The 1,003,298-nt window shown below is 35.8% G+C and overlaps 5 protein-coding genes and 1 long non-coding RNA gene across 7 annotated transcripts in view; 4 read left to right on the forward strand and 2 right to left on the reverse strand.

The window, feature by feature from the left end:
- Positions 1-352,426: 352,426 nt before the first annotated feature.
- On the reverse strand, positions 352,427-388,943 carry LOC138697682 (E3 ubiquitin ligase Rnf121). The gene is made up of 8 exons (XM_069823140.1): positions 388,834-388,943; positions 384,634-384,668; positions 379,709-379,850; positions 371,556-371,710; positions 371,230-371,458; positions 363,495-363,628; positions 357,671-357,772; positions 352,427-352,847 (listed from the first exon to the last, which is right to left on the reverse strand). Exons 1-8 carry the CDS (start codon positions 388,858-388,860, stop codon positions 352,727-352,729), a joined length of 945 nt encoding a protein of 314 aa, XP_069679241.1. The 5' UTR covers positions 388,861-388,943; the 3' UTR covers positions 352,427-352,726.
- Positions 388,944-388,955: 12 nt separating this feature from the next.
- LOC138697683 (NADH-cytochrome b5 reductase 2) lies at positions 388,956-423,951 on the forward strand. 2 transcript variants are annotated; one of them, XM_069823142.1, is made up of 7 exons: positions 388,984-389,119; positions 395,923-396,060; positions 400,475-400,682; positions 402,510-402,628; positions 404,458-404,662; positions 405,715-405,909; positions 408,797-423,951. In XM_069823142.1, exons 2-7 carry the CDS (start codon positions 396,040-396,042, stop codon positions 408,967-408,969), a joined length of 921 nt encoding a protein of 306 aa, XP_069679243.1. In that variant the 5' UTR covers positions 388,984-389,119; positions 395,923-396,039; the 3' UTR covers positions 408,970-423,951. The 2 variants fall into 2 exon arrangements, with proteins under 2 accessions (XP_069679242.1, XP_069679243.1); XM_069823141.1 differs by lacking the exon at positions 395,923-396,060 and having other exon boundaries at positions 388,956-389,119.
- Positions 423,952-455,384: 31,433 nt separating this feature from the next.
- Positions 455,385-537,129, forward strand: Cyp301a1 (Probable cytochrome P450 301a1, mitochondrial). The gene is made up of 10 exons (XM_069823147.1): positions 455,385-455,550; positions 501,523-501,729; positions 514,398-514,644; positions 515,868-515,984; positions 519,665-519,741; positions 520,112-520,313; positions 529,203-529,365; positions 533,240-533,409; positions 533,694-533,772; positions 536,863-537,129. Exons 2-10 carry the CDS (start codon positions 501,537-501,539, stop codon positions 537,112-537,114), a joined length of 1,500 nt encoding a protein of 499 aa, XP_069679248.1. The 5' UTR covers positions 455,385-455,550; positions 501,523-501,536; the 3' UTR covers positions 537,115-537,129.
- Positions 469,073-889,093, reverse strand: LOC138697690 (uncharacterized). Its single transcript, XR_011331598.1, has 5 exons — positions 889,027-889,093; positions 701,517-701,616; positions 661,976-662,055; positions 565,111-565,157; positions 469,073-469,123 (listed from the first exon to the last, which is right to left on the reverse strand). It is a non-coding gene; the product is annotated as an uncharacterized lncRNA (long non-coding RNA).
- LOC138697684 (mucin-2-like) lies at positions 756,023-971,676 on the forward strand. Its single transcript, XM_069823143.1, has 9 exons — positions 756,023-756,131; positions 777,720-777,774; positions 855,319-855,539; positions 925,201-925,336; positions 929,427-929,594; positions 940,999-941,177; positions 941,540-941,675; positions 950,889-963,516; positions 969,846-971,676. Exons 2-9 carry the CDS (start codon positions 777,742-777,744, stop codon positions 970,310-970,312), a joined length of 13,968 nt encoding a protein of 4,655 aa, XP_069679244.1. The 5' UTR covers positions 756,023-756,131; positions 777,720-777,741; the 3' UTR covers positions 970,313-971,676.
- Positions 971,677-988,434: 16,758 nt separating this feature from the next.
- LOC138697685 (arylsulfatase B-like) overlaps positions 988,435-1,003,298 on the forward strand; it is a 33,520-nt gene continuing 18,656 nt past the window's right edge. The window contains exons 1-2 of the mRNA XM_069823144.1: positions 988,435-988,767; positions 1,001,577-1,001,736. Coding sequence (XP_069679245.1) covers positions 988,459-988,767; positions 1,001,577-1,001,736 — 469 coding nt within the window. The 5' untranslated portion in view covers positions 988,435-988,458. The remainder of the gene's footprint in view (positions 988,768-1,001,576; positions 1,001,737-1,003,298) is intronic.

Here is a 1,003,298-nt window from a genome sequence, read left to right on the forward strand (position 1 = left end):
AAATACAGAAGGGGAACAATACATTTGAAAATACACATATAAATGAAAACAGTAAAGTTTAATCAGAACAATGAAAACACGAAAAATTTTGAAACTCTAAAAATTAATGAAAAACATTTCACTTTTAATGTATTATTTGTAACTAAATGTCTTCTTCTCCCCTTCAAGTATTAGGCCAAATGGCCTGTTACGATCTCACAGTTGAATTTTCAATCCAGCGCTTCTTTGGACGACCGAGAGATCTCTTCCCGTTTGGACGATAGTGGAGCATGACTTTTGGGATTCTATCTCTATGCATGCGATGCAGATGATTTATCCAGTTGTTCCGATAATGTTTTACGTGATTAATTACAGGTTCTAGTTGTAATTCTTCCATTACATCTTCATTGCGTTTGTGATCCCATTTCGTATATCCCGCTGTATATCTCATAAATTTCATTTCATTAGCCGTTATTCTGCTTTCGTCTTTTGTAACTAAATGTAAATAACTTTATTTATTAAAAACAATTTCATATGAATTTATGTTAAAAAAGACTCATCTACAGAGCAGAAAAGATTAATTAAAAGCCACTTATAAAATGTAGTTTTGAAACTATTGGATGATAACTTATGATATTTACTGGGAAGCTTATTATATAATTTCATCCCCATGACAGAAAAATGTGTACTAGTTTTATGTAATCTACAGTATAGAATATTAATTTGTTCACTATGTCTAATTTCATGATCATGTATGTTAGCTACTAATGAGTAATTGTGTATGTTATGTCGAGTGTAAAGGACAAGATCGTATATATGACTGTTAATACCTGTGATTGTATGAAAAGTGGTCGACAATGTTCATTCCATGGACATAGAATTCTAATGGTTTTCTTTTGCAATATCAAGACACTCACAATTTTGGTACAATTTCCCCAGAAAATTGGGGCATATCGGATTATCGACTGAAAGAACGAGACGTAGGCTCACCTTAAATAATTTTGAGAAACGCAAGTCACTAATTTATTTAATAAAATATACAGAAACTATTGATAACTTGATGTATAAATATTTGATATGTTTTTCCCATGTTACACTGGAAATTTAGTATAGTTCTGTATGATGTCCTTTTTTATTAGATGATTTAGGCCAAAAGTTATGTTGATAGCATTTTCTTGATTAAGCAAAAAACAATTGAGGAGCGTTTTTTCAAAACTCGATATATGCAAAAACAAGTTTTTTTCAGAAAATGCGTTTTTTGTTTTTTGACAAGAATTATTTATTTAAAAATATGTGTATTTCAGCACATGTAATTCAATGAATAAATGAACAAGATGGCGTAATTAAAATTGTTACAGTCTATTGTTTACTATTTGAAATCAGATGTCAATTTATGAAGGTTTTTTCAAAAGTCGATAAATGATAAGTAGTGAGTGGAAGATGCTCATGTAATCCTGTTTCTTTTGTCTATTTTTTTTTTTTTGCATAAATTCCAGTATTTATTGATTTTTGACATACACTTTTACATTATTTATTTTAGATACACAATAATGGGTACATTGAACTAACAATGTATTACATAAAGTAAACTGAATAACATTTTTATGTAATTTAATTTTAATTTAACATTTTTTCTTTATATTGTTACATAATTTATTTTAGATACACAATAATGCATACATTAAACTAAACAATATGTATCATGAAGTTGCTAAGCTGTATACCATTTTTTTTACCTAATCTAAATTAAATTTTATTTGAACATTATTTATTTTATTTTTTTACTTTCAGTTGCTTTTTAGCACATCTTTGTAGAAATCCCTTGCATCGTCAGTTATTTCGAAGTACTTGAGTACTTCTTCCTTACTTACTGCATTTATCGACTTCTGCTTTATCTATTCCTGATCATTTATCGAGTTTTGAAAAAACTTCATAGTTTCCCTATTTATAAGTAAGGCAAATATCGTCTTTAGAGAGAAATGATTGTATGGGATCATGAAGGTCATATAGGTTATATGGATGGTGTGTGTAACTCAATTTTTCAAATTTTGCATTTATCGAGTTTTGAAAAAACGCCCCTCAATTAGCTTCAAACCATAAAGCCATCTGCGATAGAATATCGTTGGTTAAAGCATGTAATTCATTCAGAGCATAGCTATAACATAAGAATATAGTGCCATCAGATACATAATTGATCACTTTAATGTCTGGAGTTCCTTTTAGGAACAAAAGTTTCTTTCGAATTGTACTAGAATTAAAGAATTCTGAGAAAGTTTTCTAAAAAATTCAAAGCCGTGGTTGGTGAATGATTGAAAGCATGCCGCCGACACGTCGTTCGGCCTTGTGTAAGGCAGACGTCGATAAGTGATGTACAAAGTTGCAGTGCATGATTAACGACCCGCAAGCAACAATAACAAGTACCGCGTCTAATACTACATGTCGGAGTTCTAGAAAGTTTGTTCCTTTTTAACCTGGAGTCCACGATGTAGCAGAGATTGCCAGTATGTGGCGATGCGAAGAGAGATCCACCGGCATTCCTGTGACGAACCGCAACGACCAATGGACATTGGAAGGGAGCCCATGCGGAACTTAACACAATTTCAGTATCAGCAAGAGTTCTTCGAACGAATTGGAAAATCACTTTCACTATTGGATTCAGGATACTTTTTATGCCGGCCATCATTGTTGTTACATCAGGCAGAAAACATAGGACTGAAGCAAGCTTAGAGCCCCATCGTAAAAATATCCCTAATAGAATCTCTGATCAATCTATTCTCACGTGATCTCCGTCAAGCATTACATGCCATAAAAAGTAAAAAAATAGTACTAATCAAATAGGCTAACAAAAACGTGTAGTCCATACTTTGAGTGGAATGCAGAGAAAATTGTATCGAGAAAAACAGGAATTGCATAACGCCAAGGTAGTGAATGTTTTCTTCTCGTGAAGTTGAAGCATTTAGCGTAATTTATATAGACGGTAATAGGCATGAAGAAAGCATTTCCTACCTCTCAGTTAATTAACTTATTGCTAATTTTAAACTGACTCATTGACGAGGTTTTACTGTAACGTGTTTAGTATGTTATTCTGTTATAGTTCTACTTTATGCCCTAAGAGTGAAGTCTAAGCATTTTATTCTTATTACTACATATATGCTTTCTACCGCTATGGTCCACACCTGTGGAGTAACGGTCAGCGCGTCTGGCTGCGAAACCAGGTGGCCCGGGTTCGAATCCCGGTCGGGGCAAGTTAGTTGGTTGAGGTTTTTTCCGGGGTTTTCCCTCAACCGAATACGAGCAAATGCTGGGTAACTTTCGGTGCTGGACCCCGGACTCATTTCACCGACATTATCACCTTCATATCATTCAGACGCTAAATAACCTAGATGTTGATACACCGTCGTAAAATAACCCAATAATTAAATTCTACCGCTATGGAGTAACGGTTAGCATGCCTGACCGCGAACGAGCGGGCCCGGGTTGAAATCCTTGTTACGATAAGTTACCTGGTTGAGGTTTTCTCTGTAGTTTTCCCCTAACCCATTAAGAGCAAATACTGGGTAACTTTCGGCGCTGAACCCTGGACTCATTTCGCTAGCATTATCTCCTTCATCCCATTCAGATGCTACATAACAATAGCAGCTGAAAAAGCGTCGTGGAATATTAAAAAAAACTACATATGCTAGTGGATTATAGTGATTTTCTAATTATCTGGCTGAATTTTCTTTTGCCAACTTTGTTTCAAATTTTCTTACTGACAAATAATACAACTGACAGCTACTTTCCAACTGTTATGTTGACAGCAACGTTTGTTTTTGAAGTATCCGCCAGCGTTCATGAAACGAAGTGGTATTCGGTTTTTGGAGTTCTTACCAATCATTTCATGTGGTCAAACAAAATAAATTTTTAGAGTAGGTCTCATAAATTGTAACCTGTTTGACCAAACCAATATTAGATGAATGAATGAATGAATGAATTAATTAATTAATGAACGAAGGAATAAATAAATAAATAAATAATAAATCAATGTTTCAGTACACAACTTTGTGGCGGTCAGGTAGCTCAGTTGGTAGAGCAGCTGGATACGGACTGGAAGGTCAGAGTTTCGACCCCGTTAGTGACGAGATTTTCTCGTGACCGAACTTTCAGAACGGCCCTGAGGTTCACTCAGCCTCCTATAAAATTCAGTACAGGATTCTTCCCGGGATTAAAAATGTGCCGACCACACCATTTCATTCTAGTGCCGAGGTAAAAGAATGCATGGAGCTGTACCTCCTTGCCCTCATGTGCCTCATGGTATGTATGGGAGTACCTTTATCTTTACCTTACATAGCATTGTAATTTTATCTGGTTTGATGATATCTGGTAACAGTTGCTAACATTTAGAAGTCCGTAATATCAGCTTTTTTAGGAATTAATCTTACGTAGACAGTATACCAGTATCGCAACGCACAGTCAGTCAGATTGTGTTATGCTGGTAGAAGTGGAGGTAACCTTAAGACAGAATTCAAGTTCTAGAATTCCTCGAACGTCACCTTGTAGAAGCCAGAGGTTAAGCGTAGGTGTCAAGATGTCGGAACGTCGATGAAGAAGCAAAGTGCTTAGGAGTAGAGACAAACACCACCCGTGTCGCGTTTATCAAAGCATGGAAACCCTATTTACTTGGTCACATCTGCAAGAGGGATTTCATCTTCAGTTCTCTGTATATTATATGCATTTAACTGAATAAAATATATCTCTACTGCTACGAGCATTTATAATAGCATGCAACGAATAGATTTCAATGATTATACACTGACGTTCAAAGATTTCCGATCTACGGATTTATGATCGTGTAAGCGAACTTTCCAACTACGGGATAAGTCAGGAGCAAAGATAACACAAATTGAAACTTTGAAAGAGTCCGCTAGATCTCAATAGGTGGCACCATTATTGGAGCCGTTAAAAAGTTATCAGGGAAAATGATTATGTAGATTAAGCATTTTATTATCATAACTGACAATATCAGCGGTTTCCAGCTAAACCCAGTGCTGTTTTTCAATCAGAAGAGTGGGATCAAAAATTGAATTCTATAATCCGGATATATTCATCTACGATTGGCAGGAATGACTATTAACTTCGCCATCTATTCATAGAAATAATAACTAAAGAATCCACACTTACACCAAACAAATTATCGATCACTATCGATTAGTAGGGTCAGATATTTTTGAACGTCAGTGTACGACACAATGATAAGAGCTTTCGTAGTAAGAATTTCAATTAATCAGAGCCACTGCTGCAGTATTGTTGGTTTTATACAGAATGATTCTGTAACTTTGTTGCAAACTTTCAGGGATGATAGCGGAGATCACTATGAACAACTTTCGTACAGGAACCCGTGTCCGAAAACCTTTCGCTAGGACATGATGTGTTTGCTAACCAGACTAAGAACACTGGACAACCATGGTAAAATAAATTCTAGATATTCAATCGAAAAGCCAGAAACTAAACACACTAGAACGATACGAAATATACAGGCACACAAAAACACATCCACATGAAATTCTCAACACACAACTCAATTTCAGAACATACAATTTTTGACTCTACATTACAATACACAAACATACTCCCACAGTAAATGCAAACAAAAGTCGCGAAGACCAGCACCAACCAGTTCTGAAGATAGCCCATAACAGGCTGAAACTAAGTCAACAAAGTACTGTACCTAATATTTAACACGCGAAAGCAATATAATACATATTCCGAAGTGATATAACTTAGTGTTAAAAGCTGTGTACTCAAGATGTATATAGCTATAAATTACTTCATAATTAACAATATCAGCGGTTTCCCGTAAACCTAATACTTTTAAAACCATTAGAGAGTCATGTAATTTTGAATTTTATAATGCGAAAATATTTATGTATTATTTGCGATACTGGCTGTTACCTTCGCCATCTATGCGCAGAAGTAGTAATTTAAGAAGACACACTTACACGGACAAACTATCGCTCACTACCGAACTCCAGTGTACAGATACGGAATTAAAAAATGGGCCGAGTCTTGATAGCACTCCTCCTCTATGTAGACAACAAGCATCACAAGACAGTACACAAGTAACATAAATTTAGGAGCCCTTGTTTACTGCACATACGCAATGCGCTGTATCTGGAACTTAGTAAAATTAGATTTCTAGGTCTGTACATATTGAAGATGTAAGTTAAACAGAAATGAGATGACAAGGCCGTATGTTTTAGTTGTCCATTATGAAAAAAAAAATACCATGTAATAGGAATCAATCAACCTCATCTAAAATCGTATTTTCACTACGTAATTGACAACAGTTGTAAGTGTTGCACTTCTGAGATCTACTGGGCACTCTTCTACCTGACGAATAGAAACTAATCTAGCGGCAATTCTCACAAACAAATCACACCTATCTGTAACAAATCACACCTAATTCTTAAATTATGGTTTATTTAACGACGCTCGCAACTGCGGAGGTTATATCAGCGTTGCCGGTGTGCCGGAATTTTGTCCCGGAGGAGGTCTTTTACGTGCCAGTAAATATATTGACGTGTGTGTCGCATTTAAACACACTTAAATTCTATCGACCTGAGCCGGGATCGAACCCCCAACCTCGAGCACAAGGCTAGCGATATACTGACTACGCTACCGAGGCCGAATTGTAGCTATGAAATCCAAACTTGCATAATTATAATACAAATTCTGCATCTGAAGATATTATTAAATGGGACGTGACTTATAAAATTAATTGGCCCAAATATTGTTTCTGGGTCTGTATTATTGAAAATGTAAGTTAAACAGAAACGAGATGAGAGCAGCGTATATTTTAGTCGTCGGTTATAAAAAAAATACCAGGTAATAGCAATCAATCAACCTGATCTAAAATCATATTTTCATTACGTAGCCTAATTGACAGCAGTTGCAACCGTTGCACTTCTGAGCTCTAATGGGCTCTCTGCTACCTGGCTGATAGAAACGAACCTAGCGCCAATTCTCAGAAACAAATCACACCTATTTGTAGCTATAAAAATCACAGTTGTATAATTATGTAGGCCACGATTTCTGCATCTCGTAGATATTATTAAATGGGACGTGACTTATAAAATTAGTTGGTCCCAATTTTGTTTTTGGGTCTGTAAGTTAAACAGAAACGAGATGAGAAGAGCGTATATTTTAGTTGTTGGTTATAACAAAAATACCAGGTAATAGAAATCAATCAACCTGATATAAAATCATATTTTCATTAAGTAATTGACAGCAGTTGCAACTGTTTCACTTCTACTGGGCTCTCTGCTACCTGACGGATAGAAACGAACCTAGCGGCAATTCTCAGAAACAAATCACACCTATTTGTAGCTATAAAAACCACACTTGTATAATTATGTAGGCCACGATTTCTGCATATGAAAATGTTATTGCAGTAAATGGGACGTGACTTATAAAATTAGTTGCCCAAATTTTGTTTCTGAGTCTGTAGTAATGAAAATGTAAGTTAAACAGGGATAATATGCGAAGAGAGTATATTTTAGTTGTCGCTTATAAAAAATACCAGGTAATGAAAATCAACAAACCTGATCTAAAATCATATTATCACAACGTAATTGACAGCGGTTGCAACTGTTGCAGTTCTGACATCTACTAGGCACTCTGCTACCTGACGGAAAGAAACGAACCTAGCGGCAATTCTCAGAAACAAATCACACCTATTTGTAGCTTTAAAAACCACACTTGTACACTGCACTCCAATCACGAGAAAGTCTCCAGGGAATTAAACGAGGCGGGGTGATGCTGTGAATGAATGTTAATGTCATAAGATGTCATAAGGTCACACACGCGGGTACTCCTATCTATTGGCTATCTCTCAAAGCACAAACCACAACACTGATATACACATTTTTATACTACCCTAGTTACAAAATTAGATCACTGTTAATCTCCTGGTCTTTTAATCCCTCCATACAGGAACTAACATATGCAGGAGAGCGCATGGTTTTTAAACTGACGTTATAACGGTAATATTATCTATCTACTTCGCTCCAATAGATGACGCAATAGTAAGCACATTCCTTTCACGATTTATCTCCTGGTTGTAGGCCACGATTTCTGCATCTGAAGATGTTATTAAATGGGACGTGACATAAAATTGGTATTTTTGTTATAACCAACAATGCTATTTACTATAGCACTATAGAAAATGTAAGTAAGTTAAACAGAAATAAGATGAAAAGAGCGTATATTTTAGTTGTCCATTATAAAAAAAAATTACCAGGTAATGAAAATCAACCAGCCTGGGGCCTGTTTCACAATGTTTACAAGCTTTGTAATTTGTAAACTTTGCTTGTAGATTGTAAACTTCTGTTTCACAATCTTTGTTTGTAATGTTGAACTTTACAAAGGAAATAAAATCTTTACAAGTTAAATTTTGCTCACTTTACAAGCATTCTGTTTCACAATGGAGGGTAATTTTACAAACGTGTAAACTTTACTTGTAAAGTTAGCACATTTTTCTACAATAGTTCTGAGATGTGTAAAGTTTGATATTGCAACAAATTCTGAATAAATACAATAAAGATATATTTATTAAATTAATTTTTGAGTAACTGGGTAATATTAAGAATTAAACTAGAGCAGTTTTGATGTTATTAAGTAGTTCTAATGACTCAGACGAAGATATTGAATTTAGGCCTAATCAAACAAAGACGTATACGTAAAATTTTTCGGCCAAGAATTAATAATACGTTCGTATCATTGTATGAATTTAATGAAAGGTTTCGAATGAGTCCCGCGCTATACTTCAGAATATCGCATGAGTATTTATATACGAAGACTGTATTTAATAAATAATCGCACTTAAAAAAGAAGTTCCCTGCACCAAAAATAAATTAATTCAATAATACAATAACGACACTGAAGTCGTTTCGAGTCCCGTTTCGCTGGAATCTCTCCTCCAAGATATGGGACATCACATCCAACATGGAAAAGTGGTGCCCTAACCTCAAAGCGAGAACTGTATTGTTTTGCATTGGTTTAATATACTAGCTGTCAGTCCTGTCAGTTCCGTGGGTTAGTAGATAAGCACGGAATTTCTAAGTTATGTGTGCAAAAGTGCCCATAGGGTAATTGATGTTAAAAGAGTTAAATTCAAGACAGGTTTTCGATAATAAATACAGTAAATAAATACTTATTACATTGATTTTTGAGTAAGTGGATACTATTAAGAATTAAACTAAAGCAGTTATGATGTTATTAAGGATTTCAGATGAAGATATTGAATTTAGGCCTAATCAAACGAAGACGTATACGTAAAATTCTCCGGGCAAGAATTAATAACACGTTCGTATCATTGTATAAATTTAATGAAAGGTTTCGAATGAGTTCCGCGCTATACTTCAGAATACCGCGTAAATATTTATATACGAAGACTGTATTTAATAAATACTCGCACTTAATAAAAAAGTTCCCTGCACCAAAAATAAATAATTCAATAATGCAATAGCGACATTACTTACGCGGTATTCTGAAGTCGTTTCGAGTTCCGTTTCGCTGGAATCTCTCCTACAAGATATGGGACATCATATCCAACATCCAAAAAAGAAAAGTGATGCCCTAGCTCCTAACTTCAAAGCGAGAATTGTATTGTTTTGCATTGGATGCACACTAGCTGTCAGTTCCGTGGGTTAGCAGATAGGCACGGAATTTCTAAGATATCAGTGTGCAAAAGTGCCCACAGGGTAGTTGATGTTGTTAAAAGAGTTAAATTCGGGGCAGGTTTTTGATCACCAAAATGTTATTTACTATAGTACAGAATTTGTATGCTGCTGATGGGATCACTAATGTTTGTGAGGTTATGGATGCAACATTAATAAATACTGATGGATCAACACAAAAAATTAACCTGATTTTGTGGTTAGATATCGTAATTATTTTATCAATTGCATATTTGTACGTGGACCAAATCTGTTATTTACTTATTTGACTGAATTTTGTGCTAACTTTGCTTATTTAAGTAATACTGTAGACGTATTGGTATTCTCGACCAATCACAGAAACATGAAACTCCATTGTCGCCAATATATAAAAATCTAAATACTTTTAATTATTTTTAACAATACTTTATATTTTCTGTTGGTGAAATATGAATCAGCAAGCTTAGAATAATCTATTTTAGTACAAAATATAAACATATGTATCGACAGTAGTAAAAATACAGCGATTTTAGCTCTGCTCCTTAGCGATTTTAGTAAACTGTCGTTGGCGATATTGTGTAACCAATAGTGCGTATTTGTAAATTTCTTTAGCTGATTTTGTAAAGTTCGTCAGACTTTACAAACTAATAAAATAGCATTGTGAAACACAATTTACAAGCATTTGTAATCTTTTACTTGTTATTTGTAAATTGTTAATTTGTAATTTGTAAGGATTGTGAAACGGGCCCCTGATCTAAAATCATATTTTCATTTCGTAATTTTTACAACTGTTGCAGTTCTGACATCTACTGGGCACTCTGCTACCTGGCGGATAAAAACGAACCTAGCGGAAATTCTCAGAAACAAATCACACCTATTTGTAGCTACAAAAACCACACTTGTCGTATAGTTATGTAGGCTACGATTTCTGTACCTGAAGATGTTATTAAATGGGAAGCGACTTATATCTGCAGCACGAATTCAGTTACTGTGCCGATAAGGTGCTGCATCAAACTTCTTGGGTTTGGCGAAGTATCTCATTTCCTCCAGATAAAACGAGATCATTTGTCCTAGATCGCTCTCTACCTCGGCATCGCAAGTAAATATTGCTTCTCGCTTCAAGGTGATGAATATGGCGGAGATGGAGCAGATATACGAGGGAGCCCTTCAGCGTCGTCGCGCTTTAACGACCTGACTCGCTGAACTCCAGTCGCTGCAGATGGAACTTGTCTTTCTTCCACGAAACGTTACCTTCCTGCAGTCATTACTGCATTAGTCATATCCGCGGAATCTCGTTGGCAACCTTCTCGCGTTTCATTCGAGAGCGCAAAGCATTTCCAGACAGTGAAAACATTCGTTGTAATACAGGTGCTCTTCGAACTGCAGCTTCAAAGAGACCGATCAGGTTGATTTAATACAACTACTTTAAGACAGTAAGGAAGAAGAGACTTTTGAATATGCGTACTAAGTCATTTCTCCATTTCGTCACATATTAGAAGCATGTCTCGAGACTGTGCGGAAATATCTTCGAATCCAGACTAAATCCAACAATATGGAAGGAACTAAATTCAGTTGTAAATGCCTAATATGCCATGAAATCGGGACATTTTTATGCATGTGCAAATTATTTCGGCACGGGGGGACTAAAGAGACGAAATCGGGACTGTCCCGGGAAATACGGAACGGTTGGCAAGCCTATGTATGTGAGCCCTAAAGTTATTTCACGAATTTATGCTACGTATACTCTTCCAGTCTTACTAATAAACCGTGTATAGTTTTTATACAAGACTTATGCAGAATTGAAACAGAAAACGTTACCAATAAACCGTGAATAAGCTATGGACGTATAAACAGGCTGTAACTATACAATGGGAATTGTTTTGCAGTAGTTATATACACGAAACCCCTTGTTTAAGCGTTGTATATAGCGAAAAAATGGCCGCCCCTCTAACAGCTGTTCGTATCGACTGTCATTTTATGAAGATGGTTACCTTGTAACAACAGAAGAACAAACCAAAGATCATAGAATTATTAGAATAATATTGTTGTAGCTTGTACTCTTTGACCAAAATGTAGTGTGGTAATCGATTAGAGCCAGTTGTACTATCGATATTTAACACGCCACACTAGAGCGCTCTACCGGATGCAATGGAGAACCTCAGGCATTCTATTACCTTTCGTAACGAAGTAATGACAAAACTATGACGTAGCTGTGTAACAGTCATACTGTTATACACGACGTATGTAGTGATTATTGGTAAGGAATTTACACACGACTTATAAACGAGCTACTCATTGCATAAGTATAAGAGAGTTAAACGTCTGTATATAGAGTTTTTATTAGTAAGACCGCTAATATACGAATCTGTTGCGATAAATTGTTATTTTAACATTTTTTTAGAAACATTACGCTGAACTAAAAGAAATATGTCGCTACAAAACACACCCAGTTTACTGTATACAACGCTAATTATGCCTTGAAAGTACTGTGACTACTGACCACTATAGTTGGGTCGATTCGTGAACGAATCGTTCATTCGAACGACTAATAATAAAGAATCGTAAGAATCGATTCGTGGTATCAACGAATCGTCGTTCAAAAGAATCGTAACGAATTGACATGGTATCGTAACCCACGATTCTATTTACTTGTTTGATGTAACCTGTCAACGGACATTTCCGAACCGTGCCGAATGCTCCCGAGCGAGAGCGAAATCAAAATACTGCATTTGTTAAGTGTGAAAAATAATGAACACAAACCTCAAATTTGCATAGTTAAATAGAGATGTAATGCAAAAAATGTACTTCATAATAAGGTTCAGTTGATAAATTATAATTTAGAAACATTATCTTGGGTAATTTTGTAGACTAATGGAGGTCGTGCTGAATGGTTCCAGCCAATGAGAAAGAGACAATCCAATGTCTCGCCTCTTATGCCATCTATGCGAGAGATGTAGAACGTTTTTATTCTACGCGTGGTTTGCAAAGGAAAGTGTCCTGCGAGTCATTCGTTGACGATTCAAGAGAATAGTTGGAATCGCAGACTGGGAAGAATCGTGAACGAATCGTTAGAATCGATTCGTAATGTATGATTGAATCGTTGGAATCGAATTCTGAAAAAGAATCGTGTTGCCCAACTCTACTGACCACAGCATAGAGAACATACAATAAAGACACCTAAGCCATTTCGTGGGAACAAATTCTGAGTGCGCATGTCACGAAACCGGGTGTATTATCTGGAACCTCCACCAGATGGATCTCCATCTACGACAGACTGGCATAATTTAATATTAACTGAAAACATTCATTACTCATCTTTTAACAATTTTAAAGACATGAGGCAAAGGAATGGCAATATAACAATAATAATAATAATAATTACTTCCGTATGCAATCATCATGAAAATATTCACTAATTGACGCTAACGTTCAAGTCACTGTTTGAGGCTTATGTTGGTAAAATTGATCCAAGTACAACATAATACATCATGGCGTCCGTTGCGGTGAAGTGCGAACATGAACGTCAAGAATGTATATAAGTATTTTGACTTCCTAGGGACATAATATTAATGACAGATAATGTACATACAAGATTATTCGTATTACTGACCAATAAAATAAATAAATAAATTAATAAATAAATTAATTAATTGATTAATTAAAATGTGTCTCAGTGAAACGTATAACAGAGTTCGTATACGTCAGTTTCTGTCAGATGCGTTTCCAATTCAATGTGGGCTAAAGCAGGGAGATGCACTATCACCTTTACTTTTTAACTTTGCTCTAGAATATGCCATTAGGAAAGTCCAGGATAACAGAGAGGGTCTGGAATTGAACGGGTTACATCAGCTGCTTGTCTATGCGGATGACGTGAATGTTAGGAGAAAATCCACAAACGATTAGGGAAAACACGGGAATTTTACTGGAAGCAAGTAAAGAGATAGGTTTGGAAGTAAATCCCGAAAAGACAAAGTATATGATTATGTCTCGTGACCAGAATATTGTACGAAATGGAAATAAAATTGGAAATTTATCTTTTGAAGAGGTGGAGAAGTTCAAATATCTGGGAGCAACAGTAACAAATATAAATGATACTCGGGAGAAAATTAAACACAGAATAAATATGGGAAATGCCTGTTATTATTCGGTTGATAAACTTTTATCATCCAGTCTGCTGTCAAAAAATTTGAAAGTTAGAATTTATAAAACAGTTATATTACCGGTTGTTCTTTATGGTTGTGAAACTTGGACTCTCACTTTGAGAGAGGAACAGAGATTAAGGGTGTTTGAGAATAAGGTGATTAGGAAAATATTTGGGGCTAAGAGGGATGAAGTTACAGGAGAATGGAGAAAGTTACACAACGCAGAGCTGCACGCATTGTATTCTTCACCTGACATAATTAGGAACATTAAATCCAGACGTTTGAGATGGGCAGGGCATGTAGCACGTATGGGCGATTCCAGAAATGCATATAGAGTGTTAATTGGGAGGCCGGAGGGAAAAAGATCTTTAGGGAGACCGAGACATAGGTGGGAGGATAATATAAAAATGGATTTGAGGGAGGTGGGGTATGATGATAGAGAATGGAATAATCTTGCTCAGGATAGGGACCAGTGATGGGCTTATGTGAGGGCGGCAATTTAACCTCCGGGTTCCTTAAAAGCCAGTAAGTAAGTAAGTAAATAAATATTTTACTAATATTTTGATAGTGGTTTTATACTAGCGACATAGTTGGATTCATTGAGAACTAGACCTTACTGAGCTTGAATTTAGTACCAACAACATCAAAGGTGCCGACAAGAGTTGTCCCTACTGATTCTTCTTATACTGTGTACTGACGTTCGATCGCAGGGAGATACGAGGTTTTCGATAGAAAAAACGTTTAGAGGTCAGTTTTCCTCAGAGCATTTCGCTCCCCGTATCTTCATTCCAACTTTGCTCCATTGTTGCCCTATCATTCTCTCGCTGTCAGACACGTAGTTGCTGATGTGTGTATGTATAATAATGTCAGTGTGTCGATTCTGTGTCTGAAACAGCAGCATGAGTGGCAATGTGAACCTTGGCCTTCAAGCTTTGATGCAAGTGTCGAAGTTGGTAGTCTAACAGCTGCACAAACGGGCCGGAAACCTGCTTCTGGCCCGCGTGTCGTGAATTTTTCTCTTAACTTACAACCAAGTCACGCAATGATTTATTACTTTTTTACATAGCAAAACGTGTTTAATTAAACTCAAGTCTTCTCCTTCGTTCACACAATTAAATTTTTGTGCCCTTCTTTCCACTTGCACAATGCGCTGCTTAATTGACATTCAATTCACCATCTTTATCATCTTAAAACGACTCAATCACCATCAAGATAATTAAAAAAACCTAAGACAATAGGCACAGAGAAGCTAAGCAAACTTTGCTAGTAACACGACAAGTAAGGAGGTCATACCGTATCTCACAACTATCCTAATTCTCGATATTACCCCTCTTCTAATCGATAGTTGACAACAAGCCACGTTGGTCGCTCAGTTGGCAGAGCACTGGCCTACGATGAATGCGGAGATGGGATCGAATCCCAGTGATGGCGAAGTCATGTTTGTGGTAGACAAAGCCAAAGTTCCTGAGGATTTTTCTCGGGGTTCTCCCGTCACTCATCATTTCAATATTCATTATCATAATTCGTATTGTAACAAACATTTAGAATCTGACACGGTTAAGTAAGATGTAACTAGTTCCATCGGTTCTCTCGTGATAATGGTCGACTGCTAAAATCGATTGTCATCAGGAATCAGTCGTATCATATGATATACATTTAGAATTTGATACGTCTAAGTAAGATATAAGTTAAACAGTTCTATCGGTTCTCTCGTATTAATGGCCGGTTGCTGCAATAAATTGTGCACAGGAATCAGTCTATGTAATTAGGTGGTAAATCGATAAAGAATTAGAAAATGATATGTTTAAGTAGGATAATATAACCAGTTCTATTGCTTGTCTCGTGTCATGGTCGACTGCTAAAATCGATTGTCATCAGGAATCAGTCGTATCATGTGATATGCATTTAGAATTTGATACGTCTAAGTAAGATATAAGTTAAACAGTTCTATCGGTTCTCTCGTATTAATGGACGGTTGCTGAAATAGATTGTGCACAGGAATCAGTCTATGTAATTAGGTGGTAAAACGATAAAGAATTAGAAAATGATATGTTTAAGTAAGATAATATAACCAGTTCTATTGGTTGTCTCATGATAATGGTCGACTGCTAAAATCGACTGTCATCAGGAATCAATCGTAGTTATAAATCCCCCCTCACAAGGGAAAAAAGTCTCAGTTCAACATTAATCACATGCATATATTGCTGGCACAGTGACATGAGATATGTATTCCAAACCACGAAGTTCAAGACAAGAAACTCGACAAAGTTATGGAACCTTTTTTAAATAAACTTCTATATTAAATTCAGATCTCATGTAATTCAATCTTAATTCATGAACTTGAGACTTTGGCACAGATGTGCGACGTACCCCTCACCTCCACGTCTTTCAGCGCTTCTCTGTTCAAGCTCCTATAACCGATGTGCAAAGTTTTTCTTGCTCCAGAACTCGTATCTCAATTTTTTTTCCCTAGTGCTTTCTACACAGATCTTTCCTACTTTGCACATTTATCCTATTCAACTGAAGAAGTTGCGACGTACACGTAAATTATGTACCCTTAAATTAGAAATAATCTAACAGTCGTCGGTTCGAACCCCATATTGGGAAGGTGTAGGCCTAATTAATTGTTATTGATTTAAAGTCACTCAACTGCTCTTCCAGGTATAAATAACGTCTATTTTTAATTCTGTACAAATTATTTGGACAAATACAACGTACTTTCTTCAAATCAATTCGGTTTTAGAAATAAACTTGGCACAGATAATGCTATTTCATGTGTTACAAACAAAATCATATGTGAGTTAGACCGAGGGAATAAATGCTTGGGTATGTTTTTGGATATTCGAAAAGCATTTGATACCATTAACCATGATATTTTATTAGAGAAATTAAACTTTTTAGGCATTAATAGTCATGTTCTAAGTTTATTGAAGTCATATTTGAATAACATTGGTGGGTTCGTTACAAATATAATTAAAGTGGCCACAAATTTCCATTACCTTTATAATAAATACACGAAATAAACAACAAATTACTATTTGTAGCAGTATTATTGGCAACTAAAAATTAATTTAAGACACCCTTCTGTGATACATAATATTAATATCCAAAGGATTAGTGTGTGCACCGTCATTCTTATGATAAAATGTAAACATCGCCAGGTTTTGTGGGACATTTTTCGTAGTATTGCTGGCGTAACACGAGTAAAAACAAGTCTCACAGTATCTTTGAGTTCATCAACTGTACAATAACGCTGTTGTGCAGAAACAAAATAAATATTATTACTTTTTCTTCATTGTTCTATTTACACCTACATAGACACTGGCATGAAAATATTATACATAAAAAAAAAAAAAAAGAACAGAAACTTCACACTGTAGAATAATATGAAATTTACAAACATACAAAAACACATCCCCAGCACATCCTGAACACTCAGCTCAATTTCGAAACACAACACACACTCTTTTCGACACAATCATGAACACCCACACACTCTTTTCGACACAATCATGAACACCTCTTCCACAACATGAAACCAGAAGACAGCGCTGGATCTTCACTAGGTTTTGGACAATAAACAATATCACTTCGAAATTAGTCAGCCAGGTAATTTTCTGATATTAATACAGTAAAGTAGTTATTATTATATAAAGTAGTTATAAAAGTAATCTGAGTTATATTATCATTATTATTATATTATTGTATCAATGTGCTGGACTTTTATTGGCAAATGGCTGTTGTCCAGCACATAAATATCAATAAACTACTACCACCACCATTACCACTACTACTATTATTATTATTTTTAATCAGAAGCCCGAAGACTGGTTGGAACCTCATAAATGACACCAATAAGGCATAATTCATGGGCTATTAAGTTCCAACCAGTCGAGTCTTCGGACTGCTAACCACAAAGTAAGAAGCGCCATTGCTCAAGCACTGCGTAATACTGGGTTTACTGTTTTCGAAGAGGTTCATGGTCTATCAACCACCGGCAGCACTGGTAGGATAGGATCGCTTTCCAGGACCATCGTAGAGGTTTTATAATTGACCCTACAGTTCGTTTCGAGACTTGCAAGAGTCAACAGCAAGATGTCCATAAGGAAAAACAATTCATATATGAACCGACAATCCCGTATTATCAAGAGAAATATCAATTATAACAGATAGAAGTAATAGGCTTGATGGTCGGAGCAAGAGGATCCATCCCGAAGCAGTTTGTTGATTTTTACAAGGCTTTTCATTTGCCTTCATCTATATTACGAGTACCAATGTTTGTTTACTTGCGTTGAAAGGTTCGATTGCATTGTTATGAAATCACCTCAGATAAGACATTGCACTATAATTTCTTTCTTTTTCTCTTTCTTGCATTGGTTTTATATTAATAACAAATTTTCCATGTAATATGTAATATTCAAAATTTTGTTTTGTAAATGGTATATTTTGTCTTCTAGGCAATCCCTGTTTAGGGACAGTGTTAAATAAAAATAAAAAATACGTACATATATACATATTGTGCGCACGCACGCACGCACGCACGCACACACACAAATTAATCTCCATAAAGGTTTCAAAGCACTCCTAGAGACAAAAATATTAATGGAGGATCATCTCCTATGTTCATACTTCAGCTAACAGCATTGTTTCTATATAATATTTGCACCAGAACAAGCCATAACCTTAATACTGGCATTGTCATTATGAGTAAGAGTAAAGGCCCACTCACAATGAAAATTAAACATAACGTAAGCGTTAACTTAAGAATATAAACGTTACGGTAAAATCACATCATTCATGATGGGGACATAAACATAACCGCAAAGATACTTGGTAACCATGGAAACATAACGACGCCCTTTCCTTATATTCTGTCGTATACTTCAGCGCTCCAAACTCCGAACTTTCATGCTTATTATAAATGACAATTTATTACATGTGCCGTCTATGCTTATCCTTATTTAACAAATATGTTGGTTATACAATATTTTGTTACATAATATATATTTATTTGAACGTTTTCGGCTCTATGGAGCCATCATCAGAAACAAGTAAGCCCATGTGTATGGTGTGAGTACACTATATGTTGCCGTACAAGTAAAAATTAAAAGGCATGTTTCTATTTAAAATCAATAATTGTAAGGCAGAAATTACAATATAAATACAAGGCGGCTCTATGGGCCGTGATAAAATGTTACAATTGCTGATGATAAAATTAACTAAAATGCTTTAAAATTATTAAGATCAGAATTAATAGTCGTCCAGTTTGATGGTTATGTAGCTTTCCATATTTGGTGGGAGCTGGGGCGACAGCTGTGGGGGAAAAGTATCAAATGTAATATCTATACTCAAAAATTATTCAATGATGCTCGTTTCCAGAACAAAGTATATACATATCTCAATGCTATTAATGCCAAGATCTTAATAATTCACATGAATCTATTACAGAACATCTCGTGTAGAGATTATATGTACGTAAGCGCACGGAACAGTTGTTTATTAGTTAAAAGTTTGAACTATTGATTGTTAAAGGGGCGAATTTTTACAAATTTAATAAGAGAAACGTAAATGACTGTGTCTTATTAAATTTGTAAAAATTCGCCCTTTTAACAATCAATAGTTCAAACTTTTAACTAATAAACAACTGTTCCGTGCGCTTACGTACATATAATCTCTACACGAGATGTTCTGTAATAGATTCATGTGAATTATTAAGATCTTGGCATTAATAGCATTGAGATATGTATATACTTTGTTCTGGAAACGAGCATCATTGAATAATTTTTGAGTATAGATATTACATTTGATACTTTTTCCCCACAGCTGTCGCCCCAGCTCCCACCAAATATGGAAAGCTACATAACCATCAAACTGGACGACTATTAATTCTGATCTTAATAATTTTAAAGCATTTTAGTTAATTTTATCATCAGCAATTGTAACATTTTATCACGGCCCATAGAGCCGCCTTGTATTTATATTGTAATTTCTGCCTTACAATTATTGATTTTAAATAGAAACATGCCTTTTAATTTTTACTTGTACGGCAACATATAGTGTACTCACACCATACATATGGGATTACTTGTTTCTGATGATGGCTCCATAGAGCCGAAAACGTTCAAATAAATATATATTATGTAACAAAATATTGTATAACCAACATATTTGTTAAATAAGGATAAGCATAGACGGCACATGTAATAAATTGTCATTTATAGTAATTAGCTTATCGGCCTCATCATGCCTCTTAAATTTCATGCTTATGCCACGGCCGACTTGATGCTCGCTTTGCTTCTTCCTTACGAAGGGACATCAAGTCGGCCGTGCTTATGCTTACGTGATTTGCAAACAGTACAGAATCGTGGAGCGCTGAAGTATACTACAGAATATGAGGAAATGACGTCGTTGTTATGTTTCCATGGTTACCAAGTATCTTTGTGGTTATGTTTATGTACTCATCGTGAATGTTCTTGATTTTACCGTAACGTTTACATTTTTCAGTTAATGCTTACGTTATGTTTAATTTTCATTGTGAATGAGCCTTTATGCCAGTTAATTGAATAAGTATATTTCACTCTCTTGCAAAACAAACTCCATCAGTCCGGAGGAAATATAGCAGAGAAACACGGGGAGAGAGACATAGAAATAGAATGACTGAAAGAGTTGGAAGGTGGAAAAGAAACAGAAAGAATAAAAGAAGCGCTCACAGGATGGATGACTAAAATCATAAAAAAAGACGTCCACCTGAATTATTTCGTAGCCGCAGATTAATCCGTTATTTCATTCAAAATGTAGAACACAAAAAAGAGCAAAGAAAATGTTCCATGCTTTACTTTTCCTCACAACAGCACAGTAATTTAGAAAGCTTACATTGATCGGATAACTTCATCAAACAGTGTTTAAAGCTCAACTCTACAACTGGAATCAATATATTCAATCCTGGTTATACGGTCTCACATTGAACAGACTAACTGCAGTGTAGCGTGTTAGTTTCCTAATCTGAAGATCAAAGATTGGAATCCCGAGAACTAATATCCTCATTGAGTTTTTTTTTTTTGTAAGTCTGTTTTCGGAATAATAAATCACAATCGTCTTACAAACAGGCTTATGCTTTCAATAATAATAATAATAATAATAATAATAATAATAATAATAATAATAATAGTAGTAGTAGTAGTAGTATTTATTCCATATTTATAAACCCTATTTTACATATAGTATATTAGGGTTATATTTTAAACTAATCATAACAAATTGAAACTTACAGACTACCATACAATAAATATACACTTGTAAGAGTGTAACATATATATAATTAATAATAATAATAATAATAATCCGCAACACGTCAATCCATGGAGAGCCAAGACTGACCATTTAACTACTGCCCTCACATCCACATGCCTCAGCAGAGGTAAACGATCATCCAACTAGAACGGAAGTCCACCTATTATGTGGTCAGCACTATGATGCTCCCAACCATTATAATTAGCTGGTCTTCGAAACTGAATTTCGCTATCTATCGTAGTTCCCAAACTCATCAAGATGCTGAAATTTCCTTATAGCTTACATGGGACTCTGATCAGCGTGAATTTCGTAATGCGAGTCCAGGAATAACGCTTTCGTTAAACCAAGATTGCGGCGCGGGACGAGTTGTCTACACACTCAAATTAAATAATTGATCGATTCCTCCTAATCTGAACAGAAATGACGCCCTATTTTCTTGGTATGATTTTTCGGCCTTTTCCACAAGTCCATTTTCATAGTTTTGGTTTTACAAAACATCTCGGGGGTGAATTGGAATATCTCTAAAGCTAATTATATGGTTGAAGTTTCCAGAGGTGTATTCCAAACGCAAGACGAATGTCAGGTAATCCCTTGGCGAATCCTTGGACACATCGCACTAAAGTACGACATCACTCTTATCTATTCCATCTACGCTAGATAATAGCATGGTTAATACAGCATCATTAAATAACCAAGAAATTCTTAACCAATACATAAAAAACAGAACTGTCAAATCGACGTGTCGTGAAATATTTTTGCTGATCAGTGTTCATGACACGATTCTAATTTTAACTAAGTTTACAATATTGACGGTATTGTATTGGATGTAGCGAAACTTTACCTATCATGACAGTTTCAACGTCTAAGTGTCAACCTTTGTAGTATGTAGATCTAGTCTTAAGGATGCCACCACCACCACCATGAGGCAACTAAGCTAGGAGATAATGGGGTAGGGTGACCAGTTCATTTCCCCTTCCATTGCATACATCGCTGATTAGTAACATATTATACCGATCATATTTCAGATGTATACAACATTGTTCTTCCTCTGACACATCGTCAAGTGAGATGTACAGTAGTGGCAAAAAAACTGGACCGACGGAATAATCAAAATTCCCGAAATGAGCCACTGCGCATTCCACGCCCGCATTCACAAGATAGCGAGTAATCTATTGAAATTGTTGTAGTTTCGACTGCTGACGTAGCCCATTTCGAAAGCCATTAGAAAATAAGCTGGTAAAATTCATGTCTGCACGATAGCGGCGCGCCCCAAGCACCTGAGCCATTCAATGAATAGCCTACGAAAACAGTAACCAGCTGCGTGGCTGTTGTTCAACTGCACAGGGTCCAAGGAATATGCACCGACGCTCTGGAGTGAACAAGGCTCTGAAATCAGCTACAATGGTCGGTCCGGTTTTTTTGCCACTACTGTACTATCTGATACATCGCTCCGCTGATTTAGTAGAATGCGTTTGAGTGTAAAGAAAATAGCAAACAGTACAATGTGGTCTGTTGTGACGATAATCCATGCCCCCTCATACCTTTAAGGCATCATGTTACAACCACGTTCATGCATGAATATTTATGAGAAAAGTAAGTACATATTCAACGCTTTGAAAACAGCTCGAATGTTAAGAATATTGGTGGAGAGTTTAGGGTAATATTTATTTATTTATGCCCCTTCGCCCGTTTCTCCATCCGCTCACCCGTTGACCAATTCATCAATTTATTTATTTATTCATCCATTCATTCATTTTATTGATTTATTCAATTATGTATTTATTTATTATTGTAGTTTATAAATATATTCTAGGAAATAAAATTAATTTGTATTAACATTGTATAAGATTCACTTTTTATAATGACTTAACAATTAAATACCCATTACCGTATGATCAATTTTTTACTATCCATAATATTCCTTCACTTTGATGCTCAACCTAAACATGAAGCTTACCGATTGCAGGGGACTTGCTCCGCGTGTTATATCTAAGTAAGTAAACATTGGCTTTCTCCTATATCGACAGGGCAGTATATAAGCCCTAAGGGAAAGCAATCCAGGAAGATCTAAAGGAAGTTGGATTCCGCAGTTTGGAGTATGAATGGGTTGAAACCCAAACCGTGACTAAGAAGAATCGTCGTCGTCATCATCATCATCATCATCACCACCACCACCACCACCACATTAAAGGGGGAGGGCAAAATTATAGTCGCGACGCTGTTATTCCTGGCGTGACTCCTCCTCTTTGCTTACGTCTTAGGAAGTGAAGGCTCTATAAATCTAGGTAGGCAGTATCGTTCGCCATTTTTGTTCTTTCGTTGCCGAGCTACCATACGAGGAATCTATTTGCCATACCGTTAAACATTATCAAGTCGTAGCTCCTATGATAATAAATCAAACGCACTGTAATTCAGCAAATAATTGAGCGACAAATAACGTCTTCGTGTGCTTCCTGCGAACGCCAACGAAAGAGCCAAAATGGCGGGCGATCATATTAAGTATTTATCGAGCCTTAAGAAATGAATAACGTCTTCCTCAGCGAATCACAAGACGCACACGTTTAAATGTAGCCGACCTGCAATGCGATTGGCTGCCGGAAATTAGAGCGACGGGACTATAGCACTTCTGTACTCGTATGCCCGAGGGAACTATTATGCTGAACCCTCTCTCAACAGACTACCACCCACACCAGTTGACTGAGCTAAAGTTCGTTGTGTATCCAGGTTTTATGCATCTCCATATGTCCCTAGGCTAGGCTCCTCCACACTTCATCAACTGATGATCGGAGAGAGTCTCTGAATGCAGAGCGGCCGAAATTACTATGCTGATATCATAAGGAAACGAGAGAACACAGAGGAATACCTCAACGGCGACTTTGTCCACAACAAGCGTCGCTATGGGTTTTAAAATAAAAGATCTCAGGCTTGACAGGGAATCAAACTCATACCGCATGCGTGACAGGTTAATGGTCCAGACTCGCAGCCACCGAGGGACGATATGAGATCCATCGATAGAATATGAATGACGGGAAGAACAGGTATTTACAGAAAATCTGCCTCACAGTGAATGTTTTACCACGAATTTCTCGTATATTTTTACTTATATTCTTATTTCTCTCGAGCTGTACAAATTCTGCAAGTGACAGGGACGTTTATTAAGTAAATAAAGAAATGTTTGTTTATATTAGTAATTAATCATACGTATATTTTCATTTGAATAACGTGAATTTGCTGGGCTTGAGTAGCAACCGAAATGCAGTCTATGGATATCACTCAGACCGTTCTGTCGTCGTAGCCTATCTGATTATATAACCAACCACAACGCTTGGATGGCACGCTATCCAATGTCACGACATTTTTTGTTAGTTAAAAATAATTTTCTTATGTTCGATTTATCTTACTTGTAACCCAGTTCTGAAGTTGAAACTTATTCTGTAAAATGAACCCATCATATTAAGTGATTCTTTAAAGTCATAGATATTTTATTAAGAACGAATTAAGATTTTCGAAATTAGGCTTACCTATATATTTCCATCATAAAATAAAATTAATATACTTCATAAACAAACTCAATTATGAATGCCAATTGTGTTTTAAAAATAATAAAGGTGAGGGGATTTATAAAATTTCACTTGGAAAATATTTGTTAAAAAAAAAAAGGCATAACTTTATATCATAAGAAAGTTTTCGCACCCTCGGCGCCCGCTAAACGTCAAACACTATGTCGACGTCATTGATGAAAGAACCAATCACAGTCATTCACCTGACGTTATTTCATCAGCAGAACCCGCTATCTCTAGCCGGATAACGTGACATTGATGAAGTTTATTGACCGCCCGTCCGCGCTGCTACAGCTGACCGGTGAGTCGAGCAATGGATTGCGGGCAATTTCTTCCCCGACGTCTCCGCATAGCGCGGTAACTTTTCGCTGCCTCTCTCTGTAGTAAAAGTAGTGGTGTGATGGTGACACTAATGGTGTCGTGGTTATTGTAGCGACGGTACTGGCCTATAAGCGAGGATGCTGGCACAAAAATGTTATCAGTAAAACATGCACATTACTATACAGTAGTGGGAAAAAAAACCGGACTGACCCTTGTAGCTGATTTCAGAGCCTTGTTCATTCCAGAGCACAATAGACTGGTAACTAAGACTTTCGTGGTTCGAATCCTGCCTATGAAGGAAACTTTTTTTTTGTTCCTTATTCAAATTTATTCCCAATACTTTTCGATTGCAGCGATTTTTACTACTTAATTAACTTATTATTCCCAGAACATGAATTTTACCAGCAATCGAAAAGTACTTACTTACTTACTTACTTACAAATGGCTTTTAAGGAACCCGAAGGTTCATTGCCGCCCTCACATAAGCCCGCCATCGGTCCCTATCCTGTGCAAGATTAAGCCAGTCTCTATCATCATATCCCACCTCCCTCAAATCCATTTTAATATTATCCTCCCATCTACGTCTCGGCCTCCCTAAAGGTCTTTTTCCCTCCGGTCTCCCAACTAACACTCTATATGCATTTCTGGATTCGCCCATACGTGCTACATGCCCTGCCCATCTCAAACGTCTGGATTTCAAGTTCCTAATTATGTCAGGTGAAGAATATAATGTGTGCAGTTCTGTGTTGTGTAACTTTCTCCATTCTCCTGTAACTTCATCCCGCTTAGCCCCAAATATTTTCCTAAGCACCTTATTCTCAACCACCCTTAACCTATGTTCCTCTCTCAGAGTGAGAGTCCAAGTTTCACAGCCATATAGAAGAACCGGTAATATAACTGTTTTATAAATTCTAACTTTCAGATTTTTGGAGAGCAGACTGGATGATAAGAGCTTCTCAACCGAATAATAACACGCATTTCCCATATTTATTCTGCGTTTAATTTCCTCCCGAGTGTCATTTATATTTGTTACTGTTGCTCCAAGATATTTGAATTTTTCCACCTCTTCGAAGGATAAATCTCCAATATTTATATTTCCATTTCGTACAATATTCCCGTCACGAGACATAATCATATATTGGGAATAATTTGAATAAGGGACAAAAAAAGTTTCCTTCCCAGGCAGGATTCGAAACACGAAAGTTTTAGTTACCAGTCTATCGTGCTCTGGAGTGAACAAGACTCTGAAATCAGCTACAAAGATCGATCTGGTTTTTTCTTTGCCACTACTGTACATAATTTCCATTAATAAATAAAGCCATATAATATGAAAAATAAAACAAAATATTAAATTATTAAGGAAATTAATTACAATACAAAAACTAAAGTTGCAAGAATTATTATTATTGTTTATGTAACGATTATGATAACCTAACAGCTACTGAAATCTTAATTATTTATCTTTGTGAAATAACTATGTTTGGACTTTTGTATTGTTTCACAAATGCAGAAAAAAGGAACGTTTCTGACTTATATACGGAGTGTAAGGTGTTCAATGACAGTAACGTCACAGAGCAAATCCTTAAGATAAAAAGGAACAGAATTTCACTATTGCATTTTATATTCTTTCTCTTTATTCTATGGGAAATCGTCTTTGCTTCTAGAAAAAATTTCAACATCGTTGTAAATTCAGTAGCATCTGCCAAAACATTGTAACACCCATTTTCCGCAGTGATGAAAGAAAATACCCAAACAAACAAGCCTGCTACACGCTACGCTCTGGAAAACGCTCTACGGCCTGCGGTACTCAGCCCATAAGGTGAAGCACGCGTGTAAATTTCGGTAAGGTCATTCGTTATCTCTGAAAACAAATGGTTGGGTGCGCCATAGCATATACTGTAGTAAGAAAATTATGGTGGGGGGGGAAATGAGCTAGCTTGCTACAAGTAGGAGCGTAGCGAGGGAGCAAAGGTTCTAAGTCCACATTCTTCTTCCCCTAACCCGGAGGTAAGTTTCACGAGATACCGAATGGACTATAATAGCGTTTTCAGACTTTCATTACTTAAAAAAATAGATTAGTGATTTATTAAAAAATTATGAATAGCTTAAGTATTAAAATACCTACTCTTAAATCGTAAAAGCCACAGATATATTATGCAAAATATTTGTTGCAAATGAACATAAAATCTTTATTTCTAAATGTGTTTAAATGATAGAGGAATGAAAATTATCATTTCAAATGATCATTTCTGGGAAATCTAAGCACAAAAGAACAAAATGGTAAAGGACTGCTAGGGATTCGTCCCTTTAAGGGGTTAGGTACAGCTTTCAGCAGTAAAATTTTGGAAATATTCAACATTTTTTTTTTTTGTCCATTACTGTTTATTTATTTATTTGAATGACAGGTACATAGATAACTTATCTTTGACCTAAACACAACCTCAAGATTAAAACAATTTCTCCATTACTGTATCTTCTACAATAATGAAAATTGGTATGTGTAAAACACTGTCCTTCTGCTATATGAAAAAAATATTTTTAAGATTTAAAAAATATATATAGTTATTTATTTATTTATTTTCAAAATTCATTTCACTGCGCAGTGATGAAGAGTTTCCCACATAACTCAAAAACTATCCAACATTCTGTGATGAAATTTTTTGTGTGTATTTATGCATATCATATTTACAGTATGATGCAAGATCATTCCTCTACCTTTGATAGATTGTCTGATAAAAAATAAATTAATTTAAAAAATGGTAAAATATTATTTTCTTCTAACACAAAATAAAAAGAAAATATTATTTATTAAGGAGTGTAGCTGAAAGAACATAATATTGTAAACATGTTTCAGCAATAAAATAAAAGAGAGAGAACATGAAACAGTTAACAAGTTTATGAGTTATGAGGGAAAAGCTTCATCACTGCACAGTAAACTGCCAACATTTTGAATTTTGAAAAAAAAAAAAAATTAATCGTAAAAATATTTTTTTCATATAGCAGAAGGACAGTGTTTAACACAGACCAATTTTCATTATTGTACAAGGTACAGTAATGGAGGAAACAAATGTTGAATATTTCCAAAAATTTTACTGCTGTAAGCTGTACCTAACCCCTTAAAGGACTGTCACTGAACACCTTCCAAGCTGTATAAGCCCCATTATCAGAGAAAGTAGTGGAGATGAATCTGTTTGATTGGTCCGTCACCAAGACTGGACTGGAAGACAACTCTTGGCAACAAATCTGACATATAGACTCCACTTTCCTACATTCCCTGATGATGGATCTGATACATAGGCGCAGCTCCGAAACGTTGAATGTCTCTCATCCACGACACGGTGCAAAAGCCTAAAGATCTTACACCGTGCTGAAAGTCTCAAATAATATTTTTGTTTTACTGTGTCCTTCTAGGTGTGGTGATTATGGAGGAGTTGAGGCGATGGTGGTGGCACTGCTGTTGGTGGTGGCCACAGAGGTGGTTGTGGTGGTGGTAGTAACTACGACACGCGTCGACGATGACAGCGACATCAACAGTTCGGACTCAACACGATAAAAGTTTTATAGCTATGGGAAAATGCCACTCCCTGGGTCGTCGGATATTCTCACCTGGGGACAACTACGAAGAGTAGTGACCTACGCTGCATAAATTCTTAATGCTGTGTAACTGGACCTGTCTCGCACTACGAGGAGTTTACAAGGAGCACGCTAAAAGTTGGGATGACCATGAGAAACTTACTCCAAGTGCTTAACTACGCCAGTTATATGGTAATTTATTATTCATGCCAATTTAAACAACTATAATTTCAACTTTCTCAATTGGTAAAAATAAGAGAGATAGACTATACAGATTTACGGGGAATACGACTAAAAATTTCGACCAGTATCCAAGGCTGAAATACAGAAATCCCCACGATTGTGTCTATACAGGACTTACGTAGAGCTGTCGATCGATCAAACATTTTGATCAGTTAACCGCATGTCTTTAATCAATTTTGAACAGTGTGTGAAGTTTGAACATAAACAGCTAATATTTTTATTTATTTTAATAGGTTATTTTACGACGCTTTATCAACATCATAGGTTATTTAGCGTCTGAACGAGATGAACGTGATAATGCCGCTGAAATGAGTCCGGGTTCAGCACCGAAAGTTACCCAGCATTTTCTCATATGGGGTTGAGGGAAAACCCCGGAAAAACCTCAATCAGGTAATTTGCCTATTATGAAGTTTAAGAGGAATCATATGTTATTCTAATGATCATAATTTTATAGTTAAGAAATATAAGATCAATACAACATTTTATTTACAATTTTATCACATATAATTTTAATATGTATTCATTTAAAATTTTAGATTGTCATTTACCATAGAGTTAACCATGTAAATAGTTGTATACACAAGATTGTAAATATCAATTTATCTGGTACACATTGCATAGCAAAGATATAGCGAAATATATAAGATATTGTGAGTCAAATGCCTGAAGATGCCCAAGGGCGAAAACGTTTGCATTTCAATTTTATAATATGCAATGATCATTTACGTTTGTAAGTGTTATTCATTTTAAACTATGATATGTCAATTAGATTGAACTCTCAATAAAATTATTAGATTATATTACATTATATTGACTATCGGAATATCTCTATCATCATGCTTACTAAGAGAATGAAATAAGCTACAAATAACACAAAATCAGGGTTTCACCTTAACCGCAAGCAAGAGTATAGCAAGGCAAGCTTAAAGATATTCGAATGCATAAACGCCACACTTCACAAGGCTTTCAATAGTGATTTACTCGACATTCAAACGTTATTCAGGCGATGATGTGAAGATGCGATGATGTAGCAATAGCTGCAGTTGACATTGGCAGGAGAAACTGAAGTAGGATAAACTCATCCTATTCCGTGACTCATGCAGCTGGTAATACTGCGATGCAATTGTGTACTTGATATCATAATTTTGCAGACGTGAGGAAGTGGCCGTGGCCTATTTATATAATTATACTGCATATGAAGTATGTATGTCTAGACAGAAAACCATCAGTCCGAAGAGTGAGATGTACACAAATTTCTTACCGGTAGTTTAGATTGTCACAACAAAGCAAGTTTCTAAATTTTCTTAACATTATACAGGATGAACCGTAAGTTAGTACAGTAAAACCCCGATTATCCGTCACCCTATTAACCGATTGATGGATTATCTGACTGTCTTTCTCTCTCGCAGGAAAAAAATATGAAGTACTGTACATTAACCCATATATGCCCAGAATAATTTTTTGTTTTCAAATTTAATAAAATTGAATTCCTGAGTGCATTAGCATTAATGAAAGTAGAATTTTCAGAAATTTTTGATATCGCATTTCTAGTTCCTGAGATATGATGTGTTGCGAAAACGCATCACCGGGCACATAGGGTAGCAATTATTACTCACATTGTGTTTTTAATATGATGACTTAATAATTAAATAAGACGACATATTTTGACCTAACCTATGCACAGAATGTATTTTACATGATCTGAGACATTATTTCTGAAAATTAAATTCTTGAAAATATTTAACACTGGAAGCAACAAGATGAAAAGTGTTAATTTTATCTCATTATTTAAAAAAAAAAATTCTTGGAAATATTTAACATTGAATGTAACATGAAAAATTAACATTTTGCATCATTAGAGACATTATTTATGAAAATTAAATTCTTTGCAAGCAACACCTTGAAAAGTTTATATTATTTATATCGTTAGAAACATTATTCCTGAAAATGAAATCTTGGAAGCATTTATCATGCAAAGCAACGTCACATTTTAGACATCGTTTAGTTGTCTGAGATTTACAAACAGCACACCTTGTTCTCTTTTGCTGAGTGATTATAATATGGCCCCTTTCATCAAATCGAACACTTGGTGCTACTCTGCTGCTGACAGGAGTCACAGTTAGACTAGGTCTTGACTTCGGTGTTCCATATTGTCTCTGATAGCCATTGCGATACTTCTACGAAATGACAGAAGATCCATGTCTTCCATATGACTGACTATATAAAGAAGCGATGTGTTTTGCACACCGACATCTAACCCCCGCAAAAAGAAAGACCACCACCAGAAAGGGCCTCACCTTAGACAACCTATCGCTCTTGTCAAAAGTGTGTGTTGCCATTTAGATGAAGGTTTCTCATTATTTCATCAAATCTATTGCGTTTCATAGCTCTGGCTATTGATTCATTTCTTGTGTCACTGCTCTCTTCCCAGTATATTCGACGGCGCAGGACTTTAGTATATCCACTTACAAGAAGAATTCCAAGGAATGTTTTGTAATCATTAGGGGAAAAACTAAATTTATCCTTGCCTTTCTGCACCGCATATGCAACACTTTAGTTTACAATATCAAGTACAGTATTTTCATGGAAAAATAATTGAAAAATATCAATTGGCAATAAGTTCTTTTCATGTTGCGATTCGAGTCACAATTTTCAATTTCCTCATTTACTTTTCTTTTCAGTTAACAGTAACTTGGTAAATTACTCTTTTTCCATTTTCTTACAGTAGTCCCTTTATCTCCCGACAGGCTCTGATATTTCACGTATTTCTGCACCTTCTGGCATCTATTCATTCTGGGCCTGATTTTATATTATTGTATCTTCTTCCATGTACTGAGGACCACTATCCCTTCAGCCTCCAGTTGATGACAATTTAGATTATTTATGTTTCCATCGAAGTCCTCATCAGCACTATCTTCATCGATATCACTTCTAGCTTCCGGTGGAGATATGAAAACATCTATAGAATCTGCCTGAATTTTGACGTTCTCTTCCATGATGGTCCATATTTCATGTACACTTAGGCCCCTTGAATATAAATCATGAATAGAATAAATATTTTATGCGAAAACTCGAATTCCATAAGTAAATATATATAATTATTTCACTAATCTCAGAAAGACAGTTTTGATATTCCATGTGCCCGGTGTTGCAAAAACGCAACACCAACATTCAGGCATACATTACAGAAGTAACGTGTCATGCATTGTCCAGCTACTTTTACAAGAAGTATCCTAAGAGACTTTAGATTGTAATACATACAAGAATAGGTATAATAAAATTATAAAAATAAACAAAAATTACATTCCTTTATGACAGACTGCAGACATTTCAACATTTGTAATTATCACTTCTTTTCTTCTCAAGTATTGCGCCATCAATGAGTCAGTTATCAAATGTTTTCAATAAACTAGGTCTACCAACATCAGTATAATAGATAATAAGTGCCATAAACTTAACAAATACTAAAAACCATGATTCACACACGTTTAATAGCAAAGAAGTAAAATGTTGCGAAAACGCATCACCGGGATAATATGGGTTAAATTAGCACGAATTTTTTCTACAGAGTGTGTTTTACAAACCTTTACCCTTACGCTTTATGGTCTACAATTCGAGTGGCCGTACTGTTTAACTTCTATGCAAAATGTCTTCTACAAGTGTCAAAAGAAAACATGTTTTTTTACTACGGAAAAAAGTGCAAGTAGGTTTTTTAAGTAGGTTTTAAGTGCAAATAATTTAGTGGTTTGGGAAAGAGAAAATGTGGTTCATCTCACATCACAATACGAGATAGGAATTACGACTGTGCGTGATTTAGGGTAATGAAAAGCAAAATATAAAGTGTATAAAATTTGTAAATCTACAACATGAGACCTCTACTATTCCTATATTTCCACAAACGGTCGTCATGTGGAGTTTCCTTGAGCAATAAAAACCCGTCGTTGAAAACCAGACTTAAGTACAATAAATAATGTTTTAATAACTGACATCGGAAAATCAAACTTGAATTGCTAAAAAAAGATTTAAATTAGTGAACTTCTGATCGACTAGTTATCGTATTAAAAGAGATCACGGAGGAAATTACGAAAATGTTATGTAGCTACATAGTTTATGAAAACTTTTGTGGTACGGATTATCCGATTTTTTCGATTAACCGTTCACTCCACACTTTCATTACCATGGATAATAGAGGTTCTACTGTAATGTCATTAGTTTCAGGGTGTTATTCTTTGAGATATTACTTACATCTTACAAATGGCTTTAAGGAACCCGGAGGTTCATTGGCACCTTCACGTAAGTCCGCCATCGGTCCCTATCCCGAGCAAGATTAATCCAGTCTCTACCATAATATCCCACCTCCCTCAAATCAATTTTTATATTATCTTCCCATCTACGTCTCGGTCTCCCAAAAGGCATTTTTCCATTCGGCCTTAACTAACACTCTATATAAATTTCTGGATTCGCCCATACGCGCTGCATGCTCTACACATCTCAAACGTCTGGATTTAATGTTCCTAATTACGTCAGGTGAAGAATACAATGCGTGCAGCTCTGCGTTGTGCAACTTTCTCCATTCTCCTGTAACTTCATCCCTCTTAGCTCCAAATATTTTTCTAAGTATCTTATTCTTGAACACCATTAATCTCTGTTCCTCTCTCAAAGTGAGAGTCCAAGTTTCTTTAAGATATTTCAAACAAAAAAAAGTTTAATACAATTTTCCTCGGTTCTGCTTCCTTTTCAAGATAAAAACTGTTTTATATGAAACATTTTTTATTTCAAATTTATTTACAATTTACATACGAATTGAATACATATGGATAGATTTCATAGCATGGTTTGGGAAAGTCATTGATTTAATGCCCAATAGGCCTATGCTCAGTCAGTTTAAGAGAGCAGTGTATTATGATAATAGACTATTGAAAGAATCTTAGTTCTGTCCTTTAAATGTCCAGAAACAAATGTAACTTTTCGTTCTGCAAAGAAATTTTACAAAGTTACATATCTTCCGATTAAATTTCTCCACATTTAAAGAACTAAACTAATTTTTTTTTTTGAATAATTTATTATCACAATACACTGCTCTCTTAAATTGACTGATAATTTTGAACGGAGGCGACATAAAACAAGTATTTGTTTTAGTTATTTGTTTTTTATAAGTCAAAATGTAATTTTTAGGAAACGATATGAAGCACTAATGGTATTGTTAAAGACTAGAACTTAGGGCATATGTTATCATTAACACTAGTTTTTGTTTTCTGTTTTCTTATGTTTACATACGAGTTTTCCAAAAGTCCAGGTTTTTTACTGTTACAGTATAACAAATGTAACATTATATTTTTGTGTTAGGCCTATATTATATTTTATATAAAATTAAGGAATCAAAGGGGTGAAAATGAGATAGCCCAAAGCCACACTTTTAACAAAAATAATTTTCTGTGGGAATTCTTTTCTTATACTTATGAGGAAGTTGCCATTAAAATATTATAAAAATTATTCAACAAATGACGTAAGTATACGGCGAACAAATTGATACCTAATAACTTTGAACTCTAAATCTTTAATACGCTCTCATATAACATTTTGTCTGTGTGACTTAAGACTATATCATTCTCACTCTTTCAATTGTATGTACAAAGTCATTAATATGACTTACACTTTTACTACGTCATACTACTTTTGACCAATAAAACGGTACGAAAGGACGTCTTTCAACCAATCATGGCTGCTTATCGCACAATTTTATCGCTTTCCTAGCATTTGCTTAATTTTATCGCTTTCCTAGCATTTGTTTGCTTTTATCACTATCTAGCATTTGTTTCTTTGTTTGCCAACATTTCAAACTGCAAATTCTTTACGGTACTATAAAACATGCTCTGCGATAGTAATTTGTTTCCGGCATAGATAGTTGACTGAAAATGGTGGCTCCGTTCAAACATTTCGGTGAAGGTAACATTAGTGAAATAGAATTTTAGTAAGTCAATTAGGCCTAATATATATTTTATTGTATTAGAGTACTTTATTTCTTCTAATCTTTATATACTTTCTTCTAATCGTGTAATAGTCAATTAAATCCAATTCGAGTTTTGATTTTCTGTAGATAAATCAAAACCTCTAGTGAGATTACTGTTGATAAATATTAAGAAAACCTCCCTCGAGGGACGGAGTTGACAATATCTGTTAAATATGGTAAAATAAAAACATGAAAACTATTTGGCTTGTAGCTCGTATGATAGTTTTTATATCTTTCTAAGCCAGTACCCTTCAACATAAAATAAAATTTAAGTGAGAAAATAATATTTGTTATTATTAAATTTGTTACACCCAAAAGAATTAATCTATTTGACAATCCATCACATCACGGAAGATGAGAGCAGCAACAGACAAAAAGTTGCTGTGATGGATTTTAAGACGAATTTACTTCACTCTTCTAAACCTTTCCTACCGCCTTATTTACTGCACATCACAAGACCGATCAAGATATATTTGTGTTGAGAGCGTTATTTGAACATTGGTATATGACAGGGCGATGCATTACACTACGCTGTAATAAATGACCGTAATTTATATGTAATCAAAATGAGTGGCACTTGGATGATATCAAACTCCGCATCAAGCCCGCAATTCTAACCCATTTTAAATGCATTTACGAGATACCGCTGTCCGAACTCCTGGCTATTAGTACAAAACAAATAATAAATCAATTTATTTGACTGACTAATGTTAATTGTATTAAAATATAGCATACAGCTTTGCGATTTTAAACACCATACTGTGATGCTCTTTCATGACGACTTCAAAACAAAAGAGCTCTATTCCCGATTGCAATCAGTTCGTTTCCTGAGTGCATATTGTACTTGTGTGCAGATGCTTTGTTGGCTGAAGCCAGGAGGCTCCTAGTCTTCCAGAAAAAATGAAATGGCAAGGAGTGCCAAAAAAGCACTCATGCCAAATCAAATAGGCCAAACAAAGTTATTAACTTCAGCCTTACTCGTATACTGGCTCAGTGGTAGCGCAATAGGCTTATAAGTAGGGCTAGGATTTTGATGACCTATAAATCATGAAAAAATGTCCTAAAACAATGCATTTATGACATAAAAATCTTTAAAAAATGCCCTTAAAATGCTCTAAAAAATTAATCTTACATAATTGGTTTAGTAGGAAAAGAGGTTTTGCACTACTTAATATTTAGACTAGCAATTAAATTAAATTTTACATAATTTTTTCTAAGTAGTACACTTTAATTAATTATTTTACCTAATGTAGTTTCCATGTATGATCGTTCACTTCTGCTTCGGCATATGGACGTGAGGTCAACAGTTGGCTGGTTGGTCTTGGCCTTTCATAGGCTGTAGCGCCGTGGATTTACTTTTAGTTTCCATGTAGTCTACCACAAGGCCACTCTTATCCGGAATTAGCAGGTATAGAGGAGTCTTTATTGAAGGGGTGGTTGGACTGATCCATTACATGGGGGTGTACTACGTTAAAATGGCAATATTTGTGTAGAAAAACGATTAAAATATTATACAAAATAATGGGTATTAATGGACAAAATATGTAAAAAAAAAATATCGAAGGAAATATATATTATTTTACATTAATATTGGGGATTTATGACTATAATTAAATGAAAATGCCTAAAAAATAAAACAAAAGATCTCTTATGAGTTGAAACAGGCAAAAAAAATGCCCTAACAAATATGTCTTAAAACACTCAGTTTATCACATAACATATAAATACTAAAGCAGCTATGTTTCTGGCTTACTATAAAAAAGATGCAATTTCATCAAACCCCTAGCCCTACTTATAAGCCATGAGGCCTGGGTTCAAATCCTGGTCAATCCGTCCTGAAATTATGGAATATAACTTGTGTTGGGCAACACAGGGTCATTTTCTAGGTACGATGGACCTACGGATTAAAGCCAAGGGATCCGACAGTAGACAGTAAGAAAAGAAACACGGACTGGAGAAAAATTTCGGCTCTACTAAAAGAAAAAATACAACAATGAATAGTGAAGAACTGTCATATTAATGTGTGAATCGTTTCGACTAGCAATTTGCTGTCTCGAGACTAGGCCTCATGGAATGAGGAAACGATTATTATGAAGTAATTAATGAGAAGGCTCCGCCTTGTTATAATATTTAAATGTGGAAAGTATGAAGACAGAATTGCAAAAAAAAAAAAAAAAAAAAAAAAAAAAATCGAAGTTTTATTTAAAATCCGAAACACCTTAAAATTCCAACCATGCTCACAATAACAATCACGTCCACCGCTGTGAAGTAACGGTTAGTAGGGTAAAGTTGCCTAATGCCGTGATACCATTAATTCCGGGATACTTTCTTTTTTCACTGAATATCACGGGATTGGATATCTTGTTTGGAAGTTCACCGATATCTCAAAAGTAGGTGAAAAATGCACCGTTTCGAGAAAGATGTCTGACGCTATGATCGAACGGCAAAGCTCTGACTGACATTGTTTAAAAAAGGTATCACGGGATTAGGGTATCATGGCATTAGGCAACATTACCCTACATGGATGCGCAAGAGTGACTTGTGCCACTGAGCGGCGACGTAACGTCTTCTCCCACTAGGGGTCTGTAAATACTAGGCATAATCGTTCGCCATTTTGGTTCTTCCATTGCCCTTTTCAGCAAGCAGACGAGAGCGATCTTCACCGCACCATTAAATATTATCACGTCGTAGATCTTATGATAGTCAATCAATCGCGCTGTAATTTTTAAGACTCATAGATAAATGTCTAAGGAAAGCATAGAAAAAAATTTGAAATCAATATATTTTTTAGAAAGTGAGAAAAAATACTAACTTCCAAACGATTTGTTCAAAATAAGCATCAACACCCTCAAAAGTTGATAAGCGACAAACTTTTTTATTTTTCGCTTTAGATGGGGGTCAAAGCGAGATAAATGTTTAGAAAGAATGGAAATTATTTAAAAAAATGGCTGCTACTCATAATCTTTACTGCTTTCCGAGTTTCGGCCATTTAAACAAAGGAGCGCTTTCGCCTGGCGGACTTCCGTATGCAGAGAGACTAAATTTTTGTCTGTTAGAACTGCGAATTCTTATAGAAATCATCGCACTGATTTCAACTTTGTTTTCAAAGTGTTTCCATTGATTAAGGTTTTCGAGTTAATTGTGAAGTTTAATTAAAATATTTCTATATATATATATATATATATATATATATAACATCTACGCTGATTAAACATTAGCATGACAGAGGTACTTTGAAATTCAGAAAAATGAAAAGATTATCATAGTAGCCTTAAATTTATTATTGGTATTACTGTCACTATTATTTTATTATTTTGCCAATTTGTGATAGATTACACCGAGCGGACTAGCGGCGTGGTAGAGGGCTGGCCTCGCATTCGGGAGGTCCGTGGTTCGATCCCAGGGGCCGGCAATTCTAACGAGGTTTTTCATGGTTTCCTCAGTTATTTCCAGGCAAATGCCGGGATTGTACCTCTTGAAAGTCCGGCCATGGACGGCGATCCTTCCCTTAATTCTTTCGTATGTGTGAGTGAATGATGTGTAATGTCTTAAATGTTTGTGTTGTATCGGAGGCGGCCCTGGCATTCAGCTGATCCCTCATCCGGGGAGGCCCTCCATGTCCTTGTGTGGTCAAAAAAGTATGTATGTGATCCATAGCTTAATTCCTCTCCCGACAGGTCGCGGCCCTGTAAGGCCCGGGTGGCGTGGGTCGTGTAAATGCACCTTGAAGGGAGAGGTTAAACTGAGAGTAAAAGAAAGAAGAAGTGATAGATTACTGTCACTATTATTTTATTATTTTGCCAATTTGTGATAGATATTTGTTATTATGATAAGAGTTTATTACTTTTTGCTACTAACATATTATTATTATTATTATTATTATTATCATCATCATCATCATCACTATTATTAATGCATCTGTTTTATAATAAGTAATCTGAGAGAAATAAGCAAAATGTTCTCCATAAGAAAGAAGTCAATAATGCAAGATGATTTGTTCAAGATATAGCAAACAAGCATATAAATGGGCAATGCGGTTCGACACTGACTGTTTTATTACGTCATAGCGGTAGATGGTGGACTTAAGCTGTTCCCTCACCCGAGTGAGTTGCGGAAGTGTGGGTTAGCATGTCTGACCGTGAAACGAGTAGGCCCGGGTTCAAATCCTGGTTGGGACAAGTTACCTGGGTGAGGTTTTACCAGGGTTTTCCTTCAACCCATTAAGAGCAAATGCTGGGTAACTTTCGGCGTTTCATTTCACTTAGATAATCATAGCAGTTGATAAAGCGTTGTAAAATAAACCAATTAAAAATAATCACGAAGAGCACGAACGTTTCTCGAAACTACAGGGATTCGACGAAAACCCTGACACTATTTTTGATGCTCCATGATTATCCCAGTCATTAAGCATTATCACAGAGAAGACGACAGACTCGAACAGTCACTACACGTATTTAGAAATCCGACGAAACATGAGCACACAGTCGTGTAAGCACAACTGCTTAATACGTACAATTTCGTCCATTAGCATTATCTCATACATTGCCTAAAATCAACATTAACTTTCACTTTTGCGATACAGACGAATGGAGCGAACAATGCGGTTGCGATAGCAACGAGCTGCTATCTTACACACGTATACACGGTTCCTGTCGGAAAAGAGCCCTCGAATATTATGCAGGCAGGTGGAGTACCCACTATTCACACCCCATGCATTCGTTATCGTGTCTCCACAGGCTAGAAAGCAATCTGAAGTTCTCCGACAAGAACACAACAGTCCCGCCGCAAGTAGGGTAATGGATTCCGGGAACGTGATGTGATGAGCAGTCAACCGAGCCGAGTCAGCTGACAGCTTCTCGACAACGGGAAACGGGGTTCGATTTCTGGCAGGTCCTGTCGACAAAGTGACTGTGTAACACAGCGATGTCAAAGCAAGCGCATTTTTCTGACCTTGACGTCGTGCGCGGGCAGCAAGCGCTAAGTATGGAAAGAGGAAGGGTTGTGTACATGAATAAGCAACCTGTTGGATTAAGAAAACAGTGGTGCACAAACTTCAAACGGAACGTGAAATTTTATGTCGTTATTTTTATATGGCTTCTATCTGTTTAATATTATTTATATTGTCTGTAAAACAAAAGTACTAACACTGATTTCTTAATATTGCACTTGTGTTTTAAATCTTAATAACATAATAGAGAGTTAAGAAGGAATATTCACTTAAATTCCATAGTAGTATAATATTATACTGTATTAAGTGGATGAAACACATCATTCATAAAGAAAGTGATATTCCAAAGAAAGAGATTGAGTATGACATGATAAGTTGGAATTTATATTGATGGTATCTTTAGCCTTACAAAAGTAATCAATAAACTAATCAAAACACTATTACAGTACAAAGCAAAGTTACCTAGATGCTGTATATGCTTTAAGTGCAACTAATATTACATAACAAAACTCTTATCGCATTATGCAGAGATGATATTTGTGAGAAACTTCTTATCATCAGAATATTAAATTATTTTCTCGAAATCTGCTGAAGCTATAGAGCTGACATTTTTACAACACATGGGCACGTATCTTTTGCTTATGATGTAACAGTAGTTGCTTTGTTAATTCATTTCCTTACAAACAATTTCCATGCGAATATTTTCAAATTTTCAACACACTATCTTCAGTAGGTACGTATATACGGTATATTAGATTTACGAAAACATTCTGCAAGACTACTAAATAAATAGGCCTATACCTGAAAATTTCACTTTTCTATACGAAAAGTCGAGAAAATATTTCTTTTGAATAAAAAAATCAAACTTGTGAAAATGAGCATTAAAATTAAAACTTACATTCTTATAATGCACTTATACTTCTCAGGCAAATCTAAAAATTAACATGGATACAGTTTTAATAAGTTCTCTTCCCTTTATCTAGTGAATCAGTGCTTGCCTCCCTGAATATAGCTCGACCAAGCGGCATCTACCACTCTTTCGTCTGTCTCATTTCTTTCCGCTGTAAAGCGCGCAGGCTCTCCTGGGCTCTAAAGCGCGCGCTTGCTCCTGTGGTCATCAATTGACATGCCTGGTGTAACAGGTCTTCTCCGAGTATTTCTCTTTCCACCACTGCTCCACTATCGCTATCGTCCAATCGCATCTGAATAGTCTCTGAGATGAAAAGATGACGTTAAATAAAATTCATCATACGTACAATTTAAGCAAACCTAGTTACAGGTAGTGCACTGACACACGACAAGCAAATAGACGTACAGGGTGATTCACGAGGATTTAACGTCCCTTACGGAGCTTATTTCCAAAGACATTCTGAGCAAAAAATGTCATATAAACATTTGTCCAAATCTCAATATTTTCGAAGTTACAATAATTTGAGTTGTTTGTAAAATACTTTTTCTTCAGATTCATACTAGGAGGTGATTTTAATAGCAAACATCCTAGATGGGGATCCAACGTAACCAATCCACGAGGCATTATGCTATATGATCAAATTTTTAAACTTAATTTGGAAATAGCATACCCTTTTGAACCTACACATTATCCAGATTCAGGACATATGCCTGATCTGCTTGATTTCTTTATTGGTAAACAATTCCAACATTTCTGTAACGTTCCAAGAGTTATACATGAATTGAGTTCAGATCATTTACCTGTTCTTCTGACTTTATCAGCAGCTATTCCGAATTCATGTAATAAATACACGCTCATAAGACACCCCTTTAACTGGAATGAATATGTATCTTGTCTTGATATCTCTACTAACTTGAAGATTCCCCTAAAAAATAAAAGAGATATAGATATGGCAATAAATACACTTACCAATAATATTAAAACAGCTGCAAATACGGCTTCTTCCAATAGTTCAAACTTTAATCGAATTAGAAGAAAAACAGTATTTCCACCACATATCTTACAGCTCCAATATGTGAAAAGATCAGCCAGGGCACTATGGCAAAGAACAAAATATCCTCCTCATAAGCATGAGCAAATTATAATAAGGCTACACAAGAACTAAAATTAGCCCTAAAAGAATTATACAGTGAGGCAACTGACATTCAGTTAAAATCCTTAGATTCAAAGGATGGCAGTCTATGGCGTAAAACAAGACAAATTACTAAAGAAACTGAAAAGATTCCACCGCTAAAATATGACAATCAGTGGCTCACAAGCCCGAATGATAAAACTGAGATATTTTCCAAAATTTTAGAAGACCAGTTTAAACCTAATGACAACGAAGATAATATTACAACTTTAGAAGTGAATAATACTTTAGACCAGCCTCTACAACTGTCTCCAATTTGTAAACTATTCACTCCAGCTGAAGTCAGAAACACGATTAATAGATTACCCGCGAAAAAAAGCCCCTGGACATGACTATATAACACAACCTCTCCTCTTGCAACTGCCTAGAAGAACTATAGTACTGTTAACACAGATATACAATGCAATGATACGCTTATCATATTTTCCTTCAACATGGAAGCACGCTAATATTGTGATGATTCCTAAACCGAATAAAATTCGTACTGATCCATTTAACTACAGACCTATAAGTCTTCTGCCTCTCTTTTCAAAAATATTTGAGCGTCTTTTATTACCTAGACTATTAACGCATCTCGAATCATTGTTACCAAATACTCAATTTGGATTCAGAAAAATGCATTCCTGTCCGCAACAATTACACAGGATTATTGACATAATTCTTGACACCTATGAAAAGAAAGAAATCTGTTTAGGCCTTTTCCTTGATACAGAAAAGGCGTTCGATAAAGTGTGGCATAATGGCCTCTTATTCAAACTAAAAAACCATCTTCCTGACACATACTACCGTTTAATTCAATCATTTCTTAGAAGACGAACTTATTCAGTAATATACGAAGGTGTACAGTCTCAGATTAGATATATTTCTGCAGGTGTACCTCAAGGGAGCATTCTAGCCCCTTTTCTCTATTTAATTTACACTCATGATATACCAACACCTAAATCAGATTCTCTAACTATAGCTCAGTTCGCTGATGACATTGCTGTCCTTAGCAAAGGAGATACTGGTGAACAAGTGACAACCATTCTACAAAACTTTCTTCAGGAAATTGAAATATGGAACAAAAATGGAGAACAGTCATGAACACAAATAAGTCATCAACAGTAACATTCACATACCTCAAAAAAGAAAAAGTACTTCCATTATACCTCAACTGTTCACCAGTACCACAGCATGAAGAAATACGATATCTTGGACTCATCCTAGACAGTCGCTTGACCTGGAATAAACATCTCACTTACACCCTCCAGAGATTAAGATACAGACTTCATCGATTGAAAGCAATACTTTCCAGCTCTAGTCTTTCCCTTTCCAACAAAAGGTTAATATATGTAATGCTTCTCAAACCTATTTGGCTCTATGGATGTTCATTATGGGGATCGGCTTCTATAAGCCAAATCAAGCGTATTCAAACATTCCAAAATCGGGCACTAAGGATAATCACTGGAGCACCATGGTACGTAAGAAATGAAACACTTCATTCAGATCTAGACCTAGCCAAAATAGAGACTGTAATTCATTCTTCCTACACACGCTTATTTGCAACATTGTCAACACATTCTAACAACTTAATCAACCAGATTCCTCGGAACCTGCCCCCTGCACGGCCTGATCGTCGCCTCAAGAGGAAAAGGCACACTGATTTGTTGATGCTTTGAGGAACGTTAATGGACGTCACCCTCTCCACAAGTCTCATATTATTGTAACGTTAATTATTTAAGCACAATTGATAGTACTAATGTACAAAAATTGTCAAATAAATTAAAAAAAAAATACTTTTTTTCTTTAATTTTAATGTTACAAATAGACAATGAACTATTCAGCTGTATCATTTCTTTAATTGGCTAGTATTATGACGTTAAAAATGTGTTTTCAGTTGCTTTGTACAGATTTTGTTCTTCAATTTTTAACTAAAAATGACATCATTCTTAAGCACTTATCACAAAAAATTGTTAGAAATCATATGACTTTAGGAACTTGATTCTTTACAGTTCAATTATGCATCCTAATGTATTATCACCGCGGCCTCATGCTTAACATGTCGGCATCATACAATAACGTGCGGTGTGCTTTTAAAACATAATTTTGTCGACCGATTGTTGCTCTGTAGGTTTCACTCTAAGCGTCACGTTGTCACGTTTACTTCCTCAATAAGAATAAGCACTAGTTTGTTATATTGTTAAATGGCTATTATTATTATTATTATTATTATTATTATAATTATCATTATTATTATTATTTCATATACGAGTACGTTGACATTCTTAACTCTTAATAATAACTCTTTAATAATAATTTTTAATCACATAACTTAATGTTCGTCCTCAGCACAAGACATTGCAACCTCGGTTTTAGTCCACGTGGATTAGACAAGTAGGTGTCAATTAATAATGGAAGCAGCTTATTGGTTGCAATATTGAAATTGAGGCGAGTGACTGGAGCGACGACATAATAAATTGAAAACAATAATGCAATTAAATTTCAAAGACCTGCCGAATGTTACGCACGAGGCCGCTCAAAGACCTGCCGAATGTTAACCATGAGAGCGCGGCGATAATACAGTCTTCAAGAATTTTAAAGAGTGGCGTGATTTGTAACAATTGTTGTGATAAATGCGTAAGAAAATGTAATTTTGTAGTTAAAAGTCGAAAAAAAAAATTCTGTACAAGCAACTTTGAAATTCACTGGAAGGCCCGGGGTTCGATCCCTGGTAATGATGGGATTTTCTCGTTGCAAAATTTTTAGAACGGCCCAGAGGTTCACTAAGCCTACTACCGGGTCTTTCCCGGGGGTAAAAGCCGGTCGGAGAGTGGTGCCGACCGAACCACCTCATTCTAGTGTAGAGGTCTAGTGTCCTCATGACATGTGAAGGGGATAAAAAAAAAACAGTACAAAACAATCCTTGAATGATGAGTCCAAATACAGAAACAATAGTTATCTCGTGTGTGACGAATCGAATAACTGATGAATTGATACCAAAAACAGTACCAGCATATACGGCTGAAAAATGTGAGGTACGACGGTATAGACAACAATGACAGGATGATGTCGAAATAAGATTCTGAATTAATCCATAAGGAAAGAAGAAAATAATATGAGGGAAATGTGACATAGATGATGATGATAATGGAATAAAACTGTAAGCGAAAACTGAAATATTCTGTGTGAAACTACTCCACAGCAGCTTTTTTCACCACAAATTTTTACTTCCATCGTGCAAAGGAATGTTTTTTTTTTTACAAAATATTGTACAAGATTTGGAATGGACAAAACACGACAGTAGGTATCTTTCTTCCAATGCCTCACCACTGCCCAGTATATCTTTACCAACAATACTATCACCATTATCATCATAATCACGATCATCAAATCATCGACAATGAAAACTTTAAAGATAAACTATTGACTAAATGAAGGAAGCAATTAAATTCGACCACAGAATTTACATATTTTTTCAATGGTGATTTAGACAATATTATTGTTTTGAAAAATCCAGGGTGGTGGTGGGATAGCTCGACCTCCATGCTAGTTCTGTCCCATTGCATATTTACAAACATCAAGTGGATGAATTCCGCCCCAGAGCTTTCCAAGTCATTGCAGAAATTCCGTCTCCTTTGTTTGACCTGTGTGCCCAACTGACAATATTTCTTGTCTTCTTAACGTACACCTCCTGGGATCTGATCAACTTCTCAGTTCCGTCGTCAGTCGTGCATTTGTTTTTAAGCATGGAGTCGATGTTAGCCATAAGGGAAGACCTGTACAGAGTGAGAGCGGTATACGTGCAAATATTTTGATATTTATTTAAGAAAAATGCAAGTGAAATAACGCCCTATTTACTTGTTCCCTTGCCCTTATAGTTTTTCCGTAAATGTGTGTATTTTATGGTATGATGTTTTACGAATGGTAGTACTATGAAACGCCTGACAGTTTAGACTACACGTACGTCTTTCGATATCAACTCCAGCATAAACAGTTAAGAGTGAAATTCGGACGTATTACAGTACAAAATAAATCATGACTATATTCCCATGTTCTAATGTAAAAAGGTGATTGTATTTGGGTACACGATAAATTATTTGATAACCTGTTATTCCACAAAGATATTCATGGTTAGCCTGGACAGTAGACAACCCCCACAAGCTTAGACCCCGCGTAACTAGTGAGGCGTTCGTAAAGAAAACAAATCGCCTGGAAGTAGATAATAATAATAATAATAATAATAATAATAATAATTATTATTATTATTATTTATACTGGCAGAGTTAAGGCCATACAGCTTTCTCTTACACTCTACCAGGTCACAAAGTATACAAGCAGTTAAAATTTAACATAAAATTAAAGAACAGAATACTAAATAGTACAAAAAATAATAGCATTACAAAATCGACACTAAACAATATGAAAATAATACCATAATAGAAAAAAGAAAGTAAAATATAGATCTATAGATTGGAATATAATAAAAGCAAACTCAGTTAGTACAAATAGTTAATAAGGAAAACGTAAGGAAGAATACAACGAATGGAATGTAATAAAATAATAAAATAAGAAAAAAAAAGGAAATTTAAATAAAATCCACAATAAAAAGCGTAGGATAATAAATTCATCTGGTGATCAAAAAAAGGAAGAAAAAGAAATATATATTATGTTTTTTACAAAACTATCGCAGAGAAAAGGCTTTATAATTGAAAAGAATCTGAATTGAAAAGTGCAATTTAATTTATTTTTTAAACTAGATAATATCCGACAGTCCCTGACATGTTGTGGTAAAGAGTTCCAGAGATGAGCTGCAGAGACGGTGAAAGATAAAGAGTAGGAGGATGTTCTGTGTTTAGGAATGGTGAGTAGGCCTATGATATGGTGTTGTGAGCGAGTATCTATTTCGTGATATGAGGACAAATGTTGAAAACGAGAAGCTAAGTAGCTAGGGTTAGAGTTCTGAAGAATATTGAAGAGTACCGTGAGAGAGGTATTATTAACTAACCTAAAAACATGGTATTTTGTCATGTCTAAAAAATAACTTCGAAGATTAAGAAATTTGTTACATAATGTAGTTCAGTATACTGTCCCCGATTACTTCAAAAAATATTTGCACGTATATCCCTCCCACCCCGTATATGTGCAGTACTTGTTGACTCTGAAACTGGACATAGCCTAAGCTGAATTTTGGATTGCTGTTTCTTGAATTGACTTCTTCACAGAGATTATTAAAGGAAAAAAATTCGCTCCGGTGCCGGAGATCGAACCCGGATCCTTGGTTTTACGTACCAAGTGCTCTAACCACTGAGCTATGCCGAAGTTCAATCCATAGCAACGGATCGAATCCGTCTCCTCGATCCCCGGCGCCGGAGCGAACTTTTCTCCTCTAATATAATCATTGTTACCATAAGATATATTCTGTGAGACCAAAAATTAATCTTTACGTAGATTCTTCACAGAGAATAATGATGTATGCAACAGCAAAACGGCAAAATTCTACAGTTTATAGACGGTATTTTCGAAAATTAAGTATATTTTGATACATTATGCCCTTCAATAGTTAGGGGCGAATTTTTAGCAAGTAGTCCTACTATGAGGACAACAAATGGATGTGAATCATTTCACTCCAAACTTAACAGGCTAGTTAATTATCTCCACCCAATATATACGTATTTATACATATTCTCAAGACAGTCAGACAAAATCAAATGTAAAACTACGTAATAGGTCACTTAATAATAAAATTGAGAAGTTACAACAAGGGGAAGTCAGGAAGTTTAATATTTATATTTCACGGAATAAGTTTATATATTACTTCAAATACATATACAGTGCGATCGAGAAGTCTCTCCGCAGTGTTTTTGTAGCCGAGAATCCACTAGGCAGAGAATTCAAGTGGCAGCACTGGCCGCTAAGCATATGATAGACTGAGGATGTGAGGTTGTCAAACCAGAACAAATGGGGGAGTGCCAACTTTCTACAGAGTTGTATTCTAGAGTTAATAGAATAGAGCTGCGGAGAGACTTTTCGATAGCACTGTATTACATAGCATAGAATTCCGAAAAGTAAAGTACATACTGTCCAAATTTAACGAGAGGATCCCTGCGAGGGGAGCATGGTCTTTGCGGGGTAAGAGACAGTAAGTCAGTAACTCAGCGTTCTTGGGGGAAAAACTCGCATTCCTTGATCGGATCTTCTCGAGAAATGCGGACTGTAGTAGGCCTAATATGAGAAAATAGACCACCTTCGTGAATTGCGACAACGGCGAAAACGCATGTATTAACAAACTTTTGTCGTGCCTACTTCCAGACTACCAACCAGCCACGATCTCCGATGACAAGGTTCGTCAAGCCACCTTCTGCTATCTCGAACTACTCACAGATCATTTCCTCCCCCACCCCGTTGCTGCATGATATACCTAATTGTGTGCAAATGACACGCGTTGAATTGTACACATCAGTGGAGCGTTTTAATTTTTAATATAACACGTGTAAAGCACGATACAAATACTGTCACACCTGCCATTACAGTGCAAGTTATCAAACAGACAATCTCCCTCTGATAGCTCCACGCTATGCAATAAATAAATTTGCATTGCTTAATTCTAGGCGTGGTAACAAGGGAGTAGATTTTATTAGTGTACAATAGGGTGTCACAAGCTGCAATAATCGCCAATCATGTAATTCTTCTACATACCATCCGTTTAGATTGTTAAGTAAGTAGACTCTATTTTGAATTTCGAAGATAAAAGTGGAGATTCGCCTTTCTTACTCGACAACACCCAAGCACGTTGTAAAAACCTGAGGGAGAAACACCAACTGAAGTGGTGGAAGTCTGCCAGAGGCATGTCATGCTAAGTCCTTCAATAAGAACATCCAAATCTGTAGGCAAAGACCAGACGTTGGTAACTGCGTCAAGATTTGCCAAATCAAGTGACGTCAATGAAATCTCAGTCAACTGGTTCTCTTCTTTGAGAACACAAGAGCTGACTGAGGAACAGTTACAGGAGAGCTTAATAGTTTCGAAATGGACGTAGCGCTAAAGGTGTGACCAAACCCTTTGAAACTAATCTAATCTAATCTCTCTCACTTCATGGAAAGAGGTGTTATTAGGCTTGTGTCTGTTCTATGAGTATATTGGTTACACAGCACCGGTTGTTAAAAGCAGTAGATACTTATACTGTATTATCTACTCGTAATAATAAATCTGTAGCCAAAATTTTTCTGGTAATTTTCAATTTTCCAAAAATAATTGGTGTTAACATGTATAATTAACCATCCTGAAACAGAAAATCAATTTTTTTTAAATTTTTGTTTGTATTTCTGTCTGTCTGTCTGGATATTTGTTATCTTTTCACGTGATAATGGCTGAACGGATTTCGATGAAAATTGGAATATAAATTAAGTTCGTTGTAACTTAGATTTTAGGCTATATGGCATTCAAAATAAGTTATTTAAAAGGGGAGTTATAAGGGGGGCCTGAATTAAATAAATCGAAATATCTCGCTTATTATTGACTTTTGTGAAAAATGTTACATAACAAAAGTTTCTTTAAAAATGATTTCCGATAAGTGTTATTCTTTGAAAAATTTTCATAGGACTGATATTTAATGAGATAAATGAGTTTTAAAATTAAAATAATTGCCATCTAAGGTGGTATAATGAAATAAAAAACAAATGACTTCGTCTATAAGGGGTCTTGGACAACAACAATCGAAAGCTATGAAACATAGCCTACAGAGAATGTTTCTGTGTTTGTATAAAGTAATATTGGAAGCTAAATTAACAGATTTATATAATTAATTATTACTTCACCATTGGAAAGTTAGTTTCTCTAGATGGACATAATCAGGGAACGGATTTATATGGACTAAAAATATATGAAATATGTAAATATATATGTAGTTATTTTTACCAAAATATGGAATTAAATATGGATTTTTACCAAAATATGGAATTAAATATGGACTTAAAATTATAAAAAAATGACTATGTACGTTAAATATTGGTACATTTTAATCAAACTAAACAAAAAATATAATGGACGTACCTTATCTTCCAATGTAGTTTCAACAAAACACAATTTTTATTGTCTGTTACCATAACAATAGGTTACAAACATTTCCTTCAAGTGCTGAAAAGTGAATCTTCTTCTATTGTCTCTGAGGATAGATTTATACTGACTAAAAGAGCGTTCGACGTCACAAGAAGTAACTGGTACATAATTCAATTTCACAATGTCTGCTGGGGATAAGTCCAAGTTAATCTTCACTGTTGATTCACCACTCATCACAGCAACAACCTTTTGTAGTTCTTCATATCCAGGGTTTTTTGAAAGTACAGTGTCCACCTTAGCTCTTACTGCATCTGCAACTTTACCTCTACCACGATTCAGTTGTTCCACAGTACTATTTATAATTTCAAAACTTTCAGATAGTGAAAGGTGCCTATTTTGGAGACTTTTGAGCGTTTTTATGATGCATGAAAATGTATGCTGAATGTGAGCTAAGTCATTCTTCACACTTATGTCACAGGTAACTGTTTTCGCAGTATCAATTGAGACTGCATCTTCAGAGTCCAATGCAAGGAGAACATTGTTAATAGAGTCTATATGTTCGGCATAATATTCAACTGCTTCTAGCCATGTACCCCATCTAGTTAAAATTGGCTTTGGTGGCAATGGAATTTCAGGGTACATTTCTTTCAACACGTTAACTCTACTGGGAGCTTTGAGAAATACTTTTTTCACTGATGAAATCAACAAATCTACTTTAGGGAAATTGTCTCTGACCACTTCTGCCACACGATGAAATGCATGCGCCACACAAGTAAAATGAGTCAATTTAGGATATACAACAGATAATGCTTGTCCAGCTTTGACCATATAAGGGGCAGCATCGCTAATAAAGAATAACACATTATCGTACATAATACCCTTTGGCCACAGGATACCCATAGCTTCGTTGAACAGTTTAACTATAGTTTTGTTATTGCACTTTTCTAGAACACCACAATGTAAAAGAATTCGTTCAGAATATTGTTCACTTAACAAACCGATAACTACATTACCAACAAGTCTACCTTCTTTGTCGGGAGTCTCATCAATGGAAACCCAAATTGAACTATCTTTAATTTCATCTCTTATCTTCTGTATTGTCTCATCGTAGATGGATGGAGCATATGTCTTCCTAAGTGTTGACTCATCCGGGATTGTATGTTGAGTATATTTTTCAAGGAATTCCCTGAAGACCTTATTCTTTAGTTTGTAGAGAGGAATATCAGCAGAGATGAGAGAACGGCACAGGTCGATGTTAAACTCAGATCTTACATTCGATGTTGTTGGTTGTGTTAAAAACAATTGTCTCTGCTTGGAATTTAGTTGTTTGTTGGCCTGATGTTTACTAGTTGTAATGTGTTGTTGCACCAGGAACTTTTGTGTAGATGATACTGCACACTGACACAAATTACAAAATAATATTTTATTGTCAGTTGATAAACCATCTTCTTTAAATTCTGAAATGTAACTTGTTAGTTTTGATTTTAAATTGACTGAATGACGTACTTTTGGCATATTTACCGTCTTTATAGTATGATTTACAAAACTGAACCTATGTGTACTCTGACTGGCATTTAACTGTTGAGCTGCACAACTGAAGTCTGTTAAAAATTTTAAATTAAATTAATACAGTTTTGTAACTTACTTTCCCATTGTTGATAGGACTGCTAATTTTCAAATAACTCTGATGTTAAAGGGATTACTGAACATGTGTTTAAATCTCTATTGTTGAAATGTATTTTTAAAAGTTAATGGAATTTTGTTTTGTTTTATTGTTAAACCTAATATAATATGGACTGTTTTATATGAAATATGGAAAATATATGGAAATTAACGAAAATATGTACTAAACTCTAAAATATGGAAAAATATGGAAAATAAAAGTAGGATTTTTCAACCCTACACATTGTGAAACATAAAGATAATGCAAAATATAAATTATATTAGCTTTATAAGTAAATATGTATTTACATATAAATCCTTTCCCTGGACATAATGCTATAATGTTATTACAGTAACTTCTGAGTGGATCGAGAACAGGTAAGATTAAAATAGCTTCTTATGCACAGAAAACTTGATAGGCTATTCTGAATATTCGTTTCCTGTATTTCTTAAAATAATGTTTATGTACACATTAAATCTAAATGATGTCAATCTTCATTAAACTATGGTTGCATGTAATAAAAATTAAGAAACATATTACAGGAATTGTTATTGCACCAAATGAGTGGTCCAAAATAATCGCAATTTAATTATTTAAATACAATTTAAATTAAGTAACATATTAAACGATATATCCTATCAAGCACGAATGTTCCCTGGATCAAACGTCCTATTTTAATTATGTAATTACTTTATATTTATTTCTAACGGGTGCAGCGAAGCGCACGGGTACGGCTAGTTTTACATATTATATTACAGTCTGATCCGTTTGGGTATGGATAATATTAATTTATTATTATAAAGCTATTATGATAGTAGGAAAAAATTCTTGCTGGTTATATTATGATTAAAAGATGGGAATTTCCATGCATGACAATCAACAATGCATAATCTGAAAAGACAAATGAAAATCGTAGACGATTAAAATGCCTATTACAAATCAACAGCACGCACAATGTGTTTTTTGGGATGCTAAATATGAGAGTGTTAAAAAAAGTTAAAAGGGAATTTCAACGTGGGTATGGTGTGCGTAATGTACCTAAATACGATTCTATTATGTTGTTTGTTTGTATTGTTTTTTTTTTCAATTTTAGAAAACTTTATTATACAATTATGTACAATACAATTGTGCCTAAAAATTATAAGTACTGTGCTGTAAAAGCACACGAGAAACATGTATGGAGGTTGCAGTCCTATGACTGTCCTCTAGCAAAATGTGAAACAAAACAGAAACGTTATTCTTCAAACAACAGATCTTAGTGTCTTTTTCTTTTTAATCTCCTTATTTGGCGAGGCGATGGAAGTTGTTCTGGGATGGTATTAAGCAGTTCATTTTGATGGTTAACCATTGAGTGATGAAGTCGTATGTAGGAGCTGCGCAAGGTGGATTCAACTGTAGGCACGTTCAAGTCTTTGTGTAGGTTGTCATTGCGGATGTATCAGTGTGCATCCACGATTAAACGAAGGACCCCATTCTGTATTGTCTGAATTCGTCTAATTTGGGAATTGGATGCAGATCCCCATATACCACAGGCATACATCCATAGTCTATAGGTCTGATCAATGAGAAATACATGTCTTTTCAAGTGTAGCGGCAGAGGTGATGAGCCCTTCAACAGATGTGTAACTTGATATAATTTATGCCGGAGTCTTTTCACTAGGTTGCTTATATGTGTATTCCAAGTCAATTTTCTGTCCAAGTACAGACCTAGGTACCGCACTGACTCAGCATGTGATACTTCTTCACCTTGTAGAGTGATCCATTTTCAGTTTTTCTTTTATAGGTGAACTGAATACCATTCGATTTGCTAGGGTTAATTTTAACTTTCCATTTGTTACACCATACCTATAATCTTGTAGTATCGAACATTTGTAGAAACAGATTGTGTTAAAAAAAAACATGCAGGAGGTCGCAGGCGAAACTCAGTACGAGAAGCAACTACCTCTTGGCTTGGCCCCCAAACTCCCCAGATCTAACCCCTCCTGATTTCTTCGTGTGGGGTTTTGTTAAAGACATTGTCTATTCACAGAAACCCAGGAACATTGATGATCTGAGATTAAAAATTACTCAAGCTTTTCAACAGATCACCCCTTTTATGTTACAACGGACATGGGCTGAATTGCATCACCGTTATGAGTTGTGAAGAGTGCGCAATTGGGGTCATGTTGATCTCTGAGGAATCTCCCATATTTCAGTGTTGTATGCACAAAGTTTCAACAAATAAAGTTCAGTAGTAAATGAAGAGTGCGCGGGAAAAACAATGAATGTCACATTTCTGTTAAGGATTACATAATGATCTAATTGAGTCTATAACTGCAAGATGTAGTACTGTTTCTATAGAAAATAAAGGAAAGGATTACTGTATTCGTGATGATAATTCTCCTTTTTACCATTTTTCATAAGAAGAACATTAAATTTCGCAGTGATCCATTGAATTACATAATGACATCAACCTTAAGAAAACTGTGACATTCATCGTTTTTCCCGCGAACTCTTCAAATGTTTTACGGTGTTTGTATTTTATCTATACCTAAATGGATCACACTCTATATAAACATTTATATAGAGAGACATTGGTAACAAGCTGTAGAAAAGACGGAGTTAAAACTATGTTGAAATAATTTATATAATTTAGAGTAGCAATAAAGCAAAATAATTAACATAAAAATAGTATAAGACATATAAGGCCTATATAAGACATGCAACTAAGTAAAAATATTTGGGGCGGTCCAAAATTACGTTCACGATGTATTTATTTTTAATTTTAACTACGATCAGAGTGACTTTATCTATTGTAGGAGAATTTATTAGTGTCGGTTAGTAATGATATTGTAGCTGGCAGCACTTCTAACCTTACAATAACCGCCAGTGCCTACACAGACCACGCAACAAGGGCACATTGGAAAAAATACGCCAAAATATGTTACATAATTCTCTACCTTGACGGATGCTCCCTGACCGGTCGAATGAAAACCGGTTGTAAGCCCTATTCTGCAGCTCTAGTTCTACATAAAAAAAGGAACGTACCCTGCTAACCGTATGCTTCCAAAAACCTCACTACTGTAAATCTTTAGCACTGATAAGTTATCACGAACATGAGCGAAAACATGTTAGCAAAGAAATTCTAATCTTGAGTGTGATGATGGCAATGGAGATAGTGATTATGACTGTGGTCATGAAGGCCATGATTGCGATAGTCGTGCTGATGATTATGATTATAATGGTGGTGATGGTGATAATTATGATAATGATAACATTGATGGTTGTGGTAATAACTAATAATGACCATGATTATGCCCGGAGGTTCACTGCCGCCCTCACATAAGCCCGCCATCGGTCCCTATCCTCAGCAAGATTAATCCAGTCCCTACCATCATATCCGATCTTCCTCAAATCCATTTTAATATTATCCTCCCATCTACGCCTCGTCCTCCCCAAAGGTCTTTTACCCTCCGGTCTCCCAACTGACACTCTACATGCATTTCTGGATTCGCCCATACGTGCTACATGCCCTGCCCATCTCAGACTTCTGGATTTATTGTTCCTAATTATGTCAGGTGAAGAATACAATGCGTGCAGTCCTGCGTTGTGTAACTTTCTCCATTCTCCTGTAACTTCATCCCTCTTAGCCCCAAATATTTTCCTAAGAACCTTATTCTCAAACACCCTTAATCTCCGTTCCTCTCTCAAAGTGAGAGTCCAAGTTTCACAACCATGTAGAACAACCGGTAATATAACTGTTTTATGAATTCTAAAGGCTGGTTCACAATAAACCGGGAACGAAAATAACAAGAACGAGAACAGAAATAATGTTTTTATTTTTTTTTATTTTAGTAGGTTATTTTACGACGCTTTATCAACGTCTTAGGTTATTTAGCGTCTGAATGAGATGAAGGTGATAATGCCGGTGAAATGTGTCCGGGATCCAGCACCGAAAGTTACCCAGCATTTGCTCATACTGGGTTGAGGGAAAACCCCGGAAAAAACCTCAACCAGGTAACTTGTCCCGACCGGGAATCGAACCCGGGCCACCTGGTTTCGCGGCTAGACGCGCTAACCGTTACTCCACAGATGTGGACTGAAATAATGTTAAAATAAATGTTTTTAAATGTGAACATTCACAACAGTTAATTGTGAATGCTCACATATAAACGCATTTATTTTAACAATATTTCCGTTCTCGTTCTCGTTGTCATTTCCGTTCCCGGTTTATTGTGAACGAGCCTTAACTTTCAGGTTTTTTGACAGAAGACTAGATGACAAAAGGTTCTCAATCGAATAATAACAGGCATTTCCCACATTTAAACTGCGTTTAATTTCCTCTCGAGTTCATATAATAATAATAATAATAATAATAATAATAATAATAATAATAATAATAATAATATATTTTGAAAATCATTTACAGGAGATGCATTCGACGCAGTCTTGCTCCACCTCGTCCTATAATATATTGAGAGCAAAGAGAGAGCCTGGATAAGTTCGGACTCAACGGAGAAGCCAACAGATCTCTGGTGGCCGTCTTCTGGGTCGTCCCAGAGTCGATTTCCGGCGGTATAATTCAACTCCTATAGAGCATATAGTGAGGCAGTACATCAGAAGTCTCCTGGGTTCTATCTCGTTTTTTTTTTTTAACTTAACTCTATAACCGATGAAAGGAAACACAAATTCTGTAACACGTACACTCCTATAAAAAAGTTTTGTCGTACAGATACTTTATAAGTCCCAGGAAGGAGGCAGTCCCCATATTCAGGCATACAACGAAACAAAATTAATTTTATTATCTCAGCTAGTCGTTCTCTTCTGAACCAGGTTCCTCGTGATCCTGCACACTGCCTTCTTTTTGGGACTTAATAAAGTATCTGTGCGACGAAACTTTTTTCTAAGGCTGTACAACAATTTCTTCATCAAAAGGAATGGTGAACGGGAGAAGAGTTCGGGGCAGAAGAAGATATCAGATGATAGACGACATCTAGCGCAATAATTAACAATAGATCCCTATTAGAAACAACAACAACCAAATTTCTTGGCTTAAAAATCGATAATGTATTAAATTGGAAAAATCATATTAAAGAAATTACCCCCAAACTAAATTCAGCGTGTTTTGCTATTAGATCTATGCAAAAGATAGTAAATATCAATACCTTAAAAACAATATACTTTACATACTTCCACTCGATAATGAGTTTTGGAATAATATTCTGGGGAAATTCCAAAGATAGTAACAGTATATTTCTATTAGAAAAAAGAGTAATTAGAATGATGGTAGGTGCCAGATCTAGGGAATCGTGTAGGGCTATTTAAAAAAAACTACAAATAATGCCCACGGCTTGTCAGTATATCTTTTCGTATATAATCATGAAAACTTTGTAACTAATTCAACAGTTCATAGCATAAATACACGTCAAAAAATTACTGTCATACTCCATCGGCAAGTCTATCGTGCTATCAAAAAGGAGTGCGTTATATGGCAGTAAAAATTTTTAATAGCCTCCCTATCGATATAAAAAATGAAACTCAAAACATAAGATTATTTAGGGCCAAATTAAAGAAGTACCTAATTTCTCACGTCTTCTATTCTGTAGATGAATTCACGACATTCAATAACACTTCATGAATTGATACTAAAACTTTGTGTTGTACTAGTAGACTATATTGTAAATCTCATCTGTATATATTTCATCTAGACTGTGACTATAAATTAAGACTTTATAATAGTATTAAGTTTTTTGACTTGTTCCATATTCTAGCTGTAAGAAATGTATGAATACCATGGAATGTTAATAAATACAATACAATACAATTAAGATATATGGATCCTATGAGGAAACGAAGAGGATGGCAGAAAATAGGAAAGGTTGGAGAAAGCTGGTTTGCAATTAAAGACCTGTCCTTGGGCAGAATACTAAATGAATGAATCCACACGCCGTTCAACAACGTGAAACTCTAAAATCATACAAAATTCGGCAAATGTAATAAAAGGCGCGATAATTTTCTACCAGTATACATACAGAAACCCCTAAAATTGGTTCTGACCTCAGAAACGCCCAACGACCGATTTAAACATGTGTATTTATCCGTCGCTATTGTTTTAAACGAAATGATGTCAGAAGCAATTACTCATCTTTACTGTTGGGGTGGAGACATCTCTAAGGTATGCAGCGGTTCATGACCTGCCTCTAGAAAGAGACGTTTAACACTCCTACATTCTTTTGCAGTTTTGTCGGTGGTCAGGCGATACAATGCTATGAGGTCTGTAATGTGCAAAAGAAAATTCATTCTGAAATATTTTACTACCACTATCATTGTCGTCATCCACCTTGTACAGGGCGGTTACCCTGTTCCGAGAGCTGGATCAAACAATCTGGTTCCTTTACCTCTTCGGCGAATATAACCTTCCTCTTCCTCCTAGACGATATTAAAAATTGTATCGAAGAATTTGAGATAGAGGCATTCTTCTGATGTGAAGTATAGGTATGCTGATATTTCTTACTGTTTGACGTGAATTGAACATAAACCAGTCTCAGTCTGATATTGCCATTCCTTTTTTCCTGTTCTTCTACATTCGGCTACTAGCATGGAAATTTCACCTTGGATGACTCGATCTATTAGAAATGTTTAGTTGAAATCCAAGTTACAGAAAAAAATGGCACAGCTAATACAGAATGTCCACTCAAAACTATTTTTAAAATTCCCTCTTTTCCAAACACGAAGTCACAAGCTATTTTCAAAAAGTAAAATAACTAAATTATTGCGAACAACGAAGTCTATTTTACTCATGCACTATACTGTACCTTGTATGTATTACTATGACTTTACATAGGTACTTAAATAAACTACCCCCATCTAATGGTCAACCTAAGAGTTAAGACAGGCGCGTCCAATGTCGCCTACACACATAGTTTTCCGTGGTGTATACAGCTATTCAAAGTGCGTCTTCTGATAAAATCTTGTAAGTCTTCAAATGTTTCTATATTTCATAAATAACAAATCCTAAACAGTTCTCTCTCTCTCTCTCTCTCTGTTATTTATGCTCGCTTTATCATCTTTGGTCATATCGCGAGTTAATCTTTTGGGTGAAATCCGAAGGCATATGTACTATTGTTGAGACTGGTTCTATTGTTGTGAACTAGATGCCGTCTGTATATGTATTACTGATTTGTTATGAATATGATTTCGGTGATGAACGAGGCCGGTGATATTCAGGGATGTTGTGGTCCGAATTTCTTGGCATTTGCCTTACGGTTGAGGGAAAACCCTGAAAAACCTCAACCAAGAAATTCAACCCGACCGGGAATCGAACCCGGGCCCTCTGCGTAAAAGATCAACATGCTGACCCCTACACCACAGAGGTGGTCTCTAAACAGTTGTTAGCTGGAATATAAAAACAATAAGAAGTTACTTTGCTATCCTGTACAATTTCCTCAAACATAGTTACGAGATTTTAGAAGTAAAAGAAAAAAGTAAAGGTATTCCCTTTATATGCCATGAAGGCACTTGAAGGGCATGGAGGTAGAGCCCAATGCTTTCTAGACATCGGCACTAGAATGAGGTGGTGTGGTCGGCTCTGACCGCCTTTTATCCCCGGGAAAGACTCGGCACTCAATTTAATTGGAGGTTGAGTGAACCTCGGAGCCTCTGGAAGTTTGGCAACGAGAAAATCCCATCACCACCTGGAATCGAACCCCGGACCTTCCAGTCCATAGCCAGCTGTTTTAGAAGCAAGTCAACTATATATACAGACTGAACAGTAAGTAATGTCTTTAATTTCAGGGAGTTAATCTTTGAGATATTTCAGACGAAAACGTTAAACACAATTTTGTTCATTTTTGCTTCCTTTTCGAGATCAAAATTATCTACCTATATGAAAGGTACACGGGAAAAACGATCAAGGTCCACCAAAAATCGAAATTGAGTTAATAATGCTATCTTATAGTGGAAAGGAAGTACTATCATGTGGTCTAGCTAGTAATAAAAAATAATCGTTCTTGACATTCCACTACGTCAATTTCTATTAAATACACACATAACAAAGTATTAAGTGCTTAAACTTTAAAATTCGTTTTTCTCGAAACTTTCTAAAATGGACCTTGATCGTTATTCCCGTGTACCCTTCATATGAAAAATGTCATAGCTTGTTTTGGGAAAGCCACTGATTTAATTCCCAACATATTAAGAATATAATGCACAACTCACGTAGGCTATGTAGCAGATATTTCATTTAAAATAAAACATCAGTCAATGAACCTTAAATACAGAGTATTAAAAAAAAGTATCCAATATTTTAGGAGGTGCTAGTATGCATCAAAACAAGAAAATATGTCTAATAAACATGATTCCTACAACACATACTTTCTGAGATCTGAATACTTGTTCAAAGGAGGTGCTCAATGTTACATTCATGCATTGCAATGTATTCCTCTGCCCTTCGGCGTAAGGAATCACCCACGTTTTGAAATTTGTTTTAATACGTTAATAAGAAAGTCCTGATAACGATCCCCAGTTAATCTCTGTGGTAGCACGTATGGCCCTATTAATCTATCACCAAGAACGCCTGCCTGCCCATAAGTTGATTGAGAATCGGTGCTGATGCCTGTTTCTTCAACTGCATGGGGATTTTCATCAGCCTACACATGCTGATTACGAAAATTCACAACACCATCTCTGCTGAACCCCGCTCATATCCGCAACCAGACTTTTGTTTTCAGTATTCCTTGCGACGTATCATTATTCCATGCCAGGGGTGTCAACTACGGTATGATATCTGGTAGCCTGCTGTATTGTAGAGCAGAGAAATGCATTGCCATGAATGGACGTCACATTGAGCACACTCTGTATAAGGAACGGAATATTATAAAGTATGTACTCACCAGGCTATACGCTCACAAGATCCAAAATAACGGCCATGAAAGGCGATCAAATAAGACAAATGCACACGTTACGTGTCCACCCCGTCAACACTCTTCAAGCTAGTGGGTCCGCGCTGCCAACTGCTGACACATAAAAGAACTACAAACAAAGTTGCGACTTCCCCTAATAATTGGCATCTTCCCCCGAATTACATCACATAAATTTCAACATCTGTCACACTATAAAATTCACGTTGAAAAATAAAACGAGGATAGATAGGCCCAACTATGATAAAACTGTATGAAGGTATTATAGCTGTACCTGTTCTCACATATAGTTACTTACTCACTTATTTACAAATGGCTTTTAAGGAACGCGGAGTTTCACTGGCACCCTCAAATAAGCCCGTCGTCGGTGCTTATCCTGTGCAAGATTAATCCAGTCTCTATCATCATATCCCACCTCCCTCAGAGCCATTTTAATATTATCCTCCTATCTACGTCTCGGCCTCCCCAAAAGGTATTTTTTCCTCCGGCCTCCCAACTAACACTCTATATGCATTTCTGGATTCGCCCATACGTCTTACATGCCCTGCCCACCTCAAACGTCTGAATTTAACGTTCCTAATTATGTCAGGTGAGGAATAAAATGCATGCAGTTCTGCGTTGTGTAACTTTCTCCATTCCCCTGTAACTTCATCCCTTTTAGCCCCAAATATGTAGCAGAAAACTAGGCAATGACTCGATAAAAGAATAATTGAATCGGCTGAAATAAGATTCTTGACATATGTTGCTGGATATTTCCTCAAAGATCACATATGAATTAGAGAGCAGCTCAATATATTACACTTAACTAATAGAATCTTAGAGAACAAACAGAACTTATTCCATCACATTATTCTTATGACTAAAGACATACCAACAAAACAAGTAAGTATTGCATTATCACCCAAAAGGAAAACGTGACGTAGGGAGACCTAGACGTCGCTGGGAAGATTATCTTTGAGACGGAACAGATCTAAATGGCCTATCTTGGTAGTTGTTCTTGTTGATGACGATCTAATGGTCAATTCTGTACATGAATTCGCATGAAACAAAACAAATATGTTAGTATGTAACAAATTCTAAGTGTTCGTTTTCATGTGAAACAGTCGTCAACATCGTGCGGAAAATCTCGTCTTAGAATTGCGATCTTTTACAAGCAAGTCACGTCTGTAATCGCTCATACAATGTAAGGTACTTCATTTACGCTATTCACTTTAAGTTACAATGTACTTAGAGCGGTAATACATATAAAAGTCGTTTAATACTAAAAGAAAAAGAATAATAGTCATCCGGTCTAATGCGTCTCTGTCCAGAACGAGTGAGAAATTATGAGAAGCTTCCGAAAGACCGGAAAGTTTTCATGCTGCGCACTTGAAGTTTACTTAAGTTGACTTGAATCCGCTCTCTCCGCCGCGCCACCGCTAAATAGTGACATCCTCTTTTTGTACGTAATAATAAATGACATGACACGGTTCGCAGCACAAAACGGACCGCAATGAGCATCCAGCTCTCACAGAGGGCTCAAAACTTCATCTGAGAATTACATTACAGATCAGAAAGGTCGCTGGGGGCTGGCTAAACATGACGTACAATTTCCAGGGTCGTTTTGAAGTTCATATAACCCATTCGCACACATATTAAATTTTATTTTCATTTGCGAACACGAATTCGAAATGACAGCTACGTGTAATGGCTTTTCGCTATGTGGCAAGGTTTGTGTATCATGGAAAGCAAAAGGCCGAACAACCGATGGTACAAGTAGGCTAGAAGTTTTATTTATTTATTTATTTATTTATTCTGGTGTAGTTAAGGCCATCAGGCCTTCTCTTCCACAACACCAGGAGTACAAATACAATAATAGAAATAAACAGAAAAAAAATACACTATATACAAAGTAAAGCTGCACAAGAAATAAAGAGAGAGAGAAAAACACTATAAACAAAGTAAAGCCACACAAAAATATACACAGGTTGCAGTCACACAAACTTTAAATGAGTGGTGAAGTATCACAATTAATTGTGTCCTAACTAATTAACTAACATAAACAAGAAACTTGCATTACTATCATATTTGAAGATATCTTCAGTTTCTATACATAATTCAGCGTCGAAATACATAAAAGAGAAATATACGGCAAATTTAGTCCGGAACTCTCCATCAGGAACAGGACTGTTTCACGTGGTGGTCGGGATTCGAGTCCCGGCTAGAGATCGAATTTCTTATTGAAAAATCTATAGTGACAATTTTGGTTATTTATAATAAACATGGTAAACCTTTCATGTGGAAATGTTACAATTTCTCTCTCTTGTAGTTCCAACAGAGATGTTTCATGTAAAAAAATCATTATAAAAAAGTAAAATAAACAACATGGGTTAATTATAATTAGGCCTTGGATTTTTATGATCTAAAAACTCTGGAAATATACATGTATTTATGTCCGAAAAAGTATAAAAATATGATATAAAAAGTTTGAAATATGACGCAAAACAAATTAAATATTGTCCAAATATTACTTATATTTTTTTTATTCACTATTCTACAAAATTATCTTTTTGAATATTAATCCCTTGTATTGGCCATAGCAGACTGTAGGAGGAAGAAAAGAGGGGTGAAAAATGTCAAACATCTGTCCTCTGCGTGACTAATTTTTACAAAACAGGGTTAATGATTATTTATGAATTATTATCTGGCAACAGCAGGGTTGGAACTTCTTAAGCGTCACATGTTTAGAAAAAGTGAAAAGAGCGAAGGCGAGACGGACAAGCAACAATCTGGCCGTATTTCTAACATCCTTCTGACAACTTACTGCTAGCGAATCCAGTTACCTTCAAACTTTATTTAACCATAAAATATTTCTAAGGAAAGAATTGCAAAATAAAATAATAAAAAGCAAACAAAATCTTTTGCCATTATTGACATAAAACGTGTGAATAATACTTGGAGAATTGTTCAGACGATTAATTAACATGACTATTTTGTTTATATGACGTGATTCCATTTTCGAAGTGTAATAAAATTCTGAATTTCAACCAATCACAGTCATACATCGCGATAATTTTTTCAACTCGATTTATCGCTATCAATTTATCGCATGGTCGTTCTTTTGTTGAGTCAGTGTCGCCAACTGTTTCCCCATAAATCGATGAGCATGAATCCATTATAGCTTACTAAATAAAATGGGAAATCCTACTTCCACATCTATATTTTCACCTTCTAATTCCATGTCCATTGTATCTAAAGAAACTGACACTGCTATTTAACAATTGTTCATTTAATTAATGCATTAATCAGGTTATTATTTTGTAATTATATTATAAAACGTCTAAATTAAATTACAATTTCAGCAGATAATGAAAATGTATTTCTGTTATAATAACGAGAGAAAAGCACAGTACATGTAATTAACATTGTTAAACCTGTATTTCGCTTTTCTCAATTGGCTTTACTGAATAACATCAAATTTCATTATTGCAATAATCGATATTCATCTATTTCAACTTCACAATGTATGAATAGGTTAAGTATTCATATAAATATACCATTATTGTAGGCGAATTTTAGAGTTATATTATTTACATTTTTATTTTATTCACGAAATAGTCCCAATAAATTTCACTCGAGGTTTGGGATTACTATAGACAAAAAATATGCTTTATATTATCTTTATGGTCAATGACAATAACAATGCTAAAATATAGTAAAATATGTATTTACAGTATATGACCAATAAAAACTGTGTCATCGTACTTAGAAAAGCTAGAAATGTCTTTGATTTAACTTGCGGTTGTAAAAAGAGACCAGAATAAAAATATGGCTGTCATAGAAATCCGATCCCTAATTGGACGGAGTTACGCAATAAGAGACCAAGCGCCGAAAACCTGTTTCGAGATATTGGTCATTGAAATAAATCTGTTTTTTTTTTATAAAACATTTTATGCAAGTAGTATTATAACATTCATACTATTACAAAAAAAAATAGCACAAATATGGGTAATACCAAAAAAGGCTAACCGACTTTTAATAAGAGACAAGCAGTTGAGTTAATATTTCAAAGCAAAATAAATAAATAAATAAATAAATTTTAAGCAATAAACAAATTTTTGCTTATAAATAGCAGCAAAATTAAGATATCGCATTCTTAATTTTTTTTTCGAGTTAAATTAGCCTGCCATCAACAGATTTGTGCAAATATGTCATTTTTTCAAATTGTCGGTTGATTATTGCGTAACTTCGTCCAATTATTATAAAGACATGGAGGACAAAGAATGGTAACACTAAGTTGATTCAGAAGCGATCCGGAGAAATGTAATATGGTCTGTTGGGAGACCTTCAGATAACCGAACAACGGCTCGACCATTTGGCAGTTAATTGTTTAACGGAACAGTTGAATGACATGAACATCACTACAAATGGAGCAGCATCGTTTACCTCGCGGAGGCAATTTAGAGCAGAAGAGGTTGCTGAAAGGGGAAAGGCTAACGAGACGGGGGTGAGGGATGCATCAGAGCTGATGGCGGTGCGTGACTTGGGTAGAGGGAGCACCCTGCAACCCAAGGAAACGCATATCAAACTGTTCCAGCACGGTGAAATGCTATTTACTTCGTTTCAAGAGATCTCTGCCAGCTCCAAATCTGCGAGTCACGTATCGGGGCAGGGTTGTGGTCGGTACCGTCGCGTCTTCTCCCCTTCTCAGTGGGATCGTTGCTTGTTTGGGGCGTTTACCGGGGAAGTCGAAGTAAATTGTCTCAAATGGAATGAGTATGCTTCCCTAAGGAAAAGGGACAGCATTCTCTCCGAAATAGACACAGACTCACTTTTTATTCACAATTTTAGGGACATATTATTAGCTACGGTTACCATGAGAAGAAATTCTATAGGAGGACATGAAATCTAAAATAAGAGGATATTGCTGAAAAGAGGAGGACTTTTTAAAAATTGGTATAAACAAAATTAAAGATAAAAACAATGACCTTAGTCAGTTTTCTCACTAGTTGCTGGATCAGTATTACATCTGTACCCTACTTATCGTTGGAGCCCACTTTGTGCACAAGAGCCTGAAAGGACAAACTTATATCTTGTAACAAATAACTATGGAACTGTTCACAGGACATGTCCTTGAAATTATATTTCACCATGATGATACCTCTGTCTGTCTCCGTTAGCATGCGATTTCATTCTTTTGTCTATTGAGCAAATATTAAGAAAACTAACATCTCAACAGTTCCATTGTGACTTGGGATAAATAAATTGAATTTACATATTTTTAAGAGTTCTGAGAAAGTTTCAGTGCTCGCAGAACTATTGGAATTGAAGAATTTGCACCATTGTTTATCTAAACTTAAATCTTTGTCAAAATTAACTTGGTTGGCATATCTTTGTACATTACAGAATAAAATTGATAAAATAGCTTAGAATCAAGAATAGTGACTTTTTAGAGTATAAGAATTCAATGCATGCCAATAGGTCATCATATTTTATGTTTTTATGTGCTCCAGCTTCAACTATTGAAAGCAGTTTAATTCTTTCATAGGTTTATACCATTTGTTTAGACATGCTATGCATAATATCGCACATTGTTCAATACCTATATTAATTCTAGTTGAAATGCGAAATGCCGAACACTTCAGTTTTTTTTTTTAAATGCCTGCCGAACAGGATAAAATGATTAAAAAAGAGGACATGTCCTCCCTTTCCCGGACAGATGGTAACCCTATTATTACTATTACCAGAAAAAAGTGACAGGGTCCCTATGATTGAGTCTAACGTCTATATAGAAATTAGGTTAATGGAAGTAGGGTAATACAATCTTCTTTAGGAGGACTCGGCCCTGAAATATGAAAATCCTACAAATTTTAACTTTTTCATTCATTCACAGTTTTCTGGCGAAGACCTGGTCTTTCACTGCAAACCCAGCATTCTCAAATCTTTAACATTTTCTGACTTCCTCTTTCCGTAGCCAACAAGCACACACACACACATTAAAACTCGATGCTATATGCAGTTTGATTATGTTAAACCAGTGATCGCCAAAAGCTGTGTCGCGACACATGCCCCTGCCTCCACTCAAGCGTAACCATGGCTTCACATCCCCACCCTCTTTTTACAGCCTTCACTTCGATATAAGACAAGACATTTATCAGCAGCGGACGTACGCATGTAATGTTACAAGTGTGTAGGATAATAGGTTTCGATATTTTTTTCCAAAACGGATAATATTTAAAATCTTAATTTTAAGGAGCATGGGAGCAAAAGTATTTATTTTGTGCAGATGGCAAAAATATGATACTTAATTTATTGTAAAATTTTAAATGAATTATAAAAGAACAATGTACGCTGTCATTATTCTTCTTGATATAAAGACTACCACGCCCTTACCTGTAAATTGAATATTTCATTAATAAGCGAACAATAAAAAGTATCGACTTCTATGTCTTAATCGGGGTAAAATACTGCGACGTTTTTTTAAAGTATGTAGTGTAATTTGCTATTTCGTGACCAGCCTGGTACGTTTTTCTAATTTCAAATATCTGCTGATGTAAAGTACACGTTCTTTTTATGGTAAAATAAGAAAGTATATTTTATTTTATTAATAATACAAAAATAATGAATAGTAGGATAAAAGTTAACACTAAAAAAAGTATGTGTAGTTAATAAGGAGAAGAATATTATAACGTTTTTGGTTTTTGTTCACAGTCCGTCTCTGCACTGTTATTCGCTGCATTACCTGAGGAGATATCCACTCCACCCCTCTCCCTGCGATAGTGGTGAGCGGGTTGCATTTCTATTACGTCACAATTTCGTGGTGTTTGGCAACCACTGTGTTAAACTATAACTTAAAACTTCTTAATAAAATGTAATCCAGAAATGAATAATTTAAATAAAATCTTCTCCTGTAAAATCTAGTTTTCTGAATTTGGCCTGTTGTTTTATTGGGGACCTCAATTGTGATAAAGACCTTCAAGGAAGTTACTTTAATAAATACTTATTTTAAAATGCATATTTATTCCAAGTATATTTCTTCACACCGAGCGACTATCTTCGTCAATGCACTCGATCCTTACATCAAATGGCGTTTCGCGTCATTCACAATGGCAACCGAGAAGTATTGCAAGCCATGCATCAACACAATACAAGCAGGGACGGCTCTGAAATTCCTTTCAGAACTGCAGGCATTGTTTTCTTACTTTCCAATCGCGCTTCATATTTCACCAGTGCAGGCAAACTGGAGCTGAAGCACTTCCACACTGCGACGCCAGGAATTCCATTTTCGAGCAACATTCTTACCTGTAACAAAGAAATAAACTTCAGCACACAGTCCTTTGCAAATACTTATGATTAGTGCTAGGATTTTGATGACCTATAAATCATAAAAAATGTCCTAAAACAATGCATCTATGACTTAAAAATCTTAAAAAAAATGCCCTTAAAATGCCCTAAAAATTGATCTTACATTCTAAAATTGGCTTAGTAGAAAAAGGAGTTTTGTGCTACTTAATATTTAGACTAGTAATTAAATTAAATTCTAGTAGCCTACCAACATTTAAGTTTATTTAATTTTACATAATTTTTTCTAAGTGGTACACTTTAATTAATTATTTTACCTGATGTAGTTTCCATGTAGCCCATCACAAGGCCACTCTTATACGGAATTATCAAGTATAGAGGAGTCTATATTGAAGGGATGGTTGGACTGATCCATTACATGGGGTGTACTATGTTAAAAGGGCAATATTTGTGTAGAAAAACGAATAAAATATTATACAAAATAATGGGTATTAGCCACCGGCCTAGCTAGGTCGGTTAAGGTGCTTTCCTGCCGATCGGGAGTTGCGCTCGGGTGCGTGTTCGATTCCCGTTTGGGCTGATTATCTGGTTGGGTTTTTCCGAGGTTTTTTCCAACCGTAAGGCAAATGTCAGGTAATCTATGGCGAATCTTCGGCCTCATCTCGCCAAATATATCACTATAACCAACTCCAACGACGCTAAATAACCTCGTAGTTGGTACAGCGTCGTTAAAGAACCAAGTAAAAAATAAAGGGTAGGCCTATTAATGGACAAAATATGTAGACAAAATATCAAAGGAAATAAACATTATTTTATATTAATAATGGGTATTTGTGGCCAAAATTAAATGAAAATGCCTAAAAAATGTCCGAATAACAAAAAATATGCTCTTATGAGTTGAAACAGGCAAAAAATGCAAAAAAAAATGCCCTAACAAATATGTCTTAAAACACTCAGTTTATCACATAACATATAAATACTAAAGCAGCTATGCTTCTGGCTTACTAGAAAAAAGATGCAATTTCATCAAAATCCTACCCTACTTATGATTTTTCACGAACTTCTGTAACTACGGGTGGAGGAAGAGGCAAGCAAATCTTGATGCCTACAGCCCTATATGAGGGTACAGACATTTTTATTACGACTTAAATCTACGATACGAAGCATTCAGGTTCAGGTTCAATTGTCTTGCAAAGAAATACAGTAGGCCTATAAAGATTTGTGTCATCCTTAAACGTCCGCCATTTTTCACCAGGTTCGAACCCGCGAACATACTAATACGGATGACAAGTAGCTATAAAGCTATGGGCTAACCAGAGGTGATTGCGAAAAACAGCCATCTTTTTCGAATATTAATGACAACCAGAGACTAGTGAAGTGCTCTGTGTGGATTGTGGCATTGTATGGGGCAGAAACATCGGCATTACGACGAGGTAAAGAGAAACCAACTCTACTATTCCTAATTATTATAATTATTAGAAAATCAATAGTTGAAGAACTACATACATTTTCTAATAATTATTTAATATCAATAATTACTACAAGCATTTTAAGTGTGGATATGGAGAAGAATGGAGTGCGTGAAGTGGACAGAGAGAGTAAGAAACGAAATTGTGATAGAAAGATGAAGAAAGAATGATGCTGAAACTGATCAGAAAGAGAAAAAGAAACTGGTTGGGTCACTGGCTAAGAAAGAAATTGCCTATGGAAGGATGCACTGGAAAGAATGGTGAACGGAAGACAGTTCGGGGCAGAAGAAGATATCAGATGAATATATGGATCGTAGCCTATGTGGAGACAAAGGAGAAGGCAAAAATAGGAAAGATTGGAGAATTCTGGGTTTGCAATGAAAGATCTGCCCTTGGGCAGAACACTATGAATGAATGAATGAATGAATGACAATCAAACTGTCAGGTGAAGTTGCAAGAGTAATAATAATAATAATAATAATAATAATAATAATAATAACAAATTCCTAATAGATGATTAACTTTTCAGCGCAGACAATTTTCAGGCAAAGTATAGACAGAAAAATCGACAATGGAGGAGTTGTATTTGTGTTCAACAAAATCAAGAATGTGAAGGTTTTATCTGGGTCCTTCTGTTCTTTCCTCATCATTCCGCCAACACCCTCCACAATTTCTCTTTCATTACCACCTGCGTCTAGAAAAATAGGGCATTGCCTGTGTTTCTGTGACGTCGAAGCTCAGTCCGTCAAAACATATATTCCTCGCGGTTTGCGAAAAAAAATTGTAGATAGGAGTAACGATATGTTCTAGACGACTCACAGTTCTCTATAAGAGGAACCGAAGCTCCTACAGATTCCTGCTTGCCTTCAGGGCATGTGATGACTCCTACATATATAGAACTACTGATCACCACCAGAGGTGTGGTATACGGATTAGAAGGATGGCGAGCAATGCTTGGTGTAGAGGATGATGGGGTCAGTTTAGCCGTGCAGTACAGTCGGCACGCAACTCATTTCATCACGGGTGCACAAAAAAAAGTTTCTTTAGGCTACTGTACATAGGGATGCTCCATGTTCGGCCCTATAAGCACTTTTATACCTCTATGAAGAGAAAATCGAATATTCTGCAATCAACAGCATGTCGCTGTTAACTCCTGCTATAAGTACGGAAATATGTATCGTTTCCTGTGAACTTCAAAATTTTTATTCTTAGTAACCACTGGAGAAGTGGAATCTACCACGCCTTGGCCGCAAATCTGCAGAAGCTTCGTATAATACTTTACTGAATGTACTATAGTCGGACCATCGGATCTGTGCCCCCGTATGATATGCGAACTGAACCCTAATTCCTTCTCAGCCTCGGTAATTCATTTCTCTCCCTCCATTCCTATCTGTCTTTTTTCTATCTCTCCCTTTCTGTCCCCCACTACTCACAATTTTGGCCTTCTTGCGGGACAGTTTACAATATTTGCACTTGCAGTCCAGTGTTGTCAACTCAACATGAATATTGTAGCACGGAGTGGCGAAAGAAATATTATTAAGTACGTAATAGCATTTTGCGATAAAGAGAAGCAAACAGGTCAATATCTGCAAATCTAGTCTTTCAGATGAAGCTCATGTAAAGCAGATTTGAATAATTTCAAGGGAAAAATTGTTCCGGGGCCGGGTATCGATCCCGGGACCTCTGGTTGAACGTACCAGCGCTCTACCACTGAGCTACCCGGGAACTCCACCCGACACCGTCTCAACTTTTTCCACACAACTCCAAGTCACACAGAGATTGTGTGCACTCGTTGTGGGTCTCTGGCGTTTCGTCAGCCCACGCGAGTTGTGTGGATATAAAGGGAAAAGTTGAGACGGTGTCGGGTGGAGTTCCCGGGTAGCTCAGTGGTAGAGCGCTGGTACGTTCAACCAGAGGTCCCGGAACAATTTTTCCCTTGAAATTATTCAGGTCAATATCTGTTTCCTATAAATCAGGCAACGAAAAGAGCAACTGATATCACAGGTGAGCTTATTTTATTTCAATTGATTATATATTAAAATTATTTACTTAACTAATACTAATAATACAAAATGTTATGTAATTTATATAGACAGGTCAGAATTCCTAATAAAGAAAATCAGGAGAGAGGGAGTCTGTGCAGGAGATGAAAAGCTAGAATCACCAGAGAAGAACAGATCAAGGGAACTTTCAATTATTGTAGATGATATGAACCGATGTATTTTAAGTAGTTAGATACAAGAATTTTATGTCGTTCAGAAAGAAGTTTCAACATTGAATAAATTACTGAAAAGTAATAATTTCCAAGGTTGGAGAGAAAAACTACGGAAAGTGATTCGAGACATGGGATTTAGGTTTAAAAAATGTAGAAATACAAGCTGTATTTTGATCGAAAGAAATAATATGTAGCATGGAGGACTAGTTATTTATGACACCGTTTGACGGAAGTTTGGCAACATCCCTATTCGGCAAGGTTCGTGGTCTGCTTTTTAACGTGGTGAGAGGAAAGCGGGTGGAATGGAGTGAGTACAGGCGTTAACTTTTCCAAGAACGACGACAGCGCTGAAGGGGCACAGATTTGATGGTCCGACAATACAATGAGTGGAATAATTGGTGATGTCTAGAGAATTACGAGGTGGCAGGTAGTAATTAATCCAAATGAAATAAGTGAAATCTTAATGAAATTTGCTACAGTTACTTTGTGTAATAGGATTAAGATTGTAAGAAGGAGAGAATCAATATCATCTCCACTTGCCTTTAGGATCCACAACGATGAAGAAGCAAATTAAGCCAAGAACGAAAAACCGCTCGCTTTTACGAGCCAAGGTTGAATCAGGTCTCTTGTGGTAGTGGTAATTCTGTGACGTCCTTTGTAAATTCTGAAGTCGTTTACAGACGATGACGTAGTACGAGAATGCAATAGAATGGTAGAAAAAACAATAACTTTAAGACAATCGATTTCAAGATCTCTGCCCACCAAATATATTATCATCATCATTGTTGATCCACAGGATCGCTTTCGAGATCCGTTTCATTACAATTACATTAATATTCAGTGCTTTGAAACAGGAGATCGTTTTCCTGCATTCTCTTGTTTTAATAACATCTGACGTGAGTTTTAAATTTCCCTGAATAGCTGCTCCTAACTCACAAAGGATGACAACTCTAGTAAACATGTTTATCCGAGATGTCATGTTTTTGACATGTTTTAATAGCTAAATACTTCACAATCAATATCGTCCGTCATGACAGCAAAACGAAATGATATTTATTTTATGTTTCAGCAGCTTCTCCTCATCTGTTCGAAATCCACCAGTATAAAAATGAAGCCATTTGTTCGTTACGTAGTCAAGATTTATTATTTATAATGTAAACAATTTTTTCAGAGTAGCGGGCTAAGTTAATATGTTCTGTAAATAGTTGTTTTCAAGTACAAATTGCACAGAACAATTAATATTGAATTGAGTATAAAACATGCTTTGTACTAACTGAGATTCTGTACTAATTTCGTAAAACTGTTGCTGTTTCTATTAAAGTTTGTGTTTGAAATTTATTAAAGTGCGATATACCTATTTTTCCATTCATTTCCAGCAAGTCTCATACGTTTTTATACTGTGAAGTACATTCTTCTTGTGGTACGTCGTTAGCCGAACGAGTAGAGTTTCGGCTTTTCACACCGGTAACCCGAGTTCGAGTCCCGGCAGGTCCAACTGGAATTTGTAGTGGACGGAGACGATGCGTGTAGGTAAATTCCGCGGGGTACTCCCGTTTCCCCAGCAGAATTCTACCAATGCTCCATTAATCACCATATGGTGCTATATACTCGTAGTTTGTCTGTCGTGGTACTCCAAGCAGCTAGCCTACATTGCTTTTCGTTAGACAAAAATCTTGTTCTTGTAATTTAAATGGTCGGTAATTTTTAGTGATAATACGTGCGAGCTGAAATGAAGTTTATTTTAATCCCCATTGCTTATTTGAACACCACTTAGGCTTATAAATTCAAACGTATATAATGTGACTGCGATTTCACCGCAATAATAAAATAAAGGATTTATATATAAATACTATGTAATATTAAAACTTCCTGTAAAGGGAGAATGAAAGTCTATGCCGCTAATATTATATTTACCAAATTAATTTCCCAATTTCTCTGGGACTATTCAAACTAATGCAACGAAAATTTTACAAAATATAATAATAATAATAATAATAATAATAATAATAATAATAATAATAATAATAATGCTTTATTTTTTCTGGCAGAATGAAGGCCATGAGGCCTTCTCTTCCACTCAACCAGAGGATAATAAGAAAATACGCGATAATACAGGGACATCATTTTATTTTTACTAACATTTTTAATATTAACCTGTCTATACCTTTAGAGAACCGGACACACAGCTTGCTCCCCCCTCCAAGACTGGAGTTCGATTATACTGGCGTAAAACACAAATCACTCTACTAGGTATAGGAAGGAAGAAAAGTAGTTCATCCATTTACGTAAACTAGGAAATACGCGATTTTGAGTTTGATAATTTTCATTAGGTTTTTCTTTAATCAAAGTACAGTACTGTATTAAGAATAAGTGTTTTTACTCACGAAGTGAGTTATCCATGCCAACGTATTCATTATGCGGTGTATATTATACTGTCTACAGCACATTAGCGTACAATATAGAGAAAGAAGTTAAATTAAAAAATAATCATAATATGAATATTTAAACACAATTTTGAAAATGGTGGCCGTTCATTTCGATACAGGCTTCAGTTCTTTTGTGCATATTATCGCACTATAGACTATTGCATCTAATTCCAATTGCCAGTTTCGTCCTTCGTACTAGTAACTCATGTTGAAATAATTCTGTACCTACTCTATGTATTGTGAATTCAATCTTCACTTCTGCCCGACCCAAAAATATAAAATTACTCAGACATGTTATCTACTGTCCGTCCAAGTGTTATGCCGCAGGATTGTAGAAAGGGAGGAAATCATGTGACAGTTAATTACTTAACGAGGCCCTTTTATTTAAGTTAAATTAAACAGCTGTATAATATTACGTAAACTTCCAATTCCTAAGAGAAATTAATGTTTTCAGAAAAGAGCTAAAACAGCCCAGCTTTTACAGAGGGGCGAGCAGAAGCAGGTGGGGGAAATCGGGATGCGACGTAGGCAAACGGACAGTACCTGTGCGAAAATATGATTCAATATTGAAAGCTCTTTTGTCACTGGAAAACGCGAACATATTTCTGGAACGTACTATACTCAGTAACTCAGTACTGCTTACTATCTGCGGTCTTGGTTGTGTGTGGAGTTGGAACTTCCTTAGTAGAAGGGGTGGAAGTGAAGTACATTCAAAAACTCAGGTACAATAAAAATTGAAGTAAAAATGAAATTATGTCCCTGTACAATGTTAGTACAACAGGAAGTTATAGGTATACGTAAGACAAGATTGAAACAGAAACTATGCATAAGTCAGAGGATTATCGAAGTTAAATACTTACTTACACTAGATGACAAATTAAATTACATGATTACTTCATAAACTGGTTACAATTGTGAATTTTAATATGTATCCTGGGCCACTGTGTTTTCTAAAATAAGATGTTCCACGATGATAATCGCGTCCTTGCAAGGGTTCTTGTAACTCCTGCATGGCTCAATGTGGTCTGTCTTCGCCGTTCACCCAAAAAGAGTAAAAAAACAGCTCGAATATTCATTAAACCGTACCTGAGACACTCCGTGAGACGGGAGAGCTCTGCACACTGATACAGCGCCATGCGTTCGATAGCAATATGAGTAAATTATATTTTTCGTAACCTATTGTGCACGACTCTAATAGGAATGGACTGTGGCTCCGGATCCCTGGAGCTCATCAGGCTACTCGTCTGCGGAGGGAACCTCGCTTTATCAGGGATTGAAGCAAGATGCCTATCTGTCAGTGTCGGTTTCACGATGCTGATTCAGAAAGGGCTTGGGGCTCCGGACCGTTGAGATTTATCACTCCATTTGTCTGCAGGTGTGACTTGCCTCTATCAGGAGCTGAGGCAGAATGGCTCACCTGTGAGATTCGGATTCACTAATGCCATCCAGGTCACCTGTCGGACTTGGACAGTGCGCCAAAGAAAGCTTAAGCGTAAGACTGAAAAGTAAATCCAAGCCAATACCTGCTAAGGTTAGAATTTCACGGGCTACGAGGCAGTGCAGTCTTTCTAGTCTTGTTCTTCGTCTTCAAGGCGGGGGCGATCGACTGTGAGTAGGCAGAGAGCAGGAATGCTAATTAGAATATAAATTGTGGCATATTCTGAAGGACACTGCACCCCGCGTTCACGGTCCGTCGATCGATCCATGTCATTACCGAACAAATTGATTGTGAGGTCAGTCGCATTGTGTGCACAAGGAATGTCACCGCGAAACGAGTTCGCCGGTAGCTCGCTCGCGAAGCGATGATGAGTTATATCCGGGTTAACTTGGCGTCCAGACAACTCGACCAACTTTTCCCCTATGGACAGTTAAGGAATTTCCTGGTAAGTACAAGAAAACACTACGACAACACCTTAAAACGTGCCACAACTTCCTCTCGTGTAATGCATATTAGAAAGCGGTGTTGTGTCACTGCTGCTCTTCCTCCACGCTCCCATGATGACTGAGTAGTTATTTACAGAGCACACAGCCCTGCCAATAAAACGGCTCATCAACCGTACAGTAAGTATGCCGGTGTTTATGTGTTTTAAAGGTCTTCATGTACAGAAGCAAAAAACGACAGAGGATTTGTAATATCTCTTGGGATCTCGTGAAACGTCTTTATTCTTACTTACTTACTGGCTTTTAAGGAACCCGGAGGTTCATTGCCGCCCTCACATAAGCCCGTCATTGATCCCTATCCTGAGCAAGATTAATCCAGTCTCTACCATCATATCCCACCTCCCTCAAAGCCATTTTAATATTATCCTCCCATCTACGTCTCGGCCTCCCCAAAGGTCTTTTTCCCGCCGGCCTCCCAACCAACACTCTATATGCATTTCTGGATTCGCCCATACGTGCTACATGCCCTGCCCATCTCAAACGTCTGCATTTAATGTTCCTAATTATGTTAGGTGAAAAATACAATGCGTGCAGCTCTGCGTTGTGTAACTTTCTCCATTCTCCTGTAACTTCATCCCTCTTAGCCCCAAATATTTTCCTAAGAACCTTATTCTCAAACACCCTTAATCTCTGTTACTCTCTCAAAGTGAGAGTCCAAGTTTCACAACCATAAAGAACAACCGGTAATATAACTGTTTCATAAATTCTAACTTTCAGATTTTTTGACAGCAGACTAGATGACAAAAGCTTTCAACCGAATAATAACACGCATTTCCCATATTTATTCTGCGTTTAATTTCCTCCCGAGTGTCATTTATATTTGTTACTGTTGCTCCAAGATATTTTAATTTTTCCACCTCTTCGAAGGATAAATCTCCAATTTTTATAGTTCCATTCCGTACAATATTCTGGTCACGAGACATAATCATATACTTAGTCTTTTCGGGATTTACTTCCAACCCTATCGCTTTACTTTCTTCAAGTAGAATTTCCGTGTTTTCCCTAATCGTTTGTGGATTTTCTGCTAACATATTCACGTCATCCGCATAGAAAAGAAGCTGATGTAACCCGTTCAATTCCAAACCCTCTGTGTTATCCTGAACTTTCCTAATGGCATATTCTAGAGCGAAGTTAAAAAGTAGAGGTGACAATGCATCTCCCTGCTTTAGCCAGCAGTGAATTGGAAAAGCATCAGATAGAAACTGACCTATACGGACTCTGCTGTAAGTTTCACTAAGACACATTTTAATTAATCGAACTAGTTTCTTGGGAATACCAAATTGAATAAGAGTATCATATAAAACTTCTCTCTTAACCGAGTCATACGCCTTTTTTAAATCTATGAATAACTGATGTACTGTACCCTTATACTCCCATTTTTCTCCAATATCTGTCGAATACAAAAAATCTGATCAATAGTCGATCTATTACGCGTAAAACCACACTGATGATCCCCAATAATTTCATCTACATATGGAGTTAATCTTCTCGAAAGGATATGCGGCAAAATTTTATACGACGTCAACAAAAGTGCGTCTTTATTCTTGGTAAGTAATTTTTAGGGTAGACAGAAATGAAAGTAACGACTATATAAATATAACCACAGGCAGGATGAGTACAACCTACCCAATAATTAGACAGTGTGGAATGGTGCAATGGAAGGGAAAATGAGAGGAGAAATAATTAAAATGTTCGTGATCGCGTGTCTTTGCAAGAAAATTTTTAGATGTGAGGAAGAATCTATGTGAGCTCTAAGCCTATTAGTCACACATCTCACCCAGATTTTCATCGCTCCGTTGAAGGAACTTAAAATAATTTTGAAGTGGAAAAGCCGAAAATAATAATGATAATTTATTGCTGAAACAAAGATACATACTGACCTTTTTATTTAAAAAAAATTACTCTAGCACTCCCAGAAACAGTATACCTACTCGTGATCAGGAGGCATTCCACAAAATTTTAAGGTAAGTATTTTATTAATTAACAGAATAAAAAAGTAAAAAGAGAAAAAGAAATACACAAATATTACAATAATTGAAGCTTTATATTTTCTCCCTAAACAATAATTTTTTATTGTTTTTTTTTTTAAATAAGGAGCATTAAGAAATTCAATGTTTGGGAATTTAACTGTTACCTTGTTATAGAGCCTTGGACCGGAATTGCTACTGTGATTATAAGCTACAGTTGTGGCACATTTAGGAACTGTCAAGCATATGTTGTCTGATCGTTTAGTTTTATATTTATGTGAATACAAGTTAAATACATTTCAGTTTTTATGTACGAAATTCAATAAGACATTGTTATAAATTCGATGGATATTAAATTGCCTACTTTAAATTCAGAATACAACAGTTCTGAGGGACAATCATGAGGCTAAGACATTTTTATTATTCTTTTCTGTAGCAGTGTTACTGACTTGAGGGAGGTACTAAAAGCACAACCCCGTCCTATAATATCATACTGTAATATAGCTTGTACTAGTGTGAGGTAAATCAATCGTAAAATATGAACAGTCAAGTAATTTGGTAGGATAACAAAATAGTGGATAATTTTTTTTAATCTAATGCAAAGAAAAGGAATATGTTTATCCCAACTTAAATGTTGGTCAATTACTATTCCGGGATACTTTACCACAGAAGATTCACTTAGGATAGGACAGTTACAATTTTATTAGAAGAACAATATTGGATGTATGGATTTTTAAATACAAGAGCTAAATGGACATCAGCTAACAGCTACCACATGAGGGGAGAAATGTCGCAAGCATGATTTACAGCACGACTAAACATCAATAGGCCAGAGTCGCCGTAGATGTTAAAGGCTTGGACAGAGCTAATGGTGAGAGAGGGCGTCGCTATCCTCGCTAGGCAAGAGATCCGAGTCCTGGACTGCGCGAGTGACGATAAAATAAGCTCGAACAGTACGCGAAAACTAAGGCTCCGATTTGTGAAGGCTATAATTTTGAAAATGCTGAAATATATGACGGGGAATATAATACAGTTCTATAGCCCATTTATTTTATGACCCATTCCATTTGCTTCAACGCCTCAGGAAATCCACGGAAAACCTCAGTTACTATGACTTGCCTCTTTTTAGGAGACTAGCTAATTGGCTATAAATAAAATATGGGCCAATTAACCCTGGAGGCATGTGGAGAAGGTAGGGTATTTTAACCATGAGGATAAGGAATATGTCGTCGATTTCTTGGTAAAAGTGACCAAGTCACATTCCAAGGCTTCCAAGCATTATGAAAATTTAAGACATAATTTTATATTAAAAACTAATAATATAGCACATTTACCTTCAAAATAACTTATTACTAACATCTAAAGAAGTACAGTTACCTTTGGATGGATCATCAAACCTTTAAATAGCCCTTTTCCAACAATTTTGCATTTTGGACTTGGTCACTTTTACCAAGAAACCGAAGATGTGTTCGTGGCTAAGAGAATAGTTGTGGTGCAGCATGACTGTGTGCAATGAACGCAATGAAAGATGGGGAAATGGGAGGAGAAACAATTAAAATATAAGCGTTAGTGCGTTCTTGGAAAGGAATTTCGGACTGCGAGGAAGAACCTATGTGAGCTCCAAGCCTCTTGGCCACTTGTCTCACTCCGTTTTTCACCGTTCCGTAGAAGGAATTAAGAGATTTTGAAAGTAAAAAGCCGAAAATAGACGTAACCTAATAGTTACCACATGGAGAAGAGGACCGCGTGAAAAATCTAGAGACATTAAACGGAGACGGAGTGAGACGGACCCCATGGAAAACCACGAGTCACGAAGTTAATCTTTCACTTCTGTTTCCATGGTATCACGAGCGATAAGTCACAGGAAACATATATATATATATATATATATACATATATATATATACATATATATATATAATTTGAAATGGCAATGGAAATTACGGGAAAACGGCTGAACGGATTTTAATGAATGACTCCTCATTTTGAAGCTTGGAACCCAAATATTTTCAGAAAAAATAGTAGTTTTCACAGAAATGTCAATTTTCCTACATAATTTTCCTATTTTCCAAAATCCATCTGTCATCAGTTTTGAGAACTACTAGCTTTTCAGTATAAGGCAGATACTAAAATAAACAATATCATGGAGGCCATGACTCCAGAACTGCCAACAGATTCTCTGACATAATGCCAGTAGGTCGATCTTCATTTATCTCTATATTGGTTACTAAAAACTTCAAAGCTTATTACGAAGGTTATAATTATTATCATGAATAAAATTTACAGATCTGATTCTTTGTTGTGTAATTTTATTAGTACAGCTATGTAGTGTATATAGGTTATTAAAAACTATAAAACTCAAGAAGGTTTGTTGAAATTATTTCCATTAAAAATGAAATATTACAGGTGTAATATGGTGTATTTTGTCACTGATACACATTGATACTATTATTGATGATATGAAAATGAAACCTTTTGGGGTTATTTATGTAAGTAAAAGTAGAGAATAACTTATATTAGATCTTCATTTCTATAATTTTCTGAGTAACGGCTATACATACATATGTTACTAAAAGCTACAAATCTTACGTAAGACATAAATATTGTTATTAAAAATGGAATACTTATCTAATACACTAAAAATGTCATATTCTTGCCAACAATCTGCAATGACCTGAAATAGCTACTACTTTACTCCCACATGAAAAAACCACTGATCGTCTTGATATTGACAGCCTATTTGCGCTTCCGCATTGAAACTCAAAGAAATGAAGATGGATATGTCCAAGAAAAGCATTTGGCATAAAATCCATTTTGAGGGAAGTTTTAAAAAAAAAAAAGATACATTTGGCAAGGTTAAACTTCATTGAGTTATTATGTTACTTTCAATGTAACATAATTCGCGGAGCGTGTTTAATTATTATGGAAGCAAGTAACTTTCAAAATATCTGATATTCTGTCTGCAAAATAAATCTGAAAAATCTGTATTTAAACTTCTAATGAACTTGGTCTGCAGCATTTGCTGCACAAGCCACTAGTTTTAATGTAAAATCGTCACAATTTTTTCTCCTTGTAGGTGAAATATAGACGTTTCACGTCTAAATTATGAACACAACTGCTATGCTCAATTTCTCCTTGTTATCCTCAATCTCAACGTTGCTTATTCTTTATCACAGGTCGTTTGATAGACTTTGTAGATACAAACACAGCAGTCCTGGATTCTATTCTAGGCAAGGATGTTGAAATTTATCTCCCTCACATATAGATAAGCTGTGTCTGCTGTGTTGGCATGTGTTCCCTTAAGCGACAAAGAATGATTTATAACACCGTTAACGTAACAGCTAGAGTTTAAGCATTCCACATTGGAGACCAAAATTCATGTCTCGTCGAGACCAAATGGAGTTTGTGGTATAAACGCAAGCACTGTTGAAGCAAGTTATTTTGTGAAAATGTCCGTTTCAGTCCATCGCTGTGGAGTAACGGTTAGTATGCATGACCGTGAAACGAGCGGGCCCGGGTTAAAATTCTGGTTGGTATTTTTTCCGGAGTTTCCCCTCAACCAATAAGAGCAAATGCTGGGTAACTTCCGGCGTTGAATCCTGAACTCATTTTGTTGCCATTATCGCCTTAGAAAACGAACGTCGTAATAATAATAATAATAATAATAATAATAATAATAATAATAATAATAATAATAATAATACTAATAATAATGTTTTATTTTCGCTGGCAGAGTTAAGGCCATAAGGCCTTCTCTTCCACTCAACCAGCCTTAATCAATATAATACATATTTAAATTACGAATATTTACTACACTTAAAAGGTTCTCCAGCAATATTCTTCAGTTAAGTTTTAACGACTAGTAGACTACATATTTATTTAAATTTAGATAAACCTATAAGGTAAAGTAGTAACTTAATTTAGGAGCTAATTTAATTCAATCAATTATAATTAATTTAAGATTTGAGATAGCCAGTAAAATGATGAAAATTAATTTAATATAAACTTACTAGGACTATGTTACGGGGAGGAAAAAAGAATATATATGTATACATCTAAAATATATTTCTATAATGAGAATATTAATGTAATTGCCATTAGAGGTTTTGTAAATCTATTTAGAGAAATCAATGATAATAATAATAAGAATGGACAGATGTTAGTTTCATTATAAGTAACAAATATTAATCAGTAATTAATCTGTTAAGTAAGAATTTATGTAATTTTGACCTAAATGAAGTTACTGTCCAACAACCCCTTACATCACTCGGAAGCGAGTTCCAATTTCTAGCAACTGAAACTGTAGAAGATGAAAAATATAAAGATGTCCTGTGATGAGATATAATGAGTAAATTGTTATGATGAGATCTTGTACTTAGCTGATAATATGCGGATAAATTTTGAAAACGAGAAGCCAAATAGATTGGGGTAGCGGTGCATAGAATTTTAAATAAGAGAACAAGAGAATGCAGGGCTCGTCGATCGCTTAGCCTTAGCCAAGACAGAGTTTGGAAAGACGGGGAAACATGATCATACTTACGAATATAACGGACACACGCATTATGCACACGTCGTAGCCTGCTGCTCAAATTTGCTTTTAGGTTACTTAATATAATATCGCATTAGTCGAAGTGTGGCATCACGAGTGTTTGTATAAGCATTCATTTTAATTTATCGGGAAGAAAGTGCTTCAGTCACTTTAATGAGTGAATAATAGAAAATATTTTTTTGGGAGTGTGATTCACTTGTTCATTCCATTCCAGGTGACAATCCATATGAATACCAAGGTTCTTCACAGTCGAGCTGTATAGAATAGTAGTATTATTTACAATTATCGGTGGCAAACGTATTCCATTAAGAAAAAGTTGAATCAAATATTTTCTATGACGTTGTTTTTCAATTGTCGGAATTAATTTCGAGAAGGCCATATCACATATTCAAATGGGTTCATTTGTATGGAAGTATAAAATTGCAGCTGAACTTCACATGAATAGCGACATTCAAACACCAAGTCGAGTACGGAAATGATGTGCTTAATTATGCATAGAACAATCCGCGAAACTGAAACCGTACGAAGTTAAATCCTCAAGCTAAGCAGTCTTTGTTATTCTGTAAGGGATACTAAATAATTCACCCTTTCATTTTAAGGACGATTTGGCAGTATTTTGCTTCACATTTACTTGAAAATATCAGGGGTCAAACTATTTTTTATAAAACAGACGAAATTATTGGCTTCTGAGAATGGAATTGCAGATGAATTACCAATAAAACAAATTGCAAGAGACGTGAAATTGAAGTAGGCTATAGGTGCAGCTAAATTATTAAAAAAAAAAAAACGTTATATTTTCTTCTTGTTTGTTAATATAAAATCTATATACACATAATTTTCTGCCAAATGGAAAGTCTTTCACTGCAAACCTAGAATTCTCCAATCTTCCCTATTTTTTGTCTTCCTCTTAGTCTCCGCATACGATACATATGTCTTAAAACAGTGGTCGTCAGCACTGGCTGAAATGGGTAAAGGGTAAGTGGAGCCGTCCCGTGTGCCCCGTCGTGCAGCAGCAAGAGGTAGAGAGCATACCCGCTAGCAGCTACGAATGCACCATAGTGCAGTGTCTTCTCCGCGGGTAAGACACGCTAGTCCCAGGGTGCTCTGTGCTGATGACCGCTGCCTTAAAGTAATCTATCATCTGATATCTTCTTCTGTTCCGAATTCTTCTCCCGTTCAACAGCGCATCTTTCGCCAGGCAGTTTCTTCTCAGCCAGTGACCCAGCCCATTTCTTTTTCTTTTCCTGATCAGTTTCAGCGTCATTCTTTCCACACACACTCTTTCCAGCACAGCTTCATTTCTTATTCTGTCTGTCCATTTCACACGTTCCATTCTTCTCCATATCCATATTTCAAATGCTTCTAGTCGCTTCTCTTCACTTCGTCGTAATATCCATGTTTCTGCCCCATACAATACCACACTCCACACAAAGCACTTCATTAGTATCTTTTTTTGTTATTTTTCCAGAAGTCCGCAGAAAATGCTCCTTTTTCTATTAAAAGCTCCTTTTACCATAGCTAGCCTCCTTTTGACTTCCTGGCAGAATATGAACCTACATTTTATGTACTCTTAAAAGAGAACTAAAATAATTTATTCGGAATTAATAAAACTACGGCGATAAGAGGTATAAAAAGAACACTACAGAAAATCTGTCTCTTTGGCAATGATTCTGTACGTCGAACGCATCAAAAATCGGATTAGTAGGTTAGCCAAACCCGATATAAAAATTATTTTTGTTCCACCAAAGAAAATAAGTGATATCCTAAAACCCATGAAAGAGCGTAGGACTGGAAATTCCTCGGTTTTATCTCGCTAATACAAATTCCATCTACGCCGTTCATCCAGCTTCCTTAAATAACAGAATGAAAGGAAGCAGAAGACGATTAAATTCTATTTCAGATTTATTATGTATAAGGCAGAAGAATGTGCTGTTCCAAATACTCTCTGTGGTAAGTTGGGAAGAATAAAATCTTTGGTTGTTATTGGAAATCGAATTCCAGCTCTGTGATTCACAGATTTTATATTCACGAACAGTCGTATTATCAATAAATCATGGCCGACTTTAACGATGTCCTCTTGTTGAATTTTAAAGGCGATCGTACAAGAGAATATTCTACAGAACAACTGTTCAATTTTACGAGAGCCTCAATTTTAGAAGAACGTAATTTAGCCAACAGCTTCTCATCACAGCAACCGAAGCAGGATTCCTGGCAGAAAAGAGAGATTTTATATTGAATTGGCAGAGGTAAACTGTCTGAACGTACTTCAGTTTCCGGAACAGGAGTTATTCTACTGTGATCAAAAAAATTATTGACGTATTTTATTCCAAACTTAAGAAGAAATGTGCAAATTAATTCCTTTGCTCAAGGAAAAAATATGTTCTCAACAGCAACCGAAGCTGTATCCCTGGAAGATAAAGAGAGGTTTCATGGCGGCAGAGTTAGATTGTCTGTATGTACCTATTTCAGTTTCGGAGCAGGGGTTATTTCTACAATGCTAAGAAAAAATGATATTATTTTACTGCAAACTTATGAAGAAGAAATATGCAATTTAATGCTTTCGCTCAAGAAAAATATTTTCTCACACAGCAACCGAAGCTGCATCGCTGGCAGATAAAGAGAAGTTTTACGTTGAATTGGCGAGAGAGGTAGATTGTCTGCACGTACCTACTTCAGTTTCTGAAGCAGAGGTTATTCTACTGTGCTCAAAAAATTATTGGTATTACTTTATTGCAAATTTATGAAGAAATACGCAAATTAATTCTTTTGCCCAAGAAAAAAATATTGCATATAGTTTGCAATAAACTAATATGAAATAATTTTTTTAATAAAACAAGGAAAAATGTATATACAGTAGAACTTGGTTATAACGACATCCAAGGGACCTTGAAAATTATGTTGTTATAAACGAGTGTCGTAGTAACCGGGATTCATATTATCAGTCTAGTGAAGTGGAAAATGAAAAATAATCATAATTAAGCTTATGACTATGTATTCACTTTTAAGCATACCATGAACACACAATACATGTACAATTATAAATACAGTATTCTGTATTAAAACAGTTTGTTCATTACTCACCAAACTTATTTACTGAGGAGTGAAGTAATCAGTCATTTTACTCTGTTGTCTCCTACTTGCCCAATATACACTTTCTAAATTAAATTCTGTGTTCATTATTTCAGTTGCAATTTCACTGCTCCCTCTCCTAGCTTCATACTCCCTCCTCTAGCTTCATAGAAATGTTCACAATTCTAATGGCTTCTAAAGTGTCACTCACTTCTTTTAGTGGCCATACTGCGTTAAAATGCGTGCACTTAGTGAAAACTTCCTGTCGAAACTGATCGCATGCAGGTACCATTAATACCGCATGAATTCGGGCAGGTTACGATGAGATGGGGAATCTGCCTGCATTCCAGAGGTCTATGCTAGAAGGGAACAGTAAAGGATTTGCCACATTTCAGCAAAATATTTCTTAAAATACTTTGGTTCTTAGAAAATTGTATTCCAAACTGAGGTTGAAAATGACGTTATATACGAGGTAGACGCATATATGTTTGTCGTATTAAGCAAGGTAGAAAAGAATACGTCTTATGGGGAATTAGTTGGGACCACAGAATATTTGACGTTATAGGCGAGGTGTCGCACAAAACGAGGTCGCTATAACCAAGTTCTACTGTAGAATATTTCATAAGTTTGCAATAAAATAATATACAACAATTTCTTTGAGCATTGTGTGACATAGCACGGACTGGAAAAGTATGGGTTTAACTTAAAGCAAGGCTAAATTCATATCGTCACAGAACTCTGGAAACTAAAGTGCGAAGCTACTGAAAGTTATGTTTCAATAGAAAAGTGACTCTGGAAGATCGAAATAGGCCTACTATGGATGGACTTCGACACAAGGAGGCGAAACGGACTGCAGGAAGTGTAGGCCTAATCCGTGATTATTACGACGATGAATATCTTCCTACGACTCATTGTTAATTAAATTAATTCCATATTTTTAGTTAGAGCGCGTTCCCTTTGCCATATGGAGAGAGTGCCTGAAAAAGCACAACAAAAAGCGAACTTCTAAAGAAGAGAGCCTACTAGTAGAAGCTGTGCCAGGAGATCCCGAACGAAGTTTTTTGATGATGAGGTGAAAGACATGAGAAAGTTGGAAATAAAAGACTGGAGAATAAAAGCGAAGGGCAGATAAGAATAGCTAAAAATTATCACGTAGGCCAAGGCTGCAAAGGATGTAGCGTGTAGCGGAACGTACAAGTATTCTATGTTGCTACAGAAACCAAGATCACAAAAGCTCTCCATAAACCAACATAAGCCTACACGTCTCACTGTACTCTTTTTTGGTATAAGGCTGTAAATCTATAGTACATCCCCCAAATTCCTTACATCTAAGAAATTTAACATGCTTACATCGGAAAACGAGCGGCTGCGTCGCATATAATGTATTAAACTACAAGTCAGAAGGTTGCGGGTTCGATTTCCGATAAGATCATAGATCTTTCCGGTTGCACTAAGGCTCGATTTCTAATAGAAGTATTTTTCTGAGGGGCAAAGAAGCCAGCGCGTAGGACTGACATCCCTATTGTTATAGTTTGAGGGAAAGAAGACAGAGGACGGACACTGGAAAGTTTTCTTTTCTCAATCGTACTATCAGGGACTGGAATGCTTTACCCGCAGACTTATTAAAGGCTCTACCAATAACCAAAAATGTATTTAAAATAGGCTTAAGGACTTTACTAATAGACGGTAGTATATTATACACACTACTTAAAGGGTGTAATTGATATCTTGTTATTTGAAGTGTTCTATCAGTGAGGAAGTGTGTTGTGTCAGTGAAGTGTGTAGTGCCAGTGAAGTCTATTGTGTAAGTGAAGTGTGTTGGTGTCAGTGAAGTGGCTGTGCAATGTATTTGAACAATAAAATGTTTAGAAGTGTTCGTGAAATCAGGTAGAATCAGTGCAGTGAGTGAGTTGACAGCGAAATAAGTGTAGTGCCGAAAGCTACTTGTGCAGGTATGAACCTGTCACACTCGTGGGTCTTAGTTCGAACTTAGGGTTAAGATACAAATTAGATTTACTTTAAATGTTATTTTAAGTGACCATGCTTCATTTAATTTAGGATGCTCCTTGTTATTATTGTGACAGCGACGTGAGATTCGAACTCACGACCAGCGTCCCGCAAGAAAGCAGATCGCGCGGAGCACGGAGGGACGGCGCGCGGCGGAGAGTAGTGGGGAAAGGGGCCTACACGCGAGGGGAGGCTGCGCGCGCAGCTGCTACTTAACGCAGTGAATGGGGAACGGACCTTCCCGACTCTTCCAGAAGTGCGTCGAAGTGGAGATATCCAGATAATTCTCTACACACCAGTAGAAATTTCTCGCAACTATGATTTTGCTATAAAAGAAGAAACGCCAGCGAACTCGAGTAGTTTTCAGTTGATTAGTCAGTCAGTCAGTGACTAAGCCAGAGCAAGCAAGCCAGTCTTGTGTACCGGAGTTCGACTCGAGTGTGCGTCCGCAACTGTTGTCAGCATCCGAAGGCCTGAGTTCGAGTGCAGTGGACCGCAGTTGGAGGGGCCTGAGTTCGAGTGCAGTGGACCGAGTTGGAGGGACCTGAGTTCGAGTACAGTGAACTGTCTCTGAAGGTCTGTGGTTCGAGATACTGTGAACTCGAGTGACTGAGCTAGAAGAACTGTGAACTGAGAACTGATAGTTCTGATTTGTAAATAGCGCTTTGTAAATATTAGTTAAGATTAACAGTTCATTGTTGTTCGTACTAGTCCAAGTAAATTGTCATTGCCGTCAGTGGAGTGCTATAACGAATACTGTGTTGAGTGAAAATCCAATTGTTGACGACAGCGTTTAAGGCGAATTGTAGAAAGGAATTATTGTTGGAAGAATAAAATTTCATTGTTGTGAGTGAAATAAATTCACATTATTTTATTATTATTATTATTATTATTATTATTATTATTATTAATTATTGTTTTTCATTACTTGTGTTTATTATTAATTGTCATTATTGAGTGTAATTAGTTACCCATTTTCAGTGTGAATAAATACATACACATACATAGTCCGGGTCTTCTTACTTTATACCCTCCACGTATTTTCTTCATTTAGATATTCCAGTCACTTTTATTTTATCTGTTTTTTTGTTTCATTATTTTTCCCTATAGTATATCACGTGACAACTCAAGCTACTTATTATCATAATTTTCCATTTGTGTGTCTCTAAAAATTGAGTTTACTGTATGTTCTGTTCTTCACTATTTTACTTCTTCTTCTTCTTCTTCTTCTTATTCTTCTCATTATTATTATTATTATTATTATTATTATTATTCTCATATTTCTACACATAGAACATGTCTCATGTCTAACTTATTTCAATTTACTGTTCACATTTTATTACTCTTTTTTCTTTCTTTCTATATGTAATATTCTCATTTCTACTGACTGACTATTAACGAAATGGTGACGGAATGCTGTGAAAGTCTAATAACGGGAAAAACCCGAACTACGACCCTGTCCGCCAGAAGTGTCACTAAGGATTTTTCAATTAAAAATCCCAGACCTCACCGGGACTCGAACCCGGGCCGCCTGTGTGACAGGCCAAAGGTCTGACCACCCAGTCACCATAGGGATCATTTTAAGATGTAAATATTGTTCGAAATTTGTTCCGAAAATGTAGGAGACAATACAGATCTATTTTTACAAAAGTGCAACAAATGTAGGATTAAAATAAAGTACGGTATTTGAAAATTGTGAATGATTCTTTTAATGTGGCCAGGTGTATTGTAGAAGCGAGTTGTCAGCGTGGATGTAAGCCTAACCGTGAAGGAGGCCCCTAATTCCAGTTTCAAAGTGCCGGCTAGAAAAACTGCCTGTATTAATTGAATTTTTATTACATAAGCAAAACATTAAATACCTTACTCTATGCCGATGATCAAGTCATAATTTCCAATTCAGAGGATAATTTACAAAGAGGATTATATACATTAAATAAAATATTGAAAGATTCTGGGATGGAAATTTCAGCACAAAAATCAAAAGTAATGGCATTTTTAGGACAAGACCCAGTCAGAAGTAAGATAATACACAATAAGCAATGCCTCGAACAAGTACAAAATTTCAATTATATGGGTTGTGAAATATCTTATCAAAATTAAAAAGATGTGAACAAGAAAATTACCAAATTTATACAAATTCTAGGAATAATAAACAATACATTAAAAGCTAAATTAGTACAAAAATCTACAAGAATAAAAATATATAATACACTAGCATTACCCTCCCTTTTATACGGAAGCGAGATTTGGACATTAAAGAAAAAAGACATGAACAGAATCAAAGCAACGGAAATTAAATTTTTCAGGAGGACAGCAGAATATACTCTTTTAGACCGAAAAAGGAATGAAGAAATTTTAGAACAATTAGAAGTAGAGTCAGTAGAAGAAAAAATCAGCAGATACAAATTCAATTGGCTAGATCATGTAAGAAGAATGGAGAATTCAAGAATCCCAAAAATTATGATGCAGTATAAACCTAAGGACATCGTCGACCAGGAAGACCTTTTAGAAGACTGCTAGATGGGGCCGAAACAGGTCTACAGAGCAGTGGCGGCTGATTGACTGAGGCAAGTGAGGCCGGGCCTCAGTCACTTGGCTTAACAGAAATCAAATTTTGTGTTTTTATGTAATGTATTAGTTATTTGAATGAAGCATCGCTGTAGAAGCATTTTAAAACTTTGTGATGTATATAGACCTGTTTTGCAGTAAAATTTACTCCTGAGGCCAGAATCGCTCGTGCCGGGTTTGGCTTGTGATGTATATAGACCTGTTTTGCAGTAAAATTTGTTCCTGAGGCCAGAATCGTTCGTGCCGGGTCTGTCTTCTGAATTTCCTGTATTTTCGCGGGGTTTGAGCTTGCGCTTAAAACGTTGTAGCCGAGGCACAATTCGTCTGGCCTCGTGGCCTGGTCAGGTTTCACTCCTCACATCCATGGGCCGGCCTCAAGGGTAGAATGGGATGGGAATAGCAATGGTGACTTGTCTTCCTAAATAGGTCATAAATAACACAAATTCCAGGTCTTTGGCACGCAGAGACGCACTCTATTCCCTCCCCTTACGTCTCAGTTTATGACTTAAGCGAGGGTGTTGTACTATTGTAATTCGTAGTACAGTAGTGAATCTGGACCAATGTTGTTATGTATTTCGGGAAAATATAAACAGAAACAAATGCCAGAAATAATGCTGGTGTAGTTAATTCATTGTTAGAGTGTCCTTTTTCGAGAAGAAATAATATTGAAAGAAAGGAAGTTTTAAATAAAGAGAGAGCCTACCGAGATACCTACGACATCGCTGACAATTTTTCTGATAATCTTAAAACGCGAGTTTCTATTGCATCCTGGTATGGGCAACATAAATGGTTAAGTGGTAATGTGGTGAAAATAAACTTCTCTGTTGGCCTTGTTCGTTGCTGTCAAAGGAAAAAAATAAAAAGAACAGAAAGGAGGGGATTTTCAACACATAATGTGGGTTGCTTCATCACACTGAAACAATCGCTGAAACTCACAGCATAACAGCTTATTTGGTGAGTGACATTATTTTTCATCAATAGTAGGCTAATAATAATAGACTAATAATAATAATAATAATAATAATAATAATAATAATAATAATACAGTAATCATGATATTAATAATATAACAATAATTAATATCATAAACAAACATTTCCTATCGGAGGCACTTTAACTAGTTGCATCTGGCCTCACCGAGGATTTCGATCACCGGCCGCTACTGCTACAGAGGCCTAATTCGTGAAGGATGATGATGATGATGATGATGATTTACCTACACATTTCAACTACTTATGATGCATAAAAATCCGATGTCTAATATACTCGTAATTAGCATCTTAACCTATTCATTTTGAGTAGGAGAAAGAGCATGAATATCTCTGCAATAAACAGTCATTCCGTAGCTGCTACTATGAGGAAGGTCAGACGAGTTTTGTAGTCCCGGCAGCCTAACCAATAAGGCGTTCTGAATGTCGCAGCAGACAACTCGGGCGTCCAACATTGCAGCCAGGTGAGCTGAACGTAACAGAGCCTGGAATTAGACTTCTGTTGAGCGAAGTGAAATTCCCACAGAGGCAGCGTACTTGTCCCTTGTTATGACTGTTGGCAATGAAGGCCTTGTATACCACGCGACTTAATAGTAAGATTATCATCATCATTATCATCATCATCATCATCATCGTCATCATTGAAATGGCAATACTGCTACTGACCAGACGTCCACATTCCTTACCAGGGATGAAAAATCATCCAAACAATACGTGAGTAACGTGAAATAAACATGATAACCCCAGCTATAAAAAATACTCTATTTTATTTCAAGGAGTGCAGTTCGGTGGCTCTTTTGAACACCCACTTACAGATTTATGACTTCCTATATAATCACCTCTGACAATTCCATCCTGTCCCCTCGTCCCAACATTGCACAGTTGCCACAATCCTGGTGATCCTCGAAATGAGACAATGAGACTGACGGGATTCTTGGAATTCGGAAAAGATGTGGCAACTCTGCCTCCACGTGGATTTGATGGGAGCCTGTCAATTTTTCCGAACGAGGGTTGTGATTGGTTACTAACAGGAGAAGACAAGATTTCCGTCACCGTAAGGAAGACGTTTATTTATGACAACCAATTAGTAGGGGGCAGTAGAAGGTCTGTCGGCAAAGTCCTTTCTATGAAACTGCACTCCATGATATAAACTACAGTTATACGTATAGCTGGCATACAAAACCGGGTTTTACTACTCACTGTAGTTCCCTAAATTCCTCATGATGCTAGGTGAGCATCAGTCTGATACACTGGCCAAAATTTTGTGTCAGAATTTCTTCTCCCATGACGATAGAACCAATGCTCTCTACATATCACTGGGCCAAAGCAAGACGCGGGAACGGCGCGAAACAATATTCGTAGTTCTGTATATAATTACTAATTAATTTTATTAGGAAATCACTCTGCAGAGGTGCCAACGTATCAAATCGGTTATCAGTAATTCCATAATGTGAGTGCGCGAGATCCTTCCCCGTTCTGCAAAGTCAGATGTAAAGCATATTAAGTTATAAAGGCCTAAGTGCACGTTACCGGTCACTTTTTCTGCGAAAAAAGTTTTGTGGCGTGTTTTGCATTTAGCAGCTGCTTTTCTGCAAATTTCTTCTTGAAGTGTAGTACTTCTTGTAGATACTATCTTAATCTTCTGGAACAGAGTGAACCCGGCGTTAATTTGGTCAAAAGTGCATCTATTCTTGATTAATTTACTCACATAATGTAGCCTATTCAGGAAAAGTGTAGTATTGGTAAGCTACAAATTCTTCTTCAAGTCTGTTATGTTCACTTTAATTAATCAGATGTGGGAATCTTTGAATAACATATTGAAGCGATGAATATGAAACATTTTTCCGTGTGAAATATCTGCAACTTCTGCAGGGTAAAGAAATTCATCCTCAATTGGAAATTTATCGACACATTTTTCTTCTTTCTAGGTGAAAATATAAACTTATTAGCCGTGATAATTTCGATAGGCCCAATTTTTATTTTGCCTTTTTTGCCTATTTTAGCTCCCGTTGTCTATTTTGAGGTTAAATGCCTTTTTAGTTTTTTTTTACGTCGTTATTGTACATTTTATATACAGGGACATCATTTTATTTTTACTAACATTTTTAATATTAACCTGTCTCTACCTTTAGAGAACCGGAAACACCGCTTGCTCCCCGCTCCAAGACTGGAGTTCGATGATACTGGCGTAAAACACAAATCACTCTACTAGGTATAGGAAGGAAGAAAAGTAGTTCATCCATTTACGTAAACTAGGAAATATCGCGATTTTCAGTTTGATAATTTTCATTAGGTTTTTCTTTAATCAAAGTACAGTACTGTATTAAGAATAAGTGTTTTTACTTACGAAGTGAGTTATCCATGCGAACGTATTCATTATGCAGTGTATACTGTCTACAGCACATTAGCGTACAATGTAGAGAAAGAAGTTAAATTGAAAAATAATCATAATATGAATATTTAAACACAATTTTGAAAATGGTAGCCGTTCATTTCGATACAGGCTTCAGTTCTTTTGTGCATATTATCGCACTATAGACTATTGTACCTAATTTCAAGTACCAGTTTCGTCCTTCATACTAGTAACTCATGTTGAAATAATTCTGTACCTACTCTACGTACTGTGAATTCAACCTTCACTTCTGCCCGACCCGAAAATATAAAATTACTCAGACATGTTATCTACTGTCCGTCCAAGTGGTTATGCCGCAGGGAGGAAATCACGTGACAGTTAATTACTTAACGAGGCCCTTTTATTTAAGTTAAATTAAACAGCTGTATAATATTATGTAAACGTCCAATTCCTAAGAGAAATTAATGTTTTCAGAAAAGAGCTAAGACAGCCCAGCTTTTACAGAGGGGCGAGCAGAAGCAGGTGGGGGAAATCGGGATGCGACGTAGGCAAACGGACAGTACCTATGCGAAAATATGATTCAATATTGAAAGCTCTTTCGTCACTGGAAAACGCGAACATATTTCTGGAACGTACTGTACTCAGTAACTCAGTACTGCTTACTATCTGCGGTCTTGGTTCTGTGTGGAGTTGGAACTTCCTTAGTAGAAGGGGTGGGAGTGAAGTATATTCAAAAACTCAGGTACAATAAAAATTGAAGTAAAAATAAAATGATGTCCCTGTATTTCAACGCATTTAAAATAAACCGCGCATAAATTATTAAAAAAAAAATAAAAAAGAACGCTTGTACAAATTAAAATTGGCCTAGGTATATTCACCTCACATAAATATTGGCTGAGAATCTTATTCTCCAGCAACACATATGTTTCCAAGAAGTCATAAACATTTCTCCCCTACCGATTCCATGTTTTATTTCACTTAACAAAGATGTGTGAACAGTATAACCCTCAGTGCTCAGGTCACTTCGGGGTTTACCAGCGAAAGAAAGGGGATGAGGGAAGTATCAAAAGCAAGTCTCCAGTTCCCGTTACTGTTGTCGCTTGCACGCACAATTCACGCGTACTTTGAAGTCTCTAATCCCTTCTCACACCTCTCTTTTTGAGATAATACATAATTTGTTTTTCCCGATCTCTGAAAGAAATAGAGACAGTCCTTCCGAAATAAGTTGTTTTAAGTTTGCTCCAATCACTTCAGTAGAAGTAGAAAGATCTTATTCCACCATGAAATACATTCTGACAGGCGGCTCACTATGACAGTTGACAACTTAAAAAAGCATCTTGTTGTGACATGTAACCAAGGAAAGTGAGTACCGTATGGGATAGTCTATTACGTATTTCTCTATTTTGTGTCTGTTTCCATGAATAATAAATGCCTATTTCACTGCCTATTTTTTACTATTTTAGTGCCTATATGCCTGCCTATTTTAACCAAAATAAATGCCTAAATATCCGGGCTCTAATAATGAATGCGAACAAAATTGGAGCAATAGTTAAGGAAGATGAAGTCAATACAGGAATAGCGAACGTCCAAAACCGCTTTTTTCTGTTGTCAGGGATGCTGCAAACGTGTATTTCCCTGAAAAACTGGAAAATGATTACTTGCAATATCACAATAATCTGTCTTCATATCTCCTAGAACAAGAAATAAAATGTAGCTTCATCTAGGTCTCGCACATCTGTTCCCAACGGCTTTGTACTTCATAACATGTCAGGCCGCTGAAGGTATAGATCTAATCTTAATCTATATTTCTGACATTTCTCATTTATGCTAGCAATTCCTTCCCTATGTTGAAAAGACCAAGTTCTCGTGATTGTAACTTTTGAAGTATACCCTCCAATTTTTCTCAGAAATTTCATTTCTGCTCTTTCAGCATTTCTTTTATCACACTACTGAGTGTTCAATTCTCATACTCATACATCAGCGTGGGGGTAGCCGTCACTTCTTCTTCTCTTTCGGATAGCTTCAGTCCTACGTACTAGACACACAGGTAACTGTTGACGGCTACACAAGGTAGGACCTCAAAACAACAGGTATACCGCACAGTCCACCACTGCTGAGTAACGGTTAGCATGTGTGACCGTGAAACGAAAGGGCCCGGGTTCATATCCTAGTTGGGGAAACTTCCCTGGTTGAGGTTTTTTCCGAGGTTTTCCTTCAACAAATTGAAGCAGAATTGCTGTGTAACTTTCGGCGCTGGACCTTGGGACTCATTTCACCGTCATCACCATCATCATCATCATCATCATCGGTTCTGGAATCCGTGATATGTAGTCATTAGTTGATGGTGGTAGTGCTATGTGCCATGGTATTTCCTCCTGTAGCTCGTAGTATCCTCACTTTATTTCGGTGCTTAATCTGCTAATAATCGTGCTTTAACACTATTGGTGTAATATGAATAATGCTCTACAATCAAATAATATAATATTACAAATATAATATTTTCATGTCTTCACGATACCAACAATCAGCTTTATAATTTTAAATATTAACCTCGTTCTCACAGAAGTTGTCACGTAGCATTTTCAATTTTGCTCTCATATTTTCAAATCTTACTGTTACGGTTTTGTGCTACACGTGCTTATTATTATAGGAGAAAGAAATTTGAGTGAGGAACAGTCAGTTATTGTCGGGTGACAGAAGGTATAAGATCGCTTAGCTAGAATGCCTAAATTCAGTAAACCATTGAAAAGTAAACTTCATGCTTACGTTAGTGAATTCAGTGCCCATGTGTTTTCAACCGATGGAACAGTTTTGTTATGTAAAGTTTGTCAAAAGACAGTTAATCACGAAAAAAAGTATTTTTTAATAAGTCAACATGTGTCAATTACGAAGCAAAAATGTGAGTTATGTTGATATAATTTAAATTTATTGTTAAAATATAGGCCTATTATGTTTTTTTTTAAATTTATAATGGCTTTTCCAATAATTATTGTGCCTTTTTTTTACGTTTTTTTGCCTTTTTTGCCTGCCTATTTTAACTTTCATAAATGCCTAAGCATTCACGCTCTATTATAATAATAAACTTACACAAAACAATTCGTGTTATAAAATATATGTACCGGTACTGTAGAAATGACTATCTAATTACTTTAAAAAATGAATGTCATAAAATGTCATCACCATTAATACTGCTATGATCACAACAACAATAATAATAATAATAATAATAATAATAATAATAATAATCAATTTGTACTGCCAACGTCACATTTTGTGTATCAAATTACGACATGGTAATGCTAAAACCACTTTTCCGCTCTCTAAACCGCGCGGCATCGGAGTAAGTAGTCCGCGCTCGAGCTTCGATCTGATGACCCCTGGACTAAACAACAACAAAACTCGAACCAGCGCTTATTCCGTATCGCTAGTCCATGGCATTACGTCTTAGCCATCCGGTTACAATCTAACTAATCTAATCCAGTCTATTTTAGTCTTCCTTAACGTGAATGCTGTACTCAATTTTCCCTCTAGTCTTCACTTTTTTCCCGCCCGTATACTGTATCTGTCTACTTCCTGTTTAGTCTCATCAAAAACTAGAATCCAGTACGGAGGAAGAAGTCTGGGTCAACGATAAAAATAAAAGTTCCCGCCGTTAGAGAAAAAAATCGTCCTTGACTCCCATTTAAGCGGGGAAGGGATGTATCAGAAGGGACTACTGCCTGAACCAAGAAGCCATAACAATACAATAAAAATTGTGTGCACATTTTGTCTAACGTTCAACAATTAGTATTTGACTGTATTAATTGACACAAACGTATAGTGTGCGCTCACAGATCGTGAATAATTATTATTCAAAAGGCCTTTTGAATCACACAATTTATTACGCAAGCACAACGCTTCCGATATATTGCGATTAGATTATTTGTGTACACTGAACTGTAAGCGAAAACTGTCACAACAACAAAAACTGTCAAAGCGAAATGACGCGCATCTATCCTAACTTTAATGATAAAAAAAAAATAGAGCTTCCATGTCACTGACCAAGCGGACCGCGGTCGCACCGCTGTCACCAGCATGCATGCCCTAATGAAACTGAGAGGCCTCCGCCGTGTGTACACAAATGCAGCGTTCCCCACGACTACACAATCAAGCTTTCAAATAAGGCTACTTTCCTGTTGCGGTACCTATCGCTTTCTTTTTGTAGGAAACGAACTTGACCGGAGAGATTGAAAACATCGGCGAGAAATCTACATTTGATACAGTTAGTGTTTACGGAAGCAAATATGACTCACTTACTAATAATAATAATAATAATAATAATAATAATAATAATAATAATAATAATAATAATACCGCAACAAGCCTTGTGGCCTAACACTTGTCAGGCAGAAGAAGAAGAAGAAGATAATAATAATAATAATAATAATTATTATTATTATTATTATTATTATACCGTAACAAACCTTGTGGCCTAACACTTGTAAGGCAGAAGAAGAAGATAATAATAATAATAATAATAATAATAATAATAATAATAATAATAATAATAATAACAATAACAATAACAATACCGTAACAAGCCTTGTGGCCTAACACTTGTCAGGCAGACGAAGAAGATAATAATAATAATAATAATAATAATAATAATAATAATAATAATAATACTCTTACTTACTTACTGGCTTTTAAGAAACCCGGAGGTTCATTGCCGCCCTCACATAAGCTGCCATTGGTCCCTATCCTGAGCAAGATTAATCCATTCTCTATCATCATATCCCACCTCCATCAAATCCATTTTAATATTATTTTCCCATCTACGTCTCGGCCTCCCTAAAGGTCTTTTTCCCTCCGGCCTACCAACCAACACTCTATATGCATTTCTGGATTCGCCCTGCCCATCTCAAACGTCTGGATTTAATGTTCCTAATTATGTCAGGTGAAGAATACAATGCGTGCTGTTCTGTGTTGTATAACTTTCTCCAATCTCCTGTAACTTCATTCCTCTTAGCCCCAAATATTTTCCTAAGAACCTTATTCTCAAACACCCTTAATCTCTGTTCCTCTCTCAAAGTGAGAGTCCAAGTTTCACAACCATACAGAACAACCGGTAATATAACTGTTTTATAAATTCTAACTTTCACATTTTTCGACAGCAGACTGGATGATAAAAGTTTCTCAAGCGAATAATAACACGCATTTCCCATATTTATTCTGTGTTTAATTTCCTCCCGAGTATCATTTATATTTGTTGCTGTTGCTCCCAGATATTTGAACTTCTCCATCTCTTCAAAACATAAATTTCCAATTTTTATATTTCCATTTCGTACAATATTCTCGTCATGAGACATAATCATATACTTTGTCTTTTCGAGATTTACTTCCAAACCTATCTCTTTACTTGCTTCCAGTAAAATTCCCGTGTTTTCCCTAATCGTTTGTTGATTTTCTCCTAAAATATTCACGTCATCCGCATAGACAAGCACCGAATGTAACCTGTTCAATTCCAAACCCTCTCTGTTATCCTGGACTCTCCTAATGGCATATTCTTGAGCAAAGTTAAAAAGTAAAGGTGATAGTGCATCTCCTTGCTTTAGTCCACAGTCAATTGGAAACGCATCTGACAGAAACTGATCTACACGAACTCTGCTGTACGTTTCACTGAGACACATTTTAATTAATCGAACTAGTTTCTTGGGAATACCAAATTCAATAAGAATATCATATAAAACTTCTCTCTTAACAGAGTCATATGCCTTTAATAATAATAATAATAATAATAATAATAATTATTATTATTATTATTATTATTATTATTATGCATTGAAAAGAAGGTAGCCTACTATTAATAAGAGTGAAGAACTATTTTTAGCCACATATAATTAACTGGTATAATGTATATAAGCACATTAAAATAGGCATATCCCGTTATTATTATTATTCTTATTCATACATCTGCATGTGAATAATGCCAACCTTGTATTAACTTCCTATACTTATCGCATACATTGTATACGAGTATGTTACATGTCCAAGTTAAAGCAAAACTGAATACGATTTTTTTTAATATATTGAAAACACCCCCCCCACCCCCAAATGGATTAAAATACACTCTTTCAAGTACGTTACGTAGAACTATATTATATACATGCGGACTCTCCTTGTGTATTAGAAATGGACTCATTCATATTGTAGAGTTTATCGCGTGGCTAACTAGAAAGACAGGCTACGGCGCGACGTCACATTCTTAGTCATAACATGGCCAACATTGAACAAGTTTATATATAAATGCACGTTTAACATGAGTTTAATATAGCAATTCCTTTGTTTTTTAGAGCTTTGAAGATGTATTTATATTAGGAGATTGTCAAGATGGCCATGACTAGACCATGATAATCACGTGACTTCGATTCGTGATGAAGCTTGTCCTTCTCGTTAGCCACGGTTTATCGGATGTGACATAAGCATTTCCATGGCAACGTTAGTATAATTTTACTTCCACAAAACCCTTTATTATTTCTATTGGTGTAAATGGAATATAGGCAAATACCTTACTATAATAATACCGGACAGCCAGCAATATTACGTGCGAACGACGCTGGTGCTGCTACCTAGGCGGCCGGTGTGGTGATACTCGTGAAACAAGCTGTAATCAACTGCAATGTATATTGTTGCTGGGCTAGTTAATAGTTTTATTAATTAGTGCTGTGTTAAAATGTCAGGGTGTATATTATGTGTTGTTTATAATTGCTACAAAATTACAGCATTACAAATTGCTCCAAATCGTACTTTCGATTTCCGAGGGATCATAAAACGTTAGTCAACAACATTCTTTAGTAGGCCTAATTCCTTCGTCTTTGTGTTGATAGAAAAATACAAATTGGCTTTTTTATCTAGACCTAATAAATGAATAGAAGTTAAAATGTATCGGAGATTTTAAGGTTTTATCAAATTGAGTTTTTTTGTTGTCCTAATTTACTAATTATTACAAGCATCAGATTACTATCAATTTTATCTTTGCAGTTGTCAGCAATGCGTATATAAAGCATTATTGTAAGTTCATTCCTAATATCAGAATTGATTTTGTCTCACTAAACCAAAGAAAAATACATGTAACAATAATTACGGAAAGTAATATGAAGTATGCATATTTCTCATAATATGGAGCTTTGATATAAGATAATAATTTTTCATTAAAGATTAATCAACATTTCTTAAGGCCCGATTGTATAAACCATTTAATCTTAGCTCAGAGGTTAAATTGATCCTTGTTTCAGCTGAACTTGGAATTTTGTGTTGTATAAAGTCTAATCTGAGATTAATTTGTCTCAAACTAAAGTCAACTTTGACTGAAGAAATTTCTCCGATTAAGTTAGATGATCCAAGTTCAGTTATTTCTTTTCTGTTTGAAATATACGAGTGACAGATTGTGCAAATAAAATATCCATTATTATTAATATTAATAGATATGTTAGGTACATTTATATATATTTCTTTCAATTTCTTGCCTTAATACACAAACATTCTTATATTTTATAAGGCTCTATCGTGTTCAGCATTATCAAATAACATAACCTATAATTATATTATGTTTATAACAATCATTAATTATTAATGGATATGATAGGTACATTAATAAATGTTCAATTAACTGTATTACTAAACGAAAATTGTCGTTTTATAAAGCTTTATTATGTTTAGCAGTATCAAACGCCATAACATGATAACAACTTGGAGAACAGTCAGCCTTCTTCTTATTGTCCGCCATTATTTACATTACACAAAAAAAAAAACAGTGTCTGCAACAGAGTGTACGGAAAGTCGCCAAAAAGTAGTTGTAAAGTCGCTAGATTTCTCATTATCAACAAAGAAAGCTTACATTTTGTCACTATGGGGTGCTAAAAAGGACACTAAATCCCTATTTAAGCAATATAAAAGTTAAAAGAAATTGTTGTTGAAAAAGAGTTAAAGTCGCTAGATTGGCAACACTGAACAAACCTGTATAACATGGTCCGCGCATCACGTATTTCACCTGTTTATGCGATGTTGCCAAATCATTTTCACGTGAACTTAGATTGCATTTGAACCAAGGTAAGTTTTATACAATAGAAGAAGTGTCTGAACTCGGTTCACTTTTCGATCTTCGATCAAAGTTGATCTTTAGTCAGGGAGTTTTATACAATTGGGCCTAAGTGTTTCACATATTACTTCACATTAGTAACTCACGTTTTAAACAATAGTCAGAATCCCGCTATGTTAATATTTGTATATGTGGTCGTAATTCCATCCCGCTTCGCTAGATGTCAGGTCCGCGATATTTCGCACTCACGCCAATGCTGCTAGTATACAGCTGTTCAGTATTATTATAGTAAGGTATTTGATATCGGTATGGCATAGTTGCGCCCCGCGGTCAATTGGGAGGCCTATACATGGCACAGTTACGCCCCGAAGAAATCAGGTAGCAGAATGGACATGGCATAGTTGCGTCCCGAAGAAATCAGGTAGCAGAATGGACATGGCATAGTTGCGCACCGAAGAAATCAGGTAGCAGAATGGACATGGCATAGTTGCGTCCCGAAGAAATCAGGTAGCAGAATGGACATGGCATAGTTGCGCCCCGAAGAAATCAGGTAGCAGAATGGACATGGCATAGTTGCGTCCCGAAGAAATCAGGTAGCAGAATGGACATGGCATAGTTGCGCCCCGAAGAAATCAGGTAGCAGAATGGACATGGCATAGTTGCGCCCCGAAGAAGTCAGCTAGCAGAATGAACGTGGCATAGTTGCGTCCCGATGGGCATAGTACACACGAAAAGTGATTGTCATGAAATAAATTAGGCCTACTTAAAAATATTATAGTGGTAACTGCACTGAAATCAGGTAGCATATGATCAATTTTTCTATTTAAAAAAAACACTTTTTTATCGATCACACACAATAAATGAAATGCATTTTTATTTTTACACCGATATCTTAACCCTGCAGTACAGGGTTTCGCAAATCCAAACTTAGAACTATTGTGAATTATTAACTCTTTACTCCTTTTCACTTAATATTCATTTTAAATTAACCTCACTATACGTCACAGACGGTGTGAAAATCACTAATAAAATGTCAAGATTGCTAAGTCCCCATATTCCAACGACTTACTCATTTGAATATGTCAACTGCTAACTTCATTGTGTTCATTTTAACGGTAGGCTATCGATAATCACTGCATAAACAGTAAAAAAATCAGTTAATAAAGTACTGCCAACTGGAACACCCAAGTAACACACACTTGCAAAAAAATATTTTCTCAACTTCACTCTTTGTTTCATATGAAAGAATTTCTACCACTTAGTCTAAAAAAGAATCTTATTCAGACGCTTGTAATGCCCTATTTTGATTATTGCGATTCCCTACTAACTAATGCAAGTTCACTCTTAGCTGAAAGACTACAACGTGTTCATAATGTGTGCATACGATTCATCTGCAATACTCGTAAATTTGACCATATAACACCTTCCCTCCAGTTACTTTCATGGGTGCGTCTGAAGGAACGAAGAACAATACATTCACTGTCTCTTCTATTTAGAATCATGCATACTTCTACTCCGAATTATCTCTTATCGCGCTTTCAGTTTCTTACAACTCTTCGAAACCGACATCAAGCACTTCTTTCTATCCCTCATCATAGAACGTCTCTATACTCATCCTCCTACACTGTAGAAATACCTCGTCTCTGGAATTCGCTACCTAATGATGTCAGGGACTGCCGGACTTTATCACAATTCAAAATTAAATTGGAAAATTTTGTCTTGTTTAATGCTTTTTAGATATTGCTAGAAGTGTTGATTTGTGTTTTTTTACTCCATATTAAAATCGCAAGTTTCTTGTTTATGTTAGTTAATTAGGATACAATTAATTATACTTAATCACTCATTTAAAGTTTGTGTGACTGCAACCTGTGTATATTTTTGTGTGACTTTACTTCGTTTATAGTGTTTTTTTTCTTCCATTTTATTTCTGTTATTGTATTTGTATTCCTGGTGTTGTGGAAGAGAAGGCCTGATGGCCTTAACTACACCAGAATAAATAAATAAATAACTTCATGGCGTTCATTTTAACGGTATCGATAATGAATATTAAATCGAATAAGAAATCAATAAGATTGGTTGATTACAAGGCTCGAGTTCCCGTAATATCTTTTTCTCTACCTATTTGATCGGGGCGCAACTATGCCATGCCCCTTTTTTCTACCTGGTGGGAACGGGGCGCAACTATGCCCACAAAACAGGGACCCTTTTTATCGGCTACATCATACCTGACCGTGGGGCGCAATCATGCCCTGCCCTTTGATATAGGTGATAGAAGTCAAAGAATTACTTTATTAAAACCTGGAAGTAGACCAGATCCCAAGACCTCGCAAAGAGAGAACTGAGGCTAGAGCTGACTTCTAACATATCTACGATTTACAATAGAAACCCATGAGGTTTAATTTCCACTTTCTCTTATTCGAAATCATTTTTACGTCCCTCGGTAGTCTCATTTCGCAGTCTCCTTCACAAGTATTTTTACTTGATTGTGACATAAATTATGAAAGAAATGTAAGGTTATGTTTCACGGTTATATTAGTCTGTAAGATGGTGAATTATGTTGTTACAGGAGTTCCTCTATGGGCTGCAAAACACTCGGCTCGGTAGAGCCCCTTTTCAAAGTGAGGATGTGAAAACAGCCGTATTTCTTGACGAAAGAAAAGGGGCAGTATATCATTCCTTCTCCTTTCTTTTTATGACAAGACTGCGGTTCAATTTTCTGCCATATTTCAAGGCAGCTCTTCCACTCAGCTGGGAATGTCACAAACAGCTGACGCAAAAGGCGTGGAACGAGAAAAATATCGCCCGTGCCCGAAGGGTACCCGCCGCATTCCAGCACACACGTGACGTCATGTCTCATGGAAGTCGTCTCCCGTGACTAAGAAGAAACGCAACGCAAATGCAATGAAATATTACGTTAATTGTGTCAGGTGCAAGGCACAGGTTATGAAATATGTCAGTTGTAGCCTACATGCCAAGGAAAACAATTTTGCTACTTTGCTTCAATTGTATCATTACAGACACCAGAAGGTAAGCAACTTACTTACTTACAAATGGCTTTTAAGGAACCCGGAGGTTCATTGCCGCTCTCACATAAGCCCGCCATCGGTCCCTATCCTGTGCAAGATTAATCCAATCTCTATCATCATATCCCACCTCCCGCAAATGGCTTTGGAAAAACAACAGTCAATTTAAAAACAGAATCCTCTTATGTATCATTTTTCCAAAATTTACGATACGTAAGGAATTGTTTTAAATTAGAAGCAGTCAAAACTATGGATCTGTGTAATTTCTAACTTGTACATTTTTACACAAATTAATCTGAAACTTTTACCACATATTTCTTACAATATGGAAATACAATATAGCCTACAAATTTTCACTTTGACATTCCAATAACTTTACAACTTTTCTTGATTTTTTAAATATTGAATTATAATTGTCCCGGTTTTCGAAGTTTACATCATTTTTCTTTAAATTTATATTTAATTTGTTCCTGATAGTTGCATGTAAAATATGACACATGCTTTTTATATTTTTCCAATTACTTTTTGAGAAAAAATATTTACCCTTTTAGTTGTTAATTTTTCATTTTTTTTTTTAAATCACATCCTCAACACATGGTGATTTGAATACTTTCAATAGCAGAAGAAAACACGTGTCAGTTTATTTCACATGCTTTTCTGGACTTCTGTGCAAAATTTCACTGAGATTGGAGAAAAATTGCATTCATTAGAGCATTTTGAATGTTACAAAATGCTGAAAATAGGAAAATCGAGAAAGCGAGTATCAAAGTACTGCATGTATATGATATATACTATCGATACCCTTTCTTCCTTTACATGTCTACCACACGCATTTTTCATTAAAAAGAAAAATGAGTTAGAATGAAGAATAGTCTCCAGAATGACAGCTGAGTATCAATTTAAAGGGCTTCAGCTCCACGCATGAGATAGTCCCTTTAAATTCGTCCTGAGAGGCTTTAAATTGTCATAGGGTCAAAATAAGCACATATTTAGAAAACTGAAACATTTTATTTTTTAGAGTTAAAATAATATTTTCATTTTTAAATTTGTTTCGTTATTTTCATCTATCCATAGCCTTAATTTACTTTACTGCTTGATTTTTTTTCAATTCTACCCATTTTTATACAGGTGTGTATGTGCATACTATTAACAAACATGTGTTATTATTCGGTTGAGAAGCTTTTGTCATCGAGTCTGCTGTCAAAAAATTTATAAAACGGTTATATTACCGGTTGTTCTGTATGGCTGTGAAACTTGAACTCTCACTTTGAGACAGAAACAGAGATTAAGGGTGTTTGAGAATAAGATTCTTAGGAAAATATTTGAGGCTAAAAGGGATGAAGTTACAGGAGAATGGAGAAAGTTACACAACCCAGAACTGCACACATTGTATTCCTCACCTGACATAATTATGAACATTAAATCCAGACGTTTGAGATGGCAGGGCATATAGCACGTATGGGCGAATCCAGAAATGCATATAGAGTGTTAGTTGGGAGGCTAGAAGGAAAAATACCTTTGGGGAGGTCGAGACGTAGATGGGAGGATAATATTAAAACGGATTTGAGGGAGGTGGGATAAGATGGTAGAGATTGGATTAATCTTGCACAGGATAGGGACCAATGGCGGGCTTATGTGAGGGCGGCAATGTACCTGCGTGTTCCTTAAAAGCCATTTGTAAGTAAGTATAGGAATAAAATAATCCCAAAATAAGTTTCACTTATTAGAGAAAAATTTAACATACAAAATAACATATTTCAATGTGATTTCGGATTAACCGTGATTTTGCCCCAACCAGCAAAGCCCTGGTCACTCCTGCAGATAATGCAGAGATGACTGCATTATTATCAGCAACATTATAGTCATTACCACTATCTCCAGCAGAACGTCATCATATTTATAATCGACTTACCACACTGGATCGCTTGCCAAATACGTTTGACAGTAAATGACCATCTCCGGTTTGTTAATTAAGTCCCAAGCATGAGGTTTAATATACGGATTGAATTTCAACCTTTTCACCGTGTTCTTCATTGAAATTGTAACGGTCGAGGCGAAATTACAAATGACTCCAGTCACGCGATATTCTGAAAGGCATAGTTGTAGCACCGACGAGTCTTCGCCATTCTTGTCGAAACTCATCTTCGGTCCAACTTTTTGTAGTCATTTCCAAGAAACCGAGATCTCAATAAGCACGTGATGCAAGAGACTCAAGGGTATTACGCTATTTGAAAAACTTTAAATAGCATGGAAACGCCGCCTCTCAATTCTGCACGTGTGAATTCACGTGACAAAAGAAGATCGCAAGCAATAAATTAACTACTAATTTCTTCATTCAATTTTTGCCATAGCCTATGGCTTAAGCAGCAGCTTTCGAAAATGACTGACACCAGACTTCTCTACGAGTTCAATGTAAAATGTGTGGTGAACAGAGACAATGCTGTAACAGATGTCTCTAGTACACCTTGATCTTGCAATCATTTCACAAGTTAGTATGACTCGCTCCAAATTTTAATTCCGTATCTATACAATTAAATTTCAATACAATGGTGTTCATTACTCTTATGCAGATGACAAAGTTTTACTTTTTTGGTGGAAAAACCTGGTATGCTACATATAATAATTCAAATAATGGACTAAAATTAATAAAAAAAATGGTTTGACATAAATTATCTATCAACGAAAATAAAACCATAATTCGCGAGTGGTCGTGTAAAGGAGGTTCAGTATGAATTGGCTAAACTGGAATAAGTACAGATTTGAACTTACTTACTTAATTACTTACTTACAAATGGCTTTTAAGGAACCCGAAGGTTCATTGCCGCCCTCACATAAGCCCGCCAGCGGTCCCTATCCTGTGCAAGATTAATCCAGTCTCTATCATCTTACCCCACCTCCCTCAAATACATTTTAATATTATCCTCCCATCTACGTCTCGGCCTCCCTAAAGGTCTTTTTCCCTCCGGTCTCCCAACTAACACTCTATATGCATTTCTGGATTCGCCCATACGTGCTACATGCCCTGCCCATCTCAAACGTCTGGATTTAATGTTCCTAATTATGTCAGGTAAAGAATACAATGCGTGCAGTTCTGTGTTGTGTAACTTTCTCCATTCTCCTGTAACTTCATCCCGCTTAGCCCAAAATATTTTCCTAACAACCTTATTCTCAAACACCCTGAACCTATGTTCCTCTCTCAGAGTGAGAGTCCAAGTTTCACAACCATAAAGAACAACCGGTAATATAACTGTTTTATAAATTCTAACTTTCAGATTTTTGGACAGCAGACTGGATGATAAGAGCTTCTCATCCGAATAATAACACGCATTTCCCATATTTATTCTGCGTTTAATTTCCTCCCGAGTGTCATTTATATTTGTTACTGTTGCTCCAAGATATTTGAATTTTTCCACCTCTTCGAAGGATAAATCTCCAATTTTTATATTTCCATTTCGTACAATATTCTGGTCACGAGACATAATCATATACTTTGTCTTTTCGGGATTTACTTCCAAACCGATCGCTCTACTTGCTTCAAGTAAAATTTCCGTGTTTTCCCTAATCGTTTGTCTATTTTCTCCTAACATATTCACGTCATCCGCATAGACAAGAAGCTGATGTAACCCGTTCAATTCCAAACCCTGCCTGTTATCCTGAACTTTCCTAATGGCATATTCTAGAGCGAAGTTAAAAAGTAAAGGTGATAGTGCATCTCCCTGCTTTAGCCCGCAGTGAACTGGAAAAGCATCAGATAGAAACTGACCTATACGGACTCACAGATTTGAACTATTCACAATTACTATTCTCTTGTGTTAAAGGGGTTAAGTCATTCTTCCATCTATGATGCAGTTACAGTGCTCCATAGTTTGTGACAAAGGGTTTTGTTCAGTACCAAAGAAGAGAAATTTACATACATTACAATTTGACGTAACCCCCTTTACACGAGCACCCGCGAATTATTCTATTTTCATTATCTGAAAAATGTAACAAACCTCCATCTTATATTAAGTATTAATTTACTTAACCCTGACTGGTCCTTTATACAAAATAAATGTCCGATTATTAAGGAGTCCTGTGAAGTAAATATTTAGGCATAATTTTCGACCATTATTTAAAATGGAACCAACACATTAATTACCTTTGTAATAAATTACGTAAAATAATATGTTATTTTGTTTTATTGAGGAATTACTTGTCAATAAGTTTATTACGCATAATATACTTAACTTTATTTCAATCGGTAATTAAGTATGGAATTATAGGATGGGGTAGATTATTTAAAACCAACTTTAATCCACTTTACTTATTACAGAAGAAATTAATTAAAATATGTCTTCATAAACCTATTGATTTTCCATCACAAAAATTGTTTTTAGATTTTAATGTTCTTAAAATAAGACAAATTTGTTACATTGTATTAATAAAATTCATACATAAAAATCGAAATAAATTTGAACTGTATTCTCACAGTTTATTATAGTTCCGATGACTTTCATATGTAGCTAACTGTAAAATCATTATTATTATTATTATTATTATTATTATTATTATTATTATTATTAAGTTTTTCTCATAGTTTGTAATAAAAAGATTTTAACATACTTTTAATATGATGTTAGCCTAAAGCTGTACTGTAAATATTTTGTAATAAAATATATATTGAACCAAAATGCACCACTGTACAGTATTTAATGACAATAGTAATTTAGGCCCAAAAATATATAACAAATTTATATTTAAATATCCTAATCTTGTAAATTCTAACAATTCTAGTATTAAATTTAAAAAGTTATGTATGGATCATAAAAAATGAAAAATTGTAAATTTAAATTTATATATTCTTATTGTGTAGTAGACATAAGGCAAATTGTATTATATACTTCTTAATTTAAATTCAGGAATCCACCCTTGAGCACGAGTTCTACTCTTTCAGGGGTGAGCTTAAGTTTTACCTGTTTATATTATATGTTATGTTACAATTTATTAGCATTAAAAATAATTCTCTTTCACTATTAAAACGTAACAGGCAATACGACTCAAGTTACAATGAGAACGTTATAAATAAATTTCAGAATTATGAGTAAACTGCTAGTTTGAATTCTTTTTAGCACTATGAAATCTTATTTGTATAGAATCTTGCGTTTAAACCCAGATTAAACCAGAGAAGAATTTTCCGTTAAGGAATGAAGGAAATAGGCATTGCGATCCACACGGACTGAAGCCTCTCTTCCGGCCTCCGTAGTCGGGTGTAACGGAATTCGCATCGCAGGACCTGCCACTTTGGAAATGGATTCCTTCGCACCGACAGGAATGTAGGATAACACGATGGCCATAATTTTAAGTGCAGTCAGTCTATAAGAAGTATTCCATATCCAACGTCGGGAAAGCCTAAAGTACTACAATAATAATAATAATAATAATAATAATAATAATAATAATAATAATAATAATAATTGTGCTGATATTCGTTACTGTCAAGCAGTGGATTTGTTGTTCAAGGGTTCGACGTTCGATAAGTCTCGATTTATGACTCTTATGTAGGCGCGGGATGTGTTTCATTTGTTTTGTATTGTGCTATGTTATTTTAAATGGCGGCAATGTGCCATGTTGAGTGTTTCATCACGATCCTTCTAAGGCGGGGCTCAACGGGACAATAGCAAAGCACATTATTTCAACAGGGACACACACCCATTCTTTAAGCGAAGAATAAAAATCTTAGTAAGGTCAACAAATATATTGCATATGAAACGACTGTGAAACCAATTCCCGTACAACGCAACCAACGAAGGCAGAACCGGTCTTGAATTCGAACTGCTAACTTCCTCGATATTTTGACTGAACGCACGTAAGCAGTAAATGAATTCCTACATAATATTTTCCAACAGACGCACACAGTCAGTCACTCAAAATATTTTTATAATGGTTACGACATTACATTTTATGACTTAAACAGTAAAGTCAGTAACATATCATTATCACTGCATTTATACTATATAATTATGTATACATTATAATTTATTGACACACACACTTGTACAAATTTCTCGCTTCTCGAAATACAGTATGCGCCAAAACAAACTACTGCAATTATCTCTCATCTGCTGTCCACGTTTCCCTAGCAAGGAAGTATGTATTTATACCCTTACTAATAAACCGTGTATAGTTTTTATACGAGACTTATGCAGAGTTGAGACAGAAACGTTACTAATAAACCGTGAATAAGCTATGGACGTATAAACAGGCTGTAACTATACAATGGGAATTACTTTGCAGTAGTTATATACACGAAACCCCTTGCTTAAGCGTTGTATATAGGGAAAAAATGGCCGCCCTTTTAACAGCTGTTCGTATCGACTGTCATTTTATGATGATGTTTACCTTGTAACCACAGAAGAACAAACCAAAGATCATAGAATTATTAGAATAATATTGCTGTAGCTTGTACTCTTTGACCAAAATGTAGTGTGGTAATCTATTAGAGCCAGTTGTACTATCGATACTTAACACGCCACACTAGAGCGCTCTACCGGATGCAATAGAGAACCTCAGATATTCTATTACCTTTCGTAACGAAGTAATGACGAAACTATGACGTAGCTGTGTAACAGTTATACTGTTTTACACGACGTATGTAGTAATTATTAGTAAGGAATTTACACACGACGTATAAACGAGCTACTCATTGTATAAGTATAAGACAGTTAAACGTCTGTATAGAGGGTTTTTATTAGTAAGATCGTTATTGTATACAAAGTTTGACATATTGTGAATTAAATGTTGTGCTGATTTCTGCAATATTATGATTCTCACAACAGAGGAGAAGGTGTTTATTGTCGGAGTACTGAAATTACAAACATAACCGGTACTCTGAAAATCAAGTGAAGTCATTATAACATGCAAGGCGAATAAAACTGATCACGTACGACAGAACTTCTCGACGATAGCTAACATTGTTGTGTTATTTGGTGCCGAAGTGTTAAATCGCTCTGGTACTGCTCTTTAACGTGGCGCAAGTTCGACACATCGTTAGGCCTACTTGGAGATTTGGCTTTGTGTAGAAATGTAGACGAGAAGGGTTTCAAATTATATTTTCTATCATTAACTCCTTGTTCTTTTATGTCAGTTAATCTCATTGTATATAAATACTTGTATTCTTTTGCACATTTATTTAATTATATGTTATATTATTTAATATCCAGCATTGCTTATTTGTATGCCTCCACTGTGCAACTTGATCAAATCCACAATACCTTTACCACCAGACCTAGAAGCCGTATCCGATATGTGGTGTCATTTGGTAGCTTATATAATTTAGGGTGACCAGATGTCCTCTTTTGTCCGGACATGTCCTCCTTTTTAGGCCTTTGTCGGGGTCCAGGAGGATTTTAAAAAAATCAAGAAATGTTCTCCTTCTCGTAACCTGTATGCCTGATATTTTGAAATGATCTGATTTGACGCCTTTTCAAGTAATTTTCCTGCAGGTGGCAGCAGCATCGACGGAATACACTCTTTTCCAACGATCATAACTCCCTTTGCTCCTCCTTATGGTCATCGCTGAAAGACAGCTAGTAAATCGAGGTGTGAATATAAATCTAAATAAATATTTTCTGTTCTCTTTCTTAATTTTACTATAGTTCCGATGACTTTCATGTAACTAACTGTAATAGTACATTATGCAACGAGCCTATAATGGTAGTAATTAAGACGCGAGTATGTTTATGAAACGAGCGCAAGCGAGTTTCATAATTTTCATACGAGCGTCTTAATTACCATTATAGGTAAGTTTCATACGACTTTTTATGCTCGACCATAATTCTAACTTGAAATTTTATTATTCATAAGTATTCATGTTATTCTTATCTGACTGGGGAGCGGAACTGACCTTGTGCAATATCTCGTAAATTGTGAGATGTGCGCAGAAGCGAAAGTATTGATTTTTTCCGAGAAACGAGTGTCATTGACCTTGATATAATATAGAGGGTAAAATAAACATTAATCTTGATATAACCTTGAAATTGATTTAGACATTGAAAAACGAGATGACAAATTGAATTTATTTGAATATTATTTACAATTAACGCTAATTATTATAGTAACAGAACATAACCTTCTGCGACAGTATTGGACTTCCAGCCTCCGTGACGTTTCGCTAGTTGTCTTTCGATTGCATACCCGAGAATAATCGATACTTGGCGCTTTCATATTGCTACAATGGTGTTTTCTGATTGGTGGAACACCTGAACTTTAATGAATAGGTGTACTTTAATGGGGTCCATTAAAGGGCTGCTACCAGGTGTATAATTACTACATTTCGGCATGGTCGAGCATAAAATAATAATAATAATAATAATAATCATTATTATTATTATTATTATTATTATTATTATTATTATTAAGTTTGTTTTTATAATTAGTTAGTAATAAAATAGATTTTAACATACTTTTAATATGATGTAAGCCTAAAACTGTACTGTAAATATTTTGTAATAAAATAGATAATGACGTAATTTAAAGCGTAATATAGGCCTAAGCTTAAAACTAAGTACATATTCTGTCCTCTTTTTTCGAACAATGTCCTCGTTTTTTAAGCTTTGTGTCCTCTTTTCTATCGATGTGAATCTGGTCACCCCAAATAATTTAACATATCTTGTGAGAGCGATATTATCAAAGAATTCTGAGAAACGAAAAGGAAAAGAAACGAAGAAAAACCAGAGATAGCAGAAATGAAGCGTATTTGATATCGTTTGCATTTTCAAGAAGTATAAAAATAGAAGCTACCAAAAACATGAAGAAATAAACAAAAACAAAACGTTGCATTTGACATCAGTTAGAAATACACGGTTAATCGTAGGAGGGGGAAGTAAACTCTTCTTATAGGCTCCTCGAGTGTATAAATTGGCAACGTCGCAGCACTCTTGCTTTTAGTCACAGTGGCGTATTTTCACAGAGCCACTATGTTAATAAACCGTGAGAGTAGTCACACGATTAAACCCCCTCCACACAACAGCAACACAAAGATAACTCGTCACGTGAAGAGGTTTCCGGACACGACCATTAAGGGAATAGTTTATATCCTGGCCAGGAGCGGCGTGCTCATCGCACAGTCCGCAATATCTTCGGGCACCGGCAATTACTCTGGCTACTGAAGACCCTGGGGCACCGTTAAGCGAATGACTATTCCATACAAAGACACGAGTTCAAATCTTATCGAGTCTGAGTGCAATATATGATGAATGTAGGTCCACTATTGTAGACATAACACAGTTTCATTAGCTCCCTGATAAAATTTGACCATAAGCCAAGGTCACCTGTATTCTTTTCAAATGGTATCTTTTAAACAAAAGCCCAACTTGTAATTTCCAGGTGATCTGTTAGGGGTTACAGCAGAAAGAGTATTTCGCGAATTTTCTCGAAATACGTTTTCATACCAATTGCAAAATTGTAAAAAGTCTTAAGAAATATATCTGAGAAAATTGATCAAAGGGACAAAATTTTTCAGGGGGAAATATTAAAAAGCCGTAAAATAGCTTTCACGTTGGCTGTGAACAGAATTAGGCCTAAATCAACGTCATTCACCAATATCCTTCTGTTGATTGGCTTCATGTAGTTTACAAATTTGAAATATGTTTTGAGGAGTACCATGGGACTACGCTAAACAAGAGCAAAAACGTAACACAAACACTTGCCAGTATACTAAAGGAAAAGTTTTCTAGTCTAGATCTATTCGTTATTGAATGCTACTCCAGACTCAAACGCCGACAAGGGCAGAAAAGGAAATCATCTACAACTGGCCGTAAAAGAGCGAAGAAAATGACAAAAATCACCAACTAATTTCAGTACAATAATGTAATATTTACCTTGGTCATTCTATATTATTTTCTTATTTTAATTTTAAAGGAATAGCATTGTAGCAATGTTCCACAACCTCTAAAGAGCCCATAATAAAGGAAAATAGTTTGGCGTCAAAATGGTGTTGGGAACCCCTGCATTAGACGGATACGTACTGTCTATGAGTGTCATAAATACAGACGAGAATTTCATGCACTATAAAATCCCAAAATATGCATGCATTCATGCACTATCAAACTATGGAATATGCATGATCAAACGAAAAATACATTAGAACATGCACTTTTATTTTTGTTCCATTTTTTTTTTTTTTTTTTTTTGCACAGTTAACAACTAACATAATTTATAAATCGGTTTCTGTGAGGTTCCTGCGCTTGTCAGTCGATATGTTTTTGTAGGCAAAGAATGACCTCTCTACATCGCAAGAAGTTATGAATGATAACTCGAATGAACTGTTTTCTGTTACTTAGTTTTTTTTTTCTTTTCCTTTCTCAATTCTGATTCTTGAAGGTAAAATGAGGGTCATAAAAATCGAGAAACTGGGGTGTCTCACTCAAAACCATTAAAACATGCATTTAAACTGAATATAATGTATATTGTATGCAGTATTATGCTAAAAATTGCTTAAATATGCATTATGCATGTTTTTATCCTCAAAAGGGCCGAAACATACAAATATGCACGGAAAAAGTACACATATTTGAAACCGGAAAGTAATGAAATGGATAAGTACTGAGTTTGAGCTATGTCCTATGTTCCTATAACAACATGCATTTGCATGAAATTCTCGTCTCTAGTCATAAATATCTTCAGTCATTGCTTTCCAAGTAAAAGGCAAGTTAAAAGTCTTACAAGGGAAAGGTTTCGGCTCGAATAGGAATTTCGTATACAAAATTTGTATACAGGCCCATCTTTACATCTCTATAAAGCTCCCAAAAGCATTCGTTTGTGTAATGTGTGGTTTGTCTGTTAGAGCACTGTACACGTTGAGGGGTGGGGAGAGCACTGCACAAATTAAGGGGATGGGACACCTTACCCGTAAGCCTAGCCTAGCCTAGAAGCTAGTGCGAGTGGTAAAATGTCTAAAGCCCATTTAAGAATATTTTTCTTCGACGTTCTGTCTGAAAATATTGCAGCTAATCAAAAGTGTACACTGTTGTGTGAGTCAATGAATGCGCACAAGGACGCAACCTTAATAAATGAAAAATTCCAAGGCTAGGAAATGGAATGTATGATCATTCCACCTAAAAAAAAAAAAAAAAAAAAACTAAATATATCCAGACTCTGAATATCTATTTCCTTAGACAATACAAAATATATGCTCGGAGGATAACAGATGACCAGGCTTCGAGACTTTGGACCCGATACAATAAGTTTACTGTGCTTGTACTATAGGTTGTTGACTCGCTGCAGGTAGTGAAAGGTAGAGATGTGTTGTGGTAACAACGTTGCTATTTAGAAAAGAGTACGGTAGTATAGAAAAACACACACATATGTAGATTCTGAAAGTAAATATACATTACACAATGACAATGTCAAGAGAATATGAAAAGCATTTATTCTCCTGTCCTTTATAAGCATTTGTGATTAATTATACACAGTGTTAATGGTGAAAATAAGCATGTAGCAATTTTAATATCTTCATCTATCCTATTGGTCGTATTTAGAAACTGCAGTTGCAATACCGAATTGCAATGTACTACAAGATACATTTTCAGTGTCTCAAACGTAAATCTTTTTCGGTTATCCGCCAAACACAGTTTGTACTGCGAAAAGCTGCGCTCTACGTCGCATGACGTGATAGGAGCAAAACGAAAAAAACCTAACATCATTGCACTCTCTAAGATACAGTCTATTATTCTCTGGTGACTCTATGTCTACTAATTTGCAATATTTATATTACACAATGCTCCATATCCGTTATTTTTACATAAAATTGATTTTGCACTTCTATTTTACACGTTCAGTAACCGGTGTACTTGATGTCTCATTAATTCTTTGTATCATTTACTCAACTAATTTGAGGGCTTCCGGCATCTCTTGCTCTGACTTTTCTAACCGTGTAATAGTTTCAGACACAGTTTGAAAATAGGTTTGTATGAAACCCAAGTTATTCGTCAGAACCTTCAAATCTAGAACGTTTTTCTTTGCGTGCTTGTTGGCATTCATTCTACAGTCCCCCCCCCCCCATCCACTGTAGCCTACGCTTTACTACTATACTCAATTCGCCGTTATGCCGATTTCCCACTGAACTGCTCTATTGGGTCCGAAGTCTCGAAGCCTGCAGATGACATAAGGACTCTTGCTGGGAGTCCAGAACTTAACTTGGGAAATCGAGTGTTTATAATGAAAATGCACTCTGTTATGCATAACCAGTTGTCTACTCTAGTATTCCGCCCTATGCTTCAATATTCCTGGCAGCCAGCTGGTTACGTGAATCCTGAACAAGTCTCGGACTTCAAAAATGTAATTTATGTGGCATTTGACTTTTCAGCAATGAAGTGTGGTTCAGAAAATTGTTCAGGTGTTGCTTCTGCGTGTTGTGCTTATTGCTTTGCTCCATGTTGTTTCATGCATTTTATAGAGAATCCTCATGTAAATTTTTAAAGAAGTGTATTGACCAATACCAACCAAACAGTTACACAAATGAATGCTTTTACGGTCTTCATCATCATTGTAAGGCAAGCCTCTGTACAAATTTTTAACCAAAAATTCCTGTTCGAGCCGAAACCCTTCCCTTATTAGTCTCGACGATAGTTGACGTCACCGAGTAGTTGGGGGGCGGGGGAAGGTTGTGATGGCCAGTACCTCCCATTCTATTTTCCTTCAATCTCCCCACTAAACACGCGCTACGACCGAATATAAGCCTAATACCGGCAAGTCTATAACTTTGGCAGTTTATGTCATTTACACTGTGTATTGTAGCCCTCCAACCATGGGGAAGAATTGGCCCACCTTATGTCATTTGGGTGAATTAACATAACAACACGTATGGCGAGATGGTCGGCACTTGGATTAAAACCAGTAGGGCTACTATCTTTGTCCACAACCAGTGGCGGCTCGTAGGTATTGAATTAAGGGGGCTGCATACAAAGTAAACCAAGCAACTTACTTTATTTAAAGATTAGTTCCATACGCCTTATCTTGTAAGTGTCTTTAAATGAGACAGGCTCATGTTAGTAGATTTACTGGCATTTAAAAGAATCCTGCGGACAAAATTCCGGCACACCGGCGACGCTGATATAATCCCTGCAGTTGCGAGTGTCGTTAAATAAACCACAATTTAATTATTTATACGCAGATTTGAACCTTAGAAATATCTAACTGGCGATGTTGTAGTTGGTTGTATTATATATATATACATGATACATCAATAAATGAAAAAAATAACTGAGCCAGAAATTGAATTCAGGATATTCAAGAGTACGCACCAGGGCGCTTGCCTCATTTATTGTGATGTTAGATGTTTCAGATTCCATTATGGTTTGAAAACATTCTAGCAATGGCTCCTTCTTCTCATGAATAGCATTTACTGTTCTTATTTTAAATCCATCTTGTTGCCCCAGCTGATGAAATTGTCTTTGAAACACATTAATCTAATACAGACTGTGTGGAGATCGAGAGAAGAAAGCAGGGATACTGGATAAATTATCAAAAAAATTGCGAGCCTTTGTATTTTGTTTAGCGGCTCTTTCCATTATGAGATTCAACTGATGGGCACTTAATTTCACATTTCTCGTGAATTGTTAAGGTACTGAACTGAATAGACTGTAAATACTGTAGAGAATTAAACATTGTCGCACTTGTTATACTCACAACGCTAAAGAAAATGTATTTAAAACTGCGCGCTACTGACAAACTCTGGATTCACGGCGAGGGGCAGCAGGGGGAGGGGTGAAACTAACGCGCAAAAAATCCGAGACGAGACTGGCAGCTCCAGGGGAGGAAGTGGCTTCACCCTATAGTCCTTGTCTCTGGTTTCGCTCTGGCAGCACCAGAGGAGGAAGTGACTTCACCAACGATTGCGTACATGTCATTGAGAGCGAAATTTTAAAAAAAATCGAGCCGTTAAATAGAGACTGTATAATAAATGTTTTTCACAACATAAAACGAGACAAGAGCCACAAATGTCTGGGGATGCTGCAGCTCCGCAGCCCCTCTTCGAAAGCCGCCCCTGTCCACAACAGATTTCTCATGGGCTAGGCGAGCTTTGAAGCCAGATTGCTTGCATGGAAAGTCAGTCCCCTTTTATGAGTGTAAATTAGATTTGCTTTGTTCTTCAAGAAGACTCAAATTGCGAGCGGCTCTTAACGCAACGCTTGAGTCTGTTCACTTCACAGCAGTGCGTTCGCCGATTCGAGCAGCTTCAAGCGATTTCGCTCGCCCCCGGGCCGGCCCGTTGAGCTGCACGTGAGCCCGGTAGCAGCGCGGACGTTCAAGAGGCTTCATGCTCATAATAACCGGGATTACACACGACCATTGCAGGCGAGCCGATTTGTGAGGAAAGCGTGAAAGCTGTCCGTCTCATTTTCCGGTCCAAAGTGTGACGGTAAGCAGCTGGTGCTTTTTAACTTGTGTGCGAGGATGACATTGACACATCTGAGATGTATTATCAGTAGGAAACGGGTTTCTAGTTCCGTACCTATTTTGTTTGCTACGTCCTAGACCAGTGATGTCAAAGCAAGCGCATTTTTCTGATCTTGACGTCGTGCGCGGGCAGCAAGCGCTAAGTATGGAAAGAGGAAGGGTTATGTATATGAATGAGCAACCTGTTGGATGAAGAAAACAGTGGTGCACAAACTTCAAACCGAACGGGAAATGTTATGTCGTTATTTTTATATGGCTTCTTTCTGTTTAATATTATCTATATTGTCTGTAAAACAAAAGTACTAACACTGATTTCTTAATATTGCACTTGTGTTTTAAATCTTAATAATATAATAGAGAGTTAAGAAGGAATATTCACTTAAATTCCATAGTAATATAATATTATACTGTATTAAGTGGATGAAACACATCATTTATAAAGAAAGTGATATTCCAAAGAAAGTGATTGAGTATAACATGATAAGTTGGAGTTTATATTGATGCTATCTTTAGCCTTACAAAAGCAATAAATAAACTAATCAAAATAATATTACAGTAGGCTACAAAGCAAAGTTACCTAGGTATTGTATCTGTTTTAAGTGCAACTAATATTACATAACAAAACTCTTATCGCATTATGCTTTTAAGGTGATATTTGTGAGCAACTTCCTATCATCAGAATATTAAATTATTTTCTCGAAATCTGCTGAAGCTATAGAGCTGACTTTTTAGAACATATGGGCACGTATCTTTTGCTTATGATGTAACAGTAGTTGCTTTGTTAATTCATTTCCTTACAAACAATTTCATTGTGAATATTTTCAAAATTTTCAATACACTATCTTCAGTAATACGTATATACGGTATATTAGATTTACGAAAACATTCTGTAAGGCTACTAAATAAATAGGCCTATACCTGAAAATTTCACTTTTCTATACGAAAAGTTGTGAAAATATTTCTTTAGAAAAAAAATCAAAATTGTGCAAAATGAGTATTAAAATTAAAACTTACATTCTTATAATGCACTTATACTTCTCAGGCAAATCTAAAAATTAACATGGATACAGTTTTAATAAGTTCTCTTCCCTTTATCTATTGAATCAGTGCTGGCTATCCCTGAATATAGCTCGACCAAGCGGCATACGGCATATACCACCTCTTTCATCTGTCTCTTTCTTTTCCGCTGTAAAGCGCTCAGGCTCTCCTGGGCTCTAAAGCGCGCGCTTGCTCCTTTGGGCATTAATTGACATGTCTGTCCTAGACCAATCATCGGCAGAATTGTACTCACGATGACATCAGGCAATGCAACCAGCAATACACATGACGTCGCATGGTTGTGGGTAGGGTTGAGGGCCCGCTCAGACATCAGTGGCGTGCAGCCATCACAAACTTCATATTTACTGTACCGTAACTATCAAGGTGCCACAGAATTCTTAGTTTATGTCACAAGTAGCCAATTTCAAGATAGCGAATAAACTTTCATCTTTCAGCCGCGATCTTTGTTTTGATTTTTTAAATTTCAATTAAAAAAATGTTTGCAATTGTAAGTGGAACCAAACATAGCCGCTATATTGGCGGCAATTAACCTAAGGGAAGCATATTTTTTTCGTAGAGAGAATTTTAAAGAAATTAAAACCACACGTCTTTGAACCGTGTTTGTAAATATGTATCACTCTGTAAATCAGCTACTACTTGCTGCATTTCTGGCTTAACCTTGTTTTATGTCTATGGTCAAAGGATTCGCAAAAAGTAAGAAATCATTTGCAATATTTTTAAAACCACCGAATCTCCGCTGATGAAATTCTGCTTTTAGATTTAGATGAACATAATTATTTAAATTTGATTCAGAAATATCAGAAAGAGATTGTATGCAGAGAGACAAAACGTTTGTCTATTAGAACTGCGGATTCTCATAGAAATTTGTTTTCGAAATGTTTCCAGTCCTTAAAGTTTTCGAGTTAATCGTGAGTTTTGAAATTTAATAAGAATAGTTCTATTATACAAATATTGTCGGACCATCGGATCTGTGCCCCTTCAGCGCTGTCGTCGTTCTTAGAAAAGTTAACGCCTGTACTCACTCCATTCCACCCGCTTTCCTCCCACCACTTTAAATGACAGGCCACGAACCTTGCCGAATAGAGATGTTGCCAAACTTCCGTCAAACGGTGTCATAAATAACTGGTCCTCCACGCTACAATATCATTTCTTTCAATCAAAATACATCTTGTATTTCTACATTTTTAAAGCTAAATCCCACATCTCGAATCACTTTCCGTAGCTTTTCTCTCCAACCTTTGAAATTATTGCTTCTCTCGCAACCTTCAGTAATTTCTTCAATGTTGGGACTTTTTTCTGCACGGTATAAAATTATTGTATCTTTCTTCTTAAAATACATCGGTTCATATTATCTACAAGAATTAAAGGTTCCCTTGGTCTGTTCTTCCCTGGTGATTCTAACTTTTCATCTCCTGCACAGACTCCCTCTCTCCTGATTTTCTTTATTAGGAGCTCTGACCTGTCTATATAAATTACATAAAAATGTTGCATTATTAGTATTAGTTAGGTAAGTAATATTAATACGTAATCAATTGAAATAAAATAAGCCTCACCTGTGATCGCAGCTGCTCTTTTCGTTGCCTGATTTATAGGAAACATATTGACCTGTTTCTCTTCATCGCAAAATGCTTATACGTACTTGCTTAATAATATTTCTTTCGCCAGTCCTTGCTACAGTGTTCATGTTGAATTGACAACACTGGACTGCAAGTGCACATAAAATGTCCCGCAAGAAGGTTAAAATTGTGAGTAGTGGGGGAGAGAAAGGGAGAGAGATATAAAAGAGAGAGATAGGAATGCAGGGAGAGAAATGAATTTCCGGGGCTGAGAAGGAATTAGGGTTCAGTTCGCATATCTTACGGGGGCACAGATCCGATGGTCCGACAATATCATTTACCCGCGGATAAGAGCCGCTAGTCCTAGGGTGCATTGTGCTGAAGATCCGTTGCCTTAAAATAATATTTTCATCGAAATTTGGTAGGATGTCATCAATGAAACACATGTAGAGAAGATCACTTTATTTCAAAACTGTAACTAAAGAATGTTATTGCTTCTCCAAAACGGCATGGCAGAGCACGTGATGGTTGAATTTTCGTAGTGGTACAGTTGTGTGGAGAAAGCTCGACAGACGCCCTACACTGCAGTGCAAGGTCATTAAAAGTCCCTTGCGTGAGATAAATTGCTGCTCCTGTCTTCATGATGCCTTTCCGGAAGGTTACGTGACGGTGCCGCAGATGATCACTTCTTCTTCTTCCCCACCACACCGATCATCGTCGCCTTCAAGAATAAAAATATTCACACAGCTCTCCGCGTGTTTGTGTATGACGTCTGCCTTCAGGGATGAGCCTCCCATTTTGGAAGGGAGATTGAAGTATTAATAATAAGTGTGAGTATGAGCTGCAGCATGTTATAAACTTTAACGTATTCTCTAGACTGGACTATTCCACTATCATTAATTCAATTTCCGAGAATCCCTCTGCCTCTATCACATTTCAAATTCTTTCGTCCCTTTATAAAGGAATGCAGAGATAGCGACTGCTAAGGTAATATGAAATCGTTCACATCAAAGTTTCCAATTTCCATTCCAGCCATCTACTACAAACGAATTTGACCCTACTGTACCGCCACCAAAACCCTCATCATCACTATCATTCATTATGAATACAATGTGGATCCACTGTCTGTGGTGCACTCTGGATAGTCTCTGACGAACTAAGTGATCTATGCTTCGCGGCACAAGTGACATCTATTGCCACGTTCATAGAGTCAGAACAAAGAAAAATCTATATTATAGATATTTGGCGACGATATAGGTATAGTAGCCTCATTTAATTATTAGGCAGCGGCATTCTTTTTAAGATTTGTAGGTCTTTATTGCATGCACCGATAATAAAATGAAAATGCGACGTTGTCACGTCTTGTTTGTTGCTGCTATATATTAATATAACATGGAACAAGACACACTGCTAAAATTTGCAACTCTGGTTTATATATACACTCCGCGTGAAGTATTGGAGCGGCCTTCAAAAGACTTGACGACAATGGACAGAGCAACATAATTAAAATTATTGAAACTACAAAGCTTCCGTCCATACACTCCGCGTGGAATATTGGAGCGGTCTTCAAAAGACTTGACGACAATGGACAGCGCGACATAATTAAAATTATTGAAACTACAAAGCTTCCGTCCATACACTCCGCGTGGAATATTGGAGCGGTCTTCAAAAGACTTGACGACAATGGATAGCGCGACATAATTAAAATTATTGAAACTACAAAGCTTCCGTCCTCTTTGACACCGCTAGCCTACTAATTGAACGTGGCTACTTTACTGTAAGTCGTGTTAGCATAGGCTGATCAGACGTTCCCGATTTCCGGGGACAGTCCCCGGGGAGCAAAGTCTCCGTTTTTGTGCCCGAAAATTAATTTATTTTGTTTCAATAGCATTTTACACGTAAATAATTAAGTATTGTAATGGAAGTGCTGCGATTCATGCACATTTCTGAACGGTTCTCAGTATGAGACAGGAAAACCAGAGAGCACAGTATGAGATATTCTGTATTCTTTCAGAAGAACATAGCATCTTTGTCTTTGGTCATCTTAGCATTCGCGTTGCGCGGAAGCGTTAGAAATGCCGCAGCGTCCATTTTCAAGTAATTCAAAAAATGAAGAATTTTATGACAAACCAACAGGTAAAAAATGATATAATGTTTTTCCACACTGAAAAAAAAATCCATTCTATTTGAAATCTTCTCAAAATAATGTCATTAATCATGCGTCTTCCAGGCAGTAATTCATCAGTTGAAAGAGTTTTCTCCACAATGAACTCAATCTGGACTGATGAAATATCAAGAATCAAAGTTGAAACAGTTAAAACTTTGTTACAAATGAAAACAAAATTTCATTTCTCAAGTGAAGAATTTAGTGTGAAGCTGTATGGGAATGAACAGATCCTTAAAAGGATACATTCTTTAGACAAGTACTTGTAAAATGTGTGTTAGAGTTCAGTGTGTACAATATTATGTGAAAGACTTCCATGTATGCGTCAGTACTGAAATTTAATTCTCAGTGGCTATAAGTTATGTATAGGAGTTACGTGTGTTTATGCATTTAATTCAGAAAGTTAAGATACTCTACAAATTTAGTGTGCAAAGTTCTATGATTGTATCTACTGTTGAAAGTATTTCGTGGAACATTTCGTTTGTGGTTTTTCTTGAAATTGCCGATCTCTCCTGCTGGACTATAAAAAGTCTGATCAGCCTATGTTACCATTTATACTGAAATGTCAGTTTGCTTAATAGATAACTTTCAAATAAAATAAATCCAAACTGCACGTATTATTTTGTTTGCGAAAGTTTATTTATACATGCTCTAACATTTGCGGTCATATCGCGTGTTAGGATCTGTGGGTATAGGCTACCAGTAGGCCTTGTTACTATTGTTGAGTTCCTGTTTCTGTTGTGTTGTAGATGGTTTGTGTTCAGGTAACTAATTATACATTTTGATTAATGTTCATGATATTGGTGACCAAGGCGGTGATAAATCATGGTAGGCTACGTAAATTTCCAATCCGGCATTTGCCTTTGTAACTGAGGGAAACAATGAACAACCCCAGTCAGATTGGGCGGCCACAGAGTTTTAACCCGGGACCTCCCGAATACGAGTTACAAACGCTACCGTTTGCGCCAACTCGCTCGGTTGTACTTATTATTTTAGAAATATGAATAATATATTACTTACGGCATCTTACAGCCCCAAAGTCAGTATAAGCTAGTGGAATCTTTAGCGAACCATTAAACTATAGTTGACGTTCTTGCAACTCTACGTTAGATTTACAGAACCGTTAAGGTTTAAAGAACGAATAAATATCGTACGTTCTTACAACCCAACAATCTCTTATCTTCATCTTATTCTCAATTCAAATTTTCTTCTCCTATCTTCTTTTTCCTTGGAGATTTATCCTTCGAAGAGGTGGAAAAATTCAAATATCTTGGAGCAACAGTAACAAATATAAATGACACTCGGGAGGAAATTAAACGCAGAATAAATATGGGAAATGCGTATTATTATTCGGTTGAGAAGCTCTTATCATCCAGTCTGCTGTCCAAAAATCTGAAAGTTTGAATTTATAAAACAGTTATATTACCGGTTCTTCTGTATGGTTGTGAAACTTGGACTCTCACTCTGAGAGAGGAACATAGGTTAAGGGTGTTTGAGAATAAGGTGCTTAGGAAAATATTTGGGGCTAAGAGGGATGAAGTTACAGGAGAATGGAGAAAGTTACACAACACAGAACTGCACGCATTGTATTCTTCAACTAACATAATTAGGAACTTAAAATCCAGACGTTTGAAATGGGCAGGGCATGTAGCACGTATGGGCGATTAGTTGGGAGAATAATATTAAAATGGATTTGAGGGAGGTGGGGTTTGATGATAGAGACTGGATTAATCTTGCACAGGATAGGGACCGATGGCGGGCTTATGTGAGGGCGGCAATGAACCTTCGGGTTCCTTAAAAGCCATTTGTAAGTAAGTAAGTAATCTTCTTTTTCCATTTTCATATCCTACTATCACTTGCTTCTCCTCATTTTAATTTTTCCTCTCCTTCCTATCTTCTTTTTCGTATTCACTCGCTTCTTTTCTCTTTCTTCGCCTACTGACTCTCACTTCTTCTTTTCTTTTTTCTCTCTTTTTCGTCTTCAGTCTCTAATTCTCTTTGTCATTCCATTCTTATTACTCTCTTTCGACTCTACTTCCTCTATCTTTCCTCCTACTAACTTTTTCTTTTTCTTCCATCTGCTTCCAATTCTCTTTATTCTTATTTTTACACTTTTTCCTTTTTCTCTTTCAACTCTTATTTTCTACTCCTGTTATTAAATTACTTTCTCATCCTCCTTTTCCCCTTCTATTCACCCCTCCATTTTTTCACGCGTCTTAGCTGACCCCAGTCGAATTCCAAGGGTTCTCACTGGCTACTTGTCCTATGGGAGGTATTTCAATCTAGGAATCCCACGGCTTTGGTATTCCGGGTGCATGGTAGGGCTCCGCAATTTTCTGTTGCTGTCGGCACGGGTGATGTGGATGATTCACTAGCGCTTCATTTCACGTTGTGTCATACTATAATCCAGTTAGGAAAAGTAAACAGATAAGTAGGGACCGGATTTTTATGTAATATCAAGGTGTGAAATATGTACATATTTATGTAAGAAAATAAGCTGAATATGTACCAAAATATGTAAAATCATGAAAATATGTAATATCAATATGTGGTAGGTATAGAATAGGTAAGACTCTCCAGTTGTGATTTCACAGAGCACCGACTTTTTTACCGCATACTTGGCACATTGCAATTTTTCCATCTGTAGCGAAACCTTCGTCCATCGCAATCCATGATTTTATTTTTGTCGTTAGGATTGAAGATACAGGGGCCATTTTAGTCAGTTAAAAGCAGTAAATAAACTCACTTGCACTTTATACTGTAAGTACTAAAACTAGAGAACTGAGTGAAATGAATGACACAACAGTACTGCAAGCACTGTTTCGCTTTACTGGATTAGTAGAAAATAAGAGGAGATGTGGGACACGTGCATTTTAACTGCTCCCTGTAAGAAACAAAGTACCTACTAAAACATCAAGCTATAGACATTTACAAACTGTCGTTTGCCTGGAACTAAGGACGTTATGTTTCGTGTCGAAATATAAGCTATCTTTTCTTGGGTAGGTAAAAAGGCTTTTTAAATCTGTGTATTTCAAATTGTAAACTTCCCTAACAGAAGTTTTTTTTTCCTTTTAGAGAAGTAAAAATGAATAAATCCACTAAATATGTAGATTTATGTAATATCAAGCCATAATATGTAATGTGGGGTAAATATGTAAAAATATGTAGTATTATATTGATGGTAATTACAAGATTAGCAAAGATTTGTTATTTATATGCGGTTAGGTTGAAAGGAATATAATATGTAATTACATAAAATCCGGTCCCTACAGAAAAACTTTCCAACCGAACTATGCCAGACGATGAATTCTTGAAACAACGCTGAAGTAGCCTCTTTCATAAGAAGCCATTATTTGTGTGAGGGTACTTCACTTCGATGGTGAACGCTTTCAAGAAATAAGAAAAACAATTCATAAATCTATAAACAAAAATCAATACATAGCTAAAGGAAACTGGGTATGTGTATTCAATGCCAACCCATTTCACTTGCGTGATTCGGAGTCCGCATATTGCGGATATATGGCAGGACTGTGGCCCATTTTCAAGTTGTACACCACTTCGGCGGACCACGCTATGCATGATATGTATCTGTGTAGAGTTATGTAGTTTACTAGGATGAGTGTATGTGTAAGTGTAGTGTAGGGAAAGGAAGTAGAATAAAGTCTTTAAACTCTTATTTTCTACTATAATAATAATAATAATAATAATAATAATAATAATAGTAATGATAATAATAGAGACTAATAATAATAATCCGTGGCGCTACAGCCCATCAAGGGCCAAGACCGACCAGATGGCCTCACGGTCACATGTCGAGCAGAGGTGGACGATCATCCAACCAGAATAGTGGTATCGTGTGGTTAGCACGTCTCCCAGCCGTTATAGCTGGTTTGCGTAACCGGATTTCGCTACCTATCATAGCTCCCCAAGTGCATTACAATGCTGGGTGGGCACCGTTTCCGAAATTTCATGAGAAAATTTCTTCCCTCATAAGGACTCGAACCAGCGCGCAATCCGTAAAGCGAGTCCTAGGCAGGATGCCTTACACCATGACGCCACAGCGCGGGACTCTTATTTTCTACTCCTGTTATTAAATTACTTTGCCATCCTCCTTCTCCCCTACCATCCACTCCTCCATTCCTATGACTGAAATATTAGTAATTAACCCATTTCATTACAAAAGATTAAAAAAAAAAATTGTTTATCTTGCAGCATAATATGCGTTACTTATAAAGTACAAAGGACCATCAAAATTCTCACCACCAAAAATGTTTGGAGTCGTCCTCGGTAGTGTAGCGATTACCATATTAACAGTTGGACCAGAAGTTCGCGAGTTCGAACTCAGACGAGGGCGATTGATTATATAGTCGTTAAAATTCTTAGCATGGCTTTCTCCGAAAGGGAAGTAAAGCTGTGGCTCCCATATCGTAAATGGAGGGCTAATGGAAAAATTTGTCGACCATTTCTCGCCACGCTGAATTCAGACGCAGTAGAAAACTATATCAAAATTAGATTACACTGAAATAAAATAATAAATTAGTAAATTAAAATAAACTGAATTAAGTAAATATAACAAAGAAATTCTGAGCCATAAGTACATGTCTGTAGTTATGAATTGGTAGATCAAACAAGATAAGGCCGAAGCAATGACATAGATCTAATATCATCTGAAGACGCAAAGAGCAATGCTCTAAGCATGTAATTGTACTTGATTTTAATTGTGATCAATAACAACAAAGAAATGCTGAGCTATAATTGTACTCGTCAAAATAACAAAGAAATGCTGAGCTATAATTATTATACTTGTCATAATTAACAACAAAGAAATTCTGAGCTGTAATTGTACTTGATTTTAATTGTTGATCAATAACAAATAAATACTGAGCTATAATTACTATACTTGTCACAATTAAAAACAAAGAAATTCTGAGCTGTACTTGTACGGTACTTGATTGTAATTATAGGAATAGCAATAAAGAAATCATAAGGTATAATTCTAATTGTTATAACAACTCAAAGAAATGCTGAATTATAACTGTACTTGTCATAATAAAGAAATGCTGAGCTATAATTGTACTCGTCACAATAACAAAGAAATGCTGAGCTATAATTGCACTAGTCACAATAACAAAGAAATGCTGAGCTATAATTGTACTCGTCACAATAACAACGAAATGCTGAGCTATATTTGTACTCGTCATAATAACAAAGAAATGCTGAGCTATATTTGTACTCGTCACAATAACAAAGAAATGCTGAGCTATAATTATTCTATTTGTCAAATTAACAACAAAGAAATTCTGAGCTTTAATTGTACTTGATTTTAATTATTGTTCAATAACAACAAATGAATGCTGATCTGTACTTGTATTTTATTTCAATTATATGAGTAACAACAACAAAGAGTCCACACCTATGGAGTAACAGCGCGTCTGGCCGCGAAACCAGATGGCCCAGGTTCAAATCGATCGGGGCAAGTTACCTGGTTGAGGTTTTTTCCGGGGTTTTCCCTCAACCCAATATGAGCAAATTACTGGGTAACTATCTGTGCTGCATCCCGGACTCATTTCACCGGCATTATCACCTTCATCTCATTCTGACGCTAGATAACCCAAGATGTTGATATAGCGTCGTAAAATAAACTACTAAAAAAACAACAAATATATGCTGGCGTATAAGTCTAATTGTCATAATAAGAAGAAAGAAATGCTCAGCTATAATTGTACGTAATGACTTGTAATTATTGCAGAATAATAACAGAGAAATGTTGAGTTATAATATTGAAGGTCTCCCCGAAGGCACCAACAAAACTATAATTCAGTTTCAGAAGAAAGCAAAATAATTTCAGGGACATATTTCATTAGGCCTATATTACTAACAGAACCACTTGACTAGTCAAGGATTTAAGTTTATTCTGTTACTGAATGTAATTTTTTTTTTACCTCAGTCACATACTTCAATAATTTCATGTTACATCCCTTTTTTCGGGAAAGTCTTCATTATACTTATAATAATAACAATAACAAAGAATGCTGAGCTACAAATTGTAAATCAATGTAACTCATATTAACAATTAAAAAAGAAATGCTGAACTATAGACTAATAATTGTACATAATTGTTGCCAGATTAACAGCAAATAAATGCTGAGTAAGCTACATTTATACAGCTGGCGCCAGCGTTTTTGGCGTGTGTCCTAGATATATAGTGCCCAGCTTGTGAGCATGTTGCTAGTGCAGCTGAGAATGGTACCACTTCCTATACACGACACATCAGCCATTTGCCAAACACAGTTGTCAGACTGACTGCGGCAAATGTAAAACACTCGCATTTAACGTTCCCATTACTTATTTCACACGCCAAAAACGGTGACGCGGACTGTAATCTCTGTACCTGTTACAATAACAATAACAGTACTTTTAAAGCCTTGCAGTCCTCCCTCTCATGGGGATTTTCAACCAACAGCAGGTATTATCTACTTACTTGTAATTCGGAATCTGGTGTACGACCATCATGGCACAACGCTACCCACTCATAAAAAATACACGACCCATAGAAGACAAGGGTCTACACTTTTAATCCTAAGGGACAGAAAAAATCTTTACTTCTCTTCTGAGAATCGTACCAGGTTTCGCTGCATTTGTAGCTAGATAACCTATTTGCAGAGGGATTTCTGAACATGATTCCTCTAAATCAATGTTCTATAGGCTACATTACACAACTTTCTGATACTACGTAGTTATCCGTGTAAAGGTCAAACATGAAGTTATTCCACAAAAGCTTTATTTTTAGATCAGTTTCATTCAACCTAATAAAGCTCTATTAATATTACAAGTGCCCTCCTTAAAAGAAGTGGGCTGCATAAAGCATTTCAAGCTTTTACGTTAAAAATCAATGCGTTATTTATAGCAAAAAGGGGAAACATTTTATACTTGAAACTCAATACAGCACAAAACTTGGGGATTATAAAATGGAATGGTTGCTAGGTATATCAATCTCACGTCGTCCTAGGTGGCTTCGAGGTTCGGGAGTTCAAACCCAGCCGAGAACGATGGATTTTAAGAGGCTATGAAATTCTAAGCATGGCTTTCTCCGGGAAGGGAGTAAAGCGGTGGGCCTCCGTATGGTGTATTTAGGCTACGAAATGTAAAAGAATCCTGTTCCTGATAAGAGGATTACAGACAAAATTCGTCCGCCAATTCTCGCCCATGTTGCATTTCAACGCTCAATAACACCTTAGTTCAAAGTGAGGTTAAATAATGAGTTCAGCACGTGACCGCGGTCTGTTCTTATATACTCTGTCCTTAACTTAGCTCCATAAGAAGAAGTCCAGAGAGGTTAGATTAGGTGATCTGGAGACCACAGAATTTTTTTAGATTAAGCGATCACCGAAGAAGTTGGTTATAACTTTCATGGAATCGTTAGATGTCCTCGAACATCAACAACACAATCTTGACTCATTGCAGGTCTGTGTTTTCCACTCTTGCTGAGGAACGAGCCAGTTGTCTCCAGCTTTCTTGCCATCGATAAAATTGTTGGCCCGGTTCGAATATTGCGCACACCGAATTCTCTTCGAAATGCCCGTTGTGTCTGAATCAAGGAATTTGTCTTCCCAATAAGTTTTCGTAATAAAAGCACGCTATCGAATTGAGAACTGGTTCATGTTTTGACTGCGAAAATAATAATAATAATAATAATAATAATAATAATAATAATAATAATAATAATAATAATAATATGTAATTATAATTACTAATAGCCAACAATGGATGGTAGTGGTACCAATACAGGGTGTTTCAGAGCCACTGAGATCATTAAATTCAATTTCAAGTTTATACTAACTTCCAGAAGGATATTATAAATCATTAAATTTGTAAAGATTTATATGGATCGCACTGTATGCCCAGAACAGATTAAATGCTGAAAAATATCACCAACAACTTTTTCTCCTACTTCTTAGGTTCGCAAAATTTCTTCTCTTTTGTCGGCTGTCGAAAATGGAAAAAAAAAAAATCACTGATTTAAAACAGAGAACTGCTTCACGAATATCATTCTCACAGATGACTATCTTCATAAACACACACAAACGTGCGTACGCACACTTACGCATAAATAGAGAGCGGAATTTTAGGCCATAAAAAGTGGCATTTTAGACGACTAAAATAGGCTCTTAAACTGCTTTATTTAGGCTCTATAAAATTAAAAATAGGCTTTTTGTTTTGTTAAAGAATGTCACTAATAGCCTATAAGATTTAACATTTATTTAATGCAAAATTCTAGGATTAAAAGAAACTTCCACACATTTCACATTTTACAAGGGTACACAGGCATACACAAAATGGAGACATTCTGTCTTTAAGTTAGTGTTTTTCATTCACCAATCACATTTCCATAGTTTGCTTCACAGTAGATGATCAGCACCTATTGTGGCTATTGTGTCGCTCACTGCTTACTTACAAATGGTGAGAAAAAAGGAAGGGGTTGTTATCTGTCTTGGAATGTAAGAGACTGCTTATTCGGGTACAACCCAACGAGTTTGTGTTAAATTGCTGACTGACAGAGGAAGATATATTAATAATAATAATAATAATAATAATAATAATAATAATAATAATAATTTGTCCCACAGGATTTATTTTACATGCCAATAATCTACTGACATGAGCCTGTCGCATTTAAGCAAATTTAAATGCCATTGACATGGGCCGGCATCGAACCCGCAACGTCGAGCACAGAAGGCAAGCGCAATACCGATTACGCTACTCACGCCGACTGAAAGTTGGAATTTTAGGATTGAAAGATTGTAAGAATGAGGAGGAGTGGCCCGGAGGTACTTCTCTATTGTGTTGTTTATTGCTAGGAAGGAGTTGTTATCCGTCTTGGAATGTAAACAGTACATAGGCCTAGTTGCGAAAAATTATGCAAAAATTAAAAAAAAGAAATTAAAAAAAAAGGCACTAACGTCGAAATAGGCATTTTAGGCACTATAAAACTCCTTTATTTATACCTATACTAGTGGCTTGTGCAGCAAATGCTGCAAACTAAGTTCATTAGACGTTCAAATAAACATTTTTCAGATTTATTTTCAATGAAGAATACCAGACATTCTGAAAGTTATTTGCTTCCATAATAATGAAAGATACTCTCTCTCGAGCCAATACTGAAGAGAACCACGCATATAAATATCTACACCACACCGCCATTAAATATATTATGAAAAAGACCCAACCCCACTTGATTAATAACTATAAAAATATTTGATTTTTAATAATATTATTATCTTACGTAAGTTTTATAGCTTTCAGTAACGTATACTATATAGCCGCCCTCGATAAAATATAGAAATCAAAATCTAATTTAAGTTATTCCCTACATCTACTTATATAACCCCAAAACGTTTCACTTTCATATAATCAATATACTGTAGCATTAATATATATATAATTAATGAAAAATAGTCACATCATGGCATTAACTACAATAATATTTCATTTCTAATGGTAATAATGTCACCAAACCACCTCAAGTTTTGTAGTTTTTAATATCAAATACACAGCTGTACCCAGAAAATTACACACCACAGAATCGAACCTATATATTATTTTTAGTAAGTTAAGTTTTTAATAACCAATTTAATTTGAGCTCTAAATATGTCAGCATTCTTGCAGATCATGGCCTTCGTGTAATATTGTTTACTGTAGTGTGTGTTTTTGTTTTATTCTGAAATGCAATTAGCTAGTTCTCAAAACTGACGACAGATGGATTTTGGAAAATAGGTAAATTATGTTGAAAAATTGACATTTCAATGAAACCTACTATTTTTCTGAAAAACTTTGAGTTCCAAGCTTCAAAATGAGGGGTCATTTATTAAAATCCGTTCAGCCGTTTTCCCGTAATTTCCATTACCAGTTCAAATTATATATATATATATAGATTTCCATGAAAAATATAAATATTGAATCTCAAGCGTTTATGTATAAAGGAAAAAAAATAGGTTTTTGCCTAAATTCCGCTCTCTATGCATAACGTAGGTCTAGTCATCCTATTCATTTTCAATGAATGCAGTGGTTTAACTACACAAGTTTAAAAGCTGTCAAAAACAATATTCGATTATAGGAAATGTTACAAATCGGCTGCATGTTATGAATTAGAGGCTGGACACTGAACAATAACACGATTTTTTTCCCTCAGAAAATTCAATCAACAAATTCAAATAAGCGTATTAACACATGCTGCCTCACGACTCTGCACCATCTAGCATTCATCACGCTGTCCTTTGCAGCGGAGTAGATAAATCAATAGTTATTTCTATCACATAAACGAGCGATCAACACCTGAAAATTAATTAAGCATGGACTCAATGAACTGTTGTCAGGCAGCAACATGGTTCTGCTTGTCGCATCACAGGTCGCCTCTATCCAGTCTGACAGCGGAATGCTTCTTAATTTTGGTAAATGTTGAAAACTGACAGTAAATACAATCCATTAACACTTCCAATAAATCAGTTTCACGAACAGTTTCGTTATTACAACATGTGACAGAATACTGCACCTGTAAATATTAGATGTAAAAACAGGGTTACCAGAAAGTAACTGGATATATTTTCTTTCGCATAATAAAATGGCGTTAATAGTGCTTTCCTTTCTTTTCATCTTGGGGCAAGGGTTCGACAACCTATGGCACACGTGTCACACACGGCACGCTGGGTGATTTTCAATGGCACGCAGCGAGTTCCAGTCACAGAGCATAGAGAGAAATATAGAGGAACGAGGTAGGTACTAAACCATGTGAGATCGATGTCATTTCATGTTACACGTACCATTTTACTCTTATAGCTCATCAACACAGCTTGAAGGGCACAAATCACCATTGTGATTATTATTATTATTATTATTATTATTATTATATTCATAAGCAATATCTACCTTCGGGCCCTTCGAAAGGTTTAGGATTTCAAAAACTTTTTTATACCTATAAGCCTAAATCTCTCTCTCCAGTTGTCAGATGCATGAAAGCTGCCAATTTACATTATATTAATTCAGATCCGTTTAATGTAGCTTATAGTTTGTTGTTTGGCTATTCTTATATTAAGCATATTCATTTTTAACTTCGTTTGTGTTGTTTTTAGCGTTTTTGTATCATGTATTTTTGTAATTATCTATTCATTTTGTCATTATTGTTTATTTGTATTTGTCTCTAATTTTAATAATTATTTGTATGCACTGTGTCTTATATTATTCCAGTCTTCATTTATATGATTTCATTAATTCATTTGTATTTCATTTTATTTAATTGCCATTATTTTAATTATCTCACTGTACTAATTTTAATAATTATTTGTGCTATTTATTTTGTTGCATTTGGTCCATGATTAATGTAGACTATTATATTGATTGTATTTCATCTCACTGCCATTTTCTATCGTTCATTCTCATCATCATTTCTTGTTTTGTTTTGTTCTCTATCTTGTGCTAAACTGTAATTGGCCTTGTGTTGGTGTTTTGCACGTTAATATTCTAAATAAATAAATAAATAAATAAATAAATAAATAAATAAATAAATAAATAAATAAATAAATAATTATTATTGAGCGAGATAGCTCATGCTTTCCGCAAGGGACTCGCATTCGGGAGGTCCGCGGTTCAAATCCCAGGACGGACCAACCTGACTGTGGTTTTTTCGTGGTTTTCCACAGTTACTTAGGCAAATATCGAGTTGAAATTTTCATTGTCACGGTCCATTTCCCTTCCTCTTCCCTGCAGAAAAAGAATTTACATTTCATATCATATCACTCGTTTTTTTATTTAAGTAGGCTATCAACATCTCAGGTTATTTAGCGTCTGAATGAGATGAAGGTGATAATGCCGGTGAAATGAGTTCGGGGACCAGCACCGAAAGTTACCCAGCATTTGCTCATATTGGGTTGAGGGAAAACTCTGGAAAAAATCTTAACCAGGTAACTTGCCCCGACCGGGAATCGAACCCGGGCCACCTGGTTTCGCGGTCAGACGCGCTAACCGTTACTCCACAGGTGTGAACTCATTCATCATCTCATTCCATAGGTATATTCAGGTCATGACACATGTCTTCACAAGCTCGAAGGGCCGTTGGAATGGATCCTGTGCTGCTCGGTCACTTTGGCAGTATGAACTTAGGGCGGAGGAGCGGGTGAGGGGTCTCATGCGGTCGGTGGACTGGTACATCTCATCCTCATTCTTCCCATAATTCGGGGTGCACAATAGGCCTCAGTTTCACCAACGTGCTGAAGGGTCGTCCTTAACCCGACCCTAGCCACCGTTCCCTAATCCCTAATTATTATTATTATTATTATTATTATTATTATTATTACTGTATCATCATCAACGTAATTTTAAATACATTCACTACACTGTCTCTTCTATTAGTTAAAATCATGTATACCGTACGTACTTTTATTCCGAATTACCTGGTACCGCTCAAAATCTTCTTACAACTCTACGAAACCGGCCGGCAACAAGAACTTCTTTCTATCCCTCATCACAAAACTTCTTTATAAGCTTACTCATCTTCCTACACTGTAAAAATACCTTGCCTCTGGAATTCTTTACCGAATGACGTCAGGAATTGTCAAACATTATCACAATTCAAAATTAAACTGAAACATGTTGTCATGGTTTTAAATACTGCTGTATGTGATGGTTTGTGTTTCTTCTCTAGATTTGAAAATCCACGTTTCTTCTTCATATTCGTCAATATCTTGACCGACCCCCGTTGCGTAGTATTGTGTGAAAAATGCGAAGTAAATTTACACTAGTGAACCGCTCCGCTGAACTTTCCTCTATGCCAGCGTCTCTCAAACTATGGTCCGCGAACCACCTGTGGTTCTCGAGGTCTGCCCTTGTGGTCTTTCAAAAAAGACAGACGAAAAAATAAAATTCGAACGAATTGCGTATCACACTATAGCTTAAAATCTCAGAGTTTGGAAATGACACATGGCAATCGAATTTCACTTTTTCTCCCAGTACAGACATTTTATGAAATTTATTACCCTACCCGTCTATCGACTTCCCACTCCACTCTCAGCAACAAAAGAGGTATTTAAAGCACTATATACGTAGTGCTTCTCGACATCTTTTCCCTGCACATCTGGCGCCGCGCCTGTAACCCAGCCAGGGACCACCCGAATTCATAACAGAGGACCAAAGTACCGAACCTTAATTCAATTTTAAAATATAAGTATACTGGCATTAAAATATGCTACGAAAATGATAAATTTGCTTTCGTAGGGAACAAAACTAAGGTGGTCCGCGGAACTGTTCTGACTTTAAATAGTGGTACCCACTTCAAAAAAGTTTGAGAAACGCTGCTCTATGCTCTTAGCACAACACAGCAGTGGTCTTTGCCGTCTGGATAATAACAGCAAAAATGTAAACTATATCACGATTAGATCGCGACTGGCAACAGTAACAAAATTATAAAATCACGATTACATCGTGATTGGCACTCAAAGTGTTAATTAATATAGTATCCTAAGGTAAATTAGTATTACACTTTGGTTTCACGATGTAATATATTACTTTATGCTCGACCATGCCGAAATGTAGTAATTATACATCTGGTAGCAGTCCTTTAATGCATGTCATTAAAGTACACCTACTCATTAAAATACAGGTGTTCAGCCAATGCCAAGCGAGCTTTGTACCGTTATAAAACCTCAGCCAATGGCAAGTCATCTTTGTACAGTTATAAAACCGCAAGTATCGATTATTCTCGGATATGCAATCGAAAGAGAATTAGCGAAAAGTCACGGAGGCTGGAAATCCAATACTGTCGTAGAAGGTTATGTTCTGTTACTATAATAATTAGAGTTAATTGTAAATAATATTCAAATAAATTCAATTTGTCATCTCGTTTTTCAATTCTAAATCAATTTTCAGGTTATACCAGAGTAATGCTCATCTTATTCTGTGCCAAGGTCAATGAAATTCGGCCTCGGAAAAAATCAATACTTTCGCGTCTGCGCACATCTCACAATTCAGGTCAGTTCGCACATAACCATAATTTTGAATACTTTCAAGTTAGAAATATGGTCGAGCATAAAAAGTCGTATGAAACTTGCCTATAATGGTAATTAAGACGCTCGTATGAAAATTATGAAACTCGCTTGCGCTCGTTTCATAAACAATCATACTTGCGTCTTAATTACTACCATTATAGGCTCGTTGCATAATGTACTATTAATGTTTCGCATTTCGAAACTTTATTTTAAATTCTGGACATTATGCGACTCGAATGAACTTTTTAACAGATTCCCTGTGCATATGTGAATGTGGGCCATTCCGACGGCAATTATAGTAGTTCTACTGTTTGCAGAGTTGCAAACTTATTTGTGGCACGGGACACAATATCACTCACAGACCACCAGAGAATAATAACCTCATTCGTTTCAACGAGATGAACACAGCAATTTAAGGTTTCGCCGCAAGCGGGTTGGAATTCACTCTAATTGTTACCAACACCATACAAATGATTTACCTTATCACATAAAATACTAGTACAATATCAATCAATCTCACTGGCGTATTTTACGATTCAGATCATATGTACAGTATACAACCTGTTTGATATACTTTTACACACTATCCATCATTCTCAGCTACTGACCGGCCAATAGTCCCTCCTCATGGCATTACGTCAATCAATGAATCAATGACAGCTGGACGACATTGCAACAACCGCCCACCAGCTTTCAAGCGAGCATTACAGTTCCGAATGCAGATTCCCTCCACTTCCATTTCAACACAAATCAGATATCAAAATTTCAATTAAATCTCTTTATAGACCGGTTCTCAAACCATGATTTGCTACACAAATCCCGTATACTGAAGTATGGGTCCCGTAGAATGGTATCAGCGAGAAATGTACGAGTATTTAGGTAAACTTAGGTACAATATCAGCATCACAATCATATTAAAGGACGAGCGTCATGAAGGCGGGACATACTTTCTGTACACAATTCAGAGGTGGCTCAGTGGTAAAACACTGAACTTACACTCGGGAGGTCGCAGGTTGAAATTCAGAGGTGGCTCAGTGGTAAAACACTGAACTTACATTCGGGAGGTCGCAGGCTGAAATCCCTAATCTTGGGTTCGACCAATCTAATCGCTGTTTTTTTTTCCATCGATAACAAAAAACTACGTTACTAATTCTACTAAAGTTAAATATCTAGGAATACTAATAGACCATTGCCTTAGATGAGACACATATATTGCATTTTTATGTATAATAAATTATGCAAAATTTTATTCAGATTTGTTATAGTTCGTTCTTACCTTCCTATTAATATTTTAACATTAATTTATTTATCCTTGGTGCAATCTGTATCACGTTATGGTATTGTTGGTTGGGGCAGTGTTTCTAAATCCATAAAAAAAATCCGCTGGATTTACTACAAAAGAGAACAATCAAAATTTGTCTGAAAAAGTCTACTGATTATCCTACTAAACTTCTTTGTTTGGATTTTAACGTTTTCAAATTGGAGCAGATATATAGATATAGGCTACATTATTAACTTTCTTTCATAAGAACAAGGAAAATTTCAACATATATTGGCATAATTATAATACGAGAAGAAACATATTATTTCATTTCACAGAATCAAAAAGTTCAACAGCTGATGGTACGAAACATGGCTTAAAACTATATAACAAATTAATTTCTCAGTACCCGGTTTTAGCTAATACTGTATAAGTACGGTTAAATGTAAACTGAAAATTAAAGAAATTATTAAGGGAACTTAACACAAGGTTAGATAATTAATTGCTAAATATTAGTATTATATACTTGTAAATATTGGTTATAAACTTTTTTTCAACTGTGATTGCTTTTGTCACATAGGCTCTTGTTTTTGTAATCTGTGCTATTTCATTGCTTATATTAATTATTTATTTTGTCTTCTTCTTCCAGCTTATCTACAGTGCGGTTTTGAACTCTCGACCACGAGCGTTTGCTCACACGGGGGTGAATTCTTTAATTTATATTTATGCTTTATTTAAATATTTGACATGTTCATTCTAGTTTTATGTATATAATAGTTTTTTAATATATGTTTGTTTCTACGAGTATTATATTTAATATGTATTTTTGTGGTTTTCTGATTGTAATAAATGTATATTTAAATTAAAAAAATAAATCAACATGTTCATAGCTTGACTATGCTGTATTATATTTACGTATACATGTGCAATACAAAGAGAAGAAGAAGACAAGAAGAACAAGGGGAATACAATGAGAATGGGAATACAAAGAGAAGAAGAAAAATGTAAGAAGAACAAGTGGAATATAACAACAAGAAAAATAAAGCCTATCCTGATACAGCTACTTTATCCGAACTTTAATGATTACCATCAAAACAAAGCGAAAATTCTCGAATCTGAAAATGATACCACTGTGTATGTATCGAATACTTAGTCCAGATTTGAGAGGCTACGGTCTGAAAAACAGGCACACTTATTACATTAATTATTGTATGCTCGACCATGCCGAAATGTAATAATTATACACCTGATAGCAGTCCTTCAATGCATGTCATTAAAGTACACCTACTCATTAAAGTACAGTTGTTCAACCAATGACAACTCAGCTTACAGGTGTTCAGCCAATGACAAGTCAGCTTTGTACCGTTATAAAACCGCAAGTATCGATTATTCTCGGATATGCAATCGAAAGAGAATTAGCGAAAAGTCACGGAGGCTGGAAATCCAATACTGTCGCAGAAGGTTATGTTCTGTTACTATAATAATTAGAGTTAATTGTAAATAATATTCAAATAAATTCAATTTGTCATCTCGTTTTTCAATGTCAAATTCAATAATCAAGGTTATATCAAGTTTAACGGGATTACATCAAGGTCAATGACATTATTGTTCCTCGGAAAAAATCAATACTTTCGCGTCTGCGCACATCTCACAATTCACGACCTAGAACAAGGTCACTTCCGATCTAGTCAGATAGAAATAAAATGTATACATCTGAATAATTTCAAGTTAGAAATATGGTCGAGCATAAAAAGTCGTATGAAACTGGCCTATAATGGTAATTAAGAAGCTCGTATGAAAATTATGAAATTCGCTTGCGCTCGTTTCATAAACATCCATACTCGTTTCTTAATTACTATCATTATAGGCTCGTTGCATAATGTACTATTTTACTTTATTAATGAAATATGTTTTTCATTATTATGTTCGTTATGTTTCTAAATGCAAAATAAATGTACGCTAGTAAGGTACTTTTGTTTTATTTTGTAAATCATCTCGCGACCCGCTGTAATCTCTACACGACCCCCCACTTTGGGAACCATTGTTCTAACCGAGTATGATAATTAGGGCTAGGATTTTGATGAGCTATAAATCATGAAAAAATGTCCTAAAAACAATGCATTTATGACCTTAAAATCTAAAAAAAATGCCCTTAAAAATTGATCTTACATAATTGGCTTAGTAGAAAAAGAGGTTTTGTATTACTTAATATTTAGACTAGTAGTTAAATTAAATTTTACATTATTTTTTATAAGTAGTACACTTTAATTAATTATTTTACCTGATGTAGTTTCAGGTATGATCGTACACCTCTACGTCGGTATGTGGACGTGAGGTCAGTAGTCAGCTGGTCGGTCTTGGCCCTTCATGGGATGTAGCACTATGGATTTACTTTACTTTTAGTTTCCACCACAAGGCCACTCTTAACCGGAATTAGCACGTTTAGAGGAGTCTATATTGAAGGGGTGGTTGGACTAATCCATTACATGGGGTGAACTACGTTAAAATGACAATATTTGTGTAGAAAAACGATTAAAATGTCATACAAAATAATGGGTATTAATGGACAAAATATGTAAAGAAAATATCAAAGGAAATAAACATTATTTTACATTAATAATGGAGATTTATGGCCAAAATGAAGTGAAAATGCCTAAAAAATGACCGAATAAAATAAAAGATGCTCTTATGAGTTGAAACAGGCAAAAAATGCAAAAAATGCCCTAACAAATGTGTCTTAAGGGGACACTCAACTATACTTTGGAACTTTTTTCCTATTTGATCAATCTTTTTCAAATTTGGAGAAAAAGTTTAATATATACATGGAAAGTAACATGCAAAATCTCAGCTCATTAGATCCAATACTTTTCAAAATAAAAAAAATATTTCAATTATTAATCAATCATTAATTGAAGTATCACTTTTAATTATCATTTTTTATATTTTGGCTTTGTGCATTTGACTGTGACTTCTGAATGAATAGGGGAAGAATTCTGCGTATTGATTTAGTTCTGTCACGTAAATTAGTGTAGAAATTTAATTTTTCATTTCTATGACACTTTTTCTCCAATTTTTTAAGTTGAGTGTCCCCTTAAAAAACTCAGTTTATCACATAACATATAAATACTAAAGCAGCTATGTTTATGGCTTACTAGAAAAAAGATGCAATTTCATCAAAATTCTAGACCTAATGATAATGAATGGGTACTGTGGGGCATGTTGAAAAAACGGGTGAATGCTGAAGAAAACCCACGTAACCTTGGCTTTGATCACCACTAATGGCATGTTCATCGGAGTCGGGGATTGAACCCGGCCTACTTGCAAAGCGGTGGCGGTGATGATAATGATGATTAGACTTCGTTGAATTGCCACACGCAGCATGCAATTAAGTTGGCGATGTACGGTAGTATAGAGGAGATGAGCGACCGCCCGGTCTCGTAGTATAAGCAGTTCATGTTAAGAGTTGTGACCGGTCCAAATAGAGCAGCTACAGCTAATGTATACCTATGTAAGCACTTGCTTTTGCATTATTGTGATTGGAATAGTCAAAGCTTAACATTTGTTCAGTGCAGACAAGAATTCAATCAAACATGCTACAATGAGAGTGTTGCTGTTCCAAATAATTGCCCCTGGAATACCCTTACCCCCGCAGCCAGTCTTGATCCGTTGGGGAACGTGGTTGGATGCTGTTAATTATTATGCAGAACATTACGGCAAAATAATGGAGGTAATTGATGAATTGGATAGCATAGACAGTTCCGCTGTTGCAGCTGTAAAATCATTGCCTTCTGAACAGCTATTGGAAGATATTCTGTTCATTGATCCTAATTTTAAAATCGTGTCCTGTTAGAATCGTCTAAACTACAACTCTCATAAGCCCTTAATATAGCGTATAAAGTATCACAAACCGTTATCCAAAATAACAATTCACTTATTTCAGAAAAAGGTAATGTAAGTTGAGAAACATTATTGCTAAAAATTCTGCCTATTAACAACTTCGTATTATAAATGATGTACTATAAGATCACGACAAGACATCTGAAGTTTGTGTACTAAAAAGTAGTGACTTTCCGTTCTTCAAATATGTACGTATTACATCGTGTGATGTTGAACGTACATTTTCCCCAATATAAAAACTGTTTGAGTGACCATCGGAGGAGGTTACTTTGCAGTCGCTCAAAATGTACGTACTAACTCTTCACTGCAATGTACATATTCAAGGATGATGTGAATATCTTAAAAATAAATTTTAAGAGTTAATATATCTCACTACAAAATAATTGTGTATTTACATGTTTAGACATTTCCTACTTCAATGATCATCCATTATATTTCTTGAATGCAGGATACAGGTTTTATTGTAACCGCAGTATACTGCTCAGTGTTTACATCAGAGGCATACTCTATCCTTTGCATGCACACTTCTCATACAGTCTATACCGCGTGCACAGTAAATCTTACGATTCTCGTGGTAATTCCACGAAGTCTAATGATGATGATGCTGTATATAGCAGCTTAACAGTCCCGAGTTATTTCAGTGAGAGGAGAAGGAATAAGAAACTGGCCCACCCGCAGGTATAATTTATACGAGAGCTGAAATATGACCACGCAGCTATCTGCTAATCGCGGCTGATGCTCAATCAATTCCGCAAAGAGTACTACAGACGGTGAGCCAGTAATTACAGAGAATAAAGTGCACAGAGGAAGAGTGCGAAACTCGGAAAGAAGCGGCCAAGTTGTTGCATATTCAGAGCACGTCCCAACAGCTCACCTTTTGCTGTTTGTAAATTAAATCCATCACATTAGAGAGCACCACGCCTCGGAGTCATTACCCAAACAAAGTGGTAGCTGATACTGCAGGCTCGTGCGTTTCCTCGCAGCAATCAAGTCTTCCCCCCGGCCCGAGGCACCATCGTTCATCTTCCATGCCAGACACGAGCAAAAAGTGCGCCGAGCCAAGCCGAGGCGATAACCTAACTCAATTCTGCCCCTTTGCCGAAACAATTTCTACTTCTCATTGCAGCAGCCACTCCCAAACTACTCATATTATTATCCGCAACGATACACTTCCTCTTTAGAAAGACAGACGCAACAGAACTCTAATATAAAGAGAATAACACTATATGGGCTATTCCATCTCAAATCGACCGAAATACAGAGAAATTTGACCTTGCAATTTTTAAATACAATGAAACTTTGTCTGTCCGTTGACAACTGTGATACAATGCTTTGTGCAAAGTTTGAGGCATCAGAATTTCATCGTATTTTCACAAAATTAGCAACTTTAAACTGTTGTGGCTCCGAAACCCTTTCACCCAGTGATCAAAATCATGGTTTATTTTGATTCTGAGAAGTTAAAGTTTATATTGACACGTAAACAGTTTTTCTTACTTTTTATGGAAATGGAGAAATTTAGATTTTTCTTCATTCTTTGCCCACGAAAAAATATTTTTAAAATATATGGTTAGATTCCGCATTGAAAGTACAAATAAACACATATTTTTTTACTGGTGCACCGTTGATAAAGTATTGAAAATATCAAATAAAGAAAATAATTAGTACGCGCGTGAACTAACCAGCTGACTGTGAGGCGGGAGCTAGCCTAGGCAAGCAAGGCCAGAAGACATAAACACGTGATGTTTCGTCTAGTAGGTCATAGCTGGACTAGCTTTATCACAAGTTTTCATAAACACAGGAGTAAAATGACGCCCAATGCTCGCTTATCTTCATCTCTCGGCCAGTTCGTGCGATACTGCGCCGTTCAAGTCTAGGCGTGTGAAAATAATTTATTTAATACCCTCGAAACTAATTGCCGAGCCACTAAGCAAACAATGCCGAATCCCTCTTAATAATGCAAGGTTTTTTCTCAATATTTTTTTACATTTTTACAAATGGTCAAAAAGCCTAAAAGTAAGTCAAATCAGATTATCTGTCTCTCTGTATACAATAAAAATAAGGATTACTTCTTAACATAATCTACCAAATGTCAGCTTCAAAATGAGCTCCCGTTCAATGTTCTGCAGTAAATGGTTCCAGAGTTCTGGTGGCTGAAAGAGGCTTGTTTTTATAAAATACGCTAAATTTGTCGCTCAATAGTACGAAAACCGTTTGACTTTCGATAGTATATTTTTTAAAATGCACTGCCCTCAGCACCTTGTATAAATAGAGAAAAAAATAGAGTATAAAAAATGCTAGGTTTTTTACTGATCGATTTCATATGGAATAGCCCATATGTACATTCTAAATGTGTTTTAAAAACAATGGAATCAAAATCTCTCATGCAAAACAATTATTTCTGTGATATCTAAGCGCAAGGGAACAAAATTGTAGAGGTCTCTTTCATTCATAATATGCTCAGGATTCGTCCCGTGAAAGACCGTCTTTGAACACTTTCCATTGTGCGTGCGTGCGTGTATGTATCGGATAGAACATTTAATCTATGTTGAATCTTTCGTACACTACTTTTAACACTTGAATATAAATAATTGATTAAATGGCGATCTTACTCGTGTTAATTATGTAAGCATGAGCGGCTTACAGCTGTTTCGGTGCTATTCGACACCATCCTCAGAGCCTACTAGATCTCGGCGCTATCTCAACTTCGCTGCCTGTTGTGTGAGTGCGTTCGTGTGTCAAATAGTGTATTCTGAAATTGATCTGTGTGTTGAGAATTTGACTGGGGTGTGTTTTAGTGTGCCTGTATATTTTATATTGTTCTAGTGTGTTGAGTTTTTGGTTTTTGGGTTGTAGCCTATGTACAGGACTTCCATGTCTGTATTTATGTTATTGTATTTGTGGTTAGCATTAGTTATGTGTTCGGCATATGTAGATACATTGTGTCCTCTGGTTATTGCTTTAATGTGTTCTTTATATCGTGTTTGGAATGATCTGCCTGTCTGTCCAATGTACAAACTGTCGCAACTATTGCATGTGAGTTTGTATACGCCTGTATGGTTGTATTTATTTGTTTGTGTGTTTTCTGTTCTGTATGCTATGTTGTATTTCTGTTTTCTGAATGAGGATGCGATCTTGTGTGTGTTTCTGTTTTCGTATGTTAGTGTGATGTATTTCTTGTGTTCTTGTGTTTGTGTTGTTTTGTGTGTTTTTGTGTTTGTTGAGTTTTTGTTTTAGTATTTAGTATTTATTTATTTAACCTGGTAGAGATAAGGCCGTCAGGCCTTCTCTGCCCCTCTACCAGGAGATTCCAACTACAATATGAACAATAAAATTTGTCTTCCTTATGAACATTTAAGTTGACTATTACACTTTTACTACGTCATACTACTTTTGACCAATAAAACGGTACGGAACGGCGTGTTTCAACCAATTATGACTGCTTATTCTACAATTTTTCTCATCTCCCTAGCATTTGTCGAAGTGGATCCCAATGGTAAATAAAAGCTAACCTATGCTTTCTCTTCTACTCAGATCAAGTTCATAATGGTGTTCAATTTTTCCAAAAATTAATAAATAAAAACTAGGTATAATCATTTCGGCCGTGCTAAAATTCATATTAATACCGCTATGAAGAGTAATAATCTCACTGTAATGGAATAGGAAAATTTACCCTTATGTTTTCGTACATAAAAAAAACTTCAACAATACAATCATGTTTCAACAGAATTTAGTTTAATTTCAAGAATAGGTAATGAAATTAAAAATATAAAATATTTGTAAATAAAACATAACCCATATATTTTCATATCCCTTGATAAAATTCACAATGCAGTTTCTATACTCTAATACAGACATTATGTTAATAAGTTTTGAGAAAACTGAATTTTAAAGCTTCATATTGCTATGAAAAATCTAATTAAGAGACCCCAATTTGAAACTTATAGTATATATAAACATCATTAACAGAATCTGGAGTAATTTCAACGATTCGTTGATCTTTCACAGCAAGATAAAGTGTTAAAATACAGGTTTCTTAAAACTTTGAGTTGTTTCCCTTTTGAACTGGACCGTCGATATGTAGCATGCATATTATGGTTAGTCATTTCATTTAAACTGACTATTACACTTTTACTACGTCATACTACTTTTGACCAATAAAACTGTACGAAAGGACATCTTTCAACCAATCATGGCTGCTTATCGCACAATTTTATCGCGTCCCTAGCATTTGTTTCTTTTTTTGCCAATATTGCATTGGTCTGGACGTCAAAAAACAGAAAATTACAAACCACTCCAGTCGATGCACAGCACTTTCAAATATGACTCGCATTGGCAGTCAAGAACAAGATAAAGATCACTGGTCATAGCTATGCATCTTCCCTGAGATCCTATTTACAAATAATTGAAGAGCACCATTCGGAAATCCTGAATAAGTTGAGAAATACACCATGTACATCAACTTTTACTTCTTTTACGCACACGTCTAATATAACATCAACTGAACCGCCAACCACTAAAACATTCAAATTTGAAAATTGTACTTTCAATAATTGTTCCTTTTAAAATTATTAATGTTTATTTTTTATTTCAACATCACTAATTAAAACTTTTCTTGTTTATTTCATCATCCCTAATTAAAACTTTCGTAACACTTGTTTATATTATTTAGGTTATGTTATAGCTTCTGCTATATGATATTATGAATAGTCACGTATCAGAGATTGTTTAATTCTAAGATTTATTGAAAATCATCTGTCAAGTGACATTGATTACTGGGATCCGGATAATTGAAGTGGAATGCAACTTTTTAATAAAAATTAAACTGAAGCAACAAAGCCTTCTTGACTAGTAACCGCCCACAGAGTTCAATGAAGATTCCATAGTTGGCACAACTGATAACAAGAAAACAGCTAAACATAACACACTACTGCCATCTAGCGTAATATTTGTAATTTAGAGATGGTACAATAATACATTTGAAGACAGTTGTGTTTTCGTAAGTCAATTAATATTTTATTGCAATGGAGTACTTCGTTACTTCTAATCTTTATATACTTTCTTCTAATCGTGTAATATTCAATTAAATCCCACTCGAGTTTTGATTTTCTCTAGATAAATCAAAACCTCTAGTGTGATTACTGTTGACTATTACACTTTTACTACGTCATACTACTTTTGACCAATAAAACGGTACGAAAGGACATCTTTCAACCAATCATGGCTGGTTATCGCACAATTTTATCGCTTCTCTAGCATTTGTTTAATTTTATCGCTTCCCTAGCATTTGTTTGTGAAAAGTTGTTGAAAATAGTGTCGTTACATTCCAAAAAATTCCAATTCAAACTCTCCAAATTTGAACCTTGCCTCACCTTGTCAGACGTGCCAAAGGCAATACTGTAACAAGGCATCTGGTTAATCTAATTCGTTGGAATAATAAAACCCTCAATTGTAACTTCAAAGTTGTATTCTCTCAGCTGAGTTTGTTTCCAATACTCCGCGTGTGCTACAGGAATGTCTGGGCTAAGTATCAAGTCGGCGCGATCCAGACAAAAGAATGCTGAAGTTGAGACTACTGCCCATCCATGAAGCCGCTTCTGCGGTGATGAAAACAACTTGTTACCCCCTCCACATCAGGAAGAACTTGTTCTCAACATGAGGTCAAGAGCGGCACAACGCCTCATTGTGATGTTCCGTCTTCCTGGATTTCCGTAATTACGAGCAAGCCTAAACTCATTCGATATTCTGAACGCAATCGTCAATTGTTGTATCTAAACCAACAACGTGATATATAGTCCGACATTCCACTCCGTGGTAATGGACACTGTGATAGAATGCACAGATATGAACCTCCTTTAAGCGATGTACGTATTCGTTTTCTGATACCGTGCTCCGCCCAGAGCGAATGTGGGGTTTTATTGAGCAATTTATATACTCAAATGTCGTCAAGAGCTGCAAGTCGCTACTCCGAAATATTCGTGACAGAAATGTAAATCATGTCCAGATTGTTATGATTTGTTTGAACTATTTCAGTTTGATGAATGCTGATAGACGCCCAGAATCTGACAACTAATAATAATAATTTAATAATTTATTTATTTAATCTGGCAGAGCTAAGGCCAATAGGCCTTCTCTTCCGACCAGCCATACTCTAATATTTAACTAACGTTCATTATGCTGTGCCATTAACTATTTCCGTTCAAATTATGAATTTCTGTACAGGTGACAGAAAGGCTTAAAACCAGGGTTTAAACCACAGTCGCATTTGTTGAATTTTGCTGCTCGACTTCTACAAATTCAACAAACTTTCAATGTAAATGTGCAAGATGCGACAACCACATTGGACTACAGAAACGAAGATGGTAATGGAGAAAATAAAATCACTGATCTGAATTTAAATGAAATGCTAATGGCATGAGCAATGTTCAAAAAGGTATTGAGCAATAGATGTTCAGGAATGGATTGCAAAGAGTTGGTGCAATTCATGTAAGTTAAGTGAACAATTTCTTCTAATTATATATTTTATTTTAGTAGGTTATTTTACGACGCTTTATCAACATCTCTGGTTATTTAGCGTCTGAATGAGATGAAGGTGACAATGCCGGTGAAATTAGTCCGGGGTCCAGCACCTAAAGTTACCCAGCATTTGCTCATACTGGGTTGAGGGAAAACCCCGGAAAAAACCTCAACCAGGTAACTTGCTCCAACCGGGAATCGAACCCGGTCAACCTGGTTTCGCGGCCAGACGCGCTAGCCGTTACTCCACAGGTGTGGAATATATATAATTATAAAACTCCAAGAAAAAATTATATAATTTTTTGTTTCTCCATACTTTATTAATTTTGTCTTTCAGTAGAATTATTTATAATACTGCTTTTCGCAATTTGCACAAATATAATTTTAAGTTTGTGAGTTTCTACGACAATTATTTATTTCCTAGCATAAAGTCTGGTTAAAACACACAGCAGATGTATTATTATTATTATTATTATTATTATTATTAAACTATTATGGGGTAATTTGATGCACTATAAATACTCGTACACTCCCGCAGTTATCCAACTCGTTAAACCAGCATTGCAAACGGAAATACTCTGTCTCATCCTCCCATCGAAACCTCACAAGCAGGCTTAGGATCCGGGACCCTTTATAAAACCCAACCAATGTACGCACAACTTGACTACAGAGTTCCTTGAACATAGTAGAAAGACATACTGTGAATGTAAACAACGACGTCATTGTGCTGCGTTATATTCTACTGTTAGTACAGGGACATCATTTTATTTTTACTTCAATTTTTATTGTACCTGAGTTTTGGAATGTACTTCACTCCCACCCCTTCTACTAGTAAACTTCCAACCGTTCACGACACAGAGCCGAGGGCGCGTAAGCAGTACTGAGTTACTGAGTATAGTACGTTTCAGAAATATGTTCGCGTTTTCCAGTGACGAAAGAGCTTTCAATATTGAATCATATTTTCGTACGGGTACTGTCGTCCGTTTCCCTATGTCGCATCCCGGTTTCCCCCACCTGCTTCTGTTCGCCCCTTTGTAAAGTCTAGTAGCTGGGCTATCTTAGCTCTTTTCTGAAAACATTAATTTCTGTTAGGAATTGGACGTCTACATAATATTATTCAAGTGTTTAAAATAACTTAAATAAAAGGGCCTCCTTAAGTAATTAACTGTCACGTGATCCCCCCCCTTTCTACAACCCTGCGACAAAACCACTTGGATGGACAGTAGATAGCATTTCTGAGTGATTTTATCTTTTCGGATCGGGCAGAAGTGAGGATTGAATTTACAGTACGTAAGTTACTCTTTATAGAGTAGGTACAGAATTATTTCAACATGAGTTACTCGTACGAAGGACGAAACTGGTAATTGGAATTAGGTACAGTAGTCTATAGTGCGATAATATGCACAAAAGAACTGAAGCCTGTATCGAAATGAACGGCCACCATTTTCTAAAATGTGTTTAAATATCCATATTATAATTATTTTTCAATTTAATTTCATTCTCTATATTGTACGCTAATGTGCTGTAACAGTACAATATACACTGCATAATTAATACTTCCGAATGGATAGCTCAATTCGTGTGTAAAACACTAAGTGTTAATACAGTACTGTATTTTGATTAAACAAAAACCTAATGAAAATTATCAAACTCAAAATTGCGATATTTCCTAGTTTACATAAATGGATGAACCACTTTTCTTCCCTCCTATACCTAGTAAAATGATTTGTATTTTACGCCAGTATCATCGAACTCCGTCGTGGAAAGGGTAGCAAACGGTGTTTCCTGTTTCAATCGTTAATAGAAAGGTATAGGCAGGTTAATATTAAAAATGTTAGTAAAAATAAAATGATGTCCCTGTACAATCTAGTGGAAAATGAAGTAGGATGCATACCTCACAAGTTTTCATGTCCCTCGGCGATGTTGAAGGCGTTAGCGTTACAATGAACAACCATATACACACTTTCATTCATTCTTAGTGTTCTACCCATGGGCAGGTCTTTCACTGCAAACCCAGCATTCTCCAGTCTCTCCTATTGTTTACCTTCCTCTTTGTCTCCTCATATGATCCACATATCTTAACACCAATTCACTCATCCATACATCCACCCACCTATTTATTCGCTACTCATATCTATTGAATGTATTCATTAATCCACCATCCACCCAACCAACCATCCAACCATCCATCCATCCACCGGAGGCAGGGTGGGATCGAACGCACATTCGCGGAATAAGTTCACGCACTAAAATATCGGAGGTAGAACTCGCCTCGTAGAAACATTGAATATGACCGGTTACTACAGTCAATTACAAACTGGGGGGGGGGGGAGACAGAGAGAGTTGAAAGAAGAAAGGAAGAAACAGTAATTTATAAAACGTGTTTTAACCAACCTGTATCTGAAGTGATAAAATGTCGGATAATAAACGTTTGAAAATAGGTACGAACGTAGAAGAGTTCTTATTATGGTCAAGCAATGAAAGAAAGAATAAAAGAAACGAAACCTCGTATAAAAATAAAAGTAGGCCTAATAAAGGATCGAAAAGACTGTCGGACGCAAGAAATAAAATCTCTGTCGGCCAGTACCAGGTTGATAGGGATATAAACAAGAGCCTTAAAAGATTCAAATCAAGAACTTATGGTAAGAATGAAGGGAGCGGACGACGTATTTTCTTCGATCTACAGCAGCGAAGTAGAGCTGCGTTAACAGACAGGCGGGAGAGAGAGAGCAACGAACTTGAATATTAAATAAAGTATACAAGTAAGATTGTGAGTCAACAGTTTCCTACAGTTTCGCAAGAGAAGAGTCGCCAACGCTTTTAACAGTCTTCTGGAATGAGGGAACCTTGTCATGACTCTCAAATACAACAAGCAAATACAAGCAGAACGATGTTGAAAAATGTAAGTTAACATGTCTAACTCCATGACAACCTGACTTAACAGTGTGCGTTTCAATTTCAATTTCCCTGTAAACTATTTAATCACATAAATTATAAAGAAAAGTATACATTGTAACGTTCATATCAGGTACGGCAATTATTATTATTATTATTATTATTATTATTATTATTATTATTATTAGAAATTGAACGGGTTACATCAGCTGCTTGTCTATGCGGATGACGTGAATATGTTAGGAGAAAATCCACAAACGATTAGGGAAAACAAGGGAATTTTACTGGAAGCAAGTAAAGAGATACGTTTGGAAGTAAATCCCGAAAAGACAGATTATATGATTATGTCTCGTGATGAGAATATTGTACAAAATGGAAATATAAAAATTGGAAATTTATCTTTTGAAGAAGTGGAGAAATTCAAATATCTGGGAGCAACAGTAACAAATATAAATGACACTCGGGAGGAAATTAAACACAGAATAAATATGGGAAATGCCTGTTATTATTCGGTTGAGAAGCTCTTATCATCCAGTCTGCTGTCGAAAAATCTGAAAGTTAGAATTTATAAAACAGTTATATTACCGGCTGTTCTGTATGGTTGTGAAACTTGGACTCTCACTTTGAGAGAGGAACATAGATTAAGAGTGTTTGAGAATAAGGTGTTTAGGAAAATATGTGGGGCTAAGAGGGATGAAGTTACAGGAGAATGGAGAAAGTTACACAACGCAGAACTGCACGCATTGTATTCTTCGCCTGACATAATTAGGAACATTAAATCCAGATGTTTGAGATGGGCAGGGCATGTAGCACGTATGGGCGAATCCAGAAATGCATATAGAGATGTTAGTTGGGAGGCCGGAGGGAAAAAGACCTTTAGAGAGGCCGAGACGTAGATGGGAAGATAATATTAAAATGGATTTGAGGGAGGTGGGATATGATGATAGAGAATGGATTAATCTTGCTCAGGATAGGGACCAATGGCGGGCTTATGTGAGGGCGGCAATGAACCTCCGGGTTCCTTAAAAGCCAGTAAGTAAGTAAGTAAGTAAGTAAGTAAGTAAGTAAGTATTATTATTTTACTATGATTCAGTTCCCTTTCTGAAGCAGTTTTCGTCCTCGTGCATGAATACTACATGATATTCCGAAAGCAGCCGTACTACTACTAACCCACTATACTTAAGGGACACAAGGACTGAATTTTTGGCCAAAATGGTAAAAATACAGAAAATATTTTTTGTTTTTTACATAAATAATTACCTTTTGCATTTGTTTAACATTAAGTCCTATATTCAGCCTCCACCTACTACTTCTAAAGGTGTGGCGACCATTTTTAAAATGCCACACCACTATAAATTGTTTTTTTTTTTTCTCAAAACTACGTTCTTGGTCAATAATAAAGTTCCTAGCGGCCTATATTTGATGCGATTTACATGAAACTTTGCAAGAATATTCAGTATATTGCAATACACAAAGCTGTGCGTGGAATCAGCTCTTCACTGAAAACTTTTCGAGACATGAATTTTTAACTTCTAAAAATTTAAGAAAATTGTCAAGCAAAAATTGTGATTTGTAAGAAAATTCTTATCTTATGAACCAATTCTCAAATTTAAAAATCTATGCGCTATTTTCTTTATCATGAAATGTAAGTCCTTCACAGAAGATGTTTAAAAGCAAAAACAATTTTGAAGCTGTCAGGGATGTTTTGAATTTACGCATAATTTATTATCTTTAAAATGCGTGAAAATTAATATACCGGTATAAGGAACTGATGAATGAACTTCATGAAATTTGGTACTGCTATTTAAACGTACATACACAACAAACCCGCCGAATTTTAAAAGAAATTAATCAAAAGCTTTAAAAGTTTCAAAACTCACTCCCAGTGTCCCTTAAGAGTTTAGAAAATACCATTGGGTATGTAGGAGTCTTTCTAGTAAACATCCCCCCCCCCCTTTGTAATATACAGTAACTAAAATAAGACTGTTATTTACGTATGTTCTAACGTGTATAAAATAACAAAAGTAAATCTAAATACTGTAACTAAGCACTGCTTCAAATAAAAACGCTCTATATACTTAGACTATAAATATAGGATATGTTATTAGCAGGGAACGGATTTATATGGACTAAAAATATATGAAATATGTAAATATATATGTAGTTATTTTTACCAAAATATGGAATTAAATATGGATTTTTACCAAAATATGGAATTAAATATGGACTTAAAATTATAAAAAAATGACTATGTACGTTAAATATTGGTACATTTTAATCAAACTAAACAAAAAATATAATGGACGTACCTTATCTTCCAATGTAGTTTCAACAAAACACAATTTTTATTGTCTGTTACCATAACAATAGGTTACAAACATTTCTTTCAAGTGCTGAAAAGTGAATCTTCTTCTATTGTCTCTGAGGATAGATTTATACTGACTAAAAGAGCGTTCGACGTCACAAGAAGTAACTGGTACATAATTCAATTTCACAATGTCTGCTGGGGATAAGTCCAAGTTAATCTTCACTGTTGATTCACCACTCATCACAGCAACAACCTTTTGTAGTTCTTCATATCCAGGGTTTTTTGAAAGTACAGTGTCCACCTTAGCTCTTACTGCATCTGCAACTTTACCTCTACCACGATTCAGTTGTTCCACAGTACTATTTATAATTTCAAAACTTTCAGATAGTGAAAGGTGCCTATTTTGGAGACTTTTGAGCGTTTTTATGATGCATGAAAATGTATGCTGAATGTGAGCTAAGTCATTCTTCACACTTATGTCACAGGTAACTGTTTTCGCAGTATCAATTGAGACTGCATCTTCAGAGTCCAATGCAAGGAGAACATTGTTAATAGAGTCTATATGTTCGGCATAATATTCAACTGCTTCTAGCCATGTACCCCATCTAGTTAAAATTGGCTTTGGTGGCAATGGAATTTCAGGATACATTTCTTTCAACACGTTAACTCTACTGGGAGCTTTGAGAAATACTTTTTTCACTGATGAAATCAACAAATCTACTTTAGGGAAATTGTCTCTGACCACTTCTGCCACACGATGAAATGCATGCGCCACACAAGTAAAATGAGTCAATTTAGGATATACAACAGATAATGCTTGTCCAGCTTTGACCATATAAGGGGCAGCATCGCTAATAAAGAATAACACATTATCGTACATAATACCCTTTGGCCACAGGATACCCATAGCTTCGTTGAACAGTTTAACTATAGTTTTGTTATTGCACTTTTCTAGAACATCACAATGTAAAAGAATTCGTTCAGAATATTGTTCACTTAACAAACCGATAACTACATTACCAACAAGTCTACCTTCTTTGTCGGGAGTCTCATCAATGGAAACCCAAATTGAACTATCTTTAATTTCATCTCTTATCTTCTGTATTGTCTCATCGTAGATGGATGGAGCATACGTCTTCCTAAGTGTTGACTCATCCGGGATTGTATGTTGAGTATATTTTTCAAGGAATTCCCTGAAGACCTTATTCTTTAGTTTGTAGAGAGGAATATCAGCAGAGATGAGAGAACGGCACAGGTCGATGTTAAACTCAGATCTTACATTCGATGTTGTTGGTTGTGTTAAAAACAATTGTCTCTGCTTGGAATTTAGTTGTTTGTTGGCCTGATGTTTACTAGTTGTAATGTGTTGTTGCACCAGGAACTTTTGTGTAGATGATACTGCACACTGACACAAATTACAAAATAATATTTTATTGTCAGTTGATAAACCATCTTCTTTAAATTCTGAAATGTAACTTGTTAGTTTTGATTTTAAATTGACTGAATGACGTACTTTTGGCATATTTACCGTCTTTATAGTATGATTTACAAAACTGAACCTATGTGTACTCTGACTGGCATTTAACTGTTGAGCTGCACAACTGAAGTCTGTTAAAAATTTTAAATTAAATTAATACAGTTTTGTAACTTACTTTCCCATTGTTGATAGGACTGCTAATTTTCAAATAACTCTGATGTTAAAGGGATTACTGAACATGTGTTTAAATCTCTATTGTTGAAATGTATTTTTAAAAGTTAATGGAATTTTGTTTTGTTTTATTGTTAAACCTAATATAATATGGACTGTTTTATATGAAATATGGAAAATATATGGAAATTAACGAAAATATGTACTAAACTCTAAAATATGGAAAAATATGGAAAATAAAAGTAGGATTTTTCAACCCTACACATTGTGAAACATAAAGATAATGCAAAATATAAATTATATTAGCTTTATAAGTAAATATGTATTTACATATAAATCCTTTCCCTGGTTATTAGTTTCATGTTTTATTTCCAATAACCGAATAAATGGAATAGATTTGCTTCTGTTATTATACTGTAGCCTATATACGTCAGAAAATACATAAATAACTTTTTTAGGCTTATTTTAGTTACATTACAAAGAGGGAATGTCCGCTAAGAAGACGCCTAGTACCCAATGGCAATGATATTTTCTAAACTTCTAACGCACTATACTACCACCACTGCTCATACTACTACCATCACTACTGCTACTGCCACTACTACTAGCATACTACTCTTTAGTCGGTTATCATTAACGGCGCTGTAACAATTACTAATTTATTTAGCGTACAAGGAATTTGTGATAGCGAGATGATATTTCGAGAGATGAGACAGAGGGTTCGCCAAATATTACATGGCATTCGCATTATGGTTGGGAAAAACCTTCGAAAAAAAAAAAACACCAGATAGTAAGTCTAAGCGGGAATCGAACCCATGGCCAAGTGCAGTTCCGGATTAGCACGCAAAATTATTGAATTGATTAAAGTTAACTTTACTACACTATCTTCTTATTTCAGCTTATCTAAGATTCCTTAGACAAGATTATTTTTTTTAGGATTTCGAAAGACTTAAGTAGGAAAAACAACATGAAATAACCGACAAAGAGAGAATTACCATAACAACAGCTTGGGAAGGGGGAGAAGTAAACGAACTTTGACAAACTGTTTATACATTATACAGTGTGTAACGAAAAAAAGTGGCCAAAACTTAAACGATGGATTCCTCATATGTATAAGAGAAAAATTGGTTATATCAACATGGGCCCAGAAATGCTTGGAGCCACCGGCGTAGCTCTGTCGGCTAAGGTGCTTGCCTACCGATTCGGAGTTGCGCTTGGGCGCGGGTTCGATCCCCGCTTGGGATGATTACCTGGTTGGGTTTTTTCCGAGGTTTTCCCCAATCATAAGACAAATGTCAGGTAATCTACGGCGAATCCTCGTCCTCATCTCGCCAAATATCATCTCACTATCCCCAATCTCATCGACGCTAAATAACCTCGTAACTGATACAGCGTCGTTAAATAACCAAGTAAAAAAATGCTTGGTTTCTAAGCAGGGCTTGCAAGTATGACCAGTGTACTCCAGCACGTTTGTTTGCAGGAATGATTATGATGCGTTCTGTTTAAATTTCCATAGATGAATTGTTTAAAATGTCCACGTCCTGCCTGAATATAGGCCATAGCTCTTCGTCTTATCGAGATCCGAACGTGCTTGGCCTTCACGCTCACCAGTTCTCAACCCATTACACTTCTTTCTGTGGGAGTCACTTTAAGTCGTTGGTTTATTCGACTTCTGTGGACTATAATTAAGTAACTTTTAGTCAGCGGATTCTGCAAGGCTGTCAGACAATAAAAACTATGCCAGGAAATTTGGGAGCATATTCGGATCACGATGAGACGACGAACTGCGGCCTGTATTCAGACAGGTACAGTGTGGGACTGATCTCACCGGCCCTGGCTGTAGGGAAACATCACAGAGGAAGCTGAGAGTGGGGAAGTAGTCGAACTGATAAGAGATGATGGACAGGTTAAAGGTCTGATCATTCAGCTACCGCAAGGGTTAATACAAGTATAGTGATTTGTCGATATTTTATGAAGCTTGTAATGTGGACGTTTTCAGTTCGGGAACTGGTAAATAGGGGCGTGGTTTCAAGTAGCTTTGGAATAACAGTTTATGCTTTCCTTTTGCATTCTTCACAGGGCGGGTAAGGTGAGTCCCGTATAATAGTGAGCGTTTTGAATAATTTATCTAAGGGAAATGTTAACAATGCATCATAATAATTCAAGAAAACAAATCGTCGTTGCTCCTGCAATAACTCCTATGTGCAAAATATACAATTTTTCAGTAAGAAAAAAAAAAACACATTTATTCATCCTATGGCAGCCGTACATAGGAGACTGTGAATTCTTAAATTTTCGAAACAAAGAATGTAATTACATATAGGAGATTTTATTATTTGCTGTATCACCATTTAAGTTATTTAATAGAGCAAATATCTGAAAATCGGTAAATATTTATTTATTTATTTATTTAAATCCACCACCAACAGAAGCAGGCTTCCAATTACAGGTGGCTTACATAGATATATACACAAAATACATAATAAGAAAAAAAAACAAAACAAACAACACAAACGAAAGAAAGAAAATACATAACGGTAATAGATGCTAGAATATAATATTGCAGTTAATATAGTGCCAAATGTCAATATAATGATGCAAAATTATTTAAAAACTAGAGTAAAAACATTATAATACACTTCTTCATAATTTAAATATCTAAGGAAATACAATTCTTTTTAATATTGTACGAAATTTTTCAACTGTTAAACTGAAATCTAATTGAGAATCACAGTTTAAAGACAAGAGAGTTGAAGAAAACAGTTCTAGGAATGGGAATAACAAAAGGTTGCCTATGACGTAATTGTTTTTTTTACATTGAACTGAAGGAATTTAAGAAAATCGCAGTTATTCAATATACCGTTAACAGTCTTATAGAGTAAAATTTAACTATTAATTAATCGTCGAGATTTTAAAGTTTTATAATTAAATTCAAAAAGTAACTGATTATATGATATTAGCTTGTCATAAGACGACACGTGACGTTTTTTAAAATATAAATAACGTAAAAATATTTTCTGCATTCTTTCTATTTGCATCTGATGGAACTGGAACTGAGGTGACCATATTACAGACGCATACTGTCACATAGGAGTTATTGCAGGAACAACGACGAACTGTACTGAAGTGAATACGATCATACTTACAAGCCCTACTGAGAAACAAAGCATTTTCGAACCATGTTGATATAACCATTTTTTCTTCTATACATATCAGGAATCCATACCTGAAGTTTTGCTAACTTTTTTTCGTTACATCCTGTAGATGAAAATATTCAGTCAGCTGCAGTTAAGAGTTCCCAGCGATAATAGAGATAAACGTCAGTAGATTACACAAGTGCGTACAACACATCAGATAGGATAATTAATGTAACTATCAACAAGCCATCTTGCGTTCTCAGGTAACACGAATGTGTCAAGTTCGCCAAACAGAGATTGATGGTCAACGCTCAGAAAAGTCTTGTAAATGAGACCTTAGGTCTAGCCCCATTTTAGAAGCAGGAAATTAAATTAACTTACAGGTAAATTCAGACAAATATAAACGTTATGCCAGCTTAATTATAGGATTATTACTGTAACATCCAGGTTTTAATATTTCAAAGACGAGAGAGGAATATGGCGAGAGCAGTTTGTATTTTAGAGCTCAGGTTTAGGAATGTTCGGTGCGTGCAGTTCGGATGCGTGAAGTCTCCCCGTGGTGACATTGCGTCATATTACAGAAACGCACTCAGGGAATTGAGGTAATAAGGGGATGATGACATTAAAACATGAGAGGCTTCATTATTTAAATTATTCATGCAGTAATTAAACCTTCATTAGTTGAAAATGTTCATTTGACACTCAGAAAAAAAAAAAAGAAAAAGCACGTGAATTTATGCCGCTGTGATGGGAAGGATTACGCTTCGACCAACACAGATTTCAGACAATTACGAATCAGTTTTAATACATTTTATTGATTACATAGGCTATATGCCAGTTATTTATATCAAATGAGTGTGAACAGGGTCCGTCTATGCTTATCTTTAGAACAATTAACATAAGTTATTTGTCACATTTTAAGTTGAACGTTTTCGGCTCGACAGAGCCATCTTCAAAAGCTATGCCCTTGAATACATATGGATTAGTTAGTGCGTGTGTGTAATCTGATATAAGCACTGAACAAGTTGTAAACTTCTGTTATAAATGCAATTGTAAGATCTGGTAATTATGATTAAAATTAAAACATCAATAACATGCTTATATAAGCTGTTGTATCAATAAAATGTGGTTCAACAAGTTGTAGTCCGCACTTCATTTTAACATTTTTAATTCTTCTCTAATAACCATTGTTACTATAGATATATTCTGTAGATCAAAAAATTAATCTTTACGTAGATTCTTCGCGCAACAGTGCAGATTACTGTGGAATCTCGGCCACCAAGTCACTCAATTGAGCGCGCTCCTTGTATAATGGCAGTTGACTTAATATATGTATTCAACATATACATATGTCGAACTTGGAGTCAGGCCACAAAAGGAAAAACATTAGAGGAGAGGGATTCGATCCGGTGCTGTGGATTGAACTTCGGCGTAGCTCAGTGGTTAGAGCGCTTGGTACGTAGAACCAAGGATCCGAGTTCGAGCCCTGGCACCGTGGCGAATTTTTCTCCTCTAATAACTGCTACCATAACAGATATATTCTGTAGGATTAATCTTTACGTAGAGTTTATTGTACAGACGTGGACAAATTATTAGACTAAATTAATTATATATGTGCAACGAAGCTATATTTATCGGTAGAAATAATGAACAAAATGTATTTTGCACAGATATAATGAACAGAATATTGAGTTTTGAGGTTACTAATATTTTGTGAACATTCCCTTATTCTTTATTAACATGTTGATTTTGTCAGGGATGCTGGAAACCAAAGTTTGACACTTTCTTTGAATATCAGCATCATTTAGCCAGATATCAGGCGGTGCTTAAATGAGTCCATGCTTTGTTGTAAGCCTCTTTTTGTTCACATTCTTCTTCAGTATAGATCACAGATTTTCAATTTCGTTCATGTCCGGTCTTCTTGAAGGCCATGGGAGAATATCTTCTGCAGTATATAATTAAAACACCAGTAGTACCAACATAGCAGAAAAAATATACTTAACCATTGGAAAAATATACCAGAAGATGTAAACAATCATATTTACAACAATAGAGACTCTGTGATTTATACTGATAGTTGATATGACGAATTATATTATGTTTCCAAAAAAACGTTTTAGTCTAATAATGTGTCCACGTCTGTGCAGTAATTTTATCGAATGTGTTATAATTCACTGTCAAATGAACTAACGCGATGTGTTCAAATTGAATTCTGCAGGTGTCGATAGAGAATCAAGATATCCTGTCTGCTTAAATCGAGCTGCGAGAGGTCGGAGCGATTTGTTAATATTGCACACAGAGTGTCAATTCCTTTAATAGTGCCTTGCTCTCGAGTCCACAATTACTGTTCAACCGCTTGTCTGACTATAGAGTGACAGTTCGGTTTGATCTAACACAAACGACGTTCTGTGCAGCCCTTTTGTACAACCATCCAAACAGAGGCGTCGGATCGATGTGTGTGACATGAGAGAAGCGGTTCGTGCCGACTCCTGCACACCAAATGGGTTTGTTTTATACTTTATTTGACGACACGGCAGCCACTGGCATTACAGAACGATTAAACTTAACTGCTGAGGTCCTGGTTTGACCTGACGATTACACTGCTTTGAGATATGAGGGTTTTAAACTCAGCAGACGACGATTACTTTAAATCCCATGAAAGACTCTTCCACAGTTGTCTTCGGTTCTGCAAAAGTTGTATAAAGTGAACTGACTAGACTAGATGGCAGTTCGGAAGGTGGTCGGCTGCTATCTGCGCCGTAGCATTTCTGGTATGTGATGTCACAAGCTTGTACAGTAGAACCAATCGGAATCAGACTGTAACAAGTACTTTCCGAGTTCGTTTGTTCACGTGTGAGTGTTTCAATACATTGAATAAGTAAAACTAAATTTACTGTGTGTGTGTAAGATAAATAAATGGAAGAAGAGACTTAAAAAGACAAGTATTGCACAGGCAGGCGCGGAAAATAGTGTTTAAGGTTTATTTTAAAAACTTTGACGAGCAGAACGCTGCAGGCCATCTTGATGCTGGCTGCAATGTTGCCAACGTGCAAGAAACGACTGCAGAAGCATGTGGTGTGGGATTGAGAACCGTGCAAAGAATATTGTTAGTGAAGGAAACAGGGTTTGTTTGGTGTTACGCTTACAGTAATCAACGGCTAAGATCATTATTGTCTTTTGGTAATTTAAATTTTCTGCTGCGCTATTTGTATTGCACGTGCTCGTGAAGTACGATGTGGCAATGTTGTACGCTGCCTTGCTCTCTCTATCTGTCTCTCTCGACGCAAACGTTAGCAGACTACCGCCTTCCGAATTGCCGTCGACTCCAAGAAGCTCGGGATTTCAGTCTCACAGATCATATGGCGTTTGTGATAGGTAAATCGTCTTCGATGGTCTTGCTGTTACCACGCTGACCGTCGCATCCTAGATGCGCGGGTTCAAATCCGGCTGAGAACGACCGCTGACCACACGTTATTCCCGTAGCTATTGATTTGATGAGCGTTCACCTCTGTTAATGCCAGAAGTTCACTGGTCGACTTTCGCCCTCATTGGTCTATCGCGACAAGGACTTAATTTAATTTAATAATGCAGGTATGTTTCTATACCTTATTGAGGATCATCAGTGTGGTTTTAGGCGTTAAAGATAAACTATTGACCAGATATTTTCTATTCGACAGATAATGGAGAAAAAATGGGAGTATAAGAGTACAGTGCAACAGTTATTCATAGATTTTAAAAAGGCATACGACTCGGTTAAGAGAGAAGTTTTCTATGATATTCTTATTAAATTTGGTATTCCCAAGAAACTAGTTCGATTAATTAAAATGTGTCTCAGTGAAACGTACAGCAGAGTTCGTATAGGTCAGGTTCTCTCAGATGCGTTTCCAATTCACTGTGGGCTAAAGCAAGGAGATGCACTATCACCTTTACTTTTTAACTTTGCTCTAGTCTAGAGTATGCCATTAGAAAAGTTCAGGATAACAGAGAGGGCTTGGAATTGAACGGGTTACATCAGCTTCTTGTCTATGCAGATGACGTGAATATGTTAGGAGAAAATCCACAAACGATTAGGGAAAACACGGGAATTTTACTGGAAGCAAGTAAAGAGATAGGTTTGGAAGTAAATCTCGAAAAGACAAAGTATATGATTATGACTCGTGACCAGAATATTGTACGAAATGGAAATATAAAAATTGGAAATTTATCTTTTGAAGAGGTGGAGAAGTTCAAATATCTTGGAGCAATGGTGACAAATATAAATGATACTCGGTAGGAAATTAAACACAGAATAAATATGGGAAATGCCTGTTATTATTCGGTTGAGAATCTTTTATCATCCAGTCTGCTGTCAAAAAATCTGAAAGTTAGAATTTATAAAACAGTTATATTATCGGTCGTTCTGTATGGTTGTGAAACTTGGACTCTCACTTTGAGAGAGGAACATAGGTTAAGGGTGTTTGAGAATAAGGTGCTTAGGAAAATATTTGGAGCCAAGAGGGATGAAGTTACAGGAGAATGGAGAAAGTTACACAACACACAACTGCACGCATTGTATTCTTCACCTGATATAATTAGGAACATTAAATCCAGACGTTTGGGATCGGCAGGGCATGTAGCACGTATGGGCGAATCCAGAAATGCATGTAGAGTGTTAGTTGGGAGGCCAGAGGGGAAAAAGATATTTAGGGAGGCCGAGACGTAGATGGGAAGATAATATTAAAATGGATTTGAGGGAGGTGGGATATGATGATAGAGAATGGATTAATCTTGCTCAGGATAGGGACCAATGGCGGGCTTATGTGAGGGCGGAAATGAACCTCCAGGTTCCTTAAAAGCCAGTAAGTAAGTAAGTAATATGATTTGGAAACGTTGTCTGATTTATTTTAATGGTTACGGGTGTGATATCTTTATCATTTAAAATTTCAACTTTGTAATAAACTTCAAGTTAGTACCTTTATCTATAGGCCTAGATGTATTATGCGACCTAAAGTAAAACAATATTGATTTTATCGTTTTACATAGATTATAAAAAATCACGTTAAACATTTTTAAACGAATCGCTGCGCCTTGATTGCATCACCGTTATAAAAGCGATGTCCCTGGCCGTTTTACATAGGAGTCAGTGAAGTAGCTCTGTAGGTTCCTTCAACCGAACGTAACTCACCTCGAGTGACGCAAAAACCTGCATCGGATGTGTCTAACAGTGTGTCATGTAATAAATCGATAGCATGACGTTTCGTACAACGTTCAGAAGGTCAGTGTGCATGTTGGAAGCCTGATGTCCTATTTGTGGGACTCACAGCTACATCCACTTTGCAGTAGCTTCTTTGTGCTCTCCACTCTGTGCAGGTTCATAAATTAACGCCTCGAAAATGGAGACTATTTATAACACAATTACTTGCTGATATCGGTGTCTTGTTTTCTAAACTCACATCACAATCACTGCACTCTGAAAATTTCTTCATGCTTGTCCTGTTTTCTCTTAATGGATAGCATAAGGAATGAAACGATGGTAGCGGGAATAATAACACTCCCACATCTATTCTGAATTCGCCGAGATTAGAATTCGAGTGTTCGAAATGAAGAGCCAGGAGTATGGTGCGCTAATACTGTAAGCTAGCAGTGGCGAAAATGTAATCGTGCGCCGAGCCACTGTGTAACCTGCAACGTGCATAGCACCTATGGAGGGGGAGGACACCCGAAGGGGAAGTGAAGCAACTGTCTGACTTATTAACGGATTTTCATTTTCCTTACGCCAAGCACTTGAAAATAATTTTATACAGTACAAGGCTACAAACTATTGTTTAATACGTGTAACGAAGAAAGAAATGAACAAGAAAACATAGGACACACTATCACAACCTAAATTTAACTGTCTTCAGAATGTCTCTGCGACAGAGTTTCAAAATCAGGAATTATGTCACTTACTGCTAGTCGTAGTTGATCACGAAGATATTTGTCTGTCAGTCGTGATCTAAATTTGTTTTTACTATTTTCATTGTTAAAAATAATTTGCATAAACATAAGTTGTAGCGAACATGGCTTCAAAAGAGCAAGCGAAGGAACGAAGCTTCGGATATTTATTTTTTGGCAAAGATTTGAAAAGTTCAACATTTGTCAAGTTCTTACATCTAGCTTTCATTTAACGCCACATTGTAAATCTGTGAGTTTAAATTGAAGATCTAACCGCATTATTCGTACATCTGCTGAAAAAGAATCGACGTACAGAGATAATAATAATAATAATAATAATAATAATAATAATAATAATAATAATAATAATAACACTTCATCTTTTAATGTTTCATCAGTAACATGTATAATGCCGTTTTATGTTATACAACAGTTTTCCTCGTAATACATTGTGAACAAATCATACATTTAATATTCTCATCATATTGGCAAGAAAAAAATGCGTCCTCTCATCCTACTTGAAACTTTCGTTTTTGTAGAGGTACATGGTTTCGAGAGAGACATTGTGACGATACGCCACTCGCAGGTCAGAGATAAATACAAATGGAACGTAGTTTGACTCCAGTGAGTGAGAGGGTGGGGGTTGTGGGCGGTAGGAAGCAAGAGAAATGTACAGCTATCATTGCGAGTCACATTCTCGCCACGAATGCTGTAAGCGATCAACGACTTCAGCTCTGTCTGCCTTAGATAACTACCTCTCATATCCATTTCTAACTACATTGTTGCAAGCTGGTCGCATCGTTCAGTGGCTTCAAATTAGTGGCTTTTAAATTAAATTTACATGAAAATCGTCCACGCTATTGAAATACGGCAAAGGGATAAATGGTTCTTTATTAGATTTTCTATCGATATGGACAAAAACTCGCGATCGTACTCGCACCAGTTACTGAATAAAAGGTTGTTAAATATTTGGGGGAGGGGGGACATTTTTTTCTGAGAAAACTATAGACTTTTCACCAATATGGTATTACACTTTTTTGTTACATACAACAAGAGCTATTCGCTCTGAAAATCTGCAGGGTTATTTCACTTTCTCTACTCTGTAGACACACACACACACACTGTATACTTCAAAATATGCGGAAATTTTTGCAGCTGACGTACATACGTATTGTTAACTTCGCGCTCATCACTCGAAAACGCTCGCAAGCCGGTTTCACTATAGAGGGATGCACTGCTGCTAACGAGTGGCTCTCACCAGCTTAGTCTGTTAAATCCTCTGTAATAAGCTTACCTTTAAATCAGTGAATTGCTTAGAATTATGTTTACATAATCCTTTTATCTCACTAAAGAGAATTTGGTTGGCTAAGATCAGTGCGTAGTAATAATGGAATACAGCTAGTAATCAACTTCGTAAGTCCACTGATCTCCGTATTAATGTCTGTCAGAGAGAATTGTTTAGTGACTTAATTATAACATTATAGCTAGCTGTCGAATGGTTAATTAGTATTCATGATGACGCCAGTGTAGCTTCATGTACATCTGTTAGTTAAACTCGTCTTCCTGCGTTAGACACTAAAAAAATTATCGAGGGTATCGAAATCTGTTACGACATTTTACTCTAAAACTGGAGATAAGATAAAAAGAAGCAAAGATATCCGAAAAGAACTAAATATTTATTCACTGAAAGATAAAATATAGGAGTATAAAGCAAGCACATTTGGAAAGAATGGACGATTTAACATTTCCTATCGGGTTCGATCCCCGCTTCGGCTGATTACCTGGTTGGGTTTTTTCCGAGGTTTTCCCCAACCGTAAGGTGAATGCCAGGTAATCTACGGCGAATCCTCGGCCTCATCTCGCCAAATACGTACTACCTCGCTATCATCAATCTCATCCATGCTAAATAACCTAGTAGTTGATACAGCGTCGTTAAATAACCAACTGAAATAAAAAAAAACATTTACTAAGGAAATACTAAACTATTATCTGAAAGGAAGAACAGATATAGGATGTCAAAATTAAAACTTGAACATAAATTACGAACATTACTGAGAACACGGAACAGGATAAGTGCCTAACAATGTATTTATTTTATTGGGTTATTTTACGACGCTGTATCAATATCTCAGGTTATTTAGCGTCTGAATGAAATGAAGGTGATAATGCCGGTGAAATGAATCCGGGGTCCAGCACTGAAAGTTACCCAGCATTTGCTCGTATTGGGTTGAGGGAAAACCCCGGAAAAAACCTCAACCAGGTAACTTGCCCGGACCGGGATTCGAACCCGGGCCACCTGGTTTCGTGGCCAGACGCGCTGACCGTTACTCCACAGGTGTGGACCCTAACAATATATTCCGAATCTCACCGAACCGGTGATATCACTGACGTCACGCTGTAGCATGTGTTGCATTTACATTTATGGCAATGTATATTTAATTGATTTCGTTTTTAAACTATGATATGTTTTGAGGTTATGACTTACAACATCAGTGTGTCACAAATATGAAATATTAGTATTATTAATATTTCATTTTTATACTCTGGTTTTATGTTTCGTTACTAGTGTTGGCACCTCTAGGAGGATGGATTGAATGTTTGTACATAGGCTTGCTATTATTGGAGGAAGTGTTACAAATATGAAATAGGCCTAGGGTTCAGATATGAAATAGTGTGATATATGACCTGAGACGTGTTGTATTCTAGCGGAAGCCTTCCAAATTACTGTGCATTGATACTCTCTTTCGCGGGAATGTGTTAGTTTGCAGTTAGAAGCTGAAATGTTGAAACGTTTATCATTACAGCGTTTTCGAGGAAATTGAAAATTTCGGCGGTATGTTCTTTTCTTGAATATACATAGTTATTCCTAAATGTTAGAAATATTAATGATATATATACTTAAAGAGAAATAAATTACGTGTGCGTGGCTTTCATTGTCTTGAAAAGTGGCGCAAAATCTTACAAGGACATATTCCAGTTCATGTATAATTAACATTTCCAGTATTATGCTTGTTTCTAAAACGAAAGCACATTCATTCATACACGCCCATTCCGCGATGCGAGTAACATCCGCGTCTGGAAATTATTTTCCATTTCTTATTCTATTTTTATATACTTTCATAAATTATGCTGCACAATCATCGTTAATTAATAAAATGTAATATAAAATTTATTTAACGACTACTACGTTATTTAGCGTAGATGAAAATGGTGACAGCAAGATGGTACTGTACTCCAACCACGAGAAAGTCTCCAGGGAATGAAACGAAGCGGGGTGATACTGTGAATGAATGTTGATGTCATAAGATGTCATAAGGTCACACACGTGGGTACTCGTATCTCTACTGGCTATCTCTCAAAGCACAAACCATAACACTGATATACACATTTTTATACTACCCTAGTTACAAAATTAGATCACTGTTAATCTCCTAGGGCCGTATTCATAGACATTTTTAGCGCGGGCTTCCGGTGGATGATCAGCGTTTTTTGTATTCATAAACCAGTGTTAGCGATAGGGTATGATTTGAATTCTGTACAAGTAACCAGTGGATAGCCGGGGCTAGCTTAGTACGCTCGTAGCGCGTGCTGCGAAATGTCTATGAATACGGCCCTTTAAGTCTTTTAATCCCTCCATACAGGAAATAACATATGTAGGAGAGCGCATGATTTTTAAACTGACGTTATAACTCAAATATTATCTATCTACTTCGCTCCAATAGATGACGCAATAGTAAGCACATTCCTTTCACGGTTGATCTCCTGGTTGGAGAACACTATTTGACGAGGTAAGGACGGAACAAAGAGTTCAAATTTATTAATACCGCTCACGTATGAAATTCCATGATGTTATAGGCTTATCAATTACAAAGGCAGTGCTGTTTAATTTAGTGTAATTTTGAAGAAAAGAATAGCACAGATTACTTAAATTAACATACCATAACTTGACAATAACGAGGCAGAAAGGACACAATATGGGCGAAGGAAGTTGATGATTTTAGGTACATGAATGCTAACAAGTCTGCACACGGTCATCCAAAAGACAAGACAAAACTGAACAACACACCTGCGAATTTTATTCTCTGTTTATTCCCGTCGTCCAAGCGTGAGCACCCCTTTCTATTGTAGGTAGGTTGCTTACATCACATGAGTACAGCACAGGTTGCAGCTCACGTAAGGCGAGACAACAAGGTCAAATCATTGAGAGAAAGCAGCTGATTCGCTCTATTCCTGAAATTTGCAACACGTCGATCGGTTCAATGTTTTATAGCCAGGTAGCAACAGTTGTTTTCAGACAATTCTAGGGTCAGACCAAGAGGAGTAGAATACTCTACTCCTCTTGGGTCAGACCCAGCAAGTAACCAATTTACTGACACATGAATTTTGTACGAAGTAAGGCTTTCTCCTATCGACCATGTTAGAACACGAGCTGAATCCATAATATAATTTAGAAAATCGACAGTGAAGACACTTCTTAGATTTATACGAGAGATGTGTTGCTGAAAAACGAACTGGGTGTAAATAGAGCATACCTAGAGCACGGAATGGGTTTAGCGTTCCACAGATTTATTTATGAAAATGTCTGTACAGCTGATGGGGTCGTCTTCGGTACTCTAGTGGTCACTGTCATTATATTCAGGGTTCGAGGGTTTAAACCCCACAGAGAGGAATGTCGTCCTTAGGGGCGGTATAAATCTATAATATGGCTTCCTTCGGAAGCGAAGTATAGCTGGATGTCCGTGTTCTAGATTTTTGGCACGTAAGACAGTGAAAGGGCTCCAGGTAAAATTTACCGACCATTTCTCGCCTACGTCGAAACTTGAGCCGTGTAAGTGCACATGAGTTTGTTTTACCTTCCACGTATAATAAACTATGCCTTCCCGTCTATACATATAGGGATATTTTATTTTTTTTTATTTAAAATTGTTTTGACTTTCAGGTAAGTCAGTTTAAATAATGTAAAAAACGTTCAATCTTATGACTTATCAATTTAATATTAATATTTGTTAATACATAAACTATAATAAACTATGCCTTCCGTCTATACATCTAGTAATATTTTATTTTTTTAAATTTAAAATTGTTTTTATGTTCAGGTAAGTCAGTTATTAAATACAATAAATAATGTAAAAATGTTCAATCTTATAACTTATCAATTTAATATTAATATTTGTTAATACATTTTAATTATAAATAACGTATAAACATTTTCGCCTTTTACGATGTTATCAGATACAAATTGCTGCTACGATATCTAAATTACATAGTGGAATTTTTTTCTCTTATAGTAAACCATCAAATTGGTGTTATAATAATAAGTAATGATGACTCACGAATTTTATGTATTTTACTTGTTGGAAAACTGTTAAGTTATAAAAAGTCTACATTGTACTATATTCTATTCAGTATTGAAATACATAAAACTCATGTATGTAGCGACTTCATACGTAGCTACATTTTGAGCAACTAGTCTGAAACTCACATAAGATACTCTTCTTTCCATAAATAATCCACTAGTTATGTACATTACTTTATAACGCCGTTAGATGGTAAGTTCTACCTAATAAGAGAGTGCATATTGATGACCTAAAATATGCTGAAAAATGACCTTAGATGTTAACAAATTAAAGGCAGAAGACGTTTTTAAAATAAATAAAAATTACTCTCTTGTTTCTCTTTATCTTCTATTAAAAATAATTCTCAGTTGATGCAAATTCATAAACAAAATAAGGATATATAATAAAAAATACGTTAATTTTTTATCTTATCGATTGGAAAAGGCCCGTAAAAAATTTAAGTAACAGAAACATTAAAGTATTACATAACGTGTGGGCGTCTATTCCTCACCCCTGACATAAAGGGAATTTTAAACAACTTCCGAGGCTGTGTTTTTAAGCGCCTGCGGGCCGAGAGCTAAACAAAGGTAGCAGGGTGCAATGAAATCTGTATTTCGAGATAAAATCTATCTTTGTCACATTCTTTGTCAGCTTACTGACCACAGACTGAAGACCAGTTTTCTCAGCAAAGCAACATATTATCTAATCATAATCTACATAAGTCAGTCCCTCTCCACAGAACTTCCGCGTATTCTTCATCTTTTACAATAGACACTATTTGTTCTTGGAATTCATTGCCTACAGATGTTATGGGCTGACGACCTTAAACGCTTTCAAATTCAAAGTGAAACATCTTATTTTACAACACACAGTGACCCAGGATAGGCTATATATTATAATTCACAATTGTAACTAGTTTATAAAGTTGATATTTAATCCGGTGCTGTGGATTGAATTCGGCGTAGCTCAGTGGTCAGAGCGCTTGGTACGTAGAACCAAGGACCCGGATTTGATCCCCGGCGCTGGAGCGAATTTTTCTGCTCAAATATTAATTGTCAACATTACAGAGACTATTCTGTAGGACAAATTAATAAATCCATAATATTATAATAAATCCATAATCTATACTAATAATAAATCTGTAGCCGAAATTTTTCTGGTAATTTTCGATTTTCCAAAAATAATTGGTCCTAACATATATAATTAACCACCCTGAAACCGAAAATAGCTTTTTTGAAATTTTTGTTTGTATGTCTGTCTGTCTGTCTGTATGTTTGTTACCTTTTCACGCGATAATGGCTGAACGGATTGAGATGAAAATTGGAATATAAATTATGTTCGTTGTAACTTAGATTTTAGGCTACATGGCATTCAAAATACATTATTTAAAAGGAGGGTTATAAGGGGGCCTGAATTAAATAAAACGAAATATCTCGCTTATTATTGATTTTTGTGAAAAATGTTACATAACAAAAGTTTCTTTAAAAATAATTTGCGATAAGTTTTATTCCATGAAAAATTTTGATAGGACTGATATTTAATGAGATAAATGAGTTCTAAAATTAAAATAACTGTCATCTAAGGCCGTGTAATGAATTAAAAAACAAATGACTTCGTCTATAAGGGGCCTTGGACAGCAACAATCGAAAGCTATGAACGATAGCCTACAGAGAATGTTTCTGTGTTTGCATGACGTAATATCGGAAGCTAAATTAACCGATTTGTATAATTAATTATTATTTCACCATTGGAAAGTGTAGTTTCCCTAGATGGACATAATGCTGTAATGTTATTACAGTAACTTCTGATATAATATAATATAATATAATATAATATAATATAATATAATATAATATAATATAATATAATATAATATAATATGTAATATTATGTAATATAATTTAAGTTATTTGAAGGGTTCAGAACCATAGTGGGCCAAGCGCCATTTACTGAATACGTAGAAAACAAGGGTTAAAATTAAGTTATTACCATAATTCAATGGAAACCTATAACAAGTAAAATAAAATATACACATTAGCCTAAATCTAAATGATGTCAATCTTCATTAAACTATGGTTGCATGTAATAAAAATTAAGAAACAGGTTAAAGGAATTGTCATTGCACCAAATGAGTGTCTCAGGACCAAAATGATCGCATTTTAATTATTTGGATGCAATTTAAATTAAGTAACATATTAAACGATTTATCCTTCTATCAAACATGAATGTTCCCGGGATCAAACGTCCTATTTTAATTATGTAATTACTTTATATTTATTTCTAACGGGTAGTATTATAATAAATCCATAACAGTTTATAAAGTAATCATGTAATTTAATTTGTCATCTAGTTTAAGTAAGTATTTAAGTTCATAATCCTCTGGTTTATGCATATTTTTTGTTCAATTTAGTCTTTTGTTTAACATTAGCCTATATTATCATGTATTTCATTTTTTTCCTTTGAGTGAAAGAGAAGACCTAAAAGAAAAAAAATAAATCATTTTTATATTATATTAATCAGTGGAAAAATAACAACTGTGATTTGTATGTAAAATTCTGGACAATAAAACGAATTTAAAAAATGCTATGAAATCAATAGGCCTAATTGGAAAAAATGAAAAAAAAAACGTATTGGAGACTAATGACAGAAAGTGGAGGAAAAAAAGACGACAAAAAGTACTGTACTGTATTAAAAGGCTTCGTTTAAAAGTCAAAAGAAAAATAATGATATTTAAACAACATCCTCCCTCTAAGAAGGTATCCCCGTAACATGCCATGAAGGCACTTGGGGGGCATGGAGGTAGAGCCCCATGCTTTCCATGACCTCGGCACTAGAATGAGGTGGTGTGTCGGCACCACGCTCTGACAGCCTTTTATCCCCGGGAAAGACCCGGTACTCAATTTTATAGAAGGTTGAGTGAATCTCGGGGCCGTTCTGAAAGTTTGGCAACAAGAAAAAATCCTGTCACCACCTGACATCCTCCCTCTAGTACTGTAATAATAGGATCCGCGAGAATTGCGATCTGCAGTGGTGCCAGGCCCCTTAGGTTTGATTTGCTCTGTATTTATAGACAAGCTGTGAGAGTGAAAATTAATATAATGTAAAATTAGAGCTTTCTGTAATAAGAAAGCTTAAAGCGGAACATTAACTACTGACACAGGATCCAAAAAGACATGTATGTTACAATCAATTATTACTGAAACATAATATCGGAGAGAGCAGGCGCGACATTTGTTTAAACGGAGTTTATAGCAGTCAGCTGTTCACAAATGTCGCAAGTAACAAAATTAACAAGAAAAGACTCATAATGCACTCGTTGGCAGCGACCTACACACCCCCAAGCAGCACCACCCACCACAGATGTTGCCTTCGTTTAGTGACTCAGACCCCGTGTTAAAAATATATTGATAGCGTGCTTTTGTCGGCCACTCTGGGCCTGCGACAAGGAAGAAGTGGTGATGGTGAGGAGATCCACTTGAATCTACAGATTCCCACATTCCTTAACGCGAATACCAAATAATAAACATATTCAATTACAGAGTTTTCTATCACTTCATTCAATGTGGTTCGATGATGGTAAATACAAGGTGAGCCAATGAAACGGGCGATTTTAAAACTTTACGAAACGAATAAGTTTTTTTGTTTTTTTGTTTCAATGTATTCCATTGCCCCTTCAGTCTACACAGTTATATCACAGTTTAGTATATACAGTTACAAAGCTTGGGATGATTTTTTGCATTTCTCGCGATAGTTGCTAGCCGCTTGGAGCGCTGTGAGTAGTAGGAACAATAGACTGTGTCACTGCCATCGTAATCTAATACAGGCCGTAAGGCAGACCATGTGCCTCGCTTAGCCCGATCACGAAGGGCGGCGTTTCAATCATATAAATTAGTTGGAATGCATAAAGAGTAACATATATTTCTCTAAAATGTAGTGTAATTGCATTAATAAAATTTAAAACAATGATTATGATACACTTCAGACATAATTCACTTGCGAGTTAAGGTGTAATATTATTTTTGGTGTGAAAATTACGTTGTTTGTATGTGTAATACCTGCCTTTATTTCGATTAAATATCGCGAAATTCTTGTACATTCATTTATGCACGATTCAATCATTTTCAGTTGCACCGCCCGGATATTTAGATATGTTGAACTTATAGGTTATGTTTACTGTATGGGTTGCCTCTTTCTGTCTAATTTTATTGGTCTCCAATGCCCTGCCATTGCATATATGTTATGCTATGTGGAAATTATAGGCTATGTTTACTATATTTTACTTATATTCCTATATTCGCAATTATAGATTATAATTAAACATAATGTTATGTATGATATTCCGCACATTCAATTTGTCTCAATTTTAATACTACAGTCGAGTACGTACTGAATTATTGTATTTATCTACTTCCTAAAAGACGAAGTAACACAATCGTACGTACACTAATTTCATAGGAGTGATATGGTAAATTTTCTATCTACAATTAAGGAAGGTAGATGTGCTAAATTAAAATCACAATATAAATTATTTTTATTAAACCTCAAAATAACTTCCATTCTAAACGTAAAATGTTGATGCGAATAGATTATGTTAACATGTAAAATTCTCTTCACATTAAAATAACACAGTTTTCTAATTATTTCTGCAACAGATAATGCAATAAGAAGTAAACGGAACTTATGGACACATTACACTAAATAAAATTTAGCAATGATACGCAATAAAGTTATAATATAATATTTCACTGAGCTCCATACACTGAAATAGAAAACCCGAACATACATTATCGTCTGCTCAGGAAAGGGTCTGTGCTGAGGCGTTAGTAGCGATCCTGGTGGTCAGCAACTATCTATGTATGCATATTTATTAAGCGTTGAGCTTCGCAACTGTATAATACTAAACGTTGTTATATATCACTTCCACCCTTTATTACATGACAAATGTATATTCAAAATGTCGTCCTCATCACGTTACTGGAGTCAACATGAAGACCTTCACAGCACCCCTTGAAATAAATAGCCGAAATCTGGTTCGTGGACACAAAAGCTGTACGAGTCTCGGAAAAGCAGCAGTATATCTAACGCTACGACATGACTGCTTTCTTGTAACAATCTCCCGCACAAGATGGCTTCTCCAGTCACATTCTTTTCATTCAGCTTAATTTTAATCAAGGATGTTAATTAAATTTGCGAGTATGTAATACATCACGGGATGTCTGACAAGCATTTGCATATATTGCTGTTAAGTTACTGCAATTAAATTGGACGTTCCAACACCTCATCTGTGTTAATTACGTCGCTCCACGACAGGCAGTTCCAGCAAAAAGTTCTCGCTGTCACTCGACAACCTGAAATTCGGTTTATCCAACAATACTACTGTTAACAGGAACCATGCAGTAAGCGCCGCCCGGTAGCACTTTGGGCTGGTACTCGAGTGTTCCAGGTTTGATACCGGAATACTGTTATGCCCAACGAAAAGATAAGGGTTTATAGGAATAACCTCCACACTTCAGACCAACTTCAGACAATATGGGAAGAGAAATAGCAAGCATTATTGATATACAACTTTTGCATGTTTATTGTTTATTGTTAATAAAATAACATGGACAAAAATACAATCTTAGTTCTTCCCTGAAGGAGTAAAAAACTCGTGCTCAGGGAGATATCTAAACACAAAGATAATTTTCTGACACAAATTGGGTAAAGAAAAAAAAATTACAGGAATAAATTAAATTTAAAAATACAATTTCAATTTTAACAAGTCATACAAATACATATACATATTAAATCAATATATATTCTTTAAAAATTAAATTCCTAACGCTATTTTTGAAATTTCTGATACTGAAATTTTCCAAATTTGGGTATTTATCAATTATTTTATTGTATAACCTTGGACCAAAATAGGTACCATGGCTCAGAGCTGTGCTTGTGAAACACTTTGGATCCTCTAGTTGTATAAAATCGGATCTTTTAATTCCATATTTATGATGATACAATTTAAATTTATTACGTTTTTTATGTATGACGATTAATAAGGCAATATAATAAATCTGTTTAATTTTCAGAACATTAAAATCAGTAAACAAAAGCTCAGATGAGTAATCAATTGGTTTACTAGGCATATTTTAATGATTCCTTTCTGAATAAGTATTAGTGGAGTGAGATTAGAAATACATGCACGTCCCCACCCTAAAATTCCATACTGGAGAATGGATTGAAATAAAACTAAATAAATGAGACGTAAAATATCGGAAATGTGTGAATGCAGACGGACACAACTTTGAACTCCTTAAAACAGATTAGTATTCATCACGAATAAAAAGTGACGGAGGATTTGACGTAATCCCTCTGATTACATATAACGCCTATACAGAAATTTGGGTAGGGTCTAATAAAACTGGGTTAAATAAAAAATATGTATGTAAGATTTTAATGTATCTAAGGAACGGAATGAAATAACCTATGAATAACAGGCAATCTCCCAGTAATATAATAATAATAGTAATAATAATAATAATAATAATAATAATAATAATAATAATATACTAAACAGTGTACTATTAAGAGGACAAGTAAACTATTTCTGTGCTGAGCCACAGACAATTAAATGGCACAGCTGACTGTCTTAAAGACATAAAAATAACACGTATAAATATTATTATTTATCCATTTATATGTAAGTAATGCCAATCTTGTATTAACTTTTCATAATTTTTTCTGTACCGCTGTGAAACTTGGACTCTCACTTTGAGCGAGAAACAGAGGTTAAGGGTGTTTGAGAGTAAGGTGCTTAGGAAAATATTTGGGGCTAAAAGGGATGAAGTTACAGGAGAACGGAGAAAGTTACACAACGCAAAACTGCATAATTAGAAACTTTAAATCCAGAAGTTTCAGATTGGCAGGACATGTAGCACGTATGTGCTAATCAAGAAATGCATATAGAGTGTTAGTTGAGAGGCTGGAGGGAAAAAGACCTTTGGGGAGGCCGAGACGTAGATGGGAGGATAATATTAAAATGGATTTGAGGGAGGTGGGATATGATGGTAGGGACTGGATTAATCTTGCTCAGGATAGTGACCGTTGGCGAGCTTATGTGAGGGCGGCAATGAACTTCCGGGTTCTCTAAAAGCCGTAAATAAGTAAATTAATTTCGCGTCTGTTTTGCGTTCATGTCAAAGCACAACTCAGTAATATTATTTTTTTAATGTACTGCAACCCCTATGGATTATAATGAACTCGTTCACAATGCTAAGTTTATCGGATATAACGTAGGTATTTCCATGGCAACAGAACTCGAATTTCCGTTTTCACACAGTCTTTTCATTTTTTTCTATTCGTGTAAGTAGAATATAATGTGCTTGCTACCATTAATCGAAGTTATATCAGTAAAATTACGCGGGAGACTAACGAATCGATAATGACGCAGTCTACGTCGACAATGCAAGCATGTTTGATGCGCGTGTTCCCGGCAGGGGGGTCGAGCTGAACGCTTTATACGAGTATACATAACCAGTTTAATGATACGAAAATTAACTAAGCATTTGGTAACCAAAGTTCAGTGTTAGAGTACGTAAAGTACACACTAGAAAGTTGATTATAAATGAACGCAAAAAGGCAGCTGCGTGGTTCAGGACATTCATAAAGGTAGAAATGTTTTAGTATCTGAGCTGGTCCCATTACTTCTAATGTGCAAAGCTTTAAAATAGACGGGCTTAATCTTCTGAATAATGAAGTGCTCCATCACGCGCAATGAGAACTAATGCGCACCGTGTATTCATTCATATCCTGGAATGCTGTCTGCAGAGATGTAACTGGGTAACGTCATTTTGTCTGCACTTTTTACATTTTGTGCCGGCTGCTAATTAACTTGTTTTCACTTTTTACTGGCACACGTTCCAGCTTTCAGCCTTCCCAGAGTCACCGTGTACCAAACTTTTAATGCTCAAGAAACATCATCACTTCACTGTCATTACAGACGTCCTCTATTATGAATGAGATGCTCAGACATCAGGACCAGAGTTCAGTGTATAACACAGGTCTTGTGGTGACATTGCGTCATGCTGAACATATGACCAAGAAATTCGGCTATTTATGATGCTTAATGTGGTTATATTATTATCCAGATATTTATAGGGTAGAGTAGCATAAATCGCACCACTGGTAGTTTAAAACAAATTACTATAGTAGTGTGGCATCTAGTGGTATTGTTACAATCTACCATATGAACCTTCACCATGTCACTTGATTTCTCCCACGTCTTTGTCTCAGCAGCGTGGTGATAATGTATCTAATATAATTGCTCAGGTGGATGTATATTTAGCTAACATTTTGTAACTAAATGACGTATTTGTATGCAAAGCAATCCATAATCTTAAGATATTATTGGTTATCACTGCCACCGGGTATTTGTCTACTTGCAGTGTAATTACACACATACATACTTTTTTTAGTAGGTTATTTTACAACGATGTATCAACATCTCAGGTTATTTAGCGTCTGAATGAAGTGAAGGTGATAATGCCGTGAAATGATTCCGGGATCTAACACCGATAGTTACCCAGCATTTGCTCATATTGGGTTGAGGGAAAACCCCGGAAAAAACCTCAACCAGGTAACTTGCCCCAACCGGGATTCGAACCCGGGCCACCTGGATTCGCGGCCAGGCGTGCTAGCCGTTACTCCACAAGTGTAGACTACATACATACATACATACATACATACATACATACATACATACATACTAATTTATGCATTTTGCGACAATTATTTATTTTGTAGCTTGAACTCTGATTAGCTCATAGTGGCAGTGGTACCAACATCGTACAACATTTTTCCAGGAGTCAGACAAGAAGGGAATCAAAACTCTCAGAATCCTCCAGAAAGTGCATCCTGAAGACATACGCCGCATTTCAGCGTTTAAAAGACACAAACGTTTCGAGGAAAGTAGGGATTGTTTGGGCGTACGTTCTCTTTCATACAGGAAACCATCATAGTTGCAACGTAAGCCCTTCGGTCGTTTCCATGAAATGCTTTTCAGTACTGTTTCCAGTAATTGTACTGACGCCCGCAAAGTGCTGGAGGAGATAATTCTGAACTGTGAACTGACAGCTGTATTAAGAATAACCTTAATCCACGAAATTATAGATTCTGCCAAGAACTGGAAAATCATGGCGCGAGTTCTCAAACAGGAATTTACAAATAAATATTTAAACAGTGTTGCAAAGTCTTTCCGTTTTATTGGCGTAGATTGTCATTAATAGAATGCGGATGTTGATGATCTAAAAATAGATTTAAAACGAATAAAATGTCCTTATATTTGCACAAAAATGCTCTATAAGTTAAAAAATGATCTTGAAATTTAATTAATTAAAGGTAAGCAACTGTATATGGACAGACAATAAACACAAAAGAACGGATTATTTTGAAAGCCAATCAAAATTACTCTTTTGTTTATGTGTTTCTTGTATTAAAAAATTATTTCCCAATCAATATATATTCACGGATGTCCATGGTTTACAGTACATAGCCTAGCGCCATTGTTTGTAGCGGGATAATATATGATTCCACTGATGCTTCAGTAATTATTTCCTTTTGAATATCAACTGTATTAGATTAATGTACGCACAACAGAAGCCTATTATATCCACACATGAAATACATTAATATTTCTATTACGCAAAGCTTTATAATGGGCCCTTTTCAATTGATGAGATTAAAAAAATTAACGTTCTTATTTCTTTTGTTTCCGCAACTCATCCACTCTGTTCCTCACCCTCGACATAAAAGGAAATGTTAAACAAATTGCGGGCAGAGAGCTGAACAATACTAGCAGGGTACAATGAATTCAATATTTCCTGGTAAAATCTGCTCTTGTCACATTCTTTATCATCTTATCGGATCACAATGACCACCGACTCTAGGTCAGTTTTCTTAGTAAAGAAATTTTTAAGCAATGGAAATGCAGCAACTGTGATTTGTATGTAATACTGAAAATGAAACATTTGAAAAAATGCTATAAAATCAATAAGAATAATTGGAGAAAATGATTTTAATGACCCCAAAAATTAAGAAAAAAAAATACTTAATGGATAAAAGTGACAAAATATAAAAAAAATACAACATAGAATTACGTATTTTCTTATAATATAAAATAAAATAAATAAATAAATTACTGTGTTAAAGGATATTGTTTTAAAGTTAAAACAAAAATAAAGAATTTCATTAACATGTATTTCATAATAACAATCCGAGGCACGACAGCCCATGAAGGGCCATGGCCGACCTGCCGGCTGCATGCCGAAGCAGAGGTGGACGATGATCCAACCAAAATGGAAGTATCGTGTGGTTAGCACAATGATCCCCAGCCGTTATAGCTGGCTTTCGTAACCGTAACCGGATTTCGCTACCTATCGTAGTTTCCAAAGTGCATCATGATGCTGGGTGGACACCAGTCCCATACGCTTGCCGAAATTTAATGAGAACATTTCTTCCCCCATGAGGAGTCGAACCAGGCGCATTCCGTAACGCTAGTCCTAGGCAGGATGCCTTAGACCACGACGCCACGGCGCGGGACCAACATCCGCTCCATAGTTATTAATAACTTAGGGCAGTTTCAATATTGTAAACCACCAAGAATGTTAGAAAACCACATAATATGGCTACGAAGTATTTAACACTAAACTATAGAGCTAATTTTCATAATAGCACATTGTGTCTTGGGAAGTTATGTCGAAACTATTTCAAGATATTACTACGTTGCGTAACGTAACTAAATCGATATTAGACAAACCCCTTGCTGGGAATGATGAAACGGTTTATTATCTACGCCAAGATTACGATAATGCATGGCAGCACGGAAAAGATGAATCCATGAAAACGAATCAGTCGTCGCAGATTAGAAAATGCGTTATATTCTACTACAGCAGATATCTGTATAAAGCGAAAGTGTATTCGGGGAGACACTAGCTCTGCAAATGAAAGGTATACTCACTCACTCACTCACTCACTCACTCCATTATGTCAATACAGGAAACCGTATGTTAGAGCATTGAACCATTCTGTATTCGCACTGGTCACGCCTAAGGGCTTTTCCAGACTTCAGAATGCATTTTAGTACGAACTCGACAAGGACGGTTAATAATTCGGTGGCAATGAAACCAGGTTATGGTTAGGATCGATACCCACATGCTCCAAGGTGCCTCAGTCTACACCAGTGTTTCTCAACATTTTTGACGAGGTCCCTTTTCATCACCTTACATCGCTGCGGTCGCCTGGCCTAATATGTAGAATAGAACAGAGATTCTGAACCGTGAGATCTCAGCCCTTGGAGACCAAATAATAGTTAAGTTTTTTTTTTCCATTTATTTATTTACAGTCTGCATGCTCGATTACTGTAGAGTAATACTACATGCATTGGTTTATCTTAAACTATGTTCATGTAATTACTTTATGTTATTCTAAGAGTTACTTTATAGGCAATATAGATGGATGAATTTTGTACTTTTCTTTCACTGTAATTTGACAAATTGTATATTGTTAGTAAATTTGTTAAGTTCTTATGGTATTTGTGCATTAGTTTGTCTTTATTCACTGGCCAGATTTCAGTCTTTAGAACTGCCGCTTTCAGAATCTCTTTCTCTCTTAAGTAATTTACAATTGTATAACAAATGATCTATCGTTTGTTCGTCATTGTTGCATGGACATACTGGACTATCTATAATTTTATATTTATGTAGATAAGATTTTATATTTCCGTGTCCTGTTATTATAGTTGTGAAGTTTGGGGTTATGTTAAGTTTCAGTTTTAACCGATCGTTTATATTTGGGAAGAAAGATTTTGTGATTTGTCCTTTTGCTGTGTTGTCCCATTCGTTTTGCCCATCCTCAAGCGAGCTGCCTCCTTCGCAAGTTGATCTGCCAATTCATTCCCCAAGTGTCCAGCGTGGGCCTTAATCCAGTTGAATTGTATTTTCCAGTTCTTCCTCTCCGCTTGCTTTACTTCTCTTCTGATTTCTTCTATAAAATGCGTATGATTTGTTTTTAGTTTCTAAGGGAGTCTAATGTTATCCTATTGTCTGTAAATAGTTAAGGTATGAAATGGGTAATATTTATATTTTCTACATCTTTTAAGTCAGAGACTTATTTTTTTTCTATACATCAACCTCTTGTTATTAGTATTAATCTCTAGTGATGGGCGAAGTTGTTCTTTTCCCGGAACAGTTCCGACTGTTCCGGTTCCGAAAAAATACTATGTTCCAAATAACAGTTCCGAAATAACAGTCACCAGTGGTGATGAGTCGGAGTCGTTGAGTCGTTCAAACGAACGGTACAGTACCCTCCCTCTTTACCATGCTGCTCACACTGGAGCACTCATAGGCATGACATAGTACACATTCTTATCTATAGATGGCACTGCAATGCACATTCGAATCGATTTTGGAAAATTGCTGTGCATGCGGACAGAACTCAAAAGCTTAATGTTAGTAATTAAACAGCTGTTGACTACAAGGACAGAATACAACACTTTGTTTTCGTACATAAAGTTATAAAGACATGGTAGCCAACTAAAAAAAATAACATAACATTTAAAACATATGGTATGTAATTTCTCTTCTCTCTATTACATAATAAAAAAAACAAATCATTAATTTTTATTTTTACTTTTCTTAATGCACAGTTATAATAATAATAATAATAATAATAATAATAATAATAATAATAATAATAATAATAAATATTACAATTTCATAAATAAAAAAGATATATATTGGCAGTACTGAAACCTGGAAACCCCGCAGTGGGTTAGTAAAATGTTGGAATCGCATCTTTACCAAAGTGTAATTTAAACTTCGCATTAAACCTCGCTCTCCAAATCAGTACTTATATGGGTAGTTTCCAACAAATAATGCTACAACATTTTTGTCGTTCTTTGATAACAGAGAAGATAGCACAAAAACTTGTGCTTGTCAGACTTAACCTCAACAAACGACATACAGACATTGTAACTAAACCACTCATTACCATTTACGACTTTAACCTTTGTATAGAATCAGCTGATCAATGAATTAATAATAGTATGCGTACTTTATGACTTTGTAGAATATTTATAAAACAGAATTAGTCAACTAATGGTGAAATAAACCATAAAGCGGGAATGAATATTACAGATTATTAAATACTTACTATAACATTACAGATGATTGGCCAGTCTTACAAATGTTGATATTAAAGTTCGCGCCACCGCAAGGATTTCAATTTCCATGCGCCCCCCTCCAACCACGTGAGAGTTTCAAGTACCAACTTCATCCAACGAAGTTCCAAGTATAACATAAAGAACAACGAGAACAGTGTAACTGCAGCTGTCGGTTCATCGGAACAAGCTCCGACGTTCCGACTGTTATCTCGGAGTCGGAACATACCTTGTGCAACGCGGTACTGCGAGCCCGCAACAGCTGGGCAAGTGAGCAGCTCGGAGTCGGAACACTGTTATTTCGGAACAGGAGGTCCCGACCTACTGTTCATTTTTGCAACAGTTCCGAGAGAGTCGGAACATACCCTGTGCAACGCGGTACTGCGAGCCCGCAACAGCTGGGCAAGTGAGCAGCTCGGAGTCGGAACACTGTTATTTCGGAACAGGAGGTTCCGACCTACTGTTCATTTTTGCAACAGTTCCGAGACCGGAACAGTTCCAAAATAACTGTTGTGTTATTTTTTACCCATCTCTATTAATCTCTACAAGCTTCATTAATATCAATTGAAGAGTTATTACTAGGGACCATATTTTGCCCCAGGGCGTACGGAGATAAGGTTAGCTGTTCACAGACAATATTGACGTGACGTTATATTCGACGCGTGTCTCCATCACTGTCACCAAAATCTCCTCTAATACTCACCTGTCTTAAAGGACTGATTCCCTTGACCTGTTCCTGCCTCACTCATTAATAAGTCCATAGCCACATTAGAAAATCGCCAAGAAGCAGAACTCTCTCGTCATGTTTTTAGACTTTGTTGTTGTTGTTAAAATTGTTTTTAGACTTTAATGTTCTTAAAATAAGACAAATTTATTATATTGTATTAATAAAATTCATACATAAAATCGAAATAATTTTGAATTGTATTCTCATAGTTATGAAACAAAAGGTATGAATTCTTTAAGATTGTCTGAACCAAAATGCAACACAGCTACAGTATTTAATCATAGTAGTAATTTAGGCCCAAGAATATATACCAAATTTATATTTAAATATCCTAATCTTGGCAATTCTAATAGTTCTATGGGTAGTATTAAATTTAAAAAGTTATGTATGGGTTTTATAAAAATTAAAAAATTTTAAATTTAAATTTATATATTTTTATTGCGTAGTAAACATAAGACAAATTGTATTGTACATTTCTTAATTTCAATTCAGGAATCCGCCCCTGAGCACGAGTTCTACTCTTTCAGAGGCGAGCTGAAGTTTTTCTGTTAATATTATATTTTATGTTACAATTATTAGCAAAATAAATAAATAAACAAATAAATAAATAGACAGACAGAGAGACAGGTAGGTAGGTAGGTAGGTAGGTAGGTAGGTAGGTAGGTAGATAGATAGATAGATAGATAGATAGATAGATAGATAGATAGATAGATAGATAGATAGATAGATAGATAGATAGATAGATAGATAGATAGATAGATAGATAGATAGATAGATAGATAGATAGATAGATAGATAGATAGATAGATAGATAGATAGATAGATAGATAGATAGATAGATAGATAGATAGATAGATAGATAGATAGATAGATAGATAGATAGATAGATAGATAGATAGATAGATAGATAGATAGATAGATAGATAGATAGCTAGATAGATAGATAGCTAGATAGATAGATAGATAGATAGATAGCTAGATAGATAGATAGATAGATAGATAGATAGATAGATAGATAGATAGATAGATAGATAGATAGATAGATAGATAGATAGATAGATAGATAGATAGATAGATAGATAGATAGATAGATAGATAGATAGATAGATAGATAGATAGATAGATAGATAGATAGATAGATAGATAGATAGATAGATAGATAGATAGATAGATAGATAGATAGATAGATAGATAGATAGATAGAGAGACAGACAGACAGATAGATATAGATAAATAGATAGAACTTTTATTGTCGAAGGCATAAATATGCATAGACATGGTCAAATATATACATTAAATAAATAAATAAATAAATAAATAAATAAATAAATAAATAAATAAATAAATAAATAAATAAATAAATAAATAAATAAATAAATGTGGTCTGCATGGCGTAGAGTCAACACTTAAGGCCACGCAAAAAAGCAGAAGACAAGGAAAATACAAACAGTCTCTATGGAATAGCTAAAATGCTTAACAAAGCAAAGCAAAGCAAAGCAAAGGACATAGTCTGGATTATACCAACGTTGGAAGCTCAAGAAATTTACTATTCAAACCTATACTGAAGCTGAACTTCATCTGTGAGCCCGTGTTCTCAGAGTTGCTGAGTTTGAAGAGTAAAGCACTGTTATCTTTTTGCCATACACGACTCAGCCATAACCTTCTTAATCTATATGGCCAATAAGTTCCCATACTCTCCCACACAAATTATAACGGAACCGGGCACGGGTCACCAACCTCGTCAATGGTTAGCCCTTTACCATCCTCAACAATGCTCCACGCAGAGACTAATTTGCCGATATTTGGCCTCGGGAGTGGTGGTTCCCTAACCGTGGTTCGTGAGCCAATACGTGACCGCAGAAGATTACATAAACAATCTGTAGGGCTAGTTCAATGTAAGGGTCATTAGTTAAAAATGAGTATAATGATAATATGTTCTATTACAAATTTAGAGGATTTGGAACTGATTCCTGACAGTTCTCATAGCGAACTTTCGCTTTTGTTTGTCCTGTCTCTTTCAAAGTGGTGATTCAAGTATCATGATAATTATAACATAAAATTAATAAAATATTACTTATGTGTAGTATTATAGCATATCAATGGCTGAGAACCAGACTGTTCTAAGTCCAACTTTTTGTAAGAAAGAAATCTGTATTTCATTGTGTTCCAGTTCTTGTCTGCATATATGATTCGGACAAAATTGTAGTAAATATTCCTCTCCATAAGGTTGCTATGAAGCTATTCCAAATTGTTTCATGAAGCTTTGAATGTCAGGAGCTTAAAATAGCTCTCCTGAAAAAAAAAAATTGTAAAATGGACTTGGAACAGCCTGGTTCCGACCCATCGATGTCATTAAAACACAAAGTATTGACCATTTGTTATTAATTCTGTAGGACCAAAAAATTAATCTCTTACTTACTGGCTTTTAAGGAACCCGCAGATTCATTGCCGCCTTCACATAAGCTCGCCATCGGTCCCTATCCTGAGCAAGATTAATCCAGTCTCTATCATCATATCTCACCTCCCTCAGATCCATTTTAATATAATCTTCCCATCTACGTCTCGCCTCCCCAAAGGTCTTTTTCCCTCCGGCCTCCCAACTAACACTCTATATGCATTTCTGGATTCGCCCATACGTGCTACATGCCCTGCCCATCTCAAACGTCTGGATTTAATGTTCCTAATCATGTCAGGTGAAGAATACAATGCGTGCAGTTCTGCGTTGTGTAACTTTCTCCATTATCCTGTAACTTCTTCCCTCTTAGCCCCAATATTTTCCTAAGCACCTTAAAAATTAATCTCTACATAGACTAACTATTGAGTTGTAAGGGCATATGCAAAATGATTAAAAGAAAAGGTTACGAAAGGTTGAAAGGAATTTTATTATTATTATTATTATTATTATTATTATTATTATTATTATTATTATTATTATTAATTTTATTATTAGTACTACTACTACTACTACTACTACTACTACTACTACTACTACTACTACTATCATCATTATCAACAAATAAAGGCCGGTTTTGCTTCTTGAGCCATAGCTGTAGCTGTCAATTGCAGACTTCTTACTACAGGGACAGTGATTCGATTCCAGGGGTGAAATCCTAACAGTTGTATGAAGCACAGCGGCCAAAGAGAGGGTTTTCTCAGCTACTTGGTTTCCACAAGAATCTCTCATGTAACTGATCCATTACTGTTTAATCATCTATCACTTTCCTCTGATTGAGGTTCTGGCTGATATGTAACAGTACATCTCACTTGACGATATGTGTCAGAGGAAGAACAATAATTGTTTGTACGCATCTGAAGTCTGTTTAGTGTAATATGTAGCTAGTCGGCAATGTATAAAATGGAGGAGGAAAGGAACTGGCCACCCTACCCCATTATCTCCTGGTTTAGTTGCCTCATAAGTTGTGCCTCTTTGGTATCACGTGTGAGGTTCAGACCTGAAATTGTTTTATCATCTATCACTATTCGAATGAAATCCTAAGACGTATAGAACAAAGCAGGTTGGGAGACTTTTTTCAGAATATCGGTACTTCGGTGTCCACAACAATTCTTCTCAACCCACAATATTGGTCCTTTAGGGCCATATTCATAGATATTCTTAGCGCGGGCTTCCGGTGGATGATCAGTGAACTAACGTTTTTCGTATTCATAAACCAGTGTTAGCGACATGATATGATATGAATCCTGTACAAGTAACCAGTCGATAGCCGGGGCTAGTTTAGCACGCTCGTAGCGCGGGCTAGCGAAATGTCTATGAATAGCACCGTTAATGTTTTATTATTTTTTATGCTCGACCATGCCGAAATGTAGTAATTATACTCCTGGTAGCAGTTCTTTAATGCATGTCATTAAAGTACACCTATTCATTAAAGTTCAGGTTTTCGATTATTCTCGGATATGCAATCGAAAGACAACGAGGGAAACGTCACGGAGGCTGGAAATCCAATACTGTCGCAGAAGGTTATGTTACTATAATAATTAGCGTTAATTGTAAATAATATTCAAATAAATTCAATTTGTCATCTCGTTTTTCAATTCTAAATCAATTTCCAGGTTATATCAAAATTAGTTCATGTTATTCTGTAGATTATAACAAGGTCAATGACATTATTGTTCCTCGGAAAAAATCAATACTTTCGCGTCTGCGCACATCTCACAATTTACGAGCGATGCACAAGGTCACTTCCACTCTTCAATTAGATACGAATAAAATGAATACTTCTGAATAATTTCAGATTAGAAATATGGTCGAGCATAAAAAGTCGAATGAAACTTGCCTATAATGGTAATTAAGACGCTCGTATGAAAATTATGAAACTCATAAACAAACATACTCGCGTCTTAATTACTATCATTATAGGCTCGTTGCATAATGTACTAATCCTTGTCTCTAAATAGCAAACATAGTTGAAACTGTGCCTTAAATAATTGCCAATATTCATTTAGATTCAGGTTTTCGATTATTCTCGGATATGCAATCGAAAGACAACGAGGGAAACGTCACGGAGGCTGAAATCCAATACTGTCGCAGAAGGTTATGTTCTGTTACTATAATAATTAGCGTTAATTGTAAATAATATTCAAATAAATTCAATTTGTTATCTCATTTTTCAATTCTAAATCAATTTCCAGGTTATATAAAAATTAGTTAATGGTATTCTGTAGATTATAACAAGGTCAATGACATTATTGTTCCTCGGAAAAAATCAATACTTTCGCGTCTGCGCACATCTCACAATTTACGAGCGATGCACAAGGTCACTTCCACTCTTCAATTAAATACGAATAAAATGAATACTTCTGAATAATTCCAAGTTAGAAATATGATCGAGCATAAAAAGTCGTATGAAACTTGCCTGTAATGGTAATTAAGACGCTCGTATGAAAATTATGAAACTCATAAACAAACATACTCGCGTCTTAATTACTATATTATAGGCTCGTTGCATAATGTACTAATCGTTGTCTCTAAATAGCAAACATAGTTGGAATTGTGCCTTAAATAATTGCCAATATTCATTTAGATTAGCCTACAAACAACTGTAACATCTGAGAGGCAATAGCAAGGTTTGAAAATTCGGTGCAGAACATGACGCACATTGTGTAGGAATTTCCGCTGTAAGCCACGGAGCTGGCGCTAAGGTCTGCAACAAATTGCGATGTACGTGGGCAATTCAAGAAAGTACCCCTCCCCCCACCGGTGCCTTGGCGGTGTATCTGCAAGGAACGTTATTTGCGTCTGCCATCTGCTGCATGCGTACAAACAAAAAGAGGCACGATTATATGCGAACGTGCAGAAAATATATTTCGTCTGGTTGCTGAAAACATATAAAATATTTTAGTTATGTCAGAAAAACTTATGGAATAAAAAGGAAGTATTCATGTGGTGATACGAGCAACTCCATGGCTTCACTCCGGCAGGCAGGCTGAGAACAACTCAGAACACTTCTAGCAATAAACCAGGGGATGTGGGAGTCGAAGAATGTTCTAGATGATTTCACATCAGAGTTCTATTAACCATTGTGTTCTGTGACCCGCCACCGCCTTCCCCTTGCTCATCTTCTCATTTCTTTACTACTGTATGATCTGGTCTCAAGCCCGTTCTGACTTCACAGTTAGACCATCTCTTTCTTGGACGACGTGGCCTCTCCGTCTGCTGATTCGTATTGCAGAACATATCCTGGTATACTTCATAATGCTCATAATTACGCTGCTTTTATGTTTTATTCCATATAGAGGGATGCCCTGCAGGCACAACACGTTGCTGAGGAGAAGAAATCCATTTATGAGTCCTGCATCCCTTATCTAAGTGAGAAATATAACATTCCCACTAGTCAGTGGAGTGTTTCTGGTCTTTTGTTTGGTGCACGTGGCACACTCCCTAAATTAACATGTGATATTTTAAAAGCACTCGGACTCCGAAATTCAAAACATTTTGTTGGATATTCTCAAGGATTCAATCCAAATATTACATTACCATTTATATTTTGGCCATTGATGATTGTGTTGGGTTTGCATTTCTCTGAATTTTTTACTAAACAATTCCTGTTCTTTCTAAATTATTCTGTAGTGCTTTTATTCTGGACCTTTATGGTCACCCTCATTGAGGGCAGATTATTTTCTTTAAATATTTATATATTTCTTTATTTTACTTGGTTATTTAACGACGCTGTATCAACGAGGTTATTTAGCGTCGATGGGATTGGTGATAACGAGATGATACTGGCGAGATGAGGTCGAGGATTCGCCACAGATTACCTGACATTTGCCCTATGGTTGGGGAAAATCTCGGAAAAAACCCAACCAGGTAATCATTCCACGCGGGAATCGAACCCGCGCCGGGACGCAAATCCGGATCAACAGGCAAGCTCCTTAGCCGACTGAACTACGCCGGTGACCTTTATTCCATATATGCAAAAATCAATGCATACAGGTACTTAAAGAGCGCTTGGGAATCTAATTTATAAAACATATACAGGGTGTAATAAAAGGATGTCTTAGAACTTTACGGAAACTTTCCTCACATGCAGACGATGAAAATAAATATATAACATAGTTTCCGGATAAACTGACAAAACATGACGCTGGATTGCAGCTCTTAGTCATCAAAGCGCTCCGATGCAAATCACTTCTTCATATGCAAGAAAAGACGGTAATCACTAGGCGCCAAATCAGGGCTATATGGAGGATGATCAAACACAACGTAATTGAAATTTTTAAGTTCAGATATAGTAGGCCTACGTTGCGCAGTTTTCGGGCGGATCTTGTCGTGGAAAAAAAAAAAAAAAAAGAAAGAAAGAAAACGTTAAAACCGCTCCGTACAACTTGACCGACTGGATCGGAATTTTCGCCATTCATTTTTTACCTGACATTAAGCGATTAAGCGGAGACGCTGCCTCCCTCCAGTGACGTAGGTTGACACGATGCTGGACACTCACCTAGAAGGAAAAATAAATTCATATTAAAATTATACAAAAAAACATTTACCCTAAATATGATTCGAATACACAATCGTACATCCCATAACCGTCAAAGCTACGTCAACCTAACAAAGCTCATCTACATTATAAGTACGCTTCGGCAGCGGCTGCACATCGCCGAGATTGATGTTAAGGAGAGACTCCACTGTAAATCATGAAAATTTTACAAAAAAAAAATGTATTGGCTCTTTCACTTCTTTAGAATGTATATTTTCTTATCCCAACTGGATTTAGTTCAATTCTGATTACAAATATGTTTCATTTTTTAATTAAGGCTGTAAGAGGACGTGGCATTTAAAGAGCTGTCAAAATAATTTTTTCTTGAAAGAATTATTTTTTTTACAAATTTCTGATTACAAATCTAGCAACTTTGAATCTTGAATGTAGTGGAGGAGAATTTTAATTTACATAAATATTCATTTTACGTTCAAATCCATTTTTCCTTAAGTTTATTTTTCTTCATTCAACACCAACTTTTCTATGCCAAATAATAATTATGGATGACATTTTTACTGCAAGTATTTATGAGGTAGCTGCATGTTTCAAGGCATTTATTTTTTTAGAAAAGCTGCTAATTTATTTTATTTTTTTCATGAATTATAGAAAATATAACATTTCTTAAATTTCGAAGTGAATAAATGAGATATTTCATAAAATGAATTTATAGAAATGTTTCTCTATGTAACGAAAAAACCGAAGCTTAAAAATGGAGATCTTCTACTAAAAACTTGGGTTTAAAAATATTTCTAAAAGATATTTTCTTTCTTTCGTTTGTGTTGTTTTTTTTTCTCTTATTATGTATTTTGTGTATGTATCTATGTAAGCCACCTGTAATTGGAAGCCTGCTTCTGTTGGTGGTGGATTTAAAAGAAATAAATAAGAAAAAATCAAAAGCCAAACACATTTGGGAATTCAAAATCAGGATTTTACTAGTCCTTTACGTAGTAAACAAGCTCTCAAAATTTGGTTGAAAAAATGATTAGGAAAAAATTTCTCATTTTTAGTGCAGTGTTTTCTTAACAAAAACAAAGACATAGTATGACGTAACGCACTTGGAGTAGGAGAGATAGGGCCTACAGACAGTTCAAATTAGCAGTAAGGTGTGGCGAACAGAAGTCGTAGCATAGACGCAATGGATAGGAGCACTGAGCAACTTACTCAACAGGTAAACAAACAATCTTCACCACTATCTCACAATGAAATACGTTTACACAGCGAAGATAGTTGCGTAGTCAAAATTGTAAAATTCCTGATACCAGAAGAAACAAGAAGTTCTCTCGTGGCATTAAAAATTATTTTTCACATGTGTCTGAAAGTATAACATTGCTGGAGTCGTCAAATACTTCGATTAGTGGATTTTTTTTTTTTTTTTTTTTTTTTGCGTTTACACTTCCTATTGTGAGCTAATTTATTTACTTCAGTTGTCAACGCGATGACAGATTCGACTTGGTGATTTTGAAAAGTTCCCGCTATTAGTGACAATTAATTGTATTAACTGCTTATAACCCACAGTCGGATCCCTTAATGAGGCAAAGCTCAAAGGAGGGATCAGCTTCACTAAGAAACTGTGCGGCTCGAGATTTGTTAACAAACCGGAGCTTGAACGAGGACGAATACATGCTACACGCTTCCATGGCGTACGGTTAATCTGTAGAGTACATTCGTTAGGAAGGAGTTTACCCTTCGGATTATTTAAATTTATCTCCCGCTGTAGTTCAATCGATAGCGTTCCCTAATTACAAATTCAAATCCAGGAACGTAGGTTCGATTTCCGGCAAGAAGATGAAAACTGATCTATCTTCCAGTGTGAAATGTTTCTGAAGCAAATAAAAACAAGAGTTGGTATTGTAAAAGAAAATATGTAAATTGCAATAATTATCAACAAGTATAATAAAATAAATACAAGTATATCAGCGCATTTTACATACGTAGTCAATGGGATGCCAACCCTTCGAACACGACCATTGTACTGTGTTATTCAATTTCTGGCATTATTGTAGAAGATGAATTATTAATTTATTTTTTAGTTATTTGTCTATGTTTTACTTGTATTTGTATTTCTGGTAGTGTGGATGAGAATGAATGAATGAATGAATGAATAAAGTATCTAAGTAAATAATTAATTAAATAAACAAATAAGTAAATTGCAATAATTATCAACAAGTATAATAAAATAAATACAAGTAGGGTAAGGTGGTACATTATGGATATAGGTACAATACGGATCAAGCTAAGATTAGCGTAATTTTCTACAAGACTATTGTTGGTAGACCTGTTTTGAGCAGTGCGTCAAGGAGGAGGATCCTTGCTGTGTTTATCGTGTGAGTTTCAGTACAGCTGTGCCTTTCATTGAAGCTCTACAATTTATTTTGCATAGGAAGGTAAATACTTGCACATGGAAGATATCCAATTTATAAAACTGCACAGTATTTAAGTTCCTGGTGTAGCTTCAAACATGGCAGTATCATTTTCCTTTTTATACAGTCTTATGATGCCATGAAATAGATGACTGTAGGTGCAAGTGCTGTCACCTATTGTTGCATTGCAACAATGAATGATCCCCATACATTTAACATTACCAAAGTACAATATGGATCAGTAGTCTAGGTACAATATGGATCAGTGGTCTAGCTACAATATGGATATAGCCTAGTAGTACAAATGGGATCGGGAGAAGTTAGACGATTATTTTTTGTTGTAATTATTTTTATATATAATCCTACGCGTATATTTTATATATTACAATTTTTTTTCGTTTTGTTGTTGATTTTAATATTTTTTCTTACATGTTCATGGGTAGATGTCAAGGGTAAAAACAGAACCTAAATGCAGACGAAAGTGGAAGCCATCGGTGATGAACACTGCAATTAAGAGCGTCAAGGAAGGGTATTTGTTTATACGTGAGGCTTTCGAGTTACTTTTACTGCACTCCATAGAAAACTGAAGCTTGAAGAGCAGAGAGCTACTGGGTGAAAGCGTCGTGTAGGAGACGCAATAGTCTTGGTTTAACACCTCTTCAGGTGAGGCAAGCCGCATTTAACTTTGCAGAAGGAAGTCAGGTGAAACACCCATGGAATACGGAGAACACAGTTGCACGGATTGATTGGTTTCTCGCATTTCTAACGAGGCATTCAAATTCGAGTGTAAGGGAACCCGAGTGTCTGTCACGTGCCAGAGCTCAAGGATTAAATAGGCAATCAGTTGCGCATTTTTTCGGCAACTTGAAAGAAGTTACGGACCAATTTGAATTGTGTGACAAGCCTTATAATGTGTCCTTTATGGATGAGTGTGGTTTTCCACTTAATAACAGGCCTTCTAAGATAGAATATCAAAAGGGGAAATGAAAAGTTGTTGCTATTAACAACGCAGAAAGAGAGGAAAATGTAACCATCGTTGCATGTTGTAACACATCCGGTGGATTCATCCCTCCAATAGTCATTTTTGAAAGTGTTAGGAAACACCCAGAATTTCAGGACAGCTTGCCTCCAGGCTCGATAATGGCAATGAGCGAGTCAGGGTACATAAATGAAAATCTCTTCTTGGCATGGTTGAATCACTTCAATATATACAAAACCCCAGGCAGAGTCTTGATAGTTCTGGACAGTCATTCAAGCCATGTGAGTTTGAAAGCCTTGGAATATTTTCAGATGAATGAGATGAATTTTTAGGGTTACCACCACATAGCACTCATGTCTTACAACCATTAGACAGAACATTGTTTAAGTCACTGACGACCAAATACCATAAGAATGCAATTGAATGGATTCATCCAAATGAAAATCTGTCGAAGGAAAGATTCTGTCCCATATTCAACATGGCTTTGAACACACGGATTCCGTAGGTGCAACTGTTAAAAAGTTTTCAATGTACTGAGATATTCCCATTCAACGATGACATTGTTCCGGAGAAAAAATTTGAACGTGCAGTCACGTCTATATAATCAAATAATGATGCCGAAAATAATTGCCGAAAATAAAGCTGGTCATGCAACCGCTAGCACTAGTAGGCCCTAAACCTCTAGAGAGCCCTCAAGCAGACACACAAATGCGACCAAGCCTATATTTTCATAAACTAGATCATCCACCAAAACTAGTGGCAACTTCTCAAGTCATAAAAGTTGTTTTTCGTCACCAGAGGATACAATAAAAAAATGTGTTGCCTTTTCTACCTAAAAAGGAGTCGTGCCGAAAACGGAAACTGCAGACCTCTGGCCACCTTCCTTCCCCACAAAACATTGACACCATTCGTATTAAGATATGTGGCAATGAAACCACAAATAAAACCAAAATCAATGGTGAGAAGCCCAACAGTGCTAAAAGGAAGTGTGTTGATGTTATCAAGGAATCACCAAAAAGAAAAGATGTGTGTGGATTCTGTTTTCTGAATTATTACTGTCCGCAATCCATAAGGAAAGGAGACTGGATTTGTTGTCAAGGGTGCCAAATGTGGTATCATGAAATCTGTGTAGATGGAAAAGGTAAAAAAAGTTTATTTGTGGCAAATGCCAGTGATTCTATACGTACTATGTAGCGATCCGAATTGTACCAACTGAGGTACATTATGGATCATTTTTTGTTAAATGTAATTTATTTTTCAGTGCTTAACTTAAGTGAAGTAATTTTGTTTAAACACTTGTATCATATCAGAAAATGTCCAAAGATTATATAAACATAAAATCATAATGCACAGACGTGTATGTTGGTTGGAACAATAAAATCTGTCTTTAGTGATCCATAATGTACCACCTTACCCTATATCAGCGCATTTTACATACGTAGTCAATGGGATGCCAACCCTTCGAACACGACTACTGTACTGTGTTATTCAATTTCTGGCATTATTGTAGCAGATGAATTATTAATTTATTTTTTAGTTATTTGTCTATGTTTTACTTGTATTTGCATTTCTGGTGGTGTGGATGAGGACTATTGGTTTTAACCCCTCAAGAATGAATGAATGAATAAAGTATCTAAGTAAATAATTAATTAAATAAACAAATAAGTAAATAAATAAGTAATTATTAGGCCTACAGTTTTATTTATGAATCTCTGAAATCTCCTCTTTAAACCAATACATTAATGATGATGATACAGTATCTCTAATTACATATAGTTTTTAAATTCATAAGGTGAGTTATTCATAGTTTCTGTCCTGAGTATGCTCGTATAAATTCATCACCTTCACTTCTATTTCAATTTTACTTTTTAGTAATTTTTTTCATATTAATATACCTATATTACAACCTCGATTTCTATAGTTATATTATACAGATGCAGTGGCGTAACTTACACCCCCGCAGACCCCGCGGGGGGCCCCGAGGCCAGGGGGACCCGAAAACGTTCAGTGATTACTGACGCATATTTGTAAATGGGTTCGAATTACAGTTCAAGGCACATATTATGTATTTTCCATTACGCATAGCCACTCTTTTTACTCTCTGGCATATGGAAGTCTGTGGTAATGACCAGTGGCGTAGCATGAAATTTTGAGCAGGGGAAGCTAACTCAAGTTGTCTTTCATGCAATACGAGAAAACGTATTACAAAAATACAGTCTTAAAATAAATAGTAGTCAATTTCAAGTCAGCAGTCGAAGATTGGTTGGAACATCGTAAGTGACACCAATAAGGCATGACCTCAAATGATACGTAATAAAATATGATTTCACGGTTTACACATATCTCTTAACAAATAGACACGTATACGTATAACATTAGCTCACTCCCTGTTATACTTAGAGAAATCACAATATTAGTATCATTACGTAAGTATGCGTCTGTCTTTTGGTTGTGTCCATTGACAGCAAGGGAGTCGGTCATTTGTTTTTTAAATCACACTTTTGTTCGTAAGTCGGTCTTGATAATACAATTATCCTAAAAAAATTCAAGTAAATTAGTGTCAGGAACTGTTATTTCGCTCATTATTTATTATATCAGCCACAATGCACACTAACACTTCAACTGAACACAACTGACGAATAGGGATAACTCGGAAACTACTTATTTTAAATGTTAAAGCTAGCTTCTTTGCGAGCCTTGCGACTAGAGTAGCTTAGTTAGAAAGGGATGGAAAATTTGCGGGGTGGATTACACAGAAGAAACCGGTCTGCTTGGAAGCTGGTGCGTGCAGGCTTCTTGTTTACTGCTGCATCACAAATCATCCTGAGCTGCCGCATCGCAATATTTAACGCGTAAATATAAATTCTATTAAAATTAATAAATAATTTTCTCCATAAACTGCAGGTTTATTATGAAATTATTATTAACTGGGGAAGCTAAGCTTTTTAGCTTACATTGACGCTACGCCACTGGTAATGACCACCATCACTGGACCGGAGGATGCGCATACAATGATCCAACTGGCAGTACTTCGCATCATACACCTCCGTCGATTGCCTCAGCAGACTCGCCCACAACCATATTGCAGTGACGCCAACGTTGAAAATGTGACAGAGTGATTTTTATGGCGGGAGACATTGTTTCTCATGGTGTATTTTCATGTCATTAGGTTGCCAGCCGTAGTCGCAGCATATAAACAGTAAACGCACATTGAATTAAAGAAGTTTTGTATAGCAACACGTCTGCTTGTTACTAGATTTAATTCATCATTTTTATCGTGTTTTGTGACAATGAAACCTTTTAAAAATAATTATAAACATTTAAGTGGTGCAGAAAAAGGAAAAAACTTTAAGGGAAAAACACTTGTTGAACTAAGCTTCACATTAAATTTAACTTAGGTAGGCCTACTATTGTGTAATTATAGCCTTAGTAAAAGAGTATCATCATTTACATCATTTAAATTTTTTTTCAGTTCTGTTCACTTAATTTTGTTAAAAAATGGAGTATTTTGCTATGCTAAATTGTTTTATTCGAATTAGATGTAAAAAATAAAATTATGAAAATATGAAGGAAAAAATGGCAGTAAGGAAAGGGGCCCAGATTATCATTTTTGCTGGGGGCCCAGCTATAAAAAGTTGCGCCATTGTGCAGATGTCTAAAAAAATATTTCTTTCATTCCCAAAAATTAATAACTTCAAAGGTAGAAATACAAGACAAAAAAACAACTATTCCGCAGTGTAATTTATAACGGATTTTGACGGTTATATTAAACTGAATAGCAAACTTAACTAGTTATTAGTGATAAATTTTGAAACATTTTAAAACGCAATTTTACTGTGGATGTGTTATTAATTTTCATACGGAACTAAACTTCCTAGATTGCTGAATGTATAAAGTTGCTCCATAATTTTGTTACTTATTATTACTTTGCTTCTCTTTGGCTTTTTACTTCCAAACATCATTACTTTAGATTTTTCTGCTGAATTTTTTAAACCATATCTTTTAGAATGGTGTTTAATTATAACTTGCAATCTGTATCTGATGTTGTGAGAGTGAAATCTGATGCAATATGCATGATTGGGGACATGACTGATTAGTCGAACGCTACGTTTCTGATAGAAAAAAAAATACATTTCCGTGAAACAGGCAACGCATCGTATTCAAAACTGAACTGATTTCAAACGATAGTTGCTTATGCAGTCCATCATTAAGTAAACAAAGTACCAATCAATACAACGCGTACAGCGAAAACTACCTACATCATTAAATTGAACGCTATTTCATTAACTAATTAAATCGCTCGTTATCAGGTATCAAATACATGGACAGGTGAGTTAATTTGTCCCAATTGGTTTCGTTTGATGTAATTAATATTTTGATCTGCAGCATCAACTAAACCGCTGTTCGCCATCACAACAGCCAAAACAAGGATTAACAAAATCATCCGCAAACATTAACACGGTGAGGTGAGACGAAATTCATTTTGACCCTAAAATATTTTATAGCTAGGGCTGAAGGGCTAACTAATCAAGTTACAAATCCACTTCTCTCGGATTCGATTCCTGACAAGAAAGCAATGATCTAGCACCTCCAACAGGTACACAATGTATACATTGGCTTCCGTTTGTCCTGTGTTGTCTCTAAAGAATGCCCTACGCCGCAGCGTTTCTCAAACTTTTTTGAAGTGGGGACCACTATTTTATGTCAGAACAGTTCCGCGGACCACCTTACTCTTGTTCCCTTCGAAAGAAAATTTATCATTTTTATAGCATATTTTAATACCAGTATACTAGAATTTTAAAATAGAATTTATTAATTATAATACTTTTATAATTGCATTTTTTGTGGCCAATCACAAGTAACATATAACAAATTCTGTGCATTGTTGATTCATCGCTTGCCTGTTAGCAGTTAGTTGTTTGAAATCCTTCTTATGTGGTACACGCTAGTAGTTGTCCATGTCTTTGTTAAATAGTGCCCATTATAAATAATGGAAAACTGGCTTCAATCCGGATCTTTGAACGATACGCTTTATTTAGGCAGTGCTAATAGTTAAGAAACTCTCTGTAAAGAAATATATTAATTACAGTGCCATTAAAGAAATATCTAATCCTAGTGGTAGCTATTCAAAGAAAAAATACTTTCGTAAATATGACAAGAGTTATTTTTAACTTGGATTTACTTGATGTGGCAATGAGAGTGAACCAAAACCTCGGTGTGTTGTTTGTTACGAAGTGCTTTCAGACGAGTGTATGAAACCCGCGAAATTGAAACGGCACTTAGAGACGAAACACGCAAGTGTAAAAAGTAAATCAGTCGGATTTTAAAATAGGCGGAGTCTAAAATTTCATATATCGTCATCTGGAAAAACAAATAAAAAAATTAATGCAGAAACATACCCGATTTTCAACAAGTAAAGATGCAATTTGGCACGTTCTATTATTGGTGTACGACGTACAGTATGTGCCTACTTCAATGTGCAGACTAGGTGTTGGAAAAACTATTAAGAAAGTCATCAATACATGAAAGGGGTCGGTACTTTGGTCCTCTGTTATGAATTCGGATGGTCCCTGGCTGGGTTACAGGCTCGGCGCCAGATATGCAGGGAAAAGATGGCGAGAAACGCCACGTTCGTAGTGCTTTAAATCCCTCTTTTGTTGCTGAGAGTAGAGTGGGAAGTGGTAGACGGATAGGGTAAGAAATTTCGTAAAATATTAGTACTGGGAGAGAAAGTGAAAGGCGATTGCCATGTGCCATTTCCAAACTCTGAGATTTTCAGCTATAGCGTGATACGCAATTCGTTTGAATTTTATTTTTTCTTCTGTCTTTTTTGAGGACCACAAGGGCAGAACTCGAGGACCACAGGTGGTCCGCGGACCATAGTTTAAGAAACGCTGCCCTACGGCATGCCATTTTTTTTTTCTTTTTTAGAGAGAGATGGATGAAAGACTTTTGTACTGTATACAGACGTCTGATATTTAAAATGCAATGTATTCCTTATAGTCTATTATAATATTAAAGTAGTGCGTTTAGTGCTGCTTATGATTAGGTTTTCTCCGGAGCGGTTGTTTGCGCGCTTTCAATCGGAGACCTCCGGTTACTTCCGATTGATGCCGCGCAGGTTGTATATGTGCTGTGGCGCAGACATACACTTTCCGCTGAGCATTCCTTTAATCGGATCAGGTAGTGATTCGAGTCCGCTGACGTCCGCGTATCTTTTAAAATAAGTTGTAATTTGTTGTTTATTCCCTCTTTTATGTTAATCTCTCTCTCTTTCTTCGGCTCTTTTTTTTCTTATGTTGCTTAAAGTGCTACGTTAGCTGACAGATTTTTTTTTCTAGTTTTGAAATTCCTAGTATATGTGGAAAGACGTTTTAGTTTTATGGCATTGATCAAATTAATAACATTCAATCTAACTAAGAAACTAACGCAGAAGTAAAGCTTTTTAGTAGCTAATGTAAACATTTATACTTTAATTCTCCTAGAAACTCTCGTTTAATCGCAAACAGGGTTTGTCAATTATTATTCTAATCGGTTTAGTTTAACCTAAAATATATTAAGGGAGCTTCAGAATGGAACAAAAGAAACGTGGGCTATTAATGGAATAGTTTACTGTCCAACGTAATTTATTCAGATTCTTCACCGGACAGGATTGTGATTATTGTGTTAAAGGATGTTAGCATTTGAACTGCCTCTTCTAAAACGCGCCACTCTTGCTCTGTAATAAAAATATAAGTGGATATCAACTTAAGGATAATTGTAATTATATTATTACCAGATGTTTCTTTAGTTTCATTCAGAAATATTTTAATCCAAACAGCAAAATATAACTCAAGTTGTCTAAACAGCAAAATATAACTCAAGTCGTCTTGTAAATATTTCATATGTTTTTTATTGCCTCGAAAGTTACGTTTTAGAGAAATTTCAAGACTTTGTCCTAGACTGTGAGCCTTTGGGAACAATAGCACTAAAACAATTTAAAAAGAAATCGTATCAAATGTTTTGCGTAATTGTTTTCATCAAGTTCGCGATTGTGCGATCGCTTCAAATGATCTAACAAATTCGAAGTTCCACCACCCTTAGAGTAAATTCGCCCACAAAGTTTACAGTGTGCAACTTTATTATTATCTTCAACAAAATTAAAGAATTTCCATGCGACGGATATCCGATTTGGTGCCATTTTATTCCACTCAACTACCGTCAGTCCGTACGCGCCGGTCGTCCTTGAGCTAACTGTCGCTTCGCTCCGAACCACCGCATCCCTCCGCATGTCCCCTGTTTCACCTACGATAGTACCGGAGATCACCGGTGGAGAGCTTTATTCGTAATCTCCGATTCCTCCGCGGTAGTAGTCACTCCGATGAGCAGCACTGAGTGCGTTCCTCGGTACTTGCAAACAATGCGTAACTTTTGGTTCAAAACTTTCAATAAATATCTACTACATATAGCGTGTAATTTTTACTAAAAATTTTCAACATATGTAATAAATCATATTTTATACACCGGGTGTCTCTAAAAAGCTCGAGCAAATTTTTGGAGGCCTATACACATATGTCCGGAACAGAAGCATTTCAGAGTTACAGCCCTTTCCTTATGTAGAATCTCTCACAGCAGTTGTTTGAAATGCGATTCCTTCAGCTGAACACAGGACTGGAAACGATTCTAAATTGACTGTCGTACACGAACCAACATCCCAGCCATTTCGGGACTGGTTGCACATTCTTAAAAAAATACTCTGTTGCAAGTTCTACATTATCCATTGGGGTAAAATAAACTACACATTTCTAGTGTCCCCACATGAAGTCTAAGGGCCGTATTCATAGACATTTTTAGCGCGGGCTTCCGGTGGATGATCAGCGTTTTTCGTATTCATAAACCAGTGTTAGTGATAGGATATGATTTGAATTCTGTACTAGTAACCAGTGGATAGCCGGGGCTAGCTTAGTATGCTCGTAGCGCGTGCTGCGAAATGTCTATGAATAGACCCTAAAGGATTAAATTCTGTCCAGCGAATCAACATAACATGCCCATCACGACCTATTCATTGTCTAAGAAAAGACATCATCAAGATGGAAATAAGCCGAAATAAGCCAGTGCTCTATAATGCATTAACAACATTTTCTGTCTTATGTGCAAGGGCACATCTTCAAAAATTCGGATGGAAGGATCACATTTTGAATATTTACTCTGAGAAATTCTACATAAGGGTAGGGCTTTAGTTCTGAAATGCTTCGGTTGCGGACATACGTAGTATATCGTCTCCTGCAATGCAAAATATCGTAAGCGCCACTTTTACCGAAAATGAGTTATGGTGCTTAGAATAAATTGTCCAGCACTGCTCATCGATTGAAAAAGTTCTATGAGCCCAAACAATTTTTTTCCCTCTGACAAGTTGGTTAAATCTTTGATTATTGTATTCACCACCATGTTGGTTAAGTATTGTAACCACCTCTCCGGTAAAATGAGCAAAATGGTGCTTACGACAGTCTGCTTACGATATGTGTATCTTGGAGCATTTCAGAGACACTTATACAGGATGTTTCCGGACTTAACTTGTAACTTTCGACTCAGTCATTTTCGGACCAGAGTTCCTATCTCAAATTGATACATGTGCCCTTCCCCATCATCCCTGAAAGTTTGTAACACTAGCCCGCAAACAACCTGTATAAAGTTCGGAAAAAGCCTCCAAGAAGCGCAAGATGTAATAGAAAACAAATGAAATCAATATAGGAAGTTAACCCTTAATCCTCACTTTTACCCAGAAGTCAAATGAAGCACAGCATACAATATTTTCTGTACCGGTATGTTAAGTCGACTCAATAAAGCATTCGCTATCACTCTAAATATTCCAAACGGAGTCCCATGAAGTTTTCCGAAATCTCTTGATGAAAACGATGATAAAATTTGCCGAAGGCGCCTAAAGTGAAGCATTTAGGCTATGTATGACTGCATATCTTAAAAAACGTTTTTCGGACATGATCTCCTTCACAACATCCCAAGTTTGTTTGAAATATTTTTAATGCAAACTTTATGCAGTGACGCATCGAAAGATGTACGGGGATCAGAGGGCTGCGCTACATTTTTGTAACCATGAACGAGTCAGAATAAGAATGTCGTATTCCGTAATGATGAAGAAGGGATCTCTTGAAACCGAAATTCCTTCTGGAGTTGTTATCAAAGCCAAACAAGCTGAAGATTAGTTGCTGCCAATTAAATAAATATAAGTATAAGTAAACAAACTAAATATTTTTTGGCCCTAGGGCCTATGAAAGACTTTTAGGCCCGCAAAGGTATAATGGGCTGTATTAGGCCTATATATCTAGCGTATCCATGGAGAAATTGAACAATTATGGACTAGTTCGCCATAAAATAAATATTATCATCTCACTGTCTCTGCATAGCCTTTGAAGGTGAAAGAAACTGTCACTGCCATTGATTGAACACATCAATACCTTCTTGCAGAGTACAATTTCTGGACGCAGAAGTCGTGAATTGACAACAAACACGAGGTCGGGGCACTTGCTGGTCTGTGTGGATGAAGTGGAATCGCATATGGAGAGATGAGTCGGACGCTCATACACACACGGAGCAACACCGCTCGGCCGGCCGTGGGGTCATCAAGCTCGCAGACCGGTTCCCATACCTGGGAGCACTTCTTAAAAAATGAATATACAAAACAGCAACATAATACATTCCTTTTTTTTAACTCGGTCTTCTAAATGGGAATGTTGACTACTCCATGTACGGGAGAGAAAGAAGACGGTTGGATTAGTGACAAAACGCAATAATTTCTAGTGCGACATTCCGGCATTACGAACCCTATTTGAGAGCATCAATGAATCATGCCTCCGTCATTGATGGCAGATCTCCATGACGTGAGGAAGCTTAATGAAAACTCCGTTCTCCGAATTTCAATATTTATTTTCGTGCTAATTTATCACAATACAGAATATGTTGTAACTCAGTCTGCTGACATCTCACCAAAAGCGACCAGAATCGTCACCGCCACCAGTGACATCGTATAATATTTCATTAATAATAATAATAATAATAATAATAATAATAATCATCATCATCATCATCTGTCTGCCACGTAATATGCCTAATGACCTCTCCTCGCACGTCTCATGCGTCGGTTCAGAAAAACCAAGACTTAAGCGGCCGGTGATCGAAATTCTAGGTGAGGCCAGATGCAACTACATAGTTTAAGTGCCTCCGATAGGAAATGTTTATTCATGACATTAATTATTTGTTGTATTATTAATATCATTATTATAATATTATTATTATTATTATTATTATTATTATTATTATTATTATTATTATTGGAGAATTAAGAGAAAGACTATCAGTAGCCAAGCGAGTAGAGCAACAAGTTAATATTACTAAATTCAATATTCTGAAATTAAAGGACGAGGAAACTAAGCAAAATTATCAGGTCGAAATTTCGAATAGGTTTGCCACTTTAGAAAGTTCCGACGAAGTTGAGAAAGAATTAGATGTTAACAGAGTGTGGGAAAATATCAGAGATAGTATCAAAATTGCAGCTGAGCAGAGCATAGGTTATTATGAAACTAAGAAAAAGAAACCGTGGTTTGATGAAGATTCTTGCATGGTAGTAGAAAGAAGGAAACAGGCAAAATTAAAATTCTTACAGGATCAGTTGAGGAGAAGAGAGATAATTATTTCAATGAAAGACGGGAAGCAAGTCGTACACTTCGGAATAAAAAGAGAGGTTACTTGAAGGAAAAACTGAATGAGGTAGAAACAAATAGTAAGAATAAAAACATTCGAGATTTATATAAGGGTATAAAGGAATTTAAGAACGGATATCAGCCAAGGGTAAACGTGATCAAGGATGAGAATGGTGACTTGCTTGCAGATTCTCCATCAATCCTAAACAGATGGAAAAACTATTTTGCGCAACTACTAAATGTACATAGACCAAATAGAAATGATCGGGACGAAATTGAAATACAAACTGCTGAGCCATTTATACCCGAACCCACGCTTTCAGAAGTCGAAATTGCGATAGAAAATCTGAAAAAGTACAAGTCTCCAGGTATCGATCAAATTCCAGCAGAATTAATACAAGAGGGTGGAAGTGCATTATATAGCGAAATTTATAAACTTGTACTTGCTGTTTGGGAAAAGGAAATTGTACCAGAACAATGGAAGGAGTCCATAATTGTACCTATTTTTAAGAAGGGGGACAAAACCAACTGTGGTAACTTTCGAGGAATATCACTTTTGTTGACGTCGTACAAAATGTTGTCCAATATTCTTTTGAGAAGATTAACTCCGTACGTAGATGAAATTATTGGGGATCATCAGTGTGGTTTTAGGCGTAATAGATCGACAATTGATCAGATTTTTTGTATTCGACAGATAATGGAGAAAAAAATGGGAGTATAAGGGTACAGTACATCAGTTATTCATAGATTTCAAAAAGGCATATGACTCGGTTAAGAGGGAAGTATTATATGATAATCTTATTGAATTTGGTATTCCCAAGAAACTAGTTCGATTAATTAAAATGTGTCTCAGTGAAACATACAGCAGAGTCCGTCCAATTCACTGCGGGCTAAAGCAGGGAGATCCACTATCACCTTCACTTTTTAACTTCGCTTTAGAATATGCCATTAGGAAAGTTCAGGATAACAGGCAGGGTTTGGAATTGAACGGGTTACATCAGCTTCTTGTCTATGCGGATGACGTGAATATGTTAGGAGAAAATTCACGAACGATTAGGGAAAACACAGGAATTTTACTTGAAGCAAATAAAGCGATAGATTTGGAAGTAAATCCCGAAAAGACAAAGTATATGATTATGTCTCGTGACCAGAATATTGTACGAAATGGAAATATAAAAATTGGAGATTTATCGTTCGAAGGGGTGGAAAAATTCAAATATCTTGGAGCAACAGTAACAAATATAAATTACACTCGGGAGGAAATTAAACGCAGAATAAATATGGGAAATGCGTGTTATTATTCGGTTGAGAAGCTTTTATCATCTAGTAGCACGTATGGGCGAATCCAGAATATAGAGTGTTAGTTGGGAGACCGGAGGGAAAAAGACCTTTGGGGAGGCCGAGACGTAGATGGGAGGATAATATTAAAATGGATTTGAGGGAGGTGGGATATGATGATAGAGAATGGATTAATCTTGCACAGGATAGGGACCGATGGCGGCCTTATGTGAGGGCGGCAATGAACCTTCGGGTTCCTTAAAAGCCATTTGTAAGTAAGTAAATTATTATTATCATTATTATTATTATTAATGAAAAATAATAATGTCATTCACCAAATAAGTTATGTTGTCAGTTTGTTTCATTGATTGATTGTGATGAAGCAACACATATTATGCTCAGCTGAAGAATTTTTTATTTTTTATTTTATTGGGTTATTTTACGACGCTGTATCAACATCTCAGGTTATTTAGCGTCTGAATGAAATGAAGGTGATAATGCCGGTGAAATGAGTCCGGGGTCCAGCACCGAAAGTTACCCAGCATTTGCTCATATTGGGTTGAGGGAAAACACCGGAAAAAACCTCAACCAGGTAACTTGCCCCAACCGGGATTCGAACCCGGGCCACCTTGTTTCGCGGCCTGACGTGCTGACCGTTACTCCACAGGTGCGGACTCAGCTGAAGAAGTATGTGTTGAAATTCCCCTTTCTTCTTTTTCATTTTTTTTTTTTTTCCTTTGACAGCAAGAAACAAGGCCAACAGAAAAGTTTACTTTGCACCACATTATCACTTAACCATTTATGCTGCCCATATCAAGATGCAATAGGAACTCTCGTTTAAGATTATCTGTCAGAAAAATTGTCAGCGATGTCGTAGGTATCTCGGTAGGCTATCTCTTTATTTAAAACTTCCTTTTTTTTCAATATTATTTCTTCTCGAAAAAGGACACTCTAACAATGAATTAACTATATCATCATTATTTCTCGCATTTGTGTTTATATTTTCCCGAAACACAAAACAAAATTGAACCACACTCACTACTGTACCACGAAGTACAATAGTTACAACACCCTCGCTTAAGTCATAAACTGAGACATAAGGAGAGAGAACAGTATGAGTCTCTGCCTGCAAAACAGCGACAATGTTTATGTTATTTATGGCCTATTTAGGAAGACAAGTCACCACCGCTATTCCCACCCTATTCCACCCTTAAGACCGATCCATGGATGGGATAAGTGAAAGTTGACAAGGCCAGACGAATTGTGCCTCACCTACTGCTTTTCAAGCCCAACCTCAAAGCCCGCGAAAACATACGAAATGCAGAAGCCAGACCCGGCATTAGCGATCCTGCCCTCAGGAACAAATTTTACTGCAAAACAGGTCTATATACACTGCAAAGTTTCAAATACTTCTACAGCGATATATTTCATTCAAATAACTAATACATTATTTCAGTTAAGCCAAGTGACTGAGGCCCGGCCTCACTTGCCTCAGCCAATCAGCCGCCACTGTTTAAGGTCTACCAGCGGCCTGCTGGCCTCACGTTCATATGCCTGACAGAGGTAAACGATCATGCAATACTGGGAGTTACGTGTGGTTATCACGATGATCTCCCAGAAGAATAGATCCTACTTCTATATAAAGGATTCACATAACTGCAAATTATAAGTGCGCAATCTGATTATTTAAGTATAAAGAGGTATGCGGCACATATGTGATGAAGTAGTAGTATAGTTGGTTTACTATCCTGGTGTGCAGTGGTGAACACCCACTTAACAGAATTGCGACTTCCTACACAAACACCTCTGACCACCTCATTCCATCCCCTAGGCTCATGCTGCACATTTGCCACATTCAATGACATTCTCGTGCTAACTGACGGGATTTTTGGAATTCGGAAAAGATGTGGCAACCCTCTCTCGCCACGTGGAGATAAAGGTGAGCTGTCAGTTTTTCTGAAGGAGGGTTGTGATTGGTTACTAACAGACGAAGACAAGATTTCTGTCACAGTAAGGAAGACGCTTATTTATGACAACCAATTCCTAGAGGGCAGTAAGTCTGTCGGCAAAGTTCTTTCTGTGAAACTGTAGCCTACTCGAGAATATTAAACTATAATAGTAGTTGTAATATAAGTAGCAGATTATATTTAATGACAATTTGAATTGCAGAGATTATTCAGTGCCGAAATTCAACTTAGAGAAGAAAAGCCGATAAATTTTGCCCGGAGCCCTCTATCAGGGACAGGTTTCTTCTAGATATCCCGTAAATCTGTGGCACGCAACAAACAGCTTTACTTTCTTCCCGGGAAGCCATGCTAGGATATTATCACCTTCTAAAAATCTATCATCCTCGGCCAGGTTTGAATCCTTGTACCTCGGATCCTAGGATTATATACCGAGGACGATCCTATGATTAAGTAAACATGCATTTCCATTATGTATAATCTGACTGACATGTCTTGAATATTTAATTATCTCATCAATTATCCTTGTTCTGTGTTAATTTATTTAAAAGACAAAGATTATCTCACTGATAAGCTGCAAAACTGATCAATCATGTCAGTTACCATGATAAACCACAGGGGAGTATGTAATGCGAAAATGATAACATTCTTAATGTTAGACAACTAAACCTTCACGGATTGTTTCATATTAGAATTTATTGTTATTTTTGTGTCTACCTTAATCTTCTTTAAAACTTCTGTAAAAATATAAATAATGGCAATTATACGAAGACAACAGTATTAAAATAAAATTTATTATTTATTTAGGGCATACTCGTTGTAAATAACATGCACAAAACAATGGTCAAATTATCTTAATGTGTATGCATCATTAGAGATTGGTTTGCACTTGATTCGCAGATCAATTCCGACTCTCAGGAATCGATTTGTGACAGTTTGACATGCTGTACGAACGCGTGAGTATTAGTCAGAAACAGTCAGAGTTTGAAGTTTGCGCTGTGCGAACAAACCTATTACTGATTGATATGTTTCTCATTTAAATTCCTAGTCTTTTCACCGAAGTTCGTACAGCTATCTTAAAAGCACGATTTTAGAAACGTGAAATGATGAACGGGGGAGAATGAAGTGGAGAGTATTAAAGTCTGTGTGATGTATCTTGTCTCACTGTTAAAAGAGAGAGACAGGAGATATGTCTTGCTTCGTCTGTATTGTTATGGCGATGGGGGAGTGCAGCGATGCCGTCCATTCATCCAGTGGCGGAAGGGACTAGTTGATACATTCTGTAGCACAAAATAAAATAACAAAATATCTCTCTTCGTACTGTGTAGTTCCGTCACTGAGCTTGTCTTTCAAGAAACTGAGTTCCAGTAGCCTGTACAATAACAAGGTTTTGAAAGGAATCCTGAAAATTTACAACCCTCCTATAATCTCCAACCTCATTTGAAGGGACTTGGTTTCATTGCTACTGAGACAAGTTAAACCTTACCAGGTATAGTGGAATGAAATGTGTAGTGAGAAAAACGGGAGAACCTCGAGAAAAACTGTCATTCTCCGATCTTGCCACTCCAGTGGTCACACTGCTTAATTCTGGTTGAGACGTCTGCATATGAAAACCACGAGAAATAGAAGTTTTATGAAAAGAATATTGGAAGCAGGAAGGAGAAAATTTTCAACGTGAATCGGCACTACACCAATTCTAATCCCATTAATTAGTAAGCTTCCGGTAAGCACCATACAGCTTTACCGACAGAAGTGATCTGTAAGTGCACTTCATCATATGAAATACCGGAGAACGTAGTGAGTATTGGAGACTGTACCAAGCTATAAACAGAAATGATGTGTACAGTTTTATGAGGTCCATGGGACTCGAATGTTTTTCCAGCGCGCTTCTTTAAGGGCAAGTGTACGTTTCTGTCATCATCGACCATACTTTACGAGATCTCTATAGTGGAAAATATAATGTTCATGTCTTCAAATCTTACGATATAAGGCCGGAATAAGAGCGCTCTCACATTTGTGCTTCTTTCCTTTAGGTTGCACGTGTCGGTGGTTTCTGGCGAACTGTTGCCTGGGAACAGTAAAGTGATTAAGCCTTCAAGACTATAAGATCGCAGTAATTTGAGTATGCCCTGAACACAGTATCACGAAATAATCATTTAAAACAAGAAACCGCAGTCAGAATATACTGTACATAGTGTACATTATATTCCATAAGATGCCAAACTTATACAAACGTATAGCGCACTTCACTAAATTATTGAGGCGAAAAAAAAAAACAGATTTCGATACTTTAGCGAAAATAGAAGTTTTCAGCATCCTTGATCCTGCCGTCAACCCGTCTGTATATATCTCTCTCAAAACCACTGGACAGAGAATTTTATTTTTCGGCATCTGTAAGTCAACTTATTAGCAATTTAATTAATTCATGGTTTTCTGCCTAATCGCAGGACTTTCACTGCAAACCCAACATTCTCCAACCTTTCCTATTTTCCGCACTCCTCTTAAGTCTCCGCGTAGATACATATATCTTAATGTTGCCTATCATATTATATCTTCTTCCGCCTCCGACCTTTTTTCCGTTCACCCGATCAATTTCTTTTTCTCTTCCTGATCAGTTTCAGTATCATTCTTTCTTCACCACTCTTACTAGCACAGCTTCAATTCTTATTCTGTCTGTCCATTTCACATGCACATAAAATACAAGCTACTCACTTTTATTAAAAAAATGGATTAACTTATTATTTGAAATCAAAAACACAAAAATGGCGGTTAACTCGAATATGACAAAATGATCTCTTTTTATTCAGTTTTGTTCCTTGCACAAGATGAAAAGATAAATGAAATGAGCTGCCGGTATGTCTATAATAATAATAATAATAATAATAATAATAATAATAATAATAATAATAATAATAATAATAATAATAATGGCTTTACTTAACCTGGCAGAGTTAAGGCGTAGGGCCTTCTCTTACACTCAGCCAGGATTAAAACTTATTTACATAGTTCAACATACATTGAATCGGATTTAAGTTAGACTCCTATGTTTCGGAGAAATTAATAATAATATATTATATTAATAATATACAATAATATTATTATTTATTGATTTTATTGATATTATATGCTGGACAACAGCCATATAGTCCAGTACAATGATACAATTAATACAATAAAATGAACAACTATGATACAAATTAGATAATTGAGATAACAACAAAGTGAAGAACATAGATTACAATGATTAATTTACAAGAATTAATACTATTAAATTTTATGCAAAGAAGTTGATTCTTACAAAAGTATTACCAATTTGTGTAGACATATTATGCAAATAATATTATCAAAGACATTGCCATGTTCTAGTACTTCTATTGAATGGATGGAAATCGCCTACATGTAAGTTAGTATTTTTAATACATCTGGAGACCGGCGAGAAAGATTTAGGATTTCTAATATAGAAGAGTTTGCGATGTCTCATGTCCTTCATAGGAATACGAAGCTGCTGCTGCTGCTGCTGCTGCTGCTGAAGATGATGATGATGATGATGATGATGATGATAATAATAATAATAATAATAATAATAATAATAATAATAATAATAGAATATTTCTGCTACTTGCGAATTTTATCGAAGCCCCAAAAGTTCCCACATCAACCTATCTATAATCCGTTTTTATAAACATTTGCTACGTCTAAATGAACGACTGGTTTTGTGTAACATTAGTTAATCTTATATGGATGTAAACTAAATGGTTCTATTTTTGTAGGCTATGTCTTTCGAATAGTAATTCGAGAAAATATATTATAAACAATAATACAATTAAAGACATGATAAAGGAACTAAACTGTTGTGAAACGCATAGAATATGTAATGAGAATGTACGAGTATGTGTCAATTTCGTGACATTAACTTACATCCCAGATCACATATGATCTAGGGTATATATGATCTAGGCTTATATTTAAGCTTGCAGAGAGGCTAATCTTCTCCAGGCTCTTGCAGTTGCTCACAACATGAACACAAATTCTGTTCAAAATTATAGCCATGCAGTAAATTAGAAAATATTACAGTATTCCATTAAAATGCGGACTGCTCTAGTTATGCTTTCAATTTTACCCATTTGTAAATTGTAAAAGTTTCTTTGTCTAATCAAAAAGTTAATAAAGGATAAGGAATCTAACAAACTGAAAGTAAATCGGGGCAAAATCTTCAAAGCTGGTTACCTGACACAATTAGTTTACTGGTCTTTTAAAATTAACTTGGGAGCATAGGTAAAGTAGGTTATTTTACGACGCTGTATCAACATCTCAGGTTATTTAGCGTCTGAATGATATGAAGGTGATAATGACGGTGAAATGAGTCCGGGGTCCAGCACCGAAAGTTACCCAGCATTTGCTCATATTGGGTTGAGGGAAAACCCAGGAAAAAACTTCAACCAGGTAACTTGCCCCGACAGGGAATAGAACCCGGGCCACCTGGTTTCGCGGCCAGACGTGCTAGCCGTTACTCCACAGGTGTGGACAGCATAGGTAAATATTCTGCCTGTCATTAAAATCCACTTCTTATAGCTCGCTCCACCTCTATTTTATTGACTGATTGAGCCTCAATTTCCTTTTAGAAGGACGAGCGTTTGCATACCTTATTATAATGTTTCTCTTCCCATTTCTTTCATTCATGGCTCCATCCCTCTTTCACTGACTGATTGACTGAGTCAGAATTTCTCATAGAAGGACGTGCACTTAATTACTTCATAATGATTCTCCTCCCATTTCTCCACTCATTCATCCATTGATAAATTTCAAGACTGCGACAAGTCCAAAAGCAAGAAAATGTAATGTCTCCTACAAGTATGTAACAAGCACTACACCGTCACATTAAAGCTCATGTTATTTTATCGTGCTGATATATTAATTATTCGGAAGGGTCTGCTTTATATCCAATACCCCATCTGTTCAAACAAATACGCACAGAGAGTGACGATGACAAATGAGAGTCAGGCAATAATGTCAACCTCCTATCGACAAGCATGTCCAATATGATTGCCATCTACCTGAATAATATAACGCAATCGCTTCATACAATGTTCGGCCGCTCTTCAGTACAACGCTGGCGACACACTCCACGGCGCCTGATTCTCTGTGGATTATTTTATATCCTGAATCTCATTCGGAGCCAACTGCGGAAGTTATAACTGATCTGGGCTTTCCAAATGTGGAAAAATGCTCTGCTTTGACCTCAGTTTGAAATAAGTATCGTTTGTTGAAACAAGAGGATTATATTATGAAACATTTGAACTAGAAACATCCGTAGTTTGGATATTTGTATTTTTATTATACACAGTGGAAGTGAAGTAGCCTTGATCTAAATGAGGGGTTGGAAAGCAATGGTGATTGTTAATGTTTAGGTGAGGGGTTTGGACTTTTTCCATTGCTGGTTGTCACAATAAAAAAATTAAGACAACGTTTCGAAGGATGGTTCTCCCTTCGTCTTCAGGTGGAAGGAAGTAGGGAAGATAAAAAACCTATTGTTGGGATCGTTACGTACAGCTGTTCTATACAGGTTTTTTATCTTCCCTACTTCCTTCCACCTGAAGACGAAGGGAGAACCACCCTTCGAAACGTTGTCTTAATTTTTTGATTGTGACAACCAGCAATGGAAAAAGTCCAAACCTCTCACCTAAACATTGAAGTAGCCTTGTAGATTTTCAGAGCGAATAGCTCATGTTATATGTAACAAACAACTATAATATCATATTGGTGGAAAGTTAATAGTTTTTTTTTTCAGAAAAAAAAGTTCTCTCAAATGTTTAACAACGTCTTATTTTGTATCTATTGCCAGTAGGATCGTGATTTTTGTCCATATTGATAGGAAAACTAATAAAGAATAATTTATCCCTGTGACGTATTTCAATAGTGTGAACTTTTTTGTGTGAATTTAATTTTAAAAACCTCAACATTCAATGATGAAGGACGGGTAGAGCGGAGAAAAATCATCTCCGGTACCGGGATTCGAACCCGGGCTTTCCGCTCTGCGTGCTAACGCTTTATCCACTAAGCCACACCAGATTCCAGTTCCAATGCCGGATTGAATCCTCTCAGTTTAAGTTCCACCTCTTAGTTTCCCTTTAGTGGCCAACCCTCATGCACTGTGTCACAGATGTATGACAGTGGCACAATGTCCAACACACTAATGTGCAGAGGTGCACTCATTACGACTAACAAGCAAACGTTCTGATAGGGACAGATAAAAAAAGTTATTTTTTTTTCTTCCACCATGTTAATAATGTCAAAAGAGGAGCTTATACAAATTTTGGCCACTCGATCGCAATTACGAGGGCTGTAAAAAAATAAGTTCGCCAGGGGCCGCTAACAGAAAAAAAAACCACAATTTCATTGGACAAATTTATTGGAACGGACACAGCAATTGTTGAGCTATTTTTCAACATATTTTCCATTGGAATTGAGACATTTCTCATATCATGGAATTGACATAGAGAGGTGCAGACGCAGTCAAACGCTGGTTCCGATCTGAGGCAGCCGACTTCTACGACACAAAAATTGATCGTATGGTATGACAAATGCCTCAATTCCAGTGGGGGGATATGTTGACAAATAGCGCAACAATTGCTATATCTGTTTCAATAAATATTTCCATGCAATTGTGCTTTCTTCTATAAACGGCCCCAGAGAAAATCACTTTCTGGATGGCCTCGTAATTGCGGTCGAGTGGCCAAAATTTGTATAAGCACTTCTTTTGACATTATTAACATAGTGGAAGAAAAAATTTTAACTTTTTTATCTGCCCCATCAGAACGTTTGCTTGTAAGTGGCCGGGCTCTGACGGAATGAGCGCCGTCTTAAATCACTAAGTGATTATTTACGCATATCATATTCTTGTGATGTACCGAAGTACGTATGATATTTCCGTGCAGGAATTCTGCATTATCATATGATGAAGGATGGGTCTGTCGTGTTTACTTATAAGCGCGTGTGTTCTGTCTCAAATAGTACGCTTCGAGCGCAAGTCATCTGTTTATATTTTCCGGTCATTTCTGTGCATGAGGGTACATCAGTCACTTCTGCAGCTTTCCTTGTGTTTGCTCTACATATGATCACGCATATTACTGGCATTCCCACTTCGTTTGTAAATTAAATCTTCAATATAAGAGAGGCCGTGTTAAAAACAGCTGCTGTAGATCTGTGACTTCGGTATCAGATGGACTTGGAAAAGATTCACTTAAAATGGTTTGTAACATGTGAAAGCGTAACGAAATATTAAAATTAATTTTAATTTAATAAAAAAATATTATTCGCACACAAATGGGGTGATTAATAAATGCGAGTATAAAAACAGAAATCGTCAATTCATTACAGTCTAATTCTAAAGCAGCTTACTTAACTGTGGTACTAATTTCCAAATGAATTCACATTATCATTCATTACAAACTTCAAACAGATCACTGGCGTCATATTAATGTGTGAATCGTTTCGACTATCAGTTGCATTGTTGTCTCGAGTCTAGACCTCGTGGAATGAGGAAGCGATTATGAAGTAGGAGTAATTAACGAAAAGTCTTCATGTTACTAAATTTAAGTATGAAGACAGAAATTAAAAGAAATATCAGACTCTTATTCGAAATCCCGAACATCCTTACAATCCTAGCCATGCTCACAATAACAACTAGGAACAACATGAAGCCTATTAGGTCTACTATATAATACTGTATATTGAATTTATTAACAAAGTGTTATATTTACTCTGTAATTTTCCAATTATAGCTACATTTTACATTTTTGGCTATGATATCTATACTTAAATCTTTTAAATTTATTTTTATTTGGTATTTTTCATTTATATCTATATATGTGTCTTTTATTTAGGTAGTATTTGTTTTTTTTTTCATTTTAAATTTGTAATTAACTTGTATCTCGCATTTGTATCTGTTTTATCTCTTTTTCATGTTATGTGTAGTTCTATGTTTTTTTAACAAATATCTGTACTGTCTATTGTAATTGGGGCTTTGCCCCGTTATATAAATAAATAAATAAATAAATAAAATAAATTAAATAAATAAATAAATAAAATAAATTAAATAAAAGGAGTTGTATTGTTTGAAGAAGTACCTGCAGCCAACTCGTCGATCATCAAGCAAGACGGATTATCAAGCTCTGAATGGAGAGAAATGCTAAAAATGACTGCGATGGTGGTACCAGTACGTTCTCTCCCTGGTCGCTCTACAGGTACAACCCACTGTAGGCACTGCAGTGAGTATGAAACTTTACCACATGTGCTTGGGAGTTGCCCACAGGGAGAAGTACTGAGAATAAAACGTCACAACACCATACGTTCTATGATTGCAGATGTACTTCCATCCAAAAATCTAGACGTTCACGAGGAAGTTCATTGGATTGCTGATGGTGGAAGCAATCGTAGGATCGATATCATAGCTATAAATAGGAATAAACAGACAGCCGAAATAATTGATCCTACCATCAGATTTGAAATCTCAGCCACTCAACCATCTGAAGTGAACGAAGAGAAAAAGAAAATCTACGAGCCCACGATTCAGTACCTATCGGCGAAATACAACATAGAAAAAAATCACAGTTACCGGTCTTTTCTTCGGAGCGAGAGGCACCATCCCGAAAGCCTTTGTAAAGTGGAGGGAAAAATACAAGCTGACGAGAGATCTTCAAGATGCCATCGACACCACCATAATAAAATTTTCTGTAGCGATATTTCGTCAGCATTTTTATGGTGTACATTCAATTTAAATTACACTTGGTTCTATTTTTTTTTCTTATGTCTCATTCATTTTTGTCTGAAACCTGTTTATATAATTTTTCATTTTAAATTTTATTGTGAGCTATTCTGTGCCGCAGGACAAACCCAAAATACTGGGTCAGACTACTAAATTAAATATAGATATCAATAAATATATATATATATATATATATATATATATATATATATATATATATATATATAAATGTTTCACGCAATTATAGGGATTCGATGAATCAACTGTTGGATTTTTTTACGTTGTCTATGTGCAAATTTTCTTCTAGTAAACCACAGAGCGATTTTTATTCATATTCAACAATTATGAGACAATTCATCAGAAAAGTAGGTAGATATTACCTAAGATTTAAATTCTTACTTGAAAAAAAAAAAATCGAAGATGAATTCCAGCCACTAGGAGAGATAAACAACATAGAGTCTTGTTTTTCACGTTCATGTTGTTCGAATATAGTAGTACTGTTCGAAATATTTGGCTGAATAAATTATTGTAAGCCTTTTAGCTATAGTCTATATTTTTCAAACCAAAAACAGCTCCCCAAAACATTAGAGAGATAAGCTTATTTTGCCGAATGGGAAGCTAATACAGTCTACCAAAACGATCTGCCAAGTCAGCACTCGCAATAAATTATATTTTCGACAGTTGACTGAAATGACGCCCAGTAAACCAGCTGATATTGGAAGATACTGCGGCTTGGATCACAAGCACTGTGCACAATATTATTGCCTTCAATTACCAATATAAAATACGGTATTTATAACGCTGAAACGACGTCATCTTGTAGAAAATCGCTACTGTGATGGGCGTCCTGGCGCCGGAAGACATATACGATGAGTTATAATTTATAAACTTCGCCAATCGCATCCTCTTTTGTCTCCGACTTTAAAGCTGACGTTTCGTTGCTGAATAGAAGGACGTAAACAGCAGGACTGATATTCAACTCACTTCACAGGGGTGTACAATATGCCTACTTGGACTGCAGTAACTCAGGGATGGTCCGGTCCCGTCCTGTAACTTCGTAACTCATGGCTTGCTCTTCCACAAGACATGAGCCTTTTTTCTTCGAAACCTTGTGAGACTTTTACACTCACTCTGCACTCTGAGTGTCATGGAAGACAATTTGTGTAGTAGTGCAGATCACTAAATTAAGGTAAGAACAGAGGCCTTATATTACCAATGTTAAATTAATCGTCTTTAATACCTTTACCTGGAAAGCCTTCTGGGCGCTAAGGCTTATACTCCTCGACAGGTCCGTAAACCCCAGACTCAGACTAGAGGCTCTTAACTCCTGTGTATTCCCGGTGCTAACATACGGTTGCCAAACCTGGGCCCTCACAGAGAGACAAACGACGAACATCGAAATATGCCAAAGGAAAATGGAGAGGAAGATAGTTGGCGTTTCACTGAAAGACAAGGTCTCCAACACGGCACTGCAGAAAATTACAGCTTCTGAGAACATCACAGAAAAAGCCCTCATAACGAACTGGAAGTGGGGTGACCATGTAGCAAGGCAGCAACAAGGCAGATGGGCTCGAGAAACCAGCATGTGGGACCCGCACATAGGAAGGAGAACACAAGGCAGGCCAAGAAGAAGATGGGCAGATACATTCAAGCAGCAGCTGGGAGGGAACTGGTCAACCATCGCCCGCAACAGGAACGAGTGGAGACAGTGAACAAACTCATATAGATCTAAAATTTGACAAACTCCAGTGTATCTCACATAGTGAATGTGAATGTAAATATTGTTCACGTGAAATAGCTCATCATGTGAACCACACCAACCGAGCTTCCCCTTCTGTAGGAGGCCCTAGCCCTTCATGGGACACAGTGGCTTCATTCATTCATTCATTCATTCATTCATTCATTCATTCATTCATTCAATACTTTTACCTCAGAAAGTATTATAGATACCTATATGGAAACTTTACGGCTGATTTTTTTTATTATTTTGAAAGTGCTGATCTTTTTTTTTTAAGGAAAATGTACCTTGTAAAAATAATTTTTATTTTTTGTAACCCCAGTACTTTTTAAGAAAAATAAAATTACATTACTATTCATGCACAATTTTTTTAACCGAATGACCGGAAACTAGACCTCAATAATAAATGTAATATTGTAGATAAGCTGTAAAAATGTCAAACTTATAGCTATATTAGTTTTGAGAAAACGATACTGGTACATATGTTGTGAATTCAAAGAAAATGATGGACAAAGTGAACATTAGAAAAACTTAAATTTTGAAAAAAAAAAAAAAAAAAAAAAAAAAAAAAAAAAAAAAAAACACGACACTAAACTTTGTTTGAAAATTCACAACAAAGTCTACCATTCAAGTCATAAACAAGGCCAACTTATGAAACAAACATTTAGCTTACAAAATTCGCCAAACCATAATATTTTATACCTACCAAATAGTTTCAGAAGTATTTATATTTTTATGCAATGATGTGGGCTGATAAAAAAGTAGTATAACACTTAATGTCCACCGCCTTGGAGTAGCGGTTAGCGCGTCTGACCGTGAAACCAGCAGGCACGGATTAAAATCCTGGTTGGGACAAGTCACCTGGTTGGGTTTTTTTTTCGGAGTTTTCCTTCAACCAATTGAAGCAGAACTGTTGGGTAACTTCCGGCGTTGGACATCGGACTCATTTCGCCATCATTAATTCACATATTATCATCATCCGTACAACTGTCCAGGTTAAGTTCACGGTGCAGCGTGCTATACTTTTAATTTTCAATTTTTTGTTTTCAGAAAGAAAAGTTTAATTTATTCGGATATAATTTCTGCATATTTAAAGGACAACTAAAATGTTTCTAATAATTTATTATCATAATACACTACTCTCTTAAATTGACTGAGCATATAGGGAATTAAATTTCCCAAAAACACGCTACGAAATGTTTAATACAAAACAAATTTTTTTATCTCGAAAAAGAAGGAAAAATGAGTAAAAATGTATTAAACTTTTTTGTTTGAAGTATCTCAAAGAATAACCCCCTAAAATTAATGACATTACTTATGGTTCATTTTGTATATTAAAGATCGGAACGTGGAATGTCAGAAGATTATCCCATAAGGAAGAAGAATTAACAAAAGAATTACATAGGAAACATATTAAAAAGCTTGTTACCACTCAAACAAAAAAGGAGCTAAAGAGAACGGCTTTGATTATTATACAATAATATATTCCGAGGTAGATCCGACTTCACATGGAGAATAAATAAATAAATAAATAAATAAATAAATACATAAATAAATAAATAAATAAGTAAATAAATAAGTAAGTAAATAAGTAAATAAATATATAAATAAATAAATATATAAATAAATAAATAAATAGGTAGATAGATCGATAGATAGATAGATAGATAGATAGATAGATAGATAGATAGATAGATAGATAGATAGATAGATAGATAGATAGATAGATAGATAGATAGATAGATAGATAGATAGATAGATAGATAGATAGATAGATAGATAGATAGATAGATAGATAGATAGATAGATAGATAGATAGATAGATAGATAGATAGATAGATAGACAGACAGACAGACAGACAGACAGATAGATAGATAGATAGATAGACAGACAGATAGATAGATAAAAAGGATATAATTTCTGTGTCAAATGATAAAATGCTGTTGGAAATCTATTGCAGATGTAGTTCCTGTATGAACCATCTCCCATCATGAAAGTTTCCAAACCAATCAATAACCTAATTTCACATAATATTTAATAACAGAGACCCCGCGGTATGAAACAGATTAAACAATAATCCTCTTTCGATCATATATGTGTACAATATTAGCACTTAAACCAGCTGCAATTTAATCGGGCACGAAAACACATTGTTCACCATGTACAATGATTATAATGGAACATAGGCCTACTTACATATACACTTTCAAAGCGGAAATATGACAATGGCAGTCACCACATACCTGTAAAAAGAAAAAAAAAGTATTTAAATGTTGCCACGAATTCAAAAATAAAATTCAAATCAGCCGAGAAAATGTAAAAACATTCAAATCCTTAATACATAACATAACTGACAACAGATAGGAAAAGTAAGTAATATGAGACAAATCGTAGAGATACGTAAAAACTCGGACATCGAATTTGTTTTCTTGTTTTTAAGCTTTGTCACAACAACAGATTAAAACCGTCAACATCTCATCATAACACTCACGAAAAACCATACACAATTCACAAGCACGTTAACTATGATTATTAGAGAAGAAAAATTCGTTCCGGCGCCGGGGATCGAACTCGGGTCCTTGGTTCTACGTACCAAGTGTTCTAACCACTGAGCTACGCCGAAGTTCAATCCACAGGACTGGATCGAATCCCTCCCCTCTAGTGTTTTTCCCTTTGTGTCCTGACTCCAAATTCGACATAATTATATGTTGACATGATACTAAGTCAACTACAAAGGAAAAAACATTAAAGGAGAGGGATTCGATCCGGTGCTGTGGATTGAACTTCGGCGTAGCTCAGTGGTTAGAGCACTCGATACGTAGAAGCAAAAACTCGGGCTCAATCCCCGGCGCCGGAACGAATTTTTCTCCTCTAATAATCCTTGTTACCATAACAGATATTATTCTGTAGGACCAAAAATTAATCTTCATGTTAACCATTCTTTTCCACACGTTATTCGCTGTGTCTAGAGCTCTGCATGGACTAGGGTTGAAATTCACTTATGCTTGCCGGGCTCAGGCCTTAAAACGCAAATCATATACTGATTACATAAAGTAATAATACGAAGATGTTAATGCATGCATGATTAGATGTCCACTCGACACCCATCCAGAACAGTAAACTACAGGTACGGTATCGTAAATAATTGTTTAGTTCGACTTCGTATTTCGTAATGTATCTACTCTGCCATACACAAAGCACTGATTAGGCTATTTGTTTTACCTGGAAGATTACTCTTTCTCATGCTCCTACTGGAGTGATATTTCTCGCAGCTGTACCTGACCCCTGCGGCCTCTGTTTTATCTGCTAAGTCTTCGGGTCTGGCTCGGGTGATAATTATAAGCTAATCTCAGGTTTCGGGCCGGGTTCGGATCTGGTTCAGATAGGGCTGGGTCTAAGAATTTCGGCTCGTGCAGACCTCTAGCGCATAGATATCCAATTTGTAACTCGTACAAGATAACCCCGCAGGCCATATTCTTTAAGATCGTTTTTCCTATTTTATATGGAAAGTTATTGACCTTAGCAGAGCATGCTTGACGTGAAATATCTCCTGGTTTTACAGGCGTCTATGGTTCAAAGCGCCACCACGCTGCTATTCCATGCAGACGGCGCGGGTTCGATCCCCGGCCAGGTCATAATGGACAAAGCAGACGTTGCAGAGGGTTTCTTTAGGGGTACTCCTGTTTCCTTCTTTGATCTCAACAAAAGACAATCGCGCCATTACCAATACCATCGACGCTAGAAAATCGCGCCATTATTAATGAGCTGATTATAAAATCCCTACGTTCAGAGTAACACGCTTAATTCAAGGATTTTGGGCCCTGCAAAAAGTAGATAGACTAAGAGCGAGTTACTCATCACTACTGGCGGGCTGGGTCGCACAGGTCAGGCCTCGCAGTCATAACACCTAACACTTCCTTCTTATCATTTCGCGGTACACTCCGTCTTAAAACAATATTCTTCCACACGTCCCGTTCTAACCACTACGTCTGTTGACTAAACAATATCAAGATGGCTTACACTTATTTTCGTGACACGAGTGTCCCTCAACTTCGAGCATACATATTATTTTCATTCTTCCTCTTCCCCTCCTATGCACATTTGTGATTAAATTTCTTTCTTATTACGCAACACACAGCTCGCTCACTAGACAACCAAAGACAGGGGCCATTAACGCTGAATCGAGCTGTACAGTATCTTTTAACTACAGACTACAGTTCCTAGGAACAATTTCTTTTGTGCGAGATCGTGCGTATTTGCTTGGTTTCCGCACAAAACCAATCCACGGTAAGTCTAAAATTCCACATTCAGTATTCCCAACGTAACACACATAACAATTTCCCTCTTCTTACCGCTTAAGTGACATATTGATTTTACTGCTTTAGGCTTTTAACATATTATTTTTAGAGACGATCAATATAGTAATAATTATAAATTGGAAACTTACCACTGCAATTTCACCTAAATTGGACTGTTAGGCCTAATTATTGTTTTTAAATATTTGCAAAAATTAAGTAAACTCTACAACTCCACTAAAGTTACTGCATTCGTGATGCATGCAACATTAAGGAAGCCGTTTAAGTTCGCATTTATAGACTGGGGGAAAAAAAAGACAGACGTATATCACGGCCTGCTGGAGTATAGTAAACAAAGAAAACATTTTAAAGCAACAATGTTGAAGATAGATATTTTTGTTTTGCAAATTTGCCGTCATTGAACAGAAACCAAGATGGAGATTTCATTGCAACTAATTAGAAATTCCTCTTTCAGGTATGTAATAAACGATCTTCGCACAAAATAATGTACGATACACGAGCGGTAGCCTATGTTTTCTTTCAACTACGTTTCGCTTTTTCAAAGTTTTCCTCGAACATGAAAACTTCAACATACCGCTCTTGTAACGCATATTACTATTATCTACTAATGTCGCAAAAGAAGAACTTCAGTTGACACTTTTACATTGCAAAACTTAGACTTTATTGTCCTATAGTAAGATTCCATAGCAACGTGTTATGAAGTATTTTACACCATACTTTTACAACACACTTTTCTATTTACCACAATAAAATATATATGCAGCATTCTGTACAGCTTGTAAGATTTCGGGCGGAGTACTAGCGAACTCTTTTATGCCAATCTCTTCCTCCATATTTTCAATATTTAATAGCAATTATCACGTTGAAAATGGCGACTTCACCAACAATATTATTGTTGATCTCTCCGTCTGGTCGTGTTCTAACTTGACCCTCGCGTTACTGAAGCTCCACTTTTGTAACTAGTTGTCTAAATAACTATTAACGTATATTACAATTTTCTTGCAGTGCGCGAGGTTCTATAAGTGTTGGATTTGAGGTTTACGGGTCCAAATCTGGTCAAGAGGGGAGGATTTTAAAGGGATATCTATAGCCCTTAGCATGATATTCCTGGGAGTCAAAATCTGTCGATAATGTTAAATTTTGAGGCTCTATAACTTCTGCAGTTGAAAACATAGTTAAATAAAGAACTATCGCCACTTCTACAATTCACTTCCGTCTTCAAAGGAAAATATACAATACTATGAACTGAACTATTTACTTGCACACTTACGCACACAGCAATTCTAAAGGTGTTCTTACAGTGTTTAATGCGTAGACCTACAGAGAACTATTTTAAGCAGAACAGCGTTGAATAGGAACCATGTACCAATCTGTACCGCTATTTATTATTAATTAAAATTTTCAAATTTGGTGGCCAGACACGTAAAGAGGCGAACTGGTTTGAAGCCTGGAAGTGTTCCATCACTGTCAGCCCCTAGAGCTCTCATTGGTCACAATTAGCATGAACGGCACTGCGTAAGCGCAAGTAAGTTTGTCGGCGGTCGCGTGATGGAGTTCGGCACTTTGCCACCAAGTTCGAATGAGTAAAATTTTAAATTAACATAGCGCTGCAGATTGGACGTGGGTTGCTGCTGTTCAGAAATTATTCTACACGGCGGGATTATCGCCTAGAAACGATACGGCATAGGCCTATGAGCATCTGACATGAATAAACGCACTATTTCAGATATTGTTTCGCGAGAAGATAGTTGTCAATGTATATTATGGCACAAGGAATAAAACTGTTTGGAGAAGATGCCAAAGAAATTTTAATAAATGACTGAAGTTGCACAATTCCAGATAAACCAATGGCTTACAAATAAGTGAAAATCGAAGTTCTAGTACGATTAGAGCGGCCAAAATTACGCTATTCAATAGATGTTTCACAAGAAAAAGTGAAAGAGAAAAGGTACGAGAGATGCAATTGGACTTCTGCGCACAATTGGCGAAAGATACTCAGAGAAGAAAAAAGAAGCGGAAAAGGCATTTCACAGAGTGTATTATAAATAAACTTATGGACATCCTGAACAACATACGTGTGCATTGGAAAGAGAGGATGCTATTCAGTAATCTTAGGGTGAAACAACGAGTTAAAGACAGGACAGTAGAAGAAATCTCAGAGAAAAGTGAAACAGGGACAGGAGTATGAGAAGCATGTCCTTTATTACCTACACAGTCCAACATCTATCTAAACGATTTAGCGAAGAACTGTTTTCAAAACATGGGAAAGGTGAGAATAATAAGAAGAATAAAGTGCATAAGATTTGCTGATGATATGGCGTTGTTAGCAGAAGAGGAGATGGCACTAAGGCATATGCTACTGGAGCTAGATGACAGCTATGAGCAGCCTATGCGATGAAGACCATGGTTATCGGAAGAAAAATGAAGAAGATAAACTTACAAATTCAAAATAAGGCAGTAGAAAAAGTGGACAGTTTCAAATACTTGGGGTATACTAAAAGCAGTAACATGAGCTGCTGCCAGGAAGTCAAAAGGAGGATAGCAATGACAAAGAAAGCTTTTGATAGAAAAAGGAACATCTTCTGCGGACCTTTGGAAAAAGATTTAAGAAAGAGATTAAAGAAGTGCTTTGTTCGGGATGTGGTACTGTATGGGACAAAAACATGGACATTACGACGAAGTGAAGAGAAGCGACTAGAAGCATTTGAACGTGTGAAATGGACAGACAGAATAAGAAATGAAACTGTGCTATAAATAGTGGGTGAAGAAAGAATAATATTGAAACTGATCAGGAAGAGAAGAAGGAATTGATTAAGAGAAAACTGTCTATTGAAGAATGCAGTGGAAAAAATTGTGAATGGGAGAAAAGTTCGGGGCAGGAGAAAATATCAAATGATAAACGACATTAAGATATATGGATCATATGCGGAGACTAAGAGGAAGGCAGAAAAAAGGGAATATTGGAGAATGCTGGGTTTGCAGTGAAAGACTAGCCCTTTGACGGAAAATTATGTATGAATGAGTGAATGATCTTTGAAAACAATACCTTTCTATGTGCGCAGATGATACAGCTATGGGTATTCACAATCAGACATACTCAAAGCTAGACAACGTTTATAATATGCTCTAAAATCCACAGCTACTTGACTTAAGGGGTTAGGTACAGCTTACAGCAGTAGTCTAACATTTTGGAAATATTCAACATTTTTTCCTCCATTACTGTATCTTTGTATCTTGTACAATAATGAAAATTAGTATGTGTAAAACACTGTCCTTCTGTTATATGAAAAAAAATATTTTTACGATTAAAAAAAAAATTTACATTTTTTTTTTTTTTCAAAATTCAGTTCACTATGCAGTGATGAAGCGTTTCCCACATAATTAAAAAACTATCCAACATTCTTTGATGAACTTTTTTGTATGAATTTATGCATGTCATATCTACAATATGATGAAAGATCACTTCTCTGGCTTTGATAGATTGCCTGATAAAAATAAATTAATTTAAAAAATGGTCAAATATCAGTATTTCCTTCTAACACAAAATAAAAAAATTGTTTATTTAGGAATGTAGTCGAAAGAGCATGATATTGTAAACATTGAGTTTCAGCAATAAAATAAAAGAGAGAGAACATGAAAAAGTTAACAAGTTTATGAGTTATGAGGGAAACGCTTCATCAGTGCACAGTGAACTGCCACCATTTTGAATTTTGAAATATATATACACAGAGTGTATCTAAATTGGTGTGAAATATTTCGGGGACGTGTTCCTAACATCAAAACAATTAAAAAAGTTAATAAGAACATGGGTCCGAAAACCATTCGTTAGGGAGTTATTAAAGGATTTGTCCCTTCATTGACCGCTGATTGTTTGGTGGTTTTTTGTGAAGAAAATGTATTCTGTGAGTGAACAGAACGAAATGATTTGAATCATTTAACTGATGATGTGATTTTGGACGTCATCCAACGAATGTGTTTTAACACGATCCTGCTCCAGCTCATTTCAATCTCATAGTTCGTAATTTTTTAATGATCGATTTCCCCAAAGATGTATTGGTCGAAGGGGATTCATTGCATGGCCTGCTCGATCGCCTGATTTGAACCCAATAGATTTCTTCGTCTGGGGACATTTAAAGTCCTTGGTTTATGCGACTCCTGTATTTAATATTGATATTCTGAGAGCGTATCCAAACTGGATTTGACGAAATACGAAACACTCCAGGAATTTTCAACAGAGTACGCCAAAGCATGTAACGCAGGTTTAGGGGACACATCGAAGCAGGAGGAAGTCACTCCGAGCAATTTTTGTAAGATTAAATTTTGTCTTGTAACTCTGAAATAAATTATTTTGAGACAAATGTTGATATGAACCTTTTGCAATGTTTTTCTGTTACGAACACATCCCCGAAATATTTTACACCAATTTAGATACACTCTGTATAATTTTTATAAATCGTAATTTTTTTTTTTTTTCATATAGCAGGACAGTGTTTTACAGATACCAATTTTCATTATTGTACAAGTTACAGTAATGGAGGAAAAAATGTTGAATATTTCCAAAAATGTTACTGCTGTAAGCTGTACCTAACCCCTTAACAAATAAAGTAACACATAGGCCAGGCCCACCCTTAATCACAGTAAATGTGAAACCATGGTAAAAAATAAACAAAAACGATCTAAATTCCACCTTTCACACACAACTTGTTGCACGCAAAACGTCAAATCTAGAGTCGCATAAACCCTGTATTCTCGATGCGGTTGTCACCAACAACGCAGACGACCTAGATCGGTTTTTCGCTGTGGTTTCGTCACCGCTTCGATTTGGCTCTGTCAGTGCACTCGAAAGAATTACAGTATTGTAAATATTGGTGCTGACAGATCTATTTGGAGAGGAAGGCGGACAGACACTGGTGGGAGGAGGAATATGCACACGCAGCGCAGACTGCAATCGGCAGTCACAGCCGTGTAGGCAGTTTTATCGAGAAGCTGACCGTGGAACTCTGTTGACTTTCTTCCTTGTATTTGCGTGTTAGATTATACCACAGTCTACTATATACAGTCGCGATGCTCAATATGTAGTAAAAATGCAAACATGGGTAGTTGCCCACCACTAGGATCGCTACTATCGCCTCATCATCGCAGATCTCTCTCCTAGCAGACGACAAAATATGTTACACTTTCGTTGTCGTGTTCTTTTGGAAAAATTAATACTTTCCTTCCATTATTGAAATATTAAATGCATAAAGTTAATTTATTATTTTAATGAAATATATTAAATTTCACCATAAACTCGAAGATACCTGCAAGAAATAGGTTAATATTATTTTTGTTTGTGCAAAACGAACTGAAATTTAGTATAATCGCTTCACTCATTCAAGATTATAGCGATAATTAACTATGGAACCAATAAATATTAATTTGCATTTCCCTTTACAACAATAATAATGGAAATATGAATTAATGGAGTAACTTACGTGTACCGGTACTTGTAGTGTAGGCTTACGTAGTTAACAAAGTGGGGTGAGGTTAAGCAATAATAATCACACCAGAATTGTAAATAACACGTGATCAATAAATTTTATTGTAACAGACTTTTTCTACGTCTCTAGTAAAGTAACAAATAAAAATAACAACAAAATTAACAGCTATAATTAAAAACATATCCTCTGAAAAAAAAAGTAGGCCTAAGCAATAATAATCCCACCAGAATTGAAAATAAAACGTGATCAATAAATTTCATTAAAACAAACTTAATTTTTCTACGTCTCTAGTAAAATATTATTATTCCAATTATTTTATTTTAGCCATTAACATTTTCATTACAACCAATAACGAACATTTCACAAGCATCAATGTGAAATACGCAACGAGCTAACACTCGATGGAAATACGACACAGTCCAAAGTCGACCGTGGACAGTCTATTGTTTCTAGTTGCTAACCGCTTGGAGCGCTTTATCACGAGATTTGCAAAAAATCACCTCAAGCTTCGCGACTGTATATAGTAGACTGTGATTATACGTTACTCGCAAGTTAGGCTCACCAAATGATAATGGATTTTCACAACGATTTTCCCCCTATACGTTCCATTTGAAATGTGAAACCTCCCTATAAATTTTTATATCCGGAAAGGGTCTAGTTTTGGAGGTATGATTTTTTCAAATTCTTTAATCCGGAGCTGTAACAGCTAATGCAAACAGCTAGCTATGTGCTAGACATATCAGGCAATAAATCTCATCTAGCTGTATAGGCCTACCGTATTGACAAAATCTCCTTGAATAATGGAAGTTATGAAAATGACATCAGATATATAATATTCATGGAACTAATATTATTGCAAGTATGTATTCACACTGCAAATGGGTAAATACCCGGTAGCAGTGGCAACTAATTACACTCAATAATGACAATTAATAATAAACATTAGTACATTATGCAACGAGCCTATAATGATAGTAATTAAGACGCGAGTATGTTTATGGAACGAGCGCAAGCGAGCTTCATAATTTTCATACCAGCGTCTTAATTACCATTATAGGCAAGTTTCATACGACTTTTTATGCTCGACTATATTTCTAACTTGAAATTATTCATAAGTATTCATGTTATTCTTATCTGACTGGGGAGCGGAACTGACCTTGTGCAATATCTCGTAAATTGTGAGATGTGCGCAGACGCGAAAGTATTGATTTTTTCCGAGAAACAAATGTCATTGACCTTGATATAATCTAGAGAGTAAAATTAACATCAATCTTGATATAATCTTGAAATTGATTTAGCTATTGAAAAACGAGATGACAAATTGAATTTATTTGAATATTATTTACAATTAACGCTAATTATTATAGTAACAGAACATAACCTTCTGCGACAGTATTGAATTTCCAGCCTCCGTGACGTTTCGCTAGTTGTCTTTCCATTGCATATCCGAAAATAATCGATACTTGCGCTTTCATATTGCTACAATGGTGTTTTCTGATTGGTGAAACACCTGAACTTTAATGAATAGGTGTACTTTAATGAGGTCCATTAAAGGGCTGCTACCAGTTGTATAATTACTACATTTCGGCATGGTCGATCATAAACATATTCATATATCTAGGAGATGAAAACTGGTTAAATGTTAAGGACTGCAATTTTATTACATTATCTTTGTGGTGCATTATAATATTCGTGCCACATAACAAAACAGTTTTTTAAATATGTATATACATTAATGTTTTTATGATATCCTTGCATGATTTTACATAATTTTATACGTTTAACATAACATGGTTTAACGTAACCCATTGTACTTCAATGTAACTGTTCAATTTAGAGGTAATAATGATCTGAAGATGGTTTTTTTATAAAACCTAAAACTTTAATCAAGAAATGAAATAAAAGCATTACACTATTAGATCAGATAAGGTTATAACGGTCTTTTATGGAAAAACATTGATAAAAAAAACTTTCAGAGAACTTCCTATTGAAATTTTTCCAAGGCCTAAAGCGATAAACGTCAAGAGGCTGAACAATCGGATTTGCGAGCTTTTGTTAATACTTCCACCGTTTTAACTTCTGGATTTATTCTTTCTATAGCCTGTCCATCTCAGTAACTGGTCCACGAGTCTACACTGCCACTGACATATGGAAAGTATAGGCCTACTTCTTGAAACAACTTACTTCGGTAAGCATCGCTGCACTTTGCAGAGACTGTACGAACGAGCTCTCCATTTTGGTTGGACTATGCTCAGCGATGTTGGAGAGTCCACTTTACGACCTGGATGTTTCAGCGACTGTTGATACGGAAAGTCCAATAAAAGTGAAATAAAAGTATCTGTGACAATGAACTAGATACCAGAACCATGTTATCCTGCGGACAGGGAAATTAACGAGGACTAAAATCAATGAAAGTGCAATTAATTCAACCAAATCTGTGGTTTAATCTTCTCCTTTTCTTTTTGCGTCAGTCTCGATGCCAATGGAATTTTTGTGGAAATTTCAGTAGAGGAAATACTCCAATTTTCGTCTTGCGTGTTCAAGAGGAATTTTATATAGGCCTACACCGTGATTCTGATTACAAAAGAAATAGTAAACTTCAACACTTTATAAAATAATGATTGCTGAAGATGTAAAAATTGTACTTCTGGAATTTTGTTCGGTAAATTGAAAGTTTGTAACGATATTGCATCGATTACGTCACGTACCAGTCCCGGTAATATGGCCGCCACTGCATTTGGAAAAGCGGTTTGTCTGCTTGAATTACCTAATCAAAATGAATTCTGTCGATATTTGACACCCGTGGAAAGGTAAACAAACAGAACGTTCGAATATGGGGAAATGAAAATCCTAGACTTAGAGCAATAGCAAGGATGCTGAAAAAATTGTATTTTGAGAAAATCTATAAATCGACTTTTTTTTAACCATCACAATATGTACTTTCTAGGCCCAAGAATATATAACAAATTTATATTTAAATATCCTAATCTTGTCAATTCTAATAGTTCTAGTATTAAATTAAAAAATTTATGTATGGATTTTATAAAAACTGAAAATCTGTAAATTTAAATTTATATATTCTTACTGCGTAGTAGACATAAGACAAATTGTATTATATACTTCTTAATTTCAATTCAAGAATCCACCCCTGAGCACGAGTTCTACTCTTTCAGGGGCGAGCTAAAGTTTTTCTGTGTATATTATAGTTTGTTACAATTATTAGCAAAATAAATAAATAAATAAATAAATAAATAAATAAATAAATAAATAAATGAAATAAAATAAAACATGGCACAGTTTTGCGTACAAGTTTGGAGATTACCGGTTGGGGACCATCAATCAGATGTAGGCCTATACATATTCTCTATGAAACCCTCACGAATCTGGACCGGTGCTGGTAATGAGGATATTATTTCGCAAGACCCTTCAAAGATGGTCAGCTGGTAAGACTCGTTGCTGCATCAGATATGGTGACCGTCATGCGCCGATCTCGGCGATCTCAGTAACTGCATATCCAATTTTCAGGTTTCACTCATAAAATCTTTCTTTTCACGATGTCGTGTATACAATAGATCCTTTGACCCCGATACGGGAGTTTTTCCACCTTCGCCCGCAGATAGGAATAAAAGAAAAGAGATTTCACATTAATCTCGGTGGTTGTAAAGAGCGAAGCTAGTATGGTCCAAGTACAGTAGTGGCAAAAAAACCGGACCGACCCTTGTAGCTGATTTCAGAGCCTTGTTCACAGTGACAGCACGATAGACTGGTAAGTAAGACTTTCGTGGTTCGAATCCTGCCTGGGAAGACACTTTTTTTTTGTCCCTTATTCAAATTTATTCCCAATACTTTTCGATTGCAGCGATATTTTACTACTTAATTAACTTATTATTCCCAGAACATGAATTTTACCAGCTTATTTTCTAATGGCTTTCGAAATGAGCTACGTCAGCAGTCGAAACTACAACAATTTCAATAGATTACTCGCTATCTTGTGAATGCGGGCGTGGCATGCGGAGTGGCTCATTTCGGGGACTTTGATTATTCCGTCGGTCCGGTTTTTTTTTTGCCACTGCTGTACACCTAACTTTTACTCAAAGCAACCAAACACAGGACCCTACATATAACGAACTTTCACTAGAATACAAAGTTTTACCAACTTCCCGGTGTTTAAAGAAATGTTTAAGAAAAAAACGTTTTTGGCAAGATTATCTAGTTTAATCCTCGGTTGGTTTAGCGATACCTTAGGCTTAGGGGAGAGTCGGGTAGTATCGGACATCGGGTAATATCGGACAGTGCGTTTCTTTCATCTACCACCATATGGTAGTACCTGAATGACATGGTTACGTTTCCCTATGCGACATCACAGAAACGTAAACCGTCAATCAGGTACTATTATCGTGTGGTAGATGAAATAAACTCACTGTCCGATATTACCCGATGTCCGATACTACCCGACTCTCCCCTACTGTTCTTATTTATTTTATTTCTTTAATTCTTGTCATGTTTTATGGCTTTCACAGACTGTAGTTTTATGATTTGTTATATTACGTTGTAGAACATATTATGCATCTATTCTCGAATAGCTCCTGAATGAGTTTTACTCCATCGAGTATGCTCAATAAATTAAAAAGAAAAGAGTGTTAAAGGAGTATCTTCCGTTTGTTATATAATGCCATCTTAAATAAAAGAAAAGTCATTAATTATTGTTTTAATTCTATTATACCAGCCCGATTAAGGCGGTACGGATACAAAACGTATTGTCATTTTAAAACTCAAATATCTCGTTAAATTTCGGTGCTACGAAAATTTTCATTAGAATAAAACTTGTCAGAAACATGTTTGAAGCAACTTTTGTTATGAAATGTTATCCTAAAAAATCAATACCAAGCGAGAAAAATTTCACTTTATTTACTTCAGTCCCTTTATAACCCCCCCCCCTCTTCAAAGAAAGTATTTTGAATGCCATATAGCCTGAAATCTAAGTGGGATCTAATTTATTTCATATACCAATTTTCGTAGAAATCGGTTAAGCCATTATCACATGAAAAGATAACAAAGATACAGACATACAAACAAGAATTAAAAAAATGCGATTTTCGGTCTCAGTGCAGTTCACTATATGGGCTATTCCATCTCAAATCGACCGAAATATAGAGAAAATTGACCTTGCAATTTTTAAATACAATGAAACTTTTTCTTTCCGTTGACAACTGTGATACAATGCTTTGTGCAAAGTTTGAGGCATCAGAAGTTCATAGTCTTTAAATTAAAAATATTTAAATTTATCGTATTTTCATAAAATTAGCAACTTTAAACTGTTGTGGCTCCGAAATCCTTTACCCAGTGATCAAAATCATGGTTTATTTTGATGCTGAGACGTTAAAGTTTATATTGACATGTAAACAGTTTTTCTTACTTTTTATGGAAATGGAGAAATTTAGATTTTTCTTCATTAAGACGCCTTTGCCCACGAAAAAAATATTTTTAAAATATATGGTTAGATTCCGCATTGAAAATACAAATAAACACATATTTTTTTACTAGTGCACCGTTGATAAGAAAGTGAGGCGGGAGGTAGCCTAGGCAAGCAAGGCCAGAAGACATAAACACGTGATGTTTCGTCTAGTAGCGCATAGCTGGACTAGCTTTATCACAAATTTTCATAAACACAGGAGTAAAATGACGCCCAATGATCGCTTATCTTCATCTCTCGGCCAGTTCGTGCGGTACTGCGCCGTTCAAGTCTAGGCGTGTGAATACAATTTATTTAATACCCTCGAAACTTATTGTCGAGCCACTAAGCAAACAATGCCGAATCCCTCTCAATATTTTTTACATTTTTACAAATGGGCAAAAAGCCTAAAAGTAAGTAAAATCAGATTATCTGTCTCTCTGTATACAATAAAAATAAGGATTACTTCTTAGCATAATCTACCAAATGTCAGCTTCAAAATGAGCTCCCGTTCAATGTTCTGCAATAAACGGTTGCAGAGTTCTGAGCGCTGAAAGAGGCTTGTTTTTATAAAATACGCTACATTTGTCGCTCAATAGTACGAAAACCGTTTGACCTTCGATAGTATATTTTTTGAAAATGCACTCTCCTCAGCACCTTGTATAAACAGGAAAAAATTAGAGTATTAAAAGAATGCGAGGTTTTTTACTGATCGATTTCATATGGAATAGCCCATATACACCAATTATTATTTTTGTAAAAGCGAAAATTACCAGCAAAAATTAGGTTACAGTTTTATTATCTGTCGCAGACTCAAACAGAGGAAATTCAGAGCGACAAAATTCCTCAATGTAAGTAGATTTTTTTTTTTCAAAATAAAAAGAAAGCTGGGGGTGTCGTGTTGCAGATTTAAATTTACTCCCTTAATAAAAGGGTTCTAAGCAAAATATATGCGCTGATTATACAGAATGAAGTTCCTATTTTGCAAACAAAGTGTCTGCAGAGAGACATAGTGAAAGGTCTAATGTAATAACATGCGGGGGCAAGCATTACGAACCTAAGGAGGAAATGCAACCGGAGATAAATAGCAGATTGATTTTCTAACTAACATAAAAGAATTGCATGTCGAACTGAAACAGTAGTTTCCTAGTAAACGAAGAGCCATAGTTTCTCGTATCTAACAGCTACACACAGAAAAAACAGGAGAAAATAAAACAACTACACAGCTAAAATAGCAATTTTACTGTTAATGTTATGCACAAAGTTTTTATGACATTTCCCAACGTAAACATCCGCGTTCATTTAACTCTCTTCAATGGGTTTTGCAGTTCGTGCGCGGGGAATTTCTCGTATCTTGACTACCGCAGCGATTGCTTCTTTGCCTTATGCATGTTAATTCAGAGGTAAAGAGAATTTCCTTCTACACAAACACAGGTCTCAGAACTCTACATTCACTACCGCCTGGTGCTGAGGTCAAGAATGCAGAGACCTTTTAGTTCTACTCTCCTGCACACCTACATAGCTCCGAGCTTAATCACCCGGCACAAATTTGCCTTCAGGCAACCATGTACTGAGTGAGCTAATAGAAATGCATGAAGCACACGATACAATCTATCAACTGCCAATATAAACTATACAGTACTGAATCCTGGATATTTACTACTAAGTACTAAAGCAGGGTTAAAGTTACTGTCGCATTTGCCGCATTTTTTTACTAGACTTCTAAAAATGCGACAGACTTTCAATGTAAGTGTGCAAAAATGCAACAACCACATTGAAAATTTAGTAAACTTCAGAAACTAAGATGATTATGAGGAAAATGAAATCAGAGAAGAAGAGCACAGGGAGAAAACTTGATAAGTCCAAAATTATCGATTTTCTGTTTTAGATGTAATGTTGTTGTTGTTTTCCAATGCCAGGCGTTTGACAATAAAGTCATTTGACCTCTTGTACTCCAATATTTTTCAAAGATATTATCATGGTCAGTCACTGAAGCACAGATTTTGAGGTGTTCCGAATCAATTTCTTGGTTTGAGTTACACAATGGGCAGTTAGGGGACTGATATATTCCAATTCTATGCAGGTGTTTGGCCAAACAGTCATGGCCTGTTGCCAATCTAAATGCACCTACAGACAATTTTCGTGGTAAATCGGGAATTAACTGTGGATTATGATGCAGAGAGTTCCATTTTTTCCCTTGAGATTGTGTTATCAAATTTGGTATTTAAACGATGAACGGCTGAACTCCTGTATACTGGTTATGAGTAGGGATCGAATTTGTAGATTTTTACCTATTTTCTTCCTTGCTTCTGAACTAATTTCTTCAATACTTTTCCGAATCATGATCGTAGGAATCGTACATGCGAATTCTGTTGAACCTAAAAAACCTAAATTGGACCTTAGTACGTAAAAAAACCTAAATCATTGTCAATAAGCATTTACTGCGTTATATATATATATATATATATATATATATATTTTTTAATTTGAGAAAAATATCAATACATTTCGAGAGAGAAAAAAGAATACTCGACGTGGAGGAGGCTGCCTCAATCCCTAACGCAAAATCTGTACTTAGCAGTGACAACGTCTATGGCTCCCTTGCTTTCCTCAAGACACATTTCAGTGACCTTCCAAAATATATTGAGTATTTGGAATCTTCGTCGCTACAACTGAAATATGCAACTGGCGTCATTGACTTGTTTCTACAGAAACAAATACCAGGTGAAGCCATCACATTAAAACTGAAAAAGTATTGCAGAGGAATCCAGGGTTTGAAAAAATGAAAAATGTGTGCTCCATTCTCCAGGTGAAAAGCGTCCATTTTCAGTTACCGTGGGTGCCTGCTGCAGTGGCAGCGATGAAATTTGCACCTATGACGTCATGTGCATCAAAAGAATCTTTTCAAATAGGCTACATCTGAAGAATCTTTTCTTCCTTCAAATGTAGCCTATTTGAGAGACAATAGGGAAAACTTCTCAGTCGAGAATCTTTAAAAGTATTTGGTCATATGTTGCAACTAGGAACAGTACCAGTAAATAATGTTGTTTTGTTTGTTTGTTACTCTTTCAAATAATTCTTGATCAAGTTTGAATAAATTTGATTCAAAAGTTGTGTCTGTACTGTATCTTTTATTTATTTAAAATTGAAATTTATGTAGTTATATGCCCCCAGTCCATGGTGAACAGGGCACACATTCGTCTTAACTGTACACACATGGATAATTCTCGGTAGGCGCGTCCACGTCGCGTGGGTGGACACTTTGACAAGGTGACTAAGTCCTATCGGGGACCCAGTGTCTCAGGGTATATTGAGGCCCCCTTGCACAGGGTATTGTGTGAAGACTCCAACGGTCAAAAGAGCGGCATACGGTCGGTTTGCTGAGCGGAAGGAGCAGCCCTCGCTAATGGGGATAGTACACAGCGATGCTGGACTAGAAGCATTAAGGTAGCAGCCCTATCACTAGTCTTACCCTGCGCATCGCTCGTAACGAGGCCAGGGGACATTTTTCTTACTGTGAATCTTCAAGGTAATTATTTAAGCCTTGAAGACGGAACAGGCCAATAGGCCTAATCCCTGTAGCTGAAGAAGAAGAAGAAGAAGAAGAAGAAGATGTAGTTATATAAAGACAAATTATATTAGATAAAATGTTAATAGTTACAATAATTTATTCAAGCTACAAATAATGTTAAAGAGGAAAGAGTAAAAATTTCGAATCTTATAAAGTTTGGTAAATATTCTGGTTCTTCAAAAGGACAGTCTCGTAGTTCATGTTGCCTTAATAAATATATATTTATTTTTTTAAGAATAACTGTAAGGACACATTTTTAATTATCGAACAGTTTTTGTGATCCCTTTTACAGGTTGGACATAAAACCTAAAAATCCTGTCCCTAGTTAGGAGTTACACATACTTGTAGTGCTTAATAAATGTACTTCTTCCATGCTTAGAAATATGCATTTGAAATGTGTTCCATCAATATGGTCCACCCTGTAGAAGAGGAAGTTAAATGTTAAATGTTATGTTTTATTTAACTGCAGAGGTTATATCAGCGTCGCCGGATGTGTCGGAATTTTGTCCCGCAGGAGTTCTTTTACATGCCAGTACATCCACTGACATGAGCCTGTCGCATTTAAGCACACTTAAATGCCATCGACCTGACCCAGGATCGAACCTGCAACCTTGGGCACAGAAGGCCAGCGCTATACCAACTCGCCAACTAGGTCGACTAGAAGAGGAAGTAATTGTGGCCCATAACGGAAAACAATTTAATTTTATTCAAAAACGATTCAGAAGACTAACAACTGGCCACGTATGTAGAGCTCTGGCTCACCAAAATACAAAGCCAGTACGTCCATGCGTCGTTGGCCTCTATCGCCACACAATTTTGCTATTTACTCATTCAGTACACGTTCACACCAATCTCACCTCGGTAAACGAAGAAAGTGCGCACAGAGTAGTAGCAACATCGAGTGTCAATTGGCGTCCAAACAAACAAATTAACTTATTAAATTTCAATTAACCCACTACATACAATGCACGTTTTTTTAACTGGATACAATTTTAAAAGTGACCCTGTTAGACCCTTGAAAACAGCAACACGTTTCAATGTGAGTGACCTCTTTTAAATGCAGGACGAGTCCTGTATTAAGACGGAGGGGAAAAAAGAAAAGCAAAACCTTGTAATACGTCCACCAAACTTATAGCTTGGTAACACAGAAACTACCTACACAAATGTTTGGAATGAAGGATTCGTCTTGCTTCGTGGAAGATCCTGTCAATATCCACATTAAAAAGGCATTGTATGGAAATGAACCTATAGCCACAATGATTGCCAGCTTATATTATGTTGGTTACAAAATCTTTGCATGCATACAATTCGTAATACCCATCATTCTTAACTCAGAACATAATGAGTTGTACTTGTAAGTAGCGATGCCAAATATCATTGATGTGCATTTGCTTGATAATAAAGACACTTTACTCGTAAGGTATATGTACACCTTTACATACAAAATAGTAATATGCGTTACAAGAGCAGTATGTTGACGTTTTCATGTTCGAGGAAAAGATTGAAAAAGCGAAACGTAGTTGAGCTTTTTTAATTTCCGAGAACATGAAAACAAACATACCGCTCGTGTATCGTACATTATTTTGTGCGAAGATCGTTTATTATACATCTGAAAGAGGAATTTCTAATTAGTTGCAATAAAATCTCCATCTTGGTTTCTGTTCAATGACGGCAACTTTGGAAAACAAATATATCTATCTTCAACACTGTTGCTATAAAATGTTTTCTGTGTTTACTATATTCCAGCAGGCCGTGATATACGTCTGTCTTCCCCCCCCCCCCAGTCTATAAATGCGAACTTAAAACAAACGGCAAGGTTATGTAATGATTTATTTTTCATTTTAATATTTTAACAATATTACTTATATAACATATTGCAGTAATAACATCGGCATCTGGAATCTTGTTGATTTTTTCACGGCGTCCTTAATGTTACTTGCATTACAAATGCAGTAACTTTTGTGGTGTTGTAGAGTTTACTTAATTTTTGCAAATATTTAAAAACAATAATGAACAGTGCAATTTAGGTGAAATTACAGTGGTAAGTTTCCAATTTATAATTATTACTATATTAAACGTCTCTAAAAATAATATGTTAAAAGCCTAAAGCAGTAAAATGAATATGGCGCTTAAGCGGTAAGAAGAGGGAAATTGTTATATGTGTTACGTTGGGAATACTGAATGTGGTATTTCACACTTACCGCGTATTGGTTTTATGCGGAAAGCAAGCAAATACGCACGATCTCGCACAATAGTAATATGCGTTACAAGAGCGGTATGTTGACGTTTTCATGTTCGAGGAAAAGATTCAAAAAGCGAAACGTAGTTGAGCTTTTTTAATTTCCGAAAACATGAAAACAAACATACCGCTCATGTATCGTACATTATTTTGTGCGAAGATCGTTTATTACATACCTGAAAGAGGAATTTCTAATTAGTTGCAATGAAATCTCCGTCTTAGTTTCTGTTCAATGACGGCAACTTTTAAAAACTAAAATATCTATCTTCAACATTGTTGCTTTAAAATGTTTTCTGTGTTTACTATATTCCAGCAGGCCGTGATATACGTCTGTCTTTTTTTTCCCCTCAGTCTATAAATGCGAACTTAAAACAAACGGTAAGGTTATGTAATGATTTATTTTTCATTTTAATATTATAACAATATTATTTATATAACATATTGCAGTAATAACATCGGCATCTGGAATCTTGTTGATTTCTTCCCGGCGTCCTTAATGTTACTTGCATTACAAATGCAGTAACTTTTGTGGTGTTGTAGAGTTTACTTAATTTTTGCAAATATTTAAAAACAATAATTAACAGTGCAATTTAGGTGAAATTGCAGTGGTAAGTTTCCAATTTATAATTATTACTATGTTAAAGGTCTCTAAAAATAATATTTTAAAAGCCTAAAGCAGTAAAATGAATATGGCGCTTAAGCGGTAAGAAGAGGGAAATTGTTATGTGTGTTACGTTGGGAATACTGAATGTGGTATTTCACACTTACCGCATATTGGTTTTGTGCGGAAAGCAAGCAAATACGCACGATCTCGCACAATTTTTTTTTTTTTTGCTCTGTACAATTTTTATACAATTGAGAATGGTACCAAAAAGAGGATGAAGTGAACAGATCCCTTGAAATTATGTCTGAATTGTTTATAAAAATTATTTTGTTCATAATTTTGACATACAACTTGAAACGTGATAGCTCACGCAGTTTTTAAGATAGAGCCCCATTTTTTTTTCACTGTTTTATAGCTAAAACTATTCTTTAGTGCCTGACATAGAGCTATTTTTTATTTTTATTTATGTTAATTAAATATTACCACATATGTAACTTATACTAACATTTTATGTTGCATAAATCATGTAAAAAACCCACAGATAATTATTAACTACATTAATGTTATTTTACTCATTGTCAGGCTCTAGAGGACATTTCAAGCTTCAAAATGACACCAATATCTTCTTGGTATCACCATATTTGACCGAGATATGTTTAAAATAATTAAATATTATAAAAATTACTATTTATAGGAAATGAGCCACAAACTTTCAGAGCCTAGAAGACTCCATCATCATATGTCACCCCTTAAGTAGCTTCATGTCGGTCCAGTTTCAGCTCCTTTCTGTCTCTCAAATACCTCCTCCTTGTTTTAACTTCAGGTGTTCAATATTTGTTTTGGCATTTTTGTCCTTATTTTCTATTGATGCAACAAACCTGCGATGGTGTTTGTCCCAGGACTTATGCCCATCCTCCTCAGAATATTAATTTCTACTTTTGGACCCTTATTAAAATGACGTACATCACTGACACACAAATTTACAGTTTTATGACTAACAATAAAAGATTATAAATTACTTCATTATGTAAAAACGTGTTTTCAATCTAATGATCATGCCCTGATATCTGTCTATCTATTTTGGGACTAGAGAGAAGCTTATTTTACAAGCAATGCTGGACGAGGGGATTGACTGCTACGAGAATCACTCCAAAAGTAATCCACAATATTTATTTTAAAATTACATTTTTATCCTACATCTTTGCTATTATCATAGAATGTAGATACATCCTTCAGAAACAATACGTCACTTTTCCACATAATCCCCGCACCTTTCAAATGACCTCCATAAATTGTAAAGGTTTAGAATAAAAAATAAATTTAAAAAAATGTTGTGCATTGCTTTTGGAGTGATCTTCGTAGAAGTGACCGTGCCTGATGACGCAGAATTTTGGAAAATGGGACTTATTTGGAAAACCATAAGGCGTAAATCGAAAATTATTATATCAAATTAAAGGGGAGAAAATTCTCTATTAAAATAGTTATATTATGAAAATTCTAAGTTTTCATCATTTTTTGCGTTTTGTGGGTGTACATATATACCTTAAGCTGAGCTCTTTAACTTAACTCACATTTATACCAGAACTACAAAATTTGTAGCAAAATATTGAAAGATATCTGGGAAAAGGAAACAAGTTAATCTCTTTCTAAAATCCTCACAGAAAATTATTGTATTGTATTGTATTGTATTATATTGCATTGTATTTATTAACATTCCATGGTATTCATACATGCTTACAGCTAGAATATGGAACAAGTCAAAAAACTTAATACTATTATAAAATCTTAATTTATAGTCACAATCTAGATTAAATATATACAGACGAGATTTACAATATAGTCTACTAGTACAACACATAGTTTTAGTATCAATTTCATGAAGTGTTACTGAATGTCATGAATTCACCTACAGAATAGAAGGCGTGAGAAATTAGGTACTTCTTTAATTTGGCCCTAAATAATTTTATGTTTCGAATTTCACTTTTTATATCGATAGGGAGGCTATTAAAAATGTTACTGCCATATAACGCACTCCTTTTTGATAGCACGATAGACTTGCCGATGGAGTATGAAAGTCATTTTTTGACGTGTATTTATGCTATGAACTGTTGAATTAGTTACAAAGTTTTCACGATTACATACGAGGAAGATTATTAATGAAAAGATATACTGACAAACCATGGGCATTATTTGTAGCTTTTTTAAAATAGTCCTACACGATTCCCTAGATTTGGCACCTACTATTATTCTAATTACTCTTTTTTGTAATAGAAATATATTGTTACTATGTGTGGAATTTCCCCAGAATATTATTCCAAAACTCATTACCGAGTGGAAGTATGCAAAGTATATTGTTTTTAAGGTATTGATATTTACTATCTTTTGCATAGATCTAATAACAAAACAAGCTGAATTTAGTTTGGGGGTAATTTCTTTAATATGATTTTTCCAATTTAACACATTATCGATTTTTAAGCCAAGAAATTTGGTTGATGTTGTTTCTAATAGGGATCTATTGTTAATTATTGCGCTAGAAATTTGCGACGTTGAATTTGGACAGGATTTAAATTGAATTATGTTAGTTTTGTTACAATTTAATACTAATTTATTGACTGAGAACCAGTCACATATTTTGAAGAGAATTTCCTCTGTTAAAGATTGGAATGTGTTGGAGTTATTGGCTGTAATTACTATACTTGTGTCATCTGCAAATAATATGGGATGACCTACATATTTTATAAGAGGAGCAAGATCATTTATAAACACTAGAAAAAGTAGGGGACCTAATATTGATCCTTGAGAAATTCCATTATTAATAGTTCCCCATGTCGATGTAGATTTCATAGTTGCATTGATTTCAACTTTCTGTTTCCTATCTATGAGATATGAATGAAACCGTTGGTGTGCAACACCTTTAATTCCATAATAATCTAATTTATCTAGCAGCATTTTATGTATGCAATCAGAGGATTACGTACAAAGTGCTACTAAAAACTTATAAATATGCATTTTAAAAAGCTCTTTGTTTTAGGAATATACTTCCCGTAACTTTCCGGCATCGTATCTCGGGAAATATTTTCTCAAACTAACATTTTGTCTGAAACAAAACAACTACGGAAGTTCGCTAACACAGCTGGGCGAATGAATAAAAAATCACTGTTCTTATACGTACTTTTTTTTTCGAAGAATACAGTTACTTGAAAGGATAAATAAACAGAGATGGATAGAAAAAGGCTTTTAAAACTTGAGTACAGCATATAAACTTAATTAATTCAATACTTTCACAGAAGCAGTAATCGCAATTCTGTAATATCTCTAATACTCACTTGTACCACTTTTACAATATTATTCATACAATGTGTCGTGGATTATTCTATAGGTCTAATGCTAACAGCTAGCAGGCAAGGCAATAACGAGATAATGTCGTAACAGAAGTAGGAGAAACAGAACTGTCCGTCACAAATTCCAGTTGGAATCCCCGGAACTTGGACACGGTTATCTGGCGACCTTTCTAAAAAAAAAAAAGACGTGATAATATGTAAGAGGAAATAAATTGTTAGTAGTTGTTAAACTACCCACAAAATATGTGAAACTAGTCCCGTCGCTCTTATTTCCGGCAGCCAGTCACGTTGTAGGTCGGCTACATTTAAACGTGTGCGTCTTGTGATTCGCTGATAAAGATATAGAAGGCTCGATAAATACTTAATATAATCGCCCGCCATTTTGGCTCTTTCGTTGGCGTTCGCAGAAAGCACACGAGGGCGTTATTTGCCGTTCAATTATTTGCTGAATTATAGTGCGTTTGATTTAATATCATAGGAGCTACACATGATAATATTTAACGGTGTGGTAAATAGATCCCTCGTCCGGTAGCTCGGCAACGAAAGAACAAAAATGGCGAACGATACTACCTACCTAGACTTTATAGAGCCTTCACTTTCTAAGACGTAAGCAAAGAGGCGGAGTCACGCCGGAAATAACAGCGTCGCGACTTTTTTTATAGGTAATAATTCGAAACCGGTACAAATTAACATCTTGGCAAAATGTTTTCGTTCCTAAGCCATTTAGAGCGGGTTTACATCATTATTTACAAAAGAAAAGTTTTCTTCTATTAATATGTTACCAAATAAAATACAATAAATCTGCATAATTAAATAGCATTTGAGAATCATTAAGCTCTTACCTGAATGCATGATCAAGGTAATTCAATGTTTTCCACCGAAGAGAGAGAAAAAAATAGTTCTAACTTTGGCTGGACTCAACACTAGTTACAACTTACAACACAAGTAAATTTTGTACATCGTGATTACAAATTGTTGGTCGATATCAGCAGGCTATATTTTCACCAATATTGAACACAAATACATGATCTTACCACAATTTGAAGGAGGGAAGTTTGAAGTTTTTCACTGACCTAAGATGCACTCGATGTGAGCCTCACGTGTTATTCGGTATACGTCTAGGCTATGATCCCATTCTTGCCAAACTCTCTCAAGCATGTTTTGTGTGACGTTCCTGATTGCTGTGTCAATGCCCCTTCTTAATTCGCCAATTGGAGGTATGTAAACATTGTCCTTTACGAAACTCCACAGAAAGAAATCTCACTGTAAAATCCGGTGAACGAGGTGGCCATGTGCAAATAGTGCTGTTTGCGTCCGTTGCGAGACCAATACATCGACCTGGTAGGTATTGATTTAGGAAAATTGGCTAATACCACAACTCACGGACTAGGAGGAACAGGGGTTCATTTTCCAAGAAGACGGAACCCGTCCACGCTGACATACGGAAGTCCGAAGGTATCTAAATCAACACCTACCAGATCGATGGACTGGTCATGCAATGGACACAGACAGCACCTTCTGCACATGGCCACCCCGTTCACCGGATTCCACAGTGATTTCTTTCTGTGGGGTTTCGTCAAGGGAATGTTTACATACCTCCACTTCCAGCGTCGTTGGCCGAATTGAGAAGGGGCATTAAAACAGCAATCAGGAACGTCACACAAGACATGCTTCATAGGGTTTGGCAAGAATGGTATCACCGCCTGGACGTTTGCCGCATTACACGTGGGGCTCACATCGAATGCATCTAAGGTCAGTATAAAACTTAAAAACTTCCTTCCTTTAAATAGTGGTAAGATCATGTACTTATGTTCAATATTGGTGAAAATTATAGCCTTCTGAAATCGTCCAATAATTTGCAACCACGGTTATTTTCTGGCAAAAGATTACACCTTCTGTCAGTTAATATTGTTTTGTATGATGAAAAATGTAGCTACGAAATTGCAAAACGAGGAGAAATTAAACAGACAGCAAAATTTATAGTTGAAACTCGTTTAAGACATTAATTTACCGTATATAAGTAGACATGGCAACAATGAAAAGGTTTTCACTTGATTCACAAGAATGAGCAAAGGTGGAATAGGAACCACTTATTTTGTTTTGGCTTCTCGAGTTCATTGGCAGTACGACTTCAATGACTCTAAAGGGGAATTTGGGAATCCTGGAATGTTAGTGGAATGGATAGCCTAGGTTCTAAGTTTTTAATTGAAAACATCTCTTTTGCCTCCTTATAAAGTCTGGAAAGCCCTGTTCAGAGATAGTTTAGAAATATTAATTGAGAAAAATAGGTTTTTATCAAATAGGGTAAAGGTTGGTAAATTGTTATAGTTTTTTTTTTTTGAGAATCTATTATAATTTTACTGAGCGAGAGAAATATCGTTTTTTTTTTTTGCGTCAATGTATTAAGAGAATGTTTGTGGACAAGTTTCTGCACAAAACCGGTCCTTCTCTCACTTAGTAAAATTGTAATAAATTCTCAAAAACAACTATCACAATATTACCAATCTTTACCCTATGAAAATTTCATCAAAAGCTATGAAATATGCATTTTTTGGCGTTAGTTGCATTCTTCAAATCGTGAATATCCTTATTCCCCTAGTATTAGCAGAAATAGTTTAGAATATGAAATTTCATATTTTGTCTGTCACTAGTAACCATAAAGCAATGTTAGGAAGAAATCAGCAAAAAGGAGAAATTCTTAACCGCTTCGTCCACTACAAAATTCAGAGAAGCAGCTGCTAAGAACTAAAAGAAAGCATTTTCAGCTAGTATAGCAGAGTAAAAGGTGAAGTTTGCCGTGACAGATGCATGCTGTGTGTGGGAGTATCTAATGAACGTGGAGGTAAAGCACGTATTCCACACGAGGTCACTAGATGAAATCAAATGGTCAGTTTCACATTCCGGTTTTTAACCTGCGAAAATATCCCGAGGCAAAGAATAAGCAAGAGCACATTTTGTGTTAATGGCGACTTGCTTATATCTTTATCCTATAGGTACAAGTTATTAAGATTATCTTTATAGCTTAAACAACAAACGGAAAATGTAATAATTAGTTACTCTTCTCATGAAAGTAATCCCTAAGCCTAGTAGTTCTTTACCATTTAAGGCTGGTTGACAATAAACCGGAAACGAGAATCGGAACGAAAACGAAATGGTAAAATTGTTAAAATGTGTATATTTAAATGTGAGTATTCACAATTAACGAAGAGCTTGCCGGAGCCCAGGATCGGGAACGGAGAGTTGGCCAAGTTTCAAGTTTGGCGTTCACGTTTCCGATCACAGCCCACTAGATTCATTCTAGTGCCATCTAAAAGCTATTTTGTCATCATATATTTTGTAGCAAGAAGACCGTCACATAACCTATGCATTATTTTGTTCTGTGCTGTGCATCATGGAGCAAGTTTTATTTGATGAGATTCTAATATTGAGTGTTGAGGAAAATCCTCACGTTTACGATAAGCGGCGCGCCTCGTATAAAGATGAGAAAATGAAGGAGAATATGTGGCTTTCAATAGCTGCATCTTTGAACACCGATCGTAAGTGAATCATATTTTTTTACTGTATTTGTTGTATTACACACTACATAATCATGCTTCAATTCAATAACTACTGTTGTGTTCATTTTTGTTCTATTACAAATGTTTCTTCTCTAATTATTTTACGTTATGGTAGACTTAAAATAGGTTGTGATACTAAAGATGCATGGGCATATTTATAGTACCGTACCTAATGAAATGTTTCAGTTGAAATTTCGAAGTTGGTTAACCTGTGTTTATGTTGGCTGCCTTGTACTCATGAGAGAACGCCATTGGTCAATTATACACAAATACAGTAACATCAGAATGCGTCATATGACTTTACATATCGTTATTGGCATGCATATCGATATGCATAGTCGTCTACGTTCTCGGTTTATTGTGAATCAAAAATTTTCATATTCACGTCCTCTGCTTCTCGTTTTCATTCTGGTTCTCGTTCCCGGTTTATTGTGAACCAGCCTTTACATTCCTTTCAGTTTTAATAGTCTGTATAAGTCAGTGTTTTTAACAATGTAAACCTGGGCTACGAAATCGTTACAAAACTTACAAATCGACAATGACACCGGCGAAGACTTCTCCTGCTCAATGCCAGAGAGCATTCCGCGAACTGGAGTTCGATCCCAGGTGCTGACTGGAGTGATATTTTTCATTTGTTATAGACAAAATTAAATGATGAGAATTTCCTCGGAGCTCTCCGTTCCCTTCAATAATACATACTTCATTATAACTAGGATCCTTATGCCAGCTACCTACAAACTGGAATGAAGTTGCCTGATTCAAAGTATATGTGACGTCACAGCGCAGGTACAGGTATGTTCGTATACAAAATAGTTATGCATCCTCTGCCTCCTTCCTCTAGAAAGTGAAAATCGGGACACAGGCATAGTGAGTAATCTTATCGATCCCTGCCCTTACTAGTCGTATTAGGGCTATTTAAATAACGATACCTTTGTGGCTGATTCGAATTCTAATTTTACTTCGTATTAGCCTATTAATATTGTCCCACAATATATCCAAATTACCCCACATTTTTTAAATCCTATGCAACTCTGCGGGTAAATCGGATAGCTCAACTGTGACTTCAGTTACAATTATTTTCATTTTATAAAATGTATATTGCTTCCTTAAAAATTTAAGTACAACAGTTAATATTATCGATAATGCGGGTATATTCCAAGGAAAATGTTAAAATGTCTGAAATTATTCAAATTAACCCTCTTACATGACAAACAAAGAGTCATAAACGCAAAAAAAAAGAATAAAAAGATATACAGTATATTGATATAAAACGAGCGAACTTCATCATCCTTTGATAAATGCATGTTCTAGGGCTCAAATGAGAACTTATGAACTGCACAATGAATCTGAATGAGAAAATTTTGAAAACATTTCACTGAGAATTTTAAAAATTATCAATTTTTAATTTACTGTAATATGTAAACTTTTTTTAACAAATTAAACAAAGTATATTTCATACAAAAATAAAGATATAAAAAGTTTCTCACTTGGAATTTATTGTTGATTAATTTATGTTACATATATCATGCAAATTTCAAATTAATACCTTTAATAACACCAGTGTCCTTGCATTTGGAAGTTTGGGAAATGTAGAAAATGTTGTTCTGCAGAGATGAGAAAAGAAGTTTCTCCAGTTAAATGTCCCAGAAGCGTGCATGATCACTTGAAAATAACAACAGATCAGCTGTTTGTCGTCTTAACATGATGCGGTTTTCTTTAGTGATATTTTATACAGGGTGTTTCTGGGCAAGTGTTACAAACTTTCAGGGATGATGGGGAAGGGCACATGTATCAATTTGAGATAAGGAACCCTGGTCCGGAAATGACTGAGTCGAAAGTTATAAGCAAAAATAGTTGTGTGGGAATGCAATTGTAATTTCGCATCACGTGCCCTCCTTCCCATAACCTTTGGAACAGTCGTGGAAAGATGGTATGGGCCGGATGTCTCCTATGTGGATACTTGGCCCGATACAATCTGTGAGCTTGTCTTCTGTTCCCATTGGCTCATCCGTATTCGAAAATCAGGTCTGCATATTCTGCTCTCGTGTACTCCTCCATTTCACTAGAACTGATCGACTAGACACTGCAACTTGTACACATACACTGCTGTCTACAGACGTGCATATCATGACCGACCATGTCCGTTTCACATTACGCTATCTGCATTGCTCTAGTGTAGTTTCCTGTCCCCACCCCTCAGACAGCACACTGAATCGAATACTGTAAGTAGGCAACCTAAACAACGTCAAATAAATACAGTATTTGTAAGATGCACAGATAAAGACACATAAATAAAGTGTACAGAGGAATAAAATTATTTCAATTCCACAAAATTATTTTTGTTTGTAACTTTCGACTTGATCATTTCCGGACCAGGATTCCTATCTCAAATTGATACATGTGTCCTTCCCCATCATCCCTGAAAGTCTGTAACACTAGCCCGGAAATACCCTGTAGATAAAGGGATTTTTTTTTATTAAAAAACAAATTTGTCATATTTGGTCAAATTAAATGTTTAATTAATAACGTGGTATAACTTCATTAATTTGGACGATCAGTTTAGATGGTAATTTTTACTACATACTAAAATTAATAGTGATTTTATCTGCTCACGCAGAGCTCCGCAATCCTGTCCGTGGGCGGAGTACCTTTGCTCACAACACAATTCAGACTGATGCCGGAGAGGTCGTTCACTACCTGCACTACCAACCCCGAGACAAAATTTATGTCCCAAATCTGTTATCAATATTCTTGAACTGAATGGCACACACGCGAACATCAAAAGTAAATCGTGCAAGCGAAGTCTGCGGTCGCTGGGTTGTCTAGAGTTTTTAGATCATCGGACTATTGCGCAGGAGATCTGGATTCGAGTCCCGGTCCAGATCTGGGATTTTTCATTCACTGCGTAGGAGGCTGGTTCAGGGGCAAGTGAGACTTCCTGCTTCTACCGTAGATACACAGCGAATTTCAACACAGTGTGGTGAGAATGCGTCGAGCTCGAAGATAGTACAATGGGCTAGAGCAGCGGTCGTCAGCACAGAGCACCCTGGGGCTAGCGTCACTTACCAGCGGAGAACACAGTGCACCATGGTGCACTCGTAGCTGCTAGAGAGTATGCTCTCTGCCTCTTCCTGCTGCACGACGGGACACATGGGACGGCTGCGCTTACCCTTTGCACATTTCAGCGAGTGCTCACGACCACTGGGCTAGAGAATGGTCCTAATGCTAGTTTTACATATTAATATATCGATAAAATTGTATATTGTACAAAAAATACGTAAACCAACAATGAGCAGTTGCTTTGTCATAATCTTTTCCACTGTTTTTGAAAGCTAGAACTGCAGGCAATGTTCTGATTCAGGAAGTGGAATAGGTATTATCACTAGCAGTATCAGTACTTCATGAAGTATACAAAATCCTCAGTATATGACGCCAACGGACATAGAAAAACGTTGCATCCGATAGTGCGCCTGTCGTACGCGCCGAAGTTCAAGGGCGTTGCTTGCGTGCAGTTCACCTCAGTCTGTTGTAAGCTACTAAATGGATTAGGTACTCAAAGTCCATAATGTAGTGCAAGCTATTGTATTTTTCTTTCTAATTATTTGAGAACACTGAAAGTATTACTCATTCCTGCGTAGTATAGTGCACACGTGCGTAGTGTAGCGCAAGCTACATATGGGCTATTCCATCTCAAATCGACCGAAATATAGAGAAAATTGACCTTACAATTTCTAAATACAATGAACCTTTTTTTGTACGTAGAGAACTGTGATACAATGCTTTGTGCAAAGTTTGAGGCATCAGAACCTCATAGTGTTTAAATTAAAAATATTTAAATTTAAAGTATTTTCATAAAATTAGCTAGTTTAAACTGTTGTAGCTCCGAAACCCTTTCACCCAATGATCAAAATCATGGTTTATTTTGATGCTCAGAAATTAAAGTTTATATTGACATATAAACAGAATTTCTTACTTTTTATGGAAATGGAGAAATTTAGATTTTTCCTCATTAAGACGCCTTTGGCCAAGAAAAAATATTTTTAAAATATATAGTTAGATTCCGCATTGAAAGTACAAATAAAGACATATTTTTTACTGATGGTATGTTGATAAGAAAGTATTGAAAATATCAAATAAAGAAAACAGATAGTACGCCCGTGAACTAACCAGCTGACTGTGAGACGAGAGCTAGCTGAAGACAAGCAAGGCCAGGAGACAAACACGTGATGTGTCGTCTAGCAATCATGGCTGTGCTAGCTTTATCACAGGTTTTCATAAATACAGGAGTAAAATGACGCCCAACGCTCGCTTATCTTCAGCTCTCGGCCAGTGCGTGCGGTACTGCGCCGTTCAAGTCTAGGCGTGTGAAAATAATTTATTTAATACCTTCGAAACTTATTGCCGTACCACTAACCAAACAATGCCGAGTCCGTCTTAATAATGCAAGGTTTTTTCTCAATATTTTTTTACATTTTTACAAATGGCCTAAAAGGCTAAAAGTAAGTAAAATCAGATTATCTGTCTCTCTGTGTACAATAAAAATAAGGATTACTTCTTAACATAACCTACCAAATGTCAGCTTCAAAATAAGCTCTCGTTCAATGTTCTGCAGTAAATGGTTCCAGAGTTCTGAGCGCTGAAAGAGGCTTGCTTTTATAAAATACGCTAAATTTGTCGCTCAATGATACGATAACCATTTGACTTTCGATAGAATATTTTTGAAAATGCACTCCTCTCAGCACCTTGTATAAGTAGGGAAAAAATTAGAGTATAAAAAATGCGAGGTTTTTTACTGATCGAATTCATATGGAATAGCCCATATATACATATTTCATTGAAAAATCAATCGTGGCACTTGTGGCGGACAAGGTTATTCTCGGGATTCTCTCGTTTCATTTTAAGCATCTACATCATTCCGTCATCATTCCATAGCATTCCCTGAATGCCAGCTGGCGATGCATTGAGGGGCCTGGCCTAGGAACGAGTGAGGTTGCCTGCTCGAAACCTTGGTACGCGGCGAACCTTAGTGTAGTCAACCGATGTGGGTTTGGAAATGTGCCTAGCTTGAGAGTTAACGAATAGACCTTGAAAGGTCGCAGTGCTGGGTCATAGTGCCACCTCCCTAAATCAAATTCAATTAAATTTATTCCTCCGAACATGATCCACCACAAGCATCTTTCCAACCAACGCGAGAATCGAACCCCAGGAGCTATCGAAGAGGACGACACAGTTGGTAAGATATCATTCATTCATAGTCTAAAGACTGAGGAAAATATGCCCACATTCGAACAACTTCACGTTACAAGTGAATATAAAGTTGAATCCTTTTAGTCTAGAAGAATAAGGTTGTTAATCATCGCCAAAGAACAGGATGTCAAAGGATTTTACATTACTATATATTTAAGTAGAAAGCGATAGTTTCTAACTCAGTAGACGAAATATGATAATCGTCTCTTCATGCCGGGCGTAGCTATGATAACGCTACTGGTATATGCATTACAAGAAAAAGAAGAAAGGCATATTACATACAAGAAACAGGTGCGCAACAGGTGGTTGTGATTAGTTCTAAAGTACCTACTGTACTGGGTCAACAGACTCGGTCTTACAAGGGAATTATTCCGAATGTACCATCAGAAACAATTTATTATAACCGAAAGACACACTGTACAAAAAGTTGTTTACCTCGTATTCACGAATAGAAGTACGTATTCAGAAAGGAAAGAATTTCTAATAGTCACCAGCAGATTTTTTCTATTTGCGATGTGTAGAATGCAATTAACGCAATATTTTATTTCATGATTATGTTTCGGTACAATGTTCACAGGCCTATTTCATAAAAATCTTTACATCATCTGCAACTTCCATACTATATTTAATAAAAATCTGTTAGATGTATGTGTATTTATTCACACTGCACATGGGTAAATACCCGGTCACAGGGGTAACTAACTAATTACTCTCAATAATGACAATTAATAACCAACATAATTAATAAAAATACAATTAATAATAATAATAATAATAATAATAATAATAATAATAATGAGCATCCTAAATTAAATGAAGCACGATCACTTAAAATAACATTTAAAGTAAATCTAATTTGTATCTTAACTCTAAGTTCGATCTAAAACCCACGAGTATGATAGCTCATACATCACAAGTACCTTTCAGCACTACACTCATTTCGCTGTTAACTCATTCACTGCACTGGAACTACGACACATTTCACTGATACTAACCTGATTTCACTAACACTTCAAAAACATTTCACTGTTCAAATACTTTGCACTACCACTATAAACTATAAAACTTCACTAACACAAACACACTTTACTTACACAACACAAACTGACACAACACACTTCTACACTAATACAATACTTCAAATAACAAAACATCAATTACAGCCTTTAAATAGTGTACATAATATACTACCGTCTGTTAGTAAAGTCCTTAAGCCTATTTTAAACACATTTTTGGTCATTAGTAAAGCCTTTAGTAAGTCTGCAGGTAAAGCATTCCAGTCCCTGATAGTACGATTGAGAAAAGAAAATTTTCCAGTGTCCGTCCTCTGTCTTCTTTCCCTCAGTTTATATGGCTGGTCGTTCCTTGAAGAGTAATTTGGCGGCTGCAACCTATTTTTTATTTCTCTCCAGGCAGGCTCACCTCTGTATGTTTTGAACATTGCGCATAATCGAATTCGCATTCTCCTGTCCGTGAATGTGTCATAGGCCTATTTCATAAAAAATCTTCATATTGCTTTCATCTCCTGTAAGATTTTTCCTCCTTCGTTAATATTTTTATAACTACTAGTAATTGGTCTTTTCAAATATTATAAGGAGAAAACAGAGATGACTGAAAAATCCAAGCCACCCATCCCATTCTCTCACTTTGAAGGTAAGAGCAGTGAAATTCAAATATTAAACTATCAAATGTAGCACATACCAGTATGCTCGCAATGCATCATAATATAATGTAGACAGATAGGCTACATACTTTTCAGCATACAAAACAATACTGACAGAAGGTATAACTTTTGTCAGAAAATACAGATAAGTTATTTGTGTTCAAATGTAACCAGTGTTGATTTCAGCCAATATAAGACTTTTTTTTTTGTCCTCTTCAGTGTAAAAAATTGAATTACCTAGTTCTTGCATTCAGGTAAGGGTTTGACGATCCTGAAAACTGTTCGATTGTGAAGATTTATTTTAGTGTCCTATTTTATTTGGTAGCATACTAAATACACACAAAACTATTAATCTCCAAAAGTTTACTTTGTAAATAATGATATAAATTTGCTCCAAATACCTTAGGAACGAAGCTATTTTAGCACTGAAAAATTTATAAGATAACATACTTTCTTACTTATCTGTCCGATTCCACAGTCTTTCTCGGTATCATAACCTAAATACTTGGTCACAATATGATAACACGCTAAAAATACCACTCCACACATCATCTCTTTATTCTTCATCTTTCACTGTTGCTACTTCTCATCACTGGAATTCTCTGCCGCCTGAAGTCAAGGGCTGCCGAACTTTAATTTCTTTTAAATGTAAATTAGAAAAATATCTTATGATGAGTTACCAGACCTAACGCGTTGCAAATATTTAATGGAATGTGTTCCACTGAATTTTTTTTTTTTTTATTTTTTCTTTATTTTTTTGTTTCTTATTTTTATTGTGTAATCATGTAAATCGTGTTTATTTATCACTTAACGCCAATATGTATCCCACTGTGTTGTTTTTTTTATTATTAATCTATTTTTTGTTTACATTTTATTCAATTGTCGGTTTCTTGTTTAATTATGTGAATCCTACTTAATTGTAATATAATACTAATATGTATACTAATGTGTTTATTTTTATTTTTACTGTATACATTTCTTATTGAATTATCGGCTTCTGTTGTTATGTGATTCGTATTTGATTCTAACAACATTAATATGTATTCCACTATGTTTATTTTTATTTTATGAGGTAAATTTTTATGTAACTACCTCTTTTGATCTCATTATGTACCTAAATTGTATAAGTATGTAATTACTTAATTCTGATCCAGTTGTATGTTCAACTATGTAAGCAAGTTTTAATCCTGGCTGAGTGTAAGAGAAGGCCTTACGGCCTTAACTCTGCCAGGTTAAATAAAGCCATTATTATTATTATTATTATTATTATTATTATTATTACTACTATTATTATTATTACGTTCATATTGTCTCATATTGCCGGACTTTAGTGATCAGCCTTTATTGAATATCCTTCGTGCAAGTCTCCTTGCTACATATATGGATTCAAACTAAGTTTAACAGGCGAGTATGAAACATTGTTATGGTGCATTCTAATGCGAGTGGATTATCGTAACATTTACTAACACGATACGAGCTAGAAATCGATGAAATACGAGTTCCTATCTCGTTCCCATATGGAGGTGCAGTTTATGTACCCTTTACACACAGGAAATTAACTCTATGCAAAAGCTTGAACAATGTCTTCTTTGTATGCGTTTGTATTCAAATGACTTAAGAGGTAAAGCATTAACGGTGACAGCAAAGAACCACGGAGGGCTTGCAGGCGTATTAAAGGCTGGGTCACTGCCGAGGAATTCTTGACACTGTTACTGAATCAGCTTCACGAGCTGGCCGTTTACTTCGGAGGAAGAATAGCAGACTTGTAGTAGACGGAATGTGTCCGTAGTTCCACTAAATATGTTTTATTTCTTAACTAGCCGTACCCGTGCGCTCCGCTGCACCCGTTAGAAATAAATATAAAGTAATTACATAATTAAAATAGGACCTTTAATCCAGGGAACATTCGTGTTTGATAGAAGGATAAATCGTTTATTATGATACTTAATTTAAATTATACCGTATTTAAAAAAAATTAAAATGCCATCATTTTGGTCCAGAGACCACTCATTTGATCATAAAAATTATTTTAGGAAATACAGGAAACGAATGTACAGAATAGCCTATCATGTTTTCTGTGCATAAGAAGCTATTTTAATCCTACCTGTCCACAATTCACTCAGAAGTTACTGTAATAACATTATAGCATTATGTCCCTCTAGAGAAACTACACTTTCCAATGGTGAATTAATAATTAATTATACAAATCGGTTAATTTAGCTTCCGATATTACTTCATACAAACACAGAAACATTCTCTGTAGGCTATTTTTCATAGCTTTCGATTGTTGCTGTCCAAGGCCCCTTATAGACGAAGTCATTTGTTTTTTATTTCATTACACCACCTTAGATGGCGTTGTTATTGTAATTTTGAAACTCATTTATCTCATTAAATATCAGTCCTATCAAAATTTTGCATAGAATAAAACTTATCGGAAATCATTTTTAAAGAAACTTTTGTTATGTAACATATTTCACAAAAATCAATAATAAGAGAGACATTTCGATTTAGTTAATTCAGGCCCCCTTATAACCCCACTTTTAAATAAAGTGTTTTGAATGTCATATAGCCTATAATCTAAGTTACAACGAACGTAATTTATATTCCAATTTTAATCGAAATCCGTTCAGCCATTATTGCGTGAAAAGGTAACAAACATCCAGACAGACAGACAAACAAAAATTTCAAAAAAGCGATTTTCGGTTTCAGGATGGTTAATTATATATGTTAATTATTTTTGGAAAATCGAAAATTACCAGAAAAATTTTGGCTACAGATTTATTATTAGTATAGATTTTGGAAGTATTCAGTTTATCAAAAAAGTGATATTCTGTTTTGTTAACCACAGTATACAGAACATGCAGTAAAATTTCATGTTCCTAGCATAAAAATTGTAAGAGCCTTTACACTTCGAACCTAACAAAATGTGCTGAAAAAAAGGGGTGACAAAACAGCTTTTAAAATTTGCATGGAATTAAAGTTCAAGAGTGCAGCTATTTATATTTTGCGTAACGTTTATGCTTTCAAGCACTGCAGAGCATTGGACTTGGTCAACATATAGGCCTAGCTAAGAGATTGCTAATTCATTTTTCACAAAAAAAAAATGCTATTTTTGACTGAAAATGACCAACATTTCATCCATCTCCCCCCATAATATTAAAATTTCCATTTTTACAGACACTTAAGAAATAAAAGACGACCTAGTTAATGTTTTGCTTAAATTAAACCTATAAGTTACCCTTTGGCTACATTAGTGGTTGTCGCTTATTACCAGGCTTCGAGGCTTTGGACCCAATAGAGCAGTTCAGTGGGAAATCCGCATAACGACGTACTGAGTATAGTGGTAAAGCGTACAGTGTATGTATGTATTTATTCACACTGCAATGGGTATATACCCGGTGGCAGTGGTAACTAATTACACTCAATAATGACAATAATAAACTTATTAATTAAAAATACAGTTAATAATAATACCAATAATTAATACAAATAATTAAAACTAACAATAATTTATAATAATAATAATAATAATAATAATAATAATAATAATAATAATAATAATAATAATAATAATAGGGAATATCCTAAATTAAATGAAGCACGAACACTTAAAATAACATTTAAAATAAATCTAATTTGTATCTTAAATCTAAGTTCGAACTAAAACCCACGAGTATGATATGTTCATATCTGCACAAGTACCTTTCCATATTACACTCATTTCGCTGTCAACTCACTCACTGCACTGGAACTACGACACATTTCACTGATTCTATCCTGATTTCACTAACACTTCAAAAACATTTCACTGTTCAAATACTTTGTACTGCCACTATAAACTATAAAGCTTCCCTGACAGGAACACGTTTCACTGACACAACACACTTCACTGACACAATATAATTCTTCACTCATATAACATTTCAATAACAAAATATCATTTACATCCTTTACATACTACGTATAATTACCGTGTATTAGTAAAGTCCTTAAGCCTAATTTTAAATACGTTTTTGGTTGTTGGTAATGCCTTTAGTAAGTCTACAGGTAAAGCATTCCAGTCCCTGATAGTACGATTGAGAAAAGAAAACTTTCCAGTGTCTGTCCTCTGCCTTCTTTCCCTCAATTTATATGAGTGGTCGTTCCTTGAAGAGTAATTTGGCGGCTGCAACCTATTTTTTATTTCTCTCCAGGCAGGCTTACCTCTGTATGTTTTGAACAGTGCGCATAATCGAATTCGCGTTCTCCTGCCATTGAGTGTGTCCCATTTTAATGGTGAATTTTTCCGACAACACTTGAGAACCCGTTTTTAAATCTTTTCCAGTGTCTTAATATGTTCTAATCTGTAAGGATCCCAACATGCAGCACCATATTCCATTACTGGACGTACTGGTGATTTATATGCAATCTCTTTGGATTTATCAGAGCCTTTTCTTAGTACCCTCATCACAAAATGTAACGCTCTCCATGATTTTCCCGCTGTGTCCGTAACGTGTTCCCCCCAGCCGAGATCGCTGCTAAATGTTATTCCGAGATATTTACATTTGTTAACTTCCGGAATGGTTTCACCCCCTAACGTATACGATGCGACTATTTTATTTCTTTTACTTGTAAAGCTGACGGCTTTGCTCTTTATAGATTTTCATTTTGTTGGCTATTGCCCAATCGTTTATTCTATTTAGGTCAGTCTGAAGAAGAGTAGTATCTTCATAACTTGTTATTTCCCTGTATACCATACAATCATCCGCGAATAAGCGAACCCTAGATAAGATATTAACTGGCAGATCATTTACAAAAGCCAGGAATAGAAGAGGCCTCAAGACACTCCCCTGTGGGACTCCGGAAGTAATTTCAATTGGGTTCGATAATTCCTCCCCTACCCGTACTCTCTGAGTGCGACAAGTTAAAAATTCCTTGATCCACTGGGGGTACTGTAGAATGAATGCCAACAAATACGCAAAGGAAAACGCTCTGGATTTGAAGGTTCTGATGAATAATTCGGTTTTCATACAAACCTATTTTCAAACTGTGTCTGAAACTATTACACGGTTAGAAACGTCAGAGCAAGAGATGCCGGAAGCCCTCAAATTAATTGAGGAAATGACACAGAGAATTGAGACACCAAGTACAGGTTATTAAACAGAAGTGGAAATCAATTTTGTGTAAAAATAACAGATGTGGAACATTGTGTAAAATAAACAGCAAATTAGTAGACATTTATTTTTTATTTTACTTGGTTATTTAACGACACTGTATCAACTACGAGGTTATTTAGCGTCGATGGGATTGGTGATATCGAGATGATATAGGGCGAGATAAGGCCGAGAATTTGCCATAGATTACCTGACATTTGCCTTATGGTTGGGGAAAACCTCGTAAAAACCCAACCAGGTAATCAGCCCAAGCGGGAATCGAACCCGCTCCCGAACGCAACTCCGGATCGGCAGGCAAGCACCTTACCCGACTGAACTACGCCGGTGGCTTTAGTAGACACAGAGTCACTCGAGAAAACAGGACTGTCTCTTAGAGACTGCAATGATATTAACGTTTTTTTTCGTTTTGCTCCTATAACGTCATGCGACCTAGAACGCAGCTTTTCACAGCACAAACTGTGTTTGACAGATAACCGAAAAAGATTTACGTTTGAGACACTGATAATGTATCTTGTAGCAAATTGCAATTCGGTACTGTAACTGCACTTCCTAATTACGACCAATAGGATAAATGAAGGAAAATTGATACATGTTTATTTACACCATTAACACTGTGTATAATTAAACACAAAAGCTTATAAAAGACAGGAGAATAAATGCTTTTCATATTGTTTTGTCACTGTCATTGTGTAATGTATATTTACTTTTAGAATCTACATATGTGTGTTTCCCCATACTACCGTACTCTACTCTAAATAGCAACGTTGTTACCTCAACACATCTCTACCTTTCACTACCTGCAGCGAGTCAACAACCTATAGTACGTGCACAGTAAACTTATTGTATCGGGTCCAAAGTCTCGAAGCCTGCTTATTACAAATTTAATTAATTGATGCTCACTTGTCAAAACATTGGATTTCCTCCATTTGTTTCCTAAAATGCCAGTGAATATCTGTGGTATAGTTGTTGTTTAGTTAACTCTCGGGAGAAAGGTTGAACCTCGTAAGAGACACCAATAAGGCATCACTCATGAGGCAACTAAGCCAGGAGATGATGGGGTAGTGTAGCCAGTTCCTTTCCCCCTCCATTGTATCAGTTCATTGCTGAATAGCAACATATTCCACTCTGTGATATTAACAATTTTATCTGAAATGTTTATAGATTTGCAGTTTAGAGCGTGCTACAAGTTCTTAGCTGAATCCTCTTCCCTGCCGAGAACACACTTTGGTAATGTACAAATTGCAATTCAGTCATGTCCAGCTACTACTGTCAGTGACCAGTATATGCATTTCTGGATTCGCCCATACGTGCTACATGCCCTGCCCATCTCAAACGTCTGTATTTAATGTTCCTTATTATTATGTAATAACTTGCCCCGACCGGGATTCGAACCCGGGCCACCTGGTTTCGCGGCCAGACGCGCTGACCGTTACTCCACAGGTGTGGACGAAATGAGACATTATCGGTACTTTTACATGTACAGGAATATTCTTGTTCCCAAATTCTCGATTAGTGAAAACTAACACTGACTGTGTTGACATTAAACCACTGTATTTGGTTTGGATTAGATTATATCCGTACACCTTGTTTTTTTTTAACTTGCTTTTCAGACTATTTAACAGATTTTTAGTAATTGTTTTTAAATAAAAGCCAACGTTACCAGATAAAAATTGTTGTATTCCATATTACTCGACAAATGTAGTTTTTTAAATATTGGTTCGTTATTTACCTAACATAAAATTAACTTATTGAGTTGACGTTATGAAAAACAATAAAAAAATAAGTCAAGCAAATCATATATACACTAATCATTAACGTTTTGTCAATAATGTTTAGATGCTTAACACAAACAACAATGGTATCCCATAATACCCGAAGTTCCTCTATTGTTTCTGGATGTACTCCTCTGTCCTCGTGGATATTAATAATCATGAATCATTTACTTCGTAGAACAGAATAGCGGCGCTGAAACTATCTTCTTGCTCGAGTATTTAACGATATTGCATCATCTACTAGGTTATTTAGCATTAATATCATTTGTGATAGCGAGATGAAGCCGACGATTCGCCTTACAATTGCACAAAACGTTGAAAAAAACCAGCCAGGCAATCAGCGGAAGCGGGAATCGAAACCACGTCCTAGTGCAGTGCCGAATCAGCAGGCAAACGCGCTACCGCCAGAGCTACGCCGGTGGCTACTGGAAGTAATGATAATGATAACCTTATTTGAACAATATTTGGCCCTAACATAATTATTACTCTTGCTACTTAGCCAGCTGGATCAATTTTTTTATGTTGGTTGGTGGTTCAAACATTGAAGTAGTTATAAAATTATTATTTTACATTTTGTATCAATTAATTTTTACTTTTTATTTTAACATGGCCTAACCTATACATTTTATTTGCACAATCTGTCACTCGTATATTTCAAACAGAAAAGAAATAACTGAACTTGGATCATCTAACTTAATCGGAGAAATTTCTTCAATCAAAGTTGAGTTTAGTTTGAGACAAATTAATCTCAGATTAGACTTTATACAACACAAAATTCCAAGTTCAGCTGAAACAAGGATCAATTTAACCTCTGATCTAAGATTAAATGGTTTATACAATCGGGCCTTAGAGTGCGGTCGTACCTCGTACAATTAGTCAAAATAGTCGTATGATAACCTTATTTGAACAATATTTGGCCCTAACATAATTATTACTCTTGCTACTTAGCCAGCTGGATCAATTTTTTTATGTTGGTTGGTGGTTCAAACATTGAAGTAGTTATAAAATTATTATTTTACATTTTGTATCAATTAATTTTTACTTTTTATTTTAACATGGCCTAACCTATACAGTACATATTTAAAGGACATAGTAATTTATTTGTTGTACCGTTAACTCTAGCGCGCATATAATTATATACTTATAGTTGTGTCTCGGCAGAGAATGTCGTGCTGAACGCTTTCCTCTCTTGAAAGTTTACTACCTTATATTGTCAAATATAATAGCTTATTAATATTGTAAATTATATCACGTATCCCCGAAGTATGAAATGTCCCTCAAATGCTAGGCAAGACGTCAAATAGCATATTTCCGCTTTTACAAGGAAAAGAACATCCCTTGTGAAACACGGTACAACCTTTAATTTCAGAAGTGTGAAAAAAGAATATGTCTAATTCCCTAATTTGTCATTGCTGTGGAGTAATGGTGAGCGGGCCCAGGTTCATATCCTGGTTGGGACAAGTTCCTGATTGAGGTTTTTGTTAGGTTTTCCCTCAATGAAATGAAACAGAATTTCTGGGTAATTTCCGCGATGGACATCGGACTCTTTTCGTAATCATAATTACACTTACTCTCTTTCGTCATCATCTACGTTTCCTTCTCATATTCAGGGCTTGCAAGCCGACACGAATGTGGACCTTGTTGTATGTGGTCATTAGTGGCTGGTGGTAGTGCTATGTACAGTGCGCTCTCCCCTGGACTCATGGCAGCTCGTAGGACCGCGGTGAAACTTGCGTGGAAAGGTAAAGGGATTATGTAGGCTGTAGGGGAATTCGGAGGCGGCCAACAGGGGAATCTGTAGCGCGACGGGCCTTAGGCATGTACACCATTCCATTCTGGGTAGTACAATGTGCCCATCTAAGCGGACAGTCTCCATTCCGTGCCTCCCCCCCTCTCCCCAAGGGAAACTAATTGATAGAATTCCCTAATTTTACAGGACTAACTGCTTATCACTTTACAACATAAAATAACCATACTTACTTACTTACTTTTAAGGAACCCGGAGATTCATTGCCGCCCTCACATAAGCCCGCCATTGGTCCCTATCCCGAGCAAGATTAATCCAGTCTCTACTATCATATCCTACCTCCCTCAAATCCATTTTAATATTATCTTCCCATCTACGTCTCGGACTCCCCAAAGGTCTTGTTCCCTCCAGCCTCCCAACTAACACTCTATATGTATTTCTGAATTCGCCCATACGTGCTACATACCCTGCCCATCTCAAACGTCTGGATTTAATGTTCCTAATTATGTCAGATGAAGAATACAATGCGTGCAGTTCTGTGTTGTGTAACTTTCTCCATTCTCCTATAACTTCATCCCTCTTAGCCCCAAATATTTTTCTAAGCACATTATTCTCAAACACCCTTAACCTATGTTCCTATCTCAAAGTGAGAGTCCAAGTTTCACAACCATAAAGAACAACCGGTAATATAACTGTTTTATAAATTCTAACTTTCAGATTTTTTGACAGCAGACTGGATGACTAAAGCTTCTCAACCGAATAATAACAGGCATTTCCCATATTTATTAGGTGTTTAATTTCCTCCCGAAAATCATTTATATTTGTCACTGTTGCTCACAGGTATTTGAATGTTTCCACCTCTTCAAAATAATCACACGAGCACATAATAAACACTAAAGCCTGTCAACGCATATCCTGCAAAAATCTAATATCGACAGCCTCAATTCTTCTTTCAGCTTCGCTGACGCATAAAATGTCTATTTTAGGCTATTATTTCTGTAGTGCTCGGGAAAAGTGGCAAAAGTCAAAAATGTTAATTTTACAGGAGAAGGAAAAAAAACTGTCTTCATACTGGTTTATGTTGATTTGATTTTCTTCTGTATGAATTATTGTAATGGGAGAAATTCTTATCTCTTTTCCCAAGCGAGCAGATGTTCCATAAGTTGTCAATACATTAATAAAAAATGTTTGTGCAAACTGACTTATGCGACTTTTTCCAAGCATTGCAGATTTAAGAAGCCTAAATGGCTAATATCGACTAGATGATGATGATGATGATGATGATGATGATGATGATAATAATAATAATAATAATAATAATAATAATAATAATGGCTTTATTTAACCTGGCAGAGTTAAGGCCGTAAGGCCTTCTCTTACACTAAACCAGGATTAAAACTTGCTTACATAGTTGAACATAAAACTGGATCGGAATTAAGTAATTACATTTAAAGGAAATTAAAAGTTGGGCAGCCCTTGACTTCAGGCGGCAGAGAATTCCAGTGACGAGAAGTAGCAACAGTGAAAGATGAAGAATAAAGAGATGATGTGTGGAGTGGTATTTCTAGCGTGTTATCATATTGTGATCGAGTATTTAAGTTATGATACCGAGAAAGACTGTGGAATCGGATACTAGATCATTCTATCTGTGATCACAAGATGACCATCGTAGGGATGCTAAATAAAAAAAAAAACCATATCAGACAACACTGATTACACAAAAGACAATTTCCCCAGTAACACCTCACACGTTGATTAACAGCGCCACCTCTCACGGTTACGGTGATGACGAGGTGTCACAAGTCGTTAAAGAGGAGGCGAACTCCGCCCTCAATACTCGTATTGCAATCACAAAGAACAGTCTCACAAACATGACTCGAAAAATCTATTCCCGAAATGGAAGTGTCTACCATTCGCACTGCATGCAAGATAACACTTCCCTGTCAGAAGACGATATACTGTAGAGGGAAATAATACTCTTTTTCTGCGCGCGGAGTGTCGAGTTTCCAAACAATTGCTAACTACATTTTAGGAATGGCGGACAAAGAACAGCTGTAGAAAGCTGTGATTTTGCAGCTACTACATTGTAAATACGACGAAAATAACAGTACGAGCGAGCAGGGAATACAGGAGACTGAATGGTATGCTTCATGCAGGTCTATACGGCATAACACACCCCACACAAAAGTGAAATCCAATCAAGATATACGACAAAACTTTCAGTTGTACATTTCAACGGCTACATTCACGAACATTCTTTTCGTTGTGGCACAGACTATGCATTTTCAATCCCTTGTTTTTACTTAGTGATAATTGAACAAAAAATATATTTCACAAGAAAGTTGTATTAAACACAAAATTATAAGAATGTTATGTTTTATTTAAAGACGCTCGCAACTGCAGAGGTTATATCAGCGTCGCCGGATGTGTCGGAATTTTGTCCCGCAGGAGTTCTTTTACATGCCAGTAAATCTACTGACATGACCCTGTCGCATTTAAGCACACTTAAATGCCATCGACCTGGGCCGGGATCGAACCCGCAAGAAGGCATACAAGGCCAGCGTTATACCAACTCACCAACCAGGCCGACAAATTATAAGATACAATCCCTATTTTTTTCAATTATCACGGGAATAAAATAGCTCGAAATCATTCGATTCATAAATTATAAATCTTTATTCTACCTGTAAACATGAGTTCAGTGTGAAATTTAAGATTAACTTCAGTGTAGGTATTTCTATAACCACATAAACGCACATAAAATGTATGGAATGGAGCTGGGAAAAAACAGTCATCTTCACATTCGAATCTTTAATTCTTATACAAAGTCCTTTCTCTCATATTAAGCACACTTATGTCAAGGAAATATTATATACAGTAACGTAGCTACAAGTCCGTACTTCAGGAGAAGATCCGAGCAAGGAATGCGAGTTTTTTTTCCCTTCTCTTACAACCAACTCCCCAACATGGAACCGGCCGGCCAATGACTAAACCTTGCTTGTCCCAACCAGCCAATGACACCATCCCCATCCACTTGCTCCTTCAGAGGAGTAGAGTTACTAGTTGAACCTCTCCTCTTACCCCGCAAGGAGCATACCCCCTCGCAGGTATCTTTTCGTGAAATTTGGACAGTATCAGCAATAGCTTTCTTTACTCTTTGGGGGCCTGTTACATGAAAGTGCAAGTTACGAATAAACAGGTGAAAAGTCTTACAAATTATGGCGCCTGTAATTTACAAGTTTTCCAGAGATGCATTTGTAGACAGGAGAAAAGTTACAGTCTACACTTAATCGATTTTTATCAAGTTAATAAGTTTCAAGTAACAAGTGTAACCTTCTGTTTCACAATTTTTGCCCTTCTCTTACTGCGTACAATCCACACTTATAACGTTATATATTAATTTCGGAAAAGTGCTAATCTTTCAAGCAATCTTTCTCTACATTACAGAGGAACAAAATGCATTGTACTTCTTCCTCTTCAACAGTGTTTTGTTATTTTGTCCGTCAATTTCACACGCTCCTTTCTTCTCCATATCCAATTTCAAATACTTCCAGTCATTTCTCTTCACTTAATCGTCATGTCCATATTTCTTTCCTATAAAATGCCACACTCCACATGAAGCACTTCATAATGTATGTATGTCATTCTTACTAAGAATACAATGTATGTAAGGCGCCGACTTCTTTGAAATATTGGTGGGGGGGGGGGGCAGGACTCTACACAATAGTGAGAGAAAACTTTAGTTGCTGTTTCTCAAATATTTTCTCACATATTTTACAGAAAATAACATTGTCTGATTTTTCATATAATATCCATGGAAACTGGTTACTCCAAGATGCTTTTACGCATTACATTTTCCCCTTTCACTGATTTATTTACTCTTCGTTGATCCTTGCAGCAATGATGAACATGAGCTATTTCAGTTTCACTGTTACTACTACAACCCAATTTATTATTTTGTACCCGTTTATTGCAGTTTATTTTGGACAGTTTTCTCTGTTAATAATTTATTCTTTATCAATAGTTGTAGACCTATCGCAACCACTTAACAGGCATATACCTGCGACGATGATCGTCACAAAAAACGATTACTGATAATGAACGTTGATAACGGTTACTTTTAAATATGTTCATAAAAAATGTTGAACATTAATAATTTCTTAATTAAGGGGGTTCGAGAGTAAAACATGGTAAGTAACGTTTCAGTGTTTTGAAGTTATTAGGTAGGTAAACATTTATACATGCAACAATTTGTATTACCAGGAAAGTAAAATCTGTATACGTCTGCCATCTGTTGAGATGTTGGAAAACTAACTGCTGCATTAGACGCAGAATGTAAGATACCATATTATACGCTACGTATCTCATTTTTGACCACTAAAATGTCAGTTTTACGCCGAGCCCCTCAATTAATATTAGACAAAATATAGTCGAATATAGGCCTACTGTCAACTAAACTGTACATTTAGTATTATTATTTCCGCTTATGACCATCGCTCTTCGATTTCAATAATTGACAGATTTCAAATGAACTGAAATAATATGATATTCAGCTATCTCAAATTAATGTAGGAGGAAAAAAGGGAGGGGGTATTGAGTTCCGTCACTAACATGTTCATTGCGGCAGCTGGCCTCTTCTGATATATTTTTTGGCTTATGTCCTATTTCATCTTTTGAACATATTTTTTCTTTTTAAGATGAGGAATCTCTCCTCTAATTATTTGCAGGGGCGAGACCCTTCTATTAATTTTATTGACGGGATCTTTAAAAGTTGATTGGACACAAAGTGCTTTGTCCCTCCAAAGTCGGCGCCTATGTATGTAGCCAATCAACCCTCTCCCGACTTGGGTACTGTGATAAACTGTGCACATAAAAAAGGGATGCTCGAGGTCTTAAGTAACACGTTGTGTATTGAATCGCTATTTGCGTGTAGATACGATCTTGGCTTTTCGCTCGTGTAATGTATCTAGTATGCCTGAGGGGGTAGATAAGCTCAACAAAAGGGAACTGCAGCTCTAGAATTCGCACCGGCATGATGACAAGACGAAAACAGCTGCAAATAAAGCTGTTGCCGAAAGAAGCGACATGCAACGACAGAACAAAAAATTCCGTTTAAAAGTTCTATGTGATAATTACTGACTCATTGCATAAGGCAGTATTGGGCACTAAAGATAATATGCTAATGAAGTAATGACCTTCATACGAGCAACAGCAAAGGTGTCACGTGGGCAGGGTACGTATGGGAGTGAAGTAACAAGGCATGACGTGTTATCTACGTGAACGGTGCCTCTTCGTGACTCGGGCCTGCAAATGAAAGTGAACAAAACTGCTATTGGTATGTTTTAATGACGGAGCACAACCGTGAACTGCCAAACTGTCATCGGGCGGAGGAAAGCGAGGCCCGAGAACAAATACCCGCGCTTCTCTGACGAAGTCGTGACAGACTCGCGTCTGGCTATTGTTCGGAGTTATGAAAATGCGTGAATAAAATCCAGACACATCACGCAAACGTTTGGGTCCATAGGCTGCAACTCCACAAGCGAAGCGTCTAAATATAATATAGTTACAATCAACACGACTATCATACTGGGCATTGAATTAGATTAGTTAAAAAGAAATACATTGTTATGTACTTTTGTTGAAAAAATAATCATTATTTGACAATTTTATATTTCAAAGTATCAGTTTACTTTCGTATGAACTAAAACACGCGTTGCTACATACAGTATTTTATCCAACATAACATCTTATATGATGTATCCATTAATGATATTCCTCTGTAGGCTATAGTAGAGGAGGCAAGACCTGTCCTGAGACCTTATCATGTGAACTAGCTATATGGTCAATGGGTATGGAGGAGGACGATAGGTTTCAGTCTGAAATGAACTTCCGTGTCGGTAAATTTATATAATATAAATATATTAAACATCATTTTCCGATAGCTCATTTTTTCCCTTCTCGCACACCTCAAATTCCAGGTCTTGCCTTCTCATCTGTACTTTTCGCATCTTAATTTGTTCTCCTTTTTAAAAATTGGCATTATAATGGCTTCATGGGCGAATCCAGAAATGCATGTAGAGTGTTAGTTGGGAGGTTGGAGGGAAAAAGACCTTTGGACGTAAGTTTGGCATATCGAAGGACTTCTCAAGATGCTAATAGTTTTTTTAAGTTGGTTATTTAACGACGCTGTCTCAATTACGAGGTTATTTAGCGACGATGAGATTGTTGATAGTGAGATGGTATTTGGCGAGATGAGGCCGAGGATTCGCCATAGATTACCTGGTATTCACCTTAAGGTTGGGGAAAACCTCAGAAAAAAACCCAACCAGGTAATCAGCCCAAGCGGGGATCGAACCCGCGCCCGAGCGCAACTTCAGACAGGCAGGCAAGCGCCTTAACCGACTGAGCCACGCCGGTGGCTTACTAATAGGTAAGCGCCATCTAGAAAAGAGTGAATGTTCCAGAAAATTATTCCGTGTCTCCAATAAAATTGTGGCTTGCCAATGCCATCTTTAAGAAAACTTTCTTCAGCTATTATAATGCTTACAGTATCTTTGGCATTCAAAGACTACGACACTTCTTATTTCGCAGATATGTAGGCTATAACATAACCTTCATCTACGAGCCCCAATGCGTCAAAACTCACGTAGAATGGATTTATTTGAAAAGAGAGATCAAGTTGAATTTATACAAAAATTGCGAGCGAAATAATTTACGATAAAAATATATAAATAGACCCATAACAATTTCCCCCAAAATATGAATTTATATGCGCTACCAAGCACTTACAACATGGTTATTTTAAAGTTTTATTTACCAATGTTATTACTTTTGGGTACAGTCGGATTTGCAGCAAGAAACGTGCGTTTTGCATACAAATCCGGGCTCCAGTAATAACGCGAGGCAGAAGAAATTATTCTGAAAGACGACACGAGGTCGTACGCAAATGAAGAGAATAACTACGTAACCTGATACAACAATGTAGGTAGCCTACGTGTCATGTGATAAGTCGTTATGTAACTGACATGGAACTCAAGTTGCCAATTCTACAACGTTCATTGTAAAGCTGGCAACTGTGTCATGGTAACATAACTATACATCAGCACATTTAAGATACTATCTGAGGGTACCGTTAAACAAACAGTCGCTTTCTATTAATAAGAAGCGGGTTCAATCCCCGGCGAGGCGAAGTGAATATCTTTTGGTACGAGGATAATGCACGAAAATATTTTCTCAGGGTACTTTCGCTTTCGCTAGCATTATTTCAGCATTTATCTATCAACCATTAAGGAAAAATTATAGCAAGCATAATTCTTTAAAATGGAGAACACAATAAAGATACTGTATTAGTTGGTCCACTGACCTACAGTATCTTAAGTAGAGGTGGAAATGTTGCATTTTTAATATGGCACGGTTTTTACTAGAAAATGATCTCGTGTGGATAGAACGAATTAAATTAAATAACTTCATAGATCTCTTACATAATAATAATAATAATAATAATAATAATAATAATAATAATAATAATAATAATAATAATAATCCGTGGCGCTACAGCCCATGAAGGACCTAGACCGACCAGCCGGCTGCTGGCCTCAGGCCCACATGCCAAAGTAGAGGTGGACGATCATCCAACCAGAATGGAGGTATCGTGTGGTTAGCACAATGATCCTCCCAGCCGTTATAGCTGGCTTCCGCAACCGGATTTTGCTACCTATCGTAGTTCCCCAAGTGCATCACAATGCTGGGTGGGCACCGGTCCCATACACTGGCCGAAATTTCATGAGAAAATTTCTTCCCCCACGGGAGTCCTAGGCAGGATGCCTTAGACCACGACACCACGGCGCGGGACCTAGATCTCTTACATACGTGTGCTATAAATTGTATGATTCTTTGTGTATTATCGTAATACTAGAAATATTGACTAAAACATTTGCAAAACACCGAAAAAATGAATCTGAATTAGGTTAAAGAACAAATTAAATAAAGAGGACTTCACCAAGACTAGAACCCAGGTCTTTACACAAGCTGCTTCATAAGGTCACTTAGTCATGTGATATGATGTTAATTGTTTTGGTCATCCCAAAGACGTGGCATTCCTCATCATCAAGACTTTCCTCATATTCCAATAATTTTCGAAAAAAAATTATAATAATTCAGTTTAAATGTGAGAAAACCTTTCGCACATACTGCATCCTGATTATCTCTTTCACTTAAAGATTTAATCAGCAAACGGAAACATTACACGGTAAGAAGTGTTCTGAACAGCTCCTTTTGACTCTGGGCATGCGCGATGTTTAATTCTTCGACTAAATGAAGGGTTCAGAGCCATAGTGGGCCAAGCACCATTTATTAAAAACGGAGAAAGCAAGGATTAATGTTAAGTGAATACCATAGTTTAATGAAAATTGACATATCATTTAGTTTTAACGTGTATACTTTATATTACTTGCTATATGTTTCCATTGAATGATGGTCATAACTTCATTTTAACCCTTGTTTTCTACGTGTTTAGTAAATGGCGCTTGGCCCACTATGGTTCTGAATCCTTGAATTTTAGTCGGGTAATCTTCTTGTCCACTACGGTACATATGAGTACAATGATATAAAGCTTCTATGCAAGATCTTTCGCGCGCACGTTGTGAAGTCATGGAGAACATACACACGAGCATAAGTTAGTTGCATATTTATGTGCGTAATGAATTTATTTCTTCTCTGAATTAAGCAAAAGTGGAGAAGCACAAGTCGAAATAGTAAGTAGTGATCATTTAGAATACCGCAGGCTTCCGTATCAGGTTCGAAATACTCTTTTTTTAACCTAAAGGGAAATATCAGCGTATAAGAAGAGAACATTGAGCTTACTTTTCTTTTTTTTTTTCTCTCTGCTAGTTTGTGTGTGGCTGATAGAGATAGAAAGACTGTGTATTCGCAAAGAGAAAGACATTATGTTAAGGCCTACAGTGGTTGCATACATCTCATTTGACACAAGTTCAAATAGAACAGCAGTTTTAAAAATATCTGTGTAAAATTCACAATGAGGAACTACATGGAAATATTTTACGTATTTCCCGTACATTGATCGATTTATCTATTAGTCCCCCTTGTGGGGAGGGGTAAGTGTTAGAGGTCTGCCCTCGCACATAGGCCGCTTATGTGGACCCACTGTAGTACCCGGAATTGAATGGTGTGCATAATTTAAAGCTCACCGCGCTACAGATTCCCCCGCGGATCGCCCCCCGTACTCCCCTACAGTCTACAGAATTTTTTTAACTTTTCGCGTACGCATCACCGCGGTACCTCAACCCCAGTTCCACGAGCTACCACGAGTCCAGAGGAGAACTCACTGTATACAGGGTGTGAAAAAAAAGTATCCAATATTTTAGGAGGTGCTAGTATGCACCAAAACAAGAAAATAATGTCTACTGAACATGGGTCCTACAACACATACTTTCTGAGATATGAACATTTGTTTATAGGAGGTGCTCAATGTGACGTCCATTCAAGGCAATGCATTCCTCTGCCCTTCGGCGTAAGGAATCACGTACTCTTTGAAATTTGTTTTAATACGTCAATAAGTCCTGATAATGATCCCCAGTTAATCTCTGTGGTAGCACGTATGGCCCTATTAATCTATCACCAAGAACGCCTGCCCATAAGTTGACTGAGAATCGGTGCCTTGTTTCAACTGCTACTTTGTATTGTATATATTTGTATAGTTTTGGCCGATGAATTGTATATGCTTTAAATTGAATAGTAATCTATATAGCTCTACTGATAAATTGTTTGTGTTTGTAATTTGAAGTAGTTTGCATGATATGTATTATCAATTTCTGTATATCACAACTGGTTGAATTGTTTAAAATGCCTTAAATTTAATTAACTTGTTTTGTATTATACATATAGCTCAACTTATGAATGATCGTTTGCGTTTGTAAATTTAATAATCTGATTGGCTATGTATTGTATACTTTTAGTAGAGCCATCGATGTAGCTCAGTCGGCAGACTCGCTGGGCTGCTGATCCGGAGCTGTGTTCGGGCTTGGGTTGGATCCCCCTTTGGTCTTTGGTTTCTTCCGAGGTTTTCCCCATCCGTGGGACTGAAGCCGGATGGTCTATGGCGAGTCTATGGCGAGTCCTTGGCATCAACCCCTTTGATTTGATTACCCCCCTTTGATTTGATTACCTGGTTGGGTTTTTCCGAGGTTTCCCCACCAAAAGGCAAACGCCGGGTAATATTTTGGCGAATCCTCGGACCTCATCTCATCTCACTACATCTCGCCAAAATGTAAAAAAAAAAAGAAAAAAAATGTCAAAAAGTGTAAAAAAATTGCACAAAACTGTAAAAATTGTAGAAAATTACTAAATTGTAAAACTATAAAAATTTGTAAAAATTGTAATTGTAATATTGTAAAATGTTGACTTGTTCCACATCTTAAAGCTTCATTGCTCATGTAAGATCTATGGAAATGAATGAATGAATGAATGAATGAATGAATGAATGAGTGAATGAATGAATGAATGAATGAACTGCATGGGGATTTTCATCAGCCTACACATGCCGATTTTCAAAATTCACAACACCAGATCTGCTGAACCCCGCTCATATCCGCAACCTTGCGACGTATCAGTAGGGCTATTCTATGCCAGGGGTGTCAACTACGGTATAATTATCTGGTAGTCTGCTGTATTGTAGGGCAGAAAAACGCATTGCCATGATGGACGTCACACTGTGCACCTCCTATGAACAAGTGTTCAGATCTCAGAAAGTATGTGTCATAGGACCCATGTTTACTAGACATTATTTTATCGTTTTGATGGATACTATCACTCCTAAAATATTGGATACTTTCTTTAACACCCTGTATAGCACTACCATCAGCAACTGATGACCACATACCGCAGGATACAAGTTCGGTGGCGGCCCGCACCCAAAAATATAAGAAAGAAACGGAGATGATGGCGAAATGAGTCGAGGTCCAACGCCGAAGTTGGTCAGCAATTCTGATCAATTGGTTGACAGAAACCCCCGGAAAATTCTAAATCGGGTAACTTAACCCGACGAGGACTTTAACCCGGGACAGCTCGTTACTTCACAGCGATGACATGATTTGAAAAGCACACAAGAAATCATAAACTGCCAAGAAATTCACAAACAGAAATGTACAAATAAATCACACATTACAATCCAAGGCAAGACTTGCTAGGTTATTAATACTACTATAACACAAAAATTGGCTGACAGAAAAAGAAAGGCTGTTGTAACTTTGATTATGAAACGAAAACTGGAAAGTTCTCACTTGGTGTATCAGAATTTTAGAACTTTACCAATTTAACGCACATCCATTCATGGAGTAAACTTGGAAGAATCAGAGATATATGCGTGGGAAGATTTAAAAAGAAATACAAAATATATTCCAGTGGAACTGGTTTTAGAAGCTATTACATACGCAAGGCAGCCACGTTCTGAATAACTTTACAAACACACACTCACACAAAGAACGTTCCAGAAGCTGCCGGCAAAAATAACACACACACACACACGCTATCTCGCATTCTAACAGTCCCTATCGATTGCTGCGTTAACCCAGTTGGGAAGAAGATACGTGTCAAGTCACTTCTTGGCAGAGAGACTTGCAAAGAGAGAAGCAACAAAGAGACCAGCTTGGACACCTGTGGTCTTCTAAAATCAATAGCACTACAACCCGATGTCAGATCCCGGCGTTAAGTTCATACTCGCCCTCTTCCTATACCTATACACATTTTCAGAGTAACAGATGATGTTATAGTCGGAGGAACCGATTTTGGCAGATGACCTCGATGACATTTCCAGTAGGCGAGCCAATATTGTTTGTGTAAGCTGCGAGAATGAGATGCGATAACATTCTGAGTCGTTCATATTTTCATAACAGCAGCTCATATCAATTATCCTTATTATGAAACACACCACGGTACAGTCCTACTCAAAGAATACCTTTAATAAATGTAAATGACTTCCGTTCGCAATGATTTTACAATACGTCTCCTACATTTTCTAAATTAAATTAATTCTTATTTAAAATGAAAAAGCATTGCATTGCGCATATATGTATATATAATCCTACCCTTACCAGATCAATATACAAGATTTGTCCAGTAATAATCTAGGGATCGTCTACTGGTGATGCGACAATTCAAGTTAATAAAATTACGATTCTTCTTAATAATCAAAATATAATTTGGTTAATTGGGTAAAATTGCATGCTGCGGAAGTTAGATTTATATACCCAAGTATAATAAACAGGATTGTAATGGATATTACAAGGGCAATAACTTCTTCACACGCACATTGTGAAAAGAACAGAGAAGAAAGCATTTTAAAATATTCGAAATCGTACAAAATATCGGAGAAACCAATTTTCCCTGCACAAATTGCACCAATTGAAAAATATAATTACCATTCACAATAAATACTGTATTTTATGGATTCTAAAAAGTTGTTTATTAATCTAGAGGTATTGGCTGATGACTCTATTAAATTCCAGCACAACATTCATTCAGAATATGTAGAAATTACACTTTGGATTTTACTAAATGTATAGGCCTACTATCAAAAGGTGTTACATACCCCCTTAAATACTGTACATGTGTTACCTGTGCGATATCCGATGTTTAATTTTTTAAAATGTAATTCATAGTACTGAAACTGCCATATTGAATTCGCACAAATTGTATTATTCGTAATTTTCGTCTCGAAAACCCCTAAGATATCTAATTCAATTTTTGACCCATTTTTGTCCCACTCCACCACTTTAGGGACAAAGTCGGACTAAATAATACCTTATTCGTATTCTGTGATCGTAAAGATCCCCAGATATCGACTTTCATCGAGATCGGATGACATGAGATTTCTCACTCCCTTCTGCCTTTTCATCAGTACCTTAGGATATGGTATTTAAAAAATCTAAGAATGTTTAACCAATATTGTAGAGAGTAACCTTCATTTTAAATTTTACGTCTCTAGTTAAATATAGTTTAGTGAATTTTTAAAATCGTCGACTTCTTTCTCTCTCCTCTCTGCTCGGAAGTATAAAAAAAAAAAAAAAAAAAAGGGAGAGTAGCCTACATGAAATTGAATTTTTTTACTTTCCTTGTACATTTTAGAAACAATTCTGAGAGATGAGATGAATAGTCTAGCCCAATTTTATGAGTGAATCTTTGTTTTAAATTTAAAGGCTGCACGTCTGCTGGTTAAAAAAATAAATCGGTATAATTATTTTGATCATTACTGCCTCCCATTTTCCATCCCTTAATGTTCGTATTTCGTAAAACTCAGTCTCATCTATTGACTAAGGATTAACATATTTCCATATACACATATATTTCCATATATATAACAGATTATATTTCCATTTCGTACAATATTCTGGTCACGAGACATAATCATATACTTTGTCTTTTCGGGATTTACTACCAAACCTATCGCTTTATTTGCTTCAAGTAAAATTTCCGTGTTTTCCCTAATCGTTTGTGGAGTTTTTCCTAACATATTCACGTTATCCGCATAGATAAGAAGCTGATGTAACCCGTTCAATTCCAAACCCTCTCTGTTACCCTGAACTTTCCTAATGGCATATTCTAGAGCGAAGTTAAAAAGTAAAGGTGATAGTGCATCTCCTTGATTTAGCCCGAGTGAATTGGAAACTGCTGTAAGTTTCATTGAGACGCATTTTAATTAATCGAACAAGTTTCTTGGGAATACCAAAGACACACATCGACTACTGTAATATTTGTTTAGTTTTTGGAGGTGACTGTCCAGAGTGCACAAATACCCGGGCGTGCATGTTTACTCTTATGTCCTACCCATTCCAGCTGCGACAGAGATAACAGCCGATCTTGCAGCGGTAAGGGACTCGCTTTCCAGTTCACATTGAGAAAATCCATCTGCCAAAATCCCTGGCGCGACCTATACGTGGATTACACGATAGCTCAGAGAGCAGAAGATGTAACTCTGATAACACTGGTCAACAATCATTTTGCGCCAGACATAAAACTAACAAATTTTTACTAATTTCGACCTCCTGAATTAAAAAATGGCAAGCAAAATGTTCCATCAGTTCGGGTTTTCGAGATGCATAATATACCGGTAGTTCATTTTCTATGCATTTTATTAAAAAAATCACCGTATTTCGTGTGTAGCTATTGTGTTTTACAAAATGTGACGACCCATTATGTGAAAACAATATTAGTATAAGTAGCCATCATGTTAGAAGCATTTGTAGAAATGGAAATTATTTTATTGCCCTTTTACCAGTCTATTTGGCCGGGGTGAAACAGGTTCGCGTTATGAATTCACTTGAATTTACCTGATTTTACTTGAGATGTGTATTTCTTTCACTGTGAGCTTTAATGACATTACTATAGTTTATATTTAACAATAGACCACCCTGTCAAAACCACTTCTAGAAGTGAAAATTGTTTTGTTGCCCTTTTCGGTTCCATTTGGAGGGAGAGAAACAGGTTCGCCGTATGAAATCGCTTCAGTTTACCAGGAGATTTCCGTGGTGTTAGTATTCTGTGTATTTCTTTAAAACGTGCTTTAATGACAATATTCAAAGTACGAATGGTTTATATGTGCGGATTTGAAGGTCCTAGCATTGCTTCTTGGAATGCAATTACGGTACACAAAATTTGATGCTTTCTGTGCGAATGGGACAGTCGCGCTCGAGATAAGCATTATAAAATAAAAATATGGCCAACACGACATTCACTACAGCCAGGGAAGAAAAATATTATATACATCAACCCCTTATACCTCAAAGTAATAGTAATATGCGTTACAAGAGCGGTATGTTGACGTTTTCATGTTTGAGGAAAAGATTGAAAAAGCGAAACGTAGTTGAGCTTTTTTAATTTCCGAGAACATGAAAACAAACATACCGCTCGTGTATCGTACATTATTTTGTGCGAAGATCGTTTATTACGTACCTGAAAGACGAATTTCTAATTAGTTGCAATGAAATCTCCATGTTGGTTTCTGTTTAATGACGGCAACTTCGGAAAACCAAAATATCTTTCTTCAACATTGTTGCTATAAAATGTTTTCTGTGTTTACTATACTCCAGCAGGCCGTGATATACGTGTGTCTTTCCCCCCCCTCCCCAGTCTATAAATGCGAACTTAAAACAAACGGTAAGGTTATATAATGATTTATTTTTCATTTTAATATTTTAACAATATTATTTATATAACATATTGCAGTAATAACATCGGCATCTGGAATCTTGTTGATTTTTTCAAGGCTTCCTTAATGTTACTTGTATCAGGAATGCAATAAGTTTCGTGGAGTAGTAGACTTTACTTAATTTTTGCAAATATTTAAAAACAATAATTAACATTGCAATTTAGGTGAAACTGCAGTGGTAAGTTTCCAATTTATAATTATTACTATGTTAAACGTCTCTAAAAATAATAAGTTAAAAGCCTAAAGCAGTAAAATGAATGTCGCGCTTAAGCGGTAAGAAGAGGGAAATTGTTGTGTTACGTTGGGAATACTGAATGTGGTATTTCACACTTACCGCGTATTGGTTCTGTGCGGAAAACAAGCAAATACGCACGATCTCGCACAAAGTAATTTTACCCCCTTTACACATTAAGTTAGAGTCAATGAAGAATTTTGTTAAAGCATGAATCATGATACTGAATCATTTAAACATATCCAAGAAAAATTTCCTGCTATTGGTGACTCAAATAGGCCACAAATTAGAGAAATAATGAAGGACAATCACTCCGAATCTTTGGTGCAAGGAAAAGAGAGAACCAGAAGGTTGTATTACATTTTCTAGGTAACCGTAGAAGTGAGATCTATGAAGAACTAGTGCAAACTGTACTGTTGGTGTCTGAAAGTATGGGTTGTAGCATGACCCTGAAAATTCACTTCCTTCACTCCCTTCTTGACTTTTTCCCCGAGAATTGTGGCGATTTCAGTGATGAGCATGGTAAGCATTTTCATCAAGAAATTTAAATTATGGGGGGGGGGGAGATACCAAGAACAGTGGAGTACCAATATGCTAGCAGACTATTTTTGGACTTTAGCTCGTGATGTACCTGATGCCCTGTATAATAGAAAATGCAGAAAAAGAAAGCTATAATCTTCTGAACAGTGAATATTTAACCTTATTGTCATTATATAAAGCAGTATATTGAATAGATATAAATTCGAAAATTACTCAAAAACCATAATCAACAACTGTTTTTTATTGTCATATTCGTATTCAGAAGGTCTAAAATATAGAAAAAATGTATTACATGCCCAGAGCAAAAAAAAAAAAATTTTAAATTTGTTACGCAGTGTAACGGACAAACGTTCGTGCTCGAGGTAGAATTCTAACTCAGGACAGTGTCTTTCACAGAGCATAAAAACTGCGTTTTGTGCGATGTTACATATTTATCTCACAGTCGGCTAGTCTATTCAAACAATTGACCAATTTGCAGAATAGTTATTAACAGAGCAGTAGATTTCAGTTGAGTACAGCGAGGAGTATAGATATCTCCCGCAACTTTAGCCCGCATAAAATATTTCAATGATATCAATAAAGTACTTCTCAGTGTATGATGAAAGAGTAATGGAACGGAGAAAAACTCTCTCCGGCGCCAGGATTTGAACCCGGGTTTTCAGCTCTACGTGCTGATGCTTTATCCACTAAGCCACACCGGATACAACCCCGGCGTCGAATAGAATCGTCTCAGATTAAGCTCCAACTCTTGGGTTCCCTCTAGTGGCCGCCCTCTGCACTACGTCATAGATGTCTATGAACGTTGGACCGAAGTCCACACATGTGCTGAGGTGCACTCGTTATGAGTGACTAGTTGGCCGGCATCCGACGGAATAAGCGCCGTCTTAAATCACGAAATCTGCATGGAAATATGATATGTACTTCGGTACATTAAAATATTATATATATATATATATATATATATATATATATATATATATATATATATATATATATATTCTCAGTGTATGTTTAAATTAAAATGTGTGAACTCCAATAATATGACTTTAAAGGTAAGTAAATGCACTAATGCATTACTAACTTACCTACTTAATTTCAGTTTTAATTTTTAACTATAAAATAAATGTATACTTACTTGAACTTACGTAGTTTCAATATTTCAAGAGTTGTGTCATTTTTGGAGAGGAATACTAAGGTAGGCTTATTTACCGTAGCCACAGCAACTTTAGATTAATTAAGATTGTTAAATTTTATTCACATTAATAAGAGCTTCGCTCTCTTTAGATCTTTGTAAAGGGGTTCGTGAGTCGTAAAAGTTTGGAAACCATTGTTTCCCAGCATCGCAATATTTCCTCTAATGAAAATGGAAAAGGAACACGACTAGGAGGAGAAAAAAAATAAGGGAGAAATTCGGATCGTTAATATTAAATACACAGAAATAAAACATGGCAAAATCATAATCATTAACTCAAACTCATGCTGTATCTTAAATCGTTGGACCAGCGCAAAGAACACAATAAACTGTACTGAATCTAATAGAGATGCTATTTATTTCTCCTGTTCATAGTATTTGACGAACCCTTGAGAATCTATCTAACGATCATTCCATTGTCTTCCAGTTCCCTTTGAACTATTGCCCTGTCAATGCCATATCTCCAATTTCTCCTGAGCCCCATCACCTTTCTTTTTCCAGCATGCACCCGCGAGAAATTTCCGTGGTAGTATAAGCTGTCCATCCTTTTCGCATGTCCGAACCAGACGAGCTATTTGCTTCGCGTATGATCAATAACTGTAACTGGCACTTGAATTATTTGTCGAATTGTGTCATTAGGGACCCTAACCAGTCGTGATATTCCAGCCGCTCGCCTCAAGAAATCCATTTCAACTGCGAGTAATTTCTGCTATGCTTGTTCGTCAGAAATTAGGTATAAATTTGATGTAAGTCAAAATACAGTGTGTGACCGTATGCGGGACCAACTTTAAGGATAAATTCAATACTTTAAAAAAACTAAACTTGGTTTACGTACACATAGGGTAAGCAAGGGTGAATAGGGTCAAAATTTATATTTACTTTAATGACTCACATAATTTAACATCAAACCTAAAGCGTGATACTTCGTCAGAAAGATTGAAGTTTCAGCTACACGTTTAAATGTCTATATTAGAATTAACTCTGCAACAATTTAGCATATTTAGAAATTAAACAAAGTACTGCATGACCCTTTTCACCCTAAGCAGCCAGGGTGAATAAGGTCATCAAGAAGGGCGAATGGAAACATTCTTACTTTTCATTTTTATTCGTAAACTTGTACAATAAAATACTTACGAAGATTCAGATCCAGACAAATTATACAGAGTGAGTCATAAGTATGTTTGGAAAACGCGTGAGCGTGCTCCTGGATAAAAAATAAGAACAATTCCTTACATGAAAATTTGACGGAAAATGCTTATTTATTGGAGAAATGGTCATACTTTCTTTTTGTTCTTTTTTTCGTTGTGTCACAAGTACATGTCATTTAACGTTTAAAAAAGGCGCTCAGTGTGTCCCCCTCCATTGTTCCACATATCTGATGAGCACGACGTACACACGACTGGCGAGTTCGCTCAAACACCATGTTGTCATCACTGATCAATTGGCATGCATTTTCAACACGTTGCAATAGCTCCTCTGGATTATTGAATAGACGACAGCCTTCAAGTGACCCCAAAGGTAAAAATCTAATAGGGTGAAGTCGGGTGATCTGGGTGGCCAAGGCACTGGACCACCGCGTCCAATCAAAACAAAAAACAATGTACTACTGTCTTGTTACTGTGTTGTTTTTAAACAAACACTGGTACAAAATCAAAACAAAAACAACACAATAATATGATCAGATGCTTATGAAAACGAAAATCACTATTTCCGTCAAATTTTCATATAAGGAATTGTTCTTATTTTTTTATCCAGGAGGACGCTAACAAGTTTTCCAAACATACTTATGGCTCACCTTGTATATTTAATACTAATTCTTCATCAAAAGCATTAATGTCCTGTTTTAATTATTCAATGAACATCTTCCACAAATATACTCCTCCAACCATGAAGACTGCGTCTTCCTTCTGTATTTCCCCATTTAGGACAAATATAAACCCTACTTCAATGAAATCAGTTAAAAATATTCTGACCCTTTTCACCCTTAAAATAGTGACCCGAATCACCCAAAGAGCAGTAATATTTTGCATCGTAAAGTTTACCATTCTGATTGGTCTTAGAAGCTCAACATATGGGTAACCTGTCCTTTAAAGAGTCCATTTTCAACTTAATTACTAAATCATATAAGTATCACAATAATAACTGGTAAAACGCAGATTAAATAAAAACTACAATTCAAGATATTAAATAAAATATTGCAACTTATCGTTACAATAACAATTTCATACTTCAAATATCGCACAGAAAACAATGCAGTTATATTGCTTTCCCGCCTTTCTGCGTTGAAGAAGTTCCCAACTTCAACGCTAGCTAGCGCACAATCCAGTATTCTTTGTTCTTTGGCTTACAGAGCGGTGTTTTCAAAACTGACCCGTTTCACCCTTGTTTACCCTATACTTTATTTAATTTTGTATCCAAGATATAGCCAACTTCGTCTCTAGCTCAGGGATGCCGGATTGAGGCTTCCTTCTGTGCTCGAGGCTCTCCCGGGAACCACGAACTGAAAGGTGAGGTGTCTTCGGTTCTTGTAGCGAACAGAGCGTGGGCTATGTACAGTAGTTGACCAACCCTTGTAGCTGATTTCAGAGCCTTGTTCACTCCAGAGCACGATAGACTGGTAACTAAGACTTTTGTGCTTCGAATCCTGCCTGGGAAGGAAACTTTTTTTTGTTCCTTATTAAAATTTATTCCCAATACTTTTCGATTGCTGGTAAAATTCATGTTCTGGGAATAATAAGTTAATTAATTAGTAAAATATCGTCGGAATGATTTCTTCAGCTTTATCTTTATCATGGGTTATGACTTAGTCAATAGTAATATTTAATTCGTAAATGTTAAAATCGTTTAGAATATTATATACACTCCGCAGAATTTTTCTTCCCCTCTTTATATCCTATAAAATATTAATTCCTTAGTTATTTTTCGAGAGGTCCGTAGAAGATGCTCCTTTTCCTATTTAAAGTTACCTTTGCTATTGCTACATTCTTTTTAACTTCCTGATAGCATACTATATTTTTTTAATAGTGTCGGGATTCCTTTTTAGTTAATATACTTTCATTTTAACGAACTCACTCCGACATTGTAATCCCACCACAGTTGCAATCAACGCGATAAAAGTTCTATTACAAATAAAACACTGAGATAAGCACTATCTACTACATTTATAAAGAATGATGCAAAGCTTATCTTTCAATAACCGGCATTAAAGAAAATCCAACTTAGTCATAAAACGAAAGTCACTATTTTAATATGAGGTGAAGATAAAATTAGAATCAATATGTAGGCCTACCGGATGATTCTGTGACTTTGTTACAAATTTTTAAAAATGATAGAGATGATCTATATCAACAATTTTCACATAGAAACCCATCTTCGGAAACGTTTTGTTTGGTGTTACATGCCTTAATATGTGTAGTAAGTGTAGCCAGCTAGCATCGAACTCAAAGCCATCCTTCTGAAGTTTGGTTACAGATTCCCTGTTCCTGCAAACATTTGTGAATTCCTATAAACATTGTAGGGCTAGACGGCATCGTAAATTTTTTGATTGATAAAGCCTTGCATTAGGAAAGTCCAGGATAACAGAGAGGGCTTGGAATTGAACGGGTTACATCGGCTGCTTGTCTATGCGGATGACGTGAATATGTTAGGAGGAAATCCACAAACGATTAGGGAAAACACGGGAATTTTACTGGAACTAAGTAAAGAGATAGGTTTGGAAGTAAATCCCGAAAACACAAAGTATACGATTATGTCTCGTGACGGGAATATTGTATAGAAATGGAAATATAAAAATTGGAAATGTATGTTTTGAAGAGGTGGAGAAGTGCAAATATCTTGGAGCAACAGTAACAAATATAAATGATACTCGGGAGGAAATTAAACACAGAATAAATATGGGAAATGCCTGTTATTATTCGGTTGAGAAACTTTTATCATTCAGTCTGCTGTCAAAAAATCTGAAAGTTAGAATTTATAAAACTGTTATATTACCGGTTGTTCTGTATGGTTGTGAAACATGGACTCTCACTTTGAGAGAGGAACATAGGTTAAGGGTGTTTGAGAATAAGATGCTTAGGAAAATATTTGGGGCTAAGAGGGATGACGTTACAGGAGAATGGAGAAAGTTACATAACACAGAACTGCACGTATTGTATTCTTCACCTGACATAATTAGGAACATTAAATCCAGACGTTTGAGATGGGCAGGGCATGTAGCACGTATGGGCGAATCCAGAAATGCATATAGAGTGTTAGTTGGGAAGCCGGAGGGAAAAAAGGCCTTTAGGGAGGCCGAGACGTAGGTGGGAAGATAATATTAAAATGGATTTGAGGGAGGTGGGATATGATGATAGAGAATGGATTAATCTTGCTCAGGATAGGGACCAATGGCGGGCTTATGTGAGGGCGGCAATGAACCTCCGGGTTCCTTAAAAGCCAGTAAGTGAGTAAGTAAGTAAGTAAGTAAAGCCTTGCAGGTTTTCTTCCATTTCCATCTGTCCTTTCATAAATGAAATGCATTAGCAAGTTCTTTTAATGTGAAACTTTCTGTGATAACAAGAAATTAAACAAATCAAAATTACTGTCTATACGAAATGCTAAACCAAAATACGCCTAACGTCGTACAAGGACAGTTACATGAGGCGCTCAGAATACAAGTGGTGCAGTCCTAAAATTAAGCATTTGCTAATTTAGGGTTTAATAGATACAACAGTGTACAATCTTTCTAAATTTATAATAAAATCAATATATTATTATTTAATGGTTTGGCAATAAATGGTAGCATTTTACCAGAACACTGAAATAAATTGCCATTTTGTCTGAAGACAAGTCAAGCAAGTCCACGTCACTTAGCAACCTGTGCTGTTTACTTTGCGGTCTGTTCTTTTGTTCTGTAATAAAATGTGGTCCTCCAGCTTGGGGGTTAGGCGAAGGGCTAACAACCCATCACCGTAAAGAACAGGTTGTTACGAAACCTTCAAATAAGAAATTGGAAATTTATCCTTTGAAGAGGTGGAAAAATTCAAATACTTGGGAGCAACAGTAACAAATATACTAAGTGATACTCGGGAGGAAATTAAACACAGAATAAATATGGGAAATGCCTGTTATTATTAGGTTGAGAAGGTTTTTTCATCCAGTCTGCTGTTCAAAAATCTGAAAGTTAGAATTTATAAAACAGTTATATTACCGGTTGTTCTTTATGGTTGTGAAACTTGGACTCTCACTTTGAGAGAGGAACATAGGTTAAGGGTGTTTGAGAATAAGGTGCTTAGGAAAATATTTGGAGCTAAGAGGGATGAAGTTACAGGAGAATGGAGAAAGTTACACAACACAGAAGTGCATGCATTGTATTCTTCACCTGACATAATTAGGAACATTAAATCCAGACGTTTGAGATGGGCAGGGCATGTAGCACGTATGGGCGAATCCAGAAATACATACAGAGTGTTAGTTGGGAGGCCGGAGGGAAAAAGACCTTTCGGGAGGCCGAGACGTGGATGGGAAGATAATATTAAAATGGATTTGAGGGAGGTGGGATACGATGATAGAGACTGGATTGGTCTTGCTCAGGACAGGGACCTATGGCGGGCTTATGTGAGGACGGCAATGAACCTCCGGGTTCCTTAAAAGCCTGTAAGTAAGTAAGTAAGTAAGTAAGTAATATTGTTATTTTCATTTTTGCGAACAATTGAAAAATTATTTGAATTAAAGTCAGTGGATAGCAAAGAGTTGTCGGTACCTGATGCACTGGAAGCAAGTGAGATATGAACATGAAGATAAAAAAAAAAAGCAATTCAAGTAATTCGTTATGTATTAGATACGTTATGATAATGTTATAACTGGTTTAATTTTGCTTTAAGTAACTTCTAAAGTGACAAGCTGCTATTCTTAAGTGCGCAGTTCATAATATGATTACAATATTAATAAAATATCATACAAAAGTAATATAAAAACACAATAGAATATAAACTTATATATTTTTTTCAGGACATTATTATAATTATGTATAATTAATACTGATAGAGAATTGTTAAAAATGCATAACAAGTAAAAGTCATTAGCAAGTGATTATTTTAATCTAAATTGACAATATTTCCATCTGAAATATCCAATATTTTCAGCGGACAAGTGAAGCAAGACATGGTTTATTTGTCATTATTTAATTTCAGCCATAAATTTTGTTTCAGGTATTTATATTGCTATGGTGCAGGTAAAAGGGAATTTTGTGTTTATAACAAATGTACAAAAAAACCGGACTGACCCTTGTAGTTGATTTCAGAGCCTTGTTCACTCCAGAGCACGATAGACTGATAACTAAGATTTCGTGGTTCGAATCCTGCCTGGGAAGGAAACTTTTCTTTGTTCCTTATTCAAATTTATTCCCAATACTTTTCTATTGCTGGTAAAGTTCATGTTCTGGGAATAATAAGTTAATTAAGCAGTAAAATATCACTGCAATCAAACATGTGTGGACATAAAGGAAAAATTGTGACGGTGTCGTGTATGGTTCCTGGGGTAGCTCAGTCGGGAGAGCATTTGTGCGCTAAGCGAAGGGTCCCGGGATCGATACCCGGCCTCGGAACAATTTTTCCTTGAAATTATTCAAACCTACTTTACAGGGAGCTACTACCTGAAAGTCAGATTTGCATAAAGGTTGTAGATTTACTGATACCATTTTATAGCTCTATTATTATTAATAGTGCATGAACTATAATTGGCTAAATTAAACTTCAGTGTTATTGAGCTGTTTTAGCATTTTCCCTTCGTATAAGGTGAATTAATCATATATTTTCCTTTGGTTATTTTTTACGACACTCCCTCGGAGCAAATGGACTGACTATGCTGACAACCTTGGTGATGGCAATTGTTGTCTAATAAGTCCGGTCTCAGTTAATACGCACTGCACAACGCACTATTTCCTGTTAAGGCTGGTTCACAATAAACCGGGAACGAGAACCGGAATGAAAACGAGAAGCAGAGGTCGTGAATATGAACATTTTTGATTCACAATAAACCGAGAACGTAGACGACTATGCATATCGATATGCATGTCAATAACGATATGTAAAGTCGATATTACACATTTTGATGTCATGTGTGTATAATTGACCAATGGCTTTCTCTCATGAGTACAAGGCAGCCAACATAAACACAGGTTAACCAACTTCGAAATTTCAACTGAAACACTTCATTAGGTACGGTACTATAAATATGCCCATGCATCTTTAGTATCACAACCTATTTTAAGTCTACCATAACGTAAAATAATTAGAGAAGAAACATTTGTAATAAAACAAAAATGAACACAACAGTAGTTATTGAATTGAAGCATGAATATGTAGTGTGTAATACAACCAATACAGTAATAAAATATGATTCACTTACAATCGGTGTTCAAAGATGCAGCTATTGAAAGCTACGTATTCTCCTTAATTTTCTCATCTTTATACGAGGCGCGCCGCTTATCGTAAACGTGTGGATTTTCCTCAACACTCAATATTAGAATCTCATCAAATAAAACTTGCTCCATGATGCACAGCACAGAACAAAATAATGCATAGGTTATGTCACGGTCTTCTTACTACAAAATATACGACGACAAAATAGCTTTTAGATGGCAATAGAATGAATCTAGTGGGCTGTGATCGGAAACGTGAACGCCAAAGTTGAAACTTGGCCAACTCTCCGTTCCCGATCCCGGCCTCCGGCAAGGTTTTCGTTAATTGTGAATGCTCACATTTAAATGTACACATTTGAACAATTTTACCGTTTTCGTTTCCGTTCCGATTCTCGTTTCCGGTTTATTGTGAACCAGCCTTTACACTTAAAATAAATGTTGAATTTTTTTCCGTTTTGTTTGTAACTCCAATAAAGACAGCTATTAAAAGGTAGACAGTCAGATTACTGATTTCTCTGTAAAACGTTTCTGATCATGCATTGGGGAGACTCGCTGATATCCGGAGATGGCCAGTTGGCGATTATCCGTTATATATTAGACAATTATGGAAATAACTCCGCAATATCTGTGATATCTCTAGGGCAGCAACAGTCAGACAATGGGAGTTCAATCATATCACCCTTCTATGCAGATATGGCGCATGAATGAACCAACGTGCTTATACAGCGGAGACCGGGGCTAACATTTCCGGAAAGAAGTCGAGTCCTAAAAATACATAAGATAAACATGCTAAGGAAAATAAGGGGGGGAAAGAATTGTCACATAAGATACCAAGATATAAGACAGCTTATGTGGTTCTCTACCAATTGGAAAATAGGCAACAGTGAAGCGAAGGATGAATGGGACAACGTATATCTCAGGGCTGGGCACATTACGTGATTCCGAGAAATGAGCGCTGTATGCTTTAAAGAGCCGGTATTGCGAGCGCTGTGACGTATGCATACTGTACGTCATTCAGTGTCGGTGCAGTGGTGACTCTGGCGAACTTTGAAGACGGAGCTTCCGCTCATACACTAAAGCGTCCCGCTATTCTCAATGCTTTTAATGTATCATGGGAGGAGGAGTTCTTTTTAGTAGAGAGCAGTGGATTAGCAAAGTGTTTAACTTGGCATAAAACACTCCAACTGATTAAGAAGTTAAATATCCAACGGCATTCTTCTTTACAACATGCTACTGAATATGACAAATATGTTGGTAATGAACACCATAAATTAATACAACTTAAAGAAAATGTTTCTCAGGTACATTATATTAGAGTAGGTCTATCTATTTGATATTTATAATACATTATAAGTTATTATATATTTAGTAATATATAATTTTAAATTATACAAATATTATGATATATCATAGTATAGTATATTACAGTTTATGATATATAATATGATATATATATATATATATATATATTACTAAATGTACTATAATAACTTATAATGCAATATAAATATCGAATATATACTCTAATAATATAATGTACCTGAGAAATATATTCTTTATGTTGTATTAATTTAAAGTCATATATTATATTATATTACATTATATCTTATCATATTATATCATATATATTATACGATACCATATTATATTATATTATATTATATATTATGCATTAACATGACAATAATGCACTTAATGAATCGGCTATGAGAATTAGCTACAAAATTTGCCACGAAATTGCAAAGGAATTGAAAACATTCAACGAAGGTGAATTCATCAAGCAATGTTTAATTATATTGGTAGATGAACTCTGTCCACAGCAAGTAAGGGAAGTGGAAGCCATACGCCTGTCTCGTAGAACCGTGGTGAGGAGATTGCAGTATGTGCGTATGGATTATGTAAATAAGCCTAATGATTTGTGTGTGTGTGCATAGAGCGAAGTTTATTTCATTAAATTAATAAGAGTGTTATAAAGTCTGTACTGTACAATGTATTGATGTAATATCCTTATAAACTATTACGTACTGACAGACTGAATGACTAGAACAACCGTGGCTCTTTTTATATTAATGCAGGGAAAGTAGCTGTAATGCGAGTCCGCCACTGCGTGAGCGTTCTGCTCTGGCTTGGAATTGAAGTGTCTTGTGGAGCGAGAGCAGCTCTGGCCGACTAAATAGAGCCGCTCTCATGCCCGGCCCTGGTATATTTGAAGAACGAATCTAAACATAATTAAGAGACTTACAAAAGGTAGGAGGGGGATGCCCAGACAGACCTTATAAAAGATGATACAACTCACCAGAGATTAGCAGCATAAGATATTTATGTACACACAATTAAGTATATATCAGTCTGTTAGCCTTCAGATTTCATTTAAGGCATACTGAACATAATATTTTAGTTAAATTACAAATAATTAACTTAAATCTCTTCCACTTACTAATAACATCGCGAAATATAGGGTCCATCTAAATAAATTTTACAGACCTTGGAATATTTAAGAAGAAATAAAAAAATCCAATTTCATTACTGAATCTATCTACGCAAGGTGGTTGTTGTTGTTGTTTAGTCAACTGTCCAAAGACAGGTATTTTCTTTTAATTTTACGTCATTTTTCCATTAGTTTAAGGGCATTTTAATGATCATTTTAAGTAGATTTTTAGGTCATCAACATCCGCCCCCTATTAATCAGTAATCACACATTGAATTCCTCTGTCACAAAGCAGGCAATTCAGGAGCTGAATATAGGCCTACACGTAAAGAGAAAAATATCAGTTATATTAATCCATCACAATCCAGAAACCAAGTTTTCAGTCTAGATCTGAGCTACTTGTTTTCAGTTTCCTTCCTGTCTTCGCGAGTAATCATCTTGTGCACGGCAACGAGAACCGTTTGTTTTTGGATGAACACTGCACAATTCCTACTTTTGCCTTTCTATTCAAGCCTAAATACCTAAATCCCTGCACTTTGTTATTGCACGCTATGGAACACGTAACCTTCTGTATATTCATGCTGGTTGTAATTAGAACTGATCCTCCCCCAAATGGAGACGCAAAATTGAGACTCTCTGCCGTTATTCCTGTTACACTCCACTACCCAATTACTTTAGGACTGTTTCGGTACCCTCACACTAGGCAAACTAATGAAAATTAATGGAATCCAGCAGATTTGTGTTATTAGTGACAAAGAATTACATCTGCATAAACAAATGAGCCCCAATGTGTTTCAATGAACGTTATCAGTAGGGAACGAAATTGAGACACCAAAACATTGCCTAGAGGCGGCTACAGGTTTAAGGATGATGTTAGCTGTTTACGTTACTGATGTATCTTCAGGTTCGTATGCAAAATGAAAGACGTCACGTCAACGGATCTCTGTTCGTTCGGAGTTTAATGGGTGCGAGGTTTGTATTGTTTACTGCATTCTAATAGGTTGTTTCGGCACATCATGCCTATTTTCTGTTTAAAAAGTAAACCTTTCATATAGAGTTCAGTTGTGATCTAGCAAAAGTACTGTAAAGATATATTAAAATATCGCCAATAAAATATGCAACTTTGCTTGTGCTTGTAGAAGACTTTGGAGGTGACTATTTTTCAGTTAAGGACGAAAATATACGGGTTATTCTAAAACAAGGACTCAATTTCATTAACTTATATTTAATGAAGTAAAAATTGGACATGCACAATCTACATACCAATAAAAAGAATAAGTTTCCAAATTTTTTAAACACAGGTTATAAATGCTCAATGTGTCCCCCTCTGCTGCACGGCAAACATCTAAGCGGTAGTTAAACTCGCCCCACACGCGAAGAAGTATTTCTTGTCTTCCTAAGTTCACAGCAGCAGTGACACGGTTCCGCAGTTCGGCTAGAGTTGTTGGTAGAGGTGGGACGTAAACAGCCTCCGTAACATAGCCCAACAGGAAAAAGTCACATGGCGTGAGGTCAGGAGATCTCGGTGGCCAGAAGTGTAGAGCCAGGTATTGATTTCTCATGCGACCTATCCATCGTTGAGGAAGGGATTGATTTAAAAATTCTCGGACATCACGATGCCAATGGGATGGAGCTCCATCCTGTTGGAAAATGAAGTCTTGTGAATCTTCGGTAAGTTGAGGAAAAAGCCATTGTCCAACATGTCCAGGTACACGCGGTCGGCCAGGGCTTTTTCCTTTGCAGAGACATCCACTTTGTTGAAATTGCTGAAACCAACGGCTTATGTTTTTCCTAGTTGGTGGTTCAATGCCGAATAGTAGACGAAACGCCCGCTGCACTGTAACTGCCGACTCACTTCGTGCAAACTCAAGAAAGCAGAAAACTTATGCTGCACAGTAGCCATCTTAGTCACAACTGACACGAAATGCCTGCCTATCGGTGCGAGTACCCTAGCAGCCGTATACGCAACTATCACCGCCCTAGCGGTGGAAAACAAAACTTTGGAACTATCTCTTTCGTTAGGTATGTACACTGTTCATGTCCAAGTTGTATGTCGTGAAATACAAATTAATGAATTTGGGTCCAACTTTTAGAAAAACCCTGTATTATGGTGTAAAGTGTGTAAGTTAGAAGTTAATACGCGTCAGGATTTACAAAAACATTCTGACTCTAAAACACACATCGAACATCTGGAATTGTTTAGTGATTCGATTTCGGATCAGTACACTTTTTATTATGACTTGTGTCTGATGTTGATATGTGCAGATATTCCGTTCCATAAACTTGAGAATCCACATTTTAAACACTTCAATGAAAAGTATACTTTCAGAAAATTGCGTACTCTAACAACCATGCGTACACAATATTTAAGTTTAAATTCTATACGATCAGCTGTTGTTAACAATAAAAAGTATTAAACTAAAACTGAATAGTGTTCTTGAAAAAATGCTGCTTTTTCGAAATGGGCGCGTAACGGATTCCATTAAGAGGGAAATAGATTGTACTGCCAAGAATTGAGCTCTTGTCCGCTGGGATTATATCAGAAACACCTTTACAGCCACGGTGAAGGACAGATATTAAAAAAATATATTTCTTGCACGATATGATATCAGATAAGCAGCACAGAAAGCCTCTGGAAACGATTACGGTATTATCTTGGCTATAAGGAAATTTTACAAAAGAGAAAAATTCTTATCCTATCTATTCTTACTTCATGTTATTTTAAACCATATGACTTAGTAATGATTTTCGATATGGATGAATTCCCATGTATTTCCATCGTGTAAACGCAATGTCACTACAGTCTTAAGATCAATTTATGTACCCTGTCTGCACAGAATATCAAGAGCGATTGTTTAATTACTGAATCACATATATTTATGAAAGGGCTACATTCACTTCATTTAGTGTTCTGCCCAAGGGCAGATTTTTCACTGCAAATCCAGCTTTCTCCAGTCTTTCCCATTTTCTGCTTTTTTCTTTGTTTCCTCACATGATCCATATATCAATGTCATCTGATACCTTCTTCAACCCCGAACTCTTCTCCCGTTCACCATTCCTTCCAGTGCATCTTTCAGTAGGCAGTTTCTTCTCAGCCAATGACCTAACCAATTCCTTTTCCTCTTCCTGATCAGTTTCAGCATAATTCTTTCTTCAACCACTCTTTTCAACACAACTTCATTTTTTATTCCGTCTGTCCACTTCACACGTTCCGTTCTTCTCCATATCCACATTTCAAATGCTTCTATTCACTTCTCTTCACTTAGTCGTAATGTCCATGTTTTTTTGCCTCATACAATGCCACACTCCATACAAAGTACTTCACTAGTCTCTTCCTTAGTTCTTTTTCCAGAGGGAAAGGGCTACCTACAACGAAATTCTCAGATAACAATGAAAGATAAAATCAATTTCTATAATAGGCCTAACTTAAAAAATTAAGCTCTTAAACATAAGAAATACCAGGAGAGTTTTTACTTTAGATGTTGTTTGAGAAGATATTCAAGTAATCTACAATATTGAGAACTGGGTTTTCCTCGGTGGTCGAGTACTTACAGCGACTAGGTCACGAAATCATATCCACCAGATGATTATTTTTAAGGGCGATACAAATCTTTAGCACATCTTTCTTAGACAGATTAGAACATCGTAAGTGACACCAATAAGGCATCATAAGCCAGGAGATAATGCTAAGGTGACCAGTTCATTTCTCCCTAGTAGTAATGATGGTGGTGACAGTAGTAGTGTAGGTTAATATTTTTTCGTGAACCCGATACTGACAGGTGGGTAGGCTATACTGACCATGCCATGACAGAACCAGTTCTCATCCTCCAAGGAGTATCTTACTGTATAAATCCCAAAGCCCGAAGACTTCCTATAGGCCTACCAGTATCGGAAACCTGTACTACCCTCCAAGACTTCACCCCAGCCTATTGTAAAAGTCTTAAGCTTCGGTACATATAGGAAGGTCATGGATAAATATAAAATAGAATGCGAAACTGCGCCCAACGTCGTAGGTGGTGAACATTAGAACTACGTGTTGGGTACATTACCCAAAGTTCTCCATTTATCCGTTCGAGATATTGCTCGAGGACTCGACGAGGAGCCAAGATGATAGACAGACACTTGCTAATAAGTGAACATAAAGTGATATGATGTGTGTGTATAAGCAGTGGATGTTAAACAGTGATGTTTATGGACGTTGTAAAAATAGTGTTGTTGAATGTATTGTGAAGTAATAGTAATATAATAAATTGAACTATCTAAGTAGTTCTTGCAGACTTTTCATTTGCGCTGTACTATTGTAGTATTTATTAATACTCGAAGAATACAATCCCAATTATCTAACCTTTTGCTTTTTTTTTTTTTTTGTCTGTGTCTGGTTATATTTTAATTGGGTAGTGTGAAATAGATCATCTCTTTTATCTTCCTGTTAGCTCCGGTAAGAATTTTCAGTAGAAGCTGCTGTGAGGAATAAAAATGTAAATGTTTTATTTTAAATTGGGTTAGTTTTGAATATCTATGAGGGTGGAAGGGAATACTTTCTGCACAGTTTAACATTTTCGTCACAAGGTGCGTTGCTAAATGCATGGAGTAATTACTCTTTTCGCTACTTGGTGCGCTGCTAGATGTAAAAACGCCCCTCCCTCTAACAGGTGGCAGCAAGATCATTTTCTACAACAGCGCCTCTAGTATGTGTTACGGGAAACTCGATAAGTTTCGCATCCTATTATATATTCATCCATGGGAGGATCACATCGGCGCTTGCTTGTCTGTTCACAGTGCTAGGCGCCAACTTCGACTGGGGCACTGAACGATACATCGCTTGAAAGGTAAGGAATATGCCTACACATTAAGGGGAGATGTCACTGAAAATACTTTTTCTTTAAAAAATCATTACAACCATAGTTTTTAAGTTAAACAAGAAATTTTGTGTGCATAAAGATGAAGAACTGTATTCAATGGAACAAAAAAGATAATGGAATACCTAAGAGTAAGACATGTGCATAAATATATTATAAATATTTAACAGTTATGCCCTTTTTGTATGAACGCCATAACATTAATACTCATTATGAATTCATTTGAAATTTTTACTGTATGAAGCATATGCATATTAGTTTTTCATTTGTAAAATTTTGAACTTAGTTTTGCAAAAATAACTTTTCTCTTCGTATAATACTACGTGCCGTAAATCTATGACATGGGACACACAGTTTACTTCTCTCTAGGAGGAAGTCAATGCTACGTGCCGTAAATCTATGACATGGGACACACAGCTTTTCTTCTCTCTAGGAGGAAGCCATGCTGAACATCTTATCATCCTTGAATATCCACTGCTCTCGTCCGGTTTTGAATCCGTGAACTTCAAGCCAATGGCCATCATATAAGCGCATGACCACCGAGGAAGATTCTTCGGAAGAAGGTAACGCCACAGTCTAGTATATACAGTCACGAAGCTCAATACGTAGCAAATATGCATCCATAGGTAGTTGCTAACCACTAGGATCGCTACTATCGCCTCATTACAGACAATGCCAAATAGTACCTACACAGTCTACTGTTCCTAGTACCCTCATAAACTCAAGCTTCGTGACTGTATATACTAGACTGTGGTAACGCTCCTAAGTCTGCCCCCTCTGTAAATGGGAGATTCACTTCAACTCTGGTCAATATAATTTCATGCTTAAAGATTCTATGAGACGAGACGAGCAAAGTAAAGAAACGAAAACACAAATACTGCACATAAATTGATAATAATCTTGTAAGAATTTTTTTTCTTTGAAAACCAACCTAAACACGGGTACATCAACGAAATAAATGGCGTGCTTGGAGTGTGAGTGGATGAAAAAAAAAAAAAAGACTGTGAGATAAATCAGAGTCTCTCTGAGACCGGAAAGAGGTCATAAACCGAAAATGTTTTACATTTCTCAAGCGATAATGTCACATCTGAATATGAGATCTTTTCCACCATGCAAAGAAAATAGTCGTAAAGAAAGGGTTTTAAGAGCTAATGTAGAGTCAGAGAACGCATTATCTCTCTCTGTTGTTTCTCCGAGACCCAGAAGATCAATAAAGAAGGGAAGTGATGACCCCCTGGAATCAGCGAACCTTACAGGAAACTAACACATCTTAGCAGTTACTTCAGTGATGTGTCAGTGGTCATGAAGCACCTATGCCTGCATAATTAACATTACAGATGTGCAGTACGTACGTTCAAAGCGTGAGTGTGTCATGTCGTGAGTTTGAATCCCGTCTACGGCAAGGACGTTTGTCGTCAAAGTGAAACTCTGTGTTGCCTTGAGTTAAGTGTCTTATGTTTGTTACATGTAAGGGGATTCTGCCACGTGTCCTTTAAAATAAGAGCTAAGAAATGTACGGATATGGAATCAAAGAGAATAATAATGAAGTGACAAAGAATAACAATGCTTGAGAGTATTTCGGTTACAATTTTAACCACAAACGGTGTTTTAAGTATCTGTTTGTTTGGTGTTTTTTTTTTTCTTTTGGTTTGGAGGGGGGGGGGGTGTTTCTGAAGTCAGTTAATAGTTAACCACAATCTTTCTTCGGAATATGTATTATATGTCTTTCTCGTGTTAAATTTTACCGTACCTGGTTAACATGTTTTAGCCAGTTATGGACCATCTTCAGAACTGGTTGGCGCTGGTCTCGGCGTCTTTTGCTTGTCTTTCCTCTGGGACTGTGTTTATGTAGTGTAATGTGGAGTCAAAGAATGTGTGTGTTCTGAAATTGAGTTGTGAGAATTTCATTTGGACGTGTTTTTGTATGTCTATATATTTCGTATTGTTCTAGTGTGTTTAGTTTCTGGCTTTTCAGTTGAATATGTAGAATTTCCATGTCTGTGTTTACGTCTCTGTAGGTGTGGTTAGCATTTGTGATGTGTTCTGCATATGTGGAAGTGTTTTGTAGTTTTGTTATGGCTGTGATGTGTTCTTTGTAATGTGTTTGAAATGATCTGCCTGTCTATCCTATGTACAAGTTGTTGCAGGTGTTACATTTGAGTTTGTATACGCCTGTGTGGTTATATTTGTTTGTGTGTTGAGATGCTCAATTTCAGAACACACATACTCTTTGACTCCACATTACACTACACAAACACACTCGCACAGGAAACACAAACAAAAGGCGCCAAAACCAGCACCAACCAGTTCTGAAGATGGCCCATAACAGGCTGAAACATGTTAACCAGGTACGATAGAATTTAACTCGAGAAAGACATATAATACATATTCCGAAGTGATATAGCGTTGAAAGTTGTGTAATCAAGATGCACAATCTTTCCTTCAAGGCTTGCCTTTTCCCCTCAGTCCGTCTCTCTCTCTCTCTCTCTCTCTCTCTCTTTCTGCATAAGGCGGTGATAAAGAACATATTAACACCGAAGAAGAAGAAGAAGAAGAAGAAGAAGAAACAGAAATACTTTGTGGAAACCTATCATCTTTTTTCACTATAAATTCCTTTCAGATCCGCAGGAGTTTTAATCCAAATGCAACCATCATTTGTCGTAATTTAAGTAAATGCCTTTTATAACGAAATCAGAAAATTTATTAGTGCATTTATCTACTTTTACAGTGACTAACTCATGCTCTTTGTGAAAGAGAAAGAGCACGCTGAGCAATATGTAAAAGCAGATAGCCTCATTCAAACGGTTAACGTTGGCAACTCTTTGATACTCACCGCGTATTTATTACTCGTGTTTCTTATTCGCCGCTCTAATCAGTTTAGGTCAGCGTATTATAGGCCTAGCATACATACATATTTATATTCCTTGACTGCAACAAAGACGAAACTCAAGCTGCGTGTTCAAAAAGTTTTGGCTACGTTAGTGCGAGCAATACCACACATGGAGCTTCTTGTATCTTATCGCCTAGAATCTAGGCCCTAGATCAGGGCTGGGCAGCAAGAGCGGATTCTACTCTCTCACGAGGAGCCATATGATTTCTCTTAATCCCCTTTCTTCCCCGCCGAACACCGCGCAGCGTTGATTCAGTCACGGATGAATATTAAGCGTCCCCGTTTAGGGTCTAGTTCCGCTCCCGATGCCCAGGCTGCCCTAGATACTTATCATTCCAATGATTGGATTACTATATACGGCTAGCTTGCAATTCCTACGTTGCCCTTTTTACTGGTGAGTGCACACACTTTTTTCGTAAGAGCGGCTGAGTTGGTCACTACAGCATCTTTTGTTCCTATTGCATATTTTGGAAATCTATTTCCTTCTGCGAGTTATTTTTGTAACAAACAAGGAAGGATGTAATTAAATTGCACAAGATAGGATAACAATTAAAATAATACATGCAAGACTGAGTAATATCAAAGAGCAAAGATACTGTAGTACTTTGAAGCGACAAAGCATGACGTAAATTGAAATTATTTCTCGCAGTCATAATTAAAAGACGAGTTTAGTTAAAATAATTCATACCCAGTAAATTGTGAGACCTCGTTAAGAAACAAAAACACTGTCCGAATCTACTATAAAATCATGGTATACGGTATTTATAAAAATAAATGCAATACCTTTCAAATGGCTAGTAGTACACTTCTTTGTTTTTGATTAACGTAGGGTTACCAGATATTTGGACACAATCCGGAGACACTAGAAAGAATTGTTTTTTCATTACAACCTGTCCTTGATTATAATATGCACTTATTACAAATGTATATACATTTTGTGATGTATATTTCCCTGCAGTATGAATCTTGCGAAGGATATCATTTCTGTTTTTCAATTTCTCTGATAATTCTTGATTGTCATATTGAAGTTTGCAATCACTTTTAAGATTAACTTCGCAGACTGTGTTGATAATCTTAATCTCATAGATGACCACAACAAATTCATACACGACAATACTCCCTCCACAGATACATTACGGCCATGCGTACATCTAGAGTCAAATCTACCAGTTTTCGTAGCTCCAGAAAGGGCCAATACTTTCCTGAAAAATGAGACTATTTTTCAGTCCATCTATTTGGTGCAGAATGTTTCACAGAATCCCATTCCTGAATTCTCTCGGTGCGATGCTTGAACGTTTTTTTTTAAGTTGGTTATTTAACGACGCTGTACCAACTACGAGGTTATTTAGAGTCGATGAGATTGGTGATAGCGAGATGGTATTTGGCGAGATGAGGCCGAGGATTCGCCATAGTTTACCTGGAATTCACCTTACGGTTGGGGAAAACCTCGGAAAAAACCCAACCAGGTAATCAGCCCAAGCGGGGATCGAACCCGCGCCCGAGCGCAACTTCAGACCGACAGGCAAGAGCCTTATCCGACTGAGCCACGCCAGTGGCTGCTTGAACGTCGACTGGGACAAATCAGAACAAAATTCCTAAACAATTATCGGACTCAAATTTCGATATGTCCATTAATAACACTTCGATTGACTATAACGAATAACAATAATTTGATTGGCATTCTTGGTTACTACACGGAATTTCTCTCTATAAGCTCCAGGTAGGTTTGGATTCATGGGTATATTGATATAATTCATTTATTTTATTTTTATTAGGTTATTTTACGACGCTTTATCAACATCTTCGGTTATTTAGCGATTGAATGAGATGAAGGTGACAAAGCAGATGAAATGAGTCCGGGGTCCAGCACCGAAAGTTGCCCAACATTTGCTCATATTGGGTTAAAAAACCCCGGAAAAAAACCTCAACCAGGTAACTTGCCCCGACCTGGAATCGAACCCGGGCCACCTGGTTTCGCGGCCAGACGCGCTAGCCGTTACTCTACAGGTGTGGACGATATAATTCATAATTATTAATTTTATTATCAATTTAGAAGGATTGTGCACTGTTGTATCTGTTAAACCCTAAATTAGCAAATGCTTAATTTTAGGACGCACCACTTGTATTCTGAGCGCCTCATGTAACTTTCCTTGTACGACTTTAGGCGTATTTTGGTTAAGCATTTAGTATAGACAGTAATTTTGATTTGTTTAATTTCTTGTTATCACAGAAAGTTTCACATTAAAAGAACTTGCTGATGCATTTCATTTATGAAAGGACAGATGGAAATGGAAGAAAACCTGCAAGGCTTTACTTACTTACTTACTTACTCACTTACTGGCTTTTAAGGAACCCGGAGGTTCATTGCCGCCCTCACATAAGCCCGCCATTGGTCTCTATCCTGAGCAAGATTAATCCATTCTCTAACATCATATCCCACCTCCCTCAAATCCATTTTAATATTATCTTCCCATCTACGTCTCGGCCTCCCTAAAGGCCTTTTTCCCTCCGGCCTCCCAACTAACACTCTATATGCATTTATGGATTCGCCCATACATGCTACATGCCCTGCCCATCTCAAACGTGTGGATTTAATGTTCCTAATTATGTCAGGTGAAGAATACACGTGCAGTTCTGTGTTGTGTAACTTTCTCCATTCTCCTGTAACTTCAACCCTCTTAGCCCCAAATATTTTCCTAAGCACCTTATTCTCAAACACCCTTAACCTATGTTCCTCTCTCAAAGTGAGAGTCCAAGTTTCACAACCATAAAGAACAACCGGTAATATAATTCGTAACAAAAATGTTTGAATTAAATACAACCTAGGAACATTTCGGGGATAAAATTTTAGCCTGGGACATCATAAAAAAATCAGGGAATGTTCAATCTGGCAACTCTAGATTAAGGTACTATCATACTGGGTTCTTGTAACTTGCAGTTTCACAGCTCTTGTTGAACACATTTAAGATAGATCCACATGTCAGCAGGAAGCAATATTTATTATAGGCCTACATAATAGGAATTTTTAGAAATTTACAAAATACAGTAAATTCCGATAAGTTATAACATGGCTGTAGAGGGATTAGGCCTACTTCACCCTAGCGCTATAACTTATCCGCGGAGCATGTCCTGCAGAGTGACAAATGATGGGGATGCTGGACGGGGTAAAATGACAACATAATCATAGTCAATTGATTTATACCTGGGAGGCGTCATAACGACCCAGCAATTACATCATTCTCTCAACCACTGTACTAATAATCCCCAGTTAGACGCAATCTCATTCACATCGGTCGACTATACGAAGGCTCGCTGTGTATCCATGGCGCATGCAGCCAATCTCACATGCCCTTGGACAACGCACGTCACCGGCCGGGGATCGAAGAATGCTATGAATTGAATAATGGAATGAGGAGAATGAAATAAATCATATTTTAGTTCGAAAGTTCACTTGTGGACTCCTGCCTATTAGCTTTCCGATCCCCATGGTTCCGCGGATCATAGTTTAATAATCACGACTTTTAGAGCCCGCGACGTAACAGCACGGGACGTATAATGCATTGCTACACTATACTTCGTTCCATAATGTCTGACAGGAGAAAGTAAACATTGCCGGCAAAGGAGGAGAGAAGTAGAGGAAGCGCAAAGAAAGCTCGCCCATTTGACTGATGCGCAGAGAACGATATTCGGTCCTCGTGCCGCCATGCTCGTTACAGGGCTGCTATGAATCACCTAATGCTGATTCCAGGGCGCATTCGAAAGCGCGGTCTTGAGCTGTTCGTATCTTGGAGTGTTGCTGTGCAGAGTGGGTAGAAGCCAGCGTTTGCGTTACATATTCTGCGTTTTATCCCTGATATCAGTAGTTTTATGTAGTTCAAAGTGTGTTTGTTAAATAACAGAGTTCTGTATAACATTCTATGTACTTAAAAATGCCCCTGTTTCGCTCTAAATTAGGAAGTGCTAATACAACGTTACACAGTCAAACTAGGGAATTATATACAGGGTGTTTAAAAAATACGAGGCATAATTTCAGGTATGTATTTCCCACATGTAGACAATCAAAATAGTTCATTACAACATGTGTCCGGAAATGCTTCATTTCCGAGTTATGGCCTTTACAACATTCACAACTGCAGCGATATTTTACTAATTACATAACTTATTATTCCCAGAACATGAATTCTACCAGAAATCGAAAAGTATTGAGAATAAATTTGAATAAGGAACAAAAAAAAAGTTTCCTTCCCAGGCAGGATTCGAACCACGAAAGTCTTAGTTACCAGTCTATCGTGCCGTCACTGTGAACAAGGCTCTGAAATCAGCTACAAGGGTCGGTCCGGTTTTTTTGCCACTGCTGTACAAAATCACAAAGTATTGGAATATTGCAAAAACTATAACTAAATCACAAAGTATTGGAATATTGCAAAAACTATAACTAAGTCAACAAATTAAAATGTTCATATATTTTTTTTTCTAATCAGATCGCTATGGATACATACATTCAGGATTCATGAACATTTTAATTTTTAAAATCTGTTACGGGTTTTTTTTTTTTTTTTTTGCAATTTTCCAACACTTTGTTATTTTGGACGTGTCCCCTTTTGCAAATCGACGAGAGATATACTGTACCTAGCTACAAGACTTAAAGCAGGCACAGTCTAGTATATACAGTTACGAAGCTCAATACGTAGTAAATATGCAAACATTAGATAGTTGCTCACCACTAGGATCGCTAATATCGCCTCATTACAGACAATGCGAAATAGTACCGGCACAGTCTATTGTTTCTAGCACCCTCCAAACTCAAGCTTCGTGACTGTATATAGTAGACTGTGAAGCAGGCATCACCAGAAATCAAATTGGTCACGACTGATCTTTTTAAAGTTCTTTTTACTTATCAAAACTTCATAATCGGTATATATGAGACTCAAAGAAATTAATAGGGTCATTAAACGAAGTACAAAAATTGGAATTCATAAAGAAAAGGGAGATGGGCAATTGCACATCTTTGTAACTGGTTAAAATATTTAAAACAACTTAAAGATTTTGCTGGTAAAATAAAAACGAAATCCAGAATAACCACTCTCCAGCGGCAGGACGAGTATCCCTGCATGTCACTGTAGGACAAGTTCCGCTTGAAATGTTCTAAGAAATTTGTGTCTGCTCTATCTCTATCTTATCGGATCGAGGAGGATTACAGACAGTTGTCCATTCACAGATAAAATGTACCGTATCTCTGCCTGGGGAAAAGAGAAGAGAAGCGAAGCAAGGCAAAAAACAACAGTACAATATAGATTTTCCATTAGTTACCCTGAACTCGGAAGGAATTAAAAGGAAAAGAAATTCAGCCTCTCAAGATTCCCCGCACAAAGGAGTTTTCCACGTAATTGCAGACGTAATAATGCACATGAGTCGAAGTACAGCCACCCACTCTTCCACTTCCTAATCCTAACCATCTAACCGCGTATCTCTATCTTTCTGCAGTCTCGATTCTTACAACCGGAAGAGATGTAAAAGACAGATTGCTACATCACGAGCACAATAAAGTTGTTGATTATACGTACTGCACGTATGGCTACGCAAGAAAACGTAAATCATACATCATCTTTAAAAGCCTTCAAACCTAACTTCCTTTGTGCAAGGAAACGACAAACCTTCCTAACAAAACATAATTATATTTTCCGACAGACTGGATATTTGTACGAAACAACAGCACATTATTGTATTTTATTCGATAACAATTTCAACACGAATGAAATCACATCCTTCACAAAGGCTATATGTACGTGAACGACCACAAATATTATCAGAAAATGCAGGTTCTAAATTTCTAAAATTTTATAAGGAAATAAACTCACAATTGGACAAAAATTACAAGATACCACAAAAAGACTTATTAGAACTTAAATATCTGATAAAAGTATCTAAAAATATTACTAATAATATTTTTAAAACCAATTTTATCAAATTATGAAAAAAACAAAAGAATTCTGCAGTTACATTATTTTGTAACCATAACATTGTTATCGTCTGACATCTTTATGCTCGACCATGCCGAAATGTAGTAATTATACACCTGGTAGCAGCCCTTTAATGGACCTCATTAAAGTACACCTATTCATTGAAGTAATATGAAAGCGCAAGTATCGATTATTCTCGGATATGCAATCGAAAGACAACTAGCGCGAGACATTTGTTTCTCGGAAAAAAATCAATACTTTCGCGTCTGCGCACATCTCATAATTTACGAGGTATTGCACAAGGTCAGTTCCGCTCCTCAGTCAGGTAAGAATAACATGAATACTTATGAATAATTTCAAGTTAGAAATATGGTCGAGCATAAAAATTCGTATGAAACTTGACTATAATGGTAATTAAGACGCTCGTATGAAAATTATGAAACTCGCTTGCGCTCGTTTCATAAACATACTCGCGTCTTAATTACTACCATTATAGGCTCGTTGCATAATGTACTATTTCCTGCATGTAATAAACACTTATTTCTGAAAAGTAGACTACTCTCAGACATGTAGAGTTGTTTATTTTAACACAATTAATTCTTTATTTGTCCTATATAAAATATATTAAAATTTGCATAATATTTTGTGACCTAATTTTTCTATTTTCAAAGATATGGGCATTATTGTAGTCTGGCTTTTCCATAAATGCATGTTAAATCAGTGTACAAAATTTCAGAATTCTATCTCTAATGGTTGTGGAGTTATGAAATAATATGTGTGAAAATTTTCAAATGTTGGAAAATTTAATTTAAAGTAAAAAGTGAATTCTAAAAAATGTTATTAGTAACCTTTTTGTATACTTTTATCAGATATTTAAGTTCCAATAAGTCTTGTTGTGGTACCTTGTAATTTTTGTCCAATTGTTGAGTTCATTTCCTTATAAAATTTTAGAAATTTAAAGCCTGCATTTTCGGACAATATTTGTGGTCGTTCACGTACATATACCCTTGTAAATTCATTGGGTGAGTCTGTGACGCAAGCGCTGGCATGTTGGTCTTCTATCCAGGAGGCCCGGGTTCGATCCCCGACAAGGACATGATTGAATTTGTGACTGACAAAGCAGGCGTTCTATTCTATTAATCTCCCTTGAGGGCTGGGGACTGTCCTCGCAAATAGGCCGCTTGAATGGGTGTAGCGCACTACCTAAAATGGAATGATGTGTATGATGTAAGGCCCCCCGAACTCTCCTACAGCCTGCAGAATCCCTTTTATCTTTCCACATCACCGCGGTCCCTCAACTCCGGTCCCAAGAAGTAACACGAGCCCAAGGGAAAACCTACGGTACACAGTACTACCACCAGCAACTAATGACCACATACCACGGGGTCCAAGTTCGGTGACGGCTCGCAACCGACTCTACATCGGACGCAAGCCCGAAATATGGGAAAGAAATGACTGATGAATGACATGTATGACGTAGGGTCCCCAACGCTACAGTTTTCCAATGGGTCACTCTCTAACTCCCCTACAGAATCCCTTTTACCTTTCCATGAAGCCATCACCGCGATCTCTAGTGTAATTATGATGTCGAAATGAGTCAGAGGTCCAACACGGAATGTTACCAAGCAATTGTGCTTCAATTGGTTCAGGGAACACCTCGGAAAAAACCTCAATCACATAACATGTCCCAATTAGGATTTGAACCCGAATCTGCTCGTTTCACGATGAGATATTTTACTCCACAGCGTAGGATCTTTTCGAGATACTCCGATTTCCTCTATCTTTACATCAAGACTCTCCATTTTCCCCTCATTTTGTTTATCGCCCTGGAAATTTTTTATTACCAGATACTTGTCTGGCAGGATGGGCTACCTGTCAGCTTCGGATTCATGAATGCTACACATATCATCTGTCGAATTGGATAATCATCGCGTAATGCGCACAATGGACCAATGTAAGCTTAAACTAGCATCCGTCCCGGGGCTGGCTTTTGAGAAAACCAAGCCGAAGGGCTTCATCTTCATATTTTCTGAATCACAGATGAAGAAGACAAAGTAAGTCAATCACTTGTAATGTAAAGAACTGAATTCTTGCGAAATGAATAAACTTATAAAAGAGAAAGTTCGTAATTTTCAAGAAACTAATTTTCTAAATTTAGGTGGGGCCTACTGAAATGAAAAAAGAGATACTTTTATGTACTCAATACAAAAAGATTAGTTCCAAATATCAATAGGACAACATTTAGGCCTACGAGTATGATTTTCAATTATGACTAACGTCAACTTAACCAATATGCCAATGCGATGTGACCAAAAGTACATACAAATATGTTTTCCTTTTCTCTCTTTTTCGAATGTATCGCAGCCTGAAGCCTTTCTGTAGTCGTCGGTGGAATACAGATCTGGCTACATCTCGCCATCAATAGCTGCAAAAACTCAGTAAGAAACCCAAACAGGTAATCAGTCCAAGTGAGATTCAAACTCGTGATCAAACGCAGCTACGTCGGTTACTACAAATATATTTCTCTAAAACTTTCCCTTCATACGCAACTGTTTCTTCTTTCCTTTGTTGAAGTTACGAGTAGCCTATATGCACATTACTTCGATGCAAACTACATAAAGAGGTATGAATTATCCCATTCCTATTGAATTTGAACTAAGGAAATTCGTGAAAATCATCGAACCATGAAAAACTCAATCATAGCAGCAAACTATACACTACACCAAAACATTTAATTTCTTCGGAGTAATTTTCACGAGAAAATAGAATGCAATCTGTTACACTACAGTTGATGTAGGACTACTTATGATATTTTTATGCAACTCCATCAACAACAACGTGTAGAAAAGTTATCATAATAGCTATTTGCATTTGTTAACATGCAACTGCAGAACTAAAGCCTAACAAAACTGTTTTTCGATATAATAAGACTAACTACAGTATGACAGAGAGTAAACTTACTTACTGTACTTACAAACAATGTTTTTTAGAGAACCCGGAGGTTCATTGCCGCCCTCACATAAGTCCGCCATCGGTCCCTATCCTGAGCAAGATTAATCCAGTCCCTAGTATCATATCCCACTTCCCTCAAATCCATTTTAATATTATCCTCCCAACTACGTCTCAGTCTCCCCTCAGGTCTTCTAACTAACACTCTACATGCATTTCTGGATTCACCTATAACTGCTACATGCCCTGCCCAATCTCAATCGTCTGGATTTAATGTTCCTAATTATGTTAGGTAAAGAATAGAATGCGTGCAGTTCTGCGTTGTGTAACTTTCTCCAACCTCCTGTAACTTTATCCCTCTTAGCCCCAAATATTTTTCTAAGCACCTTATTCTCGAGCAACCTTAACCTCTGTTTCTCTTTCAAAGTGAGAGTTAAAGTTTCACAACCATACAGAACAACCGGTAATATAACTGTTTTATAAATCCTAACTTTCAGCTTTTTTGAGAGCAGACTGGATGACAAAAGCTTCTCAACCCAATAATAACAAACATTTTCCATATTTATTCTGCGTTTACTTTCCTCCCCAGTGTCAATTATATCTGTTGCTCCAAGGTATTTTAATTTTTTTCACCTTTTCAAAGGATAAATTTCCAATGTTCATATATTTTACATTTCGTAAGAATAAATTAAATAGCCAAACTAAGTTACTGAATTTGAATTTTAATGCACAAAAATATCAATCAATTTTATTCGATATTTTCAATGTATGAAAAACTGTTCATAATACTTAATACATATTTCGTAATGTTTTTGATTCTCTCTCCGGTTATTGGATGAATGTCACGTCCGTCTGATGTTTTGTTAAAGCTGAATAATGTCAGTCTAAGTCAGTAGTGTCAGAGTTGTAAGCTCCAATACCGGTTGTGGAGCTAGATCGGAGCTTGAACTTGCTTATGTCTGTGGAAACACAGGAGCACGCAACCAGTCTAGTGGAGCGCTCCGCTCCGTTTAGTCCCTGTCTGATATCGCTGGTCTAGGTAAGTTATCTCGAATACATACTCCTTCAGAATACCGTACCTTACACACACGCATCAGGGACTCTGATATCAGGAGAGTTATCAGGTAACGGATATTTTGTATTCCTGGAAATTAGCCGTCATGGAGTGCAACCACAGTGAGCAGAATGGAAAATTTATACTACAAACAAATATTTTCAAATTTTAAACGAAGAGCTGAATAATAATGAATTGGCTATACCTTTTTTGGTACACAGTTACAAGGATACTCATCAAAATTGACGTAAGAGCCAATGAGGTTATGTCCTAAAATGGTATACCAAATAGTGACCTTGTGATAACATGTGACACATTCGGTTGGCCTTTCAAATCCAGGAAATCTCGTCGTCTGTTTATTTAGCCATCTAACGCAGTGATGTCAAAGCAAGCGCATTTTTCTGACCTTGACGTCATGCGCGGGCATCAAGCGCTACGTATGGAAGGAGCAAGGATTATGTATATGGATAAGGAGCCTGTTGGATTAAGAAAACAGTGGTACACAAACTTCAAACAGGACGTGAAATTTTGTCGTTATTTTTATATGGCTATTTGCTGTTTGATATTATTTATATTGTCTGTAAAACAAAGGACTAACACCAGTTTCTTAATATTGCAGTTAATAACATAATAAAGAGTTAAGAAGGAACATTCACATAAATTTCATAGTAGTAAACCTTTACTATATTAAGTGAATGAAACATCATTCATAAAGAAAGTGAAATCCCAAAGAAAGAGTTCAAGTATGACATGGTAAGTTGGAACTCATATTGGTGGTATCTTTAACCTTATAAAAGTAAGCAATAAACTAATAAAAACAATATTATAGCACAAAGCAAAGTTACCTTGTATATGTTTCAACTGTAACAAATATTATATAACAAAACCCTTATCGCATTATGTTTTAAGGTGATATTGGTGCGCAACTTCCTATCATCAGAATATTAAATTATTTTGTCGAAATCTGCTGAAGCTATAGAGCTGACGTTTTTGCAACACATGGGCACGTATCGTTTGTTTATGATGTAACAGTAGTTCCTTTGTTAATTCATTTTCTTACAAACATTTTCCATGCGAATATTTTCAAAATTTTCATTACGGATCTTCAGTAATACATATTTACGATATATTAGATTTACGAAAACATTGTTTCAATATCTGTAAGGCTACTAAATAAACATATCTGAAAATTTCACCTTTCTGTAAAAAGTTGAGAATATACTGCTTTTGAATAAAAAGGAAACTCGTGAAAAATGAGCATTAAAATTGAAACTTAAATTCTTATAATGCACTTATACTTCTCAGACAAATCCAAAAATTAACATGGATATAGTTTTAATAAGTTCTCTTTCCTTTGTCCACTGAATCAGTGCTAGCCATCCCTGTATACAGCTCGACCAAGCGGTATATACTGCCTCTCTCGTCTCTTTCCTTTCCGCTGTAAAGCGCTCAGGCTCTCCTGAGCTCCAAAGCGCGCGCTTGCCCATATTGGCATCAGTTGACATGACTGATCTAACGTAACATGACATGCTTCGGAAAAACAGATGTTGCAAAGAAAACCTTCACTCTGATACACATTTTCTACAGTCTGACCACAGTACAAACGTCTTTGATTTAAATCACTTGCTTTCAGATGGTAACGAACCTGTGTGCGGCAGTAAAATACATCGAAATCGCTGAACTGACGTTTCCTTAACGTTAAATTCCTTCGCTACCAGTTTCCATTTTCCTGTAACTTCATCCCTCTTAGCTCCAAATATTTTTCAAAGCACCTTATTCTCTAACACTCTTAACCTATGTTCCTCTCTCAAAGTGAGACAACCATACAGAACAACCGATAATATAACTATTTTATAAATCCTGACTTTCAGCTTTTTTGAGAGCAGACTGGATGACAAAATCTCCTCAACCGAAAAACAACAGGCAATTCCCATATTTATTCTGCGTTTAATTTCCTCCCAAGTGTCATTTATATTTTTTTAATTTTTCCGCCTTTTCAAAGGATAAATTTCCAATGTTTACATTTCCATTTCGTAAGAATAAACTATACAACCAAACTAAGTGTCCGAGACAAAGCATGCATCAATATTCGGATGAAGTCGCCAATGGTATACTCATGCAGAAGTGTCACCATCTTGTAACTGCTGCTTCTTTGTTTTGCTTGTGCGCTAGTCGATGCGCCAGCTAGTGGTGATAGCTTCAGGCGCCTCACTCAAAAATCTAGGTCGTTACTTCACTTGGTAGATTACGTAATTTCTTTCGCACTAACGTTTTGTTTTTTTTTTACTACAAGAAATGTGTCAAGAGTCCCTTATCTTGAAAGACAGAAACATGCGAACCTCCGAAGATAAGTTAAAATTTACGACAAAAATTATGTCATAGAATAATTCCTTCGATAGTTAAGGTGGTTCTACGACCTGCGAAGGACAGCATGAAATCGCCATTTGAAAACCAACAACTGAGCAATAAATTATATTAGGTGTACCAAGTCAAACAGAGAATTTCTGTAAGTTGCGTTGGAAAATATTATCAGAAATATAATCGAAAGTTTCTAAATCTTTACTTGGGAGAGCAGACAAGTGAACCGTGAGAATGCTACGAGAATTCAACAGAAAGAACATGCTGCAGAAAGATAAAAAAAAAAAACTACCTTTTCAGCGTTTCTATGAATCTTGGATGTTACCCAAAGATATATTGGACCTCATACCGAAGTTCCACTTATGAGATTACATTCACTGCAGTGACTGGAAACTCTTTTTGTAGACGAATCGAGAACGCTGGTTTTGGGCTTAAGGGAACACGTACGAAGAACGAGACGAGCGAAGAAACGAGGAAGTGAGTCAACGCTCGTCATCAATAAAGCCTTCCCACATCGTTTATTCAAGAGGAAGTACGACAGTCTTTCTGTATTGACGAAGTGTTGCTATGCCCTCTGTTATAAAACATGTAGAAGCCGTCAGTATTACACCAACGCCGTAATACCATAGCAACAAGAAATGAAAGACTCCCCGTTACGTAAACAAAGAGACAAATGAACACAGTCTGTTTCCATGACGTCTCATAAGTGATTACTTTTCATAATGATTACGAATATTTTTGTTGTAGTTCACCTATAACAGTGTAACACTCACAAGGGAAGGGTTTCGGCTCGAACAGGAATTTCGTATCCAAAATTTGTATACAGGCTCATCTTTAAATCTCTGTAAAACTCCCAAAAGCATTCGTTTGTGTAATGTGTGGTTTGTCTGTTAGAGCACTGTACAAGTTGAGGGGTGGGGAGAGCACTGCACAAGTTAAGGGGATGGGATACCTTACCCGTAATCCTAGCCTAGCCTACAAGCTAGTGCGAGTGGTAAAATGTCTAAAGCCCATTTAAGAACATTTTTCTCCAACTTTCTCTCTGAAAATATTGCAGCTAATCAAAAGTATGTATTGTTGTGTAAGTCAATGAATGCGCACAAAGACGCAACCTTAATAAATGAATCATTCCAAGGGTAGGACATGGAATGTATGATCATTCCACCTAAAAAAACTAAATATATCCAGCCTCTGAATATCTATCTCCTAGACAATACAAAATATATGCTCGGAGGATAACAGATTACATAAGGACTCTTGCTGAGAATCCAGAACTTAACTTGGGAAATCGAGTGTTTATAATGAAAATGTACTCTGTTATTCATAACTAGTTGTCTGCTCCAGTATACCGCCCTATGCTTCAGTATTCCTGGCAGTCAGCTGGTTACGTGAATAGTGAACAAGTCTCGGACTTCAAAAATGTAATTCAGGTAGCATTTGATTTTTCAGCACTGGAGTGTGGTTCAGAAGATTGTTCAGGTGTTGCTTCTGCGTGTTGTGCTTATTGCTCTACTCCATGCTATTTCATGCATTTTGTAGAGAATCCTCATGTAGGCTACATTTTTAAAGAAGTGTATTGACCAATACCAACCAAACGGAGAGTTACACAAATGAATGCTTTTACGGTCTTCATCACCATTGTGAGGTAAGCGTCTGTGCAAATTTTTAACCAAAAATTCCTGTTCGAGCCGAAACCCTTCCCTTGTCAGTGCTGTCATAGAGACCATACGGGGTCATACATCGTATGGGAAGCTACAATAAAATTGTTTTAATTAATCGTATGGGGAAAAGAAAATTTTGTCTGTCCGGAGCCATACAGCATATGGGTGCCTAAGTTTTGTACGCGGAGACTTGTACAGATCTTATATCATCTGTTGCTGTTCCTAATGTATTTTGTTTAATGTTTATAAACAAAAATTGTCCATCTCTGCAGCACTGGAATCCAGAATTATATAAAATAACGGTTGAAAAACAAGAATTGCTGCAAATACACACTCCACGAATCATTGAGACAAGTGTGCATCTACGGTGGTGCTACATTGTGTATTCTTTAAATCAAACTTGTTGTATAATTAAAATGTAAAGCAAAAAAACTATTTCTTTACTTCTTCTTTAATATAAAAAAATCATTAAATGACAGTCGGAGAGATAGAGAGAGGAGAATAAAATATATTTCAAGGCAGAAACACTGGTAACACTGACTTAAAACTAGAGACCTACGTTTGGTTACTTTGAGTACAAGTTAGATGCACTGAGTCATACTAGTAGCACAGTCTAATATATACAGTCACGAAGCTCGAGTTGTGAGGGTGCTAGGAACAACAGACTGTGCCGGTACAATTTCACATTGTCTGTAATGAGGCGGTATTAGCGATCCTAGTGGTTAGCAATTATCTATGGATGCATATTTACTACGTATTGAGCTTCGTGACTGTATACACTAGACCAGCGTTTCTCAAACTATGGTCCGCGGACCACCTGTGGTCCTCGAGTTCTGCTCTTGTGGTCCTTAAAAAAAAGACAGATGAAGAAATAAAATTCAAGGCATATCACACTACAGCTGAAAATCTCAGAGTTTGGAAATGACACATGACAATCGCCTTTCACTTTTTCTTCCAGTACTAATATTTTATGAAATAATTTCTTACCCTACCCGTCTACCCAGTCTACTCTCAGCAACAAACGAGGGATTTAAAGCACTATGAACTATGAACGTGGCATTTCTCGCCATCTTTTCTCTGCAAATTTGGTGCCGAGCCTCTAACCCAGCCAGGGACCACTCGAATTCATAACAGAGGACCAAAGTACCGAACCTCTTCATGTATTGATGACTTTCTTGATAATTTTGCCGACACCTAGTCTGCACATTGAAATGGACACGTACAATACGTCGTACACCAATAAAATAGAACGTGCCAAATTGCATCTTTACTTGTTGAAAATCGGGCATGTTTCTGCATTAATTTTTTTATTTCTTTTTCCAGATGGCGATATAAGAAATTTTAGACAACGCAACGAGGTTTTGGTTCACTCTCATTGCCACACCAAGTAAATCCAAGTTCCAAATAACTCTTGTCATATTACGAAAGTATTTTTTCTTTGCATAGCTACCGCTAGGACTAGATATTTCTGTAATCGCACTATAATCACTGATATTAATATATTTCTTCACACACAGCTTCTGAACTATTAGCACTGTCTAAATGAAGTATATCATGTTCCTTTCTTTTCAAAGATCCGGTTCGAAGTCAGTTTTCATTATTTATAATGGGCACTATTTAACAGAAACAGGACAACTACTGCGTGTACCACCCACGTAAGAAGGATTTCAAACAACTACCTGCTAACAGGCAAGCGATGAATCAACAATGCACAGAATTTGTTATAAGTTACTTGTGATTGGCTACAAAAAATATAATTAGAAAACTATTATAATTAATTAATTCTATTTTAAAATATAAGTACGCTGATATTAAAATATGCTGCAAAAATGATAAATTTGCTTTCGAAGGGAACAAGAGTAAGGTGGTCCGCGGAACTGTTCTGACTTAAAAAAGTGGTCCTCACTTCAAAAAAGTTTGAGAAACGCTGTACTAGACTGTGCTAGTAGCTTCACTTGCAAAGGAGAGCTCTGATCGTCTCCCCGCTCCTTTTCATGTGTCTGCATCTACTTATTCGTACAGGGCAATGTAGGCACTGAACAATGTATGTATACAGTAATTTTGGCAATTTATATCGTTTACACCCCATATATTTCGGGATTATAGACCTACGGCTGGGTGCCATATTTCCATGTACATTTTCCAAAGCCATCTTTCTCTTGAGCATCTCAAGCATTTAAATCTTAATTTCAATACAATTTATAGTGTCATCTATCTATGTCTTTTAGGGTCTTCCTTTTTTCCGTTCCTCTAGTGGTTTTCAAGCGAATAATTTTGTCGGCCATCTATCTTCTGGAATTCTCAATAAGAGGTCAAACCAATTTAGCCTTTCGGTTCAATTCACGTCCAATAAATGTTACCAACTATAAATATCTCAACTCCGAAATAGTTTTTAACGTAGAAAAATTTAAGTGAGCATCTATTCGGGAAAAACGTGCTGTATCTTACTCAAATCTAATGTGTTTTCAACCACACTTTTACGGGCGATATATTAACCATCTGTGTGTACCACAAAGCCTTGCTTCATTGCTCTGTATAATGGCCAGATTTATAGCACTATATCAGAATAGCCCTATAGGCGTATCACAATAGACCATACAGAAGGCTTATGATTAGACAGTGAATGCGGGATGACTTAAGGAAAAGTGAAGTTGTTTTGTATCAGAGTATATGGCACGTGCCGCGCCGTCCGTCTTTTGTGTATCTGGCGAGTACAGCAGCGTACAAAACGAAGGAACCCCGATCCGTTCATTGCAATGCAATGTGTGCAGTTTTGTTATCCTGCTCAAGTATTTAGTACGCGTTGAATATGTTGTGCTGATCCATTCATAATGGCAAAACGTTAAATTCGTTCAGAGATACGAAATGCAATTAAGAAGTATGAGAGAGACATTTTATGTATTAACGAAGACAATATCGTGTGTAATGTAAGTATAATTGAAATAAAAACCAGAACAACTCAGGCTATAGAGAAACATTGTAACAGTACATCGCACAGGAAATGCGTTGAAATGAAATCTGAGAAACCATCTATGTACATCATCATCATCATCATCATCATCATCATCATCATCATCATTTAGTTGCGCGGGTCTAACGACACGTGCAACATGATGCTCAGTAAAAATATTCCTCTAAAGAAATTGGGTGATCCCCATTTTAGAGGTTTTCTTTGAGAAATTCTCTCGATACAAAAACTGTTTAAGCGATAGGCGAAGACGATTCAGCTTCGACAACTTACGAGAATATATAGTTTTACTGCAACGCTGGTAATTGCATCAATGATGACGAGGACTGAACCTTGCAAAGCATGTCCTACTACAATACGTTATTTTTCTTTTCCTTCTGACTGTACGGAGATACAGTAGCATATTGACGTCGTCTGTTTACGTTTAAAACCTGTTGAGCCAATGGTCTGAATGAAAAAAAAAATGTACATATAGTAAATGTGCACTTACATTCAACGATAAGTCATTCCGCATCTATTGTCTACTTATGATACTCTGGGTTTGTTTTAATTTTATCCATCATTACAAATAAAAAATAAATTTAACTCCAAATCCTTTATGTATGTCTGAAGTAGCACATGACTTAATTTTTTTTTTTTCAAATTTGTACAGGGACATCATTTTATTTTTACTAACATTTTTAATATTAACCTGGCTATACCGTTGGACCAACGCCGTTTGTTACCCCCTTCCACGACTAGAGTTTGATGATACTAGCGTAATATACAAACAAATCACTGTACTAGGTATAGGAAGGAAGAAAAGTAGTTCATCCATTTAGGTAAACTAGGAAATATCGCGCTTTTGAGTTTGATCATTTTCATTAGGTTTTTGTTTAATCAAAATACAGTACAGTATTAACAATTAAAGTTTTTAATCACAAACCGAGCTGTCCATGTGGACGTATTCATTATGCAGTGTATATTATACTGTCTACAGCACATTAGCGTACAATATAGAGAATGAAGTTAAATTGAAAAATAATCATAATATGGATATTTAAACACATTTTGAAAATGGTGGCCGTTCATTTCGATACAGACTTCAGTTCTAATGTGCATATTAACGCACTATAGACTATTGTACCTAATCCCAATTACCAGTTTCGTCCTTCGTACTAGTAACTCATGTTGAAATAATTCTGTACCTACTCTATAAAAGAGTACCTTACGTACTGTAAATTCAATCTTCACTTCTGTCCCATCCGAAAAGATAAAATTACTCAGACATACTATCTATTGTCCGTCCAAGTGGTTATGTCGTAGGGTCGTAGAAAGGGAGGAAATCACGTGACAGTTAATTACTTAACGAGGCCTTTTTATTTAAGTTATTCTGAACAGTTGTATAATATTACGCAGACGTCAAAATTCCTAACAGAAATTAATGTTCTCAGAAAAGAGCTAAGACAGCCCAGCCACTAGCTGGCGAATAAAAGCTGGTGAGGGAAACCGGGATACGACGTAGGCAAATGGACGACAGTACCTGTGCGAAAATGATTCAGTATTGAAAGCTCTTTCGTCGCTGGAAAACGCGAACATATTTTTTGGAACGTACTGTTTACTATGACCGTAAGACTACTATGACTGTATATGCGGTCTTGGATCTGTGTGGAGGACGGTTGAACTTCATTAGTAGAAGGGGTGGGAGTGAAGTACATTCAAAAACTCAGGTACAATAAAAATTGAAGTAAAAATATAATGATGTCCCTGTATATGCTGTGGTAGAAAATATACAGTAAAATATTGATTTTTGTTTATAATAATAGCCATAGCCTACTTGATCCCAGATAGTATGCGGAGACTGAGAAAAACGGAAAATAGAAGAGATTGGAGATTTCTTTATTTGCAGGGAAAGACCTGCTCTTGGGCATAATAATAATAATAATAATAATAATAATAATAATAATAATAATAATAATAATAATAATAATAATTTGTATAACATATGATATTAAAGCTTCCATGCCACAGTTACAACAATTCGTTTCAATTGTATTACGATCGCTTACCTCAGTTATATTTCACAACGATGTTAATAGCAGTGCACAACAAAGATGGCGCATAGACGATATACAGAGATTTAAATGCACAAACTAACATCCACCTATTTACGAGATATACGTCATTGAAAGTGGTTCAACAAATCACAAAAAGTTAATGAACACCAAACGTATCATTTATAGCTCAAGGCAATACACTAAATATTTCAACATTATGTATAAAGCGTACTGTTTCCTTCAATTAGAAGGTAAGAGCACAGAAGCAGCCACGGGGAAATGAATCTTGTGGACATGTAAACTCGTGACTTCGATTTATAAGCTAAATGTGCAATCAGTTACGCAGAACCTGAAATTAGAAGGAGCGTGGTAATTCTGTGTTTTTCTGCTGTCAATTGTTGCTTAGCAACCGAGGAAGCATGGAACGTTCATTGCTGCGTTGCATCATCTTACTACTATTAAGGTAGATCAGACGAGTGAATGCAGTCACTTTTAAATGTGTATGGGCGGCCATTGCCTCCTAGCTCAACTCTTTTCAAGCATGGTTTCTTAACAAACGTATTCGTACACGTCCTGCTATGCAGTACCTATATGTGTATGTGCATTTATTGTCATCAAAATCATATGTACAATTTGTGTATCATTCGTTAATGGTGGTCCTGTTACATTTCTGTATTTTCCAGAAAACCACCCTAAACTACATTTTATTATTAATAACTATTACTATATATTCCATACTACATTCAATCATTCTAGTTATTTATTAACCCATTCAGACCTGAATTTATATTAAACAAAATTAAAAAAAAGAAACTGGTCACATAATCATTCTGGGGATCCAAAATTCCCAAATCAAGTCTTCACAGAAAATCAAAATTTGGGGACAATTTTGACCCCTGGGGTCCCAAAATTTTAAATTTATTTTTAATTCAGGAATATTTCAAAAAAGCGTATGATTCGGTTAAGAGAGAAGTTTTATATGATATTCTTATTGAATTTGGTATTCCCAAGAAACTAGTTCGATTAATTAAAATGTGTCTCAGTGAAACGTACAGCAGAGTCCGTATAGGTCAGTTTCTGTCAGATGCATTTCCAATTCACTGTGGGCTAAAGCAAGGAGATGCACTATCACCTTTACTTTTTAACTTTGCTCTAGAGTATGCCATTAGGAAAGTACAGGATAACAGAGAGGGTTTGGAATTGAACGGGTTACAGCAGCTTCTTGTTTATGCGGATGACGTGAATATGTTAGGAGAAAATACACAAACGATTAGGGAAAATATGGGAATTTTACTCGAAGCAAGTAAAGAGATAGGTTTGGAAGTAAATCCCGAAAAGACAAAATATATGATTATGTCTCGTGATCAGAATATTGTACGAAATGGAAATATAAAAATTGGAAATTTATCCTTTGAAAAGGTGGAAAAATTCAAATACTTGGGAGCAACAGTAACAAATATAAATGATACTCGGGAGGAAATTAAACACAGAATAAATATGGGAAATGCCTGTTATTATTCGGTTGAGAAGCTTTTATTATCCAGTCTGCTGTCAAAAAATCTGAAAGTTAGAACTTATAAAACAGTGATATTACCGGTTGTTCTTCAGGGTTGTGATACTTGGACTCTCACTTTGAAAGATGAACATAGGTTAAGGGTGTTTGAGAATAGGGTGCTTAGAAAAATATTTGGGGCTAAGAGGGATGAAGTTACAGGAGAATGGAGAAAGTTAAACAGAGAACTGCACGCATTGTATTCCTCACCTGACATAATTAGGAACATTAAATCCAAACGTTTGAGATGGGCAGGGCATGTAGTACGTATGGGCGAATCCAGAAATGCATATAGAGTGTTAGTTGGGAGGCCGGAGGGAAAAAGACCTTTGAGGAGACCGAGACGTAGATGGGAAGATAATATTAAAATGGATTTGAGGGAGGTGGGATATGATGATAGAGAATGGATTAATCTTGCTCAGGATAGGGACCAATGGCGAGCTTATGTGAGGGCGGCAATCAACCTTCGGGTTCCTTAAAAGCCAGTAGGTAAGTAAGTATAGAAATGTTTCAAAAATAATATTCTCCATTTCTATCACACTGAATTTTTCAAAATATTTAAAAGTATCAAAGAGATTCCAAAAAAAAAAAAAAAACAAAAAAAAAAACAAAACAAACAAACAACAAAAAACAATGTAGGGCCTACACTATAATGTGCATCAGGCCTGAAGGGGTTAAGAAAAACTCTTTCCTTTTAATTAATATTTCTTATAGGCCTATACATATTATGTTTATACTTTAGCTTTCCCTTCTCATTTTTTCTTTACTACAGTATATACAAATATTTTCCGAGTTCCGTCAATTTTCTTTTGTTTACTGATCTATACAATTTCCTATATGCTATTTCTATATTTAGTTTTAGTAATGCTTACTGAATAAAATTTTTTCATGTTCTTTAATTTTTCGAGCAAGATACTTTCGCTTTTGATTAAATTATTGACAGTTGTAATTTGAAGTTTAAAGGCTGTCGTCTAAATTAAAAGATATTGTTATTACGAGTATTTCCACAATTTTTGTAAGAACTTCGTAAAATACTATGTTTGAATACACAACACTTTACTCTCCCGCGTATTTATATGTTCTATCTCTCTTTCTATCAACGGGTCGCATGAATCCTTTTAATATATTTCTTTTTTCACCGCCAGGAGCGCAAGAAACGATCACAACGGTTAAAAGAGCGGATTTTTTTAAATGTAAATTTGTCTTACAAGTTAGTACGATGTCGATTTAGGCGTTAATTAATCGATCATGTTGCATGTGACATGTTATCGACAAAGCAATTCGTTTCCAATTATGGCGGCAAAATAACAATTTCCCGCCACAATTGATAATAATATGTCCATGATATATCTGACAGGATATGATCGATGAATTAACATTTAAATCGACACAGTATTAAGATAAGTTACAGTTAAAAACTATCTCTCCATATTTTAGACGTCCGCTTCTAGCGGTGAATAAAAAGGCGCCCCTTGTACCCCTGACGAAAGAAAGAATAAATAGGGATCATGCAAACAAATGACTAACAGTTCGTGTAAAATATTTTAAAATAGAGTTATGCACGCATCTTATTTCTATTCCGATAATAATAATAATAATAATAATAATAATAATAATACTAATAATAATAATAATAGGCCTAATATTAGTGTATGTTGAGTAATTGCCTGCGAGATTCTCTTGCGACTTAACAGTTTAAAAAAATGATTTCAGGTAAAATATATATTCTTTGTTTGTTGTGTAGTCAACTGTCCAAAGACAGGTCTCGTTTGCTCTACAAAAATAATAGCACGTAATCGAATTAATCAATTTATTCGATTCTTAATATGAAATATTTACATTACTTACTTACAAATGGCTTTTAAGGAACCCGAAGGTTCATTGCCGCCCTCACATAAGCCCGCCAACGGTCCCTATCCTGTGCAAGATTAATCCAGTCTCTATCATCATATCCCACATTCCTCAAATCTATTTTAATATTATCCTCCCATCTACGTCTCGGATTCCCCAAAGGTCTTTTCCCCTCCGGTCTCCCAACTAACACTCTATATAAATATTTACATTAATAATTCAAAATTTCATGTAACTGCCTTCTAAGAAATAAATCTATATGCATAGCTCCAATTACTTTATACACCCCTACATGTTGAGTTTAGAACGCGAGAGAAATGTCTATATAGGTCTGGTACCTAATTAGAGTTTACTTCATATTTGAGGGCCTATTTTCGTAGTTAAGTGTATTTTGCGTGCAATTTCATTTTTTCCTATCAATCCGATCTCTAATTATATCCATAAGCGACTAGAAGCATTTGAATTGTGGATATGGAGAAGAATGGTGTGTGTGAAGTGAAAAGAGAGAATAAGAAATGAAACTGTGCTAGAAAGATGGGTGATGAAATAATAAATGCTGAAACTGATCAGGAAGAGAAAAATGAAATTGGTTGGGTCACTGGCTGAGAAGAAACTGCCTACTGAAGGATGCACTGAAAGGAAAGGTGAACGGGAGAAGAATTCGAGGCAGAAAAAGATATCAGATGATAGACGAAATTAAGATATATGCGGAGATTAAGAGGAAGGCAGAAAATAGGAAAGATTGTAGAATGCTGGGTTTGCACTGAAAGACATGTCTTTGGGCAGAAAACTATGAATGAATATGTATGGAATACATAGGGGTGATCAGATCGTACTTCAGAGGGAGGCAAGGCCTTGGTAATTCATTAGCAGCCCTCTATCTACTACGTACACGATTTGCATATATATTGTTAGATCCTCAAACATATCATCCAATAAATTAAATACGGGAAACAGCCCTTGTACAGTAACTTTCTGAAAACCAAAACAACGAAATAAAATACAAGTATCAACTCTTGATTATGCAGAAGGACAAAGAAGTCTATCAATGTGGTACACTATTACTACGCAATTTTGCCAATTTGGGGGTAAAGTCACTGAATCCTTGGGATTAAAAGATCACTAAATTAATATGGCTAGGTTTTATTTTACTATACTATACCAATACTACATACGTGCTATAAACAGAATCAATTCTGTCACGATGCGGATTCGAACTTATGACGAAAATATTTCAGAGTCAAAGCACTAACTCTGAGACACACTGTAGTCTTGCAATACATTTATCTACCAGAGATGGCGTTTCGAATTTACTATAATGGGCAATTTAGTGTATTATACTTATATTGTGATACTTAAAGTCATTATTGAGCTTTGTTACAATACAGAATGCTGGAAAGAAATAAATTGGCCTTTAGACTTTTAGAGCATCTAGATTGAAACTATTAAAATTGAAGTTTTTAAAAAAGAAGTTTGTAAAATTATCCATGATATATAATATTAACAAATGTATTTTTTACCTTTTATTTCTGTCGACTATATTCATGTTTTTATTGAATATCACTGGCTTCTGTCGGATTGTCAATTTATATTAAATGTGTATTTTTCTCTCTTTTTCTTTCTCGTCTTTATTCTTGCTCTTGTGTTGTATTTATTGGTTTAAATTAAGTTACTTACTGTATTTAGTAAACTGTCCTTGTAAATTTTTTGTTATATTATTGGCTAAGACAACACCGTACACGAGCCTGGCTCTTACGGTAGTGGCTAGAAACATTTTTGTTTTATAAATGTAATTTGTACTCACTAGCTAGCTAGTTAAATAAATAAATAAATAAATAAATAAATAAATAAAAATAACATTCCTAACTCTTACTGAAACATCTTCCTTTTTCAACTCAGCTCAGGCCTTTCAGCACACGCGCAAATTCGCTTTTCTGGTAAATTGCAGCCAGTCATTTTTTGGGATGACTGTACCAGGGACTTTAAATTTACAACACTGAAATGAAAGGTAGGAAGTAGTGACGAAGAGCTATACGCACAGACATTATTTAGTTTATCTCGGATCCGATGATAACGCAAAGAAAGGAACCACGCGAGGGAAAAGAGATTATAAATTCCCCTCTTAAAATTTACAAGATGCAATAAACAACGCCTTCCTTACTCACGATTAGTTGCAATTCAGGGGTTCCCAACAACTTGTGTGAAGCGATGCTGCTGTGAGAACTTGAGTTAGCATCCCTGTGTATGTGTGTTACAACTCTGATGTTTCTAATTTCTAGGAAACGCAGTAAAAAAAATTGTGAGTTCATAGCATAATACAGAGCGTTCGCTTACATAATGTAAATCGACCGGACGGCGTGCGACCGGCAAGAAAGCCATGCAACACGCGGCAAATCATCTCCCGCAAGCTCGATAGTCCAGTTCAGTCTCTGTGTAGGAGTGGTTGTGTTGACGTTAGATTGCGTGTTATTCTTCTGATTGTGTTAGTGAAGTGTTCAGATTTAGGAATCACAGTATGTGTTCTGTATGTGCTCCTCGAAATTCTACGTCTGAAGACGAATCCGTATATCACAGCCAGATGATATGACGTAACAATCATTCTCGATCCTTTGGCGTAAGTGTTACAAGTCTCCAATCTTGACGCTGCAGATCCATGACTTCACAGCCCCAGAAAGCAAAGTCCAGAGGATTCTAGTCAGCGAGCGTGGAGCCCAATCGACGGGACCTCGTGATCAACTGATCAATCTAACGGGAAAATTATCGTCCTATCATATATAGAACACAATATATTAGATTTGTCCTATGGCGGGGGCTTAACGGACATTCTGTCTTATGAAACTAGTTTATAATGTTATATTTTATTGTATTAATCAATCTCGCAGTACCTACAGTGTCTCCTATTAATATTCGGTTCGTGATTGATTGTATAGTATTTTGCTATTGTTGTTTTGTTCTGTGTTCAAGAGAAACCTGCGTCTCGTTTCAGATAGAACATTTAAACACTTTGTACACAATGTTAAAGAATTGACATCGAAAGTTTATGCAATAACAAATAATCAGTAAGTAACATCTAAGTCCACCCTCTTTAATACTCTTCGGTTTTGATTTATTTGCTTTCAATCTAATGCACGTTTTCTGTTGACAACATTGTAGGGTTCAGTAGCGAACGCGCAATCATTCTGTCTACACGTTGTGCACAACCCAGGCAAAGTTGGAGTACAGGTCGTAAAATGGATCTCAAAGGAAACAACACAACTTTCGACCAGCGACAACTTGTGATCTATCATCACGAAAAAGGGTTAAAATACACAGAAATAGCCAAAATATTACGTGTGTGTAAGAGTACAGTTGGGAATATAGTTAAAAGATACAGAAACCAAGACATAAACGAGTCCATATAAAAAAAGGGCAACCGAAAAAATTAATTGAACGTGAAGAACGCTCCATCCTGAAGAAAATAAAATAAAATCTTGGACTAGAGTAACGAAACTTGCAGCATGTGTTCGTGAGGAGTTTAGCAAGCAGATAGGTGCCGAAACAATTCGAAGAGTTTTGAGGAAAGAGGGGGTTTAATGAGAGAGTAAAAGGTAAAGGTATCCCCGTAACATGCCATGAAGGCATTTGGGGGGCATGGAGGTAGAGCCCCATGCTTTCCATGACCTCGGCACTAGAATGAGGTGGTGTGGTCGGCACCACGCTCTGACCGCCTTTTACCCCCGGGAAAGACCCGGTACTCAATTGTATAGGAGGCTGAGTGAACCTCGGGACCGTTCTGAAAGTTTGGCAACGAGAAAAAATCCTGTCACCACCTGGGATCGAACCCCGGACCTTCCAGTCCGTAGACAGCTCAATGAGAGAGTATGTAGGAGAAAACCTTTCATAAATGAAATAAATAAAAGGAGGCGGCTTCAGTTCGCAAGGGAATATGTCCATAAAGAAGAAAATTGGTGGGACGATATATTTGCTGATGAAAGCAAATTTAACGTCTTCGGGTCGGATGGACAACAGTACGTGTGGCGTAAGAACTCGAAAAAAAGAATCTCTTGCAAACAGTGAAACATGATGGGGGCAACGTCATGGTATAGGGTTGTATAGCTCCAGGTGGAGTTGGTTAACTTGTTTTTATAGAAAAAAGGATGGATCAGCATGTGTATTTGGACATTATGAGAAATAATTTAAAACGAAATGCAGAGAATTTAGGGATTAAAGATAGTTTCAAGTAGACCTACTATCAGGACAATGATCCTAAACACACAGCTGAAAAAGTACGTTTATGGCTTCTATACAACTGTCCCAAAGTAATCCGAACCCCAGCATAGTCACCGGATTTAAATCTGGGGGAGGAACTTAATCGCAAGATCAAACTCCTATCAAGACAGAACTGAAACAGAGATTAACGGAAGAATGGAGGAAAATTAGTCCTCAATTTACTACGAAGTTATCCAGGAGCATGCTAAGGCGTTTGAGGGCTGTTTTGAGGCAGAAGGGATATTCAACGAAATACTGAATTGAACAAACCGAATATTAATAAGGCACTATGTTCTGTCACAAATAATGTAATAATGTTTACTTATTTACTTACTGGCTTTCAAGGAACCCGGAGGTTCATTGCCGCCCTCACATAAGCCCGCCATAGGTCCCTATCCTGAGCAAGATCAATCCAGTCTCTATCATCATATCCCACCTCCCTCAAATCCATTTTAATATTATCCTTCCATCTACGTCTCGGCCTCCCTAAAGGTCTTTTCCCTTCGGCCTCCCAACTAACACTCTATATGCATTTCTGGATTCGCCCATACGTGCTACATGCCCTGCCCATCTCAAAAGTCTGGATTTAATGTTCCTAATTATGTCAGGTGAAGAATACAATGCGTGCAGTTCTGTGTCGTGTAACTTTCTCCATTCTCCTGTAACTTCATCCCTCTTAGCCCCAAATATTTTCCTAAGCACCTTATTCTCAAACACCTCTAACCTATGTTCTTCTCTCAAAGTGAGAGTCCAAGTTTCACAACCATAAACAACAACCGATAATATAACTGTTTTATAAATTCTAACTTTCAGATTTTTTGACACCAGACTGCATGATAAAAGCTTCTCAACCGAGTAATGACAGGCATTTCCCATATTTATTCTGTGTTTAATTTCCTCCCGAGTATACTCGTAATTTATATTTGTAAATGTTGCTCCCAGGTATTTGAATTTTTCCACCTCTTCAAAGGATAAATTTCCAATTTTTATATTTCCATTTCGTACAATATTCTCGTCACGAGACATAATCATATACTTTATAAAATGTTTATAACTTTTATTTATGTAACAGAGGATATGTTTCATTTTGTTGTAACTCTATGTAATTTAACAGAGAGTATGGAATGGAATTGAAGTGAGGGGGGCACGGATGGCCCAGCACTGCGACCTGTTGAGATCTATTGCGCTAACCCTCTATATGAAATGAGTTGCGTGCCATAGATCCCCTACGCGCACCAACCCAACCACATTACTCCCTAACGACCGGTCCCTACAGCCAACAGAAATCCATACACCATTCCTGCTTCGGCATCTTCCCCCAAGGCCTCCTTGTCGGTCCGAGGCGAAACTCCTCCCCCGAGTAGGTCCGCCTAGGGTGCTCCTTGTATAAGCCATCCAACGTCGCTTAACTACATTCCACGGAGGCCGGTCGAGAGAGCCAGTAGTTCCGGGATGCCGCCTGTAGAGTGATCTGAAAAACCAGAAACGGGATGAGGAAAGGATGATGGGGGAGGAAAGGAAGTGGCGAAGATGAGTGGCGTTCCAATCGCTTGATAAAGTTACCTCATATTCATCCATAGGAGTGAGGGAAAAACCCCGAAAAAAACCTCACCCCGGCAACTCGTCCTGACCGGGAATCGAACCCGGGACCCCTCAGCCACAACGGTGGACTAACAGAGAATATACTTTTAATTTTATTATAGTTTAAATATTTATTTTCATTATTTTTTTAATAATTAGTGTATTTATTTTAATCTTACATGCCAGTCAAACCGAATATTAACGGGAGCCACTCAATGTTTAGTAAACATGCGAATCTCGCAGTAGGCTACCTACATCCCTTTCTTAGCACTTTCCACAGTCGCTTAGTTCATCTTCATTATTTGTTTGGCAGTTATATAGTGATTTCAACCATATTATTTTACAATAACCCTATATTACTACCATATAACATTTTGTGAAGTTCGTGATGTGAATCTATTTTTTTATCAGTTTACACTTCACGGTCTGTTTTAGCACATTTTTTATTATATTTAATTATTATTGGTTTTATAATAACTATCAGTTTAAGTTTGTTAAAATTTTATTTTGTTAATTTTTTATTTATTATTATTTAATTATTTTATTGGAATTTTTTATTAAATTTTTATTTATTTGTAATTATGATGGAATTAGTAATTTATATATTTGTATTTATGGAATTTTTGTTGAAATTTTAAAAGGAAATAGGCAAGAAATTATTATTCTCGCATATTTATCAAAAACATATTTTCTTGTATTTTAACATGAAATAATTGCATCCTTCAAAAAGGACTTCCATTTCCTTCTATTACTTTCACACTATAAAAAAATCCCCAGAATCTCAAGCTCTTTCCTGGCATAATTATTTATTTGGTCTGAATGGTTTTCATGTGATCTCGTTTAACGGATTTTATAGATTACACTCCAAGAGAGTCAGTTTTTTTTTCTTTTTGTATGATCTTATAATAATAATATCTATTTATTTATTCTGGCGAAGTTAAGGCCATCAGGCCTTTTCTTCCACTTAGCCAGAAACAAAAGAAGCTGATACAATTTTACAGACTAATATTTAAAGAACACTAATAAAAATTTATATAGTTATACAAACACAAGTCGAGTAAAATAATGCGAACATACTAAATAATAACTACAAAATAATATAAGGCTAGAAGTTACACTCAACGAATATGCAAGCGGCAAGTGAATCAATATTACAAATTACAAGAATAACAAATTCAAATGTAAATTATAACTATACAACACTGGGAAAATTACATATACATATATATATATATATAGGTCTCGCAAGCACGGAATACCGACGGAAGGAATGCGAATCAAACACTGCGATAAGGAAGAGCGGGCGACAGGAAAGGTCACGAGATAGCTTGAATGATATTCAAGAGTACAGTCGGAAGAGAAATGACATCGATAGAATCAGTCTTCCGTTGTGATACTGTCGGTGACTCTGGAGAAGACGAAAGCGGACTGAGGGGGAAGGGATGTGAACAGATAACGTACGACAACACGTCAATATTTTGTAATGTAGTAAGCGGAAACATTAGGTCTCCTTCTGTTCAACTTGCTTTAATTTCCATACGCATTATTACTCATGTTTCCTGCACGAGTAATAACCTGGCTACTGGGATGCTTATCTGAGCGATGTTTATAATAATCAACAGCGATAGTCAAGAAGGTCACATTCTTGCCCCTCGTCTTCTCCTGAGTAACGGACAGTATTACAATACGACTTTGGTTCGTTCCATTGCAAGTGAATACGTGTCTTGTATCGCACGGTATTATTATTTCATTCGTAAACATATGTTGCGCGTTTCATTAGCTTCGAATTTTTCTCTTGCTACGTTCTTTATTTCCACAGCGATGTCCTCATTTGTTCATCTTCTTGGAAGAGACAGTACTTCCATCGGCTCGTACTTCTCCCCCCTCGGCGTGCCTACATACACACGTCAAAACAGACAGCAACGCCACCGTTGCTTTTCGGTAATCGTTTCTTGCGCTAGCTATACACATACACACAAAGGAGAATTAAATCTGAATACTGGTCACGTGTTTAAACAATTCACTTTTAAATTGCAATATCGTTCGACAGTTCCTGAGGGAGCTGGCTAGGGAGTTCCAGAAACGAATTGCTGATACTGTGAAAGAGGAAGAATAGTGAGCTGTTTTATGGCAAGGCATAGATAATAAAGGGTCATTTTTAGAACGAGTACCCATGCTGTGATAAGAGGATAAGAAATTAAAACGCACCGAGAAATAGTTAGGCGAAGAAGTATTGATGATGCGATATGGAAAAATTAGTGAATGGATATATCTTATGTTTCGTTTCGCACGTGTACTGATATAACCATTTTGTCAAGATGAAAGAGTAATGGAACGGAGAAAAATTCTCTCCGGCACCGGGATTTGAACCCTGGTTTTGAGCTCTACGTGCTGATGCTTTATCCACTAAGCCACACCGGATACCCATCTCGGTGTCGGACAGAATCGGCTCAGTTTAAGTTCCAACTCTTGGGTTCCCTCCAGTGGCCGCCCTCTGCACTACGTCATAGATGTCCATGAACGTAGGACCGAAGTCCACACACATGTGCTGAGGTGCACTCGTTATGAGTGACTAGTTGGCCGGGATCCGACGGAATAAGCGCCGTCTTAAATCACGAAGTGATTTACGCATATCATATATATTATTTTAATGTACCGAAGTACACATGATATTTCCATGCAGATATTCTGCGTCATCATACGATGAAAGAGTAATGGAACGGAGAAAAATTCTCTCCGGCACCAGGATTTGAACTCGGGTTTTCAGCTCTACGTGCGCATGCTTTATCCACGAAGCCACACCGGATGCCCATCTGGGTGTCGGACAGAATCGTCCCGGCCAACTAGTCACTCATAACGAGTGCACTTCAGCACATGTGTGTGGACTTCGGTCTTACGTTCATAGACATCTATGACATAGTGCAGAGGGCGGCCACTAGAGGGAACCCAAGAGTTGGAACTTAAACTGAGACGATTCTGTCCGACACCGAGATGGGTATCCGGTGTGGCTTAGTGGATAAAGCATGCGCACGTAGAGCTGAAAACCCGGGTTCAAATCCCGGTGTCGGAGAGAATTTTTCTCCGTTCCATTATTCTTTCATGTATGATGACGCAGAATATCTGCATGGAAATATCATGTGTACTTCGGTACATTAAAATAATATATATTTTGTCAAGAGTTTTACACGTGCCATAGATGTTAATGTTATGTTTTATTTAACGACGCTCGCAACTGCAGCGGTTATATCAGCGTCGCCGGATGTGCCGGAATTTTGTCCCGCAGGAGTTCTTTTACATGCCAGTAAATCTACTGACATGAGCCTGTCGCATTTAAGCACACTTAAATGCCATCGACCTGGCCCGGGATCGAACCCGCAACCTTGGGCATAGAAGGCCAGCGCTATACCAACTTGCCAACCAGGTCGACGTGCCATAGATATGACTGAATACCTATATCTTCTCTCTTACATAAAACAATTAAAATAGAAATTGTTCAAGAATTGCATTATCCATTATAATTTTCTTATAAAACAATAACGTAGACCACCACGTAATAGGTCACTTGATTAAAATCAGGTAAAATTATAATTCCCTAGAAGGTATCATAATAGACAATATGAAGGCAGTTATATCCTGCGGCATGTTGTAAGTTATTATATAAGACGCATTACTAAACAATTAAAGATTGTTGGTGTTGAGAATTTTATAGCGTCCGACAGTATTAAGGTTGTGTAACAGTTCTGTCTTTAGACTGACTAGTATTATTATTCACCAGAATAATTACGGACATCGGAGAGCCGAGAAAGATTTTCCCATCAACTGAACTCGCAGTCGCACAATATGATTCACTTTCAACTGACCTCGTACAAATGCAAACTTTCATTCATGTAAATCACAAAATCCTTCCACTGTTTAGAAACTTCCCTCCAGTAACTTATGTGGCGAACATGTTATAGTCTATATATTGAATGTACAGTATAGAAACTGAATGGAACTGAAGCAAGCAGAAGGTCGTGATCTAAATATGAACGCTATCGTGTAAGCAGGATGCATGTTCAATCATCAAGCAGGTTATTCTCTTGCGTACGACGAACCGGTATAAACTTAGTACACTGCTCCGCCGATTTAGTAGAATGCGTTTGAGTCTAAAGAGAGTAGCAAAACAAAACAACGTGATCTGTTGTAATATGAATCCAAGCCTTCGCATACCGGTAAGGCATCATGTCACAAACACTTTCGAGTCTTGCGTATTTCTGACAAGGTATTATTCAACGCCTTGAAAACGTAACAAATGTTAAGGATATTGCTCGAGAGAGTAAGGTAATATTTATTTATTTACATTTTTTTTTTCATTTATTTAATCCTTTATATTTTATTGATTTATTTTTCTATTGATTCTTTATTCATTCATTCACTCACTCCTTTCTTTCTTTTTTATTATTTTATTTATTCATTCATTTATTATTGTATTATATAATTTTTTCTAGAAAATAAAATTAATTTGTATTAACGTTATATCAGATTCGCTTTTTATAATGAATTAACAACTCTTAAGTACCCAATTTCCATATGATCGATTTTTTACTATCCATAATATTCCTCGACTTTCCTGCTCTACCTCAGTGGTATTCAATCTTTTTTTTTTGCTAGAGTACCCACAAACTATATTTGTACCCTTAAACTGCATTGCATTATACAAGTATTAACAAAAGACTATGATTGCTGTATTAATAATTTATTATTATTATTATTATTATTATTATTATTATTATTATTATTACTACTAGTATCATTATTAGTAATGAATTACATAAAATGTTATTCAAGCAAGGAAAAACAAGAGTTGATATTGCAAAAGAAAATATAATAGGCCTATAATGCAATAATTATCAAAAGTACAATAAAATAGATCTATCGATCGATCGATTTGAAAAAGTTTTAATATACTGTAATACACAATTGTTGTTAAAATTAATTTGTGTTTGGTGATTAAGCATAAGTATAAAATCTCGTACCGGTATATATGTATACGTACACTATATCCTTGTATTACAAAGAATACTATTTTCGTTATTTACTAAGATATTTATTATGTAGACATATTTATTGTGTCAATTCTCCGGGGATTTTTGAGACAAACACAAATAAAAAGGTATGAAGACTCGCCTAGTTAATACTGCTTCATCCATGATTTTAAACATGTGAGTGCATTCACATACTCCGAATTAAGTGCTGCTCTACGTAACAATGTTTCCTGTATCACTGAACACGAAGATTTTTTTTCTGTCAAACACTTCTCCGCGATCGTTCAATTTAAATCCAAACGTTTCACAGAATTTACTTCTCAAATTTTAATAGTCCTATGACATAATGGAGTTTTCACTTTTTTCACAGAACATAGAAATTTGATTTTTATCTTTAGCAAACTAAAAACACAAGCTTCATTTAGAAACTCAGTAAAGAAATTGCAACAGAATAGCAGACTGGCCCCTATTGTAATCGGGTTAATAAATTTTACAAATTGAAGAAGATAGTTACTCTCTCACTTGCACACAGTGTAGACATGGCTAAGGAATGAGGAGGGCGTATTCCAAAAAAGTATGTATTTCATATGCTAGGAAGACGAGCTGACAAACTTAATAAGGGTTCGCACTGTGTTTCAACTTTCAATAGGGGTAGACCAGGTCACTGTCCTCATATCTTAATCTCTTTGTGAAGTGTTTGTGCAAAGATTTGCCCTATGCTACCTGCTTTGCAGTTACAAAATAACGGTATTATCGTGTTTGAAGTAAGCAATTTCTGAGAGACGAATTTCGTCGGAATTTTTATCCTGAGTTTGCATTAACAAAATAATATCAAGTACAACTGATTAATTTTAATCGACTCGATTATTCGATTAAATATTTTATACAGGGACATCACTTTATTTTACTTGCATTTTTATTGTACCTGCATTTCTGAATGTACTTCACTCCCACCCCTTCACTAACGTCCTTGCTCCCATCAGACACACAAACTTACGGCCGCTGTTGCATTCGAAGTCTTCAAGCAGTGAAATAAACACTGCAGTGTATAGTGTGTTTCATAAATATGATAGCGTTTTCTATAGAAGAAAGAACCTATATTAATAATATCGTACTAAAAATTATATTCAAGAAACGATAAATTCAATTTCAGAGAATATGCTTCAAAATGTTTTTAATAATATGCGTACTGAATTGAAGCCTGCATTGTAATGAACGGCAACCATTTTCAGCAACTTGTTTAAAAATTCAGATTAGCTTTTTTTGAATCGAGTTGGCTAGAAGCAAAGGAATGCTAGTGACATTTGTAATAACATGAGTTAAGTGCATCCAGTGTAAGCAAAAGTATCTAAAATTTTAGTGGCAAAGTTTTAATCGCATCACACATTAAAATTTAAATAAAAAATTTCACCGATTTTACGAAAGCTTAAATATTTAAACCCCATTTTCTCAAAAGTAACTTAAGTGCACTTACAGCTCTTTACTTATGACCTACTCAATTTAAATGCACTCTCTATATTGTATGATAACATCAATAATTAATATGCTAAATAAAGTAGACATTACATAACGAACACAGCCGCCTGAAAAGTTGAGTTTTTGAAAAAAAATGTTACTACTCTACTGTATTTTGATAAATTCCGTAAAAGTGATGATCAAATCGTAATATCGTATTTCCCTACAACATAAATGGATACACTACTTTTCTCTCCTCCTATACCTAGTAAAATGATTTGTTTACATATTGCACTAGTAACATCAAACTCCTGTAATGGAAGAGGGAAACAGTGTTTCCGAGTATTGCCAGGTTAATGTTAGAAATGTTGGTAAAAATAAAGTGATGTCCCTGTATAACCTATACTGTACTTGGTGGAAGGCTGCTACTTGTACGCAACATTTCAAATCTGAGTTGAGAAGTCTTGGAGGTCAGTCTATAATACACAAGAGTCCTGAGAAGGAACAATTTAACGTCCTCACACCAGGATCAGATGACCACCATTGCAACAACCGGTACTAGTTCCAAACCACTCTCACTGATTCCAATACGCAGTGGTGCGTAACCTCAGCGTCATCTATCAGCGCACTGGGACAATGACCCAGCGATCATATCGGCACTCCTATCCATCGCAACGCCCCATTTCACGATCCATAAAGCGCCTCTAACTTCTCATGAATTAGACGATTTGTAGTAATTTATTATTCCTATTTCATACGTGACGTGCCATGTTGTATGCAACGGCTAAAGCTGGATGTTTTAACAATGTGTGGAAGCCATGACCGTGAATTCGAATCCAGGCTGAAACATTAACGTTTGCCCTCTGCAATACTGGTAAGTTCTGTCAACTCAATATTATCCCCAGACCTGTGAAAACTCTTATGGTACAAGTAAAGCTGCGGTCTTGTACAGGGACATCATTTTATTTTTACTTCAATTTTTATTGTACCTGCGTTTCTAAATGTACTTGACTCCCACCCCTTTCACTAATGTCCTTGCTAACGTCAGTCACACAAACTTACGGTCGCTGTTGCTAGCAGTAAAATAAACAGTACAGAGTACAGTGTGTTTCAGAAATATGTTGCATTTTCTATAGAAGATAGAGCTTATATTATTGAAGTTTATTTTCACACAGGTATCGTGTGTAGCATAACTGAATTTATCTGTGTGGACTGAGTACAAGTGAAGATTAGAGTTACCGAAAGTACGGTACCCTATAATATGGTGCGGTGCGAGTTTTGTTTTACTGTTTGTAGATATGAAGGACAATGATGGAAACTGGAATTACAATATAACCGAATGTGAACAACAGTTTTTTTCACAATTCCCTTATTATATCATTACGGAATATTTTCGTAGAAATGTCATTAATCTGGTAGATAAATTTAGAGCAACAGAGTGTACAGAAAGGAAGAAAAGTGCAATATGGCCAAAAAAGGGTGACAGAAGATGCTGTAGAAGATGCTAGAGAAAGGATGCAGCGAGGTCCTAATAAGTCGATCAAGAAGTTAGCTGTAGAAACTGGGGTTTCTTACGGAAATGCTCACAAAATTCTCAGAAATAAATTAGGTTAGTAATATGCTGAATAAAGTAGACATTGCATAATGAATATAACCGCCTGAAGAGTTGAGTTTGTCAAAAAAAATTGTTACTATTCTACTGTTTTTTGATAAAGTAGTCCACACCTGAGTAACGGTCAGCGCGTCTGGCTGCGAAACCAGGTGGCCCGGGTTCGAATCCCGGTCGGGACAAGTTACCTGGTTGAGGTTTTTTCCGGGGTTTTCCCTCAACCCAATACGAGCATATGCTGGGTAACTTTCGGTGCTGGACCCCGGACTCATTTCACCGGCATTATCACCTTCATATCATTCAGACGCTAAATAACCTAGATGTTGATAAAGCGTCGTAAAATAACCCAATAAAATAAAAAAAATAAATTGATAAAGTACTGTAAAGCAATGATCAAACTGAAAATCGTAATAACTCTATTTTCCAGTAACATAAATGGATACACTACTTTTCTCTCCTCCTATAGCTAGTAAAATGATTTGTTTACATATTGCACTAGCAACTCCAAACTCCTGTAATGGAAGGGGGGTAACAGTGTTTCCGAGTATAGCCAGGTTAATGTTAAAAATGTTGGTAAAAATAAAATGATGTCCCTGTAGAATAATGGTCCGGTATTTTTGACAGAATATGAAAATAGGGTGTTATACGGTGGAAATAGTCGTACTAGTCAAAAAACTTGAACGCATGTATTGGAAGCAATCGAAGTACTGTTTTTAATTAGGGATTACAGAATCATATAAAAACCAACGAAATGTATTTGATGGATACTCAAATAGGACTCTCGGCTGATTATGAATGCTATTTGATATTGATATTTGTCAGCCAACTTTACAATTCGTAGTTATGGTGGACCTTTACAGTTCTGCTTTTCGATCCACCATCCCTTTAATATATACCACCCTTTTATGTTAATACATAGGCCTACAGTATATTTCTTTGCCAAGAATTTCCTGGTTACTTCCTATTTTTCTGTTTTAACTGAACTACTACCATATCTATCCTGTTCTATTATCTCTTTATGAGTGTTATAATTGCTGTGAATCAGAGCCTTCTTCAGTTACAAGCAGGAGCAATACGTCGCAGTGTGTAATTTCAAGCAGCTAGCCGGCCAAAAATCAATTTTCACACCCTATCTTTAATGCTAAATTCTTATATAGACGTGTTTATAACACTCCAAAGTATACTATCCAACTGTAGACAGATGCTTACATCTGTTAGGGGACCCTCACAACAGAGCGAAAGTTGCATGTCTGCGAAAGATCATTTACTCTGCAGAGGCGGGCGCGAAGTATGTGTTTGGATGGTGCAAATTGGTAAAGTTAATACAGTATTTTTTTCTAATACAGAGTGTGGATATATTATAAGAAGGTATGTACTTACATATAAGCTAATTTTCGTGACAAAAATTATCTTATTGTCTAGAATAAGTGTCTGGATAAACATGTGCAAAGAGTTTGAGTTTTACCTTATTATATATTTCGAGTTGGCTTTTAAAAGGTGTAGACCTCTATCACCTCGATCAAATTTTGTAGAGATATTCATTATGCTTTTCTGAATACGACGTCGTGATTTTTTTCTGCAAACAGGTGCAGACAGAGTAGCTATTAATTATTTTCAGACACCATGGGCTCCGTAATCCGGAGAGCTGTTTTCCAGATGTGGAACAAGAGCGAGATAAAAGTGAAATTCTCAAATATAATTGAACATTTTGGTCTCAAAGATTACTCTGAAGACATTTTACAGTCAATAAAAAAATGAATTAAATTTCTATGCTCGAAAATTCGATTATGATGGGAAAAATACAGCAGAAATGAGAAAACTGTCTTAAAATATAATGCGCCATGTTTCAACCAAGATGCAAAGTCTGAAAATAAAATATATAATACTTCGCCATCTACTACAAAACATTTCCAATTTGATTCTGCCAGTACAAGCATTCGAGGACGTCCACGTAAACTTTTCGGAGACTTAGCGAAAGATCAAAACGGAAAGAAAAAAAAAAAAAAAAAAAACTAATTCACATTTTAAAGAAAGATCACCAGAAGAAAAGCTTTCTGTTGCCCATATGAATTTCAGAACTTCTAGGAAAAGAGATGCGGCCAATATTGTAGGAGAGCTTTCACTTGCATTACTTCAACATGCGACAAAAAAAAAATCGTAAAAATTTATTTTGCAGGTACGACCAACAATTGTCACCTAATAAGGATCTCGCTTTGATTACTGATCTACAATTGACCTCAAATCAATATAAAGAATTAAGGGAAATACAAAATCTTGTAACAGTTAATTTAGATCCACCGTTTTACTTATTGCGAAACATTGAAGATAGGATAGGTTCAGGCATGTTGACATGACATGTTGTTGACATGATAAAACAAAGCAGTCGCAATAAAAACGATGCAAATACCGCAAGAATATTTTTCAGGGAGGTTTCCACTTTCGCATATATTACGGGAATAGATGGAAATCTAATAAGTCGTTTACACATAATATATCAGAAACCTTTTTCATGCGGTTTTGCAATACTGATGAACGGGCACTTGACATGTATGCAAGGGAGACAAGGGAATTATGTTTATGTTTGCACAAATAGTATTACATGCCTACAATCCTTCACAAACTCTTGGCTCATGGACAGAAGTCACAGGACACTATTATATTTACTGGCAAACTATCTGAGGAAGCCCAGGAAACGAGGAACAAATACTATATTAGACTTTTCAGAGAAGTCTTCGCAAGGAAAACATCAAGAAAGACACAAATACCGATCTTTTACTCAGGCTACTTATTTCTTTGGACCCTTACATCACCAGCTTAAAGAAATTAAGAAGAGGAAATTGCGGTCGATTTCAATAGTAGTGCTGCAGTTGTCTCCGAGCCTCCATTAGCCGGTGCTGCCGAAGGAGAGACTAGCAGCGAGGATACAGATTCTGATGGGGATGCATCTGACGTCCGAACGAGTAAGATATGTAGCAATATTCCTTCGCCTTACGCTTTCAATTTTAAGTGTATTCCACATTATGAACATTAATTCCACATTATGAACATTAATTTATTTTTTTCACTCGAATCGAATTTTTTTACAACATTACTATTTTTATTTTCAGTAAAAATAATTGCTATTTTCATTTTCATTATTAGAAACTTATTCACTTCAATAATGTAAGGTACATACTAAATTTTATGAAAATTGAGCGATTAGTTTTCGAGAAATGATTTTTGGCCGGCTAGACTCGCTAAATTACACACTGTGCGTCGGCAACACTGTAATTAACTGTCAAACGGAGGCCTACGATACAGAACACGTGTTTGTGCTAATGCCGATTTTCAATGTAAATTAATGTTACAATATAAGTGTGTGTCTATGGAATTATGTTCTCGGTCGTACCAAACGTCAATTGTTGATGTATTATAAACTAAGTGCGTCTTGGCTATAAAAACAAGACAATAAATGAAAATATGGCTGCAGTCTTTAACAATTTTTACGGTTATTATTAATGACAAAGTGATATACAATTCTTCTAAATATTAAATATTATATAAACTACATTTTATAGTCTTACTTGTGGTTTGTGGTGTATCAGAATTCTGGCCAAATTGTTGGGTCTCGCCTGCTATATCAATAAAGTTACGCTGTTGATTTTCAAGTTCATTGTAAACGGCTGTTTTGTGATCCCATAAATGTTGTAGTTTTGTTGAGGATTCGGAATGCCTGCTATACGTCAGAACTATCTATAATTTGTAGATGCATACACTCACTTTGTTGGTTTTCAAGGTTTGTTTATTAATATTATTTCTTTTGTAATCAATTAATTATATACATGTTTCTTTTCACTTAGTATTTACAGGATTTAAAGTTTACTGAGTTTAAGCTAATTAGCACATACTTAATAGATAATGATGTTTTGTTGCAGTACGTATTATGTTGAAGGTATGTTTCTTCAGTTTTTCATAGATCTTTATACTTGGCCTTGACCTATTTAAAATTATATTTAAAAAATGTATAACAATTTAGGATAACAATATTGTTACTGTATGGTGACTGGCGAGGTTCAAACTAAATCTGAAATATGTAAAGAAATATGTCTGGGCATCTGAAATATGTATAGAAAAAGCACGACAGATAATCACATGGAATTAAAATGTATATTATATCCTAGAACTTTCACGTCAGAGGTGAAACAACATAAAGCGGCAAAACATTGTCAATTTACTAGCCACATAATGGTTAATTGATTGGAATAGGGTGTTGCGAAAGTACGTCGTTATTTTATTTATTTTTGGTACAAGTAACTACATTTCTTTAAGTATTTATTTATTTTGCCTTGTACCATCAATAAAAAACACGTATGCTTTTAATTTCTTTAAGTTATAAGTGGCTGTATGCAAATACTCACGCGGTATTCTGAAACTCAAATAAAATACCATTTCGGATTCCGTAATAAATTGCGTACATCAATACACTGAATCTTGATCATATGCACTTAGTTTTGCATCAATTAATGTCGAAAATGTACATGTGACAACGAAATCAAAGCACTAAAACGTCAAACGTCATGCCTTTATTTCGCCTACGCCCGCCTCCACTCATCGTTGCCAAACCTACCCATGCTCCTGCTTGTAACTGAAGATAGCTCTGGTGTGAATGGTAATTTAGATCTATGTGTAAGATATGAAACAGCTAGAAATTACAGACATGTGGAAAGAATCTGTTACTTCTCTTTGACAATCACAGATTACAGACATCTATCAGTCACGATTAATTTAATGGCAGAATGACGTAAGAGTACAAAACAAATCCAGCGCAAACCTAAGTTATTACTTAAAAATGTAAGTAAATCAACTCGACTGTAAATTCAAGTTGTAATGAGGTTATAGCTGTAAATAAAAATAAAATCAAACATAGGCCTACTCTCAAAAAATTTTTGAGTTGTTTCCCTTTTCAACTGGGTCGCCGACATAGATAGATCGATACAGATAGTTAATGGTCATACTAATTTTCTGTGCCGTTAACTCTAGAGAACAAATAACGTCGTGTTAAACAGTTTGCACTATTGAAGGTTACATGTTTTGAAGTCAATTTAAAGTCGTATTGTGAAAGATAAAGTTTTGTTAATGTTATGAAAGTTGTTGCATATTCCAAAACTATGAAATATAACAGAATTTTACGCAAAATATTAAACATTTTCGTCTTTTCTGGAAATGGTGAAAAAAATTTGCCCTAACAAGAAATTTCCCTAGACTTATCATCACTGACTCGTTGCCAGTGTGATGTTCTATGTTGACTCAGGTGGTAAAGAGATACTGCGCTGACCCTACGCCACGGGAATCCCGTCCCGTATACATGCCATCAAGGCACTTGGGGAGGGGAGGGCATGGATGTAGAGCACCATACTTTCTTCACCTCGACACTATAACTGTTTTCGCTGTAAGAAAAATCCTAATGTAAACATAAGCACATTGCTGTCATACTCGTGACTGGCTCCCAGTCGAAACACTCACATGACGCAGGAAAATATAGTTCGTATTTGGAAACCACAATCTTGTATTATTTGAAAATAAAAAATTGAATTCGTTGTTAAATACGATGAAACATTTAACTTCACTCATATGTAAAACGCTATGTAAAAGAAAAGTTACTTTTATATTTTGTTATGTACTATGAACGCGGATGAATACCAACAGTAATACCGAGGTAGTCTGTTCTTATAACAAGGTGGCGTTACTTGAGCCCATAGTTGTTCACGTAAGCACGTGGTACTGAAGTATGGCTTCTGCATCCTCAACTGTCCTTTGTGAAGACATAAGACTTAAAAATAATTTAATTACAGTAATTATAAAATAAATGTTTCCTAAGCAAACGAATGCATAGCAGTGAGGTTAGGCCTACTTGACGAGTAACGGGAAATGTTTAACATGAAACAGAACGTACAACAGTAGCGGGAACACGTACTGAGAATCTATGGCGCCAAACAGTGGCCAATGAAACCTCACTTCAGTCACGTGCTATTGAACGAGATGGTATGGCTGGTACCAAGCTCCGACCGCCTTTTTACCCCCGAGAACTCAATTTGAAAGGAGTGAACCTCGGGACCGTTCTGGAAGTTTAGCACCGAGAAAATCCCATAATAACCCGGGATCGAACCCCGGACCTTCCAGTTTGTAGCCAGTTGCTCTACCAATTGAGCTACTCGGCCATATCCCGTCATGTAATCATCTATAAAAATGTGCCAGGCCTTAAAAAACTCCAGATATGAACAGGACAAGCGCCCATGGAGAGCAGTAAACGCCAGAGAAAGAAAAGAGTTCACACGTTCGAAAGTTTTGTACGTCGGTCGGATTAAACATGAAGTGGTAGAGCAGCGCTTCATTTGTTCCCCCGTGCTTTTGTCCAGCGAGGTTTATAGGAAGCCTTTGAAGCTGTTCCACTTTGATGAAAGACCACCGGTTATAAATTGAACGGATACCTCTCACACTTTTAAATACATCGCATGAGTTTGTATTTCTGCTAGAGTTATATATAAACCTCGCTAACTTCAATGACTAAAACCATGCTACATTGATTCCATATTGAGAGAACCGATGAGACTTTTTTTAAAGCAATACAGAACAATTTATAGTATGGCTTCCTGTGTGGAGTATGCGACTTCAACACTTCTAGTTCGGCGTTCGTATACAACCTTACATTGGCATTTTATCAATCTGTATGACCGCATGAAACACTCCGTTTCCTTTGACATGCTCATAAAGAAACTTCACATTTATCTCTTTTATGAAATGAAATACACTTTGGAGCTTAATTGTGCTTGAAGGACACATTATTCAATAAATAAACAAAATCAAATTAAAGTACAACAATACAGACGGAATTTTGGAAAACAGATACACATACAAACGAAATTTATGATTAGCTACATAACATGACAGAAAAATATTACTAGGCCTATGATGTATCAAAGTACATATATTTCCGTGCAGGAATTCTGCATTACCATACTTACTTACTTACAAATGGCTTTTAAGGAACCCGAAGGTTCATTGCCGCCCTCATATAAGCCCGCCAGCGGTCCCTATCCTGTGCAAGATTAATCCAGTCTCTATCATCATACCCCACCTCCCTCAAATCCATTTTAATATTATCCTCCCATCTACGTCTCGGCCTCCCTAAAGGTCTTTTTCCCTCTGGTCTCCCAACTAACACTCTATATGCATTTCTGGATTCGCCCATACGTGCTACATGCCCTGCCCATCTCAAACGTCTGGATTTTAAGTTCCTAATTATGTTAGGTGAAGAATACAATGCGTGCAGTTCTGTGTTGTGTAACTTTCTCCATTTTCCTGTAACTTCATCCCGCTTAGCCCCAAATATTTTCCTAAGCACCTTATTCTCAAACACCCTTAACCTATGTTCCTCTCTCAGAGTGAAAGTCCAAGTTTCACAACCATACAGAACAACCGGTAATATAACTGTTTTATAAATTCTAACTTTCAGATTTTTGGACAGCAGACTGGATGATAAGAGCTTCTCAACCGAATAATAACACGCATTTCCCATATTTATTCTGCGTTTAATTTCCTCCCGAGTGTCATTTATATTTGTTACTGTTGCTCCAAGATATTTGAATTTTTCCACCTCTTCGAAGGATAAATCTCCAATTTTTATATTTCCATTTCGTACAATATTCTGGTCACGAGACATAATCATATACTTTGTCTTTTCGGGATTTACTTCCAAACCGATCGCTTTACTTGCTTCAAGTAAAATTTCCGTGTTTTCCCTAATCGTTTGTGTATTTTCTCCTAACATATTCACGTCATCTGCATAGACAAGAAGCTGATGTAACCCGTTCAATTCCAAACCCTGCCTGTTATCCTGAACTTTCCTAATGGCATATTCTAGAGCGAAGTATTCTGCATTACCATATGGTGAAGAATGGGTAGAACGGAGAAAAATTCTTTCCGGCACGGGGACTCGAACCCAGGGTTTCAGCTCTACGTGCTGACACTTTATCCACTAAGCCACATCGGATTCTAGTTTCGATGCCGGATTGAATCGTTCTGAGTTTAAGTTCTACCTCTCTGTTCCCTTTTGGTGGCTTACCTTCATGTATTGTGTTACAGTATATATGTGACAGTGACACAATGTTGGCGCAATGTCCAACACTATGTACAGAGGTGCACTCATTACGAGTGACTAAGTGGCCGGGGTCCGACGGAACAAGGCGTCATCTTGAATTACAAAGTGATTATTTATTTATCAATATGATATGCGTAAGTAAAATTTTACTTAAAATGTTACTATATCAGAGGCACTACTCTTAACATGTGTAACCCTATATTACAATATTTGATGTAAAATTTTAACTTAAAATGTTCCCGTTTCATAGGTAGGTACAGCTTTTAATGTAATGTTTAAGCCCATATAATCTTTGTTCTAAAATTTTTATTTAAAATGTTACTGTATCAGAAACACTACTCTTAATATGTTTAAGCCTATTTCACAACAATATTTGATGTAAAATTTTAACTTAAAATGTTACCGTTTCATAGGCACCGCTCTTAATGCAATGTTTAAGCCCATTTTACGATAATCTTTGTTGTAAAATGTTTTCTTAAAACACCGGTATAACTGTAACACAGGTACTGCCCTGAATGGAATGTTTAAACCCCTATATTACAATAATCTTTGCTGTAAAATTTAACTTCATAAACATTACTAAACTGAAGTATATGTAGGCCTACTTGTTTAGGAGTAACGAATCTGTTGTAGAGTGACCCTGTAGTGCTCGGTGTCTATTGAAGGACACGTGACGTAATGAATATTCCGTGCACAATTATACTCATTCCAATGTTGTGGGACTAAGAGAACGGTTTCTATTTATAACAAACTTGTTTTACTCAGAACAGTCCATATCACCAGCCCCAAAAATATTTACTATTCTTTCTGAATCACCCTGTATAAGATATTACCAGCACCAACTCAACGCACTGCGTCAACGACAGTATGCTATTACTACGCATATGAAAACCGCCTCACAAACGGACCATGTTAGACTGAGACACACTGTACTGATTTTAAACGTATATGCATTAATTATATAGCTACTATTATTGTATTTTTTGCAAGTAATTCCTAGATAAAATGACTCGGAATTAGTATCAACAAAATCCGTTCATTAGTTAGGAAAACATCTCAAAGTGCAGACGGCATGCTTTAAACCACGTTTTCGTGAATTCTGAAACGTGAATTTCCATGCAGATCCTGAAATTTATTTTTAACAAAATTTTTCATTTTTTGTTTTCTTTATCTTCGTCATTTATACCGGAGGCTGTAACTCCTCCAGACCAACACTAGACTCCGTCATATTGTTGGCCTCCCTGACCGTGTGGTCAGTATGATGCAGAGCCACTGCAGAGATGACACAGGAGAAGTACAAAACAAGGAAAACTATAGATAAATCGCCGACCAAGCTGAGAATCGAACCACGGACCACATGCTTGGGAAGCACGCGCTATGAACTGAGCCGTAGCGACGGACAAAATAGCGATGCAGAAAGATAATAAAAGGCAGCAAGCCTAAACGAACAGTGTCAAATAAAAGACAAATCAATTATCAACGATTTCAGAAGTGTTGCTACGCGAAATTATCTCCAATGGGAAAAATGTGTTTTGAGCCTACATGCATCTAGCTTGCAATGTTTCTTCATAGAGACTGACTTTGCTCATCCGCGGAGTACTGCTTCTGTTATTTCTGCTTTCTGTTACGTAAAATACGCAGTAAGGTTTCTCGCGATTTCGAAGGACAAAGACCTTGGTAGAAGGGGCTACACTAGCATTCTCTGAGGTAAAACTGGGTATGCTGGCTGAGATGTGTTTTTATTGTACTATTATATACTACTCCCACGCTACGAGACAGGCCAATGTCAATACCTTGAATAGAAGGTTAACTGATACGGGAAACAAACAAATTGAGTCCAAACCGCTGAATCGTTACATCAAAGCTTCAACAGAAACCCTGATTTGTAGGTGATTGATGTACAGGACAAAGAACATGCGTTACTGCAACGTTAAAGTGTCCCGACTTCAATAGAGACTGTTTCATTCAGTGTTGTCTAGTGATCTTTGACGACCTATATTTGGAACTCGTTTAACATTGCATCTGTCATTTACTGATTCTCAAATTAAATTCGATGTGCGATAAGTCAGAACGTTAACTCGATCCCCCTGCGAAAGGACAGAAGCACCTTTCAACGTGCAGACTTAAGACCCATTCACAATGAAAATTAAACATTAAGCGTTAACTTAAGAATTTAAACGTTACGGTAAAATCACATCATTCATGATGGTGACGATGGGGACATAAACATAACTGCAAAGATACTTGGTAACCATGGAAACATAACAACGACGCCATTTCCTCATATTCTATCCTAAACTTCAGCGCTTCACGATTGTGTACTGTTTGCAAATCACGTACTGTAAGCATAAGCATGAAAGTTTGGAGTTCGCAAACTTTCATGTTAATGTCAGTGTTTATGTGAATCATGTGAATGATCCCATTTGATAACCTGGCCGCAAACTTCTGTATTTATGTTACGGTTATGTTTAATTTTCAATGTGAATGAGCCTACAGTCAGTAAAAAATGTCTCCGTACACCAGGCTCGCATATAAACATTTGTGAAAAAATCTGATTAAATATATTGTAAAAAAATAAATTTTATTATTATGTAAAATATACTTGTGACAATGGAAATACCAATACCAATTAGAGAGTTAATTGTTAAGTTGAGAAAGGAGGGACAGTCGATAAAAAAAAAATAGCAGAAAATGTAAAAAAAAAAACCCTCTTCTGTACAATATGTGTTTGAAAGACACGACACAAAATAACTGGTTAGTAGAAGTCGATCAGAACGATCCAAGAAACTGGAATCCAACAATAGACGGGCAGTATTGAGATCCGTCAGAGAAAATCCAAAGATAATTGCACAGAGATTGACGGCCATGGTTAAAGAAGATTATGGGGTAAAGGTGGTATCTCAGCCTATAAGAAATGTCATAAAAGACGTAAGTTACCACGGCTGAGTTGCCCGAAAGAAGCCCTATGTGAGAAACATCAACAAGCAGAAGAGATTGGCTTTCGCAAAGGAGCATGTTAACAAACCGCAGGACTTCTGGAATTCAGTCATAATCTTCAGTGATTCGGATGGTAGGACAATGGTATGGAGAAAGCCAAGTGAACAATTACAGAGCAAGAATTTGTGCCCTACTGTAAAACATGGAGAAGGTAGTGTTTTTGCTTGGGGCTGCATGAGTGCTGCAGATTTGAGACATTTGGTTTTTGTGGACGGAACTATGAACTGGATACAATATTTCAACATCCTGAAAGAAAACCTACACGACAATGCTGAAAAACTCAACATCAGTGAGACATATTTATCTTTCATCAAGACAATGACTCTAAACACATTATCTCAAATGTAAAGCTCTGGTTATTGTACAATACAAAAAACAGCTCTATACTCCTCCCCAATCTCCCGACATGATCCCCATAGAACATTTATGAGATGAAATGGAACGAAGGCTCAAAAAACACAAGATAAGAAGCAAGCAACAATTGAGGGAAAAATTCTAGAAGAATGGGGCAACAATGAGCCAGAGAAAACAAGATAACTAGTACAAACAATGCCTAAAGGCATGAGGGATGCAATAAAAACAAAAGGAGGTCCAACTGATCACTGAATGAATGAAGAGTGGTTGGTGATTTGAATGCATATAAACTGTAGTGTACGGAGACTTTTGTTTTATTATGTTTTTGGTTTTCAATTTCATTTAATGTAATTTACAAGTTTGTTTGTTTATTTTTCAAACTATTGTATATAATTCCGTTACTATAAATCAGGATAATCTATAGAAACGGAACAGCATGTTTTTGTTTTACTTTTGTATATGTTATTATGTAAAAGAGAATAAATTGATAGGTTGTACGGAGACATTTTTTACTGACTGTACCTTCCGGCATTTCTTCTTCCGATCCTGCAGATAGCTTCTTCCCCCCTCCCCCCGTTATGTGATAGCTATTAGGTTACGTCCATTTTCGGCATTTTCCCCCTTAAAATTTTCTAGAGCTTCTTCAGTGGAGTCGGCATGGGTAGCGTAATCGGTATAGCGCTGGCCTTCTGTGCTCGAGGTTGCGGGTTCGATACCGGCCCAGGTCGACGGCATTTAAGTGCGTTTAAATGCTCATGTCAGTAGATTTACTGGAAGTAAAAGAACTCCTGCGGGACAAAATTCCGGCACACCGGCGACGCTGATATAACCTCTGCAGTTGCGAGCGTCGTTAAATAAACCATAATTTAATTTAAATTTCCTTCAGTGGAGCAGCAAAACTCGGAGTGATACAAGTGGTCAATAGGCTTGGAGCTCACATATTCAGTTTTTCTCAGCCCCGAACTGCCTTGCGAGGACGCGTTTTCGCGTGCTTTTTAAAGTTTCTCCTCTCATTTCCTTTCTCTTTAATTCATTTTCAAGGCAGAACGGTTGACGTTTATGAAGTATATCAGCTACCAGAGCACTTATTGTTATACAATAATGCCCCGTACGCAGTAAGTCTAAACCAATGTTTCGTCCACCGCTGTGGAGTAACGGTTAGCACACCCGACTGGAACAGTACAGGTGGGTCCGTAATGTGCATTACCGTTGTGTGTAGGCCTATTGCTGTTTGGCTGCGGTATGTGTAACAGGCTTCGGCGTAGGGACACCTGATTGAAGGTTACAACTCACGTTAATACTTTAACTGCATACATTTATTGTCTACACTAGGAATGTACTGTATATACTGCATCTGTATAGAGTGAAATATATTTTGTGCCGTACTGTTCACATGTTGAGGCACGAAGTAACGGCGCGCTCCATCTCCCACTCCACTCGACCAACACAACACTATGTCCGTTCGTTCTGAACTTCATGCGTTTCTGTGCCCAGGACCGAAGGCTGATTATTACCTTCCTAACATTTGTCTTACCATATGTCTACACCGCATGCATGTCATAGCTTGCAAAAGTGTTGAAGATCTGATTTATTAACTTCATTCTTCCCTATGCACAACTCTGCTAATATCGAGGGTCAAATTTCAGTGACAGCTATTTCTTTACATAAGAGAAAAAGGTGGTGGAACTCTGTGTAGAACCTAATAACCGACGGGGAGATGATTATTGCGTTCCGGCGCGATCCACCAGAAAAAAAAAAACACTGAACAAGTACCGGTAACGTAAAAAGTGGAAATTATGTATGGACAAAACATGTGATTGTATTTCCATCTCTATTTCCAAAGCAACTTGAGACGATATGGAATTTTGTTTGAATGGGGCATAAACAATAGCCTATTACGAGTATGTATAAAGGCTCAGTAGTACGCCAGTTTGCTTCTCACCAAAAACAGCAGGTTTCTAATTCCAAAGTCTTATGAGATTTGTGATAAAGAAAGCCGTTCTATGACAGATTTAATATTATTTGCCCTTGCCACTGTTTCCATCATTGCTCCGTTATAAGCAGAAAATCACCGATCTGACTCTGAAATGCGTATTTACTTTAATGGCAAATACTACGCAGCTAAAAGTCGCGTTCTCTTTCAAAAAAAAGTTACAAAATAGTTACCGGTACTGAAATTTCTGAGAGACCTATCTTTGCATTGCATGCAAGCACAACAATTTCGCAAAATAATAATACAGTATTTCAGAAAATAAGTGCAAAATATTACATCGATTTTATCTTTAGCGTGTCCTTCACAGAGCAAATATCGACACAATGAAATGGTCCTTTAAGTGTACAAAACTTCACTAGTCGTGTGGTAGAAGTTCAAGATTTTCAACATTAAAAGAGAGATACAGTTCGCTATTTTAGTATAATCAATAGGCCTAAACTCAATAATTCTTTAACAGATGTGCATTGGAAACTGTTTATTGTTTCAGTAGGTCAGCAATATTAGACTATAAATACCGGTATGCCTAATGTGCGCTGAAATTATTAAACCTGTGCCCTCTGCAAATCCGACTGGACTAAGATGAATTTGTGACAATTATTCGCTAACGCAAATATCTGTAATTTCGTAGTAATCCTTGCAACTTCAAAATTATTGGCAACACCAGTATAATCACAAATTCTACCTACGGCGAATTAAATTTGGAGTGCACATAATTTACATAAATAGTATTTCAAGCTTGTGGTACCTATTTTTGTTATACTTTCAAAATGTCATATGATTAATATGATAGCAGAAACAAAAGTCATGTTTCCTGTGATAATATACCTGAAACTACCTTGGCCAAGCGGCCAGGATGTAGCTGCACAAAACTTCAACGCGCTGTTTCTTAAATAATTCACGTTCCACCACACTTGTTTTATTACATAACAAATCTATTTTAACCTTGGTTCTCTGTAATTTCTAATACTATTTACATGGTGTAAGCAACATGACATTAAATTCGTCAGTCTCATCGTGCACTCATAATACCGGTAAAAAGTGTCAATGACTGACAATTAAGTTTAGAACCCAAACTCAGGAACGCCCGTTGATACCTGTAGCTGACCAGAACATCAACAATATACACAGGCCAAAGGTTCATTTGCCAAGGTGTAAATATTGCGTTACATCTCTTTGAAGTAAAGAAACTTAATACTACCCACCACAAAAATGCGCGAACTAAAAAAACATGTAAATATAAAAGCAAGAAACGTCACATTGAGTCACTTACCTTTGAAAACACACTCCTTCCCCTCACTCGATACTCTGCAAATGAATATATGTACTCCGGTTTTTTACGGTCACACTATCCACAACTGGTAGATTTCAATCACTTTCACTAAAAAACAATTTACGGACGTTGTCAAATTCAGGTTTCATTAACTCCGTGTTAAATACAGATATATTTTCTATACAATATGACAAACATTGATGATACACTCAACACCTCAACAGCAATACCCAGCAGCATCTACAGCAGTCATAATGGGCGTGGCTAACTTACGGAAAGTTACCGACAACACACGAGGACTCACGAAACAAAAACAAGTCACTACCGAATAGCACATTCAGGAATTCGAATACCAACTACATACACATGGTTACCAACATTAATAAAATCGTAGGAATTAAAATAAAATCATATCCTTTAATATTTACGCTATTTAAAATCCGTTTTAATACAGGTTACATGGAGAATGTTTTAACTCTGTAAAATGTAAAATAACGTACATAGCATACAAACAACTCATTACAACTTCAAGGTTTTTCCTCTCACGCATAACCATCTTTAACGAGTGGCAAACTGTCAAAGATGAATTATTTTAAAAATATCAAAATATATATTGGTTCCTGCCACTCAAATACACCAAAATTTAAACGATCGAAATAACTCCTAATAATTCGCTCTAAATTTGACATTATGTAACGCAATTTTGCCTATATTATGTTCCATTTATTTTTAAAGCTATAATATTCATAGTAATAGTCTTTCACTGCAAACCCAGAATTCTCTAATCTTCCCTATTTTCCGCCGCCCTCTTAGGCTCTGTCTGCAATCCATGTTATATTAATGTTGTCTATCTTCTTCTGCCCCAAAATTTTTTTCCGTTCACCATTCCTTCCAGGACAGCCTTCAATATGCAATTCCTTCTCAGTTAGTGACCCAGCCAATTTCTCTTTCTCTTCCTCATCAGTTTCAGCATTATTCTTTCTTCAACCACTCTTTCTAGCATAGCTTCATTTCTTATTTCGTCTGACCATTTTACATGCTCATGCGACTCCATATTCACAATTCAAATGCTTCTAGTCGCTTCGCACCTCTGCATCATAATGTCCATGTTTCTGTCCCACGCAATGTCACACTCCACACAAAGAACTTCACTGATCTCTTCCTTAGTTCTTTTTTCAGAGGTCTGCAGAAGATGCTTTTTCTAGTGAAAGCTTTCTTTGCCATTGATATTCTCCTTTTGACTTCCTGGCAGCAGCTCATGTTACTAAAAAATTAACACAGGTATTTGAAGCTGTCCACTTGCTCTACTGCCTCATTTCGAATTCGCAAGCTTACCTCCTTTAGTTTTGTTCCGATTACCACTGTCTTCGTTTGTTTCCATTTGTCTTCTTCCCATCATAGTTGTTGTCATTTAGCTCCAGTAACATATCTCCTAGTACCAACTCATTTTTTACTAACACTACCGTATCATCAGCAAATCTTATGCACTTTATTCTTCTTCACCTTATTATTACCCACACAGTAAATATTAATATGCTAATAAAATTACAATGTCAGAAAATCGCCATACATGCTCACAATCTAAAACTTTTTCATCCCGCACATCCATGTACAATTGAATATTTGACTCAAGGACCAGCCTCATGGTCTAGTGGTCAGAGCTTCTGGCTATAGTTCATGAGGTCCCGGGTTCGATTCCTGGTTAGAGCACAGGAATTTTCCTTAAAGGGGATTATTCCTGTATTCGACCATGGTCTGGAATTTAGGTTAAGTTTAGATTTAAGACCTCTCCTGGCACCACATTATCATAATCATCCTATCACATCATAAGGGTAATGTAACTCCGCCTTCCAGGTGCCCCAGCCTCAGAAGTGGGTTACAACTAAGCCACGGCCAGGAGAGAAGACCAGAAATTGCGAAAGACAACCTGGTGGATTAAAAAAAATATATATATATTTTACTCAGGAAAATAGTTTTCTATGTTGTAAAAGCAAGTGGGTACTGGTAATTACAATTATCAGTTACCGGTACGTGAATCTAACAATTATACAATAAATATTACTATATCACTGAAAGGTACATATAGTAATGTTGTCGGTATTAGACTTATCTTAAACATCGTATCCCCTATAAAAGGCAAATCTTTCAAGTTAATATACAAATATTTTTTTTCCCCCCCCAATGCATTTAGAACTTGAACAAAGGTCATTTCTCTTAAAATGTACAATAAATGCAATGTATAAACAAGCAATAACAGTACATAAATAATAAGTAACAAATTGTGTTGAGTTTTATATTTTTATAAACTATAAATCTAGCTGTATGTGTAAACAATTAATTTCTGTACGGGAATCATGTAAAAAAATATACAAACTTTAAAATTAAAACATTCTGATATATTTTCTTGATATTTAGTGCAGTACAAGTTTTAACCAATTATATACAGAATACTTTTTGTCGTAACATGGTTGCCACATGTTACGAAGGCTAAGAATTTCGAGTTTTACATCAACTTAAATAGAACAACATATTAGTTTACAATTTTAATTTTAAAAGACGTATGTTTTACGTAGTTTATAAACAAATGCAAATCATAATTATCTTACAAACATTCTAGATTAAAACTGTTCATCCAATCACTCAAAGCACGTAGGTATTTTCAATCTGTATTTGTACTTACTTCAAAGGCTACATTCTAGATGTCCCTATAAAATAGACTAACAGGAAAGTACACATTTCAACACGCAAGAAAAGAGGCCCTTCATGTAGCTTGAGTGATTTTATGTACATGTTTTATGTTAACTGGACACTAAAATTTGATTTATAGAAGTTATTCAATATTACTTAGGTTTCCAAGATTAAAGAGTCGTGTGAGATGACAATGTGTATTACAATAAATTTGCACTATGAGACATTACAAATTGTTGATGCACTGAATGTGCAGCTATTGGTGTTACCAGTCTAATACTGTCCTTGCTGCAAATGACAAAATTTAAGCAATTACAAATTAACCAACCATCACAATAGTGATAAAATAATACATTCTCACATGATTTACCAAAATAAATGATAATAAATTAATGAAAAAATATTTATAAAATGGAATCAAATATTCTTTTATTTCTCTAAACAATATGCTATTCGCGAAACAAGGCACATCCTTGAATCTCCTTTCAAATTGGTAACTATGAATGACGAGGAGCAGGAAACAGGATCATCAAACATCAGGAATAATTTAAAAATGGAACATATATTCTTTACAACTGCATGATATCTTCACTTATAAATTCACAAATATTTTACAATGTAGTTATGTTGCTACAAAACTTTAAAAATATCTCCAGTCATTCAAATGTAAATCATATACATATTTTTACAAGTTGACAACTTTCTGGTCCTATGATAGTTGAAAAATAACCCTGAATACTCGCATGCATACATCATCTTTCATACAGTTCAACATTCGGTGGACATAGGAAACTTCAATCAAGAGTGACATAAATATGTATAGAAAATTCACAGCCATAATGTTCATTCCAGTCCAAGTGCCCAGTTTATGCCTTGAACAAGAAATAGAATCAGGGGTTGCCACGCAACCAGCCATCTGATCCAGTCTAACAGTTGACCATACAGGACATGTGGTCGCTCCCATCTAGTTTATGTTAAGGTTGAACTTTCAAATTCTAAAATCATCTTATTGATAGTATTTAACAAGTAAGCATAAGCTTTGTTGTTACTGTATATGTTTGTATTTTTCTTTTTCTCTTTTTACTTTCTATTCTGCTGATTAATAAAATATCTTAAGATCTTATGGAATGTCTCCTGAGTACCAATGTACAGTAGAACCTCTATTATCCGTGGTAATGATGGGTGTGGAGCAGCGGCGGATTTTCAGGGGAGGCAAGGAAGGCAGTGCCTCCCCTAATATTTTACCAGAAGACAATATTACAGTATTAATTCCAGCTGAATTAAGATCAGTAAGTTATAGCAAATGACGGACATTTTTCCTTTTATATTAATTTTACTATTCACTACGGCTAAGATGTAAGTTACGTCAAGTCGACCACATCCAGTTGGTGATGCCCGCTCGCTATACTGTAGATAGTACAAATACTTCGTACCGAAAAATAACAGATAGTGTTGTAACCTGTATAGTCGACATCTAGCAGCCTGCATGTGTCTATACGAGAGCGGGAGAGAGAGGAGACAGCTACATCACTCTGCTCCCCGGTAACCATGACAATAGCACTTCAACCAATAAAACAGCTGGTTAGAGGAGTGTTTAAACTTAACTAGAACGCGCGAGGGGAGCCGAATTTGGAGACGTCCTACCCACCGCTGACAATTGTACTGCTAGTCACGACTGCTTTCGGCTTGTATTGGCAAGCGCTCTCTCTCTCCCTCTCTTTCTCTCTTCTTGGTTTTAGAAAATCGAGTCACTTGTTATTAGTTTTCTCCCTGTGTAAAAGTTTTCCTTCATGTTGGTAGATTTTCCTCTTGTTTGCGGATGTTTCTGTTATTTTTTCCTTTGTGTAGCGAGATATATTTATTTATACAGTATATTAAATATATCGAGAGTTTAGAAACAAATGCAGAGGAAGAGGATCGTCCAGTGAATTAGGTTACGTAATAGTAATGAGCAAGTCCCGGATTCTTAGGTTCGAATCAATTTTGTTGCTATCTCGTGACTCTCGAAGTATTGCTTTTCTTATTCGTTTTTTGTAGCAATGAGTAATATTCTTAAATTTAATATGACCTACAAAGACCTAATTCGTAAGTTAGAACTTAAAATTTCCTAAAGAGATCCAAACTTTAACAAGCCCTTGTAATATTATATTAACAGTATGTTGTTCATTTTCATTTTTTTCCTCGTAAAATCATATAAATTCCTAAACATAAGATTTAAAATCCTAAAACATAGATTGGAAAAACTAATTTTAGTTTCTTAATACCTATAAATTCTACGCTTGGTAATGAGGTACATCACAGGCCTTATATATTTATATTCTCATCAGTCACGTCATGACCTCCTCAACTTTCAAACCCACCATCCGCCACTGGTTTGGAGTAAACAGTTAATCGAAAAAATCGGATAATCCGTACGATATATTGTTTTCATAAATTAAGTGCATGGCACAATTTCCTAATTTCCTAACATGCCAGGTAGTGTATCAGACGTTCACTAATTTAAGTCTGGTTTTCAATGACTAGTTTTTAAAGAGTCCAGGAAATCCTTATGCCGACTGTCTGTTGAAACATAGGAATAGTGCAGGTCTCCTATTGTAGATTTGCATACTTATTACACTTTATATTTGTTTCTAATTAAATCGTGCACAGTTGTAATTCCTATTTCGTATTCTGATGTGAGATGAACCACAGTTTCTCTTTTCTCAAGCCACTCAATTACTTGTACTATTTTTCGTAGCACAACTCCTTTTCTTTGACACCTGTAATATAAGGTACAGTACTTCATATTTTTTCTGCAGCAGAAAAAAAAGAGCTAGAGAGAAAAACGGTCGGACAAACCACCAATTGGTTAATAGGGTGACGGAAAATCGAGGTTCTACTGTATACTATTTCTGGGAATACTAGAGTGATTTGAGAGATATATATATATATATATATATAAACAATATGTATCTAGCAATAACTTTATTATTATTAATATTATTAATGTCTAAAATACTAATTTCTCCTGATTATCAGCCTTTCAAATACATATACAAGATGTTTCCGAGGTGGTGTTACAAACTTTCAGGGATGATGGGGAAGGGCACATGTATCAATTTGAGTTAAGGAACCCTGGAAATGACCGAGTCGAAAGTTACAAGCAAAAATAGTTCTGTGGAAATGAAATAATTTTATTCCTCTGTACACCTTATTTATGTGTATTTATCTGTACATCTTACACATACTGTATTCATCTGACGTTGTTTACGTTGTCTACTTACAGTATTCCATTCAGTGCGCTGTCTGAGGGATGGGGACAGGAAACTACACTAAAGCAATGCAGATGGCATAATGTGTAACGGACATGGTCGGTCCTGATATGCACGTCTGTAGACAGCAGTGTATGTGTACAAGTTGCAGTGTCCAGTCAATCATTCCTAGTGAAATGGAGGAACACGAGAGCGGAATAAGCAGACCTGATTTTCGAATACGGATGAGCCAATGGGAACAGTAGACAAGCTCACAGATTGTATCGGGCCAAGTATCCACGTAGGAGACATCTGGCCCATACCATTTTTCCATGACTGTTCCAAAGGTTAAGGAAAGGAAGGCACGTGTTGCCAAATTACAATTTCATTTCCACACAATTATTTTTGCTTATAACTTTCGACTCAATCATTTCCGGACTATGGTTCCTTATCTCAAATTGATACATGTGCCCTTTGCCATCATCCATGAAAGTTTGTAACATCACCTCGGAAACACCCTGTATAGTATTTACTGAACTGAGGAACATCGTGTTTCGTCTTATTGTCCACAGATTCCACTGTTGGATCTGCCTAAATAAAATAAGTCACAAGTTGAAAAATATATGTTAGTTACACATTGAACTAGGAATAAATGAACGTGTACTGTTCCAAAGAATAACTGCACATTATGTATGTATATACTCAGGTACAGTATATTTTTTTCCTATAACACATACATATAGGCAAATAGCCATTTACGCCTCTGTTTACCTTTTTTATTTTTTCTTAGAATGGAACAAATGATGGAATCTAACCCGAATTTTATACAGCATTTCCTCTTAACGAGTTGAGAGGAAAATTCCATAAAAATACCTCAACCAGGATTCGATCCAAGACTGGTTAGTTAGACACTCTGACAACTACTCTAAAGCAGTGGACTTATTATTAGTAAATATATTTACCGTCATTTACTAATACAGTGAAATTATTATCAGTGGGGGGGAAAAAAGAAGAAAGAAATTATCATCATTGTATAGTGGGGATGGGGGGAGAAGAAAGAAAGTATTGAAAATAAAGAAAAATAGTTTTAAGTTTTACAAGGATCTTTTTCAATGACAGCTAACATGATATAAAATCGTACATTTTATAATGAAAAAAGAAAATTCTATACCTGAAAAATACTGGAGTGCAAGAGGACTAATGGCTTTATTGCCAAATGTCTAGGCATTTGAACAGCAGCAGCATTTTATAATGATTGAATCCCAGAAATTTACAGAAATAAGCTATATACAAAGAAACAAAAATTCGTAATGTGTTTTTTGTATATTTGTACTGTCACATTTATTGCTTCCATTCAGCAATCATTTCATAATTAAAAACTATGCTCTTGATGTTTCAGTAATTTAATACGATTTTAATTTTATTTACATTTAAAAATCATGTTACTACTGTGAAAATAATTTGATAAATGGGCAACTTACTAGTGTTATATATTTAAGCACGTGGGCTTACAGCTGTTTCGGTATATGCAGCATTATCAGAGCCTACTGGATCATAGCGTCATCTTGATATCACTGCCTGTTGTAAGGGTGTGTTGTAGTGTGGAGTCAAATAGTGAGTGTGTTAAACATATGTAGTTGAATCTGATTCAAGTTATGACACTATGATCCAATAGGCTCTGACGATGGTGCATATACCGAAACAGATGTAAGCCCACGTGCTTAAATATATAACACTAGTAAGTGTCCCATTTATCAATCTTCTGTTAATAAGTGCTAAACGTAGTGTACACAAGACTCAAGATGGAAAATAATTTGTTTATGAATCATACCTATAATTTATAAAGGACGCTATCAGTAGATCCCAAACACAACAAATAATAAATCTCAACATACACTAGAAAAAAATCTTTTCTGCTACTCAACGACCCTGGAAACCTAACATTTCATTCACATAAAAGATAATTAACATTCAGAAGTAAAATAGCTCACTTAACCATTGCACTGTATTTAAAATGTAATAACTATGAGAGTTGGGGTATAAGTCATGGCAACTATTTCTTTTTTGCTACAATCAAAATTGAAACTAAAACTACATGAGCTACTAAAAAAATCTTCAGCAGAAATAAAAAAAAAAACACATGACAAGTTATTTGACTGAAAATACTGTAACTTTTATATAATTCATAATTACGAACTTATCGGAAATAGCAAACATGAATTATAAATTAATAGATGTCAAACAAAAGTATACAAGCAATATCTAAACTTAAAAACAAAATTATACAATACAAAAAAAGATCATTGGTTTAATTGAAAACAACAAATTATGCTACAACCAAAATTAAAACTAAAAGTATATGAGCTACTAAAAAAAAATCTTCAGTGGGAATTAAAAAACACATGACAAGTTATTTAACTGAAAATAATCTTTATATAATTCATAATTACGAATTTATCGGAAATACCAAACATGAATTCTACATTAGTGATGGTAAAGGAATGCACAATTTAAATATATTTACTTACAAACAAATGAAATCACTTGAAAAGGATACGGATTGCAGAACATCTTCTTTAAATCCACCTTCTCTTTGCAGTATGGGCAAGTCTGTTTCTTGCCTACAATGCACCAACCTCGAATACAGAATTCATGAAAGCTGACAGAGGTGTTAAGGAAATCCAATGTTTGATATTAATCAACAAACTCAAAAACATTTAGAAGAGAGATAACAAACAGTATCCTTACTATATACTATTATCATTCATTGCATAAAATAAAGTATCTGTCGAGCAGATTTTCTCAAGCTATTCTGGTTTCTCCTTGCCATTCTCATTGCACTGTTGATTCTATTTTTTTAAGCATGTACAGTAGTGGCAAAAAAAAAACCGGACCAAACCTTGAAGCTGATTTCAGAGTCACAGATCCAAATTTTGCTAGTCACAAAACACATCCATCTTGTATAATGTGTAATTATGGTTTATAAAACGAAATACAAATATTTATATACGGAATACTTAATACAATTTTACAGGAGAAAGAGTTCGTCCAAAGGGCTGGACTCTGGAAGAGTACCCAAAACGCTCACTGCATTTCCGCGTTGAATAGCAATACTTAAACGTTGACGCAAATAAGTAGTGCAACGGCGATCACCAGTAATGGAGATCAAAATTCGGCCGATTTGAGATACCAAAACTTTAGCGTCATGACTCCAAGGACCGAAGGTCTCCACAGTAAGGGGGACAAAGATATAATTGTCTAAAAGATGAGCATATTTATTGACTTTATTTTTCACGACTAATTCACCAGCAGATGCTATGCGTCTGGAGGTATTCGGCAAGTGAAATGAAGCTAGAGTGTCAATGCAAGTGGAGTCCCACATTAAAGATTTGTATAATTAATTGTAACAATGAAATTTATTGCATTTGTTCAATTCTTACAGTCTTTTGTTTCCTTCAGTGCCTCAAACGTACAGACGAAAAACTTTGAGAGTTTTATTTTCATCTGGCATCAATATTACATTTCTAGCTCTATTCGGCAAAGATAACTGTGTATTTTTACATTAAATAGCAGTACATACCTCTGGCTTCACTATCCATATTGAAATTACCACAGTTTGACAGTTTACATAGCACAGGATTCTTTTGTATCAGCTACAAGGGTGGGTCCAGTCTTTTGCCACTACTGTACATAAATGAAACTTAAAATTCTACATTTCCAGGAAGATCAAGAAATAAAGCTGCTCGCCCTATTTAGAGTATTTACGACATGCAAAAGGTATCTTTGTTCTTGAATAAATACGAATAAAGACAAAACTCTCTATGCTCTACTTTTGGTAACAGATGGGAGATATCTATCAGAGAAAAATGAGAACACGTTGACTCATAATCTTGCTGGTCATGAGTCATTTGTGTAATGAGCTTGCCAATTTAAACGTATGAGGTGCACAAATCGAAAATGAACATGAATTAAATCAAGCCCAGTTGAGATGAACACAAGACTTAGCTGTTAGGCCTAAGTGCTTGGGCATTAGAAATCAACTGATATTCTCGGAAAGAGACACTCTTTCCCATGTAATATCTGAAATGTTGACATCAAACACAGAGAAAATGTTAACTAGAATATGATTGTTATACTTTACGATTTTTGCATTTCAAAAAGAGTCCTACCGAGACTTGCCAATAACAGTCACAATTCCAATTTTGAATATCAAAAAATGTGAGCGGGAAATCGAATAGGGAGAGAAGTAAGAAAAGCATGCCCTTTATCACCTACCCTGTTCAACATTTACTTGAACTTTTTTTTTGCAGAGCATTGGAGGGTGATAATAGGAGGAAGGAGATTGAAGTGCTTAAGATTTGCTGAAGATATGACGTTGTTAGCAGAAGAGAAGACGATACTAAGGGATATGCTAGTGGAGCTATATGACAGCTATGAGTAGTATGGGATGAAGATAAATGCAAACAAGACGAAGACGATGATTATCAGAAGGAAACTAAAGAAGGTAAACGTGTGAATTCTAAATGAGGCCGTAGAGTAAGAGGACAGCTTCAAATACTTAGGGTGTACTATAATCAGTAACATGAGCTGCTGCCAGGAAGTTAAAAGGAGAATAGCAATGGCAAAGGAAGCTTTTAATAGAAAAAGAAGCATCTTCTGCAGACCTCTGAAAAAAGAAAAGGAAGAAACTAGTAGAGTGCTTTGAGTGGAGTGCGACATTGTATGGGGCAGAAACATGGACATTACGACGAAGTGAAGAGAAACGAATAGAAGCATTTGAAATCTGGATATGAAGAAGAATGGAGTGAGTAAAATTGACAAACAGAATAAGAAATGAAGCTGTGCTAGAAAGAGTAACAGAAGAAAGAATAATGCTGAAACTGATCAGGAAGAGGAAAAGAAATTGGCTGAGTTGCTTGCTAAAAAGAGACTGCCTACTGAAGGCTGCACTGGAAGGAATGGTGAACGAGAGAAGAGTTCGGGACAGAAGAAGATATCAGATGATAGACAACATTAAGATACAGTAAATGGATTGTATGCGGGGACTAAGAGAAAGACCGAAAATAGAAAAAAAAAAATGGAGAATGCTGAGTTTGCAGTGAAAGACCTGTTCGTGGGCAGAACACTATGAATGAATGAATAAATCGTCATGGTGGCGCACTGAGCTTATAAGAAGACCTGGGTTCAAATTCCACTCTACTTTGAATTTATAACTTGTGATGGGCAAGGGCAATCAGGATAGTCTGTGATCAAAGGGCCCTGCGATTGGACAAAAAACATCAATAAAAGTACGTTTTGATAAGGGAAATGTTTCAATTCTGCTTTCTTAATTAAACAATTTATGTAGTATATGGCTATCGGTCTATGATGTATTCCTCCTATGGTTTTTTATTATATTGTTTTTAGAGCAGAATAACTACTTGATTTAATTAGTAATAACATGAAAGTACTTTTATACTGAATTTTATGAATATATTTTAAACAACATGAAAATGCATTGTTTGTTATATTATTTCTAGAGGGTGCTGTATTTGTTGGCGGGAAATAATATTTTGTCATGAGGGAGTTACGCTATTAATGATTAAATATAATGCTGGAAACGGAAAAATAATATAATGTACGTTAAGTTGTTATTCCATGTAATGCCTCATTTCTTTTGAGCAGTGCATATAAAGCATTATAAATTGGTTAAAGGAGGTATCTCTATCGGCCTATGTGAATGTGACTGTTATAGAAGGCATTCCAAGTGAGTATGAGACAATAATCACAATATTAGTACGGACATTAATGTCAATTCTCTTACAAAGGACAGATTTTCAAGTAATACAAATTTCTTAAATGTTTCGGAATTACTATGAGAAATATTATTTATCAATTCCTGAAATTGAGCTCATAAAGATAAGTATTTCGAACATGTGGAATAAAACGGAATTTAACATCACTAATTTTCATTGCAAACACTTCTATTCTAATTGATATTTAATATTTGAGGAGAAAAATTCGCTCCGGCGCCGGGGATCGAACCCGGGTCATTGGTTCTACGTACCAAGCGCTCTGACCACTGAGCTACACCGAATTCAATTCACAGCACCGGACCGAACACTCCTCCTTCAATGTTTCCCATTGTGGCCTGACTCCAAGTTAGGCATATATGTTGAGGTATATGTCCAGTGTCAACTGCCAATTATACTAGGAGCGCACTCAGCTGAGTGACTTGTTTGGCAGGGATTCCACAGTTACGTGCACAGGAATCTGTACAAATATATGCACTGCAGTCAACATTGGACATATACATCAACATACGAGGGGGATCCAGGAAATAACGACCGTTTGCGCATACCCGCCGCGCAGCTGACTCCCCTTCCTTGTTTGAAGGTCAACTGGCTTCCTTAACATGTGTTCTCACAATGTTGTGAGTACTGGTTGCAACAAGTCGCCATTGTGCATTTTGTGTTACTTCAAAATGAACGACGTGATTGATAATCCCGCCGACTGTGAGGTGAGGAGTGTGATTCGATTTTTGAATGCCCGACATTTGAAACCTGCAGAAATTTACCGGCAATTGAAAGAAGTGTATGGTGATACTGTAATGAATGAAAGAAATGTGAGAAAATGGTGCGAAATGTTCAACAATGGGCGAACAAATGTCCACGATGAAACTCGACCCGGACGCCCATCACTCATCACAGAAGACCAGAAGACTAAAGTGAACGACAGAATCTTGCAAGACAGGCGCACATCACTCGACGAATTGCATATTGCCTTTCCTGACATTTCTCGTTCTTTGCTTGGTGAAATTGTGTCGCAACATCTTGGCTACCACAAAATCTGTGCACGATGGGTTCTACGGCAACTGAGTGACCAACACAAAACTCAGAGAATGGCCTCAGCATTGACATTCTTGATGCGATATCACACAGATGGAGACGCCTTTCTTGATCAAATTGTGACTGGTGATGAGACCTGGGTGTCTCACAACACCCCAGAGACCAAGCGCCAATCACGTCAGTGGCATCATCCCTCATCACCCAAGAAACAGAGAAAATTCAAACAGACTCTCTCAACACAAAAAGTCATGGCTACTGTCTTTTGGGATCGCAAAGGTGTTCTTTTGCTGGATTTCATGCCAGAAGGCACTATGATCAATGCAAATCGTTATTGTGAGACTTTATGAAAACTATGGCGAGCCATCCAAAACAAGAGGCGAGGAATGCTTTCAAGAGGAGTTGTGCTTCTTCACGACAACACCTGCCTGCACATTGCTGCTTCATTTCGAGAATTGCTGGATCAATTCGGTTGGGAAATCTTTGATCATCCGCCCTATAGTCCAGACCTTGCTCCTAGCGATTTTCACCTTTTCACTAAGCTGAAAGACTTTCTGGGTGGTACGCGTTTTGGAAGTGATGAAGAGTTGAAGAAGACAGTGAACACCTGGCTTAATGAACTGGCAGAAGAGGAGTATAACACGGGAATTCTAAAGCTAGTGCACAGATACGACAAATGTTTAAATGTAGGTGGTGATTATGTAGAGAAGTAAAGGAAGCTTCAGTCATGTAACAGACTTTGTTTTTTCAAATAAATATATATTTTTTTAATTATCACAACAAAACGGTCGTTATTTCCTGGATCCCCCTCGTATATGCCTAACTTGAAGTCAGGCCACAAAGGGAAACATTGAAGGAGGAGGGTTTGGTCCGGTATTGTGGATTGAATTCGGCGTAGCTCAGTGGTCAGAGTGCTTGGTACGTAGAACCAAGGACCCGGGTTCGATCCCCGGCGCCGGAGCGAATTTTTCTCCTCAAATATTAATTGTCAATATTACAGATATTCTGTAGGACAAATTAATCAAAAATCTATAATATTCTCATAGCTGCAATGCATATATTTGTACAGATTACTGTGCACGTAACAGCGGAATCCCGGCCAAACAAGTCACTCAGCTGAGTGCGCTCCTAGTAAAATGGCAGTTGACATTGGACATATAAGTCAACATATATGCCTAACTTGGAGTCAGGCCACAAAGGGAAACATTGAAGGAGGAAGGTTCGGTCCGGTACTGTGGATTGAATTCGGTGTAGCTCAGTGGTCAGAGTGCTTGGTACATAGAACCAAGGATCCGGGTTCGATCCCCGGCTCTGGAGCGAATTTTTCTCCTTAAATATTAATTGTCAATATTACAGATATTCTGTAGGACAAATTAATAATCTATAATATACTTGTATTCTAGTTAACTTTCTTTCAGGTACAGAATATAAATATTTGGCAATTAAAGAATACAATTCAATAGTAATCGTTTTGAAGATTACTTAGCTGAGGTTCGATGATGTCCTTCACAATTACTTTATCCTGTTAGGGAATTAAATATGCGATGTCAAGGATACACATGATTGCAGGAGAGCTTATATGTGTTCTCCAGAACTCCCTCTTCATTTTCCTGGACCAATAATTTATTTCCACACACAGCACACACTCCAGAGTCAAGATGTCTTGTAGGCATGCCTTGATCTGTATAGTACTACATCAAAAACAAGAATCTTCAGGTAATATAAGAATCACCTAGTAGAATACACTTAATTTAAAGAAGCATATATAACTTAAATTCTAAATATTACAGGTAGTTAATGGTAAGCTCTGCTTTGTATAAAAGCTAACACAAGTCAGAAATTATTAGTAATTAGATCACAATGTTTATTACAAAGTAAGACCACCATTTTAGGGAATGTATTAATTAATTACATCGCAGTTGTGACACTATACACGCACTTACATGAAACTTTTGATAATAGATTATTGTTAATACAAAATATATAAACATTCAATATTCGTCTTTCATATGTCAACCATTAGTGAAGTAATGACATATATGGTTTTAGATATATATTCTTGACGTTTCAGTCCTAAAAAGTCTTTCCATTGTAAACTATTAGTTTCATGCACATGCAACTAAAATGTATAATTCACACATTTCACTTAAGCTGAGCCTATCATACCCAGCTTCTTTGTACATGATCTGAAAATTATATGGCATACTATTATTATATTATCTCCTCCTCCAAAATACTGTATATAAAAAAAGTAAGTATATAAGTAAGGAAGGAAGATATAAATACAGTAACTTAAAGTAAATAAATAAATAATTAATCACGTAAAACATTATCAGAACAACTGGATAAATAATCTGCATCGCATGCATAGAGATAGAATCCCAAAGTCATGCTCCACTATCGTCCAAATGGGAAGAGATCTCTCGGTCGTCCAAAGAAGCGCTAGATTGAAAATTCAACTGTGAGATCGTAACAGGCCATTTGGCCTAATACTTGAAGGGAAGAAGAAGAAGAAGAAATAAATACGAAAGGAAGAAATAAATAAATAAATAACTTAAATTAAATAAATAGATACTTAAATGAATAAATAAATAACATAGTATATAGTGGCTGTGTAAAGAATCAACTTTGAATTTTAAATTTTCAATAAAAGGAAGTTAATTATCCTGTTCATTTTCTGTTCGCTTACTCACACATAGAAGCTCTAATAATAATAATAATAATAATAATAATAATAATAATAATAATGATAATGATGATGATAATAATAATAATAATGCATTAAAACAGAATTCACTATTTAAGACGATAAATAAAGAACTATTTGAGACAGAGATAATTAACTAGTATACTATATATAAACACAAGAGAAATTCCTGTAAATGTTACTGTTATTTGTCTATCTGTAGTGAGTCATGCCATGCTTGTATTAATTTTTTACAGTTACGCATATAATGTGCTCATGTCCATTTTGCGTCCATGTCAAAGCACAACTGAATAACATTATTTTTAAACATATACTGAAATCCCCATGCAATATAAATTTTCCAAGTAGATCATGTATTATGTAGACTCCCCTTTCATACAGGAATGGATTCTTTCATACTATCATTTTATCAGGTATGACGTAAGATTTCCATGACAACAGAAATCTAATTATCATTCCACAAAATTTCATTTTTTTTCTATTGGTGTAGTACGAATATAAATGTTATATGTGTGGCGGGGGCAAGGCTATTCAAAAATCTAACAAATATTCACTGTGTAATTTATATAAAATATGTCATTACCTCCACCTTTTATTGTAACCTAAGCAAGTTTAAAAACCTTTTGCCTGATAGAATGTCAGTAAAATCGTACTGAAGTTTATTTTGTCTACAAGAAACACTATGCTTTTAAATGGAAAACGAGTTTGATCATTGGCTTCTATTAATTAAATATTACAGCTGATAAAAATAATGTATATCATGTGCTGATAGTTTCAGCTTTTCAAGATAATAAAAATGATTACTCAACATAACTGAATAAATTCTTCGACAACAAGAGGCAAAAGATTTATGTTTGATATAGAACGTAAGTGCAATCACCCAGACCAGACATAAATTCACAACCTTCTAAATGAACTACTTTTGTCCCACAAGATATAATTCCTTACCATAATGGGGAACTGATCCTCAGCCTGAATTGCTCATGTTTCAAACAAAGAGTTACACTTATAAACTTGAATCAGTTGAAACACAGTTCCATCTCCATTAGACTTCTACACAAAGAAATAAACTAAAGAAAATAACAACAAAACCTGCAGAAAGAAACAAAAGCATTACAAAATCAAAGCATATTATGTCCATGAGGAAATCTGTAGTGAAAGAAAGGAAGAATATATATTTGTGATGTACTGTTTTCTACATGACAATAAAATCATAATTAAACTGAAATGTTTTTATAAAATACAATGTCCACATTTTCAATCTGTGTAAGCCTAAAAATATGAAGAAGACCCTTTCATATAATAATCACTTTCATTAATAATTATATATATAATTAACATTTTAAATAAAAAGATTAATGTATTTTTTCTTAAAATATTATTTAAGTATAACCTCAATAATTTGGATACGAATTATACAGTTTCTCAATAAAATGTATAGCACACATAAGACTAGGACTCAGGTGATGGGAAGAATGTTACAATGCTAATGGTACAATCCATCAGAATGCACTAACAATGTAAATGAAAATGGCAGAACTGCAATTATCGTTTAAACAATGCAATATAGAACACCATACCACCAGGGGTAATAATTGTAAGACTGGATGATAAGATGAAGCAAATGGAACAGTGTAGAATGTGAACAAGGAACAGAGCAAAAGATTAAAATGTGAATAGACAATGAAAGTGTGGCGAGCGTGTTACAAAATTCACAAAATACTCCAAGAAGTTTCTAAGGCAATGTTCACACAAACCTGGTATCTATATATTCAGTGTTGATCACATTTTACAAGGTGAGAAGTGGAGGCCATACATTATGAGACTGCTCCATGCAATGAATGAGGATGATAAAAATAGGGAATTCTTTTTTGAGAGTTATAGTTGCACGTGTGCGAAGGAAAGAAGCTTTTGAAGATTAAATTGCTTGATCAGACAACGCCACTTTTAAACTTAATGGTCCTGTTAAGCAATATAACTGTGTGTGCTGGGTCAAAGAAAATCCACATAAAACAGAGTAATCTATCAGAGGCAACAGAGTGGAATAGTCTATCTTCCAGAGCAATGATAAGACCATTGTTCTTTGAAGAGTCATACAAAATTCAAATTATCATGCATTACAGGAACAGGACTATGAACACAGACTAAAATTTTCCCGCAATAATTTCGTTTGATTAATGAAAACCAAGAACTTGTGAACAATTACTGAAGAATAAAGCTCATTTTCATTTGCCAGGTTTTGTGAACACTTCTATTGCTAGTTCGCCACAAACCTTGCAGCACAGTTCTAAAGGTAGAATATGAAGCATAATCTCTTCTTTTGGAATTATCAGACCTTATACATTTATTTACCTTTGACTGAGATTTTATCTGATATGTACCTCTACTATCAGGCAGTACATCTCACTTGACAATGTGTCAGAGGAAGAACAATTGTTTGTATGGCTCTGAAGTTTGGCTAGTGTAATATTATATAGCTAGTCTGCGATGTATTCAATGGAGGGGGAAATGAACTGGCCACCCTATCCCATTATCTCCTGGCCTAGTTGCCTCATAAGTAGTGCCATGTTGTTATCACTTGTGAGGTTCAGACCTGTCTTCAGACAGTTAACTGAATAACAACATACAGCAGAACCCCTATTTAACGGTTTTTTGGGGACATAGAATAATTAACATTAAATGAAAGTTGACACTGTATAGGAGTTTGCTATTTTTGTTTAAAAAAAAAAAAAAAAAAAACTTTGAATTCTTTCGCAAAAATTCAGTTTATTTGCAAAACAGCTACAATAAGTAGGCTAAATTATGGATAATACTGCACAAAAAAGTAGAACCATTAAGGAGAAGCTAGTCGTGTCAATCAAGTCATCTTCTCACCATCTTGGATATCTTTGCATTTGGATTTTTTTCAATTTCGCGAATTGTATTAACTTTTTTTGCGAGAGAAAGTGTTTTCCTTTTTGTGAAGCACATGTGTTCATGAAGGTGCAGGGAGGTAGTAGGGTTCACGTGGCCCACTATATTAACACTGGCAGCAAGGTAGCAGCATTGCCAAGTCACTGTCTTACAACAACAACTTAGTTGTAAGGTAGTTTTGGGGTAATCAGTAAGGAGCGGATTCCTATGTAATTAAATATTTTTCTTGTGTGTGATAAAACACAATTAACAAAGTTAAAAATTCCGAATATCAAGTTTCAAGTTTAAAACCCGAATTTTATTTCACATAAAAACACATATTTTCACAAAAAAATTATGTAAATACATATTTTCAGGAAATTTATTATAAACACATAAATCTTGGAGTTTTATGGACAAGAAGGAGAGATCTTGCAATACATAATTAGGAATGTGTATTATTGCTGAACATTATTTCATTCCACGCTTTGTTTGTGAAACACAGCAGATAAGAGTGCTCGCGTAGGCTTCCACGGCTGGTGTACATGGTGTGTGGATAAGCTTCAGGGCTTCTACCGCATTGTCTTGGTGTTATAACACCAAGACAACGTGGTAGAAGCCCTGAAGCTTATCCACACACCACAGCAGATAAGAGTTCGGGTATAAACATTATTTAATTTAAACAAATCTCTCGCCTCTCGCTCATGCCTATCAAGTGAGGCAATGCATGTTGTTGTGATTCCCCATTATCTGGCCATAAGCATAAGTTGCGTAGTGTAGATGTAGTGGCAGCTTTTCTCAGACATTGTCAGTCAGTAGCTAGAAACATTATTTACGTTAAGACATGTGTACATTAGCCTCTTAAGATGCCTAAAATCAAATCGAGTTTAAGATCGCGTCTTCAGCAATATGTAGATGAATTTAAAAACATTTTTACTACTGACAGAAACATGTTATTTTGATAACCATGTGGTAAATCAGTAAGTGCAGATCAGAGCTCTCAGGTAACCCAACATTTGTCTGGAAACACGCACATTGCCGCTGCTTCACATGTGCATTGACGGCAAAACAGTGGATATAAAAAAATGTGTAAAGTTGCTCAAGTATTGGAGGGTGTGCCTGTAGGTGATGTGTTTGTGACATACCTCTCTTTAAATAGTATGCATGTCTGATGTCTTGTGATGTGGAAAGATAGTTTTCACAGTATAAGTCATTGTTCAGAGATAATCGGCATGCATTTTGATGGAGAATTTGGAAATGACCTTTGCTGTTCACTGTAATTCTCGGACAACTACTAGCTACTGATACTCAAGTGTGATTGGTGAGTACCTAGTAACATTTTTTTCAAGCTAAGTAAGGTATTTTTGTCATATTAAAAAAAAAAAATTATTATTTTTTTTTTTATTTTTAGCAAATATTTTCGTACTTTTTAGCACATAAAAAATAAATATATTTAAAAATTTTAGCACATAAAAATCCGCTCCCTAGTAATCGACACATAAGTGAGTTAGCATCTTTCCACTTTACTTGTTAAAATATAGGACAATAAGATGTCTATACATTTTATTGGGACATTCTACAAATAAGATTTCATGCAATTCAGTATTCTTATTTCACATAAAACAAATGTTACATGTCATAAAATTCTCACACCAAGATGAAGGTAATATGCATGCAAGAAAAATATTGTGAATATGCTGAAAAGAAGAAAAAAAAGTCTTTAACTAAATACAGTAAAACCTTGGTTTACGAGTAACTCGGTTTGTGAGTGTTTTGCAAATCAACGAACAATAAGGCAACATTTTTCTTTGATAAACAAGTGAGTCTTGCAATACAAGCAACACAATTTGTATGTAACTTGCATAGCTTGCGAGCAACAGCAAGAGGCAATGAAGGGGATCTCATATGAGAAAGAAGAGGAGAAAAGAGCGGACAATTCCTCACTTTAAATGAGATTAAAGAGGTGTGCAAAAAGTGGGCAGCAGTAGAAAATTTTGTTCAAATTCACCACCCTGATAACGTTGTAGCAGTGCGTGCGATAAATCTGTTCAACAACAACGCAATGTCACATTTCCGCAAAATCCTCAAAATGAGGCAAAAGCAGGTGTCATTGGATACGTTCTCAGTCAAAGCAAAAGATTCCAGTCAGTCAAGCAGTCAGAAGTGATTCCGTTAGTGATAGTGAAAATATTTTCTTTAAAATTTTAAGAAGTTTACTAAGCTGTAAAGCAGGTGAAAGACACTCAAAAACAAAATAAAGTAAAGTAATTTATGCTCGACCATGCCGAAATGTAGTAATTATACACCTGGTAGCAGCCCTTTAATGGACCTCATTAAAGTACACCTATTCATTAAAGTTCAGGTTTTCCACCAATCAGAAAACACCATTGTAGCAATATGAGAGCGCAAGTATCGATTATTCTCGGATATGCAATCGAAAGACAACTAGCGAAATGTCACGGAGGCTGGAAATCCAATACTGTCACAGAAGGTTATGTTCTGTTACTATAATAATTAGTGTTAATTGTAAATAATATTCAAATAAATTCAATTTGTCATCTCGTCTAAATCAATTTCAAGGTTATATCAAGATTAATGTTCATTTTACTCTCTAGATTATATCAAGGTCAATGACATTTGTTCCTCGGAAAAAATCAATACTTTCGCGTCTGCGCACATCTCACAATTTACGAGATATTGCACAAGGTCAATTCCGCTCTCCAGTCAGATAATAATATGAATACTTATGAAAATTTCAAGTTAGAAATATGGTCGAGCATAAAAAGTCGTATGAAACTTGCCTATAATGGTAATTAAGACGCTTGTATGAAAATTATGAAACTCGCGATACTCGCGTCTTAATTACTACCATTATAGGCTCGTTGCATAATGTACTATTGTGTTGCACTATTGTACTGAATTTTACCTAAACTATACTGTATTTTATATGGATAAAAGGTCGTGAAACAAATTAATCTGAGTCTGCATTGTTTCTTATGGAGAAAATCGTTTTGATATGCGAGTGTTTTGGAGTAAGAGCATGTTTTAGAAATGAATTATCCTCGTAATCCAAGGTTTTACTGTATATCTTTCAGAACAAAATCTAATTGGGTCTTTTGACACTAAGAAATACAAATATTTAACTTAATTCAACATACAACAAAATTCTTATATTACTTTTGACTACTGGTACAAGTAATACATTTAACTGATATAGGTCGAGCATCTTGTTCCCTCAGAATAGTGTCCTGTTATATTCAGATCTTAATAATAGTGGCCAGATTCATGCAATCTGCTTATGAATATATTTGCAAAAATCCTGTGACATATTTTGAGAAATATTACATTCTCCATTATGTATATGTCGTGGCAATATAAAATCAAGTATAAATTCCGAATATGGCATGCTTACAACCTTCTTAATACAAATAACTGACTTGCATTATATGCTTCACATGTGCCACAGTCTATATCTATCATGTTTGTAGGAACTGTAACATTATTTAGTTTTACGAAAGGCCAAAGGAGTTATCTTATTTCTTAAAATATTCCACTTCCTTTCGAAAGATTACACACTTAAATACCTAAATAAATATCAAGTGAAAGTTGGTTTTGTAGGTTGGAAACCTGGTCTGGGTGATGAATGCATACAACTAAACCTGCACTGACTTGCTATGAAATTTACCTACTTACCCCAATATGTGATGCCATTTTATCAGCACATATTTCTGCTATATCGCGCCCCAAAACTCCATAATATAGACCATAAAATAGGAAGAGTAATCCAACATCCATCCATGTATGTGGTTTGGCATCAAACACTACATTGAGTCCAAAAAATGTAGCCATCATGATGATATACCCAATTAATCCCAGAGCATAACTTAATTTGTAGAGGAAGTAAAACCACTTGTAGACCAATCTAGGAGGAGATAAAAGTTGTCATTTCATTCACCCTAAAAGTTAGAAAGATTTATATGAAAACAAGTGAAATTATTGTGTAAAAAGAGACAACTAACCTTGGAGTGGTACCTTCTATTGGTTTTTGAATAGCTTTCCTCACTACTAGACTAGTGATACACGAAAATACTAGCCACAGGAATATGAAACGCCACCACTGATTCCTCAGGCACAAAACTAATGGAATTATCCACATACCTATAAGTGTAGAAAACTGTAAACAAAGAAGAAAATAAAAGTATAAGCAATATGAGAATGTACATTTATTTTGTTAAGTCTGATCATGCCAAGAAATACAATACACCTTAGGAAAAGTGGTCACAATGTTATGTTGTGATGTCTGTGTACAAACTGAGAGAATACAAAAAATAAGAAATGCTATTATAGGTAATATTTCCTGGTACCTACCAGTGCTGCTCAGCGGACGAGTACTACTGACGAAGGAATCGGATATTACGAATAAAGGTCTCCTCCGGTACTACCATAGGTGACAGAGAGAGCATACAGAGGGATTCGGAGCTCCGGAGTAAGCGACAATAGAAAGACAGAATTCTCAAGGACGACCAGCAGGCCGACCGAAAGACAAGACTGGTGGTAGTTGTCAATGGGATACCCGACACATGCAAATTCTTTCATTCAGTGTAAAGTAGTAGAAGTTTGTCAAGGGGGTTATTATTAAAATTGTTTTATAATTTACATTATCGGTATTTTAAATTTTGTGTACTATTTTGTAACAACAAATAATAATGATAATAATAAATAATAATAATAATAATAATAATAATAATAATAATAATAATAATAATACTGTTATTATTACTTACTTCCAAATGGATTTTAAAGGACCCAGAGGTTCATTGCTGTCCTCACTTAAGCCCACCATCGGTCCCTATCCTGAGCAAGATTAATCCAATCTCTATCATCATATCCCACAGCCCTCAAATTCATTTTAATATTATCTTTTCATCTACGTCTCGGCTTTCCCAAAGGTTTTTTTCCCTCCGGTCTCTCAAACTAACACTCTATAAGCATTTCTGGATTCGTCCATTGGTACTATACATGCCCTGCCCATCTCAAACATCTGTATTTAACGTTCCTAATTATGTTGTTGTTTTCTAATGCCAGGCATTTGACAATAAAGTCATTTTACCTCTTGCACTCCAATATTTTTCAAAGATATTATCATGACCAGACAATGAAACACAGATTTTGAGGTGTTCCGAATCCATTTCTTGGTTTGAGTTGCACAATGGGCAGTTAGGGGACTGATATATTCCAATTCTATGTAGGTGTTTAGCCAAACAATCATGGCCTGTTGCCAATCTAAATGCAGCTACAGACGATTTTCGTGGTAAATCGGGAATTAACTGTGGATTTTGATGCAGAGAGTTCCATTTTTTCCCTTGGGATTGAGTTATCAAATTTTGTTTGTTGAAGTCTAAGTATGTAGATTTAATAAATCTCTTCACAGAGTAATACGTAGATTTAGTAACAGGTCTGTAAGTAGCAGTGTTGCCCTTCTTTGCTAAAGCATCCGCATTCTCGTTTCCCAGGATTCCACAATGGGATGGTATCCATTGGAATACAATTCTTTTATTGAGTGATATTAATTGAGAGAGCATTTTAGTTATTTCTGCTGTTTGAGATGAAGGTGTGTGTTTAGAGACGATTGATAGAATAGCTGCTTTGGAGTCTGACAATATAACTGCATTCCTAAATTTATTGATGTGGCATAGAAGATTCCTGAGACTTTCACTTATTGCAATGATTTCACCATCAAAACTTGTTGTTCCATATCCAAGTGATCTATAAAGTGAGAAGAGACAGCACGTAACACCTGCACCGGCACCTTGTTCTCTGGAGATCAAGGATCTGTCAGTGTATAAATGAAGCCAGTTTTGTGGAGGGTACCTAATATTAATTGTCTCTAAAGACAATTGTTTCAGTATTTCAGTGTTTACTTCTGATTTCAGTATTTCTTCTGTTAAATTTAGATTATATTCTATATTTAATAGAGTTAAAGGGTTTGGTTTAATTTGTAAGTTTTCTTTTAAATTCGGGATATTGATTTTCTGTTTTAATTCTTGAACAATGGATATGAAACTTTTTTGAGTTTTCAATCTACAGAGAGGACTGTGTGAATGCCAATTGTTTTCTGGTGACATATGTTCCTAATTATGTCAGGAGAAGAATGCAATGCGTGTCATTCTGTGTTGTGTAACTTTCTCCATTCTCCCATAACGTCATCCCTCTTAGCCCCAATTATTTTCCTATTCACCTTGTTCTCAAGCACCCTTAATTTCTCTTCTTCTCTCAAAGTGAGAGTACAAATTACACAACCATATAGATCAACCGCTAATATAACTGTTTTATAAATTCTAACTCTCAGTTTTTTTTATAGCAGACTGGATGACAATAGCTTCTCAACCGAATAATAACAGGCATTTCCCACATTTATTTTGTGGTCAATTTCCTCCTGAGTATCATTTATATTGTTACTGTTCCTCCAAGATATTTGCACTTTTCCACCTTTTGAAAGGATATATTTCCCGTTTTTATATTTCCATTTCGTACTATATTCTAGTCACGAGACATAATCTTATACATGGTCTCTTCAGGTTTTACTTCCAAATCTATCTCTTTACTTCGTTCAAGTAAAATTTTCGTGTTTTCCCTAATAGATTGTGGATTTTCTCTTAACATATTCACGTGATCCGTTTAAACAAGGAGCTGATGTAACCCGCTGATTTCCAAACTCTCTCTGTTATTCAGAACTTTCCAATGGCATATTCTCAAGCATGACCCAAATAAAGGAATGCTCAGCGGAAAGTGTATATCTGAGCCACGCGCATATAGAATCTGCGCTGTGTGGCATCAATCGGAGGTAATCCGGAGGCATCCGAATGGAAACATGCAAACAACTGCTCCGAATACAACCTAATCATGCGCAGCACTAGTACCTACTGCCATTCCACAGAACTACAATATAAATGTTTAGTCAACTGTCCGAAGACAGGTTGGGACCTCATAAGTGACAGCAATAAGGCATCATTCATGAGGTGACTAAGCCACGACATAGGGTAAGTTGACCAGTTTGTGAAGAAGTTATCAGTTACGACTAGAAACAGGCAGAGAATAACTGCTATAAAACTGGCAAATAATGTTGGCAATAATTATTATATAAATATATAATACATGACTTTACTTCATTCTTTATCTAGAATTATGTTGCTTCTTTTCATGGCACAGCATGTCATTGCCAGTGGGCCTATGTTTTGTAATTGAGATGTTCTCTGGAATAAAAACTTAACATATGTTAAGTCGTTTTTCTGTTTCCAGCACATACCGAATACTTAATAATACATCTCCCTCCTGACAACATGCTATTTCCTTCCAACAAACACAGCACCCTCTAGAAATTGAACTTCATTCTACACAATGCTTTCACGAGTACATCTGATATAAAATGTGTATCTAATGCCTACCCATTTCACTTATGTGATTTGGGTTCCACACAGATGGCAGCACTGTAATCCATTTTCAATTTGTACACCACTTCAGCAGGCCACGCTGTATATGATGTCATGTATTAAAGTGAATGTATGTGTAAGTTAAAAACATAAAATTACTTAGTCATACGTTAAAAAGTGTTAGAATTTTTAAAAAGGTATATACCTTCGACAGACGGCCCGTTTCGACGTTATGTCACGTCTTCTTCAATGTCTCCTGAACTACTAGTGATCTTGAATTCTGCGATGTGCATTTGTCGATGGTAGGGGTGGGGGTGTGTTGCTCTTATGGTGGGGGCTGGTTGTTTGTGTGTTATGATCAGACATCGGATTCTAGGGCAAATGCCTATTTTGTTTCTTTAGGAGAAAAGTAAAAATAATTATTAATATTTGTGTTTCATGGAAATTGAAAGGCATTCAAAGAGTTTTATAGTGCCCTAAAATGCCCTAAAACGGTTATTAGAGCCTAATTTGTTAATATTCGCCTAAAAATGCCTAACTCACTGTAAAGTTTCGCATTTTACTCTTACTTTTTATAATTTATACATGCATTCACTGCGAAATTTAAGGCATTTAAAAAGTGGAAAGTTTGCTTCACACCGGCCATGAAACCATTGATAAAGGAAACACAATGTTTTGAATCTCACGACACTCGCAATAGATTTCACCGAATTTAACATGTTTGGAGGCATAAATGCCGACAAAGAACCAACCTTAGTTTTGAAGCAGGCAACAATCACAACATGTGCTGCTACCGATTCAGAGATATACTATACTATAAAAATGACTGTTTTCGGTCTGAAACCGATTAGCTGTACTGCCCTTCAGAGTGTCATAAAATCACAATTTTTGGAGAAAGAGTGTTTTTGAAATATTTATGAAAAGTCGTAAAACTGCGAATTAGTAGGGTAAACCGTTACAAAATATTTAAAAGAAAGGCCCTCCTAGTGTTATTTATTTGTCTATGATGTTAACACTACCAGGAAATGCAACAATAAGTGGAACTTTGTATTTTTGTCCAATTGAATCTCAATAACAACGGTTCATTTGAATGCTCGTTAACAGTTGCTCTTTCCCTCACCTTATTTGTGTTGAGAAGTTTTGAGCGGTAGGACGTTTTCCTGTGAAGTTTAACGCGATAATGCCGAAAAATATAAGTGCAAAATCTACATTGATCCGGCAATGGCTAACAGAATATTCAGAATTCACTTATGATGGAAAAATAATATTCTGCAAGATTTGTAGCAAACAGGTATGTAACAATAGTTGAAATATATAAATTCTATTAAATTTAATCAGTAGGCCTATAATATTTATACATTGACTGAGCTATCCTGAGGTATAATTCTTTTTAAGACCACTACACTTTAACCTTTTAAATTCCGATAGTTAAAGTATTTGCAGGTCATTAAAATTTTGATTGTTCGAACCCACTAACTTTGTGATAGAAATACGGCAATACAACAATTAGGATTTTATTTTAATTCAGTTTACTTTATATTTTTAGATTTCGCAAGAAAAGAAGTGCCACCTAAAGCAGCATGTGCAAGGAGCGCCTCATAAGGCTAAAGCTCAGCAGAAAAATCAACTGCAACAAACTTTACTAACACAGCCTACTTCATCCAATCTCAGCAGCAATTTCTGTGCTGATTTAACCAGAGCGTTTGTTGCTGCTAACATTCCCTGGAATGCAATTGAAAATCCGGTTTTAAGACAGTTTTTACAAAAATACTGCAAACAAAATATCCCATCTGAGTCGACCCTAAGAAAAAATTACTTAGAATATACAATGAAACTTTAGCTTCCATTCGGGAGGATATAGGTTATTCTTACATATGGGTCTCTGTGGATGAAACCTCAGATCCTATGAATAGGTATATAGCAAATATGGTAGTAGGAAAACTTAGTCCTGATGGACCTTCGATTCCACACCTCGTATGTGTTAAGGAACTTTCGAAAGTGAATAGCAAGCCATTGCTTATTTTGTAAATAAAGGCCTACAGTCTTTATACTCAGGTAATATAGACGATTCTAAAGTTCTGTTGTTTTGTACTGATGCTGCCTCATACATGGTTGCTGCAGCTCCACTTCTTAAAACATTTTATCCTAACCTCACGCATGTAACCTGTCTAGCACATGGCCATCACAGGGTTTCTGAAACAATCCGGAATGAATTTCCTCTTGTCAATTCGTTTATTTCTAACACAAAAAAATGTTTCTGTAAAGCCCCATCCAGGATTTCAATATTCAGAGAGAACTTTCCAGATATCCCACTCCCACCTCAGCCGGTTGTTACACGATGGGGAACCTGGATTCAGTCAGTGGTGTATTATTCTAAGTATTTTAAAGAAGTGGTCACAGTTATTGATAAATTACCTGAAACTGATAATGCAGCGTGTGTGAAAGCAGTGAAAGATTGTCTGAATGACTCACGAGTGAAAAACGATATTGCCTACATAACATCAAACTTTTCTTTCATACCTGCAAGCATTGAACAATTAGAACGTGAAAAACAATCTCTTTGTAGCCAAATAGCAATAGTAAAGGAAGCTCAAGTGAACATACATTCTGCTTTGGGCGAAACTGGGAAAAAAGTTAAAAATAAGTGGGACAACGTATTAAATAAGAATGTAGGATTTTCATTGTTGGAAAAAGTATCAAGAGTGATATCGGGGGAAAGTGTAAATGTTCCAGTAAGTATTGATGTTTCTATTGTACCTAATTTAAAATTTGCGCCTCTCACATCAGTTTCGGTTGAAAGAAGTTTTTCTGCTTTCAAAATGATTCTCAGTGACAAAAGGCAAAGGTTAACTGTGGAGAATTTAGAAAAAATTCTGGTCGTGTACTGTGCAGATAATTATAATAAAGTCTGAGCATGGAACTGAATTTCAATAACTTAAAATGAGTAATCTTGATATCAATAATCATTGTTTCATTAGTTTCAATATATTAAATTTGTGCAGCTCTGTTTATAAATATAATATAGTATTCTTTTTTGATGTTTAAACATACTTTTTTGTGCGCATTTTAGTGTATAACTAAAAATTTCAGTGAAAGAAATAGGTATGATACCTTGATGTGCCTAAAATGCCTATTTTCATTAAAATAGAGCCTAATTTTACAAATTTTGAGCTTATTTTAGGCGCCTAAAACTGCAATTTTTAGTGCCTAAAAATCCGATGTCTAGTTATGATGTATTGTGATGTCGAATAATGTGTGGGATTGAACCGTAATTGTGTGTTAAGTATATGTTGTGGATATGTTATTGTATGTTTATATATTTAGTATTGTTCTAGGATGTTTAACTGTGAACTTTTTGGTGTGATGTGTAAAATTTCCATATCTGTTTCTATATTATTGTAGTCATGATTATTGTTGATAATGTGGTCTGCATAATTTGATGTGATGTAGGGTTTGGTTATAGCTTTAATATATTCATTATATCTTGTGTGAAAGGATCTTCCTATCTGTCCTATGTAAAAATGTGGGCAACTATTGCATTTTAGTTTGTAAACTCCAGTTGAATTATATTTATTTGAATGTTTAATGTGATTATTTAGATATTTCTGTGTTGTGTTATTTGTTTTGTATGCTATCTTGTATTTTAGTTTTCTGAATGAAGTTGCAATTTTGTGAGTATTGGTATTGTGATATGTTAATGTTATGTATTTATTCTCGCGTGGTGTTTGTGTTGGTTTATTCTGTTTTTGTTTTGCCTTTCTTATTAGTGTGTCTATTATGTTAGGGTTATATCCATTGTCTTGTGCTATATATTTTATTGTGTTTAATTCTTCAGTGTAGTTGTCATTGTTCATTGGTATATTAATTAATCTGTGTGTCACTGTACGGAAAGCTGCATGTTTATGTTGTATGGGATGATTAGGTGCCTACATTTTTACATAGGACAGATAGGAAGATCCTTTCACACAAGATATAATGAACATATTAAAGCTATAACCAAACCCTACATCACATCAAATTATGCAGACCACATTATCAACAACAATCATGACTACAATAATATAGAAACAGATATGGAAATTTTACACATTACACCAAAAAGTTCATAGTTAAACATCCTAGAACAATACGAAATATATAAACATACAATAACATACCCACAACATATACTTAACACACAATTACAGTTCAATACCCACACATTATTCAACGTCATGATATGTCATAACACACAAACAACCAGCCCCCACCATAAGAGCAACACACCCCCACCCCTACCATCGACAAATGCACATCGCAGAATTCAAGATCACCAGTAGTTCAGGAGACACTGAAGAAGACGTGACATAACGTCAAAACAGGCCGTCTGTCGAAGGTACATACCTTTTTTAAAATTTTAACACTTTTTAACGTATCACTAAGTAATTTTATGTTTTTAACAAACAAAATGTTAACGTGAACTTTAATCAATGTATGTGTAAGTGTTCGTGTAAGTATAGTGTAGGGAATGAATGAGGATGTTTGATGCCGTATATATCTCAAATTCAAGATTTTGTAATTAAGTTATTGTCCTAGAGAATGTTGTTGCATAACTGAAGTATATATGGCATGCTGGCAAAGAATAATTTTACAACTTTTTTACTATCAGCATTCACTATGCAACTGTAAGTCTAGTTAAGTTGTGTATTACGAAACTATGTCCTATACATTACTTTTATCAAAGACAAAATGAGTTTACACACCATATATGACCTATAATGCCTCTTCTTCCATTCGACTAGAACAATTTGAGCCACAACTAATGTGACAAGAAGAATAAGAATCATTTCTGCATGCATTGATTCATGTCCTTTGTGTTGTTCATGGAGCTTGATGTGTTCTAACCTGAAAATAAATTATTTCGGATTAGACAAAATCATACAGTTTATCATTCAGTTTCAAATCTACATAAATTTAATACTATATTGAGAATATGTTGTTGTTGTTTTCTAATGCCAGGCGTTTGACAATAAAGTCATTTGACCTCTTGCACTCCAATATTTTTCAAAGATATTATCATGACCAGCCACTGAAGCACAGATTTTGAGATGTTCCGAATCCATTTCTTGGTTTGAGTTGCACAATGGGCAGTTAGGGGACTGATATATTCCAATTCTATGCAGGTATTTGGCCAAACAATCATGGCCTGTTGCCAATCTAAATGCAGCTACAGACGATTTTCGTGGTAAATCGGGAATTAACTGTGGATTATGATGCAGAGAGTTCCATTTTTTCCCTTGGGATTGAGTTATCAAATTTTGTTTGTTGAAGTCTAAGTATGGAGATTTAATAAATCTTTTCACAGAGTAATACACAGATTTAGTAACAGGTCTGTAAGTAGCAGTGCTGCCCTTCTTTGCTAAAGCATCCGCATTCTCGTTTCCCAGGATTCCACAATGGGATGGTATCCATTTGAATACAATTCTTTTATTGAGTGATATTAATTGAGAGAGCATTTTAGTTACTTCTGCTGTTTGAGATGAAGGTGTGTGTTTAGAGACTATTGATAGAATAGCTGCTCTGGAGTCTGACAATATAACTACATTCTTAAATTTATTGATGTGGCATAGAAGATTCCTGAGACTTTCACTTATTGCAACGATTTCTCCATCAAAACTTGTTGTTCCATATCCAAGAGATCTATACAATGAGAAGAGACAGCATGTAACACCTGCACTGGCACCTTGTTCTCTGGAGATCAAGGATCCGTCGGTGTATAAGTGAAGCCAGTTTTGTGGAGGGTACCTAATATTAATTGTCTCTAAAGACAATTGTTTCATTATTTCAGTGTTTACTTCTGATTTCAGTATTTCTTGTGTTAAATTTAGATTATATTCTATATTTAATAGAGTTAAAGGGTTTGGTTTAATTTGTAAGTTTTCTTTTAAATTCGGGATATTGATTTTCTGTTTTAATTCTTGAACAATGGATATGAAACTTTTTTGAGTTTTCAATCTACAGAGAGGACTGTACGAATGCCAATTGTTTCCTGGTAATCTGTTAAGTTATAGTGAGAATATTTTAAGACTATTCATTCGCAAATTGGCCGCTTACTGGCACAACTCCCTTGTGTCCGTCACCAACTCCTGTGAACTCACACTTCACCGGCATTCATCCCCTTTTCTTTTCCCCTTAATGAGGAACACCCAGGGGCTTTTACTGCAGCCTGAAGCTTAATATGCCGACCTCCTTTCTTTTTTATGGTACGGTTATTGACCGTATTCCTGCAAGTAGGCCTATCGTGATTCACTGTTTGGTGCCATCTATCATTTCAGCTACAAGATCCAAGTCTGACAGAGTTCATGCTTGCCATCCCCCAAGACTTCAGTAGTTTCCTCAGATCAATGCCATCTGTATGCAAGTCATGGTACTACATCTCTGCTGCATCCTATACTGACCTGGAGATCACATTACTGTAGACATCATGATTCACTATTTGGTGCCATTTGTTGAAATTAATGAAGGCAAAATGAATCCAAGGTCCAATGCTGAAAGTTACCTATACTAAAAGCCAGGTTATGAACCGACTAAACAGGAAATAGTTGGCAGGGCGAGAGGAAAGTGCGGGTTAGAGGGGTAGTCTGTGCAGTGATGACACATTGAGTATGGCGAGGCGGAGGGGGGAAGGAGAACGGAGCTTTTCATTGGACCTCACGTGAAAATGTCGTCTGCTAACGAAAATCTGGCAACGGAATCACGGAGACAGTGTAGTCAAAGTTCCCAGTTCATTTGCAGTACCACGTGCATTACGAGTCGCATTTTGTACCAGCGTCATTAGCTCGTGCTTTCTTAAAAACAGTAATTTAAATTACTAATATTGTTGATAGTGTCATCGAGAACTATAGACAGTAGTTATTTTAAACATATCGGTGACAAATGCTGAACATGCTTTGAATCTTGCGCCACTATGTGGCAATAGAGCTCAGAAAGAGAGCAATAGAACGTTGCTTCCGGTTTAGTCGGTTCATAACCTGGCTTTTAGTATAGCAACTCTGCTTCAATTGGTTAAGGGGGAAGACCTTAAAAAAGCTCACCCACGGAACTTGTCACAAGCGTGGTTTTAACCTAGGCCCACTAATTTCACAGTTGGACAGGCAGTTTTTTTTTAAACTACAAGGAGGCCTACTGAGTAACCTTGGAACAGATGAATATATTTCAATTTATTTTCATTCAACACAAAGTTTACAACAATATGTAGCTAATTCAATTTCTCTTACAAGAACTAAAATTAAGAACATTTTTATGTTCCAGATCCAGTGCAGCCTGAAGGCTTACTATGCTTGTCAGTGCAATTAGATGATATTTGACGAGATGAGTTCAAGAATTAGTTATGGAATTCGTCTTATAATTGAACAAAATCTCGGAAAAATCCAACCGGATAGTCACACAAGTGGGAATCGAATCCATGCAGTCTAGAATCTTGAGTTCAACTCGTACCATCTGACAAGCAAACATTCTCACGGAGGCAGATAAAGAAGTTAATTTTTTCTCTTCCACCATGTTAATAATGTCAAAACAAGTGCTTAAGATATATGATATGATATGATATATTTCGTCAGAGCACTTCTTTACATGTAATGGTGTACCTCACATTTCTGTATCCGGTGCCACCATTAACATATTATTACAGTAACACATTATTTGCAGTACACGTCTACTCCCATTTACACTATGTACCTTTTTTCGTTACTTGGTCAATCTCCCCTTCAGCATTTCTCCTACATTTCATTTGCTATTTCCTATTTGTTCATTAATCCTAATATATCTAATATTAATTAAATACTCCTTTCAAACCCCCTTTTTCCGCTAACTATTATTCACTAAAATCTCAATTTCAATTTTTCTCTATAAATTATCGTATTGAATTATTTGTCCTAAGTTATTTGTTCTTTGACATTTTCTCCTATCTTTCTCTTATATTCATTTACTGTTCGAACATTCAAAAGTTAGTATTAATTTTATGCTGTCACTTGTTCACTTCTCTTAATCCTTTTTCACTATTTTCACTCATCCCTATTTGCGCTCACTTTCACTTTCTCACTATTCTGCTTACACTTAATCCTTTGTCACTATTCTCACTTCCTATAAATACTTATATTTTATTCTGCACATCTGCTTATAAACACTTTCTCTCTCTCCTATATTTCTCGATCTTTTCAAGTTTCACTTACACTTTTTGATCACATCTCCACATTTTTTAATCATATCTAATACCTCTGCTATATCCTCAGCTGTCGCAGGTTCTGACCTTTCTTTACTGTTCGTCTTTGCCTTATTTCTAAACAAGTGCTTATATAAATTTTGGCCACTCGAGCACAATTACAAAGGCCGTCCAGGAAGTAAGTTTTTCCTGGGGCCGCATACAGAAAGAAAACACAATTTCATGGAAAGATTTATTGGAACAGATACTACATCAATTGTTTACCCGTTTTTCAACTTTTGTATCTCTGTGTTGTAGAACTCTGCCACCTGGGATAGGAACCAGTATGTGACAGCCGTCTGCACCTCTCTGTTGATCCCGCAGTATGACAAATGTCTTAATTCCGGTGGGGAATAAGTTGAAAAACAGCTCAATACTATTGCTTTATCTGTTCCAATAAACCTTTCTATGAAATTGTGTTTTCTTTCTGTAAACGGCCCCAGGGAAACTTACTTTCTAGACTCCTTGTAATTGTGCTCGAGTGGCCAAAAATTGTATAAGCATTTGTTCTGACATTATTAACATAGTGGAAGGAAAAAATTGATCTTTTTTATCTGCCCCCAAGAGAATGTTTGTTTGTAAGCTATGACAATAATAATAATAATAATAATAATAATAATAATGATAATAATAATAATAATAATAATAATTCTTTATTTATACTGGCAGAGTTAAGGCCATAGGGCCTTCTCTTACACTCTACCAGATCACAAAGTATACAAGCAGTTAAAATTTAACAAAAAGTTACAAAACAGAATACTAACATATTACAAAAAAATAATAATAATAGCATAATAAAATCGACACTAAACAACATGAAAATAATACCATAATAGAAAAAAGAAACTAAAATACATTGGAATATAGCAAAAGCAACTCATTTAGTACAAATGGTTAATATGGAAAATGTAAGGAAGAATATAACAAAATAGAATGTAATAAAATAATAATAAAAAAAGAAAAAAAAAAAGAGAAAATTAAATAAAATTCACAATAAAAGGCTATGATAATAAATTAATCAGCTGATGAAGAGAACAAAAAGGGTAAAGGAAGGAAAAGAAATATATAGCCTATATTTTTACAAAACTATCGCAGAGAAAAGGGCAAAGAAAAAGACAATGATTAACATAAAGAATTTATAGCATTTTCAAAGGAGGACAGTGACACAGAGAACTGTTATTAATAGTAAGGAGAATATAAACTGAGGAAAAGTTTTACCAGATCAAATTTTGTTCAAAGTTACAGTAGTTGTAATGTCAAGTCAACTATTTCAAAGGAATTAATAAATTACTGTGGCATGGAAATTTAACTTACAACTTTCTATGTTGATAAAGTTGAACTTAATAATACACAAAAACCAGAATCATTTTTTCCGCATAGTTACTACAATCAAGTTATGAAACACCCAATCTGTATTTTACTACCTACCTCCATTTTTCTTCAGGTGTAAGTTCTTCCATAGTCTGTAAAATAAAAAAAAGAATTGAATTGAATTGCACACAGTAAAAATTAATTCAAGTTACATAATACCTACTTAATTTTTAACCTGTGCATTTATATTTAGTTCTTACTAGCAGAATTTGAGTGAATGATTACGTAAATACTAAATGCTTACGAACTGTAAAGGCAATCAATAATGGCAAATTCTAAAAAATGTTACTCACACAATTGTAATATGCACATTCAAAATCTGTAATACAAACTTATGTTTTACAAGTTAAATTTACGCATAACCATTGCACTAGAAACAGCCTCATCTATTACATTGGAAGATTTATCATGTCAATATCTTCTCAATTTTGTAGACTGAGATGAATTGTAAGAAGAACGAGAATTGTTATGCTTTTAATTTAATTTAAAATTGCCTAACTTTAAACATATCAAAATAATATTTAACAATATATCGAGGATCAGTTAATACATTTACAAATCTGACTTTTCAGGAACAGCCCCGTGTAAAGCTGACTTGAGTAATTTCAAGAAAAAAATTGTTCTACCAGACCTCAGATTAATCCACCTCCAGAACAATTTTTCCCTTGAAATTATTATTAAAGTCAGCGTTACAGGGAGCTATTCCTGAAAAATCATACAGTCAATCACGTCACTGTTCGTTAAAAGAAAACTACAATTTAAGTCACACAGAAAAAGTGTGCGCTCAATGCTGGGTCTTTGACGTCTTGTCAACCCACTAGAGATATATGAATATAAAAGGGAATAAACTGATCCGAGGTCTGGTAGTAGAGTTCCTGGTTAGCTCAGTCGGTAGAGAATTGGCGCACTCAGTCAAAAGTCCAAGGTTCGTTACCTGGCCCCGCAACAATTTTTACCTTGAGACATTCGTTGGTGTCTCCACTGATCTTATTGTCATAATTACATTTCTTGCTAATTTGGCATATTTCTTAAAGTTGGCTTAATATGATTATATACTAAGTTAATCATTACTTTCCGGGAATGACACAATTTTAGACCTTTGTTTTAATTGGATACTTATTACATAAAAATTATTTGCATAATGATTTCATTTAATGGTACTATCAATTTCTTTTTCAGAGGGGGATCCTAAGCTTACACCACAGCTTGAGGCTTATTGTGCCGACCTCCTTATTATGGGATGATTGAAGTCTTTAGGACTGCATTCCTGTAAGTGCGTGATTCACTGTTTAGTGCCATCTTATCTATTCAACTATGCCATCCAGGTCTGAGAGTCTCCATGTTGATATTCTGCAGTCTCCTCAGACCGATGGCATCTGTTCGAAAATACCGTACCGTCAACCGGATATACTTTACACAAGGGGGGTAACTTTACAAATTTCTAGAAAAATGTTTAGAAGGCAGCACATTACAGACAATGTGTAGCAACTCCGTGGAACTGATTCTATGTGACAACAGCACATATGTGTGGTAGACTGAAGTGTGTGCCATTATTAAAACTGTTATACACCATTTTTCTAGAAATGTGTAAAGTTACCCCCCTTATGTAAAATATACCCGGTCGACGGTACTATGTCCTGCTGCATTCTGTATTGACCTGAAGATCGCAGCACCACAGATACAGTGACCCACCACAGTGCCATCCGTCCGAGGGAGCTATATGCCAACTAGATCCTTGGTCTGTCATAGTCCGCTATGAAAACCCCTTTGACTCCCTGGGATCTATGCAGCTCCACAGACAGATGACACCTGTAGGCGAATCATGGCGCCACATCTGCTGAATCTCCTGATCAACCTGTAACTATTGAGAATTATAGATGACGTTGAAATTAAAGCAAAATGAGCCCGAGGTCCAACGTCGAAAGTTACCCAGCAATTCCACTTCAAATAATTGAGAACGGAAACCTCGAAAAAACCTCCCTACCAGATAACTCGTCCTAACCAAGATATGAACTTGGGCGAGCTCATTTCACGGTCAGACATGCTAACCATTACTCCAGTGGTGGACTCACTGTAAGTTTACTGCATTTGACACATATTAGAGGTAGTGTCTGATCGTGTTGTACTGTTTTTTACCTTCAGTCAGCGTGTATTTCCATAAATACTGCAAGCTAAAGATTAGGTTAAGTTAGATGAGGGGATATCTAAGTAACAGGAGGCCGAGGAATGTTACAAGGTCAGAATCAGTTAGATGAAGGTGATATGAGACTGAGGAATGCTACAAGGTTCGAGTGTTTTTTAATTGGTTATTTTACGACGCTTTATCAACTGCTATGGTTACCTATCATCTGAGAGAGATGGTGATAATGCTACCGAGATCAGTCTAGGGTCCAGTGCCGAAAGTTACCCAGCATTTGCTCTTAATGGGTTGAGGGAAAACCCAGATAAAATCTCAATGAGGTAAAGGCTGGTTCACAATAAACCAGGAACGGAAACGACAACGACAACGAGAACGGAAATAGTGTTAAGGCTGGTTCACAATAAACCGGAAACAAAACCGACAACGAGAACGAGAAAGGAAATATTGTTAAAATAAATGCATTTAAATGTGAGTCTTCACAATTAATTATTGTGAATACTCACATTTAAATACATTCATTTTAACATTATTTCCGTTCTCGTTTTTGTTGTCGTTTCCGTTTCCGGTTTATTGTGAACCAGCCTTAACTTGTTCCAAGATTTAAACTCAGGCCCGCTTGTTTCATGGTTAGATATGGTAACCATTACTACGCAGTGGTGGACTTAGAGTGGGCTAGATTATGGGATAGGTAAGATGGTACCGCTAACGTAAACAAATATACCGGTATCTGATACAGAAGAATCTCCCTAATGAAATTGGAATCAAGAAAATGAAATCTGAATATGAAGCCTACAATTCACGTGTTATGGATAGGCTAACTGGAAACTGTTCAGATTATTTTCAATGTGTTCTAAATATTTTAATGATGTAATGTTTAAGCGTTGAAGAAAATTTTCCAGTCATCTCATGACATTTGTGGTTATTTATATACAATATATAGTATATTCAGTGCAGATGATATAGACCTAGATGTAAAGAGGTAGCCAGTTTCATGTAACACTTAGCTTAACGGTAGTTAAAAATACACATGTGGGTTAATTAGTAAACCTCACGTATCGGACAAATTTTCAGATTTAGTAGGCCTATTCAGGAAATCAATGGTTTACTCTAGGTGACTCGTATGATTAGCTAATATACGTAAATAATAACTTTATTCATTTCCTGAGGATAGGACTATAAGGTTGTCTGAAAATTAGGAAATAAATATGTTAATGAAAACTGTGAAATTTCCAACAAACACTAAACAAGTCTTGTTTTTGCTTAGTTTGACACAGCCTAATAGCCTACAACAAATATGAAGAAATGAACTTTTGCAATTAGGGCCTATATAACCAAACAGAAGGATAATACGTCACACATTCCCTTCTGCTATTTTTATCAGAAAAAAAAAAAGCTGGTTTTCTCCTCTACTCCTCCTCCTCCTTACCATCAGTGACAAATAGCCGAACTGTCAGTGGTAAGGTTAGGTTGGGTCTGATGTACAGACAAATTATTGACAACCAGCCCCACTGTCAGTAATAAGGTTAGGTATGGTCTGATGAGGAGATAAGATAAGTGACGAGTATCTGCACTGTCAATGATTAGGTTAAGTAGGATTGATGAGGCGATAGATTAGTGACAATTCGCGCAAAGAAGTGAATATCAGGACCATTAATCCTGTGTTCCCTAAAATACCACAACAATCAACTCTATCTATATCTACAATACACCAATTAAATTAATTAAATCTTCCATTCGACAAACCATTTGATTAAGGTTTAAATTTGTCAACAGACAATAACCGAAATCCAGTGTCCACAATGTCAGAAGAAAAATAAAATACATATCATAAATAAGGAAATAAATGCATACTTCCGATATTGTACTACACTATTGTAAAAGTTAGCTATCATAAATGTGGGCATTAAAATCAAACTACTTGACAGTCAAAATTGCAAAAAATCGTATGATGATACAGCATGGAAGAATGAAAAGGTATCCACCTCCCGAAGCGTTCAGTTTGTCCTTAGATTACAAATTATATATGTTGTATTAAATATAAGCTTACATTACTGGAAGCTCCATGTTTATTTTATTCGTGAATATTTCGATTGTTTAACAAATTTTAAGATACTTGCCTTATTCTCCCCGTCTACGCTCGCCATTTTTATGCAGTGCTGCTATGTTTGAAAAACATAAAATACGAAATGTATGTTGGCAGTCTTGGAGAGACTATCACAGGTCTACCACATTGATAAGATAACATAGCCGATCAGTTCTGTACGACCTGTGATTTTATCTATTGGTCTGCTGTAGGCATTTGCGGACAATCAAAGTAGACCTATATCAAGAGCAAGTGGTGATATAATAAGAAGGCATTGTTAAAATTTCGTGTAAATGGCTGGAGAATCTTCTTATTCATGGGTAATGTGTACATACGTTTAAGAAATAGTGAAATTTCCAGTATTACTATGTGGATATTTCAAGGATTAGGAGAGGCAAGAAGACGTGTACAAGTACAGTTAAAATTTGATAAACATAACCTTCATGTTATTTTGGGATTGAGTGAGCACTAATGTATTCATACTTCGTGATACGTTGATAAATACAAGTAGAAGTAATAGTATATGGACGTTTTAGAGTAGTTACAGAGATCTACTTCTACTTTAATTTGGCGTTTTTAAATATCTATTTCATTTGCAGTGTGTTATAGCCTAATTGTTTTTAGAAAAAGACAAATATCCCAGATGAAAACCGGTGTTTGTTTCTTATTAAATATACGAGTACCTTTTACTCGTATCTGGAATGAGCTTCGTGATAAAAATTTGGTGAATTTTCGATCCCTCAATGCACAAGATACGAGGGGGAATAACTACTTTAATTGAAAATAACCTAAAAATTGTAACACACTACTCCAAAAACACGATTTGATCACTGCAAAAGCCACACAACACGTCCCAAATACTTTCGGAAATGGTAAACTTCTAACCTGCCACTGACCCACGATCGTACGAAAACCAAATTTATTTTTCCAAAAACATTTATAGTTAATTTCATCATGAAATAATGCAACACAAATCAGACGTTAGTTCCGTGTGTAAGCAGATCGAAGATTCAATAAACATTTAAGCTGGTAGAATAACTATAACACAAATTTAATATATTTGAGATTTCATAGAGTTTGGCTAACCTCCAGATTATTTAGTTACTGTATTACTGTTGTGTCAATTCAAGATTCGATGGGATTTACCAGGGGATTGAATCTTGATCATTAAGTGAGAAGTCGTCTCAATCTCATTCTAAGGTCAAAATTAACAAGTGTTGCATAATTATTTGGTAGAAAATGTTGGTCGGTCTTTTTTTTTTTTTTTTCTTCCACTAAAGTAAACTGTCTTACATGATAATGAAATTGTATATTTTTTTTATATTGTCTTTTATTTCTTTCTCTTCTTTTTTCATAATTTCATAATATTCTTTATCATGTTGCTTGTATTACTCCTTACTGACTTTACTTACATTTAATCTAAGTACTATATTTCATTTTAAATTACCCTATGTGCAGCTGCCAGGTTTCGATCCAGCAACCTTTTGATTTATAGTCAGACGCCTAACCACTGAGCTACGAAGCGATTTAGAAGACTCCCTTTAAAATATTTCACTTAATTCTTGTTTATATACACATCAATAGATGGCGCCAAGTTATAACTTGAAAATTGCCGCGGAAATTGTTTTTGTCCTACAAACTTCTCGTATTTAATTGATTGAAAATAGACGCGGCAAGTAACTTACACTACTTAACTTGGCTGTGAATGGTTCTCATCTTGACGTCTTTTGTGGTCTTGTTGGTGATAGTGTTTTGTTTGGTTTTTTTGACCTGCTCAACATGATTTTGCATGCTTATTTGTCTGAAGTTTAAGGTCCGCGAAACAAGTTTAATAAATAGTTAAAAGACACAAAACGGTGAATGGATAAAATTTCTACACATTCATAGCCTATGTAAAATTTCGTGAAGATTCGGGATGTATAAATTTTTAATGTAGAGTGCTATTTAAAAAAATAGTTTACTGCCACTTACACTACCTAATTCGGAATGTAATTTTATGTTGGAAGGACTACCGTCTCCCCCCCCCCCCACACACACTCCCGACTTGTATGCTGTCGCTTCCAAACCACCACTGGCGCATAATAAAAATAATAAAAAAAAAAGCGTTAAAACCAATTAAATACACAAGACAACAAGAAGTACTTTCACTGAGGTCAAGTTAGCGGAAAAACGACATAAGTAAAAAGCCTCTCCTACCCAATTTCCATAAAGACCAATATTGTTTTCTACCGAATTACGGTTTATTTCTTTTGTAGTGAATGACAAATATTTCAACTTTTAAACACTCGGAAGTCAACAGCTGTGGATTAACGGTTAGCACGTCTGATCGTAAAAGAAATTCTGGTTGAAACAAGTTAAGGCTGATTCACAATAAACCGAGAACGGAAACGGCAACGAGAATGAGAACGGAAATATTGTTAAAATAAATGTATTTAAATGCGAGGATTCACAATTAACTATTGTGAACGCTCACATTTAAATACATTTGTTTTAACATTTTTCCGTTCTCGTTCTCGTTGCCTTTTCCGTTCCCGTTTTATTGTGAACCAGCCTTACCTGGTTGAGGTTTTTTCCGGGGTTTTCCTTCAACCAATTAAGAGAAAGTGCTGTGTAACTTTCAGCACTGGACCTTGGACTTCTTTCGCTGGCATTATCACCTTCATCTCACTCAGACGCTAGATAACCATAACAGTTGATAAAGCGTCGTAAAATAAACAAAAAATGAATAAACGTTCGGCTGCACTTAAAAAACAGTTTCACGCCAAAATATACTTAACTGGAAGTTCACGTAATTTACATACAGGCCAAACATGTTACATTTTACTGTGACAATATAGTCATGTAGATTCTTAACGTAGCTACAGTTCACACTTTTGAAGTAGGCTATCCAGTTAATATATTCATCATTGATAACAGTTAAGGTCACGTCTGGGAAAAAGGTACTTGCAAACTTCAACATTAATATTATTTGTGAAATAGAAGACTCATGATGAGTCGATGCAAAAACCGTCATAAGTGCAGTGACTGAGCTACGAAATTAGCCTATCTGATAATTTAAAGTTAGCTCTATAAAAGTAAGAAAAATAGGCCTAATTGGGAACTGCATTTATTTATCTTTACATTAATAGGCTATATTCTCAATAATGTTTTTCGCATTGTGATTTTCATAAGAGTATATCCAAAACCAAATAGGGACAATTCCATGTTTAATTGAAGCCATTCACCTGTAATAGTACTAATATTTTAATTTTGAGAAAGAAGTGATGTTTGGGGTGATAGAACTTAATCGAGGCTGGCAGCCCTTCTTCATTGACATTGTTATGGGAGTAGATTATTACTAGCGCGTACACCTTAAAATTACCAGTACAGTGATAAATTATACGATAATTCGTAAAGAAAATTGTAATGGAATCCAATGATAACATAATTTATTTTCGTTATAAATGCGTAGGTCTCAGTTATTTACAGGTTTATATGACAGTGCAGATATAGTATATTCACAGAGCCATGCAAACATTTCGTTGTCAGCACGTTTCGTTATAGACAGATGTCACTATAGAACAATAATTTAAAGTAATGATTAAATTGGTTTGAAAGTATTCTGAAACAAGTATTAACACTTTAAATATTCGTGTTGAATAGGGGATGGCGAAGGGAGATTTTTAGTAGGTTATTTTACGACGCTTTATCAATATCTTAGATTATTTAGCGTCTGAATGAGATGAAGGTGATAATGCCGGTGAAATGAGTCTTGGGTCCAGCACCAAAAGTTACCCAGCATTTTCTCATATTGGGTTGAGGGAAAACCCCGGAAAAAACCTCAACCAGGTAATTTGCCCCGACTGGGAATCGAACCCGGGCCACCTGGTTTCGCGGCCAGACGCGCTAACCGTTACTCCACAGGTGTGGACACGAGGGGAGAAGTGAGCACAAAAACTTTTGGTGTCGCACTAGTTCACCAAAGCCCCCACCTTCTTTAGTGGCTTATACGAATGCTGTCCTTATTGCTTCTGTTTCTTACAACCTTTACGTTTTATTGATTTTTAATTTTGATAGCTTCGACAGTTACGTATTTTCTCTAGTGTAAATTTACTAGCGTTAATATACTTGCATCTCAGTTAAACAAAAATAGCTAAGTCATAGGAACAAGGAAGCCAAAAAATAAATATGACTACGTTTCTCATCTTAATACCTTGTTAAAACTGCAGACTTTTTATCTTTGTATCTGCTACTATGTATGCCAGTTTCCATCATTTTGATTTTACTGTCAGCAATGTGAGACTGCAAGAAATATAACTTGTGGAAATAGAAAGTATATCAAAGTCAGTTAAAATGATTTAATGACCTTTTAAAGTGCTGTGAAAAGCACGGACATGCAACATAATATCAGGAAAAATACTCAAGGTAAACGTCTTTGCACCTTTACTTAATCCTCTGATTATTAGTTTTGACCTTGAAATTTAGTGTTCTTTATGAAATGTTTTAATGAAGTACATAAGAACACTCTTTATTTTGGTGCCTTATAGCAGAATTTAATAAAGATATTCTATCTCACTCTGTAATTTAAGCACTGGTATAATAATTTAATAATAATAATTTATTTAATCTGGCAGAGCTAAGGCCAGTTGGCCTTCTCTTTCGCCTGGCCAGACTAATTCTGATTGAATACAGTAGTGATTACATTAATATCTATATCATAAAACAACATGAAAGTGAATAATGAAATATAAGAAATGTTAGTGAGACAATAATAAACACTGGTAACAAATAGTAGTAGTAGTATTAATAATAATAATAATAATAATAATAATAATAATAATGGTATTACTGCTTTATAACTGAATTATTCTGATGTGTAAGAAACAAGAGTGCTTATGCATACAATACGTACATAATTAAAATATTAATGATTTGTACTTTATTTTCTTTGCTTATATCCGAATCCTAAATGCAGACTTAATTATTTATGGAAAGTGTGCAGCTTGCAGTGACATCAGGACATCAGTATTATTAAGACGATTTTGAAATGTATTACTGTTTATAGTACTTATATTATAGCTTCATCTTATCTTTGTACGTCAGAATGGCAGTTTGGATAGTTCTTAAATAGTGAGGCGTGTTCAGATATCAGATATATTATTCTTTAAGTACGAAAACTTACAGACCTTGGAGAAAGTAATGTTGACAACTTTAATTATCGGTTTAACTTGATTCAATGATATCTTGTTGATTTAAGTTATATTCTATCCAAGAGCAATATATGTAATATCATCTATGAATTCTTGGTAACCAGAAACAAATACCTGCAGTAACTTAACAAAAAAATATTTGAAAATGGCTCTACAATTTTTTATCCAATGGTGGGTAGCCAACTTTGCTTCATTCACCCAAGTATCTCCTTTTAGGAGTGATCAGCTGTAACTATGGATCCTTTTGCCGCCATAGTATTGCTTTGCCCTTAGTGCACCATGGAAGGTGATATACAAAGAACCACAGTCTATGGGTAGTATATAGTCACGAAGCTTGAGCTTATTGAGGGTACTAGGAACAATAGACTGTGCAGGTACTATTTGGCGTTGTCTGTAATGAGGCGATAGTAGCGATCCTAGTGGTTAGTAACTATCAATGGATGCATATTTACTATGTATTGAGCTTCGTGACTGTATATACTAGACTGTGATAGAACTATATGATGATAATGGAGGAATGGTGGAATTATGATGAGGAAAACTGGAATACTCCACAAAAACATACCACCAAGCACAATCTCTGTCCCTCACAAATTCCACCTAGACGCATCGGGATTCGAACCCAGGTTACCAACTTGGAAAGCCGACTTTGTTTCACTTACAGTGTGCTTTGCCGAAGTCGTTACATGATAAAACTCAATATGCTGTTATTGTATGAAGAAATAAATTTTGTTATTTACAATAGCATTTCACATTCATATACAGTAGAACCCCGATTATCCGTCACTCTATTAACCGATTAGCGGATTATCCGACTGTCTTTCTCTCGCTTTTTTTTTTTTTTTTTTTTTTTTTTTTTTTGGCTACAGAAACATATGAAGTAGATTCTATTGTATGTTATATTGTATAGGCCTACGTTTTTTTTTTCTATAATGTGTTATTACAAGCATTTACACTTACACAGTTTGGTGCACTGTTCGAGTTGCCGTACTCTATAACTTGTATATAAAATGTATTCCATGAATGTCAAAAGAAATGTGTTGTGCTAAGTATCGAACAAAATGCAAATAATTAAGTGGTTTGGGGAAAGAGAAACTATGGGTTATCTCGCATCAGAATATGAGATTGATGTTACAACTGTGAGCAATTGAATAAAAATAAAAGGTAAAGTGTAGACAGTATGTAAATCTACAACATGAGACCTCTACTATTTATATTTTTCCGCTGACAGCCATTACAAGGAGTTTTGTTACCCATTAAAACTACGTCGTTGACAACCGAATTTAAATTAATGAACTTCTGACTCACTACCAAGCGTGTTAAACACAAGACCACGGAGGAAATGACGAAAATTCAAGTGTTATTCACTTAATTTACGAAAATATTTTATGGTACGGATTATCCGATTTTTTCGATTAATTGTTCCGTCAACCCCCTTCATTACCACGGATAATAGAGGTTCTACTTTATCCACAAAGTTGAAATTTTTTTCTCTTATTAAATACGGATTTGTGGGTGCACGTGCACATTAAACTGCGAGCAGCAGACTAATATGATATTTCGAACTCTATTTTCATTGCTCGAAACAAGACATTTGAACCACTTAGCAACATTGGGTGCATGAACCCGAGGGCAAGATATTTTTATGAGATAATTGAAGGTGTAGTCATGTTTTTATAACGCATTGAATGGCTTGTGGGAATTGGGAGGTGCTTTGCTATTTTTATACTGATGAGGTAGGAGTGTGACTGTTCATACTGAGCCATAGTTATATATATCAGCATAACTGGCTGCTTTTCAATGCAAGCCATTCACCTCTTTATGTACCCTGTCAATAAATCTTTCTTCGAGATGTATACAACTAAGCTTTCTGTGTGTGGGAATGTTTTTTTTTATCAAAATTAAGTCTACCATCTCTCTCTTCTCTTCACCAGAACTGATTGGTTCGTGACTTGGTTTTCGGTGTCCCTCTTGGGGATAGCTGCAAAAATTCAGCAAATCTAATCTAATCGAGAGTACTTATACATCCCCTTCAATAGGGAACTTCTAAGATGCCAGCATCAAATTACTGGGTAATAATGATGTGTATGCTTTCTTTTTCAGTTTTTATTAACACTCTTTGGTGTTTGGGAATGACAATAAAATAGAAAAAAAAATCAATTTATTTATAAGCATGTTCAAAAATACAAATGGGTAGCCTATATAACAGGAGTGGGTGCTGTATCTTTTCACATAACAATTTTGTGATAGGATCATCTGATCATATATCATGGAAATGCTTAATGGTAGTTTATGTTAATTTGAAAGTAGTTATAACTGCTCAGTCATTTTTAAAATAGGTGTTTTATAAAATTAACTGAGGCATGCTTGCATGTTAAATCTTCAATAAAATGTCCGTTTCATGCATGATTATATTCCACACATACTTTTGTCACAAATGCAGTTGGATAGACCTAACATGATTCTATTAACATACTGGTGAGTAAATATTTGTTAACTGAGTGACCAAAGAAATAATATTTGGCATTTTTCTATTGAGTGTGTTATTGTGTAGTTTTTTATATGTGGTCGTTGTTTTTAGGAAACCTCCTATGTGACAGTACAGAAAATAATTTTTCAGGAGGAAGAAAAAAATAATTAAAAATCAATAGACATACATAAGAATATGAAATAATTCGGTAGTAAACGTTGGTGAATATGATGAACATAAATGACATCGAGAATCAGTGTAGGTCTATTGATATTTAATTAATTTTTTCTTCCTCCTGAAAAATTATTTTTTGTACTGTCACAGGAGATTTCATAAAAACGACAATATGTAGTTGACCAGTTCATATGACTAAGGAAACAAAATAAGTTATTCTTCCCAAAGTGACCATGTGGTGATTGCAGTATGTGATACACTCCATTTTTTTTTTTCTCTGAAGATGAAACTCTTTGGAGCCAAAAACTTTTGAGATAAATACTAAAGAACTACATCACAACATATACCAGAGATTCACAAAAAGAGAAAAAGTTTGCTTCAATGGGTACTTTGCTTTCATCTATATATGAATGTGTTCTAAAAATATTGATGTTAACTTTAAGGAAATGTTATGTGGGCCTACAGGATGTAATAAAGGAAAAAAAAAGAGAGAGAAAAAAAGAAATAAAAATTAGACGAAAAAATTCTTTTCCAACTTGAATAATAAACTTTTCATAATATTTGCTAAGAATTTTACATAATGTTAATTATATGTTTTTGTTTAAATAATTATAATAAAGTCAATTGCGAAAATAGTGGAAACAAATTTCTCTTTCGATTTAGTTGGTCTGTTTAGTGATGGATATAGCAATTCATTGTGTATACATTTGAAAAAAAATTGTAGATTCTTTATAATAGAACTACTTTATTATATTTTTATTTTACCTTGAATATTTCTGCAATCTCTTCAGTTGAGAATTTTCTATAATTATTAATTACATTTAATGAAAATAGTTTTTTTTTATATACAGAGAATATTTTTGTTCATTGTACGGAGTATAATATCTTATTTTACGATTATACAATAAGATTATTTAATAATAAATGCATGCTGAGTAATTTGTTTTCCTACCTTTTTTTTTAATTTATGTAACATAATTACTTTGTACTTCTGAGAATTGAGTTTGTTTTGATTACAGTACAAATGAAATCCCCAAAATACATTCATGTTGTCATTGGTGTCTCATTATAATAATATATTATAAATAAAAGTCCAAGGTGATTCTAACCAATTTCTGCTTTATTTTAACGAAAAAAGTTTGTCATCATTTTCTTATTTCTTACCTATTGTTAGTGGGCTATTTTCTTAATTATAAAATGAGACTGATTGAATGTTTTGTTATCATAGCACTAGCGTCTGTAAGTGAACAAAGAACCACTTAAATAGTGTAATATAATAAGAAAGTTACTATCTAAAAAATATATGATTATTTCTTGAAAAAAGAGGTACCAGTATTTTCTAGGTAATAAAGCATTTGCGATATCTTTTTATACTCGGCCCACACTTAGTTATTGATAAGCATATGATATGCAATGTGCTACGAAACGTAAGTTGACATTGAAAGAAGATGCCCTTAAAGATGACCTATATATCAGTAAGCTGAGTAAGGAAGAAGCATTTAAAACCGGAGACCTTCTAGCTACAACTGCTGAAAATAACTCTTTCTTCTTCATTATAAGTTACCCCACGGTCATTTTCACAAGTCTTGAAAATATATTTAGTAATTCACAATACTGTACTCTAATATATATATTTCAGGTGTTAACGTGGAATGTTGCAAATTATTAGCCAAATGGTTAATACATCAACCTTTTGTACTATGGAAGCATTGGTTCAGAGCAGCTGTGCTGAAAATGCGCCGCTATTTTTTAACTATGGTCGTAAGGAAAGAAGCAACTTTTGACTACTTTGTAAGGTATATTTTTTTACCTCTTATCTGCTCTCCGAATATCTCGACCAATGGGAACTGGATACATCACTTGTCTTTCTGACGTCATACAAAAAGTGGACAGAACATTGCCACATAGATATCACCCTAACTTTTTTCCCCGCACAGCTGACTGCCATCACGATGAGTGAAAGGGGATTGTTGTTTAGTTGTAACATCGAACTTTGGCTATGTATATTCCATGTGTTTTACTAGAGATGTCAAAAGTTACATCTATGTGACCATAATATTTTTCATTGTTACGTTCAATACCAACAAAAAACAGTAGGTGCTAGATCATCATCATCATCATCATCATCATCATCATCATCATCATCACCACAGTCCTCTAATTTCTCACTTCCAGGCTTGTAACATCTCGCAATATGTCGTCCATTCACTGCTTCTTTGGTCTTCCTCTCCTTCTTTCTCCCTCCATTCTTACGTTTATTATCATATTAGGATGTCTACCCTCCTCCATTCGCACTTCATGTTCTAACCATCTCAGCCTAATAGATTTAATAAAGCTCACTATATTCTCGCCTTCCAATAGTTGATCAATCTCCCTATTTGTGCTAGTTATATCATTCCATTTGCACAACATGCTGGATTCCTAGGAGTGATGTGCAGTAGTGGCAAAAAATATATTACGTCATCTATAATCAATCATTTTTATGTGAAATGATGCATTTGATGGAATCATGAAAAGGGCATTAACTGTGTAAGCAGCAGTTGAAAATACAATGGAAAAGAAATACAGGAGAAAAGTAGATTTTTTTTTTAAATATATAAAAATTACTTTTCTAATTACTGAAAGCTATTAAAGCATTTAATTTGTAATAAAATGTTATAGTTTTAATGTAAAAATAAAACAAGAAAAGTTAAAAAAAAAAAAAATTATTCTAAATCCTAATATTCATCTACATACAAATCAGAATAAAAAAACCATTCCTTTTGAAGTTTACCTTTTCTTACCAGTAAAAAGAAAGTATCATTAATTTAAGAGTTAAGAACTGTGATGACAATCAATCCAGTATTTCATAATAAAAATATTTAGGTATAATAGTTCCGTCCTCTGTATCCGAAGAAGTGAAATGACGAAATGACATCGTAGGCAAACATGAACTCTCACAGATTAAAAGAAGATTCTCAGGAATCTAAATGGAAATAAAGCCTATGTATACAATACCATTTAGTGATATCTGAAAGCCAAACTTGTACATAATCAGCACACAGATGGAAGTTTAATTTCATTTGTAAAAAAAAAAAAAAATGTTGTTGATACTATATCCAGAAGACATCTGAATGTTTATTTTAAACATGATCTGCTGTTACAAGTCTCTGCTGATGGAGCACGAGATGACAACTTGAACTAGAAGAAGGAGAAATAGTATTAAAGAAAGGAAATTTATTTTCTCATTGATCCATTTTTGGGTGCTAGAAGGATGCGTTTGTGGATGAGAGATATAAAAAACTGTTCTGCCGAAAAGACTAAATTAAAAGAAGCAGCAGTTATTTTCATCCTGTTAAAGATTTCTTAGTAGTCTAGAGAAGATGTTTCTAAAAATGTTATCTTAAAAACAAATTACTGTATTGTAGGATATAAATATTTTACACTTTATTCTCTACAGATAGAAATAGCGTCCTCCTGTAAACTACAATTTTTTTTACTTGCATTTTGAAAAAGAGCTCTTCAATTTTATTTCAGAAAATTACTCCATCAGATAAAACACGCCACCAGAGTCTTCATTATGTTTAACCGAGATGTAGAGTTGTAAATGTTTAGTAAAGAAAAATAATGATTCTAGATATTGATCTTATTTGGCATGGACCTACTCCATTTCATATGTTTTGGTGTTTTAATGTTACGTAATATGGATATTACTAAAATTTATTTCATACATTTGAAATTATACATACTAATATACATATATATAAAAACAGGTTAACACTGCTTAAGCATCTTCCTGTACATACTAATTTATTATGTAAATTATATTGCTTTGTTAATTATAAAATTTACATCTGTTCCAGGTTCTCCCTATTTATATAGGGATAGGAATAGTGATAACAACAGCATTATTGGCCAAGTTCTACTTCAGTCAGAGGAAATCAAAATCAAAGATTGTTGCTCTACAAGATCCAACTGTCAAGTACGCCTTTCCTTTAATAGAGAAAGAGAAAATCAGTCATGATACTCGTCGTTTTCGCTTTGCACTGCCTTCAGAAGAACATATATTGGGTAATTGTGAAATTAGTAAAATATGGAATATTGAAAATTTACAAGTAGTATACAAATTATAATTATTTTTGTTCTGAAATTTCCACACCTTATCAGGATAAGTGTTACTGTAGGCCGTGTTATAGCTCAAACGGTACTGAATTTGACTCGAGATCTGAAACTGTACTCAGGCAAGGGTTCGAATCCTGCTTAAGCTTATTACCTTGAATTGGTTTTTTTTTCTGAGGTTTTCCCCAACTGTAATATCAGGTAATCCCACATTCTTGGACTCATCTCGCTGAATGTCATCTTGCTATCACCATTTCTCTACAAGTACAGTAAACCTTTTTGCTGTGATGCATCTGGAACAGAAAATTAAAGTGTTACTGTAAACATCTTGGTCTGACAGATAAATACTTAACATAAAAAACTAACACGAGGTAACATACTTTCTCTGTTATGTCGTTTGAAGTTGCCATTAAAAATGTTATTTTTAGAGCCCAGATATTAAGCAAAATGCCTTTTTGAAACTGAGTGTATGTATGAAAGACCTATTAGAGATAAACACGTTTCCACACATTTGGGGATGATAGGCCCAATTTTTATTTTGCCTATTTTAAGGTTAAATGCCTTTTTTAGCTTTTTTACGTCGTTATTTTTAATGCATTTAAAATAAACTGCACATAAATTATATCAAAAAACAAAACATAACGGTTGTACAAATTAAAAATATATATTCACTTCACACAAATATTTTCTGAGAATCTTATTCTCCAGCAATACATATGTTTCCAAGAAATCGTAAACTTTTCTCCTCTACCGATTCCATCTATTATATCACTTAACAAAGATGTTTGAACAGTATAACCCTCAGTGCTTAGATCACTTCGGAGTTTACCAGTGAAAGAAAGGAGATGAGGGAAGTATTAAAAGCAAGTCTGCAGGTCGCTTGCACACGCAAGTCATGCATACTTTGAAGTCTCTAATCCCTTCTCACACCTCTCGTTTCGAGACAATTCACAGTTGGTTTTTCCCAATCTCTGGAAGAAAGTAGAAAGTAAGTTGTTTTACGTTTGCTCCAATCACTTCAGTAGAAGTAGAAAGCTCTTTTTCCACTATGAAAAACGTTCTTTTGACAGGCGACTCACTATGACAGTTGACAGCTTAAAAAGCATTTTGTTGTGACACGTAACCAAGGAAAGTGAGTACCGTATGGGATAGTTTATTAAGTATTTGTCTATTTTTTGTCTATTTCCATTAATAATAAATGCCTATTTCATTGCCTATTTTTACTATTTTAGTGCCTATATGCCTGCCTATTTTAACCAAAATAAATGCCTAAACATCTGGGCTCTAGTTATTTTATATGAAAATGACACAAACAGTCTGATAGAAATAATAAATTCGATCTGGAATTTGTATAGTTAAAATAAAATTTACAGGACTGTGTTCATATCAAGTTTTTCAGTCCTGTACACTTATTCAGTGAGTGAGTTAAATTGCCATTTAGATACATTGTGTATACTAGTGCCATGCATTACAGGCGCTATGTTCAAGTTTGTTAGGTATGGCGAAGTTCGATATTCGCCAATGTTCGCTTTGCAGGAGGAGGTCTGTCATGTCTGTTCCACCCTGTTATAAAAATATTTGCTGTCCTCCACTCCCACCCTTTCATGTTTGAACTGCTTAAGAATTTTAGCACAGATCTTGCGATTAGTTTTTCATATGAAATATGACTAATCTGTAATGTCTTACTTGCTTCTCTCATGTTCTCACATTGCAGGACACTAAATAAACATTAAATTAATATTAATGAAACTTGTTAACATTTTTTTTTTATTTGACCAGGTCTTCCAGTAGGTCAACACATTCATCTGTCAGCCAAAATCGATGACCAGATTGTGATAAGATCCTACACTCCAGTTACCAGTGATGAAAACAAAGGCTATATGGATCTTGTCATCAAGGTCTGTAACATGTTTGTGAGATGGAAATATAAACTTGATTTGATCGATTTCTTTTAGTAACTTGTACTCTTGACTTACAGACTCTCTTTAATCATTTTGTTGAGTGGTCAAGTTTTGAATGCTAGAGACTAAGATTTGAATTGTTTTAAATATAATTTCTGGCTAAAAAAAATAGATATTGTGACAATTTTGCAGGGGAGGAAGAAGTTACTCTAAAATCTCTAATCACACCGTTATCTTTTCTATAATTCATTAGTCCACATCTGTGGAATAACAGTCAGCGCGTTTGGCTGCGAAACCAGGTGGCCCGGGTTTGAATCCCGGTCGGGGCAAGTTACCTGGTTGAGGTTTTTTCCGGGATTTTCCCTCAACCCAATACGAGCAAATGCTGGGTAACTTTCGGTGCTGGACCCCGAACTCATTTCATCGGCATTATCACCTTCATTTCATTCAGACGCTAAATAACCTAGATGTTGATACAGCGTCGTAAAATAACCCAATAAAATAAAAAATATATATATAGTTCATTAGCACCATCTAGTCATAGAATATGATTTGAAGATATGTTGCTACTGTGGTATGTCCAATGTACAAACACTTAATGATAGGTAAAGATGGCTTACTTTAATACATTGGCTGGGTAAGCAGAAGTAAGCAGAAATTTCAAGACAGAAACTACTTTCCTTGCAAAAGTAAATGATCATGGACTTAGATTTTGATTGAAACAGCAAATGTTTTCTCCCTTCGGCAGATTTTATTCATAACTTTATTTTATTTAATATCTATCAACAAAGTAGCACAAAGTAAAGCTGCCAGTATCAAGCATTACTTTATGAGATGTAATTTCTGTCCTCTCTCTCGCTATCATAATATTAATACTCGATCACAATGTGATAACACGCTAGAAATTCCACTTCACACATCATCTCTGTATTCCTCATCTTTCACTGTTGCTACATCTCGTCACTGGAACTCTCTGCCGCCTGAAGTCAAGGGCTGCTGAACATTGAAATCTTTCAAATACAAGTTAGAAAATTATCTTATGACGAGTTGCCAAACTAACTTACTATTATGACAAGTGTTGTATTGCATGTTTCCACGTATTCACATTTTTTTTATGTTCTAGTGATATTTAACTTATTTTATATTTTTGTTTTCATATTTTTCGATAATGGTATATCTATAATGTGAAAAGTTGAGCTATATATTGATCATAATTTTCCTTACTGTGTGTACTTAAAAATATTGTATTCATTGTATGCTTATACTGCACTATTTCATTACTAGTATTATTATTATTATTATTACTATTATTATTATTATTATTATTATTATTATTATTATCATTATCAATAATTGTCTTATTTTTTTTATACTTTGTATGTCTCATTTATTTTGACCTGCTGTTCACATTTTATTATGTTTTTTCTGTATGTTTTATATATAATGTCTGATTTCTACTTACTTGTTGTTTAGGCCCTACATTTTATTATGATCTTATTCAGTTTTGTGTGTAAAATTGTAGTGTACTTTGTAAATTTGTAGTGTTTTCTTGTAATGCAGTTTTACTCCTGGTTGAGTGTTAGAGAAGTCCATATGGCCTTAACTCTGCCAGGTTAAATAAATCATTATTATTATTATTATTATTATTATTATTATTATTATTATTATTATTATTATTAAAATTAAAAATAAACCACGAGTTTATAGACGAAATTATTTTGTGTGTTCTTTCGTAATTCTTAAACACTTTAGTATGAAATGGAAGTTATGCTTTCTTTTTATCTTGCATCTAACATTACTAAAAATAATAATTGATGTTGATACAGGTTTACTTCAAGAATGTCCATCCGAAGTTCCCAGATGGTGGGAAAATGAGTCAGTATTTGGAGAATATGAAACTTGGAGATACAATTGATGTTCGAGGACCTTCAGGTCGTCTTGTGTACCTTGGGAAAGGAAAATTTGCTATTAAAGTCCTCAGGAAAGATCCACCAACTGATGTATCAGTTAAGAAGCTGGCAATGATTGCAGGTACACATGCAATAAATTAAGGGGAGAGGATGGTATTTTTTGGTGAAAAATGAGTGAATTTAAAAAAAAAAATTGTTTAAAATACTCTGTGATATATGTGGAATGCATAGCATAACATTTTGTGGGTATTTGTGCCCTTATCGGATGCTGAGTCGCCATTTTTAAACTTCCTGCGTTATGAATTTTTAAATCACTCGCCCACTTTTATTGTTGTTTCCGGTAAATTAAATTTTCAAAAAAAATTTTGATATGTGTGGAATGCATTGTATAACATTTTGTGGGTATTTGTGTCCTTATCGGATGTTGAGACGTCATTTTTAAACTTCCTGCCCTATGGATTTTTAAATCACACTCCCACTTTTATCGGTTTCCAGTAACTTCATTTTTTTTGCTATATTGCCAGACAAAAATGGATATAATTTCTGAACTATTAAAGATACATGCATGAAATTTAGAATACACATTCTTTCGACTATTAGGAAACGTTTCTCTGTAACAGAATTTTGTTAATTGATTTCATTTAAAAAATACGTCCTTTTGTTTGCAAGAAAGGAAATCAGAAAATTGTTATTAAATTTTAATTGTTTATTTTACAAACGTAGGGACTAATATCAAAATTCTGCTACAGACAGTTTGTAGAACATGCCTTTGCAAATACATTGCAAAAAAGTTTGAATCTATCCTTAAAAACGATATAGATATGTTGGTTTTAGTACAATCCTGCTTTGGATATATTTTTTTCAAATTTGGGCCCCCAAATAATTTTTTTTTTCAAAATATTTATATTTGGTTGAGTTCCTACAGCTATAAGCTCTCTACATACAAAAAATTAATATTTTACACCAAATAGGAAAAAAGTTTTAAAAAATACCATCCTCTCCCCTTAATGTCGAATTGGACATGTGAAAGGTATCTTTAATATTAAAGGCATCATTACCAGATATGTAAACCTTACTGTTATGTGCACAGTGGTATGTATAATTAATAAAATAACAATTTAATGCATACCAAGATGAACATCTACTAAGCATTTTTCTTGAACTATTTAATAGGAGGTACTGGAATTACACCAATGCTCCAGTTGGTACGTCACATCACCCGAGACCCACATGATAACACACAAATGGCTCTGCTGTTTGCAAACCAATCTGAAGACGACATTCTGCTGAAAGATGAACTAGAAGAAGTAGCAACAGCGTTTCCTTCACAATTCAAGCTCTGGTACACTGTGGACAGGCCAACTGAGGGCAAGTTTATTTTTCTATTTGTAGCAGCTTCAAGAACTTCATGTGATCATAACTTTCGATTGATTGGGTTAGGTGCACACTTAAGTACACTATCAACTTACTATTTAAGAGTTCTGGTCCTATCATCATAATCACTGCAATGGTGGACTTTTCGTGGTATTTTCTCGAAATCTCCAGGCAATTATCATCATCATCATTGTATTGAATGATCAAAATTTCGAGGATAATTGTCATTTTGTCTTATTTTCAAATTATGATCAGTTTATAACGCCATATTGTTTACTACTTGTGAAGAATTATTAGCTATTTTATTGTTTTTTTTTTTTCAACTGACGTAAATTTCAATTGGTTCATTTTTAAAATTACTTTGGATTGTTTTCATTACTGTGTAACACAGTTTAGTCATAGTGTCCAGTAAATTATGAGAATGTCCATCATATTGTTATAATTCCACAGTTATTATTAAATTTATTTAGTTTACAAAATGTTTCTCCAGCTCTACGGTGGTAATATTACAGTAGTTTGAAATCGTACAGTATGATACCAGTATAATGAAATTCTAGGGGTCTCTGAAATTACTTCATTATATTGAAATACATTGTTTTCCTTTAAAAAAAAGCATGCTTGTTCATTTACTCTACTTATGCCATGAATTCCATATATAATATTTTGCATGTACTTCTGAAAAATATCCTGACATAAATTAAGCTGAACTTGCATTGCTTTTGAAAAGGAAAAATTTTAAAGAAAGGCATAGGAAAAGTACAGAACTGAAGTTCTATGAAGCACTTTGTATGACAAGAAGTGCCATGTTGTGAGATTAGTGAGCTGTGATTGGTGAAGGAAACTAAATAGAGAGAACAAGGGAACAAGTGCATAAAAAAACTAACACAAAATTCAGAGACCTTTGCATTATAGTAGACATACTACTACATTGGCTAGATATTTAATGACCACGTGACCACTAGGTAATTGCAGTATTATTATAATATAAAATATGCTAACGAATTGTATCCCATATTTAAAATATTTTTCATAAAAAAAAGAGATTTTTTTCCACAAGGGAGCGAAATTTTATTTCGTTATACTGATTTTTTCGTACAAACGAAATTCGTTGAACTGAAATATTTTACCATAAAATTATATGGGATAAAAGAAGGAACAGAAAACCATTTCGTAATAGTGAATATTTCTTTATAATGACGTTCGTTATAACAACTTTCCACTATAATAGCAAGTCATTACAAAACAAATTTATACTTCTTAATCAAGATGCAAGAAGTGTCTACAGTGTGACTGATCTCTGATATGAGAAAATTTTGAAGAAGAATTTTCTAATATTCATGTCTTGACTCTTTCAAATAATTTCTGTGGCAGAAATGATGATTACGATATTAGCGTGTCTCTAACAAACAATATGATCATTTTAGAAAAACTTCTAATACAATGTGAAAGCAAATGAATGATTGATTTAATGCAAATTATTGAAGTAGCATTTGAATATTCATTGAAAACGTACCACCAAATACAGTATTTTTCTACCTCAAATTCCACTTTATTTTATCTCACTACATAAGGCTTGCATCTGCTGGTGATCAGAAATAATAATACTTTAAGGAACCCGGAGGTTCATTGCCGCCCTCACATAAGCCCGCCATTGGTCCCTATCCTGAGCAAGATTAATCCATTCTCTATCATATCCCACCTCCCTCAAATCCATTTTAATATTATCCTCCCATCTACGTCTCGGCCTCCCTAAAGGTCTTTTTCCCTCCAGCCTCCCAACTAACACACTATATGCATTTCTGGATTCGCCCATACGTGCTACATGCCCTGCCCATCTCAAATGTCTGGATTTAATGTTCCTAATTATGTCAGGTGAAGAATACAAGGCGTGTAGTTCTGTGTTGTGTAACTTTCTCCATTCTCCTTGTAACTTCATCCCTCTTAGCCCCAAATATTTTCTTAAGCACATTATTCTCAAACACCCTTAACCTATGTTCCTCTCTCAAAGTGAGAGTCCAAGTTTCACAACCATACAGAACAACCGTAATATAACTGTTTTATAAATTCTAACTTTCAGATTTTTTGACAGCAGACTGGATGATAAAAGCTTCTCAACCAAATAATAACAGGCATTTCCCATATTTATTCTGTGTTTAATTTCCTCCCAAGTATCATTTATATTTGTTACTGTTGCTCCAAGATATTTGAACTTCTCCACGTCTTCAAAAGATAAATTTCCAATTTTTATATTTCCATTTCGTACAGTATTCTGGTCACGAGACATAATCATATACTTTGTCTTTTCGGGATTTACTTCCAAACCTATCTCTTTGCTTGCTTCCAGTAAAATTCCCGTGTTTTCCCTAATCGTTTGTGGATTTTCTCCTAACATATTCACGTCATCCGCATAGACAAGCAGCTGATGTAACCCGTTCAATTCCAAACCCTCTCTGTTATCCTGGACTTTCCTAATGGCATACTCTAGAGCAAAGTTAAAAAGTAAAGGTGATAGTGCATTTCCTTGCTTTAGCCCGCAGTGAATTGGAAACGCATTATTATTATTATTATTATTATTATTATTATTATTATTATTATTATTATTATCAGAAATAATAATAATAATCATCATCACCATCATAATTACATTTAAAATATAATAAAAATTTAAAAAAAAATTGTTAAATCGAGGATTTACTATATTAATTTCTAAGAAATCTTTGTTTCTAACAGAAGCAAATAAAATATGATTTAAAATTTTTGGATGGGCCCCAGCCAATCTGATTAACTGTCACTGGATTAGTTCAAACCTATTTGAGTGACATTTTGTAGTAGTTATGTTACTTTTTGTTTTTATGAATAATATTAAATTTATATTTTTCAGACTGGAAGTATAGTGTTGGATTCATATCAGCTGAGATGATCAAGGATCACTTATTCCCTCCTAGTCCTGACACGTTGGTGCTGATGTGTGGACCACCACCTATGATCAACTTCGCATGTGTTCCCAACCTGGAGAAGCTAGGCTATGATCCAAAGCTACGATTTGCTTACTAGCTAGCTGGTCATGTCTTGCCAGCCGAGGTCATATTCTGGCCACATGTGATTACAGTAGTTATGTTTAGCAGGTCAGGTACATGCTGTATATCAACGATCAATGTGAATACGTTAATCATATTAGTTACAACTGGTGTAGCGGGTGTACTTTTGGGGAGTTACATCCTAGACATCGGGAATATATCAGCACTGGTTGTGGTTAAATACTTCATGGTCATATAGAGATTACAACTAAGTTCAACTATTTATTCAGTGAAGAAAGAACAGAATAAAAAATGTATTGATGGCAGAAAACTTAGTTTTAATCTGCTATATTTTCTGTTCTTCCCTGTGATCTTAGTACAAGTCAGGTTCAGTAATGGATGACATTTGTACAACATCAAAGAGCTATGGCTGGAATTTTTGTCTTAACCTTTGAATGTGAAGGTAGAATATGCTTTATGTACTATTTTGAAGACAGATAGCTATTGTCGGACCATAGGATCTGTGCTCCTTCAGCTCTGTCGTTGTTCTTGAAAAAGTTAACACCTGTACTCACTCCATTCCACTCGCTTTCCTCCCACCACATTAAACAGCAAGCCAGAACCTTGCGGAATAGGGATGTTGCCAAACTTCCGTCAAACTGTATAATAAATAACTGGTCCTCCATGCTACAATATCATTTCTTTCAATCAAAATAAATCTTGTATTTCTACATTTTTTGAACCTAAATCCCATGTCTCGAATCACTTTCCGCAGCGTTCCTCTCCAAGCTTGGAAAATATTGTCTCTCACAATCTTCAGTAATTTCTTCAATGTCGGAACTTTATTCTACACGGTATAAAATTCTTGTATCTTTCTTCTTAAAATACATTGGTTCATATCATCTAAAAGAATTAAAGGTTCCCTTGATCTGTTCTTCCCTGGTGATTCTAGCGTTTCATCTCCTGCACAGCCTCCCTCTCTCCTGATTTTCTTTGTTAGGCGCTCTGACCTGCCTATATAAATTACATAAAATGTTGTATTATTAGTATTAGTTAAGTAAGTAATTTTAATACGTAATCAATTGAAATAAAATAAGCCCCACCTATGATAGCAGCTGCTCTTATCGTTGCCCGATTTATAGGAAACATATTGACCTGTTTGTTTCTCTTCATCGCAAAATGTTATTACGTACTTGCTTAATAATATTTCTTTCGCCACTCCGTGCTACAGTGTTCATGTTCAGTTGATAACACTGGACTGCAAGTGCAAATAAATTGTCCTGCAAGAAGGCTAAAAATTGTGAGAAGTGAGAGAGAGAAAGGGAAAGAGCTAGAAAAGAGAGAGATAGGAATGCAGGGAGAGAAATGAATTACCGAGGCTGAGAAGGAATTAGGGTTCAGTTCGCATATCTTACAGGGGCACAGATCTGATGGTCCGACAATAGGTAAGAAGATCTGATGTAAAGACTAGGACACCGATCTTTGATACTGAAGGTCACAGGTTAAAAAAAAAAAAACAGTACTGATTGCATTAGCATGCCTTCTCTTTCGTATGTTCCACTGTACTCCTGCGAGTAGTGGTCTAAATTATTATGATAAGTATAAACAAGATTCTGCTCAGGTGAGGAGTTAAAAATGTATGAAATGCAGAGTATCTTCAGAATGTAATTGTCTTATGAACTTCATAGCAAGGTAATTCATATTAACATGTATTGGTGTGATGAATGACTTCAGTTAATTATCAAATTTGTAAGTTGTTCAATAAACAGATTGTATCTGCTTCTTGTAAGGTGGATCATAAAATGTTCCCTCAAATCCTGCTGGTTGGAATGGTAGTAATATTTATAATGAAAAATTCTGAAGGCTATTATTACTTACACAGTATATTGCAATAGTTGAACTCATTTTGAACGGATACATCCATTCTAGTATATTTGGTGGCATTCTTAGCTTTTAGTGCATATAAACTCTATGTTTAGTTATTGTTTAAGATGTGACAAGCCACTAAAAATATTTCATGAATAGTTCTAAAGCACTCCATGTTACTTTGAAGATGCAACATTTTTGCTTGTTTTGTATTCTGAAATATGAAAAATGTTCGCTGTAGAATATATGCACCAAAGATCAGTATACTCTGGATCACGTTTTTACCTTTCATTATAGCATTGGTTTGCATAATTGTAGATTATTTCAATTAAGTTGCATTTCTTTACTCTGTTATTATCCTGATAATTTTTCATATAAAATTAAAACACAGTGGTGCATCCATTCTAGTACATTTGGTGGCATTCTTAGCTTTTAGTGCATATAAACTCTGTGTTTAGTTATTGTTTAAGATGTGACAAGCCACTAAAAATATTTCATGAATAGTTCTAAAGCAGTCCATGTTACTTTGAAGATGCAACGTTTTTGCTTGTTTTGTATTCTGGAATATGAAAAATGTTCGCTGCAGAATATGTGCACCAATGATCAGTATACTCTGGATCACGTTTTTACCTTTCATTATAGCATTGGTTTGCATAATTGTAGATTATTTCAATTAAGTTGCATTTCTTTACTCTGTTATTATCCTGATAATTTTTCATATAAAATTAAAACACAGTGGTGCATCCATTCTAGTACATTTGGTGGGATTCTTAGCTTTTAGTGCTTATAAACTCTCTGTTTAGTTATTGTTTAAGATGTGACAAGCCACTAAAAATATTTCATGAATAGTTCTAAAGCACTCCATGTTACTTTGAAGATGCAACGTTTTTGCTTGTTTTGTATTCTGGAATATGAAAAATGTTCGCTCTAGAATATGTGCACCAAAGATCAGTATACTCTGGATCACGTTTTTACCTTTCGTTGTAGCATTGATTTGCGTAATTGTAGATTATTTCAGTTAAGTTGCATTTCTTTACTCTGTTATTATCCTGATAATTTTTCATATAAAATTAAAACACAGTGGTGCATTCATTGTTTATTTTTTTACTTGGTGTCTATTTATTGAGATGTATGTAGTTTATCTTATGGATGACACAGTTCTCATTATTTAAACTAAAAGTATTATTCTAAGAACCAATGTTATTTCTTCCCACATTCAGTCTTACATTCTCACAATTACCAGCCTTTATAAATTTACAGTCAGATGAGCGAATCATAGCAAAATTCAGATTAGCGTACATTTAAATGTAATTAAATGTATTACAGCCCCTTTGTTCTTAATGTGTTTTTACAGGTAGTTTGGTGTATTAAATAAACAGTGTCCAAAATGTTTTCTTCCAAATTAGTTTGAAGCTAAACTACAGTAAATAAACTCCTGTTAAATGCATACCATTAATATTCTGTGTATCTGTTATTAAATAATTTATTTTTACTGCTGTTTCATCTTCATTCATGGATTAAGTCTTAAACTTCCCAATTGTTAAGTTTTGTCTTTCTTTTCTTATGTATAGTGAAAGATTGAGTCAGGGTGCTCGGGAATTAGTCTAAACTTACAACATAGTGAGATCACAATAAAAAATAACACTGTGCTCCTGTAATAGCAGAAGCTGGTGACTATTTAATCCTTGGAAGAGAAATTTTTTACTTTAACATCTAGAGTAGCACCAATGCATATTAAAAAAGTACTTGTGCATTTCCAATTGTTTAGTATGAATGTTTTTTCACTTCATATAACAATCTGTAATAAATTATGTGAATTGTTATTAAGATTTGATGTATTATCATTCATTTTCTTCTTACGATCATTTTGTCTTGCCTATGTTACCAATATTTACGTACAAATATGTAAAGTTTTCAGGTATTTTTACACAGATAGCAAATGAATTTTTTTTTTCCACAGTGATTCAATTGAGGCCTTGTACATAGCTGTATGTAGCAGTATTTGCTGAAATTCTGAGTCACTTTTATTGCTTGCTATTTTCATTAAATTTCCATATCAATATTGAAAGTCTGACTGGCTCAGAGAGAATAGTATATCATTACATTTAACATATAAATTATCTGGGTGGAAATGTGATTTGCCATTTAAAAAATTGTGCTATAAAACCTCAAAACAAATAACTGAAATTATTGCTTAGAAGATATTACAGTTTAAATCTTAACTTTGCCTCTTTGGCTATTCTTAATAACTGCTGTACTGTTACTCGTAGCATTTAAAGTGATTCATGTGATACTAGAGTTGACGGCAATTCGGAAGGCTAGCGTTTGTATCGAGAGAGACAGATAGAGAGAGCAAGGCAGCGTACAACATTGCCACGTCGTACTTCACGAGCACGTGCAATACAAATAGCTTAGGAGAGAATTTAAATTATCAAAAGACAATAATGACCTTAGCCGTTGATTACTGTAAGCATGACACCAAACAAACCCTCTTTCCTTCACTAATAATATTCTTTGCACGGTTCTCAATCCCATACCACATGCTTCTGCAGTCGTTTCTTGCATGTTGACAACGTTGCTGCCAGCATCAAGATGGCCGGCAGCATTCTGCTCGTTAACGTTTTTCAAATAATTATACACCTTAAACACTATTTTCCGCGCCTGCTTGTGTAATACTTGTCTTCTTACAGTCTCTTCTTCCATTTATTTATCTTACACACACACAGTAAATGTCAGTTTTACTTATTCAATGTATTGAAACACTCACACGTGAACAAACGAACTCGGGAAGTGCTTGTTATAGACTGATTCCGATTGGTTCTACTGTACAAGCTTGTGACATCACATATCAGAAATGCTACGGCGCATATAGAAGCTAACCACCTTCCGAAATGCCGTCTAGACTAGTCTATATTGCAGATCCATATGTACCACTGATCTTACAAGCTGCCACTATGGATTTTTTGATTTGCAGTTGAGATTAAAAATTAATACAAAGAATCACGAACGAGAGAGGTAAATATTGTCGGATTTCATTCACATTATATCCATAGTCTGGAATCAATGACTTGGAGATGATTTGTAGGCATCGGTTACAGCGCAGTTGTCTTAGTATACTCTCAAGAAATAAATTGACAGATTAATAAAAGTTTGTCGTGTTGTATCTTTCATATAATATACTTCACCTACTGTGTTACAATATGTTTTATAGTTGGCTTAGTCATATTTGTATTAATCTGAAACATGTTATTAAAATCAGATAGAGTGCGAGCTTTTAAAGATCCTCAAATTTTTACTTCACGCTCAGCCTCTTCTCTTATTGTAAACAGTAAGCTTTGCTATTGAATTTGCATCATTGCCAAGTATTATATTAATATAAATCTCAATTATTTTAATATACAGAGTGGCCCAAAAGTCACTACCCATTATTGAACTTAGATTATATTTTCAATCTCCTCATGGATTTCAAATTATCTGCCCTTCATTTTCATTTGACAATTAAGTACTGTTACTAATGTAAACACTAGAGTGCATTGCTATATAATCAATTAATTAGCTGTCAATAAAATATAATTTTACCATTTGATCTATGTTTTTTTTTTCCTCCATTTTAATGCGTAGTGACTTTTGGGCCATTCTGTATATTACTTATAAAAAATTGTCCTTATGTTAAATCTATTTAACAATAATTGATTATTTAAAATTATTAAACGATCAACACATAAAAAAGATTAAACAAGAGAATAATACTAAATTCAAAACTAAGAAAAAATAAAAAGTAAAAATTGAAAATCTCCATACAATTTAACAAACTTACCAACCTTCAAGCCACTCAACTCAGCATCTAATAGAAATAATTGAAGTCACTGTGGGGGGTGGGGGGGGGAGAAACCTAAAAGAAAGATTTTGTGCAAGTTGCTAATGTATAAAATTTAAACTTGTGTCTAATGTGTACACTTTCTTACCACATATTGTATTCATATACATCTAATTGCTTGAGCTATAATGTAAACTGCAAACATAATACAGTAAAAACCCCGAGAAGATGCTGTTCAAGGGACCACGTGTAAACTGCATATTAATCAGGACCACGTATTAGGCAGGTATACTAATTTTGACTTATATACAGTATCTATTAGCATTTTTCTTTATTGAAATACATAATTCATGAAAGATAATGCACTATTACTCCATTATGTAATTACTGTACTGTACGTTAAAGACATTTGCGATACTGTATGTATGTACTGTACTTAATTCTTTCGAAAAGATCCTTTGTAGCTTTGTTTGCCATGTGCGTGTTCTCCAAGTCCTCATGTTTACCACACTTCACTCTCTTGCGCTTACACCCTCCCAAAGTCGCGCAGCTGCAGTGATTGAGTCGCGATTTTTTATTATCATTATTAATGTCGGTGATGGGATTCCTAATGATCAGACAGTTGTTTCTAATTAAGAGTACTGTTTTCATCGTACTTTCGTAAGATATCCAATTTTACAGACACAAAAAGTGCTTTTCGTGTAACACTCATTGTAATCACTCTCATAGACACTTCAATACACCAAAAGATAACAAACTGACCAGCAAAGATTTCCAGAATTTTATTACGGTCGAGTGAGGAATGTTGCTTGAGAAAGAGATGATTAGCAAGAGGGAAGATTATTGTAACTCTAAGCTGCGCAGGTAAAGGGTCGAGTAAGAGAGCGTAACAAGAGGGTGGGGTATTGTATATTATGAAGGTTTAAATGCGCATGTAAAGGGTCGAATGCAATACTTTTCAGGTTAATGGCACCATTAAGTTCAATGGCCAAAATGATTCATTGCTGTTACAGTACATTGCTGAAAATTACATCGAAAATATTCCACAAAAACAGCGTATTATGCAGGACTTGAGTGCAACAAACGGGGTATTTTATAAAGGCGTTATATATGAAATGTGCAGGGACCGGACAAAAAAGCGTATTACACAGGATAGTGTAATAAACGGGCGCGTCTTATCGAGGTTTTACTGTATTAAATTTTCCCATGTAACAGGACGAGTTAAGGCCCATTCACAATGAAAATTAAACATAAACATAACGTAAGCATAAAACCTTGTGTCCATGTTATTTAATGAAAGCATTCACAATGAATTACATAAACATGAACTTAATCTTAATCATAAGACGTTAACATGAAAGTTTGCAAACTCCAAACTTTCATGCTTATGTTTATGCGATTTGGAAACAGTACACAAGCGGAAAGCGTGTTTTCAATTTTTGTTTAACATCTCATGGGCTTTGCCTACAGGCAATATTTTGATCTATTGGCCGTGATGATAGCTAGGCGCGCAACATGGAATCATATGACGAAAAGTTGATTATTTTACATCTCCGTTTTTTTTATTTCAAGTATTGAAAGCCATATACTGATGCCATTGTAGTTGTTAGAAACATAAATTGAATAGCTACATCGTCAGTCATTGTGCAATTCTCCATTTTTATGTAATAGATTCTGTAGTTTTGTTGATCCGGTATGTTTGTTTCCACACACGTGTTATGTTTACTTTATGTTTAATTTTCATTGTGAATGGGCCTTGGCTACTTAAGTTTGTGGCATATGTTTATGTGCTTATGTTAATGTTTACGTTATGTTTAATTTTCATTGTGAATGAGCCTTTAATAAAGCATAATTCTGATTCATTTCAATGAAAGTTAGTGGCTATAATTTGTGATAAGGAAAATGTAAACAGAATCGTGAATAGTGTTCACATATTTAAATCATTGTGCTTATAAAACAGAAGTGAGGAGCCAATATTCTGTGATGTCATAACGAGAGCTTAACAAAACTTCACTTTAATTGGAACAATGCACTAACATTTTGCTGTATTGAGTGAAATACTTGGCATGCACTACATTCCACCGTGAAGATGTTTGTTACTATATTGCAAGCGTATATGCATAAATATATGATCTATTTAAATGCAGTTCTTCTATTTCTTTCTGCAGTAAGTAGATGCTGTTCAAAGAAGCAGCAATCCAGCAATTTCTTATTATTCAGAATTTACAAAGTACATTTGCCCTTGAACTTTGGTGTTAAGTTAAAAATTTGACGACATTGTGCATTAAGGAACCAATTCACAGAGTCAAAAAAAATCCGACCTAGTCTTATTAACAATCTTTTTTTTTTTTTGCATTCATTCTGTATTTTTAATTCACTTTCCTTTTCAGAATTTGACGACTTTTAAACTGTGAAAATAATTTATTTTTCTTATAGAAATTGGAAATTTCAGTTTTCTTATTTCCATTATTCTGAGTTGCCATCTGTAGAATAAAACCAAATTATAAACAGATTTTATTAACGATACTTTTCCATAAATGGAAAGTAGCAAAATGGCAGACCCTTGGAACATAATACCACTGTCTAATATTAATCTGAACATATTATATCTATGCAAACAAAATTGTGGTTGGTTAAATTGTGACGAAGATGTGCTCTCTGTAAGGTCAATATTTTAAAAGAAATACACAAATATTACTCAGAACTCTGCTATTAGAACTGTTACATAATGGTGTATCTAGTACAGGCATAAATGAAACTCTTGAGTCCAAATGAAATAAGTATAAAAAGTCCTTCAGTAACTGTCTTATTAAGCTAAAGAATGATACAAAAATTACATTAGGTCATTTATACAATCAAAACTTAACAAACGCTTTCGCCAATTAATGGCATCTTCAAGTCTAGTAACATATTATAGTGATACTATGAGCATAAAGACAAGAGTAGTGTGGCAAAGCAATAAGATTCGATAATTGCATGATGTAAATATGGAGATGATGAATTAAAAACATTGTTACATGAAATAACTGTACAATCACAAAATAATGGAATAACAATCACTTAAAAGCATAATGGTTGTAGTGATTAATCATCATACAGAGCCCAAATATTAAAATGCAAAAACCACGCATTAAATGGAAGGCTAGAAGAACAAGTGTGTAGCATAGATGCATGAAAACAATATAGTATGACCTAATGTAATTTTTGTATCATTCTTTAGTTTAATAAGACAGTTATTGAAGGACTTTTTATACTTATTTCATTTACATGCTAACTTGTCGGACCAATATATCTTTTAAATCTTGAGTCCAAGTTCACCAAAGTGTAGATACACTTAAAGGAAATACAAGATTGGCGTCCAGTAAGATTGCAGAAGTATCTAACAATAAGGTTTGATATTGAAATTCTAGTTGGACTGAACATTTCTGAAAGAGAGTATAAGGATGATGTTTCAAATAAACGCAAGTATTCTCTCTGTTGTCATTTTAATTTTGCAATCATTCCACGTTGTAAACAACCAGTGATGATATTAAAATTATATTATTTGTATCAGTAAAATGAGGAGGAACTTCAGTATTTAGTATTGAATTTGTCTTCTTTGGACAGTTCTTCGTAAATGAGCTGCTAATCACTATTCAACTCCACCTTAAAGTTTTATACCGTTTATGTAATCATGTTATAAGTACATTGCTGGACATTGCACATGTGGGATTTTGATGAGGCTGAAACTACAGCTTACAAGTTAGATGTGAGCAGGTTCGTTAACTTGAAATTACACATTTTATGATAAAACAATGTAGAAAAAAATTTCACGTTTCCTAATACCATATTAACTATGAATTATTACTCTTAATAAAATTTTTCTCATGCAGTTCCTTTGGAAGTGCAAGTTATTTTAAGTACTTGCACATTCCTAATACAGTAAAACCTTGGATTATGACCATAATTCGTTTCGAAAACGTGCTGTTAATCCAAAACATTCTCATATCAAAGTGACTTTCTCCATAAAATACAATGCGGACTCAGATTAATTCGTTTCACAACCTTTTATTCATACAAAGTACAGTATAATTTAAATAAAATTAAACACTATAGTGCAACACAAATAGTTTTACTGTATTTTGTTTTTTAGCATCTTTCACTTGTTTTACTGCTTAATAAACTTCTTGAACATTTGAAGAAAATATTTTCACTATCACTAACGGAATCACTTCTGACAGCTTGACTGACTGTATCCAGTGACTCCTACTTTTGTCTCATTTTGAGGATTTTGCAGAAATGTGACATTGCGTTGTTGTTAAACAGATTTATCGCATGCACTGCTACAACGTTATCAGGGTGGTGAATCTGAACAAAATTTTGTACTGCTTCCCACTTTTTACATACCTCTTTAATCTCATTCGTCCGCTCGTTTCTCCTCTTCCTCCTCAGACGAGATCCCCTCCATTGCCTCTTGCCAGTGGCGGCTCGTGGTAAAATATTGTGTGTGTTCACAATTTTGTGTTCCAAAATCGAAGAGAGTTTGAAATCGTACGTTTAGCCTAATATGAAATGTCATGATTCCAATATTTCACTACCAAAAAAACCGTATATAAATTCAAAACAACATGTAATAATAATAATAATAATAATAATAATAATAATGAAACCCAGTCTTTTTATTTCAATTTTTTTTTCGTAAGCCGATTTACCCAGTTCTTTACTGTTCAAAATTACTTGAACAGAGTTCATTGTTTACATTTGTTAAAAATTAATACATACCACAATTCCGTTATTTACAAAAGTGTGTGTTCAGTAATATATTTTGATTCACAACACACTGATACACTATTGCCTATACCAGTACTGTAATCCCATTCGCATAGATTGATTACTATAAATACATACCAGTAAATATTATTCTTAAATAATATACACCAACATACAGATATTTCAATTCATACCACCATCACATTCAGCCAGCACGTGTTTGAAAGCCAAACTATGCTATTATGCTGACACTGATGTATAGTAATTCACAAACTACACACTCGTAGCAGCACTGTACACACATCCACACAAAGTAAACGTTCCGACAGTGAGATGCTGACAACTACAGGCTAAAATACGGACTATTAAATTTCCTCCTCGAGATACAGCATGTGAACGATAGGTATCGATGCACCTGACATCTGTAGGATAGATTCACTGTTCACTTAATGCTTTGTGCTCTTGACAAGTCATAAGCAACCAGCGAAAGACAATTTTCTCCCGCACATGCGTGAAATTCCTGTAACCTTCTTGAAAAGAGCACGGCTTGTACGTGAACGGATGTTGCCAAGTTTACATAAGAAGTTTATGCAAGATGTGGGAAGTTTAAAATACTCGATTCTGGTATTATACATCCCCACTACTTCAATACGGTATTAAATAATAAAACTAGTCGTGCATTAATGGAAATAAGGTGTTCACGTGCTCTTGTGCTCTTATTGACGCACCGCCACTGCCTTTTGCTGTTGCTCGCAAGCGAAGCAAGTTACATACAAAACGTGCTGCTCAGATTGCAAGACATTGGCTCGTTTATCAAACAAAAATGTTTCCTCATTATTCGCTTGTTTTGCAAAACACTCGCAAACAAAGTTATTCATAATCCAAGATTTTACTGTATTGTATCTTTCACGTAGGTTATATGTTCAACAATAACTTACGCAATATTTTTCTGTATTTTTGTTATAGTGACCAGAACTGTTTAAACAATTAGCATTTACTTTAGTATTGTTGGTTTGTTCCTTTCTTTCGCTGAAGACTGTTTTTAATTAGTTTTGACAGCGTGATGCTGCATACATTTACATTTCATTGAAGATTTTTAAATGTAATATATTTTGTATACAAATCTGGAGATGGAAAAGTTGAGCTAAAGAAAAAATACCTGCCGATAACCATTCATGATATAAAAACAATTTAGATATTGTGTCAAACTACCAAATACTTCACTTTATCACTGATCAAACGTGGTTGAAGTTGTATGACTTAGATTTACTGCCTGCTAGAACATATAGTATTTGTATAGGGATTGAGAACGTGTGTATTTGGCAGTCACTCTTTGATAACATCTTACATTTCCTGTCTTTCTTAATTTGTAGATTGTGACATGTTTTACACTTCTTTCATTTACTTGTTCTTATTTTTCTATTTTTGTTTTAATATTGGTTAGATACAAAAGATGCTGTATGACATTATCATTAATATGAATTAGTTCATTAGTTGTTACATGCGAGGAAAATTGTTTATAGTGTAAAAATTCAAAGTAAAGCAATGTTAACCTGGAAAGAGGACTGTGTTTGGAAAAGTTGAGAATCAAAATGGGCCATATTGTGTTGTCAGGACTCTCAGATTGGTTTCCTAATTGTAATGAAAATAGATAATGAGAAATAATAAGGAACTCTTGGCATTTGGTTCCATTGTAATTAGATATTAATCATTTGGCAAGAAGCAGGCTCCTAGACTCTTGTAAGCTGGGACTAATTACCAGAATTCCCTATTTAAGGTTATCCGTGACTGTAATTTGGATAAAAAATTGATATTAACAGGTAATTTTTAACATTAAAAAACCCTAATTTTTTTCACTATCAAAAAATGGTACGAATTTACCTGTTCCTTTCTTTTTTAAGTCACCAGCGGACATTTTTAAAAAGCATGAGCGTTGTATTTAAAGATCCAATACATACCTTCGTCACATTTTTCTCAATTCAGCATTTTACTGTATATAAAATGCTTCCTGCAACAGAATTCTTAACCGAATCAATTGAAAATTTCTGAGAATGTTATAATATGTATAAAGGTTAAAATTTTCTATGAGTTTTTATGTATTTTGAGCTTTAGCATAAATTCTGATAGGTTGTATTATAATAATAATGAAATTTAAAAAATAGAATTTGTATCTGGTGGTTTATTACAGTTAATGTTTAAGTTCCATTTCTTGTAAACATTATTTAGTGCGCATACCATACATTCTGAAACAAATTATCCTATGCTACAGTCACTTGGTCGTCTGCAAATTTCAAACTAAACATTTCTTTGTCACCAATATGAAAGAGTGAAATTTTCCCACGATTAAACATGACTGGTTTTTACGTATTTTTTACCTTTAGTATGTTATATGATGTCCATATAGAATGTCCTAAATTTGTAATAATGAAATCTGAAGAAATTTTTGGACTTAATGCACTGACGAGTTATGTTTGTGCATTTAGTTGGTTAAAATTTTTTTTCTCATATAGGAGTTACTTGCAAAATATCATATATACACGAATATCACTGATCATCTTGTAATGCTTCCCTCATCTCCTTCCCTAAAAGATAGTTTGAAAAAAAAAAAAGAGAGAGAGATAAATTGGACTAAGAGCCATGTAAAAATTATTTCGAAGGTTAGGTGTATACTAAAATGAAAATAATTATACAATACACAAACTTAAAGCAGTATCAAGTTTAGTTTATGCAAATATTGAAGAAATGGCCCTTTTGGCTTTCCAGCCTTTCCATATTAATACGTAGTTATATGAATTAAAAGTTAGTGTACTCGAAAAATGTTTTCTTAATGTACTCAGAACACAGTTGGAAGAGCACATTCAAAGTCCCTTGTAGTTCATTGTATAAATATTAAGCAATGAACCATAACAGTATGTCACAGTGCACTGTTGTATTGATAATTAGAGCCTTATTGTGTACAATAAAAATATAATGGAAAATATTAGTATAGGCCTACAGTGATCATTGTTACTAGCAAATACATTCTGCTGAAATTAGCTTCGCAATATGTAGGAGAATTTGTAATTCCTAGAAGAAATTTTACCAGTTATATATAGCATACATACAGATTTTATCTGATACTCAGAAGAAAAACATAGTGCTGTAAGAAATACTGTGTCAAAGTCAGAGGTATACCATACATATATTATAGTTCCAATATTTGCAGTCCTCATTTCTAGGGTCACATATCCACCATGTTCAATAACAATATCTTGATATATAGACAGACACTGTGCAGTGTACCAGATTAGGATAAATACAAAGTGGGTCAAAAGTCGCTTTCCCCAAACACTTCCTTACATTCAATTTACATTTGACTACACATTCCTTTACAGATATTGTTCAAAATGGAGACATGACATTGAAGAAACAATTAATGCACGAACATGGTTGTCAACCCACCACTTATTACCACAGTCTAGTATATACAGTCGCGAAGCTCAATACATAGTAAATATGCAAACATTAGGTAGTTGCTCACCACTAGGATCGCTAATGTCGCCTCATTACAGGCAATGCAAAATAGTACCGTCACAGTCTATTGTTTCTAGCACCATCAAAACTCAAGCTTCGTGACTGTATATAGTAGACTGTGATATTACACCAGCTATTCGTTTATTCAAATTATGACATCTGTATGTGTACAAGTATGAAACTTAAGAATGAATATTGGGGAAAGCAACTTTTGACCCACTTTGAATAGTGTTTTGTGGAATCTTTTCTTTCATTTTTTATGTACATCGGACGTTATTAAATACAGCACACAGTATATGTCTATTGTTTGATTAATTTTAGCTATTTCAAGGTTGTTTGAGAAGTGGACATTGAAACAATTTACATATAAAATTAGTAATTTGTACCTTTGTATTCTTCTGAGTTTGGTTTAACTTTACATTTTTATGCAAAGGTAATCATACGTAAAAATGTGTAGGTAAGGGCAATTATATTAATGGATGAATGTAACTGAAGTTTATTTGAAATCAGTTTTGATTTACCCAGCCCTAAACTACACTTTGTTTCATATAAACATAGGTGCAATTGTTAGCATTGCGGATTATAATTCTAATATCAAGAAATATACAGTATAATTACTATAATGACAGGAAACAAGTGTATAGTTGAAACTTATAGAAATAAACGTAAGAGTATCATTAGAGGACGAAACTACAACTTGCAGGTATATACATAGTTGCAAGGTACATTTGGTTTGGCTGAATTGAGGTTATGTTTCTTGTTTTGGTATGGAGTAAGAATTGGATTTGAAGAGACTTCCTACTAAGATATACACTATCATCAGAAAACTATTTTTTATATTTCTCCCCTGGTGAAATGAACACACAACATATCCCTTGATTTTTATAAGGGTAGGGATGATGTGGATTTAAAATGGTTTGTTATGAAAGTAAAAGACAAAGCTGCTGGATGTAAGCAGTAAGACAATGAATATTGTTGTATTCAATAGTTTATTTTTTACTAACAGTAATGTTTATCTTTTGGTATTTGCTATAGTTCATATTGTAGACAATAAATGCTGTTTTATGAAAACTACTCGAATACTCGTAATATTTTCCTGCATATATTCCTATTTCAATGTTACTTAATTATAACTATAAAAGTATCTGATATTGAATGATAATGTGTATACACATGCATATTCATTGACACTACAAATCCTAGAAAGTTATCGAACATTATGATTACTAAATACTGGCATTTAATATAATTATTCATCATTCATTATTAGCACTACAGCCCATGAAGGGCCTGGGCTTCCTTAATCAGTAGAAGCCAATCATCTCTATCTTGAGCCCGTTGTCTCCATCTCTTGCGTCCAACTCTCCACAGATCATCCTCCACATCCTGAAGCCACCTCAACCTTGGTCTTCCTCTCTTCCTTAATCCTCCTGGGTGTCCATATAATGCCCGTTTAGGTAATCGGCCTTCTGGCATACGTTCAAGATGTCCCAACCATCTAAGTCTGCCTTTCTTAATGAAGGAAACTATACTCGGTTCTCCATACAGTTCCATTAGTTCTTTATTTGTTCTACTTCTAAACTGACCATTTTCAAAATGGGGACCATATATCTTTCTCAGGACTTTTCTTTCCCAAACTGCTAACATATTTTCATTATTTGTTGTTAAAACCCAAGCTTAGCTAGCATATGTAACCACTGGTCTTAGAATAGTTTTATAAATTATTTTCTTTGCAGATCTGGATAATGAACAGAGTTTAACCACATTGTCCTGCTTCTGTACCTCTCTTCTGGATGTTTTCATATACTTGGTTTTTCTTTCATTTATTTCCAAACCAAGCTTTCTCGCTTCTTCCTCAAATTCTTGTAGTGACCCTGATAGTGCTGCCTTTTTAATGTAATTATAGTGAAGAAATTGTTAGCATTTCATAGGTCTTGTTTGATGAGGTAACAGTATAAATCAGCAATTTATAAGCGAGCTATTGATTGAGAAGTAAATTAAATTTTGTTGCTTCAGAATCTCATACAGGGTACGTCAAAAACATCTGACGGTTTTTGTAATGCAATACAAATCATACTCACTGAATGTCGCTGCTATAGTGGGTGTCCTTGTGTTGTGTACGTTTTGGAGTTCAGTTGAGATGGAACGTTGGTCTACTGAATACCGCAATGCTGCAGTAGAGTTGTTTATCAAAACAGAATCCGTTACTGCTACGCAGCGTGGGTTTTGACTGCAGTTTGATACACGTTATGCACCTAGTCGCAATACCTTGGTATTGTGGATAGCAAAATGGCGTACAGAGGGATCAGTAAAGGATACCAAGCCACCAGGACATCCTCGTCCGGCTCGTACACCTGCAAATGTGGAATGGGTTTGGGAAGCAGTGTGTTGTAATCCCAGGTAGTCAACTTGGCGACATGCTGTCGCTCTTCGTTTGCATGAAAATCTTCTAACAATGGCGATGGAGATCCTAGCTGTGTGAGCTGGAACCACCACTCATGATGACCACGGACGAAATTCTGAAGAAGTGTTTCCAGCATGGTCATGTAACGCTCAGAGTTCAGTAACTGTTGCTTCTTCCTCATCCTCGAAGAAATAAGGCCCAATGATGACATCCGAACAAATTTCGCACCAAACTCTCACTTTTTCACTGTGAAACGGCCATTCATGTAGTTCTTGAGGATTGTTGGGAATCCAGTATCGGTAATTCTGCTTCTTGACATATCCACAGAGGAGAAGTGTGTTTCATTGGACATGATTAACGTACCCACAATACCAAGGTATTGCGACTAGGTGCATGACGTGTACCAAACTGCAGTCTAAACCCAGGGTGTGTAGCAGTAACGGACTGTTCTGATAAACAACTCTACCGCAGCAATGCAGTGTTCAGTAGATCAATGTTCCATCTCAACTGAACTACAAAATGTACACAACACAAGGACACCCACTACAGCAGCGACATTCAGCGGGTATGATTTGTATTGCATTGCAAAAACCGTCAGGTGTTTTTGACGCACCCTATATTTAAAAGAAGGCAATAATGATTATGCAATTGAAAAATTCATCCATGTACCAGTATGTGGTACAATCGACTGTTTCTTGAAAAAACAAAGAAAGACCATCATCAGAGATGGTAAATTTCAGCAGCTTAAAATAGACAATGTAGCACTTTAGAAATCAAATTTTGCATTTTGTAGCGTTTTTGGATGGAATATTTTTTTATAGAAAGTTTGATGGTAGAAATGCAATGTCATCAATGTCCTAACAGGTGCATTTTCTAGCTTTTCCAGTTTAAGTTCTTGAAAATAGTAAATAAATAAAGGAGTATATAAAATTAAAGTGAAATTGTGAACATTGAGAAACATGTCAAAAGATATGATGTCATTTTATTCTCACCTATCTTGTTAATCACAATCATCTGCTACCACGTACAACTTGTTTGTGAGTGAACACTGGACCTAAATAGATCACAGAGGCAGCCAATATTCTACCACCAGCACCAACAAATCATTTGAAAACTCAAGATGACAGTACAGATAAAGAGGTAGGTCACATTCCTGTGCTATTCATACTGCAAAGCTAACGTGGAGGAGTGACCAAACTATTTGAAAAAATATAAGAAACTGTATGCGATTGGGCTTTAGCTAGATTTTTTTACATATATAAAAAAAAGTCTCATAAAATGTAATTTCGCAAAAACACATACATTACGCTTTTTGTATTAAATTTTGCATTTTAAAAATTACACTAATATACTCAACGCATTTTTTAATCATAAAATTACATATTTTGATAGCATTTGGGCACATTTCGCAATTATTGTGATTGCGAAAATTTACCATATCTAACCATCATGTTAAAATTAAAATTACGATTTCCCAACAAAGTCTTATGGCATCATATATTAACAGAAGTATAGTTATAGACTGCTGAAATGCGATTTGCAATGTGGTAAATAAAATGTAAGCTGTACAAACACTGGTGGAAATTAGGAGATACGAGTAAAGTTTAATTTTGACATTAATGGCTTTAGCCAGTTGTCTGATATTTATGGCGTTTTTTATTTCCTTTCTCAGAATTGAACGGAAGCTAACCATTTGTTGAGGGAAAGAATACATCATAGTCCTATTATATTGGTCACTTAAACATTTTGATAAGCGGTAAAGCTCATCGTCAGTAACTCTGTCTAAAATTTTGAGACTCGAAACTTCAAATTTGTTTATTACTTGTCTGAAGGACTCTCATTCGGGAAATTAGAATGTCCAACACTTAAAAAAAAAAAATTGCGCCTCCTTCCCTCACAGTCACGGAGGCTGAGGGTTTGTACCTCTGACCCTGTTGTGAACAGGATAAAATAATTCGATAGTGTAACAACTTTTCAATTAAAGCATGTTTTATTATTCAGAGCGAATGTAAGTTTTTATAAACAATGGCTAATTAATAAATGAAGATACGAACTTCAGAATGAAAGTGAACAGTGGCACTTCTTTGTGCCATATAACCCTATTCTTAAGTTCTTAACACAAGCTTGTCAATCACGATTATCTCATTGAAAAACAAATGTTCAATACTGGTATATCGTGTTATTTGCGACATCTGCATGATCCTTCTGGTGCAGTGGATGGTTTGGGTGGACATGGAGGAAGAGGCGGTTTAGAAGCACATGGTCGAAGGGCTGCTTTACTTGATCCACAGAGATATGGAGAAGAAACAGGTGGACACTTTGGAAGAGCTGGTTCGCATGGTTGACGTGGTAAATAAGCAGGACAAGGTTCAATCTTTGTTTTCTTTGCAATGCATAAATTATCTTGAGGCCAAAATGACGGTATCAAAGATGAAAGCAAGTTTTGTTGTGTTTCCAGGTCTCCATTTACTTCCTGAACCTGAGTCTCAAGTTCATCAATTTGACAGGAAATGCGATCTTTATAATCACATGACAAAGGGCAGGGCTCTTCAGTAGTTGAAGACTGAGTAATTCTTTTGACTTTACCACTGCTTTGAATACGATCTGTGGGACGATTTCTTTCAGTAGGAAGAATACAATTTGTTAACGAAGTCCCGGTTTTATTAAGTTTGGTGGGCCATTCCTGCAATAGACTTGAAATCTTGCTTTTGAAACCCTTTGTACCACATTTTGATTCCTTCGAATCTTTCATTTCTTGTTCGGAAGGATGGAAGTAATCCATTAACATATTTTTGGCAGTGTGACATTTTGTGGACACTGCATGTGATAAGTGTGTAAGTTTTTCACCGAGTCCTTGTGTGTTGCATGGTCTAGCACATTCCATCTTATAAGGTTTGTTTTCTTGTTTAATACTACATGGTTGCCAGTCATCTGGTAACGTTTTTTGGTTGCAAGGAAATGGACAAGTAAGTTCTTTCCTGTAGGCAAGGCACGTTTCATGAAAGGTGGTTAGTTCTTCACTTCGTTGAGGACTCATTTCCAAATTACGAGAGGATTTCGATTTTGGAGTCTTCTTATTACAAGGACCTGGGCAAGGTTGCTTTTGTTTCAATACATTACATGAACCGGGGCAAATTTCATCATTATCATCTTCATCCTGTAGTAATTTATCGATTCTGTTCATTAAAATCATTAATTTGCAAAAAGATAATCTTTCTTCTTCCTGCACAATCTGCCACGCAGGGCAATCATTTTTTTTACACGTAACACTCATGCCAGGATCACTCTCTTCCCCTCCACTACACGGCCCAGAGGAATCCTGATTTGGTGTTTGTGCACAACACGGACAAGAGCAACTCTGATTCGATTTCTGCACTCCACATGGACCAGAACAACCTTGTACACTGCTTGCTGGACATGAAGCTTTACGAGATTTTTCTTGAGATTTGTCACAAATATTTGGGCATGAACTTTGTTCGTTGATGAGGTCCTCTATCTGTTGTTTCAGTTTTGCATTATTGTCACGAGTAGCTCTAATCTGCATGTGAAGTCGACTTAATTTATACTGCAAACAATTCAAAGCTCGAACTCTCTGATTTATCTGAGCTTCAAGCATACAAGGAGAGAGATTAGCTGAGGCATTGTGTTTCCACTGGAATCCTGTATCGTCACATACAACAATTGGTGGTACTGTGCTATCTCCAAAATCGGTACCGATAACTACTTTGGGTAATTTTTCTGGAATTTGGAAAGAGTCCTTAAGTTGTTGTATCTCCGACCTACATCCTGCTTGCATTCCTTGATCTTTCGTAACTCTAACTACTTGAATGCCTTGCTCTTTAAATTGTCCGTAGCCTTCAGCAGTGGATGAAGCATTTGGACGTGCTGGAGGTACATTACAAGCTTGAGGACAGCATGAAGAAGCCATTTTGTCAGCAACTCGAAAGAGCGGCTATGCTGAACAACAGGGTGACAGACTGCTATCAAATTCTCTCTTCTTGTATGCTTACATCACTCACATCAGAATTAATGTTCAACTTTACATTCTTTCGAGTACATAATCACGATCGACGGGCCCATCTAGGAGATATGGCATATATGTTTAATGAATTACACTTGAGTAATTTTTATTACCCATCACAATTTAGAAACATTTCCACGATGTTATTCATACACACATTGTTATCAACAAATGAAAACTGGAATCGTTCTGTATGAAGGATCGAAGTCTAATTCTGCGAGAATATTGTCATTTCCTCTCCATGAGATCGATAATGCGAGTGATCGAATATAGTGTGTTAAGGATATATCGTTTTATCTTGTATTTCCTTTCTTTTCGGAAACCAACCTAATGAGTAAATTCAAATATCGAGAAGCCCGACTTTTGTACACATATGCGTAGGCTACATAGTAACAACTGTTATGCGAGAATATGAATAATATGATTATATGAATTAATTACAATTAATTGCAATTCTATATATCCCAAAATTAAAACTAACTTGTAGCTGGAAATAACTGCATAACGTTGACAACAAATCCTAAGCCAACTACTACTAACAGTTAGGCCTACTGAAAATCGTCCGTCCTCAAGTGAGGCTGACAAGACCTCTTGTATCTCGTTAAATATCAGTCCTAACAAAATTTTGCACAGAATGAAACTTATCTAAAATAAATTTCAAAGAATTTTTTTTTCCGTTGTTGGTAACTCTATAGCATCTATTAGATGCTTTATGGTTGTGCTAACAGGTGGAGTTCCTTGTCAACAATGTGACGCTGAAACGTGTGTTCAGGTTACTGCCCAGCGACAGTCCTGATGTATTTTTATATTTGTGATGATTGATTAATTAATATTAACCCGGGACACTCACAATCACATTCATACAAATTTCCAGATTCTAGACACCCAGGGAATTCTTCTTCTTCAGGAAAAATTCACCGAGAGCCGAACCCGGAAATCGAACCCGGGACCTCCTGATCTGGAATCCAGCATGCTGATCAACAGACCACGGAGGCAGTCAAAGAAACTTTTGTTATGTAACATTTTTCATTCAAAAAATCGATAATAAGCGAGATATTTCGATTTATTTAATTCAGGCCCCCTTATAACCCCCATTTTAAATTAAGTATTTTGAATTCCATATAACCTAAAATCTAAGTTAGAACGAACTTAATTTATATTCCAATTTTCATAGGAATCGGTTCAGCCATTATCGCGTGGAAAGGTAACAAACATCCAAACAGACAGACAGACATACAAAGAAAATTTTCAAAAAAGCGATTTTTGGTTTCAGAATGGTTAATTATACATGTTAACACCAATTATTTTTGGTAAAGCGAAAATTACCATAAAAATTTCGGTTACAGATTTATTATTAGTATAGATAAACAAGAATAATTTAATTTCCGCAACATGAGTTGCACATTGTAAAGGACACACTGTAACGATGTGAAGGCCGGACAGATAACAAGTCCCATGGCCACTCATCAGCACGAGCTACTTTCATTCTTTTTCTGTGGTGTTAACGTTCTCCTTCAACAATAGAAACTGACGGATGACTATACACATGGTAGCCCTGGAATCATCTTGTTTATATGTTCAATTTCCTTTCTCTTCTATTTAAAGCTGAACACAATGTGGTAGAAGGTCTTTCTGTGTTACGACCTATGCTTTAAGTGGTAGGCTAATGTTAGGAGAGAAATATCACCATGGCTAAAGTTTGATATAGGGATATTTGCGGTTATAGAGTCGGCGCAATGATGACGATTAGAGACAACAGATTTCGCATTTATAACAAATAATGAAATTAATCGTGAATTGAATGGGAAAGTAGGTTTGTTTGTGAATATACTGTTATCTAATAATATATTTTGAAGGCGAATATTCGCGAAGAGATGTATTGCAGGGATATAATTCATTTTTTTAAATATATCATTTTGAAAGCTTTTTGCAGTTGAAAAATGAAACTGAAAGTGGAAATGTGCATTGTATCATCCGACAAAAGTAGTGTGACCAGACGCCCTCTTTTGTCCTCATTTTTAGGCCTTTGTCAGGGGCCCGGCCGGATTTCTAAAAGTCAAGAAATGTCCTTTTCGTAACTAGTATGTCTGATATTTTGAAATTATCTGATTTGACGCCTTTTTCAAGTAATTTTCCTGTAGGTGGCAGCAGCATCGACAGAATATACTCTTTGCCAACGATCATAACTCTCTTTGCATACACAGTAATATTAAATTCATATTTTGTGCGGTCTTTTTATGTATTTTGATAATAATTATAGTTCCCTTGGCTTTCATATGTAGTTAACTATAAAATCATTTTATATTAAGTTTTATCATAAGTATGCTGTAATAAAATAGATATTGACATAATTTTAAGTATAATATAGCCTAATGAATATTTATATTACGGATATTATTCTGTAGGACAAATTAATAAATCTATAATATTCTCATAGCTTCAGTGCATATATTTGTACAGATTCCTGTGCACGTACCTGCGGAATCCCGGCCAAACAAGTCACTCAGCTGAATGCGCTCCTAGTATAATGGCAGTTGACACTGGACATACACGTCAATATAGTCTAACTTGGAGTCAGGCCACAAAGGGAAACATTGAAGGAGGAGAGTTCGGTCCGGTACTGTGGATTGAATTCGGCGTAGCTCAGTGGTCAGAGTGCTTGGTACGTAGAACCAAGGACCGGGTTCGTTCCCCGGCGCCGGAGCGAATTTTTCTCCCCAAATATTAATTGTCAATATTACAGATATTATTCTGTAGGACACTTTAATAAATCTATAATATAAGCACAGAAGTTTGTGGCCAGTTTATCAAATAGGATCATTCACAATGATTCACATAAACACTGACATTAACATTGCCGTTAAACGTTAACATGAAAGTTTGCGAACTCCAAACTTTCATGCTTATGCTTACGTGATTTGCGAACAGTACACAATCGTGGAGCGCTGAAGTATACGACAGAATATGAGGAAATGGCGTCGTTGTTATGTTTCCATGGTTACCAAGTATCTTCGCTGTTATGTTTATGTCCCCATCATGAATGATGTGATTTTACCGTAACGTTTACATTCTTAAGTTAACGCTTACGTTATGTTTAATTTTCATTGTGAATGGGCCTTAAGCCTTTACAGAGGGACCAGCAGAAACGGGTAGGGGAAATCGAGATCCGACATAATCATTCAGACGGTTAGCTAGTAGGTTATTTTACGACGCTTTATCAACATCTTAGGTTATTTAGCGTCGGAATGAGATGAAGGTGATAATGTTGGTGAAATGAGTCCGAGGTCCAGTACCGAAAGTTACCCAGCATTTGCTCATATTGGGTTGAGGGTAAACCCCGGAAAAACCTCAACTAGGTAACTTGCCCCGACCGGGAATCGAACCCGGGCCACCTGGTTCGCGGCCAGACGTGCTAACCGTTACTCCACAGGTGTGGATCACTCAGACGGACAGTACTAATATTCCTTCCGTTTTTAATAATAATTATATTAAATTTTTGCAATAACTTGATAATTACGAGGGCTATTCATAAAGTAACTTCCGTTTATTTTTTACAACTCTGTGAATGACGTTACATTATTGGGTTACAATACGTTTGAAAGTATACACTCTACTCTATTTTACCACATAGTTTCCAGTCACATTGAGACACTTGTCGTAGCGTTTAACGAACTTTGAAATTCCGCAATCGTAGAATTCGGCCGCGTGCGACTGAAGCCAACCTACGACGCTGGCTTTCAACTCTTCGTCATCGTCAAAGCGCTTCGAGCCAAGCCACGTCTTCATGTGCATGAAGAGATGATAATCGCTAGGCGCCAAACCTGGGCTATAGGGAGGGTGATCCAATACTTCCCAGTTGAACTCTTGCAGTTTGGTCGCAGTACGACGCGCTGAATGCGGCCGGGGTTTATCGTGCAGGAAAATCACCCCAGAGCTCAACATGCCACGACGTTTGTTTTGAATGGCCCTTTTCAAGTTTGTTAGTGTGTTACAGTAACGCTCAACGTTAGTTGTGACATTCCTCTCCAAGAACTCCACTAGCAAAATTCCTTTTCTGTCCCAGAAAACTGTTGCCATGAGTTTCCTCGTGGAAAGTGTTTGACTACACTTTGTGGGTCTTTTCGGCGAGTGAGTATGGCCCCACTGCATTGATTGAAGGTTTGTTTCTGCATTCACATATCGCACTCAAGTCTCATCTCCTGTCACAATCTGATTGTAACGCTCAAGAAAGGACAGTGCTGCTCCCATCCGCTGAGCCTTTTGTTGCTCAGAAAGGAGTTTAGACACCCATCTGGCAGAAAGTTCCGGTAGCCCAAATCTTCGGTAATCATTGTGTACAGAAGAGAACGACTAATCTGTGGAAAATCCTCACTAAGCTCCGACATGGTGAACCTGCGGTTTGCTCTAACCTATCGTCAATCAAACGAATCAGATCTGCATGACGATACTCGGTTGACCACTTCTCTCTCCATAATGGACATTGGTTCGCCAATTTTTGAACATACGGCACCTTCACTCATTTCGTCTGGCCCATAAACTTCACAAAGTTGGCGATGGATTTCACTAGCTTTACAGTTTTTGGCCACAAGAAATCTTATTACGGGACGTACCTCGCACCTGGCGGGACTTGCGATTGCAGCACACATTTTGACAGCACGTGACTCAGAGAGGAACAAAGACACGACCTTGACTCTACCGCTGCTCGACGCGTACTGCTTCAAGGTATACTCCAGGGGCGGCCCGTCCCTATGTGCTACAGTGCTACAGCACAGTGATAATTTTTGCTCAAATAATGTATTTGTAATACCATAGTATCTGATCTGTCATTTAACAATTTCCCGTGATTATGTTCATGACGCATTATCGAGTGTTTAGTCTTCGCTCTTCGCTCTTTGGTGTCTCAGGGGGTTCGTTGTGCTCAAAGAGTTTGGTTGTGCTATTCTGAAGTTCGTATGAGAATGTAGACATTTATTCGCATGTGCGAAGCTGAAATCACTGCTCTGATTGGCTATTTTTAAGCGGGAAAGTGCTGTAGTCAGCTTCAGCACAACATAGCTTGGAGATTGCAAAAATAAAGCGTAACGAAAGAATGCTTGTTTGTGGAAGAACTCGGAACTATTTATAATGTATTTGGAATTCAAGTATCAGACTGCTGCTGCCATCTACCTGTAGGGCTACGAGGTACCTCCTGAATCAGCTAGCAAGCGACAGAAAATGGAATCCCAGAAAATTGAAGCCAAGGAAGTATGTGACTGTATAATTCAGGAAGCTACTCGCCGTTTCCAGTCTTTAAGCTACCTAGACGCAACAAAATTGTTAAACAGCAAAATTTTTGAGAATTTTTCGTGTAATTTTCGTGAACGCGAACTTGAAGTTGCTGTCAACAGCTATATTATACTGAAAAAAAAGAGTGTTAAAGACACAACTTGGAGTTCTATACGGAAAACCCGACTTCCAAAATATAGATGTCTGTTCAATTGTTACAATATATAGTCTCCAACAATTTACGGGATCCATTCCGTGAAGTACCGGTACCGAAGTTGTTAAATATTTTGGTTACAACACCAATGGCTACTGCTGAGCCAGAAAGATGTTTTTCTTGCTTGAAACGCATAAAAACGGTTTTTAAGGAACACTATGTCCCAGGATCGTCTCACTGCTCTTGCAATACTGTCAATAGAAAATAATATGATGTCCAAGATGGAGGGGTTTACACCAGGGTAATTGACAAGTTCTACAGTAGGAGGGAACGTCGTATGGACTTCATACTAGGCGAGTCTCAAATTAAGATAAATACATATAAGTGTATACAGTAGGCCGATATAGAGATGGTAGCACACTCATTATTTTGACTACCAGCCGCTACTGGTACACTCCACCGCGAAAGCTGCGCCACTGTCTCTGTTGTTACGCACGCTATATGAAAACGGAAGTTACTTTATGAATAGCTCTCGTAATTCATGATAAAACGCGGAATACAGAAACTGTCTAATTAGTAATGTTGGTTTATGAGCAAAATTTTAGTTGAAGTGTATTGTGACAAGAAATTAATCTAATCTTCAAAGTAAAGGTCACTATTCATTACATTATATGATCTTAAGCCACCTTTCAGCGAGGTTTGTTATCCCGCGACAGTACCAGTTTCTGGTTTTTGATGCGAAGAATTAGGTGATACTCGTTTCTTCCACACGGGAAGTGGACCATGGATCGTAATCTGAATGCACAAGATTAGGGCTATATACTGGATGTGTTAGCAATTATTCCTTCCAATTCCTGAATTTTTTCCATGGTTGTCCTAGTGGTATGAGGTCTCGCATTGTCCTGTTGTAAAAGATTAACTAATCCCAGGTATCTCTCCCAGAAAAATTCATGAGCTCGTTCTAGCTGTTGAGAATGAAAATCCTCATCGACATCACGTGCGTTTGGAACAAACTCCCAGTGAATCACACATTCAAAATTTCATCAGATACTTTGGGGGCGAACCTATTTTGTTTAATGACTTTGGAAGGCTGACGAGAATGAAGCTACTATTTTGAGGTAATCAGAGTTGAGGCAATACACTCATTTTTAATAAAATGCGACAATTCTCCAGAAAAATCTATCATCCATGGGATTAGCGATAAGTTGACATCCACTCTGCGTAGAGGCTGTTCAAGTGTCTATTTAAAAGGTACAGATCTACAATTTGTTTCATAAAAAAAAGGGAATAATTTCCCTCCAAAACATATATTTAGCGAACATATGCGGTAAAAAGATTGAAATATCCGTTTTTATTAGGCGTACATATATATTTGAATAGGTTATTTCGAAAACGTAACAAGTACAGTTCTGCGCAAATACTTCGGTAGCATTTATTACATTAATCAAACTAAAAGTCAGTTTCTTATTTTTATGATTTTTAACAATAATATGTTATGGGAAAGGGTAAAGAGCACTCTGGTTGAAAAAAGTAATATACGTGAAAATGTCACATGTTACGTTTTCGAAATAGCCGATTAATTTACAAAGAAAACCACTTTCCCCTTTCATCCACGATTATCCAAGAGCTCGGTTGACAGGTTATTCCACATCCATCCCATTCTTCTGATCTTGCTCCATCAAATTTCTCTCTCTCTATCTATCGAACAACCTCAGGAGAATCTACTTTAATAACGATACTACTTTTCAAAATAGTAATCCTCGTGATGATCCCCATGTCAATACGAAAATATGAGGTCCCTAATTATAATAAACTCTTCCAAGTACATTATGCATATATGTGGACTCCCCTTGTGTATAGGAATGGACTCGTTCACATCGTTATTTATAGGATATGACATAAGCATTTCCATGACCAGTACAATTTACGTTCTATCAAATCCTTTCATTTGTTCTATTACTGTAGATAGAATTCAGGCGTTATACGCTAAAAAAACTATAATATCTAAAATAATTCGCAATATGACGAAGGAATTGCGAAACGCGTAGAAAGTATGAGGAAAGGAAGTGTAATCTTCGTTATATCTGTTGCTATTTTTATAATTGACTGTCAAACTTTAATGAACTTCAGTTTCGATATAGGCTAAACAAATATCATTGTCGAAAAGCACAACTCACAAACCACTCGAAAAAAAAAAAAAAAAAAAAAAAAAAAAAAAAAAAAAAAACACTACTTCCAGTTAATGCTGACGAGAAAGAATTTACTGGACATCTATGAGTGAAAACAAACGCCACCAAAACTACGTGAATGTTCATTACGTCATGGTTGCTTGTTTAAGAGAAGTTCTATGATGTGAGAATGTACCTTGTCACACAGTTGTACTGTAGGTGTGGGGTTAACAACAGTAAAGATCACGGTTATTTGCATAGGGATGGATGTCTACAGCTGCTTGTTTTAACGACACAAGGTCATTATCAATACGTTCAAACACCAGGTGGCGGTGAATGCCTTCTTGAGAATACTACCGGGGTCCTGTTTCATAAAGCTAACAAGTCCTACAATCATGACTAGGGAGAATGATTTAATTTATATGCACTAAAAACGGCAAAATATGCACGCACATATACTGGATATATTATGTACTAAAATAACGAAATGTGCACTATGAAGATTGAAAAAATATATATGGAGCAAGTATCTATTCCAATTAAATATAGAGGATATCTTGATAGAGAGAAAGAAAATGCAAAAAAAATTCTTCATGGGCAAAAATGAAATTACTACTAATCCACAGTAAGAATATAGTAGAAATTTTAGATAATACTTTCAACTTTTTTTTAAGATTACTAAATACAGAAACAAATTTAATAAAAAATGAAGTAATCATTTTTTAGATCAACGTTGACCTATTTTGGTTACATATAAACTGATTAATTTTGTAGTTTTTTATTGTATTTTTTATAGAAAATTATTTTAAACTAATTATTTATAATGGTTGAAATTTTTCACAGTATTTTAACATATAATTTTGCTAAAGGAGAAAAAAATAACAAAAAAAACTTATTAAATCTTACTGAAAATGTATTCAGAAGAGGGATTTATTTTTTTTGCAAATTATCGGAGCCTTAAAGGTAGATCCATTCAAAAAACCAAAAGTATGTATATCTTTTTACAAATATTATTTGAAAAGTGAAAAAAATCCATTTTTTTTCAAGATTTTTCTTGGCATTGTTTCTATTCATTAGACATTCAAAGAATGACTCTATCTTCTCAAATTTAATGAAATATAAAGATTTTAGTTCTTTTTGTAAAAAGAGAAAGGATAAAAAAAATTCCTTTGAATAAAGAATTTAATATATCTCTTACTTCATGAATGTTTGTAATGATCGGATTTATAGAATTAGGGAAAAGAGCAAAATAAGATTTAGAAATTTTTTTATAAAATAAAATTCAATGTTTTTTTTTTAAAATCCATTGATTTAGGGGCTGATTTTATTGCCACAGGTAATAAAAAAACTATAAAAAAAATAAAATCATATATCGTCTTCTTTTTGGAAAAGATTCTAATAAAGATCAATCCTATTTTTTATGTCAGTTAAATATTAAGCAATTTACTATTACTGATGGTTTTTATGTTATACATAAGAATGTTGAGACACCATCAGTTAAAGTTCTTTGCGCTTCAAATCACTGCTTAAACATTGCACTTCTGGCACATTTTTCGTTAGGCATCGTTGACAATACTAATCCAAAATTAGGTGTCTAATAATTTTCTAAAATATAATGCACTCAACACACTGTAGAACTTTTTCTGACTTGCCGCGATAATAAAACGAAATGCAGTGAAACCTCTGTATTTGGACACCCCTGTATGTTAGACACCTCATTATATTGTACATATTCTCTTGGAAACTGACAATTTTCTATGTTTTTACATGTCCAATATATCCTCTATGTTGGACACCCCTCAATCCTGGAAGCTGGACAGAAGTTTAAAGAAAGAGGAAAACATAATATAATAATGCGGCATTACTAGTTCAAACATAGAGATACGATGGTTTTGTTGGTGGAAAAGGTTCAGGAGTTGAAGGTTGCATTATTACATGAGGTAGGGTACGTTAGAATTTATTAATCATCAACAATTTAAATATCTCTATTCAGGGAAAAGGCCAGCTCATTGTTGAAATGTTGGATAAATTACGGGATTTCAGTCATAAACTTACACTTTTCGTAAGTCAGTTTCGGGAAGGTAATATGGCTCACTTTCCAACGATAGAAACTGCTCGTGATGAAGCCATGTTAAACGATTATGTGCAAATATTAATTGAAATTCAAAATAAATTTAATTCTAGGTTCCAAGATCTTGTCTTAATTATAATATAATATAATATAATATAATATAATATAATATAATATAATATAATATAATAATATAATATAATATTTATTTAATACTCAGTGGCGGTTCCTCGGGGGAGGGAAGGGAGGAACGTCCTCCTCACGTTTTTCTTCTTTTGAAAGTAAATACCAAATGAAATATATGCCTTGAAATTCGAGAAAGATTCGATAATTTTTAAGTTCACAACTATAAGAAAACCCCGATTGATCGAGTTTTAAACGACGTGCATTCATGTGCTGCTAGAAAACTGTGAAAAAGATGCGAGATTGTTTGTCTGGAGGAAAGTAAATCCATTCCTCCTTTACAGCAGTAAACACACATAGACAATAGCGCGCTAGCGGCCAAAGAAAGAAGCAGAGTTTTAAAGTAAGTAAATGAACGGGTAGGGAGGAGATCCTCCTTAGCGCTGCCATCTAACGATGCTGCATTCAACCAGACTATAACACATCTAGGAGGAGGCACAATAAAAACAGTTTTAACGCAAATCTATGAAATATACCATATAAACTTTTTTAAAATTATAAATCAAAATATATTATTCATTCCACTTTATATAAGCTACTATTCATGGTTTGAAACTTTCGAGAATATCTGAAAGTTGAAGTTGGATTTATATAAAACAAAGAGGAAGTAGTTCTAAGTTAGTATCGCATATCTTTTTGGCCTCTGAAATTCACTTCCATTCATTGTCTACTAGACAGAACAGCAGCAAAGTTGTCAATTTTGTACAAATATATTTGAAATTGAAAGTACTCCAAACTATATTATTTTTAACATAAGAAAAATTAATCGGCCACCGGCAGCTTTGAACAATAATGCTAGTATGACTTTACAAGAACTGACATTCTTCAAAAGCATGTGATACTGAACTTGTAAAATGTACATGTGGCAACACAGACCACGTGAGTGGATGCAATTTTCTCGCTTTCCTAACAGATTATTGCTCATTCCCATTTCCGTAAAACGGTTCCGGTTACGTGTTAGTACCTGGTCTCTTCCAACACGTGTGATGCTGTAGTGTGCGCGAAAAATGCTGCGAGTTTGTGAATTTCCTTATAATTGTTAATTTGTGCAATTGTTCAACAATGAATGGAACTGAAAACACATATTTTGGACAATTTAGGAAATTCAGTTTACAAGAACAGATTATTGCTATACAAAAATGAAGGCCAACCCTAACACTACCTGGTCTTACATGTGTGCATGTAGGCTAATTTTTAGCATATTTCTCTCAAGAAGGTGCCATTTTGTGCTGTTAACTTCTTTCTTCCTCTTAAGAAATATGCAGGAGCCGCCACTGTTGATACTATACACTTGAGCTACATTAGGCATTGCAGCCTGAAAGAGCAATTGGAAAGAAATTTAAAGTTATCATAATAAATTCCATCAACACCAGTTGAAACAGTGTCATACGATTTACAGCTTGAACTTATTGATCTTCAATGTGGCCTAAGGGCTAAAGACCGTTTGAATAATACTACTAGTCTGATTGAGTTTTACAAGACTAAACCTCAGCAATAATATCCACGACTACACAAGCTGGCTGTGAAAATGATTGCTATGTTTGGCTCAACATTTATATTTGTGAGAAACTGTTTTCTATTACCAACTTTAATAAAGGCAGACATCGAACATCTGTAACTGATGTTTCATTACGATCAGTACTGTTCATTTCAGCTATTTTGATGTACTGATAAATAAAAATATAACAAAATGATAATGTCAAGCAATATTTCGGCGGTTCGCGCAATACCGGGCAGAACTCTAAGCACAACCCGCTGCGTCATCCAGACTGTAGTGAGCTTGAAACACTTGGACACGTGCTTGGACAATGCAATAAAGGCGAGCTGCTGATCAATGCTAGACATCATCGTGTACGACATGCTTTGGCGACATCGTTAAAAACTTTAATTCATGAGGAAGTACATTGTGTATCATCAGATGGTTCTTTCAGACGGGCAGACATTGTTGCTATTAACGGACGCTTAAAACGGGCTCTTGTTCTTGGCCCTACTATCCGTTTCGGCCACCGAAGTTGATATTGAGAAGAAGTCTATATATGAACCTTGTCTGCCGTATCTTTCTCAAAAGTACAACGTCCCTCTTAAACAGTGGTATGTCATTGGTTTGCTGTTTGGCAGTAGAGGTTCGATTACAAAATTCACATGGAATTATCTTAAGGGGACACTCAACTATATTTTGGAACTTTTTTCCTATTTGACCAATCTTTTTTCAAATTTGGAGAAAAAGTTTAATATACACAAGGAAAGTAACATGCAAACTCTCAGCTCATTAGATCCAATACTTTTCAAAATAAAAAATATTTCAATTTTTAATCAATCATTAATTGAAATATCACTTTTAATTATCATTTTTTATTTTTTGGCTTTGTGCATTTGACTGTGACTTCTCAATGAATAGGGGAAGAATTCTGCGTATTGATTTAGTTCTGTCACTTAAATTAGTGTAGAAATTTAATTTTTCATTTCTATGACACTTTTTCTGCAATTTTTAAATTGAGTGTCCCCTTAAGGAACTTCACATTCCTTTTGATTATGTAATGTCTATTCTTATAAATATTACCAAGAGTTCTCTTCAAATATTACATCACCATCTCTATTTCAATTAATCCACTTATATTATTTGCCTTCAACAATTAACTTTCTTTTTTTTTTTAATGTATCACATCACATTATATTGTACATGTTTATTGTATTCAGGACCCTTGTGGTCACTCAAATTCTTTGAGCTGATGTCTATAATTTAGAAATATATATAAGTAGCTATAGAGTTTCTATTATTTCTGTAAAATAAATACTTCTTAATTAATTAATAATATTCCAAGATAGTTTTGTAAACACTGAACGGGAATTCATTTCATGAACACTCGTACTAGTACTTTTGTGTAATTTTGTACGAGACACCACTTCTTTCAGTCCACCCTTATACAGAGTACAGTCAATATCTGCATTCTGCACTCGAGCTGTGAGCCGACTCGGAGAGCGCAAACCTTGTGCAGGCCTACTTTAGAAGAAATATCCTGACTTCTTTTTCCAGGAAATGAATTCTATTCCTTTACAGCAGTTGTTAGACACTAGCTGCTGTGTCAAAGAAGAAAATGCCAGGCATTTTCTGAGGCTAACATCGGTAGACACGCTCGCATTATCATCTTGTATGGAGAACTGCCTCCCTTTGTGTTAGTCTTACTTGCCTTAAAAGTACACAACAATACAACTGATAACTGGAGCAGAAATTGAGATGCACCGAGCGAGTGTCTAGTTAGAGATTCACTGCTGAACAATGGCAGGAGAGCGAACGTGTCTTCCGGCAGACGTCGTTTAACGTGTAGGCAGTGTTGCATATACGTGAGCGGTCTGTCACGAAGGAAACGTGAGAGGGCAGGCGATTTTCTTTGTATTTGGCACTTGTGTCGGCCGTGAAAGGTAATATGAGAAGCATTGTGTAAGACGAGATTCAAGTGGCATTACTGTAGGTGCTTTGTGGAAGCGTCGAGATTCCGAGAATACTTCTCCGACAACAGTTTGAGTTTCATCCTGTTCACCTAACAACCGTCAAATCCATCCATTCACTGAAATGTCAATAGTAAATGAACATTTAAATTTAGACATTAATATAGGAGCAAAATACGTTCGAATCCAATTCAGCAAACCAGGATAATTTTGCTTTCAGTATTATGTAGAACAGGCATGTCAATTGATGCCCACAGGAGCAAGCGCGTGCTTTAGAGCCCAGGAGAGCCTGAGCGGTTTACAGAGGAAAGGAAAGAGACAGACGAAAGAGGTGGTATAAGCCGCTTGGTCGAGCTATATTCAGGGATGGCCAGCACTGATTCAATAGATAAAGGGAAGAGAACTTATTAAAACTGTATCCATGTTAATTTTTAGGTTTGCCGGAGAAGTATAAGTGCATTATAAGAATGTAAGTTTTAATTTTAATGCTCATTTTTCACAAGTTTGTTTTTGTTATTCAAAAGAAATATTTTCTCAACTTTTCGTATAGAAAAGCGAAATTTTCAGGTATAGGCCTATTTATTTAGTAGCCTTACAGAATGTTTTCGTAAATCTAATATGCGTATTACTGAAGATAGTGTATTGAAAATTTTGAAAATATTCGCATGGAAATTGTTTGTAAGGAAATGAATTAACAAAGCAACTACTGTTACATCATAAGCAAAAGATACGTGCCCGTGTGTTGTAAAAATGTCAGCTCTATAGCTTCAGCAGATTTCGAGAAAATAATTTAATATTCTGATGATAGGAAGTTGCTTACAAATATCACCTTAAAAGCACAATGCGATAAGAGTTTTGTTATATAATATTAGTTACACTTAAAACATATACAGTACCTAGGTAACTTTGCTTTGTACCGTAATATTGTTTTGATTAGTTTATTGATTACTTTTGTAAGGCTCAGGGGCGATTTCTCAGGGCATGCTATGCTTGCTGCGCAAGCCCAATATTTTCGTAGAATGTGTATTTCTCAAAATGGCGTTACGTACATTAAAATTTATTTTGATTTTTGGAATACTGTAATACCATCCGCAGGTTGCACACCGCAAGTATCGCAACACTTGCTCGTTTCTTGGAGCTACAGGAAAGACGTAGAAATAGCGAGAATATGATGCGCGAGCAAGTGCCTTCCTCCTTGGTCCGTCCTAGGCGCACATGCTCTGTTGTGTGTTGTTTGAAGCTCTGGTCCGAGAGCTACACAAACGACTATTTAATGTTACACAGAGCAGTATTGACAGCGGGAATGTGCTGTGCAATGTAATTGTATGAGCGGAATGCAATCTGCTTGTATTATTAATTCTTAAACATTAATTTGAAGTATTGCAATGAGTTTGGAATTGTGTGTCATTGAAACCTTATTATTAAATCCATTTTCTCAAAGGACTAGCTCAATACAACAATGTGCATTGGTTGGCAGGGTCGAAAAAAATAAATAAACTGTTTTGTTGACCATGTTTGACTTCTACATCTGATAAGCGAATATGATCCATGACTCATAATGATTTCATAATTATAAAATAAATTATTTATATGGGTTCGATTATTTTTATGAATTATGAATTATTATATCCTCCCATCTTCCCCTATGAATAAAAGAGCAAGCCTAACTTTCGTGACTAGCATTCGCCCCTGGTAAGGCTAAAGGTACCATCAATATAAATTCCAACTTATCATGTCATACTCAATCTCTTTCTTTGGAATATCACTTTCTTTATGAATGATGTGTTTCATTCACTTAATACAGTATGATATTATACTACTATGGAATTTAAGTGAATATTCCTTCTTAATTCTCTATTATGTTATTAAGATTTAAAACACAAGTGCAATATTAAGAAATCAGTGTTAGTACTTTTGTTTTACAGACAATAAGTTATATATAATATTAAACAGAAAGAAGCCATATAAGAATAACGACATAAAATTTCACGTTCCGTTTGAAGTTTGTGCACCACTGTTTTCTAAATCCAACAGGTTGCTTATTCATATACACAACCCTTCCTCTTTCCATACTTAGCGCTTGCTGCCCGCGCACGACGTCAAGGTCAGAAAAATGCGCTTGCTTTGACATAACTGATGTAGAACACTGTTTCTCAACTGTCGGGCCGCGGCCCGGTACTGAGCCCTGGCATCAATCATACCGGGCCGCAAGATATTCTCCTAGAATTATCATTTTACTCTTCTAAGCATCTTTCACGAATAAATATTTTATGATGGAAATGTTCTTGGAGAATAATTTTCGTAATTATGTCGAAAAATGCAGATCCAGTTCATCTCTGAACTCTAAATTCTAAGCTATAACTAAATAACATCTGTGTAGCAAATATCAGTGACCAAGTCACTTTATATGCATTTCTGGATTCGCCCATACATGCTACATGTCTTGCCCATCTCAAACGTCTGGATTTTTCAGAGTAGAAACATTAAAACATATTTTTCCATCAACTGCATTATCTGCCATGATCATGCTTAAAACGAAACCTCATTTTTCCCTCTTATCCACGTAATTCGAGTGGGCTGACAAGACGCCAGAAGCACACATCGAGTTCACATAAACCCTGCTTTCCCCTTCTCTATTTTCTTATTTTATTGGGTTATTTTACGCTGTATCAACATCTAGGTTATTTAGCGTTTGAATGAAATGAAGGTGATAATGCCGGTGAAATGAGTCCGGGATCCAGCACCGAAAGTTACCCAGCATTTGCTCGTATTGGGTTGAGGGAAAACCCCAGAAAAAACCTGAACCAGGTAACTTGCCCCGACCGGAATTCGAACCCGGGCCACTTGGTTTCGCGGCCAGACGCGCTGACCGTTACTCCACAGGTGTGGACCCCCTTCTCTAATATTCCTTCATATGGAACGGCGAAAATCGGAGTGAGACAAGTGGCTAACGAGCTTGGAGCTCACATATTCAGTTTTTCTCTGCTCCAAACTCCCTCCCATTTCTCCATTGACAATTACAATGACAAATTAACAGAAGTACAAAGGTACGTTTATACAACATGACTTCAAAATTGTTATACTTTAAATAGCCTAGCAAAGATATCTGAGCAATTATAAAATATAAGAAAAAATTAGAAGCTGTTCACATTACATTTTTACGACCGTCATTGGGATACATTAGACCGGAGAGGCAAATGTATGAAAGTATTCGGGATATATTACATATTTTAAATATAGTGGATGGTAGATATCATTCAATATCAGAAAAACTGGAGCGACCACATCCATAGGATGAACAAAGATCGTCTCCCACATTTATTCTTAACATACCAACCACGAGGATATCGAGATATGAGAAGATCGAGACAGCGCAGCGTTGGACAGATCAGGCGCATCTTGGGATGTACAGGAACAGGGCGAAACGCTGCTAAGCCTGAATGTTCATAATGATGATGTTTATGATTATGATGATGGTGATTATTATTATTATTATTTTTATTTTTATTTTTAGCCAACTGTCCGAACATGAACCTCATAAGTGACACCACTAAGGCATCACTTGTGAGGCAACTAAGTCAGGAGATAATGAGGTAGTGTGGACAGTTCATTTCCCCCTCCATTGCATACATAGTTGACTAGTACAACAATCAGACTTCAGATCTATACAAACAATATTATTGTTCTTCCTCTGTTACATATCGTCAAGTGAGATGTAATGCCTGATAATAAATGTACTGTACATATGCATATTATGATTAAATATTTCTTATCATTGCTCGCTTCTTTGGAGAGTAATACAGGTTAATAATAATCTTACGGTCTTACTAATAAACCGTGTATAGTTTTTATACGAGACTTATGGAGAGTTGGGACAGAAAACGTTACTAATAAACCTTGCATATGCTATGGACGTATAAACAGTCTATAACTATACAATGGGAAATGCTTTGCTGTAGTTATATACACGAAAACCCTTGTTTAAGCGTTGTATATAGAGAAAGAATGGCTGCCCCTCTAACAGCTGTTCGTAACGACTGTCATTTTTTGATGACCACGGTTAAACTATAAAACGTCTTTGGTAACCACAGAAGAACAAACCAAAGAGCACAGAATAATTAGAATAATATTGCTGTAGCTTGTACTCTTTGACCAAAATATAGTGTGGTAATCGATCAGAGCCAGTTGTACTATCGATACTTAACACGGCACACTAGAGCGCTCTATCGATGTAATAGAGAACCTCAGATATTCTATTACCTTTCGGAATGAAATAATGACGAAACTATGACGTAGCTGTGTAACAGTTATAGAGTACTGTTATACACGACGTATGTAGTGATTATTAGTAAGGAATTTAGACACGACTTATAAACGAGCAACTCGTTGTATAAGTATAAGACAGTTAAACGTCTGTATATAGAGTTTCTATTAGTAAGACCGTTAGTGTATTGGATACCTGTAATACCAGTCGGGTTATGTAACATGAAATGTAATTCCGATTTCTGCCATCATTGACTTCAACATTCGCTTATAAATTTCAATAATCCCTTGAAAATTATACCATAGAACATAGATGAATATAATTATATTCATCAAAGGCATTCGATAAGTAATGCAACGATGCTGTAAATCAGTGCTCCTACCAGTGACTATTGAAATCCTATACTACGTAATAGAGTAGCGATTGTTTCATAAATTCGCAATATTGAGAGTCTCGAAGTAGCCATATTTTGTAAATACAGTGGTTGTTTCTGATTTGTAGTAAACAATACAGCCTGAAAGTACGAACAAAGGTGCTTCATAAAAATCAAAGATTCAAAAGAAAAAAACATGCAACTCAATGAGGGCATTACAAGAAGCCTGTGGGAAAGAAGTCCTACCATATTGAACTAGTGCAAGTTGGGTGGAAGCGAGGCATTTGCTTTCAATCAAGAGTTGACATCCGAAGAGCTTTAGATTGATCAGTGAGAGAGATATCCAGAAATGCTGCTGCAGACGGAGTCCGCCATCTTCCAAGAATTTAGCAACGTATTGTTGATATGTCAGGAGATTATATTTGAAGTGTCAAAAGTAATCTAAATAAATTTAGTGTCAGACAGTAACTATGTTCTCTATTATTTTTGAAATGCCCTATTATTATTATTATTATTATTATTATTATTATTATTATTATTATTATATATGACGTAAATATGTTAGGAGAAAATCCACAAACGATTAGGGAAAACACAGGAATTTTACTGGAAGCAAGTAAAGAGATAGGTTTGGAAGTAAATCCCGAAAAGACAAAGTAAATGATTATGTCTCATGACTAGAATATTGTACGAAATGGAAATATAAAAATTGGAAATTTATCTTTTGAAGAGGTGAATAAGTTCAAATATCTTGGAGCAACAGTAATAAATATAAATGATACTCAGGAGGAAATTAATCACAGAATAAATATGGGAAATGCCTGTTATTATTCGGTTGAGAAGCTTTTATCATCCAGTCTGCTGTCAGTCTGAAAGTTAGAATTTATAAAACTTTTATATTACCGGTTGTTCTTTATGGCTGTGAAACTTGGACTCTCACTTTGAGAGAGGAACATAGGTTAAGGGTGTTTGAGAATAAGATACTTAGGAAAATATTTGGGGCTAAGAGGGATGAAGTTACAGGAGAATGGAGAAAGTTACACAACACAGAACTGTACGCATTGTATTCTTCACCTGACATAATTAGGAACATTAAATCCAGACGTTTGAGATGGGCAGGGCATGTAGCACGTATGGGCGAATCCAGAAATGCATATAGAGTGTTAGTTGGGAGGCCGGAGGGAAAAAGACCTTTAGGGAGGCCGAGACGTAGATGGGAAGATAATATGAAAATGGATTTGAGGGAGGTGGGATATGATGATAGAGAATGGATTAATCTTGCTCAGGATAGGGACCAATGGCGGGCTTATGTGAGGCGGCAATGAATCTCCGGGTTCCTTAAAAGTAAGTAAGTAAGTAAGTAAGTAAGTAAGTAAGTAAGTAAGTAAGTAAGTAAGTAAGTAAGTAAGCAAGTTATTATTATTATTATTATTATTATTATTATTATTATTATTATTATTATTATTACCTTTCTGGAAGTGTAATTTAAATAATAAAGTCTATTTTCTGTTTCTATAGCTTGTAGCTATATGACATTAGTTATTAACGTTCCTTGACAGCATTTCTTCTACAGAATGTTTGGGGATTCGTGACTCAGAGTTTAAGCAATTATTTACACAACAATGAGATCCTACAGTAATTTGCTCAAGGTAAGATGTGGTGGAAAATTCAGTCAGGACAGAATGCCAATTTTGAACCACGTCCAATTTAACCTATATTTAAAATCGTGCCAAATTACCTTAAAAAAAACATTAAATTGCTAATACACAGTGTGTCATCAAGCGAAATGAAGCGTTACGTAACAAAGACTGACCATTGAGGGAAACAAAATGTGTAAGCACCTGGGCTCTGCCTTTCTTTGCACAATCGATTACAGTCGCGGGTATGTGGAATACAACACCGGACCTGCTCTCCTTGGCCCAATTCCGCTACTTCTTCATAGGAAGATTATGAACAATCTGCAAATTAATACATTTGTATTCGTCCAACTGTGTTTGTCTTCTCGTTAGCCAAGATGTTCGGACAGGATGCTGGGGTTTACTTTAGGTCAAGGACGAATATTTTTTTTATCATTACAGCGTCAGTTCTACGAAAGATTAAAGGCTGGTTCACAATAAACCGGAAACGAGAATCGGAACGAAAACGAAAACGGTAAAATTGTTAAAATGTGTACATTTAAATGTGAGCATTCACAATTAACGAAAAGTTTGCCGGAGTCCGAGATCGGGAACGGAGAGTTGGCCAAGTTTCAACTTTGGTGTTCACGTTTCCGATCACAGCCCACTAGATTCATTCTATTGCCATCTAAAAGCTATTTTGCCGTCGTATATTTTGTAGCACGAAGACCGTGACATAACCTATGCATATTTTGTTCTGTGCTGTGTATCATGGAGCAAGTTTTATTTGATGAGATTCTAATATTGAGTGTTGAGGAAAATCCTCACGTTTACGTTAAGCGGCGCGCCTCGTATAAAGATGAGAAAACGAAGGAGAATACGTGGCTTTCAATAGCTGCATCTTTGAACACCGATCGTAAGTGAATCATATTTTATTACTGTATTGGTTGTATTACAGACTACATATTCATGCTTCAATTCAATAACTACTGTTGTGTTCATTTTTGTTCTATTAGAATATCCATTTCAAACTGCATCTGTGGATCTGATCCCCAAAAAATTCCTCAATAAAGCTGACAATATGATTAAAAGCGCAGTAAAGGAAATATTACAATTACCAGGTGACACTCCTAATAGCATGATATATACAAGTACCAAATACAAAGGATTGTCAGTGATGCGCGCTACATGGGAAGCCTATCTGCAGCAACTCAACATCAATACCAAGCTAGAAAACCTAAATGCTGTACGAGACTACGACACTATAAGAACCCGTTGCTTGTCGGAATTGCAAGTGAGCAGAGATGAGGCTACAGGATCCGTAAAGCAATTAAGGCAACATTTCGGTACCGTGAATTTAAAACCTGGTGTGCGTATCCCCAGAAAGGAAAAGGAGTTGTATTGTTTGAAGAAGTACCTGCAGCCAACTCGTGGATCATCAAGCATGAAGGATTATCAAGTTCTGAATGGAGAGAAATGCTAAAAATGACTGCGATGGTGGCACCAGTACGTTCTCTCCCTGGTCGCTCTACAGGCACAACCCACTGTAGGCACTGCAGTGAGTATGAAACTTTACCACATGTGCTTGGGAGTTGCCCACAGGGAGAAGTACTCAGAATAAAACGTCACAACCCCATACGTTCTATGATCGCAGATGCACTTCGATCCAAAAATGTAGACGTTCACGATGAAGTTCATTGTATTGCTGATGGTGGAAGCAATCGTATGATCGATATCATAGCTATAAATAGGAATAAACAGACAGCCGAAATAATTGATCCTACCATCAGATTTGAAATCTCAGCCACTCAACCATCTGAAGTGAACGAAGAGAAAAAGAAAATCTACGAGCCCACGATTCAGTACCTATCGGCAAAATACAACATAGAAAAACTCACAGTTAAATATACCGGTCTCTTCTTCGGAGCGAGAGGCACCATCCCGAAAGCCTTTGTAAAGTGGAGGGAAAAATACAAGCTGACGAGAGATCTTCAAGATGCCATCGTCACCACCATAATAAACATTTCTGTAGCGATATTTCGTCAGCATCTTTATGGTGTACATTCAATTTAAATTACACTTGGTTCTATTTTTTTTCTTATGTGTTATTCACTTTTATCTGAAACCTGTTTATATAATTTTTCATTTTAAATTTTATTGTGAGCTATTCTGTGTCGCAGGGCAAACTCAAAATATTGGGTCAGACTACTAAATTAAATATAGAAAAATATGTACTATTTATTAAAATAATAAAAAAAATAATATTTTTTTTGTCACAATTTCGCGTCTGTTTATCCTTAATTTTATATTCGTTTATTTAACACTGTAACAACTACTAGGTTACTTAGCGTCGATGGATTGGTGATAGCGATGTGGTATTTAGCGAGACGAGGCCAAGTATTCGTAATGGATTACCTGACATTCAGGTTACAATTACGGAAACCTCGAAAAAACACAACCAGGCAATCATTCCAAGCTGGAATTGAACCCACGTTCGAGTGCAGCTTCGGATCAGCAGGCTAACTCGCTACCGTCCGAGCTACGCCGGTGGCGATTTCCTAAAATGAGACTTCAACGTCGTCATCTCCGACACTCTACATGGCCTGTATCTTGACCGTCATACTAAGTAGCATACCGTTGAAAGACACATTGATATACAAACTTTCAACACCAACTTTTACATTCAGAGAACTGGCGTGTTACATAATAATTTATTTACAATATAAATTCAATTCAATTTAGAACTGGAATAAGCTATTTGCATACATATGAGTAGTATTAAAACTGTCTATATTTTATTGGATACTATATGAGGGGTTCAAACCAATAGTGTCCTAAGTCAGTTTTTGACATTTCAACTTATGAATGCTAAAAAAAAAGTATAAACTTTTCTCTTGTATTTAAAATATCAAGCGACATTATACTTACACAAATAACGGCTTAAATTATATTTCAACAAATATTTGCATTCCACAGAACATACGAGTTAAAATATCTAATTTTTGCAGCTGCTGACTTGTGTCACTGTTGCTCTTAATCGCTCATATGGTCAATAACATTAAAATACAACTTAAACAGGTCTGACAAGTCTTTCGTATGAATGTAAAAGCGACTTTCATAATCTATACTGAATGTCAAAGACTGAGTAATATTTTAGTAACAGGCAAATATAATGCAGCAGGAACTTGTCAAGGATCACATACAGAATCTGTCTCATCGTCGGTTTTGGAGCAAAATTGTAGTTGAACTATGTTGTGACAAGAAATTAATATATTCTTGAAAGTAAAGTCCATTACATTCTATGATCTAGAGCCACCTTTTAACGAGGTTTGTTTTCTCGCGACGGTACCAGTTTCTGCTTTTCGATGCGTAGAATTCGGTGATAACATTTCAAGGGTTTCCAAGTTTTGGAAATTTCTTTCACAACGAAACAGATGGTAATCTGAAAGCACAAGATCAGGGCTATATAGCCTATTTCGAATCAGGTAACTTCATTCCAGCTTACAGGTAGCCTAGCCGAATTACGAAGCCAATTCAAGGGAAGCATAAAATATCAGAGCGAGGAAAGGCTAAGGAAAAGCCTCAGCAGGTTGTAGAAACCCTCGACACACTCGAAAGACAATCAAGAATGATTGTGTCTCGGGCTGTATCACTGTGAATCAGGAAGAACAAAGCAGAGCATGCTATCCGAGCGAAGATCAAATTGGTGCACTTGCAACGCAACAAGAACAACTAGATCTCCAGACTTACAGAGTTTACATTGTGTCACATAACAATGGATAATTTTGAACGCCGTACAGGTACCCAAGTGCCATAACGAACAAAGCTCACAAAGAAGTCCTGATCAGTTCTTTGACGCGCTGCTACTCTATAGTGGTGTTTCAACTTTGCCAAAATGCCGAGTTGTCTTTAGGGGCCGTATTCTTGGACATTTTTAGCGCGGATTTCCGGTGGATGATCAGTTTTTTTCGTATTCATAAACCAGTGTTAGCGATAGGATATGATTTGAATTCTGTACAAGTAACCAGTGGATAGCCGGGGCTAGCTTAGTACGCTCGTAGCGTGTGCTGCGAAATGTCTATGAATAGCACCCTAGAAGTGCAACTAACTAGATAACTACCGTACATAACAACTGGTAGAACAACGTACTCAAGATAAGTATTTGTACCTATTCATAATCATCATCATCATTGTCATTGTTTTTTAGTTCGTTATTTAGCCTGTATCGACACTACGTTATTTAACATCGATGGAATTGATGATAGCGAGGCCTTTATTTGGCGAGATGAGGCCGAGGGGTCGCCATAAATTACCCGACATACACCTTATGGCTAGGGAAAACCTCGGAAAAAAATTCAGGAGCATTGCTGTGCTATGCAGTAAGCTTTTAAGCGTAGAACCACGTCTGGAGCTGCAAAGTAAATGAAAGCCATAAGTACTATAGATTTGCTAATAATAAAACCATAACCACAAATATATGGATCACAGAAACATCTGAATATCACTTCATATCAAAGGCACTTATATTTACAGTAGTTCTCTTTTTACTGCACGCTGAAGAAAATTTTCACTCTCCGAGTGGCCTTCAACCAGGCCCTATACTGTAGTTTTCTTTCGGTTTTCGACATTTGTGGTATTCTCTGAATCCCTGTACCCTTTACCACCCCACTTAATGCATTTCGCCGGTCGTAATGGAATTTTGTCCCGAATTTCTTGGACATGTTTGAAATTTTCACTACTACTGTTAAAAACTGGGTCTCATAACTCTAGCAATTTAGCTCGCAGATAAATGGTACTTTCATCCACTAATAGTGTTGTCTTTGACCTACTAAACGTGTTACTGCTCGCTTCTGTATCTGAAGTCACACTGACGCAATTGGCCCTGATTCACACAGCGGCGCTGGTAAAAATGGCCATTTTCGCCGCTCCCTACTAGTTCCTCACGCATCTGTCCAACCGGTTTACATTTTGATCAGATTCCTTGCAAGAACGTGCACTCGCGTACTTTTTAGGTTATGAACCTCCATAATATCCTCCTCCTCCTCCTCCTCATCATCATCATCATTAATATAAGTCGTCGCCTTCGGTAGAGTAATTGGTATAGCGCTGGCCTTCTATGCTCGAGGTTGCGGGTTCGATCCCGGGCGAGGTCGATGGCATTTAAGTGTGTTTAAATCCGACAGGCTCATGTCAGTAGATTTGGTGGCATGTAAAAGAACTCCTGCGGGACAAAATTCCGTCACACCGGCGACGCTGATATAACCTCTGCAGTTGCGAACGTCGTTAAATAAACCATAATTAAAAAAAATAATATAAGTCTACGTTGTGAATCAGGCGACATAAATTCAGGAGATCCGAGTTCGATACCAGTAAGAGACAGAATGTAAGTGTGTAATCTATGTATATACTGTCACAAGGGGTTAGGTCGGGAGAACGTGGAGGCCATGACAGCAGTTCGTGATTGATCATCATTCTTGATATGATCAATCCATCGGTTTCGCAGTTTGGTGTTTAAGAAGTCATGAACTCAAACGAAAACTTGTTTCTTCAGGCACAGTCTCTATCCAACTGTAAATAAATCATTAGCGTAGCTCTCATAGTTTCCGTGCAGTAAGCGTTTCAAAATTTTCACTTTTTGAATATCTGAAACTCCGTACGTAACTCTCGTCTCTGAGACGATTCTGTCCGACTCCGGGGTTGTATCCGGTGTGGCTTAGTGGATAAAGCATCAACGAGACGATTCTGTCCGACGCCGGTGTGGCTTAGTGGATAAAGCATCAGCACGTAGAGCTGAAAACCCGGGTTCAAATCCCGGCGCCGGAGAGAATTTTTCTCCGTTCCATTACTCTTTTTTCAAAAGGCAAATGCCGGGTAATATTTTGGCGAATCCTCGGACCTCACCTCATCTCACTACAGCTCGCCAAAATATTGTAAAAAATTGCACAACATTGTAAAAGTTGTAGAAAATTACTAAATTGTAAAACTATAAAAATTTGTAAAAATTGTAATTGTAAAATTTTGATTTGTTCCACATCCTAAAGCTTTATTGATCATGTAAGATCTATGGAATAAAATGAAAGAATGAATGCATGAATGAATGAATAAGAGTGAAAACGTGTATTAATTAAACATTAATGATATGTTATAGTTTTAGAAAAAAGTTTTGTCGCACAGACACTTTTTAAGTCTCAGAAAAGAGGCAGACATACAACGAAACAAAACTAATTTTATTACCTCAACTAGCCCTTCTCTTCTGAACTAGATCGCTCGTCCACTGCCTCCTTTCTGGGACTTACAAAGTATCTGTGCGGCAAAACTTTTTCAAAGACTGTACATAGATGAATAATAAAGAAAATGTCGTGAACAAGACTGAAGTATGTGATACTGATTGTGAAATGTGGAGTGTTGCAGAGTGTACACAACCTTCGGCAAGTTTACCGCGTCCCGCCCTTGGATAATATCTCTGCATTATCTCATTCATCTTCTTCGCGCTTCTTGGAGGGGGCAGAGCGCGGGGTTTTCTGAAGGGTAGAGAGTAGAGAGGAGTTCCTCGACGGTCGGAAGGAGGCCTGTCCAGTCACAATCACCTCCTCCTCGTTGCAACTCGACGACGTTCTTGATCGTTCCTGATTCAAGTGATGAAGTTGATGCGCGCTGGTGCTCTTTTTACAGTGTAACGGAAAGCGGAACCGATTCATCTCCAACAAGTAAGTGCGAGTATTTTAACACAGAAAGTGACATTGTAGTTTCTCATAAGAAGGGAAACGTCGCAGCCGTCTAGATCAGACGTGGACAAAGTTTTAATTGACCCAACTATAGCTCAAGTTATACCTCGGCCTCTGTTACGAAAGACGACAGTTTTGAACGTCTGGTAAATTTTGTGGAACTTGTGATGGACAAAGTACATGTAGGGCAGTTTTTCTCCGATTAAGTAGACTAACGATTATCTAAATCAAATGCGAGACAAACTCAAATACTTATTAAAACTGATTGTTACACGAAAATTGAGAGACGTTTTATATGATATTCTTATTGAATTTGGTATTCCCAAGAAACTAGTTCGATTAATTAAAAAGTGTCTCAGTGAAATGTACAGCAGAGTTCGTATAGGTCAGTTTCTGTCAGATACGTTTCCAATTCACTGTGGGCTTAAGCAAGGAGATGCACTATCACCTTTACTTTTTAACTTTGCTCTAGAGTATGCCATTAGGAAAGTCCAGGATAACAGAGAGGGTTTGGAACTGAACGGGTTACATCAGCTGCTTGTCTATGCGGATGACGTGAATATGTTAGGAGAAAATCCACAAACGATTAGGGAAAACACGGGATTTTTACTGGAAGCAAGTAAAGAGATAGGTTTGGAAGTAAATCCCGAAAAGATAAAGTATATGATTATGTCTCGTGACGAGAATATTGTACGAAATGGAAATATAAAAATTGGCAATTTATCTTTTGAAGAGGTGGGAGAAGTTCAAATATCTTGAAGCAACAGTAACAAATATAAATGATACTCGGGAGGAAATTAAACACAGAATAAATATGGGAAATGCCTGTTATTATTCGGTTGAGAAGCTTTTATCATCTAGTCTGCTGTCAAAAAATCTGAAAGTTAGAATTTATAAAATAGTTATATTACCGGTTGCTCTGTATGGCTGTGAAACTTGGACTCTCACTTTGAGAGAGGAACAGAGATTAAGGGTGTTTGAGAATAAGGTGTTTAGGAAAATATTTGGGGCTAAGAGGGATGAAGTTACAGGAGAATGTAGAAAGTTACACAACACAACTGCACGCATTGTATTCTTCACCTGGCATAATTAGGAACATTAAATCCAGACGTTTGAGATGGGCAGGGCATGTAGCACGTATGGGCGAATCCAGAAATGCATATAGAGTGTTAGTTGGGAGGCCGGAGGGAAAAAGACCTTTAGAGAGGCCGAGACGTAGATGAAAAGATAATATTAAAATGGATTTGAGGGAGGTGGGATATGATGATAGAGAATGGATTAATCTTGCTCAGGATGGAGGACCAATGGCGGGCTTATGTGAGGGCGGCAATGAACCTCCGGGTTCCTTATAAGCCAGTAAGTAAGTAAGTAAGTAAGTAAGTAAGTAAGTTACACGAAAATTAATGTTAGGATGAAATTACCTTTTATAGTTCTATTTGAACCTTTATTAAATTTAAGGGATACTGGGACTGAATTTTAAAATTGTTACAATTTTAACCCGATTTATTTTATTTTTAAAGTCTTTGCTAGATGCATTAATAACAAGGTGTGTGCAAATTTTGAGCTCAATCGAACTGATAGTTTCGAAGTTAATTTTATTTTGAATATGCAAATTAGTGATATAATCAAAATGTTCCATGCGCATTACAATAGAACCCCGATCACCCATTACCCTATTAATCGATTGTCGGATTATCCGACATTTTTTATAGCTCCCACTATTATTTTTTTTGCTGCAGAAAAAATATTAAGTACTGCACGTTATGTTTCTATGTAGTTTTTCTACAAGCCTTTACCCTTACACATTTTGCAGTTGGAATACTTCATTGTCGGCAACATAAATAGGCCTAGTTATTTTTAAAATAGTCACTACCTGCTTCCAAAGAAATTACTTCAAGAACTTCCAAAAACCTGTATATTATTCAGTGCTTATCCTTACTATTCGAGTGGCCGTACTGTGTAACTTCTATGCAAAATGTCTTCCACAGTTGTCAAAAGAAAACGTATTGTATTAATTATCGAAAGAAAATTACTAGTAATTGAAAGGCCTGGGAAAGAAGAAACTGTGGTTAATGTTGCTTCAGAGAAGAAGATTGGCGTTACAACGGTACGCGATTTACTAAAATAGTAAGACAAGGCTAAATTGAGTAAAGTAGGGGAGTAGTGGGTGCAGTGAGTCACAAAATATTAAGACATATGTATGCAAGTGACAATTCAAGTATTTTTAAAATCAAGTGCAATAGAAATAGACATTAAAACATGGAGTATAATAATACATAACCAAAAATGTTAATAGATAAAGGACATAATATACAATAGATGTTTGTAAAAAAAATGCAAATGTCTCACTGTTCCCATTCAGGAGGGTACAGTGAGACACCCAGTGTCTATTAACGGACATTGAAATGATTTACATTTATTTCAAAAGAAAGGAAAGCTTGCTGTCTCTTTATCTTGCCACGTTCTGTAGGCTTATTTGTCTGATGTCTGACTTCGAAACCATTGAAACATCTGGAACATTTGGAAAAGTGAATTTTCCATGACATTTCAAGCTTTTGCGAAAAAATGAAATTAATTTTTGATTACAACAAAGCTTATAATTGTAAGAATTTAATGTAATTCTTTATAATTTTTTTAACATTTTCTTAAATTTTGTGAGTAATTTTTTATTTATGAAACCATTAAAATGTAATGCGTCCATTATTTTAAGCTACAGTTCCTAAATTGGTTACTAGTATGTTCATTTTTAATGTTAGTTACTGGTAAATGTAATATAATTACAGTTTGTTTTTGCAAATCATTGGTACATGGGGACAGTGAGACGTCTCAGTGTACCCTTCAATGGCATGTCTCACTGTTCCCTTTACGCAAAATTCATTTAAAAATGACGCCATCACTTCAAAATTAAAACAAGAAAGACGAAACTTCGCCAAACATAATCTCAAATACCATAGTATTAGGTAACAAAACATTCATATTTATATCTCATTTGTATATCCAATATAACCTTCAACACAAGTCAAAATTTTACTTCTAGAGTGAAAAATAACGAATTATTTTTTCATCACTCACCTTTATAACTACAATCAAATCGAGTATGAAAATACTGTTACTTTACTCATGCAACATACAACTCCACTGTTACCAACATCTCAACATCAAAATTTACCATCTAATAAAAAATGCCTCACTGTTCTCCCTGTCTTACTGTACCCACTTCTCACCTATTTAAGTAAATCTACAATGTGAGACTTCTATTATTCTTATCTTTCCGTAGACAAACATCAACCATCAACCATCAACCCTTAGCCCTTAAGAACCCGAACTTTTAGTTAACTTCTAAGCATGTTAGTTAATGTTTTGTTGTAAGCCTACAACAATGGCGGGCATTCCTGCGGCATTGCCGCAGTGCTGTCAGACCTCAGCGAAGCGTCAAACTTACCCCCTACCTTCCCTTTCCCCCACTCCATGAAAATACTGCGCGTGTATGTGACGGATTATACTGGATTACTGTACTTCGGAGCTTCATTAGTGATATAATGTCTTTCGCAGAATCATATGAATCGAGAGGATATCACACTTACAAGAAAGACGGTTCTTTCATTTCTCATGTTTAGGATCAGTTACAAATATTCAGGACGCGAACTTAAATATGTACATTCTTAAAATAGATCACCTGTTATACGAGTTCAAAGAACACACATTCAGTGATTTTCAAGGGATGGAGAAAGATTTCGATATTTTTGCCACTCCTTTTCATGTTTAAATTGAAAATGTTATTCCAGAATTGCAGTTAGAGGTACTGAATTTGCAGAATGATGGACTTTTGAAAGCAGAATATGAAGGTCTGCTGGGGGTTAAATTTTTTTAAAAGATGTCCAGTACTACATATCCACTACTTACAGTTTTCTTAAAAAATAATGAGTACCGTCATTTCCCACAACTATGGTCCTGGAACATAACTATTGTCCACGATACAACTATTCAAATTTTGTACTCCATAGCGTAGTACCTCGTTTATCTATATTCTTGCTGTACTGTAGTTTGAATTCAAGTCACTGAAGCTATCTACGAACGGCCTATGTTTCTTCTACAATGATCTTTGAATGGTTATATCGTGAACCATAGTTGTGTTCCAGGACCATAGTTATGGAAAATGCCGGTATGTATTCATCAACCTACCAGTGCAAACAGCTGTTTTCTAAATTGAAATTTATAAAGTCCAGCCACAGATCCCGCTTAAGCGATGCTCATCTCCTTGCGCAACTGAAAATAGCATGCACAGATATAAATCCAAATTTCGAGGAAATTGCTTTGAAAAATGACTAATTAAATATTACGTGAATGACCTCTTCTAATTACAAATGGTAGGTAGGAGTGTAGTGGCGCAACTGTCTGTAAATCCGTCACAGCACTGTAGAGTGCAACCCCTCCCACAGTATGTAGTTGCCATTTAAATCCTGTCTTGTGGGTTGCGTTAATTTTGGCCACCACTGGCCTACAGCGTGTATAAAATTAATGTTAGTATCAGCTGACATTGAGAAAACATCGACTCAAGAAACAAATGCACCGTAATAACAGACAAGAGAAACTGAAACCTGCTGATCTTTGTGCGATGTTATTGATCTGCAGAACGTATACTGTTCAAGTTTACGGTGAGATAGATGAGAACGGATTAATTGAAAACATCATCAACTTTATCTTCATCTCTGTTTTTCCACTAGGCCTACCTATGCGTGGTCATCGATAGTCATATTTGGCTACAGACTACTGTAATGCAGGTAGGCTATACGAACCACGAGCCAATTATCTCGCTTGACGTAAGAATGAGCTGGAGAATTGCTGCACGACAATCACCTTGAAGTCATGAGTGTGTTACTTAAGAACCGGACGTGATGTATGGAACTGCTAAGAAGCAGGTTTCGCACCGCTGTAGTAGGTTCGAACCTTACATGGTGCATAGATGTTTCGCAATGCGACATTCTGTGTTATCTCATATACCAGTAGTAGCATTTATTTTTCTTTAAGCACTATACAGGCAATTGAAAAAGTCAAGATTAAAAAATGCAATACATAGCACATCGTTAATAAATAAATTACATAGTAATACTACATAAATTAAAATTAAAAAAAAACATCAATAGAATAAAAAAGGATGCTTTAGCAATCATGCGTTTACTCTATTTTTTTAAATTTTGCTATTTAAGTGTTTTACATTTTCAGGCAACTTACTATAAAATTTAAGTTCAAGATACAGGTAACTGTTATGGGTCTTGTTTAATCTAAAATAAAGCATATTTTCATTTGATTTCGACCTGGTATTGTAACGGTGTATGTCACATCTTAAATCAAAATTTGCTGAGAAATCATGTACAAAAGCTAAAAGATCTAACATATAAAGATTATAGTCCGGGTCAGATTACTTAATACCCTAAGGGTTGTGGGTGGTGTCGTTGTTGTGACTACACGTTGGGCGCCATTTGAGGGTGGGTGCGTCTCGGTGTTGCGTGAGATTCACTCAGGGTAGCCGAGGTACGGTTGTGGTGTAGGTTGATGTCGGGAATAATCCCAAGCCGGCTACTTATATAAAAGGCAGTGTAAATTCCAAAACTATAAGTTTATTGTCGTATTCACTTGGTAAACCCTAGAGTATGTATTTCCGGCTGACTTATAATTCAATCGTTGGTCGCAATTCTGTATCGACTCTGTTGCAGCTCTGAATAAGCTCTATCCGATACTATAAATTCAATACTCTGTCCCGTACACTACGATCGAAGCTCCTAAACGTTGGCGAGTAGTCTCGCCGATGACAAAGTTCAATCTATCGAGTCTTCGCCTGAAGAAAGACTATTAAGTTGGGCCGCCGACACGATGAGATGTTGTGATTGTGTCGACACGAAGCGAAATAGTAGTCCTGTCGACACCAAACGAAGTAGTTATTGTGCCCTGTATGTAGGGCCGCCGACACGATGTGAAGTTGTTTTTCTTTTTTCTCCCCGCTCCCCGTCACCCTTATTTATAAAAACCTATCCTACGCTAAAACTAACTATCCTATTGGTTAAAAACTACGTCACTTAACCGGCCTAAAATCTATTCCCTATTGGTCCAAAGTGACCTCATAAGCTGGACCAAGATCTCTTCTTATTGGGCGCGAAATATGTCATCTCTAAATTTAGACTTTGGATTTCCCATAACCTCAAATTAGTTTGTATATCTCACAAGAATACCCGTTCTTTGGAAAACCCAAGCTTGGCAGTATCTTTCCCACGGGTCTAGTCCGACTTCGGCTTTTATGCTTCATCGAGTCTCTATACGAAACCCCGCTCAAGGTGGCCCTAAATCTGTCCGATGCTGACAAGTGACGAAACACCTGTGTGGGGAAGCTAATTCTAACGAAGTCGCCAGAACATCCCCGCGAATACATGTAATAGAAATATGGAGATATCACTTCGCTAATAAATCGGTCTCTCCCTCTCCTAATTACTGCTTCAGGGTGAAACCTAACCATTTTTCCCCTATTACTAGCCTACATATGCTAGTGGATTATAGTGATTTTCTAGTTATCATTTTGAATTTTATTTTACCTACTTCGTTTCGAATTTCGGATACTGACAAGTACTAAAACTGGCAGTTATTTCCTAACTGTTATGTTGGCAGCAATAACTTCGCTTTGCAGTAAAATAAACTGATGAAAATGCAAGTACCTAGGCTTGTGCGTATTAATATTAATATCAATACACAATTCAGTTGTGTTGCGTTGTGATTAAAATTCAACTCTATATTCAGGTAAGTGCAATTAAATAAGAAATAGCTTATAGCCCTACTTTGTATGAAATATGCATGTAAATATATTTGACATTTTAATGAAATTCTTTCGTGTTTAGATTTTTATTAAAATGTCCAAGAGAGGAAATAGCATGGTAGCACTTCTTCATCAAAGAAAATGCTTGTAAGTATTTTAAGTAAGGTATACGTTTTAAAGTGGTGTTCTGTTTTCGGAATTCGTACTATTCATTTCAGGTGATGAAGCTAAATTTTTAGGTTCGGTCTCGTGAATCGTAAACTGTTCAGTTAAAGCAATGGATTTCATGTTGCCAGACAAAATAAATACCAACATAATATGGGAGAAGTCCAGGAGGAAAATATACTATTTTATAATATTTATTGAACCATTTAGAAAACACCTCGCAACATAAAGATGAGATGTGATAAATAAGTAAGACATTGTTATTGTTAATTACTATATTATTATTATTATTATTATTATTATTATTATTATTATTATTATTATTATTATTATTATTACTATTTCAGTACGTAGCATTGTGATTTTTCCCTCTTTGGTGTTAACTGGTATTAGTTGGCAACACTGAAGAGACGGCCAAAAAGGAACTTTTAGGAACTACACTTACGTGATCCTCAATATATAACAGTCAAAATACCTACATTGGAACGAATTTTCATAGTGTTAATACCATGAGAGATTATAATAGGCCATGCCAACCAATAAAATTCTAACACTAGGTCAGTAAATTCAGTATCTTGTAATACTATTATTATTATTAGGCCTATTGTAAGTAATATAAAATTTAGAAGAAACTCATCTGCATTAACTTTAAGTAAAATTGTTTGTTGCTGATTTGAAATGAAGTCACATTAATGTCTTAATAAATTGTTATATTTCATCTTATGTATCATTCCATTATAAATTAACCAGTAGAAACTGAATATGGAGAAAAATCCGTCCAATATATTATAAGAAATAGATGTATAGATAAGACAGACAGAGATATCAAAGCCAATTTTTTGTTTTAATATATTATAAGAAATAGATGTATAGATAAGACAGACAGAGATATCAAAGCCAATTTTTTGTTTTAAATATAGACCTATAGATCTTTCTAGAATTTTTTACAATATTCTCCCTCCATTTTGCGTAATATATAAAGAGAAAATATAACTGCTGTAAATCTCTAGAGTATAAATTATTAAAAACAAATTATATGTAACGATTATTAATTTTTTTTTTACATATTCGAAAAGATCACAGAAATAACTCTAGGGGGCCCAAGGGCCGTCGATTGAAGACTTCCGCGCTAATAAAAGTCTAGAGCTTGGATTCTCTTTTGTTACAGCATTAGAAAACAAGAACTTAAGATATGACTTTGTCATAATCTCATAATCATAATATTTCAGAAAAAGAACCGACGTTATGGAAATTCCTTCTGGATCAATGTTACATCAGTGAATTAAGTAATTTTATTAGCGCTGTAGGTTGGCCTTTGAACTCGAAAGTTCTCTATTACCGACGATGCTTTACTGACGAATAACCTAACCTTTCAACTCTAAATTCCTCTATGACCGAGGCTACGTCACTGAAACTCTTTCCTTAGAATATTGTGCGCTATGTGCGAACATGCAACCGACTTTCATTCTCGACTGTATGTAACAATATAATTAATCTAAGAAGTCATGATCCTGGCTGCGACAAGTTACCTGGCTGGTCTTTTCCCTCAACCCATTAGGAGCAATGCTCGGTAACTTCCGGCGCTGGACCCTGGACTCATTTCGCTGGTATTAATACCTTTTTCTCCATTAATAAGTATCTACGTGATGACTACATAAAGTCATTTGATTGCACAATATTCAACAGAAGACGGCGAAGTCCTCTAATAAGAATATTCCTGGTGTTGTGGAAGAGAAGGCCTGATGGCCTTAACTACACCAGAATAAATAAATAAATAAATAAATAAATAAATAAATAAATAAATAAACAAATAAATAAATATATATATACAGTAAGCAACGAGACATCATTCGACATTCTGTCTTTCTCAGTGATTGAGTGATTATCACGATTGTCTTTAGATTCAAGATTCACGGGTTAAAATCTGACTAAGAATGATGGGTCATTGGGTGTTTAATAACAGTAGAAATGTTTAACATAGCTTTTTTTTTGTAGATTATTTTACGACGCTTTATCAACAGCTTAGGTTATTTAGCGTCTGAATGAGATGAAGGTGATGATAATGCCGGTGAAATGATTCCGGGGTCCAACACCGAAAGTTACCCAGCATTTGCTCATAATGGGTTGAGGGAAAACCCCAGAAAAAACCTCAACCAGGTAACTTGCCCCGACCGGGAATCGAACCCGGGCCACCTGGTTTTGCGGCTAGACGTGCTAACCGTTACTCCACAGGTGTGGACGACATAGCTTCTTTCAAAGTAGAAATTAAGATGGGAGTCCCATGCCTGGTAGTGTAAGTCATAGAGTGTAGAGTGGTCTGAAGAGCCTAGTTATGTGAGAATTTAGAATTTCATGGTGGGGATTATTCCTGTGTTCGTCCATGGTCTGAAATTTAGGTTAAGTTTAGATTTAAGACCTCTCCTGGCACCACATTATCATAATCATCCTAACACATCATCGGGGTAATGTAACTCCGCCTTCCAGGCGCCCCAACCTCAGAAGTGGGTTACAACTAAGCCACAGCCAGGAGAGAAGACCAGAAATGTCGAAAAGACAACCTGGTGGCATTGGATTATATATATATATATATATATATATATATATACAGGGTGCGTCAGAAAGAACGGATGGATTTCACATGGCAAGAAAATTGTAAAGATTCATCAAATCAAAAATTTATTGTTATCAACATATTCACCAATACATGCAGTTTATTTATGGAAAACAACATGATCCATATGATGTCCTTGGCTTTCAATACAGGCATCGAGGCGTTTTCTGATGTTCGCCATTACTTTCACAGTCATAGCTGGTGCAATTGCCACGATTTCTTCACGAATCGCTGTCTTCAGTTCGTCCAGTGTACGTGATCGATGTTTACAAACTTACGCCTTCAAATGGTCCCAAAGAAAGAAGTCGCAGGGCGCGAGATCTTACCGTAGCCTCGGACAATCTCAGTGCAATAGAATTTCGTCCAGGTGATTTCTTCTTTAATGTTGAACCTGTGATACGAAATGAAGCCACCCACCGCAAAATTGTATTCCGAGTTGGAATCCTAGCGTGACATCCGATGTCGAAATGAGTCCTGAGTGGCGATCACAGACTCTTCATTTTTCAAAAATGTCTCTACGATGAAAGCACGTTGTACACCAGACCAACACCATATTCTCAACTGAAACTGCATTCTATGGCTGAACCAACAGTCGTGGTCCCCCTCACTATATCTCTTTCCTCGTTGCGTATCGATAGTTTGAAATCCATCCGTTCTTTCTGACGCACCCTTTATATATATAAAGAAGTCAAGATATTCTTATAAAGCAGCTGTATATTTTCTGAAATATGAAAATAAACTAAAATACAGCTGTGCATTTCTGCTAATTCAATGTCATCAAAGCCAATGTCTTCTAAAACTGGAAGGTTTTTTGACCTGTCACAACGGACATATGGAAGAGCCGAAAGATAGAAGTAAATTCAATTGTACTAATATTATCGTCTTTCTGATGACGCAGTCAACACCAGGAAAAGGAAGTTCATGCCCTAAAAACGTGAAGAATATGTATGCATTTATGCCGTAAAAATAAATGAATATGCATTATCAGTCTGAGATTTTTTTAACAGAATAATAAAGGTATAGGTAACTTACGTTTAGTCTATGGATTTTGAAGTGCTTGCCTCATTGCTGAATGCTCTATTTATGCTGTTACAGTTCACAACTAAGCAGTGACGTATGTTTTCTGTTGTCATTCTTCGCCTGTTGTCTCTCAGCATAGGTTTGTAGCGCGAAAAACTTCGTTCTACGTCACAAGAAGTAAGAGGGGCTTGCATAAAAGCTGTGAGCTGTTCTATAGAAAATTTTGTTGGTTTTTGGGGTGTTTTTCTTTCGAGAATATCTTGAATTTCTTTAAGTTGTTAATAGCCAGGGTTTTTGGAAAGAATATTTGCTGTTTTCTCGTTCACTTTATCTCCTACATTTCCTGGAACTGATGTTAAACTGGATATTGTTCTATCGAAATCTGCTGAAGACTGCAGTAAAGGAATACCAATTGCTAACTTGAGAGGCTCCCTATGACTGCGTCATCGTTAGGTTCAAAATTCATGAACATAAATTAGTCGTGTTTACGAGGTTACACACTTTTAAAAATGAGGGAAAGACAAACAATACTACACTATGCAACGAGCCTATAATGATAGTAATTAAGAAGCGAGTATGGATGTTTATGAAACGAGCGCAAGCGAGTTTCATAATTTTCATACGAGCTTCTTAATTACCGTTATAGACGAGTTTCATACGACTTTTTATGCTCGACCATATTTCTAACTTAAAATGATTCATTTTATTTGTATCTAACTGACCTTGAGCAATACCTCGTAAATTGTGAGATGTGCGCAGACGCGAAAGTATTGATTTTTTCCGAGGAACAGATGTCTACATTGACCTTGATAGCCTATAAGAACCTAAAGAGTAAACTAAATATTAACTTTGATATAACATTGAAATTAAATTAGACATTGAAAAACGAGATGACAAATTGAATTTATTTGAATATTATTTACAATTAACGCTAATTATTATAGTAACAGAACATAACCTTCTGCGACAGTATTGGATTTCCAGTCTCCGTGACTTTTCGCTAATTCTCTTTCGATTGCATATCCGAGAATATCGATACTTGCGGTTTTATAACTGTACAAAGCTGACTTGTCATTGGCTGAACACCTGTACTTTAATGAGTAGGTGTACTTTAATGACATGCATTAAAGGACTGCTACCAGGTGTATAATTACTACATTTCGGCATGGTCGAGCATAAACATACATAATATGCAGTTTCCCAGCATAAATGTTAAAATATGATGCTTTTATAAATAAAGGCAAAATATGCACTTTATGCACAATAATAGTAATATACGTTACAAGAGCGGTATGTTGACGTTTTCATGGTCGAGGAAAAAATTGAAAAAGCGAAACGTAGTTGAGCTTTTTTAATTTCCGAGAACATGAAAACAAACATACCGCTCGTGTATCGTACATTATTTTGTGCGAAGATCGTTTATTACACACCTGAAAGACGAATTTCTAATTAGTTGCAATGAAATCTCCATGTTGGTTTCTGTTTAATGACGACAACTTCGGAAAACCAAAATATCTTTCTTCAACATTGTTGCTATAAAATGTTTTCTGTGTTTACTATACTCCAGCAGGCCGTGATATACGTCTGTCTTTTTTTTCCCCCAGTCTATAAATGCGAGCTTAAAACAAACGGTAATGTTATGTAATGATTTATTTTTCATTTTAATATTTTAACAATATTATTTATATAACATATTGCAGTAATAACATCGGCATCTGGAATCTTGTTGATTTTTTCACGGCTTCCTTAATTTTACTTGTATCAGGAATGCAATAAGTTTCGTGGAGTAGTAGACTTTACTTAATTTTTGCAAATATTTAAAAACAATAATTAACATTAAAATTTAGGTGAAATTGCAGTGGTAAGTTTCCAATTTATAATTATTACTATGTTAAACGTCTCTAAAAATAATATGTTAAAAGCCTAAAGCAGTAAAATGAATGTGGCGCTTAAGCGGTAAGAAGAGGGAAATTGTTATGTGTGTTAGGTTGGGAATACTGAATGTGGTATTTCACACTTACCGCGTATTGGTTCTGTGCGGAAAACAAGCAAATACGCACGATCTCGCACAAAAGTAATATCATTGTATTCAGAAGTTTGTGATTCATGTAGATAATCTTTCAGCATATTGACACAACGATAGACAACAAATATGCAAATGCGTGAACTTTTTCCCTAGTCATCACTCAATTTAACTCACCGCTCCTTTTTTATAACTACAGAAATCAAGTTCACTGAGAACATTCGAATTACTATCATGAAAACTAGAGAAATTATTCAGGGAAACTGTGTGGGAAACAGAGGCTGCATTGAGAGACAGAAAAACACAAACAATCCGAGATCTCATGGTCGCCGGATCGATCTCAAACGTTCAGAATACGAGGCGAACTCAGGAGCCGTATACTCGACTTTCTACAATCTCTGTAAATGGAAGAGGATTGTTGCATCACATATTTTGGAATGAATCGCCCGTGAACTGTTTGGCCTGATGTAGGTATGTCACGTTATGTATTGGGTTCACGAAAACAGGTTTGAGCGATTTCTCCTTCAATGTAAAGGTATGTCTGAGTTTCTTACATAGACGTGGCGATTGGTTCGCGATATAGCTTAAAAGCTTCATTGTTTATGTGGCAACGTGTGATCATGCAACAACTCGACTACTATTTTGATTAAGTTTGAAGCTATTTTCTTCACTAGCCCCAAATTTTCAAAAAGGTTTATTCCCCAGGAAAACATGTTTCTTTAAGAAGTCTTACAAACTTCCTTACTACCACTGTTACTGTGCAGTATAATTTTTTTTTCCTGTTTAGTCAGAGGATTTACATAAATTGCATTATATAGGTAAAGAAATGGAAGATTTTAACAAATCCAGAAATAAATGTTTTGTAAAACAAATGAATATAGACTCACTTTTGTTCAGCGGCGATCAAGTAGTGATGCGGAAGATCAACGATGACCTACAAAAATCAATAAATACAGAGAATCAAATTTCTGAAATATCAAAACAGAATACGAACATTATATTAAGATGAAAAGCAACAATAAATGACAGGCTTATTCTAGAGCGGTTTTCTAATTTTAAGCACCTGTATTCAGATGTAGTATTTAATATTTAATTTGGACAATAATACTAGAGATTAATATTAGAGATAGAATACACAAATTTCAACATGTAAGACAAATAAAAACATTTACAAATAAAATAGTTAGAAAAGTACCAAATGCCAAAATAATTACCAATAAGAATATAAGAAAGAAATACACACTATCAAATAGGCTTACATAGCACAGGAAAATGGATACATCCCTAAACATCATAAGGAAGACTGAACGCAAACAAGAAACGTATCTGATACCGGATTATACATTTCGTTCCCTCACTTCATGTGATGTGGAAACAACTTTTTCTATACACAGGAGAAACAAGTTGAATCCTAAAAGTGGAAAAGATTATTGGGTCACAAAATGTCATACAGTCATTAAATAAAATTAATTGTCTGTATCAAATTAGTTTTAATTAAATTAGCAATAATTAATAAGGCAATAACTAAGAATTGAAGTAACTGCGTTTTTCTTATGACAAATAATTTGAATATTTCTCATTAAGAAAGTTAGAGACCACCTCTGTGGTGTAGGTCTCTTACGCAGAGAGCCCGGGTTCGATTCCCGGTCGGGTTGAATTTCCTGGTTTAAGGTACGTTTTCCTCGGTGCGACTATTGCGATGATCGTGCAAAGAAATAGTGCTCGACGATTATCGTTGCACGATCATCGCAATAGTCGCACCGAGGAAAACGTACCTTTAGGTTTTTCAGAGTTTTCCCTCAACCGTAAGGCAAATGCCAGGAATTTCGGGCCACAACATCCCTCAATATCACCGGCCTCATTCATCACCGAAATCATATTTATAACTAGACTTCGTTGAATTGCCACACGCAGCATGCAATCAGGTTGCCGATGTACGGTAGTATAGAGGAGGTGAGCGACCTCCCGGTCTCGTAGTATAAGCAGTTCATGTTAAGAGTTGTACCGGTCCAAATAGATAGAGCAGCTACAGCTAATGTATACCTATGTAAGCACTTGTTTTTGCATTACTGTGGTTGGAATAGTCAATGCTTAACATTTGTTCAGTGCAGACAAGAATTCAATCAAACATACTGCAATGAGAGTGTTGCTGTTCCAAATAATTGCCCCTGGAATACCCTTACCACCGCAGCCAGTCTTGACACGTTGGGGAACGTGGTTGGATGCTGTTCATTATTATGCAGAACATTACGGCAAAATAATGGAGGTAACTGATGCATTGGATAGCACGGACAGTTCCGCTGTTGCAGCAGTAAATTCATTGCCTTCTGAACAGCTATTGGAAGATATTCTCTTCATTGATTCTAATTTTAAAATCGTGTCCAAAAGTATCATCCTGTTAGAATCGTCTAAATTACAACTCTCAGAAACCCTTAATATAGTGAATAAAGTATCACAAACCGTTATCCAAAATAACAATTCACTAATTTCAGAAAAAAATGAAATGTAAGTTGAGAAACATTATTGCTAAAAATTCTGCCTACTCACAACTTTGTACTATAAATGATGTACTATCAGGTCACGACAAGACATCTGAAGTTGATGTACTAAAAAGTAGTGATTTTCCGTTCTTCAAATATGTACGTATTACATCGTGTGATGTTGAACGTACATTTTCCCAAAATAAAAACTGTTTAAGTGACCATCGGAGGAGATTACTTTGCAGTCGCTCAAAATGTACGTAACTCTTCACTGCAATGCACATATTCAAGGATGATGTGAGTATCTTACATTAAATTTTAAGAGTTAATATATCTAACTATAAAATAATTGTGTATTTACATGTTTAGACATTCCTACTTCAATGATCATTCATTATATTTCTTGAATGCGGGGTACAGTTTTTATTGTAACCACAGTATACTGCTCAGTGTTTACATTAGAGGCATAATCTATCCTTTGCACGCCCCCTTCTCATACAGTCAATACCGCGTGCACAGTAAACCTTGCGATTATCGTGGCAATTCCACGAAGTCTATTTATAACAAATCAGTAATACATATACAGTCGCCATCTAGTTCACAACAATAGAACCAGTCTCAACAATAGTACACAGGCCTTCGGATTTCAACCAAAACATTAACTCGCGATATGACCAGAGATGTTAAAGCGAGTATAAACAACAGCGAGTGAAAAAATAAGATGGTTAGTGCTTTGTTTTTCGTGGGATTCTGTACTATGGTACGTTTGCCAGCTCTTGATAGTTTAGTGCAAATTATAAATTTATATTTCGGAATTTCTAAATGTATATTTGCATGCATAGGGTTCTTAGTGTATATAATTCTCAACACTAATAATAAAAATGTTAATAGCAATATGAAAAAAAGAATAAGGAGAACTTCCTTGCTGCGTCTTGTTATCGTCACGGTTTTGAACTCATGTTTACTGTAGAGCACATTGTTTGTCATCATTGCATTGTCCTGTCTTATTTATAGAAGCTCGATGTCGTGCCGACTAGACATCACGGTAGTACCGCCGTCTGTCCGCCTAGTCCAGGCGTGCCCATTTAGTTGTGATGCAAACGTGAGTTTCGAGCATTGAGTACTGTAAGACGTAATGTTTCCTCCCTCAATCCCTTCCACTACCCCCTGTAAAACAGAGGAAGTACGGTATCGTGACGTTATACATTCGCAACGTCTTTATCGAAATCGTATTATTCCATATCGATTGTGAAGAAAAGAAACTTCCATTCGCAACGGGAGTAGAAATTTTAGTTTTAAATACCTCGTTTGCTGCAAAGTTTTGCGTAGCTTTTCAAAACCAATATAAAACGTTATTATACCAATATAAAACGTATACACATTTTAGTAAAGTAGCCACGTTCAATTAGTAGGCTGGCGGTGTCAAAAAGAACGGAAGCTCTGTAGTTTCAATAATTGTAATTATGTCGCGCTGTCCATTGTCGTCGTCAAGTCTTTTGAAGGCCGCTCCAATATTCCACGCGGAGTGTATAAACCAGAGCTGCAAATTTTAGCAGTGTGTCTTGTTCTAGTTCACAGTGAAAATTAATTATATTACAGTTCTTTAAATAATTAATTTAAAATAAATAATCTAAATAACATAAATAATCTTCAAATTAACTCATGCTTTGAGCAATTAAGCCTAGCCCATATTCATGTTATATTAATATATAGCAGCAACAAACAAGACGTGACAACGTCGCAGTTTCATTTTATTATCGGTGCATGCAATAAAGACCTACAAATCTTAAAAGGAATGCCGCTGCCTAATAATTAAACGAGGCAACTTTATATACAGTCACGAAGCTCATTACGTAGTAAATATGCATCCATAGATAGTTCTGATTTAAAGGTTGTACCTGCGTTATTATTATTAGGGCCTATTATTATTATTATTATTATATTAACTTCTTTTTTTAACATTTCTAATGTTATATAGTTAATTGGTGTGGAGTATGTATTATTGTTATTGTTATTATTATCATTATTATTATTATTATTATTATTATTATATTAACTTCTTTATAATATTTCTAATGTTATATAGTTAATTGGTGTGGAGTATGCATTATTGTTACTGTTATTATTATCATTATTATTAATTTCTTTATAATATTTCTAATGTTATATAGTTAATTGGTGTGGAGTATGTATTATTGTTATTGTTATTGTTATTATTATCATTATTATTATTATTATTATTATTATTATTATTATTATTATTATATTAACTTCTTTATAATATTTCTAATATTATATAGTTAATTGGTATGGAGTATGTATTATTGTTATTGTTATTATTCTCATTATCATTATTATTATTATTATTATTATTATTATTATAACTTCTTTATAATATTTCTAATGTTATATAGTTAACTGGTGTCGAATATGTATTATTATTATTATTATTATTATTATTATTATTATTATTGCTTGTCCCATAGAATCTATGTATGCGCCAACGTGTAAGTGTACGAACATTGTGAAATCAAAATACAGAATAGGTATATTGGAAAAGCACTTTTTGGAATCATTATATGTGTGGATCAGTCAGACTTATTTAGTATTTAGTATTTATTTATTTAACCTGGTAGAGTTAAGGCCGTCAGGCCTTCTCTGCCCCTCTACCAGGAGATTCCAATTATAATATGAAGAATAAATTTACAATTAGTATTAGATTTACTTAACGTCACATTTTCAAGTTGTTTTTGCTCGAGTCGATGAAGAAGATTAGGGGACAGTAATGGTTAAAATTAATTTACAAACATATACAGTATACTAAGTTCTTTACAGTGAATTTTTTATCGAATTGATATAGAAACGAAGTAATTAAAATTAGTTAATAACAATTGATTAGTATATAAAATGCTATACAGAGTGGGCAATAAGTATGAAATATTGCTAATAACTTCTTAAATTTTAGTTTTACAAAAAAAAAAAAATGTTTTATACAGAAGCTGTTGGAGATAAACCATACAATATGGTACCAGTGTTCATAAAAACTTATTCAGGTATACAGAGTGTGAACGTAAACTTAATTTTTTTAATCGCACCCTGTATTAAAATCGACATATTCCGAAAGTCCATTAAATTGTACGTATGAATATCTAGAAATTTTACTCATTCACTCTTTTCATGTGTTTCAACTATTTTTATTAAGGGGAGCAGGTACTGCCTATCTCGACAATGTTAAAATCACAGAATTCAGGTACGCGTAGCTCTGAAACCATTGAACATAGAGATTTGAAATTTTTACATGTTATATTTATAACCTTTATCTATGTATGAGAATAATTTCATTAAGTACATTCAATTCCTATAATTGATAAAAATTGTTTTATTGTGACCTAATTTTCTTTTAAATTTTAATCACATGTTATTTTTTTGAGACCACAATTTTAAAGATACAATAATACATTTTGTTTAAAAAAATACAGGACTTTAAGATTGATAAGTGTTGTAAAAATTGTTTTTCTATCTCAAGTAGTTTCTGAGCTATGCGTACCTGAATTCTGTGATTTTAACATTGTCGAGATAGACAGTACCTGCTCCCCTTAAACTCGTAGCGTGAACTTCAAACTTGAGACAAATGAATATGTAAAATCATGTTAAATAGGACATGGAACTAAACAAAACACTATTACCAACCAAATTTTATCAAAGATGCTCAAAATGAAAACCGTTCGCTGCCAAACAATGTTCCAGTTCATCACGGAAACAGTCTACTGTAAATATAAGATGGACAGATAAGTCATGTAACTGTGAGAAAGACAATGGACTGTTTGTGATAGACTGGGACATTGTTTGGCTGTGAATGGTTCTCATTTTGAGCATCTATCGTAAAGTTTGGTTAGTGATAGTGTTTTGTTTAGTTCTATGTCCTGCTCAACATGATTTTACATATTTGTCTCAAGTTTGAAGTCCACGAAACAAGTTTAATAAATAGGTGAAAGACATGAAACGGGTGAATGGGTTTAATTTCTACATATTCATATGTAAAAGTTAATGGAGATTCGGAATATGTAAATTTTAATATAGAGTGCCATTTAAAAAGTAAAGTTTACTGTCACACCCTGTATACCTGAATAACTAACGTTTTTGGAACACTGGTATCATATTGTATGGTTTATCTCCAACAGCTTTTGTATAAAACTTTTTTTTTTGTAAAACTAAAATTTAAGAAGTTATTAACAATTTTCCATAGTTATTGTTCATCCTGTATAAGAAGCAATATAAATTGAAGAGAGTAGCATGTATTATATTCATTTTCAAACAAATGTTGATTGTGTTATATTTAAAAAAGTAACTGTAGGGAAATATTACTTACTTACAAATGGCTTTTAAGGAACCTGCAGGTTCATTGCTGCCTTCACATAAGCCCGCCATCGGTCCCTATCATGTGCAAGATTAATCCAGTCTCTATCATCATATCCCACCTCCCTCAAATTCATTTTAATATTATCCTCCCATCTACGTCTCGGCCTCGCCAAAGGCCTTTTTCCCTCCGGCCTCCCAATTAAGACTCTTTATGTATTTCTGGATACGCCCATACGTGCTACATGCCTTGCCCATCTCAACGTCTGGACTTAATGTTAGGCCTACTAATTATCTCAGGTGAAGAATACAATGCATGCAGTTCTGCGTTGTGTAACTTTCTCCATTCTCCTGTAACTTCATCCCTTTTAGCCCCAAATATTTTTTAAGAACCTTATTCTCAAACACCCTTAATCTCTATTCCTCTCTCAAAGTAAGAGTCCAAGTTTCACAATAGATAGGGAATTATTGCCTGGAATAATTTTGTGTAAATATATATTTTAAAGTTGATAATTCGATAATAATCAGCCATTGGTAACAGTTAAATGACGTAATTCTCACTGCCACACTTCGTGATTTATATGAGCTGCCTCTCCATCCCCACTCCTCAAACGTAAACTCAAGCGTTGCGGGCTGCATTCAAAGTGATTCGGCGCTACCTACTGCTATGGACACGCTTGCTAGTACTTGTGGAAATGTGTCAGTGTAATCCTTGCTAAGGTATGAGACGATAACAATGCTTATAAATTGTCCGTGTTAGGCAATGTTACGCGCTTTTCCTTGATAATAATGATCGGTATCGTGCATGAAATGCATGGAGGTGTGGCATAATGAAATCTTAAATAGCAAGTATTGCGAACTCAAGTAATTTGCATTTGACTATTGTTGAAAATTATCATAATTATAAGACAATTTGTAGTTGGCAAGAGAGATCGGGGCACTGCGTCAATAACAATAACTAGGTGCACACGTGCTCTCCACCATCGCGGGTTTTTACTATGGACTGAATCTCTAGATACTCCACTCCTCTCTTACCAAATATCATTACGTGCGATTGCAAAATAACTTATTTAAATTCTCATCGGACAATGCATTTTAAACTGTTCACTGTGCCAGGTGCGAAGATACACGTAGGCAGGAGCTCTGAGAGAAAATTATGACTCACTTTTTCCGTTTTACATTTGAATTGGTGAGTCGTGAAAGGAACTAAATACACTTTGTATAGTTTTCGGTAAACTGAAAAAATGTGTCGGAAGGTTACATTTTTAATGTTTACGTTTATTTTTCACACTGGTAAAGAATGGGTCATTGATGTTAGAAATTGAATATCTATATATATAATTTGAAATGATAATGGAAATTACGGGAAAACGGCTGGACGGATTTTAATAAATGACACCTCATTTTGAAGCTTAGAACTCAAAGTTTTTCGGAATAATAGTAGTTTTCAGTGAAATGTCAATTTTTAAACATAATTTTCCCATTTTCCAAAATCCATCTGTCGTCAGTTTTGAGAACTAGCTAATAGCATTCACGGCCGACTTGATATTCGCTTTTTTGTAAAGGAGAAGCGAAGCGAGCATCAAGTCGGCCGCGTTGCATTTCAGAATAAAACAAAACACATACTACAGTAAGCAATATTACACGAAGGCCATGATCTGCAAGAATGCTGACATATTTAGAGCTCAAATTAAATTGGTTATTAAAAATTTAACTTACTAAAAATAATTTACAGGTTCGATTCTGTGGTGTGTCATTTTCTGGGTACAGCTGTGTATTGAATATTAAAAACTACAAAACTTGAGGTGGTTTGATGACAGTATTACCATTAGAAATGAAATATTATTGTAGTTAATGCCATGATGTGACTATTGTTCATTAATTATACATATTAATGCTATATTGATGATACGAAAGTGAAACGTTTTGGGGTTATATAAGTAGATGTAGAGAACAACTTAAATTAGATTTCGATTTCTATATTTACTGAGTGGCGGCTATATAGTATATATAGTATATGTTACTGAAAGCTATAAAACTTACGTAAGATAATATTATTAAAAATCAAATATTTTTATAATTATTAATCAAGTGGGGTTGGATCTTTTTCATATATTTAATGGCGGTGTGGTGTAGATATTTATATGCGTGGTTCTGTACAGTATTGGCTCGAGAGAGAGTATCTTTCATTGTTATGGAAGCAAATAACTTTCCGAATGTATGGTATTCTTCATTGAAAATAAATCTGAAAAATGTTTATTTGAACGTCTAATGAACTTAGTTTGCAGCATTTGCTGCACAAGCCACTAGTAAATTATTTATTTTTTATTTTAATGTAGTTAGATAAATAAATGAATGCATTGTAGTTAGTTCCTTTCAATTCTACATGAAGGTAAAGCTGGCGCCAGCGTTTTTGGCGTGTGTCCTAGATATATAGTACCCAGTTTGTGAGCATGTTGCTAGTGCAGCTGAGAATGGTACCACTTCCTATACACGTCACATCAGTCATTTGCCAAACACAGTTGTCAGACTGGCTGGGGCAAATATAAAACACTCGTACTTAACGTTTCCATTACTTATTTCACACGCCAAAAACGGTGACAATAATTGGACACTTAAGATTATTTCATTATTATTGCAAACAAATTTAAATTGCAACTTCTAAAATAATAATTCCACATAATGCTAAACAGATTAGACATCATTATCGTCATTACAGAAATAAATGGATGTATTGTACTTAGTTCCTTTCAATTCTACTTAAGTATCAGACAATAAATTAGCACTTCAGATTACTTCATTGTTATTTTAGTAAGCATAAAATTAAATTTCAATCTCTGATATAATAATTTGAATCAGAGTGCAGATAACGAAGTTTTAACGGGGAAAGAAGCTATGTCATAATAAATTTCCTTACTTATATCTCATGGAACTGCAAGAGACATTTTGTTGTAACCTCTGCCGCCTTTTGGACTGCAGTATGAAAAAAGTGAAAACCATTTTCTGTGGTATACAGAGAAGGATTTTATATAAAATGTGAATATATTTAACTAGTTTTAGTTTATCCCTATAGAAATAGACATTTAACCTAAAATCATAGGTATAGTCATAATATCTGAATCACTTCTATACTACGCATGTTAGAAATTCGTAAATCTCAATACAATTTATATGCAAAACAGATATACAGAACTTATTTATAATTAAATTTTATAAATGTAGGCTATGTCTAATTTTTTTTGTACCTTAAAATTAGTTTCTTCCTGTTTTGACCTCTACAAAGTTACCTATTGGTTCTTCTTCGAAGTCCAGTTTTATAGGCATGGACTGCTCGAAGGATAGAAGTGATAAATCTTTCAATCTATCATGGCCCACGGTGCTTCTAAGATAGCTTTTCATTTATGTTGAGTTCGGAAAATGAACGCTCCGCACTAAAAGTTATAACAGGAATGGTCAGAAAGAACAATATCGAAGCTGTACAAACTCCGGAAAACTGGATGAAAGGGAGTGATTTTTCAACAGTAATCTCACTAGAGGTTTTGATTTATCTACAGAAAATCAAAACTCGAGTGGGATTTAATTGACTATTACACGATTAGAAGAAAGTATATAAAGATTAGAAGTAACAAAGTACTCCAATACAATAAAATATGAATTGACTTACGAAAATACAAAACTGTCTTCAAATGTATTATTGTACCATCTCAACATTACAAATATTACACTAGATGGCAATAGTGTGTTATGATTAGCTGTTTTCTTGTTATCAGTTGTGTCAACTATGGAATCTTCATTGATCTCTGGACGGTTACTAGTCAAGAAGGCTTTGTTGATTCAGTTTCATTTTATTAAAACAGTTGCATTCCACTTCAATTATCCAGATCCCAGTAATCAACGTCACTTGACAGATGATTTTCAATAAATTTTAATATTAAACAATCTCTGATATGTGACTATCCATAATATCATATAACAGAAGCTATAACATAACCTAAATAATGTAAACAAGTGTTAGAAAAGTTTTAATTAGGGATTTGAAATAAACACGAAAAGTTTTAATTAAGGACGATGAAATAAAAAAATAAACATGAATAATTTTAAAAGGAACAATTACTGAAAGTACAATTTTTAAATTGGAATGTTTTAGTGGTTGGTGGTTCAGTTGATGTTATATTGGACGTGTTCGTAAAAGAAATGGAACTCGTTGATATACATGGTTTATACCTCAACTTATTCAGGATTTCCAAATGGTGCTCTTCATTTATTTGTAAATAAGGTTTCAGGGAAGATACATAGCTATGCCCAGTGATCTCTATTAATTCTTGTTCTTGAATGCCAATGCGAGTCATATTTGAAACTGCTGTGCATCGACTGGAGTGGTTTGTAAATTTCTATTTTTTTTTTTTTGACGTCCAGACCAGTGCAGTTTGAAATGTTGGCAAACAAAGAAACAAATGCTAGGGTAGTGATAAAAAAAAACAAATGCTAGGGAAGGGATAAAATTAAACAAATGCTAGGGACGCGATAAAATTGTGCGATAAGCAGCCATGATTGGTTGAAAGACGTCCTTTCGTACCGTTTTATTGGTCAAAGTAGTATGACGTAGTAAAAGTGTAATAGTGACTATAAAAAGAGGGGATAGTTCATTTTTTGTCGTTACTTCTGAGAAGTACCGAACGCAAACTACAAAAGTTTTCTAGAAAATACTGAAGAAGTGTTTTCGCTGTAGTTATCTGTATATTTTTTAGTCTTAGTAGATGAATGTCACTTGAATTTTTTTAATATAAGTTATTATTTCAAGACAGAAATCCTAGAGTTAGTTTATTACTTATCAATGCATTGCATGCACAGAAATAAATGTTATAAACGCTATTACAACAAACAAAATGAACAGGTAGCCTACTGGGCCTAATAATAATAATAATAATAATAATAATAATAATAATAATAATAATAATAATAACAATAACAATAACAACAACAACTACAACTACGAGTGGGTCCCTGGAAATTTTCCAGTTGAGCCACCTGTAGTTACAACCTTTTTCACTCCCAAATTAACTGTCACATTCTCACTCCTGTCTTATTCTTCACACATGAGCTCACTCTCTCTTATTTCCTGACTCACACTCTCATTGAATCACACGTTCATTTTCTCACACACTCACTCTGATATTTTCTTAGGTAATCTTATATTTACTATCCCACTCCATTCACTCACCTTCACACTTTCTCACTTATGTATTTACACACAAATTCGCTCTCACACATTAGTCACTCGTTGAAGGTTGACCTTGGGGTAAGAAAATGATGAAATTTGCATGATGTCCGACGGTTAACAGTTAAGATTAATAGAGGCAACATTCTTAATTAAAATTTCACGCAAACTGAACTGAGACAGCTCTTAAGAAACAAAAGTAGCTTATGAAACTTGGGCTTGAATAAACATTAGTCTTAGTCAGCTCCTTGCACCTTGTAACTTCAATCATCTTATAGTTCACGACACTGATGACCTTAGACAAAAAAGAACATTATCCGTTACTTCAGCTTTACATTTGTGTGTTAGGGTCTCGCAATTTTGAAGCTTGTGCAATATTTCTTTATAATGTATGTTAAAAATGTCATGTTACAACGTACCAAAATGTATATATGTTCTGAAAGCATGAGAATAAATCAGAGTTGACAACGCGGTCTGAGCAGTAACGCGAGATGTGTATTTGTTATTATGCAGGTCACAACCTCGGAAGGTTTTATTCTTTTCAGATATAGGGGAGTAGTGAGTACAGTGAGACACAAAATATTAAGACATATGTATGCAAGTAATAATTCAAGTATTTTTAAAAACAAGTGCAATAGAAATAGACATTAAAACATGGAGTATAATAATACATAAACAAAAATGTTAATAGATAAAGGACATAATATACAATACGTGTTTATAAAAAAAATGCATGTCTCACTGTTCCCATTCAGGAGAGTACAGTGAGACACCACAGTGTCTATTAACGGACATTGAAATGATTTACATTTATTTCAAAAGGAAACAAAAACTTGCTGTCTCTTTATCCTGACATGTTCTGTAGGCTTATTTAGAATAATTTTGATGTCTGACTTCGAAACCATTGAAACATCTGGAGCATTTGGGAAAGTGAATTTTCCATGATATTTCAAACTTTTGCGCAAAATGAAATGAATTTTTGATGACAACAAAGCTTATAAGAATTTAATGTAATTCTTTATTATTTTTTGATATTTTCTTAAATTTTGTGAACTTTTTTATGAAACCATTAAAATGTAATGTACCCATTAATTTAAGCTATAGTTCCGAAATTGGTTACTAGTATGTTCATTTCTAATGTTAGTTACTGGTAAATGAAATATAATTACAGTTTGTGTTTGCAAATCATTGGTACATGGGAACAGTGAGACGTCTCAGTGTACCCTTCAATGGCATGTCTCACTGTTATCTTTACGCATAGTTAATTTAAAAATGACGCCATCACTTCAAAATTAAAACAAGAAAGACGAAACTTCGCCAAACATAATCTCAAATACCACAGTATTAGGTAACAAAGCATTCATATTTATATCCAATATAACCTTCATTAAACACAAGCCAAAATTTTACTTCTAGAGTGAAAAATAACGAATTATTTTTCCATCACTCACCTTTATAACTACAATCAAATCGAGTATGAAAATACTGTTACTTTACTGAAGCAACATACAACTCCACTGTTACCAACATCTCAACATCAAAATTTACCATCTAATAAAAAATGTCTCGCTGTTCTCCCTGTCTTACTGTACCCACTTCTTCCCTACCTACTGGAAGAAATTATTTAAAAATCTCCAAATCTCTAAATAAGCCTACGCAAACATTAGGTAGTTCGCTCTCAATATTACGGCTATCTTTGACTCTACATATGGTGTGTATATGTGTGCTAAACAATGGTAAAAATTGAAGAAGAAAAAAATAATATTCTACTTAACTGAGAAACATCACATTGCTCAATTAAAAGTGGGCATTGTGACATAACTATTATAATGATGAAAAAGCATAAAATGATAACCTAAACTTCCATTTTAACTGACGATGACGACGACGACGACGACGATGATGATGATGATGATGATGATGATGATGATGATGACGACGACGAAAACAACTAAAAGACAAGTAAGCGCGCATCCTTAAAAGGAGATTTGCTTCATCGAGCGTTTTGCTGATCACTACGCTAGATATTGGGTTATAGTGCACCTGTGTACACTGGCTATAGAAGACTAACTATATTCTTACATTAGCTGATCATGTTTATTAAATCAATAGGTCTTGCAAGAAAAAAATCTTCTCATTATTGTTACTTGGCAAATGACAACAAAGGTTATGGGGACATTTAAGAGCAATAAATTTTGACTGCTAGACCTATTGAGAACACTGAAATTCTTCGCCAGCGTGTTGAAGGAGGATGTCAGCAAATACAACAGACACCTGGAATGTGGGAGAGAGTAAGAAGCCTGTATTAGAACTCTGGGTGGCCATTTTGACCACTATCTGTAGAATTATGCTTGGACTTTGCAAACAAAGATGTAAAAAAAAAGTTCTAATAAGCTAACTAAGATGTTTGAACTAAAATAAAAAAGTATCAGCAATTAAAATAAACAAAACGAAATTGACTATATAATTATATTAACTCTTTGCTTGTTTTTACATTTTAGGTTCTAGGAGAGGTGGCGGTACACCAATATGCCTGGGTTAAATCTAAAATCTTTCCGCAGTGCATATATGAAGAGAAGGCATAGCCTATATCACTGTTGATAGTGATTCGTCCGTTGGACGGGGACGTTAAACCTAGAGGCCTCCTTGATGCTATTCGACAGAAATAGGCTACGTGTCGGTATCGGGTTTCCCCTTCTCCCTTATTATCTTCACCCATTTCCTACACTACACTTACACATACACCCTAATACAAGACATAACTCTCTACAAATATACATCACGCATAGCGTAGCCCGTCTAAATGGTGTGTAACTTGAAAATGAGTAACAGTCATGCCATTTATCAGTAATATGCGGAACCCGACTCACGCAAGTGAAGTGGGTAGGCATTGGATACACATACCTTTTAGGTCCTCTATCCATTTTCCAAATAACATTCTATCTATATAGACTTCTTAGATGTCTACTCATGAGAGCGAACTTAGATCTAATGATTACTGAACACTAATTGGGGATATAGACATTCTCCAACAATCTGTTCAAAATGTTGCCAGCAATTTCGATAGACGCCTGGAATAAATGAATGTCATAACCAAGGCTCGGAACTTGGGGACTTGTGTGTCGTGCGCATGAGTAAGGTTACAGGTACAACGTACACAAAACTCGCCCTGCAAGTGTTCAGAGACAGTCTTATGTGCTAAGAAAGTGGTCACATCGAATGCCAGGAAGACGGAGGAAGAAACCAATGGCATTCAGAGAATTACAGGTAAACGATCTGTTTGAGGAATGGGTATTATAGAAATTTGAAAATATATTTTTTAAATTTTAGGTACAGAATTTCGTGGAGGAATTCGGAGGAAATACATTACTTTCTTCGAATGGAGAGTTTATATTTTGTAAGTTGTACCACACACAAGCTAGAGGCTGGAAACGGGCATCCATAGAAAGACATTGCAGTCCCTTAAATTGGTAGAAAATTTGTCCATAGCCATGGATCAAGTCGAAGAGGGACCTGGCCTAGTAGTGACACACAAATTGAAAACTATTTTCGAGAAAAAATTAGGATGTAGTTATCTTTCTCAGATAAGAGATCAGCTAGGAACTGCTGAAAATCGAACAGAAAACAGTGACAGTGAAAACATTCATGTCACTTCATGTGACGTGGAAATACGTTTTTCTCGTTTCAAATCATGTTTAACTAATAGCCGAAGAAGTTATGGGTTCGAAAATCTTCGAATGTACGTAGTCATACACTGTAATGAAATGTACAGAGCAGAACAGTAAATTTGATATATTTCTCATGTTTATTCTTATTATACAGTATGCCCTATATGCAATAAAATTACGTGTTTCAACCTGTCGTAACACTATCAATATGTTGTTTCCGCCAGAAACCACTTTTATAGCAGACCTGGCAGTACCTCCGTGCTGGAAGCGGGAGTTTGTTGACATTTAAGTCCGGTCGCTTAGCCAATTCAAAGACACAAGTCTCCAAGTTCCGAGCTTTGGTCATAAAACTTGTACAGCTTAGCTCGGGACACTATTTCGATCACATCATTTAAACGAATTTGATTGGATTAAGTTGTAATATCACAAACACAAACGTAGTTTGAAATCAAAAGGATTCTGGGTACAGATTCATAAACTTTTTTGTTGAAGCATCCCTGAAGTGAAGCACATGTTAAGAAACGCACTGCATAGCATATACTTACTTACTTACTGGTTTTTAAGGAACCCGGAGGTTCATTGCCGCCCTCACATAAGCCCGCCATTGGTCCATATCCTGAGGAAGATTAATCCAGTCTCTATCATCATATCCCACCTCACTCAAATCCATTTTAATATTATCTTCCCATCTACGTCTCGGCCTCCCCAAAGATCTTTTCCCCTCTGGCCTCCCAACTAACACTCTATATGCATTTCTGGATTCGCCCATACGTGCTACATAACCTGCCCAACTCAAACGTCTGGATTTAATGTTCCTAATTATGTCAGGTGAAGAATACAATGTGTGCAATTCTGTGTTGTGTAACTTTCTCCATTCTCCTGTAACTTCATCCCTCTTAGCCCCAAACATTTTCCTAAGAACCTTATTCTCAAAAACCCTCAATCTCTGTTCCTCTCTCAAAGTGAGAGTCCAAGTTTCACAGCCATAAAGAACAACCGGTAATAAAACTGTTTTATAAATTCTAACTTTCAGATTTTTTGACAGCAGACTAGATGACAAAAGCTTCTCAACCGAATAATAACACGCATTTCCCATATTTATTCTATGTTTAATTTTCTCCCGGGTGTCATTTATATTTGTTACTGTTGCTCCAAGATATTTGAATTTTTCCACCTCTTCAAAGTATAAATCTCCAACTTTTATAGTTCCATTTTGTACAATATTCTGATCACAAGACATAATCATATACTTAGTCTTTTCGGGATTTACTTCCAACCCTATCTCTTTACTTGCTTCAAGTAGAATTTCCGCGTTTTCCCTAATCGTTTGAGGATTTTCTCCTAACATATTCACGTCATCCGCATAGACAAGAAGCTGATGTAACCCCTTCAATTCCAAACCCTCTGTGTTATCCTGTACTTTCCTAATGGTATATTCTAGAGCGAAATTAAAAAGTAAAGGTGATAGTGCATCTTCCTGCTTTAGCCCGTAGTGAATTGGAAAAGCATCAGATAGAAACTGGCCTATACTGACTCTGCTGTAAGTTTCACTAAGACACATTCTAATTAATCGAACTAGTTTCTTGGGAATACCAAATTCAATAAGAATATTATATAAAACTTCTCTCTTAACCGAGTCATACGCCTTTTTGAAATCTATGAATAATTGATGTACTGTACCCTTATACTCCCGTTTTTTTCTCCAATATCTGTCGAATACAAAAAATCTGATCAATAGTCGATCTATTACGCCTAAAACCACACTGATGATCCCCAATAATTTCATCTACATATGGAGTTAATCTTCTCAAAAGGATATTCGACAAAATTTTGTACGACGTCAACAAAAGTGATATTCCTCGAAAGTTACTACAGTTAGTCTTGTCCCCCTTCTTAAAAATAGGTACGATTATGGACTCCTTCCATTGTTCTGGTACAATTTCCTTTTCCAAAATTGCAAGTACAAGTTTATAAATTTCGCTAGATAATACGCTTCCACCCTCTTGTATTAATTCTGCTGGAATTTGATCAAAACCTGGAGACTTGTACTTTTTCAGATTTTCTATCGCAATTTCGACTTCAGAAAGTGTGGGTTCCGGTATAAATGGCTCAGCAGTTTACTGCATAGCATATATGAATTTTAAATAGGTATCTATTTTCGCCGATGGAAGTGGATCCAACACGTGTCTTCTAGTCAGAGAGAAGTGCGTTGACCGATTCTCTGGCCACGTGCGGGCAGTCTAGTTCGCCGCCGGCAGCGCGCCGTCTGCTACACGAGTTTTGGTGTTGTCTGAAGCTGAACTTCCTCCAGACGACGAGACCTCGCGGCGTGAAGCCAAGCGGAAGTCCTCTGTCAAGATTTCGCAAGGACCAGTGGTACAAATCTCTAATTTACAACTGATGCTATCTTTTAATTAGGGTTGTGAAGCTGAGGTAGACTACCACAAAATACAAAATGGCAATATACAGAGACATCATTTTATTTTTACTTCAATTTTTATTGTACCTGAGTTTTTGAATGTACTTCACTCACACCCCTTAACTAATGAAGTTCAACTGTCCTCCACACAGAATCAAGGTCGTATATAGTAAACAGCACTGAGTTAGTGAGTATAGTACGTTCCAGAAATATGTTCGCGTTTTCCAGTGACAAAAGAGCTTTCAATATTGAATCATATTTTCGCACAAGTACTCTCCGTTTGCCTACGTCGCATCCCGATTTCCCCCACCTGCTTCTGCTCACCTCTCTGTAAAGCTGGGTTATCTTAGCTCTTTTCTGAAAAAAATTTATTTCTGTTAGGAATTTAGGACGTTTAGGACTACGTAATATTATACAACTGTTTAAAATAACTTAAATAAAAGGGCCTCGTTAAGTAATTAACTGTCACGTGATTTCCCCCCTTTCTACGATCCTGCGGCATAACCACTTGGACGGCCAGTAGATATCATGTCTGAGTAATTTTATCTGTGCGGGTCGGACAGAAGTGAAGATTGAATTTACAGTACGCAAGATACTCTTTTATAGGGTAGGTACAGAATTATTGCAATATGAGTTACTAGTACGAAAGACGAAACTGATAATTGGAATTAGATGCAATAGTCTATAGTGCGATAATATGCACAAAAGAACTGAAGTCTGTATCGAAATGAACGGCCACCATTTTCAAAAATGTGTTTAAATATCCATATTATGATTATTTTCCAATTTAACTTCTTTCTCTATATTGTACGCTAATGTGCTGTAGACAGTATAATATACACTGCATAATGAATACGTTCGCATGGACAGCTCAGTTCGTGAATAAAAACAGTTATTCTTAATGCAGTACTGTATTTTGATGAAACAAAAACCTAATAAAAATTATCGAACTCAAAATCGCGATATTTCCTTATTTACGTAAATGGATGAACTACTTTTCTTCCCTCCTATACCTAGTAGAGTGATTTGTTTGTGTTTTACGCCAGTATCATCGAACTACAGTCGTGGAAGGGGGTAGCAAACTGTGTTTCCGGTTCTCCAAAGGTATAGCCATAATAATATTGAAAATGTTAGTAAAAATAAAATAATGTCCCTGTAGAAGCCGATGGTGTTCCTGTTAACTTTCGTAGAATACAATGCAACCTTAGATACACAAAAGTTATGCTAGTTGCCTAAACAACAAGCGATATTTTATATCAATGCTATTAAAATTACGATATAATAAGCAGATTCTATCCTCTGATTGAGTTTCTGGTGACGCATATCTATTATCAGGCAGTATATCTCACTTGACGATATGTATCAGTGGAAGAACAATTGTTTGTATGCATCTCAAGTGTGACTAGTGTAATATGTAGCTAGTCGGCGATGTATGCAATGGAGGGGGAAAAGAACTGGCCACCTACCCCATTATCTCCTGGCCTAATTGTCTCATAAGTGGTGCCTTGTTGGTATCACTTGTGAGGTTCAGACCTGTCTTCGGACAGTTGACTAAACAACAACAACAACAAGCAGATTCTCATAAGCTTACGACTTCGTGGTCTGTCAATTTCTTGCAATAGAAAGAGAGAACTTTAGGCCACCCGCGTAGCTTAAGGGGAGAGGATGGTATTTTTTTAAACTTTTTTCTTATTTGGTGTAAAATATTAATTGTTTGTATATAGAGAGCTCATAGCTGTAGGAACTCAACCAAATATAAATATTTTGAAAAAAAAAATTATTTGAGGGCCCAAATTTGAAAAAAAAAAAATACCCAATGCAGGATTGTACTAAAACCGATATATCTAAACCGTTTTTAAATATAGATTCAAACTTTTTTTGCAATGTATTTGGAAAAGCATGTTCTACAAACTGTCTGTAACAGAATTTTGATATTAGTCCCTACTTTTGTAAAATAAACAATTAAAATTTAATAACAATTTTCTGATTTCCTTTCTTGCAAACGAACGGACCTATTTTTAAAATGAAATCAATTGAAATTATGTTACAGAGAAAAGTTTCCTAATAGTCTAAAGAATGTGTGTTCTAAATTTCATGCATGTATCTTTAATAGTTCAGAAATTAAATCCATTTTTATCTGGCACTGTAGCAATAAATATGAAGTTACTCGAAACCGAAAAAAGTGGGCGTGCGATTTAAAAAGCCATAGCGCAGGAAGTTTAAAAATGACGTCTCAACATCCGATAAGGGTACAAATACCCACAAAATGTTATGCAATCCATTCCACGCATATCAAAGGGTCTTTTAAAGATTTTTTTTTAATTTAATTTACCGGAAACAACAATAAAAGTGGGCGAGTGATTTAAAAATCCATAATGCAGGATGTTTAAAAATGACGTCTCAACATCCGATAAGGGCACAAATACCCACAAAATGTTATGCAATGCATTCCACACATATCAAAGGGTATTTTAAAGATTTTTTTTTTTAAATTTAATTTACCGGAAACAACAATAAAAGTGGGCGAGTGATTTAAAAATCCATAGCGCAGGAAGTTTAAAAATGACGTCTCAACATCCGATAAGGGCACAAATACCCACAAAATGTTATGCATTGCATTCCACACATATCAAAGGGTCTTTTAAAGATTTTTTTAAATTTAATTTACCGGAAACAACAATAAAAGTGGGCGAGTGATTTAAAAATCCATAGCGCAGGAAGTTTAAAAATGACGTCTCAACATCCGATAAGGGCACAAATACCCACAAAATGTTATGCAATGCATTCCACACATATCAAAGGGTATTTTAAAGATTTTTTTTTTTTGAAATTTAATTTACCGGAAACAACAATAAAAGTGGGCGAGTGATTTGAAAATCCATAACGCAGGAAGTTTAAAAATGGCGACTCAACATCAGATAAGGGCACAAATACCCACAAAATGTTATGCTATGCATTCCACACATATCAAAGGGTATTTTAAAGAATTTTTTTAAATTTAATTTACCGGAAACAACAATAAAAGTGGGCGAGTGATTTAAAAATCCATAACGCAGTAAGTTTAAAAATGGCGACTCAACATCCGATAAGGGCACAAATATCCACAAAATGTTATGCTATGCATTCCACACATATCAAAGAGTATTTTAAAGAAATTTTTGTTTTGAAAATTTAATTTACCGGAAACAACAATAAAAGTGGGCGAGTGATTTAAAAATCCATAACGCAGGAAGTTTAAAAATGGCGACTTAACATCCGATAAGGGCACAAATACCCACAATAGTAATATGCGTTACAAGAGCGGTATGTTGAAGTTTTCATGTTCGAGGAAAAGTTTGAAAATGCGAAACGTAGTTGAGCTTTTTTAATTTCCGAAAATTGAAAGAAAATATACCGCTCGTGTATCGTACATTATTTTCTGCGAAGATCGTTTATTACATACCTGAAAGAGGAATTTCTAATTAGCTGCAATGAAATCTCCATCTTGGTTTCTGTTCAATGACGGCAAATTTGCAAAACAAAAATATCTATCTTCAACATTGTTGCTTTAAAATGTTTTCTGGTTTATTATACTCCAGCAGGCCGTGATATACGTCTGTCTTTTTTTCCCGCAGTCTATGGAATCTTGTTGATTTCTTCACGGCTTCCTTAATGTTACTTGCATCACGAATGCAGTAACTTTAGTGGAGTTGTAGAGTTTACTTAATTTTTGCAAATATTTAAAAACAATAATTAACAGTGCAATTTAGGTGAAATTTCAGTGTAAGTTTCCAATTTATAATTATTACTATATTGAACGTCTCTAAAAATAATATGTTAAAAGCCTAAAACAGTAAAATCAATATGTCACTTAAGTGGTAAGAAGAGGGAAATTGTTATGTGTGTTAGGTTGGGAATACTGAATGTGGAATTTTAGACTTTCCGCGGATTGGTTTTGTGCGGAAACCAAGCAAATACGCACGATCTCGCACAAAATGTTATGCTATGCATTCCACACATATCACAGGGTATTCTAAAGAAATATTTTTTTGAATATTTAATCATTTTTCACCAAAAAATACCATCCTCTCTCCTTAACCGATAGTAAAGTTGGACTTGAGAGCAGCTGAAACTACGCTAGGTAACGCAGTGCAATGGTGAATTTTCGAATCATCTCGTCAAATACCATCTCGCTACCACCAGCTCCATCGACATGTACAATAAGCCTTCAGGGTACGGTGTATTCGAACAGAGAAGGAAGTGAAGAAGTTCTCTCAACCTTGAAACGGAGTTGCAAGTAAATGTAACAGCATTTCCTCACATAAGAACCGTGTGGTAAAGTTGTATAGGAAATGAATGGACAAATGTATGTTAGTGAAAACGTACATCCGTTCAATTCTCTTCATTGATGTATTGTGAACTTAACTTTACCCTACCGTAAAATTTTCGTACAAGTTTATTTAGAACTCCTAGCATTTTATACATAGTTACTCTTTTGTAGAAACATCGCCAGATTTGAAGGAATTCCATACATAGAACTGTGTTACATAAAATTATTTTTCTAGTCTGTGTAGTGTTAGTTGGGTGGCCGGAGGGAAAAAGATCTTTGGAAAGGCCGAGACGTAGATGGAAAGATAATATTAAAATGGATTTGTGGGATGTGGGATATGATGGTAGAGACTGGATTAATCTTGCTCAGGATAGGGACTAATGGAGGGCTTATGTGAGGGCGACAATGAACCTCCGGGTTCCTTAAAAGCCAGTAAGTAAGTAAGTAAGTAAGTAAGTAAGTAAGTAAGTAAGTAAGTAAGTAAGTAAGTAAGTAAGTAAGTAAGTAAGTAAGTAAGCAAGTAAGTAAGTCTCTGTAGCACTTTTACTTCGAATTTTTATTATCTTCCGTTTTGAACTACAGAGGTCATTTAAACGCAATGGAATTATGTGGCAATGACGAAGAAATGGCGGAACAAATATGCTAAAGAATACTGAAGTACTTTGAGAACTAATAAAATTAGTACAGATAATGCAATATTTGAAGTTACTGAAAAAATAATTAGAGAGCTACTCATAGATCGAGGGAATAAGTGTTGTGGTATTTTCTTAGACATAAGAAAGGCGTTTGATATTGTTAATCACAAAATATTAATAGAAAATTTAAATAAGTTATGTTAGGTATTAGAGGAAAAGCTTTAAAATACTAAAATTTTATCTGAACGATAGAATTGATAAGACGAAAGATAGTGAAGCTAGTAATATTAATAATGGTGTCCCTCAGTGTACATTATTGGTCCTATTTTGTTTTTGATATACATTAATGATTTTACATCTTGATTACACAACTTTTAACGCTATATCACTTTTGTAATATGTATTATATGTCTTTGTCATGTTAAATTTTACCGTACCTGGTTAACATGTTTCGGCCTGCAATGGCCTTCTTCAGAATGGTTGTTGCTAGTCTTGGCGCCTTTTGTTTTGTTTCCTGTGGGGATGTGTTTGTGTAGTGTGATGTGGAGTCAAAGAGTGTGTGTGTTCTGAAATCGAGTTGCGTATTGAGAATTTCATTTGGATGTGTTTTTGTATGTCTGTATATTTCGTATTGTTCTAGTGTGTTTATTTTCTGGCTTTTGGTTGGATGTGTAGAATTTCCATGTCTGTGTTGATGTCTCTGTAGGTGTGGTTAGTATTTGTGATATGTTCTGCATATGTGGAGGTGTTTTGTAATTTTGTTACGGCTGTGATGTGTTCTTTGTAACGTGTTTGAAATGATCTGCCTGTCTGTCCTATGTAGAAGTTGTTGCAGGTGTTACATTTGAGTTTGTATACGCCTGTTTGGTTGTATTTGTTCTTTATACATTTTAGCAGCACTTACAGGTTTTTGTCGGCACTTATGTTGTGTAGAGAAATTTGTGTAAGTTTCTCATCCAGTGTTTTATAAACTAATAAGCACCACAAAACATTCAGGATATTTCTACTTTACAGTAATTATATTTAACAGTATAGCCACTCGAAATCTGGTCTGAATATTAGATTCAAAATTCTATATTTGAATATTAAATTCAAAATTTTGTACATAGACAAATTATCAATCCGTGACCACTTTAAATTAAAATTTCGTAAAGAGAATCAAAATTTCTTTTGAAAAACACTAATTTCGAACAAATTCGTGCCAAAAACAAAATTTTTCTCGTATACAGAGTAGAGTAGCATAAATCGCACCGCTTCCTAAATGGCACCACTGCTAGTTTAAAACAAGTTACTGTAGTAGTGTGGCATCTAGTGGTATTGTTACAATCTACCATATAAACTTCCACCATGTCACTTGATTTCTGCCACGTCTTTGTGCTAGCAACGTGGTGATAGAGTATTTAATATAATCGCTCAGGTGGATGTATATTTAGCTAACATTTTGCAACTAAATAACGGATTTGTATGCAAAGGAATCCATAATCTTAAGATGTTATTGGTTAAAGGAAATATTAAAGAACATTTAACTTAGTACGATTTTCGAACGTGTGGTGATTATAGGCTAGAATGAAAGAAATAATAACTTATGACGTAGTTTCTTAATTCGCACCACTTTGTGGGTGCCTAATTCGCACCGGTGCGATATGAGCAACTGTAGCAATTCTAGCCGTACAAAAGAAGGCCAAAAAATTTTAACTGAACGAGGAATCCATCAGGTGGGTGCAATATCAAGTGGTGAAAAGGGCGTTAATACAACAAGTGTGTGTTGTACAAGCGCACCAAATATTTTGTGCCACCTATGAAAATTTTTAAACGTCAAACAGTGCATCCTACATTATCAGCTGGTGTTCTTCCAGGAACGTTATTTGTTTGCTCTGATTCAGGTTACATCAATAGTGAACTATTTGTCGAATAGTCAAACATTTTATTTGCCACTCAAACCTGCCATAGAAAAAAGTGCTGCTTCTGTATGTCCACCTATACGACCCATTCCAAAAATTTAGAAGCTAGATTATCTCGGGAAAATGATGTGCTCCTATTTCAGCTTCCTCGTCATAATACTCAGGGGCCCAGCCTTTAGATGTTTCTATCTTCAAACCATTTCAGGCAGCTATATCATGAAGCAGTTCTTAGGTGGCTTCGAGATAATCGTGGAGAAAAGGTGACGCAGTTTACAGTCTGAACTGCTTGGTGAAGCACATGGCAAATGTGTAACAATAAAAAACGCATTCAGGAAGTTTTAATGTTAGGTAATTTATGCTCTATTTTCTCAATTTCATTCGAAAATGCGTTACTCTCATTAATTTCAATAAACTTGTAATTTGCATTTATTACATTATTCATATTAAATACTGTTCAATATGTTCGATATTAAAAGCTTTCCTTCATCCTGTTCCCTGCAGTTAAAGAGGTGCGATTTAAGAAACCGCAGGTGCTATTTAGGAAATTAGTTGCCTAAATGGCACCATTGACAAGTGTTTCGAAAATGTCATTCTACTTCAAAAATATTAAATCAAATTCAAGGATTCTTTTTACATGAAAGGTAAATGTTCTGGGAATGTATTTCTGTAAAGGAATGCAGAAAATAAAAATTGTATTGTTCAATAAAAATTATAAATGCTAAAGTGGTGCGATCGATATACGCAATCTTACCCTACATTTCGCGTTAACACGTGAGTTTAAACATACGATATTTTAACCTGGAATGCCTTGAAACCTAATATTTTTGCTTTTATCAGCTGAAAATTAGTATCTCAACTGATCAGTGACTGAGCTGATTGTCTTTTATTACTTATTCAGAGAAGACGTTGAACTACCAAGTACCAGGAGAAAAAGAAACCTTGGTAAGAAATAAATTGACTGTGAATTCATCGGATCGTGGCAGAGCCTTCGTTTTGCAAGGTTATAGGTTCGGTACCAGGCACAGACAAATATTTCACTCTCCGTTGACATATCTACAAAATTCTCCAACAGTTATCCTTGAGTTAGTGCAAGGACAAATACAACTTATATTTACTTAACCTTGTCTATTAGTGACAGAACAGAAGAAACACGAATACCGCCATTTACTTGAGTAAATATCAGGATCTGCTTGCATACACTGTGTCACGCAATTTTCCTTCTCACAACATATAAACAGAGGAAGCGGAACTCTTTACCCAGGACTCAGTTCAAACAGAGATATTTGAAGTGGTAGAGGTGTGGCGTATGAAATGGTATTTTAAACAAAACACACCCATATCTGCACACCTTAACACCAAATTACCTTTCGTCTCGTTTCTCTTATCTATACTCTAACCACGACGTAAATACCAGATCACTTATCTGTGGCACGCTCAGTATACTTCTTCATAGAACATCTTGTTATTCATCATCTTTTACAGTATCCACCTCGCGTCAATGGAATTCTTTGACACAAAGTATTAGGGGCTGCAAGACAATAAACACCTTTAAAAACAGCTTAAAAGATAACCTTATTAGCATTTCACTCCAATCATAATGATTTAAACTATAACTGACTACATTGTTACTTCTTTCTTTAGACATCATCCTGATAGTGCTGTATTTTCAAAATTGTCTCATAATAATCTCTTTCTATTATCTAATATCACTTGAAATATATTAACATTCTATGTATTTTAGCTTAATTTCTGCTACGTAGTTTATTTCAGTTTTTAATTAATAGTTCATAGTATTTTGTTGTTTAATTCGTAAATAACTCTTGTATACATGTAACTCTTATCTAAATCAAATTGTTTAATTCTTTGTAAGTTCATGCATAAATATATATACTTTTTGCTGGTCGAGTGGAAGAGAAGCCCTTACGGCCTTAACTCTGCCAGCTAAAATAAATAATAATAATAATAATAATAATAATAATAATAATAATAATTATTATTATTATTATTATTATTATTATTATTATTATTATTATTATTATTATTATTATTATATCCTGTATTTGATTCCGAAAGAATATTTTAAACAAATTATATGCATCTTACAACATTTCTATCACAAATTTCGAAAATGAAGAAGATCAAATAAACCTACTTCAGTATTGTTTCATGAGTAATAATTATTATATTAGTCACTGTTAAGAAGCGTGGTTACAGAAAAATTTGCTCCCTGTGGGTACGGAACGGAAAATGACAGATTAGTAAAAATAGGCCCGAGAAGACATTTGTTCGGAGCTTCTGAAGCGTTATCTAAATAAGTAGGATATTTTTCTGTCACGCATCATTACAGGAGACGAAACCTGTGCCCATCATTATGAGCTGAAAAAGTGTTCGTGGTGCCCCGAAATCGCAATAAGGATTTTTACCAGGATGCAATACAGAGTCTCGTTTACAGATGACGAAGGTGCGTAGAAAATGATGGCAACTTCGAAGAAAAATAACAGGATGTTTATGAAAGGTGGGGAAATATTTCACTGAAATTTCGTAAGAGTAGGAATTAAAGTTTCTGGGAAAAAAATTAGTGATGTAATATAATTTATAAATTTATAGGTATTGTTGTCAACCACGATTTATTTAACAAATTTTCGTAATTTTCACGGTTATACCAGTGGTTTCCAACCTTCTTTGACTGACAACACATTTTACTGAACGCCCACGATATCGCGACACACTTATTTCATTTTAATAATGGTAATAATAATAATAATAATAATAATAATAATAATAATAATAATAATATAACTAGTACATTTCTTCTGTAGAAAAAGGTGGTGGAACTCTGTGTAGAATATTTTGTAGCAGAAAGGAGATGATTACTGTTCACTGCACGGAAATTTTGTCGTTTTTAACCTCCTTTTCGTCCAACTAAGACTTTCAAGATCTAAGCGGAATTCAATGAAAAATTATATTAAAAACATAGTTATTCACACATATTTCGGTTCCATGATGAAAAATGCAACAAAAAGGTGCCGGAACGCCGTTCCAGAGCGTTCTGCCAGAAGAAAAGCATTGATAACAACTTCTATGTAGTGTTGTAGATGAGTCGATGTTAACACGCAATCTAAATTCTAAAAGAACAAGCAGTAACATGAGTCGCATTAGAAAAAAAAAAAACAAGTGTATGTGTCAAAAATCCCAACCTATCTATGCTGGATGACCGATCAAATATTATCGTTTTTGAAAACTCGTCTATTTAAATTAATGTGAAGTCTGTGCTTGGTGGGTTGCGCAGAGTTTCTCTATACATGGCCTTATGGTTGAAAAACTGAACTGAGCATTGTTGTAGGTGTCCACGTTTCATTGATTAAGTCTGTCTCAAAATAAAATGTACCATATCAAAGACTTCGTTGCAAATAAAAAAATACATTGTAAAGAGACCTTCTGGAGGGCATAAAATTTATTTTTCAAATCTAAAATTTCTCGACACACTCCATGGAGCTGCGCGTCACACCGGTTGGGAACCCCTGGGTTATACTATTAACAAATAACCAATCTTCTACAGTTGGACTGTCCAGGGATAGGCCTATAGCAGGGCTGGGCATCGAGAGCGAATCCAGACTCTAAACGGGGACGCTTAATATTCATCCGTCACTGGATCAGCACTGCGCGGTGTTCGGCGGGGAAGGAAGGGGATGAAGAGAAATCATGTGGCTCCCCGTGAGAGAGTAGAATCTGCTCTTGCTGCCCAGCTCTGGCCTATAGGGTACAACAGACTCAGTCCACTGTATTATCTCCAAGCTGGAATCTGTATGTAGGTATAGTTCAGAAACGTAAAAGATAAAAAATCTCAGCAAGCGTTAGGGTGACGAAAAGTCTTCTTCTAAAGCCACATTCAATAATTTTAAAGGAAATGCTATAAAGAGACGAACTGAAAAAATACTTTTTCGTTATTAAAACTTGCATTTCCCTAGACATCTCGATTCTCTTGTACATTACGATACTGTCCCTAAGATTCGTACAATGATAAAACAAATGCCAAGGAATTCACTTGTCACAAAACACTGTCGAACTTCAGGGAAAGGCAAGACAGTGAATGTAACAGTGCGAAAGGAATTACTCGTGCCTGTTCGTTCCTACCAGACAATCACTTTCGTGATTCGAAGCAGTTTCAACAACAATTAAACAGACACAAATTAATTTCCTTCAATCATGGAGATACTACACTTAATGTCATGTAGAATGCCTTTCGGAATTGTATTCCTTCTCACTAACATTCCTGCTTTTATTTCGACATCATTTTGTAAGATAAGACATTGCACACAATATCGAATTAGAAAGGAAGGGGTGGTAACTACGGACCTTGGCTTGAGTCCTGATGATGGTGAAGTCGTATTTTGAGGTGTACAAATCCATTTTTCTGAGAGTTGAGCGACTTTCTATAACCTTCAAATTTATGGAGAGAATAATAGAGAAAAAGTCAATTATTGCAGATGGAATGACAAGGCAGTGACTGTGACCTACTACGGGAAGCTCGTTGAAATAGACTGCGAATATTCACAAAGAACAAAAGTGAAATGAACAGGGTGTATGAGGAACACCCAGCAATGTAATTATGTGCGTATGTGTATTTGTGCATATAGGCCTATGTATGTATGTATGTATGTATGTATGTATGTATGTATGTATGTATGTATGTATGTATGTATGTATGTATGTATGTATGTATGTATGTATGTATGTACGTAGGCCTATGTAAGCATAGCTTATATATTTTTTATTATGTTTTATTTAACATCGTTCGTAACTACCCAGGTTATATCCGCGTCGCCGCTGTACCGGAATTTTGTTACACAGCAGTTTTTTACACGTCAGTAAATCTGTCAGTAAATCTACTGACATGAGCCTGTGGCACACTTAAATACCATCGACTTGGGCTGGGATCGAACTCGTAATCTCGGGCACAGAAGGCCAGCACTCTGCCGACTGCGCCACCCAGGCCGATCACATGTACGACATAGCCTATGTATGCATGTATGAGTTAGTACTTGTGTGTATGTATGTATGTATGTATTTTATTTATTTTTATTAATTTTATTTTAGTAGGTTATTTTACCACGCTTTATCAACATCTCAGGTTATTTAGCGTCTGAATGAGATGAAGGTGATAATGCCGGTGAAATGAGTCCGGGGTCCAGCACCGAAAGTTACGCAGCATTTGCTCATATTGGGTTGAGGGAAAACCCCGGAACTTGCCCAGACCGGAAATCGAACCCGTGCCACCAGGTTTCGCGGCTAGACGCGCTAACCACTACTCCACAAGTGTGGACTGTATGTATGTATGTATGTAGGCCTATGTATGTACGTTTGTATGCATGTACTGTATGTATTGAGGGAACTGTGGAAGAGGGACGGACTATGGAAAGAATGTTTTGACATTAGCATCCAGAATAAATGAAGATAGATAGGCCTATACAAAGATGGAAAGAAAGGAAAGAAAATGGAAAGAAAAAATAAATAAAGAAAAACAAAGGAAAGAACAGAAAATAGCTGTGGAAATTCATGCAATTGCATACTTTTTTCTGAAGGATGTAACTACAGGGCTATGTTTAACTTACACATTATCTATAATTATATATGCATTTTCAATTTTCTAATTCATTAAGCACGATTTTTTTGTATATGGATGCGTATTTTCATACATTTATAAATGCATAATATTTCAAATATTTTAAGACTTAGCCTATATGGAATATTTATAAGGTTAACGTGTGAGTACACTGTGCCACTGTCATACATCTATGACGCAGTGGATGAGGGTAGGCCACTAATGGGAACCCAAGAGTTGAAACTTAAACTGAGACGATTCAATCCGACATCGGGGTGGGAATCCGGTGTGGCTTAGTGGATAGAGCATCAGCACGTAGAGCTGAAAACCCGGGTTCAAATCCCGGTGCCGGAGAGAATTTTTCTCTGTTCCACTTATCCATCCCCATTCTCATTTCACGCTTCCAAATATTTTCTTGCACCTTAAAAAGAAAGATTTATTTCCGAACGTTAATGTAGAGCTTCTCTCTTTGCTTTGCATACATTATCTTGGCAATCATAGCGGTCGGCTTGAGATTTACATATGACTGATACCCAATACTGTGTTTTGTCTTCTTCGATTTTTTTTCTTTTCTTCAAAGTTCCTATTTTAGTGGCTCTTAAACAAAATGAACGATTGTTCTGGATGACAGCCAATGACAACATTTCCCTCTAAATGTTCACTCTCCTAACCATTACATACACAAACGTAGGCTACAGGCCTACACAGACTCACAATATAATTGTATTTTGACGTCCAGCCTCGAGAATAGCTGGTGGTGACGGAGCCAACAGACATATTTTCCTCTAGTCTGTGTGTGCTCAGTGACAATGACAACTTCGAAGGTTTACATGTCTATGAATTTATGACAAGATGAAAAACTCCAGAAGTTTCGCATCATGTGTAACACTGTGATATTAGCAAAATAATATTCCTCTCAGATTTGTTTAATAACTCCAACAGAATAAATAAATAAATTTATTATTATTATTATTATTATCATTATTATAAATATGGGAAATGTCTGTTATTATTAGGTTGAGAAGCTTTCGTCATCTAGTCTGCTGTCAAAAAATCTAAAAGTTAGAATTTATAAAATAGTTATATTACCGGTTGTTCTGTATGGCTGTGAAACTTGGACTCTCACTTTGAGATAGGAACAGAGATTAAGAGTGTGTGAGAATAAGGTTCTTACGAAAATATTTGGGGCTAAGAGGAATGAAGTTAAGGAGGATGAAGTTACACAACGCAGAACTACACGCATTGTATTCTTCACCTGGCATAATTAGAAACATTTATTCGAGACGTTTGAGATGGGGAGGGCATGTAGCACGTATGGGCGAATCCAGAAATGCATATAGATTGTTAGTTGGGAGGCCGGAGGGAAAAAGACTTTTGGGGAGGCCGAGACGTAGATGGGAGGATAATATTAAAATGGATTTGAGGGTAGTGGGATATTATGATAGAGACTGAATTAATCTTGCACAGGATAGGGACCAATGGCGGGCTTATGTGAGGGCGGCAATGAACCTGCGGGTTCCTTAAAAGCCACAAGTAATTGTAATTATTATTATTATTATTATTATTATTATTATTATTATTATTATTATTATTATTGGTCAATGTAGAGCATTCACCGGCCAGTGAACGAATATTGCACACTTTTGTCACTGCCAATGTGGCGCTATAAACCAATTTTCAATACTTTTATCACAATCACAACACATTTAAAATCTTACTGTACTATATATAAAGAATTACTACTACATTAGCCCATTTAGTATATCACGAAACATGTAAAATGTAATTATTATGAAAGTCGCTATTGTTTCTTGTTCAAATTAGTAGTAGGCCTATTAGTACGATCCACTTCCACTAGATGGAAACCGACACGATTGGCAGAGTAGGCAATACATGAGAACGAAATGATACTAAGTGTGAGGAATGTTACTACGGGTCTGTAGTATTATGTGACAGGTTGGGTTAGGTTAGATTAGGTGTATATTTTGTGACAGGTTAGGTTAGGTTTGATTAGGTGTGTAGTATTATGAGAAAGGTTAGGTAATGTTTGATTAAGTGTGTATATTATGCAACACCGAAACCCACTGTTACATTAAAGAAATATTGCGGTATCCTTCGTTCACGCACGACGATTTTCGTATATAAGTAAGGTACGTATTTAGGGTGAGTTGGGTGCGTTTTCAGCTCTCCCAGTGATCACATCAATTATCTACTACTCAATACTTTAAATCCGAGGAATTTTGAAGGTATTTTATCAAGTTCCTGTAGTGGCTGGGACATAAGTAGGCCTAACATTTACCTTATTATTATTATTATTATTATTATTATTATTATTATTATTATTATTATTATTATTATTATTGGCCGGATGGAAAAAGGCCTTTGGGGAGGTCGAGACGTAAATGGGAGAATAATATTAAAATGGATTTGAGGGAGATGGGATATGATGATAGAGAGTGGATTAATCTTGCACAGGATAGGACCGATGGCGGGCTTATATGTGGGCGGCAATGAAACTTCGGGTTCCATAAAAGCCATTTGTAAGTAATTATTATTATTATTATTATTATTATTATTATTATTATTATTATTATTATTATTATTATTATTATTATTATTTCCTTCATAGGACCCGCAACACACGATGGTATCCTGTCTTGATCTTCTGCAATCGCACAAGGAAGACTGTAGCCTTGCTTCCCTGGCGATACGTAACTCAAGTTTTCAGTATGATTTCTGTTGTAGGGGTGAGGCTGAAGATGAAGGCACCGTTGCTGGTAGGTCTGAGCAGGCGCGCATGGGTGCCCCTCCGCACAGTATCGTCCCACTCCGTGTGTCCGCACCAGCCGGTGGTGGACGAGGAACTGTCCGCAGCGCGCCCATACAGTGATGTGCCCGGGCCTCGACCTCTGCCCTTCATAGGCAACACCTGGCGCCTCCTCCCCGTTATCGGTCAGTATTGCCCAAATTGTTTAGTGCCTCAGTATATATTTTACCCCATGAGGGACTACTTTCGCCACGTCGTTATTATAGTCCGGGTCAGCTTACTTCATACCCTAAGGGTGAAACCTAACAGTTTTCCCCCCATTACTACATATGCTAGTGGATTGTGGTGATTTTCTAGTTTGCAGATTGAATTTTCTTTTACCAACTTCGTTTAGAATTTCGATACTGATAAATACTACAAAAGGTAGTGATTTTGTAACTGTTATGTTGGCAGATGAGACAAATGTTGTCAGTACTGGAGTTCCATGAAATTAAAATTGTACTAGATTTCTGAGCCGGTTACTTGAAGCTAGTGAAGTACGAACATACTAATTAATTAATATTAAATGTTGTCAGTACTGGAGTTCCATGAAATTAAAATTGTACTAGATTTCTGAGCCGGTTACTTGAAGCTAGTGAAGTACGAACATACTAATTAATTAATATTAAATGTTGTCAGTACTGGAGTTCCATGAAATTAAAATTGTACTAGATTTCTGACTCGGTTACTTGAAGTTAGTGAAGTACGAACATACTAATTAATTAATATTAAATGTTGTCAGTACTGGAGTTCCATGAAATTAAAATTGTACTAGATTTCTGAGCCGGTTACTTGAAGCTAGTGAAGTACGAACATACTAATTAATTAATATTAAATGTTGTCAGTACTGGAGTTCCATGAAATTAAAATTGTACTAGACTTCTGAGCCGGTTACTTGAAGCTAGTGAAGTACGAACATATTAATTAATATTAAATGTTGTCAGTACTGGAGTTCCATGAAATTAAAATTGTACTAGATTTCTGAGCCGGTTACTTGAAGCTAGTGAAGTACGAACATACTAATTAATTAATATTAAATGTTGTCAGTACTGGAGTTCCATGAAATTAAAATTGTACTAGATTTCTGAGCCGGTTACTTGAAGCTAGTGAAGTACGAACATACTAATTAATTAATATTAAATGTTGTCAGTACTGGAGTTCCATGAAATTAAAATTGTACTAGATTTCTGAGCCGGTTACTTGAAGCTAGTGAAGTACGAACATACTAATTAATTAATATCAAATGTTGTCAGTACTGGAGTTCCATGAAATTAAAATTGTACTAGATTTCTGAGCCGGTTACTTGAAGCTAGTGAAGTACGAACATACTAATTAATTAATATCAAATGTTGTCAGTACTGGAGTTCCATGAAATTAAAATTGTACTAGATTTCTGAGCCGGTTACTTGAAGCTAGTGAAGTACGAACATACTAATTAATTAATATTAAATGTTGTCTGTACTGGAGTTCCATGAAATTAAAATTGTACTAGATTTCTGAGCCGGTTACTTGAAGCTAGTGAAGTACGAACATACTAATTAATTAATATTAAATGTTGTCAGTACTGGAGTTCCATGAAATTAAAATTGTACTAGATTTCTGAGCCGGTTACTTGAAGCTAGTGAAGTACGAACATACTAATTAATTAATATTAAATGTTGTCAGTACTGGAGTTCCATGAAATTAAAATTGTACTAGATTTCTGAGCCGGTTACTTGAAGCTAGTGTAGTACGAACATACTAATTAATTAATATTAAATGTTGTCAGTACTGGAGTTCCATGAAATTAAAATTGTACTAGATTTCTGAGCCGGTTACTTGAAGCTAGTGAAGTACGAACATACTAATTAATTAATATTAAATGTTGTCAGTACTGGAGTTCCATGAAATTAAAATTGTACTAGATTTCTGAGCCGGTTACTTGAAGCTAGTGAAGTACGAACATACTAATTAATTAATATTAATACATAATAGTTATTTTATGTGTTGCGTTGTGGTTATAATTCAAGACTATAGTCAGGTAAGTTTTCGGAGTTAGTACTAGGCCTAACAATTTTATGTGGTCAAACAAAATACATTTTTAGGTTAAGTCTCGTAAATCAATTGTTTAGTCAAATCAATGAATTTCATATTGCCAGACAAAATACCTAACATGTTGATCCCTTTCTCGTATAGTTTGCCTACGAAAATATGTTACTAATTATTGAATTATTTACAATAACCTTTCAACATTAAGGTAAATTACGGTACGTAAATAAGTCATTCAGTACGTAGGACCTTGTGATATCTGGTAACAGTTGGCAACACTGACAAGACGGCAATATTTCCTGTTTAGGAACTGTTCTTACCTGATCCTCACTATAACTTAAAAAATATGTTCATAAAAACTTGCAAGTACACATTTCATATAAAACTATGCCTCAAATTGGTACTTTAATAGCACCTAAAAAGCCTATCTTGACCTATTAAGTATGTTTTATCTCTAATATGTCAAAACAACCATTCTAATTTCGAAAATTTGTATTTCAAGTTCCAAATGTGTTCTTGGTTCTGTTGGAAGTAAAGTACGGAATAAACTGGAGCAAGTTCTGCAGAGAAATGTAGGACTGAAAGCTTCAGATACCCTAGCAGGGAATAACGCGGATTTACAATGTAACATTCCTGTCCAACTATTGTCAAAATTAAAATACGCTCCTGTTACTTTAGTGGATGTAGGACGTTCATTTTGTCCACACCTGTGGAGTAACGGTCAGCGCGTCTGGCCGCGACACCAGGTGGCCCGGGTTCGAATCCCGGTCGGGGCAAATTACTTGGTTGAGGTTTTTTCCGGGGTTTTCCCTCAACCCAATACGAGCAAATGCTGGGTAACTTTCGGTGCTGGACCCCGGACTCATTTCACCGGCATTATCACCTTCATTTCATTCGGACGCTAAATAACCTAGATGTTGATACAGCGTCGTAAAATAACCCAATAATGTTCATTTTCAGCATACATATTTGTATCATTATTTTCCTATAGACTTATTTCTTAACGAACTTAGAGGACTTCACAATCTTTCGGGACTTTTCATCGACTTTATATAACGTCAATTCTTATGGAAATGAAGTCGAAAACTGTGCAGTACCAAATATCAGCTTGAATATAGAAACATAACATGAGCTATAAGCAGTTAAGAAGCGTCGACGAATACAAGTTGTAAAATCCAAATTCTACAAACCTCATTGACTTTATTGCTCTAATAAATATCACTATGTCAAATTTAATACAGATTCAATGAAGAAGAAAGAAATTTCGCGTTTAATTTTATACATTTTTGTTCATTCTCAATTTGGAAACCGATTATTTTCGCACTTGCGTCAAAAGTGAGATACGAACAAAAGTGAAATGTTTGGAGATCAAAATCTGTTCGCGGTCGATCGAAAGGTCTGCTTTACGAGTCACACCCAAGCTGTCATGGATCACTTCTAAATGTCGAAGTGTTTATTTAAGGATACTCTGAAAGCCCCGCCCCTGAGGTAAGACAAACTGTTCAAATTACTTCGTGCCTTGTGATGAAATCCACAATTTCAATGCTTGTTGCTAACCAATATAACGTGGCCTGAAGAGTATCGTATCTTTTTTTTTTTTTTAACTTGGTTTTAACTTGGCCGTGGCGTCGCGGTCTAAGGCATCCCGCCTAGGACTCGCGTTACGGAATGCGCGCTGGTTCGAGTCCTCATGGGTGAAGAAATTTTCTCATGAAATTTCGGCCAGTGTATGGGACCGGTGCGCACCCAGCATCGTGATGCACTTGGGCAGCTACGATAGATAGCGAAAATCCGGTTCAGCAAACCAGCTATAACGGCTGGGGGATCATCGTGCTAACCACACGATACCTCCATTCTGGTTGGATGATCGTCCCCTCTACTTCGGCATGTGAACGTGAGGCCAGCAGCCGGCTGGTCGGACTTGGCCCTTCAGGGCTGTAGCGCCATGGATTTACTTTATTTAACGACGCTGCATCAACTACGAGGTTATTTAGCGTCGATGGGATTGGTGATCGCGAGATGGTATTTGGTAAGATGAGGCCGAGGATTCGCCATAGATTACCTGACATTTGCCTTACGGTTCAGGAAAATCCAACCAGGTAATCAGCCCAAGCGGGAATCGAACCCGCACCCGAACGCAACTCCGCATCGGTAGGCAAGCGCCTTAGGCGACAGAGCTACGCCGGTGGCTATATCGCATCTTTGTTAACTTCGAATTTAGTTATTTAAAAGGTTGTCAGCGAAGAGTAGTAGTCTATTTATCTGTGGCCAATATTTTTATCAATGATGCAAAACATTATTTTCTCCAAATATTTTAGTTAAACCAAAAACACTATACTGTTTTCGTTGTAAGAAAAATCCTAATGTAAACATAAGCACGTTGCTATCATACCCGTGATTGGCTCCCAGTCGAAACACTCACATGACGCAGGAAAATATAGTTCGTATTTGGAAACCACAATCTTGTATTATTTGAAAATAAAAAATTGAATTCTAGTTGTTAAATACGATAAAGCATTTAACTTCACTCATGTGTAAAACGCTGTGTAAAATAAAACTACTTTTATATTTTGTTATGTACTATGAACGCGGATGAATACCAACAGTAATACCGAGGTAGTCTGTTCTTGTAACAAGCTGGCGTCACTTGAGCTCGTAGTTGTTCACGTAAGCACGTGGTACTGAAGTATGGCTTTTGCATTCTCAAATGTCTATTGTGAAGACACAAGACTTAAAAATAATTTAATTATAGTAATTATAAAATAAATGTTTCTTAAGCAAACGAATGCATAGTAGTGAGGTTAGGTCTACTTGACGAGTAACGGGAAATGTTTAACATGAAACAGAATGTACAACAGTAGGCGGGAACACGTACTGAGAATCTATGGCGCCAAACAGCGGCCAATGAAGGCTCACTTCAGTCACGTGCTATTGTTTACATTAAGATTTTTCTTACAGCGAAAAGATTATAGTTAAATGTAATGCAGAAATACCAGTGTTGTAATTCTCTATAAAACGAACGTATACAAAGATGACTTAACGTGGACAGCATGCCAAGGCCCCCTGCGTCTCCCAGAGGAAGTCACGTCTCATGACGGACATCTTGCCAAGACGGATTTCCCTTTCGCGCGAAACAGTCATTTTCGTGGAACTCGCATTCCTCAGACAATGGGAACTTCAACAGAATTATGCTAAAACACTATAGTATGATAAAGTGAAATAAAACCCTGGTTAGAATCTCGAGTGCTAATATTGTGAAAAGAGTGAAAAAAAAAAGATTTAGGAGAGAGAAGTAGAGTAACTAACCCAGTGTTGCCAGATTCGCTGGGAACTCATAAGATCCTAAATAAATATGCAGGCTAATATAATTTCTTTAATAACAGTCATATTCGGTATTGTAATTGTTGTTGTTTAGTAAACTGTTCGAAGACAGATATGATCCCCACAAGTAATACCAACGTGGTATCACTTATGAGGCAACTAGAGCAGGAGATAATGGGGTAGGGTGGCCAGTTCCTTTTCCCCTCCATTGCATACATCGCCGATAAGCTACATATTACACTAGTCAGACTTCAGATACAAACAATATTGTTCTTCTTCTGACACATCGTCAAGTGAGATGTTCTGCCTGATAATAGACGTATATATCAGCCAGAACCTCAATCAGAGGTAGTATTGTAATAATATTAGTAATTGGAAATAATTACTGCATTTCAAATCTTCTCATTTTGAAGCGCTATTTGCGAAAGTCCGCAAAGTAAAGCAATAATTTTAAGTTCTAGAACACAATGAATAAATCAAGATCACATACTTAGTAATAACTTCAGTATTTTATTCTTTTACTTTCTTTTTCTCTTCATGATTTACTCTATCTATTGTGCCTCGTTAGGTATAATGCACTCTATTTTCATCGTTGTTCTTTATCGAAGTTACAGACAGCTTCTATAAGCAGAGTAAGATTTTAAAATAGATAAATTAATATAAAAATAAATTTAATTTAGCGTTTCTTACAGTATTTTAAAAAATAACAGCATTTAAATAAATAAATAAATAAATAAACAAATAAATAAATAAATAAATAAATAACTAAGTAAGTAAGTAAATAAGTAAGTAAATAAATAAATAATTAAATAAATAAATAAAATAAATAAATAAATAAAAGAAATAAATAAAATAAATAAGTAAATAAATAAATAAGTAAATAAGTAAGTAAATAAATAAATAAATAATCACTGTTCTCATAACGTACTATCAAACGTGAGCCACCGGCGTAGCTCAGACGGTAACATGTTTGCCTGTCAATCCGGAGTTGAGCTCGAGCGTGGGTTCGATTCCCGCTTGTCCTGATTGATTACCTGATTGGGTTTTTTCCGAGCTTTTACCCAACGTAAGGCGAATGTTAGGTAATCTATGGCGAATCCTCGGCCTCATCTCGCCAAATGTCATCTCGCTATCACAAATTCCATCGAGCTAAGAACCCAGAAGTTGATACAGCGTCGTTAAACAACCAAGTAGAAAAAATTTCCAAACGTGACCCTACACGAATCAGCTTACCGTTCTTTACCAGCGCTCAGATTGTCACATTACGAAGAGACTAACAGTGCAGAGAGATCCACATACAGATTGTGAAAATACTAAGAGAAAACATTAGGAATTGACTGTGGAACCTTCCCAGTCGAAAGTCAAGGCAGAAAAATTGAAGCATCAGTAATTGTGGCAGTATTGTAGGATGGTCTGTTCTATTGGCTGTGATACCTATACACACCTCCTCAGATACGGAGATTGGTGTCTCAATGATTTGGGGGAGGGGAAAAAAAAAGAGATCAGAATTTGGCGTATCTTACGGGTTTTAACTTCAAGCTGTCACGCTGGGAGCGGAGCGAGAAAGGAGGGAGGGCTTCGATGGAATAACGCGCACCCTTCTATGCACTTGACAGAACTATTAAAAGTACAATAAAATTCAAACTAGCCTATTAATCAGAGTAGCCTATCTCGAACAGAATTTACTTATTACCTGAAATATAATGGGATGGAGAAAAATTCACGGACACGCATTCCAATATGCGACTCTTCCATATAGGCCTACATGAATACATAGGCCTACTCTCGTATTTTTCAGTGGTTAAAAAGGATTGAAATATTGGACGATGTAATAGCATGTAAATACACTTGGATCATGTCTGTTCAGTAACAGAACTTCAGTTGCGTGGGTGAGTAACTATGGTTTTCTAGTATGGAGGAAAAGACGCGAGTTTAATTATTATTATACAAGCAGTCCAGTCTCTTTTTTTTTTTTTTCTTTTATTTTTTGAGGTAGAAATATTTCATTCTCCTCACTAGGTACAGGCCCTAGGGGAGTAATTTGGGAATTGACAGTAACATAAAAATGCAACAACCTCTCGCTACCGCTGTTTGCAAATGAAAAGAAAAAGAGAACAAGGAGGATAAAAGGAGAACGAATGGAATACATTAAGAATAAAGGGCATATAAAGAGAACAATGGGTAGACAAAGGGAACAAGGGCAAGACGAGGAGAAAAAAGGATTTCCATGGAGAGCAATAGGATTACAAGAAGAGCAAAGAAAATACAAGGAAAGCAAGGGGAATACAAAGGAAACAAGGGGAATACAAGGAGAACAAGGGGAATACAAAGAAAGCAAGAGGAATACAAGGGAAGCGAGGGAAATACAAGGAAAGCAAGGGGAAAACAAGGGAAGCGAGATGAATACAAGGAAAGTAAGGGGAATACAAGGAAAGCAAGGGGAATACAAGGCAAGCAAGGGGAATACAAGGAAAGCAAGGGAATTCCAAGAAATACAAGAACAATGGACTACAAGGAGGACAAGGGGAAACAAAGAGAACACGGCGAATACAAGGATAACAAAGGGAATACGCTAAGAACAAATTATATGTAAATAGAACAAGCAACAGGCGAGGAGGAAAAGAGGAACACAGGGAGAGTAATGGGAGTACAAGGCGAACAAAAGGAATAAAAGGAGATCAAGGCAAAACAAAGAGAACAAGAAGAATACAATGGGAAAAAGAGGAATGCAATGAGAACAAGGGGAACGCAAGGAGAAAAAGGGGAACACAATAAGAACAAATGGAATACAAAAAGAACAAAAGTAAGACAAGGCTAACAAGGCAAATACAAAGAGAAACAAAGGGTAAGCAACGAGAACAAGGGGAATAGGAGGAGAACAAGGGGAATAAAAGGATAACAAGGGAAATACAAGGAGATCAAGTGGAATACTGGTTAACAACAGAAATACAAGGAAAATATGAGAAGAACATTAGGTAGGAAATGACATTTGGAATACAAGGACAAAGAGAAGACAAGAAGAACAATGGAAATACAAGGAGAGCACAGAGGATACAAGGAGAAGAAAGGGATGGCAAAGAAATCGAGGAGAAGGCAAGGAAAACAAGTAGAACTTTGGGAATATGAAGAAAACATGAGGAAGGCAAGGAGAATAAGGGACTATAAGGACATCAAAGATAAATAAACACTTAAATGTAAGTAAATAGTAAGAGTCAAATGTACACTAATGATATGTGTGTGTGCGTGTTTTCATGGTGAGGAACTCTCGAGAGAACAATGTGTTAATCTCAAGAGATCATAACTGCTATCTGCACTGCTGGAAAATAAAATGTGACTTCAAGTCCTCATTAGCTGGGACAATGACCGTGACATTCGGTGCACGATAACACAACACTGTAGTGGTTTATGTAACTGCATGGAAATGCAAGCCCAACAAAGACTTACTTGTTTGCTAGAGGGGAAAAGTATCCAAGAGAGCTCGCTTTCTAATTGCTAGTGTCCTCAGCCTTGAACACTTAACCGTTCTCATTTCATAGCATATTTCTACATATCGTTAAACGTCCCGTGTTATGATTTTGACTTCATCTTGTAACTTTTGAGAATCGAACAGTACGAATAACTGAATCAAGATCGATCAGACAAATTTGACTCGTTCGCTACGAGATCATGACAAAAGCATGGAAATTTTGGCGGACTTGGTTTCTGAGCATCAAATACCCTACGGGAAATCCTACGCATTTACTGGACGCCTACAACCCTAATTTTGGTACATAGGCCTCCCCCTGGTAGAGGTGAAGAGAAGGCCTGATGGCCATATCTCTATCAGGTTAAATAAAAAATAAATAAATAAATAGATAAATAAATAAGTAAGTAAATAAATAATAATAAAATAATTAAATAATTGATTAATTAAATAAATATATATACATAAATAAGTTAATAAGTAAATAAATAACTAAATAATTAAATAAATAATTAAATGGTTAAATAAATAAATAAATAATTAATTAAATAAGTAATTAAATAATTAAATAAATAATTAAATAACTAAATAATTGATTAAGTAAATAAAGAATTAAATGATTAATGAAATAATTAAATAAATAAATAAGTAATAAAATAATAAAATGGTTAAATAATGTAATAATTAATGAAATAACTAAATAATTAAATAAATAATTAAGTAATTATATAAATAATTAAGTAATAAAATAATAAAATAATTGAATAATTAAATAGATAAATAAATAACTAAATAATTAAATAAATAATTAAGTAATTAAATAAAATAATAAAATAGTTAAATATTTAAATAATTGAATAATTAATTAAATAACTAAAGAATTAAATAAGTAAATTAAATAAATAAATAAATAATTAAGTTATTAAATAATAAAATAATTAAATAATTGAATAAATAAATAAATAAATAAATAAGGAATTAAATAATTAGTTAAATAATTAAGTAATTAAATAATAAAATAGTTAAATAATTAAATAATTGAATTAATAGAATAAGTAAATAATTAAATAAATAATAATTAAATAAATAAATAATTAAGTAATTAAATAATAAAATAATTAAATAAATAAATAACTAAATAAATAAATAACTAAATAATAAAATAGTTAAATAATTAAATAATTAATTAAATAACTAATGAATTAAAAATAATTAGGTAATTAAATAATAACATAATTAAATAATTGAATAAGTAAATAAATAAATAGTTAAATAAACAAATAATTAAATAATTGAATAATTAATTAAATAACTAATGAATTAAAAATAATTAGGTAATTAAATAATAAAATAATTAAATAATTGAATAAGTAAATAAATAAATAATTAAATAAACAAATAATTAAATAATTGAATAATTAAATAAATTAATTAAATAAATAAATATTTAAATAAATAAATAATTAAGTAATTAAATAAATTAAATAAATAAATACTAATATTCACGTAAGAAAACTGTTATCCTGACACACGGTTAAAAAGTGTTTATAAACATGTTGTAATGAAGCCCGCACGATTTCCTTATGACTCTTGTAAAGTACAGTAAACATGGACACTGCAATACTTTCCGATAAGAAGCAACAAAGCTTATTCAGGACATCAAGTACAATTGGGGTCAGTGCCAGATAAAATAGTCATTACCTAGACGTGAGAATTACTTCTCTTTTTACATACTTATCCTGTGTTAAGCAACTACTCTCCAATTGTCAAGGTTAATCTACCAGCAATGACTGCAATGAAGGAATAAATTCTTTCGCAAAGAAATTGTTTTCTGTTATTCATAGTTCAAAATGGGTATTTCAACACAAAATGAAGAGAAATTTAAAGCTGACTACAATGAAGAAAATATTGATCTTGTAGTTAAATAATTTATCATGATATTGCGCCATAATTCGTATGTAGAAATTATGCTCTTTGACCTCTTCCGTCCTAAGTTTGCATTGCTTATACACTCGTAAGCAAAGCAGAGAGAAGGACTCATTGCGGTCATGAGGTCAGAATAACACAAGGCCGCAATTTAAGAAATGACAATACAAACAAAAGACAGAAACGTGCACTCAATTTATCAAAAAAAGGGTTACGAATGTCCAGTTGGCTGGTGGAGATCGATTCCAGGGCCGCTGATTTTATAGTCTCTAAAACACGAACTATAGGCCTAATAAAGGTATATTTATGTTCAATCAACAGTCCGAAGGCAGGTTTGAACTTCGTAAGTGGCACCAATAAGGCATCAATCGTAAGGAAATTAAGCCACGAGTAGGGTGTCAGTTCTTCTCCCTCTTCATTGCATAACTACATCGCTGACTAGTAACATGTTAGGCCTCTACGCTAATCAGACTTCAGATGAATACAAATAATTGAAGAGTGTGATCTCAAAACGCGTTCAGTCCATTTTTATGAAAGGACTTGATTAGTTCCCCCCCCCCCCCCACCGGTCTACGGACTGAGCGAGTTTTCAAGTGACATGCACTCAACCCAACCGAATCAAATTCAACGAATTCATCCAACTGAATAGAATCGAATCCAATCCAGTCTATTCCAATCGAATCATATCAGTCAATCAGCAAATGAATGAATAATGAATAAATAAATAGATAAATAAATACATGGGAAGATGAATAGACGAATAAATGAATACATGAGTAAATAAGTAAATAAATACATAAATAATTAAATGAATACATGGATAGATGAATACACGAATACACGAGTGACTAAATGAATGAATGAATAAATACATGAATGAATGAATGAATACATGAATAAATGGATACATGAGTAAGTGAATAAATGAATAATAATTAAATAAATGAATACATGGATAGATGAATACACGAATACATGAGTGAGTAAATGAATGAATAAATGCATGAATGAATGAATGAATACACGAATAAATGGATATATTAGTATGTGAATAAATTAATAATGAATAAATAAATAAATAAATACATGGAAAGATGAATACACGAATAAATGAATTCATGAGTAAATGAGTAAATAAATACATAAATAATTAAATGAATACATGGATAGATGAATACACGAATACACGAGCGAGTAAATGAATGAATAAATACATGAATGAATGAATGAATACATGAATAAATGGATACATGAGTAAGTGAATAAATGAATAATTAAATAAATGAATACATGGATAGATGAATACACGAATACATGATTGAGTAAATGAATGAATAAATACATGAATGAATGAATACACGAATAAATGGATACATGAGTAAGTGAATAAATGAATAATAATTAAATAAATGAATACATGGATAGATGAATAGATGAAAACGAGAATAAATGAATACATGAGTAAGTGAGTAAATAAGTAAATAAATAAATACATGGATTGATGAATAGATGAATATACGAATAAATGAACACATGAGTGAGTAAATGAATGAGTATATAAATAAATACATGAATAGATGAATGCACGAAAAAATGAATACATGAGTGAATGAGTGAGTAAATGAATGAATAAATAAACAAATAAATAAATACATGGATAGATGAATATACGAATAAATGAATGAATAAATAAACAAATAAATAATTAAATAAATGAATATATGGATAAGTGAATAGATGAATATGCGAATAAATTAATATAAGTTATGAGTAATTGAGTGAATGAATAAGTAAATAAATAAAAGCACGAAAAAATGAATACATGAGTAAATGAGTGAATGAATAAATAAATAAATAAATAAATGAAAGAATGAATGAATGAATAAATACTAAATAATTATATAAATAAATAATTAAATGATTAAATAAATAAATAAATAAATAAATGGATAGATGAATACACGAGTAAATGAATACATGAGTAAATGAGTGAGTAAATAAATAAATATATAAATAAGTCAATCAATCAATATATCAACAATCCAGAGTGTAATTGGACTATGTGTTGATGTTCAGGGCAGTACCAAGTGGCAGATCTGGCGAAATGTTCGGCGCAGTTCTACAGCGAATACGGACATATAGTGAAGCTGTCAGGTCTCGTGGGCCGACCAGACCTCCTGTTTGTCTACGACGCTGATGAAATAGAGAAGATCTACCGAACCGAAGGCCCAACACCGTTCCGTCCCTCCATGCCTTGCCTCGTGTACTACAAGAGTGTGGTGCGCAAGGACTTCTTCGGAGACCTTCCAGGAGTTGTGGGCGTGTAAGTAGCATACATAGCCTACGGTGAGCGCTTTCTCTTCGGAATTGTGTGAAAATTTACATATTCAAAAATTAGTTTCATGAGAGAAATAATGGTATTAAATACTTAGCTATATAAAGGCTACAACTTATGAAGTGCTTAAAACATTTCTGTTCAATAAATAATTAATTACTAATAGACAATAAGTAATTAAATTTTGGTGTTATTACGAAGAGTGATCATTAAGTATGATATCCTGCTTTGCTAAAGATTTTATGTACACCTAACTTATAAACAAATTACAGTAATGTTGAACTGCAAGCCAGTTACTACATTTACAATCTAGAGCATACCTGCACAAACAGCGCTCAACGAGCGCGCGAGCTCCTTCGGAGCGGGAGAGCCGTATTCGCCGAAACGGAGAGGAAGATACGTCAGAATGACATAGACTTGCTATAGGTAGAGGAGAGGGAAACGACCACTCAGTTATCTAGTGGAGTGCAGTGTGTAGGCCTATTCTCACCAACTGTTTCACGTTGCTTACCTACTGCTACAGTACAGTATGGAGGAATCTAAAAGACGGGACATAACATTTAACATTTAACGATTTACAGCTCGAACTTACTGATCTTCAATGTGACCTAAGGGCTAAAGATAGTTTGAATAATACTACTAGCCTGGTTGAGTTTTGTAAGACTAAGCATTAGAAATAATATCCACAACTACACAGGCTGGCTGTGAAAATGATTGCTATGTTTAGCTTCAACATTTATACTTGTGAGCAACTGTTTTCTATAATCAACTTTAATAAAGGCAAACATCGAACATCCGTAACTGATGTTTCATTACGATCAGTAGGTTACTGTTCCTTTCAGCTGCTAACAAATAAAACCTCGTTTTGGTGTACTAATAAATAGAAATATAACAAAATGATATTGCACATTTAAGTAGATATAGAATTTCTATTATTTCTGTAAAATAAATATTTCTTTATTAATTAATAATAGTTCAAGATAGTTTTGCAAACACTGAACGGGAATTCATTTCATGAACACTCGTAATAGTACTTCCTTTTGTGCATAATTTGTACGAGATCACCCCTTCTTCCAGTCCACCCTTATACAGAGCGCAGCTAATATCTGCATTCCGCTCATGAGCTGTGAGCCGGCTCGGAGAGCGCAAACCTTGTGCAGGCCTGATCTAGGGTCTAGACTTTGATACTTTTTACGCATCTTATATTTCAGACATGGGGAGCCATGGCGAGTGTTCAGAACCAAAGTGCAGAAACCCATTCTGCAGTTGCAGACGGTCAAGAAGTACATTGAGCCCATAGAAGACGTCACGCAGCATTTCATAAAGAGGCGAGTATAGTTAGTAAAAAAAAGTCAATTGGATTATCTTATGTTGTCTCAAAATTCGGAAAGAAAGAACGTCTTCATCGTTTCAAAATCATATAGGCCTATCGTTTCATGATAAATACGTACTTATTAATTCGTGTTGCATATCCAGGCTGTCTATTTCTATTTAGGCCTACCTATAGAGAGTGTTCGAGTGAATTTGTTACCAACTTTGGAAAGGATAGTTGAGTTAGTAGGAGTTGGATTTAGTGTCTGGATTGTAGCGCCCTTTCGAGAGTATTAATGTTTCTAATTTAGCTACAATTGGAGATGGACTAAACCTGTTTTGTTTCAGAGCTCCTCGTGAGTTCATATCTAAACTTCTCAGAAGTCTGACTTCCAAATTGTCCTTACATACACTCAATTTAATTATAAATACTTGCATACATTTAAAACTATTTTAATATACTTCTTATAATGGTAGATATTTAATACGTTTAATGTCCTCTATAGGCTATAACTTGTCAAATCCATCACTATGCAAAACTAATATTGTATAGAGGATTTAGAGCATTGAGATCTACAACAGACAATTTATTTACTTTAACATACTTAATGGGAAATAAATTGTCAGTAAATCAGGAAGTAAATTTTGTGTTTGTAGATTCAAGTAAAGCATATGATAATATTTAAACAAATTATGGGGGATATTAAAGATAACGTCAGTTAGCCAAACAATCATGAAAGGAATAGGCACCTACAGAATTTATATAAAGATATGTAATCTTGTATAAGAATAGGAGGTAATCTAACAAACAAGATTTTAGCAAGAAAAGGTCAGAGACAAAGTAACTGTATAATGACAAATTTATTCAAAATTTATCTAGTACAAGCACTAAAGCATTGGGACCAAAGTGCAAATCTATGGGCTTGCCATTAGAATAAGATTACCAAATTTTTTCTCCATTTGTTTTTTCGCCGTATGTACGCCTGTACATATTTCTGGTGGCGTGGAAGAGATAAATAGTTATAACACTAGTCAACAAATTTTAACTTTGAAAATTGTGCCGAAATGAAACATTGTTACTATCCACATATTTGCCATGCTGAATCCAAAAATGGAACCCATTTTTCAGCAGCACCCTCAGATTTTCAGTTATTACCCTGATTACACTTCTGAAAATTTCGATACTAACTAAGTGCTTCCACATTTTTAATATCTAATGCAGAATGCATAAACATAGTCTTTCACTATTATAGTGGTATTAGTACTGAAAATAAAGTATCCTTCATGTTATAATGATGTAAATAGCTATTTACATTTACGCAGTGGAAGGAGGCGTCGCTTTAAAACACTTTTTTGTGTGTGTTTTAGTATTCTCTCTTTGTATGAACGAGCAGTAATCACTCATCATAGATGAATCCCATCTCCCTTTATAACGCTGTTCCATCTGTAAAAGTGTCTTGGTAAAAGCGTTCCCCTTGTTCGTCACTCACTGCACCCAGTTTTTAGGAAAAAATCTAAATGAGAATGCAGGAAGTGAACTTTGACAGACATCCTGTATCCAAAATCTTATAATTTTGAAAGAGACTCTGAGCTAGTTGTCATTATTTTCTTCCTTCCTGTTGCTGAGGAACTCATTTACAACACTTTTAAATGACTCCATGCTACACGTTCGTTTGGAGTTAATTTTTCTAAAAAGAAATCCATCACGCATCATTTTTTTAACCTCAGGTCCAATGAATATTCCTTCTTTTAATTTTGCAGCACTCAAGCCAGGGAATATTCTTCGTAGATATTTGAAACCTTTGCTTTTTGTGTCCGTACCTTTCATAAAGTTCTTCATGAGCCCTAATTTACTGTGTAAAAGGTGGAGATATATTTTTTGTGGGTCAACTAAAGGTTTAAATTTTACATTACGTTTCCCAGGAGTGAAATCTTCTCTTCTTGGCCATTCCTTGATTATAATAGCGATGTTGAGTATCTCGGTTGTCCCAAAGGCACAGAAAAAGAATATTTAGTGAATCCACTCTGCATTCCATGTAGAAGAATTTAAGATCCCGCAAATATGCCAACAATGGTTTTCATATTTTAATGACTTCAAGAATACGACGCATGTTTTCGTATGTTTATTTCATTGTTGCACTGTATGCTACAGATATATAGGAAAGTTTATTACGATTTTGTAACAAAACGGCTTTCAGACTAATTTTAGAAGCATCTATAAATAAGCGCCACTCTTCAGCATTATGTGTAATACCTAGTTTTAATCAGTCCATTTACATAGCTGCATGTACAAACTCTAGAATCTGTAACTATGAAAAATGGTAATAGACCCTTATTTATGTTTCTAAATACTGAAACTTTAGCATCTTTATCCAGCACCTTCCATTCCTGAAGACGAGATTCTAGAAGCTCAGTCAGCTGTTTAGTTAAGTACAAATCACGTACCAGATCGTTGAGTTCCACCTAAGTTTTAAATGTGGCTTTTCTTCTCTCTCTTCATCTGGAATGTAGAAGTCATTCCTTGATGTAGAGGGCTGCACATCATCAGATGATGTTATGCCAGATTCCGATTCTTCTTGCCATTGGGTAGAAGGTGGAATGGGAACAGGTAAATTTTCTCCAAGAGGCATTGGTCTTATAGCTGATGGGAGATTAGGAAACTGAATGAGTCTCTTATTTTTTTAAAGAAAATCCAGTAACATTGATTAAGCAGAAATAACAGTCATCTTCGTGGTTCTTTTGTTCACGCCAACCATTGGTTCGGAAAGTTTTCACAACTATGCCTTTGCTTCTTCACTTCATTTCACACAGAACAGTCTACACTACTAACAAAACCTCTACACCCGAACTAAACAAAATACAGACTGACTGTCTCTGTTTTCATTACCAGGCACCCTGTAAGTCTATATTTTCTTTGAAGTATCAACAAACCATGATTCAGATTTGTAAAGTGAAGAGGGACTTGGTACATGTATACTAGGTATTGAAAAATGTGTATAAATTCTATATTTATACAGCTAAATTATTGAAATTTATTTCATGTGTACCTTGTTACATGGGGATACGTATGCATACACTGAAATTAAACGTAGGCTCGTGTGGCTTCCACCAGTTTCCTCAAGCGGCCGGTAATGGAATCCACAGTCTTCTGGAGGAAGTTGCGTGGGGCATTGGTGATAATGCCCCGAATCCGTGCTTCCAATTCTTTATTGTCTCTGGACGGATTGTGCCATTCCTTCCTTTCTCCGTATGGCACCATCTCTGAACGAGAACAACGGAATTCCACACTTCATAGCGTGCAGTTCGTTCGCGAACAAACAGGTGATCGACCATCTTTGCTATTGTTGCGCGAACCGCCCCTTACGGCCACCATCTATACTACGGACGCGCAAAAGTTCAAACTCTATTTAATGATTTATATGTACACACAATTTTCATTATGGTTGCATCAATATTAAAAATTCCACAGCCAATTAATAATACCTAGTTACTTCCCGCCAGCACTGTATTTATGGCTATTCATAAAATACAACATTGTTGCAGTGCTCGGAAACCTGACGTGATGGAAAAAATTTGATTACATATTCGTAATCAGCGCATCAGACTTGGTAATAATCACCATTCTGTTTGTCGGCACAAAAAATGCTGTTGACTAGTGTAATTATTGTGTTTTTTTAACATGTATAATTTTTTCCAGGATGTGTGAGATGAGAGACGAAAACGATGAGATGCCAGCTGACTTTGACAATGAAATTCACAAGTGGTCTTTAGAGTGTAAGTAGTAAAAGTTCTCATCAGTTAAAGTTGACGAAATTGAGATTTCCATAAATGAATGAGTCAATAAGTCAATTAATATGTAAATAAATAAAAAAAATCAGTCAATCAAACAAAAGTCAATGAATCAATAATTCAATCAATTAATCAGTCAATAAGCCAGTCGATCAATCAATAAATCATCAATGAGTCAGTCAGTCAAACAAATAGTCGATGAATCCATCAATCAGTCACATTAAATTAAATATTGAACACAGCCACACATTGTTAACAAAAACTATATTTAACAAATTTCTGTAAGGACGGGCCAGTAAACATCGGTACATTCAAAGTAAAACCACTTATAAATTATTTTGGTAATTTCCCGCAGGTATTGGAAGGGTGGCGTTGGATGTACGACTGGGCTGCCTGGACCCGGATCTGCCCGTGGATTCTGAGCCCCAGAGGATCATAGACGCAGCCAAATACGCACTTCGTAACGTTGCTATCCTGGAGCTGAAAGCGCCATTCTGGCGTTACGTGCCGACCCCACTGTGGACTAGATATGTCAAGAATATGGACTACTTCATACAGTAAGTGTGCTTGTAGCCAATCTCAATGAAATTCTTCACATCTGTAATAGTACATTATGCAACGAGCCTATAATGGTAGTAATTAAGACGCTAGCATGTTTGTTTATGAAACGAGCGCAAGCGAGTTTCATAATTTTCATATAAGCGTCTTAATTACCATTATAGGCAAGTTTCATACGACTTTTTATGCTCGACCATATTTCTAACTTGAAATTATTCATAAGTATTCATGTTATAGTTATCTAAGTGAAGAGCAGAACTGACCTTCTAAATTGTGAGATGTGCGCAGACGCGGAAGTATTGATTTTTTCCGAGGCACGAATGTTATTGACCTTGATATAATCTAGAGAATAACATGAACATCAATATTGATATAACCTGGAAATTGATTTAGAATTGAAGAACGAGATGACAAATTGAATTTATTTGAATATTATTTACAATTAACGCTAATTATTATAGTAACAGAACATAACCTTCTGCGACAGTATTGGATTTCCAGCTTCCGTGAGTTTTCGCTAATTGTCTTTCGATTGCATATCCGAGAATAATCAATACTTGCGGTTTTATAATGGTACAATGGTGATTTCTCATTGGCTGAACAACTGAATTATAATGAATAGGTGTACTTTAATGAGGTCCATTAAAGAGCTACTACCAGGTGTATAATTACTACATTTCGGCATGGTCGAGCATAAAATGTATTAGTAGTGAACTTTATTTTATGAACTGATTACTTTTTGTCAAAATCATAGTAACCTGTTTGCACAATCAGAAATTTATGCTGTGCACGTTGTATTGGTTGTATGCACGTCCATTTTTTATTGCACAAACAAGTTAATTTATGCGATTTTCAGATATTAAATGTGTTTGTAAATGTCTGCATTGTATTTAACCATATTGAAGGCCTACATTTCGAGAACCGGTCCCTCAGCCTTGATGTAACTTGGCATGCAGTTCACATCACATTGCACTAAGCTAGTGAACGAGCTCATCATTGTTACAGGTCTACATTCCCTTATTTATTTTAGTTGGTTATTTAACGACGCTGTATCAACTATGAAATTGGTGATAGTGAGATGATATTTGGCGAGATGAGACCGAGGATTCGCCATAGATTACCTTGCATTCACATTACGGTTGGGGAAAACCTCGGAAAAAACCCAACCAGGTAATCAGCCCAAGCGGGGATCGAACCCGCGCCCGAACGCAAATTCAGATCGGCAGGCAAGCGCCTTAACCGACTGAGCCACGCCGGTGGCTCACATTCCCTCATCAAACATATTTTCTACGTATGAGTGAATGCTGAGAAAAATAGATGGAATATTCGAAATGTCTAGAAAATATGTACAGCAATTTTATGCTACCATGTGCAAAATTAATTACAAAGGCTTATAGGTACTTAAAATTTGTACTAACTATTCTCACTATTAGTAGCCTACAAGAAGTTTCGGTTATAAATTAATTTATCCAGTTGCTTTAACTAAAAAATTGCGTTTTACATCACTGCACTTTTATAGTTCGTGATGCAACACTCCTCTTAATCGACATTGGCAAAACTCTTCAGATATCAGAAGCTAATTACATAGATCATTCGAAAATTAGTGGCATTTCTCCTAGTATTTTTTCCCCTAGCGGTGGTTAATGTAAGCTTGTAATATGAGATGGAGTGGTGCCTGATATGTACTTATTATCTGTAAGTTATAAGCAAACCTCAGATTTTTAGGCACTTAAAATTAATTTTTAGGCACCTAAAAAAGGCCCTGAATTGATCAAAATAGGCACTAAAACATATATTTAGGCACCTAAAAATACAATTTAAAGCAGCCAAAAATGCTATTTTACATAGCTAAAATGTAATTTTCTATCCACAAAAAACTTAGCAACTATAAAAATGCAATTAATTAGTAAGTATTAAGAATTACGGTATAAATTGACAAAAAATGTAAAAATAATGTTGCGGTTAGAAACTTTATCTTTGTTAAGTCTTAAATTATTAATATCTCTACGTAATTTTTATTGAATATTCATCAACCTCATTGTTCTAAGGCTGCTAATACACAAGTGCTCATATTATAATTTAATTAATTAATTTACCAATAAATTTACAATTAACACATTATTCATAATTGGCATTGCATGACATAACGTTTTTCTCTGTTTGTTATTGTGAAACCTTGCCTTTTCTTAGCCAGAACTATTTTACAAGCGAAAAAAATTCTTCCCAATGATACCGTGGATGCATATTTGAATCTAGCAATATTTGCCATGCTGATTTCTTTAGGGAAAACTACATCTTTCAGATTTATCACATTCCTATTGTCTGCTTAAGTGCTCAACAAAACCAGACACCTTCCAGGAATTTCTTTATTCCTACAACCAAACTATTACTGGAAATGTGAACAAAACCCACACCATGACATTCAAAACTCTCTCTTTCACTGCTATACGAAAATTTAAAAATATACACTAACAAATAGAAATAGACAATTTTAGGCTCCAAAACCTTAAAAATAGATCTCAATGGGAAAAAATAGACATTTTTAGACACCATAAAACCGCTTTCAAACGTTCATATTTTGTATAAAATGTGAAGATATTTAACTAGTCTAAGTTTATCTCTACGGAAAAAAGTAGGCATTTCCTAAAATCCTAGGTGTAGTTATAAGGTAATAATGTAATTATACGCTACATGCAGTGGTTGTAATAATAAGACTGCCATCTACAACGTCCTACTTACTTACTTACTTACTTACTGGCTTTTAAGGAACCCGGAGGTTCATTGCCGCCCTCACATAAGCCCGCCATTGGTCCCTATCCTGAGCAAGATTAATCCAGTCTCAACCATCATATCCCACCTCCCTCAAATCCATTTTAATATTATCTTCCACCTACGTCTCTGCCTCCCCAAAGGTCTTTTTCCTCCGGGCTCCCAACTAACATTCTATATGCATTTCTGGATTCGCCCACACGTGCTACATGTCCTGCCCATCTCAAACGTCTGGATTTTATGTTCCTAATTTTTTCAGGTGAAGAATACAATGCGTGCAGCTCTGCGTTGTGTAACTTTCTCCATTCTCCTGTAACTTCATCCCTCTAACCCCGAAATATTTTCCTAAGAACTTTATTCTCAGACACCCTTAATCTCTATTCCTCTCTCAAAGTGAGAGTCCAAGTTTCACAACCATACAGAACAACCGGTAATATTTTATAAATTCTAACTTTCAGATTTTTTGATAGAAGACTAGACGACAAAAGCTTCTGAACCAAATAATAACACGCATTTCCCATATTTATTCTGCGTTTAATTTCCTCCCGAGTGTCGTTTATATTTGTTACTGTTGCTCCAAGATATTTGAATTTTTCCACCTCTTCGAAAGATAAATATACAATTTTTATAGTTCCATTTCGTACAACGTCCTAATACCAAAAAAAAAGTATAGACAATAATAGGATCCTCTCAAAGTTATATTTATTGTTTATTATTATTGTAAAGGTATATTAATCACTGTTCCAACTGGAACAGTCACTTTTTGTAACACCATTTGCGACTATCACGCGCTGAAAGCGTGCAAATCTCTTGAATACCCACCCCTTTATTCTTCGCGATGGTACTCGTCACATGGATGCCCAAGTGGCTAATTTATTTAACTAGTGTAACTGGGAAACTGCGAATGAAAAAATCACTGAGAGGGATACCCTTTAGAAAAAGGCAGACCATTATAACAGTTTTAGAGCAGTCAATTTAGAAGTTCACAGCAAAGTGACGCTGAATGGCATCCGTCGCCTTCAAAGGTGTGGCGACGGATAAGTGATACTGGAAAATTTTATTTTTAAGAACTATAATTATGCCAGTTGTGAATAAGTAAGTTTTTGACCGAGTTAAAATGTTGCCACTAATTTTCGAACGACTCATGTATTAGAAGTTCGCATATGTTGCGCCTAGATAGAATACCTCCCACATGGCAGATGTGATAATCAGGTACCAGCTACGTAAGGCGTTGAAGGGAACTTTCTTATTGTAATGTATTTTCAGAAGTTAAAATTTATGTAATGGAATATCTACATACAGTATCCTTCCCTAAAACTCGAGTAGCAGCTCCGCCGTCTACACATACAGCGGACTAGGGTTCGAACCCTTGCATGAAAATCTCTCCAACAGTACGTCTCTGGTTTTAAATTTATTTCGAGTTTTCTTAAACGGTGATCTTGCTCTTGCTAATCACATGTCCGACAATGAGTCACATTATACTGTATGTGAATGTCTAATGTTGATCAATATACGTTTTGATTGTGGCTATATATCAAATAGAGTATATACTCACAACTTACTTACTTACAAATGACTTTTAAGGAACCCGGAGATTCATTGCCGCCCTCACATAAGCCCGCCATCGGTTCTATCCTGTGCAAGATTAATCCAGTCTCTGTCATCATATCCCACCTCCCTTAAATCCATTTTAATATTATCCTCCCATTTACGTCTCGGCCTCCCCAAAGGTCTTTTTCCCTCCGGTCTCCCAATTAACACTCTATATGGATTCCTGGATTCGCCCATATGTGCTACATGCCCTGCCCATCTCAAACGTCTGGATTTAATGTTCCTAATTATGTCAGGTGAAGAATACAATGCGTGCAGTTCTGTGTTGTGTAACTTTCTCCATTCTACTGTAACTTCATCCCTCTTAGCCCCAAATATTTTCCTAAGAACCTTATTCTCAAACACCCTTAATCTCTGTTCCTCTGTCAAAGTGAGAGTCCAAGTTTCACAACCATACAGAACAACCGGTAATATAACTGTTTTATAAATTCTAATTTTCAGATTTTTTTGACAGCAGACTAGATGACAAAAGCTTCTCAACCGAATAATAACAGGCATTTACCATATTTATTCTGCGTTTAATTTCCTCCCGAGTGTCATTTATATTTGTTACTGTTGCTCCAAGATATTTGAATTTTTCCACCTCTTCGAAGGATAAATCTCCAATTTTTATATTTCCATTTCGTAGAATATTCTGGTCACGAGACATAATCATATACTTTGTCTTTTCGGGGTTTATTTCCAAACCTATCGCTTTACTTATTTCAAGTAAAATTCCCGTGTTTTCCTAATCGTCTGTGGATTTTCTCCTAACATATTCACGTCATCCGCATGGACAAGAAGCTGATGTAACCAGTTGTACCCTTTGACAATTAAATTTTTGGATGTCGCAAAGTTGACTAACCTAACTCCACTGTCATTACTAGTTACGTGTAGGGTAGAGTACATACTTAAATTCAAAATCAGTTGATATCCAAATTGTCCCGTTTTTACGTAGAATACGTCTTTCCCTGCATCGAGTATAGGGGACCCGTTCCGGGAATCGCGATGAAAAAGAAGTGGCAGAATTTCAAATGCTTATTGTAACAATACTGGCGCCACAGTCAAATGGTAATGTTAATTAATAGTTAGGCCATGAACCAATGTAACATGTATGACCATGGCCAATGACATCACTCTCCGACTCTACGGGCATGAGAGTGCAAAATTTGCGTATAAAATTAGCCGTTCCGCGCGGTCTCTCTCAGTAATATCTCGGCATCGATAGCAGCTACAGACCTGTGCTACGACTCGCTTGACTTTTATCGTGAGTTCTGCAATATCAAAAGACACTTACGATACAGTATGAGTGAATCATAATGAACAGTTTGTTGTGAGATAGAACTTCGGAATGTGGCTTCATATTATGAAAATATGTATTGCATGCGCTCTTCTTACAGACCCAGACTCTCCATTTGTAAACCTAAACAAAAATAAAACATTCAAACCAAGAGAACTGTAGTTTCATTCTCGAAACTGAGGAATGTATTCTACGTGTCGGTGTATCGCAGATACTGCGCAGTTGGTTTTTTTTTATTTCTTAAGGCTGGACAAATTTTTTGATCAGACATCGTATATGGGTCAGACATATGGATAAACACAAAAATAGAGATACATTTTACTGGACCTGGAGGGATATAATTTTGAAGAATAGTGAATGAATGTGCAAAATTAGAGTAGTCTATAGGAGAAACGAAAAGTATTCGAAATGAATCGAGCATGTAGGCAGTGGTGTCACGAAATCAGCACGGACACTTAATGGTTTTGAATTTCCGGGACTACCACGTGCTCTTCTGTAAAAAAAAAACTGCATTACGATTAAACAGCGTTCAGGCAGGAGTGTAGGAAGTGCTACAGTAAGCAAGTGATTATAGCTGTAGGAAAAATCACAATCATATAAATGAAAAAATTTATGTTATAAGTGCCTGAAATATGTCATGCACAGTATGACTAACAGGAGTAAATAAATTGTAATTGATTCATGTAACATCTTCTACAAAAGACAAAGGAATAAGGTACAAACATTATTTGAAAATTGTCAACACCTGTGGAATAACGGTTAGCGCGTCTGGCCGCGAAACCAGATGGCCCGGGTTCGATTCCCGGTCGGGACAAGTTACCTGGTTGAGATTTATCCGGGGTTTTCCCTCAACCCAATATGAGCAAATTCAGGGTAGCTTTCGGTGCTGGACCCCGGACTCATTTCACCTGCATTAATATCTTCTTCTCATTCAGATGCTAAATAACCTAAGATGTTGATAAAGCGTCGTAAAATAACCTACTTAAAAACAACTTATTTGAAAATTGAAGTATTTGTGAAGTATGCAATGCCGGGTAATATTTTGGCGAATCCTCGGACCTCATCTCATCTCACTACATTTCGCCAAAAAAAAAAAAAAAAAAAAAAAAAAAAAAAAAAAAAAAAAAAAAAAAAAAAAAAAGTAAAAAATTGCACAAAATTGTAAAAATTGTAGAAAATTACTAAATTGTAAAAACTATAAAAATTTGTAAAAATTGTAATTGTAATATTGTAAAATGTTGACTTGTTCCACATCTTAAAGCTTCATTGCTCATGTAAGATCTATGGAATAAAATAAATGAATGAATGAATGAATGAATGTATAAATATGATTTATGGCTATTTATTTATAAATTAACTGTACTTCAGTTCTTCTAAGGGAAAACAGTATGTACTACACTTGAACTGTATTGTGTAACGAAGCATTTGAAGAAAGAAACAAATACTAGTACGAAAATACATATACAAACTGAAAAAACAAAAAAAAATATTTTCTATGCTTTTATTCCATTGCTGATTTGTTGCAATTGCAATGTGCATCTATAATGTCGAAACACATTTTTAATACAAAAGTTCATTTTTCTCATTTCGAGGACCTGCTGCAAACGTTTTATGTTTATTTTTAGGTATAACATTCTCTATATCAGGTAAAATTACGTTAGCAGTTGCAATGCTTAAAACTGAACTAAAATGATTGTCTATAAGTCGATTCCTTAGCCTAGATTTGTTAAGTTTTATGAAAGAAAAAGCTGTTTACATCTATAGACTACATACTGCCGAACGCTGATATTTTTGAGACAATTTTTTATTTTATTTTTTAAAATAAAACGTAAAAATTGAGGTAATTGAGGATGTCGTGACAATGACTTCAATGCTTTTTACTCTTTAGCATGAGGTCGAGCGATGCAGTGAATTTATACTTCCCATATGACATATAGCATAAGACTGCAGGTAGAAGAGGGATAACAGGGAAGGCTAGGTTGGAACGTGTGCTGTTGCTGGAACGAAATCGAAAGACAGCACGTAATAGAATGGGATGACATCGCTGATTTAGGCCTATCACTTCATGGGAAATTGATAAAAATAAACGGAATTTTACTGGATACAAATAGAGAATGGAAAATTAGAGTCTAATTAAAGGAATGTATAATTACAAACCAAAGCGAAGAAGGGATTTTAAGAATCCGAGAAAGCCGCAGCAAGAATCAGTTTAATGCACAATAATGGTTGTGATAATAGCCAAGGTTAGGTACCCATTTAGTCTGGTATTTCACTTTCATACGCAGCACATTTACAATTTAAGTTAGACTACAGGGATGCTATGCGTAGACATTTCGCTAGCCCGCGCTAAGAGCGTCCTAAACTAGCCCCGGCTATGAACTGATTACTTGTACAAGATTCATATCATATCATATCATATCATATCATATCATATCATATCATATCATATCATATCATATCATATATCATACCATATCATATCATATATCATATCATGTCATATCATATCATGTCATATATCATGTCATATCATATCATATCATGTCATATCATATCGTATCATATCATATATATGTCATATATATCATATCATATGTCATATCATATCATATATCATATCATATCATATCATATCATATCATATCATATCATATCATATCATATCATATCATATCATATTATATCATATCATATCATATCATATCATATATCATATCATATATGTCATATCATATCATATGTCATATCATATCATGTATCATATCATATATCATATCATATATCATATCATGTCATATCATATCATATCATGTCATATCATAGGTCATATCATATATGTAATATCATATCATATCATATATCATATCATATCATATGTCATATCGTATGTCATATCATATCATATGTCATATAGCATATCATATCATATCATATATCATATCATGTCATATCATATCATATTATGTCATATCATATGTCATATCATATATGTAATATCACATCATATCATATCATATATATCGTATATCATATCATATCATATCATATCATATCATATCATATCATATCATATCATATCATATCATATCATATCATATCATATCATATCATATCGCTAACACTGTTTTATGAATACGAAAAACGTTAGTTCGCTGATCATTCACCGGAAGCCCGCGCTAAGAATGTCTATGAATATGACCCCAGGTTTCTTTTGACCATATTTTTGCAGAGTATGCATGAAGTACATCGACATCGCAGTGGACCGACTGAAGACGAAGCAATCAGTAGACGACCGAGATCTGTCGCTTGTGGAGCGCATCCTGGCCGAAGAACCCGACCCCAAGACCGCCTGCATCCTAGCCCTCGACCTCATACTCGTCGGCATAGACACTGTGAGTCCACTGCAGGCCATGTGTATCATTATTTATCATCTTCGTTACAATGTCGGAACATAGTAAAACGTGAAGAAAGCTTCACAGCATAAATATCATCAGATGGCAAGCTTGTGAAAGAAAAGTACAACTAAAGCACACCGCAGTTGTGTACTAGGAGTAACCAAAGAATGCGTGAAGATATGTTATTTGCTATGTTGGTGCGCTCATTGACAAAAATTGAGCTTTAGCGGTGTAGCAAAGCTTTGCTCACGCTGCATATTAGAGCTTTATTAAGTTATTTACATTACCTTACATCTTCCACGTATAATTTTAATGTACCGAAGTACATATAATATTTCCATGCAGATATTCTGCGTCATCATACAATGAAAGAGTAATGGAATGGAGAAAAATTCTCTCCGGCACCGGGATTTGAACCCGGGTTTTCAGCTCTACGTGCTGATGCTTCATCCACTAAGCCACATCGGATACCCACCCTGGCGTCGGACAGAATCGTCTCAGTTTAAGTTCCAACTCTTGGGTTCCCTCTAGTGGCCGCCCTCTGCACTACGTCATAGATGTCTATGAACGTAGGACTGAAGTCCACATATGTGCTGAGGTGCACTCGTTATGAGTGACTAGTTGGCCGGGATCCGACGGAATAAGCGCCGTCTTAAATCACGAAGTGATTTACGTATATCATATATATATTATTTTAATGTACCGAAGTACATATGATATTTCCATGCAGATATTCTTCGTTATCATACGATGAAGAGTCGGATCCCGGCCAACTAGTCACTCATAACGAGTGCACCTCAGCACATGTGTGGACTTCAGTCCTACGTTCATAGACATCTATGACGTAGTGCAGAGGGCGGCCACTAGAGGGAACCCAAGATTTGGAACTTAAACTGAGACGATTCTGTCCGACGCCGGGGTGGGTATCCGGTGTGACTTAGTGGATAAAGCATCAGCACGTAGAGCTGTAAACCCGGGTTCAAATCCCGGCGCCGGAGAGAATTTTTCTCCGTTCTATTACTCTTTCATCTTCCACATATGCCGACTTATTTTATTTTATAATAATGTAGTATTTAATACAATTCTGAAACGTTCATTACTTTACATTATGGCACAGGGTATATGCACTTGCCTTTTTTTTGTGGATAAAAGGGCTGAGGAACAGGTTTTTTTTTCTGATGCACTACTCAAAAAAAGTTTAGCATACTTCAAATACATTCACCAGTACATAAAATTCGTGTTTCATTTATGCATGAACAGTAGCTACTCTGATTGAATCATAGCAACATTCCCTTCTCTCTCTCCAGGGGTATTCATATTGCCTGTAGTAAACAAAATCAGTACACCAGTGCTGATTTCCACTTCAGGCAAACTTGTCAGTGTTTCGATCTTCAGTAGGATGGGTCTCTAGGAATTTTTCCACAACCTAGATACAGTGCTTTGAATAACGTGGACAGTATAGGCAACGTCCACTTGTCTCATGTTTTTTTTTTTGTATCAAAGTGATGATTTTAATGCGATCTGTCTTTGAAAGAAAAAGTCGTGACTTCTTGTCCTATGTTAATATTTAAAAAATCAAGGACAATAAAGGTGGTGTTTCCATTGAAGAACTTTTGCCAACAAATGGAAAATCAAAGATCATAAAGTTGGCGTTTCTATTTAAGAAGGTGTGTCAATATTTAAAAAATCAAGGACAATAAAGGTGGTGTTTCCATTGAAGAACTTTTGCCAACAAATGAAAAATCAAAGATCATAAAGTTGGCGTTTCTATTTAAGAAGGTGTGTCAATATTTAAAAAATCAAGGACAATGAAAGTTGCGTTTCTATTGAAGAACTTTTGGCAACAATTGAAAAATCAAAGATAATAAAGTTGACGTTTTTTCTTACGAACGTGTGTCAATATTTAAAAAATCAAGGACAATAAAGGTGGTGTTTCCATTGAAGAACTTTTGCCAAAAATTGAAAAATCAAATATCATAAAGTTGGTGTTTCTATTGAAGAAGGTGTGTCAATATTTAAAAGATCAAGGACAATAAAAGTTGCGTTTCTATTGAAGAACTTTTGCCAACAATTGAAAAATCAAAGATAATAAAGTTGGCGTTTTTTTTTCTTATGAACGTGTGTCAATATTTTAAAAAATCAATGACAATAAAGGTGGCGTTTCCATTGAAGAACGTGTGCCAACAATTGAAAATTCAGAAATAATAAAGTTGGCGTTTTTATTAAAGAACGTGTGTCAGTATTTATAAAATAAAGGACAATAAAGGTGGCGTTTGCATTGAAAAACGTGTGTCAGTACTTAATGAATCAAATATAGTAAAGGCGTGTTTTTATTTAAGAACGTGCGTCAATATTTAAAAAATCAAGGACAATAAAAGTGGCGTTTCCATTGAAGACCTTTTGCCAACAATTGAAAAACCTAAGATAATAAATTTGGTGTTTTTTCTTACGAACGTGTGTCAATATTAAAAAAAATGGACAATAAAAGTGGCGTTTTCATTGAAAAACGTTTATCAACAGTTGATGAATCGAAGATACTAAAAGTGGCGTTTTTACTTAAGAAGGTGCATCAATATTTAAAAAATCAAGGACAATAAAAGTGGTGTTTCCATTGAAGAACTTTTGCCAACAATTGAAAAATCAACGATAATAAAGTTGGCGTTTTTTCTTAAGAACGAATGTCAATATTTAAAAAATCAAGGATAATAAAAGTGGCGTTTTCATTGAAGAAAGTGTGCCAAACAATTGAAACATCAAATATAACGAAGTTGGGGTTTTTATTTAAAACCTGTGTCAATATTTAAAAAAATTAAGGACAATAAAGGTGGCGTTTCCATTGAAGAACGTGTGCCAACAATTGAAAAATCAAAGATAATAAAGTTGGCGTTTTTATTTAAAAACCTGTGTCAATATTTAAACAATCAAGGACAATAAAGGTGGCGTTTCCATTGGAGAGCTTTTAACAACAATTGAAAAATCAAAGATAATGAAGTTGGCGTTTTTATTTAAAAACCTGTGTCAATATTTTAAAAATCAAGGACAATAAAGGTGGTGTTTCCATTGAAGAACTTTTGCCAACAATTGAAAAATCAAAGATAATAAAGTTGGCGTCTTTCCTTAAGAACGATTGTCAATATTTAAAAAATCAAGGACAATAAAGGTGGCGTTTCCATTGAAGAACTTTTGCCAACAATTGAGAAATGAAAGATAATAAAGTTGGCGTTTTTCTTAAGAATGTATGTCAATATGTAAAAAAAATCAAGGACAATATAGGTGGCGTTTGTATTGAAGAACGTGTGCCAACAATTGAAAAATCAAAGACAAAAAAGTTGACGTTTTTATTTTAGAATCTGTGTCAATATGAAAAAAACAAGGACAATAAAGGTGGCGTTTCCATTGAAAAACGTGTGCCAACCAACTCGTTGATGCCAACAGTTAAAGAATCAAAGACTGTAAAATTGGCGTTTTTATTTAAGAACGTGCATCCATATTTAAAAATTAACGACAATAAGTTGAAGAACGTGTGACAACAATTGAAAAATCAAAGATAATAAAGGTGCATTTTCATTGTAGAACGCAAGAAAAGGTATTATGGTGTGCCATATCTCGTTTAAGGATTATCTGACCATCTTTTTTTCCAACATACGGTGCACGTGTTTCACACGGTAAGCCTCACGAGAAATTTTACAATTTCACATTTATTTGTTTGTGAATTGTAGGCAAGGCATTAGGTTCTTTTCAGGTGGGAAAGTCTGCAGTACAGACATTGTAAAGCGTTGGCGATACTACAGCTCCTTCTCAGAATGTGACAGAAAACTCAGTCTGAAGGTACATTATGTTGTTTCTGATATGAATTTACGATGTTCCGCAGATCTCGATGGCTGTGTGTTCAATTCTCTATCAACTTGCGGCGCGACCGGAGGAACAAGAGAAGATCCACGCCGAGTTGGCACGAGTGCTGCCATCTGCCGACACTCCGCTCACCTCCCGACATCTCGACCAGATGCAGTACCTGCGCGCTTTCGTCAAGGAAGTGTTCAGGTAGATGGCGCCTCATGCTCCACGGCGAGAGATGCGGCTTGCAGCTCTCAGTGTCAAGGTTGCGGGATGCAAGTTCGCATCTCGGAGCATGCACTCCACTCCAACACGATCTAATTCCAGGGAAATATTTTATTCGCATTGCTTCATACAAATTAGTGTTATTATTGTAATTATATTGTCGCTATACATATAATTTTAAAGAATTTTAAAGCGTTAATTCGTAACATAAATTAATATTTCAGTGTTGTTATTAATTAACATTAACGCGATGTGTGTTTGTGTAGGATGTACTCTACAGTTATCGGCAATGGACGAACTCTACAAAATGATACAGTGATTTGCGGGTACCGAATACCTAAAGGGGTAAGTATAGTGGATATGCGTTTTATTATAATATGAAATATTACCTAGAGATTTAATAATATTACCCTAATTAGTGGCGTAATTTCTCTCCTTTTTCTAAAAAAAAAAAAAAAAAAAAAAAAATCGAGGGTGGAAATTATGCGACGAGCACAAAAATGTGGGGAATAAACAAATAGCATCTAACAATTCATGCACAAACAAATTAATGTTCAATACTAAATACCTATAATAAACAATTTGAGTAATTTTTGGATAGTTCTGCGGCTCTTTTTTACTGACATGTGTCAGTTCTAATGTCAGTAGCCTGATCCTGACTAACCTCACATCATGATCTTAAACTTCGCGCTTAAAACATTCGTATGGAAACTAATTTATTAAGTACGTAATAGTAATTTTAGTATAAGAAAGTAAAATTACATTTTATCTGCTAGGGGAATGTTTAACGCCCGAGGCGAAGCTGAGGGTGATAATTTCCGGTATGGCATAGTTGCGCCCCGCGGTCAATTGGGAGGCCTAGGCATGGCATAGTTGCGCCCCGAAGAAATCAGGTAGCAGAATGGACATGACATAGTTGCGCCCCGAAGAAATCAGGTAGCAGAATGGACATGGCATAGTTGCGCCCCGAAGAAATCAGGTAGCAGAATGGACATGGCATAGTTGCGCCCCGAAGAAATTAGGTAGCAGAATGGACATGGCATAGTTGAACCCCGATGGGTATAGTACACACGAAAGTGATTGTCATAAAATAAATAAATAACTTTAAAATATTATAGTGGTAGCTACATTTTTTAAGAACATGTATCTGTCTATTTTACCGCTTCTGAATTCCTCGATCATGTGGTTTAAAAAACGGAGTAGAAAAGCAGTTAATAAAGTAGTGCCAACTCCATGGTGTTCATTTTCACGCTAGGCTATCAATAATCACTGCATAAACAGTAGAAAAACAGTCAATAAAGTACTGCCAACTTCATGGTGTTCATTTTAACAGTATCGATAATGAATAAGAAATCAATAAGGTTGGTTGATTACGAGGCTCGAGTTTCCGTAATGTATATTTCTCTACTTATTTCATCGGGGCGCAACTATGCCATGCCCTTTTCTCTACCTGATGGGAACGGGGCGCAACTATGCCCACAAAACAGGGACCCTTTTCTATCTGCTGCATCTTACCTGATCGTGGGGCGCAATCTTGCCCTGCCCATAATTTCTAGAGCGCATAAAATTTTATTATTTGCTTTTATTAAATTTATTATCATTATTATTATTATTATTATTATTATTATTATTATTCCTACTATTATTAATCAATTTCAGTGTACTTTGTATATTTATTAATTGGGTACATCCGTGGAAAAAGATTGAATGTACAGTAGTGGCAAAAATACCGGACCGACGGAATAATCAAAGTCCTCGAAATGAGCCACTGCGGATCCCACGCCCGCATTCACAAGATAGCGAGTAATCTATTGAAATTGTTGTAGTTTCGACTGCTGACGTAGCCCATTTCGAAAGCCATTAGAAAATAAGCTGGTAAAATTCATGTTCTGGGAATAATAAGTTAATGAAGTAGTAAAATATCGCTGCACTCTAAAAGTATTGGGAATAAATTTGAATAAGGAACAAAAAAAAAAAAAAGTTTCCTTCCCAGGCAGAATTTGAACCACGAAAGTCTTAGTTACCAGTCTATCGAGCTGTCACTGTGAACAAGGCTCTGTAATCAGCTACAAGGGTCGGTCCGGTTTTTTTTTTGCAACTACTGTACAATATCGTTTAAGTATTATCCAACCTTATTCCAAGAAGGTACTCAACTATGCTATGACAAATTTACATGCAATATTTCATGTAGGCCTACATATCTTTGATGTTTCCAGGAAAAAAAATAAAATAAAATAAAAAGCGTATATATTGAAAATGTATAAAACTCGCGTCTGGATCCCCTTAAAATGTTCTGAAGTTTAATAAGTAGGTTTGGATGAATATTATATACAACTTTGAACATGCAAAGTTTGTGCTAGTTTAATTAAAATATCTAAAATATATTTGAACATACACCACCGGTCAAACGTTTTCGATCAGCTAAGAAAACAACTATATACTTTATTTCAATATACAAACACATCGGAGAAACTAAATAGACCAACAAAATAAATATTTTCTCTCTCTAGCATTATGATATGATAGAATATATTCAAAACGAAATCCCTGTTTTAACCAACAAATCCATAGTTGTGATAGGTGATCGAAAACTTTTGACTGGTAGTGTATATTTAAATATCATCGTCAAGGAACGATGAAGGATCTAAGTACTGCTCAAAAGTTGCACTGACATAATTAAATTTTGGCTTCTGAGGTAATTTTTTTTTGGAATGACCTTAAAAGTTGAATTAGTGTGTTTAGAAATTTTGTTTCATCTAAATTTTCACTTCCGAATATTTTCGAAGCGGTTTGAACTTCTCATAAAATTGTCTAAAATTAAATATTTTGGTGGCATCTAATATAAGAAATGTCATTGGTTTAAGCTTAAAATGTCGTTATATTTGTCGCTACGCGCTAGGACACCAAAGCTGTCGCCAGCATAGCTAAAAAACTCCATGTTGAATCTTTCTTACACTACTTTAACACTTGAATATAAATAATTGATTAAATGGCGGTCTTACTTATGTTAATTGTCTAGTAGTCTCTGAGGATGGTGTGAAGAAACACCGAAATAGCTGTAAGCCGCATATGCTTACACAATTAACACAAATAAGATCTCTATTTAATCAATTATTAAAAAAACTCGTTAGAAGTAGCGACAAAGTTGCTAAGTTGGCAACACTGGGGGTAATTACACCGACAATGCACAAAAATCCACGCCCTAGAAAAGATTCGAACCCAAGGTTTTCATAAACATCAAATTGTATTTTAATCGTCACGTATATCGTGACCGACTGAGTAAATTATAATCGTATTTGTAGCAACATTGAGAGCCAGCGGTTTCATTTATAACCTCTACCAAATGCTAAATGTGATGCAGATAGTGCAGGCGAATGGAAACAGCAACATTATGGTTAATACTGGACGTGAGTAATAAAGTGATAATGGTTGTAGGTGCAGCTGGTGTTCCCCACGATCGTGACGGGCAACATGGAGGAGTACGTGAACAAGGCTGATGAGTTTCTACCCGAGCGGTGGCTCAAGAACTCCGGGGAGTCGCTGTACAGGATACACCCGTTTGCGTCACTTCCCTACGGACACGGCGCTAGGATGTGTCTGGGCAGACGGTTCGCCGATCTGGAAATCCAGATTTTGTTGGCAAAGGCAAGTAGTGGCCCACTTGTGATGATATACGAGTGCAATTAGTATAAAACTGTATTTGGTAGGACCTATATACAGAGTGATTTATATAGAACTGACACATTTCTTTCATTAATTGTTTCAAAACGAATTGTGCTAGCGACAACACCTAAAATGTAGAGGAATTTTGGGAGATTAAGTAACCCCATAGAAAGAAGTCCGGCGTTGTAAAATCCGGAGATCTCGGTGGCCACAGGTTCCTGGAAATTATTCGGTCGTCAAAGAAACTTGCAATTACTGTAGTTCCATGGATTCATTTGATGTATGGCATGTAGCGCCATCTTGCTGAAAATATCCTTGACTCAGCTCTACATCGTCCAGTTGCTCAACAAACTCAAAGACAAGCGTCTTAATGATTTTTTGGGTGACTGTTCCAGTCGTGCTCTTACGTCAACAACAACCGTGGGAAGCCTAGATGAACGATGCTTGCCCTTTTCACTCATCAGAGATCCAGTTGTTTCCAATTTGTTTACCAGTCCCAGTATTGTGTTTCTTTCGGGAGGACTGCGAACACCAAATTCTCTCTGGTATGCCCTTTGAGTAGCTGTAATTGAATTCGTAATCCAGTATTGCTTCACAAGGAAGAGTCGTTGATTTAATGTGTACTGCATTTTCACGTTGACACAAAATGTCGAAAACAGCTGCCAACAATAGGAATAAAACATAAACATCTGCGCATCTAGTGCTGGCAACAATAGGAATAAAACATAAACATCTGCGCATCTAGTGACAAGGAATCGAAACTCCAGAACATTCTGCTTAATTTGGTGCTAAAATTGGGTCAGTGCTGCCAACAATAGGAATAAAACATAAACATCTGCGCATCTAGTGACAAGGAATCGAAACTCCAGAATATTCTGCTTAATTTGGTGCTAAAATTGGGTCATTGAATGAATTTCCAACGGAATAATTAAAGAAAGAAATGTGTCAGTTCTATATAAATCACTCTGTATAAAAGGGCTATCTTACCGTAACACTCTAATTTTATAGCAGAGTAATATTTCCGAAGGAACCTATAACGTGCCTTGCGTAAAGGAATATTACGCCATTATGAATTTAGTTTAATGTTGAAAACTGTTGTTCGAGAAATATTTTCATTGTAAGTGTCAAATTATGTTGAATAAGAATTCAAGTTCTATTATAGCGCTCTTACACTGCATTAACATACTAATTTGAAAAAAGTCAGATTAGATCGGTCGAAGTCAAATAAGCCAGTAAATCAGCCAACCAAAGTAAATCAGTATGTCAGTCAACCAAAGTAAGTCAATAAGTCTGTAAGTAAATCAGTCAAGTCAGGCAGTCAAAGGAAATTAATTGAAGTAAATTCAAGTCAGTCAAAGATGATTCGGTCAGACTAGGTCAGATATGATCAATCAGTCAACCACTCAGTCGTTCAGTAAGATCAGATCAGCTGAGCCAATTGGTCACAATTAACCAAATCAGATCGAACAAGTCAGTCAATGAGTCAATCTCATCAGGTAAGTCAATCAGTCAGATGTCAATCAGATAAGTTAGTCACATCACATCAGTTAAGTAAGCGAGATCAGATCAAATAAGTCAGATGAGACGAAATAAGCAAGTCAGATGAGATGAATAAGTAAGTCAGATGAGATCAGACAAGTAAGTTAGATGAGATGAGATAGGTTTGTCAGATGACATCAAATAACTAAGTCAGATGAGTTCAGATAAGTAAGTCACATGAGATCAGATCAGTCAGATGAGTCAAGTGAATCAGATGAGATCGAATCAGATAAGTAAAGTCAGGTCAGATAAGATCAGATTAGAAAAGTAAGTCAGATCAGATCGTATAAGTAAGCCAGGTAAGATCAGATGAGTAACTCAGATCAAATCAGATGAGTAACTCAGATCAGATCAGATGAGTAACTCAGATCAAATCAGATGAGTAACTCAGATCAGATCAGATGAGTAACTCAGATCAGATAGATAAGGCAAATCAGATGAGATTAGAAACGTGAGTCAGATGAGATATGATAAGTTAGGTCAGATCAGATCTGATAAGTAAGTCAGCTTAGATTAGAGAAGGAAGTCAGATTAGATCATATAAGTCAGATCAGATTAGATCAGATCAGATCAGATCAAATAAGTAAGTCAGATAAGTCAGATAAGAACACATAATTAAGTCATATCAGATAATAAAATCAGATGAGATCAGATGTAACGACAACATGAAATAAGATAGCAGAGGTAATACAGGATTACACAGAATAATTTACGACAGAATATAAAAAAATGACAGAATCGGGTACTGTAAGGTTGAATAGTTTAAAAAGGATACCATAGAACATGACATTATGAATATTATGATGCAGAACAGAACAAGACAAGACAAGGCAAAGCAGTAGAGAGATGTCCAATGTAGTTGTACAGTGAATTGAGATCATTTATACAACATTCATCAATTTTTGTATTATTTTTCAGTTTTATATACATTTCTTGATTCGTTAATAATTGGATTCAAACTTGTACTTTTTTTAAAACTGTTTCAAATGAGGATAATTACCAAAAAATCTCAATTTATTCTCTTGTAGCTAATCCGGTCTTATCGTCTGGAATACCATCACGACCCTCTGGAGTACAAGGTGACGTTCATGTACGCCCCGGACGGCGAACTCAAGTTCAAGCTTATTCGAAGGTAGCGAAGGACGAACTCGTGGAAGGAATGATACGGAATCTAGAGGGCGTCAGTCACCAGATGCACGTGGAAACTAAGACAGTGAAACTGCACGTTAAGCTGGTCCATCCTATCAACACTGTGATTTGGATTACTAGTGTGAACTGCTGTGTCAGTGTTTAACGCTTTATATTGTTTAACAAATGAAACAACGTAAAGTATTGTAATCCAGTAAAGTACACAAAAAATCGCTCGCATTCAGAGAATACTGGTGCTTCTCTTGTTGAACCCAAGAGATGTCCAGAACCCTAATGTACGATGAAATGCGATCCTGTTTATGATGCCTACACAGGGAACTATATAGGGTAAAGGTTGGTAATACTGTGATACGAGTAATATTGCGATAGTTCTTTTTGAGAATTTATTACAATTGAATCGGTCGGAGCTAAAAGGAACTAAGTCAAAATATGCAGTTTTTTTGGTTATGCAACCATTTGAACAACGGATATCATGCGCATCGAATGGTGGAAGAAGGAGCTAAGTCAGACTTTTAAATGTTCTTTGGTCCTGTATAACATAAAGATATTAATATAGTGGAATATTTTTTGCTTCTCCTGAAAAGTTGTGAAAAGTGACTTAGTTCCTTTTAGCTGCGACTGATTACTGTACTGAGCGAGACAAATATATATTTTTTTTGTGTCAACGATCGGACGTGGTGGATCAACAGGATGGCCTCCACGTTCACCTGTTTTCACACCGCTGATTTTTTTTCCTTTGGGTACCATGAAGGACGGGGTTTACAGCACACGATGAAGAATAATTAATACAATTAAGGGAATGTTTGTGCATAAAGCCGGTCCTTCTCTCGCTCAGTAAAATTGTAATGAATTCTCAAAAATAACTATCACAATATTACTCGTATCACAGTATTACCAACCTATACCCTACACAAACTTTCAGAATACAAAGAGGATATTAAACTAAGTATTTTAAGAATATGAACTCGATGTCTCAGATGTTTCATTGAGGTGCTACTTACGTTAAATTCCTTGAGTCGCTGTGAACTTGTGGACGGGAAATGTGGGCGATGTCCTCGTCTGCCCCTACATTTTATCCCCAAAGTTGAATGGAAGAAAGTACCGCGTGTTTTTATACGAAATGTTGCATAAATTGATGGAGATTGTGCCGCTTAACATTACGGCAAACTTTTGGTTTCAGCAAGAAGGTGCACCTGTACATTTTTCTCGTGAAGTGAAAGACCACCTGAACGCATTATTTGGCAAGAGGTCAATCGGATGTGATGGGCCAACAAGGTGGCTTCCACATTCATTTCATTTCGCACCGCTTATTTTTTTTTTCCTTAGGGTGCCATGATGGACGCGGTTTACAGCACACCAATCGACGATGAAGAAACATTAATACAATGCATTATATATGCAGCAGAAATCATTCAGACCACTCCAGGAATCTTTGAGAGAACGCGTAAGTCCTTCAGGCCCATTCACAATGAAAATTAAACATAACCGCAACAAAAACACAGAAGTTTGCGGCCAGGTTACCAAATGGGATCATTCACAATGATTCACATAAACACTAACATTAACATTACCGTTAGACGTTAACATGAACGTTTGCGAACTACAAACTTTCATGCTTATGCTTACGTGATTTGCGAACAGTACACAATCGTGGAGCGCTGAAGTATACGACAGAATATGAGGAAATGACGTCGTTGTTATGTTTCCATGGTTACCAAGTATCTTTGCGGTTATGTTCATGTTCCCATCGTGAATGATGATATGACTTCCGTAACGTTTACATTTTTAAGTTAATGCTTACGTTATGTTTAATTTTCATTGTGAATGAGCCTTTACTGCGTCGCTATCACGATTGACTACACGTTAATGGGGCTCAATTTTAACATGTATGTTATGTTGTACATTAAATCAATGCAGTAAGTAACAGTAAGTTTTCTTGACATTTGACTGAAACATGTTAACATATGTATCGCCTTAATGAAACATCTGGAACGCCTCATTACTATTCTTGAATTAATTAGTTTGGTATCCTGTTTCTATTTTTGAATTTCCAAGATACAGCGATAAAAATATGTTTACTAATAAAACCAAATTTAAATTACTTCATATTCTATTTATTATTAACCTTTTCCTATTATTAAAATATTAAAAAATTTATCACTTGTTATATTATGAAGGAGTCCACCGCTGTGAAGTAACGGTTAGCATGCCTGACCGTGAAACCAGCGGGTTCGGGTTCAGCGGAAAACGTAGTACGATACTTCCGCCACCAGATGGTGTTTAATGAAACTGGCGTTCATGGCAGGATAACCAGCTATTGCTGTGGCCTCCGCTGCCATCAGATTTGACTCCTGGCAACTTATTTTTGTGGGGGCATATTAAGGACGCTGTCTTTGCACCACTCTTGCCTCTTGACTTGGACGATTTGAGGATGCGCATCAACTACCATTGATGGCATTTTACTACGTCGAGTGTGGGACGAACTGGAGTACCGCATTGCTGTCTGTCGTGTGATCTACGGAACAAAACAACATCGAAAACCTGTAGGAGTCAAAGAACATTTCCACAGTTGCAGTTTCTGTTGGAACTTTTTTTATTTTAATTGGCTTATTTTGCGACACTTTATCAACTACAATGATTACCTAACGTCTGAGTGAAATGAAGGTGATAATGCCAGCGAAATGAGTCAAGAGTCCAGCGCTGAAAATTACTCAGCATTTCCTCTTAATAGTTTGAAGGAAAACCCCGGAAAAAACCTAACTATACTCCGTTTCTGAAATCTGTAGAGTATAGGAACCGAAACAAGTCCTTTGCGCAAGTGATGAGAGGAGGGGGCCAGACCAATGACAGCCCTGGGGGAAAGCATTGATTGAAGACGAGAGTATAAAATAAAGTGCCAACCTACCTATCATCTTCTGTCACATGCATCTTACCCCTTAGCGGCCGTGAGCCGATGCAGCCCGCAATACACTATCGCATTAATAGGCTTCGCTCATTTGCTTGTCATAGGCTCCACCCAAATGCGTAGATTTACTCCACAGATTTCAGAAACGGAGTGTAGGTAACTTGTCCCAACCAGGATTTGAACTCATTTCACGGTCTGACATGCTAACCGTTACTCCACAGTGGTAGATTACTGAAACTTCTTACATTAAGAAAGGTTCAGCCACCGGCGTAGCTCAATCAGCTGCCTATCCGGAGTTGCGGTCGGGCAAGGGTTCGATTCCCGCTTGGGTTGATTACCTGGTTGCGTTTTTTCAGAGGTTTTCCCCAACTGTAATGGAAATACCAGGTAATCTATGGCGAATCCTAGGCCTCATCTCACTATCACCTATTCTATCGATGCTAAATAACCAAATGATAGATACAGTGTCGTTAAATAATCAACTTAAAACAAAGATAGGTTCTATAGAAAGTACGTAGTGATGTTCAAAAACCCCGGAGACCTTTTCGACTTTCCCTGTACATAATTCAAATACAGTAAAACCTTGCTAAAACGTACCCTCTATAAAAAGGAAACCTGCAGAAACGAAAAATAAATTTGGGAACGGGATGATTTCCTATGTAAAATAATACTTTAAAACGGAAAACTGCCTAACGCAAAAACGGAATCATTTTTGGGCACCATTTAGGTAAAACAACCTGACTAAAACGGATAATTTTAAGCGTAACTGTTGCTAAATTCTTTCAAACCATTTTTAATTTTGCCATAATACTGTACGAAGCATAGCATAACTTTTCGTGTGACTGTACATGCAATGATCTGGAAGATTTTCGCTATTCTTTGTCAGGCGTTGGGGTGAAGCTTCTCTAACAATGTTACTATTCTGTGCTTATTGTCAAGGACCCGGGTAGGTTACTGACTCTTGTACCGTTACTTCTTCCAATCCTCTTGCATTTTCGTTCATTTATTCTGCAGTTTTGTGCTAACAAGCCAAAACGTGATAAAGGTCAGTTCGAGTAGAACAAAACTGTGAATAATTGTAGTGTAGTGTCAATTCAGTTTCACATTTCCGTTTATTTATTCTGAGTTTTGTATTAATATGCCAATACAGTGTTAAATAACAGTGCGAATAAAGTAAAACTGTGCGATTTAATAAAAAAGCCTAGATGATCAGTTCTATCCTGGATGAATGGCTTCATTCTTTTAATGGAGTCATGAAACGTCAAGGTCGTAAGGTCATACTGTTTTTAGACAATGCTACCTGAAAACCAAGGATTGATTTGTCTAAAGTGAAGTTAATCTATTTTCCACAAAACACAACTTCACTTACACAACCGAGCCAGTGGCGGCTCCTGCATATTTCTTAAGAGGAGGAAAGAAGTTAACAGCACTAAATGACACCTTCTTGAATGAAACATGCTACAAACTAGCCTACATGCATACATATAAGACCAGGTAGTGTTGGAGTTATCCTTCCCTTCTGTATAGCAATAATCTGTTCTTGTAAACTGAGTTTCCTAAATTGTCCAAAATATATTATGTTTTCACTTCCATTCATTGTTGAATAATTGCACAAATTAACAACTAGAAGGAAATTCACAACCTTGTAGCATTTTTCGAGCACACTACAGCATCACACGTGTTGGAAGAGACTAGCTACTAACTCGTAACCGGAACCGTTTTACGGAAATGGAAATGGGAATGGGAAATAATCTGAGGAAAGCGAGAACACTGCACCCACCCACGTGGTCTGTGTTGCCACATGTACATTTTACAAATTCAGTACCACATGCTTTTGAAGAATGTCAGTTCTTGTAAAGTCATACTATCATTATTGTTCAAAGCTGCCGGTGGCCGATTAATATTTTATGTTAAAAATGATGTAGTTTGGAGTACCTACTTACTTCAATTTCAAATATATTTGTACAAAACTGACAACTTGGCTGTTGCCCTGTCTAGTAAACAATGAATAGAAGTGAATTTCAGGGGCCAACTACGTAAAACTACTTCCTCTTTATAGCATTTGATACATATACTTCCTCTTTGTTTTACATAAACCCAACTTTAACTTTCAAATATCCATGAAAGTTTCAAACCATATAAATTTCAAACCTATATAAAGTGCAATGAATAATATTTTTGATTTATAATTTAAAAAAAGTTTACATGGTGTCTTTCATAGCGTTGCGTTAAAACGGTTTTTGTTGTGTCTCCTCCTAGATGTGTTACAGTCCGGTTAAATGCAACATCGTTAGGTGGCAGTGGTAGCGAGCTTGCTGCACGACCAGTCGGTTTCTATTTCCCGCCCATGACTGATTCAGAGGAGGATCTCCTCCTTCTCCGTTCATTTACTTGCTTTAAAACTCTGCTTCTTTCTCTGGCCGCTAGTGCGCTGTTGTCTATGTGTGTTAACTGCAGTAGAGGAGGAATGGAGTGCCTTTCCTCTACACAGACAATCTCGCATTTTTCTCACAGTTTTCTACAGCACATGAACGCGCGTCGTTTAAAACTCGATCAACCGAGTTTTTCTTATAGCTGTGAACTTAAAAATTATCGAATCTTCCTCGAATTTCAAGGCACATATTTTATTTGGTATTTACTTTCAAAAGAAGAAAATGTGAGGAGAACGTTCCTCCCTTCTCTCCCCCGAAGAATCGCCACTGAACCGAGCACAATTTGCACTCTGAAATGATGCAGGACGCGAAGGAAATCCTACAACGTTCCCTTCAAAAAAAATCGCGGCAATGCGCTTTAAAAGAAATGTGGGGGCCAAGAAACTATGGCGCAGAGAGAGAGAGAGAGAGAGAGAGAGAGAGAGGGGCTGCAATTACGTAAGTTAATAATTATGAAAATAAAATTTTCTTTGCATGTACTGCAGTAACTTTTATTTCAAATTATTTCTTCATTGTGTTCTTCCTGTAGTGAGCATATTGCAGTAGTCAATTCTTAGTTTTTCCAAAACTCAACTCTTTGTAAAACGAAAACCTGTGAAAAAAAAAAAATCTGAAACAATCGCGTTTCGTTTTAGGGAGGTTTTACTGTATAAAGCATAGGCTCTGATTTCGTGCAATTGATTACGTTTTTAGCTGTAAGTTCAGACGCCTCGGGTTCAATTCTCAATAGGTAAAGGTAAGTGAATGAAACTATCTCCCACATAGGCCTGGTATGCTATTCGTCTTGTGTTGCGTCATGCTAGCCACGTGAGCAGTGAATCCCGCTACTTGTGAATTTATATTGCTTGGTGTTAAGAATTTGAGCGATTGCTCGTCAGCAACAAGTCACAATGACTTGCAAAATCTTAATAAAAAGAAGACACAATAGTTCAGAACACTTGTTAGTACTTTCCGACGCATTTGGCACGGTGCTTACTTGAGTAGACCAAATTGCAACATTAAAAAGCTGCATGGCTCATGGCCACACTGACATGAACTTAGTCATAATCTATTTCCCAACCGCAGCTTGCATTTCGAAAGTGCTAGATATATATAAACCGCGCTACAAATGTCATTCCCTAGAAGGAAACACCTTGAGAGCTCCGCTTATTTTCTCACGATAACCGTCAGCTCTCATCAGTCCACTCTCAGCAAGTGCCGTTCGATCGCGTCGAATTGCGAGGAACCCCAAACGCACGCGTCTCCGCGGAGTCTTAATTGACCGCCGACATCTGGCTAATTAAAGGGTATGCGCGTCACGACAATGCGGGGTCAGCGGGGGTCAAAAATCGCGGGGGAGTCCGACACCGCCGGCGCACTATATCATCCCGGTGGCACGTTTACTTTCTAAAAGTAACCGAATAGTCTTCTATGATGCATGACTGCAGCTACGCTATCTCAACATACAAGAAGCATTATGCATATGTGCTCTTCTTCTTCTTCTTCTTCTTCTTCTTCTTCTTCTCTGCTGGGTAACTTTCGGTGCTGGACCCCGGACTCATTTCACCGGCATTATCACCTTCATCTCATTCAGACGCTAAATAACCTGAGATATTGATAAAGCGTCGTAAAATAACCTACTAAAAATCAGTAGCGGACGGTGGGTTTGAAAGTTGGGGAGGCCAAGACGTGAATGATGATAATAATATAAAAATATAAGGCCTGTGACGTACCTCATTACCAAGCGCAGAATTTATAGATTTTAAGAAATTAAAATTACGTTTTCCATTTATGTTTCAGGATTTTAAATCTTATGTTTAGAAATTTATATGATTTTACGGGGGGAAAAAAATAAAAATAAATAACATACTCGTAATATATTACAACGGCTTCGTAAAGATTGCCACTCTTTGGGACACTTTAAGTCCTAACCTACGAATTAGGGCTTTTTAGGTCATATTACATTTAAGAATGTTACTCTTTGCTACATAAAACGAACAAGAAAAATTTCGAGAGTAACGAGATAGCAACAAAATTGATTCGAACCTAAGAATCCGGGGCTTGCTCATTACTATTACATAGTCTAATTTTACAGCAAATTAACTGGACGCTCCTCTTTCTTCGCAAACCGATCAAATAGGTCACAACATACTGAACAACTGCTAATAGAAGAAGCTAGAGACAAATCTGCATTTGTTTCTAAACTCTCGATATATTTAAAATACTGTATAAGTAAATACATCTCGTAACACAAAGGAATAAAATAACAGGAATACCCGCAAACAAGAGAAGAATCTAACAACATAAAAGAAAACTTTTACGCAGGGAGAGAAAACTAAAAACACGTGACTCAATGTTCTAAAACCAAGAAGAGAGAAAGAGAGAGAGCTTCCCAATACAGCCGAAACCAGCCGTGACTATAAGCGGTACAGTTGCCAGCGGTGGGTAGGACGTCTCCAAATTCGGCTCCCCTCGCGCGTTCTAGTCAAGTTTAAACACTCTTCTAACTAGCTATCTTATTGGTTGAACTGCTGTTGTCATGGTTACCGGGGAGTAGCGTCATGTAGCCGACTCCTCTCGCCCGCTATCGTATAGACACGGCAGGCTGCTAGATGTCGACTATACAGGTTACAGCGCTATCTGCTATTTTTCAGTACGAATTATTTGTACTATTTACAGTATAGCGAGCGGACATCACCAACTGAATGTGGTCGACTTTACGTAACTTACATCTTAGTCGTAGTGAATAATAAAATTGATATAAAAGGAAAAATGTTCTTAATTTGCTGTAACTTGTCTCTGATCTTAATTCAGCTTAAATTATTACTGCCATATTGTGTTCTGGTAAAATATTAGGGGAGGCACGGCCTCCCTTGCCTCCCCTGAAAATCTGCCGCTGCTAAAATTCTTCTTCTTCTTCTTCTTCTTCTTCTTCTTCTCTTCATGGAGTAGGAGAGTCTCCTGTTCCGTCCTCAACATTCCACCTTGTTCTTGACCCACCAATATCTCTTCTCCCTTGTGGTTTGTAATCCAACATCTGTTTCGGTATTCGTTCCTTATTCATTCTTCTTAAATGATTCGACCAACTAATTCTATATTCCTTTATTTGATCTATAATTGGGAGCAGGTTTAGTTCATTCCTTATATAATCATTTCTATATCTATCCAATCTTGTACATCCTTTTACTCCTCTGAGAAATTTCATTTCCGCTGACTGTATTCTATTAGTATCATTTTTCTTCAAGCTTTATGCTTCACATCCATATAAGACAGTTGGTATATCCATTGTCTTATAGAATTTTATTTGAGTTTCTTTCCTTGTTTTCTTCTCTAAATTCTTGGCAATTGTGCCACATACAGCTTGGAAGCGTTGCGTTTTAATAGTCACATCCTTATTATAATCATAAGTAATATCGCAACCTAGGTATTTAAAATGACTCACCTGTTCTATAACAGTATTATTTATTATTATTTTGCTTCTAATTGGACGTTTTCCTCTGAAAGTCATCACTTTTGTCTTTTGTATTGAGATTTTTAGATTTTCAAATGTGCTACAGTGTAATTAGAAGGACTTAAAAACAAATTTCATACAACGATGAGAAGCTCATTTCCAAAATGTAAGAACTTCAAAAATTACAATTTTACAGGAGACGAAAAAATTAGTTTGATACTGTAAATTATCTCATAACTGAATTTAAGTGAGACCAATATGTTAAAACTGTTAATTGGGTTGATTCTACAAAGTACTTATGTTATTGATTGTGCTGTTCAGAGTTTATTTCAAATTTTAAAAAATGTAGGTGGTACTTTTGACATGAAAGTGATTAATATTAGGGCTTGGCTGATTAAGAATAGCAATTTATGTTATAAATTATAATATAGACAAACATTATTATTAACGTAACATCCCTATCCGATAAGGCATCATGTCACAAACATGTTCTCCTCTGAGTATTTCTAAAAAAGTAAATATTATTCATATATTGTTTTTAATGTACCGAAGTACATAATATGATGTTTCCATGCAGATATTCTGCATCATCGTACGATGAAAGAGTAGTGGAACGGAGAAAAATTCTCTCCGGCATAGGGATTTGAACCCGAGTTTTCAGCTGTACGTGCTGATGCTTTATCCACTAAGCCACACCGGATTCCCATCCCGGTGTCAGATCGAATCGTCTCAGTTTAAGTTCCACCTCTTGGGTTCCCTCTATTATTCACTTTTAAATGTCGATGATAATAATTGTAAAAATTATGTGTACAGGATGTGAATTGTATAGATACCGATATTTTGATAGATGGTGCATGTAATTCTGAACAACAAAAATCTTAATTAAGTTTCTTCGAATCTCAGTAGTTTTCCCTCACTTGGCAATAATTTATGAGTCTAATATTTTCAAGAAATGTAAGCTAACATTAAATTAGAATATGACAAAAGACAACTGAATTCATGTTTAGAAAAACAAACAATCTGGTAATAGGCCTATTGTTGCCTGGTGTCGTCGTAATTAATTAGTAATCTCTTAATTATTTAATATTACATTTATTTCAGAGTTAATAACTTATTAATTATATCAATTAGTTAAGAGCTAATTCAATTATTAAAGTTATTATTTTGTTGTTTGGCTTCAATTTCCAGCTGTTATTATCAACTGTGCTAAATTCCCTCTTAAAATAATTTTATTACAATGTCACACCTGCTTTGATATGAGTTAAAAATAAGTGATTGATATTAAGTAATATTACGTACGGTATATTTCTGAAGAATTTTAAATTTTGTAAACGTTCTGAAAACAAGTATTTTTTTTAAGTTTAAACTTGAGAATTTTGAAAAATTTTATTAGACTTTATCTTCAGGAACACTACTCCTATCACCAGTAAAAATTTTCGGTATCTTTGTCTTTATCACTTACCCTGATCAACATCTGCAGTACTTGGAGAATTTAGTGAAGAGCTGTTTTCGGAACATGGGAGGAGTGATAGTAGAAGCACTAAAAATAAAGTGCATATGAATTGCTGATATGGCGTTGTTAGCAAAATAGGAAACGATGCTAAGGGATATGCTACTGGAGCTAAGTGACATCTATGAGCAGCATGAGATAAAGATAAATGCAAAAAAGACGAAGACCATGGTTACCGGAAGAAAAATAAAGAAGGTAAATATGCGAATTCGAAATGAGGTAGTACAATAAGGGGATAGCTTCAAATACTTGGGGTGTACTGTAAGTAGTAACATGAGCTGCTGCCATGAAGTCAAAAGAAGAGTAGCAATGGCAAAGGAAGCTTTTACTAGAAGAAGCATCTTCTGCGGACCTTTGGAAAAACAACTAAGGAAGAGATCAGTGAAATGCTTTGTGTGTAGTGTGAGCAGAAACATGACATTACGACGAAGTGAAACGTCTAGAAGAATTTGATATGTGGATATGGAGAAGAATGGAGAGTACGAAATGGACAGACAAAATAAGAAATATAAAATGAAGATGTGAAGAAAGAATAAATTTGCTGGATTACTGGCTAAGATGAAACTGCCTACTGAAGGATGCACTGGGAGGAATGGTGAACGGGAGAAAAGTTCGGGGCAGAAGAAGGTATCAGATTATAGACAATATTAAGGTATATGGATCATATTATGCGGAGGCTAAAGGAAAGCGGAAAATAGGCAACGTTGGAGAATGCTGGATTTGTAGTGAAAGACCTGTCCTTGGGCAGAAAACCATGAATGAATGAATGAATGAATGAATGAATAAATGAATACCGTTGATACTCTGTATATATATAATTATATGTGTGTTGAGTGTGTACTTATTTTATGTACATTAAAAAAATAATTATAGGCCTATATATCCACTTACTCAATAACTTACAGTTTATAAACGAAGTGGAATGTTTTCATATATCATATATTTTCCTTAATTCTGTCTTTCTTCCTTTCTCTTTTTCTTCCTCATCTATTTTTTTTTTTTTTACGAACAGCCGTTTCATGTAAATTTGCAAGTCTACGTATACGGAAATGTCCTAACGTGAACGAAAAGTGAGAAAAGTATTTTAATAATGAAAAATCGAAGCAGATTGCAAATAAGTTATTTTGTTTCAATAAATTAACAGACCAGACCAGAAGGGAAAAGAAAGTGCACAAGCGTAGGAGATACTGTACTCCAACCACGAGAAAGTCTTTGGGGACTGAGACGAAGCGGGGTAATGCTGTGAATGAATGTTAATGTCATAAGATGTCATAAGGTCACACACGTGGGTACTCGTATCTGTATTGGGTAGCTCTCACAGCACAAACAATAACATTAATACACACATATTGATACTACCTTAGTTACAAAATTAGATCACTGTTAATCTCCTGGTCTTTTAATCTCTCCATACAGGAAATAACATATGCAGGAGAGCGCATGGTTTTTAAACTGACGTTATAACGGTAATATTATTTATCTACTTCGCTCCAATAGGTGGCGCAATAGTAAGCACATTCCTTTCACGGTTGATCTCCTGGTTGGAGAACAGTATGGTCTCTAAACTGAAGCCGCTATAGGTTTCAGAGGTCAAGAGCTATAGATGAGGAGGCGAGACCTGGCATGTGAGCTGCGCGTGAGAGGAAAGAATGAGCTATCAGGAGAGTTTGTTTCATGATTGTTGATATCGTAATAATCTACCGACATGGAAGTTCATCTCAGACTAAAATTCCCCTCCATACCCATAGATGACATAGCCACATCACATGATACGATCACAGAACAGGTCTTGCCTCCTCTACTATACATGTCTACAAGGAATTACACAATAATGAAATTCGTAAAGTGTACCAAACCGTAATGATATCTTAATTATTATCTTAAGGAGAATAGCATATTGAGCTGAGTCCTTTGTACAACCAATAGCTGCTTTTTTGAGCGCTATAATTTTTTTTTTTCCGAAGACTTGCAGTAGAGAATGCTATAAAATAATAATCATAATTATAACCATGCTGTAGTCATGCGTTATGCTCACGTTTACACTTTCAGAATGTCTGCTCTGGTATAACGGAGAAAGGTGTAATATGTGGGTGGATGATTGACACGTCAGACTGCTAATATTGGGATAAGCGACTCACGCAGGTTTAAAATTGATGATATACTCACGCTATTGTTATTTTTATAACGGAACCTCTTTAAATTATATAAAGTGTGGGAATTTAATTTCTAAGCCAAGCGGTATAAAATGTCATACTGACCGGGTCATCATCTTCGTAACTTTTAAAGCCAACGGTATGATGAGAGATTTATAAATCAAGTTAAATATGAAGTGTAACAAACTAAAGCAAAACAAACCCTAGACACAATTCAACAGTCAACTGCCTATTATCCGCGACGATGATAGAACAGGGCTCAATGTTAAATCAAAGTTACAGTTAGTCCAAAAACTTACTAAAATGACTTTAATAATGTAATAGTTAAACTTTCTACATTGGGCCGGGAACAAGGTGCGCTCTCCTTAGACGACGGGGTCTTAAGGTTTGTAGGTTCGAATTCCGCCTCGGTCATGGATGAATGTCCTTCGTTAAGGCGATGCGCTATTGAAAAATGTCGAATTTTGACAAATTTTATTATTTTTATGCTCGACCATGCCGAAATGTAGGCATAGTAATTATACACCCCGTAGCAGCCCTTTAATGGACCTCATTAAAGTACACCTATTCATTAAAGTTAAGGTTTTCCACCAATCAGAAAACACCATTGTAGCAATATGAAAGCGCAAGTATCGATTATTCTCGGATATGCAATCGAAAGACAAATAGCGAAACGTCACGGAGGCTGGAAATTTAATACTGTCGCAGAAGGTTATGTTCTGTTACTATAATAATTAGCGTTAATTGTAAATAATATTCAAATAAATTAAATTTGTCATCTCGTTTTTCAATGTCTAAATCAATTTCAAGGTTATATCAAGATTAATGTTTATTTTACTCTCTAGATTATATCAAGGTCAATGACATTTGTTTCTCGGAAAAAATCAATACTTTCGCGTCTGTGCACATCTCACAATTTACGAGATATTGCACAAGGTCAGTTCCGCTCCCCAGTCAGATAAGAATAACATGAATACTTATGAATAATTTAAAGTTAGAAATATGGTCGAGCACAAAAAGTCGTATGAAACTTGCCTATAATGGTTATTAAGACGCTCGTATGAAAATTATGAAACTCGCTTGCGCTGGTTTCATAAACATACTCGCGTCTTAATTACTACCATTATAGGCTCGTTGCATAATGTACTATTTTATTTTCGCGCTAAAAATATATCTTTTCATGAGAAGTATTTTCGTGAAAATTTTATCTCAATATCTTAATTATGTAAATATACTTTTATGTAATTTGGTAGAAGTTGTGTTAATGCATGAGTTATGTGTAACCAAAACTTTAAATTTAATTATCTCAATAAATAAATTTTCTACGTTTGCAATCACAAGTATTCATTTTATTTCTCACTGTTTAAAGCTAGAGTGATGAAACTTGGCATACTTATTCACTAATATCTACTCCAATAAATCTTTCAACGAAATTGTGTTTTCTTTCTGTAAACGGCCCGAGAGAAACTTTCTTTGTGGACGGCCCTCGTAATTGCGCTCGAGTGGCCAAAATTTGTATAAGCACTTGTTTTGACATCATTAACACGGTGGAAGAAAAACAATTGCTTTTTCATTTGCTCCCATGAGAATGTTTGCTTATTAGAATGGAGAAACAATGACGAAGCAGACATTTAAATCCCATTAAAATTGTTTGATGAAATTTTCTAGGCATCACTTTCTTTGGAATTATTTTAGACCTAATTGTAGTTTCATTATTTCTCCGTCGGTTAACTTTCCCTCGACGCCCACAGTATTACGTAATATTGGGCCATCTGCAATTGAGCGCTGTTACTCGTGCATCGCACATGCTGCATTGTAGGAAGGATAATAAACATCCCCTCCCCGCCACTAATGATCCTGCACAGCATCCGAGGATCTGTGTCAGCTGGAACTGCAGTCCCTCATGTTAAAATCATTAAGCTTTTTATCTCTCGGTCACGAATTTCAAACAGACGAATACGTTGCCCGCTCCCTACTTTTTTAGGTACAACCTCAGCTAACGTACTGCATTACATGTGGGGACTTAAAGGTTATTCGTTACTGCATCTCTCTGGCAGAGAGGGAAAGTCAATGGACATAATTAATTGCTTGTCGGTGTTGAAGTCGTAAAACAAAAGTGTGAATCGAAGAAAACAATGAAGTCACCTTAAACGTTTTTTGATCGGACAACGCCTGTTTCGTTGTAAATGTCGTATTACATCGCAGGAAGTTTAACAGACTGATTTCCTGGGGACCATTATGCCATGCATGAGATGTGATTAAATGCAAATCGGAACTAAATGCAATATTAACCAAGACCGTTACACAGTAAGCTGAAGACTACAGAATTAAATGTTAAATACAAGATTGAGGAAGGTCTAAGTGAAAGAGTTACTGTCCAAAGTGACAAATGCAGAGTCAATTTGCATTACATATTCAAACAATACTCATGTTGGAAAAGTGGATACAAAACTAGCCTTTGCATTATAAGCAAAGGTGAATAGCGTGCGTGAAATCAGTGCTCGTCTGGGAGCTATAACAATGAAAAAAATGAAAAAAAAAAAAAAAAAAAAACAAGAAGACAAAGTAAAGGAGAAGAAAAAAGAAGAAAATAAGATAAAAAGTAAAAATATTTATGAAGGAAAAATATAAGAAAACAAAGAAGAAGCAGGGAAACAAAGAAACCGAGGGTGATAATTTCCACAGGCGCATAAAATCTGTTTACTCTCAAGTGCTATAAAATATTTTATCCATTAATGCAGGGGTTCCCAACCGGTGTCTCGCGCAACCCCATGGAGTGTGTCGTGAAATTTTTGGAACTCAAACATAAATTTTATGCCATCCAGGAAGTCTCTTTACAACGCATTTTTTTATTTATAACGAAGTCTTCGATATGTAATTTTATTTTGAGACAGACTTTATCAATGAAACGTGAACACCTACAACAATGCTCAGTTTAATTTTTCTGCGTGGCGATAATTCGAATGAAAGTGAACTCCAACAATGCTTACTAATTCGTTTACTCTTTCCACTTAGTAATAAACAGAGTTTAGAATTGTTAGAACATATTGGTCAGTTTCAGATATATGTGTGAGCGGATGACAGTGCGATTATTTGATCAAAAGCGCTTTATTTAGATTTTATGGACAAATTTTTAATTTAAGAACTCAATCTGAATTAAGTCTGGGTAAGATAAAAGCAGTGCTAATTCAAATAATGTGAGCGAAAGTTCCTTTCAGGGTTCGCAAAAGTGTACTGCGTTTCGTAAATATTATTGTGGTGAATACTTGCAATATGGTTTTAAGTGGCGTGAAGATGAATATAAACAAAATCCCGAATGTCTTACATGCGAAAATATTTCGTCAAATCAGTCGATGGTGCCATATAAACTAAAAATACAAATATTTATAACTGCCGTTTTCAACGTCATACTTAATGTCAATCAATTAGCATGTTCTACCATGAAAAAAAGTGAACTCTAAACAAAATAACAGATTGCTGCATCTTGAAGATGATTTACATGTTGGCCTGTCAATCATAAGGCCACATATAGAGAAACTCTGTGCAACCCACCAAGCGCAGACCACATTAATTTAAATAGGTGAGTTTCCAAAAACGATAATAAAAATATTTTATCGGACATCCAGAACAGACAGGTTGAGATTTTTGACACATATCTTTGTTTTTTTTTTTTTAATGCCACTGAAGTTGCTGCTTATTTCTTTGTTTGTTTGTTTTTTTTTTATTGCGTGTTAACATCGACCTACAGACGTGGACAAATTATTAACAAAATTGACGATTTTTATGATAATTCTGTTTACAAAATTTGACTTTTCAATTTAGACTACAATTGACAATTTTGCATATTTCCATCATTACAGTAGGCAGAAATATGCAAAAACGTCAACTGTAGTTTAAATTGGAGAGTCAAGTTTTGTAAAAATATATAATAAAAATCTTCAATTTTGCTAACAATTTGTAAATTATCAAAAATGTCAACTGCATTGAAGAGTCAAATTTTGTAAAAATATAAAACAAAAATCTTCAGTTTTGCTAATAATTTGGAAATATCCAAAATGTCAACTGTAGTCCAAATTGAAGAATCGAATTTTGTAAAAATATACAATAAAAACCTTCAGTTTTGCTAATAATTTGTAAATATCCAAAAATATCAAATGTAGTCCAAATTGAGGAGTTAAATTTTGAAAAATATACAACACAAATCTTCAATTTTGCTAATAATTTGGAAATACACAAAAATGTCTAAATTGAAGAATCATATTTTGTAAAAATATATAATAAAAATCTTCAATTTTGCTAATAATTTGTCCACGTCTGTATTTACAACACTGGATGTCCGACACTAAGTATAAATTGTTATTAGTGCTCTTTTCTGACGGAACGCTCTGGTATTCCGGCACCTTTTTGTTACATTTTTCATAATGGAACCGAAATATGTGTGAATAACTATGTTTTAATATTATTTTTCTTTGAATTCCGCTTAGACCTCGAAAGTCTTAGCTGGACGAAAAGGAGGTTAAAAACGACAAATTTCCCGCGCAGTGAACAGTAGTCATCTCCCAGTCCGCTATAAAATATTCTACACAGAGTTCCACCACGTTTCTCTCCAGAAGAAAAGCACTTGTTATTATTATATCATTATTTTTAATAAAAACAAATAAGTGCGTCGCGATATCGTGGGCGTTCAGTAAAGTGTTTCGCCATTCAAAAAAGGTTGGAAACCACTGCATTAATGGTTATCTAAATTTAATTTTAAATTGTAGACCTTTTCTTTGTAATATGTTTATGTTGTTTGTGAATAAAGTTATAAATGAATGAATGTATGGATTATATTGTTGCTAATGTGTTGGTTGTCAAGGAGAGAATGATTAAAATAAATAATTCACTGCTTAATTTTAAAACTTTTCAATTCTCTGCTGTGAATAAAGTCATTGTTCAGGTTGCTAAGAACGGTGAAATAAAATATACCAATTTAGATACCAGTCATGGATAAATATAATTATTATAATTATTGTTAATCATTACGTCATTCAGTTTTGTAATCTACCGTTACATCATACAAGTCTCCAGGTATCGATCAAATTCCAGCAGAATTAATACAAGAGGGTGGAAGCGCATTATATAGCGAAATTTATAAACTTGTACTTGCTATTTCGGAAAAGGATATTGTACTAGAACAATGGAAGGAGTCCATAATTGTACCTATTTTTAAGAAGGGGGACAAAACCAACTGTAGTAACTTTCGAGGAATATCACTTTTGTTGACGTCGTACAAAATTTTGTCCAATATTCTTTTGAGAAGATTAGCTCCGTACGTAGATGAAATTATTGGGGATCATCAGTGCGGTTTTAGGCGGAATAGATCGACTATTGATCAGATTTTTTGTATTCGACAGATAATGGAGAAAAAATGGGAGTATAAGGATACAGTACATCAGTTATTCATAGATTTCAAAAAGGCATATGACTCGGTTAAGAGGAAAGTATTATATAATATTCTTATTGAATTTGGTATTCCCAAGAAACTAGTTCAATTAATTAAAATGTGTCTCAGTGAAACATACAGCAGAGTCCGTATAGGTCAGTTTCTATCTGATGCTTTTCCAATTCACTGCGGGCTAAAGCAGGGAGATGCACTATCACCTTTACTTTTTAACTTCACTTTAGAATATGCCATTAGGAAAGTTCAGGATAACAGACAGGGTTTGGAATTGAACGGGTTACATCAGCTTCTTGTCTATGTGGATGACGTGAATATGTTAGGAGAAAATACACAAACGTTTAGGGAAAACACGGAAATTTTACTTGAAGCAAGTAAAGCGATCGGTTTGGAAGTAAATCCCGAAAAGACAAAGTATTTGATTATGTCTCGTGACCAGAATATTGTACGGAATGGAAATGTAAAAATTGGAGATTTATCCTTCGAAGGGGTGGAAAAATTCAAATATCTTGGAGCAACAGTAACAAATATAAATGACACTCGGGAGGAAATTAAACGCAGAATAAATATGGGAAATGCGTGTTATTATTCGGTTGAGAAGCTTTTATCATCTAGTCTGCTGTCAAAAAATCTGAAAGTTAGAATTTATAAAACAGTTATATTACCGGTTGTTCTGTATGGTTGTGAAACTTGGACTCACACTCTGAGAGAGTAACATAGGTTAAGGGTGTTTGAGAATAAGGTGCTTAGGAAAATATTTGGGGCTAAGCGGGATAAAGTTACAGGAGAATGGAGAATGTTACACAACGCAGAACTGCACGCATTGTATTCTTCACCTGACATAATTAGGAACATTAAATCCAGACGTTTGATATGGGCAGGGCATGTTGCACGTATGGGCGAATCAAGAAATGCATATAGAGTGTTAGTTGGGAGACCGGAGGGAAAAAGACCTTTAGGGAGGCCGAGACGTAGATGGGAGGATAATATTAAAATGGATTTGAGGGAGGTGGGATATGATGATAGAGACTGGATTAATCTTGCACAGGATAGGGACCGATGGCGGGCTTATGTGAAGGCGGCAATGAACCTTCGGGTTCCTTAAAAGCCATTTGTAAGTAAGTAAGTAAGTAAGTAACCGTTACTTCATAATCTCTTTGTTTCCATTTCTATTAGGTCTACAGTGTACGTATCGGTAAAGATTTTTAGGTAAAGATGTGTTCAAGGAACTTCGGGGTCTTGGAGATAGAACTCCATGGTTTCATACTCTAGGCATATGAAAGTCCCCCGACTCCAAGAAATTATTCAATTTCTCGAAAATGCAACAGCATAAAATAAGTAAACGTTATCGCAGTTATGTTTAACGTATTAGGCCTATATTAATTTTATTATAATCACACAGTGATAGTTCATACTTCATTACTTTTCTTACGCTTTCGCTAGTACTACAGTATAATTTTATGCGTATTCACCGAGTTCTAAGTACAAATTTTACAGCTAAATTACACATATTGTAACAAATTATATCGTAATATTTTGAAGCGTGTCCATCACTGCACCCAAATGAATTATAAATTCACAATGCGTTTTGGTCGTACATCATCTCTAGCGAAGTATAATAACCAATCACACGTGGGCGTGTTTATAACTGCCAATCATCTTCCTCACATCAGTCGCTCGCTTACTTTGTGTGAAACCGTCGTGCATGTAAAATTAATCAAAGTTTATCAATATTTACGGATAATAAAAACAACTTTTGGTCATGTGCCCGAAATTTGTGTAACGATTTCAATAATAAACATGTCAATTATTATATATGCTTAATTTCCTGGATCACACGAATTTCAGCCACATGCCCTGCAACGTAGCGGTTCGCTTCTCTCGTTCACGACCAGGCACTACGTAGTTCGAGAGCACAGAACTAGAGAGACCGATCTATAGGAGCCATTCAACAGTGGTATGAATCAGATATGAATTAAAGCTATATTACATTATTTTATTCTAATAGTTGCTTTCAAAAATGTGCTAAAGCTATTTTAGTAAAAAAAAAAAAGAAAAAAAGTACAGGGACATCATTTTATTTTTACTTCAATTTTTATTGCACCTGAGTTTTTGAATGTACTTCACTCCCGCCCCTTCTACTAATGAAGTTCAACCGTCCTCCACACAGATCCAAGACCGCATATACAGTCATAATAGCCTTACGCTCATAGTAAACAGTACGTTCCAAAAATATGTTCGCGTTTTCCAGTGACGAAAGAGCTTTCAACATTGAATCATTTTCGCACAGGTACTGTCATCCATTTGCCTACGTCGTATCCCGGTTTCCTCCACCAGCTTTTATTCGCCAGCTAGTGGCTGGGCTGTCTTAGCTCTTTTCTGAGAACATTAATTTCTGTTAGGAATTGGATGTCTACGTAATATTATACAGCTGTTTAAAATAACTTAAATAATAGGGCCTCGTTAAGTAATTAACCGTCACGTGATTTCCTCCCTTTCTACGACCCTACGACATAACCACTTGGACGGACAGTAGATAGTATGTCTGAGAGATTTTATCTGTGCGGGTCGGACAGAAGTGAATACTGAATTTACAGTACGTAAGGTACTCTTTTATAGAGTAGGTACAGAATAATTTCAACACGAGTTACTAGTACTAAGCTCGAAACTGGTAATTGGGATTAGGTACAATAGTCTATACTGCGATAATATGCACATTAGAACTGAAGCCTGTATCGAAATGAACCGCTACCATTTAAAAAAGTGTTTAAATATCCATATTATGATTATTTTTCATTTTAACATCATTCTCTATATTGTACGCTAATGTGCTGTAGACAGTATAATATACACTACATAATGAATACGTCCACATGGACAGTTCAGTTCGTGAGCAAAAAACACTCATTGTTAATACCGTACTGTATTTTGATTAAACAAAAACCTAATGAAAATGATCAGACTGAAAAGCGCAATATTTCCTAGTTTACGTAAATGGATGAACTACTTTTCTTCCCTCCTATACCTAGTAAAGTGATTTGTTTGTATAGTATTACGCCAGTATCATCGAACTCCAGTCGTGGAAGGGGATAGCAAACGGCGTTGATCCAGAGGTATAGGCAAGTTAATATTTAAAATGTTAGTAAAAATAAAATGATGTCCCTGTATAACCATTGGTCACAATCATGATTAAGGTTTTTTTCCTTCTTTCAAAATATTTGAGGACCTCTCCATTCATCAGCGGTTATCCTGTATTCCCATGTGGTAACGGAATATATCTCAGTTCTTCTGTACGGTCAGTGCCGGATTTAGGTCTCGGCAACTTAGGCACTTGCCTAGGGCAGCTATTTCCAGGGGGACGGCATTTTCTCTTTCTCTTCCTTTTTTCTCTCCCTTCTTATTTTTATTTTACAGTGAAATTTGTTTTTAAAGCACTTGTTGGTAAATATTTCTGAAGTTTGTTCTTGAACACCTTGTGGAAGTCGGATATTTTTTGTTATCGCATTGTCGCGGTCGTGGCGAAAGTAAAAGGAAAGTGTGCAACTGCATAGTTATACGGAGTATAATGCCAGTATTACGTTATTATATCTGAAACTGCTTAAATTTAACTGCTTGTATAAACAAGAATGCATTGTTGAAAATCAAATTATTTATCACTATGAATGGTAACCACAACTCTCAGCACATTTCCAGTATAATATATCGTCACCAATACTATTTAATCACTTTCTAGCATGTACACTATATAATTCGATATGAAAAGTTTATTTCGCAAAGAGATGGAGTTTATTTTTCAATTTACTTTATATTCCTATGGAATTAAGAAATACTCGTAATTATTATACCACCAACAAAACCGACGCTTAAAAATAAACCATCTTTCACAAATCAATTTTGTTTCAACAGTGAATAAGTTTGAATATGTTTCTTTGCAGCGAGTCTGATGTCATATCGACTTTGATGACATCATAAATGTTTTCTCTGTGAAGAAAATGCGAAGGAAACCTTTATAATTCACAAGTGAAATATATGGATTTTGATTCCAGTCATTTGTTTTCTGCAATGTAACATTTCAATTAAAACTAATTTAAACTAAACATGATCTATATAATAGCTGCTCATAAACTGTTTTGTGGGAGTTGTGGGGGGGGGGCGACAAATTCTAAAATTTATTTTCAGAAAGAAAAGTTACATTTGTTCAGATCAAATTTCTGCACATCTAAAGGCTAAAACTAAAATTATTTCAATAATTTATTATCATAATACACTATTCTCTTAAATTAACTGAGTATATTGGGAAATAAATCAATAGTTTTCCCAAAACACGCTATGAAATGTTTCATACAAAATAATTTTTATCTCGAAAAGAAAGCAAAAATGGGCAAAACTGTATTAAACTTTTTCGTTTGAAATATCTCAAAGAACAACCCCCTGAAATTAATGAGGTACCAAAGATTAAAAATGGCCGACACATCAATGCTACCAATCGTGAACATAAAGCACTAATGTTACTAAACAAAAGTTCCTTAAAAGTTCGCTCTATAAAGAAATAGTATTTACATTTCCGTAATATATTATGTTACTATTAAAGAGAAGAGATAATTTTATTATACATTGGTAGTCAATGCTTCAGTTTTTTTTTCTTGCTCCATGATTTTTAATGTTTATTTTAAGAGTTGAAAGTTGATGAATAGAGTTGTTTATGATCACAATATAGAATGTACACACAATATGGCATGTGTTTTAATTAATTAATTTAATTTACAGTAGCTTACCTCGCCTGACTAATATCTCAAATTACTATCGTTATAGGCATATCTGTAACATGCTTGAAAGTGTTGCCAATAGTGAAGTTAACCAAAGAGCCATAAAACCACACAATTTAAGCGCATGATCAAGTAATAGGGGAAAATGTTGAAATTGCAACTTAATACTTCACGTATCATTGCATCGATTATACGATCAGATTCGAAGAACGTGTTCAGTTAAATTGAGGTCACCTTAGGAATATGATTTCATAACTTGAGAACTCTTCAAAATAAAAACAAATAACAAGTTAAATACTTTATAATAATAAAACTGTAAGTAGCACTTTCTAAGACGCACATTAGTAATAAGTTAAATATCAAGAATTCAAAATCGCCTGTTTTTGGTCAGTATTGTACAGTATAAAGAAGTTTAAAACTTCCCTAGAAATGGAACATTAACCTAACTGTGTACTGCCTTATTACCAGGCTTAGGATCCGAGACAACTCAAGAATGAAATGAAGTTACAGTGCAACGGAGTACAGACGAAGTGAGGTGGCGCGTTGAGTTTTGTTTACCTGTGCGTTAGTGTAGAATCCGGTTCGTGATCAGAGGTACAGTATTCTTCCGTCTCTGTCTACCAAACGAACTCAGGCCATCACAGTGCATTTTCAATTCATAGTGAACAGTTTTTTCGAACTAGTTGCAAGTATGTATATGGTTGTTCATTGTAACTCTAACGCCTTCAACGTCGTCGAGGGACATGAAAACTTGTGAGGTATATATCCTACATCATTTTCCACCGTCACTAGATTGTACTATTAACAGTAGAATATAACGCAGCACAATGACGTCGTTGTTTACATTCACAGTCTGTCTACCATATTCAAGGAACTCTATAGTCAAGTTGTGCGTACATTGGTTGCTAAAATGTTCCTGCTTATTACATATTGTAAGTATAAGTCTGATTTACTTTTAATTTTACATTGTACTAACATGCGATCTTCCGGTAACAGCATTATCCTTACTCAAATGTTCTAATGAAATCTCTACTTCTAGAGCAGCTATGGGGACTATAAGCAAAGTAGGGAGGGAACGTTCCTACTCACCCCACATTCGTTTGATTGGCAGGCGAGGGGTAAGGCAGTTGTTTTGCTAAGTCAAGTGCAGTGGCGGACTCGACACACCTTGCGCGTCAGTAATTTCTCCGCTCTTATTTCTCGTTTTAAAATCTTTACAGTATTTTGTTTATAGGAAGTACACGTATCATACAATAATTATGACGGCCACCTACTGTCATTAGGCAAATTATATATTTTTCAATTGTATAACTATTCCTTTATCATGTGCACGAAAAATTCTTGAACTGCCTTGTGATCGACATAATAAAGTATTTCTTTTTTAAAAACAATAAAGAAAAAAGCAAAGCTCCATTGTCATTTAACTTGAAAGATTTAAACACAATATAATTATCAACAAAATCAATTGTTTCTTTTTATAAATACTAAAGAAAGCAAAACTAAGCTCCACTGTCATTTAACTTTAAAACATATTAAACAAAATATATGAGATATGAATGAAACGAAATACTACTGTAGGCCTATACTGCTGGTTTTCATTTTTTTTTTTTTTGTTGTTGATTGCCCTCGAAATTTCTTGTTATTAACTGAAAAGGATATATTTGGCTCTAAAATAGAACAACTCAACCGTAATACTGAAACTAAATGCATGTCTGTGATCCTAGACCTGGAGATACTTTTGGTCATATTCATTTTGAAAATAAAAACAGCTCACAACAGTAAGTTGAGCCAAACATAGATACCATACGCATTGCAAATGTGCGCAGATTAGGGAATTGCTCCTCTGGTAGGTATTTAAAGAGATCTAATCCATTTTTTCCTAAACACTTTAGTGGAGTGCTCTTTTGCATCTCTATAGTGGCTCTGATGCTTGGGTAACATCAAATACAAATGGATTATTGAACAGACACGTCTCCATGTCCATAACAGTTACTTCTGAAAATCTTTCCTGGAAAGAGAACGCATCAAGTAGGCCTAATATGCACTCAAAGTTTTAAATAAGTTCAGTTCCAGATACTTAATAAAATAATAAGTATCTAAATCCTGAAAATACCATAAACATATCTTGTTTTATATCTTTTCACAAATATTACGAAAATAGCTTTTAAAACTGTAAATAAATACTTGTAAGATCACCGAAGTCATCTTTATGCTTCCGATCAAAGTGGCGTTTTAATATTGAAGCGTTTTATATGAGCAATTTTAAACCTACATATTAAGCAACAGACTTTCTTCTTTTTGTAACTAACAAAAAATTCTTTCTGCCGCTCTTCCTGAAACTGACGTCCCGAGATCGAAGCCATACCCGCCACTGAATGAAGCGTGTCTAGACAAGCTCCAGGCGGAGGAGAGAGTCGGTGGAGTGAGGTAAGGCGGCTTTGTGTGCATGGTTGTTCTAGAGGGTTAACGCGTTTCCACGTCATTTCACGGTTTCGAAATAGCTGTTCTAGATTTTTGCTTGCAGTAAGTTATAGGCAGGAATCGTTTTAATTAAGAGAAATCTATTCAAAAACAGTAATATTTTCATTAAAATAAATTACTTAAGTTGGAAAAATAATAAAAAGCACATACAGTTAATTATGAGAACAATACAGATCAACTCAAAATAAGAACTGATGTAAGAATAATGCACTCACCAGTTCGCAAACTCGATTGTTTGAAATTCTCGCAGCTCTTCAGTCATCTGAGGACAAAAGAAAAGCACCACCATTACCAATAGATGAAAAGAAGTACTTGAGTAAGACAAGGCCCTCTTGTAGCCGACTTTCTTGCATCACAGAAAAACAAAGGTTGTGTAATAATGGATGCTTCCAGGATAAACACTCAAGCAAGTGAAAGATTCTCATAATGTGCTGTGTATGCACATAAGCCCCACAGTGTTCATTCACACAAAGGAAAACAAATTAATAACAAAATTCAAGTGAAGTAAAATCATATTATCTTTATGTACCACCAAGAATTGTGCCCTTCAATCCAGTTCGGCCCTCAATATTAGATATTAACAATCAGTAGTAAGGTCACCATAGTGAAAGGTCGTCACGTAAGACGGCGGGACAAACACTAAAAGGAGGATACTAATCCACTCCCTTTTGCAGGTCGATAAATGTTCACTGTTTTGCTGAGCAGCCTACAGAAACTCAATCCTCTTAATCTGCAGACAGGGACAGGGACGTTAAAGTCCAAACTACACTCGGAGGCTCAAATCCGATTACGGGAATATGAATTAAAATTCACTTGCAAATCTAGAAATGGGTATCTGGATGGCAGCATTAGCAAAGAGTGAGAAATTATATTGTGTACTGGGAACTCTAATCAAAAGTTGATATTGAGATACGTACATTTATATTCTGGAAAATTTTATTCGACATCCGATTCAGATCATAATCTGACATATCTCCAACAATAATATGGGAGGAAAACAAGAATATAACAGCGAAATATTATCACAAATCGAGATTAACGCTAGAACATCACATTTAAGAAATCGTCAATTGTTATATTATAAAAAACCAAACACTTCAGCACATAAAAATTCACCAGTGTTAAAAATGTGTTCAAATTTCAATGAAATACGTAAAACATGGGATCTAGATTTCTGCATTTCTCACATGGAATATAACATTTTCTTATTAATATACTGAAGGTAGTTGATTTTATATAATATTGTTATTTGCTACTCTGTAATTTGCCAATTACAGCTACATTTTACATTTTTGGCTATGATATCTATACTTAACTATTTTTCATTTATTTTATTTTGTAGTTTTCATTTAGCCTATATCTATATCTGTGTCTTTTATTTAGGTAGTATCTATTTGTCTGTTCTTTTTTTTTTTCCTTTTCTAATTTTCCATTTTAATTTGTATTTACACTTGTATCCTGCATTTGTATCTGTTTCATCTCTTTTTTCATGTTATATGCAATTCTATGTTTTTTTCAACAAATATCTGTACTGTCTATTGTAATTGGGGCTTTGCCCTGTTAAATAAATAAATAAATAAATAAATAAATAAATAAATAAATAAATAAATAAATAAATAAATAAATAAATAAATAAATAAGTAAATCAGTAAATCAGCAAATAAGTAAATAAGTAAATAAATAAATAAATAAATAAATAAATAAATAAATAAATAAATAAATAAATAAATAAATAAATAAGTAAATCAGTAAATCAGTAAATAAATAAATAAATAAATAAATAAGTAAATCAGTAAATCAGCAAATAAGTAAATAAATAAATAAATAAATAAGTAAATAAGTAAATCAGTAAATAAATAAATAAATAAATGAGTGAGTGAGTGAGTGAGTGAGTGAGTGAGTGAGTGAGTGAGTGAGTGAATGAGTGAATGAGTGAATGAATGAATGAATGAATGAATGAATGAATGAATGAATGAATGAATGAATAAATAAGTGAGTGAGTGAATGAATGAATGAATAAATGAATAAATAAATAAATAAATAAATAAATAAATAAATAAATAACTGTAAGTATGATAGATTTATCTGAGGCTTTTGGTTGTTTGAACCTGAGATAATTATTCGTAAGCTACAAAGATACGGTGTTGGTGGTACTGCATTTAAGCTTATAAACTCTTATCGTTCTGGTAGATTACAGGCTGTTTATTGTAAAGGAAAGTGGTCTGATTTTAAAAAGATGACAGCTGGTGTCCCACAGGGTTCAGTTATAGGCCCATTATTATTTGTAATTATAATTATGGCACCTACTGCTGAATGTGTTATGTTTACAGATGATACCACTTTCATAATAACTGGCGAGAATATAAATGAAATGCAATTGAAAGTTAATGAAACAATACAAGCTTCTGAAAATTGGTTTGATAACAATGGTTTGTACGTTAACAAAGATAAGACGCAAAAGGTATTATTTAAAATGTGTAATATTGAAGTTAAATATTCTAAGCTTCTTGGTCTTACTTTTGATAGTAAGTTAAATTGGAATAAACATATTGATGAATTATCCAATAAATTATCTCAGACACTGTATCTGCTTCGAAGAATCAAACCTGTAATTGCACAAGACATGCTACTTAAAATATATTATGCCTTATTCCATTGTCATTTTGAATTATGGTATTAGACTCTGGGGAAATTTTTACGTATTAATGACATTTTTCTATTACAAAAGAAGGCTGTTAGAATTTTATCTGGCAGTAATGATGTAGCACATTGCAAACCATTGTTTATTAGATTTCAAATTATGACACTTCCATCTTTGTATAGTTATGCATTTTTGTTATCTGTTAAAAGAAATGAATCTCAGCTTCCTTTACGTAAAGATTATCATGGGCACGCTACCAGATATTGTAATGATATTCAATTACCATTGATTAGACTCGAGAAAACCAATTCTTCATTTATGAAACAAATTATAAAGTTTTATAACATGTTCTCTAACGATGTTAAAAATTGGATATGAGACATTTTAAGATTGTATTAAAAAACATTTTACTATTCATCCATATTATAAAATAAGTTATTTTCATGGTATGCTTAAGAATGTGTTACTTTGACTTATGTTGATTGTTTTTTGACTTAGTTTGATTGTCTGTAGACACAAGCCAAACTTCATAAACCATATCTATGTTCAATCAGACTTTATATTGAAATTATAGTTTTATTTAGTTAAGTCGGATTAGACTTTCGATTCAGATTATATTTCTCCCTGATTAGATTAGCTTTTAGACTCAAATATTTTGTATTCTGAAAATCGGACTAGACTTTCGATTCAGTTTAAATTCATCTCCTGAAAAATTTAATTTAATTTTCGAGTCAATGGGTCTATATTTAAAGTCGTATAACAGTTTTCTATAAAGTCGGTTTAGCATCTCGTTTCAGATTATGTTCAATCTCTGAAAAACTGGACTAGATTTTAGATTCAGATTATATTTGTCTTCTGAAATGTCAGATTAGAATTTGACTCATTAAAGTAGCCTATGTCTTCTGAATAGTCAGATTATAAAGACCTCAGGAGCGTTCGTGCTCGCGAGCACATTTTTACTCGCATGACGAGAGCATCAAATGTCATTAAAGGAGTACTATGGTGCTAGCGAGCACCAGGTTGAGAATGCCTGCCTTAGAGATTTCTTTTTACACTTCCGCATTTTTCCGTAGATAAAGGATAAAATGACAATAAAAATCTCAACAAAAGACATCTCGTACGAAGACAGTCTTCCGTCTAAAATCAAATATTAGATTACACACAGAAGAGTAATCCAAGGCCATTCAAGATGAGGGACTCGTGAAAGTAAATTATTGTTCTTACGATGAATGCTAGCGCATTTTTTTTCTGTGAATTATGAACAATAAAATTCAACCACATACGCAGTTTGAGCACGAACCTATGACACTCTGACATGATGTAAGACCTATAACGGTCCTAACACCTTTATAACTTCGTTCAGACATAATGATTTACTTGCTGTATAGTGATTTGAACTTAACACAATACCTTGATTTCCTCGAAAGGAAGTGAGTGGAATTATACTTTTATTTCTTTTCAAAGTAAATATTTGAGAATTTTATTTTATTATTAGATTGAGTTATCACTTTTTGTCAGTATATTGTGGCATTATTCATATAAATCATATGCTGAGGAAAACATTAACTGTTACATGTGACTGTAAACTTAGTTTAAGTAGTGTTGTGCAGGTGAATAAAAATGAAATGGTATCTACAAATACAGTTTCATAACCAAGAAGAAAATAGATAATGTAATCATTACAAGAATTCTCATAATATCTTATTATAACAATCGAGAAGGTTTGATTTTTCCGTAAAAAAACTAATTTGAAAAGATACGAGACGCGTCCATTAAGTAACTTTCCCACTCGTCCCACAGCTAGCAAACCATATGTTGCGCGAAGCGACTGCGTGTACGTGATAGAGTAATGTCCTGGCTTGGCGCATGCGCTAGCGGAACTTCCCGAGTGCTCTCAGTAGCTTCGTTGCATTGGTTGAAGATGAACGTTCCTATTCCAGCTCCCGCCGCGTGAAGTGCGGTCAGCGATAAAGTTTTTGAATGCACAGGGCATAGCGACGATTGAAATTGATCGTCAGCTGTGCCAGGTCTATGGGCCTAACGTCATGAGCAAGCAGATGGTGCGTTGCTCTACAAGGTCGTCTGTGATGATGGTTGGTCTCCCACTGCGCTCCTCGTCATACACATTTTGGCGTCCTGCTGAAAATTGTCTACAGCAGCTACGCATCATCTGCTTGCGCACAGACCTGGCACAGCTGAAGACCAATTTCAATCGGCGCTATGCCCTGAGCATTCAAAAACTTTATCACTAGAATTAATAGAATTAATGGAATCAATTGAAAGCTGGTGTCGTTTGAAGAATATGTAGGCTCTGATCATGAAATTGTGACATTTGAAGTGCAGATCAAACAACAAAATGTTAGAAGGAAAGGTAGCATTTGATGCATCTGAAGAAGGGGAGGAGGAACAAGAAGGGAACAGCGAAACCCTAAGTAAGTAACGTAAGTAAGGGAGTAACTAAGTAAATAACTAAGTAACTGAGTGAGTGAGCGAGTGAATAAATAAATAAATAAATAAATAAATAAATAAATAAATAAATAAAAACCCTGCCTTAATGGACATGTGGAAGAAATGAATAATTAGATCGAACGTAATATTATTTATCATAATGATTTTATTATCATTCTTTATAAGCTTAGGTACATAGCTAAGCCTCTACTTTTCCCCCTTTTTAACAACCTACAATTATTATGGTAAACAAGTATTTTGCAAAGTTAAAATGTTTATATTTCTATATGGTATTAATATGATATTATTTGAATGCCAGTAGCATAAAAAATATGTAAATTTAAATTTGCTTTATTTTACATTTTCCTTGAAGTAAAAACGTAAAATTCATGTTTCACTGCATTGTATATTGTATTCTGGAAAGTTGTGAATTATGTTCGTTGTGTTGTACAGTGGAAGCTCTTAAGTCCGACAGAAATCAAGTTCGACATCCTATAGTTCGACTGTTTACGTAGGAGAATTAGACACGCACCTATACGGGCACTAAGAAATGGGTTTTCCATTTGAATGGGAATTGGTTCTGTGTCTTGTAGTGATACTTTTGTTAAAAGAAAACAGAATATTTTATTGATTAGGACATCCATATTGATCACTGATTTTAAATTAATGAACTCTTATTTTTCTATTTGAGAATAAATTGTGCCGTTCGTGAGACGGAACTGTCGGAACCCACTGTGGTACTAGAACCGCATACACAAGTCTCGGGGAGGGCAGGAAATGCAAGTACAGTACTGTATTCGTTGATAGATAACCAATAAGAATTTGTATTCATTTCACCTGCTCTACTGATGAATTGTATATATTGTAAATTGAATGGTTGTCTGTATAGCTATTGATGAATTGTTTATGATTATAAATTGAATTAATCTAGGTACTTGATATTAATTGCACAAATTTGTATAGCTTAATGAAAGTATGCTTGTAAATTGAATTAATCTGCTTACTTTGTATTGTATATGTTTGTATAGTTTTGGCCGATGAATTGTATATGCTTTACATTGAATAGTAATCTGTATAGCTCTATTGATAAATTGTTTGTGTTTGCAATTTGAAGTAGTTTGCATGATATGTATTATCAATTTCTGTATATCACAACTGATTGAACTGTTTATGCCTTAAATTTAATTAACTTATTTGTTTTGTATTATACATATAGCTCAACTTATGAATGATCGTTTGCGTTTGTAAATTTAATAATCTGATTGGCTATGTTTTGCATATTTTTAGTAGAGCCATCGATATAGCTCAGTCGGCAGACTCGCTGGGCTGCTGATCCGGAGCTGCGTTCGGGCTTGGATGGATCCCCCTTTGGTCTCATTGAATGGTTTCTTTCGAGGTTTTCCCCAGCCGTGGGACTGAAGCCGGATGGTCTATGGCGAGTCCATGGCAAAACTTCATTTCACTTCTTTGATTTGATTACCTGGTTGGGTTTTTCCGAGGTTTTCCCCAACCAAAAGGCAAATGCCGGGTAATCTTTTGGCGAATCCTCGGACCTCACCTCATCTCACTACATCTCGCCACAATATTGTAAAAAAATTGCACAAACTTGTAAAAATTGTAGAAAATTACTAAATTGTACAACTGTAAAAATTGTAAAATATTGTAAAAATTTGTAAAAATTGTAATTGTAATATTGTAAAATTTTGACTTGTTCCACATCTTAAAGCTTCATTGCTCATGTAAGATCTATGGAATCTATCTATGGAATAAAATAAATGAATGAATGAAATGAAATGAATATGCCACACCCACTACCCTTATTGGACTGAACTTTCAATTCTGTTTTGTTGAACTTTGGAGAGTCTACGGTACTAATTTTGACGTAGAACTACGTCTTTGTATTCGGCATGGTAGGTCACTAAGAGCTCAGTGACCAATGGGAATTTATGGATTTTCAGCTATAATATAATTATAATCAATTTTTTAATGACTAAGACATCTTCAGACAGCTCTTTCCATACTTCTGTATTGTAACATTGGTCCTCTTTTAGATTTAATGTTTTCATCGCTGTTTGTATATTTTCCGTCCAATGTATTGTTGTAGACCTTAAAGGCCTTCTATGTAAAGAATGACGCTGACAAACGACTGCTGTACAGGTGGTTCCTTGTAAATAAATGCTAGTCTCTGAGTGGCCTTTAAATCATGGCTTAAAGAAGCTGACCGATGAAGCTGATGCAAGTGGCTGTAAAACATACTATGACAGCGCATCTTCTCCCCTTCATCGCAACTTGGGTCAGCTCGTCCTTGGGACCGCGAAGGGTGAAAGGGTACCGTGTACTCTGATTGATAAATAATAACCCATTCGATCGCATGAGGTCACACGAAATGTTACTGCCCCGCTAATTTGCTCTTGCGATATAATTAACATGTAAGAAAGTTTCTGAACTATGTAACGGTGACGCGATTGTGGGTTTACAACTTTTTTTTTTACTCAATGCTGCAAGGTTCACAGAGCTTGTGACCATAGTATTATACACTTTATGTGAGCCTTGTTTCGTTTCATAAGGGAATTTGTAATCTGGAGTGCTTGTTGTTAAATTCTGAGAATATATGCATCGAAGTCTATTATGATTTAAGAATTTTCGATTAGGTCAATGTGCTATGAATTTCAACATTTTGAACTGGACGCCGGATATACCGGGGAACAAATAAAAAACAAAAGAAGGAAAAGAAACAAAGGCAGAGTAAGAAAGATGTAAAAAGAAAAATAGATATACTATAGAAAAATATATAGAGAAAAGAAACGAAGTAAAAAATAAGTGGAGACAAATAAATAGAAGAAATAGAGAAAAAGAAATAGGGAATGAAAACTAAAAAGACAAAAAAGAAATAGATAAATAAAAATGAATAAATAACTAAATGCAGAAAAGGAAGTGAACAGAATGACAAAGATATTGAATATAAAAATAAATACGGAAATATAACTACAGAGAAAGAAATAGAAATTTTAAAATAAAAGCAAATATGGAAAGAAACATGAGTATGGAAAGGAAAATAAATATAAAAAGGAAAGTAAATATGGAAAAGAAAATAAATATGAAAAGAAAAATAAATATGAAAAGGAAAATAAATATGAAAAGAAAAATAAATATGGAAAGCAAAATAAATGTGGAACGCAAAATAAATAGTCCTATGGAAAGGAAAGTAAATATGGAAAGGAAAATAAATATGAAAAGAATAATTAATATGAAAAAGAAAATAAATATGAAAAGAAAAATAAATATGGAAAGGAAAATAAATGTGGAACGCAAAATAAATAGGCCTATGGAAAGGAAAGTAAATATGGAAAGGAAAATAAATATGAAAAGAAAAATAAATATGAACAAAAAATAAATATGAAAAGAAAAATAAATATGAAAAGCAAAATAAATGTGGAACGCAAAATAAATAGGCCTATGGAAAGGAAAGTAAATATGGAAAGGAAAATAAATATGAAAAGAAAAATAAATATGAAAAAAAATATGAAAAGAAAAATAAATATGAAAGCAAAATAAATGTGGAACGCAAAATAAATAGGCCTATGGAAAGGAAAGGAAATATGGAAAGGAAAATAAATATGAAAAGAAAAATTAATATGAAAAAAAATATGAAAAGAAAAATAAATATGGAAAGCAAAATAAATGTGGAACGCAAAATATATAGGCCTATGGAAAGGAAAGTAAATATGGAAAGGAAAATAAATATGAAAAGAATAATTAATATGAAAAAAATATGAAAAGAAAAATAAATATGGAAAGCAAACTAAATGTGGAACGCAAAATAAATAGGCATATGGAAAGGAAAGTAAATATGGAAAGGAAAATAAGTATGAAAAGAAAAATAAATATGAAAAAAATAAATATGAAAAGAAAATAAATATGGAAAGGAAAATAAATGTGGAACGCAAAATAAATAGGCCTATGGAAAGGAAAGTAAATAGGGAAAGGAAAATAAATATGAAAAGAAAAATAAATATGAAAAAAATATGGAAAGAAAAATAAATATGAAAAAAATATGAAAAGAAAAATAAATATGGAAAGCAAAATAAATGTGGAACGCAAAATAATTGGCCTATGGAAAGGAAAGTAAATATGGAAAGGAAAATAAGTATGAAAAGAAAAATAAATATGAAAAAAATGTGAAAAGAAAAATAAATATGGAAAGCAAACTAAATGTGGAACGCAAAATAAATAGGCATATGGAAAGGAAAGTAAATATGGAAAGGAAAATAAGTATGAAAAGAAAAATAAATATGAAAAAAATATGAAAAGAAAAATAAATATGGAAAGCAAAATAAATGTGGAACGCAAAATAAATAGGCCTATGGAAAGGAAAGTAAATATGGAAAGGAAAATAAATATGAAAAGAAAAATAAATATGAAAAAAAAATATGAAAAGAAAAATAAATATGAAAGCAAAATAAATGTGGAACGCAAAATAAATAGGCCTATGGAAAGGAAAGTAAATAGGGAAAGGAAAATAAATATGAAAAGAAAAATAAATATGAAAAAAATATGAAAAGAAAAATAAATATGGAAAGCAAACTAAATGTGGAACGCAAAATAAATAGGCCTATGGAAAGGAAAGTAAATATGGAAAGGAAAATAAATATGAAAAGAAAAATTAATATGAGAAAGAAAATAAATATGGAAAGAAAAATAAATATGAAAGCAAAATAAATGTGGAACGCAAAATAAATAGGCCTATGGAAAGGAAAGTAAATAGGGAAAGGAAAATAAATATGAAAAGAAAAATAAATATGAAAAAAATATGAAAAGAAAAATAAATATGGAAAGCAAACTAAATGTGGAACGCAAAATAAATAGGCCTATGGAAAGGAAAGTAAATATGGAAAGAAAAATAAATATGAATAGAAAAATTAATATGAGAAAGAAAATAAATATGTTCTCTTATCCAACATCCAGCATGTCAGCGATAACGATAGTACGACAGCAAACACACGAGTTTATTTTTTTATTCTAATCACGTGCTATAGTTATTTGCAAATTCCGATAAAGATGTGGATTCCTGCATTCCGTAATTAGACGAGAGAAAGAAAGAGAGAGGTTAGACAGAGAGAGACGATCTGGAAGAAGTCTTTATTGTACGCAACTACCGCGAGGTTAGCCGAATGTACACAATTGATAAGCAATCTGTGTTCTCGAGAACTTCATCTCTATACTGTTTCTTTCTGTTCTCATTCTTCACTTCTCGCAACATCTACCATCTGAGCAAAGTATTCGAATACTTGTTCATGAATCGAGATATATCTCGAGAACTTACAAGAATAGAATAATTCTTATCCTTTTATTCGAATACTCCCATCACTAATCAGGACGTCAAAATTGCTATTGGACCACGCGATGAACAGCAACACCACTGTTACATCACGCACATTACAGCTTACACTAGCTTGGGTCTGTTGATATGGCAGAGCTCTATTTTCTCCAACAATGATGTACACGTTCTCTACAAAGTAATAAATGAAACTCATATGGCAGTATGAAACTTGAAACATCCCTCTTCCAAATGGTGATATAGCCAGTTCCAGCGTTTTTGGCGCGTTTCCTTGAGTATAAAGCCAGTCAGTGAGCACTTGTTGCCAGTGCAGCTGAGAACGGCACCACCCAACACGTCACGTCAGCATTCTGCCCACTGTGTCAAAGGCAAGACACTCGCTCTCGCGTTTCTGGGGTGTGTCCTTGAGTACACTGTCTAGTCAGTGGCATCTGTTGCCACTTCGGCTGAGAATGGTACTCCTCCTAAACAGATGTGACGTCAGCAACCTGCCAATCATAGTTGTCAGCTTTCTCGCCTACACTTTGAGGAAAAGATAAGATACTCGCTCTCAATGTTCTCATTACTTATTTCACACGCCAGAAACGGTGGCACTGGCTATAATACCAAGTCTGTATATTCAATGTTAGTAAGAATATTAGTATTATATAAGCGTGCAGTAATTTGTGGATACAGTTGAAGCAATTAAATGTTGGATAAATTAATATAAACGTCAGAGACTGTCGGACAATATCAAAATTCAAATTTAAATTAAAACATCACATTCTAGTTCGTGGAACTGTTTCTTGAACACATGTCAGGTTGCGCAACTTCACCTTAACCCATGACATATAGTAAATATTGTAACTATGCTGTTGTAAAATTGAAAATTAATATGTAATGTATTTATTATTATTATTATTATTATTATTATTATTATTGCTATTATTATTATTATTATTATTATTATTACTATTGTCAGTTATCAATATCATCATTGCTATCTCTGTTTTCTTTCTTTTCGTTGTATTAGCTTGATGAGAGCACTATAATGTACTTTTGACTCTGTTGACCCTCTATAGGGCTTTAACTTAATTTGTACCATTTTCATCAGTGTTTGTATTTCTTTTTTGTATTTATATGTGCTATCTGGTAGGATGGAAGAGAAGGCCTTATGGCCTTAATCCTGTCAGATTAAATAAATAATAATTATTATTAATTATTATAAACTTCTAAATAACGTCATATGAACAAACAAGAGTTAAAAGGCCAGCAATTATGTTTTATTTTTAATTAATCATTATTGTTTGTATTTCCTATAAACTAAGACGGATGAGCGAATGATGAGAAAGGAAATAGAAAGGCGAAGTCCCGTTGTTAGAGATAACCTAGACACAGCAAATGTCAATACACACGTGCTGTTACGATGCGCATTTTCGCATCACGTACAGGAGAAACCCGAGACGGGGAAGTGAAACTTTGTCATTGATATCCAGGGGGCAAAATTCGGCCTGTCTGAAGAGCTAGATTGATGAGTCATCGCCATTTCGTTAAGGGAGTCCAATTATTAGAAACGGAGAGTTGCTGTTATATCAGAACGGATTACACGATTGCGCAATCTTCTCGGCTGCTTAGAAAGTTGGTAGTAATGTTTCGCACGCCAGCTTAGTTGGTAGGCGCTCTGAGCACGCCCCCAAACTGACCTTCCATCAACCCCGTCGACAAGGATACGTGCTCGTCCGTTCGACGACATTTTGAGTGAATGGTAAAAGTTAATGGTACGCGGTAATTCAGTCGCAAGAAGCTAGCGCGAAGCCGAACCTTACTGCGAGCCCCCTGTCTTGCTCTGTTACACGGTTCACAGGAGTAGGACAGCGCTGTTCCGGTCAACAGGTCGCGAGATCCTTCGTATTGATCATGACCCCGCTTGAAAGTTGTTTCTTTATTAGTTACTATTGCAACATGTTTGCAAACATTAATAACTATAGAACTTATTACGTTGGATGTTCCTTGTTGGACCATATGTACTGTAAGGTTCCGATTAATCGGAATTACCCCCGTTTCGAGCCTTCAAAAACCTGTTCCGACTTTTATTTTTAATAAATAGGCTTTTATCCCGATTTTGGCGTAAGTCTACAAGTTACAAACTGTTTACAAGTGTGGCGATGAGTTTTACCTATTTTACTTGCATTCCGTCGACATGGAAGATATTTTTCTATACTATCGATTTTATTTTTATTGGGGATCAGCAGTGCGGTTTTAGGCGTAATAGTAGTATAAGGGTACAGTACATAAATTATTCACAGATTTAAAAAATACATATGACTCTGTTAAGAGAGAAGTTTTATATAATATTCTTATTGAATTTGATATTCCCAAGAAAATAGTTCGATTAATTAAAATGTGTCTCAGTGAAACTTACAGCAGAGTCCGTATAAGTCAGTTTCTATCTGATGCTTTTCCATTCACTTCGGACTAAAGCAAGGTGATGCACTATCATCTTCGATTTTTAACTTTGCTCTAGAAAATTCCATTACGAAAGTTCAGGATAACAGACAGGGTTTGGAATTGAACGGGTTACATCAGCTTCTTATCTATGCGGATGACGTAAATATGGTAGGAGAAAATCCACAAACGATTAGGAAAAACACGGAAATTTTACTTGAAGCAAGTATAGCGATAGGTTTGAAAGTAGGCCTAAATCCCGAAAAGACAAAGAATATGATTATGTCTCGTGACCAGAATATTGTACGAAATGGAAATATAAAAATTGGAAATGTATCATTCGAAGAGGTGAAAAAATTCAAATATCTTGGAGCAACAGTAACAAATATATATGACACTCGGGAGGAGATTAAACACAGAATAAATATGGGAAATGCCTGTTATTATTCGGTTGAGAAGCTTTGTCATCTAGTCTGCTGTTAAAAAATGTTAATGTTAAAATTTATAAAACAGTTATATTACCGGTTGTTCTGTATGGTTGTGAAACTTGGACTCTCACTTTGAGAGAGGAACAGAGATTAAGGGTGTTTGAAAATAAGGTTCTTAGAAAAATATTTGGGGCTAAGATTGATGAAGTTACAGAAGAATGGACAAAGTTACACAACGCAGGACTGCACGCATTGTATGTATTCTTCACCTGACATAATTAGGAACATAAAATCCAGACGTTTGAGATGCGCAGGGCATGTAGCACGTATGGACGAATCCAAAAATGCATATAGAGTGTTAGTTGGGAGGCCGGAGGGAAAAACATCTTTGGGGAGGCCGAGACGTAAATTGGAGGATAATATTAAAATGGATTTGAGGGAGGTGGGATATGATGATAAAGAATGGATTAATCTTGCACAGGATAGGGACCGATGGCGGGCTTATGTGAGGGTGGCAATGAACCTCCGGGTTCCTTAAAAGCCATTTGTAAGTAAGTTGTAAGTATATAAAAAAATATCCTCATATTTACAGCCTACATACGAGTATATGTTAAAATTTAATATATATTTCGTGTAAAAACATTATTAACATTGTTACTGATTATGCATGAATATTATTTTGTTATGATGGCGTATGTTTGTATATAGTATAATACAATTATATTTAATATTAGTTAAAATTTCTTCTGTACGTAGTTGTATGTATATTTCATAATTATTTACAATATTTCAAACATTGTGAATGGTTTTCATTGTGAACACATCTTTGATATTCTTCACCATACTTTAGAATTTCAGAATACATAGCAATCATGTTATTAACTCCTAAAGGAGGATTATCAAGGAGTTTTACATAACGGCACTACTCAAATTAGTTAGCATATGGCTCCTACAGCACGTGAGTAAAATATAGAGAGGTTCCCACTTAATGTTAATTTCAGCTGTTAATTGTAGGTTGGATTTGATGTGTGGTTCCTTGCATGGTCATCAACCACTTAGCCCTAAGCGAAGACCTTATGACTTATGGGGTCTGACAAGATCGGCACTGTCACTATAGCCTAAACTGTAGACCTACTCACAATGCTTTTGGACAAACTATCTTCAGCGCTACAAACAACCACTCTTTTATTTTAGGTTTGTTTTATAGTCGCTTTAACTACTGCGACTGTCTGCTAGGAAGGTAAGTTACATTAAGATGACAATATGTTGAAATTTCCAATTTCATATTTTTAAGGGTTCATAATAATGAAATCAATAACTACCACACTTATGAAACTAGATTCACCAAATTTTTATCAATGATACGTCTCGTTAATAATGACAAATGTACAAAATTTCATCCGCCTATGATAAGTGATTTGCAGTTTATTAAAATATTGAATCGATTTATATAAAAAGTCCCTGCGCCAGAATTTACTTTATTCTTAACTGATATTCAATTAGCCTATATGGATTCTTATATACATAGGATCAAAACTTACTATAGGGTCTTGAAATCAGCCTACTTACTTAATTACAAATGGCTTTTAAGGAACTAACAGGTTCATTGCCGCCATCGGTCTCTATCCTGTGCAAGATTAATCCAGTCTCTATCATCATATCCCACCTCCTTCAATTCCATTTTTATATTATCCTCCCATCTCGTCTCGACCTCCCCAAAGGTCTTTTTCCCTCCGGCCACCTAATTAACACTCTACATGCATTTCTGGATTCGCCCATACGTGCTACATGCCATGCCCATCTAAACGTCTGGATTTAATGCTCCTAATTATGCCAGGTAAAGAATACAATGCATGCAGTTCTGCGTTGTGTAACTTTCTCCATTCTCCTGTGACTTCATCCCTTTTAGCCCCAAATATTTTCCTAAGAATCATATTTTCAAACACCCTTAATCTCTGTTCCTCTCTCAAAGTGAGAATCCAAGTTTCACAACCATAAAGAACAACCGGTAATATAACTGTTTTATAAATTCTAACTTTCAGATCTTTTGACAGCAGATTAGATGACAAAAGTTTCTGAATCGAATAATAACACGCATTTCCCATATTGACTGTGTTTAATTTTCTCCCGAGTGTCATTTATATTTGTTACTGTTGCTCCAAGATATTTGAATTTTTCCACCTCTTCGAATGATAAATCTCCAATTTTTATATTTCCATTTCGTACAATATTCTGGTCACGAGACATAATCATGTACTTTGTCTTTTCGGGGTTTAGTTCCAAATCTATCGCTTTACTTGCTTCAAGTAAAATTTCCGTATTTTCCCCAATCGTTTGTGGATTTTCTCCTACCATATTCACGTCAACCGCACAGACAAGAAGCTGATGTAACCCGTTTAATTCCAAATTCTCTGTGTTATCTTGAACTTTCCTAATGGCATATTCTAGAGCGAAGTTAAAAAGTAAAGGTGATAGTGCATCTCCTTGCTTTAGCCCACAGTGAATTGGAAAAGCGTCAGACAGAAGCTGGTCTATACGGACTCTGCTGTACGTTTCAATGAGACACATTTTAATTAATCGAACAAGTTTCTTGGGATAACAATCATAAAAACATTCCTACTAATTTACCTATTCACTCTACAGAAAAACTAAAGCTAAAGTAAATAAGCATAACAAGCCTCAGACTACAGTGTAAGCCTTCGGGCTATCCTCAGAGATAAAAAATTGAAATAAAATTTTATAGCCCGAAAAAAGTTTTACAAAGCATATGTAGAAATCCAAAACAGTGCTGAAAGCAATACTTGAGAAAATTTCATGTGGAATATTGAAATAAATTCTGCTAATAGAATACGTATATCATCACTTTTGTTGGTAATTTTACACCATACTTACACTTTCTCTCAAGTATAACCCAGCTTTATTACCTACCAACATAGTATTATTCAAATTTTCATCTCTCCCTTTTATTTCTACCTTTAATGGATTTCCTTAATGTACGCTACACGTACTAGAGCTTAATCCACAGTTGCAACACTTCCTTTTCGCTTATACAGGGACATCATTGTATTTTTACTAACATTTTTAATATTAACCTGGCTATACCTTTAGAGAACCGGAAACATAGTTTGCTACCACCTTCCAAGGTTGTAGTTCGATGATAATGGAGTAAAACACAAATAAATCACTTTAGTATGTACAGGAGGGAAGAAAAGTAGTTCATCCATTTACGTCAACTAGGAAATACAGCGATTTTGAGTTCTATAATTTTCATTAGGTTTTTGTTTAATCAAAATGCAGTACTGTATTAAGAATAAGTGGTTTTACTCACGAACTGAGTTATCCATGCGAACGTATTCATTATGCACTGTATATTATACTGTCTACAGTACATTAGTGTACAATATAGAGAATGAAGTTAAATTGAAAAATAATCATAATATGGATATTTAAACACATTTTTGAAAATGGTGGCCGTTCATTTCGATACAGGCTTCAGTTCTTTTGTGCATATTATCGCACTATAGACTATTGCATCTAATTGCAATTGCCAGTTTCGTCCTTCGTACTAGTAACTCATGTTGAGATAATTCTGTACTCTATAAAAGTGTACCTTACGCACTGTACATTCAGTCTTCACTTCTGCCCGAACCGCACAGATAAAATTACTCAGACGTGCTATCCTACTGTCCGTCCAAGTGGTTATGTCGCAGGATCGTAGAAAGGGGGGAAATCACGTGACAGTTAATTACTTAACGAGGCCCTTTTGTTTAAGTTATTTTAAACAGTTGTATAATATTACGTAAACGTCCAATTCCAAACAAAAATTAATGTTTTCAGAAAAGAGCTAAGACAGTCCAGCTTTTACAGAGGGGCGAGCAGAAGCAGATGGGGGAAATCGCGATGCGACGTAGGCAAACGGACAGTACCTGTGCGAAAATACGATTCAATATTGAAAGCTCTTTCGTCACTGGAAAACGCGAACATATTTCTGGAACGTACTATACTCAGTAACTCAATGCTGTTTACTATATGCGGCCTTGGTTCTGTGTGTAGGACAGTTGGAACTTCATTAGAAGAAGGTGTGGGAATGAAGTACATTCAGAAACTCAGGTACAATAAAAATTGAAGTAAAAATAAAATGATGTCCCTGTAGTTATATGAGTAAAATTACGCGGGAGGTTACGGATGGACAATGGCGCAATCTATCCCGGTCATTCAAGCATGGCTGATGCGTGTGTTTTCTGGTCGTCAGCCGAGCCGAGCCAAACGCTCTGTATCACTGAATGTTCATTATTTGTAACTGTTTAACCCATAGGAAAATGATAGAGAATTTACGATAGTGTATGAGGACGAACTATTTTTTTAACATGAAGGTCATCAATTAAAAATAAGAATCACGACTAGACACCTGGACATCTGATCGGATCTGACTTGCCTTATTAGTGATTACTGAAAAAAATACAAACGGTCAATTGTACAGTCGGCCGTCAATATGTAACCTTTCACTTGAAATGTTTCGTGTCGATGCTTGAAGGGCGGTCGAATAGTTTTCCGTTCACATATTTCACGTGGTGGGAAAAAGTTAACCGAGAGTTAGTGTCTAGTCTCACGCATATCCTTGTAGCATGATAGACTGCACATTCTGTCAGGCTTTGTATACAAACTGAAAACTACACGTAAGCTGACAGATCATTGGGGTATAAATATGATTGATATTTTATGTTCATGATCATATTCATCAATATCAACCAATCACTGCAAAGAAATCGTTTTATATTACCGATTGTTTCCTCCTACGCAGGCAATTATACAGAGTGATTCACGAGGAAAGGTAAAACATTTGGGATGTGAATTCTGAAGTCATTCTGAATCAAAAAGTTCATATGAATATAGGTCCGTTTTCGAATGGTCAGGGAGATATGGCTCTTTGATTTCACAAAAACTTTTGAGATTCCATTGTACGAGTACTAATTCGCATTTAGAGACAGATAACGGACAAATTTAAAGTTTATATTCACGTATGCATACATACTTAATATTCTAGATTTCAGGGTCGATATTTTCGCACATTTTGAAAGGTACCTCCTTCTGCTTCAATGTACTGTTGCGCTCGGGCGTAAATCGCGCTCATCGCTCGGGAGAGTTGCACGTTGTTCTTTATGTCGCATCCAAAATACGGTCGATTACCGCCTCTTTCGCTTCCCTGTTCCTTTGCTATACCAAGTCTTTCAACCAACCTCATAGACAGTACTCTTCGATATAGTACCCTTCTGTTCGGAAAGCGTCGTTCATGTTCAGCGACGGCACGCAAGGTACTTCCATCGCACAGACCATAAACATACACAATATCGGCGTATTCTGTAGTCGAAAATTTATAAGGCATCTTGAAAAACACAAATTAACACTTCCGATAACTGTACCTGTATAACTACTGTATGGTAGGTAGCTGACTGAACTGCTGTGAACTGATAAGTGATAGCGTATTTGTTGTGAAATTTGTAATGTCTCACCACCCGGTTTGTTTCTCTTCTCTTATCTACATTAAGTAGATTCGGGTAGCTAACATAAGATAGTTGCGGTCGTATTTGTTAATTACATTTTTTAAATACGTGGTAGACCATGCCAGCTGACTATTAGTAAGAAATTTACAAACGATTTATAAACGAGTTATTCATTGTGTACGTTTAAGGCAGTTAAACTTCTGTATAAGAGTTTTTATTAGTAAGAATATAAGTATTTAATTTTGAAACTTATTCTCTGGATTTGTTGTGAGCTGTAATGTTATCAATACATCTAAAAGTCATTAGGACTACTTAGTGTTCCAAATTTTCAAGTTGAATTTCTGATGGTAATACATTTAATTTTTGTGCCATAATTTGTAAATCGTCTTCAGTGTGTGTCGGTAAACGTTGACCATCATTACTGTTGAGTAATTTTAAAAATCTGACAAGCAAACATTCTGATGGGGGCAGATAAAAAAAGTTATTTTTTTTTTTCACAGTGTTAATAATGTCAAAAGAAGTACTTATAAAAATTTTGACCACACGATCGTAATTGCGAGGGCCGTAAAAAATAAGTTCGCCAGGGGTCGTTAACAGAAAGAAAACACAATTTCATTGGAAAAATTGTTGAACTATTTTTCAACATATTCCCCACCGGAATTAAGCTATTTTTCATATCATGGGATCGACAGAAAGGTGCTGTCAAACGTTGGTTCCGATCCCAGGCGGCTGACTTCTACGGCACAAGGATACAAAAATTGATCCCATGATATGACAATTCCAGTGTGGGATATTTTGAGAAATAGCAGAACAATTGCTATATCTGTTTGAATAAATCTTTCCATGTAATTGTGCTTTCTTTTTGTAAACGGCCTCAGGGAAAATCACTTTCTGGACGGCATCGTATTTGCGGTTGAGTGGCCAAAATTTGTATAAGCACTTCTTTTGACTTTATTAACATGGTGGAAGAAAAAAAATTAACAATTTATCTGTTTCCATCAGAATGTTTGCTTGTGAGACAAGAATCTCATTTTTACCTGAAATATCACATTCATCGCTTTTCAAAATCCTCGCCTGTCCAGACTTCCGTGATTCCTGTATGACCTCTTCCAACGTATAAACAGTTGAGCAATTAACGTACTGCAAGATCTTTCCATTGTAAAATGTGCACAGTATGCATAGCATATTGTTAACCTTCAGCATTAATATGCAGTTGTACCAGATTCATTTCACATTCTGAAGAAGATAATATTGAGAGGAATATTACAGCGGTCAATTGCGTGTGTATAATTGTTCCTAACACTTTCGCGGTCTTAATTGCATGTTTATTAATTGCTTCGAAATTAGCTGCAAAAATAAAACGTGAACTATTAGTGGGATAATAATGTCATGAGAAGAAAGGCCCGTGCCGTGTGGGTGGTCACTGACAGGGGTAAGACCCAACCTCCTGGTTGTCTTGCAAAGAAATCAAGTTGCGAAACCTGTAGACGGTACACAACGTGCTAAACCTGTCACTTATCATTCTAACATTACAAAATAGCAAATTATGTCCACAATTAACACTCCTCCTTGATCTCTAAGCATCGACGCGTCAGGCATTTTGACGCCTACTTTCTCATGATAAATTAAGACGCTCTCTTAAATAAAAATATAAATTTAATTATTATTATTATTATTATTATTATTATTATTATTATTATTATTATTATTATGTCCCGCGCCGTGGCGTCGTGGTCTAAGGCATCCTGCCTAGGACTCGCGTTACGGAATGCGAGCTGGTTCGAGACCTCATGGGACTCATGAAATTTTCTCATGAAATTTCGGCCAGTATGGGACCGGTGTCCACCCAGCATCGTGGTGCACTTGGGGAGCTACGATAGGTAGCGAAATCCGGTTGCGAAAGCCAGCTATAACGGCTCGGAGGATCATCGTGCTAACCACACGATACCTCCATTCTGGTTGGATAATCGTCCATCTCTGCTTCGGCATGTGGGCGTGAGGCCAGCAGCCGGCTGGTCGGTCTAGCTCTTCACGGGCTGTAGCACCACGGATTATTATTATTATTATTATTATTATTATTATTATTATTGTTATCTATAACAAAGATCGTCCACCGCTGTGGAATAGGCCCCTAACGGTTAGCACGTTAGCGGGCCAGGGTTTAAATCCTAGTTGGGGTAAGTTACCTGGTTGAGGTTTTTTCAGAGGTTTTCCCTCAACCAATTGAAGCAGAAATGCTGAGTAACTTTCGGCGTTGGACCTCGAATTCATTTCTTAATCATAATTGCACTTTTCCTCTTTCATCATCAACTCCGTTTCTTTCCTAGGTTTCGGGATTGCTCCGATGTATAGTTGCCTGCGAGCCGCCGCTGAACTTGGACTCTGTGGAGATGTGGTCATTCGTTGTTGGTGGTAGCGCTATGCACCGTGGACTCTCCACTGTAACTCATGGGATAGATGTTGAGGGACCGCGGTGATACCTACGTGAAATGGTAAAGGAATCATGTTAGCTGTAGGGGAGTTCAGTGGCGGCGCGCAGAGGGATCTGTAGTGCGAGAATGCCTTTGGGCATGCACATCATTCCAACTTGGGTAGTACAATGGGCCCACCCGAGCGACCTGCGTGCGAGGACAATCCCAGTCCGTGCCATCACTAAAGGGGGAATAATAGATAGACAATAAATATCTCAATCAACATTAGACAAGTCACCGGCGTAGCTCAGGTGGTAGCGCGTTTGCATGCTGATACGGAGTTACGCTTGGACTCGGGTTCGATACCTGGTTGAGTTTTTTCCAGAGGTTTTCCTCAACTGTAAGGCGAATTTCAGGTAATTTATAGCGAATCCTCGATCTCATTTCTTCAAATGCCATTTCGCTATCACCAATTCCAACGACGCTAAATAACCCAGTAGTTGACATAGTGTCGTTGAAGGAGTCACCAGCAAAAGGTGCTATCTAACAAAGTCTAAATGTGGTGCACAGGTTCACTTCTGCTTCCATATCAGTTATAATTTTCATTCGATTTTCTCGTCTTGTGTGCAAAATTCTTCGTAAAGTATTAACCGAAACAACATGAAGGGTACAGAAAAAAAAAACGAACAGAGTCGCAATTTTCTTAAGGGTGATGTGATCATCTAATTAGTATATTACAGCAAAATTTATTGCTTTTCCTAATGAAAAAAGTAGGAAAGGATGACTGCATCCGTAGTGATAATTCTTCCTTATCAGTTTTGCTAAGAAAAACACATACATTTTGCAGTAATATACTAAATTAAATGATGTCGTCACCCTTATGAGAATTGTGACTCTGTTCGTTTTTTCTCTGCTGTTCAGATTGAATTATATTTATAGCAGAATCGGAAGTGGAAGTTCACCTTGGCACAAATTCAGATTTTATTAGACAGCACCTTTTGCTGGTGACCCCTTCAATACCCAAGTAAAAGTGAACAAAAAGAAAATAGACATTCACAAATATATAGGCTATTATGTTACGTAACCACCAAGATGCAAGGTCGATCGTTGACTAAGACGATGAAATACACGTAAGACAAGGAACACTCAGTCGCGAACGAAGGAAAATTGATTGATATCACGAGGGCTGGATCAGGGATGGATCCTTGTACTTAGGCCGTTCAGGCCCATTGTACGCCCTATATGCGATGATTGTCTTACGTTCTACCGATAACCCGGGTGGCATTCGTGAATCCGACGCTGACAGGCGGGCCATTCTTCCTGTGCCTTGCAGGTATGATCCCATCGGCTACTGACGAGCCCGAATTCAGAACCCGGAACCCTTAGGACCTAAATCAGCATCGGAAACCGTATTAACCCCAGACATATTTTTACTGTATTACAGACGATAGATGCAATGAGGGGAAGTGGAGAGTGTTGGTGAATGAAAGAGGAAAACACTCTGCAACATCTGTTGTGTTCATCACAAATTCCACAAGATCTTACCGGGAATCGAAGCAGAGCGCTAGCACTGCTGCTGCTATCAGTCTTAGAAATACGTTTTGTCGCACAGATATTTTACAAGATCCAGGAAGGAGGCAGTGCGCATGATCAGAGGACGGTTCACAAGAGGGCTAGTTCAGGTAATAAAATTAGTTTTGTTTCGTTGTAAGCCTGATAATGACCACTGTCTTCTTTCTGGGACTTATAATATAGGTATCTGTGCGACAAATCTATTTTCTACAGTAAGACTGTGCAGTTCTTTACGGCAATAAGGGTTGTAGGCAGTAAAGTGGTGTTTCTTTTGGCGGTTGATGATGCCATCAATTCCAAACATCCCTTCATCGATCCATAAAATTCTTCTTAAGAATCCATCGTTGACCATTTCGTCCATGTCAACCGAAACATGTTCGCCTGTAATAACCTGAATAGGCCAGCCAGCTAACTGCTGTGTAAGTATCTGACACAACCTATACAAATAACATATCGATCAGCCTAATACACTTTCGAGACAACAACTTTTAACAATTTCACTATGCTGCCATCTAGCAACTGCAAAAGAAGTAACGTTATAACCCTGATGGAATTGCATGGAGTAAAAGCTTGCAACTGTACTTCCATATAACGATCGATCCAAAAAAATTCATTTTCGACAGTAGATTTTATAGTAGTTGTTCTCTTTTATATGTTGCCATTTCATAACATGGTAATGGCCAATCTGATTTTTACGTGATCAGGGATCAAACATTCAGTTCCGTTGGTTGAGATAAATCTTCGCCTACAACGAGAATCGAATAACGCACCGCTTTGCTGAGGAGCGGACACGCTATCCACTGAGCCATCGCGTCAGATACAATAATAATAATAATAATAATAATAATAATAATAATAATAATAATAATAATAATAATAATAATAATAATAATAATAATAATAATATAGAGTGTTAGTTGGGAGGCCGGAGGGAAAAAGACCTTTGGGGAGGCCGAGACGTAGATGGGAAGATAATATTAAAATGGATTTGAGGGAGGTGGGATATGATGGTAATCTTGCTCACGATAGGGATCAATGGCGGGCTTATGTGAGGGCGGCAATGAACCCTCGGGTTCTTTAAAAGCCAGTAAGTAAGTAAGTAAGTAATAATAATAATAATAATAATAATAATAATAATAATAATGTTTGTAATGTTTAACTACCTCCTTTTTTACAAACACATTCCAATGCAAGTTCCTAATTCTACAGTATTTTTCCCATGTCTTGCAAACCATATTTATGATTGCCTGTTCCAATTTTGCATGAATTTAACATTTTATTTCGTTGCAAAATCCGGTTGCAAATGTACAGCTATAAATGCAATTACATAAAAGGTTACACATAAAATGTTTCTATGACAACTTGCCAAAATGATTTAAATTACATAGCGCAATATGAGCACGAAATTCCTTGCACAGTGACAGGTGTAGCCTTCGCTCTCTCATAGAACTAGCCAAAGATATTTTTAAGAAATAAATTCGACTGTTAAATAAATCAGATAACTAGTATCTACTTGTGATTATATAGGGTGTTCTGAAAAAAGTTTCAATATTTTGAGACGAGGTGGTATGCATCAAAACAAGATAATAATAATATTAGTAGTAGTAGTAGTAGTAGTAGTAATAAAATAGTGCACTACAAAGCATACAATGAATAAATCATCTCTGTTATTCCTCATCTTTCACTGTTGCTACCTCTCGTCACTGGAACTCTCTGCCGCCTGAAGTCAAGGGCTGCCGAACATTGAAATCTTTCAAATCCAAGTTAGAAAATTATCTTATGACGAGCTGCCAAACTAACTTACTATTATGACAAGTGTTGTATTGCATGTTTCCACGTATTCACATTTGTTTATGTTCTAGTGATATTTAACTTATTTTATATTTTTGTTTTCATATTTTCCGATAATGGTATATCTATAATGTGATAAGTTGAGCTATATATAATCATAATTTTCCTCACTGTGTGTACTTAAAAATACTGTATTCATTGTATGCTTTGTACGGCACTATTTTACTACTACTACTACTACTACTACTACTACTACTACTACTACTAGGCCTACTACTACTACTACTACTAGGCCTACTACTACTACTACTACTACTACTACTAGGCCTACTACTACTACTACTACTACTACTACTATTATCATCATCATTATTATTATTACTATTCTTATTTATTATTATTATTATTATTATTATTATTATTATTATTATTATTATTATTATTATTAAGAAATAGAAGTCCTACGAACATGGGTCCTAAAATTAATTATATTCTGAGAAATGAGAAAATGTTTACCATCACTACAAGAGCAGCATATCTCCTATACTGTGAGGTCGTTGGCAAGAAACAATTGAGGAAACAGAATGCAGCCATTTGTCACTGTGTATTATACAGCATACCTTTGTTTGTGCTTGTATCAAGAGGACGCTTAAACAGACGACAGTACGTTAGAGTTCGTAATCGTACTATTGTACGTAAACTGATTCTACACTGCAGTAATTATTACTGTACCAGTCGGGTAAGTTAATTTCGTATCTGTTGAATCGGAGCATGTTTTGTTGTAACAGTAACATACATACATAAGTTTCTGCCAAAGAGCAGGTCTTTCACTGCAAACCCAGTATTACCCAGTGATATTTAACTTATTTTATCTTTTTGTTTTCATATTTCCCGATAATGGTATATCTAGGCCTATAATGTGATAACTTAAGCTATACATAATTATAATTTTCCTTACTTTGTGTACCTAAAAATACTGTATTCATTGTATGTTTTGTACTTCACTATTTTATTATTATTATTATTATTATTATTATTATTATTATTATATCTTATTCAATTTTGTGTGTAAAATTGTAGTGTACTTTGTAAATTTGTGGTGTTTTTTGTAACGCAGTTTTACTCCTGGTTGAGTGTTAGAGAAGGCCGTATGGGCTTAACTCTACCAGGTTAAATAAACTATTATTATTATTATTATTATTATTATTATTATCCAATGTTTCCTATTTTCTGCCTTCCTCTTAGCATCCTCATATCATCCATATATCTTAATATCGTTTATCATCCGATATCTTCTTCTGCCCCGAACTTTTCTCTCATTCACCATTCCTTCCAGTGCATCCTTCAGTAGGCAGTTTATTCTCAGCCAGTGATCCAACAAATTCCTTTTTATCTTTCTGATAATTTTCAGCATCATTATTTCTCCACTCCCTCTTTCCAATATAACTTCATTTCTTATTCTGTCTGTCCATTTCACACGTTCCATTCTTCTGTATATTTCAAATGCTTCGTAATGTCCATGTTTCTGCCCCATACAATGCCACACTCCACACAAAGTACTTCATTAGTCTCTTCCTTAGTTATTTTTCCAGAGGTCCGCAGAAGACGCTCCTTTTTCTATTAAAAGCTTCCTTTGTCACTGTTATCCTCCTTTTGACTTCCTGGCAGCAGCTCATGTTACTACTTACAGTACACACAAAGTATTTGAAGCTAATAACATGCTTCCTAAAATTAATACAGGGTGATTCAAAACCTCTGTGACAAACTCTGAGGGGTGATACATCTAACAATAAGGAACCCTTTTTGTTAAACAACCTATGTCTTTTGACGCGTCGTTTAAAAGTTACCGTTGAAAATGTTTTTGCGCGGGCGTACATCAATGTATGCGAATGTGTGCACCCCTGTTTGTTTGTTGAGATATTTATAAGAGAAGAGAAGGGTTGTTGTTGTTTGTTTACGTTTAATGTTCAATGCCTTTTCCTTTCAGTTCAGTGTAATCATCATTTGAGAATGGATGTCTACGCGGACGAATGCGCCGGGGACGAAGAGACTCATCGTCTCGAAGGCGCTGATAAAGTCGAGCAAACATTGTGTGGTGAGGGTGATTTCTGTTTTGAAACTGTTGTTGGTACATGTGTAGAGCTCTTCTTCCGTTTCCGCGAGACTCCCCATAACACATTACCATGTCGGCTAACTCGGGAAAAGTGTAGAAATCCATTCTCAATTCATGATTAGACTGAACTGAAAGGAAAAGGTATTGAACAACAACAATCCTTCTCGTCTCTTACAAACATCTCAACAAACAAACATGGGTGCACACATTCGCATACATTGGCATACGCCCGCGCAAAAATATTTTCAACGGTAACTTTGAAACGACGCGTCAAAAGACGTAGGTTGCTCAACAAAAAGAGTTCCTTCTTGTTAGATCTATCTCCCCTCAGAGTTCGTCGCAGAGGTTTTGAATCACTCTGTATATTCTGAGTATTGAGCAAATGTTTTCCATTACTGTAAGAACAGCATATCTTCCATCGTGAGCTCTTTGGCAAGAAACAAATCAGGAAACAGAATGTAACCGTTTGTCACAACGTATTACTTTCGTATCTGTTGAATAGGAGCATGTTTTTTCTTGTCCAAGAGCTCACAGTAGAAGATATGCTCCTCTTACAGTGATGGTAAACATTTTGCTCATTTCTCAGAAAATATTAATTTTAGGACCTATGTTGGTAGGACTTTCATTTCTTGTTTTGATTCATACTACCTCCTCTCTAAATGTTGGAACTTTTCCAGAACATCCGGTATAAGGTTAAAGTCTCCAATCTTGGAGTAAGATCCTTGTGAAGAACTATCGAAATGGGGACATGGAAAACACCTTCACTCTCTTGGGATTACTCAATAAAGAACATTATCACGATGAAGTGGGATCACTGTGATTACGAACTGAAGCAGCGCATTCCTGGAAGCGCCAGGCATCGCACCTTGTGCTGTTATTAGCTAACGCCAATTACAAACTGCAGTGACTCCTGACCCCGCAGACTTCCTGCTCGCTCGGAACATGCGAACACTTATGCAACTTCAAGTACGAATGATTGAAGACGCTCGCCATGTGGTCTTTTGAAGTGGATGGGCTTTGAATTGTGTGCCAAGCGGGCTTAGTTGCAGACAACCCGAATTTGTTTAACTTGCTTTCAGATGAGGTAGTTGAAAACTATGAAATAAAGCAGTAAGTAAAATGTACTGTTTGAATGTGGTGATGCAACAGACAAGAATCTACAACAGATCCTTATAATGCCAGCACATCTCTTACTCAACAGTAAAATAAGCTATCATCCCTCAAAAAGGTTCAAGAGAGTTTCGTCCTTATTAACGAAGCCTATGTCGACAACAGCACCGCACGAATCAAGTCAAGAAATAAAACTGCATTGACTATGTCACACATGCAATCAGTGACCAAACCCGTATAAGAATTCCTCCAGTTTCAACCTATCACTATCATCTATTACTGTAATACTTACTTACTGGCTTTTAAGGAACCCGGAGGTTCATTGCCGCCCTCACGTAAGCCCGCCATTGGTCCCTATCCTGAACAAGATTAATCCATTCTCTATCATCATATCCCACCTCCCTCAAATCCATTTTAATATTATCTTCCCATCTACGTCTCGGCCTCTCCAAAGGTCGTCCTCCTTCCGGCCTCCCAACTAACACTCTACATGCATTTCTGGATTCGCCCATACGTGCTACATGCCATGCCCATCTCAAACGTATAGATTTAATGTTCCTAATTATGTCAGGTGAATAATACAATACGTGTAGTTCTGTGTTGTGTAACTTCCTCCATTCTCCTGTAACTTCATTCCTCTTAGCCCCAAATATTTTCCTAAGCACCTTATTCTCAAACACCCTTAACCTATGTTCCTCTCTCAAAGTGAGAGTCCAAATTTTACAGCCATACAAAACAACCGGTAATATAACTGTTTTACAAATTCTAACTTTCAGATTTTTTGAGAGCAGACTGGATGATAAAAGTTTCTAAACCGATAATAACAGGCATTTCCCATATTTATTCTGTGTTTAATTTCCTCCCGAGTATCATTTATATTTGTTACTGTTGCTCCAAGATATTTGAACTTCTCCACCTCTTCAAAAGATAAATTTCCAGTTTTTATATTTCCATTTCGTACAATATTCTCGTCACGAGACATAATTGTATACTTTGTCTTTTTGGGATTTACTTCCAAACCTATCTCTTTACTTGCTTCAAGTAAAATTCCCGTGTTTTCCCTTATCGTTTGTGGATTTTCTATTACTGTATTGTCAAAATAATCTTGTTACATGTTGTCGCACCTGATTTGCATTTGTTCTTGGTTATATAACACAGAATATTTATAATGCAATAACAAATTTGAATTGAAAGAGGAGAAGTGGCAGAATAAATTTAAAAGGTACGCGAAAACACATCACATCATCATCCTCACTTTTGTACAAATCACTACCTGCTAGATCGCATCCTTTGAATGAACATATTGCCTGCTCATAAGACCATTTTAACAACGTTTTCGCTGAAATGGTAGGTGGCAGCACCAAATATACTATGTTCATCCATATGTCTGCTCCATACTACAAAGTTCACACCTGTGGAGTAACGGTTAGCACGTCTAGTCGCGAAAGCAGGTGGCCCGGGTTCGATTCCCGGTCGGGGAAAGTTACCTGGTTGAGATTTTTTCCGGGGTTTCCCATCAACCCAATATGAGCAAATGCTGGTTAACTTTCGGTGTTGGACCCCGGACTCATTTCACCGGCATTATCACCTTCATCTCATTCAGATGCTAAACAACCTAAGATGTTGATAAAACGTCGTAAAATAACCTACTAAAATAAAAATAAATCCATACTACAAAAAAAAGTTCTATCGATTTTGTGCCAGTGTCACATATTGAAGTGAGAAATAATAACCGTCAGAAACTCTTGTGGATAAATTCGTGAAACTTCTACTTAGTAATGTAAGGAAATTCCACACAGAAAAAGTTTTCCGGTTTTCTTGTTCTTTCAAGGGCAAAGAATATAATAGATTAACGAAGAGGATGAAGAAGCTATTAGAGTCACGAAATAAAGTAATATTTTATTCATATACTACGAACATAAAGCATAGGACCTATATCCACAAGCGACTTCACTGGCCGTTAGGAGCTGCCATCTAGCGGCAAATTTTTTGTATTCATGTTACATGTTTGGCCGTTGAATGAGCAGGCAGTATAAACAGCTATTGAATGTATGGATGCGTTCGAGCAGGCGGTACGGGGAACATCATAACCTCACTATAAACAAACTACGATCAACCAGTCAACATCCTCAACAACAAATAAACTTACTTTTACCACAGTCTAGTACATACAGTCACGAAGCTCAATACGTAGTAAATATGCATCCATAGATAGTTGCTAACCATTATGATCGCTAATATCGCCTCATTACAGACAATGCGAAATAGGTAGTACCGGCACAGTCTGTTGTTACTAGCAGCCTTACAACTCAAACTTCGTGACTGTATATACTAGACTAAGCTTTTACCTTTAAAGGATGCCGATTCTATAAATGTACTTTCAATAATTAGAAGACATAAGTGTACAGTATATTGAGATCCATATTATAAAGGTTCAAACTTTTATTTAGAATTAGCATAGGTTAAAGAAGACTACAACTTTCATTGGGTTTAGATCATATTCAGTTTAATAAAATTAAATATTGCATATCATTCCGCTGTTCATTTATTCATCTATAATTGAAATTCTTAACACTAGAGAGCAAGTAGTATAAAATCCGATTTGCAAGTAAATTAAATTGAGTACAAATCACTGATTAACGTTATTGAACAAGTAATAACTATTTTCCTGTGTTAATATTACTGTGTTACTTATGACTATTTCGTTTATACGACGTCATTCCATTTTAGATCAATGAAGTGCAATGAAATTTTGAATTCCAACCAATCACAGTCATACATCGCGATAATTTTTGCAGCTCGATTTATCAGTACCAATTTATCGCATGATCGTTCTTTTGTTTAGTCAGTGTAGCAAACTGTGTCCCCATAAGTTGATGAGCATGAATTCATTGTACTAAATAAAGTGCGAAATCCTACTTCCACATCTACATCTCCGTTTTCTGATTTCACGTCCATTGCATCTAAAGAAAATGACACTCCTTCATAACAATTGTTCACTCAATTAATGTATTAATCATGTTATTTGTAATTATATTATAAAATGTTTAAATTAAATTATGATTTCAGCAGATAATGGAAATGCATTTCTTTCATAACAAGAGAAAAGCGCAGTAGGCCTACATGTAATTAACATTGTTAAACCTGTATTTCGCTTTTCTCAATTGGCATTACTGAATAACATCCAATTTCTTTATTGCAGTAATCGATATTCATCTATTTCAACGTCATAATGTGTGAATAGGTTAAGTAATCATAAGTATACAATTATTAACATTTTGTGAACGAATTTTAGGCATATATCATTTACATTTTTATTTTATTTACGATATAGTCCTAATGTCACTCAATTCGCTCGTGGATTTATCGGGAAATCTCAGACCTCTTGTGACTATAGATAATATCCAACAGAACGCTAAAAAACATTCGATAGTTGTAAGATAATAGCAGGCTGACTACAATAGCTAGAGCATGACAAGAAAGGGGACAAAAAATACGAAGTTCTAACAAAGACAGGCCCTTTAAAACTGTAATCTATTGAGAATCAGTCAAGTGAAAAGGTATGGAGCACTGTTAGAATACTAATTACTGAAGAAACAGATGTATAGAGCCATTCGAAAGTCTTTCAAACTTTAAAGCGTTGTAAATGTTATAGTATTTGAGGTCCTGTGTCCTCATCACGTGCCGTGGCTGTATCACTAATGCATATGGAGGGGAAAATAAGGTTTTAGCACAGTCTAGTATAACAGTCACGAAGCTTGAGTTGTTGAGGGTGATAGGAACAATAGACTGTGCAGGTATTATTTCGCATTGTCTGTAATGAGGCGATAGTAGCGATCCTAGTTGCTAGCAACTATCTATGGATACATATTTACTACGTATTGAGCTTCGTGACTGTATATGCTAGACTGTGGTTTTAGTCTGAATTGCATTTCCGTGCCTGTAGATGCGTGTAATACTAACCAAACAGAAACAAACTTTTTTTTCTAATCTCCCATCCTTTCCTACTTGAGTAGCTCACATGCCAGGTTTCGTTTCTCGATATATATAAAAAAATAAATAAAAATTAAAAATAAAAAGAAAAAGATCACTGTGTTAAGGAAACAATGGAGATTTTCATTTGTTACTTCCTGCATCTCATTAATCATAATTTCGTTGATTAAAAGATTAATGATTTTATTAATACTATTATAAAATTATTATTATTATTATTATTATTATTATTATTGATATTATTACTATGATTATCATTAATATCATTATTATTATCATTATTATTATTATTATTATTATTATTATTATTATTAGGTTATTTTACGTCGCTGCATCAATATCTCAAGTTATTTAGCGTCTGAAAGATATGAAGGTGATAATGCCGGTGAGATGAGTCCGGGGTCCAGCACCGATAGTTACCCAGCATTTGCTCGTATTGGGTTGAGGGAATACCCCGGGAAAACCTTAACCAGGTAACTTGTCCCGACCGAGAATCGAACCCCGGGCCATCTGGTTTCGCAGTCAGATGCACACGCACTAACTGCTACCCCACAGGTGTGGACTCTATTACAAGAATTTTGAAGTTTCAAGCTATGTTTATAACATCTTTCTTAACCCTTAAATTCGCAAAGTATCGTAAAGGATACAACAGGTTAATTGGCTATATTATGCTATAATTGTAATAGAACAATAGAAAATAAATTGGTAGGAAAATTAAAATTTCACAATACTGTAATTACAGTCTAGTATATACAGTCACGAATCTCAATAAGTAATAAATATGCATCCATGGATAGTTGCTAACCACTAGGATCGCTACTATCGCCTTATTAGTTTTTTTTTAATTTAAAAGTTTCAAATTATTTCATGCTTTCATTGTATTATTTAAATTTTACTGTCTAGTGTTTTTAAAAATGTATTTATATGTTTTTCAATGTATTCTGACGAAGCCTAAAACTGTATGTCTAATGACCAAATAAATTGAATTGAATTGAATGCAAAATAGTAACTGCACAGTCTTTTGTTCCTAGTACCCTCACAACTCAAGCTTGGTGACTATATATAATCTGCCCTCAATGAGGGTGACCATAAAGATCCAGAATAAAAGCACTACAGAATAATTTAGAAAGACATTGTTTAGTAAAAAATTCAGAGAAATGCAAACCCAATAGAATCATCAATGGCCAAAATATAAATGGTAATGTAATATTTGGATTGAATCCTAAATAATATTCAACAAAAATTTTTGAATTTCAAAAAATCAGAGACCGAGTGCTTTTAAAGTATTCCATGTGAATTTAGGAAGTGTGCCACGCGCACCAAACAAAATACCAGTAACACTCCACTGACTAGTGGGAAGGTTATATTTCTCACTTAGGTATGGGATGCAGGACTCATAAATGGATTTCTTCTCCTCATCAACGTGTTGTGCCTGCAGGGCATCCCTCTCAAACCGGATTATAGGATCAAGAACTATTCCCTTAGATTGAGTCCTGTGGAAGGCTACAATATCTGCTCTTTTGTTCGAATCTAAGGATGAAACGCAGTGGATCTCCTCGTGTACCTCCCATCCACGACGCTTGAGGACATCAGCAATACCGGTCCTGGCCTTATGGTGTCGATAGTTGCGCAGCAGCTCCGTTTTTCGACAGAATCCCAACACGTGACTAAGAGTTTCTGTCTCGTTGCAGCTGGGATGGCGACAACGGATTGTATTGAAACTTCTGCCGGGCACTAGACTGTGCTATAATATTGTACAACATATAAAATATGGACGTTGCGATAGTTGTTTTCTTTACAGTCCGACACGGTTTAATGAACTAGTGTGAGAAATGAAGTCTTGCCAATTTAAGGGTTAAGATCGGAATAAATTTTGAAAACTTATAATTTAACAGATACACGCATAACAAAAGCTGCTCTACAGTACATGCCTAGAGGAAGAAGATCGCTGGGAAGACCTAGAAAGAGATGGCGAGGTCAGTTGTGAGTAGACGTAACAGGCCATTCGAGAGGCCTAATACTTGTTTGAAGATGATGATGATGATGATGATGATGATGATGATGATGATAATTTAAGAGAAGGACCATGTCCTTTTTGTAATTACGGGGGTGTAGGCCTAATTAGGAGGTTTCAGAAATTTTGTTCTGTTGCTGATAAGAACAAAGACGAAGGAGCTTCTGAGGTGCTTGAAACAAGTAATGAAATAAGTAGAAATAATTACTATGGAATTAGCAGTATTAGGGTGTCAGACAGGTTCAGATGATTTTATTTGAGAATTCTAACCTAACAAATAAGAAAATTAAAAAGAACAGAAGTGTATAATAATAATAATAATAATAATAATAATAATAATAATAATAATAATACTTAATTACTTACTGGCTTTTAAGGAACCCGGAGGTTCATTGCCGCCCTCACATAAGCCCGCCATTGGTCCCTATCCTGAACAAGATTAATCCATTCTCTACCATCATATCCCACCTCCCTCAAATCCATTTTAATATTATTTTCCCATCTACGTCTCGGCCTCCCTAAAGGTCTTTTTCCCTCCGGCCTCCCACCTAACACTCTATATGTATTTCTGGATTCGCCCATACGTGCTACATGCACTGCCCACCTCAAACGTCTGGATTTAATGTTCCTAATTATGTCAGGTGAAGAATACAATGAGTGCTGTTCTGTGTTGTGTAACTTTCTCCATTCTCCTGTAACTTCATCCCTCTTAGCCCCAAATATTTTCCTAAGCACCTTATTCTCAAACACCCTTAATCTATGTTTCTCTCTCAAAGTGAGAGTCCACGTTTCACAACCATAAAGAACAACCGGTAATATAACTGTTTTATAAATTCTAACTTTCAGATTTTTTGATAGCAGACTGGATGATAAAAGCTTCTCAACCGAATAATAACACCCATTTCCCATATTTATTCTGTGTTTAATTTCCTCCCGAGTATCATTTATATTTGTTACTGTTGCTCCAAGATATTTGAACTTATCCACCTCTTCAAAAGATAAATTTCCAATTTTTTATATTTCAATTTTGTACAATATTCTGGTCACGAGACATAATCATATAATTTGTCTTTTCGGGATTTACTTCCAAACCTATCTCTTTACTTGCTTCCAGTAAAATTCCCGCGTTTTCCCTAATCGTTTGTGGATTTTCTCCTAACATATTCACGTCATCCGCGTAGACAAGCAGCTGATGTGACCCGTTCAATTCCAATAATAATAATAATAATAATAATAATAATAATAATAATAATAATAATAATAATAATAATAATAATAATTGTACCACGTAGACGGTAATACGATGTGCCTACCTAAAGATACTGAGGGCGCCCGGGATTTCAGAGATTTTGGTGATGTTCAGTGACGGACTGGCTGATATAGGTCGTCCATAAGTCCAACGGACTTCCAGTATTTCACAGTATTTTACTAACATACTCTCAACACTTATAACGTTACGCAATATTTGAAAAACATGAAGGAAAATCATGTCTACTGCATAATGTTACTTATTTGGCTAGCGTGTCAAAGAATTTGGTTACAAAAATAATAAAAGAAGGCAAGAGACATTTGGATTATTCTACAATTGAAGGTAAATCGTGTGAAAGAAAGAAAATAATAGCAGTTGGCAATTTTATAAGGCCAAATAAGACGTTTAAATAGTCAATTTTACGCTATCATAAATACCGTTCTTACAGCTGGTAACAAACGAAGGAATAGGTTACCATAACCGAAGCCTAAGATAAGATTAAGAAATAACAGGGGATTCTTAAACTGAAATCATGTGTTATGTCACACTTACAGGGTCGATTTAGTGACCAAGACAACATAGGCCTACTGTATTCATTACCAACGAGAAAATGGTATGTTACGATACAAGGTTGGGAAGTCCTTTTTACAAAATGGAGAAAAAGTTTAAAAACGAGCAGAGTGAGATTTTGTAATGCACTTCACAAACGTGTATTATACATTTTTTGCACAATCATAGTTTTAAAATTACAAATACAACATATTTTGCATTGCAAATTTAGAGCAATACAATTCCAAAGCCTTCGCAAAACTGCACTGTAATGGTAACTAAGTAACAATAAGTGCACTGTAATGGGTTTATTTCAGTATAACGCAGTTTTATGTTATGAAGAATGGTTTCCCTAGCAACAAGTTTCTCTGTGGGAATTTTAACTTTCAAGGCCTAACCACAATAGTTGCAAATGTAACAAAAAACACGATAATGGAAATAGTAATATGCGTTACATGAGCGGTATGTTGAAGTTTTCATGTTCGAGGAAAAGTTTGAAAAAGCGAAACGTAGTTGAGCTTTTTTAATTTCCGAGAATTGAAAGAAAACATATCGCTCGTGTATCGTACATTATTTTGTGCGAAGATCGTTTATTACATACCTGAAAGAGGAATTTCTAATTAGTTGCAATGAAATCTCCATCTTGGTTTCTGTTCAATGACGGCAATTTTGGAAAACAAAAATATCTATCTTCAACATTGTTGCTTTAAAATGTTTTCTGTGTTTACTATACTCCAGCAGGCCGTGATATACGTCTGTCTTTTTTTTTCCCCCCCATTCTATAAATGCGAACTTAAAACAAACGGCTTCCTTAATGTTACATGCATCACGAAATGCAGTAACTTTAGTGGAGTTGTAGAGTTTACTTAATTTTTGCAAATATTTAAAAACAATAATTAACAGTGCAATTTAGGTGAAATTGCAGTGGTAAGTCTCCAATTTATAATTATTACTGTATTGAACGTCTCTAAAAATAATATGTTAAAAGCCTAAAGCAGTAAAATTAATATGTCACTTAAGCGGTAAGAAGAGGGAAATTGTTATGTGTGTTCGGTTGGGAATACTGAATGTGGAATTTTAGACTTACCGCGGGTTGGTTTTGTGCGGAAACCAAGCAAATACGCACGATCTCGCACAAAATAAATTTATAATATAAAGCGAATAAACCCCATAATACATGATTAGTTCATACGACATATGAAATAAAAGTTGCGCAGTGGCATAATGCTGTGAAAGTGATACAGCTATAATTCCATTCGCGTAGTTTTCATTTATCGGTAACTTAGCTATAATGTATACCTTACAGAACGGTTACACTGCATGGATATATTTTATTCCGATATCTCTATTTGAACGGTTGAAATGTTTTATTTCTAAGCCAACCAGCGTCAGCCGGGCTGTGTTCTGATAGTCCGAGGATAAGAACTCAAATCCTCTGTAAGAAATGCGCCATGATGACAGCAGGGATGTAAGAAACTATCTACAAAAACGTATTATGTACATACGTTTAAAACCTCTCATAAAGCATATCTTTTCAGCAGAGAGCAGGTTCTCAACTGTTTAACAGATATAATCGCAAAGCGAATAGCTCCAAGTGCAGCTATGCATAGGAATGATCTCTCAGTTGCCGGTGAACACACCTTCCTAGCCATACACCACGTATTCGTACGCTGAACTCTATTCATCATGTCTGCTACAGCACGAGTAGTTTCACTCGCTGTGTCTGCCTTTGTAACAACGTTGAATGCCAGCCAAGCCTGTAGACAGAGCAGCTCGCAAAACAAGACATTGCAGTCTGCCATCTCATTTCCTACTATCCTGTAAAGCTAATTGCGGATTATTTTACAAGCAACATAATAAATACGTTAAAATAATGGATGTAATAATTATTTAACGTGTTTTCAACTATAAATACAAAGACTACACAGAAAAGGCGCTAAACAATGGTTAAAAAAGTGGCAGGAAAATAGAGAAACCTATTATGAGCTCATTTCATCGGTGCTATTGATTTATGTTGCTACTCGTTCTGTGGAGCGGTTAGCGCTTGTGGTAGCCTGTAAACATTCTCAAAATTGAAATACAAAGCATGTAGTAGTGGCAGTAGTAGAAAAAGTAGTAGTAGTGGTAGTAGTAATTGTAGTAGTAGTGGTAATAGTAATAGCAGTAGTAGTAGTAGTAGTAATAGCAGTAGTAGTAGTAGTAGTAATAGCAGTAGTACTAATAGTAGTAATTCAGTATTAGTAGTAGTAACAGCAGTAGTAACAGTAGTAGTAGTAACAGTAGTAGTAGTAGTAGTAATAGTAGTAGAAGTAGTAATAGTAGCAGTAATAGCAGTATTAATAGTAATAGTAGTAATAGCAGTAGTATTAATGGTAGTAGCAGTAATAGCAGTATTATTAGTAGAAATAGTAATAGCAGTAGTAGTACTAATAGTAATAGTAGTAATAGCAGTAGTATTAATGGTAGTAGCAGTAAGAGCAGTATTATTAGTAGAAATAGTAATAGCAGTAGTAGTACTAATAGTAGTAGTAATAACAGTAGTAATAGTAGTAGTAGTAATAGTAGTAGTGGTAATAGCAGTAGTATTAATAGCAGTAACAGCAATAGTAGTAGTAATAGCAGTAACAGCAATAGTAGTAGTAATAGCAGTAGTATTAATGGTAGTAGCAGTAATAGCTGTATTATTAGTAGAAATAGTAGTAATAGCAGTAGTAGTACTAATAGTAGTAGTAGTAATAACAGTAGTAATAGTAGTAGTAATAGTAGTAGTGGTAATAGCAGTAGTATTAATAGCAGTAACAGCAATAGTAGTAGTAATAGCAGTAACAGCAATAGTAGTAGTAATAGCAGTAGTATTAATGGTAGTAGCAGTAATAGCAGTATTATTAGTAGAAATAGTAATAGCAGTAGTAGTACTAATAGTAGTAGTAATAACAGTAGTAATAGTAGTAGTAGTAATAGTAGTAGTGGTAATAGCAGTAGTATTAATAGCAGTAACAGCAATAGTAGTAGTAATAGCAGTAACAGCAATAGTAGTAGTAATAGCAGTAGTATTAATGGTAGTAGCAGTAATAGCAGTATTATTAGTAGAAATAGTAGTAATAGCAGTAGTAGTACTAATAGTAGTAGTAGTAATAACAGTAGTAATAGTAGTAGTAATAGTAGTAGTGGTAACAGCAGTAGTATTAATAGCAGTAACAGCAACAGTAGTAGTAATAGCAGTAGTAGCAGTGGTCGATATTTAGCACTATCGATTAACTATAGATATTATATGGATTTTTACTTGTTCTTAATGCCTATTTCAGTCACGTGATGATAGCACAAACCAAAATAACTTATGGACGAACTCCCTCGTTAAGACAAAGGTCGATATATAGCACTATCGATTAACTACAGACTTTATATAGATTTTTATGTGTCCTTAATGCCTGTTTCAATCACGTGATGTTAGCACTAACCATACAAACGTAAGGACGAAGTCTCTTGTTATGACAAAACACGATATTTAGCACTATCTATTAACTACAGACTTTATATGGATTTTTAATTTCTGTTTCAATCACGTGATGTTAGCACAAACCAAACAAACTTATGGACGAAGTCTGTTGTTATGATAAAGGTCGATATGTAGCACTATCGATTAACTATAGACTTTAAATGGATTTTTCCGAGTCCTTTATGCCTGTTTCAATCACGTGATGTTAGCACAATCCATACAAACATATGGACAATGTCTCTTGTTATGACTGACGTCGATAATTAGCACTATCGATTAACTCTAGATTTTATGTGGATGTTTACGTGTTCTTAATGCCTGTTTCAATCCTGTGATGATAGCACAAACCAAGCAATCTTATGGACGAAGTCTCTTCTTGTGACAAAGTTCTCCTGTTACGGCAAATGTCGATATTTAGCACTATCGATTATCTGCGGAATTTATATGGCTTTTACGTTTTCTTAATGCCTGTTTAAATAACGTGATGTTAGCAAAATTCAAACAAACGTATGAACGGAGTCTCTTGTTATGACATGTAAATATTTAGCACAATCGATTAACTACAGACTCTATTGGATTTTAAGTTGTTCTTAATGCCTGCTTCAATCATAAACAATACAAACTTATGGACGAAGACTCTTGCTATGACAGAGGTCGATCAATCACTTTACCTCGCCAAAAATTGTAATCTTGTAAAATATTGACTTGTTCCACATCTTAAAGCTTCAATGCTATTGTAAAATCTTTGAAATACAATAAATTAAATGAAAATAAAAAAAGTTAAATTCTACAAGTAGGTATGCAAGAAACAAAAGAAGACTAGCATTTGGTGTGTTTTATTTGTGTAGAAAACTATTTGCAATAAGGGTCCGATGTTTAATTCTGTGATGTTTGGTAATAACATAACTCCAAAAATGGCCTTTTTTTAGCTGAAAGCGCAGCCCTATATAAACAGTTCTCTTTTCTTTGGTGTAGTCGTGAGATCTCCATCTGATCTTATGTTATTTTCATTCACATTTGTATGTAAACTATAATTACGATTTGTATAGAAAAAGTGAAAATAAAAATGCTTATATCTCAAAACAGGTTTCTTTGTGTTATCATGTTTTGACTAAACACTACAGAATTTTCATTTAACTCAAAATTAATTTTTATGACGTATCTCAATGTACCCAAATAGCATTGATTTGTTGTTTTTTTAGTAGGTTATTTTACGACGCTTTATCAACATCTTTGGTTATTTAGCTCTGAATGAAATGAAGGTAATAATGCCGGTGAACTGAGTCCGGGGTCCAGCACCGAAAGTTACCCAGCATTTGCTCGTATTCGGTTGAGGGAAAACCCCGGAAAAACCTCAACCAGGTAATTTGTCCCGGTAACCTGGTTTCGCGGCCAGACGCGCTGATCGTTACTCCACAGGTGTGGACGCATTGATTTGTTCTTGAGAATATTATTTGTATATATTTTGTATCCGGAGTCCAAAAGACTTATTCCTATGTAATTTTCCATTAGTTTGGAATCTTCTAAACTCTCTGAAAGCTTTATAACTTTTAATGGCATTAGACAAGGTGATGCCTTATCAACTATGTTGTTTAATGTTGGATTACATAGAATTGCTCAAAAGATAACCATAAAACAGGAGGTACAATCATCAATAGAACGGCACAATATAAGTATGGCATATGCGGACGATATTGTTATCATATCACGCAATGTAAGTGCAATGGATGAAATACTCAAACAAATAGAAGCTGAAGCAATCAAAGCTGGTCTGGAAATTAACAATGATAAAACTAAATACATGTATAATATGAATAATGACAATACTAATAAGATTAATTTAAATGATATTAATTTTGATAGAGTTTCCTGTTGTAAGTATCTGGGTTCCACGGTGAAAGACAATAATGATGTTATGACTGATATAAAAGAGACGATTGCAGCTGGGAATCGAAGTCTTTGGGCATTGATTAAAACTATGAAGTCCAGATGTATCTCAAGAAAAGCTAAAATAAGAATATATAAAACTATTATTAAACCAATAGTAGTATATGGAAATGAAACCTGGACTCTATCTGAAAGGGCAATAAAGATCTTAAATGCCTGGGAAAGGAAAGTATTACGGAAAATCTTTGGGCCTACTTATGAGCAAGGGTTTTGGCGAATCAAAACAAATGCTGAGTTATAAGAATTATATAAAGATATTAACATCATTGTTGTTGACATAAAACTCAGAAGGTTAGAGTGGCTGGGACACGTAGCCAGGATGGAGAACAATCGCACACCCAAAGCTCTACTAGATGCATTGCCAGTAGGAAGAAGGAAAGTCGGACGACCTAAATTGAGATGGCTGGATGACGTTCAGGCTGACCTAACAAAAGGTGGAATTAGAAGATGGAGAACACGAGCATTAGACAGGAGTGATTGGTCGGATGTTCTGAGGGAGGCTAAGGCTAAACTATAAGGGCCGAAATGCCAATGATGATGATGATGATGATGATGATGATTAGAATCTTATTTTCTGTGACGAGTCAAAAAAGTATTATCTATACTAATAATAAATCTGTAGCCGAAATTTTTCCGGTAATTTTAGATTTTCCAAAAATAATTGGTCCTAACATATATAATTAACCACCCTGAAACCGAAAATCGCTTTTTTGAAATTTTTGTTTGTATGTCTGTGTGTCTGTCTGTCTGTATGTTTGTTACCTTTTCACGCGATAATGGCTGAACGGATTTCGATGAAAATTGGAATATAAATTAAGTTCGTTGTAACTTAGATTTTAGGCTATATGGCATTCAAAATACATTATTTAAAAGGGGGGTTATAAGGGGGCCGGAATTAAATAAAACGAAATATCTCGCTTATTATTGTTTTTGTGAAAAATGTTACATAACAAAAGTTTCTTTAAAAATAATTTGCGATACGTTTTATTCCTTGAAAAAGTTTGATAGGACTGATATTTAATGAGATAAATGAGTTTTAAAATTAAAATAACTGCTATCTAAGGCGTGTAATGAATTAAAAAACAAATGACTTCGTCTATAAGGGGCCTTGGACAGCAACAATCGAAAGCTATGAAAGATAGCCTACAGAGAATGTTTCTGTGTTTGTATGAAGTAATATCGGAAGCTAAATTAACCGATTTGTATAATTAATTATTATTTCACCATTGGAAAGTGTAGTTTCTCTAGATGGACATAATGCTATAATGTTATTACAGTAACTTCTGATATAATATAATATAATATAATATAATATAATATAATATAATATAATATAATATAATATAATATAATATAATATAATATAATATGTAATATTATATAATATAATTTAAGTTATTTGAAGGGTTCAGAACCATAGTGGGCCAAGCGCCATTTACTGAATACGAAGAAAACAAGGGTTAAAATTAAGTTATTACCATAATTCAATGGAAACCTATAACAAGTAAAATAAAATATACACATTAAATCTAAATGATGTCAATCTTCATTAAACTATGGTTGCATGTAATAAAAATACTTGTTAAAGGAATTGTCATTGCACCAAATGAGTGTCTCTGGACCAAAATGATCGCATTTTAATTATTTGGATGCAATTTAAATTAAGTAACATATTAAACGATTTATCCTTCTATCAAACACGAATGTTCCCTGGATCAAACGTCCTATTTTAATTATGTAATTACTTTATATTTATTTCTAACGGGTGCAGCGGGCGCACGGGTACGGCTAGTTCCAAATATAATGAAGAAATTAAGGAACTGCATTGCTGCGAAACGCATGAAATTTATAACGAAAAAGTATGCGTCTTCTCCGTAGTTTTTGTGAATAAGTATATAATGGTGTGTAGCCCATTGCATAACGACTGTGAAGATGTTAGCGAACGGCTAAAGTCCGTATAAGGACAGACAGGTGCGCCAGATGACAAGCTGTCACCGTGCTGACGGGCACATGTACAGAGACCAATACAAAGCAGTGCTCAGCGGGCACTTATGATGAAATCTGGGAGGTCGTGCGACAGTGGATGAATTTCAAAGGTCTGGGTGGCATTTGGACACGGTTGAAATTCTATACCTATCCCTCTCCGATCGGATGAGATGGAGAATGCAGTGTTATTGAATGGGCGATGCACCAAGTGACTTTTACTTCTAATGAGGTTGTCTTTCAGGCAGACTTCATGACAACTGAATTCTTGTGCCACTTAAAGTATTCAAATAAGATTGTGTCCACCGCTGCGGAGTAACGGTTAGAGCGTCTGACCGTGAAACGAGCGAGCCCGGATTCAAATCCTGGTTGGGACAAGTTACCTGGTTGAGGTTTTTTCCTAGGTTTTTCCTCAACCATTTGAGGTAGAATTATTGGGTAACTTTCGGCATTGGAACTCGGACTGATTTCGTCATCATTAATTCACATATCACCATCATCATCATCATTATTCATACCATAGCTCGGGTTAAGTTCGTGGTGCGACGTGCTGTACTTGTACAAGAAAGCGGCCGTTCGGCTACCCAATCATTCACAGAATAGAAGGGGTAACTACGAGGCGCGTCCATAAAGTAACTTTCCCACTCGTCCCACAGCTAGCAAACCGTATGTTGCGCGAAGCGACTGCGTGTACGTGATAGAGTAATGTCCTGGCATGGCGCATGCGCTAGCGGAACTTCCCGAGTGCTCTCAATAGCTTCGTTGCATTGGTTGAAGATAGACGTTCCTATTCCAGCTCCCGCCGCGTGAAGTGCGGTCAGTGATAAAGTTTTTGAATGCACACGGCATAGCGCCGATTGAAATTGATCGTCAGCTGTGCCAGGTCTATGGGCCTAACGTCATGAGCAAACAGATGGTGCGTTGCTCCACAAGGTCGTCTGTGATGATGGTTGGCCTCCCACTGCGCTCCTCGTCATGCATATTTTGGTGTCCTGCTGAAAATTGTCTACAGCAGCAACGCACCATCTGCTTGCCATAGATCTGGCACAGCTGACGATCAATTTCAATCGGTGCTATCCCCTGTGCATTCAAAAACTTTATCACTGACCGCACTTCACGAGGCGGGAGCTGGAATAGGAACGTCCATCTTCAACCAATGCAACGAAGCTACTTTGAGCACTCGGGAAGTTCCGCTAGCGCATGCGCCATGCCAGGACATTGTTCTATCACGTACACGCAATTGCTTCGCACAACATATGGTTTGCTAGCTGTGGGACGAGTGGGAAAGTTACTTTATGGATGCGCCTCATACAATAAGCCTAGGCTGTAGTGCGAGCCTTTGGGTCCTCCTCCGTACAAGAGAGAGAGACAGATAAAAAAGATTGTGACCATAAATGAATCTGCATAAGATAGTAGCGGTAAAAATATATTCAATAGCATATACATGGCCACAAGACGTACTTATAAAAACTGGAGCTTATCACGGTTGGCATCAAAATTAAATTCAATAAATTTACTAAGGCGAAAACTGGTTTTATTTTAATGAAAACTATTGATTTAATCGATTAATCGAACTGATTAAAATTATGGCGTGGTGAAGGAAACATAACTGCTTTGAGAAGACTGTTTAGCACAAAATCTGTGTATCATTTGGTGCAGTAGTCTTTTAAGCTATGATTGATAGATCATTAGTGTAAACTGATGTTGCTTTAGAAAGGTAAAAACAAAAATAATGCAAGCTTAATGACTTACGCAGAGATTAAGTGCCGATATTATGAGGAGGTTCCTATTTTCCCAATACAAGATATGTTAAAGCATAAGAGAACTTACAGCCAGATGTAAAGTTTGTGAAACAGTATTTTGACATTACGATGTATAGCCTATTATTTTATGTTATAGGCCTACTCCTATTTTAGAGGTTCGCGGTAACGTCGTGGTTAAAACGTTGCGTTGCAAGCTGGAAGTTTTCGAGTTCGATTCCTGTTGGGGTCATGGGTTTTCTCCATCGATCTCAACCTTTCGGCCGCACTATGTCCCTGAGGTTCCCTCAGTCTCTATGTACCAGGGGAATTTTCTTGGGGTTAAGGGCGACGGGCACGTAGGTTTGACATCCGTACTGCTACTAATGCCTTAATCTCCCGCTACCCTATGGATCTCCATGGCCTATATTAAGGACACCTTTGTCTTTACTTTACTTCTATTTGTGCATCATTTCATAAGTCTGAGCGAGCACAACGTCCCATTTAAAAACAGTACGGATATACGATAAAACATGGTCATCTCCACTCAGAAGTCAGTTGGTTCTATCTGGTATCGATTTAATTTCCCATAAAGCAGGGGTAATTTTCTTTCAATTATGCGGTCATTTCTAACGCAGTACAGACTTACGTATACTTGATGTCCGTTCACAAAATGCTAGGAATACCGTAGTTTCTTATTCCAATAGGAAGACATTTAAATATTTACTACTTCAAATTAAAGAAGATGAAGAAATTATTTCTATAAATATCATTGAATAATGAATTAGCTAGATCACTGAATTATTTGTGGTATCTCACGTGTGACGTAAAGCATTTTTCTGAAACTGCGTACTAAGATAATGAAGTTACTTTACTAACAAACAAATTTGTAACTAACAAATTGTGTGCTAAATCAAACACCATTATTTCCTGTAAAGTATACTCATATAATAAACTTTCAATAGGTTGTAAGAAATGAAGTGTTCTTCTAAAATCAGATGTAGAGTTACGAAACTGGACTGCATTGAAGGGTAATTTTCATAAATAAAAGTAATAAAAATAATGTTTTCTAGGTTCATTGTACTGACTTGTAAATTGAAGCATTAGTTAACTCAAAAATGCATACACACTTCATAACATAGTAAACTGTGCGATGAAATAAGACCAGTTTCTACATTCCAAAATTTCTTCATTTTATATAGCGGCCTGTTTGTTAACGATCAGTTTTAAACAAACATTTGGTGACCACTCAAGACAGGTTTCGTTACACATAGAAATGAGTACAATTCAGAATTGTATTGCTAAAAGAGAGCCAAAATCTATTTTCTACTTTTACATTGTTAATTATTCTTACTTACTTACAAATGGCTCTTAAGGAACCCGAAAGTTCATTGCCGCCCTCACATAAGCCCGCCATCGGTCCCTATCGTGTGCAAGATTAATCCAATCTATATCATCATATCCCATATCCCTCAAATCCATTTTAATATTATCCTCCCATCTACGTCTCGGCCTCTCAACTAACACTCTATATACATTTCTGGATTCGTCCATACGTGATACATGCCCTGCCGATCTCAAACGTCTGGATTTAATGTTCCTAATTAAGTCAGATGAAGAATAGGCTATAATGCGTGAAGTTCTGCGTTGTGTAACTTTCTCCATTCTCCCGCAACTTCATCCCTCTTAGTCCCAAATATTTTCCTAAGAACCTTATTCTCAGACACCATTAATCTCTCTTCCTCTCTCAAAGAGTCCAAGTTTCATTAATAATTCTACCGATTTAAAATCGTTAGAGTTTTGAAATGATTTTTATTTGTAAACATTTTAAAAAGTTTTGGACGTGAACTAAAATCTATCACGAAAGAATGTAGCTTTCCTTTTCAACCAACTTGTATTGCTTAATATAGATTAGGCTAATTAATATAACTTAAAAGTGTTAATGAAACCTGATTAAAGTAGTGAAATTTAAGATGTCTTATAACCTTCAATATAGGCAATCCATTCTACAAAAGAAGTGTTATATTTGCCTACATTTCAGGCGCTCTATCACGTTTCCACTTCGGCACAGATACATAATTAATTTCTAAGAAGGCACTGAAGAGCGAATACTTGGAATCTTCATAACAATGGTTGCCACTCCTGTGAGCCAAAATGTTGTAGAATATTGATTGCTCTTCTGTTGGAATCAATGACATTTATCACATGTCCCCAACAACATACTTAGGTTTTCCAGAATGTTATATTCTACAGTAACTTACAAAAATAAAAGATGACATTAACCCAGCTCTATTGTCCTTTTAAAAGGACAGTGGTCAGTCTTTCAAATTTTCTCTCTCTACATTTTGCTTTTTCACAGGTGTCACTATTACTGGTCTAATTAGAGGCTTGCTAGGTATGGTAATGTGAGTTCTGGTCAATGTTCAGTTTGAAGTCTGGACGTGAGAGTGGTTCGTTTATTTTAGCTACATCATTCGAAACGCAAATCAGATATGAAAGTTAAATATTGTTACAGTTCGAAATTATTTTACAAATTGTTATAGAGCAAATGACTAAAAGGAGAAGATAAACGAATGCCACGACAATTACTGACTTACTAAAGTACTAAAAATACAAGAGATTACGAGAACATCGGACGGAAAGATGGAGAGAACAATTTGACCTATTCTGAGACTGCAATTTTGTGACAGGCCTAATGATGATGAGGAAGACGATAACGAATTCGTACATGAATTTAAGAAAGTAAGGCCGTATATAAATAACACCTGGCCGACATTCTCTACAACACTTCTTTAACAACTAAGATGCTGTGGAAGTGATTTTCGTAATGTGATATTTGCTTTTGAACAGTGTTTTCTTTTAATTGGTTATTATTTAACGACGCTGTATCAAACAGTAGGTTCTTTAGCTTCGATGGATTGGTGATAGCGAGATGAGGCCGATGATTCGCCATAGATTACCTGACATTGTCCGTACGGTTGGGAAACTCCTCGAAAAAAACCCAACCAGTTACTCAGCCCAGGCAGGAATCGAACCCGCGCCCTAGCGGAACTTCTGCTCAGCAGGCAAACGCCTCAGCCGACCGAGCTGCACAGGTGGCGTTTAACAGTGTTTACGACTTACTTACTAATGGCTTTTAAGGAACCCGGAGTTTCATTGCCGCCCTCACATAAGCCCGCCATCGTTCCCTATCCTGTGCAAGATTAATCCAGACTCTATCATCATATTCCACCTCCCTCAAATCCATTTTAATATTATTCTCTCATCTACGTCTCGGCCTCCCCAAATATCTTTTTCCCTCGGGCTTCCCAACTAACACTCTACATAGATTTCTGGATTCGCCCATACGTGCTACATGCCCTGCCCATCTCAAACGTCTGGATTTAATGTTCCTAATTATGTCAGGTGAAGAATACAATGCGTGCAGTTCTGCGTTGTGTAACTTTCTCAATTCTTCTGTAACTTCATCCCTTTTAGCCCCATATATTTTCTTAGGAACCTTATTCTCAAATACCCTTAATCTCTGTTCCTCTCTCAAAGTGAGAGTCCAAGCTTCACAACCATACAGAACAACCGGCAATATAAATGTTTTATAAATTTTAACGTTCAGATTTTTTGACAGCAGACTGGATGATAAAATCTTCTCAACCGAATAATAACTTGCATTTCCCATATTTATTCTGTGTTTAATTTCCTCCCGAGTGTCATTCATATTTATTACTATTGCACCAAGATATTTGAATGTTTCCACCTCTTCAAAGAATAGATCTCCAATTTTTATATTTCCATTTCGTAGAATATTCTGGTCACGAGACATAATCACACACTTTGTCTTTTTGGGGTTCACTTCCAAACCTATCGCTTTTCTTGCTCAAGTAAAAATTCCGTGTTTTCCCTAGTCGTTTGTGGATTTTATCCTAACATATTCACGTCATCCGCATAGACAAGAAGCTGATGTAACCCGTTCAATTCCAAACCCTCTCTGTTATCCTGAACTTTCCTAATGGCATATTCTAGAGGTTAAAAAGTAAAGGTGATAGTGCATCTCCTTGCTTTAGTCCGCAGTGAGTTTAACAGTGTTACGGCTGTAGAAAAATCGCTTCGGAAGCGCATATCGGTTCCATGAAGGCAAGGATAGAGAAACCTGTAAGTTGCATCTGTTACCAAGAACTGTTCTTCAGAAGTGAACCATATATTACATCTATGACAGAGGCTGTTCATAGACTCATGTAAAACGTGACATTTTCATGCATATACGTAAGAACGAAACAAACTATTATCGCTAACGTTCACTGTAAGGTCAAAAGTATAGTACAAGAGAGGATAAACTGCTAGTGAAGATCTTCGTCAGAATGTTTGACAATAGTTGTGGGACCCAAGCGAAACAGGAAAATCAAGAGTCTGAGAGGCACTTTAGAGCTCGCAACCTCACACACCTCACACACCTCTCGCAACTACTTTAATGTTGATATTTACATACACCCACCACCGACATTCACTTTCACAGAAGCTCGCAGCTATGTGGGAGGGTAATCCTTGTCCGACCAATCCAGGTTCGTGTGAATTTCGTTAGCATGCGTGTGACAGACCCTCAAAGAAACTAATAGACTGTGACGTTTCCTGTTTTAACCACGGACATAAATCTTACTGATTCAAAACACAGAACCAAGTGAATCGATAGAGAGCCCTAGAATTTTTTTATAGTTAATATCAGATGTATTTTTAACATTTAAGCTTAAGTTCATTTTTTACTTGGTTATTTAACGACGATGTATCAGTTACTGGATTGTTTAGCGTCGATGGAATTGGTGATATCGAGATGGAATTTGACGAGATGAGGCCGAGTCTTTGCCATAGATTACCTGACATTCGTCTTACGGTTGGGGAAAACCTCGGAAAAAACCCAACCAGGTAATCAGCTCAAGCGGGAATCGAACCCACACTCGAGCGATACTCAACCTGAGCTATGTCGGTGGCTCCTTAAGTTAATAAATACTGTTATGTGTAGATAGCTTGATCCATTCGAAACATAAGCTTAAATTTCCTAAATAAATGATCCCAGTAGGGCTATGTTTAGCCTATTATTAACTTTACATTACTGCACAATGTACAGTAGTGGCAAAAAAAATCGGACCGACGGAACAATCGAAGTCCCTGAAATGAGCCACTGCGCATGCCACGCCCGCATTTACAAGATAGCGAGTAATCTATTGGAATTGTTGTAGTTTCGATGCTAACGTAGCCCATTTCGAAAGCCATTATAAAATAAGCTGGTAAAATTCATGTTCAGGGAATAATAAGTTAATTAAGTAGAAAAATATCGCCGCAATCGAAAAGTATTGGGAATAAATTTGAATAAGGAACACAAAAAAGTTTCCTTCCCAGGCAGGATTCGAACCACGAAAGTCTTAGTTACCAGTCTATTGTGCTCTGGAGTGAACAAGGCTCTGAAATCAGCTACAAGGGTCGGTCCGATTCTTTTTGCCACTACTGTACACCCCTGATTGATGATTTCTCTTACACTCACTCAAACCAGAACGCTCGCAAAGTGCACTTTGACAGCAGTTCATAACATTGGCCATGTCCTTAACATACCTTATCTAGAGGTTCCTTCTTGATGTTAATATTTGTAGCAGAGTTATTTTTTGGACATTACCGCTTGAGATGATACATTTCGAACAAAGATACAGTATAATACAGGGACATCATTTTATTTTTACTTCAATTTTTATTGTATCTGAATTTTTGAATGTACTTCACTCCCACCCCCTCTACTAGTAAACTTCCAATGGTTCTCCACACAGAACAGAGGCGCGTGTGCAGTACTGAGTTAGTGAGTATAGTACGTTCCAGAAATATGTTCGCGTTTTCCAGTGACGAAAGAGTTTTCAATATTGAATCATATTTTCGCACAGGTACTGTCCGTTTGCCTACGTCGCCTCCCCGTTTCCCCCATCTGCTTCTGTTCGCCCCTCTGTAAAATCTAGTAGCTGGGCTGTCTTAGCTCTGTTATGAAAACATTAATTTCTGTTAGGAATTGGACGTCTACGTAATATTATACAACTGTTTAAAATAACTTAAATAGAAGGACCTCGTTAAGTAATTAACTGTCACGTGATTCCCCCTCCTTTCTACGACCCTGCGACAAAACCACTTGAACGGACAGTAGATAGCATTTCTGAGTAATTTTAACTTTTCGGATCGGGCAGAAATGAAGATTAAATTTACAGTACGTAAGGTACTCTTTTATAGAGTAGGTATAGAATTATTTCAACAAGAGTTACTTATAGTACGAAGGACAAAACTGGTAATTGGAATTAGGTACAATAGTCTATAGTGCGATAATATGCACAAAAGAACTGAAGCCTGTATCGAAATGAACGGCCACCATTTTCAAAAATGTGTTTAAATATCCATATTGTGATTAATTTTCAATTTAACTTCATTCTCTATATTGTACGCTAATGTGCTGTAGACAGTATAATATACACTGCATAATGAATACGTCCGAATGGATAGCTCAATTCATGAGTAAAAACACTAAGTGTTAATACTGTACTGTATTTTGATTAAACAAAAACCTAATGAAAATTATCAAACTCAAAATTGCGATATTTCCTAGTTTACATAAATGGATGAACTACTTTTCTTCCCTCCTATACTTAGTAAAGTGATTTGTATTTTACGCCAGTATCATCGAACTCCAGTCTTCGAAGGGGGAGCAAGCGGTGTTTCCGGTTCTATACCTTTAATCCAAAGATATAGCCAGGTTAATATTAAAAATGTTAGTAAAAATAAAATGATGTCCCTGTACATTGCGTCTACTATTAGAATTAGATAAAGCAAGTGTTGTTTAAATCCGTTGAATGTTAGTATTTTGTTTCATAAACGTTATACCTGTACATACGTAAATAAAATCTTTAGTTTTATATTATATTCTATTATAGAATGACAGCATGTACTGACAGAGGTTTTCCTACCTCAGTTCCGGAATTAGGACAGTCACCGGGTGCCGATCCCGTTGGAGCAAAGGACAAGCAGGCATCGAATTAGTCACGCGGCTTACCGAGACACTCCTCTGCCCTTGGCCCAGAGGTCAAGAGAAAAATCATTCGCGAATTCTTGCAACATTAGGTCAAATTACATGGTCAAAATGGACATCACGCAAGGATTTTGGCATCCCTAATAGAAGGGAGTGGTGTCGAACCACAAAAAGGGGCCCGGCCGCATCTCAGTAAACTGACGGTTTCTAATCAAAGAGACCAGGGTCGATCCCACCATATTATATGAACAAAGCGGCTTGGGAAAAGGTTTATTTCCCTTGTCATTCTCATTCAACACTTCACTATCATTGTAAAACAATTCGTGGTATACTGATAGATTCATAAGATTTGCTGATGATATGGCGTTATTAACAGAAGAGGAGACAATACTAAGGGACATGCTACTGGAGCTAAATGACAGCTGTGAGCAGTATGGGATGAGGATAAATGCAAATACTTAAAACAAAGACAATAGTTATTGGAACAAAAATAAAGAAGGTATTCTAAATTAGGCAGTAGAGCAAGTGGACAGCTTCAAATACTTGGGTGTACTACAAGCAGTAACATGAGCTGCTGCCAGAAAGTCAAAAAGAGGATAGCAATGGCCAAGGAAGCTTTTAATAGAAAAAGGAGCATTTTCAGCGAACCTCTGGAAAAAAAAAAAAAACTAAGGAAGACTAGTGAATTTTTTGCCATGAATTGTAAAATTGAAATCTTGTTTACATTAAGAACTGTTAATAAAAAAGAACCTTGAAATGATAAAACAGTGTTAGAGGCAGAATTTGTTCTACAGTATGAAATACAATTACGGTAGGCTACATGAAAAATTTTGTAGATGTATCTAAAAAAATGTGGAAGATACGAGGGAAACGAGTTCGGAAAATATAAGTTACGGCAACTGAGAGACAAACTTACCGAAGATGAAAATTTTTGTTCATATTTAAATGGTCACGTGCTCTAGAGTATGCCATTAGGAAAGTCTAGGATAACAGAGAGGGTTTGGAATTGAACGGGTTACATCAGCAGCTTGTCTATGCGGATGACGTGAATATGTTAGGAGAAAATCCACAAACGATTAGGGAAAACACGAGAATTTTACTGGAAGCAAGTAAAGAGATAGGTTTGGAAGTAAATCCCGAAAAGACAAAGTATATGATTATGTCTCGTGACGAGAATATTATACGAAATGGAAATATAAAAATTGAAAATTTATCTTTTGAAGAGGTGGAGAAGTTCAGATATCTTGGAGCAACAATAACAAATATAAATGATACTCGGTAGGAAATTAAACACAGAATAAATATGGGAAATGCGTGTTATTATTCGGTTGAGAAGCTTTTATCATCCAGTCTGCTGTCAAAAAATCTGAAAGTTAGAATTTATAAAACAGTTATATTACCGGTTGTTCTTTAAGATTGTGAAACTTGGACTCTCACTTTGAGAGAGGAATAGAGATTAAGGGTGTTTGAGAATAAGGTTCTTAGGAAAATATTTGGGACTAAGAGGGATGAAGTTACAGGAGAATGGAGAAAGTTACACAATGAGTTGGGCAAGGCATGTAGCACGTATGGGCGAATCCAGAAATGCATAGGCCTATAGAGTGTTAGCTGGGAGGCCGGAGGAAAAAAACCTTTAGGGAGGCCGAGACGTAGATGGGAAGATAATATTAAAATGGATTTGAGGGAGGTGGGATATGATGATAGAGAATGGATTAATCTTGCTCAGGATAGGGACCAATGGCGGGCTTATGTGAGGGCGGCAATGAACCTCCGGGTTCCTTAAAAGCCAGTAAGTAAGTTAAATGGCCACGTCAATTGACACAGGGATATTTTAACATTTTTTCGCCATACTGTTGAGCAAAGTCCATTCAACAAAAAAGAAAAAGAAATATATTTCTTGAGCTTCCGAACACGTATATACGCCTTTAAAAGATGGGAGTTAAGTAACAAGTTAAAATAAATTCTGTATTTTGAAAGCATATAAAGATAAAAATGCGATTCTCCAGGTCTTCTAGAGGCTGTCATAAAGAATATAACTTATTCCACCATTGATTTTTCACTTATTGTTAAATTCCTTTTACACTTGCAAGAAACCGGCATTAAGATACATTCTTATTCGGAATTATTTCCGTGTTAAACTTATTTAATATTTACAAGACACGGGCATTAAAGTACGTTCCTGTTGGAAATTATTTCCATGCACAAAGACATCGAGTCGGTCCAAGGCCCCCTGCAATGTAGCTAGTCCTTCAGTGTCCGGCAAGAACTCCCATTGTTTTTTGTTGTAGATTATCCGATAATGTTGCAACTTACAGCGCTCGGGTTTCTGGCCGGCAGTCACGAAATCCAATGTATGCATCAGGCCTCAACATTTAGGGGTTAAAGGGGATCTGCATCTTGCGTTAGGCTACAAGCAACACATCCTCTGCGGTTTACGTCAATGTATTCATTTGCATATGTATCGTGTCTAGGCTTATTATAAGTTATTTTATCAACAGTGACAGCTAAGGTCAAAATCGACATGGTCGGTACATGCCATTGCCGTTCTCTACCTGCCCCAACTAATTACCTTACAACACGGCGACAGTTTCAATTACTTATAATTTGTCTATTGTCCAAAGTAAACGCTGTGATAAGAATATGATTGTCTGCATCGTTTACTGTTAGTTGTCCTCGGTAGTCTAATGGTTACCATGTTGTCGTTGGATACATGGTTCTCGGGTTCAAACCCGGCCAGAGGCGATGGATTTAAAATTGTTAAATGGCTTCTTCCGGGAAAGAAATAAAGCTATGGTTTTGTGTCTTAGATTTACGGCACGTAAAGATAGAAAGATAGATAGATAGAGGGCTCCACGTAAAATTTGTTGGTCATATTTCGCCCTCGATCATAGTCGCCGAGTTCTTTGAAACATTTTGGGGGAGGGGGCTCGACTGCACTAAAGTCCGACAAAACTTTAATTGCTGCTTCTCTAAGACTTCTTAGGCTACATATTTTACAGAATATAACATCGTCTGATTTTTCACATAATACTAGGCCTAAGCTGATCCATAGAAATTGCTTAACCCAAAGATAGATCTTTTCTTTCTTTCTCTTTTCTTCTTTCTTCCTTCCCTTCTTCCTTATTTCTTTCTTCATTTCTTCCTTCCCTTCTTTCCTTCCTTCTCTCTCTCTCCCTTCTTTCTTTCTTTCTTTCTTTCTTTCTTCCTTCCCTTCTTCCTTGTTTCTTTCTTTCTTTCCTTCTCTCTCTCTCCCTTCTTTCTTTCTTTCTTTCTTTCTCTCTCTTTCTCCTTCTTTCTTTCTCTCTTTCTTTTTCTTTCTTTCTTCCTTCCCTTCTTTCTTTCTTCTTTCTTTCTTTCTTCCTTCCCTTCTTTCTTTCTTTCTTTCTTTCTTTCTTTCTTTCTTTCTTTCTCTCTTTCTTTCTTTCTTCCTTCCCTTCTTTCTTTCTCACTTTCTTCCTTCCTTCATTTCCTTCGTTTTTTCCTTCTTTCTTTCTTTCTCTCTTCCTTCCTTCCTTCCTTCCCTACCTTCTTTCTTTCTCTCTTCCTTCCTTCTCTACCTTCTTTCTTTCTCTCTTTCTTCCTTCCTTCATTTCCTTAGTTTCTTCCTTATTTCTTTCTTTCTCTCTCCCTTCTTTCTTTCTCTCTTTCTTCCTTCCTTCCTTCATTTCCTTCGTTTCTTCCTTCTTTCTTTCTTTCTCTCTTCCTTCCTTCCCTACCTTCTTTCTTTCTCTCTTTCTTCCTTCCTTCATTTCCTTAGTTTCTTCCTTCTTTCTTTCTTTCTTCCTTCTTTCCTTCTTTCTTTCTTTCTTTCTTTCTCTCTCTTTCCTTCTTTCCTTATTTCTTTCTTTCTTACTTCCCTTCTTCCTTTCTCTCTTTCTCTCTTCCTTCCTTCCCTACCTTCCTTCTTTCTTTCTTTCTTTCTCTCTTTCATTCTTTCTTCCTTCCTTCTTTCTCTCTTTCTCTCTTCCTTCCTTCCTACCTTCTTTCTTTCTTTCTCTCCTTCCTTCTTTCTTTCTTTCTTTCTTTCTCTCTTTCTTTCTTTCTTTCTTTCTTTCTCTCTTTCTTTCTTCCTTCCTTCCCTTCTTTCTTTTTTTCTTCCTCTCTTTTTCTTTCTTTCTTACTTCCCTTCTTCCTTCTTTCTTTTTTATTTCTCTCTTTCTTTCTTCCTTCCCTTCTTTGTTCCTTCCCTTCTTCCTTCCTTCTCTTCTTCCTTTCCTTTCCGTCTTCCTTCCCTTCTTTTTTCTTTCTTTCCGTCTTCCTTCCCTTCTTTCTTTCTTTCTTTCTTTCTTCCTTCCCTTCTTTCTTCCTTCCCTTCTTTCTTCCTTCCCTTCTTCTTTCCTTCTTCCTTCCTTCCCGTCTTCCTTTCTTCCCTTCTTTCTTTCTTTCTTTCTTCCTTACCTTCTTCCTTCCTTCTCTTCTTCCTTCCTTCCCATCTTCCTTCCTTCCCTTCTTCTTTCTTTCTTCCTTCCTTCTCTTCTTTCTTCCTTCCCTTCTTCCTTCGTCCTCTTCTTCCTTCCTTCCTGTCTTCCTTCCCTTCTTCTTCCTTCCCTTCTTTCTTCCTTCCCTTCTTTCTTCCTTCCTTCTTCCTTCCTTCCCGTCTTCCTTCCTTCTTCCTTCCTTCCCGTCTTCCTTCCTTCCCTTCTTTCTTTCTTTCTTTCTTTCTTCCTTCCCTTCTTTCTTCCTTCCTTCCCTTCTTCCTTCCTTCCTTCTCTTTCTTCCTTCCCTTCTTCCTTCCTTCTCTTCTTCCTTCCTTCCCGTCTTCCTTCCTTCCCTTCTTCTTTCTTTCTTTCTTCCTTCCTTCCCTTCTTCTTTCTTTCCCTCTCTGTTTCTCCCCCTTTTTATCCCACTTACACACCACTGCGTGTAGGGGAGGGACATTCATTTGATCGCACACTAGACATCTCACAAATGCGGCCTTCCTGATCATGGGATCAGCATGACGCAGGACCACCGCAGAGACATCACAGAACAGTCACAAGACAACGGGCAAACACTCGGTCCCGTCGACGGAAGTTACCGGTACATTTTATTTCTTCCATTGCTCACACCGAGAAAGATTCATAGATGTTTTGTCGGACGGTAGTCGAACTTCGGTCACCTAGGTAAAAGTCATCCTGTTTATTGCTGAACTCATCTACCCATGACTTATGCCTTATATGTGTCTAAATTTAGTGGCTTACTTCATGACAACGAAAAATAAATTATTGTAAAATACCTACACTATAATTCTGTAGGAACGAACAATCCTTGTACAGCAGACATTTGGACGCCAGTGATGTCTTATTCACGGCCAATAAACAAATATGAGAGATAATTAGTCCCTTGCCGACGTAAGAAATGTCAAATAAACCTGTCATTTCGCATTGGAAAAACTGTTATTCATTCATTACACCCAAGGTGGAATAGTGAAGTTACGTCATGGTACAAGAATTTAATCGCCTGTATTGTGGACTACCAAATGTGAACACGGTGACGTGAGGAGTATAAGGACAATTTAGAATCTTGATTTCTGTTTTCACATGGACACACAGTAATTTTATTAATGAAAGGAGTTATACAGTTGGACAATACTATTGTGCCTACCTTCAGTGAAAACTTTCAACTTGCGTACCATTCGATCTGTTATTTGAGATTTTCACTCACTCACTCACTCACGATCTTACGCGGTAGTCATTTCACCATTGCGGCTAAACAATTATAGGTACGAGTATAGATAATATCAAATGAGGTGTCGAACGAGATGTAAATTTTATTTCTGTCTATAATTCTCATGATCAGAGAACAGAGAATAATGTAGAGCAGGGCCGGGCATGAGAGCGGCTCCATTTAGTCGGCCAGAGCTGCTCTCGCTCCGCAAGGCACTTCAATTCCAAGCCAGAGCAGAACGTTCACGCAGTGGCGGACTCGCATTACAGCTACCTTCCCTGCATTAATATAACAAGAGCCACGGTTGTTCTAGTCATTCAGTCTGTCAGTACATAATAGTTTATAAGAATATTACATCAATCCATTGTACAGGGACATCACTTTATTTTTACCAACATTTTTAACATTAACCTGGCTATACTCGGAAAAACTGTTGCCCCCTTCCATTACAGGAGTTTGATGTTACTAGTGCAATATGTAAACAAATCATTTTACTAGATATAGGAGGAGAGAAAAGTACTGTATCCATTTATGTTGTAGGGAAATACGATATTACGATTTTCAGTTTTATTATCACTTTTACGGAATTTATCAAAATACAATAGAGTAGTAACATTTATTTTTCAAAAAACCAACTTTTCAGGCGGCTATGTTCGTTATGTAATGTCTACTTTACTTAGCATATTAATTATTGGTGTTAACATACAATATAGAGAGTGCATTTAAATTGAGAGAGTCATAAGTAAAAGGGCTGTAAGTGCACTTAAGTTACTTTTGAGAAAATGGGGTTTAAACATTTAAGATTTCGTAAAATCGGTGAAATTTTTATTTAAATTTTAATCTGTGATGCGATTAAAATATCCCTTTGCCACTAAAATTTTAGATACCTACTTTAGCTTACACTGGATGCACTTAACTCATGTTATTACAAATGTCACTAGCATTCCTTTGCTTCTAGCCACCTCAATTCAAAATAAGCTAATCTGAATTTTTAAACAAGTTGCTGAAAATGGTTGCCGTTCATTACAATGCAGGCTTCAATTCTTTTATGCATATTATTAAAAACATTTTGAAGCATATTCTCTGAAATTGAATTTATCGTTTCTTGAATATAATTTTTAGTATGATATTATTAATATAGGTTCTTTCTTCTATAGAAAACGCAACCATATTTCTGAAACACACTATACACTGCAGTGTTTACTTCACTGCTTTAAGACTTCGAATGCAACAGCGGCCGTAAGTTTGTGTGTCTGACGGGAGCAAGGACATTAGTGAAGGGGTGGGAGTGAAGTACATTCAGAAATGCAGGTACAATGAAAATGCAAGTAAAAATAAAATGATGTCCCTGTACATTACAGAATTTGTAACACTCTTATTAATTTAATGAAATAAACTTCGCTCTATGCACACACACAAATCATTAGGGTTATTTACATAACCCATACGCACATACTGCAATCTCCTCACCACGGTCCTACATGAAGGCGTATGGCTTCCACTTCCCCTACTTGCTGTGGACAGAGTTCATCTGCCAATATAATTAAACATCGCTTGATGAATTCACCTTCGTTGAATGTTTTCAATTCCTTTGCAATTTCGTGGCATATTATGTAGCTAATTCTCATAGCCGATTCACTAAGTGCATTATTGTCATTCTGTTAATATATAATATAACATAATATAATATAATATAATATAATATAATATAATATAATATAATATAATATAATATAATATAATATAATATAATATAATATAATATAATGTAATATAATATATGACCATAAATTAATACAAATTAAAGAAAATGTTTCTCAGGTACATTATATTAGAGAATTTATTCGATATTTATATTGCATTATAAGTTATTATAGTACATTTAGTAATATATAATTTTAAATTATACAAATATTATGATATATCATAGTATAGTATATGATATATAATAATATATAATATATCATGAACTGTAATATACTATACTATGATATATCATAATACTTGTATAATTTAAAATTATATATTACTAAATGTATAATAACCTATAATACAATGTAAATATGAAATAGATACTCTAATATAATGTATCTGAGAAACATTTTCTTTAAGCTGTATTAATTTATGGCGTTCATTACCAACATATTTGTCATATTCAGTAGCATGTTGTAAAGAATAATGCCGTTGGATATTGAACCTCTTAATCAGTTGGGGTATTTTATGCCAAATTAAAAACTTTGCTAATCCACTGCTCTCTACCAAAAAGAACTCCTCCTCCCATGATACATTAAAAGCATTGAGAATAGCGGGACGGTTTAGTGTATGAGCGGAAGCTCCGTCTTCAAAGTTCATCATACTGAACGACGTACAGTTTGCATACGTCAGAGCGCTCGCAAGACGTGCTCTTTAAAGCACACAGCGCTCATTTCTCAGAATCACGTAATGTGCCCAGCCCTTATGTAGAAGATGTCTAGAGAGACACCCGATTTCTCAGTTGAAATTATTGTACCACTAGAGAACTATATGAGCTGTCTTTGTAATATTTCAGGGGATGAAAATTCATCCATACAAGTTCACTTACCTTCAAAGTTTAGGGATTCACAACCTGTTATAATTTAGATGACACGTTCCAAAGATGTAGCCGCAAGAAAAAACCATTTATACTTTATGGCGTCAAAATGAAAAACAGCAACTTACGAGAGCAAATGAAATGAAATGAGCTTCTCTATCCAGCATCCTATATTCTAACCTGAATAATTTAAGTTGTTCACATAAATTACGATGTGATGACGAAATGAATAGGCCTACTTCTTTACGATCCGAAAGAGCAACGGCTTATAATAAAATACTGATGAGATGATGGGTTGCTAGTTGCATAATGCTAAGGTCATAATCGGTTGCTAAGTGATATAGGCCAGCCCGCAAGCATAGTTATAATGACCGTAAAATTGCTTTGCACTGATCTTATGCGAGGATGGTGGCAGAATGAGTAATCGATCATATCTGCTGGCGTATTGTGTTCGTGGTAAAGCACGCTCTATGTTTAGAATAATGACTCCATTGTCTTCGTCTAGTAATATGCATGGAAATGAATTCTTATTTCTCATATTTGTTCTTTAAAGTAACCATCTCCATCCCTAATGTTCGGATTAGAATCCTTAATATTTGTAATAAGCCAAAAAGTTGACTGCAATATATACGAATAAGGCGAGTAAAAGTAAGGAATATTGCTTGTAACTTCCCTATTCTCCATTTCATAAATAGGGTAACTCTATAGGCCTATATAAACGTTATAGGGACTGATTATTGAACCTGTTTTCAAAAACAGATTGTAATACAATTTATAAAGATTGTGACAATTAGTTTTAATGGCACCATGCACTTATTTTTCCATTTTTGAATTCTTCAAGTCTCAAAACGCATAAAATCATTGTTTTTTATTATCATTTATAGACTATCATTTTGTATATTGTTTTGTATTGTTTTGTATATTGAAGCAAATAAAGCGATAGGGTTGGAAGTATATCCCGAAAAGACTAAGTATATGATTATGTTTCGTGACCAGAATATTGTACGAAGTGGAAATATAAAAATTGGAGATTTATCTTTCGAAAAGGTGTAAAAATTCAAATATCTTGGAGCAATAGTAACAAATATAAATGACACTCGGGAGGAAATTAAAAGCCGAATAAATATGGGAAATGCCTGTTATTATTCGGTTCAGAAGCTTTTGTCATCTAGTCTGCTGTCAAAAAACCTGAAAGTTAGAATTTGTAAAACAGTTATATTACCGGTTGTTCTGTATGGTTGTGAAACTTAGACTCTCACTTTGAGAGAGGAACAGAGATTAAGGGTGTTTCAGAATAAGGTGCTTAGGAAAATATTTGGGGCTAAGAGGGATGAAGTTACAGGAAAATGGAGAAAGTTACACAACGCAGAGCTGCACGCATTGTATACTTCACCTGACATAATTAGGAACATTAAATCCAGACGTTTGAGATGGGCAGGACATGTAGCACGTATGGGCGAATCCAGAAATGCATATAGAGTATTAGTTGGGAGGCCGGAGGGAAAAAGACCTTTGGGGAGGCCGAGACGTAGATGGGAAGATAATATTAAAATGGATTTCAGGGAGGTGGGATATGATGATAGAGACTGGATTAATCTTGCTCAGGATAGGGACCTATGGCGGGCTTATGTGAGGGCGGCAATGAACCTCCGGGTTCCTTAAAAGCCAGTAAGTAAGTAAGACTATTATTTTGTAAAAATTGCTTCAAATGTGTGATGCCAATATGCAGGGTGTTTTAAAAGTAACGCATAAATGCAATTAAAATTGAATTAGAGAATTTTGGACAAAATGCTCAGATACATCAAACCTTATATTTAGAAAGGAATATTATTTTTACGAAAAAAAAAATAATTTTTAGACTATTGTTATGCGAGTTATGGAGTCGTCGAGAACATTTTTATGTGGAAACCTATACTTTCTTAATATCACCTGAAAGATCATTTCTTTAAATTTACTATTTAGTTTGTTTTGTACAGAAACACTATGGTTATGGTTACTTGGCACAATTTTATTATTAATATATTTTGTTAGTTCCAGTATTATTAATTAATTCATAGTTTTCTGCCCTAGGGCTGTCTTTCACTGCAAACCCTGTATTCACCAATATTTCCTATTTTCTGCCTTCCCCTTTGTCTCCGCATATAATTCATATACTCGTATCTTAATGTCGTCTATCTTCTTCTGCCCCGAACTCTTCTCCCGTTCACCATTTCTTCCAGCGCATCCTTCAGTAGGCAGTTTCTTCTCAGCCAATGACCCAACCAATTCCTTTTTCTATCCCTGATCAGTTTCAGCATCATTCTTTCTTCTCCCACTCTTTCCAACACAGCTTCATTTCTTATTCTATCTGCCCATTTCACACGCCCCATTCTTCTTCATATCCACACTTCAAATGCTTCTACTAACCTCTCCTACTTCGTCGTAATGTCCATGTTTCTCCCACATACAATGCCACACTCCATACAAAGCACTTTATTAGTCTCTTCCTTAGTTCTTTTTCCAGAGGTCCACAGAAGATGCCTCTTTTTCTATTAATGGGAGGCGGAGGTGAAATTTTCGAACAAAACTGGAGAAAAAATGAAAATTTGTTTTTTTCCATTTTTATTATCGTTATTTAGTTTTTGATTTTGTGCCCTTAAAAGCATGAAATTAAAACCAGGATAACTGTATTACTATATTATTCCCATAATAAACTAATACCGGTACTTATCATTATTTATATACCTTCTCTGAACATATAAATAAAAATAAATATTGAAAATTTCTTACAATATGGTGCAGGGAGTATTTTATATCAAACGATATAAAGTTTTATAAAAGTATTAATATTTATAGAACTCTTGCACTTAGAAAGTTGGAACTTGGTATGTCCATTACTCATAACATACTTAGTATCCATGATCAATTTCAAACAAATCGGATAAATTTTGTGGATTTTGAAATATTTACCTCTACCTCCCCTTAAAAGCTTCCTTGGCCATTGCTATCCTTCTTTTCTCTTCCTGGCAACAGCTCATGTTACTGCTTATATCGTAGTACATCCCAAGTATTTGAAGCTGTCCACTTGCTCTTCTGCCTCATTTAGTATTGTCACGTTCAACTTCTTTACATTTCTTCCGACAACCATGGTCTTCGTTTGTAGAGAATATTTATAAAATACCGAATAGGCCTTATTTATAATAACAGATTTCGTTTCATTCATACCAAAATGGACTTCCCTATAATCTGTCATGTTCACTTCAACATTTTGGCTACGTTCGTACTTACAGACTTACACAGGTTTGTGATATTGTTTCATTTGCTTTAAATTGCATCTACGAGTTTTTCACGAAAGACATTGAAAATTATTGTGCATAAATTCCGTGACACACAAGTGTTAATAGATTTAAATAAAAAGAAAACATTCGTACATTTACTCATTACTTATTCTGTCTAAATCTAAGTGACCTTCATCACAGTTCTAAAAGTGGAAAGGAGTCGAATATTCTTGCTTATAAATTAATTTCTGTTTATGTGTCTTTACCAGCACTCCTATAGAATAATGCTAACGCGGCGTAAAGGATATTTAATTGTTTATTACATTTCAAAAAGCAAGATTAAAATTTCCTTCTTGGCCAAGTTTCAGGGATTGTTATCGACCTTCTTCAGATGACTTAATACCATTGCAGATGCATCATGAGGTAAACATAGAGGCATACACAGCTTTCTCAATCTCCTGTAACTATAGTATTGGTTATAATATGTAGATAGCGGTGAGCAATAATACATTATTTTTATCCTTTCAATGCAGTGGAGCTTATGACTACATGATTAATTATATTCTCTTAACTCATGCACAATCATTTTTATTACTTTTGATTATAAGCAACTAATAACATCATGGTGAAAGTGTAAAGAAAAATTTTATGACCTAGTGTTGTAAGTTATAGGTAGAATAAAATAATTATACACTTTACAGTGGACTGCTGTGCATCATCATCATATTCATCATCATCATCATCATCTATTATAATGGGCTAATTGTTTTTCTTCATATGTAATCCCATGTTTACGGTGTTTGTTGATGGCGATTTGTAACTTTGAACCCATCTTATCTTCGGTCTTCTTGATTTTAATTTTCCACTTGGTTTACGATCTCTCCTATTATAATGAATCTGATATATTCCGTTCTACCGATGATTATATTACTTTTTTTTCTCCTGACTATTACACTTTTCTATAGTCCCGTCGCTCTTATTTCCGGCAGCCAATCACGTTGCAGGTCGGCTACATTTAAACATGTGCGTCTTTTCATTCGCTGATGATGATGTCATACATTTCCTAAGGGTCGATAAATACTTAATATAATCGCCCGCCATTTTGGCTCTTTCGTTGGCGTTCGCAGAAAGCACACGAGGACGTCATTTTCCGCTCAATTATTTGCTGAATTATAGTGCGTTTGATTTATTATCACAGGAGCTACGACATGATAATGTTTAACGGTGTGGCAAATAGATTCCTCGTCTGGTAGCTCGGCAACGAAAGAACAAAAATGGCGAACGACACTACCTACTTAGACTTTATAGAGCCTTCACTTCCTGAGACGTAAGCAAAGAGGAGGAGTCACGCCGGGAATAACAGCGCCGCGACTTTAGTCATACAACTCCTGTTTCTTTCTTTGCCAACATTGTACTTTCAATAACTGTACCTTTTAAAATGATTCTTGTTTATTTCATAATACTTAATTAAAACTTTTATATCATTTCCCTTGTTTATATTATTTAGGTTAAGTTATAGTTTCTGCTGTATGAGGTTATGAATAGTCACGTATCAGAGATTGTTTAATATACGAGTATATTGATAATTGAAGTGGAATGTAACTGCTTTAATCAAAATGAAACTGAATCAACAAAGCCTTCTTGACTAGTAATCGTCCATATAGTTTAATGAAGAATGCATAGTTGGCACAACTGGTAACAAGAAAACAACTCATCATAACACATTACTGCCAACTAGCGGAATATTTGTAATGATGAGATGGTACAATAATACAAAACAGTTTGGTATTTTAATAAGTCAATTAATATTTTATTGTATTAGAGTACTTTATTTCTTCTAATCTTTATATACTTTGTTCTAATCGTGTAACAGTCAATTAAATCCCACTCGAGTTTTGAATTTCTGTAGATAAATCAAAATCTCTAGTGAGATTAGTGTAGATAAAAGTTTTTCTGTAATTTGTACGATATATTCTGTCGCATGTGTTTTTGACATAGATCTACGTTTTTTTTTTCGTCACCGTGGATCGCCAATCCCTAGGTAATGATGTATAAAAAAGTGTTACATTAGAATCGTTTTCAACTTTTACAAGAAATGAACATAGCGAAATGAAAGGTATATCACTATGTAGACAAAGGGGTCCCGTAACCGTAAACATCCGCACAAAATCGGTTGTCCCTCAAGGCCGGCGAGACAAGTGGTGAAAAGAATGCCTCGAAAACTGCGTTTCGGCGGTCAATGTATACGCATAATTCAGTGAAATCTGAACCAACATGGGCGTTTGAGGTGTTGATCGATCGAGCGCGACAAGATCGACAAAGTAGACGAGGAAAGAAATGATCCAGGGTAAATAGGATCCTCAGTTTTCACAAAGTAGTCTGAAAATTTATTAACCTTCAAAATACCTCGAAATTCAAACGTTGGGAGAATGCAAAAGTGTAAACGAGCACAACAGGAGAAAAGAGTATCCAAAGACGAATCAAACAAGCCCAAGACCACGTCTGTGAAATATAAGAGCGAACTCCGTGGAATCTGTGGCTGTAGAACGGCGAGATGTCATAGCAGCAGTCTACATTGGCTGAAATAGTAAATTCGAGTATTGCTACACTATAAGTCATTCATTCAATCAACCCAGTTTCAGAAATGAATTTACAGTTATGTTGGTTTGAATGTTTTATTTTTGTTTCATTTTAGAAATGTAGAGTATGGATCTATGATAACTCGACAAGAAAAGTAATTAGTGGAAGGCACGGAATATATTTTCTCTGCATATGAAACGACATTCCAATATCAATTCCAGCTCACAACAAATTTTTCACTACGGTTCATTCAAAGTGCATCTTGCGTATCTATTATCACTTTAATATTGCACAACTCGCAATTACAAATCAAATGAGTGGTAGCACAGATCTGTAGATGCTCTCGATGCCAAGATATTACTGAGAGAGGCAGCGCGGTACGGCTAATATACGCAACTTTGGTATTGTATTGTATTTATTAACATTCCATGGTATTCATACATGCTTACAGCTAGAATATGGAACAAGTCAAAAAACTTAATACTATTATAAAATCTTAATTTATAGTCACAGTCTAGATGAAATATATACAGACGAGATTTACAATATAGTCTACTAGTACAACACATAGTTTTAGTATCAATTTCATGAAGTGTTATTGAATGTCATGAATTCACGTACAGAATAGAAGGAGTGAGAAATTAGGTACTTCTTTAATTTGGCCCTAAATAATTTTATGTTTTGAGTTTCATTTTTTATATCGATAGGGAGGCTATTAAAAATTTTACTGCCATATAACGCACTCCTTTTTGATAGCACGATAGACTTGCCGATGGAGTATGAAAGTCATTTTTTTGACGTGTATTTATGCTATGAACTGTTGAATTAGTTACAAAGTTTTCACGATTACATACGAGGAAGACTATTAATGAAAAGATACACTGACAAGCCATGGGTATTATTTGTAGTTTTTTGAAAATAGTCCTACACGACTCCCTAGATTTCGCACCTACTATTATTCTATGCCCTTATATTCGTAGTGAGGAAAGGTGGCGTCACTGAGTGTGGTCAGACAAGTTACATTCGTTCTTGGCATAACTATTAACGAATTAATAGCATTAGCATTCGGCTCTCGCTCATAGTGTTATTGTAGTAGGCCTATACATATGAAATTCTGTCATTTTTGTTTCACCACGGATTCCGGAACGAGTCCCGGGGAAAGACGTATTCTATAGGTATCAAAAATCGCTTGAGAAAATCTATAGTGATTGGTCAGAACATAATAACTCCAAAATGGTCATTTCCTGCTATCTACACCTACACAGATGAGCACGAACATGTACATATAATTAAACAATATGCCTAACCGAATCTGTGTTATTTTCATTCACATTTTTATGTACGCCAGAGAGGTAGGATATGATGGTAGAGACTGAATTAATCTTGCTCAGGATAGGAACCGATGGCGGGTTGATGTGAGGGAGGAAATGAACCTCTGGCTTCCTTAAAAGCCATAAGTAGACTAAATAAGTATGTAAACTAGAATTCTGATTTTTTAAGGAAAAGTTAAAATAAAAATGATTGTATCTCAAAGTATCTTTTTCAGAGTTCTGACCAAACACGCAGAAATATGATCATGGAATAATTATAAAATTTTAACATTATTTTTCCTTGTCTCATAAATAACCTTTCGCGCTTAACATCTTTGGCCACCACACTGATAATGGACGTTCTAAGCGGGCTTCCAATTCACAACCAAATTTTCTGTACGCATCAAATCTGCAAGTGCACCTCAGCCGGCTATTTTAACATCTGTTACTAGCCCGGAAGCCAAGGGTATTTCTCCGCAGTAGGACAAGGTAATTTTCACTTGTCCATACAGTGAAAATGACGTCAGTTACTCTACGCCATCACAATTTCACATATGCATACACGAAACTTTCAATTTCGCATATCGTTATTCAATCACTCAAGCACAAAGACGTTGAGGAACAAGCTGCTTCTTTTGCTTGGACACTACCGACACAGTGTTCATTGATCGTTTGTTTATTTTAACTTTTTTATGTCTGGCATTCGCTCACTAATCGGCTGTTAACACACACACGGTTGAGTGACTTCTTGTACACGCACCTTCAGCATAGTACATGACAGTTACTAAATGATTTAACGTGCCATGGTTAAAATGTCACTGAGCTAGGATTGTGATTCTTTCATCACGTTCAGACGTTTGGTAATACGCTTTAGTCCCCAGAGATATTACTTGCCACTCACTAAAGACAAATAATATCAGGCATTAAAGCGTAACGAGTCATTTGAAAATCGGACTTGTCGCAAGAAGTCAGTCTCCTTGAAAGTTAAAGAGGAGGGGAGAATAAGAAGAAAAAATAACAAGCGATTAGCAGAAGCCCTATAATTGAGTAGGACGTTTAAATTGTTGGTAATTGTGTGATTGTATGAATTTGGATCTTTGTAGCTTATAATGGGTCTAAGGGTTTTCGTCAACGTAATGATTTGTCACAGTGTTTGTAGCAGAGCTTTTCGTCACAGAAGAACTGTATGTAACAGTACGAGATTCGTCCCTAGGAGATCCATTTTTCGCCATTTAATGTTTTAATTAATATATCTGTCTGCAATAATTTTGGAAAAAATGAATGCCTTACGATTCTATAAAAACTAGTGGCTTGTGCAGCAAATGCTGCAACCTAAGTTCATTAGACGTTCAAATAAAAATTTTTCATATTTATTTTCAGTGAAGAATACCAGACATTTTGAAACTTATTTGCTTCCACAACAATGAAATGTACTCCCTTTGAATGGTTTTTTATGCCAAATACTTTTTCTTGAACCTATCCACCTTCAGTTTTCGAGTTTCAACGCGAAAACGCAAGTAACAATGTCAGGACGATCAGTGGCTTTTTATGTGAGAGTAAAGCAATAGCTATTTCAGGTCATTGTGGATTGTAGGTGAAAGTTAAAAAAATGTCAGGTTTGCTATGCTTTCGAACAATAGACAAAGCATCTTGGTATAGATGCTGCATGTAGAGCTTGAAATGTAGAGGGTAAAATCATTTTATCCTGCTAAGAGATCTTGCTGAAATGATCGGGAGACTACAAAATTTTGTAGGCCTCTTATTTTATCAGTAAGTAATACCTTTTGGTCTTTCCTTAGGAACTGTAATTTTTGCGCTCTTTCGAGCCAATACTGAAGAGAATGACGCATATAAATATCTACACCACACCGCCGTTAAGTATATGAAAAATACCCAAGCCCACTTGATTAATAACTATAAAAATATTTGATTTTTAATAACAATATTATCTTAGTTATAGTTTTGTAGTTATATACACTATATAGCCGCAACTCAGTAAATTATAGAAATGAAGATCTAATTTAAGATATTCTCTACATCTACTTATATAACCCCAAAACGTTTCACTTTCATATCATGAACATAGCATTAATATGTATAATTAATGAAAAATAGTCACATCACGGCATTAATTATAATAATATTTCATTTCTAATGGTAACAATGTCATCAAACCACCTCAAGTGTTGTAGTTTTTAATATCCAATACAGAGTTGTACTCAGAAAATTACACACCGCAGAATCAGACCTGTAAATTATTTTTAGTAAGTTAAGTTTTTAATAACCAATTTAATTTGAGCTCTAAATATGTCAGCAATCCTGCAGGGCATGGCCTTCGTGTAATAGCCTATTGTTTATTGTAGTGTATGTTTTGTTTTATCCAGTATTGCAATTAGTTCTCAAAACTGACGAAAGATGGATTTTGGAAAATAGGAAAATTATATAGGAAAACTAACTCTTCGCTGAAAACTATTATTTTTCTGAAAAACTTTGGGTTTCAAGCTTCAAAATGAGAGTTCATTTATTAAAAGCCGTTCAGCCGTTTCCCCGTAATTTCCATTACCAGTTCAAATTATACATATATATATATATATATATATATATATATATATATATATATATATATATGAAAACAAAGGACACATGATAAAATACACGTTTTTGGTCAATTTTGTAACAGTGTTCATAAAATTGATAAAATACAATAAAATTTACGAAAATATATAACAGTTGTATGAGCACTATGAAGTTGAGCTTCTTTATTTATCATACATGTTTCGGGGATTGTATCCCCATCATCAGGGTTGTCAAGACAGAGCGAATCCGGATGTTTGTTCTGTACTGTGTGACATGATCAACACATTTTTAGCTTCAGAATATTAGCCAATTAAAGAAATTATACTTCTGAATAGCTTTCTCTATTTGCAATAATCTTTTATCCTTAAAACTAAAGATTATGTTATGTTTTTTTATTTAACGACGCTCGCAACTGCAGAGGTTATATCAGCGTCGCCGGATGTGCCGGAATTTTGTCCCGCAGGAGTTCTTTTACATGCCAGTAAATCTACTGACATGAGCCTGTCGCATTTAAGCACACTTAAATGCCATCGACCTGGCCCGGGATCGAACCCGCAACCTTGGGCATAGAAGGCCAGCGCTATACCAACTCGCCAACCAGGTCGACTTAAAACTAAAGAAAAAAAAAGATATTTTACTAACAACTTCAAATTAATGTAACTGTGAAAATATTGAGATTAGAACAAATGTTTACATGACATTTTTGCTCACAATGTCTTCGGAAATAAGCTACGGAAGTGACGATAAATCCTCGTGAATCACCCTGTATATAAGTTTTAATCGTAGTAGGCCTACATGTTTTCGTTCAGCTTTGTCTCTCTATTTCGAGAGCGGCGACACGAAAAGTAAATAAACTCATTTAAGTTGAATAATTCCAAGGAAAAATTGTTCCCGGGTCGGGTATCGATCCCGGGACCCTTCGCTTAGCGCGCGAACGCTCTACCGACTGAGCTACCCCAGGAACCATACACGACACCGTCACAATTTTTCCTTTGTATCCACACGACTCAAATGAGCTGACAAGACGCCAGAACTCAACTCTGAGTGCACACAAATACTGTGTGACTTAAATTGTGGCTTTCTGTTAACGTACCTCCAGTAACGAATGTATAATACAAATCTGGCTTTCAGGTAGTAGCTCTCTGTAAAGGAGGTTTGAATAATTTCAAGGAAAAATTGTCCCGACCCGACCCCGGAACAATTTTTCCTTGAAATTATTCAAACCTGCTTTACAGGGAGCTACTACCTGAAAGCCAGATTTGCATCATTTAAGTTGAATCGTCAAATAGATAATAAATACTACCAGTGACAGCCCTCCATGTTTTCCTGTATCCAAATTACATCAGTATATTTATTTTCGACGATGGCTCGCTAAAGAATAGTCTATGACACTATATTGATTACAAAATGACTAATTTACAACTAATACATAACTGCAATTACTTCAAATTCTCAAATAGAGCCGCAATGATTGTTAACGACATAATTTAGTATCTCCTGTTTTGTACCTTGAAATTTCGAAAATGCCACATCTAGGACACTGCTTTTTTCGACAACTTTACTTTCTCCACGACAGGAACGCGTCAAGTAATTTTACGGTGGAATTTTGTGACAGTCTGTATGGTGAATTTCTCCGTATTTACCGTTAAAATTGTCCCGTTGAAAAATGACCTTCCTTTACCCTATAAATGCAAAGTACCAACACGATGTATTGGACAGATGGCCTTTAGATAAAAAGCGGTAGTAAAATCATTAATGACCGTGTTAATCTAACCTCGACGTTATTGAATATAATGGCAGCCGAGTGGGCTCCGAGAAGACAAATGACTCATTGCACAACTGACAGAGTCACAGTTTTAATAGAGGTTCTCACTACACAATTTACCTAGTTTGCTTATTGTTGCCGAAGTGTGTGCAGGTTGTGAAACAGATGCCTTACAACTAGCAGGTCACCTGTGTTGTTAATCACAATGACTTGGTGGTTATTCCTCAAGATTATTATACGTAAATGCAAATTTGAGCAGACATTTGCTGCAATAGTTCAGAGTTCTATTTACAAGATGTATTCGATGAATAAAATTCCATTCCATTACAACACGTGAAATCGAATTCTATTTATAAGGGATATTTATTTTTAAAACTGAGGTAGATCAAATTACCGACGACGGAGATATATTTACTTTGGATATTGGAAAGTATGGTCCGATCGAATAATTACCGACGATCAAGTTCTATTTATACAGGATATTTGGAAAATAAGGTTAGGTTTGTTTACAATGGATATTTGGAAAGTAAGGTTCGGTCGAATATTACCGACGATCGAAATGTATGTGCAATGGATATTCGGAAAATAAATTCCGGCCGAATATTACCGACGATCAAGTTCTATTTACAAGGCATATTTTGAAAGTAAGTTCCGGCCGAATATTACCGACGATCAACTTCTATTTTTTTATTAGATTATTTTACGACGCTGTATCAACATCTAGGTTATTTAGCGTCTGAATGAAATGAAGGTGATAATGCCGGTGAAATGAGTCCGGGGTCCAACACCGAAAGTTACTATTTACAAGGCATATTCTGAAAGTAAGTTCTGACCGAATATTACCGACGATCAAGTTCTATTTACAAGGCATATTCTGAAAGTAAGTTTCAGTCGAATATTACCGACGATCAAATTCTATTTACAAGGCATATTCGGAAAGTAAGTTCCGGCCGAATATTACCGACGATCAAATTCTATTTACAAGGCATATTCCGAAAGTAAGTTTCGGCCGATATTACCGACGATCAAGTTCTATTTACAAGGCATATTCGCAAAGCAAGTTCTGGCCGAATATTACCTACGATCAAGTTATATTTACAAGGCATATTCGGAAAGTAAGTTCCGGTTGAATATTAACTATGATCAAATTTTATTTACAAGGCACATTCTGAAAGTAAGTTTCGGCTGAATATTACCTACGATCAAGTTCTATTTACAAGGCATATTCGGAAAGTAAGTTCCGGTTGAATATTAACTATGATCAAATTTTATTTACAAGGCACATTCTGAAAGTAAGTTTCGGCTGAATATTACCTACGATCAAGTTCTATTTACAAGGCATATTCTGAAAGTAAGTTCCGGCGGAATATTAACTATGATCAAAATTTATTTACAAGGCATATTCGGAAAGTAAGTTTCGGCCGAATATTACCGACGATCAAGTTCTATTTACAAGGCATATTCTGAAAGTAAGTTCCGGCGGAATATTAACTATGATCAAAATTTATTTACAAGGCATATTCGGAAAGTAAGTTTCGGCCGAATATTACCGACGATCAAGTTCTATTTACAAGGCATATTCTGAAAGTAAGTTCCAGCCGAATATTAACTATGATCAAATTTTATTTACAAGGCATATTCGGAAAGTAAGTTCCGGCTGAATATTACCTACGATCAAGTTATATTTACAAGGCATATTCGGAAAGTAAGTTCCGGTTGAATATTACCGATGATCAAGTTCTATTTACAAGCCATATTCGGTATATTACAGATGATCAAGTTCTATTTACAAGGCATATTCGGAAAGCAAGTTCCGGCCGAATATTACCGACGTTCAGCTTCTATTTACAAGGGATATTCAAAAAGGTCCGGATGAATATTAGGCCTACCGACAATCGAGTTCTATTTTTTTAATTTGGTTATTTAACGACGCTGTATCAACGACGAGGTTATTTAGCATCGATGGGATTGGTGATAGCGAGATGATATTTGGCGAGATGAGGCCGAGGATTCGCCATAGATTACCTAACATTGCATTTCGGTTGGGGAAAGCCTCGGAATAAATCCAACCAGATAATCGGCCCAAGCGGGAATCGAACCCGCACCCGAGCGCAACTCAGAATCGGCAGACAAGCGCCTTACCCAACCGAGCTACGCAGGTGGCTTTTTTATTGGGTTATTTTACGACGCTGTATCAACATCTCAGGTTATTTAACGTCTGAGTGAAATGAAGTTGATAATGCCGGTGAAATGAATCCGGGGTCCAGCACCGAAAGTTACCCAGCATTTGCTCGTATTGGATTGAGGGAAAATCCCGGAAAAAACCTCAACCAGATAACTTGCCCCGACCGGGACTCGAACCCGGGCCACCCGGTTTCGCAGCCAGACGCGCTGACCGCGCAGGTGGCTCCCGAGTTCTAATTACAATGGACATTTGGAAAGTAAGTTCTGATAGAATATTACTGACAATCAAATTCTATTTGCAATTAATATTCGGAAAGTAAGATCCGATCAAATATTACTGATGACCGAATTAACTTACATTTGCCAATTATATTACGGAAAATCGTGTTCTATTTAAAGGGATATTCGAAAAATAATGTCCGGTCGAATATCACCGATAATAAAGTTCAATTTCCAATTAATATTTGGAAAGTAAGTTTCGATATACTATTACCGAAAATCGTGTTTTATTTACAAGAGATAGAACTATTAGTAAAACAAGATCAAGTCGAATAATACCGACAATAAAATTTCCATTTCCAATGGATATTCGGAAAGTAAGGTCAGGTCGAATATTACCAATTACACTGATAAACAAGTGGTAGATATCTGACATGACGTTTACTGTTTCTAATGTAGTTTTTCATGCTGATTTCAAGTCTGAAAACCGTTTTGCTCTATCACGTCAGGTTTTGAAATAATCGACGAAATTTTATTTTTACATGGAACACGGTTCGTCGAATTTTTTTTGTCGTTTTTCTAGATGATGTAGAATTTCACCTGATGTGTTTTGATACGTGTGCGGCTATGTAACAGACAAATTCCATCGGAAAACTTTTACACCGCTTCTTAAGCAAACATAATATGAACTATACTTTGATTCGAAAGTGGATAGTGCTAAGTCGTGGGCACCACAGTTCATCTGTTTGATCTATGCATGCAACTTGTGCGGTTGGATAAGGAAGGCGAAGAACAACAACCATCTGACATTTGGAGTTCCTGTGATATGGCGTAAGTCAAACAACCACACCACAGACTGTTATTTCTTTTTGTCAAACGTTACCGAATTCTCCTACAAAACTAGTGCATCTGTGAAGTATCCAGACGTTCCTTCAGATTCTAAACAAATTTCACACGACCCCGTCACTTGTCCAATACCAACAGCACCTGCAGAATACATAGTTAATGAAGAAACGCAAGAAGAAAGTCCTCTTTCATCTCCTACCAGCGACCCAGACTCTGCCTACCACCAACCTGGAGAAGATATTAATTTAATAAATAATGCTCAACTTTGCGATTCGTACGGGACCTGGAACTAACAAAAGGCCAAGCTGAACTGCTCGGTCCACGTCTTAAACAATTTAATTTCCTTGCACCGGTTACAACGACTTCATAGTTTCGGCACAAACATAAAGAACTTGTGAAGTTCTTTGCAATGAGTGATACTATTTGATAATGCATGGACATTCAAGATCTTATGTCAAGCTTCGGGGTGGAACACAGCATTGAAGCATGGCGACTGTTCATAGACTCACCTAAGACAAGTTTGAAGGTAGTAAATAATATTATTACACAATGGAAACAGACATAGGTCACTACTGGTTGCATATTCTACGCACCTAAAAGATACGCACGAAACCATGTCGCTATTTCTTGAAAAAAATACGTTATCGCGAGGGCAATTGGCGTATCTGTGGTGATTTAAACGTTATCACTATTCTCACGGGAATGCAGACAGGGTACACCAAGTACTGCTGCTTCATCTGCGAGTGGGACATCAGAGATAGAAAGAACCATCAGAAATAACAATTGGCCGTTCAGAAATAGAATGCAGCCTTCGTATGCCGTGGGTTGAGCATGACAAAGTTATCATCTCACCGCTCCATATACAGCTGGGGCTCATGAAGAATTTCGTGAAGGTACTAGACAACGACTCAGATGCTTTTTGGTACCTGTGTAACAAGTTTCCAGAGTTGAGTTACGCGAAAGTGAAAGAAGGTGTGTTTATAGGTCTACAAATGAGGAAGACCATTGCAGACAGCCACTTCCAAGATTTACAGGACGGTACTGAAATATTACTACTATAATTATGTGTCATGTGGCGCAATTGCATCATTTTCGTAGCTAAAGCCATGTTCATTAGTACTCCATGTAGCAATAAATGCTCTACTGAAACTCCTGTCTGTGTGTTGTCATACATAATGATTGATGTCGTATATCTCAAGAACGGTGGGTAATAGAAACAAATGGTTTGCATATTTGGAATCGGCATGTTTCAGTTGTCTTAGAACGCCTGTTGGGTACCAAGATATCCACCGAAAATGTTTTTTTGTTATTCAGTGTTATCGAGTTCTATGTACAAGAGATATTTGGAATTTAAGGTTCAGCCGAATATTACCGACGGTCGAGTTCTATGTGCAATGGATATTCGGAATGTAAGGTCCAGTCGAATATTACCGACGATCGAGTTCCAAAAAAGATTCGCGCATGCGCAGATTGTTATAGTGAATGATTGGGAAGAAATGCGTCACTTTATGAACCCGTGTGAATATTTGTTGTGAAATGCTAGTTGACAAAGTACAATAAACCTAGAATCCCGTCAGAAGTAACTTCTCGCTTTTTTCATGCAAGAAATATAATCGTCGCGGAAATTCACCGCAAGAGGTGTGGGGTTAACGGATCTAACGTTATGAGTGAAGGGAAGGTCAGACAGTGATGACAGTTCGAAGATGAGGAAATAAACGTGCGTGATGGTAAAAGAAGCGGACGGCTTGTGAAACATGTGACTATGAAAACTCGTGAAAAAGAGGCGTTTCATAATTTAGAAACTGGCAATGCATTTTTCACAAACTTCACTTACACTACTGCACGAAATTATGATAGAAGCTTTTACCGAAAGTTTAAGCACACCCCTTCAAAAGGGATTTTTCACTCCTGACTTTATACTTATGAGAAACTCCTCTTATCTTTATAAAGGATACAAATGAAGTTTTTACTTTAAACCCAATCTCTCTAGCTTTCAAACTCTGGATTATATAACAATTTTTCTGTTACAAAAACTATTCAAAAAACTACATTTTTGAAGGAAAAAGTTAATTACTCCAGAATGAGTGACTAAGGTTATTGAATTTTGGAGTTGAGTTAGATATATCTGAAATGTTTCTTGTTCAATTATCACTTTTTATTTTAATTATTTGTAACAGTTCGTTCACGCATTGTAATCCAGAATTTTTCTTTCTTTCATTTAGGAAAAATGGTCAGTTTCCAAAATTCTCTTGAGTTTGAAATTCGCGGTAAATTGGTCAAGGATAGTCACTGCCGTTTACATCATAACATTGGGAGTTGGTAAAAACTTGTCAATCAGCTTATTCCCTCCATTTTTAGTAAACAGTTGTAAAGTTTGTCACAAGTGTAGAAAGGTTAGATTTATTCCTTAAAAAAAGTGAAAATGGGTCGAAATTCAGTGAGTATGGAAATGTATCACAATTAATGTGATATAAGAGGTTATGAAGGTTAATATGGACGAAAGAAAACATCTTAACATCTTATCAGTATCTTCAGATTCGGATATGTTTTATGATTTCAACATCACAGCCATTCACGGTTCTCTGCCTTACCAGTAGTTTCGTTCCATTGATACGGATTTAACACGTCTAACTCTTGGCTTTCCACTCTCTCTTTCCGTTTTCAATAGTTCGGGCGTTTCTTTTACATGTCGCCACCGCCCACCTCATCACGTTCAAGTGTCATTTCCATCCAGTTTGCTCTTTGAACTTGACTAGGGAGTGGATATCACAGAGCTGCATTTACTGTAGTTTCCACCGCGCTCCTTCTACGCCTTTAAAAGAAGCTTATAATCAGAAACTGTAGCTACATATCATCTAACAGGGTGTACGGGCATATTAATATAATCATTAACGTCATTGCCTATAATCGTCATATGTCACGAATTAGATCTTTGTAGGCCATCTCGACCTCAAATAGTAGCCATTTTGAAGGTCTTTTCTTTCGCCTGTAACCTTTTGGTTCCTTTTATATTATTATTATTATTATTATTATTATTATTATTATTATTATTATTATTATTGCAGGCATTTCTGTTGCATTCTATTTATTTTCCAATTCACAATTCTGTCAACTAATAGTTGTATTTTTAGAACAGTGGTTCCCAAACTTTTAGAAGACACGACCCAGTTTTGGGCAAGACTTCAGTGTTTGACCGCCATTACCTAACTGGTAGGGTACTTAACTTATTAGAGGAAGCTGAATAAATAAATTTTATTGAAAATAAAAAAAATATATTATTGAAAAGTTTCCGTTTTGTATCATAAAATCTTAAGCTACAAGGTTTAATTGTCACAAAATTGTAGATCATGACGTGTCCTTAGGAAGTGACATTTCATTTTAGAATGTCTTGCTAAACATTACAGCTAGAAATACTTCATTCTTGAACTACACACTTTTAACACTTGTATATCACTAATGATAATTTTTTTTTTCACTAATTCGGCACCTCAGCCTGTGGCTTACTCTTCTATGATCCGTCCCAAGATCTGTAGAGTGACTTGGCGCATATGGGGGCGGAGTCTATCTGTGCCGGAGTGTATTGCGGGCAGCATCAACTCTAGACCGCTAAGGGGTAAGATGCTCGTGGTAGGGAGTTCAGATAGAAATTGTCCTCTTCCTGCAAGCGATTGGTAGCTTCGTTTAGCCAGTGCCTCCTCCCAGAGCAGTCATTGGTCCTCATCCTCCCATATACCACTTGCGCAGAGGTCTTATTTCGTCTTTTTACTCTACAGATTCGTGGGACAACTCAACTGAACACACGCACATACTACAGGACTCTCCCGTTTACTGGGTCAGGGTAGCCGGGGGCCACTGCGAGACACCACACACACTGGGACAATGGACAGACAACCAGTCCCCGTGAAGAGGTCCGAATTAAAAGCCTTCTGACTTCACGACCGGGATCGAACCCGGGAGACCTTGACCAGGAAACAGCATGCAATGATATGGTTAAACATGTTAAATAATAAAACTATTATGGTATTTACCTAGTGCCTAACTACTTTCGGCGGAAACTTTACGCCAATATCAAACTTCTAGTGAGGTCTTGAGCTTTCTTCTGATTTCTTCTTGCTTGGTGTTTTGGTGGTTGTTGTTGTTTATTGACATTTCTGGCTTTGAGCCAGAGACCGATTTAGGGTCTCATACGCGCAGGGCGCCCTCTCCAGCCATTGTACATAAGTAATAATATAATAGTAATATACGTTACAAGAGCGGCATATTGACGTTTTCATGTTCGAGGAAAAGATTGAAAAAGCGAAAAGCAGTTGAGCTTTTTTAATTTCCGAGAACATGAAAACAAACATACCGCTCGTGTATCGTACATTATTTTGTGCGAAGATCGTTTATTACATACCTGAAAGACGAATTTCTAATTAGTTGCAATGAAATCTCCATCTTGGTTTCTGTTTAATGACGGCAACTTTAGAAAACAAAAATATCTATACTCCAGCAGGCCGTGATATACGTCTGTCCTTTTTTTCCCCCCAGTCTATAAATGCGAACTTAAAACAAACGATAAGGTTATCTAATAATTTATTTTTCATTTTAATATTTTAACAATATTATTTATATAACATATTGCAGTAATAACATCGGCATCTGGAGTCTTGTTGATTTTTTCACGGCTTCCTTAATGTTACTTGTATCAAGAATACAATAGCTTTCGTGGAGTAGTAGACTTTTCTTAATTTTTGCAAATATTTAAAAACAATAATTAGCAGTGCAATTTAGGTGAAATTGCAGTGGTAAGTTTCCAATTTATAATTATTACCATGTTAAACGTCTCTAAATATAATATGTTAAAAGCCTAATGCAGTAAAATGAATGTCGCTCTTAAGCGGTAAGAAGAGGGAAATTGTTATGTGTGTTACGTTGGGAATACTGAATGTGGTATTTCACACTTACCGCGTATTGGTTCTGTGCGGAAAACAAGCAAATACGCACGATCTCGCACAAATATATTTACACATATGAAACTATTTCTGGCATAAGTGCCAGTAGGTGTGTGAGTGCAGTGACTGATTCCTTTTATTTTGTGTAGGCCTAATTTGTTGATTTGCTGTATTTGTAGGGGATTAGTTAGTATTAATATAATATACATATGGTACATATCAGGAATGGTGAATGGGAGAAGAGTTTGAGGTAAAAGACATCACCTGATAGACAACGTTAATGTATTATTATGGGGAGATTGAGAGGAAATAAGAATTTGGGAAGAATGAAAAATGCTGGGTTCGCAGTTAAAGACCTGCTCTTGGGCAGAACACTATGTATGCATGTATACATACATATTTACGTACATACATATTTTTTGTTGAGATTTTAAAGTTTCCCCTTCCGGTGGCAGAAGCGTCTGAATGGTTATGGAGACTTTTATAGGATAGAGTTATTTTATTGATCTGTGTGTCCTCTCAGACAGTATTTAAATTTCCAACAGTGTTTGCGGTTTTGTTTGTGTGTTTTAGTTTGGTATTTGGGGCTGGTGGTAATTGTAGAGGAGTTTCTCCAGTGTTGTTCTGTTGTTTGTGTTCGGTGAATTTGCGAAAATGTGTTGTGTATATACGCGATTTACTGCCGAATGTGTGTAGCAGTGTGTAGATAGAGGGGGGTGTGTTTGTGATTGGTAATGTTGTGTTGAAAAGAGTGTGTGCTCTGAAATTTATGATCTGTCCCAGGATTCTCCGCGCATATGGGAGCGGAGTCTATCCCACCCAGCATCGTGATGCACTTGGGGAGCTACGATAGGCAGCGAAATCCGGTTACCAAAGCCAGCTATAACGCCTGGGAGGACCATCGTGCTAACCATACGACGTCTCCATTCTAGTGAGAGGATCGTCCACCTCTGCTTCGGCATGTGGACGTGAGGCCAGCAGCCAGCTGATCGGTCTGGGTCTTTAAAGGGCTGTAGCACCATGAATGGCTCCGGTTTATAAGGTACGCTTCTGGGAAATAAGACCTGTCAGAGGTAAAAGCAGAATGACCCACCTGTCAGCATCAGATTCAACGAATGCTACCCAAGTTGCCTATCAATCTCGAACAATAATCGTATACAGGACGCAAAATGGGTCATTCTGAGCCAAAATGCGTGGATTCATCCCGAGTCCGGATCTCGGAATGCCAAGCCAGCCAGCCAACAACGAGAAAACCTGTTAGGTTGGGCAGCAGATGTATAATTTATTGTATTAATTACATTCAAGCTATTCTCAAATATATTAGTGACTCTGAATAAGCACATAGTGTGAAACATTATTGGCAGAACAAAGAGTGTATATTGTAGGTACAGTATCCTGGATCTGAGAAGGATTTGAACACAAGACCTTTTGACTTTACTTTCACTAAGCGCTGTTGATTGAAGGTCGCTTCTGTTACATGAAATAAATCATGCACTACCTATTACGATTAACTTCAACCTCAAATCTCAGCATTGAACTTCATTCTTGCTGTTGAAACACAGACTCTTATATATGTAGGTAAATTGTCTCATAAGGATCTAACGACCAAATGATATCCTCTATCCAGCTACGACAACTTCATCTCTGAGAACACTTGATATACAAAAAAAGAGAGTCATTTACATATTTAAACTGTTAAGACATACTGCCCATAGGCCTATAAATTTCATTTTTGAACACACGGAACAAACAAAATGAATGACGTTTCAGAATATTCGAGACGATAATTATTATTGTAAAAGTGTATCACTGAAACTAAAGTATCAAGTTATCTTACTCGTTAAATATTAAGGACATCGAGGTATCGATTGTATCAATAATTCAGGTCTCTGAAATAAAAATTTCGAACAATTAATTATTTCTGTCATCAAGTGATCATTGGTTAACAGTTTCTTATTAAACGTTGCATTTATATACACTAAACGCTAAGGATACTGGGTAGTTAGAGGACTGCTAATAGTTATTGAAATAAAATTCCACCTAAATGTATGCGAAAAACAAAAGAAATCAGAACTCAGCCCCTATTTTTTCTCCCATGAATAACCTGTGAAAAAAAATCTCTGCTATATGCGTTAAATGATTCTTATTGCTGCAAAGTATACTATTTCAAGACAATTTTATTGGAAATATCCCTAATTATAAAACAAAATGACATTTCAACACGTAGATATCTTATATAATATCTTTTCACCAGCCACTGTTGATAATATGGCATCTCGCAAATTCTTAAAGATTCCCTGCAGATTATACAATTTCATTTATACCAGTCAGAAGGCCTTAATTAAGGATATGCTAATTTTAAATAAAATCTTTTCTTTTAAGTACGAGTATAATTTTAAAGTCATCTTCTAAGATTTTATTTTATAATTGATAAGGTGCTTAATTATTACATTTCATTTTTATAACAATAGTCATATTTAATTAATTATATTTTATTTGCTATTAATTTCTGGATCCTCGTGGTCATCCTTAATTAAGGCCGGACGATTTATTTCTCTCTCTCTCTCTCTCTCTCTCTCTCTCTCTCTCTCTCTCTCTCGTTTCTCAACTTTATGAACAACTGAAAGTTGTTTGTTAGTAACACAAAATTGAAAAAAAAAAAGTTTTGTGTAAGTTTTCAAAATTAATAATACCTCATAAAACGAAGAATCTGAAGAAATTAAAGAAGCTCTATATAGACTAATTTAGAATTATTACCTGCAAATACACGGAAGCAATGTGTATATAACCTCAATTTAATTTAATACTGCCGTTGGTAAAAAATTAATGGCCTTGCATCATCTGTCAAGCCTTTGAACAGTTGAAAGTTGTTTACTTTTAATGCGCTTTCTAATAATAGTTCAATTTTAACACAACCATGTACTGCTAAAAGACATAGTTCTAACAATATCTGCGTAACATGCCATAGAAATCGGACCTATTACAAGTATTAATTTTAATAGTGTACCTAAAAACTTTAGTAGAATAGTAATTAGAGACATTAAGACAATTAGGAACAAATGTAGTAATACCATACGTCAAGACAGAGGTATTTAAATTAGTTACGTAAAGGGTGATAGCTAATGGGCTGAATGCTAACACGCCTCTGAGCTCATCTACTACTCCATCATGTTACATTGACACCTGCTATTTGTTTACGGACATCATCACACGTTACTGAAGCCACTAATCGTGAGGCAAATTTAGGGGTTATGGGTTACAACCTCTACGAAACGTTCTTGTGGTGAGTGGAAGAGTAATTGAATTTATTTTTCAAACGCTAACCTTCAACGTGTGGTTGAGTGTGTGTTGACCTCGGAGAAGAATGGATGCGCCACCAAAAATATTGATATAATCACCGTTCATTTGTTCCCTAATTTAACCGGCAGACATTTTCTCACCAGTCTGAGATCCCAAGGATATCTCTGAAGTGACTCAGACTGACTACGAGCGCATAAAAATGGAGAGTATATTTGGGAGTTCCCAGTAAGAAGCTGGTATAGGAAAATATAATTAATCGTTGATGGCTTAATATCGTCAATGATCTCTGTTTCATCTTCATTATAAGAACTGCTAGTGGGACAATGAAAAAGCAGCATGTGTGGGATTGAACACTGTGTGCAGTAATTTTCTACAAAATTTAAGAACTGAAAACTACATAGAAATTATTGAGGACATGCTAAAGGCTTATAAAATTTTGGAGTATACAGTGGAGTCCCTTCGTTGTTCATAAATGGGGGTAAAAACTATTAGCCAATAAAAGGTCATTTAATACGTTTGTACGTTCTGTGTATTACGTTATTGGTCTTATGTGCCCGCCCCTACCTCGGCGATGCAACCAATGCTGAACGATGAACTCAAGTTATTCGTAGACAGAGGACGGGGTGTATGCAACCAGGTGAGTACAAACACTATTTACTGTTTTAATACTGTGTATTACTGAGGATGATGTACTTGTCTTTAAGCGCTGGAGGGACCACGCAGCAGATTTCCTGCAAGTTTCAACTTAATTTTTTGTCTGAATAAATGAAAGGGTATCATTGTAAATGACTTAAAATATTTTTGTCGTTAATGTTAAAACAATTAATTTATTTAGAGGAGTTACCACTGTAATTATTTACTGCTATATTTGTATGTGTTATTAAAAAAATCTTCTCCTTATATTTATATGTGTATCTATTTAGATGCTAAAATAATCCTTATTTAAATTTGTAATATTTTCATGAAAGTTTAAATACATTTCTTTCTTCTTCTTTACTGTATCTTTTGTTGTCAACGTCGAGCATGAGCAAAGCGATCGCTTTATCAGCAACGTATTGAATGATGTTCCTGTAGTGGGAGGAGTCAGCTAGCTTTCCAAATTAGAAGTTTCCATATGAGAAGATTCCAATGGAGGAACTCCACTGTAATATATAATTGAAAATACATTTCCCACATTACCACTAGGACGTCTCTTCTCCCAGTCTGGGTGCCGTGAGTGATTAAAACAGAGAATATTTTCACCAGTGTATTGCTATCATAAAAAAGATACAGAAGAAAGTGGACACCATCTATGTCAGCCGTCTATTGTCGGCAGCCAATTAAAAACGCTTCTGATGTGACCTACAAGTGTAAGTAATCTAATTTTTTTAATATAAATAAAACAAAATAATAATACATTATGCAACGAGCCTATAATGATAGTAATTAAGACGCAAGTATGTTTGTTTATGAAACGAGCGCAAGCGAGTTTCATAATTTTCATACGAGCGTCTTAATTACCATTTTAGGCAAGTTTCGTACGACTTTTTATGCTCGACCATATTTCTAACTTGAAATTATTCAGAAGTATTCATTTTATTTGTATCTGACAGAAGATCGGAAGTGACCTTGTTCATAGCTCGTGAATTGTGAGATGTGCGCAGACGCGAAAGTATTGATTTTTTCCGAGGAACAATAATGTCACTGACCTTGATGTAATGTAGAGAATGTATAACCTGGAAATTGATTTAGAATTGAGAAACGAGATGACAAATTGAATTTATTTGAATATTATTTACAATTAACGCTAATTATTATAGTAACAGAACATAACCTTCTGCGACAGTATTGGATTTCCAGCCTCCGTGACGTTTCCCTGTCTTTCGATTGCATATCCGAGAATAATCGAAAACCTGAACTTTAATGACGTGCATTAAAGGACTGCTACCAGGTGTATAATTACTACATTTCGGCATGGTCGAGTATAAAAATATTTGTGTATGATAACTATAGAAGTGTTCATTATAGGTCACCCTTAGTGCAATTTTTAATTCTGCAAAGGGTTTCTTTCTATTAAAAGTACTCTAAATTATTTATTAATTATGAAAAATAGCAGAGAATAGAGTTCTGAAAATATCCAGTGTCTACATAACCAATAATGATCTTTGTGTTCGGTTATTGGAAAATAAAAGCTACTATATTCACAAAATGACCTATCCTATGATGAAATAGGGCGATAGGTGTGATGTTTAACTTACTTACATAATGATACTGTCAAAAATAAATATAACTATTATATTCAAGACGAGTTCTTGAGAAGAACAGGTTCAATTCGTAACTCATATTTCACATTTCACCTGCAGCTAACGCATCTTCGGCTACACCCCTGGCACAAGTCAAAGAAATGGGTGTTGTCTTTTGTGAAAGGCGTCAATCTGCATAAAGAAATCAATTAACAGGTATTCACATCATAGATTGGTTTCTCGGATAAAGACCTTCAAATGGTTTATTTAACCTTGACATTTGAGTAGGAGAATTTCCCTCTACTACTTTTAAACTACGAACACAATGAGATATTTGTTGGTGTTTGACTCATGCCAATATAATAATCTTCGGCGATTTTGGTCCTTGAAAATATTATGGTAAAAATATAATGACGAGTGTTTGGAAATACGGATTGTGAAATGACAATATTTAACGTAGTTGGTGATATATCAAGCTTCTATTACGTGCCAGAAGCTTTGTTTGTTTGCTGGTTGTTATGATAGAACATTAACACGGTGAGGAAGTCAAAAGGAGGATAACAATGGCAAGGAAGCTTTTAATAGAAAAAAGAGCATTTTCTGCGGACCTCTGGAAAAAGAACTAAGGAAGAGACTAGTGAAGTGCTTTGTATGGAGTGTAGCATTGTATGGAGCAGAAACATAGACATTACGACGAAGTGAAGAGAGGCGAATAGAAGCATTTGAAATGTGGATATGGAGAAGAATGGAACGTGTGAAGTGGACAGACAGAATAAGAAATGAAGCTGTGTTGGAAAGAGTGTGGGTGAAGAAAGAATGATACTGACTGATCAGAAAGAGGAAAAGGAATTGACCGGGTCACTGGCTGAGAAAAAACTGCTTACTGAAGGATGCACTGGAAGGAATGGTGAACGGGAGAAGAGTTCGGGGTACAAGAAGATATCAGATCATAGACGACCTTAAGATATATGGATCATATGAGGAAACGAAAAGGCAGAAAATAGAAAAGATTGAAGAAAGCTGGGTTTGCAGTGAAAGACCTGTCCTTGGGCAGAACACTAAATGAATGAATGAAATATAATATAATATAATATAATATAATATAATATAATATAATATAATATAATATAATATTCCATTATATTATACTTACATACTTACTGGCTTTTAGGGACCCGGAGGTTCATTGCCGCCCTCACAAAAGCCCGCCAATGGTCCCTATCCTGAGGAAGATTAATCCAGTCTCTATCATCATATCCTACCTCCCTCAAATCCATTTTAATATTATCTTCCCATCTACATCTCGGCCTCCCCAAAGGTCTTTTTCCCTCCGGCTCCCAACTAACACTCTATACGCATTTCTGGATTCGCCCATACGTGCTACATGCCCTGCCCATCTCAAACGTCTGGATTTAATGTTCCTAATTATGTCAGGTGAAGAATACAATGCGTGCAGCTCTGCGTTGTGTAACTTTCTCCATTCTCCTGTAACTTCATCCCTCTTAGCCCCTAATATTTTCCTAAGAACCTTATTCTCAAACACCCTTAATCTCTGTTCCTCTCTCAAAGTGAGAGTCCAAGTTTCACAGCCATACAGAACAACCGGTAATATAACTGTTTTATAAATTGTAACTTTCAGAATTTTTGACAGCAGACTAGATGACATTATTAGATATTATATTATATTATATTATATTATATTATATTATATTACATTACATTATATATTACATTATATTATATATTATATTATATTATATTATATTATATTATATTATATTATATTATATTATATTATATTATATTATATTATAACTACTGGGAAGAATGAAACAAAATAAATACTTCAGGACTAAACAGCAACATTCATCGCTAAAATTCTTAGCATCGACAAATATTAAAACGTATTTTCACACTATTCACTTAGCTCCTTAACGAATTTAGGCTGCCAGAAGTTGATAATTTTACTATTTCATTACACGAAGCACAGATAAAATAAAGATTGTGTTACAGACAAAAAGAATAATTTCGAGTGTGTCATTAAAACACATTTCTACCAACTCTGCTACCGAGAAACAGGTTTCCATCATGCTATATGTACATACTTCTGTTTGCCTTACCTTCGTCCTCAAACGTGTACACCATCTTGTACTCTAAACTAATGTCTAAAATTGGTTCACATTCCATACTGGAGTCAATTTATTTGGGAAATATTCAAGTAACACCAAAACCTTCTTAATGTTCCTATTTCATACCATGTCAATATATCGCTGTAAAGCGAAATTAAAATAAAATTATTTCTGAACAGTTTGTGCACATTCGACACTATCTACTACGAAAATTTGGACTTTCAAAAGATTTTGATGTCGGTTTCTCTGTCGAACTACTTTTAAGCACACAAATTATCTCAATATAATAGTATTTAACGACCTTCCTAGAACGTTACACAAAATACATGATCATGTTCGTAATCTTATCAAATTGTAAAAGATTATAATGAATCCGTATACAATGAATGAAGAAAAACACGATTAATAATTGATATGTTTCATTCAATTCTTTCCACACGAAGTACTAATACATGGTTTCATATTTATTTTGACCTATTACCTTTTTAAATGTACATTCGGCACGTGAGGTTCCAAGGAATCACGTATGGTTTTCTCATCACAAGGGTCAAATGAAACAAGTAAACAAACAAAATTTCACGCTCTTGTGTCTGTAATAACGTAAGGCTCAAGTTTTGTAACTGATGCGATGTTGTAATAGTTACAAGGCGAGTTAGCTCACAGTATATTGACAATCCCTACACAAAGAATGTCCGTTAAGTCGGGTTATTCCGTACAGTGGACACCAGAACTTTTAAAGACGTTTCAATTTTGTGGCCTAAGGAATAAATTCAATTTATCATTTTTGTTGAAGTTACAGCTTAAAGGCGACATCAAGTCAACTGTAATTATTATAATTTCACATCTCTTTACAACTACATATAGAGTGTATGAAGTTATGATAAGGCAACGATGCCGCATTGGTGAAATAATAACTTCAATACATTCAAAATGCGAGGAAAAAATCGGCAGATGCATAGTTTTACTCGGAAGACTCCTTTTGGTGACAACAAATTGTAATATATTTCTTTTGAGCGAAAATCCTTTTGAGAAACATGGCAGTTTTTGGTGTTGTAATTTTTGAACGGGCTCTACTTTTAATCGATGTCAATTGCGGCGACGTAACATTTTGAAGACGTTAATTGGTTTCGGCACAATTACGTGGCAAAGCGGGCATAAGTTTGAGTCTTTCTTTACAGCTACACACACTATTAAGAGTATGTATGCCACATGGTGAAATAATGACTTCATTAAATTTAGAAAGCGGAGGGAGGGGGAAGACAGGTGCGTAGCTTTATTCTGGGAAACCGTGTTGCAAGTGTCCTAAGAAGAAAAATGTTACTTTTAGTTAGTTATTTAATGATATTAGATTAGTTTTAGCTTCAATAGAATTTATCATCATCATCATCATCATCATCATCATCATCATCATCATCATCATCATCGTCCTTGCAGGTATTAGGCCTAGTGGCCTGTTACGGTCTCCGTCCATCTTTTCAGGGGGCGTCCCAAAGATCGTCTTCCATGTGGTATATAGCGGAGAATTTGTCTTGGGAGTTTGTAACGGTCCATTCTATTGACATGGTTAAGCCATTTTTGTTTATAGTGATTGAGATGTTCATAAATAGGTGTAATTTTCAATTCTTTTGTAATTAGTTAAATCCTTTTGCGGTCAAGCAAGCAATAGCAATTTATACTAGCAATTTTTTAGTTGGTTATTTAACGACGTTGTATCAACTACACGATTATTTAGCGTCGATGAAATTTGTAATAGCGAGATGATATGTGGCGAGATGAGACCGAGGATTCGCCATAGATTACCTGACATTCGCCTTACGATTGGGGAAAACTTCGGAATAAACTCAACCATGTAATCAGCCCAAGCGGGAATCGAACCCGCAATCGAGCGCAACTCTGGATCGACAGGCAAGCGCATCAGCCGACTGAGTTACGTCGGTGGCCAGCGAAATGTTATTTGATGAGATGAAGACGAGGATTCGCCTTAGACTATTCGACTTTCGCCTTACGGTGGTGGAAAACCTCGAAAAAAAAAAAAAAACCAACCAGGTAATCAGCCCAAGCGGGAAATGAACTCAAGTCTGAGAGCAGCGTCTGCAACCTGAGCTACGCCGGTGGCTAAAAAAAGTGATGATAGTGACATCTGTTCATTATCTAATTGACAATTGGTTATTAACGGAGAAAAATTCGCTTCGGCGACGGGGATCGAAACCGGGATTTCAGTTTCAACGCACTGGACGCTCTAACCAATGAGTTACGCAGATGCTTAATCCACAGCACCGGATCGAATCTTTATCCTTTGGTATTTTCCCTTTAATGGCCTTACTCCATGTTGGACTTATATATTGACATACATTGACATATTGACACAAGACGAAATATTAATTCAACATTAGTACAACTTAAATGTCTCACATCTGCTGGTCTAAAGCATAGCATTAATTTTGGCCCTCGGTTGTAAAATACTTTAACTAAATTACACCCAGAACTTCTAACATGTAACCCACTAACAAATAACAAGAAAATTAGAAACGTGTTAATATCTTCAATTTGATTAAATAAATTTATAGCCTATGTGTATGAATTAATCAACGTATATTATATTTGTATTCTATAATTTTGAAAATATATATATATATATATATATAAATTGTCCTACTTTTTACGTGCGATATTATTCTTCTCTAGTGTTAATATTATATTACATAATTCCATTGCCGCTGTAATTTAAATTTTAGTTCCTATTTTATTTTATTTTATTTATTTATTTTTATTATTTTTATTTTCTATATTTCTCTTATATTAATATTGTATTATATAATTTCTGTAACTGTAATTTTAATTTTATTTCCTATTTTATTTTATTTTATATTCTCTTATAGGCCTATTAATATTATATCTGAACTGCGACGAAACACGAGCGCTGCTCATTCGGTCTCAAATTTTGTTAATACTACTGTATCTCATTTTTTTATATTGATTGTATTATTTTATTTCTATTTCTCTTGTTTGTTTGTAATTATATTCTTTATTTTGTATATTTAAATAAATAAATAAATAAATAAATAAATAAATAAATAAATAAATAAATCAATAAATAAATAAATAAATATGCATTAAGTCAACTGTCATCATAGGCCTACAAGGAGCGCACTCATTTCAGTGACTTGATGGCCGGGACGCCACAGTATATAACTATGTACTGTAGGGCGAATTGTCTACGCAAAGATGAATTTCTTTTGGTTCTACAGAAATATCTGTTATGGTTACAATTTTTCTTCATTAATAACCAATGGTAACCATAATAGATAATTCTGTAGCACCAAAAAAATCAATCTTTAAGAAGATAATTGATATAAGCTAAAAATGAGGGAGTTTGTAAGCTTTGCTTTCGATTATTCCAAAACTTGTAATTTTTATAACAAGATAATACCGGTCATTGTCCTTTACTTCAGTCTTAATGAGTGCAGATGTGAAAGCCAAAGCTGTATAAATTACAACAGTTCTTAGAATTAATGGTGATTAATATGTGTGTAATAAAACTTACATTCCAAAACTCCAAGCACGTGTTACAAAAACAGAATATTTTCACAATATTTTATGCTTCTCACCTCATGAAATAAACCAATATTTCAACATTGCGTTATCTCCCAACGTCTTTATTGCAGTTAGATGAAAACACAAATTTACCTCACTGGAAAAATATTTATGTACTCAGATCAAGTATCAAAGATAAAGCTGTATCTAACTATATAGGCATAAAATAAAAAAGAGGGAATTTAAATAGTGGTTCATAAACTGTGAGACCGTCTCCTCCGAAATCCAGACTGTATGACAAGTCAAGCTGTAATGGATATCGTAAATTCCCCGACCCACTTGCTGAGCCGAATTAACGAGCAGAATTCCACATGGCCGCCGTGGAATCACGTCGCTGTTGCATAACACAGCAGGAGATTCACTTCATAATTATACTCACACCGGGTAATTACAGGCAAGTCCTCGCGCCGTGGAAGAGCCTGTGTCTTTATATTGTGACCCGTGGACCACGTGACACGGCCAAGTATCAAAAGCCTCGTGCATTCCTTCGCAATAACGGATCCAAACAGAGATTTACAAAAAAGAAAGCCAGACTTTTCAAACTATGGCAAATAATTTATGCTAGATTGAACTGAAAAGGTCCGAATTAAGAATATCGCTTGAGAGTAAATGATGAATGAAAGTCCGACCTCGATGGCCTGTTGGTTCCATGCTTTACTATAATCCGAGGTTGCGAACCAAGTTTGAAATGACAGTGCATGTATCTACCGGACATAGAAAATATGAAGGTGAGTACACTAAGACTACATAAAAACCGAGGATAAAACCGAATGTACACTATCTACCAAAAAGTAATTGGGCACTATTTATGCCCCTTTAGAACATCGTGGTACCTCAATCCCATTGAGCATCTTTGGGACGAATTGGACCGGCTATTGAGATATCGGGAGATGCGGCCAACTTCCATTGTCCAACTGAGTGCCATGTTGCAAGAGGAATGGCGACGCATTCCAGTGGATATCCTACACAAACTAGTGGAGAGCGTGCCTAACAGGGTGGCTGCTGTTATAGCAACAAGAGGTGGTACCACGAGGTTCTAAAGGGGGAAAAACAGTGCCCAATTACTTTTTGGTAGATAGTGTATTTCCGACAGAAATAAGTAAAAGAAATTGACTGAGAAGATATTCTTAAAAGAGATATCTAAATATAAAAATAATTAACAGTCAAAACTCCACTAGAAGCCATCAGAAAATAAAAGTTCTGGCAACTAAAAAAAGGTAGTGTAAAAGTGACCATTATGAAGAAATTATATTTTTACACTAATATTTTGGAATTAATTCAACTACTTACTTATGGATTTGAAGGAATCCAGAGTTCATTGCCGTCCTCACATAAGTTTGCCATGTTTCCCTGTTCTGAGTAAGATTAATCCAGTCCCAACCGTCATATCCCAACTCCCTCAAATCCATTTAATATTATCCTCCCATCTACGTCTCGGCCTCCCCAAAGGTCTTATTCCCCCGCCTTCCCAACTAACACTTTATATGCATTTCTGGATTCGCCCAATCGTGTTACATGCCCTGCCCATCTCAAACGTCTGGATTTAATGTTCCTAATTATGTCAGGTGAAGAATACAATGCGTGCTGTTCTGCGTTGTGTGACTTTCTCCATTCTCCTGTAACTTTATCCCTCTTAGCCCCAAATATTTTCCTAAGCACCTTATTCTGAAATACCCTTAACCTTTCTTCTTCTCTCAAAGTGAGTGTCCAAGTTTCACAACCATACAGAACAACCGGTAATATAACTGCTTTACAAAATTCTAACTTTCAGATTTTTTGAGAGCAGACTGGATGACAAAATCTTCTCAACCGAATAATAACTGAATTAATTCAATAGATTACTCAAAACAGGCTATGAAATTATTAATATAATTTTTTTCTCTCAAATAGGAAGCAAAAGCGAACAAAATTGTATTAAACAGCCTTTCGAAGTGGTATGACTACCAACAGTGAAGTTAATATATGGAAGGATCGGAGTGAAAGCAAGTGTTACGGTACATCGTTATTACGAACTTATACTGTTACAAGATATAATAACTCAAATTTTTTGGGTAAGCTAAGCTTCTTAAGAGCACCGCCACTGCTACCTTGTCTAGACAGTCGGAATTAGTAGCAGTTGTCAGTCCTACGTGCTTGTCGCCTTTACCCGTAAGAAAATGCCCCAGGTACCTACTCATTTCTGTTAGATGCTAAGTAAACCCCAGAGCCATAGTGCGGCCGGAAGAATTACGTCAATGGATCAAATCTATGACCAGGGCCGGGTATTTATGGAGATCGCGAAAATCACGACATAGACTAATATATATTCAGTAGATTTTTGCTAATCTTTACGAATTAAGTGATTCTGATTAATAATATGCGGAAAAACAATCGCGACAAATCGCGAAATAGAGTTCTAATAGCGAAATATGAATATGTTCGCGAATTATTACTATTGTGTCGTTTTATAGCGAATTTCATATTCTGAGTTTTTTTTTTATTTTATTTTTGAAATTGTTACACAGGGTGTTTCAAAAATACGGGGCATAATTTCAGGTATGTATTTCCCACATGTAGACAATCAAAATAGTTCATTACAACATGTGTCCGGAAATGCTTTATTTCCGAGTTATGGCCTTCACAACATTGAAATTCAAAGGAACGTTTTTCTTTCCGCAGGTCGTTGCCGTCAAAGGAGACATTAAGAGGGCACTCTGACAGTTCATTCCGAGGCGAAGGTTACATTCAGTGTTGTGTAGGCGTTAGACTGTGCGACATGTATTCAAATCAAACAGACTTACGGGGCAGGCGTACACAAACTTCCTGGAAAACACCATACCTCATGTTTTAGAAGACACTCCACTGATCAATCGTCAACACATTCACTTCTTGCATGATGGCTCTCCTGCACACTTCAGTCGTACGGCTCGCCGGTACTTTGATCGAAGGTTTCCTGATCGATGGATAGGTAGAGGTGGCCCAATTGCTTGGCCTCCACGCTCACCTGATCTGAACCCTCTCGATTTCTACTTGTGGGGCCATTTAAAATCATTGGTTTATTCGTGTCCGGTGCCTGATTTGGAATCCCTTCGGAATCGAATTGTGACATGTTCTGAGGACATACGCATTACTCCTGGAGTTTGGGATCGTGTTCGCAGGTCAATGAGACATCGATGTGAGGTCTGTATTCAAGCAGGAGGTGGATATTTTGAACATCTTCTGTAATGACAACGACCTGCGGAAAGAAAAACGTTCCGGTGAATTTCAATGTTGTGAAGGCCATAACTCGGAAATGAAGCATTTCCGGACACATGTTGTAATGAACTATTTTGATTGTCTACATGTGGGAAATACATACCTGAAATTATGCCCCGTATTTTTTAATCACCCTGTATATCCAAGCAGGCTACATTACATGGTATTCCAGGTGTTCTGATTACATTAGTGAACTCAAAGGATGGGGAATTCAACATTTCACTAATAATAATTTGAAAGTTTTAATTTGAGGGCTGCAATTTTTTTCGTTTTTAATGAATGTGTGTTAAATAGAGTCTTAATCCAACAAATATTGTTTATTTGGCCATACCGCACCTTTACCAGAATGCAACGAACCTTTATTGTCAATTATTTGGAAAGTAATATTCATACTGAGTTAATACTCCAATTCCAAGATAATTTTATTTTCCAAAATTTCCATTTACCTCCGCCAAGAGTACAAATGAATCTCCAACAATATTAAAAAAAAAAAAAACACAAATTATAAAATTAATCTCCGTAAATATTTGCCCCTGTCTATCGGATCCGCGACCTTCCAACATGCAGCGCAAAGCCTCCTGTTTTAAAGGCCATAGCCTAAATCATCTTACTTCTTTACAGACCACATGATGTCAGTTAAGCAAGACAATTCACCTCTCTATTGTTATCGGGATATTAAAAATAATATTTGAGAGAATTATTATGATGTCACTTCCGTTGAAACTAATATTCAGTCCCATGCAAGAGGTGGTTTAAAGAGACAAAATAACCCTTGCGAATTGCACGGGGAACATCACTTTACATGTGTAAACGACTAGACACTCTCAGTTCAATAACACGACGTTACTTATATCTATGTCAACCTTAAAACTTTCTCTCTAATGCTAAAGAGCCGCTTCAATTGTGTTCGAAGTGACATGTAAGAGCTATCGAGTGTGTTATTAACTGTTATCTTGGCTTGCCGTGTCTTCCATTTCCTTCCATTAGCCCCACATGTTAAATATGTATAAACTACCAAGAAATAATTAATATATTCAATCACCGTGAGCTAAAAGAATGGACTATGTAGCACGTCTGCAAGGGACGCGAGACACTTGTGTTACCTTCGCAATATAACACCACACTCCGTCCTACCCAAATTGTGACGTAACAGCCAACACTGGCTTGGGTGAAACATGGACATAAAACCCAGACGAGACCTTTCTAAAATGCCTTACGACTATTGCATTTCAGTAATAAATATTCTGGTTGTAGAAGATAGCGCCTTCTTCCCACAAACGAGATGACGAATTTTGTATGAGTATTAAATCAGGAGCACGGGCTTCATAGCGACAACTTAATTATGTAAATCAGCCGTGGCGAAAATGTAACTCACGAGCACATTGTGGCTCGCAATGATAGCTGTGCATGTCTCTTGCTCCCCCAACCCTCACCCTCACTCACTGGAGTCAAACTCCGTTCCATTTGTATTTGTCTTTGACCTGCGAGTGGCGTATCGTCGCAATGTCTCTCTCGAAACCATGTACCTCTACAAAAACGAAAGTTTCAAGTAGGTTGGGAGGACGCATTTTTTTGCTGCCGATATGGTGAAAATATTAAATGTATGATTCGTTCACAAATATTACGAGGAAAACGGTTGTATAACATAAAACAGCATTATACAACATGTAACTCATGAAACATTAAAAGGTTAAGTGTTATTATTATTATTATTATTATTATTATTATTATTATTATTATTATTATTATTATTATTATTTCGATACTTTTTCAGCAGATGTACGAATAATGGGGTTAGGACTTCAATTTAAACTCACAGATTTACAATGTAATGTTACAATGAAAGCTAGATGTAAGGACTTGACAGATGTTGAACTTTTCATAGCTTTGCCAAAAAATAAATATCCGAAGCTTCGTTCTTTCGCTTGCTCTGTTGAAGCCATGTTCGCTACAACTTACGTTTGTGAAAAATTATTTTCAACAATGAAAATAGTAAAAACATAATTTACATTACGACTGACAGACAAATACCTTCTGATCAACTACGACTGGCAGTAAGTGCATAAATTCCTGATTTTGAAACTCTGTCGCAGACACATTCTGAAGACAGTTAATTTTAGGTTGTGATAATGTGTCCTATGTTTTCTTGTTCATTTCTTTCTTCGTTATATTTGCTTAACATTAGTTTGTAACCTTATACTGTATAAAATTATATTTAAGTGCTTGACGTAAGGAAAATGAAAATCCGTTAATAAGTCAGACAGTTGCTTCACTTCCCCTTCGGGTGCCCGCCTCCCTCCATAGGTGCTATACACGTTGCAGGTTACACAGTAGCTCGGCGCACGATTACATTTTCGCCACGGCTGATGTAAATGGTCGTATGGATGAAACATGTAAGCTCCTACGTAAAATGTATTAACTGTATAATAAGAAAGTGTATGTCAATAGAATAAATCTGAAGATGGAAACAGTAAGTAGTTCCGAAACGTATGGGAACTCAGTATTAACGCAAAATAAGAAAGTGCAAATTATTTTTCAGAACATAATCCATAATCACAATTAATATTGATGTTTTCATATTAAATACACGCTGTAGTACTTTTGTAAGACAACATGCTATTTTCAGTGGCATTTATTCTTCCATTAAAATTAACAGAACTGTCAATGAAACTCATTCCAAATATTTCTGTATTGGAATAAGCAAATCTCCCAGCGATTTGTCGTCATAAAGAAAATGATAATACTGAAAATTACTGCATTTAATTTTTCACATTAAAGAATTTACTTATAATCATAAGTTACTGACTCAGACAATTGATGTATTCATACGTTACGCCTCCTGATCTGAAAGACGCGGACATAAAATACTATAGAAGCAATTAGTCACGAGGCATTCATGAATCTAAACATAATATTGGTACTTACTCTTCGGAGTTTGAATGTGGCTATTTGGCGTCACATGACGAATGCGCATCCCCTTCCGTCATGGAGCGATCAGATTCACACTGAAATCATGTACACGGTATTATTAACACACAATATAGGCTACTCCATCAATTGATTGTCAAACTGTGTTTCTTTTAATCTTTTCGTGTGAAAATTTATGCATAATATCATCAATTAATTTTTTATTGTGAATCTTATTTTATTTTGTCAGTATGAACATTTCTTAATAACATTGTTGATTTTTAAATTTAAAATTAGATTAAATATTATAAACAGGGTGATTCAAAAGGTTGCGCACAAACTTAAGGAGCTTATAGAGGTATCGGAATACAACAACTTTCGAATACGAACTCATGATCTAGGAAATAATCATGAGTCAGTGCACGTTTGGGAGTGTCCGGAAATACATTGCAGATGTAAGGCTTCCATCGAAATGAGGCACTGGGTTCTATATACTATGAAATGATGAAGACGTTCTTCTGCCACCACGTTTGAATGGGGTGAAGTACAAGGCTTTCATACGAGACGTTCTTTCAGAACTGTTGCAGAATGTACCACTTATCGTGCGTCGTCAGATATGGATGCAACTAGACGGAGCACCTGCACGCTTTTCTCTTCAAATACGTGACATACTAAATGACATATTTCCCGAGCGTTGGATCGGAAGAGAAGGTCCAACAATTTATGGGCCACCCCACTCCCCTGACCTGATGCCTCGAGTTGTTCTTCTTCTGGCATATCAAAAGCCTCATGTACGAGACACCAGCTCCCGATCAAGAAACACTTCTCGCCACGATACTTGCAGCATTTGATGAGGTTCGTGAGATGCGTGATGTGCTTCGTAGAGTGCGCCAGAATTTCATACGACGATGTTATGCTTGTATTGAATGTGGTGGTCGCCAATTTGAATAACTTTTGGAAAAAAAAATGTTGAGTAAACGTTATCTTTGCTTAACTTAAATGTGTGATTGTTCATTATGTTGTTCCTGAAATTCCCGGGGTTGCGCTGACCCAGAATTACTTCCTAGACATCGGTTCCTATTCTGAATTATTTATATTTCGACCCCTCTATCAGCTCCTTAAGTTTGTGTGCAACCTTTTGAATCACTCTGTACAAACTCTATAGAGCCTCCTCAAACCATAAATATATTTAAGCTTTTTAACTTGAAAATTAAATTCAACAAAATACATTAGAAACTTATCTTAAAATCAAGATGAATTTGTGATAGATAAACAAACAAACAAACAAACAAGTAAACAAGTAAACAAGTAAACAAGTAAGCAAGTAAGTAAGTAAGTAAATAAGTAAGTAAATAAGTAAATAAATAAGTAAATAAGTAAATAAATAAGTAAATAAGTAATAAATAAGTATATAAATAAATAAATAAATAAATAAATAAATAAATAAATAAATAAATAAGTAAATAAATAAATAAGTAAATAAATAAGTAAATAAATTAATAAATAAATAAATAGATAAATGAATGAATGAATAAATAAATATATAAATAAACAAATTAACAAAATAAAAATAACTGAATAAATATAAATATTACACATACATATATTGGTGCCGACTTTGGGGGACAAAGCACTTTCTATCCCCTCAAGTTATGAAGTCAGGGGCGTCGCCCTCGCTAGTAAAATTAATAGAGGAACCTCGCCCCTCCAAATAATTTGAAGAGAGATAATTCATGTTTAAAAATAATTAATCTGTTTAAAAGATGAACTAATACACAAGTCAAAAATGGGTATTTCAAATCCATACATCAATGACCATGTTAGTCACGCAGCTCACAACATTCTCTCCATTTCTTTCCTCCTGCATTTGAAATCGGCGAATCCCCACACACGATGCAACGGTGACTTTACTTCCTTGTCTGATCCACATTTTTTAATACCGTTCAAATCTACCAACTATTACAATCGAACAATTTGGTCGTAAGTATTTCCGTGACGCGATAGTCCATGAAGATCGAAGTCCGACTAGCAGATGCTGGTCTCACCTTATCCACATGACTCAGCAGAGGTGAGTGATCATCGAAACAGTACGGAGGTACCGTGTGGTTAACACGGTGATTCCTCCAGCTGTTAGAGCTGGTTTTTCATAAGTATTACCAAGGGGAAATAAAAGGAATTAACAGTTCAATTAACAGTATATCCGACAGTATTTGTGCTTAATATCAGTTAACAAATTGTTAGTCTATTAAAGAAATGTTCAATACTTTTCATAAACAAATTTGTTGCGAAATTTAAAAATACCCGTTATCAACATCTTCAGTGATCGATTCTTGTGATGATCGTTGTCGCGGGTGCGTGCTTATCAAGTGATCACTGATTGCGATGTGAGGTAGGTAACTATTGATAACAACGGATAAATTCTTAACAACTACTGGGTTTAAATAATTGATTAAATGGCGATCTTACTCGTGTTAATTGTGTATGCATGTGCGGCTTACAGCTGTTTCGGTGCTTCTTCACACCATCCTCAGAGCCTACTAGATCTCGGGGTCATCTCGAACTTCGCTGCCTGTTGTGTGGGTGCGTTCGATTGTTGAAAAGTGTTGAAATGTGGTGTCAAATAGTGCGTGTGTTCTGAAATTGATGTATGTTGAGAATTTGATCAGGGTGTGTTTTGGTGTGTCTGTATATTTCATATTGTTCTAGTGTGTTCAGTTTTTGGTTTTTGAGTTGTATGTGTAGGATTTCCATGTCTGTATTTATGTTATTGTATGTGTGGTTAGCATTAGTTATGTGTTCTGCATATGTAGATGTATTATGTCCTCTGGTTATTGCTTTAGTGTGTTCTTTGTATCGAGTTTGGAATGATCTGCCTGTCTGTCCAATGTAGAAACTGTCGCAACTATTGCATGTGAGTTTGTATAAGCCTGTGTGGTTGTATTTATTTGTTTGTGTTGTTTGTGTGTTGAGATGTCTTTGTAGTGTGTTTTTTGTTCTGTATGCTATGTTGTATTTCTGTTTTCTGAATGAGGATGCGATCTTGTGTGTGTTTTTGTTTTCGTATGTTAGTGTGATGTATTTCTTGTGTTCTTGTGTTTGTGTTGTGTTTTGTGTGTTTTTGTGTTTGTTGAGTTTTTGTTTTGTCTTCCTTATGATGTTGTCTATTATGTTTGGGTTGTAACCATTTTTTATCAATTATTTATATTCAAGTGTTAAAAGTAGTGTACGAAAGATTCAACATGAACTACTGGGTTATTTAGCGTCGATGGAATTGGTGATAGCGAGATGGAATTTGGCGAGATGAGGCCGAGGATTTGCCATAGAATAGAGAGATTAGGTTCGCATTACGGTTGGGGAAAACCTCGGAAAAAAGCCAACCAGGTAATCAGCTCAAGCGGGAATCGAACCTACACCCGAGCGCAACTAAGGATCAGGAGGCAACGTGTTACCGCGTGAGCTACGCAGATGGCGATAAATTCTTAATGACGTAGTTTATTCAAAGTAAAACTGATATGAAAAATCAGATGTTATTATGTTTTTTAATACATAAGGAACTTTCCTGGAAGAAGCAATTAAAGTTTTCTTGGACTCTTGTACAGAGTCCAGACATCCTCCAATATTTCAAAGAATTCGGCAACTATGCACGCACGCACGCACACACACAAATATAAACGGACAATCAAATTTTGGAATAAAAATAGAAAACAATAATTTATTCTAACACACTTTTTACTCCTTCAACGATCACTGCGAGTTTTTTTTCTGCAATACAATAGAGAGGTGCTTATTTAATAGGCTGGAGGTGACCTATAACCTCGTCATTATACACGCCTCTGCAGTGACCATAATTTTACGTAAATCTCCGATTCGATCACCAGGTGTAAACTTCAGTAACAATATTGACAGAGGGGTCAATTTTCATATATTATTCAAGAATATACAAGAGAAAACGCTTTCATGACGTCAAGGCATGGTGAACATCTACACGGCATTGAATCTTACAATAAATATTTTAAAAAATTGTAACATACCGTCCTAATAAGACTCGTCCTAATAACACCAACTGAATTATAGCTTATGATACAGAATTCATACCTTAATAGAGGATGACACTAAAGTTGTGTTAAGCTACGGTGTTAGGTTCGATTTCAGGTGGAAAAGGTAGTTGTGTGTTTACCATATTGGCATTGTACTGTATATTAGCCTATCATTACCCACAACGGACTTCAATTTGTTTGGTCGGAGTCAACGCCAACACTATTATAAGTAACACATACTCGTCAGCATCTTCATACCAACTGGAAACAAACCAAATAAATTTATATTTAAAACTGCAATGACTTTTTACACATTAAAGTGTGCACATCGAGCGAGTTGGCTCAGTCGGGACTATTTCAGATTCGTATTCGGGAGATGCCAGTCAAACTCCGCAGCCGACCGATCTGACTGGGATTTTTAATGGTGTTCCCAACTGTAAGGCGAAAGTTAGATATTTCCATAGCTATTCCTCGGATTCATCTCGCCAAATATCACCACCCTATCACATTCACTGCTACGAAATAATGGTTAGCATGTCTGACCGTGAACGAGCGAGTCCGAGTTCAAATTCTGGTTGGGAGAAGTTACCTGGTTGAGTATAATACGAAATAATATGAAATATTTATTTTCAGTCAATGACTTTACTTTCTATATGTGTAAGGTACAAGTCCTTATATTACTGTATTAACGTTTTCGTCGGTCATGCCGACATCATCAGATACAACATTTTATGCAGCAATATCATTTCTAGTCTCTACAATCAAAATACAATACATATTAATGAGCATAAAACATAATAAAAACAACATAATTTAGGGCATCAATATATCTCTTTTCTTGTGTAAATATACTCTTACTGTCAATTGATTAAAAACACACGTGTGATTACAATGCATGTACATGTATAAAATTGCAGGTCTTCACTAATAAAATAATAAAACTGAAATCTATATGATATATTATGTGAAGAGATGCTTACAGTCTTTGATCTATACTATCTGATGTGTTTGTGCCCATGTTCTTGTTTTCTCGTTACTAGACGCCTTTTCACCATCCAAAAGATGTATATACGTCATAATGTATAAATTAAGATTATGCCTTGAGACCTTAATTTCTCAAAGTTGTTGTGGATGTCGTTTATAACAGATGATGTGTTTCTGTTAGGTTGTCTTTTGATGTTAATTGACGACAGAAGCTTGAACGTACATTATGACCGGTGATACTCTTCAATATGGTTAATTTGCGGACGATGTCCAAATGCTATAGTTGTTGTAGAATGTTATAGTAAGGTGAATATCAGCATTCTAATTTAGTTATGTACGAGCGTGTATGTTCGTTCGATGTTGGTTATGGAGAGAGGCTGTGTGAAGACTGCGTACAGCATGGTTTATGGAGGTTTATGGAGGTTGAGGTTTCTTCGAGGTTTTCTCTAAAAAAATTGGAGTAGAATTGCTGTGTAACTTTCGGCATTGGACCTTGGACTAATTTCGCCATCATAACTACACTTGTCCATTTATAAAACAATTATATTACCGGTTGTTCTTTATGGTTGTGAAACTTGGATTCTCACTCTGAGAGAGGAACATAGGTTAAGGGTGTTTGAGAATAAGGTTCTCAAAAAATATTTGGGGCTAAGAGGGATGAAGTTACAGGAGAATGGAGAAAGTTACACAACACAGAACTGCACGCATTGTATTCTTCACCTGACATAATTAGGAACATTAAATCCAGACGTTTGAGATGGGCAGGGCATGTAGAACGTATGGGCGAATGCAGAAATGCATATAGAGTGTTAGTTGGGAGGCCGGACGGATAAAGACCTCTAGGGAGGCCGAGACGTAGATGGGAAGATAATATAAAAATGGATTTGAGGGAGGTGGGATATGATGATAGAGAATGGATTAATCTTGCTCAGAATAGGGACCGATGGCGGGCTTATGTGAGGGCGGCAATGAACCTCCGGGTTCCTTGAAAGCCAGTAAGTAAGTAAGTAAGTAAGTAAGTAAGTAAGTAACTACACTTGTCCTCTTTCATCCTCCCATATTTCGGGCTTGCTCCGATGTAGAGACGGCTGCGGGCCGCCACTGATATTGAACCCCATGGTATGTGGTTATTAGTTGCTGGTGGTAGTGCTATGTATCATGGAATCTCCCCTGGGCTTATGGTAGATTGTGGGACCGGAATTGAGGTATCGGGTGTTGCCTACGCGGAAAGGTAAAGGCTGTAGGGGAGTTCGGAGGCGACCCGCAGGGGAATCTGTAGCTCGGGGGGCTTTAGGGGATGCACAACGTTACATTCCGGGTAGTACAATGGACCCACCTAAGCAACCTACATGCGAGGGCAGTCCCTAGCCCATGTCCCTTCCCTCAAGGCTGACTAATAGATAGATAGATCACCCTATCACCAATTCCATCGATGCTCGATTACATCACAATAAATTGTTACGACGTTGTTAAGGCGATGCGCTACTGAAATTTCTAAAATCCATAATTTTTGAGCTAGAGAGTTGAAATTATTATTGAATATGCATATCAATATCATAACCAAACATTGTAAATTTTCACCTTTTCCCATAAACGCTTAAAAAATAAATTTGTTGTTTTTTTTTTATTTTCTTAGTGAAAATCCTATTTCTAAAATTGTTGTAATCTAATTTCTTATTAAGGGTAACACTGCATATTGTGTAATCGAGCATTAGTAATGCCCTGCTCCAATTTGTTCATTTGCAAAAAAGTATAATTTCTTCAATGTTCAAACCTTAATAAAAAATAATATTGCTTTACGTATAATTCTCTAGCAATAAAACTATGCTAAATACAGCCAATCAAATGCTGCATTTCACAACAGAGATATTAAGTTTCATCACTCTAGCTTTAACCTCTGAGAAATAAAATGAATATTTGTCGTTGAAAACGTAGAAAATATATTTTCTTGAGATAAATAAATTTAAAATTATGGTGACACATAACTCGTACATTAACACAAAAAGAATACTTATAATTAAGATATTGAGATAAAATTTTCATAAAAGCGTACATTTTTTAGTGTCGAAATAAAAAAATGATAAAACTTGTCAAAATTCTACTATTTTCAGTAGCACATCATCTTAAACAACCGATTAAAAATGTAAATAGGTTTGGCTGTAGACCTATATGAAGTGTTAGAACAGCGCAGAGAATTTAAACTATTTAGCTAGCACAGCAAATTACAATAGACAGTTATTAGTAAGTGTAAAAGTCAACTGCTGAAGTGATGTATTGTAAAATGAACTGCGGAAGAGGCCGATTATACAACAGTGACTAATAAATGTTCGGTATTGTGTGAAGTATTGGACGGATACGACGTGATGTCGGCACATTTTAACAGACATGAGATTTCTCTCTTCAGCATCATATTGTTCTCGTGTCCATAAAAACTACAGACAGGAAAAGTAATCGTACTTACGTAAGCTATTGTTATATTCACTAAACCCAAAAGTAGAATTTTATGAACCGAGAGAATGAATAACATTGACGTTTATGAACTAATGCCAGAACTAACACTGATGTGTGGTTCAGGAAATAGAGTTACAGGGTAGTAATGTTAAGCATAGTAAATTATATAAAAGCCTATACACTATATAAAGTTACATTTTACGAAACTTACAAAGTTAACGAATTACATTTTACTGGACTTCTTTTTTAAACTGTAAAGGTTATTCAAGAACAGTGTTGTGGAATTGTGTGGAATTTGGTTGTTACGTGAGTAGATTTTAGTGTTGCAAATCTGGTAACACTGTTTAAGAACGATAAATTATCACGTTGTAAAAATGTATACAATAAATCTCACATAATGTTATACTACTTCTTGCATAAAATTTTTTTATAAAAAAAACAGATTTATTTCAATACTACTTCTTGCATAAAATAAAAAAAAATTATTTCAATGGCCAATGTCTTGAAACAGGTTTTTGGCGCTTAGTCTCTTATTACGTAACTCAGTCCATTTGGAGTAAATGAATACAGAACTTAAAAAGAGGAAGGTCTTTGACCAATATTACCAACAAAATCATAACTAGATAACTTATCTTTTGCTGGGTTGGTTCTTTAACCTTTTATTGTTCTCTAAGTACTAGCCCATTGTAGAACGAAGTCCACTAAGGTTAATGGTTTCCTAAAGAGGCTTGACTTCGGTTTTTAGGAACTTTAAGCTCTATTCAGTAAGCTATAAATAAGGCGCCTGGTTCTCAAAATAGAAAGTAAAGATCGGTTTCCTTGCATTTCAAAACTAGCTAGGAAACAAATTGGTATTTGAGCATAAATTACTTACGAACTTTTCAGCATCTCAAAATATTAATTTTACGTACTATCAGTCACGGCCTTCTAAGTTGACTGCTTAAAAGGAAACAATTTCCAAGCAAAATCGATATAACAAAGTCGACAATTTAAATAGTACATTATGCAACGAACCTATAATGGTAGTAATTAAGACGCGAGTATGTTTATGAAACGAGCGCAAGGGACTTTTTACGCTCGACCATATTTCTAACTTGAAATTATTCATAAGTATTCATATTATTCTTATCTGAGTGGGAAGCGGAAGTGACCTTGTGTAATCTCGTAAATTGTGAGATGTGCGCAGACCCGAAAGTATTGATTTTTTCCGAGGAACAAATATCATTGACCTTGATATAATCTAGATAGTAAAATGAACATTAATCTTGATGTAACCTGAAAATTGATTTAGACATTGAAAAACGAGATGACAAATTGAATTTATTTGAATATTATTTACAACTAATGCTAATTATTATAGTAACAGAACATAACCTTCTACGAAAGTATTGGATTTCCAGCCTCCGTAACGTTTCGCTAGTTGTCTTTCGATTGCATATCCGAGAATAATCGATACTTGCGCTTTCATATTGCTTTCTGATTGGTGGAGAACCTAAACTTTAATGAATAGGTGTCCTTTAATGAGGTCAATTAAAGGGCTGCTACCAGATGTATAATTACTACATTTCGGCATGGTCGAGCATAAAAGATATTATTTCAATGAAAGATAATTCTGACTGGTTAAAATTAAAAGGATTCTTACACTCAATTTTATTAGTAAGTAATTAGGCGAGTAAAATAGTTCACGAAAATAAGAGGAAAAAACCAATATGATTTTATCATGCACCATAGCCAAAAGAAGACAGGCTATCCAAAAGATAATCTCTCGAAATGAGAAAAAGAGGAGGCCCTCGAAGAAATAAGTTGCTGGTGATCTTCTGGTGTTCGTTGGAAAGATGCTAGGGACATTGATCCCTTCTTGCACTAAGCTCATTAATATATACAAATTTCCTACTTGCCCATTCACAAAGTACCGTTCTTTCCTCAAGGGTTCAAAACAATTCAAATGTAAATTACTGTAAGCAGTGTTAAGAAGTGACGGGCTCTCTTGTTGAACAACTTGCGAAATCAGAACTTCTGATCGACAAGAGGAAAATTGTAGATAAAATGTCATAATTTTTCGGAGAGACTAAAAGAAAAATAATCTATGCGTATAAATGAAGACGAATATATGAATAACAACGGGTATAATGTGGTCCAAGTGTCTCTCAATTTGTGCAAAATCTCCACCACAGTTGTAACGGAACAATTCTAAAGGAATCAGTCCTTGAATTGAGATGACGACTGTCCGGTGAAGGTATCCGTGGATTAGAGACCGTTCCCATAGTGCAGAAGGAGGCGTGGGCAGTTTATGTAGGAGTTCATTTAATTAACAAATTGGAAATCAGTAAAAGAAAGATACCTGACCTTTGCATTAAATGACAACGACTGATTTTAATGCACACCTCTGCTTGTTTCACTGGGTAATGACTGATGTCAAGGACAATAACGTAAGTACTATAACAAATATCTGCAAACCCAATGCTTTCTTAAGACGATTTGTTTTAAAATAACTTTCTGAATTAAGTCGTACTCTCAAAATAAGATGCAAAGTCGGGGGAGGGAACTTTGATGGAAAGCAATAATGGCATAAATCTCAATTTTTTCAAAGGAGAAATAGATGTTTGTTATTCATTTACAGAAGACAAATGAAATCATTTAATGCGTATACAATTATGTATTATGTTTGCCAATTTATTGATCTTGTCCTTCAAAGTATTCCTTTTCGGCAGGCCTCTACAGTATAACTTAAATTTTGAAATAATAATAATAATAATAATAATAATAATAATAATAATAATAATACTTACTTAGTTACTGGCTTTTAAGTAACCCGGAGGTTCATTGCCGCCCTCACATAAGCCCGCCATTGGCCCCTATCCTGAGCAAGATTAATCCATTATTAATAATATTAATTATTAATATTAATAATGACAACAAAGCTTATTATTATTATTATTATTATTATTATTATTATTATTATTATTATTATTATTATTATTATTACTTACAAATGGCTTTTAAGGAACCCGAAGTTTCATTGCCGCCCTAACAAGAGCCCGCCATCGGTCCCTATCCTGTGCCTCCCAACTAACACTCTATATGCATTTCTGGATTCGCCCATACGTGCTACATGCCCTGCTCAACTCAAACGTCTGGATTTAATGTTCCTAATTATGTCAGGTGAAGAATACAATGCGTAAAGTTCTGCGTTGTGTAACTTTCTTCATTCTCCTGTTACTTCAACCCTCTTAGTCCCAAATATTTTCCTAAGAACCTTATTCTCAAACACCCTTAATCTCTGTTCCTCTTTCAAAGTGAAAGTCCAAGTTTCACAACCATACAGAACAACCGGTAATATAACTGTTATAAATTCTAACTTTCAGATTTTTTGACAGGAGACTAGATGACAAAAGCTTCTCAACCGAATAACACGCATTTCCCATATTTATTCTGCGTTTAATTTCCTCCCGAGTGTCATTTATATTTGTTACTGTTATTGTCGTAACAAGCTATTTTTTACGGTGATGGGTTGTTAGCCCTTCGCCCAACCCCCAAGCTGGAGAATCACCCCTTATCGGCTGTCCACGACTGCTTATTCAATATATTCGCAGCTACCTTCCATATCTGGAGGCCGTCTCCTCTATCCGCAACCTGAGGACGCGCCATGCCATGATAGGGACCCACAATACATGTATTATTATTATTATTATTATTATTATTATTATTATTACTACTATTACTATTATATTATCAGCTTAAAGATAGGGTATCGATAATGAACTCAATTTTGTTTACACCAAATTATTTGTTTCATTATTTCTGCATTCTCATTATATAAAGTATAAAAGGTAAAGTTTCACTATTCTGCAAGAACCGTACACTGCCGTTATTTGTACCGTTGAGTTCCTGTTTCGTTGTGAGTTGTAGATGGCTTGTGTTCATGTAACTAATTATACATTTTATTAATGTTTATGATATTAATGATTGAAGCGATGATGAATCATGGTATGTATATTTCCAATCCGACATATTTCGCGTGTGTATTTTTTATAGTTCAATAAAATAAACTACAAATAGTCATAACATTCGTATCATGAGGAAGGAAGTAAAGGATTACAAAACGCGTGAAACGTGTAATGAGAAAGTATGTGTCAACTTTGTGACAGTCATTCCCTTTCTGAAAAGTTTACATCACCAGTTGAACACTACATTTTTTATATTTTCAAGCTTATTGTCCGGGTTCGAATACCGATAACATCAAGGGAAAATAGTGGTGGAAAGAGGATGTCAGGCAGGTCTTCTGGCGGCTTTTTCTATCATCTTCAGTAGTCAATCATTTATCCATAACCATCGTTACAGAGAACAAAGGAAAACTTTTACAACATATTATACTCCCATAAGAGTACAACGTAATGTCACAAAGCAAGATTTGTAAGATGTTATTTATCGTAATTTATCAACAGTAATCTCACTAGAGGTTTTGATTTATGTAGAGAAAATCAAAATTCGAGTGGAATTTAATTGACTATTACACGATTAGGAGAAAGTATATAAAGACTAGAAGAAATAAAGTATTCTAATACAATAAAATATTAATTGACTTACAAAAATACTAAACTGTCTCGTCTTATTGTACCATCTCATCATTAAAAATATTCCGCTAGATGTCAGTAGTGTGTTATGATTAGCTGTTCTCTTGTTACCAGTTGTGCCAACTGTACCATCTTTATTGAACTCTATGAACGATTAAACTAGTCAAGAAGGCTTTGTCGATTCAGTTTCATTTTTATTAAAACAGTTGCATCCCACTTCATTTATCAATATATGTTAAACAAGATAGATAAGTGCATTTATTGATGCATGATAAATTATACAAACTCGTGTACAGAAGATCCTTCGCACGAGCCCGTACGCCCATTCGTGCTGTAACTATGCACAGTTTGAATCTTCAAAGAAAACAAAAATAATACTATTAATAATAAAATAGTAAAACAACAGTTATTATTATTACTACTGTTATCATTAATTATCACAATTACAACTAATCTAACTTCAAACCAAATTTCACAAAAATAATAAAAACAAAATAAATGTAAGATATGAAAAGATAGAGAGAAAAAACCACAGTGAAACACACACATATATATATATATATATATATATATATATATATATATACATATAAACAATTCAATTCCTTATTGAGACTGCACGAAATAATCCAACTAATAAATATAAAGGTAATACATAAAAAAACATACACACGCGATAAAATACAAATAGAAAAAAAGACACAATAAATACAAAAATAACATTATCCATTAATTACTTCATCATTCCAACATTAATTAATAACTCTTTCCCTTATTTTCTCGGCTCCCTCCCCCTTGGCCAGTTCCATCCTCAACTGTCGAACTTTTGCCATAAATTTTCCCACACTGTCACAATTTTTAACGTTATTTAACATATTGTATGTTGCCAAGTGCCCCCTGCTAGATGTAATGAAGGACTCTGGCAGGAATCGTTTCCTCAGAGCTTCTGTGGCTTCACACTCCGATAAAATATGGTGTGATGTCTCGCCTTAACCGCAAAGAGGACATATTCTCGCCCCCTCTTCGTTGACGGTTTTAAGTGCCCTCCAGGCTCCTAGACGAAACCAGATTAAACCCAGTCTACCTTCTTTGCTACCTCCATAGAGATAAAGTTCGGCTCCCCAATTTGTTTTGATCATCGATTGGATCTCCAGAGCAACCTTATCCCTACATTCCCCTTCTGTTATTTGCCTGTCTATATCCTTCAGGCGTTTCTTGACTTTCCGCCAGACATTTCGCTTGTTCCTGCAATCTTCCGCGATTATACATCCCATGCCTATTTCCTCCAACCCTCTGCGTAATCTACCTGCCCAGGTTACTTGGTCTCTCCTCTCGAGTTGCTCCCTATAACAGACCGCTCTAATAAGAGACTGATCTCCATGCACAATCCTCAAGTAGTACTTTAAAACTTTTATCTTGCATTCTATTGAGTCTCTATGGCGTCCGAATTCTCTTAGGATTCCGCTGTTAGCCGTTCCCCTCCCCACCCCCGTTATCCGTTTTAAAAAGTCGCTTTCTGCCTGGTTAAGTTTTCCCGTTCTTCCCCAACCCCAAATTTCTGCCCATACGTAATTGTAGATCTAACTACCGCGTTGTATACTTTATCTAATAAATTTAAAGAGACTTCCGGGATTTTGTTACGTATCTTCAGTGTTTCCATCGCTTTTATCAGTGCCCTATGTTTTGTAGTGTCTATATGTTTATTCCATTTTCCGTTCATCGTCATTGTTACCCCTAAATAAACTATCCATCAACGAATACAGTACTGTACTTGCATTTCCCGCACGCTCCGAGACTTGTGTATGCGCTTCTAGTACCACAGTGGGTTTCGACAGTTCCGTCTCACAAACGGCACAATTCTCAAATAGAAAAAAAAGGGTTCATTAATTTAAAATCAGTGATCAATATGGATGTCCTAATCAATAAAATATTCTGTTTTCCTTTAACAAAAGTATCACTACAAGACACAGAACCAGTTCCCATTCAAATGGCAAACCCATTTCTTAGTGCCCGTGTAGGGGCGTGTCTAATTCTCCAACGTAAACAGTCGAACTATAGGATGTCGAACTTGTTTTCTGTCGAACTTATGAGTTTTCACTGTATATATTGAATTCTGCCCTGAACATGAAATCATTCTCTTTTCAGAGGAGTGCAGTATTTTTGTATATTTACAATTTTCTTGTATACTTTTCTACCAATAAACTTATTTTCTTGCAATAAAAATCTCCTAAAACTGGCGCCAATTCCAGGTAGTTGTCAGTGCGCCTGAAAAATAACCTTTTATAATTGTACCACACCTTCATGTAACTCATTCTAAGCAATTAATATTTTTATATCTCCACAGACTCATAAAAGTACCTTTCTATGTCGGCGGATGCGGAAATGAGTGTATATAAATATTAAAAATGTATGACGAATTATCTCGTTAGCCACGGTATAATGTATTACTTTACAAGTAAAAAGTTGTTTAGAGATTTCAACTTGAATGTCATACCTATTACCCCTGACTGAGACATTTAGGGCGCTGAAATGCATGCGAAATTGCAACATTATTGCAAAATCGTGGAGCAATTTACATCACGGATTATGGCACATCGACATCGTGTCGGAAGATTGCCACCACCTGGAATGCAAGAAAGCGCTGTATCATATGGCTTGCCATCTGTTTAATGCTTAGCTTTGTGAGGAAACGAGATTACCAGCGCTAAGCCTAGTGCAATAGAATCTAGCTTTCATAACAAGATACAATAATTGACGTATACCTTTACCTTTTACACCAAGCAAAATTGCTAAAGAAAACAGAGATAAGGGTAATGGCTCCGTGTTTGCAACGTATTATTATTCTGTTCTTTTAAATGGGATTTATTCATAATATTTTAGTATATTTTATTTACTGTAGAGCTTCAAGTCAGCTTGTGAAGGACTCTGTCATTTTCAAAGCTGTGATTGATATATTATATAGCCTATTTTGTTGCAGTAGTGAAATTTCTTAAAATGTATAACTTCCGTCATGTTCCAAATGTTTATAAGTAACCTTTTGACATTTTAGCAAGGAAATAACAACAGTTTCCAAATGTAAAGAACATTAGTTACCCGGTGGTTTAGTAATATTTGCCACCTGAAATGCCATCATGTTTGCGTTACTGAAAAGATAATTCCAATTTATTTACATGGTGTCAAAGAGCAAAACTGGTTTTCTGTGTGGCTAAGCACTTCTAATGGGCTATATTATGGTTACCTTCATATTTTTAAGGGGACACGCTATTGAATTTTCGCTAATTTTGGTCATTTTCTTATTTTCTTTAATATGGTGCCAACAATTTACTGTTTCTTGAGAAATGCTGTAGTGACGATTTCATCGCGATATCTTTATTCTAAGTCAGAAATTTAGTTTATCCTATATAAATAGGCCTAATTATTATATACAGAATGTGTATTATAGACTTTTTAAGTGATTTTACCTTAAATCAGAGTCTTTCACATTTTAAACTACTAGAAATATCTACTAAATGGCTATACTTACAGTAATGGAGATTTGCACACATATTCATAACAGGTCGGTGCATGAAATGCTGCGTTCATGTAAACATTATTTTTATTATTAAGAAAGTTGTATTTTATGTCGGGCAGTGAAGTTGAAGAAGAAACATCATATGTTCAAAATTATTTTTTTCTAATAAAGTATATTTACGAGGAAAAAACAATTCATCATTTTGTTATAAGGAGTCTTACTTCATTTTAAAGGTTTAAGAAATGTATTATCTTTATGCGAGACCCAGTTAAATGTTTACTAAAAGTATAAATTATTTTAAATGAAAATATAATGTTTTCTAAGTACAATTTTCAACATGCATATAAAAAATCGTAGACATGTATTTTAGTAATCTAAGTGATGTAAAATGTTCAGGAAGATACAATGAAAATTGCAAAAATTACAAAAACTCAGTACCTTATTTATATTGTGTCTTTTCTTCAGTAACATTAAATAATATTTAAAAAAATGAAAAGTGATGAGAGCTGAAGAATAACTACAAAAATGAACACTTCAAATAATTCTGTCTTATCTTTTGACAAATTTCTACATCACAAGTACAAAAAATATTTTTCAATGTTTTGGACGAGGTGAAAGCTGAGTCCAAAATACGGTATGAATCCGCTAAAGGCTCTGCGTACGTGAAACATACAATAGTTTTTAGTAAAAGCACTCTAAATTATATGAAATAAAATAAAGTAAAAGTAAATATAAATGAAAGTATGAAAGGCATAGTCAGTCATTCTAACCGCCGTATGATAAACATAATGAAATAATGTTGACATATATTAAAAGTTGCCTAGGCCGCTAAGTTGAATTTTTCGAACTGATAACAGTCTGAAAAGCAACTATTTTAGAGGGCATGTACTAAAAAAATATTAACGTATCCTTATGCAGGAAGCACGCCGCGAAATGTACGTCCGTTAGCGTTGCCAACCTCAATACAAGCAAGTCTGCTACAAACATCCTGAAATTCAGCTACAAATACCGAAGTTAAGCTACGCTCAAAACCAGATGATGCCATAAAAGCAAATAAATAACGATGAAACTTAAGTCCCCCCCTCCTCCAATTTACAAAATTGGCTCTTCCCACACATATCTATCCCATTCTGGACTTTGTGTAAAACTTGTAACTATTGTGTCTATCTGTAAAGAGCGGCACGTCTAGAAGCGTTTAGAGAGAGCCTTTATTCTTGAATAAAAAAAAAAAAGAGAATCTGCGATCAATGTTACAGTTTTGAAGTTCAAGGCGGATGTGTTGGAGGTGTCATTCTGTTAATATACGAGCATTACGAAATATTTATGTGAATATTGGTAATTTTTAAATTATATGGTAATACTTTATAAAGATTTGCCTTTACATTAAAGTAAATTGGATTTTTAAAAATTTATCCAGTATGCCCCAACGAGTATAACTCATATGTAGGGGCTATACAAGAACACATACAATGTTATACAATGTAATTGAAAACGTCATAAAACTACAGTCTGTGAAAAACAAACAACAACACAAGAATTTATGAAAGAAAGAAAGCAAAATAAGAACAAATAGTAAGATAACATAAAGTTTTGGGCAGGAAAAAGAAAAAGTTTGAAACCTTGAAATAAATAAATCAACTGAGAATTAAAATAAATAATCTTCCCAAAAACGTATTTTTAAACAATTCTTAAAACATCGGCGATTTGGTAAATTCTATATTCTAAAGGAAGTTGGTTAAAAGTTGTTAAAAATGGTTAAGTCCTTTCGTTCCATAAGTTACTGAGCTATGCTGGGAAAAAAAATATTGTCTTTTTGTCTTGGTAAATAAGTATGTATATCTTTATTAAACTGAAATATAATATTACTATGTATTAAATTGTTAATAACTTTGTACATGAAAATAGCAGTACCTAATTTGATAATTGGTTCAACTCGTAGAACGAAAGAAAATTGATATAGATATTTAACTGGAGTAAAATAATGAAAACCTAATCAATTTCTTAAAGCTCTATTTTGAATAATTTGTAAAGGTCTCAAAGCAGTTTTCTTAAATAATATAAATAAAAATTGTCTATGTAATATTTTTTTAAAATTTGTATGTTTATTAATCACAGTATGATATGTCTATTGAGCAACATTTAATCTAAAGGTAGCTTTATTATTATTATTATTATTATTATTATTATTATTATTATTATTATTATTATTACTTAACATGGAAGATGAAATATTTACTCTACCTGCCATTACAACTCACTCTGCCTCCACCCCTATCTGACTGATTGGTTGTCATTATTTTATCCATAGTCATATGACTCCGAATTTGTTATATTTGTTGGGAATTAGTTTATATGAAAAATTTCATCACACACAAAATCTTAAATTATGTGACACCCGTAATGATTACTCCATGATTACGAAGGGCGGGTGTAGTCCTTACAAACAGTCTCGGGGCGTAATGTAAATGTAGGCTAGTTAATAATTCCGATGCGTGAGGTACCTCTGAGTGGGAAAATGGATCCGTCCACCTACGCAGAGAGTGGATATGAAAATAACTCGCTGTCACGTATGCCTGGAAGATGTTTACGCAATGCTTGATGCTGAATTAATTGTGAATCTCACATACACTTCTGAATTGCCTATAAAAGATCCATTGTCCTCCAAGCATTTGAGGAAAGTGTCATTTCAAAAGCATAGAGAAGAAGGCGAGTGTAAAATTATGTGCATATGACTAGAGTATATTGCGAAACATTAGGGCATATATGAGTGCATCACTACCGTAAGTGCCTAACCCACAACTTTAAAAAATTGTTCTTTTACAATATACTGTATTAGACTAATAACAATCAGGACTTCATGAGATATCAGCTTAAGAAAAATTCGTAATTCCTATTGCAATAAAAAGTACTTGTCTATGTTCAGTAGTTATTTTTTAGTTAGTTATTTCTCAACGTTCAGCTTAATTATATGCCTCGAATCTTCATAAATGTGGCTCTGGAATCTCATACGTGCCCTAACTTAATATATTATTCTCTAGAATGAGATTGTTTTGAGAGCTGCCTATAAGCCGACGTTGATTAGCTAGTTAATATATTAAATTATATTGTGTTGTATATTCAATAAGCAGTAAAATCTGTATTGAAAACAGAATTCTACAACAAGTGAACACATTTAACTATTTAGGGTACCGTCTTTCATATGAAAAAAAAAAAGAATATCGATTATAAAATAACTAATTTTATGCTCGACCATGCCGAAATGTAGTAATTATACACCTGGTAGTAGCCCTTTAATGCACCTCATTAAAGTACACCTATTCATTATAGTTCAGTTGTTCAGCCAATGAGAAATCACCATTGTACCATTATAAAACCGCAAGTATCGATTATTCTCGGATATGCAATCGAAAGACAATTAGCGAAACGTCACGGAGGCTGGAAATCCAATACTGTCGCAGAAGGTTATGTTCTGTTACTATAATAATTAGCGTTAATTGTAAATAATATTCAAATACATTCAATTTGTCATCTCGTTTTTCAATTCTAAATCATTTTCCAGGTTATATCAATATTAATGATCAAGTTATTCTCTAGATTATATCAAGGTCAATGACTTCGTCCCTCGGAAAAAATCAATACTTTCGCGTCTACGCACATCTCACAATTTAGAAGGTCAGTTCCGCTCTTCACTTAGATAACCATAACGTGAATACTTAAGAATAATTTCAGGTTAGAAATATGGTCGAGCATAAAAAAGTCGTATGAAACTTGCCTATAATGGTAATTAAGACGCTCGTATGAAAATTATGAAACTCGCTTGCGCTCGTTTCATAAACAAACATACTCGCGTCTTAATTACTACCATTATAGGCTCGTTGCATAATGCGCTATTGTAAAGGTTATCGGCATTACCAATTCAGTTTTCAAACCTAATTTAGTACAGAAACATACAAGATTAAAGATGTATAACATTTTAGCACGACCTACTTTAGTCTATGGATCAGAAGCCTGGACTTTGACCAATATATATATATTCAACGTATAGCTACCAACGAAATGAAATTCATGAGAAAAACGGCGCGATACACACTTTGGGATAGAAAACGAAATACAGAAATTTTGAAAGAATTGAACGTCCAGCCTATATTAGATTTTCTTCATATCTATAGAATTAATTGGAGACATCATGTCGAGAGAGTGCCAACTGAAAGATGACCAAAGGCAGTGCTACATTACCGCCTTTCTGAACAACGATCTGTTGGAAGACCATTAAAAAGATGACATGAGACCATTGACACAGCAACAGACCACTAGGTCTAGCGCTTGAATTGGATGATGATGATGATGATGATGATGATGATGATGATGATGATGATGATGATGATGATGATATTGTGTTGCATCCAGTTCACTGCCATCTCTATTCCCTGTATCCGAGCTTGAAGGATTGTACATCGTGGATTTAGTAATTTCCTTGAACTTGAAAATATTTCAAAGTTTCCAGAATGGACAACTATGGTTGCCCCAAGGTTTTCTTCTGTTTTGGATCCATCTCTATATTATACTCTGTAAACTCCTTCGCCGGTAGATCCTGATATTTAAACATTTTTGTTAAAAGTATTTGAGTTGTTCTTTTCTTTCTGGACTCTCTTTATATCCACGAGAGACAAATGGAGTGTAGAGCTCCAAGCTTTCATCACCTCGGCACTAGAATGACGTGGTGTGGGGAGCGACACGTTCCCACCGCCTTTTCCCCTGGGAAGGACTCGACACTCATTCTGAAAGGAGACTGAGTGGACATTGGGCCAGTTAAAGAAGTATGGCAAGGAGAAAATTTTCATCAGCACCGGGAGTGAACCCGGCACTTCCTAATTCATAGCCGGTTAATCTATCGACCACAAAGTAGAAAATCGATAAATTTATTGTTATTTAAATTTAAGGATTATTTTAAGTTTTGTCGTATTAGGTACCGCACTAGTTAGATTTTTTTTAACGTTTTTATGGGCTCAACTGTTAAGATTCTATACAGTTAAAGATGAGTACCTTCGGCTTAATGAAAGATACACATTCAACCACATTTTTCTTAAGATATATTTGTGTTTTAAGGGGTATGTACATATGACTTTAGCTAGTATAAATTTAGTGAAATTCGCAATTTAATTTATTCATATCCTGGATTAATTTTCTGCTGGAAATTTTTTATAGTGATTAAGCAACGCTTTTATATTAATAAATAATTTTTCAGAATCCAAATTAAATTTTGTTGTTAAGGGTAATTGTATTTTTAATTTGGGGTACAATTTGTGCAGAGAAAATTGATTTTCCTGATATATTGTGTACAATTTTAAATATTTTTAGTATTTTTTTTCTCTCTATTTAAATCATAATAAGTACCGATATGTTAACAAAGCCTGTCTTTAGCAATGCATTATCATTTCAAATTATTATCATTAATAAATCTGTATGCAAAAAAGTAATAATAATAAATTTTATGCTCGACCATGCCGAAATGTAGTAATTATACACCTGGTAGTAGCCCTTTAATGCACCTGATTAAAGTACACCTATTCATTATAATTCAGTTGTTCAGCCAATGAGAAATCACCATTGTACCATTATAAACCGCAAGTATCGATTATTCTCGGATATGCAATCGAAAGACAATTAGCGAAAAGTCACGGAGACTGGAAATCCAATATTGTCGCAGAAGGTTATGTTCTGTTACTATAATAATTAGCGTTAATTGTAAATAATATTCAAATAAATTCAATTTGTCATCTCGTTTTTCAATTCTAAATCAATTTCCAGGTTATATCAAGACTAATCTCCATGTTATTCTCTAGATTATATCAAGGTCAATGACACTCGTGCCTCGGAAAAAATCAATACTTTCGCGTCTGCGCACATCTCACAATTCAGGTCAGTTCCGCTCCTCACTTACATAACTATAACATGAATACTTATGAATAATTTCAATTTAGAAATATGGTCGAGCATAAAAAGTCGTATGAAACTTGACTATAATGGTAATTAAGACGCTCGTATGAAAATTATGAAACGAGCTTGCGCTCGTTTCATAAATAAACATACTCGCGTCTTAATTACTACCATTATAGGCTCGTGGCATAATGTACTATTATAATTCAGATTTCTGGAAATTCATCCTATGGGAGATTTTTTTTTTACATCTTCTTGTCAATCTTTCAATTCACTGAAAGAAGCCCGATTCCGTAATTTCGTGGCGTTCAATCTCATTTCATTAAGTCACTGTACTCAACAAGTACGTAAGTTCTAAGAATTAGTAGGCCAAACTTAATAGAGCGTGGATTAATACACATTTATGAATATGGTAATTGACTTTAAGTGGGTATGTACACCTTCCGCTAGTACATAAATTCAGTAAAAATTCAAAATTTAATTTATACATATCTTGAATTAAAGATATTCTACGTCACTGTTGCACCTCGGTTAAAGACTAGAAATTCCCTCACTGAACATGCCTGAACTATAGTGACTATACTTCGTTCCATATTGTCTGACAGGCGATGTAAACATTGCCGGCAGACGAAGAGGGAAGGATAATGGCAGAGGTCGCATTCCAGACATCTTGAAGTTGGCCTGTCTGAAGCGTTCTAACTCCGTCCAACTTCAAGACAAGAGTGTAATCTCGATGCTATGGCGAAATAAATTTAAGAAAATATCAGCATTAGACCACAACTCTTTTCCATGTCTTAACTGAGCTTCTGGTACAGCGAAGTGATGGATTGTTTGTATTCGCGGTTGCAATACGAGATTTATGATTAATATGGACGTGGATGCTTCTGTCAGGTGGAACAACCTTCTCCACACAGAATGGTCAAGCTGTCTTCCAAGCACGTGGCACAGAGTCCGTCTCTGTTACCGTAGCTCTTCAAGGTAATTTGGGCGGGCAACACGTCTCGTACGCAGTATAATTGTCCATTTCATAACAGTTATAATCTTCTGCTGTGTGAACCGCGCCCGATTTGGAGAAACTGTACATGCTCAGGAAGTTTGCTTTGGATTTAAGCGTTAAGTGAATTGCTTAATATATACTTTATGAGTATAATTACAGGTAATCTTGCGCTGAAATTTGGTATATTGACTAGAGAAGGCATATTCAGCGCGGGAACTTCTATTCTTTAAACGAGATGCAACAGTGACGTAGAACCTAAGAATATTATTCAGGCACACGCTTAAAACGTTAAAAACATAAAATTTACTCTGTCACACGTTAAAAGTGTTAAAATTGTTAAAAAGGTATTTACCTTCGACAGACGGCCCGTTTCGACGCTATTTGTCGAAGGTAAATACCTTTTTAACAATTTTAACACTTTTAACGTGTGACAGAGTAAATTTTATGTTTTTAACAAAGTGTTAACGAGAACTTTAATAAATGACTTAAAACGTTATTTTAAATTTAATTTCATTTTATTTTTTGCTTTGATATATCTCGTTGGCCGGCAGAGAGTAACAGGTCACTTATGACTAGGAGGCGGATATTGATGACCTAAAAATCTACTTAAAATGATCACTAAAATTCCCTTAAACTTATAGAAAAATTACATAAAATGAAAAGAAAATGACATTTAAATATTATTCACCGTACTCGCACCACAACTTCTTAAAAATTAGCACCTTGTTTCAATGACTGTCCTGCAAATCTCGGAGAGAGGTGGCAAATTCCTGGAATTTGGCTAAGATAAAGGAAACGAACATGCAACAAAATGAAGGTTTTAAGGGAAAACTATAGATTTTAATCAGGATTTACAATGTGTTTCAATCAGGCGTGATCCATATCAGTGCCTTCATTCTCCGTCTCCTCCTCCTTCCGCGCTTCACTTTCGTTACCCGAACTTCCAGATGAGGGAGTGTGAATGACAAAACAAACTGTGGGTGCAGCGTGCAATTTTTGTGTAAAAAATATTGTCTACTACAGTAGACATCCCTTCCGAACCATGTTGAGAACACAACGTTGTGTCCAGGACATGGTGAAAGTTTCCCCCCTTCCAAACATAAATTCTAAAGACATCCTCATACCGATAAAAGAACAGTAGCGGTCAAAGTCCTCACTTAAACTAAGCTGCTGTCAAGTATTTTATATTACTTCCGTTGTGTGAAGTGAGGGATGGACTTTAGAGTCTGTTCCGAACTATAAAGCTCAAACTTCACGTTATTCACTTATTCAGTAGGTAATTACTACTGACCTATTTGGTTAGAAAATGATTTAACAGACCTATCGGTAAAGAAGAAAGTAAAATGCATTCCAGATGATCTTAAATTTCTCCAGAGTACAAAAATGACCAAAATATTCCGAAAATATATATATAAATGACCTATTAGTTCAAAAACGTCGAAAAATGCAAAAGATGCAATATAATACATTACTTTTTTACGTAGATATTAATATAGAAATGATTTCTATATTAATAGGCATCGTCCTAATGTGAAAAATAAGAAGATGACTTTTCATCAACATCCGCCCCCTACTTATGACAGTTGGAACAGATAGATGACGATTGTACTGTGCAGAGAACATAGTGAAAATTCGAGAGGTAAGTTTTTCTCAAATTTGTAAATGCATATTTCATGTCCATATTTGAACAGCAAATAGTTTCACGTGATTATGGAATGGAGAAAAATGTTTCACAACATAATATGTCCTTTAGCAGACCTTACGTTCTTTACTCCTTCTGAATTGTTAATATTCTCATAAATTGTATTTTTTAGGTAATCGAAGACACCGGGTCTCGAACCCTAGTTTCCAGCTTTAGGTACTAGCGCTTTATCCACTAAGTCACATCGGATTCAAGTTCCGATGCCGGATTGAATCCCTCTCATTTTTAAGTTCCACCTACTGTGTTCCCCTTTGTCGGCCTACCCTCGTGTACCGTGTCACAGTATGTGTGACAGTAGACGCAATGTCCAACCACAAGGACAGAGGTGCACTCATTACGAGTGACTAAGTGGCCGGGGTCCGACGGAACATGGCGTCGTCTTTTTTTTTTTATAATTTATTGATCGATCAGCGCATTTAACGCTATACAGATCATTTCTAAATAAAATATAAATACAGTACATGACACTGAATTGAGGGCAGCCTGGATTGGGCTCCTCAATGAACAAAAATAATTGTTAATAAATAATTATTTACATAGGTTGGTGTGATGATAAATTTTGATTATAATATGAGGTCCATTGGAAGTCGGCTCTTGATTCTGGTGAGAAATGTGGACTTCCTTCCGAGAGAGTAATGGATGGCGCCTGGAACATTTTCTAGGTTGTTATAGATCTTCTTAGCTTGTGAATGAATAAACTGTTTGATTGTGTCAATACCAGTTTCTCTGTGTAGTTGGCTGTTACGGACAAACCAAGGAGAATTGAGTGAAATTCGTAGGACTTTATTTTGAAATGACTGGATGCGTTTAATTTCACTTATTGCAGCTCCTCCCAGACAGGACAGGCATTAAAGCAGTAGAGGTCGTAATAGAGATGTGTAAAGTAGCATGCAATTTTGTAGCTTTAGAGATGATTTCTTGTTGAGGAGCGGATATAATTTAGTGACTCTTGAGTAGGTCATTTAAGTTTGTTGTTGATATGATGTTTCCATGACAGACGGCGATCTAAGTGCACTCCAAGATATTTTACAGCTTCATCCTTTGGTTTCCACGGTATCACGTTGGTTGAAAGATTTATGCATGGAGGATTAGCAGGACGACACAAAGTAAATACCATTGCTTCGCATTTATTGTAGTTCAGTGCGATGCGCCAATTTTCAATCCAAGGGCATATGATGTTTAAGGCTTCCTGAAGGTGATTTGAGGCTATGTTAATGTTGCGATGGGTTGCATAAATAGCTGTATCGTCTGCATACATAGCAATTTGTGCAGTTGGTGCGCCGTCTTGAATCACAAAGTGATTACTTACGCATTGTCATTACTATCATGTACCGAAGTACATAGGGTTTCAGTGCAGTAATTCTGCGTTTCCAAATGGTGAAGAATCAGTATTTTAATGTCATGATGGACAAGTGTTAATTGTCATACACTCTGACGTCATTTCATACATCCATTACCTGAATCGCTGTCCTTTTTTAGCAGTGTTCATAACGTATCTTGTATGTCGAGAGGAAATGTGACATCGTATGTAGAAACCATTTAATTCACTAATCCTAGTGTTCGATAAAACTTTATTCCCATACAGTCATCAAGGACACTAGCGTTTATTGTCTTTATACGGCGCATATGAAAAGGTTATGTTGCTTTAATATTCTTTAATAACAGATCTTTATGGCAAAGCAAGTCAACGAAGTTAAATCTATAATCCGGTTTCGCATATAAAGCAAATTTTAACGACTCTGCAAATATGTTGTTTGTCTGCAGCTTGTCCAGAATTTCAAGTTTACATGGAAAAACGATCCAAGTATATCTATATTATCGTAACACTATAAGCAGAAATAATGCCTGGTGTATATAGGCCCCAATAAACGAGAGCTGTCTTACTTTTCTCTATCAGAAAAATGAGCACTTCAGAATATTTCCTTCATTATAATTAATCTTATTTCATTTTGTAATGCACCTTGATTATATTTTTATACTATCTTAATGCATATTCACGCTTTTGCCTTCTCAAGAAGGCTTCCGAGCACAAGCTTTAGCTTTTTCGATTTGAGCTAATTATGAACTAAGCTAGGTTATGATTTTAAATGTATTATTATTATTATTATTATTATTATTATTACTATGAAATTAAGAAGAGCAGGAAAGTATTTCTTCGTATTATTTAGAAGAATATTAAAATTGAAAGTCTTTTAAGGGAAGCATTATTTTTTATTGGGTTATTATACGACGCTGTATCAACATCTAGGTTATTTAGCGTCTGAATGATATGAAGGTGATAATGCCGGTGAAATGAGTCCGGGGTTCAGCACCGAAAGTTACCAAGCATTTGCTCGTGTTGGGTTGAGGGAAAACCCCGGAAAAAAACCTCAACCAAGTAACTTGTCCCGACCGGGATTCGAACCCGGACCACCTGGTTTCGCGGCCAGACGCGCTGACCGTTACTCCACAGGTGTGGGGAAGCATTATGACGTCACAAAAATCGACTTAGAGATTTTCGCGGAAATGGTTCTTAGCCTTATCGTCTTTCTGTGTACAGCAATTTCTCTTAACCTACTACTTGGATTTTGTTCATATTCAATACCTATAAGTCATCTTTCGTTGGAATGATATAAGCTTACATAACATATAATAATATTTGGGATAAAGTTAATAAGGTTTTAATTGAAACTGAAACGCAAAATGGTGATGAACTCGAACAAGTAGGCTAATTTTGTTTGTTTGGAGAAAAATTAAATGATCATATTATGTCCTCATGCCCCATGGCTTGGAGAAATTAATCATTATACTGTACACAGAATTGGAACGTGGGTAGCGTCGCGGTTAAGGCGTAACGTTGCAAAGTCGAGAGGTCGTGGGTTCAATTCACGATGTGGTCATGGATTTTTCGATTGATCTAATCTTTCCTGCAGCACTTGGGGTCTACTCAGCCTCTAACAGAAATGAGTACCAGGGGCATTTTCTTGGGGGTAAAGACGGCGAGCACGTAGCACTAACGCCATAAATCCCGATTGTCTGTAAAGGTGGGAGCCTTAACCTCTCGTCACCTTCTGAGCCGATTTGGCCTGTCATGGGGTTGACATTAGCTTTACTGTACACATAATTCGTTCCAAAACTGTTCATACTCCAAAAACAACCATACCTGAAAATACTGACTTTAACGAAGAACGTTTCACTGTCGTAGTATAAGCATCCCTTGACATAAAATACTACATTTATTACGCGTGAGTGAACTAAAGTAAAGTTTAAACATTTTAACATACATGCCATTTTAGATGTGAATTTCCTTAAAAGGTATTACAAATTATTAGGCCTACAAAATACCGGTACAGTATAGTCACTTTATGTAAATTTATGCTCGACCATGCCGAAATGTAGTAATTATACACCTTGTAGCAGTCCTTTAATGCATGTCATTATTCATAAAAGTTCAGGGTTTCGATTATTCTCGGATATGCAATCGAAAGACAACTAGCGAAACGTCACGCAGGCTGGAAATTCAATACTGTCGCAGAAGGTTATGTTCTGTTACTATAATAATTAGCGTTAATATTCAAATAAATTCAATTTGTCATCTCGTTTCTCAATGTCGAATTCAATTTCAAGGTTATATCAAGATTAACGTTTATCTTACTCTCTAGATTATATCAAGGTCGTCGACATTCGTTTCCCACAAAAAATCAATACTTTCGCGTCTGCGCACATCTCACAATTTATGAGGTAGGCTATTGCACTCACATAACAATAACATGAATACTTATGAATAATTTCAAGTTAGAAATATGGTCGAGTATAAAAAGTCGTATGAAACTTGCCTATAATGGTAATTAAGACGCTCGTATGAAAATTATGAAACTCGCTTGCGCTCGTTTCATAAACATTCTCGCGTCTTAATTACTACCATTATAGGCTCGTTGCATAATGTAGTATTATAAAAAGAAATAATTATATAAGATACCTAACTAATCTGTAAAGTTTATAAATTAAGTCAAGTGTCTTAGTTTGTAATTAATAAGGTAAAGATATACTACAGAGTCTATCCATTATAAAGGCCCAAAGGGTAACGGAAGGTTACGGCTCTCATCTTTTCTCGACAATCGACATTAGTAGCAATGCTTGCCGCCTTTCCCAAGAAAATAACTTTGGTAGTCATTAAATTTCTGTTAAAGACTGAGTAAACCCAGAAGCATAGTGCGAAGGAGGGATTAGATCAGTGGAGAAAATTCATGATTCCATCTCTAATCGAACCCGCGACCTCCCGGCTTACAATGCAATGCCTTAAAACCGGTGCAATGGGATTATAGAGGTTGCATTTTTATATAATTCTGAAAGTGGAAGTTCATATTTTTATTTGCGTGCATAATTATTAAACTTACCAACTCTAACTCATATAATTATTTCATGTCCTTCTTGAATAGAATATTCGTGAACCTCTATAATGTTAAATTATTCCGGAAAAAAATCGTATTAGTTCTAATCGATTATTATGAAACTGTAAGTCTTCAATTTCGCATACTATAACATTTTACTATTGGTTTTAATTTTTATTTTAATTAGGTATTTGATTTCTAATTTTGAGCCATTTCTTGCAATACCTCCTTATTGCCAATTTTTGTTACTAAATAAAGTATTTAATTCGTAAATTTTAAGTCATCTCTTAGTATAGCTATTTATTGCTTCTAAAATAATATGTTTAATAGCTATTATATATATATATATATATATATATATATATATATATACACACACACACACACACACACACACACACACACACATCTTCCTATAACCATTACAGGTTGCCATTGACAAAGAGTACCATGACACAATAAATATAGAGAAATGCCTTGAGGCTTTATGAAACATATTTTTGTTGTTACAGTGAAAAATAAATTGAAATAGATTGAAACACAAAATAATATATGAAATAGGCTATCTCTTTGTTGTTACCTATTGCTTTAAAAAGAATGTGTTTAACTCGTAATTTTAAGTCAATTTTTCTACTATTGCTTCACTGTTTACATTTGTTTTTAAATCTTTTGTATTGTCCCTACTATTATATATTGCCCTTCAAGAATTTCGTTAGTTATAAGTCATTACTTGTGTTATTATTTTAATTATTGTACTTATTCCTGAATCACGTATGTAACTTGTAACCGTAAATCATTGCTTGTAATATCCTTTTATTACTCTTAACTGTGTCATTGTTCATGAAATAAGTATTAATTTGAAAGTGAAAGTCAAACTTTGTTATATTAATGTACTATTGATTATCTTTTTAAGATCGTGTATTTACTCTGAAACGGTTAGACATTCTTGTATATCTTTTGCATTGATTATTCCTCAAACATCTCATTAATCTGTAACAGGATCCATTCTTTCATTAAGGTGCATTCTTCTACATAATTCATGTGAATTGTAACTGTGACCACAATTTTATATTATAATTTTACTATTGTTTATTGGTTATAAAATATGTATTTTGATACCAACTATAACCCTAATATAAATAATAAAAAAAGTATGTCTTTTCAATAACAGTTTAAAAAATAAAATATAAACCGTAATGACATTCGTATAAGAAAAACAGATTTAAATGTTACATGAGGCGTGAAACATATGAGTATGTGTTACCTTCGTAGCCTAATTCTTTTGAGTATGTAATACACAATAGCATGTGTATTTTATGGTCAAAGATGTAACATTTTAAACATGAAAAATCGTACGTCACTTAACTTTCAGGAAGTGACAAAAGAAAGTTTATGTATATACAAACACATAGCAACCAAACGAAGATGACCGGTTGACCGCAAAATCATGTAACAAAACAGGAAATGTCTCGTATTAAGTAACAATTCAAATGCGGTTCTGTTTCCATTTTACAGGTATTTGTTAATTAAAGAAAAATACTTGTTGTAACGATAGTAACTTATACTGCATTATCAAGCATAAAAAGTCGTAGTTAAGCCATACTCTTCCTACTTAAAAAGCTCTCTCCTCGACGCTGTTTGTCGAAAGAAAAAAGTGAAAGAAGCAGCTTGTAAAACTGTCCGATGCGCTGAAATTCGAGACTACTAAGTAATCGCCTTCATTTTATGACAATGTAAGAATGCAACCCAGGTTCTTTTGAGAAAAATCTGACAGTCCGCAAGTCGTTTTTACTATCCTTGGGTTTTTCCATTGCTGATTGAGTACACTTGTATGAACACGGAATAAAGTCCTGTAACAGAGACAGTTTGGAATTGAACGGGTTAAATCAGCTGCTTGTCTATGCGGATGACATGACTGTGTTAGGAGAAAATCCACAAACGATTAGGGAAAACACGGGAATTTTACTTGAAGCAAGTAAAGAGATAGGTTTGGAAGTAAATCCCGAAAAGACAAAGTATATTATTATGTCTCGTGACCAGAATATTGTGCGAAATGGAAATATAAAAATTGGAACTTTATCCTTTGAAGAGGTGGAAAAATTCAAATACCTGGGAGCATTAGTAACAAATATAAATGACACTCGGGAGGAAATTAAACACAGAATAAATATGGGAAATGCCTGTTATTATTCCGCTGAGAAGCTTTTATCAGCCAGTCTGCTGTAAAAAAATATGAAAGTTAGAATTGATAAAACAGTTATATTACCGGTTGTTCTTTATGGTTGTGAAACTTGGATTCTCACTTTGAGAGATGAACATAGGTTAAGGGTGTTTGAGAATAAGGTGCTTAGAAAAATATTTGGGGCTAAAAGGGATGAAGTTACAGGAGAATGGAGAAAGTTACACAACGCAGAACTGCCCGCATTGTATTCTTCACCTGACATAATTAGGAACATTAAATCCAGACGTTTGAGATGGGCAGGACATATAGCACGTATGGGCGAATCCAGAAATGCATATAGAATGTTAGTTGGGAGGTCGAAGGGAAAAAGACCTTTGGGGAGGCCGAGACGTAGATGGGAAGATAATATTAAAATGGATTTGAGGGAGACGGGATATGATGATAGAGACTGGATTGATCTTGCTCAGGATAGGGATCTATGGTGGGCTTATGTGAGGGCGGCAATGAACCTTCGGGTTCCTTAAAAGCCAGTAAGTAAGTAAAAATTAATCCCACGGTTACGGGAGAAATGTCTTGTACGAACTCGGAATGGAATAGTGCATAATTTCGAGAATATCTTTCCAATAAGCAGAGCTGAAGTTGGTATCGAAACTGTTAAGTTGTGTGAGCTTGGACTATATCTCTACTGAATGAAAAGTAGTAGCGCAGCTCTCAAAGTCAGTGAACCAGAACGACAAATTTGTACAGCAGCATGGTAACCAAACTTATGCTCCAATCGTCCACGACATTAGAACAAAAAAAAAAAAAACAATAAATGAATAATTAAAAAAAAAAACAATAATTTGTAATTATAAACTTCGTAACTTTCCACTCTAAAATAATTTACCCATACACATAAAAATAACATACAAATGATACAATAATTATGATTCTAATCTCATTATAACAAATAATAACGAACATTTTCATTTTATCGAAAAAATGCTCTTTCTATGTTCAGAAAAAAAAACAATATTTTTACTTTGAAAATATTCGTTCTACGTCACAAGCAAATCTGAAATATGATACAGTATTTATTACTATCATCAGATGAACAACTATTTTGTGAATGTAATAGTGTATCCTCTGTATGTGACATACAATATTAAACCCATAAATGTTTTCAAGAAAATTTTTAATTTCTACTGTAATGACAGCAGGAAGTTTCGCGACTACATCGTCACGCTGCGGCTGTGAAGAAACATTTGCCGCACGTGACGATGTAGTCGCAAATATTATTCTTCCTAGAACTATGTAGTTTCACATCCCCTGTGAAAACTCAGTTAATGTTAATAATAATAATAATAATAATAATAATAATAATAATAATAATAATAATACACAAAATTAAAAACACCGAGAATGTAAATTGTAAACAATTTTAATAATGACCCCCTCCCCTTAACAAAATTCTGCGTAAGCCAAACAGAATCCAGTTTTGCGATATGTATGTTTTTTTTTTTCCGTTGTTGGTAACTCTATAGCATCTACTAGTGCTTTATGGTTGTGCTAACAGATGGAGTTATAGGTCTCGCAAGCAGGGAATACCGACGGAAGGAATGCGAATGCGAATGAAACAATACGATAAGGAAAAGAGGGCGACGGGAAAGGTCACGAGATAGCTTGAATGATATTGAAGAGTACAGTAGGAAGAGAAATGACATCGATAGAATCAGTTTTGCGTTGTGATAGTTACATTACCACTTAATTTGTTCCATTGCAAGTGAATACGTGTCTTGTATCGCAGGGTATTATTATTTCATTCGTAAATATATGTTGCGCATTTAACTTCGAATTTTTTTTTGCTACGTTCTTTATTTCCACAGCGATGTCCTCATTTGTTCATCTTCTTGGAAGAGATAGTACTTCCATCAGCCCGTACCTCTCGTCCCCTTGGCGTGCCTTCATATACACGTCAAATCAGACAGCAACGCCACCATTGCTTTTCGCTAATCGTTCCATGCGCGAGCTATACTTGTCAACAATGTGACAGTGAAACGCGTGTTCAGGTTACTGCCCAGCGAGTCCTGATGTATTTTTATAATTTGATGATCGGTTAATTAATATTAACCCGGCACACTCACAATCATACAAATTTCCAGACTCTGTACACCCAGGTAATTTTTCTTCTTGAAGAAAAATTCACCGAGAGCGGAGCCCGGTAATCGAACCCGGGATCTCTAGACCTGGAAGCCAGCATGCTGACCAACAGACCACGGAGGCAGTCGAATCTATCAGTTACAGAAACTTTCTGCGTGATGCCCATACTACTACTAATAAAACCTCGCCTCCTACTGGTAATCGTCAGTCACGTGACTTTAGATACACCGGTTCTTAATAATCCTCAATCACTGTCTCCTCACTTAGAGCGTATTCCGAATCTCAGCGCTGAGCAATCTGATGGCATCACGGTATTCCGAATTTCACCGATGGAGTCACTGATGCTCCACCGGTGTCGCACCGGTGCCATCAGCTTGCAGAGGTGGTGGCAGTCTCCATCAGCCGCCATCAGTGAATCTGATTGGTTCTTGTATAGGGCGGGAATTAGCAGACGAATGACATCAGGCACCGTTGTGTCATGGCGGTGTGTTCTGCTTTAGTTCTGCTGTATTGTATTGTATTGTTTGTATTTGCTAACATTCATGGTATTCATACATTGCTTCACAGCTAAAATATGGAACAAATCAAAAAACTAAGTACTATTACAAAGTCTTAATTTATAGTCACAGTCTAGATGAAATATATACAGAAGAGATTTACAATATAGTCTACTAGTACAACACAAAGTTTTAGTATCAATTTCATGAAGCGTTGTTGAATGTCATGAATTCACCTACAGAATAGAAGGCGTGAGAAATTAGATACTTCTTTAATTTGGCCCTAAATAATCTTATGTTTTGAGTTTCATTTTTTATATCGATAGGGAGGCTATTAAAAATTTTTACTGCCATATAACGCACTCCTTTTTGATAGCACGATAGACTTGCCGATGGAGTATGAAAGTTTTTTTTGACGTGTATTTAGCTATGAACTGTTGAATTTTTAGTATTGTTTATAATGAACACAACGTAAAAACAATATGTTAATGGCTTATGAGCGAACATGTCAACGGACCAGTTATTACTACCGGTTCAAGAAATAAATTGTTTATGCTCTCTTTTCTGTGAACGAGATGGCAGTACGGAAATTTCGCAAAAATTTGCTAGCGTAGCACAGACAACAACTTATACAGTCGCCATGACAGCCATCGATCCTTCCAGCAGTTTTGTTCCTAATTCGCTGCAGCGTGACGTCATTGTCCACCGGTCCGGTGAGATTCGGAATACGCTGGATATTTGGATGTTGGCTATTTTGAAGTGTAGTACCTGCCGCTTGTAGTATGATGAAATGGTCTTGTTCCTGTTTTATTCAAAGCTGAAGACGTGCAGTACACTGTAGTATATGGGCAAATAAGAAAAGGGCGGCCTTGGCGCGGCCTTTCAAAAGTGAAGATGAGCCTCACATATCTCGAGGTCTAGCCTAGTGCTTGAGTTTTGCAACCGTCCTTCTCCCCCTTGCAGACGAACACTGCGAAGATGAGGAGGAAGACGACAAGTGCGTAGTGTGGAATGTATGAGCGGCGTAAATCACTCTCACTTTCACAACAAGCTGTGAGAACAGGCGTGACCCACATCGACGCGGGTGCGCCAGGTCGGCTGCCGGACTTTGTCGAAACGTCTTCCCAGAACTGGATCCCATACCGCTCTGTGATATGTGCATCTCCACGATTGGAATCTCCGGTCTGGATCTTGATAGGCTCAGAGAGACGAAAGATAAACACTTACCGCCGGCCTTTCTCTTCGGTGTTGACTTATTCAACATTATTTTCAACCACAGTGGTAATTTGCTTGCTGAATTATGTACTTATCACTACAATTAACACCTTCCCTCTTGCCGACCACTGACATCCCTGCCAGGTTTGTATAAGAGAACAAACATTCAAGAGTTGTGGAGTTCTTTGGACATGTGGTCAGTCAGGATGGCGCAAGCTCTTTGCACTAGGCAGACTAAGACAACACAAGGGATATACAACAGGTTCTTATATAATAAAGCCTATACTATCACTTACTTACAAATAACGTTTAAAGAACCCGGAGGTTCATTGCCGCCCTCATATAAGTCCGCCATCGGTCTCTATCCTGAGCAAGATTAATCCAGTCCTTAGCATCATATCCCACCTCCTTCAAATCGACTTTAATATTATTCTTCCATCTACGTCTCCGCCTCCCCAAAGATCTTTTCCCCTCAGGTCTTCCACTCTATATGCCTTTCTAGATTCACCCATATGGCCTACGTGCTACATGTCCTGCCCATCTCAAACGTCTGAATTTAATGTTCCTAATTATGTTAGATGAAGAATACAATGCCTGCAGTTCTGCGTTGTGTAACTTTCTCCATTCTTCTTAACTTCATCCCTCTTAGTCCCAAATATTTTCCTAAGCACTTTATTCTCGATCACCCTTAACCTTTCTTCCTCTCTCAAAGTCAGAGTCCAAGTTTCACAATCATACAGAACAATAGGTAATATTATAAATACTTTATAAATTCTGACTTTCAGTTTTTTTTTTTTTTTTTTTTTTGAAAGCAGACTGGACGATAAAAGCTTCTCCACCGAATAAAAGCAGGCATTTCCCATATTTATTCTGCGCTTAATTTCTTCTGGAGTGTCATTTCGATAGTGTTCCGGTAAAGTTTTTTTTTTTTTTTTTTTTTCACTTGGAGGTTTGTTCCCCAGGTAAATACGCAAGTTAAATTCTACAATTGGGTGTGCAAAAAACAAAACAACACTAGCATTTGATGTGTTTTATTTGTGTAGAAAATTATTTGCAATAAGGCTTCAAGTTTTACTTTCATTTATCTCGAAAGTTATTTTTATGACTTATCTCCCTTTATCTAAACACCATCGATTGTTACTGTTGCTATACTATTACTACAAGTAGAAACAGGACCCTTAACGTTCTTATTCAATCACTACTCAAATGATTTATCGATCGATTTTTAGACAATTTAACAATTAATACCGCTCTTTCCTGAAAACATTTTCTGTCCGAAATTGACATTATAAAATAACTCAAAGGAAAGAGCCCCGTTAAGTAGGCTACTCGTAAGTGATAGTCCTGTGACTTCCCCATTAGGACGAACTTGCGACACATTCACTAGAGCGGACAGCTTAGTATTCGGCTTTAATTTGGCAATATTTAAATTTTATCTTTTGTAAACATTTTCCTCAGATAATGAATGACCATAGTCTATAACACGATGAAGCTGTAACCAACAGTCCCGACAAGTACTCTAGCCGTCTGTTGACTTCTTTGTACGTCCAGTATTCTTGAATAAAAGTAATAATTTCAGCTCACCCAGTGCAAATTCTATTATCTGAGCTTCTCTGTCCATCTTTAATTCGGCACAGGAGAAACCTTTAATAGCTAACAATAATTTCAGCTCATCCCTTGGGGATTTCATTGTCTAAGGTTCCCTCTTCATCTCGGTGAAATTCGCTATTACAGAAACGTTTCATTATTGCTGTCCCAGCATTGTAAGTAGTTTTCACTCATTACTGTTACCTACGTATTTCCGGAAATGTGTATTTGAAAAAATGCAATCGGAAAAATTATGTTTCAAGGAAACATGTTTTCGGAAAATTGGCTTCGGAAAAATGAATTCGAGAAAATGGTCATTCGGAAAAAAGTCCATTCGAGACTCTGGATTCGTATAAACAGACTGGAAGAGTTGGATATTTCTACATCACGATGGAAAAATACTTCCACGTGTAAACTTAAAAAGTGAACAAATTACTCAATCCATTCCACTTTAACAATCGTCATATAAAACAGCCTGTTTGTTTTCAGTATTCACAGATATTTCCTTCAGTGATAGCCATTCCTCCATCGTTTATATTCCTCGCATGTCAGATGTAACAAAAAATGAAACCGAGGTGTTACATTACATACAGTTTCACAGATCTCTGCACTTAATTTGGAGTGTTGTAAGTACGTTGTCATATGTACGAGTATTTATTTTTTTAACTTCGTAATGGCTGTTCAAACATGACACGTATTGATAGGAATGGAGACGTAACACCTTCACGTACCGTTTCTAAAATAATAATAATAATAATAATAATAATAATAATAATAATAATAATAATAATAATAATAATAATAATAATATCTTCACGTTTAGTTTTCATTTAATGAATTATGGTAGTTGAGAAGTGGTTTAGATTGGAATCTTTCCACAGTCCAGAATGCTAGAAAACATCATTCGTCCTCAGTTGAATAAGGAGAAAGGATATTGCCCATCTTATACATTAGGCTGTCACTTGGTTTGAATGGACATTTGTAATGATCTCAGCGAGTGGAATTTCTTCATCTCGTACTTTGTAACGGAATACAAAATACCGTGTTTTTAAGTATTTCTTAGAAATGATGGAAGTCCAATCCTAAACTTTTCCTGGTGAATAGGCAACAATTTAGTTTCTCCTTTAAAATGTACAGTCTGGTACATTAGGGAGGACATAAAACAGAATCCCTGTAACAAATTATATCAGAAGTTATAACAAAAGTGATTTCAGGTCCAAAATGATGTTAAATCACATCAGTTTTGTTTCATCGTTTTAACCCGAGTCACACGGGGATAGTTTACAGGAGTCAAGTGCTTGAAGCCTATAAACTTGATGCTATATTTGTGATCACACTGAGACATTAAACTTGAAACCATGCTTGAAAAAAAGCACGCGCTGAATGTTGTATTCGTAGTGGTGTTTGAATTCTTGTATTCTGCTATAGTTAATAAAAATCAATAGTGAACTGGCATTTTTAGTTTGGTGAAACTGAAGATGCCACCAGCACATATTAAAGCATGTGTGCAGCTAATTGGAGCCTTGTTATTGTATGAATTACAAAATATTCTTGAAAAAAAGGAAAAGAGAACATGGGTTAAGAAATGGATTCGTAGAAGAATTATGCACGGTGCATCTAATATCTTGTTGAAAGAATTAGCTGAAGAAGATCCTGCAGAATACAGGAAACCTTCAGAATGAGTCCTGTTTTAAGGGTTATTAACTTTTTTTGAACCACTTCTACATCTATGTTTTCGAAACCTTGTTCCATGAGTTCACTGACTAGCTTCTGGAATAATAATTTCCGCTTGTTTTTATTGAGCTATTCTTTGTCACGTATATTCCATACAAGTTCACACTTCTCATACACTTCCAAAAACTTTATGATATCGTTGGAATTCCACTTAGGGGCGCTCATTATTAATAATTATTAATTTACTTCGACAATAGGCCTAAAACTACAAACTTTCTACTTGCCAAGTTGCTACAAGTTCGCATTCACACGCGGGAAGTGGTGGAGTCAAGTTGGTCACGTGACGGGAAAGTGGACACAAAAGTTGACGGGTCGTCAACTCAAATTCTGCTTGACCGCGAAGTCACAACTTGACTGTCTCGACCATATCACACGGGGAAAGTTGAAGGAAAGTCGACTTGCTCCAAGCACTTGACTCATGTAAACTATCCCCGTGTGAATTAGCCTTTTACGGACAAAAGAAGTCTCACTGTCACATAGCAACAACTGAATAAAAAAATGAATTGTGTTGTGCACGTAACGGTAACACTTTGAGATCTAATGTGGGCAAAAAACAGTCCTTCTGGAATCTACTTACAGATTATTTACTTACTTACTGGCTTTTAAGGAACCCGGAGGTTCATTGCCGCCCTCACATAAGCCCGCCATTGGTCCCTATCCTGAGCAAGATTAATCCAGTCTCTACCATCATATCCCACCTCCCTCAAATCCATTTTAATATTATCTTCCCACCTACGTCTCGGCCTCCCCAAAGGTCTTTTTCCCTCCGGTCTCCCAACTAACACTCTATATGCATTTCTGGATTAGCCCATACTTGCTACATGTCCTGCCCATCTCAAACGTCTGGATTTTATGTTCCTAATTATGTCAGGTGAAGAATACAATGCGTGCAGCCCTGCGTTGTGTAACTTTCTCCATTCTCCTGTAACTTCATCCCTCTTAGCCCCAAATATTTTCCTAAGAACCTTATTCTCAAACACCCTTAATCTCTGTTCCTCTCTCAAAGCGAGAGTACAAGTTTCACAACCATACAGAACAACCGGTAATATAACTGTTTTATAAATTCTAACTTTCAGATTTTTTGACACAAGACTAGATGACAAAAGCTTCTCAACCGAATAATAACACGCATTTCCCATATTTATTCTGCGTTTAATTTCCTCCCGAGTGTCATTTATATTTGTTACTGTTGCGCCAAGATATTTGAATTTTTCCACCTCTTCGAAAGATAAATCTCCAATTTTTATAGTTCCATTTCGTACAATATTCTGGTCACGAGACATAATCATATACTTAGTCTTTTCGGGATTTACTTCCAACCCTATCTCTTTACTTGCTTCAAGTAGAATTTCCGCGTTTTCCCTAATCGTTTGTGGATTTTCTCCTAACATATTCACGTCATCCGCATAGACAAGAAGCTGATGTAACCCGTTCAATTCCAAACCCTCTGTGTTATCCTGAACTTTCCTAATGGCATATTCTAGAGAAAAGTTAAAAAGTAGAGGTGACAGATTACTTACAGATAAATTAATAACAGTTATTATGTTACAGCAATTTTACTTTGTATACCAAGCAGATCACCCAGTACATAGAAGATCTTAAAATATTCTATGCTCTCAGAAAAAGTTTACAACTCACATACATTGGATGTTTTTGGTGTCCACGAGTAGAAGGTCAGAATAGCTTCCACACTTCTTCATTCCGTATTTGGAGATCGGAAATAATCGAAGGATGTAGCATGTCTGCAAAACACAATGAACAATTTTCACATAAAATTATTTATGTGTGAACTATCTGCCTTATAACTGTCATGCACGAAAAAATTATAGCTTGAAGTTTCCTTTGCTACATAAATAAATAAAAACTTTAAAATTTTCAAAGAGTCCCCTTAATGGAACGAAATACATACTAAGGAAACATTAATACAACTTAATACAAAATTAAATATATTGATATATGCCTATGATAAGGTAATGGTATCTAATTCGGAAGAAATATACAACGAGGAATATTTCTCTTAAACAATATTGTGAAATACAGGGTTGTTTCCGATCTCTGATAACGAATTTGAATGGCATCATGTGTGTCAGGACAGCTGAATTGTGGCGCGAGGTGACACACCAGTAGTGAGTGATTTCATAAGCAGAGTGCACGGCGACTCACAGCAGAAATTCCCAAGAAAATCAAGCCTTTTTGGGAGGAGTATATATCACGACCCTTTCCAATGCCAAGTACAGTTAAGTGGAAATAAAAGAAGCCTGCAATAAACGAGGTTTCGTTATTTCCAAGAAAGGCATCTTCTGTGTACTTAATAAAATTGGTAAAGCTCAATGGAACTAATTTGTATTATCTCGTGGGGTGCGGCAACTTGTGACGGGGATGGATTTGCTTGCACTCTGGAATTAATCCCATCCGAGTTTTGCCAGTTTTAGGTACACACAAGATGCCTTTCTTGGAAATAACGAAACCACGTTTTTTGCAGGCTCCTATGATTTTCACGTAACTGTACTTGGCATCAGAAAGGGTTCTTATGTACCCCTCCCAAAAAGGCTCGATTTTCTTGGGCATTGCTACTGTGATACACCGTGCACTCTGATTATGAAATCACTCACTACTGGTCTGTCACCTCGCGCCACAGTTCAGCTGTCGTGTGACTCCTGACGCACATGATGTCATTCAAATTCGTTATCAGAGATCGGAAACAACCCTGTACTCTTTAATGAAAAATCCGTCAATTTATCAATCATAAAAGTTTTATTACACTTTAGGTTCGGACAAACGTTTTCACATGTCGAGCATCATCAGGTCTATGTTTGAGCGAATATGCTGGCAGATGACATGAAATTAGATTGTACACATGACACGAAAATTTCATCTTATGTCGTAAGCTTTGATTGTGTAGTGTGGTGTTCATGAATTAAATTCCAAGTTTGTTAAAACATTATACAGGGTGTTAAAAATATCCAATATTTTAGGTGATAGTATGCATCGAAACATGGAAAAAAAATGTCTAATAAACATGGGTCCTACAACACATACTTTCTGAGATCTGAACACTTGTTCATAGGAGGTGCTCAATGTGACGTCCATTCATGGCAATGCATTTTTCTGCCCTAAAATACAGCAGGCTACCAGATAATCATACCGTAGTTGGCACCCCTTGCATGGAATACCGATACATCGCAAGGGATACTGAAAAGAAAAGTTTGGTTGCAGATATGAGCGGGGTTCAGCAGAGATGGTGTTGTGAATTTTCGTAATCAGCATGTGTGGGCTGATGAAAATTCCCAGCACTTGAAGAAACAAGGCATCAGCACCGATTATGAATCAACGTATGGGCAGGCGTTCTTGGCGATAGATTAAGGGCCATACGTGCTACCACAGTGATTAACTGGGGCTCGTTATCAGGATTTTCTAATTAACGTATTGCCTACCTTGCTGGAGTATGTACCATGTCAGAAAAGACTACAGATGTAGTTCATGCATGATGGCACACCAGCACATTTTTTCCGCAATGAGCGTGAACACCTGACGCTGACATTTCAGGACCGCTGGATTGATCGGGGAGGCCCCACACCTTGGCTTGCTCTTTCCTCAAATCTAAATCCCCTAGACTTTTGGTTATCAAGAACAACCAGGTCAATTTCAAAGAGTGCGTGATTCCTTACGCCGAAGGACAGAGGAATGCATTGCCATGAATGGACGTCACATTGAACACCTCTTATGAATAAGTGTTCAGATCTCAGAAAGTATGTGTTGTAGGACCCATGTTTATTAGACATTTTTTTCTTGGTTTGATGCATACTAGCACCTCCTAAAGTATTGGATACTTTTTCTTTAACACCCTGTATATCAATTTTATACACATTAGAAGAAAGATTGTAGTAGGAGACGAAGATTATTATATGTTTCTTTATTCAGTTAGTTTATGAAGATGAAAGAGATTTTTAGATCAAAATTATAACATTTCAACAAATATTAGAAATACTGAACTAAATTTCCAAACTAAACAACATTTAAAAAAAGGCACAATACTTAAAATATATAAAACTCCAGGAGTTCAGCAGTTCCAACACTGCTGTATGCAGCGAAACCTGGGCCATCGGAAAACAAGACTTGCCAAGAGATGACTATTATCCTAGATCATATATGTAACAGATAGGTCGGCCTTAATAGGCTTCGACGTTAACAAATTTTGTCAGACGATGAAAGAGTAATGGAACGGAGAAAAATTCTCTCCGGCGCCGGGATTTGAACCCGGGTTTTCAGCTCTACGTGCTGATGCTTTATCCACTAAGCCACACTGGATACCCACCCTGGCGTTGGACAGAATCGTCTCAGTTTAAGTTCCAACTCTTGGGTTCCCTCTAGTGGTCGCCCTCTGCACTACGTCATAGATGTCTATAAACGTAGGACTGAAGTCCACACATGTGCTGAGGTGCACTCGTTATGAGTGACTAGTTGGCCGGGATCCGACGGAATAAGCGCCGTCTTAAATCACGAAGTGATTTACGCATATCATATATATTATTTTAATGTACCGAAGTACATAATTATGATATTTCCATGCAGATATCATATGTACTTCGGTACATTAAAATAATATAACTTTTGTCAGGTTTACTACGCTGCCATCTAGTTGTTACATAAGGAGTCACGTCATAATTCCCATTTGAATTGCATTAGCGACTGTACTGCCATCTCGTGTTCGTTTACGGCGGACGGGTGGCGATCCTGGCGGTTGTTCTCTTCAAAGTGCTGCCGATGAATTATCTGTTACTTATATGATCTAGGCTATTATCCATCCTATGTTCTGAATACGGTTCTTCACTAAAAACTCCAAATAGATGTTGAACAAGGTTGCAATGTATTATTTGTAAGTTCTGCGACAATTATCATCTTAAATGTTGGAAAGAATGTCGCCTGAAATCTCAGAGGTTAAGAGTGAGATGATCTAGTGACATTTCTCCTTGAGTAGGAAAGGTCTGGATGGCCTAATTCAAGGCGAGGTCTCTGTTAGGAAAAGTATCCATAAAAGAAACCTTAGCCGTCACAGATGGCTCTGATGTATTTTGAACGGAAGATTTATTAACAAAAAGGTGTCCAAATTTATTGTAAGAAAACAAAGGTCTTTGGTACTCATAACAAATTGCATACTGTGACCACGTGACCAGACTGCACTGTATGTGACATTCGTTCGATTAGATGTCCCCATGCCCCGTCGTCATGCTCCTTACTCCAAACTGCAAGAACAGACGCTCTGTTTTTGTACACTGCAATTGCCGAGATGATGTAACTGTGTTCCACATTTGAGGAACAACGCACAAGGCGATAACACCACACAACGACATCTCCTGCTCTTCACACTGAAACATTGATGAAGCCTCTACACCAGGTAACATTATTTCCCTTTAAAATTTCTGCACCAAGTAGAGTCCACAAACTATTACTGCACAATTTTAACATATCAAAGAAGAATTCGGTGTTCTACAGTTTGAAAAATGGAATCGGTTATTTGCGAAACCACACATGTCCTTAACTAGTCTATAAGTTTTGAGAAAACTACAAAAAAAAAAAAACACTCTGCAACTTATACAGTAAATATTGGATGTAAGTTTTTATCTACTTAGTGTGAAGTTTTCATATGAATTGCAATATCTCACAATATTTTAAAGTAACTTTTAATTATATTTGAGTCACCGGCGTTGCTCAGTCGGCTGAGACGCTTGCCTGCCGACCCGAACTTGCGCTCAGGTGTGGGTTCGATTCCCGCTTAGGCTGATTACTTAGTTTGATTCTTTCCGAGGTTTTCACCAACCGTAAAGCGAATGCCAGGTATCTTATGCCAATAAAAATTTTCAATAGCCTAGTCTTTCTGAAGACATTAGGGCCCGTATTCATAGACATTCTTAGCGCGGGCTTTTGTTGGATGATCAGCGAATTAAAGTTTTTCGTATTCATAAACCAGTGTTAGCGATATGATATATGAATCCTGTACACGTAATCAGTCGATAGCCGGGGCTAGTTTAGCACGTTTTTAGCGCGGGCTAGCGAAATGTTTATGAATAACACCCTAAGAATCTAACCAAGACCTAGTCTTTCTCAAGACATTAAGGGTGCTATTCATATAAATTCTCTATCCCGCGCTACGAGCATGCTAAACTAGCCCCGGCTATCGACTGATTACTTGTACAGGATTCATATCATATCATATCATATCATATCATATCATATCATATCATATCATATCATATCATATCATATCATATCATATCATATCATATCATATCATATCATATCATATATCATATCATATATCATATCATATCATATCATCATATCATATCATATCATATCATATCATATCATATCATATCATATCATATCATATCATTATATCATATCGCTAACACTGGTTTATGAATACGAAAAAGTTAGTTCGCTGATCATCCACCGGAAGCCCGCGCTAAGAATGTCTATGAATATGGCGCTAAGAATCTGACCAAGACCCTGCATTAATTAAGGTAAAATTTAAAAAATACTTAATATCTCACCTTTCTATTCTGTAGATGAATTCTTGACATTTCACAGTACTGTGTAAATATTTAAATACTATTAAATGGTAAACATATTGCATTGTACAATAAGTTATTTTTATTAAGGTATGAATTCTGTAATATATTTCATATTTACATTTTTATATGTTAATCGTAAGAATTGGACATGTTTTTTTTTTATTCTATGCTATAAAGCAATTAAGAATATTGTGGAACGAATAAATCTATCTATAGCGAATCTTCGGCCTCATCTCGCCAAATACGCTAAATAACCGAGTAGCTGATACAGTGTCGTTAAATAACCAAATTTACATATACATATATATTTGAGAGAGCCATGTAGCTCTACGTGAACATGTGTTCTTTCTCAAATGCCTGAAATATTTGCTGACTAATGTTTTTAAAGTTTGTATTTATTTTGTATGTAAGCTAATGAGGACAAATGGTATTTGAGTACAAATTTAGTACATAATGTATTTTGTCCTACATACGAGTATTACAAAATGCAAAGGAAACTCCTGAAACATTTTAAAGTGAAAACACTGATATATTTTGAAGTCATACACTTCAGCTCCATCTCCTGTTACGACTAGGCCAAGAAAATCTATCTTCATAAATTAGTTTGATTTCATCCTCGTCAGGCAAATACTGTCATCGCTTCGTTACTTAAAATAATGCGGACACACATCTACTTTCCCCTACAGACGTGCAAATACATGGATTAGTGTCAGAAACACAATAATCTCGTTTTAGCTTTAAAAAAAAGTGAATTTGTGTAGTTTCTTAAATAACCGATTCAACTGAGTGTGAATTTTAGACATGTGCCGTCAAAAGGAATCATTTTGCTCCATTAGAAACATATATCACCGTTATCATGACCATCATCATCATCATCATCATCATCATGTTCTCCAACTTGAATCCAAGGAACATTTTAGTTATATAGCCTACATAAGAATTACACATAGCTGTAGACTGAAATAATAAAATAACCTCTTTCTGGACAAAACTCTTACCTAACTTATTTCTTTCATAGAATCCTGAGGTTCACTGCCGTCCCCACATAAGTCCGCTATCGGTCTCTATTCTGAGCAAGATTAAGCCAGTCCCTACCATCATATCCGACCTCTCTCAAATCCATTTTAATATTATGCTCCCACCTACATCTCGGCCTCCCTAAAAGTCTTTTTCCCTCTGGCCTCCTAAATAACACTCTATATGCATTTCTGGATTCACTCATATGTGCTATATGCCCTGCCCATCTCAAACGTCTGGATTTAATGTTCCTAATTATGTCAGGTGAAGAATACAATGTGTGCAATTCTGCATTATGTAACTTCATCCCTCTTAGTCCGAAATATTTTCCTAATCACCTTATTCTTGAACATCCTTAACCTCTGTTCCTCTCTCAAAGTGAGAGTCCAAGTTTCACAACCATACAGAACAAGAAGTCATTAATAACATCTTTACTTCCAGTGAAGAACTTGTATCTAAATTTATGGTAGAAGGATAAGTGGATATGTGTTCTGGTGAAGAGAGAATTTTCTCTTCTACGTCTGGAATCGAAGCCCAAACTCTTTAGCCTTTAACCAGCCCCTCCATCAATTGAAGACCTCAGCTCCCTCCATGTTACTGCAGTCAATTTTAGATGTAGATATATGCAGTTTCGTAGAAGAATGTGTGGGAGATTGAATGAAAATCGATTAAAAAAGAAAGACTGGTTTAGAGATCGAAAATCTGTTAGCGAGAAGCGACACGCAGTAACAATAGTCAACACGCAGATGCATGCAGGGGTCCCGTCATCGTGTCTTTCTGAGTAATGTGTCGTGTCGGTAGCAAGCCTGTGCATAGTTGGCCTTCCAGTGTCTTCTGGACGTAAGGTCAAGTTTCTCTCCCTTGACAAAGACAAATTAGCAACTACGACCTTTAATTCAAGTTTCAGATATACCTTAGAACACCAAAACAATACTGCATTCCTAAGGTCAAAGTGCAGATATCCCACGACATTATGAAGGCACGTGGAGAGCAAGGAGGTAGAGCTGTCGTATTTTTATGACATTGGCACTAAATGATGGTCACAGGCAAGCATTGGGTCCAGACTGCTTTAATCACTGTCATCATTTTATAAGAGTCTAAGAATCGAGGTTCGACTCTAGGAAAACCCAATGAGACAGTTTTGTAGCCTACACTAACTGATTTGGTTTGGATAGTCTCTAATTGCTTAGGTTTCTCTTGTCAATTTAATGTAACCATTCCTCATTAATTTTCATCCCATATAATTTAACAAGCGTAGAATATTTTTTTTTAAATTCTAACATTGTTCTTAAATATGTAAATAACAAACAAATGTGATATCGTAAAGTTTCGGTGTCTTTAGATCACAAAGAATTCAGTTGAACTTCATTACTAACAGGTGTATGTATGTATGTAGTATTTATTTGCAATGAAAACAGCTGGTGTCAATGGTAACTTAATTACATACAATAATTACAATTAATAATAATAGTTAAAATAACCTAATTAATAATATATATTTTTATGCTCGACCATGCCGAAATGTAGTAATTATACACCTGGTAGCAGCCCTTTAATGGACCTCATTAAAGTACAAATATTCATTAAATTTCGGGTGTTCCACCAATCAGTAAATACCATTGTAGCAATATGAAAGCGCAAGTATCGATTATTCTCGGATATGCAATCAAAAGATAACTGCTTTCGCAGGAGTTCTGCGACAATTTTAGTAGACGCTGGCGGCAACATCACAACATTGAAACGTCACGGAGGCTGGAAATACAATACTGTAGCAGAAAGTTATGTTGAAGAATCGATCCAAAATAAAATTGAAATCTCAAATACAATATTAAACTCAGTCGAAAAAAACAACACACAAATTAACATCAATTCACCGTCATCTTCCAGCCTTTCACAAAGCACATTCCCCCAAATTCATTTCACCAATTGCAAATAAATCACCTATATTTGAAATAAAGTGAGCTTTGTTACTATAATAATTAGCGTTAATTGTAAATAATATTCAAATAAATTCAATTTGTCATCTCGTTTTTCAATGTCTAATTCAATTTCAAGATTATATCAAGATTAATGTTTATTTTACTCTCTAGATTATATCAAGGTCAATGTCGACATTTGTTTCTCGGAAAAAAATCAATACTTTCGCGTCTGCGCACATCTCACAATTTACGAGGTATTGCACAAGGTCAGTTCCGCTCCTCAGTCAGATAAGAATAACATGAATACTTATGAATAATTTCAAGTTAGAAATATGGTCGAGCATAAAAAGTCGTATGAAACTCGACTATAATGGTAATTAAGACGCTCGTATGAAAATTATGAAACTCGCTTGCGCTCGTTTTATAAACATATTCGCGTCTTAATTACTACCATTATAGGCTCGTTGCATAATGTACTATTATTCACATGTGTATTATTTTGGCACAGATACCCTTTCATTTCACCCTCATCTCACTATACTCGACTATAATGGTAATTAAGACGCTCGTATGAAAATTATGAAACTCGCTTGCGCTCGTTTCATAAACATATTCGCGTCTTAATTACTACCATTATAGGCTCGTTGCATAATGTACTATTATTCACATGTGTATTATTTTGGCACAGATACCCTTTCATTTCACCCTCATCTCACTGGCATTATGACACATTTCACTGACACTATAGAACACAACTACAAGCTACAAAGAAGAACTGAAAACAAAGTTATATCTCAGATGAACTTAATGAAAATATGTAACTTTAATTTTACGAATCGTAGTTATGATGATGATGATGATGATGATGATGATGATGATGATGAAAGTCATACATATTTTTATTCATTATTAATTGTATTGCAAAGAGGACCTTCTTTGTATATTATGGATAAGTTTTTTTTTTATGGAGAACACTAGCATGTTTGACAATTAATGTATTGTAATTAACATTTATATTGACTAAACTTAAATTAGTGTTTTAGTGAGTATTTGAGGGGAGAGAAAGAGATTAAGTGAGAGCTATGCGTACAGTAACAATATTGAGTAATACGCCACTGCTACCTTCATTTACTTTCTCTATTCTTCCCCCTAACGCGTCGTAACTGGACTCAAGTAAACAAAGACTGAAGGCCCTTTTACAATGAAAATTAAACATAACCGTAACATGAACACGGATGTTTGGGATCATTCACAATGATTCACATAAACACTGACATTAACATTGCCGTTAGACGTTAACATGAAAATTTGCGAAATCCAAACTTTCATGCTTATGCTTACGTGATTTGCAAACAGTACACAATCGTGGAGCGCTGAAGTATACGACAAATTATGAGGAAATGGCGTCGTTGTTATGTTTCCATGGTTACCAAGTATCTTCGCGGTTATGTTTATGTCCCCATCATGAATGACGTGATTTTACCGTAACGTTTACATTTTTAAGTTAACGCTTACAAATAATTGATTAAATGACGATCTTACTCGTGTTAATTGTGTAAGCATGTGCGGCTTACAGCTGTTTCGGTGCTTCTTCACACCATCCTCAGAGCCTACTAGATCTCGGCGTCATCTCGAACTTCGCTGCCTGTTGTGTGGGTGCGTTCGATTGTTGAAATGTGTTTAAATGTGGTGTAACCATTTTCTTGTGCTATGTATTTGATTGTGTTCACTTCTTCATTGTAGTGTTGTTGGCTTATATATTGGTGTAGTTTGTGTATTTGTCGTTTGTTTCCTTTGTATATTCAATTCAATTCAATTTATTTGACCATTAGACATAGAGTTTTAGGCTTCGTCAGAATACATTGAAAAAAAGACATATAAATACATTTACAAAAACACTAATAACAGAAACAGTAAAATTTAAGTAATACAATGAAAACATGAAATAATTTTAAACTTTTAAATTGTAGAAAACTAACTAAATTGCAATTAAAACTTATTTATTAAAATACAATGTCATACAAATTTGTGTTGAAAAATTCAGCAACAGAATAAAAGGGATTATTTAATAACCAATTGTAAAATCTAGTTTTGAAACTATTGATTGGTAATTTATAATATTGACTTGGGAGCTTATTATATAATTTCATCCCCATAATTAAAAAGTTTGTATTGCTCTTGTGTAATCTACAATATGGAATATTAAATTGTTCAGTATTTCTAATTTCATGATCATGTATATTGGCCACTAATGAGTAATTGTCGATATTTTGTCTAGTGTAAAGTACTAGATCATATATATACAGATTTATAATTGTTAAAATCCGTGATTGTCTGAAAAGTGGCCGACAATGTTCCAGATAATTTGATTTACATAAAATTCTAATGGCCTTCTTTTGTAAAATCAAGACGCTTCCAATTTTGGTTCCATTTCCCCAGAAAATTAGGGCATAAATAATTATCGACTTAAAGAAAGAAAAGTAGGCACATCTTAAATAATTTTGAGAAATGCAAGTAGATAATTTCTTTAGCAAATATAAAACTCTTGATAGCTTTGTGTATATGTACTCGATGTGCTTATCCCATGTTAAACTGGAGTCTATAAAAAGTCCCAGAAATTTTGTGTAGTTGAGTTTGTTGTCCTTATTTATTAGATAGTTTAGGCTGAAAGTTAAGTTGATGGTTTTTTCTTGATTAAGCAAGAAGCCATTAGATTCAAACCATAAAGCCATCTGTGATAGAGTGTCGTTGTTGAGAGCATGTAATTGATTTAGAGCAGAGGAAGAACATAGGAAAGTAGTGTCATCTGCATACATAATTGTTATTGCTTTAATGAATTCTGGAAGATCATTTATTGATATTAAAAATAATAGGGGACCAATTATTGACCCTTGAGGAACCCCATAATGTGTAGTGATGAGACTTGACCAATTTTCACCTATAGTAAATAATTGACTTCTCCCATGAAGATAGGTTCTAAAAATATTTAGTGTGTTCCCTCGAATACCATAAAATTCTAATTTTAATAAAATTAAATTATGATCAACACAATCGAAAGCTTTAGTGAGATCGCAGAATGTAGCATTAACTGGTGACCTATTTTCAAAATTTCTTAAAATTTCCGTTATTAAAAGCTCAATTGCATCATTTGTTGATTTACTTTTCCTAAAGCCAAATTGGTTAGTACTAAAGAGATTTGAATTTTCAAAATAATCATAAATTTGATTGAAAATTACATATTCAAATACCTTGGATAACGCAGGAATGATAGAGATTGGCCTGTAACTACTTGGACTTGTTCTATTGCCTTTTTTATATATTGGGATTACTTTCGAAATTTTTAGTTGATCGGGAAATAGTATGAGTATGTCGTCTACGTATCTGTGCCAGTATATTATGTTGTCTGCTTATTTGTTGTGTTCATTGTTGAGTAATTAACACGAGTAAGATCGCCATTTAATCAATTATTATTTATATTCGCTGCTCATTCGGTCTCACATTTTGTTAATACTACTGTATCTCCTTTTTCATATTGATTGTATTATTTTATTTCTATTTCTCTTGTTTGTAATTATATTCTTTCTTCTGTATATTTACATTTAAATAAATAAATAAATAAATAAATAAGTGTTAAAAGTAGTGTACGAAAGATTCAACATGGATTAACGCTTACGTTGAGTTTAATTTTCATTGTGAATGGGTCTTGACTCCGTACTTTGGCTGACTACAGTGTTCTTTAAACCTTTTTTCCCCTCCTCTTAATTCTCCAAGCTGAAGAAGGGGCGCGAAAAATGTATCTGGTTTTTGTGGCTCATGTTACTTAAAAATAAGTAATAAATTAGTACTGAGCAAACGAGAAATTCCCCCTATACATTTTTATCAATTCGAACGCTCGTATTAAGGCTGGTTCACAATAAACCGGAAACGAGAATCGGAACGAAAACGAAAACGGTAAAATTGTTGAAATGTATACATTTAAATGTGAGCATTCACAATTAACGAAAAGCTTGCCGGAGCCCGGGATCGGGAACGGAGAGTTGGCTAAGGTTCAACTTTGGCGTTCACGTTTCCGATCACAGCCCACTAGATTCATTCTATTGCCATCTAAAAGCTTTTTTGTCGTCGTATATTTTGTAGCAAGAAGACCGTGACATAACCTATGCATTATTTTGTTCTGTGCTGTGCATCATGGAGCAAGTTTTATTTGATGAGATTCTAATATTGAGTGTTGAGGAAAATCCTTACGTTTACGATAAGCCTCATATAAAGATGAGAAAATGAAGGAGAATACGTGGCTTTCAATAGCTGCATCTTTGAACACCGATCGTAAGTTAATCATATTTTATTACTGTATTGGTTGTATTACACACTACATATTCATGCTATAATTCAATAACTACTGTTGGGTTCATTTTTGTTCTATTACAAATGTTTCTTCTCTAATTATTTTACGTTATGGTAGACTTAAAATAGGTTGTGATAATAAAGAGGCATGGGCATATTTATAGTACCGTACCTAATGAAATGTTTCAGTTCAAATTTCGAAGTTGGTTAATCTGTGTTTATGTTGGCTGCCTTGTACTCATGAGAGAATGCCATTTGTAAATTATACACAAATAACATCAGAATGCGTAATGTCGACTTTACATATCGTTATTGATAGACTTCGTGGAATTGCCACGAGAATCGTAAGGTTTACTGCGCACGCGGTATAGACTGCATGAGAAGGGGGCGTGCAACGGATGGAGTATGCCTCTGATGTAAACACTGAGCAGTATACTGCGGTTACAATAAAACCTATATCCTGCATTCAAGAAATATATTGATCATTGAAGTAAGAAATATCTAAACATGTAAACACACAATTATTTTGTAGTGAGATATATTAACTCTTAAAATTTAATGTAATATACTCACATCATCCTTGAATATGTTCATTGCTGTAAAGAGTTACGTACATTTTGAGCGACTGCAAAGTGAACCTCCTCCGATGGTTACTTAAACAGTTTTTGTATTGGGAAAATGTACATCCGACATCACACGATGTAATAGGTGCATATTTTAAGAACGGAAAGTCACTACTTTTTAGTACACCAACTTCAGATATCTTGTCGTGACCTGATAGTACATCGTTTATAATACGAAGTTATGAATAGGCAGAATTTTTAGTAATAATGTTTCTCAACTTACATTTCACTTTTTCTGACATTAGTGAATTGTTATTTTGGATAACGGTTTGTGATACTTTATCCACTATATTAAGGGCTTCTGAGAGTTGTAGTTTAGACGATTCTAACAGGGTGATGCTTTTGGACACGATTTTAAAATCAGAATCAATGAACAGAATATCTTCCAATAGCTGTTCAGAAAGCAATGATTTTACAGCTGCAACAGCGGAACTGTCTGTGCTATCCAATGCATCAATTACCTCCATTATTTTGCCGTAATGTTCTGCATAATAATTAACAGCATCCAACCACGTTTTCCAACCAGTTAAGACTGGCTGCGGGGGTAAGGGTATTCCAGGGACAATTGCTTGTAACAGCAACACTCTCATTGTAGTATGTTTGATTGAATTCTTGTCTGCACTGAACAAATGTTAAGCGTTGACTATTCCAACCACAGTAATGCGAAAACAAGTGCTTACATAGGTATACATTAGCTATAGATTCTCTATCTATTTGGACCGGTCACATCTCTTAACATGAACTGCTTATACTACGAGACCGGGCGGTCGCCCACCTCCTCTATACTACCGTACATCGGCAACCTGATTGCATGCTGCGTGTGGCAATTCAACGAAGTCTAGTTATTGACATACATATCGATATGCATAGTCGTCTACGTTCTCGGTTTATTGTGAATCAATAATTTTCATATTCACGTCCTCTGCTTCTCGTTTTCATTCTGGTTCTCATTCCCGGTTTATTGTGAACCAGCCTTTACTGTTTGCAGCAATATCATGCGACGCAGTACTTCGATGTTAGGGAACTCCCAAACGCAAACGACGGCAATTTTACAATACGTAGGCTACGGTATTGTGAACGAAGGCGTGTATTTAATTCACAGAGGAACACACGTGTGGGCGCGGAATCCTGTGCTGTGGATTATAAACCTAGAGGATGGGCACAAGCTGCAAGTTATCACTGCGTCAGGTCAAGGCGAGCACGGTCACATCCCGGTGCCTGTCTCCGTTGATGTACAGCCTTGCGCAAAACCGCGCGTGGTAGTGGGGTCTCTAGTGACGGTGCATCCAGACATCTCCGCCTATCCGTGATATATTTAATTACTAAGACAGACACACATGCAGTTCGGGTGTCATACATCGACCTCTTCTGTGTGGCTGTCGTACACGCAACCGCAGTCACGTTTGTTGTATGGGTTGCCCTTTTCCTGGCCATATAACCCATCTCCCAACAGGTGTTCAGGTCAGGATGTAATGAAATTATTGTATATCGTCTCTCCTCGACTTATTACATAATTTTATTGCCCAAGGAGAAGGCATATTTTGTAATTTTGGGACGAGGGAATTGTTTCCATAAAGTAAAGGTACGATAGTCTATAAACTACCTACGTCTTTCCACATCTCAAAGGAAAGGTGAATCAACTCAAGTTCATAAATATATTCGAAAGACTATTAGGAGTCAGTAATTTAGGCACGGCAGCGAGAGAAACTAAGAGAACTTACTCTGCATTTCCTTTGTCCACCAAAACCTCAGACTGTTTTCCCGTGTAAAATCTTAGATCCTTACAATGAAATAGCAACAGTTAATTGGGCGAGATATGCCAGAGTTTCTAAGATTGAAATGACTCAACTGTCGTTTTATCAATTATAGGCCCTTCGTTATCTCGTGAAACCTACCTGCGCGTGAGAGGAAGCAGAAAGTGGACTGAGAAGCTTCTCTACCACAGTCTACTGTATACAGTCACGAAGCTTGAGTTTTGAGGGTGCTAGAAACAATAGACTGTGCCGGTACTATTTTGCATTGCCTGCAATGAGGCGATACTAGCGATCCTAGTGGTGAGCAACTATCTAATGTTTGCATATTTACTACGTATTGAGCTTCGTGACTGCACATACTAGACTGTGTCTCTACCTCGTTACGATTCCACTTGCTGCTAGCTAGCTCACATACCCCACCGTAAGGTTCTTATTGTAACAGCGTATTCCGAATCTCACCGGACCGGTGGACAACAATGACGTCACGCTGCAGCGAAGTAGGAACAAAACTGCTGCAAGGATCGATGACTGTCATGGCGACTGTATAACTTGTTGTCTGTGCTACGCTAGCAAAATTTTGCGAAATTTCCGTACTGCCATCTCGTTCATAGAAAAGAGAGCATAAATAATTTATTTCTTCAACCGGTAGTAATAACTGGTCCGTTGACATGTTCGCTCATAAGCCATTAACATATGAAGAGTCCACTGCAAGAATGATGGATGTCACTTTCTTGTCGAAAATGAACCAAGATTTTCAATGCATAGCTCAACACATATAGAATGTACGTAGAGAGTTATATGGATTAACATTGATAGTCATTGTCCAGTAATGATCGGAAAATCACAGTTAAGCTTTGAGAGCTAAGCATTTCAAACTTTCAATTGCTTCTCCTGCAAAATGTATTCCAAATGACATCCATCATTCTTGCAGTGGAGTCTTCATATTGTTTTTACGTTGTACTCATTACAAACAATACAGCAGAACCAAAGCAGAACACACCGCCATGACACAACAGTGCACGATGTCATTCGTCTGCTAATTCCCGCCCTATACAAGAACCAATCAGATTCATTGATGGCGGCCGATGGAGACTGCCACCACCTCTGCAAGCTGATGGCACCGGTGCGACACCGGTGGAGCATCAGTGACTCCATTGGTGAAATTCGGAACACCGTGATGCCATCAGATTGCTCAGCGCTGAGATTCGGAATACGCTCCAAGCTACGGCGTAAGCTTGCATTTGGTTTACCCCTGATCATATAAATAACAGGGGATATCAGATTGTCAATTCCCAAGTTACGAAATGGCAAGATAAAAAGAGAACCACCATCAGAGCCTCTACTGTCGAAAAGGCATTTTTTTGGTAACGACCGCTAGATGGAAGTAGAGTTGCAAGCTATTACAACAGTCTAGTATATATAGTTACGAAGCTCAATACGTAGTAAATATGCATCCATAGATGGTTGCTAACCACTAGGATCGCTACTATCGCCTCATTACAGATAATGCGAAATAGTATCTGCACAGTCTATTGTTCCTGGTATCCTCATAAACTCAAGCTTCGTGAGTGTATATACTAGACTGTGCTATTATTCCATGCAATTCCATAAGCATTTTAACATGACTTCTTTTGAAATCGTTAGATGGCAGCATAGTGACACTGAAAAAATTGTTGTCTGATCAGTCTGGTATAATGTGATCAGGGGTTTCACGAGATAACGCATGACCTATACGAATATCACAGAACCATTCAAATCTGTTTCGTGACAGCCATCGACTACATGAAATATTCCTTTGAATTTCTTAATTCACTGTATTTTAAATTAAATCAATCTAATTATTACAAAATAAATTAGCATTTGTCTTACGCAGAAGGATAAATATACAGTTTTAACTTGACAAGACAAGAGGTAATCACAAATCTGGCTGACAAAACAAGGTACTGAAAGAATACAAAATTTTCATCTTATTCTGTGTTTCTCTAAAGGTAATAACTAGAGCCCGGATGTTAGGCAAAATGCCTTTTTTAAACTGAGTGTATGTATGAAAGACCTATCAAAGTCTGTGTGATGTACTTATCTTATCTCACTGTGAAAAGGGAGAGAAAGGAGATAATATGTCTTACTTCGTCTGTATTGTTATAGCGATGGGGGAGTGGAGCGATGCCGTCCATTCATCCAGTGGCGGAAGGGACTAGTTGATACAATCTGTAGCACAAAATAAAATAACAAAATATCTCTCTTCGTACTTTGTAGTTCCGACACTGAACTTATCTTTCAAGAAACTGAGTTCCGGTAGCCTATACAATAACAAGGTTATGAAAGGAATCCTGAAAATTTACAGCCCTCCTATAATCTCCACTCTCATTTGAAGGGACTTGGTTTTATTGCTACTGAGACAAGATAAACCTTACCAGGTATAGAGATAAACACGTTTCCACTCATTTGGGGATGATAGGCCCAATTTTTATTTTGCCTTTTTTGCCTATTTTAGCTCCCGTTACCTATTTTAAAGTTGAACGGAAAATAGGCACACACTACGGGCCTATTGGCACATCGTACTCAGGGCTAAGCGGACCCTAATCAATTTATATTCTGCCATTCATTTCTTTGAACAAAACCCAGAGGTCGAGACACACTCTTTAGAAAGCTGTATAATATATGCAACAAAAGCTATCATAAACAAGCTGCTAAATACACCAAGTTTTCGCAGTGCCAATGAAAATACATACACTGCATTGCACGATACCTGAATGCAAAACGAGTCTTGCTGTAGTTTTCCAAGAAATTAATTCCTTACATGGAAAAGATATAATCAAACACCCATTTTCTCAACTTGACACACTCCGCAAGGACAACGTACTAAATTTCATTATTCCACCGGAGTAAGAAATGGCATACATGCATTCCGAAATGCAATGCATGAGCAACAAGGACAACAGCCAAAGCTGCGAGATGTTGAGCCCAGCAACGGATGCCCATGCGCGTACTTGTAACAGTAGCCTCCATCTTCATAAACAATGTAGCACTGCCAACTTGTGACACATACTGTAAAAGTGGGCAGTTTTAAAGTGAAAAATTTCTTTCAAAGGGGTCATGGTAGGAGGCTGGCCCTCAGGTAGTAGGCCTATTTTGAGGCAGTAGTTCAGGTAATTAAATGGAGTCCTATGAATTATTCATAGTCATTACTCTATGCACGCACTCTGGTCCAGCAGTCACACAAGGCCACGGCTTCCACGCATCTTCCGAAAGGAGCTTTGTCTCTCCAGACAGAGATGTGTACAACATTATCTGCACTACTCATCTGTACAATTACAAGCAGTGCTTCAAGTAACAATTAAAGTGATTAATGATTATGGCAAACTGGCGTACATCATATGCTTTCGAAGAAACTGTGAAGAACTTAATAGAGCTGCATGTCTGCTATTTACCGGGTTCTATTCCTATGATTTTGTCCTCGGCCGTAGATGCCAGTACAAAAGAGATTTCCGAATTCAAATTATGCCGAGCTTGACGTAGATCTATTTTTAAAAGCTACAAAAATCTTCAGTTACTGTTTGGAACACTATGTAGCTGTTCCTGAACGACAGAGCTCCAGGAGAAAATAACGAAATGTAATGTATGTCTAATGTAATGTAACCCAACACAACGCAATATAGGCCTAATATAATATAATATAATATAATATAATATAATATAATATAATATAATATAATATGATATGATATGATATGATATGATATGATATGATATGATACATGATATGATATGATATGATATATGATATAATATGATATGATATATATTTCTCGAAATCTTCGGTCCTGCTGGCCCTTCACATTTCTGTATTCGGGCCAGCATTCCCTTAATATAATATAATATAATATAATATAATACAATATAATACAATACAATACAATACAATATAATATAATATAAAATTACACAACACAGAACTGCACGCATTGTATTCTTCACGTGACATAATTAGGAACATTAAATCCAGACGTTTGAGATGGGCAGGGCATGTAGCACTTATGGGCGAATCCAGAAATGCATATAGAGTGTTAGTTGGGAGGCCGGAGGGAAAAAGACCTTTAGGGAGGCCGAGACGTAGATGGGAAGATAATATTAAAATGGATTTAAGGGAGGTGGGATATGATGATAGAGAATGGATTAATTTTGCTCAGGATAAGGACCAATGGCGGGCTTATGTGAGGGCGGCAATGAACCTCCGGGTTTCTTAAAAGCCAGTAAGTAAGTAATATAATATAATATAATATAATATAATATAATAGAATAGAATAGAATAGAATACAATATAATATGATATAATATAATATAATACAATATAATATGTATGTATTCACACTGCAAATGGGTAAATACCCGGTGGCAGTGGTAACTAATTACACTCAATAATGACAATTAATAATAATAATAATAATAATAATAATAATAATAATAATAATAAATAATTACAGTAGTAGCTTATAATAAAATTAATAAGTAGCATCCTAAATTAAATTAAGCACGATCACTTAAAATGACATTTAAAGTAAAGTGCACACATTCGCATACATTGACATACGCCCACGCAAAAACATTTTCAACGGTAACTTCGAAACGACGCGTCAAAAGACATAGGTTGTTTAACAAAAAGGGTTCCTTAATGTTTGATCTATTACCCCTCAGAGTTTGTCGCAGAGGTTTTTAATCACCCTGTATAAGTATTTAGTAAATATTTATTTATTGCTACATACTACAATAGAAAATGAATATACAGAATAAATATAACGCACATCCGTCTGAGGAACTCGTGTTCGGGGACGGTTCCTATAAATAACAATTTTGTACTAAAAATAAATAAAGATAATTATAATCTCACACTAGAGCATTCGGGTATCGAATTCCAGTGCTTTGGTGAAAAGCAGACAGCTGACTGATGTAACGTTATATCTCTTTCATCTCTATTTATATTTATATTTATATTTATATTTATATTTATATTTATATTTATATTTATATTTGTGTGAGGGCAATTTACTAAATTTTGCTGAATATTTCGGCCTTGACAAAACTATGTACTCTCCTCTATCCTTGTATGGAATTGCTGTATTAGGTAAGTCTTCTAAACCGAAATGAAAGGCTTGTTAACAGAAGTAACGAATAGCATGAGAAGCTGGACTATTGCAAAACACGATCATGACATTAATAACAATTTTTCCATCCATCATTTTGTGAGTGAGTCAAACAGGTGACAATTCCCAGCTGTCGGGATGTATTTACTGCTTGGCCAAATATAATAACTTCATTAAGATAAACGTCCGCAAGCGGATACAGCAGCGAAGAATATATTTCAGTTGATTTATGGACATACTAAATATTTTCATTTATGGAAGGCAGGAATGCAGTAGACCTTCCTGGCTTGCAAATTCACGAAATGCAGAAGTAATTCTTAATTCCGCATCTCTCATACGTAGTTTATGTAAACAAACAGCAATTTTTTGCTGCGTAACCGACAGAAAAATACAATTCGTTGCTATTTTACGATTGTACCATCTTGGCAAGTTCTTTAGGAAAAAACCAATTCGTTTAATTGCGTAACATGGAAAGGATAATACCTAAAAATAACATTTCTTGTGGGTACATATCAAGGAATATTGCGAATTTCCATCTAAACATATATTAAAAGAAAAGGATACTCAAGTTCCTACGCTGGCTAAGTGGTCTAGATTCTGAATCATCAGCCTGTCACGAAGAGGATCTGAGTTCGATTTCTGTCAGACCTGGGTTTTACATTTGGAAGTTCAGGATGGACACTTGTGGAAGACATGGTTGTAATTGAGGTTTTTTCGGCTTTCTCCCGTTTTCACATGTTAGGAATCAACATCTTTCATTCCGAGCTCCATTCCATAGCTTGCCTCAATTTTCCCACCGATGTAGCTCAGGCAGTAGGCCGTGTAAGCCTGCCTGCTGATCCCGGACTGCGCTCGGACTTGGGTTCGGTTCCCACTTGAGTTTGATTTTCTGCTTCGCTTATTTCCGAGATTTTCCTTTACTGTAATGCAAATGTCAGATAATCACACAGCGAGTCCTCGGCCTCATCTAACCAAATACCGTCTCCTTATCACCAATTCCATCGATGCTAAGTAATCTAGTAGTTGATACAACTTCGTCAAATAACCGACTTAAAAGATCTCAGTGCATACTATTGAAGTGAGACGGAGAGTTTACCATCCTGAGTTCTGAGACATTTGTTGTTTTATTTTTAAAGTTCAATATAATTATACACTTCAGAAAAAAAAGTCACTGACATGAGGCAAAATACTAAAAAATGCTGCAGATTACAGTTAGAGGACAAATGTAGGTAGGCCTATATTATAGCCTACTATACTTCGGGTCTCTGCACATAGCTAGGCCTACATCTTATATCATAATCATGTATGAAGTATGATAAAGTATACTATACTCTCAGAACTCGGGAGGTTATGGACGTAGAGCGACGTTTGTCAGCGAGAGCGATTCTAGAAAAAATAGGCGAAATAAATAATTTGAACTTTTTTTGTTTAGTGAAAGAAAGAAAGAAAGAAAGAAAGAAAGAAAGAAAGAAAGAAAGAAAGAAAGAAAGAGAGAATAAAATTAGTAATGGAAGAATGAAACGAATAAGTAAATAAATAAATAAATAAATAAATAAATAAATAAATAAATAATGTATGAAATAAAGAATGAATGAATGAAAGAAAGTGTGAAATAAATAAATAAATAATGAAATAAATAAAGAATGAATGAATGAAAGAAAAGGGGGAAATAAATAAATAAATAAATAATGAAATATAGAAAAAACAGACAAATAAAGAAAAAATGAAATAAATAAATAAAGAATGAAATGAAGAAAGGATGAAAGAAAGAAAAAATGAAATATAAAATGGAAGAAAGAAAGAAAGAAAGAAAGAAAGAAAGAAAGAAAGAAAGAAAGAAAAAAGACAATAAAAGAAAGAAAGAGAGAATGAAAGATAGAAATATGAAAGAATGAATAAAATAAAGAGAGAAACAGTGAATGAAAGAAAGAAATAAAGAAAAAATAATTAAATATAAAATTAAAGAAAAAGAATACTCTTTACACAAATAAGACACCCATTAAATAAAAAAGGCAGAATAAAAGAAAGAATGAAATAAATAAAGAAAGAGTGAAAGAATGAATAAATAAATAAATAAATAAATAAATAAATAATGAAATAAAGAGAGAAAGAATAAAATAAAGAAAGAAGAATGAATGAATGGTTTACAGAATAAAGAGTATGTTTGAAGCCTAAAAGTACCCGCATTCACGGTATGAGCCGGTATAGACGGCTGCGGTGACACGTCTCACCGTTCTACAGTCACACAGTATGCGGAATTCACATGCGCCGCCGCTCTCTCATGCTTTTTTGTACTCCACAGCGTTGGTTTTGGTTTGTTTTATTCGTCTTGGGATGCTGTTTTGTTCTGTAATGCTCGTCTCCACTTTTTGATATTCTCTGAGGCATTCTTACTGTTAGAGGCATTTTGAAATTTCACAAATTTTCACGATTATTTTTCTTGTACGTAGAGGGTCCAATTTATTCCATTCTATTTTAGCGTTTATTTAGTCCATCTCGTCGCGCTCGATCGAACGACATCTAATCTTCCAAATCAGTTCAGATCTCACGGACTTATGCGCATAAAATGGTCGTCTGAAAGCAGTTTACGAGGCATGTTTGGCTCACCAGTTTCATGCACATGCTTACGGTCACGAAACGTCTTTGTCTACAAAGTCGTATACTTCCTAATGTTTCGCTATGTTTATTTGTTCAAAATTTATTTGCGATTCTAATGTAACGCTGCCCAGTAGTTGGAGACTTATCGTGCTGAATACAAATATGTAGTCAAAATTTTATAGCAATGAAATTGTTTGTAACATGTATTTACGTCAATGTCTCAAAATCTATTTTCTGAATGTAGTCTAACAAAATTAATTATCTTCCAATCCGGTTACAATTCCGTAAGGATTCTGAACCAGCAGCAGATAACATGACTCCACGATAATGTGATGGGCATTGCGTTAACTTCTTCGTGTAAGTCAAGGGCCATTTTCTAAAGAAGCAGAGATTTATCCTCCTCTTCCCTGCCGAGAATCGAATTCCACTTCGTTGAATTAATTAAATAGTACTCGTACTATATAAGACTGTCTGAAAACTAGCGTGTTTTTGTTGGTAACAGGATACATACATTTCACTAATCAAACTAGTAGAAAGTTCAAATTGTTGCATTGGACAGCAATCATAAATGTGAAGGACACTGTAGCATAGTTACCTGTACATGGCTTTATATTAAATTTGAGTACCTGTGATGTATTACGGCATTGAAAACAATTAGTAAGGAAAATATTTTCGCTGCTTTTACATAGCATCACCCGAGTAGTTTGTAGAGGCAATAAAATTCAACGAGTCACGAAAATCAACAGGAAAAAAAAATAATAATAATAATAATCCGACTCTCTGTGTACATCCTACTAACAAAACAAAAGGCTGGTAGCGAATTTTTTTAAAGTTTTCTTCAAACACTGTCTAAACCATACTGAGAAGTTGCAACAGTTGTTGCAATAGACATAAAATGTACTAAATTACAAGAGAGATAAAATAATTAGAAGACCTCCAACTCAATGTATACGATCGACAGACTATTGAAATTGTAAGATAATGTTATTATTGCCACTAGTGGAAAAAATCGAAACTACATTTCATGTTACATAGCCCGATCGGCTTTACAGGCATCCATTATACCAACATTATTATTATTATTATTATTATTATTATTATTATTATTATTATTACTATTATTATTCCTATTATTTTCGTATTACTCTCCACAGGTAGAGCGCGCAATGATTTTTCAGTTGAAATGAAATGTCTAACCACAATATGCATACCATATTCGGATTTCGGTTTATCATATGCATAATATGCACATTATATTTTGAATATAATGGTTGAACATTAAACTAAGAACCATTGACAACTTATTTCCTCTGTTACCTGATCTGTTCAGATCTAATCACTAACCAGCTGAACAAAAGTGGCTAATATAGCTACTTTGTCTACGACTAAAATCCTAAATCACGTATGATACCAATGTTATAAAACTGGCAAATTCTGTAAATAATGGGTAGTCATTATTTACATTTAAAATGTTCAGATTGGCAATACTTATAACCAGTTTTCTTTCCATCATTTCTATCGGGACACAGCTAGCAACTCTCCGGCCCCAATGTGGTCAACTGACGAAACTTACATTTTTAATTGGTTATTTTACGACTCTTTATCAATTACTATGGCTATCTAGCGTCCGAATGAGATAAAGGTGATAATGTCAGCGAAATGAATCCAGGATTCCAGCGCAGAAAGTTACTCAGCATTTGCTCTCAATGGGTTGAGGGAAAACCCCGGAATAAACCTCAACCAGGTAACTTATCCCAACCAGAATTTGAACCCGGACCGCTCGTTTTACGGTCAGACATGTAGTAGTGGACCGAAACTTACATGATGATATATACAGGGCGACCCATATTAATATCCAACTTTTTATTTCATTGTAGTAGCGTAAACAATCAGATTAAGTGGCCCATTCCACCCCTAAAATATACTATATTCCATACCATTTGAAGTAAATACGAAGATTTAATTTAATTTTATTCTCAGTGCGGTCCGAAACATGTCCACTCAATCAGAAAATTTACTGGAAAATGTTTTATATAAAGATATAAATCTCGAAGGAATAACCATGGCGACAAGACTGTGTATGATCGTACCAAAATTGCTGCTCGAATGGAACTGGAGTGACGCTGACGTTGTGCACTTCATGCATGAGGGTGAACTGCATTGATAACAAGGGGATGGGTTAACAATGCGTTTCCTGGACTAATCATAAGGCTCTGTGGGAATGGCGAGTGACCTGCAAGAAGCCCAGATTTAACACTCTTTGACTTTTTTCTGTGGGGATACCTTAAACAAAAGGTGTACGCCAGGAAACCTCGGGATTTGATTACTTTAGAAGCGGTAATTCGAGAGGAGTGTGATGGGGAGCCAAATGATATGTTCGTGACGGCAGTACGGAACGTTCAGCCACGTCTGGAAAAATGTGCAGCAAATGCTTACGTTGAATTTTAAGTAATCCTAATGACTGTACTACTGTTTCATTATAATTTGATCCTCTCATGTAATGTCATTTATGTGTAATAAATGGATGAAATGTTGGATATAAATATGGATCCTTCTGTATATCTTGCATCATTAGAGTTAATCACCTCTGGTACAAAGTAACATTAAATTGAAGTGAATAGATCAGAATACGAGAATACAGGATATAATACAAGGACATCATTTTATTTTTACTAACATTTTTAATATTAACCTGGCTAACCTTTGAATTAACGGATCGAGAACCGGAAACACCGTTTGTTACCCCCTTCCACGACTGGAGTTCGATGATACTGGCGTAAAATACAAACAAATCACTTTGCTAGTTACAGGAGGGAAGAAAATTAGTTCATCCATTTATGTAAACTAGGAAATATCGCAATTTTGAGTTCGATAATTTTCATTAGGTTTTGTTTAATCAAAATACAGTACTGTATTAACAATAAGTGTTTTTACTCACGAACTGAGCTATCCATGCGAATGTATTCATCATGCAGTGTATATTATACTGTCTACAGCACATTAGCTACAATATAGAGAATGAAGTTAAATTGAAAAATAATCTTAATATGGATATTTAAACACATTTTTGAAAATGGTGGCCGTTCATTTCGATACAGGCTTCAGTTCGTTTGTGCATATTATCGCACGATAGACTATTGTATCTAATTCCAATTATTACATGTTTCGTTCTCCGTACTAGTAACTCATGTTGAAATAATTCTTTACCTACTCTATAAAAGAGTACCTTACGTACTGTAAATTCAATCTTCACTTCTGCCCGAACCGCACAGATAAAATTATTTAGATATGCTATCTACTGTCCTCCAAGTGGTTATGTCGCAGGATCGTAGAAAGAGGGAAAATCACGTCACAGTTAATTACTCAACAAGGCCCTCTTATTTAAGTTATTTTAAACAGTTGTATAATATTAAGTAGACGTCCAATTCCTAACAGAAATTACTGTTTTCAGAAAAGATCTAAGACAGCCCAGCCACTAGCCCTTAGAGAGGGGCGAGCAGAAGCAAGTGAGGGAAATCGGGATGCGACGTAGACAAACGGACGACAGTACCTGTGCGAAAATATGATTCAATATTGAAACCTCTTTCGTCACTGGAAAACGCGAACATATTTCTGAAACATACTATACTCACTAACTCACTGCGGTCTTGGTTTTGTGTGCAGGACAGTTGGACTTCATTAGTAGAAGGGGTGGGAGTGAAGTACATTCAAAAACTCAGGTACAATAAAAATTGAAGTAAAAATAAAATGATGTCCCTGTACAACAAAATAGAACACTAGAGACTAGTATTGAATATAACAAACTGATGCTTCAATTGAAACAAAATAATAATGAGCGTTTACTGTGTCTTAGTGCTTCAGCGCACTTTCTGTTCTAACCGCAGGATAAATGAAGCCATGGAAGATGGGTGCACCTGAGTGAAACACGCCTCAGGGCAGTGTCGGGCGTGTAGAGTGACTTACATAACAGAACAGCGCCAGAATCTCTCTCGAAGGGAGAGTTTTCCTTATAATGACAGCGATGTGTATGATGACGAGGAAGATGCTACAGACGGATTAGAGAAATGAGAACCGAATGCAAATGTCCCAGCAGAGGCTGAGCCATAACCATAAGTTACGGCACCCATTTTCTCTACGTCGCTTTCACCCTCGGTTTCACACTGTCCACCGTTCGTAAGCTGATCAGAGGAGGTCGTGATGGAACAAATGAGCTACAACAAAGCGCATCGACAACCTAACCTTGCAAGACTTTCTACACGTGATTCAACTAACGGATACTCAGTCAAGTTTTTCTATAGAGTAACTCTCAAAATAGAGCAAATTTTCCGAAATTTTAAACGGTTTATCAAATTTTGTTCTCGTTGCTGAAAGATACTGTTTGAAACTAAATAACACAAACTTCCTTATTATACAAGATACTGTATCAATTAAAATAAACACGATATTAATGTTAAGTTAGCAGTCTCAAGAATCCCTTGCTTTCTTCTACAATTACAACAGTTCTCCGCCTGCTCTACCCCTATTCTGAATGAATGAATGAATGAATGAATGAATGAATGAATGAATGAATGAATGAATGAATGAATGAATGAATGAATGTTAGCCATGATGTCCCATGTTGGGTACAGGCCTCCTGTGATGGGGTTAGAACCCCCTCGACAGGGATGGCTCAAGTGTAGTCGCTTGGTGAGCCAATCCAGGCGAGCTACCCCTATTCTAGGGACCAAAAACATATGAAAAATGACACAACCTACACAAACATTTAACACCGTGAATGCTAATGCGGAAATTTATCAATTGCAAGAAATATTGTCCCTTAATGGGTATGAGATACTGCGAAGAAATAAATCATTATTCTGAACCAAACGTTATTGGTATCATAAGCTTATGTTGTTTCATTTTACCCTGTTTATTCAGTTTATTATGGAATAAATAATCGAGAACAAAATAGTTAAAACCAATTTTCAGTATACTCCATCAGATCTTTCCAGAATTTTGGTTCAGAGAACTTTAAATATTCTCGAATTATTGTTAGAGTTTAGATAGCTACACCCCTGCAGTAGCTTAGTGGTCAGACCTCCGATCTTATTCACTTATTTACTTACTTATTCTACTTATTTACATACTTAACACTAGCAATAAAATAGTTTAAGTATTCCGGTACAAATATTAGCAGAACTTACATGGTTTCTGGTATTAAAATTTACAACAGCTTGCCTGATGATATTAAATATAGAAATAATACTCTTAAATTCAGAAAACATATAAGAAAAATAATATATTTGTGCCCTTATAGTCTAGCGGATGCACATGTGGGCCTTTGAACTCTTGCCTAATGTATTTTATATTTGACTTATTGTAATTTTAATGTATTAATATATTTTATTGACAATGTCTATGCATATTTATGCCTCTGACAAAGTTTATCTATCTTTATCTATCTATCTTACTTATTTACTTACTTATTTATTCACTTATTCACTTACTTATTTATTTGTTTACTTATTTACTTATCTACTTATCTATTTGCTTATTTACTTATTTATTTATTTATTCATTTATTTATTCATTTACTTACTTATTTACTTGTTTATTTATTTATTTGCTTACTTCATTTATTTATTTGCTTTATTGATTTATTTGCTTACTTCATGTATTTATTTATTTGCTTTATTTATTTATTTGCTTACTTTATTTATTTATTTATTTATTTATTTATTTATTTATTTATTTATTTATTTATTTATTTATTTATTTATTTATTTGCTTACTTCATGTATTTATTTATTTGCTTTATTTATTTATTTGTTTACTTTATTTATTTATTTATTTATTTATTTGCTTACTTTATTTATTTGCTTACTTCATTTATTTATTTGCTTTATTGATTTATTTGCTTACTTCATGTATTTATTTATTTGCTTTATTTATTTATTTGCTTACTTTATTTATTTATTTATTTATTTATTTGCTTACTTTATTTATTTGCTTACTTCATTTATTTATTTGCTTTATTGATTTATTTGCTTACTTCATGTATTTATTTATTTATTTATTTATTTGCTTACTTTATTTATTTGCTTGCTTCATTTATTTATTTGCTTTAATTATTTATTTGCTTTATTTATTTATTTGCTTACTTCATTTATTTATTTATTCATGTACTTATTTGCTTACTTCATTTATTTATTTATTCATGTACTTATTTGCTTACTTCATTTATTTATTTATTCATGTAGGCCTACTTATTTGCTTACTTCATTTATTTATTTATTCATGTACTTATTTGCTTACTTCATTTATTTATTTATTCATGTACTTATTTGCTTACTTCATTTATTTATTTATTCATGTAGGCCTACTTATTTGCTTACTTCATTTATTTATTTATTCATGTAGGCCTACTTATTTGCTTACTTCATTTATTTATTTATTCATGTAGGCCTACTTATTTGCTTACTTCATTTATTTATTTATTCATGTAGGCCTACTTATTTGCTTACTTCATTTATTTATTTATTCATGTAGGCCTACTTATTTGCTTACTTCATTTATTTATTTATTCATGTAGGCCTACTTATTTGCTTACTTCATTTATTTATTTATTCATGTAGGCCTACTTATTTGCTTACTTCATTTATTTATTTATTCATGTAGGCCTACTTATTTGCTTACTTCATTTATTTATTTATTCATGTAGGCCTACTTATTTGCTTACTTCATTTATTTATTTATTCATGTAGGCCTACTTATTTGCTTACTTCATTTATTTATTTATTCATGTAGGCCTACTTATTTGCTTACTTCATTTATTTATTTATTCATGTACTTATTTGCTTACTTTATTTATTTATTTATTTATTTTTTTTATTTATTTATTTATTTATATTAGTGTTAGCCAATAGCAGTTAGCCAAACATAGGCTAGTACATGGATATAATAATGATACAACAGTAAAACGAGAACAATAACAATTTGCAATGATAATATTGACTAATTTTATACAAGCAAGCCTATACAAAATTAATCTAAACATTAAATGGCTAAAATTTAAATATAATTAACGTAAAAATAACAGAACAATAACAATGAAAAATTAAAGACTAACAATGGTATTATTGGTAAATATTTTCAAGTTTAAAAAAATTAAGTTTTTACGGGTAAAACCAAATCTATACTAAGAATGGATCGAGTTCACAGCCGTGCATGTTGCCATTTTTAATGCATCCGGAGACTGGAAAAAGATATTTTTATGTCAATAATAATAAAATATGAATAATTTGTTATTATTATTATTATTATTATTATTATTATTATTATTATTATTATTATTATTAGACTTCATTATCTGATAAACTGATTCAATGATACTGATTATGAACACAGGGTGCACGGAAATGGCTTTTAGAGAACCCAAAAGGTTCATTGCCGCCCTCACATAAGTCCGCCATCAGTCCCTATCCTAAGCAAGATTAATCCAGTCCTACCATCATATCCCACCTCCCCCAAATTCATTTAAAATTATTCTCCTGTGAAAAATACAATGCGTGCAGTTCTGCGTTGTGTAACTTTGTCCATTCTCCTGTAACTTCATCTCTTTTAGCTCCAAATATTTTCCTAAGCACCTTATTCTCAAACACACTTAGCTTATTTTCCTCTCTCAAAGTGAGTCCAAGTTTCACAACCATACAGAACAACAGGTAATATAACTGTTTTATAAATTCTAACTTTCAACTTTTTTGACAGCAGACTGGATGACAAAAACAATATGTCACTTAACTTAGATGGTTTAGGCCCAGTTGTATGACCACAGAATAAATCTTGGAATAGCTATTCATGGAATAGCCTAACTATAGAATAAATAGAGTATCGTGTTGTATGACGTTAGTTTATTCCAAGGTTATCTATTCCATAGTTAGCCGAATTGGAACAGAGGTTGGCAATATTTTAGATGGTGTTTTGTTTATAAAGTACATTCAGAATACCAGTAATTGTTGAAATTTATTTTCTGAACACGTCATTATTTTTTAATTAAATACTATTATAGTCACAATTATGCCATGGTATGAAAGAAAAATTTCACAACCTCGAGCGGGAATCGAACCTGCGACTTCCTACTCTCCGGTCAGGCGCTCTACCACTGAGCTACCGAGTTCGTCTCACGCCAGAGGCTCGGAATTATCCTTTCATACTGGCGACTCTGTTATAGAGTACTGTCCATATCGTCTGATCTAGTCAGCACTGCTTATGGGTGTGAAGAAACTTTACAAATGTAATCTTCATCTTACGATGTTTGGATGACTATAATAGTATTTAATTAATTAATATGTCACATCAACGGACGTATATACGTCATCCAAACATCGTAAGATGAAGATCATTATTTTGTGTAAAGATTTTGTTATAAAGAAATGAGTAAATCAAAATAAATTAGAAGTCAAAATGATTAGATAGAAGATTACACTTAAGCTAGTTGTGATAGTGAATGACTATAAGAACGTGCTAGAAAGCAAAAACTGATGCCATAACTTTTAAACAAATAATAGAATAATGCAAAACGTAATACTGATATAATATTGTGCTATGAATTTGCTTAGATTTAATTTTAATTATTACAAAAATTACAATTTCTTCATAATGATGTAATTGTGAACTATTTTTACCTGTGTGTTATATGTTCCAATAACCATTAATCAATCCCAGCATGTTTTAAGCACTGTCCATTTTTAGACTGAATCTTTGCCAGAAATTCTTCATTGTTACACTCGTTTAATAGATAAAGTCTGTGCCTTATTTTCTTGGTTTCCGCACTCTCAAAAATACATTACATGTAATTCATCATCACTACCAGAGATTCATGTCTAATGCTGCTGCCATTTCATATTTTATTCTCTAGATATAAATTTAACAACTACTCAAAGCATGGAATAGCTGACTCGGAAGTTATCCTCCGAATAATGCACTATTCCAAGCTCGTACAACACATTTCTCGTATAACCACGGAATTAATTTTAACAGGACTTTATTCCGTGTTCGTACAACTGGACCTTAGACCTTTCATGCTATGTATCGCCGCATTTCAGCAAATTCCATGATATTATATATCTCCGTGCATAATATAGGAATTCTTCACTAGCTAAACTGGCAGAATCCAAGACAGTGGACTTTTGCTGGGGATCTTAGCGGACCAATCAACTACAGAAGAAAACACGAACGTCTCTGAACTCATCCGGTTAGTGTAACATACTGCAAATTAGCCTGAAGCAGTAGCTTGTTCAGGTTACGAACCTATTAACTACAACACCGACGTATCATTTAAATGTTGGGTGGTCTGAGCATAATCCCTGATCTTAGCAACGCTGGAAACATGTAGTATGTCCAGCACCTAGCTAATTTAATAACTTCGTATGATGAACTTACTTATTAGCACATAAAACATTATGAATTAAAGCTTAGTTGTAACGCTGTTAAAATAAAGCTACGTAGCTGATGATTCTTGAGTCAGGTTTTCATATATCACCAAGTAGAAAGTGACAGGAGAAACTTTTAGATTGTCTAGAGTGTTGGTGTTTTTATAATCACATACAATCGACCTTGGGCACAGCTTCGATTATCGAGAAAGGTTAGCTGAAAGAGTCTTTAAAGATAATGTTATGAAGAATTACAACAATGGCATTTCATGACATTAACAAAGGCCATCAATAGGTATCGTAAAATACAACCTGATGTTACTTTTATGTTTAGTTAACGGAGGTTAACATATTCTTACTGCTGAAGTAAATGTGTTCTAGAAGAGACATAAACATGTTAAAAATATATCTTCAAGAGAATAAAATTTCTTTTCTATGATACTATTTTCCAGCAAGAGAATATTTAGCCAGCGAACACAAATTAAACCTGAATGAATACCTGACCGTATCTTGTAACAGCGATAGAATCCATTGCTTAGTTACACGGCCTCGTGATTCGATGCTGCACTCGTGGGTTCGCATCTCGCTAGGGGATTTTTTCAATTTTTTCCAACTGTAAAGTAAATGTCAGATAATCTCTTGGCGAATCCTCAGTCTCATGTAGCCACAATGTCTTGCGATTACCAATTCCACCGACGTCAGATAACATAGATTAAAAAAAATGAGTGCCAAAAAGTTGACGTATACCCCCATTTTACGTTTTTACTACATTTCAGTTCCTTTGTAATGCTGCGAATGATATCTTTCCACAGTTATTTTCTTGAACTATTTTTCGAAAGGCATATATAAATAAAATAATTTGATATGTACACAGGACTGTATTACATATAATCGCAAAGGTAATAATACATTGTACGTGTATTTACATTTTCTTAAATGTATATAACATTGCAGTACATATCTTGCAATCATTCTCAAAATTAGTTTTTATATTAAATAGGCATTCAAAAGCAATTCACTCATGCGTAAAATATGTGTTTGATGAGGGATCTAATCCTGTAAAAATTACGCTTTATTTCAAGGATACCTCTGATATCTCCAATAAATGATTCCTTAGCATCGCCACAGATACACTTGATTGTACTTGTCACTATATCTTGTCACTAGAAAGTTATTGAAATTTAAATTTTCCCCGCCATTCATAAAATATTTTGATATGATACCTCTTGCACAAAAAGAGAGATCTATAACTGAAACTCGATTAATATATTTCAGTATTATTTGTATTTATCCTGGTAATAATGAACAGTTTGACTCGTAGACATTTTGTTTTTTCAGCATTAACTTCCCATGATTTTACGAGAAGATTCGAAGAGAACGGCAGTTACGTAGACTTTCAGCTCCCCACTACTACCATTAATGCACAACACAATGTCAATACGGCGGTTGCTGTCGTCTGCGATACAATGAACTTTTCTGTTGATTTTCGAGTTTGGCATTTTTTCCGGTTATTAGGCTATATGCTTATTTAAGTTGTGTTAACTCTCGCTAGTGGTTTTATATTTTATTTTATCCGTCTTAGTATTTATTTTATTATTGTAAATATTTTTGTTTTATCACTATTATTATTATTATTATTATTACTATTATTATTATTAATGAATTATTTTGTATTACAATCTTTGTATCATTTCTGTCACGATTATTATATTATTATTATTATTATTATTATTATTATTATTATTATTATTGTTACTATTCTTTATATCATCAGCATTATTATTTGAACCCTGTAAAATTTATGTAGACTACTGGACTGTACCCGAGCACGAGCATTATGCTCATTTCGGGTATCTATTCATATGTATTCAATTCAAATGTAAATTGTAAATAAATTTGAAAAAAAAATAGATTAATTGATTTAGCTTGGTGTGGTGACTCATACGGACTCCAATTACAATTTGCAACGAAAAGTAGAAATAATTTTGCATGCAATAATTAAATTCTCCAAACATAAGGTTATGGCATAGACGGTCAGTCTGGCAGGAATCGGGCGTACCCTGGACTAGGTGGGCGAGTACTGGGCAGTTGTTGCTCTTAATATGAGGCGAGAGGGGTTCAGTGGCGGCCACTCAGTCACTAATCTTATAATGCAGTGGTTCTTAACACGAGGTTCATAGACCTTTGGGGAGTCATCGATGTGCTTCAAGGGATCCGTGGAAGTCACATAAAACTTACATGAATATTCACTATATTATTTCAACGTAAAAAGCAGAAGTGAATCTAAAAATGGTTGTCACTTTTTTACATTTTTCTAGGGAGAGGGTCCATATCTTTCAACGGATTTTAGAAGGGGCCCTGGACTCACAAAAGGTTAAGAATCATTGACCTAGTGGGATATACAAGATTAGTATCATTTATTTCAATATGTCCATTCAAATTAGATAGTTGCATTTATAATATATTTACGCCATCAACACAATAAAATGTTTTGTTTTATACAATTTCTTTTATGATTTTTGACAATAATATTTAATTACTTCATTTCCATTTATACTTTCAAATTAGAGAGTTGTTTTACAATATATTTTCATTATGTACACAGCGAAATGTTATCATTAGGATTTTGCTCTATGTATTTTCTTGTATGTGTTTTTTCTTCTGTGTTTTGCAATAAGTAGGGAAATGTCTGGAACAATATTGTACATTCCTGCAACAACTGACCTCATTGAAGACGGATTGTTTTAAATTTTCTATTACTTGCATACGCTCATCTCCAATAGTATCATTATATATTTGAGCATGCCTGGTGTTGTAATGTGGCTCAACATATTTTTTCCCTGTAACAGTGTGTTCAAATTCTAAGCGTTTGACACGTTGGCCAATTTAAAAAAAAAAAAATCACTTTAAATGTAGTGCCGGTCTTGTTCTCTTTTCTTTGTAAATAGCTCTCGTATTGTAGCATAAAATACTTCAATCGCCAGTAATTTCATTCCTATATAATTATTCTACGTTTAATTTTTACTTCGGTAACTAATTCTTTCTTTATTCTTAACTTCTGTAATAAATTGTCCAGTCTTTATTAATCAAGTAATGTTTTAGTAGGCCTACTTTGATTTTATTGTAATTGTAAATTTAAAATTAATTTTAATTGTATTCTTGATATTGTGGTTGTAATATCCTGGTAGAGGAGAAGAGAAGGCCTGATGGCCTTACAGGTTAAATGAACGAACGAACGAACAAACAAACAAACAAACAAACAAACAAACAAACAAACAAACAAACAAACAAACAAACAAACAAACAAACAAACAAACAAACAAACAAAGCAAACAAACAAATAAATAAATAAATAAATAAATAAATAAATACTGTATCAGTACATCTATCCATGTTACAAATCGCCAGCGACATTACTGCTTGGTTATGACAGGTCTGAATGCGCGACATTGTCTGTTTACATGTACAACAGGTTTCCTGCGCACGTTCGTCTCCTGCACCGGGCGCCAAGTGGGTAATATTCCCGCCGTGAGCACGTCTGGGTTATAGGAACATACTGCCCAACACGTTTCATTCTCTCTCCATCTTATGCAAGAAAAAAAAATAATAATCATTACTGGTACCGTACAAAAGATTTCGAGATCATCACAATTTTTAAGGCCACTTGGCAGAGACTGCCAGTTGTTCCGTATGATTTACTTTACCTCAAAAGGAATTGAATTTTCTCCAGAGCTATAGCAGATAGACAAAATACATTTGTTACTTATTATTATTATTATTATTATTATTATTATTATTATTATTAAAATACATTTGTACCAAACGTAAAACAGGCTCTAATGAGTTGATTGATACCCACAATAAGCAACTAGAATTATTTCCTGTTGGGAATTCACTGGAGTGAAAATTATTTTTTTTTTCGACTGCCATCATTTTCTGATAAATTATTTATCAGAACTTAATGAACACGTTTGTACACATTGTTTATAGTAGTTTGGCATTGGAGGTGAACTCTTTTTTGACAAAGTCTTAATTATCTTGTTTTAATTTATTAATATAATAATTCTTAATGATCTTGTTTTAATTTATTAATATAATAATCTTAATGAACTTGTTTTAATTTATTAATATAGTAATTCTTAATGATCTTGTTTTAATTTATTAATTAATATCAATTTTAATTATATTAAAAAACAATAGTGATTCTCTGAAGACAGATGTCATCTTCTCGAGTGAGAGATGATCGGTACATAAAAGTAAAATGGAAGATACAATCTAATGTCCTTATTCGTCAAAAAATAAAGCTTATAAACAATAATTCATTAAGAGCTAAATCCGCAAATTGGGCTTAATCTCATAATTAATAACTGAGAATATTTAGAAAAACCCCAGTACCCTCCAACATCTTCAGCAAAAAGAGCGGCGTATGGAACTATAACCATACTATTAAGCAACCATGCCTTGTCCTTGACTGGAGCAGACAGTTTCAGAAGTTAGAGATTTGAAGGGAACGATAAGAGATGAGCACTATAATAAACCCGTTGCCTGGAGCTAATGCTAGGATCGGGTCTACTGGAATGTCTGCAGCTCCGTCTGGTTCGAAAGAAATACTCCCCCTGAACACCTACCATTAGCATTTGATCCTCTCACGAGGGACCTTACGGTATATTCGGCTTACTTTTACCTTCGTCCTATTTAACACTTCTGTATATTGACCAATTACATTTTTCTAGTGAATTCGAATCATACAGAACACTTTTACTCTTTTCAAACTTTGTTAGAATTCGTCTTTAATTTGCTCATGGTTGGACTTGTATAACGTGAGTCATGTCAACCTAACCAAAAAATCGGTAACAGATAAAGAGAGAAAGCCATATGGAGAAGAGAAGAGAAGAGAAGAGAAGAGAAGAGAAGAGAAGAGAAGAGAAGAGAAGAGAAGAGAAGAGAAGAGAAGAGAAGAGAAGAGAAGAGAAGAGAGTAAGCAAATAAGAAGGTAACAGGGAGAAGAGAAGAGAAGAGAAGAGAAGAGAAGAGAAGAGAAGAGAAGAGAAGAGAAGAGAAGAGAAGAGAAGAGAAGAGAAGAGAAGAGAAGAGAAGAGAAGAGAAGAGAAGAGGATAAATAATGAAAAGGAGAGAAGAGAAAAGAGTAAGCAAATAAGAAGGTAACAGAGAGAAGAGAAGAGAAGAGAAGAGAAGAGAAGAGAAGAGAAGAGAAGAGAAGAGAAGAGAAGAGAAGAGAAGAGAAGAGAAGAGAAGAGAAGAGAAGAGAAGAGAGATTACAACCACAGAATTCAATTCGGGTGAGTAAGCCCATTTTATCTATCACTTCATTGTTTGATTTTATCGAACATGTATCACTGTCTATCAGAGGAAAACACCTTTCATATACTCAAGAAAACCGAAGCATTCGAACCAATTAATTGCAAAGACAAGTTGCCCTGGAGCAAGTTTCGAGTAGTTATCTGATTAAAGATTATTATGCAATTGAAGAATGGACATAAAAAAGGCTGTAAGTGCCAATATTGTTGAAAATTAATTTAAAAAAAAAAGGAAAAAAGCTCAATCCACTAAGAGAAATGATAAGTCCCAATGTTAGACCCTAGCTTCTCCCATAGATGTGCAAAACGTACTACATTACTAACAGCACAAGAAAGCTCTGCTTTCTACGGTTTGTCTCTCTGGCATTTACAACCTTTTTATGTCCAGTCTTCAATTTAATAAAGCATTTTATAACCGTAAAGACAATAAAAAGCGCGGAAAATCCCGCAGAGCGTAATAATAGAACCTACATCACATGGCACAACAGGCGTGGACGAACAATGACCTATAGATTTTTCCTGTTCGAAGGGCGACTGGATGAAATTCTGAAGCCCCCACTGCATTCTTAACTTAACGACCGCTGAGCTGTTGCTGTTAATTCTCGCCTTGTACACAAAATGCAGCACAAAAGAGGAGGAGCTCTGGCTGTAATTTAGACTGACCTTTGTTCGGCCTAGCTCAGCCACTGCTCTCTCTTCTTGTGGAGGCTGCAGCGGATTATGGAGGAGCCTACCATCTAGCCACTTATGAATATTACCTTAGTTTATTGTATGCTATGTATCCAGCAATGGTTACTGGTAGTCCAGTGGTTACAGATTACTATACTTTCCATTATATCGAAGGTTCGCGGTACCAAGGGGATATTTTAACCCCTTCAGTCCTGATATAGATTATAGTGTAGGCCTATATTGTTTTTTTTTTCTTTTTTGGAATGCCTTCGATACTTTTAAATATTTTGAAAAAAATCAATGTAATAGGAATGGAGAATATTAGTTTTGAAACATTTCTGTACCCGAATTAAAAATAAAATTTAAAATTTTGGGGCCCCCAGAGGTCAAAATTATCCCCAAATTTTGATTTTCTGTGAAGACTTGATTTGGGAATTTTGGATCCGCAGAATGATTATGTGACCAGTTTTTTTCAATTGTTTTTAATATAAATGCAGGTTTTAAGGGGTTAAAGCCGTATCTTATCAATGTTGAAAAGCCATCCGAATACCCTTTTACCTGAGAAGCTATTGATTTTAAAAAATTAATTTCTTTTACAGAATATTTATTCATCCCTATTAAAGACACTGATTTTATCAATATATATTTTTTAATATTGATTAGAAAGGAGCATGATTTTTATAGTTAATCTATTTTTTAAACAATTTTCACATATTTGTTTCAAGATTCACTATTTAAAATTTTCAGCACAAGCAGATCCACAATTTAACAATACAGTAGAACCTCCGTGGTAATGAAGGGGATGGACTGAATGGTTAATCGAAAAAACCGGATAATCCGTACAGTGAAAGATTTCGTAATTTCCTCCGTGGTCTTATATTTAACTTGCTAGGTAGTGGATCAGAAGTTCACTTATTTAAGTCTGGTTGTCAATGACCGGTTTTTAAGGGCTAAGGAAGTCCTTTGTAAGGACTGTCTCAGGAAGGATAGGAGTAAAAGAGGTCTCATATTGTAGATTTACATACTTTTTTATACTTTATCCTTGTTTTTTTTTTTTATTAAATCGCGCAGTTGTAACGCCAGTCTCGTATTCTGATGCGAGATGAACCACAGTTTCCCTTTCTCAAACCATTCAATTATTTCCATTTTTTTCGATACTTAGCACAACACGTTTTCTGTTAACATCCGTGGAAGACATTTTTATATATTCCTACAAGTTATATTATAGAACGGCAATTCCAACAGTAGACAATGCTGTGTGACGATAAAGGCTTGTAATAACACTCTCTAGCAAAAACGTATGTAGAACCTACTAATATGATGTGCAAAACAGTACTTCATATAAGTTATTTCTGAAGAAAAAAAGAGCGAGAAATACAGTCGGATAATCCGCCAATCAGTTAATAGAGTGACGGATAATCGGGGTTCTACTGTACTTACTCAACCATGTGGTAAAAATTTTATGCGGATGTACAGATACGGAAATAAAATTTGGAGCTCCCTTATTGTGTAAATTTCGCTTACAACACACTGCACATATGCAGTAAAGAACTCCTGTATATACAGTATGCTACTGTCTTGTGGACAGTGGTATGATTGTTGCCTACATACAGGTGGACTCCCATCAAGACTCGCTCTAAATTTTAATTCCGTATCTGTAAATATGAGACACCGTTTAGAGAAAGAAAACACAATTTCATAAAAACATTTATTGTAACAGATATAACAATTGTTGAGCTATTTGTCAACACATTCCCCACCGGAATTGAGACATTTGTCATACAGTGGGATCAATTTTAGAATCCCTGTATCGTAGAAGTCTGCCGCCTGGGATCGGAACCAGTGTATGTGACAGCCGTCTGCACCTCTCTGCCACTGTGAAAATGCTGACAGGACAGGAATTTCTCGGGGTGTCAGAAAAGATGGTAATCGCTGAGAGCGAGATTCGGAATTTATGTGAATGTTGAAACACCTCCCAGCGGAACTTCTGCAGAAGATCTATTGTGCGTTGGGCCGTATGTAGCCGAGCGATTATCCATCTTTTCTTACACCTTAAGAAATTCCTGACCGGCCAGCAATTTCACGGTTAAATTAAAGGGTTAATACATATCGTTATTTCCCGCTATTAGCATCGTAGGTAAGCCGGCGACGCGCTGTTGCCAAACTACGCAGATTTTCAACCTAATTTGTAATAATAACCAAGCACTTCTTTACAGAACACATTATATGTCCTTTATTTATTTTAATGTATCCTATTGTCCCCTTCGATCTGCATAGTTATGTAACTTACATTCTGTAGGAGAAACTCGGAAAATTTGGCAATATGGGAAATTTCGCAATATTCTTGTATTTCTTCTATTGCCAAATTTCCTCCAGAGTTTTAAGCAGTTCAATGGCACTATCATACAGTGCAACATCTGAGTGTACTTCTAGTTTTCGTTTCATTGGAATCCGTGCATTATAGTGGCACATATTGTTACTAATAGAAAGAAGTGTTCAATACTTCCTTTTGACGTGGTGGTTGTGTGGACGTGTGTATACAAAGACGGAAGAAAGTGTTGTTGTTTACCTACGTTTGTTTGTGCATTATATATCAAAAGCTGAGATTCCATATTATAAGGTAACCCATTTATATAATTAATATTTTCTGTTAATAACTCATCAGGCCTTAGCTCGTTTTATGTTCTTCTTAGCAAAAAAAATGTCTTCTCCAGGGTAGTGTGAATTAGCCATTTTCCTTTATAGCGATATATTGCTGCTCTCTTTGAATAAGAATGTGTACTCGATGGTAAAATTTAAGAGTAGGGACGTATGAGGGATTTTTACAGTCTTCAATGCAGCACTGTTTGTGGTGTGTTGCAGATATGCCAAGGGAACGAGGACATTATTCTGAAAAATATTCCAAAGATGATCGATATGCGGGCTGCAGTTGGGAGTGTTTTGAAAGTTATATGGTCGACTTATAGGGCTTCTAAAAAGTACAATGAGCCCTTTAACAACTTAAAGAGGTTTCTGTATGCATCCTCAGGACCCGACGACGTTGTCTTTCCCAAGAAAGGAAGACCCCTAGCTCTAACCGTTGAGAAAGAGCAAAAACTGGTGACATATGTAATCAAAATGCAAGAACTTGGGTTTGGGCTATCGGCAACAGAAATTAGAAGACAACCCTTCAATATAATTAATAAGAGTGGTCGGAAAAATCCATTCAATTTTTTTCTTGCTTTTGTTTTGTGTTTATGGTATTTAGTGATTTCTTGTCCCAGTAAATTAAGTCTTATAAACCTTGTACCACTGTTTTATTTTGCAAAATTTATTTTTTAATCGTATTGCCAAATTACTCCTGTACTATTGCCAAATTATCCTGATGAAGTACCAAGTCTGGAAACATGTAACTTGTTATTTATTAGTGTGTTATGTGTAAAGTAATTTAGATGTGTAGAATTTTCTTTCAGAGGCTTATTGGGATTTAATGTTTAAACACATCCCATAATGGAGGAATATTTAATTTCAGTATATGTAACTACAAACTGTGTCAAAATATAAAGTATTGCCAAATTAGACGAGTCTCCCCTATAACAAAGTAGGCCTACGTATAAAACCTACATGACAATATGACGGATAGACAGACAACATGTTGATTACTACGTACTAAATTGCGTCACGAATGTTTATATTTGTATTTGTGGCATAATATCGAAATGCTCTCTCTCCAGTATCTACTACGATACTTCCCCTGTACTCTGTATAAAATGTTTATGGGTCACGAGTGGCAGCCGCCGCGCACCTCGGCGGAAGACGTAATGACTCCAGACACCGCTACGAGCGGCGCTGTGACCTTCCCTGAGGCCCAGGTCATCAGCGAGATGAAGGCATCCGACCAGGAATGTGGAGCAGTAGACAAAGAAGCGCAACTTTCGTTTTCTATCGCGGGCCTCAGTGTCACACAGTAAATATGTGACAACATTAAAACACTCGGAAGAAAAAGTAAGTTAAGGAATGCACGCCTACAGGACTGCCAAAGAAGAAATGAGTGGTTTCATTTATCAACGCAGTATAACTGTATGAGAGCAGTTAGGTAAGATTTTCATGCTTCCTTACACTCGGCAGTAGAACACAGCATCACGTTTTGACCGATTCTGTCACGAGAGAATAGATCTTTGGCGATAATTTGGCAGGAAACGTAATAACTTCTAAATTCGACCCTCCCAAGTACTAACATTGTAACTCATTTTTTACATTTTTCAGGAGATGAAAATGAAGTTTTAAAATGATGGTGTAAATTAGTGTATACAAAAATGTAGAGTAACAATAAGATTTTACATACAATTGGGAAGGTTTAGAGCTATACAATGATAGCACTGGGAGAAAAAGAAACAATTTAAGACCATATTAACTAGGACAACTCTAAACCATAAAAAATTGAGTTACAATGTTAGTATTTGGGAGGGTCGAAATGTTTCTAGTAGTAGTAATAATAACAAAATAATAATAATAATAATAATAATAATAATAATAATAATAATAATAATAATAATAATAATAAATTATTTATTTATACTGGTAGAGTTAAGGCCCTAGGGCGTTCTCTTATACTCTACCAGGTCACAAAGTATACAAGCAGTTAAAATTTAACAATAAGTTAAAGAACAGAATACTAACATATTACTTACTTACTTACTGGCTTTTAAGGAACCCGGAGGTTCATTGCCGCCCTCACATAAGCCCGCCAGCGGTCCCTATTATGAGCGAGATTAATCCAGTCTCTACCATCATATCCCACCTCCCTCAAATCCATTTTAATATTATCTTCCCATCTAAGTCTCGGCCTCCCCAAAGGTCTTTTCCCCGCTGGCCTCCCAACTAACACTCTACATGCATTTCTGGATTCGCCCATACGTGGTGCATGCCATGCCCATCTCAAACGTCTGGATTTTATGTTCCTAATTATGTCAGGTGAAGAATACAATGCGTGCAGCTCTGTGTTGTGTAACTTTCTCCATTCTCCTGTCACGTCATCCCGCTTAGCCCCAAATATTTTCCTAAGAACCTTATTCTCAAACACCCTTAATCTCTGTTCCTCTCTCAAAGTGAGAGTCCAAGTTTCACAACCATATAGAACAACCGGTAATATAACTGTTTTATAAATTCTAACTTTCAGATTTTTTGACAGCAGACTAGATGACAAAAGCTTCTCAACCGAATAATAGCATGCATTTCCCATATTTATTCTGCGTTTAATTTCCTTCCGAGTGTCATTTATATTTGTTACTGTTGCTCCAAGATATTTGAATTTTTCCACCTCTTCGAAGGATAAATCTCCAATTTTTATATTTCCATTTCGTGCAATATTCTGGTCACGAGACATAATCATATACTTAGTCTTTTCGGGATTTACTTCCAACCCTATCACTTTACTTGCTACTAACATATTACAAAAAAATAATAACATAACAAAATCGACACTAAACAACATGAAAATAATACCGTAATAGAAAAAAGAAAGTAAAATACAGTTATAAAGATTGGAATATAATGAAAGCACTCAGTTAGTACAAATAGTTAATATAGAAAACGTAAGGTACAGTACAACAAATAGAATGTAATAAAATAATAATAATAATAATAATAATAATAATAATAATAAAGATGAAAAATACGAAAATTAAATAAAATCCACAATAAAAATGGTAAGATAAATTCATCTGGTGATCAAGAGAACAAAAAAAAAGGGGAAAGGAGGGAAAAGAAATATATATATATATATATATATATATATATATATATATATATATATTTTACAAAACTATCGCAGAGAAAAGAGCTTATAATTGAAAGGAATCTGAATTGAAAAGTTGCAATTTTAGTTAATTTTTAAAACTAGATAATGTCCGACAGTCTCTGACATGCGGTAGAGGGTTCCAGAGATGAGCTGCAGAGGCTGTGAAAGATGAAGAGTAGGAGGATGTTCTGTGTTTAGAAATGGAGAGAGTGATATGGTGTTGTGAGCGAGTAACGTGTAAGCAAAAATTGAATCTTGTTTCCGCAAAGGTTCGAACCTATGTCTATGTATTCGTAGTTCATTAAGGTATTCATCAACTGTGAAAATATCAGATTCCTTCAAAATGTTGGTAAATAATTTTTTTGCCTCCTCTGGAAGCTCATTTCTTCTAGTTTTCAAGAATATATAACTTGTACCTATTATCTCAATAATTTCATAATTATTTGGGCATTTATGATACAAGCGCACTAAAGTTTCTATACCTTACGCCATCTTCAGTGTCTGTTTTCTCCTATTTCACATTTTCCGACATTTATGATTCTTCCGATGGACAAAAAGTAGACTTCCAATTGGGCAAAAGACTTCATTGAGTTACCAAATTGAAGCTTAAACATGTGGCTATGTTGTAAACTAAAATTATTATTTTCAATCGATTATAATTATTTTATCTCATAAATATACAAATATATGTATATATATTTTTTCTAAAGTGCTTATATAATGTGGCATATCTTTTGAATGGTTCAATATATATATATATATATATATATATATATATATATATATGAGTTTATGTAACATTCTCCTTATGTGGAAGAAAGAAATAAGGTTTATCCTGGATCAATTTCTAATGGAGTTAGGTCGGTCCAAAATTGTGTTAATTTTTTTCCAAAAACATGTTTTCTTTGGGTCCCAAAATTTAATGCTCAAAGTTTGAATTATATAAATTGCTTAGTTTACTCCCAAGAATCATGTCAACTGTGAGAAATGCTGTACATTAAACAAACAAGTGTAATCATTTTTGTGTAGGACATACAACTAAATACTAGTTTTAAAAACAAATTCTCATATTTAGTATTTATAGATATAGAAAAAGCATTCGATCGAGTGAACATAAATCAATTTTGTTCAATAATGAAAGATATAGGACATTCTTCACATTATTTATTAGGTCGTCTCATAAATAATGTCAGTTTTTTTAAGTTTGGTGTTTTGCAAGGTTTCAATGATTTTCTTTAGTTGATGAATGCAATATAGCCTACAGGACAGAAGGCAGAAAATAGGAAAAGATTGGAGAATGCTGCGTTTGCAGTGAAAGACTTGCCCTTCGGCAGAACACTATGCATGTGTGGCTTGTTTTTAAAGGCTAGCTATTAATTTGAACAATCGTTAAATGCTAATCTGTAAATTAAAAGATGCAATAAATATTGTAATTCAGAGATACGGGGGACCAAAGTTGAAGGAAGCAGTGGCCTAGCCACTGGCTCCACCCGGCATCTGGGCCCCAACCCCAGTCAAGTTCAGCACCTGCAGAGGTGCCTACAATGCTCCTCGTGACCTTTATTCCCGCCGAGGCCTTTCTCTCAGTGATATTCCATACCGCAAGTGCCGCCAGCGCCAAGCCCAAGTCGCCAAAAACAAAACTTTCCCTGCACGTACGCGGTGATGCAGCAGCAGCAGTCATATTTATGCTTCCTACAACGAAGGTCCGGGGTTAATGTAATTGATTTCTCATAACATTTTACGAGAGAGGTTCAACCGTGCCTCGGTCAATTATCCCATAGAAACCGGAGTTCGAGCCTCGATATATTTTGATGTCTTGACAGATTTCTGATGGCAAGAAGGAATATAAAGCAGATATGGAATGTGTTACAGTAGAACCCCGATTATTCGTCACCCTATTAACCGATTGTTGGATTATCCGTCTGTCATTCTCTCCTTTTTTTGTTGCAGAAAAAATATTAAGTACTGCACATTAGTACGTATTTTTTTTATAGAGGGTGATATTACAAGCCTTTGCCCTTACACATTAGAACATCTTGTTATTCCTCATCTTTTACAATATCCACCTCGCGTCAATGGAATTCCTTGTCACAAAGTATTAGGGGCTGCAAGACAATAAACACTTTTAAGAACAGCTTAAAAGATAACCTTATTAGCATTTCACTCCAATCATACTGATTTAAACTATCACTGACTACATTGTTACTTCTTTCTTTAAACATCATCCTGATTGTACTGTATTTTCAAAATTGTCTCATAATAATCTCTTTCTATTATCTAATATCATTTGAAATATATTAACATTCTATGTATTTTAGCTTAATTCTGCTACACAGTTTATTTCAGTGTTTAATTAATAGTTCATAGTATTTTGTTGTTTAATTCGTAAATAACTCTTGTATACATGTAACTCTCATCTAAATCAAATTGTTGAATTCTTTGTAACTTCATGCATATGTATATACACTTTTTACTGGTTGAGTGGAAGAGAAGGCCTTACGGCCTTATCTCTGCCAGCTAAAATAAATAATCATTATTATTATTATTATTATTATTATTATTATTATTATTATTATTATTATTATTATTATTATCTACTGTTCGAGTGACCTGTTTAAATTCTCTGCAAATCGTCTTTCAGAAGTGCCAAAAGAATACATGCTGTGCTAATTATCGAAGTGCATATAATTGAGTGGTTTTGGAGGAGGAACTGTGGTTCATCTCACATCGGAATATGAGATTGGAGTTACATCTGTGCGATATTTAATAAAAAACAAGAATAAAGTGTATAAGTTACTTCAATCTATAACATGAGACCTATACTTTTCCTTTCTTTCCATAGAAATCCACCATAGGAAGTTTTCTTGACCCTTGGAAACCCGTCATTAATTAATTCGTTCATAGTGTTGTCACTGCAAACCCAGCATTTTCCAGTCTTTCCTATTTTCTGCCTTCCTCTTAGTCTCCGCATATGATCCATATTTAATGCCTTCTATTATTTGATACCTTCTTCAGCCTCGAAATCTTCTCCCGTTCACCATTCCTTCCAGTGCATCCTTCAGTAGGCAGTTTCTTCTCAGTCAGTGATCCAGCCAATTCCTTTTTCTCTTCCTGATCAGTTTCAACATTATTCTTTCTTCACCCACTCTTTCCAACAGAGCTATTATACTTAAAAGTTCTGATCCAGTTCCTAATGTGTTAAAACGCGTGACCACGGAGAAAATTATGAAACTGAATTATGCAACACTTAATTTATGAAAGTCTTCTATGATACGGATTATCCGATTTTTTCGATTAACCGTTCAGCCCATCCCCTTTATTACCACGGATAATAGAGGTTTTACTATATTTATCTCTACTAATAATCTGTAACCAAAATGTTTCTGGTAATTTTCATTTATTTTTTCAAAAATAATTGGTGTCAACATGTATAATTAACCATCATGAGACCAAAAATCACTTTTTTGAAACTATATCATGTCGGAATATAAAGTATATATATGCTTTCACGTGTTAATTAACTAGGTTACCTTGTTGACTAGTTTCAGCCTGTGAGCTATCATCAGAACTGGGTGGTCTTCGCGCCTTCTGATTGCATTTCCTGTAGGGATTGTTTGTGTAGTGTAATGTGGAGTCAAAAAGTGTGTGTTCTGAAATCGAGTTGTGTGTAGAGGATTTGATGCGGGTGTGTTTTTGTCTGCCTATATATTTCGTTGTCTACGCCTGTGAGATAACGGTTAGCACGTCTAGCCGCAAAACCAGGTGGCCCGGGTTCGATTCCCGGTCGGGGCAAGTTACCTGGTTGAGGTTTTTCCGAGGTTTTCCCTCAATCCAATATGAGTAAATGCTGGGTAACGTACGGTGTTGGACCCCGGACTCATTTCACCGGCATTATCACCTTCATCTTATTCAGACGCTAAATAACCAAAGCTGTTGATAAAGCGTCGTAAAATAACCTACTAAAATATATATATATATATATATATATATATGAAGAGTCCACTGCAAGAATGATGGATGTCCCTTTCTTGTCGAAAATGAATCAAGACTGACAATGCATAGCTTAAGACATATAGAATGTACATACAGAGTTATATGGCATTAACACTGATAGTCATTGTCCAGTAATGATCTGAAAATCATAGTTAAGCTTCGAGCGCTAAGCATTTCACACTTTAAATTGCTTCTCCTGAAAAATGTATTCCAAGTGACATCCATCATTCTTGCAGTGGACTCTTCATATATATATTTCGTTTTGTTCTAGTGTGTTTAGTTTCTAGTTTTTCGGTTGAGATGTAGAATTTCCATGTCTGTGTTTATGTTGCTGTAGGTATGGTTGGTGTTTGTGATGTGTTCTGCGTATGTGGAATTGTTTTGTGATTTGGTTATGGCTGTGATGTGTTCTTTCTAACGTGTTTGAAATGATCTGCCTGTCTGTCCTATGTAGGAGTTGCAGGTATTGCATTTTAGTTTGTATGCACCTGTGTGATTATATTTGTTTGTTTGTGTTGTTTGTGCGTTGAGATGTTTTTGTAGAGTGTTTTGTGTTTTGTATGCGATGTTATAATTTAATTTCTTGAATGAGGTTGCAGTCTTGTGTTTTTTTGTTTTCATATGTTAGTGTGATGTATTTTTTGTATTCTTTTGTTTGTATTGTGTTCAATTTGCATCCAATGATGGAGATGCGTCAGTGTTAAGCAAAAATCTGTCCTCTTTATCGAAACGATCGTCGAATAATAATGCTGTTCAACGTTAAAATATAATATTCGGAATAGATATTCAAGTAGACCTATCAAGTAATAAGAATAACAGAAAGAAAGTGCAAATTACATTTTATTTTAATTGTATGTTATTTCATACAGATTTCCTTAAGACGAAGCTTCGACTCAACACATTGTATTAGTTTTATTGACGGCGTAGTTCTCAGCTATCCACAGAATTCTTTTACTTCAGCTTATTTTTATTTGACGCCTATCAGAGGCATCTCAGACACAAGAAGCACTCGATTCTGAACCGGTTCCTGCTTTCTTTCCGGTCGAAGGCTAGCAAGGTTACAAATATTCTGTAAAAGGGCGACGAGGTACAAACAACGAACGGTATTGCCTAACGATAGAATTATTCCAGACACAAAAGACTTAGTCATTCATTTGATTACACTAATAAACTGTGTGCTAATTCTCATGGTACACAGCATCGGGCTGACACAAAAAGAGGTAATCAGTTATTTCAACGGACTTGCTATTCGCTCTCATACGGAGTGATGCAGTAAAATGACGGGAGAATTGAACAAGAAATAGGGGATGCTCTATACCAGCATTTTTTAATTTTTTTTTTAAATTGGGACCACTCTATTAAGCCAGAACAGTTCCGTGGACCAACTTACTCTTGTTTCCTTCGAAAACAAATTTATCATTTTTGTAGCATATTTTAATACCAGTATACTGTACTTATACAGGGACTTCACTTTATTTTTACTAACATTTTTAATATTAACCTGTCTATATCTTTAGAGAACCGGAAACACCGCTTGCTCCCCCCTCCAAGACTGGAGTTCGATGATACTGGCGTAAAACACAAATCACTCTACTAGGTATAGGATGGAAGAAAAGTAGTTCATCCATTTACGTAAACTAGGAGATATCGCGATTTTGAGTTTGATAATTTTCATTAGGTTTTTCTTTAATCAAAGTACAGTACTGTATTAAGAATAAGTGTTTTTACCCACGAAGTGAGTTATCCATGCGAACGTATTCATTATGCGGTGTATATTATACTGTCTACAGCACATTAGCGTACAATATAGAGAAAGAAGTTAAATTGAAAAATAATCATAATATGAATATTTAAACATAATTTTGAAAATGGTGGCCGTTCATTTCGATACAGGCTTCAGTTCTTTTGTGCATATTATCGCACTATAGACTACTGCATATAATTCCAATTGCCAGTTTCGTCCTTCGTACTAGTAACTCATGTTGAAATAATTCTGTACCTACTCTACGTACTGTGAATTCAATCTTCACTTCTGCCCGACCCGAAAATATAAAATTACTCAGACATGCTATCTATTGTCCGTCCAAGTGGTTATGCCGCAGGATTGTAGAAAAGGAGGAAATCACGTGACAGTTAATTACTTAACGAGGCCCTTTTATTTAAGTTAAATTAAACAGCTGTATAATATTACGTAAACGTCCAATTCCTAAAGAGAAATTAATGTTTTCAGAAAAGAGCTAAGACAGCCCAGCATTTACAGAGGGGCGAGCACAAGCAGGTGGGGGAAATCAGGATGCGACGTAGGCAAACGGACAGTACCTGTGCGAAAATATGATTCAATATTGAAAGCTCTTTCGTCACTGGAAAACGCGAACATATTTCTGGAACGTACTATACCCAGTAACTCAGTACTGCTTACAATCTGCGGTCTTGGTTCTGTGTGAAGTTGGAGTAGAATGGGTGGGAGTGAAGTACATTCAAAAACTCAGGTACAATAAAAATTGAAGTAAAAATAAAATGATGTCCCTGTATTTTAAAATAGAATTAATTAATTAATTACAATACTTTTGTAATTACATTTTTGTAGCCAATCACAAGTAACTTATAATAAATTCTGTGCATTGTTGATTCATCGCTTGCATGTTAGCAGTTAGTTGTTTGAAATCCTTCTTATGTGGTACACGCTAGTTTTAATTTTTTAAATTTTATTTGGTTATTTAACGACGCTGTATCAACTACTAGGTTATTTAGCGTCGATGAGATTAGTGATAGCGAGATGATATTTGGCGAGATAAGGCCGAGGATTCGCCATAGATTACCTTGCATTCACATTACAGTTACACGCTAGTAGTTGTCCATGTCTCTGTTAAACAGTTTGTATGAAAACCAAATTATTCGTTAGAACCTTCAAATCCAGAGCGTTTTCCTTTGCGTATTTGTTGGCATTCATTCTACAGTACCCCCACCCACTGTACGCTTTACCACTATACTCAGTACGTCGTTATGCGGATTTCCCACTGAACTGCTCTATCGGGTCCGAAGTCTCGAAGCCTGCTTATAACAAATTCTGTGCATTGTTGATTCATCGCTTGCCTGTTAGCAGCTAGTTGTTTGCAATCCTTCTTATGTGGTACACGCTAGTAGTTGTCCGTGTCTCTGTTAAATAGTGCCCATTATAAATAATGGAAAACTGACTTTGATCCGAATCTTTGAAAAGAAAGGAACATGATTATATGCTTCATTTAGGCAGTGCTAATAGTTCAGAAGCTGTGTGTGAAGAAATATATTAATTATAGTGACAAAGAAATATCTAGTCCTACTAGTAGCTATTCAAAGAAAAAATACTTTCGTAAATATGACAAGATTTAGGCCTATTTGAAACTTGAGTTTACTTGGTATGGCAGTGAGAATGAACCAAAGCCTCGGTGCGTTGTTTGTTACGATGTGCTTTCAAACGAGTGTATGAAACCCGCGAAATTGAAACGGCACTTAGAGACGAAACACGCAAGTGTAAAAAGTAAACCTGTTCGATTTTAAAATAGACGGAATCTAAAATTTTTATATCGTCATCTGGAAAAACAAATACATAAATTAATGTAGAAACATGCCCGATTTTCAACAAGTAAAGATGCAATTTGGCACGTTCTGTTATTGATGTACGACTTACAGTACGTGTCATTTCAATGTGCAGACTGGGTGCTGGCAAAACTATTAAGAAAGTCATCAATACATGAAAAGGTTCGGTACTTTGGTCCTCTGTTATGAATTCGGGTGGTCGCTGGCTGAGTTACAGGCTCGGCACCAGATATGCCGGGAAAAGATGGCGAGAAACGCCACGTTCATAGTGCTTTAAATCCCTGTTTTGTTGTTCAGAGTAGAGTGGGAAGTGGGTAGACGGGTAGGGTAAGAAATTTCATAACATATTAGTACTGGGAGAAAAAGTGAAAGCCGATTGCCATGTATCATTTTCAAAGCCTGAGATTTTCAGCTATAGTGCGATATGCAATTCGTTTGAATTTTATTTTTTCTTCTGTCTTTTTTGAAGGACCACAAGGACAGAGGGCGGCCGAGTAGCTCAGTTGGTAGAGCAGCTGGCTACGGACTGGAAAGTCCGGGGTTCGATCCCAGGTGGTGACAGGATTTTTTCTCGTTGCCAAACTTTCAGAACGGCCCCGAGGTTCATTCAGCCTCCTATAAAATTGAGTACCGGGTCTTTCCCGGGGGTAAAAGGCGGTCAGAGCGTGGTGCCGACCACACCACCTCATTCTAGTGCCGAGGTCATGGAAAGCATGGGCCTCTACCTCCATGCCACCCCCCAAGTGCCTTCATGGCATGTTACGGGGATACCTTTACCTTTACCTTTTACCACAAAGACAGAACTCGAGGACCACAGGTGGTCCGCGGACCATAGATTGAGAAACGCTGCTATACTTTTACTGAACATTTTGAGATAGATAACTTCGGATGTGAGAAGTCAAATTAAGTGGATAATATAAGCTTAAACATGTTTATCATTATCGTACTGTTTTCCACATTATCTACACTTACTATTTATACATACTTATTATTCACGTTTATTTACACTTTTTACTTATATGTACAGTAGTTACAATTATTATTTACATTTTGAAATTATTTTCACGTCATTTACAAATCTGAGTTAACGTTGCTACTGTACGTTAAGGGGTTAGGTACAGCTTACAGCAGACAATTTTGGAAATATTCAACATTTTTTTCCTCCATTACTGTATCTTGTACAATAATGAAAATTGGTATCTGTAAAACACTGTCCTTCTGCTATATGAAAAAAATATTTTTACGATTTAGAAAAATTATTTATATATTTTTTCGAAATTCAAACTGGTGGCAGTTTACTGTGCAGTGATGAAGCGTTTCCCTCATAACTCATAAACGTTTTAACTTTTTCATGTTCTCTATCTTTCATTTTATTGCTGAAACTCATGTTTATAATATCATACTCTTTCAACTACATTCCTTAATAAATAATATCTTTTTATCTTGTTTTAGAAGAAAATACTGATATTTGACCATTTTTAAAATGAATTTATATTTTATCAGACAATCTATCAAAGGTAGAAAAGTGATCTTGCATCATATTGTAGATATAACATGCATAAATACACACAAAAACTTTTATCACAGAATGTTGGATAGTTTTTGAGTTATGTGGGAAACGCTTCATCACTGCACAGTGAACTGAATTTTGAAAAAAAAAAATGTAAATATATTTTTTTAAATCGTAAAAATATGTTTTCAATATGTATGCGGTACATTAAAAACATACCTTAAGGAGTTAGGTACAGCTTACAGCAGTAACATTTTTTGAAATATTCGACATTTTTTTCCTTTATTACTGTATCTTGTACAATAATGAAAATTGATATGTGTAAAACACTGTCCTTCTGACATATGAAAAAATATTTTTACGATTAAAAAAAATATGTATATATATTTTTTTCAAAATTCCAAATGGTGTTAGTTTACCATGCAGTGATGATGCGTTTCCCTCATAACTCAAACTTTTTAACTTTTTCATGTTCTCTCTCTTTTATTTTATTGCTGAAACTCATGTTTATAATATCATACTCTTTCAACTACATTCCTTAATAAATAATTTTTATTTTGTGTTAGAAGAAAATACTGATATTTGACTATTTTTAAATGAATTTATTTTTTATCAGACAATCTATCAAAGGTAGATAAGTGATCTTGCATCATATTGTAGATATGACATGCATAAATACACACAAAAATTTTATCACAGAATGTTGGATAGCTTTTGAGTTATGTGGAAGCGCTTCATCACTGCACAGTGAACTGAATTTTGAAAAAAAAAATGCAAATATTTTTTTTTAAATCGTAAAAATATTTTTTCATATAGCAGAAGGACAATGTTTTACACATAGTAATTTTAATTATCGTACACGATACAGTAATGGAGGAAAAAGCTGTTGAATATTTCCAAAATTTTACTGCTGTAAGCTGTACCTAACCCCTTAAGAATACTCGAAAACAAACCAAGTTAAAATTTTAAAAAGTAATGGCGGTTCCTGGGTTACAGTACGGCGCAGAATTTTGTAAAATAACAAAAAGAAAGAAGGAAAGAAAGAAAGAAAGAAAGAAAGAAAGAAAGAAAGAAAGAAAGAAAGAAAGAAAGATAGAAGGAGCAGAAATGTGTTTTTTTAAGGAGCATCGCTGAATATACTCTGATAGACAAGAAGAGAAATGAATAATTTGAATAATTTCGAGGGAAAAATTGTTCCGGGGCCGGGTATCGAACCCGAAACCTTTGGTTTAACTTACCAACGCTCTACCAACTGAGCTACCCGGGAACTCTACCAGACACCGATCCAATTTTTCCCTCTACAACCACAGATCTCAAAGTGGGCTGACAACCGTCAAGCTACCAACATTGAGTGCACACTAATTCCGTGTGGCTTAAATTGTGGTTTTCTGTTAACGAACAGTGACGTGTATTATGCAAATCAAGCTTTCAGGTATAACTCCCTGTAAAGAAATGAAGATATCAGAAGGGAACTAGACATCTTTAACTAATATAAAAGAATACACCATTATAGGAATAACTGAAAGAAACAAAATTAGTATTGAGCTATAGAGCGAAAGGCATAAGAAATGTTGGCAGACCGAGGAAGAGATGGATAAAAAGTTATAATTCATGAGACAGGAACAGGACTAATGAGGCTTAATTCGTGGTGGTGGTGGTGGTGGTGGTGGTGGTGGTGGTGGTGGTGGTTGATAATGATATGAGGATGATATTAACTGTTATCATTACAATAAAATGGCAACGACGAGACTCGACGCCTCCTTCCTTGTTCCTGTTCACCCCTTCCCCGTGGGGCTGGCTCCGCACGCACATGGCACACGGCGAAGAGAATGCAACCGACTGCCCCACTCCGTTGTCGTCGTCGTACTCCTCCTCCCACCTACTGTTGCATCTCTCATTCTTCGGCTCATCTCAGCGTCGTTTCAACTTGGAGTATAAATACTTTCTCCTTATATTTTAACGGCATTCACGTGTTGTTGGCTGACCCCAAATCAAGTCTTGAGGTTACACCTTTTTTAAATAAAAAAGGTGAGTCTACGAATCTGTGTTATGCGTTATCTCTGCTGTGCTCTATTTATTAGTGATTGATTACAAGATTCTGTTACTGTTTGTTTATACGATTGTGTGTTCGGTGCTCGAGGATTTGAATAATAGGTAAGACGCCGTCGATGGTGGAGTCGTGACTGCATTGTGCATCGTGTGTTGAGCGGCCAGTGCCAAAGCCTACATCCCCTGATAGATTCACAGTACACCTTCCGTTCGGTGTACCGATTTTCCATTTAGTCGGACCCACATAATGAACTAGAATGTGTTTAAGTGGTTACAACTCAAGATCTCACGACGGTGATCTATGTGATGAAAAGCTCTCCTGCCGCGTAGGAGTGGATAACAAATCCAACATTACGAAGTAACTCACCGGATTCATCTCTTTGTTCAAGAAATGAAGAAGTTGCTTCGAAACGTCGGATTTGTTTGATCTAGGAAAGAGTTTCACATCATTGAAGTTTAGTGATGTATAGTGGCTTTTGACGCATTGGATCCTTTGTCTAAAAATTTTTGGACTGAAACGCCAGCCGCAGGATATGACTTGCTTTATCGCTTCTTCTTCTTCTTCTTCTTCTTCTTCTTCTTCGAAAATATTGATGTTTGATCCCGGAGTTAAGACTTATAAGTAGAGACGAGAATTTCATGGACTATTAAATCTCAAAATATCCATGCATTCATGCATTACAGGGACATCATTTTATTTTTACCAACATTTCTAATATTAACCTAGTTATACGTTTGGATTAACGCTCGAGAACCGGAAACACCGTTTGCTACCCCCTTCCACGACTGGAGTGCGATGATACTATCGTAATATACAAACAAATCACTTTACTAAGTATAGGAGGGAAGAAAAGTAGTTCATCCATATACGTAAACTAGGAAATATCGCGATTTTGAGTTTGATAATTTTCATTAGGTTTTTCTTTAATCAAAATACAGTACAGTATTAACAATAAGTGAAATGAAGAAGTTGGTTCGAAACGTCGGATTTGTTTGATCTAGGCAAGAGTTTCACATCATTGAAGTTTAGTGACGTATAGTGGCTTTTGACGCACTGGATCCTTCGTGTCAAAATTTTTGGACGGAAACGCCAGCCGCAGGATATATCTTGCCTTATTGCTTCTTCTTCTTCGAAAATATTGGTGTTTGATCCCGGAGTTAAGACTTATAAGTAGAGACGAGAATTTCATGGACTATTAAATCTCAAAATATCCATGCATTCATGCACTACAGGGACATCATTTTATTTTTACTAACATTTCTAATATTAACCTGGCAGCCACCGGCGTGGCTCAGTCGGTTAAGGCGCTTGCCTGCCGGTCTGAAGTTGCGTTCGGGCGCGGGTTCGATCCCCGTTTGGGCTGATTACCTGGTTGGGTTTTTTCCGAGGTTTTCCCCAACCGTAATGTGAATACAAGGTAATCTATGGTGAATCCTCGGCCTCATCTCGCCAAATATCATCTCGCTATCACCAATCTCATCGACGCTAAATAACCTAGTAGTTGATATAGCGTCGTTAAATAACCAACTAAAATAAAAAATTAACCTGGCTATACCTTTGGATTAACGCTTGAGAACCGGAAACACAGTTTGCTATCTCTCTCCACGACTGGAGTTCGATGATACTGGCGTTAAATACAAACAAATTACTTTAGTAGGTATAGGAGGGAAGAAAAGTAGTTCATCCATTTACGTAAACTAGGAAATATCGCAATTTTGAGTTAGATAATTTTCATTAGGTTTTTCTTTAATCAAAATACAGTACAGTATTAACAATAAGTGAAATGAAGAAGTTGCTTCGAAACGTCGGATTTGTTTGATCTAGGCAGGAGTTTCACATCATTGAAGTTTAATGACGTATAGTGGCTTTTGAGGCATTGGATCCTTCTAATATTAACCTGGCTATACCTTTGGATTAACGGTTGAGAACCACCGTTTGCTACCCCCTTCCACGACTGGAGTTCGATGATACTGGTGTAAAATACAAACAAATCACTTTACTAGTTATAGGAGGGAAGAAAAGTAAAGAAGAAAGTAAAATGCATTCCAAATGATCTAAAAATTCTTCAAAGTATTAAAAATGACCAAAAAATGCCGATAGAATATAAAAATGACCTATTAGTTCAAAAACGTCAAAAAATGAAAAAAAATGCAATATGAGAAATTTGTTTACGTTGATATTAACATAGAAAGGATTTCTATATTAATAGGCATCGTCCTAATGTGTAAAATAAGATGACTTTTCATCAACATCTGCTCCCTAATCATCACATTCATCTCTATGGGTATTTTCAAAACAATCGCAAATATATCCACCAGCGTCATTACAATCATTACGATCATTGTGCTTAATGACTTCTTGTTTAACAGTTCTGTAGATTCAGCCATTTGTAACGACAAGAACAGTATGATACACGCCCCATTCTTTGTTCACTGAAGATATATATCTATTTCGAAATGTTTTAAGATTTTCGTACACTTCATCAACAACGAAGAAGTCCAAGCTCTCTTCTAAACAGGCCTACTCCACCACTGCATTCTCCCTAATTCTGCATACGTATTTATCTTGTGCTTGGCGGGTCGGTGTTTACGCGGTCTTGAGGCGACCTCCCCTTACGCGGCACGTTCGTGGGTTCGAATCCCGTCTCGGACAGGGATGTATGTCCTTTGTTAAAGTTCTGTTCTTGTTTGTCTCAATAGAGGTACCTACGCTGTGCTGACCCCAGGCTAGAGGAGGCCCACAAATGTGTCGATGTCTAGTGTGTGTCTCTATAGAATCGTCCCCTCCCCAATAGAAGAACTGTAACAGGGGAGATTAAACGAACAATTAAAAAAAATGTGTTTTAGATTATCAGCTATACAACGGAGTAGAATCAATTGTCAGTAAAAATAGCTGGATTATAATTATCGTTAACATCATATTAAGTTAAAAAATTTGAATATTTCTTTAGTTTCGATAATTCTCTTGTGAGCGAACATGATAAGTTCAAAAAGTAGCGGGATTCTTTGACAATGTAGTCAACACGGCGCAATGCTGTTGAGGAAAATACAAGACAAAGTAAACAGAGCTCACCTGAGAAAGAGATAAATTGGTTTTTACTTGCTGAAAATTAAACATTTTGTAAGAATTTACATTGAGATCTATTTCTGTGATGAGCCGTAGGTGATGGCGAGATTTTTCTCATTATCTTATCTTTCAGAGTATTTCTGATGCAGTTAGCCTCTTATCGAATTTAATACTAGTTATTGACGGGGATAAAAGTCGGTCGGAGTGTTTTCCCAACGCAACATTTCATTCTCGTGTCCAGGTAAAGAAAACACGTGAGCTTAACTCTGCAGAGAGTCACGGGATATCTTCACTTATTTTTACCTCTAGCTATTCTCAAGTCGTTTAACTGTCAGTATACAAACTACAAATTTCAAACCTACCTAGATGGCTAACTGACTATCACGGAACCTTAAGGGAATAAGGCCGTGAATTAGGTATTCCGCCATTTGTCTATCAGACAAGAAAGTAACCTACGCATTACTTACGTAGTAGCTGTTTGTGCACCCAAAAGCGGCACATAACATAGACATTTTGTGCTAACGTCACACTCAGTATGATTACTTCACATCTATACAGGGTGTAATAAAAATACTGGGACAAACTTTGAGATCGAGTTCTCCACACCAAAACAAGAAAGACATATACCTATTGATTTTCCATCTCAAAATTTGTTTTTAGACTTTAATGTACTTAACGTAAGACAAATTTATTATATTGTATTAATAAAATTCATACATAAAAATCGAAATAATTTAGAATTGTATTCTCACAGTTATGAAACAAAAGGTATGAATTCTTTAAGATTGTTTAAACCATAATGCAACACTGTTACAGTATTTAATCATAGTAGTAATTTAGGCCCAAGAATATATAACAAATTTATATTTAAATATCCTAATCTTCTCAATTCTATTAGTTCTAGTATTACATTTAAAAAGTTATGTATGGATTTTATAAAAATTGAAAAATTGTAAATTTAAATTTATATACTAGTAAACATAAGACAAATTGTATTGTATAATTATTAATTTCAATTCAGGAATCCGCCCCTCAGCATGAGTTCTACTCTTTCAGAGGCGAGCTAAAGTTGTTCTGTATATATTATATTTTATGTTACAATTGTTAGCAAAATAATAAATAAGTAAAGAAATAAATAAATAAATATCATATAAACTCATGTCCGGAAATTACTGGTTTATGAGTTATTTAACCAAAAAAAAACATAGTGATATTATAATTCAAATTTATGGAATACATTTAAAATTATACATTTAAGGTGTTTTAAATTCTAAATTCAAAGTAAATGCTCAAAATATCCCACGCGTGCTTCAACGCACGCATGGACACGTTGAATCATGCACTGTCGCACCCTTTCGAAAAAGCCAGGAAGACGCCGAATAGTTTCGCAAGTTCCTGTGACACGTTGATGACTCTCTTCATTTGGAATGTTTTTTGCACAAATTGGGCTTCTTAGGTGCCCCCAAACATAAAAGTATATAAAGGATTAAGGTCGGGAGAACGTGTAGGCTATGAAACTGGTCCTCCCTTACCTATCCGTTATGGAAGGTATTGGCGAGTGCATGTCGAATTTTGCTCAAATGTGCTGGCTTTATGATTCGGTTGCCTTCCGTCTGGGAACGCCATCTGGTGCAGCTGCGCAGCCCTTCGTCCATTACCATTAGCGCGACAGTACATAACAATCATACCTGTCTGCTCATGAAATGGATATCCTGCCATGATTATGTAACTGAACTGTAATAAAAGTTAAACATACGAAAATGAATAACCATGAGAATGTAAATAAGTTTCCTTGGCAATGCATGGCCATCTATGGTACAATATACATCGGTAGATATAGGCCTACGTGTATCTATGACATCAGTCGATTGTCTGCAAAAGTTCATTATTACACATTTGTACCAAACCTAAATAGTTGGAATGTGTATCGAAACTTACTAAATGTCATTATTCAATAATAGGCTAATTCATAAACCAGACACTTCCAGACATTTTCTCTTATTTTGGCGTGCAGAACTCGCTCCCAAAATTTGTTGCAGTATTTTTCTTACACACTGTATAGCATGTAACAGTAATCTGTGGACAGAACAAAGGTCCTTGCCCGTTTTAAAAATGGCGACTTCTTTCTCAATTTCCGATATGAAGTTAGCGATCTTACTTACTTACTGGCTTTTAAGGAACCCGGAGGTTCATTGCCGCCCTCACATAAGCCCGCCATTGGTCCCTATCCTGAGCAAGATTAATCCAGTCTCTACCATCATATCCCACCTCCCTCAAATCCATTTTAATATTATCTTCCCACCTACGTCTCGGCCTCCCCAAAGGTCCTTTTCCCTCCGGCCTCCCAACTAACACTCTATATGCATTTCTGGATTCGCCCATACGTGCTACATGTTCTGCCCATCTCAAAGGTCTGGATTTTATGTTCCTAATTATGTCAGGTGAAGAATACAATGCGTGCAGCTCTGCGTTGTGTAACTTTCTCCATTCTCCTGTAACTTCATCCTTCTTAGCCCCAAATATTTTCCTAAGAACCTTATTCTCAAACACCCTTAATCTCTGTTCCTCTCTCAAAGTGGGAGTCCAAGTTTCACAACCATACAGAACAACCGGTAATATAACTGTTTTATAAATTCTAACTTTCAGATTTTTTGACAGCAGACTAGATGACAAAAGCTTCTCAACCGAATAATAACAGACATTTCCCATATTCATTCTGCGTTTAATTTCCTCCCGAGTGTCATTTATATTTGTTACTGTTGCTCCAAGATATTTGAATTTTTCCACGTCTTCGAAGGATAAATCTCCAATTTTTATAGTTCCATTTCGTACAATATTCTATTCACGAGACATAATCATATACTTAGTCTTTTCGGGATTTACTTCCAACCCTATCGCTTTACTTGCTTCTACTAGAATTTCCGCGTTTTCTCTAATCGTTTGTGGATTTTCTCCTAGCATATTCACGTCATCCGCATAGACAAGAAGCTGATGTAACCCATTCAACTCCAAACCCTGCCTGTTATCCTGAACTTTCCTAATGGCATATTCTAGAGCGAAGTTAAAAAGTAAAGGTGATAGTGCATCTCCCTGCTTTAGCCCGCAGTGAATTGGAAAAGCATCTGATAGAAACTGGCCTATACGGACTCTGCTGTAAGTTTCACTGAGACACATTTTAATTAATCGAACTAGTTTCTTGGGAATAACAAATTCCATAAGAATATTATATAAAATAAAGGAATGTTAGATAACAGTGATTAAATAATGTATCCTAAAGCTAACCTTGCGCTATGAGCTTAACTTTATCTTTATATTTAATGTAATACAGACTATAGGTTAAGGAGCCTTCAAAACAAAAACCAATCCTATTAGGTGTATTAAAATTACTTCTGACAATATTACGTAAATCTTAAATTAATAGCTTTTCTTTTATAGATAATTTTAATGATCTTGTTCGGGTGTAGACGTATTTTAATGATAAACAATTACAAGGACTGAGTGAAAACGAAATGATGCGGATGCCAGATCTCCATAGAGCCTCGCTTTGTAAACAAGGTTAAAAAGAGCTTGTCTCACCTACATCGGTATGGTAATTCATTCATGAGGCTAGATGCTTCACTTTCTATTGCGCGGTCAATTGTAAGACTTCACTGCGTACAGCGACCGCTACGGGGGAACTCTTCCTGGAACTGCTGAAGAGTTTATTACCAAGGATTACATCTCAGCTGATGCTCGCTTTATTATGTCACTTCTGTGCTCCAGATTGTTTGATATAAATCAACTGTATTCACCGCCAGGAGAAGAAATAGAAAGTTTACATAATTTGAACTGGTAATGGAAATTACGGGAAAACGGCTGAACGGATTTTAATAAATGACCCCTCATTTTGAAGCTTTGAACCCAAAGTTTTTCGGAAAAATAGTAGTTTCCAGTGAAATGTCAATTTTCCTTCATAATTTTCCTATTTTCCAAAATCCATCTGTCGTCAGTTTTGAGAACTAACTAATTGCATTCAGGAGAAGCGAAGCGAGCATCAAGTCGGCCGTGTTGCATTTCAGAATAAAACAAAACACACACTACAGTAAACAATATTACATGAAGGCCATGATCTGCAAGAATGCTGACATATTTAGAGCTCAAATTAAGTTGGTTATTAAAAACTTAACTTACTAAAAATAATTTACAGGTTCGATTCTGTGGTGTGTAATTTTCTGGGTACAGCTGTGTACTGGATACTAAAAACTACAAAACTTGAGGTGGTTTGATGACATTATTACTATTAGAAATCAAATATTATTGTAGTTAATGCCGTGATGTGACTATTTTTCATTAATTATACATATTAATGCTATATTGATGATATGAAAGTGAAACGTTTTGGGGTTCTGTAAGTAGATGTAGAGAATAATAACTTAAATTAGATTTTGATTTCTATATTTTACTGAGCGGCGGCAATATAGTATATATAGTATATGTTACTGAAAGCTATAAAACTTATGTAAGATAATAATATTATTAAAAATAAAATATTTTTATAGTTATTAATCAAGTGGGGTTGGGTCTTTTTCATATATTTAATGGCGGTGTGGTGTAGATATTTATATGCGTGGTTCTCTTCAGTACTGGCTCGAGAGAGAGTATCTTTCATTATTATGGGAGCAAATAACTTTCAGAATGTCTGGTATTCTTCATTGAAAATAAATCTGAAAAATGTTTATTTGAACGTCTAATGAACTTAGTTTGCAGCATTTGCTGCACAAGCCACTAGTATTGTATAAAGATACCGTGACTAATTCTATATACCACTACATATGACGACAAAATAAAAGGCGAGTAATCAAGATTCAAACTTTAGATTGATTTGAAATGAGAACCAATATCATTATGATGGACTGGAAATCTGTCGCTCTACGTCATAATGGAAGAGGATAGAAATATGCCCTTTATACCATCTGAAGAAGTACATTTTTGTAATCACATGGAAGTCATAACTAAAAGCCCCTAATCTCTGACTTACGCCCATTTACCGCGCATCACAGATATATTCAGTCTTCAAATCTGGTTAAGAAGAGTATCGGTGTGTACAGTTTAACATAAGATGGTTGTAATAGTTTAAACAATATATCAAGCACTAATAAGCCCAAGACGAAGTGTGAAATTGTACTAGTTATTTATAATTTAACAACATAATACGGGCTCTGGAAAAACTAATTTCGATACTTCAATAACGGATGGCGTCTCTGTCCTTATGAATTTACATTATATAAAAAAATTTAAATAAGTATGTTCATATAATCGTGAAACATAGATTCTATAACAGTTAAGGGCATAGGATTAAATTCCGGCTAAATGTTCTCACGAGAAACAAATAAGTAAATAAATAAAATATACCAAGTAAATAAATAAATAAATTAATGAAATAAGTTAAATAATGAAACAAGTAAATAAATAAATAAATAGCTAAATAAGTAAATAAATCAAATAAATGATTAAATAAATAATTAAATAATTATTAATAAATAAATAACAGCAATTAAATATATAAATAAACCGCCCCAGCACAATTCAGCACTAAATGTTCTAACGAGAAATAAATAAGTAAATTAATAAAATTAATTAAATCAATACTTACTTATTTACAAATGGCTTTTAAGGAACCCGAAGGTTCATTGCCGCCCTCACATAAGCCCGCCATCGGTCCCTATCCTGTGCAAGATTAATCCAATCTCTATCATCATATCCCATCTCACTCAAATCCATTTTAATATTATCCTCCCATCTACGTCTCGGCCTCCCCAAAGGTCTTTTTCCCTCTGGCCTCCCAACTAACATTCTATATGCATTTCTTGATTCGCCCATACGTGCTACATGTCCTGCCCATCTCAAACGTCTGGATTTAATGTTCCTAATTATGTCAGGTGAAGAATACAATGCGTGCAGTTCTGCGTTGTGTAACTTTCTCCAATCTCCTGTAACTTCATCCCGCTTAGCTCCAAATATTTTCCTAAGCGCCTTATTCTCAAACACCCTTAACCTATGTTCCTCTCTCAGAGTGAGAGTCCAAGTTTCACAACCATACAGAACAACCGGTATAAATAAGTTAATTAATAAAATAAGTTAAGTAATGAAACAAGTAAATACATAAATAAGTAAATAAATTAATAAAATCAATTAAGTAAATAAATGAATAAAATCAAGTACATATAGGCTATAAATAAATAGCTCCAGCAGAATCCAGCACTAAATGTTCTAAAAATAAGTGAAAAGATAAAATAAATTAAGTAAATAATAAATTAAATAACTAAGTAAATAAATAATAGCAATCAAATATATAAATAAACAGACCCAGCACAAACCAGCACTAAATGTTGTAACGAGAAATAAAAAGTAAATAAGTAAAATAAATTTAGTAAATAAAATCAATTAAGTAAATAAATAAATAAAATCAATTAAGTAAATAAATAAATAAATAAATAAAATCAAGTAAATATTTAAATAAATAGCTCCAGCACAATGCAGCACTAAATGTTCTAAAAATAAGTGAAAAGATAAAATAAATTAAGTAAATAATAAATTAAATAACTAAGTAACTAAATAAATAAAATCAGTTAAGTAAATATATAAAATTAATTAAATACGTAAGTAAATAAAATCATTTAAGTGAATGGATAAATAAATAAGTAAATAAATAAATTAAATGTATAACTAAACATCTCCAACACATGTTCTAACGGGATGTGCCAGATGGCCCTGATACTAAATACAGATGAGGTGATCTATATAAAAAGCGAAGGAAACCTTCAAGAACCAAAAATTGAAACATCGCTTCATGCTATTCTGCACAAGCGCTATTGTGATCTGGAAAACATAATTCAAACCGCTGTTTCAGCACATTCATCTTGTGAGCGGGGCACAATGAAGTGATGGACGTAACAAAACAAGAAGGCTCAGCCTAGTGTAAACAGTTAACTAGCCAGTGACGTTGTTACGTCACACCACTTTGTACAAATGAACTTGTTCCATCATTCATCATGAAACTCGGAGGGCGTTGCTAAAATTGGCTCTGAAGCACATTAATCAAATTCTTCCGGGATTCTACATTATTACAAATCCGTCTGATCTTGTAGCGTACACAAGATAAACCGGTTTATTCTCCGACGGAATTATTCCTCATGGTTAACATATCGGTTTCAGCGAAACGTGTTACTCTTTCACAAAGTTGCAATCACGATGTCAATGTCAGCAGGAAGGCATCTCATAGCACCACCTAGAGTTAACGTGTGTTACCGTCCTGCCACTAGGTCGTAAGTCTAACTTTCTCATCGTCTGGGCTACCAAGGAAAAGCAGACGTGTGACTAAGGTGAAATTGGTTGCACATAAGTCCATACTTTTACAGACTACTTACTCGTACGTGCTTGTATTTTGAATACTGTCTTCCGAATTGAAGATTCGGTATGTAAAAAAATTCTGAAGTATGCGGTGTCACTAGCTCCAGGATCCATTATAATGCCTAGATATTTCACCTGATTACATGTAAGAATTTTAGGACACAATTTCCGCTATGTGTAGTTATTTTGAAATTACTTTGTTTTATTTAATGGGAGGTTGAAGACTGAAGTGATAAAAACTGACAGGTTAGAATTTAAATTGTTTTATCTTCGAAACTACTCAACCAATAACGACCAAATTTTAAAAAAATCTATATAATGTGTCTTGTATATACCATAATATGTACTTTATACTGATTGGATGAATTTAGTTATATTCAAGAGCTCTTTGAAATTATATTTTTGTTTCGTTAACTCAAAACATAGATTTATAATCTATCTTTTCTCAAAAACTATCACAGGCAGAAGTGTGAATATTTTTTCACACGTTAGGACCTATCTTATGTTACAATCTTAGAAACAGAGAATCTCATATCTTCATTACCACCACTCATTGATTCACAGTGTTCTGTCCAAGGGCAGGTCTTTCACTGCAAAACCTAGGATTCTTCAGTCTTTAATATTTTCTGCCTTCCTCTTTGTCTCCTCATACGATCCACATATCTTAATGTCGTCTATCATCTGATATCGTCTCCTGCCTCGAACTCTTCTCCCGTTCACCATTCCTTCCAGTGCATCCTACAGTAAGCAGTTTCTTCTCAGCCAGTGACCCAACCAATTCCTTTTCCTCTTCCTGATCAGTTTCAGCATCATTCTTTCTTCATCCACTCTTTCCAACCCAGCTTCGTTTCTTATTCTGTCTGTCCACTTCACACGCTCCATTCTTCTCCATATCCACATTTCAAATGCTTCTAATCGCTTCTCTTCACTTCGTCGTAATGTCCATATAAAAATTATTTCTAATGTTCAACATATCCAATCGAAAAAAATAAATACGTTTTCAGATTAGCGTGCGATATGAAAGTGTCCTAAGACATATCATTATGTCTGTTCGTTTCTTGGTGTAACGGAGTATAGCCAGCATCCGTACAAAATTTGAATCAAATTTGATTTGTAGTTTCTGAGAAAAGGGAGAATTCAAAAATTGCAAAACGTCGTTTTAAGAAAAACGTGGATTAAGATATTTTATTATTCATGCTATGTAATCCCCTTTTCAGTTTGGTTGATAGGCTTTCCCCTCTACTCACACTCTTTACCATCAGTGAAGGGGAAGATGCTGCTGTCTATCTTACTAACGTTCGACTAATTGACTTTGAACACAGTGAAAATTCTTATTATTGAAAATGTTCACCGGTAATCTATATTTCGAAAATCTATAGTAAGCGTTTACATTTAATTTTATTGTTGTTTATATCAACTGGCACATTAAAAAGCTACTGATAGCAGAAGATAAATGTTTTCTTCACCGCTAGTTGCTACTCTACAGCATACACAACGGGACAATCTGCACTGTGACACTCCCCCCTGACTTCATAATACAAACTAACATTCCTTTATTTAATTAATTATTAGTTGAAAATATTGTAAGAACGACATTAAAATATACTGAAATATATAATTGTCGAACATCTGTGTCGCTGTATTTTATATCAACTTATGTACTTTACTTAATATTTTATTTTCTTGTGTGTACAACTTGGGGGGTACAGGTATAAGAGGTAACAGCTACCGGTCTGCTTCTGACGGACTCAGGGCAAGTAGAAGGGGAAAGAAATGCCTTCGCATCCTCTTAACTTGTATGGAATATCATTTAATGTAACATTCTTCAAATCATGTCATTTTAAGGGCGTAGGCTAAATGATAACTTTAATAAACTATATTTATATTCTGATTCAGAAAAAGCTGCAAATTTAATTGACTTTAAAGTTAAAGAGTATTTTATATACCCACATATCGTTACCATTAGCTACAATAGTATTCCCTCTAGACCAGGGATGTCAAGGTCAGAGCACGCGAAAGACGCTACGTGCTCCCAAGCGCTCTCGGGTTCCAATGAATCTGTTCTACAAGCAGTAGCGGTGAACAAGAAAGGGTGAGCAAAATGAACTCTATTAGCCTATCACTGCAAGATGAATTAAACTACTCTTCAGTCATAGATAATGTGTTACACTCATACAAGAAAACAAGAAATAAAAGCATATTTTGTAACATGTACCTCTCTAATAAATTCAATTAATTATAAAAAGTAGGATATAACAAATAATAAACATAGCTTCTCTTTAACTTAAGCAGTTTTACATAATGAGGCCTATAATTAGCCTAGGCATAATTATTGTTATTAACTGTTACATAATCATATACTACTTATATGAGCATCATCACACTTCTAGAAACAAATTTAAATTCCTGACTTCTCGCGTAATTCAGAGGTGTTTTTTTTTTCTGATTTTTGCCGACACAAATCCAACTTGAGCTGGAATAGGTCAATATCTGTAAATCGCCTATGGAACTCTTCCCAGAGATTTTTTAAAACATTACAGTATTTTACACTGTTGAACAGGAGGTCAATGATTGAAGGCGTTGAAATTATAAAAATTGTGCTGTGAGATCTGTGACATCCACAATGAAATCTTCATCTGAAAGCTTTTAACTATATCTGTCGACACAGATTAATTGATTCTTTCCCTGCGATCTCAAATTCAAAACGTTCAGCTGCTCTAATACATCCTTGAGAAAGTTACGTTCCTCGATCCATGTAGAGTCACCTAGTTCTGGACTGTCTCTGTTTTTCTATTATGAATTCTGATAAATATTCACGTAATTCAAAATATCTGGACAGAACAATATCGTAATAGTAAGAAACATCGTTAAACTGAGAATTTACGTACGAAAATCTGAACAATTTATAGACACAACTCCTAACTGACATTTAACGAATTTACGCCATTAGCAACACACACTTTTGTTTGTACTTTATTCTGTAAACATAAATACAATCATGTGAGGAAGATCTACAATATATCTTCACATACATTTACTACTATTTAATGTCAATAAAAACAAACTAATTTGAATATTATATCATTCTGTAGATGAATTAATAATTTCAGGCGTTCGACACTGCTTGTCTTTATAACTAAATCCACAAACCAACCTCATCTTTCACTTGCACAAGACGTTAAGAGTCTAGTCAGCCTGAAACTTACTGAACGACTTCTTCACCAATGTGTAATGTACAACCCTTGTGTTCACCATTGGCTTGTACCTGCGTGCCTTACGTGCTCTGATCAGCGCATACGAGCTATGAGCACGTATGCGCTGTCGATGACATCACTGCTCTAGACGTTGACAAAACAGAAAAAAACGCTTACACGTTCAACGGCAATAAGAGAACCATAAACATTCGCTTTCCTACTGTGGATGGAAGCCGTTCCGTTATAGGCCTATTATTAGCTGGATTGAGTCATAGGGGAGGAGATATCCTGTTAGGGATCTGAAAAGTTTTGTAATGAAATTGTTCTGCAAAATGGTTATCCTACATCGCAGTGTTTGATGATGGTATGCATTGTACGTTTATACAGACAATATAATTTCCTAACATCTCTGTATTCTGCATTGCGTGACGCAATGACTCGAGAAATCTTTCTTTAGACACAACACTCAGACAAAAGAAAGATTCTGGCCTCTCTCTTCTTCCCATATATTGGGGAGTCATATCACAAGTTTGGAATTCTACATGTAATCGCTACCTGAGGTATTTTCCACATACTTCACGTAGCATGACTTAGCCTATTATGGTAACAGTTTGAATCTCCGCCAGACATCAAGGCACAGTTTTCAACACATGTGGAAGTTACGATCGTCTGTCAGATTACGGCATAGATATCCCTATCTTGCCAATGTAATACGCCGATGACAATGTTAAGTTCGTATTTTACATAATATGTTGTGTTTGGAAAGTCGGAAAGGGGCTGTGCATTAAATGGTTAAATCACTAAGACCCGTTGCTAAAACATCGTTAACTGGAGTTCATTTCTGATCGAAGACCAATCAATAATGATGTACTCTAAGAACACAGAAATACGAGTAGCATTGAGAATAGCGCAAAGTATGAGGAAAACGTGTTCATAGCGAGCGGTTTGCAACACATTGTTCTACAGGAAGGCCACAAAGTCCCATTACCCCCTATAATATTCAACATAAACCCCTAAACTTAAAGAAATAAAATGAACAACAATTCTTTAGAGGAGTTTTCTTGAGATATGAACCATTACTTGTCCAAAGGATCAGTTTGTGTACCGTCATTCTCATGGAAAGGATAATACGCCACCTGCCCATTATGCCATCGCAGTACGCGAATATCCCTTATTGCTGGTGGGGTCAACGTCTTAACTCTTAATGAAGCCCTTCCTGAACGTTGGGTTGGTCGCTGCCGGTACCACTTGCCTGGCCACCACGAAGCCCAGACTTCACCACATGTGATAATTCCCTATGGGGGTTCATAAAGGGTATTGTTTCACTGACGAACTGAAAGATGCTGTGAGACAAGCTTTCACTCAAGTTACACCAGTAATGCTCTGAAAAATGTCGCACAGAATCTAACGGCGTATTATCCTTTGCCATGAGAATGACGGTACAGACTGATCCTTTGGACAAGTAATGGTTCATATCTCAAGAAAACTCTTCTAAAGAACTGTTGTTCATTTGATTTCTTTAAGTTTAGGGGTTTATGTTGGTTATTGTAGGGGCTAACGGGACTTTGTGGCCTCCCTGTATATACATTTGTCTTTATGATGGCAAGCATCACCAATAATAATAATAATAATAATAATAATAATAATAATAATAATAATAATAATAATAAATGGAAGGACACATGAAGGGAATACATATTATAGCAAATTTTACAAATAAAGAGAGAGAAATGATGGAATAAAAATCACTAAATTTCCGATATCTCTACGCACAACACATTATATCTTATTTTCGTTGCGTTTTTTAACTCATCAAATTGAAATGCGAGATGGAATAATTTCAAAAATATACACGTTACAATTTAGGTAAACACTCGTACAACACGTTCAATACACTACATTCATACAATTAAACTCCATAAACAATTTGCATGTCAGTCCGTTACATACTGTCAGTTTTAGTTGAGAGCATTTCCAACTGGGGACCTTTTAATTGGGTGATGCAGTGTTACCATTCTTAAAACCACTTTTTTCGAAAACCACTTTTTTTCGATATTAGAAATGCTGAAAAAAATGTATATTGCTGTGAAAATCTTGAAATCGATATTTTTCAGCATCACGATATTTTGTATACGTAGCCTATACAGTATAGCTATGTATATGTATATGTACTGTATAATATGTGTATATATATATATATATATATATATATATATATATATAATGACAGCCTAGTACATAAAAATCGTAATATATTTAAACCGTATTCACATAAATATAAAACCAAAACATCAGACAACATATGCTTGACAGAACCTAAATGTACTACAACTGTAGCATATAATCACAGTAGCAACTTCGGTCGAAGGCTTTATAGTAAGATAACAGCTAAATTACCAAACATTCAATTTGCTAATGCTTCTTATTTAAAAAATCAATTAAAATTATTGTTTAGGACGGCAACATAAAGTTTCAATTACGGTAATACCTGTGTTTTTCTTTCGCTCTTTTTACTTTTTTCTTAATTAAATAAATACTTTTTTTTTAATTTTGTGGAATGCATCCTGAGCGAGTATGTACTCTTTCTGGGAGTGCTAGAGTGAATTTTATATAGGAAAAACAATATGTATCTTTATTATATGTATGCAATGAAAAATTATTATTATTATTATTATTATTATTATTATTATTATTATTATTATTATTACACAGTGGGTTCAGATACGTAGATCGGACTGGGAAAGCGATTCATTTCTCCTCTGTAGATCTAGCGATGAGCATATACAGTATTTCTGTCATGCAGTCCAACGAAATTATTGTAAAATTACAACAAACAGCAAAACAAAATAAAATAGCCACAAAGCTGCTTACCTTCAGGCTAATGTAACCTCGGAAGAAGCATCTGCGACCATACAGTTCCTTAATCATGCTACTTGGCTTGACTTCCAGTACAGCTATTAGCATTTTGTTTACACTGTTTACTTACAACATGAATAGTTCGAGGTCGGATTTACACGCCGGAGACACGGGTTCGAGTTGTACTGCAATTTGTGGTGGGTAAAGACAGACTGTATCAAGATTATTATTATCCTGAATGCGGCGGAGGGCGAACTCTAGCGCTACGTCCAGTCAGGGCTGGTTAGGCTATGGTAGCAGGGGAGGCAAATGGAGAAAGAGGGTTAGAGATACAAGGTAACTCAATATGCAGAGGCAATAACAACCCAAGTTAACTCAGCAAGAGGCGCTGTGTGTTTTTTTCTGTTCGACTGAATATTTACTTCTTCAGACAGGAATGCACTTAGGATAATAATGTTTAAGGACCGAAATATTTAATAAAATCTTGTCATTAATCCTTTCAATTACTTAATACTATAATAAAAAAATTAACAAAAAGTCATAATAAACATTGTCCAGAAACTGAAATGACAAAATAAAAGAAAGTAATGTCTTAGCTGTATTGCTAATACAAGATATAATAATAACTAGGGATCGTATTCTGTCCCAGAGCGTACGGAGATAAGGCTAGTTGTTCATAGACTACATTCGCGTGACGTCATATTTGGCGCGTGGCACAGGTACTATCAGAGAACACTCGCATCTTGTTTGTGGTACAGTTGACGTTCTATTCACAGACCTCGGAAGATTATTGAAAATACATTCTAGTGACAAAGATTGATATTACATGACCGTTACTACAATTATAATTATTTGTGCGATTATTTCATTTATTTTCACTGGTACTGCCAGAGTTAAGGCCATAAGGCCTTCTCTTCCACTCAACCAGTATAAAAATATGTAGCAAATATAAATAAAATCAATACAGAAAATAATAATAATAATAATAATAATAATATTAATAATAATAATAATAATAATAATAAGAGCAAAATGTAGAAGTGTTTAGTTGTATGTGAGCCGTTGAGAGCAGAAGTGGTGTAAGTCAAAAATGAGTAATGAGGGTTAAAGGAAACATTCTGTAAAATACAGCGCAAAGTAGCAATTAATATCCAATTTATTTAAACTATTAGTAGTCAGTAGATAGCACGAAGGACATATTAATTGCTACTTTGCGCTGTATTTTACAGAACTTTTACTTTAAACCTCATTACCCAATTTGGACTTACACCACTTCTGCTCTCAACGGCTCATGTAATTCTAAGAGTTTAACAATTACAATTTAGTGTTAAATAAGACAATTTGAATAGAAAGAATGATTAACATAATGAAGGAACATTAATGTATTAAATTTTAAATTATGGTTTATTTAACGACGCTCGCTACTGGAGAGGTTATATCGGCGTCGCCGGTGTGCCGGAATTTTGTCCCGCAGGAGTTCTTTTACATGCCAGTAAATCTACTGACATGAGCCTGTCGCATTTAAACACACTTAAATATCATCAATCTGGGCCGGGATCGAACCTGGGCCAGCGCTATACCGACTACGCTACCCAGCTCGACTTGATATATTAAAAATAAATATTCTACAAAACTAGTATGAGAAGAAAGATCAATTCTGGAGATGAAAAGCAGTCTTTCTGACAATCAGCTTTTGAAAGTAATCAATGTCTGACAGCCCTTTATACTATGTACACTAAAATACGTTATTTTCACTATTACTCTACACTATGATAGAGAATGAAGGCTTACTTATTTACGCTACTGTACAGGATGGACACAAAGTCCCGTTACTCCCTATAAATACCAGAAATATACACACTATTTATTAATTTCGGTCGTAATGCAGATCTACAATACACAATTTTACACTAACTGCGTGTCCTAAGTATCCAAAGGGTCAGTATGTTCCCCATCATTCTCCTCACAAAATAATACGTCGTCAGGTCTGGTGTGACATTCGCCTCAGCATTTCTGGTGTAATCTGTTGGAAATTGCATCGCACGGCGTTCTTCAATTCATCAATGGCACGTACCGTTCCTGTGCAACAATACTCTTGATGAAAGCCCACAGCGCATTGTCACGGGTTGTGAGGTCAGGGCTGCGAGGTGGCCAGTCGAGAGGCGCTGGTAAGATGGGTGACCCACGACCAATCCAGCGTTGTGAAAACACCTCATTGAGACACTCAGAACGGAAATGGCATAATGGCACTGGAGAGCTGGCAGTAGTATTTTGTGTGCAATAACCGCTTTCCGCTGCTCCACAGAGCGTTCAGTTTCCCGGTCCTGATTTAAACAGTTACGAATCGCTAAATATATTGAATCTAAACACACGGCTGAAAAGCCCTATTTTTCTTCACATCACAACTACCGCGGAAGCGTGAAGTTTAATATGAAGCAGATTTCCTATTTATCCTCCAACCCCCAGTTAATCACAGTAGTATTGTTATAAGGTTTGTTGTGATAAATGTGTGCGGAAATAATTATAAGTTCGTGATGCATATGAGGCAAAATGAAGCGTTGCGAAAGACTGCAGTTGAATCAATCATACCTTCACGTTACTTTCTTCGTCACTTTAGATAAACACCTACGGACTACCTACATCGCCTGTCGGCATTTAACAACTCCTTCCTTTATGGCAGGTCGTCGGTGTAAGGATTTTCATTAACACATGCAGGGCACGAAGTGAGGGGCACTCGTGTCGTGTCAGCCATTACCTGGCAGCATCTCAAGTCACACCCTGGCTGCGAAGCTACCAGTCTCGGGTACGAGCAAATAGATGAATCACGTCACCTTCGAGCGCGCAATAAATTAGACGTACAACATTCCCTTATTTACGAATTTGTATATTTAGAATGACAATTTTCTGAAGAGAGAAAATCACTGCAAACTGTCATTCTGAAAACAGTTTTTTAATCTGTATATCAATAAAGAAATCAATAAGTCTGCAGATTTTAACAGAGATTCTTTAAAGAAATTTGTATCATAGCACAAATCCGCACCGAAAATACCGGAATGACATTGATAAGCATAATTCCTATTATTATTATTATTATTATTATTATTATTATTATTATTATTATTATTATTATTATTATTATTATTAAACTCCAGAAATAATAAAAAATGGCAAAAATTTTATTGTAGATTTGAGGTACAACCAAATACTGTACAGAGCTCTCTAACAATCCTTCAACTGTCATGGAAATACTGATCCCGGAATGTTTATATGAATAATAATAATAATAATAATAATAATAATAATAATAATAATAATAATAATAATAATAACAAAACAAATAAAATTAATTACAAGGGTTTCTCTATAAGTTAAGGCGATGCGCTACTGAAAATAGTGGAATTTTGACAAATTTTTTTCATTTTCTTATTTTCGCTCTAAAAATGTACCACGGTTTCATAAAAATTTTATCTCAATATCTTAATTATAAGTATACTTTCATGTAATTGGTAGAAGTTATGTTAATGTACGAGATATGTGTAACCAAAGCTTTAAATTTAATTATCTCAAAAAATAAATTTCCTACATTTTCAACGACAAGTATTCATATTATTTTTTAGTGATTAGAGCTAGAGTGATGAAAAACTTGGCTTACTTACTCGTATTCATGAATATCTCTGTTGTGAAATGGAGCATTTGATTGGTTGTGTTCAGCATAGTTTCATTGCTAGAGAATTATACGTAAAGCAGTATTATTTTTAAATAACGTTTGAACATTGAAAAAATATAGTATACTATACTATACTTCATACATGATTATGATTTAAGATGTATGTGCGGAGACCCGAAGTATAGTATAATATACCTGCACTTATGCCCTAGCTGTAACCTACAGATTTTTTAACCATTTTTTCTCATGTCAGTGACTTTTTTTATCGTGGAATTATATTGAATTTTAAAAATAAAACAACAAATGTCTCAGGACCCCGGAGGTTAAGAAAAAATCATAGGCTATGAAAAAGAGTACTAATATTTTTAGAAATGGGATTTTTACTAAGAAAAATAAAAAAAAAACAAAATAAGTGTAATTTAATTCTTTTAAGTGTTTATGAGAAAAGATTGAAATGTATAATATGTGATTAGCCTATGATATTGGTATACATATTCAGTAAAATTTCAACTCTCTATCTCAAAAATCGTGGATTTTAGAAATTTCAGTAGCGCATCGCCTAAAATCAGGTTCTACGATAGAAAAGGTTTCAGAAACACTGTCCTAATATATTCAATTCTTCTAAGGCGCCCAGATTTTAATATTCGCGATAATCAGGTTAATTAAATTCATTAAAATAATATCATGAGTTATTATTTAGCAGAATTGTTGTAAGTTCAGATCTTACGATATATTTTGTCTTTTATCAAAAGGTGAACTTGAAATGGATACATCAACATATATAACATTTAATTAAAATTCTTAATAATCTAGCTTTTGTTTCCTGTTGAATAACGGATAGATTTGTAATACTTCCATCCCAATTTCATCACTTAGCACACTTAAACAATGAAAGTATATAATTGAGTAGCTAAGTGGAAAAACGTTGCAAACGAAATTTTATTTCTCTTGCAATGTTTCAATACAAACACGTACTATGTTTTATGTTGTATTGAACTCTATTGGTTGAAAATGAATGTAGAACCTTCAATTTACGCTGTAGAATCTAGGAGGTGTGGGAAATTTTTACAATGCTAAGCATCAAATGTTTCTATTTCTCTTCTCTTAAAATTTTAATTTCGCGCTTGCAATGTTTTTCCGCTTAGCTATTCAATTGCAAATAATAATGACCTCTAAAATCATTCTATAAACAGAATTTTATAAAATTCGGAGAGTGAAAGCAAGAATCAATGGATGTAACATCAATAAATTTCATGACTCCCTTGTAAGCTGCAGGAAATGTGGACATTGAAAAATAACCTACAACCAAAATTATGTAATGAACATCTTGAATACATTAACACTGTATATAATTCGTAAAAATGATTGATCGTGGTAAATCGATGTTGTTCCAGGGCCTCAGGACCGTAGCGAGGGATGAGGGGACCTCTACTCCTCCTCATCGTGCAGGTAAGTCATTTTAATTTTTCTCTTTACTCATTTTGTTCCCTGATAAAGTTGTCGGCATGACAAGAAACATCATAGTCTTGTCGTGATTTGGGCTCAGTTGCTCAGTCTTTGTACACATAAAGATCCTGATCTCTGAATAAACGACTAGGTTCCAGAAAATCGCCGTGAACGCGTCAAAATCTGTAATCAATATTCACACAAGATTTCTGATCATATATTTATGGAAAATATAGTTTCAAGCATTGAAATTAATACTATAATAATCATCGTAAAATACTATACTTCAGGTTTTTGATTCACGATTTCTCATTCATGAAATCTTGGTGGTAAATCTTTCATCTTTTCGTGTCACAGCGACTGATCCATGAGAGAAATGTAAATAATCAGCTCTGTAATGGAAGGTTACACACCTATTATTACAAAGTATAATGATATGCAGCACTCCAAGTTGTTTGGCGTCAGTAACTCAAACACGGCAAGATTCCAGGGAAGAGAATTTCATGGGCCACCAGTCGAGCAACATGTCATAATGCCTAAAATGATTTAATTGCATGCATTATCCTTGTAACATTTAAGGCTCTGATCTATCTTTTTCCCATGGTTAATAGGCATTTCGTAGCCAATAGTCCTACATGGAACTTTCGCTTCCCATACAGTAAACGTCCGATACACATTTGTCTTCCTCTTTTAATTTTGTACGCATACAGACTAGCACGCATAATGAAGACATTGTGCGGCAGTTCTTTGTATAGAATATTGGCAACGATGCTAGTAGGAAGATACACCCGGTACAGGGATGTACAAATACAATGCTGAACTTTTGAGATTGGTAATTACCAGGGAAAGGATTTATATGTAAATACATATTTACTTATAAAGCTAATATAATTTATATTTTGCATTATCTTTATGTTTCACAATGTGTAGGGTTGAAAAATCCTACTTTTATTTTCCATATTTTTCCATATTTTAGAGTTTAGTACATATTTTCGTTAATTTCCATATATTTTCCATATTTCATATAAAACAGTCCATATTATATTAGGTTTAACAATAAAACAAAACAAAATTCCATTAACTTTTAAAAATACATTTCAACAATAGAGATTTAAACACATGTTCAGTAATCCCTTTAACATCAGAGTTATTTGAAAATTAGCAGTCCTATCAACAATGGGAAAGTAAGTTACAAAACTGTATTAATTTAATTTAAAATTTTTAACAGACTTCAGTTGTGCAGCTCAACAGTTAAATGCCAGTCAGAGTACACATAGGTTCAGTTTTGTAAATCATACTATAAAGACGGTAAATATGCCAAAAGTACGTCATTCAGTCAATTTAAAATCAAAACTAACAAGTTACATTTCAGAATTTAAAGAAGATGGTTTATCAACTGACAATAAAATATTATTTTGTAATTTGTGTCAGTGTGCAGTATCATCTACACAAAAGTTCCTGGTGCAACAACACATTACAACTAGTAAACATCAGGCCAACAAACAACTAAATTCCAAGCAGAGACAATTGTTTTTAACACAACCAACAACATCGAATGTAAGATCTGAGTTTAACATCGACCTGTGCCGTTCTCTCATCTCTGCTGATATTCCTCTCTACAAACTAAAGAATAAGGTCTTCAGGGAATTCCTTGAAAAATATACTCAACATACAATCCCGGATGAGTCAACACTTAGGAAGACGTATGCTCCATCCATCTACGATGAGACAATACAGAAGATAAGAGATGAAATTAAAGATAGTTCAATTTGGGTTTCCATTGATGAGACTCCCGACAAAGAAGGTAGACTTGTTGGTAATGTAGTTATCGGTTTGTTAAGTGAACAATATTCTGAACGAATTCTTTTACATTGTGATGTTCTAGAAAAGTGCAATAACAAAACTATAGTTAAACTGTTCAACGAAGCTATGGGTATCCTGTGGCCAAAGGGTATTATGTACGATAATGTGTTATTCTTTATTAGCGATGCTGCCCCTTATATGGTCAAAGCTGGACAAGCATTATCTATTGTATATCCTAAATTGACTCATTTTACTTGTGTGGCGCATGCATTTCATCGTGTGGCAGAAGTGGTCAGAGACAATTTCCCTAAAGTAGATTTGTTGATTTCATCAGTGAAAAAAGTATTTCTCAAAGCTCCCAGTAGAGTTAACGTGTTGAAAGAAATGTACCCTGAAATTCCATTGCCACCAAAGCCAATTTTAACTAGATGGGGTACATGGCTAGAAGCAGTTGAATATTATGCCGAACATATAGACTCTATTAACAATGTTCTCCTTGCATTGGACTCTGAAGATGCAGTCTCAATTGATACTGCGAAAACAGTTACCTGTGACATAAGTGTGAAGAATGACTTAGCTCACATTCAGCATACATTTTCATGCATCATAAAAACGCTCAAAAGTCTCCAAAATAGGCACCTTTCACTATCTGAAAGTTTTGAAATTATAAATAGTACTGTGGAACAACTGAATCGTGGTAGAGGTAAAGTTGCAGATGCAGTAAGAGCTAAGGTGGACACTGTACTTTCAAAAAACCCTGGATATGAAGAACTACAAAAGGTTGTTGCTGTGATGAGTGGTGAATCAACAGTGAAGATTAACTTGGACTTATCCCCAGCAGACATTGTGAAATTGAATTATGTACCAGTTACTTCTTGTGACGTCGAACGCTCTTTTAGTCAGTATAAATCTATCCTCAGAGACAATAGAAGAAGATTCACTTTTCAGCACTTGAAAGAAATGTTTGTAACCTATTGTTATGGTAACAGACAATAAAAATTGTGTTTTGTTGAAACTACATTGGAAGATAAGGTACGTCCATTATATTTTTTGTTTAGTTTGATTAAAATGTACCAATATTTAACGTACATAGTCATTTTTTTATAATTTTAAGTCCATATTTAATTCCATATTTTGGTAAAAATCCATATTTAATTCCATATTTTGGTAAAAATAACTACATATATATTTACATATTTCATATATTTTTAGTCCATATAAATCCGTTCCCTGGTAATTACTAAGCTGCGGATTTATACCTATATGCCTATTTTAATCCTTAACTTGAAGGCGGAAGATTTTAGGTTACATATAATTTTTAAGACATTGTGAATATTATATGCGAATTATATAGTGCCTATAATTGCCTATTTCACTAGTAAATGCCTATGTGCTTATAAATGCCTAAAAGTTGCCTAAATATTATATATTATGCTTGAATTTACTGACCATTCTATCGATATTTTTTTGAATCTGTAATTTGTTCCTTTTTTATCCAGCAGAGGGAAGTGATACAGAACTATCGATAAGTCTGTGTGTTACGTTTTACTGCCCACAGAGCGCGGAGAAATCGAATAATTTAAAATGAACCAATAAGAAAAAATGTATTTCGAAAGCCGCATGAATCATTGTGGTAGTTGACTAGGGTAGTTGTTTTAAACTGTGTATCCGTTTTGTGAGTTTGTGATTTGAGTATGTAGTTGAGTTTTCTGCTGTAATACGTAAAGTATACCGAGGAGATATGCCAAAGCAAAAGTCATCAGAAGCACTGATTGGAAAATACATTGACGTTACTGCGTTCCCACTAGTTTGGTTCCCAGCTGAGATTGGATCCCTGAAGTATTGCCCCATCACTTCATGTGAAGTGCGAGTTTCTCCTAATTTAAGAACATTCTTAAAGATAATAAGCATCAGTTCTCATTATAACATTTGGACGAATACTTAGTTATTCACTGCCATAATGACATTCCTATAGAAAGTAGTATATAATGCTACGCTATGGTCGTGTTGACCATTACGAATTAGAAATTGTTAGTGCCTTTTTAAATGCCTATTTTAGAATTTTGAATGCCTATTTTGCCTGCCTATTTCAACTGTTTTTAGTGCCTAAAAATCCGCAGCTTGGTAATTACTTCGCAGGAATAGATAACGACGTTTAACTTTTATACAGTAGGCTATAGTACAGTACAGTAGGTTAAGCGTGTAAAATTACTTTTTCATTATTTAATGTAAACTCCACTCCCGGCTACAAGCTTTTGCTTCATCGGGAGTGCCAACCAAAACTGTACTATTATTATCTTTCAAATAAAATAATAATAATAATAATAATAATAATAATAATAATTATTATTATTATTATTATATTTTTTCTATGTCTACTCCTCCCTTTCTATCGTCGTCGTCATCATCATCGTCATCGTCATCATCATCATCATGTTCGAATTTTTATGTACTATTGATCCTGAATGTACGTACATAATGTATGTAACTAAAAACCTCAAAGTATGTATTGAACATGTAATATCTAAATTGAACAGGAAGTTAAAATTACAACAAACTACCACAACATAATAAAAAACACAATAAACAAAAACAGACACACAATTCCAACAACTAAAACCAATCAAATCAGAAGCACCTAAACTAAACGCACTACCGAAAATACATATTGAAAGTATACCCATCACACCGTTAGTCAATCATGGAAAAGCACCAACACACAAACCAGCCACATACATGGACAAAATCATAAGAAACAACATAAAATTTGAAAAACAGACAACAATGAAAACAACATAGACCTAGTGAATAAAATAAAAGACAAACATATCCCACACAGTACAACATCAGCAACTTATGACATAACCAACCTATACACAAACATACCCATAAAAGATACACTACAAATACAAGGAGAGATGCTCAAAAACAACAACACACCACACAAGAACGCACTGAAGAAACCATCCACATTACGGACATCATCATAAAACAAAACTACTTCACATACAATGGGCTAACAAATAATACATTCAAACCGAAGGCCTACCCATGGGATCTCCCATGGATAGGCTTACTAGCAGAAATATTCCTATACCACATAGAACAGACATATGTACTAAACAAAGACAACAACAAATACGCAGATATCATATTATATTGGCACAGATACGTAGACGACAGATTAAAAACCTTCATCAATACATAAACAAAAGACACCCAAAGCTACACTACACATTAGAAATTGAAAGCGACAAATCCATACATTTTCTAGACATCAGAATAACAAAAGTCGACAACAAAAACACGTTCAAAATCTACAGAAAACCACAACAACACACATACACAACACATCCAATCACCCAAAACAGCACAAACAAGCTGCATTCCGAACAATGGTACACATAGGCCTACTACTCCACATACCAATGAACCTACACGACTACAAAAAAGAACTAAACACAATCAAATACATTGCACAAGAAAACGGATACAACCATAACATGATAGACAACATAATAAGAAGCACACAACATAATCACAAAAAACATAAGAATACAACACAAACACAAGAACAAAACATATGAAAACAAAAACACACACAAGATTGCAACCTGATTCAAGAAATTAAATTACAACATCGCATACAGAACAAATAATATTCTACAATAGCATCTCAACACACAAAAAACACAAACGAACAAATACAACCACACAGGCGTATACGAACTCAAATGCAACACCTGCAACAACGTCTACATTGGATAGACAGGCAGATCATTTCAAACACGTTACAAAGAACATATCACAGCCATAACAAAACTACAAAACACTTTCACATATGCAGAACACATCACAAATGCTAACCACACCTACAGAGACATGAACACAGACATGGAAATTCTACATATTCAATCAAAAAGCCAGAAACTAAACACACTAGAACAATATGAAATATACAGACACACAAAAACACATCCAAATGAAATTCTCAACACACAACTCAATTTCGGAACACACACTCTCTTTGACTCCACATTACACTACACAAACACACCCCCACAGGAAACGCAAATAAAAGGCGCCAAGACCAGCACAACCAGTACTCAAGATGGCACATAAGAGGCTGAAACTAGTTAACCAGGTACTGTAATATTTAACACGCGAAAGATATATAATATATATTCCGAAGTGATATAGTGTTAAAAGTTGTATAATCAAGATGTATTAATTTTTAAATTTATATTTTTGAACTATGAACATAGAGTCAACTACTGTAGTGTACATTTAGTACTACCAGAACCTAGACCTACAGCAAGCAATACAAGAGATAACAATAAATGACTTAGGTGAGAATCGAACCTAAATCCTTGGCTTCCACGAAGTGTGAAAGATGTCTGTCACAGACTCTACGTACGTTGTTGTCAGTTAATCAGTTTTTATTCGTATATAAGTACTTCAAAGAATGCAAAGCTAACATGTTCTGTCTGACGAGACACGCAATGAGGTAACAAGGTTGGTCAATCCTGTTGAAGTGCAGGATGTATCTATATGCTTTAGCTATTTGTATAGAATCCGTCCACTTTCACTGCAGCGTGCCATATGGATCCATGCTGCGTTCGAATTCGAAATTAATGCCACATGTAAATGAAGTCTTCTCAACAACTGCTGAACAGTGTGGAATTACTTGCATTATCACTCTCTGTGATTTAATACCATTGAGAAACATTTGTGCGTCGTCTGAGCGACGACTGAGCACTGAGCACCTTCATTCGTTGCTTTGGTAAAAGTTGAAATTCTAAATCACTTGAATTGATAACAAAGGGAAGCGTCCAAACTGGTTTGCTGGTCACGATCCCAGGGGTCGCTCTTGCATAACACGTAGCGGGTAATCAAAATACCTCTTCGATACCTTGTTTCCGTTCAGGAACAACTCGATGGTATTTATATTAGAGAAAAACTGTGTTCCTCCACAGACACGTGTGGAATCCAAACAGTGAATACTGTCCGCCTTCGTCTATATCAGTGGCGGTCGTTGACAATTTCACTGATAGTGACAGTAATAATAATAATAATAATAATAATAATAATAATTTTATTTATTTATTTACTATTGTTTATTGTGCTGTACAACAGCCAGAGGCCAATAACAGTTCAGCACAAAGCATAATTACAATATGATAAAATCACAATAAAAGTGCATAAAATAATTCTTACGCATAAAAACAAAAATTAATTAACGACAATAATGACATTGGATAGACACAATAAAATGGATGATTAAAATGCATAAAATAATGACAAATAAAAGTAATTGCAATTTAAAATGTAAGGATGGAATCATATAAATGAATAAACTACAAAATGATATAAAAGATAACGAAAACAATATTATAATACATATTTGAACAAAAGTCATAAATTAAACTGATATAAAACTCCAAAAGTAAATACTACACATTAAATGGATCCAAGCTAGATCCATGCAAATTAGCATATTTTATACATTTGCAGACCGGAGAAAGAGATTTGCAGAACAATTTATGATATCTTAAATCCTTAGCAGGAATACGAAGGCTGATATTGCTTAGGAAATAATAATAATAATAATAATAATAATAATAATAATAATAATAATAAAGTTCACCGCTGTGGAGTAATGGTTAGCATGTCTGACCGTAAAACGAGCGTGTTCGCGTTTAAAATCATGGTTGGAACAAGTTATAGGTCTCGCAAGCAGGGATTACCGACGATAGGAATGCGAACGAAACAATTCGATAAGGAAGAGCAGGCGACAGGAAAGGTCATGGGATAATTTGAATGATATTCAAGAGTACAGTGGGAAGAGAAACGACATCAATAGAATCAGTCTTGCATTGTTGTAGTTACATTACGGTTTTAGTTTCAGTTCCACTGCATGTGAATACGTGTCTTGTTTCAAGTGCGTTTATTTTATTATGTAGTGATGGAGCATTTCCCTCGCAGTGTATCATTATTTTATTCGTAAACATAATGTTGCTTGTTTAATTCGCTTCGAATTTTTATCTTGCTACGCTCTTCATTTCCATAGGCGATGTCATCTCCTTGGAAGAGGCAGTAAGCCTACTTCCATCGGCCCGCATCTCTCGCTCCCTGGGAGTGCCTACATACACACGTCAAAACAAACAGTAACGCACCACTGTTTTTTCGGTAATCGTTCCTTGCGCGAGCTATACCTGGCTGAGTTATTTTCAGGGATTTTCTCTCAGCCCATTAAAAGTAAATGCTGGGTAACTTTCGGTGCTGGACTCATTTCACTGGCATTATCACTTCCATTTCACTCAGACGCTAGAAAACATCGCAGTTGATAAAGCGTCGTTAAATAATAATAATAATAATAATAATAATAATAATAATAATAATAATAATAATATTATTAGTTTTCGAGGGGGAAATTCAAAACCTCTGTTGATTTAATTTACTGTTTCCTTCACTTCGAGATCCCATTTTTGAATTTAAAATTGCACTCCCTATCTCCAGATACATCATTTTAAAGGGTATGATAAACTCTATCCGTCCACGAAAGAAAGAAAAATTAATTCGGTCCATTTGTTTCTGAGACAGGCTAGAGCCAGAAACGTATCATTAAATGAATTGTTAAGTTATTCATGTGTTCCTTCGATTTTAGTGCTTTTCATTTTAGCTAATATGCTAAGATGTAAAGATCCGTGACATCGTATTTTGTCCAGGAATAAACTATTAGAAAATACGTTTACTGTCAAAATAATTGTTTTTCGCATGCGTTTATAGGGTATATTTTCACCACCTATCAATTTTGGCACATTGTTACACACAATATTTAATTCTGGCATAGGGCTGTTTATTTTTTTACTTTTACTTTATCTTCGTAAAATGTCGAAAATGGAATCTTGAGAAGGGCGCTTAACGAATTCATCACGTTAACAAAACAGCAATCGTTCGAAATCTCGAATTTCTATGACAACTGAACAGAGCTGTGGATATTGTGCAGCCAGGAAATTTAAACCCCTAACATTTTTTTATTAGCAGGAAAATAGTGATCAAAATGTTCCAAGTGTTTTATTTACATGCAAGCTTACTATATTAACTCTTTTATTTCTTATTATCTGTGTGTAATCAACTAACATATGTCATATTCTTCTCAATTTATTCTTTAAGCCTGAGTTTTTCTGAACCAACGCGTGCGAGGCGCGAGGTCCGCCTCTAACAAATCCACACTACACGAGAGATAGTGAGTGGTTTCTATAGTTGCCAGGTACGCAGACCTCGCATCTCGCAGTTATAGAAACCACTCACTATCTCTCGTGTAGTCCGGATTTGTACGAGGCGGGTATCGCATCTCGCGTCGGTTCAGAAAAATCAAGGCTTTACAAATGTCAAGTTTTCTTTTGAATGCTTTTTCTTTTTTTTTTCAATTCTGTCCATAGTATTACTTTTTTTGTTGGATCTTGAATTCAAAGATTGAAGACATTAATTTAAAAGGAAAATAATTAAATTATATTTTTATTTAACGCAAAGTAGTCGGATGTTTAAGTTTTCATAGAACAACTTTAACAAATTATTATTATTATTATTATTATTATTATTATTATTATTATTATTATTATTTTGGTCGCTATTCCCCCCCATTATCTTCTGTTCCCCCCCCCCCAGATGGTCCTCAGGTTGAGTATCGCTGGTCTAGACAACGCAGTCATAGCAGAGATTGTAAAGCCTTCGTTTTCTGAATCGACGCATGCGAGGTGCGCAGACCTCGCATCTCGCAGTTATAGAAACCACTCACTATCTCTCGTATAGTCAGGGTTGCCAGATAAAGGAAACGCAACCGTCGTACCAACTTATGAAAAATGTCATACTTTAGCATAAAATCGTCGTACATTCATCATTTTACTATTTTTATAGATAGTGCGCACAAATGTATTTCACATAACACCCATATTATAGGCATATTATATATATATATATATATATATATATATATATATATATATATATATATAATTCTACCACAAAATTTTAGATTTAATTAGGAATATTACTAACTATTGTTCACATCCACAATGACTTTCAACATTCAAACAAATCAAATCAAAAATAGCCTATTATTAATTTATAGTTTATATCCACAATGACACTTAGCATTCAAATTATCATTTCTTCATCGACACTGTCATCCCCGTAAAGCATATAAGATGACGCTTGATCGGAAACAACATAATTATATTGAAAGCCAGAAGAAACTTTATCTTGACCGGCGCGACGGCATTTATTTAATATCAAGGAATGCGGCAGCTGATGATTAGGCCTACATCAAATTAATCCACCTGCAGTCGACTCAAATCCGATACCGCTAAAATATCGGGGTGTTTAGACTTCTTAATCCTACTACGGTACTATTTCATTGACTATTACACTCTTATTACGTCATACTACTTTTGACCAATAAAACGGTACGAAAGGACGTATTTCAAACAATCATGGCTGCTTATCGCACAATTTTATCGCGTCCCTAGCATTTGTTTAATTTTATCGCGTCCCTAGCATTTCTTTCTTTGTTTGCCAACATTTGAAACTGCGCTGGTCTGGACGTCAAAAAATATATATATATATATAAAATTACAAACCACTCCAGTCGATGCACAGCAGTTTCAAATATGGCTCGCATTGGCATTCAAGAACAAGAATTAATAAAAATCACTGATCATACCTATGCATCTTCTGAAATCCGATTTACAAATAAATGAAGAGCACCATTCGGAAATCCTGAATAAGTTAAATACACCATGTAGGCCTAAATCAACGAGTTCCACTTGCATTACGCACACGTCCAATATAACATCAATTGAACCACCAACCACATTCAAATTTGAAAATTGTACATTCAATAATTATTCCTTTTAAAATTATTCATTCGGAAATCCTGAATAAGTTGAATACACCATGTAGGCCTAAATCAACGAGTTCCACTTCTATTACGCACACGTCCAATATAACATCAATTGAACCACCAACCACATTCAAATTTGAAAATTGTACATTCAATAATTATTCCTTTTAAAATTATTCATGTTTATTTTTTATGTCATCGTCGTTAATTAAAACTTTTCTAACACTTGTGTATATTAGTTAGGTTATGTTTTAGCTTCTGCTATATGATATTATGGATATCCACGTATCAGAGATTGTTTAATATTAAGATTTATTGAAAATCATCTGCCAAGTGACGTTGATTACTGGGATTCGGATAATTGAAGTGGAATGTTGCATTTGAATAAAAATGAAACTGAATCAACAAAGACTTCTTGACTAGTAACATTGCCATCGTGTATAATAGATCGAGAACTTCTCGACGAGAAGGCATTGCTCACTACTGCCATCTAGCATGCATCTAGCGTAATATTTGTAATGTTGAGATGGTACAATAATACATTTGAAGACAGTTGTATTTTCGTAAGTCAATTAATATTTTATTGTATTGGAGTACTTCGTTACTTCTAATCTTTATATACTTTCTTCTAATCGTGTAATAGTCAATTAAATCCCACTCGAGTTTTGATTTTCTCTAGATAAATCAAAACGTCTAGTGAGATTACTGTTGATAAAATAATTCCATTGTTGAACATATAATGAAGTTAGCAGATCTCTGAACTCGTTTTACTGTATTTTATAATATAACCGCACTGTACAGGAAACCTGGAGCTGAAGATGACGAATTATGACTTGCATGGCAAGCGTAGTCACCATATTGATTTTCTAAGCATCTTTTATCCATTTAAAGCCTTTTTCTTCCATATTAGTCAACGACATAGCGGATAGCCTATTGACTGAAAAAAAAGTTTCCTACAAAAGGGACGAATTAATCGTTAATTTTATTTTAATTAGAGACCAACATTATAAGTTCCGAAATAATACTACCCTTCAGTAAAATAGTCGTACAAAATTGCGTACGTATGGCAACACTGCGTGTAGTCCGGATTTGATCGAGGCGGGCCTCGCACCTCGCATGCGTCGGTTCAGAGAAACCAAGTCTTGAGAGTTTATAGACTGCTCGCATCTTTTGAACCTGCCAGATCGCCAGATTATATCGGCACATTACTTCCTAATAGGAGAAATTCTGGCGGATATAACACTCGGCAAACGACTCCGCAAGAATAACCCTTGACTTTCTAGCAAAAAGACAGCGAGGATAAATTCAGACACAAAATGAAGCTAGCGAAGAAGCGTGGTGAAAACGTGCCAAGTACCCCGACCGACAGCCTCTCGAGATTCGGTGCTAATTCATTCTTGACAACAAACGTAAACCAAATAATGAACAACGGAGTGGCATGTGTTGACACATTATCGTGTAGAGCCGGTTGAACTTTTGCAAGACGCTTCTTAATTGATTGTTGCTGGGCGATGTGACGTAACACTTTCACCGAACTCGCACTCATCCTCCCAGAAGCAGCGCATTACAAAACCGATACGTGATTCTACTTGAGTGGCGGAAGAAGAAACTGCATGGAAGCACAATTTTGAGACATATTTACTGGGTGAAAGCTGAGGTGACATCTCCTTAAAAGGCATTTCATTTAAATCACATTTCCAATTTACCTGTCAACAGATCCTTAATCCTTCCGGATGTGTTAAGTGGCTCTGACATTTAAAAAAAAAGTTTGTAGTGAGGATATAAACTACTCAGAAAAAAATTGTAGTTAAAAGATTTCGATGTTTACTTGAAACTTAAGAGAACATTATAATTTTTTAAACTTCCACAATTTTCATCCAAAATCTGTGAAATTTAAACTACATAAACGGGTCTGTAATACTATCATCTGTACAAAATTTGGTGCCATTAGGACTAATAGTTTTGAAATTATATTTTTTATATATTTTATACTGATGTCACTAAAAAGGCTCCTTGCGTCAAAGTTTTCAAAAGGTTTAGTTCATATTTGCACAAAAGCTTGAAAATAGTCATGGGAATAAAAATTAATTAACTTTTTGAGCCGAGTCTAAATTAATATAGTCACAATCATTTTTTTTAATTTCATGAATTTACCGGTGCAGCATATTTTAATCGAAGTGTAATATAAATATGCCACAAAGGAACTTAATATTAATTTTTCATACAAATACTAATTAAATCTTATTTATTAACATTTAACCATTAAATTGACAATGTATCCTATAGGATACAACAGGTTAATAGGCTACATGCTATAATTTTAGTAGAACAGTAGAAAAAGAATTGGTAGGAAAATTAAATTTCACAATACTATAATATTGTACAACATATAAAACATGGATATTGCGATAGTTGTTTTCTTTACAGTCCGACACGGTTTTAAATTTAAATTAACTGCCTCCCATTGGAGGTAGCCCAGAAGGATTCAGTATACTCTCCTACATGAATTTTACAATATTAAATGTTTACAATAAATTTGTTGTGAGAAATGAAGTTTTGCCAATTAAAGGGTTAATTGACCTCTGTTAGAAATTTCAGGCCAATCTGACAATAACTGTTGTGAAAGGAGCTTTTCTTATTCAAGAGAATGCTTGAAGATTTTAAGTCAAGTAAACGGCATTAAAAAAACATTAAAAAAATCATTTATCTCAACTCTCTCACGCACCCTATGTTTGGTCATATTTTATTATGTAGCTAGATCATTACAGTCTAAAAGTAAATATAATAATCATAAAAATAAAAAAGTTAATTTTCTTAATCTTTCAGCACTATTTGACCATAGCGTCCCCTTAAAACTAAGAAGTTAGCTGTGTTCAACTGACAATGTTTCCAGCACCCTACCGATTTGGGATAGAGCCATTTTCACTCATCGTGACATCAATACAGTGAACACTAATTGTTATTCTTGTGGCCAAGTGGATTAATACAGAAGCCTTAAATGTAATGAGAATTATATATTATCTACAGAGAGAAAAATGGATAAGAAGAAGTACATTAATTGGCCAAACAGGTAAAACATGTAATTTCATATTCTAAATCGTCAACTAGGTGTATGGGAACAAGCGAGTTTACACAGGGACTTGCATTACATGAATTCGACGCAAGAAAACTAACTTAGTATGTTTGTGATCAGAGACATGTTTTGTTAGAAGTTTAATGGAAGGTTTTAAAACGATGCTTCACGCAAGACGTCATAAAATCTGAGAATTGTAAGATTTTACGAACCGGTATTTTATCACAAAAGCAGTTAATCACAATGATTGGGCTAAGAGATCTGCATAATATGGAAAATAGGATGAACTCCACTATCCATGAATCTACTCATTAATATTTATTTTGTCACTGTCTGTAGGAAGTTCTGTAATAAATAACTAAAGAGTCGTTATTTATCACTTGAAATAGGCTATCACTTTGAACCACTATCACTACGTAACTCTTACGTATCCATTATGCAATGTCTTGAGAATTATTTCAGAAAACAAGAAATCTGCATCCTGTTTTACAGAAACCTTTCGCTGTATCAACATTCCGACACACTCAACATCTGAATAAAGAAATCTTTTGTCTGGTCGGAATATCACTTCGTCATTGCATCACTGTAAATCCAGATACGAAAGTAGGATTTACGTTAGCACGAATAGAGGCCAGATTAAAGATTTTTAAACTATTATGTGGGTGCAATATGAGAAAGCGTCTGACAGCAAGCATTCAATAGGGAGAGGAATTTACCTAAAGACGCTTCACCTTTACCACCTGTTTGGTCGTTTAACCTTACCTCCCACAATGTAAACGACTGTGGTGTTTCTTTTCACACTTGTTAATAGAGAGCTGCGGTAGGAAAGTCCCTTCTGAAAGTGTCAAAAATAACTACACTTTGCGGTTATCATTCCGCACTTTTACTGTAAAATCTCTTACGTCTTGTGTTTAAATACGTAGGTACGTTAGAACTTATAAACATATAAGCCGATTTCCATTACAAAGCCTAATTATATGACTTTGAATATTATCATAAAATAATGTCAACAATAGTAATATGCGTTACAAGAGCGGTATGTTGAAGTTTTCATGTTCGAGGAAAAGTTAGAAAAAGCGAAACGTAGTTGAGCTTTTTTAATTTCCGAGAATTGGAAGAAAATATATCGCTCGTGTATCGTACATTATTTTGTGCGAAGATCGTTTATTACATACCTGAAAGAGGAATTTCTAATTAGTTGCAATGAAATCTCCATCTTGGTTTCTGTTCAATGACGGTAAATTTGCAAAACAAAAATATCTATCTTCAACATTGTTGCTTTAAAATGTTTTCTGTGTTTACTATACTCCAGCAGGCCGTGATATACGTCTGTCTTCCCCTCCCCCCCCCCAGTCTATAAATGCGTACTTAAAACAAACGGGTTTCTTAATGTTACATGCATAACGAATGCAGTAACTTTAGTGGAGTTGTAGAGTTTACTTAATTTTTGCAAATATTTAAAAACAATAATTAACAGTTCAATTTAAGTGAAATTGCAGTGATAAGTTTCCAATTTATAATTATTACTACATTGAACGTCTCTAAAAATAATATGTTAAAAGCCTAAAGCAGTAAAATCAATATGTCACTTAAGCGGTAAGAAGAGGGAAATTGTTATGTGTGTTAGGTTGGGAATACTGAATGTGGAATTTTAGACTTAAAGCGGATTGGTTTTGTGCGGAAACCAAGCAAATACGCACGATCTCGCACAAAAATATTTTCAGTTTCTGTTATTAAGTTAACAATTTCGAGTGTTATTTGTTTTACGTTTCGTTTAGACATATAGACTGGAAGGTATGCAATGATAGCCCTTTTAAGGGTTGAATCCCAAGCATATTATGAATGGAAAATTCCTCTACCATTTATTCCGTGCGGTTAGAGTTTCAAGAAATAATTACTTTATGTGATAAATTTACATCCCATTACCTTTCAAACACAACAATTGTTTGCGCCGATTGTCAGTTGTTTCCCAACAGATGGCACACGGCAGCAATCGCAAGTACCAATGGATGTTTGTCAACGCGGTCCAAACAATGCCAGGTCTACTATTAAAAATTACTGTCAAATCCAGGGTTTAAGACACAGTCGCATTTGTCGCATTTTACTACTCGACTTCTAAAAATGCAACAATCACATTGGACTTCAGAAACGAAGATGATAATGGAGAAAATGAAATCAGAGATGCGTTGAACTAATCTAAATTTAAATGAAATGCTAGTGGAAAGGGCAATGTTCAAGAAAGTATTGAGCAATAGATGTTCAGGAATGGATTTCAAAGAGTTGGTACAATTCATGTAAGTAAACGAGTTAAGTGAATAATTTCTTCTAATTGATTTATACAATTCCATCGCATGCTGTGAATTATGAGCGAGGATTTAGTTGCATGAATCTTGTAAAAACTAAAATTAGAAACCGCCTTTCAGTAAAAAGAGTTAGCACTCTGCTAACAATAAATCTTGAAGGGCCTACTAGTAAAGAATTTCAATGTTTAGAGTGCCCATAAAATAACGTATTTTAATGTGATGTAAATTCGGCAACATACTTACGTCTAATGATTTACTTACACAAGTATATCCAGAGTGTGGTAAGATGCATTGAAAGTAATAAAAGTCCAAGAAACAAATTACACAACTTTTTGTTTCTGCAAATCTTATTACTTCCATTTCTTTTTTTGTGCAATTATTTAGAATATTGTAAAAGCTCTTCGCATTTTGCACAAATATAATTTTTCATTTGTGTATTTTTGCGACAATTATTTATTTTCTAGTTTAAATCCTGATCAAATCTATTACGTCTTGTATTTAAATACGTAGGTATGTTAGAACTTACAAACACATTCGTAACAGCCAATTTTCATTACAAAACCTAATTATATGACCTTGAATATTAACATAATAAAATGTCAACAAATATATTTCTAGTTTCTGGTACTAAATTAACAATTTCTATAAATATTTGTTTTACGTTTCAATTAGACCTATACAGGGTGGAAGATTTTCAGTGACAGTCTTTTTTTGGAACGATTTCTGTGCATACTATTATTGGAAAATTCTTCTACCATTGTCTTTTAAAAACATTTAGAAATACAAATTTTATAAACGTCTTTGCATTGGGTTCTAAGTTTTAACAAGTTATTTTACATAATGTTTCTGCCACGTCCACGGTTTTAGAGTATTCTAATAGGCTATTTTTAATTATTAATAAATTACCTTAAGTAATGGATGTTTGGCAACAGACCCATACATAAACCGAATGGCTGAGAACTGCTGGACACTATGGGCAGTCACATCAGGAGAAAGATCTGATATTGACATTGACTATGTAAAACCGTCCTCACTGTGCGGAGAAGAGCTTTTTCTATACGTTGACAAATCGCTGGAGAAAGTGCAAAACCTCGTTACGTCTTGTTTGATTGTACACTTAGAGATGCTAACACAGGGTTTCGGTCCATAACATTGGGTGGTAGTTCCATATTTGGCCAATACTGTGTCCTGGAACCCAAAGGATCTTGATTGATTTATTTAGATTTTTTCTTATTGTAAGCCAGCGGTGGCGAAAATGTAATCGTGCGCCGAGCCACTGTGTAACCTGCAACGTGCATAGCACCTAATGGAAGGAGGCGGACACCCGAAGGGGAAGTGAAGCAACTGTCTGACTTATTAACGGATTTTCATTTTCCTTACGTCAAGGACTTAAATATAATTTTATACAGTACAAGGCTACAAACTAATGTTTAGTACGTGTAACGAAGAAAGAAATGAACAATAAATGAACAATATCACAACCTAAAATTAACTGCCTTCAGAATGTCTGTGCGCCAAAGTTTCAAAATCAGGAATTATGTCACTTACTGCCAGTCGTAGTTGATCACGAAGGTATTTGTCTGTCAGTCGTGATCTAAATTTGGTTTTTACTATTTTAATTGTTGAAAATAATTTTTCACAAATGTAAGTTGTAGCGAACATGGCTTCAACAGAGCAAGCGAACGAAGCTTCGGATATATTTATTTTTTGGCAAAGATTTGAAAGTTCAACATTTGTCAAGTCCTTACACCTATCTTTCATTTGACATCACATAGTAAATCAGCGAGTTCAAATCGAAGAGCTAACCGCATTATTCGTACATCTGCTGAAAAAGGGTCGACGTACAGAGATGATGATGATGATGATGATGATGATACTTAATGTTTCATCAGTAACATGAAGTATAATGCCGTTTTATGCTCGACCTTGCCGAAATGTAGTAATTATACACCTGGTAGCACCCCTTTAATGGACCTCATTAAAGTACACTTATTCATTAAAGTTCAGGTGTTCCACCAATCAGAAAACACCATTGTAGCAATATGAAAGCACAAGTATCGATTATTCTTGGATATGCAATCGAAAGACAACAAGCGAAACGTCACGGAGGCTGGAAATCCAATACTGTCGCAGAAGGTTATGTTCTGTTACTATAATAATTAGCGTTAATTGTAAATAATATTCAAATAAATTCAATTTGTCATCTCGTTTTCAATGTCTAAATCAATTTCAAGGTTATAGGCCTATCAAGATTAATGTTTATTTTACTCTCTAGATTATATCAAGGTTAATTACATTTGTTTCTCGGAAAAAATCAATACTTTCGCGTCTGCGCACATTTCACAATTTACGAGACATTGCACAAGGTCAGTTCCGCTCCCCAGTCAGATAAGAATAACATGAATACTTATGAATAATTTCAAGTTAGAAATATGGTCGAGCATAAAAAGTCGTTGCATAATGTACTATTATGTTATACAATCGTTTTCCTCGTAATACTTGTGAACAAATCATACATTTATTATTCTCATCATATTGACAGCAAAAAAATGCGTCCTCCCATCCTACTTGGAACTTTCGTCCATGGTTTCGAGAGAGACATATGCCACTCGCAGGTCAGAGACAAATACAAATGGAACGGAGTTTGACTCCAGTGAGTGAGAGGGTGGGGGTTGGCGGAGGTTAGAAGCAAGCGAAATGCGCAGCTATCACTGCGAGCCATAATGTCTCGCGAGTCACGTTCTCGTCACGGCTGGACTGTAAGCTAATATCGGAAACACTTAAGCTTGGAAAACCGTGGTATATTGACCAGAGAGATAGATATTCTAGACCGGCTCCAGTACCGCTGTTCTGCAGCAATCAGTGAACCATACCAGACTATCGGGTGGGAAACTTGTTATGGTAATCTTCTTCTCATTCTTCCCTACAAGAAATAATACAAACAGGAGGATTTACATATTGAGCAGGTATTATACTGTTATGTCTCGTGTCAACAATGTTAGAAGCTGTGGTTGTTACGGTAACGCTGTGAACCATGCTTAATTAAGTTACGTACTTACTGCTGGTTGTTTCAGCAAAACCTGCCAGTCTTCTTGACAATACATTTCAGCTGTCGGAACATAAAACACGGAGCAATATAAAATTCCGCATAAGGATGCCCATGTCAGATGTAACCATATGGAATACTTTCTCTGCTGAACACCTTAAGGAAATGCTCCTTCTCTATTTTATATGTCAAAGGCAATCGTAGGACCAAGTAAAGCAACGATAATTGTACGATGACATGTCGAGAAAAATTTAGATTGCTTTTTACGTATTTCCTGGCCAATTTGTCACAGTGACACTAAATATCAAAGTTCTTTACAAAGAATTATATTCGACCAAACACTTGTTTTTAAATAATTCACATTTCCGTTATCAAAACTACTGACATTTTTCTCACGTTTTAATTTCTATATTTGTTCTGATGTTTGTAAATTCAAATAAAATGTTGGAGTAAATATTAATTAGCTGTATTATATTTTAATTGTGCGGTACACATGAAACCTCAGTCCGAGGAAAGTATGACTATGATTTGGTATTATTGCATTTATGATCAACATTACTGAAATATATAGGCCTAATTTAAAACGAAACAAATCTAACTTTCAGTTAAAGCTCCCTGTGAAAGACTTGAATAATTTCAAGGAAAAAATTGTTCCGGGGCAGGGTATCGATCCCGGGACTTTTAGCTGAGTGCAACAGCGCTCTTACCAACTGAGCTACCCAGGAACTTCACCCGACACCGTCTCAATTTTTCCCATTATTTCCACATAACTCGACAAGACGTCAGAAACCCACATCGAGTGCACACAAACTCTGTGTGACTTGAAATTGTGATTTTCTGTTAACGCACCTACAATAACGTATGTATTATACAAATCTAGCTTTCAGGTAAAACTTTCTGTGAAGCAGGCTTGAATAATTTTAAAACGAAACAGTTTGAAATTCCACTACATATTCCTCATCATATTCGCCCAACATTACATGCCGCCACTGACGGCCGTGACGTGTAACAGGAGGGTTAGTCCACCCCTGTGGAGCAACATTTACCATGTCCAACCGTAAAACGAGCGGACCTGGGTTCAAATCCTGATTGGGACAAGTTACATGGTTGAGGTCTTTCCGAGGTTTTTCTCCTCAACCACTTGAAGCAGAACTGCTGGGTAACTTTCGGCGTTGGACCCCGGACTCATTTCGTCTTCATTAATTTCAACTTCATATTTCATCTTTAATAGTTCTGGTTCATCTGTCTGGAGGAGTTGCATAGATCTCAGAGAGGCGTAGGGGCTTTCACAGAGAACTACAAGGGAGTTACCAAAGCTGTGTAGTTCCCTAGGATAGATAGCACCATGGTGAATCACGAAATGCAAGATAATACAATCATCAGGTCAATATAGGATGCAGCAAGACGTAGTATGTGATTTGCGAACAGATGCCATCGATCTGAGGAGGCTGCAGAATATGATCAGGGAGACGGAGGAACGTTCCTGTTCATGTGAACTTCTTCAGATCTGGACGCGTAGCTGAATGGATAAGATGGCACCAAACAATGAATGACATACTCTCAGGAGTGCGGTCCTGAGGAATTTAACAATCAATCCATAATAATGAGGATGGCACAATAACGCTCAGATTTCGACGGAAGTGTCTTCGGACCCTACTGAGAGAAAAAAAAAAAAAAAGAAGAGGGGTGTCGTGGCTAACGAGAAAAACAGACTACGGCGCGACGTCACATTCTCAGTCATAACCAGGGAAAGGAAGTTCATTCCCTAAAAACGTAAAGAATATGTATGCATTTATGCCGTAAAAATAGATAAATATGCTACAAAATATGCATTATCAGTCTGAGATTATTTTAACAGAATAATAAGGTATAGGTAACTTACGTTTAGTCTATAGATTTTGAATGCTCCATTTATACTGTTACAGTTCACAACTAAGCAGTGACGTATGTTTTCTGTTGTCATTCTTCGCCTGTTGTCTCTCAGCATAGCTTTGTAGCTCGAAAAACTTCGTTCTACGTCACAAGAAGTAAGAGGGGCTTGCACAAAAGCTGTGAGCTGTTCTATAGAAACTTTTGTTGGTTTTTGGGCTGTTTTTCCTTGGAGAATATCTTGAATTTCTTTAAGTTGATAATATCCAGGGTTTTTGGAAAGAATATTTGCGGTTTTCTCGTTCACTTTATTTCCTACATTTTCTGGAACTGATGTTAAACTGGATATTGTTCTATAGAAATCTGCTAAAGACTGCAGTAAAGGAATACCAATTGCTAACTTGAGAGGCTCCCTATAGAGCGTCATCGTTACGTTCAAAATTCATGAACATAAATTAGTCGTGTTTACGAGGTTATATACTTTTAAAAATGAGGGAAAGACAAACATAATATATAATATGCAGTTTCCCTGCATAAATGTTAAAATATGATGCTTTTATAAATAAAGGCAAAATATGCACTTTTATGCACAATAAAAGTAATATCATTGTATTCAGAAGTTTGTGATTCATGTAGATAACCTTTCAGCATATTCACACAACGATAGAGAACAAATATGCAAATGCATGAACTTCCTTTCCCTAGTCATAACATGGCCAACATTGAACAAGTTTATTTATAAATACACGTTTAACCTGAGTTTAATAATAGCAATTCTTTTGTTTTTTTTTAGAACTTTGAACATGTATTTATATTAGGCGATTGTCGAGATGGTCATGACTAGACCATGATAACCACAGGATTCCGATTCGCGCCGTAGTTTGTCTTACTCGTTAGCCATGGATGGGTGTGTAGTGACGTCACAGTAGTGGAGTGAGAATTACCTCACCTTTTATGCTAACTGAAACGCCCATCCCTGATTGGACAAACCGCGAGGAACACTTAAGTACCATCGTGGACGATTAATTCGGCGTCATACATTTTTCGAAACGAAGATAGTGAAAGGGGAATTGAGGAAAAACCCTCACAGCTTTAGCTTCGTCTACCACAAGTAAAACTGCATCATCGATGGGATTTGAACTCGTGTCTGCAATCGTCATAAGCCAGCGCTGCCAACTGAGCTACAAAGAATACTTTGAAGAGTCAGCAAGCAATCCATTCAGACTTCTGTTTATTCTGTGTCATCACAGTTCGTGTGAGCCTTGGCCTCGTTGATTCTTAAATGACTCTCAAACAAGACTTGTCACTCGGCGGCAGACTTCGCGATGAATCTGGGATTACGGGTCATAAATAGAGAAGGTGAACTGCTTAAGTAGAGAATGTGGGATGGCACAGTACTGTAATATACGACATGACTTCTGTAAGTCATTAGGACACTGCAGTTATAAGAAGTCTTAAGTCTGGAGATCATGTCCGCGTTTGTGGCTGTCTAATCGTTCTCTGCAAGGAGTGAGGCAATTCTGATGAAGTGCTCGGCGGTGAACGATTGCGTAGAAGCATAAAAATGCCAGCAGCGTTACGCTCTCCGATCTCTGTTGTAAAGACTACGAAAGCGATGTTACAGTAGAATACACAAAATGAATGATGTGATGAGCTCACAGATCTACCAGTTTCAGTCTTCTCGAGTGTTTCAAATTCGGAAGCCGTACATTTTATCTCAGTTAAAGGGAAAGACACGGTTAAAATATTCAATTATTTGGATTCTTCGTCCAATACTGTGGCATTTAAATACAAATTCACAATCCAGTTTCGATTCCCAATAATAGGACTGGATATACTGTATGCTCATGTTCATGTCACTTCTTGAGTATATAAATATATTTTAGATATTATTTTTTATTTCAATTTTCAAATTTCAAATGCATCGGAAGATGCTATAACATGGTCAAGTACAATTTTATATAATAATACAGAACAGAATAATACATCAGACTACAGAATATAATTACAACAATAGAAATAGAAATAAAACAATACAATCAATATAAAAAGAGGATAAAATAATATTAACAAAATTCGAGGACCGAATGAGTAGCGCTCATGTTCGGTCGCAGTTCAGATAGCTATATTATTAACGTAAGGGGTATACAGAAAATAAAATAAAATAAAATATGAACTAAAATTACAATGAAATTATATAATATAATATATTATTATAATAAGATGAAAAAAAAATAAAATAGAAACTAAAATTGCAATGAAATTATATAATATAATATACTATTAATATAAGAGGAATATAAAAAATAAAATAGGAACTAAAATTACAATGAAATTATATAATATAATATATTATTAATAATTATAAGAGGAATATAAAAAATAAAATAAAATAGGAACTAAAATTACAATGAAATTATATAATATAATGTAATATATTATTAATAATTATAAGAGGAATATAAAAAATAAAATAAAATAGGAACTAAAATTACAATGAAATTATATAATATAATATATTATTAATGATTATAAGAGGAATATAAAAAATAAAATAAAATAGGAACTAAAATTACAATGAAATTATATAATATAATATATTATTAATATAAGAGGAATATAGAAAATAAAATAAAATAGAAACTAAAATTACAATGAAATTATATAATATAATATATTATTAATATAAGATGAATATAAAAATAAAATAAAATAGGAACTGAAATTACAATGAAAGTATATAATAAAATATATTATAATAAGATGAATATAAGAAATAAAATAAAATAGAAACTAAAATTACAATCAAATTATATAATATAATATATTAATATAAGAGGGATATAAAAAATAAAATTAAATAGGAACTAAAATTACAATGAAATAATACAATATAATATATTATTAATATAAGAGGAATATAAAAAATAAAATAAAGTAGGAACTAAAATTACAATTAAATTATATAATATAATATATTATAATAAGATGAATATGAAAAATAAAATAAAACAGGAACTAAAATTACACTGAAATTATATAATATAATATTAACATAGAGAAGAATAATATCGTACGTGAATAAAGTAGGACAATTTAAAAAGATATACTATATTCCGAAATTATAGAATAGGCTACAAATATAATATAGACTGATTAATTCATACACATAAGTTATAAATTTATTTAATCAAATCGAAGACATTAACACGTTTCTAATTTTCTTGTTACATGTTAGTGGGTTATATGTTAGAAGTTCTGGGTGTAATTTAGCTAAAGAATTATACAACCGAGGCCAAAATTAATGCTATGCTTTAGACCAGCAAATGTGAAACATTTACGTTAAATATTTAGATATTATTATTGACAAACATTTAAAATAGGGCAAGCATATCTCCTTCTTGTGTAACAGATTGCGTAACACAATCCACACATTTTCCATTCTACGTTCTTATTTACCTATTTATGTCCTGCGTATAGTGTATTTAGCTCTGATTCAATCTATAATTCAGTATGGTATATTAGTTTGGGGAGGATTAGCAAAATCGATACTCCACCCTTCAATTTTGGTCCAAAAAATAATTATAAAAATTTATCTATATAAATCTTTAGAATACCAAACAGAATTATTATTATTATTATTATTATTATTATTATTTCATTTTTTTTAGGAATTTGGTGTATCAAATCTATAACAAATTTATTAACAAACATTGCTGATTTACTTCCATAAAAATCAAAATAAATTTAAAATTTGTCCTAATGAATGCTTACTTACTTACTGGCTTTTAAAGAACCCGGAGGTTCATTGTCACCCTCACATAAGCCCGCCATTGGTCCCTATCCTGAGCAAGATCAATCCAGTCCCTACCATCATATCCCACCTCCCTCAAATCCATTTTAATATTATCTTCCCATCTACGTCTCGGCCTCCCCAAAGGTTTTTTTCCCTTCGGCCTCCCAACTAACACTCTATATGCATTTCTTCATTCGCCCATACGTGCTACATGCCCTGCCCATCTCAAACGTCTGGATTTAATGCTCCTAATTATGTCAGGTGAAGAATACAATGCGTGCAGTTCTGTGTTGTGTAACTTTCTCCATTCTCCTGTAACTTCATCTCTCTTAGCCCCAAATATTTTCCTAAGCACCTTATTCTCAAACACCCTTAACCTATGTTCCTCTCTCAAAGTGAGAGTCCAAGTTTCACAACCATAAAAAAACAACCGGTAATATAACTGTTTTATAAATTCTAACTTTCAGATTTTTTAACAGCAGACTGGATGATAAAAGCTTCTCAACCGAATAATAACAAGCATTTTCCCATATTTATTGTATTTAATATCCTCCAGAGTGTCATTTATATTTGTTACTGTTGCTCCCAGATATTTGAATTTTTCCACCTCTTCAAAGGATAAATTTACAATTTTTATATTTCCATTTCGTGCAATATTCTCGTCACGAGACATAATCATATACTTTGTCTTTTCGGGATTTACTTCTAAACCCATCTCCTTACTTCCTTCAAGTAAAATTCCCGTGTTTTCCCTAATCGTGTGTGGATTTTCTCCTAATATATTCACGTCATCCGCATAGCCTAATAAATGCTGTACGAGACAAAATTACAGTTTCTTCCTAAATACCTCCAAATGCCACACAATTGTTGAATTAAAACACAGCAGAAATTTTGGACCCAGAATATATAGGCCTACTGCGTTAATTAGAGCTTACCCCGAACTAAGTACACTTAAAACACATAGATGTAGGAAACAAATTAGATTAATTATTTAATTGTTTTCTCTTTTCTTAAGCTAATTGAGTTGAAAATATAAGTTTAACACACATGTACTTTTGTAGTTTCTATATTTGTATACGTTATTTAACGCGTGCGTCCGCTTCATTTGTAATGTTCGATACTATGATCATATCTCACCTTCTTTCGAGAAGTTATCATGGCTTAGGTTACATGAGAGGAGAAATCTGCACTCACTTTCTCTCCTATATCGAATTATGCACACTTCATCCCTCTATTATTTATTCGCTCGTTTTCATACTCTCTCTCGCTATCATAATATTAATACTCGATCACAACGCGATAACACGCTAGAAATTCCACTTCACACATCATCTCTGTATTCCTCATCTTTCACTGTTGCCAACTCTCGTCACTGGAACTCTCTGCTGCCTGAAGTCATGGGCTGCCGAACATTGAAATCTTTCAAATCCAAGTTAGAAAATTATCTTATGACGAGTAGCCAAATTAACTTACTATTATGACAAGTGTTGTATTGCATGTTTCCACGTATTCACATTTTTTTATGTTCTAGTGATATTTAACTTATTTTATATTTTTGTTTTCATATTTTCCGATAATGGTATATCTATAATGTGATAAGTTGAGCTATATATAATCATAATTTTCCTTACTGTGTGTAACTAAAAGTATTATATTCGTTGTATGCTTTGTACTGCACTATTTTATTACTATTATTATTATTATTATTATTATTATTATTATTATTATTATTATTATTATTATCAATAATTGTCTTATTTTTTATACTTTGTATGTCTCATTTATTTTGACCTGCTGTTCACATTTTATTATGCTTTTTCCTTTCTTTCTGTAGGCCTATGTTATATATTATGTCTGATTTCTACTTACTTGTTGTTTACATGTTATTATTATTATTATCTTATTCAGTTTTGTGTGTAAAATTGTAGTGTACTTTGTAAATTTGTAGTGTCTTTTGTAACGCAGTTTTACTCCTGCGTTGAGTGTTAGAGAAGGACGTATGGCCTTAACTCTGCCAGGTTAAATATATAATAATAATAATAATAATAATAATAATAATAATAATAATAATAATAATAATAATAATAATAATAATTATTATTATTATTATTATTATTATTATTATTATTATTATTACATCTGTCTGTATTTTACTATGTATTGATGCTATTGTACTGAATGATTTCAGTAAAATATTTTGTATAACTGAACTCGACTGCTCCCCAGCACGAGTTTCTGGTCTTTCGGGTTGAAACGCCTAATGCAGTGCATGCGTCGATTCAGAAAAACCAAGGTTTAAGCAAGCCTATACAACAGACTTCGGTTTGTTCTGTTCAAGAGTTAATCGCACAATTTTCCGGGGACCGAAAACTTGATTGGAAGAAATTCGACACTGTACAGTCTTTGTCGCTCCTGCATATCGGCAGGTCCTCGAACTCTCGTCTGTAAACGAAGTCAATGTGGCACACGACCACTAGACACGTCTGACCGAGTGTCACAACGGGCGGCGGCGAGGAGTAAGTGCCTCTTGATGAAAGTGAGTCCGGAGAAACAACGCACACGGAAGGGATGACGACAACAATTAGCTGAGATTCTGTGGTTCGAGACTCTTGATGTTTTCACCAGACTGAAGGCTTCACTTATTCAGTGTGTGAGGTGACCCACTTGGGGGCAGGGACGGCCCGACCCAGCTGCTAGCGATCGCGTATCGTCTGTCTTCGTGATGGCGTGAAAGCTAGATAAGGAATGAGCGAAGAATAATTGCCAGCGCCTTTCTGTTGTGTAGGCCGGCTATATTGATTTCCATATGCTACGTTAAATAGTGCTAAGGATTAGTCTATGGGGAAGTACAGCGTTAAAGAAAAGGCCCTGTAACATCGAGAATTGAGCTTTTCCCTTCTTATGAGCATTATTCATCATCGTTATCAGCCACATGATTTGAACATTATTATTGTGCATTGCTATCGGTCTCGCAAGCAGGGAGTACCGACGGATGAAATGCGAATGAAACAATGAGATAAGGAAGAGCGGGTGACAGGAAAGGTCACGAGATACTGTACTCCAACCACGAGAAAGTCTCCAGGGAATGAAGGGAACAGTGTTGCCAACACATAAACTGTATCCCCGTCAGTCTGACACCTGGAAATCCGTCAGAATCCGTCAAAATTAAAAAAAAAAATGCACTCAATATATCTGTATACAAATAAAAAGCAAATTTTAACACAACTTGCTTACCAATTCTGATTAAAATAATAATTCGTCAACCTTTGACTTGATTACGAGGAAATCTGAAATAGGGGATTCTTCAACATGGCTGTTCAAGAAAAATTAATATCCCCCAAAAATTAAACAATTAAAATGACAGCAGTTAAAAAATCAAAAGAAGATGTAAATCGTAAATTCCGCCAGAAAATCCGTCAGCCGTCAAGGCCATTCTTTTCCCGTCAGCTACATTGAAATTCCGACAGTTTTGACGGAATTTCCGTCCAGTTGGCAACAATGGAAGGGAAGCGGGATGATGCTGTGAATGAATGTTGATGTCATAAGGTCACACACGTGGGTATTCTTATCTCTATTGGCTAGCTCTCACAGCACAAACCATAACATTGATACAGACATATTGATACTACCCTAGTTACAAAATTAGATCACAGTTAATCTCCCGGTCTTTTAATCTGTCCATACAGGAAATAACATATGCAGGGGAGCGCATGGTTTTTAAACTGGCGTTATAACGGTAATATTATTTATCTACTTCGTTCCAATAGATGAGGCAATAGTAAGCACATTCCTTTCACGACTGATCTCCTGGTTGGAGAACAGTAGCTTGAATGATATTCAAGAGTACAGTCGGAAGAGAAATGAATCGATAGAATCAGTATTGCGTTGTGATAGTTACTTTACGACTTTAGTTTGTTCCATTGCATGTGAATACGTGTCTTGTATCGCACGGTTACATTATTTCATTCGTAAACATATGTTGCGCGTTTAATTAGCTTCGAATTATTCTCTTGCTACGTTCTTTATTTCCACAGCGATGTCCTCACTTTTTAATATTCTTGGAAGAGGCAGTACTTCCATCGGCCCGCACCTCTCGCCCCCCTCGGAGTGCCTACATACACGTCAAAACAGACAGCAACGCCACCGTTGCTTTTCGGTAATCGTTCCTTGCGCAAGCTATACGACTTATCAGCATTGTTTTCGCCATCTTTAATTGGTTCTGGCTAGTGTTCTTTAGGTCTATAATTAATTTCAATTTTAACTGTTTTAATTTGAGATCTTACCTCTGATTGAGATTCTGACTGACATGTACAGTAGTGGCAAAAAAAAACCGGACCGACTTTTGTAGCTGATTTCAGCTTGTTCACTCCAGAGAACGATAGACTGGTAACTAAGACTTTCGTGGTTCGAATCCTGCCTGGGAAGAAAGTATTGGGAATAAATTTGAATAAGGAACAAAAAAAGTTTCCTTCCCAGGCAGAATTCGAACCACGAAAGTCTTAGTTACCAGTCTATCGTGCTCTGGAGTGAACAAGCTTTTGAAATCAGTTACAAGGGTCGGTCCGGTTTTTTTTTTCCCCCACTACTGTACAATCTTACAAGTGAAGTATCACACCCCACATGCCGAAACTTACCTCGAAACTTTGGTGACATAACCGAAGTGCTACGAGAAGATCACGTGCAAAACATTAGCTGCCTGTTTCCACTGCAAGGCCCCGAAATCGAAGCTGGAATCCTTCTGTGGCCAGACGATAACGCGGCGCAGCTGGACATCCCTGCCTCACTGGCGAGCGGAATGGAGTGCGCGTGTGAAATGGAGTAAACTCTCTAGCGTCCCATCTTCTCAATGAAGTATAAACAAGGGACAGAAGTGACTGGTATCGATTGAATGTTGAAAACAATTCTTTTCGGCACCATGCACAACGAATAAACACTTCATTGTCACACTGATCTTGAATATCATTAAAGTTATCTCGTGACCTTTCCTGTCGCCCGCTCTTCCTTATCGCAGTGTTTGATTCGCATTCCATCCGTCGGTATTCCGTCCTTGCGAGACCTATAACCCTGTAGCCGTCCTCTTGTATTACTGACCTTGACTCACGTACGTCTGTTCGCTGCTGATTGCCACCCACCGCTCCACTGGCTTGCACACAGGAAGGGTTGTACATTCCAACTAGTAGCGACTAGTATCCACTTCCCTATTAAATGCAAAATTCCGGAGTTTATTTCGGGGCCTTGCAGTGGAAACAGGCAACTAATATTTTTCACGTGGCCTTCTCATAGTACATCGGTTATGTTACCAAAGCTTCAACGCAAGTTTCGGCATGCTGGGTGTGATACTTACATTGTTAGATAAAATTTTGTCGCACAAATGCTTTATAAGTCCCAGAAAGAAGGCAGTGCGCATGATCAGAGGACCAGCGACTAGAGATGGCCGATATTTCACAAACCGATATTTTGTCACAGGTATTTTTTGTCACAGATAAACCTGTGACTGAGGACACGAAATATCTGTGACAAAATATCGCCATCGAAATCTGCTCCGTATTTAGTACTCTGTGACTGATATTTTCTCCTCTACTTCGTAGGTTTGCGCGTGCGCATGATACAATAACAGCAATCTGGCGGTAGTTTCTCCATCTTATTATAAATGATGTAGTTATTACACGATTTAAATAATAACACCATTGGTTACCAAGTACTTAATCTTGTGTAAAATCCTGTCTGAACAACTGTTTTGTTTTGTAATTATTTTCCAATGTTTTTCCGAATACTTATGTTTCATTAATTTTTATTCTGTGACTCAATATTATAATGTTAATGCACGACTTAAAATAATTTATCCATTATATTATATACAATAAAAAGGATCAATTTTTAAAACGATTAGGATAATCGTATAACCTCAATTTCTCCATACCCAACTACATTTAAAAATGATCAACTGGTTCAGTATTTGTAATATAACCTCTTAGTACATGAGGTTAACTTTTGACATGTTACTGTTCAGTTAGGTAAGTATTTATTTATTAATGGTACATGCACATAATTTCTTTGTTGCATTTTCCCATATAAATCACTGATGAGTGGTGTGTATAGAGAAATCGTATTCATATTTCACTGCTCTTCAATATTTCCTGCAAATTTTTATCGGTGTGACAAAATATTGGTGTAATTCATGCATACTGTGCTTACGTCTCGACGTAGGAAAACTAGAATAACATCATTGTATAGAGCACATCTAGGTCAGAAAGCATGGGTAGACATAAGGGCTCGGTTAGAAAAGCCAACGTACTATGGTAGGAACGATCATGATTTTAAAATCAAATGTAGGAAACAGAAAACGGATGTAGGTAAATTCTCATTTTTAAATAGAACTATAAATGATTGGAATGACCTACCTGCAGCGGTCTTTGAGGGCTGTCCTTCCTTAAGGAGATTCAAGAATAACTTAAAAAGTTGTGTATAAAGTGCAAATTAAAATTAAGGTGACATTCAACATTTAATTTTTTAAGGTGACATGTATTTATCTAGCCTGACGAGTTTACTTCCTTGGTTTGAATTGTAAATTATTTAAAAATAGCGTGTAAGAGGGCCTTAGACTAGAAATGTTTAGTTTAAATGTAGTTCTGTTTATAAGTATGCATAAGGATGCAATTATTTGACTTATTTGAACTGTTGTATCAGTGAAGCGAGGTGAGTCAGTGAAGTTATGGTTTTACAGTGCAGTGAACAGTCCCGATCAGTGATAATTTATAGCGTCAATGAAATGTGTTCTATAGTGTCAGTGAAATGTGTTACAGAGTGTCAGTGAAATGTGTGCTAAAGTGTCAGTGAAATGCGTCATTGGGCCACTACAGGGAATGAGATGAGAGTAAAGTGAAAGACTATTGAAACTTATGTAGGACCTATACATAATTATGTAGGTTGTGTTGTAAAATTAGGTGTTTTATTTTATGTTTTATTATTATTGTGTTAAATTGTATTGTGTATTCTTATTGTATTGTGTGTAAAATTGTATATGTGTTGTAAATTGTATTATGTATTGTAAATTTTATTGTGTATTGCTTATCATTTTATTGTGTATTGTTAATATTGTATATACCACTGCCACCGGGTGCTTGCCCACTTGCAGTGTAAATAAATAAATACATACATACATCAGTGTGACAAAATCACCGATAAAAGTCACAGATATTTAATTGTCACAGTCACAGTTGTCACAGATACTTGAAAATATCGTTTAAGCTTATCACTACCAGCGACCTGGTTCACAAGAGAACGACTAGTTGTGGCAATAAAACTAGTTTTGTTTCGTGGTATGTCTGATCATGCGCACTGTCTCCATTCTGGGACTTACAAAGTATCCGTGCGACGACTTATAAAGTATCCGTGCGACAAACCTTTTTTCTAAGACTGTACATCTATTATCAGGCAGTACATCTCACTTAACGATATGTGTTAGAGGAAGAACAATAACTGTTTGTATACATCTGAAGTCTGATTAGTATAATATGTAGTTAATCGTTGATGTATGCAATGGTGGGGAAAAGGAACTGGCCACCCTAGCCCATCTCCTGGCTTATTGTCCCATAAGTGGTGCCTTGTTTGTATCACTTGTAAGGTTCAGACTTGTCTTCGGACAGTTTTCTAAACAACAATAGTTTGAAATGAGAAGTAATATTTTGAAAAAAAAAAACACACACACACACAAAAAAAATTTTTTTTATTCCAAATAATTGAAGGGTTGAGAATGAGATAATACAAAGCCACACTTTTAAGAAAAATATTTTCTTGTGCAAGTTCATTTCTTATACAGGGACATCATTTTATTTTTACTTCAATTTTTATTGTACCTGAGTTTTTGAATGTACTTCACTCCCACCCCTTCTACTAAGGAAGTTCCAACTCCACACAGAACCAAGTCCGCAGATAGTAAGCAGTACTGAGTTACTGAGTATAGTACGTTCCAGAAATATGTTCGCGTTTTCCAGTGACGAAACAGCTTTCAATATTGAATCATATTTTCGCACAGGTACTGTCCGTTTGCCTACGTCGCATCCCGATTTCCCCCACCTGCTTCTGCTCGCCCTTCTGTAAAAGCTGGGCTGTCTTAACTCTTTTCTGAAAACATTAATTTCTTTTAGGAATTGGAAGTTTACGTAATATTATACAGCTGTTTAATTTAACTTAAATAAAAGGGCCTCGTTAAGTAATTAACTGTCACGTGATTTCCTCCCTTTCTACAATCCTGCGGCATAACCACTTGGACGGACAGTAGATAGCATGTCTGAGTAATTTTATCTTTTCGGGTCGGGCAGAAGTGAAGATTGAATTCACAGTACGTAGAGTAGGTACAGAATTATTTCAACATGAGTTACTAGTACGAAGGACGAAACTGGCAATTGGAATTAGATGCAATAGTCTATAGTGCGATAATATGCACAAAAGAACTGAAGCCTGTATCGAAATGAACGGCCACCATTTTCAAAATTGTGTTTAAATATTCATATTATGATTATTTTTCAATTTAACTTCTTTCTCTATAGTGTACGCTAATGTGCTGTAGACAGTATACACTACATAATGAATACGTTCGCATGGATAACTCACTTCGTGAGTAAAAACACTTATTCTTAATACAGTACTGTACTTTGATTAAAGAAAAACCTAATGAAAATTATCAAACTCAAAATCGCGATATCTCCTAGTTTACGTAAATGGACGAACTACTTTTCTTCGATACTATACCTAGTAGAGTGATTTGTGTTTTACGCCAGTATCATCGAACTCCAGTCTTGGAGGGGGGAGCAAGCGGTGTTTCCGGTTCTCTAAAGGTATAGACAGGTTAATATTAAAAATGTTAGTAAAAATAAAATGATGTCCCTGTACATGTGAGAGAGCCACAGGCGTAGCTCAGTCGGCTAAGGCGCTTGCCTGTCGATTCGCAGTTGCGCTCGGGAGCGGGTTCAATTCCCGCTTGGACTGATTACTTGGTTGGGTTTTTTCAGAGGTTTTCCCCAACCGTAAGGAAAATGTCACGAAATCTATGGAGAATCCTCGGTCTCATGTCGCCAAATATCATCTCGTTATCACCAATCCTATCGACGCTAAATAACCTCATAGTTGATATAGCGTCATTAAATAATCAAGTAGAGTACACATGTGAGAAAGCTGCCACGTAATAAAACATAAAAATTAGTCAACAAATGACGTAAGTATACGCCGCAGAAATTATGATTCTAAACCTTTAACACGCCCTCCTGTAAAATTTTGTCTGTGTGGCTTAGGACTATATCTCTCTCACCTCTTCAATTATTTTGAATTTTCTGCAATAATTTTATATATAATTTATTTAAAAATTCTAAATGTAAGTGCTCTTAATTACGTAATACATTTTACGTGTCAAACTCCTTCCTTATTCTCGTCCCGCTTTATTGCACAAAAATGTAAATATCTCCGAAATTATTAGTTACAATTGTTCTGGTTTGGTGTGTTTTGTAGCTGAATGTTTCATAAGTTGGCAACATTGTTAAAGACTGTAATGTCTGACTTTGTTGTGAATTTTCAAAATAACTTTCGTGTCTTGTTTCTGAAAATGTAAATCTTTCTAATGTTTACCTTATCTCTCATTTTCTCGTAAGGTATAAATTCACAACATAATATGTGTCTTTTTCTCAGAAATTAAGTTAGCTAGAGTCATGAAATTTTTACAGATTATCTACAGTACTACATTGATTGTTGAGCTCTAATGTCAGGTCATTTGGATAAAAACTTTGTTGTTTTTCTCAAAATATTGACCTAAACGTTTGCAAACAAAATCATAACATGTTCTCCAAAGTGCCCAGCGGAGAGTTAAGCGACATATAGACTAACATCATTACAGTAAATATAACATATTTTATAATTAATGTACTTCAAAAAAATCATTTTTAGCCCATAGTTACAATAAATAACACTTGGAATATTCAAGATGAAAACAATAATGTTCCTTCTATTGGCTTCTTAATTTATTTTTATTCTTCTTTGACCTATAGAAAAAACATTTTACATTTCTATCTTTTCTCAGTACATAATACTCTCTGATTTAAGAACCTTCTCTGTGTAATTTGCACGTGAGGCGAAAAGGAGGTGAATTACGTATAATAGGGGCGAGAAGTAGCATTATCGCTTCGTATTATATAATAACAATCATCCAGTGGGAAACTCCGACCGGTTTCATAATCTGGTTACGGGTCAGAATCAAGCTATTGCTAGGTCAACGTAGGATCTCTCCTTAACTGGTTCTAAGAAAGTACTTAAAAGTAATGGCATTTCCTTAAGCAGTTAAGGATCCATGTTTCATCTTTACGATTACGACTGAATACTCAGTTCGTGTGGAAACAGGTGGACTTTTCAATCAATAAAGAAAACTTATTAAATCTTATATCATTCATATATATAATTACAGTAATTAATACTAGATGGCTCTGTTCGTATTTTTAAATGGGCATTTTAAAATTCTTTCTTACGATCCGATCTAAATAAATGAAATATCTTAGCCAGTAATAGTATGCGTTATTACCTTTATTTATTTACTCATTTATTTATTTACTCATTCACTTATTCACTTACTGATTTATTTATTTATCTACTTATTTATTTATTTCCTTACACATATATTTATTTATTTCCTTATTTACTTATCTGCTTACTTACATATTTATCTATTTATTTATTTATACATTTATTCATTTACTTATTCTTTTACTTGCGTCTTTATTTATTTACTTATTTCTTTACTTACATAGTTATGTATTTATTTATTCATTTACTTATTTATTTACTTCCTTCTTTAATTATTTACTTATTTGCTTATTTACATATTTATTTCCATATTTATTTGCTTCCTTATTTACTTACCTGCTTATTTACATGCTTATTTGTTTACTTATTTGCTTACTTATATATTTATTTATTTCCTTATTTATTTACTTCCTTATTTACTTATCTGCTTCTTACATGCTTATTTGATTATTTATTTGCTTACTTATATATTTATTTATTCATTTCCTTACTTATTTACTTCCTTATTTACTTATCTGCTTACTTACTTGCTTATTTGTTTACTTATTTGCTTACTTACATATTTATTTATTTCCTTATTTATTTACTTCCTTATTTATTTATATGCTTACTTACATGCTTATTTGTTTACTTGTTTGCTTACTTACATATTTATTTATTTACTTATTTCTTTCCTTATTTACTTATCTGCTTACTTATTTGCTTACTTACATATTTATCTATTTATTTATTCATTTACTTATTTATTTACTACCTTTATTTATTTTATTTACTTATTTGCTTACTTACATATTTATTTAGGCTACTCATTTGCTTACTTACATATTTATTTATTTATTCATTCATTTACTTATTTATTTACATATTTACTTACTTCCTTCTTTATTTATTTACTTGTCTGCTTACGTATGTATGTATGTATGTGCTTATTTATTTATTTTATTTACTTATTTGCTTATTTACATATTTATTTATTCATTTTTTGTTAATTTATTTATTACTCTATATGTTTGTTAAATATCACGCGAGGTTTTAATTTCCTTTTGATAAATTCACTCTGATAATTTTACAGATTCAATGATTCCTTATACTCGTATGTATTCAGTACGTAGTTAATAGCTAATTAACTTTAGATTAAATTCTTTTTAAAATATTAATAAACGATGTTTTATCTTCACATACTTTACGGACATTATTAACGAAATGTTACGAGCTTGTAAGCTACAAAGTATGTAACAGATATTAAGTATCAGTAAAACTAATATTAAAAGAATATAAAAACTGACACCTTTGAATAATTGAGTTACGAAATAAAGAAGAACGGCTCTATATCTTTGTGTATAAGCAAGGACACTGCATTTTGACAGCTGGCCAGGTAATAAACTATCAACATCTCAATCTTCAAGGTCTAAATTAGTGGTCCATGAAAACAGACCCGTCACACGAGTTGGCGTTCACGATACATCCCACCCGCAGCGGAACGAATTTTATGGCGCATGGAGTCGTCAAAAAAAGGTATTAAAACTGAATATGTATACGTATGTTTCGCTGATTTTTTTCAAACTAAATAATAGATACGACAGTTATGAAAGAGTAATTTAAAATAATAGTCTACAGTTCTGTACCATGACAATAAAATAATGTTACAAAATTTATCTACTCGATAAACATTGTTTGGCACCTACTGAGAAATTATTGAAGGAACGATCAATTATTTATTGAAGACAGACGTCGTTAGATGTCTATTTCATGTAAGAAATCCTCCAATAACAGTTGCACTCCCCTGGAATACACATTGTTCTCTCTTCTCCTCTCTCCCCACCGTACAATGACTCGAGAATTGAAGGGAAGGGATGAGTTACGTGTTCCGGGTTATGACGCGTGCTTCAATTGGAGCATAGTTTTGCATCCCTGTTCTAGCCTCTGTCATCCAGAGCACTTGTTCAAATCAATGCCGTTTTTATTTTGTATTCTCTTAATAACACTAAAGTTTTGTAATTCGGCTCTTGCATCTGTCTTAAGGAATTAGGTACAGCTTACATATGTATAAAATACTGTCCTTCTGCTATATGAAAAAAAATATTTTTACGATTTAAAAGATTTCCCCCCCCCCCCCAAATTCATAATGGTGGCAGTTTACTGTGCAGCGATGAAGCATTTCCCTCATAAACTTGTTAACTTTTTCGTTTTCTCTCTTTTATTTTATTGCTGAAACTCGTGTTTAAAATATCATGCTCTTTCAGCTACATTGTCTACACCTGTGGAGTAACGATCAGCGCGTCTGGCCGCGAAACCAGGTGGCCCGGGTTCAAATCCCGGTCGGGGCAAGTTACCTGGTTGAGGTTTTTTCCGGGGTTTTCCCTCAACCCAATACTAGCAAATGCTGGGTAACTTTCGGTGCTGGACCCCGGACTCATTTCACTGGCATTATCACCCTCATATCATTCAGACGCTAAATAACCTAGATGTTGATACAGCGTCGTAAAATAACCCAATAAAATAAAAAAAAAAATAAAATCAACTACATTTCTTAATAAATAATATATTTTTTATTTCGTATTAGAAGAAAATACTGATATTTGACCATTTTTAAATGAATTTATATTCTCTTAATAATACTAAAGTTTTGTAGTTCGGCTCTTGTATCTGTCTTAAGGGGTTAGGTACAGCCTACAGCAGTAAAATTTTTGTAAATATTCAACATTTTCTTCCTCCATTACTGTATCTTGTGCAGTAATGAAAATTGGTATGTGTAAAATACTGTCCTTCTGCTATATGAAAAAAAATATTTTTACGATTTAAAATATATATATTTTTTTTTTTCAAAATTCATAATGGTGGCAGTTTACTGTGCAGCAATGAAGCATTTCCCTCATAAACTTGTTAACTTTTCCATGTTTTCTCTCTTTTATTTTATTGCTGAAACTCATGTTTAAAATATCATGCTCTTTCAACTACATTTCTTAATAAATAATATATTTTTTTTATTTTGTGTTAGAAGAAAATACTGATATTTGACCATTTTTAAAAATGAATTTATTTTTTTATCAGACAATCTATCAAAGGTAGATAAGTGATTGTGCATCACACTGTAAATATGTCATGCATAAATACGCACAAAAAATTTCATCACAGAATGTCGGATAGTGTTTGAGTTATGTGGGAAACGCTTCATCACTGCACAGTGAACTGAATTTAAAAAAAAAAAAAAAAAAAAAAAAAAAATTTAATCGTAAAAATATATATATATATTTTTTTTTCATATAGCAGAAGGACAATGTTTTACACATACTAATTTTCATTATTGTACAAGGTACAATAATGGAAGAAAAAATATTGAATACTTCCAAAATTTTACTGCTGTAAGCTGTACCTAACCCCTTAAGAGATCCTATCTCGTAGGCGCTTTCCAGTTACTGTCCAACAAATCTCATCTCTACCACTCCAATCTTCCGACAAAGATTTTTCGTCAATTTTCAGCATTACGACCCATAAAATAAAGCTGCAATAACTCTTATCTTACAGAAACTTAATGTAATTTCTCTAATAATTCTCTGAAGCAAAATCTTTCTAATGTTCCCAGAAATTTTGTGAACTTAGTTAGGCCTATCATACGTTCAAGATCTTTATATTTTGAGAGCCCAATGTGATAGCCAAAATACTGTAACACTCCTAATAATTTTTTCTCCAATTTAATCTTTTCAACTAATCGACGAAACTTTTGCTTTATGCGATGATATATTTAAACGGCCTCCTAATGCATGTTGTATGAAGGCAACTTTAAGAAAGCAGCCTTAATAAGGTCGTTACATAAATTTTATTAAGATGTTTTATTTTACAGCGCTTTCAATCACAGGTGTCGCACCGCGTCGGTGATATAACAGCGCACCATGAATTGGCAAAAGAAAGTACTAGGACGGAAGCGACACTGACCTATATTTTGCTATTACGCTGCTCTTTTTTCAGTCAAAACGCGAGGGGAAGTAAAAGAAACTCAGTATAGTCGACCTTAAAGGTCGGAAGCCATACTTCTTGAAATTCCATACATCGCATCATCTACTCATTCAAGCGTATTTACTCTAGACGTGCATCTTCATACACCCAGGAGTAACATAGAGTATGCTGTGTTAATGGTTTTCATTCGGAAGTGGAGAACTTGTAAACAATTGTTAAAAACTTCCGGATGACTCAACACGTTTACCTTGTGTAGAACTTTCTAGTATCCAGTATGTTCAGTCAACCTACAGATTGTTATGAAGGGTATTACTGTACTCCAACCACTAGAAAGTCTTTGGGGAATGAGACGAAGCGGGGTAACGCTGTGAATGAATGTTGATGTCATAAGATGTCATAAGGTCACACACGTGGGGTACTCGTATCTGTATTGACTAGCTCTCACAGCACAAACAATAACATTGATACACACATATTGATACTACCCTAGTTACAAAATTAGATCACTGTTAATCTCCTGGTCTTTTAATCTCTCCATACAGGAAATAACATATGCAGGAGAGCGCATGGTTTTTAAACTGACGTTAGAACGGTAATATTATCTATCTACTTCGCTCTAATATATGACGCAATAGTAAGCACATTCACGGTTGATCTCCTGGTTGGAGAACAGTATTATTATTATTATTATTATTATTATTATTATTATTATTATTATTATTATTATTATTATTATTAAACTTCTTTCCTTTATTTTTTCCCTTCTCTTGTTTCACTCCCTCTGCTTTCATACCAACTTACCACCCAGTGCTATGTAGCGGACTATCATCTTTTGACCAACACTTGACACGCACACACTACGGGTCTCTCTGGCTGTGTGGTGAGCACGGTACGGGGTTACTGCCGAAACAACACATGACAAGTGTCAAACACTCAGTCCCACGGATGAGGGTTAAATCTCTTTCATAGCCGATAACGGGAATCGAACCATGAACCGCTTGAATGAGAAGTGCATACACTATGCAGACAGCCAATGCGGCGGACCTATTATTGAATAATTTTCCTTAAATTCAATTATATTTAAACCAAATCAGCAGAACAGATAATATCAAAACTCTTGGTGCATTCTTTAAGAGTAAAATGTATCTTCATAAGAATATAGATTTCATGACTGTTGCAATAATAATAATAATAATAATAATAATAATAATAATAATAATAATAATAATAATAAATACAGTGAACTGGCAAAATATAAAAAGAAAATAGGTAGCAAAAATGGTATCGGTTTCACAGTTCTATGAATAGTACCACATATCATCTGAAACTGACAAGTTATGTTAGAAGATGATTTTTCTGTTTCAAACTCTGCACTTAATTTACATCTTACACAATTCATTTTCAAAATTTTTCCTAAAGATATATCTTCTGTAAGAATAACAACATTGAATCTAGAGGTGGTATGTGACAGCGTTTTGCCGCCACAGCTCAGAAAAATCGCTATTAGAGATAATAGGGATTTTGTCACAGTGTGATTTTTGTGTTCGGGTGATTCTTGGTGATTGTGAAGGTTTCTCATCACGAACAGACAGGCGTTTATGTTTATTGCTCTTCTGCGAATTGATATACCGGAGCCATGCCATATCAACAATACTAATTAGTTCATAGAGTACTATAAAACAAACACGCCTTGGTATTGTCGCGATGTATATTCGCCCAAGAATGTTTACGAATGATAGAGTGAATTATTATTCGTGGAAGAATATAACGAGTGTATTATAGCGTGAGTATCGAGCAGTTGCCGATGTTAACTTTTTGAGTGGACGAAAATTAATTATATCCCAGTTATGTTTTTCACCAAGTTAATCTTCCGACTAGCAATAGTCTGAACTCTGGAGTTGTCACATATCTACAGCCTTAGACACAAAGAATGACCGATCTCCTATAGCGTGAATTTGTCTAAGCACACTTCGGGCAGCGCCTGGTTCACACGACTAGAGAAATGATGTTTATTTTACACTGATTTACTTCTTGAATATATCTTCGTTATAGATTATTCATAACACCTCACCTATAAACGGACAGAAAAAGCAACAAACAAACAAAATAAAGGAAAAACACAGCGGAGTCGTGTAGGTATATGAAATTCCTTCACGTGTAAACCTAAGCTCTCACGGAATCAACCGAAGTCTTCCGAAGGGAATTTAGCGTATGGAAGCCGGTCATTTTTTGTTTTTGTCTAAGACTGTGCATCAGTCACTATCGCTATGAGTCACATATCGTTCGGAGATGACGATTTCTCGGAGTTGTGATTTTGGAAATATAGTCACAATTGGAACCAGCGATAAACCTGTCACAGTGACAAAATCACAGGTCTTCAAAGCACACCCCACCACCAACTTAAACATTATAGGAAACTCGGCTAATTCCACAGTACGGGTAATTCCGCAGTAGTGCATATATGATTTTACTGCGGCTTTACAATAGCATGAACGTAAGTTTTGAGAGGCTGTCATCAGGAGGCATGTCCTCTGCAGTGCTATAGAAAAAATCAAGGATATTGGTCGACACCTCTGTCGGCAATACAGTGAAACATCGAAAGTTGGCTTCTTTTTTGTGTTTTGCTACACAGCTGTGAAAAAAAGTGAGCATTGTTACATATAAATTGTTCCTTTTATGTTACTTTCATAATATATGTCATAATTATTTACGACTGTAGAATTAGCCAAGTCCTTTTTGCGGATTTATCCGCACTGTTGCGGAATTACCCGAGTTGTTCTTTTTCAACTGTAATGTATGTACAATAGTGGGGGGGGGGGGAAAACCGGACCGACCCTTGTAGCTGATTTTAGAGCCTTGTTCACTCAGAGCACGATAGACTGGTAACTAAGACTTTCGTGGTTCGAATCCTGCCTGGGAAGGAAACTTTTTTTTGTTCCTTATTCAAATTTATTCCCAATACTTTTCGATTGCAGCGATATTTTACTACTTAATTAACTTATTATTCCCAGAACATGAATTTCACCAGCAATCGAGAAGTATTGGGAATAAATTTGAATAAGGGACAAAAAAAAAGTTTCCTTCCCAGGCAGGATTCGAACCACGAAAGTCTTGGTTACCAGTCTATCGTGCTCTGGAGTGAACAAGGCTCTGAATTCAGCTACAAGGGTCGGTCCGGTTTTTTTGCCACTACTGTACAACTAAATATATTTGTATTTTAATAGGTCTCTTTATCTCATTTGGTAATGAAAGGTTTCGTCCATGTCTACATACCTTGATAATATTTTTCTATAAACATTTTGATTAAAATATGATAGATTTACTTCTTAATATTGCGGAATTAGCCGAGTCTCCCCTATCATTTTTATTCGAGTAATTAACAGTATGAAGGACAGATAGTTACAAATTATTTTAATTTAAAACTTGAATAAATACGGAAATGATCACGAAAGAAACTTTCTCGTGAATTTGAAAAATGTAGAATGTAGGCCTACTGGACTACAATGGAGTATAACAATTAGGTCTACCAGTCTTTTATTTTATAGACAGTGATTGATTACATGTCAAAACTGCCTATACGGAAATTCGTCAGTCTATCTAATTGGTAAACTAATAAAAAAAGCTATGAGTCATTTCAATCAGACTTAAATTTTCTCTTCCTGTTAATACCGTATTGTTATTCGAGCAATATTGCTGCGTCACCGTTGCTTTACAATTTTTGCTAATACAATAGGCCTATTACATAATAATCGGGAAAAACAATAGTGGGTCGTACTGTATTTGGGTATATATTTAAACTATTTAAAGCAATATGAAACAAGAAACAAGAGAAGTAGAAAGCTTTCCCAGCACTATCTGTCAACTCATGTAAGTACATATTTAATTGCCGCTGTCAGAGACAATTTCTCCTGATTATGAACAGACGTGCGTATATGTCAGGTCTTTCGGTTGAGAAACCACTAGCCACCCATCACGCCTACCGAAAGAGTTAGGGACAGAGGCCATTAACATACCACAACATAACCAAGAAGGTTGTCTTCTTAAAGGAAAGTGAACAAGAAAAACGATATTCTTCTACCTTCCTTTACAATGTTATAAATTGACCTTTAGGTACTCTGCTGAATTTACTCGAAAAAGACGTTGAAATTTGTAGGCCTGCTATTAAAATTATTTAACTTTTGTATCGCGTCGTAAAAGAAATGTTTCATTATCTACGTGACAGATGCATATGAAATTAAAATAATGTTCTCGTCAATTGTGATTCGTGGGTGCAGTAGTACAGCAGCAGCAGCAGCAGCAGCAGCAGCAGTGGTAGTAATAGTAGACTAGTAGTAGTAGTAGTAGTAGTAGTAGTAGTGGTAGCACACAGAAGAAGGAGAGCGCCTTTATCCCCTTTGCAGAGAAAAGGACTCCTACAGACATATTTTATTACAGTGTGTCGAATTGGAACAAGTACGGAGAAAATATCTACCACCCTCGATGCTAAGTCAGAATAGGAGTTCGCTTGCATGTCTTGACCTCATGGGGAATAGAGAATGGGAACAAAAGACTGGATTGTTCCTTTTGAAGGCGAGACAGGTTAGAACTTCAGCTGTTGAAGTTTGTGATGCGAACTGACGAAGGGATAATGGTATCTACCGAATTATACATTTTTATGTCTGTTTTGGGTTAGGATATATTATATAATGTGTTTTGTTGTGCCATTTTCATTTTAATATGTGTATTCTTTTAGAGAGTGGTTGGATATAATCATAGGTGAGGGGAGTGAAACCTACAAAGTAGGACTTGTTTTAGGTACAAAGCACGTACGGTCAGAAGACCCGTGCACTGCATTTTAGAGAAAATTACGATAATATAACATCTGCATGTATAATATTACTCAATAAATCCATCTATCTACTACTTTTGGCTTTTAAGGAAACCGGAGGTTCATTGCCGCCCACACATAAACCTGCAATCGGTCCCTATCCTCAGCAAGATTAATCCAGTCTCTAATATCATATCCCACGTCACTCGAATCGATATTATCCTCCCATCTATGTCTCGGCCTCCCCAAAGGTCTTTTTCCCTCCGGCCTCCCAGCTAACAATTTACATGTATTTCTGGATTCGCCCATACGTGTTACATGGCCTGCCCATCTCAAACGTCTGGATTTAATGTTCCTAATTATGTCAGGTGAAGAATACAATGTGTGCAGTTCTGCGTTGTGTAACTTTTTCCATTCTCCTGTAACTTCATCCCTCTGTATTAACTAATTTGTATTTCCTTCTTGATATTTGTAAAGTCTTGTTATGCGTAACATTCGAACAGCATTATCTCCAATTACTTACTTACTTACTGGCTTTTAATAAACCCGGTGGTTCATTGCCGTCCTCACATAAGCCCGCCATTGGTCCCTATCCTGAGCAAGACTAATCCAGTCTCTATCATCATATCCCTAATTATGTCAGGTGACATAATTATGTCCAGACGTTTGAGATGGGCAGGGCATCTAGCACGTATGGGCGAATCCAGAAATGCATATAGAGTGTTAGTTGGGAGGCCGGCGGGAAAAAGACCTTTGGGGAGGCCGAGACGTAGATGGGAAGATAATATTAAAATGGATTTGAGGGAGGTGGGGTATGATGGTAGAGACTGGATTAATCTTGCTCCGGATAGGGACCAATGGCGGGCTTATGTGAGGGCGGCAATGAACCTCCGGGTTCCTTAAAAGCCAGTAACTATGGTCCCGTCGGTCTAATTTCCGGCAGGCAATCGCGTTGCAGATCGGCTACATTTAAACGTGTGCGTCTTGTGATTCGCTGATTCATTTCTTAAGGCTCGATAAATACTTAATATAATCGCCCGCCATTTTAGCTCTTTCGTTGGCGTTCGCAGAAAGCACACGAAGACGGTATTTGCCACTCAATTATTTGCTGAATTACATTGCGTTTGATTTATTATCATAGGAGCTACGACATGATAATGTTTAACGGTGTGACAAATAGATTCCTCGTATGGTAGCTCAACAACGTAAGAACAGAAATGGCGAACGATACTACCTACCTAGACTTTATAGAGCCTTCACTTTCTAAGACGTAAGCAAAGAGGCGGAGTCACGCCGGAAATAACAGCGTCGGGACTTTAACTAACTAATCATCATATCCCACCTCCCTCAAATCTATTTTAATATTGAAAATTGAACACATGATTATAGGAACTTTTTTATTCAGAAAAGTTAATACTACCACCCCTTAAATATTTACTATTCCTACTGAATCACCCTGTATAATTACAAATCAAGAGGAGAGCTTAACGCTGGGAGATGAAGAAACCGCTGGTTTTAAAAATGTTGTTAAGTCTCTGACTTCGACAAGTAAGCATTCTACTTTATAATGATTAGCCTATTGTAAACACTACAACGAAATCTGTCTACGTTATTTAATAGCCTTACTCTATAATTTATAGTTATGTTAAAGACTTCGACATTTATACACAGCGCCATGATTTTCTTCTGAATTCTTTTCTACCGCTTTCTCCTATTCCTTATCAATTAGTAACGAAAGTCATTGTGTCCTGTATAACATTTATGGAGATATAAATATAACAGTACAAAATCTTCTTTCATTGCAAGAACGGCGCGGCGTGCATAGTGGCTGTGTCGTACAGTGGACAGGACTTTCCGCACGTGTTTGTTGTCACTTTCTCCTATGCTCACGTACTATTAGTAAAACATGCCGCAATGCGTTTTATTTCAGCTAGCATATAGTACTATTAAGGATCAGTTGCTTATTCTGGCTTTTAATATCCAATAAAGCAGTACCTTTGCTAAGAACAGGCAATTAAGTTCAGTGCATAACTTTCGCCGGAAGATTGTACTCGTCATCCATCACGTGCCGCGATGCTATCCTTGTTCGGCTCACGTAGGACGCAGGACGACATAAACATTCAGGTTTTGTGTTCGGAATATTATAGATTTCATTCCGGGGTCGAATACAACACAGCTACTTCATGCAAACTGGGAATTCCATTGAATTTCTTTTTTTCCCCCAGAAATACAGTCAATTTTGGATGTAGTGAACTCGGTTATAGTGAACATTCGGCTATAGTGAACCTAAATCGTTGGTCCTGACCCGCATACATTAAAAAGTACATTAATATTTCCATTTATAATGAACCCTCGCTTCGGTCATAGTGAACCTTAAAAATTGAAGTTACAAGAGTTGTATCCTTACTAATTCTTATTTGAAGTCAAACCTTCTAGTATAAAATTAAAATAATGTGTTAAGAGCAACTCCTTTACTCCTTTACTCAAAGGACAAAGGTAGGATTAGTGATTCCTAGACAATGAGCTGTATTGTAAATCCAGGCAATGCGTAACGACCTTCCCTCACTTCATCGTCGAAGGGTTGCCATTCTGTTCTCAGGCACACTACTCTACTGTTTATTCTAATCCTCCCCCGTCAAAGGTTGCCTTTTGTTCTCAGAAACATTTCCATTATGACGGATAGCATCGAAACAACGGAAAATGAAATTGCCTACTTTTATTAAAAGAAGACAGACATTATGTCTAGAGCATAAGTGAAGGTAAGATTCCGATGGCTTTCAAACTCCATTAAGGGGTTAGGTACAGCTTACAGCAGTAAAATTTTTGGAAATATTCAACATTTTTTTCCTCCATTCCATTATTGTATCTTGTACAATAATGAAAATTGGTATGTGTAAAACACTATCATTCTGCTATATAAAAAAATATTTTTACGGTTTAAAAAAAAGTTGTTTATTTTATTTTATTTATTTTTTTTTTTTCAAAATTCATAATGGTGGCAGTTTATTGAGCAATGATGAAGCGTTTCCCTCATAACTCAGAAACGTGTTAACTTTTTCATGTTCTCTCTCTTTTATTTTATTTCTGAAACTCATGTTTACAACTACATTCCTCAATAAAGACTATTTTTGTTATTTGTGTTAGAAGAAAATACCGATATTTGACCATTTTTAAATGAATTTATTTTTTATCAGACAATTTATCAAAGATAAAGAAGTGATCTTGCAACATATTGCAGATATGACATGCATAAATGCACACAAAATATTTCATCACAGAATGTTCGATAGTTTTTGAGTCATGTGGGAAACACTTCATCACTGCACAGTGAATTGAATTTTGAAAACAAAAATGTAAATAACTTTTTTAATCGTAAAAATATTTTTTTTCATATAGCAGAAGGACAGTGTTTTATACATACTAATTTTCATTATTGTACAAGGTACGGTAATGGAGAAAAAAATGTTCAATACTTTCAGAATTTTACTGCTGTAAGCTGTACCTAACCCCTTAACCCCTCCCAGTTTCCATTAAGTGACTCGGGAAATTTCAAGGCTCAGTACGCATTCACACCATAACAGCGTTGTTATTTCTACGTGATCAGTCTGTTTCTAGTATTCGAACAGTGAATGTACTGTATAAAAATGTCGAATCGTAAAGTGTGTTCTTTGGAAGATAAGGCGAATAATATAAGTCGCACTGAACGTGGTCTTTCGCAAGCGGACGTGGGTCGATAGCAAAGTTTAAGTAAATCAACTGTGAGTAACAGTATACAGTATACAATGTAATCCATTCCACAAAAAATGGAATATTTTAATTACTGCATAGTATTTTAATTTCTTCAATGGTTGAGCTGTTTGGACTTTTTCCATTGCTAATTTTCAAAATTGTAGCACAACGTTTCGAAGAGTGGATCTCTCTTCGTCATCAGGTGAAAACCTACTGTGGGGATTGTTACAAAACACCTAGCCTGTCTGACTGAACCGATCAGTCAGACAGCCCCGACATATAGATGAATTGGAAGATACTGATGATCAATGAGCCATCGGACACAATTTTGGTGACAGTTTTTAAACATAAATCATGTAACATTTTATGCAGTATGGCAATTTTGAAACATTAAACATTACATATACAGGGTGTTTCCGGGATAGTGTTACAAACTTTCAGGGATGATGGGGAAGGGCACATGTATCAATTTGACATAAGGATCCCTGGTCCGGAAATGACGAGACGAAAGTTACAAGCAAAAATAGTTGTGTGGAAATGAAATAATTTTATTCCTCTGTACACCTTATTATGTGTATTTATCTGTACATCTTACACATACTGTATTCATCTGACGTTGTTTACGTTGTCTACTTATTTACAGTATTCCATTCAATGCGCTGTCTGAGGGGTGGGGACAGGAAACTACACTAAAGCAATGCACATAGCGTAATGTGTAACGGACATGGTCGGTCCTGATATGCACATCTGTAGACAGTAGTGTATGTGTACAAGTTGCAGTGTCCCGTCGATCAGTCCTAGTGAAATGGAGGAGTACACGAGAGCGGAATATGCAGACCTGATTTTCGAATACGGGTGAGCCAATGAGAACAGTAGACAAGCTCACAGATTCTATCGGGCCAAGTACCCACATAGGAGACATCCGACCCATATCATCTTTCGATGACTGTTCCAAAGGGTAAGGGAAGGAGGGCACTTGGTGCCAAATTACAATTCCATTTCCACACAACTATTTTTGCTTATAACTTTCGACTCAGTCATTTCCGGACCAGGGTTCCTCATCTCAAATTGATACATGTACCCTTCCCCATCATCCCTGAAAGTTTGTAACATCAACCCGGAAACACCCTGTAGATATTTTACTTGTCAAAATAAATTATTATTTTTAAGAAAATGAGTACCGGTACTGCTGACCAAAATATCGGGTGACCAAAAAGTCGAAGTGATCAAAACACTGAGTACCGGTACTGGTGACCAAAATATCGGGTGACCAAAAAGTCGAAGTGATCAAAACACCGGTTGACAAAGTTGCAGTGACCAGGTGGTACAATGAGAGAGTTACGGTGACGATAATTCCGCTTCCCTATGGATCTCGTTGAATGCATCAGAGTCTCAAGGAGTTTGAGCATCAAGATAACCCGTACTTCAATAACGAATGACGTGGTCACAAATTTATTTTTATGCTCGACCATGCCGAAATATAGTAATTATACACCTGGTAGCAGCACTTTAATGGACATCATTAAAGTACACCTATTCATTAAAGTTCAGGTGTTCCACCAATCAGAAAACACCATTGTAGGAATATGAAAGCGCAAGTATCGATTATTCTCGGATATGCAATCGAAAGACAACTAGCGAAACGTCACGGAGGCTGGAAATCCAATAGGCCTACTGTCGCAGAAGGTTATGTTCTGTTACTATAATAATTAGCGTTTATTGTAAATAATATTCAAATAAATTCTATTTGTCATCTCGCTTTTCAAGGTCTAAATCAATTTCAAGGTTATATCAATATTAATGTTTATTTTACTCTCTAGATTATATCAAGGTCAATGACATTTGTTTCTCGGAAAAAATCAATACTTTCGCGTTTGCGCACATCTCACAATTTACGAGATATTGCACGAGGTCAGTTCCGCTCCCCAGACAGATAAGAATAACATGAATACTTATGACTAATTTAAAGTTAGAAATATGGTCAAGCATAAAAACTCGTATGAAACTTGCCTATAATGGTAATTAAGACGCTCGTATGAAAATTATAAAACTCGCTTGCGCTCGTTTCATAAACATACTCGCGTCTTAATTACTACCATTATAAGCTCGTTGCATAATGTACTATTTTACTTCAGAGACAGAAAAGTATGACATCAATCTGTCCATTCGGCCTCTCTAAGGTCCGCACCTGACCTAACTCTACCTACACATATGACGTTGAACAATGTGATTCAACATAGAATATCTCAATATTTGGTTGTGGGTACAAATACTCACTGAGCCAATATTTAACCACAGGAAGTGGCAGCGAGGAGAGTGAAGAACACGACGCCAGGCCGGCAGAAGCCTCGCGTAACGTCGCATACAGATGCTTTTATTCGAAGACCCTGCGGCACCGAACACTTCAGGAAAGGTCATCAGCAGAGAAATCAGACGCACAAATGCCACAGGTCGCAGTCCCACAGGAGGGAACCGGGTCATCGTTCCAAGTACGCTGCAATGATCATTAGAGGTGATTGTCTTGGAGACAGACCCAGCGGGAGAACAAGTGAGGCAAAGTATCGGCCTTGTACAAACGTCGCTATTATGCAACTTCGTACCCAGTATAAGTGCAATTGTGCTGGCTACGTCCAGGTCTCAACCATCGGGTTATATTTAGTCTAATATTACTTACTTACAGATGGCTTTTAAGGAACCCGGAGATACATTGCTGCCCTTACATAAACCCGCCATCGGTCTCTATCCTGTGCAAGAATAATCCAGTCCCTACTACCATATCCTACGTCCCTGAAATCCCGTTTATATTATCCTCCCATCTACGTCTGTGCCTCCCCAAAGATCTTTGCACCTTAGGTCTTCCAACTAACACTCTATATGCATTTCTATATTCACCCATACGTACTATATGCTTTGTCCAAGTCAAACGTCTGGATTTAATGTTTCTAATTATGTCAGGTGAAGAATACAATGCGTGCAGTTCTATGTTGTGTAACTTTTTCCATTCTCCTGTAACTTCTTCCCTCTTAGCCCAAAATATTTTACTAAGCATCTTATTCTCAAACACCCTTAACCTCTGTTCCTCTCTCAAAGTGAGAGTCCAAGATTCACAACCATACTGAATAACCGGCAATATAGCTATTTTATAAATTGTAACTTTCAGTATTTTTGAGAGCAGACTGGATGACAAAAACTTCTCAACCGAATAATAACAGGCATTTCCCATATTTATTCTGCGGTTATTTTCCTCTCGAGTGTCATTTATATTTGTTACTGTTGCTCCAAGGTACCTAAATTTTTCCATCTTTTCAAAGGTTCAAACGTCCAATTTTTATATTTCCATTTCGTACTATGTTCTGGTTTCGAGACATAATCACATACTTTGTTTTTTTTTTTTGTTTTTTTTTTTTCGGGATTTACTTCCGAACCTATCTCATTACTTGCTTCAAGTAAAATTCCCGTGTTTTCCCTAATCGTTTGTGAATTTTCTCTTAACATATTGATGTCATCCGCATACACAAGAAGCTGATGTAACCGGTTCAGTTCCAAACCCTTTCTGTTTTCCTGGATAATTTAAATAGCCTATTTAGAATATGTGTTTAATGTAGAACTATCTGCATTCTTCTCTGAAACCAGCCTAAGTGCTAAGTGTCATTTGTCGTCCATACTAGCCATTGTGTCCGAGGTTCGCAGGTTGAACTTTGTCAAATGCGATGGAGTTTTGGGCGTTAAAATCCTTACCATACATTTCAAAGTTAGTAAAGTTGTGGGTCCCGTGTCGTAAAATTATTGTATGTAAAAGAACCCTGTCCGTGGGAGAGGGACATTTCTCGGCAAGTTGAATTTTGACGTTAATTAACTTTTCCAGATGAAAAAGCCATGAACTAAAATACTGATATTAGTAATGAGTTTCCTTCATGTTTCATAGCAACGGGAATTTTCCGAGCATTCTTGCAGCATGTACATGAAATGTAAAGGAAAATTTCTTGCATATCGTAAAGGTTTTAACCACTTATCATCCAAGCATCGTAAGCGGCTACAAGGAAGCGAACGGGTTAGCTATAAACAAATAAAATAAAGTTTCTACTATCTCAATGAACGAACAAGGCACTCAGATATCGGCATGTTGTAAATTCTGTTTTCTGTGGAGTCGCCGCGTCGAGTTCCGAGGTCTTGTCACGCCAGCCAGACCTCCCGCTGTTGCCCGGAGCACTTCTGGCGGCGTGCTGCGAGCTAGAGAATGCTTTCGAGCTCATCTGTGATCCGCTGCACCGTATAATTTCGTCTGACGAGCCGTCTTGATTGTGGCTGGCGAGTAATTATACAAGACCTTTACCGACATGAACATTAGGCAACGATGTTTTTCCAGTTCCGGGTAATACTGTGTCCACAGTCATATACTGTAGGCTATAAACCTACTATTGAGCAGAGAAATCGACAGTGGACTAAAAGAGCGCGATTATAATCTTTAACGAAGACAAATGATATTGTATTCGCCGTTGAGTAAGATTGCCATTGCCAGGGAGCGAAACTTGTTGCCAAAGAAACAGGTTTGCCGTTACTTCACTATAGGTACCGTACAGGTTTGTTTACTTACGCGTGAGTAGAGTCATGGTCGGCGGTGGAGACGGGTAGGTAGAGACCACAGATTTCCGCATAATGACATGAAGCATATACTGTTTTCGCTGTAAGAAAAATCGTAATGTAAACACAAGCACGTGGCTGTTATAACCGTGATTCGCTCCCAGTCGAAACACCCACACGACGCAGGAAAATATAGTCCGTATTTGGAAACCATAACCTTGTATTATTTGAAAATAAAAAATTGAATTCTAGTTGTTAAATACAATTAAACATATAACTTCACTCATGTGTAAAAGATATGTAAAAGTAAAGCTACTTTTATATTTTGATATGCACTATGAACGCGGATGAATACCAATAGTACTACCGAGGTAGTCTGTTCCTGTAACAAGTTGGCGTCACTTGAGCTCGTAGTTGTTCACGTAAGCACGTGGTATTGAAGTATGACTTCTACTTCCTCGGTGTGTGTGGTTATTAAACATAAGAGTAGAAACCCTCTCAAAAGCGGAAAAAAAAGAAATAGTCTTAAATGTATATAATAACTTAAGTGAGGTTTAATTACAGTAATTATAAAGTAAATGTTTCCTAAGCAAACAAATGCATAGTAATGAGGTTAGGCCTACTTGACGAGTAACGGGAAATGTTTAACATGAAACAGAATGTACAACAGTGGGCGGGAACACGTACTGAGAATTTATGGCGCCAAGCAGTGACCAATGAAGCCTCACTTCAGTCACGTACTATTGTTTATATTAGGATTTTTCTTACAGCGAAAAGATTATAGAAAAAGTATAGTAATGTGAGTCTAGAACCCGAAATTTTAGGTGCTAAAAGTTAAGAATGACACTGAGTGTATATGAATAGAAGTGGTGCCCGTGAGGAGAGTTTTAAGCTTAATTCACAAGAGTCCGATATGTAATAATAGACAACAGAGTCAGAAGGACTGAGCAATGGATCTTGCAAAGCATGCGCTAATTTGTAAGTGGGATTAAAACAACGAGCTAGAAGTCTACCTCGTTGGGTTAAGAGGATTAAAGACCTTTAACGATACCAAAAAGAAAATAGTGAATGACAAGAATGGCATTTCAAAGAAGTGGAGGTATGGCAATGATCTTGTAAATCGTGCGCTAGTTTGTAAGTGGTGGTTAAGAGGATTAGAGACCTTTAGCGATACCAAAGGGAAAATACTGAACAACATCTCAAAGAAGTCGGGGCATGGCTTTTATATTTATAAACTATAGCGAGGAACAATATTAACTTTTAGCACCTAAAATTCTGGGCTCTAGATGTCTACTAATGTAGAGGAATCGGTAGGAAAATTAATTAACCATTTCAGTTTGGACTTAAAGACTGAAATACAAGAATTATTTAAGCATGTCAGTAAACTAGACTAGACGGCATTTCGGAAGGCGGTCAGCTGCTATATGCGCCTAGCATTTCTGGTATGTGACGTCACTAGCTTGTACAGTAGCACCAATCAGAATCAGTCTGTAACAAGTACTTCCCGAGTTCGTTTGTTCACGTGTGAGTGTTTCAATACATTGAATAAGTAAAACTAACATTTACTGTGTGAGTAAGATAAATAAATGGAAGAAGAGACTATGAAAAGACAAGTATTGCACAGGCAGGAGCGGAAAATAGTGTTTAAGGTGTATAATTATTTTAAAAACGTTGATAAGCAGAATGCTGCCGGCCATCTTGATGCTGGCTGCAACGTTGCCAACGCGCAAGAAACGACTGCAGAAGCATGTGGTGTGGGATTGAGAACAGTGCAAAGAATATTGTTAATGAAGGAAAGAGGGTTTGTTTGGTGTCATGCTTACAGTAATCAACGCCTAAGGTCATTATTGTTTATTGATCATTTAAATTCTCTCCTGCGCTATTTGTATGGCACGTGCTCGTGAAGTACGATGTGGCAATGTTGTAAGCTGCCTTGCCCTCTCTATCTGTCTCTCTCGTCGCAAACGCTAGCAGACTACCGCCTTCTGAATTGCCGTCGACTCTAGTGATTCAGAAAATTGAAAAATACGATTTACATGATTCATATTCATTGTTTCTAAATTTAAATTAATTATTCAACCCAGCAAATATTGTACAGACAAATGTTAATAATGTTAATATAGTTACAGAAAGGGTTAAAACAATAAGGTACTTCAAGGATATAAACAGTATTGATTGCAGTATGGCATTTCTCTCTTTGAAAGAAATAGTTTTGAAACAATCGTCCAACACTTTCAATACTAAAGTTGACATGATTGAGACATTACGAGCTCTAATGTTGAATTATCCTGATTTTACAACTGGTGTGTTGAAATGTGTCTGGGTTCCTTGTCGATCTGTTGAATAAATTGATGTATGAAACCCTTTCATAATTATTTTGATGCCTAATGCGTAACACAGGGTTATTTTTTCACGTAAAAACCTCTTTCCAATTTATACGAAATTATTGCGATTATCTTGCAACTAATTAGCGATAAAACGCGAAATATAATATTTTTATCATGATTTTTTTTCGAAATTAATACGGAATTCTGTGCTCTCTAGCCCATGATATAAGTTACTCGTCGCAGTTGATAAAGTGTGGTAAAACAACGAATTAAAAAAGTTACTCGTCGACTGCAACACAAAGTAAGTAAATAGGGAACAACTAAGGCACAGTAGTTCGACGGAGCACGAACCACGCCGCCATCTTTGTACACAGTAGGGGGACTGTAGAACACAGTTAACCTGAAACCACTTGCCTGTCTGCCATCGGGCAACAAGGATTTTACAAAGGACAGAATTAACTCTGAAAAAGTCTTTGATAAAATACAGTAGGCTTCTGTAGTTTCTTTATAAAATTCTTCTGCTGCTTTCGACCTTTCAATGAACACAACTATACTTAAAGTCGGAATAAAATAAGACACAAACTACAGGTGAATGATATTCCGTTCTATTGCACATGAAGAAGAAAAGTTGACCATAAAACTATACAAATGGGACACAAAGCATGGACAGACATCAATGCTAGATTAGTAACACCATCATACTTAGGCAGGACTGAGCATATTAGGAAGTTTAAATGTAGAAAACAAAAAACGGACGTGGCAAAATTTTCCTTTGTTAACCGCACAATAAGAGACCGGAACAGGTTACCTGCGGCAATCTTTCAGGGTAGTTCTCTCAAAATCAATACATTTGAGGAAAGGTTGAGAAGATTAGACTGAAAATGTAATTGTAGTGTAATTATCTAAGTTGTGCCGTGTAATTAATTAAGTTGATATGTAATTAATTAAGTTCATGTGTAATTAATTAAGATGATATGTAAATAAATTAAGGTGATATATAATTAAGATGATATGTAATTAAGTTGATATGTAATTAAGGTGATATTTAATTACTTAAATTGGTAACAGTTGGTTGAAATAGAAGTATGAGTTAGGTTTACTTTTGCTTATTGTAGGCGTTATTATAGCATAGTTTTTATTTATAGTCCTAGGTTTATTGCATCTATTTATTTATAGTTAGAAGTAAATTTACGTTCATTTTATTTTTTATTGCCGTAATTATTGTATATTATATATCACTGCCACCGGGTGTATACCCAATTGTAGTGTTAATAAATACATACATACATGAGCAAATTTAAAAGTTTTAAATATCGCAAAATTTAATTAAAAGTTTCATTCACAAAAGTTAACAAAGATTATTCAAGGCCAAAACAAGAAAGTTAGTAAAACATTATTTGGTTAAGAAAGATATGCAAATGTGCAGAAACCTGGTTTATTAACAAATTTAAAGAAAGATTTCTGTATTGGATGTATCCTTAGAAATAAGCGATAATTAATAAACAAGTAAATTACAACACATAAAACAGCTATAAACAACATCAGTCATTGGAAACCTGAGACTGTGACATGCAACATTGTGACAGGGGTCCACCAATCTTTGCGAAGAAGAAAAGTTGACCAATAAAACTATACAAGCTGCACCTTTTTATTGCTTCAACCACGTACCCGGATATTACCTAAATGTGTGATGCTGAACCCTAAAATTACCATCTGGAACTTGAACTCTAATTCACGAAGAAGAGTGAAAGTATAGCATGTTTGCACAGGGTACAGACGCCCACATGCGATGCGAAGCATCGTTTTACAACTGACACGTAATGTTATGCTAAATGCATCGGATACAATTTCGCATTTAGCTTCCTATATCGTCACGTTACATGCTCAGAATTTTTCTCATGGTTCAAGTTAGTTGTTACTTTTTCAGACATTCTACATGAATTTTCATTTCATTTTTCGATAATTACATTCGTGCTGCTTATCTGTCGGCTAGAAACAACTTAAACTGTAACTGTTTACATTTTTATAAGATTTATTAGGATTAGTGCAACTCACTCATATAAAGTCAGTTGTGTAGACCATTTTAAAAACAGAGTCGTGAGATGAGATGAGATGAGATGAGATGAGATGAGATGAGATGAGATGAGATGAGATGAGATGAGATGAGATGAGATGAGATGAGATGAGATGAGATGAGATGAGATGAGATGAGATGAGATGAGATGAGATGAGATGAGATGAGATGAGATGAGCTGAGATGAGATGAGATGAGATGAGATGAGATGAGATGAGATGAGCTGAGATGAGATGAGATGAGATGAGCTGAGCTGAGCTGAGCTGAGCTGAGCTGAGATGAGATGAGATGAGATGAGATGAGATGAGATGAGCTGAGATGAGATGAGATGAGATATCACAGGGGAACCAAAGCTCTGGAGCATGGGCTTGCCCAACATGTCATATGGCGGGAATAAGCTACCTAAGTGGCATCAATCGACCTGGCTGTATAACCGAAACACTCCTCCACCTATACAAAGCATTGGTTCGATCCCTATGCATACATCCCCCCATTTTCCTCACACAAGACCCTCCAACGACCCAATCAAAATTCAAAGCCAGCGAAAGAAGAATTCTCCGCCAAATCTTCCACCTGCACAGACGCATCAGAAACAAAACAATTTACACTACGATAAAAACAAAGCCACTCTTCACACACCTAAACAACATAAACAGGAAATACACACATTCGGCAGTAAATCGCGTATATACACAACACATCTTCGCAAATCCCCCGAACACAAACAACAGAACAACACTGGAGAAACTCCTCTACAACTACCACCAGCCCCCACCACCAAACTAAAACACAAACGAAACTGCACACACATGTTGAAAATTTGAATACTGTCTGAGAGGACACACGACAGCAACAGAGAGGCAGATCAATAAAATAACTCTACCCCATGAAAGTCTCCATAACCATCCAGACGCTTCTGCCAGCGGAAAGGGAAACTTAAAAATCTAAACAAAGAAAATGTACGCGTGTGTATGTGTGCATATGTATATGTACGTATACATATGTGTGTGTGTATGTGTATACACATGGATACGTGCACAGTGTTCTGCCCAAGAGCAGGTCCTTAACTGCAAACCAACCATTTTTCATTCTTTCCAATTTCTTGCTTTCCTCTTAATCTCCCCATATGATACATATACCTTAACGTTGTCTATCAGCTGATATCTTTCGCCCCGAACTCTTCTCCCGTTCACCATTCCTTATATCTAGCCTATGTAGGATATACTATATTCCTACTCACTAGCCCCCTATAAGTATCGCAAATCAACAAATTAGGCCTACACCGAAATGAAAGCAATCAATCACTGCACTCACACACCTACTGGCACTTATACCAGAAATAGTATCACATGTGTTTATATGTTATTTATGTACAATGGCTGGAGAGGGCGTCCTGCGCGTATAAGACCCTAAAACGGCCTCTGGCTCAAAGCCAGAAATGTCAATAAACTATTACAATTATGCCGGGATGTTACAGAATATTGCCAATTAAATAAAAGTGCAAAACAAAGTTTTACAATACATGTTTGTGAAGTGCATTACAAAATCTCGGAAATTGAAAAACTCCCTCTTCTCGATTTTCAAACTTCCGAATTTTTATTGTAATATACTGTTTCAATATGATGAAGAAACGGGATTTTTACAAATCGTGTAAAACTTATAATGAGAAAGTAGAAATTAATTTCGTGCCACTCATCTTTTCTTTTCTGAAAATTAGTCTGAAATACTCCCACTTCAATAAATTACACAAAAATTTATGCTTTCCTACGAATTTTAGACTAAACAAAATTCGACTTTATCTGCAAGAAATTATCTTTGTATCTTGTTGTCGTGTCTGTTTAGAAAGGAAAGATTGAGGAGAGCGGGGGGATTTATCCAAACTGTTCATAACGGCTATTTGAAAGAATTATAATATTCAGGTCACGTGAAGAAATTTAAAAAAGCAGTAAATGTAAAGGATTTTATATCTAACAAAATATAAACCAATGTAAGTTAGTATTTTACAGAGGGACGTAACTATGCAGACAAGTCGATATCGGCGTCTAAAGAAAAAAACTGGAGTGGACAAAGAAACAACCTCAGCTTTCTTTAACCTTGTGATGTGAGTCGATGAAATGAAGCACATCAAATAACACGAGGCAAGTTACAGAGTTTCAAAGAATCCTGTTCGTTGCGCAAGGAGATTTTTTAATGTGGTAGCAGGTGCAAGGCGGTTGTGGACCACGGCCTACAGAGAATTCGAGCTTTACATAACCATAAATAAAATAAGAACAATTTACACCACTGGTTCTTAAACTCTCAGGCGGAGAAGATCCGACAACACGATTTGTCACCGAATAAAATAAGAACATAACTGACGTTAGGCATTTAAATGATACAACTAAAATATGGCCCAGTGGCAGCGCTTGTGGTTTCATATCTAGCGGATATGACTTCAATATTCGGTCACAAAAGGAGATGTTGTTTTCATTCTTTTGAATTCTATACGTTTGTCCCTTGTCTCTTGGTTTTTTTACGGTTATTATTTTTGTAAATATTCTTTACGCAAAAACTGAAGTGAAATTGTGTCAATTTTTACGAAAGAATTTCTGCACGGAAATATCATATGTACTTCGGTACATCGTAATAATACAGTGCGTTTGTAGCTCGGCCGGACCCTTATAACTAGGGCCCGGATGTTTAGGCATTTATTTTGGTTAAAATATGCAGGCATATAGGCACTAAAATAGTAAAAATAGGCAGTGAAATAGACATTTATTATTCATGGAAACGGACAAAAAAACAGACAAATACCGGTACTTAATAAACTATCCCATACGGTACTCAGTTTCCTTGGTTACATGTCACAACAAGATGCTTTTTTAAGTTGTCAACTGTCATAATGAGCCGCCTGTCAGAGAGAACGTTTTTCGTGGTGGAGAAAGATCTTTCTACTTCTACTGAAGTGATTGAAGCAAATTTAAAACAACTTATTTCAGAAGGACTGTCTCTACTTTCTTTCAGAGATCGGGAAAAACCGATTGTATATCGTTTCACAAAGAGGGGTGTGAAAAGGGATTAGAGACTTCAAAGTACGCGTGACTTGTGCGTGCAAGCGACAACAGTAACGGAACCTGGAGACTTGCTTTTAATACTTACCTCATCCCCTTTTCTTTCACTGAGCACTTACGGTTATACTGTTCAAACATCTTTGTTAAGTACATAGAAGATGGAATCGGTAGGGGAGAAAAGTTTACGACTTCTTGGAAACATAAGTAAGATTCTCAGAAAATATTTGTGTGAGGTGAATATATATTTTTAATTTGTACAACCGTTCTTTTTTGTTTTCTGATATAATTTATGTGCGGTTTATTTTAAATACGTTAAAAATATAGAAAATGTGTAATAACGATGTAAAAAGGCTAAAAAAAGGCATTTAACCGTAAAATAGGCAACGGGAGCTAAAGTAGGCAAAAAGGCAAAATAAAAATTGTGCCTATCGTCCCCAAATGCGTGGAAACGTGTTTATCTCTAATAGCTCTTTCATACATACACTCAGTTAAAAAGAGGCATTTTGCCTAACATCCGGGCTCTAGTTATAACATAACCTAAATAATATAAACAAGTGTTAGAAAAGTCTTAATTAGGGATGATGAAATAAACAAGAAAACTTTTAATTAAGGATGATGAAATAAAAAATAAACATGAATATTTTTAATTTATTACAATTATTGAAAGTACAATTTTCAAATTTGAATGTTTCAGTGGTCCGGCCGAGCTACGAACGCACTGTAAGTTATATGAAAAAGTTCTATTTTTCGTTTTCAGCATTAAAAACCGTACATGATTCAGAGAACCTCTCCAAAAATGTTAATACAGATAGACTACTTCAATCAGCTGTTACACTAAACACACGATTAAATAGCTCAACACATGAAAGTTTAGCACAATGACAACATTCGAAATCTTAGCGGCAAGTTTAAACTTCCAACTGTCTAACATATTACAGAACATCTGTTTGAAATTGGCGGACATGTCTTTCTCTTCAAGAATTTTTCAATCTATGTATTCCGAAGTTGGGGTAAAATAACACACGTTATGATTATCACGCATCTGAGGAAAGAGAATGTCAATGGAAATCTAAGGGTCGTATTCATAGACGATATTTTGGACCAAAGTTGACTTTGGAAAGTACAAAGTCGCCATTTTCCTATTCACAGTCGACACTTGGACGAAGGTAAACTTCGATCGTGACTTCACTTCGAAGTCGCCGAAAATCTAGACTTTGACTTTGACTTTCGTTCGTGGACATAAGAAAAATGGCTGATATTTGGGAAATTGTTATATTTGCCGAGAAGATTGATAACATCCAGGGAATTATTGAAGCTCCTCATGTTCCTCGGCGTATTATTAGACATGTACAAAACTCTATTGAATTTTATAGAGATAATGCATTCAAATCAAGATACAGATTTGAATAATGGACCGTATTAAATAATATCCACGATTAAACATGCACTGATGAATAATAGAATAATAAAAAAGGATTACCTGTTCCATTAATAATACTCTTATTTCACTTCGATATTGCTCTGTGGGTATAAGGATTAATGGTTTACTATTGATTTTGTATATTTAATTGTATCCTTTATACGTCTTCACCAGTTCTAGTAGCATGTCTCTTTCATAATCTGTCATTGGTGGCATCTTCTTATCTTTCACGTCTTCACAATTCTTCACAATTATTTTAAATTTAAATATTTTATAATGATGCAACAATCGCTTAACGCCTGCCGATGTTCAATTGTTTCACTGATTTGAGATTCAAAAGATGGCTTTTATTGTGGCAATGCCTACTCTACTTCAGCTATTCATTAATTTAATTCGTTTAGAAGGCCACGATTGTGATTGCCAACATCCATAAAAGATCGTCAGATCTCAGAAGTAATGCCTATGAATAGGACTTTTAACAAAGTTAAGCTTTACTATGAAAGTCGACTTTGGGAAGTCTTCAGCCAAAATCTCGTTTATGAATACGACCCTAAATACTCGAAGAAAACCTGTCTCTTAATTATTCCATTCATCACAAGCCTTAGAGGATTTACCGGGGATCGAACTCCACATTTTATATCCGGTGCGTCCGACATGTTGGGCTACTACATGAGGACTTCAGGAAAACAAAGTAGAAATACAGTATTAATAGAAAAGCGAATCAGCAAAATTAACTTCCAGATTTGTTTAAAATTCGCACAGCGGCATTTTTCGTGTTTTGGCAAGTAAAACACTGAAGTGGGTGCGAAGACAGGAGTTTCCTTACCATTATGCTAAATGGCCGCGTAGTAGATCGGAACAGATGTCGAGAAGTTTCGTTTAGACACTGATTCTAGTAAATGTAACATAGGAAACGTAAAGGAGAAACTTGTAACATGGCAGAAAAAAATTCTTGCGAAGACCGAAAATGCTGCGTCACTTGCGAAACAAGTCGTTAACAGTGTGCGGTGCATTGCCATAAATCATCGCATCTGTTTCCTTTATTTACCAGAGACGTTGCGTAATTGGCCATCACGTCTTCCGGTACTTCAGATGAGTGCGCAAAAGTAGGGAAGCAACATCATAAGGACAAAATAATAATGTTACTTCTTTATTTAAGATGTTCCATAGTCTTTCCTAAGCTTATGCTAAGTTCTATTGGCAGAAATCACATTAAATTGAGTAGATAGGACGCTGCTTTTCTGTCTGAGACAATACACTGTATAAATTGTACAAGGAACTAACGCCTGTATTGTAGAATAAATATCCACTGTGGAATGCTCGCCAATATCTTCATGTTAAATATTTAAACTTGGTGTTCGTCTGGCTGGGATGGATTATTTGTTTTATACAATATGATGAAGAATGGATATAACAGAGAAAAACTCTCTCCGGCGCCGGGACTTGAACTCGAGCTTTCAGATCTACGTGCTGACGCTTTATCCACTAAGTCACACCGGATTCCAGTTCCGATGCGGGATCAAATCCCCTCAGTTTAAGTTCTACATCTCAATTTTCTCTTTGGTGGCCTGCCCACATGTACTACGTCGCCTGCACGAAAAATCATATTACTTCGGTACATTATAAATACAGTAACGTCGATTATCCGAAACAATTGGGGACGGGGGATGTTCGGATAATTGATTTTTCGGATAACCGATCATTTACAAAAACAAATTGTACCGGTGTCATAGGAGCAGTATGAAACAAAGAAACACTGATATTAAACACGAAACTGCACATACAGTAGGCCTATATATTTTGTATCACACTCTTACAAATAACACAGAAAATTGACTAGCCTAGTCTGACAAGTTCAAAACGGCCATTAAAGTAGGCCTACAATTTATGAAAAGAAGTCCAAACTTTTGAGGTGAATATGCTAGGAGAAAATCCACAAACGATTAGGGAAAACGCGGAAATTCTAGTTGAAGCAAGTAAAGCGATAGGGTTGGAAGTAAAACCCGAAAAGACTAAGTATATGATTATGTCTCGTGACCAGAATATTGTACGAAATGGAACTATAAAAATTGGAGATTTATCTTTCGAAGAGGTGGAAAAATTTAAATATCTTGGAGCAACAGTAACAAATATAAATGACACTCGGGAGGAAATTAAACGCAGAATAAATATGGGAAATGCGTGTTATTATTCGGTTGAGAAGCTTTTGTCATCTAGTCTTCTATCAAAAGTCTGAAAGTTAGAATTTATAAAACAGTTATATTACCGGTTGTTCTGTATGGTTGTGAAACTTGGACTCTCACTTTGAGAGAGGAACAGAGATTAAGGGTGTTTGAGAATAAGGTTCTCAGGAAAATATTTGGGGCTAAGAGGGATGAAGTTACAGGAGAATGGAGAAAGTTACACAACGCAGAGCTGCACGCATTGTATTCTTGACCTGACATAATTAGGAACATAAAATCCAGACGTTTGAGATGGGCAGGACATGTAGCACATAGGGACGAATCCAGAAATGCATACAGAGTGTTAGTTGGGAGGCTGGTGAGAAAAAGACCTTTGGGGAGGCCGAGACGTAGGTGGGAAGATAATATTAAAATGGATTTGAGGGAGGTGGGGTATGATGGTAGAGACTGGATTAATCTTGCTCAGTATAGGGACCAATGGCGGGCTTATGTGAGGGCGGCAATGAACCTCCGGGTTCCTTAAAAGCCAGTAAGTAAGTAAGTAAGTAAGTCCAAACTTTTTTTTTTTTTTGCTTCAGAGCTGAGACTTTTTTTTTTGCCGCTAAATCTCGCAAACAGCGCTAGAGAAACTTCTACATGGCGCGTGCGCAAATACAAATTTGTCGACTGGAACGCTTTCGGTTAACCGATGTTTCGGTTGATCGATAGTCGGATAATCGATGCTCTACTGTATATGATATGCGTAAGTAATCACTTAGTGATTCAAGACGGCGCTCATCCCGTCAGATCCCGGACACTTAGTCACTCGTAATGAGTGCACCTCTGTACATAATGCGTTGGACATTGTGCCACTGTCACATATATTCTGTGACACAGTGTTATGTATCATTGCTTTTACGAACAAAAGAAGTCGGATCGTCACTTAGCAATGACTGAATAAAGAAAAAGGCTTTTATAGCAAGGCTACTAGCGGTTTGCCATTAAGTACTTTAAATTTAATACAATCAATTAGCACACATTGTTAGCAGACAGAATATCTTTCTTACTTACTTACTGGCTTTTAAGGAACCCGGAGATTCATTGCCGCCCTCACATAAGCCCGCCATTGGTCCCTATCCTGAGCAAGATTAATCCAGTCTCTACCATCATATCCCACCTCCCTCAAATCCATTTTAATATTATCTTCCCACTACGTCTCGGCGTCCCCAAAGGTCTTTTCCCTCCGGCCTCCCAACTAATACTCTATATGCATTTCTGGATTCGCCCATATGTGCTGCATGTCCAGAATATCTTTCTACCAGTTCTTAATTTCGTTTCAAGTCAACGTTATCCTATCTCTTAACAACATTTTGTTATTACAATGTTGTTAACTAACGCCGAGTTCTTAGCAATAAAACCATTAACTCTCTTGCTCTGCAATATACGAGAGTGATGTAGCAAAAATTATAATGTAAGCACCGTATTTTCATGTTAAGAAGGTTGTATCACCTGCATGCAACCCCCAATCTGTTTGGAGGACCACACCTGCCGTTGGTTAGCGGGTCCATATGATCTAGCCGGGAGAACTGTCAGACAACTCCACCAACCATATCCCCTCTTCACCACTTAGGGGACGCTTATGCACGCCATGGCAGATCAGCATTTTTGATGGAACAGTTATACCGCTGTGATTCAGTCCCCAGAGCCTCGTTTGTTAAAAACAGGTTGCACCACGGGAAGGTGAGGATGGGATTTGAGTAGGAGAGGTTATGGAATGCACTTCACTACTCCTTGCAACCCATAGGCAGATGTTACATACTCTAAAAGAAAAGAGCGAAGAGCTTATATTAAAAGATATGCTGTTGTTACAATAACAATTTTACAGTCCTTGTTTCTTCAAAGATATTAATGTTAGGATCTATGTATATATTAGATACACCCTTTGTTCTTTACATGAATGTAACTTCTCTCAAAATATTTTTGGCTCATCTACATGGAAACTGCTATTTTTCGTAACACATTATTGGTTAGAAAATAATTCTTTTATGTATGCGTATGCCAAAATGTTGCTACAATTCACTTTTATGTACGGATACCTAAAAGGTGTCATAGTAATATATACAACTATGGTGAAACATTATGAAAACAACCATCATGAAAACTATCAATTTGTCAATATCAACACATCGCCAACTATGAACAGAGAAATTGTAGTCAATGCCTTCTAGTTTACTAAAAATGATATCAGATAATAATTTCACTAAAGACTATTATTTTTTTTGGTCCTACAGAATATATCTTTTATGGTAACAATTAATATTAGAGGAGAAAATTCGCTCCGGCGCCGGGGATCGAACCCGGATCCTTGATTCTACGTACCAAGCGCTCTCACCATTGAGCTACGCAGAAGTTCAATCCACAGCGCCGGATCGAACTCCCCTCCCCTTCCTTTGTGGCCTGACTCCAAGTTGGCAATTTATGTTGACATTTTATTAAGTCAACTGCCATTATACAAGGAGCGCACTCAGTTGAGTGACTTGGTGGCAGGGATTCCACAGTAATGTGCACAGTAATCTGTACAGAAATATGCAATGTTGCTATAAGAATTCACTAAAGATTATTATTATTATTATTATTATTATTATTATTATTGTTATTATTATTATTATTATTATTATTATATTTATTCATTCATTCATTTATTCAATCAATCAATCATTCATTTTAACATAACAGGCCAACCAATTACAACAATCTCTTATAACTACAATATTAATTATTGAATACAAAAATTACACACACGCACACACATACACACAAAATTATGAGGACAAGGACAATCTAATGATATAGGGTAAAGATTGGTAATATTGCGACACTAATAATATTATGATAGTTCTTTTTGAAAATTTTTTACAATTTTACTGAGCGAGAGGAAGATCGGTTTTTTTGCGTCAACGTATTAAGGGAATGTTCGTGGGCAAGTTTTTTCACAAAACCGGTCCTTCTCTCACTCAGTAAAATTGTAATAAATTCTCAAAGAGTACCATCATAATATTATCAGTATCACAATATTACCAATCTTTACCCTAAATACGAGAAACATAAAAATATAAAGCTATACAAGAACAGAGATTGAAACAACAAAGTCAAAATAAAATAAATACAAATCTTAAAACAAAAGTTAAAAGTTAATACAAGACAACAGAATGTAATATAAGCGAACAGTATGCTGCAGACGACCATAAAGACAATGTTAATAAGTTAATTCACACAGAATTTCAATGTAGTTGTGCCAAACAATATTGTACGTACTCATTTCGAACTGCATAGTTACGTAAATAACTAATACTCCTGAATAATTTTGAGGGAAAAATTGTTCCGGGACCGGGCATCGAAACCGGGACCTTAGGCTGAGCGCGCCAACACTCTACCGACTGAGCTACCCAGGAACTCTACCAGACTCCAGCTCAATTATTGCCTTTTGTCCACATACCTCAAGTGGGTTGACAAGATGTCAGAAACCCAACATTGAGTGCACACTATCTGTGTGCTCGGCCCTGGAACAATTTTTCCCGTTGAAATCATTCAAGTCAGCTTTATAGGAAGCTATATCTGCCATACCATGTTGAAAATACCGGTTCTCGTCCGATCACCGAAGTTCCAGCAATTCAGAGAAAGAAATAAAGAGACGAATTAATATGGCATGGAAGAAGTTCTGGTCTCAAGTTCATACTTACAGACAAATTCCAGAAGCTAAGCTTAAAGGTTGAGATCCTGGAAAAATGTATATTACCAGTCGTACTGTATGGATGCCAAACTTGGTCCCTAACATCAAAGCTTCAAACCTGCCAACGCAGTATGGTAAGAAAAATCCTGCAATTTTCTCTGAGGAACAAAGTAAGGAACGAGGAGCTACGCAACCGTATCGGCATAAAAGACGTCCTAATCATCGCAGAAAGCTTGAAGTGGAAATGGGGAGGGCACGTGGTAAGGATGGACCACAGACGATGGACGCACAGACTGACATTGTGGGATCCCAGGATCGGCAGAAGAAGAGTGGGACGCCAGACAACTAGATGGGCAGATTTCTTCAAGAAGAAGGCAGGACCACATTGGACGAGCAGTACAAGAGACAGACAGCTATGGAGAAATCTAGAAGCCACCGTCCTCAGTGTGTAGTGTGGTGCGAATCTTACAAGTGCATGTAGTGTTTACATTGTGTACATAGAAACGAAGTAGTGCAGCCAAGTTCGCTGATATCACTCCTTAGGACCAGCTCACCTAAAGAGTGAAGTCTCTGAGTCAAGCCCTGTCAATCAGGAGGCCCTTGCCCTTACGGGATCTAGCAGGCAAAATTTATTTATTTATTATTTATTTATATCTGAAAGGCAGATTTGTATAACTAACACCCCTTTTTCATGACACCCTCTTTTATGACTCATGATCTAAAGTATTTATATACTTAGTTACGTCTATCTGATTCCGTATGTATTTCACATAATGCAAAGGAAATGCTTCTCTGTGAAGTACGTGGAAAGACGCTGGTGCCATGCAGATTTCGTAAGACGCTTGGTTGATAGGATTTAATGCGCAGTAAAGAAGATACGATCCGGATCACGAATGTACTGCAGTCATAAACCAGCTGTAACACCTGCAGCAAGCGGCATTACCAGCTCTGATATGTGCTGTGTCATCTGAAACAGCGAGGAGGTCAAGAGAGAAAATGGAATGAAAGTTTATTCACTTGAAGGAAACCGCTGCGGATGAATGAGCACTTTTCTGGTATGAAAATGATCTGATGACCTTCTAGAATGATACACCTCGCTAACCCTTTGTATCCAAGTTTCAGTTTCCTTGTTCCCTGCAGCTAGATTTCTCATTTCCGTCTGATAGCGAGGGCGTTCGTAATGTTTCCCACGTTATCGATTGAACGGAAGGTTATTCATTATTCCCATTAGTAAACAAAGATTTCACACATAAGATGACGGTATATGTGTACAAAAGTTTTACGTAGCAATGCCGGAAACACAGCTACAGATTCAAATCACATGCACGTTTGTCATTCTCGGTAACATAGACAAAATATCCTCAACAAAGCTTCCTTAGGCGCACTTCGTAGATTCAAGACCAGGGCTGGGCACATTACGTGATTCTAAGAAATGAGCGCTGTATGCTTTAAAGAGCTGTTCTTCCGAGCGCTGTGACGTATGCATACTGTACGTCATTCAGTGTCGGTGCAGTGGTGACTCTGTAGTATGATGGCGAACTTTGAAGACTGAGCTTCCACTCATACACTAAAGCGGCCCGCTACTCCCAATGCTTGGAATGTAGCATGGGAGGAGGAGTTCTTTTTGGTAGAGAGCAGTGGATTAGCAAAGTGTTTAATTTGTCATAAAACACTCCAACTGATTAAGAAGTTCAGTATCCAACGGCATTCTTCTTTACAACATGCTACTGAATATGACAAATATGTTGGTAATGAACGCCATAAATTAATACAAAAACTTAAAGAAAATGTTTCTCAGGTACACTATATTAGAGTATCTATTTGATATTTATATTGCATTATGAGTTATTATATATTTACATTACATTATATTATATTATATTATATTATATTATATTATATTATATTATATTATATTATGTAATAACAGGATGACAATAATGCACTTAGTAAATCGGCTATGAGAATTGGCTACAAAATTTGCCACGAAATTGCAAAGAAATTGAAAACATTCAACGAAGGTGAATTCATCAAGCGATGTTTAATTATATTGGCAGATGAACTCTGTCCACAGCAAGTAGGGGAAGTGGAAGCCATACGCCTGTCTCGTAGAACCGTGGTGAGGAGATTGTAGTATGTGCGTATGGTTATGTAAATAAGCCTAATGATTTGTATGTGTGCATAGAGTGAAGTTTATTTCATTAAATTAATAAGTGTGTTATAAAGTCTGTACTGTACAATGGATTGATGTGATATCCTTATAAACTATTACGTACTGACAGACTGAATGACTAGAACAACCGTGGTCTTGTTATATTAAATGCAGGGACGGTAGCTGTAATGTGAGTCCGCCACTGCGTGAGCGTTCTGCTCTGGCTTGCCTTGCGGAGCGAGAGCAGCTTTGGCCGGCTAAATGGAGCTGCTCTCATGCCCGGCCCTGTTCAAGACAGAAAAAAGAGCCATTCTTCTGAGCAGCAGATCTTTTTCTTTCTCGGTTTATACATTAAGTCTGCACAGGTTCATATTTTCACATCATCCAATGTTAGGTCTTCCCAAATCTCGGTGGCCTTCAATACCCAAATGTAAACCAAAAGCACTACCACTAGGTGGGTTGGGATATTTTGGGTATAAAAACAGCCTTTTTAAGTTCAGATGCCCGTACCCTGTTACCATGATAACATTTTTCAGTCAGTTTTTTTTATATGTTAGCACTGTAACTTTATAGAATGATTCTATTGCATTTTAAAGTATGCTATCCTGTTCTTATCATAATAACAACAGTTTCACTATATTCAATTTATCCCATAGATGACGTAATTTTGGTATAATGTGTATTATTTAAGTAAAATATGATTTAAAGTCCTTATAATATCAAATTATCCCAATAATAGGCTAGTGTATGTATCCTAGAACAGAATGGAGAGGTAGGTAGGCGTTTAAAAATTCTATTTAGACCTAACAAAATAAAAAAATTAGCCAATTCTTAAGTTTTTTATGAGGCTTATTTTGTAAATTTAAAATATCTCCCATTGAAATCAGGGACAGAAAACATTTCGAATATTTGTCTTTCAGCAATCCATAATTTGTGTACGTGGTATGATCTGGAATGAAAGCTAAGTTAGTTATCAATTAACCTATAATTATACCCAAATTACCCCACGTTTGTAAATTGTAGTTTATTAACAAACTACGACATATTATTACATTTATTAAAAACATGTTCTAAACATGTGTAATGTACATACACATGCATGAATTTGGTTGCTGTATCACAGGTGGTTCCCCAACAATATTGCTTTCAATGTGATGTCATTTCACAGACTGGTAAATGAAAAAAAGAAATTTGTTTACTACGCAGTATCAGTGTGATCAACACATATTTTAACACTCCATGATAGACAATTGTGAGATAGATAATATGTATTAAATTGGCATGTGTTTGAAGATTAGATAAAGTTTTATTCAACACATTGTAACATACCTAAATTACCTCACTATATCCAAATTACCCCGATCCACCCTAAACATGTGTCATGTTAGTCACAATATTTTTGTCACATTTCTTATTATTTCGCAATGCTTTTCATATTACGAACAAATTTTCATGATGCCGACCTTCCTTTGATGCATTTCTAATCTACTTGAGAGTTTTGGAGACGAATTCGATTTTCTGAAAGAACAAATAGCATGCTTCGTACCCATTGTCATACCATGTTCAAGTTATCCATCAAATTAACCTATAATAATACTACAGCCAATTCCCAGTATACTGTACTGCACAGACCAGAGCATTGCCATATTCGACTAAGCGTAGCTTAATTTTTAGTGACGTAACTTGTAGCAGAAGCGTCGTAGTAGCCGAATTGAGATTCGATCGAGTGACCATATGGGCTATTCCATATGAAATCGATCAGTAAAAAACCTCGCATTTTTTATACTCTAATTTTTTCCCTATTTATACAAGGCGCTGAGGAGAGTGCATTTTCAAAAATATACTATCGAAAGTCAAACGATTTTCGTATTGTTGAGCGACAAATTTAGCGTATTTTAGAAAAACAAGCCTCTTTCAGCGCTCAGAACTCTGGAACCATTTACTGCAGAACATTGAACGAGAGCTCATTTTGAAGTTGACATTTGGTAGGTTATGATAAGAAGTAACCCTTATTTTTATTGTATACAGAGAGACAGATAATCTGATTTTATTTACTTTTAGGCTTTTTGCCCATTTGTAAAAATGTAAAAAAAAAAAAACTTGCATTATTAAGAGGGATTCGGCATTGTTTGCTTAGTGTCACGGCAATAATTTTTTTGTTATTTTACGACGCTTTATCAACAGCTTAGGTTATTTAGCGTCTGAATGAGATGAAGGTGATAATGCCGGTGAAATGGGTCCGGGGTCCAACACCGAAAGTTACCCAGCATTCACGGCAATAAGTTTCGGGGGTATTAAATAAATTATATTCACACGCTGGACTTGAAAGGCGCAACACAGCAAGCTCTGGCCGAGAGATGAAGATAAGCGAGCTTTGGGCGTCATTTTACTCCTGTGTTTATGAAAACCTGTGATAAAGCTAGCCCAGCTATGCGCTACTAGACGAAACATCACGTGTTTATGTCTCCTGGCCTTGCTTGCCTAGGCTAGCTCTCGCCTCACAGTCAGCTGGTTAGCTCACGCGCGTACTATTTATTTTCTTTATTTGATTTTAAATACTTTCTTATTAACGTTGCACCCGTAAAAAATACGTGTTTATTTGTACTTTCAATGGGGAATCTAATCATATATTTTAAAAATATTTTTTCGTGGGCAAAGGTGTCTTAATTAAGAAAAATCTAAATTTCTCCATTTCCATAAAAGTAACAAAAACTGTTTGCATGTCAATATAAACTTTAACTTTTCAGCATCAAAATAAACCATGATTTTGATCATTGGGTGAAAGGGTTTCGGAGCCACAATAGTTTAAAGTTGCTAATTTTATGAAAATACGATAAATTAAAATATTTTTAATTTAAACACTATGAAGTTCTGATGCCTCAAACTTTGCACAAAGCATTGTATCATAGTTGTCTACGGACAGAAAAAGTTTCATTATATTTAAAAATTGCAAGGTCAATTTTCTCTATATTTCGGTCGATTCGAGATGGAATAGCCCATATGTGAATACTCACTTTTATGTGTAAACATTTGTATCTAATTTATTTTCTTACACTGTCATTCAATAAAATTAATATTTATTGTCAATTTTCAAACGATAATTCAATTTAGAACGCTCTATCTACAAAGCAATCGCGTTTTAAATACATCCGAGACACCCGTTAACGTTTTTTAAAATTGCTTTTATTTCTGCCGCCATGATCTCCAAACATGGAGAGACAAACTAGATTCAAACATAAATCATAATCTGTCTCCCATCGTACATTCATTATGAGAACTTTCATTGCAGCATAAATTATACGAGCAAGACAAGTTATTCTCCCACCACGATGTCATACACGCAATAAATCTTATTCTTCTTTTTCAACATCCGGGGGGTACTACAGATTCGATTTCTCGATGTTCCAGACTGATCTAATCAATTCATTCCAGATCTCCATTTACGATGGGTGCGACTCAGAAAACTAAACTTTCAGGTTCTGCAGAGGGCAAAGGCAAGGTGACGGTGAAGAAAAGGCGCGTGTGCACGCCTTACCCGTGCTGGGGTGTTTTCACTCATCACAAGTGTTATTAGGTTATTACATATGTTCCCAATGCATAATTTAACGAGCCAATCTCGAAACACAATAGAATCCTGCATCACAGTTATTAGCCAATTGTTCTGCACAAAAACCGCCTCCTTTATATGCCAATGCATTCTTTCTTGGTATTTGTAAACACAAGAATTGCTGAATATTTTAACGTGTATTTATATACATACATACGCGATGCATCTTAACGGATTCCATGCCATACACTTTGATCGAATCACGGCGAGCCCAAGCAGAACTACTGGTCAACAAGAATTAAGTCGAGTTGACTCCTTTACCTTTTTGTGGCAGTTGACACCACTTACTAAATTCTTCAAAGCGAAAAATTTGGCTCACTTTTCTTGAAGCAATTAGACGTCTTTTGTTTTTAGTGGTATCTGGAGAGATCAGAGTGTTATTCGGAGGTAACATTCCGAGGATAGTTTTCAGATCGCTGTCTAAATCTATTGTGTTGGCAATATATCCATTATCTGATCTCATCAGAAGTTGACAACTGTGAATTTGTAGAATAGACCAAGTTCTTTCGACTGGGAATGTTCGGAACTAAAAGTAGAAATAATCCTACATAAAATAAGTAATTTTTCCGAAACATAGAAAGAATGTTCGGAACTAAAAGTAGAAATAATCCTACATTAAATAAATAATTTCTCCGAAACATAGAAGGAATGTTCGGAACTAAAAGTAAAAATAATTCTACATAAAATAAGTAATTTTTCCGAAACATAGAAAGAATGTTCGGAACTAAAAGTAGAAATAATCCTACATTAAATAAATAATTTCTCCGAAACATAGAAGGAATGTTCGGAACTAAAAGTAGAAATAATCCTAAATTAAATAAATAATTTCTCCGAAACATAGAAGGAATATTCGGAACTAAAAGTAGAAATAATCCTACATTAAATACATAATCTCTCCGAAACATAGATGGAATGTTCTGAACTAAAAGCAGAAATAATTCTACATAAAATAAGTAATTTTTCCGAAACATAGAAGGAATGTTCGGAACTAAAAGTAGAAATAATCCTATATAAAATAAGTAATTTTTCCGAAACATAGGAGGAATGTTCGGAACTAAAAGTAGAAATAATTCTGCATAAAATAAGTAATTTCTCCGAAACATAGAAGGAATGTTCGGAACTAAAAGTAGAAATAATTCTACATAAAATAAGTAATTTTTCCGAAACATATAAGGAATGTTCGGAACTAAAAGTAGAAATAATCCTACATAAAATAAGTAATTTTTCCGAAACATAGGAGGAATTTTCGGAACTAAAATTAGAAATAATTCTACATAAAATAAGTAATTTCACCGAAACATAGAAGGAATGTTCGGAACTAAAAATAGAAATAATGCTACATAAAAATAAGTAATTTTTCCGAAGCATTTTTTCGTAACTAAAAGTAGAAATAATTCTACATAAAATAAGTAATTTCTCCGAAACATAGAAGGAATATTCGGTACCAAAAGTAGAAATAATCCTACATAAAATAAGTAATATCTCCGAAACATAGAACGAATGTTCGGAACTAAAAATAGAAATAATTATACATAAAATATGTAATTATTCCGAAACACTGAAGTCTGGAAATATAATGAATTTCTCATTTAATTTTTCTCTTCATTAAGCTAGTAGCAAAATTAAAAAAAAAAATCTTTGGTTAGATATTGTGTTCATGGCCATTTGGTGTTTTTTATTTGATATAAACTATTAATTTTTACCAACCTATAAGTACTGAAAATAAATCCGTCAAATAGTTTAATATAAATCACTGTACACAGACAAGACAAAAAGATGACGGCTGAAAAAGTGCATTTTGGCGAAAATCCCGAATTCGATTTTCGCAGTGTCACAATACTTTTTCTTATATTTCGTATAATGAGAAAGTAAACCCAACCTAGTGTTGAGAATATAGCGAATAAATAATACGATACGAACGCCTCTTCGGTTTAAAAGCACGAAACCCGCTAATAAGAGGGTGTTAAACGTTTCATATTCCACTTCTGAAGCACCTTCTTACATACATGAGAGCTATTGCATCATAAATAGCTGTGAACAGGGAGGTTGGATAGAGGTGATTGCAGTCAGAATTCATGGAACTATTACTTTAGAAGTGAGAGAAGATCAGATACACCCAACACTCATATATACAATCTCTTCTAAAACAGAGCTATGGTTCCGCCATATCCAGTCAGAAAGAAACAGATACTGTCGTGTCTAGCATTGCAGAACTATTTCAAAATAACAGTAATTAAGGATCACTGTTTTAAATGGGGGTTGTAATATCTTCCTAGAATTCATTTCGCTTCGTCTCTTAAATGAATACCATAATTTTCAGGAAACACTAAAGAAGACATTCCAGGTAAGCTTATCGTGCTTCTGGAAAATGTATAGGCTACTCTTCTTATAAATTAATTAATTACGCGTGATGAGTTGTGTCACATCTGATGCGGAACTGTACAGCCAGTTAAGTTAATTATATTGGTATGTCAACAGTACTAACCTTCAAAGATCTGTGTATACCGTCTGTTTTTCTGGCATGGGAAATAAGTATTTAACATTGCCATAAGATATTTTATTTATTTATTTTGCTAATAATTGTAATATAAAATATATATAAACAGAAAACTTTAGCTCGCTCCTGAAAGAGTATAACTCGTGCTCAGGGGCGGATTCCTGAATTGAAATTAAGAAGTATATAATACAATTTGTCTTATGTCTACTACCCAATAATAATATATAAATTTAAATTTACAATTTTTCAATTTTTATAAAATCCATATATAACTTTTTTAATTTAATATTAGAACTATTAGAATTGAAGATTAGGATATTTAAATAGAAATTTGTCTTGCTCATCATTCTCGAAATAGCATTTGGTCGGCGTGGAAAGATTTCGTAACTTTGAGGAGCATACCGGTACATCATTGAAATATACAACATTAGAGATGTTTAATTGATACAAAAATACAAAACAAAACAGTATAATAGTTATCAAAATGTTCTGGTTCTATTATTAGATATTACCTATGGTGTCATAAATATAAAAAAATTCTCAAATACATTTTCATTTCTAAGAAACATAAAACATAACGTTAAATAAAGCGTTAATATTTTTTTTTTTTTTACTTGAGATTGTACATTTGATCTCAAAGATATGAAAAAAGAAATTCCTAGCCTTTTAATAAGGACCTAATAATTAAATACAGATTGGGGGACGGATTATTATACACTGAAAGGTAGAGATGATATTTTAAATAGGCTACTTGATTGTTTATACATATAGAACAGTTGCCAAAACAGATACAAGTTCAGTCTGGTATAAACAACTGTGATGATTCAAGGCTGTTTGACGTTCGACAGTTGACCACTCCCGATGTCTTGCAAGTTCGCTTAAGCAGCAGTCAACGACCGGGCAATACTGTCGTGCGGGTTTTCGGCTTTACGGGCGCTGTTGCTCTTGCTTTCTCGATCGTTGTTCAACTTTAGTGACAACGATGTCGCACCCTCAGTGCAGAATGTGTCAACCTAAAATTGCTAGTTTAGAGAAATTGATTTCTAAGTTTCAAATTATGAAATTTAAATACATATCAGGTTATCTGCTACCTGGAATGCGTGATACATAACAGCTAACTTGAATTTTATTTACTTTCATCATTTGAAACTTAAGTCATTTTCTCTAAACTAGCAACTTTGATCAGAAATGTATTAATGAATTATTCAGTCTATAACTTATCTTACATAAAACTCGACCATAAGTCTAGGAAAACATTTAAAATAATTATGGAAGTGTGGAGGGACGAACGTATCTTCATGTTCTAATTCATAAAACATTTATTTAGGAACACCTATTTCTTGACAAAGGGTTAAAGAATGTGATTACATAAATTATAATTAGACAGTTTACAGTTAAGTCATCCTATTACAAATCACATACATTTGAATCACAATGGGTTGATTACTTTAATACATGAGTTTACATTGTCGGAGTATTTTAGTTATATTGGTTAGGCAATTTAACATGATAGATGGCGCCTTGATGAATCGCGCCGTGGGCCTCTGGTTAAGAATGCATGTGAACTACAAACAGATGCCACCGAACTGAGGAGGCTGCAGAGGAACAGCACAGGAAGACGGAGGTGTGGACTCCTGTCAGAACTGGATGCTATGGCTGAATCGATACGACAGCAAATGCTTGTAAATTACGTATCATAGGCTATAAGTAGGATAAGAAGTTAAAACTAACCCTATGCGTGGAAACAGCAAATATACTATAAAGTGGGGTAAACTTGATCATAAAATAACTATTGATATCAGCCCTATTTGTGACTTAAAATAATAAAAACAGCACTTAAGAAATGGAGAATAAATAATGAACTTTAAAAATATGTTCAATGCATCTGACATATTTCAATTGTTTTTATTTAGTTTTATGGTCAAGTTTACCCCAGCGGTCAAGCTTACTCAAGTTTATTTTATGGAAAATAGTTCTTCCAGAGGAAATGGGGAGGAACTACGCCACGTAGTATTTCCTATACTATAGCTTTTCCCTAAAAAAATTGTGCTTCTCCGCTGATAAATCCTAAACGGAACGATTTCTTTATTGTGCAGCTGGTCGCAGCCCAGCAGTTGCAAAGAGATGACAGAGGCGCAGATCCAGCCGCCATCAACGCCCTTGAGCCCCTACACCATGAGCACCACCACCATCACACGCACATCGAGAAGCTGGACGTCAAGTGCGATAACAGGGGCATGGCCGTCACTGTGGACTTCAGCGGACCGTTCAGCGGCGTCGTGTACAGTAAGGGGCACTTCGACAACCCCAAGTGCAGGTAGGATTTTACGATCAACATTAAAACGGATTCTAAAGTGATGCTCACTGTGAGTTCCTCTGCCCATACCGCGTCTTGGCCCAAGCTCTAAAGCACTAATCTTCTACCCAGACGGCCCGGGTTCGATGCAATTCTTTATGGACAAAGGAGACGTTGTAGAGAGTTTTTTCGGGTACTCCCGTTTCCGTTTATCATTCCACGAAAACACTTTACATTTCATCTGTCATGTACAATAATTAAAAAGACGCTGGGGTGAAGTCTTGGAGGTAATATGGGTTTTCGATGTTGATATAGGAAGAATTGAAGGTTTCAGAGCCATAGTGGGTCAAGCGCCTTATATTAAAAACGGAGAAAACAAGGGTTAAAATGAAGTGAGTACTATAATTTAATTAAACATATAGAAAGTAATATAAAGTATGCACATTAAAACTAAATGATATATCAATCTTCATTAAACCACAGTATTCACTTAACTTTAACACTTGCTTTCTCCGTTTTTAATAAATGGTGCTTGGCTCACTATGGCTCTGAACCCTTCAATTAGGAGCTCTAGGCACTGGGGTTTAATCATGCACTCGTCTTAGGAGGGCTGAGGAGGGTGTTCCACCTGTCGGGTATCGGATTTATGAATGTCACTTAAGGCACCTGTCGCACTTAGACAATCATCGCATGTCGATGTTATTTAAGTAAAAGGGCTTATACCACAAAAGAAAGAATTTTTAGGAACAACAAAAATTAAATTATAATATATAATCCATAAATGCCGGAAGGCCGGAGGGAAAAAGACTTTTGGGGAGGCCGAGACGTAGATGGGAGGATAATGGCCAAATCGCAATATAGCGAACGTAGAAGCTCCGCCCACGACCCCTTCCACTTTTCCCCTACTAGCTCAACAGACACTCTACGTGATAGGTGAGTGTTGTGTCGAATGCACATTTAATTTGGGTGGGGATAACTTCCCCTACTGGCGTTCGCTATATTGCGATTTATCCAGGATAATATTAAAATAGATTTGAGGAAAGTGGAATATGATTGTAGAGACTGGATTAATATTGCTCAGGATTGAGACCGATGGCGGGCCATAAGTAAGTATTATTAGTTACCTTATATGAAGGAATGTAAACATAACTGTCAAAAATACATATTCATATTTCGTAATTAAATTTCAAATAATTACACTAATTACAGCAAAAAATCAAAACTAAAAAATTGAGGGTTAAGCCCTTTTACCTAATCACCAACGATGTGTAAGGAGCACAATGGACCAAAGCAAGACTAAGTGCACGGTTCCGGAACCCAAGTCAAGCCGAACTCTGCACATCATATTGAATGCACACTCATTTATGCTTTTATAAAAGTCCATCTTGTGATTCTAAAGAATTATTCCCGCCAAGGAAAACCGGGGTTTGTTCCGCGGCCTGAAGGGAAGTGGCGTCATTGTGCGTGTCACACAAGTTACAATGGTTCATAGGACAATTGCTAACAAAATTAGCATTCGGCAGAGGCTCACAGTTTTTTTACAGTAAGCATTTCATATTGTCATTTTGCGTTTCATCATTGATCCCGGAACGCGTGCCTATATTCGGTTCAGGGAAACATGTATTCTACGTCAAAGGTGATAGGAGATTCGTAGAAACCCTATAATTGCATCGAACGTTTAAGTGGCTGATGATTGTGTGGTTGTGATTATATGGCTTTGAATGTTTATGGGTTATGATATGTATGAAATAAATTAAAGATCATTATGTATGATATATTATTAAGAGTTATTTTATTTATAGACTTACGGTCTTACTAATAAACCGTATAGCCTATAGTTTTTATACATGCTGAGTTGGGACAGAAAACGTTACTAATAAACCGTGCATAAGCGATGGATGTATAAACATCCTGTAACTATACATGGGAATTCCTTTTCAGTAGTTGCGTATACACGAAACCCCATGTTTTTAAGTGTTGTATATAGAGAAAATAAATGCCGTCCCTCTAACAGCTGTTCGTACCGATTGTCATTTTATGATGATGGTTGCCTTGTAACCACAAAAGAGCAAACCAAAGCTCATAGAATAATCATCATCATCATCATCAACATTTCACGGCTTAAGCCATTTAGGCTCGTTCCGGTCTCATAGATTTCAATTAAAAAGTTGTATCCATCTCTTCTTTGGCCTACCAACACTTCTTCTACCCTCTGGATTATAATCTAAAATGATTTTTGGTATTCGGCCTGGTTTCATACTCTGAACATGCTCCTTCCAATTGTTCCTATATTGCTCTATTTTATCCATCAGTTTAAAAATATTTAATTCATTCCTGATATCTTCACTTTTTCTTTTATCCAAAAGTGTGCAACCAGCTACACTACGTAAAAACCTCATTTCAGCTGCTTCTATAGTTTTTTCTTCTTTCTTGGTTAAAGTCCAAAATTCTCTACCATACAGCAATATAGGCACAGCCATAACCTTATAGAATTTTAGTTTGGTTTCTCTTCTAGTGTATTTCAGGGATCTCTTTATTGTGCCACATATAAAATTAAATTTACTAAGTTTATTAAAAAGATCTTCCTTCTAAAAATAGGAGATATTACAGCCTAGATAGTTAAAATTATTTACTTGCTCAATATCATAGAATAATTAAAATAATATTGCTGCTATAGCAACTCTTTGACCATAATCGATCAGGCCCAGTTGTACTATCAATACTTAGCGCGGCACACTAACGCACACTATCGGATGTAATGGAGAACCTCATATATTCTATTATCTTTAGTAATAAAGTACTAACGAAACTATGGCGTAGTTGTGTAACAGTTGTAGGGCCTACTGTTATACACGACGTACGGTATGTAGTGATTATTAGTAAGGAATTTACACACGACTTATGAACGAGTTATTCGTTGTGTAAGTATAAGACAGTTAAACGTCTGTATACGAGTTTTTATTAGCAAGACCGCTAGAGCATTACAGAAATGGTAACGGATATTTTTTCCCAAATAGGTGCTCACTTAAACGTTTTACGTTAAACAATGGATTCTGTAGATGGGCAGGAGAAATTGAAAAACAATATAACAAACCACACAATAGGATGCAAAAATACTTAAACTCAGGGTATATATTCGGGGTAGCCTACGTTCGGTGAGAGAAGCAAAGAATTTAAGGAAATACGTGTCGTCTGTTACAACAAAGCTGTTTCACAACGCGTGGTGGATTTGAGATTAAGACAGACCGACAGATCTAAGCCCTTAAATGTAGGACAATGAGTATTTTGAAATACGACGAAATTTTGCACACCATAACAATAAACAGGCCTACTGTTTTTTTTTTACTTAGTTATTTAACGACGCTGTATCAACTACGAGGTTATTTAGCGTCGATGTGATAGGTGATAGCGGATCGTATTTGGCGAGATGAGGCCGACAATTCGCCATAGATTACCTGACATTCGTCTTAAGGTTGGGGAATTCCTCGGAAAAACCCAACAAGATAATTATCCCAAGCGGGGACCAAACTCCGCAACTCCGGATCGGCAGGCAAGCGACTCAGCCGACTGTTGGAAAATAACAGAGAGTAACGCAACTGTTCACTTGGGTCTAATTTTACTGATGTGCATGACATTTAATGATATTTATGCTCGACCATGCTGAAATGTAGTAATTATACACCTGGTAGCAGCCCTTTAATGGGCCTCATTAAAGTACACCTATTCATTAAAGTTCAGATTTTCCACCAATCAGAAAACACCATTGTAGCAATATGAAAGCGCAAGTATCGATTATTCTCGGACATGCAATCGAAAGACAACTAGCGAAACGTCACGGAGGCTGGAAATCCAATACTGTCGCAGAAGGTTATGTTCTGTTACTATAATAATTAGCGTTAATTGTAAATAATATTCAAATAAATTCAATTTGTCATCTCGTTTTTCAATGTCTAAATCAATTTCCAGGTTATATCAAGATTAATGTTCATTTTACTCTCTAGATTATATCAAGGTCAATGACATTTGTTCCTCGGAAAAAAATCAATACTTTCGCTTCTGCGCACATCTCACAATTTACGAGATATTGCACAAGGTCACTTCCGCTCCCCAGTCAGATAAGAATAATATGAATACTTATGAATAATTTCAAGTTAGAAATATGGTCGAGCATAAAAAGTCGTATGAAACTTGCCTATAATGGTAATTAAGACGCTCGTATGAAAATTATGAAACTCGCTTGCGCTCGTTTCATAAACATACTCGCGTCTTAATTACTACCATTATAGGCTCATTGCATAATGTACTATTTTAACACATCTCTCATTACTGAACATACAATATCTCTCACTGATATCAGTCTTCCAAGTCGTTACTTAAGCCAAATTGGCAGATGCGTACCGCCTACTCTTTTTCAACTGACATTAACAAGCAGCTCTTTGGCGCGAAATGTCACTGACCTAGAATCATCAATTTACATGCACAAATGGTGTGGGAGGGACAACAGATCACGAAGGCTATAACTGCATCTCCTTCCGGGTTGCACAGTGCAGATTACACTACTGTTCATGGGAAAGACTTAGCTATGTGGTATGCATGTTGTGGTTGAACATTTCATTTAAACTGATCGTTGTTCGCTCTACCTTTGAGGCGTCTACTGCTAATATTATGATAATTATTCATTACAAATCACTTTTAAGGAAACCAGAGGTTCACTGCTGCCCTCACTTAAGCCCGCCATAGGTCTCTTTCCTGAGCAAGATTAATCCAGTCTCCCTCAAATCCATTTTATATTAAGCTCCCATCTATGTCTCGGTCTCCTCAAAGGTCTTTTTTCCCCTCTTCCAACTAACACACTATATGTATTTCTGGATTCACCTTTACGTGCTACATGCCCTGCCAATCTCAAACGTCTGGATTTAATGTTACTAATTATTTTAGCAAGTAAAGCGATAAGTTTGGAAGTAAACTCCGAAAATACGAAGTATATGACTGTCTCGTGACCAGAATATTGTACGAAATGGAAATACAAAAATTGGAGATTTATCTTTCGAAGGGGTGGAAAAATTCTTGGAGCAACAGTAACAAATATAAATGGCACTCGGGAGGAAATTAAACGCAGAATAAATGTGCGAAATGCGTGCTATTATTCGAATGAAAAGCTTTTCTCATCTAGTCTGCTGTCAAAAAATCTGAAAGTTACAATTTATAGAACAGTTATATTACCGGTTGTTCTGTATCGTTGTGAAACTTGGACTCTCACTCTGAGAAAGGTACAGAGGTTAAGGTGTTGAAGAATAAGGTGCTTAGGAAAATATTTAGGGCTAAGAGGGATGAAGTTACAGGAGAATGGAGAAAGTTACACAACGCAGAACTGTATGCATTTTATTCTTCACCTGACATAATTAGGAACATTAAATCCAGACGTTTGAGATGAGCAGGGCATGTAGCACGTATGCATATAGAGTGTTAGTTGGGAGGCCGGAGGGAAAAAAGACCTTTGAGGAGGCCGAGACGTAGATGGGAGGATAATATTAAAATGGATTTGAGGGAGATGGGATATGATGATAGAGAATGGATTAATCTTGCACAGGATAGGGACCGAACGCGGGCTTATGTGGGGGGGGGGGCAATGAACCTCCGGGTTCATTAAGTAAAGTAAATATGTTAGCTGAAAAATACAATGCGTGCAGTTCTGCGTTATGCAACTTTCTCCATTCTCCTGTAACTTCATCCCTCTTAGCCTCAAATATTTTCCTAAGCACCTTATTCTCTAACACTTTAACCTCTATATCTCTCTCAGAGTGAGAGTCCAAGTTTCACAACCGTACAGAACAACCGGTAATATAACTGTTATATAAATTCTAACTTTCAGCTTTTTTGAGATCAGACTGGATGACAAAAGCTTCTCAACCGAATAATAGCAGGCATTTCCCATATTCTCCGTTTAATTTCCTCTCCAGTGTAATTTATATTTGTTACTGTTGCTCCAACGTATTTTTTATAATAATAATATTAATAATAATAATAATAATAATAATAATAATAATAATAATAATAATAATGTTGTTTGTGTAATGGGTACCTGCAATATTGATCTGGCTATGCAACATGATGTTTTAATTTTGCCACAACTGACAATAATATTCACCCATTTCAATAGTCCCTCGATCGTATACGAGTACAATGAGTTGGAATTCTTCTAATGTAGCCTGTTTTTCTATTATTTGTGCATTTCGAACTGGCGGCTCAAGGGCAAGCAATGGACTGTATTTTCCACGTGTGCTCACTCCTAACCTGGACCATTCTCCTCAATTAAAGTCAGCTGGGACAGCAGGAATTACCAGTTCTTCAGTTCACAGTTTTCAATTCAGTGACTCGTGTGCAGTTTGTACGTTTGTACATGATCTTGATTCACCAGTTCGAAATGCACAGATAATATGATGTAGGACATGGAGGTAGAGCTACCTGCTTTCTTAACCACAATACTAGAATAAGGTGGTGTGATCGGTACCACGCTACCTTTTTTTTTTACCCGGTACCTACTGAATTTCATAGGAAGCTAACTGGACGTAGGGAACATTCTGGAAGTTTTGACAAAGTAATAATCCTTCCACCACTCGAATTCAGTCAGAGACCTTCCAAACCGTAGCCACTTGCTCTACAACTGAACTACGTGACTGTACTATGAGGGTAAATACAGGGTGTTTCCGAGGTGGTGTTACAAACTTTCAGGGATAATGGCGAAGGTCACATGTATCAATTTGAGATAAGGAACCCTGGTCCGGAAATGACCGAGTCGAAAGTTACAAGCAAAAATAGTTCTGTGGAAATGAAATCATTTTATTCCTCTGTACACCTTATTTATGTGTATTTATCTGTACATCTTACACATATTGCATTCATCTGACGTTTACGTTGTCTACTTACAGTATTCCATTCAATGCGCTGTCTGAGGGATGGGGACAGGAAACTACACTAAAGCAATGCAGATAGCGTAATGTGTAATTTTTTTTTTTTATTTTATTGGGTTATTTTACGACGCTGTATCAACATCTAGGTTATGTAGCGTCTGAATGAAATGAAGGTGATAATGCCGGTGAAATGAGTCCGGGGTCCAGCACCGAAAGTTACCCAGAATTTGCTCGCATTGGGTTGAGGGAAAACCCCGGAAAAAACCTCAACCAGGTAACTTGCCCCGACCGGGATTCGAACCCGGGCCATCTGGTTTCGGTGGCCAGACGCTCTGACCGTTACTCCACAGATGTGGACGTAATGTGTAAAGGACATGGTCGGTCCTGATATGCACGCCTGTAGACAGCAGTGTACGTGTACAAGTTGCAGTGTCCAGTCGATCAGTCCTAGTGAAATGGAGGAACACGAGAGCGGAATAAGCAGACCTGATTTTCGAATACGGATGAGCCAATGGGAACAGTAGACAAGTACTCATGTAGGAGACATCTGGCCCATACCATTTTTCCACGGCTGTTCCATAAGTTAAGGGAAGGAGGGCACGTGGTGCCAAATTACAATTCCATTTCCACACAACTATTTTTGCTTTTAACTTTCGACTCAGTCATTTCCGGACCATGGTTCCTTATCTCAAATTGATACACGTGCCCTTCGCCATCATCCCTGAAAGTTTGTAACACCACCTCGGAAACACTCTGTATAAAATGTCTGTGTTTAAAAATTGGGTTAAAATTGAAAACTTACAATAATTGTGTCTTAACGACATAACAAGATATACTCGTAAATTGAACAGAACAGCCGATTTACTGTACTGTTTCGTTATGGATACTACTGGGTGTTCATTTCAAAGTGTCATGAGGTCACTGTTGATGAGTCACCGATTTGAAGCGAGTTTCAGCTTTTATGTCAGAGAAGTTGCCTACTAATCAAGGCGTTAAATCTGAACTTGAGAACGTGTACGGTATAACTTGAACGTCGTAGCAACAGATGGCGGTCTGTACGGTCTGTGTGCTACCATAACCTCTTTCGAACTGTGTTTTCCGCGGCCAAGTCGTACGCAGGGTATTTGTTATCATCGGTTGCGTACGGCAACATTCCATAACACAAATCAAATGCTCCGTGTCCGTGTTGACCGTCGAAGTTAATGCCAACAAATACGCATGTAATCGTCTTATCCCTCTCCCCATATCTCGACAGTAAGAAAAAAACTCACCTCAGTACGTTTCGAAACAGTTCACATTCCTGCCACTACCGGCGTTACCGCACATATCGGTAAGTATTCTTCAGAATAAACGCCGTACTTGGTAGGTAACTTCTCTGGCACATAGGTAATACACCTCTGCGGAAGTGTAGGAAGATTGAATTCTCTAGGCTCATCGGCTAGCCACATGACGCATACAGCGAGCCATGACACACTTTGAACTGAACACCCAGTACTGTACTTCACTTTTCCTTTTCATCTTATCATTTCTTCGTTTAGACAAAAGTTCCTATATCTACGTAACAGCTCGTTTGTCTACTTGCAAATGAAGTTATACTTTTTCAAGACCTTACGCGAAATCACGATAATATGCATGTTTTATAACACGTTACGGTTTTCTAAGCTATCTGGTAACTCTCGTCTGGATAGGAAGTCGTAGCCCAGGGCCAAGCAGCAATTCGCAGTGAACCTGCTGTCAGCTCGTGAGGAAGAGAAATGTTTCAACGCTTAAGCGTGCCCGCCTCGTTAAGCATGTTGCGGGACGGAAGCCATCCGACGATTAGTTCGAGCAGGCCTTGGCTTTGATTTCTCATTTATTTCTTTCGACTGTTAGTGTATTGGCTTATTCAGTGCAGTAGGCTAAATATGGTCACTATACTTCTTTGCCATTGAATTTCACTTAACTGCCCATTCTTTAGCTTTGTAAAGCCATTGTGTTGCGGTTTCAATTAGGTGACTACCATACAATAGCTTCGCACATCCTTCAAGTAATGTAATTCCTTTAGCGCAATTGCTGGTTAGTGCCTATTATGCTGATTTATTATTACAACCAACAATAGTATTGAAAGATAGACACGAGTTCAGAGTAAGAAACGGTCATTTTGAACAAAACAGAATGACAAAATCGTATTACATATAGGCTAACACCGTGGATAATGCAGCTGTTTTTGACGTAGCACTACAGTCTAGTATATACAGTCACGAAGCTTGGGATGATTTTTTACATTTCTCGCGATAATTGCTAGCCGCTTGAAGCGCTGTGAGTACCAGGAACAGTAGACTGTGCCACTGCCATCGTGATCTAATACAGCCCGTAAGGCAGACCATGTGTCTCGCTTAACCCGATCACGAAGGGCGGCGTTTCAACCATATAAATTCGTTGGAATGCATAAAGAGTAACATATATTTCTCTAAAATGTAATGTAATTGCATTAATCAAATTTAAAACAATGATTATGAGACACTTCAGACATAATTCACTTGCGAGTTAAGGTGTAATATTATTTTTGGTGTGAAAATTACCTGCCTTTATTTTGATTAAATATTGCGAAATTCTTGTACATTTATGCACGATTCAATAATTTTCAGTCGCACTGCACGGATATTTAGATATGTTGAAATTATAGGTTATGTTTACTGTACCAGTTACCTCTTTCTGTCTAATTTTATAGTGGTCTCCAATGCCCTACCATTAGGCTACATATGTAGGCCTATGTTATGTCATATGGAAATTATAGGTTATGTTTACTTTATTTAAGTTATATGCTTTTTTTTATTAAACCTCAAAATAGCTTCCATTCTGAACTTAAAATGTTGATTCGAACAGATTATGTTAACACGTTAAAATAACACAGTTTTGTAATTATGTCTGCAACATATTATGCAACAAGAAGTAAACGGAACTTATGGACACATTACACTAAATAAAACTTAGCAATGATATGCAATAAAGTTATAATATATTTCACTGAGCTTCATACACCCGAACATACATTACGGCTGGTCTAGATCGAAAAGGCATTGACAGTGCCGTATTTCGCAATGATGTGAAAAGTTGTGTAAATTGTGAAATGTTCGTTATCGGTTGTAATAACTGTAATTGACTAAAATACAATAATTTGAATAATAATAATAATAATAATAATAATAATAATAATAATAATAATAATATGGGACAAGGAGACGTTTGTAGTACTATGAATTGTAACAAAAAGAGGTCAGAGGTATCCTTCTTCCGAAATAACCAGGAAGGTTATTTTATATTATAAAATATATATTTTATGAAAATAATGTATAAACCTTATGTAGAGAGGTGTAAAAATTATTAGAATAATCTTAATTTTAAAGGTTTTTTAATAGTTCCTTCACAAATATTAATTGAATTGATGGATATTGGTATTTATTACTATACTGATGTAGGATATATTTAGTACTAACAATGCCGGAAAGCATTGTTGTACATTGGTATTTTTCTTATTTTACGATTGTTATGGGAATTCAGAAATTATTATATTATGTTGGCGGAATTGGAAACATAAAAAATTATAAGCACAAAACAGATGTATACGTTCATTTGAACCTTCACAACAATGTAAACGCAAAGAACAATTTTTTTAAAGCATTTCTTAATTAATTTTTGATGTTTCCAATTCCGCCAACATAATATAATAATTTCTGAATTCCCATAACAATTGTAAAATAAGAAAAATACCAATGTAGAACAATGCTTTCCGGCATTGTTAGTAGTAAATATATCCTACATCAGTATAGTAATATAATATACCAATATTCATAAATTCAATTAATATTTGTGAAGGAACTATTAAAAAAACCTTTAAAATTAAGATTATTCTAATAATTTTCACACCTCTGTATTTCATATTTCAATAGTGGAAGGAACGTGTTAATTTTTTCAAAAGAACACGATATCGAAAGTACAATACATTTTATCGTCTGCTAGGGAAAGGGTCTGTGATGAGGCGATAGTAGCGACCCTGGTGGTTAGCAACTACCTATGAATGCATACTTATAAAGTATTGAGCTTCGTGACTGTATATACTAGACTGTGGTCGCACTACATCTTTGAATTCGGCACGATAGGTCACCGACCACTCGGTAACGATCTCCAAAAAAAGTGTTATATACTCGTAGAACCGCTTGTAACTTCTGAATAAATCAACGTAGCGAAACGAGAGATATAATACCTGTAGATGAAGGTGTTACGCAATAGCAATCATCCGCAAGAATCCAATCGAACCCTCAAGGCCGACGGGACAGGTGGGCAAAACATGCCTCCAAGACTGCGTTCCGACAGCCATTTTATACGCCTAACCCCTTGACATCTAAACCAATCCGGATGTTTGAGGTGTCGATCGGTCCAGCACGACAAGATCGACTAAATAAATAAGGAACAAAATGATCCGAGGTAAATTGAACCTTCAACCATTAAAAAGGTAGTTGTTAAAATTTGTGAATTTCCAAAATACTTCCAAATTTAAACGTTGAGAGAATGAAAAAGTGGAGACGATCACAACAGAAGAAGATGAATCAAACAAGCCCAAGATTACCGCTGCATAGTACAAGAGACGGCAGAGAGAACGCAAGAGAGCTTCGTGGACTCTGTGGCTGTAGAACAGTGAGACGTGCCATCGCAGCCGTCTACATCGGCTCAAGCAGTGAATCCGAGTACTGTTAAGACTGGTCCACAATAAACCGGGAACAACCAGAACGAGACCGGAAAGCGGAGGATGTGAATGTGAAGATATTTTATTCACAATAAACGGAGAACGAAAACGACTATGCATATCGATATGTATGTCAATAACGATATAAAAAGTCGATATTTCGCCTTCTGATGTCATCTGTGTATAACTGACCAATGGCGTTTTCTCATGAGTACAAGCCAGCCACCATAGACACAGGTTAACCAACTTCTAAATTTATGACACGGAATATTTAAGAATTCAATTCACGTGATAACATGGTCTCACATACACGTTTTTCTTCACTGAGAAAACAGTGACAGGAACAAATTAGCTATTTGACTATGCTGGAAAATTACGCTGTGCCTCAATTACTTCTTGAAACCATTTTCCAGCAAGACGGGGCCTCACCTCACTATGAGGTCCAGGTGCGAAATTTTTGGATCAGTTCCCCGGTCGGTGGATTGGAAGAGGGACTGAACCACTCGCGTGGTCTCCACGCTCCCCAGATATGTCCCCACTGGAATTTTTTCTATTTGGCTTTTGTGAAGACCGAGTGTACAACACTCCTGTGCAGAACTTAGATCATTCGCGACTAAAGATTCATCAAGCCATTGCCAACGTCACACCGCAAATGTTGCTGAATATCTGGATGGAGGTGGAGTATAGGTTGGACATCTGCCGGGTCACTGTTGAAATTATTTGAAATGTATCGTAAATGGCATGACTTTCTCTATCAGACAATATCAGTTTTCTTCATTAAGTACAGTACATATTCTCTTAAAATGTTAAACTTATAGGCCGGACACGGTCGTATTATGCCTTTACGCTAATATATGATCATCCTAAGTAAGTTGTATAACAAGGTTCAACTTTTCGAGTATATCTATCACCAAGAAAATCATGGTGGTAGCTTGAAACATTTAAGAGATACTTTGTAAGCATTTCAGATTTCATGATTATTTTGTTACTACAAAAAATGTATATTAATATCTCCCCATTAAATAGTATATTGAAAGGGTATATAGGGTGTAAAAAAATAGTGGTGACAGAGCATAAATTACTGAATAAAAAAGTCTAATAAAATTTTTCTGTAACTTTTGTGGTTTCCCTAGAAAAAAATGTTATCTGTGAGTCTAATGTTTTTGGAAATTATAGTAAACCGTCATTATTTACTTCGGTCCGCTACGTACATTGCAACTGTGGTGACATCCTTATTTACAAATCAGGGTACTCTCTATTGTGGTGGTATTAGTTTATGTTGGACAAAAGGTCATTGGTAATGACGTTCACATTTACCCGATCAGTAAATATTAGACTACCATCAATCCTAAATACATGATATTTTAGGAATTAAAAACATAAATAGAAGAAAAAAAAAACGAAATTTCACTACGCATCATGTTTAGTAGACCGAGATGCAGTCTGTATAATTTTGGTAGTTTATAGGTTCGTTCCAACAAACGGTTCATGGATCAGTTCATATACGGTTCCTGTACCATCTTATGCGCATGCGCTAGTTGAGCATCTGCTACGGGATTAAAACTGGACTGGACGCTGTTGGAACGCTTTCGCGGATCGTTATGTAATAAATCCAGAGATGCTACAACTGTGATCATCTTTGCTAAGAATGGGAAGCTTAATTATTATCGTTTCGCAGCTAATTCTAATTGCAGAAAATAGAATTTCGATCATTTTCAATAAAAAGATGACAAAAAATATGAAAGGCAAGAATTCCACTAATTCAATGTCGTGTACTGCGGGATTTTCATCTAAAATTAGTTCTGTTTTAATTATTAATTTATGTACGTTATTTATTATACTTTTAATCAAAGCTGCATGTTGAAATTGTAATGAGCTATTTCAATATCCAAATAGTTTCCATTCCCTTTCTTTTTGGCGAAAATTTAAATTAAATCTCTAGTTTTCATCTTAACCTCACTGATGTGAACAGTCGATCATGTCTTTCTTCAGTATCCAAGAAACGTTGGTGAGATAATGCGCATGCGCGTCTCGCGTACTCTTCCATACATGCCTCAATCTGCTGACTACTTCTGACCGTTCCGAACCCGTGTCAAAAGTTTGTTGGAACGCCCGACTGCAATTCATGTTTCCGGTTCACGACTGGTTCGGATTGTTTGGTCAGTGGCGGCTCCTGCGTATTTCTTAAGAGGAGGAAAGAAGGTAACAGGATGAAATGACACCTTCTTGAATGAAACATGCTACAAATTAGCCAACATGCATACATGTAAGACCAGGTAGTGTTGGGGTTGGTCTTTCCTTCCATATAGCAATAATCTGTTCTTGTAAACTGAGTTTCCTAATTTTTCCAAAATATATAATGTTTTCATTTCCATTCATTGTTGAATAATTGCACAAATTAACAATTACAAGGAAATTCACACCTCAGCATTTTTCGAGCACACTACAGCATCACACGTGTTGGAAGACACTATAGCTACTAACACGTAATCGGAACCGCGGAAATGGGCATGGGAAAGAATCTAATGAAAGCGAGAACACTGCACCCACCCACGTGGTCTGTGTTGCCACATGTACATTTTACAAATTCAGTATCACATGCTTTTGAAGAATATCAGTTCTTGTAAAGTCATACTACCATTATTGTTCAAAGTTGCCGGTGTCCAATTTTTTATGTTAAAAATAATGTAGTTTGGAGTACCTACTTACTTTCAATTTCAAATATATTTGTATAAAACTGACAACTTGGCTGTTGCCCTGTCTAGTACACAATGAACGGAAGTGAATTTCAGGGGCCAAAAAGATCTGCGATACTAATGTAGAACTACTTCCTCTTTGTTTTATATAAACACGACTTTAACTTTCAAATATCCTTGAAAGTTTCAAACCATGAATAGTAGCCTATATAAAGTGCAATGAATAATTTTTTTTTATTTATAATTAAAAAAAAAAAGTTTATATGGTGTCTTTCATAGCTTTGCGTTAAAACTGTTTTTATTGTGCCTCCTCCTAGTTATGTTATAGTCTGGTTGAATGCAAGATCGTTAGATGGCAGCGGTAGCGAACTTGCTGCACGACCAGTCGGTTTCTATTTCCCTCCCATGCACTGATTCAGAGGAGGATCTCCTCCCTATCCGTTCATTTACTTGCTTTAAAACTCTGCTTCTTTCTCTGGCCGCTAGTGCGCTGTTGTCTATGTGTGCTAACTGCAGTAAAGGAGGAATGGATTGGCTTTCCTCCACACAAACAATCTCGCATCTTTCTCACAGTTTTCTAGCAGCACATGAGCGGGCATCGTTTAAAACTCGATCAACCGAGGTTTTCTTATAGCTGTGAACTTAAAAATTATCGAATCTTCCTTGAATTTCAAGGCACATATTTTATTTGGTATTTACTTTCAAAAGAAGAAAATGTGAGGAGGACGTTCCTCCCTTCCCTCCCCCGAGGAACCACCACTGGTGTTGGTACGCTTTTTCTGTACTGCGCATGCTCACGATAGTTACGAACGGTTCCTGACTGTTCTTGGAACGAACCTTATATCGTTCACACCCTGTATATATTAACAGCGAGAAAAACACACACAAACTAAAATACCGACATCCTTCTTGATCATTAAGTTACCTAACTACATTCATGCCTCTTATGATATCAATGTTTTTGTAATAAGCAATAAAGCAATCCGAGAGTTTCATTATGAGAAAAATAAGGACAACCTGGATGATGAAGATTTTTATATTTATTGTACTCGTGACATTTACATGATAATATGCCATTCATTACATTCCCAACAAGAGTCTGCAACTTTCGGTTACTCATAATCAGGGAAAGGATTTATATGTAAATACATATTTACTTATAAAGCTAATATAATTTATATTTTGCATTATCTTTATGTTTCACAATGTGTAGGGTTGAAAAATCCTACTTTTATTTTCCATATTTTTCCATATTTTAGAGTTTAGTACATATTTTCGTTAATTTCCATATATTTTCCATATTTCATATAAAACAGTCCATATTATATTAGGTTTAACAATAAAACAAAACAAAATTCCATTAACTTTTAAAAATACATTTCAACAATAGAGATTTAAACACATGTTCAGTAATCCCTTTAACATCAGAGTTATTTGAAAATTAGCAGTCCTATCAACAATGGGAAAGTAAGTTACAAAACTGTATTAATTTAATTTAAAATTTTTAACAGACTTCAGTTGTGCAGCTCAACAGTTAAATGCCAGTCAGAGTACACATAGGTATTGAATTATGTACCAGTTACTTCTTGTGACGTCGAACGCTCTTTTAGTCAGTATAAATCTATCCTCAGAGACAATAGAAGAAGATTCACTTTTCAGCACTTGAAAGAAATGTTTGTAACCTATTGTTATGGTAACAGACAATAAAAATTGTGTTTTGTTGAAACTACATTGGAAGATAAGGTACGTCCATTATATTTTTTGTTTAGTTTGATTAAAATGTACCAATATTTAACGTACATAGTCATTTTTTTATAATTTTAAGTCCATATTTAATTCCATATTTTGGTAAAAATCCATATTTAATTCCATATTTTGGTAAAAATAACTACATATATATTTACATATTTCATATATTTTTAGTCCATATAAATCCGTTCCCTGCTCATAATGAATATATAAAGCCGCGATGGAGATTTGTTTTATAATTTTTCACTGCCAAAAACATGTTCTGTTGCCTCACAGACACGGGACAATGTTTTAATAGTTTTGAAGGCAGAAGTGGTACTGGCAGCCTCGTTTCCTTATAATTCTAGCAGAGTGTGGTTACGTAACGTAACATCGTTCTTGCCGTCGTACAATGGTCATCAACATTATACACAGCAGCATCTGTACGAGTAGGCGTGAGTTGATAGATACATGAAAGTTCTTTTTTTACCGTTAGAGTAGTAGTAGTTGTTAACCAGCGAGGATGAAAGTATGGGAAATAATACAATGAGTTGCATAAAGCTGGACGCCACAACATCCAGCTTTTGACTCCGTTTATAAATATTGTGTAATCGATAGGTTATAAAGCGTGCAATCACTAAACTTTCCACTCTTATCCATTGCATCAGTAAATTAGCAGCAAATGCGGCCCGTTTAAAAACTAATTATACAATCTGATTACATACATTAGGCCTATTTTCACATTTAAAAGGTCCTTCTATATTGTAGTCATCTTATTTTCGTCCTGTAATATCTTGTTTTTAACCTGGACTTGCTTCCAAAATGATTATTATTGTTATTATTATTATTATTATTATTATTATTATTATTATTATTATTATTATTATTATTATTATTGATCAGATTTTTTGTATTCGACAGAATTGGAGAAAAAATGGGAGTATAAGGGTACAGTACATCAGTTATTCATAGATTTCAAAAAGGCGTATGACTCGGTTAAGAGAGAAGTTTTATATAATATTCTTATTGATTTGGTATTCCCAAGAAACTAGTTCGATTAATTAAAATGTGTCTTAGTGAAACCTACAGCAGAGTCCGTATAGGCCAGTTTCTATCTGATGCTTTTCCAATTCACTGCGGGCTAAAGCAGGGAGATGCACTATCACCTTTACTTTTTAACTTCGCTTTAGAATATGCAATTAGGAAAGTCAGGATAACAGGCAGGGTTTGGAATTGAACGGGTTACATCAGCTTCTTGTCTATGCGGATGACGTGAATATGTTAGGAGAAAATCCACAAACGATTAGGGAAAACACGGAAATTTTACTTGAAGCAAGTAAAGCGATCGGGTTGGAAGTAAATCCCGAAAAGACAAAGTATATGATTATGTCTCGTGACCAGAATATTGTACGAAATGGAAATATAAAAATTGGAAATTTATCCTTCGAAGAGGTGGAAAAATTCAAATATCTTGGAGCAACAGTAACAAAAATAAATGACACTCGGAAGGAAAGTAAACGCAGAATAAATATGGGAAATGCCTGTTATTATTCGGTTGAGAAGCATCTAGTCTTCTGTCAAAAAATCTGAAAGTTAGAATTTATAAAACAGTTATATTACCGGTTGTTCTGTATGGTTGTGAAACTTGGACTCTCACTTTGAGAGAGCAACATAGGTTAAGGGTGTTTGAGAATAAGGTGCTTAGAAAAATATTTGAGGCTGAAACGGATGATGTTACACGAGAATGGAGAAAGTTACACAACACAGAACTGCACGCATTGTATTCTTCACCTGACATAATTAGGAACATTAAATCCAGACGTTTGAGATGGGCAGGGCATGTAGCACGTATGGGCGAATCCAGAAATGCATAAAGAGTGTTAGTTGGGAGGCCGGAGGGAAAAAGACCTTTAGGGAGGCCGAGATGTAGATGGGAAGATAACATTAAAATGGATTTGAGGGAGGTGGGATATGATGATAGAGAATGGATTAATCTTGCTCAGGATAGGGACCAATGGCGGGCTTATGTAAGGGCGGCAATGAACTTCCGGGTTCCTTAAAAGTCAGTAAGTATTATTATTATTATTATTATTATTATTATGAGAAAAAATCAGGAACGTGATAAGGGACAAAATGAAACTGAAAGGTTTCCTTGTAGAATACATTAAAACAGCACAGTACGCAGTCAGTAGACTAGAATGTGGCACCAGTACATCGCTCCATCGCACTTCGATATGGCTCGTCCATAGCTCACAGATATCTTCAGACAGAGAGTAATTGGAAGGGGATATATATCCAGTCTTGGCCTGCGCGCTCCCCCGACCTCATCCCTCCTGACTTTGTCCTAGGCGGTATGTGAAGGCTTATGTGTACGAAATTCCGGTAGAAACAGCAAATGAGCTTACTGAGTGCATCTTTACAGCGTTCGATACTATAAGAAGGAAACGTGGAATCTTTCAGAGAGTAAGACAAAACAATGGTTCGTCGTTGCACACGTAACGAAGTTGACGGTCATCATTTTGAACATTTAGGGCCTATTGTAAATGTGAAAGTCAATAAAGCTTTTCAAACTACTCTGATATTTTATTTAGCCTACTAAATTCTTAGAAAGTTCGCCATCACAAGAACAGGGAAAGCAACATCTCATAGTGTTGTAGATACTCTAATTCTCATTGTCGGTCATGGGTTCCTAGGTAAAAAAAAAATCTTCACTATATCACCCTCCACATCCCCCAAAAAATTTGAAAAAGACATTCAGTTACACCCTGTATTTTAAAATAAATGACATAGTAACAGTGATGAAACAAGGAAAATTACTTGAGTTAATTAAATTATAAAAGTCCCAAAAATTAGCGCCACGGCTGACATTATGGCGGGACGCGGGACAATACAGTCCAAATCGGGACTGTACCGCGAAAATCGAGACGGTTGGCAACCCTGACTTCATATAGCCCACTCGATCAATAAAAAAGTAAATCCATGGCGCTACAGCCCTGAAGGGCCAAGTCCGACCAGCCGGCTGCTGGCTTCACGTTCACATGCCGAAGCAGAGGTGGACGATCATCCAACCAGAATGGAGGTATCGTGTGGTTAGCACGATGATCCCCCCAGTCGTTATAGCTGGTTTGCTGAACCGGATTTTCGCTAACTATCATAGCTCCCCAAGTGCATCACGATGCTGCGTGGGCACCGGTCCCATACACTGGCCGAAATTTCATGAGAGAATTTCTTCCCCAATGAGGACTCGAACCAGCGCGCATTCCGTAACGCGAGTCCTAGACACGGCGCGGGACCACTCGATCAATACAGAAGTAAAATGTTTGGAATGATTAACGTCTTCCAACAGACTTGCAACACCTGAGGTGAATGCTAATCTGTTATGTTTAACCTCTCGGTGGTGCTGCCAGTTTTAATTAACTCAGCTACAATAGTAATATGCGTTACAAGAGCGGTATGTTGACGTTTTCATGTACGAGGAAAAGTTTGAAAAAGCGAAACGTAGTTGAGCGTTTTTAATTTCCGAGAATTGAAAGAAAACATACCGCTCGTGTATCGTACATTATTTTGTGCGAAGATCGTTTATTACATACCTGAAAGAGGAATTTCTAATTAGTTGCAATGAAATCTCCATCAACCAGAAACCAACTGTTCAATGACGGCAAATTTGCAAAACAAATATATCTATCTTCAACATTGTTGCTTTAAAATGTTTTGTGCGAGATCGTGCGTATTTGCTTGTTTTCCGCACAGAACCAATACGCGGTAAGTGTGAAATACAACATTCAGTATTCCCAACGTAACACACATAACAATTTACCTCTTCTTACCGCTTAAGCGCGACATTCATTTTACTGCTTTAGGCTTTTAACATATCATTTTTAGAGACGTTTAACATAGTAATAATTATAAATTGGAAACTTACCACTGCAATTTCACCTAAATTGCAATGTTAATTATTGTTTTTAAATATTTGCAAAAATTAAGTAAAGTCTACTAGTCCACGAAACTTATTGCATTCCTGATACAAGTAACATTAAGGAAGCCATGAAAAAATCAACGAGATTCCAGATGCCGATGTTATTACTGCAATATGTTATATAAATAATATTGTTAAAATATTAAAATGAAAAATAAATCATTACATAACCTTACCGTTTGTTTTAAGTTCGCATTTATAGACTGGGGGGAAAAAAAAGACAGACGTATATCACGGCCTGCTGGAGTATAGTAAACACAGAAAACATTTTACAGCAACAATGTTGAAGAAAGATATTTTGGTGTTCCGAAGTTGGCGTCATTAAACAGAAACCAACATGGAGATTTCATTGCAACTAATTAGAAAATCGTCTTTCAGGTATGTAATAAACGATCTTCGCACAAAATAATGTACGATACACGAGCGGTATGTTTGTTTTCATGTTCTCGGAAATTAAAAAAGCTCAACTACGTTTCGCTTTTTCAATCTTTTCCTCGACCATGAAAACGTCAACATACCGCTCTTGTAACGTATATTACTATTATGTGTTTACTATACTCCAGCAGGCCGTGATATACGTCTGTCTTTTTTCCCCACCAGTCTATAAATGCGAACTTAAAACAAACGGCTTCCTTAATGTTACATGCATCACGAATGCAGTAACTTTAGTGGAGTTGTAGAGTTTACTTAATTTTTGCAAATATTTAAAAACAATAATTAACAGTGCAATTTAGGTGAAATTGCAGTGGTAAGTTTCCAATTTATAATTATTACAATATTGAACGTCTCTAAAAATAATATGTTAAAAGCCTAAAGCAGTAAAATCAATATGTCACTTAAGCGGTAAGAAGAGGGAAATTGTTATGTGTGTTAGGTTGGGAATACTGAATGTGGAATTTTAGACTTACCGCGGATTGGTTTTGTGCGGAAACCAAGCAAATACGCACGATCTCGCACAAACACATTTTCATACGAAAAGTTCGCCATGTGGTAGTTACCATTACTCGTACATCATGCGAGGAAAATAACAGTTACATTTCACACGCTTCGGACGAATTACGTAACAGCTGGACAAAGAGTAAGAGAACTATGCACTGCGTGCAGACGATGTTATTTATATTACGCTACGTTTTATGTTGACGTAAAGGCTATAAAGAGTGGAATAAGTCAATTGTGGTCAAGATCGTGGAGAAAGCTCTTTCTGTGGAGGTTGTAGACCTAAATTTCATCAAGGCATTGATTTAATATAAAGAAGACGTTGCATTTTCATGAGTCCTTGTACGATGAGGATTTTTACTTAAACAAGCAAGCGGCATACCGTACAAGTACCAGCATTACAGCTATCATTAAAACAGGTGGTAATAAAGACATACGTTGTGATTATCTCACTTTCATGTGTTTAAGATCAGCAAGAAGTTACACAAATCTTTAAACGCAGAAGAATACAAGCTATAATAAGCAGTAAGTTCTTATTGGGTTTTGAGGATTGCAATTAAATTAGAATTCGTGATTTAGAGAACATCCATTTTAATTAATTGTAAAGCAGGTAAAACTTTTAATACATTCCCACGATCGTAACTATATCATTAACATATTTAGGAATAATTTTAACAATACGTTATTAAACACTATTAAATAATGTTGCGCCGTGTAAAAGTTGTTTGATTGCAACATAACTTGAAATACACGTAAATTGTATAAAAACAATACAGCGAGGTTGATAATTCGTAAAACATTGGATTTAAAGTAGAAAGGCCTCGGAATGATAGAGGTGTTTGATTTTCTTCTTCATCATAAAGTAACTAGGAATATAGTATTTTTTTTAAACAACTACGACTCTATAGTCCGAATCAGCTTACTTAATACCATAAGAGTGAAACCTAACCATTTTTCCCCTATTACTACATATGCTAGTGGAGTATAGTGATTTTCTAGATATCAAGTTGAATTTCCTTTTACCAACTTTGTTTCGAATTTCATACAACTGACAGTTATTTTGTACCTGTTATGTTACTTACTTACAAATGGCTTTTAAGGAACCCGAAGGTTCATTGCCGCCCTCACATAAGCCCGCCATCGGTCCCTATCCTGTGCAAGATTAATCCAGTCTCTATCATCACACCCCACCTCCCTCAAATCCATTTTAATATTATCCTCCCATCTACGTCTCGGCCTCCCTAAAGGTATTTTCCCCTCCGATCTCCCAACTAACACTCTATATGCATTTCTGGATTCACCCATACGTGCTACATGCCCTGCCCATCTCTAACGTCTGGATTTTAAGTTCCTAATTATGTTAGGTGAAGAATACAATGTGTGAAGTTCTGTGTTGTGTAACTTTCTCCATTCTCCTGTAACTTCATCCCGCTTAGCCCCAAATATTTTCCTAAGCACCTTATTCTCAAACACCCTTAACCTATGGGTGTTATGTTGGTAGCAATAATTTTGGTTTTCAGTAGAAGAAATCTGATGAAATGCAAGTAACTAGGCTTGTGAAATTTGAACGTAATTAATAATTAATTAGTAAAATACCGGTATTAATATTAATATCAATACATAATTCAGTTGTATTGCGTTGTGATTCCAGTTCAACAATATATTCAGGTAATTGTAATTAAATAAGATATAACTTACAGACCTAGGCCTACTTGGTATGAAATACACAACTAGCTAATGGACAGAAATATGTCTATTTCCTAGTGTTCAGATTTTTATTAAAATGTCCAAAAGAGGAAATACCATGGTAGTGACTTAGGAGTATGTACCGGTATTTTAAATCGGGTATACATTTCAAAGTGGCATTCTGTTTCCGGAATTCGTACTAATCATTTCACGTGATCAAACGGAATAGACTTTTAGGGCCATATTCATAGACATTCTTAGCGCGGGCTTCCGGTAGTTGATCAGCGAACTAACGTTTTTTGTATCCATAAACCAGTGTTAGCGATATGATATGATATGATATGATATGATATGATATGATATGATATGATATGATATATGATATGATATGACATGACATGACATGACATGACATGATATATGATATATGGTATATGGTATATGATATATGATATATGATATATATGATATATGATATGATATGATATATGATATGATATGATATGATATATGATATGATATATGATATGATATGATATGATACGATACATGATATATGATGCGATGCGATATGATATGATATGATATGATATGATATGATATGATATGATATGATATGATATGATATGATATGATATGATATGATATATGATAGGATACGATATGATACGATACGATATGATATGATATATGATATGATATGATATGATATGATATGATATGATATGATATGATATGATATGATATGATATGATATGATATATCAATCCTGTACAAGTAATCACTCAATAGCCGGGGCTAGTTTAGCACGCTCGTAGCGCGGGCTAGCGAAATGTCTATGCATAGCACCCTTAGTGCTTAAAATTTCTCATTAGCTTTTCAGGACTATCAAACCTCGAACCAAAAGCTAGGATGACATAGCTAGAAAGTATTCGAATTTAGAAACAAACAAAATGTTTAATTGAGGCGTCAGGTTCCTTCTTATGCAGTTTTTATGGTTTTCCATAAACCACAAATAAACGTGTCTGTAGGTTAGTTGTTCATAATCTACGTAACTTATGTGTTAAAAAATCAATAAAAAATCAGTCTTCAAAGTTTCGTTCTTCAAACTTGAAGAGTGATAACATAATAAGGTATTTGATATTTTGGATAAGATGTTGATTGGAACCGTACACTGAACAATGCGGGTTTTGGAACTGCATTCCAGGGATATGAGCGTATTTGGGACCAAAACAAGTAATTGATCTTCTCTCTTCAAAAGAAGCTACTCTTATGTCTATTGTCGTCCTGTGTGGCGCAGATGGTAGAGTGCTGGTCTTCTGTGCCCGAGGTGTGCTTAAATGCGACAGGCTCATGTCAGTAGATTTACTGGCATCTAAAAGAACTCCAGTGTGATAAAATTCCAGCACACCGGCGACGCTGATATAACCTCGGCGGTTACGAGCATCGTTAAATAAAACATAATTTAATTTTTATGTCTATTTCTTTCCGAGTTTTATAAAATATTAGTTACATTACGAAAAAAGCAATGAAATTCATTATTTCGAGATCATGAACCAAATAATTTGTTATCATAAGTCATTAGCCTATGATGAACAGAGAAAAAATGAAATGAAAAGAAATGTCTCTTGAGCTGAATATAAAGTGCGAAATGTAAAATAGAAGTATAAAATAGGAAATTGATGGTGCTGGTCTTTAAAATGTGAATTATTAAACTACAATGAAGTACCAAGAAAACAATGTAGTATCAGGTAGACATAACCTTGTATACAGTAACTAGCAACTTGAGCTCTATTTTGTAATTGTTGCAGGACTAACTAGATATAAAAATAAAATACTTTCCATACTGTTCTATTTCAATATCGAATTATGTTCATAAACTAAAAAAAAAAAACGACCAAATTCTATTCTTACACAAGATACGAATGGATAAAGAGCATTGTGGAACTTTCACCATCTTAATTCAATATGATTACATGAGGATGAGGCGGTTAATACAGGGACATCATTTTATTTTTACTAACATTTTTAATATTAACCTGGCTATACCTTTAGAGAACCGGAAACACCGTTCGCTACCTCCTTCCACGACTGGAGTTCGATGATACCGGCGTAAATCACAAACAAATCACTTTACTAGGTATAGGAGGGAAGAAAAGTAGTTCATCCATTTACGTAAACTAGGAAATATCGCGATTTTGAGTTCGATAATTTTCATTAGGTTTTTGTTTAATCAAAATGCAGTACTGTATTAAGAATAAGTGTTTTTACTCACGAACTGAGCTATTCATGCGAACGTATTCATTATGCAGTGTATATTGTACTGTCTACAGCACATTAGCGTACAATATAGAGAATGAAGTTCAATTGAAAAATAATCATAATATGGATATTTAAACACATTTTTGAAAATAGTGGCCGTTCATTTCGATACAGGCTTCACTTCTTTCGTGCATAATATCGCACTATAGACTATTGCATCTAATTCCAATTGCCAGGTTCGTCCTTCATACTAGTAACTCATGTTGAAATAATTCTGTACCTATTCTATAAAAGAGTACCTTATGTACTGTAAATTCCATCTTCACTTCTGCCCGACCCGCACAGATAAAATTACTCAGACATGCTATCTACTGTCCGTCCAAGTGGTTATGCCGCAGGATCGTAGAAAGGGGGAACTCACGTGACAGTTAATTACTTAACGAGGCCCTTTTATTTAAGTTATTTTAAACAGTTGTATAATATTACGTAAACGTCCAATTCCTAACAGAAATTAATGTTTTCAGAAAAGAGCTAAGACAGCCCTGCTTTTACAGTGGGGCGTGCAGAAGCAGGTGGGGGAAATCGGGATGCGACGTAGGCAAACGGACTGTAGAGCCCGGACGAGAAGTTATGGCACCGGCGCGAAGGACGCATTTTAGTTCGTTTGCTTGGACTCGCCCTCACACTCAACTGGAGGGGTGTTGGGTTAGTTGGTTACTAGCATTCCGAGTGATCAGATCGTTCTGCTACTACCGCTATTGCTAATACTGAAAACATTGTCCTTCTGACCGCCCTCATTATGGCATTGTCTAAGGTGTGAAATCATAGAGTAGTTCATAGTCTAGGACATGAAATAGCACACAATGTATGGAAATTCATGTCAGAAGAGGCTGTAAATGGAATACCAATTCCATTGAAAAGCGTGTGTGCAAGAGTACTGGCTGCCACCGGTATTTCAAAGCGAACCTTGGCAAGAATCAGGAAAGAAGGGAAAAATATTGAGGCAGGAACAGCAGATCTTTCTCCAGTCCGGAAAAATCACAGCCGAAGAAGAAAATTATTGCAGCTGTAGACAGTTTTGATGAGGAAGTCATAAGAAGACTCATCTATAATTTCTACGCTACGCATAAGCAGAGGCCGACTCTGCAATCGCTTCTTCCAAAAATGGATATCAGTGTATGATTATGTGAAGAAAGTAGAGAATAATTACATTGAAAGTGAGCACGTGATGGACAGTATTTTTTAGAACATTTCCATGAACGTAGGGACATCTGATTCCAGCACAGATCAGCCGTCTGATTCGGACGGAGAATAAGAATGTAAAGATGGAATAGCGGGCGTAATTCCATTAGGTACCTTCGGCTATTGAGTAGGAAAGTGGTGATACTAAGGTAAGACGAATGTTTTTGGAAAGAGATGAAACGGATATGCCTGCCGCTCTGAGCTTGAGAACCGTAACCCAAACAACCCCCACTCCTCTACCCTGCTGGCCGGCAATTTAAAACTTCGCGCATGTTGGTGCCATAACATCTCGTCTCAGCTCTACCTGTGCGAAAATATGATTCAATATTGAAAGCTCTTTCGTCACTGGAAAACGCGAACATATTTCTGGAACGTACTATACTCAATAACTCAGTGCTGTTTACTATATGCGGCCTTGATTCTGTCTGGAGAACAGTTGAAACTTCATTAGTAGGAGGGGTGGAAGTGAAGTACATTCAAAAACTCAGGTACAATAAAAATTGAAGTAAAAATAAAATGATGTCCCTGTATAAACAACATGTAGGCCTATAAGGTGAGTATTGGAACCGACACTCTAGTGCAGCGTTTCTCAAACTTTTCTCAAGTGGGGATCACTTTTTTTTAAGTCAGAACAGTTCCACGGACCACCTTACTCTTGTTCCCTTCGAAAGCAAATTTATCATTAATGTAGTATATTTTAATACCAGTATACTTACATTTTAATGTAAAAATAATTAATTAAAATTAATTTAATTCAATTAATTTTATATTAGTATTAACTAATTAAGTTAATGTTAACAGAAGAAAAAATTTTATATCGTCATCTGTAAAAACAGTAATAAAAAAAATTAATGCAGAAATATGCCCGATTTTCAACAAGTAAAGATGCAATTTTGCATGTTCTATTATGTACAGTTCTACAGTACGTGACCACTTCAATGTGCAGACTGGGTGTCGCCAAATTATTAAGAAAGTCATAAATACATGAAAAGGTTCGGTATTTTGCTCCTGTTATGAATTCGGGTAGTCTCTAGCTGGGTTACAGGCACGACGCCAGATGTGCGCGGAAAAGATAGCGAGAAACACCACGTTCATAGTGCTTTAAATCCCTCTTTTGTTGCTGAGAGTAGAATGGAAAGACAGTAGAGGGGTAGAATAAATAAATTTCACAAAATGTCAGTACTGGGAGAAAAAGTGAAAGGTGATTGCCATATGCCATTTACAAACTCTGAGATTTTCAACTATAGTGTGTTACGCAATTCGTTTGAATTTTATTTTTTCTTCTGTGTTTTTGAAGGACCACAAGGGCAGACCTCGAGGACCACAGGTGGTCCGGGGACCATAGTTTGAGAAACGCTGCTATAGTGGACTAGAAGTCTTCTGGAACAGTTTTAGATTTTTAACGTGTAAAATAAAGGAGTTTAAGGGAGATAACACGTAGTTTGGAATGTCATATCGCTTGTCCAGTATTGTAACTACATAATTGCAGTCGACCTGGTTGGCGAGTTGGTATAGCGCTGGCCTTCTACGCCCAAGGTTGCGGGTTCGATCCCGGGCCAGGTCGATGGCATTTAAGTGCGCTTAAATGCGACAGGCTCATGTCAGTAGATTTACTGGCATGTAAAAGAACTCCTTCGGGACAAAATTCCGGCACATCCGGCGACCCTGATATAACCTCTGCAGTTGCGAGCGTCGTTAAATAAAACATAACATTAACATAATTGCAAATTTAATGTTTTGAAATAATTAAGAAATAATTTTTGTGTATCCAGCTTATTGTCTCCATCTGTAGTAATGCTGTGTAGCAGATTTTAAAAATAAATTATCTAGCTTAAGAAACCATAATGGATCTCCAAGCTTACCACTTAGCCTAAATAATCCACTGACGTAGGTAACTCAAATCCGTAAAAAATAAAGACTTACCATGTTATAGTATTAGCCCCGTTATGTCAATAGAATGATAGAGAAAAGAAAATAAATTCAGAAACTACTGCTAACATAATTTCGTCCAAAAGTGGATAAGACGGATTTTGTAAACTGGGGTCTCAATAGTACATACACAACATAGAACAAACATACATACTCAACAATGAACACAACAAATATGTAGACAACATAATATACTGGCACAGATACGTAGACGATATACTCATACTATACAAAGCAAACAAACGACAAATACACAAACTACACCAATACATAAACAAAATACACCCAAAACTCCAATACACACTGGAACTTGAAAACAATAACTCCATAAATTTTCTAGACATCACCATAACAAAAGTTGACAACAAACACACCTTCAAAACATACAGAAAACCAACCACCACCACACACATACACAACACATCTAATCACCCACACAAAAAACAAACAATGCTGCATTCAGGACAATGGTACACAGATTACTCAACATACCCATAAGCCAACAACACTACAATGAAGAAGTGAACACAATCAAATACATAGCACAGGAAAATGCTTACAATCCAAACATAGTAGACAACATCATAAGGAAGACAAAACAAAAACTTAACAAACACAAAAACACACAAAACACAACACAAACACAAGAACACAAAAAATACATCACACTAACATACGAAAACAAAAACACACACAAGATCGCATCCTCATTCAGAAAACAGAAATACAACATAGCATACAGAACAGAAAACACACTACAAAGACATCTCAACACACAAAAAACACAAACAAATAAATACGACCACACAGGCGTATACAAACTCACATGCAATAGTTGCGACAGTTTCTACATTGGACAGACAGGCAGATCATTCCAAACTCGATACAAAGAACACATTAAAGCAATAACCAGAGGACACAATACATCTAAATACGCCAAACACATAACTAATGCTAACCATACATACAATAACATAAATACAGACATGGAAATCCTACACATACAAACCAAAAACCAAAAACTCAACACACTACAACAATATGAAATATACAGTCACACTAAAACACACCCTAATAAAATTCTCAACATATAGATCAATTTCAGAACACACACACTATTTGACACAACTCTTCGTCACACGAACGCACCCACACAATAGGCAGCGAAGTTGAGATAGCGCCGAGATCTAGTAGGCTCTGAAGATGGTGTCAAGTAACACCGAAAGAGCTGTAAGCCACACATGCTTACATGAGTAACACGAGTAAGATCGCCATTTAATAAATTATTTAGTACATTCTATTTTCGATCCGAGTTCAAGAGTCTAGAAGCAGTTCCATACGTATTTATTATCATCGTGCAAGAACTCAGCAGTTAAATATTTTCTCCAGAACCGGTTACATCTGAACATAATGAATACTGTAGTCTCAGACAGTCATTTAACGGAAGGCCGCTAAGAATCCACAACTACTGAGCACGATGCAGAGGAGATAAAAATAAATTCCCTTGCCGGGCTTCTAGCTCAAGACCTTCAAACACGTATCTAACCTTTCAAACCAGTGAAGTAACAAAGATCAGTCCGTTGTAAGAAATGAGCTCTTAAGAATTCTAAATATTGTTCCAAGAATGCGGAGTCGAAACGCTGCACGCAGTAAAAGGAATTAAACAGAATTAAACGCAAATGGAGGGACGAGATCCAGAAGAAGTGCCTGCAGATTATGCAATACGCGCCACTTTACATTCCAGTCTTTCAAACAGATTCGTCTCTTGTTAAAAGTCGGTTATGAAATCCTTACAGCTGTGGAGATAACGCAGGTGGAAAATTATAAAGATCACTATGCCAAGCAGTGTTGACATTTCACGTTTGTAACAACACAATGTTATCGTTGTAGGAGATGACATCACTTTATTTAAGTGGCATACATCTCAGAACAACGCTTTATTGTGTCCCTAAGCAGGGATCATCACTTCAACGTTGAATAAGGGTTAAGTATCGAAATTGTCAAATAATATTATTCTGTGTTACTATACTATACTACTATACTTACTGGCTTTTAAGGAACCCGGAGGTTCATTGCCGCCCTCACCTAAGCCCGCCATTGGTCCATATCCTGAGCAAGATTAATCTATTCTCTATCATCATATCCCACCTTCCTCAAATCCATTTTAATATTATCTTCCCATCTACGTCTCGGCCTCCCCAAAGGTCTCTTTCCCTCCGGCCTCCCAACTAACACTCTATACACATTTTTGGATTCGCCCATACGTGCTACATGGCCTGCCCATCTCAAACGTCTGGATTTAATTTTCCTAATTATGTCAGGTGAAGAATACAATGCATGCAGTTCTGTGTTGTGTAACTTTCTCCATTCTCCTGTAACTTCATCCCTCTTAGCCCCAAATATTTTCCTAAGCACCTTATTCTCACATACCCTTAACCTATGTTCCTCTCTCAAAGTGAGAGTCCAAGTTTCACAACCATGCAGATAAATTCTAACTTTCAGATTTTTCGACAGCAGACTGGGTGATAAAAGTTTCTCAGCCGAATAATAACAGGCATTTCCCATATTTATTCTGTATTTAATTTCCTCCCGAGTATCATTTATATTTGTTACTGTTGCTCCCAGGTATTTGAACTTCTCCACCTCTTCAAAAGATAAATTTCCAATTTTTATATTTCCATTTCGTACAATATTCTCGTCACGAAACATCTTATACTTTGTCTTTTCGCGATTTACTTCCAAACCTATCTCTTTACTTGCTTCCAGTAAAATTCCCGTGTTTTCCCTAATCGTTTGTGGATTTTCTCCTAACATATTCACGTCATCCGCATAGACAAGCAGGTGATGTAACCTGTTCAATTCCAAACCCTCTCTGTTATCCTGGGCGTTCCTAATGGCATACTCTAGAGCAAAGTTAAAAAGTAAAGGTGATAGTGCATCTCCTTGCTTTAGCCCGCAGTGAATTGGAAATGCATCTGGCAGAAACTAACCTATACGAACTTTGCTATACGTTTCACTGAGACACATTTTAATTAATCGAACTAGTTTCTTGGGAATACCAAATTCAATAAGAATATCATACAAAACTTCTCTCTTAACCGAGTCATATGCCTTTTTGAAATCTATGAATAACTGATGCACTGTACCCTTATACTCCCATTTTTTCTCCATTATCTGTCGAATACAAAATATCTGGTCAATAGTTGATCCCCAATAATTTCATCTACATATGGAGTTAATCTTCTCAAAAGAATATTGGACAAAATTTTGTACGACGTCAACAAAAGAGATATTCCTCGAAAGTTACTACAGTTAGTCTTGTCCCCCTTCATAAAGATAGGTACGATTATGGACTCCTTCCATTGTTCTGGTACAATTTCCTTTTCCAAAATAGCAAGTACAAGCTTATAAATTTCGTTAGATAATGCACTTCCACCCTCTTGTATTAACTCTGCTGGAATTTGATCGATACCTGGAGACTTATAATTTTTCAGATTTTCTATCGCATATTACCTACCAAATGTTATGAAATATTATTCTATGTTACTAAATTATATTTCATAACATTTGTTCTTCGTGACACTGTATCTTATGTATGCTTTATACATTCTATTGAAAATGCTGACAGTGATTTTATATCTCATACAGTATAGGTACGGCCAATGTGTGTGAAATCTGTGTGTCAAGTGGATTAATTACACAAGTTTTGGTCCACATGAGATGTGGCGCATACGTACACTCTTCAACACAGGGAATTATTTTGAAGTCCTTTTCTATTGTAATCGTTTCGCTACGATAGGAATTAGAAACTTCACTCACGCGGTATACCAGTATACAGAGTGGAAGTGAAATAATCCTGTATACAGTGGAATCTCTTATGTTCGACATCCTATAGTTCGACTGCTGACTTAGGAGAATTAGACACGCCCCTATACGGGCATTAAGAAATGGGTTTGCCATTTGAATGGGAATTGGTTCTGTGTCTTGTAGTGATACTTTTGTTAAAGAAAAACATAATATTTTATTGATTAGGACATCCATATTTAATCACTGATTTTAAATTAATGAACTCTTCTTTCTCTAGTTGAGAATTTTGCCGTTTGTGAGACGGAACTGTCGAAACCCACTATGGTACTAGAAGCGCATACACAAGTCTCGGGGCGGGCAGGAAATGCAAGTACAGTACTGTATTCGTTGATTGCTAACCAATAAGGATTTGTATTCATTTCACCTGCCACACCCACTACCCTTATTGAACTGAACTTTCAATTCTGTTCAGTCGAACTTAGGAGAGTCCACTGTACTTAAAGGAATAGAAAACCTATATTACGTCCGGTGATTAAACTCACGGTAAATTAGAAAATTAATTTGGAAGTTTCAGCAGTCTGGCAACATCGCCGCTAACACAGTCTTCTTTCTTCTCGTAATACAGATGTAAGAGGTCAACGAACTCAGGTCTGTCTTCCTACGCGATCCTACCTCTCTGGCTACAACGTTACTGGTTGCATCGTTCATTGGCTTGAAATTAGTGGTTTTAAAATTAAATTTACACGAAAACCGTCCAAGCTATTGAAATACGCCAGAGGGATAAATTATCCTTCATTATATTTTCTATCGATATGGACAAAAATCACGATCCTGCTCACAATAGTTACCGAATACAAGGGCGATAAACACTTGAAGGGGGACATTTTTTCTGAGAAAACTATGAACTTTCCACCTACATGGTATTACAATTTTTTTGTTAAATACAACATGAGCTATTCGTTCTGAAAATCTGCAGGGTTATTCACTTTCACATTACATAATAATAATAATAATAATAATAATAATAATAATAATAATAATAATAATACGGTAGCGTACAAAGTGAATCCTGTTGAAATCAAACCAGTAGGTCTATACGATTATAGTGAACCTAATTACCAATGAAATTACCTGATATTCAATAAATCACAATACAATTAATATTGTTCTCTCGTGCTTACTACAGAGAATTTACCTTCTGGACCAAATGTTGTTGGATATTATGACCTAGGCATTCTTCTTCTGAACCAAATAGATGATATAATCTCGACGAAAAATCTTTAAGGACCAAAATAACAAGTGGACGAAGTGAATCCTGGACCAAAAATGTTTAACCAAGTGTCATCAAATCCAATATGTAACAATCTTCCGATTGATTACACATGTATGTTTCTTGTTCTAGAAATGTGTACATTTACAAGAAATTCTATAAATTATAAGTTGAAACAAAGAATAGACGTTTATTTCACATGAAAACCAATGTATTTTAATTTATTTGTTACGTTCCTACTAACCGTACAATCGGGAGTTTGCTGCATCTATAAATAGGCCTATTAAAGGTTCCCATGGTCCTAGCGATGTTAATTCTACGTCCATATTTAAACTTTCTTACCTTATATTAGACGGACTTGTAATGAGACTTCTACGGCGTGAGATTCACACGTCGCCGGGCCGCCACCTAAGACAAAATGGATCATATTAATAAAATACACGCTTCTATGTACTAGGCTGAATTGGTATATAGCACCGTGGACTTTATATGGGATTTTACTGCATTAAACTCAACAAATGAACAAGTATCGTTTACGTCAGCGGTCATCAGCAACCTCGGGCTAGCGTCTCTACTAGTTTGCATCCGTGGCTGCTGGCGGGCATACTTTCTCCCTCTCCCTTCTGCACGATGGTGCATATTCTGATACAGTGCTTACCCGTTACCCATTTCAGCAAATACTTACAATCATTGGTTTACGTGATACTCTGTTAGTACAGTAACAACAATTTCTTGAAAATACTGGATGCCAAACAACTTAGAAATTTTCCTGTTACTTTCTCATTGTCTTTATATAGGAGAGCTATAAGCTACGAGTTGAAGAGTGTGATCCCAAAATCTATTAAGTCCATTTTTATGAAAGAACTGGACTAGATTTTTTTATCCACTGAGCTAGTATGCCTCTGGAATTCGTTACCTAATGACGTCAGGGACAGCCGGACTTCATCACAATTCAAAATTAAATTGGAAAATTTTGTCTTAGTTAATGTTTTTACGTATTGCTAGAAGTATTGATTTGTGTTTTTTTTTCTTTTTTAATCTAGATTGAAACTGCAAGTTTATTGTTTATGTTAGTTAATTAGTTAGGATACAATTAATTAATCATTTAAAGTTTGTGTGACTGCAACCTGTGTATATTTTTGTGTGGCTTTACTTTGTTTATAGTGTTTTTTCTCTCTCTCTCTCTTTATTTCTTGTGTAGCTTTACTTTGTATATAGTGTATTTTTTTCTGTTTATTTCTATTATTGTATTTGTATTCCTGGTGTTGTGGAAGAGAAGGCCTGATGACCGTAACTACACCAAAATAAATAAATAAATAAATAAATAAATAAATAAATAAATAAATAAATAGTCTAGTATCCTGGTCTTTCATCGAGACAGCCCGGATTCAATCCCCAGTCGGTCATGATAGACTTTGTGAATAAATCGGACGTTGCGGAGGGGTTCTTTTCCAGTGTACTGCCGACCCCCTCTACCATTTGACCAACACTCATCTTCCTCTCATTCTATCTATCATCTGCAATAGTTAAAAATAGGCTGGGTGGTAATAAGGCTTTCCGACGCTGATATAGAAAGAGTTTGGGGCTTCGGGCCCTGCGTGTTATCAGACTACTCATCTGAGGGCCGGACCTGGTTTTGTCAGTGCTTAGACAGGATGGCCCATCTGTCAGCATCGGATTAACGAATGCCACCCAGGTCACTTGTCGGACTTGGAACAACCATTGCATATACAGTATAAGGCGCAAAAGCCAAGCCAAGCCCTAGATTTGAAGCGCATATTCTTCGAAATGAAGAGCCTGACTTAAGGAAACAAACGGTACCTACGTAATTATACAGACGCCTCACCAGTCAATAAATTGAAACTAAATGCATCTTAGCGAAATGCTGGCCACGGTTACACGCCAAAGATTGAAAAGCAAAGATTTGCGTGCCAAGGTTATGTGAATAACGATTGGATTATAAAATATAACAGATTCATCTCACGTTCCTGGCATTCATTCTAAAGAAAACACAAGCAGAAAGAATTATAAGCAGATAATACCTACTCTTGTTAGTGGAAGACATTTTCAAATTGAATCCAACTAGGCATTTTTATTGTGACCCCATGACCCAGTAATACGCAGATATTCAGCTTCTGCTGCTAGCCAGCATGAAGGGTAATCCATTCCAACGTGAATCATAACTTCAAAAATGGTGTTGGAACAATCGCTGACTAGAGTAGCTGTGCAACCTGTACTCCATGTTGGTGTAGGCAATAACTCAAGTCACTGCAGACTAGCAATTATTGTCTATATTTGGAATGTAAACCAACTAATAATTACAGCGATTGAGATCGGACCTTACAACTGGGATTATAGAACCCGCAAGATAAAATGGCGCTCCAGGATTCAAAGGTCACTTCGATATGGCATAGTTGCGCCCCTCGATCAATCGAGGAGCTTAAATATGGTATAGTTGCGTCCAGACGATTTGAGGTAGCGGAAGGGACAGGAGCATAATTTAGTCCCTATAAATTCAGGTAGCAGAAGGGATAGCGTATAATTTTATACTCAACAGAATAATATTGGAAAACGGAAACGTGTTGAAGAAAAACTTGAGGCTGTTGGGAGAATAAAAATGGTGAAATTCTCCGATACAAACTGCTTTACGTTTTGTGGAGGAAAGTGAGGAGGCATCACCAGCAGATGTTTCTGCCAGCGACAGCGTTTCTGGCGTGTGTCCTTAAGTAAAAAGCCAGTCAGTGAGCACTTGTTGCCAGTGCAGCTGAGAACGGTACCATTCAAATATGTGTCAAGTCAGCACTACCAATCACAGTTGTTGTCAGTGTTATTCACCACTGACTGCGGTAAAGGCATGATACTCGCACTTTGCGTTTCTGGTGTGTGTCCTTGAGTAGCCTACTTTGCCCAGTCCGGGGCATCTGTTGCCACTTCGGCTGAGAGAGGTGCCATTTGCTAAAGAGCAGTCTGCCAATCATCGTTGTTAGCTTTCTCGCTCACACACTGCGGCAAAGGTAAGATACTCGCTCTCAACGTTCCCATTACTAATTTCACACGCCAGAAACGGTGGCTTTGGTCAGCCAGCGCCAGCGTTTCAGGCGTGTGTCCTTAAGCAAAAAGTCAGTCAGTGAGCACTTATTGCAAGTGCAGCTGAGAACAGTACCACTCAAATTCACGTCACGTCAGCAATTTACCAATCACAGTTGTCAGTCTTATTGTCCACTGACTATGGTAAAGGCAAGATACTCGCACATTGTGTTTGTGGGGTGTGTCCTTGAGTACTTTGCCCAGTCAGGGGAATCTGTTGCCACTTAGGCTGAGAGAGGTGCCACCTGCTAAAGATCAGTCTGCCAATCATCGTTGTCAGCTTTCTTGCCCATACACTGCGGCAAAGCTAAGATAATCGCTCTCAATGTTCCCATTATTAATTTCGCACGCCATAAACGGTGGCTTTGGTCAGATGGCGCGTGTCCTTAAGTAAAAAGCCAGTCTGTGAGCAGCCAGTGCAGCTGAGAACGGTACGACCCAACACGTCACGTCAGCAATCTGCCAATCACAGTTGTTGTCAGTCTTATTTTCCACTGACTGCAGTAAAGGCAAGATACTCGCACTTCGCGTTTTCAGGGGAGTGTCCTTGAGTACTCTGCCCAGTCAATGGTATATTTGTTGTCACTTCGGCTGAGAGAGGCGCTATCTCCTAAACAGAAATCACGTCAGTAGTCTGCCAATCAGTTGTCAGCTTTCTCGCTCACACACTGCGACAAAGATAAGATACTCGCTCTCAACGTTCCCACTACTTATTTCACACGTCAGAAACGGTGGTTTCGGTTATATTAATAATGTGGTGGAGGGACTTAGTAGCAAAGAAACGTTGCCAAAATAAAACTCGGACCAAAATATCTGATTACCTTAAGTAGACTTTGTTACTGTAATGTGTAATTAATAAATTTTTGAGTGTGTACCTCGATAGTAATACAGGGAATTTTAACCACAATTTGTTTTCCTTCACAAATAAGTGGGATTTCTGGAATTTACTGTTTATCCGAAAAATTGCTCATACGAAATAACCTCCGTCCCCATTGTTTAGGATAAAGGGAGTTATACTGTAGTATGTACATTTCCAAAGAATAGAGGAAGGAATGCCTAACCCAGAAGAGAGGAGAAGGCCGGAGCAAACTAGACAAAGCCGAGAAGATTTTGTCTGCTGTAATCCGAACAGGCTGTATAATGTTAATGACTACTATGCGTAAAGATCGTTCAGACGCCAAGATACTTTTCTAAAAATGTGACACGGAACAACAAGGAGAAAACTCCGGGAAAAATAGTTTCATGAAGAGACAAGTGAAGTGGAATACCGCAGCACGAGTCGTAATCATTGATAACCACTTTAGGTGTTAGTCACACCTGGTTCCATGGCTGACGAAGACTCTCGTGATGGCCAGGATCTGTCTTGCGATGGCTGGAGGGAGGACCTCTTGACCCTACGAGCATCATTCAGATGTCGCTTACCTTGATCCTCCCTCACTCCTAAGAGTCGGGAAAGTTTACAAGGACGGCCGTGTGCAGGAGGCCCCCGTTATCACCGTCCTGGACTCCGTTACCGAGTAGCACGCTGCTCACAGAAACAACGTGAGATGGAGGAATTCGAGGCCGTAATAAGGTGCATAGCAAAACAGCTTTGTCATCTCCAGCTATTCGCGCCAAGATTGCGTCACTGAAGCACTAACACATTTTTAATACAAGCGCGAAATATCCCTAGACTGTGGCTCAGGGTCGAGTAATACTGAGTTTTGTGGTAAATCTATTGTGAACCTTCTCTATTTCCTAACATGCTATTTTGAGGTATGGGGACAGTGTTATATTGTATAGACTTATTAGGGTTACTCAAAAGTGACGAAAGATTTGAAAGTTCTCTAAAGCAGTAGGGGAGAAGTGGGTACAGTAAGAGAGGGGGAACAGTGAGACATTTTTTTATTAGATGGTAAATTTTGATGTTGAGATATTGGTAACAGTGGAGTTGTATCTTGCATGAGTAAAGTAACAGTATTTTCATACTCGATTTGATTCTAGTTATAAAGGTGAGTGATGAAAAAAATAATTCGTAATTTTTCACTCCAGAAGTAAAATTTTGGCTTGTGTTTAATGAAGGTTATATTGGATATACTAATGAGATATAAATATGAATGCTTTGTTACCTAATACTGTGGTATTTGAGACTATGTTTGGCAAAGTTTCGTCTTTCTTGTTTTAATTTTGAAGTGATGGCGTCATTTTTAAATTAACTATGCGTAAAGGGAACAGTGAGACATGCCATTGAAGGGTACACTGAGATGTCTCACAGTCCCCATGTACCAATGACTTGCAAAAACAAACTGTAATTATATTACATTTACCAGTAACTAACATTAAAAATGAACATACTAGTAACCAATTTAGGAACTGTAGCTTAAAATAATGGATAACTTACATTACATTTTAATGGTTTCATAAATAAAAAATTATTCACAAAATTTAGGAAAATGTCAAAAAATAATAAAGAATTACATTAAATTCTTATAATTATAAGCTTTGTTGTCACCAAAAATTCATTTCATTTTTTCGCAAAAGTTTGAAATGTCATGGAAAATTCACTTTTCCAAATGTTCCAGATGTTTCAATGGTTTCGAACTCAGACATCAAAATGATTCTAAATAAGCCTATAGAACATGTCAAGATAAAGAGACAGCAAGTTGTTGTTTTCTTTTGAAATAAATGTAAATCACTTCAATGTCCGTTAATAGACACTGTGGTGTCTCACTGTACCCTCCTGAATGGGAACAGTGAGACATTTGCATTTTTTTTACAAACACGTATTGTAACTTACATTATGTCCTTTATCTATTAACATTTTTGTTTATGTATTATTATACTCCATGTTTTAATGTCTATTTCTATTGCACTTGATTTAAAAAATACTTGAATTATCACTTGCATACATATGTCTTAATATTTTGTGTCTCACTGTACCCACTACTCCCCTAGTTCTCAACCTTTCAGAGACGACAGCGGCCCGGTCCCAAAAAATTTACTTGTAAATACCTTCGAATTTTTTTAAGAGTTTATACATTTAACTAACACAAGTAATTATCAGTAATAATTAAGTAGGCTTATGTGGTACGTAAACTTAAGAGTCAAAGAATATCAGTGGTTGATATCTTTTACGCATGAAAAATTCAATGGGTTTGTTGACTAAACCGGAATGTTTTGTGTTGAGATCTCGAAGAAGTTGCGGTGATTTCATTGCCTCATTTTCCAGAACAGTAGCATATTGAGGTTGTGGCAATTGACTAATGTCAGGACATTGGTATGAAACCAAATTTTAAGTAGTTCTCCATGTACTTAAGAATGAACGCATATTTTTCTTCTGTGTGCTGGTAGTTTTTTCCTCCTTTTATCTATCCTTGAGATCGCTCTGTGGACTTGAGGTGGATGCATTACTACAGTGGCCGGCAGAAGCTGCAGTTATGACGTAAGAGCCAGTCAGGTCTCAAGAGCTTGGAAGAGCGAGCAGTTGAGTCGTATTACTGTTATCACGCACCAGCGCAGTGGCGTCAGTGCAGCAATGATACGACAGTTCTTGGAGATAAATTGATGGAATCACATTCCTGTATTTTGCTAGGTAATAACTCCTCTGCGGTCGTGATGGCAACATTCTTGGCAAATTCCCCGTCATTAAAAGAATGCATGTTCTTTGCAATGGCTAGTGAAATTCTATATCTTAAGCCTTAAGCTTACCATTGATTCACTGACAGTGTGTTCCCCAGCTTCACTTAACAATTTATCTTTCAATTGCTGCACTTGTACTTGCCGATCTTCTCCCCCATATTTGTCATAATCATTTGTGTGGCGTACAGAATAATGGCGTTGTATATTAAACTTCTTTACATGCTGAAACAGCTTGCCACAAATCAAACACTTCGCCATTCCTCCATACTCCATAACACAGTTTGATCTCGACAAAGCATTTAGCTTGGGCACGATAGTAACACAAAGTGATGGTGTGTTTCAAAAGCTGAAATATACTTTGCATACTACTCACCAGGGTAGGGCCTAGATAGTTCAATCTGTATATTGTGTAGGAAAATGTCTGTTAAAAACACTTGAACTGTTTTCAAGTTTCCGAGTAGACAAAGTGTTGTAGTACTGCTTAAATTATTTATTTCTATATTTGTATATTTATAGCAGTTTCGGAGCCTCATTTATATATGCGAACACTTCTGCAGCTGGTTGTATTATGAAATTCATATTATTATAAGTATATTAAATTTGATTACAAACCAAAATATTTTGTTACATTGATTTATCACGGTTGTGCAGTTTTGTTTTCGTACAAATGTATTGTAATTGTGCTGTTCCCATAGTACCTCAGACGAATGGATCGCGCTCTGTCAGTGCATAGGCGCCGTACCACCACTTTTCAGTTGAACCTTCTCTCCACGCTGTGCTCAGTATGCAGAGTTGGCGAGCAAAGAGCGTGGCGGCTCCTTGGTATGACGTCACAGAGCACGGAACATGCCGGTCACTGCATTACTACTTGTTCAAGAGGAGTAGAATTCTACTCCTCTTGTACTTGTTGCACCACAAACACCTTCAGTACGAAATTTCTTAATACAGTACTAAAATCAAATAATGCATATTAATATTTAAATCTGTATGTCTATTACTTAAAAAAATCATGATACTCGGGTTTTGAATCAAGCAGTTACATACTGCAATGCGAACTTGCGAAGAGACAGATGTACATATATTTTAACGTAATCTAACATTGTTATTTGATTAAATAGGCATAGTTAAAAAAAATTGCAGTAAATTATTACGCTTACCATGTGTTTCACTATTTTAATATTTTTAACTTTGATATCCATTAACTACACTTTGACATGTATCGTCTTGACAATTTTATTGCAATATTTTGTTTTCATAAGATATCTTTAATTAATGTCTGAAGATGCCATATTACATGACGAAAACGTTAACAGTTCTAATAAATAAAATGTAAATTTATAACTGTATAAATTACATTAAAACAAGTCATATGATTGAATAATATTTTCTTTTTGAGTCTTTCTGTTTGCTTTTCTGCCGCTTAATTTGGAGAGCGCTAAAGAAGTCGAAAAATTTCAAGCCGACGCAGAAGTCTGGAGACTTATCTCAAGGCCAAAAGCCTTGATTTTTTTGTCCATACACAACGAGACTTGCCTGTGAATTTGCGTTTGCACAGATTTACCTGTAGGTAAGTCTTTGCGTGTATGGGGCCTTTTATTTTGTTAAGAGGCAAGTTTATATGAAAATAATAATAATAATACAGTTTTGCTCATAAAACAGTGAGTTTTACTGTCACAGAATCTTCTGTTTCAGTTGTTTCACTATTGATACAATGTCAAATGAAATAAATAAACAGCAATTCAAGACATTCTTGGGTGAGTTAAAGTGCGTGTGTGTGTTTTTTTTAATTCGTAACAGAAAATAATGGTTTTGTCTCTACAAATAAAAATTATTCAAAATTACTATTAATGTAAGAAATATTGTTCCAACGCACTGAGAAAATTAAAAACTCTAAGTGGATTGGGGTATGGACGTTGCAATTTGTCGCCATTGTGGAAGCTTTTAGGAACAAAGGAAAACTTCCTGTACACTAACCGAGAATCTAACCCGGGACCTCATGAAATGTAAGCAGAAGTTCTGACCACTAGACCATGAGGCTAGTCACCTCATAAATGTACGCCAGAGAGAATCAGTACACCATTAAATTTGAAATTTCTCACTAAACTAAATTAAATAAAATCCGTTCCAAGAGGTTGGAAAAAACATTTTATATACATACATTTCAGGATCTTTATTCATGTTTGTTGAAAGTCAGTAAGCTGAACTATCACGGTACATAAACACTGAAAGGATTCCGCAATTGTAAACTTGTTACAAAATCCTACACAATAACAGAGAGGAACTCAACAACATATGCTATTTTGTATGGGAATTAAGTGCTGTACAGATTGCAATACGGAAGCAAGTGCATTGGTTAGCTGCAAGAATCTGTGAAAGATAGGAAGGTAAACAAAAGTGGGAAAAGATAATATATGATACAGAAAGACTTAGCAGATAATACATAACATGTGTGTAAAGCAAAATTGTAAGTTCTTTTTCACGTGAGAATTTTGTTTAAGCCGTTCATAAATAAAGAACCAAGAAACTGAAAACAGATCTTTATAACAATAAGGCTTGTCATTAAACTAATTATTTGTTTTAGAAAACACTAATACTCAATATATTTATTTACTACCATAACCAAAATGTAGGGATTTTCTAAATAGCTTTGCATATTATGTAAACTAGGCCTTTTCCAAACAATGCGAAATAATGTAACCTTATCGCACATTTCATGGCCTACTCTATTAATTTATATCATTTGTCAACATAGAAACTGAATGCTATTAAGATTAATGTTAAAAATCGATCCATGATCTGCTGCAACTTAATAGAAATTCTGTTCTCTTTGGACACAGTGCGATATTTTTCATTATCACAGCATAAATATTCATATGACCACATATGTGCGCAAAACAAAGAAAGTTAAATTATTTACGTTAATAATAATTACGTGTTTCAGAACCAAAATTATAATTAGGGCTTACAGTAATATACTCTTACTTACTTACTTACTTACTTACTGGCTTTCAAGGAACCCGGAGGTTCATTGCCGCCCTCACATAAGCCCGCCTGAGCAAGATTAATCCATTCTCTATCATCATATTCCACTTCCCTCAAATCCATTTTAATATTATCTTCCCATCTACGTCTCGGCCTCCCTAAAGGTCTTTTTCCCTCCGGCCTCCCAACAAACACTTTATATGCATTTCTGGATTCGCCCATACGTACATGCCCTGCCCATCTCAAAATGTAAAATATTTAATCAATTAAGTGAAATTGTGGCATTTAGGTATTTTTAAAATCAAATGCCCCATAAACAATTTAAAACAGTAAGTTATCAATATAAGATGATTTTGAAAGTAAAGGTACAGTAGTGGCAAAAAACCAGACCGACCCTTGTCCTATGTATTGCGTCAAACTGTGGTAATTTCAATATGGATAGTGAAGCCAAAGGTATGTACTGCTATTTAATGTAAAAATACGCAGTTATCTTTGCCGAATAGAGGTAGAAATGTAATATTGTTGCCAGATGAAAATAAAACTCTCAAAGTTTTTTCGTCTGTAAGTTTGAGGCACTGAAGGAAACAAAAGACGGTAAGAATCGAGAAATGCAATAAACTTCATTGTTACAATTAATTATACAAGATAGATGTGTTTTGTGACTAGCAAAATTTGAATATGTGACTCTGAAATCAGCTACAAGGGTCGGTCCGTTTTTTTTGCCACTACTGTACATATACAGCAGAATAACACATTACATAACAAGTTCATAATGTTATACGTTATGGCAAGAGTAAATTTTTAGGGAACGATCAAAGCGAGTTTCCTCATTTTTACCTATGAAGAAAGAGGTTGCTATGACAACAGTGATGTATTAAATATTATAGCATGGCAAATCGTTTCATAATGTTACAATAATGTGGCATATTATGAACGTCTTTGACTAACGATAAAGACTGTTTGTAATGCTGGAGTAAGCCTACAAAAAATGTATTTTTAGAAAACCATTGCAAAACGTAGATCTTTCAAAGCTAGGCAAGCAGGTTAAAAATTTACTATTATTCGATAGCGCACGAAAAGTACTTTTAAGATTAAGTTTCAACAATTGTCGCCGATTGTCAATTGTTTCCCACGAGATGTCATACGGCAGCAATCACAACTATAGTGACTATATTAGTAATACAATCAATGCTTTCATAACCGACAAGAAAAGGTGCGAACAATTGCAGACCTACTTTTAAAAATTACTGTTTCTGGTTAAGAAATGCATACAAATTAAATAAATTGCTAAAATAACTATTTTTATTGACTATTACACTTTCACTACGTCATAATACTTTTGACCAATAAAACGGTACGAAAGGACGTATTCCAACCAATGTCGGCTGCTTATCGTACAATTGTATCGCATTTGTTCAATTTTATCGAGTCCCTAGCATTTGTTTAATTTTATCACTACCCTAGCATTTGTTTCTTTTTTTGCCAATTTCAAACTGCACTGGTCCGGACGTCAAAAAACAGAAAATTACAAACCACTCCAGTCGATGCACAGCACTTTCAAATATGACTCGCATTGGCATTCAAGAACAAGAATTAATAAAGATCACTGGTCATATATGAAGAGCACCATTCGGAAATCCTGATTAAGTTGAGGGATACACCATGTACATCAACGAGTTCACTTCTTTTACGCACACGTACAATATAACATCAACTGAACCACCAACCACTAAAACATTCAAATTTGAAAATTGTACTTTCAATAATTGTTTCTTTTAAAATTATTCATGTTTATTTTTTATGTCATCGTTAATTAAAACTTTTCTTGTTTATTTCATCATCCCTAATTAAAACTTTTCTAACACTTGTTTATATTATTCAGGTTATGTTATCCATGTATTGTGGGTCCCTATCACCACGGCATGGCGCGTCCTCAGGTTGCGGATAGAGGAGACGGCCTCCAGATATGGAGGGTAGCTGCGAATATATTGAATAAGCAGTCGTGGACAGCCGATAAGGGGTGGTCCTCCAGCTTGGGGGTTGGGCGAAGGGCTAACAACCCATCACCGTAAAAAACAGCTTGTTACGTATCCCTATAATAAGCCTCGGAATAGGACTGATTCTCTGGCACGACCACAGCAAAGGAATAAGGATTTGAGATTTGGCACTTGGAACGTAACTAGTCTTTATAGAACAGGAGGGGTAACATTAGTAGCAAAAGAACTAGCTAGATATAGAATAGACTTCGTAGGAGTACAAGAGGTTAGGTTAGATGGGAATGGCATATCACAAATAGGAGATTACTTGTTGTATTATGGGGAAGGAAACAATAATCACCAATTAGGAACAGGATTCTTTGTTCATAAAGGAATAAAATCAGCAGTAAAAAAGGTCGAATTTATCAGTGACAGGTTATCATATTTAGTACTTAAGGGTAGATGGTGCGACATCATAGTTATAAATGCTCACGCCCCTACAGAAGAGAAAGACGACCATATAAAGAATAGCTTCTATGAGGAATTGGAACATACTTTTGATCAGTTCCCTAGATATCACATGAAAATTTTATTGGGGGATTTCAATGCTAAAGTAGGACGGGAGGATATTTTTAGACCAACTATTGGAAAAGAGAGCCTACACGCAATTAGTAGTGACAATGGAGTTAGATTAGTCAACTTTGCCACATCGAAAAATTTAATTGTCAAAAGTACAACATTCCCCCATAAGGATATACATAAATATACTTGGACTTCTCCAGATGGATTGACACACAACCAAATAGATCACATCTTGATAGATAAACGGAGACATACTAGTATAGTAGATATTCGAACTTTCAGGGGTGCAGACTGTAATTCTGACCATTATTTGGTGATTGGAGAATTAAGAGAAAGATTATCAGTAGCCAAGCGAGTAGAGCAACAAGTTAATATTACTAAATTCAATATTTTGAAATTAAAGGACGAGGAAGCTAAGCAAAATTATCAGGTCGAAATTTCGAATAGGTTTGCCACTTTAGAAAGTTCCGACGAAGTTGAGAAAGAATTAGATGTTAATAGCGTGTGGGAAAATATCAGAGATAGTATCAAAATTGCAGCTGAGCAGAGCATAGGTTATTATGAAACTAAGAAAAAGAAACCGTGGTTTGATGAAGGTTGTTGCATGGTAGTAGAAAGAAGGAAACAGGCAAAATTGAAATTCTTACAGGATCCAGTTGAGGAGAAGAGAGATAATTATTTCAATGAAAGACGGGAAGCAAGTCGTACACTTAGGAATAAAAAGAGAGGTTACTTGAAGGAAAAACTGAATGAGGTAGAAACAAATAGTAAGAATAAAAACATTCGAGATTTATATAAGGGTATAAAGGAATTTAAGAACGGATATCAGCCAAGGGTAAACGTGATCAAGGATGAGAATGGTGACTTGCTTGCAGACTCTCCATCAATCCTAAACAGATGGAAAAACTATTTTGCGCAACTACTAAATGTACATAGGCCAAATAGAAATGATCGGGACGAAATTGAAATACAAACTGCTGAGCCATTTATACCCGAACCCACGCTTTCAGAAGTCGAAATTGCGATAGAAAATCTGAAAAAGTACAAGTCTCCAGGTATCGATCAAATTCCAGCAGAATTAATACAAGAGGGTGGGAGTGCATTATATAGCGAAATTTATAAACTTGTATTTGCTATTTGGGAAAAGGAAATTGTACCAGAACAATGGAAGGAGTCCATAATTGTACCTATTTTTAAAAAGGGGGACAAAACCAACTGTGGTAACTTTCGAGGAATATCACTTTTGTTGACGTCGTACAAAATTTTGTCCAATATTCTTTTGAGAAGATTAACTCCGTACGTAGATGAAATTATTGGGGATCATCAGTGCGGTTTTCGGCGTAATAGATCGACTATTGATCAGATTTTTTGTATTCGACAGATAATGGAGAAAAAATGGGAGTATAAGGGTACAGTACATCAGTTATTCATGGATTTCAAAAAGGCTTATGGCTCGGTTAAGAGGGAAGTATTATATGATATTCTTATTGAATTTGGTATTCCCAAGAAACTAGTTCGATTAATTAAAATGTGTCTCAGTGAAACATACAGCAGAGTCCGTATAGGTCAGTTTCTATCCGATGCTTTTCCAATTCACTGCGGGCTAAAGCAGGGAGATGCACTATCACCTTTACTTTTTAACTTCGCTCTAGAATATGCCATTAGGAAAGTTCAGGATAACAGGCAGGGTTTGGAATTGAACGGGTTACATCAGCTTCTTGTCTATGCGGATGACGTGAATATGTTAGGAGAAAATACACAAACGATTAGGGAAAACACGGAAATTTTACTTGAAGCAAGTAGAGCGATCGGTTTGGAAGTAAATCCCGAAAAGACAAAGTATGTGATTATGTCTCGTGACCAGAATATTGTACGAAAAGGAAATATAAAAATTGGAGATTTATCCTTCGAAGAGGTGGAAAAATTCAAATATCTTGGAGCAACAGTAACAAATATAAATGACACTCGGGAGGAAATTAAACGCAGAATAAATATGGGAAATGCGTGTTATTATTCGGTTGAGAAGCTCTTATCATCCAGTCTGCTGTCCAAAAATCTGAAAGTTAGAATTTATAAAACAGTTATATTACCTGTATGGTTGTGAAACTTGGACTCTCACTCTGAGAGAGGAACATAGGTTCAGGGTGTTTGAGAATAAGGTGCTAAGGAAAATATTTGGGGCTAAGCGGGATGAAGTTACAGGAGAATGGAGAAAGTTACACAACACAGAACTGCACGCATTGTATTCTTCACCTGACATAATTAGGAACATTAAATCCAGACGTTTGAGATGGGCAGGGCATGTAGCACGTATGGGCGAATCCAGAAATGCATATAGAGTGTTAGTTGGGAGTCCGGAGGGAAAAAGACCTTTAGGGAGGCCGAGACGTAGATGGGAGGATAATATTAAAATGGATTTGAGGGAGGTGGGGTATGATGATAGGGACTGGATTAATCTTGCACAGGATAGGGACCGCTGGCGGGCTTATGTGAGGGCGGCAATGAACCTTCGGGTTCCTTAAAAGCCATTTGTAAGTAAGTAAGTAAGTAAGTAAGGTTATGTTATAGCTTCTGCTATATGATTGTATTGTATTGTATTGTATTGTATTGTATTTATTAACATTCCATGGTATTCATACATGCTTACACCTAGAATATGGAACAAGTCAAAAAACTTAATACTATTATAAAATCTTAATTTATAGTCACAGTCTAGATGAAATATATACAGACGAGATTTACAATATAGTCTACTAGTACAACACATAGTTTTAGTATCAATTTTATGAAGTGTTATTGAATGTCATGAATTCACCTACAGAATAGAAGGTGTGAGAAATTAGGTACTTCTTTAATTTGGCCCTAAATAATTTTATGTTTTGAGTTTCATTTTTTATATCGATAGGGAGGCTATTAAAAATTTTTACTGCCATATAACGCACTCCTTTTTGATAGCACGATAGACTTGCCGATGGAGTATGAAAGTCATTTCTTTGACGTGTATTTATGCTATGAACTGTTGAATTAGTTACAAAGTTTTCACGATTACATACGAGGAAGACTATTAATGAAAAGATATACTGACAAGCCATGGGCATTATTTGTAGTTTTTTTAAAATAGTCCTACACGATTCCCTAGATTTGGCACCTACTATTATTCTAATTACTCTTTTTTGTAATAGAAATATATTGTTACTATCTGTGGAATTTCTCCAGAATATTATTCCAAAACTCATTACCGAGTGGAAGTATGCAAAGTTTGTTGTTTTTAAGGTATTGATATTTACTATCTTTTGCATAGATCTAATAGCAAAACAAGCTGAATTTAGTTTGGGGGTAATTTCTTTAATATGATTTTTCCAATTTAACACATTATCGATTTTTAAGTCAAGAAATTTGGTTGTTGTTGTTTCTAATAGGGATCTATTGCTAATTATTGCGCTAGAAATTTGCGACGTTGAATTTGGACAGGATTTAAATTGAATTATGTTAGTTTTGTTACAATTTAATATTAATTTATTGACTGAGAACCAGTCACATATTTTGAAGAGAAGTCACATATTTTGATATTATGGATAGTCACGTATCAGAGATTGTTAAATAATAAGATTTATTGAAAATCATCAGTAAAGTGACGTTGATTACTGGGATCCGGATAATTGAAAAGGAATGCAACTGTTTTAATAAAAATGAAATTGAATCAACAAAGCCTTCTTGACTAGTAACCGTCTACAGAGTTCAATGAAGGTTCCATAGTTGGCACAACTGATAACAAGAAAACATAATCGTAAAACACTACTGCCATCTAGCGTAATGTTGAGATGGTACAATAATACATTTGAAGACAGTTGTATTTTCTTAAGCCAATTAATATTTTATTGTATTGGAGTACTTTGTTACTTCTAATCTTTATATACTTTCTTCTAATCGTGTAATAGTCAATTAAATCCCACCTCTAATGAGATTACTGTTGATAAAACAATTATACTCGACCGTATTAACTTCAAATCCGGAGAGGGGAAACAGAGCGCTGTCGTTCAAGAGTTTTGAAGAAGCGATAAGAAATGAAAGGGAAAATAAAGCTTGTGTTCCCGTGTCGTAGATATACCACCTTATCAAAATTTAGAGCTAATGCAATGTCCTACGAATGCTTCGGCTTATGATTCAATGCAATCTATTATAATAAACTTACGGCAATTTTTTAATGTTTCACTAAAACAACCGTTGACATACTTGTATCAGGCTTCTGCCAAAAGTAATTATGCATATGCGGTATGTTCTGTTTAAATCAGTTCCAGGGATTGCGACATTGCGCTCAGAACACCCTGTATAGAACTAAGCGCATCGCATCCTGCATATCTAGCACTCATTGCTTGTAGCTTCTCATGGCCTTCTCTAGTGTCCTCTGATTACTAGCAAGACTAAACAAGGGGGAAAATGCTATGGAATATTTTCAAAATTCTTACCAAATCAGTATTTTTAATTCAAGGGCTATTATACAAATTGCAAGCATGTCTCGTCTTCCTGGCCGGTTACGGCTCGATTCCCTGGACCAGTGCCATGAACTGAACGAAGCTATTTCCATTACATCACGAGAAATTTAAGCCACTTACGTAAATCAGTTAGGTGTGTTTCCACGAACTAACTAGAATGCAATTTCAGCATCGTGTCAAATTCACATACTTTGCGCTTAAAATTAACTCAAAGTATTATAACACCTAGTCAGTTTAAAATGTTTAATTTCTTTAATATCAGGATAGTACAGGGACATCATTTTATTTTTACTTCAATTTTTATTGTACCTGAGTTTTTGAATGTACTTCACTCCCACCCCCTCTACTAGTGAACTTCCAACTGTTCTCGTCACAGAACCAAGCGTATACAGTCAAAGTCACCTTAAGGTCGTAGCAAACACAAACAGAGTTGAGTTAGTGAGTATAGCACGTTCCAGAAATATGTTCGTGCTTTCCAGTGACGAAAGAGTTTTCAATATTGAATCATATTTTCGCAGAGGTACTGTCGTCCGTTTGCCTACGTCGCATCCCGATTTCCCTCACTCGCAACTGTTTAAAATAACTTAAATAAAAGTAATTAACTGTCATGTGATTTCTCCCCTTTCTACGATCCTGCGACATAACCACTTGGACGGACAGTAGATAGCATATCTGAGTAATTTTATCTGTGCGGGTCGGTCAGAAGTGAAGATTGAATTTACAGTACGTAAGGTACTCCTTTATATAATAGGTAGAGAATTATTTCAACATAAGTTATTAGTACGAAGGATGAAACTTGTAATTTGAATTAGATGCAATATCTATAGTGCGATAATATGCACAAAAGAACTGAAGCCTGTAGGCTATCTAAATGAACGGCCACCATTTTCAAAATGTTTAAATATCCATATTATGATTATTTTTCTATTTAACTTCATTCTCTATATTGTACGCTAATGTGCTGTAGATAGTATAATATACACTGCATAATGAATACGTTCGCATGAATAACTCAGTTCGTGAGTAAAAATACTTATTGTTAATACTGTAGTGTATTTTGATTAACTATTAATATCTAACTTCATTCTCTATATTGTACGCTAATGTGCTGTAGATAGTATAATATACACTGCATAATGAATACGTTCGCATGAATAACTCAGTTCGTGAGTAAAAATACTTATTGTTAATACTGTAGTGTATTTTGATTAAACAAAAACCTAATGAAAATTATCAAATACAAAATTACGATATCTCCTAGTTTACGTAAATGGATGAACTACTTTTCTTCCCTCCCATACCTAGTAAAGTGATTTGTTTGTATTTTATGCCAGTATCATCGAACTTCAATCGTGGAAGGGGGTTGCAAACGGTGTTTCCGGCTCTGAAGCATTAATCCGAAGGTATAGCCAGGTTAATATTAAAAATGTTAGTAAAAATAAAATGATGTCCCTGTATGTAGGCCCTATTATTTTATTTTTCATTTCGAACATATTTATTTTATCCAGAAAACACTCTGTAGCTTTGTTATTCATACTTTACGGATTATGCAGTAAAATTGTCAACTTCTTAGAAAGAAATTTGTTCGAGTCTCTAGTATTTGAATGTCAGTAAATATATTAAAAATTAAAGCATGGAAAACTGACTTCAAAAATATCGATTTTCTGTCGCAAAGACATGTTCGTAATCATGAAATACAGTATAACTAAAATATGCACCTTGAGGACGAATAGTATACTTTTACTACGTCATACTACTTTTGACCAATAAAACGGTACGGAACGACGTGTTTCAACCAATCATGGCTGCTTATCCTACAATTTTATCACCTCCCTAACATTTGTTTTTATCACCTTCCTAGCATTTGTTTGTTTATATCACCTTCTTAGCATTTGTTTCTTTGTTTGTCAACATTATACTTTCAATAATTGTACATTTTAAAATTATTCTGGTTTATTCCATCGTCCTTAATTTTATTAAAACTTTTTAAGCATATTGTTTATATTATTTAGGTTATGTTATAGCTTCCACTATATGAGATTATAGATAGTCACATATCAGAGAATGTTGAATATATACGTATATTATATACAATGAAATGAAATCCAACTGTTTTAATAAAAATGAAACTGAATCAACAAAGTCTTCTTGACTGGTATAATCGTCCATAGAGTTCAATGAAGATTGTATTGTTGGCACAACTGATAACAGGAAAACAACTGATCATAACACACTTCTGCCATCTAGCGAAATATTTGTAATGATGAAATGGTACAATAATACAGTTTGAAGACAGTTCAGTATTTTAGTAAATCAATTACTATTTTATTGTATTAGAGTGCTTTATTTCTCCTAATCTTTATATACTTTCTTCTAATAGTGTAATAGTTCATTTAAATCCCACTCGAGTTTTGATTTTCTCTAGAGAAATCAAAACCTTTAGTGAGATTACTATGGATAAAATTTGGACAACATAAATAAAAGGGCAAGGATTATTTTTTCAAAAGAACAAAAATGGTTTTCTCTATCGAAAAATGGCAAAAATTTCACCCATTTCCTCCCTTAAGTGTACATGAGGTACAATTTTGCATTTTACTATTTAGAATACTGGCTTTTCTTGTTTTAACAAAGCAGAAAAGACATTCTTTACAGATGATTATTTAAGATGATAGCATAGTATTATTACATCACCAAAACAATTATAAATCTTTCAAATTAGGACGAAAATTCCCCCATAATTACTGGTGAGTGGCGGCATAGTATTGAATAGCAAAATATTTATTCATAACGAGATGATAATAGCACAGTATGGTGTATTCAATTGTGTTTACGGATTCAACAAATGTGCTGAAACCTTGGAGCGTCTATCTGTTTCTTCTACTTTAAAACACAATGACTTGTCTGATTTTAAAACATCCTCTTCCGGTATTACGAAATTGGAATTGCCATATAATACAGAACAAAGCTAATTACATATTCTACATCATGAACTAGAACTCTCAACACGGTAAATGCTTCACAGGAAATTCACATTTCTTTTGTTAATGAAAATAGCAACCATACTTTCAAACAACGCCATACATTCATTTCTCGAGTGGGAAACATTTTGAATTTATTTCAATTTAAAGTTACTTCCATTGGTGCGACGGTGAAAAATCGATAAATCGATTATGTAACGTTCATGTTTCTTCTTCGTCACGTTTTATAACCCCATTTGATATCTAATTACAATGTATTGTGGTGAAGAAGACGATATATATTTCGATCATAGACAAACTGCGGGCCTCCTGGTCGTGTGGTTAACATGGTACAAGGTCACCGCTGATACAACACAGTACAGCACACGACAAGGGAAAAATACTCAATCCCGCGGACAGAAATTAAATCTCTTCCATTGTCTAGACCGGGAATCGAACCAAGAAACGCATGAATGGAAAGATCCTACGCAATCTACAAAGTGAAGGCAACGTTCGTGTTAGATTGGTCACACTGAAATCGTATTTGGCCGATTTTTACACTGACATAACTGCCAACAACGGTAGAGCGAACAAACGCTTAGAGTTAAGTGGAGACGATGGAACAGTGTTGCAACCGTAACATAATAAGCTATTCACATCATGATTTTGCATTATGTAGCATGTAACATAATGAAACTGTTACTTTATACAAAAAAAAAATACTATAATTTACCGTATACCGAATTCTATTGAAACATAAAGTAGCAAATATACAGGGTGTTTCAGAAATACTTTGACAAACCTTGGGGGCATGTTCCTCACAACAAAATAGGAAAAAAAGTTAGTATAAATGTCCGAAAATCTTTAGTTTTTTTAGTTATTAATGAAAGAACATAATGAAACATCTGTTAGATATTGTCAGCTTGGTAGCAAGTGTTGCAACATTAATCAATTCAGAAACTCATTTTCGGACATATGTTTATATGAACTTTTTTCTTGCTTTGGTGTTAGTGAAATGAAGGCGATAATGTCAGCGAAATAAGTCCAGATTCCAGCGACGAAAGTTACCCAGCATTTGCTCTTAATAGACTGAGGGACAACCCGGAAAAATCTCAACCAGATAACTTGTCCCAATCAGGATTTGAACCTGGGCTCGGTTGTTTCACGGTCAGACATGCTAACCGTTACTCTACAGCGGTGAACAGTTAGAAGCTGTTTCAAGGATCAAATTATTGTAGAAGTTAGAAGTTGTTTCAAGGGTCATATTATTGTAGTTTTTTCAAGGATCATATTATTGTAGATGTTAGAAACTGTTTCAAGATTCATATTATTGTAGAAGTTGTTTCAAGGATCATATTCTTGTAGAAGTTAGAAACTGTTTCAAGGATCATAATATTGTAGAAGTTGTTTCAAATATCATATTATTGTAGAAGTGTTCATTTACATTAGGCGTCAACATTATGGTACATATTGTAATTGGATTTAAAGTTGAGTGGAAAGAATAAAAATTGAGTATTATGGGAAGAAGGCAGTTTTAACGTGAGTTTTGTATTAGTTATAAATGTGATTTATATAAAACTGTTTTCCATACTTCAAAATATCCGTAGTTTAGAAAGCATGATTCATAACGTGAGGGGAGAAAAATAATATATGATGTACAGGGACATCATTTTATTTTTACTAACATTTTTAATATTAACCTGTCTATACCTTTAGAGAACAGGAAACACCGCTTGCTCCCCCCTCCAAGACTGGAGTTCGATGATACTGGCGTAAAACACAAATCACTCTACTAGGTATAGGAAGGAAGAAAAGTAGTTCATCCATTTACGTAAACTAGGAAATATCGCGATTTTGAGTTCGATAATTTTCATTAGGTTTTTCTTTAATCAAAGTACAGTACTGTATTAAGAATAAGTGTTTTTACTCACGAAGTGAGTTATCCATGCGAACGTATTCATTATGCAGTGTATATTATACTGTCTACAGCACATTAGCGTACATAGAGAAAGAAGTTAAATTGAAAAGTAATCATAATATGAATATTTAAACACAATTTTGAAAATGGTGGCCGTTCATTTCGATACAGGCTTCAGTTCTTTTGTGCATATTATCGCACTATAAACTATTGCATCTAATTCCAATTGCCAGTTTCGTACTAGTAACTCATGTTGAAATAATTCTGTACCTACTCTACGTACTGTGAATTCAATCTTCACTTCTGGCCGACCCGAAAATATAAAATTACTCAGACATGCTATCTACTGTCCGTCCAAGTGGTTATGCCGCAGGATTGTAGAAAGGGAGGAAATCACGTGACAGTTAATTACTTAACGAGGCCCTTTTATTTAAGTTAAATTAAACAGCTGTATAATATTACGTAAACGTCCAATTCCTAAGAGAAATTAATGTTTTCAGAAAAGAGCTAAGACAGCCCAGCTTTTACAGAGGGGCGAGCAGAAGCAGGTGGGGGAAATCGGGATGCGACGTAGGCAAACGGACAGTACCTGTGCGAAAATATGATTCAATATTGAAAGCTCTTTCGTCACTGGAAAACGCGAACATATTTCTGGAACGTACTATACTCAGTAACTCAGTACTGCTTACTATCTGCGGTCTTGGTTCTGTGTGGAGTTGGAACTTCCTTAGTAGAAGGGGTGGGAGTGAAGTACATTAAAAAACTCAGGTACAATAAAAATTGAAGTAAAAATAAAATGATGTCCCTGTAGAAGTAATTAGGTATTTTACAATAAGCATGTATAGTATTACAGTTTCGGAGTAAACAGCTGTATGAATCTACTTCAATAAGAACATAGTGTACACAGAGTTCTGGATTTTACGTACAGTATCATAAATTTAACATTTAAGGCAAAAACATTGCAACATAATAATATGTAAATAACCCAAGATTATACTTCTTAGTAGATTATTTTTATAGTAGACAGCTGCTACGATTGCCACACGAGTCACAATCCTCTCGTAGTGGCCAGTGACCTTGACAAGACTGGACTAATAGAAACTAATCATCCTGCGCGAAACGAGGCTAGGTTTCTCTGTCCAGCCACGTTGAAACAGTCGTATTCAAGAAGTAAAATTTCAAAATCACTATATACAATGTTCAGTTTTACAGAAAATAATAGCGGGTCACATAAAAATCCATGGCATTCCGTAGTTTTGGGGGGGCCTTGGTCTGCATCGTGTGCAGTATGACCACAAACTGGCAGCACATGGTTGCCAGATGAGTCCGCCGTGTATGCCAGTATGAAAAATGTGTCAAATGCGGATGCAGTGTGACCATTACCTTATGGGTGCAAATTACACTTTCAAGATACGAGGTACCGTCCAAACATTAATGCGACGCGGTTGGGATTTCGTTGAAAATGTAGTATTTGCTTTAGAGTTTATCGTGGCCTTCAAGCTCAGTAAGACTACCAGGTTCTGCAAACAATATTGCACGTTCATACAGTTTCTGATTTTCTTGTTAGTAATTGCTGCACCCAGCTGAAGAACTCAATTAGTGTCGAGGCAGGCGAAAAATGGGCATGGAGCCAGGGAACGTTCAGGGAGCAGAACCTGTAGTATAGAACGCAGTAATGCAATGTACAGTAGCACAAGAGCCAAATTTCTCTTCAACTTAGGTCAGAGGTCAGGCTTGTGTCTAAACATGCGCCACATCGCAAGTATGACAACATCAGACGAAAAATCATCCGTGATTGCCTAATGTCAACAATAGTTAGTCAATCACAGATATACAGTAAGGTCTGAAGCAGTTGGGCGGTTAGCAACTGTACTCTTTCACACAATCAGACCCGAAATTTTACACCGTGTTTGTTTGAAATATTTTAAGATCATATCCAGTGTATATGAAATGTAGGTCTATCGAAGATGCTGTAGAGTTTTTTTTTTTGTATTTTTTTCCCCAGTAACGCCATGTACATGATTCTCATTTTCATTTTTTTTTTTTTCAAAAAAAGATAATTTAGTGAAACTTCGATATTTTTCCAAGTCAGACTTGGGGAAAAAACGTACTTAAATCGCTGAAAATAACCTCAACATTGTAACACACCACTCTAAACACGCGATGTGATCACAGTGAAATTTATATGCAGTTTCTACCAAAAGTTTAAGGACACTCTTTCAAAAATGATGTTTCACTCCTGCCCTTATAATAATAATAATAATAATAATAATAATAATAATAATAATAATAATAATAATAATAATAATAATAATCCGTGGCGCTACAGCCCACGAAGGGCCAAGACCGACCAGCCGGCTGCTGGCCTCACGGCCACATGCCGAAGCAGAGGTGCACGATCATCCAACCAGAATGGAGGTATCGTGTGGTTAGCACGATGAGCCTCCCCAGCCGTTATAGCTGGTTTGCGTAACCGGATTTTGCTACTTATCGTAGCTCCCCAAGTGCATCACGATGTTGGGTGGGGACCGGTCCCATACACTGGCCGAAATTTCATGAGAAAATTTCTTCCCCCATGAGGACTCTAACCAGCGCGCAATCCGTAACGCGAGTCCCAAGCAGGATGCCTTAGACCACGACGCCACGGCGCGGGACCCTGACATACTTACTTATGTGAAATCCTGTGATGTTTATACAGGGATCAAATGTCTGTGAAAATGAAGTTTTTTTACTTCCTACTCAATCTATCTTCCAAACTGTGGATTATATCACAATTTTTCTGTTAAGAAGACTTAGTAAAAGATTACAGTTTTTGTAGGAAAAAGATTAATTACTTCAAAATGGGTTTACTTACTGTACATAAGTGAATTTTGGGATAGAGTTAGATATATCTGAAAGGTTTCTTGTGTAAATTATTACTTTTTATTTTAAAAAATTGTGACAGCTCGTTCACGCATAATAATCCACATTTGTCTCCTTTTTCCTTTAGGAAAAAATTGTAATTTTCAAAAATTTTCTTGTTTGGAATTCGCGATAAATTGACACGAGACCGCCACTACCTTACTTACATCACAACATTGGGAATTGGTAACATTGGTCAATGAGCTTTTTCCCACCATTTTTAGTGATGTGTGGAGTCTGCTACAAGTGTGGAAAGGTTAGATTTCTTCCTTTGAAAACTGAAATGTAGAGACATTCAATGAGTGTGGACGTGAAGTGGCAGATTATTGGGATGTGGAGAAAGACTAGAGATAATATCTCTGTTCCAAAATGCATTAATCTAAGTACACACATTCTGGCGTAATTAATGTTTTCCTATACAAAATGTGATTTGTCAGCAAGTTTTCATAACAGAAAAAGTTGTTATATAACTTACACTTTTAAAGATAGAGATATTAAATTTGCAGTAAAAAATCTTCATTTTTCACAGGAATTTGGCCTGTATATAAACATCAGGGGTTTCAACATAAGTATGAGGACAAAAGTGAAACATCTCTTTTGAAGGGGTGTCAAATTTTTGGTAGAAACTGTATTTAATAGATCAAAGTTCCGCACTGCATTGAGTAATTAGCACGACTTGTAGCGTGGATCGTGGTCCTTGTGGTTCATGACGCGGTCCTTAACGCGATCCATGCAGTGGTCCTTATCGTGGTCCTTGTTGTCTTTGTGATGATTCTATATTTACTATTTAAAAATAATATTGCTTTTTTCAAGTGGCTTTTGTGCCACATAGCACATTCTATATTCCATAAAAAATACAAGAGCCTGAGACCTATAGGCTACTAGTAGGCCTACCTTATAGAAGACTGATAACATTTATTTTTCGCTGATGTGTACTTTTGGGTAGGGTTGCGACAAGAATGGGGGATTGGGTGAAAATACACACGCGAGGCAGGATATCTTCCTGCCAGTGCAGGATAGAGATATTAAATTTGCAGTAAAAAATCTTCATTTTTCATAGGAATTTGGCCTGTATATAAACATCAGGGGTTTCGACATAAGTATGAGGACAAAAGTGAAACATCTCTTTTGAAGGGGTGTCAAATTTTTGGTAGAAACTGTATTTAATAGATCAAAGTTCCGCACTGCATTGAGTAATTAGCACGACTTGTAGCGTGGATCGTGGTCCTTGTGGTTCATGACGCGGTCCTTAACGCGATCCATGCAGTGGTCCTTATCGTGGTCCTTGTTGTCTTTGTGATGATTCTATATTTACTATTTAAAAATAATATTGCTTTTTTCAAGTGGCTTTTGTGCCACATAGCACATTCTATATTCCATAAAAAATACAAGAGCCTGAGACCTATAGGCTACTAGTAGGCCTACCTTATAGAAGACTGATAACATTTATTTTTCGCTGATGTGTACTTTTGGGTAGGGTTGCGACAAGAATGGGGGATTGGGTGAAAATACACACGCGAGGCAGGATATCTTCCTGCCAGTGCAGGATAGAGATATTAAATTTGCAGTAAAAAATCTTCATTTTTCATAGGAATTTGGCCTGTATATAAACATCAGGGGTTTCGACATAAGTATGAGGACAAAAGTGAAACATCTCTTTTGAAGGGGTGTCAAATTTTTGGTAGAAACTGTATTTAATAGATCAAAGTTCCGCACTGCATTGAGTAATTAGCACGACTTGTAGCGTGGATCGTGGTCCTTGTGGTTCATGACGCGGTCCTTAACGCGATCCATGCAGTGGTCCTTATCGTGGTCCTTGTTGTCTTTGTGATGATTCTATATTTACTATTTAAAAATAATATTGCTTTTTTCAAGTGGCTTTTGTGCCACATAGCACATTCTATATTCCATAAAAAATACAAGAGCCTGAGACCTATAGGCTACTAGTAGGCCTACCTTATAGAAGACTGATAACATTTATTTTTCGCTGATGTGTACTTTTGGGTAGGGTTGCGACAAGAATGGGGGATTGGGTGAAAATACACACGCGAGGCAGGATATCTTCCTGCCAGTGCAGGATAGAGATATTAAATTTGCAGTAAAAAATCTTCATTTTTCATAGGAATTTGGCCTGTATATAAACATCAGGGGTTTCGACATAAGTATGAGGACAAAAGTGAAACATCTCTTTTGAAGGGGTGTCAAATTTTTGGTAGAAACTGTATTTAATAGATCAAAGTTCCGCACTGCATTGAGTAATTAGCACGACTTGTAGCGTGGATCGTGGTCCTTGTGGTTCATGACGCGGTCCTTAACGCGATCCATGCAGTGGTCCTTATCGTGGTCCTTGTTGTCTTTGTGATGATTCTATATTTACTATTTAAAAATAATATTGCTTTTTTCAAGTGGCTTTTGTGCCACATAGCACATTCTATATTCCATAAAAAATACAAGAGCCTGAGACCTATAGGCTACTAGTAGGCCTACCTTATAGAAGACTGATAACATTTATTTTTCGCTGATGTGTACTTTTGGGTAGGGTTGCGACAAGAATGGGGGATTGGGTGAAAATACACACGCGAGGCAGGATATCTTCCTGCCAGTGCCGTAGCGTCAATGTAAGCTAAAAAGCTTAGCTTCCCCAGTTAATAATAATTTCATAATAAACCTGCAGTTTATGGAGAAAATTATTTATTAATTTTAATAGAATTTATATTTACGCGTTAAATATTGTGATGCGGCAGCTCAGGATGATTTATGATGCAGCAGTTAACAAGAAGCCTGTACACACCAGCTTCCAAGCAGACTGGTTTCTTCTGAGTAATCCACCCCGCAGATTTTCCATCCCTTTCTAACTAAACTACTCTAGTCGCAAGGTTCGCAAGAAGCTAGCTTTAAACATTTAAAATAAGTAGTTTCCGAGTTATCCCTTTTCGTCAGTTGTGTTCAGTTGAAGTGTTAGTGTGCATTGTGGCTGATATAATAAATAATGAGCGAAATAACAGTTCCTGACACTGATTTACTTGAATTTTTTTTAGGACAATTATATTATCAAGACTGACTTACGAACAAAAGTGTGATTTAAAAAACAAATGACCGTTACGAACAAAAGGGTGATTTAAAAAACAAATGACCGACTTCCTTGCTGTCAATGAAGGACACAACCAAAAGACAGACGCATACTTACGTAATGATACTAATATTGTGATTTCTCTAAGTATGACAGGGAGTGAGCTAATGTTATACGTATACGTGTCTATTTGTTAAGAGATATGTGTAAACTGTGAAATCATATTTTACTACGTATCATTTGAGGCCATGCCTTATTGGTGTTACTTACGATGTTCCAACCAATCTTCGACTGCTGACTTGAAATTGACTACTATTTATTTTAAGACTGTATTTTTGTAATACGTTTTCTCATATTGCATGAAAGACAACTTGAGTTAGCTTCCCCTGCTCAAAATTTCATGCTACGCCACTGCTTCCTACATGGATATAGATCTATAAGTATGGCATGGGTGTTCATCCTGTCCTTAGGTTTAAGTAGATTTAGATAGATGTAGGCCCTAAGTGTTAGGAGGAAACTGCAGCACCCTACAAAAAATTCGCTGTGAATATCCTCATACGGAATCACCAGGGGTCACTTGCGATCCGATGGGCTTCCATCCATTCATCCATCAACTAGTTAGTACATATCCGGGCTTTAGTCGTGAGTAATAATCACATTCATCCATTCATCCATCAACTAGTTAGTACATATCCGGGCTTTAGTCGTGAGTAATAATCACATTTGCCAGATGCAGATTTTAATCGTTCACTACACGTAAGAACTTCATGCGGAAAAATTACAGTATAAAATAGGGTCCGTATGCGGGCCAAGGAAAACGACTTCCCTTTCAATCCCGACTGTGAGAAAATACTCTAAAATAATTAATAATAATGTACATTTAAAAAGTGACAGTATGCTATTAGAGTACTATATTTACTTGTAAGGGTAATGTCTTATGTAGACAACATGATTCTACTACAATTATCACAAACTGCATTAATTGGGATCACTACACTGGTGGTATGACTTAAATGTCGACCGGAAAAATTACTTCATATTTAAAATCACCTTCACCTTAATTAGAGAAAGATGGTAGTTAATGCGAAATTCATACGTAATCTCAATTTCTTTTCCCTCTCTGTGCTTGTATGTACTTTGTATCACGTTTTCTGTAACACAAAGACGAAAGTAACTTCAAATCTGGCGTATAAGAATTTGAAAGTTGACCGCCACGGTGACTCAGTGCTAGTGCACTGGACTTATGTCAAGAGGTTCGGAATCAAATCCCGGTCGATCCACTCTATGGTTCAGACAACACAGGGTTTCTTCTTGTGTGACATCACAACAAATTATTGTCATTCTCATAATAATTCATTTCACTCACACACACATCCATCCACCCATTAATTAATTAATTAATTAATTAATTAATTAATTCGTTCATTCATTCATTCAACATTCATTCCTTCATTCATTCATTCATTCAGAATGTAATGTAGACTGACCGTCTGTGATGTAATATGAAAAGTCTTTGACGAACTAAGTGGGTCTATCCTTCTAGACACTAGCGACATTTATGAACCACGCTCATAGAGTCTGGGAGAATAACGCAAGGTTAAGGATCCTGCCATTATACAGGGTGTATCTAAATTGGTGTCAAATATTTCGGGGACGTGTTCCTAACATCAAAACAATTTAAAAAGTTAATTAGAACATGGGTCTGAAAACCATTCGTTAGGGAGTTATTAAAGGATTTGTCCCTTCATTGACCGCTGATTGTTTGGTGGTTTTTTGTTTGTTTGTATTTTGTAGAGCAAAGAAATCAGAAGAAAATGTATTCTGTGAGTGAACAGAACGAAATGATGTGCATCATTTAATTGAAGATGTGCTGCTGGACGTCATCCAACGAATGTGTTTTAACACGATGCTGCTCCAGCTCATTTCAGTCTGATAGTTCGTAATTTGTTTAATGATCGATTTCCCTAAAGATGTATTGGTCGAAGGGGATTCATTGCATGGCGTGCTCGATCGCCTGATTTGAATCCAATGGATTTCTTCGTCTGGGGACATTTAAAGTCCCTGGTTTAGGCGACTCCTGTACTTAATGTTGATATTCTGAGAGCGTGTCCAAACTGGATTTCATTAAATACGAAAAACTCCAGGAATTTTCAACAGAGTACGCCAGAGCATGTAACGCAGGTTTAGGGGACACATCGAAGCAGAAGGAAGCCGCTTCGAGCAATTTTTGTAACATTAAATTTTGTCTTGTAACTCTGAAATAAATTATTTTGAGACCAATGTTCATATGAACTTTTTGTAATGTTTTGGTGTTACGAACACATCCCCGAAACATTTGACACCAATTTAGATACACCTTGTATAGAATGGAAGTGCAATAACCTTGCAGATTTTCAGAGCGAATAGCTCATGTTGTATGTAACAAGAAAGTGTAATACCATATTGGTGGAAAGTTCAAAGTTTTCTCAGGATTTTTTTTTTCCCTAATATTTAACACCCTCTCTTATTCGGTAACTATTGTGAGTAGGATCGTAATTTTTGTCCACATCGATAGAAAATATAATGAAGAATAATTTATCTCTACAGCGTATTTCAATAACGCGAATGGTTTTCGTGTAAATTTAATTTTAAAACCACCAATTTCAAGCCACTAAACAATGTAACCAGATTGCAACGTTGTAGCCAGAGAGGAAGGTGGGGAAAGTTCACGTAGGGAGATAGACCTGAGTTCGTTGACCTCTTACATCTGCATTACGAGAAGAAATAAGATTGTGTTAGCGGCTATGTTGCCAGACTTCCGAAACTTCCAACTTAATTTTCTAATGGACCGTGAATTTAAACACAAAACGTAGTATGGGTTTTGTACTCATTTAAGTGTACCTTATCATCCCTTTCAATCTGAAGAATTATTTCACTTCACACACACACACACACACACACACACAATCCAAGACCGATCAGACGAAGATAAGCTTGTCGCCATATACACTGATAGCAAGATAACATTAGACCTACTGAGTAACAAATCCAAACGGAGCAGAATAATTGAGCGAATAAAAACAAAAATTATAGAATTAACACAATCCAAGTGGATAATACACTTCGGTTGGGTCAAAGGACATTCCGGTATATTGGGCAACGAACTAGCAGACAGATTGGCGAAAACAGAGGCGTTAGAGGATAGTGAACTCGTCTACAACAAAACACCAAGAGAAGTTATTCTGACACGAGAGAAGGAGAGGGGGCTCCAATTCGACGAAAGGAAGGATAAGCAAAGCCTTTTTTCCCTCAGTCAAGAGGAGGTTGAGCCGAAAGGTATATATATGGCTAGTTCACTTAACAGTCTCTAATATAATTCTGCAGTGACTGGGAAAAGTGACATAAGTCAGTTTCCACAAACCTTTTTTGATAATTTATTGACAACTTACACTGGTTTATGTAGATTTGATTTTTTTCTGTATGAATTATTGTAATGCGAGAAATACTTACGTCTCTTTTTCCAAGCGAGCAGCTGTTCCGTAAATTGTCAATAAATTATCAAAAAAGGTTTGTGGAAACTGACTTATGTCACTTTTCCCAGGCGCTGTAGAATTACGATCATAAAACAAAAAAGTGGATTTTGTTCATTTTTCTGCATTATTTCACCATAATGCTCCTTAATGTTTATGTACCACCGCCCCACTCTGCTAATCATGTGCAAGAGTCGAATCGTCGATTTCCAGGGCGGTGGATTGGCTGAAATGCACCCATCCCGTGACCCGCAAGAAGTCCTGATATTACTCCATTAGATTTCCTCCTCTGGTGTTATGTGAAAAATAAGGTTCACAATGAAAACATTTCAAATCTTGTAGTATTAAAGCAAAGAATCAGACAGGCAATTTCAAACGTTACTCCGGACGTTTTTGTCAGACTATGGACTGAAATTGAATATAACTTCATGAAACTGCACCATTCATTCTCGGAGATGCTGTATTTCAGAAACCAGTCTGGAATTTCAGGCACAGACCCCTTCGTTCTTTATTAAAATAACGTAAGTGTGAAGGCACGTCACAGCTACATGCATGATGTATCCTAAATACAGGGTAATTATCTCTCCTCTGTATATGTCGAGATAAGTGTTTCCACATAGAAGTGGTTATCTGGGAAGACCTTGACATTTGTGTCGTGAGGAAGTGCGCTCATCTCTTGATCTGGGCTGTACCTCGGACGAAAGTGAAAGGGTTGAAATATTCCGTATGTTATAATAACACAATGAGAGGCGACAAGATTTAAGAGATAGAAAAATGAGCCTGGACGAAAGTAGATGGCATTGAGATATCACTGCGAGAATATGTTGTAACTGATATGTGTAAACTTCATCTCTGCGACAGATAAGTTAGATCCTCATAACCAACTTTTTAAGGATTGCCTTTATACTCGTAACACATTAGAACAATGATATACCGTACTCTCAACTCATTGTATGTAGACATCCAATGAAGCTTATTTTCAAATAGCATGTTCAAATTAATAATCACCACCACCGTTATGATAATTATCATAATACCACAACAATTATTTCATTTATTCCATCACTTTCATAGTTTCACTTATATTTATACACCAATAATAGAAATATATTATTAAGCATTCTTATTTAAAAGTTGCTAATCCATCTCTGTAGTTTTTACAACCAGGACTATCTCAGTAAAGTTTAGATCCTTTATTTTATCATGTGTTTTTACGACGCTTTAACAACATATTTGGTTATTTAACGTCTGAATGAGATGAAGGTAATGTCGGTGAAATGAGTCCGGGATCCAGCACCGAAAGTTATCCAGCATTGCTCATATTGGGTTGAGGGAAAACCCCGGAAAACACCTCAACCAGGCAACTTGCCCCGACCGGGGATCGAACCCGGCCACCTGGTTTCGCGGCCAGGCGCGCTGACCGTTACTCCACAGGTGTGGACTACCATGATGTGTTATTAATATACAGTTGGCACTGTACCTTCGTTATAGTCATGGGAAAGCGTAAGATATTTGATTAATAGTTATTTAATGTTTAGTGATAAATAGTTTACCAAATTCTGTATTGTGAATTTTCAAAGAAATTATGTTACATAAAAAAATTAATTTTGATAAAACTGAAGATCTATCGGTTATGAAGCACCTATTTTAGAAAGAATTGTCCGACACGGAAATTTATGCGAAAGTTTAATTTCGACTATTACACTCTTACTACGTCATACTACTTTTGACTAATAAAACGGTACGAAAGGACGCATTTCAACCAATCATGGCTGCTTATCGCACAATTTTATAGCGTCCCTAGCATTTGTTTAATTTTATCGCGTCCCTAGCATTTGTTTAATTTTATCGCGTTCCTAGCATTTGTTTCTTTGTTTGCCAACATTTGAAACTGCACTGGTCTGGACGTCAAAAATATATATAACATTACAAACCACTCCAGTCGATGCACAGCAGTTTCAAATATGACTCGCATTGGCATTCAAGAACAAGAATTAATAAAATTCATTGATCATACCTATGCATCTTCTGAAATCCAATTTACAAATAAATGAAGAGCACCATTCGGAAATCCTGAATAAGTTGAATACACCATGTAGGCCTAAATCAACGAGTTCCACTTCTATTATGCACACGTCCAATATAACATCAATTGAACCACCAACCACATTCAACTTTGAAAATTGTACATTCAATAATTATTCCTTTTAAAATTATTCATGTTTATTTTTTATGTCATCGTCGTTAATTAAAACTTTTCTAACACTTGTGAATATTAGTTAGGTTATGTTATAGCTTCTGCTCTGAGAGGATAAAAAGAACTTCTGCTATATGATATTATGGATAGTCACGTATCAGAGATTGTTTAATATTAAGATTTATTGAATAGTAATCATTACAGTGTCTGTATAAAGACACTACTGCCATCTAGCATGCATCTAGCGTAATATTTGTAATGTTGAGATGGTACAATAATACATTTGAAGACAGTTGTATTTTCGTAAGTCAATTAATATGTTATTGTATTGGAGTACTTCGTTACTTCTAGTCTTTATATACTTTCTTATAATCGTGTAATAGTCAATTAAATCCCACTCGAGTTTTGATTTTCTCTAGATAAATCAAAACGTCTAGTGAGATTGCTGTTGATAAAATTGAGGATCTATCTGTGACGAAGTACCTATTTTTTAAATAATTGTCCGGCAAGGAAATTTAAGCGAAAAACGTAATTGTGATAAAATTGAGGAATCTATCGGTGATGATGTAACTATTTTTGAAATAATTGTTTGGTAAGGAAATTTATGCGGAAAGTTTAATTTTGATAAAATTGAGGATCTATCTGTGATGAAGTACCTATATTTGACACAACTGTCCGACAAGGAAATTTATGCGGAAAGTTTAATTTTGATAAAATTGATGATCTATCGGTGATGAAGTACCTGGTATTGAAAGATTGTCCAGCAAGGATATTATGTGGAAAAGGATCATATACTGTAAGCCTATGTCCGTCGTACGCCATAACAAAAGTTGGGTTTCGAAATTTAAGAGAAGAACGGAGATAGAAGATGAACACGTGCAGGGAGATCAGTTACTTTGACCACTCCAGAAAGTATCAATTCCGTGCATGATACGATTTTGGAGGATCGCCGAATTGGGCTCAAGCGTATGTCAGATACAGTATCATAACGGAAATATAGTAAACAAAGGATAAACGAGGTGTTCAGTCATTTGGTTTCTGCAGTAAACAATACAGCCAAGAAAAAAAATGCAAAGAGCTCACATCAGAAGATACGCTGTTCCTACGATACCAATTTCTAACCTCATGTTTTGTTCAAAAGTTTATTTTAATTTTTTCTTGTTTTGATGAATACTACCACCTCTCAGAATTGTTAATGCTTTTTAACACTCTGTATTTAGTTTTTCATTATTATAAATCATTTAATGGGCGATGTCTTCTTCTTATGGGGAAGAATCTACAGGAATGGCCAAATGTGTGTCGAAATTAACATTTTTTTTTATTTTGGCCTAAATAATTCATAGTATTGACTTCATTTAAGCGAAATTTTAAGGTCGTTAGAGAGAAAATAATTGTTTTTACGCATTTTTTAAATGGCCGCTGCGCTCCAGGCCCTTTACTCTGTGCTCAAACTTCTTTATTGAATATCCGGAGTTTGTTTATTTCACATTTTTCAACATTTAATATGTAATATCTCAGACAATAACAGAGATAATTGAATAAGATTTTCAGGGCATGTTCTCAAATTACACATAAATAATTCTGTAAGAGGAGATTATTCAATTTCAAATTAAAGAATAAGTTAAAAATAGATTTTTCTTCCTGCTTATAAAAATGCAAAATAAAAATATATAAATTAAAATTTCTAAAAATTATCAAACAAAATTGATTACCAGACTTTTAGCGTACATTTACGACAAGAATTGTGATTCTGAGATACTCTTGAGAGCAGGTATAGCCCTATCATTTTCTTTATAATACTGCATTTTTATGTCTATGACTGCACTATGAGGAGAAAAAGTGAAATAGTAATATGCGTTACAAGAGCGGTATGTCGAAGTTTTCATGTTCGAGGAAAAGTTTGAAAAAGTGAAACGTAGTTGAGCTTTTTTAATTTCCGAGAATTGAAAGAAAACATACCGCTCGTGTATCGTACATTATTTTGTGCGAAGATCGTTTATTACATACCTGAAAGAGGAATTTCTAATTAGTTGCAATGAAATCTCCATCTTGGTTTCTGTTCAATGAAGGCAAATTTGCAAAACAAAAATATCTATCTTCAACATTGTTGCTTTAAAATGTTTTCTGTGTTTACTATACTCCAGCAGGCCGTGATATACGTCTGTCTTTTTTTCCCCCAGTCTATGATGAGTTTGGATTCTTGTTGATTTTTTCACGGCTTCCTTAATGTTACTTGCATCACGAATGCAGTAACTTTATTGGAGTTGTAGAGTTTACTTAATTTTTTCAAATATTTAAAAACAATAATTAACAGTGCAATTTAGGTGAAATTGCAGTGGTAAGTTTCCAACTTATAATTATTACTATATTGAACGTCTCTAGAAATAATATGTTAAAAACCTAAAGCAGTAAAATCAATATGTCACTTAAGCGGTAAGAAGAGGGAAATTGTTATGTGTGTTAGGTTGGGAATACTGAATGTGGAATTTTAGACTTTCCGCGGATTGGTTTTGTGTGGAAACCAAGCAAATACGCACGATCTCGCACAATTGTATTTAAAAGGCTTCATATATTGACATAGACCGAGCGGGCTAGCGGCGTGGTAGAGGGCTGGCCTCGCATTCGGGAGGTCCGGGGTTCGATCCCAGGGGCCGGCAATCCTGAGGTTTCCTCAGTTATTTCCAGGCAAATGCCGGGATTGTACCTCTTGAAAGTCCGGCCATGGACGGCGATCCTTCCCTTAATCCTTTCATATGTGTCTGAGTGAATAATGTGTAATATCTTAAATGTTTGTGTTATATCGGAGGCGGCCCTGGCATAAAGCTGATCCCTCATCCGGGAGGCCCTCCATGTCCTTGTGTGGTCAAAAAAAGTATGTATGTGATCCACAGCTTAATTCCTCTCCCGACAGGTCGCGGCCTTGTAAGGCCCGGGTGGCGTGGGTCGTGTAAATGCACCTAGAAGGGAGAGGTTACACTGAGAGAAAAAAGAAGAAGAAGATATATTGATATGAAACTAAGTTACGGAAATAGTGACTCTACTTATAATAATAGGCCTATGAGAAGAAAAATTTTCTATAGGTCCTTATCCTTAATTAAAATTACAGCGTCCGAGCATTGATTTCATTCGAGGCTTGTGACAGACGTGGAATAAATATTTCTTAATAATGGTTAATAGCAATTCACTATAAAAATTAGAACACGCTGACGGCGGGCGTCTGTTGCAGGTACGTGCAGGCTGGAGGCACGAAGAGTTCCTACAGCTTCGTGATCCCGCTCCATGACTGCGGCACCACGCCGTCTGGAGGGTTCGGCCGCACGGTCGACAACATCATCGTCATCCAGACAGACGACACGGTGCAGGTCAGTGCTCTGCCTTGATCTTCACGCATAACTGGAGCAGGGAATTCGCTCGCTCGCGTGAGCGGCCTTCACTTCACCAATTCCATGATGCAATATAGAGCACGATGAGTTTGCACTGCCGCTTGAGGTAGTGCGGGTCCTTGAAAGCACACAAGTTCAACAACCCTACATCCAAATCCTTCTCCTCATCATCTTCGCCAAATTCTCGCCCTCTTCTGTCTTTTTCCAGCAAACTATGATTATCAAGCGTAGACAAATAACATAGAAAGACCTCCAACTTAATGTACAGTGGTCTCTCCTAAGTTCGACTGAGAAGAATTGAAAGTTCAGTCCAATAAGGGTAGTAGGTGTGGCAGGTGAAATGAATACAAATTCTTATTGGTTATATCCATCAACGAATACAGTACTGTACTTGCATTTCCTACCCGTCCCGAGACTTGTGTATGCGCTTCTACTGTACTCCAACCACCAGAAAGTGTCTGGGGAATGAGACGAAGCGGGGTAATGCTGTGAATGAATGTTGATGTCATAAGATGTCATAAGGTCACACTCGTGGGTACTCGTATCTCTATTAGCTAGCTCTCACAGCACAAATGATAACATTAATACACACATATTATACTACCCTAGTTACAAAATTAGATCACTGTTAATCTCCTGGGGTGGTATTCATAGGCATTTCGCAGCACGCGCTACGAGCGTACTAAGTTAGCCCCGGCTATCCACTGGTTACTAGTACAGAATTCAAATCATATCCTATCGCTAACACTGGTTTATGAATATGAAAAACGCTGATCATCCACCGGAAGCCCGCCCTAAAAATGCCTATGAATACGGCCCCTGATCTTTTAATCCCTCCATACAGGAAATAACATATGCAGGAGAGCGCATGATTTTTAAACTGACGTTATAACGGTAATATTATCTATCTACTTCCCTCCGATAGATGACGCAATAGTAAGCACATTCCTTTCACGGCTGATCTCCTGGTTGGAGAACAGTAGTACCACAGTGGGTTTCGACAGTTCCGTCTCACAAACGGCACAATTCTCAAATAGAAAAACAAGAGTTCATTAATTTAAAATCAGTGATTAAATATGGATATCCTAATCAATAAAATATTATGTTTTCCTTTAACAAAAGTATCACCACAAGAGACAGAACCAATTCCCATTAAAATGGTAAACCGATTTCTTAGTGCCCCTATAGGGGCATGTGTAATTCTCCTACGTAAGCAGTCGAACTTGTTTTCTGTCGAACTTAAGAGCTTCCACTGTATATTTTCGAGACTGTTGAACTTTATATAAGTGAATATGCCAGTCAATGGTGGCAACAATCGGAACATCTTACCACAGTCTACTATATACAGTCGCGAAGCTCAATATGTAGTAAAAATGCAAACATGGGTAGTTGCCCACCACTAGGATCGCTACTATCGCCTCATCATCGCAGTTCTCTCTCCTAGCATACGACAAAATATGTTACACTTTCGTTGTCGTGTTCTTTTGGAAAAATTAACACCTTCCTTCCATTATTGAAATATTAAATGCATAAAGTTAATTTATTATTTTAATGAAGTATATTAAATTCCACCATAAACTCGAAAATACCTGCAAGAAATAGGTTAATATTATTTTTGTTTGTGCAAAACGAACTGAAATTTACTATAATCGCTTCACTCATTCAAGATTATAGCGATAATTAACTATGAAACCAATAAATATTAATTTGCATTTCCCTTTACAGCAATAATAATGGAAATATGAATTAATGGAGTAACTTACGTGTACCGGTACTTGTAGTATAGGCTTACGTAGTTAACAAAGTGGGATGAGGTTAAGCAATAATGATCACACTAGAATTGGAAATAAAACGTGATCAATAAATTTTATTGTAACAGACTTTTTCTACGTCTCTAGTAAAGTAACAAATAAAAATAACAACAAAATTAACAGCTATAATTAAAAACATATCCTTTGAAAAAAAAAAGTAGGCCTAAGCGATAATAATCCCACCAGAATTGAAAATAAAACGTGATCAATAATTTTCATTAAAACAAACTTAATTTTTCTATGTCTCTAGTAAAATATTATTATTCCAATTATTGTATTTTAGCCATTAACATTTTCAATACAACCAATAACGAACATTTCACAAGCATCAATGTGAAATACGCAACGAGCTAGCACTCGATGGAAATACGATACAGTCCAAAGTCGACCGTGGACAGCAGGACCTCATAGGAGGTCCTGGTGGACAGTCTATTGTTTCTAGTTGCTAACCGCTTGGAGCGCTTTATCACGAGATTTGCAAAAAATCACCCCAAGCTTCGCGACTGTATATAGTAGACTGTGATCTTACGTTACACATCCGATCCATGCCATAACCCTACAAGTTCACATTCATCTCTTGGAAAAATGGTTTCAGAAATGGCGACTGACCTTAAATGCTGATAAAAACACAGGCTGTCTCACGAAGTGCATGACGAAAAGAATCCCTAAGTGTAACTAACATATGCGATAAAGAGCTGGAGTATTAACCGACTGCCAAATATCTTGGCATCTCCATCAGACTAAATAGAAAGCCACTGGACGCATAGTGCATATCGCACCCCCGGTGGAAGACTGCCACAAGTAAAAAAAAATGATTTGTGATTTATTTTGGTGCAGATAAATGCCTATGATCAAGTCCGTGTTCTGTAAAACTACCGTATCGTATAAACAGCAATTCTACTGCACGTAATTTAGTTTTCTTCTCATAGCATTCTTACAACTCAAATAGTAGAAAACTGCCACATCTGAGATGTGACAGTTTTATTCTTACACCCATCAGCCCTAAAACCGCCACATCTCGAGATACGGCAGTGTTCTTTGCCGGAAGTGGCAGACATTTTGTGTTGCTGCTCAAATCAGCTGACTTTACACGTGCTGCGATCGTTGCATGCAATAGATAAGCAATTTGATTAAAGATGTCCACAAGAAGTGTTGTGACTGTTTCATTGGCACTTAAAAGAATAAACGTTGCAAGAAGAAGCGATGAAAGCGTGGAAAGTAGTGAAAATCTGAAAGAACCTGGAGTTGAGGTGAATGTAGAATATTGGTTATGTTTGGTGTAAATTGAGAAGATGTTTAATATTTTTTGCTGTAAAATAGTGTTAATAAATACTTTTTACTTTATATTTTTGCAATAGTTACTAACAGATTATTTTTTGACTTGAATCTTTTAGCTAGTCAAGTAGGCATCAACTTCAATAGTGATCTAGACCGTGCTTAACGTCGCTAAAAGGTAAACGAAACGCGGAAACGCTCTTGTTTTTAATTAACTAAATTCTAAATTGATCTTGTCCCTTCTTCGAAAATGTTTGGGAAAGCTCAGCTTACCCAGCCTAGCCTGAAGCTTCGTCAGGTTATAGATATGAATAATTATAACGGTTAACATTAAACAGAAAATCACTGACAACACAATCCCTCTGCAACAGAACGGCGTCAACGGCATGTGTTTATTAGATTCAAAGTTTGCCGCTTCGTGCTGCATGGCGTGAATGATAGAGGGAGCACAACTCAGTTGCGATATTTCCCGGAAAGATGGCAGGTCTGTCGCGAAAGATGGTAGAAACGTACACAAATATCATGATAAAAAAAAAGATTGCAGTATTGGAAAGGAAATATGTCGCGGCACTGGAGGGACTTAGGAAATCACGAAAAACCCAATTCAGGATATTAGGCTCTTCAGATCGAATCCCGGATGTCTATATTATAGAAAATAAGTATCTTATAAAAGTATATCATGTTTTGAGGAACATAGTGCAGAATGAAACAAATATATAAATTGTAGCAGCTTGAGAATGATTATTCGATTGAAGAACAAGGCGACTTCAATGCTGGTAAAGAAGAGAAACCAGAGATGTTGCAGCGGATAATAGAATTTAATTGTTCTTTAATACACTCTTCTATTTTAAGCATTCTACCTTAGGCCTATAGACTGTTTTCGTGCAAATTTCTGGAAACTATTGAGAACACATAATACATTTTTACAATCTAGAACACTAACTTCTCCTCTACTCATATATTATTTTTGTGATTATTTTCAGGAAATTTGGGATACAGCGAGAAAGATATCATGTGCTACATCGGATCGGAAGGAGAAGACTGTGATCTTTCAACCATTCGTAGTGGACATGTTGGAGGTAGTTACCGTGCCGGTATCTACAGGAACTGTCGACTGCTGGATGGACATTCAGCGAGGCGAGTTTCCAAATGTAAGTACGTCACCCTCAAAGTAAAACTGTACGTAGTTTGCCATCTTCGTTTCTTACATTGATAGGGTAAAACTAATAATTCAACCATATGACGACAAATAATTTCCATTTTCCTATTTAAGTCATTACGAAATTCACTGATACGATTAATGTTTCTTCCAGCAATAAAATTTGTTGGGGTCTTAGTTCTTAGAGCCTATTTGGACAACATTATGTCAAGTCAGGAGTTCATTAATATGAGAATCTGAAGAAACAATTTTTTCATCCACCCAAAAATTTAACAAGCCTATTTGAAAAAAAAGAAAAGTAGGTTGTGGCGGGCAAACAATCGCAAGGTTTCCGCGTGAGTACGTCTAGGTCCTACGAACGGCGTTTGTATCGTTCCACGGCAGAGAGCGTCGCGCCAATCTCGCGCTCCTTTGCATTGGTCAGCTGTTTACTGCTGTGTCTGTCGTTCGACCGGAATCAAAGGGATATTTTTAGATTCATCAGGCTTTGCTATATTCGTCTGTTGTCATCTTTAGTAATTCTGATATTTTCGTTTCATATAGTCCGACATTTTACAAAATGAGTTTTTTTTTTACAATTTTCGTTCAGAGCTGAAAGAAAACAAGTTAAAAATAAGATAAGTACACTGTTTCAGCTATATCTCGACTAGATGAATCCGACGATACCGGTTTGGCCGACTTACGACTATCCACTGACGAGATGTAGGCCCCTGGATGTCGTAGAACATTGCTCTACAAAGTCATTTTGGTTACTCACAACGACGGAGAAGAGTGTGAAGTGATGCATAAGCATAACATACTTTAGTCCTTTGGCTACATAACTTCAACAACACCGTTTCGGTTCAGAAGTTTAGCAACGATGAAACAAACAATTAGTAAAATCATGACATTTGGTTTCATTACATAGTACCAAGCACACGAAAGATGTATTCTACTACTACTACTACTACTACTACTTACTGGCTTTTAACGAACCCGGAGGTTCATTGCCGCCCTCACATAAGCCCGCCATTGGTCCCTATCCTGAGCAAGATTAATCCAGTCTCTACCATCATATCCCACCTCCCTCAAATCCATTTCAATATTATATTCCAATCTACGTCTCGGCCTCCCCAAAGGTCTTTTTCCCTCCGGCCTCCCAACTAACACTCTATATGTATTTCTGGATTCGCCCATACGTGCTGCATGCCCTGCCCATCTCAAATGTCTGGATTTAATGTTCCTAATTATGTCAGGTGAAAAATACAATGCGTGCAGCTCTGCGTTGTGTAACTTTCTCCATTCTCCTGTAACTTCATCCCTTTTAGCCCCAAATATTTTCCTAGGAACCTTATTCTCAAACACCCTTAATCTCTGTTCCTCTCTCAAAGTGAGAGTCCAAGTTTCACAGCCATAAAGAACAACCGATAATATAACTGTTTTATAAATTCCAACTTTCAGATTTTTTGACAGCAGACTAGATGACAAAAGCTTCTCAACCGAATAATAACACGCATTTCCCATATGAAGAGTCCACTGCAAGAATGATGGATGTCATTTGGAATACATTTTGCAGGAGAAGCAATTGAAAGTTTGAAATGCTTAGCGCTCAAAGCTTAACTGTGATTTTGCGATCATTACTGGGGACAATGACTATCAGTGTTAATATCATATAACCACAGTCTACTATATGTCACGAAGCTTGAGTTTTGAGGGTGCTAGAAACAATAGACTGTGACGGTACTTATTTTGCATTGCCTGTAAATGAGGCGATATTAGCGATCCTAGTGGTGAGCAACTATCTAATGTTTGCATATTTACTACGTATTGGGCTTCGCGACTGTATATACTAGACTGTGATATAACTCTCTATGTACATTCTACAGAGGTGTGAAAATTATTAGAATAATCTTAATTTTAAAGGTTTTTTAATAGTTCCTTCACAAATATTAATTGAATTGATGAATATTGGTATACATTACTATACTGATATAGGATATATTTACTACTAACAATGCCGGAAAGCATTGTTGTACATTGGTATTTTTCTTATTTTACAACTGTTATGGGAATTCAGAAATTATTATATTATGTTGGCAGAATTGGAAACATCAAAAATTATATGCACAAAACAGATGTATACGTTCATTTGAACCTTCACAACAATGTAAACGCAAAGAACAATTTGTTTAAAGCATTTCTTAATTAATTTTTGATGTTTCCAATTCCTCCAACATAATATAATAATTTCTGAATTCCCATAACAATTGTAAAATAAGAAAAATTCCAATGTACAACAATGCTTTCCGGCATTGTTAGTAGTAAATATATCCTACATCAGTATAGCAATATTATATACCAATATTCATCAATTCAATGAATATTTGTGAAGGAACTATTAAAAAACCTTTAAAATTAAGATTATTCTAATAATTTTCACACCTCTGTATATGTCTTAATCTATGCATTGACAGTCTAGGTTCATTTTTGACAAGAAAGTGACATCCATCATTCTTGCAGTAAACTCTTTATTCTGCGTTTAATTTTCTCCCGAGTATAATTTATATTTGTTACTGTTGCTCCAAGATATTTGAATTTTTCCATCTCTTCGAAGGATAAATCTCCAATTTTTATAGTTCCACGAAAGATGTAGTCACGTCAATAAAATTGCAATCATGTGAGCTTCATCCTCGTGGTCAAATTTGTTTAGAATAGCCAAAGACAGAAAGCCAACAGAAAAGGCAACGTCTGTATTCTTCAAACGAAGGAACTTGCAAGTGTCTGTAGCTTCAAAACGTTAGAAAAATTAAATCCCGACACATGGTTGCAAAATCAAAAAGTGAACTTCATTAACAACACTTCGAAAGTAGTCACCTAGATAATTTCCTAAAAATTAACACAGTAAAGAAGTTGAAAATTAATCAGTGACAAAATAATAATAGAGAAATATGAGACAACCGTTTGATTTCCTGTTATTGCATATTTACCGATTTATTACAACTGAAGTAGCAAGCGCGTCCTACAAAGGCAGACGAAATTATAAATGCATGTCTGGTAAGAATAAATTCAACACGTTTAATTACTTGCAACCTCAGAATTATCGCTTCCTCATTTGTCATGCATGTAAATTCTGAGGCCGTAAGATGCTGCCGTAAAAGGCGCACTGCACTGCCATTAAAACAAACATATTTGTGCATCTTTATTCACGCGACACTTTTCATCATGTCCTATTTGAAATAACAAGAGAGGCCTGTCTTTACAAAACTGGCACAACTAACAATTAAAAGCGCCATAAGGTCATGAGTGAAAGTACTTATCGTCATAGAAATAATGAAACTGACGTCACTTGTTGTTGAGCTACTTAGTTTGGTGTTTTCTGTTGCTATAGTTATTTGCATGATAGAGAAAACAGCATTATGCTCATACAACTTGCATTAAAATTAAGAAGCAATTACGAAGACAGTGACATGGCATACCAACTTAAATTATTTATATGGAATGAAATGGAATTTACGGGAGGGGCACTATGGTCCAGAACGGCGACCTGTTACGATCTATTGCGTTAATTCTCAAGCTAGGTGCATTCCCAAACCTACACCGGCTGACTATATTAAGGTTCGCTGCGTACCCAGATTTAGAGCAGGCAACCCCGGGCCTCGTCTTTCTTGTGGTACATCTGTATCAATATTTTTATATTCACTACTTTTATCTTCAATTTTGGTCATTTGTCTTCTTTTATGAAGGAATATTTGAGATGATTTTAAAACCATGTCTCTAACTCAAACATTGTAAATTATGTACTAAACTAAGACAAAACTTAATGAAGACCAACCGAAACTAACTTAAAAAAAATAATTCCCATATATCAGTGAAAAGGCAGACGTACGTAATCGGCATATAGGCTAAGAAGATCTTGGTTTGATCACTATAGTGATAAAGAATTGAATTATCGTACAAAGCCCTTTAGTGATTAAGAATTCAATTATCATACACTTTTGCTGAGACCCTGTACCTACATTCGGTAAAAGTGGATATGATTTCCTTTCCTAGTATTGTACAGAGCATTCGAAACATGTGTTCAAAAACAAGTCAAAGCGCACATTAAAATCGATCTAAAGTGCACACTGAAATCATTCTAAAATGTACACTGAAACGATCTAAAGTGCACCTGTAAACAAGTCAAAAGCGCACATTGTAATCAATCTAAATTGCACATTGAAATCGATCTAAATTGCAACTGTAAAAAAGTCAAAAGCACATTGAAATCAATCTGAATTGCAAATGGAAATCGACCTAAAGTACACCCGTAAATATGTCAAAAGCGCACATTCAAATCAATCTAAATTGAAAATTGAAATCGACCTAAAGTGCACCCGTAAACAAGTCAAAAGCGCACATTCAAATCGATTTAAAGTGCACTCGTAAACAAGTCAAAAGCGCACATTCAAATCGATTTAAAGTGCACTCTTAAACAAGTCAAAAGCGCACATTCAAATCGATTTAAAGTGCACTCGTAAACAAGTCAAAAGCGCACATTCAAATCGATTTAAAGTGCACCCGTAAACAAGTCAAAAGCGCACATTCAAATCGATTTAAAGTGCACTCGTAAACAAGTCAAAAGTGCACATTCAAATCGATTTAAAGTGCACTCGTAAACAAGTCAAAAGCGCACATTCAAATCGATTTAAAGTGCACTCGTAAACAAGTCAAAAGCGCACATTCAAATCGATTTAAAGTGCACCCGTAAACAAGTCAAAAGCGCACATTCAAATCGATTTAAAGTGCACTCGTAAACAAGTCAAAAGCGCATACTGAAATCGATCTGAAGTCCACACTGAAATCGATCTAAAGTCCACATTGAAATCGATCTAAAGTGCACCCGTAAACAAGTCAAAATCGCATATTAAAATCGATCTGAAGTCCACACTGATATCGATCTAAAGTCCACACTGAAATCGATCTAAAGTGCACACGTAAACAAGTCAAAATCGCATATTAAAATCGATCTGAAGTCCACACTGATATCGATCTAAAGTCCACATTGAAATCGATCTAAAGTGCACACGTAAACAAGTCAAAATCGCACATTAAAATCGATCTGAAGTCCACACTGAAATCGATCTAAAGTCCACATTGAAATCGATCTAAAGTGCACACGTAAACAAGTCAAAATCGCATATTAAAATCGATCTGAAGTCCACACTGAAATCGATCTAAAGTCCACATTGAAATCGATCTAAAGTGCACACGTAAACAAGTCAAAATCGCACATTAAAATCGATCTGAAGTCCACATTGAAATCATCTAAAGTCCACATTGAAATCGATCTAAAGTGCACACGTAAACAAGTCAAAATCGCACATTAAAATCGATCTGAAGTCCACACTGAAATCATCTAAAGTCCACATTGAAATCGATCTAAAGTGCACACGTAAACAAGTCAAAAACGCACATTGAAATCTATCAGTAGCACACCCGTAAACAAGTCAAAAGCTCACATAGACATCAATCTGAAGCGCACCTATAAGTAAGCGAAAGCTCACATAGACATCATTCTGAACCGCACCTGTATACAAGTCAAAAACTCACATAGACATCAATCTGAACCGCACCTGTATACAAGTCAAAAGCTCACATAGACATGAATTTGAAACGCTCCCGTAAACAAGTCAAAAGCTCACATAGACATCAATCTGAAGTGCACTCGTAAACAAATCAAAAACTCCCATTTAACCAGACTTAAGATCATCTGAGACATCTAGAACAGGAATTTGTGCGGCCAGGTCTCTTCCGCTAAACGAGAATGCAAGCTCTCAGGAGTTTACTGGATTAAAACTTAAGAATATACAGTATAACACAATATTCGATACTCACCCTGCTTAGAGATGATGTTGTATGTGGTCCATTTTCTCTTACACATACATTTCATAATCTCTCAAGAAATTGTTATTCACACGAATCAGTTCTATTATAATGAACCTAGTTCCTTTTTGTGTATTTTCGTTCAATTCTCAAATAGGAGTTCGTTTTACACTATGTTTAACGTTTGGGATCAATTTATTCATTATTTACTTTTTTATAACATCATATTACAAAATTTAAGCCTAATATTGTAATTTTGGCACTGTAATTAATGAAATACTGAAATTCTCTACGGTTTTATTTTCAATAATTTTGTTGCCACTCCTACAGATACTTTACAAATTTCTGTCTCCTGTCCTAAACATCTCAGAGACTTGCAAGAGCTACGCTTCAAGACCGCTGCTCCAATTTCATCGATTTTTTTCCCCTCCGTAAGAACACGTTGTTTTTCTCTTTTTATACCGTTTAAAAAACCTGTTCCCTTGAGTATATGAAATAGCCTAAATATTATAGGAGGCCTAGAGATTAGCCTACTGGTCTGTTAGGATAATTCTGAATTTTTCCCTGATCTTATTACACGATTTCCTATTCTTTATGTACGTGTTGTATATCTACAGTATATACATTCCCTTAATGAATATCTGCTTACCTTTACCGCACAATATCTAACAGAACGAACGACCTGCGTTCAATCACAGCCAAACGAACACTGCCAATGTCGAATGCGAGCATCCCCTCCTAGCGGGGCACAGTGATCGGAAGACGCCCGTTCGACGCGAAGCACAGCTCTGATTTTGATGTTTTTGACGTGCTTCATCCAAATATTAACTTATCTTTTCTGTATTGACACACATTTTTCGAGTATTTTAAGAGTAGGCCTTCACTTACGTATGTGAAATTTGAATTTCCTCAAACGTTTGAGATAGATCTTTGAAAATTTGTACACATATCATGCTGTGGATAAATAACCTCTGTATTCAAAAGTTAATATCATTTCATTTAAAATTACAAGAATTATTAAATTTTTTGTAGGCTACATATAAAATTATTACTTCTCTTAGAATACTCAAAATGGTTGCCTAAAATTTGCTCCACATGCCTTTCAAATTCTCTGCGCTACTTTTTTTTTTTCAGATTATTCTTTAAGTGCTAATAAAAAATTATTTTATATAGTGTAATACAGGAGTGTAGTCTTACTTTTTGCTGCAACTTGGGAGCGTCCTGCTTCTTTATTTTTACTTTTTGACATTATGTCGTACTTGTGTCTTATTCAACATTTTATTTTGCAAGTATGGATTTGTAGTACCTATGTGTTATAGCAGCGGCATTACAAATAAGTTATAATATATAAAATAATAATAATACAGTATTTACCTGTGCGCTTAAACCTGCATACTGTATAACTAGACTTCGTATTCCAGGTAGCTCAAGACACATTGGATAAATAGTACGCCGAACACAGAAAATGCAACGGATAAGGATATAAACAAACACGTCGTCGCTGCGTGTTCCTGGAGTAACTGTCAACTCCCGACATTCTGAAGCTATACTACAAGTAACAAACCCATGCTTGAGCCGTGATTTTCATTTTCGTCGTAATCTTTGCAGTGAATAATAACGTGCATTCGTAAGTTTCGGAACATGAACATACGCGAAATTATTTTATATTGAAGAAATTCTTTCAATAGCACATGACGTTATTGGTGCATGATGTAATACAGGATATTCCTATTGTCTGATTTTTTTTTTTCGTGTTTCATTAGGATATTAGCATATGTCGGTTATCACTGAAAATCCACTAATTTTCTATGTATTTTTCTAGAAATTTCCTGAAATGTAGATTATCTGATTTATTAACTGGGATGTTGGCACTGAACATCATGGTAGGGTACACAAATCCATGCTTAACTTCGAGTTGATATCTTCATGATTTTCAGATTTTTATGGTACTGGATCTTTTGGTTTACCTTTAACGCACTTTCTGTGCCTTTTGGTATGCAGTGTCTTACTGGTTTTGTCACTTTTAAGTTTATTTTACACAATGCAATTACATGTAATGTTATCTATATTGACAGTGAAAATATTAGTTCAAATATCCTCAACTATGCCCTGCAAAAGTACAAGCTTGAGCGTCTTACCTAAGGCATTTTACCTCTGTAATGAACCTTCAATCGGCCACAAAGATGCAATCATTTAAATAATACGACTAGTAAGAGCAGTGATCGGTAAGTCTACTCACTATGACTGCGTCCCGGCTTCGACTTAGTAGAACGAGAAGGCAGACGGTTCATATTCATTTTGTATACGAACATACCTATACCTGCGCTGTGACGTCACATATACTTCGAATCAGGCAACTTCATTCCAGCTTATAGATAGACGAATTACGAAGCCTATGTACAGGGTGCGTCAGAAAGAACGGATGGATTTCACATGGCAAGAAAATTGTAAAGATTCATCAAATCAAAAATGTATTGTTATCAACATATTCACCAATACATGCAGTTTATTTATGGAAAACAACATTATCCATATGATGTCCTTGGCTTTCAATACAGGCATCGAGGCGTTTTCTGATGTTCGCCATCACTTTCACAGTAATAACTGGTGCAATTGCCACGATTTCTTCGCGAATCGCTGTCTTCAGTTTGTCCAGTGTATGTGATCGATGTTTGCAAACTTACGCCTTCAAATGGTCCCAAAGAATGAAGTCGCAAGGCGCGAGATCTTACCGTAGCCTCGGACAATCTCAGTGCAATAGAATTTCGTCAATGTCTCTACGATGAAAGCACGTTGTACACCAGACCAACACCATATTCTCAACTGAAACTGCATTCTATGGCTGACCCAACAGTCGTGGTCCCCCTCACTATATCTCTCTCCTCGTTGCGTATCGATAGTTTGAAATCCATCCGTTCTTTCTGACGCACCCTTTATAACAATACCCTACATTTATCTCACACCTCCTTCCTCTAACAACTTTCCTCAGTCAGCAGTAATTCTGGAAATTTTTGCTGGTCAGTTGTTTTCATTGGTGCATCGAAGTCTCGTGACTTTGATTCTGATTACAGTAAGTTTTAAAAGCAAAGCTCTTATTCTGATGATATGTAATTCAGTATAACTTCGCACTTAAACCGCCTTGGAAATGTAATCATTGACTATACAGTAAGTTTTACATAGCAAGAAAACAACTGCAAAATATTATCTATATATATAATTTGAACTGGTAATGGAAATTACGGGAAAACGGCTGAACGGATTTTAATAAATGGCCCCTCATTTTGAAGCTTGGAATCCAAAGTTTTTCGGAAAAGTAGTAGTTTTCAGTGAAATGTCAATTTTCCTACATAATTTTCCTATTTTCCAAAATCCATCTGTTGTCAGTTTTGAGAACTAATTTTATTGAATCACGGCCGACTTCATTGAATTTCAGAACAAAACACACATTACAATAAACAATAGGCTATTACACGAAGGCCGTGACCTGCAGGATTGCCGACATATTTAGAGCTCAATTCAATTTGTTATTAAAAACTGAAGGTGGATAAGTTCAAGAAAAAGTATTTGGCCTAAAAAAATCCATTCAGAGGGAGTATGTTTCATTATTATGGAAACAAATAACTATCAAAAAGACAAGTATTCTTCATTGAAAATAAATCTGAAAAATTTTTATTTGAACGTCTAACGAACTTACTTTGCAGCATTTGCTGCACAAGCCACTAGTTTATTTTTATGCTCGACCATGCCGAAATGTAATAATTATACACCTGGTAGCAGTCCTTTAATGCATGTCATTAAAGTACACCTATTCATTAAAGTTCAGGTTTTCGATTATTCTCGGATATGCAATCGAAAGACAACTAGGGAAATGTCACGGAGGCTGGAAATCTAATACTGTCGCAGAAGGTTATGATCTGTTACTATAATAATTAGCGTTAATTGTAAATAATATTCAAATAAATTCAATTTGTCATCTCGTTTTCCAATTCTAAATCAATTTCCAGGTTATATCAAGACTAATGTTCTCTAGGTTATATCAAGGTCAATGATATTCGTGCCTCGGAAAAAATCAATACTTTCGCGTCTGCGCACATCTCACAATTCAGGTCAGTTCCGTTCGTCACTTAGGCCTACATAAAAATAACATGAAACTTATGAATAATTTCAAGTTAGAAATATGGTCGAGCATAAAAAGTCGCCTATAATGGTAATTAAGACGCTCGAATGAAAATTATGAAACTCGCTTCATAAACAAACATACTTGCGTCTTAATTACTACCATTTTAGGCTCGTTGCATAATGTACTATTAAGGAATTAAGTACTTACCGCTACTGTAAATGCCTTTTAAGTATCACATAGGTCGTCACTTTCAACATCTTCTATGATAGGCGAGTCCTTTTCAGTACTTCGCTTCTGTATTTTTCTTCTGTATTTACTCTATACTTAACACGGGCTACTTTTATCTGCACTATTCTGTATATCGTCAACAATACTATTTAATCACTTTCCAGCATATGCACTATATAATTCGATAATGAAAGGTTTATTTCGCAGAGTTGGAGATTATTTTTCAATTTACTTTATACTTCCTACCGAAGTAAGAAATATTCGTAATAATTGTACCACCAACAAGCAATGGTTAAAAATAAACCACAGCCTGGCTTTCACATATCAATTTTGTTTCAATAATGAATAAGTTTCAATACGTTTCTTTGTATCGAGTCTGATGTGCTTCGTCAGATCGACTTTGATGATATAACAATACTTTCTCTGTGAGAAGGAAATCTTTTACAATTCAGATGTAAGATGCATGTATTTTGATTCCAGTAATTTATTGTTTTATGAATTGTAACATTTCATTTCAAAGTAATTTAAACTAAACATGACCTGTATAATAGCTGCTTATAAATTGTTTGTGGAAGTTGGGGGAGCGTTAAATTTTAGCACTACCTAGGAGCGGTCTATACCTAAATCCGGCCCTGCATGCATGTTAACAGCCTTTTCTCAGTTTCAAATATTAAAGAATTGAAGGGTTCAGAACCATAGTGGGGCCAAGCGCCATTTACTAAAACCGTAGAAAACAAGGGTTAAAATGAAGTTATCACTATAATTCAATGGAAACATACAGCAAGTAGTCCACGCCTGTGGAGTAACGGTTAGCGCGTCTAGCCGCGAAACCACGTGGCCCGGGTTCGATTCCCGGTCGGGGCAAGTTACCTGGTTGAGGTTTTTTCCGGGGTTTTCCCTCAACCCAATATGAGCAAATGCTGGGTAACTTTCGGTGTTGGACCCCGAACTCATTTCACTGACATTATCACCTTCATCTCATTCAGACGCTAAATAACCTAAGTTGTTGATAAAACGTCGTGAAATAACCCAATAAATAAATAATACAGCAAGTAATATAAAGTATTCATATTAAAACTAAATGATATGTCAATCTTCATTAAACTATGGTATTCACTTAACTTTAACCCTTGCTTTCTCCTTTTTTAATAAATGACGCTTGGCCCACTATGGCTCTGAACCCTTCAATACGATTTGTGTTCTTCAGACGGCGCCCATAAACGAGATAATCAAGATCGGAGAGACACTGACGATCCTGGTGTACATCAAAGACAACGAGAACCAGTACGACATTCGAGTCCGCGACTGCTGGGCCTACGACGGAGAAGACTATGAGTCTTCGGACACCCACAAGCTGCAGCTGACGGACAACGAGGGATGTCCCAAGTAAGACTAGTCTACAAAAGCAAACAGCTTTAATCGATATCACAAGAGACAAGAGGGTTTGGTGATAGTCTGATAATGTATGAGCTAACTATATAAAATATGTCAGATTATTTTATTGTATGAGAAACGTGAGGGACAATTTTTTCTCGTTTTCTGAAATATTAATATTTTGGACTTGGCCGGTTTTTGTTATCAACCCTTCAATTTTACAACGAAATTTCATGGAACTCCTAAATAACAATAACCAAATGAGAGTCGATATGTTTCATGTTTCAGGTACAAGGGTATACAGATGAAATAAGAAAGTCTTCGTATACATTTAAATGCTAGAATTCACTTAAAAATTAATTTCTTTCGAACAGGAAACCGAAACTAATCGGATACTGGAGGAGGACATCAGAGACAGGATCATCTGGAGCTAGCATAATTGCTTACAACAACATCACCGCATTTAAATTTCCAGATAAGATGCAAGTATATCTTACATGCAACATTGAGGTAAGCATAATAATAATAATAATAATAATAATAATAATAATAATAATAATAACAATAATAAATAATAATAATAATAACAACAATAATAATGGAATTAACAAATTCAGCAAGTACGTGAACAAAACATGACAGCTTTCCTCTTAGACCAGAGATTATTCACTTGTTTCTTTAAATAAATTCTATAAATTTCGTCTGTTTCTATGAACCAGCTTCTCTATTCGGCAATATCACAGAATTTAAATATTTAGATAAGTTACAAATATAATACACAGGTTGTAACTTTAAAAATGGCAACTATTTATTTGTTACAAATATATAAGTGATACATCTGTGAAACTTCTACAGTCCTTCAATGTAGTAACCAGCATTGTCTACAACTCGTTGCCAGCGATGTGGAAGTCGTAGTATCCCTGTAGCAGCTCCTGTTCTGTTGATGTTTCTGATGGACCGCCCTACTGCCTGCAGAATATCGGGAACAGTCCGGAATCCAACGTCACGAAGTGGTTCCTTCATCTTTGGGACTAAGTCATAATCACAGGGGCTTAAGTCCGGTGAATGTGGTGGCTGGAAAAGCACTTCCCACCCCCAGCGACGGTACAAATCAGCTACAGAATGCGCCGTGTGCGCCCTTGTGTTATCCTACAAAATTATGGGAGGGTTCTGAAAAACGTGTGGGCGTTTTCTTCGTAACGCTGGTCTCAGCTTATGTTCCAAAAATGACGGAAATACTGTGCATTAACATTCTGTCTTTGTGGGATGGTATGTGTTAGGATGACGAAACATGGCGAAACACAACCGCTTTGGGGCATATTCATAGACGAGACTTTGGACCAAAGTTGACTTTGGAAAGTACAAAGTCGCCATTTTCCTATTCACAGTCGACACTTTGACGAAAGTAAACTTCAATGGCGACTTTACTTCGAAGTCGCCGAAAATCTAGACTTTGACTTTGACTTTCGTTCGTGGATATAAGAAAAATGGCTGATATTTGGAAAATTGTTGAATTTTCCGAGAATATTAAGGACATTCAGAAGATTATTAAAGCTTCTCATGTTCCTTACCGTATCATTATAGATTATAAATTCAAATTAAGGTGCAGATTTCATAAACAGACAGTATTAAATATCCTCGAATAATCAAAAAGGATTATCTGTTCCACCAATAAATAATACAATTTATTTCATCGCGATGTTACGCTGTAGGTAAGGATTGATAGCTTAATAATGATTCTGAGTACGGTATTTAATAATTCTATAAAGGATAGGTTATACAGTTGGATATGCAGTTAATTTATAATCCTGCGGTCGTCATAATACTGTTTTCTGCATATTGATTTCAGATAATTTTTAAGTAGTTTCTGCAGAAATGCAGGGAGTAACACTGCCAACTGACAGCAGGATATGTCTCTTTCATAGTCTGTCATTGCTGGCATCTCTTACCATCTATATCTTTAGAATAAAATTATTTACAGTGAAATAATTTGAGGGCTTAATGTGAAACTAATGTAAGTACAATCGATGTTTTATTCACAAAAAAAATTCTTAAGAGGCAATACTATTTCATATGAACTCTGCCATCATGTTTTGTAGTTACGAATTGTGTTATATACAAGACTGTTCGAACTGAGTTACGATTTTTGTGACCAAGTAGAAGAACAAAATATTATTATTGACTGGTATAAAGACCAAAAAATGTCAATTTTTGTACTTACGTCAGTTTCACACTGCCCTCGAATAAAGCTGCAAGAACGGTTAACAATCGCTTAACATGTATCAATGTTCAATTGTTCATTGATTTGTGACTCAGAAGATGGCTTTGATTGTGGCAATGCCTACTCTATTTCAACTATCTATTAATTTAATTCGTTTACAAGGCAGTGATTTTGATTGCCAACATTAGAACAAGATCGTCAAATCTCGACTTACCGAAGTCAAAGTCAAAGTCTCAGAAGTACTGTCTATGAATAGGACTTTTAACAAAGTTAAACTTTACTACGAAAGTCGACTTTGGGAAGTCTTCATCCAAAGTCTCGTTTATGAATACGGCCCTTAGAGCTGTAACCAACAGGAGACTAACTTCAACTCTCCACAGCGCATGCGCTATGAGTCGGACGTAAGAGTCCTTTTAAGGGGGAGGAGGACAGACACGGACTAACATGTGCTAGAAGTGACAATAACAAACTCCGTCTCGTTTCGCTTTTGCAGCAATGTTGCCACTATTAAAGTTACACCCCACGTACACGCAGCATTGAGTAAGTAGCATTATTAATTTTATTGCATTTAGTAAGTAAGCAGACAAAATGTGATATAGGCTATAAAGAATATATGGGCATCGTGCCTCACTGACCTTCACAGAGCTTATCGCTCTGAGTGACATCATCTTCACAGACCCCGTCCCTCCCTCACGTAGCTCCTAGGCGTGGGCAGGTTCTATATCAGTTTCATAAGCAATATAAGTAGTGGCATAATGGCATTATCAAAGCAGTGTGTACGCGTTAGAAAACGATTATTTCATGAGAAATGGGAGGAAGAGTTTTTTTTGCTGTTTAGAAGGGGAGAACATACGATGTATGTTATGCTCGAAAATCCTATTAGGCATTAATAAATTTAAAATACAATGTCATAAAGAACATGTTGAATTAGAAGGTAAGACAAATTAAATGTTATTTTTCCGTACTATTCCGAAGAAAATTTATGATCTTAACATTTGCATAGTATACTAAATACGACATTATACCTTAAACACGCTGCATTGAAACGTACGAGGAATTAAATGTTGTTTGCACGTATTATTTCCAAAAGAAATTTATACAAAAAATATATCAAATGTGCGTAGAAAACGAAATATGATTTTCTGAAATTATTTTAGGTCGAGAACGTGCAAATCTATTAAGTAATCTTGAGAAACGCCAGAATATTCAAGAAAATAAACGTAGACAACGTGATGGAATATTATTGGCTAGTTACGCAATTTCTCGCCTGTGATTTAAATCAATTCAGTGATGGAGAAATAGTAAATAGGCTTATGATTAAAGCTGGCGAATTAATTTGCCAAATTGATAAAAGTTTTCGAGTCTCTCACGTTAACCAAGAGCCACTGACCGCCTTAGCGATTACGATAAGGTGACGCAGGTCACAGCAGTTTATATTTCCCATCCTACTCTGCAGTCTCCTCTCCTAGTAAACAAACTATTTCAAATAGACTATTAGAGCTTTCAGGGAGTACAAAGAATATAGAAATTATGAAAGAAAGCCAGATGATCTATTGCCACTTCTTTGCACTTCGAAGACTATTGCTATATCAACAGATGAATATGAACGAACATTCAGTTTCATGAATGACATTGTAACCCCAATAAGAAATGATCTTTTGGTGGAACATGTAGCTGATTTGATGTTCACCAATTTAACTGGGACTCTTTCTGAATTCGACCCACTGCCATATACGAAATCCTGTCTGTCAACTAGAAGTTGATCAGTAGAAGAACTCTCCTGCTGTAAAAGGAAAATGACTGCAGAACAACATGCCTTCGAGCCAGTCTGGAAAATTTTAAACGGTTAAATGAGTACAAGTAGTTATGATTTTCCAACTAAAGACCTATTGACAACAGAAGAAATGAGGAAATTCTCAAACAATGAAAAATGAACTCAATTATTCAATACAAAAATCAATAAAGACTGAATAATTTGAATAATTTCAAGGGAAAAACTGTTCCGGGGCCGGGTATCAATACCGGCCCCTCTTGTTGAACGTACCAGCGCTCTCCCAACTGAGCTACCCGACACCGTCTCAATTTTTCCCTTTATATCCACACAACTCGCGTGGGCTGACAAAACGCCAGAGACCCACATCGAGTGAACACAATCTCTGTGTGACTTGGAATTGTGGTTTTCTGTTAACGTATACAGTGACTGTATATATTATGCAAATCTAGTCTTTCAGGTAAAGCTCCCTGTAAAGCAGATTTGAATAATTTCAAGGGAAAAATTGTTCCGGGGCCGGGTATCGATCCCGGGACCTCTGGTTGAACGTACCAGCGCTCTGCCAACTGAGCTACCCGGGAACTCCACCCGACACCGTCTCAATTTTTCCCTTTATATCCACACAACTCGCGTGGGCTGACGAAACGACAGAGACCCACATCGAGTGCACACAATCTCTGTGTGACTTGGAATTGTGGTTTTCTGTTAACGTACACAGTGACTATATATTATGCAAATCTAGTCTTTCAGGTAAAGCTCCCTGTAAAGCAGATTTGAATAATTTCAAGGGAAAAATTGTTCCGGGGCCGGGTATCGATCCCGGGACCTCTGGTTGAACGTACCAGCGCTCTGCCAACTGAGCTACCCGGGAACTCCACCCGACACCGTCTCAATTTTTCCCTTTATATCCACACAACTCGCGTGGGCTGACGAAACGACAGAGACCCACATCGAGTGCACACAATCTCTGTGTGACTTGGAATTGTGGTTTTCTGTTAACGTACACAGTGACTATATATTATGCAAATCTAGTCTTTCAGGTAAAGCTCCCTGTAAAGCAGATTTGAATAATTTCAAGGGAAAAATTGTTCCGGGGCCGAGTATCGATCCCGGGACCTCTGGTTGAACGTACCAGCGCTCTGCCAACTGAGCTACCCGGGAACTCCACCCGACACCGTCTCAATTTTTTCCTTTATATCCACACAACTCGCGTGGGCTAACGAAACGCCAGAGACCCACATCGAGTGAACACAATTTCTGTGTGACTTGGAATTGTGGTTTTCTGTTAACGTATACAGTGACTGTATATATTATGCAAATCTATTCTTTCAGGTAAAGCTCCCTGTAAAGCAGATTTGAATAATTTCAAGGGAAAAATTGTTCCGGGGCCGGGTATCGATCCCGGGACCTCTGGTTGAACGTACCAGCGCTCTGCCAACTGAGCTACCCGGGAACTCCACCCGACACCGTCTCAATTTTTCCCTTTATATCCACACAATTCGCGTGGGCTGACGAAACGCCAGAGACCCACATCGAGTGCACACAATCTCTGTGTGGTTTTCTGTTAACGTACACAGTGACTATATATTATGCAAATCTAGTCTTTCAGGTAAAGCTCCCTGTAAAGCAGATTTGAATAATTTCATGGGAAAAATTGTTCCGGGGACTGAACTGAAAAGAACATGTTGCCAGAATATCCTACACTTGCTTGCCAAAACGAATCTTATCATACATTCCAAGAGGTCACAGAAACTTAGGAAGGCCTAAAAAATTATGGATAGAGACAGACCACTAGATCTAATACGTGGAATGTTGTTGTTGTTGTGTTGTTCATGATGATTAAAATAAACTCCAAAATTTCCTAACACAATAATGGTTTAGTTTTCTACGTCTCTAAATTATTATTAATTTTATAAAGCTTTAAAGTTTGAACTGGCTTTTGAATAACCTTATAACGTAATATAGTTCTTGTTAGTTCACTCCAGGCACATTACTATCTGGCCTTGATTATAATAGCGCCTGCATTAACAATCAGGTCATCTGACAAGAATAATTATTAATGTCATTTCATAGTACAGGGACATCATTTTATTTTTACTAACATTTCCTATATTAACCTGGCTATACCTTTGGATCAACGATTGAAAACCGGAAACACTGTTTGCTACCCCCTTCCACGGCTGGAGTTCGATGATACTGGCGTGAAATACAAACAAATCACTTTACTAGGTATAGGAGGGAAGAAAAGTAATTCATCCATTTACGTAAAGTAGGAAATATCACGCTTTTGAGTTGATAATTTTCATTGGGTTTTTGTTGAATCAAAATACAGTACAGTATTAATAATAGGCTAAATGTTTTTACTCACGAACTGAGCTGTCCATGCGGACATATTCATTATGCAGTGTATATTATACTGTCTACAGCACATTAGCGTACAATATAGAGAATGAAGTTAAATTGAAAAATAATCATAATATAGATATTTAAACACATTTTTTAAAATGGTGGCCGTTCATTTCGATACAGGCTTCAGGTCTAATGTGCATATTATCGCACTATAAACTACTGTACCATAGTCCCGTCGCTCTAATTTCCGGCAGCCAATCGCGTTGCAGGTCGGCTACATTTAAACGTATGCGTCTTGTGATTCGCTGAAGAAGACGTTATTCATTTGTTAAGGCTCGATAAATACTTAATATAATCGCCCGCCATTTTGGCTCATTCGTTGGCGTTCGCAGAAAGCACACGTGGACGTTATTTGCCGCTCAATTATTTGCTGAATTACAGTGCGTTTGATTTATTATCATAGGAGCTACGACATGATAATGTTTAACGGTGTGCCAAATAGATTCCTCGTATGGTAGCTCGGCAACGAAAGAACAAAAATGGCGAACGATACTACCTACGTAGACTTTATAGAGCCTTCACTTCCTAAGACGTAAGCAAAGAGGAGGAGTCACGCCGGAAATAACAGCGTCACGACTATAGGTTCGTACTTTGTATCAATAACTCATATTGAAATAATTCTGTACCTACTCTATAAAAGAGTACCTTACGTACTGTAAATTCAATCTTCACTTCTGCCCGATCCGAAGAGATAAAATCACTCAGACATACTATCTACTGTCCGTCCAAGTGGTTATGTCGTAGAAAGGGAGGAAATCACGTGACAGTTAATTACTTAAAGAGGCCCTTTTATTTAAGTTATTTTAAACAGTTGTATAATATTACGTAGACGCCCAATTCCTAACAGAAATTAATGTTCTCAGAAAAGAGCTAAGACAGCCCAGGCACTAGCCTGGCGAATAGAAGCGAGTGGGGGAAATCAAGATGTGATATAGGCAAATGGACGACAGTGCCTGTGCGAAAATGATTCAATATTGAAAGCTGTTCCGTCACTGGAAAACGCGAACATATTTTTGGAACGTACTGTTTACCAGATCGTAAGGCTACTATGACTATATGCGGTCTTGGATCTGTGTGGAGGACGGTTGAACTTCATTAGTAGAAGGGGTGGGAGTGAAGTACATTCAAAAACTCAGGTACAATAAAAAATGAAGTAAAATAAAATGATGTCCCTGTATAAGAAAGCAGTTCATCCTATAGTGCTAACACTCAAATACATCAAACAGAACTTTTCCAGAAACTCAAATCATTCACATTTATAAAATTAATAAATATACAATTCCAGTCACTTACAGTCGCACTATTAAACCGTGTATAATTTTTATATGAGACTTATGATACAAAGTTGGGACAATAAACGTTTCTAATAAATCATGCATAAGCGATGGATGTATAAGCAGCGTATAACTATACATAGAAACTGCTTTGCAGTAGTTATACACACGAAACCCCTGTTTAAGCATTGTATATAGAGAAAAAATGGCCGCCCCAAACAGCTCTTCGTATCGATTGTCATTTTATGATAATGGTTGCCTTGTAACCACAGAAGAACAAAACAAAGAGCACAGAATAATTAAATAATTGTAGCTGTGGCTGTACTCCTTGATCAAAATATAGCGTGGTAATCGATCAGGCCCTGTGGTGCTATTGATATTAGCGCACATTATCGGGTGCCATAGAGAATATCAGTTATTCTGTTACCTTTCGTAATAAAATAATGACGATACTATGACGTAGCTGTGTAGTTATATTGTTATACACGACGTATATAGCGATTATTAGTAAGGAATTTACACACGACTTATAAACGAGCTATTCACTGTGTAACTATAACACAATTAAACGTCTGATAAGGATTTTTATTTGTAAGGCTTTTAGTATATTATTTGTTTATGTTTTCTTAAATACATAATAATTAAAACGTCTAGAATGTTTCAGTAGCATCGACAAAACCAGTTTCTATTATGCTGACTATTACACTTTTACTACGTCATACTACTTTTGACCAATAACACGGTACGAAAGGACGTATTTCAACCAATCATGGCTGCTTATCGCACAATTTTATCGCGTCCCTAGCATTTGTTTCTTTGTTTGCCAACATTTGAAACTGCGCTGGTCTGGACGTGAAAAAAAAATATTATAATAATAATAATAATAATAATAATAATAATAATAATAATAATAATAATAATAATAATAATAATAAGAAATTACAAACCACTCCAGTCGATGCACAGCAGTTTCAAATATGACTCGCACTGGCATTCAAGAACAAGAATTAATAAAAATCATTGATCATACCTATGCATCTTCTGAAATCCTATTTACAAATAAATGAAGAGCACCATTCGGAAATCTTGAATAAGTAGAATACACCATGTAGGCCTACATCAACGAGTTCCACTTCTATTACGCACACGTCCAATATAACATCAATTGAACTACCAATCACATTCAAATTTGAAAATTGTACATTCAATAATTATTCCTTTTAAAATTATTCATGTTTATTTTTTATGTCATCGTCGTTAATTAAAACTTTTCTAACATTTGTGTATATTATTTAGGTTATGTTATAGCTTCTGCTATATGATATTATGGATAGTTACGTATCAGAGAATGTTTAATATTAAGATTTATTGAAAATCATCTGTCAAGTGACGTTGATTACTGGGATTCGGATAATTGAAGTGGAATGCAACTGTTTTAATAAAAATGAAACCGAATCAACAAAGCCTTCTTGACTAGTAACACTGCCATCGTGATATAGATCGAGAACTTCTCGACGCGAAGTCATTGCTAGTAATCATAACTCACTACTGCCATCTAGCATGCATCTAGCGTAATATTTGTAATGTTGAGATGGTACAATAATACATTTGAAGACAGTTGTATTTTCGTAAGTCAATTAATATTTTATTGTACTGGAGTACTTCGTTACTTCTAATCTTTATATAAGTTCTTCTAATCGTGTAATAGTCAATTAAATCCCACTCGAGTTTTGATTTTCTCTAGATAAATCAAAACCTCTAGTGAGATTACTGTTGATAATAAAATCAAAACTTTTCTTCACTCATAATATTTTGCTGAAGCACATTTAAAAACTGAGTACCTCATTATTCAAACAAGATAAAAATAAATTGTAGTCTTTTCCATTACAACATTTAAGACAGTTCAAAAGGTCACTATGATTCCATTTTTGGTGTAAAACGATTTTCTACATATCCTTTTCAATATCACTGAATAGAAGCTATCTTAGATAACTTTAATAATCATAGCTGAAAAGGGACGGCATTTAAAATACACATTTTTATTACAGATTTGTTATGGAGAATGCGAAGGAAGATGTCAAGGTGAGCCCGAGTCCCCACCAAAGACAACTCCTTCACACACACGACCTCCAACAACTCAAAGACCAGTAACAACACCTATCTGCTATAAAGGTAGCACAGATCCTAGATGTGTGCAAACAACAGCGGTGTGCTTTCCTGGTAGTACTAATCCAGCATGTAATCCTCCAACAAAACCAACTCCACCAACGATACAGCCACCGAATTGTTATCCAGGATCAACAGACCCTAGATGCCCACAAGAGCAACCAACAACGGGTCCACCAAGATGTTATCCTGGATCAACTGATCCAAGATGTCCACCGCCAACAACAAGATTACCACCCACATACTTACCACCAGGAACAACAACGCCAAAACCACCAAAATGCTTCCCGGGAAGTACTGATCCCAGGTGCCCACAGACAACAACAAAACCAACTACGGTACCATTATGTTATCCTGGATCAACGGATCCAAGATGCGGTCCTCCATCCACATCTCCAAGATGCTACCCAGGGTCTACTGATCCAAGATGTCCACAAACACCCAGACCTACCACACAACCACCCTCATGTTATCCAGGATCCACTGATCCAAGATGTCCTCAAACCACACCAAGGCCGACAAAACAACCTCCTAGATGTTATCCAGGTTCCACTGATCCAAGATGTCCTCAAACAACACCAAGGCCGACAACACAACCTCCTAGATGTTATCCAGGTTCCACTGATCCAAGATGTCCACAAACACCAAGACCCACGCCCGAACCACCTAGATGTTATCCTGGATCCACTGATCCCAGGTGTCCACAAACACCGAGACCCACTACACATCCACCAACGTGTTACCCAGGATCAACTGATCCAAGATGCCCTCAAACAACACCCAGGCCAACAACACAACCTCCTAAATGTTATCCAGGATCCACTGATCCAAGATGTCCACAAACAACAACCAGACCCACCACACAACCACCTCGATGTACCCCAGGTTCTACTGATCCCAGATGTCCACAAACAACACAAAGACCAACAACGATACCTGTTTGTTACCCTGGATCCAGTGATCCAAGATGCCCACATACAACACCAAGGCCTACTTCACACCCACCCACATGTTACCCAGGATCAAGCGATCCAAACTGCCCTCAAACAATAACTAGACCGACAACACAACCACCTAGATGTTACCCAGGATCCCCTGATCCGAGATGTCCGCAAACAACACCAAGACCAACAACACAACCACCTTCATGTTACCCAGGATCAACTGACTCAAGATGTCCACAAACAACACACAGACCTACCACGCAACCACCTCGGTGTTACCCAGGATCCACAGATCCAAGATGTCCCCAAACAACACCAAAACCAACAACTGTACCTGTTTGTTTTCCTGGTGCTACTGATCCAAGATGTCCACAAACCACACCCAGACCAACTACACAGCCACCTTCATGTTTCCCAGGTTCTACAGATCCTAGATGCCCACAAACACCCAGACCCACTACACTCCCTGTTTGTTACCCTGGCTCAACAGATCCTAGATGTATTCAAACAACACTCAGACCGACCACGCAGTCACCTACTTGTTATCCGGGATCCAATGACCCTAGATGTCCACAAACAACACCAAGACCAACTACACAACCACCTCGATGTTACCCAGGATCGACTGATAATAGATGTCCACAAACAACACCAAAACCAACAACGGTACCAGTTTGTTACCCTGGATCCACTGATCCAAGATGTCCACAGTCAACGTCTAGACCAACTACACAACCACCAAGATGCTACCCAGGCTCGACTGATCCACGATGTCCACAAACAACACCTAGACCTACTACACAACCTCCCAGGTGCTATCCAGGATCCCCTGACCCAAGATGCCCTCAAACAACACCTAAACCAACCTCGCAGACACCCACATGCTATCCAGGCTCTACAAATCCCGATTGCCAAAGGCCGAATTGCTATCCAGGATCAAACGATCCGAGATGTTCAACCAGACCCCCGGCAACTTATTTGCCACCTGCCACAACATCACCACGACCAACAACTACGCCACCTCCAAGATGCTATCCAGGATCCACAGATCCAAGGTGTCCAACCACTCCACCTACACGACCTACGACTACACCACCGCCAAGATGTTATCCAGGATCCACAGACCCAAGATGTCCAACTCCCCCGCCACCACGACCTTCAACAACACCACCACCTAGATGTTATCCAGGATCTACCGATCCACGTTGCCCTACTCCACCTCCACCTCAACCTACAACTACACCACCACCAAGATGTTATCCAGGATCCACAGATCCACGCTGCCCGACTCCACCTCCACCCCGACCTACAACTACACCACCGCCAAGATGTTATCCAGGATCCACTGATCCAAGATGTCCGACTCCGCCTCCACCACGACCTACGACTACACCACCACCAAGATGTTATCCAGGATCCACTGATCCAAGATGTCCGACTCCACCTCCACCACGACCTACGACTACACCACCACCACGATGTTATCCAGGATCCACTGATCCAAGATGTCCGACTCCACCTCCACCACGACCTACGACTACACCACCGCCAAGATGTTATCCAGGATCCACTGATCCAAGATGTCCGACTCCACCTCCACCACGACCTACGACTACACCACCGCCAAGATGTTATCCAGGATCCACAGATCCACGCTGCCCGACTCCACCTCCACCACGACCTACGACTACACCGCCACCAAGATGTTATCCAGGATCCACTGATCCAAGATGTCCGACTCCAACTCCACCACGACCTACCACTACACCACCACCACGATGTTATCCAGGATCCACTGATTCAAGATGTCCGACTCCACCGCCACCAAGACCTACTACTACACCGCCACCAAGATGTTATCCAGGATCCACTGATCCAAGATGTCCGACTCCACCTCCACCACGACCTACGACTACACCACCACCACGATGTTATCCAGGATCCACTGATCCAAGATGTCCGACTCCACCGCCTACAAGACCTACTACTACACCGCCACCAAGATGTTATCCAGGATCTACTGATCCACGATGTCCGACTCCACCACCACCACGACCTACAACTACACCACCACCAAGGTGTTATCCAGGATCTACTGATCCACGATGTCCGACTCCACCTCCACCACGACCTACAACTACACAACCACCCAGATGTTATCCAGGATCCACTGATCCAAGATGTCCGACTCCACCTCCACCACGACCTACGACTACACCGCCACCAAGATGTTATCCAGGATCCACTGATCCAAGATGTCCGACTCCACCTCCACCACGACCTACGTCTACACCACCGCCAAGATGTTATCCAGGATCCACTGATCCACGTTGTCCGACTCCAACTCCACCACGACCTACAACTACACAACCACCCAGATGTTTTCCAGGATCCACAGATCCACGATGTCCGACTCCACCTCCTCCAAGAATTACAACTACAGCACCACCCAGATGTTATCCAGGATCTATTGACGCAAGATGTCCTCAAACAACTCCAAGACCAACTATGCTACCAGTCTGTTATCCGGGATCTACGGATCCTAGATGTCCACAATCTACTCCGAAACCAACAATAGAGCCACCTAAATGTTATCCGGGATCTACACACCCCGATTGTCAAAGGCCGAATTGTTTCCCAGGATCAACTGATCCCAGATGTTCCACAAGACCGCCAGCAACATATTTACCACCCGCTACAAAGCCAACACCGAAACCATGTTTTCCCGGGAGCACAGATCCTGGTTGTCCCCAAACAACGCCTAAACCTACAACTCCACCAATATGTTATCCTGGCTCTTTAGATCCACGTTGCCCAACTCCACCTCCGTCGCGACCCACAACTACACCACCACCCAGATGTTATCCAGGATCCAAAGATCCACGTTGCCCAACTCCGCCTCCACCACGACCTACAACTACACCACCACCAAGATGTTATCCAGGATCCACAGACCCACGTTGTCCAACATCACCTCCGCCAAGACCTACAACTACACCACCACCAAGATGTTATCCAGGATCCACAGATCCACGTTGCCCAACACCACCTCCGCCACGACCTACAACTACACCGCCACCAAGATGTTATCCAGGATCCACAGATCCACGTTGTCCAACACCACCTCCACCAAGACCTACAACAACACCACCACCAAGATGTTATCCAGGATCCACAGATCCACGTTGTCCAACACCACCTCCGCCAAGACCTACAACTACACCACCACCAAGATGTTATCCAGGATCCACAGATCCACGTTGTCCAACACCACCTCCGACAAGACCTACAACTACACCACCACCAAGATGTTATCCAGGATCCACAGATCCACGTTGTCCAACACCACCTCCGCCAAGACCTACAACAACACCACCACCAAATTGTTATCCAGGATCCACAGATCCACGTTGTCCAACACCACCTCCGCCACGACCTACAACTACACCACCGCCCAGATGTTATCCAGGATCCACAGATCCACGTTGTCCAACACCACCTCCGCCAAGGCCTACAACTACACCACCACCAAGATGTTATCCAGGATCCACAGATCCACGTTGTCCAACACCACCTCCGCCAAGACCTACTACACCACCACCAAGATGTTATCCAGGATCCACAGATCCACGTTGCCCAACTCCATCTCCACCACGGCCTACAACTACACAACCACCCAGATGTTATCCAGGAACGACAGATCCTCGCTGTCCAACTCCACCTCCACCACGACCTACAACTACACAACCACCCAGATGTTATCCAGGATCCACAGATTCAAGGTGCCCAACGATACCCTCCACAAGACCACCAGCGACTTATTTACCTCCAGTGACAACAACGCGACCACCAAATTGTTACCCAGGTAGCAGCGATCCAAGATGTCCAACCACAACCCCAAGACCAGTAACACCACCATTATGTTATCAAGGATCTAATGATCCACGGTGTCCGCAAAGTACACCACAGACACCAAATTGCTTTCCAGGTAGTACTGACTCAAGATGCCCAGCTCCTCCAAGACCGACCACGCAACCACCGAATTGCTATCCTGGTTCAACTGATCCACGATGTCCTCCCCCTCCAACAAAACCAACTACGAGGCCACCAAACTGTTATCCCGGTTCAACTGATCCTCGATGTCCACCTCCGCCTACAAGACCACCTACTTCAAGACCCCCAAATTGTTATCCTGGTTCCACTGATCCCAGATGTCCACCTCCACCTACTAGACCGCCAACGACACAGCCACCAAATTGTTACCCTGGCTCGACTGATCCTCGATGCCCACTCCCTCCTACAAGACCGCCGAATTGTTATCCTGGTTCCACTGATCCCAGATGTCCACCTCCACCTACTAGACCACCAACTACAAAGCCACCAAATTGTTACCCTGGCTCAACTGATCCTCGATGCCCACCCCCTCCTACAAGACCAACAACAACAAGACCCCCGAATTGTTATCCTGGTACCACTGATCCCAGATGTCCACCTCCACCTACTAGACCACCAACAACACAACCACCAAATTGTTATCCTGGTTCAACTGATTCTCGATGCCCACCTCCTCCTACAAGACCTCCAACTACGAGGCCACCAAATTGTTATCCTGGTTCCACTGATCCCAGATGTCCACCTCCACCTACTAGACCACCAACCACAAAGCCACCAAATTGTTACCCTGGCTCAACTGATCCTCGATGCCCACCCCCTCCTACAAGACCACCAACTACAAGACCCCCAAATTGTTATCCTGGTTCCACTGATCTCAGATGTCCACCTCCACCTACTAGACCACCAACAACACAACCACCAAATTGTTATCCTGGTTCAACTGATTCTCGATGCCCACCTCCTCCTACAAGACCTCCAACTACGAGGCCACCAAATTGTTATCCAGGTTCCACTGATCCCAGATGTCCACCTCCACCTACTAGACCACCCACCACGCAGCCACCAAATTGCTATCCCGGTTCAACTGATCCTCGATGCCCGCCCCCACCTACAAGACCAACTACGAGACCTCCGAATTGTTATCCAGGTTCAAATGATCCCAGATGTCCACCTACACCCACTAGACCGCCTACCACACAGCCACCAAACTGTTATCCCGGTTCAACTGATCCTCGATGCCCAACTCCTCCTACAAGACCGCCGACTACTAGACCCCCGAATTGTTATCCTGGTTCAACCGATCCTCGATGCCCACCCCCTCCAACAAGACCGCCAACGAGACCTCCAAATTGTTACCCCGGATCTACAGATACTCGATGTCCACCTCCGACAACCAAACCACCTACCAGACCTACAACTGCCAAACCACCAATCACGTATTTACCTCCATCAACAACTCATCCACCAAAATGTTATCCAGGAAGTATCGACCCCCGTTGTCCAACTACTACGCCGAGACCAGTAACACCTCCTATTTGTTATCAGGGAAGTACAGACCCACGCTGTCCAAAACCACCGCCACAAACACCCCCTCCTACTACACGACCTCCAACAACAAGACCAACTAGCTGCTATCCAGGATCTACAGATCCTAGGTGTCCAACAAGACCGACTACGGTACAACCGCCGCTATGTTACCCAGGTTCAACAGATTCGCGATGTCCAACAACTCCAAGACCGACTCCTCCTCCTGAAGAACCACCAAAATGCTATCCCGGATCGACTGATATAAGATGTCCCACACCACCTCCAACAAGACCACTGCAATGTACGCCTGGCTCCGCTGACCCTAGATGTCCACATCCTACACCGCCCACATATCCAGATAAACCAACGTGTTTCCCCGGGTCAAACGATCCTCGTTGCTCGTCACGACCACCTGCCACATATTTGCCCCCTTCAACTACACAAAAGCCTCCAAATTGCTATCCTGGTAATACCGATCCAAGATGTCCTAAACCCAGTCCCATTCCTACCACTCAGCCTCCGAGATGTTATCCTGGTACAACTGATCCTAGATGCCCACAAGAAAATCCTACAACAGCTCCACCTAGATGCTACTTTGGATCAACAGATCCTAGATGTTCTAAACCAACTCCATCACCAACTACACAACCACCAAGATGTTATCCTGGATCAACGGACCCCAGATGTCCTAAACCAACTCCTCCACCGACTACACAACCTCCGAGATGTTATCCTGGATCAACAGATCCTAGATGTCCTAAACCAACTCCTCCACAAACTACACAACCACCAAGATGTTATCCTGGTTCAACGGATCCTAGATGTCCTAAACCACCTCCACCATCAACTACACAACCACCAAGATGTATTCCTGGATCAACGGATCCCAGATGTCCTAAACCAACTCCTCCACCGACTACACAACCTCCGAGATGTTATCCTGGATCAACAGATCCTAGATGTCCTAAACCAACTCCTCCACAAACTACACAACCACCAAGATGTTATCCTGGTTCAACGGATCCTAGATGTCCTAAACCAACTCCACAACCAACCATACAACCACCAAGATGTTATCCTGGATCAACGGATCCCAGATGTCCTAAACCAACTCCTCCACCGACTACACAACCTCCGAGATGTTATCCTGGATCAATGGATCCCAGATGTCCAAAACCAATTACACCGTCCACGACACAACCACCGAGATGCTATCCTGGATCCACAGATCCCAGATGCCCAAAACCAACATCGCCACCTACAATAGCTCCTCCTTCATGTTATCCAGGATCAAATGATCCCAGATGTCCTAAACCAACACCACCACCTACTACAGCTCCTCCTCTGTGCTATCCTGGATCTTCAGATCCTAGATGCCCTAAACCTCCTACAACAGAACGTCCCACTTATCCTCCAACAACAACACCGTTTTTCTGTCCATGTTTAACAGAAAATCCACCAACGACAACCCCAAAGCCAATTACACCACCTATCTGCTACCCAGGTTCTACTGATCCAAGATGTCCAAAACCAACGCCTCCGCCCACTACGCCACAACCAAACTGCTATCCTGGGTCCACTGATCCTAGGTGTCCAAAACCAAAGCCACCACCCACATCACGTCCAAATTGCTACCCAGGATCCACTGATCCAAGATGTCCAAAACCAACACCTCCGCCCATAACGCCACGTCCAAACTGCTATCCAGGTTCCACAGACCCTAGATGTCCAAAACCAACACCAGCACCTACAACACCACGTCCAAATTGCTACCCAGGTTCGACAGATCCTCGGTGTCCAAAACCAACACCACCACCTACAACACCACGTCCAAATTGCTACCCAGGTTCGACAGATCCTCGGTGTCCAAAACCAACACCCCAACCCACAACTCCGCGTCCAAACTGCTACCTAGGTTCGACTGATCCTCGGTGTCCAAAACCAACGACCCCACCTACAACATCACGTCCAAACTGCTATCCAGGTTCGACTGATCCTCGGTGTCCAAAACCAACGACCCCACCTACAACACCGCGTCCGAACTGCTACCCAGGTTCGACTGATCCTCGGTGTCCAAGACCAACACCACCACCCACAACACCACGTCCAAACTGTTATCCAGGCTCCAATGATCCCAGGTGTCCAAAACCAACACCACCACCCACAACACTTCGTCCAAACTGCTACCCAGGTTCGACTGATCCTAGGTGTCCAAAACCAACTACCCCACCTACAACATCACGTCCAAACTGCTATCCAGGTTCGACTGATCCTCGGTGTCCAAAACCAACGATCCCACCTACAACACCACGTCCGAACTGCTACCCAGGTTCGACTGATCCTCGGTGTCCAAGACCAACACCACCACCCACAACACCACGTCCAAACTGTTATCCAGGCTCCAATGATCTCAGGTGTCCAAAACCACCACCGCCCACAACACCACGTCCAAATTGCTATCCAGGAACTGCTGATCCCAGGTGTCCAAAACCGCCACCACCACCTACCACACCGCAACCACAATGCTACCCAGGATCTTCAGAATTTGGCTGCCCAACTCCTTATCCTCCTGCATCAAAACCCCCACCACCTCAATGTTTTGAAGGTTCTAGAGATCCAAGGTGTCCCACACCAAGGCCACCCAGCACTTATCTACCTCCCAGCACACCCAAAACTCCCACATGTTACCCAGGATCCACTGATCCTAGATGTCAGGAAAATCCTCCAAGTAGACCTCCATGTTATCCAGGATCCAATGATCCACGATGTTCAAAACCAACACCACCACCCACAACACGACGTCCAAACTGCTACCCAGGATCTACTGATCCAAGGTGTCCAAAACCAACACTTCCGCCCACAACGCCACAACCAAACTGCTATCCTGGTTCCACTGATCCTAGGTGTCCAAAACCAACTCCACCACCCACATCACGTCCAAACTGCTACCCAGGATCCACTGATCCAAGATGTCCAAAACCAACACTTCCGCCCACAACACCACGTCCAAACTGCTATCCAGGTTCCACAGACCCTAGGTGTCCAAAACCAACATCACCACCTACAACGCCACGTCCAAATTGCTACCCAGGTTCGACAGATCCTAGGTGTCCAAAACCAACACCCCCACCCACAACGCCACGTCCAAACTGCTACCCAGGTTCGACTGATCCTCGGTGTCCAAAACCAACGACCCCACCTACAACACCACGTCCAAACTGCTACCCAGGTTCGACTGATACTCGGTGTCCAAAACCAACGAACCCACCTACAACACCACGTCCAAACTGCTACCCAGGTTCGACAGATCCTCGATGTCCAAGACCAACACCACCACCCACAACACCACGTCCAAATTGTTATCCAGGCTCCAATGATCCCAGGTGTCCAAAACCAACACCACCACCCACAACACCACGTCCAAATTGCTACCCAGGTTCGACAGATCCTCGTTGTCCAAAACCAACACTCCCACCCACAACGTCCCGTCCAAACTGCTACCCAGGTTCGAATGATCCTCGGTGTCCAAAACCAACCACCCCACCTACAACACCACGTCCAAACTGCTACCCAGGTTCGACTGATCCTCGGTGTCCAAGACCAACACCACCACCCACAACACCACGTCCAAACTGTTATCCAGGTTCCAATGATCCCAGGTGTCCAAAACCGCCACCACCGCCTACCACAGCGCAACCACAATGCTACCCGGGATCTCCAGAAGTTGGTTGCCCAACTCCTTATCCTCCTGCATCAAAGCCTCCACCACCTCAATGTTTTGAAGGTTCTAGAGATCCAAGGTGTCCCACACCAAGGCCACCTAGCACTTATCTACCTCCCAGTACAACCAAAACTCCCACATGTTACCCAGGATCCACTGATCCTAGATGTCAGGAAAGTCCTCCAAGTAGACCTCCATGTTATCCAGGATCCAATGATCCACGATGTCCAAAACCAACACCATCAACAACTCCGCGACCTAATTGCTTCCCGGGATCTACCGACTCTAGATGTCCCAGGCCGACGCCGCCTCCAACCACACCACGTCCAAACTGTTATCCAGGATCAACCGATCCTAGATGTCCTAGACCAACTTCTCCCCCTACAACTTCACGTCCTAACTGTTTTCCAGGATCAACAGATCCTAGATGTCCTCAACCTACACCGCCTCCAACTACACCTAAGCCAAACTGTTACCCAGGATCAACCGACCCAAGATGTCCTAGACCAACTCCTCCTCCTACAACTTCGCGGCCTAATTGCTTCCCAGGATCTACGGACTCTAGATGTCCAAGGCCAACATCGCCTCCAACCACGTCTCGTCCAAACTGTTACCCAGGATCAACCGACCCTAGATGTCCTAGACCATCTCCTCCCCCTACAACTTCACGTCCTAACTGTTTTCCAGGAGCTACAGATCCCAGATGTCCTCGACCTACACCGCCTCCAACTACGCCTCGGCCAAACTGTTACCCAGGATCAACCGACCCAAGATGTCCTAGACCAACTCCTCCTCCTACAACTTCGCGGCCTAATTGTTTTCCAGGATCTACAGATCCTAGATGTCCTCGACCTACATCGCCTCCAACTACATCTCGGCCAAACTGTTATCCAGGATCAACTGACCCAAGATGTCTTAGACCAACTCCTCCTCCTACAACTTCGCGGCCTAATTGTTTTCCAGGATCTACAGATCCCAGATGTCCTCGACCTACACCGCCTCCAACTACGCCTCGGCCAAACTGTTACCCAGGATCAACCGACCCAAGATGTCCTAGACCAACTCCTCCTCCTACAACTTCGCGGCCTAATTGTTTTCCAGGATCTACAGATCCCAGATGTCCTCGACCTACACCGCCTCCAAGTACGCCTCGGCCAAACTGTTATCCAGGATCAACTGACCCAAGATGTCCTAGACCAACTCCTCCTCCAACAACTTCGCGGCCTAATTGTTTTCCAGGATCTACAGATCCTAGATGTCCTCGGCCTACATCGCCTCCAACTACATCTCGGCCAAACTGTTATCCAGGATCAACTGACCCAAGATGTCCTAGACCAACTCCTCCTCCTACAACTTCGCGGCCTAATTGTTTCCCAGGATCTAATGATCCAAGGTGCCCTAAACCTTCCGTACCTACTACAATCGAACCTCAGTGCTATCCAGGTTCCCCTGACCCTCGATGTCCAACACCGTACCCACCTGCAACACGACCTCCTCCACCTCAATGTTTTGTTGGATCTAAAGATCCTAGATGTCCAACACCAAGACCTCCTGCAACATATCTCCCTCCTGTAGGTACGACTAAACCATCGGGCTGTTATCCAGGTTCTCTAGATCCGAAATGTCTTCAAACTCCAGCACCACCTAATTGTTATCCTGGATCTACTGATCCTAGATGCCCTAAACCCCCTCCACCAACGAATTATTTTCCGCCTCATACAACGTCACATCCTCCAACATGTGAATGTCTGACACAACCTCCAAACTGCTTTCCCGGAAGCCAAGATCCTAGATGTCCTCAAACAACAACTCCCAAACCAATAACACCTCCCATATGTTTTCCAGGATCATCAGATCCTAGATGTCAACCTTCTTGTTATCCAGGATCCAATGACCCCAGATGTGTCCAAGAACAACCTCCCCCTCCAGGTTGTTATCCTGGTTCACCCGATCCAAGATGCGGTAGTCCGTCACAACAACCTCCAACATATTTGCCCCCTGGACCTTCTAAGCCACAATGCTATCCCGGGTCCAAAGATCCAAGATGTCAACCAGTTGCTCCCCCACAGACACTGTGCTATCCAGGATCACCTGATCCTCAGTGCAATGAAATTGTAACTACTATAAAGCCTACCACAATTAATCCTCCTGGGTGCTATCCTGGATCCTCAGGCAAGAACTGTACAAGTGATGGAACAGCTTATTACGAAACTGAAGTCAGGCCACCACAGTGCTTCCCAGGGAGTAATGACCCCAAGTGTAGGCAGAATGAGCCACCTACTCCGAACATACCTTCAGATGGCAGTGCATTGTTTCCAGTACCAATTCAGCCATCGACAGCTTCACCAACCCGATTGCCACAACGTGAAGATGGAGATTTCCATGGCAAAGATCAGGATCCTCGATATCATTCTTTCCATTCATGTAAGTAGTCTTGCTGTCAGTGGCACCAATAAAATTTATGCTAGTACTGTGTTCAATTATCAGAGAAATATTCGATATACAGCTCAAATCTTAATATTAACAATTTTCTCACGTCCCTCGATAGTATTATTCTTTAATTAAAATTGTTTTCCGTATTTATCTATCATTTAAAATGAACATTTCAAATTATTATTAATTAATATATAATTTATTTCCAAGAAATAGTCTGCTCAGGCATCCTGGGTTGCCAAAAACACAGAACACACATATAAGAATAATAATGATTATAGTAAAATAGATGAGTCAAATTGAAATGTGAACTAGGAGCTTAAATTTAAGAAATAATAAATTTGTACAAATATTGTAACAATCACACACTAACGGATAGAAAGAGGGGGGGGGATTATGGTATTCCGTATAAATGATTTTTCAGGATCGCCACAGACCCTTTAATGCTAGAAGTAATTATTTTTGGAATGATTCATGGATTCCAAATGTTTGATAGTGTTTACAGTTGATCGTGGGATGGTGCCCCTCACTCCGATCATTAAACCATGTACTTTCCAGGTGCCTTCCATCTGATATTTTTCTCGAAAATACGGAATAGTAGGCTCATAAATTTGTTGTTTCTCTTTGTTGACCTCAGATGGTTGGGTCTGGCTCATCTCAAATCTAACAGTTGGGTCCAGTATAAAGCCTTTACTATTAGTCTTGTCTATAGCCACAATGTCCGCTCTTCTAATTCCGCCACCTTCAGACGCAACGCAGTGCACTTCTTCATGGACCTCGAAGGATCTTTTTCTAAGGGCTTGTGCTATTAGTTTTACGATGTTATGATGGCGTGAATTTCTCAGGAGTTATCCATGCTGACAGGATCCTAGGACGTGTGCTAAGGTTTCAATCTCGTTGCAGTATCTGCAACGGAAACCGTCCAAGGATCTCCCATGAAGACTTCTCACTGGTGCTACGTTAGCATTCATCTTAATTGCGTCCCGTCATTCAGAGGAAGACAGACCCTCCTTAGAAAAAATAATATTTACATAACAATTTTTTCTTTCGAATTGTCTCTAAGTAGTAAGATGCATGTTAGCCAGCCCTGAAATATTATTCAAACCTATGAAACGTCATTAAAAATAAAAGAATTAGTAATTTTTAATTTAACAACTTCAGGGGTATGCGCAAGATGGGGATTTCCGGGTTTGATCCCCGCTACTTGAACTAAAAAAAAATATGTATATTTCAATATATTTGTTTGTTTCCATGGATTTTCCTGTTATGTAAAGTGTCTTACCTATCATACATAAATAACTTTTACTAGTCAGCGATGTATGCAATGGAGGGTGAAGGGAACTGGCCACCCTACCTCATTATCTCATGGCTTAGCTGCCTCATGAGTGATGTCTTATTGGTGTTACTTATGAGGTTCCAACCTGTCTTCGGACAGTTCACCAAAAACATAGTGTCTATTATCATTTTCTTATTGAATTACATCATTCATGAAGAATAGTACAGTATTACCATATAGGCCTATGTAATATGTCAAAGACATTTACAGTAACTGTATGTACTTAATTCTTTCGAAAAAGATAATAATATGCGTTACGAAAGCGGTATGTTGAAGTTTTCATGTCCGAGGAAAAGTTTGAAAAAGCGAAACGTAGTTGAGCTTTTTTAATTTCCGAGAATTGAAAGAAAACATACCGCTCGTCTATCGTACATTATTTTGTGCGAAGATCGTTTATTACATACCTGAAAGAAGAATTTCTAATTAGTTGCAATGAAATCTCCATCTTGGTTTCTGTTCAATGAATGCAAATTTGCAAAACAAAAATATCTATCTTCAACATTGTTGCTTTAAAATGTTTTCTGTGTTTACTATACTCCAGCAGGCCGTGATATACGTCTGTCTTTTTTTCCCCCCCAGTGTATAAATGCGAACTTAAAACAAACGGTAAGGTTATGTAAAGATTTATTTTTCATTTTAATATTTTAACAATATTATTTATATAACATATTGCAGTAATAACATCGGCATCTTGTTGATTTTTTCACGGCTTCCTTAATGTTATTTGCATCACAAATCCAGTAATTTTAGTGGAGTTGTAGAGTTTACTTAATTTTTGCAAATATTTAAAAACAATAATTAACAGTGCAATTAGGTGAAATTGCAGTGGTAAGTTTCCAATTTATAATTATTACTATATTGAACGTCTCTAAAAAATAATATGTTAGAAGCCTAAAGCAGTAAAATCAATATGTCACTTAAGGGGAAGAAGAGGGAAATTGTTATGTGTGTTAGGTTGGGAATACTGAATGTGGAATTTTAGACTTATCGCGGATTGGTTTTGTGTGGAAACCAAGCAAATACGCACGATCTCGCACAAAAGTTTTTTACAGTTATTTTCCTGTTATGTTAACTTTTACAATGAACAATCACATTTTAGAGATGATTTAAATATCAATTTACACTGAATGATATACCATCAGAACAAGAGCTTCTGTTTAACCCTTATTGTAATGAGAGTCACAGTCACAGAGACTTCAATGTACCAAAGAAAATTTCCAGAATTACGTCCGACTGAGGAAAGTTGTTTAAGAAAGATGGTGCACGAAAAGGTGGGGTATTGTAACCATAAGTAGACTTACGCGGGCATGTAGACTAATGGGTCGAATAAGAAGATTGTGTATTGTATGTAGGCTTAAGGCTATGGATCTGTGAAATTTATAACTCTACATTTTCTGAAATTTTTATCACAAATGTCTTGCAATGTGGACATGCAATACTCAAATGTTCACTTTCATATTCCAATTAGTTTACTTAGGCCTATAATTAATTTTTCTTTTCTTTTCTTAATACTGAATTATAATATTGTTCCGATTTTCAAAGTTTACATAATTTTTCTTTAAATTTATATTTAATTTATTCCTGATAGATGTGTGTAAAATGTGACACATGCTTTTCATATTTTTCAAATTACTTTTTGAGAAGAAAAATATTTACTCTTTTAGTTGCTAATTTTTCAATGTTTCAAAACTTATCACATCCTCAACACATGGCGATTTGAATACTTTCAATAGCAGAAGATTGGATTCGGAACACCTCAAAATCTGTGCTTCAGTGGCTGACCATGACAATATCTTTGAAAAATATTGGAGTGCAAGAGGTCTAATGACTTTATTGTCAAACGCCTGGCATTAGAAAACAACAACATAGCAGAAGAAAACACATGTGTCAGTTTACTTCACATGCTTTTGTGGACTTCTGTGAAGAATTTTACTAAGATTGGAGAAAAACTGCATTCATTAGAGCATTTTGAATGTTACTAAATGTTGAAAATTGAAAATCGAGAAAACGAGTATCAAAGTACAGTATGTATATAATATATACTATCGATATCCTTCCTTCCTATAGAGGTCTACCACGCACATTTTCCTCCTACATAACAGCGCGAAATATTAACTGACTGAAAAGTAAAATTAGTTAGAATGAAGAAAAAAAATCTGTCGGATGACAGCTGAGTGACAGTTTAAAGGGCTGCAGCTCCAAGCATGTGCTGGTTCCTATAAATTCGTCCTGAGGGACTTTAAATTGTCATAGGGCAAAATAAGCACAGATTTAGAAAACTGAAATATTATTTTAACGTTAAAAACAAAAAATTCTTAACAAACCTCCTCTTTGCTGATGATCAAGTCATATTAGCTAGTGACGAGGATATGTTACAAAGGGGACTATTTGAATTATATAAAATTACTAAAGATATGAATCTAACTATTTCGAAAGAAAAAACAAAAGTAATGGCATTTATGGGCAAAAAGGAGGTGAGATCAAAGATAGTAGTGGAAGACTATATCGTAGAACAAGTTAATACTTTTAACTTCCTTGGCTGCCATCTATCATATACTCATGAAAAAGATAGTGGTTATAAAATTTCCAAATTTAATAATATATGTCAGTGCCGACAATTGTAGGCTGAGTGTATTTGAGAGAAAGGTTCTGACCTCAGCTAAGATGGCTGGATGAAGTGGAGAAGGATATAATATCAGCAGGTGTTAGAGGATGGAAAATAAAGGTGTTAGATTGAAGGACATGGAAAAGCATCGTTGAGGCATTCAAGGCTGGAACCCGGCTGTAAAACCAAAGAAGAAGAATATATGTGGGGCCATTAGAAGAACACTCCGAAATAAAACAAGGAAAGATACGCAGATTAAACTATATAAAGTTATGGCAATACCAACGGGCTTATATGTGAGTGAAACTTGGACCTTAAAAGAGAAAGATTGAAGCCGACTACAAGCAGCTGAAATGTGATTTCTTTGAAGTGTAGCAGGAGTAACTCGATTGATCACATCAGGAATGAGGAAATAAGAAACAGTCTAAAAGTTAACAGCCTGTTAGAAACTGTAGATGAGTATAAACAGAAATGGTGGGAGCCAAGATAGAATTCCGAAAATAACCGCTGACTATGTACCCACTGGAAAAAGAAGTATCAGCCGACCAGCAAAATGGTGGATACAACAAATAAAGGAGACACAATGGGCTTAAAGCCTACAGCTTGAAGAAGAAGAAGAAATATTATTTTACTTTTTAGAGTTAAAAACAAAATTTCCCTTTTTTAATGGTTTCTTCGTTATTTTCGCCTATCCATAGCCTTAAGTGCGCAGCTAATTACTGTATTATTATTATTATTATTATTATTATTATTATTATTATTATTATTATTATTATTATTACTTATAAGTAATGTCGCTACTATTCTGCATACTATTAATCCATACTTATAAACCACAAAATTAAGTACCGGTAAGTCTTAAGAAAGACTACAGGTATTATTTCAAAAAGTAAAAATAAAGAAGCAGGACGCTCCCAGATTGCAGAAAGAAGTACCAGGACGGCGCACTGGCACACCCTGGCATAACTACACCCCTGGGATGAAATAAATATTCTATTATGTCCTATTCTAACTACGTATGTATGTAAGTCTAACAAGGGAAGGTATTCGGCTCGAACAGGAATTTTTGGTTAAAAATTTGTACAGAGGCTTACCTCACAATGGTGATGAAGTCCGTAAAAGTATTCATTTGTGTAATTCTCCGTTTGGTTGGTATTGGTCAATAAACTTCTTTAAAAATGTACATGAGGATTCTCTATAAAATGCATGAAACAGCATGGAGCAGAGCAATAAGCACAACACGCAGAAGCAACACCTGAACAACCTTCTGAACCACACTCCAGTGCTGAAAAATCAAATGCCACCTGAATTATATTTTTGAAGTCCGAGACTTATTCAGGATTCACGTAACCAGCCAACTGCCAGGAATACTGAAGCATAGGGCGGTATACTGGAGCAGACAACTGGTTATGAATAACAGAGTGCATTTTCATTATAAACACTCGATTTCCCAAATTAAGTTCTGGATTCTCAGCAAGAGTCAGCATCTTGGAGCACAATACCACATCACACATTGGACAGTTTTGAACTCATGTTCGGTGCCCGTGGCACGATCCCACGAGAAACTTTAAATCAACTTAAACAATTTAAAATTTCTGATGCAACGATTGATGCCATAGGATCTCATGTGTTAAAATCATCCTTAGCTATAATTAGTAATCATTTGTACCTAACAAACTTTTATTGTAAATGATTTCCTATGTTTTCGTATCATTTATCTTAATGTTTTCTTTTTCCTTTCAAATTGTCACACAATTAGTTTTAATGATTATTCTTTATGAATTGATTAGTAGGCCGATCTATTCAAACCCTTATTTAGGGCGGCTTTTTTTTTTTTGTAAAAAATTATTATTTATTATTATTTATCATCCGAGCATATATTTTGTATTGTCTAAAGAAATAGATATCCAGAGGCTGGAAATATATTTTTTTTTAGGTGGAATGATCATACATCCCATGTATTAGCCTTGGAATGATTCATTTATTAAGGTTGTGTCCTTGTGCGCATTCAATGACTCACACAACAGTGTACATTTTTGATTAGCTGCAATATTTTCAGACAGAGCGTTGGAGAAAAATGTTCTTAAATGGGCTTTTTAGACATTTTACCACTCACACTAGCTTCTAGGCTAGGCTAGGCTTACGGGTAAGGTGTCCCATTCCCTTAATTTGTGCAGTACTCTCCCCACCCCTCAACTTGTACAGTGCTCTAACAGACAAACCACACATTACACAAACGAATGCTTTTGGGAGCTTTATAGAGATGTAAAGATGGGCCTGTATACAAATTTTGGATACGAAATTCCTGTTCAAGCCGAAACCCTTCCCTTGTCAGTGAACGTATAACTTAGTTTCCTTAACAATTTTTTTTCTTTCTAGGGTTGTATGAACCAAGGAAGACATCACGGCGACGTCATTTCGGTAAACGAGATATTGAACAAATTCACGTGCCGCATGTAAGTGATGTTAGTCATCACAGGAGGATAGAGAAGCGTGAGGTTCAAGAGAAACAAGTTGTGTCTATAACTTTGGGAGTGCGTGGACTGATGGTAGGATCTGATTCAGATCTTCGATCACATGGACTGATAAAAAGAGATGTAGACCACGATACATCAACAGCGAAGAAGTCTGTAGTGAAGAGAGATGTCATTACAGAGACCAAACCAAGTCAACTACCTGTTTCTCTCACTGATTCTTTCACAGTTTTAAGTGCAACTATGGGATCTGCTATTGTTATGGTCCTTATAGCCTCAGTAGTATACATTGTTGTCCAAAGACGAAGACAAGTGTTAAAAATGCCAGCACACAGGGTGATTTCTGTTACTCCACAACTATTAAATAAATAAGTCCAAAGAATCGAACTTGGTAACAAAGAGTTTATTTCTGCCAGTGTTTTCCAATAAAATACAGTAGGCTAAGTATGTAAATGCAAATTTCTGAAACTGAGTAATTTCCCTGATAGATTTAAAACATAACAAAATCATTTATAGGAAACTCTTCTAGCACTCACACATAGGCACCAATTTATAAACAATGTTGACAAGAATTTGGTTCTATTGAAGTGTTAGGTTAATGTTTGGGTGGAGAAATCAATGGCATACCGGTACTATAGCCCATAACACTAGAAAATAAGACATACTAAATCCACCTCAGTACTATAAAACTGGCGCTTTTTATTGCAATAAAAGTTAGGTTAAGAATATGAAAAACACAACACTAACTTATACTGTAAGTAGTTCACATACTGCTGCCAGTATATATAAAACTGCAAATAAATTGTATATCATTGCTATTTCCGTTTAAATAAAATTTTAAAAATGTCTGATTTAAATTCGTAACAAACAAGATCGAAATCATTCAAGTTATATAAGACTGAACACTCTCATAGTGACATACAATGAAGTCATACCAGGTAATACAATTCTTTGTGTTTTTAGTGACTATGACTTAAACTCAGAACTTCAATTTAATTACACTAATTTGACAGCTATAAAAAATTCAAAAATGAAATTATTTATTACGCCTATAATAATAGGCCTGCTACTATTTCCATAATTGCAAATATACTACGTGAGGTAGGTACTTCATTTTGATGCATACTGTTCCATCACATAACTATACTTGTTTTTTTGAAAGATGGGACATAACAGGAGCGTTGCGATCGGAAAAACAACTGAATGTCACATAGCGTGGTAGGCCTGTTGCTATGGTAACAGTGGTTGAGTTGCCAAACTTACACTTCCCCTTGGCGAGTGCTTAATAGCTCGCTTGGCGACATTTATTGTGCACACAATGTTGGCATTGGTACGTTTCATCTTTGATTCTCTGTCGATTTTTGTATTGTTTTCTTACCTCTGCGTGAATTGTCAATGAACATTTTAACGTCAGCCATCTTCACGACAATTGCTGGCTTCCATCAGCTGGCAGCGTGGTAGTCCATATTGGCAACATGGCACTGTAGTTCCAAGTTCGGCCGCTTAACTGTCATGTCCCGTCTTTCAAAAAAACAAGTATAAGCACAACTATCATGCAACAGTTGGTCTTCTTCTAGACATGATAGAATCGATTTGTCCAAGCTTACTGGTTGGAAAGCTCTATGTTAAGGAAAACACTAAGGCATTAATAAGGAAACAGAGTAAATGTAGCATTAAACACAAAATGTGTCAATTGCTTAACATTTATCTCTGTTATAAAAACAATGAATGGGGTACAGAAAGCTATTTAACTGCCAATACCTTTAGCAAAACTCGATACACGGTCCATATATTTGTATGAACAAGAACATTATACAATGGCAGCATTTGGTAAAGACCCCAAATTATATGAATAAATGTTAGTGTTCATGAACAGAGATTATATAAATGAGATACCGGCATGAGATATTTTGTTCAGAGCTGGGAGGTCTGTAAACCATAGTAAATTTTGCTTGTTATGCATTAATGTGAAAAACATTTCAGTTAATCTTCTTCTTCTTCTTCTTCTTCACAAAACTATTCCACTTTGTGTGAAAAAATGTTTTAGGACACTCTAACGTTTGTAGTATAAATTATTTAATAATAATTGCATACATGTACTCAGTGCTTTTTTTCTGGAGGAATGCACTGGAATGCCGTTCCAGCATCTTATTGTTGTAGTATATTTTTCATCATGGAACCGAGAAATGTGTTAATAATTACATTTTTAACATCATGAATTCCGCTTAGACCTTGAGTGTCTTGAAGTTAGACGAAAAGGGGTTAAAAACGACAAAATTCCCGTGCACTCGACAGTAGGAATAATCATCTTCCTGTCCGTTATATAACATTCTACACAGAGTTTCACCAGCTTTTTCTCGAGAAAAAAACCACTGCATGTACTTAAAATTCTGCACCTAATGAAAATAAATCAAGATTACCGGTAATATTTCTTTAAATTATTGCCACTCCTGTTGCTTTCTAAAGTTAAAATATGTATGAAGGTGTGAGCATTTTTTTACGAATGGCAATGCCCAAAAATGTATGAGTCAATATGATTATATAGGTAATTTATTCTTGCAATTAATAGATCAACTTTTTTCTCGTTACATAATTTTAATTCTGTGGTTCAGTGCAAGAAACCTGTAATCCTTACATAGATTGTTCTGAGAAAATCAGAGTTAAAGAAAATTGTACACATTGTACATCATGGTAATGCAATATGTTGTAATCTCCCTATTTCTGAAATGGATACTTAGACATACACAACAATCACAATAACAAGGATGAAAAATAAAAGGTTTAAATACCCTATTAACCTTCTGGCTTAGTTGCCTCATGAGTGATGACTTTTTTTTTGTGTCACTGATGAGATTCAAACCTATCTTCAGACAGCTGACTAAACAACATCTATATGAAGGAAAGATTTAAAGGTCCTAACCCTGTGGAGTAACGGTCAGTGCGTCTGGCTGCGAAACCAGGTGGCCCGGGTTCGAATCCCGGTCGGGGCAAGTTACCTGGTTGAGGTTTTTTCCGGGGTTTTCCCTCAACCCAATAGGAGCAAATGCTGGGTAACTTTCGGTGCTGGATCCCGGACTCATTTCACCGGCATTATCACCTTCATATCATTCAGACGCTAAATAACCTAGATGTTGATACAGCGTCGTAAAATAACCGAATAAAATAAAATAAAAAAGGTCCTAACTGAAATTTTTATTTTGAATTTGTGGAACTTTCCATTTAATTTGGTGTTTATTTTATTAAAATATTACAACATTTACTATACCAGTATTTAATGTATCGGTATATTTTAAAATATTATTGCACTTATAATCTTAAGCAAATATTATACCAGTAAAAGAAAAAGGCTGGGGCAAGTTTTAACATTTTGATCTTTATTATCTAAATCTACTTAATTTGATGACTGATTTATTAAATATTCGAATATTTCCTATTTTTAAATAATTTTTAAGAATACTTCTGCATTTCTATTGTTAAAATGTTTAAAATTGAAACACGATTAATTCAAAAGCGATTTTTTTTCAACATAATATATGCCCCATTTCCTCAAAAACTATTATGTTCAGACCTAGAAACAAAATTTGGGCCACCTGAATTTTCCAAGTTCCAGTTTTAACATACTGCTTACTGAGCATATAACATAGTGCTAACTGAGCATGCGCAGTATGTTATAATTGGAACTTGGAAAATTCAAGCAGCCCAAAATTTGTTTCTGAGTCTGTACAGTGCATCTGAATAAATTTTTATCACATTTTCAAACAGTTCTCTAATGTTGTGGATCTATCTTTGATAAGTTTTCTTAAGCAGTTAATTTTCAAACAAATAGTGTGTCTGAAAATTTGTTTAAAAATAGATCTATAACATCATAAATGTTTTTTTAATCAATATTAAAAAATTATTGATGTCCATTGAATTAATCAGGAAAAAATCAACATTTTTAAACCCAATAGTTTCATATGGCTTTTTAACTTTGATAAGATAGGACTTTAAATCTCCCCTTAATAGCATTATCTAATTTGTTCAGGGTTACAGGATTCTTGCATTGAACCAGAGAATTAATACTGGTATCTTAATTATTTATTTATATAGTTCCTTATAATATATCGTTCTATGAAAAGATACTCACATTTTTATCTTGACCCTAAACCAGGTGATTATGAAGGAAATTGAAGTGTACCTTAAATTACTTTCAATACCGTACTCAAAAATAAAAATACATTAGTTCCTGTCAATTTTGTGCCATTATCTTTCACAAATAAAGCAAAATGTAAGAAATGTAGGACAATAACGGAATTTACACAAATCTGTACGGAATTGATTTATAAAATGAAGAAAATAACTTCCAAAATACATGATGTGTGACATCGAAGGTATTCTAACAAGACATATCAAGTCACATATTTATTTATATCAGTAATATTAAGTGTCAATTTGTTAGATGGTCTATGACCTATTAAAAAGTAGGAAAGCCTTCTGAAGGTAATGCATTATATAATTCTCTGTACATGTTGCACTTCTCATTGACTGAAGAGATGGTTAGTGACGATCATTGTACAGTATATATTTTTAAGATCTGTATATATACAATACATCAATTTTTATACAATTTTTTATGTAAACTTTTATACCTGATATTTTGTACTGTTAAAAATAATGTGCTGCATGTTACTGGCCCGATATTGATGATATTTCACGTGTGCTTTAAGATATGATTACGAATAAGAGTGAGACATATTTTTGAATAAAAAGAGCTATGACAATAACTGAGTTTTATTCTTGTTTGTTGACTTCCGCAACATTAATAAGCCTACTGCATTCTGGAAAGATAGTATCATCACTACATACTTTCCTATTCCTACATCAACCCATGTGTGAAAATAGAAATACTTAAACCTATTAATTGATGAACTAGTGGACTTACTCGTGTTAAATATGAAATATCTGTCTGGCTTACAGCTGTTTCAGTGCTTCACGCAGCATCATCAGAACCTACTAGATCGCAGCATCATCTCGAACTTCTCTGCCTGTTAGGAGGGTGTGTTTTATTGTTGGAAGGTGTTCAATTGTGGAGTCGAATGGTGTGTGTGTGTGTACTGAAATTGATCTGTGTGTTGAGGATTTGATCGGGGTGTGTTTTAGTGTGTTTGTATATTTCATATAGTTCCAGTGTGTTGAGTTTTTGGTTCTTGGGTTGTGTGTGTAGGATTTCCATGTCCGTATTTATGTTACTGTATGTATGATTAGTATTGGTTATGTGATCGGCGTATGTAGATGTATTGTGTCCTCTGGTTATAGCTTTAATGTGTTCTTTGTAGCGTGTTTGGAATGATCTGCCTGTCTGTCCTATGTAGAACTTGTCGCAACTATTACATTTGAGTTTGTATACACCTGTGTGGTCGTATTTATTTGTTTGTGTTTTTTGTGTGTTGAGATGTCTTTGTAGTGTGTTTTCTGTTCTGTATGTTATGTTGTATTTCTGTTTTCTGAATGAAGATGCGATCTTATGTGTGCTTTTGTTTTCATATGTTAGTGTGATGTATTTCTTGTGTTCTTGTGTTTGTGTTGTGTTTTGTGTATTTTTGTATTTGTTAAGTTTTTGTTTTGTCTTCCTTATGATATTGTCTATTATATTTGGATTGTATCCGTTTTCTTGTGCTATGTATTTGATTGTGTTCACTTCTTCATTGTAGTGTTGTTGGTTCATGGGTATGTTGAGTAATCTGTGTACCATTGTCCTGAATGCAGCATGTTTGTGTTGTATGGGGTGGTTAGATGTGTTGTGTATGTGTGTGGTGGTGGTGATTGGTTTTCTGTATATTTTGAAGGTGTGTTTGTTGTCGATTTTTGTTATGGCGATGTCTAGGAAATTTATGGAGTTGTTGTTTTCAAGTTCTAGTGTGTATTGAAGTTTTGGGTGTAATTTGTTTATGTATTGGTGTAGTTTGTGTATTTGGCTTTTGTTTCCTTTGTATAGCATGAGTATATCGTCTACATATCTGTGCCAGTATATTATGTTGTCTGCATACTTGTTGTGTTCATTGTTGAGTATGTATGTTTGTTCTATGTTGTGTAAAAAATATTATACTTCCACTGTTAAATCCATTAAAAATATATTATTATTATTATTATTATTATTATTATTATTATTATTATTATTATTATTATTATTATTATTGGCGACATATCTTTTAAAAATATCTGAAAATGTAATCAACTTCTTGTAAATCGAAACACAGTTGTAATTATACAAGATATCTACCCTATAGTAGCTTTGTTGCCTTGTCATGATAAGTATCTTTAATGCAAACAATAATCTATTTAGTACTATTTATTATTTCATAGATTTCAGTCCTCTTTGTAGATTGAAAACTCAAAAAAGTTTCATATCCATTGTTCACGAATTAAAACAGAAAATCAATATCCCGAATTTAAAAGAAAACTTACAAATTAAACCAAACCCTTTAACTCTATTAAATATAGAATATAATCTAAATTTAACAGAAGAAATACTGAAGTCAGAAGTAAACACTGAAATACTGAAACAATTGTCTTTAGAGGCAATTAATATTAGGTACCCTCCACAAAACTGGCTTCATTTATACACTGACGGATCCTTGATCTCTAGAGAACAAGGTGCCGGTGCAGGTGTTACGTGCTGTCTCTTCTCACTTTATAGATCTCTTGGGTATGGAACAACAAGTTGTGATGGAGAAATCATTGCAATAAGTGAAAGTCTCAGGAATCTTCTATGCCACATCAATAGATTTAAGAATGCAGTTATAGTGTCAGACTCCAAAGCAGCTATTCTATCAATAGTCTCTAAACACACACCTTCATCTCAAACAGCAGAAATAACTAAAATGCTCTCTCAATTATTATCACTCAATAAAGGGATTGTATTCCAATGGATACCATCCCATTGTGGAATCCTGGGAAACAAGAATGCGGATGCTTTAGCAAAGAAGGGCAGCACTGCTACTTACAGACCTGTTACTAAATCTACGTATTACTCTGTGAAGAGATTTATTAAATCTACATACTTAGACTTCAACAAACAAAATTTGATAACTCAATCCCAAGGGAAAAAATGGAACTCTCTGCATCAAAATCCACAGTTAATTCCCGATTTACCACGAAAATCGTCTGTAGCTGCATTTAGATTGGCAACAGGCCATGATTGTTTGGCCAAACACCTGCATAGAATTGGAATATATCAGTCCCCTAACTGCCCATTGTGCAACTCAAACCAAGAAATGGATTCGGAACACCTCAAAATCTGTGCTTCAGTGGCTAGTCATGATAATATCTTTGAAAAATATTGGAGTGCAAGAGGTCAAATGACTTCATTGTCAAACGCCTTGCATTAGAAAACAACAACAACTATTTATTATTTAAATTGAAATATACAGAATACAGAATATAATTACAACTCTAGAAATATAAATAAAATAATACAATCAATATAAAAAAAAGATACAGTAATATTAACAAAATTTTTTGAACCAAATGAGCAGCGCTCGTGTTCAGTCGCAGTTCAGATATATTATTAATAGGCATATAAGAGAATATACAAAATAAAATAAAATAGGAACTAAAATTAAAACTACAGCTACAGTGAAATTATATAATATAATAGGCCTATATTAATATAAGAGGAATATAGAAAATGAAATAAAATAAAATAGGAAATAAAAATTAAAATAGCAGCAGCAATGAATTTATATAATATAATATTAACATAGAGAAGAATAATATCGTACGTGAATAAAGCAGGACAATTTATAAAAAAAATATAAATTCCAAAATTATAGAATACAAATATAATATAGGCTGATTAATTCATACACATAGGCTATAAATTTATTTAATCAAATTGAAGATATTAACACGTTTCTAATTTTCTTGTTATATTTTAGTGGGTTATTCCAAATGGAATATCTAATGGTATGGATCTTATGATTCCAGGCAACATCACGAACATGATTGGACTCCCTGCTAATACACCTATGTTCTATGGTTAGCTATTTTAAACTGCATGTGGAAAAAATATCTTCAGCATTTCTCTGTATAATGCAGAGACTTAAGGCTATAAAAGACCCATCATTTACTTACTTATTTCTTTTAAGGAACCCAGAGGTTCAATGTCACCTTCACATAAGCCCGCCATCGGTCCCTATTCTGAGCAAGATTAATCCAGTCCCTAACATCATATCCTACCTCCCTCAAATCCATTGGCCTCCCTAAAGGTCTTTTCCCTCAAGTCTTCCAACTAACACTCTATATGCATTTCTGGATTCACAATCCATTAGTGAACGAAATTGTAGATTTTTATAATTAAATAAATGTTTGTCAAGAATCTGGAAGTATTTTAAATACTTCCAGAAAAATTCGCCTAAAACTCCGGTAAAAATCATTCCAGAAATGCGCAATCAAAAGTGGCAAAGAGCAGTAGTTACAAAGTTTGAACTATTTCCTGAGACTAATGGCATTGTTTCACTGCAAAAAGGTCTTCCATCATCTGAATGGACAGCAACGATCAAACTTTCCACCAACTATGCTAAACTTCAAGGTGTATCTAGTGTTAGCAGCGAGTTGACTCTCTGCCATAGATGTAGCAGAGATAGCAACCCATTCCCATGTTCTCGGCAACTGCTCTCCTAGTGGGTTATTAATCAATGCTCGACATCATAGAGTTAAACACAAACTTAAAGACCTACAACATTAAGTGATTCCATTGCTACGAAGAAGTTTTTTGCTATGAACAGTGATGGAACTCGGAGATTTAGTGACACAGCATCCTTCTGTGAAAATGATTCCAAAGTTTATAAATATCATATATTCAACCATTACGTAAGAAAATAATGACCCATTGTAAACATTGTAAATTAACTTAGTTCATAACGAAAAATGGGTTCTAAATAAAACGTTACTATAATAAATTTTCTCATTAATATGGCAGTAGTATTTTTCCACCAAGAGGGACAGCCTCTAACACTGTTCTCCAGTTTTTCAAACCCTTTCGTTTAGATGAAAAACAGTTAACTTCCATTTGTAGAAAAATTTTAATCCATTTAAAAAAAGTCATACATTTTTACAAGTATGTATGTTTAGTCAACAATATGAAGACTGGTTGGAACCTCATAAGCAACACTAGCGTTGCCAACATTTTTTGAAGAAAATACAGGAGATTAAGAAATCGACAAAATTTCATATAGAAAATGGACAAATTATTCAGTTGTTACTAAAAAACAACTTTATTCTACACTTTGCTAACTAGGCTTAAATTAAGAGTATTATGAGACAGATTTTGTCACGTGTAATAGTTCGTCGATTGCAGTTTGCAGCTCTGATTTCATTAGAAAATGTTATGTTTTATTTAACGACGCTCGCAACTGCAGAGGTTATATCAGCGTCGCCGGATGTGCCGGAATTTTGTCCCGCAGTTGTTTTAGATGCCAGTAAATCTACTGAAATTAGCCTGTCTCATTTTTTTATGTGATAAAAATGGATTTAAAAGAATCATTTTTTAAACATTGCTATGGTGTTGTAAAAATTATTATGCTTTTTTCGGCCTCTAAAAAATTGTTTCTGCAATAAAGTACTTTTCCAATTAATAATATTTGAAGGGTCGGGGGAAGAAAACATCGATGTCCATCTTTTGACATTTTTGAGTTAAGTAGTACACTTTATTGTTCTTCAGAGGTAGAGTGACCAGACGTCCTCTTTTGTCCGGACATATCCTCCTTTTTAAGCCTTTGTTCGGGGTCCGGGCAGATTTAAAAAAAACAAGAAATGTTCTCCTTTTTGTAACTTGTATGCCTGATATTTTGAAATTATCTGATTTGACGCCTTTTTCAAGTAATTTGCCTGTAGGTGGCAGCAGTATCGACGGAACATACTCTTTGCCACACATTTCGTGTGGTCTTTTTATGTATTTTGATAATACTCGTAATTATAATTCCCTTGGCTTTCATGTAGTTAACTGTAAAATCATTTAATATTATTAAGTTTTGTCATAAGCATACTGTAATAAAATATATATTGACATAATTTTAAGTATAATATAGGCCTAAGCCTAAACCTAAATAGATATTTTCTGTCTCTTATTATAGTTCTCTTGACTTTCATATGTAGCTAGCTAACTGTAAAATCATTATTATCAAGTTTTATCACAATTATTATGTAATATTAACATACTTTTAAGTATGATATAAGCCTAAATCTGTACTGTAAATATTTGGTAAGAAAACAGATATTGACGTAATTTATAGTATAATATAGACCTAGTCCTATATCTAAGTACATAGTTTGAAGCTTTGTGTCCTCTTTTCTATCGATGTGAATCTGGTCACCCTATTCAGAGGTATCTACTACGAGCCTGTGGATTCACCACGAGCTAATAGGCAACGTAGTCCTTGTAAAACAGGTTTGAAGATATCTACTGCGTGGACAGAACAGTCAATGTCAACACGTTAAAACATCATTTTCTCGAAACAGGTTATTATGGACATAGACGTTTCTTTCCCCTAACCCTTTATTTACTGGTAAGGATATTAATACCTGCCATTTTAATGAGAACAAAGGGAAAATTAAGTAAAGAGTCTCGGGTGTTTTTACGTAAATCTACGCCACACAAGTTTCAATTTAAAACATACAAAACATACCGGTATTTAAAATATAAATTTTAGGCAGAATGAATGCCTATTCACATTCTAATTCTAAGTCTACATTATGACAATTAGCTTCTGTAGTCGGCCACTTTTGTAGCCTATGTCATCATCATAGAAGTGTTCATCATTTACTGCGTTCAACTGATCACATACATGATATGGGACATGTCAAAAGTAACACATTAAGTACTAAGATACAACATAGTACATCAACTAAATTTAACACAGAACATTAACAAAGTATATGATTATGTCTCGTGACCAGAATATTGTACGAAATGGAAATATAAAAATTGGAGATATATCCTTCGAAGAGGTGGAAAAATTCAAATATCTTGGAGCAACAGTAACAAATATAAATGATACTCGGGAGGAAATTAAACTCAGAATAAATATGGGAAATGCGTGTTATTATTCGGTTGAGAAGCTTTTGTCATCTAGTTTGCTGTCAAAAAATCTGAAAGTTAGATTCGATAAAACAATTATATTACCGGTTGTTCTGTATCGTTGTGAAACTTGGTCTCTTACTTTGAGAGAGGAACAGAGATTAAGGGTGTTTGAGAATAAGGTTCTTAGGAAAATATTTGGGGCTAAGAGGGATGAAGTTACAGGAGAAAGGAGAAAGTTACACAATGCAGAACTTCACGCATTGTTTTCTTCACCTGACATAATTAGGAACATAAAATCCAGACGTTTGAGATGGGCAGGGCATGTAGCACGTATGGACGAATCCAGAAATGCATATAGAGTGTTAGTTGGGACACCGGAGGAAAAAAGATCTTTGGGGAGGCCGAGACGTAGATGGGAGGATAATATTAAAATGGATTTGAGGGAGATGGGATGTGATGATAGAGAGTGGATTAATCTTGCACAGGATAGGGACCTATGGCGGGTTTATGTGAGGGCGGCAATGAACCTTCGGGTTCCTTAAAAGACATTTGTAAGTAAGTAAATACATAAACATATAGAAATTCAAAATAAATTATAAATAATTTCAACATTAACAAATAACAACCACAAGAACAAATGTAACACTTGACAAGACAAAACATATTTCATTCAACAGTTTAGAGTCAATTTCGACCAACTCGTTCTTCATGAGAAGAGTTCATACTCAAATCTTCCGGTGTATCACGAAAGTTTCTGCAAGTCCTCCAGTTTCTTCTTATTTGCACCTTTCCACCAGGATAAGCTTCTGCGATGGTAGTGCATGAACATAAGTAGTCTTCTCGAGACTATACAGTAGGTACTGTAGAAGAAGGCAAGCCACCAATGAACGACTTTGCGACAACTTGACCACGGGTTTGCCTATTGTAGACGGACTATTTGAACGATGATATCTTGAATGGAATTCTCTGATCTTCTGGTGTCTCTTCCAGAAGTTTCACCAGAGTTTGTCATTTTCTTGTACGAACGTGACTACCAGTCATTGAAGGATAGGATTTCATCAGTCAACACCTGATGAATGGAGAAGCGATCGATTTTACTTGTCTTCATCATCATTCTGTACGCAGTTCAGAAGTATAGATTCAGTCAGACTCCTCAAAAGTCTCTTGATTGAACCAAAATCGCGGTCACAAGGGAGGAATGAATGTTCACGCACTGAAAGTAGTGGCTGACTGCCAACTGTACGTATTTTAGAGCAGGAACACGATATGTTTTGGCATTTGAGGGGTTTCTGCACCAAACTCGATTTTCAAAGCAATGAAACGGAAGTGTAATCAAAGATCACAAGATGGATTTCTGCACTATCTACAAGAAGTATGACTCTAAATTTAATTCCATTTTGCCTGTTTTGGTCGATAGGGGGTTTCTGAAATAAACGATTCAATTCTGCTACACATTCAACTTTTAAATTATAAACTAACAGTTTCAACTTATACAACACACGGGCAAAGAGCTAGTCTCAAACTAGTTGATATTTTCAGCCCAGGGTTGCCAGATAAAGGAATCGAAACCGTCGTACTAACTTATAAAAATTATCGTACTTCAGCATAAAATTGTCATACATTTCTCAACTTCCTAATATACTTCTATTCCACCGCTGTGCAGTAATGGTTAGCACGTCTGACTGTGAAACGAGCGGGCCAGAGTTGAAATCTCGGATGAGACGAGTTATCTGATTGACGTTGTTTCCAGGTTTTCCCTCTACCCATTAAGAGCAAATGCTGGTTAACTTTCGGCGCTGGAGTCATTTCACTGCCATTATCACCTTCATGTCAGTACGCAGTTGATAAAGGATCGCAAAATAAATATATCTACCAGTAAATTTTAGTTCCAATTAAAAATACTACTAAGTATAGTTCACATCCACAATGACATTCAGCATTGAAATAAATCACCACCCATTTCTTCATCATCAACACTGTCATCGCAGTAAGGCGTGCACGATGACGCTTGGTTAGAAACAACTTTCTTATTTTTAAAGTCAGCAGAAATTTGATCTTTGGCCGGCGCAGCAGCAGATAGGCCAATAAATGCGGCGGCTGAAAATTATATCAAATTAATTCATCTACAGTCGACTCAAACCCGATACCTCTATAATGTCGGCGCGTTTAGACTTCTTAATGCTACTGCGGTACTATTTAATTGACTATTACACTCTTACTACGTCATACTACTTTTTTGACCAATAAAACGGTACGAAAGGACGTATTTCAACCAATCATGGCTGCTTATCGCACAATTTTATCGCGTCCCTAGCATTTGTTTAATTTTATCGCGCCCCTTGCATTTGTTTAATTTTATCGCGTCCCTAGCATTTGTTTCTTTGTTTGCCAACATTTGAAACTGCGCTGGTCTGGACCAGAGCAGTGTATATTAGAGACTACCGCATTCTCGGCGGCGGCGGCCATATTTACTCCTTGCTCGGCACAGAAGCATAAGCAGTAATGTTAGAAGGAAGGTCATTAAAGGCGATATTATACATGTTGTTGTGGTTTATTGAATACAGGAGACAAGGATTAATAAACATTATTGTCATTGTGAAATGACTCATTAGAGATAACACTTTATTATTTATGTTATGTCCATTTTAGGCTAATGGGGATAACATCAACAATTTTCTACTGCAATTCAATATACACTGCTCTGGTCTGGACGTCAAAAAAAAAATATATATATATAAAATTACAAACCACTCCAGTCGATGCACAGCAGTTTCAAATATGACTCTCATTGGCATTCAAGAACAAGAATTAATAAAAATCACTGATCATACCTATGCATCTTCTGAAATCCGATTTACAAATAAATGAAGAGCACCATTCGGAAATCCTCAATAAGTTGAATACACCATGTAGGCCTAAATCAACGAGTTCCACTTCTATTACGCACACGTCCAATATAACATCAATTGAACCACTCAATAATTATTCCTTTTAAAATTATTCATTCGGAAATTCTGAATAAGTTGAATACACCATGTAGGCCTAAATCAACGAGTTCCACTTCTATTACGCACACGTCCAATATAACTTCAATTGAACCACCAACCACATTCAAATTTGAAAATTGTACATTCAATAATTATTCTATTTAAAATTATTCATGTTTATTTTTTATGTCATCGTCGTTAATTAAAACTTTTCTAACACTTGTGTATATTAGTTAGGTTATGTTATAGCTTCTGCTATATGATATTATGGATAGTCACGTATCAGAGATTGTTTAATATTAAGATTTATTGAATATCATCTGTCAAGCGACGTTGATTACTGGGATTCGGATAATTGAAGTGGAATGTTGCATTGTAATAAAAATGAAACTGAATCAACAAAGTCTTCTTGACTAGTAACATTGCCATCGTGTATAATAGATCGAGAACTTCTCGACGAGAAGGCATTGCTCACTACTGCCATCTAGCATGCATCTAGCGTAATATTTGTAATGTTGAGATGGTACAATAATACATTTGAAGACAGTTGTATTTTCGTAAGTCAATTAATATGTTATTGTATTGGAGTAGTTCGTTGCTTCTAATCTTTATATACTTTCTTCTAATCGTGTAATAGTCAATTAAATCCCACTCGAGTTTTGATTTTCTCTAGATAAATCAAAACGTCTAGTGAGATTACTGTTGATAAAAGATTTCCTTTATCGAACAAACTAGGAAGTTAATAAAATTAAACTCGTATTATTTTGATATAACTGCGCCGTCTACGTGAAACCTAGAGCTCAAGATGACAAATTATGACTTGCATGGCAAGCATAGTTACAGATCGATTTTCAAAGCACCCCCCCCCCCTTAAAAGCATGTTTCTTTCATATTAGTCCAGGACATATTAAATGAAGAAAACTTGTCTAAAAGGGACGAATTAACCATACATTTAATTTTAATTATTGACCAACATTATAAGTTCCAATTATTTTTCCCTTTAGTGAAATAGTCGTACAAAATTGCGTACGACATAGAGTGCGGTCGTACCTCGTACAATGAGTCAAAATAGTCGTATGCGTACGACTGTAGTCGTACATATGACAACCCTGTTTCAGCCACAGTATATGTGGCGACAGTGATGTCATCTGTTTAGTGTCATAAGGGTCAAACACATTACAACTTATCTTATCTCTGGTCGGTTCTAGGAAGAATGGTGTTCCATTCATCAATACCTCCCCACACCGCACCTAATAAGAATACAACACCTCGCAGAGACATTCTCGTCAGCTTCCCACAGTATTATTTCATGGTAATTGGAATCCAATCCGGCATTCGTCTTTATGTAACTGAAAATTAGTTACATTCAGTCGAGGAAAACCTCGGAAGAAACCTCGGCCAGATTGGTCAGCACCGGGGATCGAGCCCAGGACCTCACCAATGTAGTGCGTTATCACTGAGCCATCTCACTCGGTCATGTGAATCTCATTTCGGCTATTTTTTTTCTGAATTAATATCTATCCCGCACCCTGAAGACCCCAAGAAACGATGTAACATTCTTTGGAGAAATGTAATGAAAGGCAGAGAGCTACGAGAACAACACTAAGGTCAGGTAATGTTTAACAAGATGTGCTAACGAAAGAACAAAGTTTGTAGACACTAAATTGCGACCTTGGCAACTCTCATATGCCACTGGTAAAATAAAAAGATAAGATTACATTGAGACTTAAAAGAAAATGTTTATCTCTGGAGATATTTATTTAGAGCTACTCATGTAAATTTATTTCTGCTTGTGTATCTACGGACAGATTAATCTTCTTTACCATCCGAAAAAATAAACTGACTCATGTTACATTGTTGCAGGAATGATTAAGTTTAAATAGATTATAAGTGATAGACGATTAAATTCAATATTGATCACAAATTAAGTTTCCGGCTAGGTATCTCTATCTATCTATCTATCTATCTATCTATCTATCTATCTATCTATCTATCTATCTATCTATCTATCTATCTATCTATCTATCTATCTATCTATCTATCTATCTATCTATCTATCTACTAGTCTCTCTTCAGGGGAGGGCACGGAACTGGGACTGTCCTTGCACGCAGCCCGGGGTTCGAGTCTCGGTCAGGCTTGGGATTTTTCATTGAAAAGTTTTTCTCGGGGTTTTCCGTTTTCCCATATAAGCATCTACATCATTTCGTCAACATTTTTCCAACTTAAATTTACAACTTAATCACAATCTTGTTATTCACAGGGCTACACAACTCTTTAACACGGTTTAATTAAGTTACTATCTGCATTCGGTTATTTTTATCGACTTATCAAAAAGATTCTCTAATTTTTCTGTCATCCTATATTTTATATCATTGTTGCTTAGGCGGAGAGAGAACCGTTTCCTTGGCGGGGGGGGGGGCAAAGCAAAACCATAGAATCCTCATATAACAGGGTTATGGGGGACATTATTTACCTCCTTCCCCCATTATAGCTTAACCGTGGTACAGTATATCAGAATATGATCCTTTAATAAAGGTATTTTCGGGAGCATGTTTCTTACAGAGTTACATCCACATCCGTGATGTTTCGGACCGAGTTGTATAGGTCTTGAACTGTACGTCTACTACAAATTATAATAGGGTATAACTTAAAACAATCTCCTTTTTGTCTCTCGTACAGAAACACATGCATGCATCAACAAAACTACGTAACAGTGCTAAAGAAACTTTGTTATATACGAAGCTTACATTCTTGAATATATCATATTAAATGTAAATCTTATTTTATTTAATCTCGTCTACCGAGAACACTTTTTTTCTGCATTGTTGTATCAATATTAGGTCCCCTACTTTTTCTAGTGTTTATAAATGATCTTGCCCACCTAATAAAAGATGTAGGTCATCCCATATTATTTGCAGAGACACAAGTATAGTAATTACAGCCAATAACTCCAACACATTCCAATCTTCAATAGAGGAAATTCTCTTCAAAATATGTGACTGGTTCTCAGCCAATAAATTAGCATTAAATTGTAACAAAACTAACATAATTCAATTTAAATCCTGTCCAAATTCAACGTCGCAAATTTCTAGCGCAATAATTAATAATATATCCCTATTAGAAACAACAACAACCAAATTTCTTGGCTTAAAAATCAATAATGTGTTAAATTGGAAACATCATATTAAAGAAATTACTCCCAAATTAAATTCAGCTTGTTTTGCTATTAGATCTATGCAAAAGATAGTAAATATCAATACCTTAAAAACAATATACTTTGCATACTTCCACTCGGTAATGAGTTTTGGAATAATATTCTGGGAAAATTCCACAGATAGTAACAATATATTTCTATTACAAAAAAGAGTAATTAGAATAATAGTAGGTGCTAAATCTAGGAAATCGTGTAGAACTATTTTCAAAAAACTGCAAATAATGTCCATGGCTTGTTAGTATATCTTTTCATTAATAATCTTCCTCGTATGTGATCGTGAAAACTTTGTAAATAATTCAACAGTTCATAGCATAAATACACGTCAAAAAATGAATTTCATACTCCATCGGCAAGTCTATCAAAAAGGAGTGGGTTATATGGCAGTAAAATTTTTTAATAGTCTTCCTATCGATATAAAAAATGAAACTCAAAACATAAAATTATTTAGGGCCAAATTAAAGAAGTACCTAATTTCTCACGCCTTCTATTCCGTAGGTGAATTCATGACATTCAATAACACTTCATGAAATTGATACCAAAACTATGTGTTGTACTAGTAGACTATATTGTAAATCTCGTCTGTATATATTTCATCTAGACTGTGACTATAAATTAAGATTTTATATTAGTATTAAATTTTTTGACTTGTTTCATATTCTAGCTGTAAGCATGTATGAATACCATGGAATGTTAATAAATGGAACAATACAGTATGTTATTCATATTTCTCCAAATGGTGTCCTAAACACCTGCAGACTTGTAACACATGATTACAGGATGTTACAAAAGAAACAATACACTTTTCCATTTCTCAAATGAAGCATAGAAATTCTAGTATATTCAGAAATTTAAAATTAATATTTTATATACTCCAGACACATGATCTGAAGACATTAATTCGTCAACTTAAGCATAGAAAATTAACCATAAAAAAAAGATCTTTTGAATTAAATATTTTCTAACGTTAATAGAAAAAAAAAAGGAGTTGAGACAAGTTTGGGGGGGGGGGCAGTGCACCCCATGCTCCCCGTCCTAAACTCCGACTATGCATTGTTGTGAATAGACATACATCACGATTCATGTAAGGGAGAATTTGATATTTTATTGTAATTCAAAATTTTGAGCCCACTCAAAATTTTTCAAAAGTTAGCGCCACTGAATAAAACTGTCACTCTATTTCATGGAAATTTTATCTCACAACAGTGAAAGGAGATGTCTGACCTTGACCATATTTAACAGTAGACAGCACATTGCTACATGTATCAGCGTTATAAATACATTCCACAAAGTAGGATGAAAAACCCGGGAATGAACCACAATATTTATCTTGCGAATTGTGACGTTATTCAGCGAAAGTTCAGAGTCCGAAAATATATTTCTCTCGTCCATACAAGGACAATTCCTCGAAACAGTTTCGTGAGAATAAATCATGAAGGCAGTTCCCTCACAGCTGCGCAGTTCTCAAGTATGAGGAGAGTGGCAGCGGTTATTCTGGTCTTCTTGCTCGGACTACCTGCATCGCGAACTTTGCCTCCAAATATTGTCTTCATTCTGGCTGATGACCTTGTAAGTTGTGAGTAATATATTAGACTTATTTGTTTCGTGTCTGAAAACTGCTAATCCCTGTGCTTGTGTTTGTAAATAACGAATAGATTAGCTTATGTTATAATCATTCACAGTGGCGCCAACTTATATGGGCCCATGGGGCCCGAGCCCACCCAAAAATTGGTTATTATTATTATTATTATTATTATTATTATTATTATTATTATTATTATCTGTTGTGATACGTGTGGTGAATTCGTTATTGAAATGAATAAATAATAGACCTTTTAAGGGGACATGCTACTGAGTTTTCGTCAATTTTGGTCAATGTTAAAAGTTAATTTTTTTTTTTACTGATGAACTGTATTGACTAGGAACAAACCCATGCACCATTTCATTGTAGGTAGTCTTAGCATCGTTTTAAAAGTTTAAGAAACAAATTATCTTTATATGAGACCCAGATATTTGTTTACTAAAATTATAAACATTTTTTTATACTTTATTTTTTTCCGAGTACATTTTCCAACATAAAATTTTGAAAATAATTGTGCACATGTAACTCATTAACATCTATTCGATTTTAAAATTTCAAAAACTTACAATCAAAATTGTGGAGATTAGAAATCTCAGTAGCGTGTCCCCTTAAAACGAGTAAGGATGTATTGTTGGTGGGCACTTCATTCGTCTCTCCTACCACTAATCGGGTACCATGTAAGAATAGTGTTGAAAAGTTTGACTTTGAAGATGTTTGTGACAAATTTGTAGGCGATGTGTAGTGAGGAGAAACATTTGCGACACGCTGTGCTACGTAATGGTGAGACCAGCGAATAGAGATTATAAAGAATGGACACTGAGCGAATTTTCCTGTGTTTTGTTTCTCTTTGCGCCAGCGTATAGTTCCACTTTCAAGCGCTAGAGGTTAGTGTAATCGAGCATACGCTAAGATAATAATAATTGAGAATAGAGTTGAGACACGGGACCCAAACATCGCCTACCTTATTGCATAATCCAGTAACGCTTTGCTTCAAATAAATTCAAGTTAACAGCTTTTCCTTATTTCTCAGTGACAAACTAGTTGTAATAATAATATTTTATATTTCAGATATCATAAATTACATTATAAAATAATATAATACATTATAAAATTAAGTATCGAATTCGTTTAATATTTCTATATAATATAATATAGGTATATGGTTTTACTTCTCGTAAGAGTTTTGTTTTTCCATTTTCAGTGCTATCAAATCATTACATATTTTAATTGTTGTTGGGTTCAACGTCTCAACTCTCATTATAAAGGAACTCTAGAGTCTAGACATTACAGTCAATGACGGATTTATTATTTTATGGATCCAATTTATTTTATTTGAGTACATAATGTACCTAGATGTATTAATTATATGTGTTATATTTCCGCTGTGTCGACTGCTAGCTGGTGTGATATCAGCGCCAACTCTAGGGAGAAAGCAGAATCTCACGCTTTAGCTGGCTTGAAGGTCATTGAATTCAGTCCGGCTACATCAAAGATACCGACGCGAAGTGTCCATTCTTTATAATCCCTATTCGCTGGTGAGACCACGTACCGGTACTATTATATGTTTTTATTTTCAAAAGAAGTTAAAAAAATGTTAACATATTATAACGTTCTATTTAATACTATAACTGGGTAATTATGCATAACAGCTACGCACAAAATATTGCGGATATTTTTTGTTTATAATTACTACTATGAGAAAGGAATTATTTGATGGTCGAAATTGATATTCACAGAAAATATTTAAAAAATGTTACCTACAAGCAGCCTACATGAAACTTACTAACCACATACAGTACATTTAGGGTTGCCAACTTTTTTTGAAAAAAGTACGGGAGACTAAGGAATCGACAAAATTTCACATAGAAAATTGACAAATTATTCAGTTCAGTTACTAAAAAACAACTTTATTCTACATTTCGGCAATTAGACTTAAATTAAAAGTATTTTGAGAAAGATTTTGTTTTGCGTAATAGTTGAAGTCGACTGCAGTTTTCAGCTCTGATTTGGTTAAACGTGTCATGCACATGTTTCGAACATCTGTACAATTATTGTTCATGAGATGAAACAGCCTCTTTATATCAGAATTTTTTTCTCTCTCTTGTACGGAAGAGGGACCCCGAAGGCTTACACTGCAGCTAGTCAGTTTTTCCAAATTTGTAACATCAACATCGTTCGATTCTAAATGGGTGAGTACTAAAACCCATTTCTGGCAAGCATTACTTTCTATAAACACTGCACATTTTAATGCATCTCTTGAACAACAAAATTCACCATATAAATCATCATTCACGGCAAAATCAAATGTTTAAAATTATGCAAACATAAGGGGCAAAAATGTTCGTAGAGAAGAATAATACGGGAGCCGGGAGACTGTTAAAAATTAGGAGCAAATACGGGAGATCCCGGGAATTACGGGAGAGTTGACAACCCTCAGTACACTTCAAAATTGTTCTCAGATCTCCATTTTGTTATTTTTAGCATTCTACTTTATGTATAGGCCTACTAATCCGTAACCATATCAATATTATGAAAATGTATAACATTACACAGAAAGGAGGATTTACGAGATTTTTTATGTGAACTTATATCTCAAGTGTTTTGAGCCCACCCAATGTTTTTCAAAAGTTGGCGCCACTGATCATTCATATAAATGAAACAGTTTAACAAGAAATAAAAAAAAAAAAAAAAAAAGGAATACATTAAATAAATTGCCCTTTGCGAATGCAATAAATTTACCAATAATCATTTACACAATTTGTTTTACAAAATTTTCGTAAAATGAATGTATCATAAACAATCACTGGCAAACAAAATTTAACTATTTGTTTGCGACGTCAATGAACACGAATATGACAATGAAAATATCAGTTTAGATCTGCTTTACGATATTGCATACTTACGTTTTTACGAAATTTTAAATTAAATTACGTGTATTATCTTGCCTACATCAGCTTTCTCTTTACTTCCCTCTTGTATTCCAGCTCAGAAGTATCTTCACTTTCCTTGGTAACGTTTTTCTAAGGTCGAGATTTGTTATAACATTTGCCATGTTCATCGCATACCGTTCCACAGTTTTCAAGGAAAAAATCAAGATTAATTAAAAAATCGTAATTTAAGGGACATGTTACACTCCATTTTGCCATAGGATGGCAGCAAATTCTTTCCAAAATCCTCAGTTTTCTACCCGTTTGTTTCCCAAGAAATTGTAAGTAATTTCTCGGAAAGCTTTCTACAGAATGCCGCCTTCTCAGTATCAATAAGAGGCTACTCAAAGAATTCTTGCAACATTTCATCCACCTACGGATCAAAATTCCGTATTTCATCTTTGCTTCACTTATCCTGGGGGAATGTCCTTTTCGGTTCGAAGTTTTAACAAAGGAGGAAGAAGAATTTTCGCAAATTCCATTGCAGTCTCGATGAATATTAAATTTTCCGGCTCCCAGACACTGTCGTAAAGGCCTTTTCTTTACAAGATTTTTTTTGCCTGCCAGATAATAGCTTGACCACGCCTTGGGACATAGGGCCTAAAAGAAGAATTTTATCGGTACTTCATACAAGAAAGTTTGTCATACAACTCCGCATATCCCTGCACAAAAGAGGGAATTTAACGACACCGAATTTCAGGCAATGGATCTTTGCAAACCATTTCCATTCTACTCGGTAGGTTTAAGAGTTCCTAAGGTGAAGCGATGGTGTGAAGATGAGGCGAAAAACCAAAATAAGTGCGTCTTCTCGTGTGGGGAATGCTGTAGCCATGGGTTCTATTTAAGCAGTGATAACGATGTTGTTACAAGAGGTCTTCAATGACATCGCAAATGTTACAATTTGTATGTTGGAGTTTGTTGATTTCTCTGATTTGGAGTTAACAGTACGTTAAAGACGTAATAATAGTGTTAATTATTTCACTACATCTTACCATCCATAACGTCCTTCAACTAAATAATATAGGTCTACAAATATGATAATCTTACATTAAATCCACGGGGTAGGTCTAATAATAATAATAATAATAATAATAATAATAATAATAATAATAGCGTACAAAATACTATAATATAATTGGTGAGTTACGTATTTATTGTAATAGGCTATGTTTAAATTGATTTTCGCGTCCAAAAAATTTGGTAGAGAAGATGTGGTGGATCATTCTCAGTACACAATGACAGACATACCGTATTATTATTAGTGCTGTTGATCGATCAAAATATTTAATCGATTAACTATTCGAATTTAATCGATTAATGATAGATTAATCGAGTTTTTATCGAGTTGAAAAAATGTTTTAATATCCTGTAATACACAATTATTGTTAAATTTAACTTCTGTTCGGTGATAAGCATGAATATTAAATTAATGTTGTATATCTGTATACAGAGTGTTTAAAAAATATGGGGCATAATTTCAGGTATGTATTTCCCACATGAAGACAATCAAAATAGTTCATTACAATATGTGTCCGGAAATGCTTTATTTCCGAGTTATGGCCTTCACAACATTGAAATTCACCGAAACGTTTTTCTTTCCACAGGTCGTTGCCGTCAAAGGAGACATTAAGAGGGCACTCTGACAGTTCATTCCGAGGCGAAGGTTACATTCAGTGTTGTGTAGGCGTTAGATTGTGCGACATGTATTCAAATCAAGAGCTGGCAGAGATACACTTCATGTACGGTAAGGCGGACGGCAATGCTGCGCTGGCTCGTCGTTTGTACCAGGAGAGGTACCCACAGCGACAATGTCCAGATCGGAAGACATTTGTACGTCTCCATTACCGTCTGTGCGAGTATGGAAAATTTAACTCTCCTGGTTTGGGAAGGGGACGACCAAGATCTACAACTCCAGAAGTACAGGAGGAGATTCTGGAGGCTGATCTGAACCCTCTCGATTTCTACTTGTGGGGCCATTTAAAATCATTGGTTTATTCGTCTCCGGTGCCTGATTTGGAATCCCTTCGGAATCGAATTGTGGCATGTTCTGAGGACATACGCAAAACTCCTGGAGTTTGGGATCGTGTTCGCAGGTCAATGAGACATCGATGTGAGGTCTGTATTCAAGCAGGAGGTGGACATTTTGAACATCTTCTGTAATGACAACGACCTGCGGAAAGAAAAACGTTCCGGTGAATTTCAATGTTGTGAAGGCCATAACTCGTTAATGAAGCATTTCCGGACACATGTTGTAATGAACTATTTTGATTGTCTACATGTGGGAAATACATACCTGAAATTATGCCCCGTATTTTTGAAACACCCTGTATATTGTATCGTTATATTACAAAACTATTTTAATTACTTACTAACATATTTATTATGAGGCTTATAATTTATTGTGCCAATTTCTCCAGGAATTTTTTTTAGATAAACCTAAATAACAAAAAGTATGAAGACTCACCTAGTTAATACTGCTTCATCCATGATTTTAAACATGTGAGTGCATTCACATGCTCCGAATTAAGTGCTGTTCTATGTTTGGTAACAATCCTTCCTGCATCACTAAACACGAAAAAACTTTTTTTCTGTCAAGCACTTCTCCACGATCGTTCAATTTAAATCCAAACGTTTCACCGAGCTTACCTCTCAAATTCTCATATGAAGTAATGGAATTTAAACTTTTCACAGACCACAGAAAACTGATTTTTTCTTTATCAAACTAAACACACAATCTTCACATACAAACTCAGTACAGAAACTGCAGCTGCAAAACTACAGCGGTCGAAACAGAAGACTGGACCCTATTGTAATCGAATTACCAGATTTTAAAAAGAGATGAAGGTAGTTACGTTCTCACTTGCACACAGTGTAGACATGGCTATTTTAAAAGGGATGAGGGAGACGAATCCCAGAAAAGTACAGTATGTATTTCATATGCTAGGAAGATGAGCTGACAACAAGGTGGAAGTTTTCTTGGAAAACCATAAAACTTAATAAGGGTTTCGCATTGAGTTTCAGCTTTCAATAGAGATAGACTAGGTCACTGTCCTCATATTTCCGTCTCTTTCTAAAGTGTTTGTGTAAATATTTTCCCTACTCTACCTGTTTTACAGTTAGAAAATAACAGAACTCAAGTGCTTTTAAGTAAGCAGTTTCCGAGAAAGAAATATTGTCGGAATTTTTAGTATGAGTTTGTATGAACAAAATAATAATTAATATCAACTACAAGCGATTAATTTTAATCGACTAGATTATTCGATTAAATATTTTTGATCGATTAATCTTATAACAGAAATTGATCGATTAATCGATTAAATCCCACAACACTAATTATTATATTATTTTATTGCGACATTATGGCGAAAATTTGAGACTATCCAACATCAAGTCGGCTGGTTGGCGCAGTCGGTATAGCACTGGCCTTATATGCCCGAGGTTGCGGGTTCGATCCCGCACCAGGTCGATGGCAATTAAGTATGCTTAAATGCGACAGGCTCATGTCAATAGATTTACTGGCATGTAAAAGAACTCTTGCGGGACAAAATTCCGGTACATCGGCGACGCTGATATAACCTCGGCAGTTGCGAGCGTCGTTAAATAAAACATAACATTTCTCAACATCAAAAAAACAAAATTTTAAGAAAAGTTAACATCATAAAACACTGCCCTGTGAATAGGTCTACTATTTAAATTTCATTTATTTGTTTCGCATAATTAATTACGGATCTTTCTTTGTTCATCTATTTATGATGTTTCTATGCGGATGTACTGTAAGTACCTACAATATTTATTTTTTAAGAGTTTCGTACATCGAACAATAAAATTCTTCTCGGAGAAAGAGACGTAGAGAAAATCACTCCCGTCACTACCTACATTTAGCAGACACTAACGGGGTTTTAAAGTACTGTTATGGAAAGTCATTAACAATACGAACATACGCATACATTTCGATGTTCACAACTCAACAAGGCACCTATAGAATTAACCTTTCGTCCGAACATAAGCTGCATATCAATAAGATAACTAAATTATCAGTTAACATTTGAAACTCAAAGTGATGAACAGTAATATGGATTTTACACAAAATAAATTTTATGTGCTTCAATTTTAAATTAACACATAGGCCTACTATATATATATATATATATATATATATATATATATATATATATATATATATATATATATATATATAGGGTGTTTCAAAAATACGGGACATAATTTCAGATATGTATTTCCCACATGTAGACAATCAAAATGGTTCATTACAACATGTGTCCGGAAATGCTTTATTTCCGAGTTATGGCCTTCACAACATTGAAATTCACCGGAACGTTTTTCTTTCCGCAGGTCGTTGCCATCAAAGGAGACATTAAGAGGGCACTCTGACAGTTCATTCCGAGGCGAAGGTTACATTCAGTGTTGTGTAGGCGTTAGATTGTGCGACATGTATTCAAATCAAGAGCTGGCAGAGATACACTTCATGTACGGTAAGGCGGACGGCAATGCTGCGCTGGCTCGTCGTTTGTACCAGGAGAGGTACCCACAGCGACAATGTCCAGATCGGAAGACATTTGTACGTCTCCATTACCGTCTGTGCGAGTATGGAAAATTTAACTCTCCTGGTTTGGGAAGGGGACGACCAAGATCTACAACTCCAGAAGTACAGGAGGAGATTCTGGAGGCTGTGAACATGACTCCTTCTATCAGCACACGAAGGGTAGCGTTGCAAGTCAATGTTCCTCATACGACTGTCTGGAGACTGTTGAAAGAGTATCAATTGTATCCTTATTATTTGCAACGTGTTCGCAGGTCAATGAGACATCGATGTGAGGTCTGTATTCAAGCAGGAGGTGGACATTTTGAACATCTTCTGTAATGATAACGACCTGCGGAAAGAAAAACGTTCCGGTGAATTTCAATGTTGTGAAGGCCATAACTCGGAAATGAAGCATTTTCGGACACATGTTGTAATGAACTATTTTGATTGTCTACATGTGGGAAATACATACCTGAAATTATGCCCCGTATTTTTTAAACACTCTGTATATATATATTACAGTTTTGAATTACGACTTTTGATTTACTGGGACTTAATCTACGCGCTGTCCATTTGTCACTAAATTGGCAACAATGGTCACCACAAGCTACAGACCACAGCCTTCTATACTTTAAATGCTACCGTAGTTGTAAGCATTTCAGGTGTTGACTTACAAATAAACGTATCTAAATACACGTTGAATACGGTTCCAAAAGTCTGTGGTTTAGATCTACGAAGCAAACAGATAGTACTCTTTGCTGTGAAGGAATGTAAAAACAAATTTTTACGGATCACATTTTTTCAGTTACAGCAGTAATTTTTCACTAACGGTATGTTTTCTGGCCATAGAAACCAATGGCGGTATTCCATACCGGCGCATACCGTCTCACTTCCCTCACTGATTGAAACTGATTACCCAACAGTCTAAATGCAGCGTTAGTGTCCTAGCGACAATAGAGAAGAGAGTTTTCGCACATTTCCGGTACGCTAAACGATTAATGCTATGTTGACGTCATTGATGTAAGACCCAATCTGCTGGGTAAATATCGGTGCTGGACCTCGGACTCATTTCACCGGCATTATCACCTTCATTTCATTCAGACGCTAAATAACCTGAGCTGTTGATACAGCGTCGTAAAATAACCCACTGAAAAAAAAAGAGCCAACCAGAGCCATTCACCTCAAGCCGGATGAAGTGGGCGAACTGAGTTTATCGTAGGGCTGATTCGGTGTTAAAACGTGGCATCTCGTTTGAGATTTAGGCCTACCACTGAGAACGATAAATTATTCATCTACTTAGTACAGCTCAAGATGGAGAAATTATTCAGGCCAAAGTACAAGAAGGCTCAGGAAATAATTTTTCGTTGAGATTTCAATGGACAAAGGTTAAGTCGTAAATACGCCATCAAGTGAAAACGCTCCTTTGTTTAACTCGCCATAACTCGGAAACCAATAAAGATTTTGAATAGTGACCACTTTTAAAAGTAATTTCCATTCTTTCGATTTGGACGCCCCTCCCACTCCAAATCTAATGTGAAAAATAAATATGTTGCCGCTTACCAACTTTTGAAGGTGTAAATGTCTATTCTAAACATCAAAGTTAGCATTTTTTTTCTTACTTTTCAAGAAATATTTTCATTTTGAATTTTTGTCTATGCTTTCCTTAGACACTGAGCTATCAATTTAAACAAATACAGCGCGGAATACATGCACCGATTCTTTCCGAAGGTTTACGAACATGAACATATGTCACTAGTGACGTCAACATAGCGTTAGATGTTTAACTGGCGTCGAGGGTGCGAAAACTCTCTAATCCAAAAATTTGTTTTTAAGACATCCTTTAAAAGACAGAGTGATGTTCTAGGAATCAAAACGTGACCTTATTAAAATACATGCTTATGCCTGTACATATCAGCATCGTGAAGAAGAGTCTGGTTTTCTGAAATACTGGGTGTTCAGTTCAAAATGTGTCATGGCTCGCTGTATGCCGTCATGTGGCTAGCTGATGAGCCTAGAGAATTCAATCTTCCTACACTTCCGCAGAGGCGTATTACCTAAGAGGCAGAAAAGCTGCCTAGCAAGTACGGCGTTCATTCTGAAGAGTACGCACCGATACGTACGGTAACGCCGGTAGTGGCAGGAATGTGAACTGTTTGGAAATACGTACTGTCGGGATATGTGGAGAGGGTTAAGACGATTACTTACGTATTTGTTGACATTAACTTCGACGGTCAACACAGACACGGAGCATTTGATTTGTGTTGTGGAATGTTACCGTACGCAACCGATGATAACAAATACCCTGCGTACGACTTGCTGGCGCAAAACACAGTTCGAAAGAGGTTATGGTAGCACACAGACGGTACAGACCGCCATCTGTTGCTACGACGTTCAAGTTATACCGTACACGTTCTCAAGTTCAGATTGAAGAACGCCTTAAATAATAGGCAACTTCTCTAACATATAAGCTGAAACTCGCTTCAAATCGGTGACCCAACAACAGTGACGTCATGACACACTTTGAAATGAATACCCAGTAGTGTTCTGTCCAAGGGTAGGTATTTCACTGAAAACCCAGCATTCTTCAATCTTTCCTATTTTCCGCCTTCCTCTTAGTCCCCGCATATGATTCATGTACAGATACGGAAATACAATTTGGAGTTCCCTTATTGTAGTCTCTCTAATCCAAAACAAGACACTGCGTATGTGCAATAAACAAGAGACTCTGTATATATGCTACTTGTGGACAGTCGTGTGAAATTGTTGCCTATATACAGGTGGACTCCTGTCTAGACTGGCTCTAAACTTTAATTCCATATCTGTACCTATCTTCACGTCGTCTGTCATCTGATATCTTCTTCTGCCCCGAACTTTCCTTCCATTCACTACTCCTCCCAGTGCATCCTTTAGTAGGCTGTTTCTTCTTAGCCAGTGACCCAGTCAATTCCTTTTTCTCTTTCTAACCAGTTTCAGCATTATTTTTTCTTGACCCACTCTTTCTAGCACAGTTTCGTTTCTTATTCTGCTTGTCCATTTCACACGCTTCATTCTTCTCCATATCCATATTTCAAATGCTTCTAGTCGTTTCTCTTCACTTCGTCGTAATGTCCATGTTTCTGCCTCCATACAATACCACACTACACACATAGCACTTAACTAAACAACATTTCATACAAGTTGAGAGGATGCGAAGGCATTTCTTTCCCCTTCTACTTGCCCTGAGTCCGTCAGTATAAGAGACCGGTAGCTGTTACCTCTTATACCTGCACCCCCCCAAGTTGTACACACAAGAAAATAAAATATTAACTAAAGTTCTTAAGTGAATATAAAACACAGTGACACAGATGTTGGACAATTACATGTTTGAGTATAATTTAGTGTCGTTTTTACAAAATTTTCAGCGAATAATTAATTAAATAAAGGGATGCTAGTTTGTATTATGAAGTCAGGGGGGAGTGACACAATGTAGATTGTTCCGTCGTTTATGCTGTAGAATAGCAACTAGCAGTGAAGAAAACATTTATCTTCTGCTGTCGGTAGCTTTTTAATGTGCCAAATGATATAAACAACAATGAAAAGAAATTTAAACGCTTAGTATAGATTTTCGAAATCTAGATTACCGGTAAACGTTTTCAATAATAAGAATTTTCACTATGTTCAAAGTCAATTAGTCAAACGTTAGTAAGATAGACAGTAGCATCTTCCCCTTCACGGATGGTAAAGAGTGTGAGTAGAGGGGAAAGCCTATCAACCAAACTGAAATGGGGATTAGTCAGGAAATACCTTTTTTTATTATTTAAATTTTAATTTTTGGCCAGCACCGTAAAAAAGAGTTTGTTACGAAACCCCAACATAAGCCTCAGAACGGGACTGACTCTTTGGCACGACCACAGCAAAGGAATAAGGTTACAAGATTTGGTTATGGAGAATGGAGAAAATTACACAACACAGAACTGCACGCAATGTATTCGTCATCTAACATAATTAGGAACATTAAATTCAGACGCTTGAGATGGGCAGGGCATGTATCACGTATGGATTTTTTTTCTTATTTTAGTAGGTTATTTTACGACGCTTTATCAACATCTCAGATTATTTAGCGTCTGAATGAGATGAAAGTGATAATGGTGGTGAAATGAGTCCGAGGTCCAGCACCGAAAGTTACCCAGCATTTGCTCATATTGGGTTGAGGGAAAACTCCGGAAAAAACCTCAACCAGGTAACTTTCCCCGAGCGGGAATCGAACTCGGGCCACCTGGTTTCGCGGCCAGACGCGCTGACCGTTACTCCACAGGTGTGGACATCACGTATGGACGAATCCAGAAATGCATATAGCCTAGAGCGTTAGCTGGAAGACCGGAGGGAAAAAGACCTTTGGAGAGGCCGAGACGTAGATTGGAGGATAATATTAAAATGGATTTGAAGGAGGTGGGATATGAAGGTAGGGACTGGATTAATCTTGCTCAGGATAGAGATTGATGGCGGGCTTATGTGAGAGTGGCAATGAATCTCCGGGTTCTCTAAAAGCCATTTATAAGTAAGTAAGCAATAAAATCAAAATAAAACTCACAAAATTATAAAATGATTTCTATGCTTCATACCTCAAAAAAAAAGAAGGAAAAAAGAGCCCAAGCATGCAGAATAGTCTGAAAAATGTGCGCTGAAAATTTCGGATCTGTAAGTTTAGACACTGGAGAGGAACTTAATTTTTAGCCAAGAAAAGTGTAAGAAAAATAGATACGGAGAAAAATGACTACAAATGCTTATTGTAGTTCCAATGTATTCTTTCAAAAATAGTCTACAATAAATTGGTCGCCGGAACAGCTGTTTGGATCGCCGCATGGTCATAAAACTTTGCGGACATAATAATTAGGGTGCGAGGTAATTTTTATGAATTAAAAATTATTTTTTTTACCAAAAATTGGCGAAGCTGTCCCTCCTCTCAAGGTAGTAACTTATCAGGTAGATTTAAGGCAAGCAACTAGATAAAGAAGACTGTCATTTCTTTCGGATAGTCGAGACTGTACCACAGTCTAGTATATACAGTCGCGAAGCTCAATACGTAGTAAATATGCAAACATTAGATAGTTGCTCACCCCTAGGATCGCTAATATCGCCTCATTACAGGCAATGCAAAATAGAACCGTCACAGTCTATTGTTTCTAGCACCCTCAAAACTCAAGCTTCGTGACTGTACTATAGCGTTTTCTTTCAAATCTCCATTCGTCATTTAATAATAGTCATATCATGTAACCATGGCCTTCAGAACTTAATAACTTCAAGTTTTTGTTGTGATAACTAAACTAACCTTCGTGCATTGCTGCAGGGATGGAATGACGTCAGTTTTCATGGATCAAATGAGATCTCAACACCTAACATCGATGCTCTGGCTTACTGTGGCATTATCCTGAACAACCACTACAGTCAGCCGTTGTGTACGCCCTCCAGAGCTGCCCTGCTCACTGGGAAGTACCCAATACACAATGGTACAGTATTTTGTCGAAAAACACATTTTCTCATTAAAATGTTTATCCATTTCTTTTCCATGTACTGTATATGCAATGAGCGATCAGGCATATATTTTTCCTTCTTAAGGGGAGAGGATGGTATTTTTTAAAACTATTTTCCTATTTGGTGTAAAATATTAATTTTTTGTATGTACAGAGCTCATAGCTGTGGCAACTCAACCAAATAAAAATATTTTGAAAAAAAAAATTGTTTTGGGGACCCAAATTTGAAAAAATATATATATATATACCCAATGCAGGATTGTACTAAAACCGATATATCTAAACCGTTTTTAAAGATAGATTCAAACAGTTTTTTGCAATGTATTTGCAAAAGCATGTTCTACAAGCTGTCTGTAACAGAATTTTGATATTAGTTCCTACGTTTGTAAAATAAACAATTAAAATTTAATAATATTTTTCTGATTTCCTTTCTTGCAAACAAACGGACGTATTTTTAAAATGAAATCAATTAACACAATTCTGTTACAGAGAAAAGTTTCCTAATAGTCTAAAGAATGTGTGCTATAAATTTCATGCATGTATCTTTAATAGTTCAGAAATTATATCCATTTTTGTCTGGCAATGTAGCAAAAAAATGAAGTTACTGGAAACCGATAAAAGCGGGCGTGTTATTTCAAAATCCATAGCGCAGGAAGTTTAAAAATGACGTCTCAACATTCGATAAGGGCACAAATACCACAAAATGTTATTCAATGCATTCCACACACATCAAAGGGTATTTTAAAGAAAAAAAAATGTGTTTTGAAAATTTAATTTACCGGAAACAATAATAAAAGTGGGCGAGTGATTTAAAAATCCATAACGCAGGAAGTTTAAAGATGGCGACTCAACATCCGATAAGGGCACAAATAGCTACGAAATGTTATGCTATGCATTCCACACATATCACAGAGTATTTTAAAGATTTTTTTTTTTTTAATTTACTCATTTTTCAACAAAAAAAATACCATCCTCTCCCCTTAACATTTAATCCGAAGATACTATTCTATTAAGCATTAAATATATTTGAACAGTGGTGGTTCATATCCTCTGAACGTGACAGAGCCGCGGTTCCCAACCTGTGGTCCACGAGCGATTTGAAAGGAGTCGGCGGATTCAAGGTGTGTTTTCAAACGATATTTGAACTAAGTTTAATTTTATCGTCTGATTTTTATCAGCTTCCTGCAATGTTATATTTTTATCTCAGACTTTTGAGACACAAAGTTCAACACGGATGAGCAACTTTTCTTGGCTTGCAAGTCCAATATTTTGTTTTGTTTTTTAATTCCAATTTTCAGGTTCCAGCTTCAAATGTGTTTATCGTTCAATGTAAGACTGAAGCAACGGTAATAGTACATTATGCAACGAGCCTATAATGGTAGTAATTAAGACGCGAGTATGTTTAGTTTCATAATTTTCATACGAGCGTCTTAATTACCATTATAGTCAAGTTTCATACGACTTTTTATGCTCGACCATATTGATTTTTTCCGGCAATTGGTGAAATGAATTTGAGGGAATGTGCTTTGTGAAAGGCT

This window comes from Periplaneta americana, chromosome 4, assembly GCF_040183065.1.
Source record: "Periplaneta americana isolate PAMFEO1 chromosome 4, P.americana_PAMFEO1_priV1, whole genome shotgun sequence".
NCBI classification, from domain to species: domain Eukaryota; kingdom Metazoa; phylum Arthropoda; class Insecta; order Blattodea; family Blattidae; genus Periplaneta; species Periplaneta americana.

Bases quoted from the DNA above. Each gene is read 5' to 3' on its own strand.
- LOC138697682 (XM_069823140.1), bottom strand. From the start codon at position 388,860: ATGGCGAGCGTAGACGGGGAGAATAAG. The intron at 384,669-388,833 runs GCAAGTATCTTA...TTTATTTTACAG, and splicing joins GCGTAGACGGGGAGAATAAG to ACTATGGAAGAACTTACACC. The intron at 352,848-357,670 runs GTATCCTTTTCA...AACATAAACTAG, and splicing joins AAGAAGATGTTCTGCAATCC to ATGGGAGCGACCACATGTCC.
- LOC138697683 (XM_069823141.1), top strand. From the start codon at position 389,093: ATGGCTGGAGAATCTTCTTATTCATGG. The intron at 389,120-400,474 runs GTAATGTGTACA...CATCTGTTCCAG, and splicing joins GAGAATCTTCTTATTCATGG to GTTCTCCCTATTTATATAGG. The intron at 404,663-405,714 runs GTACACATGCAA...ACTATTTAATAG, and splicing joins GAAGCTGGCAATGATTGCAG to GAGGTACTGGAATTACACCA.
- Cyp301a1 (XM_069823147.1), top strand. From the start codon at position 501,537: ATGAAGGCACCGTTGCTGGTAGGTCTGAGCAGGCGCGCATGGGTGCCC. The intron at 533,410-533,693 runs GTAGATGGCGCC...GTGTTTGTGTAG, and splicing joins TTCGTCAAGGAAGTGTTCAG to GATGTACTCTACAGTTATCG. The intron at 533,773-536,862 runs GTAAGTATAGTG...TAATGGTTGTAG, and splicing joins GGTACCGAATACCTAAAGGG to GTGCAGCTGGTGTTCCCCAC.
- LOC138697684 (XM_069823143.1), top strand. From the start codon at position 777,742: ATGAGGGGACCTCTACTCCTCCTCATCGTGCAG. The intron at 941,676-950,888 runs GTAAGCATAATA...TTTTTATTACAG, and splicing joins ATCTTACATGCAACATTGAG to ATTTGTTATGGAGAATGCGA. The intron at 963,517-969,845 runs GTAAGTAGTCTT...TTTTCTTTCTAG, and splicing joins ATATCATTCTTTCCATTCAT to GGTTGTATGAACCAAGGAAG.